This window comes from Nomia melanderi, chromosome 8 (genome assembly GCF_051020985.1).
Source record: "Nomia melanderi isolate GNS246 chromosome 8, iyNomMela1, whole genome shotgun sequence".
Classification (NCBI taxonomy): domain Eukaryota; kingdom Metazoa; phylum Arthropoda; class Insecta; order Hymenoptera; family Halictidae; genus Nomia; species Nomia melanderi.
This window is the reverse complement of record NC_135006.1, coordinates 4,662,615-5,816,047: the sequence shown is the minus strand read 5'-3', so window position 1 is coordinate 5,816,047 and position 1,153,433 is coordinate 4,662,615. Positions and strand designations below refer to the sequence as shown.

The 1,153,433-nt window shown below is 34.8% G+C and overlaps 20 protein-coding genes, 7 long non-coding RNA genes and 5 other non-coding genes across 105 annotated transcripts in view; 21 read left to right on the top strand and 11 right to left on the bottom strand.

Annotated features, from left to right (window-relative positions):
- Window positions 1-30,794: 30,794 nt before the first annotated feature.
- On the bottom strand, window positions 30,795-242,288 carry LOC116426499 (uncharacterized). 8 transcript variants are annotated; one of them, XR_004234920.2, is made up of 3 exons: window positions 241,493-242,288; window positions 240,568-240,697; window positions 30,795-31,330 (listed from the first exon to the last, which is right to left on the bottom strand). It is a non-coding gene; the product is annotated as an uncharacterized LOC116426499 (long non-coding RNA). The 8 variants fall into 8 exon arrangements; XR_012999125.1 differs by lacking the exon at window positions 30,795-31,330 and adding an exon at window positions 104,760-104,823; XR_012999121.1 differs by lacking the exon at window positions 30,795-31,330 and adding an exon at window positions 131,499-131,628.
- LOC116426500 (uncharacterized) lies at window positions 149,319-158,247 on the top strand. Of its 8 annotated transcripts, none has more exons than XM_076369743.1 (6): window positions 155,100-155,258; window positions 155,390-155,406; window positions 156,049-156,206; window positions 156,330-156,617; window positions 157,889-157,972; window positions 158,066-158,247. In XM_076369743.1, the coding sequence occupies exons 4-6, from the start codon at window positions 156,595-156,597 to the stop codon at window positions 158,130-158,132; spliced, it is 174 nt and encodes a 57-aa protein (XP_076225858.1). In that variant the 5' UTR covers window positions 155,100-155,258; window positions 155,390-155,406; window positions 156,049-156,206; window positions 156,330-156,594; the 3' UTR covers window positions 158,133-158,247. The 8 variants fall into 8 exon arrangements, 5 of the variants coding, with proteins under 5 accessions (XP_076225857.1, XP_076225858.1, XP_076225854.1 ...); XM_076369739.1 differs by having other exon boundaries at window positions 156,330-156,705; XM_076369740.1 differs by having other exon boundaries at window positions 156,046-156,206; window positions 156,330-156,705.
- LOC116426501 (uncharacterized) lies at window positions 169,595-171,292 on the top strand. Its single transcript, XR_004234923.2, has 3 exons — window positions 169,595-169,826; window positions 170,789-170,875; window positions 171,140-171,292. It is a non-coding gene; the product is annotated as an uncharacterized LOC116426501 (long non-coding RNA).
- Window positions 170,556-170,637, top strand: TRNAS-AGA (transfer RNA serine (anticodon AGA)). Its single transcript has one exon. It is a non-coding gene; the product is annotated as a tRNA-Ser (tRNA).
- LOC143174784 (uncharacterized) lies at window positions 178,830-180,160 on the bottom strand. The gene is made up of 2 exons (XR_012999119.1): window positions 179,603-180,160; window positions 178,830-179,097 (listed from the first exon to the last, which is right to left on the bottom strand). It is a non-coding gene; the product is annotated as an uncharacterized LOC143174784 (long non-coding RNA).
- Window positions 242,289-251,374: 9,086 nt separating the features above from the next.
- Enoph (enolase-phosphatase E1) lies at window positions 251,375-259,430 on the bottom strand. 2 transcript variants are annotated; one of them, XM_031975574.2, is made up of 6 exons: window positions 259,163-259,430; window positions 258,453-258,554; window positions 257,436-257,626; window positions 256,888-257,020; window positions 256,646-256,769; window positions 251,375-256,564 (listed from the first exon to the last, which is right to left on the bottom strand). In XM_031975574.2, exons 1-6 carry the CDS (start codon window positions 259,265-259,267, stop codon window positions 254,958-254,960), a joined length of 2,262 nt encoding a protein of 753 aa, XP_031831434.2. In that variant the 5' UTR covers window positions 259,268-259,430; the 3' UTR covers window positions 251,375-254,957. The 2 variants fall into 2 exon arrangements, with proteins under 2 accessions (XP_031831434.2, XP_076225881.1); XM_076369766.1 differs by lacking the exon at window positions 259,163-259,430 and adding an exon at window positions 258,882-259,007.
- Window positions 259,431-260,995: 1,565 nt separating this feature from the next.
- Window positions 260,996-265,530, bottom strand: LOC143174765 (uncharacterized). 4 transcript variants are annotated; one of them, XM_076369673.1, is made up of 3 exons: window positions 264,978-265,009; window positions 264,700-264,861; window positions 260,996-264,577 (listed from the first exon to the last, which is right to left on the bottom strand). In XM_076369673.1, exons 2-3 carry the CDS (start codon window positions 264,730-264,732, stop codon window positions 262,145-262,147), a joined length of 2,466 nt encoding a protein of 821 aa, XP_076225788.1. In that variant the 5' UTR covers window positions 264,733-264,861; window positions 264,978-265,009; the 3' UTR covers window positions 260,996-262,144. The 4 variants fall into 4 exon arrangements, with proteins under 4 accessions (XP_076225788.1, XP_076225786.1, XP_076225789.1 ...); XM_076369671.1 differs by lacking the exon at window positions 264,978-265,009 and adding an exon at window positions 265,375-265,530 and having other exon boundaries at window positions 260,997-264,577; window positions 264,735-264,861; XM_076369672.1 differs by having other exon boundaries at window positions 261,003-264,577; window positions 264,735-264,861; window positions 264,978-265,127.
- Window positions 264,840-269,374, top strand: Grip75 (gamma-tubulin complex component 4). 11 transcript variants are annotated; one of them, XM_031975563.2, is made up of 11 exons: window positions 264,840-264,903; window positions 265,928-266,025; window positions 266,123-266,296; window positions 266,371-266,506; window positions 266,607-266,806; window positions 266,892-266,986; window positions 267,176-267,483; window positions 267,553-268,023; window positions 268,109-268,286; window positions 268,362-268,584; window positions 268,916-269,372. In XM_031975563.2, exons 3-11 carry the CDS (start codon window positions 266,228-266,230, stop codon window positions 269,162-269,164), a joined length of 1,929 nt encoding a protein of 642 aa, XP_031831423.1. In that variant the 5' UTR covers window positions 264,840-264,903; window positions 265,928-266,025; window positions 266,123-266,227; the 3' UTR covers window positions 269,165-269,372. The 11 variants fall into 11 exon arrangements, with proteins under 11 accessions (XP_031831423.1, XP_031831428.1, XP_031831425.1 ...); XM_031975568.2 differs by having other exon boundaries at window positions 264,842-264,863; XM_031975565.2 differs by lacking the exon at window positions 264,840-264,903 and adding an exon at window positions 264,912-265,059.
- Window positions 269,375-269,694: 320 nt separating this feature from the next.
- Window positions 269,695-273,175, bottom strand: LOC116426589 (Vesicle transport protein Use1). 6 transcript variants are annotated; one of them, XR_012999073.1, is made up of 8 exons: window positions 273,026-273,175; window positions 272,379-272,711; window positions 272,258-272,307; window positions 271,855-272,093; window positions 271,466-271,792; window positions 271,079-271,308; window positions 270,658-270,704; window positions 270,473-270,576 (listed from the first exon to the last, which is right to left on the bottom strand). XR_012999073.1 is itself a non-coding variant. In XM_076369676.1 (5 exons), exons 1-5 carry the CDS (start codon window positions 271,212-271,214, stop codon window positions 269,870-269,872), a joined length of 744 nt encoding a protein of 247 aa, XP_076225791.1. In that variant the 5' UTR covers window positions 271,215-271,272; the 3' UTR covers window positions 269,695-269,869. The 6 variants fall into 6 exon arrangements, 2 of the variants coding, with proteins under 2 accessions (XP_076225791.1, XP_076225793.1); XR_012999075.1 differs by having other exon boundaries at window positions 272,258-272,291; XR_012999074.1 differs by having other exon boundaries at window positions 272,379-272,463.
- Window positions 273,176-273,265: 90 nt separating this feature from the next.
- On the top strand, window positions 273,266-276,215 carry Snx1 (sorting nexin 1). Its single transcript, XM_031975726.2, has 7 exons — window positions 273,266-273,415; window positions 273,616-273,867; window positions 273,954-274,200; window positions 274,282-274,446; window positions 274,519-274,640; window positions 274,725-275,024; window positions 275,098-276,215. Exons 1-7 carry the CDS (start codon window positions 273,314-273,316, stop codon window positions 275,443-275,445), a joined length of 1,536 nt encoding a protein of 511 aa, XP_031831586.1. The 5' UTR covers window positions 273,266-273,313; the 3' UTR covers window positions 275,446-276,215.
- Window positions 276,216-276,826: 611 nt separating this feature from the next.
- On the top strand, window positions 276,827-292,305 carry LOC116426511 (uncharacterized). 6 transcript variants are annotated; one of them, XR_012999219.1, is made up of 18 exons: window positions 276,827-277,243; window positions 277,846-278,008; window positions 278,196-278,359; window positions 280,966-281,148; window positions 281,573-281,903; window positions 282,399-283,180; window positions 283,289-283,939; window positions 284,010-284,179; window positions 284,258-284,348; window positions 284,588-284,674; window positions 284,879-285,127; window positions 285,204-285,308; window positions 285,424-285,582; window positions 285,667-285,789; window positions 285,886-285,966; window positions 288,592-288,631; window positions 289,828-289,887; window positions 290,598-292,082. XR_012999219.1 is itself a non-coding variant. In XM_031975545.2 (16 exons), the coding sequence occupies exons 2-15, from the start codon at window positions 277,861-277,863 to the stop codon at window positions 285,922-285,924; spliced, it is 3,282 nt and encodes a 1,093-aa protein (XP_031831405.1). In that variant the 5' UTR covers window positions 276,827-277,243; window positions 277,846-277,860; the 3' UTR covers window positions 285,925-285,966; window positions 290,598-292,081. The 6 variants fall into 6 exon arrangements, 2 of the variants coding, with proteins under 2 accessions (XP_031831405.1, XP_031831406.1); XR_012999220.1 differs by lacking the exons at window positions 288,592-288,631; window positions 289,828-289,887 and adding an exon at window positions 286,444-287,482 and having other exon boundaries at window positions 290,598-292,305; XR_004234928.2 differs by lacking the exon at window positions 288,592-288,631.
- A 122-nt stretch (window positions 292,306-292,427) lies between these two features.
- On the bottom strand, window positions 292,428-295,944 carry IntS11 (integrator complex subunit 11). Of its 5 annotated transcripts, none has more exons than XM_031975550.2 (5): window positions 295,493-295,944; window positions 294,287-294,539; window positions 293,793-294,215; window positions 292,900-293,724; window positions 292,428-292,839 (listed from the first exon to the last, which is right to left on the bottom strand). In XM_031975550.2, the coding sequence occupies exons 2-5, from the start codon at window positions 294,533-294,535 to the stop codon at window positions 292,549-292,551; spliced, it is 1,788 nt and encodes a 595-aa protein (XP_031831410.1). In that variant the 5' UTR covers window positions 294,536-294,539; window positions 295,493-295,944; the 3' UTR covers window positions 292,428-292,548. The 5 variants fall into 5 exon arrangements, with proteins under 5 accessions (XP_031831410.1, XP_031831409.1, XP_031831411.1 ...); XM_031975549.2 differs by lacking the exon at window positions 295,493-295,944 and adding an exon at window positions 295,288-295,486; XM_031975551.2 differs by lacking the exon at window positions 295,493-295,944 and adding an exon at window positions 295,133-295,281.
- Window positions 295,945-297,160: 1,216 nt separating this feature from the next.
- On the bottom strand, window positions 297,161-826,186 carry Nrx-1 (neurexin 1). 8 transcript variants are annotated; one of them, XM_076370172.1, is made up of 27 exons: window positions 823,413-826,186; window positions 791,484-791,531; window positions 625,138-625,285; window positions 606,550-606,609; window positions 575,555-575,698; window positions 567,179-567,211; window positions 562,727-562,887; window positions 537,394-537,420; window positions 520,270-520,428; window positions 511,356-511,508; window positions 463,319-463,390; window positions 440,434-440,541; window positions 436,978-437,170; window positions 424,668-424,859; window positions 422,455-422,598; window positions 421,559-421,776; window positions 408,400-408,508; window positions 384,454-384,776; window positions 381,332-381,623; window positions 372,827-373,120; window positions 370,118-370,296; window positions 366,828-366,999; window positions 321,756-321,997; window positions 320,908-321,031; window positions 314,056-314,229; window positions 307,665-307,824; window positions 297,161-305,896 (listed from the first exon to the last, which is right to left on the bottom strand). In XM_076370172.1, the coding sequence occupies exons 1-27, from the start codon at window positions 824,025-824,027 to the stop codon at window positions 305,476-305,478; spliced, it is 4,965 nt and encodes a 1,654-aa protein (XP_076226287.1). In that variant the 5' UTR covers window positions 824,028-826,186; the 3' UTR covers window positions 297,161-305,475. The 8 variants fall into 8 exon arrangements, 7 of the variants coding, with proteins under 7 accessions (XP_076226287.1, XP_076226288.1, XP_076226292.1 ...); XM_076370173.1 differs by having other exon boundaries at window positions 320,914-321,031; XM_076370177.1 differs by lacking the exon at window positions 463,319-463,390.
- On the bottom strand, window positions 320,104-320,210 carry LOC116426698 (U6atac minor spliceosomal RNA). Its single transcript, XR_004234961.1, has one exon. It is a non-coding gene; the product is annotated as a U6atac minor spliceosomal RNA (small nuclear RNA).
- LOC116426675 (uncharacterized) lies at window positions 377,659-379,338 on the top strand. Its single transcript, XM_031975965.2, has 2 exons — window positions 377,659-378,475; window positions 379,208-379,338. Exons 1-2 carry the CDS (start codon window positions 377,955-377,957, stop codon window positions 379,212-379,214), a joined length of 528 nt encoding a protein of 175 aa, XP_031831825.1. The 5' UTR covers window positions 377,659-377,954; the 3' UTR covers window positions 379,215-379,338.
- Window positions 423,478-423,559, top strand: TRNAS-CGA (transfer RNA serine (anticodon CGA)). The gene has a single exon. It is a non-coding gene; the product is annotated as a tRNA-Ser (tRNA).
- On the top strand, window positions 544,753-546,566 carry LOC143174783 (uncharacterized). Its single transcript, XR_012999118.1, has 3 exons — window positions 544,753-545,250; window positions 545,357-545,651; window positions 546,145-546,566. It is a non-coding gene; the product is annotated as an uncharacterized LOC143174783 (long non-coding RNA).
- TRNAS-AGA (transfer RNA serine (anticodon AGA)) lies at window positions 657,140-657,221 on the bottom strand. Its single transcript has one exon. It is a non-coding gene; the product is annotated as a tRNA-Ser (tRNA).
- Window positions 826,187-877,989: 51,803 nt separating the features above from the next.
- On the top strand, window positions 877,990-937,773 carry LOC116426686 (uncharacterized). 6 transcript variants are annotated; one of them, XM_031975986.2, is made up of 10 exons: window positions 877,990-878,140; window positions 888,645-888,741; window positions 921,517-921,720; window positions 924,848-925,189; window positions 926,194-926,522; window positions 928,887-933,303; window positions 933,566-933,883; window positions 934,871-935,058; window positions 935,472-935,661; window positions 935,996-937,771. In XM_031975986.2, the coding sequence occupies exons 2-10, from the start codon at window positions 888,700-888,702 to the stop codon at window positions 936,266-936,268; spliced, it is 6,303 nt and encodes a 2,100-aa protein (XP_031831846.1). In that variant the 5' UTR covers window positions 877,990-878,140; window positions 888,645-888,699; the 3' UTR covers window positions 936,269-937,771. The 6 variants fall into 6 exon arrangements, with proteins under 6 accessions (XP_031831846.1, XP_076226100.1, XP_076226098.1 ...); XM_076369985.1 differs by lacking the exons at window positions 877,990-878,140; window positions 888,645-888,741 and adding exons at window positions 908,327-908,543; window positions 909,883-910,445 and having other exon boundaries at window positions 928,890-933,303; window positions 935,996-937,772; XM_076369983.1 differs by lacking the exons at window positions 877,990-878,140; window positions 888,645-888,741 and adding exons at window positions 908,327-908,543; window positions 909,883-910,445 and having other exon boundaries at window positions 935,996-937,772.
- A 321-nt stretch (window positions 937,774-938,094) lies between these two features.
- Alg12 (Alg12 alpha-1,6-mannosyltransferase) lies at window positions 938,095-942,791 on the top strand. 4 transcript variants are annotated; one of them, XM_031975989.2, is made up of 8 exons: window positions 938,095-938,358; window positions 938,803-938,935; window positions 939,085-939,258; window positions 939,335-939,488; window positions 939,828-939,972; window positions 940,080-940,306; window positions 940,400-940,648; window positions 940,770-942,791. In XM_031975989.2, the coding sequence occupies exons 1-8, from the start codon at window positions 938,233-938,235 to the stop codon at window positions 942,493-942,495; spliced, it is 2,934 nt and encodes a 977-aa protein (XP_031831849.1). In that variant the 5' UTR covers window positions 938,095-938,232; the 3' UTR covers window positions 942,496-942,791. The 4 variants fall into 4 exon arrangements, with proteins under 4 accessions (XP_031831849.1, XP_031831852.1, XP_031831851.1 ...); XM_031975990.2 differs by lacking the exon at window positions 938,095-938,358 and adding an exon at window positions 938,369-938,610; XM_031975991.2 differs by lacking the exon at window positions 938,803-938,935 and having other exon boundaries at window positions 938,100-938,358.
- A 1,643-nt stretch (window positions 942,792-944,434) lies between these two features.
- On the top strand, window positions 944,435-951,966 carry Ada2b (Transcriptional adapter 2B). Of its 3 annotated transcripts, none has more exons than XM_031975999.2 (10): window positions 944,435-944,739; window positions 944,831-944,928; window positions 945,227-945,286; window positions 945,367-945,508; window positions 945,648-945,865; window positions 945,930-946,159; window positions 946,238-946,469; window positions 947,055-947,104; window positions 947,232-947,595; window positions 948,576-951,966. In XM_031975999.2, the coding sequence occupies exons 1-10, from the start codon at window positions 944,733-944,735 to the stop codon at window positions 948,678-948,680; spliced, it is 1,506 nt and encodes a 501-aa protein (XP_031831859.1). In that variant the 5' UTR covers window positions 944,435-944,732; the 3' UTR covers window positions 948,681-951,966. The 3 variants fall into 3 exon arrangements, with proteins under 3 accessions (XP_031831859.1, XP_031831860.1, XP_031831861.1); XM_031976000.2 differs by lacking the exon at window positions 948,576-951,966 and adding an exon at window positions 947,700-948,276; XM_031976001.2 differs by lacking the exon at window positions 948,576-951,966 and having other exon boundaries at window positions 947,015-947,104; window positions 947,232-947,516.
- Window positions 951,967-956,707: 4,741 nt separating this feature from the next.
- On the top strand, window positions 956,708-971,004 carry LOC116426692 (uncharacterized). Its single transcript, XM_031976003.2, has 5 exons — window positions 956,708-956,858; window positions 958,356-958,556; window positions 959,323-959,513; window positions 968,820-969,051; window positions 970,808-971,004. Exons 2-5 carry the CDS (start codon window positions 958,358-958,360, stop codon window positions 971,002-971,004), a joined length of 819 nt encoding a protein of 272 aa, XP_031831863.2. The 5' UTR covers window positions 956,708-956,858; window positions 958,356-958,357.
- On the top strand, window positions 959,515-966,448 carry LOC116426689 (protein sneaky). Of its 5 annotated transcripts, none has more exons than XM_031975994.2 (6): window positions 959,515-961,037; window positions 961,511-961,726; window positions 962,239-962,540; window positions 962,892-963,067; window positions 963,699-964,225; window positions 964,773-966,448. In XM_031975994.2, exons 1-6 carry the CDS (start codon window positions 960,756-960,758, stop codon window positions 965,418-965,420), a joined length of 2,151 nt encoding a protein of 716 aa, XP_031831854.1. In that variant the 5' UTR covers window positions 959,515-960,755; the 3' UTR covers window positions 965,421-966,448. The 5 variants fall into 5 exon arrangements, with proteins under 5 accessions (XP_031831854.1, XP_031831853.1, XP_031831856.1 ...); XM_031975993.2 differs by having other exon boundaries at window positions 962,880-963,067; XM_031975998.2 differs by having other exon boundaries at window positions 960,871-961,037; window positions 961,560-961,726; window positions 962,880-963,067.
- Window positions 971,005-1,004,200: 33,196 nt separating the features above from the next.
- On the top strand, window positions 1,004,201-1,073,255 carry ptc (protein patched). 3 transcript variants are annotated; one of them, XM_076369794.1, is made up of 12 exons: window positions 1,004,201-1,005,740; window positions 1,026,487-1,026,679; window positions 1,044,260-1,044,449; window positions 1,045,774-1,045,843; window positions 1,051,772-1,051,869; window positions 1,053,589-1,053,802; window positions 1,066,915-1,067,322; window positions 1,067,766-1,068,554; window positions 1,068,654-1,069,601; window positions 1,070,171-1,070,659; window positions 1,070,917-1,071,040; window positions 1,071,170-1,073,255. In XM_076369794.1, the coding sequence occupies exons 1-12, from the start codon at window positions 1,005,516-1,005,518 to the stop codon at window positions 1,071,310-1,071,312; spliced, it is 3,891 nt and encodes a 1,296-aa protein (XP_076225909.1). In that variant the 5' UTR covers window positions 1,004,201-1,005,515; the 3' UTR covers window positions 1,071,313-1,073,255. The 3 variants fall into 3 exon arrangements, with proteins under 3 accessions (XP_076225909.1, XP_031831589.1, XP_031831590.1); XM_031975729.2 differs by having other exon boundaries at window positions 1,067,766-1,069,601; XM_031975730.2 differs by lacking the exon at window positions 1,070,917-1,071,040 and having other exon boundaries at window positions 1,067,766-1,069,601.
- Window positions 1,073,256-1,075,258: 2,003 nt separating this feature from the next.
- Window positions 1,075,259-1,076,081, top strand: LOC116426497 (uncharacterized). Its single transcript, XR_004234918.2, has 2 exons — window positions 1,075,259-1,075,639; window positions 1,075,728-1,076,081. It is a non-coding gene; the product is annotated as an uncharacterized LOC116426497 (long non-coding RNA).
- Window positions 1,076,082-1,076,254: 173 nt separating this feature from the next.
- LOC116426496 (cyclin-dependent kinase-like 4) lies at window positions 1,076,255-1,089,015 on the bottom strand. 3 transcript variants are annotated; one of them, XM_031975507.2, is made up of 6 exons: window positions 1,088,765-1,089,015; window positions 1,081,843-1,082,032; window positions 1,078,205-1,078,552; window positions 1,077,582-1,077,848; window positions 1,077,351-1,077,509; window positions 1,076,255-1,077,227 (listed from the first exon to the last, which is right to left on the bottom strand). In XM_031975507.2, exons 1-6 carry the CDS (start codon window positions 1,088,827-1,088,829, stop codon window positions 1,077,090-1,077,092), a joined length of 1,167 nt encoding a protein of 388 aa, XP_031831367.1. In that variant the 5' UTR covers window positions 1,088,830-1,089,015; the 3' UTR covers window positions 1,076,255-1,077,089. The 3 variants fall into 3 exon arrangements, with proteins under 3 accessions (XP_031831367.1, XP_031831369.1, XP_031831368.1); XM_031975509.2 differs by lacking the exon at window positions 1,088,765-1,089,015 and adding an exon at window positions 1,086,818-1,086,890; XM_031975508.2 differs by lacking the exon at window positions 1,088,765-1,089,015 and adding an exon at window positions 1,084,087-1,084,166.
- An 884-nt stretch (window positions 1,089,016-1,089,899) lies between these two features.
- LOC116426546 (uncharacterized) lies at window positions 1,089,900-1,110,004 on the bottom strand. Of its 2 annotated transcripts, none has more exons than XM_031975634.2 (15): window positions 1,109,868-1,110,004; window positions 1,103,198-1,103,530; window positions 1,101,940-1,102,274; window positions 1,099,482-1,099,758; window positions 1,098,726-1,098,974; window positions 1,098,007-1,098,431; window positions 1,097,436-1,097,688; window positions 1,096,080-1,097,131; window positions 1,095,022-1,095,909; window positions 1,094,041-1,094,432; window positions 1,093,264-1,093,602; window positions 1,092,975-1,093,051; window positions 1,092,536-1,092,690; window positions 1,092,223-1,092,293; window positions 1,089,900-1,091,681 (listed from the first exon to the last, which is right to left on the bottom strand). In XM_031975634.2, exons 2-15 carry the CDS (start codon window positions 1,103,401-1,103,403, stop codon window positions 1,091,517-1,091,519), a joined length of 4,884 nt encoding a protein of 1,627 aa, XP_031831494.1. In that variant the 5' UTR covers window positions 1,103,404-1,103,530; window positions 1,109,868-1,110,004; the 3' UTR covers window positions 1,089,900-1,091,516. The 2 variants fall into 2 exon arrangements, with proteins under 2 accessions (XP_031831494.1, XP_076225941.1); XM_076369826.1 differs by having other exon boundaries at window positions 1,091,543-1,091,681; window positions 1,092,223-1,092,306.
- Window positions 1,108,491-1,110,096, top strand: LOC143174782 (uncharacterized). The gene is made up of 3 exons (XR_012999117.1): window positions 1,108,491-1,109,147; window positions 1,109,587-1,109,767; window positions 1,109,939-1,110,096. It is a non-coding gene; the product is annotated as an uncharacterized LOC143174782 (long non-coding RNA).
- Window positions 1,110,097-1,110,588: 492 nt separating this feature from the next.
- On the top strand, window positions 1,110,589-1,110,660 carry TRNAC-GCA (transfer RNA cysteine (anticodon GCA)). The gene has a single exon. It is a non-coding gene; the product is annotated as a tRNA-Cys (tRNA).
- Window positions 1,110,661-1,110,937: 277 nt separating this feature from the next.
- Yif1 (Yip1d-interacting factor 1) lies at window positions 1,110,938-1,113,124 on the top strand. Its single transcript, XM_031975439.2, has 4 exons — window positions 1,110,938-1,111,326; window positions 1,111,639-1,111,724; window positions 1,111,826-1,112,158; window positions 1,112,218-1,113,124. Exons 1-4 carry the CDS (start codon window positions 1,111,296-1,111,298, stop codon window positions 1,112,740-1,112,742), a joined length of 975 nt encoding a protein of 324 aa, XP_031831299.1. The 5' UTR covers window positions 1,110,938-1,111,295; the 3' UTR covers window positions 1,112,743-1,113,124.
- A 1,579-nt stretch (window positions 1,113,125-1,114,703) lies between these two features.
- The window catches only part of KrT95D (phosphofurin acidic cluster sorting protein KrT95D), a 104,032-nt gene continuing 65,302 nt past the window's right edge, over window positions 1,114,704-1,153,433 (top strand). For all 6 annotated transcript variants that reach the window (XM_031975437.2, XM_031975434.2, XM_031975438.2 and 3 more), the window contains exon 1: window positions 1,114,704-1,114,906. In XM_031975437.2, the coding sequence (XP_031831297.1) occupies window positions 1,114,803-1,114,906 (104 nt within the window). In that variant the 5' untranslated portion in view covers window positions 1,114,704-1,114,802. The remainder of the gene's footprint in view (window positions 1,114,907-1,153,433) is intronic.
- The window catches only part of LOC143174789 (uncharacterized), a 63,847-nt gene continuing 28,406 nt past the window's right edge, over window positions 1,117,993-1,153,433 (top strand). The window contains exon 1 of the long non-coding RNA XR_012999141.1: window positions 1,117,993-1,118,157. This is a non-coding gene — a long non-coding RNA (uncharacterized LOC143174789). The remainder of the gene's footprint in view (window positions 1,118,158-1,153,433) is intronic.

The following is a 1,153,433-nucleotide window of genomic DNA, read 5'->3' as shown; positions in this document are numbered from 1 at the left end:
GGACGCGGAATTACCTTCTATGCTGCTCGGTGCCTTCTTTCGCTGGGCGCAACCCCTTCAGACGAGACCGGCTTCCACGCGCAACTACACAGCCAACCCCGTTTGAAAATCGTCGTGTCCCCGTTCGCGAGGGCGACGAGACGAGACACGGCGTAAGGACGAACGCCGGTGGAAGGACCAGACACCGTTAAGATTCACGGCTGCGAAGCTCGGTAGAAGAACCCGAGGTCTAGGGTGGAGGGGTTGGCACGTGGAGTAGAACGAGCAGGGCGACAAAAGGGAGGAGACACGCGAAAGAAGGGGCCCGAAGAGGTGGCGTAGAAGTTCGTCAAAAGACTCCGCTGGAAAATATGATACGGATATCAAAGAGGGACACGGATGGAGGGAAAAAGCGTGAGCCGCTGCCGGCGGTCACCCTAAACGCCGAAGAGAAACCGGCAGGCGGACTGGGGGCGGGGGAAGATTAAAGCGGCGGCGGTACTCGCGCGCCGGAGGAACCTGGTTGCCGCCGCACCGCGCCGACATGAAACTCGGCTCCTCTATCCGGGGTACGAGCGACGGGTGAATGGAATCGAACGGGAGGAACGTTGGCCGGGACATGGAAAATTCAACGGAGTAGAAGCATCGAGATAAGGGGAGGTCAACAGACGAGAAGGAAAAGGGATTAGAGGAGGCAATGAAAACTGATGAAAAAAATAATAGAATATTTCAAAGGGAATGGGAATAGAAATGGACAACGGAAGCAATGAAGGGGCCACGCTGGAAAAATTCGTGGCGGAACGGGCGGACTTGTATCGGCGGCGTGACCGGGGCTCCCGATGGGTGGGGTTCCGGGGGCGGAGCGGAGAGGGTGGAGAGAGCACGAGGCGTCGGTGCCAGGGCGCGTCGCGAGGAGTCGGAGGATCCGGAGAATAAGATCGAGAGGATTGATGATTCCTGTGGACGTTTCCGAAGTATCCTGCGTAGGTCGTGCTGGCTTCATCCTTTCGCACCTAGCATGCGACTGGCTGAGCACCAACTATCGATCGAACGATATATACGTGACACGCTCGAACCTCTCTCGCCGCATGTGCACGCGCACGCACGTCCACGTTTCTGACCCGTGGTCCGTGTGCAGCCCGCGTGTTCCTGTGTGCCGCGCGGCCATCTACGTGTACCTACACGGGTTATATCCACGTGTATATATATAGATCGATCGATTGCTGGCCGTGGATCGATACGTGCGCGCGCACCACTCTTACCCGCTCGAAGCACCAACGGTAAGGGCCGCTCTGCCTTAGGTGCTCCAAGGGTTGGGAGGGGGGGGGGGGGGGGGGCGGCGGCGCCTATTGGATTTCTACGGACTTCTTTTTTTATCATTCTCCTACACGGCTCTTTTTCCCCCAGTTCTTCCGTTTTGAAAAAGGAGCTGTAGACCCGGACGACACCACCGTGGGAAGATTCCATGAATAAGATTCTGGGCATTAGTCGCATTATTTTTTGGGGAATTTGTTCGGGTCCTAGAAAACGGAAACACGCGATAAAAATTTCTACCGGTCGTTTATTACCTTATATCTTTATGCTCATTTTGTAATGAAAATTAAAGAGGAAGGAGAAATAGAAATTGTTTTGGAGTAGGATGGTGCGAAATCCCTGTATTATTTTTGCAGGAAGTTTATGCCGGAGTTTTTAACGGGATATAGAGACTGAAATATACATTATCTCTGTTTTAAAACTTATTTTACGAGCCATAATGAGAGACAACAGAAAATAGATATTTTCTCCGTAACAATATTAGAGTGATTATACATTTTTAGGGGTTGATTGTACTTAATTGGCAATTCTTTCATATAATAAAAGTATTATTTGTATTGGCACGTGTACATAATTATATTGTTTTATTTCCTCTGCGCATATATTGTGGACGTAGCATTTGAGTCAGGGGTTGATAGAATCTCCTCTTGATACAAAGTAAGAAACATGTATCCTCTTTTCGGAATTAACTGTACTAGTCCTCTGTGCTCTCGTGTAGTGCCAAAAGATACGACACGCGCATACGGAAACTGTCTGAATAGAGTTCTTCCTTATCAACAGCGTTCCCTTTCCAAATCAAACAGTAGTTACTCGACAAAGGGATTAAGAAGACTGAAGACGAACGAGATAGTGAAAATACCATTTCACGTAGCACCGAATAAAAGAAAAATACCCAAGCAGTTTAACTGGTTCACCGGCCGTCAGCGAGGTCGCAATTTCGAGAAATCCACCCCTTCGTTTGTGTCCGTTCCGAACTTCCCGCGCGGTTACTTTTTCGAATCGGACCCGCACGGAGCGAGTTCAACGAGGCGCGGGAAGTGTCGGCGATCTAAGCAGGCCGGCTGGCATAATTAAAACTTCCAGAAAACATAATAACTGTACAATTAAAATGTGTCTCCACTCTTTTCTCGGGGCCGCGGAAGGCTGGGGCGCGCGCGGCAGAGGGGAAGAGGTTCTAAACTTGAAGGGGATAGAGGGGACATAAAAGATAGAAAAAACAGAGAGCAATAAAGAGGAAGAGCGAGCGAGCGAGAGCAGCAGAGGAAGGGAGACGGTGGCAGAGACAGAGTTCAGGAGGGTAGGGACAAAATGAGAAAAAGAACAACGGGGAACGAGAGATGGATGAAATGGATGAAAAGAGAGGAACCTATCGAGGGGGTGGATGGCGGTCTACAGGGAGGAGGATGAGGAGCAGCGGGCTAAGGGGAGGGGGCAAAATGATGTAAAAATAACAAATTGAAACTGCTGGCCAGGAGAGTTGGGTAGCGCGTAGGCAGGACGAGGATGGCGTCCGCCGATATTACCCGACCTAGAAAGAGACGAGCGATCTATATAACCGTTAAACAGAGACGGGTGCAGTGGGTACGAGCGAGATGGTGAGCAGCCATGGAAGGGTGGGCCAAAGGGGTGGCACAAGTAGATTCTACCCCGGGGTGGGGATACTGACAGAACCACCCCTCTCGGCCGCGAGGGGGAACAGGGGGGAGGGTTGTCGTACGTGTTAACGCGGCGAGTATATATGTGTGCACGTATATATGGGAGCCTGGTACGTGTTCCACTGACACAGCCGTGCTCTTCTCTATGTACGCGCACCCCTTGCCCGCCGTCCCTGTCTCGCCTGATCGCGGACCCGACGCCCGCCTTCTCTCGCACTCAGCTTCCCGAGCGCGAGTGTATGTGACGCAGCGGGCAATGCTCCATCGTGCAACGTGGAAATTTAGTTCCCTCCGTGTACACGCGCGCACGCACACACACACATCCATGGCAGAGCCGGGCCGTGCCCGTGTGGACCTCTCCATGGCTGTATGTGGAGTGCTTTACGACTCGATCGTAGCGTTAATGGCGCCGCTGTGTGGGTATACGGATGGCCGGCGCGCGGGCCCCGTGCGCGCTCTCTCGTCAGAGTAGGTTTTTCCGCGTACACCATCCACTGTACTAGGCCAGCCAACTATATTTCGCGATGAGGAGGGAGAGATTCGACTAACACCCCGCCGGACCCGGAGCCCTGTTACGTGAAAACTGTCACACACGTGGATCAACGGGGCGGGGGTGCGTGACGCTAGTGAGCGCGCGCGCGTACCCTCGCGTGATTCCTCGGTCGGACACTTTCTTTTGCGCCCTGTTTCTCTGTGTGCTAGGTGTCGTTACGTCCGTTTAATTCGTGCTCCCGGCGGTCGCGGCTAAAGTTGAATCGTGTGTGAACGGACGGCAAGTACCGTGTTCAACGGGCGGTCGAAGGACAGCAATTTCTATTGATCCTGAAAAAGGATCGAGCGACTGCGATGCTCCGATTGATGCCGTTGTTTTAAACCCCTTCTGTGTGGGACGGGGGATAGAGCGTACACCGGGGCGATCGAATGATAGCAACTGACGCACTCGCGTATTGATATTGACTGTTTTGTATTGGAGTAGAATTGTCTAATTTGCGGAATTGGTTTCGTCTGGAGGATCATCCTATTAAATGAATTGAAATGTACCCTTTTTTTGTTTGCCCTTGTTGCTTCCGACGTTTTAATTCTTGTTAGGGCTACTGAGTAACTAATTTTGTAATTTCATTGAGACTTTTTCTTGTTAGTGTGTTGTGAACGTAGCAAATGCCTCTGAATTTCCATTCTGCGCACACTTTTAATTTGGTTAGGGGCTACCGATGAATGAAGATTTGAATTTGATATTTGTATTAGGAATAAAACTATCAAATATTCTTTTATGAAACGTATATTCTAATATTAGTACAGTAATTTGAAAATTAATTATTTAATATTGATGAAATAATTGTCATTTAATTCAAGTTGTAGGGAAAATATGTTCAGAAGGGTTTATTATTTAACAAGAAAATTACCTTAACACACATTACAAGAAATACATAGAATATGGTCCTAAAATGTATTTTTAATTCTCATTGTCCACTACTATTTATTTTCAAAAAGAAGTTTTAATAACTGTGAACACTTTGGTTGAAAACGCGGGGATTTTCTTTCGATAAACTGACTATTCACGTAAGATGGTATCAAATTTATGTTAACGCAGTGAGGCTTGTTTTATGCAATAAAAACATCAAGTATATTTTATTGCCCAATAAAGTCTTTACGCGCAAGCTAGCTATTTTTTGAAAATATTATTTTAGATATCCAGACTTCCTTAATAGCTGATGTTTTATTCATTCTCAGAAATACTCATAAAGATCAGGTTTCATTAGGTATGGACTTGATCTAAATAGTTAAAGGAATGTGTTATTTAATGAATTATTTGGTTTTACAATTTTATATAATTTTTTAATTTTGAAGATGAAAGTGTTAAATTCTAAAAAGAAAAAGTGTAAAAAAATTGGGTTTATATAACAATTGACGAATAGTTAAAGATCTTATTTTAATTTTCCATCTTCGTATGTATGAGTTTACCTTTTTAGCAACCAATTACCATTTCAAAGCGTATTCTATTACAAGCGGGGAGTATTCACTATAAAAAGTTTTCCATCGGAACAAGGGGATACATACTCACCCTTGATTATTAATTTACATATCAAAATGTTAAACATCTCGGAAAATATCACTCACGAAATTATTTACCAATGTTTGAATTCTCAATTTAATTTCGTCGCGTAATAAATTTTGTGAACATTTTTTCTGCAATATTTTAAAGGATAATGAAATGTGAAATATAATTTTGTTAAACTTAAAATGGTTAGATCCTTTATTACTTGATACGGTATAAAATTTTAAACAAAAAAAATATGCACGTGTGTTTATGAAGTTATAGCAATTTAATAAATTTCAGTTTATCATCTCGTAAATATTTTTAATCGGTGTATTTTCACTCTACTTTTTTACCAAATAATATTTGTTATCAGAAACTTAGATGAAGTTCTACAAAGTTCAATTACGAGATTAACACAAAATTTCCATATTTTAACGAGAATAAGGAAAACGGCCGAATTTAAGTCAAGATCATTGTCCACATTTATTTAGTTTAATGCTATTAACTTTATCATGGGGTTAGTAAGTATTTAATATAAAACACAGACAATTACACTATACACCATCAAAACCAGCAATATCGGTTTAATCATTCGTTGGAAATATTTATTATAGCAGATAGCACATATGTTTAATTTAAACATTTCCTTGTCCTAAAGTTGTATTATTCTGGAGGAATCATAATAAATATTTTCAAAGCTTTATTCTAATTATTATACTTAATAATTAGTAACTGTCATTAACTTCGTCAGTTACTTTGTTATAATAAAAATCTATTCAATTTTTACCAATAAACGAACAAGTAACTATAAAATGTTCAAAATTCTTATTTTTCAGTTACAGACGTATGTGCATATAAATTTTTACTTTTACTTTTAATCAAATAATTATTTATTTAGATGTCAACAGTAGTCGTTCAAAATTTCTCCAGATTGTTCCTAAATAAGACGTTCGATAAATTCGTGGTATATTCTCGACAACAAACGTGCAAAGTTGATTCTTAGTCTGAGAGTTCGAACAGAGAAACGATCTTACCCTATCAACAGGATATTGCACCCTTACCCGCGTTCACAAACGAGACATTTCACGTGTCAATCTCCGCATCTCCGCGGATCGACAAATATGTAAATTCCGTCCGTTGACGTTTGATTCCATTTTAACTGCTCCGCCGTAATTTCGAGGGGTAGCAACCCCCGCGAGCTCGACGTCTGTAAAAGGGATCGACGGCGTCGCTCGAAAAGAATTATATATATATTATATACATACACATATATACACGTTGAACGAAATTATAAATGAAGAACGAAATCGAGTGGCTCAGGAAATACTGCGAAACAAACACGCGAGAAAGCGGGAAACAGTGAAGCCGGCTGGTTTGAAAGATTTACGCGTGTCTTTTGAGTTCGATCGATTCACTTTTCGAGGGTACCGATTTACATTAATTAGCCGACTTTTTCACCGGCACGCTTGCGTTCACGTAAGCGCGTATTTATTCGCGGTTCCCGATGGGGTGCCAGCCGCGGGAAAGCTCAAGTGTTCCCTTCGATTTCGCGATGGGTAACTTTGAATTTATGGGACTGCTGTTTGCAAAGGAAGTTTGCAAAGTAGTTCTTACAAAAATATTTGATACGCATTTTTCTTTATTCGTGGCCATTGATATCGAAAGGGTGAAAACAACCCTTGTAGGTAAGGAAACATATTTGGTTAAATGTTTTGAGAGGTACTGAAGTTAGAAGAATATTGTAAATGACAAGATTGTGTATTTCTTTAATAAGGAATTGTGGTGTACAAACAAATCCCAAGAATTATTATATTTAAACTTATTTTTTTAAATGAGATACAAAAAATGTATTTGAAAAAGGGTTGAAGTATATAATCAGTTACAAAAGTCCACGTGTTTGTAAACATTCAACAATTACCTGAGTTATGAAATAAAATTTATGTTAGTGTTTCAAATTGTAGAAGGTATATGAATCATATGGTGTTTTGTAGACAATCTTTAAAAGCTAGAAGTTAATAATACAGTAAAATATGTACTGTTCTGTTTCATTCCCGATAACACACTTAATCGGGTACAAAAGAATAAAGACTAGGTTTTCAACCCAAAAGAATATACTGTCATTTTAAACGAGAGGAATATGTGGAACCGTGTGAACCGGAAATCGGAACGTAATGCAGCAAGTATTCCAATGCGGGGAGTTACCATGACAACTATATTATTTAAATATCGTGGTCGGAAATAAAAGGAATATCTCCCAAACAAAAATTCATTTAGCGTACACTACTCGACATTCTTTTTACGGAAACTGGAAAACTCATTTTGTGAAGGCCCCGAAACCCTTTGTGCAATTAAGCGAATATTTTCGTGTGTCAGTACTGAATTAGTATTAATTATCTCGCAATTTCAGTAGAATTCCACTATAATGAACGAAACAATTTCATTCGGATAATAAAGCTTGTCCGGAAAGACATGAGCCACATTCGGTGAATTTCACCTCTCACTTTATAAAAATGATTATACGCTGATTTTATGAATTTACTTTGAAATGAGAGATTGTGATATTGGTATGTCGGTTTTAATGATTTAGTAGATTTTCTTAATTATAGGAATTACCATTATTTACGACGATACATCGTTGTTCGATCGTTATGATATCTGTATTGCATTGTACATAATTTTTAGAAAATACTTGTAGATTAATGAATAAACTAAAATAAGTATTAAAAGGAGAAGGAAAAATACTTTAGAGTGAGTAAAATTATGGTAAAATATGAATTACACTTAATTTTACTGAGCCAGCACTATTAATATTTACAACCTACATACGTTATATTTTTGTCAGATTTTAATTTTCTAATTTCTCTTACTCGTAACGTTTGTATAAATTTAATTGAGTGTAGAATGAAAGACCTAGATTTCAACGGTTCCGTAGATTCTGCGATCGATTTTCTGTTTTCCTTTTTTGCTGTGCAAAAATGCGACTTTCGTTCGTCCGTGAGACGCGAGTCGACTTATCGTTCCAAAGAATCGGATGACAATGACTCTCGGAGCCCCGTGCAGGTTGAACTGCCCCGTTCTATTGCGATCATTAATCATCCGTAGATCCTACGTCAACGTCGGTCGCCGACTCGGCACGATGCTTGGTCGCCTTTATTTTCTCCTGCTTTTGAAAGTCGTTCGCTTTACTTTCGTATGTCGTTCGCCGATCGAATCGATGGAAACGTCGCGACGTCGATCTTGGAAAATAACGGCCGACGGAGAAAGGCGAGCGTCTTTTAAGTAAAGTGCATTCATTCGTGATACCATTAGAGCTTATGGGACTCTTCATTGACTCTTATTTCATGTGATTTTCTTGTCTTTTTCTTGTAACGAAATTTCTACGTCATACAAAGTGCTTCGTTTTATTTAATAATTTATAATTTAACAATTGGAAATACTGTGAAAAAATAAAAGAAAATTCATGCTCTAGTATGAATAAAGTCGATTATTTACTGCTCTTTATACGATAAAAATGAAACGAAATGAATAATTTAGTAATTAAGTGCTGGAATCTTAAGTAAAATAATTAATAAATATTATACCGTTTTACATCGTAAAATGAATTCAGATAACTACTTTCCGTACCTTATACATTTTCATCGAGTTTTAATGAAAAATCTATATTCTCCTACAATCTTATACCCGCTTCTTTCAAAATCACGTACTTCTAAAATTGAACACCTCCAACTGAATGTTTCCCCGAACGTAATCAAATACGAGCGTCGCGTCGCTGACAATGACCCAATAATAACAATACGAAGGTCTCCAACGAAGTGGCTCAGATAAAAACTGACGTAACCCTACCTTATCTCACAGTTCCTTTATTACTTATTAGATACATACTTGACAAAAAGGCCTCTATCGATTGCGTAAATCATCCACTTCGATTTTCGTTCACATTTTTCTACGATTATCAACGGCCTTTACCACCATGACGGTACATTAAAAGCCTGGCCATGCACGTATACGCGTTCTTATCGGTTATCTCCGTCGTGAATAAAAGTAGACCAAACGTTTCGCGGTTCGGAGCAACGATACGTCCCGACGTTTGTCTCCTTCGTCGTCCATAACAGGGGTTTCAACGGATCGAAACGAGGATGGACAAACAGTCGTCGACGAATCCGCGTCGCGACGAGCGTTCGCGCGCTCGTTAATTACGATATACCTTCATTAAGACCGACGGGTAACGGTGTATCGATTTCCGGTTCGCCGGCAGCGCTGTGCGCGCGGGTGAGCGCTGAAAAAAGGGGAGGGGAAAAAGAAAGGAGAAGCAGGAGAAGGAGGAGGAGCTGGAGGAGAAGAAGGAGAAAAAAAAGAAGAAAAAGAAAAACCGAGCGGAAGAGTTGCGTGCACGTACGAAAGTACGGGATCGAGGAGACGCGCACGCCTTCGCTCGCTTTACTTTCACCGGCTTGGAAAAAAAGCGTACCGCGGAGGAAGTCGGTTCCCACGGCGTCTACGAGCCGTCAGCCCCGTGTATACGCGCGCGGGCGCGCGTTCGCTCGTTCTCCGGCCCGCGTGTGGCGAAGAACCGGAAGTTGCGACCGCGACCTCCGTACTCTCCTTTAAGCGTCTGCCCCTTTACTTCTTGTTAACTCAGGAACTCAGTCGACGGAGGGACGGAGAGAGGAAGAGACGCTAGACAGAGGGAGAGAGGCGAAGAAAGAGGGACGCGAGCTGAACGCCGATGATAGCCGGTCGAGAAGTCACCGACGCCAGCGCCGTGCAATTAAACTTAAATATTTACGATCCTAATATCCTAGCTTGGATGCTAGCGGTATACTCCACACTCGTCGGACCTAGAATGGAATTATCGTCGATAATAACAGTCGGTTGAGCCGACTCTTTCTACGAACGGCCTAGTCGTAAAATCGCCCCTCCTCCCGCCATCCTGCTTCCTCGCGCCCCGAATCCGAAGAGCAGAATCCGAGGGTGTAAACGTAATTCATAATTCAACGGGACGTTACTCGGCCGGCCGGGCCGATATCGGGATTGCGGTAGGTAGGACAGGTGATCGAGGGGTAGTACCGTGTACTCGGTCGAGGAAGGAACGAGAAGTGGCCTTTCGTGGTCGTAGATTACATCTGGATCGCGGGGCACCGGCATCGCCCCGGTAATAGGTTGCCTGGTGAAATATTTTTGTTCTGTGAGACGAACTTCTGCGGCCGGTGTCACTGCGGCTGTGCGCGCGGTCGGGCTTTATGGGTTTGTCGAGGAATACGAATGCGCGGGAGGTAATGCTGTGAGCGAGTCGCCGATGGTTCATCAAGTTTTATTGTACCGCTTTACTTTTGATTTACTAAGTTTGTATTTGTATTCGTGCACGGTGTGGACGTGTGGTGTGTATTACAGGAAACGTTTAATTGTATTTTGTTATTTACTTTTGTGGATTGGATGGTTTCGAATTTTATGCAGGTAATGTGTTGTAAAATGAGTTTTTTATTTGTAAACAAAGTTCATACTGCTTTGTTTAAATCCTTTATTGTACGTAGTGAACGTACTTGTATAATCAAATATGATGGAGTACTTTTTCCTTGGTTATTTTAATACTATTTTCCTTTGTAATTTTAATACAACTTTTTGGAATCTGGTATTAAAATTTACTTGGACTTCGTTTAAAATCTTTTAAGATTAATTAGCGATTCATATCTTTTCACTAATTTCTTGCAAATTGTTTCTAATTTCATGATGACTTATAATAAGTTTACGTAATACAATTGTCCGTACTAGACTTTTCTACAGATTTTTCGTATTAATTAATTAAGAGTATGGGGTTAGAGAAAAGAATAACGTATAATTATCTTTTGTTTTCAGCAGAGCAAACGAGAAATCCTTAATATAGTGTATTGACTTAACAAATACGCATAAGAGATGACTTTCACATCTAGTCCCATTCTTTCTGTGTTTTGTTTTCTCTGCAAGATCAGATAGTATACTGTATACGGCCATACTCTTTCTATGTCTAGATCTGTCCTAAACCGTACAAATTGCTAACAAGAAAAACAATGTTTCATTTGAACTCAAAGGAACTGTATGACATTTATATTTGTGAAATCACATTAAAATTCTTCGCCACGAGTCTGACATGATATTCTAAGGCAACGGGTCAACAACGCAAACGCATCATATCATTGATAAAATTCACTTCGCAGTATTTTCTCAAGGTCTCCCAAAATGAATTCGACTTAACCAGCCAATGATTTGCGTATGGTACCAGCATACCAGGTATCCGAGGCTCGTCCCGTCGCGATGGTAACGTCAAAAATATTTCCGTCTAATTAATTCTAGCCGGTCGGACGGAGAAAATGAGAAGGCGGACCGCGAAAAGGTTAATCAAATCGATCCGGCCCGGATTATTTTAGTCCCGATCGTAATTCCCGGAAGCGGCAAAAAAAGATACGTCCATCGGGTTCGGTGACTCGGAAGCGGTGCGCACGGCGCAGTTCGGCTCGGCTCGGCTCGGCGCGCGCAAAAAGGCGTCGAGGGATTTCCCGAGCGTCGAAACGTCAGGAGTCACAAGCGCGACTTAACCCTGTACGTCCCCCCTACCACCGTGCCCCGTCCTTTTTGCTTTGACAGCACTTGCTTGCCGTGGCTCCCTCCTACTCCTCCGAGTTCACCTCCATTCCGCCTGGCGACTTCCACCTCCAAAGTCACCTCCATCGGCTAGCAGCACACCTTTGCCAGCCATAGAGACCGGCGCACCACCTCCGGCTGCCTCACACCACCCACAGCGTAAAATTATAATCTGTCATATTCATCAGTACACCGTCCTCCACCCTTCTCTTCCTCCTATTCCTATATTCTTCTTCGTCTCCCTCTCACTCAACCCTTATCCCCCACTCGCTCTTTTCCACCCGATCCTTGTCCCTCCGTGTCTTTCTCTTTCTCTCTTCATCTCCCTACCCCTGCTTCACCGTCGTTTCTCCCTGTTCGACGCGGTATAGTCGCCGACTCGGAATACTCACCCTGCCACAACCCCTGCCAACCCCCTCGCGCTCGCCGTCCTTCCACCGTTCCTTCTTCCTTCCTCATCCTCCCACCTTTGTTCAGCTTTCGATTCCCTTTATCTTCTTCTCCTCCCGGTTTCTCTCTATTTTCTCGTTTCGTTTCTATCTCGTGCACCCCCTCTGCCCTCTCTCCTCGTCATCCCTCTAGCTGCGATCCTCTCCCTGGCCGTACTTGTTTTGCAGATGCCCCTTTCTGTCGCTGCCCTTTGTATCCTTGCCTGTCCTTCCTACACGCGCAGTCTATTGCCACTTGCGACTCCCTTTTCTTTTCCGATTACGGCTGTATCGGGCCTCGGCGACACCTCCGGCTGTTCCGGCGTTAGGGCTACCCGTTCGCGTGCAACGAGTGTTTTAATTGTCGATCGCGCGACATGGAATTATCTCGTTTTTACCGGAAAGCGATAGATGTTTCTTGGTACCGAGTATTGCGTGGAGAGCGGAGAGATGAATTCGCGGGAACGTGGAATCATTGGTTAGATGAAGATTATTGTGGAAGTTGGCTGTTCGTATTGTACTTTTTACAAGAATTTAATGACGTTTTTCGCTTCTATTTTCTTATATTTAGTAATGTAGAAAGCAAAGCGTCTGAAAAGGAGAGAAGAGAATTTGCATTCGAGTTCTGAAGAGAGTGATTCATTTGTTAAGGTTCTTTAGGGAATTTCCTATTCGGTTTCGAAATCCTATTATACTCTTTAATCATTATTAGTGCCCTCTTCTCTAATAATAACTTATAGATTTGTAGAATCGAAAAATAAGGAAATAAAGACAAAAGTGCGAATGTTATAAATTGAATATTGAATCAGAAAGTTACTTCTCTACAATCAATATTTATGAATAAATCAATAAATATTTTAGTTGCAAGTACATCGCTAATCTTCTCTCTTAATTTTCTCCGAAAAAAAGTCTCAAACAGTAATAATTTATTCAATACTTTATCTTTTCATTTCCACATAGAAACATCCCAACCAGAACCTTCCTTCTAGTATTCCTTCTAGTATTCCTTCCTAATAGTATTCCATTAATAATTTACAAATAACTTAGCAACGTAGCAAGCAACAAATACGGTGCAACAACAGACAAAACTCGTTTACTCTGTACAATCGGAGTTACAATCTTCCAAACCTTAAAAGAACCACCGCAAGAAATGTAAACAACCCTCAAGTACACCGCTCCAATGATTGCTACCCTTCGGATCATAAACCAACTAGTCACTAGCGGGCAGGAATCATCGGGTCGAGTATGTACACGGGAACTCGTCGCAATCAACAATGTCCGACAGCGAGCGCATACGGGGTTTTATTTCCTTCCGCCCTTTACCCCGTTCGACTTTTTCACCTTGCCTTTATTTCTCGTTCACTCTGGTCTCCTCTTGTTCTGTTCTTCATCCCTCTTTCGTCTCTTCTCGTCCGCGACTACTGTCTGATCGCACCCTCCTTCTTTTCGTTCTACTTCTCCGCTTTTCCTTTCCTCCCATTCTCTTTCCGCCTCCAATCGCGAGCTCGTCTCTCTCTTAGTTCGTTCCGACGGTGTTCTCGATCGCACCACCTACCTCGTTGAACTGGCTGACGGAGCAGACAGAAACGAAGGTAAGGTGTCTTCATTTATATTATAATCCTCTCTTCCCCGTCTCGTTCTTATGCATCGAATTCGAGCGACGTGGTCTCACCGGCTACCGCCAGCCCCTCTTCATACCCTTTACACCACCAGGCTTGCATTCAGCCTCGTCTCTCGTTGACGTTCCATTTCTGACGTTTATTGGTACTTGTTTTTGTTTCCCGTTTCGACGTTGTTCTTGCCTGTCTCGGCTATGAACCCTGCCTCTGACTATCTCCATCCTCGTACTGTACTTCTTCCCTTTGTTCTATAAGTAGTTTTGCTGCTTTATAATTGAAAATGTAGGAGGAAAATATGGATGAATGTTGTGGCAGATTAATATTGTGACATGTTTGATAGGTGTACTAATAATGCTGAATGTTGGTTTTTCGTTTTACTTAGTTTTGGGAATAAGTTTGAAGTTGATCATTTGAAGTTTACTGATTTGTTTTATATTAATTTTATTTTATACTAATATCTGTAAGTCTATAAGTAAGATAAAGAGTGAGTACTTACTTAAAATTTTCTGTTGTTTTTTTTTTTAATATAGCCTTTTCAATATCCTTCTAAGACATATTTAATTATAAGCCATAACAGTTCATAATAGAAAATGTGACGTAAGCTAAATTGATCGAGTACAAGCTTGTTGTAGCTACAATACAGTGTACCTTGAAACTGGTGTTACGAAATCGAAGGGGGTAACTGTTAAAAAATGATTAAAAAGTGTAGAACAGAATTTTTTTCCTTGAAGACCCTTTTCCGGGAAAATCCATTTTGAAAACTTGTCAAGCGTAATTGTGTTTGGCCAATTGTCGGCAGAACATGTAAAAAAAATCGGTATTTTCGAAAACAGGAGTTCAAAGAACAAAATTTTATCCTACATTTTCAATTTTCTTTTTAACAAACCAATCATAATGGTGTGGTAATCTTTCAAAAACTAAACCTTCAAATTTTATTAGAATAACAGTTCACGTCAACATTCAACGAAATCAATCCTACAATTTAGCACCTTAACACGTTTAGTACCAACATCCCTATTGCAATCCTAAAGAAAATGAAATTAGTGTTACACACATGATTATACAAAGTTACAAAAAATGCATTAGACTTAATTAAAATTTAATTTAATATTACACTTGAGAAGATCGTCACCGAAACAAATACTTGTAATGAATGCGTTAATACTACAACTATCGAGCAGTTCAATTAACACATTAAACATTTCTTTATATAAGCTGTAGTCGTGCATTTATAAAAATTTCAGAAACACTTGGCTTCTTCAATAATCTTTCGAAGTAGTACCTATTTCTTTCCGATGAGTATAAAAGAAAAAATCTGGAATTGCTCATTTTGACTCACCCGATAGTTCTACCGTTAAGGCATCAAAAAATCTTGCACAGAAAGATGCAAGAGTCCATTTCACAAAAATCGCTCGATCACCCGCTCTTCAGCTTTCTGTAACGACCGTTTCGCTCTGAAGTTCACCGAGCAATATTATAATTCGCTGGAAATCCGCGGCGTGCGACCACGGTCCAGACGCAAACAGTCGAACAAGTGCCGCGCCGGTCGAATTTTTCGCTGGTCGCGCTGATAGCCGACGCCATAACGCCGCAACGTCATCATGATAATATGTGCGCGGTAAACACTGACAATCGCAGAGACATGGCTGCCAGCGATGGAGAAAGAGAACACAATAGATAGAAACGGACAGGTTAAGCGGGATGCGCGGGCGGGGAGAGGGTGAATTAGGGAAAGGGAGGATATGACGGGCGAAAGGGTTGAAAAGGGATGGGAACGACCGCGATAGAACGTAAATGAGCGTTGGGAAGCAGGTATTCTCGTTGACGAACCAATTCATTATTATCCGGGATAAATAATGCGCTGTGTGCCTTGCGGTAACGGGAATTGTTCAATTTCCTTGTCGATGTGCCGTGCGCATAAACTGTTCGCGCGCGCGCGCGCGCGCGTGTACCGGTATCGGCGCGTACCTTTAAATAGATCGCCACGTGTAATTATTAGCGTGAGTGCGAATGCTCGAACTCGGTGCACTACCAAAAATGTAAAACGCTGACAGATACACGGATAGGGGTTGGATTCAGGGATGGACGCAGCGAAGGGAGTGGGAGGATAAGAGAGGGTGTGGTAACTGGTATCGATGAAACGAGATTAATTAGCAACGCGTCGAAAATTCTAGCCGGATCGAATTTCCACGGGGGTGCAATTGTTGTTAAGCTGTGTCGACCGCTGCTCCGCTGTTACGCAACCTTTTTGCTGTAGTAATCACGCGTTGTGAATTGAAAAGCACGTTTTGAGCGTGGGGTTTTGCCGCTATATACGTGCTGACTTTGATTCGGTCTTGGGAAAGATTGTGAAGCGGTGACGTACTTTGTAGAGGGTGGTCCATAATCAATTCTTTGTTTGAAAATTTATATTGCAGTGGGAAAGAAATTATATACTTATTGCAGGTATTATTTAGTGTGGAGGTTAAACATTCTTACAAGTAGTATTTCTGTGCGATCGATGCACTCTGAAATATATTTAAAGGTTGACTCAGTTTTTACCATTATCGATCAGAAGGTTATTTATCCGTTGATCGGTAGATAGGATAAAACAGAATGACTCCATTTTGTAAATAATCGTTTTTTCCCAGTGTATCGTCGTATTTCATTTTCTGATGGCGTGACAATACTGTCACTTCGTCGTTAAAACACGAATGAGAAAAACGACAGGTCCGTTCGATAAATTTAATGAACCTGTCCTTTTAATATCAAATATTTCTCTATAACGGAAGTCACTATACTTCCGTTTCGAATTGATATGGTACGTCAAAATAATTTTGACACGAACTGAGCGGTCACGTTTTGTTGGGAATGTCATATAACGCAAAACAGCACAGTCCGTGTGTTCACTGGACGATTTTCGAGGAAACGCGAGTCAGGAACGGTACCGGCAACCCTCTGCACCATCCCGCTGGAATAGACTCATTATGTTCGTGACTGGTCCAGCTATGTTAGCCAGTTCGAAAACAAGTATGGCATCTCTCTCTCTCTCTCTCTCTCTTCCCCCCTCGCGCCCCTTTTGTCTTCTCTTTTGTACCTATCTGTCTCTTTCGTTCTTTCACTGACAGGCAACTGACGGTTTCAGACGCATGCAGCCGCTATCTGGCCTGATAAATAGTCGTAGATCGATTGATAAGGCATCGAGACGTCTGAACGATTTCGCAGGAAGTGCCGCTTAGAAGTGTGCAGCGGGAAGGATTGAAACAAACATGTTTGTTGCTGGGATGTTCATCGAAGTTGTTTGAAGGATGACCGTTCGTATACGGAAAAGGTACACGGTGATTTATTTCGAGCGGTTAGTTTTGTTGGTGTCAAGAAGCGATTTAGTGATCTATTTAACGTAGACTCTATTTCTTTTTCTATCTAGCAAACTCGTATTGGTTAATACATAACAAATTTAATGAATCTAAATATCTAGAATGTTACATGAGCGGAAAACGTCGTCGTAGTTAATACATTTTTTAATAATAAATTTTAATAATAAATTATTTGAAACCAAATAATATGAAATACACTTCATTCAGTAGACTTAAAATGACGAAAACTGAATATTAAGTTTGCCACATGGTCGCAACTTTATAGGTTACATTAATTCTTCCGTTTCAAATAGTCGATTACTTAATTACAAAACATGTAAAATTCGTACCGTTTTCCTTACAACACGACATTATCCAATCATTAACAGTCTTTACATGCAAATTACATGAATTCTTCCCATATCTACACAGCCTTTACCGAAAGTTTACCATCAAGCGATGGAAATAACAATCACTGTAGCGAGCGAAACCGTGAATCATCATCTAAGCTTCACCGTTTGGAATAGGCAAATCAGGTTTAACCCGTTCAATGGTACGAACTGGAGAGAGAAACAGGTCGTTGGAACGATCTTTACGTAATCGAGCCCGCTTATTGCACAAGTGCGTCGCGGACAGGCGCATCCGAGTGCGGCCATTCATCTTAACCCGCCCACGCGATTCACGGCCGGTAAATAAACGTGTCACCGGTGCGTAACTCATTCCAACCCCGTGTCCGTGGTCTGGACCCTGAAAATGGGACACCTGGCTCGCCGATTCCCCGCAAACGTGGACCAAAACTCTGCTCGGCCGTCTCGCGTGCCGGCCTCCCTCTCCCTGTCGTCCTGCTCGCGAAAAATTGTGTTCTCGCCGCACGAAATATTCCAACCGTGACGTTTTTATGGGAGGCACATAAGCTACGCGGTTATGGATAATCTAGGTTGGAATCTCGGAGTTGTTCGCGTGGAATTTTAGATACGGACGCCTCAACTTTAGGTACCCTGGGACACCTCTACTTCTGACGTTCTCTTAATGTACCAACAGATATCATTGGTCTATTTATTTTGCTGTTTCTCTTCTTTAATTCCTTCACACCTTTTAACGTGTATAATCTTACTGTTTCGAAGAATTCCTAGAGCTTGAGCTGTACAAGACCTTGACCCTGAAATGAAAAATTGAAAATTGTGCCCCATTAAATAGAAAATGTTTTACAATCTAATGTTTAGAGTATTCGATGGACTATATAGTGATGCAGAATACAATTTGAAAAACTAAAATTATATACTTAATGAACCATTGAACCATCGTAACTATTTAAATAAAATTTTTCGAGTTCTCTTCGATAATTATGGACAGTAATAATAAATCGGATAAAATATTGCATGTTATAAACTATTTCGCATGTCCATTCCGTTAATTGGTGGAAGGAAGCGATCAACGGAATGGCACCTCGAAAATCTGAAAATTCCGGTGGCGAGGCACGCGAAAGGAGGAATCCGGGGGCGGAAGAAAAATGGGGCTCCGCTGGGTGAAAAAATTCGGGTCATCGAACGGCTGCGCGTGCGACAGCTGAGAGAGGACAGACAGGTCGCGAACGCGGTCGAGAGAGAACTTTACTTTCGATCTCGTCGAGCCGTGTAATTCGTCAAACACGCGTGCCTCCCCCTTTCTGGCATCGTTGCGCCGCTGTCGTAGCCGCCGCGGCGCCGACCGCTTCAAAACTAACTGCTATTTACCCCCTGCGTGGCTTCATGCAAATTCCTTTTCTCATGAATGTCCTTTTTCGATTTGCTTGTTGGAAATCGGCCCTTAGGTGAAAGATCGATATAGGACCTATCGTCCTTTTTGAAGAGTTACTGTAATCCACTCTTTGTTCGTACATATATCGGTGTAATGAAACGCGTTAAATATTTAAGTATTTAAAATGTAGTTATTATTAATATAAAGTTCATGCTAAACAAAACCTTGAAAACGTAACAGAATTTTCATAGAGGAAAAATGTATTTTAAAGAACTGTCGTTAATGGTTGTTAATGTACATATTATCTAGCGTTTTATTGACTTTCATAGCAATCATACTTCATAGATAGGAAGAGGTAAAATATATTGTCATATGATTTATTCGCCATTTTTATGGTATTATCTTTCAAAGAAACAATTTTAGTTTTATTTTTGTATGGAACACTAATTTAAAACACCCTGTATTGTTAAACTTTTCATTTTATTGTGTACGGCGCATTTATGTACTTTATAAACGGATAAAACACACAATCTGCGCGTTACAATTGTATTTGAACAATTGTATTTTCAGGTTCAATAAAATTCACCAGTGTTTTATTCGGAATATAAATTTTATATATACTAGCAAATATGTAAAGCGTTTATGGAAATATAAAAAGTACTGCGAGACAAGTTCCCTCTGGTGTCACGGGATTCCACTACCGGAAGCAATCCAACGATCAACCCCTTTCACTTTCGGTCTGTGTTTCGAGTTGAAAGGCAATTGTGTGCGTCCCGTCGCATACAGCGTGTCGATGCAAATAGAATGGGTGGCGTTAAGTGTTTTAAAGGTAGCGGAACTTCGATGAAGGGCGAAATTCGAGCAAGGTCACTAAACAGCTCACCCCAACAAAGTGTATATAAACAGGAATGTTGTTTCTCATTTCCGGATATCACAAAAGAATTAATTTCCTTAAATTATAACATTTGTAAAACTACAGATTCTATACATTCATAATATACAACCGTATTTATACATTTCATATTAAAATATTTAATAATTCATGAGATTAGAGGAGAAACATTTCATTTTTAACATAATTTTTTACATTTATTCTTTATTATTTATTCTAAATTTCAATTTTCGACTCAAAGTTTCGATTATTTAAAAAGTTTGTTTTGACAAATATTGATCTATTTCTGATCCACAATGGAATAAAATAAAAATATTAAGGGTGATTTAGTGACAATTTCATGTCAGTTTTTATATTTTGAAACTTTCATAAGGGCAAATTTCTATTTAATTCGTACTTTCGGAATTTAATTTGAAATATTTATATTCATATAAACGCCAACAGTGCACTGTTGAGTTTTTAAAATATGTTGTCTTCCTGACAAATTCGAATTTCTTCATTTTTCAGATCTCGTGTTCTAGGTAGCGAATTTTTAAAAATTAAGACACAAGTGATTTTTTAGAATTTTACGGACACTTCTTAAACTTGGCGCTCTTCAAAAAAATGAATTTTAATAAGTTTTCCTCTCAGGCTGTCACACCGACGACGAATTTTTGCAATTTGCAATTTTGGAAAAATACTTCTTTTAGACACTCGGTTTTCAGGGATGGGAGTTATCAGAATTTTTAAAATTTTCAGAAACAATATACTCTTTACTGTTCTACTATAAAATCTTATCAAAGGATAACAAATTTCAAATAAATTCAATTTATTACATAGAGTAAGTTACATATTTTCCCGTAATATATTTTTCAAAATTACAGAAGTCTTGAAGAAAACACGAGCACAATTACATTAAGCAACAATCAATGAATTATAAAAGGGCTAAAAAGAAAACGACGTAATTTACAAAAACATAATATCTATCACAGTAACTATTTGTTCAATTTCCTCGATCTTCATAATTCTTGACAAGCCTACATACATTTAACACGTGATAAATTACATTCAATAACAACGCAACAAATATTATTTAACTACAAACCAAAAATTCTATCAACCATACCCGCGTAACGCGAGAAATGAACCGTTTATTTTGAAATGGTCATCGGTCCATTTTTCAAAAAAATTAAGTTAATGGTAACAATAGTGACAATTCCACATTATATTCTTATTTTTAAACAGTTCCCTTGTTTCTAAATGGGCTCAAGCTACTTCTAAAATAAACGGCTCAAATATTAACCGGAATTGGTCTAGAAAGAGTTTCGACTTTTTCGGAGTTGACTGCATTTTTAATCTGGCTTGTGGACATTGGAATGCGATCGACTGTGTGAAATCCGCGAGACGCCGCGCCGGCCGCGCGTGCGGCGCTCCCCGAGGTCGGTAATTTCATAATTCAGCCGCTGCGGTTGAAATTATTCCGCGGACTATGGATAAATTACGTCGGCGGGAATCACGTCCGCGCACGCGCCACGCTACGCAAACATTTGCTATCAGCTTAATATCGCATCGAAAATGTCTGATGAATGGATCGCGCGGTCGCTCCGGCCGACCGAAAATATGTCGAATTCTTTTCGCCCGATTTGTATACCGGCCGTCCCACCGTACTTTTATTTATTCCCTTTTTTTCACTTTTTACTTTTCACCACGCCGTGACATTTCCAATTTAACGCGTTTTGTGCGGTCTAATTGGACGCCATTCGACTTCCCTTCCCGTGGCTCGTGGCTTCCACCAGGCGAAACGTGCGCAGAGGTGTTTAACATTTTACGCTGCGTGCGCCAACGCCAAGTCGAATTGAAATTTTTCGACATTTTGTCGGATATAACGAACCCCCTAATCCACTTTACAATCCGATCTGAGCCGAAACGAAGCGTTTGTTTGTGATAATTTTTCCAGTTATAGGTATATTTAAATACATCGTATTTAAATAATTTATGCGAGGCGTGTGACGAAAAACAAGAACATTTGAATATATACGTTAGTCACAGGTTCATTTAATTATTTTATTTGCATAATTAATTTAATGTTTGCTTTATTAACATGAAAACAATTCTGTATCTTGATTTACTAAATAAATGAATGGATTATGGTATAGTGATCGAATTTAAACTAGAGTTTTATCGAGATTAAAAGTGGAAATAAAAGTATTGAAGATGAACGAGGGAAAGGGAGGAAGAGTGGAAAAGATTGATATAGTATTGGTAGGATATTGTTTATGAGAATTGCAAAAATAAATGTCACTGTAGTCAAATTTCATTTTTGTTAAATGTTACTGAATGCAAGTTATATTCTCGATACGACAGCGCTGTTTAGTATTGGCCACGAGCTTACAGTGATACGTGGAAAAAAATTGAATCAATTTTTAGTGTCCAGAGAATACTGTGTTTTCATTGTGAACCTGTTGAAATGGAAATGGAATGACACAGACAGATTGTACAGTGCCCTTCGAAAGTTTAAAATTTTTTAAAATACTACTCTTCGCTTTAGATACGATTCTAAATTATATGCTCCAAAATGTAGTCAAACGTTTTCTCATGCATGCTGTTCAAGTATAATTATATTCAATAAAATTGTTGTGTAATTTTATTTTATTCACAAACTGCACGTAGACTTTTATTTGGGGTGGAGGTGGTGGGATGAGGGTAAAGGTACGGATATCAAAATGCAAAATATGACTGGATATTTAATATATAATACAACCTTAATGTGTTTATTTTGTTTTTAGATTATCACTTTGCAAGGGTGAAAAGGGGAGTTGCTTAAATGTTGCTAGTTCGAAACAATTAGAGGTACTTCTGTCGCTATCATCGGGGGTTATCGATTAATCCCATTCGATACAGGGTAGCTAGCCGAAAATTAATATTTCTGGCGATAAATAATATGGACGTAAACCGCGTGAACGCAACACGCGAATGTCATGCGTAAATAACGCACTGGGAACATTTCGCATTGTGCAGATAACAGAAGCTTTGTTTCGATTACCGAGGTTCACAACAGACAAATTCTGGTTTTCTTAATTTCCCTGGATTTTTTAACGTTCCTGTCATTGCATAACTGAGAAAATGAAAAGTCAATGAACAGAATGGTCGAATACGATTAACGGGTTAACTTGTTCTCACTGTGTTACAGATTGAAATACATCTTCTATCTTTGAACAGTCAATTGAATTTTGTAACATTATCCTTTCTTGCATTATAGGATAGTTACAAATTAATACATTTCGAAATTAATTTGTATAAACCACATATCTCACTTGCCGCAACACAATCCTCAAAAATATATACCGTAATATGACGATAATGTTACACGTTCATTACAATTGATACACCAAACACACCAATTATTAATTCATTATAATACTAACAATAACAACGTACTTCATAAACCTGATATTTAAAAGTCATACAAAATTGTATAAATTGATTAGTAATTTATTTTTTGTATTGAGAAATTATTAACAACAAATTAACTCTTGTTAATTTAATTAATGAAAAAACCATTAGCCACACAAGAAGTTAACTTTGTTTCTTAATTATTATGTTATATTCAATACATATACTAATGATACCATAAATCAAAAAATAACGCCTGTCTCTACACTATTCAACCCTTCCATTCGCCTTTTCTACTTCCGCTGCATATCCGTTCACGGTCAACGTCCGAAAAACGCGAAACTGTCGTCACGATCGATGGACGAAAGTAAACACCTCGAAAGGGTCATGGCCGACCTTGATGGTATTTGGTGACACCTGTCACTCCAACGTGTCTCTTGCAGCGAAAAATTCCGGGCGACCGTTCGTACGACTTTCCTTTTTTTTTCAAATTCGACAGTCATCATTGCGCTCTCTTCATTGTTACAAATGCATTTTGGACCGTGTCGAGTGTGATCGATGAATAACGTCGGTTATTATTCGCGCGATTGAAATATTTATTTTTTATTGCCTCGGATACATGTGACAGTTTCGATAAGTTTAATATGGAATTCACACGTTCATCGTTTAACGAACTTTACAGAATTTTAATTTGTTTGAGTATATGTGTCTGTATCCTGGGGGGCCCGTAGGGGTGGCGCGGAAAATCGTCGCGACAGCATGAAAGTGAATTTCAAGTGTGATAATTGGACTGCAGATTTTATGCATACACGGCGTATGTAAATGTGTAAAATTCAACGAAGGAAAAAACTTTAATGAAAGTTAACGAAGTTTCTATTTTACTTTTAATTTAACGAAGTCCTGCTTGTGCGATGTAATTGATGACGGGGATTTTTAACTGTGTTTTGGAAATACAAATCACTTATTTTCGGCCCATCGTGTGCTAAGTAAACTCTTCATTATTATATTTTATTAATTAACACGTTGATTGCTATAGTGGTCACCGATGACCAGACCTTCCAAATTTCTTGAAAACAATTACAAAAACAAAATCTGATATCAAATAAAAATATTTAACAACCTAAGTAACTGGATAACTTAAAAACTATGGTACCAAATCATTAATAAATAATTCTAATACCCTTTGTCTTGGTTATAAAATAATAAATATTATTATACAGAACACTTAAAGTTCTCGTGACAGTCAACGTGTTAAAATATCTCTTTTTAACTTCTATTTGATTCTAAACTAAAAGTTAAATATTGATGCTATTATTGTTCTGATTATATATCAATGAAAGTATCCTCCTTTATGCTGCTGTAATATCTTGATGTAAGTATCATATTAATGAATGAATAAACGAATACCCACTGTGAATCATTGCATTTAATGATGATTGAATTTCCTCATGAAGAAAAGATCAAGTTGCACAACTTTTTTTAACCTAATAACATTTGTAACAGAAATAACTGTGCCACAAATTTTGTCACTGTCCAAATTAATCTAATTTTTACTCTATTTTATATCTACCAACAGCTTCAACAGAGAACATGTATCCTATTTCTGTTTGATTCCCCTTTAAATTACTGCATGATAATTACTACGAGGAATAAATACATTTAAATATTTAATTACTAGAACATGCAGATATATACATTACACAAAGAAAAACACTTATTTGAGGCAATTATGATAAAAATACAATTAACAAAAAGCGACATTTCAAAGTACATAGCAGTTAAAGAAATTAATTTTACAAGTACAATCGAAATGCTTTTCCCTCATTGTTTTTACATTGTATAATTATATCAGGATATAACTTTATAGCATTGTTTTAATTATTTACAAACTTTTAATTACACCAACAATTAACATTAGTAACAGTATCAGTAATCAGATTATTAAAGTGATAACGGACAATAATTACTTCTCTCATATTAAAAAATGAAAATTTTAATTTCAAAAATTGAAAAATTTCGAACTATCACCAAGCTTTTACTGGCTATGATCTGGCACAAAGAACCGCAACCAACTAAAGCTGTGGAAGTAATTATAAGCAATACTGTGTAATGTGTCCCACTTATTAAAAGTGGGAGCTCATCCAAGAACTTCCATCTTAATCTTGATATTAATAAGATGTGTTAAGGACAATGTCCATCGCGTTCGATTCCACGCGATGAAACATAGCGAGTTCAGCATGGATTGAAGCTGTCCCCCTTCACCCCCGTAGTAGCTGACTGAAATTATTCCGGTGCGCCGCATAACGTTCCAGAAACTCTTGACTCCTTTGTCCGAAACGACGTCTGAAATCGTAAAACTGCACTCAATTAAAGGGTTAGACTGCTCGTCAAACGTAACTGCCCACTTGCTGCGGGACGTTCGTTCCGTCTGGTCGCGATAACGCTCGTCGCAATAAACCCGGAGGCTATCAGGCACATAGCTACACCTGCATATACATGTACGTGTCTATACGTGTAATAAAGCTTGAATATCGTTCACACGGACGCGTCGCGCGCGCGAAACACATCCACACACGTCGTACGTGCTTACCTGGACGGTTTCACGGGACTATCAATTCCTATATTAACCATTCATCCACGTCGTTTTCGATTTTGATCTGATTTCACCCCTTCTCGATTACTTTGATTTTGTTCACGGAATACGATAGTACATTGAAATATAGCGGTGTGAACGTTCCTTTCTTTGTAAAACGTTTCGTTAAACGAATGGCTAATTAAAACTGCTTTCTTTCCGGGCAATGATGCGTTTGTACACGGATGTTATTTTAAAATGATCGCGTGTCCGGTCGCTTTTATACATTACTAAGTAATCTCTTCAAAGAACCGAGTTTTTAATCAACGTTTCAATTCCTCAAGTCCATCGTCCGACAGAATTTAACTGAGAAATAGGATCTTTCGTTTATCTGAAATCGTGTAATTTTGAAAAGAATTGTAATAACAATGGAATTTTGTTACTATATTTGATAAATATTGAGTGAATTATCGAATCTGCTACGAATCGATATTTTAGTAACTAATTAAGGCACGAAGTTTTGGTAATTGTTTAATCATATATTGATGTATATCCTCATTAACTACTGAAGGTAATTTATTTTTGTTATATGCTAAATGAAATTCATTTAGACAGAATTATTACGTCGCTAATTAATGAAAGTAAATTTCTAATATGGCACTGTATTTTCCATTTCAAATTATCAATATTTTATGCCACAGTTGCCGCATCAAATTATTCGAACCACTTTACAAAATCATAAGAAATTAGCTCGGTCATTATTGTTCGGTTTCAAATACCTTTTGGGCAGCAAACTTCAGCCAAGAAAATAAACTAAAAATTTCATTACGGAAATAAGCAGATTACAAACTAATACATATTTATGGCTCATAAAGATCTTCAAAAGACAAAAAAAAGCAAGTGCCAATAAAATTCCATCCAGTCAAACTTCATTACGTTTAATTAACGTAGAAGATAATATTCTACCCTATCCCAGACTCATTACATAATAATACGAATTTGCATGCAAAATTAGTTTCTAAGTCACTGACATCACCATCACTTCTCCAACATTAACCTAATCAAAGTCATCGGTCGCGCGACAGTCAAGGAAAGTCCCCGGCAAAACTTTCGCCGGAGTAACCATTTTCACCTGTGCGTGTCGCGACGCGGAGGTTCGACATTCCCCGAGAAGCAGATAAAAAAACGAGGAAGCGAAGAAACGAGGGAGGAAGGCAGAGAATCTTCGATTTACACGCACCCACCCCCATCTCATTTGGTACACCTCTCCTTTCGGTGGAAGGGTGTCTCATCCCACCCTCGAACGGCTCATCCCACCTTCTATTTCTTCTCTTCTTCCATCCCGTCACCGTCTTCGTTCGTTCAGCGGTCTTTTTTCCGCTCGGCTCTCTCCTTTTCCACCCCCGGATGAAGGGTGCTTCGTCATTGTCGAGTATGTATCGCGTCTCTCCTTCGAGCACGTGTATCTTGTCTTTTCCCGCGTCCGTTCTGCCATTCTCTTCCCTTCGCCGGTACCTTTACCATCCTCCCCCACCCCTCCTCAAACTGTCTTTGTCTCTCCACGGGGGTGGCTTTGATTTTATCTTTGTTCCGCTTCCCGTAACACCCTTCCCTTTTTTTGCTCTTTTCCTCTTCTTCTGTCTTCCACCCTTATTTCCTCCCTCTTTCCAACCCTCTGGAACTCTGTTCGTCCCTCCTACCCTCTCTCTCTCTCTCTGTCCCTCTCCCTCTATCTTTCTCTGTCTTCTCCCGTTTCTCCTTCTTCTCTCTGTCTGTCCGTCTCCTTCTCTGTCTGGCGCGGTAGAACGCACACAGAGACCAGTCACGATGTCCCGTTTTACTTCATTAGGGGATATGAGTTTTTCCACCCTTCTCGCGCGGCCACGGGGGTGTCTCCCTCGCACCAACCGAACCCTCGTCAGAGACCGAGTCTCAAGATGGAACGCGGGGTGGCTCCGTCCTTGTTGGCGAAGGACGTGCAGTACCTGGGGGACAGCCAGGCATTTCTCTCTCTCTCTCTTTTTTCTCTGGTTGTCTTTTTATGTTTTTTTTTGTTTTCTGAATCATTTTTCTTCGGAGGTCCGCTCGATGCAGCGGGATTTTTTAAAACTGGAGACTGTGCGATTTTAATCATCATCATAATTTATAAATTGTTTCGAGAAACTAATAGTAATGTTGACAAATGCGTATGTATAATAATTGTAAACTGATAGGTATCGGTTGTTCTTTTTGAGGATGGAACTTGGAAAACGTTTCCGATTGTAGTTTCTCAATGAAATTTCACTTTCTTTTTCTTTCTTTTATTTCCTTTAAAAACTTATTTTTTTGTAATTTAACCTTTAATTTATATTGAAGTAATTGTATAAGATACCTCGAGTAAGCAACACCGACATTATAAAATAATAATTGCAAAATATGTATTTCAATTCGTAATTATTATTCGTAACTATTTCAGTGATCGTATTTTACAATCCAGGGATATCTTTGATGTACAAAATGATACTCTCAATGTCAAATAACACTTAAATTCAACACCTTATACTTTCCGCGCATCGATCAGAAATATGGTAGAAAACGTAAATACAGCGTATAAATAACAACACAATACTTTACGGGCGAACGTAATTGCGTAAACTGTGAATGGTAAACAGCGGAATTTAACGCGGAATGCGATTAAAATGCGCGCTATATAGTACAGGGTTTTTTAAATCTTACCGTTCGGAATATTTGAGTGCGCGTTATTTAAAAGCGTCGCGGGTCATGCATCACCGGAATTCTCCAGGACACGAGTGCGCTTAACGAGGAGGGTTGATAATGGTAATTGGCCGCGTGCACTTAAAATGAAAATGAAAATTTGAATAAACAGCGACCGTGAAAGAAATACGAAAATTCATAAAGTCGCAGATTGGGAATTATTACGCTTGGAAATGTTTGTTCGGTTAATGTTTATGACAGATTTAATTACATAGACAGATTTTTAATGTTATTCTTGCATCAATATACCACTTAGATAGATTCATATATTCTTCTCATATGTTATACACGGTTGTGTTGCGTATTTACCACGAGTTAAGAGTTTGAAGCATTCTCCATTAATTTTTAGAATTTATATTGTTGGATTATAGATGTTAATATTACAGAGAATAAATACGTTATAATGGTAATTTCTACTTTTAATTGTTCGATAGATCAAAACGATTTTTTCTTTGAATCTATGTAAGATTTTTGTTATGATACAAGGATAAATATTATATATAAATAAACAGTAAAATAATTGTAGTAAACCTTATCTTTCAATTGCTTTAAAATATTAGAGAAAATGTTATACTTTAGATGATGCAGTTGAATTACTAATATGTTGTTTTAAATTGGAATAAATTCCAAAAAGATAATAGAAGTTGTTTACGATACAACCTATTGTTTATACGTTGTACAAGTTGACCGTTAATTACATTTCGTTACATTAAAGAATGTAACATTCAGGATCACTAAATCAATATGCATATATGCTACCAAAATATCCACCCAAAATCCATGAATTTATATAAATCAGAATGTAAAAAAAATATGAGTAGAGTTTACCACTCAATTTCACTGAATTTGTAAACTGTTTTACACGTGCAAATATATGGTCGTTTTAATGTTGTCGATACATATATAAACAAGAGTACAAATATTTCATTAAATACTTTTTACATAATTGCTAGAAAGAAATTAACGTTCATATTGGATACACATTTTCACTTTGATCAATACTCCCATTTATTTAAGCCATTAGCACTCATTTCATTTGATTAATTACGAAAATAAAGGACGTGTCTAAACAGTGTATTTCAGTGTTATAAAACCTTTCAATTTCATATGTACAAATAAATCAAACCTCGCGTCGCATTCTATTCAAATCTTCATCAATACTTTCACTCAATAGCGTTGCCAACATTCATTGTATTTATTTTATGCAACAAATTTCATCGTATTAATATTTATCGGATATGTAAATTTTATCATAGGTTTTAAAAAATCAAATATAACTGAATCAATTTCTGTATTGAATCTACATTCGTATTTTTATCCATTATTTCACTCAATAATATCGCCAACAGTAATTAGATTGATTTTACTAAAAAAAAATTTTACTTCATTCATATTTGTCAGATACGTAAATTTCATCGCGAACTCAGAAAAAGAAAAAAAATTACAAATCCATCTGCTATGATGTATGCAGGATGGAATTTTCATCAATATTTTTATTAATTATAGTTATTAAAATTCATCGTATATTCGAATTATAAAATCCTCCAACTTCGTGTATAAAGGGAAATCCTCCTTATGTATTGCATTCATTTAAAGTTTCGTCAATACTTTGAATCTGCGTGCTTATCAGGATTCGTTTCATTTAATTAATTATGCAATAAAAAATTGATTAATTAGTACGTGATGAGAAGTCATCCCCTCTGTTTAAATGACTGCAGTTTGTAACGTGACGTAGATATCGGAATGAAACGAATGTTGTTTTATTGTGTCCTGTTTGCCATTGTTTCCATTGATCCAGATTCCTGTGAAAACCCATAGAATTCCACGGCGCGATGACCAATGGAAAACAGGCTAAAATTGCCGCAATATATGAGGCACAGTAGTCTGTTGTTCAATGGCCGTGGAACAGTCAACGTGACCAGGTATGTTGTTTTACTAGAGAAGGAAAAAAGAAACTAGTGGAAAAAGATAGTGACAAGATAATTGGGGCAGATAATAAGAGATCAGCAAGTCATCGACGTTAAGAGCCGAGGAAAATATCTATCAAGTGGAGAATATTCCCTTTCATTTAACAGCTGTGTACAACGCTTAATTAATCTTGAAATCAACAATTAATATTCAACATTTCCCTGTGCTACGAAAAAAGTGAAATAAATTTTACGTACTTAATTTTCAATTTTAATCTAGTTATAAATTATATATTTCATTAATTCATCTTCGATTCAAATATATCTATTTTAAAAACCGAACATGAGAGTTGAGAAGACATATAAAAGGAGTAAGAGATTGTAACGAGTTATCACTTTGATAGGACTAATTAAAACTAATTATAAATCCTAAAATAAATATATAATTATATTTTGTGTGATTTCCAAAAACGAACGCAATAGTTTTCCTATTATTTTATTAATTTTAACATTTAATACATCTATATTAAGATAATATCATTACTTTATCAATGATAATATTAATATATCTATTAAAACAATCTCATTATTTTATTAATTTTAATATTCAGTGTATCTATCAGAATAATCTACATAATTCTTTTGTTAATGTTAGTATTTCGGTGTATCCAAACACTTGATTTGTAAAAAATATATTATCCCCGCGTCCGTCATTTAATAATACCGAATGGCGGCCAGGTTGATCCGGAAAAATCGATCGGCATAATTGTTTGCTAATTTCCTGCGATCTTTCACGTTTGAAACGTGTTAGGTTTATTTTCCCATCGAGACGAAGGAGGAAAGTACAAGCCGGGTCGAAGACGAAAAAACTACAATGCACGATTCCAGTCTACGAAATCTCCGTCGTGCGCACATTCCGCTCCGGTCAAATATTTTTCAGCTTTTTTCCTCATGGCGCAACGCGCACAGTTGACAGGCCACGGTCATGGGGCGGGCGAAGGGGGTGGATTAACTCGTAGTAGTACACGGGTTTCGAGTCGTTCGATCCATCCAACGTGGCCTGTGACACGTTAACTTTCTTTTTTATTGATGAAGTCCGCTCCCGTGTTGAATCTGGAATTTAAAAACAATGAAAGTTACTCACATCGACTCCCTTTGTCTATTGTTTCTCTTATCCAAGATGGTTTTTGTCAATTGATAAAGGGCGCATAATTGGATTCAAAATCATTGATTATTCCGGGTAACTGAAAAGGATTTCTAATCTTTGGACCGTCATGTTTGTATCGTATTATTCATATTTAAATATCAGTTCTCCGCTGTTATTTGATAAAGTAGGAATGATAGAAATTCGATTACTAGAAGTATAAAATTTGGACGGTTTTCGATGAAAAGTGGGTACTTTTAAAACCATTGTATTCCTTTAGCTTATATAAGAGTTATGAAAATGTGATAACAATAATATAATAATGACATAATAATAATAATCATAATAATACATGTTCCTTCGGTCTTACAATGTTCGACAGGGGGTAGATATAACAATACGCCTTGGCGGCTAAGGCGAACGAATAATAAATAAAGGCATGACTAGTAAAAATATAATACAGAACTAGTTAACTGTACATGGCTATGAATCATATATGGTGCACATAAATAATTATATAACATGGCAGCAATAACGTGATAACAATATTACAACGACAGGATTAATACAACATAACAATAAGTATTCATATTACAATAATCTTGATCTGATGTCAGCGAAGGAATCGGCAAACGGACAATACCGCGGATACAGCGTCCACCGTAACATCCGTGAAAAACTGAACGGTCGTGCGACCGCAGTCTAATTCTACAGAGAGACGTGTTAATCCGACGATTAATCACGGCGGCGCGAATGCATTCTGATTTATTTCTTATATAATGCATAACGCGGCGGATAGTCATCATCATTGTTATTACGACGCGGTGCATGTAACGACATATAATATATACAACGGCGAAGTGAATGTGCATGCACACACATCCGTGTAATTGCATTTACATGCTATGCTACCAAAATCTGTACATATGTATTCGCGTCGCATGCATGTGTCCACGCATGATTCAGGGAGCGCGGCGCATGCGCGCGTAGATGCGCATCTGTAGATTGATAGGTGGGTACATACCCGTAGATACGTACATTTACGTAATCGGATCCACGTACATGCGATTTCGTGGGGCAAACGTGTGCGCATAATGTGATACTGCAGTGATGTACTGGCACGCTGTTGCTCGCCGAACAATTTCGCTTTTTATTTTTAATAAGAGTCGACGTACCGCTTCACCGGTCGCGGCTCAATTATCCGACTCGAATTGATCAGATATCATTGCGTCGAGGAAACTCAATGAACCTAGACCGCGTGTGTAATTTTAGACTGTGGACTGCGTGCATTAATTGCGCGCGCGTGAACTCGTAAAATACACTGGAACGCAGACTTTATTGTGTATTATTTAATATGCTGAATTGATTTAAATGACAATAATTGAAATGATTTATTAATTAGCTGTGAAGGAATATTGCCGCGTTAATATTAACATTTATTGCTTCACTTGAATATTAAGCGTCGCATTGCCGTTTACTGCAAAAAGTGGCCTATTGTCTTGCTCGAAATTAATTAGACGTGATCTATTTTATTGATGATAGTTTTATGAAAGCTGACTAATTACTGTTGGTGTTCTTCCATCTAATTGCGAACAGTACAATGTACTGAGAGTTATTTCATATGCAAGAATCAATGAAAAATTAACAGTGAAATTCATTTACTTGTAGCCTCGTTATCGAAACGGTCGAGTTTGAACATGTTCTGTTGGTTGTTAGCCAAATGCAGGTGCATACTCGACAAATTTCCAAACTGGATTTTCTCGAAAATGAGATTTCGAATGTAGAAACTTCGTTGTACGTTTCGTCTTATTTTTTCTCGTGGAATAACTGTTTGAACAACTTCCTATTAATTATATTGTCTGCAATCGGTTGAATTAGTTAAGTACCCGAGTACACGTACGCGATATTTCATAAACTCTTAATTTCTACCTATTAACTGTGGAATTTAGTTGGAAAAATCTCACGTTTTGAGTACAATAAAATCAAAAAATGAAGTATGTACTCGTCAAACGCAGGACGAATGCACCTAGGGTATACTTTTGTGGGGCGCGTAATACTGCGCTTATAGATTTACACACAATAACTGTCGTTCAGCGTGGACCCGTCCTTTTATACACTTTTTGGGATCTACGCTAGAGACAACTGACGATCGACAGACGACCGACTCTCTTCACGGTCCGCGCTGCTGCGCTACACTCGTGGCTGTCCGCGTCGACCGCCACATTTTAATGAAAAACCAAAGCAAAACAAAGAAGAATTATATGTTTATCTGAAAAAGTAAGTAATTCATCGTTGAAAGAATTAGTATCATTTCAAGCTTTAAGATGACGTGAATACTAGTCAAACGCAGTTAATTGATTAGTTTTATCTAAAAACAGGCCTCGAATGAGCAAATATTATTCTACATTTTCAATCTATTTCTACATATAAAGTCACATCTCCTCCGGTTGTCTTGCCCACTTTTAAATACTAAGTATATACAATTAAACAGAACAACATTCTCCAAACAAGATAATACTTCTCAGAATCATAATAAATTAATTACTCATACATGAAAAATAAACTCTCAACACTCTTCCCACAATTCAAATAAAACTCCACCAATCTCCAAACTCGCCGTCTAAAATCGTTCAATCACATGTTTCACGTGGACCTTACTTCGGTATAAAGTCACGCGTAAAGTCAACGAAATCGGATCAACGACGCACCATGATTTTTTAGAAACAAGATTAGAACCGTTCGCTCGTTTGGCTGGTATATTTTTCAGATTCCATGTGAAGGACTGTTTCAGGGATGAAATTAACTACACCGTCGTGCGTTGGTGTGCATCGTCTGTACAAGCGGTGATGTTCCATCGTGTGTGCACAAGTTCACGGTGCATTCATCGAATCGTGTACGCGCGTGTGCATTCACCGACAACCGGTCAAATTCGCGGACATTCTGAATGCGGTCTGTGCACGTTTGTGTAGTCGCAGCCCACAACTGTAACACACGATTCTCTCGTCCGCGTGTGTGTATGTTCGGCTACCTACTATCATCCTAGTGTAGGTGGTAGTTGTGCATTTTTCCGTGTTGTTATTGACTACGTGCACGCACTGAACGTCTCTTTGCTCCCTTGAATCGGAGGTTTGTATCTTTGTGCGGGATAAGCTCTCACTGATGCTCGGCCGATCAACAGCTTTTCATATTCCGAGAAAGGGCGGAAACGCGTATCGCGGTACGGTTCAATGGCGCGCGCCACGCTCACGCAACTATTCAGACTGGACTCATGAAGTTCGTGGACTCAATTCGACGAATTTTGGATTATGTAAACGTTACATTTCGATGATCATCTCGTTTCTGCTTAATCCTAGGTCACTAAAGTATATTCTTTCCAGCAATATTTTATCCAATTTTATTAATTTTATTAATGTCACGTCAAAATTACTAAAAGAACACCAGCTTCGATACCCTTTTTTAATAATGATATAATCAATTATAAATAAAATAGGGAGATTAGTGATCTAGGATTAAAATCGAATTCATATGTGAAATTAGATTTATTAGATCCGAAGTTCCTAGCGTTATGATTATTGAAAAGATATGGGTGTTTTTCTGAGAAATTATTGAATAAATTAATTCAGTAAGATGAACCGAGATTTTAAAACACTTTTGTGACTTCTTTAAGAAAATAAAAAATTGTAAAAATTGTCTGTTTGATTACTGGTGGTTCTATTTACGATTTAAAAAGTTTGAGAGAAATACTTAAATCTTCATACGTTATTTTTTAATGCAGTGCAAATTATAGCAATTTAGTTAAAATTATAATATAGTTACGAACTAAAAATATCTACATACAAAACTGTATAGAAACGAAAGTTCGTTACTGTGAGTGTATAGGGTGACCTGTGCTGCATCGCCATGATATTCGAGTTCAGTTTGATGGTTTAATAAAAAAAGAGTGTTTCAAAAGAAAATTCATTGGTATTGGAGAAAAGAGTTTATTGGTGTAAAAAAAGCTTCGAAAGTATTTTTATTCCATAAAAACTTGGAATCTTTTTTATTTTTCAAATAGCTTATCATATGTTTCCACTATAATTTTATTTACAAACATCTGATGTGTAAAATACATTATATTATTTTAAAAATCACAACTCGATTCCAATTTTTTATGAAAAGAGAATACTTTTAAAATTACTGTTATACAAATTAATTATTCATTTAATCATAATGAACTTCTCTTTGAACCAACTTTCTTTTTTGTTAAGCTATCAGAACCAGCTCAAATATTATACTAATATTACTCATAAGAATTCCTCTGCTATCCACATTGTCAATCGTCCTTAAAAATGAGAGAACAGAAAGTATAAAATCGTATTATCATTACCCACAGGTTAACAGATAATAAAAAATCAAAGGAGCAATGTGTTATATAAAGGAATTATGAACCGCAGTAATTCACCCTTCAATTCACCCCTTTGGGTTCTACTTAAGAAGAGCGCGCCAGGTAAACAGAAGGGGCGTGTTATAATTACACAGCGGATGTTTATGCAAATAAAAAGTTTGATGGATTAATGTATAGAACCTGGAATCAATTAAAAGTTTATCCTACTCCATTAACCCTCGGATGGTAGGTGTCGAACAATATGTCCATTTGAACTCAAATTTAAATTTTATTATTTAACTCTCCACTTTAGATTTTCATATTATTATCTACATTTACAAATATTTTTTCTGTTATTAATATTATTCTTATTTAATATTATAATAAGTGTTTATAACAAATTCAATTTTACTACTTACTATTCTTAATGAAGACACAATTGCATACAATATTCCTTTAGCTATTATTTGTTAATAAAATACAATAAACGCGGGCTGTCTAGTTGGCGAGGAATTAAATATTCGTCAGCTTCCAAGTAAAAGAAAACGCTTATTGAAGCTTATTCAACTTTCAACTTTTTGTCTCGCAAAAACTGAAATGTTGAGTATTAAACGGAAAATCATTGCGGTACACTTACCTGTTGCCTAATATACACAAAATTTTGAAGTAATTTGAATAAATGGAATTCTTTTCAGCGTTTCATTATTTAAGACAAAATTATTAATAATAATAAAATATTAATAATGCGTTATAATATTAAATAAATACTAGTCCGGATATAACCTAAATGATTGACCAGCGTAAGCTTTAGTTAGAAAACAAAAGTGATCCGTATAATGCTACGTAAATACCCGGCTTTCACCGAATTTCTACAAAGGAAATGGACAAGTATAAAACTGCATTTTCAACCAGGACACTTTTAATATTGCCTACGGGCTAGTCCCGTTGGATGGGTTCGGTAATCCATATCGGTAAAGCAAATGCCCACGGGCAAAATTCCTTGCGGACGCAGAAGTCAAGCGAGTTTTCAAGTACCTTAGCCGAATAAAACGATTAAAAGGTGATCGTGCAATTTATCCGCCTCGTCGCGCCTTTGGTTGTAGGTCTCGCCCCCAATATCTCATAGAGACATAGGGGAAAGGTTTCAGAGAGCTGTTATTGACTATGACAATTGACTATGATAATAGCCTTCAATATTTTCTTTTTCAATTTCAGGTTAATTTATTAATTGTTATTATAAATAAACTAGAGGTCATTAATAACAGCAAATTTCAATATTATTGGATATCATTTGACGATGAAGGTAATCTAACGTGATTTCATTAGGAGTTTTATCATTTTATTAAAAGAAGTGGAGATATTTTTAGTTCTTCTTTTAAGTAATTTATCCTGTACAAAATAGTGCTTTTTATAAATTCTTGAGAATTTCAGTAAAGTAAGATCGTCCTTAATAATGATATCTTTTTCATTAACAATATGATTGATTGATAGACGTAGGTTACAGGTCTCATAAAACTTTAGACTGTTACAAAAAGTAACAAATATTGATAACAGAGTTATTACTATTCTTTTTTAATAAATATTGAATGTTTTAGGGTTGTATAAGTAAGAAATAATAATTTGTGTATTTAGAGAATATTCTCGACGGATCGACCATACAGAAGCATTACGACAGTTTTAGGAACTTGACGAATATGAATTTGTCCACTTCGAGTTTGAATATTTAAAGCAGGCAATATCTGTAAATTGTTCATATTCTGCAACAGCGATACAACCCCAAATTTACCGTTTTTAGGTTATCGTCACAGAAAAAAGTGTTCTTAAAATTCATGACACTGATTAGCGATATTATAAATACCTTTGTCCCAATTAAGTATTTCATTACAAGAGTCTGATATTTCACCATGGTGATTTCATAAAATTTTAATTATTTCAAATATTCAAACTCGTTCTCTAGATAATTGATTTTTTAATTACGACATTATTCCAACAAATGAGTAAAGTTGAAATCCTATCTGTGAAATCAGGTATCTTATATGTTAAAGAAATATTTGGAATAAAAAATATATTTTTAAAAATGTATTGCAATATACAAAATATTATAAAAATTGATTACAAATTTGATTAGTATAACTAAGCTAGTGAATAATCACTGAAGCAGAAAAAATCGTTCAAGTAGGAAGAAACTGAAGAAAATATTATTTGAAACAGCAGATCTCGTTGCAGAATCTTGATCGCCATATCGTTATTTGAATATACCGTTCAGACTAACCACCGATGCTAGTGGTAAAGTTTTAAGTACCGTTTTATCGGGAGGAGAAATTGGAAGGATCGTCTCGTTTGTTACGCATCGAGGACACTCAACCCGTTCTAGAGCTCAACTATTTGTTCACAGAGAAAGAACTATTGGCAATTGTATGGACAGTTAAAGGATTCCAGCATTATTTCTGCAGTCGTAAGATTATAGCTCCGAGAGATCATGAATATTTAACTCTTCGATCTTTGTATCAATCACGCACAATTCTTCATCTAGTCTTTAAAAATTAATCTCCATGGGAAGCAATAAATCGAATGAATCAAATTTACCAGAATTCCTATGAAATTGAAAATGTTTAAAACAGTAACAACTTACAGTGATCTATGATTCGACTGTAATCTATAGTAAATTTTATTAAAACTAATATTTCATTGTATATTTTTAATATCCGCATAACCTACAAACACAGAAACACCCGCAATCTAGTTATCAAAAAAGAGTTTCGAAGAAATCTAACCTTGCATAAAGATCTAATCACGATCTAATTACCACGAACATATGTTACATTATCTAAATTACCTGTTCATAACCCGCATTATCAGCTCTGTTTCATCGGCGTGCGCACGAACGGTAGAAGAAGTCCGCTTTTATTTTTTTATTTTTTCCGTTTTAAACAGGTAACCGAAAGGTCAACCGTTGTTTTAATTTCTTTCAGTGTGTTACAAACTGGCCAGTATCGTGCCGAGCGAGTCTATAACCAATCGCAATCAATTTGCGAATCAGAGGAGCGTTATCAGCGAAGCTGTTCAGCTTATATACACGGGGCGCAAACCCGTTAATTTTCGTTTTTTCCCATTTTTATCTTCCCTTTCAGGCTCCGCTACGGAGTATTTGTTTTAATATCCATCACATTGCGGGACGTTCGGTGTTTGATAACACTCGATCATGTCCGAGAACACCGCGTTTTCGACGGCAAAAAATTAAATGCTCCACAGACGCACACACACATATACGCGCATGGTGGGAGGAAAGGGGTGAGGGCGATGGGGACATAATGTCGAATTGTTTGGCAATGATCTTTTCGTTCTTAATAACGTTTAATGGGAGGCTAAAATAGCATTGAGGCCCGAAGGCGTGGTTAATTTTATTTAATTGGTAACAATTCACTCGTTAATTATGTATATTAATGAATGCTTTTGTAATATCTTCCCGAAAGTTAAAATAATTATGTCGTTCAACGATACAAAGAGGTATCACGTTTCCTTTTGTACGCTACATTTCTATTTAAGTTTGAATTTTTTTGGAAGATTTAAACATTTAAAAGTGTGTAATTAAATATTCATTTAAAACATTTAATCGTGGCTCCAGTTACAGGAATTATTGATTATTTTCAGATTAAAATGATCCTCTTAAGAGAATCCTCTTAAGAAATGACCTTGAGAGGAATTTCTTATTTATTATTTTATATGGTGTTTCAAACAACTTATCATGCTTTCAGTAGTTCTTTTTTGAAATACTTACAACCTTTCGAGATGTTTACGTGGTTATTTTTACATGGTACGTTCTATATGTACATTTTCTAAATACACAGTTAAGTATTTGTTTTAATTTTGTACAGCACTTTATTCCGGTGCGCGTGTCTGCATATTGTTCATATTGAATATTTTCTATCATATTTTGTATCTGCATGTTGGCTGAATCGATCGCAAGTGTAAAAAAGTCAACAGTCACGATTGTGACTCGCATAAAAAAAGATAAATAACGTGAAGTTTCATGTTTGATACTATTTGTGAAAAAAAACATAAAATAAGAATAAAATATTTTCGAGAATGTATGATATGGTTTACCGGACAAGTTTACGATGATGAAATATAATGTGACGATCCTTTTACCTTACACATTCTCTGTTTAATTCACTTTTATATCGAATTTTTGAAATAATAAAGAATAAAAGGTCCGCACAATGTATGCATAAAAGTGGTGTGTATAAAAATCCTTGCACCCAGAAAACTGAATTAAACGATTTTTTATCTTGTGCGATGACTGTATAGATTTAGCACATTTATAGTACCACATTATTACGTAGTAAAATAAAATTACTATTGCAATAGGATTTTATGAATTTTTCAGTTCAATAAAAAGACTTAAGGAAGAGAATTCATTTTCCTTTGTTGTTAATTTTTGAAATCGCACAACTGTGTTGTAAATTTTTATAAATACTCAGTATATCTATGACTCAATATCAAATTAAATGTATGAATTAATAATGTACTATTTTAGCTATTTTTGCTATTAAATCGATTTGTTGCGATTTCTCAATAACAAACATTTTAAAATCTAAACCAAGACCTTCGTTTCTCAACACAGAAATGAAATTATAGTTGCTAACAACCCCATCTGTTAATGTGATTCAAAACATGTACATAAAAAATACATACGAAGGATAGAAATTTATCAATGAAACTTTATTAGTTCAAAATTACCAATTCCCAATTTACAACAAAATTTCTAAAATCATTTCTTTGTGGCAAGAAACAGCTCACCAAAAAATTAACACATTGTTGATCAGTCACGAGTTAACTCGTGTTTGCACTTGCATTAGTATTTTAATTTTTGAAACGCAGGACAATATAGAACACTGAAAAAGCAAAATATTAAAAGTTATATAAAGTATAAGTCCAAAGTTTCGTTTCAATCCATTATGTATAAATACAATATTGTGATATTTATTCTCATTGTTTCACTTTCACATTTGAAATAAATAATAGGAATAATAAATGGTGCCACGGGATAGCTTCTACGTAAATTTACCGGTCAACAATGTGTTACCTAACTATAATATGTACTTTTATTGAACGATTACAAAAATAATACAATATTCTTCGGCACCGCGGAATCAACTGCTTGGTGTGTCCCTCCGAGTGGAAGGGTTGGAAGTTCCTTCGAAGGCCTCGGGTGCAATAAGGTCGTCGCTGCAATTATCGCGATCAAGGGGGTAGCATCTTCCGCGAAAGCAACGAGTCATCGTTGGTGCATAGAATTTCTCGATTCGTTGGACGTCGTAATGCGTTCCATCGTCCGAATTTTACGAACCAGAGCGCAAACAACCGAAGTTTAACTTCACCTCAGCCCGAGGTTCGCGCGGTAGAAGGGAGAAGATAATAAGGTCGTCGGTGCATGCATCCTGCCGCACTTCCTGGGGGTCGACTGCAATCGCGTGACGCGCATGTGCGCTCGAATTCGCAATTTTCGGGACTCAACGATCTTCTAATGATTCCATTTCCTACTCTTTAGTTTTCGGCAATCGCCGCAAACGTCGCCGACCATAACGTTCATTACTTTACGATACGATTCCTCTAGCGGGCCGTTTTCTTGCACCTGATTGGGTTAAGAGGATCTTGCGTTCTTTAACGCAACCGTTTCCTCCGGGAATCGTTGTTTCGCACTTGCCGGAGAGTTACTGGGGTGGGTATATTTTTTGTAACAGAAACAAAATTATAATAGTTCGATACGAACATATTTTTTGATTGAACCATTATGTCGTTTTCTTAATCCCAATAATTGTGCTACTAGTATTCTGTAGATATACCAAGAAGACAAGATAGGTATTATGTTTCATTAAAATGTTAATGAATGTTTCGCAATGTATTAAAAAAGTATTTCAGATAAATAAATTTTATAAACACGGTCTACATAAATTATATAACTAGAGTTTGAATGAAGAATGTCTTTTTAATCATTTATATTACTATCATATTTATATTATTTATATGTGCAATATATGCAATTGTTATGCCGATATTCTGTTAATTGAATTGAATCAAACAACAAAACATTCAATTGAAGAAGACAAACCTTGTTTTAAATTTAACAATACGGAATATTTCTATAATAAGGAATGCAATGTAAAACAGAAATTGAAATGGTTTTTAAGCCGTCTGCAAAACCAGAATAATTCCTATATTATGAAATTTAAAAATTAAAATCATTTTTACATCACCATGAAAATGCAAGGAATTCTGCCGAATAAAAGGATCGATTGCCATATCGTTTTCCCGTATGCCGTTTCCGATAAATTTTTCAATAGGCTCGGTTTCATACGTGCTACCGGAGAAAATCGCCGACAGGTGTAGCAGGGAATATTGAAACAGACCGCACAGACCGTGTCATGTTCGAAGCGCAATTAGAATCACATTACACTTGACCCCGTACGGGGCTAATAATTGTCGATCTGGCACTAATAACGGCTCACTCAATGAAAACGGCCTGCGCAAATATTTCCAAATGAACGGCGTTCCTGAAACACCTTTGGCCGGATTCTATTTAACTTGTGTAACTTTAATATAATTTTTCACCGAAAATTCACTTTTATACAGGCCAGTTCTGGGAACAGGTGTGCGATATAATTTTGATCTAAGCGAATGCAGAGAAAACTGATGGAAGAAAGTCTTTTGTAATTTAATACGTTACGTAATTAACTAATACATAACACTAACATAACAGTAATACTAACTTGGGTAGCTAATACATAAAAAGCATTGTATTCTTTTAGTTACTGTCTGCTTGTTAAAGGTATTAATTTTTATTGGTACATGGGTCACTGAAAAGTTTGTTGAACATTCGAAATATATGATGAACGTATAATGATACCGGTAAAAATAATATAGAAGAAACTAGATTATCGTTGGAAAGTTCCAGGTCACTTATTCAATCACAAGGAACGTTCGAACTTTTATACAATATCTGCTAAGTAAATACACATAAGATCTAATAACTGCGGAACTTCATGCATTTATAGCCTATAAAAATCTTCTAAAAATGATCATACAGAAGTTACGGTAAAACCTAATACAGTTTTACATTACTTTTAATTCGCTAGAGCTATTCACGAGGAAAATAAACATATTAAAAATATTTAATATTCTTACAGATACTTAAAGATATTAAAAGTACTTGAAGTTTCTTTAAATATCTTTGAATATTCGTGGAAAAATGTGTTTTGCATGACCGTTCGTTATTTAATTATCAAATCGAACTTAGTACCCCACGATTTTCTCTCTTTTTTCGCCGTCTACGTGGAAAATCTGAAAAAGCCACGAAGTCGGATTCTGAGGGTGCATTACGTTGAGCGTATTGGACAGCGACGTGTTTTCGATACGCGTGAGGTGTGTTAAGAATTTCATTGAGGACGGTCGATACTCGTTAATACGTGCTTCGCGAGATATTGCACGGCCCCTGCGTAGTCTTCAATCTTTTCTCGAGGACTTCGCCTGGCTTCGTTGAACGCGAGTTACTCGGCCCATACGAAAAACGTACTCGAAGGGAAATTTCCTGTGTCTAGCTGCGCCGTTAAAATATCATAAATAAGGAAGTAATGCCCGGTCGTTGAGGTTCACTTCCTTTAATAAAATCCCTCGGCTCCTTCGTTGCTCCTTAAAGCGAATTAATTTCCCTCAAGTACCGAGGCTAATATAAACACGACACGTTCGTCTCGAGTCACGTTATTTTCTCCGCTGATTTTTGTCTTTCTATAGTTTCCCGACCACTCTCTAAATCTCGGTTTTTACTGCACCATGTGTAAATATAATAATCACGCTGATAGAGTTTATGGACGTTTTTATTTTACTCTCGCGTTGAAACATGGTATTAGGAGCAGGTGGATGAACGGACAGTTTGCTTTATTTTTTTTTAATATTTACTCTCGTGTTATGTGTCTATGGTAAATAGTATTTCTTACGAGAGCATTAGAACTATATTGGTTAAGAATAAACTAGAACGTCCGTGTTGCGAGAACTTCGACACGGAAAGAAGCTCTACTTTATTTGTATAACATTTGAGAACATAGAGACTTGTAATATCAAATTTATAGAATTAAAAAATACTTTTTAAACGTATTAACATTGTACATATTGTCTCTACAGTCTAACTTTCAGATCTTTCTCATCTTTCGTTTTCCCTTTATTTAATTCAACTCTCAACTGAATTCATCAAAATCGTCAAAGAGAACTGCAATTATTTTAGAAATCACAACTACAACGTAATTATCGAATATGACATTTATTAACACTAAAACTATCGAGAAGTTAAATTGACCTTTCGAAATTTCCCTATAGAAACTTCAAGAGTGCATCTATTAAGACTTTAATTGATTTATAATTCAGTTTGAGTATTGCTAAATCAATTCCTTTAATAATTTCTCAGAGAAACATTTGTTATCTTTTTAATAATTGCAAACTGAAGGAATCAGGAATGGGTCATTTTGACGTGTCTGGAAGTTTTAGTGTTAAATACAACACACTTTAAAAATACAAATTCACATATATAAATATCACAAACTGCTATAAAAAAAAATAAAACGAACGATTCAGGAAACAAAGAGGAAAGTGAAAAGCGATTGATGTGCGATGGCAAATACAAACGAGTTAACTAGAGTATCCTCCGATTAAGTGGCGAACGAAGAATAAATATTTCCAATTCTTTCTTAACATCGATGCCAAAGCAGAGACAACTATCATCTCGGAGGGTTTAATTTTCATTTTCATTAGGTTAACGGTGCGCCGTTCCTTCAGATCCCCGAGTAAGCATCCGGATTTAGGTTCCGGCACGATGTTAGCTGCGCAGAATGTTCCCGGATCGATCCCCCTCGGGTAAAAGGGGGTTGCGACGGAGTCGCCCTCTTCGTCAGCAGGAACCCCAACATTTTCACCCCCGAAAACGACACTAGGAACCCCTGCGGGGTATTCGTTCGAGCCAGTACCCGAGGGGAATGTACTTTCATTGTGAGACAACCTACACCGACCGGGTGGTCCCTTTCGTCAGGAGGCGCTCTGATAAACCGCGTAAATCAGGAGACGGGAACAAAAAGTGGATGGAAACTGTGAAGTTATTGGGTCAGTGAGCGAGCACGGTTCACGGGGAATATCGATACGGCCGTGCCTATGACCTCGATCGGTTCCATTGGAAATTCATTGATTCGTTCAATTGATTCGATCGAGGATGTTTGAAATTTTTTCATCGAATGATTGTGATTCACTTACGATTTTCTTCGTACAGTTTGTACAACTGGAGATCTGCTGAGAAACTGTGAATGAATGGAGATTTATATTTTAAACTGAAAGAGAATTTTATACTTATCATAATCACTATAGATATTATGAATTTTGTAATTATTGTAAATCTTTTATAGAATTATAAGGAGACTGATTTTGGTTGACATTTTTTTCTGTATGTTGTGCTCAATAACCAAATGGCAGATATTTTTTAATTATTGCAGTATCTTATTATGTATTTAATATTTTAATTAATAATTTAATTATGTTGAATTTTTATATCTTTCTTTTTGCTGGATACTTTTTATATTATTATACTTCGGGTACTTGATTTACTGCTATTTAATTGTGTTGTTGGCTTTCTTGGATTTCAATAAGAAAGGTACAAAGATCAAACGTTCCTAATATTTCCCGATTTACTCCTTCTCTTCGTTTCTTTCAATGAGTTCAATCAACTCCTGAACTTCTTACTTACAAACCATTTACCTTATATTTTGTTCAACTCTCGCAGGACACAAAATCTTCCTTTTGCACGGAACCGGAGACAAACACATAACGTACCTACTATTTACAGTAGTTGTGAATTTTCAGTTACCTCAAAAATTCTGCTTTTTGGAACTTAAGAATAAAATGTGCGGCACACTTCATAAAATGTCACTAAATTTTTAGAACAGAAATGTTCTGAAACGTATTACAGTTTCTTCAGAACAGCAAATTTCTTGTAGAACAATGATGAACATCGTACTAGTATTAAAATGATGTCTTCGCATTTAATTTGAAAAAAGTATATGTGAAGGATGTTTTCGTTATTTTTTACTTATGTTTTATTTAACACAAATTTCTTTTGTAATTCTATAATTGGTGATTTAAAATCTCTATTGCTTTTGTGTAATTTTAATATTCCAAATCGTTCGAGAAATGAAACTCGATGGATCTATCAATTAAAAAGAAGCTGTTTCAAGTTACTCCGGAAATCTGTGGCTTGTGATTACAAGCAATATTTACAAATTCCTCGTATGAACGATCGTTCCAGTCTAACGGTGTATTATTTATGACATTTGGCAGACGGCCAGCATGTTATTTTCGGACGCGCCGTGCCTTAATTTTCGTAGTTAGTCAATGCACCCTGTATTTTTAGACCTTTTGGACACCGAGAATAGAATCGTCGAATGTACCGATCAATTCTCGCAGTCCGAATATTTTCCGTGAAGCTTAAATCGCGTTTCATAACGTCTGGCTTCTTTCCAATACACTGTTGCATCTTGCGTTATACAATTAGGTTTTTACACCCTCCGCTGGATAGAACACTTTCCAACGACTTTCGTTTTATTTGTAGTTTCTCCTTACATGTAATAGAAAGTTGAGTCACCATCCTTTTTTCCCTCTAAACAGAATATTCAGATTTTCTTTCTTTCGGAAAGAAATTTATTTGTTTGGGAATTCTCAGAGACGCTGAATGAAATAATAATCATAATTTAACTTTGTTAGATTTTTCGTCACTCTAACTTTAGAGAATTTCATTCGAAAGTATAAAATTTGAGGTTGGATTGTTACATTTTAAAAACAGGTAAACTTTGAATCATACATTAAAACATGTGATTTGACTTGGAATCCTGAAGTTCGCAGTCTCGAAATCGTATTACATAATAATTGTTTTGAATACTGTTTCTATAAATTACACTGTACCTGCAATGTTCATTTTAATCCTTTCACATACCAGAAAAAATAATAAAATAAAATAGAAAAATCAGAATCCTGTTTTGTCAGTTGTTAGCATTAATATTCCCACTTTGTATGTTCACTCTGAATAAATTCAAATTCCAACCATAAAACAACAAAAATCACGGCGAAATATTTTTAATTGAATAAATTAAAATTCTGGCTTGAAGGGACGTTATGTCACGCATGAATTAACTTTAAATAAAAATGCGCATAAAATTAAATTGAATTTTTGTGTCGAAAAATGCAGCATCGCAATTGTCACAAGTATTTTAAATTAAACCTTGAATGCGGTCACTCTGATTGTTTTTGTTTTAACACTAGGTTTACGGAACGCGTCAAATTGACGCATATTGGATTTTAGAAATATTATTTTGTAAATGTTTACGCCGATTTTGATTGATGCGATCACGCTGACATGTACCCCAATTACCTACTATCAAATCTCCAGTTTCCACAATCTAAATAAACGAGCATCAATTCTTTTAGGAATAATAGAATGAAGTGTACAATAAATGCCCGTAAACCTAGTGTTAAGAGCTTCTTACTTTTCTTACCTTTCACAGCCACCCTTTTTTCGAAATTACTCAAACTTGTTGAAATAACATACAGATTAACAAAGTAATATATTTTCAATTACTAGGACATAAATACATATAACAACATTTAAAATTAAATGAAAAATAGAACATTATAGTAACATTAATTTTTTCATAATTTCTATTAAATTTCCTTTGCAACTGTACTCATTACAACGTTTTATCATTAATAATTTCCTAAAAACAAAACATATTTTGTATTATCATAATTCAACGTCTACTGTAAATATTGCTAGCAAAAGAATATTTTTTATTTTTGATTGACAAAAATGAATAATATATAAATTTATTAAATTGAACGTTTGCAGCATGTTATAAGATGAAAAGTATCATATACAATGCGATCCGCGAATTTCTTGCTTGAATTTCAGCGTGTCCTTCGATTACAAAACAGTCCACGGTGCAGCGTTACACGCTAATTGTCCATTCAGATGTCTCCGGCGGCGGGTAGACCGGCGTTTTGCGATAGTTGGCCGATCTCCAGCACGCGTTTTCTAGAAGAACGCAGCGCGGCCAAAAAGTGCCGCGTGCTTTAACGGGCTCCCTTCGTTCGGGTAAGCCGATGGAAATGCCCTCTTTGTCGAGGGGTGAACTCACGCTGCCAACCCCGATGTATATTCGGCTAGAAAGGACGTCACCCTCTATACTCTAAGGCAACCCCCGCCTCTATTACGTCGAGTGAAATGAATGCGGCAAGTTTCAACTTACCAAAAAAAGACAAAAACACTATAACGTATGGGTAAATGATGCAAGTATGATCGCGGAACTCGTAGACAAATTTTTACATTTTTTTCATTTTTACATGTTTTAGATCATTGAATGGAGATTAAGTTGACATATTTTAGGCCTCCTGTTGTGTTTAAAAATACATTTTTCATTTATCGTATTCACAATTTAAGGAAACAGAAAATAATAGATTATTTCTTTCAATTCAACTTTGAGACACGATTTTGACCTTAGGATCTCTCAAGGATCCATTCGTATTTTTTTCATTGGAGATTTTGGTTAAATCTCTTTTACTCTTACACTTTTTCATGAATACTACAGCAAAGAAACACATTTCTTATTAATACTTGACCAAAACAAAAATTTGCTGTTGTTCAATGTATTTTCTAAACGAATGAAATGTTCTCGAATCTGTTTGAAGATCATATTACTCATCAAAATTACAATCAAATTACTGATCAATCAACAATTACAATACCTGATGAAATATATTTCTCACCCCTAATTTTAAAAATTTAAAGAATAACATTTCAGTATGTCCCTTTTTGAGTCTCTAATCCTTTAAAACTTTTCTCTAACATGCCTTATAATAAAAATGATAAGTTTACAAATAGTTATATAAGATATAATAGAAATACAGGTTTTTTCTTCAAATGAAATCTACGAAGTAAAATCTAACTGCTCGCAGCATTAGGGATCACCGTGATTCATCGGTTTATCTGTTTCGCGACGTTAAATACGTTTCCCGTTGAAAGCGCCCTTCTTCCTGGTGACAAGGGGGAGAAAAGGAGCACGACGAGAGACAGGCCCGGAACCGGCCGGCTGAAAAAGACGTCCGGCACTTCTTTCATTGACCTGTTTCCGAGGTCTTGACTGTGAAAACTCCGTCGCCTTATTTCAGTCTGCGCGTGAATGAAGAGTGGGACAAAGGAGATTGAAGATCAGCGAAATGAAAATGAAAACACGATACGTCTGTGTCCATTTAAGTGAGCATCGTAGATGCATTTCGTATTACGCATACCTACAAATTTGAATAAATGAATTTATACCTCTGTAATCTTATTTCTCCCTCTGCTTCATTTCAGCTTCAAGGAGTCTGAAAATATGAAAACAGATGTGCCAGTGATAACAGCAAATTCCTAAACACCAAACAACCTCAATGGGAAGCTAGATGGAATGAACGATCTTCGCAACTCCGTATCTCGTCCCCCTTTCCAACCCTTATACTGGATAAATGCGTAGAATAAATGTGTATCTTGTGAAGAATGATTATGTGGGAAAGACTGAGAGTGTACGTAAATTGTAAATCCAGTTTCTAGTGACTGACAGCATAAATATCACCAATTAAGGAGATAAATAAACAAAATGTAATTATTTTATTATTGTGTTAATTTATTGTGGACTGCCGAAATGATGAATTCAATGTTACTTACCTACAGCTTTGCTTACGAATGTTGAAATCGTAAAAATATTTTTGTAAACAATAATTAAATACATTAATACACTTCTGCATATACTGGGATGAAAGTGTCAGAAATCTTAAAGAATATGCACTGATTATTTTTATAAGAAATTATGAAGCGATTACTTTAATTGTTAGGTAGAGCTATTATCCAAGTTCACTCTAGTAGTAATTCTGATGCGTAAGAAGTGTTAAGAATACTAGATAGTAATAATAGTATATTATTCAAGTCGACTTTCGACCTTCGAGTTCCTATCGAGTTATACTGCGAGATAGATTCTGGTTTTTCTATTTCCTTATCAAAATCGTTGGGCTCTAATACACAGATCTCATCGGACTAGGAGGAAATAAAATCTGATGTGAAGAAATTGCTCGAAACTAACATTTTACATTTTTATAGATCATACAATAAACTGACGCAAAAACACTAAATCAATTTCAAAAACATGGTTACACGTAGCCGTGAAGGATGTTTGAAAATGTTGTACGGTTGTAAGAGGACTATCAGTATATTAATTAATTAAAATTACTTTTTTTTGCTCTTTCATCAAAATACAAATTTAATTTTGAATTTTCCAAACGTGATATGTGATGTTCGATTACCATTCGTAAGAATATCAGATGTTGAGTAAACAGCTATCATATTATAGTGGTTAAGAAGTTAATAATTACCGAAATATTTCTTAAATAATTTTTAATCCACCCTACCTGATACTATATAATTTTTATTTAAAACACTCTTTTATATATTAGCAAACTGCTTACGAGTAATTTAAGATAATTTCAGAATTCAACATTTCAGTTTACAAAACGATTAAATAACTATTCTCCATCAAATGAACAAAATAACGATTCAAATGAATAAAGTAACGATCATAAAGTATTATGATGTGAATCTCTAAGTTGTGAGCACGGAATCATCATTTTTAAAGAACTCAGCGTCCCCAAGCATACCCTCTCCCAACAATACCGCTCAAGATGATCTCGTTAACCCTTTGACGAAATATCACTCCGATAAAGTACGAACTTCGCTCCACAAACATTTGCCTCAAGGGAGGCGAGTACACTCGGCTAGTTGAAGGTTACACATCAATCGCTGGCAAATCAAACGATCCCGGCAGAGCGAAAGAGAAAAATCCGCGATTCTCTCGCGTGCTCGTTCCCGTGTGCCGTCGAATCAAACCGCTCACTAAAAACAAAAAAGAGGACGAAGAAAAAAAAACGAGAAAGAGATAGAGAGAAAGAGAATGAGAACGGAAGAGAAAGAGAAAGAGAAAGAGAAAGAGAAAGAGAAAGAGAAAGAGAAAGAGAAAGAGAAAGAGAAAGAGAAAGAGAAAGAGAAAGAGAAAGAGAAAGAGAAAGAGAAAGAGAAAAAGAAAGAGAAAGAGAAAGAGAAAGAGAAAGAGAAAGAGAAAGAGAAAGAGAAAGAGAAAGAGAAACAGGGGAAGAGAAGAGCGCAAAAAAAATCAAAGACAAGTGAAAAGCAGAAAAATTTCTCTCGCCCCATTTTTCCCGACTATTTTCATTCGCAGTTTCCGGTACACTCGTTCAACCTGGCCCCTGCGCACGCCCTCGTGCCCCGCCGCGTGTCTGTCACACTTTCGCGGACCTCCTCGCCAGCAACGATGGAAAATAAATAAAATAAAACGGCATAAAACGAAATAACATAAAATAAAACAGAATGGAACAGAGAATAGAACGGAATAAAATGAACCGATATGAAAGAACGGGAAGTACAAGTGGGCACCCCTGGAAAGTTGATTCGATGGCCGAGTAAAGCGCGAAATCGATTCGCGGATCGAACCAGCAGCCGGCTGGACGTGTGTGGCTTGTCTAGGAGGGTCGCCGGACGTCATCGTCGAGGAGAGCTGGTACCCGGTGGTGGTTCTTCGTCGTCGTCGTCGTCGTCGTCGTCATCATGGGTGCACGACGCCTGTGCCCACAGACTCGCCACGGACTCCGATGTTAGCGCGATCGATATGGCCACCCCCCGCACGGCACCCCTTCTACTCCCGTTAGCTGGGCCGATTTTTTCCGTGTTACCCTCGCGCATGCGCGGCCACCCCGGTTTCCCCTATTCCAACTAGCCGGCGCGTTGGGGGCTGCCGGCGCAGAGAAATACTGGCTTGGCTCGGCTCGGCGTGGCGTGGCGTGGCGCGGCGTGGCGTGGTGTGGCGTGGCATGGCGCGGCGTGGCTCGGCAGCGAGGGGAGGACTAGAAGGCTTGGTACTCGGTGCCGGTGCTTCATTACTGCTACGCTACGGTACCGGCGCACCGTGCTCTTCGGATCGAACAATTTATTTAGTGACATTTTGCCAAAAAATCGACCTCCTTCGCGCCGGTATCGGCGGAATTTTCATTTTTGCCTTCGTAAACGTAACGGCGACTTTGAGAACGAAGAAAGTAATGAAATTTAGGGAAGATTGTATGTAATTTGAAGAGACCCTCGGGATCGAATGTTTTGGGGATTTTTCGTTGGAAGTCGGACTGATTGTTAGGGATGATTTGATGGATGTATATGACTTGGTAGAATTTTGTGTGGTCGAATGTAGTATCCCAGGATTAGGCTGATAATATAATTTCATTCGTATCCACTTTGGAGAAGATTCTTTCAGGAAAATTATTGGATTGCAAAATCGATATTATCTCTTTAGAATTGGTTACAATTTGCAATTTATTGTAATTCTCCATAAAGAAATGTGTTGCTGAAAAGTAACGGGGCTTTTATGGGTTTTACATTTCAAAAGGATGATATTTAACCGACATTATGTAATCTTTATTGGGTTTTTAATATTATAATACTGAAAGCGGCAATTTAAGTACATGTGGGGGTGTTACATCGATAATTATTTTATTTATGTATTGTACATGAAAGATCAATACTTTTCAGATAAATGTCTCTGAAAAGTGATAATAAAAACATCATTGATCAGTACTCAGTTATCCTTGTTTGCGTTGTGTCGCCAAAAATAATTTGCGTTTTTGGAGAAATTACAGATCATTTTTTTTCAATAAGAATCGTAAAATAAATAAAATTAAGAATAGTGTACTGAGAGTATCGAAGTGAAAGTTGAAATGAAAATAGTGAACACTTTTTCTGTAAGACAATGGAGCCCTACTTACAAAGAAAGATTATCATTAAAAACGAACCATACTGACATATCAAACAGCAGTTTGCTTCTCTTCGTAAATCTTATCATGCTTCTTTATCAGCTAAGAATTTCCTTAAGCGACAATGTTATCGTAATTATGGTCTGGAGGACCAAATATTTTGGGACTACTTCCTGCTTAATAAGTAGATCAAGTTAAATGAGACTAATTACGCCAGCTGGTTCCCACACAATGCTAATCTACCCACTGGAAGGACAATAAAGTACTCCCTTTGCCATCAACAACTGAAACAAGAGACAAGCCACATCCATGTTCCATGTTCACCATTCTTGTCCCTGGCAAGAGATTCTCTTAATCCTCCTGTTACTAAATGCGTTTACAGCCAACTATGGTGATGCTTCTGCTGTAGAATATTATGTATTAAAAAGGATTAAAATACAACACCAGAAACCTCTTTTATTGATACTATTACTAACGGCTCCATCTCGTATATTCTCTGTACATTAATTAAAATTCCAAGGAATAAATAAAGCCAACAAAATAACAGGATGATAAATAAATAAATATTTGTCAATTAAATTAAATGATTGAATTAAATACAATAAAATAAAAAGATTAAGAAGACATCTAGAAAGTAGATAAAACAGACACACTTCATAAGAAAACGATAGATTATAAGTGAGTACCCTGGATTGATCTAGGTCAGGCCTACGAGTGCAAGGTCTCGAATCGAGATACTATTGGACTTCCCTGGAGCTGTCCTTGAAATGGTTTGACGGCAGTTCCATCAGAGGTCTCGGACGATCATGCGTCTGGTACCACAGGAATCAAATGAAAACAACAGTCACCAATGGTTCACCGAGCTTCATCGGAATTCTGTCGGGTGAACATCAGCTCTATCAGGGGTCCTGACGGACCCAGCGAACTTCGTTGAAGTTTCTCGATTGAGGATATCGATTCCATCAGGAACCCATTTCACCGTTGGTTAGGCTGTATGCGCGGTTAGATCTGGGTTGTAGCTCTCACCCTCCGAGGTACGAGCACGCGGTTGGCGAATCACCATTTGCTATGGGCCATGTATGAACCTATCCATACATGAGTCCGCTACTTTCATTTGGTGTTCATTCCGTGTTGCGCGGGTATTTCCTGGGAAACGTGTATCATCGTCGGCCACCTATCCATAAGCGAGTCTGTTAGTTCATTGGGTGTACAATAGTAGCGCGTATTTTGGGAAGAAATATACTTTGTCACATCCATTTGTTTATACAGTAGAACCTCGAGTAACGGATCTAAATCGTTCGAAGGTTTGGTTACCCATAAGTTCAGTAACTTGGATCCTTGTATTATACCTTAGGGTATATATGACTGAATTTTGCAAACATGCTTGAAAAGATTATTTGGACTGTTAATCGCCCCATTAAATCGGATAATCGAGGTTCTATTGTGTACGAACTTTGTACGTATTTTTTCTAGCAATCTGAAAATATGAATCTTCTTTAGTCACGTAGATCTACATTGTGATGGTGCCATCTACTCGAACTATCTACCTCTGTCTACTTGACTATCCTTTGAAATATCTACTGAGATCAGTCGAGACCAGCCGACCGTCGCTCATACAAGAATCACACGGCCCATTGGGAACTTTACGCGCCAGCCGAATCCGGGTGACATGGCAGCTAGTAATGTGTTAATGAATTTTTCATCTTATTTGGGCCAAATAAAGTTTTCAATGAAACGCATCAATTATCACTTAATTATGGTTACTGGAAAGCCGATATGAAAAGTTTTAACTTAAATTAGCGTAAACAAATTTTTCGTTTAATAAACAATACCATTTTATCGTAGAGTGATTGTAAATATTCTATATTTCATATACCGGATTTAAATACTTTTAAATTTTCATAGAATTATTTTTAAGTAGATAGTAAAATGAATAGAGGCGTTAGTAAAATTACTTGCCAGCCATTTTTTAAAGCAATAATCAAAGCAATGGATAGCCACGTGTATAAGCATTACTTAAATAAGAATTAATAAATAATTTTGTATCCAAATACTTACTATCGTATCACAGTCCAGTCACTACGTCAAACAGTTCTACACTTCATACATAATGTCCTACTGTTCAAATGCTTGAAGTTGTTCAAATAATTATGACCGATATTGCAAACCGAAAACATCATCTTTAAATGAACCTGCGCAAACAGCCAATCCGAAAGGAGAAATTTCTGTAGTTTAGATAACACCATGTCCATGTGGTGGTGTATCTAGCGTGAGAGTCAGTGTATTAATCGGACACTACGGAAATCTACTTATTTCAGTAATTACACAACTTCTTTAATGAATCTTCCTCCCTGGATTCGTCGAGATGTAACGGAATCTGACGGGACTCATCTGTAACCAGACAGCGTTCGGCAGTTGTAGGGACGTTCCCCTCCAGTTCCGACTCGCCTCCTCATTCACTCTAAGGAGCAAGTATCAATTCCATCGGGGTGTTTGACCTGATCCTGGAACCAGGGAAACTTCTCCGATCGTTGCGTCCTTTTTTCTTTTCCAATTAAACCCTTGTCTTATGATTTATTTCGTGACCAGGTTCGCAAAAGTCGCCTCATCGTTAATAATTCCCCAACAGGAATAAAAATAGTATATTCATCGTGAAAAACTTTAACATTTAATCCTTAGAGAATGAATGTCATCATATTGATGACAGATTTTCATATTTAGAGTTGAAAGTTGTAAGCAAAGAGTTCAATTACTTAATTTACAGTATTAGGGTAATTTCTAGTAAAATTCAGTTTAAAAAACATGAATATTATTCATTTTTGCTTGTAGTCGAACCGTTATATTGTTTTATTGTTGCTAATATTTACTATTTCAGGTAAATGTAGACTTACAGTGATAATAGAATGATTTTCTCTTTACGTACAGTTACGATAGCCGTAATTAAGTTTAATTGGTAGAATAATTTCATTTATATAGAGTATTATAATTCAATATTACTATGAATGGATGAATAGTGCATATGCAGGCATATAAAATTGTAAGTTTATGTCTCTTTCAATACATAATTGTTATTTCGTGGTTTGAGAACCAATAATAGTGTGTAATCACAGCGGTGACAGGCGTTAAGCGAGTATTGAAATAAAATGAACGACATGTGGAAACCCTCTATGTAACCAGATTAACACAATAAAACGACAAACTAATTCCATGTAATCTCTGATAATCCTGACAAACGCGGATAGGGATAACTTACACTACGGAAATAGAAAATCACTGTTTACTCCAGAGGGATTAATCTGTGGACTGATGGTAACTGTGTTTTTTGTTCCGATTAATAAATATAACAAATCTGCGAATCATTTAATTAAGCTTTCAATGAATCAGCGAAAACGTTTAAGCGTGAAATAAAACATAAAGTGTAGGAGCAGGCTAATAATGGATGGCATTAATTCAGTCATTAATTAACTCTAGTAAAAACAATACGTTAAAACACCAACTCGTGTTGGCGAATAAATGAAAACCAATTCCATCAAATAATAACACAAAAACTCGTGTTTCTAAATACTTACGAAGTCACTTTAAAAAATATTCATTACTCAAACGAAGTCCTAACAGCAAAGCCAACAATCAAAGAATATTTTAATTCTAGGATCAATGACTTTTATAATCGTAGAATAATGAAATTAATTAATCCTCGAGAAAAGGATATGGTATCCTATAGAAATAATTTTAATTAAGTGTATAATATTTAGAAGAAACTGATTTTATTTCAGAAACCAATATTTCATGTTCATCAACTTAATAATATTATAATAATAGTATATTTCAATAATATAGTTTGTATTTTTGTCAAGTGTTGAATGTTATAAAAAGAAAAGAAAACAATAAGACGACGAATCGCGATGACTTCGATACGGCTTGTAATATCCGACAGCGAGTCGACTGGTCGTTAGACGAAAGCAACTCTCGATCCTAGGGACCCCGGCTTCGTCGTCACGGAACGAACCAGTCGTTGATTATTCATCGAGTGGCCGATTTTTTGCCGGCGCGACTATGAATATTCATTGATCTTTATCGCGGCGATACTTTGGTCGCGCCTCCAGGCGACGACGTTCCATGGATAGATGAATGGCTGTGAGTTGCGTAAGGTATCGCGCGAACTCGCGGGGGTGGTTTCGGTGTAACGGGAAGTCGAGCGTGAGACGGACGTTCCCGTGGGTGGCGAACGCGCGGGGGTGGAAAGGAAAACAAATCGTGGGAAGAGGCGTTGATCCCTGGTAATTCTAATTTTCAATCAACTCCGCTGGAAGAATTTGATACTCTGGAGCTGCGTAAATCTAAATGAGTCCGAAATATTAATTTTCCAAAAATATAAACTACAAATAATATATCTGTAAATTATATGTAAGGCTGGAAATAGCAATTTCAATAATGCACAAATGCAGAAGCGGAAGGTGTAAGTTTAATCAATTTTCTTATACCATTTTTTGACTGCTGTTTTCGTAGACATTTATTTTCACTTGAAATGAAAATTTCAGATATGGTAAGAGAAAATATGAATTCGTGAAAGTGGAATTGAATTAGCAAATTGTATTCAGATGCTATATTTAATATTTATGGTAATAGTAATCATAATTAACGATGAATATTTTTGTACTTTCTAGTCGATACCAAGTAACAGATACTTAAGTTTCAAATAAAATAATAGGTATAAAGGAAATATATTTATCAAATAATTTACTGTTAAACTAATGAATTAAGAAGCTAGAACAAACCTAAAACAAGCTAAAAATTTTATTTAAATAATAGCTTTAAATGAATTTATTTCCATAATACCTAGCATTACTTATATCTTACTCTGTTTTCCCATTTAATTATCGTTCACAGTAAACAGTAATTACTGTCGCAATATTCTACATCCCTTTTATAGAACGTTTATTATCAATAATTCTTAAAAGCGTGGAATTAAGAATAGCATTGCCCACATAATAAACCACATAAATCCATCGATAAAATCGGTGAACAGACAATATGTGGGAACATCGAGTTCACGGTCGAAACACTGAAAATTCGACCGAACGATACAGTAGATTTCGAACAGCGCCGCGTGACAGATGTTCAATCGTTGCATCCAGTTTCGAAATTCGTCTCGCATCGTTAGCCGATAGCATTATCGGTATGAGTGTATGTTATACACGCGGTGGAAAGGGTCGGGTCAATGAAACACAACACGGCCGAAGTACCGGAGAACAGAGCTTTAGAAGCTTCTATCTCTCGTTCCGTGAGGCTTGCGCGTGTAAGTGCTAGTAAGTGAATACGTGGCTAGTATTACTGCAGTCGCAATTGTCCGGTGCCTTCATTACCTGTTAATGGCTCCGTATAGTCTTACTAAACCATTAGGTTGATCGCAGCTTTGCCGGTAGGAAAACGGTACCTTTTGGAGCCTGCTTTCGCCCTATGCAGATACGATTGAGTTTTTCTCGCGCATCGGGAATGCGTCCCACAATACAGAGTGATTTGTAAACGCACGACCATGTTTCAGCTAGTGAATCTACACATGACAACAAATAAAAGACGTCCTATAGATTTATGTCCTAGATGTCCTGGTTTTCGAGTTATACATTTTTTAAGAAAATGTTCAAAATGTCTGCTTTACCTTCTTTTCACTTGGAAGGCAACTCTTAATCTCCACTTCATTTGGTATAACAAAATTATGAAGTTTCATATTTAATACTAAACTTTATATAATGTATTAATATATGAAATATTGAAATGGTATAGCTTTCCTTCTTAATGTATGTATGATTTCTCCTTAAGTTCAATCTAAATAATATTATCTATACTTTATTAAAAAATAATGAATGTTATTAGTGAAAAACTTTCGAGTGCAGAGGATTAGAATACCTACGCCATTGCATGATGGATATTATTTACAAACATTAGATACGATGTAAACTTACTACGATGCATCGTAATGTGTGCTTGTAATATAAGACAAAAGGCGAAATATCAAATATTTTCTTCCATCATTTGCAACTTAAAGATTAAAACACATAGAACATAGATTCAGAGGACATTTTAGTATTTATTTTTGTATGTACATCCACCATCTAATGCATGAACATGCATTTATGTTCAGTCTAATGAGCCTGTTTAAAGAAGAAACATGCCACTGACTAGACGATAACTCGTCACGCAAATAGGGAACAAGTGGTTCTACCTAACACAAAGTTTGCTGGTCTTGTGAATCCTGGAGCATTTGCGATTCAGTGTTTTCGTTTTACTATAGCATTTTGATATTTTATTTAAGAATGTTAAATTACCAAGAAGTGCTAATATTATATTTCTTCATAATATGTTTATAACATTACGAATAAATATTTTATATTATACAACGTACTATTTATTAATGACATAGTCTGGAAGATTTTACAAACTCTATTTTTTTTATTGTTTTTTTTTTAATTTCGTGGATTTAACTTAAATTTAAGAAATTGGTACATTGGATTTCTGCATTTTATGATATTTGTTAACACGTTAAACGCCACGCCGGTCCGTAGGGACCGGCGTTAGACTTTTTCTTCAGGCCCGGCCATGCGGACCGGCCGCGGACTTTAGGTTCGTATTACACGACCGCGCGTGTCGGTCTTTACGCACTGATGTGAGACTAAATATTTTGCTTAGGCGACATCGGTTTTTGTTCAGTCAAGGCTTGAAAAAAAAGAATATAATATTTAAAAAAAGTTAATGTAGTTTATTAAAACAGGGTAAACAGAGGTGTGGTTTGCTTTTACATTCATTGCAGAAGGTGCTAACTTTTTGTGTTAAATTCTTTGCCATCTTTGAACCTAATATTCGGGAATTATTATTATAACATTGAGAAAACTCCGGTCCTCAAGCCGATATTTCGGCTCGTCCGTCAGTGGTGACGGCCGCGTCTGGGCCTAAACGGAACGACAAGCAAGTCGGGCTGGGCACTTAACGTGTTAAAGAACTGTATAAAATGAAATAATAAAAGAAATTATAAACGTCTTCTATAATTGTAATGAATTAAAAATGATGTATAAATAAACTGAATAATAAATAACGAAAGTTGAGGTCTCCTGTACTTCATTTTATGATTTATGATTGGAATATGATATCTCGATTCTACAGAGTTAAATTCCAGAATTATCAATTCGCTGATTCTCGAGTTTGAAAATTTTGAATCTTATTATGAATCTTCGAGTGGTCCATTTCTGAAGTCCTCGAGTTAATTTAGTGTTCAAACATTTAAATTTCCAAACTTTAAATAATCCGCGCCATAAAAAACCTAAAGCTTTAATTAAATTTCAAAACACTCAAGTACCAAAGTATCTGGTTTCGAAACCTTCAATTTTCCTGAGTAAGTGACTTTAAATCATCGAATTCATAACCCACTGAATTCTCAAATTTGTTAATTTTTAAATCTTTGTACATCTTTTATGTTTATAAATTCTAGAATTTGCATACTTTTGTGCTATTATGTGGATCGCATCCTCGAATTATTGTATCCCTGTATATTCGAGTCTCAGAATTAGTAAATATTTATATTGTAAGTAATGTACATTTATATTGTAATTTAAGCTTTTTAACTGTTGAGTATAACATAAAACACATCACTAGGTGGTAATAAAAATAAATATAAAACGCTATCAGTGTGGGGCTCAAACTGTCTTTGACAAGATACGAGCCGAGTTAGACGATTAAACAAACCTCTGCAGGTACGCTGTGCGAGATGTATCTTTACTAATTACAGAGGGCACAGAAAGTTACAGGCTCGCAGTAGCTTCGTAATTGTTACTAATGAACGCCGTATGACTGCGTCAACGTAAACGATTTTCCTGATACACTAGCGTTTTCAACTATCCTGTTACTTCTCTTTCGTAAATTAAATCTTATATTAGCATCAAATTTGATTTATTGCAATACAAAAGATTCTGGTGGTAACAAAATACAATTTACAAAATACATTTTAATTACACGCAAAATACCTCTGTCTACTATGCTATAAAAAAAAATGAAATATTAAATTTTATTCTAATTGTAATTGCGAAATATGATTCATTATTCGTATGATGGAACAAAACGTTATTACTCGTTATTAACTAGCTGTTAATATTGTATTATGAATATTGTTTCCATTTATGATAACCATTCTAATGCCTACTTACCAAATTCTATGCTAATTAATTTAATTCATTTATGAAAAGAAAGAATAGAGTTTATGATTCTCTAATTAAGATCGCACCTGTGAAATTGAATTATAGAATATTGCAATGTACACGTTATTCTAATTTTAAGTATCAATGTAGGTTCAATCACTTGTAAAAATTTAATACAAATTATAGCTTCAATTTTATATTTTAAGTATGATGTTCTCTATACTATACATACAGTTTAAAAATCACTTTGTCTTATTCTTTAAATGCATATTATATCCTTATTCAATTTGAAAAAACGAATCTAGGGTGACAAACAGTAACAGTCAAAACAAAATCGATAAGAAAACAAATTACAATAAAATTCAAGAAAAATATGAACATAAAATTTACAAACACAAAAAGACAATCACTTTTGTATAAAATCTAATTTTCCACCTCCGATTTACAAATTGAGTCCAAACTGACAAGTTGTCCGGTTCGGTAGACCATTCATCTCTTTTTTTCTCGCAAATGGTTAATAAATATTTAAATTCTCTCGCGGGGAAATTATACCTATCTCAGTACGCGCGATTTGAACGTTCTTTTATTTTGTTAGCACGTCGCGATACTAAACAAAGCCGATATCGGTTTAACGCGGACGTTGAAGCGAGAAGAGCGGTGTTTGGACGCCTAGCTTCGTTACTTCGATTATCGATCATTACTCCACGTATGATGAACACGAGGTTTCCTCAAACACGACCTAGTCACGTTCTCGGCGTGATTTTCGCCACGATAACGCAAAGGGGCTTTAACACGTAATCCACAAAGTTCGAAATCACGAAATGTAAACCGACGGCCGGTCACGAGTAACTAAGTTACTTCGTACGCATTCGTATTGTTTGTACAGTACTTTTCTTCGACCATCGCTAATAGTAATAATGGTGTACATTATCTTTCAAGAGTGGTTACTCGTTTATAGCACTTGTGCGTTCAATTCTAATGGTAAATTCCTTGAATGCACTGAATCTTTACTGTTTAATAGACTCACGTCAGCGTTTTTCCATATATTGCTATTTTACATTAGCTGTGAACCACCGGTGGTTCACGCCGTCGTGAACGTGTTAATGCATATCTTTGCTTAAGTGTGCCTATTTACTGTTTACTTATTTTTGATGATATAGAATGAAGTTACTAAGTAAAATCTTAAGTTGTACATTGTTTGGTTATCAGTGTTTCTAGGCCAAGGCCATACTTCTGGAGATTTTAAGTTCCTATTTTTATAAGCACCTTAATTTTTTTATTGATATAATATTAAGTAAATCTGCATTGAAAAGAATGTCGGGATTTCTTGTACATTTTAAGACGAAAATGCCGAGGTATTAGATACGTTTATTTGCATATAGTATATGGACAAAGTAACAGAACAATGATTAAATCTACGGTATGCTAGAAATAAGTTTCTTTATTAAATAAAATATTTAACCATACTAAGAAAACTGTGTATATCATTCTATACATTGGTTATAAGTTTCACCACTTGGATTACCCTACAAACACAATAAAGAACAATAAGTATATAATTTTTTCGTAGTCTCAAACATTAACCTCGACATAAACCATATAAACTTCACAGCACGAAAAACAAAGCAAAAATCAGTGGAAACAAAATCTACCGTCCACAAAACTCAATCCTTCCGTCGGTATACATAATATCCTCATGATTCGCAGCTTCCATTCTGAATCCGACACCCTATTTCCAAACAAACATCCCCGCCAGCAGAAAATTTCCCGAAGATCCACCGAATCCCTAATAACAGGTAGGTAGAAGGTAGAAGGATAACAAGCGCGCCGTCCGTAGGATCCGCGAGGAGGGGTCAGGTGAAGGGGTGACCGAGTGAGCAAGTGTCCCGTGAGCCTTGAAACCGCCGATCGGGCCGCTTTATCGGCGGTATTTGCATCGCTTAACGGAAACCGAATTCGGCGTGGGTGGCAGGGGCTGGTGCAGGGACGGGGTCCGCGGTCGAGATTTCGGCGACGTTAACCGGCTTTTCCTACTAGCGTATGTATTAAATCACGTGCAAAATAATGCATCGGCCGGCGTGGCGGTGTCTGCAGCTGCCGGCGTGGCCTGGAAACGCCGTTTCTCTTTCCTCTTCCCGTTTCCAACCCCTTTTTCCCCGTACATATCCACTCCGCCTCATCCCCGCCAATTTCTTTTCCTTCCTCTTCGCCGGCGCTTTCTCTTCTTGTCCTCCCCTGTCCTCTTTTCCTTTCCTCTTCCTCTCATTCTCTTTTCCCCACCTTCTCACCCCCCCTCTCTCTTTCCTTTCTCAAACACACACAGACACACGCATCACAGCCACACATAGGTTTCCTCTCCCTCTTTGTCTCTTCTCCACTTCTCCATATCTCCGATCCTCTGCGGCTTGGAACTCTCCACTGGTTATATTTAGGTGAACTCTGGTATTATCCGTCGAAGTGACGGTCGTGCGAGCGAATGGACGTACGGACGGATGTACGAACGGACCGGTCCTACCAACTGGAACCGGAGGGCTTTTACTATCCTGTCCGTTACGTCTGACGGGTCGCGACGCTAGCCTGCGGGTTCAGCTCGATGGATCGATATACGCCCGTCCGTCCGCTCGTCTGTCTGTCCGTTCGTCTGTCCGTCCGTCTGTCCGTCCACCAGTTCGTCAGTCCGTCCGTCCGGCAGGCCGGACACGAAATTCACGGGCCTATTTTGCTGGGCTCCCGGACGCCGGGAAAATTTCCGAAACGCACAGTAGATACAAGGATGGACCCCGAAATGAAATTTCGAGGACGCCGCGAGAACGCGAATCGATTTTTAATGGGTCTACAGGAAACGAATGGGTATTAAGAAATGACGTTTGGGTCTGAGTGGTTTTTTTTCAGAAAACATTTTTGGAGATTGGAGTTCGCGTAGATACACGTTGGTATGAGAGTGACTTAAGGGGTAAGTATTTGAAAGTAGGGTCGAAATCGTTTTTGTTAATCAGGTGACAATTTTATTGTTTTATTACAAGTAGACTAAGGAGTTTATATAAACTAATTTTATATTATATGATATATATATGAGATAAAGTAGAATATTTTCCTTTTATTTTATGGACAGGCTGAATTCACCCTTCAATTAAAAGTTTTTGTATTATTCGCTGTATTATGCATGGCGGAATGAACTGATCCAAAAATGCATAACACGGTGATACGAGTAGAATCGAAACTAACCCAAAAAAGTTCTTTCGACACGCTGATCTTCGCTTCTCAATTTTACAATTTTACAATTAAAATATTAAATCCCTATAGAAAATTAATTAAAATACTAATATTTAAAATCGAACTTCTAATAATTCATATCATTAAATCAGTTCCCTATTTTTTATTAGACATAACACACAGAATTATCCATTCGCAATTGCCAGTTAATATTAACACGTATCGGATTATTTATTTAAACAAAAATCTCTTTAATTTACAACCTTTTCATCGTAAATCCAATTCTACCCGTTTCTCAGTTTCGCCGATTAAATAATGGAATAGAATCTAAGTTAATGGTACAAAAATACTCGCCGCGAGGTGAACAGTTTACTCGATAATTTTATACATTATTTCACCGGCACCCGGGATACCGGCGGACCGGGCCGTGGATTATTTTGGATGGATCGATGGAAGCGCGATTATTCGGCCGGCCTCCGATTCACGGATTTATTTCGACGCTGCGGCGGAACGACGAATCGCACGCCATTCGACAACCCCCTTTTCCGCCGATACTGCTAATATCTCCCAATTTTTCTCTGTTATTTATATTTATTTAGTTTGGCGGCTCCGTGTGTGTCACGTTATTACGCGCGTTAATCAGCCGTCTCCCTTATACACGGTGTTATATTTTCAATTACTAATAAATATACATTCAGACTAAAAAAGTTATAGCAACAGGGATTAAATAATCTAAAACGTCTACATGACATGATCACGCACACTGCTAAAACAATTCACCAAATGTATTACACGAATTGTAAAATGTATTGCAGGTATTAAAGAATTATATAGTAGCGTGAACAATTGTTGAATAATATTCAGACGCTCTTAACTAGACTATAAAGGTTTACAAAAATTCTCTGTTTCAGAGGCAAAATTTTAAGAAATTTAAATTAAATAAAATTTCGCCTTCTTAGCAAACGGTTTCAATAAATTCGAGACGAAACTTTGTTCGGTTAAAGAGTGTATTCTAATATTATTCTTTCTATTTTTGTATGCTATGAGCACATAAATTTCGCGATCTAGATTTAACTCTCTTCGCTCTGATATAATGAATCGATTGAACGTGAGACTCACCTTTATCACTTTTAATTTAAGCAAACATTCAAATTCATACTTCAATTTTCCTTGAAAAAGTTCAAATTAAACAAGAATTTCCAATTTCGATCAAAAGTCCTGTTAGATTGAAAGTAAAAATTCCTAATTAATTTTTTTAATTCGTATTCATGTTCATGATCTCTTGCAATTACGCCAAATCTGTTTATTAGTTAATTTTCAAACTTCTGAGAGTCACGGAAACATTTTTATTCGTTCGAGAATCGATACGAGAGCTCGAAGTAGGATTTCCGTTGTACCGGCGACGGTCCCGGGATTTTTCTCCTATTATGAAAATTAGATAGCGGCTTCATAGACGCTGTACACACGCCATTTGTTACCGGGCGGCAGGCGTACGTAGCGTAACATGGATGTATTATTTGTTGTCGACTGCGTACGATAGTCGGAGAGAGAGTCGTGGCCGGACCCCAGCGGCGGGTCCATCTCGATGGATCGATACGTCCATCCGGTCACCGCGGAATTCCAGCGAGTTGGGAATTTTCCGTCGCTCCCGTGCTATTTCGCGACTTGATTGCTTTGTTATAAATGTATATGCTCCCCGTATTACCGTTTCATTTTGTTTTGCTACTCGTTATTTTGTTATCCGTCGCAATGCCTGCACCTGTACATCCCTCCCTCCCTGCTGTCGCCTTTTTTCCGTCGCGTGGACGTTCGATGGAACCGGAAGTAGGAAGGGGCTCACCGGCGCGCGACGAATTAGGAAGCGGGAAGAACGTAAGCACGTCTAATCCGCCGAAAAAAAATTTTGCTAGATCGTTTTCCATCTTCTTTCTAATTAAATACTTTAATTTGTAGTGTACAGCTGTGTTTGCCAATGTTCAATTTATTTGTATATTGAAGCATGTTATCAGATGAAATTTACGATTTGTGGTAATGATTGTAATATTGATATATACGTTGTTGGTAAGGTATGTTGATAAGTAAAAATGTCGAGGGAAGAAAAATATAATGAATGATATAAGAATTATTGGCAATAGAAACTTAAGTATCATTATCACTTAAGAAATTTTCATGATCTACATGGTTTTATATATGTTCATTGTATTGTTAAATATTAGTTATATATTATAAAAGCGTTTGGGTAATTAATTACCAACTGTTAATCATATTCATATGTTTAGTATGAAGTGAAAAATGTATGGCAGCGTTTCTATCGAATACAAGAAGAGTACTCTGTCAAGTATTTTTTGACATCACGTAATCTTCATAGTAAATCTCAGAAGACTACAAAATTGTGATAACTTCACCTTCCAATAGCAAGCTCAACTTTTTTCCAACTTTTGTAAGTTGCAAATCAAAATCTTTTTCAATAAACAACTGCAATCATCTCTATTTTTCTCAATTTCCGAAAATACGCGCTTTTAACCGTTTCCACTGTCGACCTTGGTATTCCATAAAAAAGTTGATTCGATGCCGAAGAATAAGTCAACTAATCTGGAAAGTTTGAAGCAAATCTGTTCCGAGTAACGGGCATGTGGATTTTGAACACGGTCCTTTAGAACATTTGAAATCAGTGCTCAAGACGGAGTTCCCACTCGTGGAGTGGTAATTAAAATCGAGTTGGATGCACCACGATCGATATTTTGGATGCGCGCGCGCGCGCGCACGAGCGCACGACCGCTCGTATCCACCGATTTCAATAATCAATCGGCCCGGAAATGCGCCGAAAGAGAGAGAGAGAGAGAGAGAGAGAGAGAGAGAGAGAGAGAGAGAGAGAGAGTGAGAGAGAGAGAGAGTGAGAGAGAGAGAGTGAGAGAGGGAGAGAGAGGGAGAGAGAGGGAGGGAGAGAGAGAGAGAGAGAGAGAGAGAGAGAGAGAGAGAGAGAGAGAGAGAGAGAGAGAGAGAGCCCGGAGAGTACCGTACGGAATGGAGGTTCATCGAGCGAATATATCGTCGGGTGTCGATCTATCGATTCGTTGTGGTGCGTCCTCATCGAACCGTCCCCTGATGAATTTCTACGCGCCGTGAAATGCGATCGATACGAATTATATTTTTACCGGCAACGGTGTCATGGATGGATGGACCACGAGATGGCCATGAGTTCTTGCACGAAAATTAATGTTTAATGTGTGAAATTAAATATTGAAAAGTGTAAGAGTGATTCGAGTGACAGTGGCAAGAAGAAAAAAGTTACCGAAGAAACGATATAAATTAATGAAAGATGAAATTGAAATTTCATAAGAGAATGGAAATGAATTATAAAGGTAAGGGTTTGTATAGTATAGTATTACGTTTAGTAATTTTGATCATTATCGGTTATTTCCTCCCATTTCTCGGAACTGTAATCTAGATCGTGTTACGTTGCATTGTTAAAAGTAAAACTTGTAGATATTCGTTGCTGTTCCTCTCTTTCTTGGAAATAATTAATTACTATCGCTTTCTTGGAAAAGAAACGATTGGAAATTAAAATTAAATTGAGTTGATACCACACGAAGGATTATTTTCCAGTACAGATGTGTAAAAGCGATGAAAGAGGGAAATTATAACTTCGGGGCTCGATAGTAACCGCTGAATGGTGAAAAAAAGTCACAATACATGTTGGTTAAAAAATGAATATTTTTTAAGTTAACTGTTCGCAGAAACTATACATTATTTTTCATGAATATAGATTTTCTATAAGGAAAATTTGTTTTGTATAAAAAAATACGAAATTTCTGTGAAATAAAAACTTTCTCATTGATACAAAAATAAACAACTATCAGCAACCAATAATATTTATGTATTAATAAATAAAATAATAAATAAAATTATTTATAAAACCAATATAAATAACATTTATTTATTCATATTTACCTCCGCAAGCACCAAACGTTATTTATAATAATTCCACACATAAGTCATGAGTTCATTGTAACTCAATCCTTCTCCTAGTTCAATTGCACTCGTTTCGTCGTCTTTGCAAAATCTTTGAATAAATATGAAGAAAAGTTCGGAAAACTCTGAGTTGATTGATCGTAATATAAACAGCGGCGTAAACAAAAGTTGATTGCGAATATAAATATTATTCGCACTTCCACACAAAATATCGATAACGCGGAGCAAGATAAATTTCTAATCGGAGTCCGATCGATTCGTTCACCAGGGGACTCGTATTATTTTCTTTTGACTTTTCGGGGTTAAAGGGCTCCGCGGCTAAAGGGGAAATATTTCATGGAAGTTCTCGTTGCCGGTACATTGTGCGCGCGAGTAACAACGCTTTAACCCGACAAGAGAGTTCTTTGTGTGACCGCCCGCGGCGTACGACCGCGGTGTAAAAAATATTCATTATTCTCACTCTTTTCTTTCTTCTCTCTCTCTCTCTTTTTTCCCGCCACTCGCCAGCGATTACTGTTTCCAGACAGAAGAAATCGGCGTGTAATCACGTGAGCTGTTGGTTGACGCTTTTCGAGACGGTTGACCCAATTTTTCGAGGAGGGGGACAGATTCGTCTATTTAAACACCTCTCGTGCATAATTAGGGAAACAATTATTCCGGCACAATTAAAAATAATTTAATGGAGAATTGAATGTTGTTCGTTCAACCCTGCGTGCTCGCACTATTGTCTCCGATACATCTAGACTGTGGAATAGCTATGCAAATTCATGCGCCTATAAAGTAATTTCGAGCAGGGAGTCGATAGAGTTTTATTCCTTTTATCAACAGTTTCGCTTTATTGAAAGTAATGTAGGAGCTTCGTAAATTTTTATAGAATTCCGTGTTTTATTGTGTTGCGCGGTTTAAACGCGTGCTGTTCGCACTGCAGTTATGAAAGCGTCCGCAGTATATAGCAGGCGATGATAGGATATCAAAAGGTTTGTCATATGTGTAAAAATTATACGAGTATAATATTGGACGTAGGAAAATGATGAGCTTGATTGTAAAGTTGAAAAATGTCAAGTAGTCTCTGCTTGAATTACGTATTATTAATTTTAGTTGTTATTCGCTGTATACAATTTATAGCAAATGGTACTGATCGCTAATTATGAAACTGTTATTATTGTATTTAGTTATATACATCTTTCGGACATTTTTGGCTACTCTCTACAATGACGAAAATATTTCTGAGTCCTGTTTAGTGACTCACACTTTGCTTATTTGCATCCAAAATCCTTCGGCCCGGTTCTAGATAGAGGAAAATCGATGATTCGTTCTTGGTTGCGTCATCCTCGTAGTTATTCTGTTTGTCATTTAACTAGTCATCCACCTGATTACAGCGACGTATTATTTTACCGATGCATGACTAAAGTGTATTAAGAAATATAGATACATAATTCTATAAAGTTCGATCAAAAAGCAAAAAGAAAAAATATAAAATAAACTTTTCATATTTAAGTAAACTTTGTAAAGTAATTTTCTTAAACATGTTCTGTTGGGAATTATATGGTCCAGTGCACACGTGCTTTATACATTTTCAATCCTAATTCTCTTCAGAAAGAAAATGCAAATGAATAAATTTTATTGTGCATTTTCAACTTGTATAATCATCTCTTACCCGGTTGCACTCTTCAGTCATCATACATAATAAATGTGGTTTATGCAAAAATTACAAACAGTTAATACCAAATTAAACAAACAATTATTATTACAATTAAAATTAAAATTATTATTTTATGGTTTCTGATGAGTGAATGCATTACGTGCGTGTGTTTATATGCATATGCAGCATCAGTTATTTTTTTGTAGTTGGAATCTGCGTTTATCATTGATCATACAAAACCATTAAATATGTATACATACATTTATCCTATAATTTAAACCAAATTGAAGTTACATCAATACTTACACAGATAATATCATACATTCCCTACATAATGAAAAAATTCGTGCCTATCGAATACTCGTCTACTACAATTTTAAACGTTAAAGCTACGACTAAAATTATGTCTTACCCGATGACAATAATTGATAAACTGTTACAAAAACATGAAGAAATAAAATTTCATAATTGAAAAACTGTACAAATAATCCAAATCCATTTCTACGCGCACAAAAAAAGTACATAATTCTTTTATTGAAAACGGTGGAACAACAAACAATGGCTAATCGATACAAAACTTCCTTCATTACTAATAATCGATACTTCGTTAAAAATAACTCGACTAAACTGTAGCGAATGAATATCAGAGTCGTGTCAGTATTTCGAATATTCATATTAATTAAGGAATAATAGAAAAATGCGAATATTGGCGGTCGGACATCTCTGAGTAAATATTTTATTTTCAAGCCCCATTATTTGTCTGTTGAAAAAACAAGGATGATGTTACGGTGAAATGGAAGCCGGCGGGTACTTTCGAAAACGAGAGATCGCTCGATCAAATCTCGCGAAATTCCATGGTCATAAAGGGATTCCCCGCCTCTGCTCGCGTCGTCCCCAGTGTACGCTACCCCTCCGCGTGTTTTGCGAACCGTTCGACAATCGCGCGCACCCCTTTTCGATCCCCGTCCGCGAGAAAAGAACCGGACAATTCCTACCAGTGACGAACGCCGCTGAAAAAGAGAGTAACTACGGAAACTGACACCGGTCAGTGCAAAAATCACCAGCCAATTACACACGAGCGTAGCTATTCCATCCTTTTGCGCCACGATCTATTTTTTCCTTGTTGATTTGCCGATATTTCATTTTCACCGGAGATAACTTTCCATTTTGAACTATCTAGTGAACTTGGCCTAGTGCCTTGGCTAATACTTTTTTTACCCTTAAATTCTTTGAAATTTAGAGTTTAAAATATAATTTTTTCGATAGTTGTGAAAGTTATTACAATTAATTTTTGTAACAGTTAAAATTATTTAAATGTATGACCCACAGATAAGTAGAGATATTAAATACCATGTTAAACAATATCTTTAGAGAATTGTAACTATTATAATATCTGATAAATTAGGTCTCTATTTTGAATATTTCTAAATATCGTTACTTTGATTCCTTTTTCGATTGGATACGTCGAAACCCGTGAATTGTTCACCGTTCATCATGAGTCATGAAATCATTTGCTCGGTTGATTGAACACGCGAACAGAAACCTGTCCTGTCGTCGACAGTTTTAATTTTATTCGGCGGAATTCAATTTTGCTGTGAACCAATTCCATTAATGAATTCCGCTGAACGTTTATTACATCCGATATCTGTGTTCCCACTAATTTTGCAAGATACACACTGCAACACAATGGAGAATAGAAACAAGAAAAGAAGTGAACAGCATCGTGTCGGAATTTATTTAAATTGTGAACGGAGATGTGACGAACTCGACGGCTTTCATTGATATTACATATTGATTTTGGCAATAGCCGTTCGAATGGCTGTAATTAAAGTCGATATAACGCCGTTGCGTTCCCTTTTTCAATTTTACCGCGGAGACTCGATTTCCTCTCGGCGGCCGCTAAGTGGTAAATTTGATATTTCGTTTGCTCTAAGTACGATACGATACAATGAATCTACATTGTACGTTACAGGCTTTGTTGTGAGACAGTCTCCCGTGCTTCAAACTGAAAGTAATCGATAGGATGTGGGCCTTTATGTAGATATAGGCTTTCATATAATAATTCATGGAAATTTGAATTTAAAAATTCCTTTTTATGAAAAATTTCGTCATATTTCAAAGAAAATGAAAATTTTCTTGAAAATTCGATCAACAGCTAATACAAATTGTCAAAAAAAAAGAAACAATTTATCAAAAAAATATAATAATAATTTATTAAACTATATAAATATATTAACATCTTACTGAAATATATACAAAGATAGATTTTTAAGCTAGATAGATACAAGAACAATTTTTAACTATAATATCCAGATCCCAGAATACATTTAAACTCTTTACTGGTAACTTGTATTCCATCTCAGAAAAGTTTGTCAAAAAAAAAAGAAAAATAAGCAAAAAGTGACTAACCTTTTGCACTATATTAATAATAACGCAAGCATATATTTTAAGGGCTAGAACTACCGAATATTTAATACGATTGATATGTAATTCCTATAAAAATTGTGACGATAGATTATTTTCAGTTTCTTCAGACATTCATTATAGTATTCAAGTGAAACTATTTATTTTCAAAATCATTTCGAGTATTCAATGTTTTGAAGATATTAATAATTGTAAAATAAAAAAAAATCGAAACCAGTCATTTTGACTGGTACGGTAGTTCTAGTGTTGACACCCCTATGCAAGAATTTTTACATTCTACACGAGTCACCGTAAGTCCCGACAGCCTTACTATTCTCCCGAACAGGCTCACGATTCCGGAACCAAGACACCGAGGACACCGGAAGTATTCAACTTTGATTCCGCTCCGTGCGACTCTCGGGCAAATTTGCTTTGTACATGGCTAATAAAATCCAGGATTATTTTAATTATCACAATAAATGAATTTCTGGTGTATAGATTCAAAAGAGGCGTGCTCGCATCGTGAACAAATTCCCGAAATATTTGAGTGAAAAGTGTTCACATCAAAAATTAATTTCCGACATATTTACCGAACGCGTGATTCGTTGAAATATTTTCACCGACGCGACACGGCGCATGGTGCAGGTCGGTGTCACTCATTCGTCTAAATTCCTCTCTGTAAATCGACCGATTTCATCGGCGGTCGTCGAAACGAATTTATTAAACAACCGAGCGATCGTTCATACACGCGCGGAGTGGACGGCGCAGATAAGGGTTAATGATTCTTCGAAACTTTAAGGAAGTATACAGTTCTTTGCGTAATGATGCCAGCCGTACACACAGTCTCATGTCACGTTCGACGATTATTTGGAACGGAGTAAACAGTCCGTCAATTTGTTGCTACGTTGGGAACTCGAGAACACTGGCCACGCATGGAGAAGGTTTATTGAGACGATTGATGCATTTATTTTGACCGTGGTATCGGTTCCGTGGGTTTATCTTTCGGGGAAGAAACAACTACTTCCGGAAATTTTTAGTGATCGCTTTGAATGATTCTGGAAAATAATTATAATGTGATACAGAAACATATCTAAGCCCGCAATATTCATGATAATTATTGATGTAGTGCTGAACAAATGGAGTAAACATTATTTCTCTCTCAACTGGGGAATTTTATTTAAAGAATATCATTTAAATTCAATTAAATACTGCCTTTTTATTCTAATAGGTCAGTTCGTACGAGATACTTCATTATTTATTTCTCGATAGGAAAAGGAATTATATGGTTACTCTAGGGGTAAAATTACCGAATATGTTAAATACTCATCAATGGAAAATAATAATGTGTTCATATTAATTCATGTAAAATATTATTATTCTTGTTATTATTAATACTATTATTGATACAAGTTATCGTAATTACTATTAATATGAATTGTCATCATTAGTTTTGAAGATTCATTTTCTTATTATCTTCGGCTTGTGCCTGAAAACTGTTTGTCGTAAATTTTAAGTGACATAATAAATAGGAGATTTGTATAATATTCAATGACATACAATTATTTGAAAGTCAATGACAAATGAATGAGTTAAATTGTTGATTTAATCATATCATATAATATTATCTTGTAGCTAGTAATTTAGAAACCATTAAAGCGCTTTTAATGTTTGCTAAGTATGCGGAACATCTACCTTTCGAAGTTGCGTCACTCATCGATTATTGGGCGCTATCAAATACTTCAAACTTTGAATGTATAACAACTTCAATTATAGTCTCTTAATTTTACATCTGCTCCCACTGGATTTTATTATTCCCATTATTACGAGTAGAGTTTTGAATTTTTAATACTTGTTATAACACTAAATTGCGAGCAGAAGACACTTCACATGGTATTTCTGATTTCATTACAATTTTCAACCATTTTAACTATTTAAGTAACTCGGATAAAATTACTATTCGAAGGAGTTGTTTATCTCTTGAACAGTCTCTCAAATCTTGTTCTGTTGGTCGTGGAATAATATTCACGAGCAAAGAGAAATGCTCATATGGTTTCAATAAAAACTGCAGCCTGGTTGTTAAAATTTTAATATAACATTTATTATATAAAGTTTTCTACATTTACTGCACTCGTAAATAATTAATTCCATTCGGTAGCAATTTTAACAAATAAAATTATTGAAAAAAAATAATCATACATTCAGATCATGTTTCTGAAATCAAACGTTTTTAGGAAAAAGATCAAATGACTGATTTTTCATAATTTCAAAAGCAAAAGTCGAAATACAAGTTCATTTAAGCAACGTGATCGCGAAGAACTTTTCAAGCAACCGATGACCCGACGTCGGAGAGTCGAGTCAGCCATTTTGTTAACAGACGGCGATATCACGTCACGCGGCCTACATGATAACCCTTTCGAGTTCGACGATAGCTCGGTTCGGTGTTTTTGTACCGGTCGTTTCATCGTCGTAAGGATCATGACTTGAAAAACTTTGGAAGCCAAGTACACAAAATGAAATCACTGTACAATTATTTGCATCAGAAGTTTGATGCGCCAATGAGCACACCCAAGGCGGGAAATTTAAAAGGTATACGTTTTGGTTCACTCTTCATTCCTAGAATTTTTATAATTTCTAATTTCCTTGGCATTCTATTCTTACCGCTCCATTTTATTATCGAATAAAATATCGTAACACATAGATGGTAATTAACATGAAAAGATGGTAATAATAAAAGGTACCAAATTGCCTTGGAAATAGTTTGTTCATTACATTAATGCTAGCAACATAAGAAAAGTTAGAACGTCCTCTATAGATGCTTTCAGGCAAACCTAAACTGGACTCCAGGAAGAGGAAAATCGATCCTGCGACGTTAAGAGTGTTAAATCTTCCGAGCTTGTTAATGAATTTAGAATTGTACTGATACAAGGAAACAAAACATTTTACCATGTTATTACTGCGCTCATGACTTCTTCCATATACACTATTACCACGCTTACTGTCTAAAGAAAAAAAACCATTTCCGAAAATTTAAAAAGAACTACACAATCCCTACAATTCCTTTCAACCACTAAAACAAAGCCTTAAGGACTCTCACAAAATATAGATATCACGGCTCTCTCGCAATACTATTCATTGTAGCGAGCCTGTGGAACGGAGCCGGTGGCAAAATAGAAAAATCGATGGTACCATGACTGTAAATAGCGTGGATATTTCAGGCTCCAAACTAGGACCGCTATATCGATGCAACTAGGACAACTGTAAAAAATCAAGTCTAACAACAGCAATCTATTCAATTTTACAAGGATCCAAAAGGGGTTAAGGGTTGAATCAGAGAGAAGCTCAAGGCGTAACGATGTTCCGACGTGTTCCTCTGGATCTGCAACGGAGATGGACACGAAGAACCATGAAAATCGATCAGGAACCGTAACTACAAGTGACTATTCGCGGAATCGTCGGCATGGTGGAAGGCGGACGGCTGCAGAGAGGAGGCAAAGAATCGAGACCGCTGCGCAGAAACTGCGGTGGCGGCGGCGGCGGTATCGTCGTGGCCTCATCGACCTAACCTACTTTAGCCGAGGGACGCTTGCACGAGGACGACGGTGGCGCCGTCGCCCGAGGACGTCCGACGGCGACGCCACTAACTATATCTAACGGCCGTTCTCCAACGTCCTCGTACCAAGCTCCACCTTCCGATTCTCACTCCCTCTCCGCTCCGCGCGCGCCGTGACCACCACTGTCTCTCTCTCTCTCTCTCTCTCTCTCTCTCTCTGTTTCTCCTTTTCCTTTTCTTTTTCTCCCTCTTTCTCTTCGCCAGAACTCCCCTCTTCCTCTTTTCACTACCGTTCCGCTATTCCTCTTTGCTTTTCCGTGACACTTCGACCTCTCTTTCCCCTCCCTGTTCCATTTCACCCTAATCGCAGCAAGGAACCACGAAAACTTCTCTTTCATTTGTTTCTCTCTTTTTTTCTTTTTCCTCTTCTTCTTCTTCTTCTTCTTCTACTTCTTCTTTTGCTTCTTCTTCTTTATGGCTCGGTAACGATTTTCGAAAGATGACGAAACGAGAAGTTACTAGAACATTATGGTATACTTCGTTTTGTTAGAAAACTAGAAGCGACATGAAATGCCTATGGGTAAACGATATTTTTCTTGTTGCGCTGGAAAACTGCGTGAAGCAATGAATTGTGATTTATTGTGGTGATCGTTTGGGGGGTGATTTAATCTACGGTATGTAAATTTTATTTTAATATTAGTCTATTTTTTTATATTTTTTTGGATATTAATGGTGATGATGTTATTATAATAATAAAATATAATTTATTTTATTATATTATATTATTTAGACATCATCATTACATAACATATTATATTATAAATGTAACATTAATAATATTTAAGGGTTGATGTGAAGAAAATTTTTAAATATTATCGATTTAATCCTCCACTGTAGCTTCTAATATTGCAAGCCAGCCTCGTTGCTGTGCAATTCAAGTAGCTAATTTTATGATACCGCTAGTGCATAACGATGAATAAACTGCGTATCTTTCTGCAAATTTCTAACTTAATAGTTTATTTTATGAAGATAAATATTCTTTTACTAACTAGAATATTTCAGAACAGTACACGCAGGATACTTTGTCAGTCATAATATATGAATAATCATAATATACTATTCTTAGCTCGAACTGAAAAATAAATTTTTATGATGACATATCGCATGAACCAAACTTTTTAAAAGTTTAGTGTATGAAAATGTTTGAAGAGTGAAACTCCGCTTTTCCTAATTTCTGTTCCTTTCAACAAATTGCCTCGATTCTATAGAATTTTTATTTCGGTTTGGCAGTCAAAGTATTAATATTCACTTTATTATAGTCTTGAGATCAGTGAGTATGTTAACATTCTTTTCGAGTATTCAGCTTTTGGAATTGTTACATAGAGACCGTTACAAATTTTCTATAGTATAGTATTATATATAAATGTGACGTTGAATTGTCAGGTCTTGGTTACGTCTATTGTCTCATTCATAGTTTCACGAGAATCGCGTTCCTAGACAAACCGTTGGATGTCTCCAGGATAAGTGGAACTGCTCCGCGGAAATCTCGTTCCGGGGTTTCGCGGCAAAGCTAGAACACCAAGAAAGTCTGATCAACTTGTGGCGGTCGTGCTTCGTTCCGCGCGATTCTTCGCTTCCAGGACATTAAATACGACGAAACGAATCGCTGACTCAGAGTGAATCATTCGCGGTGGGCTCGCTGACCGAGGGATGATTGAAATGAATTCCGTAATTGCGGAGGAATTTTGGGAAACCGTTGGATAAATAAGAAACAGAAGTGAACAATGAATTTTAAAATTCAATGTTAAAAACTGTCTTAGTAGGTCCTCTGTTCTGTGATATATTCTTGATTAACAGAATAATTGAAAAAATATTCTTGAATAATGTTCTGTGTGCTATATCTGTGTGCTAAGTAAAATTCAATTGTTTAGAAATTATCACCATGATGAGAATAACATGGCATAAAAATTGATTAGCGACTTGAGTAACTACATAACTAATGATTAGTTTTTAACAATATTTTACTCTACTAGGAGTAAGAGACACAATGTTTATTTGACCCTTTTCTCATTGGCAAAAAGAAAATGAAATTTTCATATATTATTCAATAACCAGATTGTTTAATTGGCATAAAAGACAAGTAAACACTAAATTACTGAAACCTACTATACTATAGTATGACTTTAAATTTATCTTGATGCATAGGTTTTTCAAGAAGAAGATTAAAATTGAAAGATACACTTGTCTACCTCGGCCATGTACGAGTGAAATAATCCACAGAAATCCATTCCGCGTGAAACAAAAGTAAAACATACGTAATAAAATTTGTTCGTTTAAAACCTCGCTTTCAAAAAAATTCAGCCTGAAATTTTGTTGAGCATGCTTGCATTTGGTTAATTTCCAACAAAGCACCATTCAAACTCGATCTTTTTGAAAACGAGATCTTAAATAAAGAAATATTATTCTACATTTATTACTTATTTAAGCTTGCAGGTCCAATTTAGTTGCATTTAGACAGAAGTTAATTAAAAACGAAGTACCAAATGAAAAAAGTTCTCTTTGTGTTTTCAGCTTACTTTTTCATGAAAAATTACGTTCTTCCTCATTGAACCACTAGCTAAATTAAATAAAACAGAATGTTTCCGCATACCTAACTCCGTCATAAATATTTTATAAAGTCAAGACTAAAACCAAAATTTCTGTATTCTATTATAAATTTCAGTCAATAAAACCGATGCAAAATTAAAAAATTAAATTCTTATTAAAGTTAATATTCTCTAAGTTAGCTCTCGTTCTCCGTAGCTACTTGCGTTTGCCACAATGGCACAAAATGTGCAATTCGATTGTTGCATAGATCTCAAATCGTTTTGTTATTTTTGAAATTGTTGTTGACACGCGTTCCCGAACCGGTTTCGAAAAATTGACAATAACGGGATCCGTAGTACTGTTCCCGGTCCCGAGCGGTGAACGCTCCGCGCGCGACACAGACCTAAGAAGAAACAGTTCCTTCCACGGCTGAAATTAACTCACCGAGAAACCGTTGGAAGCGTACGGCACCGCATATGTGTATAAATCAGAGAGCATGTGATTCACTGTATGACTCAAGTTTTAGCTGCGGGTGAAGGCGCGCCTGGATCGCACGTTTTCCAATAAGAGCCGGCCCCGGCTTCCGCGCGGCTTAATGTCGCGTAGGAAAAATCAGACGCGGTGGCAACGCCGCGTTTTTTCCCGTTTTTCGTGGTCCGCCTGGTTTCTATAAACCGAAGGGACACTTGTTACCAGTCCACGAACGTTTATGCAAATGCATCCTTTTATGGAATAATGCATAGACGCTGGAATTAAATTGAAATCCATTTTCTCCGGTAATCCTTCCATATTCGTGGACAAATAAGCTGATCTTTTTCTGTTCAATATCGCGGACGATCTTGCGAGGCTTTTCTTTTCTCCTTTCCGTTAGGTCTTTATGATTTAATTTGACTTAACTTTATTCTAGCCGGCGTATTTTTTGTGTATTTACTGCGGATACTCTCTGCTGACATACGGTGATCAGTATTAAGACATAATTTTATTGCAATAATCAGGCCTCTTAGAAAATTATGAATGTAATAACATTTAAAATACAAGCGCGGATAATTAAAATGCGTTATGCGGGCGGTTGATTATAGATAAGAAAATACTTCGTATCGGAAAAGGTTAGTATTATTTTAAGGATTATTCGGAGTGGGTTGAAATATCGATAATCTCGAAGCAATCTTGTGAATACGCTAAAGAACATATTCGATCCTGTAGATGATGTTTAATAGTCTCGCGATTCATCCTAGATGAAATATAAAATAAATCATTGATATTAAAATAAATCAAGAGATGTGAAGTGATTGAATGCGAAATATGCTTGAAATGAAAAATATTAAGACATGATGCTGCGCGACGTGATCCATCATAATAATTACGAAAATACCATGCTTCTTTGTACCGGCCACAATATTCTGAATAAAGTCAAGTCAAAGCACAAGGTGATAAAGTATTATTAATTAAAGAGACGCAATGTCTTGCTCAAAGTGGCAGACAAAGAAAAAAAGGTCGCGAAATATCTCATGCTAAGCGCCAAACGAACGAAGAAAAGTCGCGAGATATCTTGTCCTAAAAAGCGAACTGGGAAAAATTGGCTTATGAGATATTCCATTGAAGAGAGTGAACGAAGTAATAATAGAAATTACTAGTAACGAAAAACATTATATCAGTGTCAACTTGATTAAAATTTGTCTTCAATTATATGTAATTCTTGAACTGATTTTATAGACTTATCTTATGGATTATATTAATTTATTCATTTAATTGCCAGTAACAAAAAATTACACTGTAATTCACAACATCTATAAGTCAGTAATAACCAATTGTTATTACTTCTTGACTTTTGCAAATGTTAAATTGTAATCAAATAAACAAAATAGTTATTTTGACGATTTTTAAAATATATTTATCAACGACTTCTCCTTTATGCTTGACTATTTTTAACGAGTGAAATTATTATCAACTTGTAATTAGAAATCAATTGTGATGCTGGGTAAAAGATTCTAGCTGGCAGTGGAAAATAATAGTTCTGTATTCCAAGATGTTACGTAGAAGTTATTTCGTCCAGAAATTCGGCGCGTGAAAGCAAGGCGGCCTAAATTTAGAAAGTAGCCAGACCAGGCTCTAGTCGGCTGGCTAGAGCAACTTTCATCCGTGTTGTCGACTCTGACGGTCTTCAGGATGTGGCATCTCGTCGATCTGCCTATATAAATACATGTAAACATTCTGTTCTAGATTGTACATCAGTTTATAAAACAGTGTCATTAATAATTAATACACTATATAATAAATATATTATATATTATACATTAATATATAAATTATAATTGAATTATATATTAACTACAGTTTCTCCAATATATTACAGTTTTATATTATATATATTACAAAATTAATATACTATAAATGTATTTATAATTAATATATTTAATTCCATATTTATTGCACAGATTTCATGAATTTGTGCTATTTACTTTGTCTTCATTCAAAGTTATATTCTATAATGTATAATATCATAACACGGTGACTACGCTCGGAGAACCTATTCGCAAAGTTTAATCGCTCAACTTTGACACACCCTATATAAACATTCTCAGAATGTATAACAGTTATGTGTGTTATTGTACCTGCAATATGCAAAGTGAAATGTAATTCATGTTACAAAAGTAAATCAAGATCCGGAAGTACTACAGCGGACACATTGCCGGCCAGAAGTTTCGGAACATTCAAGGAAGTAGAAATTTCCTTGTTGACCGAATAAATTTAAGTAACTGTAAATAATTTGTGTTTATTTTGAAAAGCAACGGGATAAGATTATCAGCGAAGATTCCATCTAATTGAAGACAGAGCTTGTTATAGAACATCGTTTAATCGATAATCGATTTTAAATTTTTCACTATGCTAAAACACACTTTATAAAATAGTTCTAACAAATTGGTCAAAGTTAAACAGAAAGTTATTTTGTTTAATGAGCATCTAATTTGAACAAAAATAAAAGAAACAGCCAACCATTATAAAAATCATTATTTCCTAGTATTATTAGGATAATTATTTAGATATTTGTTAATCTTATGAAAGCATGAAATTTTTACTAGATAATGATAAGGAAGTAACAGTACATCACGAGATGAAACTAAAACATACGAATGTTTAAATAATTACGGGTAACATTACACTCGGTTCAGAAATAGTATACAACGGGTCAATTCACCAAGGAACAAAAAGGTTGGACAGATTGCTGTCAAAACTTTCCATGAAAAATTCGGCGCTCGGTGTCGCCTCCGCGAACTTCTGCATAAAAAATTAAACGTGGAAAAATTGCTAGAAACCACACGAATACATCTAAATTGTCCAAACGAGTCTGCGAGACTGCGTATTCGTCAGTCCTCCTATGCAATTAAAAATTGAAGCACTATATCGCATTTCCCTTGTTCCGTTCGTTTATTAAACAAATTTTTTTATTTATTTTTCTATTTTATTAATTTTTAGTTTCATTTAAATTCGCCGCACTCTAATATTGGAAATATTTACTGCATCTTATACTTACAATTAACATGTGCGAATTAATAAATTAAAGCAGCTTAGCCACCTTCTTACGGAATAAACAAATCATAAATTTAAATTGTTCATTAAAAATATATCGTCAATAACAATTTAGCTGTCACTTTTTTAAATAATACTTGTAGTCTTCCTCATCTATTTTTTTAATAGCCTCTCTACACACTTATAATCATGATCAAATCATCCAATTTCATCTGATTCAGAATTCATAACCAAAGGAATAAAAAATTTTTTAAATTTTAATGACAAGCAAGGTATATTAGATACTAACATTAAATTCATTTTTGCTTAAAGAACTTAAAGAAAAAACTCGATGTTTTCGTATCGTTATATTCTAAATTCTACACACCAAAAACAATATTAATAATAACTTTTTTATCTGTCATTTAAATTGCACTTTGAAAAAAATGGACAAGTGCCCAGACGCTTTTGGGTGGCAATGCACGCGTACTAATTCGGTGGCAAATCTAGCCGGACTCCCGTCAACAAGAGGACAGATAATAAATTATTAATCGGCCGATGACACAAGAGACGCGTGGCGCTTTGTTTCTGACAGATTCGTGATATTAAAATCCACCTCGAGTGTCTTTTTCATCGTATTAAATTTCCATCAATGCCTCGTTCGAAAAGCTGCTCGCGCCGACGACACGCTGATTTATTATGTTCAAGTGTGGTTCGGGGACGAGGTGAAATGGATTCGTAGCGGGGCCGCATCTCACGGTGGAAAAAAAATCGTAATCGGCGATTTCTCGCCGGTTATTGCCAGCCTTCGTATCTTATTATGTCACCAAAGTAGTGACGCTGTGAAATTACTTTCCCCGCGTAACTGTGATGATTATACGGCGATTGTTGTGCACATATAGCGTGCACGAGTACGCAAAACAAATTAACGCGGGAACGTAGTTAAAGTCTTGTTAAGTGTCTTTTTATCTTTAAAGTGAATAATGAGGACAATGAATCAATTCAGTTAAAATTTCATACTTCCAAACACGCGACAGAATTTTTATACGTATCATATATCATATTGTGGGCATTTATTTAAATTTATAATTTTGTTACTTTGCAGAATAAAGTGAGAATTAAATGGAAGCCCATTTCCATTATTGATGATAGTATTAGTAAGAAAGTAAATTTATCTTTGAATTTATTAAAATTATTATTTGACTATGTTTTACTTGATTGTGGCTATTATATTTTTATAAGATATATAGTCTAGTTGTATACATTTGTTGAGTACTGGAGTCGATTAATCCCCGAATACTGTTAACAATGATTTTAATGAATTGGCAATATAATGAGATCTTTAATGTATGTAATTATTAAAATTACATTTATGATTCATAATAATGATATTATTATTGTTAGTATCACGAATTTTTACTTTATTGTATAGGATAACTTTGGTAATAGATACAAAAACAGTCAAATTACTATTTGCGTTTGCTTGTATTTTTTGATACTGTTTCACTTTTATTAATTTTATCACCAACAAATTTTAAGTATCCAATACTACAACTTTAATTATATTTTTAAGATTGTAGAAAATGTCACTACTATGGTAATATTCTGATAAAATACGAGTACTTCAGGTTTTGCTGTTAAGAGTAAAAAGGATGGACGTTTTAAATTGAATTCTGACTATTAGAGTCGTTACGTTATTATTAATTTTATCGACAAAGAAATAAATGGTACAATTTGGAAAGTTATCTTAATGTAATTGAGTGCTACTGATCAGCGCTAATCACCATGGTACTCAACGAGTTAATGTACACATTCACATAAATTAGGCATAATTTATAGATCCGTGGTTTAGTGATAACAGTTAACGAATGACATTACTGTTCGTTCATCTCGTATATTTTGCATTGTAAATGCAACAAATGTATGAGGTCTTTTATGGATGGTTCAGTTCAAATGCTAATGATTTTAAATGAAAAAGGTCAAACCTGGAAAATACAATTTATTAATTAGCACAAGTTACTCAGTTAAAAAAAATTTATTTAAATTAAATAAACCAAATGGACAAATGGAATTCGTTCGACAAATGATAATGAACGAAGTAGTGAAAGTAATGAAAGTTGTTCGCAATTTAAAAGAGAAAATGTGCTAGTAAGAACATCACATTTTTCAAGGACAATGTTCCCCAATATATATATATATATACATATTGTATATATATATATATACAAATTAACTACAAATGACAGGAATTAATAAATAATAATTATTCTGATAAACACCAAACCTTACTTTATACAAATTTTAGGATTACATAGATTCCAGTGTTTATGTAAAATCAAACCTCTATGCTCTTACTCTGTAACTAATTTTTAAAGTCACAGTTGCATAAACAATTTACTAATGCCAAGTTCCAATTCATATATTATATATACTAATTTACGAAAATATAAAACAATTATAGAATGGTTATTTATAGTTGCAAAACGAAAAAAGTTAAAAAACTTCGGGCAAGGTGAATGCAACATATCACGGCGTAACACGCCCGTCAAACGTAAATACGGGAAAACGACATTGCATGTGCAACAGTCTAATACAAATAAATAGAATAAAAAAAGGAGAGGTAGATACAGCTTTACACGTTAAAATAGTGGTTCGCCGTCTGCGTCGCATTTTTCGATGAATATTTAGAGCACTGACGGTCACGTTTACCAGCCACTCTTCAATTTTTCGTCTCAATGAACGACCGTAGAAAAAACAACAAATAAGTGAATAAAATATACGTGTGGTGGTGTTGTCGTCACGTGAGAGAGCTAAATAGACTATCAGTATGGCACATCGTTCGCGAATAGAGATGCTACACGATAGCGTAACCAGCAGTGGCACTAACGGTAATGGTAATTTATCGATAACGTTGCCACCCCATTGTTACTCGACGCGTATCTTGCATGTGTGCGCACATGGTAGCGTTCATCGATGGCAAACGTAGTTTGTGACCGTTAATATTAATACCGTTTCCTAACATCTTTTCTTATCAATTACAAGACTTTGTAATTTCACCGATAATAGGGGTTACATATTCGGATAACTTGTTGTTCGAATAATCGAACAATAACGTCTTAATGTCAAGAATGCTATACTATAATATCCATAGACGTATAAAGTGATAACAGAAACGGTACATGCTCTTTTAATTCGTTCCTCAACATCTTTTATAACATAATAATGTTAATTACGGTATAAATAAATACCTGAAAATCGGTGAACTGAAACGACGTTTTTATTCTACGTGTAAATTGCTATAGCTATTAATGTTCTACGAGAATTTAAATTTGAGATTTGAACTTGAAAATTTGGATTTGAACATTTGAAAATGCTTGTACGTCAATACTTTAGTAAAAAAATCAAAATTTTGATACGAAAATATTTGTATCCAAAATCTTCCTAGAGTAGAAAGTTATATATTACGTAATGTTAAGGTATGTATATTTTGTAAATAATTAAAAAATGAATAAATATTTCCTTAGTGTCTAGGAAACATAAAACTAATTTTCTTCTGATGTTATAAGTTTGCAATTGAAACTGAAATAGTTATTGAATAGTTTTCAGTAACAGCATACCTATATATACACGTACCTACAATGTTAACAAGAACATATTTCCCTCCATGTCAGAAATAGTATTCTAATTTTTTTTTAATAAAAGAATGTTTTTTTCGCACTCACTAAACGATTTATAAAGCAACATATATTCTCATACAACACTGACGATTTATTATTAAGACGAATAGGTTTTATCCATTTTTCCATCATCAGCATGTTCCTTCCTGTAGAATTCACTTTACATGATAAAATTTATCTATATGTTTTACAAAACTTCCAGCAATCTCTATAAATGACTATGCGATGACTAATTACAAGTTGTCTAATATATTCTCCCCAATTCACTACTTAACCATTTAAAATAAAAAATGCATGTTTTAAATAATCATCCATTACAACCTATTCGCCTAACATTAAGTTTCGCAAATACTGCTTGACAAAAACTTCTATCAATTTTAATCCATGCAATTATTTTACGACTACCTTACATACTTTAATTCATTATTCCCGAAGCTCCAATTCCCAAGATCCACATGACCGAACGATTTTTCTACTATCCAACGAATCTCCATAAATCGAGTGTTAAAGAACAAATCTTTACCCCAAAAAACAGCATCCTACCTCAAACGCGAAGCATTCCCCGTGAATACAATCTTATTCAAACAAATCCTCGAATCGCCCCATTCACCGAGTCCAGAGTCTATCTCTTTCGACAGTTCCCGTCGATTCACGAAGTTTACAACTCAAACCCAACGGCGCGCGGCGCATTCCTCGCATCATCTCTCCGGGTCGCGACGCTTAGCGCTCGCGCGCGCGCCCGCGCGTACACGTTGAACCGTGAATAGGGTTAAATTCCTCGAGCAATTCCCGCCACGTTTCTTTCCCCGGTCCGGTGTGCAGTTAAGCAAACCGCTCGTTTAGCAGTAGCGTGCTTTCCGCCATCAATCCTGCTCATTTGCGCGGGATTCAAAGTGGCTACCACACGAGGCGGACAGCCGGGTGAAGTGCCACAGGCGGATCGCGGGGAAAACGACCGGACGCGGCGGTGTCTTTTTACGAGAGCACGCCACGCCACGCCACGTTGTGCCGTGCCACGCTGCGCTGCGCGGCGTATCGATTCAAGCCTGGAGGATCATTCGTGCTGGCCGATAGCGGGGCCCAGCGCGTAATGACTGTGATAGGGCCCGGTGTGCGCTGCGACGCGCAAGGTCCCGACCTTGCACGAGCACAAGGGGAACAGGGCTGGTGGCGTGGCACCACCTCGAGAAGCATACCTCGAAGAATCGATCGTCCGTGAAAAGGATCCCCTTCATGGTGCACCGGCGGTCGAACCGGCGCGGTGAGTTTCCCATGGCACTCGGGACGCGAAGATGGCGCTGGTCTTTTATGAAAAATAAATTATCGAGAGGATCGACGGAGGGACGATGGTGGGGGTGAAGAGGGGGGGCACTTGGCAGAGGACGATGTTGGCGCGTGCATAGGAGATCCCGAAGTTGAAGACGAAGTCGAACAGGCTCGGTAGAGGGGGAGACGATGAAGAACAGGAAACACGAGAGAAGGAACGATAATCGCGCTGGGAGAACGAAGAAGAAGGAGAGACCGGGGAACAGGTAAAGATGAAGAAAGGAGGAGAGTGAGCAGAGTACACGGCAGCTCGAAGGACGATAGGTAAGAGCATCCTTTGGAACCGGTCCTTCCTCTCGGCGCGAGTCGTTCTCTGCCGCACGGGGGAAACAAGAACAGAAACCGAAGGCACTTCAGATCCAGCTGTGAAGTCCGAGAAATTTGAAAACTTTCGACGATCGGGGATTCGATTCCGAAGTTCGCTACGGATCGGCGAGGATAATTCGATTCGAAAGAAATCTTGCTAGCCGGTATCCCGGAGCGACATAAGTGACAACGATAATTGTTTTCGAGAGTTGCCCCGGTTAACGACGTTAACAACAATTACAAGAAAACGTCCAGGCGATTATTCCACGAACCGCGGAATCCGCTTGCAGACGAGACCAAGGTTGGCCGTCCCCTCGCCGCTTTCCAACCCCAGCACGTCGCAATATCTGTAAATCGCGTTTTACTCCGGCGAATAAAATTCTCCTTCCTAGTTCCATCCCGGTCGCAGTCATCGTCGTCGTCTGAAGAACGCCCACCTTTCCGAAAAGACAGTGGATCGAATCTCTCGCGGTATTCCCGCGGCGGAATTTAACAAGCAACGCCCAACGGGTTGTATTCGAGCGGTGCCATCCACGCGTGGCGTAAAATAATAATAACAGGACGGGCCAGGGGTTGGAGGGGGAGCTGCGTAAAGGCAGTTTCGAAACGGAGAGACACTATTTCCAGCGGTCATATCCCGAGCCGTATCGGCGGGGAATTTCAGAATCTTCCCGGTATGCGGCGTTGCGGTCGTCCTTCGCGCGGGGAACCGCTTCGCGCGCGTACACCACCGTGTTGCGCCGTAGAGCGCGGCTCGCTGCCTCTCGATGGCCTTTTTCCCATCTCCGTCGAACGAACGGTCGGTCTCGCTCGCTCGCTTTCTTGGCCCCGGGATGAAGAAAGAGGGTCTCGACGAGAAACCGTCGTGCGAGTGGATCGGACGGAGAGAGAGACCAAGAAAGAAGGAGAACGAACCGAAGGCGAAGGCAGCCAAGCCAGCCAGCCAGCCAGCCAGCTAGGCCGAGCGAGCGTTTCGTTCTTTTGCTTCTTCTCACCGGTTCTCCCTCCTTCTACCTCCCCGCCGTCCCTTTTTCTTCCCGTCACCATTTCACTCTTTTCATATCTATGCACGCGTCTCTCCGTTCGTCCCTAGCGTCGTCGCTGCTAGGGCCTGAGCCTGAATCTCTTTCTTACTCTCACTCTTTCTCTCTCTCTCTCAGCCGTCTCATCGTGCGTCGTTCTCTTTCTCGCTCCCACGAATACACCGGACGAACGGCGAATATGCCTCGGAGCGTTCTTTCTCATGGCCTGATGCCAGTGCCAGCTATCCTGCTCCCACTAAACAACCGATGACCTCCCAACCTTGTCTCGTTATAGAGTCCGTGCCTCTTCCTCTCCCACTGCCGCGGCGACGATTTCCTCCTCCCCCGCTGAGCACCGCTGCTGGTCGTCTTCCCCTACCGCCGATCCTCGGCTTCTCGCCGCCCCTCCCCTGCGACTCCACGACGCCGATGATTGCGCGTTTTTCCTGTTCGTTGTTTTTTCTCTTCCTCCTTTTCTTTTCTCGCCGCGCTCCTCTGCGCCGCCGTACCCCCGACCGTGCCCGAAACAGCGTCGCTGCTTTTCTTTCTCTTCTTTAGCGCGTGTTCCTCATGCCCGTTCTCTCCCTTGCCTCCTGCCCTCCCGCATCACTCGCCATGGCCAATGCTCGCGTCTTGCTCCGTCGCCTTGCGCGGCCAATGTTTTTAAAGCGGCTAACTGTAAACTCGGTTTCGTGCGCGCGTGCACATGCAGCCAGTGGCCGGGCATCACGTAGCCGCTTACTTATGTCTTTGCCCCTGACCATTGCACCGGCGACCTTAACGAGTACAAAGTGCGAGAGGGAAGAGCGCGGCACCTTCGAGCGTGAGCTTCGCCCGATGCCGAGCCATTTCGCCTCCACGTTTATTGCGCACCGCTACGCGCGCGCGGCCCGATGAGTTTCGCGGAATGTTCTCCGTTCTGACGTTGCCCCTTGACGTCGCCCCGAGGTCTGACCACCTGTGGAAAATCCTTCGAATGTAGCTCTGGACTTCTGTTTAGTGGGAAAGTTTCTTTGAGGCGACTTCTTCTGACCGACGGATTCCGTCGGCTTGTCTTACATGTCTGAGTACATTGTTGGGGAGGAATTCCGGGGTAGGACAAGGGATAGAGGGATTCTTATTGTTGGAGCTGTTTGTTGAGCGAATATTGGGGATAAGGATCTTTTGAGAATCGAATTGTTATCGATATTTCAGTGATCCGATCGATATTACTTCATTGAATTGCAATTCAATATGGCATAGTGGTGATTCTTTTGGGGTCAGTTGAGAACCACTGAGGTTGTATTTATACATGCATTGCATGGTTATATATTGCTATGAATAGTTGCAGCAAAGTTTGGTTCAGTATAGACTTGAAAAAATAACAATTAAGAATATAATATAGACGATGAGAGTCACTGGTTAATTGATATTATTATTAGAAAGTACTTATTATTCCATAATGTTTAATAGATGCTTAATACTGAAATTCATTTTTTAGGAAACGTTCCGCATTATGTTTTTTTTAAATATGATAACTATTTTTGTAGGTGACTTGTCCAAAAACTATAGGAAACATGGCAGAAAGTTGATGAAAATATACGTATCATCTATTTTGTACTTCTCGATGCAGTTTTATTTCTTTTCTTGTGTTGACATTTTAGATTGTAATTTTTGCTTCAATTGAGACTACAAGTTCTTGCTATATGAAGATACAAGACACTCGAGCAGCTTCGGTTTCCGATAGATTTGAATAACCGGGGCTGCATTGTAAATCGGCTTCAAGAATTTCGCGCGGGAAAATTGCGCGTGGTACCTAACTCACATCACTGACCGCAGAATAATCCGCATATGTTTAGTACCCACATTGAGTACTACATAAGAAACTATAATATATTTGGTTTTCATTTTTTCAAAACGCAAGGAAAACATTTGTTATTTATTGCCATACATTATCTGCTACAATAAAGGATATGTGCAGGATCATCTGTAACATATTTAATAAATTTTTTTTATTGAAAAAATAAGTTAATGTTAAGTAAGATTTTTTGTACGAAATCTCATTTTCAAATAAATCAATGTCGAAACATACTATTCTAGCACATAAATACTACACTTATATTTAAAGTAGATATAATAAGTATCAAACAGACACATGAGCCAAGTCTTACTCAATAACACAAGTATTTGAAATTCAAAATCAATTGTATTTTTCTGAACCTCAGCTACAAAAAAGTATTATCCTACATTTTGTACTTCGAGTATGGTTGACCTAGTACGTCTGTTCCTTACTTACTGTATTTACTTCAAACATAAATACACCTGCAACGACGCCAAGCTCCAACATCCATTTCCTTAAAAATAAAGCTTCATATAAAAAAATAGCACTCTAAATTTCTTATTTATTTCTTCATATACACTGGTATATATATTCACTTTTTATTAATTTCTACCACCAGTCCAAAGAAACCTTCAAAACTATAAATCCAACTACTCTAATTCCCAATAATCGTACTATCTACACCAGTGTCCTCCACATTGAATATATCCCAAATTTCTCTTTAAATACAAAAAACACGTGGAAACGTAATCAACCCCCACGTTGCCGACTCCACCCTCTTCAATCGGCCAACACGCAAAAATACCCACCAACCAATATAACAAAAAGAAAGAGAACAACAGAAAATCGCGCGATTGTTTCATTGGTATCGTGCAACGGACTGACACTTAGACACGTGACGAAAATGCCACGATAACGAAGAGGAGGGGATAAAGGAAAAAGGTAAATCGAAGGGAACGCTTAAAGATTCGAGTTAAGGTGGTGGTAGGACGGCAGTGGTGGGGGTCAAGGGCGCAAAAGTGTGGTTGCTCGAGTAATATTCCTTCGTTCAAAATATAGGCGTACACGCGGCCTAAGGGAACAGGAGGAAAAAAAGCCTATCACTCTCTTTCTCCCTTCTCTTCTCTCTGTCTCCATGGTCTTTGTATTTTCCTCGTCGGGCGCGTGGCATCTTCTCGTTTCTCTCGTTCGCCCAAGCAATTGCGCTCCGTTTCAATGGAGGCCCTGTCCTTCGGTGTCCTCTCCTCTCTTCTCTCTTTCCGAACCTATAATCCTCCGTTCTCCATCTTTCTCCGGTGTCTGATTCGCCAAACCGCTTCAACGAGACATCGCGCGAGTTCACTCTTAAGGTACAGATACGCTAGCAAGTAATTGGCCACATCCATAGCGACTTGCAGAAGTGTTTACTCTTCTATTTGATTTTATTTCGTTGCTGTCGCAAGTGAATTCGACTTGCGGCAATCTCGGATGCGTTTACATACGTGCTGACTGGACAGTGGATTTTTATACATTTACAGGGAATCCGAGAGTGCAAAGCACGACATGCATGCAGTATGAGAAAATAAAATGTTCAATGTGTAGTGCTTTGTAGAATATTCGCTATAGGAAACCGATACACATGTGTCTTGCCGAGAAAACATTTACACAGTGATATATCCATACATACTGCTGAGGCAATTTACCAAATGTCTCTTCTAGACAAATTATAAACCGCATTGGCGATATTAAAAAAGAATTATAGAAAACCATTTACAGTATTGACTCTATCTATTTCTATCTACGTTAACAACTGAATTCATGAATTTCAAAGCAGCACAGTCAATCAATCAGCATCTCGAGAAACTCAATCTTTCTTTTCATCTTCGTTCATTCATTCGTTATCTATTTTGTTGCTTCTTGCTGCGAGCATTGGTTGTACGTACATCTTCATTACACGTGTATTTTTAACACTATCAAATAGTTCTGAGTAAGCTGAAAACGGTTACATCCATAACTTATATGAATAACGTTAAAAAGTGGGCTTGTAGTGTTTTAGAGTTCACAACTTCAATTTGAATTTGCATAAACATCCGTAGTCTCGTCGTGATAGTCGCTATTACATATATAAAATACGTCGAAAGTTTCTTGCCAGCGTATCTGCGCTTTTAGCAAGAGTCCCTACGATTCCGGCGAGAGTGCACGGACTTCTCTCTCCGGAGCGCACAGGGCGCGTTTACGCACGCATACACGCATTCTCCTGCGAGAGCCATTCGAGCGGGAAAACACGGGGATTCGAAAACACTGCGCGGCCTCGTCCGCGGGGATGCGCCGCACCGGAGACACTCGGCCATTGTCGGGGATCTCCCTCGTGTACCGTTTCCGCGATTTTTTTTTCTCCCCTTTATTAAGGAACTTTTAATTCGAACGTTTGCCGAATTCGAGCAGTTAGCCTGCAATTTTTCCGGTGACGCGGCGTCGAAATGTTTTAGCCATATCTGGACAACATTTCTGCAGAATTTGTACACCCCGTGGGTGTTTGATATAAATGAGAAACATTGTTGTACCTTGGTAAGATTTGATATTTGCTCAGTTAATTTTATTTTCGAGGCAGTTGTATTGTTTGTTGTTTGGAGGTATGAGGTATATGAAAGGAATGCCAGTAATTATGGAAATTATATGCCTTTAGTATTTGCATGTCAGGAAGTAAATGTGTTTACGTTATAAAATATGCATGAATACTGTTGAGTACTCCTTGTGTATGAAAATTAGATACAGTAATATGTATTATAAATTTACGAATTAAGGGAAATAAGTTATTTAAGTAACAGGCACATTAGCTAAGTTTTCAAGAATAATATTCGAGTTTCAATCAAGTATGTGTGCTAGTGAATAAAGTTTGGCTAGTGTGTCTGTTCCTTAATTCTGTATCTACTTGAAACATAAGTACAAACGCAAGGATACCAAACTTTAACATCAATTTACTTAGAATTCATTTCCTTAAAAAAATCAATTATTCAGAAAAATAAATTTATTTATAAAAACACGAATTTATTTACACATGAAAAAATACTTTTACTCTTACTAATCGAATAATAAAACTATATGATATACAACACAATGTGTCCACATGAAAAGTCTCCAGTAAAGAACTCTATAAATGTTATTTTCACGGTGCACGAATACGAGTGAGAGTAACCATAACTTCGCTTTCGAAGGGAATTCCGACCAATACAAGAAAGTGTAGTACAATTGATATTATGATACGGTGAACATTCACGTTAAGAGAGATCTACACATGTAAAGAAATTATGATATACAGGTAATCACGTGTAAATATTTCATCACGGCGATGCACAGTTCAGCGTTAAAACTGCCAGCGACAAGCATAAGTTTCACCGTGAAATGTGCGGCGAGTTAAGTGTTAATATCCCGGTATCGACCTATTGATAAAGGGTACAAAACGTGATGCTACTGTTGCCGGTGTATGCCGCGGGGGTTTTACGAGCAGTGAGAAAATTCGAATGGCAGAGAAATCGCGATGCACGGAGTACACGATACAACCGGAAACGGTTATAGCGTGCCCGCCCATTTGCACTCCTAAATGTAATAACTTAATGCCATTGCATCCTGTTATAATTCACATGGTTAGGTTGCGAGTTTATTGTGCGCCGGTCGCGCCGAAACTTTTCACACGAGCGCTGAGTGAGTCGTGACCGACAAAGTGCACTGTCGAATTCTAATTAATTGCTCGGCATATTATCGGAACGTTTTGCGTAAACTTGTTCCACGGTTACGGGTTTCATAACTGATGTTTGATAAATTCATTGGATCGAATATGATTGCTTAAGAATTTTGTAATTTTGACTCTTCACGAAGATCCATTTTTTTTATTCTCACTTTCAATGGAAGCGTTGATTAACTTAATAGAATATAAAAATCGATAACTCTATAACAGATATTGGTAGTAAAAATAATTAATGAACCACGTAAATGCTTCTTTGATGAGATATGACTGGTAGTTTTCAGTAAAAATTTACATTTGTTATATGATTATTTGGTGCTTATGTAGTTACAATATGCATATGAATTAATTATTGATTAAGTATGATTTGTTTCACGTAAAATTCGTTTAATATTATTCTTTTCTACTTAATTTGCATAAATGTGAATTTGTATAGTGGTATGTAATTTAGTAAGTATTCGTGTATGACGTGAATCAGTAAATACTCAACAATTCACGTTTCAACTAATTTCTATAATAATGAAGGGTGAAAGTATTTAAGGGATGAAATAGTCATAGGGCTTACAAAAACTTGAGAGTAATACGAACAACAATGTATATAATATTCTACATTCGTTTGTTATCTAGTTCCGTTTAGGAACTCCGTGCTGGTTTAATATTCCGCACGTGACTTTAAATTTCGTTGAAGTTAAAAGCTTAATGTAACAGTATTACTGTGATAATTATTATTTAAAAGTATTATTAAAAACTAATTTTCCAAACTCTTGCAACTTCACCTTGCATACCAGTTACTTTAAAGTTTAAAGAATTGTGGCACTAAAGAATTCTTACTAGATTGAAAGACATAAAATGTCGAACTTTTTTTGTGGCTTTGCGTAATCTATGGCATTAAATGAATTTTATTAGTCAAGAAGACACTTCGAATTCTTTGAAGAAAATTTTTGAAATCGAAAACATTTAAGTAAAGTAAAAGAAGATATCGATTGTAACCATCATGCTAAATGGTTCCATTTTTTAAGGAACAGTGACTAGGAAAACCTAAGGCAAAGTTTCACACATCATACATCATATATAACATGTATTCACACAAGAACGACTTAAATTTCTATAATTTTCCAATAAGCAATTTTTTAAATAAATTTATATCATATAAATATACATTTACTTCTACGTTCAAATAATTACAATTTAAGAATATTATTAAATACACATATTATACAATTCAAAATTTTCATCTCGAATCAGACAGGCCATAAACCAAAGTTGAATTTTGTAAACATTATTTGGTAATCGTTTACGCTGATTTCGATTGATGCAATTACACGAATATGTATCCTATCACTTTTTAACACGTTGAATGCCGTACCGTTTCATAGAGCAAAATACATGAAATGGAAACAATCAAATATTGAATTATTTGATTGAATTGCATTATCGTTATTGCACATACGTCTAGCTGAACGTCGCCGCATTAGGTAACATTATTTAGAATATAGAAATATTTTCAAATGATCATCGTTTAATTGAGTGAACCATAGTAATTCGCTTTGGTTGGGGGTCACCGGTGACCCCCACGGCATTCAACGTGTTAACGTTCTGAATTTCAAGATCTAGATAAACGAAAATCAATGCTTCTTGCAGCAATAGCTCAAATAACGTAACGACGTAAACCTAGTGTCAATAAAACTACATCTCAATGTAAAACAAAATCAAAATTCAAGACAATCAATGTCCCTTCATAACAGCCGCAGTTACTCGAGAAAATAAATGAAACCAATGGCGCCCGATGCGCCGCGGTTCAAGAGTGTCAGACCTGGAGGACTCAACGAACCGCGAAAACTAAGCCGAACGTATCGCGAACGTTTCCCGTTCACGCGAAAAATCTAACGGACCGATGGGACTAAAAGTTTCGCGTAACGGCGCGACTCGAAACAGTAAAACGGTGGATGAGAGTGTGGGCACCGCTCGGCAGCGCGGCGCCAACAGATAAATTTACCCTCTCCGCTTGCCCGCTCCTCGCGCCCCTCCCCTAGAAACACCCCGTTTCTCCCGCCCTCTCGCGATCGCCGCTCTTCGTTCCTTCTCTCGCCGTTTTCCTCTTTTCTAGCTGCTCCTTTTCTCCCGGCTCGTTTTGTTCCCTTCTTTCGCGACGAGAGATTCTGTACAGCCGTCTCTGTCGGCCATGTTCCTTGTCGCACCCGTCGCGTTCTTCTTTTTCCCTCCCCCCAGCGCGTTCGGTCACGCGACTGCCTCGCTCTCGCTCGGTCCCGCGCGTCGGCCGCGTCCTCGTCGCGCATTAGCCAAGGAAATATCTCTGAACTCTCCTTTCACATACCACCGAGCCGGCAGCCGAAGGCCTCCGCGTACTTACTTACTCTTTGTGGGGCCGTCGCCGGCTGCCGGCACGTCGGAAACCTAGCCGCAACGCGCGGCGGGAAAAGCGCGCAGCGTGCTGCTCTTTTTGAATATTCGACCAGAATTGATCCGCGCGGAACCATGGGATTCGAATTCGGTTGAGTAAAGGATTGCAGGCGGTGTTCTTCGATGTTCTGTTTCCTAGGATTTCAGGATTCGTTAATTTTGCAGCTGTAGTTAGGTTTTGAACGATTTAAATAGTTTAATTAGTGATTATGTGTTAGCTACCATAAGGAATGACTACTAAATTGTGTAAAAAGAAAGTTGAACGATGAAATATGACTCTGAGGTTCGAATTTGGCTGAGTAGAGGATTGCAGGCAATGTTCTCTGATGTTCTTTTTTCTAACTGTTGATGATTTGTTCGTTTTATAGCTGCAGTCAGGCTTTAAATGTTTTGAATGATATTGGATATAAAGGATCATATGCAATATTATATACTATTCTATTTAATTAGAAGTTTAGTTTCTATTAAATTAGAAACGGAGCAAAAAGGGAAATTGGGATAAATATGGGATGATACGAATTTGGTAATAACTGGACTGGTGATTTTTATGCTTATATAGGTTTTAACGGAATAATTTTGAAGAATCACAATTAAACACTATTAGTGGTATTACGTGGCTCTAAATAAAAATTTAAATAATGTAGATCTCATTAAATTTTCTTAAACTTTTTAATAATTACTATGTATTTCGAACAATTTAATATTAATGCTTAAAATCCGCAGACTACTAAGAATGAAGGTATTAACCTTTGGAATTTATATGTTCAATTTGTGTAATGTATGCGTATAGTCTATTTTTTGTGGGTCATGTTATACATACGCAGTATATGAGGTTTTTGTATCGATTTACCTCGTGTTTTAAAAAGGATTTTTATTAAATTTTAGCTTTAAACTTTCAGTGGATGTGCTATTCTTATTATGTTTTATTATTTCTTATTAATCTAACGATAAAAATTGTAAGCAGAAAAGTTGTATTTTTAAAAAATTAAATGATTGCAGTTGAGAATAAATTTTAAATATTTTATAAAATGTTTTAAAGAATACTATTTTTTTTATTTCTATGCCCATTTAAAACAAGTTTGGGATATTTTCTACAAACGGAAAGACAGACTAAGCCAGTGATTATGTTTTATGTCCTGCGTTCTACCTTAATGGTTAATTACTTTAAAATACAAATAGACAATTTTGGAAATAAAACTTACTTTGACCAATGTAATTAAAGGTGTATTTATTAAATTGCCGTGTGATTCTCAGTATGTATTATTTTTTAACAAATTGAATATTTATTTTGAAGAAAAAAGAAGGCGATGTCTTAATAATGTTTGCCAATGTTCTCACATATTCTGCTGCATTCTCACAAATAACAAATGTTCAAAACCATATTGAATTTAAATGATCGTATCATCTCAATAAAAAGTAACAGATACCCCTTACTATATTTTTTATGTAATTAATTGAAAAAATGTTAATCGTTTGTCTCAGAAAATTCGGTCTTCATCAACGAAGTTACTTGAAACGTTTTCTTTGTTTTAAAATTCAATGTAACGCAGAAATTCGTTCGTGCGATTTTCATAAATTCGTCTAATTTACTCAATTTATAAGAATAAATGATATTCTATACAGATATTTATCTGTACCGTATGGTGGTAAAAATCCGCTATTTCATGCAGGCAGCACGCTCGATTGTTACCTGGAGATAACACTGTTTCTGTGCGAAAATTTTAGAGATAACTATAGTCATCCTCGGCAGCGCAAGGAGTTACATATAATTGTATCTTTTTACAGTTACATATAATGGTATTTTTCATGAAATTAAAAGTTACCTTTTTTATTTGGAATTATTTTCGTCTACATACAATACCAACTTGAATTACTTCTCTGTCAATTAAGAGTTTCAAACTTAATTATTTCGCAAGAAAATGTACACACTTTAGATAAATTAGACAATTTTTCTAGAAATACCGAGGCAAACTTTGTGCATTTCTTTCAAAAGCTTGCGAAACTCGGTCAGGTTTACCGTGCAGTAACCGTGCTGCCATTAAATATCAACCAAATACTCGCGTTGTTTACACAATAAAACGTATAACACATGCATGTGTAATGTACGCACCAATAATATATTTTGTTGCGTTGTCACAACAAATCGACGCACCAGTAAACTCTGTGTAATTTAGCGAGAACCGACTTCGCGATCGATGAACCTTTTGTTTAAATTTATCATACGGCGAAGCGAAATACCAACCCTTGCTGCACCGGATAATTTATATTACCAGACACGTTGGATTTCATCGATAAATAAAAAGCATGCGTAATATGGACCATCAAAATTTGATTTCGTTCAACTTGCTTAATTTCGGAAAAGAGATGATTTCAAAGCCAATCTGTGAAATTAAAGAGAAGTGTCAGCACCGACCGTAATTCTTTGCTCTATTATTATAAATCGACTTTATTTAACTCTTATATATATATATATATATATATATACTGCGTTAAATTAAATTTAATTATCCAATGAAAATTTAAGTATTATATAATTTCAAATAATTTTTTTCCATCAATATATTAATTACTATAATCGATGTAATTTAGTATTCATGTTATTTAAATTTTTTAATATTTTATATATGTACACAAGACCTTGTTATATAGATGAGTTAAATATTTTGATGTCTGATACAACACTCTCAAGAATGTGACACCCACCGGTTTTCCGAATACCAGGCGCGATTCCTATTACACGTCTTTAAGAGAAGAAAGAACTAATCTCACAGATCTAAGGACTCTCTTTATCTCAATCCTAATAATTAAAGGAACAAAATTACATGTTGTTGTATACAAGCATCTACTATTAAAATTATTATTTCTACTAACAAAAACATAATTAAAAGCAGAAGTTTATCAAATCTAATTGACACAAAATTGATCTTTTTCTCTATTATGTCTGATACAATCAAAATTTGCATTATAATAAAGAATGAACAATATTAATGTAAGCTTTTATTCTAAATTCACCTAAGACATTCCGTTTGCGATATAAATCTACTAAAATATACAAAATTCCTGTACCTCAAAATATGAAGTTTGAATAAACACGGACGTGATTTTTATATTATTTGTTTATCCTTGAAGCTTTGCGCCTTTGTCCTGAAGCGTCCTGTAGATTACGATGCAGGATCGAAAAGTTAGTCGTATTGCGTAAGGAGCAGTGTCGGCGCGCAGAGCCTACGCAACGGGATTATTTAAATGCGCACTGGGAACATCTAATCTGATAATGCCTGACAAAATATAGCGCAAGAAATATGATACATTGTCCTACGGTGCAATTAAATATTGTCTTCCAGCTGCGCGTAATCGGTCCGGTTCTGCTCGATTTCTTTTCCAACCCGAGACCCCGGGCTCCTGGGAATGAGAAAACGCCAAGCGTTTTCCACTTTTTCCTAGTTAGCATAGTTTCACACACAACACGGGAGCGTCGTTGGAATGCTATTTTTCGCGATTTCATCGAATTGTTCGACGCACCATTGACGCCGAGAACAATCCGTTTCCCTCGCCGCGCCGCCTCGTTTTTATCGAAACGTAGAAACGTATTTCGCGTACCAGATTACGCTAACGGTAATCTTGAAACCGATACAATGTCGAACGTGTGCTTTAGAGAGATTGTTTGGGAAATCAGCTTTATTGCGAGGAAGAAAATCTTCCTAGTCCAATTAACGAAAGCTTAAAAATTGGATCTCCAACTGGGAATATCTGAAGAAGAAAATCTATTTCGAATATTTCGTCACTTTTGTAGATACGTCTGTGATAGTGGAAATTATGCAACGTTTATTTATTATACTTAAAACTTTATGATAAATAGAAAATATAAAGATGGTAATGGTAAATAAATGAATTATTAATGAACGGATGAATGTAACTATGATGTTATAATTATTAATATCAGTATTTAATTTCATACTTATATCGACAAGAACTTTATTAAGTTTAAAAGTGTTATTATGTTTATGTAAAAGTTTATGTGAAAGTTTAAATAAATTATCTCGTCTTATAATTTATAATACTCGTTGCATTAGCAGCTAATTAGACGCCTACTTAGATTTACGCCTCTTAAACCTTATATTTTCTATTCTTGCTTATATCCCATGTTAGTATAAGTGAACAAAGTCGGGGAAAAGATGTATTCAAATTTATTAATACATCAATGTAATTCCGAGGACTGGTCTGGTAAGATTAATCCCCTGTACAGACGATGTATATTAAATTAGCAAATTATTCTGAGTATTAAGAATATACATACACAACAAAATAATGCAAAATAATTTCGTGATAATACCCATGTTAAGTTTCCGTCAAATGTATTTTCCTTATAACAGAGGCAAAGAAGTAAAAGTATTTAGAGCATTAAGGAAAAGTGATTACAAAAAGACAGTCGCAGAAGCTGCACATATGTACTTGGATACATCGTTTCCAACGAAACACGATGAAGTCAGAATTATTTTTATACGAATGCGGGAAGGAATCTCTGCATCGGGCACGCACCGGCGAAGCAGAAAAACGAATCACCGGTAAAGGTTATTCAGCAAGACGTACCAGTGCTGAGAAACAGAATCTCAGCCGCGTGGGCGTCGGATCTGCGTCACTAGGCGCGAATCAACGTCGTAACGCTACCTCATTACTTCAGACGGATAAACCGAACCGTTATACCCAATCAGGATCACGTTGGGCTACCGTGAAATCGAAGCAAAGGGAAGTGAAATTATGAAGCAGGAGTAGTTAACATTGAATAGAATTTAATTTTTACCACTACTACTTGCTGGATAGGTGGAACATTGCAAAATAGAAAATAAAATATTGAACGTAACTGTCAACTTTTGTTCACGTTGAAAAATAGTTGTGTATATTTGTATGGTAACATTTAATTGTAAAAAAATATTAACACGTCGAATGCCACAGGGGTCACCGGTGACCCCCAACTAAATCGGATTACTATAATTCAGTCAATTAAACGATGATTATTTGTAAACATTTTTATATTATAAATAATGATACCTAAGCGGCGGTATTCGACAAGATAAACGTGCGATAATAATAAAACGATTTAACGAAATAGTTTGATATTATATTTTTTTTTCATTTTGTGTGTTTTGCTACGTGAAATCGTGCGGCATTCAACGTGTTAAGGATGAATGTTCCATACATAATAAAAGGTGTGCCTAATATATAATATTAAGTTATTTTTATTTATATCTCTCCCACTCTTTTATATAATTATTTATCGTAGTTTTCGAAACACATGAGAAAGGAGTGCGCATACACATTTAGGTATCTCTAAAAAGTGTTATTGTATATTTTATCTGTATGATAAAAAAGTAGATGAAAAGCAGCAAAATGTTTAATGAAGTATAATTAAAAGTGAAATAAAATTAAAAGAAAATACACAATGAACACAAAAATTGGAAAAACAGAGACAGCAGTGTGCAAAAATATAAATTCGTACATTTGAAGTAATTAAATGAAACGTTCCGGGAGGGAACAGACAGAAAGGAAATCAGAGCCGTTCCTGAAGCACGAGGAAAGTTGCGCGGCGATATTAAAATATAATAGGCTGATGAATACTGAAATGTGAAAACTTCTAAATCGGAAAGCTGAATGGAAAGTAGTTTACTCTATGAATCAATTTCTCCGTTCGTTGGGACACATTTAACTGAATCTCCTTCAAATTTCTGTAAATATCATGTTATTACTTCCATTAATTCCGTGGTGGAAGTAATGAGGTAAGGAACAGTAAACTATTCAAACGATACTGAATATCAAATACGAATCTGGTATTTGAATAGCTCACCAGATCCTACGAATCTCTAATGAAATTCAGTTGTAAAGCCCAAAACAGAACTCGATAAATAAATGAAAAATTTCGGATACATTCGCTAATGGTTTTAGTTAAAATTTAGCAGACGTTTAAAAAAATGAACTATTCATGTACATCAATGGTATTTTATACAGTAACTATAAAATATATCATTTTGAAGACAAAGTTAAGGTAAGTTACCATATTTCTACATTAAAACTAGAAATTACGTAACAGAAATGTTTCAAATTAAAAGATTGTACCAGTACGTTGTACACTAGACAAGTTTATTGGAAGAAAAACGTATTTTGTATTACACGGCGTGCACATGTATAGAAATAGGTAAAAAATGATTTATTCGTTAAAGAACAATATTTATTCAAAATGTATTATATAGAGTTGAATGGAGCATGTGCTTGCATTGGTCGGCTATGCTGTCTACCGTGCCAGGTGAATGGCGACGCGACGCTTGGCGAGAAAGTAACTGGTGATTCTGGACCTTACGTAAGTAGTTTCATGAACTGTAAACTCTTGCTAGCGAGCTTTTTCAAAAAGCTTGCGTAACGCCTTACCACCGACCGAGTCCAAGAAAACGTTATCCAATCGCCACGAATTCCGCTCCTCGCTGGCTCACAATTGCATGACTTAAAACAACCGGATTGTTTTCTACAAACTCGTCCAGAGATTTTATTGGGAGTCGTCAATAAGAGAAAAGAAATAGTAAGACACAGTTGATTTTATCTTATAGTACGTTTCTTTGTATTTAAGGATACTTCAACTAAAACTTAGTGTAATTCGAATGCTAGATCGCGAAAGACAACTAAATGCTACATGCACTTTTAAAATGAATCTTCATTGAAATATATATTTATGTATAAACATTTCTATGAAATCATTAAAAATTTAAAATTTGTTGGATACAGTTCTATTGAAATTATTAATATCTTCGTTAACATCGTCGTCTCTTAAAATTATATAAAATAAAAGGTACTCTACTATTATAAAAGTTGAAAAATCTTAAATTTATTTTAGGCCAAATCTATTTTTTATAACAGTTTTACATATTATCTTCTGTAACAATTATGAAAATATTCTTGTAAGTGATATTATTCGATAAATAAGACATAATAGAACAAATTCATCTAATAAGTAGGCAAATGGTTATTTGAATAAATGATTTCTTGCTCATTAACAACTTATAAATTATCTCATATTAACTTGCAAGTTATCCAGCGAAGAATCCTTTCGCTTAAAATTTAAACCAGTTTCGGACGTTATTTTCACTTCTCCATTGCTTTGAAACTTGGTTCCATATTTGACTTCATTTGTTTGACTACTTTTGAACTGATCAACTCACATATCAAAGTTCGTACGATTCATATATCTGTTCTGTTTAAGCATTCGGTCGTAAATTTCAGATGCTTTTACGCCCTTAGAAATCAGATACCTTATCACCGAACATTGCTCTTCAAAATCGTACTTTATCGAAGCAGCGATAAAGCTAATGTACATTGAAATACTTCTCAAACACCAATGTTCCTTTGTCTTTCGTATTTTAGCAATCCGTTTAGCGTATTATTTCAATTTCAATTATTTCGAGACGCTGAGCAATAATAGTCAGCCTTTCGAAAAAAGGAAATAAAAATCTTTACATCACCAAATTCAATTAACTCAAAAGTTTATAAAAAAAATTTAATAAAATATTTTTAAATTAGTGTAGTACTTGTGTAATAAAATAATTAAAAAAACGTTTTACTAATTTCATGAATTCTGTAATATGATAACATTAATGTAAAAACTGGACAATAGAATAGAGTGATTACATTACAAAATTCTTATATTAAATTTAATATTTTATAAAATTTTAATGATAATTGTTGGTACAGCGTTTGAGGAGCACCAAGTTTTAAATTTTCCAAAGAGAAAAACTGATCGTGGACAGATTTTCTGTTAAAACAGGTCAGCTTTAAATTCCTCGGCGAAATTACAATAAAAGCGAAAGGAGTTGGAGTGGGGTTAACCCAATAAAACCGTCCGAAGCAGATGTAAAGCACGGATCGTTCGATCTGGCCAGTGCGGCGTATTGTCATCGCGTTTCGCTTTCTCGCCAAGAATCCGACGATCTTGTCGTGCCACGGTACTACACGTGTCCTGTGCACCTGTATCACCGTACTAGCCCATCGACTACCTATTTCACCACCTCCCGCCCCTCCCCGGCTCCACGAGTAATGCGATACGTGTTGCCATAGGTCCCGTGAACTCGAGGAAACCAAGTCATCGAGTCACGCTTTGGAGAACAAAGAACAAATGAAGGACAATATTTATAAAAATGTAAGCTATTTTCGAACTGATCATAGAAATCTGAAGAGGATATATTCATACGAAAATATTAATATGAAATATAGATTTTTTACATTAAGTTTCATTTCCGAACAGATATTAAAAATCAGTAGTATCCTTGTAACATCATATTCAATAATTAAAAAATTGAAATAAAAATTCGAACTCAATTTTTTCGAACATGTGCTATGAGAATATATTCTTTGAATATTATTTAATATTTACTATTTATTATTATAATATTATTTAATAAACCATTGTTCAACGTGACAAGTTTGAACATTGATTTACTTGGAACTGAGTCTATGTGAAAAAATCTTATTTATTTTCTTTTATAAACTCGCATTTTTGTAATATAAAATCAATTCAGAAACGTTTTGTATATTATTTAAAGTTATTATTGATTCTTTCAATTATATAAATATTATTATAATACTCAAATTACTGGCTGTGGAATTGTATGAAATGAAACTAAACAGAAACTTATTTATACATTTCAAATAAAGACAATAGAATTATAAACGTATTTAAAGATTAGGAAGCAACGTAGCTTGATACTCGGGCGATGACAATACTTACATAGGGACGTCGGTTTTGTAAGTGGAGGTAAACACTCGCCCGTCATGTTCCTGGTGGAGTGAACCTGTATCGAATATTCATTGAATATAATTAAATTAAATGTATTGAATACACGCGCACACATTGACAATGTATTCAATCGAGTTTCAAATAGTAGCATTAACTTGCGAATATCCAAAAGCTTTTATCGATAACAACTGTTGGATCGAATCGTAAATAATGTCTGTCATACATTGGAAAATTACCAAATAGTAATTAAATTACAATAACAAGACGATAATTAATGAATGTATGACAACAGGGGGTTTAATAATAATTCAGATCGTACAATAGATCGATGTTAATTTGGAAACTTCTTTAAGCGGTATAAATTTAACAGGGGGGGGGGCAAGAATTATTCATCACTCGATTTATTTGGTTAATCCTTGAAATGGAATATTAAATACATTTAATATTATGAAAACACGATAATTTTAATGGAAGTAAATAACGTTACATATTTCGACGAACGCAAATACCGTCTTTACGAAGGAAGAGTGTATACCTAACGGGACTTGTTGCGAACACTTGTTTTCTTTGCTCTCTTTGCTGAATGGTACATAGACAATAATTATGTCTTTATCTTGTATATCATTCATATCTGATGTAACAGAATTTCTTCTTGAACGAATTCTTCCTTTTAAACAACAATAAAGTTGTCTACAGAATCTGTTCCTTACTGACTCTGTATTATTAACACTAAAATTTCTAACAATCAAACTGTATACATGACAAAGTATAGTGCTAAAAAATATTTTTACCGTAAATACTTGTTTAGCAGCAAGTCTTTCACCTCTTAGTGTACATTTTTCTGCACAATTATACTCGTTAAATTCTTTTTACAATTCATGCGCTCCGAAAACTGAAGTAAATTATCTATTCGTTAGAATTTCACGTTTACTTTGAAGATAAAGTATGAACAATACAAAAGCAAATTAGTACATTAACTAGTTTATAATAAATAATATTAATAATGTTAAGTTGTGGTAGAAATCTTCACAAGTTTTACTCGTTATTACAATACAAGGGATTAAACACTTCATTACCTTGACTCGAACATAAAACACCGACAACAGCAAAAAAAGAAATATTTTATTTCAACCTATCTACAATAAATAACATTAATTTCTATTCAATTGAAGTAAAAATCTGCAACCGATTCTTATTCATTATTACAGTACAAGGAGTAAACGTTCTTTTACCTCGACTTAAACATAAAACAATAACAACAGCAAAATAATTTTTCGCTTAACTCTATCTACATTAAATAACATTGAAACAACATTCAACATTATTTACTTCACGAACCAACGAAATTCATGTGTCGACGACCGCTGAGTGTATAAACGTAACATCGGGAACAGCATCGAAAACCCATGGCACGCGAAATTGCAACGATGGGCCGAGGAAAACAACTCATGTTATCGGGAAAACCGCAACCCGACTATCCGCTGAAATCTCTTTCCAAAAAATGATTGCAACCCTGACCGCGGACAACGGTTCCGTACGTAACGAGTGAACGAACTACGCAGTCGGACCTTTTCATCGCGACCGCGTTATCGCCTGTGGTTACGTTTCCAGATCGTCGACCCGACATGACGCGTCACGTTGTGTCCGATTGAAAAGAGACCGCCGCGAAAAACAGAAGAAAGAAACGGAAAATCCGGCTTACCGATTGCGGGTTACGCGACAACGCTTTTCGGTGCACTCCGCTAGCAATCGGATACACCCTATTATGCAGACGGTTGTGTCCATGCTCATATTTATGCACGTTTGCACACAAACACGTGTCTGCTGTCGCTGTACACTACATCTCGATACGAGCTTCGGCCTATTGTGCGCTGAATTAACCGTACAAGCTAGTAAATACACCATTGAAGGTCGTACAATGGGGAAGTTGATGTTTTCGGGACTGGGAACGAAATAGTACAATATAATCTGCGGATTGTATTTTACTGTATATGGAAACGCGAAGTGTTCGAAGATTTTAACACTTTGAAGAAGAGTGGCGAGATTGTTGTTTTTATTTTGCGCTGGTAAGAATATTTGTTGCGTCGAATCGAGTGATTTTCGGTAATTTTGTGATGTGCGTTTGATGTACGTTTATTAAATTTAATTTGAAATTATCACGTGTTCCATTTAAAATAATACATCAAGTGGTTAATAAACTCCTTGATAAATGAAATCAATTTTCTTCCTTTCTAAATACTTGAAAGAAGTCCGTGAAAATACAAATTAATAAAGACTGTATAGAATTATTGGTTTCAGAACGAGAAGAAAATTTCAAATATAAATCTATGACAAAATGACAGATTCTATCTGAAGTGCAAGGTATTTGTTTTGTTAGGTACTACGTATTATATATCTAAAATCTGGCTACAATTTTTCCCAACACCCCATATATAAGCGTCAACGAGTTTTAAGAGTTCAAAGGTGGATGGCGAGGTCGCCACTCAGCCTTCGAAGGATTTATGACAGGGTCTTAGCCTGGGCATGGTTTTGAATGAGGGTGAAAGAGATTAAACAGAGCTGTCGTCACCATGACGAGTCATCCAGCTATCAGTTGCCATTGGTAGGCTGAAAAACGATGATATTGTTCTTGAAGAATATATCCACGAAATGAAGAGAACCAGAACAGTCTTTGATAAAAATTCATTCTTCCTTTCTGCTTCTTCGTATATATCAAACAAATATCAAAACAAAAATGTTATGACACACGTACAAAGTTTCAAACGAACCAAATAAATTTCAAATAATTTTGTAACAGTAATTTTGTAATTTTAACAGCAATATTACGAGTTAGCAAAATATTATATTTCAACGTAAAACTTCCATAAGGTACTGAATCAATGCAGAATTATTTCCGTACCAATTTTGTATACCACTTCCCTATAATAGTTACCAGTATAAATCAATCTTCATAAAAACGTTAACAAGTTCATCCTTCGGAGCCGATAATTGCATCTAAATTTTTTGGGCACGCTGTGCAACACGCAAAAGTTCACGGCATGCGCTACAAGGTCGAGTGGCTGGTCGCTGGGAACGCTAGACACGTGGTTGATTGTGCACCTTAGTCAATGAATGGCGGAATACAACGGCCAAGTGAATGAACTGAATCGTGCCTAAAGTATATGCACGTTATTCGACAATACGAGCACCTCGACGCGCCGCGATTTCATTCGAAACGAGGACAGACGAGGTCCTCTCTATCTCTCTTCCGATTGCCATTCCCTTTTATCGAACCGGGGAATCTGGACAAATTGAACGCGGTAGGAGGGAGCCAGATAACCCGATGACGCTCGAATTGTGAGTTACGACAGCGAAGAAAGGCGTGCACACTGGGAATTGTGCGGTCGCGCTAAATTGAACTGGTTTAAAGACGAACACAGACTGTTACGATGTTTTCCTGACTAAATTAAAAATTCACTTTCCCATTTCTACTGATACGAAAGCTCCGAGGAGATATACAGTGTCTTTTCGACAACGTCACTTCTAACAAGATACACTGTTGACTGTAGATGTACAATAATTGTACTAAAATTATGTAAAAAAATTGGAAACATAGAATGAAACGTTTTTAGTAGAATATTACTTGATTCGTGTGTGTGTGTGTGTATTACTGATCATTCTTGTATTTACATTTTTAGGTTTTAAAAAAGTTATTATTAACTTTAAAGGGTAAGAGGAACAGTAGGTATGGGGAAATAATAGATTAATACTTTGATCTATACTATTTCAATTTTCGAAACGCAGGGCAATATAAAATGTTGCAAGAGCAAAATATTTAAAGTTATATAAAAGATATAATAGTCCAAAGTTTCATTTCAATTCATTATGCATGAACAAAGTACGTTGAAGTTCTTTTAGATTCCTTCACTTTCATATTTAACCCATTGCACTCGTATGTCATGTTGGAGATGACAATACAAATTCGTTATAGAACGTTATAAATTGTTTGAAAAAGTATTGCACTTTAAAAGATTATAAAAATTAAATCTTATAATAATAGTAATAAATAAAATAAATATAAAACGTTGAACTCTACCGCTGTAAATTACTTTAGTTCTTTTCCCTAAAAATAAATACAAGTTTACACCCAACAACATTGAAAATAAATCGAGTACAAAGGGTTAATTACGGAATAATAACTGGTTACATGGGATAGCTTCTGCGTAAAATTGCCGATCAGCAATAAGTTAACATTATCGGCGGAAACAAGAACGCAACATTGCGTCACGGCGGTCACCGAACTTCCCGCGCGGAAGCGGCTAAAACGAAATCATAGTGCCGAGTCATAAAAACACCCCAGTCAGTTATACGCGATGCAATATTTGCTCGTCAACATCACGTGAACGCCAGAACGCGAAGAAAACAAATTTGTTTCAAATGCGATTTATCAAACCGTTCCAATATATCCCCGCCGCGGCTATAGACGCGTACAAGTGGGTAAATCAATCAAGTGTGACGCAAGCAGACGATCTTCCTCCCGTGCCGCCTAAAACGGATGAAAAAAAAGAGAGGAAAAATAAAAGAGGAAGAAAAAGCCCGTTCCGAAAAACACTCGCCGCGTCTTCAGTTGTTTCACGTTGATTGATCGAGAGATCGGTCCCTCGATCCTCTGATGAGAGATTGTCGGTGGGGAGGATCGGCGCGTGGCGCGTTAGACACGGCAAACGAGTGACAGCCGCCACGAGGTCCAGTTTGTCCGTGCCTTTTTTATTTTGTTTGCTACCTGAAGCGATATACAATGCACGTCTAGCATTAGGGATGGGAACGCGCACATCGAAAATATTGGATCAGAGTTTGTCAAGCTGCTAGCAGCGATGTGTAACATATTTTTCAACTGTAGCCGAGATACATAAATGCACTGATTCCCATTGTGGATAATCGGCACTATTAAATTGATTAAGAGTGATTGCGATCGGGTGGATGTTATTAAGTAAAAATATTTTAATAATTTGAATGTATGCGTAATACTAGAAAATAAGTACATTCTTTATTTTAGGTTAATAAGGTTAATACTTCGACGATTACACTTTTTATGCAAAACCTTTTGCAGAATAAACTTTTACAACGATATTATGATAATATAAAAGTATTCTATATCTGATTTAATGAATACTAGATTTGGCTTTTTTATTGAAACGCATATTTAAAATAATATGGGATAAGGTTACGAAATATAGTCGGAAGAAGGTAACGAAAAAACGTAACAATATTCGGGATGTAGTGTGGTTTTCTATCTCTGTAACCGTGGTTTCTTGGGTTTCTAATAACCGCGTTGACATCATCGCTACTGTAAGGAAATGGTGATAAATAATACAACATAATGTGATACAGTAAAAATTTTTATGAAATAAATATACTTAATACGTAAGGCTTAGTTTATTTATTTCTCTGTCTATTAATTTAAAGTCTAGTATTTTTGCTTTGAATGGCAATTAAAAAAAATCATTACATTTTATATTACTTCCGTTTCCATAGGGCTTTACAAATGTAACCTGTTACTGGCATTGAAAAATATACTAATAGATGTTTGGTTTCTAGAGAGCTGAAAAAATTATCAAATATTTCATGGTAAATCAAGCGTTAATATAGTAATCAAACATCCATTTAACACTTTGCGATTATAGTCCAGTCGTGGACTAGTGGACCAGTAAATCTCTTCGATCGTTCTCTCCTTGCGGATTCAAGGACGATCACTGATCCACCGGCGCTGTGCACCGTTCATTGATCGTGAGAACAGATCGATCGAGTCACGTGTCGTTGGTCACGTGCCACGACGAACGTGATCGACGCGGTCCCGACGGAATTACCCGCATGGCACGACTTTTAGTTTCGTTTTGCAGAGCGGATCGATCGTGCTCATGCGTGTGTACGCGCCTCTCTCTCTCTCTCTCTCTCTTCTTCTCTCCCAGGACGATTATCCAGAGGAAAAGAACCATCGATAGCATCTGGAACCGCTGTCGCCGCGACATAACGTTTCCTTGTGGGTAAAAAGCTCGCGGAACGTGTCGGCGCGTTCCTTGTTTATTTAATCGTTTCTTCTTCGGCCGCGAATAGATGACACGAACGTCCTTCCGCGCGATTACGGCACCTCACCTGTTGCGGGTTGTTGCGTCTCGCTACTGCTGATTACGTAACGAATATTACGACAATCGATGACCGTTTTGTCGAGGTCGCCGGTGAATGAAATCGATTGGGATAGATAGAGGTGCGTCAACCTGCGGATGACTATCACAAGTTTTCTACGTTAGCGACTTTGGATAGATCATGTGAAATGATTAGGAGGTTTCTGTGAAAATATTGTATTGCTCTTCACCCCTTGTACTATGATTTCATTTACAACTGTGCGTGATAAAGATACCTTGTCCTTAAACAATTATTATAGAAAGAAGGAATTTGATACTTATTCTATGTCTACGTTTACTATGGAAGTTAACTATTGCTGACAGAAAAGTAATATTTGTTTTGATATTCGAAGAAAAATAAGTAGCATTTAGATTGGTTAAATTCAATTCGAAATTTTCATTAGGAGTCTGACTCCATATCATAGGGTTAATGACACGACTAAGTTATAAGAGACGACTTAAAGTTTACCAGTTTAAGAGTGTGAACATTAATTGTTATTACAATTCTTATTATAACAGCTGTAATCGTAGTTTTTCTTTGCATTACGTAACACGGTAATTTATAACGTTATAAAATAACTTCACTATTTACTTTATGTATATCTATGACGCAACTACTCTACTCTCTGTATCATCACGTAATATTTCGTACAGTACCATTTTTGTTTTCGTTATCTTGACTGTCATTGCGACTGATAAATAAATCACTTCAAGTAATATTTCGTATCTTCTTGTACAACAAAACAATTATAAACATATATTACACATTTTCTTAAGAAACTTTGTTAATTTTGTCGGAAAAATTTTGTAGAAAATATTTGTAAACACTTTTTAGAAAAGTTCCCACATAGAAAATCAATTGTATTATGCCATAATATTTTACTGCGAATAAATGCAGTTTTACTACATTTGTCGTTTAAATTATGTAAACAATGATGTTGTCATGAAAAAAACATTTGTACCGTTAGAAGTTATGTTATATGACTCCGGGATAAGTGTAACACGTGCCACGTAATAGGTGAGAATCTAATTACGACATCAGGAAAGATCGAGTTCTATAGTAGTAATTCGATGTAGAATGGCAAACATGTCAAGAATTTCAATGAAACGATCCATAAAAATGTTTCCGCCAATATAACGACGCGGCTATCATCAGGTATTCCGAAGACAACCGTGTCATTAATCCGATACGATTGATCGATATAGCGGTGGCGAGTCGGTTGCACGTGCCACGATAAATATGTTGATTAATTCACGTGAGAGATCATCACGACTTTACCTTTTCTTATCCGAAGTTGGTGCCCGCAAGACCGCACTCGTGTAACCTGTACACATTAACCAGTCATTTAAATTATCGAATGAGCTTACATTAATGTTGTAATGTGCAGTGATTGAATGTTAATAATGTAGTTACAGAACTGGAGCAACTTTAGAGGGAATATTCTTGAAACACTATGATTTTATGGCACTTCGAATATTAAATAAAGAGTGAATAAATATTATTATCTATAATGCAATATTTTAAGCTACTAATATGTTTAAATAGCATATATTCAAGTTTAACGATACAAGTTTGATAGCGTTTATTCTGTACTTACCATTCGTACTTAATATAAATATATCTAATTGAAAGACTTCTTTTTATAAGTTTCGAAAATTTTAGAAATTTGTAAATAAATATTTTCATTGTAATTAAATAAATATTTGATTTCATTTGAACAAACCTGTAAGTTTCACATGGCATATTTCAATTAATTAAGAATAAGAATTTTAAGAATTTTAAGAATTTTAAAAATAACAAGAAGTTTTCAATAGAAATTTATATTTTATATACAATATATACTTTGAATATAAATAAAAGTTTGTTGGCAAATTTGTTTACGATTATTTCGGAAATACATACAGATACAGATACCTACATGGTTATAGCATAAAAGATATTTCATTGTTGAACACAGACGTAAACGTCCGAAAGATTGCGTCCTACATAGCAATTGAGTCATTTGCCATATTTACCACGGCACGTGCCGTTCCTTCCTACTATCTGGATCCGGTTCGATCGATCTCAAACCGGATTAATAGTATACCTAACAGTGGGACGCAGAGAAACAATTGCACCGTTCTGATTGACGGTTAAAGGGGATACTTAACTCTCAATCAGTCACGTGCCATCTACCAGATTGCTTCGTTCATAAATTTAATGGTAATTCCACAAGTAACATGTCTTCGAACCTCTTATAGTGTTATTGAAAATTTTTTCTAAAATATATCAATACAGACAGATAAATAAATAAAAGCATTAAGATATTTTATTACAATTTTATTTTTCTATCCATATACCAGTACACGTTCATTTCCATATAAAAAATTCCAAATGAACACTAAACATATCACCAGTCGAACGATTCACTTTAAAATTTGATTTAATATTCTGCATATTTTTCCGTTCATTTAATTTCATATTAATCTTCTTACAATTTTGTTCCTATTTGCGATAAAAACAATTGATTGCCTCACTTATTTGCCTTCATTTTACAATCAATCTATTATACCCGCTAAGGGCAGGAATAAGTAACAAGATGTATTGTTAAATTTTATATTAAAAACTAATTAATACTTACATGCACTTATATAATCGACATAACATTATTTTATCTTAAAATGAATTATACTACCAACAACGACATTTAATCTTGCCTGAATAAAATATATTATTTTCTGTAACACATACATATAATTCAGCAAAGAATTTAATAATAATTTAAAAAGAAACCACCTTATAAATCAGATTAATTAGCTTACGCATACTTTTTTCATAAAATGATAGTCTTTCCCGCATAATTGAGATTAAAAGGTATGAAGCGCACTTGTTTCAGACGGCTCAACCTCTATATAAGGGACATCGCTGCACTCGTAAACCTCGCATTCCCGAACTGGACTGGAGTGGCGGATTCTATAAGGTTACGCCCTTTTTGCGACGATTTGCTCGCCTTGTTGGCACGCGAACACGCTTCTTGCCGGCGGCTTAGACGTGCCACCCGTGTTGCAAGATGCCGGATTAAACGGCCTGTCCTTTCCGCTCGATGAAGACGTTCTTTCATGCTCGATCGTGGGACGAGACGTTGAAACCCAAGTACTTATCTAGGAATGGTTCTAACCTGGAGTAACTGGTTGGAAGCTTAAGAGGGCAATCACAAAGAAGGATGGGGTAGTCTACGTTTCACTGTTCAGATAATATCTTATGCACGTCTCGTATATCAGTATAATGTAATAAAGATTAATAATCGAGAGATAATTTGACGGATAAATGACAAATCATATTACATAGTTTAAGATATGGTTGGAATACATACTACTGTGTGAGCAATGAATTATAACATTCTGATAACGAAAATCACCTGGAGAAATTAGTTGACTATTTGCTAGATATAAACTTATTTATTAAAATTTGATATTGTATATTATATAAATTTAGTATTATATTAAATCCTCCTATTTAAAAAATCTCATATTTCGTAGGCAATTTTTCTTTGAAATTATTACTTAAGGTGCGAAATTTTTAATTGTCGCCCTTCCATTTGTGTAAGACGATGTTACGTATTATTTTCGACATTCAATGTAAATTGTAGTGTGAAACGAAAACGATGAGCATTCATTTATTGGAAAGAGTTAATTTGAATATCCGTGTGTACGATAAGTAATGAACTTGGCTTTTCCAATCAAACGAAATGTAAATAGAAGTTTGAAAATGTATATACTGAAATTTAATACACACAACTGAACTGAAATGGTGAAACTGTAATCGTACTACAATAAAGTGCAGAATTTTCCTCCCTTTTGTAAATTGTAGATATTAAAGGTAATAAAATTCTTTTGTTCAAAATTTCCAAATATCCACACAGAATATTATACAAATATCTACCTTGAAAAACATATTAACATTATGCATTGAAGGCCATAAACGCGATTAGAGTGTTGCGCATCACCGCAGAATATAAAATATACTAATATCAATACAAATCTAATTAAAGATCAAAACATTAAGTTCCATAAAGTAATAACAAAAATTAAAAACTAAATTCCACATACGAGAAATCTGAACTAAACAACGCTTCTAAAGAACACCATTTTCAAACTTTAAAAACTGCCCCACAGAAATCCCTTAAAACCCATCAAACCCCCAAATTCTAAGGGGTTAATTCGAACCCAAACACCCAAGCCTGCAACAACAAAACCAAAAACATAAGCACGACACGCGTGGCTAACAGTAAGCCAAGTCCAAGAAAATTCGGTTCTCGAAACTCCCCGGTCATCGCTGCTAATTATACAAAAGACGTCTACTCGGGCGGCCGAGATGGAGCGCCACGTGTTCACGTACGCGGCGCACGCAGCGCGAAATATGGGCGCAACGTGAAACTGATACAGCGCTGTTTTCGTGACAAATTGCGGGTAATTACGGTCGTTTATGTAAACAGAACGTAAATCGCTTAAAATCGCCGCGCATTAAGGCGCGGAAACTTCGTGGTGTGGAAGAGGGAAAGCATTTGGAACGGTTCGAGGGGGGACCAGGGGGGAGAAAGAAAGAGCAAGCGAGAGAGAGAGAGAGAAAGAGAGAGATCATGAACACAGTGGCCGGTAAACCGTGGCGCTTCTTCCCCTTTAATTGATGCGAGGCTGTAGCAGGACCGAGAGTGCCGGCTTGAAATTGAAACGCTGAACGAGCGAGCTATAATTCACGGGCCGGGTATAATAATGTTTGCCTGGTTCTTGGCTATCTCCGGCTGTATGCGTGTTTTTCTGTTCGCACACGCGCGGCGCTTCGAGTTCGTGTGGCCACGGGTTTACACGTGCACACGGGCGAAAAAGCCGGCCAAGCTTCGTTATCCATTCATAAATCCCATTAAAACCATTCAGAATGGCTCCGCCGACCTTCCTCCTCCCCGCCCATCCCTCCTTTACACGCCAACCCAGTCCTCCCCCCGCGTCGGTCGACGTTGCCGCTACCTTCAGCCCCCATTTAACACGCCCCCTTGTCGTCCCGGTGTGCTTAACACTTCGCGGATCCACGGTGCAACATAATTAAGTCATTACACGTTCATTTTACACGGTTATGCCTCATTTTTCACGGGCACCGTGAACGAGATCACCGATTTTATTCAACGGCGGCGCACATCACGACGCGACGCCTTTTTGTGCCATCTTTCTCCTCCTTTTGTTTAGGTCAACGATTCCTTTTCTTTTCACTGTTATTTTTTTCTCGTTTTCTTCGTTTTGCTTCCGTCCTTCCGCTCGCGAAAGGAATCCGGTCGCCACCCCTTTTTTTCGCAGCGAGTTATTATATTTTGTCGGCGAGAGATTTTTGTTGCGTCGTTATCGGCGGACGTTTGTTTTCTTGAGGCCTCGGAATTGAAGGGGCCCGTCTTCTTCTCTCATTGGTGATAATTGGGGATAGTGGGAGTTTCGGGGTGGGCTACGTGAGTTATGTTATATATCCTGGGTCGCTACAGATGTGGATTTTAATCGAATTAAAAAAATGCTTTCTGCATTTTTGTTATTTTGTCAACTTTCGGTGAAATAGAATTCTTCTTTTGTAAAGTTGTAATAGTAGAGGACTGTGGAACGCGTTATTCGTCAAGTGGTTGAAATGCACAACTGCGTGAATCATGATTAAATGGAGGCTTCAGTTATTTTTAATAAAGACTTTGTTTTATGTTTGATGTATTAAAATCTTTAGGAGAAGGAACCAGTAGACCCTGTCCACAAATTTTAGAAATATATAAATCTAATGAAAAATTAAAGAAATTGCATCCTCGTTAAACAATCAGTTTTTTAATGTACCGATTTTCAGCCACTACATATCGTATAGAACATTAAATAGTTAATTTTATAATAAAATATTAGACTTTTGGAATTATTATTTCCTAGTGTTTCTAACTATTCTTCCTAAAAACATTCGACACTTTCTCAAATAAATATTACAGACTTCCTATACAAGCTGTCATAACAATTTCAGTGGACATCACTGTCATCATTATCACAACTTCGTTCGAATAAAGTCAGTCGCAACCATATGAATATGAAACATTCGTATGAACCATGTACAATCGTATCGTTTTCATCCAATAACGTTGCATTCCTCCGGATAATTTAATCGATCAACGATCTCCCCTTACGTACTCCTCGAAATCGCGTGTCGCGGATACTGTGCAGCATCCCATCGTATTATCAATGAATCGGAAATTGACGCAAAAAAAGGTACGATTTATTTAACCGAGCTTAAACAAGTGAAAGAGGGGGTAGACGGGGGTGGGAAAGAATCCTCGTATTCCATGCTTGATAACGAGCGGCGTGATTTATTGTGTAAAGTCTACAAACAGAAGCGTCGTCAAATATTTATATTTATTTATTACGCGACGGGACGCGATATAATCAAGGGCCATTTTGATATCGAGACGCGAGGAAATATTTTATTGACGACAACAAGAAAAAAAAAGGGGTTGAACAAAGCCCTCAGCGTAACGGTTAATAATTGTTCCACGGTACCAATCGAATATATGTAAATACGGTCGGACAATGTAATAGATCTTTCGCTCGTGAAATATTTTATACTCATTGACGTGCACCTGTGGCGTAAACGATGTAATTAAGTTGTCGGACAGTCACCGGTGCGCCATTCGGGTTTTTCATTTCCAATCGAGAAACTGGACGACGTTTTCTCGGAACGAAAGCAGTATATACCTTTTCAGATGCAATTTACGATCGCAGTCGCGTGTGGTTTGTAATGATCGATAATGACGCGTACCGGATAGATCTTGTACCACATTCCCATTGAATTTTATTAATCGTACCATTTGCCATAACGATATGTAGTTACTCATATGTTTTTAACAAATACAGAAACTTAATATTCTTTTTTCGCGAAAAAAACGTGGTAGAAATGTGTTATAAAATTAAATATATTACCAGTTTATATGGCAGAACGTGCATAATTTATTCATTCATGATCTTTATTGTAACAGTAATGGGGAACATGTAAAAATTAGAAGTGTATTATATTCACTGATTTAATTAATATGACACAAAGTATCATAAATTTTCACTTAATTAGTTGACAGTAGAATATTTAATAGTGCCTACAATTATTTGAAATACAAAAATTCAGGAATATTAAAACCACTACATTTAATTATTAACTTTAAATTTGTCACTTACTCGAATATTTAACAATTACTAATTTAAAAAATTCTCGTTAAAACATTCGTTAATAACAGGCGAATGTAACTACATTAAAATTTTAGGAAACTTATAAAGTGAGTGTAACCTTTAAAAATGTAGCACTCACATCTAAAATTTATTTCTCTTCTATTACACAGATATTACTAGTCGGACAGTATCAATTAATAAATGAACTTGTTCCGTTACGCGAACGATCCAATTAATAATGGAATAAGCGTTCGACAATCTAAAGATTCGTATATGAAACCACTACTTTTCCCTCGACAAAGCATCCAGTTTCGGTTATTACGTTCTGTCAACCGAGTCAATCAATCAACATGAAAGAATTCATCAAAAAACGGTCCGGGAAGAGATCGAAAGTCCGAGCACGACGTTCTTCGATATCGTAAACCACTCGTCTGCCCAAACCGCCGCACACGCGTTCGAAATTCGTGACGCGCGTCATCCTTGTTCATCCACCGGCCGTCTATCAATCGAATTTTACATATTTCCATCGATGTACCAGCTCCGTAGTGTGTCCTATATGCTCCGATCCTATATTCCAACATAGGTACATATCTACGTGACTGTTCATATACAGAGTGAGCAAAACAGTTTTCCACGCTCTCTCAGAGTTTTTAGACGTAAAAACAAAATGACGAATCGAGTGAATGGGATTAGAACATTTGGATTAAAATTTTTTAAACATTTTCTTTCATTGTACTCTATACTTGACTTCATAATTAAATGATTGTTAGAGAATCTCTTTGGTTTTATAAAATATATAATGAATTTTATTGCTTACAACGGTATAACGTTAGAAATCAATTATGTTGTAACTATCCTATAACCTTTTTCTTTATAAATGAAAAATGATCACGTGTAACTTATATATACATTGTATAATAGATAAATACGGTTAATAACAGACTAATACTACAACGTTATAAATACATAGAATAACAAGTAAAATCTATTAATCTCAATAATTCCCGCTTAAACCCACGGATTTTATCATGACACTATATTGATATTAAATAGTAATAGTCGACGTGTTAATCAGACTAAATGGGGCTTCTATCATGATTATGTTGTCTCCGAATAAATTTTCGAAACAAAAAGGCAGCGATTTTTATATATAAAAGTAAATTTCAAATAAAATAAAAAATTCCTTTACACGGAACCGTGTCTTTGGGAAAACTGACTTTTAAAATTTTCGTGGTATCGGAGGAATTAAAATGCAATGTCTTTAGTCAGCAGATGTTAGAACCAGTTTTGTAAAATAACTTTTACTGTTTTCTTTTCGTTTGGCCTTTACATTGACACAAAAACTATAAATCATATGCTGCAATATCATAAATTCATATAATACTAGCTGCATCACCATGCTTCACACAAGTAGACATTATAGTCTTGTGCTTCAGAAATATGACTGAAATTTGGGATGCCAGTAGCTATACTGTATGTTAATTGGGCCCGTTGCACACATGCGGGCAAAATTTCGTGGCGATACGAACTGGTTTTCGCATAATAATAATAATTTATCTTCGTTGTACGCAGGATCAATAAATTCATAAAAAAGAGAAAAAACAAAGAGATGAAGTATAAGGTTACCTGTATAATCATAACGTGAATAGGATAAAATCCAATGTATTTTAAAAAATTTATAAATAATATTCCACTTTTACAGTTCATAGTAAAGTTAGCCATTATTCGACAGTTTCGTATAAATATTTACCTCAAACAATTGATCGTATAGATTTTTACTAACTGAATACTTTACCCAAATAATGAAGATTTATTATTCATTGCAAATTGTTTTATTTATTCATTGGAGTAATGAATTTTTATTTGTTCACATTTATTCGGATAACAATGCAAATAATTCTGAAGGAATATAACGTTTTCGTTTATTTACGTATCTGATAAATGGATGATTTGAGAATAAAAATTACGAATAAATATTAACCCCTTTAAAACATACACCTATAACAAATATATAATTTTTTTACTACAGAAAAATTATCAACAACAAAATAACTTTTTTCAAAGAAAAAATATGATAACGCAAATAGATCAATAACGATACTTCTTTCAATTCTTTTCTAATATTGATTCCAACAATCAAATAGCAGCAGTACTTCCAAATCTAAAATTCTAATATTTCCACTAATTCCTTCAAATATAAATCAAACCTTAATACCCTAACCATCACATCTAACATGCACCTACAACTAACACAATTCCTTGTTCATAGATAAAAATTCATTTCACTCCTAACATCGTTACACATTCTTAAATCATAAAAAAATGTAATAACTATGATAAATCTCATCCACAAAAACCCTCCTCTCACCAAACAAACTCGTTCGCTTTAATACTTGTCATTCTAGCATACGAAGTATCAAAGTGCAATTCAGCTCCTCCTCCCCAGGTTTCAACAAAAACTTTTTCGCTCACCCTGTGAAACATACGCTTGCATAGGTGCACCTCTCAAGGACACGCGCAATGGTGTTCGAACGTACTTTCACCCACACAACGAAGACAGTGCATTTACTGTAGAGAGGGTGGGCGAACCGTCGAATTGCAGGTGTGTCCTGGCGTTGACGTATTCGCAAAGCTCGTCGGTACACAAAAGTCGACCCATTTTCCGTCTTTCCCCCGGCCGAACGTTCCGTCCTCCTCATCCCAGCTGGATGTGTCGTCCTTCTCTGTTCGCCATCCGTTCGCCCTCTAACCACGTTCTTTTTTTTTCTTTTTTTTCCCTTTTTTGTTGGTTCATTCGCCTACCCACCGGTACGAGCCGTCACACTTGTTGCACGACAGAAAGGGAGAGTTCGAGGGGTGTGAGGGAAACGGAGGAAAGAGGGAGGAGGGGCTACTGGCTGGGTGTGTAAGGCAGTGTATATAAACGGCGACCGCAAGGTCGCGATTGATATCGGAACCGCCGAAATACGAGTGGCGTTCATCGATTATGCGCGCGCGGACGCCCCGCGGACGTGAATAATGTTTCACGGAAAAATCGGTTTCAACGTGGTCCCCGACGTGGCGGGGCGACGCTTTTAAAAACATCCGGCGTGACTGATCGGTACAAACGGGTCGCGGTAACTTGTTTGTGATTTGGTTCGACTAAACGGTACTAGAATTTGTGTATGTATTTTTTGAGAGATGGATTTAGGAGGAAGAGGCTGCTAATTGTTTTAGTTTGTTTTTGAGATTGGTGTTTGGGTAATTTGAATTAAAGCTTAAACGCTGGAGGTACTGAACGAGATCATGTAATATTATCTGTTTATCCTTGTTTTGTGATTATTAGTAATTATGTAATTTAATTATTAATGATAATTGAATGTTCTCTGATTTTTGAGTGAGATATTATTACGAGTTTTAATGACTTTTGATAAAATTAGTAATATACTCGTATGAATATGTGAAACAAGACTATAAAATATTTTTTTGCTTGTTAAATGTAATATAAACTGGTATTTAGCTTAGAAGTTATGATGCTTTGCAAAAGGCAAATCGGGTATCTATTCCTTACTCTCATGAGACAGTACCTTCTTTCACTACAGGATTCAAACTTTAAGTGACAATTTAAAATATCCCATTAATTTCATTGTCACAGTAAGAGTGCAGGATAACAGAATATAGAATAATTACACAACCACAGTAAAAATAATTTATAATCATAATAAGTAAAAATAACAAGTAATAAATAGACATATCTACATATTTACATTTTTATAAATTTTTATTATCCTATTTTTTAGTGTCCTAATATCGTAATACAATCAAGAGAAAGGCAACCCCAGATTACTAAATAAATAGAAAACTTGTCTGATCACATCAAGCAAGTAAACAACCACATCGAACTACGTACTAACATTACCAACAATTTCATAACCCTATTTTCTAGAGTATAACAATCATTGTAGTACAATCGAAAAAGACCTAAACCCATATTACCAAGCAAGTAGCAAAATCGCCTAATCACACTAAGTAGAAACACGAAGCAACGAGCAGACACGCCAATTCTCATGCCCACAAACTTTTATTATCCTGTCTCCTCAACCAAGAATCAGCCTTCCCCCGGTTGTACCATAACTTCCGAGGCGCTATAAAATTACCACCGTGGGAGCACACGAACGCCTCAATATAATGAAGTCATGCATCCCTTTTTTTTCCTGAATAACCTCATGAAGCAATATGCAAACACGGCGGCACCGGTACGACGAACAGTAAAAAACGATTGAATATCCCGCACTTTTCTTAATACTCAGTCGATTCGAAACCGTGGTCAGTTAATTATTTGGAATAGCGTGCTCAACATTCCCCAGTCTCGTTTATGCGGTGCCGCCGATAGAATCCGCGGGAACCCCGTGAAACGGTAGCAGAAGACGAAAGAGACAGAGTACAGGGGAGTAAGAGAGAAAGAGAAGGACAGGCGGCTCGTTTAAACGCGCAATGCATACTTACTTACTGGAGAGAAACGTCCCCGCGCCCTCGCCACTCCGCCGTTCCCTATTTGACGGCCAAATCGAGCAGCACGAGACCCGGCAGCACGTGCTCTCGCGCGCCGCATTACGAACCGTCCCAGGAATGCGGTCCGCAAACATACAGGTTAAGGGACTGCCGGAGTCGGCGAGCTCGTAAATCACTCAACGATCGTGTAATCGCCGGGTACCCGCGCATATACCCGCTAAACACCCAGACCAACCAGCTAACCAACCAACCGACCGACCGACCGACCGACCGACGGAACGAACGAATGAACGTTGGTGGGATGTGTGGTGAGGGAGCTCCCCGTTTACTACGCAAGAAATCATTCGGCCCGTTGAGGAAGGTAATGGACCCGCGTCACCGTGACTTATTTATTCGCGACCGTGAAACCGATACCAATACCGTCCGCGCACTTTCGCGATCGCTCGCGCTGAGCACTTCGCACCGGTGATTCTGTTACCTCGGACGAATGCAGTGTCATTTTGATCCACTGGTAAATGGTACTTATACTATTGTTTGTTTATTGCTTCATTTCATACGTGAAATTTAATGTAGAGTTTGCTTGTGAAAACTAAAATATAGTTCTGTAATTTATAGTTGAATAATTTCCGACAAACAAATTATATGAGTTTATTATATTTTATTTGTAAGGGGTTTAATAATATTGTGAATAAAACTTACTTCATATTTTTAGGTTACATGTTTTGGAACATAATATTGAAGAACACATGATAGATTAACAATAATAAAAATGTATTTTAAAATAATTGTATTAAGATATGTATTGATGAATCTCCTTTGCAAAACGTCCCATAAAATAATTGAAAATCCAACAGCCAAAATCTTTTACAAAATTAATCTCACGACAGAACAGAAAATAATGATACAATTCGAACAGCATATTCAAATTCGTTTACAGCAACAACCCCTATCAACCCTTCCCAGCATCAAATCAAACGAAACATCGAACAAAATGTCCACCCATTTGTCAAAACCAGCACAAAAGTTCCTCCCAAAACACAATCCAGATCAAAAGTGTATTGACACCGTCTGAGCGTCAACAACCCTTATCCATCTCCATGGGAGCGTCTCGACCCGCCCTTGAATCTGAACACCCCCGGCCACCTGGCAGAATAACACAACCACTCTCGAATAGATCCAAAGCGGTCTTCATACACTTGTTCTGCGGCGGCTCTCCACACAGGCAAACTCGAGATGTTTACAAACCGCGGGTCGGGCGGGATAAGCTAGACGGGTCCGAAGACATGGGAAGAAAACGACGTAGGAAGGGGATGGGGTTGACGCGGCGACAACCGAACAGCGGGAAAGAAAGAGACAGACGCTCAGAGGAATCTGTGGGTCCCTTGGAAAGCAAGAATAGAAGTTACGAAACGGTAGAAGAAAGACAGAGACGGAAAGATTGTGAGAGATTGAGGAGAAAGGGGTGCGGAGGGTGAAAGGCGCAGTTAGACGCGGAACAGAACTGGAACGGAGCAGAAATGTTATCATAAGCGTAGCGCGAACTTGACCCACTCGACGGAGTGGGTTCCTACAACCACCACCACCACCACCACCACCACCACCACCACCGGCACCACCAACACCACTACGATGATATGAAGTTACGGGCCGCTCGTGCGAACCCGTAACACGATAACAGCTGTTGCATACCTCTCGATTCGCGGGACAGCAAAAGTTTCGACGATCGCGTGCCCCGCGCGCGTGTACCCATTCACTCATACACGTATACACCACATACACAGAGTAGACGATTTTACTCTCCCTCTCATCCTATTTCCCTCCTTCCCTCTGCCGCTTCCGTGCTTTTTTTTCTCGTCTGTCCTCTGTCTCCGTTGTGCTACGCCCGCTCCTCACGGCGCGTTTTCGCCGCCCTTTTTCAACCGGCGCCGCGCTCATGCGGACCTCCGATACTTCGCGAGATCGCGTGCCCAGCATCCGGATGCCACGTATTCCATCCACGTCCGTCACACGAGCGGTCGCACGTGCTAACCGAACCGCTACGGCGGATAAGAGGAACGACGGAAAAAGTTGTTCTTTGGAAACCGTGAAGGATCTTGACACACCTACTGAAGAGTGTACCGGTGCCGGGACGCAAAAACCGACCGGCGACTGTTGTTTTGTTGGTGACGGGGTGTCGCGTGAACGACGCTTGTACAAGGTGGACCGTTGCTACTTGAATGTACTCACTTTGGGAGCGGATTTTTAGTCGAATTGGCTGAAGGTTTAAAGTAAATGCTTGTTTGACTATATATTTGAGGGCATTTAGTGTGATTTAGTGTGATTTATTTATCGGAGGTTTACGTCTGATCAAAAGTCTTTTGCTTGTTGCCAAAATTAATTATCAAGAAACAGTGCTGTATATTAAATGTGTAAAATAAACTAATAAATTAAATAAAAAAAGATAAACATACATATAAAATAGCCCTTTATATTCTTCAAAGCAAACGTTTTAAAAAATTTAAAGCTGCAGGCTACTCCAGAATTTAAACAGCAACATACATTTTACCTTCTAACCTGTCTTATAAAAAGTAAATCGAACATGATTTATATGTAGTGCTCCATGCAACGGGGACGAAATGTAACTATAAATTCTCAAAGACGGGAAAAATTATAAGGCACAGTACATGGGTTTGGTGCACATGAAACTGTCGATTGTAAATGTCGTAACGTTTTCCTGCTTTATAGTGTGCAGGATAGTAAAAAATATTACAGCAAGTGTTCATACTCAACAAGATATTTATAATCTTCAGTCTGTAATAACAAAAATGGAAAATAACTTAAATAAATGTACATACAGACGTACACAGACAACATATTTTATTGATAATTATGTCCAGTAACCAGAACTCATTTAATTTTCAAAAAATGCATTACCTAAATGCATAATTTAAATGTATTAAGTATCTAGTATGAAAATATACTTTTAAAACAAATGTTCATCTACTAAAAATACACACGAAGAACGAAACATCACCTCCAATAACATCCCAAGCAACCATTGATTCTAAATGTATTATTAAAGACATTCACAGCCTAAAAAAAAGAAAAAAAACAAAATAAATAAGTATTCCACTTCCCTAATACAATACAACTTTAAATCAAAACATTATTCCAAACATGACAAGTTCGCAATTAACTTACCACGATCGCATTAGACGACCCACCCTGTATACGAACCAAACAATCGTAACCGTTCCGAGCAACGATCTCTTCATCCCGCGCAAACACGGTGCTCGGAAAAAAGCGCTCGGGAATTGCGGATCGAGCGCATGAACCTTTTTAGCGAGCCCGGAGCGGTCGTGTCCGCTCGCGTCAGCGGTGACTCACTCGCCCGTTTCCCTCCCGGGACCAGGCGGAGGAGAGAGATTGAGATCTTCGAGCTCGTAAAAAAGTAAAAGTGAAACTGCCGGACTGCGGGATCCCTGGGAGGTCTGGACAGGATCGGAGTCGGAGCCGTGAAGAGCAAAGAGGAGGGATTCGTCTCGCGATCGGTAGCAAAAAAAAAGAATGCGTCGGAGAGAGGGGTCGGAAGACCGATATCTCAATAAGACATCGATCGCTCATTAGTAACACAAGAACGGTCTTTCGTGCTCCTTTTACTCTCTATCGCACACGGAACAGGTCAGTGGCGTGCTCGCGAGCGCAACACCACAAAGACCCTCTTTATCGTGCACCACGCTTCATCGGTCCGCTCCCGACTGCTTCCTCTCCCGTTTGTCCCGCGTTTCAGCCCCCACCCTCTCATCCGTCTTGTTCTTTCCGCAGGCACGATAAACTTGACCCAGTGAAAAACGGAACGACAACGGATCGAACCGTTTCTTTACTCTCGGCGCCGACGCTGCGGTCTTCCCGTCAGCTTCACGTGACCGCGGCGAGCATCACGTGCGTCCTTCGATGCACACGTGCATTTGCGTCTGTGTTCGACGACATGTCCGAGACCTTACGAATTGAAAAAAGTGGAGGAGTTTGATTGATGTGTTGGTTCTTTTTTGTGCGCCTTGTTTGGAGCTTTATTATGGGTATGTCTATACAGGGTGACTTCTGATCTGAGCATTGTATGCGTGGATCTTATTGCAGTTGGATCATTGATTTTGTGAAGAAGTGCAATGTTTTATGTGGAAGTTAAAGAAATGGTGGTTGAACAAATTGTTTATATTTTTGTGCCTTTGTGTGGTTTGAGAGAATTTTGATTCAAACTTTGTTAGTGATCTAGTAGGGTGGATTTATCAATCTTTGTTAATGGGAATATTTTATTTGGTGCATAGAGATGCTGAGTTTTATACCTAACAGCTTTTTATGGTCTAAAAATAGAATGGGTAAATACTTATAGTACCTATATAGATTTATATTGAATACCAGTTAAGCGTAATTAAGGATCACTTGGGTATGTAGAATATTCGATTTACATCACAACTTTTTCTACACCCCAAAAATAGAGATCCAGAGATAAAATATCGTATACGCAAGAATGAACCTCTAAATTTGACGGCGAATTATATAATTCTTGATATTATATTCATAATTTTATATTCATTGAACATTTTAATTGTTTAATTGTTTCGTGGCATTAACCCCCAGGATAAAGGTACTCTCGTACCATTTCATTTCTTATTTTAACCAATAGAAGTTGGAAATGCAAGGGTCATTTTCAGTGTTGTATAAATAGCGTTCTGCAAGTATCTTCACGTATTGGTTATAAATACACACATGAATTCAGTATTGAAACTTCTGTTTAGGTACTTTAAAACTGTATAATATCAGCTCAAAATAATTCACTAAAGTTCCAATACTTCGACTAAAGATATCCTATAACTAAATATAAATACCTACTTAAGGCACAATAAGATGCAAAATATAATGAAGTCCAAAATTACCTTCATTTTAATACGACAATCATTTGTGCTAAAATCGTATATGAAATTCAACTTATACTGAATGAAGTACCGATAAAAACTATTTTTACAACCATTACGCACTTTTAAGTCTAATTTCACAATTCCTGCAAAGTTGTAGAAATCTACTACATACAGTATAAAATAATACTACAGAACATAAACCTAGAGACTCAGTCGTACAATATTTCCTTCAAACAACCTAAACAAAATGTTCAACAACTGGTTCATGCATCACACGATCAACAGTTCCATACCCAAACTATCAGCTGAGAAACTAAGACACCTCTTCAATTCCAATCTCCACAAACCCCCGAAGAAAACTTCGTTTCTCATCGTCAAACTGCCGTTAACACATTCAAGCAACCAACACAGAAACCAAACACTCGTCCAACTGCGGTCTCCGCAAACCACAGCAACGGACCTCTATTTCGCATAAACATCCGATAACAATCCACTCTCGCTACCGCTCAGCCTTCGTTTCCCGGAAGCCGAAGAAACAAGGGTAAGTTCGACAGGAAAGCGCGAATCCCCGCCGATGTTTACAACCGAGTCGCCGATAAGCGGACCGGATTCCTCGGTCGCAGGAACATCGCGATAAGCCCTTCACCCTTTTTATCCGCGCAACAACTCCGAACCCCACTCTGACCAGACGGTCGCCGGTCAGAACTTTCTCTCTCTCTACGGCGCGTCGCCTCGTGCCGCGGAAATCTGGAGCACGAGGTATCCGTTAACGAACCGTGCAAACATGTCAGCGTGCACGTGCACTTCCTCTCCCTGTCTCGCTCGCTCTGTCGCCGCCGCGCGAAGCGAACGACACCAGAACAAGGGCGAGAGGCGCCGCGGCGTGCTGTCGCGTGCACGGAAGTGCGCATAAAGCATACATACACCGATGCACGCGTACCTACCTACGTGCGGCGGCGGCGGTCGGCTGTAGTTTACCTCGAACCAGGCAAGTTCACCTACATTCGTGGCGCGCGCGGGATGCTGCCGGCTGCAACACGGAGGGAGAAGATTAAAGAGGGACACTACGCTCGGATGGAGAGAGAGCAGGTTGCGCAAGGTGAATGAGTCGGACGAGGGAACGAGTGAGACGGGATCAACGGGGTTGGCGAAAGGGAGAGGGATAAAGGGGGAAGTAGGGGGGGCGGGGGAAGGGGGAACGTGGAAGGAGGGAAGAAGGGAATTTAAACCGTCGTTCGAAACTTCAGCAAACCCCTTGTAGCGACCTCGCCTACCTGTTATCTCAATCAAGCATCGATCGGTGGTTACTAACGAAAGAACCGACTTGGCCTTCTTCCGTCCTCTTCTAGCTTTCTCTCGCTGTCCCTTTTACTCTTGCCTTCCCTGGCTCGCTCTTTGTCCACCGGTCTCGCTCTTCAGGCCTTTCGGCCTCTTTCCGTCTCACCAACGCGTTTGAACTTGACCCACTGAACGAAGGAGAGAGCCCCGAGGAGAGGACGACTGGAATATTTCAGCTCGCTCGTGCTCTGCGTCGAGTGCCACTGATCCCACCCCCGGCCTCGACCCTACGATGACGTGGCCGACCTAGCCGCTGAGTCCGTTTGTATTTACCATTTTGTTGGGGATGCCCCGGCGGTCGGGAAAATGTCTGTTCCACGAGGGTCGAGTGGCTTCGGAGATGGCATCTTTAACCCTTTGTGTCGCAACGGTACTTGAGGGTACCGGTTTTATTGGAATGATGCGAATGGTAAATGCGTTTGCGTTTCTGATAGATTTTGTTTGGTTTGATCGAGGTCTTAGTTGACTGAGAGTTCGTCTATACAGTTAAGGGATAGGTATTTCTGCATTTGTGTAGGTTGATTTAGCTTTGTTAGTGTGCTTTGTTGTGATGTGTATAAAGCTTGGAGTTTGGGATTTGAAGTTATTTAGATGGTACTTGTTATGTAGACTGTGTATATCTCTACAGTCAAAATGGAGTTATAAAGTATATATGAGTGGTCTTGATTTAAAGTGAAACGGTAAAGATTCACTTATTATTTATAAATTAGGCTATTATTACATGTATTTGTGTTATTTTAATTGTAAGAAATATGTGTAGATAATGTAAATTGTACGTGCTACGGAAATAGTTTGCAGAAATTAGAATGAAAATTGTTAAAATGGAATGGATGTAAAGAGTCAACCCCTTATTTCACAGTTTCTGTCACAACTACACTTACCAAGATCATACCACCGGGAGGATAATCTATTGGAAGAGAAAGGAAACCTACTTTCACTATACGTGTATATTTAATCTAGACATTGAGTACTAGTAACAAGAACTGCACGTGGACTACAAAAAATCAAGAGTATTCGCGTCTAATAAATTGTATTTAAAACATTTATCACAAATTTTACTCGATATTACAAGGTAAGGAGCTAAAAATGGTGACTGATAGAAGTGTTTTTATAGAAATATAATGCCTAGATTCTTAATACACATATATCGTAAAATACCTTTGTAGATAAAGTGTATTAACAAAATTAGATAAGGAATTCAGTAACGAAATATTTCATTGAAAAATCCCCAAAAAAATTGATGTAACGAAAAAGATTCATATCTGGTATATTTCAACAGTAACCGTTAATCTCTCCAGGAATTTTCAATGTAAAAAATTGTAAAACACTCTGTGTGTGTGTGTGTGTGTGTGTGTGTGTGTGTGTATGTGTTTAATCTTAATTTACTTGGTATCAAAATGGTTGACATCTGCCGCCAGTGTCCATGGAAGAGAAAATGAATAAATTTGACATTCTAATTCAAGGTGACGAACTATTCCACTGAAATTTCATGGTTGTCGCCATGTTAACTTGCCACTTAGAGCCACTTCTCTAATTGAATATGCATACTGCGTGCTTATTCTTTCAATACGAACGACCCTGCAATGAAGATTGGCACTGTGCATTTTTAGCTCACGACGCATTAAACCTCATCTCATTTAACGTATTACTCGGGGAAGATTCATTAACCTATCAATCGTGATTATCTTCACCTTTCACGAACTCTTTATTTTCGTTCCTCTTCTAGTAATAATTCTTACATCAATTTCAGATTCTTCACATCCACTGCAGTGAAATCTTGACTGCATTAATTTTATACCTCTTTAGTAACCTTAAACCTTCATAGATTTTTATACTTAAAAATAAGTGGTTAAAAATATTCCATCATATTGATAATCATACCTTCGAGCACTATGATTTCCGTTTATAATCTTTAAAGATCAGATTCAAATTCATCACACCCCAAAAATGGCATTCAGAAACTTTGATCCCCATTAAATTAGTACATTTTAAAAATTCCATAAAAAATGTTTCCTTCTACATACTGTTTTCAAACATATTACAAATGGTCGTATAATTTACAATTGCAAACAATTATACTTCGCAAGCAACGAAATTCTATAACAACGAACCCTTGCAGTGAATATTTCTTCAAACACCAAAAGTAACAATAAGACATTATCTCGAATCTGAAAAAGTAAAAGAAAAGAATCTAAACTCTTGTCAAAAAGTCTCTTCCCGTCAACAAACCTTACCCCCAAAATATCCACGAGCATTAATAGGCCTTCGCTCGTAGACTAGCAAACATTCGACAACCCCATTAACCTCTTAGGCACGGCTGAATTTTGCGCGGGGCTGTTTCTCTGTACGGCAGAGTCCTGTACGGACAATGCTGTTCTCTACGCGAGTACATTGGAATGAAGTTTTTGTTGATTAAATTATAATTTTTCTTAAAGATACGATACACATAATTTAACTCTAACAGTTTAGAATAATAATTAGTAATACAATTGGGTATAATACATGACATATTGGTAGCGACGGAGCCACTATAGTGGCGCGTCGTTCAGAAAGATGATATCCGCGAAAGCCACTATAGTGGCACGTCGTGCCTAAGAGGTTAACATTTTTCATTTCCTCTCAAAACCTAACCCAGACCTGTTCTCCAAACATCGTAATTTCTCGTGTTGAATTGTCAAAGCGCGTCGGTTTCTCTTTCCGTTCAGTTGCATTCTCTTCCGTCTCCTATCCTCGTCTCTCTGGGCGTCCTCCGGGTAACTACGATGTTAGCGGCTATAAACAAAGGAGAAAACGGGGTTGCGAAGCGCGCGAGAGAGACGGTGAAAAGTACCGAGGCGAGTCAGAGGGATGGCACGTGAAGGTCGGTGAACGAAAGGAAGGGCGGGAGGTGGGAAAAAGGGTACTCGTGTTGGTGCAGAAGGAGGATGAGAAATGGGGAGGGAAAGGGGGTAGCGACTCGAGATGCTCGTGGATATCCGTGGTTCTTGGTGGTCGTGATTGCGCGCTGGTCGTGGTGGCATTACCGCAAGAGGACGTTAAGAGAGGAAGATAGCCCGACCGTGATGAAGAGAGAGGAGGCGATCGGCTGCCATAACGGCGGCCCGGTGGCTAGACCGAGAGGGAACGAGGAAGAGAGAAAATAAAGGCACGTCAATGGGCGAATACGAGAGAGGGTCCACGTGAATGTGTGAATGAAGAAAGAGGAGGCGGTCGGGGGCCGGAGATGAATGGGTGCATCTTAGAAGCGGCACCAGTCAGCTGATACGCTTGCCTTAGCTCTCTTTTAGGGAATCCCGGACACGGTAGTCGAGAAGTCTTGAATTTCAAATTAACGGGCAGCCGGGACTTACCCGTCGGCCTCTCTACACGCGTGTTACGGCACGGCACAGTGTTGCCCACCAGTCAATGGGGTAACGACCGGGACGACTCCTTCCCTTGTACATGGGCTACCCTAATTGCACATTACTATTTCATTCGTGCCTTTGCTGCGGACCGGTGTCCGTGCAGAGGCGGGTTATAATGTGACACTGATTGGTGGCACATGGGGTAGTGTGACGTTATAAGCTATATATGTGATATGTACTCTTATAGTGGAAAGAAGATTAGGGGGTACGATAAGGTAAAGTATAATGTCTTTATCAGTGGCTTCTGATGGAACAGCTTATGCGCCAGCGGTGATTTATGGATTAGTTATTAAGTAACCTTTTCTGATAAGTTAAATTACATGTTTTCTAAAAGGAATTTCTTATCGAAGCTATCATTTTCGCAAGTTTATTTACAATGATAAAATAATCAGTCTTAATTGACTTTTAAACAAACGTTCTACTCCCAAATAGTCAAGACACTCTCCAGTTGATATGATACACCGAATACAAGCGTTCCGATCATCCCTCAAACAACTTCAAACACGTCGGTGGCGCAATCTACCAATTACCACGGCATAATTGTTACCCACCTCCAGCGATCAAAGTGAAACCGGATCACGAACTTTCACCGTCCGTGGAACACCCACGAAACGGTTCAAAGGGTAGGGGAGCACCGGTATCGACAATATCCTCCGTAAAACGATCACGCCTCGTGACGTAGAGCGATCGTAGCAACAGCCTTTAAACAAGGCCGTTAACCCTACGGTAGGACTACGCGAGGAAAGGTCGTAGTAGCGGCGGCCGATCCGTTCCATTCACGAACGCCGTAAGAGAGGCATTATCTCCCTACGACCCTGAAATTCCCGGTGCTCTCTCTCTCTCTCTCTCTCTCTTTCTCTCTCTTGTTCTCTCTCCCCTCCTCCGCGGCCCCTCTCCTGCCGCCCTTCCTTCCGTAGACACAGACGTGTACACACCACCGCAACACAACCCCCTACCGTTTAACACGCGCCGATCCGCAACCGCCGCGCCGCTAGCAAGCTACCTTACTTTATTACCTCCAGGCGCCGGGCGTTTCTTTACGCCAACCAGCTGAAGCGTTAATAGCTACCGCAAATCCGAACCGCCACGGAAACGCGTCACAAACACCACCGCTCGCCATCCGGCAAAGGCAACGGAGAGAGCTGGAGAGCAACCAGCCGCCCCCGCCGCGCCCCTTCTGCGCGTCGCATCATTAATTGTAAGAGCCCGCATTAACAGAGCGTACACACCGCTGCTGACGTCGGAACTTCATTAACGAGTTAAAACTTGCGCAATCGAGTGTTTGCGAGCCGGTGTATCGACGCTTGGTGGTTTTTCTCTTTCAGCTTCTTTTTTCTACTTCTACTTGTTAGAGGAAATTAGTATGCTGGTGGGACGAGCGGGTTCATGTAACAGGTGCGGTTGTATTCTGGCCACTGTTCTGTTAAAATGGTGATTTCTATTGGGCAGTTTGTTTGGTAATCTGTAGCTTAGCGTGGGTTGGGAATGTTGGTCTGGTTTTGTGAGAATATTTTATCATAAGTTTGTAAGTTATGTGATATAATAATATTTTTCCTGTCTTGCAATGTTTTCTGTTGCTTTTATAAAGCAATCTAGCGGAAGGGTGTATTGAGTTTTTAAATTGTATACCGGGATGGTATTATTACCATAATTGCACCCTGATTCCAGACGAGCCCTATACAATTTTGATACGAACCTCGCCTCAACCTGTATATATTTTCAACTCATTGATCTTATTACATATTTACACAAAACACATATACACCCGTAGGCAAGCAAGTGCATACATGCATACACAAACATATACTTACAAATAAATTCACAATTCTAACAAATTAATAATATTCATCTAACAGAGATGTAATGCAGTTTGAAAGTTACTCACCTTCACCATTTACCAAGAAAGTGAACGACCGATCGACAGAATCATTTTTGCGGTCAGATTAACGCGACTAGTTCCACGAAGAAAAATGCTTCGCGCCTGAAACGCGCTTGATATTAAAAGTGAAACCGACGGTACTTTCCTTGCAATCCAATACATTAAATCCAGTAGACCGGCGACCGCAAACGAGAACACGATCTTCTCCATTTCCCTCGGCGTCGATCGTGAACAAAAATTCGACCTCGAGTCCAGCACGGCGGGCGCGCCGAACAAAACAAGACCGAGTGAATGAGCTTCTCTCACCCGGAGCGTCGGCTTTCTCAAGCCCGTCTAAATCCCTTCCTGAATGCGGCAACCCAGTTTATCGGCCGTAGGCGCCTGGCGCTTCTATATGTCGGCGTGCGAAGCGTGAATGGCTTCCGTGAACCTGAACCCGACCGACAAACCACCGCCGCCGCCGCCGCCAATGTCAACGGGACACGCCGCCGTTAACCAGTGTCAACACGCGAGCGTCGTGTGTCACCCAGCATCGACGAATCCGTCGTACCCGATGCCAGACGTCCGTGGATTTGTTTAGCTTATACGGTCTCCCGAGCTCACTTTGCCCCGTATAATGCGCGCTTAAGGTGCGCCTACACTTGACGCGAAGATTGGGTGGGGAATATTGGTACTACCTGTTTACCACTTCATGGCTAAGCTGAGGAATGCGGGTACTCTTGGTTGCTTCGCATTTTCTTTCATTTTGTTTTTGACACTAATTTGCTATTCGTTAATACGGTTACATGCGTAGTCTCAGATACAGCGAACCGCGTCGAAACTAAAAGGGATATCATGTAGCGCGACCTCGGGGTTGTTCAGACCGACACTCTTCAACCGTTTTTGAACGAAATGCAGCGTTCGACTGTTTAATTTAAACACTAGATTCACGAACATTTATTATACGATTTATTCTACTGTTTCTAGGAAAATTGATGTTCGTTCGTTGGGTTTTTGGAAGTTATAGGTTTAAAAATAGATAATTGAGATACACACTAGTGTAATTGCATCAATCAAAGTTGATGTAAACATTTAGCAAATACTGTTTATGAAATTCAATATGCGTCAAATTAACGCATTCCGTAAACCTAGTATTAAGGGGCCCTGTGTGTATGCGCGCGCGCACGTGTGCTACACGAAGGCAGTTGAAAGAAAGGCGCACGTGAGCGTCAAAGTTAAGAGAAAGTATTGTGTTGCGATTGATCCTGCGGGGTGCGCTCTATTGCGTATACATTTCCTTTTACGTTCTCTATTTTCCCTTTTTGTGTATTCTATTTCTTTTAAACATATATTATATACCATGAGTGGTTAATTATTTTTATCCCACACATGTAACGAATCGAAGGTACAAACAAAACACGAGAGGCACCTTTTGCCCCTGTGCCACCTTGTTAGGCGTCAAATGGTAGGGAGACAACAGCTATAGTTTACTCCATGAATCTAGGTAGCAGATACGAACGAAATATTCAGGAGTTAAGCATGAGGTTTGATTTAGCACGTAGTTGTCTCATTGTTAGTTACATGCGGGTTAGCTGTTGCATATTCTTGTATACGTTTATTGCTTTGTTTCGTTGGATAGATTATAATGTACTCTGTTATATTGATATATTTGCACTTCTCACTGATGTTTAACTCTTTGCGGTCCAACGTGTTTTATGGGTTACACATCTCATTCACTGGGAACTGTTTAAGTACAAGGGTATACTTTATTTAAAAGCGTACACTATAAGCATTGTTCTCGCTCCTAAATATTTTTCTGTGATAATCCTTTCTTACTTACCTTTAATTTTTCGTTAAAACATATTATAAGTGTATCTGCCCTGCGTTTCACGTGTACACTCATTGCTTGATTTTAATGATACGCCATACAAGAGATTTTAAACTAAGTTCCACAGTTCATAGGTTAAGTGGACTCGCACCTTAATGCGATATACCGTGCCCCTACTCCGATAGAGTGACTAAAGGCTTCTGTTTAATGCACGAGCGGTTGGGCGCGTGCCAGTTCTTTCTATGGGTGCGCGACAAAGAGGATCACGGAGTCAAGACGCGAAAGACCGTGATGCAACGGCGACAGAGAGTGGGGCCTCGAGACATGTATCTAACGACTAGACCAGTTTTCTTTGACGCGCAATCTGTCACGCTTGATTACGATCGTAAATCCCGTGCTCTCGTTACGCGCGCCGCTTCAGCTCGACGGTGAACGTGCGCGTATAGATACCGCGAACAGATTACGAAAGAGTACGCCGACTCTGACCGGGGACGCTTGCGTCGTCCAGGAATGAGGACGAAATTTATTCTAAGATACTCGTTTGTTACTAACTCGAATACCGAGCGTAATATTTTCAATTGACGAATTCAATTAACGAGGAATGTTCGATGAATCGTCGCTCATTTCCATTTTGATGAAAAGATATTGTATTGCGAGGCATTGCTTGTCAAAAGAAGGAACTACTTCGGTTGAAAATTAATGTGGTAGGTATTCGTGTGATCTTGCATACCATTAAGAAATGAATCGCAACCAATTTTTATTTACACGAAGGTTCATTTACAATTACATACATGTGCCTTTCTTTGTATATCATTTATTGTCTTCGGGTTATAGTATTTTTTCACACTGTAATGTACTCTGCATTCTTCAAATATATACTTTATCATAATTTGTAAAAAAAAATATATGTATATATAAAGTTATCCTACAGGATAACTAATTCAGGACAATTCAGAACATTCAGTATCACTAACTGATCCAGTAATTTGTACATCTCGTATAGAAGCCGATCAAATAACCGTCTCAAAGCCCCCGGCAACGATCGCGCGCGTATCCACGAGTCAAAGAACCGCGTTCGGATCAGCGGCGTGACCGAGGGACCAAGATTTCATTGAGGAACAATAGGCACATGACACCTGCTGAGGGCAAGCCGTTCTGCCTACACCTAGATTACGACAATAATGCCGGGTTCCCGGCGTTAACCAGAACACGAACAAAGACAGAGCATGAAAAGAGGAAGAGGGAGCACGGGTGCGAGAAAGACGGAATGATGAAAACAAGGAAGAGCAAGGGGGAGAGAGAAGGAGACGACCATATCCGAGCAGAAGAACGGACAAAGATGGAACTGCCTGGCACGAGTCTCTAGCACTGGGGCAATGTCACACCTAAGCTATTATTCTCATTCTCCGCAGGCAGACTTACGGCAGACTAATAACCTGTCACCAACTGCCGCCACGGTTGGGACCAGCCTCTTTCCATTCCTCATCCTCTTCCGACCTCCTCGGCCAGCCCTCTTTCCGCCCCGTTTCATTCTCTCTCGCTCTAATGGAATTCCTGCTGATTGTGTGTAAATGTGTGTGTGCGAGCGTTCCTGTACACTCACAGTTTCCGCCTCCCTCGCTCGCTCGCCATCGTCGAAGTTCTCTTTTACAACGACCCCCGACTCAGCCCAACTATTTATGTAAACGTCAACTAACCTGAGGCAACCCCAAACCAGGGAACAGGGCTATTAACCGTGGCGCGTGCCGCGCTAACACGTGGTTCCCTCGTCAACGAGGCCACACGGTTTCCGCCGGAAAAATGAGATTCGCCGACTCTTTCTCCTCTCCTGTTGGCCTCGCTCGTTCATGGGGACGCAGCTTTGAATTCTGCGCGACGAAAGGGACTACTTTTAAATACTCCGTTTAAGCACCTTCTTCTTTTCTCTCTCTTACGCTCCGCCGGTAATTAATGTTGGTGGTTGGGCCCTTTGAACGGCGCGGTTTTTAAGTACCTGCCTTTAGGTTTGCGTTGGATTATCTTTATATTCTGTATGGGATGTTGTTTGAAAATTCGAGCTTTGGAGGGAACCGAGCGGGTGGAGACTGGAGAACCTTTGCTTTTGGGATTTGCATCGCGTATTTTTAAGTTAGTTTCGTTGTAATTGTTCGTGTTAAGTTGCAGAGGGTAAGCGTATAGGATTTTCAATAGAGTTACACTTTATTTCAGAGAATTCGGAAATGTTAAATACTGAAATTTTTTAAATTAGTGTAATTCAGACGTTGTTTGCGAGTTTTAAGAATAATGGTACCATTTGACTTTAGATCCTACGATGAACCAAACATGTTCCTCTTTAAAAAAATTTAATTTAAAGTAACATTACACTCCAGAAATTCTCAAAACCATCCACGCTTACTCATTTAAAACCATGCTAAATAAAACATAATTCAAGCAACACACTTAACACTAAGTTCACGCAACGCGACAATTCGACGGTTATTGAATTTTATAAACACTATTTGGTAAATGTTTACATCAACCTTGATTGATGCAATTATACCAGTATGTACCTCAGTTATCTATTTTGAAATATCTAACTTCCAAGAACCCAATGAATGAACATGAATTTTTCTTAGGAGCAGTAGAATAAACCGTACAATAAATGCCCGCAAACCTAGTGTTAATAATACCACAATTCAGATCAGAAAGGCTGCAGTATTAAATCCACAGGAAAGAAAGCAAAAGAATTGCAATAGAAATCCGTGCGAATAAATTTCCCCGCGCAAAGTCCACTCACCTGCACCGAAAAATAAAAACAACTTATAGAGGCGTCAGGTATACGGCGGATCGCGGCAATAAATCAGAACTCGGATTATCGTACTGTAGCGCGGGTGCCAGACAGCACACCCGTCCGGGAGAGAGCGTAGCCGTAATCTTGCCCGCGCCCATTCATCCATTCGGGCCATTCAGTCATCAATTCAGTCGGCAAGTTCACGCTCGAAATCCCTCTAACATATTACGCCGGCCAAAAAGAAGACAGGTGACGGTCGTGCGAGTTATAACGGCATCGGCCCCGGTTAAAAGTGAACTGACCTCGGGCAACCCTGAAGCGAGGAACAAGCTATTAACGTGGCGTGTGCCATTCATTCTTGCTCCGGCCCCTCGGCCCTCCCTCCCCGTTCCGTCCCGGTTGCTCTGTAATCTCTCTCCTTTCCACGTTTGCCCTGTTACAGACAGCGTGCACGCACACCGAGGCTCTCTCGCACGGAGGGAACAGAGGAAACGAGAGCCGGTGTATCGCGCGAGCGCGTTTGATGGCCTAATAGTACATAGTTCGAATCCATTCATAACCCGGCGAATGGGAAGACCGAGTTGGAGGGGACGGGAAACCTTTTGTGAAACGGCCGCGACCTTGTCTTCCCCGCGCGTGTGTGTACATCGGTGCCGTGTTCGCTGATACCAGAGAATGGCGACTACGCTGATAACGGAGAACGAGAGGAGCAAAAATAGAGGAACACCGATGCGTGCGAAGAGTAGCGCCGGACTGGAATGGGAAAAGCTGAACGAGTGGTGCTATGAAAAAGGAAGAGATCGAGGGGAGGATATTGAAAAGAGGGGGAAGAGAGCAGCTGTGAGAACGTGATCAAGAGAGGAGAAGGAAAGGAGGAGTTGTCCGCGTAGCGTGGGAGAAACTGTGTAATTCGCCATGTGCTCGACCACCCCCGAGTTCAAACTGATGTCACGGCTGGTTGATCGCCTATAATACCTCTACAATCGCTTTGCACGCTCGTCCGGGCTCATATTCTTGCCGCGACGCGAGTGTTCGGATGTGTACTCACTCCGTGAGAGATGGAAAACAGATTCAGAGATTCAGCTCTGATGGAGTATCACTCGACGCTGAATTCCGGAACTTGTTGGACTCCTTTGGAAGTATAAATTTTACGGGAATTTATTGCAGAAGCTTCGGTCTATGAAGAATGAAAGGTATTTTCGAGGTTGACGTAAGCGAGAAGGAGACTGAATTTGAATCCTGCCACTGCGCGTGACTCTGGCGACCTAATTCAGGAACGTTAATAGTGGAGGACTGTCGTAGCGTAGGGAGATTACTAATTGTTAATTGCTTGGAAGCAAAGTTGATAGAGCAATTTTGTCCTTCTTGATCTCTGCTTTATTCTAACATGTAAAATTATCTTTTATGAGATTGACTACCTGCAGTTAAATGTTAGTATTAAGAAGTGGCAATCATTTCAACTGAAACAGAAAATTTAATTAATTCAAATTAATTTCTATTGTTTTATTTCTATGTTTAACACTTTACAGTATCGTATCATTTCAGAGATGCTTATATTATTTATTTTATTTAAATAAAAATGCTATTAGTAATTTTTTTAAGACTCCTATTTTCTACTAACACCTTATTAAGAATGAAATAGCTCTAATCAATGAAGCTTGCAAAGAAATCTCAGGATAAAGTGTCGAAGAAAGATCACGTAATTTCTAAGGGTGCCGACGCATCAGTGAACGAGTTAACAATTAACACCTCAATTTCTACCATTCACAAGAATCCCGTGAAGTTCGTCGATCCCGATAATCCCCAGAAAAATCCGAAGAATCTAGACAGTTCAACATGCAGATCTTGTAATCCCTATCCAAACATGCCGTCCCTTACACAGAAACTGGGTTCCCCGATTAGAGTCCGACGCAATAACAAAAGGATCGAAGGGAGAAGATGGATCGTTCTCGAATAAAAACAGGTGGCGCGTGCCTGTTGGACCACCGTAAATCAATCTCCAGATTAAACTCAAGGAAACTGAGCTGAATCGAAAAGAGTTAGTGTACTTGTACTTATGTGCAACAGAACCAATCATAACACCTAATGATATTAGGTATAATAATTTATTTTACACTTCCTCTCGACATTTACAAGAAAAGGTAATGATTTTGCGAGGGTGGAGATCGATCCTCAAACACATAATTTTATATCAGTCCGTAAGAAATATCTGTTTTTATTAGTACAGCTTCCGTGGTATTTTCTACCACCCCATGTCATGTCTTACAACACAGTGCAACAAGATCTATAGAATCCCGATTTAGCAAAAAACTACTCAACATACGTATCCCAACTTCTGCTCGATACAAAAGCATCAATTTCTGAAACTCGTTAACACGTTAAGCGCCATGTCAGCCACTGATGACCGACGCTTCCGAATGACTCGAAACAATCATAACACGCAAGATACGTTCTTGACGACAAAAGAATAACTCCACGGAAAAGCGGTCAAGATTTTCATGACGTTTAACGTGTTAAACAACAGAAAGCAGACCTCGAAGGTCAAGAAAAGTATACCAAGCAAAACTAACGCCGAACAGAAAAACAGTAAAAAACCTGGAAGAAGATCTCGAAGGGGAGCGGAGCCTGCATATAGCGGACACGTCAGGTCGCTAGGAGTAGCATTCCTCGGTCACGGGTCTCCTTTCTCTGTTCTTTGGACAGCATGATATAAAGCGTTGGAGAGGAAACGTCGCGGGCGGCGGAGGTGGCCCACGGCTAAAGGGAAACGAACGAAACGAGGGGGAGGCCGGAGGGGGTGTGCAGTAGGAGCAGGAGCTGGAGGAGGGCGGAACGAGGAATGAGGATCGGGAAACTATTGACCACGTTGGGAAGCCGTTTAACCCCCCACGAGAGAACATACACACATAGAGAATGGTCACACGCACGCACCACGTATGCAACGAGCCGCAGCCGGCAGCAACGGCGGCAGCAGGAAGGGAAAGCATAAACGGTTCCACACAAGGAAGTTCATTCATGAGTGCGGAACTTTGGTAGATGTTGAGGCTTGCACGAACACGACCTCGCGCCCAGTCACATCGTATTTGAGAGTACGCTTGTAGTACGTGGCTCTTCTACTCCTCCTCCTCCTCCTCCTCCTCCTTCCGCTCCCCCACCCCTCTTCCTCCTCCTCTGCCCCGTCGTCCCTTTGATAGTGGTTGAACGTCGTAAGCGGTGTTGGGATAAAGAACTCTCAGGGCAGGTAGAGAGAGAAAGATGAATCTCAAGGAACGGCCACCGACATTGTTGTACGGAGATAAGATAGCGCTGGCTGGGCGAGTGTGTTATATATCGCGTACACGGGCAAACGGATCGCCGATCAGCATCAGCGATCGAGGGTGAACCTCGCGTGTGTAATTACCGTCTGTATCGTACGTGAGATTATGCGACACGACAGTGATTCGTTTGCTGCGAACCGGTGCGGCTACTTTTGCAAGCTTTGAATGGAGGTATTGGGACTAGTGTTTCACTGGGACTCGATGCGATTGATAAGCGATTTTACTTCTGTGTTTTCGTTTAATCTTTGTTTTAATGTCACTTGTCGGAGTTAATTTGTTCTTAATTGTTCGTTCGATTTGAAGGTTTAAGTGGTGATGATCGTGAAATAGTCTTTTAGGCTCAGTTTTTTGTAACGAATGGTAGAGATTTGTAAATTGAGAAGGAAATTTTCAGGATGAAATGGAACGGTCAACGATAATCATTGATTAGTTCGCACTTTTCAACTTGACTGAATATTTAATCACTTATTATTATATATTATTTAATTTATTTAATCACTTATATTATTAAATAATCTTCCAGTTTCAAAACACCAGTTTTCAATGTTATCATCGATCACTGCAATTTTACCAAACTAATACAATTATTTATAACGGCTAAAACTTCTTTACTTAACAAGAACATTTCCATTTCCATCGATTCCTACAACTCATTTCAAATCGTACGCTAATATTCCATCTTCAATGTCTGGGATGGGTCACGTGTGACCCGGTCTTCGGTCACATCGATTCATGACACGAAAGTTAATGAAATTATAGTAACGCAACGATTTATACTGAATGGAAACAGAAGGTAAACTGCGGTTACATTCGTTGCTGGATCCAGGTGTCCAAAGATAATGTAATTTACATAATACACGGCGCACGGACCAGGTTTAATCGATCGATTTTCATTTACGCACCTCCGTCATTCACTGAAATGTAAATGCCACACGAAATACTCCGGTTAACAAGATTACCTAACACCTGATCGTAGTCGGGCGACCGTAGTCGGAAGACCTTGAAACTTTACTTAAGTTTATTCGTGTCGACAACGGATCAGCGCCGGGAAAACATTCACGGGGACGACGAGCCCGGCGGACGCATAGTTGGAAACTTGCCGGTGTCTGCGTTCCGTTATTCATTACTCAATGCTCGCCCGGCTGAACTTCATAACCGCATGTGTATCGATAACGTGCCGCGATAAGTCGCTCGTCCTGTCTGACCCAGTTCGTTGAGAATGAATGAAACTTTTTAAATCTTACGTCCGGCGACTTGTAGTCTTCGACAAGATCGATGGGAAGTTTTCGAAAAAGAAAGGTACCGACAGCAAAACGTCACATTAGGAAAGTTATAAATCTGAGAAACAAACTTTGCAACCTGTGGATGTTTCAGTACTTCACATACAGTATCTGATTATTCAGATTAGTAATTTCCTGGCGGCCATCCAAATAGAACTATCTTCACTTTTGCTGGTTAGGGAGCTCAACGCTTTGGTCCTACAACTTTAGGATTTCATCTCAATTTTATATTAGATTAACTTAGATGATCTAAGACTTCAATTTTCAAGTGTGAATATTTCGAAACGAAGGTTTCGAAATGGTAACTTACAAAATGGTAGACAATCTTTGGATTTGTATTTACGTAAAAATTATGAATATTGTGAGCAATTTCAATTTTGGTACATCTCGATTATTTTAGTTGTGTTTGTATTTATGTACGTTGACGGTAATGTAGAATTATTTGGTTCTGTTTTTATAATTAATTATTAAAAGTATCTAATTATAATTAAATAATTAAATGTATCTAGTTACATGTATACAATAATTAAAAGTAAACTGCTGCGTCGCGGATTACTGCGTTAGTTCACTCTAAGTAGAAGCAGTCGGCCATAAAAGGATTCCTTAACAATTCTTACTCAAGACCTCAACGTAATATCAAACTTTACTTCATATTATTAAAACCTGCCCTATCATTTTCTACTTACACATAGAACAATTTTCCAAGTCGCAGCTCACACTGCAAACGCAGCGCTATACACAAGAACATTCAACACATTAAGTAAAACATTCATACTCTAATTACTATTATTGTGAAAGCCTCCGGAGAAAAAAGAAAACAATAATTTGAAACTATTTCTATTAGTCCGGTCTTGATTGTCACGGCGTAACGCGCGGTTTCATTAGCCATTGCGAGCTAACGACTGTATAACACCGGGTCCCTCTGTACGCGCGCGTCGAAGACGTAAAAGTCGGGTTAACCCCACGGTTAGGTGCGGGGCAACAATTTCGTCGTAAGCTACTGTAAAAACAACGTTAAAATGTATCGTATACGTTTATATCGCCGTGTAAACGGTTTTCAAGGGCAGCCTCCTTTTTAGGTGCACCCGTAAACCAACAGCGAAACCGCTTTCAACCCCTCGTTCCGAGGCTCCTCTATCGTTGCGCTCCCGTTGCTACCAGTCACCTACTTAACATCCTATTACGATTCGCCGATTAAGGATAATTATGCCGTTACGGTGTTTCAATGGCTCAAAGCGTTATGTGCATCTTGCCTCTCTCGCCGCCCTTATCCATCCCCGTTTCACTCTTGCTCTATCGTTAACCGGCACCACGGGCCGGGGCGTTGATTACTGGGCGGCACAGTGACGTTGGCTAATAGCCCCACTAACTACCCAGAGCCCTGATTGTTAGGTTACGATCACGGTCTTTGAAACTCGCCCCACGCATAATAACTACTGGGTAGCGACGGCCACGAGCCACCGCCCGATCTTGCCTCTTCCTGAATCACCTCCACGCAATCACTGGAGATTTAACCCCGACTATGTGTCGCAGACACCGTTCGTTTGCATCTTACGTCTTTAGCGATTTGTTCCTTGGTATCGAATTTGTTTGTGTTACTGATGTCATGGATTGTTTTATTGTTACTTTCTTCGGTGAAGTGACCTGTTTTTATTTAGAATTGCTGTAGATGTATGGTAAAATTCAATGTATGTGAGAGAATAATGATATGTGCGATGTGTCATCCCTGCAGAATGGAATAACGTCTTATTTTGATCATTTATTTTATCATTCGGACGCATTAAATGATAATGTATAGTTATACTTTCAGGTATGAACAATATATTCTGCACGAAAGATATTGTCTATGGACAGCAACTTCATGTCATCGAGAATCGAATTATCGTTTTTTTGTAATGTAATAAAACAAAAATTGAAATGAAATATAATATAGACTGCAATTTATTTTTACTTATTATTTATATATTAAATTTAATAGTCACGACGATCTCATTAAAATATCACAGCAGATATAAGAACATAATTCTTCGAACTTAAAAACCAATAACGCTCACGCAAAACATTCCCCAGAACAAACTACAAAGACCAGAAAAAATAAAGTCCTTCTGTTCCTGAAAGACTGCACTACTTAGAAATCAAATAGAAGCTTTATTAAAAATAAATCCAATATCTTTCATCGCGTTTTACACAGCACTGATTTCAATAAACCCGTAATATAAAATGTGTTAATTTGCCGCTGAACACGTGGCACTCGAATATTTCCCTCGTAAATATTGAAACGTAAGACTCAACAGGATTAACCCTTGCCACTCGTATATCATGCTGGAGATATGGAAATACACATTTATCATACTTCATTTGTGGTACTTTGAAAAGTATCACACATTAAAAGATTATAAAACTGAAATCTTGTTATAATAATAATAAATAAAATAAATATAAAACTTTGAATTCTACCGCTGTAAATTACTTCAATCCATTTCCCCAAAAGTAAATACAAGTTTAAATCCGGCAACATTAAAAATAAATCGAGTGCAAACGGTTAATAGCGGGTTGATCACGAGCCAGTCAGTTAGGAGGAGTAATCCAGGATCGCCGTAGAACCGAGGCGGGTTTGTTTTGTTCTCGTGCTTACAAGCCGTTCGAGAGCTCTCGCTAGCCATTGAGAGTTTGTACCGAAGCGAACAACCGTTTAAACTCCGCTTGGATATCACTGACCTGCCCCCATATCGTAGCGACGTCACCTCGACAAACTGTTGGCCCACATGTACCACCAGCCGTTACGAGCCTCGTTCTCGCCCTTTCATCTCCGCGGATTATCGACGTTTTACGCGGCCGTTTCCTCGTTTATTTCACACCCACCCCCACCCAACCCCCGCACGAAACCTTCCATTCGCTTATTTCGCAGACGAACGGATCGGTTCACTCTCCGACGATCGACGGTTGTCTTTTATCGTCGGGAATCGAACGATATACTTCACGACCCGCTCTCCGCTCGATTTCAATGGGGTGCGAAGAGGTTCTCCAGTGAATTACTATACAGTCTACAGAGTTTAGTCTTCCGTGCTAATTTAGACTGAAGATATCAAATACAGATTAGGTAGTGCGGTAAAATAATGCCTTTTCTAATCTTCTTTATTGTTGATCAGTGTTTTGAATCATGAATTGGCATGAGCGTTCTCGGTAATTTTATTGCAGAGCTCTTTATATGATATAAATGAAGCTTGTCTTGATTTTGTCATTGAGAATAGTATAAATATTGGTTGTTAGTATTTTAATACTTAAATGTTTTATTGTAATTGGTAACTGAATAGTTTAATTTTATTTATTGTGCACCGACGCGCTATGGTGATTAGTAAAGTGTACTGAAAAATGTGGCAGATATTGATAATAAAAATCATCGAAGATGATTTGACTGAGAAAGAATAGAATTCATAAAGAAAGTAAAATAATGTAACAAGAGTTAATGTGGCTTGATGCATCTGGCATGCATCCGTTACAAATAGAAGATTCATTTAAAATAAACTGTTGAATGTGTGAAATGTATAATCGGACGTTTGGTGGTTAAAAAAGTCCGCCTCAGCTATCGAATAAATGTTTCGAAATTTTTGAGTGGTGGTGTATGCATATATGCACATACGCTTCAGCGAATGGGATTTTAATACCCATATTTGCGGGAAAGTAAAATGTGTACCGGTTTTCGTTATTTCGCGTAAAAACAAAGCACAGAATATTACGCGTAACAATAATCGAAGAAGAGAATGGGGAAATAAAATATTTTCGACGGTAAAATATGTAATTATTGTTCGATGATAATACTTGGAGAACCACTGTGAAGTTGAATGGAGAAATCGAAATGTTTTTGAATAGACTCGGTGAAATGTCTGAAACGCAGCAGCTATCTTCGTAAATAAAATTTCAATCTTTGTTAAATCTTCAGAGAAACTGTATCAGTAATTTTATTATCTATAATTCCTTTAAAACTTCCTTATTTCTGTGTCTCGTAGAATATTTTAAAACGTAACAAAAATTTACATTAATTTTTTACATAAAAAATAAACTGCTAATAATATGCCCTTGTACATCATACATGATTTTTTGAAAAATTAAAATTAAATAATTATAAATAAAGTAAATTAATTAATAATTTGACTAAATTTATTTACCTTTTAATTATATTTGCAAATTGTACATACCTATTTCCTGTTTTTAAAAAATGTTCACCGTTCCATACTTCATTCGCCAAAGCCACTGGCCATTAACTTTTTACTCGCCGCACGTCGCGAGCCCTGACAGGAATTTCTGGGAATCCTTTATTTCTCAGGAGTTTATGATTCAAGTTACGGCGGTCCGTCGTGGAAGAAGAATGACTGGCGAAGTTATATGGCGGTCGAAACTGCGGTGGAGAAAGGGGACAAGTTCAAGTAGCAAGGTCAAGTTCCCCGCCGCCATCCATAGCAAGATTTATAGTTTCCATGCGGCTTTACACAATGACCTAGTTGAAAAAAAAGAAATCCCTCCGCGGACCCAGCCGAATGCCGTAAATTGCGATCGGACGATTAATTTCTGTCTGCCCTCTGCTGCCTTCCCGACGCTCTCAAAACCATTAGGTATAGCCTTTCGGATTTTACGACCCCGCATAGTTCGACGTGTCCAAGAATCCTCGGAATTTCGCTGAAATTGCGAATAATTGTCCTATCCTGATGTTCTGAAATTTCTTTCGCTTTTTCTCCATTCCCTCACAGGTGGCGGGATTGCGGATATTCGAGCGGATTCTTCGTTTTATAGACTGGTTTAGTGAACTGGCAATGAAAGAATGACGTCTGTTTATTAGCTTTCAATTATTTCATTGGGTTGATGAAGGCATAAATGAATTTACGTTATTCTTTCATTCAATGAATTGCATAATGTTCCCAGTTTGCTGTTATCACATTGCACTGTTTTATAAGCCTATTACATATTCCGGTGTGGGGTGGAGTGTAGGTGATGAAGAATTAATAGGACACAATCCACACACACACGATTCTGTTCGCGGAAGTATTGCACTGGTATTTATTACTATTTTACACAAAGCGTACACTCGGCGTAAAGTGTCAGCGGTTCGGTGTTGCAGTGTTAGTAGTAGAAACAAATTATTAAACTAAAACAAAGTCTAAACATACCCAATGCACAACCAGATTTCACTGAAAACGATGCTTCAATCTTCAACAAGCAATCATCCAGACTACACTTCCGTATAGGACATCACGCGAGAAACCCCCGGCTAACAACATAATTCCACGTTCGAGGCTTCGAACTCCAATCTCCCCGTCGAAAGGGTTAAACTCACCCTCGTCCATACGTGCTTGTAATCCGGGAACACGTACAATCCCACGGAGTCTCATCAATTCTTCAGGTCTATCCTGGTCGAACAATATGCACGCTGCGCTGGGATCGATCCGCAGGCCCCCTAACCTAATTCCCGGCCGTCTATCCCCGTCTTCGAGACAGGAAGCAACGCCCAAGGGACATTCTATATCCCTTACCAGGGCATAGAAAGTGGCCGGAAGCGATGGCGCGGGCCAACGTGTGATTGCATCCTCGAGGACCTGTTGCTCCGTCTCTCGTCGCAGGGAACCGGGGAGTGGGTAGCACGAGAGGATGTTGGTGTTCGTTTCGCAGTTAGAAACAAATGGCTTGGTGCGCGCTGGGAGCAAAACGGGTGGAGAGGAGCGAGGCCGGGAGTCATAAAACGGGCTGCAGTCGCGGACGAGGAGAACGCTGAAGTGAAAAGGAAGGGGCGGTGGTCTGGGGTAGATCGAGAAGGTCGAAGAGGGAAAACGGCGCGGGAGGCTCGCAGGTCAGGGGTCGTAGGTAAGTATATCTACCCTTTGTTAATTCGGGCTTAATGCAACCGGAGGGGGCTCGAGGGAGAGTATACGGCCGTGTTGCTCCGCGGAGGCAGACAATGGGGTCACTGGGATGTTTCGTGCCAAGTTTTCATCGCCGGACAAGTTTAGACCGCGGCTGCGGCGAGCGCCGTTGAACGGAGCGGCGTGTGTTGCTCGCGCCTTATTCAAGTGGACGCGCGCGAGCGCGAGTTTGAGCGTGAGCGAGCAAGCGAGCGAGCGAGACCGATGATAGCCGGCGAGATCGAACCGATAGGATTGTGCACCGCCGAACGTATCCGTGAAGGCAGCCTGCTGTGTGTTTTAGCCGAGGCCGCTCGTACATTATGGATGCGGGACCGAGCGTGTTTTACGTAATCGGCGCGTGCCACCTGTGCACGTAACTCGGGCTTAGAATGCGGACGTAACCGCGACCAGCCGCACGATCGGCAAAAAGAAACAATGCTCGGAAGGTCGTTGCCATTTCGAGGGGACGACCGGTGGAAATCAATCCGTATGGACGATGAAGGTTAATGGAACCGATCCGGAGGATTGCGCAGCAGTGATCTAGGTCAGGAAGTGGATGGAGGAAGGATTTGGGATTTACGGGGGATATGTTGAACGTTCTTTTTGGTGTGAAGGGCGAAGGAGATTGATTTTTCTGAGTTTCTACGATGTCATCGGTTCAGGTGTGTGTATGCTTGTTTTATGCTGATACTTGTGGCGAGTGACTTTAACCCTTTTTCAGATTATATGTCGAGGCAGACACAGGTTTCAATTTCATTTTATTTCTTGCGCGTTTTGCCAATTTTTTTGTGATCATTCATAATATCTTGAATATGTCGTGTGGAAAAACAATGTTAGTACTTGTCGAATGTTTTTGTATAAATTTAAATAACTTTGTTACAAGTTCTAAGGAGATTGAAAATACTTTGTACGAAGTGTTAACATTTGAAATTTAAATCATTTGTATTCTGTCGCGATATCTAATCTAGAAACATAAATTGCATCGTAATTTCTAAATATTTACAGTCCTAATACAGGAAGGCGCTTACTAATCCCCAGACATCAATAATTTAAAAAGAAACATCGCTATCTACGTACATTAACCAGTTGTTACGGTTGTAAAGTTTAACACAGAACAGTTTTTCTGTGCATCATAAAATCACTCATTGTAGAACTCGGTTTTGTTTAACTCTTTACACCCTGAAGGTGCTTTACAATGCCGTTGTGAACGAAATAACTTATTCAAATTCATCTCCCAACTGAATCAATTTCAATTTCAAGTACCAGTATATGCATTTATGCCGTAACGATTGCATGAAACTGTCACTTTTCTTCAGTTAATGAACGCTAGAGAATTGATCATTCGAGAAGCAATAAATTCACCTGAGATATCTGAAATGAGTGACAATATCGGACTCTCTGAATTTTTCAAATGAAATATCTTTTATCAAATAATTACATAAAACTTTCCCCTTTATTTCTTCTATTTATACAATTGAATAATTGAAACAAAAGTTTTTCCAAAACAAACTCCAAAGACAAATCGCGATACGCGACCTTTACCGACCTTCACGCTAATCACAAAGAACTCCGAATGTTGGCTCGGCACATTTTCCGAACGCCAACCCCCGCACCAAGCTTCCCAAGAAATCCTTACATACCGACGCAACAGGTTAACCAACCAATTAAAGAATCCCAGCAGAAAATCCCCCGAACGTCCCCGCACGTCACCGTCGGCCAGACACCGAACAGACCGCGATATTCCACAAGTAGTCGGGCTCGAAACAGCGGCAGCAGCTTCGATTCCCTCAAAAGGGAGAGCGTAGCTGTCAGAACTCACGTCACGGACGATTCGTTCATACGGTTTGACTAGGAAATCCGGTGTAGGAAGAGCCGGAGGCGGGGCGGGGGGTGAGAGCTGGGGGGTGGTGAGAGAGAGTACCAGTAAACTGGAGCTCGACCTCGCTCCGCATCTATCCCGCATACATCGAACCGAATGGTGCATGGCTGTGCATACCGGGGTGCAATACATCGAATAGAGTCCCTGCACATGTGTGTGCGTCCGAAAGTCGGAGAGAGAAAGAGAATCACGTTGGAGAAGACGAGAAAGAGAGAGGGTGAGAGAGTGAGAGCGAGTAACAGCGAGAGGGTGGGGGGTTAGTCGGAAGAGTAGGAAGAGGCCCTCCAACCCCGTTTTCACTTTCGTTCGCCCGCTCGCTCGCATGGCACATATTCACATATTCATCTCTACCACCCCCTGCCTTCATCCCCCTTGGTGAATACACAGGAAAATGTGTACGCTGCCGGTGAGTGTACGTGTGTACGCGTGTGTATGTATGCAGGAGGAAATACGTGTGGACGTACACCATTGAACAGGCATGACGGTATTTCATGTGGATGCAAGAGGCTCAGCTGTGCTGTGACGTATGCTCGTCGTCGTGACCTGGCTGAAACTTATTCGGCCACGTGGTTTCCAAACTTCAAGCCGACACCATGTGCGAACGGCAGCCGGTTACCACGTGGCCCCCTTGGCATACCCGCGCGCGAGATCGGCGGGTCGTTGAACCTTGTCATTTTGCAGCGGGATTCATTGTTTATGGGCCGATTCGACGTTATCTTTGAGTTTGGCTATGATGGAGCACTACGAGTAAGTCTACAAGCTATTGTTCTAAGTTGTTAGAGCAATTTGCTGATTATTGTCGGGAGCAGAGTGTACATTTTCTTGAGGAAAATAGAAAAATATCTTGAAGTTCGGAGGATGATCCTATTTGAGTCATAGCGGAGTGTGGTTTAACTGTGAATGAGTTTGTCGGAACTTTGCTTTGAAGTTTTTGGGCATGGAATTGTGAACGTAGATTTTCGGGATAGTATGATTTCATGGTATCACTTTTTAGCGGATTTGGTGTAAGCGAATGATGAATTGAAGTAGGCGGCGGAAGCTGATTGAAGTTAGGTATGAGATATTTTTGTTGTTAGTATTCCTTTATGTACTTTACTTTTATGAGAACTCGTCATTCACCAAATTCAAAATGAAACATATTTCTTACTATATTTTAAACTCGACTCAGAGTCATAAGCTCAGATTGCAAGCAATACATGGAATCATTTTATAGGTCACTAGAACCTATAAAAAAGGTTTAACACGTTCACTACAACAACAGTCATCAATGACCGACGCTTCTAAATTGCTCGAAAATGATTACAATATGTACCATGTTTGATATTGAATAAAAATAATAACGCAAGTAAGTTTAAAATCTAATATATTGCAATGCCAAATAATCAATAATTGCTCCTATCTATCGTTACTACGAAGGAACAAGTGTTACGTTAAAACGCTCATGATTTTCGTAGCAGTTGACGTTTGGAACGGAAAGAAAGCTTCTAGATTCGAAAATCCTAAGTTCTCCCTCGCGCAGCCAGTGTCATCAGATGATCGAGGGATGGATGCAAAACAGTCGTTTCGTGAAAATCCCCAAAGCATGTCATTCGAGCTTTAGGGAACCTGTTGCACGCTTCTATGCGGATCCTCGCCACCCTACTTTCCTACCCGCGCCACCCACGCCTGTCTTCAATTCCGTGTGCTCGCTCGCTCGGCCGTAAGCGTGTGTACACGTACACCGTGGCAAACACTTTCGGAATACCCGATCCGACCTTAAAAGGAGGAACAGAGATGACCGAGCTTGGGAAAGGGACGACGACAGAAGAGAGACGGAATGTGTGCTGTCTTATGCTAAACTTTGTGGGCCGCAGCTAAGGGGCAGGGGGGGATTAAGCGACGGGGCGCCACTTGTCAGGTTAGCCATTCTTCCGCCGAATCCTATCTCCAAGATTCGCGTCTATAGTGCTCCTCCCTTAGTCGAATTGAAGTTTCCAGCTGTCTTCACGACTCAACACCTGACATGTTCCTAATCGAATACTCGAAGGGAACGCTTTAATTTGAAGGGTTTGTTTTCGCCGTTGGAAAATGGAGATTGTTTAGGTAAGAAATGGAAATGAAAATTATGGATACAATTGCTGAAATGTGTAACGATTTGAAAAATTCATTTTCCTTCGTTCGGATTTTGGAAGTTAGATGTTTCAAAATAAATAATTGGGGTACATACTGATGTAATTGCATCAATCAAAGTCGACGTAAATAGTTACCAAATAGTGTTTATAAAATACAATATACGTTAAAAAAAACGTTAAAAAATGTACTTGAAAACATTACTGAATGAACTTTTTATGAAACTTTTAATCTCTTAACACTAGTATCCATTACATACACAAATTCACTTGAACTGATTAATGATTAATATATTGGTATCAATCTTCTCTTAATCTCCAAAGTAGAACAAATCAAAAAATTGTTTCGAAGAACATGCTTCACGAATGAATCGAAATGAGAAAATCACGTCGTAGTTCAATCATTTACCATCATCACTCACTAACTTCAATAATAAAATTGCGACGCCCGAAGAACAGTTACCATTGATCCAATCATTCAAGCATATAGACAACCACCGAAAAACCTCCAAGAAAGGAAGAAACGAAACTTTTGTAGCAGCGAAAGTGCCACAGAAAACGAGTTGTAGAGTGACCTCAGCTTCGAAAAATTGGGGTGAAAAGGTCGCGGCTGCCGGAGAGCCGGACATGGGAATGACAAACGTCTTCGAATGACCTTGGGAGTGTTCCCACGACACAGGCAACCCGTGCCACGATCGAATTGAGGGACAAACACACGGGGAAGCGACACAATTGAGCGGGAACACGGACTCGTCACCGGCGCAACCTACATTTGCCATCGGAGAGAAGAGCGATCTGCGTCTACGTGTACAGGGTGCAACAGAACTTGTAGAACCCTCTTAAGCAGTGGATAGGGGTTGCAAAGAAAATAAAACAAATTCATACGAACGTATGTCCTAGTCCATTTTGCGCCAAAGGTGTGGTCATTTTTGCGTTTTAATAACCCGCATATTGTTGCCTTCATGGATGTACAATATAGTCACCATCACAATTTCAGACAAACGAATATTACGAGTGAGTTATCGGCTACTACAATTATCACCCTAATTTTCCCCAGCTAAATGACACTCCAAGGTGATGGGGAATTTTACAATTTTTAAAAAACTCTTAACTGTCAGCTGTATGTTTAATCAGTTGGAAAGGAAGAATACTCCTTACCTATGAAAATAAATAACTAAGTATTACTGAAATACAAAAGTGGTTGTAATTTTGAGACAGGGCTAACATGTCGACTGCCATGGGAACTTTGAGCGTTTTATATCACTTATTCGTTCGTATCAAATAAAGACGCAGGCAATGATTAATCGTTCAGAATTACTATTAAATAATATTTAGTATTATTACTATTAGTTATACTATTCAACATCGGTCGTATTAGAAACTGTAATTCGGAGACACCGGTGTGACCATGGCAGTCAACGTGTTAAATACGGTACTTTTCTCATTGTTTTCGTATCCCTTGTCTATTACTAAAGTAGGTCTCGCATGTTGTGTTACACGCTGTACATACAGCGGATGGGCAACAGCCCGAAGGCGGTCGAGGGACCATTGCTACGGCATCCACTTCCACGGTTATGAATGGAGAAACTTCTGCTCTCGTGGCTCGCGTAAACGTTAACGCAGCGTACACATAAGGGCCGGCCCGCTACGAAGAAAGGGATTCGGTATGCCATCTCTCTTTCTCCCCCTTCTCATCGTCTTGTCCCCCTTTCCGACGACCCTCAGCGAAAGAAGAGGAAAACATCATCGGCCCAGTCCATGAATGCGAGCGGCTTAGCCTGCAAGATCTGCAAGCATTAGCGTGTACTGGTGGTGCACACGAACGCTTCTTGGCGACCACCCCTCGACGACCGTTTATCTGCCGCATACATAAATGCGCCTGGCCTCCTCCGTGTTCACAGATAACACACGCATCCTGAACCCCGACGTTCTCCTCCTCGCGACTGTTCTGTGTACATAAGTGTCTATACAAGGTGACTCGTGGCATGCGGATAAGTACGCGGGTGGATTCGGAATGCCAGAATGATAGAAGGAGTTTGTATAGATGCATATACACTGGCTGAGGTGAGAATTATGACACGTGAGAGGCGTTCAGCTGTTTTTGCTCGAAACGTCGTTCTTGAGACTACCTTGTAGAGCAGTTTATTGAATTAAGGGATGTAATGATTAACATTCGTGTCAAAATTTTCTTACAGGCGACTTCGTTTTCAAGGTAACCGATTTCGAAAGTTTGACACGTATTGATATTTGAAAGAATTGCGAATGGTAAGTTACGAACAAACGTGTTGAAACCAAACATTATATCGTATTTATTACGTAGTTTTCCATACAAAACGATTCCTAAGCATAAATACAACGCAGATACTAGAATTACCATTGACATTCAGACCGAAAATGAATTCTCATTGAAAAACGAAGAACTTTTTAAAACTTTATTGTAGAGTTAAAGATAGGTATTTTAATATTATGTATACTGCGGTTATTTAATTTTAATTGATTGTAAAAGTGTGGGTCGTATACGCGCCATACGGCCTGAAGGGAAAGTCTTAAAAAAATCGTCCGGCACGGAACGTGTTAAAAGCCAGCCGAATAAAAGGTAATCCAAACCAATCGATCCGCAAAGTCATTGACACCCACGCCAAGGTATAGTAACTTCTATCAACTCTAAAAACATACTCCATCGCCTAGAGCTCAAGACCAACTGAAAATCAAGATTACATGGTTGACATCGTTCAATTCGAAATCCAACCCCGTGCATCCCTCGCGCAACGGGGACACCCCGTATATAACCGTGAAAAGAGGCGAACGTGCACGTTCCTCCGCAAATATACTTTGTTTACGGTTGTGTTAGCAGATCAGGGCGCTGCGTCGGTGATAGTGGCCGGTGGCTTATATACCTCGGCAAGTAGTCGGCTGCGCTACGCCGAGGAGAAAAGAGGACGCGGAGAGAGATGAGGTGGCCCCGCACACAAATGCCCCGACCAATACCGAGAACAATGGAATAAGCAACAGGTACTCGTACGTACGTACGGATATGTGCTCACGCACGCGTGTCCCCAGATCGGTGCTCGTATATGTATTAAGCTCACCCTATGTAGGTATCAAAGCTCAATGCACCTCCTCTTTTCCTCCTAGCTGATTCCTCGACCCCCGCACCACTCCTCTGTCTTTCTCCCTCTTCGCTTGACTGCTATACACACCACCGTTCATCCCTTTTATCACCGACTCTTCCCTGACCTTCCCGTCTATCCATCTCTCTTGCTCTCTTTCTCTAGCCTCGCTCCGCGTGGATGAATCGCAAATGCGGTCGGCCGCCGCCGCGACGCTGGACGCGCGTTAAATTGACCGGAAGCGGCGAGACCAAGGCCAAGGTTCTTCCGCGTTTCTCCGGGACTCCGCGATGCATCAAGAAGAATGCGCAAGGTGAACGGAAAGAGGGGAGCACGGTGAAAGAGTTGACACCGCTTGATCCGCAAATGAGTTTGAACCAGGGGCTGAGAACGCTTGTGAGGTCGGTTCCGCTTGTGGAGACAGTTATAGAGAAGCGAAATGGTTATTTTTGCAACTGCTATTGTTATTTTTCAGCTCTAAAAGAAATATAGAACCGAAGTATAAAACTGAAATATGGAGAAAATAATAGTTTTAAAACCGATACAGAATCGATACGTTGGCTTCGAAGAACCGGAATTGAAATCGATTTAGCTTAGAACTGATATACCTAATAACAGTTATAGTATATATGAGTCGCTTAAAAACTAATACCGTTAAGTCTATTTTTTGATATTTTCTGATGTTTGGAAATTTTAATGGAATAAATAATATTCTTTTCAGTCATTACAGAATTTACTCGTTCCTTCGTTTTTTCTAGGTAAGAAAATGCTTCGTATTATAACTTCTGAATATGTTGTATAATAATTTTAGAAACCAAAACATTAATTTTCTCAATTTTTGTTTTCTGGACTTAACGGCATTAACTTCTGAGCGACTCATATGTATGGATTGGGAATGATATACGGGAATATAGAAAACTCAAATAAACAACTACATTTATTAATAATAAAACAAGTGATGTTTAACTCGAGATTTACGGACTGTGTCAATTCAACGTATATTGAATTTTGTAACCATTATTTAATAAACATTCACGTTGATTTCGACTGACGCAATTGCGCGAATGAGTATCCTAACTGACTATTTTTAAAGTTCTGAATTCCAAGATCTAAATCAACGAACATCAATTCTTCTAAGAGCTATACAGCAAACTGTACAATAAGTGTCCGTAAACCTAGTGTTAAACATAAGGAATTATATAATAGCCACACACAACTAAAACAGCACACAGCTTACTGCTACAAAGACCAACGCACGACTCTGTCTGCAAAGATTCACCTTCGGACATTCGCACTCAAAAATAATTATTTGTACCACAATCATTCTTCTCACTCGCACTCTCCACAAACTCTCAAACAAACTCCTTCAAAGCCGAACTGGAAACCTTGGCTTTTCTCTTTTATTGCCCTTCGCTCACACTCATTCTCGCATTCACGCTTTTTAAAAATATTTTAAGCTATGCTAAAAATCCTAGATAGTATACAGTTATGACTTTATATCGGTTCTCCATAATTGTTTCAGTTCGAACCAATATATAACTGTTTCAAACAGTTATTTTCAAAAATGTTTCGATCTCTATATAGTTTGAACTACCCGTGCCGCTGGGACAACGATGGAGGATGGAGTCCAGCTCGTTGGACTAGGATCTATCCGGGAGTGTTACGAAGGTGATGGAAACAAGTACCGGTTCAGCATGATGAGATTTTAATAACGGATTCACGGAACTAGTTGGATTCACTAATCTTGGATTTCTTATTCAGGTCTGTGGAAATGGGGAATATTAGTCGTTGGTTGTTTACGTTGACGTTGATTGATGTAATGATTTGAGTACGGGTAATAATTTATTTACTTTTCGTCTGCTTCATTATTTTCAATAATATTGTCCGAAAATAGTAGTAGTAATGTATAGTTCTACTTATTTTCTAATGTAATTAAGTGTACTATCAATATTTATAATGCTGGGATTAAAATTTTAAGTCAGATTAACGTAATAATATTTAATTGTAATCATATATTTGCGTGTATATTATATTATATTATATTATATTATAGTTTTTGCGCGTATATTATATATTATAAATAAGACAGTAAATTCAATTAAGCTTTTTGTTTTTCAACATGCGTTTCATTTGTATTAAATAATAAAACTTGTTGTAAAATGAGTCTCAACAAGTTTATTGCTTACTAATTGATATTCGCACCACTTAATTATAAATATAATATTCTGTGTACGAATAATATCCACTGTCAGGAAACTTTTTAAACGCTCTATTTATACAGTGACTTTAATATTTGTTTTCTGATGCAGATATGTGACATAAATATTGTGAATGATTATAAGCATTATTAAGAACTATGTGGAAGACATAGTACGTAAGAATATCCACGTCGAATATGCAACCATCACAGTCTTAAAAGTTACTAAATTTCAGAGAACTAAAATTCTCGAATATTTCGTATTTATCCTGACTCATTTCAAAATGTTTAATTACCCGAACTTGTTCTTTGTTTTTGGGAGAAAGAGGTCAACTGACGTGGCACGAAAGTAGTCGTACTGGTCATGATTCACAGACAATGGACTGGCCTTGAGCAATACGTTGATGAAATATAAATTGTTTAAGTCACTTATACAAAGTGTTTCTGCAGAAACAATCAGATTTCTTATAATTTTTAGTTTATTTCAAACATTCGAAAATTCTTAACTTTATAAGATTGCTTAACTTTATAAGCCTTATAATATTGAGTGGGACTAGTAGTAAAATTTTGAAACCAAATCTAACAAATATCTAACAAATATAAATATTATTTTATTTTTCTACAGTTGAAAAATTAATTTTATCTTCCTCTTGTGAACGTTTAACCTTCGTGTTGTATACCGGGTGAAAATATCGATAATCCGAGATACACTAATATATAAATATATTTCAATATTGAACTCGCACGGGTAAATACAATATATTATTATTAGCGAAAACAGCGTAAATACAAAGATTGCTGCATAGCGAGTTCAACTGAATTTCGGTACAAAGTTTAGAATTCAAATGCTCTTGCTACTTGCAATTTGACTACTTATATACTAAAACATGGAAAGGAAAAGCCGAGGATGACCAAGCCTGATGGTCATGACCCAGGGTTCTTCTGACACTGGTGAAGATGTCCAAAAACATTGAATTAATACTGCAACGCGGCGCGTTGCAGACAACATGGACTAGTCATCCGACATTTGTAGTAAGCATAAACTCACAGTGAACGTAGAATTCGTTTTTTTCTTGCCAATCATTAAGGACAACAGGGATTTAAAGAGAACAACGAATAATCAAATGGTTCAAAATAATGGGTTTCAGTTTTATTATTTCGCAATTATTGACATCTCAAAAACGTTAATTATCCGAAATGATTTGAAAAACAAATAGTTCCACTTCAATACTGTAAACAATAAACGCAAAAATCGAAAAAGAATCTATTACTATAATTCTTATAAGGCCTACATATTAATCATATTAAACGCTCGATTACTCCTGTGTTAAAGAAAACAATTGCGAAAGAAATCGTATGACAAAGGGTTAATAAAGGGAAAATATCTTTCTATCTGATATAGATCTTCGAAAATTTGTATTCAGGAACTGCAAATTGCATAAATACCAATAAGCCGCCTTTAATCACTTTTGTACTAAACAGCATTCGCAATTCGTTCTTTTGGCAGACGTTGTGCGCGCGTAGTACGGGCAGAAATGTTATTGTTTATGGATTGGTCGCATTTTGCCATTCGTGTAATTAATTCCATTAAATTGCGGTAAGCACAAATAAAATCTGTATCGACGCTCCTTTCCGTCCCGTGGCCGGTAAACGGAATTGTAACGCGTACACCCGGGCTACTGCTCCCCACGTATCGAATTAATGAAGTTGGTAATCAGCGTTGCCAGATTCTGACTTTCGTTCGCGGGCCCGACAAAAGTTAATTACTGCGGCCAGATACATGGGCGTGGGCGTGATTAATTATCACAGGAGAGCGACGAACTCGCACCTTTACTGGCATATGCACAGAAATTTATGGAACATGTACTTTCCGCTGTTTGGGAAATAATACCTGGTTTAATTACGAAACCGGCGTGCACGCGTGTGTGTAATTATGAGGAAATAAAATGATGATAACGAACGAGGCGACCATTACACAATAGGCGATATCGATACCTGTGATTCTGCTTCGAACACTCTTTCCTGAATTTGTGCACTTTCGTTGATGCTAGTTACACATGACACCTGTATATTTATTGAAACAAATGTATAAAATGCATTACGAACGTCCATGGTGCTTAATCATATTTTTTTAAGATTACACATAGGATAAGTTGGGGAGAGATGGTCCAGCACTTTTAAAAGAACCATTACAACATGAGTAGCGTGAATACCTAACACAAAAGGAATATATTTATTAAAGCAAATATATATAAGAAGAATAAGTAAATAGGCTTCTGTGTACGATTCAAAGATATTACAAAAAATTCTATTTTTTTATAATAAAGCTTTCAACCAATTAATGTACTAGAAGTTACTAGAAACTAATGGACATTAGTTTCTAGACTTCTATGCATCCTTCTAAATGTCGAGTTTTATTTATTAATTATTTCCCAGTTTATTGAGTGTACTTTCCACTTTCGTTAATATTATTTAATTGTAGTGGCCTAAGTATAAACTATACATGACGTTTTGTAGCTGATCTTTCAACCGTGTGATTCTGTTAGAAAATGTATTTAAAAATAGGTCGAAAACATAGAATACAATTTTATTATTCGAAACTTCGTTTTCCAGAAAATGTGTTACGTGTACGATTGGCCAAATTCAAGTGTACCCTTCAAACTTTCAAACTGGATGTTCTCGAAAACGAGGTTTCAAGCGAATAAATTTTATTCTATATTTTCCACTTATTTTTCCACCAAGCGTTATAACAGTTACAACAGTATCAGTTGCAAGACTGTTATGCAAACTGGGATTCTTCAAATCTAGTTTTATAATAGAAACTGATTTTCTTTATTATAGTATTAGAATAAATAACACTGGATGGGTTTTGTATTGTTACAGGTGCTTTAAATACATGAAATCCCCAGACTACTGATTGATTTCAATCGCTAATTAATAAACGTAATAAACTCATCGACCCAAAGCTCGAATCCCCTGACCTCGCGCACTGTTCTCCAACAAGCGCTACATCAATGTCACAGGTAAAGCAGGGGCTTTGTGTGTCATGGAAATTGACGCTAAATCATACGAGTGCGGCGATCCTTATCCTGGAGACATTTCTAACAATGGCTGGCCGTAAGTGCAGGGTACAATGATTCTTAAATATGTTTCAATGGTTCAGGAGATGAATTCTGATAATTTACTCTGCCTCATTAACTTTACTCGGTAAGATCACCAACGTCTACTTGCTTTAGCACAACTGGATTGTTAATATTTTAGGAATTTGATGACCGTGAATGTGAAAGAGAAGATTATTTCTTCATGACTGATAGACGACAATATAAGCTACATGCTTTCAATCTTAAGATATTGCGAGATATATAAAGTTTACGGAGTTCATCATAGCTATTGATTTCCATGTTATTACGTTTCTCTTTTAAAAAATGCGGCTTCTTTATAACATTCTCGTTTTTCTCAGTTTATTCATTTCCTTTGCAATCTGAAATAAAATGTCATGAAAATGTGGTTTGTATTGTATTACCACACGACCATAAATAGCATCGCATCGCAGCACCAGATCAAAGACTGACGCTAAGTGATGAGCAAACTGTGGATATGTTTATACAAATTTTTATTTTTAGATGGGCTGCGATTTTACATGGAATAATAAATTGAAAATGCGTGTCGCCGCTTCTGCAAATTATTTGGTCTTCAAAATGATTTCGTCCAGCAAATGTTTGTGTCACATTTTTAAATTTCTGTTTAATTATTTAATACATAATAGTTTAAATACACGAGACACTGATATACAGTAATGTGCATTTATCTGAAAAACTAAAGAACCAAAACGTATACCTAACAAAATTTACAATTTACAATTTAAAATGTATTCTTACAAAAAGATCGCTTGTGGAAAACTTGATTTTATAAAATATATCGTTTTTGCTATACTATTTAATTTCTTTGACCTCTGTCAACGTAAACACACACGACAGTATACTGCAATATATCACGCATAAAAAATCTCAATACAAAATCTTCTGTATTCATTTAAAAATCAAATCACTCCTTCATAGTCCTACTTTTCAAAACATTAGCACACTAATTAAAATAAATGGCACATAATGCTTCATAAATCGTGGAAATACGAAATAAATTGAAAAGGGAACCTCAAAATTTTCTAGGGTTCTGAATAAATATTTTCTTTCTTGTTCTTGACGCCTCGTACACTCGGCTGTTGAAGAATCGACATGCATTTCAGACACGTCCCGTACATATAAATGTATCGTCGACGCGAAGCAACGTTTCGAAACGGTCGTGTGTTTGCGCACTCGCAAGCAGACCGTACGTTGTATGCAGGTAGGTACTGTTATGCGTCGGCATGCGTGACGCAACAGGAAAGTGCGATACGGCCGGGACTTCCCTGTCCGCTGCTTCGGAATTATTTGGAACAGTCTATCGTCCGTGCGCATCGAGAAAGGAGATAAAGGTGTGCATTTTAAGAGACACTTTCGCGTTACCTCAGCCAGTAACCACAGGTGGAGTTAATCTTTTGTATCGTGGGATCTGTTATTACTGACGTGCGTACATACCGGCTCGTGGATTATAATTCTATCAAATGAACGGAAAACGAGATAGCCCGAAAAAAATGCATTTGTTATGGGAGTATTCGGAGCAAACCAACGTTTATTACCACATAAAAATCAACCACTTATTTTAAAATATATGCTTATAGGTGATAATTTAGCATATTTCTTTTTTTAAAGAAAAAACATTTCACTTTTGCGTTCGTCGAAACCTGTAATAACTTTATTATATCCTACGTTTAGGATGATTAGAGTTTTCTGTTTAGAAATTTTAATATATTGTCTAGATATATTGTAATATATCTATTATATTATTATATCATATAGTAACGGTCATATTTGTCGATTAGTAAAAAGTTGTGCTTTCATGAAATTCGTTTCGCTTGTCTCCCACCGAAACCGAAAAAAGAGATATATCTGTCTATCTGTTAATTCCATGCTGCCACGATACAGAACGCGTACTCATTAACCTTGCGCGAATAATATAAAACCAAGTAGGAGATTATCAATCGGTTATGAATATTCTACAATCGGCGCGGTCAGCGCGTCTGCAACTTTCAAGAACGACGGATTTAATTGCGGCTGGCATTCTCATTTCGTATGCTGTCTGAAAAGACGATGGTATCATGTGATGCCTCATAAATAAACAAGGGTTCATAAATTAAGATATTCCCTTCCTTTATTTTTTATTGCAATCTTCATTCCTTCGAAATTCCAACAAAAATATTACCATTGACTAGTGCCCGCAATTGAATGAATTTCATACATTATAAAACTTATTTGACGCATCACGTATTAAAGATAAGATTCGACTGAACTTCTTATCGGTTACTAATTGTAAGTACGTTGTCTCGAAAAATGATTTCATCATCATGATTTCCCTGCTGATATAATTAAATTTAATCTTTGAAATGGCATTTCCTGGAGGAAATAATACTTTTATTCAAATAATAATTAGAATAATACTTTACTAACAATTATTTATATTAATTAAAACATATAATTAATATATGGAACAATTCTATTTACGTGCACCATTCAAATTGATTAAATTTGTCTCACAATCCCGTATTTCATGAAATTCCAATGCTTACTTGAAACAGGAGTCAAACCACATCATTAAATTTTTAAATTAAGAAAGACACGTTTGATAAAAAAGGTTGCCAAAATTCTGCTATGCGCTAAGTCTGGCACAACCATCCCTTTCCTAGCAACAGCGCCCTAACAAGTCGACGTAATTAAAAGAATAATCCTTAATTAAAGTAAAACATCAAACAATAAAATTAATCGTTGCATTATCTCTTTATGAGCCTGCGTAATTATATTAACGTAATTAACGAGCCCCTCGCGTTCTTCGACCGAGACGTGTACTTATGCGTGTTCGAGGGAGCGTCGGGACGTCGGCGTTCGAGCGCAAGGCTCGTCTCCGCCGGCAGCGTCGAGCAGCTGCGAGGAACAGCCAGCTGGACGGGAGTGCAGCCAGGTACAAGCGCGTTTAATGTCCGTCCAGGACTTCATTTTTATCCACGTTTGTCTTCCATCGGCCGACTGGTCGGATCAACGAAGCCTTTATGGAACAATCGATAAATTATAGGACAGGGAATCTTCGGATCTGCAATTGGTAGAAATATAACGATTCCATTTACGCTTTACCTTTCAGAAATATAACATATGCAAAATTATTTTGATAACATTTCTATGTAGAAAATAATAATTTGGTTTGTTGACAATTTATATATTTCTGGAAACCAATAGGATGTTATGAAACATTTGTAACAAATTTTGATACATCAATAGGTGAAAAATACGTGTGTGATGACATATTTAATTTCAAAATTGCCTGAAACGCTATGAACAGAAAATTGGTTTATTTTTTCAAAGTTTATAAGCTTTTTGTAATATTAGTTGAAGATCAGGCAAAATATTATCTAAAATTGTAGCTTGAGGTTAAAAATACTTTTATAGAAAATATAATTTTTAAACTGACTCTTGATGAATCCAATCAATTAAGGAAAAATTGGAAATCTATAATTAAATTGCAAGATAATAATAATCTCGATTTTAAATTGGGCTTCTTGAGTTGTGATAAATAAAAAGTTATTTTATTATTACTCCAGTGTAGAAGGTAAAATTATTATATTATAAATATAAAATTATAAATGAATTTTAGCGGAGCTAAAGGAATTTAATAAAGTACCCGCACTAAATAGACCGCGGATCTTTAGATAGTATAATAAATGTTACTGAATAAAGTTCAGTGAATTAAAAATTATAATGAAGCTGGAAACAAATTTAATATTGTTCTCTACCCCCTAAATAATATGTATCGTGGTAGCAAGTTTCAATTTAATTACTGCTGACATCAATTAGCCCTTAACATGACTTTTTAATATTAAACCTTGACAAATCAACGAATAAATTACGAAATAAGGGAACAAGGATTGAATCGCAAAAACGTAACAATTTCAATTTCACAGTTTATGGTAGATCAACTTGTAAGAAACTATTAAACTAAATAGTATTAATATAAAAAGTTTATATAATCTTCTATCTTTCCATTATTTTTTTAAAAACATTATTTTAACCAGTTTTGACATTGAAAGCAATAATTGATTGACGAATTTTTTTGTATTAACACTAAAACAACCGAGCGTCTGAAAATGTAAACTGATACAAATTTTAACAATATATAATATTTTGTTTCAATTTTCACATAAATTAATTATAACATTGAAATGAAACTAGTTATTTCTCAAATCATTTCGGATATTTAATACTTTCAAAATTTCCATAAGTATGAAATAAGAAAACTAATACCCGTCATTGTCACGGGTGCGGTTGTTCTAGTATTTATAAACATGACGCACTGCTATTCTTTTTCGGTTCCCCGATGTATGAAATTAATAAAAAAAAAAGAGGAAATAAAATATTGGATCAAACAGTAGATACAATTTATTGCCTGTACATAATGCATGAACCTTCGAAATCGTGGAATGAATGATGAAAACTTCAAACGAGTTGTGATATTACAGTTGAGGGTGAATGCGGGCGAACGTAACCAGTGGTTCAACCCGGTGTCTCCCGGTGCAAATCGGAGCAACCATACTAAACTCCACGAAGGACGACCGTACCGGAAACAGCTATAGTGCTGTGGCATCCGTGCTATAGCCTCGCCGCCGAAGCGAATAACAGAGTGGGGCCTGATGTTCGAATAGGCCCACATGTGCGCGAAACAGCTGTCCTTACTTGCCCGCTCCAACCCATCACCCGAGGTTCGATGCTCGATTTTTTCCAACCCGCATATCTCAGAAATAATATTCATGTGAAAGAGCATTTTTAAGTAGAGAAAATTCCTGTAAATAACCACGTCACCTTTTTCTTCGAATTATATGTTACGCGGAAAAAGTGAAAATTAATTTTATACCAAATTTCCTTTGAACAGCTTAATGTTCAAATAATCAAAGACTCTTTTTGTTATACTTTCTAAAATATGTCATTGATGGAATAGGTTGTATTTAGTGTGGAATGTTGCAACTGTAAAAACTGTCAGTAAAATAAGTATATATCATGATAGCTTATGGAGATTGTAGTTTAAACGAATTTATAGTAGGTACATGTGAATATATAGTATGTAACCAAAGATATGGTTAACTCTGTGCTTCATGATTTATTTTGTGAATATACTAAAGTTACAATTTGTACATAATTTTTTAATGGAAGAAGAAAGTATTATATTTGTTTATTCTAGCTGTACGTTTGTTTTTTAATTGATCTCTTGATGAAATATATGCGTTTAATATTTTAATATTAATTACGTAAAAAGACTGTCAGAGATGGTGTTCAATAATTAAATATTTTCCTTGAGTTTTAAGACGCCGATTCTAATTATTGTTGCTTGTTTCAACAAAACGGAAAAGTCAATATTTGAATTATTAACCGCAATTCAGTTGCATCATATATTCATTTATGACGAAGGGAAGTAATAAAGAAAAAAATATGTACTCTATACATATAATTTACTTCACGAAATGTGATCAAATTTATTTGAAAGTTTTTTTTCATTTGGCAATAAATTTGATTAATACACGTAGTTTGAAAATCATTAAGTTTTATATTTGAAAATCATTAAATTTTATATAATGGGAATACGTTTGAAAAATGTGTACAGTGTCTTCAACAATATTTTAATTATTATATACAAACACTAGAATGAATAAGTTCGATAATTTATATAATTAAATTTATTTGATATTACAAAGAGGAGGGACCAAATAATCGGATGTTCATTTTACGCAAACGATTTTATTTACATTTCGGATTCCACTTGCTTTGCTCGTATTAAATATCCAGTGATTCCATAATATAAAACAAAAAGTGATGCAGCGTTTCTTTAAAATATATATTTTATTTTCCAGATAGGAAATCTCTTTATATTTTTCAAAATTTATGTTTGGCACCTTACAATTTTCTTACAATTTTTCATTCAATAATAAATTGTACAACGTTTTTATAATAAAAATAATTGTGTAATGGAAAATTTATAGCCATAAGAATTTATCTGTGCAATTTGCCCAAACAGATGTATCCAATAATAATTAAAGAAATATTTATTTAAAAAATTATGTTCTTAGTTTATACTTTGCTCATTTTTTTATGAAATAAAAGAATTCAGTAGGCATCATAAGTAAGTCTTTAAACAAATTACTTTATTATTATTGAATTAAATAATTCTATTATTATTAAAAATATCGAATTTTTATGTGTTATATGCAACAAATTTATCTATTTACTTGTTTATACGTTGCCATCTAAGCTTCAATGCTTATTTTGTGTCAATTCTGCTAATTCTTGTTTATCAACAATTCTTAAAATGATTTACCGAAGGACAGCATGGCTAAGAATAGAGTACGACAAAAGTAACCCATTACCAAAACAAGGAAATAAGCGAACAAAATAAAATTCATAACTCCATCTAAATTAATATTATCCGAGTGCAATGACCAGCCGCATCACCATACTAATGTAGCTCGAATATCACTGTCGCGGGGGCAGATTTGTTTCAGCCGGTGCTAATTGCAATCTTAGTTTAAGTAATTATGCTAATACACAGATTATCTAAGATCTGCACGGTAAAAAAGGAGCGAGTTCCCTCTCATGCAATTCAAACAGGCGCAGAAAAACTGATTTGCAAACAATCTCGTAAAACGATCCTTAATATTACACACTTGAACCGTGCAACAAACTTTAATGAAAGTTTCGAGAGGGGAAGCAGCGAAGGGTAGAAAAGTGGGGGAGTCAGAGGGAATGACTGAAAGAAAAGAAAGAGAACTCCGATGTTCGCGGGATTTTTGGCGTCTAGCTCGGTTAGAGATCAAGGCGAAGTGAAAGAGACAACGGGGAGCGACAAGTTGTACGTGAAGCACATAACAAAAGTGTAAAGGAATAAAAGAAAGGCGAAAAGGGAATGTGTGTATTAACACCGACCTGTTCCATGTGCCGCGACGGCTAAAGGATATCCTTGTCACTTTCTTCGGTCTTATACTTTCTCCGTGCAAAGTTCTGCAGGAAACTTCCACCATCTTACCAAGCACCGAATGACCTAAAAAAAGGACCGCCGACTTTTTTGGGACACGTTATACCCACAAAAAAAAATTTGGTCATTGAATATTCTAATTTCGTTAACACTATACAAGATCATTTACAAGGTGAGTCAATTATCTGTATCGTTTTGACACTATATTTAGGGAACTTGTCAGTTGTACGGATATTAAATTCTATGAATATTGTTTAGGAAAAGTTTCAGTTTTGATTAATGCAAGTACATGTGTGCATGTGCTAATTTTCTGTTTTTGAAACTCTAGTTGCCAAGAGCTGTATGAGTGAATAATTAATTTTCTTAGTAATAATATAATGAACTGTATAAAATATGTTCTCAAGTCTAGTATTAGATTACTTTTCAAGTGGTTTGTGTATGAAAAAATATTTATGATAGTATAATTAACCTGTTGTTATGTTGCTTTTTAATTAAAGTATAAACTCTAACTTGTGTTTCATTTATAACATGATATGTAACATTCGACTACGTACATCGAAAGAGTTTTGAGCGCTAATTAAAAACCTATTAAGATGTTTAGGTTTAGAAATTGAAATAGCGATTATTAAAATATTCCTTAGAGAAGGGTGACGTTTTTGTGAGTATTTTGTATTCGAGAATTAAGGCTAGTATTATACAATTTTTTACAATTACAAAACGGTCAAAAACAATATTTACCAATAACTTTAACTATAAAGTTTATAGAATTGGAAATATAAATAAGAAAGATTTGGTAAAAGTACAAAATAAAATCTAAATTTATTACTATCTCATTTGACCGTTGCTTATAATGTGGTTATTGTTGGACCTTTGGAACAGTATGCGATGCTTGCAAACGCGAGACAAAGTCCTTTCCGTGCGCCGCGGATTGACGCATTCGTCTCACTATAAATAACGAGGTCGCGGTAAAAAGCACAAAACTAAAACGGGATCAGTGGAACACCGTGGAGAATAAACCGTGAAAAGTTCGACGCGAAGGTTAGAGAAACGATCGGTCAAGATCGACGGAATGCAGGAAGCGATCTAAGAGTACACGACGAAAACCCGTTTTTATTACTTTGGTGACAACGTTGGTTTCAGTAACAGTTATAAATTACAGCTGGAAAAGTGTAATTTACATTATACTGGTCGTTCAAGTTCCGTTTCCGAGAGAAAATGAACTCCGTTAGTATATTGGACGAATAATAAATCAGACAAAATGATAAAAACTTATAATTTTAATAATAATCCTCGTTAAATGCGGCCTACATTAATAAACATCAGTAGAATTAGAAATGAAATAAATAGGTGCATACTGATTACTGGAAACATTTTCATAATCGTATTATTGTAATACGATTAATCGTAAATATTGTATTTTTTTCACTTTATTATTGCATAAAAAATTATATTTTGTTTAATTACGCTGCCAAATGTTCTTTAATCCTTTGCACTCGGAAGTTTCTCAGTAAATATTCTCAAAAATATTTGGACATTTTCTGATGAAATATAGATGACATTGTTTGAAACTAATTTAACGAGAATTCCCAGATAAATTAAGAAACGAAGCTATTTTATTTAAATACTTCACATTGCAAAATATAATTTTAATTAAAAATACTGAATATTCAACTTCATAATTTTGCTGTCTCAAATCAAGTGGTGACTGAGAGTCACCTTTCAAGTGCAAAGGGTTAATTTTATAGAAGCGAAAATATATGGTCATCGAATCTAATAAAATGAACATTTGTTTCACCCATAATTCTTTTCGGTTTGAACAGAGAATTATGAATATTCATTAATAAATTATGGAAAATATTAAAAAGTAATCTGTAATAATAGTTTTTTTAGGTTTATATAAAATTGATATCTTTAAATTACAATTGTTAATAATTAGTATCCGCCATTGAACAAGCAGTCGTGGCCGAGTGGTTAAGGCGTCTGACTAGAAATCAGATTCCCTCTGGGAGCGTAGGTTCGAGTCCTACCGACTGCGAAATGTTGGAACTTTTTTTTTTAATTCCTAATTAGCTAATATAAATTCCATAAGCCAATTCAATAAATTTCTAATAAGTACAATTTTAAACAGTTCTTTATAATTTCTCGTATCAATTAATCTGTTTCTGTTCAACTTTTATTCTGTATAGATCGCAAAACATGCCTTAAAGATGCTACAGATATTAGTGTGACTGAAATTTTTGATCCAAACATGTGCCGTAGTTTTATAGAATATCGTAAGTTCGATGAAATTTTTATTGAATATTTACAAATCCATAAAGTCAAATATTTTTTTTATTATAGACGTCTTTTAGTACCAGTCATAAATGACCGACAGATATTATGATACATCGTAGAAAGAGTTGCACATAGAACAAAAAATTTGCTTACGACCGTAACTACCTCATATAGTACAACCAGAGCATCATACAACCTACATGAACGATCATATTGTATGATGATTTAATTGAACCATTTATCATACATCTTATTGTTTTCAGGTCAAAGGTCGAATATTGAAGGAAAAGGAAAACTACAAACAAATCGTGAAATATTGTATAACATATATACATGTTTTATAAACATATGTATATATGTACCTTTACTAAAGTGAATAATATGCACTTTGGTCTAAACCTAGATTACGGATACATATAGTGATGCAATTTTATTGCACACTATTTTAATTAGTCTTCTGTGCTACTAATCAAACCATTCACAGCAAAATACAAAATAAATCAAATTGATGATCAAATCGTTACTCATAACAAAGAACAAAAGAACAATTACAACAAAAAAGCTCTAAATCTTTTAACGAAGTTCGGCAACTAAGAGTTAACATTCTTTATGTGTGAAATTAATCGAATTATTGCTATGAATATTAGTAGTTAATTACCACTACTACCACCAGATTTACTGGTTAACTACTATTACTACTACAAAACTTAATAATTCATTACTACTATTACTACAAGACTCAGCAGTTAATTACTACTATCACTAACATATTTTATAGTTAATTATTACTATCACTACCATATTTAATAGTTAATTACTACTACTACTACTAACTACGAGACTTAATGGCTAATTTCTACTATTATTATGAGATTTAATAGTCAATTACCACTATTACCACGAAGCTTGGTAGTTAATTACTACTATTACTTCAAAATTTAATAATCAATTACTACCAATACTACAAGACTAGAAACGGTTGCATAATGTTTTACGTGCGAGACGATACAAATAGGGATAATTTGAAATTAGAATACCCGAAGGTAAAGGCCCGGGGAACATTTTCCTATTGGAAAACATAATTAGCGTGTCACCGGCAAACGCGGCGCGGCGTGCCTCCACGCAGCGCCTTGCACTATTTTCGTATTCCCCGTCTGCGTCGAGCCCAGGCGCCTTACGACGGTCCTCTTTGGGGAACTTTCCGCGTTCACCGAATCACGGTCGGTAACCAGTTCCCTTCGCGGTTGCATATACGCGTGGCTATGAGCCCAATTCCGCCAGAAACGATTGGTTCCCTCTTCGACATCCTGACGTATCGCCGATATTGCAGCTACCTTCTATTCCCGGCTTTTCTCCGCGACCGTGCCGCGATTTCGTTCGCGGTAGAGATGGGAATGATACCCTCGCGAGCTGTTATCAATTAATTGTGGAAAAAGTATCTCGGTACGTGCCTCGACATCGCCACGGAATGTCCGAACGTTTCGCTGGGTACTGTTCACGCTGATTCACTGCCACGCGAATTTTGTGTCCGCTGCCTGTGGACTACCGATCTTTAGTTGAATTGCAATTTTATAAAGTATGATGGAACAAAGAATTTTACTGAACTTTGAAATAGATCTTGCGTTACTATCGTAATGAGAAAAGTCGTGATGAAAGGAATAGATTAGTATTTGGTTTCAGTTTTCGTACAGTTGTAGAGGTTGACCTGATTCACCGCCACGCTGATTTTATGTGTTTCGTATCTGAGGATTGCAGATTTTTAGTTATATTGCAATTTTGTAAAGTACAACAAAATGAATAATTTGACTGGAATAGGTCTTGCGCTACTATCGTAATGAGAGAAGTTGTGATGAAAGGAATAGATTACTGTTTGGCTTCAGTTTTTGTAGAATTCTAGAGAAATGTTTGTGGAAATTATAGAGATTTTTATTTATATGAAGATCTGTTGAATAGAAGCGAAAGTTATTTATTTTATTCGATAACGTATCTTTTACTTTTTATGCCGTTAGCTAAATATTTGTGCGACTGAACTATTTGTATTTTATGGTATTCATAACGATCTGACCATTTTAAAAAAATTGGGAGATACGTCATCGATGAGCACTATGAAAGTCGGATTAATATGCGGTTATCGAGTGTAACGTAAACCCTATAAAATTGAAGTTTTTAGAACCAGTTCGATTCCTACTTCAAAGCTTTTAGGCAATAGAAATGTATCGATCATTGTTGCAGTGTTAAATCAATTGTTACTATCCAAATATATCTTTATGTGTACAATATAGATCACATATGTGAACTGCTTTTGTTCTGATACAATTTTCGAAATATTTGTATATTGAACATTTTTTTTACATATAGTTCATAAGTAACAGTAACATAGAGAGCATCTGATGATGCAAGATTGCTTTTCTAAGAAGGAAGTAGGAAAAATCTGTGTTGATCACAAGACGTTGAGATAAGTGTATATATACAAAAAAACTGTGATGATTCACTGCAATGAAAAATGTCCAAGATAAATAAAATTAGAATCAAATGAAAAAAATTAAATATGAATCTTAGCTGAATAGATATACAACATTGAATACGGCTTCGTTCTTATGTCTGTTCCTTGGATATTATATCATATTAATTTACGAAATTGATTTTCTGGAAAATACAACTTTTTATGAAAGTAGTCTACAGTTTTTTATGTGCCGTTTTCAAATAAAATTAGTACTTATCAATTAATATCACTTTTAACGAGACGCTGTATTTACGCAGCTCTCAAAAATGGCTTGCTAGGAAGGACAGTTCGAAATAACATGAATAAGGAACATACTTTTGCACTCATCACTAGAAACAGACTATTAGACTACATTTATGCGAATTGGTTTAAAAACAATTTAATACTTCAGAACATTTAATTATCCATTATCGATGTGCAAATGTACTAGTATTAAAGGATTAATTATCCTATCATTAAAACCCATCAATTCCGATACTCAGCTTCTCTTATAAAAATAGGGCTCGTTAAAGTGTATTAAATGAAATAAAAGAAAATAATCTTGTTCGTCAAAAATCCTTGCGGTATCCGTTACGTATAAAAACGCTACTTGTGGTAATGAACTATTTACTAATAGGAAAATAATTTCGTTTTCACTAATTCTAAATGAATATTAGAATTAAAATTGTAATTCGAGATCATCGAATAATTCCTGATACACATTTTCAACGTCTCGAACTTTTGCAAATAGTCATTGAATTATTCTCGGTACTGACCTTCAGTTTAATTATTCAGTATCAATTAAAATTCTTTTAAATATTACTTTTAGAATATAATACAAACATCCATCTACGCGAAAATTGATCTATCTCAGTGTATGCTAAATAAATATTACAATTAAAATTGTAATTCGTGATCATTTTCTAATTTCTGACAATAAATAAATTGTACAATAAATAAATATTATTAGCTTGCAGTTCGAGATCATCGACTAATTGCTGACACACATTCTCAACAATTCGAACTTTCCAAATAGTCACTGAATTAGTCCCAGTAATGGTTTCCAATATAGCAATCACACAACCAACGAGAGCCTGAAATACGGATTCACACGAGTCGCCTCTTGTCTCTGGCTCACTCGCTCTAACGCCGCCGCCGTGCATCAGTCCTTTCTTGTTACTCTACTATATCAGTCTACGTACTTCTATTTTCACCGCTGCTTTATTTGTCCTCCGCACTCATCATACACCGTGTTCGCAACATTTATTTGCGTGCAGCATCGAAAATCGTTAAATAAATCGTTCGGAACGTTACACCGCCGTCACCCGATCGATTCGAGTTAAGAGAGCTACTTTTTATCGCTTGCTTTATCAATTAATTTCCAAAATTTAACAAAAAATTTGGCAATTTGTTATTCATACTTTTCAATACTTGAACGTATTACGGGAAACATATTCATAAGAATACATAAAACTATAAGTATGGAAAAGATAACGTTAACAGAAATTTCTAAATTATTATCCTAAATTATCTTGCGTTGATAAGTTTTAACACAAATAAAAATGCCAAATATACTCGAGGTAAAGAGGCAAGCGGTTAAATCGGTAAAGACGATTTATATAAAAGTTACCATGGAATTCTTTCATTTTTCGAACACCCGAAAATTATGTAGCAATCGAAATGAGCCGTGGCCTCAAGTGATTTTCACGATTCCGTGGTGACTTATTTTCTCGAAAATCTCGTAATATCCGAACGGAAACGTTTTTGAACGAGCGGACTTCGAGAGCAGAAATAATAAGGTTGGATTGGAGTCTGGTATTGAGAGCGACGAGCAGAAGCTCGAAGCTTCTTGAAAATTTAATGCGCGAACAGTAATTATATTTAGCGTCAGCTTACATCGATTTCTAAGGGGAACGTAGCGGATTCGAAGCAACTCAGGATTGTTGCTGTTCAACTGTTTCGTTTATAAACTTCATCCGGACAAACAATGAGACGTTTCGGCATAAATCCGTTACTACCTAGACAAATGTTTTGACAAATAATATATTTACTAATAGAAAACATTCAGTAACTATACAATTGGTATTTTTAAAAAATGAAAACACTTGTTAAAATAGCAATATATATTTCGTAGTTTTAAGTTAATTTAAATTGGTAAATACGCAATAACACTTAATGAAAAATTAATAATGTTCGAAGAAGTTCTAAATTTTCCTTCATAGAAAATATTTATTTAGTTAATTACACTTATTTAGGTAGTCATATTAGTTGAATTAATACTCAGAATGTGTTTACAATTTAACCAAAAAGAAGAAAATAAATATTGTCTGATGTTTTTATTAATATCCACTACAAATCTGTAAAGTTATAAAAAAGAAGCTAAATTTTTGAGTTATCGACATTTTTTACGAGTGTATTAGAATCTTATCTCGTGGCTGTTTCGTTTGTCGTGACCTATGTGACGTAGAATATTAAAGATCTAAAACAGAATATTCGATAAATTTAACATGACAAGTAAAATTTTAATTGTGCGTCATGTCTTTTTATAATATTGTAGTCCGAAAAGATTTAACAGAACAGAGTAACCCTTCAAACTCTGGTTTTTCCTCGACAACATATTTATATATACTTTCAATTTTTTCTCCATAATTACAAAACACAAGATATAGTTTCTTAACCCCTTGCCCTACAATTTATTTCTCAATTATGATCGATACAACTACTTTGACATTAATAATGATTAAGAAAAAGAATAAAATGATAAGCATATTCTATATCAATCTTTACTATAAAGTATAATAATTGGTAACAAAAGAATAATATTTAATTTTAATTCAGAAGAATTGAGTAACATTCGTGCGCATTCGATTCGGTTTAAAATCTTCGCCACGAGTCTGACACGTTATTGTAAGGCAAGGGGTTAATGATATCTACAAATAACTTCTCTGACTCATTTAACAATAGCTCCGTCCGCTTCCAATTTTTACATAATAACTGGCAATGTGAGAATGTCAGCTTCAGTACATTCAACATCAGCATTCAAACTTTCCTCCTCAAAATTGTTACGCTAACCTCACATACTAAATAGTCTTATTACGTACGATCAGTCAAACATACTCCCTAACCAAAATAAAAGAAAATTTTCTTAAAACAATCTAACAACAAAACAAATTTCTGTATACTATTTCTTTATTAAAACTCATTTTAACCCTTTCTTAATAAATTATAAATCGAATTCTTCAACACTAAAGAAAAAGATAAATATCTATTGATCTCCTATTATTTAAATAATTCAATTATTTGTTTTCAAGACAGTGTTCCAAGCATAAAAATATAATGTCACCAAAACGATAAAATTTATCTCCAAAGGCTCAACTATTAACGTGCGACAATTTGTCAGTAATAATCACCCCGCCCATAAAGCAACAAAATATTACCTAAACATACAACAAACATCGGTATCACTCTCAGCATAGTAAAACAGAAAATACATCCCAAACTATAAATATAATAAACAGAAATCAACAAAAAATCTTTATCATTTCTACATAACGAACCCTTCAAATTGTTCAATCTATCAAATCTAAAATTCCGAAAAGCTAAAAACAAATCTACCAAAAACTTTGCAAACGCATAGGTGCCCGCGACCTAGCCAGAACCGTTTTTCCAACTTTCTAGCAAAGTTACGGTTGCGTACAGGAACCGTGAAGAAATAGTCCCCAGGAACGGCGTAGGACCAGGGGCAGGCCACCGTAAATATAAAAGTTGCTTAATCGAACGTCAGAGCAGAGCCGAAAATTTTTGGTCGTAGGCGTTCCGGAGCCCGGCACGCTCGCTCGTTGTTACAAAACGTCGGCCTTCGGCCGCTCCCACCATGCCGGACATCAGTCCAGAGTTCTCTCCTCGTGTGTCACGGTTTCGTCATCGGTCGCAGACAACAGGGGCTCCCGAGACTCGCGCACGAAACTTACTCCAAATACCAGGCCCGATGTAACAAAAGCACCGGCCACGGGGAACGCGTTCCTGATTCTCGAATCTCTGCTTTATCGGCCGCTGATATGACGACCCGTTACGTTTCGCCACTTACGTCCGCCTTTCCCGCGGTATTATTCCCGCACTAAGAATAGAAACGCGCACGCCGCGATTTCCCGCTTGAACTTTCGACGTTGATACACGCCGAACGTGTAGTCGCCTCGGAATTATTAGCGCGGATTCGTTTGCTGGTGTTTGTACGGGGAGCGGTTGGAAATGTTGAGCGAGGAATATTATAAAATAATATTGTAAAGTATTAAGTAATATTATATATTTTATATTATAATATTACAGTATTATGATAGATAGTATTATTAGATTGATATTATTAGATAGTATATTGTTATGATACGTATAGTATTATACATGATAGCATTGTAACAGATAGTATTATTATGAAATATTATAAAATGTATAAATACAGAAATATGTAGATATATTGTAAAGATATATTAAAATATTGTAAATATTCTAAAAGTTGAAGTATGCAGAATAACAGTATAATTAAATCATACTTTTACAACATTTTGAACGTATTCAAATTAAGGATAGAACTTAATTCTGGTATTGCAGTAATTGTTGATGTTAGAAATATGGTAGATTGATTTATTGCGTTTATTTAAGTAGGATAGAAAGAGTCCTTTCACGTTTCAATTTATTTTGAAATATTAATGCTAGCTGATCTTTCCTTGTGGAGGTATATGATGCAACTCTTTTATGCGGGGCTTGCATTTTGAGGAATTTGATTTTGAAAATAATTGTATAATTTTGACAACAGATACGGAATAAAATCTTTTTATATGGCACTTCGTTTCTAAAGCAATTGGATTTCAAAATCTATTGATGCGTGAGCTATTGACTTTCGGCGACCGTGTCTGTTCATGATTTACCGTTTCTACTTCTGATAAACACGCTTGCACGCGCGCCGGACAAACGTTCGAATTTCAGTATCTCACAAACAAATCATCATGCAAGAAGACTGTGCTTTATATTTTTTACTTATTTTTCCACACAGAATATCCTCTCCGAATGCGCCACCTGTTCCGTGGTACATCTTAACGCATGTAAATGTAGTCGTCAGTAATTTAAAGAAAAAGGAGGCGCTTCATTACGTGTAGTGTTTGCCTTTATTTCCAATTTTTCGACTGTTTCGTTTGGCCAAAATATGGTTTTATTCTAATATAAATTTAATATTCTGAGGATACTAAAATATTTTAAATATAATGAATAATTGAATATTCCATTATGTATCAAGTGCAGACGTTGTTTTATAGAATTGATTATTGTAGTAAAGGATGTAACAGTTTCTAATTAGTGAACAAGAAAGAACATGAAATTTATTTCTCATCTGTAAACATGTTCTTAAGAATGTAAAAAATATTTTTGGCATTGAAAAATATATCAGACTATTTTTCAAGAATGACAGTAATGCTACCTAATTAGTTCGTTTAATACTTCAATTTCAGTTAACATCACAGAAATAATATTTCAAAAGTATAACTATACAGTTTCAATCCATGGAGCGTTAAATGATTGCGTCGAGCGACAGCCCCTCATACGTAACTATTATCTTTTATACAGTCGTCTCAAATAAGGTTCTACAACTCGTCATATGATGAATCGTAGCGTGAGACCTCTTAACACTTACAAGACCGCACTCGGGAGCTCTCGTTAATATTTTCGCTCTACAAGTAGTTTCTACACGTTCTGAAATATTAGAAGCAAATTGTTAGACTTAATATTTAATCAATGTTCATTTTCAATTTAAAGTAAAAGAATAATTGATAGACCGTGTCAAATTAAATATAATATAATATCATAAACTATAGAAAATATTTCAAAGAATAATACATGTAGTTCAATAGCGAAGACTCTTTATCCTCCATAATTCGACTATAAAGAAACCAAAAGTAAGGAAGGCAAAAAGCAACGCATTGTCAAAATAAATGGTCCCTACTCAAAGATCGATAACATTAAAGCATTGACCGCAATAGTAGTCACCGATGACCAGAGCTTCCAAATTTCATAAAACCGATTACAAGATTATCGATGTCAAATCAAAATATTCAATTGCATGAGCAACCAAATAATAATGAAACTCAAAAGCTATAATACCAAATCTAATTAAATCTAATATCATTCGCCTTACTTAAAGTTAGAAACTTAAAAGCTATAATATCAAATCGTTAACAACTATTCTATTACGATTTACCTTTATTATAAAAGAATAAATAACGTTACACAAAACGCTAAAAATGTTCAACGAATCATTCAAAGGCAGGAATTCTCAAGCAAAGACATGGCGATTGGAAACAAATTTGAAGGTGGACGGAGGTGGCAGACGTTTCCGGCGCGCATTCGACGCGAACCTGTTCAACCGCCGAACCCGTCGAACCCCTCGTATCCCCGAAGTTGCGGCGCCGAAGTCCGAACATCGCCCAATCGCCTGTTCACCATGCAGATCGAGTTACAAAACCCGAGAGTCGGAAAAGGTCTACATTGATGTTGCTCGGTATCATGTAACAGACGCACAGAGAACAGCGCGAGAGCGCCCGGTGCCATCGGGAGCGAAGCTGGTCGCCTTGCTACCCGGTCGTGTTGAGTCACTCTGCTGCTGCGTTGCCGTTGCCGCGCGTCGCGTCGCCGCGCTCGTGTAGTGTTGCCACGTTTCGAGCTTCCCTCCCTTTATACCACGCCCCTCCGCCAACACGATAAGCGACCAACCCCCCACTCGGTCGGCTACAGGACACGAAGGAGAGGGGTTTAACGCCAACGGGGCAGAGACGAGGAGAGAGAGAGACTATGACGGTGCAGCACTGCAGGAGAATCAGGGGGAGGGTAACCGGGGGGTGAAGAACGAAGGTGCGAGAGAGACAACGCGTGTAAGGGAGGGATAAGACTGACAAAGAAGAATGGAGAAGCAAGGAGAGGGAGGCAGGCAGAGAAGGAAAGACAAATAAATGAATAAAGACAGAGATAGAGAAGGATCGGAAGGGCGAGGGAGAAGGGGATAAGCGAATAAAGAGAGAGCAACAGAGAGGAGAAGAGGCGTCGCACCGTGCGTTCAAATTTCATTGCGTCAAGCTCACGGTACTCTCTCGTCTGCTTAGTGCGGAATTTAGAGAAAACGTCGGTAATGGAGTTTCGTGAGATAAACGGCAGCACCGACGCCGCGGCGGCACCGTTGGCCCCCTAACACCGGATAGGGTTACCAACGGGGCAACCGAAACACCTTCCAAAACGGGGGATGGCGAAACCATGCTCTTAAACTCCGGTTTTTGAACGATCCGTTCGCGGCCGTTACGCAATCACTTACTATCAGGAGATCGGTCGATGGCTAGGAATGTGACTCATTGATCCATTCTCATCTTTCCTCACCCAGCTTTTTGTTGATGTATTTCCTAATTATTCATATCTTCGATCACGAATTTGCTATTCATAGATACGATCACACGCAACCAATCAAAATTGTAAAAGTGAAGACTAGGAAGACGTTTCTTGCTCGTGTGCTGTCCCACTAGACAAGAGTCATCTCGCAACTATACTTGTAGAGACATTAGTTGATGTCTCGACTGAGGAATGTAAATCTGATTGGTCAGTTCTCATTTCGTTTACGTTGCTAATTCGCTATTCGTCAAATATGTGTAACCAATCGAAGCTATAAACAAAACACACAGCAAAAGATCCCTCTTACTACTGTACAGTCCCGCTGGATATCATCTCCATACAATAGATAAGTGGGTTGTGAAGATCGTTCGATTTGTCCCCTCCCTCCGCCCTGTTTTTCCAACCGGTGATCTGAACCGAGCCGAAGCGAGTCAACAATTCCCCGGGCCGCGAAAGGCGCGAAAACAATCCATCCATCAGGAGTGTTTACGGCGCCCTGCTCAGTCCCTTCCGAGCACGGGACCACGGGGCTGGTGAGCTAGCAGCCAGCCAGACTCCGACGAGCATGCTTCGCGCTCTGATTGCTAACCCCGCGGTTCTTAAATCACCGGCCGGCACCCGTTCGACCTACGACAGGTGGAATTACTTTTCGTTGTTTCGGTAAACTGAGAAGCGCTCGATCGGAGTAACTTTTATCCAACCTTGGTAGAATGGAATTATCGCAGGTTATCGTTTTCGTTGTCCTTCATACCACGTGAATAAGGAAAGATATTTTGGACGAACAGTCGGTTTTGTTGTTTCCAGTTTGTTTTCATTGAGATATTGTTATCTGTGTGTCGTCTGAGTGTCATCTGAGATCTTAAAAAGTTTCGGAGTCGACTTTGGAATGATCTCACGGTCTTTGTGTATGTTGTAATTTTACAATGTGCGATTGAATCAAATTTTTCAGTATTACTTCAGTATCCTTGAAATTGAAGGAAATAGTGTTTTGAGAGTTAAGTTTGTTGCTAGTAGATGTACCATTGGGACAGAAATGTAAAGGTGAAATAACTTACAGCAAGAAATATTATACCCTTGTATACGAGAGGGTAGCTAAAGGCTCATTAGCATTGTAAGTTTGCAAGCATTTGTTTCATGAGACATGGAAATCTGAGATTGTGACTATGGGGACGTCTTTATCTTAGCTGACTTCAATATTTTGGAGGTATATAGATTCTAAAAAATGTTCATTTAATGCTGAAACGATATATACCTGTATTGGAAATGCATTGGATTAATATACGTCGGCAACTGACAGATTTTATTACAATCATAACTTAAAAACTTTTTGAATCCAGAATTTAAAACACGTGGTACCAATATACACCATCAAAACAACATATAGCCAGGAAGCTAAATGTCATTCCGAAAAGATTAAGATAACCATCACGTTTATAAGTCTCATTTTATATTATGAAATATATTTTCAATTTTTTCTACTCTGTTCATTCTATTCGCATTTCAGAATTCTTAAAAATACAGACAATTGTAAAACAGTGATTTATTCTGTTTCGTTGAGTTCATTTTATTCGTCGATTCGTCACTTTCTCTTTATTATTTTGCTATTTATATTAACGTCAGAGGAATAATATCTCAATCTAATTTACACTCAATAATATTCAGCGTACCGTATAATACAGACTATTACCTAAAAAATATTTGTAGTGTCCTAATTCCTGTGGCACACCCATTATATAAGATAGAGGCAGTAGAAACGGATGGTATCTGGTTAGACAGGCAGATCACTAGAGACATAACCGCTGGACTAGAGTATGTTTATGCACCTTCAAATTTTACAGATCACTTTATAAAAATGAAAAGTAGATGGAAACGTACCTTTTTAATCACTAATTTTGTTATTGCAAAGATAAAAATGTTGGTAACATTCTATAGAGAATTTTCGTTTTAGGACATTCAGCTTATTGGTGCTTCCCATAATCGTATAAAATCTACGGTCTGATACTCGTATAAACGGAATCCGGTAGTTCCCGAGTTTAATGAGCAGTATAATTACTTATCAACTTTTTATTGCTCGGAGTATATTCATTCTACTGTTCTAATGTTTTCATAAATATCGTACAGTTTACTTGCATATCGATATATTGGGTTACGTGTTACAGTATTGTAGCAGACAATGTAAATATTGCGAATTTGTTTTAAATCAAATAAAACAATTACACATACAAATAAAAATGTTAACAAAAATTTTAAACTCTAGAAATATTAAACAGCGAAAATAATTCGTTTTTAAGTTCATACAAAAGTTATAAGAATACATTTGTCAATATTTGATACGACTTTTATTTCTCTAGAGAAGTATCGTTATGATCTCAATTACTGTAAAATGGAAAAACTGGCATAGATAACTTTTACTAGTCTTTAACTGCACGCTTTTATCGATTTGAGTGGGCAACATCCTGAACATGCTTACTTTGAAACCCATCTCAAACAATCCTCGAAAATTTCCACATAATTATTACAAAATAAGAAAACAATAATAATTCGTCTCCACGGATACCACATAAATCGTACTCAAAACATTTCATCAGACAACGAACAATCCACAAACAGCTGAAGGTGATAAAATCAACTAATCCACCCTCATCATAATCATTTAACCTTTGCTCTTACAACGACAAATAATACTACCAAAAATATCCCTCTCGATTTAACAAAAATCAAAATTGCCCACTGCACAAGGTCCAACCCGAAAAACTCTCTTTCTACTGTCGATATCTCACCTCCAAAATAAACAAACGCTTGCGAAGACCAAAAATTTTCCTCCCATCCCCACGGATCATCAGCAGTAAAACAAACCCCACGATAAATAGTCAGGAAAATAATCCCACGGCAAGGGGTCAATTTCATCAGCGCCGGTAAACAGAAATGGTCATACGCCGCTAAAAATCCGAAAAGAATACAAAAAGGTGTTCGCAACGTGTCGCCTGAGCGTCACCGGGTAACCCGATTGGTACACAGCGTTCTTTCAAATTAAAAGCGAGCGTCGCGTCGGTCGATTTGCCAGGCAAACGATTCATCGGATCGCGGCGGCGGTGCGTATGGGAAAGAGGCGACCGGCGCGAGAATAAAAAAAGACGACGGGCGAAAAGAGAGAACGAACCGTTCGGTTAAGGGAGGAGCGAACAGGGGCGAGCGGCAGGAAGAACGACGACGAGACGACCGGGGCTTGAGGGGGTGGGAGAAGGAGGGAAAATACGTGAGAGAGTTGTGAAACGGGAACGCCGTGCGCATCGCAATGCAAATGCAACTGACCCGATAAAGCTGCATTGGGTCATAGAAAGGGAAAATACAACCTACAAACGCGGGGCTCCCGCCAAAATACGATTTTTATAGCCCCACGGCGCCACGCCGTTCTCTCCTGCTGCCACCCACAGTGACGCTACCCACCGCCCCCGTCGCGCTCTCAACCCCTCCATCCTTCCGCACCCCTCGCAACCCCGTTTCCTCTTCACCATCCACGTCCGTCTTCATTTTCTCGCTTTCTTGCCCGAGATCCCGACGAGCCCCTCGAACCAGAATGGAAACTCGTATATCCTTGAAACTTCAACTTACCCCTGTTCGCCACCCTCTTGTTCTACAATGAAATGTAGAACAACGAATTAAAGGAAAAAACGGGTGGGGAGTTAAAAATCATTCGGAGCTGTGGGTTTCGAAAAGTTGAAAGGGTTAATGGTATTGTTCCTTAATAGTACTGTTGGTTTGTCGGACGTAGGGAGTGATTGTTTGTGACAAACTGCCAGTCTTGTGAAGGGATTTTGTGTGGTTATGAAATTGCAACTGTTGCTCGCTTTGTTTGAGATAGGGATTTTTTTTTTTGGAGAGTGGCTGAGATTTTGTGTAGATGCATAGGGATGTTGAGAAGTATTTCAGATGTCGATATAATTTAGACTATGTTGGGTATCGTGATATGGTTATAAGTAGAATAAGTATCAGTAAGTGCAAGGAGAAAGCATATAAAGAGGTTTGTAAGTTGGAGTGAAGGAAAATAATATGGATGATATTGTAAATTGTTTGTATTGTTGTCTTCATTATTGTCTGGTTACTGTTTGATTGTTTCCTGTCGATTATATGCACTCATATTTTATTTGCTAAAGAATCTACTTCAGTGTTTAATAAACAAGCGATAAGCGTACGATTTATGATGTTTCCAAGGATATCTTTATTACTCTTTTGACAATAGTCTTTGATATAGTATTCAACACGATGTTTATAAAGAATACTATGTTCATAAAGAAGAGGATATCAGTTTATAATCTTGATATAAATGCTGTAAAATTTTAATTTGTTACACAATATTTGAAATCGACTGTTATGTTCGCAATATGAATGGAGTATTTAAAAGCAATATGTAATTAACGCAGTACTGCTTCAACGTTTTGCTGGAGTTTGAAGAATAAATAGCTTGAAAGTTCATCAAACTGCATCGCAAAACGACAGGTTTCAGAGTAATATATTTTTGTATCTTTAAACTGAATTTATTAAACTTACACCTTTTATTAATAAATACATTTTTTATTACGTATGATATTAATAACTTTTTAGTTCTCCTACGTATCGCGAAATTAAACAACTCAGTGAAACCAGACATGGTTTTCTGATGAAATATTTCGGTATTCTGCTTATATTAGGTTGGTGCGTATGAAATGTCAGATTTTTAAGTGAATATATAAAACTGCATATTTTTTTTCAAAAGCTAGTTATTTAATTAAAATATGCTCCATTTGTTTCAATACACGTTTTCCAACAAGATTTTAATGTATAAATGCGTCTTAAAGAAATTCTGATCTTCAGAATCAATAAACTCTGATATGGAATTTTTCAGGCTGCCTTCATTTTCATACTGTTTAGTTCGTAAAAACTGTTCTAAATGTTTAAAAAAATGAAAGTCGGTTGGTGAATGATCCGGTGAATAAGCTGGGTGCTGCAAAATTTCATATTTTAATTCATTTAATTTCGCAATTGTTTCGTACGACATATGCAGCCGAGCGTTGTCGTGGAGATGTATTGGGCCATGCCGATTAACAAGTGATGGGCGTATAATTTTCAATTTTTCATGCATTTCATTAATGTACTAGCAGTACTTTTCGGCTGTAATTGTCTCCCCAGTTCGAAGGAATGAGTAGTGAATTACTCAAGTCACATTCCACCAAACTGTTATTAAAATTTTCCGTGGATGAAGTGATAGCTTTGAAGTATGAGCACAAGCATCATCCCTATCAAGCCACCGATCACATCTTTCCCTATTGTCGTAAAGAACCCATTTTTCATCACAAGTAATAATCCGATCGAAAAATGGCACTCGACGAAATGGGGTTAGTAATAACGAGCATACATTCAACCGATTCAGCTTATTTCGCTCAGTTAGTTCGTGCGGTACCCACTTATCTATTTTTTTCACCTTGCCAATTTTAAAAAGGAATTGCAATATTGTTGTATGGTCAACTTTCATTCTGGCAGCAAGTAACCTTGTAGATACAGTTGAATTCGTTTCCACCAATGTTTTCAGAGCATCATTTTTCACAGACGTTTTGGGTCTTCTACGCGATTCATTTTGTAGGGAAAAATCACCAGACCGAAAATTTTCAAACCAACGCTGCGCTTTTTGATCGTTAACAGTATTCTCCCCAAACGCCTAGTTTATATTGCGTGCAATTTTTGCAGCATTATTACCAAGTTTATACTCATATAAAAAAATTGCACGAATATCGGTTGAATTCATATCGGTATAAAATTGAAAACAAATAACAAAAGAGAACACTTTTGAGAAAATTTTCTTTGTTGAAATGTGACTCTGGCAATGGACAGTACGACTATAAACGAGGTTATGCCAAAAACAAAAGCATAACGAAAACAGAGAGACAAACGTTCACATGTAAAGAAAAACCGACATTTCATATGCATCAACCTAATAATTTAGTGAATTTCTTTTGAATCATTATTATCTAAGAAAATTAGTAGCAAAGACGACTTTATGAACTTCGGAGAGAGGGTCTTAGAAGAACCACTTTCAAGATGGCTAATGATAAAGTACTCGTTAATGAAAGTACCATTAGAGAAAGTACATTTTCACGATATAATGTATCGAAAAGTGTTTTAATCCATAAACAAATGTTTTTTTGAAAAAGGTCATGAAAGAAAAGTTGACATCTATTAATACATTAACATATTTGCTTAATAGTAAATTGAGTTTTTGTTTAACGATTTTAGAAGAACTAAAATATATTAACTAATAGTTTTCTTAGTACGACGGTGTATTTAAAATAATAGGTATATAATATTAATAGTTTATGATCATTATATATAAATTTCACAAAAATGCTCTCACAACGTCCACTTGATAGTACCGTAAAATCTGTGAACGTTCAAAGTAAGAAATAACTCCTGAATACGACCAGCAATGTCTGACATTTAAGCATTATCTACTGTGCGCAGCGGGTCACGCTCGAATCATGATCTACTGCCACAGAGTTACAGACAAAACTCGCACAGTTCAGAATTTTCCTCTGATTGTTTCTTAAAAACCAAAAATCAATATCAATACCATAATTAATTATATATAACCCAGATGATTATTAATATATCCCAGTGACATTTTCAATTTAATTCTCAATTATTAATTACCTGGAAAAACAGCTTCCGAACATCAAATTTAAAAGTATACCTTCTAATCTATTAGGATATAATAAATCACATACATTTTGAATAGATTCGTATCAGACTCGTGACAAAAAGTTCAAATAGAATGTCACAAATATAACTATCACTTAATTCTTTCAAATTCATATGAAATATTTCTTTCCTATTATCACTTCCGGTGCTTCCGAATGAACGTGAACATAGAATCATCGTGAAATTGTTCTTTTTCTAATAAATTATAAACAATGAAATAATTCTGGTAGGGGTACTTGCAAACGAAATCATAGTGCAAGGGATTAACATAGAACATTAAAAATAAAAATAAGGTTTAAATTATTCTCGACAGAGGAAAAGGGTAAAACTGAGACCAATTTAACACAAAGAACTTATTGTAATTGTGCGTTTCATTACGTTGAAATTTTGAACGGCGCGAAGTCAAAACAGATAATGGTGACAGCGTAGTGCGACTCCACGACGTCAAGTGCAGCATAATAAATTTAGGTGTCGATCGAACGGAAAAAGAGCGTTTCTGACTTGAAATGCTCAGCTGGCCGGAATATTGTTCCAGAGGAAAATAACAGCACCAGGTTTTCAAATTATGGACACTGTTGGGAAATTCACTTTTATGAGTTAGACGTGATCGATAGTTACACATAGGGCCGGGGGTAAAGAGGAACGGACCCGACCGGACGAAAACGCTACTCCTGATTGCGCGTCTATGCTTCTGCATAAACTTAATTAAATTTGAACCGAACTTCGCTTCGGAATGAACATCACTCACCATCGACACTCGGGTACCCGGTACATTTTAATTAAAATTGTTCTGTTTAGAAATGTCGAATTAAATTGTAAAAAAGGTGTCCGGGTACATTCGTGTTAATGAGAGTGACAGACATCGATGAAGGATCGCGATAAAAGTGGGAATCAAGGTCCAGGCATACGAAATAAAAATAGGAGCATCAGTTTGGAAAGTATAAGTCTTTCAAATAAATTAATATATTGTGAAATTTGCGATCTTTTAAAACAAAAGTGATAGCTTCTGTTGCAATAACTTTTCTTGCCTTTTTAATATCTTGTTGAAATATACAAATAGACAATTGTGAGGGAAATGAACTGATGCTTCAGACATTTTTTTGTTTCGCAGCATGTTTAAAACATATTAAATTTGTTTAATACGTTTACTGTTCTCGCGTGAAACATTATTTTTATCACCATTTCATTTTTCATTTTTTATATTCTACGCCTAAATTTTTATAGAAATAAATCATAAACGATCCTCTCTAGAAAATTCAATAAATTTCGTACCAATGGTTGAACCAACAATTTGTTGTTATCTGAAAACGTGAACTCTCGTGCGTAACTATTGGGCTAACTATTGGTTTTACGGAAAAAGTGAAAAAAGTTTTCAATCCACGTAGTCTATGGGACTGAAATTGTAACATTGAATGCTCAAATACTTTATAGTCCAAACAAAATCAGCTAATAATTTTTCTGGCACGCTTCACATTAAATTTTATCGCTCACAATAGATACGAAAAATATTCTAGTATAAAATACACCAATATTTTATAGTATAAAACCTCTCTCTAAATAAAAATGTGTTAAACTTTCTAGGAATTTCCGAACCATTTTTAATATTAGAGTTACCAGATGATTTCAACTGATCCATTCCTTTTTCTACAATTACAAAGAAAAGAGTATGTATTTCTCTAAGAAATTACCAAGAAAGTCAATTTAGTGCTATTCTAAAAGAAATCATAGCGTAAGAAGTGATCGGCTCAGAAGCCAATACGATTAAGTCCATTTTTTTGTATTTTCTGATTTTTCTAAATGTTAATGGAATAAATAATATTCTTTTCAGTTATTAAAGGATTGAACCGTTCCTTCGTTGTTTCTACGTCAGAAATCCCTTCTTTCTATAGCTTCTGAATATGTTGTATAACAATTTCAGAAGCTAAAACATTAATTTTCTCAATTTTTCTTTTCTGGGCACAACCGCATTGGCTTATAAGTGGCTCAAATGAGAACTCCAAAGCAAAAATTGAGTGTTTAACGCGAAGAATTTTTAGACAGTTAAAGAATTCTCATTTGCGGAAGATTAATTCGAGCGACCACCTCTCGATCAACGCGGGGGTAGGCTCGAAATTAGTAACCGAATCTCCAGCAGCGAAATCCGCGCGCGCGGACACGTGGTCGTTCAGCCGAGACAAAAAGTGCTTACAAGGAGTATAGCAGCGAGGGTGGCCAGTGAATGGCCGACAGGGGTGAGTTGCGTGGACATTGGCCGGACATCGGAATGGGAAACGGGTTAGCCGAATGACCGGCGGTCAGAATTATGGGGGCGGTGAATTGCGAATGCGCCGCGTCTCCATGCCAAAAACAATGCGCGTCGTAGAACGGTAAATGGTGAGACGGCCTTATAAATGTCTCGACGGGCTGCACCTATCGCGACCGCCTTTATGAACGAGATCCTAGTAGCGGTTGTCCCCGGCGAAATGAAAGAAAACAATGTGTCGGGATTAAACGGCGCGCTCGTATGGAAAACTGTTTCTTCTTGTGCCTTCTCCCCCTCCCAGGTAGTTCGGCCGACTCGACGACCACGAAGTGCTCGTAAACTATTTATCCCGCGAAAAAATCGTGCCGGGCGTTTTTAATCGGCGATTCGTTTAATCGTAAAGATAGCTATTCCACGGAATGTTCTGGCATTTAACACTAGATATCGAGCGTTTAAACCCTTATAATAACGTATTAGACTACTGGTGAGAATTTGAAACAGAATTGAACAAACGTAAATACTACTTGATACTTGTAAATTAAAATGAAATATTATTCTTCCGTTATTAGTTATTATGCTTTGGGGCAAATATAGACATAGAATATGCCTAGAAATGTTGTCTTTTTCAGTAAATTATTAGTGATAAAGTAGTTGTATCGATTATAGTTAATAAATAAATCATAGGGTATGAGATTGACAGAATTAATATGTAGTCTTTATAAAAATTCTGACAATAAACCTTTTTCGGTTTCTTCATGCATTCATTATAGTATTCAAGTGGGGCTATTTATTTTTAAACTCGTTTCGGATATTTATCAGTTTTAAGATATTAATAATCGCGAAATAACCGAACTGAAACCCGTCATTTTGACAGGTGCGGCAGTTCTAGTGTTAAGGAAGTTTCATTATCCGCTGGATACGTGTCACATTATTGAAGAAATACTATTTTAACTTGTAATGGAATTCTTGTTAACGTCTGACTCAAATTGGATAAGTAACTTTTATTTGTCTAATTGAATGTCTATCTCATTGCCGAATTTGAGCGTATGTAATTTTGATTGGTCGAGGAATGGTTTTATTCGAAGGAATTTTCCGCGGTAATTTTATTTCATTATGTATTGTTGAATACGTGTCGATTATTACTTATTATTGATAAAGAAATATTAATTCTGGAACGCAAAACTGAACTTCAAAAGAAATCAATGTTATCTCTACGTAAATTAGTAATCTTAAATACTTCACCAATTATTTAACAAATAAAATAGGAAATTATTTCATTGTTCCTTTTTCATCATTTAATTATCATAGAAAACACGCAAGATTTTAGTAACACTTTCATAACACTAGAATTAGCGGAGCCATTAACCAGTTAACTGCGTTTGACGAGAACACACTTCATTTTTCCATTTAATTGCGCGTAAAACGAGAGATTTTTCAAACTAAATTCCGCAGTTAACAGGTTAAAACGGGTTTCAATTTTCTTATTTCGCAAGCATTGATATCCCGAAAACGTGAAATATCCCGAATGATTTGAAAAATAGGTTCACTTCAACAATACAATCGGCATACGAAGAAACCGAAAAAAAATCTATTGGTACGATTTGTATAAGGATCATATATTAATCGTGTTAAACGTTTAGTTGTTCTAGCGTCAAAAACGTCGATTTATTAGTTTTATTCATCTCACAGGGATAAGAAAATCCGTGGAACCAGTGACATATCCGTTTGCTATCAGAATAAACGATTTTTCCGCCGGCTTTTCCGTCGATCCGCAAAGACTAGGACACTCGAAGTCGCGCGACGGGTTGGGGGTGGGCGACTCGGGGATTCCCAGGCCTACGATTAGGAAACTTTGCCGAGACTCCATGGACTTTGGGGAAGTAGCGCGGGGGTTGGGGCGTGGCGCCACGTGGAGACCGTAAACAGTGTTAGACGTACACTCCGACGAAAATGGTGGTGTAAGTCGATCGAAACGATCCACGGTGGTTGATGTAGCCTCGGCAGCGATGCCGCGGAAAGGAGCATCGTCGCCGAGTCAGCCGCGACCTTCGACATTTCGGGGAATCGCTCGAACGAAGCAACGCGGATCGATATTCGCTCCTCGCTCTGTTTCGGCTTTCGCGTATTTTCAGCCGGCTGAATTATTATCCGTATCATATTTTTATTCACGAATACCATTCCCATTTTATTTTAGCCACGGAGTTCCTTCACCCCTCGCACTCGCGTGTCTCACGTCATTTGTAGGAATTAATCACTGAGAGACTGGGCACATACTAACTGCGTACGTAACTATTTGTTCTTTATGCTTGTCGCTGAGAAATAGTATATTCTCAAGTTTTTAATGTGGTAGTTTAGAATAGTAATCTGATTAATTTTTCTGAGCACTCCAGGGAAATAAGGTTTTGTGAAATGGTTTTGGATTGATTGAATACTTGTGTTATAATGTTATTAAGAATATTAATCGTTGTTGATTATTCCTATTAGTTATTGAAGAAAATAAAGTTTTTATAATTACCAATATTAATAATTAATAATATTTGATATTATTAGTAACAATGTAGCATTGGTAGTTAATTAATTCGGAAATGTTTCGCAGAAGCTTTTTCGTTTGGAGAATTGAAATTAGACCACTATTTTTCTGTGTCTTTTTTTTATTTATATCACTAAACAAAATATGTGTATGTAACGAAGTAATACCACTTTTTAGTAATATTTCAAATTTTGTTTTCCTTTCATTTACACACAATCATTCCTTTCTATTTTATTAACATATATTTCCATCATACTGTTGCATAATATATGTTGTTACTGCTACCATATCATGTAGAACCAAATAAATGTTGAAACTCGTTCGTTCCTCGGATAATATCGATGTACGAGGCAGTGTCGGTAACGTTAGTTATCGCCAATCGACTTTTGATTAATGAAGACCAACGACAGATACTTCCGTTGTTAGAATTAACAATGCGTACAGGACTCAAGTTATAGGGAAGGAAAATTAATGCTGTATATTATTAGCCCTTTAACCTCCCTCCCTTACGTAACTGATTGGTGCTTTGCAGCCATGGTCGGGCGATGGTGACGTCATTAATATGTTATCGTGAATAATATCCTTAGATCCTAGGATCTCATTGGATTCTTGTGACACGTAATGAACTGTAAATACAAAGTTGCATTAAGTTAGGGGCAATGATTAATTTTGAACATTAAATTCGTCAGATTGAAGTTGAATGGAAATTATGAACTAATGGATATGAAAAATATCACAGAAACAATAAACATTATAAGCTCGTAAATATTGAAAGTATCATAGAATATTTTTTTTAATCAATATGATTATTAATATTATTATATCCCATATCATTTTACCTAAATTTTCTCATAGAAAGATCATAACGAAATGAACTTGCTACTGCAGTGTATCAGTTTAACTTTTTAATGCTCATGTGTGCACCTATTATAACCTAATTTTATACACGTCAATGATTGCAATACCTAGGTATCAGAAATATTACAAAATACTGACTTATAAATACATAAATCATATATCTTAAACGATCCTTAATGACTAGCTTAGAAACGATATTCTAATACAAATTTTAATTTTTCTTAAACTTATTTCTCCATCGAAATTTTATTCAGGTAAACAAATTAATTGGTTCACAATTATGAAAGATTTAAACTAACTGTGAAATAAAACAGCAGTGAAAAGTTTATAATACTTCTGATAAAAGATAGTTAATTCTGTTTCTGCTTAAAGTAGCCAGAAACAAAGTAGACAAGAAACACACTTAAACGATCAGACAGATCTTCCAAAAACTCGTAACAAAGAAAAAAAGCTTTTCAAAAAATGAGGTGTCAAATCGGAAACATCCCATATCAAATTTTTTTGAAATTCATCGACGATGGTATTTTAAGTGAGCGCGCGAGTGCAAAGAAAACGTGTGCTAGTGTACATACGTGAACAGGAAGGGATGAGGAGGGAGAGGGCGGTATACTCCGATGCATTTTAAATGAGTCTAAAAGCGATTCGGCCGCCCGCGCGCACGTTTCGTATATATCGATTACTGAAATGCGCGATTCGAGAAGCGCGCCAACAAGACCATTCATTATTATTTGTTTTCCACGATTTTATAATCCGACAAGTTTCTCATTAAATAAAAGCAACTTTTTTACCCCACTTCCTTTGCCCAACATTTTTTGTTGTTTATTCCAGCTATTGTGAAACTGAATGAAATCAATACATTCAACCGTTCTTGAAATTGTACAAATATGATGGGATTTCCAATGATCTGTATAAAGAAAACAAGGAAAATAATTATTCAACTTGTTCATCCTTAATTTTATTTAAAAACATTCGCACTTTCCGGGGTTAACAATGAATTTTATCGTGTTTTAGAACAATCTAATTTAAGCATAATAATTGGATAGTATCAAACAAAATTCGACCGGTTTTCATTCCTCATATTCTATTCTTTTATAGTATTACCATTATAAATTCATAACCTCGCGTTATATTTATACTATTCATTCATTTATATCATCCCTACTTTAAATTGTACATATTTATAACTGATCATGAAATGAATGTTAATTTTATGAGATATATGAATATTTTCGATTTTTTTCGGCATATTCGCTAATTCAAAACCCTAAAATATTATTATCATTTTTTAATAATTTTTTCAAAGCGTTATGCATACAATATTCAATTGATAACCATTGTCTATTTTAATTTTATACTTGTATATACTACATAATTATGCTTGTCATTTAAAATTAAAACTGATCAAATAATTTAATTCTCGTACATTTAATACGTTATTTGCACGGTAAAAAGTAATCCGAAAAACGTTACTACAATAAGTTACCGAAGTCACTGAACCGAATGATTATCGATGATCAAACAACACTATCCCGTGGTCAATGTTTCATTAGTTTTCCTATAAAATCATTTCTCCGTATAAAATAAACTGTTAAGCTCTACTTACGACACTTATCTCTGATCACCATGATTAGTAATACTACAAGATACTTTGATAAATAATTATAAATTACAAAATCACTTCTCCATATCACTAACAAAATTTGCACCACAATAGTATTTCTATTTTTCAGATCATTAACCGCATTAATTTCATTTTTCTTCCTTTTGCTATGTAAACAAAATTTTGTACATTTAACGTACATTTTAATATCGTACGTTTAATATTATTCTTATTATTTGACGTTTAGTAGCAGTGCTTTGAAAGCTATGGAAATTCAAATTATAAAAGAAAATTTGCCTTTCTTGTACCTATACATATAGAGAGTTATTATTTCCTTCACAAGGTCTTCTTCGATAAAGTTATAAGACAGGTAATGTTTCTTGAAAGAAATCAATAGATACACTTTATTTTTATTATTTATTTATAGTGTGACACTTTATATTTTATTGATCACATCTTATTGGCACCTTTATATTTTATAACCTCTAACATTCTCTTTGGTAAAGACTTTAATAGTGATTTTTTTTATTTATTTACATATCTTTACTTCTCTTTGAAGCGTACTTTTAATTCCTTCGAATTATTAAACTATTCTTCTTTGGAATATCTTTCCTAAACTATAAACAGTTGCAAAGAATTACACATAATGTTTAATAAACATAATTACTACGATATCCTCGAAATAGTCTGTTCTCATCTTTGTAATATCCACAGCTGCATTGTCCCGTTGAAAAATGAACTTTCGGGTCACGACTTTACGAGCATATTTGGATAATTGTACTTTAACTATATCTGCATATATTCCGCTGTTCATTGTTCTAGGAATAAACTTCATATCTGTCTTTCCCTGACACCCATTGCCGCCCATATCCTAACACCGCCGCCACCCATTCACCGCCCCTCTACTATGACTTCGTCTTTCTCAAATCATAAAAATGGTAGTTTATATTGTCATAAAAATTAAAACGCATTACACAAAATGATCCTTTCTTCATTTTCTACGAGATCATCCGCGTTGCTCTATACATTTTTATTTTACCTATTTCTCATAGATAATAACGGTTTTCTAAATATTTCAAGATCTTTTATATTGTTATAACCCTTTATTACCCTTTGTACGAATCTACTAAAACACAATTATCTCAACAGTCAATTTAACATAGTTCTCCAGTATAAAATACGAATTTATTTCAGTCGTAACGATAATTATGATACAGTTAAATATTTTAATTCAACCTCTATATTACATATATATTAACACATCAATACATATATACTACAAAAGCAGAATTACAAGTCCCAATTTATCCATGCTTTCACTAACAAAAACTTTCCAAAACTGCCCCAACACCCTGTAAGAAAAATTCGCAAAAGTATTATTTTCCAACAATACTTCAGCCAGCTTCACCTGTCGGACCACTCCTTCCACCGCAGTCTCGCAGTGTCTTACAGCGTTGTCGCGGCGTGTATTGAATCGCGCGACACGTCCGCCGGTGCCCGTATCGAAATAAAAAGCGACCGGTCCGGCGTAGCCCACGAAAACCGCGCGAAATCATCCTCCTTTCTCACCCCGTTCATCTCCGCTCGTGCACGCCACGCTACCCCCTGCGCCGCTAATCTCACGGCCGATCCGATTCGGGGATGAGCACGTACCACCACGAAAAAGCAAAGGAAAATCGGGGTAGAGAGGAAGAGAGAAACTAGAAAACCCGACAAGGAAGAAGAGGGGAGGCCAGATAGATCCAGTAGGGTGGCGTAGACGAAAAAGAAGGAGAAGAAGAAAGGAGGAAATAGATGCAATGGCTCCGTATACATTCGACGAGACAAACTTGATCAACGGCCCGTCGAACCGGGTCGGTCGGGTACAGTTGCAAAAGAAGACGCATGCATGTAACGGAGAATCGGCTGGGTATTAATAACAATTCTCGCATCTGGCCGAACAAACACAGGTGAAAGGGTTGATCGGTGGTGTTCGTACCTATAAAACCTATCCACGATTCCAGTCACGCCGATACATACACGCGACGGAGGGGACAGAAGAGAGACAGGGTAGAAAGGGACAAAAATAAACTAAAAAAAAAGAAAGAAACTCGCGGAAGGTAGCGCGTGATCGTCGGAGTTTCCTCGGGCCGAGGAGACACGGAGGGAGAGATCCGCGGATAGAGGAGAGGAGACGAAAAAACCGAGAGAGAGATTCAGCGCCTAGGCAGCGCATCCCCTTTCTTTCTTCCTTCCTTTCTTTCTCTGTCATTCGTTCGAGCGGAGCCGGTGGCGACGGCATCGGCGGCGCCGCGTACGTACATTTATTCGAAAGTTCACAAACACGCGGCCAACTTGCACTCTGCTAATAAGTCATCGGTGTTCGTTCGTTCGTCGTCAACCACCACCCCGTAGCGTGCCGCAACCCCCACCGGTACCCGGCTCGCTCTCCCGCGTCGAGTTGAACCGAGCTACCCCCCCTTCCGCGCGGATATTCTACTTCCCCCTCAGCCCCCTAGCCCCATCCCTCGTTCAACCCCTCGTTCCACTTCGGTTCAGTTCTACCCTGTTCACCCGCCCCTGCCCCACTGTACCCGGCCGACCCGTGTAGAACCTCTCTACAGCGTCGCGCGCACCTCACGTGAGTTCGACCCACCCCCGCCGCTCGGATTCTAACTCGAGCGCGCGCGGGCGAACACGCTGACACACGGACCATTCCGAAACTATGGGCTACCCTGCGCTTGTGCGAGAGCGTGCGCCTCCGCTCTATGCCCCTAGGTGTGCGTGTAGGGGCTGTCCTAGTGTGACGGTCGCACGGATACACTCCGAAATCCCATCCGACCGTATATATCGTCGGCGTGTTGCGAGTGTGTACGTGTACAGACGGGTTTTTGCGAGCACACTAAGAAACGGGAGCATGGCACCAACACAGAGAACGGTCATCAGTGCGACTCGGTGTGCAGCGGGAGCGCTCGCGAACGCGCGATAAAGCTTCGCGAAAACGTATATGGAAGCGCTGCGAAGTTTCCCCCAATACCAGGGCGTTATATGAAAACGTGTACACACGGACAGACACGGTCATGGTTCTCTCTGGTGGCTGGTCCTCGTACTCCGTTCAACGGGCGCCTCCCTCTCGCTCCCTCTGACCGGGTTACGGCTTGCAACCGTGCTATCTTGTTCTCCATCTCTGTCGCTCTCTTTATGTTACTCTCCGTTCCCAGCTCTCCCCGTCTCTCGCTGCCTCTCTGTCACTCCTTCCCCACCCTGAAATTTCTATCTATACACCCTCGCTCCTTCGAATCTCCTCCGGCTTTTTTGTCCTTCTCTGTCGAGGACAACTACTCGCCAAAAACTGGAAAACCGTGCGTGTGACGTACGGGGGATACACCATTGCTGCCCGGCTTCCTTCTGACCCGCGTGCGTTTCATTGTTTTGGAATTAGATGATTGGGACACTCGAATTTCGCGTTTGCACGAGGTTCCGAATTTGTTTGGAGTGGAAGCGTGGTATCGGTTTCGTACTGTACGTTTAGTGTGTAATTTTTGTTTGGAGTGGAGAGTGCGGAGTGTGCGCTGTTGAGTGGAGAAGGAGTGGGAACCATGTTTGTTTCTAGCTTTCGTTGACAGACTAATTTTGTAATTGTGTTGGAGATATAATAGTCTAATGCAGGCTTAAATTTGTTTGAAGTGAAAATATGCTATTCTATTTATGCAGTATGTGCGATTTTTGTTTTGCTTGGAGTGAAAGTTTTGAGTATATTGTTGGAAAGAAAAGGGAAACAGGAAGAGAATTATGTTAAGTTTTAATTGTGTTTCAGAAATATACTTTGTAATATTATAAATATTATACGAGTAAAAGAATGATTTTCTACCAATTTTATTGATAAATGTTTAATTATTTTTATACCCCTAAACTCACAAGATTTAACCCCCGATTTAGAATGTTGGTGAAGACCCACAGTGGAAACATTAAATTGGATTCAATGAACATAAATATTATTCGGTTCACATCAATTAAAGGGAAATATTATTTTGCATGTATGAACATTTAATCTTTACAGTTAATTTACTCCTGTCATGATTATATAATTCGTTTTCATGCTGGGATATTATTAACAGTAAAGTAACTTTTGTGCTTGTTTTTAATGAAACAAATTATAAGGTACAGTATTAAATACACTCTGAATATCATGCTATGACTATTTCCAGGACGATGGATTGGAAAAGACGCAAATAAAATTGTATGGTCCGCCTATTCACCTGACCTAATATTGATAGATTTGTTTCTGGCGGTTCTATATAAGCTGTGTACAATAATGACTCCCAATAGAGACAAATACTAACGTGATTATCAAAGCGTGCAGATGCATCATTTAAGGAGAATATACAAAGGTAATCGTTTATTCTTCGACTGCAAAGCTATATACATATTATTATTATATATATGTATTACAGAATTATATTTTGGTCTTTAATTTTCTAATCTTTGATTTTAATCTTCAATAGATATATATTTTCTTATTATTAGATTACTAATGTACTACGTTAGGGTATACTCATGATACGAGGTGGGCTATGTAACATATTATACACTATTCCTCCGAACCACTTAGTCACGCATCTATTCATTTATTATTTATTTATTTATTTGTCTATTTTATTTTATTTAACTTTACATCTATTTATTTATTTTTTATTCTTTACGTTATGTTCACACTTATTAATCTATTTATTTATTTATTACTCTAATACCCACGTAGCATTAATACATATGTCTTAAATACCTATGGTAGTAATTTATAATCAATTAGCCTTCGCCGTAAAGGCGCTATTGTATTCCTACCCCCGGCCAAACTTTGTAAGGCCGGGGGAACATTTTTTGAAAAATAAAGCGCTTTTTATGTAATAAAATATTTCAATAATAGTAATATAACATGCTTGACAAAAATACAAATAAATACACGAAGGACAACTAATTTTTCAAACTGACTCAACATGTACACAAAATGGTACACTACAATATAAAAAGAATTATCTAGCTTTCAGAATTGACTTTTACCAAGATTGACTATCTAGTGTCAAATTCCAAAAATGTTCACAATCATAGAATTCAGCTTAGATCCCTCTCCAAGTCATCGAAAGGAACAAAATTATTCATTACTGTCAAGAAAAACGAAACACTCGGTGTACAAAAGAAACCCCAAACAAAAAGCCACGGAATCTTAGTGAAATTAAAGATCGAACCGTCGAAAGACGGGAGCGTGCGGGCTCAGTCAAAGCGGATGTGCACGCAGGAGGTGCGTCGTCCGACAACAGGACATTTTCCGCGGCGAAAGAGAGAGTCTTTTCCATATCGTGCAGCACGGTGCGCCGCGTATTAAAGCGGTAAGAAACGCCTCGTTCTCCCACGCGAGGCAGAAGGATCAAGGGGCGAGCGGGATGGAGGCTGGTCGGGCGGCGCAGCGGATGAGAAAAGAACGAATGGGGCGAGAGAAAGGGAGAGAGAAACAAAAAAAAAGAAAGATGACCACGTTCGTTTCTCGCAGCATGCACACACGCGGCGCCTTTCGCGGACCAACTTTCGAAGCGGCGCGACGTCGTGCCGGTGCACGCGGCACGTATTACGCGCGCAGCAACTATCAGAGGCGTAGCCCTCTCCTTTTTTTCCGTGGCCGAGCCTCTCCTTCTTCCTCGGTGAAAGCGGACACAGTGAAAGGTGATTGCGGCACATCCCGCGCGTGTCGACGAGACACGTGTCTCTACCCTGCCGTTTCGGTGACGGGAATAGAAAAACCCCGGACAATCCTGCGCTCCCTATTTTGTCCGGGTTATCGATCCGAGATCTATTTTCCCCTTGCGAGCACATCTACATCACCTATGTAGAGGGTAGATGGAAAACAACATTGGTAATTCTGCTCTACCAAACAAAATAACCCCTGGAAAAGTCTTGTACGTCGACGTCGTCGTCGTCGACGTCGTCGAGGGGTTGCACGTTGTCCAGAGTCCAGGCTAGCGTAATCCGGCCTGCATCAGCCTCTCTCCTCTCTCTTTCTCTGTTCCATAGCCACCCACGCTCACCCTTCACCGTCCTCGTCCCACCTCGTCGCTCGGTGCCCGCCATCTCGCTCCATAATTCAGACCGCGCTCCGATTGGTCCGCTTCCCCCGCTGACGTCACGTGGAAACCAGCAGGATAACAAGTCGCCGGGGGAGGGCGAGAGGCACCGGAGCAGAGAAGACAGAGATGCTCGAGGTAGAACGGGAGAGAGAGACGGGGAAGCGACGGGCGACGGGCGACGGGCGACGGGCGACGGGTCGGCAGGTCGACGGGTGTCGGGCGGGGACGGGGGGTTGGAAAACGGGGGTAGCCAGGCTCCCACAAAAATACCCTGTCAGATAGAAACCGGCGCCCAAGCCTGGTGGACAGTACCAACGGCGCTCCGCTGGCGACGCTGCATCCACGGCACCACCAACACACGATACCCGCCTTCGCCACTTCGCCTTTCCACTTCTACGTCCGCCCTCGTATCTTTTCTCTTCAACGATACCCCAGTTGGTGTATTTCCTACGTTTCACCCCGGTTTTCTTGCGACCACCCGGTTTCTTCTACGCTACCCCTTCCTGGCCTACCGACACTCGAAATAACACGATTCTAGCTGTTCCCACTGCTCGTCTTCCGTTTTTCGTAATTTCCACCTTGATCATTTATGAAATTTAAATGTTAGAATCGAAAAACGGGTCGGCGGAGTGGAAGAAGGATGTCAGCGACAGAAAAAGAGGAGAACGGTAGATGGTAATGCCGCGAAGGAGCCCGGCGCGTCGGGTCGAAGGATCGATTTTCAAGGAAGATGGCGTCCTGCCGTAGCCTCCACCCTGTGCTACCCTCTCCAAGCCACCATCTCCCTGCACGTTCGCGGAACGTACACGATAGAGACAGACGGAAACACACCGGGCCGGGCTGTTCGCCGCTACCCCTCGCCCTCTTCGAGCTCTCTCACGGTCGATGAAGTGGAGGCTCCTCTCCTCTTCTCCCTCTTCTTGTCCTCGCTCCTTCTATCCTTCTAGCTACCCTCTCGCTCTATCTTCACGCTATCCCTGCTCGCACCCACCGACCGCCAGCGCCCACCCTCTCTCACTACTCATTCTTCCTAGTCACTTACTCGGTGCTTTCGAAAAATAAAGGGAGATAAGGGAGCGAACGAGACGGAGGAACGACTGGGTCGTTGAAGAACCCCCGAGAGAGATAGGCGGTAGAAGACGGCAGCCGGGGGTTCATTATGCTTCTCGAATCGTAAACAAACAAACAGCCGCGAGTCGACGGGATCCTTGTACACGGAGCCGCGAGGATCGTAGGTAAGAATCCTCGCGGAAGGCCGGCGGCAGCGGATAGCCGCGATTCCACGTGGCACACGGCAGTCGAGCAGCGCACGTCCCGAACTATACAAGCCTAAAATATATCCGGCGCCCGATGGAAAACAATCTGGGGATGAAGTTGACCCGGAAATTTACTCAAATAGCAACTCGGTATCTTTAGTTTGAACAGCGCTCTGTTCCCCGACCGGATACAATACGTAACCGTGAGGATCTTTGGGGCTGGGCTGAGCGAAGATATCCTGGCAATTAAACTCTTCTACATATGCGTGCGCGCGCACGTCGCCGCTTGACAAGTTTGGAGTTAGTTGTTTGAGGAACAGAAACCTTGGATTTTTCTTTTTCTATTCTTTTTTATGATGGGATAAATAGATTGTTTAGATTTTGAGGGATTTTTAATCACTGGACATTGATGTGAGGAAATGATGAGTAAAATATAGACCTTTGTACGTTCCCGTGGAGTATAAACGTAAAAGACATGATAGAGTGGAAAATATAATTGAATTCCAATGTTGCTTTTATTTCGATGTTAATTTATTGAAATTATTGACGAATAATGTGAAGTTATGTTTAACTGTATTCATTTTGTATATTGCAGCGTGGAATTTTTCTTTTATAAAAATATGGGCACTGATGGTAACATTACAATTATTTACTTGCGTTCATTTAAAATTGTCTCTTTAAAGTACATTATATTTCACTCATGGAAGTAAGTTTCTTCTTTGTTAATGATGTTTTTGTCGTGGAAAGACATTCATGTAACGAGGAGAGGAGACACTATGACACTCGCGGTACAATAAAATAATTTTAAACGAGAATGTCTCGGAATTCTAGTAAGTAAAGTAGGAATTCTAGTAAGTAAAACTACTCGCGGATTGTAAATTAGATAAAATAAGTGGAATGGCACTGCTTGCTAAAATGAAGAACAAACAGACCGTAGGATAGAAAACCTTAGTGAACCAACTAACATTAGTGAACTAAAAGATATTTTAATATATTTTTTTTTTTTCAAAAGTCACAAATATTAAGAGTAATTCCAAACTTTTGGGTAGTCGTGTATACACACGAACGTCTGGAGAAGGACGCGCGGTTTTTGAAACTGGGACGAAATATTCGATTCACGAAAAATAAGGTGGGAATATTTCGTATAAAATTATAGTCGTTTTTTTTAAATAGATATATAATTATATATTAACAATTAAACTTAAGCATTAAACATGTGTATTTTACAAGTCTCTATAGAATAAACGTTTTTATCAATGACTTATTAACCACGATAAAACATTATGAGGTCATCAAATAAAAAATTTCAATTAGACCAATTGAGGGCAGTAATTGGTGGGATTAATAGGTCCATTGATTAATAGAAGTTTGAGTAAAGTATTCCCTTCCAATTCCATCATATTCACAGCATGACACTCTTAAGGTGGAAACCGATTTTAGAAATGAATAATGCTTTTTGCGTACCACACTATATTAAGCGATCCATTTTTGTGGCCTGTAACAATCCGCTTAAAAAATAATCTGTTATTATAATCTTCCAGCGGTGAAACGCAAGTTGAAATTCGATCAACCAAAATTTTTCGATCACACTGACCAAAACTCAAATATCTGGAAGCCATTTCAATGTTGTAAATGGTTCCCAACGTTGGAGTTCAGTATCGTCAATATTTTTTCACTTTCTCTTGTATAACATGGATTACTTTGAATTAGAATCGATATGTGATTCAAAGCGTGCATTACCAATCAGATCAAAATCTATACTTACTTTTTAAATTATTTTTTAAGCGTTTAGCGGTTTACGGCGACGTCGCTATACACAAATCAAACCTTTCAACCGCAGTTTTACCCAATCGAAATAAATCATAATCGCGCAGAGATTTATAGATTAGATCTTTATAAGTTAGAAATTTATAGGTTAGGGCTACCACCCATCACCGAAAAAGCGCCATCTTTCCTGGGAATCCTACATTACTTTTCGATGAACGCAGACAATATGGCGGTGAACCCGGCGGTTCCCAGTTTCGCGGGCAAACAAGGATACAATGGGCGCGAAGTTAACAACGATCGATCGATCGCATTTGTTTATTAACGGGAGAACCCATGTTGTTGGCCGGATTGAATTATCGCAGTTCGCAGGATAGTTTAGCGCGTTTACGCGCGGCTGACATTTCGCGTGTGGAAAATAAATTTGTGGCTCGGTGGTCACAAGACCGGGCGTCATAACTTTTTCGTCGGTCACGGGGGTGCGCGGCAAAGGTGACCGTCAGGCGAAACGCATTCCCGGACAGGGAAAAACCAGAAGTAGTTCTTCACAGACAGCGGTCAGCCATGGGACAGTCCGACGAATAGCGGGCGTGCATGCGCAGACCGGCATGGCGTTTTCAGCCCCGGCCGCGTCCACGGACTTCGGAGCAGAGCGTCGGGACGTCGCTCGCCAAAATTGGAACATTATTACGAAGTTGAATTCGACCGCAGGAATAATTACGCGCGGCCGCCGCCGCCGCACAGATTAATATTTCCATTCGATTTAGAGACGACTCGCGATATATTTCAATCCGCGATTAATGACTTTCCCTGTCCCCGGGTTTCGATCCTGCGTGATTACGCTCACTTTGAACGTGCTCCGCTACGCCGCCCCCCTCGTCACCTCCCGATAGCTCATCGACTTGTTACACGAGGACTCTTTCAAAGAATAACACCGTAAAGCCACCGATGCTATTCAACGATCACTGTTAATAACATCGATCGCAGGGCTATTCACGTTCACTCGGATAAAGTGTTTAGTGTAACAGTACACAGTTCCAATGAACACCACATGATTTCCAAAGAGATATTCGATGGGGCTGGTGCCTTCCTTTTCGATGTTTTTTTGAGGCTCGTTTGGAGGTTTCCGATGGGGAATTTTTGTTCAGCTTTTCGATAGGTTGAAACATTATGGTTAATGTGGAAGATATGCGTGATATAAAAGTAATAGTTTTTGAAAGTAATAAACAGTGTGTATTATAATTAAGAATTTCATGAGACAATTCAGATTTATCGAAAACCTTTGAACTGAGAAAAAGGAAATAATTTCTGACTCCTTTAAAATTTGTTAAGATTGTCTATCTTTTTCCTCTTTAACATGATCCGTTAGAAAATAAGATTCTCGTGTTTGATATATATATAAGTACTTGCTAAAATGAAAGTTTAAATATCTGCTAAGTATGATTACATTTTCTTTTTGCACGAAGAATAATCAGAACTCATAATTAAGAATGAATGAGGTGAATTTATTAATAACTTTCTCGTCCGTTACATCTAGGGTTAGTCGAGTTCAAGGATTAGGATTATTTCCTTTGTTTCGAGTATAATAAATTCACCACTTGTGATCATTTAAAGAAATTCCCTGAGTTCTGATGCATCTACTTTGAAAACCACTCATGACATAAGAAAACTACAACTTTTAATGGATAATGTACCATCTCTAATTTTAACATGAAACTTGTTATTTAATTATGAAACTGACGTTGGTTTTATAGCCAGATATACTCAAGATATAAGGTTACTTAAGCTGTGTACATCACAATTTCTTGTAATTACACTTCCTAGTTAGTGTACATAGAAATTACAATTACCAATTACCTACATTTATCGTTTATCAGAACGAGACCGCTCTCGTGCAACTTCCGGTAAACACTCCTACACTGTTTAAAAACAAACTTAGCACAGTTTTCCTAACCGTATAATCAACAAAGTTGCTTACGGAAGATCTCTTCATCACAGTGCACCGAAAGCAATTTCAAATTTAAACTAACACAACATATATCTGTCTTGGATAACTCAACCTATTTCTGCAAGAAATAAATAGTTCGCTGGTTATATAAAACTGCAACGCAAACTAATCATTCTGTGCGTCAATACAAATGCGCACTGTAAATAATAGCAACGATAGTGAATAAAAAGTACCGCTTTCTCCGCGACTCGATCAATCGTGAGCCGTGCGGAGAATAAGCCCGTAATCAGCTTGACCGATGAAAAATGAACATCGACGTGTTTCCAACGGCTGGTGCGACGCATTCGACATCAGTTGCCCTTGAAGTTCGATGCAGCGTGACTTACCTGTTACCGAAAAATATTTTTCACTGTTACCCGAAAACGCAGTCCACCGCGACGTCGGCATATAAAATTCAAGCCGTCGGTTAAGTAACACGACGAATCGGCCGAGCGAACAAGAAAGATGGCACCGAATCGATGTAATTAAATCATCGTTGCCGAAAATAGAAAAAGTGGGGGGAGAGGAGAAAAGAGAGACAGAGGGAGGAAGTGGGCGAGAGGCACAGGAAGAGAAGAGGAAAGAGAGAGAATGCAGGTCGAAATATTGGGCGGAATATCGCGCAGCAAAATTCTGGCCGCAGCTAGGCAACCATTTTCATCGATCGCGACCGGGCAAGGGGGGTCCGAAAAGGGGGTCGGCCATTTTGTTTACCGTGCGCTAATGTCGAAAACCGCTAAAAGTGAATAACAGTTGCCTTCTGCATTATATCGACCATTAAAACGATTGTTTCGTCACGAAACGTTTTAAGACACGAACCGCCGGCCACCGAACCGGTTAAAAATTATTTCCATTGAAATACGACCGCGGACGCGACAACGATAAAAAGAAATTAAACACGCCCGATTTAGATGCCGCACTTCCGTTTATACGTTTCCGGCGAATTTTATTCGCTTCGCACGCCCCGTTATCGATCGCCGCCTCTAAACCACCCGTAATATAAATCGATTGGAAATTCTGGCTCATCCACTGATCATTCAGAACAACGAAATCGGTATTAGAGGGAACCGTGTTTGCGCTTATTAAATATTCCAAAGGTATAGGCCATGTCGTAGGATGTCCGTAACGTTAATATTTGATTGCAAAAAGTAGATCTGTCGTAAGTGTTTACGTGATTAGAATTTTTCATCGTCCAAGTAGCCGTTACGTCCCGCAACGTTCTTGATGGAACAGGTGTCTGATCGGTCACGGTCTGTAACAATCTACTATCCAAGCAATATGAAAGCGCCGATATCCTATTGGTTAGCCAAGTTATTACCTGGCGCAAGAGAGCACGGGACGGACGGGCTGCGCGAAGGAAGCTTTAAGTCCGAGGTGTCCGTTACGTCATAGAGAACCTGCGCGACTCCTAATTAACGTCAGCATCGCGTACTCGGCTGCGATTCGCGTCGTAAGGCTACTCAGTGAAGGGAGAAAAAATAAGGCTCAGCGTTGTAATATCCAGCAACGAGGCAAAGATACTGGTCTATGACTCGTAAGAGAGTTCGTTCTATTATTCGTTGTTCGCAGACTACACGTGACATGAAAATTGTTCATCGACAACATGATAAGTGTTCCGTGGGACTAGCCAATCGATGATCAATGCAAGGTACGTCCGAGGGGCATCCGAAAGCGTTGCGAACCCATTAATCACTGATTAAAGTTAACGAGGCGTACTTGGTGGCGTGGACACTGGAAGACCTGGCGACTTATGACGATCAATATGTAACTTGGCCAATTTGTATTCCCATAATAGAAGGATCCAAGACTTCCAAATGTTGCGGAAATGCTGTTCAAGAAGTCTTTAAAGACTAAATTAAACCTGAGGTAACATCTAATTAGAACACGCAATAGAACAGACCACTTTCATTCAGACACCATCAAAGCAAGCTACAACACAAACTTTCTTTTCAATCAATGGAATAAAAATAGTTTCACGCGATATAAGGTGTCAGCAGTGATCCTCAACACCTACATTTTTTTTTTGACATCTCCTCTATCGTCCGATAGTTCGCGCTGAGGAAACATCATTATTCTTTTGATGAAATTACTTTTCAAATACGTGATTACTCAAATAACATTAGCCAAGATAAAATAATCCTATTTAATCGTTACAACCAAATTTTATTTCAATAACCACTAGTCCCAAATGATAGACACAACGCTAATAAGCGAAGCTCACCCTACATCCTACACTCTTCCACCCCAACACCTTTAAAAAATTGCCTCGGCTTCAGCTCCACCGCAATCGCCGTTAAATCGACGCAACGAATCCACCTTTCAGTTAAAGTGACAGCAAATCCTGGATAATGATCAAGTGAACAAGTTGCAAGAAGCTGAATGGCGAGAGGCTTCAAACGCGATGGTAATATTTGTGGTACCGGCTTGACTGTCTCAAAGAAGACCATCGATACCTCTTCTAATTAATGTTAATGCTAGCCGCGTCGCGTTGTGTTGTCCAGGAAAACGCGTGGACGCGGGCACGGCCAACCGAACGGTCAGGAATGGGGCGAAGGTAGAGTTCCGATTGTTAGTCCGTAGTTTCGAGAGTGAGGGTGCTGCGATTGGCCGGCTTTTTGCGCGGGAATCGATCCCGCGTTTTCGCGGGATGCCCCGCCTGTGCAGCAATGGCGCGGAGCAGCGTACTTCCGGCGCAGCTACGCTCCCGTTGGCCGGCGACGCGTGGTCCTCGCGGCTGATTGGCCCACGCCTGTGCAGCGGCAGTTCGAATGTGACGGCCGAGGACGAACCTCTCTTCGTAACACACACCAGCTACGAGTCGAATTGAGCCGACGCGATGAAAACGGATCTACCGGCCAACGCATACATCGGCCTCGGAAAACTTCGAATAATCTACCCGGCGAGGTATAAGTATACCGATCATCCCCCATTAGCGGGATAATTCCGGTAAACCGAGAAATACGGGTTTTTTAACTTTCAGGATGAAACGAAAGTGTCGCATTTGGTAATCGTTGTTGGAAGGAGCTTGGATTCTGATCATTTCTGGGTAGTTTGCTTTTTTAAACATTGTACTGAATTAAATGGAGGTTTATGTCCACCGTTTGAGGAGATTAGGAGTTCATATTAGACTGATGAGAAGAGTAATTTGTATGAGTTCATGAATTGTGAATTGGATTACTGAGATAGATTGTCTGATTTTCTGGGAAGGTATGAAAAACCACTGTTTCGAATTGAGAAATAAATAAAGAAATGGGAGGAATAATATAATTTCATCAGGGACAAATAAGTTTTGTAGTGACAGTGACATTTTTGTACGTATGCTAAACTTAATAATACACAGTGAGAATGTATACAAAACGAAAAATTAAAATGCATACACAAAACATGCATAAGTAAATCACTATGCAAAATAGATAATACCTGCAATAAATAATCAGTCTCGCGCCAAAACATCCTTCAATTACCCAAACATCACGTCGCCTAACCAGCTCATACAATCAATCACCCACTACACTTTCGTGTTCCAAATTCATTCCTCAAGCTGCGCCCACAACCCGCAACCCCAACTCCAACCCCTTTAAATATCTCCGAAACAGGAAAAGAAATTTATTACGACAAGAACGATCAACCATTAACGTCACGCACAATCAATGAACCTCGGGACGACGAAAAATAAGAAGAAGAAAACGTCGAAACAAAGAAGGAACGGAAGAAGAGAGGGGAAAAATCCATTTTTCTCAAAACACGCCCAACCGTTACAGTCCGCTCCCCTCTCCGAACGTCACAAACAGAGATGACCCCGTTGCCACTTTAAATACCTGCCGTCTCCTTAGGAATCACCTGTTGACTGCACTTCCTGCCGCAAGGAAATTACAGACACGGCGATCGTACGAGGCCAGGAGGCACCGGAACTCGGAAAAACTTTTTCCAACGATCGTCGATCCGTTTACCTAGCCGTAGCTACACGAGCCACTTCTTGCCAACCCCCGATTCTTCTTCCTCCTTCAATCCCGTCCGCTTTCCCTTCGCCCTTTTTCAAACGACCATCGACCCCTCCTCCTTCGCCATACTTTCTGAACCCTTCTTCATCCCCTTTTCCATTTCTCTTCTCTTTTTCCGCCTCGTTCCGTCTCTTTTCCGCCTTCCTTGATATCTCTTATCCGACTGTTCAGCCAAGAAACTTCATGGTCTCCGCGCGTAAATTGGCATAATTAACTTTCCGCGGCGAGTTCTTAACTATGGACGAGAAGTTCAAGGACTCTACGCGTATTTTGCGCTGCCGGACGCGCGAAAACCCTCACCGAAGGATGAATAGAGAGGGAGCGGGAGAGAAAAAGGGACAGGCGTCTCTCGCTCCGAGGGATGGCCAGTCGCAGAGCGCGTCAACAACGGTGATTATATACGATAACGAGCGGCGGGGGAAGGGAGGTGTTTACCGAAGAATGGCGAGAACTTCTGGTCGGTTGTTAACTGAATGGTAAATGGGATTTTATGTACATTTTATTACACGTATGTTATGGGGCTTTTTTTATAACTTTTTATTTAGCACTTATGGAGGATACTCTGATCGCGCGTTATGCTTCATTGATCGTCACTTGGGATCGGTAAGTGAAATATTATTTACAATCGTGTACGATCTATTTTGTTTGTTTTTAGTTGATTTGAATTTAAAATGGAATATTTTATTTTAACGAATTTTTAGAATGGTGTTTTTTTGGAAGGCAGTGATTTCTTTGAAGAATACTGAAAATTATGGGGTAATTTTGTACTCATTGAGGAGTAGCTTAAATGATGATAATTTTGAGCGATGTTTATTGCGCACATAAATTGTTGTTGTTGGAGAGAAAATAAAGCTCGAATATTATGATTTCCCGCGTTATAATATCGAATCTTTTATTAAATTATTTGAACGATTCAAATGTTTAATTTTATATTTTAAATTATTAAAATACGAATATTTGATTTACCTAGGTGCGCTGGCTGTTTAAACTATTACTTCATGCAAATTGTACACAATACATACAGAACATTTGTTATTTTAACAAACATATATTTAATTTTCATCTCATATATTTATAAATTATAGAATCAAAAATGTTTATTAACTTTGAAAATACTTATTCTTCAAATAATGTTTATTGAATATTTAATTTTATGCGAATGGTAAATAAGAAATAACAATAATGAATCAAACTGTATTTGCAGCATGAATACTTAATCAATTTAATAAGAATTTATTCGAATAATTATTTATTCCTTACTGCAGGTACTTGTATAAGCTGTTATAAAAATCTACATTTTCACTTGAATAAATGACAATTAATTTTTCAAACAAATACATAGAATAATTTCCTGTAAGTATTCAAATACCATCCAAATAACATAGGATCTATTTTATAATACCTATTTAACAAATACATATTGGATAATTTGCAACAATATTTTGAATAAATAAGAATGAATTTTCACATGAATTACTATTAAACAATTCATACATAACAAATCATTCTTAACAATATTAATTCGAATTAATTAATGTCATCTCTGTTTCAAAACGTTCCATTTTTCATTAAACTTAATAAAAGCTTTCTTTATCTTCATAAAACTATAAATTTCATGATGTTTCAAGAATTCGCATCCATTAACAGGTTTATAGATATTTATTATACAGTTTATTCTATTGTTCTTAGAACAATTAATGTTCGTTCATTTATATCTCGAAAGTTAGTCATTCAAAAATACACAATGGGTTTGGTGAGAGCAACATGCTTCATCTTCTTCTGTATTTTATCACATTGTTGACCGCCAATTTTACACAGAAACTATCCCATGTCTACGATTATTATTTCGTAATTAAATATGAAAGTGAAACAATCTAAATAAACTTCACTATACTTTATTTATACGAAATGAATTGAAATGAAACTTTGGATATATCTTTTATATAACTTCGAATATTTTGCTCTTGTTTATGGCAAAAAAGACACCTCCGCCAGCTTCCGTCAACATAATCACGCGAGACATTGCCATCATGTGATCGAAGGATAGGTAGAGAGGATTACCGAAAAAATGAATTCTTTCGTAGATGAATATACACCGGGAACAATCGTAGCCGAATTGAATCGGATAATACGATGGCGTATAAAGTTCGGTTTCCCTCGCGTCACTAGGGTCATCAAATTGTCGTTCGATCGGTTCTCCCGAGATAAGGGAGTCGCGGATTAGAAAATCGCGTGGATCGAGGGATACATTTCGCAGTCGGCGTTGTTTCGTAATCGAGCCCCAGGTGGGGCTGATCGAGTTCTCGATTTTTCGAACCTAATCCTTCCGGAGGAAATGGGACGTGGTTGACGAGCGGGCTTCAAACGGGATCAAGAGGGACACTTAATCCCCTTGTACCGGAAATAAAACGGGACAAAGTTTGATCTGCGCCGCGTAGGATACGTCGCGGTGAGGTTTTCGTATGTCCCGGCCATGCATCATCATAATTTACTCGCGTAATAAACACGTACCCGTGAAAAGTTGGCCGGTAACTCAGTGTTTCGTGATTAATTCTGTAATAGATCAGACCGCCGCGCTTCCGGTCGTAAGTATTAGGATATATAGCCAATGGACTTTTACGCTCTATAAAACCGCACAACGGAAATATTAAAGGTTGATTATTTGAATAGAAAAATATTTCCCTATTATCACTTCGAACGCGTTTCTTAGAATTTGTAAAGCGTGCGAAAATAGGGAAGTTTTATTTATACACGAGTCGAGAAATATACGTTACCTTTGACATTAGAAGTAGGTACTGAGCAGTCAAACTGACTTTGTCAAATTTCTCTATGGGAACTCTGAAAAGTGTCTATTGATACTTGAACTGATTTACTATCCAGTTTGCGTATTGTTAAATCAATTTTTTTAATAATTTCCCGGCGAAGCATCTGTTGCGTTTTTAACACATTGTTGACCGGCAGTTTTACGCAGAAGCTACCGTATGTCACTAGTTGTTATTTCGTAATTAAATACGAAAATGAACCAATCTAAATAGACTTCGATATACTTTATTTCTACATAATGAATTGAAATGAAACTTTGGACATATCTTCTATATAACTTTTAATATTTTGCTCTTGCAATATTCTATATTGCTCTGCGTTTCAAACATTGAAGTAGCTAATGTAAGTGCAAACACGAGTTAACTCGTGACCAGTCGACAACGTTTGAACATGAAAACACCAGTTAACTCGTGACCAATCAATAATGTTTTTAATAATTACAAAAACAAGAAGCCAGGAATGGATTATTTTGACCCGTCTGAAGTTTCAGTGTAACGTTAAATTTAGAGAACCCGTTAATTAGTCGAACATTAAATTTTATAAATAATATTTAATAAAAGTTTATATTGGGTTTCATCGGTGCAATTATACGAATACATATTTTAATTCTCTGTCTTTGAAGATTTAATTTCTGACATGTATATGAACGAATATTTATTTTTTTAGAAACAAAAAAATAAAATGAGCTATAAATGTCCTTAAATCTAGCGCTAAGGAAGACTTTTTAGTTTAAAGAATCGAAAAGTGGTAGAAAAAATAACCTGATACTTCTATCGAAGCACCTCATAAACCCGAAAAGTTTTAAAAGTATCGGAATTTTCGATTACTGAAGTTTCTTTGTAAGTTGGAAAGATTTGAACTTTAAAGCAGGATACACGACCTTTGCAAAATACTTTTCAGCTTCGACATTTATACATGACGTTAGAAATAAATGCGAGTACGCAGCAAGTTTTTTTTTAAGTATATTATTATCCATAATTTAACAAAACTGTAGTATTATTATCATATTCCTATTGCATAAATCAGTCCTCGACGACTCGCAAGTAGACAATTTTATTTTTACTCATACAAAATGAACGCCAAATTCGACCCATTTCCATTATTAATTATTGATTTGTTTGTTTTTTATCGCCAAACACATATGTTCTTTTGCGCGAAGCATTTACATTCTAGTTATTATACTACTACATGATCATATTAACATAGACCAATCACAAAAACCTTATATTTCTGATACTAATTACTTATAAATCAAACGCTACTTTTTACAAATTTTCAAAATTCACAAAAGATCGCAAAAACCATCTAACCAATTTCATTCAAACTTTACACAGCCATTCTAAAGGTCAAACAATTCGATCGATAACAAAGAAATACTTTGACCAAGCAATTAAAATAGTGTATTAACTCTGCGTTCTCGAGAATTTTTCACCAGAAATATTCAACTTTTTTCAAACAAATACACACAATATTTTTTTAACTTAACTTAATGAGAATTTACACACGGATTACAGGGCAAAGTTATTTTATTTCAATACTTCGCATACTGATGCATTACACAATGCTGAATATTATATGTATATCAAACTTTATAATTTACCCGTATCAAACAAAGTTGTCGTCAAAGAGAGTCGTCTCTCCGACGCAAAGGGTTAAAAATGACGAACAATCATTATCAGACCGAAGGCTCCGCCCACCGAAAATTCCTTCAGCAGCTAATCCCACTCAACATCCGATAATCTTAGACAAGCATCCGAGCAACGTCCCAGCCCGAATGCGAAACGTGTCCCTGGCGCGCCGGGCCCCGGCTAATCGGCATGCCTAATCGCGTCAGGTGAAGAATCACAGATTCCCATGGGGCCCGGTTGGACAATATCGCCGAAGGTCACCGTCGAAACGGAATCTTTGCTCGCCGCGGAATATTTCCGAGTTATCGCGAAGGCGCGGCCACCACGCGGTCTCCTTCCATGTGTAATATCTAAAAATGAACTGACTCGTCCTGCAGCATTCTGAAATAGGCCGATTCCTAGAGTGACCAGGCGAGAGGACAAAAATGTAAAGGAGATATAGCAGAGGAGAAAATAAACAAGATAAACGTCTCTAGGCGGGCTAGGGGGAGGACGGGGGTGAGAAGGGCGGGCGAAGTGGACGGAGGAAACGTTGAACAAGAAATAGAGAGAGGGAGACAGAGTGATAGAGAGAGGAAGAAAGAGAAAGAAAGGGGGGAAGAAGAGGGAATGCACCGTTAGCCTCCAAGCGATGGCACGAGCACGGTGGTCCAAAGATACGAGGACAGAGCCGTGTTTCGCGCGATTTAGAAACAGTCCCGAGCGCAGTTTTCGCGCGCGGATACTGGCTGTTACGCGTGCACCACGCAACGTTTCGATAGTTCCATCGAGAGAGCTCGGAGAGCCTGGCTGTCCGTTGACGATCGCGTCGCGCGTTCGCCGGCGACCGGTTCTCTTCGGTCAAGACGCGACAGAATAAAAAGGAAGGATATGCGTTCTCGAGGATCGACCGGCTACACACCGTGCAACGGAGACGGATAGTCCTTGCGCGAGAAATTGTTCGCTATCTGGGAAGTATGGCCGCGATCAAGTTATGCGTTCATGAATTAACGATCCTTCGCGGGGCTCGCACTGGGGAATAGGGAAGAATCGTTTGAGGATTGTTCGATGGAAACGGAAATGTAATGGGGACTTTATTTGGTTATGCTTAGTGGGATCGGATAAAATATTTTGTATATTAGGCATTTTGAAATGTGTTTCGCGATATGAAAAATATATAATATACGTACATATATGACCCATTCCTGACCTTCTTTCTGCAATTATTAAGAAGATAACAGATGTTTCTCTAGGAAATTATTAAGGAAATTGGTTTAGCAATGCATAAACTGAATTGTAAATGAATGCACTCTTGGAGTTTCTATAGACTGATTTCAAAATGTCTATTTTAAATGATTCAAATAAAGAACTATAAAAGAATATTAGAAGTTCCGAGGCTTATGTAGGAATACGTCCCCTCCTAACCCCTCTATATCCTTTGAGTGTCTTCGCCCCAATCATATCCTCATTATTCCATCACTATCGTCACATATCATTAATTAATTATTTTATTAATTATTTAAAAGAATCATTATAGTATATAAGAAGAACAGTTAAATAAGCCTTCGGCCAAGATTTAATGTACCAGTAAAAATAAGTTGATAACTCCGTTTTTAATCAAACATAACTTGAAATGTACATGCGTTTTGTTAATGACAAAATAAGATCTTCAATATTCTACAGAGGCGTGCTCGCGCCATTGTAAATAACCCTGGAGTAGCTGATTGCCCGTAGCAAAAATGAATCGGAGTTGCTGGAAGATCATATTAAAAATTGCTCAGGGTGCAAAGGGTTAAATATCTAAATGAGATCGGACCATCTCAGAATTACCCTGCACGCACACAAGTGACACAATCCCGCTGCCACCTAACGTTATACGATTTGGAACGTAAGGTACTCCAACACAATCCCTACAGCGACATTAACCCCGAAGTCGCTGGTGCACATTTGGCCATAGCCTACAAGCAAAATCCCCTAACAACTCCAGCATCATATGCCTCCGCAGAACCAAAGATTGACGTCCCGCGTAACGCGGTATTCCTGTGACTCTTTGCTCAAATGACGCGGTGCACGCGCTGCGTTCCTGGTTCACGGTCGAACCGCGAAACGGCTCGGCGTATAAGTTTTAAATCGGGACCCAGGGCGAGACTAGCAGCTGGAGAGAGAGGAGCCGCGGCAGAAGGGAAAACTGTGGAACTCGAACTCGGCGCAAGTAGGCACGGCTTCCTGTTGGGAGCCGATGCGTGACGCCCACACCGGCCACCTTAGGCACCGAGCTTCTTGCCTGGTTGGAAACGGCTCTCCGGCCGGGTCATACACACAACGCGGCGCGGTGGATCGGGCCGGTGTGTCGCGTCGTAAAATCGCTCCCAACGATCCAACGGAACGAACGCGCGAGCCGAGTAACGTCGCGCGAGCCATCCCCGCGCGCCGGTTCGATTCCCCCATGATCGCGGAATCGTTATCGGACACGTTAACGGTCCACATTTCCGTACGCGCGAGCTGCAAGCGCGTGATCCCGAGCGGCTGCCACTCCCGGATGGAACCGTTTTACTGTTAGAGAGGCCGCCGTTGTAATTATCAATCTGTCTGTTTTTATTTTTCCATGGGCGTAACCGAGGCCGTTTCCTTGATACGCGCGGCGCAACTACCGCGTCAGCCTGGAATTACACCGCGGGCCCCGATGTATGGACGAGATAATGTACAATTTTAATTTTTCATTCGTTCCAGGACTATCTAACGCTCCGCCGCGCCGTGCAAGCGAGCGGATCGCCGCGGCTCGCTGGAAGAAAATTGGAGGTGTATGTATAGCTTCTTCCCCGAACGGGGGATAATTGAAACGATTTCGACCGATAGATGAAGGATTAACGTCTTCGTGGATAGCGGCTGTTAGACGTGTATTTCATTTCGGTTCTTGATATTAAAGTTTAACGGCCGCGTATGCGTGTGTGAACGGTACTCTTGTAATGACGATTAGGTTTGTGCTTTATTATTTCACTTGATTCCTGGCTAGTTTAATTGTATGAAGTATGGGCAAACAAAAAATGGAAGCGCTGATGACTGTTCTTGAAGAATTTGGTCTTAAAGGAATTGACTGTTTCTGATACGTGAAACATGTGCTGAAAGGTAGAAAGGGTTCGCGAAATCCATTATTGATTTGTTGTAATTGTACTAGCTGCTTAGGGATGTTGTGAATAATTTCTTTATTTCTTATGGTGAGAAGGCATTACTGTTATTCTTTGTATTTATAGGAAATCTTAATTCTTTTGATCAATTTATTATGAAATTGAAGTATAAATGAGTTGCATGATGTCAGTGCAACCACTAGTATGAACAGATCTTTTTGTATTTCAAAGATTCAATTTTTATATAATCTAAACTTGAAGACTAAACAACTTATCTACTTGTATAATCATTTATTTCTGATACTATTTTCAAGTAATAATATTTTGTATTTTAATACATTTTGTAACGTTCTTAATATTTTTTAATCATACCTCTAGCAACTAATATTTTTTTAGTAATTTTAGTAATCCTTTACCATACTTTAACCCTTCTTTTACTTGTCAAACTTGCTGTAATACCATATTTGACACTAACATTTAATCAACAAAAACGATCTATTCATAATGCCCATAATATAATTGCTAACGTTCTAAAAATACTTTTAAGCGAATATTAAATAATTTATTTATTCGTCCTTGTAATTTTTATAAAACATTACACACTAGTTGTTCGTAGTTTTTAATATTCTTAACATCGAATTCTACTTGCTGCTCGCAACGTATTCGCTGCGCATCATATTTAAAGAAAGTCTAAAAAATGGCCCAGAAATAAAGAATCGGAATAGTCACTTTGAGATTTAGATTATTTTGCTAAAACTTCTGGGTCCGGCCGTTGGATATATTGATTTATTTAAATGATATTCAACGAATGTAACGCATTCACTGGATGGTTTCAAAATCGACCGGAAGTGAAGGCGCCCTACCTCCTTCTGATCGGTCGGAAGACTGCACGCGAGGGGAGAGCACCGTGGGAAAAGTCTCGGTGATATGTGTTCCCGACCTTGAATTTGTATGCTGCTACTTTCAAGCGAATCCACGGTTTTCTGACCGTGCCAAACGAGCGGTTTCGGAATATTGATTTTAATTTAATATTAACGGCCGCGTTTATTAAACTTCCGATAATACATCGCTTCATAAATTTCGTGCTGCACTCGTTCCATATCAAACACACGTATGCGTAACTTTAATATTTAAAAGTTATAAATACAAATAACTCCGGGAATCGTATCGGTACTTATTAAATTCGAATTCCATACAGAGTATGTTTTTTAAACAAATAATATAACATAGCTAACAATTTTGACAAATTTTCATTCCTTCGATTGAAATTTTATATTCGTGTAAAACGAGAAAGTGATTTCTAATTGAAAGTTGGAAAAAAGTTAAGTAATAGATGGGTTTTAGAAAAATTCAAAGCTTTAATATGAACTTGGAAAGAAATAGGGAGGCATATGTAAATATGCGTGTGATTCCATACATTTATAGAATCAAGAATTAATAGTTTCTATTGTTGTCATAATTTTGATTGCGAAGAAAATTTCCTATGTTATTAATATTAATACGTACTGTACAGAATCAAGTCTATTAAATTATCAATTAAATTACACTTTAAAATAAGTAATTTTTTATCTTTTCTGAACATAAGTGCTCAATGTCGGCTTGAAAACATAAAAACTAATTTTCGTAAAATATTTTAACATACTTTCAGACAACTCCCAAATTATAAACCTTAATAGCAATTCTATTCTACAGTGAGTATATAGTTTAATCTAAACTCATTTTACGCAATATATAAATTTTGAAAAGCAATTTCAAACTTGGAATTACTTGGTTTTCAATAAAATTACATAACGTAACAAATACTCTTTTCATACAAAAGTTATATTTGTAAAGGCCATCACCGAAATTCACAGTTCACGCATTTGTAAATGAATGTAATTCTTTTTCTTAAGAATATTTGACTTAACAATCTCGTCTCTGTAAACAATGATTTACAAAACGATTATAAGCATTCAGAAAATAGTTAAGGCACGATCTACCGCTAGTTATTGAGGATTTATAATCAATATCTAAGAATTCCTTAACAATACTTTCAATAATAAGAAAACTTATAATCCTGAACCATCAAATCGTATTAAATAATATAATCTAATTATTATTTAAGTGACCAGTAGAGATTGTTCAAAGTCTATCAACCTCTTACCTTATAATAACGTGTTAGACTCGTAATGAAGATTTTAAACAGAATTTAAAAATCATAAGTATTCTTCATTTCTTTAAAATACAAATTCAATATTATTCTTCTGTTATCGATTAATATACTTTATAGCAAACGTGGTCTTCGAATATGTCCAGAATCTTTCCCTTTTTTCAATAAATTATTGATAAAGAAGCAGTTACATTGATTACAGTTGAGAACTAAATCATAGGGCAAAGAGTTAATAGCAGTAGGGTAGATAAAATGTTAAGAATTTGTAAGATGTAAGATTTACTGCAAAATAATAAAAATCTTTCGTATTTTCAACGTGACAAATTTTAGTTAATCCGTCGATGATATGCTCGTTACCTCTTCGTGAGTCTCCACCTTGTCGTGCGAATGGTCGACAATTTCCGGTATCGCAGGCCAACGCGCGTAAACGTGAAGAGGAAAGCAGTTCAGTAACTCGATCGTTAAACGCGTAGATTGATGATTAAACTGAGAATACAGAAAACATTTCATGATTTTAATGAATATTCTATTTTCACGATACCCCATTATTTTGTACCTAATTAACTCATTTAATAATAGTTAACCTATGAAAACATTCTCAATTTTGTACTCTGTATTCGTATTTTTCCTCTAAATTGTTCGTGATTCATGAAATAATTCAAATAATAATACAAACGAATGAGAACGAACACAAAAATGACAATATCGAGACTTAATGATGTATGTTTCATCTACAAATATTGATTATTAATATTACCATAAAATATTATTTTTAAGTTCCTTCTAATAAACTGAAAAATATAGTAGCCAAAATTTGTCACTCTGTATATAGCACTGAATTAACATTGAAAGTAACTTCCGAAAATATGAAAAAAACTATTATTCGTACTCGAGGGGTATAGTAACTGTTATTGGGGGTAGTTTATAATTAAAACGAAAATGGTTTATTAAAAGCATACACTGATACTCAATGGCCAGATTTGTTAATTACGCGAGACTAAATCAATATCAATATATCTGTAGCACAAACGAATAAATCATATCCCTATTTTGTTTCATCGAGGATAAATTAATCCCAGCGATACTAATTATAGAAAATTTATTTCTCTTTAATGATTCTTACCGATAATAGCTAGCCCGCTTTTATGACTCGAAGGTAGGAATCATTGGGCGCCGTACGCGATGAATTTAAAGTTATTTTACCAAATCCTCTCCAAGCACTTACAGCTTTAATTACATCATAATTTTATGAGCGTTCCGTTAAATACGAAGGGAAATTGGCCGTATCGCTTTATGCACAAAAGCTCTAGAAAAACAATACTGAACGATCACTTTGAAACAATTCAAAGAATCAGAGCGTCTAAAGACGGAGAGTGCTGCATAAATTTACCGTCGAGGAAAAACTGCGAAGGTGTGAGGAGTAATTAACGTTGATGAACAAGCACGCGAACTTGAAGGGAAAATATACGGGGCGACTCTACGTTATTGTCAATAAATCTGCAAATGTACTCTACGTCATATTATAGCTACGCACCATAAATCTTTAGTTTTGCAAAAAATAAAATTCCATTTTACTTTTTATTTTTATAAAAGAAACATTTTTATACGCGATATCTATTTAACTATTTAATTGTTTTATCTTACAGAAAATTTGTCCGTGTCTTAACAAAATGATTTTCAAATGGCCTTTTACCAGAACATTTTTCTCAGTTTTGACATGTAAAATAGAGAAGGGTAATTATATGTCGTTAACTTCAAACGAGCCCGTATTCTCAATGCAAACTTCAGCAAACTGAAAGATCGCATGCGAAGACAGCAGGACTTCAAAGTGATTTCCGTTGTTGCGAAACAATGCTGTTTTATTTAAACAGATTACCCCATTCGTGACAGAATAAAGTCACCGTATATCACGCCGTATATAAAATGGTCGAAACAAAAAGGTCTGCGATTGTCCAGTAACATTGTGCGCTCGCAAATTTGGATCCAGAGAAACAAAAAAAAGTTAACCTATGAATGTTAAAGAGGAATGAAGTTATTCGAGAAAAAACATCAAACTAAGAAGGAAAAAAGGCGAAAAAATATTGAGCCAAGATACTTATACGAGGGATCACTTAATCCTTTATAGGGCGACATTCCTGAGGCCGAAAATATGTTCCTTTTATTGGACATTGTTCATTAGTGGCTAAGAAAGATTAATGTAATACTTATTATAATACCTTAATCATTTTGTTCGTATTATTCTCCTTTTTAAATACTAGTTTCGAATCGCATTAATGGTAATACAAGTCTTTTTACCAGATTAATATACAAAATCAGTGTGCGTATCTGCGTAAAATAGATAAAAACAAAATTACTCGTGCAACACTTTGCAAAGTTTCTTTATTAATTTTCAGCGCGAAAAGTTAACACATTGTTGACTGATCACGAGTTAACTCGTGTGTGCACTTGCATCAACTATTTCAATGTTTGAAGCGCAGGGCAATATAGTATATTGCAAAAGCAAAATATTCAAAATTATATAAAAAATACGTCCAAAGTTTCATTTCAATTCATTAAATATAAATACAGTATATTGAAGTTTATTTAAATTGTTTCACTGTCATATTTAATTGCGGAATAACAACCGGTGACATGGGATACCTTCTGCATGGAATTGCAAGTCAACAATGTATTAATGCGGTGAAACGATTTCTTCCTCGGAACGAACTAGAAAACGAAAGGACCGAAGAAAGTCTGTTTCCTTCTGCATGAATGAAATTCCCAATTTACCGGTACAAGGTTACGAACGCCGGGAACAGGAACGCGCGGCTGAAGGCAGCCGCGAACACGTCGGGGACCGTGGAAAAACAGAGGAAAGCGGCGTCGCGACGAGACGATAGGCGACGCGAACGGAAAAACCCGTGGAAACGTGGAATTAAAATAGTGGTGGCGTGCGGACGCTGTCAAAGAACTAGACACAAAAACGCCGGCGTCGGGTAGGGTTGAATCGTCGAAGGAGGAGAAGAGCAGCGATCGCGATGCTAGCGCGTGGCTAGGATTAACGGAAAAAGGAGAAACGTCGTGAAGAGGAACGAAGAGAAAGAGGAGAAGGAGGAGGAAGCGAGCGGTGAGGAGTGAAAAATAAAAGCATTCCTCGTACCCCTAATTATCTTAATTTGCATCGGATAATGAACACTGCAATTAAAAATAAAAAGAGAAGTCCGTACACCCCTCCCTCGCGCCTGGCGCGTCGCACGCTCGGCTTGCGCAGAGATTGTAAACACGGATGAACGGAAGGTTCCGCGCGCGCGACTACGCGACGAGCTGCGGTGGCGGGGGTGAGAAAAAGGGAGGAAAAAAAGATGGAGGCGACACACGCGAAAATCGGGGTGACATCGAGAGCGCGCGGGTCCTGCACGCTAGGGTTAATGAGTCACCGGGTCAATTAGATGGTCCTGGACTAACCGGAGTGAAAATAAAACTGGTGGACCGTTGCAGCGCCATTCAGCTTTACTTCCGCGTAAGGAACAAGTCGTTTCGTCTGTTAACGCCTTGTCTTATGGTTTCTTTCTCAACTCTGATCGACACGACTATTTTGTCATTAATAATTTGTTGGGAAAAGAGAATAATTGAAGGCATATTCTGTGTCTATGTTTACTCTTAAGTATAAAATTTGATTATAGAAGAATAATATTTACTTTGAATTCGAATGAATCGAGTAATATTTATGTTTGTTAACACTAAAACTAACGGACGAATCAAATTGACCACGTCAGAATTTTTGTCTTGCAAATATTTAAATTATGAAGGCGTTTTTGCAAAAGGTCTTTAATTAAATTTGTGTACTTGTACAGATACAAAACTAGGAGACCTTTCGAATCCCAAGAAACGTGTTGTTCTAATTTTTATCAAAAACTGGAGAAATGTCATTCTAATTGCTTGGTATTTTTAATATTAGTTCATGTTGAAAATCTTCACTACGAGCTGAACACGTTGTTATAGGGAAAGGGTTTAACCCCTTATTTGATAGTTTCGAGCTCACAGTGTAGGTTTCAAACGGAATTTGACGAACGTAAATATTGGATTGATGAAAAAGTTTTGACGTTTTCTTGTACGAAACGGAAGGAAGAGTTCTCTACTGTTCGTTGAATGAGCCAAAACTAAGTAAAAACGAAGAAGTGCTCTTTATTTACGTTATTATAGTTTAACCACGTATAAAAAACGTCAAAATGTTTGCATTAACCCAATATTACTGGATTTTCTTGAATTTAGATTAAACGTTGTTCTTCTGTTGTCAATTGTATTTTAGAGCAAACGTAGACATGGAACATGCCCAGGATTTTTCTATTTGTTTCGATAAATTATTAATGACAATTATTTGCAGCGGCAAGATTAAAGAGTTTACTGTTACGATAATCGTCAACGGTGTTTTACTTTTTGATGGATGGTTATGAATAATCAGCGATACTTTCTGTAAATTGGAATAGGAATTTGTGGTGTTATTGAGAAAATATTAATAATAAACGCAAGTAACCAAACGATAATTAAAAGTAAAGAATGTTTTATTCGATAACAATCATAACATTAATTGAACGTATTGTTACCTAATGGTTGTCGATGACCACAAGAATGAAATTTTACTTAATTGTATCGCATAATTATTATGTGTTTGTAAACATGAAAATATTTCAATGAAGTAAACAATAAGATACAACAAAATTGCTGGTCAGTCAGTGTAATATAAATGAAATCAGTCTATTGTAGCTATATTGTAACTGATGAAATAAAGGGCTGATGGGGATGCTATATCGATTTTACGCACATATAATTTGCTATACTGTTATTGTTTTATTTAGTCGATTATATAACGTTGAATGTTCTCCGCTATTTTAGTTTCCTGCTTTGTAAATTATCAAATTTTCAATTAATTATTAATACAACAATATAATTATGCTGTGGATGGACATTTATAATCTTCAATCGTTCCAAAGGATTAAACAAAATTTATCGGTTAAGGATTTTGCTGTAGTGAGAAATAAATATACATTATGATATAAACTTAACAGCTCTGTTATGAGACAGCTGTATAAAAGGAAAAATAATTATCTTTTGTTATAATTATATTAATTATAATTAATATACAATATATATAGGGTTGAGAAAGTCAGAGTACTTTTATAAAAATGTAATACGTTAAACTCTTCATAACAAAATAGGATATTTAAGAAGTTAAGCCGATAATGATAGGGGTTGATACGGGAGAAAAAGTTGAAGAGGAGTTAAGGATAAGTTTTCTTCTACAAAATATTGCATAATATTTCCTGTAGTCCAATGAGCAGTTATTTATGAGAATAAAATAATTCATGAAAAATACATTATAAGTAACAATACAAAAAAATGAATAAGCAACCTAAAACAATATTCCTCTAAAGAGCCCATAAAACTAAAAATGTGTTCAACGTCCCCAAAACATTCCAAATGAATCTATTTTTCAACCAAAGAAACGAAAAAGCAATTTTTCAAACACTAACATAAAACAACCCCCGCAATCTACATACCCCGAAGCACGATAAACAACTATAAAGATACTATACAACAAAGAATACATGTTTATGAACAAGCAGCGCGATACGATGTTCCACTGAAACGCTAAATAAACGAAGAGCTTAAATTTCCAATTTCCTCACAGCGTTTCGAAAGAATCCCCATACGCCGCCCTTAAAACAGAAAAATCAATTTTTCGGATACGAAACATAAAACCATCGCCAGAATTTCAATGGGACTTCCCCCAGCGAACGGTAATGGCAAAACGAAAGGACCGTTAATTCCATTGCTCTAATCCGATGTTATCGGTGAGAATAAAAACTTCCCCGGGCGAATTCTGCGCGGCAGAAGCACCCTGAGGAAACTCTTCGCGCCTAATATAATCATTATTCTAAAACGTAGTCGGCCGAGTATCTTCAGAAAAGGTACGCTTATTCGTATTCTATTAAGAATATTATTTTCTTCCGTAGAATCGTTCTCCTGCAGTGCCCGAGGACGCGAAAGATCGGAGAGGAAGAAGCAACCCCCGATTCGACTCCTGTCTACCCCTCTGCCTCTCTTCCACCCCCTGCCATGTCTACTTTCTATCTCTCTTCTTTCCTCTCTCTTCTTCATCCCTCTATACGTCCCTTTCTCCTGGCCTTACCTCTTCCTGCTCGCTCCAAGGGTTCGCAACCCGGCTCGATCTTTTCCTTTTCTAGCCCCGTCTCGCTCTTTCTCACCCCCTAGATCCACTCCTCTGATTTTTCTCTCTCTCTCGTTCTCTTTGACTCGCCCCACTCGCCATGGCATCGGCACACGGAGGGGAAATTTTCTCTCGTCGAGCGAGGAGCGAGGGAGAGACCTCACTTTCTTTCTCTTTTTGCTAAGCCCCACTGATATTACTCGGCGAAGAAATTTCGCGATATTCCATGGCGAGAGATTTATAGAAAAATTAATTATGCAACTTTGGATCCACCTCCCTGCCCGGCGCGACGCGCCGCGGCGTCAAAGGTTCTCGCCGGAAGGGTGATCGCGCGCCTGTCGTGTGCCACAACCGCGGACCCTGCGATCGCATTTGTATCGATTTTCGTATGTTTAAGTCATTGACCGGGGTCGAAGACGCGACAGAACGTTTCCGCCTCGCGAGTCTTTGGCCCGCGGAAATTCTAATGCCGTTTTCATCTCTTCGCGTGTCCTCGCGCGACTGTGTTTTCCAGCAAACTTCGTGATTGACACCGGAAACAGACGTGATACCACTTTCTTGTGGTTTTTTATTGGGTACTGGAATTTTTTTAGCTTCTTCTAAAAAAGGAACCCGTAAACGGTTTCGGATATTTTTTATTATTTTGTTTCATTCTTCCTTTGGTCCGACGAATAATGTTTTATTGAACCGTTTTATCTATCTCGTATACCTTGAGTTTTGGATTATACGTTAACGTGTGGAATTGAAGGGGCTCTATTTTACAATTATAAGTTTATCATTTTTCTGCAGCTGGAAGATTAAAGAACAGTTTGATCGCGCGACTAAATTACAGGAATATGTGGATGCAATTTTAGAAAGGAACTGATCGCACGGAAATAATGAAGAAATTATTTAAAGCGCTAATTGCAATGTTTCTAATATAATAGATTAGACTAAAAGACTTACTGAAGTTACGAAAACCTTCAAATACTTGCGATCAAGATGATAACCACAAAGCGTTATACAAGTATTCACGTGACCTAAGAAGATTCACGGGCTCCTTGGCACGTAACACTGACCTATAAAATGCTCCCTCCATATGAGCGCCCCCGAGGTTCACGTAACGTGCTTACAGAAAGTAATGAATACGATATTGCGATCGATTCATTGGTTAACAACTTACTCCCGACTTGTCGATGAAAACAAAGCAGAATATTGGTATACGGGTGAAAGAAAAATAGGAGGCATGTACCTCTATGACAGGAATAGACAAACCGCTGTATTAGAATCAACAAAATGCAACTATAAGAACTATAATAAACGAAACGATATAATATTTTTGTCCCTTTGATCTACTTTTACCAATATTTCATACACCTTCCAAAATAATCTACATTTATTAGATACCGGGAAAAGCTCGTACGACTTTCTTGATAACAGTGAATTGAAGTCCGATTTCAATGAGTATTTTACCAGTTTAATGAATGAAATTGGCATTAGTAGCAAGTTATGTTTATGCCGTTGATAACAAACACGATAAGATTATTTTATGAAAACGTTTTCTGTGTTTCAATTTTAATTTAAGAGCACCGCTCGAACTTTTTCCGATATTTGATACTAACATTTCCTACAGATCCCAAAATAAATCGACTAGACCAGTGCAGTTCGCAAGTGGAGACCTTAACTAATAGAGGACGGCGATAGTAATAGAAGACGGAGGACTCAAAGATTCTTGCGTTCGACGTAAGTGGCAGTTAACCCATTGGTGACCGTAAGCATACCAGTACGCTCTTTGCTAACTGGCCATCGACGCCGTAAGTGTGTTCTGGTGCGCCATATTAGGTCGTACGGCATAGCCACTTCTCTAAGAACCACCGTTTCATTCCAAATTTCAATAAAATTTATTTGTTGTTATTCAGACTTTCGATTATGAAACAAAATGTTCGTGAGATTTAACACGTGTTCATTCAAAGCGCAAAATTCGTGTAGCGTTTGGCCAGTTTAGTGCATGGAGGGCGTGGTTGTCTATGGATTAATGGCTTTATGTCTAGCGTCTTGGTCTCCTTGACAACGGAGACTGATCGTGAATAGAGAAAGCCAGATTTACACGTGAGTAAAATCATATTTGGTGTGATTTGCGGCGGTAAAGCTACTAATGAAGTAACTAAGCGATTAGATTAAAAATGTATGAAAATGAGTAGCAAAGGCCCTATTAAATGGAAATCAGTTGATGAAATTAAACCGTCCAAATTTGGAGTGGTAGTGCCTAACTTTATTTTTATGTAGATTTTCGAAAGATTGGTGTACCCATCTTTTTATTTTCTAGTCGTTAGCTTAAGATGATTGTCTATATCTGATATAATAAAAAGCCCAACATATTGTGCTTCCGTAACTGACGATGAGAAAAGTAATTTTCTTGATTTACAAACTGCTTATCTACCTTTGAAATTTTCACTCTCAAAAATCTTGATAGTTTTACATTATGAAACTTTTAAAAAATTACCTACTTTTACTAATATTAAACAAAAAACGGAACAAATATTATTTCAGTAGATACAATCGTATACATATTGTATAACCGTAAGTGTCGTATATACTTCTACGCTCTACGTGCAAGTACGCTAATCCTCATTAACGTCTACACGTTCTAGATAACACTAAAACTACCGAGCGTTTAGTACAATTGCCATGTAGTCCTTATAAAAATTGTAACGATAGACTTTCTCCATTTTCTTCATATATTTATTATAGTAATCAGGTGAAACTATTCATTTGTAAAATCATTTCAGATATTTCACACGTTCGAGATATCAATAATTGCAAAATAAGAAAACTGAAACCCGTCATTTTGAAATGATGATCGTGAAATGGAGTGATCAGACGAAAAAGCGTCAATGACAAACGACAGTTTTATGTTCGTGTGGCGATGATGTAAGGATACGATACTGCGGATTCTGGAAAGACAGTGCAAAGAGCCGACGATATTACAAGGGGCGATGTAACGAGAGTAACAATGCTGCGGGACAACCGCATTGGTGGTCGTCCTTTTCCTGACGAGGTCTCCTAGTTATTGCCCGGAGAAGATGCGCCGATGCATAGATTACGCGCGCCGTGCGACGCGCTCGTACGTGATACAACGCAATTTCGGGAAACCGGGTTTATTCTAATACGGCGTCATTGCGCCTCGCCAGACAAAATTAGTCCAGTCCTCGTGAATACCGGCTCTGGGAATTTACAGGGGTTACAAGATCCCCCCTCACGGCAGCCTTCTTCCACCGCCGAGCGCTCTCCGCTCTTGGATAATAAGGAACTTTATCCTTCTCGTATCGTTCACTGTGCACATTCTTAAGTTACAATCAGTACACGTAACACTCTTTGGCTCGTGAGAAATCTTCGAGCGGACGCGTTTCTCTTTGAGTTTCCACTCTGCAGGATTCCGCTTTTTTTCTTGCGAACATATCGCGCGCTAAGCGAAATTCTTCTGTCCCGCCAGAATAAATTGAGCGAAGCGAGTTGTTTTGATCATTCCGGTCGGTTGGGGTCAATATGAATTGAGCAGATATTTTGGTACATACATATTATAAAGACGAAATATTAACAATGTGTTATAATATTAAATAAATAGTAGCCGAGACCTAACCTACATTACTGATTAGCGCGACCTTCAGTTAGGAAATAACGGTGGTCCATGTTAATAAGATGCATTTAATATTGATATTCTACCCTTTCCTTCTATCTTCTTTCTCCTAATAATTTTGCATTACCTAATACAACTAAGTTATTGCTACTATAATGACTTTCAATTACACTTCCAGCAGCGAAGAAGAAAAGCAACTACCAATGTAGCCTAATGTAAGTGCGTACCTAGTCCACCAACAAAACAGTGCGAAATGCAATTAATTTTTCTCATAAAAAGAAAGAACAGAAAATAATATACATACGAGTATTCGAATTTTTATAAATTCCCAGTTTAACGCGACGAAAGCATGAGTAGAGGTGATCGTGCGAGGGACTTGAAACTTGAATGTTTAGGAAAGAGAAAAATTAGTAACACAGATTAAAAGAGGAGACGCTGCTATCCTACGACGCCGGGCGTCCCTGAGAAGCGCCTCCTCGGTGCCACGCGAGAATACGGATGCGACAAAAAAAACTCCCCTTCGAAGCTCTTCGAGATTCCCAGCAGCCACCCTAAAACCGACCTTCCTGAAAGGGGAGTCTCTCCGCTCTTGTAATTTCCTAGCTGCTCGCCGATGCTGCTTTACCGACGTGGAGGGACGCGATCCAAAAACTTTTCGTGGAACAAACCACCCCATGACGTCACCCCAGTACAGAAGAAAACCTGTTTGTGCTGCAAATATCGTGCACTTTGTATCTTTCGATATTCGTCTTATTAATCTGGATGTCTTGTACATGTTTTATTGCCAGATACGGGATAAAAATAGTATAATAACATAATAATATAATAATATTATATTAATATAATAATATAATAACATAATAATACAATAATACCAAAACGTGAATTTCTATGGAAATTCATATTTGTGGAAGTTAATTTAAGAGTATAAAAATTCAAACAATATGTAAACACTCTATTATGAATTTTGTTGAATTAAAAATGAAATAGGAACTCCGTGCTTTTCTCATTAGAATTTTTAGTTCATGCTGGTTTTCGATACGTTCCCTTCGAATTAAATAAAATTAAACGTAAAGATACAGATACAAACATTCTATGTTAGATATAAAAGAATTAAAACATTTGTTCCTTATCTTAAACTTGTTTTGAATCGAAAAATCACCATACACCCCGTTGTATCGCAAATATTGACCCATCCTGTGTAAAAAATGTACAACTCCAGAGAACAGACTGACAGTATTATCGACTAGAAATTCAGAGCATATAAGAGCGACGGAGAAAATTGAAAGAATTTTCTTCTTTTTTTTTTTTAAACAGACCGAGACATCTCGTGTCCTTAATTAAGTTGACTTTTTGACTATAATTACCGCGCCTCAAGGAAAGTCAGAAAGAAAATGCCCCGAGCCGGAAAGGTATTCGTAAAAAATCGCCGTGGTTAAGTATGACGAAGAACCGCAATTTTTTTCTTGCAGATTAAAAGTAAATTTTAGATTTATGCGTCCCGACTTCGCGCGGTAGGGAAATATTTGATCCGAATATTACCGGCGGATTAATGAGAATTTACGACAACAAATCTGCTCGTAAAAATCGGTCGGCAAATGGAAATCGTTAAAATTCGATTGAGACAGAACGCAAAATTTGTAATTTCGTGGTCCACTTTTTACCCTAACGCAAATAATCCGAAAAATACCGTACGACCAAAAAAAAATGAGAAATAAAATAAACAATACTCGCATTTACAACTTTTCAGTGGTACCATTAATACTTTAATGTTCTAAAATTCTATTTATAAATTGTGCAAGTTTTTCATGAAAGTATATGAACTAAACAAAAATTTCTGGAAGCTCAAAATTATTATAAAAGAAAACGTAACTTTAGAAATCGATATTCTGCGAAATACCATAGAAAATTTTGTTTTATCTTGCAAAACGTTTGTAATTCATAAAACGGATTTTTAACCATCCTATAAATTTCGGGATTAAGTTTTGAAACAGCAAATTTTTCTTGCTAAATGTCGTCCATTTGTTTATTTTTATCTTCATTTTCCTTGTTTTCTGCATACCTACTTTATTTATTCCCTTTTCTCATTTTATAATAATATATGTGATAAAGATGAATTATTATTAGTATTATTATTATGACAAAATTTAATTGAAATAAAAGTAGAACAAAAAGTACTACTTGAATTCAACTAATAATATTTTATTTTATCTTTCATATTGACGTATATTATACATGTCTAAAGCCCATATTCCATTTTCTATTAATGAATTAACAAAATAATATGAACTCTCTAATAAAATTTAATTTCATGTAGCTAAGACGTTTATAATCAAATGAAACTTTCGATTTTTAACACAATATAAACAATGCACTGTTTACTTCATTGCACACTTTGTACCATTAACCAATTACTTATTGCGACCGAAGAGTAAAACAAGTCACTTCGTCTTGGCTTCCAAATATTCCAAACATCTTGAAATTTACTAACATATTTTAGTTTTCACTAAACTTGCAATGTAAACAGCAAATTCTAACTACTTTTTACGGATGAGGAGTATACTCACCATAACACAAAACCCTGCCATTTCTTCACGACGAATATACCCGTCAAAAACAGCCAGCTGGTTAATTGTGAGAATATGCTGTGGATTCCTTATGATAAAACCAGGAAGAGTTGCTTCCATACGAAAACATGTTTAATCAATTACCCGGACACGTGTGTACCCACTACCGGACCCAGCATATTTCGTATTCATGGCGTGAGTCGTAATGAGCATTAATGAAAAAATAATAATAATTCATCAAAACGGCGGGACAGGTTTTCGTGGTAACGACCTCGAGTCACGAATTGGGGATTCCTGCGTAATGAATCAAGATGGTGACAGAAAGTGGTGCGCACCCTACTGACCTTAATGCGTGCGATCACACCAAGTCGGGGACAACGCAACACTAAAACAAACTTGCGTTTAACCCTTTAACATCAAATTCACTTTACTTTCATTCTTTAATGATCCTCAGATTCTATTATTTGTTTGTTGAATTAAAAATGTTAAATGTAAGTACGGTGAAATAAATATATGTTTATTATTCAATATCTTTATTCTTATACAACAGCAAATTCTTAAAAATAAATTTCCATACTTAAATTGTAAAAAATAAATTGAACATTCGAAGTCTATTAACAGCATATTTTTAGAATTTTCAAATTTTGTTAAAATTTTTGTATTGCTATAGTTTTAGTAGTTTCACTGGATAGTAATGATTATAAATATGCGAATTAGCGATAGTTAACTTATTGCTGTTCTGAACTGTTCAGTTCCAAAAAATTCACGATTAGTATAAATATTAAAGTAAATTTTTTTATGGTATGGCAAAGAATATTCATTGACGAAGCGCTCGAGCATGCTATACCTTTGTTTCTTACGGAGACGCACGTACGATGCTTCTTACATCCATCGGGGACGTAACTGCTGCAGCGCATTACGTAAAAAACAGGTAGTCACTGCGTAACACGGTGACACGTACGATTTTTTCCCTAGGAAACCAGGTCCCAGTTGTGATAGAATGTAAACATTGCATTTCATTCTGGATGAATCATGAATTGTGCTAATATATAAAGTATGCTAACATATCTTTCTGTCGTTAACTCTTATAAGCTGTTCGACTCAATCAGGTCCAACATAAAAGCTTTTTTGAATATACTAAAATAGATATTTAAACAATATATTTGCATCATGAAGAATTTAAAAAATATATTTTAACATGATTGTAGATTATCATATTTTGTAGATTTAGTTCAGATTTAATAAAACTACCAGGTTTTTTGAAAATATAAAATTTAATAGAAATTGAATTTTATGTACATTCCATATTTTTCATGGTTATTGATTAACCAATTCTTTAATCAAGTTTTGATTATTAATTAATCTTTTATCTATGAAACACAGTAACATATACATGAAAAAAATATACACTAATATGTACAGTAAATAATGAAATATTGTATGAAATATTCGATAATTAAGATATTTTTACACTTTAACTTGTATTAATTAAATAAATTTCTGCCATCATCATAACTAATTACATTCTCAAAAAATATGTACACCTGACCTTTGATTTACGCGAAAATCCGTTCCACGTGGGTTCGTTTTACACGAACGAAAATCGCATAAATAGAGCCTGTCGGTATAAGAGAAAACAAAATATTGAAGAGAAAAGTTGGTATAAGTTTTAGAAATACATATTTATTTCACAGAGCTTAACAAAAGAAATAATAATAATGACATTTTATAAAACAAAAGTATATTTTATTCGCTGTTACTAAATTCAAATCGCGCGTAAAAACTACCGCGTAAATAGCGTACCAATTTACCGCGTAAAAAAGAGGCTCGCGTGAAAAAAGTTCACATAAATCAAGGGTCAGATGAATATTGAAATGAATTGGCATAAGTAATACACAAGACTCGTCACCTTTAAAAACGACTACCGAAAAGAACATTTTCAACACATTGTTGATCGGTCATGAGTTAACTCGTGTTTGCGTTTGCATTAGCTATTTCAATTTTTGAAACACAGGGCAATATAGAACATTGCAAAAGCAAAATATTCAAAATTATATTTTCATTCATTATATGTAAATAAAGTATATTGAAGTTTATTTGGATTCTTTCACTGTCATATTTAATTACGAAATAACAACCAGTGGCATGATATAGCTTTTGCATGGAATTGCCGGTCAACAATGTGTTAACTGGCCATTACTAAAAAATACGTCACAAATTTTATCATCCAACAAATTTGCCTCATCATTAGACAACTGATAAAAGGTAGTATAATCTTATTTCACCCAACAATTTCTAATCTCAAAGCACTTCCAACAGAGAAAATCTACTTGTTATTTTACAACAAATCTACACTTAACAAGTGACTACTAACAGTCTAGATAAATGGCGAGTTGAAAAGAAATTTTTGAAAATATTAAGTCTATCGGAAGCAACGATGGATATTATATTGTTCAATAAATATTAATAACAGATTGAAAATATATTACTTTCTTTTAATTGTAACCTAATTCTGAGCTAATACATTCAATCGTACATATTCCGAGACACTATCTAACATCATCTAAATCGTTGAAGTCTAATCTAACTAGGATTTTGAGCAATCTAAATCGCGGTAACTAGCGATTCGACTAAACGAGGTTTTACCGCACTTCAAATGCGCCTTCTCCCAACCCGTATTTACTGTTAATACCGTAGTGGACATTTCGCCAACCATCTTCCGGCGAGACCGTCGATCTTCGAGGAATGGGCCACCCGTAAGACTATCGGTAAATTTGGTGAACCGAAGTTTTGTGTTGTCCGATTGCCTGGCCCCGACGGATCCTTCCCGAACCCAAAGCGGAGAATGAGACCCGACAGAGAAGGCTTAAATATACTTTCGTATACACGTGAAATATCTTTTGGGTCATAGCTTAGGGTCGACCACGGGCATGCTGGGGCTACGAGGACACAAAGTTTCGACTCCACCGATTCCACCAGGCTAAAGGAATTTCCAAGGCCCCTTTGGGATAATGGGCCATGGGCCACGGACCGAAGGTTCAGACCTGTTTGAACTCGCCACTGAACTTATATAGGCTACAACCACTACTAGGCGGCTGCGTACCGAAGTAAAATCCTGACCCCTTGCTTCAGGTAGATTAACACTTTTACTGGCACATAGCTCGAATTCAAGTGACATAATTTTTTGCATACGCTGATCTATAAACGTACAGTAAAACCCTGTATAACACGATTAAAATATTTCGTGATACGGGGTTTCGCATTTACGAATTTCCTGTGAAATTCCCCTTTTGGATAATGGTTCAAGTTGAATTAACACATTGTTAACCGACAATTTTACGCAGAAAGTATTCCATGTTACGGGTTGTTATTCCGTAGTTAAATATAAAAGTGAAACAATCTAAATAAACTACAATATACTTTATTTATACATAATGAATGGAAATGAAACTTTAGACATATCTTTTAGATAACTTTGAAATAACTAATGCAAGTGCAAACACGAGATAACTCGTGACCAGTTAACTGGTCCTGTGTGTTAAGTTGGTCCCCTGCTCGTATCAGTTTCCTATGGAACATCTCACTTTCATAGTTATTTTTTGATGATCTTTTAATTGCGTTATAGGGGATCCTACTGTATCTAAAATCGATGTGTTTATAATGGAAACATACGGATAATAAATATCTTGATATTTATGATGTGTATGATGCTTTGGATACAGGTGAAGATAATGTGTGTTTCATTGAAATCGGGTGACACACGTCTGAGGTGCCCTTTACAAATATATCGATTTTAAATATCTTTGTGGACCAGTATAGATCAGAAAATTAATTTTCTTGGCGACGTATCGAGCAAATCGAATTTTACTGAATGTATGAGGTATAAGAAGGACAATCAAATAATCTGTACGTGGAATCTTGATCTTTTAGCTTCTGTTTCATTAAGAAAACGGTTTGGATTATGCAGGAGTTTAGTGAACATTGGAAATTATAATATTCTAGAGAATTCTACAGGGTTCTTTATTTACTACAGAAATGAAATGAAATGAAAATTTGTATGTGTTTTATGAAATTTTTCATTATATTAAGATTCAAGTAATTGTATGTGTGTACTATAAATGCATAAAATCTGTGTTCCATTTATTGATTGTAAAGGGTCTGTTACCTCTGGCAAAAAGTATTTAATCGGATAAAATGCTTTGAGTAATGGTGAAAAATGTAGGACAAAATAATTATTTGAATTTATGTGAGATATTAATGCGAAAATGCTTTTGTTCGTTTGTTCGTAGAACACTGAATGAAAGAGTAGGGAGTGATTAGATGAAGTGCCCGACCATACTCAAATGTTAAAGGAAAGTTCCTGCCTACATTTATTATCATTTCTTTTGTTGCAGAAATTCAGAACGTTTTAATATTTAGCAATTTCATTTTCACAATTTAATTATTTGCCCCCGACAGGTCTACAAATAATTTTCTTCAATATAAAATGATCAAAATCAAAAATCAAAGAATAAATTTTAACTTCAAGTGATTCAATAAAAGAATTTTTTTAAATGTGAACGTACAACTACTTTCTTGTTTTTAGAAAGAATGCATACTAAGAGTTCTAATAGAATTCCACTAAATAGAATTTTACTGCATAATAAATGATTCGTAGTAAATAGGAAAAAAGTTTAGTAACACTATCATCATTGTTTAACTGAAGATGAAAGTTCAATGTTGAAAAAAGATGCGGTCTTCTTTTAAAGGGTCATGAGGTTACATTAAAGACGACGTCGTGTTACGAACCTTTCTCGTCCTACCTGCACACGCATTTCGAAAAAGCAGACGAACAGAATAGTAGAAGATCGACTTATACAACCGGGAACAGTTAATACGATAATGGAGTTCTTTGAAACTTTAGTATGAGCCACTCTGCACGCACCAAACGGATGATAAAAGCTTATATAGCGAATAATAAAAACATTCCTTCATATTTCGTATATTATTTAATATAACAATTTGTATAACCAGTTTTTATTCCTGTATTATATGTTTTTAATACTAATTTAGTAATAGTACATTAATATCTGTATGTTATTTAATTTGCCTTTCTCGAATACAGAGGTAATTTTGTATGTAAAAATAAATTAAGAATGTAGAAATTTTCACATAAATTTTTTAATTCTACAGAAGTGTAAATTTAAGGATTCACCTTTATATGTATGATAACAAACGTAATAACGATTTTATTCTTTCACATTTACGTTACCGAGCAGTTGAAATTATAATGTCCTCAACGCATAGAAATCCTTACGTCATTTACAGAAAAAATTCTTGAGAAGCAGTAATTAAAAACCGTCAAGAAAGAAAGATGTATTAAATATATTTATTGATTAATCGACATCCGTCTTTCCATGTGAATTGTTTCAAATGTTATGTAAAATGTATGAACAAAATTAAACACAATTGTTGATGTAGATTTGATAATCTAGATTTTATACTCTACACCAACAGTTTTATAATTTTATAATTTTATAATTTTGTAATTTTGTAATTTTGTAATTTTGTAATTTTATAATTAATTCTTCAAAGGAAAATATCCATAAATACATTATAAATGGTAGATTTTTTGATTCGTAATGTATACAAATGAAAAATACGAAATTGAAATACACTTTTAATAAGGATTAATGAAATGTTTAAATCTAAAATTTTTAATCTAAAAAAACAAGCTATTATTTAATTCGAATTTTTATCAACCGAGCTGTAAAATTGAAGTTACTTTTATAACACTTTCCCTGATTTGTAATACTGAGTACGATATATAAGTAATACACACCATATCATAAAAAGTCAAAATCACTGACGAGTCATTCATTAAATCAAATTTTTTCCACGTATCACCAATACATTCATCAAGAAATTATGCATTTGTGGAACGAGACATATTAGGCTAAAATACGAAGCATGCGCAGGCGCGCAAGATACGAGCTTTTGAGTTAATTAAGTGAATATTAAATCTCACTGTACATTTGTCGAAATTCCCTTACATAAACTCGAACTATGTTTTCAACGTTACAGAAATTCTGTCGACCAGAGGAGAAGCACTCTTGCGCGCAAACATCGTGTTAAGATTGAATTCGCAAGAGAGGATCATTAACGTAATCGTAAAATCAGTGGCGGATTCGCTATAATCTTTTCGGTCGCAGGACCCTCACGTTCCTCGCCATCGATGGAACTGTGGAACAGACATCACAGTCATCACGAAATGTCATACAGAACTTTGTAACCCCCGTATTTGCCGAGAGGCGAAGACGGAAATTCGTTCTCCGCCTTCGAATGCAACGTTTATTCGAAAATGAAGAGTAAAATCACGATTAAATTTTGAATTTTAACTGTGCAACTAAATTTACCATCAACGTCGCGTCTAAGTTTTCTAACAAATTATTTGCTGTATAAAATACAGACAAACAGCTTTCAATGCCAAACTGGTAATAATATGGAGTTATTTGTAATTAACCATTAACGAACAGAATTAAATAAACTATTTGATCGAAATTGTAAGAAGCACAAGAGTCAAACATTTTTAAATACATACGTATTACTTTTAATATGGAAGAATAAAAATCAACATGCAAGTACATGTGTAAGCATTCTACAGTCTTAAATAGAAACACTTTAATGAAAGTTTAACACAATTTCTTTGTCTCTTATACATACAATTACTCAAGGAAATTAAATGTTTGATAATATTAACATCTACTACAGCTGACGTTTTTTTCTACTCTGTAATATCACGTAAGCACGATAGGTAGACAGTATTATTCCATTCGAAACTATTATAGGATCATTTGTTGAAAATTCTAGGTTACATAAATTGTAACATCTCTCTATACCATTCAAAATACAATAACGTTCCAAAGAGTTCAGTAAAATCGGAAATTTAATTCTTTCAATGTTTACTGAATAAGGAAAGCGAACCAAATAGACTGTAAGCGAGATAGATCAATAGTCGTGCGGAGAGTATAGATAGTACTAATCCAAAGTAAAATGGTCACATTGCAAAACACGCATATAGTGCTCCAAAAAATTATCAGCTACTGTGAATGTATGACTGAAATTAAACTCACGTTACACAATTATAAACTAAAATATCTCGAAGTTGAAATATGTAATTCCAAATTTTCGTGTTAACCAACAAAGGCACAATATACGAGAACATATTGCTTGTTTAAGCAATACAATGCTCTAATAATCAGATAAATTGAAAAATCTTCTGGATAATGCAAATTCGATAATTATGACTAAAATCAGATATGTTGCAATCATAAATTACTGTTCAAATAATGAATTATTTAATTACACAATATACAAGCTGTGTTTTAAGTATTGTTACTGTTACAACTTTATCAACACTCTGCTAATTTTATATTTCTAAATATACAACTGATTAGAGCAAAAAATTGGGTAATGCTGACTAAAGATTTTTACTTCATTTGAAATGTAATAGAATCTTTAACATAATAGCCAAATAACTCTACCAACATTTGCATTTATAAAAACATTCCTTATCCATGAATGAATTATTGATTGCTCTCTTATTTGCACAGCAGCATGAAAAAGCTATACACAATTGTACGAAGTATACCGGTCTACATTTTCTGAACTTTTACTTGTGCCTTTCTCCTAACACATCCTCTGAACAGCTTCAAGTGTTTCAGATCTAGCATTCGTCTTAGCTGATATACAAATCTATTCGATGAATAAAACCATTATTCCCTAAAAATAATAGAACGTCGGCCACGTTCAAGTTCTGTTCAGCACGCTCGTGTCACTGAAAATGTCGCTCCTGGTATTTATACGATGATCCGAGTTTACCGGGCGACGTGTACCTCAGACGAACGGAGAGGAGGAATGCGCGGTTGCAGCGAAAAACACTGCAAGGACGCACGCCGGATGCTCATCCGTACACGCTGGCCGACATTCAACAAGTGACTGACACTGATGTCGCACGAACGACATCCTGCATCCTCTACCCTACGAGTCTTGGGGTTGGTGGGAAGCCGAGGGGGGCAGACCAATCGTTTTGTTCAAAGGTCAAGATCACATGAAAAAAAGTTGTATCTCGCCTCGTCTGTATCTATACGTCCGGACGGACGGTATAACAAGCGCTGTAAAACACTTTGGCGTACTCGCTACCGATCCACGTTTTATATAACCGTACTACGTTCACGATGGCGAAGGAACTTTACCGTGTTCGTAAAACTCGACGGATGCTTCAGTTCGCTTGCCTGGCCTTTCCCAAGCGTTTCTACGAAAAATCGGTTGCCGTTTCAATTTCGATGGAAAAAGTGAACGATGGAAGTACCTACGTTTTGTTCAGAACAGATGCTAATTGGCGACGCGGAAAACGCTTCTAAATATTCGTAACAATAAAATTTGGCTGATGCATTGTTATTAATCCGACGTGCAACGATATGGAATTATCAGGGGAAAAAATGGAGGAGAGAGAGGATGGGGGGTAGTGGAAGGAAAAAGGGAGAATGGAAAAAATATCCGTCGTGGATTTCAATAACAGAGTCAAAACGCGAACGTAACAACGCGATGCGACGAGGTTTAATAATTTACCAATTGAAAGTGCAATTACTCACCGCACTCGCCAATAATTTCAAGTGACTGAAGGGCCCGCGAGGCAGAGTATCTCAAGGGTTAATTCCGTCGGTAACGTTGGCGGAGATTTCCAGCCGATCGATCATCGACTGGTTACGCCAATGCAGCTGCCTATAAAACCACCAAAAATTAACGTGAAGCGATAATTGCCGCACCTATTCCTCGAAATGCACACGACCATCCTCGTATTCGTACTCTTTCCGCGGCTCGGTCTCGCGAACGAGCGAACAAATAAAGTGGACTATTAAGAACGAAACAAAATATCATCGTTATTTTTCCTCTGGTGAATTAAATAATTGATACAATTAAATTTACATCGCGCCTAATTAATATTAAATCTCATTACGGTAAACGTTTTGCTTAATCGGTAATAATATGTTTTCGTCTTTAAACGGATGCAGCATTAGACAAATCGAATATGTGCTATTCAGCATTTTGCGGAATTATACATTATAGATAAAATAATGCGGAATACATTGCACTCAAATTATTTTAAAATACATGTCAATATACGGAAATACATCGCAATCATTTGAGTAATAAAGATTCATTTAATGATCACATTGCAGTTTTACGTAACTGTTTCATATTGGGTGTAATAATATTGAGAAAGTAAACTATTACACAATATAATACTTCATTTAACATTTTGGTATAAACAATAGTGTTGTTTCGCTTTAGTTAACTTTTAATTAACATAACATGCTCAGCATTCCTCACATTCTGGTTTCCTTAATGCTTCATCGACTTCCACTATTTGCTTCATCTAACCTCCAAATATTACGACATACATTATTATATCGAAACATCATATAGTAACTATGCATTGAAAAGCTGTTACTTAACATTCTATACGCATTTAAGTTTTTTTTTAACTGTACAATAGAAAACAAGAGATTGAATTACCAGAATGATTTTATAACGTTCTAACCTCGAATCGTAGTCGTCTACTTGCGCGCGCGCGCATCATTGTCGACCGATGGCGCTCTTTCCGCAAGGTACAAGAATGTCACCGACACAGCTTCGGCTTCGAAAATTAGATTTACTTCGTGTCACATGGTCTGCTTTTGCATTATTCGCTCCGTAAACCTGATATACTTAAATAAATTTCAAGGATTGTCTAATAATCATGTCGCAGAAACACCAAGCGCCGTACTAGAACACGTTGATATTATTGAACAGTATCGTTCCCGGGGTTCGTGTAATGGCGACGCTTGTTGTACAAAGCATGTAGGCGCGTAAATATCAGTAGGAATGAGCGCCAACGAACGAAGGAAAATACCGCATCCCTAGCTTCGCGTTCGTCTCGATGAAACCGTGAAAGAGATAGAGGACGAAACTAGTGACAAAGAATGAGAGAGACTAGCAAATAAGAAAAGAAAGGAGCAAGGGGCCATCATAATTCCTTGAACAGCGGCTTATTCTCTACCAAGATTTGCAACGCAAAGCATGAACGAAGCAGGCAGTAGGAAGGCAGGCAGGCAAGTAAACTAGCAGCCAAACCGGTAGGTATATAAGTAGGTAGGGAAGTAGGCAGGCAAGTAGGCCGGCAAGTAGACAGAAAGATAGGGAGGCAAACAGATGAACAAGCAGGCAGGCAGCCAAGCAAGCAGTCAGGTAGGCAGGCGAGCCTAGTAAGCGAACTAGCAACCTAGCGGACAGACTAGCATGCAAGCAAGTAAGCAAACGAGCAAGGCAGACAAGGCAGTCAGGCCGGCCAGGCAAGCAGACAGGCAAGCTAGCTGCCAGTGAGACGCAGAGAAGAGAAAAGCGTAAGAGGGGGTACATGACGAGTAGAACGAGAAAAGGTTGGATATGAGCTGAAGGGGGGAAGGGAAGGGGAATCGATAGAACGACAAGGACGGCGCGCGAGTATATACCGCAGCACAGCAGCATCAGGCGTCGTTGACGGTACATGGACTGCGGTGAGGCGAGAGGAAGCAGGAGGGTGAAAACGTTTCGAGGCGTCCCTGGCTGGCGGCGCCACCGTTGCGTCGCTGTAGAAACGTGGTACCGATGCCCCGTTTAGTGTATGTGTGGGATAGCGGTAACGACGTAGAGTACGGCGACGTTGGTAGTGGTGAGAACACGGGTGGGAGAAACGTCAGGCTGGCAAGCTCGTGGGAGAGAGAAGTGAACGGCGTCGGGTGAGGGCTCATGGGGCGACAAGGAAGGGGATTGGTCGAAGCGGCGATACGATTGGGGGGAGGAAGGAGGGCAACACGATCAGGTCGGTAGGCTGGTAAGAGAAGGAAGGATAGAGAGTGAGAAGAGGGAGAAAGAAAGAGAGAGATAGAAGAAGAAACGTTGATGTCGAGCAGTGAGGTGAGCGAAACAGACTGACGAGGGGTGTGGACGGGTGGTGGGTCGACAGGATGGGGTGGGACAGAGGAGTAAGGGGAGGCAGAGCCGACTTTATGCAGCTGCGGGACGATAACAACGATGGGCTACAGGACCGTCGCTATAGCTGGGGAAATGCCAAATGGGCTACAGGACTGTGCCGGCCTAGCTGTACGGCATGGCGGACGGGCGGTAGAGAGAAGCAGGCAGGAAAGGCGGGAAGGAGAGAGGGATTTCAAGCGGTCGTCCCTTCTCGTCTGCCTCTGCGCTCTACCTATGTATACCTACCTACCCGTCCCGGGTGCTCTCTCCGGGTACTCTTCTCTCTACTGCCTGGAACGCACCGTCCTGGCGGTACCTAACCTCTGCTGTTTTCAACGGCTAGCGCTCTTACTGATGTTTCTCGGTATCGAAGCACGTAGTCGCTTACGCAGACTTCGATGTCATTCATCTTGAGCGAGGCCAATCATTGTCCTCTTTTGAGAACCTTATGTATTTACAAATATGATATTAACAACAAAAAGTGGAAATAATAAAAGCCACATGTTCACGATGATATTTTTGTTAAAGTGTAAATTACACAAAACGTTATAACATTAAAATATGTTCATCTGTATGCAAGATGGTTAAAGTTACTTTAATTTGTCAGTGATTTTGCTCTCGTAAAATGAGTTAAGTTTCCAAAAAGCGAGCAATCTTTTTCCAACAATTGCGTATGACTTATCTAGACTAATGTTTAAAATATTTTTTCGTAATGAAATATCGAGACTATAATTCTCCATAAAATTAGAAAAACACAATCCCCTATTCATATGAAAATAACAATATTTATGAGTTAAAATTAAATTTTTCTATATTACGCTACACTAATATAAATCTAGGTATATATAATTGAAACTTTACCAATATATAGCAATAAAATTCAACCGATGAGTTTACTAAACGTATTGTGACCTTTTTATGGTACAAAAAATAAGATAGTTACCATCTGAAAAACGGAAACGAGGGATACATGTATATAGTATAAAGAATACACGAACCGTGAAAATCCATATTTAAAACGCTAGGGCTTCCCTCTTCGTGAAAGAAATTAATAATTTGTTGCTCTTCTTTCATTCCTCCTCATACTCGGGTCATCCCATTTTCCATGTTCCATCGAAAAAAGTTTAGATGTCACAGATCTTTCATAAGCTGCATAAATTGATTAAGAAATAATTCCCAATAGTGCAATTAAACAGTTCATTTTTCAAAGTCATCGCAAACTGAATAATGAAATGCAAAAAAGACTGGTATTCGATTAACGTGGACGGAAAGATATCTAACTTTGCTGTGTGTTTGAATTTGCCGCTGATTGCCATAGCTGAATATATAGGCGCGAGAACAGCATGCTTTCGACAATCGTCGACGAGATACGTCGGTCCACGCAATGACGTCAGAGGCTGGTCCAATCCTGTCGTATACGTCCATAGCTCGATCTCATCCTATCCAAACGAAGGAGTGAAAGAGAAAGAGAGAGAAGGAAAACGAGAACCCTATACACGTAATGCACGCGGAATAAAGCTGGCTATATACACATATATAGGGTCGAAGAGAGAAGGAGACAGAGATTGAGAGTCGCAGAGGGACGCAGAGGCAGCAAATGAGAGGGCAGTCCGACAAATAGAAGGAGAAGACAGTTCGAGTTCCGCTCTCCTGCTCTTACGAGACGTGCACGCCGATTCGAGCCTTGCGATATTGTTACCAAGACTGTTCGCTACATTGTTCAGAATTTTCCCGATGGCGTGACCATCGGGACAAACCTCAACTTCAATCTCGAATCGCACTTGCGTGCAAGTTTATGCATCTCCCTTATTGACAAATTGATTTTCAAACAAAAAAATGAGTAAGGTTATGGCAGTTATTGGAGTTAAAAACGTTCAGGCATGTACATATTTGCCTTTGTATTCAAATTTTCGAATTATGATTTACGTAGAATTGTAAAAACATAATTCCTTTTGGAAACACCGACAGCGGTAGAAATAAATTCAAGGCATTTATAAATTTGTATCTTCGATAGGATTACGTACTTTTGAACTGCATGTTATACAATTCTGATACAGTGATATACTTTAAATCATAGTAATATATTCTCGATGTATCTGGCACTACGAATTTTTATGTCTTTAATTGTGAAGAGGTTCATTGTCTGCTAGAGGGCAGTATTTAAAATTTCAAGGAAAAATCCCGCCTTTCCTACCTCATTGCATATTTATCGACCGGTGACAGTAATAAATGGACTTACCAATTGGTCCCCTTTGAAATTGTTTATCGCCGGATGAATTGAAACATCCAATAATTAAAAGTCAAATATGTGAACATTTTGAATAAACAAAACGTGAGACGCGTAACATAAACATATAAATTCATTACTCGGAACGTAATAGTAGAGGCCCGCGAAATTTAAAATCTCCTACAATACCCAGTATTCGCGAATCGTATAGAATGAAAAGATTTAATCTAAATTTTGTAGCCAGTGTTTAATCTGCTGAATTTAATTTAGCAAACAGCGAATTTGAAAATACGTTTCAGCATTGCTACCACACTTTACTAATTAAAATTACCGCCCCGTGTAATTAACGAAGTTCATAAGCATTTAATTTTTCAAATATCAATGTATTACGAGTGTAGCCTTTCAATTATGTATCAGTAAGTATACTTCAGTGTTAATATTTTCACATTAAATTCATAACTTTTTGACAAATATCAATTTATATCGTAATTAAACAATTTACCGCGGGAAATTGTGTTTATTTCGAACAGAATATTGAATTTTATAATAGTATTACTACTTTTCATAACGATATATAGTAGAAGTGTTTTATTTAGAAAGAACTTAAAAACATTATACCATAATTTTTTTAAACTCGATATAATTTTGATATGCGCATATTACTTTCTTGTGAAGATCATTATATTCTAATAAATTCAAATACCTTGTATAATAATTCTTGTTTATAAACAGAAACTATAAATTATTATTTGTGCTTATTTATCACTTTCGAATCCAATACAAATAATTGCAAACATAAACATGAAAATATAGAACAGTAACTAAATTCTTATTATTTACATATATTATGAAATAAATAAGTTTCTTTATAAATTTTTGTAATATATGTTATTATTAAAAATAATTTTGCAAGCACAAAATATCTGTGACCAATTTTAACTACTGCAATTCAACAGAACTAGAAAATTAAGTTAATGTAATGTAATACAATTGAACAACTTATTAAAAGCATTTTAAAAAGGAAATATGCAAAAACAATATTTTTTGTGATTGTCAGAAAGTATATAATATTTCACCTAAGAATTTGAATTTTAATTACAAGGTTAGTTTGAATTTCAGTCGCTAGGCAGCGCATGCGCACATCTAATAGTTTTTCGTTCCGTGAGTTCTTTCTGTGAAAAAGGAAATATAAGTACGTTTCATAAAATTATTCTACTATATCATATTATAATGTCCTAATGTTTTGTTACTTTAAATAAATTAATTCTAAATTGTATTAACTTTATTATATGTTTAAGAAATTTTAAATCCCTTGAATTTAATACGCATAATTATAAAAAATAAACACAAGGTCAAAGTCGATATTTCTTGCAATATATATAAGTAATTATGATACATGTTATAAGAGATACGCAAATATTTCAATTCGCAATTACACGATCCAAACTTATAGTTTATAAAAATTTGACTATGACTTTTTAAACATTAACTTTTTAAAATTATATGGACGATATTTTTAGTAAAACAATTTGAAATGAGTATAAAATCAAGAATACTGCATTTTTGTTTATTGTCTTATTTTGTAGTTGCTACTTACTTAATAAATTTTATATAAATGTATAATAGTTCATATAAAAACAGTATATAATGTATAATATACTATTCTACATAATTGAAGTAACTAGAATTTTATCTACGTCAACTTTATTGCCGTTATAACCAAAACAGTGTCAGCAACTCCTTCTAGCGGCGCTAGTATAAAGCTTTACATTCATAAATTGTCTTAGTCGGTACATACACCACGATAAAAATGATATATAAGAAAGTTGTTCTTAATTGCAAAGAATTGTTCTCTTCATCTAAAACATATTGTTTTACATATGTTTATTATAAACTTTATACTGGTATTACCCTTTACATAATTAAGAGAAAAATATTCATAATAAATTACTATAATCATTATTAACAATATAATAAATAAATTTTTAATAGATTCTTAGTAAATTTTTTATTTTTTTTAACTATATATTTCTCAGATAAAAGAAATTAAAATATTCAAGTAAAAGATAGATATGAAAATCTTTATTATATAATTAAAACCAAATCGGAAGTGAAATATAAATATATTGTGACTATTACGTCAAATCACTTATTGAATTAATTGTTTTTACATATAGAAAAAACCATACATTTCATTTCAAGGAATCTATGTATACGTACATAACGAAAGATTTCTTAGAATTATTTTCATTTAAAGATAAAAGTAATGACATCAATATACATTTTTAAAGTATCTTGACAATTGAAAACAATACCAAGTAATAATTGCATATTATTTTTTATAAAAATATTTAACAGTGTTACACTTTACCATGTACACAGCCAAATATATTTGTTCTTAGTAAAGTTCTCTCAAAGCTAAATGTGAACTCCGTTGAAACTAAAACATAAAGAGAAAATACATGCTAACATGCACTTGCTTAGAAAAAGATATAAATGTAAAGGAAAAGGCATTACACGTTAATATTCCTATAAAGCAACGCGTGCAGTGCTATACGACGTTAAAGTTTTATATTAGCAATACGTGGGACGCGAACTGTGGCAAACATGAAAATAGAAATCAACATAGAAGGGCACGCTTTACTACATGAATACACAGGAGTACAGAGGGCGTAAATAGGCGATACTTGCGCGATACTTGTGAAGAAAAAATTATACTCTTGCTACCTGAGAAATCATGTAGCTAATTCTAACAATGAAAGAAAAGGTTATATTCTTATCAATGTAAAAAGAAATCAGTTTTAAAGCATGTAGCCAATTTGTGACAAGGTGTACATAAATCCCTTCGTACCGATGAAAAACCTAGTACCTACTTGGATTGCGTGCAGTAAAGGCTTTCAAACTGAAGCGACTATGAAACAACACTTTTTTCTTTTTCTATATACGGACAGGTCTGCGTTCAGTAGGAGAAAGTTTAAATGCTTGCGGCCTTTAATTGTATACTGGACGTTTCATAACATAGGAGACACTTCACAGTGAACGGAGAACAAAAAACAGTGAAAGAAGTTCGAATAAATGTGTGCCTGATTTGACCTTGTTCCTGAGTTATAATCGTTTTTGTATTCTGGTGGTGCACAGCTGCTTACCTTCATGCGAAGTGCTCAAAATGGCCACCATCGGCCTGAATGCAAAACTAAAATCCCATCATGTTGCCGTATTTACTAACTCTTCAAAACTTTTTTAAAATAACGAATTATTGAGCATTAATTAAGTAAAATTCATTACACTGTATAAGTTCTGTATATTATGATACATCCAAAATAACAAAACTTTAATCGGAAAACATTTTTATTTAATTAATACCTGACAGTATATTACTCCAGTAAATGTTAAATTTTTTAATTAAATAATTAAAGACAAAGAATAGCATGAATTTATAATTATGATAATAATTATATTTGCACAGGAGGGTAACTTATATCATTTTCACATACATACTTTTAAGACATTTATGAATCTTATGTTTCATACAAAAGTGCATATTTTATACACAGATACGTGTAGATAACGTGCTACATTATATAGGCAGAACTAAGATAGCAGGTACTCATGTAGAGGGAATATAGAAGAAAATTAAAATGTGAAATTAGATTTATCCATACTTGATTTTTCTCTGAAAAAATCCACTTTGAAAGTTAGTTAATGTGCTTACCGTCCTGTACAACTAGGCTAACGTGCTGTTCATTGTTCACTGTTTCTACTGGCCCTACGTATTACGTACATGTATACTATCAACATTCCATTAATTACTTTTACAGAAGAGTACATTTACTGGAGAACAAATAATGCTAAAAAATATTGTTATTGATTCACAAAAAATTAAAATATTAAATAAGGATCAGCTATTAATTTTGCAATGTTTAATGTCTAAAAACTTTCATTTATATGTCAAATATATTCAACCAAAATCAATCTGAAATTTCCACATTTTCCAAAAATTTGTGACAAGATTAAATTATGTTTTAATAACAAAAAAATATATTTTTAAAAATTAAAAAAAGATGTAATTCTATTTTCCAATAATATTAATCCTAATATATACTGACCTGTCTATGTGAAATTTTATCATCGTGATATTTTCTGACTAATCAATTTAACCATTCATTATTAATTAAAATTAATTCGTTTACGCACAGACTGATGAAAATAAAATATCTTGCAGATTATACTTATTTCCCTGATAGTTTCGTCCTTTCCTTCAATTTGTAATTCAATACGATTTGATGGAGAAAACATTTATCGTGGAGGGAACAACTATCTCGTACATTTGAACAATATGTATTTCAAGTACCAAATATTCGATACATCTTGTTCTTAACATTACGTCGAAAGAAAGGAAAAAAGTTGATTTCCATCCGGTCTTCATATTATTGCTTCAGAACGGAAATTGTCGTCCGAGAGATGAGGAGATCTTTAGATCTCGATCTAATGAATCGGCTGCTCGGCAAATTGATAGTTCAGTGCGCGTAGTAGAATGACTAGCACTCAGGATCGATCGGGCGAAAATGCAGTTGCGCCTAATGTTATCGACTAGCTCGGGACAGAAGTAGCGTGAACTAATTCGAAAATATAATATGTCGGAATAATTCAATTTCATTTTTTTTTTTTTTTTAGTCACGTACATCAATACACCATTCTTTTTCTTTTTCCTTTAATCAATATTTATATCGTTCCATTAATTCTATTATTACGGACGCTAATCGTTTCTTATTCTTCGTTCAATAATGCAATACCACGATATATACACCTAAACAAAATTTGCAACACGAAGAATTTCTCGAACACGGTGATTTCAATACTCTCTCAGTCTCTCTCTTTCACTCCATCCCTGCTTTTTTGTTCTCTATCCCTCTCTATTTTCCCTCAACAAAGTATATGTCGTGTGTAAACGCGAGGAACGATTGAATTGAAGAATAAAATACCAAGGCTCTTTATGTTCTATTTGCAAAATTTGTTTATTTTGCTCTACGTATGCAGTCGAGAGTTCAGAAGGAACAGAATCATCGATTCATTCTGTACAGTGTACACCATTTCTTTTTTCAAGGAGGGGTCAGTAATGTTCTTCTTTCGTTTTTTCTCATTTCTTTTTTGCCCGATAAACGTATATATAAAGATCCCACGGATCGTTTAACCGGTCGCGACGAACTGAAAATTTCTGTTTTGTGCCTTCGGCGGTGAAACACGACAATCATACACCCGGGGACACATATGCGCACACAAACGCGCACGCATGCACACACATACACACACACACGCACATAGTATTCGTTCAGAGCACTGAAAAAACCGGTAAAATCGTGCGACTACAATTGTTTCGTAACAGAGAAAAAGAAGAGAAAAAAATACAAGAAAATAAAAAAAGAAAGATAAGTGAGAAAATACTTGGTGGAGAAAGAAAAATGACGGAGCGCGATCCCGCGGTGAGGACCGAGTGATCACCATCGCGGAACGATCGATCCGTCGGAAGGTAATCATTTAAAAAGTAGTCAATTAAGTCCGTACATTCTCTCCTACGCTTATATTGACGTATTACATAAAATTAGCCAATGAATTACAAATAAAAATCGCTAATCGTTACGAAGCTATTGTTTGTTAGTGCTCCTATCCTTGGTACTTAAAAACATCTTATTTTTAATGTATCTAATAGTTTGAAGAGGACAACGAGAGTCTTATTACGCATACAAATTAAGACAGCTGTTTGATTCGTAAGTCGCGCGATCATTCAGCAATAGTCCTTCCGTGTCGCGTTTCCCGCTTACAAACCCTACAACTGCGTAGTACGAGTTCGAATGATTAAAAAAAAAAAAGTAAAGAAACTACTACTACTACTACTACTACTACTACTAATAATAATAATAATAATAATAATAATAATAATAATAATAATAAAAAGGGGAAAAAGGAAAATGAAACGAGAAATAAAAAAAATAAAGAAAAATAACAAGGGAGAAGAAAATGCGTTCACGGATTCAAGGAATGGTAATACAGGCGACACGCGATTCTTCGTTTTCAAGGAAACTGTAAATACATCAACGTCTCGCCGACGATTTGCGGCTGATGGAAGTACTGATCGGTCGATTTCCGTTCGAACGTGAAATAATAAATAACAAGGCAACAAATCAAACGACCACGCGACTGTGCGCACGATCTTTCCTCGCTAATAAATACATGGAACGAAAGTTGCGTCGGTATATATACAGGGTATCTCATAATTAACGGCACAAAGAGCAGGTGATTCCGTATTCAAAAACCGAAAGAAAAAAGCGATACGAGAACGTGGAACGCGGATCCTTCGCGGGCGGGCAGCTCGACTCCCGAGGAAATTCATTTCGAAAGTATGCGAGTTAACAATATGAGTTTAAAAAGAAATTCAGAAGTGTCTCGACTTCCTCGTGTATGTCTCTTACAAGAAAATAGCGTTTCTCGTTATAAATTATTATTAGTATACATTTTCGTATAACGAGTGCGTGTCTAACCGTATTCGAATCTCATTTCCTCAGGGGCAGGTCTTCGTACCGGAGGACAACCTTCGACGTACCCAAATCGCTTTTCGTCGCGCAGGATCATCTGCTTCTCGATTGCACCCTTGCGAGACACTCTGTGCATAAGAGCTGCCGTATCACACACCGGGTATCATCGAATATTGTTGAAACTCTGTAGTGATTCCGTGACGTTATGATCGGAATAGTTTCAATGTTAACTTACAAACGTTTCGTTCGACGTTTCGCGGCTCGACATTCAAATTCAATGTCGCGTTCCCGTTGTCGTATAGTAAATGCAACGCTGCTTTTAACGTCAAGCGACACCGCATTTTAGTTGAAAATTCCAACACCGTGCAAATTAGTGATTAAAAAAGGGTCGCCGTCCAAACGGGTAACGCCCCCAATTTGGTCACGAAAAAGAGCATCAAGCCGCGAAACATCATCTAAACTTAGGGCATTAACCATGCTATTATTAATAATTAAACGACCGCATATGTCTCAAAGAAAGCTACACACAGGTTCGTTGACATTGAGCATCCGTGAAAGAAAAACCGTGGCGACGCGAACCGGCGATGTGCGGCACAAGCCTTTCCGACTATCGACGCAACAAGAAGAATGGATGATATGAGATGATGATTAGTAGATGATGCCGTGAAAGTCAGCCGAGAATAGCCTACGCGGGCACACCGCCGCTCCTCGTCGGAATGGGTCGGATTTTGTTATAGCGATAGCAGTCGATTCACATCTGCACGCGAGCGATAAGACTTACGAAAATACGAGTTGTTATCAAAAAGAACGATTAAAATTCATTATGGCAATATATCGGCAGTTTTACAGTTGTCCAGGCACCGAAGCCTGTCCAACGGATCATGTTCGTTAATGGAGGATAAAGTTTCGATAAAATTGCTTGCATCTTTGTCGGTTTGAGCATCCCGGGGACACGTTTGGCGTTACCGATGCGTTTCGTGTGAACGTGTAATTGTTTATCGTCAAGTCCGCGATGCCGATCGGAAGTCCCTTTTGTGCACCTTACTTAAAAGTTAGGTATCGAAATAAAAGCGACTCGAGTCGGTTTACTGGTCTTACAACTATGATCCCTTCCGGTGTTTCATCATTGACAAGGAATCAAGAGCACGAGTTAATTTCATTTGTTGTGGGTTCTGAATACAATATAACGTTTTCGCGTTTCGTTCCCTCCGTCGTCTTTAGCGACGGTGAGGGTAGGGTAGGTTTTGTGCAACGCCAAAAACTGATAGTTCGATTCGAAAAATCTGTTTTCTTTTATCTCTTTTTTCGTACGTCGCGAGGACACTATATAAATAAATGCGAGGTTTGTCGAAGTGTCCTGTAAAATATGCGTTCGTTTCGTGTCTCACAATATAATCGTTAGTGACTATACATGTACTTATAGATAACGAGGCGTCTAAAACACTCTGACGTCGCACATTGTTTGTCTCGTTTTATGCTTTCTCCTTGCGAATCGTTAACGTATTCCCCTTAGCATTAGTGTTGCCGGCGAAGTACGATCGAGTGAACAAGAATTAAGAAGAAATCGTGTGGAAACTTTGATTCGCTCACAGTCTATTACTGTCTACAATCTTCACAGTGACTTGAATCGGACAGGATTGTGTATGAAATTTTTCAGTAAAAAAATAATGATAATAATAGGCATTAAATACGATACAAGCCTGCCAAAAAGAAATTACTATACGGGAATAATAATGAATCCGTTTTAAGTTCCCTATGTCTATTAATATCGTTAAATCACAGTCAATTTTGCAGGAATGGATAATAAATAAATAAACGAGTCCTTGTCAAATCTGGAGAATAATTTACGAATCCTAAAACAATGATCGCCACATAACAGACTTTGACATTAGATCGCAGGAATGAAAGTGAATCGAGTTCCAAAAAACCAATGTTCCGTACTACATACATACTAATAGTTGTAACGCATACTCGCGATATCGTATTAATTGTTTTCAAAACAAAACGCGTAAATGTAATGCAGTTATTCCAATCATTCGAAGACGACTTAACCTCGACGATTATTAATTACGATACAAAGTATAAGAAAAACAAAAAAAAAACAAAAATAAAGAGTATGTGATGCGTGTAGGCCAACATAGTTCAAAATATTATAAACTAGATGTATACATTTTGATAAATAAAGTCGCAAAAGAAAATAGGAATACGATGTTCGAAACATCAGGTAAGTCACGTCTGCGGCCTATGGGACGCGAATAAGTAGTCATTCATGTGGTCGAATGAAGCTCAATGTTGGACCACAACTTATTCTGCATCAGACCTGTGATTCGAAGATCACTGTGTTTTTTTTTATATCAGTTTATAAAATTAAGTACACAAGAGTATGCAAAAATTATATAGTGTATAGTCTAAAGCCAGCTACTGTTCGAGGCATTATCAATTCAGTCTTAAAAATCATAATAGTCTCAAAAGTCTCCCATTTTGCTACAAGAAACTAAAAATTATCGAGCAAATCGTTCAACGCTGTACGCGTAACCGCATTGGAAAAAAGCGTTAAAAAATTGACGAATTAATTCATTTGGCACAGGGTACATATATTCGGTATTTCGGCATACTCCGTCTGTGATGAATTTCCTATCCTATGAGTTCTTATACCGTAACATTCCGTTTAGGCAATATGAAAGAAGATTTTAATACACATTATAAAAATGTAATAGAAAAAAAACAAGATAAATGAAAAATACTTGTAAACAGACGGTACAGCGAATGACACGTTCGATTATCTTTAGACAATTCATAATATAAATGCATACTGTCAATCATAAAAAAAGCAGTCTCGATACAAACGAACTAAAAAAAAAGGGGAAACGAAAAAAAACAGGCCGAAACACAATGGAATAAGTTAAACGACTAAAATACAAAAGTTTTACGACCATCTCTCTGGAGCACAATCAACAAGCATGATACATCCAAGTTATTAGACCTAAAGGATAATCGAATCTGAAACACGCTGCGGATGACGTATCATCGTGTCCCTTCGCATCTTTTTCTCTTTTTTTTTTGAAGAAATAGAAATCCTATGAACTTCCTCTTAAATTAAACGTATTACTTCTTTAACGTCATACGATTTATGTAAGGTGTAGGGAGCCAACTTTTTCAGTTTATACCTGCGGATAAGTATTATGGGTTGGGGTTATGTATGAAGGACTTCTTAAAATGTATAAGAACAAGATTAAGACGTCGCAGCTACAACTACAGGGGGAACAACGTCAGGTTCGCCGGCACCGTCGGCTACTGTAGAATCAACGACTTTTTTTACTTTTATAGATTCAGCGTTAGCCTCTGAGGAACTCTCTGGTTCACCGTTCTGCGCAGATGTGCTTTCGCTGGTTGATGACAAATTAACATTTTCAGATGATGATCCTTCGTTTAGTCCATTTCTATGTAATTTATCATCCGACACTGGCACATCTGTATCTCCATTTTGTGTTGTACCATTTAATTTCTTCTTCTCGGAATCCACTGTATTTGTGTCTTTCACTTCATCTACCACAATATCTTCTTTCACTGGTTTCTCCTTCGATTCTTGTTTTGTTGTTTCGGCGCTAACTTCGGTCTCCTCTTTTTCTTTTACAGGTACAGCTGCATCTTCTGTTTCTTTTGTCTTAGCAATTTTATCTTTAACGGACTCTGATTCCGTTTCCGGTTTAGTTTCCGTAATTGTCTCTGTTGAACTTTTAACTTCAGCGTCTGTATCTGCTTTGCTACCAGTAGCTTCTGGTTCTGTTATCGTTGGTGCAGTCACTTTTTCTACATTAGTTAATGGTACATCACCATTTTCTACTGGCTTTTCTTCTGCTTTCGTGGATTCCTGTTTAAGTTTAACCGAGGGTTCCTCATTTTCTGATTTCTGGGTTTCTACTGTACTAGGCTTAGTTACTTTTTCAGTAGACTCCTCAGTCGTTTCTTTTTCAGACTTATTTTTAGTACATTCTTCAGTTTTCTCTTCTACGTTGCTACTACTGTTCTTTTCTTGTAAAACATTTTCATTAGTTTTTACATCTGATACTGTGCTTTCTTCAGATTTCGTTTCTGTCATGATATTTGTGAGTTCTTCAGTCTTTTTCTCTTTAATAGAAACTTCTTCAGACTTTGATTTAGGCTCACTTATTACAGCATCCAAAGGTTCACTGGCAGTAGGAATTGTTTCTGCAGATGTAGTTTCTACAACTTTTTCTGTGGTATCCATAGGCTTACATACTTTTTCGGTTCCCATAGATTTATCCGTATCGCTCTTTGGAGGTGTTAATGTTGATTCGGTATTATTGCTCACAACAGGTACATTCTCAGAAACATCTGTTTTTGTAATCACCTCTGAAGGTTGGGTCTCTATTTTTTCTGTTACTACAGTTTCCGCCGCATTCTCATTAGCCGGCGCATCCTTTGCGTCAGTAATCATAGGTTCATCTGTTTTTACATCTGAACTCTGGGTTTCTTTTACTAACTGGTCTTTCGCGCTTTCATTTGTCTCTGGTTCAACAGCTTCAATTTTTTTTATTTCAACCTTTTCATCTTTTTTCTCACTAACATCGGACATCTCAACATCTTCAGAAGTATCCATAGGTTCACTGATATCTTTACTTGCATTTGAATCCTTATTTGTGGTTTCTTGAGTTTCTGTTGTTTCTAACTTCTGCCTCTTCGTAGATGTTTGAAATGTCAAGTCTAAGAAAGACTTGATGATGGTAAAAGTTGCCTTTTCTTCATCTGTCAAGGCAGCATTACCCTCACGTTCTACCACAACTGTTGACAAACCTGCTTCTTTCGCTGCTGCTGCTTCTATTGTAGAAAACAATAATTATTATACTAGTACATAATCCCATACTTTCGATAATAAAACATTATAAAACTATTACTAACCTTTAACAACATCAGTGAGGAAAATTACAGTCGATGCCTCTACTCCAATTTTATTTAATATGTTTTTGTAACTACTTGGTTCTTGCTTCGCACCTACTTCAGTATCAAAATAACCACTGAAATACTAAAGTAATTACATTATTACTTTATGTTAAATTATATACATATATTATCGTAAAATATCTTGTTAACCTTTTACACAAATGCATATATTGTGTTATGTACAATAAAATATAAAATACCTTAAGTAAATCACCATGCACAGAATGTCCAAACAAAAGCTTTTGTGCTTCAACACTACCACTTGAATAAACATAGACCTTTTTACCATCGTTCGTCCATGATTCTAGTGCTTTCGGAACATCTTCATAAACACTATATAAATTGTTTATACATTATTATTCTTTAATTATCCATATGACATTTTTTACATTAATTAGATAGATAGATCTAAATATATAAAACTGAAGTGAGCCCTTACAGAACATATTCACCTCGCAACATGTGACAATGATATACATATAATGTGTATATCATATGATGCACAATTATTTGCTTACTCTCAAGTTAGTCTTTGAAATGTAGCATTACAATTTCGTGTTAGTAAATATGTAATATACAATAATAAATTTAGGAATATGTTAGTACATGGTATATATTTGTAACATAGTAACATTGTTACAAATATATTAATACTAGATTAATACTATTCAACCATACTATTACATGTATAATACAACATACCTTAAATATAAATATATATTTAATTAAATTGGATAAAAATACTCACTGCGCTTTCACTGCTCCAGAATTGTAAGCTTCACGCCACATATGTCCCTGTAATTGTTTCAATGCACCGGTTTTACGATCACCATCCATTTGCCATAATATATTTTTTATAAGTGATTTCTTTTCTTCTTCCACATTAGCACCAACAATGGGCACAACTCCATCAACTTTATCTTCTTCATCCTTCTTTGCCTAAAATAAAATCATTAAATATTTGGAGTAAATTTATAAAAAATTGACAGCAGTGATCCTGCTTAGAAAATTGTTTATGCAAAATTATTCTACATAGCAATATATAGATACAATTACCACAACTTATATTATTTTCATGGATCTGTATAAATGTAATTATTTCAAGTTAAATAAAAGCTTTCTATAATCATACTTTAAAAGTACAATGCAATAGATTTTTCTTTGTAATTTCTTTTAATAAATACATTTACTTAATATTAAATGAATATTTTCACTGTTTAACATAAAACAAACTTGTAAAATTAAATAAAAATATTAAGAAATTATTTAAAAACGTACATATTAAATTTTATTACAACAAATTTTAAATCATCTAAAATGAAAAGCATTAATGTGATGCAGAAAGCTCATGTCATTTGAATCCCATATTTCATACATATATAGGCTAGGGTAGCTAACTTTTGGGACAAAGAATATTCTCAGGTCAGTTTCTACCACCTAACTACCAGCTGCCTCTTTCCTGTTATGCTATTGGTCAGCTCCTAGGATTCATTATTAAAGCCAATACAGTAGAATTCATTCTGTTATATTGCATTCTTAATAAAAGGAAAAACATTCAAATGTTTTCTAAACCAAAAGTATAATGTGTATATAAATACATGTTTCTGCAAAGAATTAATAATCACACCACTAAATAGTATACAATTCTATTAAGCACACTTCCAAGAATCTTTCAATGATCCAAACAAAGAGAAAGACATTCTTTATCATGGAAGGTCAACTATGTTTTATAAACATATTTTTAAACTTTATTTGCAATATTTACCTGTTCTTTTAATTTTTCGAAGTCCTTCTTAAACTCCTCATCCTCCCATTTACTTTCGATATATTTGTTTAAATTTTCTCGTACGTACGGGAAAAGAACGTCCTGTAAACGAAGGCGGGGATATATGTAGAAAGTTCATCGCGGATCGAATTAATCGTAAAATGCGCCGTTATGGTTTCCGTTATTTTGAAAAATACTACACATTAAGCGTTACAAAATGATGGCTCGCGACCTGCATTTTACACGCCGAGGAACAACCGATATTTTTATGAAACACGCATGGTTTGTTTTCACTATAACATTCTGCGGAAAGATCGCGATATTATGGAAAAAATAGAAACGAGCGAATATAGTACGAAATCTTAATGTCAAAAATCAAATGCAATACAATATGAATGTGTTTCTATTCGAGCAAACTGCGACTGTTACCTTCCATGAAACTCGCTGTCTCACGGACAAGGAACCTGAAACTGAACTGGATTTCAACCGGCATACTACACCGAAAGAGTCGCATACAACACGCGCGAAAGCATTGATCATGAATTTTCTTCGCCAGCAGGATAATATAATATCATTCAACAATTTCTCCGTGTAAATATTCTCGCGGGATAAATTCGAATCATTGGGTACTGTCAGAAAATAAGTTGAAAAACCGGTGAAATGCGAGAACCGTAGGGCGCGTTCTGCCTCACGGCCATGGTCTTTGTTACCTTCACGAAGCTTACGCTCGTCGTGGTGCCTTCGATATCAACCAGGATCACCATTTCCGAAAGCAAAGTTTCCTCTTGATCCTGAGTACGCTTTTCCCCGGCCATTTTCACGATTGACTCGCCTTCGACCGTAGGATAAATAACAAATATATCACCTCAGTACGTTCAAGCACGGTGTATATGTCGACGCGTTCTTGTTGAGAGCCGGCGAGTAAATTCGCTCCCTGCTCTGCGCCGGTGTGCGCGTGTGTGTGCGCGAACCTGCCTCTCCCTTCGTCACTACTTACACCGAGTCACCAGGATCGTAGTTATGTCGATTCGCTCTCATGTATACTATTAGCACATGCATTATTATTTTGTCAAATATAACGAGCTCTTAATACGGCTTCATATATTTTCGAACAATATTTTCATCGATTAAAGGTTGAATATCGTTCACGATATTTGATTCCTAATTTTCAGCACAGACTACGCACGAAGTAGGCATTTTTTTCTATGAGAAACAATTTATAAATGAACGTTAAAGTTCATGATTATAAAAGGTGCAATGATCAAAAAGCTTTACAAATATTATCGTGCCACACGTTATAGTAATAGCGGTAGTTTTATTTCAACGATTTTTACGAAAATTCAAAGCATTTGGTAGCAATAAGTTTTAATATCAATCATTCTTTGATAAATAGTTATTATTGTTGTGTATAATATTTAATTAAAAAAATATATAAGTACTTACAAATTTGATTTAACCACATCAGACCGTTAAAGATATGAAAAATGTTTGAATGATTGAAAGGGTATTACATATAATAGATACAGCCCTGAAGTCTGGACGAAAATCATTCGTGTGTTGGTGAATATGTATTTGCAGAAAAGTGTGAGTCTGTATTCGTGTGAATCGCTCGCTTCCTTCAGCCAATGAACAGGATTGGCTTGCGTCTGTGCGATCGCAGCACGACGTTATTCCTCCGCAAAAATTATTTAGATGAATAATTGTTTATGAAATCTAAACTTTTAAGAAATTCCACTTTGATAATGTCCTAAAATTCATATTCTTTGTTTTGACTACATTTTTCGAGCAAAAAAATGCATTGTTACAGTAAAAGAGCAGAATGAATATTGACTTGCTCGAACGTTTTCCGATATTACTCCGCGGAAAAGTAGTCCCTCCATGTGTTATTTTTGTTGATTTTTTGAAAAATCAGGAAGATCTAAAAAATTTTTAAATCTGAGGAAATACAGAATATGCAATCCATGCATGATTTTTCGCAGTCAGCATTTATTTAACAGTAAAAGAAGTAACACTTGTAGTACGCGTATCGCGAATACAAGGTAGCAATACACAGCTGGTAAATGCGACCACCTGATTTTTGCGGGACAGCGCCGCGTCGCACGTTGAGGCGCAACCATTTAAATTTTGACATTTGTCCTAGCTGCACGTGTACGCTGATGGTATCTATATATGAAAGCTATGCGCACGCTACATTATTAATAATTGACATTAATTTATTTCTTTATTATTTGAAGCAATGGCAATAAATTAAAATAGTTTGTAAATCCAAAAAAGTAACACAATCTTTCTAATACATATTACAAATAATGGCTTAGACTTTTCAAAATGAGATAAGCTGAATTATAATAATCAAAATTTATGATATTAAAGATTTAATGTTATTTAATAACATTTACTTAGATAACAAAGAAAATAATATAAATGCTACATTAAAAAATATAAGTCATTTTTTATTTATTATAAATTCTTTTTAACAGTCTGTATATAACAATGAGAATTAATTATAAAATATTTTATATATAATTCAATAAGAAAAATTACAATACTTTTGTATACATTTAATAAATTAAATAATTTTCTATGACACAATATACGTAAGATTATTATATTAGAAACACGTACTATAAGTAATGTATTTGAAAATGTCAAATATAATTATTCTTATTAAATGTTAAGATAATTACGAAAAACACGGTTGTAGTCATTTAAAAAATAATACAAATTAAACGGAATTTAAAGAACATGATTTAAAACACTAGTTTTTTAACCTTTTTTTGATGTTATTTTAAGGGCATGAAAGTACTTTTTAATTGAATATAATAAAATAGTAGAAGAGGAAAAGTATTTTCAAACATCACATATTAAGAAATTATAAAATGTAACATATACTTAGATCTTTTTTAAATTCATAAGTATCATCATGAAACTGATTCTAACAAAACTTCTATGTAATTCAATATAATAAAGCAATATAATAATTATTGTTCATCCATAATGAGATCTTGATTACCTATGCTATGTTTTATTTGTGTTAGTAACTATTAATTTGTTAAATTATTTATTCAATTGTTATTACATCATTAAATGTCATAGTTACTACATTTTAAATTCCTAAGAAACACTACTAATACATTAATAAATAACATAAAATGCTAAATAAACCTTGATATCTTTTACTTTATTTACTTGTTTATCTAATAATCAGTTCTTTTTATACTTTCTCACAATGATCAAGTCTCGCGTATTTTATAACTAATTAGATAAATTATTGAAACATATTTTATTTATAGACCAATATAAATTAATGATTACAATTAATATCCAAATATAAAATCTGTGATAATATTGACAAAAACTTTTAAAATAACATCACTTACAAGCTGCTGCAGAAAGACTTTGATATTTTTATTATTTCTTTATCGTAATAGAATACTGTAAAATCGTTTAATATTAATGTCACTTAATTGTACTTTTCAGTATATTAAATAGTACGAAAATTAAATACTTAATACAGTAAAGAATTTGTAAATATAAAAATACTGCGATAAACATATTTTCATAAATAAATATAATTTTAATAATTTTTTTCTTGGGACAAAATTATTTAAGATATTGTCAGTATAAACGATTCTACTGTGCTGGTTAATCAAGGTCTCACTATGATTAAAGATACCTGAAGTATATCTTTAAAACTATGTCTCTTCAGTTTTTATACTTTGTAGTTCTTTCAATTTTTCCCCGAGATGTTTATTTAAATGAATTCTAACTTCCTGTTGACTGCTACATTTTTCCCCACATTCGGGACATTCAGAATCACCTTCACCATGTTCGCGTTTTCGATGCTTGGATCGGTTATTATACGTAGAAAATGATTCACCACAGTCTGGGCACTGATAAGGTTGTTCACCTGTATGTTTCCTGCGATGATGGTCTCTAGAATCTTTCCTTCTAAAACGCATATTACAATATTCGCAAACAAATGGTTTCTTCCCAGTATGTAACAGTACATGATTATATAAAGATTTTGTATCGTTAAACCCCTTTTCACATTGTGCACATTTATAACGTCTTTCACCATTATGTTTACTTTTAATATGGTTAACTAAAAGTTGCTTAACTCTATAAGTAGCATTACACGTATCACACCGATAGAGAGGATCTACTCTCCCTTCGTGTACTCTCTCTTTATGTGCTTTTAAAGACATTTGATGCTTAAATTTCTCATGACATTCACCGCATTCGTACCATGGCTTTTGTTTTGTTAGAATTGGATCCTGATTATTTAATTTATGAACTTCTATCATATGATACTTCAACATGCGATAAGTAGGAAAATTTTCTAAACAAATTGGACATCTAAATAATTGTGGTAATGTAACATTCTTATCATTCTTCCAGTGTTTTTCTAAATGTTCATTCATATTCTGTTTCTTACTAAATGACTTATTACATACATTGCAAGTATATCTATTATGAAAAAAGTGAATTTTTCTATGAAGTTTTAAAGCATTCGTGGTTCTACATTTCTGACCACAAATATCACATTGATATGGTCTTTCCCCTGTGTGAATTCGATGGTGTTCTTTTAATCTAGCTTTTAACTGAAATGATTTACCACATAATTCACAAATATGAGGTCTTGCACCTTTGTGAACGAAAAGATAATGCTCATATAATGAATTCTCTGCCCTAAAATCTTTTCCACAGGTACTACAAATAAATTCTTTCATATTCTCATTATGTCTCATTTCATGAAATTCTAATCTTTCTTTACGTACAAAGTGCTTAGGACACTGGGAACAGTGATACTGTCGAGGAGAAATTACTTTTGTTTCGTTTCCATCTACCATTAAGGAAAGAGTCGAATCTTCACAATCAGCACATGTAACTAAATCATTAATAGCATCTGGATCGAAATCTGAGATTACTTTTCCACAGAGATTGCAATTTACAGAAAACTGTTCTTGTTCAGTTGCTGTTATCGCCTTTAGTATAGTATTTTCATTAATATCGTCATTGCTAGAATTAACTTGTATCTGTTTTATACCTGTATGGTTGTAAATTTTTTGGTGACCATTTAATCTAGATTTTTTTGCAAATAATTTCCCACAGTCTGTACATATATAACGTTGTAAACTTTTATGCGTATGAAAGTAATGATCCCATAATAAATTTTCATTACTTGTTTCTTTATTACATACTGTACATACATACTTATACATTTTACCTAATTTGTGTCTTTCCATGTGAAACTCATATTTCAAATATGAAAGATAACGTACTCCGCAAAGTTTACAGACGTATTTCAGACAAGATTTATAAATATCATTTTCTTCTTGTGTCTCGTCTTTTTCAAAAGTAATATTTTGTAATTCAGCTATACGCATATCTTTATTACTTTTACAATCAATTTCACTGTCTATTTCATAAATAATATTGTTTTCAGGATCTGCTTTTATTAACATATTTGTAGGATCATAATGATAGTTCAGTAAATTTTCATTGGGTTCATATGTTTCTTCCAATTTTCGTACCTTAGACAAACTACTTGAATTACCATGAAAATTGAATTTGTTAAGTTTCCTTTTCAGTTTCTTCTGTGCTATTATTTCTGGGTCTTCTTTAATAGGTAATATATCAATACAATTCACATTTTCTTGTTCTAATACGGGCAACGTCAAACTCACTTGATTATGCATGTTTTCAATATCTTCTGTATCTGTTATTTTATTTACATCTTTAAGATGTATATTATTGTTCTTAATATTATTGAAATGTATTAAGTTTTTATGTATTTGTATATTTTTTTCTGTTAAAATATGTTTTTTTTCTGAATGATTTACCATAGCTAATGCGATTTGGAAGGTATAATCACAGCCTTGTGAATTACTAACTAATAAAATCATTAAATCAATGTTACAGTTTGGACATTTATACACAGCATCACTATGAATCTTTGAAAAATCTGTTACTTCTCTGGATAAATCAAACAAAGATTTTATTTGTGAAGCCTTTTCTAATTCCTTAGAATATTGCATTACATCTTGAGTGAATTTGTAGCAAAGAATAATTTTATCATAACATGGCAAACATACATGCTTTGAACCATTATCATCTATAGATATCTGCAACAATCATTTAAAGAGAATTATTTTTTAATTATTTGAAAACAGTGTTAAGTTCTTACAATTTTTAATTGCATGAAGGATTAACAACTGAATATAAACTAAGTTAAAAATTCTTTTACATTAAAGTTTAAATTCCAGAAAATCATTAACATACTGAAATTGGCAAAATTTCTGTTATTTTGTCTATTAAGTCAGTTGATTCTTCAAAGATATTTTTGCATTTTCCCTCCACAAGACCTATACCGCATAAACGACATATCAATGCATCCATGATTGAATTTCTGTAAAGTTTATTATTAAAAACAGTTTATACAACAAAAACAGTGATTATTTTTATTGTTTCGTACATCAATACATTTTCAATCAATTAACTGTAGTTGATTCATATTATACTTACACATAATTGTAACGATTTGTTTAAGAATACTTTATTTCAGTATAAAGATAATACCAAGAGTAGATTACCTATACTAACTATAGTACGATTTTTAAATACATGTAACACATAACTTATTGCTATTTTTTGTACGTTTTGTGAAATATTTACAATTAAGAAAATGATTTAATAACCTCAATTACTAATTTCACAACACCACTAAAAGTTACGAGGATGCAATACCTATGCATATACATGTGTATATATATATTGCAATACATATATGCAGATATGCATGCACATTTCTTTCTTATTCTATGAATGACATTTACTGAAGATTTACACCTTCAATTCTATTGCGCTAACAGAATCCTTATTTAAATCAATAAATACAAATTCTCAATAAAAAATAGCTTACATGCAATGGTAGGCTTCAAGATACATAAGTATACACTTTTATTAATTTTACATCTGTTTCTTTTAATAGATACAATTTCTGAGTATAATCAAATATATAAATACATATACAAATGGGTAGATACTCTTTATATATCCATGTTTTTTAGATCAAAATTGATGTATTATATATCTGTACAACTTTCGTATATTAAATTTAAATATTGTAAAATGTTTTGTAATTTTAACAAATAATACTGAAAATTATTATTGTCAAAATATCTTCCCAATACATTTTTCCATGCATTTTATTCATATAAAATAAATATACTCCTATAAATTTTGAAAAGTTGAATTTCATAGAATAGTATAGTAAGCTACTAACCAAAAGTACTTGGGGAAAGCTCTTAATTAATACAAGAAAATAATATTATTTTATAATAATATGATAAAATTCATTGAGCTAGTAATTATATAAATAATTTGTATTCTTCGTCAATGTATAAGTTTCACTTAATTTTATAGAATAATATTTTCTTTCCAATAAAAAAAAGTGGTCTTATACTTTTGTTTAGTGGTGCAAATCAGTAGTGGTCGGTTTTTGTAGAAGTAACAGAAAGAAAATAATTATGAAGAAATATTTAAACGTAATAAGAAATGGTCAGGAAAAAAAGTACGGATTTCTTACATGGTTTATACGTTCAAATTATTATTGTCATTTAAAAAAATATATATATCAAAACTGATTTTTATGTATTGAATGGTTACAGGTTATTTCGATATGTTATTGATGTTTCTACCGTTTTGTTTATGCGCAATTGAATTTGATGGAAGTAAATAAGTAATATCTTCTTAAATTGAAAGATACTTCTAAAATGTTGCACGAAGTACTGCTGTCATTGTGGGGGTGTTCAACTAATGTTTTGGAAATATTGGAGACAAATGTAAGTATTGATTTCAGTGTTTTTTAAATGTCGATTTTAAATATTACTAACTTTTTTGAAATTATTATTTCTAGCCTGTAGATCTTAAAAAATATTTGCATCCTGGGGAACGTGCATTACTTAAAAAAATATTGGACATAGTTAAGGAGTGCAATGTTATTAGAAACTTTATTCAAGAGTATACATTTAATATTACAAGATCTAGTGAAAGTATGTAATATATTTTTATATTTATTGTACATTAGTAAATTTTATGATTGTATATTTAAGTTTCATTAAGCTGTAATTACTTTATGTTCTTTTTTTATAGAATTGCAAAACTTACCTCAAGGTCTATATTTACAAGCTTTGTGTGAAGGAATGGATCAAGCTTTAGAACCATTTAGAGAAGAGATTGTTGATTTAGAGAATGTGGTTCTTCATGACAGTTATACTCCGTTATCGCTAATTCTTTGTCGTGTTCAAAAGTATACAGGTTTATTTTCTGTTTTAAATTCTATTATACGAGAAGTAAGTCAATGAAATATTATATTATTCCTTATATTATTTTTTATGAAGAGAAGTAGATATTAATTTAGGTTTTACATCATTTTAGATTAATACTCAGAAAATTCATGGTTGTAAACTATTACAATGTTTACATCAGAATATGCATACTGGTATTCCTGAAGTAAAATCAGCCTTGGAGAAGTGAGTGATATTTGTTATTATTACTATTATTCTATTAGGTCATGTAATATAGAATGTAGGACTTTTCTTATTCATAAATGTTTGAGCTTTTTACTCATAAAGGTTTCCTTTTTCCCACAAAATCCAACATTTCATATTACACAATTTGATACTTGATTGTTTTTTATTGGCTGGTTTTTTATTCTTTAGAATGTCCCTTTGTATACATACTGTTTTGTATAAACAATTAACAAGTTGGCTTTTATATGGTCATTTAGAAGATATGCACAATGAGTTTTTCATTCAAAAAATATCAGAGGGACAAAATAGTTTAATATTAGCAGATAATGAACATAATGCTGCGGAGACAAAAAGTATAAAATTCAATTCAGATATGTGGGATTACATTGTTCAAATGGATATGCTTCCCTCTTATATTAGACCATCATTAGCAACTAAAATTTTGACTATAGGACAAACCATTATAATGTTTGGAAATGATCCAAGACAAAAAAAAGGTAAATGATTCAAATGAAATCTATATTTTTTAAAACAAAGATATTGAAATTGTTTTCATTTGTTCATAGATTTTGCAACGGACGATCAAAATGAAATTTCTATATGGGGGGATAAAAAATACGAGTATTTTCTTAAAATTCAAAATCTTCAGAAGGACCCTATTTTTAATATTGTCGCATTTGAACGTACAATCGATGAATTAAAGCAATGCGTGACAGAATTGTTATGGCGAGTTGCTGTTGAAGAATCTCAACTAGTACATCAGCTTAAATTAGTAAAAGACTTTTTCCTTATGGGCCGCGGTGATTTGTTTCTTGAATTTATTAGGCTCACTGCACATATATTAAATAAACCACCAACAAATCATACATCTAGAGATATTAACTTGGCTTTCCAAATTGCATTAAGGAATATGCATTTGAACGATGAAACTGCGATGGAGAGTTTTAATTTTTTAGTACCGATTCCAACAGAAGATAGCGATGATACAGAAGCAGAAGGCACAGAGATTACTGATAAGGAACGCGAAGATCCTATTGGTAAAGCTTTTTTTTTTAATTATATTTTTTGAATGGTAGAAAATTTCAAGAGTATAGAATGATATAAATTCTTTGTTAAATATAGAAAAACGTGGATGGGGTATGATCATACTGAAGTACAAAGTTATATGGCCATTGCACTTGTTATTTAGTCCATCGGCTTTGATCGATTATAATACATTGTTTCGATTTTTATTGAGAGTAAAAAAGACACAAATCGATCTGTGGAATTTGTGGAGCGAGCACATGTACTACAAAAACATGTAAAATGATTATGATACTTTTTGCATAAGCACGTATATATTGTTTCAATTCTTATGTTTCTTTCTTTGTTTCAGTGACATTGGTGTAATACAATTAAGAAATAACTTAATATTTATTATTGATAATTTGCAATATTATTTGCAAGTTGATGTATTAGAAAGTCAATATACTATAATGGAAGCAAATATGAAAAATACTCGAAATTTTGAAGATGTGCAAAAAGCACATTCCATTTTTCTAGCAAACGTTATGTCTCAGACATTTTTATTGGGAAATACAACAGAACGAAAAAATCCTGTATGTTACACTAGTTTATTCGATTATCCCATAAACCATAAGTAATGCGGTTTTCTGATAATCGAACTGAATAATATATTTATCATTTTGTTATATATATTACTATAAATTACAGATGAATTAGGAATTACAATATCAAAGACAAATTTTCTACAAAGAGTTTTGCAATATTTAGTGATGATGTTTATGATTTTATAATTTCTCGCTTAATATTTATTTCTACCTAATACATTTATTAATAAAGTCGCATTACTTATGATGTGGTCCAGTATTCCTTTAATGCATTAGTAATTTCAAGATTTATGCATTTATTAAATACTTTTTAATATAGGTAAATAAATTGATAAAACTTTTATTACGACTTTGCGACGATTTTATTTTACAAGCATCGATGTGGGAAGTAGGTAACTTACTTTTAACGGAGAAAGAAGAACTTAAAACATTGTCCGACACCCTTGGAAGTTTAATGAGCTGGCTAACTAAAACACTAAATAGAGTACGTGCTCAACCTAGTGGAGAACATTTAGCACAATTATTATTACGATTGGACTTTAACAGATGGTTCAGCAAAAAAATATAAACGAAATGTGTTATTTTGAATATTCAATAACTTCCAAATAATTAACATGAAAGTATAATGCATTTATATAGTAATATTTTGTTTCAAAATCCATGTTTCCCATTCAGATGTATTCCTGAAATGTATTTGACATTTATTACTTTGTATCATTCAAAATATAATTACATACAGTTTGTAACTATAATTAAATAAAACTTAATTATATTCACTGCTTTAAGTATTATAAATACCTAAGAGAAAGTAAAAATAAGGAGTTTAATGTTTTTGTTTAACAGATACAGCCTCTCAACAGTATTAAATCATTTTCCATTTATTTATTATTTGATAAATCTTTATTGAATATAAATATTTTGAATGTTTTCTTTTAAAAACTTAATTTTTTTATGATAATACTGTTCAAGAGCATTTACACTTACGTATATAATAAGAATAGTTGGGTTGTTGTTATATAATAAAAAAATGTGCAGAAATTCCTTGTGTAAATTATTTACTCAAGATTAATTACATGTAGAAAACAGTAGTAAAAAATGTATTATTTTATACGAATAACATTTATTAAATATTAATTTAACTATAAATAAATTTCAATAAAAATTACATTTTAAGTGCTAATTTAACTACTGTATTATTAATTAAATATTAACGACAATATTATTTGGTTATAATAATCACAATTAATTAGTTAAGAGCAAACAATCTATTATTTTAATCACTGTCATCATTATAATCATCTTCTGTATATCCATAAGTTTTATCATAATGCCGTCTACTTAATTGTATTATATTTTTAATTGAGATATTGGAAGTTAGTTGTTCTGGAACTAGACCGTCATTATTTTCTATTGTTGGATCTGCATCGTATTGCAATAATAAATTCACTATATCTACATGTCCACGGCTTGCTGCTGCATGTAATGGAGTTTCACCCATTTTATTCTACGATTAAAATGTGCATAAAAGAAATGTATCGAATATTCTATTAGGCTATCATTCACTTACTTGAGTATTAACTATAGGATTTGGTAAGTTTACAAGTTCTTTTACACACTCTATGTGACCAGCACGTGCAGCCCAATATAATGAAGTATTACCCACTGTATCTAAAGCTGTACCCGAAACTCCTTGTTTTATATATTCTTTTAATAGTAAAAGGTTTCCGCGTCTTGCAGCATCATGCAACGGTAACTCAATTTCTTCAGTTTGTTCTTCAACTGCATACATATTTTCCTTTTTTAATTTATTAATATGCATAAAATTAAATAAAATAAAAGTTTAAATCTAATTTCTGACTGACCATAATTGTCTGGTACTAGACCCTCCCGATTTCCACACTTTGCTCTCCACCAATTGGGCTCTATATCTTTATCATAAACATAAAGAAGATCACCTTCATCGAAAGATAATTCATCCACCTATAAAGTATGGCATATGTTAGCATAATTATTATATGTATTAAAACAATTATTGCATCATCAACATATGTGCATGCTTACATTCTGTGCTGTGTATTTGTATAATGCTCGCATGACTTTGACCTTACCTTAAAAAGAGGTAAGAAATTAAATATAAAAAAAAGAATCTTCTGAGATGTTTATCAAACGATAAGAAATCAAGGGGAAGAAGCATAGAATATTAACATTTATTAGTTATTATGTTTAGTAAATAATTAGTATATACAACAATACTGAAAATTCTCATGCTTAAGAAACATGATTTATATTTACGCTTTTTATTAATGCTAGTAACTTATTAATTAATTTATCCACTTTTTAATTTAATCATTTTATTGACATAAAACGAAATATATGAAAACACATATTTCAATACATATCTAGCACAGACTTGTTATACATTAACCAATTATAATAATTACAAATATAGCTAAAAGTGTCATTTATATTTTTCATTATTTACCAGGTTTCCAAGTAGTTTTGGGTGGTACAGGTGTTTGTACAGACATACTCATCATAGTAGACATGTTTGTGACAATAATGATAATAATAATGTCTTCATGTGAAATGTTCCATTCACAGTTATGCACTGTTAGCATCTGACTTATTATGTTATACTTTTAAAAAATGTACACACTTGTATATTTTCTATTTAAAGTCTCTTTCTCGCAACTTTCATGAATAATATCATATCTGTAAAATAAAACATAAAAATACTTGTGCCTTACATGTTAGGAATCTTATTGTAAAATTTAAATACTTATGAAAATATTATATGTAAAAAACATTGTTTTAATATATTTGCTAGCAATAGACATCATTTAATTTTATGTAACATTGTTATACTTACTAAAGGAGACAACTAAAACAAATGCTATCATCACCCACATCCAACATCTCCAATACGATTTAGTGTGTTCCTTCAATTTTAACGATTCTGTTTTTAATTTATTTGTGTTAACATCTGTCAATTTGTCAGATTTCTCAAGTGATCCAACATCTTTCTTTATAATAGCATTTGCCGCTAAAGCATGTTCTTTCATACTGCTAGTCATTGAGAGCATATTTTCTGCAATTTTCTCTTGAATATTTCTATTATATTTTAAAAGTAAATCCAAATCTTCATCTTGCATATTTGTAGTAGATAATCTTTGTCTTACACCATCTCCTAAAGATCCTATAAAAATCCAGCAATATTATATTTACATATATATTTCATATAAAATAACAATTTGCTACCTTTGTCAGTATGAAATAATTCTGCTCGTAATTCTAGATTATATTTGGCTGTAGTTTTTTGATGAATTTGTGTTGTTATATTTGAACCTAATAAATCATTGAACGTTGCAGGACTTTTTGACAGCATTTGTACAGCTGCTACTCTATCCATAGGATTAGTCAATTTTGTTGTATTTACTAGTCCTTTTAAAAAATCTATTCGTTTAATATAACCTGTCATAACATCTTTACATGGTTTACTGAAATATAATATTATGTTTAGTGATTACATATTAACGCACTTACCAATTATAGTACTATTTTATATGCTATAAAGTAAAAATATGCAACATCAACATTTACATTAGTGATAAGAAATAAATAATAGGTGCAAAGTAAATAATAATAATAATGTAATATTTACCATGGCAATGTTTGTAATTGTTTCATCATATCATCTAATGCAAGAATATACTGAAACAATTAGTAAGTACATTTAAAGTTCATTACACCAATTTTAAACGATATTTATAAGATTTGTCAACCTTCTCCAACTTCCAGTCCTTATGAGGATCATCTTTTGCCATTAATTCACATCTTGTCAGGAGTCGTCTAATATTAATTTCTTCTCTGGACATTAAATTCATACTTTCAAATTTCTAATAGCTTTTCTAATTTTTATGAATTTCGTTATTAAGCAATAGTCATATGTTTTTCACTATAATTCATACCACTTCATTCGCTTCGTGATACTTCGGAAAATCGTTCGGCAAAAATCGAAATTTGAAAAATTTATCGTAATTCAGAATGCACATGTAATTTGAAAGACTATCAAATTTAAAGGTAGACACATTGCATATGTGTAAAATATTCTACGTCTGTAAAAAGAGTTTCCTTGTATGACGAGAATTTTGTACAAAAACTTCTTGACTTAATTTGACGATCATCGTTAATAGTAATATTATATTCAAAATATTTAAATGTTTACACTTTTAGTTAATTGTATGAAAAAATATATTATTATATTAATTTATTGTGTGTATCTATTTTGAAACACATATTTTTGGATAATTAATACTGGAATGTAGAAAACTATTTATTCTTTTTTAGAGATTTTAAATATACCGCTATGAATTCATCACTAGAGAATAATAATTTACATTCTGTACATGAAATAATACTTTATACGTACGATGCAGTTTTTTACAAGTACGATAAACTGACTTCGTCAGTGGACACCTTTTATTATTATAAATAGTAGTATATTTGTGTGTTTAATACGGATATACTGTGTTCTATGGGTCGTGGGAATTCCACATTGCGCGTGGAAGGTGTATCGATGTTAAATTGAAAAGTTGTAACGCACTAATACGAATGCTGTGAAAAACACGTAGTCATATAGATAACGATTGACGTTGGCATTCATTATTTAGGGGGCCGATCCCAGTGTGTTTCTTGGTAGATTGACAGAATCGCTAAGATGGCTGATATTAAAGAATCTCCGCCGCTTTTCGATACAAATGAAACAAAAGTTGACGATTTGGATGATGACGACGAGGATATTTTCGCGTCGGCTGTACAAGTACGTTTTATAATATTGTTAAATATACACATCAAAATTGTATGACTTAAGCATCACTTCCAAAATACATTTGTTTTTATAATCAGTATAGTGCATATCTAATCATTATCACGGACAATTAACTAAAATGAAGATCGTTTTAACTTTGTTTTAAAATTTCTTTAAGTACTGTTATATTACATGGTATAATTTAAATATAGGATCAGAGTCAGCTAGAAGATTCATCTCCCTACAATGGGATTTCAACAATTCCAGCAGAATTACCAAAGTTAACTTTACGAGATGCACCTGAAGAAAATTCATTTTCATCTGTGTCAAGTCCTGCACCAGGGCCTTTAAGCCCACCATTGGGGCCAATGGGTAGTGACATAGGTGATCTTCATGACGTTCCTATAAACGATAATTCAGACATTCTACCAACAAATATTATCCAGAATCAATCAGTGGATGAGGTATATGTTTAATTATTAAGTTGAATTATTATTGTTCATGTAGAATTAAGAAATGTAGAATTTTATAATGTTATTTTTGTGTATAGGTATCAGCAGATTCATCCGATGTATTTCTAAAAATTACAGTAACTTCTCCTCAGAAAATTGGAGATGGCATGGGTGCTTATGTCGCTTATAAAGTTGAAACCAAAACAAATATGCCAATATTTAGAAAGCGAAATTTCAGCGTTATTAGGCGCTTTAGCGACTTTCTAGGTCTTCATGATAAGTTGACAGATAAATACCTTCGAAATGGCAGAATAATTCCTCCTGCTCCAGAAAAGAGTGTTATCGGTATGAACATTAAATTTTTCTAAATTTATATATTTACATTTTGCGTGTATTTTATACTATTTACATGAATTTCTTAATTAGGGACAACTAAGATTAAAATGTCAGGTGACAAGAGTCAAGAACAAAATTCCAGTTCCACAGAGTTTATTGAGAAACGTAGAGCAGCTCTTGAAAGATATTTAAATAGAACTGCAGCTCATCCAGTGCTCAGCGTTGATCCCGATTTTAGAGAATTTTTGGAAGCAGGTATATTGTGTAATATAAAATACAATGTCCTTAAAAGAAATTATATCACTAAATTTATATATTTTTAAACAGACATGGAATTACCAAAAGCTACCAATACATCTGCGCTTAGCGGTAAAGGAGTAATGAGACTCTTTAACAAAGTTGGAGAAACCGTTAACAAAATAACTTATAAAATGGATGAAACTGATAAAGTAAATATTAGAAAATCTAATTTTATATAATCTTATGCAGAAAGTATATACTAAGATAGGATTATTGGTTTATTTATTTTATAGTGGTTTGAAGAAAAAACATCACAAATTGATTCCCTTGATATACAATTACGTGCATTACATTCTGCTGTTGATACCTTAAATAATCAGAGAAGAGAGTTAGCAACGTGTACTGGTGCAACAGCAAGATCTATTGCAGTACTTGGTCATGGAGAACCAGGTGCATCTTTGGGAAGGGCATTAGCTCAACTGGCTGAGACTTTAGAAAAAATAGAAGTGATTAGAAAAGCACAAAGTAATAGTGATCTCTATCAATTCGGAGAAATGTTAAGGGATTATGTTGCTCTTATTGGAGCAATAAAAGTTAGTAGTTAACTTATGTTTAAATTTATTATTTTTTGCTTACATTAATGTCATGTAATGTTGTTAATTTTAGGATGTGTTCCACGAACGAGTAAAAGTTTTTCAAAATTGGCAACATGCTCAAATGGTATTAAATAAAAAACGAGAGCAGAAAGCGAGATTAGAACAGTCTGGTAGAACTGATAAAACAAGTCAAGCTGCTACCGAAGTTATTGAGTGGGAAGCAAAAGTTGATAGAGGACAAGAAGAATTTGACAATATTTCGAAAATGATTAAAAAAGAGGTAGACCGATTTGAGTTAGGAAGAGTAGAGGATTTTAAAAAGCAGTTAACAGAATATTTAGAATCCATGTTGCTATATCAAAATCAAATTATTAAATTTTGGGAGAGCTTTTTGCCTGAAGCTCGAGCAGTTGCATGAACATTCCTGAAATTATTCTAAAATGTTTTTTTTCTTTAATATAACAATAAGAAAACTTTGCTGTAAACATTTGTTTTCATACGTGTTGGAGTAAATTTCTGAATGATAAATAATACTTGTACAATGCATATATAATTTATTAACATGCATTACAAGAAAAATATTCGCATTGTAGAATCAAGAAAATGACTGTATATGCGAATAAATGGAAGTTTTATGTACAATAATTTTGGAATACTGCCAGTGCTTTCACAAATTTGAAAATAACAAAAATATAGTATATTTCATTCGAATTTTTACAAATTCATTTATGCTAATTATCTTTCGAGACATCATGCGTTTATCATCTTATTATTAGCTCATATTAGAAGTATTCAACGTAGAATACGGTTTGTTAAAAACGTTTTACATAATAATAAAAATGAATCAAGATTGTATAAATAGAAAGCATTAAATAACTATTTGTTGAAACAAAGTTTAATGATATAATTGACGTTATATATTAAATTTATGATTTTCATATTTTCTTATAATAGTAAATAAGTATTTTAATTAAACTTTTGTTAAGTTCAATACATTAATACTATATATTACTATAAACGTATGGTATAAAAACATATTTTTTTACTTGTTATATAATAATTATGGTCTATAATAAAATTAAATAGGTACATACATGTATCCTTTTTTTATTTAACAAAAATATCTTGTTAAAATGTAGAAAATGTAGAAAATATAAGTTTTGTAGAGGGAAAGTTTAATTACAAACTTTTTCCATGAATTATATAAAACAGAAAACTATTTCCACACCAATACTTTATTGCAAAATTTTCAAATAAATGTTACTTATTAATAAAAAAAGTATTCAAACATACTGTATAATTTCATTAAAAAAGCTCCAAAAATTGTTTATATTTTTAATAATAAATATAATATAAATGAATATTACTTATTAATAAAAGATGTATTTAAAAATACTGTATAATTTCATTAAAATAGCTCCAGAAGTTGTTGTTTATAGTTTATATTTGTTTATATAATTATTATTACCTATAATACGTATTAGGGGTGTCGAACTGAAAGATCGCGAGTTCTAGGGTCTTTCCCCTCATGGAAAGTTACTCTCTCCATACTTACTTTCACCTGTTTATATTAAATACTACATAGAGCTGCTCACGTACACAGTCTCAAGCAGCTCCTGGAGTAGGAGTGGTAGGGAAACTGCTGATCCAGCCGAATTATATATGTTAATATAAAATAATTTATGTTCAATAAATAAAATGTTCTTTTTAATATTTTTCAACATACAGTTTGCAGTACATTATATGAGATAGTCGTTTCATTTTTATACTGTTGTATAGAAATGATCCAATCGAATCTTTTATTAAGTTGGTCACTATGATCTTAGTGTATGGAAGTGACATAGTGTCACACAAACGTATCGACCCTTTCATGTGTGCCATGCAACGTGTCAGTGGTGATGAATTAAATTAGGTTATCAATTATTTACTCTAGTTAATTGTCATCGACAATTAACAAAATTCGTGGATGAATTTCATTCTTGTTTATACCAGTGTTTTGCATACGTGGCAACATTTGCAACCAATCAGAAAACACAAGTTTTGATAGGCGTGGCTTCGAACACGTATACTTGCTTGTACGTCCGGCCGCCATAATTCTTGAGAAGAAATCGTTGTGCGTGAATTCTTGTCGTGATTCTCTGTAGCAAACATAGTACGTTGTTCATTTTACATTCCTTAGTGGAAGCTATTTGCTGAAAATAATTTTACTGAACTACGTAAGTCCAAGGAATTCTTTAATTTCATTGATTTTGTAGAATGTTAATTCAATACAAATCATTTTGCCGGTTCTACCTATACGTGATTTAACGTGGAGGAATTCGGCTCATCTCCGGTGATTGTGTCGATGATCCGATTGTCATCCATATGTCATTTTCATAATAATTTTCTTTTAAATTTTCGTCTATTAAATTATTCTACTATAGTTCATTTTATGGTATTACATTACATATAAGTTTTAGGAATGTATAAGAACATTTTCTAAAATGAAATTCCTTAATAGTGTGAAATTAATTAATAATATTTGTTTCAATCAATTAAAATACATTACATACATCAATTAAAATACAAAGTAACAGTAACAGATAATATTACACTTAGTTGTGGTATTTAAGAAAAAACAATTGAGTTTAGAAATTGGACTTATTCCAAGCTTATTGTGAATAAGTTATGATAAGAACTATGTAATATATTAAGAGGAAAAAAGTTATATGTATCACAATATTCAGTGTTTTTATAACAAAGTAATACAACTTTAAGATATATATTACATGTTTATTACTTATATATGTAAAATAATAAAAATACTTTATTTTTACAGATAGATATTGATAAAATGGATGTCCAAACTGGATTGGTATATGTAGCAGTAGTAGTTATTTCAGCAGCAGTTATTGTTTTAGTATCAATGTTTGGTATAAAAGAAAAATCTTACGAAGAAGCGATAGCTGAACAGAGAAAACTACCTGATGATCTTTTGTTAAGTATGTAAGACTATATCATTTAATTGTATTGTGAAAAGGTTTATTTAAAAGTTATACATTTCGTAGTATTTATTAGACATATTTATTTCTTTTGAATAGCTTTTTTTAAATTTACAACATTGGATTAGTCAATGAAAATGTTTATAATTAATGAATTGGCTGATATTTAATTATTATTTACTTTTAGGTAAAAAAGATAAAAGTAAAGAAAAGAAACATAAAAATAAGGCAGGAAAGAAAGTAAAAGAGAAGAAAGAAGAAAAAGAGGAAAAGGATGATAAGGAGGAAAAAACGGAACATGTTCAATTTGAGGAGAATCCTCAAATATTGCCTTTAGAACCATTACTACGGGTAAGGACATGCATTATATTTTATTATATATAAAATTTCCTTGAATTCATAAATTTTATATACAAATATATATATGGCATTATATATTTTCTGATATATATGAATAATATATGTTATATGTTACTTATATACATATATTATGCATATACATCAGAAAATATATAATGCCATTCAAAATTATTTATTATAATTAAAATTAAAAATGAAGTTACATTTTAAATAAAATACACTATGTTATTTTATTTGAATTAGAATAAAAGTATCAGCAAGTTGGTTTTGTTTATTGATTATTGAAATTAAAGGTAATTTTATTTATTTTTTACTATTAAAGACAAAGGTAAACAATTCTAAGAAAAGTCATTTACAATTACTCAAATTGTGTTCTATAATAATTTTTGTAATATATTCGAATATTAAATATTAAGTTGTATTGTTTAATCTTGGTTTAAGTGTATCATTGCTGCATTAAGCAGTTAGAAACAAAAAAAAACTCTTCTTACTTTTGAAACACTTATTGCATGTTAAATATTTCTATGTTAATAGTCACATAAACATTGAAAAACACACATTTGCTTTTTTGTCCTCGTGTTTTTATACGTTTTAAGCATGAAACATGGTGTACTCATGTATTGTATGTCATATACTCATACTCCTGATCCTCGATTTACACGGACCTTTTTTACGCAAGTCTCTTTTACGCGGTAAATTAGAACACTATTTACACAGTAGTTTTTATGCGCGATCTGAATTTAGTAACACCGAATAACATGTACTTTTGTTTTCTGAAATACCATTATTATTATTCCTTTTGTTTGGTTACATGAAATAAATATGTATTTCTAAAACATATATAGCTTTCCTTTCCAATATTTTGTTTTCTTTTGTACTGCAAACTACGTGATTTTCATTCGCGTAAAACAAATCCAGATGGAACAGATTTTTGCGTAAATAGAAGCTCAGGTGTATGCAACTTAAGATCTTTCTATTCACAAAGTATCACCTTCTTCTATGCATATCACACTTTCAAAGGACTGATCATAATATTTTGATATAACATTTTAATATTGTACGGCAATTATTTTTCCATACATAATTAATATATTATTTCATTTAAACTAATATGCTTACTAATTATAAAATAATATTTATCTCTATAAGTATTGAACTTTTTAAAGTAAATAAAAAAGCTATGTTTTTGTTCTTTGTTATTAATAATGGCACTATTATTTTGCTTATATTTACAATTATTGTGTTCCTTTTACAAATATAAATTAAAATAACTATGCACTCCTATATCAATGTAAGATCCTGATTAATAATGTTTTCCCTTGTTTAATCTGCAAAAGCTGCATAAATGCTCTTTGTAATAATTTTATGTACATTATATTTAAATGGACATTTTGATTTTATCAAGAAGAAATTTTTAAATTATGTTTATTAAATATAAATGTAAACTTTTGTTATTCTGTGATCTTCAATTGCTGGAATATATCTAATATTAGCCTATTTTTTAAGGTTTTATAATTCTTTTTTTATGACAACATTATATTAGATAAAATTGTATTACTTTTTGAATACATTTGTTATAATTGAAATAATGCCTTGGTAAGTTTATTAAACGTATTTTTAGTATTAAATGTAGTAATTAGCATGTCTATGTAAAAAAGTGAATACTTTATGTGTAACCTCAATAAACACTTCCTAAATGTAGGGGCAAAGAGATTTTACTAATCATTAAAGAGAATAAAAATAAGAGTTAAAGAATGATAAAATAAGTTAAATAAAGTAAAAGTTTCCTTTTTTTTGTACAGGCTACTGATAAACAGTTCTAGAACCTCAAGATTATTTTCTATAAATAACTGTTCCACAATTATAATATTATCTTACATTTACTTCTACTTTATCATTTCCATTAAAACTACCTAAAGTAACAAAAAAGTTATAATATTTAATTTATTTAGGAGATGCTTGGAAATTTTTTTTATTATTTTATTCGAACAATTATTGTTCAACAGTTAATTAGTAATAAAAAATGCAAAGAATATTTTATACATTAAAAGCAGTGGCTTTATCAATTTCAGGTATTTATGTTTGCCAGTACGTCAAAGTAAATACAGTTTTAAGGTGAAAAGCAAATAAGTTATACTTCTGCATAAATTAAATGAAAAATTTTAGATCTTATCATGTTTCTATTTCTAGTATTTTTACTTTCTTCTTATTAGTTAACCCTCTAACCACTGGCAAATTTTTGATTTTTCGGTATGAAATCGTGGGCCAGTTTTACTTGTTATGCAAATGCGTCGTAAAAATGAGATAAAAACTAACTAACTGACGGGACAGATGATAACTAACAATAGCTTGATAAAATATTCAAGAGAGGTTAAAACTCAATTGAGCAGAAATATTTTACAAAATGTTTAAAACGCGAGTTTCACGTTGCTCGTGGTTGGAGGGTTAATATTTAGACATATTAGAAAAATTTGATGTCCATTTCAATGTAATGTTAGGTCGCAGGTACATTGCTGTAAACGAGCAATGTTCTTTTTATCGTTTTTACTCCTTTTAATACATGGGAAAAACATTTTATTTATACATTGGAATCATAGGAGGGTAGCAAAGGAAATAAGAAGAAAGGCAAGTCTGAAAAGGTAAAACCAATTCTTGTAAATAAAGATGAGCCATTGGTTATTGTGACTGAATTAAGTCCTTCACAACCCCTCTTGGCAGAGGCTAATCATTTTGACCTCATTCATCCAAAGGACGACCTCGAACTCATACGGAGTCACAGTGTGAGTGAATTGCTTTTGGTAGAATATTTTACCTCATTCGCATTTCATTCACTTTTTATATTTTACATTGCTGCTGCTTCTATACAAAAGTCACAACTTTAAGTAGTATTAACACTTACTTAGTATTATTGAGGCATTTGTCAAATTTTATATACAACTTAATTCTTTGGACTAATAGATATTTTAACTTACTAAAATAATTGGGAATTGAAAATTTGTACGTCATTACTAATTTATTTTCCTTTCCTAAGAGTTTTGTTTCTTATATGGGTATTTTATGGTTTTATTTTTTTACTTTATATTGTATATTTATAACAATTAATTTAATATACAATTTTGTTAGTGTGTATTTAATTGTTACACGTTTCTATGGAAGATTTAAATATTTTATACATACATGTTTCAATGTTCATTTATCAAACAGAAGGAAAATTTACAACAAATCAATCAATCTGAACCAGTTTTAAATAAGTCTCCGAAAGAAACTCCGACAAAGACGAAGAAAAATGTAAAAGATTCGGTGAGAAAGAAGGATGAAAATATTAAAGAAGAGAAGAAAGAGGAAAAGAAAGAAACTGCTGTAAATATTAATGCACAACCACTTGTTAATAAAGAGGCTTTAAAAGAAACAAAAGAACATAAGGAAGCTCCTATTAAAGATGCAAAGGAAGTAGTAAAAGAATCTGTACCTATTCAATCTTCAAATAAAGAATCTAAAAAGACAAAGAAGAAGAATGATATCCTAGCCCAAATTGGTAAGTTACTTTATAAATTGTTTTACTGAATAAATTAAATTTTGAAATTAATTATTTTTTGATAGTTTTTGTCTAAAAAAATTAGCTTCAAATGTTCATAAAAATTAAATAATTGAGATATCGAAAGATACATTAAAGCAGATTCTTCAGAAATGCTTTGGAATGTAGTTGAGGTAGAATCAGTTCCCCTTCCCTCTTTACAGGTCAATGTCTATACTGTCAAGGTCATTATCTTGTAAGGATAACCATTAGATTCTTTATAAATTATTTAAAAAATATAAAACTTCTTTATGTGCACGTTTTTCTAATTGATGATTTTTGCAATTGCATTATAATTCACATAAGAAGTAAAATATATGCAATTAAAGAATACTTTATTGACTGTATCCATATTGGCATTTTATAAACCTTTTATTCCAAAATGAATTTTAGTATTACTTTTCTTATTGTATATAACAATATTCTCTATTCTAAATAATATTTTTTATTTTTTAGGAGGAGATAAAGATGCTGTTAATGTGTCTCTTTTAATGCCTTTAGTTCAGAAGGCGGAACTTAGCCGGTCTGAAATTCAAATACTAATCGATCAACTTTTAAATAAACAGCTAGATAACCCATCGGAACATTCAGAATGGACAGAAGGTCGTGCAGACCCTGTTATTAAATTGAAGAAACAATTAGCAGAAAAAGAAAAGGCTCTTGCCGATGAACACGAAGCTAATATCGCTTTTCAAAATAAACTAAAAGAATTACGAACTGAACTGAACTCTGAAAGATCTAGGTTGTCAGCTAATGTGAGACAGTTAGAAGAAGCATTAAACGTTAAGGTCACAGAAACTCAAACATTACATACACGCATGCAACACATTTTGGAAAGTCATGCCGCTGAAAAACAAGGATTTACTCGACAAATTGAACAGTTACAAACTAAAGTAAACGAGAATACTGCGATTATTCACAAAATGCAAGAGGATCAGGGACAGACTCAAGGCCATCTGCAACAAGAATTGATAGCGCAAAGGAAGCAAATGGAAGTACAGTTTGCGCAAATGCGTGAAAATGAAAATGCATTGAAAGCACAAATAGCTCAGAAACATGTTGAAGTTCAGGAATTACAAAATGAATTACAAGCGACTTGTGAGAGTAGTACTGCAGAGATAGAAATGTTACGACAACAATTAGGACTTATGCAAGGTCAGTTGATACATTCAGAAGGACAGTTACAACATTTTAAGGAAGCTGGTGATAGATTGCAAGATGTTGCTAGACAACTTGAGGTAGGGAAGTATAACGTATATTATTTTCTTATACCCTATACATATACTTTTTACTTCTTTACCTCACTTAGTAATTGATTAATAGAATATATTTATTTATTTATATAGGAGGCCCATCGTGCTCATACCGAATTAGATCATATGCTAAAAAGTTCTCATCTCCATGAACAAGAACTGCAAGAACAAGTATACTCGTTACAAGATGAATTAAATGCTGCGAAAGCAGAGGCTGACGAAGCTTCTATATTACAGGCTGAATTACATAACACTCAGGCTGAACTAGCGAAAATAAAATCAGACTTATCAGTCTCTATGAATGAAGCGAAATCTGAAGCAGCTGAAATTACAGCTCTTAAAGTGACATTAGCAAATAAAGAAGAAGAATTGAAAAAATCACAAGACGAACTTAACAATGTTCGAATTGAAGCAAAACAGTCGATAGAAAATGTAGCACAACTGGAGGCACAATTAGATACTACACACAAAGAATTGAATACAATAAAAACTGAATCCGAAAGGACAACAGAAAATTTATCGCTCTATCAAAGTGACATAGAAAAATTGAAAGAAGAGTTAAAACAAACACAAACTGAATTAGAAAATACTCGCGCGGAACTTACACCTGCAAACGAAAAAGCCCATATGGTAAAATTATTAACAACCGAGGTAGATAGGTTACAAAGCACAGAGAAAAAATTAAATGAAACACAGTTATTAGTTACACGATGGCAAGAAGAAAATGACAGACTCTCCGCACAGGTATTATTTTTATGAAACAGGCAAACATTTTAATCGTATTCATTTAACATACATGTAACTGTTATTTTAGCTCGCGAATTTCACAGAATTGCAAAAGCAATTTAAACAATTACAAGAAGAAAATGAATCACTAACATCCAAATTAGCAGCAATTACCGAACGATCGATTCCAGAAGACCGAGAAAATGGAATCGATGACAATGTTCAAAAGAATGTAGAATACGTAGAACATGCTAATCTGTATGTATACGTATATAGTATAAGTATAAAATTTACAATTTAATTTGCAGAATTTCATGAATACATTTTTTTTATAAGGTTGGCCCAAAAGGAAAGTCAACTAAATGCCTTAAAGACAGATATTTCCCACTTAGTTGATGTTCTACAGGCACAAAAGTCGAAAAATAATGTGAGTTACAGTGAATCCTTAAACAAATTCATAATTTTAAAAAAGTCTTATATTAGTCTTAAATCGGTTTAAAAATCTGTCTATGTAGTATAATTTCAATTGCTTTCGTTGCTTTACCAACCATATTTATATTGTAATTCTAAAGAATTAGTTGTCTGAACATTTTGTATTTGTTTTTGCATCAAGTAATATGGCTCTCAGGCTATAATACACTGATTACGTTTTTATGGTTGGAACAGGAGTTGCGTATGAAAAACTGGAAAGTGATGAATGCTCTTTCTGCTGCTGAATCACGTGTTAAATTTAGTAATGGGAACAACTTTGATGTAAGTCCATATTTTATCGAGTTTAGTTCATTCTTTCCAAATTTGTTCTTAATTTCTTTTTTGTTTTTCGTACCATTACATCTTGTATTAAAATTCAACGAATGATAATTTTTAAATGACCTTAGCGATTGATATATTAAAATGCATTTATTTTATATGTTTAACGAAATTTAAAAGCTTATACATGATTTTATATATTGTTAGGAGGCTGCACAAAAAGTAAAAATGGAACAAGAAGAATTAACAAAAGCATTCTTACTAAGGATATTCCCAGAAATTAAAGTATCTGAAAAATCACATGATCAGTGGCTCAAAGCTTTTGAAGAAGAAGTGAAAACAGTTTTGATTGAATTAAGGAAAAAGAATATAGACGATAAACCCTCAGATTTAGAGAAACAAAATAAAAACCTACAGGATTTGGTCTCGCATTATAAACAAATCATTGATGATACAGTAAGTGAAATATTTTGTGCAGTTGTGATATTGTTATATTTATTATATATTTATAAAATATTTGCTTCACTTACAGGAAGGTATGCTTAATAAGCTTCAAAGTCATGTCGAATCAGAAGAAACAAAGTGGGAATCTCAACTTCGGCAAAAAGAAACAGAAGTTACAAGTCTTAGGGTTGAGGTAAATAAACTTGTGAAAAAGTTAAATATGAATTCAGTGATAAATTTCAAGCGTATTATTAAAAACTAAGAAACAATTTGATAAAAGAATAAAAAATGTATTCATTTGTATACAGTTACAAAATAAAGTAGAAGAGTTGGAAACCAGGTTAAAAGATGCTGAATCTCTTAAAGAACAGGCCAATGCTGATTTATTAGCTCTTAGATCTACATCAAAATCAGTTTCTAGTGAAGGAAATACTCGTGATTTAATAGTGTTAGAAAAGCTGCAAGAGGTAAATAATTTTTTTAATTAAATTCTACTTAACAAAAGAATATGAAATAAATTTTACCCGTTCTTTTAAATATTCTTGATATAGGAGAAAGAACGTTTGTTAGAAGATCTTCAATTAGAATGTCATAAAAGGGCAACATTACATACAGAAGTAATTAATTTACGTTCTCTGGTTGCACAACTTCAGCAAGAAGTATTACAAATGAAGGTATACAATTTCTTTTTTAATTTTTTAAATTAATGTGATGTTGATAAATAAAATGTTTGGATATCATAAAGATTATTTCACGTTTTTTCATTCTAGAATGAAGTTAGTGGTGGTTGCAGCAGTTCTGAACAGTAAATGCAAAATGGATCACCGACATCTGAGTGTTCTAATTCTGAGGTTAGTATACATTAACTTTGAACATTTCATAAGTGTCTTCATTGATTTTTGTCCAGTGCCTTTTATATAAAAGTTTATAAAGCTTATATTATAGCTGTAATGAGAAACATTAGGGCTATAATACGAAATTATGAAAATCTAATTTCACTGCGTGTAATACTTGTATAATAATAATCGTTTATATAGACATTATTTCATAAAAGTCAGTTGAACTCTATAGGCATTTATATTCATTTATATTCGTATAAAGAAAAATTTGATTATCTTTTCTCAATTATAATATGGAACCTGCTTAAACATCAGTGGCCTATTTTTATTGTATGTATTTGTCTTTTACGAAATATTATCTATTAAGAACTTATTATGTTTGTTAGATGCGTGTTAATATAATCAGACTAATAAATTAATGGGGAGTGCATAATAATAACATTAAATACAGTTAAATTTTATTACATTTTATTTGATTAATATTAGCAGCAGAGGAGTTCGAGGTCTTTATGTTTCAATTTCATTATAATGTTTGTCAGATTTTATAATAAATGCAAATCTGAATGTGGTATTATAGTTGATTTCCGTATTTGATGTTTCAATTAACAGTTGATGTCTTTATTTTCCTGATTAGTATTGATGCAAGTTATTCAGTAATACCATATTCATTTCCTACTTCATAATTTTATATGATTAGAGAATGTCTATAATTCTTTAATCATATATCATATAAATGATCTACACAGGGATTATTTTACTCATATTATCATTAGTAACGAATATTGCCATTTTATACGTGGCTTCATGTTTGGAAAAGTAACAATTCAAACCATAGTAGATGTAAATATCGAAGAAATTTAATTTGTTTATTTAAAAATCAATAACATGCTATAGTTGTATATGTATTTAACAGTTTGATGTAGCTAGTAATTTATTTGATACAAGTAAAACCTTTTCCCTTAAGTTTTCATTCAGAAATAATAATCTTTTATTTGTCACTTTCCTAATCATGAAGAAATTTTATGCAACATATATTATTTCGAAATATATTTCAAAAAACTATGTAAATTATTTTAATAATATATAAGGACAAAGTTTTCATCAGATAATTTATATCAACAATATTATTGATAAATATAAATAATAAACAACATTTTTTATTATTTCTGAAACGACGATTTCACAAATTTTTCTATTATTCTATCGTAAAAATTTGAAAAATTGTCGTTGTATACTATAATATACAAAGAGATAAATAATAATAATAATAATATATCTGAATAGCAGCTACCACTAATAGCACATACTCTGATAGTTGCATTAGAAAATATTTTTCTCAAAAATGCAGAGTTTGCAAATTGTTCCATAATCAAGTCTGTTAATTTAGTTCATTCTCGACAAGAAATTGACAGCAGACTCTTTTCTACAAAATACTCCTCCAAATCTTGTCATATGACGAATAACAACACAGGCTAGCTGGAATCCATTGATGAACCAGCAGCATAAAAAGCACAAGAAAAGGAGGAAGGTAAACTTCAAAGTTATGAAAGAAGGAAAACAAAATATTATTGGCTCGATTACCATATAGTCGCACTTAACTTAGTTTTATGTTCTTTTAGTTTAATTAAAACAAATTAGCTATTTTTTCTAATGTAAGCAAAACACTTATCTTTTCACAAATATATTCAATGTTATACACTCTTACAAAGTGATAAAGTTATTTATCATAAGTTTTCAGTTTATAATAACAAAAATTGTTATGAACATTATTTTCATTTACAAGTTCTTAATATAGCATGGGTTATATGAGACAATAACAATTCCTTGTTAGAAGTCCTTATATCATCTAATATTATATTTAAATAGTTTATTTTAAGGAAGCAGGATTACATGGTGCATATATATTTTATTAATTTAATACAATCATATGTTTACACGTCATAATATCACATGAAAAGTCTATTTAATTTTTTACTAAAAAGTAATGTACATGAATGTGAATTGTATTTATTTGTACATACATATTGTCTCTAAATTATTACTTCATGTAAGTAATAATTATAATAAATTGAAAATGAGATTTGAAATGGCAGTATTTGCAGGGTTGATTAGATTTTTTTACGTTTATGTATTTAATTTGTTTATAATGTTTAAAGAATCAGGAAGAGAATTACACAATGTATAAAATAATTGGTTATATGAGGTTTATATGATAAAACGTATTATATCTCACGCATTTTGTACACTTATCTATCTATATTATTTTACTTATTTATTATTTTCATTTTAGTAAACAAACGTATGAATAATGTGTGTATTGCATGTGTTGTATTTTTTATGTATTGCAGAAAGCATCTAATTTTATGCAGTTACAACTTTATTGAGGGCAAGAAGGAAAAATTTTTAATTCGTAATTTTACCATAGGAAATTTGTACTACAGTAACGTACATATACCTTTGTCCCAGTGTTTGTTTCATAACAGAAATGGCATATTCTACATTATTTTCTAATAGCTGTTATTGCGACGCAGAAGCAATTCGTCATAACTCTTCGATAAATATGAAACTTTGCTTTGACATACAAAATCTCGTGCTAAACGGTGAATAACAATGCTGTTGTTTTGATTGTTCTGACAGTCCACTAAAAAACCCATGGCAAAACGACGCAGATTCGCAGGTATGCAAATAAAGATATGCAATTGTGGAATTTCTCTTTCTTTTAAAAACGGTTTATGTCAGATCTCACTAAAAAAGTTTATTTTATGATATTCATTTATGTTACACATTTTACTGTAGTGACATTCGTATTTTAATAAGCACTATTTTATCATTTGCTTATATATACATATAATTAATAGCAATTTTTTATCTAAAACAATCAACATTTAGTTTTCCTTTCAAGCTTATCTTGAGAATGGATAGAAGTGTCTTAAATTATAAATTCATACTAGTAAACGAAAAAATTATATACTAATAATACTGATCTTATTATACCTAATGACCATACTAAAATATAACATCAAGATTATATAAAATTAAACTGATACATTTAAATAGTATCATTTAATTACTTATATTCAGTAATATTTCTGTTATATGTTTAAAAATTTTGTTTAATGAAATTGAAAAATGTATTAAATCATTCAGACATATATATATATATATATATATAAGTTATAATATGTTAATATCTATGTAAATAAAAGTATAGGTGTACCTAAATATTATATTGCACTTGTAAATATTATATTTTAAGAATTTAATAATATTTTAAACATTTATCTTTCACACTAAATATGTGTCTTTCAAAATATGTTGCACAATGTTGTGTAGTACATTTTGAATGTCTTGCATCTTATAATTATTTATTAATAATAAACGAATTTTATATAACTTCACACAATCATTCTGTCTTTTTAATCTCTGTTTTAATTATTAATTCAAATTCGTACTATATATTGTTGTATATGCCAGAAAAGAATACAGTAATGTATTTATTACGTAATTTTAATGTGTATTCATAATACATGGATAAAGAAGAAGTTAAATAATTTTCTTATGTTTGTTATTCACTTAAAAAAGTGCAATGTTCTTTATATTGATATAGAAATGTTTGTATAATAATTAAAGATATAATATTGGCAGTGTAGAAAGAAGTGGTATTGAAGTATAAGTATCGAACAACATACATAGTAATATATGGATCAGTATTTACAAAAATAAATACTGGGATAAAGGTGACATTATAAATAAATTGTGCTTTTTCTTTTTAGTGAATTCCATGATCGTTCATTAACAGTTCCTTATAATTGTTATCTTATTTTATTTATGCATTGTATTGCTTTTATATATTTTAATTAATTTTGTTTACAGATAGTACACACGTTGTTGGATGTAACATAGTATATTGTTTTAGCAGCTGCAATAAATTTAGTAAGCTCTATGGTCATATAACAAATTGTATCTAGCATGACTGTATTATACTATTAACTTTATGCTGTTTGTACTTTTATAGACCTTCCTCTTATTTATAGTTAGATATTACAGTACAAAATCAATAAAATTTGTTTAAACAAAGACATAATAAAATTTCCTATAAACTAAAACAGCATAAATATTTTATATAATATGCTTTACAATTTATTTGCTTATATATTTGTTTTACTTATAGTAACATACATATATATTTGTCATCTTCACGTATGTAATTAATAACAAAATTTTAATATTGATTATGTGTGGTGATGGATTTCATTCAAGATAATTTTAATATTGTGTGCTAATTTATTAACTAATATTTACTTTGATTTTTCATTTCTAAGGAATGTATGTTTAAACAAAGTAAATGTTTTATTTATATTAATATAAATAAGCACGCAAAAAATTAGACGCATACGTGATATTACTTGTCCAACAGATACAGCTTCAAAATTAATTTCTTTTATGAGATAAATGTGAAATTTGATAAATATTAATTATGTTATTATATCATTAAAATTAATTGCTAATCAACTTAGAGAAATAAAGTATGCTGTGTGTACTTGTTGATAGAAGTGTTAAGAGATAAAAATTTTGATTTTTAATTACGCAGATTTTTTTTAAGTATAAGTCACATTGATAAATTTCATCAATACATTTTTCAGGGTGGTTAAGGAAAAAAATGACTTCAAAGATCGATCTGCGTTAACACGGTGCGAAAGCAGGTGATTCAGAAAGGAAATACAAGCATAATTGCATATGCTCCCATGTTACATAAAACATGTGTGGTAAACTTTGCTACTGAGAAGACTAATATAATGATAAAAATATGAATAACGTTTCTTATAAAAAGAGTAACATATTTTATTATATGGAAAAAATATAAATAATGAAATCCTGTAGTTATAAAACTGAGAAATATTGACTTTGACGTTTATCATACTACTAACACAACTCAATAAACACTGATAGGCATACCTTAAGAATGATTAAAATGATACATTGTAAATTGCAGTACAGTAATTTTTACTATTTAAATATTGTTTTCGTTTTATGAAATATGTTCAGATGCCTATAATTACCTTTAGCATCTCTTTATAGTGTTTTATTTAAGAATCATTTAAATATATTAAATCATTAACAACGTGAAGTGTACGTTAAAAAAACGCACGATACTCAAACTATGAATGGGAAAACATATACTTTTATGTATATTGTATGCTTTTATGTAATTGTTTTTTAATGAGTAGCGGACACCAGATTTTTAGATGATTTTCATATTGTTAATACATTTGTATACAAAGCTGAAATCTTTAATGAAATTATGTGCAATAAACAAGTATGATCGTGTGTTCACCCGTATTGAAAGAAATATTGTAGTGTGTTTAGTAGGTGGCTCTTAAAGGGAATTTTAAATTTATAAAGAATTATTGTGTTTATGGAATCACAAGAAAAACTAATCATGCACAAGTACAGTAAAGACATCAAATTTGTTCAAAACACATGTGAGCAGGTTCAAATATAAGGAAGTAAACAAAGTAGAGCGAATTATACATAATTGGGCATTTCAAAGAGCGTTTATTAAAAATTTTATGTTAGTTTATTTTTAAATCAATTATAATTTTTATTATAATCATGCAATACAAAATATCAAGCAGATAATTAAAAATACTCTATTTATAATATATTAAATACTTATTTCGTAAATTACATCTGTTTCATTTATTTTACAAAACCGTGTATGTTTAGTTACACACCGTACTTACTTGTACTTTATATTTAGAAAAATAGTAATAGTTAATAAAATATTTGTTTTATTTGACGTTAAATATTGAGCGAGTTTAAGTCACAACTTATACGTACAATTGATTATAATTTATTTAATCACATTTTCAGAATCAAATAATGTGGTCATTGATGTTTGCAACTTTTATACAGTTACTTTTGTTTTTCTTCGACGATATAATAAATGAAGAGATAATTATACAAAAACATTTGGTGTTCATATTTTTATTTATATGTTATTCACTTACATCAAGAAATTAAATACACTCTTAATTACTATGTAATAGCATGGATTGCAAAATATTGTGTATATGGACACAAATAGTTGAAATAAACGGAATTTTTCTAGACTAAAAATGTTAATGATTGATCTATTCAGAAAATTAGTATTTTTATATAGTTACTGTAATATAAATGAAAGAAATATATATATAAATAAAAGTTTCGAAAATGGTATTGTTAAATTATATCCCAATTATTATTTTTTTAATTTTATGTTAAATTTGATAAAATTTATGATGGGAAAACATTTTTGAAGACAAGCTCATTCTAAACAGAACTATGTTTAAATTGTAGATTGATGTGTATATAAAATCTCTGAAATATTAACTATAACTATAAGAAACTAAATGTGAAAATTTTAACATTGTCAAACCAAGCCGGTATCGTACGCAAAGGAAAATTTAAAATTAATAAAAATATGTAGTGGATACTTTTCTTAAAAAACTATTTATTCAATATAAGTTTTACAGATTATAAAAATCTTCTAAAATATATTACATTAACATTTTTAATGTTCAAGGTGCGAATCCCTGAATGTTACAATGTTACTTAATTCAACATTGTTTGCAAAAATCCTAAAATATAACTACCTAAATCTTCATCCTGATTTGTCCATGAAACATATACACTTTTTTGATCATCTTCATCACCTTCTACTTTCACTAAAACTGATTCAACAGATATTGATCCATCGGTTAATTGAACTGTCCAGCCTGATAATCTTTCTTTCAAGGGTTGTAATAATTTTAAAGTTGTTGAATGTGCTGGACCAGGATCTCTTACTTGCACGGTAGACGTAAATCGTACTACATGTTTCATTATACCGGCTGCTTTTGTTACCTTTAATAGAAAAAGTTATTTTTAGTAAACAATTTATTCACCACTTATAAACATAAGTACCTCATCTGCATCTACGAGACATGCTCCATCCTCGCGTAACATTAAAATACTATGAAGTAATCTTCGTCGTTTAGGATCTGGTGGTAAAGCAGAATAACGTTTTGCTTCTGTTTTTAATAATGCTAAAGAAGCATCAACTGGAACTTTAGAAATAGTTGTTATAATACAAGTTTCTCCATTTGCAGGATTATAACAATTAATTCCAAATTCTTGTTTAATTTTTTCTTTCAAAAATTCCATTTTAGCAAATTCACCATGTACTAACATGACATTTTTAGGGTCGCAATATTGTATTAACTGCATAATGCCCTTTGCGTCAGCATGTGCAGAAAAGGACATATATTCAACAGACATTTTTATTTCAACTATCTGTCGATTTTCAAATTCAATTCTTCTAGAACCATTTAAGACTTTGTGTCCAACAGTTCCTTGTACACAGAAACCAGGCATAATAACCATATTTGCTTCATTTGGAGCCCATTTTTTAAAAATTTGTAAAGATAATCCAGCATGCAACATTCCTGGAGTAGCAAATACTACCATAGCCCCAGGATTATCGATATATGCTTTATCAAATGGTTTTATATGTTTAAATTCAAACATGTTTCTTTGTACAAAAGTTTTCTTAATTTTTTGGTTAGTCCATGTGATAAACATTTTGTAATAATTATTAGCTTTCTCAGTTAATCCTAGAGCAAAATAAACAGGAACTTTTAAATTCATTCTTTCCCAATATGTTTCTAATAATATACAAAGTTCTTGTGCACGTCCAAGAGCAAATACAGGTATTAATACTTTTCCACCTCTATCAATGCATTCATGAACCTATAAAAGCAATTTTGTAAATTTCTGATTATATTTAATGTAATATATAATTATTTATAATGACATACCTTTTTTAAGAAGTCTCTTTCCCTGCATCTTTTAGAGTCTCTGATAGTTGTTGCATATGTTGATTCTGATATTAACAAATCTGGTCTGCATTTGTCTATCCATGCAGCACCCAAATGTCTATCAGGAGTCATATTGTAATCTCCAGTGTATACAATAGATTGTGAACCAACACGAACCCAAAACATTGCAGCGCCAAGTACATGTCCTGCATAATATGCTTTTATTTCTAACTCTGAATCGACCATGACAGACTGATGTAATGTAACAGCGATTACTTTTTTCATACAATCTTTTATCATTTGCGATGTGAAAAAATTACTTTCTCCTTTGCGTTCTACAGCAACTTTTCTCATATCTTCAAGTAATATAGGAGCAATGGCCTTTGTTGGATGTGTCATATAAATTGGACCAGTGTAACCTACCTGTATACAACACCATGTATTAAAATTTAATATTTGAATAAAATGTGCATAATGCACGCATTTGATATTACCATTTCTGTAAAATATGGTAGAGCACCACAGTGATCTAAATGAAAGTGTGAAATAATAACACAATCAATATAATTAGTTGCCGGGCCTTCTGGGACTATGTATGAAAAATCTGGAAATCGTCTTTCATCATTGAATCCCATATGCATGCCACAGTCTAACATAATATTTTTTCCACCCATGGACACAAGGATGCAGCTTCTTCCAACATCCTGGCCAGCTCCCAAAGGGGTAACTTTAATATCCGGCATTTTTCTGAATCATACAGTAATTAAAATAATATAATTACTTCGTTTAATTACAAGATACGTTATTAAAGTAATAACGTCTTTTAATGATGATCGAAATTAAGTTCACAGAAAGAAAGAAAATTTATAAAATTTCAACAAAAGTCGTAATAAATTGATTCGAAACACAAAGAATTAACCTTCACTGTAAATCCCTTCGTTTAATCAACGATTGGTTTAACCCATGTTTTATCACGGGTAGTTATTATATAAATAATTTTTTATTTAGTTTTCATTTTTCTATCATCGAAGGTAACTGATTTAAAACGTTAATCTTATTTGCATTATATTATTGACACCTATCTTCCAGCGTTTAACAGTGAACATAACCTTTCTTTGTAGAACTAAAGGTGCATTCAAAATTGCATTAAAAAAAGAGCGGATTCCACTAAGAAATTTTCAACAACTGTGTGATAATTATTGTATAATTACATTTTATTTAACTGTACAAATGAATGAAATTTCATACGGTTTTATCAAAAAACGAAATTCATTTTCCGATTAATTAATCCAATTATTCACGAGAAGAAACTTTTTTTTTTAAATGTTTTGCGCTAGTACCTAAAATACAGAAGCCTATTATAAATTTCAAGTCGTTCCGTAGGTCTTGATATGTACTATCAGTCGTCTTATTCGACGAATATTTAAAGTAACCAATTTTTTTCTTTTTACATGGCTTGATTATGGGGTCAAGCATGCAACTACCGAATACGTACCTATTTCGACTTAAATGAATCGGGAAAACGTAAGCTATCAGGAGAAAGGTAACAACGTAGTCTGATTCACATTTCCAATACTTTATTCATATAATTTCGTAGTTATGGCATTATCTCTATGTATTTACATGTCTCCGATTTTTTTTCCAAGAGATTTCGTAATGCGTCACTGTGCACGCACCATATATGTATATTAATCACTTACGTGCGCGCGCGAGTTGCTTTGATTTAAGTTGTAAAAGGTATCGTCGTCGTGCTTCGTTTACCCTCACTCCCTTTCTTATTAATTTCCCCCTTAAATTTATGATTCACTTTTTCGCTCTCGTTTCTTTCACTCCGTGTCCTGTAAAACGTTCGTCGCTGCGCTAAATGAAAAGAAACTTGCGGATGCGTGGGATCGTATGTCGTGACGGCGTCGTAGATTCGCGCGGTACAAATCGGAAAATACTAACGAAACAGGACAAGAGGCATCGTCTGACGTGTAAAAAATCTATATGCACCATTGTACACTACGCTCGTGTTACATTGCGCTCGTGTTCGTCCCGACTTATCGTAAGTCAAACAACTGACTCGAGTTGCGTTGAAGGACTGACTCGCCACTCTTTCTCTCTTTTTGTCTTTCTGTCTCTCGCTCGCGCTCTCTCTCTCTCTCTCTCTCTCTCTCTCTCTCTCTCTCTCTCTCTCTCTCTCTCTCTCTCTCTCGCTCTCTCTCGCTCTCTCTCTCTCGCTCTCTCTCTCTCTCTCCCCCTTCTCTGTTTCTCTATTTCGATATAAGAAAATGTATACATTCCACGTATACGCAAAAATATACACAGTATGTTCATGGTGCGTTATCATCATTCTCCAATCAAGTTTTTCTTGCAAATGAGCCCAGAGAATGTACATGAAAACAATAAAAATAGTTCTACCATGATGAAGAATAAATTTCTCGTGAACCATATCCAACAATACGAATACATGCGTCTACAATGATTCTTGCCGTTTACAACAGAGGGGTTAAGACACAAGCGGTAAGAATTATTTCAAACAACGTGTACAACGTTTAACATTTCAAACTTGGTAGTTAATATGTTCTTTTCTTCTACATGATAAACAGGGATTTATATAAGTCGTTAATGATTATATTAAATCTTATATATCATACAAATATTTGATAAATAAAAAGAAAATAGGAAAATAAACATCGTTAAAAATTTTTGTACGATCATACTTTATTTATGAGTAGCTCGGATAAATTTAAAGAAATTATTTTCCGTTTTTAAGCGGTCTAAATGAAGCATCACTTTCTGTGAATACACATGGAAAATTCAATATTATACTGTCAACATAAAAAAAAGTAATAAATAATTGAACTTTTTCTTCCTAACACCATTTACAAGAAAGGTGTTCGGGAATAGCGACGGAGAACATTCTGTGTTTACCATTTCCTGTTCGAGTAGAATTGAAACGATTTACGCATACATGCGCTTCAATTCTACTATACATACATATACGTATAGCGTGTATGTGTACGTGTAAAAAGTCGGTAATCAGTGTAATAAACAAGAAAAATATTTGCGATTGCCTGCAATTCTAGGGTTTTGCAAATATTTATCGACCTCGTAATATCGTCAACGTTCTCACGTTCTCATTTGCGTCTTTATCTTTGTCCACGAACGTATTTTCACTATCTAGATTCATATAGTGCATCCATACTTATAGACTGTACAATGTAAAATATAATTCCATCTAGCTATAGCGATTCTAGATACAATTGTGTGAGCTTATTTTTTTTATTCTTTTCGGTTTTCATGTCTGCCTACTATCTAACGACTTTCCGGTTCACGATACTTTGTCACACATTTTTCTTTTCTTTACATCCTTACACCCCCCCCCCCCCCCCCCCCACTCCCATTCCCTTTTTTCCTATTACTGTTTTTTTTCTTCGCATACACTTATAAATACACGACCACACACTCTCTCAATCTTTCGTCATCACTCCGTTACGTTTACACATGTTCTTCTGGTTGTCGCACTACGCATTAATAGTTATGCTTAGGTATGATCCTACCTTGTGACACACTTAAGTTCAAGGTTTAATGCGTTTAAGTTTAATTAGAGTAACATTTTGCATCGGTAAGATATCTTATTAGAAGTTAACTAGTTTAGTATAAACATTAGTCGTCAGTACATCGAAGGATATGCAGATAGAGAGTTTAGAGGGCAGTGATAACAATATGTCCGAGTCATCCCATGTCACGCAGATCACTTTTCGGGCGCAACACCAGGTATTTTGACGATACCGAAATGCGAATTGTTAATATTTTCTATTTCAAGAAATCAGGATATTGTTATGTTCACCTTCGAAATTTACTCGTACTTTTTGGGATTCTACCTTCTAGAGTTTTGCAATTTATATATGAAAGTACTGAGTAAAAAAATTCTGAAAAAATATAGCTGGATTCTTTGAAGTTTTCTCTATTAAATACTTGACCATGAAACTCGGTTTCTATAAATAGTAAATAATCAATGATTATTAACAACGTATCAAGCTAATCTAGCTAAACCTTCTCCTAATTTTGTAAGAACTATATTGTATTTCGGTTCTATCAACATCCTTGACGTCGTATCCAAGAAAGCTCTCCTTCAACGTGAAACGACCCGTTCGCGTTTTTCAAAGGGTAGCAAACACGTATGGCAAACGGCAGCCATCTCATGGCACATAATGGCGAAGTTACAAGTAGAGAATCTGTTTTCTTAAGAAAAAAGAGGGGTAAAGTAGTAGGTTGTACACGACTTAAAAAGAATTTCATACTTTCCTTGCTGATATCTTTATTTAGTATTTTCGTATTAATGAGAATTGTTTGTTGCTCTTCTTAAATTCGCGATTAGCTCGTTATATCGATTAAAAGATCGTTTGATTGAAGTGGCAGAAGAAAAATTCGAACATCGTAACCATAGTTTTAGGAAATATCTCTTAGAGTAAACGCACAAATTTATTTGAATCATTGAAATCAGTTATTCGAATAATAATTACCCGAATGTTTGTAAGATACTTTAAAGTATCTTCTTTTTGGTTTTAGTTAACTGTTCCCATTGTTATTCTAAACAATTTATCACGAAACGTTTACGTACGAAAGGATATAAATGATTGGTTTAGATTTAATACAAAGTTCAAAACCGTTCAAAAAGGCCAAACGTATTCGATTGTTAATACGAAAATACCGGGATAGTTATTTTGTTTCGCGTAACGTAGATGATGTTCCATTGAATTCCGTTTAACGTTCGTTGATCGTCGTTTTCAGATCGCAGTCGCACAAATGTTGTCCGAGAGAAGAAATTTCTTCTGGTTTGATGATGCTCGCGATTATGATGTTGTCATTGATCCTTTCGATGGGCCACCACGTTTCGGACGTGGATCGTTAATCGCGTCGTTAATTGCAGAGGATATCGTTAAGACTGCCCGCTCAACTGTAGCCACGTAAATATTACAAAATCCACATCGACTTATCGTTTTATATCCTACGAATGATCTCGAAGGTAAAGATTTGCAAGTCCAGCAAAGTCGAGAGAGTAAAGATTATTGTGCCATTCAAAGCGTCGTGTGTTAAAAACGTGTCATCGTTCGGTTTTCATCGTGTCGAATCGACGAAGTTATTTTTCTTTTTCTTTATAGAAAAAAGTAACGATAAATCGAAAAAGGGGGAAAAAGAAAGTCCAAATAAGTGGCCAGGGGCCATCTGGTGGCTTTCGTTTTTATCAGCGAAGGTCGTGCTGCACGTGGATCCTTCAAGCTCTTGTGCGGTATAAGATATAAAAGAGTTCGATATATCAGAAAAGTTGTATAATTTGTTTCTTGTCTTTCTTCACCGTATTTCGTTTTTTTTTTTATTATACTCGTTTCGTTTTTTTTTGCATCAAAGTGTCAGAAAGCGATTGTGAGTTCTCGGATGATCCGACTTTTCTGTTCGATCGGTATACCTAAATTGAATACGAGAATAGTGCAAGTTAAACAACGTTTGTAAAAAGGAAGAAGAAAATCATCGCGATTCGAGGAAAATCTTAAAAATACTCGTGATCGTCCGTATGATATCCTGAATTCGGTAATTTCGCAAATTTCCTCTATTCCTCCTTGATGATCGTCGAAAACAGATTGTTTTTGATATGCGTTTTTTGGGCTGTGATCGGTCGGATACGTCGTTTGTTCGAATTAATACATGGCAATTGTGTTTCCTCGAGAGCTGGTGCTCCGACATTAATATCTGTCGAAGACTACGCCCTTGGATAAGATTCCTTTTCTCAAAAACATTTGCGGATTTTCTATCAGTTCGGAAATCTTTCGCTTCAATGATCGTTGTCGTTCATTTTTGTCCTTCATTTTTACGTTTCCCTTCCAATTGTAAACTTACGAAGCATATGCATAAGGTGATGCATATGATATGTCGCTCATTTAAATTAAGGAAATAAACTTCTTTTTGGTTATCATTTAATTCCAGAATTAAAATAATTATTACAGTTTGTTCACCATATCGGTATAATACTTGTTCAGTGAGAAAGTTATTCCGACGAATACGAATCAAATTTTTGATATTCACAGAATAATTGAACTACCTGATAATTTAATATTATTGTGAGCTTATCATCTCGAATAAAAATTGTCTTCCAATTCATCATCATTCAGACATTTTTCACAAAATTGAATATAATTGCGAGGGACCCATTCTTTTAATGTTGCACGCAAATACATTAAATTAAATAGTAATCATAATATAATATCGAATTAAATATCTTCAATAAAGTGGAGATCACAGAAAAACGACACTTCCTAAACATCAAGATCAATGGCTAAACGAGGATTCAATAAATTTGATCCGAGGTTCCTTTCAAAAATCCAAGAAATTCGAACAATGGAAAATTGATGAAATTTGATGAAAAGTGAAACTTTATGGTAAAAATCGCATTGCGAGTGAAAACGGTGTGACTTCTACGCTGCTCCAAAGGGTTAAATGTTCGCGCTCGTTAGGAGCCAATTATATTCCCCCTGAAAGGCGAGGGAGGCAGTTTTTGATGCTAATTGAGAAAACGGGGTCGATCATCGCAACGAGATACCCACGTAGAGTTGCGAAAGCGTGTACGGTTCAATGCTGGAACATGAATTATAACGAAAACGACGCTAACTAGCCCACTCGTTCGCAAAAGCGAGGAGCAAGAATTTTCAGAATTAATAAGGGAGAAGCAAATCGGATAGGAATCGTACCCGAAGTTTCTAAGTTGTCTGGAGAACGAAGAACGAACTTACGCGCGGAGAAACGCGTCGATTGGTATTCCTCGAACTTTCTGATATCACGGAATTTATTCCGTACAGAAGGCCGAAAGTAAAAATGAACATCTTCTTGACGCTCACTAAACGTGGAAATTCAATAAAATATGATAATTTTATATTAGAAAATTATTTCAAATGAAAATACAATTTAAATGGCAGACGTACGTAAAATATGATAATCTTGTATTAAACAAGTATTTTCAAAAGTATTTCCCAATAACAAAATTCTAGGAATTATCAATTCAAAGTCTCGACTGTATAATCATTTAAGAAACAATTTATCTTGCATTTAATTAAATGTCAGCGAAAGTTGCATTTGTTATTTTGTTTTTCGTATTTTAAATAAATTGATATATTCTATATATTTTCTAGTTCGTCAAAAATATTTATATATTAAGGAAAAGTTTGTTATGTATGAATTACGATAAAAGTTATAATTATATTATAAATAGTATTTAGAAAGGTGATCTAAATATGTGACCGGCAGTGTAAGTGTTTTGAAATACTTATAGCGACAAAACGTTCGTGTAGAATTATCGGTTTCGATAGAAAGAGCAAAATATTACTTTCTTCGTATTACATTAAAAATGTAAGTCATAAGTATTGATTCTCACAGCAAATATGCCTTACCGTTAAGAACTTATTTCTTTTTAAAGTCAATACTTATAATTAAAAATCCGATTCGTATATTCCACATACATCGTCATGCTCATGATTTTCGATAGGTGTCTTGTAAGAACTAAAAGATTTAATCATTCCTTTGATATGTATAAAGTTTGTGTTAATAAAAATCATACAAGATATTTTATCTCTTTCTTAAACGCATTAATTTATATCAATATTACGCCACATAGATTCTTTTTTTGCATTTTTCTTAGATTTTCCATTGATTTTTGCTTGTTTGCATGTTATTCCGTACAAGCTTTGTGCTTTACAGCATGCTAGAATTCTACGTACATACGTGTATGGGCGAGTTAACTTTATCATTTATTTCTGTAGACTCTGTACTTCATCAAATGTATCGTTAATTAATTAAGTGCAATATTTAATCGGTATAAGAATCTAAAATATTTGATTGTAAACGTTACATTAAAAGTAGTAGAGTAACCAATATTAATTGTTTCTTAAATAACAAGTCGAAACTTAACATATTGAGCGCCGGTGACCTAAGAGACATTTAAAGCCTGAGCGCCGGTATCAGCCACTTAAAGCCCAAACGCCGGCCTCATTCGTTTGTATCTGATCAATGAGTAGCCAAAAAAAATATTCAAAACATTATACATTTTCGAAAATAGTACATTTTAATTGCATATTCGTCATATATAATTTAACGGAAATCCAGAAATCCGCATTATTGCGGGGCCGGCGCTCGAGCGACAGACTCAGAATCCCGCGTTTTCACGGGCTGGCGCTCAATGTGTTAAAATTTGAAATATGAATTATCAAAAATAAAATTCTCTTTCTTTCGTTTTTTTCACAATGAAATCCATTTTTCTTTCTTACGAACAGCAAGATCGATTTTAACTTGACTTGCGTTCCATCCTTTGCACGGAATATCCGCCGTTTCAAGTCACCAGGTTCGAGGAACGCCGGTTTTAAAGAATATAGCGCACCGACTAGAGGTCCTCAACACGCTAAGCATTTTGCTAAGTATTAAAAAGCTTTTAACAATCGGACGTTTTTCTTCTTATCTTCCGAGGGAATGGTTCCCTCGGCCGATCATCATTTTCACATTTTCTCTTTCTCTCCCTTTCTCTCTATCTTTCTCTCCCTCTCTTTCGTTCATTCGCAAGCGCGTACAGCTTCGCTGTGCCAACGACGAGTTAATCGTTCTATGAATACACGTCGAGAGCTCGGAAACGTTTCGCTCGTGAAAAATAGTTCTTTGAGGAGTCGGCTTCCTCTTCAACAAATATTCCATTAGAATTCTAGTGATTAAAAGAATCCTTTGTGCAATGATCATTTTGATGGATGATAGTAGCTCGAAGGGATTCGAAATTATGAACTGCATTCCGACTTGCAATCTGGACTAGTGCTGCCATTTTATACGATTATCTGTGATATGCTGCATAAAATATTCTGTAAATTAAATCGATCTCGATACCATAAGATCTGAATTAATTTAATGATCAGAATTATATGGCGAATTTATCTTCATCATTTTTCCGATGTTGTATTAGTTGGAATGAACCACACCTCATTCAATTCTATTAAATTATTTGTAAAGGATTTGAGGTTTAACAGGAAAATCGTGTTATATCAAGTTGTATCTTACATTTTCATTGGAATATAAAGATTATCTTTATGTCACTTCACTGTGTTCCTTCGTTAGTGCTATTAAGGTACCCTGATTTTGTTACATTAACGTGGCTCGTTACTGTGTTCAGGTACCGAAGCGTTAGAAGTTTTATTATCGAAATTGGTTTGGATTGAATTTAATTTAGCCTAAGATATTCGTGGTGCAGTTTCAAATAAAAAGTGCGAAAGCTCTGGCACGTGTACGTAATAAAAAGCTAGCACTAGTCTTGAATTAGAGGATTCTCTGAAAAATTAGAGCACATCGAGCAACGTGAGATACACATAACGATGATGACCTAGATTCGAGGAAGCTCTGTTTAATGCATTCTTATCAATGTTTTACCATAGATTTGACCAAAAGCTGAAACAAAGCTTCCGAGGAGATTCTAAAACAGAAAACGATAGAGCTCGATAGAAACAGTTATTTCATGATATCCAATGTTCGGCGCCAGTATAATTAACCCTTTGGAGCCCTTTATTTCACCGACCGTGTCAGAGTCTCAACATCTTATCTTTCATGCGTCAATGTCCCGAAAGAAAAGACTTGATTCAAAGTTCACGACAATCGACGAATGGACGAGTATCACAGAAGTATCGAAAAGCAACTATCAAAAAACCGTTACGGAGAAAAGTATCAGGCGAGTATCAAAAAAATATCACAGAGGTTTGAAAAACAATGATCGACACGTGGGAAATCGTAAAAGCATTTTGAAAAATGTAAGGTCGACTCGAACTGAGAAGAATACCGGACGTCAAAGGGTTAAACACCGGTCAAACGTTCCTTGATTTTTGTTCTTTTGGCAAATACTGTCCTCACACCCTGTACTCGCATGAACGCGAGCATCTCTGTGTATAGCCGTGTCGACTGATTCACAGTGTCCTCTGATTTCGTCACGACTCGGCTCTCGTATCGATGTATTTACACCGATGTTCTTCGAGTCGTTGTTCCTCGCCGGAACAAAGAACGCGGGTCCTATATTCACGCATACGCACACGCGCAAGCACACACACACGCGACACACTCGTGCACACACCTAAAACACGCTCACGCTCTCCCTGTTTAATAAAATCTATATAATTTAATAAACAATTTACACATATAACATAATCGATAAATGTCATATCCTTTTTTCTTCTATACAACAATAAGTTCATTAATTGCTAGATAGGATCGTTCGTATCGATACTTTCGTCCCTGCGCTTCGTTTAATTCCAACATCTCCCCAACGTTCCTTTCGTTCCGACTATATTATACTGGACTATGAAGAATTTTTCAACGAAAAGCGAGGTCCGACCCTCGAGACACGGTGCGACGCGACGTAACGCCAGCCCCCCGTTCTATTTATCTCCGGTGAAATTTCATCGTCGAGTCTACACCGACAGTGACCCTAAAGGAAGGTGATTATGCGCGCGAACGTTCTATGGTACACAATAAATCTTTCATGTACAATAAATATAATACACAACTAACGATACAGCAACAAGGAAGAAGTTTGATTTCGCAAGTTTTACGCGTTGGGGGGTTAGGTCGTGCGCCGCTCGCCGTGTTTCAAGGCTTTGATCGGCGGATGTCGCTTACGCTCGGAAAAACGACGGAAGTGAAGTTTCGAGCGTCGTTCTAACAAAGTAACAACGAAACACACTACCCCCGCCGGCGCTCAGACCCGTTTTCTCTAATCGGCACAACCTTCCACCCGCGAACGGTTAACACTATCTGGACCTCACGTCGCGAGTTAACTTCAGTCTCGTACAGTATCAGGTAGTAAACACGTGGATTGCACGATTCCGATTTGTGTACAGCGTCGAAAATGTGAATGACCGAAATGTGAATCTTTATTTTTTTAATCCTCGATGAACGAAAAATGGGGATTCACATGTTTGACGTTAACGTGTGGCTAACGAAAGACGAAAATTTGCGTCGTCGGTCCAAAGAGTGTTGACAATTCGACGACTCGGGTACCTGGATTCGTTCCCCTACGTTCGTCTCGTCGGTTAAACAGTGTTATCAGTCTTGGCTCGCGTTCGGTTCCGATGTCTAGTACATCGACGTTGAATCTTCCTGTCTCCTGCTGGCTTATGGGTGCACACCGTCAATGGAATCGGATCGGCGTCGATCGGGTTCGTCGTCGACGCGAGAGCACTCGGATATGTTGCGTCCCCGGTCGACCTCTACGTCTGATCGAACCTCGGGAGGTAAAGATGGATCAAATCACGCCGACGATCGAACCTCTCTAACGGTAGAGGAATCCCATCGAAGTGTCCTCCGACATTATCCCCGGCGTCCGAACGAATTCACGATCCGTCCGAATTCCTCGATCACTGGCCCGTCACCGATTTCAGTCGGTCACCGGCTAGGAACACCGTTCTTCTATCCGTCGATACGACCGAAAGGCGCTTCTGACCAGTCCCCCCTTTACTTCGTATCCCTTTTTCTTATTATCCTGTGTTTCGTATCTTAGCACCAACGAAGAATCTAGAAGAGGCTCACTCGTTCGGTTTACAGTTCGGATTCATACGCGGATACACTTCGTCACGAAATTGAAGCACGTGTGCAGTCTTAGCGGACGCATGGATGTTGTGGCCCGTGTCTACACATACCACTCTTTGATGTCTATCAGTTCGCGTTTCTTGTTGGTTTTGCTGCCGTTCGCGCCGTTCTTCAGGGCGCCGTTGAACGGTTGGCCGGAACCGGCTGCGCCCAGCAACGCCGCGTTCGGGTCCTGGCAGAAGGTCTTCGTCTCGTCGACCTTGTAGCTGGTCTCCGGACGGTTCTTGAACTTCAGGATAATCAGGATGATCAGGACGATCGCAATCAGCGCCGCGGCAATGATGCCAATTATCAGTGCAGCGTTCTCCGATGCCTCGCTTGTTATCCTCTTGTTGTTGTTCTTAGGCGGCGTTGGCATCGGGGGGTACACCATCGGGGGCGGCGGTGGTGGTGGCGGGTCCGTCATCTCTGTGGTGGTCGTTTGGGTCGTCACGGTCGTCGATCTCGGCGTCACGACACTACTGCAAATTAGTAGAATATGATCGTTTAGGATCCAAGAAGTTTAGGTTCATTGGATGATACAGGGTTATCAAGACATTTAAATCCATTAGATGATACGGGGCTATAAGAGTCGATGGAGGCAAATGTTTACAATTCTGTTGGAAACGTATGATTCAGTTTTTAAAGATATTTCTTCTTCTTCGAAAGTTTCTGGTCATTTAAAAATTTGCATCGATTTACGGGTTACAGATATTGGTGAGAGAATTTTATAATTTTTTAAAATCTTTGAACATAGTTTAATGAATCGGAATTATGGAGATATAAAAAAATTATTCAGTAATGTCTATTAAAGGCAATAACAATCTTACCACAACCTTTTCATAAAAAGAGGAAACCTTATATTTTATTTGCCTTCTCAAGTGTTTCAGGCATTTCCTCAATTAGTTCGTTTATTTTTTTATGGAAGTTTAAATTTTCCAGCGATTTCAAAGTAACTATGTAATATACAAATAATATGAGTCGGCTTTAACGAATAGGGAGTTATTGTAATACGTGAACGGATAATGAAATTTGTTTACTCCAGTACAGTATTTCTTTGTTTTAAAGTCTATTGTTGAAAAATGGAAAAATAGTTGGAAACTTTTATTCAGTGGTGTAAAAGAAAAAGGAAAAAGAGGGAACGCGCTAGCGGAATTCGAACTGAGCTTTCAAAATTCGTCGACTGCGTTTTAACACTGGAATTATGAAGCACCAAAAGTAATTGGTCTTTAGTGTTTTGTAACAATGATAAAATTGCGTTTATTCAATCTATACGATTTCTATTATCTGACGAATTAATAAGTTTACTTAGTAATTTATATTTTATTTTATAACAATGTTTAGTTATATTTTGATATTAAAAATTAATTAAAATAAATTAAGTGAAATGTAACAACAATTTAGCAAAAATACACACAAAAATGTAGAACCACCAACGTTATTTTAATGTACTACCCAGTAAACACAAACTAAATTATTAAATAAAATATATCATTTAAACATAAAGCAGATTTTAATTAGCTGGCAACTTAGAATTATCGATGCTGAATCAATTTTGCCAGCCGGTTTGATTGCCAACAGAATCCGTGAGAACGGTTAACTAATCAAACCACTAAAACCAATCTGTTTGCTTAATCGTAGTTTGGTTGTCCACAACCTCCAACCACGCGCGAAATGCAAGATCAGCTAAGAAAACAAATAAATCAATACCAATATCAACAGGTATACTAAAAGATAAAACTTGCTACTTATCCATAGACGATTAAACAAAACATTAAATCTGTCTACTTATACGATCATCGCTTCACACCAAATAAAACATTTCTGCATCGTACATATACCCCTAACTAAAACACTATCATCATCAAAACTTCTTTCACTATTTCAACACAGAAACTATCCAATTAAAAAAAAATCATCTTATTTTCCTCTTTCAAATCTACCCCTCGAACTATCAGTTCATCCTCATCAATTCCGATTACTCAAACTCAAGCGCCATCAATATAGAACCTTTACCCCTCATCATAAATGGTAAACGATTAAATTAAAGAAACAAACTAGCTGTTCAAATGAAAATCCATTACAAAAACAACGACCCCTCGTCAACAGTATGTAGAACGTATATCAAGTGACGGAGCGTGTTCTTTAAGGCCGAGGGGCACGTCCAGCTTACAACCCCCCTTGCGAATATTGGGGACCGTGGAATTTCGGCGTCGCCGCGGGACGACTGAGCAGAACTGACAAACTTACCTGGCGTGGCTGGTCTCGAGGTCTGTGGTTGACACATTGTACTGGACGGAGACGGTGACGATATCCCGGGTCGATGTCGACGGCGAGCTTGGAGACGTTTGCGTGCTGATGTGGCTGGTCGTGTACTCGCGGGCCGTCGTGTACGTCACCGAGCTGGAATCTGCTTGGAAAATGGAATGGAGAAGCGTCAGCCGGCTGGTGCAATTACGTGTATCCGATTGGCTCTGCGGGGGTGTGGGGGTCAGTAACGTGCTACCGACAATATTTACGCGTGCGTAGGCCGGCGATATTCACGCGTGCGTGGGCAGGCCACGTTGCCGAGGACAACCGGAGGGAGTCGTGTTCCGCCACTTCCAGGGACGTACGTTTAATCACGCGAACGGAATCGACGCGTCGCGTCCCCTTGTTTTGTCTTCGTTTAATTGCTTTCTTTCTCTTGTGCCCGTGTTTGCTCTTGATATTACTCGTCACGGTCTTTTTTCTTAGAATCTCGTGTTAACACTTTGGCCGTTGAGAATGATGGTGACGGGGATATGAGGGTTGTTGAAGAATGCTTGGAAATGGGGTACAGTAAATGTTCCATAATTGTTTTGACATTATGTAATGAGAATCTTTTTTTTCTGGGCATTTCGTGTCGTCTTGGGTTTATTTAATTGTTTTCTTTCACTCGTGACTGTGGTTCCTCTTAATATTACATGCGACAGTCTTTTTTCCTTAGAATTTTGCGTCGACACTTTGGTTCTTGAGAATGATGGTGATTGGGGCATAATGGTTGTTGAATAATGCTTGGAAAAGGGATTCGGTAAATGTTATATAATTTCTTCGATATTATTCATCGAAGAACTTTTTTCTGGGTATTTTGGGATGGTGGCGGTTAGAACATGAGAATCGTTGAGTGATGTTTTACGAAAAAGTGTTGAATGGTTGGTAATGTTCTTGGTATTCTTTTAGGAGTAATTATGGTAGCGACGTGGCGGGGTAGTTAAGTTAATGACATCGTAATTAGAAGTTCTTTTTGAGAGTTTGGAGTAGATTAAATTAAATATTTCTTAGACGATAGGGGAAAGCTTATTTAAATGGTTGCCCTTTTATGCGTTGTTTAGCGAGATGTCAGTTCTCTACGCTGTTGATTTATCCTTTGTTGAATCTTAAATGCAGTTCTCAATGGCTTCCCTTGTTTCATTATTCCATTATACCGTGGTCATAATTAGGTTGATTTTACTTGATATGAAGTTAGTAAATGAAGAAGACAAATCGTTACTTCAATGAAAATAATAAATAAGTTTGTTTGAAAATGAGGAGGTATGAAAATAAATTTTGAAATTATGTAGGTATTTAAAACTATTTGTCAATGTGTTGAAGTGTATTCATTGATGGCGTTTCCTCACCAATAAATATGAAAATCTTTTTTGAAGTGTATTCATTCATGACATTTCCTCGCCAATAAATATGGAAACCTTTTTTGAAGTATATTCATTCATGACATTTCCTCGCCAATAAATATGGAATTCTTTTTTGAAGTCTGCATTTTATATTCAACAAAACTATATTTCATAGTAGATCTGTTTTTATATACCTATATAGTATTTCAATGTATCACAAATCAAAATATGCATGCCAAATATTGGGAAATTTTACGAAAAATATACTTTATGGAATACGAATGGAGATTTATACCTATTTCATTACTTCGAATATAAAATTCAATCGATGAAGTGTACATTTTTATATTGCATTCTATATATTATACACGCATACAGTTAATATTTCAGGAATCAATGAAGATATTGTTGTAATCTAATTGACGATATTTTGAGTTAATAATCGGTATTTTAAAAATTAATGTTTAAAAACGTTTGCAAAACAAATTCGATTAGAATAACGACAGAATATTTTTTTAAATGTACGTTACAAGTTACAAAGCTTAGCTCGTCGAACCACATAAACCTCATTCCTCGTCGTTCAAAATCGATCCTCAGTTGGTCTAGTTAAAGTATGTCGACTCTGTAAGTTCATTAGTGGTTCTGGATTTGTCGATCGAAATGTCCAGCTACATCAGAAATGTCGAAATAATGTTTCCGTTGTGTTTTAAAATAATAATAAATTATGTGGACCTTGAAAAAGATAAATATATATTATTTAAACGAATTTTAACTATAATAGGCTTTTCTTAGAATCTACCTTTTTCAGAATATTTTGTAAAAAAATGAATTCGTGTCACAATTTAAAAACTACACGATGCAGAATATTGTTTATGTTGTTATTGAAATATTTATATGGTTTTAAATTTTGTAAAATTGTAATTTAAAAAATTAATTTTGTAATTGCTTTCCGGTTTCATAAGGTAGCCTTAAAAATATGCAGTTGCAACTTAATTATAACACTTCTCTACATGAAGAATCGTCGACCATTTATTTATCATCTGATTAATAGCCGCTATTTAAATCTCCATATTTCTATTTTCAATTAAATTATGGCACGACACCGCTATTTCTCACCCTGTCGGTCATTCTGTCACTTTTGTTCCTTTAATGCATATAAATTTGGATTATCCGAAAATCGCTTACTCCGACAGACGATTATTCGAATAATAGGATATATGAGTGTATCTGGTCGAATCGTTCACATAAAATATTAAAACAAAAAAAAGTAAGAAACAACAATAATACATTTGATCAACAAACACAAGTAGCTCAAAAACAAACTGAAATAAAACAGAAAACTAAAAATAATAATTAAATAACCTTAAGCATCATAAATAATATACATTCAAATGAATTTAAAAGCCAAAGAACATTCACCTTCACTACAACTAAAATAAAAGGAACTCACAAAAAACCACTGAAAAATCCCGTGACAGTCAACCCTTCAATGCCCAAAGTAGTGTAACAAATCTAAAACACTTAATTACCAGAACATCGTCTCTTTAAAACAAGTACGTAGAGAACCAACTCTACTTAACAAAGATGATTGAAAAATTACCCGGATAGCTAGCATCCTCGGAGAAAACCCGCTTCGCAAGGTCAACCGTAGAAAGGATTGGCCAAAAAGAAATTTCGCAGCTGGTTTAAAAGTTTTTCTGGGTTGCTTCTATTCACCGTTTGCGGCGAAATCACTTTAACCGCGATAAACGGAGGGTCAGGCGAGCGGCGACGGCGACGCCGGCTGGAGAGACACCCTATTCCGCGGTGAAGAACGCCGCACTGAAAGAAGTCGCATCTACATCGCGTCGAAGGGGGTAGCGCGCTATTTTCGCGATGGTCAACTTAACCGGGTGGCAGTCGGGATTGGCGGAGGCTTTCACCGCGCGAAGTCGAGGAATATGCAGATGAAGAGGACGCCCACGAGCCAAGTATTTCCATAACGAGCCTTCCCGCATACTTCTCCACCTTGCCGCGCTCACATTTCGAAGGTATCTTGCTTCAATTAGAGCGCGCCGCGACCCCCGCCCCCACACGGAACAATTCCACCCCGAGCAATTTGACTCCGCGATAAATATTAATGGACCGTTTCTCGGTAGCGACACTGGAATTCCACTCGAAGCCGTCCGAGATTTTGACAGGACGCGGAACCGAGTGCTCGATAACATTCGCGAACGATCCGGACTCTTTGCTCTCGTTGATTAAACGCGCGCCGGGGGCGCCGGTAGCACCTGCCGTGATCGGTCTTAACGCTGGAACTATCGGACAAGTTAAAATGACACTTCTTCGGATCTTTTGTTTTGTGATTAGGGGAATTGTGAAGGCTTGTGGGCCATTGTTAACACATTAAGGACGGATCACGAGGTTCTTTTGTTTCCTGTTTATAGTTTGTGGTCAGTTACGAGAATTCTCGTGTTTTTGACATTTATGTGAAATCTTTTTTTGTACCCGTTCAGCAGAAATATACCTGGCCACTGGGTAAAGTTGGTAATAACAGTACTGCTCGCAATGTGTTAAGTATTTATTTTGTGGGGGTATTTGTAATTTTTGTGGGAAATGAGTCATTATTATTGCTAGGTACTTTTAGTGTTAATTCGATTTTAGTGGTAACTTCTGGTGTTGGAATTTGCATTAATATTAGAACCTTTCAAATGTTTTTCTATGTTCGTTCATCATTGAACTGTTTAATTCCGTGTTTTATGATTTCTTTAGCAACTGTCTCCGAAAGAACTATTTTATATTTGTAATTTTTTAATAGGAAAATAAATTTTGTAATATTTATTAAAGAATATGTATACGAAATGAAAGTCATTTTTATTAGCTAATATGTTTCTGCATATTTATACAGTGTCTATGTATAATAGATATTAAAATGGTTGGTTCTATAACCCGAAATAGAAAGAGTGTCAAGAAGAGGAGTTATGGTTTTAGTTTTGTTTATAAGCTATTAACGAATGAAGATCTTTCCTAGTTATGACGATCCAACAGTAATGATGCGCATAATATGGAAGGGGTGGAGACAGAAATCCGACTCAGGCGCCGCTACTAAATAGTTTGATTGTTAATACCTTGAAAACGAAGCTGCAACTACAGTTTCCTCGCTAATGACTTTCATCTTATGTTGTCTTGCGGAATTCTTTACTATATTTGTTATACATTACTGAATATCATGTACACGTTATGATTGCATAAAATCCTTATAGCAAACATTATTCGCACATTGAGAAAATCGTGAAAGGCAAATCTATAATCAGCAAATAAAAAATGTTACTTTAATGAGTTTTATAATGAATTTCATACCGAATTTAAATTTATATTCAACGTACAGAAATTTGCAGAAATAAAGTTTATACATTCTGTTATTTATCAATTAATTTTACTAGAACTATCGGTTTACAAACCAGTACGCATGAAAGCTTTTTTTATTCAAAATATTATAATGTTATGGACATATGTAATTTCTACTCAAATTATATAATAGGTTACAAAATATAAACTTCATCTTTACTTATGCATTTACGTGAAACATCACTTTAACTCTTATACAATCTTTATTAAATAAAAATAAAACTAATTGCTTCAGATTTTTCTTAATGTAAAGATATTTTCAATTTTGCCTCTACTCAATTGTACGATAAAAAGATCAACGTGTTAACAGGTTAAAAAATAATTTATCAGGAAAATCCACTGCTTCGCATAAAATATCGTCTCTAATCTCTTCTCCACCGCGATAATAAGATCAACTTTCAAGAAGGGAAGCTTCCATCCTATCCTATATTCGGGAGGAGCTTTCAATTTACCCCTGTAAATAATTTTTTCATCTGGAAGAACTACAGTGAGTCTTTGGAAATGATTTTCCTATGATATGAACTTTTAACATTTTTGTATCTCTCAGACTAAACAAATTTGCTCACCCCATTCCAACAGTATATGCAATAAAGTGTCGATATTATTGTCTGCACCAAATTTGGTAAAAATGTCATGAAAAAATTAAAATATGTACACTTACTTATAAAAATATCCACCTATCCATATGTATGACATATTTTTATAAATTAAGTAATGCTTTTTTCTTAATTGAACCAAGGTTTATACAGCACAACTTATACTTGGTAACTTCAACTATAACATTCGTTAAATATGCAACATTTATTATATAATTAAATGGGCACATGATTCTGTGAGTAACTCTATAGAGTTACATATGTCGTACATATATGTCGTACCCCGAGGAAGAACTTCCAACTTAACTTTCGAACTATGACGAGCATTTGGAAATACTCCGCCTGCATGAGCGGCGAGCATGTACTAGGAAGTGAACGAGAGAAAACCGTGCACGAAAGATCAATACCAGGCGTGGCGTATTCGCGAGTTGGCACTCGAAAAAATCGAGTCTGTTCCGATTAGTGTTGTAAAAGGCTCGAGTCCACGGAGCTTCAAGGTTCAAATTTAAAGGTTGAGCCTTGAAGGCTTAGAGTTCTATAAAGCTCTAATCTTCGAAGCGTTGAGGCCTAAGATTGAAGACTGAGTTTTTAAAGCTTCAGATTTCAACATTAAAGATTGATTTTTTAAAGCTTCAACGCTCAACCTCTACAGTTGAGTCTTCAAAGCTACAACCCTCAACCTTAAAAACTAAGTTTTCAAAGTTTCAATGCTCAACACTAAAGGCCGAATCTTCGAGGCTCCAGGACTCAACCTCGAAGGTTCAAAAACTCTATTTGTGCCAGTCATCGAGCACAAAAATTCGAACGTTGACGACTTCAGCTTTCAGAGCTCAAGATATGAGCCCTGAGGGCTTAAGCTCTTAAGGCTTGAATAGCCGCTACATGCTACAGCTTTCAAGACTCCACGTTCAGGACTTATTATTACAACACTGGTCCTGATAACAACGAAAACAGAAAGAAAATAAAAAGAATTAGAAGAAGAGATCTGGGAAAATAGAAAATAGAAATAAGAGAAAGAAAACGGACCGGTGACTGACGTGACGAAGATCTCCTCGGTGGTGACCGGTTCACCAGACCCATCTTCGCAGCCCTCCTCGTCATCGCAGGACGGCGGCTCCTGGGTGTTCTCCTTGCGGTGTTTCGGCCTGAGGGTCGTCGGCGACCTCGTCGGCGCGCTGTACACCGGCGTTATTATGTCGTCTGCAAACAGGGAGAAGAGAGGATCGTGATTATTGAAATTGCGCGCGGCTCTGCCACGCGACGCTCGCATAATTTCTGTATGATTGCGCGGTTTCCGGCGTTTGCGTCATCGTTGTAACGCGAAACGAAAATGTGGTTATTGCCGGGGGTTGGGGACGGGGTAGGGGGACGGGGTCGTGGACGATAATGGAGATAGAATGCACGTTTGATTGGAACGTTTTGTTCTGGCCGCGGTACCTCGTGCCAGTTTCGTTTCCCTTTGAACTCAATTTCGTTGGCAATTTTAGTTGATTTTCGTTTTTGTCGGGGCCACTTTGCTGCGATCGCGGCTCGATTGAGCTGGAAACGGTTTTCTTCTGCAGCAATGATTAATACGAGTTATTTTAGATTTGCAGCGCGTGTATTGTTCGTTTGTAAACGCGTTTTCGTGTTGGAGTGTCGCGAAGCGAATGTTTGGGGAACACGGGAACATTGTGTAATGGAGGGTAGAATATTAATATCTTTCTGATAAATAAATTCCTGTTGCTACAATATACAGTGGTAATAATAATATGATAATTGTGTTTCTGAAATACTGGGATGATGGAGATGATGTTTTCTTTTTGTAAAATGAATATTATAGTAACGTGAACGAGATTCCAAGTTTAAGACTCTATATTGATTGAATTTGATTTTTGAGAACTGTGAGTTGAGAACGGAATTTAATGTGTTTTTTGTCTGTTTTATAAACGCCAAAATATTTGAAGTATTAATAAATTAAATGTATAAAATTGATGGTATTAATCAATCTAATGTGATACTCATGTTATTTATGCATTAACTCGAGCTCACTGTATTTTACGAGTGGAAATATACGTGCATTGTTTGTTTTTATTATTACTCCGCTATTTTTAATTTCATTATTGGATCACTTATTTACAGTTGAAGCATATAAATCAGAAATAACTGCAACTATAGTAATTGTAAACATTTCGTTGTGTACGAATATAATTTATGAGAACCAACTGCCAAATGGTAAACGGAAAACGGTTGAAGATCACTGCTATACAAATATTTGAATCCTCACATTTTCATCATAAACTGTTGGGTATCTACATGAGACCATTGCAAACACGTTTCCAATAAAACGATGGTTTCCACGCATTGCTTTGTTATTGACATATGCAGCTAATGTTTCACAATGAAAATAATAGGTATGCATCGTTGATTTGCGTAAATACGAGTGCAATAATTTAAGACAGGTGGAAAATGAATGTTCTCGATATGAAAGGTACTATTCTGACCGTTATCATACCGATTCCTTTACATTTTACTGTTCTTTTCTCTCTGTTAGAATATAGTAGACAGAAAGTAGTAAACAAAAAATAACTTTGAATAAAGTAATAATTGAAAATACGTAGTAATTTATAAATCACTTTTATAACTGTAACGTAACGTACAACTTTCACGTATTAGTATTTAATTATTTACGTTATATTAATAGTAAAAGACTGTTTTCCAAGAATGGTTCGAAACAAAATCAACGAATTTTAATATTTACCAAAATTGTATATTAAAAATTATTCAAATAAAATGAACATTTTATTTTCGATGCCGAATAAATATATAAATAAATGAGTGTCCTTTTAACTGTTACTGAGATTAATTTATTCATTTCGAGGGTATCAACGAGAAGAGTAAAAATCTTTCAACGTATTACGCAACGGCTATTGTATTTATCCCTGAAAACACTTATCGATGTCTCCGTTTGTTCTAAGTTTAGACAAAGTGCGAAGATACTGTGCATGTATAACTGGCATCGTAAATACCTTTTAACCTTTAAAGCAGTTTAAGCTCTGTTACTCTAGCCACTCATTCTAAACGGAATCTGTTTTATCTAGAGAAGCAAATAGTGAAACGTGACATCGTAAATTGAACTTTTGAATGTTCTTTATTAGCTATCAAGTGTGTATTATGTTTTACTATTCTGTAATGTATTGTGGGTATGAATGGTCGAGTGTGCTTGTGGGCGGTCGGTGTCGCCTTGCGACAGGATGGCGCCGGTTTTTCCCAAGAATAGTGGAGTGATTGTGTGTGGAAAAGTCGAGTGTCTGGAGAACAGCGAAAGAAAAGTGTTTGGAACCGAGCGACTGGGACCTTGAAAATTAAGCGTGTACGTGACCGAGTGAATTTTGGCTATAGACGAATGGTTAGGGTGCGAGTGAGAAGGGTGTAAGCGTGAGAAAAATAGACTTTTGGTTGCGATTAGCGAGCGAGCGGTTGTGTAGTAGATATGGGGGTACTGTTTTTGAGTGTCTTTATTGTTGCTGTATTAACAAACTGTTTTATTGTTGTTTTGGTTATAAATTGGTGTATTCATTTAATTTCGTTTTTAATTGGTTCCGTTGTGACTCGTCAACTAAAATGTATTGTCGACGAATGTATTTATACTATAAATGAAAGTATTAATTTAATAATAAATACATTTCATAATATTAAATTTGAATGAATATTAAGATTTAAACAAATGTCATAAACAATTATTGTTATTCAATGTTTCGCAAGTTCAAATTTCTCGAAAATTGGCAAACAAACGTTACCATATATTCTGTGAATTTTTTCATAACGATACTTCCATAAAAAATAAAGTACTATTAGGTGAAGACAATTTTTATTATATTTTCGAAATTGTTAACTGTCCGCGAATTCATTAATTTATACATGACAAAATGATAAGCATAAAAATATAACGATGAAAAGCGAACGAAACAAGCAGGTAAAAACGTATCAAAATTCTCGTGCCGTGAAACGACACGATCGCTCGTGATCATTGCACGAACGCCACCGAACCTCTTGTACAAGTCATGCGTGATTTCAAACAATTAAACTTGCTATCTTAACACTTTTACCATTGTATGTACTTTATTACAAAACGACGAATAGCTGTGTAGTCATTCTTATCCGTTCAGAGTTAAACACTTTTCCGTGCAAATCCTAGCGAATTTCTATGTAAATCTTTTCAAACGCGATAAAATAACGCCACTTACGGTAATTATCCTTGAAAATGTTTCTAATGTAGTAGGTTTCGTCTATCGCGACAAAGTTTAGCTTTTAGATAAAGGGACCGAGAGCAGCGAAAAAAATACATGCTTTTTACGAGCACAAAGGATAATTGTGGAACTTTGTAATAAGATGGGAAAAATGAGGAAAAAGCGCAGATAAGAACCAGAATTGTTCACGAAATAAAAGTAAACAAAGTGTTTCAATTTTTGTATAACGCATCGGCCAATTTGACCGTAAACGAAACCTTCGTTTACTCGTATATTGTGGATGCTTCTGAATAAATTTTATAGAAGTAAGTTTTAACAGAATTTGGGGTTAAATTTAGCAGCAGTTTACTGCGGTTGCTAAACTTCCGACATTATAGACTACGGAAATTTATGCATATAGAGTATCTCATAATACTAGAAATGTAGTATGATACAAATTTTAATAAAAATGTTCTATATACATGTTGTTAATCCCTTGGTGTACTATTTACTTTCGCCACTAAGCTCATGTACCATTTTACTATCGACAATTTGGAAGAAATGCAACAAAATTGACCATTCTATTTCAAGTGGAAATTTTATTTGAAGACAATACATTGATAATAGCAAAATAGTTGTTTGCTTTGATCCGTGGGTAATGAATAACATTGATTGTTGTTAAATCAGTCTAGAAATTTTCATCATGAATCTCACTCGTCATTCTATGGCAAGGGGTTAATACAATGAAATTTGCAGGAGAGAACATAATTCTGCTTTTTTCTCTTTATATATATTAGTGTCTGGAATTCCTTTGATAAAAAGATCTGTGCAATTGCAGTTAATACATACGTATATGTATGGTACATTTAACCGTAATTAATATATAGAATAACTAAAAACATTAAACAAACATTGTGTAGATCAAGTCACGTATAAACAACTCGTATATTCGACGGATATTTATGTAAAAAATAATAAGCAATTTTCAATAAAATACAATTAAGTTCATTATCTCTTTATGCAATGAATGATCTCTTTTTCTACAGTCATTCACGTTCATACTTGAATACAAAGGATGAATAAATATAGACACACACTACTACGTTATTAAAATTCCCTTTTCTACATTGATAAAATGATTATCATAAACTTAAAGACAATTTGAATATCATAAATAGGCAAAATTATACCATTTCATATTTCCTTTCAAATACTGAACTTGTAGCTACCATATTGCAGTGGCACAACAGTCTCTAGAAACTATAAAATAAATGTTAATTACTTGGAGTCATTTATTCCAACAAATCCCATTATAAAACTAAATTTATATGAACTCCCCATTTCAAATACAAATGTAAAAGAAGAAAATTAGGCATAATTTTATATTTTGTATTAGAGGCTTCGTTAAGGCAAAAGTAATATATATATATATAGTAATCATTTTTATTATACATTAAATTGTGCCTTTTACAGGTAAGGGGGTTATAAATGTATAAACAACTGAAGTTTAAACATTGTTCAAAAGGTAAAAGTATCGTTAAGCTATCGAAATATTTTCGTCACGAGTTTGAAATAACCGGTTGTTCAGTGGATGATGGACTCGAAACAGCTTATTAAAGGGATCGTATTAATCCAGTTTTTAGTCAGCCGGTGAAGATTTTCGAACCGGGCGCCAGATTGCGCGAGGAGGTCGAGAGAAAGGAGGGGCGCGAACCAAGGATCCTAAATATGCAAATGAATCGAAGATACAACCGGGCAAGCATGAAGACGAAAAGGTGGCATGCCATGCGATATGCGAGCCCGATCATGCGTGTCAGTGTACGGCACACTAGATATTTTCTCCCCTATCTCTTACCCCTCCCCCTACTCGAAACGCGACGATTATTGATTATATACAGCGAGGTATTTTGTTTTATGTAAGAAATTCTATTTTGTCTATTAACACTTGACTACCGCATCCGTCAAAATGACGAGTTTCAGTTTCCTTATTTCATATTGATCGATATCTTAATAGATCTGTGACTAGCAAATTTTTTGCTTATTCAATATTTTGCTATAATACTAAGCTAATTGCCATAAATTTCTGATAATGTTGAGAAAAAAATGAATAATATGTTAATGAAATTTTCGCTAGATATGTTGTTCAACATTTTGTCCATTTAGCAAAGTAGCTACGGGTAATAGATTTTTCCGTTTCGAATTAAAAACGCGATTAGATAAATTCTTTACCTCAGAACGAGATGAAAGTTTTGGATGAAATATTATTGACGATCTTCGGTTAGTCAAATGAGAATTATTTAATTAGTAATTTATGAAGAATGATTTCTTGTTAAATAATTGTTTACGATTAAATGGCCGATTTTAATTTTCTCCTATCGTATCACATCGATGAATGTGTAAATACATTTTCAATTTCGAGATAAATGTAATTTGTAATGTAATTAACAGTTTTGAATTATAAGAAAAAGTTACTGCATATTTTTCTATTTATTACGGTTGAAGAACCGAGTATATTTGTTCAATTACGAAGAACAGCAACAATTTAGTAAATAATGTAAGTAATGAGATCGCGTAACTCCGAAGATGGAAATATTAAATGCTTTTAATGAATTAGTTTGCACATTTTCGTACTTCATTATAGTATTTTTAATATTCCGTTAGTATAAGAATAACAATAGGTACATTTATTTCAAATTTATAGAATTAATTATATTTCTTTACGCTATAAAATGTAATTTTTTACTTAAATTACGTTCAATTTAAATATGAATGAAATCTGGTTGTTTCTCATTAACGACAATATTTTTCATTTATTTTGTAATAATTATTGTAAAAATAATGTTTTTACTGGTATTAATTATTAAACGAAAAAAATTTGGTAAGTGCCGTCAAATGACGACAGTGCCTTACCAATTTATGTGTGTTCCATCCTTGTCTAGGGGAGTGCTAAACATCTCTCCTTTCATATTACACAGTAGATGTCGCCTTGCACCAGCTTATATATGAATAACCCGTCGAATGAGTACTTGCGAGAAAGCACATTTTTCTAAATAACTCAATTATTGTTAACTTTATCAAAAAACTGTAAAGACATTTTTAACTCAAAACTATGCGGTCTATCGAATAGTACAGTTTTAGTATTACGTTTTCCAACATACAAATTTTTTGGTATCTATAGGCAACTATTGACATATAAAGGTGCTCTAAAACTAAATTCAATGTAAAGATACTATGTATTGTAGCTTATGTGACACCAAAAATTCGACAGTTTATAACGTTTATTCTGTTCATAAATTACCATGTAACTGATACAAATTTTACTCGAAATTTTCCAAATGTAATTATATTTTCATAAATATCTAATATCACGTCTGTTTAGAGTATGATTATTATCGATTATAAAAAGTAATTAACACATTGTAAATACCAGGAAGAAAAATCATGACCAAAACAACTTTGGTAACAAACATCAATATGTTAATTATAATTCACATATTGAATAGGTTCAGTGATTTCTTTTATGTAAAATGTCGTGCAATCAATTCAAATTCAGAACGATTTGTAATATGTAGCCTGTTGCACATAAAATATCAACGTGTGCGTAATAAGAAATGCCTTTTGGAAGAATCGTGCAGATGGAATTACTTACGCCCTCGGAAATGTTACTTACACTTACCGGAACCAGGTTCATAGATTGGTGTGCATTCTTCGTCCTCGTCGTCGGCAGTGCAACCGCTTCCTGCGCCAGAAAATATGAGGTCGTCCATGACACCCGGAAAACCGGACGCTGGCGTCTAAAATGAAAAAAAGAATGGAGATTTATAGCATACCGCGAAATCTTTGTCTAAGCCATCGGTGACGCAATGGCAGACATTGTAACGATTCTTTATCTTGCATTAAACTGTAAGCAGACATTCTGTAGGAGAGTAATGTAACCTTACAACGATGAGCATAAACGTAGAGCATAGTGTATAATGTAATAAGTTAACAATGTACGATCATTTATGATTTTAACTACTTTTTCTTTTAATTAATTAATACATTGTATACGTATTTAACTTGTGTATTACATTAATTACATGTAATAAAACCGTTATTATTATAATTAAAAAGGTTATCAAATTATTATTTGCAGATTTATATTTTCCGTGAATTTCTCTTTTATGATGGGTACCTTTTCTACATAGGGGATTTTATAGTTTGCGTAAATTGAAATTTAATTTGGAGTTTAAAACGAACATTGAATAAATTGAATTTACGAAAAAGTATTCATTTAATCTATACGAATCGTTCATTTATGAAAGTTAAAAGTTTCACAGTATATTTTGTAAAACGTAAAGTTAATGTTTTAATTAAAACTTTGTGAGTACTCATTTTCATTTAGCCTATATTTCATTGTTAACCGTATAACAATTTTGATGGATAAAATTATTTTGTATTTGTTCAACTGAAAATGAATATATGTTTATATAATTTATAATATGAAAAAGTAACTTTTGATAAATATCTGAATGTCACCTGTTGCATTCTTTGTAAAGGAGCCGCTCGATCTAGAAGACTTCCGGCAGGCATCAATTGAACATCCCCTCTAGTAGTGACCCTTCCGTCTTTGGATGCAGCTAGCTCTAGAATCCTCGCTCCGTTTACGACTAGACCGGCAATTACTCCTAAAAACGGCCGCTCTACTCTGCCCATGTTTCGGTTCCATCGACCACCAACTTGAATCGTCGATTGGCTATTGAAGACTTTCAATTGGCGACCTGTGAACACCAGTGAACATTATTAGAATTATAAAACAGCATTATCGTGAATAAAAACATGTATTTTTAAAAGCTACATATTCGTTGAATTTGGAGCTATATAATACCTACATAATTAATAAAAGACACTATTAATTGTAATTTTCTCGTTCAAAGATTTCTTCGTTGGAAACAGTTTCTATAAATCAAGTACTTATAAACAAGTACATTAATTTCTCAATTCGATTGTAAACAGTACAAAACATAAAAAAAAATAATTATTATTATTTATTTATTTAATTTCAAGTAAGAAATAACCTTTCGTTGGCAAATAATAAATTACCTTTTCCATTGCATAAATGTTATTAAACAAAATTTTTATTTTATTCAAACAAATGCAAATTCAATTGCTCCTTACAATAAAAATTTATTTTGTATCTATTATTTACATAACAACTCTAACTTGTAAACGTTGGTGATCATTAATAATTTTTAATAATCAACGTATAATCGAATATATCAAATTATGTAATAAAGCCATTTCAAGTTCACCGACTTAATCCGTGGCCAAATTATTTAGATTATACGTAATCCGTAGATTCAGTCGGATAATTTATACAATTCTCCCGGCTGACAAATGTTTTCGTTTGACCACTGACCAGGCGAACAGAAGTCACTAGGTTTAGTGTGAACAATCAATGACCGGACAGTCTACCATCCCAATATATATATCTTGGAAAACGGGAATGAAGGTATCTTCCAAAGTCCCCTACCCCTCGTTATGGGTTTGCTTCAAGCCCTTTCCCTTTGTAGGGTCTAAATTTGGTTGGTTTTAAGAACAGGCAAACATGATCTTCGCAGAACTCTCTAGGGTTCGATCTGCCCTTCGTGGGATGGGGCACATGCTGGTTAGATTACGAGCGAAAATGCGTCGCCACAAAGATACCTTCTCTGAAGCAGGATCCAGGAAGTGATTACAAAAGTCAGGTGAAATTTGTTTAGTAACGTTTCGTGATATATTTTAAAATGACCATTTTAATAGTATTCAGCAGTATATATTTCATTAAAAACTAAACGTATTATATTTCTCATAAAAACGAATTTCATGCAATAATCACATTTACTGAAAAATATTGTCTAAAATTAATTTTAATTCCAGATAGTGAAGTATTAATAAACGTAATACTGTTGGGTACTATAGTATTAATAAAATAAAGGTTTTATTTCAAAAATTTAATTAAAAAGAATCAGTGAAATTTTTATTCTATTTGAAGGTGAATCAAGTTTTTATTGCATGAAATAAATGTTTCCTTTGATTCCATTTCTATCCACGTAGTGAACATTCGTAATGAGAATTTACCATGTTGAAAAACGAGTTTCCTTCATTCCATAATACTATTGTATAAAATCTATAATCAGAGTACTAGAGTTTGTAATTCAAATATGAATATTATAAATACAATGTATTATTTAAAATTGTAGTAATCCTACACGTTACATTGCAAATATTATTTATTATAACATGTATTTATCTTCTCATTTTATTTGCAATCTGATGAAACCCTCAATAACGTTTACACATCCCTGCTCGCTATCAGTTTCTGTAAATCAGTCCAAAAATATCTACTTTTACTTAAAAATTCGAGTTGTCAGTGATCTTTTCTATACAAGAGTAATTTTGAACCATGTTTCCGAATATGAATATTATATAACCAGGGACACCGATCAGGCCAACATGGACGTCCCGGAGGTCTCCGTGATTGTTAGCTTAAACTGTGTGACAAAATCGATTGACAGAGATCGATAATACGGCTATTTTTTTATTAGGCGACTAGAAATCAAGGGACGGGATGCGACTTGGGTCGGACACGTTTGAGCAGGTCCACTCGCCTGACCTGCCATGGGCGAGTTAAATACCATCTAGTAATAGGGAAGCAACAAGGTGAACGAGGTTCACCGCTGTCATGGATGAGGCGTTGGTGGGGATTGTATGATGGTGTTGGAGGGTTTGGTACTATGGATAATAATTTTCGGCGAGCCAAGAAAAAATGGGCCTGGCTGACAGGCCTACCAGGCTTACAGAAACTGGCAGAAGGATAACTCGGTTCTGTTTTAGGCACAGCAAAGATGGCGTACCAAACCGTCTTGACACCTGCGTTAGACAAATCGTACATATTTTGATAAGTGAATAGTATTAACGAATTTCTATACAGGTAAAATTTGTATATGAATGATGAAGTATGTCCACGTTCAGATATTGTACAATAAATATAGAAAGGATTATTTGTGGAAATTGGAAATAGATAAGAAGTTAATTAAGTAATTGAAATGTTTGTCAATGAATTTCTAATACAATATTTTTTGTTATAATTCACGCATTGTCAAATATTTATTTGGTTCCAGTGTACCCGAATGACAGATTCCAGTATTGGTATCTTGTAATGTGATTCATTGTCACAATTATAATATTTTCTTTGAAGTTGTTTAAACTATTTTTATACTATGAATATAATATTTGATGTAAAACTTAAATTTCAATTATCTCAATTGGAAAGTTCAATATTTGTTAATCGTGCAAAATTTAATGCCCAAGGTATCCTTTAGTATAAGATATGTTTATTCGTGAAATTATCAAATGAACTATTTTTATAACAATATGACATTGTGTTTTATCATTTTAAATATTTGCCATTTGGAGAAGTATTGTAATGAGTTTATAAAGGCACAAGCAACATTCAGTGGTTTTGTTGCACCTATTTATAATTTCATTTCTGTGTGATACTGAATAAGATAAATGTATCACGTTGCGTTGTCTATGATTATTCCCCTGCAACCGATAGCTATTGTGCCCTCATTCAATGCTTCTTGAAAACGTATTTGTATTTTCCAAGCTTCCATTCGGATTTCATTCAATTTCATTCCACAATTTATTGCATGTAAATTTCATTTACAGGGAAATTCGATAATACAATTTACACATTTTTATTGATATAGAAATGTCGTAAATAATTAGATTGAATGTTCTGCAGAAATACAAATAACAATCAATGGAACAAAATTTAAACTCCCGATTCTACGAGTCGGTATTCACACGGCGAATTTCCTTCGTAACTTTAAATGACGTAAATATTCAAAACATGGCATTAATATATTGCCTCAATATTTTACGTGCTGAATTGTTATTTTCAATTTTTACTGTTTACCTTTAATTCTCGAGTAAACTGTCTAATTAAGACACATACTATATAAATATAAATATTCTTTACAATCACCGAAGCATAAATGCATATTGTTAAATTGAATTAAATAAAGAAAAAGTAAACGTAACTTAGTTTATAGTCTTTTAATGGAAGTACAGTAGAACCTCGATTTTCCGAACATCATTTACCTGAGATAGTATAACGAATATACCTATATGTTCATTAAACACAAATTAAAATATTGTCGACACATCATTGACATATCTATAAAATTCAACCGTGAAGTCTTGCCAGTTCGAATGACGTATAAAATGCCAAATAGAACTCTAATTAAAAAAACAGAGTTTAGAAACTTAATTACAATGCAATTTGTTCGATTATTCGTGCATCCTGTACCTGATTATGCAGTTCACATAATCGAGGTTCTATGACAGTACTCTAAAGTAACATCAGAACATACGTAAATGCTCGCATACCAAATAACCAGTGTCAAGAAACCATTGAGGAAATACTCCATTGAGAAAAGAAGGAAAGGCACGTGTCACTTTACAAACTACAGTAACAGCGTATTTCAACTAGTGTTCACTGTCTGTCCAAGTGGAACCAGTTTTTTGTCGGACCGTAGAGTGGAACAGAAAAAAAATGCTGACTGAATGAACCGACTCGACTCATCTTCAACTTGAGTTCCAACCAGACAGTTTTTTTTTTGCCCTGAGAACTGGCACTTGCCAGCCAGGCATAGTGACTCTATTAGCGTAGTATAAAAATACAGTTGGTCGACCGGTGCTCACCGCCAACCGGATCGCCAGCAGGGATGCATGTGTTGAACGCAGCACGCGTCCGGTAAATATGTACGTTCTCCGGCACGTGTCACGCGACTGTTTCCAGATAATTTAACATGAAAGGTGTGCGCGAGTAAATTTACCGATTGCGTGTGGCAGGTGGTTATGCGCAGGGGATAAGCATGTAATTCGCTTCGCATTCCGATCTGAAGAAGTCCAATAAACTGTATCACTTTATTAGGAAAGCAGGAGGACTATGGGTGCAACCGGGTACCCTAATCGACTCCAGCATCAGTAAATTTAGGCAAACCTCCTTCGTGTTGAATACCTGACCCCGAATTTGTTCATGATTTATCTTGTTTTAAAGTTATTTCGTGTTATCGGTTTGCTGTTGCTTTTGTAATTTTTTTAGTACATTGCGAGTTCAGTTAATGCCATCGATATTGATAATCGATCATTTCTTATTTTTAGAATGAATTTTTACAAACATCATTTCTAAAATGAAAATGATCGAAGTTAATGGAATTTGCAATTGATGAAATTCATGTTTTATAAATCAGTTTTGATAATAATTTTAATTTTAGTGGTTTCCAATTTATGGTGTGAGAATTAATAATTATTTTATTTGTTTATATGTTCGAAAATGAAGTGGAGAGAAGAATTCGGTGTTGAGTTTTGTTTATTTTGGAGAGATATTTAAGATTGCAAATACATTCAGTAGAAATAAATCCTGTCTTAATTATTCAAGTATGGAAAGTCTACATTGCTATTTTTTACGCGAATACATTAATGTCGTGACTGAATAAAATAAAATTACAAATAAACCTTATGACATTTTTACCCCTCTTTCCTCGATAAAATTACTGTCTAGCATTTCTACTTTGTTTGTATTTTTATAATGACAAAAATCTGTAATCATATCTTTCATTACATCTATGAATCACTCTTCTATTTTCTATGAGATACATATTATTTAAATAACATTATATTCAAAAACTATTACTTGCACTAGTAAAATAATGCAACACTTTGTAAATTTCTACATAATCACAAATTGATTACATACATAATATTAATTCTTATTTAAATTGTTTTAACATTTTCATTTATTTCATGTCATTTTTTATCATTATGGGATATATTAGTTTCTTGTAAATAAACAGCAAATTTTTTAATGTATTGATTAGATGCACTTTAATAAACTTTTGAATTTGATGAATATGATGTATCAATCGAAGACACGAAATATCGGGTGTTCTACGTTTTCTGACAATTAGCTCTTGCACTACATAATCTAAATTAATAAGTAAACTGATAGGAAAGTATAGTGGACGTAGAGGTGGTAAACCCCGAAAGTGGGTTAAGACGTCGCCGTCGGCCGCGTAGACAAGTGGTGCATTCGGCGAAAATGGATCAGGAGATAAGAACCTAACCATGGATCAGGGTTACCTAATCTTCAGTCCGCCTACAGCTACTTCCTAATTCGATCTTGTGCGAAGATGGTGTTTCCTGTATGACTGGTTATTCCTGTACTGTTCTATTAAAAAATTAGATTACACATTGTTACAAGATTCCTACGATAAGAAAGCTGAACACACTGCAATTAAATTATAAGCCATTTCATTTCATAAAATAATATTTTTCCTTTAGTTTAATGTTAAAAATATAGATTCTATATAAATTGAAATAACTATTTGTGAACATTAAATCAGAATTCTTTAAGAACATGTTTTGAAATGTATTATGTGTTATAATATAATATTTTGTATATTAAGTCTTTCTGTGCACCTATATTCAGGCGAATAACACTGTGGAACACAGTTTTATTTGTTTTTGCAATAGCCACTATGTAATTCTTATAGAGTTCCTTACCCTAAATACGAATCCGAAAACCAAATTGCTGGGTCAGGTCCAGTTTTCGAAAAAACTGGGATTTTGTAAAAACGGTCGAATTTTTCAAAAAACCAAGTGTTACGTGAAAACTAAAAACGATAGGCAGTTACAATTTGTCGCAAAAAATAAAGGAGACTTGCCCGATCACGTGGCTATAAAAATTTCGAATTTTGCGTATCATTAAATGTTTGTAAACGGTGATCAAACTTTAAAAAAGGGTAGATGCGCATACTTTGTATGCACTTCTGTTACATTTCTACAAAAAGTGGGTTGGCCAGCACGAATTTGCTGTGCACCATTGGATTCTACAGACATTTCTGAAGAGGAACCCCCCCCATGGGAAGCGTGACATCGGTTTTTCTTTGGGTCAGGGTAAGAAAATGTCCGCGAACGAAACTTTCGCGCCACACGACCATTGCTCGCCGGCCACAGCTATGCAGGGCCGTGACTACGCGCTGTATAGACCTGGACCCCGGTCACTTCTTATATGTATATATAATGTTTAATTGTTTTATAAATTTTCATCATAGTTATGAGAAAACTTTTCACGATCGTTCCGTTTTAAATAGTTTGCTGTTTAATATAATAATTTAATATAATATAATATAAAGCAATCGTTGCCTATCGTTTTTAGTTTTCACGTAACACTTGGTTTTCTGAAAAATTCGACCGTTTTTACAAAATTCCAGTTTTTTCGAAAACTGGACCTGACCCAGCAATTTGGTTATCCGATTCGTATTTAGGGTAAGGTACTCTATAAGAATTACATAGTGGCTATTACAAAAACTAACATAGGTCAAAATTTGTTCCACAGTGTAATTAATTATATAAATTTGCTATATTCCTTGGAAAATTAAAGTATATTCATATATTAAAACAGTATATAAAGAAACCAGGACTTTTGGTAAAATACTCAAAATTCTTCACTATTTTGTAATTCCCATATTTACACTATTTTCATGATCTCAATAATATTTTAATAATCCCTATGACATTCAATTAATTATAGTTATTACCTTCCACAAAGTCATTACGTCATTCTTATATTTGCAAAAATACACTAACAAAAAGATCATGCGCTGGAAGTTTCGATAAAAATCCCGTAACCACTTCTAATGTTCCATTAAAATATTAATCGTAATTTCCATCAAGTTATTTTATCATCGATCGTAGACAAACAGAACGTTGTACGGGCATACTTGTCTTCCCTAGAGTGAAATTTTTCTGAAATCATTCTTGTCTCGTATTTATCGCATTCTTATCGACAGATAACGGATGTTCCCGCATTTCTCGCCTTCCTCAGACGCGACTGATGGTGCTGTATGCTTAAGACTCAGTAAACATCGGGGAGAATAATCGAAATCGTAAGTTGCCCATCAGAAAGATCGGTCCCACGAACTGTTTGGGAACCGTCTGGTTTCACACCGCTTTTACGGTGGGAAACAGGAATGCCGTGGCGACGTAGTACCGCTGGGTGTGGGAAACATCGATGATTCCCAGGCGATGAGAGCAACGTTTCGTACACGAGACGTGAACGGGGCACGTAAACGCACTCGCGTAGTTCGTACTAACTTGTTATCGCTAATCGTTTCCTACACTCTCTGGTGACAGACTTATATCAGTTCACCGATTGCATTGTTCAACAAGCATTTTTATTTGCGATACCCATTCGATGACTTTTTGTGGCGTTTCTCACCCTACACAGAAATTTTAAAGTAGAATTGTCCTATCACCTTCGGTCATTGGAAAATTTGATTTTGAGAAGAATAATCAAATCTTCAACTTTAAAAATAATTTGAGAGTTATATAACTATATAACTATAAAAGTTATAGAGAAATTAAGAAACAATAATTTTCTGCAAAAGAAGTTGGCATAGTTTTAGTTAACGTAAAAATAATTTGTACCTATAACTAAGAATTTGTTTCTTTTTTTTATTTCTAAAAAGTGGAATATTATAATATAATATTTTCATAATTTGTTTCTGTCGGAAGAAATAATTTTCAGATTCGTGTTCAGCACATAGTTGCTGAATATTGGAACGCATGAGAAAAATTAAAATGCATTAGATATTGTAGGCAGCGTGGATGTTTCTGTATTTGAATTCGTACGGAGATATGTGAGAGTTTCTTCAAATAAAAAGCCTAACTTTATTGTTGCAATTATTATCGTTACTAGGAACTGTATACAAGTATAAAGTGATAAATAACTGGCTTATAATTTATCACACTATTTCCTGGTATACTTTAAGTAATTATAGGTACTTGAGACGTGCCGTTAAAATTGTACAAATTTTTACACGTCACAGTAAACAGTTTTAAAAAAAATATGAAGTACGGACGGCGACATTGCTTCTAATAGCGCTAACAGACAGATGACATAATATCAGTTACTAAATATTTGATGTATCAGCTGAAACATGAATAAATTGTACAAACTTATATGTTCTAAAACAATTCTATTCACTATTAGAAACTGAAATAATTACCATACTTTTATAGAGTCAATTATAACAAAAGTTTGAGCTTAATGAAGGTGTCGTAAAATTTGTATTATATTGTATCTTATGTAACCACGTGTGCAATGCTCATACAAAATTCATTCACTAATTATTATACACTATTTTTTAATAAAATTCAAGTTCTTTTCACTTTTATTATATTTTATGATTCGATTTTCAAATAATAACGAAGTTCACATTTTATTTAACACTAGAACCACCAAGAATTTATTAATATTGATATGTAATCCTCATAAAAATTGTAACAATACATTTTTTTTGGATTTCTTCAGATATTCGTTATAGTATTTCAGTGAATCTATTTATTTTCAAAATAATTTCCGGTATTGAATACTTTTACAATATCAATAATTACAAAATAACAAAATTAAAACTCGTCATTTCGACGAGAACGGTAGTTCTAGTGTTTAAATAGTATGTCGAGCACAAGCCGTGCGGTTAACAAATGTTCAGTATGGCATTCACGCGGACTCGTCAATGAAGCAGCCGTAGTAGACGTCGTATAATGGAGTATAGTAAACGGGCAAGGAACTCGTGACCAGAGCTATGGCCGCGGGCCGTAGACCCGTCTGGTAGGTTCAGGATGACCTTGGGAATTCAAGGCTGATCCTAGTGCGAGTACGACTGGTTTAGGAGAACTACCACTTCAGTATGTTCCCCTGATGCTTCTAAACACGTCACTTAGATCAACCCTAACCTTTCTTACATTCTATACACGTATACCGTGCACGTGGGTCGTTGAATAGATACCTAGATCCTCAAAGTTGCATTTTCACGTTAGTTTGAGTTTGTTTACATAATTTATATTGAAAATGCTTAACACACGGAGATGTTAATATAAATATTCTAGATTCTGATACATACTAATAACAATTAATTAATTTTATTCAAGAATTATTGATTTAAAGAATAATACATATTTGCACCAGTTTATTCAAATGAGAAATCGATGTGTCGTCTAAGGTGCTACAAGTTTTTTTAAAATATTGATTTTGTTTCATTCATTATTACTGAATTGTTTTTTAATAAAATGTAGTTGTGTCTGATATTTGGTGTAGTTTTACGCTTATTCAATTTCAGTTGATTTCATTATTTTTTAATAACGTGTTTGAAGTTCTGTGAATTTGGTTCGAGAAAGATTGTAAGTTTAATTGATCGTTCTGATGTAGCTTTGCTTCTGTTTATGCTTTAAATACCACATGAAACAATGTAGCATGTTCATATATGCTGTACCATGCGCAGCTCGTTTATAAAGTACAGAAACAATATGTAGATTTATGAATGTTAATTATTTATCACGCGAACAAAATGATGAGAAAAATAAAATTCTGAATTGAGAAAATAATTGCACGTTCATCATTTTCTTAGTAGGTTTATAATGACAAAATATATTTATTAAATTTCATGTCCATTTTGTTAACAACAATAACTTTTTAACAGTGATTTTTATATTGATTGTCCCTGACTTTTCTGTATTAAGTAAAAGATGGTTTTCGACGAGAATTATTTTTCAATCAATTGTTCGATTTTCTGTTTTTCTATTCCCGTGTAGAGATTTTTAAAGATATTTCTGCATTCGACACGCGTAACAACGATTTTTCCACGGCGTGGTTTCTCATGACACAGGCACAAAAAATAATGAGATTTCGGTGACATGGGGATCTGATGTGAGCACCAACCGTGAGAAAATGTTGGACTTGAGGCTGAATTCGGTGTTTCTTGTATCAGGTTACTATCAAAGGGTTGAAAGTTCTTAAAGAAATTCTGAACACAATATCCTATGTACTTATACTTATATTTACTTTTTGTATTTAAGAAACCTATTACAAAATTAGATATAAATTTTTAGAGTTTCTATTAGTTCGCAGATAATCTAAGATTCAATTTTTGTTTTATAGAAAAATAAAACCAAAACATCTATAATCTATTTTAAGATGCTAATATAGTCTTGCAATTTAATTTCATTTGCTGGCTTCGAATTATTTTTATAAATATCAGTGATACTAGTATTAACTCCCTAGTAACCCGTACAGGCGAGAATTTTGTGAAATGTGGATCTGATTTTCCAGATGAAATAAGATTACGTATATAGAGACAAATTTACATTGATTTATCAATTTTTTAATTAATGACAGTATTTTTTCGTTCTAATATTAATAAACTTTAATACTGACAGTGAAAACTGATAACGTTTATTTAATATCTGATATTTATCTGCACAATAGTATATGTATGCAATGTTACTGGCCACAATTATATTTTTTGAAAATCAATGGATTCGCTAATAGAGATCAAATGATAATTTTTTAATATTATAATATTTATTCATGAACTCTATTGCAAGATATGGACAATAAAATACAGCAATTTTACATGCCAAACTATACCCATTTAACTGTGTTAAATATGGTATATTCTTATATTTATGTATAAAATTTTACTCAAAATTTATATTTTGCAATTATACGTAGTAAAAATTTGCGGTTTGACCGATAAACGACTTGTAAAGATCAAATTTTGTTGAATCATTCAATCGTAACACAAGTGCGAATGTCGTAATAAGATCATGCTACCATTTTTCTAAACATTGTTAATTGATAAGTATATTTTTTCCAATTACTTGATAAACATATTAAAAATCTATAAAATGTTTCTCCTCTAGAGAAAAATTTGTAATCAATTTCTTCAAGGTAAGATCATTTCCTTAAAGTATTAATGCTAACAATAAAAGTATTAGATAAATGAAAGTAACCTACTTCATATCTTATATTCCAAGATTACAGAAATCATAAAGATTCATACAGAAACTACTAAATTCATGTAGGTACTGTAAAGAAATCACATCAAATTTCGACAAACGTATATTCAAGTAAAACCTTAAGTAACCAAGTCGCTATTTTCCGCGGTTTACATTGTCCAGAGTTTTTGATTAAAGTGGAACTCAATCATTCAGATTCTTCCCAAATTCCCATTTATCTAAAAAGTTACCTATACAATTAAATTGGATAATCGAAATTCTACCGTATTTATAAAAAAAAATCGAAAAATTACAAATGGACAATGCAGTAACTGGGATTTTAAAATGTTACCTCGAAAAACGCATGATCGAATTTTATAAACATCCAACAAATTTATTTTCGAAACCTCGTTTATCAAAAATTTTAATCGCTCAGTTGCATTTATAGGAAATTTGAAGGTGCAAAATTAGATAGAATGTGCAAGCTGTGAAAAAATATACAAAACTTGTAAAACATAGTGTCTTTTATAAAGTTTACTGGGGAAGACCATTATCTATCGTAATTCTGCTTTTCTAATTGTAGCTTTAAAAATGTTTATTCGCCTAAAGACCTAAAATCTACTTATTATCTTTCTAAAAATATGAATTGAAATAATGTCGTTCAGATATACAAAGATTTTTCACCTGGTTGATAGTCTACGATCGTTTACGAATCGACAATTATTATATAAAATTTACAAAAGACATTATTTTATTATCCGCAGTCTACTTTTCCTGTCCGTTGATTACGGCGTTAATTTCCAGGCTCTGGATCGATGAAAAGAACCGCGCAAGGGGTAAACGAGCACTATTCCCGACCAGCTCGGTTAGTCTGGTCTCCTAGTGAATCTGGGAATCTGTTTCCCCTGAAGTCGCTCGGATTCTCACGATCATGGGAACCGCAGTGTCTCTTGAGCGGCCGGGAACTCTGGGAATGGGTGTCCCGTGGGAAGGTTCCATTGGCCGACATTCATAAGATCACGGAGGACGAAGAGAACAGAGGAAGGACAGCCGCTGAACTCTTTTGCCAGCCTGAACGCCTACTACCAAACCAGATCGGTCCGTTGGTTCCAGGGACGAACTGTCTCACGCTTTCGTGCAGCTTGTGGGAATGGTTCCCGGGTTCCTCGGGAATCGTTTGCAGACACGTGAGAAAATATGCGAGGCACGCGTCGCCAGCCACTCGTCCGCGGCATTCTTGTCACGTGCTGAGCGTGATCGTCCTGTCGAATATTGAATCCTACGAGGTTCAAGGAACGCCATCTAGAGACAGCCGAACAAGCACGAAGCAGATGGGAATCGGGTGGCGTTAATATCGAAGCTGGGGAGATTAAATCTTCGCAAGACGAAAATTTCTGAGACTTTTAATTCTACAGATTGCAAGAGTGCGTTTTGAGGGTCTTCTGAGGTTTGTAGCATCTTTTATTATTGTCCATATGCAAGTACAGAGAATTGTACAATTTCTTAAGGAAGAAATTTTATAATTTCGATAATTGTAAAATAGAAATTTTTGAATGAATGATTCTCTATTTGCCTGGTAATTTTAGCGATAAACTTCTCAAAGGTTTTTCCATGAAAACTGGATTATGCATCGAAGTTTTAAATGTCAAGTAATTAGAAGTAAAAAGGGGCAAGATTGATTAGAAAAGGAACTAATATCTAAATTGGAGCAATATACAAAAATGCGTAACACCTGCTGGTCCTGTGATATTTTCTCACGGAAGTCATGTGAAACGTACAAAGATCCCTTGTTCAAGAATATGAAAAGGGTATAACCAGACTGTTTCCTTTCTTAAAATAGATCTGTTACTTCAGAATTTTGCATTTAATCATATAAAAGTTATTTTTGCTAGTTTAACGTCGGAGATGGAGGATGGTTATAAAAGCGAGGATAACATTTCTGTTACAACAAAAGTAAAAGAAATTATATAATAATTCTTTACTCTTTAATAATAGCATCTGGACCTATTCTAACTTTTCATCTTCTTGTAGCTAACTTGACTTATTTGTTATCATACTAATAAAAAAATCAACGAATCTTATGAGATTGGTACAGCATTCCAAAAACTGCCTACAAAAACTCGCCGCCAATGAAGCGTCAAAAGTGCCCGCCCCACGAGGGTTAATTACAGGTCCTTAATAAAGCTGACGCGTAGCTGATCCGGATGTGGGGGTGAGGGTTGGTTGTCCGTGTAAAGAGGAAAAGGAGGAATTAAGCGGCTAGATAAGCTGAGATCCTCGAACGAAGCTGCACGCCTCGTACCAAGACGAGGCTTGCCTCCGAAGCCAATTAAGTCGTTCCCACGGGATCACACCGTGGGAGAGTCTCTCCAGGAACGCGAGAATCGGAATCTCGGGACGGCTAGGACTTCATGCGTCTTTAGGAAGTCGTTGTCGTCGAAGGGCGATGATCGTCGCGTGAGTACAGCCGCGCTCTACGCGAGCCGGTTCTTTTTCCTTTTTCTGGCTCCTTCTCTTTTTCCCGGCGGTCCTCGAGGACACGTGCAGAAAGGGGAGAAGGCGTCAGAGGCATAGCCGTGCTCGCGTGAGAACCCGGCGAGGGCTCGTGGGAAAACGGCGAAGGCGCGTGGCGCTTGTGGCATCAGGATAGCATGAGACCGCAGGAAGTTTATCTAAGGCCACGCGGCTCAAGCTTGATTCACCCCCGCAACGATCACCTCTTCGACAACTTGCGGAGAAACTTGGACAACACTTAACACTTAGCCAACAGTCTAAAAAGACCATAACTGTAACCTTTTTCATTAACTTTCATTGAACTCATGCAAGAGATTTGATTAGAAATTGTGTTTTACAAAAGCAAGAAAGGTATTTATTGAATTTATTGGAAAAGTATCCCTGGTTTAAGATTTACTAAACAACAACAGAAATAAAGGAAATGGATGGTAATACCTTATTGAGGAAAGTCAGAGAATTTTTCATTTAGTTGGCTAAGTGTTAACACGTTGGAGATCAGCATTTGTTTCAATAGCATCTTTCATAGTTACAATGTTTTGTTGAATGCAACAAATGGTGCTTATAAAATGAAAATAAAATTTGAGGAAAAGATCTCATCAGCTTCGTACACATAAATTGCGATTAAGCTTATTCCAGAAAATAGATTCTGGATTATTATTGACATAGACAACGATGCAATTCAAGCGGTTTGTTTTCTAATTAAGATTTTTCAAGAGAGGGCCTGTACAAATTTGTAAACTGATATTTATAAATATTAAAAAGAATTCTTTAAACATTGGAAAAGAATATAATGATTAAGCTCAACATTTTGTCCTATATAAGTGTTCCCCTAATTTTGTCGTGAATAATTGGTTAGATTACTGTCCTTAAAACATACAGGCTGAGCTAATAGTAAGATTTCCTTTTCCTAAGTTGAGTTGGTATCTCTCGCGATTTATAGTTGAATTAGTTCTAATTTATTGTGGGAAACCATAAGTGGTTATTTATGTTTGTATGTTTGTCGTTCCACGGAATTCGTGCTATTAAACTTTCAAGGATATATACAAGATAACCTGTACCCTGAAGGTCTGCAAGGTGTAGAGAGGGAGTGAGAGAGGACGAAGAAAAAAATTCCAGATCGTTAAATCCTTGGCATCCTCCCGCGACCAGTTGCTCGTAGAAAAAAATCTTATACTCTTGTTAGCCGTCTGGGGAGTTGAGTCACGGCGTGAGAACGTTCCTTCGAAGGGACAGCAAAGCTAAATATTTTCAGCAGGGTTGTATAGCCACAAAGAAGGTAATAATCCTTGTTAAGGGTTTCTTAACCGCTCGCGCGCAGGTATATTTAAAAGCTAAACGTGTGACAAGGTAGTTACTTAGTAATCATCAGAAACTAAATAAAATCTACCCTTTGTAATGTTTAATCTGTTTACACAAAGCCAAGGGCGTGAAGCGTGTAAATAGGGTATAATAAAATCTATACATTTGCATTTTAACGCAGCGTTAGAAAGTATGACTTTACAAAAATATTCGCAGTCTGTTAAGATTATAACGAATTATTTCAATTTATTACTTTATAGCTTGCATATTTTCTTATACAATCTGATGGAATATTTCGTACAGGATATGAATTCTCTAAGTCTGAGGGAGAAGAAATACACCCTTTTAGAAACTTGTCTCAGATTCTTAATAGAAGAACATGAGCAAGCAGGGGTTCTTTTTTCCAGGTATATGAGAACTCCAACCCTCAAAAATTCTTACGCTGCGATGACACTTTTCAATTAGGTAGAATATCTTGTGTTTTTACTCTGATTTAATACCTATATTATTTATCCTAAAAAGTAAATTATTCCAATTTATCATTTTACAACTTCCATATTGTCTTATACAATTCTATGCAATAGTTTGTATACTATAGGAATTTTCTAGATCTAGGGGAGAAAGAACAAACCCTTTCAGAAACTTGTCATAGATTCTTAATAGAAGAACATGAACGAGCAAGAGCTCGTTTTCCAGGTATTTGAGAATTCCAACCCTCAATCATTCTCACGGTTCGATGACACTTTCCAACTAGGCAGAATGTCTTATGTTTTTACTCTGATTTAAAACTTATATTGTTTACCCTTAAAAGTGAATTATTTCAATTTATCGTTTTACAACTTCTGTATCTTCTTATATAATTTGATGCAATATTTCTTATACCATATGTATTTTCTAGATCTGAGGGAGCAGGAATACACACTTTTAGAAATTTGTTATAGATTCTTAATAGAAGAACATGAGCGAGCAAGAGTTCTTTTTTTCAGGTATATGAGAACTCCAACCCTCAAAAATTCTCATGCTTCGATGACACTTTTCAATTAAGTAGAATACCAGGTCTTTGATGTAATATTTTGTGTACTGTAGGTATTTTCTAGGTTTAAAGGAAACAGAATCAACCCTTTTAGAAACTTGTCAGAGATTCTTAACAGAAGAACATAATTGAGCAAGAGCTCTTTTTTCCAGGTACACGAAAATTCTGACCCTCAAAAATTCCTACGCCTCGATAACGCTTTCCAATCAGGTAAAATATCAGGTATTTGAGGTAATATTTTGTACACTGTAGGAATCCTTTAGATTTAAAGGAGAAAGAATGAACCCTTTTAGAAACTTGTCACAGATTCTTAGTAGAAGAACATAAGCGAGCGAGAGTTCTTTTTCCAGGTATATAAGAATCCAACCCCCAAAAGTTCTCACGGTCCGATGACAATTTCCGATCAGTAGAACACTAGTTGTTTTCATTATGACTCAATACTTATATTGTTTAACCTAAAATGCAAATATTCACGTGAATTAATTCGTCGTTCGCGTTGAATGGGTTCAATTATCTTGCAAAGGTCGAGAATTTGCATAGCGTTCCGCAGCCCATTCATCTCGCCGTTCCTTCCTACATGACTTTCTGCGCAATTTATACGTTACAAAAACTGAATGCGTACGACCTTATTCCCATGTCGCAAGTAAGGATTCATTGCCCACTGTTCCAATAAGTTATTTGTTCGTACACAAAGGACCCAGCATCCAAATATGCAAAATAGGTTTCTCAATGCAAACACCTGTTCCGTTCACAATGCGCGGGGGCGGGCACTTGCTTGGGAATGTAAACAGAAAACCGGTTCGCTATCAACCGCGCCCGCCATGTTTGCACCGAGTTCAAAGGGTTGAGGGACATCGCACTGCTTCGTTGGTTTCGAAGAATAGGGGATCATGCGGTCACGGGGCTGGGCTAGGCGTTTGTTACGGGGAAATCGACGCGAGAGCGAAAGAGAGAGAGAAAACACTAACGTAGTCCGTAGACACGAGGATAGGTAGGTGTTAGAAATGAACGGAGGTACGAACCCGTAGGCTGTTACCAGAACTAATGAATCTTTATTATGCCAAAGCTTCCTTTTTATACAGTGGCGTCGGTGGCCATGACGGGTACAGAGTTTGAGTGACTAAGATGCATGCCTAGGTTGGGGTATCTTTGTAGGGGTGACTAAGAGTGATATTTGAAGGGCCTATCGGTGAATCAGCGTGTTTGGCCGTTACACGTTTCGAGACCCCTTACCCGTCGGCAAGGACCTTTGTGGTTTCCCTCCCATTTAAGGAAATCAGCTTGGTAAACAGAGTTCATAGGGTAACATGGTGCATTTGGAAGTATCTCACTCCCCAGGCGTCGAACTTGAAATGTAATGCAGATGAAACTTTGAAAAGAGACTGTATCTGTTTGCATGTGAATTTCATTGTAATAACTGTTTTTTTAATATTTATATGTATGTCCTATGGAAGTAAACGAATTTACTTAAAAAATAATTTTGATTTAAATTTAGAGTCAATAAATTGCAGATATAAACAGTTCATTCGTTTGTATTCCTTTAAGTATGACATAATATTCATTAAAATAATATTATTTATTTACTGATTAAAACAACCTTTTTTGTTTTAGCACTATACGAATATTTTGTTTTATACTACTGAAATTAAATAAAATTTTACTTAATTTTTTTATTTATACGTCTTTTAAGTTTCTCAGCATAAATGAAAATTTGCATACAGAACTGTAAATAGTTTAATTATAAAACTCCTTATTTATTTGAAATGTATACTTTGAAAGATTGAAAAGGATAAGCGATCAAACAGGATCTCGCTGCCCTTAACGTCGTCAGAACAGGAGAGCAGGACACAGTCTTCAAAAGACAACACACTTTGTAACGGGTAAAACAGAGAAAACCACCCCGACAGCGATTAGTAGCACACTGAGTTATACCGTAACAAACTATGCGCCATCTAAAATTTTCCAAAACAACTAACTTATAGACAGCCTAGAAATCGACCCCTCCCCTGAGAACTTATGTATATAAGTACCCCGAAAAAACACAATAAAGACAGTATTGTAAAAAACACTAACTACGTCGGATTTTAGTTCATTTCTGAAACCTTTATCCGTTTGGACCACGAGAGCCATTTCGCGAGATAGCAATTTAAAATCAAACACATAAAGACAACAGCATTTCACCCTGAGCCCAACGGCAGTTTAGAAAGAACTCGCAGCACGATACTAAACCTCATCAGAACCTGCATGCGGGATAAAAATAATGAATGGGACGAAAACCTGCAACTTGTTTGTATGGGTTTCAGTACCGCGGTTCACAAATCAACCGGATATACCCCATTCGAACTAACCTTCGGGTACAAGGCAAATCTCTCTTCAACAATAGCGAGCACGCCACTATTGACAAAGGAAGAATTATTTAAACACTGGAAACATCGGCACAACACCTACATAAATAAGGCTAGATATAATTTAGAGCAAACTAAGGCAAGGACTCAACGAAAAAGCAACGACAGCTTAGAAATCGACCCCTCCCCTGAGAACCTATGTATATAAGTACCCCGAAAAAATACAATAAAAACACTATTGTAGAAAACACTAACTACGTCGGATCTTAGTTCATTTCTGAAACCTTTATTCCTTTGGACCACGAGAACCATTTCGCAAGATAGCCATTCTCCAAGGACCAGGAGCTTTCCCGGTAACACATTTCTACTTACAAGGATCTGACAAGGGATTATTCTCCTCAATTTGTGGTTTCACGCCTACTTAAGAACATGAATCCAGTAAACAGTTTTCGTAGGGCAACATGAAGTCTTTGGAGGTATGTTTAGAAACAGGGATGTCAGATGCGAAATGCTCACATACAGGTATAGTTTACATTTTATAAAGAGAATAATAAATCCATCCTTTTAATGTAATCTTTAATAACAATATAAACATGTGTGCATGAATTTTTTGTTAATACTCTATTAATAAAAACACTTACTACATTTATAACATAGTACTTTCTATAAATAAAAAGAGAAACAAATTTTATTAACATATTATCTTGAAAATTTATAGTTGATATTAAGTCACTATACTTTGCTATAATGATTAAAAATATCCAAAAATATAATATAAATGAATGTTTGACTATTATTAAGTTGCAGACCCATTTTATTTGATCCAGAGTGTTATAAATTATAACAGACTTTAAATGGCTGCTTAGAAAATGTTGTCCACTGTAAAGGATTAAGAAGAGCCTCACTATCCTTGGTTCTCTGATACCAGGAGATCATACATCAGTAGAATACAACTTTGGATGTCCAACCTGGGAGTCAAGTATAGTCGACCTTTCCCTTTATGGTTTCTTCCCTCCTCAACCTTCGGATGGAAAGAAACCAATTTGGTAAACAAGTCTGCTAGGGTACTATGAAACACTTGGAGCCTACACCCTGTTTCGAACTGATCCTGGTTGGGAAACTAAATATTATTCAGGCAACTTTTAGTTCGTATATCATTAACAAAATTATATTTATTTCTTCTTTTAAATAAATCAGTACAAGTTAAATATGTAATCTAATAATTCAAGCTTATCATTATAATGAAATAAAATTATACCAAACTGTACTAGGACGAAATAGGTGGGACATTTCATAATTAAAAAATATTATATGTTTTCCTTTCTTGTTAAATCATTAATTAGGAATTTAGAATCAGAATTAATTATAACATGTAATTTTAATACTACACCTGAATTAAACAGTTGTACTGATTATATTGTATTATATTTATATAAAGAATACGTTAAAACATTGGAGCAATTTGTATTTGCTACTTTCAGATAATAGTGAAAGTAAGTATTACAAATTGTTACGTGCAAGTAGATGGTACTGGAGTGTAAGTACTATTACGTGATCGTGTCATTGTGTTGTTATGTCTCTCGTGGAACATGTCTGAGAATGGAACAGTTGAGAGAATCTCACTACCTAGATACGCTTCGAGACTAGGAGATCATATGATTCAGAATCCTAGACGTAGTGCATTGCTATACATTTAGATGCCACTTTTATAGATAGACGTTATGTAAATGACACAGTAATGTTTAAATCGATGATCCAGTTTCTAGTAGTACAATATTTTTACAACAAATCAAAGTAACTTTTTCTAAAAACTTTTGTAATAAAAATTTATGGTATTTATTTAATTTTATTTTGAACGAGAAGAATTTTTTAATTTAGATAATAATTACATTGATTAATTACTGTTGAATTCGATTCGTCAAGATCCTTCAGAATATTTTTCAGCGGATGTTTGACGAACCCCATTGACCAGAATATCATAAACTGAAGAAGATAAACTGAATGCACAGTAGCTGAAAGCATTTACTAAAAAACTTGTACCTATATTATTCCTCGACAAAATTGTTTGGCACAAGGTATTAAGACTTTCGATTATTGATAAAACGACTAAAATTCATTTGGGCCTTTAGAGATATTCTAAATATAAATTAACCGAAGATTTTGTATCAGGGCCTTAGGAATGATTAGTAGTAACTTGAAATTAGTCTTATAGGGATTTCTAAATCAGTATGCGCAATCGTAGCTTCAAATCATTTGAAAATATTCTAAATAAATCTACCAGAAATCTATTGCATATAAAATTATTTTCATGCATTTCGTATTGCATATATTGAAGAAAAAAACAGTTACCATAACAATGTAAATTTACATAAACCTTTTTTCTACATTTTTTACTTTCAGTTTAAAAAAAATCCTTTACAGAATTTATTAAAAAAAGAAATAATAATTTCCATGAGTAAATTACATCATTCATAGTAACGCAATAATCAGACTACATAAAGTACGTAAAATTATAAAAATTTCAAATGAATTTAAAAATACTGGCACTTCATTCTTAATTTACAGAAATTGTTAACAAGAAACATGAACATTCATAGATTTTCTAGCTGTAAATATCAAGCTCTAAAAATTCTAATCTTCCACAAAGATCCTTAATCTAATCAAATTATTTTCAATTCATATTCAGTCTTTTGTACTATACAAAACGTATAAGTCGAGAAAAGAATCTTACGAATCCTTGAATCTACTCTGATTTATAAGCGTTGGCTTTCAAAATCACGCTAACGGAAATTTTATATCCTCTAAGTATCAGGCTACTATGCGAGCGAAGGAACCGTTCTGGCCAGAAGTTATATCGACGGACGTGAGTCCTCTGGCGTCAGGAGTCCGAGCGGATAATGGTACAAAGGGAACGAAGAGGAACGGCGAACATCAGTAATATTAGGAAACGTCGATAGTTGGGCGTTAATGGTCCGTTAAAGTTTGCGGGAAGGCGTGAAGAACGTTGTAAACACGAATTAATCGAAGACCAAGCACCAGGATCGCAAATTCGACGAGGAAGTTCTACGACACAGCTGCGGTTCGGAGGCGCGGTTTCTTGGCTAGAGAAAGGGTTAATTTTCGACGGCGCTTGATCAGGCTTGCATGAGAACGCTGAGTTTTCTCGTTAAGGGGAACTGCTGACTTTAATGGTCACGTTCGTTCCTTGAAACTCTACTTGCGACTACGCAGTATATGGGGTGTCTTGTGTACAGTGTAACAAGTGAAAGTCCATTTTAGATTCGCCTTGTAAAATTGTTAATATTTATTGCTCTATGGAACACGTAAAAGTGTATGTGAAATATATGTATATAGAAAAATGATAAGAAAATTTATGTAAAGGATGAAGGCAAGTAGGGATGTATAAGTAGTAGTTCCTTTTAATTTATTCTAGGGGAAATGTGTCAGGGAATAAATTATAATATAATAATTACAGTTTTGGTTGTTTAAAATCTATTTGTGAAGATTTCATATGTAATTAATAGTATGGTGGAGAAATTTATAAGAGAATAATTAAATATTGAATTACATTCTTTGAACTTTCGTTTTTGGATACTTTCATTTGGTAAAATTATAACTGAATGCAATATAATTATAATGCAATCGGTAGAAAATAGAAGGACAAAAGAACTTAATATTAGCTTAGCATAATGCGTCATTTCAAGACTAATAAAACAATATTTAAATATAAATATCATTTAATTTTAGAGCGAATAAATCATTGAACTGGTCTTGCTTTATTTAATATTCCAAAACAGTAGACGGAAACCTTTGTCATTTTCTTTCGTCTTCCGATGCAAGGTATTTATTTGTTCCGTTTTTCGTAGCTCACACTATAGACAGTTTTCACTTTCGATAGTCTGCCAGCGCGAATATGGAAAAGTCACTGGTCTATACCCGGTCGAAGGTGCAAACCGACCTTTTGGGTTGGCAGATCCGTGAAAGGGTTAAACTTGTCGAGAAATCTGGTACCATTTTCACCAGGCGAACATGAGAGTTGACGAAGTCGTCGCGTTCATGGTTTCTTGACTTCTTACCTGGTAGGAGGGGCTATCGTCAAAGGAAGCAAGCAACTTGCCCCGCCCACCGTTTGAAACGTTCGATACCTCCGCAGGCATTTACCGCAGTTATACCCAGCAACCCACTTACCTCAATAATTCTTTCTGATCCTCTTTCACGAAGGAATTTTTCGATCTTTGTACAATAAACCAATTCCAAGGACGCGATAATTATCGAAATTCACTGTTTTCCTCTATACAACACAACCACTGATTGAGTCAATACTCAAAGCCAAACGAACAAGTCGAATCAGTCATGGCTGAAATTGGAATTTCTAGTTTCTCACGCAAGAAATATCGTCGGCAAAGAATTCGAAGCCATTAGTTGTTCTACATCGATTAAGCGATGATGATCAGTGTCATTGACAGTCAAAAGTCAATATTCTATAGCGCAGGGATCAGGGGAGCAGCCGAGGCGGAGAGGTCGGCGTGGGCCTTCTCCGTGAATCCCGGGGACCCCGAAAAAGAAAGCAGACCTCCTTCCGACAGGTGGAGCCAAACGTCTTGCGGCGATTTCCTCGAAATCATTCGAGCGTGTCGGAGCAGCAGGAGATTAGAAGAAGCGCGGAAGCATTTGGAAAAGGCGGGAGCTGGGAAACCTTTCCGCGATCTGTCTTCCAAATCTGGCGTCTCCATTGTAACCAGTGGGTGGGTGGGTGTAACTGACTTGTAAAGGGCCGAAAATTGCTCCACAAAATTGCGACCCGTTGTAAACAAGAATCAGGAAAGTATGCAGTTCTAGCTGGTGAATTTCTGAACGGGATGTATACAGACAGAAATGGGGCGGGTGGATGTGTTACAAACTGCGACCCGTATAAGCCGTGTACAGGGATTACCTGGGTAGAATTCGGAGTGATCGGATTACGAATAACAATGAACCTTTGACGTCTATGTTGTGTTTCCGGTCGTAAAGCTGCCAGGATGTTAGAACGCTAGAAGAAGCGTTTCTAAGGCCTTCTATTGACAAGTTCCTGCCAGCTTTCTATTATCTTGCGAGTACATTTGCCGTTCTTTTCATGGATTTATCGGATATTTGATGAAATGATAAAATTTATCGAGTGAAATAGAAATACTTTTCTTGGAGATAATAAAGCTTTCGGTTTTAATTGGAGTTTAATGAACTTCTTTTGATTTTAATTTGCTTTAAACGCTCGATGGAAAGTTGGGATTTTAAATGAATGTCTTTAATCTGTAATTGTATTCTGATTGAGATTGTTAACATTTACGAGAGTTTTTATTGTAAATTTGATTTGCGGAGATTCTGATTCGAAAAAAACTAATTTTACTCATTGAAACATTTATTGGATAAATATGAATTTAATAATATAAAGAGGTCAGTAATTTTTTTATTTTTGTTTATACTTTTCATGCACGGTGCAAACGCATGACATTCTTTTTGAGAAGACTAAGTATAATCTTGTGAATGTTCGCAAGAAATATACAACAGAATTTCATGCAAACTAATAAGGTTGTCTTCAATAATGAGGATAAATTCGATTATAATAATTAAAGTGAATTAAATAGTTTTCATGAACAGAAATTAATTTTGTAGGGTAGTAAGGATGATAATGAGAAAACTATTGCAATTGTACGAAGTATTCGACGAACTTTGAAATGTTCCAAGAAAACGTGGCTTTCATCATAATATTCAAGTACAGAATTGGGGTGGTCGAAAACTTACTGTTTCACGCTGTAAATTGAAAAATAAAAATTTCCTAACGATTATTCCACAAGTGCTGAGCCTGAATTATAAGAGCAAATAAAGAATTTATCGTGGGAAAACAGCTAACGCAAAATGTAATAGTAGTATGTCAAGAATTCGTTATGTTTTCCATCTAACATTATTTTTCCAAAATTATAGTTGAAGAATCGGAAAGCGATCGGAGTTATTGGAGTTATCCCTCATGAAAATAGAAGACGGGTTTCATTCATAAATAAGTCTTCTTAATTTGAGTTATTTTAAATAGACACCTGTAAAAATGATACACCTGTTAGAATGAAACGGGGGATAATGTTTAACTCTCATGAAGAATTTTGTATAAATTTAGTAGGAAAATTATTGATAATAATTCCAGTTATTTCACAAAATATGAAAATATTAATTACATTCTTTTTCACGCACTACAATTATTATAATTAGATGTAACGATTACAAATTTTTCCACTATATCCATGTTTCATTTACTTCTCAAGAATAAAACTATTTCAATAAAAATACGTTAATATTTACATATAGTTCATTTTAACTTTAATTGCATAATAAACGTGATTTATAAACAAAAGTCTTGAGAAAACGAAACTGTACGATTTGAATCGATTTTCATTGCATGCTTGCATAAAGATCTACGGTTAACCCCTTGCACTATGATTTCTTTTACAACCGCGGTCAACAGAACTATTTTATTCATAATTCATTCGGAAGAGAAATAAATTCTGCGCTTATTCTACGTTTAATTTGAAGCATTACAATTGATAATAGAAAAATAATATTTCATTTGAATTTGGAAGAATTAAGTGACATTAATGTTTGTTAAACTCTATTTGAAATCTTTGTCATTGATTATTTGACACTAGAGCAAGGGGTTCGGAGAGAACCTTTCCGATCACCGAAAATGCATTGTTACAGCTTCAAATTTCACGCCGAACTCTTGGCTCGTTATGGTACTCTGATAAACGTGAGAAGAACGCCGATCCGAGCCGTGCATTTTCGTTCTCACGCTTCGCCGGGAGCATGACAGTCTTTGGGAATGATTTGTCCGGAGTTGGCGAACGCATTCCGGCCTTTATTGGTCCCAGCATTCCACGCGTTTGTCGGACGACCGCGGAGCACGTGCCGTGCAGAAAAAAAGGAAACGAAGTTCAAAAGGCTCCGGCGGCTTGTTTTGATCGCCGCTTTACGTTCTTGGATTTCTGGGTACTTTCTTGTTGCGCATGGTTCTCCAATAATCGTGAGAAGGACTACGTCCGTGGAACTTCGAGGGTAATGTACCTCGTTCCTGAATAACATTCGCGCGATTGTGCGATGTTGAAGTTGTAGAAACAATTGAAAATAAGAGAATAAAATGAATGAAATTTTATTTATAAAGTTTCAGTTTTCAATGATTTTACAGAAGTCTATTAGAAAGTTAAATGATGAAAAGAGGATATATTTTAGCTTAATTGGACCATTTTTCTGTGTGATAGTTTAGTACAGAAGCATTCAGAAGCAGATAATTTTGAATGATGAATTAATAACTAATATTTGACGTAAATAAATGAAGTTTATATCTCGTAATTGAGTAATTTATTTAATTATAAATTCATAATACGAAAAAGAACAAAATCGACAATAGTGCAAATTATCCACTGGAATATAGGAGTTACACCAAAATCATCCCAAGAAAATTCACACGTAATCAACTTCAACTCGAACTAACACATACCAAAAACTAGGTGTAATATGTAGATACATATTTCTTAACAAAAAAATTTCAAAACAATAAAACCACCCCAATTAAAAAATTAAAGAAAAACATCAGAAATTCTAGTTCCACTTAAAACTGCTAAACATCTTCAAAACACCGTACAGAAATCATAAAGAAAAATGAAATAATAATTCAAATCTATGTCAAATATAAACTAAGCTATATATTTAATTATAAACAAACATTCATTTAACACATCCTACCCCAAAAAACCTACTCAGCCATATAAATAAAACAAGAAAGAATCAAACAAAAACAGATTCTAACCGCAAACTACGAATCAGCTCGCCTTTTTCCGTCAACAAGTCAATAATCATCACCCCAAAGAAATCCCGATTAATTCGATAGAAGACGCGGGTACCGAGATGTCCGAGAAGAACGCTCTTTTCCTCTCATGTTCCTCTATTAAGCGCGGGAAGTACGCACAAACCACGGAACCGTCGTTCTCACGGCTCGTGGGAATCGGCCACGCAGAACATGGCTGGATCCTTCGGCGACGACCTTCTTCCAGCGGGAACCCCGCCAGAATATTCATACGGTGTCCTGTCCAGCGTGTGTCGCGCGGAAAATGGTCTATGGGCAACGAAGAAACGCTGGATGAAGACTAACGAGTGTGGTTTTTCTTCCAGCATTTTTCATCCCTTTACACAAAACGATTTATCCGGCGAGGATGTCGAGGTTTCAAGTTCGACGAAGAGGAAACTGCGGTTTGAAAAGCCGTGAATGCTGGGATTCATGTTTGGGAATTTCGTAGACAGTGGCGGTGTCAAGGAATTCGCTGAAAAAAAGGAGCCAGATGTCCTTACGGAGATTAGAGGCGAGGAGGACTTCTACCTGAAGACAGCCGGGAGATAAAGGCAGCCGCCGAGCGTGAGAATCGAGGTTCGAAGGGCAGCGTTGTTTTCTCAGGATTACCAAGACTATAGGAGAATCGAAGAGATCTTTCGAATGGCAAGATGGGGGTAGCCTGCTGATCAGTGGCGCTAACAAGGGATCTTTTCAACCAGCACATGTCGGTTTTGATAAAACCCACATGAGACATAGTTCTCAAGAAAGTATTTTACATGTATTTTCTCTTATCAGCTAACATTCATTTTGAAGGGTTGAAAATACCTCTTAAAGTTGGGGATTGAAAGTATATTTTTTACAATATCCATAAAATATGCTGTATAAAAGAAATCTAAATTGTTCATTCCCAAGCGAACAATTAAACAAAATTTTTTTTATACACTCCCTAGTTCAGATATATCGTAAAAAATATATTATCAACCCTAAACTTTGAGGGGTATTTTCTCCCCTTTAAAGTGAATGTTGGCCGATAAGAAAAAATACGTATGAAATAGTTTCTTGAGAACTATGTCTTACATAAGTTCCATCATAATTGCTACGCTTCGATTGGCTAAACAGAAGAGTTAGAGAACAGTACAGATGGATGTCTCTTATGATTAAACTGTTGTAGCAGTTGTAAATATATAAATGGCAGAAGTCCTTGTTTTGAGTTAGAAGATAATTCTATGATTCTAGACAAAGTCGAATATCGTTTCTATCTTAAGATAATACTGAAAAATGTTAATATTCTCACATGTTGCGATAATACCGAAAGTTATGATAATGCATAGGATGAACTAACTTTTGGTAATCTTAACTCTTCTCGGTTTTATTTAGATGTAGAGACGGTATTTAACTAAATATCATTGTTTTATTGATTTATGTTATGTTTATTTGCGATGTTACAATTGTATTGTGTGTTATTATGATCTTACAGAATATTCTTTTACTGTTAAATGAATAAAATGGATATTAAAGTTAAATTGAATGATGTTAATGCCATTTCTGCAATGTAGTAATTTTCTGTATCAAATTATGACTTTCCAGTGAATATTTGTTCAAATAATGTGATTATATGCGGATATATAATCTTTATGGTAAATTTACCTTTGTAATCATTTATATTTGCATTAGAAAATTATATCCGATAAAGTAAATCTTGTGACATTGTGCCACAAATGTTACAAAGGGTATAATCAGCTATAGGGCAAAAGATTACATGTAATGATCACTGAATTGCGGAAAAAATACTTAATAAATATACATCGAAGAATTAATGTTGTCATAGATGTTTATTCTGTCGTGTATTACCGCGGAGCGACAAAATATACGAGGAGGCATTAAACGATTTGACTACTGAATTTATGTTTCATAATGTATCGTTGAAGTTCCTAAAAATTTATTATGCTTTATCAGTCGTTGTTATTCCTCCTTGGAGTACCATACATGAAGTTCCGGCTTGAATATTACTTACTACCATTTCATGGCAATATTTCTATATAACAAACGACTGGTTCTACAATATTCATTTTAGTCTTCCTTATCTTGCCGACGTTCTATCATTTTTATGGAAATCTGTTCCACGATCCGTACGCGTAGTACTAAAGCGACGAAACTTTTAATTCCATTTTCATACAATTTAAGTGCTGAAAGAAATTAGTTATTTAACGATTTCTCCTATAACCCATATCAACATTAAAACTGATACAATACACTTTATCAAAATTTATCTGCAAACTGACAATTACTTTTCAGTTACCATTTTCCCTCCCTTACATCGTAGGTCAAGAAATTTCACCAAAATTTCGTTCGCAGTCAAATAGTTCTAAAGTAACTTGGTTTCGATACACAAATTAAAGCAGTAAGAGATCTTCATTCAAATCAAATGTACCTATTAATTCAATATAACTATTATCAAAAACTTGCATTGTTCCACTAATAACCTAAAAACAGTATCTCAATCTGAAGGATGAAAGTTTGTCGAAGAACTTCTAAACTCAATCCGCTCGTGTGGTCCAAAGAGCATCGCGCAACGAGACAAATAATTCCATTCAATTAGACCAATCTCCACCCCGCGTTGCCCTCTGAAACGCTAACCCCCCTCCCTATCATCCAGTCTCTACGAAGAAGCTTCCTTATATTGAATGATTCCCTAGTAATCCTGAGAAGAAACGATCACTGCTCGAAGCCGCTTTCTCACGGGGCTCGTCCTCGAATTCCCACGATGCGCCCCGTGGCACCAGTCGCTCTGCGGAGAAACTTCTTCGAGACGACGATGCGAAAGAAAAGAGACGGAAAAAATGATTGGAAAAGAAAGGGAAGGGACGTGTGTTAGTCAGCGAGATAAAAGGGGCCCGTGGTTCGAGATAGGTATCCGAACGAAGGGATACACCGCCGATTTTTCCGTCCGTGTGATCCGCAAGCATTAAACCAGAAATTATGACCGGGCCAAGCCAATCCGGAGATCGGGTTTCACTGAAGTGTCCGGCACTTGGTGGTGGACGTCGCTGTTCCGCCTATTGGAAATTATCGACAAGCTCGCCGCGCCGGTGCCGGACGCGAAATTCCACGGGGGCCCGGTTCAAAGGTCTTGTTCGTCTATATGCGGCCCACCGGCAGGAAAAGATAGGCGAGAAGGACGAAAGGTTCGAACCCTCCCACGACCCCTGAGGGCCGCCGAGTTTGTACGACCGGCCGGTTTCTTCCTCGAGGCGAACCGTGAGAACAATCATCGCCCACGGTCAAATTCAACCACCGCGGTATTAGGGCCCTAGGCGACGACAAGAACGAACCCGAACGCGGGAATCGGGGAAAGATGCGGTCGACAAGATGGCGGATGTCGGAACTTGGGTCATTCTTCGAGGGCACAGTGGGGTATTTACCCGATCTGGCCGATCATAAGTCTATTTTAACCACTTGCCCTACAATAACGTATGAGATTTCCGATGAAGATTTCAAATAGAATTTAAAAAACATAAGTATTATTTGATTTGTTTGAATGCAAATTACGTGTTATTTATCTTTTGTCAACGGTTATAGCTTAGAACAGACGTTGACGTATAATAAAAGTGGAAGTTTCTCTTGTTTGGAATAAATTATTAATAACAAAGTATATAGATGAATATAGTATATAAATCCTCGATGCAGTTTGAGATCGACTGCAGATCAGTGCATGAGCTATTTTTCGATTAAATGCATTGAAAAGATATTCCGTGAAAAAGTTTCGGTGCTACATAGATGTTTGAAGCATTTTTTTTTACCCTTCGATTAAAAAATTGAACAAGATGATTACAATACTGGATCCTACGTTCTTCAAACTGTATTTTTAACCCTTAAGTTATCTTTTTATATCGTGTCAAACTGTAATTCTTAAATGCTTTTCTAAATTATGCGTGGGGCAAAACGGAACACTTTAGCATAGGGGTAACAGGAGTTCCTTGCTATGTGCTTTGTTTATAGTTTTAATTAGTTACGTGTAATCGTATGAGTATACAGCAAATTAAAATCAAAGATGAGGTAAGAAATGATCAATGAGATTGCACCAGTGCAGGAAAAGAAGATGACACAATTTATTTGTGATTTTTGTTCATAAAATCATATATATTTATAGTTTATTTATATCAGTTAATAATTAAATTAAAAAAAAAGCTTTCCATTTTACTCTACTTTCTCCTATATGTTTTTGATTTGATCGAATTCTCTCGTTAGTCTCAGTTGCATATCTAGTGGACTATTGAAATCCGATAATTTCCAATTTTTATACAAAGGAAGTCAAATGCTGTAGGGAAATTATTGCAATTTAAAAATTTTCTTTTAATTCATAAAAATTATAAAAATTATTTTGTGATTGTTGTGTGAAAGTTTTGAAATAAGTTCTTTTTAAAATTTCGTATTATTCAAATTGCTGTAGACCTTGTGATACAAGGTTAAGTCAGAATGGAGCGTGAAATTCGAGCTTAATTCGTGACGAATTTACTAGGAGCATATGTCTCTGAACGTGTGCTCGAAACTACCCTTACCGCCGTGACCTATCAACCTCCATGAAATTTTCGACCGAGACGTGACCTAAGAATTAGGGAGTTAGGAGTTGCATACAACAGTTCCGAAACTTTAAGATCGTTCGCTCTGTTATGTAACCATGGTGTATTAACAGATATACTTACATAGAAATAATAATTGTGTAATATCAATTAATTCTAATAAGGAAGTACAAGATCTTAGGTTTAATTGGAAATAATCATTTCCCTAAAGTTCTTCGATTTTATACTTTTCCCTCATTTATGCTGTTAACGAATTTAGAACATTCATTGAATTATAGTTGGAGACTTTATAACCATATTAACAATTATTCCTCCAAGTAATAAATTATATATTTTCAGTGAGCACAGTAGTAAAAATTGTAAACTTATAATTAATAAGTAACCAATTAATTGATTGTCAAAATTGTAGTAATAACAATCATTAACCACAACAGAACTTCTGCAGTAGATGAACTATTTGCTAAATTTCAAATTCGGCATTTTGTGACTTTCGTACACAATACCAATTGGTATTTTGTTATTTTTGTCCGAGATAAAGATCTACCAGCCGGTTCATGCTATATTCATGAAGTTACGGCTCATATCCATTCGAGGGACCACCATTATTCCGGTCCTATTAGAATGCATAGAAGTTCTCGCAGGGTCGTAAGGCGCCACCCTAGGGGATCAACTGAATAGAGTTCCCTAATTAGTGACCAGGGTAGCATAGATTTCGAAGAAGCTTTTTCAAATCCTACGGCGTGGCTGAAAAATTAACCTTCTAATGACCTACCCCCACTCTAATAATTTTCGCCGCTAACATTAGACAGTCATAAAACAAAATTTGTGAAGGGATCGGCAACACATTACTTTGGTTTTTTTAATTCTCATAGTATATACATATATTATTATATATATTATCATAGTTATTTTTTAGATAAAATTTTGAATATGTATTTTTACATTGTTTTGTGATGTTATGCTAAATTTCATTTTGTAATCAGTGATTACTAATCACATTTGTGAATGATTTAAAAATATGTTTGAAGAAAGATTAGTAAATTTTCAAATAAACCTGTCTTTTTAATACTGCATACTCGGGACTTAAAAATCATAATAATTACTCTTTGTTTGCAGTAAATTATTCTATTTATTCAATTAATTAATTCAAATGATAATACAAACAATTTAAACTGAATATGTACTTCGTGAAACTATATACTACGACATATGTGTAACATTATAAATACTGTGAATAATAAATAATTATTCGAATTTTTTACTCTTCGTTCGTTGTAATATAGTTGCCGCCACGTTCTACCGCTTATATCGTAATTATTCAATCACGCTGTACGATCTCGCTAAACGCAGGAAGTGTGGTTGCGATGGGCCGTTGGGACGTGAAAGGAATATCTGTTCCACTTACAATTAACCTCCAGAGTACCTTCTCTTCCATATAGTTCAAACCGTTTCTAATCTAATATCGACGTATATATTTTAATTAAGAAAATAGTTTTGGCATTTTTTCTTTTAGAAGCAGTTATTTTTAGTTTAAAATATTATTTCGTTCTTGTTCCGTATATTCTTCATGTAGGGTTACATTCTAGCATTGAAATTTTGATATCTTTGCCAACAATTAAAATTAGATCATTTTTTAATCAGTTATTTACTATTGTGAAATTAAAATATATTTAAAGATTCTAAATGTCTTGAAAGTTATAAATGTTTTGTACTTAAAATGCACCATTTAATATTCTAGATTACAGAGGCTATACGCTTAAAAAGAAAAATCAAATGTTTTATGTAACTCTTAGAGATATGTTAAGTTCTACTAAAGACAGTTTTTAGTTAAAATTCATTATTTTATAGGTTTCTCCACATAAACAGGGATAAATAAAATACATATTCTGTTCATTAAGTAATTTACCAAACAATAAATAAAATAGAAACTTCATTTATTGCTGTTAAGATCAGTGTGTTTTTGATCATGTATCAGAAGTACTTATCTAACATTCTTTTCATTTTCTACATAGGCCAAATTCCCTATATGGATATAAGAACGGTCACGAGTGGTGATACCAAGCACTGAAATTTCTAGTTCGACTGATCTACTTTGGTAGTAAGAAAGTATGAAACACGAGGAAGTGGAATGGCACAGGGTATCCTGGTAACCAGGACATTCGTTCCTCGTCCTGTATTTGTAATATAACAGTGTTAATTTATTCTACCAAAAATACCAGTAATAGTATTCCTTAATGAATTTTCAAAATGGTCGTGAATACTAATTTAATAAATACAGGTTAATCATATGAACAATATTCACCTAGAGACACTGTAAACTTTCAAAGAAAATAATATAACTCATTAATCTACTATTTGTATAATTAAATTATTATTATGTGCAAATTTTTTACATTAATGACCTTTCTGCTAATAAATTATGCTTCAATCATACATCTTCACAAAAGTAAGATGAAACAAAAATTAAACAAAATTTCAAATCACAGGGTTTGAAATTTCTAAATCAAAGTACTTGTCTATATTTTGATTAAAGTTCGACACGAATGATAAAATGCTATGAAATCGTTAAAGAGAAAATCATATCATAACGTATAAAAGTGTTGTCTGAAAAAAGATTATCTTTTATATTTTTATTGTAATTAAATATTTTATTAACAAAAAATGGAATTTTGGTTTGTTATATAATTTTTATGTAATATTCACGTACAGTTGAAGCTATCTAAAGAGAAGAGGTACCATCGAGGACTAGGGGTTGCTCTGATCAGGAGGTGGATCGTAAGGGTGCGGAGGTAAAAAAAAAACGATGCGAATGGGATTACGTAGAATCAATATGGAAAAAGGTCTCCAACGTGACCTTTTCCACCAGAGTTTCATCAGATGCAAGAGGATTTCATAGGGCACCCTCGTTGATGACAGCTACTTTTACAATATCATTTTTTTCTCTGTGATTCACAATTATAATTTCTTTTTAATTCATGACTCTTGATTTATTTATAAATAGAGTTCAAATGTTTGTCTAAATATCGATGTAATTGTTATAAACTGAAATCTGATACAAATTTATTTATTTTAATTTAGCTTTTATCGGGTATAACATTAATAAAGAATATCATTCTCATTTTTTTCAAAGATTCAACTTTAAATTATACCTATGTAATTTTATACATTCGAGTACACTAAAATACGTGGATAATCGATAACTTCTTATTAACACAGAACTAATAAACACACAAACTAATAAATTTTTCTCATTGTTCCATATTTCATTTTTCAGCACATATTATAAAATTATAATTATTATAAAGGCAATCTTTCCTTTGTAGTACTGAATACGAAAATAACATACTGTTGTATGACCAAGAATTTTAATCAACTACCGAAATTATTTTTATCTCATTGGTGAGTTCATTGATGAATTCATTCATTCGTTACATGCTTTCTTTTCTCGTTATATTCGCAACATTAAAAGTTAATATTCATTGTAAAGAATATTCTATTTACCTGAGAATAAGTGTAGTCAACTATTGAAATTAATTTTACATATTATCTATTATTCTTCTCCATTGTACCTCACGGTAACAGGGTTTAAATTCCTAACAAAAACCAAATTATCATATTTATTTAAAGATAACTATGTAATAACTAAATGAATTACCGAAATTATTATTATACTTGTACATTAATTTATTTTGTCACTATTTATTCTATTTTTCACGATACTTACGAAAGCAACTATTAATATTCGTCATAAAAGACAAATGACCGTATTAATCTAAAAATAAGAATAGTTTTACAAACTTTACAGTAATTACGTTACTTTGAAATTTAAATAAAAAACAAATGTTTCGTATGCTATAATAACACACAGCACTGGCATTTCAAGTCGTTTATGTAGAAATGAAAAAAAGTAAAAGCGAGCGAGATCTGCAAGCGTACGCATATGCAGCGCTCCAAGTGCACGTGTGTGACACGCATGATAGGGAATATGTGACTCGGGGCACGCAGCCTTCCACATATGAAGCAGAGAAGCAGGAAGTTCGAAGAGGAGGCCTTTCAGCTCGACGTGGCTCATCGTCGTGATGTGTAGAAAAGGGGTAAACGGGACGGGGTTTCGAGTAGTAGTCAGGCCTTCGGGTTCCTGCGTCGATGTGGGAAAGGGTTGTGGTTTCTAAGCTATCTCGAATTTCTAGGGAACAAGGTATCAGGATTGAGAAGAAGGGTTCTGCCTTTGTTGGAGCGTTTAGGGTTGGTTCTGTTGTCCCTGCTCCTTCATTTGAGAGAGTCCATATACGACTGTAGCAACTATGAAACTAACTGTAAGATAAAGTTTGAGAATTTGTTTCATAAATAAAATTCTATGTTGTTGAATCATGATTACTAGCAATAGAAATAATAGTTGTAGTAGACATTTATAAAAGTTTCGATGAAAATCTTTTGAGAGTAGTAATTTGAAAGTTTGAAATTGAAACAATTGAATATAATTTTCATATATCTATGGTAGTACTTATTATACTGATTAAAAGGATGTTATTTTCACCACTCACCGTGTGTGTCTGCTTTATTTATTAATCTTTCGTTTACAGTACATAATTGTATCATCATATATGCATATTTTACATTATAGATTTTATGATTTATAAATAATAGTTTATATTAGTATAAATTACTGATACTGATCTTTATTATTAGCCAACATTTTTTTATTAAGCTGATAAAGTAAGAATGAGTGGAAACATTTTAAAACCGTACTACTTCCTTTTCTGATGGACTTCTCCATAATAATTCTTTCCCCAGGATGTGTTAAATAAAAAATATATAATAATTATTAACTAAAATATGAAATAATGAAATCTTCTACATGATGCGGAATTCGATAACTATAGAAATGCTAAGGCATTCGGTTTATTCTTATTATTCTACTGATTAGAAAAACATAAAAGAAGTTTGTCCCAAGGGGTTCAAGATGATCTAGAAAGTTATCAGGATACCAAGGCCAATCAGGAGCTCTCCGGGTTTGAATAATCGGTCAACATAATTGGAAATGGGGTTGGAAAGGGACAAAATTAAATCATGGTGTAATAGTATTGCTATTTGACCTGGTAGGGTTGACTCGAAGGGTTAACGTGATAAATACTCGAGTCCTGAAGGAGCAGGATAATATGAAGCACAGGAGGTGAACACCGTGAAGGGTCTTCTAGAGGTGTTCCTGTATTTATAATAAGTTCTAATGGAATTAAATTCAAAATATTCTTACGGTTCGAAATAGCGCCATTGGAATAATGTATAAGAATAAAGTAAAACATTATTTTCGAAGTTTAATATAAATTGTATGATTTCATTACGTTTATATACAAACGATAAAATTGAAAATATTGATAGGGATTAAGAATTTAGAATAATATTAACAAGCTATGTTAATGTTAATAAAAAGCAGCATTGTTCAATAAAAAGATAATTTAATATTACTTAATATTGTAAAATATTAAAAATACTAATTCATAAAATAATTCCATATTTTAATAAAATGATGATATAATTTAAATTCATTCAGTTTTCTCACTTTTGTACATAATTAAAAATACCATTTATAAACAAAAAAGACAACTGATTACGTATCTTTTATTTTACGACAAATTAGAAATTAGGAATGAAAGAAATTTAAAATCATTAAGACTTCTCGTGTTTGCATATGAGAACATAAATAAAGAAGGAAATAAATAAATAAATAGCGTGTGTATTGTAAAAGAATGGTCAATATTATTATGGAATATATACATTACGTAATAGATCATATGTTTTCAATTTTCAAACCAAATTTGGAAAAAACTATTTATTTTGCTATAATTATAATCGTTTATGTGAAAGAATATGTATTATAAGGACGAGCGTTCTTCTCTACAAGCGTTAACGAATTCCATTTTGACGCAGAGTACAACACGAACAAAAGCCATGTGGCTTTGGGTATCAGAACATCATGAAAGTAGAGGAACGTGTTCCATGGTCACCATGAAGACCTTCTCGCTTTCGTACCGCTTCGGACACAACCTACGGTACGGTAACTCGGTCACGATGGCACAGCATTCACCTGCCCAGCATCATTAGGGTAATTAACGACCTCGTCGAACAGCGTTAATTAGTTCAAGCGTTAAGGGTTAAGGGTTTACGTCGAAGGTCGTACCACTTAGGAGCAAGGAGAATATAAAATAGCAGGAAGTAAGTGGGTCTTTTTCGATGGTGGCCATTGAAATTCCTTAGTCACGCCTAGCGACCCAAATCATAGCTTCAAATGAACTTTCAGAGAAAAAGAGTATTGTAACGAATTATTACAAATTCTGAAAGTTTGCAGCACAATGGACACATTTCAGCTATTGTGGAATGTAAAATATTGTCTAAATGAAATAAACTTACGTAATGTTGAATACCTGTCAATGTATTTCAATTAAAATTTGCTTCAACTTATGTATATAAGTATGTAAATGTATTTACTCTATTCCTTTATAATTACTAATAAATAATAGGTGAATGAGACTTGTAAATGAATAAATACATACAATACAATAAGGAATAATGCTTCTTGTTCATGGGTAAGCATATTAACGAATCTCAGAAAATTGGAAGATTAATCGTGTGAAATAAATTATTATTTAAAATAAATTATATTTTTGTATTGCATAGGGTAAAATATTGAGCATTTATAATTAAATTGAATAGTCCTTTTTAGACGTTCTATTGAGAAAGAATATGAAGGAATTGTTACGTGTTTAATTGATGAATATGTATTGAAAAAGTGGGTAGCAAAGAAGTTTTTTCTTTCTAATGACTGCCAATTGATATCCATCGTGAATCTATACCCATATGAACCAGCTACGCATAATTTGTTAAATTTAGTTACCAGGCTAATATAGTTCGTGTGGAGCATGCCCTTCCTTGCTGCCTTTTATGCAAGCAAATTTATTCTAATTAAATCAAATTAGATGCACCCCTTCCCCTCGTTACTACATCTGTTTCTCTTATCCCTCCTACATTCTTTCCTTTCGCTCTTCGTTTACTATACGCGTATAATTCACTTTCTTTGTAGGCCAAGACCACAATAAAAATCAATTCTTATATTCACTTCAAAAGTATGTCCTTTTTGTGATTTTTGAATTCCTAAATATCAATTTTTTTGTCAAACATTGGAACGAAAATAATGTGCATGCTTATAATTAATAGTTTCAGATCTTCTACTGTGAAAAATCTTGTTTTATGAAATTTATGCTTATATTTTTACAAATATATTTTACTTTCTTACTTCTTTTGGAACCTTGAGATTTATTTATATTCTTATTTTGTTATGCTATCGTATTCTTTCAAGAGATATTACAAACATAGAAATCTTAATGGGTATAATATTTCTTTTTCTACTACACTAGTATATAAATTTTTATAGTAAATTTTATTATGTAAAATTACTTTCCTGTAATTTTATTTGAAGACAATTAAAATAAAATATTTAAGAACATAAGATTATCGTCCAAAATTGTTTAAAAAACACCTCAAAGTATTTTTCTTTATACTTAATGAATTTGTCACTATCTATGTTAATACATTTTACCATATAATACTTCTGTTAATTAAGTATCATCCAATTTCATATATGAATAAAATATAGTGATAAAACTTAAGTTTCATGTTTACACATGAAATACGTAATACAAAGTAAATAGGAATATCTATTATAAAATACAACAGGGAAAGTAAATGTGAATAAAAATTTATTAACAATTTCTCCAAGTTATTAACTCAAGCATTCTAATCTCATTATAAAACAACTTTTGTTCATTTCTGCTCGAAGTTGTTGTCCTTCCGGGGACTGCGGCTATGGTGGAGAAACACCATAGACGTCACCATGATTGCCAGGATACCATAATTGCTAAGGAAGCGTGCCCATGGTGTCCATAGAGGAGCTCGTCTTAATTTTATTTATACACCAAATACGTGATTTTCTCGTCTATAACAGTTCCTTGGGTTCCGGACGACTTTATTATAACATAACCGCGTATATCTAATGAAGCGGATTAACATCTTTCGAAGTATTAGGATACTAGAACGGCGGCGTAGGTCGTGAAGAAAATTTTTCGTGGTGTCGTCCGTCGACCGCCGACTGTTCTCCTTTTTGGGGATAACTCCATTAGGGAACTATGAAGTGAAGAAAGAGAAATTCGAAAGGGTATTTACGAAGTTCGATGGTAAGGTCGAGGGACGTTCTATTTTTTTTGGTGAACTTTTACCAGGAGACCATAGAGCTACGGGACGTAGGAAGTCACAAAGGACGCCCCCGGCCTGTCTTATTTACTGTGTTTATTTTTTTCTAAGGATCCTATCAGGCTACCATGACCGAACCGAAACGGAAAACCGCCCCGGAAAAGTCTTTTTGTCTATGTGCAGGTTACTTTTGTCCGTGGTTCGTGTTGTTTGCTTTTCTATCAGGGTCTCAGGACGCCGGGGAAGTCCAGTCTACTCGGGCTGGAAATCTGGAAAATCGCGGAAAATCGGCAGGCGGAAAGTCTACGATCGGGATAGCATGAACGGTGGAAAACGTGAAGGATTTTCCGTCAATGGGTACGCGAAGGATCGGAGTTTCCGCGAAGGAAGAATTTTCTTTGGCCGCCGCGCATAGGAAAATCGGAAATTAGGGGCACGTCGAGTTTCGAATCGGCGTACCCGTTGTTCTTTTCGCTCATTCGGGAAAGGACCATGTTTCTAGGGAATTTCGTCGGGCCGTCTGTATATATTTATTGGCATCTTATTTATTTTTCAATCAGGGAAACATGCCACGCACGCGTACGCTACGCAATTCCAGCGGGCTGGTTTCAGAAATCTATCGCCGGTACTATTTGCAGGAACAGGGTAACATGAATCGCCAGGAATTTTGAATAGATGAATTTTGCAGCGGAAAAAGGCGTTTTCCGAAGTTTCGATGGTAACTCTGATGTGTGCAAGATGTTTGGAAGTGCTGATTATAAAGTTAATCAAGGAATTTATTGATGATAATGTTATTCATTTAAGGTGGAAGGTTTGTTTAGTAAAATTGGGACAAGATGCTTTGTGATCTGAACTAAGGAAAAGTTTATTTTTATTGAGAAAGATATGGTTGTACAGAATATTGTTGCTGTGGGTAAGAATGTAAAGGGAATAAGAAAAGAATGCAGTAAATTTGCAATAACGAAGGGAAATATATGAATATTATTTATAAATATGTGGGAATTGTCTATCTAAGCAGGGATTCTTACAAGAGATAGTAAAGATGCTCTGATTAAATTGCCAATACATGAAGTACATGAAAATAAGGGATAAATGCTGATCATATTCCACAACGAATTGTTATAATATAAAATTTACAAAACGTTAACTTCTAATCTTATAATTTATATTAATTTTTGATATGGTTTAAGAAAACTTAAAGGAATTTTACATATTTTATAATTTTAATATCTATATTATAAATACGTGTAATAAAAATACATAATTGTGTATAAACATAAAATTGACCAGATTTATACGTTAGTTGCTATTCTATAAACAGATGAGTACTTTTAATAAGTATGTTTAATAAATGTAAGAAAAGAATGTTATTTTATTAATCTGATTACTATTAAATGTAAATTGTTACATAAATATAATTCATTAGCATTTGCAGTTGTTACATTTGAATTGTAAATATTACTGTAGATGGCGATTATTATTAAATGCTTTTAATAATAATTGATGTCAAACTTTTATTAACGAAATATTTTCAGATAGCAATATTTTATAGATATTATAGAACATCCCGAGGGACCAACAAGTAAATAAAGCTTGGACGTTTGTAAGTCGCTACGGTTATTCTTTAACCTCTCCATTGAAATGTCCGTCCTCGTGAACCTTCGGCGAAGTTAATTGTCTCCGACTGAATAGGGACCAATGAAACGTTAAGGAAGGTTCGGAGGGGAAAATTCAGAGGGAAGTGACCGTTTAATGGGTACTCCAATTATGTCTTAACTTCGCTATTGGGACTGCAGTAAAATGTTGGAGGTGGACTTTTCCTACTAAGCCTCTAACTGACACTCCCCATGCATAATTAGTTATATTCTGACGAAAGTGAAAAAATAAATAACGAAAACAACCAAGAACTGTGCATTTGTGTTCGTTGTTTTAATTAAATTAATAAAGTGTAATAAAACAATTACGTGCTAATACTAATAAAATCTTTGCAAATAATATTTTTCATTAAAAAAGTATTAAAAATTATAAGAAGAGTGACATGAAATGTTTATATACAATAAAAATGGATATAAATAAGAAATTATAAATGAAATATGTTTAAAATAAGAATAAACTTTGAACAATATTTTTAATTCATTTTTCTAAATGCCGTTGAATAGTTATGGATCGTAACTGTAATTCATATTATGACTTATGGTTATTTTGAAAAATGTCTTTTTTAAAAAATAAGAGATAATGCAATGAAAGCAAAGAAAGAAGAGGAAGAACAAAGAACACTTTTCCTATAGTGGAAAAGTGAAAGGGTTGCTAGAAGGACAAGGTATTAGGATTCTATGCTACTTCTAAGCATTGCGTTCCCTTTCTAATCATGAAGATTCTAGAAGCTTGACGACATTTGAATTGACTTGGAAAAGGAATCCAGTAATTTGAAAAAGTACACTGAACAACAATAAACACAATTGTGTAATTTCCCTTTTTAACATTCGATTAGCACAATAAACTTGAGCTACACAATAAGTGGATTGTGGTTAGTAAGGATTCAGAAAACGAACTTTAAACGCTTTAGATATCAGGGCACCAGAAGGACGAGAAATAAGGAGCTGGGACACACCTTAGAAAAAGATGAAAGGCAATTAACAGACCCTTCGATGTATACCTGGAACTGTGTTTCTAAGCAAAGCCTCTAAGCATTCCGTTCCCTTTCTAACCGTGAGGATTCTAAAAGCTTGACGACATTTGATACAATTTGGTACAGGAATCCAGCAATTTGAAGAAGTACACTGAACAGCAATAAATAGAATTATGCAATTACACTTTTTAACATTTGACTAGAACCAACAAACTTGAGTTACATAGCAATTGGATTGTGGTTATTAAGGATTCAAAAAATGAACTTTAAACGCTTTAGATATTAGGGCATCAGAAGGACGAGAAACTAGAAGCTAGGACACACCTTAGAAAAAAGTGAAAGCCAATTAACAGCCCCTTCGATACCAGGGACATAGAAAATCTAAGGAAGAGATGGGACGAAAGAATTTTCGGTTTGGTCATGTGATTTTCTAGCAGGTAGGAAAAGTAGTTTGGATGGTAGGCCTCACAAGGCTGATTTGTACCGTTCGACAATGAAGAATATTTGACGTAATGGAATTAACGGCCATGCAGCATAGATTGCAGATACTTCTGCATTTATGGCATGCAAATTTAATAGATTGAAGAAATTAATAAACTTTTATACGTCTATATTCTGTTTGAATATTAATAACATTTTTTTACGAATGAAACAAGTGTCTGATTATAGTTTCTAGAATGTTATTACACTTTTTGCACGTGAATTCACTAAAGAATTAATTCACGATTATCGTTTATTATTAATAAATTCTTAAACATTATAAACCAAAGATGATGACGTTCATATTAATATTAACGATATCAGATTATCAGTACATAATGTTTACTTTTAGACGTAAGATGTACTTGCAGGATTAAATTTGTATCGTCAAGTTATAAGGGCTAAGGGGATTTTAATTAAAAAAAAAACGACAACTAACGTTTTTGTGACGCTGTAGATCTGTACAGTATAAAAAAAAATTTCGTTACCGACGATGGATAGAATAGGCTACTAGGAATGGTAGAAAGTAGCGTTGACATAGTTGAAATCCGGTGACAATGATTTATGGAGGCAATGGAAACGTGAAAACCCCCATAAGCAATTAACATGCTCACAAGGGCCAGGAAAACAGAAAACTTCTAAAGGCATATTTCTGAAAGGATATCGAAGAAAGTATGATCGACTTTATATCTTCGAATATAAGATTCAAAACTAATAATTATCTAAATTATTATTCACTGATACTTATAGTACACCCTGATATTTACAATTTAACGTCACAGAATAATTTAAAAAATTTAATAAGTATTCATTTTGTATAGAATTTAATGGAGTCCTTAATAGAGTAAGGCATTTCCTTATTCAGTTTTCTGATATTCAAAATATAAAACTCTATATTCGTACAATCATGTACAGTTTATACGAGTTTTCGTATTAGGTAATTCACGTGTTGTTTAACAATTAAAAACATCTTTTATTTTATTATTCATTAAATATTAATGAATCAGGAAATTAAAATTACTTTTACAACGTTTACGAAAGGAAAAAACATATTTCCTAGATGTTATGGAGAAAATTTGTTTCTTCAATTTATACCTTGCCTTTTAGTAGTAATAATTTTCTATAAATTTATTAAGTAATAATATTGTTGTAATTTCTTTTTAAACACTTCTTTCTTTGTAAAATTCTTTAACGGTATTAAGAGTGGTATGATTTGTCTTAAGGAAAACGGCCTACTAAAGTTACATGTTACTGATTAAGAAATGTGGTCGGAACATTAAACTTAAATTAATCGAATTAGGTAGATTAAGTTGATAATCCTACAGATTTATACAGGGTAGAAAATGAAAGCTAATTATCCTGTCCTCGAGAAGCAGGGCGTCAGAAACACTATAGAGGTACCTCCCAAAAGTGTCTTTGACCCCATCTTCAAGGGCTCACGATTCATTCCCTGAAATTCTCCAGTACCGGTACCTTATTCTAATGTCATAAAAATGTTTCAAATAAAACGTCAAGGAACTGAGAAAACAAGAAACGATAAACATAAGAGGAAAATATATAATGAAATATTTCATAACAATATTTATTATATATAATATAATTATTATCATATAACAAAATAAATTAACCAAATTCAACCTTTAAGAACATATAACTGTTAACACTTCATCCAATTTTCTATTAACGTAAAGCATACCTTCGTAATACCTTCACTATAAAGAAATCTTATCCAATGTATCTATTAATAATATATGGTGAATGTTATATATTAATATTTTTAATATATCTGAAATTAAACATTCATCTACTTATAAACCTTCAAAAGATTTGTTTAAATTGTAATTTCATTACGAATATTTTGCAATCATTTTTATGCGTTCAGAACAAATTAATCAATATCTGATGGTTTTTCACATTGATACTTATAAGAATAATGATCATAGTAATAATATTAATAATGTCGTTATTGAAGAATCAATTTTTTGGTTTATTAACACTTTCAATCACCCTCGAGGCTTATAATAAATTTCCCACGGGAACAATGACCATCTAAGTGAGAATGCTCACGATCGATGCGTCTATGAAAACATTGTGAACATGTGGGATCGTTCACCCGAGGAGTGGGTCTTGTTTCTCACGGTTCTGGGTTCCACCGGGGAAGGAAAGCTTATAAAAGGGACCAAGAGGCGCTTCCAGTCAGTCTGGTCTCCGCAACTCGGGACTTCGGCGGACCATCCTCGCTTTTCTTCCATCGAATAGTGTTTTATGGTATTATAGAATTATGAGTTAAACGTGAAGCTCATGAAATATACACACGTTTGAGTACACGTGATTTTAAACTGTATAGTGTCTCGAACTTTAGTGTTTTTCAATAATTAAGCATAAACGAAAACGTTTTAGTAACCCATTCGCTTCAGGGAATCAGCTAGGGAGAATGTTAATAAATTAGAACAAATTTTGTAAAACACCATCGTTAGCTAATTTTATAGGACGACTCAAGCAACTTCAGAGTCAAGAGGAAATCTTAAAAAATATTATAATGGCAAATAATTGGTTTCTTTTTTAATTTTCAAGGTTTTTTCTATAAAATAATGTTCTGAATATTTACTGGGGGTTTGGGATAAGTAAAAAGGCGTAAAATTTGGTGAAAAATTGCCTTTTGAGTATGTAAAACTCCAGTAGCCAAATGTAATTGTATAGTATACGTAAAATTTAATAGATAGGGTGCTGTTGAAATAATTACTCACCGGATGGATGATTTGATAGTAAATTGAAGTCGTCGACTTGTAACGTGCTGTTCGGCCCTGTTCTTGTGAATCTCACCACGTGGTATTGGTTATCATTCACCTTCACGCCTACCTCACCAATTGGATGGTCGTTCGTACCCATGTTGTAAACAGCGAACACGTTACCTTCCACCTGAAAACAATTTAGTATTCTTTTATAGTTTCAGTGTCGAGTGTTCGAATTATATAAAATCAAAAAGTATATAAACTTTTAGATATTAGAAGCTAATCTGACAAGCTGTCGATGATAATAAATTATTTTAGATTCAATTTGTACTTATTTGAATTTAAGTCCTACAGTGATACTATCTATATGGTGTTTAAGATTTTTAGTTTCACTTCAGTCGATCACGCTTTGTTCCGAGTTTATAGAAATAAAATAGACATCCTACGTTCTATGAAATATATAAATAATCTGTAAATGACTTGTAATTTACCCGTTCGTAATATTATATATCGATGAAATGATTTAATGTACATATTTTAGTTGTGAACGTATTTTTGGTGTAATATGAGGAAGTAAAAATGTATCAGTCAGTGTAACAAATTACCCATGTAGTCTTTTCTTTTATACCCTGATTAGTAATATTATATCTTACAAAATAGAAGGTTTAACATTTTAACCTTAATCATGATAATCGAAAATAGAACGATTTTAAAATTTCCTTAATTATATTGATTTTAAATCAACTGAGTAGTTATACATCTATTAAAAATGTTCAAGAATTGATTTTTATGGGAATATTATTGGTATTATCTTGGCAGTTTCTATTTCTTTCAAAAGTTTTTTCTTATTAAATAAATTACAAATTGTATAGTACTTTCCATTATCAATGTGAATACTGTTTGTGAAATATATAGCTAGCATTGATTACACGTAGTATTTATTGTTCTTTCAAAAAATAATAGGGATTTTCGAAGTACTGTGCAGCTGTCATGTCCTGAGTCAATCCTAAAATCTAAAAGTACACAGGAGTAAGGAGAATCGGCCGCACCCTCCACCTCGGTTCTTCCAGGAAATAGAAATTTGAAGGCAATGTTCATTACATCTCATTCCGTCACATTCTATTCCGTCTGCTTTTGTTGTCACGTGGCTTGGCCAATAACATCAACTGTTGTTCTATGGTTATTGACGTGAGCATCCTAAGTGGAAGAGCCTCTTTGCACCCGTGACTTTTTAGCTTTTAGGATTGACTCAGGACGTGAGAAGTATACAGGAAATTTAATTGTTACTTTACAATGTGCACAAATAGTCTATCATTTCTTTATATATTGTACATAGCAATAAGAAGCAAAAATATTACTTAATTATGAATTATAATTATTTCTATGCATGATTATATTAATTTCCACGAAACGATTGAAATAACAGTGAAAATGTAATCTAGATTTAACAAATATAATCGTACATAATCTTTTTTATTATTTATATGTTGACATTGTTTTGACAAAAATATATACGTACTTAGCGTGTGATATGTAAATTCACAAGGACATGGCAATTCTTTTCAATTGAAAAAAATGTGTTGTAACTACCATACACACTACCCGATAAAATTTTGTCACCTAAACTTGTCAAAACTAATACTCTTTATAGTAGTAATTAAATTTTTTAATTTTTAACAGGTTTGTTGCGACTTTCAAAACAGATATTTCATAATACATGTCACATATTATGTTAATTATTAATAGTCAATTTAGTGCATAAGTGTAATTCATTTGTGACCATGAATGTTACATTTGTCGTACAATCATTATGTAATGTGGTTGTTTAACTCAGACTCAGAAGAAAAGTAGTTTCGTGAAATGAAATATGGATTTGAGATTAATCTGCATACGATAATTATAATTTATATGAAGTATAAAGATATAAGATTATAAGATATAAGATTATAAGATTCTATTTATGAACCAGGAACAATAAAATAAATGAATAAACTTTATATACTATTGTTACTATTTTTATATCAAATTTAATAAATATTTTATTAAATATTTTAATTATGATACGTGATATTAAAAACTGTATTAATTAAATATATAATTTTAATATTGTAATATAGAAAATCAATTGTTACGAACATATTAACATTTCCTTAAGGATATGATTATTTGCAATTTTTTAAATTTATTTTTTTGATGAAACATTTTAAGAGATATGTGAAATATTTAGAAGTTAAATAACTAAATCTTTCTGTATTTTTCTTAATTTATACTGCTCAATTTTTGGAAACGTCAAATAAATATCAAATTTCTAATATCATTGATGACCTTTGTTATAAAGTTTAGAACATCAAGATTATACTTTGAACATAATACATTTTCTTTTTAATTGTGTAACAGAGAAACACAAAAATTTATGTATCAACCACCACCAAGGTTGTCACCGTAACCTTCCAAAAGAAATAGGTTTTTGGAGCGAGTTATGGGTCCAATAGTAAACATGTATGTGCGACCTTAATTTACGCGATCTGGATTTAGTAACACCGAATGGAATGTACTTCCGTTTTCTGAAATGTCATTATTATTATTTCCTTTGTTTGACTATGACTATGTGATACGAAGATATAATTCTAGAACTTATACTAGCTATTTTGTTCAATATCTTATTTTCTTTTGTACCGACAGACCCTACACGAGTTTCATTCTCATAAAATAAATTCACATGGAACGGGTTTTCGCGTAAATCGAGGGTCAAGTGTAAGTGTGATGAGCCCCGAGTATGTGCGTGAGAAAGAGCGTTAGATTAATAGAGTTCACGAGTAATAGAATTAATTTTTAAAAAGAGTTTATCGTTAAGACTAGATTAATAATTAGTTATTAGTGCAAAACATAATAAATATAGTACAATCGCTAACCGAAGTACCATCCTAAAAATGTATCCCTAGAATACTGCATCATTACTTCATTATATTGTATTCAAAATCATTCAAATTCCAGAAATATTATTCGCATACGAAAATATTACTATATAGACGTCAAAGAATAAATATTTTAGCATATATTTGAAAATATAATGTGTAAATTTGAGTTTCATTATTTTTTGAAATACTTACAAATTATGTATAAGTGTAGATTTAATTAAATTCGGAATTATTCAATTTTTCATTTATCAGTTCTTTTTCTATTGTTTTGTTACAAATTTATATACCTCAATTACTTCATATTATTCATAAAAAATAGTTATCTTTCAAGTAACTAATTAAAAAATGTATTAATCGTTAATTTATAAAATTGTCACTATTACTAACAATTTCAATTTCGAGGTAATCATTGCTGGAAGCAGATTCGATCCTGACAAGTACAGCGTCGTTCACGTTAGTAACGAAGCCCAAGGCCACCGTGTCTCTCTTCATTTCCGGTCGTCGGTCCGGTGGGAAGGTGTATGTGATAATTCCTCTTCCGGCGCCGAATTCATACGCTACCGCTTCTGCAACAAATTAAATATTTCAATTAATACAAATTCTGACTATTTTCCTAAAGTTTATTTAAATTTAAGTTAATTAATCCCATTTAGTGAAATTTGAAATGAAAAATATTTCCAAATAAAGTACAATTAAAATGTAAAAATAAATAATTTCAAAATTTACTTGTACAAATAAATATTCATTAATATAATAATAAATATTGTAGATAAAGTACTCTTTATTGATTCAACGGTATTTTTAAAAAAATGATCTTCGCTTTAATATTTTTTCAATACTTTAGTACTTTTTTTTACCTATTAAGAGTGTATTACTACAACAATAGAAAATAAGGTATTTAATAATTAATGGGAGTTTACAAATAGACGAATGTTACAAAATGTAAATAAAAAAAATAGTATTAAAATAATGAAACTATGTTAACCCTTCACATTCGAGATTTGGTACAGCAAAACTTTAAAGTTTAATTTAATATTAATCTTTATATAATGCATTACTATCTGAAATATTGAAATCAAATAGTTTTGTTCGTTAATTTATGTATGAAGTATCATTAAGTTAAATTCAAAAAATATTCTCTACATCTCATTAGAAAATGTTGAATATTTCTAATGAAAAATTTTCAGACACAAGAGGTTAAGACAGTCCAAAATTCTTCAATAGAAAATATATTTTAATCTCAAAACAGCTCGAATAAAATATAGAAAATTATATTGCTCATTCTGCCAGAACAAGAGGGAACGCGCAAGATCCTATTTCCGTTAATGACGTATAAACGAGAATACTACCTGCGCTATATAACACCGAAATAGTTTCGTTCCTCCAATTTCTGGACGCAGCAAATATATGTCGCAAAAAGACCAATTTTTTAGCTCGCACAGTTTTAGCGCTGGTTTGAGACGGAAGTTATTGCAGTACCATACGCGGCGCGTCTCTCATTGTTAGTAAAACAAACGTTTGTTAACGGACTGCGCCGGTACGCGTTCTTTTCTTGTACCCATTAGAGCCCTACGTGTCCACACTCGTTTTCCTCGCGTCGCGAACTGAACAGGTGCCTTGAATAAACAGGTAGCGCGTAAACTGTCGTTGGCAAACAGGAAACTACGGAACGCCGACACGTGTATAGGAACGTTTGCGAAATACTAGCAGTTATCTGTGGTTTTACTCACGTTAGTTCTTCTACCGCCGAATCCAATTATTCATTACCTTCAAAAAGGAATGAAGTAAAAGTACTTTAACCAGTTAACTACGTTTAACGAGTATACACGCCATCTTAAGGATTAAAATGATACTAAATTTTTCAACGATAAATTATTTATTTTTTTTTTAGATAAATATTTAATTCCTCTTTGTTTTGGTCACAGTCAACCAAAGTTAACGCGTTAAAATATTTCGAATGGGAGTTCTCAAAATATGGGTAGTGACATAGTGATGTAGTGAACATTGAATAATTGCAACAACAAACGGGACCGAAAGGTTGCAATTACGAAAAGGCTGAATCGAATTCACCCCAAGAGACGAAGATTTTAGCATGGCGGATGTAGAAAAATCAACGCGAGTGAAAAAAAGAAAGACTGAGAGTCGGAGCGTTCAGCATGTTAAAGGCTCGCGATGAGCTTGAGACTTTTAACTCAAAAATCGAACTTCTTTATTTTTTATTTTCGATGAATGAAACTTTCACTGTCGTATTTGTTATGTTCTTCTGATAAAAATGACTCCAAACACGATAGAATTACGGTCATAATTGCTTCTATAATAAACGATTGAAGTTTCAGCACATAGTGGGAATGACCATGTTGCAATTATGAAGTGGTCCCCGATGTTGCAGTTATCCAATTTTCACTGTATTGATCGTTGATGAGTCACGAAAGACGTAGAAGGGAGGTTTATCTGTTTATTAAGAGTGTCTTGCGGATCAAGAATACGTGTTTATATTCAGAAAAATGAATAAGTTGCAATGAATTATTGTGTTCGAAAATGGATCTTGACGCAACAATTTAGGAATCATTGGCGTGGGATTTTTACTAAGGTAGACCGAAGCCAATAGGATAGTTTCCTCTTTGACAATAAACGAATAAAAACACTGAAACATTATTAGTAAAAAGTGGAAAGGAATTTGTAAATTTTCCTTTAGCAAATAAGGAACGAGAAACGAAGAATGTAAGTTGTGACACAACAAGTGTGGTCCGGATTCTTATTTTGATTTGATTCACTTATATTTACTCTATTTAGTTTTCATTGTATCCCTGCCAATAGAACACAACTTTCTATACCCTGAGAGACAAAACAGTTGAGATATATTGGTAGAAACGTAGAATATTAAGTGGCGATAAATTGAAAGTAATAAACCGCAAAACATTAACGATAAAGTAAGATAAAATAAAAAAATGGTATAAACAAAGGAAGTCTATAATGCCCAGGCGACGACAAGCTACATTTTTATATAGTTTTCCTAGAAATCTGTCCAGTAGTTATTGACATTATCTCAAATAAAAGTTCTATCTTTGTAATGCTGATAAAGATCTTTATCTTTACCATCGTTACATGTCGGCCCGGTGAAACTGGTCATGTCGCAGTCGCAGGTGTAACTGTTCCACTGCTGCACGCACGTGCCGTGGTTCGAGCACAAATCATGTGTGCACTTTTTCCCGGGATGAAGGCTCGCGTACATGTCGCAGCCGGATTCCACTAGAGAGCTCGGCACCACCGCATCGGAAATCAGGTTTGTGCTCTCGCCGCTTAGGTCCAGCGACGCGAGACAGCCTTCGAAACCATGTCTGCTAAGGATTTGTTTCGGTAATTGGCTGTACTGCAGCTTCTCCACGCCGCCTGGAAAAATTTAATCGAATATCAATAGGAATGCTCACCTCTTGTCTTACGATATCGCATGAGACTAATATATCGTAAAAAAGATTTTGGAAAATTCACAGATATAATTACGATTCTGTTCCTTCCGGTTTAAAATAAATGTTATTTCTCCATTACAAATTTTTCACCGTTGGAGTAAATGTAGGCATACGAAGAGCATGGAATTCTTTTTTATTTATAGTAAATTATTCACAATGAAATAGTTTCATCGTGGCCAGTCGTGAAAGAAATCACAGGGCAAAAGGTTAATATTTCATTTGTAGAAGGAAAAAGTAGTTTTATGTTTGGAAAGTATTTCTGAGGAAATTATAAGCTTACATTAGTAAATACGACGTTGGGAAGGTCATTTTCATTACTTGTGCAAATTGATTTCGATATTTACTTAAGTTGAATTAAATTATTACAGTAAATTCAGTCGAAATATGGATATTTTTCGTTCATATGGAACGAGTGAAGTAAATTAAATTAATTAACAAAAAACACTCATAACATTCCTGTTCTCCAAATGATATACTCAAATTCAGAAACATCTTCTCCAATCATCCACGATCGATGCTTTAATCGATGTTAATATTATACCGTGACACAATTAATTAAAAAGGAAACACTCCTATTACTCCTGTCCTCCAAACAATATACTAAAATTCAAAAGTATCTCCAATTATCCACGGTCGATGCTTTAATCGATGCTATCGCTACTAACACGGAAGAAGAACAGAGTGACAAGTAACAAGCGGATCTCCTAAATCTGCGTGGACCGATGTCACCGACGTGACGGAAAAATGGCACCTGTGACGCGGGAATGGATTCGAAATTCCGTCATATGAGTTCGACGATCCGAGACGACCGCACGTTCGACTGATCGTATTGCTTTCTCTCTGCCATAAATTCAAACCCTCCCCCGCGTTCGTCATTCCGGCGCGCTGCCGGTGTTCTAGGGGTGCGAAAATTATTTCGGGCCGCCAGCATCCCGAGCGTTGCACCGCATGCGCGTGTAGGGACTCAAACGAATCCTGTGGTTCAATCGAGCAATATTTTCTGACGCTGTCATTCAATCGACCAAGGTCCAGTTTCCTTCATTCACGCGTTCATCTCGCGGATTGATTTAATGACTTTTTTTGAACTCGCGATGGAATAACTCTAAGCTCGACGGAACAACTGCGTACCATTGAAGTATGTTATTATACGTTGCTTTCTTGTTACTGTATTGTGGACCTTTATTCGGATTCAAATTTTGGGGAATGAGATTAGAAAAATAGAGTTACGATAGGAAATAGTTTCTTTTTTTTAAATAAATTACAGAAAAAATAAAAAATTCACAGACTGCTCGTTGCGTAATTGTACTTTGTTGTTGGATTTAATTATGATACACGGATCCGTACATGTTCAATAAAGTTGTATAATAATAACAATATCTGACAATAATTGAGATAATTGGGAGAGATGTTAGAAGTAATGGAGAGCTTATTTGTTAAAGAAGAACAAATTTTATAGTCAGTGTCAAAATGTTAAAAGAACATAAACAAAATTTTTTAAATAGTATAAATATTAATATGCGAAATGTTTTGAAAAATTTTAAATAGATATTTGATTTTTTACAGAAGACAACATTCTATACTTACTTGGTGTATTAATTATTGGTTTATTAATTTGGATACCAGATCTCGCATAATTGAAATTATGACATTTAAAATAAGTGTTACAGCAGAATTTAAAGTAGTCAAATTGTTCAAATTGTTATCTTCTAAAATACAGGATAAGTGGTAATGAAAAATAAACCGGAAGAAGGAGAAAGCAAAACCCCATGTAAAATTAGTCATCGCATGATTGAACTGCAAAAATCATTTGAAACCGATAAGCATGATGTAGGAACTGTGTCATCATCTTTATTTATATAAGGATTACTTTATCTTTCTTCAAAATACGACATAATTCTTTCCAAACGTTTCTGTGTGTATTGGTTTTATATCAATTAAAGTTTAATTGTATTTTATCATTTAAGACTTTGCTGTCGGGAGACTCATTAAAGTTTGAAGTATACTAACGGTCAACAGCGGGAGACTTGACAGGACGGTGAAATATGTCTTTTTATATTATTGACTAATTGAAATTAAATTTCTAATACACCTTTCTGTACAATAGTTTGTTGTGTGATTATTCGTTAGATGTAAGATGCGTGAAAAATAGCCCGACAGCAAAGTGTCAATGATTTCATTATTTAAGTGTGACGATCTGGAATTTCAGATTTTCCTTTACTCTGAACGTTTTAAGATAGAAATTGGCCAATAAGTCTGTAAATTATAACTAAAGTATTACCTTAACGATGTAAAGTAACGTGTTAATATCTCCATGATCGTCAAACTGACTGTTTATTTTTTCCTACTCGAACAAAATTTTTCATCGTATTACCCATCTTGAAAAGTGTTTTTACGACTGATGATTATTTAACGATGCTATCTATAGCTGTAATTGTTTCCTACGTCTTTGTTACTGCATTCAAAATGGATTGCAACTGTGTTGGTGCAAATGTAATAAACAATGATGTTATCGTTTCCTATTACGTGACACCTATAGTACACTCTATAGTTTGGCTTCAGTTACCATACTTGTATTGAGTTATTGCTAATTATTTTCATAGAACATTCTTGATAAAATTGGAACTCATGTGGATAAAATAACACATGATATATTAAAATTGTCCAGCTTAGACTATGGAAATTTTGCATTTTTAGTGCATTTTTAGTAAGAAAATTAATAAACTTCTACGAAATGTTTCATTTCATATGGACGCTGACGAAGCTTTCAATAAAAATTTTTTAAATTTCACTTTCGGTATACTAATTTAAAAAAAAATTATAATTACGTAAGCAGTAGCTATCTAATTTTATAATCAACATTAAGAATATTCGAGTAAATATAATAAAAAATTCAATGTATCAGACTCAAGAAATGCAACATGTAAATGGCGCTAATATATGATGTGGATACTTTTATCGGCAGTTTGGAAAAGGTTGTACCAGTACTGTTATAAACATATCAGATATAAACGAGATAATCTAATCTGTATTAGATAAAAGAATGTACTGGTGTAAATCTCACTTAATGAGTGTAAACTTGATCATTTTTATAAAAGTAGAAGTATACCAATACGTTTATTTGTAGTTAATGCGTAGTTATTATTAAAGATTACCAATGGAAGTTATTGTTTCATTATATCTTACATAGTTGCATGAACCAGAATATCATAAAATCAAGTACAGAAAGCTGTAAAGAAAATCATATGAAGAATAGATTATTTAATTTGAAGGAGGTTTAAGTTCATCTTCTTTTGTTTTGAGACAAACTTTAATTATTTTTACCGCGGCAAATCGTATGCTGCAAAATCATTTAGATGCTAACTGAAGAGAATCTGAATTGTCGATGATCCTTAGGTGCAGAATAAAATATCCAATATGCTTCGAGGAGAAAAGTGTACTTATACGTTACTCTATACTTTGTATACATTATGCGGACATAAACCAAAACCATCAGTAGCACTTTGACTAATAAATGGGAAATATCTGTGGTACACATATAAGACATTATAAGATATTTAAGAAGTATTAAAAGTTTTATTTTTGTTCGAAATTGTTAAACAAAGTGAGGTACGTAATTTTAATTCCTGAGTCATGGAATACCTGCTGATGGCCGTATCAATGTCGAGTGATAATTAAACATGTGAAGCGTTGAATGTCGGTTAAGTAGCACATAATAATCTTTCGGTTTATGTAGAGTCGACGTAAGAGTGCAACGATATCAATCAGGAAGACATCATTCAGAAGGGCCTAACTGTAACATATATTGTGGTTCGTACGCTGTATTTGGGTTAAATTGTGACTGCTTGATTTATTATTAACTGCTGCTATTAAATTTCACAACTTTAAACTGTAGTCATCATTTCGTTTATCGTCAAATTTAAAAGCAAAACGAATCTAACCTCACTTTAATCCTTGCGCAGACAACTGGTTTAAAATTTCGGCAGAGTTTTGCGCGAAGAATTTTGGTTCCACCCATTTCACGTAGACATGTAGACTAATTCTGTTTATTAATGTTGAAATGCAAACCCTAAAAAAATGTAAACAATTTAATACGCAATGTTAAAAATATGTTCACGTATATTTCGAAAACCAAGTCCAAGCGGTGCGCCGTAGCATTCGCAGCTAAGCGTTGTTCGAAATAGTGACCTAGGAAACATATTTCAAGGTTATTGCAATTGGTAACGAATCGCTAATCTACACAATTACCATACAAACATTTTTATTCTTTATCTATGTATTCGTACACGGAACGGTTGCGGAAATTCAGATTTGCGGATCAATGGCAGATGACACAAGACGTCAGATCTCCTTATCGCGCGGTCTCTTATCAGCGATGTGCTGAAGTGATGTAGCTTTAAATCGCCTTTTAATTAAAAAAGAAGCAAAATCATAGGAAGCAAAGAGGGAAGGAGTGAACGGTTGTCGCTAGGTGACAGAAAAACCGCTTGATAAGTCTAATCTCGTTTGTGAGAGAGTGCTGCGGTTGAGCTCCGGAAGCGCGAAACGCTTAATTAGCTGGATCATTGTTCTCGCCGTCATCAGTCGAAGATCGATTCTCTAACTGTCTTGTTCTCCGATCTACCGGCGATCGATCCTCCAAGAAACCTAACTTCACCGCGGAAGTGAGCGAATTCTTTTTCGATTCCGATCTACCACTGATCGAAATTATCACCGGAAACGGTGTGGCCAATCGATCTTTCACGAAACCGTGCGTCAACATGCATCGTTCATCGATCGTTTCGGCCGGTGTTCCTCTGTTCCTGTTTATCGCTGGCTTCTCCGTAGCGTTATCAGCGGTCGCTTTGGACAGAGAGGCGTATCGAGAATCGCCGAATTTGCCACCGGCTGACTCGCCGGACGATAATGCGGGCAGATATATACCGGAGGACTGGCAGAGAAACTGGCGGCAGTCCCTGACGTCGGAGATCAAGATTCACTCGGCGGAGCGCAACGCGTCAGATCTGGACATCAACTGGTTGTTCGCCGTGATATTTAGACACGCGCCGCAGAATTACAAGGCGATGGAGTCCTTGGATCAGAACACATCCGGAAACAAGATCGAGGAGATCGCGGAAGACGTGGGAGTGAACGAGATCGGGAAAAGCGACGAGACTGTGATACAGACGGACAACAAGTTCGTAATACCACAATTAGAATCCAGGACAATCGTCGATCCGCCTGAGTTCCAGTGCCCTGAAGGTGAAAAGAAGGATCCTGCCGGGAAATGCAGGCCGATTATGTAAGTCGTGCTGATGTTTTCTATTGGCGATTTTCGTCTAGCGATAATTGGATGCACTCTTTTCTTGGATCTGAATGTTCACATTGATAAATATTGATGAGCCGTGCTGACGGTTTCGAGAACTCTGAGTGCTCAGAATTGTAAACGTAAATGGGATGATGTTAATTTAAAGGAATGTTGCTTCTTCGGTGCCTGTGACTAACTATTTTGTTTGCTACGTTTATTGTGTTTTTATGCTGCCATGTTTGTTGCTTTTTAAATGGGTAAAATGGAAACTTTTGTGTTGTTAGATGTGCAGTTCATGTAACAAAGGAAATTAAATTTAATTATTTCAAATAAGTATTAAATTAATTATCTAAAATTTATAGAACTAGATTGGTAAACGGAATATTTACGAATTATTAATTAATTAAAGCATAGCTGCCAATTGCATTGTAATCTATACAACGTGAGCTTTATGTATGTAAGATGTATAAAATATGTCAAGAATATTAACTAGAGTTTAGTACATTTTTTAATTATTCATATCTAGAAAAACTTTTTCATTTGAAGTGTAAACAATGATTTCATTAAAATTTATATTAAAAAAATAATTTCAAAAGATCTACATTTCCATAATCGTTCATAGTTTACTAACTACGGGTATGATAAAAAAATTAAATGAGTTCGTGCAAGACGCAAGCTACGATACTTTTGTATTTTATTAATAAATGCCTTTCTGTTTTGTTCCAGAACGTAGACCGAGAGAACATCTGTATTTAATCAGTTTGACGGACAGGTGAAAAACAACTACTTCGACGTTGGTTCACAAGTTAAATATAATGTTCCTCTTTCTTCTAAAATAAATTGCTTGCAAAAAATAAGTGACACTTCTTTCTTCGAGCTATGTCGATATTTCCTAGATTGGTAATCATAGATTAGATTCGTGACTCGTAAATGTATAATGATATATTTACCCTTATTATTTACAACGTCTTGTCATTTTATGGGTAATTTTTCAATTCCTAATTTGATTGCTTAACATATATCGTACCGGCACTTTTCTTACAGTAATCAGTCAAACAGCTAGCTACAAAATGAAAGTAACAGGTTAGATGACAAACTTTGAAACAAAGTTTCTAAACAAACAACTAAACAAAAATTGAAAACCTAATTGATTGGACGATGTAGGAATTAATAAAAAGTTAAAGATTGAAAGAAGACGCAGAACTTTGGACTCGGTCATTTGACCGGTTCCTGGTAAGATTAGTGTTAAACTAAATACAATTTGATAAAACGATCGTTTTGCGAAGCATTGCGGTTACATGATACAAATAATGGGGGTATCAAAGTTATTTATGTGTCAATAGATTTGATCGATTTGATTTCGCTACTGCGTCATTGTGCGATTCTTAGCTTCTAATTTTATCTTGGTGTCTCCGACGTATCGTCCAAATCGATATCAGCCGTTGAACGATTTATTATTCCAGGATTTTTGGAATTCTTCGTAATTCATGACGTAATAATTCACATATAGTATATTCCTCTCTTATCTGAGTTCGATAACATTTCGGAGGGCATGGTATAAATATACCGATAAATATCAGAAATGATTATTGGGCGGGGCGCGTGTCTCTACTGACAGGAAGTTGAAAAAAAACTTGAGAAGAAACAAGTTATAGGAAAGAAATAAATCCTTATTACAATACTTCGATGATTCAGTGATTTGCAATATTGTGAATAGTTTAACTGCATGATTTTTGTTAATAGAAATATTCTTCAATCTTTTATCAATCATTCTTAGCGTATTTTCACAGAATCCGTTTAATATTTTTTCAAATATTTTTAATATTAGAAGTAATTAATATGAAAAAATTTTTTTTAGAGGTTTTAGTATAGATATTATTTGATTAAAATAATTCTTTGTTTATTTACATTTTAGCAAGAATATTAAATTTGTAATGACGTTAATTGATTGCTCTTTAAATATTCAATCTTACGCTTTACAAATTAGTTATTCTGCTTACGATTATGCGCACCTTGAAGTATGTAACTGATATTTCTAGAGGTCAAGTTCTGAATAACTCAGAATGTTTGTGTAAGTTCTATTATTAGGTGGAAAATTGTATGCATTCGTAATAAATGCAACAGAGTATATTACATTACAATAAAAATTGTAATAAAAGCCATCATATTTGTAATTTAGTCTATAAATTACGGTTCCTATGGAACCATTAAAACTCGTTAAATAAATTAATCTACAAAATTGCAAATCTGTGTACAAATTGAAAACCACGTTATTAAACATCTAGTCTTGCAGTATTCCAATAGTAAGAATGATGAATTTGTCTTTCACCTATTCATTTACAAGCTAACAAGTTAACAGAACAATTAAAAACAATTAGTTTGTTGTCACATTATAATTAAACCTTTCTTGTTTCTATTAGCAAATTTGATAGCCAATTAATTTTATATGTATACAGCTATCTGTGTTCACATGTCTGATAAAAAATATTTTCTTACAAAAATTAGCATGTACCAAAAGTGGTTAATTTTAACCTTTAAATAAGGACATAAATTTAAACTTTGAGTATAGAAGTCTGAAAATTACTGATTAATGTTAGATATTCCCGTTTGTAATAGCTAATCAAAAGAGGTATTGTATTGATTTGTTTTTGCTTATTTAAGTATCTCTTCATAGCAATAGTATTAACTATATAACGAATATTTCCTTAGCTTCAAAATTCATGATATTTTATGTAGACGTCTCTGAAACTGCTTATCCATACTTAAAAGTTAAACATATTTTTTCGCAATGCTATTCTTGCCGATAAAATCGGTATCAATTGAAAATTTCAAGATGAATGATTTACTCACCAACATAGAGAATCCCATCGAGGTCGAGGTTCTCATTGCTACCCTGACTATTGACGACAGTGACATGATCATCGACGGCCAGCGTGTGCCTCTTGGGTGCTGGCCTCCCAATGCTGACAGCGTGCCATTTGCCGTCGTTCAGTCTCGACCTTGAGTTGTCCCTAACCCTGACAGGTCCATCACCCAAGTCGAACACATAGTGAACGTGTCCGTTCACCAGCTCCACTGCGATGAAGTCTCGCTCGCGGCCGGCGTTGAATAGGATCAAACCGTTCGCTTCTCGTGTCTTGAACTGAAAGATAGTATTCAAATAAAGGACGGTGATCAGCATTGAAACTACCAAAACAATCAAAATAATAACATTTAAATTTCTTGTTTCACAATCATCAACGTTGTTTAAGTACTTTTTGAAACAGTAATTTTAAATAAGTGTGTAAAAGTTGCGTGAAAGTAAAAACAAAAATATATTCGCAAAGTTTTATAAGAGATTCGAAAATAGTCACTAATTGTTTGATAGTTTTAAAAATTACCTTATGTGTAACAGTCGTATAATATTCTATTAGGCAGTTAAGAGAACTTGAATTAAGGAGAAATTTTTAGGATTCGAATTATTTCATATTTGCTTTTATTATTTCCATTTTAGTAAAATTGTTTACTTTATTGCGCTTCATAACGTCTGCGAATGCCATAGATAAATGTGTAATGTTGTCAGTTTATTTATAACGTAATTGTAACTGACAGCTGTACGTGAATGAATTATAAATGAGTATGATCCTTTTCAAGGGCTGGGCGTGAACCTAATTTATTATGCAGTGTCCTGGAAAACAATCACTTGCACAGCTGCAAATATTTATCGCGTCACAGGAATCCACATGACAGAATCCATGTATATGATCATAATTATTAAATCGGTAATTAATACTCATTTAAAATTCCTAATTTATATAACCTATATAGACAAGAGACAATGTCGTAATGTGAGTGAGAATGCATGTTGGTACTAGATGGTCATCAATAGGACACGATTGCAACCGTTAGGCGTTTTGATGCCTACTTTAGCCTTTTAAGGGCCTTATACACGCTGAAACATGCGGCGATGCAAACAGCAATTCCTAGATCTCATGAAACCTAGCATTAGAGACAGGCTCTCCACACACGTTGAAACAAGCTACGATTCCTAGGTTTCACGAGTCCTGCTTTAGCATTAAGCCTCCTGTTGGCCAGCTTCCCTCTACAAGACTATTATGTCCCTATAGTGCCATTTTGGCTCTTCAGCTTGAGGGCTTAGTCGATCAACTCGTTGGATTTTTCTCAGTTTTTCATGTGACACAAACGTTTCAACAAGGAATTCAAAATGTTCGATAAATTTCCGTTACTTGTATTGTTAGCTTTAATAGGAGCAGCATTTAGTTTAAAGAAGTTCCAGAATCATGAAGTTCTGTACGATACATTATTCCCATGATCGAAAGAGACGATCGGCAAGTTCTAATATGTAACGGTCGAAAACGATCATGCCCCGGTCATTAGGTCAATGACGCTTAGTCGCGGCACGCAAGATGTATGAGCATGCTTGCGTGTATGTATATTTTATCAGAGATCTTGTTATCCTAATGTTTTTTCAGAATGCGTGAGTATGATTGGCGGAGCGAACGCAATTGTAGGAAAGCGAGCAAAGACAGCGTGCCTAGAAGGAGAATAGCGTGTAGAAAGAGAGCGAAGTGTGAGCCTTTGTATAATAGTGAAATAAAGGGTAAATATCCGTTTCTCGGAAGACATTGATCCTACACCTGTAATCGTTAGAACTTCATAACTCAATTTTGAAGTATAAAACTGCACGTACTGCTATAATTAATTGTTTTCTTCTAAATCAATTTCTTTCATACAATAAATAAATAAATTTGAACAATTTCTTTGGTCTCCTTTTCATTTTCCACTATGATTAATTATTTCTTCCTAAGTAAATTTCTCTCACAAAATAAGTAAGTTCGCACAATTCCCTTGGACTGATTTCTATTTTTCAATTCTTTATATTTTTTAATAACTCTAGCCTTGTCGGTTATTTGAATCTACAATTACCTTGTTCTTTCCGAAGCTTTCAATAATCAATAGCAAGATAACAAATTTTTCATGAGATTCGTATCAGCAGCAGCTGACAACACATCGGAATGTAGATATAAAGCATTTATCTCTAATATTTCATATTTTCATTGATAGCAAATCATTGATTTAATTTCCGTCGCACGTTTGATAGACATTATTTTTAACAATAGAATATATTGACGAAGTTTATACGAAATCCTGTGAAACGTCCCCTAAATCGACGATAAAAAAGATTTTTTTATTCATTCGTTTCTTCTTTTTTAGAGCGGAAAGGGTAACGTACTTATTGATCGATCCACGGATATTTGCATGAACGTTCGTAGTCTACTCGCGAAGTATCAATTGTTTACACAAGGGTGGACAATGGAAATAGTGCGTGGTAGCCTGTTACGGGTGTGTTTGATTGCGAAAGCCGATCGTGTTTTCGCGTGGCGTGAAAGCGTTGTGCCGGGCCTCGGGGACGCTGATGAAAGACATCGAAAAAAGCAGAAGCCCGTCAGTTACAGGTTTGCGTAATTACGAAGGCGATGACCGGTTAGGCTTATCTGTTACGTGGCGCGGAAGAACGAGGAATAATTGAGTTTTCATTGGTAGAACGCTTAGACAAGTGTTACGTTTAACCTCTTCTACTATAATATCGCGTTAGACTCGTGGCGACGGTTTCAAGTAAAAGAATCAAATGATACTTATATTTGTTAAATTATAAGTCCAAACGATTTCTTACTATTTTTCTAAAATTTAAAAGCTGTGTTGAAAAAAAGCGTTAGCGATTAAATATAAAAAGTTCGAATGAATAATAGTATTAGTTCTAAAAGAAAATGGGAACGTTATTAGATCAAAAAACATTTGAAGAACGCAGCTGGGTTAAAAGAAATATGTGAAATTGATATAAATTAATTATGGAAGGTCATGAATAATTAGCAATAATAATCTTACAATGATGCATATTAGTACAATATTAAAATTATAATGTTATATTCGTTTAGTAACTGTAGTATGAAGTAAATTTGAAAAATCGTTACCTGGAAGTAGATATTCGTTTCCACGTACGCTTTCAACACAGGCAATCCGACGAACGTGTGCTTCGAAGTGAAGGTCACGGGATAGTGAACCGGATGATTCCTCTTGCCGAATTTCCCTGTGACTCTGATGAGTGGCGTAACGCCTTGATGGGAAGCCTGATGATTTCCGGAGCTCCTCGCTATTTCGAGATAAGGGTAGCCGTTGAACCAGATCTGTTGCAGTTGACCGACGAAGTGAGGGATTTCCTCCCCAGCGTGCAAGTATCCTCCCACGTGTAACGTGCGGAATTCCAAGATTCCTTGTTTGCCAAGTTGGCTCTCCGCTGTGAAACAGAAACCCGTGTTTTCCTTAAATTATCGATGTTATCGCGTACGATATCTCATATTTCACGTTGAAATATTGTATAACATGTATTTACTAAAGGTAAACAAGTCATTAAATATAGAAGATTCTTACTTCTTTGTTTTTACTGTAAGTATTCAGGTAATACATGTTTTAAACTATATATAATAATATATAGTTCAACTATTAACAAAGTTGGACTTACTAAACAATCCATGTGATAATTCAATCCTTATGGGAAATTGAGTTTCGAGAAAGTTGAGAATATAGGATTCTTTATTATATTTGCACCTAAGTAAAGCATTTATTATATCTACTTTTTGTTTACTCTTTCTGAAATAATATTCCTGTCTTGAAATACTTTGAATGCATCATCATCCTTCATTTACTACTAAAAAGGAGGTATAGCAATGTGCTTTTAAACAACAATAAATTACTGTAAAAGTTAAATTTCAATAAACAGAAAACAACGTATTCATTCAATTAATGTGACCTTATAATATTGAAATTGATTGTTTTCAATATAAGATCTTTATAAGCCGTACATAACCAACACGATCTACAATCCTACACGAACAAATATTTATTCACGAACGGGATGCAAATTTGTGAAACCACGAAAAACCATTATCAGCTAACTACACGGTAACTCGCACGTTTATAACATTCTCAACAATCTCCGCATTTACCGCGTTACACGTAATTTCAATCGTTCCCGAAGTTATGCAAAATTTTCCGATTGTCTTTCCAATTTATGATATTTACTCCATCCCCGGAGTTCCGTAAACCCAGGGATGTTGTACCGCCTTAAATAAGAATAAAATTTGATTTTGACGGAAGTCGTTAATAAGGATTGTCCCACGGCGGGCGTGGACCGGTGTACTTCGGAAACTTAGAGCGAATCCCAGCGCGGAAGTTACGGGGAAACTATTTTAATTATTAGCCGGTCCGAGATTGTTCCTTATCCAGCGCCGCGGACAATGAGGACTCGATATCGGCTCATTGTTTCTCACGAGAATCTTACCGGACCGGCGCTATTAAGCTTAATTGTCCCCGCGGCACAATGCAGTAAACTTTGGGAATAAGTAACACCGCGTAAGTATCGACAGGTGTCGCTAATAAATGTACCAAGTTGCCTTTTAAAGCTGCAGCTGAAACAACGGGCCGCGACTCGGATTCTGTTCGCTCGAAATTTTACGACGCACGCGATTTACGGGACATTAGAAGGTGTTTGCGCAATTTGCTGCTCGCATTGAAAGGAAGGAAAATACACTCTACGTTTAGGATGTGGCTATAGCTTTTCGCACTCCGCCAATAGAGAGCTAGCGCACCGAAAGCTTTTCTCGCTCCTACCCAGTCGTTACACTATTTGTATATAATACATCCGTGAACATCTAACACTCGTCCCAGCGTTAATGTGTGCAGGTTTTTTGAAAATTTCTCTGCAACTTTTTGCTTTATGCATAGTCTGATAACCTAACTTCTCTCTCCCACAATTATCTAATTATCTTTTATATTCTGTTTCAGAGTTTTACGGAAACATACCCGAGGCAATTCTCTTTTTTACTTTTTCAGGTAATCACCGATCAGGCCCCGCCTGATAAAAAGAAATGCACTCGTTCAAGCGTCTAAGACATGGATATATTAGAACGTCTTACTAATGTTTCCAACGACCAATTACTACAAAATCAAAGTACAAATAAGACAAATAATATGCAATTGATTTCTCAGATGCAGTACTGCATACGAGAAATGGAGAACTTTTTAGAACAAGGGCAGATAAATCTATTAAACTTGTAGATAGGAAGTGCGCATACGGAAGCATAGTAGACAAGACATTGTATATATTTATTACTACTACATGTGTAAAATGTACAGAAATTTGTTATTATTTCTAAATAAAAGAATGCCTTACTGGTCCCGGATAAAACGCTCACTTCCTCTCTCCTAATTTTTTTAAACTTCCACCTGCTTTCAGTAATTTAATAGACCTCTTTAGGGAAAATGTATTCGATGCCAAGAGGTAAGTTTCATTTAACCTCTTGTCCTATGATTTACTTTTCGACTATGATCGATACAATTACTTTACCGTTTATAATTTATTGAAAAAAAAATAGAAAAATTCTAGACATATTCTACTTCTACGGTTACTCCGAAGTATAATTATTGATAACACAAGAATAATATTTAATTGGAATTTAAAAGAATCGAGTACCATTTATCCTTGTTAAATTCTTTTCAAAATCTTCATCATGAGTCTGGCACGTTGTCATAAGGTAAGAGGTTAAAATGGACACATTTATACATGGAGTAAGAACATTATAAAAGAAGTGATGAATAATTTTTAGTGTATAATTTTCATCGCACATATATGGATAGAGTTAAATTGTGAAATTCAATTTTTTTGACATGAAAGTACAGCAAATTAACAAAAGAAATCAAACTGTACGAATGTAATATTTGTTCAGTTGATTTCTATTGAATAATGTTCAGAGTACAAAGGATTAACAGTCCAGTATGTAAGGTTTGCCTACCGCTTTCCATAGAGTGCACGAATAACGGAAATGAAATAACTATGAGGGACCGACATAGCACTTAACGCGGTAAATGAGAATATACCTACCAATAATAATAATAACGAAGATAATCTAACGATTTTTCTCACAGCATACGCGTCATTCGACTTAATAAGTAAAAGTGTATATTGCGGCATTGTTAAGGGTTACTATAAGTAATATTCTAAACTCGCTAATCTATTTAATAATACCAATTATTAGCTAAACATTTCTTCTAGATTTCACTCCCGCAGCCCGAATAGCAATCAATCCTAAGCGCATCGAAACGGATTATTAAAATCCATCTAATATTAGAACGATTCGTGTATAGTGGAAGTTGCTTGGACTTTTCGGGGCGGCCGCAGCTCATATAGCCCGCGCCACGTTTCTTCGGTCGGAAGTTTCAAATGTCCGGCAGGAAATCAATTCGATTCTCGAGCAATTTCGCGAGTTGCACCGGTTTCGATTCAATCAAACGATAAGCATTCGCGAAGTTATAATCAAATTCTCACCGCGTTACGGATGTAACGAGACCGATAGGTTGGGACGGGTGAGCCGAATTTGCCAACGGTGCATGTAAACTTCGTGGGTTGAGAAACTTCGCGCAACCGTTCGACAAAGTTGCAGGGGGAGGGAAATCGTGATTAAAGCGTGTTCGTCTGTGCGCACGTTCACATGTACGTTTACGCGTGTACGTGGAAGCGTATGTGTCTTCGGAGGATCAGTCTCGTGGCACTCTTCCCCCCGATTTGATCAGCATCTGCGGTCCAACGAATACCAACGGATCGTTGTTTGATGTCAATTTACGATTCAATTAAACGCCGTTTGATTGGCTCACGATCAGCTCTATCGGTCGTTAGTCAAGGCAGCCCTTAACAGATCACTACCAGCTGTCTGGCATTGTAATTTGGAACATGAGCTATGCCCTGTTTGCGACTTGTCAACACACTTCGGATCCGGTGACCCACTCGTGGCCGGCCACACTTTTCACGATACGCGCAAGGACCTTGGCCCCTTCCATTCCGATCGATGTGATCGTATTATGTATTATCAATTCGTGAATACTATGTAAATATGAATGAGACGTGTGTAAATAAGTTGTTGGTCTGAAGGATCTTTTTTGTTGAGAATTTTGGTTTGAATATTTGTTAGAATTTTGGATTATTTGTTGCACATTAATTAATTTGATGGTTAGAATTGAATAGATTTTAAAAGAATTGACGATTATTATATTATTTCAATCAGGAAAGATTGAGACTTTGAATAGGAGATTATTTCAAATTAATATTATAAAGTGTCCACCTTCTTTGATTGTTTCTTTGCATTTTGCGTTTTGATATATTACTTTACGAATAGAAGAGTTCAATGTAAATATATTTTTTGAACTTATAGGTTTATTCATTGAAAGTAAAATCGACTGTCTAACACAACGATAAAGCTGATTAATTATTCTGCCCGACAAAGCAGAACATTTAAATTTACTTCGTGCCTTTGGAGCTACACAATATTCGTTTATTTCAAAATAACAGGTCAAACAACGCAGTAGTTTTCAAAGTTCGCGCACATGCGCTACCGATCAAGATATTTCGAGTCCCTCCATGAACTGATGGAAACAGATATATACTTACTAACTCGACAAACTTACGCTTCTATAAATACCCATATTAATTAAATTAATAATAGATGTTAACTGGGTCGCTCTTAATGAACGTTTCCAAAAATATCAGCTTTTAGACAATAGGGAACTGGTCGCGTATAATTATACTGGTTACCAGTAACAGCAACTTCAAACTTCCAGCCGGTGGGTTATTTACGCTTTGTTTAAATGTTTGTACGTTAAACTCGAGCACCTTTGGAAATATCTTCGTTAACCGGCTGTTTCTTGCAATAAGAACAGAACGGACATCATGAACTGAGTTGGCCAGTAATTATTGTGCGATCGATGCCGCCGACGAGCATTGAAGTGAGGACCGTGTGGAGCTTGTGGCGATACTAGGGCGGTCAAGCAATTTAGGGTATTGCCACGTAACTCAATATTGCCGGCACTCACCATCCATTTAATAGGCTGATCTGTAGAGTGGATCGGCAGGTTTGGGTGTCTCACTTTATTGAGAAGGCACGATGCTTTCGAGTGGACGTGCTCCTACTTGACAATAGCCCGACTCGCCATTTCGGACAATATTTTCTGTACCGTCCGCCTCGTTCGTATTTGATACTTCCTCGAGTCCCGGGCTCGAGTTTTATCGACATCGGATTCGTCTTACTTTTATATACAGAGTGTCATGTAACTGGTGATATAACTGGATAGGGGCTGATTGTATGTCAAAATATAAGTCGAAAGTATGCAATAAAATTTAAGGCTTTGTTTTCGAGAAAATCGATTTTGAATATTCGCCGAGTACTTGACCATGTCTCGTTATTGAATTTCACTGAAGATCATTATCATGATTAAAGTTTATGTTGATAAAGATTACCAATGTCACGAAAATGTTTATTGTATTTGACAGTTAAAAATATGAAATGATACAAGATGTTAAAGTAATCATAAAATAAAATGCTTATTGTAGAATATTAAAGATAGCACACTCCGAAGCATAACTATAGCACTACTATAGTTTTTAATAATTCTAGTATTTCAAGCAACAACTTTCAAGTGTTACTGATATTACAAACAAAGTACGTTAAAAATATGTATTTAATGAAACAAGAGAACATGTAATATTTATACAGAAGTAAATATATTAATAAATGCGATTTTTCATATATGCACATCTATAGTACCAGTGAAACAATAATATGAAATAACGATAAATCTTTTATTCTATAATTACTTAAATATATTTAAATACTGTGTAGAATCACGTTTTTTATAAATAAGCTCAGAAATTTAAGTTGCCGAACTTTGAACCGTGTTTTGACGAATTATTTTTTTAAAGTATAATAATTATAAAAATTTTGGTGGTGCAATAGTTATGTCCCGCAGTGTAGGATAGTAAGTAAGATAATGTACAGTGAAATCCAATAATGAGACATGATCAAGTGCACGGAAAATATTCAAAGTCGATATTCTTGAAAACACTTGTATGAAAAAGTGTTATTCTATATTTTCAACTTATGTTTTGACATAGAATGAGTCCCTATCCGGTTGTAACATCAATTACATGACACTCTGTATTTCGTAACAACCAAATTTCTCGTTATTTATATTTTACACTGTAGATTGCGTATAGTGATGCGCCGAATGAAACGAGTCCAACCTTGCAACATTTAATAAAACTTTTATTTTATTTTGGGATTTACGAAAAGAAATATAAAGTTAGGTCTGTTAGACGTTGAGCTTTGTAACAAAATTTAAATTCTAATTTAATAATGTTATTTGCTTGATCCCAGTTTCTGCGGATACAGGAGTACACATTTGTATAAATATCTGTAGTTATTACTTATTGTCTTTGATACTACTAACGTATATGCTACTTCCCTCAAATATTTAATATATAGAAGAAAATCACTCTATTTTGTACAAATTCTGAATTCCCCATACTTCAATTTTGATTAACGCAAACTAATTGACCGCGTTATTAGCGTTCCCCAAAGTAACACGGGCCAATTTTCAACATGTATTTGAGCGATAAAACATCCTAAACATCAAAATTTCCTTTACCGTTCCCTTAAAGCTATAATTGAAATTATAATTAAATTACAACATTGAAATCTATTTCCGACGTCCCATTATTTCCAGGCCCCCTAATTCCTTAATATGCCTGGTTCCCAACCACTCTCGAACTCTTCAGAACTCGCCGCTATTCACCGTGGAAACTTTTATTTTCCAAAAGAATAAAATTCACTGCTCCTCGGACGAATTCCGCGCTATTTAAATTTTCCCGAATTCGCCGAAATTGGCTCCCCGAACTTGCCGGTCTCCCGCGTATTCACCGGGACCGCTGTAAATCACACGGCCGAACAACCAACCCCCACGGCAAACCTCGAACTCCGTTCCCCCGGGTTCCACGTGAAACTTTTCTCATCCTGGGAAAAGAAAAGTGCTCGAAAAATCAGTTAATATTCGCCACAACGACGGAAATGCTGTTTCTGGAGCAGAGAACACGCATAAGCGGGACTATGTACGACGACGCACCGCGCCGTTTCATCGGCCGCGTAGTGTTTCGCACGTGAAATGCAATTACGCACGGGCGTACCGTTGCAACGACGCACGGCGTCGGTTATCGGTTATAGGCAGCGATACACCGACGTCCTAGATACACTTCAATGCATTACGGCCGGGTTTACAAGAGATTGGACGCGGCGCATTGAAACTTTATGCTCACTCTGTACTGGGCCGATTGGATTTTCCGAGCTGGCAAACTATGACCGATAAGCGGTAATAGACTGACACCGTGGCAACAGTTTTGAATCAGTTTTAATGTCGAATGTAATTTCGGGTCTCTCGGTGGACGATTGTTACCGTCCTGCTGGCTGAATGATAGGGATTGGGAATTCAAGTTGAAAGAGTCATTAGCGTGGTTATTAAGCACTTGGCTATGACAGAATTTTGCGTCAGCGAGTATTCTGAAGAAAGTATATTGAAGCCAGCAAAACACTAAATTGAACTAATTTGAATCAATGTAAGATAATCACATTTATAAAGAGTGAGCCACGACGTGTGATCAGCTGAGATTATTCTGCTGCTAACGGTTCGATCGAACATTCCTTTATCTAAAATAACATGGTTCAAGGAGAGCTTTAAGATGATTGCACCATATATGTCTTGTCAACCTCTTTCTTCTAGAGTTATCAAAGAGCTTCAGTTTTTTATAGGTAAACCTACAATCTTTTTACAACCATCTTTGGGAAATGCTGAGACGAATTTGCTAAGCATAAAAACAAATATTTATTTCTGAATCCAAAAAGACTGAAGAAAACTGTTAGTAAAGTTTTGCAAAATTCTTAAAGATTATTAAAGAGGAACAGCAAGCCACACTGTTAGTCATTCTGATTCCTCTCGTACGGTTTGCAAACATTTCCTTGTATACCTTACAATACATTTAATGATACATTGAAGTAAATGTATATTTAATAATGAACGGAGAAATTCTTTCTTGTAAATCATTAGTGGTAATGTAAAGCTAATAGGTGTAGTCTCGCAGGAGATCGTATGACAAAAGATTAAGGATTTACGGATGTTTATTGTAGATTTCATTGTATCCTTCGTAGAAAGATATGTGTCTATGTAGACCTTAGAAATTAGAACATCAAAAATAAAGAATTAGGATATGTATTCGCATAGTTGCATCAATCAAAATCAAATTAAATTTTTATGAAATAGACGTTGACTGTTTTTATTTTTACATTTGAATGTTTGTTCAGTTTGTTTTAGTATTATGAATTTGGTAGTGGATAGATTCAACTATTTGAAATGTGTGATTAATTTGAAATGATAAATTGGGAGATGATTGTTAATATTTGAGTATGGGTTCTATAAAATCACGGTGAGCAAAATGCAATGGACACTTCAATTGCGAAAACTTGAATGAAATTTTAGGACTCCTTACTTAAGTTAAATTCAACTGAAATCGTTAATTAATAAAATACGTTTATAATAATAGTATCCAAATAATATTATATTCTGAAAAATTTATTAATTGCTGGAGAAATTAATTTTAATGATTATAAGTAGATTTTAAAATTATTCGCCTAATTTGGATCATTTAATTCTATATGTATTTCCCTGATTTTTTTCTTACACGATTAAATTATTTAAATCATTTCAATATTTTCAATAAATTTTGCCGGAGAAATATAATATAAAATTATTTTCTCTTGAAATATGCGGCCGAGAACCGATTATTTTAAAAGTATGACTGACACCATATTCAACGCGAAATATCAAAATCCACTACAATTTCCAGTGATTGGCTATCATTCTAATTTCACTACCAGCTTCGCACGCCAGCTTTTCACTTTGACACGGATGATAATAATAATCATTTTCGCGTGAAACTCCCAGAGGATGTTTTAGTTTAATTCAATACGCGAATGCAAATCGATGCAATTTCGAGAAAATTTTCATGCAGTTTTCACGTACGCTGAAAATTTGATAAATAAATTGATTTATGCAGAAAATTTCATAGTAAATTTCCGTGTAAAAATGTATAACATGATGAGAATAATTTTAATAATTCATTACTGGTTAGCAACGGGTTAATTATTAAAAAAACTGCCAATCGATATTCAAACGTTGTGAAAAGATTATTAAATTACAATATATCCACATTATCCAAGTAGCTTTTATTATTTAATGAACAGGAAGATTATTTTTGTGCGATACTGAAAAACATGCTGTATCGAGGGAAAATGAAAAATAGAATAGATGTATTATTATTGTTAAGTACTCGTGGATACCGGAATGGTGTTCGAGTTTTGTTGAATTTTGCACGTGGTGTGCCGACTAATAAAACTTGTACGGTTCGAAGGACCACCCGATATAATCGGGAACAAAACTTAGAAATGAGTAGGAGGTGAAGTGGACTCTGACTATAATGCTATGTGCTTGATCGAAATTGCTAACTGATGCTTTGTAATCCGTACTTCCTACTCCGTACTCTGTGCTATGTACAATTTGAGCTGATACTTGTCTAAACTTGATTCTCAACTGACTGGGCCTCCCAGAAACATCTTCGACGACACCTCCGCAAGTCGTCTTCGCGGGGGTGAAGTCGTTCTGGTTGGCCCTTTAAATCTAGAAGTTTGTGGAAGGGAGAGACAGTCCCCTCCCTTCTTGGGTCTCCAAGTTGCTAATGTTAATAACTAATTCGTCCCGTTTGCAGTCGTCGACCGTGGCAGGTAAAAAAGCGAGAAACGCTTAGGCCCTTAAAAACACAAGCTAAACTGGCTAGAGAGTTAAAAATGCTGGTAACTGGACGCCAGATGTGAACAATAGGCAGCGAAAATGTACAGTAAGAATAGCGGGCCTCATGGGTTCAGGGATTTATGGCTGCCACGGTCCCTTCTCGTAATACCGTAAGGACGACTGCAACTTGCGACGGGACGAAGGCTCTTATTGCTACGAAAAAACTAACAAATGTACAGCTAAGTCTTAGAAAGATAAAAGGTGTACACAAAACTAAAACTACGGTGGTTCAAGGGCCCGGACGAAACGGTAAGGCTATAAGTGGCCTTAACAATTATGTTTCATACTATTTCCACAGTTTTCATTCTATATTAACTTATCCCAGAATTATTAATGTTTTAAGTATTGAATACGAAGTTGAATGCAGTATTTTATATCCTACTACTTTAGGTTTTTTATTACAAATAATACTAAAGAAACAGTATTGTTCAGAGCCACGTTGTACGTATAAATAATTCTACGGAAATAAAATCCAATTACCATTAGTATACACGTGTATTGATTCAATAAATATCTAACGCAAATTTAAATTACCATTTCGATGTTGTAGTTAATAAAAAGTCTTTATCATCAAAAAATGAAAACATAGACCATTAAGACAAGAAGGCAAGAAACGAAATCTACCCAATTAGCTCGATGTAACTTCATCCGAATCCAAAACGGATACTTCATTTTGCATTCAGCAGCCAGATACCGCTCCGGAAGAAATTTTCTTAAAGAAGTTTCGTTTTATTGAATTAGCGGAACGCGTCCAGGAACGTTCAAGATATTTTTCCCGGCGTTGAAAAGCGGATCGAAACATGAAAAAAATAACGGAGCCTCCCACTGGTCGAATTTGAATAATTCTGCGAGCATTCTCTGCGAAAAAGCGTATTGAGGAGATGTCAAATTCCGTCGGAGAAACGGGGATCGAGCTTCCTATCGCACCGCTTCTGGGCCGATTATTTATGAAAAAGGACACGGGTGCGCACTTCCTTGTCGTCTGGAAGAGTGTGTGTGCGTGAGTGCTCGTATAAAGCAGTGGCAGGGCCAGAAAACGGGGCACGACAATCGAAATAAAAATGGCAGGAAAGAAATTTCGACGACGTCAGGAATTTTTCGCTCTTTTTCTTGTTTCCCATCTCTTTCCTCGTTTTACTCCCTTTTTCGTTCCTTTTCCAAGATTATTACTTGTTCGTTGCACTTGATCTTTAATAAGTTAAGGACTTTAAGCATTCTTAATAAGTTAAGCGTCGCATCGATCGTTGACGAGCGACGATGTAAAATGTAAGAAATAGTACTTTGGTTTTGCAAATAATGATGTAAATAGGATTTGACAATCAGAGTATACACGTCATCTTAAAGCTTGAAATGATACTAATTCTTTCAACGATGAATTCCTTATTTTTTCAGATAAACATGTAATTCTTCTTTGTTTTGCTTTGGTTTTTCATAAGAATACAACCTACATGCAGTGGTTCTGCGTTTGACAGAATAAAAGAACGAGGAATAAAGTGAGTTATATTTGACGAGTATATTCAAGTGCTAATTGATTAAGAGTTAACTTCATGAAGACCTTGGTAAATTGGCCAAGACCAAAAAGCGCAGTAATTACAGTAAGAAGACAAAAAAAAAAAGAATTTCGACGATGTCAAGAATTTTCGTCGCAACGGGAGTCCGTTTTCACCGATCGATCCTCGCGCGCCTTCTCGCGCGATACCTCGACGTTCTGAGTGCATTCCGAGGGGGCGGCCGCGATAAAGAGTGCATTTGCATGCTAGCGATTTGTAATTCGGCCGGAACCGGGCGAGGCGACAATTCTCGGTCCGTCTCGAATACGGGCTTGAAATACTGGATTGAAATACGCAGACAGGAAACTTTTTGAAAATTGTTCGGGTTTCGTGGCGATACCCGCACGCCGTGCCATTTGTCTTAAAACTACCACCGCACTGGCATGATACACAACGGCTGAGCTGAGAAATATGAAGGGAAACAACGTTAATCTCGGAATTTCGGCCGCTATCGGCTTAAAGTTTGAGACCGCGAAAGTGTTATCCTTCCCTCTGATATAACCGTTATTACCGAACGGAAATACGAGCTGCTGATTGGTTCCCATAATCCGTTTGACTGAGAAATATTGAAGAGCAAATTATTTATTGCTTGTAGATTTTTTGATTCGATTAGCAGAGAATTTCTGGTAATTCAATGATTGCAGATATTGTAATTGTAACAGCTATAATTCTAACGCGGACTTTATGCCTTTGTTGCAGTCTCGATAGTTTGGAAATTAGTATAATAATGTGTTCAATACATTTGAAGCTTTTATTTTAATTTGACTCTGTCAAGTCATTTACTGAAAGGGCTATATTTTTGTTTGAAATTTTTTGCGGTCTTTTTCCACTTGCTTTGATGCAGTAAAAGTATGAAGGTTGATATTTACTATTCAATACGTGGACTATTAAAATAAAATAGTACTAATTTGTGTATCATTTATATTATCCCTAACTGACGTGATTTCTCTTCGCCTAGTTGCAGTAAACATCATTAATATTTCATCAGAAATATACGTATGTAAATACTTACAAATCCACTACTTAATCGTAAACATGCAAAGTTCGTATTTCAGTCATCGTTCGAAAACATTTTATATTCAAATTCGCGTTTGTCTAACACAATTGTCCTTTCCGGTTAACACTCCGCAGTACCAGGGAACTCGGAAATTCTGAATAAAATTCCCTTTCGGAACTTTTCGGAAGTTCACGGTATTCTCCGTCGTAGCTCACCGCCCGCAATTTTCTTCGATCGAGGATAGCCCGACCGCGCTCGAGTAAATTACATATTTCCGGAAGGCGAGGCGTGCGACGCGGACGGTCGGGGTGCGCCGGGGGTCGCTGGATGAAATCACAAATTCTAAATGCACCCACCGGGGGCAGCCGGTGACGCGGTTGTTTGCATTCAGGTGGCGATCCTTTGAATCGGAACGCTGTTATGAATGCTAATTGAAGATTTTCCAGGACAACTCGCTCTGCGGGTGTTTCAGCTGGTCGTCGATGCGCCGACGACCCTATCAGAAATGTCGAAACGCGAACGGTACGTACGTAGCATGGAAATAGATGCGAACGAATTCCTGCGGGGCTAGGATTCATCAATTCTCCAATGGTGCTTTGATCCTTTTTGTGTGTTTGTTTCTAACGATTCACCATTAATCGTTACGGATTGAAATGTTATCCGTGCAATGGATATGTCATAGAAAACAAAACTGGGGGAAGCAAATGTGGAGAGAATGAATGAAATGATGAAGAAATTCAAATTTTTGGAAAAGTAAAGAAATCATTTCATTATCATTATCCCTTAGTGCTCCGCACGTTTTTATACCACTGCCTACCAACAACTCCGGCACATTTTTGCAACGGACCGTCTGAGAAGAAGTCTTACTTTGAGTGCTTGTGAATGTTTTTGATTTCATTTATTTTATAAATATGCATTTTATACGTAACTGTTGGTTTCTTTTATAATTTTATTTACCAATTCGTCCGTGAAAAATAATTTAAAATATTGTATCGGCTGTACAATATTTGAAGGACCTTGTGGTCCAATGACTTTTGGCGATACACTAAAATGTATTCTTTCCGTAATATTTAATTCTTCTATAATATTACGCCATTCATCTAAGTCTTTTAACGAATCTTCGCTTTCACTTTCAATAATTCTCATTCTTCGTCTGTTTGGTAGTATAATTTCGCTACCACTACTTGAAGTATCGGAATCATGATAAACATTGTCTTCTACAATATACAACATCTAAGGGTTATTATTCTCATCATTATTATAATTATTATTTAAATTTTAGTATTATTATTATTATTTATATTTTGTTATCGTTATTATTCTTATTATTATTTATATTTTGTTATCCTTATTATTCTTATTATTATTTATATTTTATTATTGTTATTATTCTCACTAATTTTATTAAATCATTATTGTTATATTTATTCTTTTGAACACAAGTAAACATATCTCAAACGATACTTACATTTTCATGTTATTTAAATAAACATTTCCATTTAATTCGAATGGAAAATATTTGACAGCAAAAGAGTTTAATTTGCCAGAAAGTGATATTTCAGAATAATTTCTTTCATTATGTAGAAGATTTTTCTCTGCATTTCGGTGCTCGTTCCATCGGTTTCAACGTTTCCGGTTGACGTTTCATGGAATTTAATTTGTAAAGTGCTCGCGAAGTTACTTATCCACTTGTTTGTCGCTAATTTACAAACGGCTACCGAAGATGTCAAACTGTGAATTATCATTGAAAATAACTAGTTGTCTGGAAGGATTCTCGTTCTACCCTCTTGAAAAAGTGGTTTCCGTGAGAGTTACCCGCTGCATTCCTTGGCCGTCGTGCATTTGAATAATTAAGGAAAATCGTAGAAGTTTCACAAGATGAACGGCTGCAGACCGAGCCGGCTAGCTCGAAATTAAAAATTTCTTCGACGATTTTTCACGCAACTTTTGCACCCCGCCAGCCATTGTCCTCGTTGATGCAATATGCAAATTGATGCTCGGCAAATTGCTTTGCACGGTTGTGGTCTGCATTTTTTAAGCGTCTGCCGGTTTCTTTAAATAATTTAACAGGTTGGCAGAATGAAATTGTAACGTTCCAATGAACATCGCGAGGATAAACGTGATACGGATATTTTGAGCGTGCTGTTTAATTAACGGCATTATTTGGTAACTATACTTTTTTGAAATAGAGTTTTAAAATATTTAACTTACGTTTAATTATATGTAGGATGTGCATTTATATAAAATGGAAATTTTAACCAGATTAATAAAGTTCATATAGTAACCCGATAATTAGTGAAATAAGGAGTTAATTATTGTTTGGAAAGTAGTAGGTTAGCAGCTTTTTGTAGAATTTTTCGTGATATTTATCTTCTTGTAAAACAGTTATTTCACGTAGGAAATATTTTACTGTAAATAATAAATATAAAAATTATTTCCTATAATCGCAATAAACGAATGATAGAACAGAAGAGGAATTTATTGATATGTAATTTTTAATTGCTTACGTTTAATTATTTGTTGTACTAAATAAGACTGCACGAATAATTACAAAGATCTTTTTTATTAAAATCTCTATTGCCACGAAAATTCTTACCATCAGGCCTAACCGATGTATCAATCGTGTGTTAGTATTAACTTTAGTAATATTCCCTCAAGAAATATTAATTTAATCAATTAAGGCCATTAGTCTGCCACGGACCGAAATAATTTCCTCGGCAAACGTTTCTATTCAGAAATTTGATATTTTCCTCGGGGAATGGAGGAACGAATGGAACTTAAGGCCGGATGTTTCATCTGACTGTAATGATGTTGGACGAAACTCAACGGGAATCGTCGTCGCGTGACACGCCGCTCTTACGTTAAAAAATTAGATGCTTCGAGTGTTTTTGCCGCGGGTGTTCAGAGACGCGTAGAACGCAGAGAGCGTTTTACAAAAACTTGGAGCAGGCGTAAGACGAGGACGAAATTGATGTGGTACGCTTATGAATTTAACGTATGCGTTATTCATGTTGTGCGAATTTTGTTGTCGCGCATTTTTATATTTTCAGATAAAGAAAAATGAAACTGCTTTGTAAATATAAATAGCAGACTGTAATATAGAGTATACGATTAAAGTAAATATATAAACATTATTAAAAAATAATCTTTTAAATTACATTAAATGCATTTGTAGTGTACACATATGATTGGGAGAGAAACTGCATGTGTAATTTGCAACAAACGAGTAATATAATTGATTACTACATTTATAAAAAGACCGAGAGAGACAAAGCAAGAATTATAATATTCAACAATTTTGTAATTTCACAGTTTCAGTAATAATTTCATAGCTCCAACAATAATAGCCAATTCAATAATTTCATAGTTTCAATAATGATAGTTAACTGAACAACTTTTTCGAAGCATCATAAATATTAATTTCCGAAATTTAATTACGATTCCCAAGTTGGAATGCTAAAACTGTATCTTCCGCTGCGAACAATGAAGTATTTCAATTTTTATTCCGCAAACGCGGTTTCGATACGAAATCTTAATAAAATTCCGCGTCCATTTCCGTCTTCTTATTCTTTTTAACATTCCTCCGAGTGTCCCGGTCTCTTAGATTTACTTTCCAGTTTTTAGACCCCTCTCCCCTGGTTCCTGTTACCCACCCGCACCATCGTATTTCTTCCGTTGCCAACGTATTGTCCTTACATCTCCACGGGACTTGAACGCGGAATTCCTAACGGAATTGCTGTGCTCGCCTCGGCTGTTGGCCGGATATTTATGCTAAACAGGGATTTTGAAATACGATATTGCGCCGGGAGGCGCGGCGAGCTGTGCCCCAGGCACGAACGAGACCGATGTTCTGGGGTGTGTGTTGCAGCACGTTAAAAAGAAAACAATGAACTGGGAAAATTAATATCGCCATTATTTTCGTTAGTTATCTGTATATATTGTGCAGTGTATCTACGTATTTGCACGCACTATTAGTCGAAAGTTGAATCTACAGTTACCTTTATGAGGAGATTTCTGGTAAAATTATAACCTGTCAGACTTTTATCTCTAATATTTCTAAGAAACATTAAAATGTCTGTTAATTTTAGTATTTGTGTACTATTATGTGTAAATATGGTATTTAGAAAGTTTTAAAAAACAGTATTGACGCTTTGTAGTGTAATTAGTAGATTACGAATGTCAATGCAAATTCCAGTAGACAATTTTAATAATCAATGACAAGTAGTTTGTAAAGGAGGAAATCTATCAAAAATTGAGTTTGTATTAGGTATTTTATCTTGTACATTGTTTTTTGAAATTTGAAATGAATTTGAAATTTTTAAAAATCGTTTATTGTGTATGTAAATATTTAATATTGAATTGGAAGTGTACTGAAAGACAAACAATCGTTAAATTAAATGAATAACACGGTTTAACGAAGTATAATGTAACGAAATGAAATTTTTCTTGGAAGCTTGAAAAATTCAAGAAGATTTCATGAGTATTTGGAGATGTCTCGGGTCTCGAAATATTGTGAGTCCGAATATTGCATGCCAGGAGATATCGGACGATCAAAGCTGAGAAAGGTTTCATTTCGCATCGGCGATTTTTCTTTCCGATTCTGGCGCCTCTCCATTATGCTCAATCTGCCCAGGAAAGACATTCGAGAAGTCAATCTCAGAGGAGCGAAAAGTTTCAGTCGAATGGCGCGAGCGGGCGACGCGGAATGTGATTTAATAAGTTCCTGCCGGCTGTACGGTTGTTGTTCAGCTTTCCCGGAATTCCGCGTTTAATTGCATACACGAAGTATTAAATATAATTGGTGATAATTAAAACAGGCATGGAACACTAAGCTTCGACGTTTCCGCGATGTATTGTTTCATCGTGCGGCTACTAATGTTAATCCGTCATCATCACTAGAGAAAACTTATAATATCATTGATGAAATAGAAACGACGCGACCGGAGGAAATTAATTATCGAGCGTTTATTTATGTTCAAGAAATGTCGAGTTTGTTTAAATTTTCTGAAAATCGTAGACTGTGTAATTACGTTATAGCAAGTTATTATATTTATTTATATTGTGACTTTGCAGTGAAATTGTTTGAAATTGTGTGAATTGTGAGTTGGTAATTTTTTCGACGATTTTTGTGAAAACTAATTTTAAAATGGAATATTTGTTTCTGTGATCGTTAACAGGAGCTTTGAGAATTGACATTTCTGAACATTTTTAAGATTTTTTGAAGATTTTTTTTTATATTGTTAAGAAATTCTTATTTATTGATTTTTAGATCTGTACATTACAAGTCTATCATTTTATAATAAGCTTCTATTCTTTGTAACTACGGATGTACAATAGATGTTCAATTGATGTTCAATTCACGTAAGTATAGCTGACGTACAAGCGATGTGGGTATTTCACTCGACTACAAATATTTGTATTGTACATTTGTATCTAACTTTCAGTAAAATCAGTTTAAAGAATGTACTTTTTTATACTGACAATACATTTGGAAAATAAATAATTTGTCATAGGAATATCCTTCTTTTTTATCCGTTACTCAGTTTTTATTTTTAACCCACTGAAGCTATCAATTACCAGATCTAACAATTTTGCTCCATTTCAGATTTTTCACATTCTTCCACAATAGCAAAAATTTTTATAAGCAATAAATATAACATAGGTTTAACAATCTGTTTCGTTTTATGTTTTCTACATTCTTCTACAAAAGTATTTTACATAAAAGTCCGCAGTCTACCAACGCACCATGCAGTCAACACGACCATAAACTCCAAACTAAAAGAAATTTCCAAGAAACGACGGCACTTCTCGTCGAAATATGTACGTCATCCATGAAACATGTAAATCTACATCTGACCCTAGATCTACGCGAAAATCCGTTCCACGCGGATTCGTTTTACGTAAATAAAAATCGCGTGAATAGAGTCTGTACAAGAAAAAACAAAATATTAGAAGGAAAAGGTTTTAGAAATACATATTTAAGCCACTCATTGGACAAATCGATTAATTCCACAAAACAAAAAGTAGAAAAATATGATGCAGCAGTTACAGATTGAGTTTGAAAATTTCCCTTTAAATGCAGAATTAAATTATTATTATAGAATATATTTTACTTTATTAACACAGGTACAGTTACAATCTAACAAATATGTAAAGTACATACAATTATAAAAGTATATTCCTGCAATAACTTTTATTATTATTGCAATTTTTCATAACAAAGAAACATTTTTATAATATAAAGAAATATTTTTATATTTATAATATATAATATAATACATAATACATTTATAATGTTTCATAATATTTCTATAATATAAAGATTATTTATTTTGTGGTACCAAATCCAGTCATAATAAAATTTATGTAAAATATAAAAAGTTAAGAGCCAATGAAGCACTTTAATGATAAAATCTTAAAAAATTCAAAAAGTGGAGTCGATCGATTTGGCCAGTGAGAAGCTCATTTATTTCATTTAGCCAAACAAACGAAATAATAATTATGACATTTCGAAAGACGAACGTATAGTTTATTCGGTGCTACTAAATTCAGATCGCGGGAATTAAGATCGTGCATAAAAACTACCCCGTAAATAGTGTTCTAATTTACAGCGTGAAAAACAGACTCACGTATAAATGTGCCGCGTAAATCGAAGGCCAAGTGTACCTTCCGTTTAAGAGCTAAACAAGGGACGATCTGCTTGCAACAGCGTGCATGCACTCTTTTGTCCCGATCTGGCGAGCGTTCTTTATCGCCTCGAAACTAATCGGATTGCTTCTCGTTGATGGTAATAGGTACTCGACACGGAACGCAACTACAATACCGCTGCTATTTACCTTGCGCAATCGTCGTCGACGCAACGTTTCGAAACCAATCAACTGTTTTACGTCTGGTACCGACACACAATTTACTCCGTTCCGACGCTCCTTACCTCCGTGTCCCTCCAGCGCCTCACCCATTAAAAACCTGTCGTTTCATTTGCATCGGTACACCTTGTAACGGAATACTGGAAATTTGCAAGCGCCCCGCCGTGTTCCACGGATTTTCATCGGTTTCCCATGTTCATGAAAGTTCCGTGCGGATATTAGCTTTAATACCAGCGTCTCTAGGTTTTTTGTATTTTTACTGGTGGTTACTGACTGCTTCGACAGCTTTAATTTTTTACTGACGAGTCACATTACTGATTATCATAGTACATTCGAGATCACGGATTATTTCCTAAAGGGCGCTTAATTATATGGACCATCATCATTTTCTAACTGAAAGTCGTGCTGGTCAGTCGTTTGAGTTTGGTCCAGGTTAATATTTATTTAATACCGTAACACATTATTAATATTTTATTATTATCTTTTTCCGTTTCGGTTTCTCGGTTTTCGTATGGGGTTCATATTTTTGTTGGAGGATTCAGGAATTTTCTTATTATTATGCGTATTTCTATTGCTACTGCTCTTTGTATTATGCTTTATATGTTTGGCTTGATTCTTACTTTTTTAATATTTTCTGTGAGGAATTTTAACGTAACTCCTGTTGTTTATACGACTATTGGTATTACTTTGATGTGTCCTTGTCTCTATATTTCTTTAATCTCTACAGCTAGTGGGATGTATTTTTCGATTTTTCTTTTTCTTTTGTTTTTATATTTGCGTCATTGGAGATTGTTATGTCTATGAGGTATGTGGTTTTTGTTTCTTTGCTGTGCATGTTATATCTGGTCTGTTGTGTGCTATTGTTCTGTCTATGTGCAGTGTTGTGTCTCAGTATATTTTTGCTGTCTGGCTCTCCAGTATTGTTTCTGGTCTGTATTTGAAGTATGGCGTAGTTTGTATAATTAGGTCACGTTTTCGTGCTATTTCTTGGTGTATTATTTTTGGTATTGTGTTGTGTCTATGTGTTTAATCAGTTACAGCTGGCAATTTGCATCCACTTGTGACGTGGTCTATCGTTTACATGAATATGGATATTTTATTATTATTATTATTGCTATTCTTATTAATATTTTATTCCTTGAAAACAAAGACAGTCAGTATAGTACGTAAGTGCCTTTTAAAGTCTATAGCTGAATACCGTAAGGGTCTGCTATTCAAAAGTGTATTGAATAAAAAATTTATGTAATATGATAGAATCATGTTATCATGTTGAAATGACGTAGAATTAAGTGATCGATACTCTCCTGAACAAATTGAGAATTACGTAGGATTAAATGACTGCCACTTTTCTAAACAAATTATGAATTATGTAAGACTACGTTATTGGTACCAAGATAAAGAATTTTAAATAACGCAGGATTATGTCACGAACATGTTAACACATTTGGTACAGATGAAAACTATTTAGTTCCCGAAGCGAGTGAATTCCAATTTTTTATTGTAACTTTCAACTGTAGTTCTCAAGGCAATACCATAATTGCCAAAGTAACACTGTAGTTACAAAAGCTACAGTTTCCAAAGTGTTCGCAGGATTAGCTGTCGGGAACTACAATTTCCATCTATACCTAATTATGTTAAGAAAGAAACAAATGAAAAATATTTTAAAATATTAACACATTACACGTGTTAACAATGGCCAATATATCATTACTTAATCTCCTTTCTAAGATTAAATACATGCAATTCACGACAAAACTTTCTTCCAACCTAATAAAAGGCAGCCTATGGCACTCAGGAAATCATAAACTACATTTCTGGATAAGTTTCATTGAAATCTATCCAGTAGCTGTGAGATTTTCTCAAACAAACGAGCAAACTTTCTCTCTTTATAATGTTAGCATCGATATTCGCGCCGGAACAAATTTTTCAACGATAAATCAGAAATTCTGTGCTCTGCTCTCTTCGTTTTCTTCCTGTTTTTTCGACGATTAGGAATATTCAGCAGAGAGATGAGGAACGGGGCGCTCTCTTTTAATTGCAATCCTGTGTTCCGTCGATATTCCTTTGTTCCGTCGACGCGAAATTTCACGAAAAAACAAATTTCCACACCGCGGTGAACGAAGTTTGTCGAAGTATCGTTACTCCGCGGGAACAAATTTGTGAAAATGGCTATCGCATGGTTTTAATATCTTTGGATTCTTTGTTTTCGATATTGTCTTTTACAGACCGCGGATGTTACGGATTTGTAACGTATTCAATCATTTATTATTCCGTTTTGTGAAACGACAAACATACTGCTTTTTTCAATTTTATTTCCGCAGGATAAATTAATTTCAATTTGATTTGAGTTTCTATACATAAATTATTCCATTCAATTATTTTATGCATAAATATTGATTCATTGTAAGATACTGTTTTTCACAGTGTTCAATAATTATGCAAATAACGTAGCTGAACTTTATTCTTTTTATATAAAAGTGAACGAAAAAAGGAGAATATAATTTTCTCATACAAGACCTAACAAAAATTTTATAATATCGTTTCCTTTCGCGTTTCATAACAGTCGACCGAATATTACGTAGACTGTTATCATTAATCACAGCGCGCAATGAACTGAATGAAATTAAGCAATATTAAACGAGAAACAGAAGCGTATAGATATTACGAAATATCCACGTATAATTACATGATTTAATTCCATCGTGCCGCCAGTGATTCGTGTTCCGCGCGAGGACGCGAAATGAAATAACAATGAGTTTGAATGAAAGAAGAAAAAGGAAGAAAAACGGAAAAGGTACTCGGAAACCATTCTCGAAATAACTTTTCAGAGTCGGGCGAAAAATCGTCATGATTTTTTAACGCGTTTCCGGTGTTCTAGGGTCGAGGCTCGCTCGAGCTACGTACTTTCAAGAATATGTCGCTCGCGAGGGCAAATTGTACGTCCGATGCAGCTGTAAAATAGTTGATTGGTTTCGGAATGCTGCTGTCGGAACTAGCAAGGGATTCCCCGCCCACTACCCTGCCGTTCCAGATTGCTTTTGTTCGTACGTTTCATTTATAAGTTTTCATTCGCAAGTTTCAGGAAAGGTTGGTCCTCTTATTAGGCTGTAATGTACGGGAAGACCTGGGCCCTCTCCTTTGTGGTAAATATGTCCCTCTTTTTGGTAGAAATAATTTCGTTGCTTCTTATCGGGTTGATGCAATAATTTTAACGTTTACCCGGAGCCAGTGAGAATATCACTAGATTTATTTTTCTCTTCGAAATCACAATATTTTTGCAACGATGGAATAAGTAAGCTCGTAGAAGGATTGGAGAGAGTAAAAGCAATCAATGTAAATTATATAACAGATTAAGTCAATACAAATTTTGAAAAGCCTTTCGTTTTGTTTCTTATAAAATGACGTCGAAACTTTTGCATCAATCCAATGTTTCATTAGGAAAGACGTGTAAGTATTTCTTAGTGGAAGAATTACTAGATGTTAGTAAGAAATCTGAATTGTTCATTTCAAGGCAAACAATTTAAAAAACAAATCTCTTTTCTACACCCCCTAGTTTTAGAAATATTGCAAAAAATACACTTTCAACGCTCAATTTTGATAGGTGTTATCACCTCCTTCAAAATGGATGTTGGTCGATAAGAAAAAACACGTATTAAATTTTTTCTTGAGAACTACGTCACGCATAAGTTTTATCGAAATCGGTGTGTGCTGATTGAAAAGGCTCCGCCGCGAAGAAGACAGAATGGCTGAACGAATATTTCATACGTTCGAATCTAATATTCACAGCCCTCGGTATTGGACATTCCAGTCTGGCAGCGGGCGTCGACGATTGTGCCGATTCGCAACGTATTGATACGCACGTGCGTCCGATTATTACCACACGGGCTTGGAATCAACGGTAGAAATATTTCTGGCTTTCGGTCGGACTCGTTTCGAGCGAACGGGTTCGAATTCGAACGTGAACGAGCCCCTTTTTGTATTCGTATCTCGTTAGGGAACGAAAAGCGCCGAACAAGATCAGCGGTGTGTGACTCGATGATGCGCTGCGCAGAAAACCATACAGGGAAATGCGGTGCGTTGGACAAGAGCAGCTTGATACCAATTGTTGTTCCGCCGGGTTCCGTTATACGTATAATGCCCATTGAGACGTAAATTTGCCAAATTTTCGAGGCGCATTTTATGAATAGACTATTCGATCCTCTATAAGCAGACATTTCAGAGAATCTATAATGCACTCCCGGCAGTAACGTTATTACTTCTATCTTCGAATTGATTTTGTTAGGATCACTTTAGTAATAGAATTAATGTCTTAATATGATCATACGAACGATAAATTAACTTATATCAAGCAATGAAATTTTAATGTAACTGAAGTCACATTAATTTGAAGTATATGGGTTCTTATTGCTTTCTGTTGTAATTAGAGTTTTAAAGGAGCAATTTTCTTAAATTTATTAGATACATTTTTTAAGCGATTCTTTTTAAATGCGTGAAAGATATTTAATGGTAGATTGCTTGTTATTAATTGGGAATGTATATACAATAATATTTTAGTTATTATATTGCATTGATATTCCTATCTAAAACTTTATATTAATTATTTTAATTATACTATTATTTTTTACACACTTACGTAATGAGAAGGAATTAGTTTATAATTTGTTAAATGTAATGTTAATAACCTAATATAAATAGTAAACAACTTCTTTAAAATGTGTTATATCGTACCTCGTATAGCAGCCTCATCATCGATTTGAAATTTTAGAATGCTGCCTCTTCTAGAAAATCTCAGCGTGTGCCACATGTCATCGTTCAAACCTTGTCCGGCTACCAGAATCTGTAATCAAAATTATTATATTGTTGTAATTAGACGAGTAAACCTTTAACGCATAAAATTTGTAATGACTGCGTATTATACTGATAATAATTTTACTGTATTGATTATTCTGCTGATAACAAAAATAAAGATATAGATACTTTATCTCAAAAGTTATCAAATTACATTAATAATTATATTACATTAAAAATTACATTAACAATTATATTTGCAGTTTTTAATGTTCTATCGTACAATTTGTTACGCTTTTACAAAAATTGCTCAAAATTATCGTGGATATTAATTTTTTGCACACTCTCACGTCGATGTGTGCTTTGGAAATAAAGAATTTGCGCAAAAATATTTCAATATAAGGTTCGAATAAACGCATACCTTTCGGTTGTTACCGTAAAGGGTAATAAGGATGAAAAATGTCTTGGTGCCATTTTTCATCATTCTCTTAGAGCTATACGCCGACTACTAATATGTCTGGACACAGAGATCTCAGTTTCGAGTTAAAACTCAACGATTAGGACGGTTTTACGGTTTACGTTCGCAGAGAAACAAGATTGATTACGCGTTTCAGGATGCAGCCGCTCGCCGCCAACTCAAACGCCAAGGAAATTTGCGCCACGGCGCAATGAAAGCGCCTCGGGTGGAAACGCGCCGATTGAATTACATCGCGCGGATGCAATAATGGATACTTAAGCGCGAGCAATTAGCGGGAACTGGCCGCTACCAGTGCTTGCCATTAGGGGAACACAACGAGGCCAGTTTCGGGCGGTTTAATGAAGACACGGCCTGCCTGCGGACTAAAGTTACAAGAGATGAGTGTGTTGGTTACTCATGAATTAGGAAAACTTCCAAGAATTTATGATTTCCTTTGATGTGTTTTTGATGGTTCGCGAGTTGGTTACGTTTCCTGCGCTTCAGTATGAATAGCCAAAATATCGCCGTTATTCCTTTAGGTTCTAAATAAAAGATTTTAGAAAAAAATACATTTATTTTCACAATACGCGGTAACTAACCTGTTATTTTTAACAAAATAAATATATTTATAAAGAATGCTATTTTAGCCTTTTGCACTTGTATATCGTGCTGGAGATGACAATACAAATTTGTTATGGAACGTTGGAAATTGTTTTAAAAAATACTACACTTTAAAAGATTATAAAAATTATATCTTATTATAGCAATAATGAGTAAAATAAATATAAAACATTGAATTCTAATGCTATAAATTACTTTAATTCATTTCCCTAAAAATAAATACAAGTTTGCACCCAATAACATTGAAAATAAATTGAGTGCAAAGGATTAATTGTTAGAAGGATAGATGGCTATTACTATATCAATTTTATACTGGTGGTTTCGTTGCTAGTCCACTAGTTCGCATTTTACTGATGTTGAAATATGTGATTCCAAGGCGATGCCACTGGAAACTACAGGGTTAAGTCCTTGTCTTATGAGCTCTTTCACAATTGTGTTCGATGAAATTACTTTATCGTTAATGGTTTATTAGAAAAAGAAAAAGATTTGATACATATTCTATGTTCATGTTTATCTTAATGGTTAACGATTAATTATTATTATTTATTATTATTTGTTATTATTTATTATTATTTATTATTATTTATTATTATTATTTAGATTGAAAAGCAATATTTAATTTATATTAATAAAAAGCGAATAACATTTAGAATTGCTGAATTTATTTAGTTGGTTTTAATAAATTGTCCCTTGCTAGAAATTTGAAAACATTTACTTATTCTTTTATTTACCTCTAATTATCGTACTTTTGTAACTTGGAATATTTTCTTAACAACAAAGGTTGAAGAACGTGTATAGAAAATGGTGTACCAAATAGCGCTGATGTATGAAAGGTATCATAAAATATTGAAAGAAATAAATTAGTTTGCGCATTGAAAAACATTCTCCGTACATAACAGTTCGTACTAGTTCACGTTTTGGTAACACGAAATCTCGAAACGAACACGTGATTTTTTAACGACAGAATTGCACGGCGGTGTATCTTGATATATCCGCAGTTAACTGTTTCAGAAACACAGAGCCATCGATAAACTAACAACGCACTACCTGTCTCGTATGGTTAAACTACCATAAATCCCTGGAACTCGTCACTATCTGCTAACTGGCTTCACCCTCGGAGTTGCGAGTGATATTCATTTATCACGTGGCACCTGACACACGTTTGTCATCTAACGTCACCTTTGCACCGCTGCCATTACTCGTGCGTTCTACGGTGAAATATAAGAGATGTTTTTTGCCGATGTCGAGTTCTCTGTTATAATTGTAATTTCAGTGTTCGAATAAGTAAATGTTTAATTAATTTTCGGACTAATTGTATGACAGGAAAATATTATTGTAAAATTTTTGTTATTTCAAAATTAAAAATTTATAAGGTAACAATACTTAGTGTAATAGAGAGCACATCCAGAGTTTTTATAACAGTAAACGCAATAGGTATGATTCATTTGGTTCTATAAAAACGAAACAATAAAACTACAATAAGTAATTAGAAAATAATAAAACCTACAGAACCCTAAGAATATATAATAATTAAAGAACCAAATAAATAAAAATATTATAGAAACTAAGGAGGGCTTGAGATTAATATACTACAAGATGATCACTGCATATCATTTCTGTTTGTTTTCCATTCTCCATTATCTATTCTGACTGCTTTCAACTACTTTACATACCTCAGAATCTTACGCTGAAGGAGAGAACACATCTCAAACAGAGAGTGATTTTAGAGAACCTATCAATTAGTCTGGTGGTAGTGTCAAAGGACGTGTTAGACGGAAACAGTTCTGAGAGAAACAATCTCGAGTTAGAATAATGCAAGGTGAAGTCAGCAATACGTGAATACCTCGGAGGTCACCGACATAATTTATTAAATAAATCATTTTCCATAACAAAATTTGTCTTTCTCATTGAACAAAAATATTCTAATACAATTATTTATATAATAACACCATTTATTCAAAAATCCGATTTCCTTTTAACTTTCCACATTTACGGAAGACATCAACAAATACATATGAATGATTCAGAATAACAGTCTAACTCTTGCTTCCAAACCTTCGAGAAAAGAAAGCTTTTGTAAAATATTCTTGACTCAATTAAGTACAAAAATTACAATATCACTAATAACATTAATCCCTATATTAATATCAGCAATGAAAATATCAATATCTACAATGTAATTAATAATATCAATTATCATTCAATTAACCCAAGAAAACTTGTCAAAATCATATTCTCAAGAACCCAGAAACACCAGTTAAACTATAATTTCGAGTCGCTCGCATAAAAGATGGTTATTTCCCCCAAACAAACATTCAAAACATCCCCGACAGACAATCAATCGTCAGCTGGCTCGAAAATCACGCTAACACGACTAACATTCTCCCCGTTGTTTCACTCGTAACGGGGGTTCGTTCGATCCGCGTTGACACCGGCCGTAACACGGCGCGGCAAATAGCTGATCGTTCAGCGGAATGCGGCAAAAAGGTTGCCGTCTGGAATCGATAACGCCATCACACCACGCGCCGCGATTGAACGCTTTATGCAGCTGCGATTTCCTGCTTCGCGTCGCGTCGTGCCCTGCGATCAATTCGATAAAACCCGATCGGGGTTCAAGCACTACGACAAAACGTCCCTTAATTGCCAGATTGATTCGCGGCTAGCAGCCAGAGACGCGCGATTAGTCGACCGTGAGTCGGCGATAAAGTCCCTTCCTTCTCTCCTCCTTGCCCCTGCCCGGTAAAGGGGTGGTGGCCGGGGAACCGTAATATCCGCCTACTGATAGACTTTCTGTGTAATTTCACCTCGGCCGTGGTAAGAGCGCTTTCCGGCGCGCCTCCTGTGAACGTTTTCTCACTCGATGGCTACGTCCGATTTCCACGCGAAGCCTTCGGCATTCAAAGTAACCCAGCCGTTCGGCCAGAGAGATCTCGCGCTCGATCTCCCGTTTGATCGAAATCGACAACAAAAGAATACGCTTTTCGGTTTTCGTTTTTTTATTATTACAATTCTGCAAAGGTTGGAGGGTGGTTTTGGGGAAAGTATTTGACAAGCGTGGGTTTTTCGTGGGTATGACATCCTGCTCCACTGAACATTCTATACATTCATAATAACTATTATTATTATTATTATTATTATTATTGATAACACACCCATCATGACATATACCATGCCTGCGTACATCTGAAAACTCGTTTATCACCACCTGTATCTAAAGACAACGATTGTTCATACTCCATTAACATTATAACTGTGTTTACTTATAAACTGCGTAAATATTTTGTGCATCTGATGAAGTTTAAAGATACAATAGTTGACGGTCCGACGTCTAGATTCTTAGTTATTTCAATCCCCAACGTGAATCAAGGCCAAATGTTTTCTCCTCTTTACTACTAAATTCACCTTTTTCCGAATTTTCCTAAATTCCATTAACCAAGAGGAAGAGCAAAATTATTCTAACCACGCAACCGTCAACAACAAATCAAAACCTCTACCACGTTTTTCCAATTCAGACTGGCCATCGTCTGACTCAATAAAAACACAAACCCTAAATAACTTTCCTCCGAGTATCCGAACAAGATTCTACTCTCTTTTTCGAGAGTATTCTCCTCGCGTGTTGTGGCAACATAACAGTGGGTATAGATTGTTTTGAAAGGGTGAAATCAACTGGAGTTACGGGTTGGAGCGTTAGGTGTGAGAACTATTTTTGTTTTTCAGGATTTTATTGATTATTTGAAAGAATGACCTACTTTTTGTAAGAGAAATATTTGTGGTTGTTTTAGGGTGACTTTGTTTTATTTCTGGAGTGAGTATGAGAAACTTTAACCCTTGGCTGACGAGCATATTTTAAAATTTTAGAAATTCTTTCTACAAAGAAATTGAAAATGCATTTAAATCTTAAATGCTGGAAAAGAAGAAAACCACATATCAATCTCTCGTTATTTGAATAATGAAATCATTTATTTGTAGCTTTCGATTTCAGAAATGGCGACTCGAAGTCGTCATTAGGGCGGCATTCGACCGTAAAGGGTTAAAATAGCGAGGCAATCTTTAAAATGTTTAAATACAGAAAGGATTGGTGATTTAATTAAATTAATTTGTGAATTTAATGTATATTTTGAATACCTAGTGGATGTCATTGTAGAATTTTTTTTTAAATTGTGTGATTATGAATTGGGAGTTTAATTTATAGGAAAAAATAAATGAAATGTAATATGAATCTGTGAACAGCAGTGCACAATTCGATGTAGATGAAGCTTTAATAATTTTTCAAGGTAATATATCATTCTTCATTTACAAGTAATTCAGTACGTCGGACTCCGTAATTTGTGTTTAATTATAATGCGACGCGTGTACAGAAGTGACTATCATTTGGTCGATGATATCGCAATTAATCAATAAAACAGGTCGTGAAAGTGAATTTAATACGATTAGTTGTACGCCAGTATACGCTAAGGGACTTAATTAAATGATCTTCGATCGAAATTAACATTCAACGTGACTCGATTTACCAAAAACGTGGAATATAATTTATGCTTGACTTGTTTACACGGTCCCGTGTGATATTGTTAAACCGAAATGTGGAATTTCATTCCGATAAGAAAATCGTTAGCAATTATGTAAAATAAAGAACTGTATGTAAATATTATTGGAAAATAAATTAAGCTGTATGCAGATATCGTTTATTTATATTTCCCATTTAAATATTCTTTTAGTCGATTACTATCATACATTTCGCTTGTAAAAATTAAAAAATTTGTATGTACCTGAAAGAGAAATTTTCAGCGGAAATTCCATTAGAAAAGTAATTTTATTTTTTTTTATTATTGTTCATTATATACTAAATTAATCTATTCGTATCGTTCACTTCGATTTCCATTAGCTAACTTAAATGAAAATTTAACACGATGGAAGTAGTATGCGGTGATTGAAGCGCAGTTTTGACATGTAAAGTCAATCAGAATAAGTTAAGTATAAGAAAGAATAATATATAAGTTGAGATGAGATTTGTTTCTTTATCGAGTGCAATACGTTAATATACAAAAAAATGTAATTCATTTCTAGTTTTCTGAACACTTTTGTAAAGCGTAGCTTCTCTAAAGCTATAAATTAATTCTATTTGCACTCCGTAAATTAATTTTATTATAGACCTCAGTTTATCAGCATATTATAAATATTAATTAAAATAGTAACTTCTCTTTTTCAAAGCAAAATTCAAAAACATCCGAAAAAAAATGAGAACGATTAAATAAATCTAACTATACTGAATAAAAATAAGTTGAAACATGATAGTGTTGGGAAAGATCCACAGAACGCAACAAACCGAAGAGAGAATTAGGATTAAATTCAGTGGCAGCGTTTTATTTCGCAGAAACAATCAATCCCGCGATAGAAAACGCTTTGTCGTCTCGACAAAAAAAGTCTTGAATCACCGATATCTTCTTCGGCTGATCCTGAGGACCCCGGGTGGAGCGTTTCTATTAAAATTTGTTTGCGATTCGGCAAATATTTACGATTCACCGATCAATTTCAAGCTGACCGGTGCCAGTGTATACGCTATTTGCATTCCTCCTGTCATCCGCCGCGAAAAATTGCGAGTAGCGTCACCGTCCGTAGAATCGAGTCCAGTTTGGTTTTCGAAACTGAAACGGAACAATGGAAAACAAAAAACAGAAAAGAGATTAAAAAAACGCACGGGCATGCAAACACACAAAGCAGAACAATGTAGGAAGAAACATGAAAAATAATCGGCAGAGTACGCGCCAGGCAAATTACCGCACGTAGAACTGACCGAAAACTGATCTCCCGTAGAAATTTCTTTGTAGCCGGTCGAATATTTAAATAGCGAATTTTAATTAAAGTTTGCCCCGGTTCTTCAAATATTTACGATCCTCTGATCAATTTCCGGGGGAGGACTCGGCCTTCCAGGGTTGGACTTCCACAAACCCCTCCATCATCCCAGGTCCGCCCCGGTCGCTCCACCGATTTTATTTTTTTTTTGTTTTTCGTCTTTTTTCATCGTCGCGCTCGTCGCATCATCTCTATTTATTTTCTTTCGCCGTGCTCGACGTTTTATCCGTTGAGAACAAACGGAGCGGCAGTAATGTTCCGAGACCTCGGAAATAATTCTTCCCGCGAGGAAACGGCGCATTTGTTTCCTCCTCGAGAGGAGCAGCCAGCCAGCCACCCATTGACGCGTTTCGTTTCTTCTTCTTCGTTTTTTTTCTTTTTCCTTCCTCGCGCCTCGAAATCTCGCAATCGAGGCCGTTCCCCCCTCTCTTGGTACCGTCCTAGAGGCGTCGACGACGATTCCTTCGACGGAGGCAGAAGCAATTCGAGAATGAACGCGATAAGACACTGGGACACGTTTGGCCGTTCGCTCGTGAAAGACTCCGTGGCGAACGGAACCCATTCAGACACGTTTTCTTTCGGCCGGACGACTATTCTCACTGGAACGGAAGACCGGAAGTCTCGACGCGGATACGACCACGGCGTATCGTGAAGTATTGCGAGTTCCACGGGAATTTATTGTTACGCAACGGTGTTAGGGCCTGTTTTGGGTTGTCGTGTTAAATACCTTTCTGCAGCCGTTCTAAGCTTTTGACCTTTTAACTCTCTTTTAGCTACTATAGTGGCTTTCGCGTATATCATCTTTTTGAATGGTATGCCACTATAGGGGCACAATTGTTTCTCTGTCATCGATAGTTGTGTTACATGTATAATATGCACACTGCGTCGAACCTTCCTGTACAGAGGTATAGTTCCGCGGTTAGTCCCGCCGTAGATAAAATGTTAATCAATTACATAACTGCGTTCGACGAGTACACAGATAACACTATTTAATAGGTAAGGTAATAGGTAAGGTAATAGGTAAGGTAATATTATTTTTATTCTGATGAATGTATAATTCTTCTTCATTTTGCTTCAGTTTCCGTTAGGATATATTACAGATGCATTTGTTCTGCGTTTAACGAGTATACACTTTATTATTTGATTTTATTATACGCACAGTGAGAGATTTCTTAAACTAAATTCCACAGTTAACTGGTTAACCCAGGATTGAAAACAGTTGTGATATCGATTTCAGTTCTTGAAACAGCTATGAAGAGCCGAAATAAATGATAACCGTTATTCGCTATATCGGTTTCGATTTCGGTTCCGGTTCTTTAGAACCGATGTTACAAGGTGGGCGACGAATCATGATCACCTGGGATTATTCTGCTGCTAGCGGTTCGATGGGAATTGGTTTAACTATAATAACGTAGTTCAAGGAGAGCTTTAAGATGATTATATCATATTTTTTGTCAACCCTTTTTTCCTAGAATTATCAAGGTCACCTTCAGTTATTTATAGGCAAACCTACAATTTTTTTTACACCCGTCTTTTGGGAGGTGCTGAGACGAATTCTACAAGCATTATAACAAATACTTTCTTTCTGAACCTAAACAGACTAAAGAAAACTCTTAATTGGAAAAGTTTTGCAAGATTCCTAAAGATTATTAAAGAGGAATAGCAAGCCACAGTGTTGTACACTGTCTAGAGTATGAAAAGATGAACTTATACCACTTTAAAAGAAAAACCGACTCATATGTTGTAGAAGACATGTGGATAGCTCGTGTGCCTTGTCATGCTTTCTGCATCGATCGGTTTCTCCGAGGCTAAATGAATTTCTGAATGTACCCTCTAAGCCCGCACTCTTCGTTTGCTACCAACCATATCGAGTATTTCAACCGTATGAACCGCGCAGGTGTGTATGTGTAACTAATTTTGCAATCAGGATGCTTCCAGTTGACCGCTCAATATATCGCTCAGCGATATCGAGGGTGGATTGGCGATTCGTTCATTGGTTGATGCATAATGCAAATTCGTTAATTTCGTCCTTGTCTCTCGCTTTGTATTCCTTCATCTCTTAATCACACTTTCAATTTACTCGTAAAGTTCAACGATATCGAAATGTTCAACCGTGTGACCAACAAAATCTTTCAACAGAAAATTTATCAGAAATATCAAGTTTTTCTTATTATTAAATCCTGATCTTTCTCTGAAGTTTTCTTTTTATCGCAAACTATTCAGCCTTGAATAGTATTCAGTATCTCGTTAATTGCTGATATGTAGTGCACATTTCTCACGTTTTAGAGAACATAAATATACAAAAAAAAGGAATCGATGTAATTCAAACTTATAAATCTGTATAGATCATATAAATAGCAGGAACATTTATGTATATAATTATTCGATGCTTAGAAATTGTTGTTGGGACACAAAATAATAACTAGTAAGATATAAATTGAAACTGTTTTAATAGAATCGCCCTTTGCTTTTTCAATCCGCCGAGGTAACTATTGCGCGGCAGTATTTCATTTAATTTAGTGTCGTTCCCTCTGCAAATACGAATAATCTATATTGCAAAAGTCGGTGGGTAATTTTGCGCACCGTTAATTAATTTGACCCATTTAATTGGCACACAGTATTCACCCACTGACCTGATTCCGCGTCCAGCTGTTTGCCAATCGGACTGCTTCGAACCTATTTGCACATACGCCGAAACGATTCATGTATAATTTAATTCATTTCATTCATAATATTCATTTCCAGTTGCTTTTTTGTATTTTTATTAATGTAATTATAGGTATCTAAAGATTCCGTGACAGAATTGCTATCTTCATGGATTTAAGCATGTGACCACATTAATGTCCATTCTTCAATCTAAATCGATTCACAGAGATTCGACAGTTAATATTAATCTATTACACATTGTCACTGATTATTGAATTTAATAATTATTATTTACTTCCTAAGTTTGTTTTTATTGGCATTGTCTAGTGAATTTTAAATGTTTACAGCACAGGAAGGTTATGACGAAATTTAACACAATTATAAAATTAAAAAACTTTAGAAATGAATTGCTCTGGAAATTTTGTAACAAGAAAGAAGAACTGATAATTTATTAAATCAGTACGGCACGTTATATCAACAGTTAATGTACAAAATTACTGACGATTCTATTTTCTCTAAGCTAATTAAAAGGTTCATTACCATATCAATTATTCCGTTTAATTATCGAAACCGTGTAGAGACCGAGATTGAAACATAAACGTAAATTACAGCCTCCTCTAATCGCGTGGGGTTGTATTCTGTGACTCCATGTTTTCCCCTCAAATAGGTTCGCTTCGAGCTACATTACGAAGTCTGTGTACATACCGATCAAAAGTTTGTAAAGGGGTAAGTAATAAGAACGAAAAATGAGAACAGAACGTTTAATACAGTTTGCATCTGTTTTACAAAAGAAGTTATTTGAATGCTTTTCAACTCTCGTGCTTGACAGAAAACGCAATAAATATTTGAGGCCAGTAAAGAACATTTAATGTTTATATGTCAAATTGCATATTTTAGATTATTGGAATTGTTGAGTGGATAATAGTTACTTTATGCTAATATACTAGGGACTATTAAATAGCATTAACGATTAAAAATTAAATTTTATGTATTGTAGTACTGCTGTTGTACTGATATTTAATTTTTAACTACGGAATAACAAAAATATTTTGAAATTGCTCAGTGAGTTATATATTAACAAAATTTCATAAATGATAACGTGAAGGATTATTGATTACTCTAATGGAAATTCGGATTATGGTAATTACAATTAATAAAATTGTTATTATAATGTGTTGTTATTATAATGAAATTTGTAATTATGGTAATTGTAATTAATAAAATAAGGTATTATTTTGAAGGGAATTAATACTGCATAAATTTTCTGTGGAAAATTGTTTCTACGATCACGGAGCGCGTTTATTCGACATTTTTCGGTCAGGTTCAATTATGAATTCCTCATATCAAACTGAAACCAATTTGATGGGTACGTTGGGAAAGCATTAATTTCCACCAAGTGCATGGCTACCTTCAAACGTTGTAACTAAATTGCTAATACAAGATATTGCGATAATTCACGTGCCATTTGACTGTATAAAGCATAATATATGTGTATATTTATTATTTCATGAGCATACAATTTTATAAAACGGTACCGATAAGAGAAAATCAAAATGTAGAGAGATATTAACAATACAAGTATTATATTAATGATAAATATAAAAATGAAAGTATTAAAATATAGGAAAGATCCAGTGCAACGTTTGTGCAACTAAGTTTCGTTGAAGTTATGTTGAATATGAAGTGACTATAAAAGTGGTTAATGATAAAAACAATTATGAACAATTTATTCTATAACATTGAACTTTTCATATTACCTCCAATAAAATTGAAATTATTCGATTCTTTACAAAATATTTATAAGTACTATGAATTATGCTCCTAAATTATTAACTTTTGATCAATAAGCATGCGAGTTTCTAAAGCGTGCAATGTTGTTCCACCGTATAGAAACAAATTGTATCATGATTTCAGTTTACATAACGCTAAAATGTATGTATAACGAAACAGTATATACGTAGGATGTGAGTAAAACGAAGTAAAGAGGTAGCTGTATTGATGGATGCAACGACTGCCAAGCGTTTTAACTTCCCATTGACTGTTTAAGGCACTTGGCAATTCAAAGTACTAAAACTTTCCATCAGAATACAGACTTTAAAAAACAAACAGCTAAATATATTCTCTTACCAATATCTTTATTGTAATTTACATATTCTAACTTTGCAAAGAGAATTTAATGTATTTTAGATATTTCAATATCCGAAAGAGAATTTAATTTTTAATTTAATTATTTTACATATTTTAATTTTGTACAGAGAATTTCATATATTTTATACATTTTAATTTCCTAAATTATTTTTAATATTAAAAAGAGTAGAACTGAATTTTTCATCAACATAAGCAATTTTTATAATTGTAAAGATTTTAATAACTTAACGAAATTTATTTTAGTTTTATACAATTAAATAAATCAAAAACTAATGATTATATATTTACAGCATCTCAGTTGTGGTTATCAAAATATCAGTTCAATTTTTTAAAAGGTAGATCCGTCTACCAAAAATGTACCCGAAGAACAAGTTGTAAAGATTGAATATTGAAATTCCGTCACGGTGATGTATTAGGCGAACATTATTCTTTAGCCGGTCAAACGGTGTTATATACACCGAAGCAACGTTCCACGCGTCTTCCGCACGTACTTTCCATTAAAGAACTGGAATTCCAAGATCCTCCATGAATTACAACTATACGGGACTCCGTCGGTTGCCTCTATTTTCGTTCAATTTGAATTTTTACAGCCAATTTATTCTGTCACAGAAGAAACGACCCGACCGGGTCGATGAATTATGGTCACCCGGTGTGCAAGGTCGTCGAAATTTTCATGCACTATCATGTTACGGGAAGTCCAGGATAATACTCTTGCGATTAGTTTCGGACAACGTGATGCTAATCCTCATAGAAAAAGTGTTGATCCTGGAATTATTTCATACGATATGATCACCGGTCTTTTTTTCGTTCGGTCTCGTTACCACGGTTATTTAAATATTTTATGGGTATCAGTGTTGAACAGCGCTGCCGGCTTCTCTCTGATTGGGTTTAAATGTCGCCTCCCGTGGGCCGAAATAATCCCGTTATTTAAATGGAATCCCAGAATAATGTGCACGATGTTTTCTCATTTTCTGTACTCGTATTATTATTTTGTAATCACACTTTCCACGTGTATGCAAAGCTTAAGAGGAATTTGGTTAATAAATATTGTAGGTGTCAAGGAGAAGTAATAATATTTTCTCTCGATATCATAAATACAATCGCCTTTTGAACTGAGAGTTTATATTATTGTGAATAAATCTTTTAACCACTTCTTTTTTAAATATTTCCAGATATATTTTTTAGTTAATGTAGATAATCTGATGAATATCTGTTTCAGATTTTTTATGTAGGTATTATAACGTGGTTTATAATATTTACAAATGTTTCAGTATGCAGCATATAATAATAATTTTGACAAATACTCTTTATTTGAATTTGAATAAATTGATTTATTAAATTGGTATTTAATATTTATCATGCTATTTTTGGACTCACCTTTTCTTTATCACCGACGTGGATCAGCATTTTCGCTTTACCCTCGTCGAGATAGATTTGTAATCTGTCAGGACTGTTTTCTAAACTCGTTGACAGAAGCAGTCCACGTGGTTTTGTGGTTTTGAAACGTACAGAAATTTCTTCAGCTTGCGTTTTCGAATCTTCTGGCATAAGCGCCGTCATTTGCTGCGTGCCATTCAAATGCAATGTGGATGCATCTGAAAAAGTTAAAATAATTTGGGTATATTAGTTCTGGTTCATTAAATTTTCAGAAAATTGTTATATTTTAAAGATACATGTAAACATATTGTTTAACTTGTACTGTAAACAAAAGAATTTTTTAAAAGAAACTTCGTAATTAGATTAATAAATACGATTAAAAATTAGCGAACTAATTAATATTCAATAGTTTAAATTTATTTCTGTTTAAATAAGTTAGTAACATATGCTCAAAAGGTGCATATTTCAATGCATACATTTATCATAACATCTATTATGTATTGACTACATCTTGTGAATCAATCCATAGAACAATAGAACAGCTGCTGCAAGATACAAAAAGAAAATATTAGATCACTCAAATCTTCTAACTGTTACTTTATACTTTAAAGCTATTTCCAGAAAACTGCGAGAAACATTCCAGTGACTTAATCTAATTAATTAGAATATCAGTAATCGATGAGGAAACCTATTCAACCTAAAAGTATGGACTAATACTTAATAAGACATTAGGAATACGTTTACAAGTTATAACACTAAATTATTAAATTAATGTACCGAATATTCAACAAATTATAAATTATATCGGAGAAAATGAAAAGTAAATAAAATAAAGTAAGGATTCGATCAGCTAGAAAATTCTATAAAACAGGAACAGAAGGAGAATCCGGTCTTACCTTTTCCGCATGTAGGACCTGTGTAGGGTGTTCCTGTGCAATCGCAGTGAAACCTGTTCCACCCCTCGAGACAATGGCCGCCGTGCATGCAAGGTTCTGAAGGGCAGTGGGATGGTTGAGAATGACAAGCTGGTCTGACAGCGCCTGCAAAATTGTCCAGAGAAACGAAATTACGTGGACAGTGACAAGTGTTTCCGGTTCAAGTCTTTCATCCTTTCAGGGCCGAATTCCTTGTGCAAAAATCTGTAGCCCTCTAGAGAAAAACATTTCAGTTTGTGGTAAACAGATTTCATGCATTTCGTCATGTAAAATTGCATCCAAGGGAATGAGAGTAACAAAATTAGTGAATAATCTTGCATTGTGAATGTTATGTATTCGAATTTTTTAAACATTAATGAAAGGTTAAAACGCAATAAATTATGTATGTATAGTAATAATAATAATAAATTTTCGTTTACTTTTTAATCTTATCATTTACAAGAATTTTCATTTGCTTAAATATTTCAAGACTATTTGTGATTATTGCAATATTTCATTAAACTTGCATAATTAACGTTTTTCAATTAAAATTTCTTAGATTTTATTTTTATATTGCGTAGAAATTGTGTAATACATTTGAGTAATTTTTTTTCTAATAAATTTGGTAATAACAATAAAATATTTATTATATATAAGAAATTGTTTCTTTATTTCTGCCTACTATTTTCGAACAAGTTAGCAATACATAATTTCTTTTGTAATTGCTTGAAAATTCTTTATACAACTTGTTTGTTAATAGTTTGTTTAGTAAGATGACAAATAACTAAATGGATATGAACGATGTCATTGAAAATTACTTCGAACACTTGGGTACTATAAATATTTCATATTTTTCGTTTGTTGAAATTATTGTTTGATATTTTTTTATTATTATTGTAAAAATTAATATAATAATTCATAAATTAATATAATACGAAAAAGAATTATTTAAGTAAAATCTTTGAAACTTATACAAGTACATTTTAGAACAGTCATTTTCCACAAGCTGTGGTGTCCGAGAGGTTAAGGAGTCAGACTCGAAATCTGATGGGTTCTGCCCGCACAGGTTCGAATCCTGTCCACAGCGAACAATTTTTTTTTCTTCTGATATTTATACTTTGAATTGATTTTTAGCTTTGAGTGTGTTTAAACATATTTCGCATTATCATTAACTATTATTATAAATAAAACAAAATATAATATTACTACTGTCAGCATATAAGTTCATGACTTTATGTTATGATATATATTACTACTTTTGAATGACATTTTTAATGCAATATTTCAGTATACACTTTTATCCCGAATGAACGATTCATTTAATGTATAATTTCCTATAAAAATTAAATAATTTAAAGTAACTGTGTATATAAATTGATTTATAAACTGCCGTTAAGCAGCTTCGCGTTAACGTTACTGCTTCGGCTCTGTTATTCCATTTTAATTGTAATTTTGAACCCGTTGAGTATTCAGTAAATTGATATAATACATTCAATAACCTATTCTATTGTATTATAGCAAATAGGGCATGTTTTGTAACCTACGATGTATTAAACAATAATTCTGGTGAACAGGATATTCGTACATTCGTACGTTCATTAACATATACTTATGTTAATGTTTTGTGATTTACATGCAGACTATTGCTAATTATAGACATTAATGAACTAGTAGAAGGAATATAAGAGCATTATCTATTTCTGCATACATTTAACTGTATAAGAGTTAAATGTAAAGTCCATTTCAGAAGAATAGAAATTTTCTAAATTGTTTAAACATTAACATAGAATTTTGATTTCAGGCTAATTTTTAGTGAATTATTCAGAATGTAAAATGATAAAAATGATTTAATTTGTTTCCATATCTTTTTACATTTTTATTTCAAAATCATTTGAAAGTATTTTATACTATCTCCCAAAGATACATTGAAATAAAAATATGAAATGTTTTATTACATTCATTGACCGCCATTAGGTACCTAAATATCTTTTAATTCTTCATTATATCTTTTATAAATCCATAATAACAAAAATATATAATAATTTTACAAAATTGATACTATTTTCTGTTGAACTGATAGATATAATTTATTAAACTTATTTACGAATAATAAATATCTGCTTTAAAGGAATCTTTGGAATTTATGAAGAATTTTTATTTCAATTGTCACTTTAAAATTTTTCATATTTCCTTACCGGAGTCTTGTTGTTGAGCGTATCCAGCTATATCGATCGGTTGGCCGTTTATGACAAGCTCTCTCATGCAACCGACATAACCCTGTCTCAGGGCACCTGTCCACAGAACTGGAGGTATTGTTAGAGGTGCAAAGGGTGCTCCTACACCACCGATGTAGAGCAATCCATCCAGATCTAGTTGGGTTGAGTCGCCTTAAATAGAAAATTCATTTAATCATTATTTCGTGCTCTACAAAAATTCCTTTTATACAATTATCCAATTAAACATCTATTTTTTAAATGATGTAAACCCGGTTTTAAATGTAAAAATATATATTCCATAAGAATTCCTTAATTATTTCACATAAAATTTAGTAACTTCATCTTGAAAAGTATTAGAATAAAATTGTGTCACTTTTATTTTATCAATATATTTATAATACGTGTCGATTTCTATTGTAATTTTCTGGATAAAAAATAAAGTATCAAAATTTTAAAAATTTTAATCAGTTTTCAATATAAAAATATAAAGCACATTAAAGAGATACTTCTAAATAAATGTAGATTAATAAATGTAATATATTATCGGGGAATATATAGAATTTCATTTGTATTTCTTCTATTAAAAAATACAAATTTTCTTCTTGTTAAATAAATAAACCGAATGTTTTAAGTGATAGCGTTTTATTATTCGATGATTAACAAATTCAAGAAAGGAAGAATTGGATGGAGAGTGTAGAGTTCATCGTGACGAAAATAATCCCAAAATGGATACCAGGGGATGCTAATGAAGTAGGATCTACGGCGACGTAGTGGAACAATCGTATCAACTACTAACTTTTGAGATCCTTTTGTCGAGAGATGAAAGTGTCATTCCTCTGACCGTAGTTTTCCAGCACTCGACATAGATCAAATGCAATGAAGCTTATCTACGAGTATAACGAATACCTCTGCCCTCTTGTCACGCCACTTTTTTCTTTTTACTCTTCCCTTCACTCTTCTTTGCTCCTAATCGAGTTTCGTAAGCGATATCGGGACGTTTCAGTGACAAATGCAGAATGCTGGATGATAAATCGATGCTCACGTTATTTGTACGCGTTCGACCGCGTTGTGAACGATTCGTGACGCATGAAATTCGATACAATTCTACCATTCACCAATGCATTTGATGTATTTTTAATGACCCTTTATTTATGCAGACATAGAGGGTGGGCCAAGTAAATTTACTTGATTCGATTATGTATAAATTATTATATACAAAATTGTTTCAAAGTAGTTATAGATTGAGGTGTGTGATGTAATCATTATTTTGCTAATATTTTGGTTCTTCATAGAGATATTAATGTCACTTGAATTTTTCATTGTAATGTGTAATATTTAATTTTGCTAGTCGAAAGTGTATTGAGTAAAGTATTATCAAGGCATGGTTTGAAAGAGTGGCAACCTTCGAGATATTCATTAAACTTTCAGTGATTCTCGATATAAATAATACTGGAAATATTGTCCCTTTCAATTATTTATTACAGGTAGGAAATTAATCAATCAAGTTAATTAGTTTTATCTAAATCCTATATTTAAAAGATAGTACATCAGCTTTTCATTCCCGATATAGTTTAATTATCAACGATACTAAGCTTACCGATACAATACTCACGAGAAACACTTTTTTAACACAAAAGTGATCTGATAAATTCTAACAGCTACATTCCAATTTAGCCTATACTTCATTTGACGATCATCATCAGTGCCAATTATTTATTTCGGACATGCTCAACAGGGCATGCAACTTTTACATTCTTTTGCGTTCACAAAAATTCCAGTTTTCTCGTTTGCGCAATTGGGCTTTGACTCGCAGTGAAATTGGTCCAAGGGGAGAACGGTCAAACTATCGGTAATTATTCGACGTACGCGCTCAGAGGACGTTGATGAGACTCGTTATTCAACGTTAATTAAAAAGTCGCGGGAGTCGCTTAAAGTCTATTATCCTCTGCAATTTTTTCAGTACAAAACTAAATTTCGCTCTCGTGAAACGGGAATGGCGGCGGTAGTAGCGACGGCAGCGATAGCGACGGTGCAAGGGACGCGGGAAAATTCAGCAGCGGTGCTCGAATTACCCTCCTGCGTTCGGGGATGACGTGCCTGATGAAAATAATGGTCCCTCTTCGCGCAACCCTTTCCAGTGAGCGTGCCTAATCGTTTCGTAATCTTTTTGAGAGTGCCGACCGGAACGGCGTTATTTCACAAGGCAAGAGACCGCGTATTTCAACGGTATATATGCGAAGATAACAACAGAGATGCTAGAACGTTTATTTCCGGTACTTCGTTGCTCCTTGAAAACGGAACTCTGTTCCGTAACGTAACCATTGTCCGATCTAAGATCCCTGAGAATAATTGTTTGAAATATTTAGAGCGGACCTGAGACGAGCACACTTTTATAATGATATTCGAGGAGTTTAGGAAGAAAAGGAATTACAGAGTTTTATTTTTGTATTTAAGGGAAGATACGTCTGGAACGTCCAAGGATAGGTATATCGTGGATTTCTAGTAAAGTAGCGATTTAACAAAAAAAATTAATCATTTTACATTTTCAAATTCCTGAATTTCTAAAGCTTGTGATATATAAATTTTGGAATTTACAATTTTCTTCATCTTTAAACTTTTAAGCTTGCAAACTTTGAAACTTTCAAAGTTTAATACTTTCGAACTTTTAAAGTTTTGTTCGCATCCTATTTTTATAAATTAATCTTCAGAGTGTAGGATCATTAATGACCCTGAATATACTTACTTTGATTCAACATAGAAATGGAGACACATAGTTATTATAATCAACCATTACGAACAACAGCTAATAATTTATGAATGAATAAAACTAAAGTATTGATAATAAACGCTGAACAATGTTTATACCCGCCTTTAAATATAATAAAATAATCATACAATGCCGTAAACCGTATGTAGATTTCATTTCCCTCAGAAATTAATGAAAAACAAAACGAAAATAGTAAGAATATATTTAAAAACACATTAGCATCGGTCGAGTAATACGTCTGAAACCATTAAACTTAAAAAGCCAGAAATAATCGCAAGAAACATTTATGTCCCAAGAGAATACGGCATCTCAGGGAGAAAAAGTAATTCGCTCGTAAGGTAAATCTTATTTTTCTCGAGCAAGTGACGCAACAGGGAAAATGGACGGAAGACAGCATTGAACGAACCACGAAAGCATAGAAATAGTGAAGGACATAGAGGCAAAAGGGTAAAAGAGATTATAGTCGACGAAGGGGGAGCTCTTTAGACGATGAGAAGCTCTTTTTCTTTGGAAATTGTTACCGCCGACAAGAGTGCGGAAGCTCCGCGAGGATTTTAGGAGCTGGGACGCTTGATTTCGCGCGCGGCCGCGCGCTCGCCTGGTAACCATAATTTTCAAGATAAAATTTATACCGGACAACTTTATTCTACGTAGTATCACGAGAAGTAATCGCTGGATTACAGTCGACCTTCGTTAATTAGATGTCTGACCCTGAGGTTGGTATGATGCACTGTGCTCCGTAGAAAATTTGGAACCTTTCCTTCTGCTACATAAATGCGCAACGCGTACTTAGGTAAAACTGTATGAATTCGTGTTTGATAGGTGTTTCTAACTTCAAAATTCCATTGTAACGTATCATATCATAACCACAAAATTCCTTCGTTCTTTAATTCCTTTAGCATTTAACGAGTGAAACGACGAATTTAATTTACGTTTTTATGTTTGAATCCACACTTTTAAACATGTTTACATTTTTGAATAAATATTTCCCACTTTTGAGTGTTTTTGACCCGTATATTTATTACAATTATTGCTACTTACTATGTTTCCAGTACCAATTTTTGAAAAGTAATAGTTAATTCTGATATACCATTGTGGTAATTGTTTCATTCATTTTTTATAGATTGAATTGTATCAAGGTTATCGTCCAATTAAGGAAAAAAGAGTTATCTCTCATTATGTTTGTATAAAGATCTCTGTATAAGTTGTAACTATCTTTTATTGCATAGTTCGACGAAATTCAATGTAACGTATCACAAACTTATGAAATATTTGTTCACTAAATGACAATGATTTCATTAAACATTGCATAAGCGTAATTTTATGGAATTACAAGGATTTTCTGCTAATCGAGTATTTCTACGATGAACCTCAATAAGCTCAAACAGCAAAGGAAACAAAAATTGGAATTACCGAGGACCTACTGTTGGACTTGTTACAAAGCGTTACAAACGTGCCCGCGAGCATAAGTCAAATGGACTAGTATAATGATGCTGGATCTGTTCGAAAATACGCTGATCTAGCTAGAAGCCAGTGTGTAACCGACTTCAGCCACGAGGCATGCTTTTACGCGTAATTCGCCTCGCGGACTATCTATATATAAATCTCCACGAGGATCAGCGAGCGCGGCGGTCCGGATCGATTGCCCAGGATAATGCTATTGTAATAATGTTTGCTGCCGTTCGGAGCCGCGCCGAGTGGCCATAAATTTTTTCCGGGACGAGGGGAAAAACATTAATCCGACCGATTAATCATTGATTCCCGGTGGGCCCGGAAATTGTACGGACACAGTACATACGTAGATACATTTTGGAATTTTTCTGAGCATAAATATTCATTATTTTCTGATGAAATCATTGATGAACGAGATAGTATTTGCAACATAAAAATAGATCATCTATACCGAGTATAAATTAGGGTACTACTTTATTTTAATATTCGATGTATAATTAGTGCCTTATGTAAAATTTCACCCTCTGCATTCGACATTTTTTCACTAGAAATGTTCAACATTTTTCACTGAGATGTGAACAACATTCTTTGAAATCTAACGACATTTTTTGAAAACCAACTAATGAGAAAAATTACGTAAATTAAAAAACCAAGCTATTTAGTTCCAATATTACACATATGGGTGCATTATACAAAGTACAATGTTATATCTAAGACTATAATTTTACTATATCAAATCTAGTGGTCACTGAGAGTCAGCTCTCGAGTACAAAGGGTTAATATTGAATGTATTTGAAATTTTGTAAATAAAAGGTATTTATTGAACTTTCAATTTTTCATTTCTTTGCTATTTTGAATTAATTTTGTAATTTTGTTATGTACCGAGAATGCTTTTAACCCTCTTTAACTTTACATTTAAACAATTGTACTCCTTTGAAATAGAGCAACTGATATGTAACCAGGACAGTGCGTCATATAGCTACTTCCACTCATTTTTTGGAGTACATACACCCACTAATTTTAACTCTCATCGGTTTGAACTCAGACAGACTTATGTGCTGTTACGTCGGTCCACGTAAGTTAGAAGTTGATCAAGTAGATTCCAGTGAGATCTGGTTAAAATTCCTTTTCGAATCAGGTTAACCTTATAGAATCCGTGAGTCCAATAAAGTACTATTTGGCGATTCTTTTCGACCGTTCTCAGGCCCCGCATTGCTAATACCTCAACACCGAGCAACTTAGGTAATAGTTCTATAATCGTTTAAACTCATTGTGACACTAAACATTCTAGTAACCACAATTAAAATTTCAGTATATAATTGAGTTATATTATAAAATGTTGTAATTCTCTAAGACCCCTAATTATCATCGAAAATACCAATCTAGCGATTGGACTGTATCAAATAATTATAATTACATAGTGTTACGAGGCCTACTAACAATAATAGCGACTCTCTGATTTTACATCAAGTTCATTTGCGACAGCACTTACTTCTAAAGAAAAGATCTCTAGTGGCTCCCCAATTTCGCATTGGGTTCGACCACGAAAATTCTACAGGTCCCCGATTTCGCATCGGGTTCACCTGTAATTTATCTGACTTCCTAGCGGCTCCCAAATTTCGCATTGAGTTCCTCCACGAAGTTTCACCCTTCTGTAGCTTCCTGATTTCGCATCAGGTTCGTCTGCACGTGACTCCATTCCTAGACGCTTCCCAATTTCAGAGTGGGTTCATCCTCGTCGTGTATAATCCTAGTGACTCCCTGATTTCACATCGGGTTCGTCCGCGCACCTTACTAACAAACTGCCTCTACATTACCAGGGTGTAAACCCTCTACCCGGCCTCTCGCGCTGCTCGCAGCCCTGGCTCGTTACAATTCGATCGATAAAAGTTCTGAAAAACGATGTGCTTTATGAAACTGAAAATTTACTATAATATAAGTTACTAAATATACTAACTAATTGAACATTTTAATAGTTTCATTCGATCCTTGATTGAACATGAAAATTCCGAAAATTGCATTATGCATCACACAAAACAACGACTGTCAATGAAAAAACCCCTTCTAAAGTGTTAGCGTCCAAATATAATAGAACGCGAAATTATCAGCGTATTGTTGCTTATCTGTTCGATGGCGGTTTCCGCTTCACTGGGAAGCTTGTGCATTTTTCCCGCTTCGGAACGAGTGAATTATTTTAATGGCTTATCTCTAATCGCGGTTTAAGCCCTCAATGATTCATGTAATGGAGATTACGGTCCTCTTGTAGAAATATGGATGACGGATATCTCGTGAAATATGATTCAATTTAATTATTCTCGGATCAGGATGTAATCCACGTTTCGTGGTTAACGGAATTTCTGTTTAGGTTTATGAGAATGCGGGAAATCATGAGCGTGAATGCAGTTTTGTTCTTTTTTTCAGAAATGGAATAGTGACGCAGTAATTTTATTTGGTTATCTTTAATCGCGGTTTGGATTGACATGTTGCGAAGTTTATTCTTGTGTAATTATATCGTTGATTAGCATCTTGCGGTGAATGGGCCATTGTGTTTCGACCATAAAATAACCGGAAATTGTAACTAAAATAGCTTACATTCTTTGATAAAAATATAATTGAGTGTTACATCACTGCAAGAAAGGTTTGTATTCTTTGTCAATGTTTATGTTGGAAGTTTGGAAAATAATCGATAACGTTAATAATAACGTATTGAAAATTAATATTGCTGTAACATTTAATATTTCATATTAAAATTTAATATTCCATTGAATATAACATATTAAAGTTTAACAAATTATTTATGTTTTAATATATTTATATATGCTTCACATATCAATTTTGCGAAGACATTAGATCAACATTTTTTCAGTTAAAAAAGTTTAAGAATGAAATGGAAATAGTAATTGTTTCTTTCCATACTTAAAAATAATTTTCAAATGAAGGTTTATTAGTTTAAAAGTAAATTTTTCCGTGTTTACACACGAAGCAAGAGAACAAGAAAAGGAAAGCCGAATTATATATAGAACTGTTTAATGATAGTAAGACAAAATTTCTGTTTTCATGTTTAGCATCATCTGCGTGAAACTTTTTAGCGTGTTAATGACGTTGTTGCTTCGCAGGAAGTGTTCACAGTTCAAGAATTTGGGCAAGCTTGTTTTGCTGAGACAGTGGAGCACAATTTTGAGGCTGAAATTGCAGAAGGGTTGGATTTCAAAGGCAAGTTTCACGGCCAAATTAACTGTCCGTATAATTTGGCTGACCACGAGGGGATACGTGGAAGTTCTGGCAGAATGTACTAGGTACACAATCCCGATGAAGTTGTATGTTCCTTTTACTGCTCGCTGACACCAGCAACACTCCATTACTAATTCGTTTTAGTGCACAATTTTTATGTCTTGTATAGTTTGAGATTTACGTACAACGTCCTACTGATTTTTATTAGAAACCTTTTTACAAATTTAGAAACTTGATACGAATTGTACTATAGAGAACAATTGGTTTGTTTTTAATTTTTGTATAATAATTATATGAGTACATCAAATCGTCTAACAATTTATTGTAATAAACACAAGAATGAATTAATTTATTTAAGAATCTCTAGTATTAACGTATTTATTATTTTTGTAGTTGTAAAGCAAAGATCTAGAAATCACAACTTTTTGGTGAACTGAATATGAAGTTATTTTATTCATAACCTTTTTAAAGATCTGTCAAGACACAAATATACTTCATGCCTTTCAGGACGAATTTTAAAAAAAGACTTTTTTTTACTTTTTTATACTAATTAAAGTTTTCGAGTAAAATTTGGTGCATTTAAATATAAGGGCAATGTGTTGAAACTTGGAAATTTAAAAGAAAGACAAATTAACATATAACGTTAGTGAATGTCTAATGAAAAAGTTACTTTCTTATGTAACATACTATGAGAACGTAATTACAATATTTGCTTATTAAAGTCAATATAATGTGCAAATTACTTTTGTCTCGAATTATATCAGTATAAAAACGGTAAGGAAATAATTACACAGCTTCCTATCTCTTAACGACGTTAGCGACATGAAAAATTGGGGTTCGTACGAGATACGAAGCCCGGCGTTAAGGGAATAAGCTGAAAGTTGGTTTTCTCAGGCACTTTGTATTAGCCTATTAACACTTTTTACATTATCTGTAGGTATATAATATATGCGAGTCTAAGTATTTTGTAAATTCCTACTTTTTTTAATTAATATTAGAAGGACCGCATATTAAAAGCAATTGATTTATAATGATTCATAAAAATGACGAAACTTGTATTGTGATTCTGTACAATTCTTCACTCTTAGTAAATATGAAACAGCGAAAGCTATGTAAGCCTCATTTAGATAAATAGTATAAAAAGTCCTAGAAACGCAATTAAATCTAATACGTGTTGGATGACCAACCTAATGACGCACCATAGATAAGCGTCCTAGACCCGCCGCGTCCAAAATATCTTATTCAGCATGTTTTCCACAAGTCCAAAATCCTAGATAAAATACACAAATGTCTCGTCCAGGACTAGTCATTTATAACGAGTCATCAGGTACCAAGGGTCACCGACATCCCCTCCTTAGCAAAAAGCTTAGTATATAAGAATTGGAATCTCTAGGATAATATATAGTTATTCTTTCAACCCTATTGGTTAGCGACCTGTCCGAAATTGTCTGTTTCCGCGTTGTTCGATGTGTTATATCTGGAGAATACGTTGAAACGCCGAAATATAATTATTATTAACGAATCGGATTTCACGTCATTCACCCGGATCCCAACATACGTTTCTATTATTTCAAGTCGAAAAATTTCAATATTTTTATTTTTTATTCAGGACTTTTATTGCGTAACATTCTTTACAAATTTCGGAACCCCATATTTTCGGAAAAAATTGACTTCTCATAATTAACATCTCCTACCTTAAGCACAAAAATCGGACATCGCTTTATCGCGCTCAAACTTTTTCGACACCGTACGAGTCGCGTTCGTTTCGTCTGGCACTCATATAAAATAAGTTGTCAAACCTATAAAACGTCGTAGGACGTGTATTTCCCGGGGAACCGTAAATTCCAGTATCGTAAATGGCCGCCGGATAAAAAGCGCCGCTGGAAATCACTCGGCGTAGGAATTTAACGCCATTGGTATCGAACTGGTGTGCTCGTGCGCAGACAAAGTGTTCGGGCGACAGAATTCGAATGGAAGACAAAGTGTAGGGACGAAAATGCGCGTGAACGGGGGAAAGTGACTTTTCGTGGCGAATTCGGGAGCCATTATTTGTCCCAGTCAACGGGGAAGTCGATGAAAGGCTCGCCGCTGAAAACTACCGACTTCCTATTTATTTATCGGTTTAATAAAGCCACGATCCTCCGCTTGTAATCTATACTCCACTCGGCAGCACTTTTATTCTTCGTTTCTTTCCCGCTCCTTTCCTACCCTGATATCAATTTCTGAAAGTTATGAGTTCGAGATTGCCGCGTGGAGTTTCGATTGACTTACGAGACTTTCGGATCGTGAATATCTTTTAAGTCTTTGCACTCGAGGCGAATCACAGTTGCTATTTGATTTGGTATAGAGTGATTATGAAATACGATGATTATGTCCTGTCCTTTGATTTGTGTGTTATTTCTGTTTAATATATCATTTGTGTACCGTCACAGATCCGGCTCGGAGGACCAACAAATGTTACGTAGTAGATCCGGCTCGAAGTACCGAAAAATGCGACGTCGCAGCGTGGCAACCTCGATAGTTGCACGCCCGTACACGAATACTAACGCGGATTTAATTCCTCGGCTGGGGTTGTAAATCCCAGCTTTAACTTTAGGTCTCGTTAATACTCGCGACGCGTCGATTTACAAATTTCTTCAGAAATCGACTGATTCGACTCTGATCTCCGAATGGTTGAGATCAGATCACTAGTTGTAGTTGTCCCGAACGATGGACTGACTACTGTTTGAATGAACGAATGATATCTCGTTACTCCGAACGATTGAGTATCTGAGAATATCGTTACTCCGAACGATTGAGTGACTTCGTGACTGTGTGTCCCGAACGATGGACTTAACATTGAACTTGAATGTACGAATGTCTGTACGAATGAAGAAAAATTCCAAAACTATTGTCTGGAAATGCGCGGATTAACTAAATGAGTTTATCATGGTTTAGGGTGAAATTGCCCCTTGTAACTAAAATAAATAAACTGAGTTCGAAAGAAGCTAATCCCGAAAATACATTTGTTGGCACGTCCATATCATAAACGAACCTTCGAGGATTTTCGTCGTTTTGTTCCGCGTCGGACGGAACAATTTGGATAAATTAATCAGTATTTCGGCAGAGAATGATGAATGTGTAGAGGAAAGGGATTTGTTGAATGTTTAATTATATTTCTTTTGAAATCAGTTGCGTTTGATTTGTTTTTAATTATTTGTGGTGTAATACCCGGGTGTTGTCCTGTAATTACTGTTTGTGAAACAGGTCTCGTTCTGTAATTAGTTCTTGTACAATAGATTAAAAATTGATTTTTATACTCTTTATACGGGAAATCTGTATACCACAAGGTTTAATATCTCCTTAGATAAAAAGTATAATACATTTACTAGCGGATAATTTGCGTTTCAGTAGTCTTAATTTACAAAAAGGTATGACTTTTTTAAAAACAATTGTAAACAGTTTTCTTTTAACAACCTCACGTCATTTTCAAAGATTCAACGATGATTTGTGTTTAATTTGTAGTTTAGTTATACTCGTAGTATTTATTATTCTTGACTATGTATGACGAGTCAGTTTTGTTATAAAATAAATTGTTACTTAAATTAATTGCCATATCATTTACATCTAGACAATTGTTCTCTTTTATTTTTGAAGAACTGATAGAAAGTGATTTCACTAATTCAATCATTGCAGTGAATTTCACGGAAAGACGAAGGCGAAAAATAAAATGAACTTCTATTGTTCGTGTCTACTTCGTATAAAGCAATAAGAGGATCACCCAATGTAGAGACCGAGTGACAATAAAACTACAGGAATGTATAAAAAACAAAGAGGAGAAGATTGATTACGTTTTACACGTGAAACTGTTAGCTATGACTGCAGATAAGTGCCCCCAAGTGTGTAACTCTAAATTATGAATGGCTGGTTCTTTGAGCTCTCGTGTTTTTCCTTCTTCATCGTTCACGTCGCCATGCAGACAGATTTAGAGGCTTCTCTAGGGGATATGTTGAACCTTGCGAATTGTCGTAAACACGACGAGAGATCGGTGAGCAAACACAAATAATTGTAACTTGTTAACAAAGTAAACGTTGGTAAAGGTAAAATGTATGTCAGGTAATATATAGCGTGTCTCATGAAACTCCAAAGAAATATGCAGGGAATAACGAGGATATTCGAACGATGGGGTGCCACATGTTCAGTCCCAGAATAGATTTTATTATTTGTACACGTACTATTGTATTGGTGCTAAAGTGACCTCCATTTTCAATTCAAAGTGTTAGATAAAAGAAGTGTAATTATATAGGACTCATGAATAGACTATAGGTCTTAATGCTAATTTAAGTTCATAAAAATATAATTAGAAAAATAGAATTACGATGGGAAATGGTTTTTTTAATATTATAAAAAGCAGTATATTTTGGTATTTTATGTCCTTCATTGTGATAATTCTGCGCAATTTTAGACTTTTAAAATTCTCATAACTGCATAAAACCCGGAGGCTTCTCTTGAGATTCGAACTGATTACAGAAATAAGTACTAAATGAATTTTATGCTTATGAATCATGGAAATCTTTACCTATTTGTGGACGGTGGTTTTTAGAGGCATTAGAAGTCTTTTTCATAGAAAACAGAATTAGATATTGAACTCTTAATTCTAGAAAATAAGAAAACTATATATTGATCTTCTATTGTTTACAACATAAATTTTATTTACTTTACGTAGTTTACGTAACCAAATTCTTTGATTTCTTGTTTTGTTTACAGATACGTAAACCTAACGTGACCAATAACATGCCACTCGTCCTCAAAGGGTTGATAAATTTGTATTTTTAACATATAGTGGTTATTGTTTGTTACCTGGTGTACGGAATTCCACTGTCGAACCGTCAACGATGACCCGTCCATCCCTTTCCACACGGCGAAGGGCCACATCGTGCCATGTGCCATCATCGACTCGTTGCTTCGATGCCTTCACCTTTACAGGATCGCTTCCAAGGTCCACGTGAAGATACAGATGACCACCGAAAATTTCGAACGCGAAAAGGTCTTGCTACAGTAACAAAAGAAATTTAAATTCTTCTTTTGCTTTGAAACTTTTTGTTCTTCCTGCAAATTAGCACGTTGTTTCATTCGCAAGGAAATAAATATTAATGAAACTATAGTAAAATTAATATACTTATGAATTATCGAATAATGCATTCTTTTTATTAGATCATTATCAAATTAGCTATGTTAATTTGCTATAATAATTTTCATTTGAAAGGTATACAAAATTCTTCACTGCAATGTTACGTTCGGTAGCGTGGCAATTTCGTTAGATTGCACGTCCGTGAACAATCACCAAACGCAGATTAAATTCCTTGGCTGGGGTTGTAAGGCCCAGCTTTAACTTTAGGTCTCGTTGATGATCGCAACGCTTCGATTTCCAAACTTAATCAGAAACCGACTCTTTCAATTCTGATCTCCGAATGATTAAGATCAGACCACCAGTTTCTCACGATATTGAGAACCCGTTTTTATGTTATGTGTTTCGTGACGAACGAATTCTCGAATTTCGAACTAGATGCTTCTTCGGAGTGTGAAGCTGAAGTGTGTGTGCCCCGAACGATGGACTTGTAGTATCTCTAAGTGTTTTTCGGAATGTGTCTCGAGTGTGATCCTGGAGGTGTTTTTGTACGACACCTTCAGGTCGCATCGAGTGCGCTGATTGAGTATTTTCGAATTTCCAATCAGCGCATAATTAAAAAAGTCGGAGGCGTTTTGAATGACGCTCTTTGGCCAGCTCTCTTGGTGCGAGGGTGAGGGCAGTGGCCACGTGCGGTGGATCCTTGAAGATTCGACGGTACCTTGGAAGTTTCCTCCAGGTTGACTCTCGACAGAAGGAACTGTTGCGAACGAGATTCGAGTCGATCCTTTGGAAATTCCCGGTTTACAATATGGTCGTTTGTATGGACGAACGAAGTAAAAATTCCAAAACTATTGTCTGGTAAAACGCGAAATGACTAAATGACTTTACTATTATTTAGGGTGAAATTGTCCATCGTAACAAAAACTAAATTGACTCAAAAAAAGCTAATTCTGAAACTAATTTTGTTGGCACGTCCATGTCGTAAACGAACCTTTGAGGATTTTCACCATTTTGTTCCGCATCGGACGGAACATGCAATATTAACCTTTTGCACTACGAGGTCACTTCAGGCGTGATAAGACTATTGTTTCATAAAAATTTAGTCAAATTTGAAAACCGATCACTTAACCCGTCGTGGTAAATTTAGTATTAAAATCGGCATGTGCTGGTTGAAAAGGTTCCCCGTTGAAAAGTTTTATTAAATAAAGTTAACTCTTTGCACTACGAGTAATTTTTAATAGGATCTTCCAGCAATTGTGAGTCACTTTTACTATGAGCTACCAGCTATTCCAGAAGTATTTACAATGATGCAGCGCGCTTCCGTGAAGGATTGAAAATCCTGCTTTCTCGATACAAGAAACACGTATGTTTTAAAGTTATGTTTTATTAAAAACGGCGGTATCAACTTATCTTACAATGTCGCCGCAGCGACAACGGAGTGCAGAGAGTTAAATAAAATCAATTCCGTGAAGTTTTCTCTCTGAAAGTGCTCTCCCAGACTCACTTCGACGACAAGAGGAGCTTGGCTCGGATGTTATCTCGACTTGGAATCAATACCGCTGCATGACTAGTGTCCGGTTGCAGTTCTGATTTTTGGGTACTAATTATAAGAATACCGTACCGCGTAAAAAAACAGACTCGCGTAAAAATGTGCCGCATAAATTGAAGACCGAGTGTATTCACGTGTGCATTTACAAAACAAGAGCTGCTGCTGCAGACATAAATACATACCAGAGGAGCATTTACTCATGGGATTCCGCTAATGAGTAACTCGCACGAACCTCTCGCATTGCAACAAGTCCGTGCCGCGCTGCGGGAGCCGGGGTTTTCGCAACTTTCCGATTTATTTCGCGCCGTTTCGTGCCACACGGCCCTGACTATTCGCGATTTTAACGCTCCCTTGCTTTACGTCGAAATATAATTGTGGGAATTATGCGGCGGTATTGTTAAATCGAGATAACAACGCGCGAGCGAGGAACGAAAGGCGACCAGCATGGTGGAAATGCATTTCAAACCCGTCACCCGACGAGCTACGCCGTTTCAGAAAGTGTCGAACTCGCGGGGCCAGAATCGCTGAACATATCAAACAAATGTTGAAGTTTGCGTAGGAGTCGTATTCAATGAAAATTTCTTTTTCATCTTAAGTTTAAATCTATAAGTGACCTGCGATTTCATTTGGGCAAAGTGATCTGATTTTGAAGTTGAAATGGTTTGGTACCGTTTTTTTGTTGTTGTATAGATTTAATAATATAGGAATTATGAAGAGCTTTGTGGCAGTCAACGCGGCCAGTCACGAGTATAGCGCAGCAGCACGGACCGTGGAGAGAGTCGGTCGTCCATCGACCGTCAGTTGTCCCCGGCGTGGATCCCAAAAAGTGTATAAAAGGACGAACCCACGCTAGACGACAATTAGTGTAAATCTGAAGATCGTTACAATACCTTCCCTACAGCTTGTATTGTGGAATAATTGTGTACATACTATATTTAACAAAATAGAGAAAATTAAGTTTTAGTTTTACTTCATTGATATTTATCTTAAATTTGAAGAATCGTTGTGTGAAACCTTTAATTCGAAAAATGCACTCGAAGACACAATGATTCATATAAAAACTGAGAAGGTATAAGAGCCTTTCTAAATCTCTAGACTGATGCCTTCTTTAAAACTTCGATAACCAGAAAATCAGTATTCCTTTGTTTCCTTTCCATTAACTCCTTGCCTTACAATTTTGTTTCCAATTGTGCTTACCGAAACTAATTTGTTCTTAATAATTACTTAAAAGAACAAAAATTTTCACTTTACAGTAAGATCTATATCCACATTACCTATTACATATTAATAATAAGAAAACAGAATTTTCTTTTAAATAATATTAATATTTACTGAATATTAGGTACCAGAACAAATTCGGGCGATTTTGTTTTTAGTAATGAACCGAGGTCTGATTTCAATCAGCAGAATTGGTAACAAATAAAACAAAATTATTTTATAGAAATATTCTCCGCATTTGAACTTCGAGTTAAGAACCCGCAATAACATTTTCCGATTCCCAATACAATGTGAAAACTTCATCACTAGTCTAACTTGATATTACAAGGCAAACAGTCGGTTCATTAACTGAATTCATTAACATCTGCTCAAGAAAAAAAAGAAGAGCATGATAGAATAGAATATTAGAGGAACGTACTCTCGCGTGGGCACCACTGCGACTGTACATGATCAATCCATTGGCCTCGGACGTCCGAATTTTGAAGGATATACTCCCGGACTTGGCCGCCTTCCAAGGTGGCAGGACCTGAAACAAATGAGACAGACGGCTCTTAATATGTCACTCCTGGCCGCCGCCGTTACTTCCGAACGAAAGGAAACGAAAAAAAGGAGGGGGAAAGAAAAAAGAACAGGGTGGAAACGGAAGGAAGAACGAAATCCCTCGACGTCCTGGAGAAGAATGGCGACCGGGCAGCGCTGGCGACCCATCGTGTTCGGAATCCAGAATCGTCTGCTCACCATCGCGGCGTAGGAGAGAGGTCCATTCATCATGCACGATAGCTTAAATAATCACGTGTCTCGTGTTCGTGGAATTTTTACTTCAATTTCGAAGCGGGGCCGAGTTCTCCTGCAGCGGACGCGGGCCCGAGTGATTTACCGTTCGCCGTTTTGGAATCGGGAAGGTCAAGAGAATATCGTCTCAATGTTATTCCTATCGAGTCGCTTGCCTAGCTGTTTTCGAGTCGAACGAGACGATATTGGACTGTGTTTCGAGTCTCTGATATTCTTTGTACTAAATTATGTAAGTCTGTGATACCATTGGATTTGTGTTAAATACGTTATTCGAATATACTTTCTGTTTTTTGTAAGAGACTGCTTAGCCAGTTAGCTGTTGCAATCTCTTTGAAAAATGTGTACCTTATTCTGGTACGTGTACGCGTTCACATCTACAAATCATATTTTCAGAAATTTATATTCAAGCAATGTATACCTATAAAATTGGTTATTTCGGAAATGCATGTTCCTTTAACCAGTAAACTATTTTTGGCCAAGTATATTCGCTATAATACAAAATCTTGTAATTTCTTCGTGATGAGTATACTTGTTAAAAACAGCTAACTTGTTAAGCAGATTTTCAATTTCAATTATAGATTGTGCTATTTGTATCACTGAGATAAAACTACTGGTTTTGTAATGTTAGATTGATTAGAATATGACTTCATTAGTGTTTGAATTCAAACATCAACGAATTGGAGAGGTTCGTCTTCTTTCACTCAGTATTTTGTTTTCCTTAATGAAGTTAACTTAATTTTTTACTTTAAATTATAAGTCACGGCTTTTTAGAAAAAGTGTTGGAAGCTGCTCTCTTGAGAACAATTGATGATGGCAACAAAATCCTCCTTTAATTTTATCGTGTTCGAGATCCTTTTTCTGATTACGAAATATCGTTGCTGTATTCCTTAAGAAATAGGAGAGCCAGTTGGTTTCATTTTAGAAATTGAAAAGCACATTTTTATACTATGTTTTGTAATAGTTTATTCAAAATGAATCACGTTTAAAGCATTTCTTCATGTTCTGCATAATGATTCTCAAGTGAACAGCCTGGAAAACTTTATGCATAGATTTCATGCCGTGTGTTTAACACGAAGGCAATGGTATCTTAAAATAAATTTGACCAAAAGGAAGAACCGTTAGGAATTTAGAATTAGGAAACGCAAAAAACAGATGTTCGTGAGATGAACGGCGAAATGTCGTGATAATGTTGATAAAATGTATTTGCGTGTGGTGAGCGTTATCCCTTCGGAGATGTCCGACAGTTGTTATATTCGGACATCGGGCGGCAGCGGAAATCGAAATTTTCCGTCGAACACGACTCCTCCGAGCTTTCGTTTGGTTCAACGGAAGTCGTTTCGAACGGAAAATGTTTAACTGAGGTATCACGGAGGGTCAAACGGAACTTTGCTCGACGATTGCGTGGGAAGTTTGATAAAATCGCGTGCAACGAGGGAATCTGGATAAGAAACTCTTAAGATCCACGGAAGAATTTTCGTTTTCGAAGTTGATGCCAAGGATAGAGGAAAGCGCTGGCTGCAAATTAATTACGGAACCCTTTCATTTGAGAAGAGATAAGGTAAGAAATTTCGGGGAGATAATATACTGCCTCCTAGAGAGAAATTATTCTTATTGGTTACCTTGGAAAGTTGCGGAAGATATATAGGGCTGAGTGTTTCATTTCAAAATATTTCATTAGTGCACAGTGATTTTATTATAGAAAGTTTTACAAGTAGAATCCGTAATCTTTTTATAATTTTTGAACGATTAAAAACATTGTCACACCTTTAACTGTTCTCTTCTTTGAAGTATATTAAATACCTTAGTGTTCGTTGTGAAAAAAACGTTAAACTTAAAATAACAATAAATTATAGGAAATATCAAATTTATATCGCGCGTTTCTTTTAATTGTGTGTCACTCCGAATTTAAAGCAAGCAAAATCGTATTAGCACTTTACTCCTATGTTTTATGCATTAATGAATTATCCTTATGATAAATCTAATTAATAAACATTAATGCCTGTTAATATTCATTTCTGTTACTTTATAAGTTGGAAACAGTCTAAAACACGATATCATACATCGCTAACAGATTGTTCAGTGAAAAAACTCGTGTTCCCCTGTTGGCGTTATTCAATAAAAAATAAATATTTTACAATTTCCCCCGACACGTCACAGGAATTATTGGGCATTTGTTTTACTGATAAAAACTGTGAAACACGTGACCTGTTTTTACGGTGTCGTTGGGGGTGTTATGACACCAGAAAGAGAAACGGAGAATGCCCGAGAAGAAACGAGCTACCGCGGGAGGGCACATTTTGTTTGATGTGAATTCATAGCGGTTAGGCGTGCGCTGCATTATTCAGTGTGGCGTACCTAACCTTATAACGCAGCTCCGGTTTAAATATGACCAGGCCACTTTCAACTATCAGAGGTGTGGTACTCTGGAGTGGCTATCCCCAGAATATTGAATGCATGTACTTACAACTCTTACTGCTTACACTAAATGTTTTTATTTAGAGTAACTCCTGTTGAGATAGCTTGATTTCACTTAAAGTATCAAATATCAGATATCTTCAATTGTTTTTAGGATGTGTAATTTACTTTCATAAATATATTTTCTTTTGTTAGGTATCAATGATGTTTGTGATGTATGTTATTTAAAAGAAAGTGGGCCATTTCTCCTCGATTTAAGTACCCTATATATTACGAATGATAGCATAATAGATTTTACACTTTTTCAACTATAACATTTGTATAATAAGAAGTACTCTTAATATTTATTGTTTTTAGAAAGTGTGGGGAATAATATTTATATTTTTAATGACTATTGATATTTTCATCAGAATTATGTTCTTCAGTGACAAGATTAAGATATAACGTTTCATTTGTGAAACTTGTAATTTTCTTTCATTGGTTTAGTTGTTACTGAATAAATACATCTGCAAGTTATTTACCAATTTAAAATTCAATTATTATTTTTTTAAAAATTGTTCTTTTACCTAAGAATCACTTTGTACATTTTATTTTCAATAGATTCCCTCTAGTATCGTTTCGTCTGCTCAAGAATAATATAACCAGAAGCGTGAATGAATGTTAATGTTTTCCTATGGGGCTACTAACTGAATCGCGAAAACTTCAAGTTTCTGTTTCGACTTTTTCATTTCTGGATTATTCGTTATGGCTGTAGAGTTTATGGTATAAACGACGATACGGTGAAACTTTCTACAAAACTATGCAAACTTTTCATACATATGTACGTAAAGTAGTTCATAATAAATAAGTGGAAAATTTCACGTTTTATATGTAGAACTAGCGCGAAATTTTTGTTAGTTGTAAGACAGTTTCTAGATTTGTTGTTTCCAATATAAAACTCATTTTAGGAGATGCAGTAGTATAAACTTAAATATAAGCAGAGAGTAGTGAAAAATTTCGCTATGTGAATCCTCAAACTGTTACGAATAAGCTACGAATGTTTATGCAACTATATATTTTTATTAATCTGCACTTAAATCAATATAAATATTTTTAAGCATCTACAAAGTTTCATATTCCATTGAGTATATTTTTATAGATTATAAAAAAATGCGGAGTTTGATTATTAGAATTATCGCTACAAAATAAATTATCGTTTATCATGTTTATATTTTTTGGCATATTTGTGCTATACTGTTTCCATTTTAAAACATAAATAAAAATGTAGAATGCTAGAATCAAGAATATGTAATTCATTACGAGTTCCTTCCATTTTCATAGTTTTCATACGATGTGATATTTACGAGGAAAACGAGTTTGAACACGTTCCGCTAGCAGTTAGCCAAGCGCAATACGATCGACAAAATTTTTCAACCGAATGTCCTCGAAAACGAAGCTCTCAACGAAAAGGTTGTATTCTACATTTCTGATTTATTTTTATCATGTAGAATGACTTCCTGTAGATTATAACGACCGTACTCTTCCGAGTCAGACCAGTATGTGCTACAAATATTACACTTTGATTTTCTAGAAAAGGAAGCTTCGAATAAAAAAATTGTTCCCTATTATTTGATGGAATTCATTATTTGGATCAAAAAATAACAAACAATGATTACTGATAATTATATATCTATATACCATGAAATTGCTTAAAATATCGTAACTTATAAAATAAGGGGGAATATATTTTTAATTAACAATGTATGTACATTTGTATATTATATTCGATTTTCAATTCTCTAAATTTGTCATTTATAAATTTAAATATTAAAATCTTCGAAATAGCATTACTACTCCTTTCATACAATTTTCCTTGAAACGGACTAATTGTTCGATAGATATATGCATGTCCATTTTAATAATGAGAACAAAAGAAGCTAATTCCTTTCATTTTTCTTTGCCGCAATAACGACCAAAGACATCGTAATTCTTTCTTGAGCAAGCCGCGCGAGTATTCGAAATTTCCGGGCGAAGCAAAGCCCCTTTTGTCTTCGCGAACCGATTGTCTTTCCAAGTGGGAGGGCCTTCTAATTCCAGATTCAAAGCGGTTTCGCGGTAGAACGTGGACGAACGCGGGCGCACTGTAATTGCGGTTCTATGACAACGGGGCCAATTTCCGTGACGAAGAGTCACGTCGAAAACTCACGGTAACGAGCCTCATTATTTATTCTTCCTGCCTTCGTTTCCCAGAAATTTGCCACCTCTTTTCCGGCAACTGACACCGACTTGGCGACGCCCGCGCCGCTTCATATTCGCCGAAACAACACGGTCGTGGTGTTTGATATATGCGCGTTACGTTGACAGCGCCTAAAATCAACTCCGCATTGTTCTACAGTTTTCCATGGTATTTTGGAAATTAAATTTCTTTTGAGAAGTCTTTCATTTGATGCGAACATTTTATTGATTTAAGCCCTTGCACTATGATTCCTTCCATAACTACGCTGAACAGAAGAATGTTTCAATTCTTTGTAATTAATTAGAGAAAGGAGTTCCATTCCACGTCTACATTTGTTCTGAAGTAATGCGATTGATAATAGAAAAAATGTAATGTTTAATTTAGACTTGAAAGGATTAAGTGACACATATTTGTTAATTCTATTTGATTCTTCGCCGCGAGTTTGACACTATGTGGGGAGGTAAGGGGTAATACGTTCTCTGTTACGGGGGACCAAAGGATTATTGTGTTGTGTGAGATTAAATGTGATGAACTAAATTTTTAATTAAACTATTCGTTTATGTAAATATTATCGAATTGAAAATTGATGACACGAATATTACACTGTTTATATTAATTGAAGAGAAATACTATTTTCTTGTTGTGAATGTTTAATATTTGCAATGGACTTATTGAGATAAATGACATTTTTCTCTTGTTAGAGAATTATTAAGAATAAAGAAATATTTGTGAGTTTTGTTATGTTACAACAAAAACAGTAGAAAGGAAAAATATATTTAAGAAATGTTAGTAAATCGAAATTCTTGCATTTACTCATGAATAAATTGTTTCCTACTTTGGAGTTTAGTTCAATTGAAAATATTTAAAAATTAATATCAGTCTATTATATACTCTTAAATCATATTAAAATAACAAAATAACAAACTCTATAAAATCATAAAATTATTATTATTATACACGATACTAATAATACACAATAACATAATTATTCTTGCATCTCTTTGTTGTCGTATATTCACAAATAATCTCGACCTTATTATCGTTTCAATAGTATTTATCAATTGGTTAACCATGGGAATTATTTATGAACGAATGCTCCGATATCAAACAGACGTTATGAATATTAAGTGTGATGATCGACGAATTGAGTCACAATTCCCAAATATTTGCTTTTTTCTCGAAAACGTGATTGGTAGAAGTGAAATTATCTACGACCATCTTTGGATTGAAATTCGTTCGATTTCGGGAAGGCTCGAAGAAGAAAATTCCCGTGAAAATTGGAGTGTGTACGAAAAGAAAAACGACCGAAGGGCCTCGTCACGTTACAACGAGGGAGGTGTACGCTCGTCGCGAACGATTAAGCCGTGAAAACATTGAAACGATTAGGCGCACGGAAAAACGGGAAGGTAAACACTACTAAAACCGAAAGAACCTTGACTTAAGTATTTCAGCCGCGAACGAGAAGCGGTGTTTGCCGATTCATCCATAAATCGACGAAAGAAATCGATCGTGAGATTGTGTGTACCCCGTTCGCGAAAGAAAATTATTATACCTTCATTTCGTTGAAAATATATGATTAGTATGTTGGAACAATTTTTTTTAATAAACTATTATTATTTGTGTTTTAATATATAGAATTTGTTCAGTATAATACTTTTAACTTATAATGCAATTCTGTAATTTTATAAGTTGATATGAACATTTATGTTATCTTCATTAAGATTACCAAAGCAATAATAAAAAAAAAACATTTACACTACAGCAATAGAAACCTTTAAATCTGATTGTTTCATGTTGTCAAATAATTGAATATAGATGTACTTAGTAGTTTTTTTATAATTTCTATATGAAAATTCTGTATTTTGATGATGAAAGTGAACACAAAAAGTGGCGAAGCTTGTCGAAAAATTTAATATTCTTACTAGAGGGCACTTGAACATAAAGAAGTGTTGCGAGAGAGACCAAGCAAAAGAATAGGAGATAAGTTGGAGAGGCTAAGGGGCGAGTAAGCGTGAAACTCCAGAATGAGTCAGTTTCTATCATTAACGAATACTCCCTCGGCTTCCGTAATGAGCTCGTTATCTCCTTTGAAACGTTTATTAATTGCTTACCTTGTGAATTAGAAGAAAAATAGTCGAACGAAATGGATTTCCCCGTTTCTTTTGTTAGAAGCGTCACAGAGCGGAATAATTGACATAGCACTCCTGTTCGGTGAACTTTCAGTCCATACATGGACGAGATTTTATAGTTTAAAATAAATTAATGAATTAATTAAATGATGGAAGAACCCATAAAGAAGATAACTGAAATTAATGTTAACAGTCATGATATATAGGTGCCACCGAATTTTCTTGAGAAAACGAATTCTGGAAAATATTTTCGTTCCGAAATAATTGCAATTTAGAAATTATATTAAATTACGATTAAGTGGAACATTTCTTAATTTGCACTATAAAAGTAAATATCTTCGAATGTGGCAAAGAAGTAGATAAAAGGAACAAGATAAAATGTTTTCGATAGAAGTGAAACGAAATTCTATGATTTATATTTACGAGAAAAAGTAACTTAATACAAAACGAAATATGTAATCTTATAAAAAATAGCGTACAACATTTATCAGAATAGATTTTACTATTAGAATAAAAATAGAATATTGTTTTCTATTTTACATTGTATTATATTATTTCACAAGCAACAGTATACAGTGTTTAATCAAAAATACATTTTATTGTTCGGTTGTTTTAAAATCTAATTCGAAATATATAGTATGTATAATTACGAAAAACAGTAATTAAAAACAAAGTATGTCCCTATGCTGTATCACTCATATGGAAATATATGTACTAAAAATTATACGAAATTTGTTAACATCAATTTATAGAAAATGATAGTTCCACTTGAAGGAAGCATAATTTTATGAAAAAACTGGTTCCGGTCTTTCACCCTTCACCTTTCGGTTTTCCAGTGTCTAACGCTTCTCTCCGCCCCTCGACCGGCCATCGTAGTACCTCGGTCATTGCACGAGATTACGAACGGAAAGGACGTAGAATGGAGAGACGATCAATTAGAAAAGTTAAATTACTTCGCGAAATAAATTATTTACTAATCCATGGTTTCCCACACTAATCTTGTTCGTCGGTTTCGTAACGTAGAATGCGATAAACCCTCGTTTCCAACCGACGCTTGCTTTTTAAAGCGCACTAGTGGATGAGGGTATTAAGATTTCGGAACTGAAAAGTTCGTCGGCGGGTTCACTGCGAATTGAAGTATTTCTGAAGTTTCAATAACTGGACGTCTTAAATTGGAAATTGTTATCTAGTATAAAGTAAGCGTCGCAGTAAGTGAATTATTCGTAGGCATTCTGTTTTTTCAGTTTTATAAATTTAGTTCGTATTATGTTTAATTGTGTACAAGAATTTTCTTTTATCAAAATGTAAATGGTAACTGTTATTCATTTAGGTTAAATTAATTGAAGAAATATTAAAAAGTTGTTTTCTAGTTACTATACAAAAATGCATTATTATTAGTTTTACATAAATTGTAAAATAAAATAACTATGAAAATGTATTGTATACTGAATCAAAAGTTGACTATATTTAAAAATAAGTTTTAAATTTTGTAATTCTATTATTAACGAAAAGAATAACTATAAAGCTCTTTAAAATATGACAAATTATTCGAAAAGGAATATAAATTGACATAGGCAATTAAACGTTTAGGAAACCATTAATATTCTTTTCAGTATAAAACGTGAATAAGATAAGCGATAGTATATAGTGCTTATTAATTTCTTAAGACAAAGTTTTTAAAGCCAATGAAAGTTTATATTCAGAAACATTTTTATGATGCCTGAAGATTATGCAGGATGATGAAGGAGGAAATTTAGAAACTGCTGTTCTACAGAAAATACAATATCGTCTAATTAAAACCATGAAAGTGCAATATTCTGCAATAATTATTGATCTCTGCTTTAAGCTTCTTAGAAAATTAAGTTTATCCACTAATATCAATGTATTTTGCAAAATTAAAATATCGTCATCAACACTTTCGCTACGATTCTGTTTGAAGAATCTCGTGAAATTCACTTTCCAGTGGTTTTAAACTTCAAATATTAATTTCAAGAAATCATAATGTTTGTACTGTGTTCAGGGGAAACTCAAAAATCTACATATACGATGAAAATTTTAATTGAACGACTTTTGCGCTTGCCGAAATGCCAATTCGAAAACATGAACGCTTGAATACTGGCATGGACTGATATACTATACAGATATGTAAATCATTGTTTAGTCGAGTTTCTTATCAAGGTAAACACCCCAGAAAATTCCGTGGTATTTACATTAAAACGTACATTATAACTTCTACATTCCGAGATATGCAAATGGAACGGTGACCTACGAATTCAGGCACAATGGAAACTCTTATCGCTGCCCCATCGGCCTCATTTTAACAGGACAATCTTTGTAATCGTGGCAAAAATCGTGAAATTGCATGGTTCCTTAAAACTGGAGAACTAAGCGACCTCCTGGCACAAAATGTGCAGGGTGGCTCAAGAAAATAAGAAAACTATCTTTATCGCGCGAAAATGAAAAAATTCTAATTTTTCACGATTTTTTTTTATAATAATATAAAGTTTGTTGCATTTATATTTTATACTTTTGTAAAATCTTAATTCCTTAATTTTATCATTGTACTTGGAACAATAAATATCAGCGAAGTTGTTAAAGGAATGGGAAAAAATATATTTTCTAGAAAATACTATATTATAATGCTACAAAAATATTCAATTATATAAAAATCTAATTATAGAGGGTATTTGGCAACAGGTAGGAAAAAACTTAAGGGGTGGTTCTTCGTGACGGTGTAACATGAAAATCGCGAGTAGAAAATGTATGGTAACAACTTCATTTTCAAGTTATTAATGGTGCAAATCTGCTAATAGTGAAACGTGAGTCAGGTCTTTTTTCCGTACGATACGTCACTGTACGCGATCGTGCTGATTTACTTCCTGGGCGTCTCTATTGGATAAACTGTAACGACGCAACACAATTGTTACTTATTTGATCCATTATAATGATTATGATGGCAGTTAATTTTTGTAGGTAATTTCGTCAATGAAGATTAGCACGTTGATGATCATAGGGTCAATAAATTGATTCTACAAAATTTTTATCGGACGTAAAACCCAATATTTGGTATTTTGTAGATTATAAAACATGCATAACCTTAATTTGGTATTAATTTTCAATGAATATTAATTTTTAGTTATTAAGTACGTTCGTTTTTATTTTCTCATTTTTTTAATAGTGTCACTGATGTTAAGATGCTCTTATTACAATATAACACATTAGACATTTCATAATGTTTCATTTGACAAGAATTTGAGATGTCGATTTTTATATATAAACTTTTTATACATTAGATTACACTTTCTATTCCATATTAATTGACCAATTTCTTACCTATTCCTTCTTGATTCAATTGTTACCATACAGTACTAATACAGTTACTATTCCTTTCCAATTTAGTATAATATTCTCAGATAAATTTGATCACTTCATTAATAGCATTTTCATTCGTATCAAATTACCAGAATTTCACTTCAAGGAAATTAATCATTCCACATCACAGTAAACTATGTCTTTGTTTGAAAGCATTTAGAAGCTTCTCAATTTTATCAAGACTTATGGATGAAAAGTGGACAATATGTTAGGTTGGTCAAAAAGTTATCCTTTTATTTTATATCATAATCTACGGATAAATAGTACAAATAAATGAACTACAAGAAAATAAAATATTTCGGAATAAGAATGCGCAACGCAAAGTTTAATGAAGTTTATTTTGTCGTAGTGAAATTTTTCTTTAAATTTCATTCAAAAATCCGACGACAGTTTATGGTCAACCTAATATCAATCCGGGAAGATATATCGTACTATAGGTCGTAAAATTCACAAAGGGACTCGTAAGAAGGTTTCACTGCAGTACTTTAGATAAAATCATAACAGTTCGCTTTTAATCGGGTTACGCTTTCTGGGATACCGGAGTACCTGTCCGCATTTAAAGCACGCTCGAAGATGTCCAGAAGTAAACTCAGCATTGTATAATGCTCGACACACTGGGGTTAAAAGGTCGAACGACGCCGGAAAGTCGTAAAATCGAAAGGAAATCAGAGACACTCCTGGTTTTTCCCGTTTATCACAAGTGTGCGTTCTAAAAAAACCTACAACTTGTTTTCAATGATATTTCAATTATTGTTTTTTCATTATTATTTTAGTCGTTTACATTCATTTTAAATTAACGGGTCCTGTTAAAAATTTTATATATATCAATATTGCGAAGCACTTCGTTTTATTGCTATCATTTTATGTGGAAAAATTGTATTGCTTTAATAATTAGTGTTCTTTAATAATGGAAAAGACAAATAAATGATTAATGTTTTGTTAGTATCGATAAAGAAACGATAAGTAAATAATAGTATATATATTTTAAATGTATTACTTTCAGTAAGGTAATGCAGTATAAATTAAAATTTTATTCAATTGGAGTGAATATAAGTGCCAATTACAATGAAGTCCAAAATCCTTAAAAATGCGATTATAAGCAGTAATTAAAAATAATAATTCAAAATCACCAAAGTATTACGGATAATATGAAATTTATACTTTCGTGTGGTTCGTATTTTTCGAAGAAACTATTGTATTTTGTATATACCGAATGATCTGTTAAAGTATAGTGATTATTAAAATAATAGTTATTCATATAATATTAAACATTAATGTTTTATTTAAATTTACAACTAAATAGTGTCCTTCATTTTTGGAATATATACTGTTCATACGGAAAACAGGAAATTAAATAACATTAATGAAATAGAAAGAGGAAACATTGTTGCGAAACACTACGAACACCAGCTTGTGTATGCATTTAAATACAATTATAAACATCTCATCAGAACAGGGTGGGAGAATTTGGAGTCACTCGGGAGCCCGATGAAACTTTTAAAATACCGCTTTCTCGGGACTATACTTAACTGAATATTCCGTGATTCGCCGACGGACTCGGTAATTGTTTGCAATACCGTTTGTTTCCCGAGCCACCGAGCACTAAGCCGTCGAGTTTTAATAGCCGCGACTTCGCCCCATGTTCTCTCATGTTTGAAGGTGTTACACTCGATAATGTACACGGTAATTTTAAAACATCCAAACCAAAAGTTGAATCCACCATATTTACCGTAAAAATAGAATATTACTGCACAAGTTGTTATAAAATTTGTTTAGAATTGATTCGAAAGCAAATTATTACAGAAAATAATTTATTTAATCAATTAATTATTTTTCTCTTCAGTGACATTCTTTAATTTGTCTAATACTGTACCAATTACTGACGTTTCTGTTTGTAATCTTTATGCTTGTGGAATGTTGTGTTTTAGTGGATAATTTGTACGAATTAAACAAAAATTTGTTGTGTAAAAAGACGAATTAATAGTTTAAATAATGAAAATTGCGTTGAGTTATTTCATGATTTTTATCTTGACGTGCTGTTTCCATACAGATTTCTTATAAACGCGTAAAATTCACAGTTTGTGTTACGAGTTTTCGTCAATCAGTACTGGGCTTTTGAACTTTATTAAACTCGTTACCCCAATAAATATATCAGCTAGTAGAGAAGTATATTTTTACGTCGAACTTGTTATAGATGCTTCAAAATCCGCAATATAATGGTAACAACCTAACGAATAATAAGTTCACGTTTCAATTGTTCTGTTTTGATGGAATATATCACACAGGTGCACAGAAAAATTCAACGAAAGTTTATGAACATATACCCAATAAGAAAATGTAAACATTCCCTAAAAGTTGCTTGCATAAAATAAAACAACTAGACAATATTAATCTATACAAAACACTTCTGATTAAAAAGTGAACCATACGAATGGTATTAAATAATATCTTCAACATTTTTGTATATATGAAAAAATAGTTAAAATGAATATAAATATAAGAAACTATATTGTTCATAATGTATTATTGTATAACTATTTAGAACTCTCTATTCAAATAAATACAAACAAATACTCCGACATTTATGCACACAAAATTGTTGAATGTACTGTAAGCAACTATCTCCAGTATTTACAGGCGTATGAGAAAAATTGTTTAGAAGCTAGTATAACTCGTCCTGATCCTATTAACGTGGTTTACCTCACGCGAACGCCTAAGCATCCACAACCTATTTCAGAATCACCTTGTATATCAGCGTTCCCGTACGCCGAAATTTCTCCTATAATTTCGTATATTATATCGGCTCGCGTCGTTACCAAGCGTTTGTTAAATATTCATGTAACGTTTCCAGCGAATACCCATCGAGCAATCTATACTGGGATTCTGGAACGTTCGCCGCTTGAATATCCGCGCGACATTATAGGGAAAACATGTCTCACGCTACAGAGGGACTGCACGTAGCGAGGCGCAACGTGTTGGGAGGATTATAGGCGGTCGTCATTATTGCGCGAACAGAACGGTGTCTTTTGCCTAAGATGTTGCATCTTGGAGAGAAATTCGGCGGAAATAATTTGATAGCGTTATATACTACCGTGTCTGTGACAACTGGACCGGATATTGGGGATTGCAGTACTGTGGATCCTTCCTCTTTGATTCTAATGGATTATATATATTATTTAATCCTTTATAATAATTTTATAAAATCTAGAGTAACCTTTTGTATAAAAATATTACGTAATGTATTTGTATAAACGAAATTGTGATGAAAGAGCACACATTCTTCTTCTTTGATTCTAATGGATTCTATTTATTATATCAGCTTTTATAATAGTTTTGTAAAATGTACAATAACCTTTTGTATAAAAATATAACGTAATTTATATGTATGAAAGAAATTGTGATAAAAGATTATCCTTCCTTTTCGATTTTAATGGTTTCTATCTATTATTTTATCTTTTATAATAATTTTGTAAAATGTAGAATAATCTTTTGTATAACGGTGGTAAATAATTTATTTGTATGAAAGGAATTGTGATAAAAGGTTATAAACTTCGTCTGTGTATAATTTGTTTGAATTTAATATTTTTGATCTGTTATGTTGATATTTGTAACGTATATGAAATTTTAAGTAAATTTGTACTTTATCAATTTCTGATGTCTGAATACACATCGATGCAATTTTAGTATGCATCAATACGAATTTTTTAATACGTAATTAATTTTGATACTGCTATGAACTCCTTAGCCCATGATTTATTTCGTAACTATGATCGATATAACAGCATCATGGTTAATAATTCATTAAGAAAAGAAACAATTTTATTGCTTATTCTGTCTACGTTTACTCCAAAGGTGAACGATTGATAATAAAAAAGCCATATGTAATTTACACTTTAAATAAATAGATAACCCTTAGATTTCTGAAATTCAGTTAAAACTGAAGATTGAAGAAGATTTTAAAATGTTCATCACGAGTATGACAGGATGTTATAGATCAAGGGGTTAATAATGTACATCTAAACGTTTCAAAATGACTTCGAAGAATTACCAGGCTTCATTGTATTGTTTAACAGAACCGCGGCTCTTTGCAACACAGCCACGAGCTTCTGTCCGAGATCAGTTTCACTTCGGACGACGTGGCCAGGTAGTTGTGCAACTCGTGGGAGATTCAAGCGATGCAGCCCCGGTTCGTAAGTTAGTTATGTTGTTAGGAAAGCGAACGCAAGGGACGGTGCATGTTAGAAGCCAAGGTTAGGTTGGACATCCCGTGGGGCGGGGAGGGCCCATCCTACAGAGAATTCAAGCCGAAACCGCATTCCCCGCGATCCCTTAGCGAATCGGTTACTGTCAGGCCCCAACGTTTTTTATAGGTGAAGAAATTAATCACCATTCAAAGTTCCCTTACCGGAAATGTTGGCTTTCCGCTCTGAAACGACCTTCCGGTATGATCAGTTTTTATCGATACCATATCTTCCATTCAACGCCAGAGAACGTGGTCAGGGTATTTACGTTCGTATTCCCCAATACAAGGTAAATATCCCCAATCCTGGTTGTGTACCTGTTACCGATAAAGCTGCTTCACTTATTTCTTTGGAAATAGTGAATAAACAGATAAAATTGCAATTTTTTTGTGAGATAAGCTGATTTTACGGAAATTGCAGATATATTTGTGCATACTCTAATTGTACTGGATTTGTTTTCGAATTATACATTTTAGAAGAAAATTATTCTATATGAAAAACTAAATAGGAAATGGAAAAATATATAAAATCAAAAATGGAAAAATATATCAAATAGAAAATAAAAAAATATATAAAATACAATATAGAAACAAAAAATATAAAAATATAGAAAATATAATATAGAAACAAAAAATATAAAAATATAGAAAATATAATATAGAAACAAAAAATATAAAAATATAGAAAATATAATGTAGAAACAAAAAATATAAAAATATAGAAAATATAATATAACTTTTCTAAATTAAAAAATACTTTTTTTACATGATTCTTTGTTTCCAAAACAATCACCTTTGCAACTTCGTCGAACGTATGTACCATTTAATACGGATCGGCCATAGTATGTTCATAACTTACTATTTCTACTTATTATAAACGTCAACACATACAGTATCAACTTTCAAAGTCGATTATCTCGAAAATTAAGTCTGTTAGACGAAGATTTCATTCTACGTCTTCAAGCTATTTTTTTTCTATAGATTCGTTTCCTTAGATTATGAAAACATTCTGTATATATTCATCAAACTATGAAGATTTTCTAAAGGATATTTTCCAGTAAGAAAACAGAACTAATCGTGCTGTGTCATTTCCCAATAAGTTCATTACGTTACTCAATCTACGAGTTTCTGGCGGAGGAAGATGCGTCAAAAGATCGTAGGTAGCAAGACCTGTCGGTTGTCATAATTAACTGTTTCTTGGAGAACTGCGGGATTGGGTTAGACAGGATGTATATTGGATCCTGAAAGACGTCAGTGTAAATTAGTAACGGAGATTCTGACACTAATGGCACGGAAAATCAAAGCTGATCTGGTTTCTTATTAGGAAAATGTGTTTGAGATGTACGAAGCATGTCGGTTTAACTCTTATCCATGTGAAAAGTTTCAAATAATAATTATGGGCAGAAAACTGATACTAATTTTTAAATTGCAAACGTTATGCACTTATGAAGTAAGAAAGTGTGCAATAAAGTTTTTATTTGTAGACTGTTACCTAGATGAATACTTAGTGGTATCAATAAAAATAGGGAGGCTGCGAAAATTTATATTACTATTTTGAATACTTATTATTTATGTAATTTTTATTTAATATACTAATATATTTTTAATAATTACATTTTTCAGAGATACTTGTCACAATTTAGCTTACACCTTGTCTTTCGTGATTTTTTTTAGTATCATGTAAGTACTACTTTTCCAATCGTAATAGTAAAATTCACGAATAATTGGTTATGCGTAGCAAAAGCTTAACGTGAAATGATAGAAGACATTTTGCTATTATTAGTTGTTACGATTTAGCTGAAATTTTATTTTTCGTCAATTTTAATATTATTAAATAATATATGATTATAAATAAATTAAATCAATAATATTTAATGTTATTAAATAATATATGATTAAAAATAAATTAAATTCATAATATTTAAGACTATTACATAATATATAATAAACAATATTACTTTTCCAATTGTAGTTGTTCAAATTTTCAAATAATTCATTATACGTAGTACATGTTTAGTGTAAAGTGATAGAAGATACTCTGTTAGTGGTTATTTAACCTTTTAAAAGGTCTATAAAAGGTCAAATAGTGACTCCTGCTTTGACTTTCGCACAATGCAACCCTTTGTGTTGATTTCAGTGTACTTGCCAGTGCCTGCATTTGCCTAAAGCTGTCGAAGTAAAGTTCGTCTGAGTTGCAGTACCACAAGACGTCTAGCGCAAGTTGCGAGTTTTGAGCTTGATCTGCAACGTTATAAGTCAATGCATAACCACAAGGAACTACTTCACGGTCCATAACGTGGTGTTTTGTTAAAAGTATCTTGGCCGAAGCGAATATTCATATCTTCAAATTGAATGCCAGTGAAAATTCTCACTTAGGAAACTTTTTTTGTAAAAAAGATTAGGCTATCAATTTATGTGGATATTTATAATGAGTAGAAAAGTAGAATAATTACGAAAGAAAAAATGTAGTAGTTTTTATGTGCTCTATATAGGTAAATAAATATTTTTTAATTTACATAATTACTTTATCTTATAAAACTAATTACCAAAGAAAATTAATTCCCTTTCCTTCGATAGAATTATTTCTGTAACAATTTCAATAACTTCTCAAGAAATGAAATAAAAGAATACGATCAAAGTTCAAAATAAAACGGTGGAGTTAATATTTAGCGAACCTCTTTGTTCAATTACGTGGTGCTACGTTGGCAGAATTGTAACTCTAATCTTTTTTTTCTACAAAAGAATTAATAATACTTTATATTTCATAAGATATTCTGTTAAAATTAATTGCAATGGAAATATAAATATAAATATAAATATAAATATAAATATAAATATAAATATAAATATAAATATAAATATAAATATAAATATAAATATAAATATAAATATAAATATAAATATAAATATAAATATAAATATAAATATAAATATAAACATAAACATAAACATAAACATAAACATAAACATAAACAAAAACATAAACATAAACATAAATATAAATATAAATATAAATAATGTGGTACACTTTATAAAATATTCAATAGAATATTATTAACATTCCCTGATTACTGTTGCATTTTTAAACACAAATGCCAAGGACATGTATAACCCATTGAAAATAGATTTCAGTGCTAAACATTACTTTGATAGGCAAGTATTTTCACAACAACGTAATAACTGTTATAATGAATATACAGTGTCCCGCCCCTTTCATAAAATAAACTGTTCATAAATAATTTATGATACTCACCGACGCTGTTAATATCTCATTCTTGTATTTTTCCAGAGAACAGTAAATAGTATTCCATTCTGCAGAATTACCATATTGTCAATTAACCCCTTCAGACGTAATGCACATTACAATGTTCGCTGTTTTAGTACTTCAATGTCTGTCACAGTATTACAATTGTAACAAGTAATCATATACATACCCTTTCTTTGAGCCAATTTCTATAAAAATGTAGTGTCATTACTGGTGGCGCAATTAACCCCTTGTCTTACAACTTCCTTCGCAACTATTGTGTTCGAAGCTCCATTATTCTTAATAATTGACTAAAAAAAACTGAATTCTACATTTACTGTATTAAGTATTCACAAGAGAAGAATATTTAATGTCGAATTGAAAGAAAAAAATAATACATTCGTTAAATTCATTAACACTAACCGTATCAGCACTTTCTATATACTTATTTCTATCGTAATCAATTAAGTAACTGATTACAAAACAAAAGTAAACAAGTTCAATGACAAATTTCTCTTAGTGGAAACAGATACAAAAGGAAACGCAAAAATTATAAAACTGATTAATCGGAAAATACAGAAATTGCTATAAAGTTAAATGAACGAAAGAAAACAGAATTTTTCATCAAATTTAAAAACCGATCATTTAATAGTCAGTATTAAATTCAGTTTCAAAATTTCAGCACGACTTCCATTCGATATTATAAGGTAAAGGGTTAACACATTGTTAACTAAGAATTTTACGTAAAAGCTATCCCATGTAGCCGGTGATTATTCCGTAATTAAAGATGAAAGTGAAACAATCTAAATAAACTTCAATATACTTCATTTATACATAATGAATTGAAATGAAACTTTGGACATATCTTTTATATAAGCTTGAATAATTCGCTTTCGTAATATTCTACATTGCCCTGCTTTTCAAATATTGAACTAGCTAATGCAAGTACAACCACGAGTTAACTCATAACCGATCAACAATATGTTAATATCGGTCCTATATCGTATGCTGCTTCCCCGTCACTCAATCCCATGAACGCCCATTAAGCCAACTAAATTCTAATTAGAACGCGTCGCCGTGAGTGCAAACGAACCTCGACAACTGTCGCCGGCGAAGGAGACGTTCGTGAACCGTTTTCCCCGGTGCCAGCTGCCACCGGCCGGAAGGCATTGTCGGGTTCGTTGCGCCCCGGAAGTTGGCACACCGGTAGCCGGGGTAATCGAGAAATATATATTCAAAGTTATTTCGTGTTTTCTTACCCAGAGCCCCACCGTGCCGCAGCTGCGCGAGAGTTACGATATTGGTGTCGCGGTTACGCGAGGCGGTGGTACAACTCGAGAGCTCCGTGGACGAGAATTTAGAGAGAGCTTATTCGCGTGGGCGAGGGAAACAAAAGGGACGGCGGATACGTCTCTGTTAAACCGTGTGAAGTAACCGTGTATGTATAGAGGGGTACGATTGGGTTCTTGTGTGTACGTGTGTTCATATGTAAGTAGTTGGTACTGTATATGTACACACACGTATACGGTGGTAACCGTGTGTAAATACGTGTGTAACGGTGAAACGATATAGTGAGACGAGAGAAAGAGAGAGAGAGAGTTGAATCTGATCCTGTTTAGCGGAACGTCGGCCTGGAAGTCCAAATTTCTTTGATGTTCTCGCGCTGGTCGCCGATGCAACGATAACCTTATGCACTCCTCCCATTTGCTGGGAAACTATGATGATCCAGAGACGCTTCGTACTTTTGGTTTACTCGGTTGTCTCATTTTGATGGACTTGAACTTGGATATTTTTGATGGGAGGGAAATTGTTTTTAATTTTTGGGATTTTGGGGGTGGTCTGGAGTTTAGGTGTTTGGTACTGTAAATAATCTATAAGTGATTTTTGAGGTAATCAGAAAGGTATTTGTATAGAAAAAGACAAGTAGATTATTATTTTTCCTATAATCTGTTGTAGCTGGATTGGATTATTTGTGAATAATAATTTTAATATATAAAGATCCATATTTAATTTTCATAATAACGTATCTTCATACTGATATATACTTAATTTTTCCTTTATTATTTCACTTTGTAATTGCATTTAATATTGTAATAAGAACAGTTATTATTATTAATTATTATCGACAGCATTAAAATAGTCAAGGTACGAAGTACAAAAATCTACTACTTATCTTTTGCTGCTCTACTATTTTACTGATATCTTTAACTCATAAAGCGTACGCAAAAGGTTACACCAACAAGAATTCCTTAGAGAAATGAAATTTTAAAAACATATAAATTGACTACTTAATAGTTTACATTAAAAAGAAATACACAGAAGATTCTCGTCAACGAGTTAAAGAAGAATACTAAATCTCACAGAAATCAAATTCTAAAAGAATCCTAAGGATTTTCCACGCGAACGTCTCTGGATCAGCATTGTTTCCCATAGCAAAATCAATGGTCGTCAGTAATGAAGACATCCGTCACGTAGACGGACCGCGGTTCGTGTCGCGTTCCATGGAACGCAGCCATTTTCGTCCTGAAAGAACAATTAGACGTAGATTTTGTTGCGACAACATGCAGGCGGTGCGATTCGTTCCGTTCCTCTTTCCTCATGCAGTTCAGTGCTCGAGCTAAAGGCAATTGTCAGACGTTCATTAGTCGCTCATTCCACGAGGCACAGAAGATGATTCGATGAAATGAGTTTCTAGCCGATTGGGATCCGCGTCCACCCTCCATCCGCCGGCGAATCGTGTCGTTAACGGTGCGGTTAATTAGTTAAACATCAAACGATCCTTCTTCGCGAGCAATTGATTCGTTTCAAAGGCAGATATTGCGATCGCGCAGAGATCACTTTCGAATCTCGCTGATCGTTGCTTCGCGATCGACTGCAATCAGTTTTTCATCGAATGGAAATGAATTGAAATCGATTTCGGATCTTTTTAGGAAAATTCGAAAAGAGCACGAGTTTCTATTTTACCGTGATACTTCGTCGGACATGATTACATTCGACAAGTCCACTGATTACGATGAATATTACGACGGCGATGTGAATGATATTGATGATCGTGTTGAGATGAGTGACAGTGATGACAATACCGAGAGGAGCGAAGATTATTGCGTGCATGTGCAGTGACCAGTGGTGTACCTATAGAGGCTAGCTTTAAGATCGTGAGCAAGATCCCCACGCGTGAACTATGTACAAATCGTGACAGACTTCCTAACCATTCACAAGAAAGCTTGCGGTGAAACGATGGAAAATCGGCATTATAATTTCAGTCGACGCATGACCATTTTTTGTATAGGGGAATAAAAGAATGTTACATAGGTGGATAGAGTATGGACGTGGAAAGGTATTAATTAAAATAATAAAGATATTAAAAAATATGAACCTCGTTCATAGTGAATTGGTTTTGGCTCATATCCATACTGTCTTTTATTTAATTAAATTACAGCTATACCAAATCCACTGTTGTGAAAAGTTATCGCGACAAATAAGAAAGATGAAATTGATCTGGTTGTTTCAGTGATATATTATTTTACTCAATTTTTTCATCGAAGCTCGATTTCGAACATTTCTTTTTGATTTATTACATACCTATTCAATGTATTAATTATTTTGTACTTACTCTGTCATTTGTTTTTTTTTATTATAAATATAATATCCTTTGGCTTACTAACTATTTATCTTTCTGCACAAACTCATTAAATATTACAACCGAGTACTTTCATTTCAAAGATTAATTTTTCGATACTTTTCGTAACAGGCATTTCATATAGCCGCAGAATCCAAACAATAACTCTCATCGACAGTACTTTCAAAACCAATTCCCTGAATTTCTATCAATATCAACCCTAATAGAAATCATACAAAACAACCGATACAATTATAAACAACACATAAATAGCACGGTATAAAAAATGAAATTAACAGTATCAACTTCGTTAGTAATCGAAGACAATTAACCCATTGAAGAACGTTTAAAAAAAAAATTACACGATTAGAGGCTCCTCGTGACAAAACTCCATTAAGCTGGGGACTGCGCTATTGCTGATGCTCACCCGGCTCGTCCTGTTTGATCATTCAAACCATCGGTGAACACGAGGATCGGGGAGGAGGGGGGTTGTCGAAGAGGGGACCGCGTAATCGAAAAACTGGGATGGCAGTTCGAGAACTCATCTTGAAACTTTTCATCGTCGATGCCGATTTTCCCCCGTTCCCGGCCGCGTCGCGCGTATCTTCTGACAAAGAAAAAGAAAAAGAAATCAAGAGGAAAAGAAGAAAAAAAAGAGAGAGAGAGAGAGAGAGAGAGAGAGAGAGAGAGAGAGAGAGAGAGAGAGAGAGAGAGAGAGAGAGAGAGAGAGAGAGAGAGAGAGAGAGAGAGAGAGAGAGAGAGAGAGAGAGAGAGAGAGAGAGAGAGAGAGAGAGAGAGAGAGAGAGAGAGAGAGAGAGAGAGAGAGAGAGAGAGAGAGAGAGAGAGAGAGAGAGAGAGAGAGAGAGAGAGAGAGAGAGAGAGAGAGAGAGAGAGAGAGAGAGAGAGAGTAGAGTGGCGAGTAGAGCAGGGTACGTGAGTGGTTCGAGAAGAAAAGTTGGTGCTCTGGTGATCGCTCCTCGCTAAAAAGCTAAGTTTCGCGTGAAAGTTAGCCAATTATATATGTAAATGTATTCTATATATATTATATACATACACATACATATATACGTATATATATAGAATAATTATACAAGTGCGTGTTCAAGTGGCTGGGCCAATCAGCGAGAAAGAGAGCGGCGCTTGACGGGCACGAGCTCTCTGTTGCGCTTCATTCAATCGCTTAGAGAGTCAATGTGTTTATCTCTTTTTTTACTTGGTTTTTTCCATTCTATTTTTTTTGTTCGTTTGAAAGCTTTTTTTGGATACTGAAGGCTTACCAAGTGGGACTCTGGGCTGGTGAAGGTAACCACGACGCCGTGAAGTCGCCTCGCGGTTATTGTCGCAGCAGCCTTCGTAACGACCGATGTGTGGGTCCAATAGCGTGTGTCGGCCCGATTTTCGACCACGATCACGAGCACGAGGCCGCGCAATAGACAGCAACATTGAGAATTGAGAATTTTAGAAAATGTTTCGTTTTTGCGGCTGGAATCATTCAGATTTTGGCACACTATTTCCTTTGTTCTGTCTTTTTCTTTTCTATTCTTTTTTTGATTGATAAAAGATTAACGATAAGTTTCTCTTATCAGGAACTTCGTTTTCGCTTTTCTTCCCATTTCGATTCGGTAAGGAGGGATTTGTACGCCGAACGAAAGAATAATTAATGAGAAAAGGTACTTATATTAGAACCGTAATACGGATAACACGCTCGCGGTGGGGATTTGTTTGATTACTGTTGTGGTTTATATGAGGCGTTCCTGTAAAAGAAGGTTAATTAGTGATCCTGGCATGTGCTGGCTCCTTGATGGCTGCGCTACTGAAAATCCTGTTGAAATTGAATCATTGCTTACGATAATTACTATCGAAGGAATTTTCAATTTACGAGTGTGGAACGTGGAATGAGGAAAATTTACTAGAATTATTCTGGAATTGGAATTCTCGTGAATAATTGCTTTTCTATTTTTATTGATAAAACGTAATTGACTTAGGAATAATTAATTTTTGGAATGTTATGGAGGGTGGTGGAAAGAAATACACCTTCTATTCTTGAATTCAAATTATTTAATGGTTGATTAAAAAATGAATGAAAAACGCGATACGTGGCTTTCAGATGTAATAAACTTTGTTTTAGAGAAATGCTATTTTGAAAATATTTAGGAAGTACATGAATATTACTAGCAAAACTGATATCAATTAATATAAATAATATTTCTGTTTTTGAACCATTACTTTTTGGTTTTTCTTATAAACTTGTTAAAAATTGGGTTATCATCAATTCCATTAACAATGGAGTTAATATGGAATATTTACAAAAAAACGACCTATTAAAAATTGATTATTTGCAAGCATCCCTAAAAGAATTTAATATTTTATTTTTCGCTAAGAACCGTCAATTTATTTGAAGCCTTCGATCTCTTTTTTAAAAAACGCTTATAAATGAATATAATTAAAAAATATACCTAGTAAATGTATATTCTATGTTTCAAATTTTTCATTTCATTGTATATTTCATGGTAGAATAATATCAGGAAAATCTCAACTCTCAATAATCGTACGTCCTCTGTATCGATGCAGGTTGTTCAATTCTCTCCGTTTCCTAATTGTAGCTATCTCTCACCCCATCCCCTCCGCTTTTGGTGCAACAGAACATTGAAACATTCGCGGTTACTATAACATCGGGAACTAATTTTGGAACACCTCGAACGAGACTATTATTCTTGCAATTATAATTGGTTGGTGGACTGAGAAGGCAGAAATTCGAGAATTCCATGATGTCTCGAATTTATTCGAGCGATTATTACCATGCAGGAATACCGGTTTGATTGCCGACCGACATTCATGCTGCTCTACATGGCTCACAATGTCTGACATATGTATGTCGGCAGCGACGAATAAATTATCGTGAGTTTATGGTATCGGACCAATCGCGTTAATCGCCACTGGAAGTGCAGCCATTAAATTTGCCACAAATGCTGGTTCCTAATTAACGACTGCTTTAAATTTCTTATCACGTCGAACGCTCGATTGTTCATCGTGACTTTAAAACCTATTGGAAGTTTCTGAATGATAAATATTAATTAGAATTCTTTTTCGAATTTTTAGTATTCTTGTTAAAGTCTTCATCAGATTTTTATAAAAAAGAGTAATATATAAAGGCATAATGTATAATTACGTTATAATAAAGATTTCTCTAATATTTGAAATAAGTACATTTAATTTTGAAGAAGTAAATTTAATGCTCAAAATGTTTTATATACATTTAAACAAATATTTTTTTACGTATATTTGTATGTTGTTAATTATAATCAACATTTCGAAGTAATTAAAGTTAGAAATCTCAAAATGTTGCAAACAAGTATTGAAACTTTTACGTCAGTGCAACAAAATTGTACGACAAACCAAGTGGTATTTCATTCATCGATAATTGCAAAAATTAACTGCAGCTAATTAAACGCAAATTATGTATCATTTACTTCGTGATGTGTTTCAGCATTGTCATGTTAATGCAAACTTCACTATTTCAAAACTTATTGCATTGTACGTATTCATATTGTAATGCTAAACTGAATTCGCTGTTTATATCAATTGTCAAGGTAATTTTCAACGAGAAAAATATCGACTAAACATATTTCCATTTTAATATGGTAAAATAGTGTCTAGTGATTGCACGTTAGTAGTTATAAAAAACAAAAAGGAAACAGTTGATATTTTGTAAATAATTACAAGTAACAAATCATTTCTATTTTTAAACAAAACAGATAATTAAATAGATTTAATACAAAACGATACGAAATAATCTTTGTATAACACGAAAGTTATTCAACAACCAATTCATCAAACTGCAATTAATGTCTCCCTCATCCGAGAGATTAAAGAATTAATGGAAAAATGGAGAAAGCTCGTACACAACAATGGCCAATAAATTGACGAAAAAAAAAGAAAAACACAGGTATTAACTTTTTTCATTAAAAATTCGCATTACTTCTTGATTGGCCTAACAGAACAAAAACGGAATTCACCTAAAAAAGAATCCTAATTCACTCTCTTAACCCTTTACGACGAAGTGTTCGCAGCATGCAAACACTTAATTTTTCTATTTATTATACGAGGAAGTTCCCATTACCATCTAAATACAAAAAACAAGTCCAAACTGTACAAACACATTTATTACGTCCCATTACATCATTTCAACCCTTCTTTAATCCCTTGCTCTATGATTTTTTTCATAACCGCACTCGTTAGGCCTATCTCATGGTTAGTAACTTACTAGAAGATGTAACTTACCATAAGAATTGGTAACAGATAAATAATATTTAAATTGGACTCAAAAGAACTGAGTACCATTTGTATTTCTCAAATTTCGTTTGAAATCATCACCACGAGTCTCATACGGTATTATAAGTCACGGGGTTGCATATTTTCGAAGAGACAGTTACACGTCACAAAGAGTTAAACATTCAATTACCCGAAACATGGAATCGTCGATATAATAGTCCATCGCGTTGCGTGTTCCAATCGCATTGTACACGAAAAAAAAGAGAGTCGAAACGGGCGGCGTAATTCGAAATTGTTTCCGAACCAGGACAAGAACGCGGGGAGCATAAATCAAAGGGATCAGGGGTCGTGAATAACGCGAAGGAAGATGAATGTTCGTCAATCATCGACGAGCGGCCCGCGATAAATCAAAAGGCGGGATCGTATTAAAGTGTGCGCGAGGGGGTCGGTGGGTGGCTGGAGGAGGGTAGCGACTAGTATATAAGCGAACGGTCGGCGGCGGGTGGGGCGCATTATACCCCGAAATCGAATTACCGGCCGCGTAAAATAATACACGGCGCTCCGTAACGAATCGGCGTGATCGATAATTCGCGAATTTCTACCGGGTAGTCCCCGTTCGCGGGACTCCGGTACCAACAATGGAATCGAATCATAAACCCGGCAGCCGGCATTAAAGTGAATTAATGCTTCGACGAGATTGCTCCGTAATGCACGCCAGTGAGCGAGTGCAAGCTTCTGTCACTCGTGTACAGTCCCACGAGAGCTCGCTGACTAGAGGTCACAGTTTTTGACGTGTTCCGGAATACACGTGACACGGGACATGTGTCTTCACGCTTTGTTGTATAATGACTAGTGAGACTCGGGATGAAGGTTTGATGAGTTTTGTAATAGTTTGACGAGTTTTATTTATATGTGTTGTTTGTTATATGTAGGGAGGAATGAGAAATTATTTCACTGAAGGTTTTTGTCTTTGACATTTTGTTCTTTTATGTTTATATCGGTTTCACCTTTATGTTTAATCGGTTAACCCCTTGCTATGCAATATCTTGCTATGCAATAAACCCTTGCTATGCAATATCTTGTCAGACTCGTGGAGAAGATCTTAAACTGAAATTGACGAAAGTAATTGAATCTCGATTCTCTTGAATTCGAATGAAGCATTATATTTCTCTTATTAATTGTTACAGTTTGGTCTAACCGTAGATACAGGTGAATGTGGAATTCTCCCTTATTTCTAGTAAATGTTTGATGTGAAAATAATTGCTGGCGCGGTTATGAAAGAAATCATAGGTTGAAGGGTTAACTGCGTTTGACGAGTATACACGTCATCTTAAAGTTTGAAAGAATACTAATTCTTTCAACGATGAATTCCTTATGTTTTCAGATAAATATGTAATTCTTCTTTGTTTTGCTTTGGTTTTTTATAGGAATGCAACCTAGATGCATTCGTTCTGTGTTTGACGAGTACACGATTCATTGTTTGATTTTATTGCGTGCGAAACGAGAGAGTTTTCAAACTAAATTCCACAGATAATAGGTTAATATATTATTACTATATATTTTATATTTTATTATGCGTTTTACTATGAAATTATATTACTATGTTTGAGCTTAATTTCTAGTGGACCTCGATTTTTCGAATTATATATACGTTTATGCGTAAGTAATATGTAATATTAACCTGGGTTTCGTTTAGCAGGTTTTGCGGTCTAAAGCTTAAAGGTCAACGCACGTACAGTAATTTTTAATTCTAGAGTCTGGTGTTTTATAGATTGGACCATTTTCTATCGTAATTCTATTTTTATAATTATATGCTGCGAAGTTTCAATTTGCATAAAGATTCAAGTCTAGTTGTTATCGTCACTCTCCTGTTAGGCATCAAATTTCGTTGACAACGTTGGTGTGTTTTTTTGAGACAGGCTGTACATTGGAATTTAATAGCGGATCAGAAAATAATAGTGATAGGACTGCCGGGTACGCATTCCGGGGATAATGGAGTAGTTCGCGGACAGAGAAGAATGATAGTTAATTTAGAGGCACGGGGCGGAATTATGGGTTCCGATCGAATGAAATGATGCGTCTTGTTCGGTACGCAGAGTCTGTATTTTGGGATGAATAGAATGCGCATGAAGCTTGCTGGTAGATATACAAATCAAAATTATTTTGTACAATCGTTTATTTTTGTATAGGATTTTATGTGTTTTTGAAACGAAATGTCGGTAGTTGTTTTATTAACCTCGTTTACTGGAAACTGATATTTTATTCCTCTTTTATTGTTGCTTGGAAAATTTGAATCGTGTGAAATGTTCTGAATAGTAATTTTGTACATTATTTAGAATTTGTGCAATAATTGCTTACAGTAGTTTATACGAGATTAAAATGAGTAGTGTATAAAATAGTTTATATTTAATTAGAGAAAAAGTTATCTGTTCCCAGCAGTAGTTGCTAGAAAACATTCTATTGTATTGAATTTATAAATTTCTTTGAAAGTATAAAATACAGAAGAAGCAACGCGAATTGTAAGTGTAATACAAATCCATAGAAAGTTAAGTGAAAGAAAAATAGGGAACGAACAAAACGATAAGTTATGTGGTCAATACTGAGTAAATAAAAGAAATATGCACAATAAAATTGTACGCGCGCCGGAAAAAGGAGAATGTATGCGTAAAAATAGAAAACTAGCGCGCGGAGCAATCGTTTTATAGATCATACTGTATGAGCTTGCGTTCAGACAATATGAATCGTGGTAATGTATGGGATTCACGATCGTTTTTATCGTGTTCAGAATAGTTTCATTAATTGCCTACCACAGACTGAACGGAGCAATTTGTTTTCATGCACTTAGCGGAAAACGTTTGCGGTGTTGTTAATTATTTTACCCCAGCAATTTATTGTCTATTCTTTCGAATTGCGATCTGACGTAGTACCTAATTAAAACACTACGTTGCTTTAGGAATGAGCTCTGGTTTCTGCATGAAATTCTATTTCACGAATAATTGGATTTTGCAATAAAGATAATTGAAATACATCTCTATACAAAAGAAATCAGGTGTGGGTTATTTTGACCCGTATGGTAGTTTCAGTGTTAAATAATAGTTAGTAAAATTAGTTGATCAAATTTCAACGAATGAATTGAAATTTGTCTTCAGTCTACCTCCCAATGTCCATGGCATTGAAGTGTGAGAGGAAGTTGTTGAACAAATGTGATGGGAAGTTGTAGAACGAAATGGACAACGCGCCGTTCAATGAAGTTTACTTAAATAACGTGAAACTCATCGTCGAACTTTCTTGAAAAACGCGACGAGACTTTTTCACCGATTCGATACATCCGTTCCAATTCAGCATTGGATAGAAATTCAACGCTCTCGGGTTTCCCCGTACATCGACATTCTATTTCGTCGCAGCATCATTCGCAATGGCCGGCGGAAGATAGATAGGACCGTATAAGAAATTGCTGTTGATTCTCCAGTTCTCTTCGAGCAATAAGGCCCCATTGCGAATGAATTAGCGTCATCAAGATAGTAAAGTCTCTTCTGAGTGAATTCTAGCGACCAATTTAGCGAGGTACATTGTCGGGCACGTCCCCGGTGAATAAATCCTCCGAGATTCCTCGTAGGATAACTTTCACTTGGCCTCTCAAAAGATTTTATACGATACTTCTGTAAGATAAGTTTAACTAGGTAAGTCGTCGAAACGACGTTGCTGTTCTATTCCACGGACGAGATAGCGGGGTCCAGCTTCGGCCATTAAAAATTACATTAGCGATGTTAGAGTAGATACTACTACCCTTGGGAGGAAGTGTTCGATCAAGTCCGTGAATGTGACCGTAGAAAAAAGTTATTTATATAGGGTGGACCACAAAGCGTGATCAGCTTATTGTTAGATTATTCTGTTGCTAGCGGATCGATCAGAAATTTTGTTAGGTAACATAATATGGTTTGGGAAAAACTGTAAGATGATTCTACCAAATTTGTTGTTAATAGAATAAATTTCGAATAGAATGTAACAAAATAAATGTCACTTAATTCTTCCAAATCCGAATTCAATATTATTTTGTTATTATTAATTGTAATGCTTCTGAGTAAACGTTGACATAGAATAGTGTAGAATTTTTCTCTTTTTCTATTGAATTATGAACAATAAAACATCTCTGTTGAGTGTAATTGGGAAAGTAATCAAAGAGTTAAATGTGTTCCGAAGTAAAGAGCAAATGTTTGTAAACAGTACGCGAGGGATTAAGTCAATAATGACTAATACTAATCTGTGAACATCTCTAAAAAGTGTACAACAGTGTAGCTTGCTATTCCTCTTTAAACATTTTTAAGAATCTTGTAAAGTTCTTCCAAGTAGGAGTTTTCTTCAGTCTTTTTAGATTCAGAAAAAAATATTTCTTATGATGCTTGTCGAATTTGTCTCAGTATCCGCAAAAGATGAGTGTAAAAAATTGTAGATTTACCTGTAACAAACTGAAGGTGAACTTGATAACTCTGAAAAAAGAGGGTTCAGAGAAAAGTTGGTAAAATCATCTTAAAACGCTATTTGAACAATGTTATTTTAGCTTAAAGATTTCCTGATCGAACCGATAGCAGTAGAATAATCTAAGCTGATCACGCTTCGTGGTCCATCCTGAATATCTATAAACTAAAAAGTAAAAATAGTAGATAATGTATTGGAACCACTGAATATATAGCGAATAAATTGTATGTGTAATTATATAATAATATAGTGTTATAAAAATAATAAGAATACATTTTAAGAGAGAATTCCTTTTTAAATCTTTGCGTGACATTTGTGATACTATATAAATTATTTTTGAAATAGTTTTGAATATAGATATCTTGGTTTCAATCGTTTTAAAGTAAAGAAGTTAAGATTAGTGATTTTTATTCTTGAATGCTGAACTTGAGATTCGGTACAGCTGAGTTAGTAGTATTTTCGAAAGGAAACGCGAATTATTTTCAGCGCAAACTGCGGCGCAGCTGCACTTTCAACGTTACCGTGTCACATGGAAATGAAATAAATATTTTCGGTAACACACGAGCCGAATTGAAATTAAATATTGGGAAAAACGTTTGTTTACCACGGCACGCTGTGAATCCTAACAGTTCTGGTACACGTTTGACAACAAAAATTGGACTTCGTCGGCTAATCAGGGGAGTTTTCACTGGCAATTGTTTACATGAATCGTGACATCTGTCTGCACATCTTTTGCTACAAAATAAAGATTCATCGATCAAATAAGATTTTAAATAAGAAGTTTGGCTCACCTTTGGTACTGTATTTCTTAATGATGTATTAATAATAGAATTATTTAAGTGCATAGTTTTCTAAATGTATTAGAACGATTAATGATTTTACTTATCGGTTTAGAAATGAAATCGAAAAAATAAAATAAATGTTAAAAAATGTTAATATAATATATTTCATACACTTGCAATTTTAAATGGTAGATTTTGGAAAAAAATTGTTTTAATCTGAATTGATTATCGTATCATAGTCCGATGTATCAATTGATAGGTTCAAACATGATCAGGTGAATGTATTTATAAACGTTCTTTGATTGATTATTATAATAACCAAATAATATAGACTCTTAATTGTATGTTTTGCAATAAAAAACAAATAAATAGAGTATGAGGATACCTATAATCTACTTCATTCTTCTTCAATGTACGAAAGAAAAAATTTTCTGTAAGGGAATGCAAAATTTCGTCAACAGTGACGCCAGAGGAATCTTGCTTTCTACTTTACAAGCAAGAAGCCGCAAGCTTGCGTGGAGCGATCCAAATCTCGCAAGATTTTCAGCAAAAATATCAAACTTCGATGAAGCAGAGAACCTGCAAAAGTACAACAACGAGGCAGATGCTACCAACTTTCTTAGAAGCACCGTGTTCGTGCATCTTCTAGCGGTATTAAGGACCACGTCATAAATATGAAAGTGCACGCATCCAGCTTGAACATCCACAAAACTTTCCTCCCGCACCTGTGTAATTTCATTACCGGCAAGGCTATCAATTCTTGTCTGTCGGATTACTGAGCTTCGTTTATTCGATTGAGAGATTAAAAACGAATTCTAAAACGTTTTTTCTTTGTGTTATTTACTGTTCTGTAGAACATAATATTTTTATAATTGTTTGTAAACCGTTTACTACGTAAAAATATCATCCATATTATTAGACTGCAGATTTTATGCAATTTAAATTAGCTATATTATACATTCATGTAAGTTCAATCAGAATTATGTGTCATGTAAATTAAATTTAACACTAAATTTTGTTCGCAAATGAACAGTGAATTTGTTAAAAAGCAGTGGGTTGTAATTACTTAATACCTGTGCACTTCGTTCATTTATTTTTTCGTTAATTATTTATAAACGGCTTATGAATGTGAAAAATATTTATCAAATGAAATGAAATTGATAAATATCAATGAAAATATTTATCAATAAAGTGTATAAAAATACTATATATTATTTGTAATGAAAATAAATCTTCAAAAAGAAATTAATTTTTATTCAATTTCGAATGAATTAATCCTGTGCCAATTAATATGGCGGTAAAAGCCAATACGACGTCAATTTGTTTGCTCCATCAGCTTGATTTATTGAGTTTATAAATTCGTCGAGTTATATTTGTTGAATTTTAATAACGTTAAAGTTTAACGTACACGTTACAATGTTCCTAACATAGAAAATGGGGAAAGCAAAAAGCTGTCGGAACAACAAATAGCGAACGGTAAATTGATGGACGTCTCGTAACATAACGTTGCTTAACCTTTCGAATTCATCAAAAGTTTCGCACCACGCCTCGTTATAAGGTTGTCGAATCAGAATCTCGTGTTAATGAAAGTGTCGTTGCTGCCTCGCAATAATGGCGAGGCCTTATTGCGAAAGTTGTCTCATTAAGGAATTTCGGTTTCGGCGCCACTACTAGGTATCTGTTCATGAAAGGATCAAGAATTATTTATACCCCTTTTAGAATACTTCACAAATCGATTTCAGACGAAAACTGTAAACTATCTCATTTATCATATTCTTACAGAAATCATGTAGGTATAATACATTTTAAATATTTCACCTATATTTTAAAAAATTTGTCATTTAAAGATAGCCGATTATTCACTAGTATATCCAATAAAAACTTCTTAATAAAATCGTCTTGGTACTCTATACCTTTAATCAATTTATTTAAATAACTAACTATATTGATTTATTTTAGTTAGTAATTATATAAGTTTAATTTAGTTATTAATTATATAAATTTATTTTAGTTACTACATTAATTACTAACACCATCGTTATTTCGATGAAATTACAGATCGAGATTGAAAAGGCCAGATGCTATGAACGATTGCTACTTTACCGCTTTTCCGGTCATTGAATTCAATGTCGTAAAGTGGAAATGAATGTAGGATCGCTTTTAGTTCGCGCGATATGATGTCGAATTATTAAATAATTCCGAATGATGCATCGCCGTGCGACACATCGCTTGGATGATCGCGGCCGAATTCAAAACGCGTTTCAGTTGGATTTAGAATTATTTCAATGCGACATTTTCACGAAGGTTCTCGAGACGTCACGTAAGCTGCGCGGGACAACTCGAAGCGTCCCTGATTTCGTGACTGATTGTGACGTGGTTATGCGAAATGCGTGCGCAGAAATGTGAACAGAAATATGCATATTGCATGCGGTGATTTTGCCTTCCTTAGGTATTCTAATTGTGCTGAATTTTATCGACGTGCCGACGAAAATCTTATATACACATGTTGAGGATAATTTTAGATGGAAACTTAGCGTTAGAATGACGGCGAGCAATTTCAATGTCATCAATGTGAAAATTGATTGAAGAGAGGAACACATGGCGTGATTATTATATCTATGAGTATTTAACGTTCATTTAAAAATTCTACAGTTTTAATTCCACAGTTTTAAAAGTACAATCATATCAGTTGCAATGTAGAGTAAAAACGATATATACTGCACATACACGTGTAGAAACATGAATAATCTGGAGATAACTGAATAAATTTTTTTATCTTGATTGCCATATGAAATCATTTAAACTCGTTAAAGAAGACAACCAGGTGCTCTAATTTATGTGGTCAGTCCTACATAAAAGTTAATATTACTACTTACGTTATTACTAATTTATTTATTTTATTATTAATTATTTAAGTGATTACTAATAATAGCGACCTAATTTCTGAGTTATATACGTAAAAGTATTTTTGGATTATCAGACGTCTAACTTAAAAATGCAATTATCATGTCCACGATATTCAATATTTATATATATGTGCAGATGACTACGATAGAAATAAGTTTCGTTATTTTTATATTAATTATAATCTAGATAAGTGAAACGAAGGTTAACAGTAACGTTACTAGTGTATTAATATAATCTTAAAAGTTAAAAATAGTGTACTCTTGTATATCGTGTTTTCCATTAATATCGTGATTTTCTTTGTTTTCAATAAAAACGATATTAAATCATTCTTTCTGGAACACAAAGTTTGATATAAAATTTTGAAGTAATAAGTTCGGTATGGTGGAACAGTAGATAGTGGGGAAGTATCGCGAATGGCCCGTAAAAATATGAAACAAGATCGAACAGCGTAGCCGCCATTCTTTATACAATATTTCGTTGCACGTACATACGTCACGGGTTCAGGCCACAGACTCGTTCGTTACGTAACAGCTGGAGCCTGATAATGAATGTGAAATACAGGCGCAGCTGAGTTACGGACTTGTTATTGCCGATCCGCAAAATGGTGGCCCACAGATTTCGGAGGGCGTTCGATGGAGCACCTCACGTAAGGTTGCCAGTTTTCCAAAATGAGAAAAAGGAAGATTCCTAGTGTCTCAAACTAAAAAGGCAAGAAAGCTGTTATTGACATATTTAAATAGTGCGTCTTTGATAGCTTTTTACACGTAACTTACAAATGCACATTACCTATATGAAAGTATCATTTTACTCTTTAACTGAACGATTTATCAAATTTTTAAAATTACAAATGGAAGATTCCCAGTTTCTCAAACTAAAAAACCAGGAAGATTTTTACTGGTATATTTAACTAATACGTTCTTGATATTCTTCTATACATAACTTACAAATCCAACTCATCTGTGTAAAAGTACCTTATCACTCTTTTATTTAAACATTTGCCAGTTTCTTAAAACAAAAAAAGAAGGAAGATTTGTATTGGTACGTTTAAATACTACATTTTTAGGACTTTTTTAAGTAAAGTAAGAGAAATAAAAGGACAAGAATTTTTATTAGTCAACCTAATACAACCTAGCAGTCCTACATACCTTCACGCAAGCTGCAGGAAAGTTGGCCGCTGATGCGGAAGAACGGCTCGAAATAACGTATCGGTGGACGATATGATCGATGTCCCACTTCCCATTAAGGGGAACATGAATTCCTACTTTTTCGAGGAACGACGATTGCCGCCGGAATAGAAAGACTTCGAAGTTATATCCAAGATGGAGAACTTTCTTTTTTATTCTTGACATCGATGTGACGAGCAGAATAATTTTAGCAGTGTTTACGGTGGAATTGCTTCAAAATGTTGTAACATATTTTTATGAAATTGTTTGAGGTATTCAAGAGATTGAAATTTGTAGCATTGATCGAGTAATGATTAACTTTGATTTTTTGTTAAATGTTGCACTCATGTAACTTGGAAAATTATTTACGAGTTATAACCTACATATCTGCAATACGGACATCTTATGGTCAAGTTTAATACTTCATTGCTGTATCTTTTGTAAAAATCTGAGAAAATTATAAGGTACTAATTATAATCTTTAATTTAATATGCAAATAACGCTTTAGCCAATGTTTTACATTATTACGCAATAATGTAATTTTGATAGACCTTTCATGACCCATATTGCCGACGGAGGGTTAACATTTTGATTAATTCATACTCTTTTAGCGAAACGATTATATTCATTATTCATCGAACAAAAAAAATATTAATAAAACATTAATAAAATATCAACAACAGTACGGATACATAATCCTGTAAATAAATATATTAAGAATTATAGTTCGATTTAAATAGCCTTGCATTCGGCTTTCGAGGTTTATTCGTATTCGAGGTCGAAGTTCATTGGTTTAATTCTTAGCGAGGGTAAACATTAGTTTGCGAGACTTTGTCTAACGACTATATAATTTTCAACGTCTACAGTACTTAAGGGTTGAAGTAAACATTTTTATTGGTTAATATCTCGGTTTATTCATCTCAGTTCATTCATCAGAAATTTCGATTATATTTTGCTTATAAACCGTATTGATTGTCTGAATAAAATATTAAATTATTTGTAAATTTTTAGTAATTTCTATATGTTTTAATATCATTTCTTTACGTTTCCATTGCTTTGTAAGGTGTACCATATGTCTCACAAAAGGTGTTTGCTTACAAAAATTGGTATGTACCAAAAATACACGCGACACTCAACGTGTTATAAATAAACGGATAAGTTTCAGAGCCTAGTGTTAGGTGTCTCACCCTATACATATACATATACACACATTTTGGCATGTAGCTCGCTTCCGTCCCCTTCCGTGATGTTTCCGCGCGGTCAAGAAGAAATCTCAGCCAGCCGGAAAATATACAGTCCCGGTAAATAAAATACCGCCGACGAAGTATGAACAGTATCTTCAGAATGAATCTGCAGACACGGGACACAACGCAGCTGGCTGCATACGTGAGGGGTGTCGAGAAACAATAGTGAAAAAAAGCGCTGCCGCTGCGATCCGTTCCCAAGGCATACAATTTTTCTTTGGCTTTTACTGCCTTCTCACGACATAAAACTCGAGTTCTTTATGTCGTACGGGACTGAGAGATCGTTCTCTGGCACACTATTAGTAGACTGCGGATGTTTTTCTTCATACAGATATACATTTTTATGGGCTCATTTATCAGAATTAAAATCGGATGGTTTTTCTTAACACATATATAGGTTTTTTTTGGGTTAATTCATCGAAATTAAAGTCAGATATCTTTTATTATACAGATATAGATTTTTATGGGCCAATTTAGTGCGACTCTGTCACGTTCGAAAAAAATAAACATCTCGTTAAACTTTATTCGGTGCTTTATTAGTATTTTACGGACTGTATATTAGTATTAACAATGGACAGTAGTAAGTTTATCTGGATAAATTTTTTGTTAAAATAAGCAATTTAAATTTATTTTCACCCGTGCCAAAATTATTCTGCTATAATGAATTTCAAATACAAATTTTTATTTAACTAGAAACCTCTTTCTGTTACATTCGTTATTTTATGATAAATAATAAAATTACTTCTGACAAAATGAGGAAATGAAGATTATAAAGTAGCATGATGATTTATAATTCAACACAAGAATTACAATTTTTCTACAAATTTAATGGTAGCTATATCCTCACGCAGTTTGTAGTGAATGTGTCTGACTGTTGACACGCCCATTCCGCTTCAATTCCTGCGGATTTTCAGGGAATACTCATTCATGTCTCCCCAAACGCAGTAAATGTACATTGAAATTTATTGACCAGTTAAACAACAAATAGACCGAGATTTTATCGTATTTCATGTTGTTACTTTTTTTATTTCCAACGCTGTAATAGATCAATTTGTAAGAACATATAAATTTTGGGGACTAATTTAGGGATTGTATTTGTTATATTAAAGAGAGTATCGATAAGAATCAGTCAAATGTTTACGTTATGTAGTAATGAATTCTAACAAAAATACTTATAAAAATCACCAGTCTGTTAAATGTTTTCACTTAAGAATCCCTTTAAATGGCGGAGAAAATATCCATTAAGCCAACTCGTAAGTACTGTCGCTCCTTACCTTAATTGATTAGATACTTTATCAGATCAGTGTTGAGAAAAAGATAAGAAGAAGAAGAAGTTAAAGCAGAATTAACACATTCGCTACAAACGTCAGATATTTGCGTCGATTAATGTTTCATATTTCGTGCAAGGAAAAGTGAATTACATTTACGTGTGTTTTCATTTAATATTATGACGCATGGTATAATATGCAGAAAGCCGCGGAGATTTTTTTTCTTGATTATTATTTGCATTTTGTAAAGACGATATGTTTCATTTAATAAAATATTGTAACCGTGACGACTGTTATTGAAAGTGCTGGTAGTGATGGGTTAACGACAGATATTTCAGGTCGGTGTCTTTCGTTCAATTGGGACGTTGAAGGGTATGAGTTTTTAAAGGAGCACCGTTTGGTCGTATTGCGTTGGAACAGCGTCCTTATCATTTTACGGAAACAGCAATCAGGAACCGTCGTAAAACTTAAACGTATTCGTGCTCTTAATTAACGCAACCGACTTCTTTATTCCTTCGCACTGTTTCCTTAATTAACCCGCGCGCCCTCCGCTTAAGACACAAAGTTAATTGCGCAAAATGAAATTGTAGAATATAATTCGCCCTTAAACTTATTTGTATCTGTCGTTTTTCCGTCTTGGTAATTATGCCGCCAGTAATGATTGTGTTTTTCAATTAAACTGTTGTCGACGCTTCTCAGGAACGATCGTTGAAGATATTTTCTTGTTATTCTGCTTTAATGATAGGATTTAATGTTCTTCGACGAGCCGTTTAAAAGTGTTAATAACAATAATAATACAATGAACACAGAATTCTTTTTTTCTTATAATTGATTAACAATAAAGTGACTTCGAAGAGAAAGGATCCATTTTTAATGGTCCATAATTTGTTTCTCTATCGTGTTTTACTATTATTTTACTATTAACGGAAATGTATATTTGTAATAAACAGAAAATTGGTTTGCAATTCGATGCGAATTATTGGCAGTGAAATAAATCTAACGAGCATAACCCCAAAGAAAAACGTACGGTAACGGGTTAGCAGATCCCGAATAAATTAATTTATTTGTCAGTGTAAAATAATGCAAAATACTAACACGTTTAGAATAAGAAGTCTTAGAAAATCAAATCAAAAGAAATTCCTTTTTATTGTTAATGCACGAATTTACAAACTGAATAATAACCAGATACGAATCATACAGAATAACTTGTCAATATTTTATAATTTTAGGTAAAATGAAATTAGGATTACAACTGGAATAGAAAATTTTCTAAACCAGAAGAGGCCTTCTTTCGCTACCTTCTTGAACGTACTCTACAAGCTTAATGATATAACTATTGAATATCAGAGAGCGAAATACAAAATAGAAATTCTTTAAATTTACACTCATTTTCTACAAGAAAGAAATTTTAAAAGAGCTTGTGGAACCGAAAAAATTGGTTTGCTTATTTCAGCTAATTCAGTATTATTTTAGTATTGCTATTCAGAAAACCACCAATTAAGTATTGCTTTTATTTTTTAATGTTTAATGGCGTGTTATTTACTTAATATAAACTCGAAAATCAAATTTAAAATACTCGCTACACCGAATCTGCCTTTGAACCACAGCGAAACGGATTCGTAACGGTCCACTGGCTTCCACGACAAAGAGATTTATAAAATTACTGAGAGATCAGAGATCCTAAACATCATGACAGTTAACGTGTTAAATAAAAATAGATAGTCGTGATTCTCATAGTAATGAACAGGTATTTAGTGGAATCTACAAAATAAGCTGAAATTTGGTGATACGTGTACATCTTTATTTTGTCGGACGATGACTCGATTTACGCGATAAATTATAACACTATTTACAGGGTGATTTTTATACGCGATCTAAATCTAGTAACATCGATTAAAATGTACTTTCATTCTCTGAAATGTCATTATTATGCGAAATAAATACGTACTTCTAAAACTTACATTAGATTGGTAAGAAATTAATGTCAGTTTTCGAGTTTTCGAACTGTGACGCTTGGTTGTGGGATAACAATTCATTACATTCTATTTACCTTGTACTATAATTTTACAGTGCAGATATCGCGTTACATGGTGATAGGTATGCTCTTGTTTTTACTGTTAATTTGTGCTCACTTCACGTTATTGACTTAAAAGTGGATAGGAAGCAAATTCGTATAATATTCTTGTATAAATATAAACTGGGTCATAAAGCTGCGGAAATGTATTTGGGCAAGATATCATGAATGAACACTCGGTGCAACGCTTGGTTCAACAGATTTCGATTAGCACTAAAACTACAGAACAGTTAAATTCACTTTTTGAAATTTCTCTATAGGAACCCCAAGAGTGCATGTGTTGAAACTTTTATTGGTTTACAATTCAATCGCGTATTGTTAAATCAATGTTTTTAATAATTTCTCAGAGCAATACCTGTTATTTTTTTAATAATTGTAAAATGAAGAAATCGGGAATGGATCACTTTAACCAGTTTGCTAGTTTCAGTGTTAAATCCAACATTGGTCAATCGACAGGACTAAATTTTTCTACACGACAATGCTCGAGCACACGTTGCATAATCAACGCTACAAAAGCTGAACGAATTGGGTTATGAAACTCTGTCTCATTCAGCATATTCCTCGGACCAGTCATCAACTAGTTACCATTTTTTCAAACATCTCGACCACTACTTGCAAGGGAACATGTTTACCAACCAAGTAGCTGCTGAAAATGCGTTCAAAGAATTGATCAATTCTAAAACATTAGAATTTTACGCTACTGGAATGAAAAAACTGATTGTCTGTTGGAAAAAGTGCGTAAATTGTAATGGATCATTGAACATTTCGTATCAATAATAAAGATACATGAGATATATCGCCCATAGCATCACACGTACGACATCATGACGTAAACAGTTAATGACGTTAATAGCATCGTTAATTCGACATCGTAGAACCGAGATATTTCGCCCATTGTAGTGAAACAATAATTACTTTCCAACTTAATATCAGTCTTCCTTTCCAATATTTTATTTCTCTTGTATCGGCAGACTCTATTTACGCGATTTTCGTTCGCGCAAAACGAATCAGCGTGGAACGGATTTTCCAGTAAATCGAGGGTCAGGTGTATAAGAAGAATGAACAGGATAGCCGAATCGACGCGAAGCAACCGACCACTGAGGTCGTGTCGCGAAAGGGGTCATCGTATATCTTGATTAACTTCTGAATATGTCCAACAACGGTAATCCCCGCAGAAACCGTCGAAACAGCAAACAGCGCGCAAGAAGGAACACAGCTATAAATGCGAACGTGGCACGCCTAATTATTATAAATCACCGGAAAGGATCACCCGGCCGTCTGCGTCGGCGTCGGCAGTGCTAACGATTTTTTTAACATTTACCAAGCTGCAATCCTGCCGCGCACCGCCGCCCCTAATGGAAATTATCGATCAATCCTGGATCGACGCGTCTTTCTTTTTCAACGGGAAAATATTAGCTACGTGTTCTCGTTCGGCGTTTTCGCACAAAGCTGTTTACTCCCGACTGAACACTCGCGATTCTTTATTTTAATATTCACTTCTTTATCGGGGCAGTATTCAATTTGCCTGGTTTACGGGCCACCTGCGTGAAATTTATACAGGGCGAGCGTGGAACGTCGGAAACAATGATTCTCGTTGCGACAAAGTCACGAATCCAGCTGGGCAGGAATTATTAAGTGTTCGGAAGTTTTGGATAAATACAGTCGGTCATAAAAATATGCAGACACCAGTGATATTGCGAGTATTACACGCTATATTTTAAATAAACATATAATAAACTAAGAAGAAATATAATATAAATGATCAATATAACTAAGAAGAAATGTTATGTGATGCTACAGTACAGTCTGTAGTTAATAACAGTATGAAAGCTTTTTTATTTTACTTATAGGGTTATTTAAATTATTATAGAAATACAAAATTACAGTTAAGTTAAACAACCCTATAAATACATTATTAATACATTAAAATATAAATATTGTGTTCTCCAAAAAGAAAACTCCTTATGTTTCTATGTCATTGAATTTCACCAACTGTATTTATTCAATTACTATTCCCTTTATATTTGAATTCCGCCAATGAAAAAGTTTTCATCGATATTTGGACCATTCTAATTTTTAGAAATTGGCCTGGCAGCTTTGTATTTTTATTTCGTTCTTTGACAGACGAAAATGGAGCAGGGCCATCAAATTTGCCGGTAGTTGATATGTAATTGTACGTATTTTCAATGAACACGGTTAGTTTTTAATAGCATCACCCAGCGAAATGGCTCGGTACGGAAACAGGACAGTATATATTTCTTGGCCCCTTTCCCACAATCCACAACCCACAACGAGCTCTTGCCACGAGTCAGGATTAGCGTAATTCGTGAAGCGCCAGGTATAGTAAACATTTGCTATTTCAATGTGCCTCTTTGTTCCTGTTCACCAATCTGTTCCTGTCTCCCTGAATGTGCCAGACTGCTTCCTTTTGTAAGTTCACCATCTGTTTCTTTATTCATTTAAAGATTTATTTAATTTCTGTTGTGGTGTGCGAGCAATATTTGCAATAATAGCCTTTGTCATTGTATGATATATTTAATATATATTACAAGAAGTGAATATTTGTATAATAATAATAAATAAGATTTCTAATATAATTAAAGTAATTATATTAAATGTAGAAATAAACTATTCTTATGTTACATTTAATTTATTGAAATTATTGTGCTTTATTAAAAATATAAACACACGATTAATAAAATATAAAAAAAGCTTTAAATTAATTTATTCTATATTTCCACATCATATGCCTTTCTTCCTTGGAATGTTTGCCATTACTTTTTTATTACAAGGAAAATAAATTTTGAAATAGCAAGAAACTGTTTACATTTAAATACGATTTATATTTGACCAAATGAATTAAATTTTATATCTAACGTAAACAGAAGCAGAATTTAATAAGAGTTATTGAATTTGCTGATATTCAATTTTTGTTGGATATAAAATTCAATTAAAAATTAAATTCCATGAAGGATACAGTAACTTTTATCCATTTACACGAAGTTATTGAATGTTTATATAAAAAAAACCGTTTTGTTGGTTATAAAATTTGAACCGCGAAAGAAATTGCCTTTTAATGTATAGAAACCGTATTTCAGAATAAAGCCAATTAAGAATATTCATGAAATTTTACCAGTTAACTACGTTTGACGAGTGCACACATCATGTCAATCCTTGAAACAATATTAATCCTTTCAACGATGAATTCTTTATTTTTTCAGATAAATAGTTCTTTGTTTTCCTTTGGTTTTTCATTAAAATGTATCCTAAGTACATTCGTCCTGTGTTTGACGAGTACACATTTCATTTTTTTATTTTATTACGCGCAAAACGAGAAATTTTTCAAACTAAATTCCACCCTTAACAGGTTAATGAATGTGTAGTAAAACCGTATGCAAAGTTTCACCTGAAAAACATTCGTACTTTTTTTCTACAAAAAAAGGGGTTGAATCATCCACAATTTTCATCGAAAGAATTGAAATTCCCCCTTACGTGTTAACAGTTAGGAACACGTTTCCCCGATCGACAGTTCGCGTACCGTCTCTGTAAACAAAATACGGCAATTTCCGATAATCCAATTAGGCATCGACGCGGGAATTACCGCAGAACCTCTTCCTCGGATCCACTCTTGTTCCAGGCACCTTAACTCTTTTCCCACCCCTTGCCTAACTGTTCACCCCCTTCCCTCTACAAAGGCAGAAGCTCGTTCGTTTCCTGAAATCCTGTTTCCGTCTGTTCCACCGTAGTCTATTCCTCCATCGAACCGGCGACTCGACGAAGAAAAATTCGAGCCAGTCATGTTCCCGTCGCGCAATAAGACCACTCCTCGCGCATATTCAATGAAATTTCAGCTGCAGATCGAAAGTCGATCGATCTTTGAACGCCAGGACTGTCACACATCTCGGGACGAATTTAAAAATTACATGGATGGCGAAATTGCTACCCGCCAGGGAATATGGAAATTACCGTTCGAATCGGGTTCTGCTGAATTGGTCTTTCGGCCAGGCCTAGGATCTTAACGAAATTAGGTCTTGACTGAATTTGATGGGGAATTTATGAGAACTTAGAGACAACCGTCGAATATTTGATCGCTGCAAATGCAAAATTGTATGAAAAGGAATGTTGGTTGGATAGAGGTTGTTTTGTTTATCTGGATGATACTGGGAATGCTGCATGGATTAAAATAATCTATTTGTGAGTTTTAGTATTATTAAACGTGTGAAAATGTTTCTGTCAGAAATTGTGAAACAAATTTATTTATTAGTGCAATATGTTAGACTATCGTATAGAATTGACACAAATATAAAACATTAGAAACCAGTCATTTGTAATATGATAGTTTGTACTTCTAGGGTTAATGATGCAATTTTTATTTTTGTTCTTTGTCTATGTCGATGAAATATACGAAAGCAATTGTATTCGATGCAAAGAAATTAAAAATGTTACCAAATTATCATGTTTATATATTATATTATTATATAATTCGTTAAGATAATCATCTTATAAAGATATTTAAAAAATAATTTGAACAATACTAAAAAATATTGAAAACGATTCTTCACTATTGCTGTGTATGTTCGTAATACCAAGATAAGAGATACACATCGACAAGATTTGTTCTCAGGAAATGTAATTCGGTTACATTGCTGGTCAAAAGGTGTCTCCTTATCGTTTTGTTAGTCGATTATGGCAATAATGCCGGAATTTGTGCTTTACGGGAAGGAATGTGTATGGGAGGATTGCACACACAATTTGCGGTTTAATTCCAGGGAAAAGTGGGAGGTCTAACGAAGCCTTTGATTATCGTTGGAGAAGGTCGCCGCCGAATCGGGATCGTCATTAGACTGTGTCTTAATTAAAGCGTTAGCGTAACAGGATTCAAAAGAACGGAGATCACGTTAATAGACCACCACACCTTCGTCATCTCGAATTACAGCCAATTTGGATAAAGCGAAATATCATTTTTGAAATCTAAACTCAATATCTTAGTAATTTCCAGACACCTTTAAGTCAAAACTCTAATTAAGATTTTTCTCGCTAATTATTGCTTATATACAATTAATAATACATTAGATTGCATTATATATGAAACCTCTAATTTCTTTCTGAAATGTTTATCGATCCAATCACATTGCAATTATTAATGACTTCTTAAGCTTTCTTCATTGACGGTGTATTAATAAAATACATATATTCTGGATGAGAAACAAATTAGAAAACATTATATAATTTGTTTAAATGGAGTATTTGGTTTTTGAAAGAATTACTATTGATACTTTATTTATCTACCATGCGTGTCTTTGAATGCAGTTAGTCTTGTGTCTGACTATTGTTCTCTTCTACTACTTCACTGATAAAAAGAGTCGGGAATTAATGATTACTATACACGTTTACTATACACGACTTTTCGACTGGACTGTATGTAGTGTATTGTGTATTATAGTTATGTAGTCTTTCTAAGGAAATAATCTTCAAACTAATATCATACAAAAGAAAACTTAACGAAAATAATTCACTGTAAGTATAATAATACGTTATCATTGAGCTACTTATTAATATGTTCATAAATTTCAATTTTAACTGTTTCAATATTTTGCACTTTAAGTTGAAGAGTAGAAAAGGTTGTAGAAAAGGTTATTATTGCTAATATTAAATTTTTTAGTGCCAGAAAGATAACTCTAATTAAGAAGAACCTACCTAAATAGAAAAAAAACTAACATTCTGTTGGACGTTACGCCATGCTGATGCTTTTCAATATTATCAATATTATGAATGACTGTTATTATCGATGACTACTTACAAAATTAAAATTGTACTTATGTCGTACCTACTACAACATAAGAATAGGAACAGAACATTTTTCTGTTCTGACATTTACAATGTTTTCTACAAGAACTCTTTCATTCCTTTATTCTCAGAATACATATATTATTTTCGACTTATAAATAAATTACTCTCAACTTTTCCTAAGTCTCTTCCGAATTCCAAAATGCAATCTTACTCTGTCCACATATTTCCTAGCAAGGCTTCATCAAGATTCAGCATCAAAGGACTCAAGAAATAATGAAACGGCTGTGCGTGCAGTTGGAAAGTCCTCAAATGGATCGGTAACAGTGCCTGATTATAACTTTCGTTCGCGTGTAATTTTTGCACTTTTTGCGGGTAATTATAACATACTGGGTCGAGAGTAAATAGTTGGCTGCCCGTGAAATTTGAACCGTCGAGAACGAGGTAATAACGCGGCAACTAGCGCCCCGCTTGTTTCTGGCTAGTTTTCTACTTTAAATGAAATTAACTGCCGCCTGGCGGCGCTTCGGCCACTCTGATAAGCTCGGGAGAAAACGGGTGATAAGTACGAATGGAAAAACTTGACCGGATTTATGGGAAATGTCAGCGACTTCGTTGACCATGTAGTTAATCCTTTGAACTGTCTTCGCAAAATAAATTCCTTGGGACATAACAGTTTAATCTTTGCATGGGTTAGTAAAAATTAGTCAAATGCTTTCTTAAATTTTTTGTATGTGATTGCAACTTAAATGTATATTTAATATTCAGTTTCATATGTCAAAATTATTATATTAAACTATATTACATTCATCGTTATGTTTCTTTTATCAAACAAAAAGCAAAAAAATTGCATATTATACTCACATTCGATTTTCTCATTACTATCCTTAATAGATTTTTTATTTTTTCTGATTTAATCATATTTTTACCTGATGTTAATACTGTGTACCGGCGAACCAGCGACTTTGGATGCTGATATCTTGATAACTGTTTATGCTAAACATTTCATTTCTATGATTTGGAAGGGTTCTATTTAAGAATTGTTTCACGGTCACGTCATGGTTAAATATCTCCTGCCGTGGTATGTAATATTTCATACTCAGTAATTTTTGTTTGACACATTTGTTTGTGTCACTAATATTTCTCGAGATAATTCGGTGTTCTTGATTCTGTCCCCATATATATTTTCTTAAACAAAACCCATTTTTATATCGAAAGCTATTGAGCATTTTTACTGATGTTTACAGAGCTTTTTACTGATGTTTACTGAGCTTTTTTACTCAGTTTAATGAGTTGTATACGTTCCATAATGCGCGTTATAATTTTGAAACACCCTACATATCTTTTAAAAATATCAATTTTCAAAAGTAGATATTTTTAAAAGAAAAAAAAGCACCACAGATCAGTAGTGTAACATAATATTTTTCAATTCCGCGTATATCTGACTAGCAGAAGCCAGCATAGATGGTTTTACAAACCTATTACGAAACGTTACGCGTGCTTCCAACATTTGACGGTAGAATCGACTCAGCTCGCACGCAGTTATCCAGATGGAAAATTTCCACAAGTTTCTCGTTGGAAAAAGGTCGCGATAAATCAAGCTAGCAAAGGTAAAATATAAACACAACCGGCACAGATACCGGTGTCACCGAAAACATCTGCTCGAATTTTGACTCGTGGGAAACATGTTCAGTATTTTGCCGAATCTTGTCGTCACTCAGTTACTATCCCTGATAAATTATAAGCATACACTATATTCTCTCTGTCTTGCTCCTCCTCTTTCTCCCTTTTACCCTTTTCTATCTATATTTCTCGTGCAGATTGTTTTCCTTTGTTTAATGATGTCCCTATTTTTTCTTGGTTAATAAGTTTCTTTCTTCTTTTTCTGTGACCCTAACTTTATCCACCACTGTCTCCTTTTCATCTCGATTCCTATTGTTCATCCTGCTTTCTCTGTAGCTTCGTGTTTTTCCAATTTTCTGTTCCCTTTTTTAGTTCATTTACTCTTTCTCTTGAGATTCTTTCCCTTTATTTTGTTTATCTTTCTATCACCTTTATTTCTACTTTTATTTCTGACTTCCGTTGTTTTATTTGCTTTTGCATGTCTTTCTCTTTTGTATATCCCTATCTCTATTATTCTCTCTTCCTCTTTATTTTTCGCATTCGTTTCTCTTATCTTCATCTGTAGTTTATACTATCTAGTCCCTACTCTTCTATCTTATCTTTATTTCTTTACTCCCGTTTCCCCTCTGTTTCTATCTTTTTCGCTCCTTATATTTGTTTTTCTTTCCCTATTTTACTATTTTTCTTTCTTTCCCGATTTCCCCGTTTTCCCGTCCCCACCTTTTTTCTTTTACCGTATTACACTATTTTCTCTTTTTCTCTTTTCATCTGTTTCTTCTTTTCCTCTCTATCTTTCTCGCCCTTTTCCGCCTCTTTCATCCAACGCAACAATTGTGATGAAACGGTGAACAGGTTCGATCGTGACAAACACGCAAAGCCAGAGGAATCTAATAAACGAAACCCCGGTTGTTTGACTTTATACCCTGAGTCAGAAGTCCACGTGTATAATCGGACCGGCTGTGTCCCGTAGATACGAGAGGGCGGTTGATTTACGAATAGACGGCCGCGTCGCGTCGCGTCGGGCGCTGCAAAACTCCCCGGGACAAATACAAAGAAGGAAAGAGTGCCGTGACCCGCCGCGCCGCTCGGTCGTCAGGGCAGCAGCGGTGGCGGTGTACACGTTAACGTGCTCGGGAACTACTCGTGAGCGTGGCGTTTAAATCACCAGATTTCACATAAAAAACTGCCCCCTTCAGTTTCACGGGTTTTTACGGTCGCTGCTAGATGCACCGGGATAATCTGACGGAAGTAAGTTTTCCGAGCTTTATGTCGCGAGAAGGAAAATCGAAAATTGAAGCGTGAGCTGCGATAAGGCCGCAGATATGAGAAACCGATTCTGAGAAAAAAACGAGAAAATTGGAAAAGATGCTTGAAAAATAAAAAGTTTCAATTGTTTGATCATTTAAGAATGATTATTAACACTGGGACGATCGCATCCACCGAAATGATGGGCTCCTATATACTTATTTCAATTATTGATATGTGAAAAATGTTAAATATTCAAAATGATTTTAAAAATAAGTAGTTTCACTTGAATACCATAATAAATATATGAAGAAATCGAAAAAAAATCTGTTGTTAGTATTTGTATAAGGATTACATATTAAGTATATTAAACGCTCGATAGCGCTAATAGTAACAACTTTCGTGTTTTGTTTCGAATAATTACAAAAGGACATATTTATTTATTTGTTTCATTTCTAATAAGCGGTGGAAAGAGAGGAATTATGTAAAGTGCTGTTTGGTTTTCAATTTTAAGGATATTTAAACGAAATATGCGTCCTTAATGCATGTAACAGACTTCACTTGTCTGTTGTGGATGCAGTTATACTACAGTAAGTGGAAAGAGTAAGCAATAGTCAGACGCGCCAGCTAAGCTAACTAAGTGAATACTATATATGTTTCTGAGAGAAATTCAAGTAATTTTCTAAAAGAAGAAGCATTCATACAATTTCAATTTACAATTTTGAGTTGTTTTTGCATTTCGAAAATGAGATAACAAATAAAAAAATTTCTTTTATATTTATTTGTCACTGTAATACATAGAATAATTACCAGTCGATTATATGACTTATATTTAACCAGGATTTAACCAGTGATACGTACAATCAACAAATGTTTATGCTGGATATTTTTGGAAACAAGTTCTCTAAAAAGGAAAACAAATTCTGTTCTACGTTTTTATTATTATTTTCAGATAACAAGTATATACTTTGCATATACGTTCATAGTATATAAAAATTAACGAATGCCTTTATTTTTTAATTATTTATTGAACGTTATCATCGCGATGAAAGCAAGGAAATATTTTCAGCTTAATTCAATATGTCGGTGCTGCTGGAATAAAACTATAAATCCGATAGCTGATCTACTGAGCCATACAAAACGCAGATATACTTCGACTTTCGATTTCTTTCTGTTCAGCTGACGTTCGTTAGGTAGATAATAAACGCGGGAGACAGCGCGCAGCGACGCATGTCAGCACGCGAAACGAGTGGGCATGGAAAATCCGGTAGATAAATCAAAAGCCTTCCGAGAGGAAGTGGGCGGGAATGTCGTAAAAAAAGTCAGTCGAATTGGTTTCTCGGTTCACGTCGTTTTCGACAAGTTCACTGTAAATAATCGCGAGAGCATTTTCGGTTAATTGGAGATAGTTACATCATTCAATCTGGAGCAGTCTAGCTTCAATCGATTGATAGTTCATTCTTCGATTACGGTTGCAAAATATTACAATATTTTTTAATTGTGACTGTTACGTAAAGTAAAAAAGTTAAAATAACGTTTGAAACTTTTTTCCTTTTCCTATAGAGATTAATACAGTTAATTGGTTTTTACCGGTCTTTGAAAATAATATATAATACCCACATGATATTCTATTAATATTAAATATTTTCTTTGTATGTGCAATTCCAGATATTTTTTCAGTAACGTTTTTTGTTGACGATTGAAATTCTGTTTTCAATCATGTTAATATGGAAATATTGAAAGTATTCAATTACAAGGTTGAACGTTCTTAATACGTTGTTTGTCAATGAATTATGTGCACAACTATTTGATTCATCGCTGTTTGCACAATGGCCACGCATGCAAATCTCTATCTACAAATAGAATTATCATCTGATTACCCAGACCATTTATTGTAATTCGAACGCTATCGAAGCGTAAATTATGTACGTGTCACTGTTGTTTGACAACTCAAATATGTCGATCTGCAGCTATGCGGGAACGCAAGGATAAATCAACATTATAATTAATGTTTCAATCATACATTCGTTAAACTATAAGGAATCTTTTGAAAATACATCATTTAGTATGTTAAAAGAGAAAGTATTAACGACACACTCAATTCTATTCTTTTAAATTTACAAACTTAGATACGTTCAGTTGTATTTTTACACGATAGGTATATTTCGTGTAAAAGAAACATTTGTATAATAAAGTATACTGCACCAGTAAAAAAATAAAGATTAATTCCAGTCCTAACAGATCTGGAATCAAATTAAAATTATCAAAATAATTGGAGTTAAAAATCGCGTAGAAAGGGAAAAACAATTCCTGTTCAATTAACCCTTTGTGGGCAAAGATTCTTTGAAATGTACACATCCTTCAATAGATGGAGCTAAATGATTTATCGATAGCTTAATTAATAGAAAAAAAAAGAAAACTACGTGCTGATCTGTTGCTATTCGAGTAATTGAATCATTTGTTCGCGACTTCGTCTTCTAAATATGGTCTCCGTAAAAAGAAAAGTATAACTCGCGTCAGACTAAATTCAGTAAAGTGTAAAGAATAATTTTGGTTAAACCAAAATTATGTTAAAAGAGAAAAATAACTCGAGTAAAACAGAGGAAAATTATTTCATATTTGTAAGATATTTTGTAAGTTTAAAGTGATGTCCCGATGGCTCTATGTATTTCCTTTTGCATGTTTGCACTTCTGTTTCCGGCTGGCGTGCTTGGAGCGTTCAATTCCCGCCTGGCGCGTTATTTCGTTGTTCGAAGCTATGTTGACAATAATGATCGAGAATCGTTAATAATATTAAATCAAAACCGCACAAGAAGAGAAGAATAAATCGTGTTAAATTAAAATCTTGCGATAAAAGAAAACTACACGATTCATGTTACTTCGAAATCATATAAATACAGAATAATATAGCTCGTGTTAAATCAGAACTGTATAAAAACAGAATTGGTTGTGTTTAAGACTTCGATAATTGTGAGCAGCACGATTGGCCGCGGTGAGGGTTAAAAGAAAGCAATTACAGTTACGAACCTTGCGCTATTCTAATCGAGTACCGATGGGTCGAGCAATTACCAAAAACATCTTCCGATCCTATTACCCGGCCAATATCCGCGGGAAGTAACGTACCCGATATAATTACGAGTGGAGAATACGTTCGATCGGATACGAAGAAATTCGCCGCGGTCGGGAACGAGGGCGAAATTCCAGAAAATTAAGATAAACGCTCGGAGCGGACGTAACACGACCCGATCGGACGACAATGGGATTCGTTCGGGAGGTAAAAAGGTTAGTTCGACAAATGAACGAGACACGAACATTAAATCGGTAATGCGATAATGCGAATCCGGAGCAATGGGAGTAATTCGGAATATAACGAGTTTCAATTAGGCCGGGCCCGGTACGCAAATGACGTCGGGCTGACCCACGCTTACGAATATATGCAAATACTTCGGTTTCGTCTGGCCGACAAAAATATTCGCCGCGACCGGAATTGTTTAAACCGGCGATATTAATAACGCTCCTGCACGATAACGCGAGCAATTGATCGAGAGTAATGCGTAAACTGCGAACGCAGATGAAACGATGTAGCAGTACAATATAACGCTTGTTGCAAAGTAATGGAAGCTGGTCCTTATTATTACCGATTTCCGCGTAAATTGGGGTTGGATGAATGAAGTTTGAAAGATAATGGCGAGATATATTTCTGGATTTAATAAGCGTTGATTGCTTTTGATGATAATGATCAGACTGCGGATGTTCGTGCAGTTGTTTTTAGAAATGTGAACAAATTTGCATGGAATGGATAAGATACGAACAAATATTAAGAAATATTGAAAGTTTAGTTTATGAAATATTTTGTATGGGTAACTATTTTTGGCAATCAAAATATTGTATTTTTCTAATAATTTTGTTATGAATTTGAGTTTTCATAAAAATCTTTAATAGTGGGATTAGAAAACAAAAAGTAATGTTACCTTATTTTTTATTTGTTTCATATACTACATTCATAGATTTAACGTATATTTTATGTAGAAATGAATGAATTCATAGAGAAAATGAAATTCTGTTTAACTGAAGTTTATCTAAAGTTTATAAACACATAAATTTGCATAAATGACTGTTATCTAGCGGCATATTATACTCAAATACAGCACAATGAGATTGTTGCAGACTACCGCGAATTCCGAATATTATGTCGCATTTATATTAATGATGAAACGTATAATTGATCGTAAATACAAATTCCGAATACATATTAATGGGGCGAAGCAATTTTGCTGTTAGAAAGTAACGGAAACCGTTTTATTGATAATACTCCTTTGTCTGGCGGAATCCGATTTACGTTTAATTCTTGATTCATTTTCAATACAGAGGCTCATTTTTTCACCAAAATTAACGCGGACCGAGAATTAACGCGGAAATTGTACGCCGTCGCAGCAATATTCAACAGTGGCATAATTAACGTATAATACAATTCCATGATGAAATCTAATATTCGTTATAAGATACTCGCGACATTTATGAATCGATTTGAGATCTTTCTTTTCAATCTTAACTCTAATAATTCTTAAAGAAATATTTATCATTCTAATCAAACGAGTTTGGAAACCTGTAAACACCTCACGAGATTGAAATTTCATTGAAGACATTGGATATTTAGTTTTGCGTTATTCACAACGCGAACAAGAATTAAAGGACTATTGTTCATCGAACGCATTAGCCCTTAAAGGTGTGAGAGATTTTTATGAACACAATATTTGATAACAATATATTTATTTAATATGTTACGTATCGCATTATTGTCTTTCAATACTAAATTGATATGGCAGAATGAAAAATCAAAAAGTACAGCATTAGAAATTTGCTAGCAGCACTTGCATAGTCGATAATACAATTCATAATTTTCAACTTTTGACATCTCAGGAATTACAGTAAAAACAACAATCCCGTAAATAGATTACAAACGAAAATAATGTAAAAGAATAACAATGTCCAACCTACTCATACATGAAAAATGATTAGTAAAGAAGGTATTATACATTTTTCTAAAATAACTCATTGGTTTATGTTACACATTGAGAATTCAACATTATTTTCTAAATGTTCCATGCACACTGATAACTAACTCTGTTTACCGAAAAATGATCCGTAACCCCTTGCCTTACCATTTACTTCTCTAATATTATCGATACAACTGCTTTGCTAAGAATAATTTATTGGAAAAAAAGAAATCTTCTAGACATATCCTATGCCTATGTTTGCTCTAAAATATAATGGTAACGGAAAAATAATATTTAATTTGAATTCAAAAGTGTCGAGTAATACTTATGCTCGTTAAATTTTATTTAAAATTTTCACCATGAGTTTAACACGTTGTCACAAGGCAGGGGGTTAAACACACGTAAGTATCAAAACGGTGTTTCCTGTTCTTTCAAAAAATATAAACGATTAATTTATTCAATTTATTCGATCAAAACACCGAAGTAATCACATAATAATTTACTGATTCGCAGTAGTAGGGCAGACAATTTCTTTGGAAAGAGAAACAGGGAGAAAATATTTGTGTGTGTGTGTGTGGGGGGGGGGGGGGGAAGAAAAAAAAGAGAGTCACAGCCTCTTTCGATGCGCGAGACAGCAGGTTCAATTAAACTGCGACACCCTTTGGTCGGTGTGCAATATCGAGTATTTGCCAGCCGAGAGAATTAGCCGGCGGGTCGAAAGGTCCTTCGGGGAATTTCGTGATCGCGCAAAAACTAATTATCACGGCGCCCGCGCAGGCGGAGACCTTCTCGCCGTGTCCATTTTGTTATTCGCGAGGCTCGTTCATGACCGGCACGAATATCGACACGTTTTTTTCCGCGGAGTTCGCGCACAGGCTGAATTTTTCGAGGGTTACAATGCAATCCGAAAAACGATCCCGAAATAATAGAGGCGCCATTGGAGAGGCGGCGATTTAATTCACAAACTCGCCCTAAACGATTTTTCTTTCCCGGTCATTTTGCATGAGCCCATTCCGTTTAAACACGGATATTGGATCGCGTTATGAATATATCGCGAATTTTTCCTCGCGCAGATACATGGACGAAGGGAACGAGAGAAATAATGGGAACGACTCAACCGTTTTCCTCGTGTTTAGATTAAACCTTTACGCGTTTAACAGATTTATTTTACTACGTAAAAAGGTGTCGTCGGATAAAAAATGAGCGTCGATTTTAAGGCGAAAATTTCAATGTTCATGACTGATAATAATATTTTTACTGTTTTATATTTTTAATTTAGCTATAAGAAATTCTATTTTATGATTTTGTGTTTATTAATATCTTACAAGAAAGTAAATAATAACTGTTGAATAAAATTCCTCGTTTTCCTTGTATGAATGGTACTGTATTTAATTACACATTCCATACAGTACATTGTTCCATTATTCTAATAGTTACTTTCATATTAAATTTTATGAATAGATAGTAAATACTATTATCATCACAACACAATGATCAATTACGGCAAAATAATGTATACATGTATCGTGATCGGTACGCTGAGGAAACAAAGACAATATCGGCTACAGAATGTAACGAATATCCTTCAAGTAGAGCTTTGATTGCATCCAAAGACTCTTAATTAGGAGGTTTCAGTGCGTTTCCGTAATTACATGGCTTTTAACGTCCCGCTAATTAGTCGGCCCGCATTAATTACGTCTGTACTCGAAAATTCCTTGACAACAATAATTGACATTACCAATCCGTCGTCCATGTTAATTAAAATTCGACTTGTCCCTCATAATTGTTTAACCACAGTCGGTCAGGGCGTCTCGAAAAAAAGGAAAAAAAAATTGAAACAAAAATCGGAATCCGTCGAAATTAATCCACCGAATGGCACTCGGGGGCGCGAATAAATCTCGGCTTAATTTGAACGCGAGCTTTCGAGCGTATTAATGTTTCGCGAGAATTTCCTATCCCCATCCCTTGCGTCTCGTTCTTCACGGTTGCTTTTATTCTCCTCTTTAGTCTCGAGAACTTGTAGCTATCATATTTACCCCATCTTTATTTTTTTTTTACAACGCGGTCCAATTAGTTTCATTAGAACCGTTTACTTTGAAACTGATGCGAGTTCATTTTCTTTTGTCACAAGATGTTTAAGTGTCTCAGTTGAATTCCATCGAATTAAGAATTGTGATAAGAGTAGTATTGCGTATTGGTGTATTAGTATATACTAATGTAGTTAGCTTGTTCGTGATTCTATGTGTTTAAATATATTTAAATTCGTAGAAATAGACTTTTTAGTATTATGCAGAGATTTATATTTTCAAAATCAATGATTATATACTTTCATTTGACACCGAAATTCCAATTGACTAAAATCAACGAATCTTTGAACCTCTTGTATTGCCATTTCTTTTGCAATAATTCGCCTTAAAAGTGCATTATCCTTAATAATTAATTAGGAAGAAAGGTATTTTACGTTTATTGAAAGTCTTGTTCATGTCATAACGATTAAGTTTCCACAAGGGAAAGATAGTATTTAATTTCAATTTGATAGAAAATAGCTGTGAAATAGATTAAAAGTTATATTTTTAGGCGAGAAATGAAGTGAAGCGTTACCGACCGATACTATAAAATGTTCTTTGATCCGTTACTTTTAACAATAGCAATAGTTATATTTATTAAATACAGCTTCAAAACTTTATCAGGAATTCCACTTGACGTTATAATGCAAGGGGATAAGATTTAAATTCTAAATTAATTATAAGTAAAAAGTTCACGTTAAAGTATATGTACACTTTTTTCGATTTAAGAAATAAATACATCAATTTCTAAATAAACAGTGTATTTAATGGCGAGTGTTCACTTCATCTGATAAAGAGTTATTACTAGATTGCGGATCATTATGCATTTATAAGGAATTTGAGGATGAAAAATTTCCCAAAATGGCTATGTGAAAAAATGTATAAAATATTCCATATATAATGCTTTATATTTGTTACGAAAAATCATTTTCCATTGTTATTCTGTTTTCGTAATTATATTCTTAAAATTCTAAATTCGGAGGAATATATGTAGTATAATTATTACTATGTAATTTTCATCGTTATGGACAGCAATATTTTCTCTCTACCTTTTTTCGTGTTTCATATATTCCTATTATCACATGCCTGACCGTTTATCGGTTAGTTTGAACTCGGGGATGGTATTACTGTCGTGAATCAGGGCTTACAACCTCATTGTATAATTAATGAATCAACTTTTCCTACATAATTAAAAATTTTCGTAAACTTTTTCCTATAGTAATGTAGGCTTGTACTGAATCAGGATCAAGTGAATATATTTATGAGTTCGGTGACCCTGTAATGTCCACCGATACAGATCCGTGTAGTAATAAGCTATATTTTTTTTAAGTGACTTTTTATTACTCAACTATCAGAAAGAAAACAAACAATATCTAGTTTGGAGTGCAATTTGATTATAATAGGCTATAAAATTATAAATATTTATATTGACTATTAATTCCGTTATGCTTATATTATTTTCTAAAATAGATTCACTAGTAAACAATAATATGTTACAATTATATTTTTATAAAGTGTTTTTACAAGGAAAATTAAAAAGCAACAAAAAAGAATTAATATTTCTTTTTATACTTTTTAATAGTAAAAGTGAGGTGTTTTTATCGATTATATTGAATTATAGATCTACAGAGTGTCAAAGTATACTAATTTTCAAATTAATAAAGTTCTTGTAGCAGTAATTATGCGACGATAAATAGAAGTCATAAAAATCCGAAGATTTCTAAACAATTTTAAAACGTGTGGATTTTTTACAATCCCAAAGTAATGTCTTAGTCAATTAGATTAGCTCATCCCATTAGTAATGTCGTTCTTTTTTTACTAACTTCTGATGAAAAAATTAATACTCACGTTTCTTTAATAGGCGACATATTGACTATAACTGTGTATGACATTTGCTCATCTTTTCATTAATTTTTTAATGGCATTATCAAAAATGGTCAATACAAGGTAATACAAGAAATGGCATTAACTACCGGATGACCTAATAATTAGTGAATTATCGAGTTTTATTAAATTATTTAATAATGTTAACCTGCCAATACTATTCAAAATGAGTTTCCTTCGTGTCGCCGAGGAAGTGAACACGGCTGATTCGATCCACGATTCCCTTTCGAAAACAAGCACGGCACAGTTTGCCTGGGAATCGCAAATAATTTACAGAATTGAGTTACAATGGAAATATCGTGCGGGCAATTATTGACCGAACCAATAACATTCGGCTCGGCTTTCGTACCAAAAGCAACAAACCGGAAAACTATTTTTTTCCATTGTATTTATATCAATGTTATTTCGCTCTGTAATTGAGTTGTTCGTATGTTCGACCGATTGCGTTATAGGTGCGTCGAGATATCAGTATTTCCATTGCAGTTGTTTGTAAATAGATAATTAAGCGATGTAACGGGCAGTGATAAAAGTCGAAAATATTGTTTTCAACAACTGAATAAATTGACATGCAAAGAAATTCGGTGAAACGGATCAATTTCGAAAGAATTAGATTTATACTAGTTGAAATGAAAACGTGTGAAAAGCGAATGATACTCGCTATCGTAAAATTTGAAACAATTCCCGTCACGTGACAACGATTTTTCCACCCGGAAATGTCGTTAGCATGGGAATGAATTTCGAACGAACCCGCCATGGAAATTCCTACAACGGACGTAATTTTAGCGTAGTTGATGTACGCGCCAATGAAACCGCGCGGTGGGCCCGGCACGACTCATAAAATATCTATAAACCGAATTTCAGTCACCGAATTGAAGGAATATGTAAACACCATATTTTCGCCCGCCCCTACGTACCACATTGCTAACTGCATCATATTTGTAACATAACACATTTTTTACAGCTATAAATACACGTTGACGTTAATTCTCGATTTTGTTATTAATCATTATCAGCGTTAATATCATACAAATATCAGCATGATTAAATTTTGTAATGGAAATTTATGTACTGTGACTTTTGGACAAGCTATTTCTGAGTTATGAATTGTCAAAGTTGACAGTTAATGACAAAATAAATATTGCTAATAATTGATTAATAATAAAAAAATATATGGATACTGTGCTCGTAAATGACTTTAAAATTTCAAAGTAATATTTATTTTTAGACATAGAAGTAAATTTCATTTTTAATAATTTCGTAATGTTTCTAATTTTTAGAGGTGTATTTAATTCGTTATTTCAATAAATTAATTTAACGATTTTTAGACATTTAGGTAGATAATTTAGTTGTTAGTCATATACTTCTGTTTGTGTAAGGAAAACCTATTTCTGGTCTCCGGTTTTATCTGAAATTAAGAAAGAAGTGAAACAGAAAGGAACCAGTCGAACAGTTTTCCCGAGTTTCCAATTGAAACGAAAATCGATCGATGGAACTTAAACCGAATCCTTCCCCCGTCAGAAGCACAGGCGAGCTCGGAGACACTGAACTGAACGCAAGAGAAGATACGTTTTAATTATCGGTAACTACTGATAGTCTGATCAAAGACAAAAAAGAGCGGTAACAAAAGGAAAAAGAAGGGAAGAAAATAATTGAACTTTTTCTCGGTGGTTGAAGTCGGATACATTTACAAGGAGTTGAAGATGAACCTCGTGTTTACTTTCCGTTAATTATGACAATTATACGCCATAATATGGCACAGAAATTAAATAATGGTTATTGTCTTTCTTCTTAAGTTAAATACAATTTTTAAAAGAATAATGAATAAAGAGAGGAAATAACTTATATTTTATGTAAATTAATGTAGTTACAATTACCAATATTTATAATTAATAGTAATTAATATTATCAATAACACTGTAATAATTAGTACTCAATTAATCCAAAAACATTTCACAAAACCATCTTTCCTGGAGTTATCAATAACACTAACATTAACAATTAATAACCACCAATATCACTAGCACTACGTACTCGTCAAAATGCCGAGTATTCTCATTTCACAATTATTAATATCTCAAAAGTACTAGCTATTCCAAACGATTTTGAAAATAAATAGCTTCACTTGAATACTATAACCAACAACAACAATTATAAAATAAGAAAATTAAAACCCACCATTTTAGCAGATACTGTAGTTCCAGTGTCAAACATTATTACTGACACAATTAGCCCAAGAACATTTCACAAAACCCTTTTCCCGAGACCCTAGAAACATTACTCAAATTATATCATCCTGCCCCGCTCATTCATTAATAAACGTAATAAACTTTTAAGTCCATGCATCCAGCATCGAAACAACACTTTTCGAGATTTGTCGGAGAGTGAATTTCTCTATGGTGAATTCGATCCAGCCATAATCACGAGCAGGTAATTTCGTGGCTCGGGGGCCACTCCGGTTTTCAACGGCTCATTTAATCAGATAAGAGTGTGGGTCAACACGTTCCGGAGATTCTTCGGGCGGCAGCGGCGTACGGGAGGAGGGAGCAGTTGATGTTGCCCGGTATCACGGAGTTTCGTTTCCGGAACGACGTTACCGGAGGTCACGGATGCGGTTAAGCGAAAATTACGCGACAGCTCATCACGCGTTATGACTGTCCTGCGCGTTCCCCGGAGCGGAGCTTTTCGGAAATGATCAACAAGATGGCGGGGCATCCCCGTCACGTAGCCGTGTAACGCGCCAGCACTGTTAACCTGGCTGAATTAGTGAGCTTTCTGGGCAGGCACATGCACACCGGGCTCTTTGTGCACACCGTGGCATTTCTGCTTGATATTTCGACACCGCCGCGGCGAATTGTTTCGCTGATCGTTCGTTAAGTTTTGACGAGGTCGTTCGTTTCAGAAATCAGACGCGGGAATGAACAAATACGCGCAGTACGCCCCCAATCCTCGGGTATGTTACTCTGCGAGTTACGTAGCGTTTATTATACGAATATTGCAACCGTTTATTAATTTTATTAGTTGCTTATTGAATATTCAATATTTATATTAATAATATTAACCGATTTGCGTTATAAGAAAGTATGAAACAGAAGGCCCTTATCACGTATTTTTAAAAAAATTTTATTTATGTAGAAAAATCAGAGCAAGTGAACAGAACTACTACCAATTAGAATTACTACTTTCATTTCTGATAACATTTTTATTTTCCAGCTAACGGAAAATATAACGTGACACTCAATTCTCTAGTGATACTGACCAACAAAATTGAGCGCATATACACTACCGCTCAAAAGTATCCAGACACTTGCTTTTGTTCTATAAAACATAGTTTAACTTTGTACGAAAGGTATTTAGAATGGTTATATCAATTGTAATTATTATTGTAACCTTTTTGAAGTATCATAGCATATTAGAATTAATTTTTATGTATAAATTATATAATGAGTCTGCAGAAATAAAATTCCTGCTCAGAAATACAAAATCTAATGGAACGATCTCGACGCTTAAAAGAATCTCAAGTTGCACTTTGTTTCATCTCTATGGTGCAGAACGAATTCATAGAGTTCTTCAATACGTATTAAGTGTCTGTAAACTGTTGATGATATGTTTATGTTCTCTCGATAGAGATAAGAATGGAGGTAACGCTATGCACTCGCCAGCTTCGCTTTAGTTCGTCTGTAGCTTCTTTTCCATGAAGATATGAATTCGAAACGAGAATTATCGATACAGAAACGTGCCAGTATCCTTACACTTGCAGAAGAAGGATATACAGTTAGAGAAATTGCACTGCGTCAGAAAATTGCGAAGTCAACAGTACGTGACACTATTAAAAAGTATGCAACAAGTAAAGATTGCTCATCAAAAAAAAGAACAGGACGACCAGCAAAAACTACAAAATCCGAAGACCGATTTATCGAAACCATAAGTAAACGTAACAGACGTCTTACTGCATCAGAAATCACTGCGGAAGTTAATAGGACAAGGCAAGATCCCATCAGCGTGGCGACGGTCAAACGGCGGCTAGTGAATGTTGGTCTCCGTGGATGTGTGGCTGTTAAAAAACCACTTTTAAGACCAATAAATAAGAGAAAACGATACAATTGGGCAAAAGAACACAAAGATTGGACAATCTCAAATTGGGAAAACGTGTTATGGACGGATGATTCCAAGTTCGAAGTTTTTGGCAGCAAAAGACGTCAGTTCGTTCGCAGAAAACCCAACGAAAAACTCTTAGACGATTGTGTAGTGCCAACGGTGAAGCATGGGGGTAGTACGGTTATTGTGTGGGGTTGTTTTGGCAAAAATATGGCGGGTGATATAGTCAAAATAGACGGCATATTACGCAAGGAACAATATTTAAACATTTTAATTGAACACGCTGTACCCTCCGGTAGTAGGTTAATAGGATCAAATTTTATATTTATGCAGGACAATGATCCTAAACACACAGCTAAATTGTGTAAAAACTATTTAGAGACGTTAGAGAAAGAAAAACTACTAAAAATTATGCAATGGCCACCACAATCCCCGGACCTCAACCCCATTGAAAAATTATGGGATGAATTGGACAGAAAAGTGCGTGAAAAGTGCCCAACATCGCAAAAGGACTTATGGAAGTGTTTGCAAGAAACGTGGAAAGAGATTTCCACAGAAACAATGAAGAAACTGGTAGAAAGATTGCCAAGATTAGTGCAAGCGGTAATATCTAACCGCGGTGGATACGTCGATGAATCTCGTATTTAATTTTAGTATAGTATTGGTAAGTTCCACAGACGTAATTTTTAATTTAAAACGTTAGATATTTAATAAGAAATTATAAATTCTATAAAAAATCGGTTTTAGTCACCATTTTAGGCACTTACATAAAATTTATGCAACGTTAATACATATTTCGCAAGTGTCCGGATACTTTTGAGCGGCAGTGTATATAAGCTACGGTGACAGTGACCATGAAAATTGAACATGTTTGAAGTTGATATTAAATTACGCATCTTTTTCTGTTTATATAATTGGTATTCGCCCTTATTACTTCAAGAATATTATAGCATGATTTTAAGCCAACTTTAAATGGTTGGAGTCATAAGGGTTATATGATTAATGACAGTCGTTTACATTAATGAGATTGAGCGTTAGGAAATTATTTTAAATGTTTGGAGATTTTTATGTTATAGTTTTATATGGGCGAGGTTTATTTGAATTTGTTTGACTTGATAGTTTACGAAAATTTGAAAGTAGTTTGTTAAGGCCACTTATAGCCTTACCGTTTCGTCCGGGCCCTTGAACGACCGTAGTTTTAGTTTTGTGTACACTTTTATCTTCAAAAATCGAATCGAAATCACGAGTTACGCACTGTATCGCGTAGTTATATTTTGTATTTACTATAAAATAAACTTTGTTGTTAAAACCTGATTTTGAACATTCATTTCGGGCTATCATCCTAAAGTAATCATGTTTCTTCAGATTATTATAATTTACTTTGAATTTGTCTGTAATAATCATTATTTACGCATTATAACCTCTTTTTAATCGCAGTATGTCTAGTGTGATTAATTGTGTACCGCGTTTTCAATTAATCGATAAATCACATCGATATATATGAATTATTCGATGAACGAGGTATGATTAACAAACTTCTTGTGCATGTACTTATTGGAAAATACCAGTCTAAGAGTAGGTGGTGCCAAAACTTCCGACGTTTTACGATGAGTTGAGAATACGTAGAGTTCCGCGCTTGGGTTGAGTCAACTTTATAATTCATGGCATAATTTTTTGCGGCTCTTAAACTTACGTTTCCCCAGCACAAGTTCAGTTGCGTCCGTGGTTGAAACTTCAATTATAAAAGAAAATTTTCATCTCTTATCATGGGCTTTACTATAATTGCGTAGTTTATGTAACGTGCATGCATTTCTCATTGTTCTATGTCCTTCAATTCTTGATGAAAGTTGCACTGTCAAAAGTAATTCTGAATTTTGAATTAAATTTATTTTAGACTACTCTCTATTGTTGCTAAATTGATGACATTTAAGTGTAATTTCTCAGTTTTATATTTTATTTACAGATTCTAGTTCGAAATGATTTCCAAAAAGGTGAAAAATATTTCCTCAAATAAGTAGCAGCACTTCTTTAAATTCTAGTAATTATAATATATAATATGAACCACACATCAATACCACTTGAGAAGTTTTTAATGTAATATAAACATAAATCCAATATTCTTCTCTTAATACTCTATTCCAAAATTTGTAAACCGAATCGCAGATAATTCGCTAAACCTTTTATCGTTCAGTTGGATCTTGGAAGTCAGAAGTTAAAACGTAGATAATTGTTAACAGTTAAAGTCGACGTAAATCCTATTCATCTCTCACGTTAGTGCCGTCGGCTTGCGGATTAAAACTGCACACAGGCAAGGGGAGACGGCACTAATGCGAGAGGCGAATAGTAGTTACCAAATAGTTTTTATAAAATTCAATATACGTTAAATTGACGCCATCGATAAACCTAATGTTAAAGTTACTTTTCCTAGATCACGAAAGAAGTTAACGAAAAGCACGAATCCGCGCGAAAAAAGGCAGTCGAGTGAGAATCGAATCGAGGCCAGCTTCACCCTTGACGAACGAAGCGACACGTGATAATTTTCCGAAATGATTGCCGCCACGATGAAATCCCCATAGTCAGACGCCGCATACCGCTCGATAATAGTGGCGCATCGCAAATTTACAAAACAAGCCCGGCTAAATGACAAACGCTAATGCGAAACGATGCCTCAATTAATTGACCCTATGCAAATCGCATTTTCCTAGCAGCCGCGGACACCGCACGTCCTGCACTTATGCGCACGGCTACGCCGGAACAACGTATGAATTCGAGTTCACCGTTCAAATGTATATGTCGATTTCCTTAATTAATCGCATGACAAACTTTTCTCATTCAGTTGCCGACGACTGAACATTCACGTTGGAACGAGTGTCACTCTTATCGATTTGTTTCCCGGAAAATTGCGTGACTAACGAAATCCTATTGAAATAAACGCACCTGATTTTAGGAGAAATCAGTTTTTTCAATCATATCAATGGTACTGGTTAAATTAGTTTATTGTACTTCATTTGTGACGCGTGTTGTATTAATGATATGAAAATATTCAGTTGAGTTTTGATAGTCTTACAAATTTTTTGTTTTTAATCTTGATGTTAATAACTAATTTTATTTTTTGTAATAAGAAAGTAGAATTCATAGTTGTTAATAACTTTATACATTGATTCAATTAAAAAGTTTTGAAATCCAAAGATGGTAAACTAATTCTTGACGAATAAAATTTTGTTGTATTCTAAGAGTTTTTTTTTTATAAGGATTATACTTTTCAATTTTCGAAATATTCACCAAATATAAAGTATATGTGGTGTATAAATTGTCGTTAATTTTCGCAACATCTTTTTATTTTGATACGTTAACGGAATTGATACAAGTTTTTTCTACTTCACGGTAAATTAAATTTAAATGTCTGTTAAATAATACTTTCAATTTTATATATGCAAATGTTTTCGCGCCATTTCATGGTAAATCTTCAAGTACATTTATTTAATTCTGTGGAACACTGTACAAAGACTATAATACGGTATGCGTTTCAAAGAATTTTCCACGAAAATGCGAAACTTGCTCTGTATGTAGTCATATTTAATCTATGTAAATTCGTTTTTGACAAGATTTTCCCAAAAAGAAATAGGGAAATTCAGGTGTGCTCTTTCGGTCGGTTCTTTTTACATAATTGTCTGTCTCAGGAATAGTTTTATCTCGGTGGAACGAAATACGGCAAATTAGATTTGCCTTTAAAGCTATTCTCTTTCAAGAGTTATTTGGTTTTTCGCTTTCCTTTATGTTGCCCACATACTTTGCAATTCTATGTAACAACAAAATAAATTTTTGTATCAAATTAGAAGATAATATTAACGTTCTGATGAACTCAAATCGTTCATCAATAACGTATACCTATCTTGATATTAATATTTTACTAATTACTATTGATTACTTGGTATGTATTAATTACTATTAATTATTTTAATAACTACATTAATTTCTCGCAATTATACCATTCAGTTTCTCAATTACATCATTCGCCAAATCACAACCTCTCCAGTTACTTCATTCGTTAAACCAATTATCTTCACAACAAAAAATCTAAGCAACCCCATAAAACCAGACCATTAGAATCTCGTTCAAACACTACAGCATTAACACCCAAACTACCAAGTAATTGGGGTGACTTCCAATTTCTCATAAAAATCAGAACAATACGTTTCTTGAAATTCAGAGGTTCTCCTAGCGTTGTATCTATACAAACATTATTTTTAAAAATACACAAATTTAATTAAAAATCTTTAACAAACACGTCTTCATAATTTAAATACATGCAAAATAAACATTCTGAAGTGGCTCAATTTGACCCGTCCGATAGTTTCAGTGTCAAATTTCAAAATTTCTGTCAATCTAAATAAGTTAATCAAATGAAGCTAATCGTGTATCAGCTGTTCTGGCTGTAAACTTTTCTTGTTACCGGAACAGATTCAATCTGGATATCATCGGAACGGATTCCGGTTGTATCAATCGCGGGAACAGAGCATACAGGTGCGTCGTGCCGGGTACACGCGAGACATATGATCCGCTTAGGGAGATGACGCTCCATTTTCATGTCGCCTAGGATTTCGCGAGGACGTGCACGGCCGGGAGCTTGAATTTCTGCCGAATAACGTATGCGTCGTCGCCGGGCGAAGAGCGCGCGCGCGCGCGCACGTGCGCCAACATCTACGTCCGGCGCCCCCGGATATGTTCGCCGGACTTTTGGCATTCTCCGGAATGTATTCAGCTCGCCGCGAAATTGAATTCGTGCATCTCCGCGCGGGATCCCATTTTCTTCGAATATTTTATTACTACGCCCGCGGAGAGGGGAGACAGAAGACAGTCAGGATCAAGACGTCAACTGTTATTACGGATGTAAAGGGGATTTCGAACGTTGACGATTATTCCGCGCGTTCTTCTTATTTGGAGCGGGAAATTTGAATAGAAGTGGAATGAGAACGCAGAAGAAAGTGGAAATGAGGAATCGCACATTTACTTCGTGGGTTTTAACGCTTTTATGAATATTGGAACGTTGCAGAGTATTACGCGTTTAACTCCTTCGCTACTAACAGTGATAGCCACTCATTAAAATTTCGCATTGATTATATACTATTGCATTATATATTATGATTATATGTATCACGGCTAGAATAAGGAATTAATAACTAGTTATTAACCTATTAACTGTGAAATTTAATTTAACGAATTTCTGATAATGCTCGCAATGAAATCAGATAATGAAGTGTATACTCGTCTAACACAGGCCAAATGTACCTACAGTATATTCTAACGAAAAGCTAAAGCAAAACAAAGAAGAATTGCATGTTTGTCTTAAAAAAGGAAAAAATTTATCGTTGAAAGAATTAGTATCATTTTGATTTTAAGATGACGTGTATACTCGTTGAATGCAGTTAATTGATTAAAGTAACAAGTACTGTACGTCTCTCACGTTAACTCCATTGACCATCAAGCTAAAAATGCACAGAGGCAAGCGATCTCTTCCATGCTCGGGCAGTCTTGGATTTCGACATATGTTCATGAAAACAAAATTCTCTATAGTTTCGTTTCTTGCCTGTGTCCACTTTTAGCTTGAGAACACATTTGTGAGTAAAGCTACTGTAATGAAAGGGTTAATGATGGGGTTGAATTGTCGGGAAATTAATATATTGGTTGTCATTATTGTGTAAAAAAGATTAACCTTAGAGGATAACTTACTTCTTTCTGTTTGAATGATTTGATTGTCGGGATAGTTTTTGAACATATTTTGGGCAATATATATAATTATTAATATAAATTATAAATATTTAAGTAAACAATTTTATATGCAGGGCCATTTGATTCGTATAGAGAAATGGAGATTGTTGGATTTAAATTTGCTTTGTTTTACCAATACTTTTAATGGAATTTTTGCAGTAAATTGGATCATTATGTAAATATTGTTATTTAAAATGAAACTTTATGTAGTTTGTGACAGGCTATATTTAATCAAAATAATTTTATTACTAAGTTTTGTCAAATATTATCAATATTTATCCATAACGATGACTGGCAGGAACAACAGAAATAGAAACAATTAAACTGTTTAAAGGAAACCTTATCCATTATCATCAGAATTTGTTAAATTCAATGAAACAGCCGCTAGAGAGTAATTGAATAACGAGGTTGACATCGATACAGAGGAACCTACTTGCCCGCAATCAAATTAACCGAAACGTATTTACATCGGTGCTGATATAAATTTCAATTTCAATAAAATTCTATTTCGAATTTTGCAATTAGCATCAAAAAAGCAATGAAAAAATCGGTCGTTCAATTTCACCCAATATATCAATAAAAATTTGCAATTAATATTTTAAACTGAAAATTGAAACTTTGACCCAGAATTCTCAGAAAATCAAACATACTGTAGAACCTAGATTGTCCGATTTAATCAGTCAACTAATAGTCCAAATAGTTCATTACTAAAAAAAATTATTTGAAACGAATTTTCCAAAACCCGATCTTATATATCCTGGGGTATAATCTAAGAATAAAATTATTGAATTTGTGAAAAACCAACACTTCGAATGATATAAATCATCATATAGCGAAAAGTAATGATTCGGTTAACACTGGAACTACCACACCTGTCAAAATAATGGGTTTCAGTTTTCTTATTTCGCAATTATTGGTATCTTAAAACCTTTGAACATCCTAAAATTAAAAATATATTGTTTCGCTTGAAAACTACAACGAATATATGAAGTAATTGAAAAAAATCTATTGTTATAATTATTACACGAATAAATTTTAGTATTTAATATTTTTTAATGTCACATATTAAAACTAGATTTACGGAACGCGTCAATTTGACGTATATTGCATTTTTTAAATGTTATTTAGTAAATGTTTACATCGATTTTGATTGCTGCAATTACAGGAATATGTATCCTGATAGTCTACTTTTAAATCCCTAATTTCCAAGATCTAAACGAGCTAACATTAATTTTTCTAAGTTCAATAGAATAAACAATACAATAAACGTCTGTAAATCCAGCCGTAATCATATTAAATGTTCGGTAGTTCTAGTGTTAAGCGAAGTCCCACCGTATTTCCAGATATTTGGCAACCACTGATTCAGTTCATCTTTTAGCCACTGACTGTCAAGGAATTAACCACGGGGGATCATTGGGCAACGCCATGGAGGCAAGTTGATGCCCGTGGTACTATTCGGGAAGGGACTACCTGTATAAAGTAGCCCAATGGTAGCCATAATCCGCAAACGATGCGCTCGTAAACAAAGGTCGACAAGGGGGCTGCGAAATGTGCTTTGAGGGAACATATCGCATCCGACCATCCGGCGACCTGTTACCGCAGTCTACGGCCTGCGCGCTTTTGACCTTCTTCTGGCTGTCTGCGCCGGGACAGATACCGTATCAAGAATTTGCAATGGTAACGACGACGTTCGAATGGCTACTAAAACCGCGGCCCCCCGTTGTTGCCCAGAGTTTCTCAAACATTTTCGTCCACGAGTTTCTCTGAGCTCGCGGAATAAGTGGATCCATAGACGAGAAAGACCACTTTGATGTCGGGTTAGCAGGAAACTGCTCTACCTGGTCTACTATGTATTATTCAGTACTTCGGTGTATACGCGTTGACGTGGAGATCATAGGTGATATGCGTGTTGTAATAATTGCTGATTAATATACAATGTATATTATCAGAGAGAAGGTAGGTACAAGAATTGCAGCTGAGAATTCTATTATTCCAATTTTGCTATAGGTATAGTTTCTTCAGTAATAAATTGTAAGAATATGATATAGTTCAACAATGAAACTACTTTCATCCTAGTAATATTGTATAGGAAAATATTTTGCTGTGAATTTTATACATCGTTATTTCAATGCAAAGCTAGACAAAATATTCACCTGAATGAAAATTCTCAAGTAATGAATAAAAATTGACAAATTTTCCATTCAAAAGACCTCTTTTTTAAAGGAGTATAAGCTTTACTACCTTTTTTGGTTGTTATTTGTTTGATTAACAATTTAATCATTTTTGTTTCGATATTAATTCAATGTACAGACTGATAGAACGTTCACACTGCTTACGTCAGAACTGAAAACCACATTTTCACTGGCAGGCCGCAAATGTCGTAGCCTGTCAAATCAACCATTTGACGATTTGTGTGATAGTAATTCGAGTTACCATAATGTTATCAATGTTTCTATATTTCGTATTAATAAATGAGTCTTAAATATCTAACATGATGTGTTGTGTTACATAAGATTATTGAATTCTCTAGTAACTAAGATTTTATTTGATTATATTCTATGTCAATATATAATCATTTTTTCGTGCTAATCCGATTACCAAGTGGAATATTTATATACATTCAACTCAAACAAATTTTTCTTATGACATTTTCTAATGATGTTCCGTTAAAAATTTCGTTAAAAGGTACACCAATTCTCCAATATTCTTCTAAACAATAGAACATGGAAGAAAAATAATTACAAACACATCTAATAAATTTTAAATATTACATTTTCTAATCTATCATCTTTTCAGATCTGAAAATAGTGTTTTTTTTAAAGTTTCCTCGAATATTCAAATTTTATAGTAACTATTTGCAGCAAATATAAATCACATAAATTGTCTGAAGTACAGAGAGTTGTTATTAAAATTGTTATTAAAATGTTTGAGAAACTTTGGATACTTGTAAAGAGTAGTCTGAGGCGATGATTGCGCAGAGGGTCATTAACTATTCTAGAGGAGATAGCAATAAAGGGAAAATGGCGTTTCAACAGGCGCCTGCTTTTCGCTGGAAGCAGAAGCGCGTAATTTCTTTCACATAGTCGGATCGAAATTAAGTGGCCATTCAGGACCAAGTCCTCGGTTAATTTTATGATTATGATTCATTTTTCCTCGGATATGTAATATTCGCAAAATAATAATCGAATATATAATATTTTAGAAATGAAAAAATCTAAATATTTCTTTACTATTATACCCAAGTTTTTTCTCTTAAAAGGTTCATTTTACTTGATGATCAACAATATTAAGAAATTAGTATTTACAATTGTTTGAAATAATCATTATCTAGAAAACCTAATTTGTCCAAATTTTGTTTATATATTATTATTATTATTATTATTATTATTATTATTATTATTATTATTATTATTATTATATAATATATATTTCAATATTCAAATTTTCTAACCAAGAACATCATTTCTTATAATTGTTACATACAATGAGCCTCGAGTGAAAAGAAGTTTCCTTTCCGCCGCGAAAAGTGATCTTTAGTGATGGACAAAATTCGATTCGACTATCGTAATGCAATTTACAGCATCGACACTTATCAGAGTTATTCATGATGTCAATGTGGTATCTTATTCTTCATAATGGAATAATATAGGAAGTATACTCACAAGATGCGAGTCCCTTGTGGTGAATGTGATTGGGTCCGTTGCTCTTGGCTCTCGACAGTGGAATTCCATTTTGCCCCAAGCGGCAGCGCCAACGGCACCGCCTCTGGCTGCCTCGATCACCTCCAATTTCAACCCCTCCGCAACGAACTCAACCTGCGAAAAAAATGAAGGAAAACTTTCATAGCGTCGTATCAAAAGGTCACCAAGAAACGTAATTTTCATCGATTAATATTAATTTCATAAATTATGATACTTGAAACCTTAATTTCATTTAATAAATTCAATAAACGTAATAAATTCATTGATAAAAGAAGTGACTTGGTATTTTATTCGACTTCTGACAGATTCTTCTATTAATACTCTAAAAATATATGTATATTAAATTCGGTCATTAAACTATTTCTGTCGCATTATAGATTGTCTTAATCGTTCAAGATAAGTGTTTATTTTCTTCAAATAGAAATACGTGATGCATTAAACATAACTTTCTCTATTTTGTTACATTAAATTGGGAAGGAATAAAAAATCACAAATCACGTGAAAGATTTTTGGAAAATGTTCCAGTGCACAATTAAAAAGTTATTAATTACATCATGAAATTATCATGTTATACTGCTTTACAGAGTTCCATCATTTTTCTACGTATCGATAAAAGCATATATTCCCTGAGACTGTGTCTGCAAGAAATAAATATCCAATGTCAATAGTAGCCAGTACAAAATCAACGAAAGCACAGCAGCGATAACAATGACTGCCGTCGATACGACGGTTAAATACAGGTGAGCAACACGAAACAATTTCACGGTACATTTTTACGCTCAAACCGAACACGGCTAATTGAATGATAAATCCAGTTACACGATTATTAACGAACACATTATCATAGTAATTAGATATTAACGAAGATTTATACCTTTTATCGATTTCGGGCAATCGCGATTTTCCCTTCCATCCTCCTCCTGCACTCTATTCCCATGAGAGTGGCGGACATTATTTACCGGGACCGTTAAAACCGTGGTCGGTTAAAATTCGGGCGTTTTTCAAGGAGATTTACGACCGCCCGTTTTTATCCCTTCGCATAAACAATGCAATCAAGTTAATTAATCGATCGACTACTTATTAGTCGATGATTAAAAGGCCGATCGGGATTGGTAGTCGATGCGGTGCCGGACTGAACACGGTAAACCGCTTTCGACGAAGTAACCAGATCAGTTGAGACGAAGCTTTTTATTCCATTATAAATGAGTGCCTCTCACGCGTCAACTTTAAAATTTGAGAAATATTTAGAAAAGTGAAGGACTTCTATAGACATTTTTGATGATTCAATTTTAAAAAATCTTCAAATTAATATTGACTTTACACCACAAAACTAATTGAAAGATTCCAAATAATCAAAGAAAATAGAGAAATTTAACTTGTGTTTAATTCTGGACTTTGAAAAGTATACCAAAGCAATTGTATTTTGCAATTATGATCTACAATTAGTTTAGATACTTAAGTACATACCTACGTTTACACAGATTGCTATTGTTTCTGAAGATCGCGCTGGTCAGTTATTTGGGTTAGGTCTGAGTTAGTATTTATGTAACTATATAACACATTATTAATATTTCAGTATTATTGTCATTGTTATGACTATTATTATTAATATTTTATTTCTTCAAAACGAAGTTACTCTGTATAATACAAAGTATCTTAGTCTACTATCAGTGATCATATTAGGTCTTCTTATTAGTAATGAATAAGAGTCCAGTTTCAATTAGTATTTCATTAGGTTAACGAATGAAATTGACATTAGCATCAAGTTATGTTTATGCAGTTGGTATCAAATAAAAGAACATTAGTTTATAGAAACGTTCTCTGTGTTTAAATTTTGATTCAAGAACCCGCACGAACGTTTTCGAGGATCTATAGGTTCCACAAGCCCAGTTTCATCTAATCTAATTTTATGTGGTGATTCTTAATTATTTGTAAATGAATTCCGACATTACTACGATGAAAACAGGATCGTAAAATAGTGAGAAACATCTTGGTGCAATAAATTAAAACTTAAATTTCTTGTTTTCATAGTCGAGGATGCAGCGTTTTGTCGAATGCAAATGAATCTATAATCGTGAATCTTACAGAAAATTCAACGAGAGTTTAAACCGATTCGCATTCACTCGAAAATTCCTTCACAGCAGTTCTTCGCGGTCCAATTGTCATCGTCAACGCGTTAATTGGAAATGTTCATTAAAATTTCTAACTATGTTTCAGGGACAACGCACGCGAAGTTTGAAGAACATTAACAAATGTAAAATAGGATAACATCGAATAGAATCTGTCGTTTGGCTACATTCCGCCGGAAGTTGGTGCCGGATCCATCAAAATCCTTTGTTCTGCCAATGATAATCACCACAGACAGTATTATTTCAGTAGCGGCGGGGTTTTGTTTAAATTCGACGACGGAATATTGTAACCGACCGTGAGTCCTAGTGTAATCACCAGCGTCGGGTCTTGAACTGAAATTTTGAAGCTGGAAACTCCAATCTTGTGGGATTTGTTGTGAACTACGAGTCACTGTTTAACAAGGAGATGAATATGAGTTTCGATCGTATAAGTAGTCGGAGTTTCGTGATATTTGATGGTGGATTACATAGACTTCCTGGTAATATATTAATGTCCATTGGAAAATGTATTTTGAACTGCAATTTTGAGGCAGTAAATAAATACGAATATCTGTATTTATATTAAGTATATTAATACAACATTTTGTTCACTACTTTTTACTAAATTTAAAAATTCTTGTGAAAATAACAATAACAGCCAGACAAATAGCGGAACGAGATTATTTTAATTCTTGAAATATAACTCATCTCGATTAACAGAATGGTACAAGTTATTCCATTATTAGACTATATTAAAATCTAAATTTGACTATGTTATGTAATTCGAGTGTGTTATAAAATGCACGAATTTTCAGGATCAAATTATAAACAATAATATTCTCCTAAAATCAAGTTATTCAATTACATTTCAAATGCTAACAAAAGCGACTATTCCCAGAACTTCTAAACTCTTTAAAGCGGCCTAGAATGTTATGGAAAGATGGAGGAAGAGGTTTGACAAATATTAGGACAAGCGGAGAGAGGAGTGTTTCGTCCAGAATCTACAACCAGTGGACTCATCAGTAAGGCTTTCCGGTAGATCCGTGCCTTAGATGCGGGGACGAATGTAGGATATTTACGATTCGTATATATACAAATAGCAGGTACTGGACTGAGCAAAAACGAGAAAGGCTCTTACGCATCGGTAGCCTTCTATTGGCGGAGTCGGAAAGATGCTGCTACAACTTTAATAGACTGCGGCTTTTTATGTGTTTATGGGAAATTTAAAAAAGTAAAATAGTACAGGAGGCACTCAATCCGAAAAACAATATAAAATATCCAAAGCATAACGTATTCTGTTTTTACAGAACAGATTTAGCATTACCAAATGGGCCTGAATGTTCAATTTCAGATTTTTTATTTTGCAATTATTCCAGAGATACAAATGCTTTTCTGAGAAATCGTTAAATAAATTATGTCCCCAACATGTATTCCAAAATATCAGTTAACCGATCTTTTAATAAATACATTTAAATATATTTAAATATCTTAACTAATATATTTAAATATGCTGAAATATCTCAATAAATATTTCTATAGCAAAATACAAACCAATCAACTTAAATCGATAGTTTCAGCGTTAAACAGTAACACGATTTCGCCTTCAAATTATTTTTATGCTCGTTCCTCGAAATTTCTTTAATATTCAAGCGTCCCGCATCAATCGAATAAACAATGTTTATGCCCCTGATCATAATCCCGCGATGTCTACGTACGAATACACGCACACGCTTACGTCAACAAGAAGCAGAAAACTGTTGAACATATCCCATCGGTTTTCTAGCAGTTTGACAAATAATTCCGTACAAATATTATCTAATTTTTCAGCGGCGCGACGAGGCTCGGACGATCTTTCGCTTGTCCGACTGGAAATATCGATCACCCGGCCATTGTGTCCGTACAGTTAAACAAACAATAATATCCAGCGGGGGAGAACGACGAAAGCGGGATTTCCCTGGAGGATCGGCAATAGGTCGAAAATCTGGGGATGTCCGGATAGAATGAAACTTCCGGCATTGTTTGAAAACGAGGAAAAAGAGCGAAAAAAAAACAAGTGGAAAAAACTACACGATGCACATGCTCTTTTCCGCGGGACGTGTATCGAACTGCGGAGCTCTTTATTTCGGCCACTGCTCTGAGAACCGGGGGAGACAAGGGGGAAGAAGGCAGATAGCTAGCTCCACTATATAATTTTCTTGACAAATGCACGCGCGTTTTTAATATTTCACTCCTCCTGCCGCGATATTTTTCATTATCGTGCTTGGGGACCATTCTGCATCGAAGTTGACGGGGACTGGAAATATGCCGAACAAAGGAAACGAGACGCTGTTCGAGTTCCCTTTTCGAGAGAAGTCGATGAGCTGCGGGGATTCGTAGGTGTATAGGTGTCTGGGAAGTTCGGAATACGGAATACGTGAGCTACGCGACAGATCAAGGAAATTTTTCCTATAGTTTCAAATATTTTGGGAGAATTATTCTCTCTTTTTCGTTAATTTTTATAGAGATTTTAAGAGGAAGATATTAATCTTTGGTTGACTTTTGAATTTTCTGTTTGAGGATTAATGAATATTGTAACTTGTAATTGGATAATTTTAATTTGATAACATTAGAACAGTAATCGAATAATATAAATTTGATAATACCAGAATAGTAGTATCATGGAAATTTCAAAGTTGCATTGCTTCTTACAACTGATGAACTCAGTTCATTCTTAGAAAAGCGTCTCGTACCAAAAACCAATTCAGTTCCAATTTTGAACTGAAATAATTTCAACTCCTTCGTTCTTAACACTTATTATTAGCACAAATTTAGCTAAAGTAGTACCGAAACATTCAATGTAGTCAAACCCAATTTATTCTCATAAAAGTGTCTCGTATCAAAAACCATTATTTCAATTTTAAATTCAGACAATTTGAATTCCTTCGTTCTCAACACTTATTATTAGCACACGATTAGCTAAAAGAACCGAAACATTCATAAATTTGCCAGCAGTTAATGGCGCCCAATTCAAACATACAACGCTCTGTGCGTATTTACAGTACGTTGTTTAACGGAAAGCGTATTAATTTTAATTTCCAAAACGAAGCTGCCGGACGATTCTATTTACATATTATGACAGTTCGGGGCGGTTCGCCGGTGAAGCTACGTACAGGACGATATCCGGTAAATGATGGTCAGCGTCGTAACCGCGGCCAGTTTATTGCTCCGTTCTATTCTTTATTACGAATCCCGTTGTCGCAGTTCCGTCTTCGACTTCGTGTCGGTTTCTCGCGAAAAGTTCGTCGGGGTAAGTTAGCCACATGAATATTTCATCGACTCGTAATGACCGGCGCCACGCTGTTACGCCCGGAATTTTAGCTCGGGCATTTTCATTTTTAAAAGAACGGCAGAGGAACTGGATGCGGAGCTAGATGAGCATGGGCCACGACAATTTCCTTCCGCGATCATGGTGTGAGTAAACTAAAGAACGTGACATAGATGGCTACTTTTTGTAGTTTAATTTGAAACTGTTGGAATTAATGAAATTGTCCAATTTAATTTATTCACCGGAGATGTTAGGCGCATTCGTTATTTGTATACTTCTCCATTCTTGGCTAATTCATGGATTTTTTATTCGTTGTCATCGTTCCTTCTTCGAACAACATTCTAATATCTGTGAGAATTTAAATGGAATTTTAATTATACCCGTTGAAGAGGAATCAATTCCAATAATTATAATTTTAGTATCGGTGGTAAACAATTTATAAGAGAATGCATAATGTAACTGCTTGAATATTGAATTTTGACGTGTCTGACGATAGTAACAAAGGACCTTGGACATTATTTATCTGTTAATTATTAGGTGCCGGAAAAAGTTTGTGCGGTTTTCTTGTTATCAATAGATTGTAGTACGATTTCACTTAGTATTTGACTAGTGTAATGAATGAAATTAGTATTAGCAGTAAGTTACGTTTATGCCGTCAGTATCAAATAAGATACAATTATTTTACAAATACGCTCTCTGTGTTTCAATTTTGATTTAAAAACCCGCACGAACCTTTTCCGGTACCTAATATATATTATTCAAGGTAGTTTTATATTGATGAATTGTGTAACTTGTGTCGAAGATCTTTCGGAACTTCGTTTTGAACTAACTGTAAGATGGACATTGGATCTCTGTTTACTTAATAAATGAAATTTTTAAGTGCAAAATTGCACAGAATAAATACGAATTTATAAAAAACTTGATAAAGAAAAATTTATGAAATGTTAACGTAAGTTTAAATTGCTTTTATAATATTTCAAAAAAAAGCATTCTCAATTGCAACTCTACTTTCCTAATTATGTTCTTCAAGATTTGAAATTGCATAAATATTTGCAGTATTAATAAACATATAATGAAACGAAGATTATTACGTAGTGGATCAAGTTCGTCGGGGATGAAATCACGCGTACGAATTAAGGCGAATCGCCCCGCGATTTCGACAACGAATAGGGAAAAAGCGGAAAAAGTATCACGGGGCTGGATATAATTAACAGAACGTTAACTGACAAGATCCATGTGGCGGGAAGCACGCCGGCGACCGTAATTTTCATATTAAGGTAAGTGCCGCGATGACGAAGCTCTAATTCGCCGGCTGGTCGCGGGAGAAAGTTACAAAAGGAACGGGGTTAATGAATTAAAAACAGCGCCGGGGGCGGTTCCTCTGCCGGGTATCTGACAAACAACTTCTCTATCTGGCTAAACTGTGCTAACGATAACATTCATTTCTAGTTTCGGATACTATGTATGGAAAACTAAAATGATTGTTGCTTTTAGACTAAAGAAAAATATGGGAAATTAATTAATATTCTAACCTTTAGAATAATATAGAAACAAAATTTTGGAAACGTATTACAACAAAATCGAAGATACTGGATGATCCTGTTAATAAATGTTTAACGTTGAATTGTTAGAACCTGAATCTTTATGTAGATTAAACTTTTTTTAATAGTTTTATAATAGCAGAAACTGAATTGAAATGTATGTCTCCATGATTTATCTGTTAACAAAGAAACCGTTATAGAGTAAAATGGTGGATCTGCAGATGTTATGGTTTAGTTTTTGATTTGTTGCTTACAATTGTGTGAAAAGAGAATTTAAAAAACGCTAATTAAATTAGAAACAAAATAGTATGGTTACTGGGAAGCAATTTGTAATATAAATATAACAAATAACGCTTTGTTTTGACAATTTTTTGTAATGAAGAATAGAACTGAACGAATTCATAAACCAAGTCTTCTTTCAATATGCAGTTAATATTTTAATAATGCTAACTAAAACATTTTTTTAATTACACCTTAATAACGCCAATGAAGGGATACTATAACTCGTTTTTACGATGCATAATTTTTTAAGAAGACTAAAGTTACGCGGAGCCTGTAATGCTTTAATTTCAATTTAAAATTACGTGGAAGTTCGCTCTTAGATGTTGGTCCCTGGTGTTCCTTTTCTCGTCTGCTTCTTAAATGTGTAATATTAAAGCTTATAACGAAGCAATTTTGCGATAAATTTTCCGGCGAACACCGTAATCTTCGAAGTTACGAAATGAAAATCTTAATTTGTCCTTTACATAGACCATCGTGCTACATAAACTGATGCTGCATTCCATTGAACAAACTTTAACGGGATTTCGGCATATTCCTCCTGACTAAAGAATACTTGTACTTTAGTGAATCCTTTTGTTATTAAATGATTTTTAAATTCTGGTTTAAACTCTTATTAGGATGCCTAATTATAAAATGTGATATTATTTGAGCTTTCGTAGTCAACATCTAACTCACGCAAAAGAGTGGAAACATAAACAACATTTATAATTAAAAGAACGTTTCCATAGTTACATAATAATATACTAAACATTGATTTTTATAAATCAATCACATTCTTGTATATTCACTGAAGAATTAAATCACCTCCTAACTTGTATTTACATTACATTTCATAAGCGACCTGTCACGTCCGGTAACATGTAACACGTTGACCGCCATTTCAACCATATACAGATGAAACAACAGTTGTATACACTTAAAAATTAATTTTCTTACTGATGCACGAAATAAACAAAATTTTATTAGATCCATGATATACAAGAAGGTTAAAAGAACAACCTATTAAAAATATTGCCTTTTCAGTTTCCTTAACCTCTTGCGGTTGGACGACATACCATGCACGTCGAAGATTATTTTTGTCCCAATGACGTTTTATATACATCAATAGTCTTGTTGCATTACACATACTACATTGTTTTGAAATGTATTACTCTGTACAAAATTAGGAATAAATGAAAGTAGTATACGTATCTGCGTGAAATAGGTAAAAACAAAATTCTTCGCACAATACTTTGGCAAACCTTTGAATTAATTTCCAGCGCAAGAGGTTAACCAGTTAACTGTGTTCAACGAGAATACACGTCATCTTAAAGCTTGAAACGATACTAATTCTTTCAACGATGAATTCTTTATTTTTTTGAGATAAACATGTAATTCCTCTTTTGTTTTGGTTTTTTATTAAAATATATTCTAGGTGCATTCGTTCTGTGTTTGACGAGTACACACTTCATTTTTCCATTTTATTGCGCGCTAAGCGAGAGATTTTAGAAACTAAATTCCACAGTTAACAGATTAAGGAGATTGCTTTTATTGTGCGAGTAATTTGCCGATCGAGCGGTCAACGCGTTAAATCGCCTTTGGTTTGTACACAGGGAATAAATCGCAAAGTGGATCGCATCGATCCCAGGAATCGATCTCACCTTTTTCAGGCACCCGACGAAGTTGTTGATCCCTTTAGCGCCCTGCAGGGATCTCGCGTCGGCGCCTCCGCCTACCAGCAGTCGATCGCTCGCCAAATGTGTGAACGAGCCCGCAGTGTGTCCGTGCTCTGCGTAAATCCCATCGACGATGGCGGAGAGCTGCAACACAAGCCATAGGGGGCAAAGTTCGTAAGGGCTTTCCGAAAAGTTACGTGCATCCCTACCCCTTCTCGCACTCCCACCCCCCTCCTTCGCCGGTACCCCAAACCCCTCGAAACGTGGAACTGGCTTAAAAGCGTCGACTGAAACCCGATTTCAGATTAAAGTATAGGCGAACTAGTCCTGAGACGAGGACGAGGTTCGACGCGTGGGATTAAATTTCGTCGCGACGAAGGACAGGATGACGTTACCAAGGGAAGACTTCCGTTGGACACGTGTGTCACGTTATTTTTGGGATATTTCGTGAGTTAACTGTTTCACTACCCACTAAAAATGCAGATGATTAAAAAAAATGATATTTCTAGAAAATTTAGCGATTTAACTCTTTCACTATTCGCTAAAAACAAGGATTATAAGAAAACACGTCATTTCTGGGAAAGGTAGTGATTTATCTCATTTACTATCCACTGAAAACAAAGATTATCCAAAAAAACACGTTATTTCTTGAATATTTCATGAGTTAATTTTATTAGTATCCACTAAATATAGAGATTATTTTAAAAAACGATATTTAGTTAACCTTTCCATTGTCCACTAAAAACAGAGATTACCCCAAAAAACGTAGAATATAACAAATTTGTATCACGTGCAGGTATGCAGACGTTTTCTTAAATATTCGATAAAATTGTTCATGATCTTCATTTTCGCGATACTTCAACGTTGATTAGTGCTTTGGAAATAAGAAATGTATGCAATGATACGGTAATATTAACGCTTAATAGATGAAGGTTTTCCAAAGTACTCGAAACCTTCACTAGAAAAAGTTAAATTATATGGAACTCTTACTACTATGAGAAAAGGAACCTATGCATTAATCTTTTATTGCTGGAATAATTAAATGAATTACTCGCAAATAGTCCACAAAGAATCAAAATGTGAACAAACGTGAACATATCGATTGTTAACATTTCAGTTAAAATCGTTCGATTCGTCTTAGGATGGATTAAAGAAAGCTGTAATCCACTCCAATATTAATATTTCTCATTAAAAACGTTGATATCCTCTGAACAGGGATGACTCATTGAATACCGTCGTTGTTCAATTACCATCGAATGCGAATCCTCTTATTCGCTTACCGCAAATAGCTTATTATCATGTAGCATAATGAACGTGTCGGGGATCATAAACAATCATGTCAGGATATTAATTTATCCCTATAATGAGGCAGATAATCACGTTACGTAAGACGGGGACGGATAGAACGGGAGGAAAAGCGATAGCCATTGTTCCTCGCCAGTGCTCGGATCTTTTTCCTTGTTAATTAACGATCGTTGATACGGAAAAAGGAGACTACAGGCTTCGGACGAGACTTCCGTGGAGGTTCCTTTATCGGAGTTCGCGATATCGGACAACGTTCAGCCACTGATCGATTTAAGAATGGATCCGAATGAAAAACAAGGATCCCAGCACAGAATTCATATAATTGAAGATGAAAAATGGAAAACTACAACAAATATAAAAGAACTTCATATTTTAGAATTCTGGGAGAAACATTGACAAAATACTATAAAATAAAATAAAACTTACATAAGAAACAATGAATCGCAAAGATGTGGTATTGATATTGATTTCTTGTGATAATGACCAACAAAATTGAGTGTTTATATGCTTACGCTAATGATGCAAATGGGTTAAATAGGTAATGCTACGAATGTTAAAAAACTGATTTATAAGAGTTTTGGTAAAAGGACTCGACTTTTCGAATACAGGTAAAATATACATTGAATTTCAATATACCAAAGGAAAAGAGAATTATGCTTCTTCAGTTATTCAAATAATTCAATTACATGTTCCAGGATCTCAGATATAAAGATTTCATGTCTCCAAAATGCCGACATTCGTGTTCAAGCGGTTAAATGTAACAACCTACATTCGTCAACCCTAAATCAGAATCTGCCTTCAAACAACAAAGCTCCCTCTCACATCTGAACATTCAACCCTTTGAAAAACACTTTGCCAGGTCCCGGGAGCCCCGCAATAGCTCCCGGGGGTTATTGCTCGTCTTGTCACCGTCCCCCATAAAATCCAGCATTTAGGCAAGGAAGGCACTCAGGGAGAGCAGCGAAAGTCGAGTGGTCCATTACGAGTTCACGGCGAGGCGTCGATAGTCGTTATCTCCCTTGCCCCCCTGTCCGCAGCGTTATCCTGTTCCTTTTTCGGCCTCCCTTTTCACCGGGGCAGAGCCTCTTCCTCCTTCGTAGCGATGGTAGGTGGTCCGTCCAGAAAGGATTTTGCCGGGTCTTCCACCCAGTCCACCTTTTCGTTCTTGTAATTAGACTGCTCTCCAGCGAAGGATGCTTTTCCTTGGACCGCAGCCGAGCAATCTCTTCATAATTCCCGCGGTCTTATCTCGGATGTTTCTTCGCGAGCAAACAGATCTTAGATGGAGTGGGCAATTCTGCCGTGATAAAATTAAGGGGGAACAGTTCGTTAAGGATCCACTTCCGCCGACCGCAGCCACCGCCTGATCCTCCGGCTCCGTGGAACCACGGATGGTTCTCCGACAGGCAAAGTTGAGAGGTACATTACAATGTTTGCCCTTTCTCGTTTAGATGCCGGATATTGTACCAGGTTTCGATAGAGGGTTGCTTCCCACCCATTTTCTTCTCACCTGACTGCCTCAATGATATTATGTTCTGGGACGGTGCGGAACGCTTCCACGGACGCGCTGGATCCCTTCCGGTCGCCGTTCAAGACTACGGTGACGGAGGCAATGAAATGTAGAGCACCGCAGGACCTTTATTACACTGTTAAATACTTCTATAGGGATTTCACGTTTATGAATTTTACGTTAAGCTTCACTGCATTTTGAGTATGGCCCAACTTCTTCTTGTATCATTTTGTTACATAGAATCTTACTTTTACAGTTATTTTCTAGTAATTTTTCAATCACGTTATAGATTAATTTTTTTAATTTAATATGTAATATTATTTAAACTTGTTGCTTCAATAACGATAGGTATAAATTGTATGCTCGACAAATGTTGCATTTATCTTGATTTCTATAGATGGAGTTGTTCAAGAGTGTAATTACTGTGATTTTGTTACTTAATTTTGTTTGATTTGCTTTTCTGTGCCTTTAACTTATCTTCTTTCCCTCCTTATTCAATATTTCCCTAACTTTAATACAATTGCAAAAAGCAATCTAGTCTAAGAATTCATTAATACCGATGTAAAAGCCTCTTCAAGAACCTAGCTAATCATGAAACACTGAAGTTTCCACATTCACGTTCAGGCATGAAATTCAAGAAATTCACATATTACAAACACTCCAATCTCAGATATAAAGATCTCATTGAAACTGTTGCAAATGGGGCAAGAGATCGTTTCATTCTTCCTTCGCGTACATTCATTGAACATTACCGTGAAACTTCGGGATAAGTTCTTATTAGACGATGCGTCGCAATAATATTCACTCACCGGTGCGTATTCGACAAAAGGGCGATCCGCGCACTAGTGAATGCGTTCCGACTGTCGTTACAAATTTCTTGCGAGTTTGCCAAGGAAAACAGGAATACAAGTTTTGGCCGACAGAGAGCCGCGGCTTCCGCGAACATTAAGCCGAACATTCAAGTTTATTCTCCAGCCCAATCGGAATTCGTTGTTCTTCAGGGTACTGTACACGACTGGGCTGTTCCAGGGTCGCAGCTTTCAAACTTCTGCACAATTAAAACTTACACATGCCACAATCAGCGCGCAGCGCGTAACGTACCCTTACCCCGTGAAACTTCGAAATATATCGTACACAGTCGAGCCGAGATCTTCGTTTCCGGAGTTCCAAGAGGGATAAGCGCAATCAGCGTGTCTGTTCGTTTCGTAATTACGGGCTGCTCGAGTAAATTCAACTTTTTAGGGTTTTAGACTGTGGAGTATTATTGAAATGTCGGTTTCGTATTATTTGTGTTTGTTGCCATAGTATAATTAGGATTTTCGAGCGATAGGCATATAAATGAGGAGGAACGGTTGCAAAATGATTCCATGTTTGAGTAGTGGTTTTGTTAGTGATTAGCAATGATTGTGGAAAGAAGGAAAATATAAATCTGTGAAGATGAGAGTCTACACTAAATATGACCAATTTACAAAGAGTTAAATGTATAGAACAATAGTTTTAATATAATATAAAGGAGCAAGTTACTATTATTCACATAAAAAATGTTTTTTAACTGGTCAACTACTGGTGCTTTTACCCTAATAATAATTTTTTAATTATAGAATTTTGTTACACAGATATATATCTTAAATATCTCAAATATACTACATGGTATTATCGAAAATAATTAAAAATTTGTGGACAGAAATTACAATAAATTACAAAAATGTATTAAGTAAAATTTTCAAACCGTTACCGTTTAATAATCTAAAAATTAATCAAAAACTTTTGAATAAAAAATTCAGACTAATATCCATATCCACGCGTGATTGAGATTTATAAATATCACTAATAGAAACAATGCTCAATAGTCGCACCAACTACGACATATGAAAACCAGCATACTCAATGAATGTCCAAAGAAACTCCCATCTACCCAAAGAACTCAATCCCGCGTCTTCCACTTCTTTTCCCGCACGATCATTTCCACTTCAGTGACACCAAAAGTTACGCATCGCGTCGTACACTCCACCAAAGTGTGCTTCACGGGTAATTTCAAGCTAGATAACTTCGTCGCAAGGAGACATAAGAGGCATACACAACGTCGAGCGCAATATTTACACTTCGTATCCCATTGAAAAAAAAGTTATCTGTGGGCTCGATCATCTGCACTATCGACTCGAACGGCCGATACGGTGAAGCAGAAAAGAAAAAAGAATGAAAAGGGGAGGAAAAGGATGCGAACGACGGCTCGACGGGGGATCGTTAAACGGCGAGGTCTTCCGGGACGTGTTTACGTTCGAATAATTTTACGAAGTTCCGTGAACCAATGGCGGACCGCTGGGTCCTGGTTCAACGACCCGAAACTACGGGTGAAAGTCCTCGAGTCTTTCGCGACCCACATTTTACGACGCCATCAGAACGCGGGACGCGGGGATTCCCGAGCTATTTTCCCATCTTGCCCTGCTCCTTTTTTCAGCCCGGCCAGTTTTTATCTGTATGGTGCCGAGCCGAGCGTTGTCCCGATACTGAAAACCGGCTTGGGGAAAATTTTTCTCTGGGCTTTACCCGTATTAAGCTCGTTTACAAAAGCTGTTCTTATGACCGGCCGACAGTCGCGGTCCTGACACCGCTGAACTGCGAAAAAACAACGCGCTCGTTTTGATACACGATTTCATTTCGCGCTGCGGCCGGCCACGACGGCTACGAGCCGTCGGCTTTCCGCGGAGATTTCAGTGATTCGGTCCTCTCAGTTGATTAGTTGGCCACGCTTTTCGTTTGCGCGGATTGCGAGGCTGATCTTTGTTTATCTTATCGGGATTTTTTGATCGTAGAGTTAACACATTGTTGAACAGCAGTTTTACGCGGAAACTATCCCATGTCACCAGTTTTTATTCCGCAATTAAATATGAAAGTGAAACAATTTGAATAAACTTCAGTATACCTTAGTTATACATAATGAATTGGAATAAAACTTTGGATGTGCCTTTTATATAACTTTAAATGTTTTGTTCTTACAATATTCTATATTTCCCTGCATTTTGTTGTTTTGTTGTTTTGTTGTTTTGTTGAGGAGATTGTTTTTAGGAAAGGGATGAACGCGAGTGACTAGGAAAATGAATGAAATGAGTTGAGCGTTGAATGTAAGATGTAACAAAGGAGAGTTTTGTATGTTACTTGAGAATTAAATAATAAATTACTATAATTTTGTATCGACTGTAATTGAATTGTTCCGTTGAATAAAAGATGGTATTCAATTAAAGCTTCACATATTCTATAACTAATACTTCTTGTTTGCCTTAAAGGTATCAATGTGATTATAGTAATCACAGTATTGAAGTTTTAAGAAACTCTAAAAATTCCAATTTTAATTAGTGAGAAATGAAATAAATATTTACAACTTGTTCAGATATATTAAGTCAATTTACAAACAGCATTACGAAAAATAGAGTGTTTTTTTCTTTAATAAACAGGTTTGTAAAATTTAAAGTAAAATAAGGATATAACAGACTCTTATTAAGTCTCTAAGTTCAAAGATGTTCTTATATTGTCATGTATAATAAATCTATGTAATTATGGAAATAAAACAAGGATAATGTGAAACTTTAGAATAGTGGATTCCATTATGCAGGTGATATTTTCCTCGAAAAAGTTTTTCAGTTTCGGTGATGAAAAACTCCGTTATCCATTGCTGTTCCTAGAATCACTTCATATAGGGAGTGACACGGTTCAATTTAAATTTCACTCAGCGGCCAACACATAAGTATTCCCGGTAAACTTCGATTACTTTTCCCGTCTATGTCGAACGAGATAGGAACCGACTGCTAGCTGTTATTGCGTATACGTTTCAAGCAGACGTCAGCTTTCACGAGTCGCATTAACTTCCTGGAAATCTTACTCAACGAGTAAATTATGTTAAGCAATTTTTCCGGGGACCATGGTGAACGACCTTTCACCGATGACTTTTTACTCTGCTCGTAACACGAAAGTTAACAGGTACCCGGTAATTGTGTTTTCAAGTTCTAACATGCGGTCCAGACATTTACATTTTAAGCTACGTTAATTTTTATACTTCTTGACAGCTACATTTTCATCATACAAATCTGATTTTTGTGACATTTTACTTTCGTCAAAGTACATTCAAACTCGAAAAAACTGTACACAGAATAGTGTATTGAATATTCTCTGATTAAAAACTTTGTAACATGACGTTATAATTAAGAAGTTAATTATATTCTATAATTATGAAGTTAATTATATTCTATAATCACCTTTCAATAAATAAAAAATATATATTGACGAATAAAGAAAAAAGTAAATAAAGCAGGTTAATAAATACTTGATTTTTCTTTCTTATTAAATATCTTAATTTGACACGTCAGTGGCCGTAGTGAATGTATAGAAAATTAATACTCGTTTTACCCTTTTTATTGTTTTCTGTATCACAGTAACAAAAAATTTAAAAGGAATTAATAAATCTAATTACAGAATTCTCATTTGATACTCAAAACTTAAGTCTTCCTTTCGTGAGTAACTGATACAAGCGAAATGGGAAACAGTTTTTGTCGGTGGAAGAGTTGAAAACTCGCATTCAAGAACAATGGGCCAAATTAAATCAGGATCAAATAAAAAATATATATAAACCGTTACCACGACGATTAATTGAAACTATAAAAAATAACGGTAGCACAACACATTATTAATTTTTTTCTTACCTAAAATATACTACTATATTTATTACTATAAAATATCCTTATTGTTTTATAGTTTTATCGCACCTTATTTTATCAAAAATTAGAAATTTTAATAAAACTTTTTTCAATCTAACTCAACAACATTGCCGCTATGGAAATGTATGCACCTTAGTTGATTCTTTCGATTAATAACGAAAACTTTTACGAAGAAATTAGTATTAATAAAATATTAGATTAAATCGCAGATGTCTTATAGTTTTGTCGCGGAATGTATTCAGTTCTCAAAGGGTTAAAATTAGACAATTAGGATACATATTCGAGTAACTGCATTAATCAAAACCGATCGAAACATTTACCAAATAATATTTATGAAACTCGATATCAGTAAAATTGACTCGTTCCGTAAATCTAGCGTTAACCGATTTGTATCATTAAGTGGAATAATTCGCACGTAATAACTGTTGCTTATCACCAAGAACGGAATACTCCGTACACAATTAGCTACTTTTAGTTGTTTATGTGTTATTCGGCTATATCGGTTGGAGCAGATTAATTTCAATCAAAACCCTGAAAGACTTTCTGAAAGGCTTTCAATCAAAAGCTTGAAAACATCTCTGATTTATACAGTAAGCTCCACATTTACAACGAAGATGCAAATGGGTTAAAAATATCTATCAATACAGATAGTTCGATCGTTCGAGCAGTCGAATACGGAAGCAACGTAGGAAAATAAATGGCGGCTACGAGGTGAGTTAATCGCATTAAGCAATTTTTTGGGGCATGGAGATGTCGCCGCAGTATCCGAGGTCCGATTCTGTTGGTGGACTCCTGAATACGAATTAGCGGCCTCGAGTAGAAACCATACTGGCCAATGGAAAGCAGGCAGATGAGGTTGAGGGTGGAAACGTATGGGTTTGCGGCCGAAGTAAATTACAGCGACGGGGTTTGCGCCGCGGCACAGTTTACTTGTTTCATTAATTTTCTCTCTTTCTGTTTCGTGTTACCGGTTCCCGACTTTCCCTTCCGCAGTTTTCTTTCTTTCTTTATTAGATACGATTTTCCCTTATTACCATGTCGCCCACTTCTTCCGGAATTCGTCCCCCTTCCACGTTCGCGTTGTCCTTTTTATTCTCGCGTAACTTCACAGTATTTTTCTTGTTCTCTGTGAATGTTGCTTTATGAACTTAATTAACTTCCAGTTACATTTTTGTGAATAGAAATTTTAGGAATAGAATTTCTAGACGTTTAAACCAGTTTTAAGTGAATGTAAATTGTTAGTATTAATAATGAATTGTATTTATTGTTTGGATGAACAATACTATTGAAATAAAAATTGTCGGTACTAATTAGTTTTCTTTCTCCAATAGTTCTAGATCCTTTGAAGTAAGTTATATATGAAAAACGTCGATAACAATAACATTACAAATTTTGATTGAAAATAAATTACTATTCCGAAAATGAAAACTTTCAAACTACATTTTCGTTATTAGTACCCGGGGAACTAGAAAATCGGGACTGCAACCAGTCATTAATCGTGCAGTGGTGTTGATTCCAAGTTGAGATATGTAAAATCTGAACAGGACTTCTCTATTTGTCCTTTGTGAGAAATGAAATGACGAATGCAAGAACAAGACATCCAAACTTCAGAACGACCAGTACAAATAGATGAATGAGGGGATATAAATGCAATGTTAAAATTTTTTATTTTTCACTTTCATTAACTGAAACTTTTATCAATTAAATAGCGAGATATCTCTGATTTAAACGAGACCAAACAAGATTAAAGAAATATTAAAAAGAAAAAAGCAAAAAGAATTATTAAAAAGTTGTACCATTACATGGACCCTTTGCGGACGAGAATCGTTACACTTTTGCAAACCTTCTTCATAAAAAAGCTGAGTTACCTATCGAAGTCTTAAATAATAGAAAAAAGAAAACTACATATCAATCTCTCGTTATTTGCATAATTAAATTTTTCGTTTGCAGCTTTCGAATTTAAATATCAAAGTTCAAAGTCTCCATTATGACAGCACTCGACCGCAAGGGGTTAATATTGTTTCACCAATGTCTATCACCACTTGACACCATACATTACAACTGCTCCACCGTCGAGCTTCAGGGCTTGCCGAGGGGATTCGCTCCTCAGTGCTGGGGATGATTACCGGGCACTAATTCTGCAGATCGTACCGAATAATGTACAACTCTGACGAGATGGCAGGCTACCCGGAACGGAAAAGTCCAAGCGGTAAGACAACTCTTCCACTCGGAATGTTCGGGCTGCCTTGATTTTCAAAGTATGGTTATTATTGGTGCACGGCAATAACAAAGGACGGAAGCGAGACTGATGGTGCGATGGATTGAGATGTAATGATAGAGAACAAGTTAGCGACACTATGGACTTTGTTCCAATATCTGATAAACTTTGATCTTGAAGAGTAGGGTTGGTGCAGTGGAATTAAGCCCAGCAGATTTCTATGGTATTTAAGTGAACATCACTGTATCATTCCAATTTCTATTCACCAAAGAAGCCATTTCGAAGAACATAACATATTTCCCAGAGAAATATAAGAAAAAGGATCTTGCGCGATTGACGAGTCCTCTACTCATTCCTCGGACAACGATATTCCGTTTTTCAACCGCTGACGCCACGTTACTCTCACGACCTCCCTATTACTCGTCACCGGACTATCCCGGTCCCGCATCTATCTTCATCTTCCATTTTGTTCAGTCGTCCTCGCGTGGATCGGTGCGCGACCATCGCTCCCAACGTTCCCATTTCTCTTTCGTTTCACTTTGATGTTCGCGTTTCTCGTTTCCCGTTTGCCTCTGCCCTTTCAGTTCAGCTCCGGCCCTCCTCTCAATTTCCGTGTGCCATCTCCTCCACCGTTAACATCGCGAACCACCTTCGGTTACCGCGGATACGCGGCGTTCATGCTAAACGCGCCGCAATGCTGTCCGGAAAAGTGGAACAGAAATTCGCGGGAACGAAATCTCTTGCATCGCGAGATTCACGCCTATTCTCGTCCACCGTGAACGCGCAACCGGCCACCGACTATTTATTGCATTTCGGTACGGAATCACTGTGCACCGACAATATGCTCTCGGACAAGGATTGGGCGCGCGCGAGGATTGCGACGGTAAAATTTGTCACGTGCTTGTCTCGTAATTTTTCTTGTGGCAGTAGTCGTTAGAATTAGATTTCTCTTAGTACACGTTGTTTTAAAGCTTCTGATAGTTAGACCGTGGATTAGACTTTGTGTAGAATTGTTAAGAATGTAATTAGGAGAATAGAGGCGATAGAAAGATGCTTTTTAATAGATATTATAAGGAACACTGTATTTTGGACATTTTGTATATTTGTTCCGTATTGTGCGCGTTTTGTGCAATTTTGTAACTTTAAGATTTTTATAAATACATAGAAATCTAGTGTATATTGATTATAACGGAGTAGTGTTTTCGTTTTTATTTTTGAATAAATAATGGGGTGTGTTGAATTGGAAATTTTTAGCGTAACGTTTGTAGCGTTTGTAGCATTTGTGACTATGTGTTACCTGATTTTTCTTTAAGAATTTTGAAAAATATGGAAATGGTAATATAACAAATGAATAGTTAACTTTTTTCAAAATAAATTCCACCTGATGTTTCTATAATTAAGAAAATGGAGACTTGAATAAAAATATGATCCTGTTGCTTTCTACCTATTTCGATTTAAGTAAGTGAAATATTAATTTTTAAACTATTTGTTGATGTTTCTATATAATAGCCAATTTCTCGTTATTTCGATATTTTACAAACTTTTCCTTAAATAAAGTTTGTATGAATTTCGCGACACTCCCTTTCATACGGTCTTTTTCCTTCCTCTCTTTAATGAGATGTTTCCATCGTTTTTCAGTGATTTCGTAGCTTTCCAGAAGCTCGAGCATCGCCGTAATTTATGATCTCGTTAAAAACGCAAAAATCATTTATTTTTCGCGCGATATGATCCACGATAAGATCTCGAGAAGGAACCGGCGGGTTGAAGAGCCTGTGAAAGACGACTCATGGGAATGAATCATTTTGCAATCGAGTATTATTATTGCATAATGAGTACCAGTCGATCAGTTCTCCCGAAAAAGCCCAATAAAGATCGTTAGAACCATGAAATCCGGCTACGCCATTAATTCTTCCTGTCGTTCCGCGGCGTACTAATGAGTCGGAAGAATTAAACGAGATGAAAATATGTATTTCTGTACAGCAATCCCAACCGTCTGCCGTGCAGATATTTACGAATATGAAGAATTCAAATATACCAGAATATTAAATTGGTACCAAATATATTTTAAATCAGCATACTTTACTTTTGTTTGAAATATTTAATAAATTTTTCCAATTCTATTGATCCATGAAATAACATTAAAGATAAATATAGCTTTTGCGATGAGTAAGTATTATGAAGAATAATGAGAATATGTACAGCATGTTTGAATCTACAATATGCAGTGGTATATATATTACAATAAAAATAATTTTTACATTGTATCAAATAATGTATCGATGTCTTTTATGAAAGAAAGAATTTTATATTAAACACCGAACTTCTTTAATAATTGCATGAACATTTATAGCCTACTTACAAGATTATGTAATTCAGCTTGCCAGAAATCTAAGTTCATAAAGCTTTAACAAAATTTAACGAGAATATCATTTTTCTGTACGATTAACTTTATACCATATGATTTGTTCATGATTAGTCTTCAAGTAGTTACTTTATCGCGGATGGTACTCCAAAAACTAACTATATATTCATTGTAACAGAAAATTTTCAGTAAAAGTTATTGAGAATTAGAAGACAAGTAAATTAATAACATTCATACTCATGAAATTCAGTGTAAGTTTGTCACCACAGATATGACCAGTAAAATTTAACAAAACCATTAATACTGATCAAAGCATAATATTAATTGACTTGTGAATTTGTGCATTAATTTAAAAATTTAGACTTACATAAAAATCCACAACTAGCTGCGGATTTTCGAAGCTAAATTTTCCCTCCCCTGAATTCTATTGCATTTCAGGTAGCGTGCAGAAAATCTTTTCCCGAGTTGAAAATTTCAATCGCGAATATCTGAGGAATACGAGTTACGCAATTACTGGCTGTCATCTTCGTTCGCGTTTCAGACCTTTTTTTACCGACAGAGATTCAAGAAAGCAGTCAAATGCAGGCGAGACGTGTCAGGCTTGACTTTCTATCATTTCCTTAAGAACGACCGCGCTGGCTGCTTTGAATATTACTTTTGCCCTGAAGCGTCGCGATGCAAATATTAGGAGGAGTGACCTACGAAAAATTACTTCAAAGCCTTATACGCTTTCCGGGATATCTGAGCTATTTTAAGGAAATTACCATTAAACGGAACGGAATTACCTAAATCTTTTGAAGTCCCCAGTCATATCGCGTTTCGGATTCACGCAATTCGAATGAATGCGTACTTCCCTGACAAAGAGAACGCAAAATTCTTTTCAACAATTGATGGTATTAAAACTGTGACGCTTTCAATAAATTTTAGTATCTGTGTGCCAGTTAATTCGTATATCTATCATATAAATTTCATTTTATTCGTATATTGGAGAAATTTGTCACGAACAAAACAAAAATTTGTTAAAAGTTTTTAATAATTATTGTGAATATACAGTATCTGTTATGAGATTAACCCTTATCGCTCTAATCGGTAGTCTCACTGCCAATGCCAAGCATGGATACATCAAACACAATTCCAACAGTATAATATATACATGAATTAATTGCCTGTTTTTAAAAATATTATTTTATGCTTCTCCAACATTCATGATTGAATTTCTTCCTTGAAATTATCAAAATTTATTTGGAGTAACTGACAATCATTCTACCATATTATTGGAGTGATAAAGGTTAATAATTACACATTTAATAAAAACAAATAATAAAAACACATTTTTCGCAGAAAGAATTTCCAAAGTATGCGGTCAAGGACTTTTCTTTTAATTCTAGGCATACGAGATTCTTCCAAGAAGAAAAAAAATATGGGAAGGAATGGAACTTGTGGCTTTTTCAATGAAGAAAAACCAATTTTGAAGGAAATCTTAAAGGTATTTCGAAAGAACGCAGGGTTCTTCAAAAGGAGAAGACTTTGTCTGTCAGTTCGAACTCTGGCGAAAAGTTCATAATGAAATACTGTAAGAACGGGGAGTATCAAGAGTTTGAAAGAATCTCAATTTAATAAATGGTGGTTTAGTGAATGACAATCAATATTTATGTGTATATCTCTGGTAACTAAACTGTATCGTACAGGAAAAATAACTTTTAACCTGTCACTTCAACAAAATTCGAAATTGGAAGGATAACGAAATATAGTGTAATAAATATTTATTTATAAAGATTAAGAATTTCTATATCAACATTTAAAACATAGATATTATAATATTAATTATATAACATTATATGGTACAACAGCATTCAAAACTTTCATCGCAGAAAAAGACAAATTATATATCAAACTCTCCAATACTACAACAAAAAAGATTAAACTATTAAAACTTTCGATTTTATAACATATAACCCGTCGCCAACTGCTCATATTGATTAAATACCTTTTACACTTCTCAATGAAAACAATAATCTTTTCAAGTCGTAAAAATTTCCTATCAATAACATAAATTAAGGTGAAAAACAAACTTCTCCGCCATTTTTCGAATCTCACATTGTTATAACTTTGATCGAAGAAAATATCGAAGAACAGAATCACCGCAGAAACGTAGAAACTGTTCGCGTATTCAAACCGATTTACAAGAAAATATGAGACTCTGGAAACAAAGACATTGGAGCTATCTTCAGATGGATATTACGGAACGAGGTATTTCTCTCATCGCGATTCCTATCGGACTTTTGTCGTTCCATGCCTCAAAGGGTCGAGAGCAAAAGAAAGAAGATCGGTTCGGAACTTTTTCATGCCTCGAAGAAACGTCGGCCATTTTTAACAGGATCTTCGTCGTCCATTTCCTTACGTCCGCGAGCTGCGACCTTTCAGGTGCCCCCACCCTCACCCTCAGAATCCTGTCCCTTCAGGACACAGCAAAGAATCTTGGGATACTTCGTCGATTGTCCTATCCTCTCTTCGTTAACTTCCTATTTCCACCGAAGGTGTATACCTGCTTTGCTAACGATTATTTCCGTTTCTTGCTAGAATCTGTGCTTTTCGTATCGTAAGCATGTGCTGACTAACCTTCTGTTATCAGACAAAAGAAATTTTTCTCGAGGAAAAACGAAAAGTTCACTGGGTATTGCTTATTATTTGATTTTTGATTTTCTTAACATTCTTAATCCTTGGTATTGTCGTTTGAAATCTTTTGGGGGTCACAATATGTATGTATCTTTCTAATGCAAAAGACGGAATAAGAGGAAAGAGGAAAATATGTCAAGGTGGTTGTAAAAGGATTGGGAAGTCTTTAAGGAATTCTATGTTTTGCCTTTACTGTTTTCGAGAATTGTTTTTTATTTTTATGTTTGAGATTTTTTGGAAATGAGAGTAACGAATTCTAATAATGTTTCTATTATGTTCAATAGAAATTTCAATGGCAATTACTTTAAATTATGTAGATGATTATCTATGTATATGTTTTTGTTAACTGATTTTAGCACTTCTTTATACACTTTCTTTCTTCTTCATCTTCCGATTATGCACTTCTTTGTGATATACTATATCTGAGTTTTCATTCGAGAAAATTGTAACGACATAAACAGTATAATAAGAACTGAAGTAATAAGAGCAAAATCGAGGTGTCTTTAAATGCATGTTTCTAAAATGAGAAACTAAAGTCTAATGAATATTTGATATTAAACTTCATTAAAAATTAGCGTTGAAAGTTAACGTCTATCATGGTATTTTTCATAAATTTTCATACCCGGCAGCATGGATTTATTCAGCCTCGTTTCAACTTTTACGTCTATTTTATATTCATCAGAACTAATGGAACACCATGTATTTCTAGTGTGATAAAGTAGCACAAATTTTTCATCTATATTTATCCCATTACTCCGCGAGACAGCATTCCTGTCGGCGTTTTAAAAAAATATGTCAAACTAATATTTCAAACGACACAGATTGGATGCTTTTTAACACTCGATTAATTCGTAAATTTGTGTCAAGACACTGGGGAGTCGCGAGCGGTCTGGTTAATTAAAAGCTTTTATATAAGACGTGGAAACACTATTTTTACGCTTGCTATCTCAATAATAAATATTGGTTTTTAATAATACCATTCTAGTGAAAATCATATCAATAATACCCATTTTCTTATTAACTTGTAAATTTTTCAGATGTTTTAATTAATTTTTGTTCTAATATATTTTTAGATCTCTGTAATAATTTCAAATGATTCTGTAAAAGATATTTAGTTGATACAGCACGTCTCAAAATAATTATATTTTCCTTTCATTAAAGGTTAAAATGTATAAAACCGTGTATAGAAATTTATTATTAATTTAAATTAAATAAGTGACATGCTTTTTATGGAAAAATATTTTTCCACGACTTATGAATATACTTTAGATTTATATGTAAATTCGTATGACCTCTCACTTATATGTTTCAAAATTGATATAATATAAAATACTCCTTTGATTAGGACTTTTAAATTAATTATTAAAACTCAAGTATTAATTAATCCAATGTAATAAGTACATACCTTCTGAATGCAGTTTACATGTGAAAGTTTGCTTTAAGAATCGCCAGTACGTTTAACCTTTGCCTCTATCGATTTCCTGTCAACGGTTGTATCTAGAAGTTCATTCAATATTTCTTCCGCAACTCACCCTCCCTTTTCCAAAGTGAACACGAGCTTCCCTTAAGGATTAAGAATGAATAATGCGTGGCTACTACAAAACATACCGACCGTGACATTTCATCAAGAAAAGTTTTATATTAAAAATTAAAACTTAAACGCCATTCAAACATAATTAACTATAAAAAAATACAATACAAATACTGAAGATAAATATAATAAAAATTGATATTCAGTATATCCGATTATATTCAATATTATCAAATTTCCTCATTTCACCCATTTTTAAATATAAACAGACACAACGAGTGAATACCAGGAACATAAGAAGATAAATACAATTCAATACATTCAATACAATTTTTTCTCATATTCGTCTCTGATATCCAGTATGTTTCATTTTAAATGATACGAATATTGCAAATTTAAATGATTAATCGTTCGTTGTAAAATACAAAATTCAATCGACATATTTCCAGAATTGGAACGAATTATCCATCGAAGTTGCAAAATGTTTCCGCGTCACAAGCGGCAAGATTTTTGCTCCCTCGAAAATCAGTTTCAATTATTAGTCCGTGAAGTAATGTATCGGGGACGAACTGGCACTATCACTGATGTTTGTAACCGTTATCCTTTTTCCCGGGCGAACGTCTCGTATCTTAAACGAATATTTGTTCTGCGTTCCAGGTTCATGCATTCTGCACGTGACACACGGAAAATAACGGGGGGGGGGGGGAAAGAATAGACGGGGGTTTCATTGTTTTCCGCGTTCGAAAAGTAGATGATTCGATATCCAATATATCGGCAGACAAGTAGCTATGTACTCACCCTGCAGAAGCTGGTGATGGCGGAGATCTGAAACAGAAAACAGAAAGCAACGATCAGTCGCTGGAATCCGGTGTGGGGCGGGTAGATAAATAATTGATGTGAATCCTGGAAAGAATCGGATCTGTATGTACGCCGCTGATCAAAAGTTTAGGTATACCTTTCGCAATCTATTGATTGCTATCGGGACGTCGGATGCACACAAGCTGACCCCTTTTTAATTCTAGATGGTTCGCGAAAGATAGGACGTGGAATCGTAAAAAATTTATCGACAAATACTTTGTTGGTAAAAAATATAACGAGAGTTTCTTAGCATTCTACTTCAATCTTCATTAGTATATTTGCTTTTATTTTCTGGATTCAGAGTTGCTGACATTGTTTCGTTCACGTGTCACTTGGCAATTTATTTTTCTAAATTCAACCACCTTTATTGGTGGATTTTCTTAGATTTATAGTCGCTGTTACTTGTATATTGTATGTAATAGGTAAACTGAAATTATTTTATTAATGATAAGATATTGTGGGAAATTGTTGAATCGTGCTGGTATTATATTTTGTAATTTTGTTTTTCTAAGTTCTGTCAATCTATATTACACTGTTATCAGTATTGATTACAAGTTTCCAAATAGCTATCATCATGTATTTGCTAAAGAAACGTTAATACAGATTTTAAATATTGAAAATTAGTCATCGTGAATTAATAAAAGTACAAAAATCTTTCGTTATAGAAAGAAGAGAGAAACAAATCAGAAGATACATTTTGTTAGTGGAAATAGAAACAGAAACTAATACAAAAATTGAAGAACCGATTAATCGGACAATATAGAAATTGATGTAAAGTTAAATGAACCAAAGAAAACATAGAACTGTTAATAAAATTTAATCCTTTGCGTACCGAAATGTTCTCAGTGATCCGATAAAAAATTTACAATTTTTACTTTACTCAATTGAATTTTAAATTAAATTATACTTTGCTCAATTGTAGTTCAGTATTTCACTTTAATAATAATCTATTTGAGAAACACTAAATTACATCAATTATATTACACAAGCATAATATTACCAATAAATATAGACAAAGTATAGTAAAATACATAGTTTTTGAAATGAAATTTAACCCTATCTCTTTGAACATAAGACTGTAAAGGGTGAAAAAACGGTCATTTGACCGGTCGCGGTACGTTTAGTGCACACATTAAAATCGACTTCAACGATTCGTCTGGCTTCTCTAGTTAAAAAGGTTCGGTTTGATACGAAACAGACGACGGGGCCCAATTGAAATTCGAGAACCGTCCCGGTATGGAAGCATCGACGTCGGCGTGGAAGAAGCATTCGAAGCAGATCGCGGCGAGCTCGAGCGGGAGGACTCCAAAAAAGTTTTGACCGCGATTATCATAAGAACTTTCGCGACAGTAAAACGGGTTAGCGTCGACTCGGTTGGGGGGAAAAAACGGGCAAGTATTTTACGTATTCCTCGACGTTTCGAGGGCCCGAACTTCTGTGTACAGCGTCGGAATTAGATATCCCGACCAAGTTGCCTCTGTCTTCTACTGCCGCTTTTACATTTCACCTCATACTTCTCACTAACGACCTTACTTTTTTAAATTCCCGACGACTACCCGCAGCTCTTGGACTCCGTGTCGGCCATTGCGCATGGTAGATTTCGTTAAACACGCGGATACAATTTTGAAACTATTATTCTTTTTTACTTTTGAAACGTTAATATTTGAACGTTAAATTTGGTATTTTGTATTTTCCGGTGGTTAATGGAATTTGGATTTTATAATTTTGGGCGAACGTAAAGATGTAGAATAGAAGAAATGAAAGTGAATTCTTTAACATTTAATTTGACATTGAACCTTATTTAGTTTTTACGAATTACGCAATTGTACATATAACGTACGTATAAATTAATAATAATTGTAGTTGTTGTAGCAACGTTAAAAACAAATAAGTGAAGTTAGTATTCATTGCAAGTAATATTTCTGGTAACTCGGTAAAAAAAATTCAATATATACATGGTGCGTCTAAATTCTTCGTCTTATAAGTGCAAATTATAAAACAGTCTTACACGAGATGTAAGTAAAACGTACTAATTCTCAGCGTATGTATCAAATAAATAAAATGATCCAAAAACCATTTAAATAGATAGATACATCATCCGAATATATACAGTTTGTAAATTAAATTTTTCATTTAACACTAGTAGCTTCCAAAATATTTGATCAAATTATTTCATTACCTATGGATAACTGTTGACAAAAAGAAAGACACATATCAAATATTTTACAATGTTCCTGTTTTGTATATTAATACTATCGTTCACTTTGAGCTCGAAATATTAGATAATCCCATACTTATCTTACTGTATAAGATCATTTTACAATACCATTTTTGAAACAGTATTAAAAAATTAACAGAAAATTGGGAAAACGTCATACACACCGATGATCAGTACGTCGATTAAAAAAAAGAACGTAAGAAGTTAAAAGTAAAAAGAAACGTCACCACTTATGAGATGACCCATTTTTAAATCAGTCGCGGTCGGTATCGAAACTATGAATTATTTATCAAGCGACAGGAGGTGTTCATATCCTCGCGTAAAACGATTGTATTAAATATAAGACACTTATTGATCCCGAGAAATTGGTTTCGGACGACCTCGATTTCCAACAACGACATTTCTCTCTGAAACAAATTAGCCCTGGCAGAAACCTACTCCCGCGATCGTGACAAATAAGACGACATTAAGCTCGGGCAAAAGCGTTTTCGCCGCGTCGAACTTTAATTTAACGAATGAAATCTGTTTGGGTCAAGGTTCACGGTACCTCGCAGTTCCGAATGGAAGTTCAATTATGTTCTGACGTTCAGAGCTTTATATTTGTCATGCCCTCGTCAGCCGGTTATTGCTGAAGAATAATATTAGAATTGACAAGGGATAGATGTCACTGGGTCAAGTGTGTGTCTATTGAATCGAGAGTTTTATGCATCGATAGCATACACCATTGTGGGGAACACAATAAAATAAAAATTTCGGTCAAGTTCACTAGAGACTCCGTTTTCCATGCAATCTGTTGAAATCTTTCATGGAGAAAATAGGTTTTAGCAAGAGAAGTTTTTTATCTTTGTGCCCCACTATGTAGGAATGCCAATTCAATTAAAAATCTATATTTTATATTTTATATTTCTTTTTTTGAAAGGAAGTATTGGGTTATAAAGTGAATGCAGTTTTTATTTTTTGATGGAGTTCATCCAATCAAAGTATCAGGAATATGTCTACCGTTCAATATTTTTCAAGTTCGCTTCTCTATCTCAGAATTGCTTTTGAAATTCTTCCTAATTTTTAACAACACAGTTTCAGGGTAAAAATTAAAAACCTTGGAAAGAGATTACGAATAATAGATGAACCTTTAAATGTATGATTTTTCAACAATTGGTATACTATTATAAAATGTCTGATTTATGTATCAAAATACAATAAAAATGCAATTTAGAAGATCTATGATACTTTATTATCACTTTTTTATATGACTAAAGTATTGACTGTTTGCAGTATAGGTTTTAAGCCTAATTATAGTATTGGAAAATTGATGAATCTGAGTGCTACACAGTAGAAAATTGGACTAAAGCTTCGGTGTTAGTGTCTGTTCTATAAAATAAGATCAAATATTGCTATGTTTCGCCACAGTCAGTCGTGAACATGTGAAAAGTGGAAGTAAAGAAACTGATGAATAATTTTACTATGTGATGTCACATTAAGAGATTCAAAGAAGTCAAATTGAACACAAGTACTTGTAAAATAGGAATATTGTAGCTGACTCGCCCTGTATTTCATTAATATATTCTATAAATAGTATTTAGTTCCAGCTTAATTCCACCTTACTCTGCCTTACAGAAAAAAATTTTCCTTCTAAAAATAAAAATAAGGACTACAATTAGATAACTCGAAAAACAATATATCATACAATAGACACAATTATTAATTATTATGTAATTAAGGGTTGAACATTTTTTAAGCTTTTTAAAGCATAAATACGAATTCTACGCCTATAAATGACCATATGATCGTATTGGATAACTTTATATAAAGGAAAACGATTTTTATGTCTTCATTAATTGCCCGAGGAACAAATGCTCATTTAAGTAAAACAATCGCACGTTTAGTCGGTTCCGGAAAACTTTTGGATTTCCATCGATTGCTTGGGAAATTTGACACTAAACGTACCAGGAGCGGTCAAATGGTTGACACTACCAAATAAAAAAATGCATGTATAGTTTCCCGTCCTTGTTAAAAGCAAATGGAAATATATAATCTTTTTCTTATCATCGAAAAGATGTTTTGTGCATTGTTTTCGTATTAAATCAACAATCGGCTATATTCCTTTCAGAAAAATATGATCGGTAGCTAAAATGCCTGTACGTTTAGTATTAATGTCAAACAATATCTGTAGCCTATAATCTTGCGCTGCCAATGAAACTTGACTTATCCTAATGTCACGTTAATACTCGATGTAACTTGGCAACCCCATTGTTCACCACTGATCGGTTACCCACTTCACCAGGCTCCGATTAAATTCGATGATGAACTCACTGCGATAAAGTTTGGTCAAGTTCATTACATCGTGGGGTCGATTTTCATTAGAATGTGGAAATCCGGGAGGATTCGAGGAATTCTTTCGTATAATATACATTCTTATTAGACACCCCAGAAAATTCGATTTCTTTTCGGACTACATGAATGTGATACAGATAAATAACGAAGTACTTTCAATTAGTCCTTTTTATATAGACGATGTTAAGGGATGGAACAATATTTCATTTCTATTAAATTTACCGGAAAGTTCTGTATGTTTTTTAATTAAAAGAAAATAATACATTACCAATGCATTTATTAGTATTTACTCAAAAATATAATTTTCATCGTAACTAATCTCCTATTCATAGCGTAATAGTAATTTGGATTGATAATGTGGATTCCATTTCGGTAGAATCATTACCTTTTGGAAATTTGGGATGACGCCGGACAGAATTTTCCAGTAAACTAATACATGTCATATATTAATATTGAATAATGTTGAAATTATTTTAATATTTCAACAATACACTGATCAACAACCGTATCATTAACGTCAAATTATAAAATACACATGCAAAATTTACATTTTTGACGATGTATCAGTCCTTAATTGTATTTCGGTTATCAATTTTCAATTCGGTTTATATTTTGCGTGAAAGGTCGCATCACCAGGAATATGTGCACACTCATTACTAACGTTAATACAACATCTTTATCAAAACATGATATTATTATTGAAACCAGAATTCACATAAACATATAAAGACGCGAGTAAAAACTTTTAAAAATAAGATAATAAACACAATTAAATTCCGGACTAATTGTAAGTATAATTAAAATTCTCTTGGAGATTCGTTCACTTTACCTTTAAAAAAGTATTACAGAATACACAAGCTAAATGCAGAGTTAGTAAAAATGTATAATTTGAAATCTTGTACAATTATTTTTCGTCAAAGAAGGTAAATTTTACAATTAGACAATTACAATTTTGTTTAGTTGGTCTAGTAAGAGAAAACTCACTGAACAAAATAAAAACCCTTTTAACGAATATAAACTAATTATCATTGGAATAGTTGAACCAAAATGTGGTTAATATTAAATATCTTCATTAGACAGATACACTATGCTAATTTTGTGGCAAAAATTACTGTATTTGACTTATGAATAGCTGTACAGATCGTTATCGAATTAAATCCTTGAACTAAATACATAAACAGAAGAGTAACATTTATTTTCATTACAAATATGCCACAATTAACATATAATAATAGATTTTTCTGTAAAAGTAAGTTGTTGATGGATCAATTCGCTGTTATTAATCTCTTTTTTATTTCACTTGTCAAATCAATCAAACTTTTGATTTACGAACATGGAAACAATAATAATTATTCCAAACATGTAATATAATTGTACACTTTACATGTTATAATATAAAACCTGTACACGTAACATTCTACATCTTTTAATGAAATATGAATATCGAAAAAAGATATTCTATAGGCTACCCATACAATTTTATCAATTTTTGATACTTTCCACATTCTGGAGTTAACCACTGTGGTAAATAAAGGGCTCGGATAACCGATCCAACAAACTTCCGACATCCATTGATTTTTCTGTCATCAGAACTTCTCGGCCCTGCATTTATCTGCCACACGTCACGTTCGTAATTACCGTGGTCAGCGACAAGAAAAATCCATACACTACTGTCTTATCATTTGTGATGGATTAGTGACAATTATGTTTTTAATACACATTTAATAAATACAATAAATGTATAGTTAGTGCAATAAATTTATTATTATAAAATGAATAGAAACTTCTTTATACAAATTTGTATAAAAATTAAACTAAAAACGTGATTCTACAAAAATATTTTGCCATATATTTATAGATCTATAAATAATCTCCATTTGAACCATTTTTAAGTACAATGAATATTGGATAATTGCAACATCGAGAACTTCTTTATAATTATAACATACTGGTCCTAATTACTGTTGAAATTATTAAATGTTCACTGCATTTATTTTCTATCTTTACAATTTATAAGCACTTGTAAATCAGGATGTGTTCAAGTAAAATGGTTCATTTCTTTTTTAAACTATGAAACATGCACGAATGAATTACTACTATTAGGTTGTGTAATATGAAATATCGGATTTTGTTTACTCATAAATGTTTGTACTCCTGTTGTCGTTATTCCTTTGTTTTCGTACAACCTCTTAAACAGTTTTATTGTTGATTATCAGAGTAACTTCTTGCAAAAAAAATTTTCCGAATTGTGTTAAAACGTAAAATAGTACTAATTTTTTCACTGATCAATTACTTATTTTTTCAAGAAAACGTGTAATTCTTCTTCGTTTTATAGGTGAATTTGCCCTGCCTTTGACGAATATACACTTTATCATTTGATACTATAGATATATACTATAAACTACCACAGTCAACTGGTTAAGTAAGTATGATGAACATACGTGCAAAATTTCATAAAAAATAACGTGTATTGTCAGTCGATAAAGACGAGAAGCCCCAAAAAAGCCCAAGTTCGCGGTAATGTTTCTCTCTTTCCCTGTCTCTCTCTTTTTTTTCACTTTCGGTCGAAAATAGATTTTCTCGAAGAAATCAAGCAGAGATGGGACGGTTCGATACGGAATTGAAGGAATTCCCGAGTTTCCAACGTGTCGGCGTCGCGCACGACGAGGACGGCTGGGGGGAAGGTTCCTATCGATGCATAAGTTCGAGCTGCCTTGTGCTCGCTGATTTATAGTTGGCCGAGCTCGCGCTCTAAGCGGCTACTTCCGGTCGTCGCGCTTTTCTGTCGACCGTGTTAAGATGGCGGAACCAAGGAGAACAGTTGGTTATATCGTACTATGTATGGTCTGACAAATTTAGTGGAACACTGACATTTGTTTCGCAAGTTATCTTGTCACAATTGAATATTGGGTTAAAGGTTTTCTATACTTTTTTAGAATTAGTTGCTGTAATTATAAGTTATAATATTAATATTATTGATTCTTGTGCACTATATCGTGGTTGGCAGTTTTGTAATTAACCCTTTACAGACCAAACTTTTTATCCTGGCTGTAACAAAATTGATGAAATTAATAAATATCAACCTGTAAATACAAATTAACGATGTATTCGATAGTCTTAATGACCTTATTAGGACGAATGTATTTTGTACCTTTGAAGTTACAATGACGTTGAACGTTTATGCATGTGTATAAAGTTGAAGTTGATTAATTATTCAATTTCATTTGTTATTTTGCGGTATTCAGAAGGTATAGTATTATTATTATTGAAAATAACTGTAATTGTTACTGCTATTGCTATTATTATAGTTACCATAATTTCATTATAAATAATTAAAACAATACTTATTTATAGACATTTGTATTCTTAAAATGATCGTAGCTTGTTAAATTCAATGGTAAATAAAACCGTCGAGCTTCTGCAAATTTAATATCGCACTGGTCTTAGTAAAGGAAACAAGTGACAAAAGACCTTTTGATAAAATGTCTAGCTGTCAAGTAGAAGTGGATGGAACGGCGGGCAAAACAACATTCCTCAAAACTGTGAATAACTCTCAGCTCAGGAACTGACTACGCATTTTCGCAGAAGGGCCTGGTTGCTGACATTCCATCAGCACGCACGATTCCGGTTAATGGCGCGGCACTTCGCGGTAAACGTTCGTTACAACCGGCAGTCGCGAATTCTTGATGACGTTTCACATGCAAACACCTCGATCGATACGTGTCCGCGCATAACTGTCACAACCGGCACAAAGAGACACGTTAATCGCGATTATCTAATCTGGATTTGCGCGGACCGCTGGCTCGATTGTTATAAATTAAACAGATATTATTCCATTGCCCGATATCCTTCTGCTACTCCGGAATGATGTCGGACTACAATGACATTCGACGGATGTACACACCGGTCTATAAGTCATCGGATATGTGAATCGATGAAGTTAGAATTCACGAATGACTGACAAACTGGCCTAATAGAAATAATTAATGGTGTTGAAAGAGGATTAGAAATTTTTCATGTGAAAATCGCTAGAATTGGCGTCATTATTAAAAAATTTTCAGTTAACAATTAATGATTGAAATATAATAATTTTCAACTATATTAAAAAGTCTGAATACATAATATTGTACACTTCATTGCAGAACTGATTGATTTGAAGTGTTGACAATTTTAATACGGATTGTTCAAAGAAATCTTCATCGATCCCTTAACTATCGATGTTCCAGATGTGTAATCGGAACTTCTTGTGTTTGACGTATGCAAATAGCTTTAAGTAAACAACCGACCAGATGAAGTACAGGAAACGTAAAACAGTAAGTTTGGTAAATATTTAATGATGCAGCAATACGAGATACGTATTTTCGAGTGTATTAAAATGGAAGCAGAAAGGTACTCTGAAAAATAGTCTAAATCAACGGCAGTTCCCTTTTCTCAAGTCAACAATATATAATATTAAAATATTAGATATAAGCAAATAACATATATTAAATTATGAACTCAAACGAATGTTTCACTATATAGTTGATATTGTTGCTATGTAGAAACATTTACATAACTAAAATAAATGAACATAATATAGTTTTTTATTAATTGCTACAAACGAGAATATTTAACATTAATCGGTAATTTTTGGACTTTCATGTTAAATTCACGTCCGTACTTAACCTCTTGCCTTACAATAACGTGTCAAACTCGTGGTAAAGATTTTAAACAGAATTTAACAAGCATAAATATTACTCTATTCTTATGAATTCAAATCGAATATTATTCTTCTGTTATCAACTATTATACTTCGGAGCAAAGATCGATAAAGAATATACATATACTTTATTTCTTTTTCTTAATATATTATTAACCTCTTGTACGCGAGGTCTCCATGGCGGAGTCATTATGAACTACAAAGTTTTGTCATTAAATATGTTGTAACATTTGTATCTGTAAATTATTGGTTAGGTTTATGTTTCTATTGAAACTGTTTCGAGTGCAAACACTTAATGACAAAGTAGTTGTATCGAATATAGTTGAGAAGTAAATCATAGGGAAAGGGGTTATAAAGGTTAACCTTTCAGCAACGGCGGGCCTAGCCGCGAAGCTATACCTCTGTACAGTGTAAGGTTTGACGCAATCTGCATGTCATAAATGTAGCACTAGTAGATTAGACTATAATGTTCGCAACTATCAAATATACACGAAAGCTACTATAGTGGCGTATAGCAGTTGAATGGTTAAAATCAGTAAGTTTAATAAGAAACAGTTAAACAATCATGTTCGTGAATCCGAGGATTATCTTTCGTCACGTTCGCCATAAGGTTTCGTCCGCGAGTAACGTGCGCGGCAGACGCGCGCGTAAACATTCGACATGGTACTCCTAATCCCAATCTTCTATCGCCGTTTTCATCCTTAACGAGTAAAGCGCGACTTGTCTAGAATCCCACCCACGCGACTGGTGGTGGGGGTGTCTAGACACCCAATCTCTTTTCCCTCTCTGTCGCGCGCGTGCGACGCGATTTACATTAACGCGGCGTGTTCAACCCCCGAAGCGGAAACCCGAGCCACCCCGCGGGGCACGGCACACATGATCGAGGGACAAGATTCGAGGACACGGGGGTATTTTCTTGGCTGAATACCGCTGCGAGCGCGGCCGTGCATGGCATTTTCAAGATGTCGCCGTGTCTCGGGTGGCACGAGGAAAATGTCTGGAAGAGCACGAGATTTTGGTGAGAATAATTCCAAGAGTTTTTCACACTATAGGTTAGAAAATTTTAACATTGTAAGTGCTCAAATTGGGAAATTTTGTTCTTTTTTTCTTATTGTTTTGTGATACATGATTCAAATGTAATTTTCTTATTTATAAGTAAATAGACGTCAATAATACTGGCACTATTGAAAGATGATGTTATTAGGATGTAATGGAGGATGTATTTAATGTAATGTTTTGTAACTTTCTTCTCTCTCCTGGGAAATTTTAAATTTGGCACTTAGAGCATTTTCTACAAATATTTCTTATTTCTCAATCACCAACATTTTAATTAATGTTTGTTCTGTTTTGTTTATTCATACGTTCACTATCACGAGAAGTTTGAGTATTTAATATAGAATATTAGGAAACGAGTTATGGAAACTCAAAATTTGAGTGTTTTTTTTCTAATCTTTTAACCAAAAGGTTAAATTGTTATAAAAATATATGCGTGAAATATTCTTTCAGATTCCATATCCTAAATTCATTTAATTAAAAGTATAAAGTATACGGCGTGAGTAACAGAATTAATTTCACGTTGGGAATAGCGTAACGTTGGAAAAGCAATCTGAAAAATATAAAAATATATCGTGTTTCCTTCACGTTTAACATTATCATTATTACTTTATAATATAAATCATTACAGTATTATTATTTTCAGCTGCATAATGTCACACCGGAAAAGATTACACCTAAATCTATACAACACTCCATATGAATATAACATAACTGATGCATATCGATACGACAAATATTTCAATGTTTCTCAAACTGTTTGAAAACGTACCGTACAATAGATTGATACACAAGTATCGATTCTAAATATAAATGTATCCACGATGGACCCAGTCTCAGTTTCAACCATAACAGAGGCAAAATTCTCGTTATAACAGAGAATCTTCCCTCGCTTATCGATACATCGACAAAAAGAAATTGAGATAGTTTTAAACGGGCGCGTTGAACAAAGTTGGCAGGAACAAGGGAAAGAGAATAGACGATCAAATGGAAGTTCTGTTTGACTTTGGCGGCGGATGGAAATTGTTCGGCGAGTATCTTGCCCCAAGAAATCGGTTGGCTATGAGCAGTGTGTTTGGACGGATTTAATGGCGTCTGTGGAAGGATTAATAGCGGCGAAGGCAGAGCCCCGTTGAGAGCTTACGGAAGTCTTCATTTTAGCGGGAACGTAGCGAAGATCGTAAAATGGTAATGATTGGATTAATAATGTGCTTTCATTCAGGTCTCATTCTCTGTTGGCGAAGTTCTTCCATCTATACTATGCAGCATGGTGCTTACATTTCATGTCATTCGACTAGAGGTTTCTGAAGGTGTAGTTTCAAAATATACGCGTATAAATGTTAAGAATTTCAGTTGGAGTAATTATTTTAGTTGTAAGTGGAGAGCTAATGTTGTGTATGTATAGCTCAGTGAAGAATTAAGAATTTGAAGTGAAGAGGTAGCAGCTAATATAATATAATATTATTCTTACTTCCAATATAATACAGTGCTTGTTGTAGAAGATGAAGACGATTTTCTTGAATGTCATTTGTATCGATGAAAGTTGATTTACAGATTTTTGAAGTTACTCAGATACGATAATTAAACGATATACCTGATGGTAGAAAAGTAACTGACACGAAATGGTATCGAAAATTACAAAGTAAATTATGAAATCTAAATGAAGAAATTACTAGCAAATATAAAAGCATAGATATAAAATGACATAATAAGACCATACTACTATTAATCAAATAAAACGAAAAACAATTATAAAATAATTCTTTAAAAGCGTAAAAGTTCAAAAAACGAAGCATTATCAAAAATACTTTTAAAAATCAACCTAATTGTAAATCAGTTCTTTTTTTTATAAAAGTGAATAACGGGTAATTATATTACACTAAAGACGTTCGCTTATAAAGTCCGCAAACAATTATTTTATTTCCCGCGAACTTCCTGAGACTTCCTTTCAGCAGTTGCTTTCCGTTCAAAGAATCCGTTACCAGAGGTTACTTCCAATATCTCGAACGACGCTTTTACCAGACGATACCGCGTTCCACCTTTTAATCGTTCGCCGCCTATACTCGTCCCTTTTAATCGTTTCCCTCCCGTTTGTCGAGCTGAAACGCGTCTCGCGTGGCTGGAAAGGACGCGGAAGGAGCTGAAAATGCGAGCGACTAGGAAATACCCACTCGAGTTCTCATTGAACCGTCTACCTGTTGGCTACGACGTCTAGAATTATTTCGACGGATGAAGCGAATCGTGGAACCCGATGCTCAAACACCGAGCAACCGAAGAAAGACACATTTTCGAGGTTACCGCATTTAACGAAGCAGTTTTCCGCCGTCGGCGAACACTTTTTCGCTTCTGATTCCGCTTTGTTCTTGGCAGATATCAATTTGATGCATTCTATATTGAAAAATATAGGGTGTCCCAGTTCATCGAAAATATCTCTTGACAGTGGATTCTACATATGGAAATAATAAAGGAATGGTTCATATAAATATAATCAGCAACAAAAGTATTCGAACATTATGCATGCTTAAACATAATAAATATTCCATAATTTGTTTGCATGTTGTTAAAATATTTACTACTTAAGATTTTTTAATATAACTTAACGGTCGACAATCATTCTATTAACACATTACGGACGAGAGCGTTTTAAACTTCTAACATTTCTTTTCACAAGAAACTGAATTATGCTTGGAAATCTTAAATATTAAAAGAAAAAAGTCACATGTCAGTCTCTCGTTAATTGAATAATTAAATTATTCAATTGCAGTTTTCAATTTTAAATATCAAAGATCGAAATCACCATTATGGCGACATTCGACCGCAAAGGCTTAACATGAATCTAATATAAATTTAATATAATTTACTAAATAATTTAAAGATTTAATATTTTAATTTATTCACTAATAAATAACAATATGCGGTGTACAATTTTTAAATGTAAATTTATTTCTTATCATGTTGTTAAAATACTTTTGTTACTGACTGTATATTCTGTTTGACCTTGTTGATACTACAATAATAAATGTGATGCTACTGTAGTACTATATTGTACTGGTATTAATTTCTTGAACTTGAACATTTGAGCAAGAGTGTAGACTGATTCTGAACAAATTCATTAAATGAGTCAATTTGGCTCATATTGAATTTTATAAAATTATAGAATTTTGCTAAATGTTTGGTTCAACTTTGGTTGGTGGAGCTACGTAAATAAGTATCCTACTTGTTTAATTTTACATCTCTAATTTTCAATATCTAAATGAACGAATATCAATTTTTTTAAGAATAATAGAATAACATATCTAGCAAATATCCGTAAATCTAGTGTTAACACAGTCAATAAAAAATCACTCGGGAAAAGATGCTCAACCGCGGAAATCATAGTCAGAGAGTTTTCAAGTAGCCAAGAGCCATTCTTTTTCATTCGGTGTGATCGTCGATCGTCTACACGACGCATTACTTCTAATATAAACGGTTGACGTCACGGCGGTTGCTTCATCAATCATAAAGGATCGACTGTGCGGTGCAAAAGACGCCGGATCGATTATTGACATACTCGAGCGAGTGGTATGCGCGTCTCTTTGATCGAAAGCTTGACTCCCAATCGACGAGTATGTGGAGTATTCCACTATTTCAACGATCGCCTATTCCTAGCACGGGAAATAAGGCATTCGACCGCACACGGGTGAATCGGTATAATAGAAAATGTCGGAACGCGAGCCACAAACGAAGATAAACGTCCTGATTAATTATTATTGGGTCATCCTATGGTCGATAGGTTTCTGTATGTTCTTGTACTTTTAGACATTAAGATGAACAAAACTCTTTTTAATCTATAATATATTTTACTTTGTTATGTATAGACTATTTATCTGTGTATCGTAATCAGGTTAAAAAAAGGTATGTTTGTCTTAAATTACTAATTTCAAATTGTTTCTTTTAGGATTAATGAAATTATAAAAACATTTTTTCAGGTAATACTCAATTATATTAATATATATTTATACATACTACAATGAAAATGTGTCAAAATATCAAAAAATGCATTGTGAAGCCAATAAATTATAAAGTCAATTATAATGTCTGTTAAACATGTAGATTTCCATATTAGATTCATCCGACGTTTAATTATTAGAGAATACATGTCTAGTCTATTCGTGTCTATTAATAATTTAAGCAAAATCTATTTTAATACTTTCAACTTCATACACAGCGAAAAAGGAAACTTAATAGTAAGAAATATAATTTTCCGTTTCAGGCTCTGCTTTCCAGAAAATTAGGTTCAAAATGAACTGTAAGTCCAAGCAATTATTATCGCTTTATAGAATGTAAATAATTTATCTCTAAACTGCAGATCTCTTGTTTGATTGCTCCTTAAAGTGTTAATAACTTGCAAACAAAATAATAGTATTCTTAAATTCTTCTGAGGTCTCCACTGTTTTACATCTCACGCACTCCTATTTCTCAAAAATGTAAAAAACTCATATTATATTTGTCACATAATTATTGAATGAATTGATGGATCATTATGTGGTATTTACGTGGGATGTTTGAGATATCTCTAAGTACACCGAACTGGCCAACAGTAATATTGTTGGCGAAGGCGATATTCACGATACACGCTTTTCGCTGGCATTTAATGGAAAAGACGATGGCGGACGTCGACGAGAAGGGAAGTGGTGAACTAGTTATCAAGGAAGGAACCGGTGAACTTGCCTGCGTACATTCAGAGGCTGACCGGTTATATTGAAACTGTCAAACTTTCGCCGATAAGTCTCAAGTTTCTTAACGTGACTTCAAAGCACACTGGTCTATCCGGCAGACATTTTGTGATATAAAAATTCCTTTTTCTTCCGAGGGAGAAACTCATTGACATTTTTTACATTAAATAAATGCAAAATTATCTTCAAAGTTACTAAAAGTTAGACACTAAAAAATGAGAAACTAATCACTAATAAAAATAATCTTAAATCTTGTTAGCTATTTACATTTATTTTGTATAGTGTACACAATTTTCTTTTAAATAATGATAATAATCTTTTAATAGGCCGAAAAACCTAAATTAGAAATTAGGTAGCTAAGTTTAGTTTGGTAGCTTATTTCTTTGGATGTATAACATTTCTCATGCCGTAGGTATATACAAAGTCATAAATTTTCGTGGAATGATCCAAATGGATTTTTATCTTTGATTCTTTATTATGTGTAACACTTAAATAAAGTAAAAATTATGAATATAATTAAAAGCACAGAAAAATAATTAGAAATTTTCTACCACGTAATTCACGTCAATATGTTTTATTTTATGCTACTATAAACAGAGTCAAAGAACTTTCTAGAGAATAAATACCAAGAAAGACAATAGTCTTTCTCAATGAATGAGTTAATGTCGGTTCACGAAATTTACGGTAAAAAGTTGCGCGATCGTCGAAGAAATAGTACGGCAAGCTCAATGTACGAAATGGATTACGTTACGCAGTCCTGGATGGGGGTGAATGCGGCATCCTTAAATCGAGACTATACATTGTGGCAGGGGTTGCATTCTTCGTAGTATCACCGATAACAGATAACTGCAGAGAAATGTATAGTATCACTTCTTGCGAGATAAAGTGCGGCGAACGCGACAGTATTAATCGCTGATCTCATAAGACCGAAGTATTACAGTTTCAAATTACTTCATCAAGTGCAGCACACTGTTGTAACGAAATTGTGTATTACGTTGGTTAAAAAGTTTTGTCGTTTTACTTTTCAATATGGCATTTATGTTATCACGTACCAATAAATACTGCAAATTTCAAGACTGGAAGACAATCGAAAATTTTCGAATAAAATACGCGACATAGTTCAATGAAGTTTAATTTAACATAGCGACATTTTTTTTAACTTCATTTAAAAATGGGGCGAGACTTTCTGGTCAACCTAGTAATTTCAAAGGGACAAATTTTACGTTAAAATTACGAGTAGTCAGAATATTCAGCTTGGAATTTTTCGCAAAAATTATTAGAACACATTTTTTTAATGCTTTACGTGGCTTTCGTTGTACTATATTCACGAATATATAATTTAATTACTCCTCGGAAAGAAATATAATTTCGATAATTGTGAAGCAAGAAATCTGAACCTAATACTGTAAACCTATTAATCATAGAATACATAAAACACTTAACTATAGTAATATTTAAGTTTATGCGTCTGATCACAACTATGTATTTAATTTTAATAAACAAAAAGAAAAATGTATCTTACAATTAAAATAAGAATAGTATTTTATCTAAAGAGCACGTATGTTTGTTTTCACAGATGACATGTACAAATATTCTATTTCATTATAAAATCTACCGTTGTCAAAGAGCTTAAATTATGAAGGAGATATTAAATTTATTAAAGCTTCAAATACTTCATTTCTATTTTTGAACAAGACCGAAATTCAACGTGGTGGTCACCAAATGACCCACAAAGCCGGTTAATAAATCGAACGCAATCGATGAGCACCTTAAGTTACATGCGTCCCGGGCGAATCCAGTCCGACACCGATCCTATGGTCGTCCATCTTGCAGAAGGAAACGGGGACATAATCGCGTTTCATTTGCCGTGTGGAATATAAAGCCACGTTCTCACAGTTCTGAATCCTATCGCGCGGTTGTATTGTTCAAGTTTAATGTGTTCCACTTTTCGCAAAGATTATTGGTACTTACGTATTATGGTGCCCTTGTTTTTAAGAAAAACAACATTAATAATGGTGATATTAGATAATAATAAAATATTAATAATGGTTATAATATTAAATAACCCAGACCTAACTCAAATGACTGACCAGTGCGACCATCACTTAGGAAATGAAGGTAATCCGTATAATACATAAGTATCTAAGTAACAAATTACTAAAATCCTGTTTCTATCGCAATAAATATAGGCGCAATCTTGTATGCAAATATTCATTGTCATGAGTCGTGAAAGTAAGATAGAATAGAATGTCATTTTCTATTGTACATTTTATTTCACATGTTCATTTATATTTAAATGTTGAAAAGTGTACCTTATCCATTTTCCTTAATTTAGAATTTGATAAAAATTCTGTAGCGGTAGCAATCTTTTTTAATGTAAATATAGAGTATTTGCTACGTTAAAACGTTATATCCGATATGCAATATGCGTAGCATAGCAACATTTAATTAATATTACTGTAAAAACAAAGTTTGTTGATTTTAACCGTGTTTATGTTGTAGGATTCCGATGTTTGGTGAATATTTTTATTCGAACTAAACTTAGTACACGAAATCTTACAAGAGGCACTTAAGAATTATAATTTCTAGAGCTAGCGATTCTTCTTTTCTTTTCTATCGGTCAGCTTTTTTTGCTCGTCTCTGCCCTGGACAGTTTTGTATGCCCTTTTAAAGGCTCGGAAGTCTGACTTTGAAAGTAGTAGGGATGAGGATAAGGACCAGTAGGAATTTTGGATATTGCTAAGGTTCGGAGGGACAAGCGTATGATTCAGGATCGGTGAGTAAGGAAGTCAAGGGTCGTATGAGTAATTATATACAGAAGAATGAACGGTTAGGAAGGAAATCGAAAGTTAGCTTATCTTATTTACTAGCCTATGACGGTATCCAACAATGTATAGAGAATAAATAAACGTAATATTTATGACATGAGTGAACAATGGCGGAGTGACGAACTACAAATACGGTTAAAATCAAAAAACTTTATTTCTACATATATATAAAATATACATTGAAATATACATAATATAAACTACAAAATATACATCCACATCATTTTTTATGCTAAGTAAACAGAACCATTATAACAATATAATCAAATACGTACATTATGGTAAAGGATTATTCTTTGTGTAATGAATACAGTAAAAAGTATGAAAAGTCGACAATACGACTGATTGGCGGGCATTGATGTATAATGGTAACGGCTGGGATATTGGTGGAGTGTTGATTATTAAATGTGGTTGGCTCGGTGGGTGGGGATGCAAGTTGTGTGGTTTTATTCGATAGAGATGTTAAACGAGAAATACTTGTTGATTATGGATTATAAAAAGGCCGGAAATTTGCTTCGGCTAATGGATTCCGGACATACGAAGAGAAACTTCTATGGGGTGAGCGAGTCGAAATTGGTCCATGTACGTTATTGAAGGCCACAATATGAAAGCATTTTATAAATAGAATCTCGTACGTCGGTAATGCATACTTTGTTCGTGCGATTGACACAAACCATTTATTTATCAAATTTTTGCAATCATTTAACGAAAAGCAAAATGGGAAACGATACAGAACGAGTAATTAGCAATACAAATCGAATGAGGAAAATGAATATATCAAATTTTGTAGTATTTTCATTGCTAAACGTGTAGTGCCGTGAATTGGACATTCATTGAATCTGTATACATGAAAAGGTTCAGTTCCTTTATTGCCACAAATATTTATGGTTAAATAATTGTTCATCCGTTCTTTGTGAATCATAGAAAATTAATGAATAGTGACTTATGCAGCTTTTAATCTCAGTAATTCAATTCTAATGAGTTTATTACAAAATGATTTAGACGATCATTCATGACAACTGATTTGTTAGTTACAAATTACATACTTACTTTACTTTTTACTTTACTTTTTACTTTACTTTTTACTTTACTTTTTATTTTACTTTTTACTTTAGTTATCTTACTTTTTCTCGAGAAGTACTCTATCAAATAAAGTTAGAAACGTTTGCTTAATTTTATTTTCACTTGTATCAAAATATGAAAATATATAATGGTTTTGTGTGACAAGGAAGGAATTCGAAAATGAAATTCTGTATTAAAGGTTTGCAGGATGAATGAAATTCTCTAAATTCCTTTTCCTCCCTCTGCTGATCGTACGAATATCTGACAGGTGTTCTAAACGATCGATGTATGGTTTTAATTAATGTAATTTTATTTATATGGTAAGTTTAATCATTCGAAATCACCATCAACTTTTTTATTACGTAATATACATTCGTTCAGACGAATTCAATGACGCACGACAATATGTCGTTGCGTTTTATGGAAAGTCGTAAAATTCTGAATCTGCAAGTAGTTCGGTCAATGAATATTGCAAGTTGTCGACTGAAAGAACTTTATTTTAATGTGTCACGAATATAAACTAAACCACTGACTAGTCGTTAACAACAGTAATCAAACTTTTCATTATTTCAAAAGTCACTATATCTTAATCTTTTATCTTGACGTATTCTTTAAACAATCGTTACTCTATTGTTGAGCGGATTTATTGAAATAACTAAAATTTCCATCCACTTATATTTTAATGTATGATTTACTACATATTATCGTAAAAGAAATTGTAGAACAAAAAATTAATACACGAAATATTGTACCAAAATAGTTTAATTCTTTAACACGTTAACTGCCACGAATATCTCGAGCCTTTTACGTACCTAACACATATTCTTACGTAACAAATATAAATAGGAACAATTATTAATTATTTGACAACACAGTCTTTTCATCGCACTATTATCAACTTACTTACGTTAATAAACATTTTCATTCAGCATCAGTCATCTTACATAGTATACTTGTTGTTAAACAAGTCATAAGCGTCGGTCGTCAGATCTAATGCTTTGCACTCAAGACGCGATTCTGAGTCAAAATTTTTAGTGAAAATTCAATATTAATTTTCTTTTAACTTACACAAGATTGTTTTTATGTTAGTTGCAACTAATATTATCGATATTTCATTAGCAACCAACGAATATTTATAATAAAGAATATTATCAAGTACAAAGGTTTAAACATATAGTTTTTATACGCGTCAGTTGTACAAAGTATCACCAATATTTCACCCAAACGTCAAATATGTCCAGCAGAAAAAACTTTGGAGGGGTTTAAACCACCTCATAGACTTGGACGTTCGAAAAATCGGCGGGCAGCGGCGACGCTGGTCGAAAAGCCGCTAGGAAAAGCCGCATGGCCTGAAAAGCCGATGGCGCAAACCGCATGGCACGCGTCCCCCGGCACGGCAACAACGTAACCGCACGGCGAAAGCCAAGGCGGTGCGAACGGGGCTTTAGAAGAGGCACAGGGGCTATCTATTTCTGGCTGACTATCCGTTATCTTGTATCGTAGATAGCCGCGCGGGGAATGCATCGCAGCACCGGCGCACGCTAACGATTTAAGGGCTGCGGATGTGCAAGGAGGTATCCCGCGCATGAATTAGGTCGCCAGTGCCATGCGGACCGGCTAATGTGCGCAGTAACGGCACTTCGGTTAATTTCCCCGAGCGCACGATGCTCGATCGTCCTGCCGCTAGCCCGTAATCGCGCGATCGATTTACCGTTAAGAACGGTCCTAACATTTCGCGAAAAGATTGCACCTCGCGTTCTTTGCCGCGCAATTTGTCCGGGGAACCGATGTTTGGTAATGCGCAGAAGCTACCGGAATTTGCTTAGAGACTCTTTCGAACACGTGGTACTTAGGTACACAGAATAACACTTCGATTAATACCGGATTTGCGGATGTTTATTGGGGACTTTATTTTTATTATCCGTGGACAACGAGACTTTTGTTCATATGGATTTCTGGAGGTTAGACGGTTAGAAACAGGGAATTAGGATATGTAATTGTAAAATAGAGAACATTAATTAACTGTGGAATTTAGTTTGAAAAATTTCTCATTATGCACGGAATAAAATCAAAGAATAAAGCGTATACTCGTCAAAGGCAGGGCAAATGCACCTATAATATATTCTAACGATAGACTAAAACAAAACGAAGAATGAATTACATATTCATCTGCAAAAGTAAATAATTCACCGTTGAAAGAATGAGTTCAAGCCTTAAGATGACGTGTATACTCGCCAAACGCAGTTTACTAGTTAATGTTGCCGAACGCTTCGAATCTCAGTCTTTCTTTTTCCTTTACTCGCGTTATTCTTTTCGACGTCCGCCATGCTAAAATCTTCGTTCCTCGGGGTCGATTCGAATGTCGAGTTCGAAGAGTCGGGTCAGTTTTGTTGAGTGTTGCAATTGTTCAATGTTCACTGTACTAAAGGTACCCGATTAGAATTTAAATAGCAGAAATTACGAGTCTGCCGCGCCGCGGAACGCCACCGAACGAAAACAATCAGTCAGCTCGCGTTCCATCGTCGACTTGCGATCAGAGGGAGAGAGGACGGGGATCAATTCTATGGATCATGAATACGTACCGGCGTTAAATCGATAAACTGTGTACGGTGTCGGTGTGTGTCATTTCCTCTATCGCGCGACGGGGAGCGCGTAAATAATTGCATTACCTATCCTACGGCGCGTAATACGCGATGAATACCGCTGTATACCCAGGGCACACTAACGATATTGCCCTCACGTTCGGTCGCTGATCTATTTGCCACGGGATGTGGCCGAGCAACGGAACAGGACCGACTTCGGGCAATGCGTGTTGCCGATTTTAACGAAGTTAACACATTCGAGACCAGAGTTTTTTTAACTCCTTGTGCTGGACATTTATTCAGAGATTTGGCAATGTCTTGCATGAAGAGTTTCGTTTTTACCTACTTTACGAGGATATGTAGGCTAATTTTATTTATTAATAATTTTGTGTAGACGGATACATTTCAAAACTATTTAATTTTTGTCTTTTCTCTTATGTCTATTTTTATTTGATCATCTAACTTTACTCTTATCTTGTAATCAGATACTCAGCTCGTTACTTTAAAGATAGTTGTGCACAAGGTTCCGGTACGTTTAGTGTTAATATGTTCATCGCAGTATTCAAGTGAAACTATTTATTTTTTGAAATTATTTCGCATATTTAAGACTTTTAAGATATCATAATTTCGAAATAAGAAAACTGATATCGGCCATTTAGACGGGTGCCGTATATCTAGTGTTAATAATTTTGTATAGAGTGATACAAATTTAAACTATCTAGTGCGTGCAATGCAACAAGACTATCGGTATGTATAAGACGTCATTGGCAATTTTGGGACAAAAACATCTCTACATGTCTTTCCAGTGCAAGAGGTTAATTCCCTGCCCTATGATTTATTTCTTAACTATAATGGATGCAGCTATTTTTTCATTAATAAGTCATTAGAAACAGCAAACAAGTTTGATGTTTATTCTATACCTATGTTGACTGTACAAGTTAACGATTGATAATAGAAAAGTAATATTTAATTTATACTTAAAATAAATAAATAACCTTTAGATTTGTAAATTCAGTTTAAAATTTTCATTATGAATCTGAGACCATATTGTAGGTCAAGGGGTTAAAGACGGTTCTCATTAGAAGCCAAAACTCGGAATTATCACTGTGACAGTTAATGTTCATTTTTACAATCTTTATTATTTTGATTGCGGATTACTCTTTTTGCACTTTTATTTAGAAATCAATATAAATTTCAATTTTTACTACTAACTAATAGTGTAAGCAAGTTTTTCACTACTATTAATTATAATTTATTATCATTACTCCAATGCACATCTGATGTGTAATTAGTCCCGAATGGGTTAAGGCTGAAAGAAATTAGATACTTTAAAACGTTGCGTTTTAACTGTGTTTTCATTCGTGGTCATGTTACTGCATTCCTTTTATTTCATACCTGTTACAACTGATAACGACAAATCATTTAGTGTTCTGAGAATACTTTTCTAGAAGTTCTTACTATCCATTAAGAAAAACATTCTATGGATAGTACTAAAAAGCGCCTAGGCGAAAGGATCTTTTTAAAGTATTAATGCACAAATTCCCTAACCCAGTTTGCCGATGATAAGTTCGAACAGGAATAATTCCCAGAATTCAGTCGAATCTTTTGAATACTTGACTGCCTGAATACTAATACTTCGATCTAAAGTTTATATTCTTCGGGGAACTGTGTGATTGGTTTTTGCACAGATTCCGAGCAAAGGAAGATTTCCGTGATTGGTTAATTCGAAATTGACCCAACTCTCGAGGGTGGATAGGAGAGATTAGCTATTGGGACGCAATGTCTCCCATTATACAGAAGTGTGCAAATTACTTTCATTGTTGGGAAGTTTGAAGAAATGATATTTTAAAAGTTGTGTGCTCACAGAACGCTATACTTAATTAGATGCATGTGATCTACGCCAGGAAATTATTATATCGATACATTAAAATAAAAACCATATTAATTCGAAAATTTACTAATATTCTTCTGAAAGAAATGTTTTTACTCTGTCCAGAAGTAACCTCACAAAAACGAATGCATTTGATGTATGAAAAATAAGTTTGTATACAATATGTTTATAATAAATTACAATTTAGTAATTTCAAGTTTCTATATGTAGAATAAAATATTGCTATTTGGGCAATAAGTTTCTGAAACAGAAAGCACTATGAATTTATCTTTCCATGCCTTCAAAAGGATTTTGAAGAAGTTATGTATTTACATAATAATTTTGACCTTTTTGTACAACTGAAATAGGAATCTGATTTGATATCAATCAAATCATTCTAGTCTTCTAATCTTCCAAAGTAATTATACTAGTAGTCTATATTTTACATTTCAAACGTTAGTAATAATTGAAATATATTGGCATTTTATCTGTATATAAATATTATCTATTCATTTTATCTTGTCGGAAACGCATGTTCCCACGTTTTTCATTGAGTGATATTTTCCTGTTAGAAAAACAATAATAATCACGATTATTTACACCGAATTAAAATGGTTTAACGTGAAATATAAAATCACAGAAGTGTAACGAGAATGAGGATAAACATAAAACTATTCTTTCTAATTTTATTCGGCAAATGAATATTTCTGATGGCATAGATAAAGTCTCAGCCGAGATACAACGGTATTTTACAATAAAGTTTAACATGCGCGCTCGCTGCTGATAAGTATTGACGTGTTTTCAATTACCGATGGACGGAAAACCGCGCATAAGATTTGTGACAGTTATTGGAAAATATTTCGCTTTTGCAACAAGGTTGAAACTGGAATCGGACAGATTCGTCAGGATTTTTTTTACTTTATACACGAATGAGATTAACTTCCAGGAATTTGTTGATTTTCAGGAACATATAATCAACAATACGTCAATTAATGTATTTAACGTGTGATCTGTCTCTTCACCTTGTTATTCTACTTATTGTAAAATTCATAATTTAAAGAACAATAAATCACTGTTATAATAAAAAATTTCTTGCAAATGTTATCTATAAATACTTGAAAACACTTGTAAATACTTGAAAATTTTAAATAATAATTTCAAAAAAGACTTTGATAGTAATGATAACATCTGAACTGTTTAAATTTCTTGCAACTTATTACCACCATGTTTTTGCCGAATAATAAAATTGATTTTTTTCATATCAATATTGAAGTTTAATATAAAATAATATAAAAATCATATAAAACTTAGTAAGCATAATAGATCACGTTTGAACAAGCCCCCCGTAAAATTTTTCTCAAATATTTCATAATATGAAATGGAAATATTTTATTTCCAGTTGTAGTGAAATTGTAAAACTAGCATTCCAGCGACATTTATTTTTAAAAAGTACTTCATTTTCCGCATCAATTTCAGATAAATAATTGTACTGTAAAGTGAGCAATTTTAATTATTCATTTATCAAATCAGAGTTACGTCCAATCAAGATATTCGAAATTGCATAGTAGAAATAAGAATGTTTCTTTAACCCCTTGCCTTATGGTCTTTTTTCTCGACTTTGACCGATACGACTTGCTTCACATTAATCATTTATTGGAAATAGAGAATAGCTTTAAGCATATTCCATGTTTATATTTGATTTTATGAAGTATAATAATTAATGACAGAAAAATAATATCTCGTTTGAATTCGAATAAGATTTAGTAACATTTATATTTGTTAAATCCTGTTAAAAATCTTCACCGCGAGTCTGAGACGTTATTATAAGGCAATGGGTTATTGATACAGAAAATAGGCGGTTAGTGGAGCAGTTTGTTCCGATTACTAACGAAATGAAATATATTAATCTCGTTACCTCTTGAACCTTCCTGTGCACGATAATCTTGTGCCACTGATTATCGTCAAATCGGACCCTGGATGGTTTTATATGGAGATCTAATCTACCTTTAGCCAGCGTCATCCCCACAGCGACTCTACCATCTTTCAAGGCTATAGTTAGATAATCATCCCCTTCTCCTGGAACGAGACAAAAAAGAGAACAGTCAGCATAGTTCATACTAATTTGCAATTTACACTTAATGAATAAATGGAAATATTATACGAATATTATATTTCTGGTTTTTATGTTATCGATAATTGATTGGCTTATAATAGTAGTGGTCCAACTCCAATTTCTGAGTTCCCGGGGGAAAAACTTTTGCGAAATGTTCTTGGATTAATTAAATAGTAATATTACAATTATCAATATTAATAATTAATAGAAATTAATGTTATTGATATTAATAATGGAACATAATAAAAGAACATTTTATAAAAGCTTCTTTTTCTCGAGAACTCAGAAATAGGTGTTGAAAAATGGACATTTTATTATCTATTAATGGTTATAGAGGTGACTTCTGAAATAGATTATTTACAAGAATGTTGAGAAATGATTATTTTATTATCATTAAAAAGTTATTACTTAGGAAAAACAAGAATTTTTTTAAAAATTGAAAGGAAATATAAATAAAACTTCACACTGACAGTTATCAATTACAATTAGTATATGTGAAAAGAAGAAAAGCATGAAGTAGGTAACGAAATAGTGGTTATGAATTATACAGAGAAATTAGCTCATAGAACGGTTGTTTATGATCAAGTAGTCGATAACCACCGACAGTTTTCATAAATTATAATTACTTGTTAGTCTAATTACATAATGGAATCATTAGAAAATTAAAAGTAAATTCATTCCCTTGATTATTCATTAGGAACGTACGTTAGTTTTCCTAGTGTTTTGTTTGATCTCATCATAAAATGATAAGCATAGAAATGAGACACTATAAGGCTCACCAAAAACCTTACAGAACACTGCATTTCTATATAACATTAGAAATACATGGCTGACAATGAATTGCGAATAATTATCATTACATATTAAAAAACACTACAAATGATAAGTACTAATAATTTTGGCAGCAATGGTAAAAAATGATTTACAAAGTAAATAGTAGAGCTTTATAATACTTGAAAGCAAATTAAAAATTAATATTACTAGTAAATATTTACAGTAAACACTATTTACTATTACACTGCATTAAATATTGTAATGCAATAATATTTACTATTATGTTATATTAATATATTCTATTCATAAACTACTAATAGTGAATAATAGTTGCATCGATACGAATTTGACAAAAATAAAAAGAAATTTATTCACAATTTTATGTAATATCTGCCACAAAGGTCGTAGTTCGTGATTCATAGTTCCCTTTAACCAGTAAATTTGGTTTTAAAAGTTTCTCGTGACGTATATAATAAAATAAACTAACAAAAAACATACACGTCGAACGCAGGGCAAATGCATCTAGTATATATTAATATAAAGAATTCAAGCAAAATGAAGAGGAATTACAAGTTTATTTGAAAAAATAAATAATTAATCGTTGAAAAAATTTGTGTTATTTTAGGTTCTATAAGGAGACACGTATGTGCATGGAACATAGCTAACTTATGTGGTTAATCTTACGCAAGCGTAAGAAATAATTGACTGGGATTTATTCATTAACCCCTTGTTCTATGATTTCTTTCTCAATTTTGATGGATACGACTATTTTGTCATTAATAATTTATTGGAAAAAGAGAAATACTCTAGACATATTCTATGCCTATGTTTCCTTTTAAGTATAATAATTGATTGCAGAAGAATAATATTTACTTTGTTGAAAATCTCATCACGAGTCTGGCATGTTGTTATAAGGCGAAGGATTAAGGACAACGAAGACAAATAAAGTGCCATTTGCCACATCTTAATCCCACAAGTCGTTTTGGCCTTAGCGACGTACGCCCATAATTTATGAGCTTTTCAGTTCGATCGGTACGATAATTATTAACGACGAGGTTGGTTGCTTTAGTGGGATTGCATAACTACGTCGGAAACGAAAAGCACCGAAACTAATGGCAAGCGGATACAAATGATTCATACACGCCGTTTCAGGATTTAATCCTCTTCGAAATCAGTTCGTGGAGAAGTAAAAAAATGCTCCACAAGACTACCTTTGATTTAAGGTAATTCCAGGAGAGATTGCCATACGAGAGAGATGGCTACTTTTATTATCTTTCATAAACAAATGACTCGATTACAATCACAATTGATGTTCTATCATTTGTAATTTTCATTATTATTGATTATTTTGTACGAAAATAACTACAGTTTATTTAGAAATAAAATCTGGTGTTCTGAATTTTTTAGTTTTTATTTAAATACATTCCAAAGGAAATATGATGAAGGCAACAATACAGTTAATTTTTTACAGTTAATTTTCCATTCATAATTAGCTAGATAAGAATTTAAATGTATAAATTTCTATGTATGCTACATATAATGTATATTATAATTAAGTTAATAATTTACGTAAATAGACTTAACGATTACGATATATTCAAAGTGATTTTATTTTAAAATATAAAATAACCTATTACAAATAGATAAATCTGTTTAGAATTTATAGAGTTATTATAAATCATACTCGTAATTTTTTAAATAATTCTCTTCTCCCTCATTTTATAATATCCTTATAAAAATACTTGAAAAATCATATTTAATAAAACTCTACACTTGTTAAACAATTCGTGATGTATGAAATATCTCTGGTGTAACTGCCATTAATAAGAAAACTGACAAAAAGATTTGAAATTTTATATATTCATTTTTATTAACGTTGAAGATTCCCAGATTTCTCTACGGTAAACCTTCAATCCTCGATTTTCATCGATTTTTATCCTCTTCCCCATCGTATTCCAACAAGAATTGTCAATATCTTATTTTTTATTTCCTTCGGGATCTTCCTCTTGAAATAACGGGACGATGTAAAGTGAATAGAATTGAAATTCGAGGGAGATGTAAAGCTTTATCGCGGAACAACGAAAGCTGGCACGTCGACGAGACGATTGGTGGTGCGCTCCCGTTAAAATTCAGCATTTATTCATTTATGGTAATCCTTGACGCGCACCAAGCGTTCAAATGCAAGGGTCAAATAGAATAGGAAAAAAGTACTGCGCAAGAACTACGAAGATACGGTTCAATGTGAATACTACGAAATGGGATCGCACCTGACGGGGAGCAATCGTTGCGACGTGAATTAAACTCGACGCATGTTTATTGAGAAAAATAGTAAAAAATATCCGGAAGTATAAACGAGATGTTGAAATATCTCCACATGGCATATCATGATACGTTATCATCATTTTACAGTGTAGTTTTAATACTTTTAGCAAAGTGTACTTGAAAATTAAACTAAAGCAATTATAATCAAGATTTTGTATCCTCAATATTTTACATTAAATAAACGAAATGTATTACAATTTTATGAATGAAACATATAAAGTGCAAAGTGTAGAAAGTGTACGTACATTTTTAGTCGTCGCTGTGTGAAATATATACAAGTTGAAAATGCCTTTGTCAGTAATGAAACATTAGAAATAAATGTATTGAAGAATTTGTATCATATTCAGTACATATTGTGAAAAGGTATATATGGTTGACCTGTGGTTATTGGCGTTTGCTGGCAAGTAAAGGTCTTTAATTAAATTATTTTATATGTTATAAACTCATAGGTATATGGATATCAACCAAACCATTAAATTTCGTTGTCATAAATTTTGATGTGTATGAAACATAATTATCTACTATGTATTAATATATTGTATATTGCATTTATAATCTGAATAATTATAGATAAGTGTAATATACATTTTTATCTGTATTACATTTTATATTTAATTATACAGTGTTCTTGTCATAGTTCTGTATTTTGGCGATTGTTTTAGTGTCTTATTTCTGTTTCCAAATCGCTCTTAGTTATTTTCCATAATATACTAACAGTAAAAATGCAATCTTTTTCTTTCAAATATTAGATATTTGATGCACCTATTTTATCTTGTACGCAAGACTTCCCTTATTTTTAAAGAATTATAACTTTTTTCAAGTATTCAAAAGAGCTAAATGTGGACGAGAATTTTTAAATAGGGGAAACAAAAAAAATTAATTTCCTAAGTAACAAAACTTTATCTTTTTATTTTATTATATGAACATATGTACACATGTACACTATACAGATTCCAAATATAAATTTTTTTTATTAATCGCAGAATCAAATTAATAAGTTCTGATATATATTATATTATTGAAATGATAATGAAATTTAGAAATAAGCGTATAGATGAATAAGAGAACGCAGAAATGTGTTTGTAAATGCGCATTAACGTAACTGTTATGAAATTGAAGAGAACATTAATGATTAATAAAACAAGAATTTTTAATTACCAGTGGGGCAGGAATCGCGATTGCGTCCTTTGCCTGTACGAACAAAAAAGTTCATATAAATATTAGGTTCAGTAACACTTCGTTAATGAGGCATGAATGAACCTGATTGAAGTGTGAATGAAACTAATACTAAACAGATAAAATGTGAAGTTGGATTTTATAGTTTTTTGCACTCAACATACCGAAAGAATAATTTTTTTACTGACTGACGATAAAATTTTAATCAGTGTTCATAATTAGTCTTTGCCAGGTTGTATGTTGATCGATATTATTCTTCAGAAGTTAACGATTAATATTTCACAAGATATTAGCAATTAATGTTTTTAATATCAATTATGTAAACTACTTTACATGCTTTATCTTCATTTTTTTCAATAAATACACATATTTTTTAATTAATTACACAAAATTAGTCCATGTGCATATGTTGTTATTTCATAATAGATAAATAACTAAACCGCAACACTTACTGTAAGAAAACGAGTGTAAATGATGCAAAGCAGTGAGTTCATGTTTAAGACTATAGAATCTACGGTGTGACTTTAGTTGTTAACATCTTGTAAATTAGTAGTCATAATTCTCAGAAGGACAGTGCTGTCGTTCTCAGGATGATGAGTAGTACCAGCAGTCAAAAGCGCGTTAAAAAGTTTGCGCAGTATTTCAAGAGCTTCTCACGTCAGTTTTCATATTACCATTCATTAAAATAATTCCACTGTGTTCTACTAAATTAGTTCTTAAAAGACTGCTATAAAACTGTCAAGTATACTCTCCAGCGTTCACTGTGGAACATTTTTATTCTAATTCTATACCGTGAAAATTAATTATTAGTTTTGCACAACGATAATTATGTAAATATGTTGGCAACGTTTTAACTATTTGTGAAAAAACTAAATGTATTAAACACACTATTTCTTCAATTATTTTTCACGTCAGAGATTATAATAAAACTGTATTAATAGTTGTACTTCTTTTCCCACATTTTGTCGATTTAACAATGAATGTACTCCTCTCGCGGACTGATGTGAATGAATATTATAAATAGAACGATTGTTCACGCATTAATTACATTTCGTTATAAAATAATCTCGTAGCAGAAATATGTCAATCATATATTGCGTTTTCGTTCTTTAGTGTGCTAAATGAACAGCAGAATAATACCGTATGTTAAAACCGTTTCTGAATAAATGTGAACGGCACATACAATTGCATAATGAATTAAAGTGAGTGAAAACATAACAATTCATTATTCAACATCAACATAAATGAAGCAGGACTATGAACAATCAAGTTAATTATTCATTAATTAAGCTTGTAAAAATATTTGCTTTCATTAAAACAAGAGAATTCATTATTTCAAATTACCTTGTGCAATATTAAATACAAAATGGAAATTATTACTTATAAACTATGTCATTTCATTTTGTTGAATCAGGGGTTACTTTTTATGAGAGGTTTATGTACCATTTTCAAATTAAAGAAATACATCAATTATGTTTATAATAATAACTGTATTCTAAAAATTAATATTTTGTGACAGTTAATATATTTATGTGAATCTAGCAATTTCATTTATTCCGTAGTGATATCCGTATATCGTATGACATCCAATAATTTTAGTTGTGACCAGTATATATCATAACGATAACTCTCATTGCGATAAAATTGATTTATTTTTCAGGTCACTGGAAACGTTATAACGCACATTATTCAAAATACTTGTCTTTATATGCATAAATCGTTATCATTATTCATTTGAGTAATATTATTACTAAATTACAAATATTCAGCAGATTTTAATGCATTTTCATTAAGAAGAATGATTTTTCTTATTACCGACTATGAGAAATTTAAAACAAAAGGAAGCTTTAGAAACTTTAATTAAATTTCTTACTTTATTTTTGTATGGCGTTAACGAAAAGAACTGTTACTTTTTTAATTAATTATTTACCATTATAATTATTTATGTATTTGTATTAAAGAAATTCTTGTTAAACAGAAAATCTATACATATTCCATAGTGAATCAATATTATTACATTGCCAAGTTTCAGATATTTTACTATTTTTTTAGTTAATTCAAAGTATTTGGAATTATTAAAATCATTGGATATTAAGTTTACATACCAAGGTATGTTCTAAAATCTATATCGTTAGGATTTCTACATCAAAAGCCTGGTGCGCGTTGACTTGGTCTGCAGACATACATTGAGAAGGTGGTCTGAGTGATCGGTTATCTTGTATCGGATTCATGTTCAAGTGAATTGGAATAGCTTCTGGGTGTCACGTAAGTAAAGATCATCAGCCTTGCTTAGTAGCCAATGCGAATATTCTGCGTTATTTGAGATAACAAAGGGAACTACATACAATGGTAACAGTATAAACAGTATAAAATTAGCATATCGTAAATAAATATAAACACCTTCTATATTATATCTTCGTTTTATCAGAATAAATAAATGATTGATTTCTTAATAAGAAATTCAAAGTTATCTTAACACTAAAATTACTGATCAATTAGAGTGACTTATTTCTAATTTCTGATACAAATTAATATGTTTCATGAGATTCGAAGGATTTCCTAGTCATGTATCTGTACAAATACACAAATTTAATTTAAAATCTCTCGCAGAAACGCCTTCGTAATCTAAATACTTACAAAATAAAAATTCTTAAGTGGGTCAATTTGAACCGTTTGGTAGTTTTAGCGTTAAAATACCATAAATGTATAAATATCCGCAGTCTTGTTACTATCCTATATATTAAAAAATAATTATATATTATATATTGTAGACTATTCTTTTATCAGTTGATTATTTATGTACAGCCGGGGCAAAACCCAGCCGTACATCTGCGGAGGCGATTTTCGCCTGTCGATGCATTATAAGCAGTTAGTAACTCTGCTAGTATCATCCGTTGCAGGGAACTTGACACTCTCGTCTGAGTGGTCAGATTCGAATACACACACTAATCGTGTCGCGCGACAAAGAGCGGAGAGAGCCCTTTGCAGGCTTGCAATTGGATTTCTCGTAACGATTGCATCCGCCCCTATGACATCACCGGTGCCAGGTTCGCTGCAGCGGACGGTACTTCGGCCGTAGCATTACAGGTCAGGAATATAGCGATGCCAATGTGTAACAGCACTAAGGAGTGTTATGAACAAATATCCATTTTTCTTTCACTCATTGACGCTGCCGAGAAAAAGGCACATGCATCGCTTACAGTTTAGTTTAAGCTTAACTACTGGCATGTAAGGTCAGCTGAAATTTTGACGCGTCCGTAAAAATCCTTTTCCCTTGTATTGATATTTCAATTATTAAATATAAGCATTTTTATTAATTAGTATTGACAATACTTTTTGAACGTCCGAATTAACTTCCTACAGTATTAATAAATATTTTATATATAAATTCCCCAAATTATTAAATCAAGGAAGACTTTTTCTATGAATCAATTGAAAGATATATAATCACATGAAAATAAAATAATATGATGTTCTGCATGCTCCACTTTTGAGCGACAACGTACGTATTAAGTATATGTATGCAAAAAACCGTTTTGCGTGCGAAATGTCTAAACAAGGCTAGCGTTATAAATGTGTTCTGTATGCTTACTGAAAGTAACACAACTGATATTCTAAGTAGGGGACAATTTGTTACAACGCGCCTAAGATGTAGATAGGTTTAATCCATTCGGCCGACATTCGCTTTGTGCTTAAATTATTGCGAGAGAAAGTTGGGGCTTAATGAATAACTAACGATCGTAAAAGTTTTCTGTTTGATGGAAATACTAAATACAAAACGCGATTTAAAATTACCACTGCACTGCGTTCCGGGAGAAACGCGTGGAATTTATAACTACAACTTCAACACGTAAAATTCTTAAGCTTTATGGGTCTTAAGGACGAGATAACTTCTGTGAAAATGGGCGTTGGAAATAAGAAAATGACGCAGTGGTAGCTTTTCTTTTTTCCTATGTATGGTCAATTCGTGCTGCGTGTTTAATATTATACAGGGAGTACAATCGCACCACAATTGCGAATTGGGTAATTCTCAATAAAGAAATGGTACAATAAAATTTCTTCATTTAGAACTTTGTTTTTAAGAATATCAATTTGAAAAATCTTGAATAATGATAAACCTAATTGAACACGCATCACTAGAGTAATAAATATATGTATATAAAGTGAAAGGTGCACTTTTGCAATAAATCTAACATCCTACAAAAATTAAATAAAAGTTCATATTATATTCTTACCATGGCAAAATATTCAATCAAAAGTATGCACTAAATAAAGTGACCGCACGAAAACTACATATCAAGCAAATTATACACATCTATTTAGTCTATTTCTTTAGCAGTCAAAGAATCTCAGAAAATCTAAATTTACATTCTGCAAGCTTCATGATAATATCACCATCAGTAACGGCGAGGACAAGACAGATTGACGCAAGAAATAATAAAGGGGTAGGCTTGAACGATAAATGAAGCGAGAAGGGAAACAAAATATCTAGTGCAACCGCATCGTAGTTGAAGTAAAGGGTGAAGGAGAGGAGGAAGAGGCTGCAGTGCCGTGGACTGGAAACCTATACACGCATCGAGGCCACGGTCCGCAATGCTGTAACACACACATACACACTCGCATAGTTCACGTTCTACTTTGGTACATCGCATATCTGCTTGCTCCGCAGTACTAGCCCCTGGTCGCTCATTTGTTCTCCTGATAAGCTATACCTATGGTCACCCGTTTAAATTATGCACATTTTTGCCCGGTACGTGGAACAACGCTGTCGGTTCATATTCCGCGTCGCGGATTTTTGTTCCGTTACACCGAGCCCCGCGTACCGAAGATAACTTCGGAACCTCGGTTGATCGTTTTATAACCTTATCTTGCAACGAGTGCGTTTCACTGGACTTAAAATGATTTTTTTTCTTCGATATTGCGTGTAGATTTCACGTCTTTACGGTCTTATCGTCGACCTATGTGCGCGTATATAGGTCACGATGATTTTAAAGAAAATCGAGAAGGCTACATGTAACTGAGGATAAAACGTAGGTACTAAAAGTTTGATAAGTATGGAAACAGTTCTGCTGGCAATGAAATGAATTCGGTTGAATTGTATCAGTTGCCTTTGTTTAGGATGTGTATATTCTATTATGTGGATATTTTAAATGTTTACTTTGTGAGTAAAGGAATTCCTTTAAGAAGAGACAAATTACTGTTGCTAATAACATTAATTGCTTATTTATTGTCGTAGTTCAGAAGAAGTAAACAAGGAAAAAGGAAGTTTATTAACATACAATTATTTATGGGAGTAATTAATTAATCTTTTGTAACCTTCATTAAGCAGTTTCTAATCAAGAATCAGTTATTCTACATTCCAATAATTTCAGTTAATAAAGGGCCAATAATCCCAAAAACAACATCAATAATTAAACCCATCAACATCGATACAACTCTACACACCGAAAATGTATAAAATAGGCAATTCACGCCTGACTGACCATTAGTCTAAAAAAATTATCTAATAGAGGATTAACAATATCCAGAACATCAATAATTAAACCTATCAACGTTAATACAATTCTACAAATCAAAAACGCATAAAAGTAGCATTCGAGTCCTGACTGACATTCTCAGAAAATTATCTAATAGGAGGTTAACAATCCCCAGAAGATCAATAATTCAACCCATCAACATTAGTACAACTCTATACACCAAGAATGCATGAAATTAGCAGTCCACACCTGACTGACTATTACTCCGAGAAAACTAGAACCGTTCTGTAAACAAGGATAGTTAAGACACCGCGCTCGGTGGCAGCGGTAAGCGAGGAATTTCAACGACCCTCCCCAGCGGCAGCTGGAGTCGGGGCGAAGGGACGCCCAAGAAATATAAACGAACCGTTCCATCGACTCGTATAAATTCTCTGCGTAATGAACAGCACGCTTTTTCCCGGCTCAGTTCGCGCGCGCTTCCCTGTTCCGTTCCCAGAACCTCCCTTTTTCCTCCGCCCCCCTGTCCTAGTTGCATTTCTCATCCGGCAGTTTCGCCAGTTTAAGCTCGTGACCCCGTCACGCGGCTACTCTCCGCGCATTGTTCCGTGATCGTTAAATATGCCCATTCATTTTTTAGAAAATTTAATTTCATATGAAACAATTTTGTATCATATTTTTTTCTTTCTTTTAGAGATAAATTGCTGGCTTGCGTGGCTTCATCACTTGCGTTGCGTCAGCTTGTAGATTTTTTATTGTTAAAGCACGAAAAGCCGTGAATTTTTTCTATGCAACTTTACCGGCTACTCAAATACATTTTGGTTTCCGTGTTTTAATTTTGAGTCTAATTAGTTTTCAATTACGTGCAATTATAACTGTACCACTCTTTCTGCATTGTAATTTCATTTCTCTTTTTTATTCCACATTTTCTATATTAATTGTACATGGTTTATAGAAATATTAGCTTACCAAGTCACTGTTTACATAAAATTTTTTTCTAAGTATTTTAGAAACACTTTGCGATAAGATATATAATTACATAATTTATAACAGAATAGCTAATAGAATAAGGAAGTGTTTTCTTGGATTTTAATTACAATAAAATCATACAGTCCATCAAAATCAATATATCTGCAGTCTAATTATTACTATTAAGATACTTCTTCATTCTCTTGGGTATTCTCTCATAAACTATATAATTATACAATTATTAAAATATTTTCTAATTATAAAAATGTTTTCCTTTATTGTTTCTTCTGTAACTGTTATCCTGCTTCACACATTATATAAACAATCACTGTCACAACTACGTGTCTGTCCTATGTGCTTGAACGTTTTAACATCGTTGCTCTTTAACGTTACAACGCAATGAATCAAATAAACATAAGAACAGTATTACCGATTAGCCGTCACTGCACACAAAAGAACAAAGGCGCAGTTTCTGAGGGATTTAACCACTCGGGGAGTTTCTCTTCCGAGTAGGACTTTGATTTCCTAGACATCTTTCGAGAGGACACAAGTAGACAATGGTCCTTTCAGACAATACCCTTGGATTAAAGGGAAATCCTTGCGCAGTTGGAATGATATAGTTAAATGGCGTACTTCGATAGTCGAAATTATGAATTATATTAATTTCATTTATTCTTTTATCAGACGTAGACACGATTTGAACATAATCAGGTAACACGTCTTTCGTTAATAATTTGGAAATATATTATTAGCAAAAAGTATTAAACTTAACAATTAAATAAACTCACATTATAGATTAGAATAATAAAATCTTCTGGAGCAAAGGCATATTCTGGCACTTTTGATTTCAATTTTATTATTAAAATTAAAATCTTCGTTTGTTCCAATTACAAAACACATTGTGCAAGGTAAATATCATATTACAATAATGAAGATAGCTTCTAAAAGAGACTGTAAATAGAACTTTATTCAAAAGAATAATTTCGCCTTTTATAGTTTTAACATTCCCATTTAAATGCACCTACAGTGGCATTAAAAAATTTCTTGGTAAAGAATTCCATTTCTGACATTTACCTCTCAACGATGGTGTTACAGTCGTAATTAATAATTCACTTTCCATTTTCGTGGTAGGATTTAACGGGTATCGAGGAGAGTGTCTATATTTTTCAATTAATTTACGGTTCCGTTGGATGCAGCCTTCGTTTCCGGCACGAGAATTCGGATGCGAAGAAGGAAAAGGTAAGAAACTGCAGCTGCAATGCGACCGACGCAAATATTCCGGTAGTCCTATGTATATTTAATTCATACGAAAGTCGCAGAATGTTTTCTGCGCGCACCGAACAACATTCATGAACGTAGTGTATCGTAAAAACTTAGACGTTCATTTAATCGAATAGGTTTTACTTTTCCCTTAGAAAATTTATTCATTCGCCCGATCGATACAATATTGTTCTTCTCGGATTCAATTTTAATAGAAAAAATGCAAAATGGTACTATCCCATTTCGTCTCGAAAGAATGGGTAAAATTGAATGAAATGTAATAGGAAGTTTCATTTGAACGAATTTCTTATGAATGAAAGTTGTAATTAGCTGGGACATTTTAATCAAACGAATCGAAATCTTATGAAATGATATGAAGTATTGGGAATGATTTATTGTTAATAATATTATTTAGTCTCTGGATCTAAACTATAATATCTAAATCTAAACTATTGCCTAATTATTGTGTTTCTTCCTCTAATAATAAAATAAATTCTATAACGCTGTATACTGATGTTGCTAAATGATTATTTTGTTTTCAGTGAAATGTAGAATGAAATTATAGGATTCATGATTTCATCTATGAAATATATTCGAATATATGTAACACATAATACGAAATACGGTGCAGTAATGGAATTAATGATAGACTTACCAGAGTAAAACAAGAGCCCATTTGGTTGTCTCGTTTTGAATTGCAAGCTTATGGATTCCTGCGTGCTTAGAACTGGATCCCCTTTGGTCAAGTCTATCGTTATGTATTCAGTTCCTCTGAAGGACGCCTCAGAAGGTGCTTTATCTGTAACAAAAGAAAATTTAATGGTTACTTCCGGCTGAAATATAGCATATTTTATCATTTCTAGTTCAATAGCTTAAAGCATAAATACAAAAATAGTATAATTTGTGACAAATATTGCAATTAAAATCTATATCTGTATTGTGAATAATTGTCTATATTTGCGAATATTTTATAATATGATTGGTAAACTAAAAACAATTTGAAAATGAATAATTTCATATGAATTCCAAATAAATATAAAGCAGCCTTTAAAAACTGTATTAATTTTTCATACTATACAGGTAATGTATAGATTTTTATACTAAGGAAATAAGAAAATTTGTACTGCATTGGAAAAAGCTTAAATATTTGAATGGTTTTTATATTTCTACTACATAAATTTGCTTTAATGGAAGCGCTAAATATAGAATTAAAACCGCAGCTTATTTCCCGGTAATACAATACTTTTTGAATATTGTATTTATTTTTATATTCCAGGTTTTACTTCCGTTACCCTTTCGCATAAGTAACCGGATTTCCTTAAAATATTTCATGTTAATCATTATTTCGATTAAAACTGAATACAAACCCTTATCGCAAAAACGAATTAATTAAGTCCGATAAAAATCATTCAAAACAAGTTCGTCGCACGATAATTCTAAGAAACAGTTTCATTCGGAACAGTGTATTTACAGAATTTTTTACCGTGAATGGCATAAACACCGCCTTTAATAATTTAATGAAGTTCAGTACACGCGGCAGAAAGCTCCCTTTCGAACATTCAGTGGCGACGGAAGTCTAAATAGAAACATCCTCACGAGTCTGTCGAAATTAATACAGTCTCGGCAAAGATGCGTCGGCTCCAACTTCAACTTAATTAAAAGCAACGCGACTTGCTCTCCCTCTCTCTTTCTTCTTTTTCTTTTCCTTTCCTTTTCTCTATCGTTTTTCGCAAGGGCCATAACCGTTATAACCAAAATGGAGAAGAGTCGTAAGGTAATATTTATTTTTTTCAATTAAAACGTTTTTAATAACGAATAATAGGAAATAATCGAAATCTTTTTTATTGATAATAACAGTTACCAGCAACTGAAAGAAATTTCCCCAGTCAATGATGATCATCAATAATGAAGAAAATGTTCGATCCTTTCCAGTCATTATTTGTAACAAAAACATTTCATTTTCCGATCAACCCCTTTCACTCGAGAAGCGACTCTCAGTTATTGGTTGAGTTGATGCAGAAAAATTATGTTAAGTTTGACATTTAGTATTCAATTCTATGTAATGTATTATATACTTAATTTATATGTGATTTCTTTTTAAGTTACTTCGAAAAAATGTGGAATATTTCTGGTGAACAAATTTTGAGTGCAAAGGGTTACCCTCAATTTGAATAATAAACGAGTTTCACATACCGATTTTCCTTGTAAAAGTTTTCGCGATAACTGTTGTATCTAGTCCTTACATTTTCGTTTTTCTTGCGTTTTATTTATTTCCTTTATTTTTCGTAAATACACTCAAGGTTTTCAATTCAGCCGGGAGAGACGTCTGATCTTTGCGTTCGCCAGCGTGAGCGCGCAAGCCAGGCGAGACCTCTCTCATTATTTTCTATCGTCCCATTGTTATCATGCGTCCAAACAAAAGTGCGCCGAGGCAAGGCCAGGCAAAAAGGCCATAAGACGAGCTTTAATGGCTTTGGAGCGGCGCCAAATCGCGCCGCTTCGGGGTTGAATGCGCCGAGTCGTCGATTGAAATGTTCATTACCACCGCAAATCATCCGCCAATCCGCGGGGGAGAGGACGTCGCCTCTCTGCGGGTGGTCCTCTTCCCCACGTAATGGTCGTAACGATTTTCGAGCTGCTCACGAGTCGGTAATTTGATTAGGAATGATTCTACGATCTGAAAATTTATTGGCTTCCCGATAAACGGTCCGGGAGCTCATGGAATTCGAAATTGTTACGAAACTTTGTGTATTTGCAGGTAGATTTAGATCTTAGATTGAATTTTGAAAAATAAAGGATTATAAACAAAAATGAGTTGAATTGCGTATTTTTGTGATATTAATACATTTTTATACATATCAATACTTTTATAATATTAAAATTTGGTATACTCCGTGTTACCATTTATTGTGGATATATTATAGTCTGTTCCGTATATTATTGACTAGATTTTATAATATGTTTATTGGAGAAATATGTCACTTTTGTAATAGTACTTCTCAGATTATCTTAGTTAGTGTAGGAAATTATATTAAAGTTTATATCGAAGTTCAAGGTACATAAAATGATAAAATTGTTACTCGATTTTAATATTAGTGTCACGATCATTATTTAACATTCCTTCTATTACGAGAATGTTCTTTGTTGTCAAAAATAAATATTATTATAAATTTGTTTGACGGTAGATTGATATGTGAAAACACGAAATCAAGGAATGGTAAACAGAACGTGGTAGTTGAAACAGATATCAGAGACATGAAATTTGAAACTCGAGACAGAATGCAAATTTGTAGCTTCAGGTAGAAATTTTGATAGACGTTTCATCGCCTCGTGTAGCTTACATTCCAAACTTTTTCGCATGAACTTCCATAGTGCACGTTTCACTCGAAGCTGGAAGTCAACTTTTACACTGAAAATTAAATGGATACATACAGACTTAAAAATTAAGAAAAAAAGATTTTGGTACTATTAACGATAATAAATTTTGATAAAAAATAATATCATTCTAGTGTAGTAACAACATTTTTAAACATTATAAATCCTTTAAATTCACATTAAAAAAGCAATAAAAGATTTTACTGCATTACATGTTAATAATAATGTTAAGTCATATTTTATAACATAATTTATAATCCGAATGATAATAATATTAGTCAAGAATTAAATTAAATCAAGCCTACATTTTTACACCCTAACTACAATACAAAGAAAACAGTATTGTCTCAAATACAAACAAATATACTCAGTGTTCGCACATTCCAATTCAACAATATTACTTCCATTTCGAATTTAAATACTTCCTCATTCTTTTGTCACTGTGAACTATCGATAACAATGTCACTGCCAACATTCAATACAGTCTTAATAAACTCGTGGAAAGAGTTCCGGAGTTATCCAGAAACGTTTTTGATCAGTTTCATCAACTGGCTCGAACGAAGCGATATCAGTTTCAAAGTGAATCACGGTGCAAACATTGATATTGGTACGCCGACGCGACGGTCCGATTGTTAAACAATTACGCCACTTTGCCGGATGTTCGTGACTTTGGCGAAAAGTTGCGACATTAATTAAACAAGCCGAGCGGGCGATGTGTAGCAGCACGTTGTATGCGCCCGGGGTATTCAATTCGCACGAAAGCGGCTTAATTACGGGCGGAACGAGGCGCGTTAATTACGCGATACTTATGTTCAACGTTGGAAATTAGTATCAAATCGAATGGTCGATTTAGAGAGATGTGAGATGCCGCGGCAAATAACCCCCAATGGAGCAAAATCGACTGCGACACACCAATCCGTCGGATATCGCGTAATTATGCCGTCTGTGATAAGCGCAAGACCGTGGACGATGTTTTATGGTAATTACGGAAAATTAAACGGCAATTGTTTCCACTCGTAAATTCTTGGTAGAATGCAAATTACACTTTCATTATAAATGAAAACGTGTGTTCCGGCTCGAGAACGATATTCGGAAAAACGAGTAGTGCCGGAAGTGATGCACTTCCAGAGCTGTAGCAAGCTGTTATTGGAACACGAATGAAGTTTTTAATCAAATTTTGTTTGTACTTATCGAGGTTGAATTTCGGCAAATAAACTGATAATTAAAACGGTGGAATTTGTGTTTATGTAAAAATGATTTTGGGTATTTAGTTTTAATCTTAACGAAATACGATTTGGTAATTTTTTATTCATCGTTGTTGCTTTGTGTATCGTTGAAGTTGTTGGTTAATAGTGTGGTAAATGTAGTAATTGTTAGTATTGAATTTATTGTATATTTGTATTACTTTCTCAAGTGTAATCGTAGAATTCTTGTGTATGCTACAGATTAATAATATTTTATAAAATAGAACACTAGGTAAAGAAATTTTTACAAGATTTAAATATTGATTCTTAATGAGTAGATTCTGGATTATTATGCAATATATTCATAATCGTATTTAAAGGAGGATAAAGTATTTAGATTTGCATATTACAGTATTAGCAATTGTATTGTATGTATTAAGCATTAGGAGATAATGAATACAAATGTTTAGACATTTATATTTTATTATTTTTCAAAGATTTGTATAAGTTTTAACTAAACTGTTACTGTGATCTAATTAATTTAATTATGATCCTCCAATTATTACGTGCAGTAATGGTCTGTTCAATTATTATCAATGATGCTGTCAGTGCTTGTTACAACTTTCAGAGTGTTTCCTTCTTTATCGACAATACAACCTGTTCCCACAGTACAGAACGTTCAATAACGTTGTCGATGGAAACAGAGCAACCAAAGTAACAGGGACAGAGGTTCGGGAACTAACGAGATGATAAAGCGAGAGAAGTCTCTTAGCTTCGAGAGTTTATGTTGGGCACCGCTAACATGGACTGCAGATGCAATAATGAAAATCACACTTCTATAGACTGTAGGAAGACTCATTCAGCGAAATATTATATAATATGCTGCATCCTGTATCTTACGGAATTACGTATGAAATTAAAACTATATTAAAACCTTTATATTGTTTCTATTTCATTTTTCTGCATTTTAGAAACATGTACAGATGGATAACGTTTAGCTATTTAATGCATTATATATAATCTTTATGCCACTCTTGTCAATGCGTATATCAAACAGAAGTTTAAAACAGGAAAAAGTTTCATATTTTTGTTTACTGTTCAAATAAATATGCAATGTTTCAAAAATAATCAGTTCCAAATCACTTTTCCTAAAAATTCTTTTCTTTTCAGCATGATTTTCAATCTATATACTGTTCACCTCTTTCATTTGTTTACTAAAATTACTGATATATTATTATTTTCGTTCCATCACTCTACATTTCATTATTTTTCTTTTCCAATACATTCCAAGCCCTCCAAAGCAAACATCGCCCATCAGCCCATACAACAAGCGTTACGCAGTCACATATCCACGACTTCACTCAAAATATATTCCCATCGATGAATATCCCCGAGCCAGCGCACCGTAACAAAAACTTAGCGTGTCGTAACGAAACAAACGAATTTAATCCAGCAATTCACGCCACGGTTTCTCCATAGTGTGTACCGCTTGTACGGTTGCTTTATCGTGATCACAAGTTACATCTTACCGAGACAAATCCGTATGGACGAGCTAAAGACGCGAATCCCTTTATGCAGAGAAGCGAACGATACACACCATTTCTAATCCGTATTAATCGCCGACCATTCATTAGGAAGTCAGCGATGGGTAGCCCTTCTGTGGAGGGGGTGCTTGTGCTGCGTAGTTCCGCACCTGGCGCTTTCACACGATCAATTGCCCCCCCCCCCCCACCGCAGCCGGCGTCGCCCCTCGATCCCCTCGAACACCACCTTTTACACTAAATCTCTCAGCTAAACTCCCGGTACGCGCTACTGGAAGACAATGACCAAGTAAGCTCGAACCATAACGAACTGCCACGTATATGCTTTAATGGCCGATTAATAAAAAATACGCCCGGTCAAGTTGTTCCGTTACGCCCGCGTTCTTTTTCATTTCCACTTCTAGTTTTTGCTACCGTTCCCCGCCTCTCTGCCGTTTATTCGTCCAATTTGGCGCATCGATTTCGTCGTCCTTCTCTTTATATTACCAAGGAATAAATTTCTCGTCATTCCGCGCAAACAAATATGGGAACAGCTGATAAATAAAATGTACTACGCGAATCATGTAAATACTTCTGTTATTTATGGATGCGCGTAGGAACCTTTTAACGGATGAGCAGTACGGAAAGGTAAATAGAGTGATAGAAGGAATTTTTGTTGGGAGGAATGGGTTTTTGTGAGATTTTGTTGTTAGCGGAATTTCTTTATAGGCGTCGTGAAGAAGGGGAAGATGAAGTTGAGGGTTGTTGCAACGAGGATTTATTAATTTGCCGATTAAATATTGTTGGATAGGGATGGTATGTTGTAATAGTTTCTAAATTTGTCTGTTCACTCTTTATAAAAATTTGGAGAAAATGTGGTATGGAATTTTAACATTACACCAGCGTCATATATTTGTGATAGGCGCAATGTTATATTTTATATAGAGAAAATTAAATTAATCTTATAGATATTACTATTTAAAGTTATAAGATACGACATTATATTTAGGAACTCAACGACTTGTCTCAGTTTAATTTTTTCAATAATTTGTTTAGAAGATTTATTAGATTGAATAAGATATTATAATTGAGGAGATCGTTACCGAAATAAATGCTAGTGGCGAACGTGTTAATGAATATTGATTACTTTGAAATTTAATATTATATATAGTGACCGGTATTCCGTACATACAATAAACCCAAAAGAAAATTTTCGTGAACTCTAATTAAATTAATTTTCTTTGCCATTTTGTTATAAATATTAAGAATTCGTTACTTAATCTCAAAGGAAAAGTGTGTCACTCATACAGAATTGGCACAGCATTCAAAGTGTTAATAGCGTTAATTTTGCATAGTTCTACTTAAATTGTAGATTTCATTAATTCATGAGATTGCAGATTTCAAAGTTGTGAGCCTAAAGTATGCAGGAACTGCATATATTGCAACTGAAAGTTCTTGCTAAGCTGTAACCTATCTTTCCGCTGAAATACGCACATCGTGACTAGTAATAGTAAAAGGAAATGCTGGGTCAGCGTCCACTACTCATCCCGCAAGTGTCAAGCAGGGGATTGCTCGGTGAAAAAGTGAGGATGAGATTGTCGATTATATGAGAGAAGAATAGATTGTGAAATATTCAGAATTATGGTTCAATCTAACCGATGATGCCTCAAAGACATAAAACAGTTTCATCGTGGAAGATTTGAAATTAATGTACCTTTTGGCTTTAATGGCATTAATAATTATGTTGTGTTATACAATATATTGGTATATTAATAAATATATCAAATTAAAACTTCCTGATCCCATTCATAACTTTTCAACAAAAATACAAAAATACTTTTGTATATACGTGATGGTTCTGTCTGAAGTTATAGTAGTCTTATCAGCTCCAAAAGGAGACACAACATTTTTAAGTACGAATTTTTAAAAGATATTTTCTCCTCGAAGAATTGAAATCGGCAGAAATGCATTACCTCATACTTCGATGAAAGTTCTGTATAAATCTATAAAGGAAAAGAATGGATACGTTGGAATACTGAAGTTTCTTTCATTAACTCTCTAATAGTAGGCATTCTTTACGATTTCATAGACTACGATGTCTAATCACACCTTTTCTTATAAACTTTCTAATTATTAATCATAAACGACCTTCAGAAGGTTGCGAATTTGTGAAAATAATTCAAAATACAGATCTAAATGTGCTCAGATGCCTTCATAAAGAAACTAAACTATTAACCCTTATTACCGAGAATACTTTTTTAAACTTCTATAAACTTCCCACAAAAAGCTGAACTACCTACCAAACTCTTAAATACCAGAAAAAAAAGAAACCGCATGCAAATCCCTTGTAACCTACATAACTAAATCCACTCACAGCTTTCGATTTCAGATACCCAAGCCCCTAATTGCCATTACACCGGCGTTCTACCGCGGAGCTTTAAATCGAAATCAAAACAATATTTTCTAGCGACCAGTAACCCAAAGATTCAAACAAACCATCTACTAACGAAAACAATGTAACAAAGCTGTTCGAAGGAACCGTGGAAATATTATTCGCCATCCGAATCCTGTTGTCCCGCGAGCCGTTATCAAGCGAAATAACGAGGTCGCGGCACCTATAGTCGCAATTGGAAAGCCGCGGTGAGATTTTAATAAATTCCAACGGCTTCGGCAGACGATAAAAATGGCATTAACTGTGTCGTTCGATCTCATCCGAGACGTCCTCGTTCCCCTCGTTGTCAGCCATACGGGATTAGCCGAGTAATCTCTCGAAGAGCCTCGAGGACGGGAGTAACGAGATCCCGGGAGAAACGAAGACCTTTTCTCATCTTGGAAGAAGTCGTGCTCGCCGCGTTTCTTTTCACTCGCCATCCCCCCTTCTTCGTCCCCCTTTTGCCCCGCTGCTCTCAAGAGTTGCAGTAGCACGCGCAAAAAACTTTCTGCCCCGGAATGAACTCTCTCTCTCTGTCTCTCTCTTTCCCTCTCTCTCCCTCCCTCTCTCCCTCTCTCCCTCTCTCTCTCTCTTCCTCTCTTCCTCTCTTCCTCTCTTCCTCTCTTCCTCTCTTCCTCTCTTCCTCTCTTCCTCTCTCTCGATGTTCCTCTTTCTCTCCTCTCCGTTTAAATACGAAGTTGCAGCTCGATTCTCCGCAAAGAAGAACGAATACAGGAAAGAGAAAAAGCATTTCTTTAATGGAACTCTGACACCGGTGGGCTTCGACCGGTTAAATGCCTCGCTTCTTCCGCCCCCGAACCACCTTTTCCTGTAAACTCGGCGCGAACAACCGCCGACGTTCGATAAATATTTAGGGCACTTTGGAAACTTTCATTATTTCCGACCTAGGAAACGAAAGAACCGACCCCGGTACGAACTTATAGTATAATCTTCTGCGGGTTATTCCTAACGGTTTTGTGTATTAAACTGTTTTCAACGGGTCTTCGCAGATTTTTCGGGCATACTATATTTCGATCGGTTTTGGAGATTTTGTTGGACAGATTTGTTGCTTAGTTTAGGTTGCTTTGGATTTTTTTATTAAAAATAAAGATGGGTTACTAAAAATAACACCTTGAGTGCTGAATACTTATAGCTGATATGTTCCATGTGGACGGAATATTTTGTTGCACATCTGAAGATCGATGAATCATGTTAATTCATACAATGAATTAAGTTGTAATTAAATTGAAATTGTAATTCCTCAGTTTCACCAAACTGAATAATGCCAAGAAACGCGTATATTAATTACATACATTTATAATTGTCACCACAGTATGTGGTTATAAAATTAAATAGATCGAAAAACGCATATATGTATAATATATGTCCACACACTCAAAGGCAACGTGGGCATTTTATGGTTAAATTTAATTTTTCGTTATTTGTTCTGTAAAAATCTGAAAAAGTTCTGAGATACATATCATAGTCTCTAGTTTAATATACAAATGACACCATCTTTGTCAAATTTTCATATTATTTTGCATGAAAAATTAGAAGTCATAGTGAAGTCATGAAAAAATGAAATTTTCGACTGTTCTAATTAACTGTTCTAATTAATCTAATTTGAAACGAATAATTAATCACTGAAGCACAACTTCCTCTTGTCAAAATTTACATTGCTGATAATTTTCATGTCAAAATTCTTATATATTGATAAAATAGTTTTTGATCATTGACTTACAAAGATCTACATACACCATTAATCTCATATTTTACAATAAAACATTTTATAAAAGTAGATTACGATGACGCAAACATTTTAACGGGTTTTACCTTCTTGAAAAATCAGAATGAATTGTAAATGTCATTATGACATACTCCCTAGAAATGAAGCTTACGTGTGACTTTTCTGATCTTGAAAGTTAATAAAATGAACTTATTTTTCCTTGTTTTTATTACAGATTTCCTTTGTGAATTTCCGAAAATTCATAAACTTGGAAAATATGTACTTAGTATATCCGTAAGGAGATTTAGAGGTATACGTGTAGGTATATTTGAAAACAAGTAATTCGATATGAAAATTATATAAATGATTACTTTGTTAACTTTTCAATATAAAAGTTCTTTCAACGTCAGCTTTTGTGATTCTTTAATTTGTAGATATTTACATAAAAATGTACAAAAAATATTACATAAAGATCCACAATATAATGATTATTATTACAAATTTATATTTTTCATTAATATATCTTCGACTTAAACATTTTTCATTTATGCATTCTAAATTAGTTGTGCATATCATTGATTTTGATATAACTACACAACGTTACCCATATTAAACACTTGTCAAGATAAAGTAATTAAAATGACAATAAGTAACCCATGAATACTACAAATTTATATATTCTTCAAGACCTATACAAAACACACAAAGATTAAAAAAAAATTATAATATACACAAATATGTATTTTCCTATAAAAGTAAAACTCTAATGCCAGGTATTGTATTTAATTTTTTATTTTATAAATATAATCATTTTCTACTTCTCCGATGTAAAAACTGTTAATAATTCTCCATTAAAGAATTTTATAAGTTTTCCCCGAGGAAATGTTTCGTTGGGTTGATTTTCAACCACCCAAGGTGAACGGAATCTTTCTCAAGACGGAAATTGTAAAGGTGCCGATAATCAAGGTAATTGAACTGAATAAATATCAGAGCAGCTCGTTTCCACTTTATTTCATTCACAACACCTCCCGGAGCAACCTTCAACACGGAATAAAATAAATTATCCCGTAGCTTAAGGCCCGGTGCTCGTCGCGCAACGGAAGTATATAGAGATCGATGTACCTCGTTTAATAAATCTCGATGGCTCACGAGGATAAAAGTATACTAAAGTCGTCGTTGGATTTATTTTCTACCTCCTTGTTGCATCCTCCATACATTCGACGGATTATCGGGTTAATCTGTGTGTCCTTCGACAACGGGAACGAAAGAAGCAATTCTCGAATGGACTTTCTAGAAAATTGATTTCCCTTGTGCTTTCACCGTCGAAGTTGAGATATTTCAACGAAATATGAGAATAATAAAAAATAATACTGTCTGAATTGAAAACATACACGGTAAGATCTCAATTAACCGAATTGCCATTTTTCTGGATCTGAAACACTTAGAGTCTTCAATTATACTTTAGAATGTGTACGATCGAATTTTGCAAAGATGCTTTGAAAGATTCCTGTCGAATCTTTATTTATCTATACACTTAGTCGCTCAATTAAATACCTAGGTATCTCGTATTCATACGTATACAAACATTATTCTATATGCAAATTATCCGACAATTCATCGCAGCAAAAAATGAAAATTATAATAAAAATAGAGCTAATTTAAGATATGCTATTAGTTTCTTTAACGTTTTTAATGAAAATATTGTGCAGACTATGTTTTATAAAGAATACAGTACCATATACTATACAGTAAAGAATGGTTCAAAATAATTAAAAAAGTATAATGATAAATTATAGTACGGTAAACTTCTTTCTTATTTTTAATGGAATTCTAAGTTACAACACCATTCGAAGGCGAATTGCCAGACAAAAATTTTGGTGCTACCTTTTGAATACCACTGCCCTTTCAACTCTTTCAAATCTTTTGAATACTTCCCATACTTCATCCCCTTTCAGTCTATAGAAAGTGACGGGATATAAGTCTGCAAAGAACTGGCAACACTGTAAGTATTACTTGCTAAGTATTACTCAAGGTCCTCTAATTTGGGGACACCAACATCAAAAGTTCCGACCGAAGTTTCGCCTACGTAAGGTTACTCTGTGCTTTCGTCATTAAAAGTTCGATTCCTCCTTAGTGCCATAGAAGAGAGGAAAGATGTCGGACTTGCTCACTCATCTGTCAGTTAAAAGTAATCTGAAGGATCCAATTAAAAGCTACAGATTTGAAGGTAACTAATATATTTAAACAAGCTAGGAAACTTCGAACAGAGATACACGTGTTTGTACACTGTGGAACATATTGTCTTTTATGGTGCTACAGTAATTCTAAACAGAAGAAATATATCTGTGTATTCTCGAAAATTATATTAATCATTGAGTGTTAGAAGGCAGATAGTGCTTTAGTTTCCTATCAAAAATACAAAATGTGATGCTTAAAGAAATTCTTGGAGTAATAACTTCACTTGAAAAATTGAAAGAAGGATTTTAGAACATTTCTATATTTTAATATAAAGAGATTGCGGATTTTCATGAAATCATTGACTCTTTTTTGTCTGCCTTTCGGAGCTTATGAAACTAGGCATAATATGGATATAAGCATAATAGAATGAGACTTCTGAATCTGGGTTAATAGTATGATAAGCAATGCAATGGAATAAACATTGTATAAATTTAGAATTTTATGTGGGAAAACAGACTTACATTTGCAATTCTCTTAAACACGCACAATATAACTGCCTGTTATATTAATGTTATATTAGAGAATATAACATTATATCTCTTATATTTTAGAATTAAACGAAAGGACTACAGTTTATTATATTAGGTATATACCAATATATTATTGAAAATTTATTTAAACACTTTCTCGCAGAATCGTGTTGTTCATATACTCTAGCTGTTCATTCTTATCCTTAAGAAACCATCCATGTAGTTTGAAGAATAAAATGCGCATTTCAATTGACCGATAACAGTCAAGACTCGACCTGTATATTTAAAGATATTTTATCAAGCAATGGGTCAACCATCATGCAGGAAGTTATCCAGTTATTATAATGAAATTCCAATGCAACATTCATCGTTTCCAGTTCATTGTTCACTCTAGCAGACGGAACAATCGCATATCAAAACGTTTTGTAAATAATAAGTTTAAGATTGAATCAATGAATTGAACGTTTATTAAGCCATGTATTGAATTGTTCAACATGATAATGAAATTTATTCTTCAGATATTCTATTTCGCCTCCATCGAAATTTACGGGAAAAAAAGTCGCTATGCATATTCATTGCAATTATTAATGATTCTAGGAGCTTTGCGATGCAAAAATGGCACAAGTATGCAAGTTTTTTTTCACAAACAAGGTATATTCATACAGAAAACAATACATAATCAAAACGGTACCAATGTTTCCTGGTGACCTGTTTCAAATAAAATTGCTTAACTGACAATAAGCATAAATATTCCATAATCTCTTCTATAAACTATAATATGTAATCTATTTCACAAGTTTACCATATTACATGTCCTATCCCTGAAACATTCTTCACAAATATTAATATTATACATTAAGTAATTTATTGCCTCTAATAAAAAGTTAGTTAAATCGAAGTAAATTTAATTAAAAAATTAACATTAAAAAATTTAATTGAACAAAAAGCGAACAAATTAAACAATTAAATTCAATTAAAACTGAAAAATTAAACATTCTATAATTAAATTCAATAAAAAATATAAAATTAAATTTACAATGCCCATTAAAATTCCTCGATTCCATCAAATTATCGATTAAATGATCTCTAACTAGCATAATAACTGAAGATATCCAAGCCCAAAGGTTAACGTTCGCCATCGAATTTTATCGAACGACAGGATCGAACCATCTGCGATAAAGTGTAATACAGAACAGGCGAACGAGCGCGGGCGTGTAATATCGTCAACGATTTCGATAGAAACGTTTAGCCGCGATCGCTCATATCTGCATTCACAGTGCCGTCGTGAACAGCCTTTCGCTATCTCCCTCGGAAACCGGGAGGGTCCTTCTGCTTTTCCTGAAGAGGCATCTATGTACTTACTCGCGCGGCTTGTATTTATCGAGTCGGTGGAGACTCTGTCGCGGAATACGGTCGCATCTGCTTTTTCCCCCGCCTCGAAAACGTCCTTCGATATAGATGCGACCGGCGAACGAATGGCATTTCCGCGTGCGCGCTTAATGTCGCGCGTCGTTCCGAGGAAACGAACCTTGAAAAAAGTGGCAGCGCGGGGGATGTTCGGTCGGTTGGCGGGAGATCGCGCCGCGCCCTGGAGGTAATGCTGGAACGACGCGACGCGCGAAACGAGAGCCTGCATCACGGATTTATGCATGGCGAAATTTCCGCGAATCAAAATGTCGCAGCTCGATAACGCGAGCATATGGTAAGCCATTCCGATGGAACTTAGGCGTTACGATTTTTCACTTATGCCTGCCCTTTTTCTGAAATACTATTGGGTCGTTCGATGAATAATGAAATGGTTCGTACTTTTTTTTGTTCTTTAACATTAACACGTTGTAGACCGGTCATGAGTTAAATCCTGTTTGCACTCGCGTTAGCTATTTCAATGTTTGAAACACAGGGCAATATAGAATATTGCAAAAGCAAAATATTGAAAGTTATCTAAAAGATATGTCCAAAGTTTCATTTCAATTCATTACGTTTAAATGAAGTATATTGAAGTTTATTTAGATTGTCTCACTTTCATATTTAATTACAGAATAATAACCGGTGACATGGGATAACTTCTGCGTGAAACTGCCGGTCAACAAAGTGTTAAAACAGAGGAAACTTTTTTTAAACCTTTGCCCTGTGCCCTGGAATATCGTGTTAGACTCGCGATGAAAATTTCAAACAGAATTTAGTAGATACTACTCGATTCTTTTGAACTTGTATTAAATATTATTTTTCTGTTAATAATTATTATGCTTTTATTGTACCTCTATTATACTGGAATAAGTATACTGATATACTACACATTTTATTATGTTATAATTGTTATACTCGTTTTGTTAATGAATTATTAATGACAGAGTAGTTGGACTGATCACAGTTGAGAAAGAAATCATAGGGCAAAGGGTTAATCTAAAAAATAGCCTCCTTTGTTATCTGGAAAGATCTTCCATCTTTCTAGTAAATTTTTAATGCCACTTTTCGACAATTCGCTTGTTCGCTGTGAAAAATACAATGTATGCAGTTGAGAAAACTGCAGTACTTGTGGGATGATCCAATAGATTTATTGTAATCATTTTAGGATAAATTTTTTTATTATAAAACGTGTAGTAATAATTTCTTTTTGTATTTGTTCTATTAATGATTTGAGGGCTTCGTGTTTTAAACATTTACTCGGTCAGTTAGTTTTCCGAGAAGATTGTAGATTTTATTTATAGAATAATTACAACAGGTATATTTGACGAAGGAGGCTGGATAATATAACCTTATCTTCTTTTCATAGTAAAAAGTATTACTATCGTGGTGAATTAAGGCTAATAAAGAAAAGTCACGTGGTGCCAGTTAATAAATACCGACTGACACGCATAGGTGGCAGCTGAAAATTCACGTGAAAATTCATTTTTATTATAATATACGGAATACATTTTTTTATGTTTCTGAGATGTAAAAAAATTAAAAGAGTAAACTCTATGATAGATTTCAACTTTCCAGTTTTTGTTTTATTGAACAAGATGCTTTAATTTTGTGTATGTGCTTTCATGAATAAGTTATTACTATTGACGTACAATTGTAACATCGGTAATGAATAATACAATTATTTCATCGTTATATGTAAAATACTTCTACTATTGCGTGTATTAACAAACTATTGTAAAGAAATCAAGCTATAAATAAAAGTCAATAATAATACCTTACAAGAATACCATGGAACATAAGTAAGGGACATTACACGAAATCATTATTATATTTGAAGTTGCAGGAGAATAAATGAATAATTCAAAAGAAAATAATGATATATTCTTTCATGTTCAGAACTTTATCTACATTACATTCATTATAATTAAATTCTTGGTAATTCGAATACATTATCCTTATACCTCAGTGTACTACTACGAGAAGCTATGGTAGCAATAATCTAACCAAATTACATTCTTGGAGGTCGTTATACTAATGCATAAGTAATGAGGTTATTTATGACAATATCTTATATCACAATTACCTATGGATCGATTTAACATATTAATCGATATGAGGTAATTACAGTCATTTAGTAAGTAACCGTAATTACGCCACACGGTTGCCATTAGCCTCGATACGTGCTTCCGCATTCGCTAATGGAATAATTCTGCCATCAAGCAAAAACATTATTTTTTTCTAGGATTACACGGGGTCAATTAGCAGGTAATAAAGGCTATAATCTCTGTTTAATTGATAAAGAATGCAGAAAATTATTTTTCTTAATATATTGTAACGAATAAAAAATTTGTTACAAAGTTTGATAAAGTGTCATTTTATAGAATAAAAAGAGTTTTCAGTCAATTGAATAGTTAATCACTGCAGAAAGTTTATTATAAAATGAATATTGATATTACTATTGATATTAATATTGTGATATTAATATTGTAATATTAATATTGATATTCATATTGATATTAATATTGATATTGACTAGAGAATATTAATTAGAGAATCAGCACTCATTAAAATCCCACAAAGTTTTATTTTTTATTTTCTGTTTTGTCGAGATAGTTGCTGTAACTTTGATTTGATTTCTCACAATTTCTCCCTTAACCTTTAGACTATCAACAAAATATAACTAAAAATTTCAATTGAGTGAACAAGCCAGTTAATTACACCGTCGTTTATCCCAATGCTACTTTGCTGCATACTTAGAAACAAACCAGTCACTTGATTTATACTAGATATTAATAATTCTATCATTCGAGCGTTTTAACATAATTTACACCAGTCTATTCATTTTAACTTAATTTTGTCCCAAGGTGAAACAAAAAGTTTCAATAGTGCTAATTCTCTTGTGTCTCATACATTCAACAAAACTCAGATTGCTCGATGTATCACCATGAAAATGAACTTTTATCCCTGTGAATACTATAGACGGACGCATATATGTATGCGTTTTCGATCTTTCTGATTTCACACGTACCATGGTGACTATTATAAATCTACGGGATTAATATTGTCGAACTGAACGATTCAACGAATCTTCAATCTCTTCTTGTTATGTGTTTTCGTGTTCAGTGTTATTTTAATCAGCGAAACATAACAAACCTGATGGCGAAAATTTCATTCACCAAAAGTAAAAAATAAAAAAGTTTGATTCTTGAGTTAAAAGTCTCAAGCTCATTGCGAACCTTCGTCCTGTGTGGAATTTAGTTTCAAAAATCTCCAAAGTAAAACAAAAAAGAATTATATGTTTATATGAAAAAATAAAAAATTCATCGTTGAAAGAATTAGTATCATCTCGAGCTTCAAGATGGTGTGTATACTAGCCAAACGCAGTTAACTGGTTAACAACCCACCGATCTTCAGACGACTAGCGAAGCAAAAAAATATTCCTCCACACGGAACGTTTCAGTTAGGAGTTTTAGCTAGAAGTATTCAGCGCTCAAAGGGTCAAAGTACAGAATACCACGTTACCCGAATTCGAGTGGTCCGATGGTCAACGTGCGTTCATGCGCTCCTCCAATTACTCGTTCCCGGTTTTGGTACAACGTTTCTCGTACAAGATGTATTAAGTAATTTCCTGGCGAGTTCGCGAGACAGGCCACAGAAACAGATCCACAAGTTAATATCAATTCCATCTGCAGCGCGCAGTAGTAAGCCCCCGATCAGACATTCTGTTGATTTTCAAAGGCCTCTCGATAACTGCGAGGACCAAATGGCCGAGGGGACTGGGCGACAGAGGTATGAATCTCAGGAGATGCACAACGGGACAAACTGGAAATCGACTATGCATTCCTCGATCGATATGAATCCGCGAAATCCCGATTGTGCCGGCTGAATACGAATCACGGGAGTTCCGTCGGACAAGTTTTCCGGGGATCCAGCTCGGAGGTCTTTGGTCAGATTCTCCGTTGAATCGTTCCACCAAAGTCCTCTCAGTTCTGTTTCGGTGCGACGCTTCTGTGTGGCAACTTCCTATTCATTTGCCGAGTAATTGTCCTGAGCGGACCAAGTCTAGACTCCGGATTCGAGCAATATGTTCGGAATACATCAATTTTCGAAATGCACGGGCTGTGGACTTACTTTCAGCCGAGTTCTATGAGGTCTTTGATTTCTAAGGACACGTTATTGTTATTTTAGAACTACGAAGAACTAATCCTTGAATTTCTCTGTTCAGTTCTTGGCAATGAACTTGAATTTGTTGGTGGAGCAAAGAGGATTTTTCTATAAGATTTATGTTTGAGAGGATTTATTTAAGAAGTTTGTTTAAAGAGTTATGAAACAGTGGTTTTTTAAAGTTTCTACTGGTGATATGGATAAGTAATTAATTTTTCTTTTTAACTTTTTTATTTCAATGAAGAAATGACAGACTATGACTGAAGATCTATCTTGAAAACTTTGTTTTGTAAAGAATATCATGGTTTTATTACAAATTATTCTTTTCCGACCAGAATTTCATTGATTCTTATAAAAAATGTCTGTCAATGTTGTTTCATAAACAGAATTTAAATGTCTGTGGAGAAATATGCAAAATAGAGCTGTTATTGTCAACTATTGGAAAATTAACAAAGGAATCTCAATTTCATGTTTTCAGTACGAAGTTTTGGACAACTTTTTAGAGGAAATAAAAGTAGTGTATGTTAAAATGTAAAAATTCCGCTGAATATGTATCACATAACAGTTAGAGACGTGGTTCGTTTAACTAAGGTAGAAGGTGCTTCAAGCATTATACGCAGTCTGCATTTTAAAAGAAAAGTCCTAAGGCACGGGCTATTTCTACAGAAATAGAACTTCTACCGGATCTTTTGATCTTCGTACCCCTTAATTGTGAGACCTTAGAACTTAGAAGCAATACTGATGTTTTTTTATGAAGACATATCTTCATCGCTTTCTATTGTTTGAAAGAAAAAAGAGGGATTGTAAGCAAAGCATTTAAAACGTTTAAAAGAGTTAAAAACACTACAAAATTCGATGGATAACATCATAACACGCACAGTATTCATCTGATGATTCAGTGAAAAATAATAACAATACACAGAATATCAATCTAATGATTTAGTAAGAAATAATAATATATTGTAGAATGTTAATTCTATGATTCGATAAAAATTGATACTGTAATTAAAAATTCTATTAAGTATAAAAGATTCTATTACCAAAACTAATAATATCGTTAACGAAAGATTCAATATCAATTTAAATATCTTTCCATCATCAATGGCGACTACAAGTAGAACAAGCAAGTAATAAAACACCGACCAATCGTAATCAAATTTTTAAAAACTACGTTTAATGATGAAAATGATTAATAAACATACTTAATTCGACAGATTCCGTTTCGTCGACAGTTCTACAAAGGATTCATTTAGACAGTTTTTCAGAAGTACAATATTCGAAATTCGAAGTATTTGATAGAATTAAAAACATTTAAAATGCTTAAAGTACTTGAAAATATTTAAGACATTCGGTAACCACAAATTGCAATAAATTCTTCTTCGAATTACATACATAATTTCCTCTTCAACTACAACCATAACCTAAAACGATATGCCATTTATCGCGGAGACTCCGAGAATCATCCCTCAAGGTCGCAATTCATAACAGAAAACGAGCGGAAGCTTTTCCATGAACAAAGAAGCTCCCTTTTCAGTTAGAACATCTGAGTCGTATGAGGAATGTACCAGAGGCCTGACGGATCTCATGGCCGCGACGAACCAAGGGGTGGTAAAACGGAGTCCCGCGCTAGCTTGGTCCACCCGTAGTTTCCGGTGAGGGATGCCCTCACGTGTCGTGTCGACGTGACGCAATATACATGCTAATACGGCAGCTTTGGCTGCTCTACGAGCCACAGGACGTCAGGAAGTGTCCTTTGAAATGGTTTAGAAGCATCATGGGAGGTAGTTCACCTTTGAAGTTCCGTCGCCGAGGGTTGCCCCTTCTCTTTACTTTTCAAACCCCCGTTACTGCTACTTTGATGATTATTCCGCGTAATTTGTAATTTACTTCTTGCCTCCATTTCGGCCTCCTGATTAATCACAACGATACGAGTTGCTTTCAGTGCGTTTCGCGTTAGCAAACCGATCGCGTGTCAAATATTCTAAAGGTTGTATAAGTCTGTTTGTTAAAATGATTAACTGTGGAGAGAATTGATTTTGAAGAAAGATAAACGGAGAAAATTGATGAAAGCGCAGGGTTCCTACAAGTAAAACTTCATTAAAGTATTCTAAAAATATAAATAAAAGTAAATTATCAGTTAACAATTCATGATTCTTTAGTAGTTTATGAAAGAAATATAAGATGTGAAGTGATTGATGTTTATTTTTGTATACCTTAATGTAACTTACTTTTATAGATACAAGTTTAACAACTAAATCCACATGATACAGAATTTATTGTAGGTTGAACTTTATCAGGATTTTGTGTAATTTCGTTCCAGATATTACGAAACGATCAAAACTGAGAAGAACATTGTATGGAACATTAATATTCGTTGAAATTAGGTTATATTTCATAGGTTTGAATATTACATTTTTACTCTAATTACTGCTTCACTATAGCGGAAGAATGAAAAATTAATTATCAAAGATTATTCGTAATGAAGGTAGAAAAATGTGATCTTAATTTTGATAATGCTTGTATGCGTCTGGACGGTTTAGATGTTAATTTTAAGAGCCCCTTGGAATAAAGTTGACAATGACATTTAGTACTAAGAATAATGGGTGAATGGCGTGCGCACAACAAATTAATGGAAACGTACGTGTACTTACGCGTAATTGTTTGCTGTTTTGTTTACCGATACGAAGCATCCCATATTTCCATGGTTGTAATTACAACATCCTGTACTACCACTCTTTTGCATGCAAAATGGGAAAATTCATACGTTGCCCGCTAATTGTAAGGGAGTAAAAATAAATTTTACCGCAGTGCTTTACCTGAAAGAAGTAATTAGTAGAAAATCCTCATTTATGCTTCCTATGTTCATTCACACGTTTAATCACTGAAATTTATTTTGGCCTTTAATAACAAATTTGTTACAGCAGGGAAGAGAAATCCAATTTTCCTCCCTGTACTCTGCGTAGTTCATGGATCTCTGTAGATGATTCTACAGTTTCTTATTCACTCTGATATATTTAATTTGCACGATTTTATCTCTTGAAAGTGGATATTTCTTAGTTGATCTTTTTTTAAAAAATTATTTCAAAATATTTAGAAAAGCTGTTCTTCATTATAAAATCATATTGTGATGTAATTTTGTAGATATTTAAGTTATTAACCTCTACAATATTAATTATCAGTAACTAACTTAAATCTATTACCAATATTAATCCTCTGACGTAAAGCAAATATAGAAGGTATGTATTACTAAATATAACATATAACCAATAAAATTAAATACACAAAAGAATAGAGCACCGTTGTAAAGCACTCGTGATCGTTGATCCGGCTCGAAGGACCAAATGTAACGCACTCTGACTGTCACGAGCACTTTTGAATATATGCTAAGTTTTTCTAATCGAAGGACTACCCAATGTTGAGACTAAGATTTCTAATGACTAATTGACTGAATGACTTACCTCCCTGAATGGAGTGTTTTGGAGTTTTCAGAAGTGTGTCTAATTTGTTCCTAAATGAACGTGGCTGCTAAATGAACGTGTTCCTGTTTCTAATTCTCAACTGATTTTGATTCTCAACTCTCTTTGTTCTGACTATACTGATTCTAAACTGTCTCTGATTCTAAACTCTAACTCATTCTGTTTCTGTACTGTTCTAAACTGTTCTATTTTTCCATTCTTTCCTAAGTATGATAACCACTCATGTATCATCCCCTTCCAGTACGCCCGTAGCGCGGTATTTCCCTGGAGCGGGGGTGACGGAGTTGCTCGCTACGCTAGACGAATGTTTGACAACGTTGGGGAAATTTCGTTAGGTCAAGATCCTTGAGGACACTTTTTTCTGAAATTCTAACGGACCCTCTGGAACATGACTTTACGATACCTACGCTGAAGTGAAAAAATAGACGATGGTTGATTTCTAAGCTGAACCCTTATGTGCCGCATATGGGTTACAGGCCGACCTGCTAAAGTACGAACGGAAAACTAACGGTTATGAATGTCTCTACGAATACTTTACCGTATCGTAAAATTGTTCCCTTGTTGTACTAACAACCGTAAACATTTCAAATCAATAACATTTGTAAACTATGTAACTCATTACACACATTTTCGCTAATTCTTGCTGCCTACCTTCTATGTCTTAATTTTAATAAAGTTGTAAGCAGGATGAAGTATAAAATAATCTGAAAAAATTAAACACCTTCATTGAATGATGTCAACATAAATTAATTAATTGGCGTGCAGAAATAATTAAAATAATTATAATTCTTAAATTTAAAAACAATATCGTGCCATAATCGACGTTAAACCTGCTGCAAGGAAATGTTATGTCGAGTCAGACTCGACGGTGGATCGCAAAGGGTTAATCATTGTAAAAAGAAGAAATTAGAAATGGGTCTGTTTGACCCGTCCGATACCTAATATTTTCCGAAACAGACGTAGCTCGTACAATACGTACAGTATTAAGTAGATAGCTAATTAAGAAACATCCCTCCATTTTTATTCCCCAGCAACATCACCCGCAACCCTTTAGCTCGCGCAGCCGGAGTACCTCCTCCGATTCGATTGAGTCGACAGATAGAGCCGGTCTGACAGGAGGCGTAGCGCTATCATTCACCCGGGCCCAGTACGCGGAGCACAGCCGCGACGACAGAATGGTCGTCATGCTTCCTCCGGCTGGGTGCCCGGAGCTATTGTCGGTTACCGGTGTCGTCGCTCCCTTGCCGGGTCACCGGGGTGCATGTCTCTTTCCGCAGAAATTACGCACGCGGATACACGCGGCTCGGGAGGAGGGGGAACGCGATAAGTAAGCGGTTAATCTCGCGTGTGGAACCTCTCGCGAAATGCGCTCCGCTCGCTTTCCCCTTGCCCCCCTGGCGGTCTATTGAATTTATGATTCCCGTGGTCCCCACGGTTTTAACAAAGGGCGTTGTTAAAATGTATGAATTACTTCATTCCGCGTCACGGTCCGTCCTTTCCGCGTGGTTTACTCCGTGATTTAGTGCACGAGACGTTTTAGATTTGAATTCTGATCTACCCGCTAGCTGAGGGAATCGTTGGACGATGGGGCCGGCTTTTACTGTGGAAACCAACGAAATGAATTATTTGTTTACCGATTCACGTGTTTTCTGTTCTCGATAATTTCATAGGCTGGATTGATATTTGCTTTTAACTGAATTAATATTTTTAAATTCATGGATGAAGGGGTGAATCATTTGTTTGTGGAGGATTACCAGCGTTTTTGGTTGTTAAATCCTATCCTACTAGACACCCTATACATTCGTAATAAGTTTTATTTGTATTATTCACTTTTATTAATTCTGTCTTCAACGTTCTCATTATGACATTATACCATGCCTGCGTCCATCTGAAAACGTATTCATCATCACACCTATCTAAAAACAATAATTATGTATAAAGGATTGCTCCGTTAGCATTATACCTGCGTTTACTTGTAAACCTAATCACTCTGTGAATATCTTGTACATCTGACAAAGTGTAACATAGCTGACAGTCCGACGTCTAGATCCTTAGTTAATCCAACCCTCGACGTGAATCATCAAGGCCCCAATGTTTCCCCCTCACTACTATCAAATTCTCGCTTTCCCGAGTTTTCCTAAATTCCATCAACCAAGAAGAAGAACAGAATTCATCAACAAATTCACACAAAACCTAAGCAACTTTGGTTTCCTCTAGATCCGGACAAGATGCTACCCTCTTTTTTGAAAGTACTCCTCTTGCGTGTTGTAGCAACACAATATTGGTTTATTTGAGAATTGAAGGTAATATAAATTTATTTGAAACAGTTTGTTTGTTGGAGAACTTGTTGGAATAATTATATGAAAGGAAGGTACAGCTGGAGTTCAATTTTTAAATGGCGTCACTGATGTACGTTACGTTTACTACAGGTTTTTGTAGGTTTCGAATATTGTGCATCTTGACTAACGATTTGGTTATAAACCCTTTGCGGTCGAATGCCGCCGTAATGGCGTCTTCGAGCTTTCATACCTGAACAATTCAATTCAGATAATATTTTTAAACATTTGAAAAAGTGGAGATTCGAAACACGTTAATATGAATTCACGTCTGTTTAATCAATCGAAGAATCTGTGTCTAATCAAACGAAAAGGGATTTTTCACGAATTTAAAGTTAAAATGAATTGATTACTGAAATTTGGTTCATTACTTACGTTAAACCCAGTGTTACAATGTTTATGTAGACGAAATGCAGAACAGGACTTACACAGCAACTCCGATTTATCTGTGTAGAACATTCCGCGTGTACCTTACCGAAGCAAGAGGCAATCCGAGGGTCACCAGTGGTGCGAATTACTAAATTTATGTCGATGCGACTATTCAGGCAATGTTAGGTCAACCCACGCTCTTCGCAAGCAGTACACTACCGATCCTGATCATACATATGTATGCACACGTATGATAATGTAGCAGGTTAAATTTTAATTATACACGATGATGATGTAGGACAATGGTAACGTTTAGTATCCATGTTAAATTATATAGAATACTGGATTTAGTATGTATTGATGTACCACAAACAATGATTGTTTCTAATGTTCGAATTCAAATGTGTTATTGAAATAAAAAGAAATTGCTGTCTGAGCCGTTTATAAGTTGAGTAGACCAAATTATTTAAATCATTTTAGCACATTATATTCGAAGAAAGTATAAATATAAAAGATTTAAGATATTTTCTGCAAAAAAATTGGTTGGTTATCAAAGTGTTCACAGCTTGAATGATGATTTGATTTGATGATATGCCGAAACTAAATACACAAAACGAAATAAAAGACAATATCAAATTATTTATTTGAATTCCCTTTTATTATCGCATGTTTATGTTTCCAAACGTCATCGCATAGCATTATTTTTAACCTTTTGCATTCGAATGTCGCCGTAATGGCAATTTCGAGCTTTCGTATCTGAAATCGAAAACTACAAATAAATCATTTCATTATTCAAATAATGAGAGATTGATAGTAGGTATCTAAGACTTCGATGCATTTTCAGCTTTCTATGAGAAGAATTTCTATAAGTTTAAAAAATGCTCGTCTGCAAAGAGTTAATATAGAAATGTTTTCAAAAAATCATCGTTTAATTCTGTGAATTACAGTAATTCAATTTTATCTGGAAGTAATTCCTATGACATTCGACGTGTTAACTCTTTGTAACACGTAACCATATTCATTGAAATAGTCGCAAATGCTGATTAATGTGGCAGCTTTAATTCATGTATCGTCTCTGAATAATAAGGAGAATTTCCTAGTACCACCGAAGCGTGTTTGCAAATTGAAATCACACTACAAATTCGAAAAATAATAGAAAAATTAGGTATTTACAAGCTTCAGCCACTTCGTCATAAGGGGTTAATAGACTTTCGGTAGGTAAAATATTAATACTCGCGAAAAAAAACGACTGTGTTTCGCATCGCTGATACAGTTTCCGCGTGAAAACAACTGGCTGGTCGGCCAGTCGCCCGGTTTTCGTCGATTTTTCATCGAGCTTCACCGCTGAAATCCGGAGCCCGACTAGCCTCACGAATTCCTGCGTGGGAAACTTAATTCTTCCGCCCTGAAGACACCCCATATCTCCCTCCGTGGCGGTTTGCTCGAATCGGACATCTGTTAACAACGCAACAAAACGACCGTTTATAATCTACAGCCAACTCTGCCGCACGTGGAGCCCATCGACCATCCCGCACCCTCCATCACAATTTCTCCCGCACCTCCGTGAGCCGCCGCTGCGGCATAAATCCCGAGTGGAAAGAATATATATCTGGCAACCTTCCGCGAGAAGAACTTCAACTGTTCACTATTAGGCTGTTTTCACACAACGACATCCGTAAGATAAGTTCGGGAGAGACGACACATTTTATTTAAAAGAACTGTTACATCATAAATATCATTAATACTTAACAAAAAGAAAATATAGTTGCGAATAGGGGTTGAAAACAGTTATATCGGTTTCTGTTCTTGAAATAGTTATAAAAAACTGACATAATTGTAACTGTTATTTGCTAGAAGGGTTGGGACACGAAGAGGGATCAGCTTAGATTATTCTGCTGCTGCCGGTTCGATCGGAATTGTCTCTAGCTAAAACAACATGGTTCAAGAAAAGCTTTTAAGATGATTGCACCAACATTTTTACAAACCTTTTTTTCCAGAATTATCAAGTCACCTTCAGTTTTTGCAAGTAAACTTGCATATATTTGAAATTGTTCCTCGTAATTAAGGAGAGGCCAGAAAAATAGCAAGAAAGAATTTTCTTGAAAAATCTGAATTTTCTTTATGTCGTATACAATAGAACCTCGATCATCCAATTTAATTGCTCGATTAAGAATCCAGATAAATGGACATTCGATATGAAATTCTTCAAATTATTTATGCAAAATTAAAAAAATCCAAATCACAGCGTTTCTGAATTACCAAAACTCTGAACAATCTAGATCCACAAAAACAATGTCTCAATAAAGTTACGCAATATTTACACAATATTATTAATATTTCTTATATAACACATTTGTTAGGGAGATAGTCAAAAGATTAAAGTCCAGTTCCAGCGGACCACATTCCGCTGCCAACGGGAACCAGCGGGATTACCAAAGCCACGTTTTCAACTATTCCCAAAGATCCAACCCAGGAACCTATTACAACCCCTTCTCCTTTTGCCTTTCTTCCTATTTTCTCCTTTTCTTTTTCCCGCTTTTTGTTTCTCGCGGTTTTTTGTTTTTTCTTCTCGTTCGTTCTTTTTCTCGTTCTCCACGGTCCCTCGCGTATCGCGCTCGCGTAAGCTATTATCATGCCGGCGAAAAACGTGCGACCAAGGTAACACACACCCCCCACCCCCAACGGAGGTTTTTTCCAACCTTTCTTCGCCGCGCGGGGAAAACAGCGGGTGAAAGATCAAAGTGTACTTTAAGCGGAGAGAGCTTATAGTTTGCGGAACAGATACTTCTTTCTTCGTTCTTTGTTCCCGCGTGTTTCTCTATTTTTCTAGGTTTTTCTTTCTCTTCTTTCTTCCTTTCCGTATTTCGCCGCGATGAAGTGTTCTGGGTTGTTTAATAAGTGCGTGTTTGCGTAGATGACTTTTTGTTGGGGTCCGCGTGAATAGATTGTCAATGAGTCTCCGTGAGCCGTAGATTTCTACGCGGATTAGCATTCTTGTCAATATGTTTGTGAGTTTGTTGGATTTTAGTTGATTCACCCCTCCCCATGTAACTGCGAGTTTTGCTGCTGCCAATTTATTATTTTCAAAGTGGAGCACTGACAGTGGAATGAAAAACTTGTTTGCGTTCCTTTCGAAATTGTCGATATTGAAATGTTACACGAGCTTAATAGCGAATGTGAATAATACGCCAAGGGGTTAAGGGTCTTCGCCGTTTGAGTGTAGAGAAATGATGAGAGATTTAAGTGTTTTTTGTTTAGATGAAACTGGTAAATATATCAAGTTTAAATTTTATGGATTTGTTTGGTAGTCTTTGAAGAATGTTTAGAAATTTGTTATGTGCTCAGGATATTTATAGAGAAATGTCATTTTGTAAGTTAATATATAAGATAATCAAATTAAGCTTAATTGATGATTCACGTATTTTATCAACAAATGACTCTGTGTCCGAGACATTTTTTAAACATATCTGAAGAATATAACATATACGAACTTTGAGAAACTGTTTATGAATCTTCAGGGAATGTACAAGACTATATTTACATATCTAGTAGTATGTGAAATAGGAAATTGTAATATTTAGAAAATTGTGATTAATTTTTCAATTATCAAAGATTGAAATGTACAAACATTCATTTCGCTCTACTCCATATGACAAAGGGTGAGCTTAATAAGCTGTCATAAATATAAAAATAATCAAATATACATTAATTTAAAGCTTATAGAACGGAATTGTACAACTAAAATGATTCTAACATTAAACAAAAGAACGACACAGATATTAATAAAATTTTGTATTTCACAAGTTTCTGTATATATATATTCATAGTTTATGTAACTCAATTAAATCAGAAGTTACTAAATAAATTTAATCAAATATAATCATTCTCTTTTTTCTTATTCACAAAAACCGACAACGATGAAAACAAAACTTGAGTTGACAATTTTTTAAAAATTTATTTTAGGAAATGTAAATTTGCACAATTTTCCGCAGTCAACTTACGAAGTAAAACGTTAACGTCGTATGCGCTCACACAAATAATTGATCTCATTTTACATTCAGTAGGAATTCAAAAAACCGATAATTTCTATTCCACAGTCGTATTCGTTTTCCGTTCCTTATCTTCATTAGCATTTATTAATAATTTCATTCGACCTTTTCACCCGCTCGTTATATACGTAATTTATGAAGTAAATCGTTAGACATTCGTGTAATTTGAAAAATTCTACTGTGTAAACATTTCCGAGAAAAGAATCGCGCGAATGCCCACGGCGTGTAACGGACGTTAAATAAATTACGAGTATAATTGCCACGCGGGAAACGAAATTCTGAGAGCTACACGTTTTTGCACAGAGCGTCTTCATTGACAACAAATCTGAGCACAAAGGAGTAAATTACGAGCAGGCCAGGTCTCCCGCATCGCGTTTGAATTTCCAGCAAATTCCATTGCGCACCAGCCAGACTACCTTTGTGCCTTAAATTGTTTCTCTCGTACTATCGCTTTTCTGTATCATGTGACTCCCTGTTAAATGAACCTCTTCCAAAAGCGTAACGTCTATTACTCGTCCGGGGCAAGGAATCTGCGGGTTTGCCTTCCGGACAAATATTTTGTCCCGTAATTTAAAAAATTGGCTATTCGTTTATATTGATCGTGGATTATTTGTAGAAAAAGCCGTAACTATAAATCTTCCATTCTTCTAGGAGGCAGAAAGAAACTGTTTAACACTAACACTATCAGATGGGTCAAATTGACCCATTTTAGAATGTTTAGTTTCCAAGTATTTAAATTATGACAAGGATCTTTTGATGCGAAAAGTTATAAAATATATGTGTGTATTTGTACAGATACAGCAATAAGGGACCCATCAAATCTTGAGAAATATATTGTTCCAATTTTTATAAGAACTTAGAAACAAGTCACTCTAATTGTTGGGTAGTTTTAGTATTAATGTTACATTGAATCTGTTATATCGTTATGGGAAAGTGAATATTATCAAGTGTTACTGGTGACTACTTATAAAGAGGAAAATTGTGCTTAAATTGTATATTATAGGATAATAAAAGAATAACATTTTTCAATTTCAGCATTTGTTATATTTTAGAGGAACTCTTCAATGAACTTTTGATATTCACTTCTTGCTTAATAATATCGAGTTAGAGATGTGGTAATGATTTTACACTGAATTTAATAAGCATAGGTATTAGTGATTTTAACTATCCCTTTTATGCATTTACTTACCATTTGCGTCTTTCAATTTGATTATGTCATTTTTGGATCGTGAATATTCATGCAAATCGAAATTATTGTGGATTTTTACTTGTTTATTCGGATAATTTATTCGAAGATGTAGATAATTATTGATGAGTACTAATAATAAATAAAGTTTAATAAATAAATAATTGTTCTTCCACAGTCTACTTATTCATTGGTATCCGAATATCATTCTACAGGTATAAAATTTTATTCGTTGTTCTCATCTTCTATAATTTATCTGAATAAACCTTTATTTAACATAAAATGTTTCTATGTGAATTTTTAAATGAAGTTTCTATTATAATATTCTAAGAATACATATCGAACACTTGTACATTCTATAAATGCAAAATTCACAGTTTGGGAATTAATTTACCACACTAAATTTGACAGTAACATAAAAGTGAAATATTACATTAAATATCATACTATACATGGAATATTCGATCACTAAATAAAGATAAACCCTTGTCTGAAACTAAAGCAATGCAATATTTAATTATGAATCTACAGATATGACTATCAGACATTTCAAACCTATGGATGCTTTAATTTGTATAAATTATTCTATTGTCTCGGGACAGTGTTGGCATTAATCACACAAACTGCATCTACAGAGAATAAACAATTTTGAGTGTCTTCCAGTATAGAATGGTGATGGAATGCTGAAGGAGCTACGATAAATTGGGGGAATTAACTATAATCTTTATCGGGAAGGATCTGCGTAGTCTACGGTGAAGATCAATTAATCACGCTAACAAGGTAAGATTTATCTTACTCTACGCTGCACTTCATGGTTACTAATTATAAGATTAGAACGAATGCAAGGAGCTCGTTGATTAATCTTCCCGCTGGTGTCAAGTTTGTAATGTCTTAGGTTTAGATTCCAGTTTCATTTTTAGACCGTTGAACATAATATTCATGATAACAGATTATTATGTCAATCATATTGAAAATAACAATCGAATTTAACAAGAAACACTCAAAGATAGTCAACAAAAAATAGAGATGCATATATTATTTCGTAAATCAACATTTTGATTTAATTGATACGGTCTTCTTGTATTTGACATAAATCAAAGTTGAAAGTATAAAGATACGTCAATATAATTCTGAAAACTGTTATTTTTAGGTAATAAACAATGTAAAATGTAATAAAACAGAAATTATGTTTTGCAGAAAAGTAAACAAAAATATTGTACGAAATTTAAATGTTCTATAGGTTAACGTTTGTTCATAAGTACTACCAAACAGAAGGATTAAATTATTAAGATAAAATTGTTTCCGTATTAATTAATGTTAAATTACTGAAAGAAAATTAGAAGTGTTGAAAGTTATTAAAAAGTAAACTTTTCATGTTTAAACATTAAATCAATTACTCCTTCAAATATTAGTATCGACAATTTTAATAGGTAATACTATCTAATTTTCTAAACTAACATAGCATACTAATTAAAGTGTAACTAGAATAGAATAAAGTAGTATCAAGACATCATATACTATGCCACTAAATTGTGAAACACGATGCATAGGTTGATAAGGGTTCACTAAGGAACTAATCAGATTATTTGGTTCCAAGTGCATAAGGAATACAATATAAATGCTCTGTCGAGAACACTAAAATCTATCCAGTAGGCATACGTTTACCTATACCGGCTACATTACCTTGGACCCTTTAACTTAATAATTAGCGTGACTCACTGTATTCCCATTCCCAGTATTCACCAGCACCCGCCGTAGGCAGCACCGTACTCCATGCTTCTATGCGTGGACAGAAAGAAGGAATAAAAAAAAGTAAAGAACTGAACCATGCTTCAATATGTTCATGAAGAAAATAATACAGTAATCAGAAGCCCCGTCTGTTTCGACGGAAAATATCACAGTACAATGGGAGTGATCGTGAGAAAAATTAAAACTATAAGACAGGATACATCGAAGGGACAATTTTAATATCGTTGGACGCGGAAGTATTCTAAAAGAATTCAGTATATTTATATTTAAATCTACGTTTAAACTTGTATAAATATACCTTTCCATAATAATTTAATAAATTTTCTCTCAACTTGTTTAAGTGTACATTTTTATAATAATTTAAAAGATCCTCTTTTATCTTCTTATGCATATTTATATGTACCTTTAAAGTTATAAATATATTTTTAGAACGCTTTATTAACTACTGCTGTTTATTGTAGAAGGCACAAAGATCCAATCCTTTAGAACCTAATTGGAGACTTGTCAAGAATTACATATACTGTCTATTCCATTTATTAAAAATTAATGAACCAATTTGTTTTATCCATTATAATTGTAAAGAATGATTTTTAAAAAATGATTTGTTCAAATCACGAGCAATTAAATAATACAATTTCCATATTCCACAGAAAATACAAACACTATCAAATCCAGGTTTCTTACTCCTTGTATTTAATTAAACTTTAAACATTATCAAATCAATTTTAAGCCTCCAAAATTAATTTAAAATTTACACGTAGCACGAAATATTTCGAATTTCATAAGCCTTACGATAGAAACTTCAATCCATGTTCGACGTATGGTATTCCGAAAAAATTTGATCCCAAAAGAAAAGTGCTACCTATTCGCAGTTCAATATTATAGAAAGGAACGAGCGACGGGGGTTGGTGCAGCGTGAGTTTCCCTGGCCGGTGAATAATCGTTTTTTGAATGTTGTCTCCTCGTTTTCAGGCGCGAACGAAAAAAAGGCAAGTTATCGCCGATGTGTCCCGCGTGAAAACAATAATCTCTGCCGTCGCTTGAACAACATCGGCCACGATCCCGAACAGACCCATAAAGCCGAGCTCTGCGCATTCCGCGTGGACGTGTTACGGTACAACCATCCCTGGAGACAACTCCAATGATTGTCTATATCTTTTCATTGCAAACTGCTCACCCTTCTGGCCTTTATTTAACAATCTTGTTGACGTGTTTTCGTAAATGGGATTTTTACTCGTTTTCGTTAATATTAGATCGTGTCATTTATCTTTTTATCAATATTTTATAAAATATAAAATTTTTATAATTTCTCGACCTGTCGCTTTCGAATACCTTCTACTGACTAAACTGGAACAGTTCAAATTCGTATCGCTCTATTATTACAAAACGTAACGCGCGAAGTATTAACTTAATACAATAGACAGTTAAAATGTTCCCTAACCCCTTATCTTACGATTTACTTCTAAATTATGATTGATACAACTACCTTGTTATTAATAATTTATTGAAAAACAGAGAAAAATGTTAGGTATATTCTACGTATGTGTTTGCTCTATAGTATAATAATTGATAATAGAAGAATAATACTTAATTAATATTCACAAGCATTGAGTAACATTTATATTTATTAAATTCTGTTTAAAATCTTCACCACGAGTCTCACATGTTGTTATAAGTCAAGGGGTTAAGAAAGATTATTATTTGTAATAACGTTATAAGTAAGAATGTAATATTATGTTCGATGATTATTGCATGTAACAATATTTATCATTAACTGATTTGCGTGAAAACTGTTTGTACACCCTATTTGTGTAGTTGGAAAATTCATCATGATAAAGTGTGAAAGAATTTTAATTTTAAATATCGTCTTCTTCGAATTTTTGATATCTAAATTAATGTAGAAGATTCTGTTATCTACAGTACTTTCTTGATCATTTCGAAACGAACTGAAAGAAATCAATGAAAGAAATCAATTAACAAAGTATTAAACTATATTTTTTAATTTTTCATAAAGATAATGTTTCATATATGTTACTTTGTGGACAAATTCAAAACCATAATACAAATATTTTAATTATTTGTACATTCAAATTATAATGATAATTTCATTTATAAAAGAAAAACTACACGATACAGTAAAATATTTTCTATCCAGACTATAATAAAAATATTTTTTACTACACCTTCCATTCGCAAATTCAATTTTCCCAAAATTTAAACGTGCCGAGAGAACCCCTGAAAATCAGAATTTCCGGAAATATTCGTGAACAAATAACACGTGTTTCGAGATGCAGCATCGAATAAAGTTTACCATTCCTCGCATAACAGGATTTTACAAACAATTCAGTCCCCGGCACACAATCGAAAATACATTTTCCGCTCGGTCTTCTGCGGAGGACAAGTTATCGCGTTTTCGTGCCTCGTAAAAACCATAATCCGTTCCCTCGGTCATACACGATCCACTCCCCTCGAATCGATGATATACCACCCTCGACTGATTTCACGTGCGCGTTACTACGCCCCTCGAGGGTGGTATGCCACGGAAATGTTTTCGCTTTCGATCTGCGGGGAGCGTTAACGGCGCTGTAATATGTAGGGGAATTGAAACGCGTGTTGCGTTTGAAATTTAGCGAGCAACCGGAATATAGAGGGAGCGGTAATAAAACTACCCCTCGCATCGCGTAATGTTTCAAATATACCCTTAGGTGTTCACCCCCGGTTATAAATTCTAGATTTCTTTAAAATTACTCTAAAAATACTCCCCTCTGCGAGAGATTTCGAAACTTTGATTTTTCAGGTTACTTTATAAAAAATTTAAAGAAATATTTGTTTTGTTAATGGCAAGGCTTCACTAGAAATGTAGTAAAAATGTGCAAAATTTTTTTTTAAGACGTAAGGACTTTTGTTCAATTTAATTGTTTACTGAAATTTTATTTCGAATACATTTTTTATTAATATCTTATAATTATATAATGTATGTTTTGTGATATTTATTAGTTTTTTGGTCAAAGGACGTTATTAGTTTATAATATTGCATGGAAAGGAATTTCTTGAAATGAACTGCAGTAAACTGTAGTAAAGAATACGGAAATTTTAAGATTTGTAAATTTTTCATATTTTTAGTAACGAGAAATTTAACTGAATGTATGATATAATGTAAGAAGAGAATTTACTAATTTACTATAATTAAATATTATGAATTGATTATGTAATTTAGACAGGAAAAGTGTTCTACTGCGTGTTCGTAGATAACGTGAGTTGACAGATGCGTATCCGCAAGCACACGCATGTCCAGCTATAAAGAAAAGTAGGTCAACAATCAAATATCTCGAGGGTCTGAAAACCAAGTAGCACTGTTTATATCAATGAAACTGATAATTCTATTCCCTATTCGCCACCAATCATCGATTATTTTACATTTGCTCCATCAAATGATTTATTACTGTATGATTTCACATTACTTGAGGATGATTCATCATTGTTTCGTTTAATCTAATTCAACCTTGCAATTAGTCATATGAATTTGAAAATTGATTAACATTTTTATTATTTTCAGATATATAAACAAATCGGAAAGTTTTTTTGTTTAATGTTAATTTATAGGATTACTTATAGGATTATTTATAAGGTTATCTGCTAACTAATGCTTAATTCTTTATAAAATGTAATGTCATATTTATTCGTGAATGATCATTTATCCAATTTTTACGACTTCTTTAGTGATATTTTTCATATTTTCCATTTTCGCAAACTATCTGAAAATATAAATATTGAAATAACACTCACCTTTTAAATCTAACATATTTTTTTTCGTCTCTATATCACTAACATTTTTTGAATCTACAATTCTAAATATTTAAATGTACAAAAATGTGCCGAATTTTAAAGTAGAGTACAATGTTTTTTTACACAATTACCTATCGTCATATGAAATATTAAATGTTTTAATTTCAATCAAATCTCAAACATCAAATGAATTACGAGAAAATAAGGTAAAACGGACAGGTCAGATAAAGTGGGACAGTAATGTTTTTCTTCTAATAAGTCCTCGATGTAAAAGCATTAGAAAGATATTCAGTGAAAAAGTTTTAATGTTACATAGATGTTTAAAGCACTTTAGTTTACCTTCGATTAGAAAATTGAATAAAATAACTGCAGTATTGGATTCTGCGTTCCTTAACACATTTTATTTTACATATTTTTGACACTTAAGCCAACATATAGTTTATTTATATCGGGCAACGAATTAAATATATTCAGTTAACAATTTTGATTTAGTGGAAATAAAGATTTTGTATTTTTATAAGATTTTACACGAGTGTCCCATTTTACCCTACCATTTTTGCGAAACGAATATTTCAATACCTTTAGAAAATCGTATTTTCCGCCGTAACTAAATACTTTTATTAAACAAATCTTTTATTTCCTTATATCCAAAGATATATTTAAGACTTCCGAAAAAGGTTTCATGAGCTTTTTACCCCAGATACCTTGTTATTACGATTCAAAGAAACGCGTCCAACTTTACTCTACTTTCACCTACATAATAACTGATTCTGTACAAAATTAATTTTCCACAAATTACTTCCTCATCAGTACATTTAAACTACGATCATCAAGAGTAGATTCGTTAACAGTCCCGTGAAACGTTATCATCAATGTTCGCACCCGAAATCAAGGAATGCATGGTGTTACGTTCGGGCCTAGTATCTTCAACGTAGAAGTGGGCCAACAATCAACGGTCTTCAGGATGGGGAACACCACCTCTGCAATTTAGTGAGGCTGATGTTCGCGTTTCTCATTTACCAGCATCCACTAATTCGTGTATCTCATTTAACTATTTCATTATGCTGACAAATGTTTTGTTAATTCACCGTATAACTTCGCCGTGTACTTGCTCTGTTCCAGAATTCACGTTAAACTCGACAAAATAAACATAGCGCTGTTTGTTATTACAATTCTCCTGTCCGCCGTTGTTCAGCAAAAGAATAATATTTATCTATTATTTCCCTCCGTTTCGTAAATTCCCATGAAATGTACAGCAAAAATTCATACGTATCGAAAGTTACATAAACGTTCGAGGTTCTATAGAAAACATTCTATTTTCTTTTCACCGTTTCGCGGGATTGAATAAGCGTATATTTCATTCAGAATAATAAAATGTCACGGACACGCTAGACGGGAGCATTAATACAGAAATGTTCAATGATTCCACGATGCTTCATTTTAATTTCGATCCCGGAGTAACAATGGTCCGATTGATATCGCGGAGCTCGCTACCAACAATTGTTCTTCGTCGAACGCACGATTCAATTTTCTCGTGTTTTACCGGGCTCGCTATTTTACAAAGCGGAGCGAAACAGTCCAGTGTTTTATAGGAAAAAATATCCGAGATACGCGTAGAAAAGATATTTGCGATTACGGATACTTCAGGTTCGCATGCAAAGGCTACCATTTTGTCATTGTTTCAGTGTAACAGTCCGTTTGAGATTTGCGACGTCAGAGGCGTTTTAGAACTTCCCCTTTGGCAGATTCGGCGATCGATGATGGAATGAAGTTTCAAAATCAAAATTGAAGTTTGATACAGTAAGAATTTGAAGTAGGACCTAGAAGTTTGAGGAATTTGTAGTAATCGTGGAAAGAACGTTGCTGTTTTGTATACTTCGTGCGTTGATATGTGAAAGGGTTGTGATGTAAGTAAATAGTGAGTCATTTTTTTTAGAATTAATTCTGTTAAAAGTATTTCATTAATATTATTAAAATATTATTTTCAGTTTGATGAAAAATTGTGATTTATTTAGTGAAGCGACACTTCAATCAACGTAACGTATTTATTTGTATACTCTGATGTGTAAAATCAAAAGGATCATTGAATTATACATAAAAAGTCATGTATAAATCATACAATTAAATCATAAAGTTTTGAAGAGGTGGCTTTAAAGAGAAAACATGAATCTTATAATTCATGATTCAAGAAAAATTATTTTATATTTACAAAGATTTCTGAATTTGTATCAATAATTTTTAGAGAAAACGCCACTCTTGTTTTTCTACCTGCGTCACAATGCAAAATAAGCCCTATGAGAAATTCATTCAGGATTTTGAAAACAAAGGCTTTCACATTTTCAAACGAATACAGGCCAGTACGAATTCTTTCTACAAAAATTGTGACAGTTGAAATGTCGAGAATTTTTCATTTAAAATTTAATGATCCCTCAGTTGTACAGGTTACCGTAGATTGATCCACAGTGATTGGAATTCATCGATTTGTTTTTAACGACAATATAAAGGGAGAAGCATGTGCAATTTTTATTTTCCAAACAGAATGTTTTTCATGTGAAAAATGCGTTGGAAAAATAAAAAGGAAATCTTTTTATCAATTTTTGTTCTTTTTGAAACTGAACAGATGTATTATATATCAGTCCCAACGCGGAAGAGAGTTTCGCGCAGGCTAACTAAAGCCCTGTACACATTTACATTGCCTGCAGACGCGTCCACGTACAAAGTCTGCGACTGTCTGCACACTGTTCTGTAGACTGCTCGCAAACAGCATGCAGACCAGCACAGTCCGCCTTTTTATCTGGGAACAGAAAACAAGGGACAATGTCTGCGGACAAGTCTCATTAGTGCAATTTAAAAAGTACTGTATACTTTAGAAGCCGACCCAGAAAAATTGGTTACACACCAAATGATCAGATCACCTTTTCAAAGTTTATTTTAAAGAAATTAATCTTCAGTGAATAATTTTCGCTTTTAATTGTACTTAGGAACATGAGGAATTTATTTTTATTTCTAATACGATAGATTCATAAAGAAATGTCTAAAATTGAGATTAATTGGAAGAGACTTATTTGCAGTTGAAAGATTAGAGAACAGTTTGTTTAGTTTGAGTGTAGTTTCATTTTGACTATCAATATTTCATCCTTATAAAAATTGTAACAATAAATTTCTTTTGGTTTCTTAACTCTAACCGTACCGCGACCGGTTAAATGATTGGTCTTCAAATTTGATTGAAAATTCTGCATTTCCTTTCGTTCAATTAACTTTATATCAATTCCTATACTGTCCGATTAATCAGTTCTTCAATTTTTGTCTGTCCTTCTATTCTTATTTCCACTATAAAAAATCAATCATCTAACTTGTTTAAATAAATATATTAAAAATAAGTATATGCGTCTAGCGGAAGTCATCACTATGAACTATGGGCGTATATGCGTTTTTCTATCTTTTTAACCTCACATGTACTATGGTGACAATTATAAGTGTATGTGATTAATATACACGTTTGTTAGCATTATTCAATTTGGCGAAACTGAGGAATTGCAATTACAATTTAATTACAACTTAATTAATTGTACGAGTTCATATAATTCATCGATCTTCAGATAAGCAACAAAACATTCCGTCCATACGGAACGTTTCTGCTAGGAGTATTCAGCATTCAAAGGATTAATATATTCATCACAGTATTCAAGTGAAACTATTTATATTTAAAATTATTTCGTATATTTAAGACTTTTAATAACCGCGAAATAAGAAAACTCATGTCAGTCATTTAGACGAGTGTGGTATATCTTAAAATCAAAGTGATATTAATTTTTTCAACGATAAGTTATTTATTTTTCAGATAAACATGTTATTCTTTTTTGTTCCACTTTAGCTTTTCGTTAGAATATATTATAAATGCGTTTAGCCTGCGTTCGACGGGTATACACTTCATTATTTGTTTTTATTGCGAGCATTATCAGAGATTTCTGAAATTAAATTCCACAGTTAACTGGTTAAAACACCCCGTATATACCGGAATTACATCGGTCAATGAATCCTGGTGTTGATCGATTGTCTGGTGGAGTGGAATGGAAATGGTATGAGCGGGATGTCAACGATAAACGGCGTACAAGGTGAATGAGGAATTCGAGCGTCAGCTTCGTTATTGCGAGGCTAGTGTACACCCCCTTCCTCAAGACTGTTGATTGTCGACCTAGTTCGCCGTAGGCAGTACGCCACACACCTCCATATTCAAGGAATGATTTAATCCTGATCGTATTAGGTTCTCAATACGTCAATACTCACTGGTGATCGGTTCCATTATAAACAAACACGGAATTAACCGTTTGCAGTCCAAAAACTTGTTACTAAAAATATTCAACATGTTTTTATAATATATGGATGACATTCATGAAAATTAACTCAACGAAAAATCGATTTATAAATTAAGGAAGAAATTTTACAATTTTGTTGTATTAAATCAAGTGTTGAGTGAAAAGCACCTTGTTAGAGTTAAGCTTGTTTCTGTTAGTCCTTAAAGAACCACAATAATAAGTAATGTAAAAGATTGTAAGTAGGCTCAATTTTGTGTTTCCACGATAGTCACCGTTACGCGAAATAAAATATTCTTGTAAAACAATGTGCTCTTCTTGTAGAAAAATACAGATTTATTCGAGATCTAAGGAATTAACAAAATAATGTAATTAACTGTATTAAAACTCGTGTTACAATTTGGGTGATTCTAGTAAATTAAACTAAATCACGTAAAAAGAAATTAAATTTTGTTTAATTTGTGTTCAATCATACAAATGTTGCGAACAGAGAAAAATAATTCGTACTAAATCAATAATCGTGTAAAGACAAAATTGAATGTGTTCAATGGTCGTATGTATAAAAATATGGTTAAGAAAAAGTTTCGTTGTTAACGAAAATTTGGTAAATGTGAATATGAGAGACGATGGTAGTAAACGAATACTAATGAGGTAAGAACTCCTCAGAAATTACAAAACGTCTACAGCTTTATTTCTTATTCTTCAGACGACCTTTTAATTTGCAATATTTCAGTTCTGCCTTCCGTCGAAGTAGAAATATTTAATATCGTTTAATTAAATTTCATGAAACGTAAAACTCAAGTAAAATACAATTTTGCAGACAAGAACGCAGCGATCAAAGGAAGAATTCTTGTTAAACGAGATAACTGACATATTTAATTTCTGGGTTGAAAACCGTTAATAATGCCTCGAACGAAAATTAAGGAATATTAAAAGCAGTATAGGTATTGTTCTTTTACTTCACAAAAGAAAGTTGTAAATATTAATTATTACCATTCCACAATTGAAAAGTATGAACCACGCAATCTCATTATTTCAATATTTCAATATTTAAAAAATTAATTTCGATCAATCAGACTTCTGTTTATTTGCTTCAAATAATATTCAAAATTAAAGGCATAATTGTAATTTCTTTAGACGATTTTCGAATTATTTTGATGTTTCCAAACCTTCTCAATCCCTAATCTCAAAATTGTTCATTTTATTTCTCAATAATGTTAGTTGTTAATACCCTTCAAAACATTTACCTAACAATGTTCAATGAAAAATACTTTCTTTCCGTACCAAATACTTAGTATCATAAAGAATTAAAAACCTTTTATCCATTTTATTCCTTCACATATCCCATTTCATGAAACACAATACAAATTTCTATAAAGTTCACACTACTTCAAATAAACTGAGGTACCACATCAAAGAACAAACAAAGACAACAATTTTCTATCCAACTCTTACTTTCACTAATTATCTCTACAGAACTCGCACAAACGTCTACAGTCTAATTACGATTTCCAATCCAAGTGGTCGGTTCCGCGAGCGTAAGTAATAATGCCAGATATCAGATGCCGCGTTGGCGTTGACGACGAAAATCAAGCCACCTAGAATTTCATTTTAATTTATCAACGTTCACATTAACAGCTTTTTCCTTGGTCGCGATTGTCTTTCCCGACGGACAGAAATGGCCGTTACGCGCAATATAACGTAATTTTCCAGGTTTAATAACCATGTTGAAGCTCCGTGTCAGGAATCCCGCGAATAGAAACGTGGAACGGACGATAAAATAGCGACGCCACCGGTAGCCAGATAAACCACCGGAAGAAAAACGGAGTAGAGGATTTATTATGGTTAAAATAATCAGTCCGTTGGGATCTCTTACAAATACCACGGTGAACTGACGGTTCCCCTTTGGAATAGTTTCAGAAGGATGGAAGAGTAACGCGTGAAAAAAGGATGGCAGCGATGTCGTCATTTTCTACGTGAGAATATTTAATGAACCATTACAGTCAACGCGGAAACGTCAAAGAAATCGTTCCACGTTATTTCATCGATTACGGTTTCAATGTTACTTCTAGTACCTAATATCTTCGAGAGATAACGGTTCGATCACTTCTCTAATATTTATCTCGAAAATTGCATTACCATATTATTAAAACTATGTTAATTAAGTTTCATTATAATTTAATTCGTTCCCGTAATACAAATTTCATTGTATAGGTAATCAATAAAAATCGATAATTGGTAGCTAGTTCTTATAATAAAAGTCGCCTCTAAATTGTAACTTTCATTAAATATCGAGACAAAATTATATGAAAGCAACGGAACGAGAATGCTGGATTTACATAAATATTGATGCTGTTCTTATTTAAAATTATGATGCAACATTTAACACTAAACGTACCGCGACCGATCAAATGACCGATTTTAAAATCTGATTGAAAATTCTGCGTTTTCTTCCGTTCATTTGACTTTATATTAATTCTTACATTGTCCGATTAATCAGTTTCTCAATTCTTCCCTTCCTGTTTATTTCTGTTTCAACTAAGAAAAATTTATAAAATATTTAAAATAAAAATAGTAACTTCCACTAAGATGTTTCTTCAAAACATTCATTCGCTACATCTCCGAAACAAGGTCAAATAGGGAATATATCAATCTAAACCTTTTTGATTATTTTAATTATTTTGTTAGAAACTTCTATAACAGGCGGAATTATGAAAAGCATAAAATTACTGGGTTATGTAACGCCAATACGACGCGAGGTTTAAAAGTAGAAACGCGAACTCTGAGAAATGTAAAAGTTGAAAGAGGCGCAGTAAAAATTCCGTTTACGGCTTTGATTTCCGCGGAAATCAGTTACCCGACTACTAACAAGTACAAAGTGACTTTCGGGCGTAAATGTGATCCCCACCCCGCAGATTTCCGGTCGCGTCTCGTAACGCCGATTCTTCAAATCGCCGTGTAATTTCATTATTTCCTGGCACTTCGAAGCATCATTCCGTGACTGCAGTACAGGCACCCGTGAATTAAGAATGATTTACAGGGGGAGCGTGTATTGTGTCCCGGTAATCACGCTATAAATTCGCGGCACGAGTACAGGCGTATTTCATGCAACAATGAGCTCCGCGAAGGAACGGGATTAATTTAAGGCATTGACACATCTTTGAATAATAAATCAGAGACATTACATTGAGTCTGGAGCGGTTTTAGCCGAAAAAGGCTCGAGCTATACGAATGTGTTTTAATTAGGCATTCAATGAAAATATTGAACATGTTAATTAAATGTAAATGAAGAATTTCCTTTTCTTAATTTACAATTTAACAACTTCATAGCTCGAGTGACTTTTATAAGACTTTCTTTAGATGTTTTTTGGATAATAAAGATTTGATTAGATTTAGACGCTATTGTAACTGATTAGATGTTGCACTTGTTCTGTTAGTAACTGGTAGTTTTTATGATAATGACTAGGTGAAATTTCAAAAATGTCAGAAAGGACGTTAAAATATTATGAAAATATTTGAAAATAAATTTGTCAATTTTATTTCTGTTGTTTTAAATATAAAGAAAGTTGCATTGGGTAAATTCTATAATTAACTAATTGAATGTAATTATGTAATTCCTGACTCGGGTCAATATTTCGTTTTTTCTATTACTGTTTATACAAATTTCTAGAGATATTTGTTTCCATAATAACTCCGCACACTATCTTATTTCGAAAGAGTTGAATAAATAACAGATCATATCGTGTATTTATCAATATTATGAGATTAAATTTAATTATGCAAAACATTGATACTTAATGAATTACATCATGAATTTATTAATATTATGAACGCTTATTTAATTGTGCTAACGTTTAATAATTAGTGAATTACATTATACATTCATTAACATCGTAAGCTTTTACTTAATTGTGCAATCGTTTAATGACCAGTAAATTGTGTCGTGAATTCATTAGTATTATGGATTTCTATTTTATTGTTCAAGCGTATAATAATTAGTAAATGTACTGTATTCATTAACATCCTCTGTTTCTACCTTATGTTGTACGTGTTGAATAATGATTAAATAGTACCACTTGTTTACTACTATTAGTTTCTATCTCATTATTGAAGAGTTTAATAATTAATACAATACAATGTATACCTATTAATATTCACGAATTCGTTAATTTTGAATTTTATATTTTATTGAATTAGTGGCCATTGTCCACTGTTATTTTAATGTTAACAAAATGCTAGAACGATGAGTTAAACAAAGGACCTTTGAATGCATTATTGTATTTATTATACGTGTATACAGAATTCGACATCACGAATTTTCGTAACTGATTGACACCGAAATAAACTGTCATCGGACGATGAAATGAAGTTTCTTGAATTTGTAAACGCATTGCCTGCTCGTGACGTTCGATTTCTCGGAGTTCGAAGTCAGTTTGTAATTTCTATATGTGCTGTCGACTAAAAGTTCATGTGTATCTAGCTGCAATCGCGAACGTACGATTCGATCGGTTATTTATTTAGAATTGTTCGACACGAATAAATAGAATGATACACAAGAACGTTCTCATGAAAATTTATCGTGAGATCAAGTATCTATGGTCTCTGATCCTTAACGAGTAGGTTATTTTATAGTAACATTTCGTCATTAATGTTCTTAACCAATTTTTAATTTAAAATTGGAAATTAAATTCTCTTCATATTATTTGATTGTAAGAAATTCGGTTTAATTATATTTTTAAACAACGTACATTCTGCAACAGTAAGATTCAGTAACACATAAATAACGAATAATTCTAACAATTAAATTTATTTTTTTTTCCAATTTGTAGAAAAAGAACGATTTAAATGGCGCACTGTATTTTAAGCTAAAGGGGAATTAATTCAGCAGAACACATTTAAAGTCAGACTAAATTGAGTGCAAAATGGGTTTTAAAACGAGTTGGTGCGCAGCTTTTTGCGTTTCAAATATAGTGCGCTCCGTCCGAATTCCGAAACTTTCCGTATTCGTTTAATGATTACTTGGACTATTTGCGATAGAGAAAAATATGATTTCTATTACAGGTCAGAACATACGAAGCTACAAATGGAACAGGAATTTTAGAAAGTTCACAGTGAAAATGTCATTGCAAGATAATAAAAGTCATTGAGTTCAAAGGTCACTTTCCTATAAAAAACGTCAGTTATAATGTGATTCCTAAAATAATTTCTTCACATACTTTCGTGTTATTAAAAATTATACAAAATGAAAAAATATACAAAATAATCCTTGAAAACATTGTCATTAACTTGAAGGTTCCAGAAATATTACACAAGAAATTAAACAATTAGTTTTATTAATTTAATTATTAACCGTGCTTTACTGACTGTTACAAAGTGTTCGAACAATAACAGGTTAAATGATTGGTAGTGATATAAAATCGAATTAAAATTTTAGTAAATAATATTTATTCAATAGATGTATTAAAAATTCGAAATATGAATTTATTTAACCAATACGTGCGAATTTGAATCTGCTGGTGTTCATCGTGATGAATTATTCATATAATTATCGATTTTATTTTTAGTTATATTCATATTTTTAGATATTGTTGTTTCTATACATTAACTATTTGGCATCTTGCTGATTACATTTGTAATTTGTCCCATTTAAAATACATTATGAATTCGAGTTGTATAAGGTAAAGGTACCAGTAATTGATCAGTAATTTATCAATAGTTGATCATTGTTCAGGGAAGCGGACAAAACAAGGTTTTTAAAAGTACTAATCTTTCGATAAAGACGCGATATATATGTTGCAACATCTACCGACCCAACTCCGAAACACTTTTACCTGGATTAAATCGTGTATCGTAAAAACTAACAATTTATTTCATTAACGTTGGTTGTATGCCTACAATATCCAACATGGAATCAACTTCTTTTCATTTGTATTTGTCCGTTTACTCGTAATTTCTCACAATCGTTGCAAACAGACGATATTAAAGTAGTCATCTTTGACGTTTTTGGTTTTACTGTAAATGATCAACCAGTAACTAACATATAGTCAATTACTACTTTTCTCGTTTTCGAGGATGCTCAACTTCTGACGCAAGTATTGAATTTACAAAAATGTCAATCAAATGTGGATAATATAACTATTTCAAAAAAGTTTGCTTCATTAAAAAATGTAAGAAATTCAAACAGTATTATCATGCATAGAGTCTCTGTATTTAATAAAGGAGTAAACGTTTACCATTATTCTCATAGAAAATTTTTCTTAAATGGTCAATTATTAATGCTTTCGCCTTATTTCTCAATGAAATAATTTTGTAAAATGGTCCATGGTTTTTCCAAAATAAATTAATGCCCACGATTCTATTGGAATGGGGAATGAAACCTTTTTTCAGGAAAACAAACGTCAAGGAGGAGGGTCCTAACTCAGAACCGGTTGGACGGCATTAGCACGCGTGATCGTGAGTGCATCCTGAGCCTCGGAGTTTTATCTTGCATAGTAAATCGCAATTAAAGTAAATCCTGGCTGCTGCTTATCCAGGGAGAAACATGGAATTTCGCTCAGAACCGCTCGCGCGGTTCCCGGTCTTTTAAATCTGCCGGGGCGTGATCTTGCAATCTTCAGAGCCGTTTCGGAAGAAAAAAAGCAGAAACGGTCCACGGATCCGTATAATTGAGCGGGGCAGATTGAGATCTGGCGAATATTGAATTAGACTCTACGGCACAGCCCCGGTGAAATTTGTTTACCGTTATTCACGAAGATGTCTCCTAATATGTTCCTATTTTACGTATAAGGAATTGAATTAAAACAAATCGGATTAAATATTCGCAAATTTTTATTTTTATGCATTAATTTTTAAATAGAAATTACCATTAATAAGTAATTTTTGTATATATAATTCTATAGAGTTTTTAACTAAAATTTTGGAAATATTAATAAATGAATTTGAATAAAATATTTTGATGAAATTCTTAGATGAACAATTGAACTCTCAAAATTTTGTAAAAATTTTTGGTTTAAAATGTAACGTTTCTTCGAGACTTTTTCGGAAGAAATCAAATTTGATCATTTATCTTGCCTGTATGGTATGGGGTACGACTGACAAAATTGTCTGACCGTAGCGGAATGCTTCTACTTAAACTGATTAAAATGAAAGACTATTACGTTTTGAAACATGTTACCATAGATTTATTATTCATTTCGTTGTATTATTAATCGAATTATTATTAGTATGACTTCATATTATTAATATCTCGAAATAAACACCATAAATTTTATATCGTTTCGTGCTATTATATTATTAGATATGTATCGTTTGTACTGAATGAACTTAACAATATCAACATAACTCCGACTGAAACGTCGAAATGTCAGAAGTTCATATAAAATCTACACACACGCAAGTAGATGATTGCAAGAGCTGTTTCATATACTTTCAGTCTCGTATTTAGGTCCATAATTAAACTAAAGAGTATCTATTAATAATTTCCACATTTCAATTATATAACAAATACTCAAATTTATTTCTGCCTGAAGTTTCAAGCACTAATTCAGCGTTGTGGGATATTTAATTAAAAGTTTCCATCTTTGTATCCTTCCTTCATCCATTTGTAGAACAAAAATCCGCAAAATAAATGAAATGTTCCTAAATTTGTTTGGTAACTCTTACATTAATGAATGTAATTACGTAAAACTACACTATTCCTAACTTCAATTAATAATCCCCGATACCTTTAACGCAAGTAAAATGTGAACAACATTTCTGCAATGTGAATTAATAATTCACTGTATTTCTTACCATAAAAGAGATTAGATTATAAATAAACTGTCACATAAAGAAAGTGACATGAACAAAATTCGTGTGGTTCCTGATAATAATTATAATTATCTCACAAGATCCGAGTTCATCCGATCCGGGGGACATGAATTAAAAAATTAGTAATCAAAAAACGAATCGATACATATAAATGATTAAAATTCAACTACATCGGACACTGATAGGGAGGAAGTCGTCACGTCACTATGATCAATATCGCTTTTACGAAAGTTTCAGGTAGCACGACATTAACGGATTAACAGTGCGGAAAGTGTAGTGGTGCAAAAAGCTGATTGCGAAAAGAGGTCGTATCGGGATCGCGATTAATTGGATTGTACACAGGGCTTGTGAAATATTAGTAAAATATTGGACGTCGCGGCTTCGCCGATAAATCATTCTTACCGGCGGTAACTGGAAACAGTACTATTAAAATTCGATCATGCGTTGTTATAGGTCAATCGAAATACGAAGGATCGAGATTTTTGGCTGCCACAGTTGTTGTTCCTGCTGTTTTTTCTCTTATAAGAAAATAAATTCCTGAATAATGCAGATTGTATATGAACTATGTTATTGTTAAATCTTCATGGAATAATTCGTAATTGAATGTTCCTGTTGGCTGAAGTTATTACGATATTTTGACATATTAGGTATGTGAGTTATATACTATTAGATGAATATTCAATAATATTGTAAAAGGAGTAACAATTTGTTTACATCTTGTAACGTTAATGCATGTAGTAAAATTATACGGAATGACGTAAGAAAAAGTATTGTAAAACTAAACTTTTAGTCTATACAATAATGTAGTACTCAAGATTTTAATTTACTAATGCTTGTCAAAGCAATATTGTTGCGCTTTGAACGGCGTACAAAGTAATTGCGTAAATATTTGCAGCTGTTCGAAGAAGTTGACACAAGAGATTCGAATAAGTCTATTCAACAACTGGTACACGTTTGTTTTACGAACAATTGTTTCATTCAAATATTTTAATGAATTTCTTAACGTTTCAAGGCCGAGATTCGAATTAAATTGCTCGAGATTGATTTGAGCTTGTTATATAATATAAAATATTTGATAACGACGTATAACTTTTTAACACGAATGTTTACACATGTTTGATGAAGTCTTTTGTACGACTGACTGACTTAAGATCTGACTCTGTACGATTTGCGAAATGTTTGAAGCTACAAAATAAACTATTTTGTACAAACGTACATTTTTCACTTCGATTCTAGTGTTTTTTACACAGTCATTTATAAAGTAATTAACATATATTTATTTTAAATGTACACTAATCTACTAGAACAAAATCAGGCAGTGGTCTATAACAACATTATTTTTTCCAGGCGACTTGTTAAAAATGATTGGACATCAACAAATATTGATAAATATTAACCCCTTACCGTGTAATCACAAGTCTATCTTGTAATGAAGATTTTTAGCTCAATTTAATAAAAATCAATGTTACTCATTGCAACTGATTCTAAATAAAATAATTTTGGCATTATCAATAAGTTACCTATAAAGTAAATCTTCACTTACAATAAATCAAAAATTTCTTCACGTTCTTTCAAATTTATTAATAGCAGATTTACGAACATTCATTATTTCTTTATAATGTTCCTAAAATATTCATTCACATAGATTTGAGAAGTCAGTGCTTCAAAAACAGAGGATAAGATCTCCAACTCGCACAGTTGGAACAGTCCAATTCATCAACCTTCACTAAACAATATTTACAAAATATCAAATTCGACGAATCGACGGATTCCATAAACCTAGTATCAAAAATAAAACAAATCAAATGATAAGAAACTCCCACAGGAAGGTGTTAAAAGAAACTTCGTTCGAAAGGGCGCAAACACGTCGCATTACGGGTATTTTCGACGAAATGTGTTAGAGATTCAAAACCATGGGCGGCGACGGCGATTTCCAGAAGATTCTTTAATTTCCACAATGCAACACGAGGAATCACAGCCTATGTAAAGCCTTTTAAATTTTTATACATCCCTGTACCAACAGGGACTGTTTCATTGTTGGTATTCACGATTTTTTTAATTACTTCTAGAAGATTACTTCTAGAATGGCTGCTCGTAAAGTTATTTAACACGTGCCGAGAAGTTCCGAACGAGCAGCTAAGATCTTTTTCACCTGCGGACCCCTTTTCGCTAGAAATACGGACAGTCCCGTACCAAAATAAGGGGCTTATGCACCAAAATAATGTACTTATACGCGTATCCCGTTTGATTAATGAAAAATCCGTTTAATTAAACCGCCAATAGGAAAATTACTCAGTTCAAAGATTTCCGGAAGTCGTCGAAAACGCCCCACGAGAGTTTTCTATGAACTAGCACTCAGTCAGCAACGAGACTCCGTAAGTACAGGAGCATTTTTAATTTATGTTTATACATTTTTGTTTACACAATTTTAACGACTAAAGTCGCCACAGAATTTAAATTCCAAGGATCAGCTATCTGAATAGTTCACTGTAATTTAAATAAATCAAGTTATTTGGAGTTTACAAAAAGCGCGTTCAATTTCCGTGAATAATAAAGCGAACAGATAATTCCACGGCGGAATGAATGTCACATGTCCGCACGCGCGGTACCGTGAACAATGAGGCGTATCAGAATCCGAAAAACAACCAACCTTTTTCACAATAGGCGCCCTCATAATCGCCGGACCGGCACTCGCAGATGGGCCCGCTATCGGTGGAAATGCAGATCCCGTCGTGCTGGCAGGGATCGCGCGTTTCGCAGGCGTCCGTCGCGTTCGCTGTCATCATGTTGCGTAAACTCTGGAACAGATAATGGAAAGTAACGTTATCGTATCGGTGGATATCAAAGCGGGCGGCAGATATCGCGGCGCGACCCACGAAAACCGATGAGAAATCGATATCGGGACCCGTGAGGCGGAAGAATGATAGAAATATGCAGTGAAAGGCTCGATCGTTTTTCGTTCGACGACACTGTGAATATATAGGGCGTGCGAGGTTGAATGGCCCGCACGACTGCATAGGAAATCATTCTACGCGAACAAAACAAATGTAACACGTTCTTCGAATGGCGTTCGCTTCGAAACAATCGAGCTTGAAATCTCGCCCGGAGCGGCATGAGGATAGTTGAGAACTGAGCACGCGGCCGATTGAAAAAAGGCTGTTTTCCAGGGAACTGGGAGTATGTTTACGGGAGTCGGTTTTTGTTGACTCGTTCGGTACCGACGACACAATTACACGTTGTTTCATTTTTGGTTGATTTTAAATATTGTTTCTGCATTGCGTGTTTATTATGCTTTTGGAAAATTTGATGAAAATTGGGTTTGATGAAAGGGAAAGTGTGAAGTATTGGATGGCAGTAAGAAATTGAAAGCAATATAAACCTAACCTAACAAAAACGAATTAGGGTTTCGAATTGTATATTCCAAGTTTATGTCTTAATAACCGTTTTTATTGGTTTTACTTATATTTTAAGTATATTTGGGACAGTTTACTTAGTCAGTTAGTGCAGTTTTTATACATCCTATAGTTTCATATGAATTCTGGGGGTGAGAATTAAATTGGCTAACACTGTTATGTAATAGTGAAAAACATGACACGAATACATATAATGAACTTAATGATAAATTAGGTAGAATGTCTTTGAATTGAATATATAGGACGTGCAGCTTGAAAAAGGTGAATTTACATAAAAAATAAAGCTAGACGTGAAATGAAATTTTGTCATAATTTTCTGTTAAAAAAGTTTTAGTGTTGTGCTAGATGCATCATTTTAGAGGACTCTATTATCAACTTTGTTAATTCACCCATTCTATTATTTTCAAATACAAATACATATACACCAAATAAGGGTTTCAAGTCCATTTATTCACAAAGCTCCGTACAAATGTTATCGAACAAAAGCACCATCTCGCATTGTATAAATTCCATAAGTTAAAGAATGTTAAAAGAGGAATTTGTATTTCCGTCACGCTACTGCGAACAATCGCTCATTCGTTCATGGGATTTGCGCAAAATCAATGCAATTCTTCTCCCGTGTCGATTCTTCGTTGCGAAATGGCCGGGAGCCAACCATAGAGGGATCGCCAGTTCAGTATAATAATGAAGTCGAGTGATGCGGCTGACCCGGTGACCCAATACGTGCGTCCGCGGAGACCGTTCCGCAGCGAAGGAGTTAAAAATCCCCTTTCCGGGTTCGGAAGAGAGTCAGCGGCCGTGGGGAGAAGCCGAGTATGTAGGCCGTGTTCCGTCGCGAGAAACCAGCCACGGACTCATTTGAAAAATTACGCCCCCGCGGAGGCGTTACCGGAGAATAGGGAAGACGAGGAACGCGAGGAAAAAAAATAACACGATGCGTAGTTGCCGGGACCGAAGAATTTAACGACGTTTCCATAAATAACGTGGTGTAACAAATTTTTATTTCTTTCAACGTATTCTGCATTTAACGCACCACTTTTATTGATTTTTATGGGTTAAGGTACAGCAATAACCACCTGGAAACTGTCTTCTTTAAATGTTAATAGTTTCTGAGAGTCTTGATGGTAGAGGAAGATATCGAATTTTAATTTGGAATATTTTTTGTGAGGTAACAGTGAAACATATGGAAATGTTTCTTGTGAATAGTGATTCTATGAAGTTTTTCTGAGAAGGTGAGGTATTTTTGATGTATCAATTTTTTGAAGATGTTTTAATTTACTCGAAAAGTTTGGAATTTCAGATGAAACTTATATATATGTTGCGATAAGGTAGATGTTTTTCGTATAGAAATCATAGGAGAAAGTATAGTTGCATAATGTTTTAACGATTACTGGAGATTTTATTCGAGATAGCGTGCGATATTGTTTAATATTTCCTTTTTGTTTCACTTTTAAAATCAAAAACGCTGTTTTCTCTTAATTGAGAAAAGTTATTAAGGATTAAGTAATTAAGCAATTGATTAAAAATTGAGCGAATAATACCGAATAAAATAAAGAAAATGAATAAAATGTTTTACATATTCTTTTAGTACGTTTCCCTCAACATGATTGTTTAAAGAACACTTGCATTATTGCATTATTCTGCAATACAAATCATTACTGATTAAAAGTAATGATTATAATATATATTATAATATATATATATTAAGTATTATAATATATATATATTATAATTGCTAATGCAAGAAACTTTCCAAAAGATCTGATTACTAATTAGCCCACATACATAAGAAATGTTATGTTGTAGACGAGTATTCGACTAATTGTAAGTTCTCCACTTTCTACCTACGTATAGTAAAAACAGTGCTATCTGAGGCTACACAATGAAATTTAATTAAACTGCAAATTCCATCATAATTTTTAGCGGTATTATTCGCCTTTATCTTCGAATCTGAAAATCTAAAGTTTCGTACTTATGATCTTAATTACCTCCAAGAACATTAAGCATAGCATTAAGAGAATAAATCAATTTAAACATAAAACTTTAAACAAAAGTTATTAAACAAGAACAAAACGTATTAAAATACATATTATTAGACAACGAATATTTATAAATATTTTTCAGTGAAAGTTTTATTTTAATTTCTGTTACTGATTAAAGAATACACCCAAACATCGTTAAATATTCCAATTATAAATATATAAGTGTAAAAATTGAAAAAAAATCTAAGAAAGCCAAAATACAGTAGAATATCATTTAAAAAGGATCATCTTTTAGCAGTTCATAGTGACAGTTTAATATGAGTATTTCCCTCGTTCCTCAGGGAGCACCCAAAATGTTACTAAATTTTTCGACTCTGAGTGTCGGACCCTAGGGAAAAATTTTGTCGAAGAGGCAACCGTCTGCCCGGACGATATTCCGGCTAATTAAGGTAAATTTTGTCGAAAGTTTTCGCGAGGTTCACGCGCGGCCGTAAGACGGCTGTTTCCCGGCCACTTGTACATTCCGACTTTTATCCGCGGAAATTGTTGAGCCGTGAGCCGCTGCGGTTAACCCGCTCGTTTCGCGCGCTAAACAAACGGGCAAGAATCCGCGGACGTCTGCGAGAAATTCGGTGGAACATTTTTAAAGCGGGGATCTGCATATATTTTAATTGTGGAACGAGAGGTTACATGAGGTTTATGGTAGGTTGGAGTTTCTAAGAAATAATTTACACTCGGCGGCACAATATGCAAGGTAGTCGCGTTGCGAGAACGAAATTGCTCACTTGCTTGTAAAGCGATGAAGTATTTGTAGAAGGGCTATATAATGAGTAGAATAATGTTATAACAAGAAAATGTAGTATATCGTCTGCGAAGTAATTAAAAATTCTGCGTTGCAAGGGTTTTCATTCATAGGATTTGCAGATTTCGTGTTAAATTCTACTGACATCGCTTTTTGAATACGTACCCAACTTCTTCCTCTGCTTGTATTATTTTCTTTTAAAGAATCCCATTTTTATAGTTATTTTCAGTAACTTTCTAATCGTGTTATAGGTAGTTCTATTTTCTTTTTCTAGAACTATTAGAACTTTGTTTTTTTTTTGTTGAACTTTATTGCTTTACTCTTATGTATTATAGATATAAAATTGAATTATATAAATATTAGCAATGTAGAGTTTACAGATGAAAAAAATTATTAATTTGCATCTACGGACATTCATTTCTATAATTTAACTGTCATAACTTAATTGATTTCTATACCTCGCATTATTTTTCACAATACATTTAAATGTATAATATATTATAATTTCTTTCCTCAATTAGTAATTACTAATTCTAAAGCAGCTTCCGCGTGTGTAATTGTAAATAAAATTATAAATCAAAGAGGTTAGTTATAAAAGATCCGAGAATCGACGATCGTAGAGAACTGAACAAAAATACGAGACAAACACGGGATTAATTGTTCGCTAGTCATTTCATTCCGGCCGGTATCAAATATGTACACCCAAATTCGTTGCGACAGAAGTCACGGCTTGCGTAAAACATTTTACTCCTCGAGTTCCGCAATGCTCGGCCAGGCAGTGCCGCGGTAAACAAGTCCGCCGCCAGATTTCGTCGTAGTTTATTAATTCAATTATACTTTTCCGCTGGCATTCCGTTACCAGATCACGTACAGCCACTTGTATCAGCTGACGGTGGTAACAGTGTTCCAGGGACAATTGCGGATTCAGGCCGCGGGGCAGAGTCACGTGGCGAAAAACGATACGGGGACGTGAAATCAAATTTCACTGCCTCCTTTGTAATGGTTGTCGCGGAACTCAGTTGTAATCGGTCCGCGCAATTGGGTTCTTTTTACCGCGCTCATGTCCTGCGCGTACAGCATTAATTCATTTGCGTCATAAGGAAAAATGGCAAATTGGTCCATACCACCAGGTTTGCTTTCTATTACATCAAAATAGAAATGGTTTAGAACGTATAGAAAATTAACACTAAATGTACCGTGACCGGTATCCAAATTTAACTGAAAATTCTGCGTTTTGTTTTGTTCAATTAACTTTATATCAATTCTTATTCTCAGATTAATCAGTTCTTCGGTTTTTGTCTTTCCCTCTATTTCTGTTTCCATTGCAAACAATCGATCATTTCATTTGTTTACTTTTATTTTGTAACCAGGCTCGTTAATTTAGAGATAGGTGTGTAGAAAGTGCTGGTACGTTTAATGTTAAAAATAAAGTAGCGTAAACAAAGAATTCATAATTTTATTTAGCGTAATAAAGTTAATACACATATTCTAATTGTTTTGCACAGTATGAAAGTACTTGAAATGGCCAATGCATATAACTATACGACAATTATTGCACCAATAAAATGTATCTTCCCTTTTTTTGTGTGATAAACAAAAAAAATTTTTTTCGATGAACTTATTCTAATGAATATTGAAAAATGTTGACCAGTAAATCTTATGGTAATGATGGACATGGTGTAAGTGTTCGTGTTCTTGCTCATATGCGTTCTAGTTATAATGCTCCAGAAGGTGGCGCGTACATGCGCTAATGATGCAAATGGGTTAACAGTTGGACTACCGCGTCACCTGAATTTGAATATCGCCAATTTTAACATAAATTTAAAAATTAATTTTCTACGTGTTGTATCGAATGTGCTGAATTTTATTGGATGTATTATATTTAAGAAGTTTAGTAGAAGAACAGTAGAGAAATTGATGTGAAGAATTTCGGCTGTTTAGTTCATAGTTTATCAAGACAAAACGTACTGGTACTTTATATACTCCTACCCCTACCCTAACCGGTCAAATAAGTGGTTCTAAAATAAAGGTAAACAAATTAAACGATAAAATTTTCTCAGTGAAAATAAAAACATAGGGAAAGACAAAAATTGAAAAATTGATTAATTGGACAATATAAGAATTGATATACAAAGCAAATTGACGGAAGAAAATGCAGAAATGTTTTCCAATTTTAAAATTGGTAATTTCATTGGTCGTGGTACGTTTAGTGTTAAGAGAACTGTCTCGACTGTATGGGAGTTTTGAGATGTTTGTTTGTTAGTTAATGTGTTAAATATCTTTAACCCGACAGCAATATCAAACCTTAATTTTTTTTTTAATTCTGGAGCGGGGTTTAGTTTTTCTGTAAAACGAAAGGCTTTTCTTACTAGGAATTGAATTTATACAATTTTATTCGGGAGCTTAAACTTTAAACAGATAATAATTGTTTTAGATAGAATCGATAACATATTCATAAATTGTGATGCTGTATTAACATGTTAATATAATATTAGAATGTCTGTTTCATCTTGCTGACAAATTATGTTTTATTAAAGTATAAATGTTCTACAGGTACACGAAACTAATGTATTAAAATAATGTATTAAATTGTATTAAAATATAATCATTCCTAATTAATTTAATTTCAAAATATTTGAATCGTATGGTTCAGTGAATACCTTTAATACCATTTAAATGTTAAATTCGCCTGCGAGACAATTAATTGTTCTGTAACCATACAAGAACATTCTTCCCTTAAAATTTATCTATGCGACTCTGTTCTTCAATTTATTAGTCTTTTTCTAAATTCTTATTACATTATCATTTGCTACGTTACTTTTTAATGTTTAGATTCTTTATGTAAGTATCATCTAAAATAAGGAATCACGAAATTACGGTACATTTCACTTGCCATCGAGACAAATATTTTCAACGCTTTCTAATAAATCCACTATAATCTCCAGTCAAATCATTATTTACATTTAGAAAGATTCTGCTACATTATTTAAACATAAATAAATAAATCTACAAAATTTGGATGTAATACATTAATCAGTTTCATTTAAAAAAATTCCCCAAGACAGTATAATTGCTCAATATTCAAATTAAAGACATAATTCCCAAATATAGTATAACTGTTCAATATTACATTTAGAAACAAAAAGATTCCTAAATATAGCATAATTTTTCAATATTACAATTAAAGGTAATAAGATTTCCGAACGTAGTATAATTTTTAAATCCCAAAACTAGAAACATTCCTCAACTCTACCGAAACGAAACACTCCATTATCCACAATTTCGCGTCATCTAATCAATTCGTTAACTCAAGAAGTTGCTGTATCGCGATTTCCAGTGTTATCTGTTTTTAAACGAGACAAGGAGAAAAAGCCAATAAAATTTGTCAGGGGATGATTCACTTTCCCGATCGATGTGGGACACGGTGTTTTGTTTCGCGGCAGTTTTTTTACAACGATTCAAAGGGAAACATTATCTGGTGACGCAGTATCGGGTTTCAGTGTCCCGTATTCGGAGCACGACGCGAGACAGTACTATGCGGCGTAAGAAAGGAACAAGGGAAAGGGGTGGCAGATGCTCCGTATGCGGATACCCGGATTCTTCTCACGTCAGGACAATCAATAGCGACTGTTCCATAGAAATGTGTATTCACGTGAAATGGGAAAAGTGTTCTAACGTGTGTAACTGCCGCGTGCAATCGTCCTCCGCCTGCCTAGTACTGACGGATACAAATAACGCCCGCAAAAACGCACAGCCTGTTTACTCATAGACCGAGAGAAATGCGGTGGAGCCTTGCATCGTGATATCCTCGGTTCAACGAGTTCGGACGGCTTCTGGGTCTTCGAAATTGTTGACTTTAAGTTATACATTGTGTCACATTTTAATCAATAAAAGTAATCCCATTTCTGGGACCATTCCGTTATTGAAATTTTTACAATCGATATTTTCTCGTAGTAAATGATTTGTGAAATACTTCGGTAAGGCAAATTAACGTAAGTGTTTAAAACTTTAGTTTATTTAATATTAATACAATTACGGTAATATGAACAAAACCTGAGTTTTCAATTTTTCCACCCTTCCTTTCTTCAATTTGTTTATTGTAGTATATAGGTATATTTTTTGGTGAAGCAATTACGTAAATATAATTTTTTCTGTTTCGATGGGTTTTCGATATAGGTGGAATAACACCATTCTTGTAAAGAATGACTTACTGCATCGATTGGTACAAAAAATTATATAATTATATATGGAAAAATGAGATTTGAGATGTTTTTTAAATAACGAATAATTCCGAAGATTATTGCATTTATAAATTTAACCATACCGCGAACCGATCAAACGACCGGTTTCAAAATTTAATTGAAAATTCTGCTTTCTTATTCGTTCATTTAACTTTATATCAATTCCTATATTGTTCGATTAATTAATTTTTCAGTTTCTTTCTCCTTTTGTTTCTGTTTCTACTAAGAAGATTGTATCACCTAACCGAGAATCTTGTCTTGTAGCCAGTTATTTGAGGAAAATCTTACAAAATTAAAATTCACTTTGTTAGAATTTGCAGTTTAAACGGTTGATTTATGTTAAGCGAAACAGTATTTTGAGTGAGATAATCAGAAATTTTCAGGCACAGATCAACAACTTCCCGTTAGAAGTCGCAAATGGAAAACAGCAGAAGACTCAAATGTATTGAAAATTATTATAGGGGAAAGTAAGGTAAAATGCCATGCTCTTTTTTATAAATCGATATTTAAATTTGAAGACAGATATGATCAGTTATTAAGTAAAAATCTTTCTTCAAAACTAAATGGTAGACTATCGTGACCGTCTGAAATGGGCGTAAGAGGTCTTCGTATCGATCATCCCTTAAGAATTTATCATTCTGTCGCAATTATATCGTAATTAAGCGTAACACTTCGTGACTTATTTAGTCGGCGATTAGTTTCAAGGCAGAATATCCCTATCAACATGAAACTATGATTAATGCGTCGACAGTGGACTCATTAGAAACTCAAACTAGGTAGGCGTAAAGTCGTTATATCGCAGTTTCTTATGTATGTAATAGCATTCTCGGATTCATGAAATTCATAGATCCACTTCAGTGTCAATCTATTAGTAAGTACCAGGATTTATAAACTGATTTTTATAATTTCATTACTTAAAAATATAGGCACATTATTTATAAAAATTCAAATATTAAATTACATTATTGCCGATTTAAACTATTTATTAAACAATCATTAAAAAGACGTTATCAAATTTTTCTTGTAGGGACACTATATTAAATTGTTCAGTATCAGAAAATATTTAACGATCCATTAATTATTTATACGTTTACAAATAAATTCACAAAAGCGTAGTATTATGTTTGTACCAAATATCCTATAATTTAAGGTAAATTATTGCAAACCAAAATTACAATTTAATAACATGGCTAAACGCGTTATGGCTCTAAGGAATTTCTGCAGCAGCAAAGATTTGAATATACTTGAACCGCGATATGACTACGTGTTATGCGTGTAATTATTAACGAGCATACACAAACTATGCAAGGAATTATCCTAACTTGATTACATACCAAGAAATTCCGATAGACAGAAAGTGCCTTGCTTTTGCCAAGTATGCGCTGCGTAGTTATATAAGTATGCGGTTGGCTGCATTCAGGGTAAATTCATCACAAAATTCGAACATATTAAACTATTCATTGTCCAGGAAAATAAAACTGTATGTAATTCGCACCATTGAGGGTACTATTGAAATTACTTCATTTCCAGCATACCAGATTGCACGATAAAAGTTACTCAAAGTAAATTCTTCTTCGCACGCGAAGAATTTTGCGTGCATTGAAATCGTACGTTTTTCATAATGACGTGCATTTGTATGTTCAGAGTCAATTTCAATTATGAGCGTGTTACCTTCCATTAAAAGTAAATCATCACTAAGCTGTCGCGTTAACTGCAAATCTTATAATGATAATTCTTATACTGAAAAAGATATCGTCAGGTTAAATCGATCTTTATTTTCCATGGGACCGTTTCCTAAAACATCTGATCAGCGAGTGTGTCTCTTTTCGATTCGAGCCTGTTCTCGAATTTTTCTCGGAATTTGCAGCATACAAGGCTGGAGGTGTAGGGAAGACGAAGGTCCGACCCTCTGTAGACGCCTCGCTATTCTATCCCTTCTGTTTTTCCAACGTCTTACACGAGACTGAATATGACGAAGTGTGATGTAACGATAGACAATAAAATTCATAGTATCGCCAACTTCATTCTCTATTGTTACATTTCACTCCGTCGCATTTGGTTTCGCGACTATGCGTGGAAAACCGAGGCGACCCAAACATCGTCAGTGAAAGTGTCACCTTCCTTCCTTGATTTTTTAACTTTTAGGACAAGCGAAGTCTTCTCTCCGTCGGACTATATCTCACCTCGTTGTGTTTTGTTTCATTTCCGATATTTCTTTACGCGAATCAGCCAAAAACAAGAACAGTCGGAACCGAAGCGTCAACGTTCATCGTGAGTGGCTGTGTACCCTTGCCGCAGTTGCTTTTTCAGTTCGTAGGACATGTGAACAGATGTCGTCTGTGGACAATACATTATTATACGTCAACTCGTCGTTTACTTCACATGATATACAACAGTATGATCGCGCTGTGGTGATTGTGGTACGATCTTTGGAAACACTCTATACAGCGAGCGCAAAGTCCGGTTATCGTCTGTGCTAATCTGTTTGAAAAGTCGTCAACGAGTTTTGTCGCGTTCTGCGCCCAGGCTTCAGGTAAATGATTCGGTGCCTTTGATACAAGTTATTCGCGTAGTGTTTGGTTTCAGCCGCGCGCAACTGGCCGGGAGGTTCCGGGTTATCTGCCGGATCCGAGTTCAACAGCGATTCCTAAGCCAAACAGCAGATTGAGCTACTTCGGCGCAGCATCGTCGAAAACCATCCAAAAGTGCTTCGTTCGTTTCTAAACGTGAATCAGATTAAATCCGATCGCGGATCCGCATGTTTATCCGTTTACTGCAGATACCAGCGTTGTGTGAAAACATTCCATCGGCAAACGTTGATGATTCGATTATCAATGGTAGATCGCAGTAGTTACTCGAGAATTGCTGTAATTATTAGTTAAGTGAACCGAATGTAACGAAGCGCTATGTTATCCTTTTGAATTTCAATGAAATCAAAGCTTTGTGGATGCTCTCGTAGCGTAGAGATTTTGTTAAAAGAGAATTAATTGTATCTGTAATTTAGCCAGTTAGTTTAGTTAAGGTTATTTTGTTTTTACGAAGTTCATATGAAAATTTAAACTGCAAATTGGATGGTTTTATTGGAAATTGAAAGTCAGCTTATATGAAACCAAATTTTTTGTAAGTGATCTTGCACTGCTTCTGTAGCAATACTGATAAGACTAACGCAAATAATCACGATGACGAACGTAATTCGAAATTTTAATTGCACCAATCCATTAAATATACTGAAATTATAGTCGCCTTTTAATCAAGCTGAGATAAGATGTTATTATAAACATTCAATTATTGAAAAAATTAAAAATCCACAATACGGAATATAATGTAATGGCAAAAGTATGTTGGCATTATATAACTGTTTAAACGAAACAAGAGTAGGCATCTTTCATGAACTGTTATACAAACATTTCTTTTTATTTCGACGTTCAATATTCATTTTTAAGATCTATAATGTACTATGTATAAATCCTTTATGGCAATCGATTTTTATTTACTCGAACGTTTCATTTGCAGCCCGAAGCATTCGACTTACAGTTTGTTGCTCACGTTAAAGATAACGGATAGCCAGTCAAATAATCTAATTTCTGGGAAACCGCTTGATTCATAATTCAACGCACAATTATCCTTTGTCTCGTGAATATTAGGTCTGTGGTGTAGTTTCAATTATTCTCCGGAATGAGACGACGTGGCTGAACCGCGATTTCCCAAGGAACGCGTACAACCGTTGCGACTACAAAGTGAAAGTGGAACAATTTGGCTCTAAGTATGCGTTAAGGGGTTTTCATTAAGCGTCCTCGTTAGCAGCGAGCAAAGGGGAATTTTAAATGTATTCACTTTATTCACTTGTCGTGGCGTGTACTCCTTTGTCCAGGCTTGTTTGAACTTCTTCGCATCTGGAAACGCTGTTGACGCTTTCGTGAAACGATTGTACTAGCAAATATGTCTTCCGGACAGCTTTTCGCGGGAAAAAATGCCGCCCTAACTGGATGCAACATAAAATTAGCCAAAAGCATTTCATGTAGTCTGTTGAATATTAAAAAACTGTCTTTTACAATTCTTAATATTCGATATATAAGAATCTATTTATACTATTATTTTTATTCACCTTTTGTATGTAAATACATAATTTTATACAGAAATTTATACTAGAAAATGAACTAATATTTGACTAGAAAATTTATACTAGAAAATCAACTAATATTAATATTTCTTTCTAGCTCAGAAAGAAAAGCTAAGACAAAGGGTTAAAATCAGCAATAGGTCACTTTAGTATCGCCAAAAGCATGCAAATTAAAGATTTTTGGGTGTGGGCAAAGATTCGCGCTCGCGATATGAACTATCCGTTCTATAGTGCTTACCTCTAACGATAAATTAATGTCAATGGAAGAACTTTAAATTGCACGGAGAGGAAGATGTTTGCTATGGTACAGAAGTGTAGTTACACGGACGCTGACTTGAGTCGATCTGTTTTTCTTGTGTTCTTTGAATGTCTCGGTGGCGTTAGCGCGTAGGATTGTTGGACAACGTCGGCTGATTGGTGCAGGGTACTGAAGGAAACCTCCATAACCGACCGTCTTTTAACCGATTATAACTTTCTCTATACTTAACGTGCAAATGCTCAGGACCTCCGGTTTATTGCAAGAAGTTGGGTCTGCTTGAACAAGGGTGTTTTATGTCTATGTTATGTCGCGATGCGACAAAGGTATTGCTATCGTTTCGACAATCACTGTCGCTCATTTCTAACACGTCACACTGAATGCACGCCCGACAAAACACCATAAATCAATTAACGTTCTGACCAAAAAGACCCATACTTCCAGACAACAATTATCTAACTTCCTCTGATGGTAATGTTATCTCTCGCCCGTCATCCGTCTACAAGACATCGGTACACCCCGAAGTGAATAAGGGAAGCCAGCAGGACAGAGAGACTGTTACCTCAGAAAATAGTCGGAAGAGCCGGAAGACTTATTTTACACAGAAACTGGGGCGAATACAATGCAAATTTCCATCGACGGAGTGGGACGGTAGCGCGAAGGGATCGAGCACCGGATATTTGCCTTCCAATTTCACTCCGGTTCGGTGCGGACGTTAAAATTACAAGGGGCGGGGTGGCGAGATGGGGCAAGGTTGTTCAACGTCGCGGGAGAATGGCCGGATAATTTGAGAAATCGTCGCAGCGGAATCGCGTGCAATTCGATTCTGTCGCGAGAGGACATTCGAGACTCCTGACTGTCAGTTGAATTTCGTTACACGGAACGGGAAAGACGGCCGGTTCGAGTCGGGTCGGGTCGGGTCGGGTCGGGTCGGGTCGGTGCGATCACGATGTGTGTTGGGGCCATGTCCCGTGGAAACGGGACGGGCGAGCAGCTCCCGGTGTACAGAAATTGGATGGAAACTCCCGCGAAGAGATGGGAATATATATTGTAAACTCCGGTGACAAGTCCCGAAATCGGTTACCAGTCTACAAACTTTCGTCATATCCCGTATGCGGACTAACCACGGGTGCGAGGATTTACGGAGGCGACGTTTCTGCTACGTGACGATAAGAATGCCAACCCCCGGACCCATCAATTCCGAATAGTTGTCCTGTTGGCTGGAATAAGGTGTCTAGATTCATGACTTCTTTCTTCTTTCCTTGAGACTTGGAGGTATTAACACTAACCGTACCCGGAACCGATCAAATGACTGGATTTCAAATACTGCATTTTCTTTTGTTCATTGATCTTTATATCAATTCTTTATTGTCCGATTAATCAATTTTTCAATTCTCGATCTTGTCTTTTGTTTCTGTTTCCGCTAAAAGAAATTTATCCTCTAACTTGTTTGCTTGTATTTTGTAGCCAGATATTTGACTGATTACGGTAGGAAAAGTGCCGGTATGATTATTGTTTACACGTTCGCGTCCACAGAAATGTTTATTGCGTTATTAGTAATTTAACTCGGATTAATAAATATGTGTTATTCGTTTGTTAAAACGAAATACCGCATTCTTTTTTTTCCGTTAGTGATTATTGAAGTTTTTGATTGTTTTACCCTTTTATTACTATTTCTATATATGTCACATTTTGGTACATCTTTCAAGAATCAAATTTTGTATTATTATACAGTGTATATTAAATGTAGGTATTTGCTGTTAAGTGGTGTTATTATTTAAGATTAACTTAAACAATTAAAGAAACTAATTTATCTTTAATTATAATTTGAATGTTCTACTTTCTATTTAAATTCTGATTGGATCTTTTTTAAATTACTTTTAAATTCTTCAGACACAATTAACCTAAAAACTTGCCCAATAATTGTGAAGACACAACAGTAATTATCAGAATGCCTACAAATTTGTGAAAATATAATTTATAATATTCCTCTGAGAATATTAATGACTGTACGTCTCATAAGTTTGATGGAACTGTGAGTTCGAAACTAAGATGGCGAAATGCTAGGAACAATGTCTACGTGTTAAATACATGTGTCTGAAACTCGGTAACAATTTCCCGAAATGTACAAGAGACTAAAGTTCCGCCATATTCCGCGTGTAAAGGATCCTGATCGCAAATTTAACGTATGCACTTTACGTGATGTGTCTGGTAATAAATTCGGTATAAACTTTTGCTTTATCACTTCGAAACGAATCGCTTCTGAACGTGATCGTATTTCGGTGGGCCTGATATTAAGCTGTAAATGACGTCCCTTCTTGCTGGCCAAGAACTATAGCATAATTACAAGAGAAATCTCGTATAGTTACGTGTATACTGTCTCACCCAGTGTCTCCGACATTGAAATTTACGACTACACAGACAGAACTCTAATACAGAGTAAATTATTACGTTACTGTTAAAACTTTCAGCTTGATTCTAATTAGCTTCCATTCGTGGCACTTCATAGCCTGAAATAGTTTCGAGGAACAATTGAAAAATAAAACCAATTGGAAAGAAAAAGTGAAATATTTGATTTTCCTGGAAAATAATTTTTATCCCAATGTATCGAATAAAATAAAATATTGGTAAATCGATGATATAAAACTTATTTTTTAATTGCAAACATTGTGCAATTTCACACTTTCATATATATTTTACTGCATGAAGGAAATTTATATATTTTTCGTTTCTTTTTCCCCGTTTATTCAGAATTTTATTGAAGTGAGGCTAATGTTACAATTTTCTCTGCCAAACGATACTTATATTTAATTATTCACCCTTTTAGAATGCATATAACTAAATAACATTACTGAATTCATATCTGTTCAATATAACGAATGGCAGAGGAATTGAAGTTATTCATGAAAATTTTAATTAATTCGTAGATTTGTTCCAATTGCAAGATAGGCTTTGTATTAATCAATGTCTGTAGCTGCTCCGAACTTTTAATTGAGCTAATGGTATTATGTGCACTTTGTTTCAAACTCGACGCAAATTCCTACTGATAACAAGTAATAGTAATAATTAAAATCTATTCGTTTTTTACAGTTTTACAGTTTATATGAAACAGCAAGGTTTCCATTTTTAAATCCATACATAGCATATAGTTATACTCGCTTAATTAATTCGTTACGCATAATGAAAATGCCACACCACTCCAAAGTTTCTCATTTTCTCCTACAAATTTCAATGTTGTTGTTACCTATTTCACAAATACATTGTAGCGATTTCTATTATCGTATCATTTACATTTTTATCATACTGTTTGTAGTAACTACAAATTTTCAACATCAATAAAATATGAAGCAAATTGATAAATAACAACTGTGAAAACTAAATTATTTTATAACCTAACAACATTTCCAAAAAATAATAAAGTTAAATCATCAAACTGCAAGTAAATTACGAATTCTTATACACTATGCAAAAATACATACAACTTCCGTTACTTAAATAATTAACATACTGTACCTTTATATTTTAAAACACGAACCCTTATATGTGGGTTGCACCAAAAGTTTCAGGAAAGAATGAGAAAATCCAGAAATAACTTTGGACGAGATATAGACGATATTGTTTAAAACTAATTTAACGATAATTCACAGATAAATCAAGCCACAATGCTATTTTATTTAAATATTTCACATTGCCATACGAAGTTTAATTTAAAATGCTAAATATTCAACTTCATAATTTTGCTGTATCAAATCAAGTGGTGACTGAGAGTAATCTCTCAAGTGCAAAGGGTTAAAGGTATGAAATTAACAAACAACCGAACGACAGCGAATTCCAGAAACTTGTGTAGCAATCTACGTATTACTAACATAACGACATTCATTTCGGGAAGGTTAACATTGAAGTTTTGAAAACTCGCGAACTCTCTTTCGCAGTTCATACATTTTCCGAAGATCCTCGTCTCGTTTAGTTTCCGTTTCCGGTGGACAGAGGGGGTGGAATCTCGAGGCGAAATCTCGAATTCTCTTTCGAGTTCCCGTCGTATCGTCTTGGAACAAGGAATATAACCGGGCACGGAACACCGTAGATGAAATTATTCGCGATTTCCCTTCGCTGTTTAACCTTCGTGCTTGACTTACCTCGTTACGACCGAGGGTGGAATGGCGACGCAGGGTTTGGATGAGGTACGGGGCCTCTCTGTGAATCGTCGAGCGTACTGACACGAAACAACGGCGTCGAGATTTCAGGGTGAAGGACTATACGTTTAATGGGTCTACCTTTTTAAAACGGAGAATGAGCTTGATGTCGCGTTTCACGGGTTCGTTTATTTTCCCTTTTTTGCCTCCCTCCCTCTCGCCCTTTCATTTTTTCCCTTAACATCGTTCAAGCTGAAGCACCGGCGGAAAAAACTTCTCCACGAACGTCAACCTTTTCGTTTTTTTTCTTTCTCGTATTGTTCATCCTCGAAAAGTTTTCATTATAACGCTAGGAGGGAGTTGTGCTGAATTTTTAGCGTGTATCATTTAACCGCGTCGGTTTCCTGGTTTGCGAACCGTGAAATTTTGAAGGAGTTTATTGTCGGTAATAGTTTCATTTGAATAAGATTGCAGTGAAAGTTGTATTAAGTGTTGTGTCAAGAATAGAATATAAATTGTATTGATACAAATTTGCCGTTAGTTTCGTGTGAGTTTTAACTCCTTGTTACAAATGTCAAATAAAAGTACAAAATTTAAAATTTTGTATAACATATCAATACATGGTACATCGAAATAAAACAGTTCTGTTCCTTAATCTATGTAAAATATATCTTTATGTTAGTTGCAAAAAATAGCATTAATATTACATCAGAAAATATTCGCCAATGCAAAGGGTTAGATTAATGGATTTCTATTGATATAGACTGTTCTATGAAAAGTAGAATTCAAGAATTTAATTTGTTTCGTTTGAGATAAAATTTAGGGCAATTCATAGTTATTCATTTTGATTCGGTATATTTAGTGCACTTATCTTTACTAACGTTTGTTCGATTATTTATTTATTCACATGCTGATATATTGAAATTTTGAAAATGCTATTTCTTGTTTTATTAGTTGTAAACCATGAAAGATATTACATTTAGGTAGTATCAACTCTTTATGCTATTATTACTTTATAATGCACAGATTAACGGAACATATACGTTCTGTAATAATACCTATCTGATAATCGTAGTAATAATAGTACTACTGAATAATAGCATTATATTCAATCATATGCAATAGTAGTTTGATGGATTAACCATTGCGAAGTCAATCAAAACGTTCACGAACATTCGAGGCTTCTAAATCCAACTCCTCCATATAAGGCACCACGAGGAAAACGTAGTGTTACGTAACAATATCTAAAAAATGGAGGCTCGTGGCAGTCCTATAACATTTTCACAATAACGGAGAAACTTTTTAAACGAAAAACAGAAGTGGTTACGCAAGTACCGGGTTGTTTGTTCAAAAACTTTTAATACTGTTGGCATTATGCTTGTTCAGTTTTTTTTCGATTTAGCCAGATCACATTCCTTCAAATGTACTTTTGAACTTAACAAAAAAAAACGAGAAAAGCGCTACTGTACATATGCTTACAATTTCAACAACGTTTCAGATACATGTACAAATAAAGTACCATAGTAGGATTTAAATTCTTTCGTACGCTATTATTAGCGAAGGTAGCCCTAAATTGGTCCATACTTAATTTAAATAGTGTATGTTTGAACGCGTTCACCTGGACGCAAAACCGTAACGACTGAACATTCGTTAACAATTCGTTCACTGTTTTTTTCTTTTGCCGTGAAGTTTAAAAGGACCCGTGTCCCGGCTATGTCCAACAAATCATTTTAACGAGTCATGGTCATTTCACTCGTGCTTAATAGTGCTTCAGCCGCGGCAACGTGCAATTGGAGTGGGCTGAAAGTTGAACGCGTGCGACGCACGTCCGACAAAGCTCATCCGGCGTATTCGTTGGGAATCTACGTACAAGGTATGATCGAAAAGTTTGTGGACATAATCCACTATACTAACTCGGCTAGATAAAGAATATGGTCAACGAAACTTGTTGGGTTCGTAGAATAAGCAGCGGAGAATCATATTTTATTATGATTTACAACTTTCAGACACCAATGTCTCACCTGTCGGATTTTACGAACTTAGTGGTTCACTGAATGATCGAAGTTCGATTTGAAATTCGGGAATTATTGTTGTAGTATTTGAGATTTGCAGCATAGCTTAGGATATTTTCAATACTCGGTTTACGGATATTTATTGTATTTCCGTAAACGTCGTATTAAGAAGTGTGAATGCGACTGTGAGCGAAGGATGATAAAAGATGAAAGCCTAACGGTTGAAGTAAAGAGGCCTGCATAACGTCGCAGACCCAAGATTTCCAATTCGGCTTTGAAGGGGTGTGTTTGAGAGTTTGTGGGGAGTGCAAGTGAGAAGAATGATTGTGGGGGAAAGAATGATCTTCGAGTACGAATGTCCGAAACAGCGGCTGTTATATAGTTCCCTACATTTGAACATTACTTGTTTTATTACTATTAAACGTAGTTGTTTATTAGAATTTTCTATATATTCCCATATATTATTGCCGATTCACACATTATCCTGCACTATATTATTGAAAGAATAAATTAACAAATTGAATGACACGAAAATTCGTTTTATGTAGCAATTCATATCTTTTCATAACAAAGGCAAATTGTATTAGAAATAATTAATGATTTGGTATGACAGGACTCATATTACACTATTATCTAGCTACTCGTATTACTGAATGTTTTTATTCGACATCAATTTTCTTATTGTAATCGTTCTCAAGCAATGTGGAATCTCTGGCCATTACCACTGTGGTAGTCAAAGAGTTAACCAAAGAACATAGAAAATTAACCAATTAAATTAATAAATAATATGGGTTAGTCTCAACACAATTCAAAGTAGACCTAAACCTCTCTTGACTTTAAGTGTTGCTCTACAGCTCAATTAGGAGTGTAGACTATTAGTCGAGCTTCTTTGTAACATATAGCTCAAACAGAACCGAGTCTTTGTACAAAATCCGACGTAGCTCTGTGAGTTAAGGAAATTAATCCTTTAGCTACCAGCATCACATATATATGTAATGCTCCGATTTTGTCAGAAGTGTCACAAAGATGTGTAAATAAAATGGATATAGTATGTTCTTGATCTGCTGAAAACTCTATAATTAGAGTTTTTAATTATTAGCAGCAAAAATCAATAGTTCAGAAAAACAATAATCTAGAATGTTGCAACGTCTCGAATATTTGCTGATACTAAACACACACGTACACTCGCATGTTCATCTGTTCACACTTTATACACCCATACCAACATATTGTGTATTATTATGTCTACTTATAATAAAGACTCTCCTTTTGTAGAGTTTTAAAGTATTCCTTTTTTTAACAGATTGATTGCCATTCATTCCCATTGAAGTGTACTTGTTTTAGTATTAACAAAATAATGAATTATTCTCAAAATTAAATAAAGGTATTAAGTACCCCACTGCTATATTATTTTGAACCAAAAATATTAAAAAAAAAATGTCGACACTCTAGCTAACAACTAAAAATATCACTGACAATCAACCTGTTAAAACGAACTCACCAGTATTTCCTCCGTGACAATTTAACCCTCTATAGGCCCATGTGAAATTTCTTCAAAATCTCACATCAATATACTGGGTTAAATTGATTTATTTAATCTTTTACCGCAAAATGACAAAGAAAATGAAATAATTAATCAACTTAAACTTTTATACATACAAGCGTAAACGTTCAACATTATTGTAACTTCGAAGTTACAAAATATATTCGTTTTAACACCAGAACTACCAAACAAGTCAAAACGATCCATTCTTGATTTCTTCTTTTTGCAATTATTAAAAAGATAACATGATTCTCTGAGAAATTACCAAAGACATTGGTTCAACGATACGCAAATATAATAGTTGTAAATTAATCGAAACCTCAATAGATACACTCTTAGAGTTTCTGTAGGAAAATTTCAAAAAGTCGGTTTCACTGCTCGATAGTTTTAGTGTTAATGAAATGATTAAAATTATTCAATACATTGTTAATTTGTATTCATAGGTTGATATTTATTAGTTCCATACTGCATAAATTTAGTTATCGTCACGAACAAAATTCGGCTTGTAGAGGGTTAAATAGATTTTACACACGATTCGTCCCAAGGCGGACATGGGAACTAGAGGGTTAATGTGTCCCTGGGTTTTCTGATCAGACTCGTATTCGAAGATCGAGCGTTCGCCGGCGGCGTCCCTGCTGGATCGGTATCGAGTCCGAATTCTTTTCTCCCCGGAGTTAATCGACCGATAATTTCCCAACGAACGACACGCGACCCGGCCCCACAGACGATCGATAACCCCCTATACTTTAAAAATCAAACACGCCCGTCGGGCGAGCGCACGATGAAATATGCAGGTTAACGAGGCTTTAAAATTGCGGAGCCGGCCGTGCTGCACGCGCAGCTTGCCAATTTAAGTGTAAAATATAAATGCAGAAGCTAAGCAGCATTACGAAATTGTTGTGCTTTAGTTACCGCCGCCACTGTACAGACCCCGGATGAGAAATCAATAAACAATTTTTCGTAGACAACTTTCGTAGACAAACAATCAGTAGACAACTTCTTATTCTTTGGTTTAACCAGTTAACTACGTTTAATGAGTATACACGTCATCTTAAAGCTTGAAATGGTAGTAATTCTTTCAACGATGAATTCATGATTTTTTCAGATAAACATATAATTCTTCTTCGTTTCGCTTTGGTATAATTAGTAGAAAGTTGTTCAAACAATTATTCCACGTGAAGAAATGTGACGAAGACGAAACGTGCAACAATGTTTCTATATTCGAAATCTCATTTTCGAAAAAATCCAGTTTGGAAATGAGTATGCCTGCATTTGGCTAAGAACCAATAGAACATGTTCAAACTCGTCCGTTTCGATAACGAGGCTACAAATAAATGAATTTTACTCTACATTATTGGTCTTGGATATCGTAGAAAATTGAATGAGAATTGAATGAAACATAAAAATTGTATGTGAATGAAAATTAAATGGAACACTAAAATGAAATAAAAATTGAATGAAACATAAACTGAAAACGTACGATTTATTTCATTGGATTCTTATAAATAGTTAATCTTCTTTTATATTCTAAATTCCACAATTAACAGGTTAACAACTTGCTTTATATTTTATTTCTCAATTCGGATTGATATAACTACTTTATCGTTAATAATTTATTAGGGAAAGAACAATTTTTATACTTACTCCATGTCTACATTTACTCAAAATGTTAAAAATTTATTCATAATAAAAAAGTAATATTTCATTTATGTTGAAATAAAATAAGTAACACTTAGATTTATCAAATGCAATTTAAAATTTTTGTAACGAGTCTGACACGATATTATAGGTAAAGGGATTAATTCGGTATAATTAGCTGATTAGGTTAATTATTTTTTATTAGAATTCACTATAATAAACTGTAAGGGTTGTTAATGAATGAATTACGTCCCATCCATTGTAACTTTTATTTTATAAAAGATACTTGATTGACCATTGTGATAACAGTGAGATAATAATGTTGTTGATGGTGAGTTCCAAGTTTCAGATCGTTTTCTTTAGATTATTGTATTTTCGAGTATACGACTTCTTTGTTTTACTATCGCCTTTGTATATTCATATTTAGATTAAGTTTATGTTTTTGAATTGGTGACATAACTTGAGTATAGATAAATTTATAATAATATAATGAATTTCATGTTTATGGAAAAAGAAGTGTATTCATTAGAATGTATATTTCAACAATTCAATTGCCAATGGGTATTGGTCACAACCATTTTATCTTCTTCGGATAATAAGGTCTTTTAATATCGGAAAATATTAAACTTCTTCATATGAAATGGATTTATGTATCGCAGTCATAAACATGCAGATAACAAATAACAAATTTAAATTCAACGGTGTTCATTCGATGAGGGTGGAAAATTGACTTCCACAATTTTTTCATCTTTATTATTCTCTGCCGCAAAATATGGGCAATAAACACTGACAATAAACATGGATATTTTGAATTTTTTTCAGATTTATTGGAAGATTTTTTATTATTGTCAATGTTAACCCCCTATAGGCCGAATCTTTTTTTATTTATAAAAAAATGTATGTAGTATAAAATTAACAAATACTAATCTATAAATACAAATTAATAATGTATTTAATAGTTTTAAGAATTGTATTAAAATGAATGTACCTTGTAATTTTGAAATTACAATGACGCTGAACTTTCACGCTTGAGCGTACAAAAGTTTAAGTTAATTAATTGCTTAACTTTATTCGCCACTTTTCTACTCAAAATAAAATAAATCAACAAGATGTGAATACATTGTTATTGCACGGAATATATTGCACAGAATTCCTTTTCATTCTAGCACATTTGCAACAATCTACGATAGTAGCAACACCGAATGAATTCGTGAATCAAAAGGATTAAAATGGATTCGTTCTATGAAGTATTCAGCTCATAAATTAATTTTACGCACACAGCTTCGATAATGGGAACGGCGATCGAAACGCACCTTCACGTTCATGTATTAGCATGAGGATCGTAGCAGGAATTAAATTAAAATTTACAGCGTGTGCTTGTCAACACGCGATCGTACATTTTTAACGTAGCTGTGTTTACGACTGTACTCTCTTGTAAAGGGTAAATGTATTGGCGCTTTTATAGAAGCCGGTAAAAATCTGAGAATGTGATATTCAAATATTATGGAGCATAAAAACGTCTCAAGGGGCATCCTGGGATATTTCTTGCGGTGCTTTAATCTAGCAAGACATGAAATGATATTGCAGAATGCTAGTGACGGTTAATTTCGCTCCGTGACAAATTAATGAGATTTTACTAAAGCTAATTTTGTGTTTAGACATCTACTGTATCGTAAAGTACAATTCTCTCCCTGCCCCCAAAAAATAGGTTAATGAACGTTCTTTATTGTTATTACGTCACGTAAAGTTCACATGCAATTTTGTTGATGCTTTACAAATTTAGAGTAGACTAATACGAGGTATAACAATGGAAATTTTTGTAAAGACTTCAGTTTAATTTTCAATTAATAATCGATCAACTCAGTCAAAATGAGATAACAAGTTGAAACATACTTGTATAAATATATTATTCAATGATCAGAGGTGCACAAATATTATTGAAATGATTCACTTAATGCAAACGTGCACCAATTCAATTCATAACACAAAGAACTCTATTATTTGTTAAAGTTATAATTTCTTTCTAAATCGTTAATAAGTATGTCTGTAATTTGAGATATTTTAAATAGCAGTAGCATATACTTCTTATTTCGAAAATCATAAAAGTATAAAATAAATATTAATTTATTTACATGCGTATCGTGATAAAACTTATAATCTTAATAGAGCCAGTTTTTTAACTTATAGAAAACATCTCAATATACTTTTCGAAAGAAAAAGGGAAATCTGAAAAATACAAGTCCCTAAGTATGAAATTAGAAATTAAATTTTTCAGAATTCCAAATTAAAAGGGGGAACACATTTTCATATAATCTCCATTCTAGTTAATCAGTTACGAAGCTGAATGGAGTCAATGGAGCTTATATATAGAGTTATTTAATAACATAATGATGCTAGACTGCCCAAATCTGGTATATTAAAAACGATCAACAATGGCTTAAGCCGAGCCCATTTGTCCAGAAGGACGTCCTGAAAATTCTTCGGAATTCCTTAAGCCCGAAACCTAATAAGAAGCTTCACAATGCTGAACGTACGTATCGACATCTTCCCACTCATTCGGACAGTATTTTCAATCTTGAAGCCGTCCGAAAGCATTCGATTTTTCTGCATTCCCGGCTTGACCCCATTACCTATATACTTAAGGGGGTCGCTCGTCGGCGACGCCGGCGTCGTCGATAAATTTCATCAGCCATGTATTATCATATGCAACCTCGACCGTACTCAGACAGCTCGGTGATAAAAAAGTTAATACCCAATCGAGAGGCCAGTGCACATAAAATGTCGTTACCGCCGTAAAGATCGATGGCCCAGAATTGTCGGGCAACCGCCGGCTACTTGTGTACAGGCCATTTTGAGAGTTACTGTCACGACGTGGACCTACCGAAATGGATTCAGGAGAATTACGGTCATAATAGATGAGACATAGTTAGAAGATGCAACGAAATTATGTATCAAAATTTTTTTATCAATTTCTTCAAAATTTTCACGAATAATTGGAATTTTGTTTACAATGTTGAAAAAAAGATACGAGAACTTTTGGATTTCTGTATGCTTCTGTTTCATTTTACTTTAAATTTAGAATTGATGTACACATTCGCGAAATGAATAAAGAATGTAAATACGTACTCATTAGTTCTTTCAACAGTTAACATGTGTTAGTTACTCTATTAAAGAAACCTATAAAATTGTTACTGTATTTACACACAATATTAAATACATGTAACGAAAAAAACTCTATTGCCAATCTCCAAATACATGAAACAAAGTAAAACCAGCTTCATTAAATCTCATTCATTGTTTGTATTAGTCTGACACGATTTCCTTCTTTCCAAGAAAAGGATTTGCATTTATTCTTTATAAGGACATTTTGACACAATTTAAAAAGGAGGTCAAAGTGGCAAGTGGTAGTGAATTTCAGCACATCTCAAACTCATTTCCTTAAAAAGAAGAAATGTGAAATATTTGTTATAATCCATCAAAATTTTATTTATATCAAACATAATTTCTAAGACTTTAACCAGGTAATTACAAGTTTGAAAGAAAGTAGTTTAAAAGTGAGGTTAAGGGTTAACCTCTTGCGCTAGAAATACTTACTAAACACGTCAAGCTGTGTTTGTTAAAAAATTGCTAATGACATCTTACATACGTCTCGTTGCATTACACACACTACAGTGTCTCGAAATGCGTCAGTGTATACGAAATCATTAATAAACAAAATTAGTGTACATATCTGTGTAAAATGAGTAAAAACAAAATCATTTTCGCGAGACTTTGCCAAATCTCTGAATTCATTTCCAGCAAGAGGTTAACAAAAGAACTCACCATTGATAGGGACATACGATTCGAAAATGGCACACGAGCAGTCCTACTCGCCAAATCTCCGGAGATAATCCTAACGTAGAGAAATTAGAAAGTGATCAAGCGGCGACTGTTTTAGACGGAGTAGTTAAGAGTGGAAGTCGATTCGATCTCAGTGTTAAGCCATTACAAGGCTCGCGGCCAACGGTTCCGGCATTAATAAAGACTCTGCTGCGTTATTAAGCGATAGATATCATAAAATGTTCCAGCACTTGTACCCTATTCTAACCGAAACGGTTATTTAATTGACGCAACGTGGCTCTACTATCCCTGGCTCGACCCCCTTTACGTCTCAGTCACTCGTCTCGTTAAATTAGTCGTAACCTCGTTCCGATTCTCGACCGGATCAGTGGTATAAACGCGAGCACGAAGGTTATCGGAACTCGATATTGGGATGAATACGAGCCCCGAGATTTTATTCCTCTTGTTCTTAGTTATGGAGCGGCAATAAATTTAGCTTTTGTTCTGGTCCGGCTATTCGCGAAATTTCGTTTGCGGCGAGCGGATCTGTGTACGGTGACCCACAAATTTCTTCGTTATAGGGCTACCGAATTAATCGGTGTGCATGCGGTTTTATTTTTGAATATTGTGATAGGGTAATATAGATGATAAAGGATGTTTGACGATAATCGACACATAGGAATAGAAGACCATTTAATTGTTCGTTGTAAACATTACCTTGGAAACATATGTACATATAAGTTTTTGAATAATTATGTGTTCCTTACGTTGAAAGTTATAGGTGAACAGTTTTAGGAAATAGATTTGTATATAAATGTTTAAATTGGGAGAAGTGCAATTATAAATAAAGTACTTCTAATGATTTGATAACCTATTTTTTCTTCACAACAGTAACACAGTTTCGGTTTGAAAATAAACGTTAGTATTTGTAATAAAGAATTAAGTGTAATTCATTTAGTTAAGATCAGGAAATAAATGGCTCTTTAGATTCTGTTGTGCTTGAAAGGAGAAATAGAGACTTAGAATGAATATATGACTGTTCATTTCAGAGAAAAATTTATAAGAATTCATTAGAAACTAATTCTACAGTCAATTTTTAGATGAAATTTTCTTCTGAATAGTTTTAATACCAATTCAAAATTTTTTAAAATTATTATTTAATTGAATACAATGCGATGCGCAGTGTCGAAGCTAATGGTAAAAGTAGAAAAATTTGTGTACGGGAAGTGTCTCCGGAGATGGTTAGGGATGACTTCGAAGTGGATCTATTGTTCCCTTTTCTAATGGGTGACCGTCTCAAGAGTCAAGCACTTCCAAGACACGCTTCTGAGTTACGTTTCAACAATAGTGAAAGAAGACAAAGGAGCGTTCGACAACTCCATTTTCTGTTCTACCTAATACGTATCCTTATAATTAATTCCAGTCTATAGACTCAGGTAAAGCGAGCAAGAAACAATGCCCCATATTAAAAGTGTTCCAAAATCCAATTCCGCAATTAATTCTTTGTGAAAATTTCAATGATGTATTCTACATAAAATCTATAAAATGTTATTAAAATATTTCGCAATTATTGATATCTTCAAACTATAAAATACCCGAAATAATTTAAAAAAAAAACAGTTTCAATTGAATACTATAATGGATACTCGAAGAAATCGAAAAAATCTATTGTTATAATTTTTGTAAGGATTTCGTATGAGTAATATTAAATGTTAGGTAGTTCTGGTGTTAAATATAAATTGTTAGGTAGTTCTAGTGTTAACTATAAATTAAATACAATCTGGCAAACCCCTTCGTTGTCCTTTCGTTTTCAATAAAAAATAAGAATTCCGCTGATTTCTATCCGAAGTTATTCGTTCCGCAATTACAGTCTCTGATCGGAAAATTATGGTCATCATTGATGTCATTTTTGAGAAAATCAGCAATGAATCAGCGATCCAATTCTTGTCCGGTCATTTCCTCATATTAATTTGTTATATTAGGTTGGTGCGTATGAAATGTCGGATTTATATTTTATATAAAACTGCATATCTTTTTTCAAAAGCTGTTTATTTAATTAAAATATGCTCCATTTTAATTCATTTAATTTCGCAATTGTTTTGTATGACGTATGCAGACGAGCGTTGTCGTGGAGAAGTATTGGGGCATGCTGATTAACAAGTGATGGGCGTATAATTTTCAATTTTTCATGCATTCCATTAATGTACTGGCAGTACTTTTCGGCTGTAATTGTCTCCCCAGTTCGAAGGAATGAGTAGTGAATTACTCAAGTCATATTCCACCAAACTGTTATTAAAATTTTCCATGGATGAAGTGATAGCTTTGAAGTATGAGCACAAGCCTCATCCCTATCAAGCTACCGATCACACCTTTCCTTATTGTCGTAAAGAACCCATTTTTCATCACAAGTAATAATCCAATCGAAAAATGGCACTAGATGAAATCGTTAGTTAATAATGATGAGCATACGTCAAACCGATTCAGCTTATTTCGCTCGGTTACTTCGTACGGTACGCACTTACTATTTTTTTCACCTTGCCAATTTCAGAAGAGTGTTGCAATATTGTTGTAGGGCCAACTTTCATTCTGGTAGCAAGTTCCCTTGTAGATACAGTTGGATTCGTTTCCACCAATGCTTTCAGAGCATCAATTTCACAGACGTTTTGGGTCCTCCACGCGGTTCATTTTGTAGGGAAAAATCACCAGACCGAAAATTTTCAAACTAACGCTGCACTTTTCGATTTTTAACGGTATTCTCCCCAAACGCCCGGTTTATATTGCGTGTAGCTTTTACAGTATTATTACCAAGTTTATACTCATATAAAAAAATTACACGAATATCGGTTGAATTCATATCGATATAAAATTGAAAACAAATAACTAAAGGGAACACTTTTGAGAAAATTTTCTTTGTTGAAACGAAGAAACAAAAGCATAACGAAAACAGGGAGACAAACGTTCACATGTAAAGAAAAACCGACATTTCGTATACACCAACCTAATAATTCAAGCTTAATTTCTTTGCTTAACTCTTGGTCCTAACCCAATTGATTTGACACAGCAAAATGGTAAAGTTTGATATTTAATATTAAATTTTGTATAATATATCAATATGTGAAATATTGGAATAAAATAGTTTTGTTCCCGAATTTATGCACGATTTCGCAAGTTAATTTCAGAAAATGTCATCTGCACCTCATTAGAAAATGTTGAGTATTTCCAGTGAAACACTCCTAGCATACAAAGGGTTAACATTACGACGAAGAAATTATTATTAAATTATGTTTCGCACTTCAAATAATAAATAGAAAAACGAATTTGATTTGCACAAAATTATCTGAAATAGATCTACATGCTTCGGAGAATATTTTTCATTGTTAAAAATCCGTATAAATATATTTAACGATGAATACAAGGTAAAAATATAAATATGTGGTAAACCCGGAATTTCTGTAAGCAAATTTTTGAGCGTGCTAATCAGTGATTATTATTCATTAATTTTTTTAATACACATCATTTTGTATAGAAGAAACTACTTAACAAAAGATTGGAAATCTTCAATTTTCGTTATGCGAATAGTCAAATTTTTGGGTTTTGTCCACAGACGGTCGCACTGTACGCGGAGTCAGGCGTAAATGTAACAATATCGTCGTATTCCCATCATGAAGATGACTCTTTCAATCTCCCTGCGCGGCGCAGTTTAAGAAAGTTTCGGGTATACCTCCGGGCGGACACCTCGCACGATTACCCCTTTGAGCCAACTTCTGTCGAAGCAGAACGTTTAATCAAGTTGACAACTTTCGTAATCACGCTCGTAATACGGTCGAATCGCACGTAGGCCGAAGTTGAACAAACCTGTCGGTGTAGTCTCGTTGAATAACGATGCGACGATTCGGTAGGAAACGGTGTAATTAGAAATCCGCTCGAAAAAAAGGAAGGGAGACATCGAACATCGAGATTGCAGTTTCTTTAGGAGGTTCGTCAGTTGCATGTTAACATATTGATTTAATGTGTTCCTGCACCAATGCAGCACATACATGTTCTCACTTCTCGTGTGTGTCAGTTTGTTTATAAAACGTCGAGAGAAATGTAGCACTAATGTTTATATAAGGGATCGGTAGTTAGAGTTTGCTATACTGTAATTGGACACGCAATTATACTTCAAGGGACGTGTGATCTATTTATTTCTTGGCATTGCTGCTATTAGATGATGTTAACTAGACCTTGTTAACGTTTAATCTTAACATAATGTTTATGCACCTTTGCAATATTGCAAGTGATTATAATATAATTGCTGTAGATTACACTGTGTTATAACATGTTATTTTATAGTTATTTCAGTTGTCGTTAACGTTAGTAAATTATTATAATCGTCATAAGAATGTTTCATAACATTGTCTATCGATCTTAATATTAATAATATTCCAATATGCTTTCTTTCAATTAAATGCATTATATTTAAAATCATTATTCACGAACTTCATACCAAAAATTATAAATTGTTTCCGTCAAACATAGATTTCCTAGTCCTGTATCTGTACAAACACACAAATTTAATTAAAAATCTTTCACAAAAACGGCTTGATAATTTAATTACTTGCAAAATAAAAATTCTGAAATGGCTCAATTTGACCTGCCCGGTAGGTTTAGTATTAAAAAAGTGGTCTATTTCTCCCCTGAGTTACCCTAGTGTTACACACAAAATAAACGCATATTGACGTTAAAAACGAAAAAGAAAACAGAAAACGCCGCGTCGAATGTATTCGCATACCGAGGATTAAAGGACAACTCGATATATCCGCGGCATTCGCTCGCACGCACGCGCATAAATACCTGTCGCAGGCGCATGTAAACGTTTACGCCCTTGGAAATTGACTAAGTTTCGGTGGTAGGGGTGTACGGTCGGAGAGTGAATTGCTCGGCAATTTATAGCCACGCTATTTAATAACCACTCCCGACGTCGACGTCGTCTAAACCGCCCCACTCCGGTCCGGTGCTAGTCGCCTGCTTGTTGGAATCGTTACGGGCTCATTTTCAGATTTCATTTCCGCCCGTGTAAATCCCGAGCACTCGGAAGCTGCAAGATTTACTGAAGCAGCCATTAAGTTCGCAATTTTTTCACCCGAAGGGGCGATTAACGATAATCCTTACAGAAGAACCACTGGCTGATATCCCTTTCCGATATGGACGCACGTTTGGACCGAGTATTATGATTATAACCACTTACAATCCGCAATCTATATTGTGGGTGAACTGTACGCGTGGAATATGGAACAAAGAAGCAAGAAATATGTAATTATAAATGTATTTACTTAAATATTGGGTTATCCCATAAGCGATGTGTTTTTTGTATGTTAACTTCTATTCTAATGTAAGACATTAACCTTTTAATGTGGAATGTAGTTTCGAAAGTCTTTCATTGTGCACACAATGAAATCGAACATTGAAGTGTATACTGGTCAAACGAAGCTCGAATACACCCATAATATATTCTAACGAAAAATTGAAGCAAAACGAAGAAGAATTACACGTTTAACTGAAAAAATAAATAATTGATCTTGAAAGAATTAGTATCATTTTGACCTTTAAGACGACGTGTATACTCGCTGAACGCAGTTAACTGGTTAATACTCGCTTTTTGTTTAATCGTCAACGTATTGATCATCGTTGTGTATGTTTTTTTCCCATTTCTCAATTAATTTTTTGGTTCCATTCTCCAAATTACTTATGGGATGACATAATTTGTATAAGATATGCAACACATGCAGGGATTATGTCGTATGATCGTGAAATACGTCGTATACTATTGACAATGTTACATTAATATTGGAATTAGCAAGCGGATTAAACTAATTGGTTCGGGATTTCTTCTTTAACAGTAATTATTGATTGAAAGTTGATTTATTAATGCACGTTCTGATATATAAGTTACTCAAAACCCTAATAAATGCTTTAATGATATCAATTAATTTCAGAATGAATTAAAGTAACACAAAAAGTGAAAAATATATGTTCTACTAATTCGCTGTCTCAGATTTAATTTATTCGCGCGGAAGACTATTCTTAGAGGTAGAAGAGATGGAATTATAACTTAATCCATTGCAGCGAAAATGTTCTGAAGTGATGGGAATGCACCGCAAGAAGATTACTCAATGTCCATTATCTGACTGTTCTAACTGACAGTCGTGTAAGGGAAAGAGTCGTGTGGTCAGTTTTAGATTGCATTGTGGCTTAACGTGAAAGTTAAAAATTTATATCGCCCACTATTTGACTGGTTCAAAAAGATTTCGGAAGCAAGATGGATATTTTTTCGAAGCATTTTTCCATACAATATTCAGTTTTTTTTTGTGTTAGACATATATAAAACACTTAAAAATAATAATGATTATAGAAAAATTGTTCGTATTTATACCTAAACATTATAATTTATTGGCAATAATTATCTTTAGCTAACTATTCTTTCGAGGTAAATATTCTTACGTTATTATTTATTACAAGTTCAAAACCACAGTCATGTTAAATACTCAATTTTATAAAATATTTTTTAATTACTTTCCGAAGGTCGTGTTAAATTTCAATTTTGTAACTTCACATGAATTAATCGAAAAGTCAATTTAAACAAAAATCTGTCAAAGAGATTATTTAAAAAGGTGGCGGATGGAAATTTCTTGCTATAAAAAATGTTTTACATTTCGCAGTCGGTAGGACTCGAACCTACGCTCCCAGAGGGAATCTGATTTCTAGTCAAACGCCTTAACCACTCGGCCACGACTGCTCGCAGTCTCCGATGTTCTAAATGCTATCTGCAGGGACTGGCTCCTTAATTCTTTTACACATATACATATACATATATTTTTGTTTAGGAAATGTAATATATAATTGAATACTATTATTTTGGAATTTCATTTTTCTTCCTAATTTTTCTCTCCGTCAATCTCCATTAACCATGAAAGTAACATAACCTTTCTGACTACAATAAATTTTTCAGTATCAAGTTTAAAATAATAATATTATAAACAATGCAATTTGAATAGAACTCTATATTTTTTAAAAATAGAATAAAATGTTTAAATTAGGAATTTTGTTCTTAACGAAATTAAAGAAAAGGTTGTTATATAATTATTTATCATTATGAATAACTTTATATGGTTGTTTTAATAATTAAATTTATGTGTTACCAACAAACACGAACTATATCTTATCTTCCATTATTTTTCGGATTTTATGACAAAACAACGTGAAAAACAAGTAGATATGTAAAGATATTTGTAAAACCCATAATTAATATTAATAAAGACCTTTCTCCTCTGTATATGGATTGTGCCAATGAATGAGTGGTTGTACAAGCTATAGGAAAATAAGCAGTTAATGTACAATTTGCACTGTAATTTAGGTGGAAGATAAATAATGACTGAAGAGCCTCAAGGGGTTGTGATAACAAACTAGCACCATAAAACATGACCCCAACATTTCGTTATACAAAATTTGAAAATTATTAGTTGATATAGATGAAGAATGTATATATTGAATTAAGCAGCATTTAAAATGTGAATGAATAATTAAAAATATAAATATAATAGCAAACTATTTACAAAAGAAATAAATTTGCGTGCGTCACTTCTGCAAGAAGAAGAAGAAGAAGGAGAATGTCAATAAGATATAAAGGTACTATATAAAATGTACATCGAAATCTATTTATCACATTCATCATGATCGAAACCTTCATTCATATACCCCAAATTAAACTTTTTCAAAATATTCAAAATTAATTACTACTAAAAGTAGTTCCAATCAAACATTTTTCCAATAAAAATCACATTTACACCATATAACAATATAGAACATCACAATAAAGGAAAATATACATTAATTCACAAAACTTCCTAATACAATTGAATCATTCAAAAACTCGTACCGATGATTATTAACTCCAACTTCTCTCTTTGACCCGATTCGACAACCATAAAACACATTCAATGCCGCAGACGAAACAGCCTACCAAATCCCCAGAATCCACAAAACGAAATGAAAATTCTGTCGTGCAAGTTATTATTTGCCCCGACTTTGCAAACTCCCGTGAGTTCAGCGACGCCGACACCTCGATGTCCCGGTGGCGGCGGCGGCGGCGGCGGCGACGCGGTTTGGTTCGTTTCTGAAATATTCCAAAAGTTCGCCCTGAAATTGGCCACAGTGATCAGCGATAACGATATGCAAAGCTTGCGGGTGTGAAACTAGACCGTGATCGTGGAAGCGTTACCGTCTCTCGCTCGTAATAATTTCCTCAAGGGTTTGCCTGGTTAGATGTAACTACGAGGACTACGGAATTCGTCGACGAGTTTCCGCAGTCGTAATCCGTCTGGCCGACGACCTGCCGCGGAAGAGACGGGCCGCCATGGTAACCGGGCACGCAGATCCAGGGACAGTCTGGCAAACTGTCCCTTCGTCTTCATCTAAGTTACCTTGCCGAGTTTCAGTTTTATTACACACGAGCCCCCATTCTCTTTCTTCCCCACCCCCTTTCTCACTCTCTCTCACTCTCTCTTTCTCTTTCTTTATCTTCTCTTCTCCCTTAACACTAGGTTTACGGACACTTATTATACAGTTTATTCTACTGTTTCCAGAAAAACTGATATTCATCCATTTTGTCCTTGGAAATTGAGGGCTCAAACGTAGGCAATCAAGATATATATACTCGCGTAATTGCATGAACTAAAATCGACGTAAACATTTACCAAATAGTGTTTATAAAATTGAATATGTGTGAAATTGATGCATTTCCTAAACCTAGTGTTAATCAGTTGGTTGTTTTTGACGATTATGTGTTATTAACTAATTAGTAATGTGTGATCGATACAATAATCTCGTTACTAATAATTTATTGAAAAAGGAGACAAATTCTATGCATATTCTATGTCTACGTTTGCCCTACAATATAGTAATTGATAACAGAAGAGTAATATCTAATTATAATTTGAAGTAATTGACTAATATTTATGTTTGTTACATTCTATTTAAGTTCTTCATCACGAGTCTCACACGTTGTTGCAAGGCAGGGGGTTAAAAGCAGAATTAGAGTTAGGAAACAAATAAGGGTATGTATAATATGTAAGTATAATACTTTTTCGGTTATATCTTTGTACCCTTACAGAAAGCGGAATACTACAATACCGATATTCTTTCAGTATTATATCGATTTCAATGTTATTGGGTGTAAATTTGTAATTATTTTTAGGGAAATGAATTAAAGTAATTTACAACGGTAGAATTCCACGTTCTATATCTATCTTATTTATTATTATTATTATAATGAAATTTAGTTTTTATAATTTTCTTAAGTGTGATACACTTAATCCAGCATGACATGCGTGTGCAAACGGTTAATATTATTTCGGTGTGAATTTCCATGCCTAACACTGGCATCAAAGTGACACCGCTATTAAATCCCTGCGTTCGAGATCTCCCCGAGTGTCGTGCCCCTGCAACCGAGGTGCCGGATCATTATGATAAAACTTATTTTATTGCCGAGATAGGTGGCTCCCCTGTACTACACCCGGAATTAATATTGCTATCGTTCGAGTACATTCCGAGGATATATTTTTTTCCGAGCAGCGGCGAGCTCTATCTTAGCCTCGTTACCTTCGGTAGTGGTGCGATAACATTCTCCAATGTGAAATGAAAAAAAGGGACGGGGTGATGCGATCGTCTGAATTAATAGGGAGACTTGCTTGCTGGGCTGACAATTTTTTTATAGCGGATTGCTCGGTTTATTGTTCTTGTGAGAGGATTATTGTTTTAAACGTTGGGAATGAAATGTTGACGAACTTGGTGAAGTTGTGGTGTTGCGACACTGATAGATTGTGGTGGAATTGAAAGTATGGAATTGAACGAAAGAAAAATGAGAAATGGACGAAGTGAAAATTTCATTACGCTTGAATTTCTAGAAAAAGTGCAAGTACATTTTTCAATGTTAACCCTTAAGGAAGCAATGCCGCCATATAAGCGGCATGGCAATTTTATTTACAGGGTCCAATGCCGCGTATGTAGCGACAAAAATCATTTTATTATATCAATCACTGTTATTGCTGTAATATTTACAATTAAAACGTTAAGTATTGTGCAGGTCACTTCTATAAATTTGTTTCCGCTTGATATTTACGTTACGGTATTTTTGGGCGGTAAGTAAACTTGAAATACTTTCGGTCCGTTAATGGTTAAAGTGAAACAAGAAAAAACGTTTCTTTATTAACCTGTTAACTGTGGAATTTAATTTGAGAAATTTCAGATAATGCTCGCAATGAAATGAAATAACGAAGTGTATATTCGTCTAACGCAAGGCAAGTGCATCCATAATACAGTCTAACAAAAAGCTAAAGCAAAATGAAGAAGAATTACATGTTTAATTAAAAAAGTAAATAATCGACCGTTGGAACAATTAGTATCATTTTGATTTTAAGATGGCGTGTATACTCGTTGAATGCGGTTGATTGGTGAAAAGAATACGAAGAAATGTGTTTCCTGCATGCAGCAATGACAAATCAAATATTAATGTACACGAAGAAACACAGGAAGTCGCAATGGAAAATACTGCTATTCAGGATTCAAGTTAACGACGAGTCGGTGAACTTCTCTCGATGTTGCATAAAGTGTTTATGTATTCTGGTTATTCTGGAAATTGAAGCGCGCGTCGGAAGACCAACATTTTTCATCGGATACCGAGGCTGAAGTTGCTGCGTGCAGTTGCACCGAGATGGAAAAAGAGCGAACTGAAAAAGTTTCGTGCACGGAATGGAAAACATGACAAAACGTCAGCACGGTAACGTAAATTCAAAAACTGGCACACGTTTCTCGCGCCGTTGAAGCGCAATCGAAGTGTACTGGTCCTGCGGAATTTCGAAGAGAGCAGAATTGATTCCTCAACTTAAACTTTAGTTTTCGATGATTTCTATTTGTATGAGCGCCGGGAGTAGGTGATTCCCGTGAGTGTACCGATCGCGACTGGCTCGTTTGTTCGACACTCACATTTCCCGGCCGTATTTGTGGCCGGAGTTTGATTTTGGAATTTCGATAGTTGGAAGTTCGCGGGCCGAGGTTGTTTGCTGGGGACGAACTTCGCTGGAGATAGGAACGTCAGCCCGGACACCGCCTGTTCGACCGTGTATCGTAAGGAATTCCGAAATTAGAGGTATCGTTGCCAACATATCGCTCCATTGTACTAGCATTTCTAACGATTCACTGCTGACAAAGTAATTGAAGCGTTAGGTGCAATTGGAGCGCGATTTCGAAAGATTTTTAAAGAAATATCGATAGAATTATTCAAATGCTTGAGATAAAATTTTAAAAATTAATTAAATTCATAATGAAACTTTTTAAAATAGATAGTTTGAATTTTTAATTTTATTTGTAAAATATTTAACGATTTCGTAACGCTAATATATCAGAAAAAAATTTAATTCATTGTAGAAGAATTTAATTTACGTAGTATTGAGAAATTAAATGATATGTTAAATAACAATTATGTAATAATACCTAATATATTTATTTCAAAAATACTTAATGTACAAAGAGTAGACGGGGGAAGTATTTAACATGATTATTAATAATTTGATTTCTTCAAATTTCGATCTAGTCTACCGTGCAACGAAAAAAATATTTTCCAGAAGCCTATAACCACCTCAATACCTTCCCTTCTCGGCCTCAGAAGCTCTGCTGCGTTCGCAGTTTCCCGAAGATTGGAAGCTATAAAATAGAGAACAAAGAAAGATTGTCGATTCTCGTTCCGTCAAATGCGACACGGGCACACCAAGAATTTACAGGCTGATTTACGCGATCAAGGATCAAGTAAAGCAGATTTCAAACAGTCGTCACACTGACACCGTAAACCGATTGCACCTTCGATATACGAATATGGAACCTTGTGGGTTGTCCAATAGACATTAGAAGCTCTAAACATTCGTCCTTACTGTGGTTTCAACTGAAACAATAGAAGTTCGTTCTAAGGATTGTACATAATCATTATTCAATTACAATAAACAAATTAATCTTCTACACACGGCCCTATTTAATTTTTCCTTTTAATCTTAATTTATTGTTTCCTTTTAGCACAATTTAAGTATTCTAATGGAAGAGTAAAAAGTTTGTATCGTGTTTTAATTACCATAATTCTATTTGTGTTTCAAATACAGAATAAGGTTCAAGCACTTTCAAAGTATACATATGGAAAAATAACTAACAATTACTGTTTCACCATTAGTTATATTACTTATGGGCGTACTACAAAAAGGAGATGTAAAAAAAATACATTCGAATATCAAATCAAGTCGTTCGTAACTCTGCAATGTCTAAAATTTGTTACAAGTGAATGTACGCACCAATTTTTACAAAAACAAGATATATAAACAAGTTATTCAACTTTCGATTTAATAAGAGAAAAACTATGTTTCCATTAAAAAGTAATAATTAACCAGTAAAGAAATTAATGTTACACTTGTATTCTATACACGGAGCTGAAACTACGGTAGTTGGAAATTTAACAAGCTCCCTATCATTCGATCTACAACAATAAATTGCATTATCACTTATTTAATTTCCCTTCATTAACTGCGAATACAAGTGATCCTAAAGTTTCAAACGTCGTTGAATATTCAATTCGAGGCCTTATCGTGGCTCGTTCGCGAGCAACCGAAAACCATTCGCTCCGGTGAACCACTGCGCTGGCAGAGAGGTTTCGATACAACGCAGCGGCGAGCGTGTTATGCGATTGCACGGAGCGAACCGTTCGATTTATCACGTATTCAAGCCTGATAAGAAATGAAATATGCCGGTACGCCATCCTTACGAGCGTCTCCGGTAACAACATTTAATCTGGCGAGCAGACCGACCTACATTCCTTCGCGGACATTAGCGATTCCATCGACCGTATAAATTCCTGCTGGTCGACGGGTATAATTTTTTCAAGATGGCTGCCGTCTGTTCTTCGCCCCGGCTGATCACGGTTTAACATTATCTGGCAAGATTCGACCTCGCCGAACACCTGTTGCGATCGAACCCCGGACAACAATTACTCCGAATCAATCGAGAAACTTTATATCGATACAATTTATTACGTTTTATTCGTCGAATCGATTTTTAACCTTTTAGCTACCATACGCCATTATAAAGTATTTTCGCGATTAGTACCCGTCCGATCTGCAGGATTAGTGCCTGGTAGTCATCCTCACCTTGCGAGTCCCTTCAGCAAACCGCGAAGCTCGACGGTCGAACAGTTGTAATATGATACGTTGTTCAGTGGTAGATATCGGTGAGACAATATTAACCTTTTGCTTTACGATTTACTTCGACTCAGATATTTCCGCTCGCGTTTCTTTGCTTTTTTGCAGTTTTATAGGCATAGTTATTGTAAAGTACATTGTAGTATTACAAGTTTAATTGAATTTACTTATGGAGATAAGAGAATTATTTTAGTTACGGTATAACAGATTTGTAAAATAATATACAAAATTAATTTTCGTGCGGAAAGCATGTGCGGCTGAGACTCGTCATTTCCATTCAAGGAGTTAATGCAATGATAAAACTTTTTTCACAAGGGTTTTTTTTGTAAATAAAACTTTCATTAATGCATTTGTGAGATTCTTCTGATTGAAACGAGACCAAACATGGCGTACTTTAAATCACAATTCACTAAAAGAAAATAAATTGTTGTAATTTATTGAATAAGTAAATATGTTCCAAAATATATCCTGTTCGGTCTTGTTTTAATCAGAAAGACCTTACAATTTAACTGATAAAAATTGCAATCAATAAAAGTGAAAAATAAAAAAGTTTAATATTGCATTTATGTCCCCTCATTAGTCTGTTTTTATCATTCTGAAGTTCGGATCTCTTGTTCTTTCATTCGCACCATTCATTACTGCAGAGGATGAACAGAGGAGCTCAGCTCGGATTTTATTTTGATTTGGAATCAACACCACTGCACGATTAGTGCCCGGTTGCAGTTCTGATTTTCGGATACCAATCGCGAGAATACTGTAGGGGCTTTTGCGTATATCATCTTTCAGCTACTACACGTCACTATAGTGGCTTTCATATATATCATCTTTTTGAACGGTACGTCACTAGAGCGATACAATTCTTCCTCTGTCATCGATAACAGTGCACATTATAAACTAATCTAACGTAATTGCCCAGTGGAAAATTCTATCAGTCTCAAATCGCAGTGCTACATTTATGATACGCAAATCGCGTCAAACCCACCATACAAAGATTTGTAGATTTTGTAGCCGCTTCGCGGCTAGTCCCGCCGTAACTAAAGAGTTAAATTTGCGACGGAAACTACAAGTGTTTTGTATATATTGTACGAAATTATTAACTTGGAAATTGATTTTTTGTTGAGGGAAATTCATACTTATTTAACTTGGCAGATGAGTTGGTTTATTGTTGCAAAATGTTTTTGCTAAGACTTATATGATTTTTTATAAGGGAATACATTTACAAGTTGCACGTAAGTAAGTAGAAGCAAATGGGTGTAGTGATCTAAATTTAATTCTATTTGCCTGACTTGATGCAGTTCTATTCTACTTATTCAGAGCTCAGTAGTTCAAGTTCGACATACTGCAACAGACGCACTAGTTGACGGAATATAACTTTGTTTCACTTACTTCTTTACGAGTAATTTTAATAATATACCTCGACGATATAATCCGTGAAAGTAAAACAAACCGTAGATATAATAATAAGAGATTTTATTAGTAATAAACGGAAAATATTTAGTAATGGAAAATATCAAAGAATTGAGCAAGCTTGTTTATTGAGTATATATGATTGTAATATTATAATAATATCATCGAAATAAGAAAATTATGTAATTTTGTAATTTTCTCGAATAGATACTGTATGATCAGTAGAAAAAGCTATAAATATACTTTTTATTCAATTTTCAAAATTCACTAAAATAAATGGTAAGACTTTTAAATAATTTCCTACTACGAATGATTATTGTTCGAATGAATATTGATAATATTTCATTTGTATCCTTTCGATGAAAATAAATCGCATTCATTATTCATCAGGAAAATAATCAGCTATTTCTGAACTATGTATAATACGCACAATACAATATTTGACGTTCATAGCACAGTTTCAATATGTTGAACTTTCCAAATGATACTCCTTCCTACTTTCTCATTTCTATTTTCATCCTAGACTGTGATACGGGTTCTTTCGTTTCCATTTCTGCTTCGAGGAAGATTTTTCTCGGCCTCCTTTCAATATGAAGAATCGCTTCTATAATGTCCATTGTATATTACCTTCTGTGCACGCACTGTTTCATTATTTTTCTTACGCAATCTAAGATCGTAGCTTTATTGTTGCGCACAATATATTGAGTACAATACTTGAGTACAATACACGCATCAGCTAATTTCAGGAGCTATTGTACCTTAAGGTGTTAAATACATTATATGGTACAATGGAAGATTTATATTTACACAGCGTCATTATACTAAGGAGTATTGTTAAACATAAAATTACCGATGAAAAAGAAGAATTTATATACAGCTCTATGAACTTCCATTATATTATCTGAAAATAAATATCTTTTCAACAGTAAACTCTGAGAAACTTTAAAATGTGAGAAAACAGATATTCTGTTGATTTTACAAACAACTGAAACTTAACGTAAAACAAGGATTTTAAATTTCAAGTATCACAATTATATTTTACTTTTTACTTAACTACTTAACAAGATCTAAATAAGAAGCTGACGCGCAAAAATAATGTACTTACGTGCGTAACCCATTTGACCAATAATAAATCCGTTTAATTCAACTGCTAATGGGAAAATTACGCATTTTCAAGATTTCCGCAAATCACCGAAGGCGTCCATCTTCCTTTTTTGTCAACGACGAGAGTTTTCTAGGAAGTAGATAATCAGTGAGCAACAAGACTCCATATGCTCAGGAGCATTCCTAATTTACGTTTATACATTTTTCTATGTTTAATTTTAGCGACTAAGGTCGCCACATAATCAAACTCTAAACACGAGCTAACTATGTAGTCCATTTTAACATATATCCGGCCGGCATTGTTTGCACCGCCATCGGCCAAATGTCGGAATTTTTTGACACAATTTGTAGGAACGATGTGCTGTATATAAAAACAACATAGCTTTAAAATGATCATGTATTTTTTCGTGAAATCTTGAGAAATTAAATAAAATTTATTTATCTATGTAAAAGATAGATTATACAAATTAAGAATTTGTATTTATATCTACACCTTTCTTTTTATATTTTTCAGAAAGAAATATATAATAAATAAAAATAAAATCCACGAAACAGTTTAAATGAATTACTGAAAACATAAAGTATATATTCTTATTATTTTATTAGACAAAGTAAATTATTTTCGAAACTTGAATTTTATCAATGATTAATACTAATAATTTATTGAATGGTACCGTTCGAAACATGTTCCAGTATAAAGGGGAACGTTACAAAAGTCACATACGTAGCTAGTTCTACATTTTTGTTATGAATTTTACAAACTTTGCAATATTTCAAAGGATTTATCTCTGTTTGGAGAAATGTCATTTTAATCCATTTGGATTCAAAGAAACAATAAAGTTATTTAGGGTTTACAAGTTGCGTGATTAAAATATCGTTTACACCAATAAAATTCTCGCCCCCCTACAATACAGGCTAACAAAGGGTATCAATTTCTTCTGAGAGATCGCGCGTGATTGCAGTTTGACCGATAAACCGTCAGCCCGCGGTTGGATGCTTTTATTTTTCCCGAAGCAACACGGCGTACGTATGCGAAGAAGCTCTCCCCGGGGAACAAAGTACAGCCTTTACGGGAGAGAGAACGTCTCCGGACCGGTTATCCCATTGTTCTTCGCGCCCTCGAACTACCAGCCCCATCCCCCGTTTTCGCACGCCGTCCCGAGGCTTCTCGTGAGCGCCGTGCCCGGGGATCAAGCAGATTCTCCGCCAGTTTTACAGCGGTCTGGCAAATGGTGATTCGGTTGATCCTCCGCGAAAAGAGCAGCCAACCACGGGAGGAACGGATAGTAACTTCCGTTGGCTACCGCTTTTGTACGTGGGCCGCATTTCAGGCTACGGTTACGACGCTTCACGCAGTTGTTTCGTCAAATCCTGGAACGACAGTGAAAGCAGGGGGACCGCTGTGGAAAGGGATTAAAATTTACAAGTCTGTTTCCTCGAATGTGCTACGTGACCATTATTTCCCCGGGAACAATGGAGGGTTCCCGCAAAGAAAAGAGGCGAAAATTCCGGAGTATGTGTTTTCATTAGATTTGACAAGACGCCGCGGAGTCTTGAAATTTTTGTATCCCGGTTGAAGGAGGATTCCCGCAGGATCTGCGTACACCGAATAAATTTTCGTTCAGCCACGGTATGCACGGTGAATTATTATGGACTGGAATTTGATCGAAGAAGATAGTGGCTACGGAGAAAGGAATATTGAGATTGCGGGATTTTTTGGAACCTAACATAAGACGGCGTTTTACTTTTAGAATATTAAAGGGTTATACTTGTATGTAGGTATTGTATGACAATGGTAGTTGCGTTTGATTGTTCAACAATATTGTTCGTAGTTTGTATCAACTGAGTGTATTGCTGTTGGTATTATAAACAGTAACTATACGTAGATGGATAAATTATGAAACAATTTAATTTCCACTTTTAAATTCCATACATTGTTCGAATTAATTTAACAGGAAACGATTACGAAACTAAATGAAAGAATTTTCCATGAAATCTTGTAGTCTCAGAGCTATTAGAATAATATTTGTAACATATATTATATAGAATACATGTATGCATATAATAATAATTATTGCATACAAATATTCTTGAAAATACCAATTTTAGAATGATTACGTCCCACTGAATCAGATTTCAAAAACACTCAGCACACTGGATACTCAGTGGCGTTTTAAGGAGTTACTTTAAAGTGCCGTCAAGACACGAAGGGTTAAAGAAAATTCATCAGCCACGCTGAAAAACGCGAAGACTTACGAAGTAATCTAATATTTCACGGTCGTATGCTTTGACCGATCTATTCCCTTGGCCGAGGTGACTTCAATCTGTAAAACGTCTTACGGCCATTAAAGAGTCTCATAGCGGCGACGTAACAAATTCGTCGCAATTTGTTACGGCTCGTGTATCCTGAATTGCCGGGAAAGGCGGGCACTAAAATTGCTTAAAGAACGAGCCGTGGCATTCACTAGTGATGGATCAGTTCAGCGGTTCATTGAATTCCAAATGGAAAAGACGGCTGAGTGTGCACGTATGTGCCTGTGTACACGAGAGCATAAAAATGCGGCAAGTACTAACCCCGATGCTATTCCGAGGATTATTAACGTTAGTCTTATCTTATCCCGGTAAACAGAATCGTTAACGAAAGACCACCTCCCGTGACGTGTTCTCTGGTTTAGCTTGTAAAACCATCGCCACAGTTTCGCGCCGGTGCAATTGGTCAGACGGAAAATGCAAAAGAAAGGTGAACGCGGGGGCAGAGCAATGGGAGAAAGGGAAGCACCGAGAAAGCAGTTAATTAAAATTCACACTGCCGTGCAGAAGTTTGGCATGACTTATTCGATGGAAGAGAAACTGGTGTTTTTTAATGGGAGAAATGTGAATAAAGATTTCAATTTTTACATATTTATGTTGACTAAACGTACCGTGACCGGTTTACAAATTTTATTTAATATTCTGTATTTTCTTTCGTCCGTTTTCCGTTATCTCAATTTTTACATTTCCCAATTTTTCAATATTTGTCTTTCCTTTTATTTGTGTTTCCACCAAGAAAAACTGATTGTCTAATTTCTTTACCTTTATTTTATAACCAATTATTTGACTGGTTATGGTAGGAATAGTTATACATAGAGTGCCGGGAGATTTAGTGATAAGGTAAATTATATACTTACAGAAACATTATAATAATGTAATTATCAGTCTGTGTTTGTTTGAAATTATTGGTTCAGACTGATTTGTATCATTTCTGAGATTATATCATTGATTTATATCACTTCAAGTACTTTATTATTCTCTTATTGGAAGAATATTATTAAGAAAAAGGAATAACTATATTGTTTTTTACTGGCTTTTTTAATATGATCTTATACTTCTCAGCCTTGTACTTAGAACACCTATCAGTGTTTCCTGTAATTAAAAATAATTGAGTAAAGAAAGATGGAATTTTCTCCCTCATTAAATCATTCTAGTTTCTTATTTATCACTAGTTATTTTTCCTATTGAAATAGTAGTTTGAAAACATTCATACAAACTCCCATCATATACGTTGAATATGCAGTATACAATAATTAAAAAGTAGAAATAACAGTATATTGATTGGACAGTAATTATTAAATTTAAGATAGTAACGAATGATTTGTAATGAAGCCTAATTAACTACGAAGTAATCTTGAATTCAATTTATTTATTGTTCAACGTAGATAGTGGTCGTATTGTATTCAGATCTTTAATGAGTCTCATTCAGTTTTCTTCTTTTTATCGCAGACTGATGAATACCATTGTCTCAGGGTCATTATTATAATGACGTTACAGACATAAATAATACAAGCACATTTCCACTGAATATAATGTAGTCTGTTCATACGTATTTCTTGCGATACAGTGATAGCCTTCTCTGCTTACAGTTAGTTAGTGTTTATAGTCTTAATCGAGAAATGTAGATTCATTCATGTAGATAATTAGATAAATGTAAATTATAGTACATAAAACTATTGTATTATAATAAACACGAAAATAATATTAAATGATACATTATTTGTATTATATATTTTCATATGAATTTATGAACAAAAATGTATGTAACATACTTGAGCCTCAAACATTAGTATAATTTTAAGACTGTGCATCTTTGTACATATAAAGTACAAAAACCTTCAAAACAGTGTGACATAGAAACTTTTATATAATTCTTTCCTGATATCGTCTTTATTCCATTAAGATCTATGATGTAATAAATAAGATGATATTTTATCTTAATTCATAAAATGGTAAATATTATATTACAAATGGATTCATTAAATATTCTAACCCATAAATGCTATTCTGATACTTATGTTTCAATTTTAATTAATTTTAATTAATCAATGTATTAGTGAAACATTCAATGAAAAAATGTTGAAGTGAAAAATGCTAAGTGTATTACTCATGAAACTTTAAAAAAGAGTTGCATGATACACTAGCAAAAAATCGTTAGAAACAGAATGATACAAATATACAGGTAAATAGGTATTTGGGAACAGAAAGTTGAATTAGCGAATCTTTGTGCAGTATTTGGTCGAATAGCGTATAATTAATTTGTGGCTCCGTTTGTGTGATTCTCTAGTACGATATTAATGTTAACAAACGCACACGAAGTACCAAATGAATAACGGTTCTAAATCGTCCTTTGTACGATCGTGTTTGGAAATCTGTGTTTATGAGATGCAAATTAACGTTCTCCGACGAAGGTACCGGGGGCCTGACCTAAAAACGTAATGAGTAGTAAGCCGGCTTTAAAAGTAGAACTATCTTTCTTCTGAGACTTGTTCCTGAAAATTAAGGAAACCTGTACTATAGCCTGCTCCGCGAAGAATTCCCGTTAAATGTTCACCGAGGAACTACTTACGGGAAAATGTTCTTCGTAATGCTGTTTACGAAATAATGTCGACTCCTTGGAGGAAAATATTGTACGACATACCATAAATCTTCAAGAAAATCACTGGAAAACGCGGAAACTGATAAGATTCCGTAAACGTATATTTTTATTATGTTCTCTAGATCATTAACCCCTTGCCTTGTGATTTATCTCTCGACTATGATCGTCACAACTACTTTGTTACTAATGATTCATTAAAAAAAAGAAAAATTCTAGGCATATCTAGAACTGTGTTAACTCCAATGTATAATAATTGATAATAAAAAAATAATATTTAATTTTTCAATTTGAAAGAACGTTGTAATATTTATGCTTATTAAACTTCGGTGAAAATGTTCACTACGAGACTAATACGTTATTACAAGGCAAGGGGTTAGTATTTACTACGAAAATAATAATCTGATGAAATCGAATGAATTAATTGAATTAAGACGGAAAATACTTTTAAAATGTACCAGTGTAAATAAAATACGTCAGCACAAACACATTTCATCCTCTTTTCTTTTCAAAATCGAAAGACAAGAAAATGAAATTCTACTACTCTTACAATATCTAACTTATTGTTCACATTTTCAACTCATATTTCAGTGAGTGAATGGGAGAAATATGAATTGAGATTTAAGTCATTATTCTTTCGTTTTGTCATTTTAATACGTTATATTTGAGATCTTTTTTTCTATTGCTATTTTTATTCTGTAAAATGGTGTACTTTTATCACTTAATGTTAAAACCAATAAAAAAATTTGTTTAAATTAATCCCCTATTGTTACTTAAAGGTCAACATGTTTTGAAGATAAATCTTTTTTAAACATGAAGCTCATATAAATGGCTTACATGCTCCATACACAGCATTTTTGTTAGAACAATAAAACACAGTTGATGTCATACGGGTAATGTAAAGGTCATACGATGATCAGCATATTGCATCGCGATGAATATATCTTTCTTTAAGCTATAACGTTATAATTAAAAACATTTGTGCAGTATTCTATTCAATAAATATTTAAATAATCTTCGAATACTAAATTATAAAGAGTAAAAAATGATAACATTAGTTTTGTATATAATAAAGTATTAAACAGTAAAAATTTTGTCAATATATTCTTATTTGGGAAGAAGTTATTACTTAATTTTTAATTCCTTTATTATTTTAATAACTATAGCATAATTTTTGAAGATAGAATGATTTAAAAGTTTACATTGAATACAATACATTGAAAGTTTCATTGCTTCAACGACTGAATTATTTTATAATGAACGCTTTGCACTTGGAATGCCAGGTGTGTATACATTGCGCATTTATTCCAACAACTTGGAATACCAGTTGTGCTGGCATGAATATTTTTGCATCCTTTCATTATACACAATTATATGAGGGCAACCTGCATATGTTCTTGCGGGTTTCAATTAGAATGCCGGTTATCATATCACTTCTTGCCATCGGGTTAACCCGGAATGTTGAAAGCAATTGTTTCAGAAGATATCAAACCTTAAAATATCACAAAATCTAAATGTAGATTAGCAAGCTATATCTTAAAATTATTTCTCAGTCATAAAGTAGAGAAAAAGAATTTTTAATAAATTAGCAGTAACAGAAAATTTTGTATTACATTTTAAACACACTTGCATGATATTTCCTACGTAATGTTCATAATTTTTTATATCTTGGTATACATATTCATATTATATATGAAAGGATAAGGAACTCATAAAAATAAATACATCTGTTTCGTGAATAATATTAACATCTTTGAATCTATAATTGTTCAAAGTACCAAATAGCGAAGAAGTGAATTTATGAGTTCTAAATTCTTTTCAAGAATTCTGTTTTTAATTATCACGATGTTAGGATGTACTACAATATTTTTTGATTGGGTAGAGTTAAGCAATACAAGCTGTTCTCAAATCTGAGCAGAAGTATAAGATAAGAAAATACACGTTCACGAAACGCACGAATGATTATACAATATTCGATGAAGGTATATATTATGGAAAACACTGTGATAGTCACACGCAGCTAAGAAATTCACCAATCCATTGTAGAATTATCAGTGATGAAACTCACGTAACAGAATAACAGACGACGTTGCGTTCCATCGCAGCGTCGTATTATTATTTCGAGCTTCACGTAGAGAACAGAAACCGGTGGTCTCCCGAAATAGAACCCTTTCACAAGACTCTTAGTGCCCGCGGGAAACTCGGTCGCCGACGTTACAGTATTACATAACAAATCCATGTAACCTAGATTACTTTTCTTGTTCCTCAAACGACCGGAGGCAGTTTCTAGAAGGTAGAGGGCAAACTGATACTTTCAGCAACCTTCTTCTACAAGAAAGAAATGGGAGGGAAGAACAGATTCTGGGATTCAGAGTATTATATCTGATGGTCGTCGCAACCCCATTGCGACATTTATATCGCACACGCATGAAAACGCACGTACAGGTATAAAAGTAAAAGTAGAAACAAAGACAGAAGTATAGGCAGAAGCAAAGAAAAAGGCAAAAACAGAGGTAAACGCAGAAACAAAAACAAAAACAAAACCAGAAGCAAAGAGAGAAGCAAAAGTAAACAAAAACAGAAACAAATACAAGCAGAAGACTAAGTAGAAATAAAAGAATATACAAAAACATAAGTACAAGTATAAAAATAAATAAAATCACAAACCATATACGCACACAAGAGTATAGTAACGAAAATTCGTGGCATTCTTCGGTGGATAATGGGGCAACGTCGATTACGAAGTACTCTTGGTTTTATTTCAGCTCTCCTTCTATCTTTTTTTTTTGTTAGATTCTCACAGCCCACGTTGGCAGCAGACATGCGGGCGAAAACTGGCGCAAGCCCGCTGAAAAAAACCTCCGAAAAGAAAGAATGATGGAAATACTTTTCACGCTGGTTCGACGGGCCGAGCTGATGCATCCTGGTACGCGATGAAAATCAAAGGACGCTTTTCATGGTCCAGGGGATTTTTCCTTTTTATTTTTCTACCGGAACATAGGATACCGCGATAGAACCTCGAACAGACTGAAAAATAGTCTTGCCTGCCGCTGTACAAGCTGATTCGATTGAAGTTACAAAACCGTGGACCTACGATGAAAATATCTATTTATAGTTTCGTATATAAAAAGTAAAGAAACTGTAAAACGTTGTTTATAAAAAGTACTTCACAAACAAATATTTGAATAATGTGATTTTCAGTTGGTTGAAATGTAAGCTATTACATTATTAAAAACTATTATATTATTCAAAATGCTTCCCCTACTATTTCACTTTTTTTAGAATTTTCGTCAGTCACAATGGTTTAAATAAATATTTGATTTAATCAATTTAATGTAAATTATTGTATATTACTATGGAGCATTGTTTTTCGAATAATTATTCGCTGTTTCTGAAATCCTTTGCTACTATTTTACGCCATTGTTTGAAATTGTTACGAAAATCTCAAGTCTCATCAACAATGTATTTGATATCTATTGAATAAACCATATTACTATCGATTCAATACTTGAGACGAATTCTTATATATTCGGATTCGGTCAGTACATATTTCATCCCCATATTTATTTCGGATTATCGATAAGAGTAGATAGAATCTTTATAGGGAACCGGAAGAATATGATAAGTATTATTCAAGCTTCGTTTCCCTAAAATTAGAAACGAAGTTGGACAAATTGAAGGACAAGTAGTTATTTTGAAGGATCACTGTAATTTTGTGCTTACAGGTAAGCCTGTGGAATGGAAAACAAGCGAGGAAATACAAGAAACACGAGCGACGCGAATCGCTGGGTCTGTTATCGGATGTATCAGCAGGTAGTACCAGGTGAAAGAGAGACACGCGACTGACTTTTGAAGCCCATTCGACAACCGTAAAAGTAGTCCCTTTAAATATCTACTTCATAAATGCTACATCCGACTGGAACATCCGTCGGAAGTTGTCGGTATTTTATGGAAACGTATTTGACGTTAATATATTCAATTCCAAAATAACGTTAAATATAGTATCAATCATCTGCTGAAGGAAATCCTATACATATTGAATTGGGAGAATGAGAATTAGTAAATTCTTGGAATAGTAGTAGTTTTAAAAAGTCAGAACGACATATTTATAAAGAGTAACAACAATAACAAATTTTTCACTATTATGAGAAACTGAAATAATATTTAGATAAATACTAAATTTAAACAAATATATAGGTACAATATTTATATACCAAGGTTTTCCAACGAATCTGAATACAAATTTTAGACTATACAATTATAACTTCATTACGAATATTTACTTCATCTTTAAACAAATACTTATTCTGAATAGCGTATGTATAATTATTATTACTACCCTGAGAATGTAAGTATTTTGAATATTCTTACAACACAATATTCATTAAAATAAGAATATTTATTTACTGATTACATCTACTTCCACCAAACTTTTCTTACTTAACTTCTATTATTCAAATATGTGTATCCGTCACAAAATATAGTAATTGAAACAATAACCGATCCTTTGTTTGATCAAGAAATTGAGGTACTGAATCAAACCGATTTGTTTATATCGTTGTACCATATGCCAATAAATATCTGTTACGTAAATATAATGAAACGATTGTAGAGTCGTCACTCCCCACGGAGATGTTGCAACCCCGTCCCGTGCGCCGTGAATTTACGATCAAACCCCTCGCGGATGCAATATGCATAAACGTAAGAGAGACTTATGAAGATATTCTGCAGATAGCCGAATATTAATCTGTTTTTCAGTGGATCGTAAAGATTTACGGTTAATATAAAGGTGGCTCGAGTGTCCTCCGCGCTCAAATACTATCGCGTTCCGTATTTTGTCCCGCCGATCCCCTGATCGTTATCGGTGAGTTCGGGCGTGTCCATTTGTCGACGGAGGAAAAGTTAGTACGGTCGTTCGTTGTTCATTTCTCTGCCGCGAACAATATTATTTCCGTTATTGCGTGATCGGCCGGCCCCAGAAGAACTCGTCAATTCTTATCGCGTTAATGAAATATTTAAAAAACAACGTTCGCGACGTTATAACAGCGAATAACATTTTCCCTCTTTTTTTAACCCCTTCACCGATCAATGACTCCCTGCTTCAATGAAGCGTAGTTGAAACCTGAAAAACGAACGTCGATTTAACGCGCTGATAAAATGCAAAATGGTTTTATGATGGAGCTTGAGAGATAGAAAGAATGAAAAATATTTCCCAAGTAAAACAACTTGTAAAACGATATAACAATTATACTGTAAAACAATTCCCAACTTTCTTAAGAATTTCCTACAAACACCTGAACTAATGAAAATCCTGTTTAACTTCTTACGCTGAAATGACGTGCCAGGTACATTGAAATGTTTCTGTTTCAAAATAGGCAACGTTATACGTGTGGATATTCTTATTTCATTACATTAGATCGTCCCATAAGTTCATGTCGTTTAATTTTCTATCATTATATTCTTATAATTATATTCTCTATTATATTTTTATAGTATCTCTATACTACAAAGTGCTAAAGTTTACAATACGTATATTTCTACGTTAATCTCTACAAAGCCGTACTTACTATATACCTCTCACGTTAGCTCCATCGACCACCAAGCTAAAAGTGAACAGGGACCAGGGGACTATTCTACTCACGGTGCTCGGGTCGCATCGGTTTCCGACGCATGGTCATTATTGGCGCGCGGCAATAACAAAGAACGGAAACGAGACCGAATGCGACGGAGCGAGATGGAAGTATAGAGAAATTCGTTTTCTATCGTTATGTCTCACTTCATCTCATTCGAGTGGAAGAGTTCCCTTGCCCCTGTGCACTTTTAGCTTGACGGTCACTCTAGCTAACGTGAGAGCAGGACTGTACTTGGAAGAAAACCATAGGGTTCCTTCTGTCCATACGAATTCCTCCATTCGCATCACCGACAAGATGACGGTTGCACGAGGATCATCCATACTCTATTCCCGGTGGGCGATAGGGAAACCGTGGCATTGATTCCCCAGCAATTCGCTTCCCGATATTAAAAACTTTAATATCGAGTGAATACCGATGAAGGAAGGGGTAGGAAAAAAGAAAACATATCAAGTAGAGTCCCCGGCACGTGTATATGTGTGTACGTATCAATGGTCCGATATGAGATCGTGTGACCGCGTAAAAGCCACGGATAAAAGTGGGTATATCCGTGGTTGTTTGACGAGTAAACGCGATCCATTGTGGGCTTCCGGCATTCGTACTCTTCCCGTATGTGCCCAGGCTGCCTAGGTGTGCGCGCGTTTTGCACGTGCACGTTAAACGGCCGTCCGTGAGCTGGTAAATACATTCGATTTATCGGGGAAAGCAATAGGGCAGTTCGAGGGAGCCCATACGTTTCATACGCCGCGCTGACACCTAAAGCCTCTTTTTCCGAGGGGCCTGTCGCCACCGCTACTGCTCGTGTTTTGTCACTGTGCTTTTTACTATCAACTGTTTCTTCTGACTGCCTCCTGCCCATTTTCTATCAGACCGCGGAAAAAAAGAATGTAACGAGGGAAGAGGGTAAACCGCGCCACATTTTGCTGTCCGGAGTCTTTGAAGCACTCCCTTGAAAGGGCTCGTTGTATTCCGTGTTTCCCCCGCGTTACAAATTGAATATTTTCTTTGCGAGGAATTGAATATTTTTTTCGTGAGCTTTCTTTTGCGTTGTCGTTTCAGTCTTTCGCTGGTTGAAGTAAACAAGTAAAAGTTATTGAATGTTTTCGAGGTTTAGTGCCAAGGCAGGTGAAGGTTATTTGTGTATACGTTTATCAAGTTTCTTTTAATTCCATTTTCTGGAATTGAACAGTTTGGATAATGAGTGACTTGTACAGCATATGAAGAGATAGGTAAAAATAAGTTATTTTCTATTTCTTTTTTTATAATTACTGGAAAGATGCAATTGCTTTTTTAAACGAACGAAGAATTTTCCGTTTTTTCTCTTTTATCACTTTTAGCATCCTTTGAAGATTATTATTTTATACAGACTTATCCTCTTTGATATGATTTATATTCTATATTGTGTGCATCTTGTTTGCAGTATCTCTCGTCGATCAAATATTTCGTATTTCTATGGAATGGACCTTTCGCGTGTACGTTTATTTCTTTGACTGCTTGCGTTTAAGTCAGTGCGAATGATTTTTCTTTCTCGAGACGTGCCGGTGAGTTATTCTTGTTCTTTTGAAACCATTGGTTCAGGAAAAGCTGAACGACTTGCAGTAACAAGATGAAAAGAAAGAGATTTGCTTCGTCGACGAAATGAAGGTAGCCACAATCTGGTATTTACAGTTAAAGTGATAGAAAAGGGAATATGATATATTGGATTCGATTTGATAGGACGGTTTGTAACGTTGATTTTAAAGTTTATTTGAAATTACATTTTTATCGATACTTCACTTAATGAAACGAATTATAACAAAATTTTTGAAAAGCGTGATCGCTATGCTCTCATTTGAGCTGCCAACTGTATGGCGGAGGACGTTCCCGCGTAAAATGAATACTGCGCGTTCCCGGGCGTATATGGCGTATACACATGTGCTTGAGCAGTTCCTGCGACCGGTTATCCTTACATTCATATTGTGCTTACATTATATATATATATATATATAATTGTACAACTGTAGAGGATTACTTACTGGAAACAATTAAGCGCGTCAGAGCAAGTGAATTAGACGAAACATTGATGTTACTGCCATATTCAGCTGCTTGTGATATCCTTAAAATGCTACCAAAATTATTGTAATCAGATTATCATACAGAATTAATAGCAAGATTAGCATTGTCTTTAATACAAACGCATCATGGCTCAATTACAGCTAACCTAGAACTCTTACAGACGTTAGAGACTGTGTCTGACTATGATGCATATTCAACATGTTATAGAAGAAAAGGAAGGAATTCAATTGTTTAAAGATGCAACTAAAAGCAGCAGGCATAGGAGGAAGGTCAAGAAGAATAAGGAAAAGGCAGTGAAAAGAGCTATAATGTCTATATAAGATTTGTATCTAATAATTATAAAAATATATTATAATATTTAAATATATAAGCATATTAATATATAAGCATAATAATATAAATATATTATTTATATATATATATATATAAATTAATTTTGGGAAACATTAAAAAATTAACAAAGGCAATTGGAATCTATAATGTTACAATCTATACTATAACCTGGATAATATGCTTACCCAGACTTATCCCAAGAATATGAAACTGCAATTAGTAATAAATAAAATCCTGATAGAGTAAAACAAATTTCATAATGAAAGAAACCTAGAAGTAAGCAAATAAAATGTCATTGCCACACAAAATTTTTTACCAAAAAGAAGAATATTAGCAAACTATATTTTGGGCGATGGAACACAAGTGAAATTAAATAAACATCAAATAACCAAAAAGTCGAATCTCAGATCACTGCACCAAATAATCTGGATAACTCAACTATCACAAACTTCAAGGATATTTCCGACCTCCTGGCTAGCACCCTAAGAAAGAACTTTAGCGACGAAAACTTTTTGATCGGAGCTTTCCAAGGATTAAAACTAAGACCAAAGAAATTCCAATAAAACACGATTCCAATAACCCCCGGGGAAGTAACAACGTTCTTAACACGAAAATCCAAACATTAGGCTGTTCTGAAAGTTCTTTCTGTTTTCCTACTTCATTGATGAGCAAGTAAATAAGAAAATTCGCTCTAAAATACAGTTTGATTTGCACTAATATAGGAAACTGCAGATGCTAGACGTAGAAAAATAAAAATCTATGTATTCTACATAAAAATGGATTAGATGTTGTATTTTTAATGGATAAGTTGCAATATCATTATTCTTAATTTTCTTCTTATGTTAACATCAATTTTCTCCTGAACAGTATTTTATACGTCTATATTTCTATCAAAATTTGTATACTCTTCGTATCTAATGGCGAAAGGTAAAAACTTTATGAAATCTCTTGTAATATACGAAATTCAATTTCAGCAATTTTTCATTCTGTTTTAAACAACAATGTCATTTTATCTTAATTAAATTTTTTATTTTGAAACGATTATCTTATCGACTTTTAACGATTATCTTCATTTAATAGCCACCGAATTGGATTATCTCTTGAAATTTTCTGGGATATGGGTCAGTAAAAATGTATATGTATTAAATAAATGTTGTTTATAAATTACAGTAGTGATATAATCCCTAATACAGAGCAGTTAATGTAAATGTTTGTGCATTTAATGCAACAGTGCAAATGTTTTTTTCCTGTTCCTTGCTTTTCCGTTTTTTCGTGATCTACTTTGCCAGTATTTAGCAAACAGCCAGAAAATATCCGACGTACAATTAATTCTGGATCGTTGAAGAGGATTAGCATTGCATTCATTTAAAACAGGAAACGTTGCGCGCTCCTTTTTTTATCCCACTGTCAGTCAGAATTGGTTTACTGCGACCGAAAACTTTGTGAAACCAGTAACCTTGTTTCCGTTTCGGAGTTTCAGTTGATTGTAAATGAAACAAGATAAATTTGAAAGCGTGAAGACAGAGATACCGTAGAACTTTTTAAATAGTTGCTGTTACTAATGCTGATCGTTTAAATTTAAACCCTATCAATTGAATGGATAATTAATCCGGGAGATAATTAGTTCACCTGATTCAAATAATTTCCAAGCTGTTCATGCCTTTAATTTATTCCACAGAATTACTTCTGTTTTAATTATGTTGTGAATAATAATTTGTTAAAGCTACGTCAAAGACTAATAGTTGTCTACTTATCATTTTCAATCAAGTATTTTTAGCTTTATTCATAATTACGTAATGTCCTATATAATTTTGATCTTTGAAACTGTATTTTCAGATCTCTTCCACCAGTACATAAACTATTTAAAAAATTCGAATATATTGTATTTGATTACTTCTGTCGGTACTGAAAAATTCATTGAAATTCCTCTTTTAATCAATAAATATCAATTATACAACTATTCCATGAAATTTTTATTAAGATTTTTATTGATCAATAAATAATAATGATAGAAATATATGTATTTATATGAAATATAAATAAATGTTGTTCCAAATACGTATAAACGGAACATTCTGGAGATTCAATAACTGACACTGAATATTTTGCACTGATTAATTTGATAGTATTCCGAGCAGAACGAATTGAAGATATCTTGTATTAAAGAGTACAAATCTGCTGGAACAGCCCCGGTATAGCCAAATTTATCTTTCGAGAATGAAAAAAAGAAGAAAATAAATTTTGTGAGTAGGTGGTCGTGATTTTTTTTATCTACAACTTCAAAGTGCACATTTCTTCCTTTTTCTGGTATATCGAGACGAAAATTAAAACACCAATATTCATAGCAAAACAGACAGAAGTATCTTAACATTAGATTTACGTACACTTATTCTACACTTTATTGTATGGTTCCTAGAAGATTACATGTTTGTTTATATAGATCGAAAAAATTACTGTTTCGGGAACAAAGTATTATAAAGTGTATTCGCATAATAGCATTCGTCAAAATCAACTTCAACTGTCAAAAGTGTAACCAAATAATGTTTAAAAATTTGTTTAATTGACGGGTTCCGTAAATCTAGTATTAATTTAATTATGTAAGACATATATTTAATTACACTTTTCAAAAATTCGATTATAAAGAATAAGTGTAAATTCACTGGAACATCCGCGGTATAATCATAACTATGTCTCGAAAATAAATGAAAAGAAAAAAATAAATGTCTTGAGTAAGTGGACGCGGTGTTTTTTATCCACAGCTTGAGAGTGCACATTTTTTCCTCTTTTCGGTGCGGCGAGCCGCTTTTAATCGAGCAGATTATTTCGAACCGGGTGTACGTCGGGGACGGGCAGTTTCCTCCTCTGGCAACCAGTTCCGGTCCCTTGGTTCCCCGGCATGTTACCAGCCGGTGGCAATCGTGGTGGCTGAAGAAGTTAATTGAAAATAAGATAACGTCGGTATCGAGCATCGCAGTCTGTTGGACAAGGGGCTGCTCGAACATGGATTGCGACCGAAGAAGAGGAGAAAGATGGGTGGAGACTGAAACACAATCCCTTAATTAAGTCTTGCCAGCAGTGGCTGCACCGTGGAAACCGCAGATGGAATTATTGTCCCGTTGATGAAAATATGAAGAGAAAACTTTACTACGATAATTGCATTGTGTAACGACATGTTTTTGTAATTATAATTAACAAGTTATTGGATAGTAACGTAAATATAGGTTATCCCATAAGTAATGTCGTTTTTTATTCTAACTTTTGGTTTAAAACATTAATACTTGCGCTCTTTTTTTACCGTTGACGTATTAATTATCTTTATGCATGAACTATTGCTATTTCTCGATTAATTTTTTCATACCATCTTCGAAATGCCGTTAAGAAATGTCTTACAAAGAAAGATAAGAAACAATAACATTTATGGAATCTCTTAGTAACTAGCACGGACGTATTCTAATTCTAACATTTTAGTTATGACATTTCAAAGTGGTAATGTCTGTGAAATTAATAACACAAGAAAAATGTTGAACATATCCGAACGTATTTAAGTTAAAACCGAATAAATTTCGAAACACATATTCCTCTTAAGTATTTTGATAAAATATAAAAACCTTTCTTATTGGAATTATTAGATTATTACGTTTCACGTACTTAAACAAGTGAAAAAATATTTAAAATTGATGGTCTAATTATAAAATTTAGTTAAAAATGGTGTTTTTTAGGGATGGATAAAGATTTCTAGAACGAAATAAAATTTAATATAAAATGTGTAGCAATTTCATGTCGAAATTAATTCGTCTTGTTTTTCTCATTGAAGCATGTAATGCCATCATAGTTGTCACATAGTAACGAGGAAATGTATAAATTATCCTTGTTTGCTGTTTCATGAACGCAAAGTCCATTTAGGCAACATTTACATGGTGCACCGTCCACGGAGACGCAACAAGATTTCACGAACGTGGCGCCATAGCTTTCCGTGAGGAAACGTAATCAGCACTAATTATCTTAAACTTCAAATCCGATAACCATCGGTTACAAAGCCGATAAAGAGGATTACTGCAACACGACCCGTTCAGTGAAAATTAATTTCTCTAGTGGAATTCTAGATTACAGTTGCCTTAGAATTATTTCAGGCTTAAAACATTTAATTAAAATTCATAATTTAAAATACGAAACAATAACAACATCAAGTAAATGCATTTTTCTAATTTTTATGTGAAACGTGATCTTTTAGTGTTTCTGGGAAAGAAAATTGACGTGTTTGGAAGAAAGTCTTTATTGATTTGACCAATTTATAGATAATTCAAATACCAAACTCTAACTCAAGCAGAAAAACCTTCATGATAGTATGTTTTCCTAGTAAATTTCCTAATGTAATTCATATTTGAAATGATTCAAAGTATTATAGTTTATCATTGCACCTAATATATTAATTAAGCGTACAGAAATAATCGAATTATACACATAAATGCAAGGAAAATTATATCATGTCCTCAAATCAAAAATAAATAATAATAATAATATATAAAGATAATCTTTGAAAACTGATAACTTTATATTATTATCCTTTTAACCCTTAACATAAATATTGCAATAATCAATAGCACAAAAACATTGTAACCAAGCCCTATTAAAGTTTTGCGAAGATCGAGTGTCGTCCTAAATTGAATTTTCTCGAAAACGTAATAGTAGATGAAAAAAATCTACCCTCTACATTTTTCATTTCTTCTTTCACGTGGAATCACAGTCTTATCTAACGTGCCATGAATAACAACGTTTCCAGTATGTTCTTTCATTTCGTGGTTACTCTTGTATTTCAATAATATGGAAATACAAAGGCTTCTCTTATCTGGCGTGATATAGAAACCGCAGTATCTCAAATACGGAAAGATACGGGCCGCGTGTCGCTGGGATAAATGGAGCCAGCAGCAATTGATTCGAAAGGGACGAACGTACTCAACGTTGTTCGCTTAATATTTTATTGTCAATGGCATTCCACGTATCCTCAAATCGTTCGACGATGTACACGACCAGGTAGATCGATAAACACATGGTCTCGTAAATATTTCAATCTACCGGTGTTATATCGGTTCAGTCTCTCCGCCGTGTTACTTTGTTCCCTAGATGCTGCCCGATGCACGAATTGAATTTTACGATTGACTCACATAATGAAGTGTGCAGGCATCCGTAAACTTGTAGCCCTGAATAGTTAATCCAACATAGCTAGCAATATATAATATTATTGAAAACGTATATATTTTTCTATTTTTAAATATTTCATAGTGTTTTACAATTTTTCTAGCAATATTAGTACCTATATTAGATCGAAATTTTAAAACCTAGCTGGGTCAGATGGTTAACAGAAGAAGCATCTATTTTGATTCTACTACTATAAATATAGCTAGCATATGAGAGTTTGACATGCTTCAATGTTTGATCAATTTTATGTCACTGTGATATACTTTTTATCGAAACTGAAAAATTATTGTAAATGACAGAGTACTAGTTAGTCTTGGTATAATTTTTCAAGTATAAACATAATAAAAGATATTAATAACGCTTGAAAAATAATTAGGTGATCTAAGAAAAGTTTTCAAATTCATTTTTAATGGTACTGTCAATTATTCAAGTTCCACGTGAGATCCTTCAACTGAATAATAACTTCTTGTTCTAAATTCAAAGTAATCTAGGTCTTTTGACTAATCCTTCAAGCTTCTCTCAGAATATCCTGACGATTCACCCATTTCAAAATTGGAGAGAAGGATCACGAACATCCTTTCAAATGCTCTCCAATCGAACCTCAGGATATACTCGATAAAGCTATTTTACCATTGCGACCTATTTAGTAGAATATTCTCAACATAAGCATGTGACATTCGCGGGAACAGTAAAAAGCACAGTTTTTACCTGTATTTTATTTTCTGGGCTATACATCGCTGATAAAAAATTAGTTTCAGTATAACTACAATACAAAAAATGCAACTGAAGAGAGTTACCCTTTTACTTTTGCTTCAAAATTGCCAACGATGTTTACCATATCGTAGTCTTATTGTATTATGTATTCCAGATTATTTTAATATCTACCACTCTGTACAAAATTATTATCCCCTCGTCACATAACTACCAGTGAGGCTTATGATGAAAATTTCTAGATTAATTTAATAAAAATCAACATTATTCATTCCCCATAGATTAAAGTAAAAAATTATTTTCTCATTACCAATTCATCTTCACAGTGGAATAAAATGTTTCTTTGCATTCATTTTAAATCGTCGACAGTAAACTTAGTAGCAAAACTAAGTAACACAACAAAAAGTTAATAAACAAAATTACTATATATTTCTCTACAAAACGGCAAAGACATTTTACACGCGAGACTCAGTGGAGTCTCTAAATTCGTTGCCAACGCAAGGAGCTAAAAGCATCGACGATCAGTATCCAAGACCGCAAACCTCCAGCGAAGCAACACGACCTTACGAGGGAGCAATTTGTTTCTCTATTTCAGCTCCTATTCTCTGCAGCGTCTCGTCCGTTTCCCCGCGGTTTCCGTGGAGAAGAAGCGGCGAAGCAAAAACCGGCAACGACGAAGAAGAAGATCAAGAGAAGAGAAAGGGAGAAACGACGAAGGGAGACGCCTTGATGGATGATCCCGGTAATTATCTGCAGGTATTCCCCTTCCTGCCTCTTTTTTATCCCTGCCACCCCTTTTCGATCGCCCTATTGCTCGGAACGAGCCGTCGTCCTCCTTCCGACACTTCTTCGAAGCTTGTTCCCATGTCTGCGTCTTTCCCGCAGGTTCGTTCGCCTTTCTTTCGCGCGATTCGCTTGTCCTACAGACGACTACTCTCTAACCTCCCCGCACGAGACACTTTTTCCCGCCATTTTCTTTTATCGACTCCTTCCCTCCTGTCACTTCGGCTGACAGAATTCCCCACCCCCTCGTTACCCGGTTAGAACAGATGAGCAAACCAACTTCCTTGTAACCACCGGCCCGTGTTCCCTGATAAAGAACAATAGAGGATTGCGTTCCCTCATTGCTGCGAGAGGGTAGAGGTCCGAACACGGAATCGGCTGCGTCACTCTTGTCAACTAAATGAAGCTCTTTGATGCTCGATTGGTTACGAAACTGGGGATAAAGAATATTTTGTAAAGATACGGCAGTTTTGGAATTGACCGTTTTTTTCTGAGGAATGTCTTGCTGTTAGCAGTTTTTGATGATAATCTTGATGTGGATTGAGAAGGAAATTAAGAAATAGTGGACAGAAGATAAAACTGTCGGACGTTCATAAATTCAGTTTTTGGAGACGCGTTAACCTGTCCGGTATGAAATTTAGTTTGAAAAAATCTATCATTCTGCGCGCAGTAAAATAAAATAATGAAGTTTATAATCGTCAAATGCAGGCCAAATGCACTTATAATATATTCTAACAACAAGCTGAAGCGACACGCAGAAGAACTACACGTTTTTCTACAGAAATAAATAATTCATTGTTGAAAAAAAATTCATACAAATTGTAGGAATACATATTTTTCTGTTTCTGTGCAACATTCCTTAGACGTATTACGCGAATGGAAATATTACTAAATAAATTAAAGGTTTTTTTAAAGACTTTTACGCTTCCTTTCTTCGCGAAAATTGACGAAATTAAATAAATATTATAATATTATTTTATAATTTTATATTATACAATTATTATATTTAATATCTTGAATATTCATATTAAATTTTCAATCACTGAAAAGTATAATTCAGTCATAAACTTCAGTTGAATTTGGTGTGAACGTTTCAGTATATTGGTGGAAATATAAAAAAAGTGGGAAACTATAACGAAATTATATAAACAATGCACGCGACCGACTCGCAGAATATGAAACGTTGAGAAAGTAATTAGCGATATTAAAATGAACACGTCCCTTTCTATAAAGCTAGTGCGAAGGGTCCCGGAATATTCATACGCTCTTTTTCCAGATGAATATCGAAATGAAAGTCCAGCATAGCATGAACGGGAAACGGCAAGACCGGGAGGCGAGTTTTCTTTTTCATGTACGGTGCAGTTTCAATGGTTCACCAGGGAAATCTACGAAGTGGTTATTAAAATTCAATCCGGATCGTGATCACGCAACGAAGAAAATAATCTCAGAGAGACAGATTTCCCATATTTTTTTCGCTTATAGCTGTTTCCGTAAATTGGACGGTTGTTTGATAAAAAAAGCCAGATATATACATCAAGAACCATTTAACCAGCTTGTAATACTTGGAAACAGGTGGTTATGGAACAATTGAAAAATAATTTTTATACTTCCCCTTAAAATTAATGTGAATAAAATGATGCTACACACTATTTAATTTACTTATTAGTGAACGCTTGTGCCGCTACTAGTTTATTACTGTATTCAATAAATAAACTTCGGACTTTACCAAATACGATCTTTTATACGGCGCTTGGAATATTAAATTGCAAAAATTGAAATCCAAGACAAAGAGTCGTGTATGCAGAATATTATTAATCTCATGAATGAAATATATACTCTGTTAAATTCTTTATTATACAGAGATTTAGATCACGAAAACTGCAACAAATAAATAAAATCTGTAATCAATATGTGATATGTTAAAAAGATTCGTAGTACTCTTACAAAATACATCTATCCAAATATATTTTCTATTTTAAACCGTAATTAGATTTGCGTTAGGAACATCAATAACCACAAAATTGTAATAAACAGCAAAAGAAAATATACATGAAACACAATATTACACGATACAAAATGAAGTATAATAATTCAATTGCGCTTCAATTACCCACGTTTCAAATGTAACAACTGCCGCGTACGTTCGTTCTAATTTTCCCAAAGAATCAGGGGACGATACGTAGCGAGCCGCGCTGCAAATGATAAACACCGGAAGTTGGACCGTTTACTTCTGGGACGGTCTCCATCTTCGTTCCGACCGAAAAATGCAAGGTAAATGAGCGTGGTCGGGTGTATACCTGGTGGACTCATTAGCCAAATGAAGTACTGATGACGGCAGAGCGTCGCGGTACGACGCGGCACACGGAGCAACCATGTCATAATTCCCGTGCAGGGAAATTGGTAATGCCGAAGGACAACGAAGACCGCACGAATTTCCGCGGCGCAGTGATACGGCGTGGCTAAACGTGACCTACTTTGCCGATTTCTCCTTTCGCCGCTGCCCTTCACCCTTCCAGCACCGATACGCGGAAGGGTAATGAGTCTGAAACTTCCGGTTGGATATCGTAACACCGTATCAGAGGTCTTACAGGGCTACCGTAGGGTGCTTTAATTATCGTAACACGCTGATTATCGAGCAAAGAATCAGTGTAGCGTCACGATGGGTCGGCCGAAATCTTATATTAAACGTAATATCCGTACCGTCGGCTAGATAACTATTAAACGACTCGAAATGGACTGCCAGAAACATTAATATCCCGCTAATCCTGCACACAGGAAATTGTAATCCGTTGCTGATAAGCGGTTCGGAAATACGACTGCGATTCTGGTACTGATTTAGTCGAGCAGGTATGGCAAAAAATGCTGTTAGAGATTTGAAACTTTATTCGGGCAGCGGCGATTTACAAAAAATTCTTTAACGCATCGTAACTGCTGTAGTACGACCATACTGCGGAAAGCAATGAAATATCGGTTTATAACATCTTTGACTGCGTTTGCTCAATCCGAAAAATATGAAAAAATAAAATATTAATACTCATAATAAGACGATACTTTCATGGAAATATAGAAGTGGTAATCTGATAATTTAAATAAAAAGATCAGCATTTATCATTTTCTCGAATCTTATAAGAATCGATTTCGAAGTATAAAATTCTGATAAAATTCCCAGAAATGCACATCCACATCTAGAATAACAACGATTTTTTTCATAATTTTTTATCAAACAGAACATAAAGTATCAAGCATAAACTGTGTATAGCATTCCACCCTGTAACTACCCTAATAGTAGGGGTAGGGACTTAAAACTCGGTACAAAGGGCTTTCTCCAAGAGATCTATCGAATTATATGTACGAAGGTTGATTTGGTTTGGGAGCACTTTTACTCCTCCTTATTCGGCTATGCTCTTTCTATGCATCCATGTATCAACAGGGACTGTGTCATTGTTTGCAAAGGCTTCTCGTAAAATTTCCTAACCTTTGTCGGGAAGTTCCGAACGAATAGCTAAGACCTTCTTCGCCTGTGGGCCCATTTCTGACCGAAGCATAGACACTTGCGTCCCCAGATAAGGGGTTTACGCACCAAAATAATGTACTATACGCCTCTCATGTTAGCTCCAGGGCGTTTAGGTTTAAAACTGCACAGGGGCAAGTAGAATCTTTCACTCACGATGCTCGAGCCACCTCGGCTTTCGATGCATGATTACTAACGGCGCGCGCCTAAGCCCGAACGTGAGTGGAAGAGTCCCCTTTCCCCTGTGTACTTTTAAAACTATGATCGATGGAGCTAACATGAGAGGTGGACTGTAAATCTGCTTACTAGGAAATCTTTTCAACCAGCACATGCCGATTTTGATAACACTTATAAAAGACATAAGTCTCGAGAACATATTTGACACGTGTTTTTTCTTATTGGCCAACATCTATTTTGAACAGGTGAAAACACCCCTCAAAGTTCAAGGTTGAAAGTATATTTTTGACAATATCTCTGAAAACGGGGAGTGTAGGAAAGAAGTTACTTCTTTAAATTATATGTATTCCCTTTCAACATTAATATATTTTCCATTGTGTTGCGTCAGCACTATTTAAGCTTAAAAATGTGAAGCTTTACGAAAATAACAAACAACTAAATGTTACCGCTAATGGCGGATTCCCTAAACTTTTGCAGTAACCTGTGTAGGGCAATATCAAAGAGTAATACTAATCAAATTTTGGGTAATCAACTTTTTAGGAAAAATAGAGAGAAGAAAAATGTATTCAAGTGTCAAATAACAAATCTCAGACAATTCAAAACGTTTTTCTCGCGCTATAAATTGGAATATGAGAGAAACAGGTTTGAAAGTTCGTCGACTAAGACTTCTGTTATATATGAATCTACTAAAGTATGTTATTGAAAGTTAGATAACTACTGTTTTTCTCTATAAGTACTAATGCACTCATATCTAATATCTATATTCTAAGATTGTATCGGAAACCATAAATCAAAACACTTCCTTAGTCTCAATCGATTTATTTCTGCATGTGTAAATAACTTTCCTCCTGATTACACCACTCGCCTTGAGACACTCTGTATAATTACACTATTTTTCATACTTACACAGAACATAGGGTAATGAATAGAGCATGAATATTAACAAGTTCCACAGTATCTTTCTAACCACGCGTATCAAAAATGCAACGCAATTATATCGTATATTCAACACTTTCAAGACATAAATAGTTACGACGTAAGTAAACTGAAATGCGTCATTTCGACGGGTGCGGTAGTTCTAGCGTCAACCTGTTAACTGTGGAGTTTATTTTAAAAAATCTCTCGTTTAGCGAGTTGTAAATTCAAAAAATCAAGTGTGTACTCGTCAAACGCAGGACTATATACTTTAATGGAAAACCAAACCAAAACAAAGAAGAATTACATGTTTATCTGAGAAAATAAAGAATTCATTGCTACTGTTAAGGTTTTATTTGGGTACATGTGTACATTTATTGATTGGAACAGTTTATATAAATATAATATAATATTGAGTTATTATGATAACAGTTATAAGTAACATTTTCACATAACGATGTTCTTGGCGCGAAAACACTAAGCACGTGTTACCCCATACCCAAGCACAAGCGGAAGGGAAGAAAAAACTTATATCTAAAAGAGCATCGTCGATACAACGCCCTCATATATATATTCTATGTTGTTCCCACTCATGGCGGTCACTTTGAATAATCATAAACTATATTTTCCAACAGCTACAAAAGTCAGTATCATTTCAAGCTTTAAGATGACGTGTATACTCGTCAAATGCAGTTAACTGATTAAATACTTTCCTGGATCAGAGTACATTCAGTTAATATTTCATGATAGTAATGGTATCCCAAACATTTCAACATGTCCCCACGAGTCCCAAGAATTTTTCAATCCTTTTAATAAAGACGTTGCTGGCCGCGACACAACTAAAATATGCCAATAGGGTGTGGAATTCGACGCGGCGAGAGGGTTCTCACAATTTGTCGCGACTACCGCATGCGGCACCCGCTACAAAATTGCGCCCTGGGCACGTTATTATGAACTTTCGCGTGCTGTGAACAGTTGCTCGAAACAAATGCTGGTGGGTAAGGAGAAATTCGGTACGTATACACGAAACGTGGTAGATTGCCATACATAACACGCGGCCCGACCGCAGAACGTGATCGTTCGACCGCACCGCAGAATTCCCTGTGCATTTATAGCTCTGCGACCGCGGTAGCAACGGTATCCCTGACGAGACAGGATCCAAAGGGATACGTCATCCCGATCGCCTCACTGACTTTCTTCGCCGCTGATCTACGACCCACCCGGGAAAACCACCTATTTTCTTCATCTTGGCTTAACTTCTTTTGTTCTTTTCGTTCCCCGTTCGCGTGAAAGAATCGCGCGGACCGCAGTCACGCAGGCTTCAAAGTCAAGACAATTACTTTATCACAAGAGAAGTTGATGAATTAGGTGTGCGCCCGTAAATTTCGCAACAGTCCTTCGATTTAAGTTTAAAAATTATTTTGACGTGGGCCGTGCACTATTTACACAGCTTACTTCTTGCGCTCAAAACATATGTAAGTATTGTATTTACTAATTTCCTCTAACGAAATGTGTGGCATACTTAATTTCGACTTTTTGGAAAATATATGTGCCAGGAAAATGTTTTTAAAATGTTTGAGTGTGTTAGGTTAAATTTGAAATTGTTAGAGCTCTTATTTGGGTTAATTGTATGATTACTGCTATTTGCATTTATTAAATGGTTTACCGTGTGTTTAGGCAGTTACGTCAAACACGTGTAAGATGTAATAAACCTTCACTATACCACCGAATGTATGGTATGTTAATTTATGTTACCACACAATAAATTTTAATATTAAGGTTTCAACGACGAACGGTTTACACAACACGCAACCTGATTTCCTCCTATAGCGTTTTTCGATTTAGTTTTTGCCCGCGGTTATTAAGACATCTAATAAATAAGTAGTAAATTTGACATCAAGATTGCTAAATGGGTTGAGACTTATGAAACTTTGAATTTATTATTTGAGAACCATGATTCTAGAATTATTCATACTAACTATTATTATTTATACTAATGTCAATAAGAAAATCATTAAATTGAATTATGCTACATAAAAGTGTAAAAAGTTATAAATATTTTAATTGCAGCAGTAACAATATTAATTTAACTAGTTTTCACTAACTCTTTAAAATTTTTTTAAAGAATGCTCAATATGTTTATCTGTTTTATCATCGAGTCTCAACACCCTAGTCTGTAATATATAGGATATAGGACTGGTTACTAAAACATCTTCCGTATCTAAATTTACAACAATTAACGTTAGAAGACAATATTTTCTCACCATTAGTAACTAAACATTTTTTTCCATCCAGCTGAATTCTGTTCATAACTAAAAGAAAACAAAATGCATATATAGTGAAGTCAAACTGCTTTCGTTCTTTACTTTTCAACAAGTACTTCGATTTTTCACAATTCTACACATGACGTAACAGTACTTGAAATAATAGAAAATTCGTGTAACTGGTTCGCTTCTTGACTTCTACAGTTGAATGCGTGCACCGAGGTGCAATTGTATAAATCAGTCGGAAACCGCAAGCCGCAGTGCGTTATATGGTGTTACGGGCACGCCGAAATATCTAACTGAAATATTCAAGCGTTAGAGCTACTTCATCAAATATCGTATACCGTATTCAGCCCCTAAAATTTCAGTTATTGCAGTCATCGGAATACGAATTCATGACAGAGCCACCGCTCATCGTGAGAACGGTATGACAGACATTTTAATTCGAACAAAACCATTCGATGTTCCACATATGTCACAGATTATTAAGGATCGTGATGGCCATCGAGTTTTCACGGAAATTTATAGAAACTGTTGCAACAATTTCACAAGTAAACTTATTGATTTCTGTAAATTAAACCCGATACGAACTCGATAAAGTGAAGTTATTGCATAACACGAATTGCCACTACGAATTGGATTGAAAGATTTGCAGAATCTGAAAGGAGCTTTAACAATTCTTTTCAAAATCATAAAAATCGTATTATTTTATTTAGTAAAGTTTAATTATTTAAAAAATTATTATTATTAAATTATTATTGAAAAACTGAACATGTACAGTTGTTCTAGTATTAAAGAAACAACTTTATAAGAAAAATGATTTACAACTAACCGAAACCAGTTTATATAATGTTTCTAAATATTTCTACCAACAAGAATGCTTTCAGTCGTTTGTGTAATAAGTAAACAGTAATAGGTTTACAATCCCATTGACAGATAGAGGAGACGATATTAATTTGACAAGGTTCGTGAATATCCCCTTGCGGTTTGTCACACGCCAGATTGAAGACAGAACCTCGTCTATTTTCAGCATGAATCCCTCTTTCCTCGATTGTTTTTCAAATTCATCCTTGTCGGATGACTAGACCATTTCCTCTGGAACACCGCACAATCGGCTTACCGTCAATTAGACTGGAACCTAATTGGCTTCATTTCTGTAGAACCCACGTGCTTGATTAGATTCTGAGGAAAACATTTCTGTCATTGTTCTGGTTGATCTTTATAATGTAATACAGATGTATTCGATAAGGTAAATGACGACCAATTTCTCTACATCTACAGCACGATACTGAATTGAAATATTTCTCACATAAATTACATAACATGGGATACGTAAATGAAAGCACTGAAACATTTCCTTTTTGTAAGAAGATTTTTTAAGATGAAACAAAATTGTATGAAAAGTTTGAACACGTTTTTCTTTTATTATTTTGTTGGATAATTTAAACAATTTCTACAGGTTTTTCAAAGATCTACGAATAGCGTAGATATCTAAACATAACGATTCAAAATAGATTAAATTTTTAAGTTGAATTTAATTTACATAAACGTCTTGTTTGTGGTTGACAGAACTTGTCTTTGTGTAATTTCATTTCTCTGTAATAACTGCACAATTCGAAATCATTATTTTTGTTTTTATACTGCATTATTTTTACTTCTTAACAACTAATTTTGTAATTCATCTAATCCCTTATATCCTAAATTGTCATTATTACACTTTCAAATAAATTCGTAAATGTAAATATTCATACATAAATTAACCCTTTGCACTCGGAGCTTTTTCTAACTGATATTACCAGCAACTCGAAGTAGTTTTAACAGAAAAAGCATATTAGCATATAAATAAATGATACGCGCATGCAAAGAAAAGTCATAGATACATTTTACTGTCTTTTATCGATTATAGATATAAATATTATAATATATTTAATGACAAAATTGTACTGTTTGTAATGACAAATTTTAAATGGCTTTGTTCCGGAGCCTTAGACCCATGGATCGATCTGCAAAGGGTTAATATGGTAACATTAATTTCAAACTACTTTTATATTTACAAATAAATATGAAATACTATTTATAATAAGAAGCTTTAGTTTCATATCACTTGTTTCCCATCGGCCTCGCTACTTTGTAACCATCAATTTCCACAAACGTCTCAAACAAATGTAAAATTGAACATAAAATAAAATTATTCAATGAATTCAACTTCTAAGAGAAGATGAAACAAAATTTCATCAACGATACTCCACGCAAGTTAATAAATATTTCCATTAAACTTCTCTCAGCCATTTAGAAAATAAGTACTCAAAGGTGGAGCATCATTAGCGGCGGAATTAACCCAAAAGAAAGTCGATGAGTGGAAACGTCGAAAGTTTCGAGTTCTGCGGAACGATGCACGTGACCGATATTATCAGAGAATTAAATTTTTCCGAGTAATTTAGCTGTGTTTCCGGAGTGGTTCGTGCTACTTTCTTAATTACTTGCCGCGTTTTTCCGATCCGCCGGCGACGAACACGCCGCAGATAATCCGGCGAAAATTTTAAGTGAATCGAAGAAAGTTCGGGCCCGAATGCAGTCGTTTCCATCGATAAAACGAACAGCCGAATGATCAATTAAACACGGACGATTTAATTGCTCGGCGTGCTTTAAAAATCTCGATCCGACCTTTACGATGGGAATTCTCGACGAAAATTGCGCTTTCGTCACTGGCTCAGGTTAGATCCGCCATAGATACGAATTTTGCGCAAAGTAAATTGGGGTTGAGTTTGAACAAGATATAGATTAAATTGTGGATTAGATCTGGACTAGATATCATTTTCAAAGGAACATACCAAACTATATCTTATAAAGTTTGTATAAAAAGCGGACCTTTAAATATTGAAAAACATTTCAAATGTTATAAGAATGATACATATTAAATACTTATAGATAATTATGAATGAAAAAATAATTATACAATTAAGTATTTGAAATATTCTATAGCTATGTATGTTTGTATTGATAATCATTTATTTCAATTATACATGTTACTAATTTAATTATGGAAGAATGTAAGCATTACCCAAAATTGAAGATTAAAAATATATATTTCGACATATTTCGAAAGTTGGAAGGTATAGGAACAATTTTTATGGAAACTTGTGCGGATATAAAATAAATACAATTATTTTCTGACGCAAAACCAGATTAATGGTGGCACGCGTAAGATATTTCGTGAAAAATCCAGAGTTTAAAACATGGTGCACAGTTTCTGACTCTCCCTTGGGATTACCAGGATTAAAGCACGTGTATGAAATCCCAAACGCGAATCTTTTTAATTCAATATAAAATAAATTATTGTACAGTTTTACTCCATTTCATGGTTTAAATAACGGAACAAATGGGAATAAACAGTAATTTCAGCTGGAAACTGAATACTGTACTATCTTTGTAAATATTTATGTAAAATCTATTGAAACGTTATATGTACAGTGATATACAGTGACTCACAATAGTATTGGTACCCCCTGAACCACCGACTCGGAACGATTGATATTTATTTACAATATAACTTTCAAAATTATTATCAACAGGAATATATGTTGGTATTACAAAGCTTTCAAAATTATAAATATGTTATTGCAAAATAAGATGTCAATATAAAAAAAATGTAATTCTACGTAAACAAGAACAAAATTGGTCTCACAAGCTTGATGATTTAGATCGTCTCAAAAATATTATAACACACAAATGAGGCCCAACCAAATATTAGTTGTTAATACATTAATTGTATTTTTAGTATAACTTGTATAGGTACGAATACTGTTATGACTGTTGCGTCGCTAAATCTCTTTAGGAGGGTTATTGACGACACCTTCTGCGAGGCACATTGGAGCCCTGAGTATTTTTTACCATAGCAGAAATAAAAGCCCAAGGAACCATTACTTCAATAATTTAGTCGTATTTGCTTCGGCACGTTTTGCCAGTTTGTAGATTTACCGTAACTTTAACTTACATCTGTTTGCCAGAAGTCGAGGCGATCCTTGGTTTTATTACTCGCTATGGTCAGTGTCAAGAACGTTCAAGACCCTTGCGTGGGTCACCCGGGGGCTGCAATCGGCAACCCCCTCCAGGATCACCGGTTGATTCCCACTCAGACAAATTTTGTACACCCCTACCAAAAAAGGTTTATAAAAACCCACGCAAGGTACAGAGACGAGAGACACAAGAAAAATTTTGAACTAGACACGAGACGGAACATAGACGTCGTTGTGTACTCTCGCCGCTGACGATTATTATTGAACTAACCAAAAATAAACACTAAAGTATTTTTCACTGAAGTAATTAGATACAGTCCACTTTCCAAACAGTTCGCACAAAGTTAAGTCGGCGTGCGACGTACGGGTTTCACTATAAGATTTTCGAATAGAAAACGCGTACACAACAATGACACCAATTTTGTTCCGGTTTACGTAAAATTACATTTTTCTTATATTGTCATGTTGTTTAACAATAAAGTTTACATAAGCTTAAAAGATTCGTAATTCTAACACATATTCCTATAAGAATAAAAAGTTTATAAGAACAAATGAGTGAGAATATAAGAACTTTGAAACTTGCATTTTAAACAAATGTCAATCGTTTAAATTCGTACGAAGCGTACGAATATACTTGTGACTCACTGTACATATAGATTTATTAAATAACATATTTCTGCAGTATTGTTGTGACAAATTATGGTACAGCATTCTACAGCTATCTAAAATCATTGATGATTCTAGGTCTGATCAATATGAGCAATACGAAGTTAAACGTCTCCAAGACCATATTAACCCATTAAGAAGTAAAATAGGAGTCGTAGGTCCTCGATTCTTCGACCTGTTCTATATCCCATCCGAAATGTAAAAGGAGAACCATAATGTAAAGTAGATCATCTCATATCTCGAGAAAAAGGAACGGTCCCTGTAGCTCGTTGACTATAAGCTGGCTGTATCGATCGGTCATAAAACTCCGAAGCTCATGCAAACATGAGTTTCAGGAACGAGAAAATACGGCAACAATTCCGAATATCGCGATACCTCCCGTGTATCTAGTATCACGTGAACTTCTTTCGGCTATCGCATTAGCTAGTTCTAGCTTCTCTTCTACGAAATAATTAACGTATCAACTGCTACGAACTTTTAGCTTTTCATATTAATCAGTTAACTTTGGAATTCAGGTTGAAAAAACTCTCATTGCAGGACCAATAAAATCAAATAATATTATATTCTAAACCGAAGAAGAATTACACGTCTCCCTGAAAAAATAAATAACTTTTTGTTCGAAAGAAGACCTCAAATAATATTAACAATATTAAGGATTGAACCCACGAACTTCTCTCACTCCTATCTTATTAAAAACAAAAACAAACTAATGTGCAACCGATGCAACAGGGTGAACTCAATTGAACACATTATTACATCATCCAGACTCTAAAGAAGTAACCCGAACAGTTCACACATGCTCTAATATTTTGAAATTTCTAAAAGAAAACAAATAGTACATTTAATTTAATCTGCCATCCACAATTAAGGAATAGACAATACAATCGTATACATGGATAATCATCTGCATATTTTAAAGTAGTTGCCAATCACCCAATGGGATAGATGCAATTTAAAATATACTATAAAAAGATGCTTTTCTGATGCAAAATTTCTTCTTCTTTATTATTTTGCTCTATACCGTTAATTATAATTTTTTGTCGAAGTAATGGAAGTTTCATTGTACACCGTATAATGAAAGGAACTTTATTAAGGTGGAATTTATAAATCAATTTTCATATACGATTTTTTAATTAGTCGTCAATCTGTACATAATTTAAATTATGGTTCTTTCATTCTTGTAAAATTCTATTTTTTAAATTTAGTTATAAATTAAATATTCTATTCAATTGGATCAAACCGGTAAAAAAAATGTACATACAAATAATTCTTTGCAAGATACTATGTGCACAAGAAGAGGTATAAGCTAATACACAAGCTTCTATAAACAGACTGTTCCGTAATGAAGTCATAAACACAAACATAAACATAAAAATATACGGGGTAATGCAGCAAATTTATTTCCCTGGAATAATTATTTTTAGGGACACAAAAGGAAACTTAATTTTCAAGACTGGTAAGTACCAACCTGGCCATAAAATTCCAGTAATCATTTTTTGTATATTCTAAATGTATCACAGAATAAGGAAATTCCTTATTACGACACTTGTGTCCGTATATTTTAATCTAACTTTGTAAGTAATTTTTTTTATTATGACTCGTTGAGATTGTCTGAAAACCTGCTATTCCATCAAATATAAAAATATCATTAAAAAAGATATGTATCTACAAGAAACTCGTCATTGAAACGCTGTGCTCACCCAGTACTTCAAAAAAGTGTATATCTCGTTTCATTCCTTCAAAAATAACGGAAATATTCCGGACGGTAAAAGTTATTGTCCCAGCCTGTGTAAATAGCCCGCAATAGTTCACAATTTACGATCGCGCCTCAGGATTCCCGGTGAAATATAAATTTCACTTCTGAATCATCCTGCAAGCAGGTGGGAACATCTGCAAGCACCCTTCAAAACAAGCTTTCTCTAACAAGATAAAATCGTAAAGTTATATTTCCCAGCAGATAGGATGTTGCGCGGCAGGAGAAGAAGAACGTCCACGCACTCACGTTCGATCGATGCATCGATTTCGCGGAAAATCATAGAAACCTCGAGAAGAAACATGCGCGACGAACACGAACCGGAAGCCGGCGACAACAATTCGTAGCGACGCGATATTTCGTCGATATTTCAAATCGACTGCGTATCGCATCGCAGACCACATTTTCCCAATTCATCCTGTACCGCGGACAAATAAAAGAAAAATTGACACGCGACTATGGTTTCTTTTTTAAATCAAATCGTCTTCCTCTAGAAACGAAGTGAATAATATTTGAAAAACGGGTTTTCCAATATTTATGGTACATATGAATGTGTGAAGCTAATGGAAGAGAAATTTCAAGAAAGCGTAAGCTGTTAATTAAGGAATGTCGGTTAATTTGTCATTTGAATTGAATTACAGTGAACGAAACGTATAACTAGAAACGTTGATATGTTCTTCTTCGAATTAACTCTCATCATCATTGATGAAAAATTAATATTAATATATTAAATAAACTTAATATTGAAAATTGCGTATTTAATCTAATTACATTAGTAAATAAAAAATTTATAACACCGAGTGATGATATTAATGGTCATGGACTATTTGTAGTTATATGAAACGGATGATTTTTTAAATTTATTAACATATAATATATTTTCATAAATTTGATTAGTTTCATTACAATATAACAGAGTTAAAATTAATACTACGTAAGATTGAATAAATGTTATTGAAATTCTAATACCATTAATATGTTTTGAATAGGAATTATAAATGGAATTATTAAAAACATATTTTCTATTGAAGATCGTAATAATGATAGGAGTAAATGATCTGCTGATATATTTGCTGATAATCGAATAGCTAATGTTCATGGTCGAGTATTTCTGATACAAGATCCATTCTTCATTTCGTTTATCTTCTAACAATTTAATTTTCCTAAACAAATCGCCCTTAACACTAGATTTACAGCATTCGTAAAATCGACAGATACTAAATTTTATAAACGTTATTTCGTAGAAGTTTATGTCAAGTTTGATTGATGTAATTATACGAATAAGTTTCCCAATTCTGTGTTTTTGAAGGTCTAACTTCCAAGGTATGTATGACTGATCACCTGTCTTTCTAGGAACAATACGATAATAGGACAATGAACGTCCATATATCTAGCGTTGAAAAGAGTTTAAGTTTCAAAAGTGTATCTCGATACCCTAAATATTACAGGCGTTGAAAATAATCTGCAGATCGATATAAATGCGATCCCGCAACAACGGGCGTGTAACTCTGGTTGAGACATTCAGATAATTCCGCGCTGCGGTTTGCGGGCGGTGGAGCATTCTCGTGACGCTAATTATAACGAATGCCTTCGAGTGGGTCACGTTTACAGTAAAACTGATATCGCAATACAAAACGCGTGACCGTATAGTGTTATTAAACATTGTTTAGGGACAACGCCGACCCATAAATTTTCGTGGTGTACTGTATGATGTTACATATTGATTAAACTCTGATGATTTAATTGCATTAGCAGCGATGCGGAACAGCTGTTGGCACAATTTTCGTGGCCCGGTTGAACCGCGGAAATGACAGAATGGATTTGTCCCGTTTCGAATAAGACGAGGCCCTGCGTTTAATTACAAATCGGAATTTCATTTCATTGCCAATGGAAAGATATGTGGATCTCCGGGGACGCATAATAAATCCAAATTTTAATATGCGTGAATTTTTTAATCCTTTGACATATGTGCCGTTAATTTTGAAAATGAACTAAGTCATATATTTTTAAAGATATTTAGGATGTTCACGTTTCAATAGATTAAAAAATGTTTTTATATCATTTAACAAAATGGTTCAAAAAACATTTAGTCTTGAAAAATGGGAATTTATTATAATTTAAATTCTGTTATGACTTTGCAATGTTGCGTCTAAATTATAAGGAAATATGATGTTTAATGCCTGAAATTACTTAAACCATTTTTAAAATTAATCCTTAGTCTAATCAATATGAGCATTTACCTACTCTTTGTAATTTAAAATAGTTTAAGAGAGAATTTATAGCTTAATTACTTAACCGCTGTTCCGGCAATAAGATGCATGAAGCCAAACTTACCTGCAACAGAAAGAGAAAATAAGATTAGTTATTACTCCATTAATTAAATTCTTCTTAAAATGTTGATTACTATATGAATACCGAATACGATAAAGGAGTGTTGCATGAATGGAACAAAAATTAGTGGTAATGACACAAAAATCGTACTGCAAAAGCATAATAATTTTCTAAATAGCACTGTAACTCGCTATAAGTGATTTCTGAATGGTAATTGAAAAAGATTTTCATACAATATCGATACATTCTATAATGGAAGAATAATAGAAGAGTTTATTCATTATACGGGTTTAAATGCTGGGGAATCAATCACTTCAGATAAGTACTGTCTGGGGTTGAATAAAATGCATGAGCCATTGAAGGAAAAATAACTGAAATAGGTCAATCGAGCAGGATCCATTCTATCGCGCAACGGTATTCACTTGTGCATCTCTCGAATGACTGTGTCGAAAATAAACCAATTAAAATGTGAAGTTCTACTACATCCACTGTATGTTTTCGCTTTATTTCTAACAAACCATACTGTTTTTAAACATTTTCACTACATTCTTTAGCAAAAAGGATTTGCGCTAAAAACGATGGTTGACCTGTTAATTCTAGAATTCAAGAATACTTTTAAAAAAATTACAAAAATTAGCAAATAATTTTGTCACCATTCAAATGTATAAACTGTAATGGATATTATTTTAACTGATAGAATATGTATAAATATTTGAATTATAATATAATAAACACTCAACTAACTTCTTTACCTAAAATATTTAGGATCTAAAATGCCTAGAATTTTAATAGTTATTTAGTATAACGATAGACGGGAGTTCTTGAATGATATATCGTTGAAGACAACAGAACGGTAAATCGATAATTTATGGTTGCAAATGGATCGCAGTCGTCGACGCGTCGTATTCATACCGGCAGCAATACTCAACAATGCAAATGACCGTTACCACTGGCGTATTGTCGATGAACCTAACCAACCCAGACCGATGCAATCGGAAGAGTACGCACGAGAGTTTGACAGTTAGATGTGGTTGCCTAGCAACTTGTCCAGATGATATTGTCATTTGATAAATGACCCACTGTTTAAATTACTTGTTTGCAAGAACAGATTCTACGAAACGGTCATAAATAAAAACCTTTAAAATTCAAAGGTTTAAAAAATCTAACCGAATTGAATGTAATGAGTATTATTCTATTTTCATGTTTTCCAACATTAAAACTGTCGAGAAATCAAAATGTCTAATTTGTAATTTATTAGAAAATCAGTCAGGATTCATTCTGTTTAATTCTGCACTATTTTTATTGCAATACGTATATAAATATGTTTATTTATTGAATTATTACCCATGAAAGTAATCTTATCATGTTACTAGTTATAAAATAAGAACTTTGATTAACTCTGGTAATTCTAAGTCATTTTAGCAGTAACCAAGAACATGAAATTTTATTTAACGTCAGTCCTTCTAAATGTATTATTATGCAAAGTATCGTAAGCATAAACAACTAATTTATTAAATATTAATAATCTTAGACGTCAATATCCGCAGATGACAGAGGGACAATCATACCGAGGAATGTCTGCGGACAGTTTGATATGTATCTACCTGATGTATGTACCGTCCATTCAGACAAATGATAGTGTATTATGCGTATTGATTCACGCTGTACTCGAGAATTAGTATAGTTCTGAGTAATTAGAAGCGGCGGACACTATTTGGGGAATTGTGGACTACAATGTAATGCGGATAATGTATCACTGGCCACGAAAGATCAATTGATTATGTTCGGTTCGTGCGCACGATATGACGGTTTTATGGATTGATGTATGCGGTAATTGTATAATTGGGAAATGTTAATATTAATTATAAAGGTTTCCATTACATGTAGATGTACCGAAGAATCAAAATAATTGGTTTATAATCCATTATAAACATTATAATCTCCTAGCGTTCTGAAGAAGGACAACACATCCAAAAAGAACGTCACATTATGAAAACGTGCAATAATAAAAGTGTTATGTGTACAGTGGCGGTCGTATACTTACGTATAGTTCCTATTTAAACTTTTAATGTTTATTTATTTCCTTAAAGTGTCTATAGCGACTGTTCACATATTATTTCTAAGAAGTATCTATCCTAACATATATATAACAGCATGAAGGTTTTTCTTGATCCCTAGAAACGAAGAAGTTTGTAAATATTTTGCTTCAACATGTTAGCTTCATAGCGGACAACTACTTACATACACAGTACAATACTCACATTTTTATAGTTTTTAATACTTGTATTATAATGTTTGTACAATATTTTAATATCTGGTTAATAAACCCTTGTTTTTAATCAATTCTGCACATCTCCGCGGCATCGATTCGATAAGACGAACACATCGATCAACTGGTATTGAGTCCCACGCTTCTTCTATTGTGGAGTATAATTTTTCAATGTTCCTTGGTCTTTTTCTTTTTACATATTTGTTCACATCAATTCATAGCATTTCTATTGGGTTTAAATCCGGTTATTGTGCCGGCCATTTCATTACACTGATGTTACTGTCATTTAAAAATGTCTTAACGACCCGTGCCTTGTGCTTCGGATCGTTATCTGCTTGATAGATTCAGTTTTCCGACATACATTCTTCAGTGAACAAAAGTTGTACATTTTTTGCAATATTTAAATAAACAAATCTGTCCATGATCCCTCTTATTCAATGAATCGGACCTGTACCATTCATGGTCATAGAGCCCCAATCCACCACCGCCTTTCACAGTCAGTTTTATACAATTTTTTTTATACTCTTCTTCTTTTCGACGTCTTACGTATACTTTTCCGTCAGATCGCAAACGAATGAACTTCGATTCGTCAGTAAAAATTACTGTCGACCATTGTTGCAGTGTTCAATTAATATGTTCTTTCGCGAAAGCAATCCTGGCTCGACGATTCTTTTCTGATATGAAGGGTTTCTTTCTCGCAACGCGTCCATTTAATTGAAATTCGTTTAATCTGCATCGTACGGTCCTTACACTGATGCCTACTTCCAAATTTGTTGATATTTCATTGTAAATATCAACCGCTGTTTTAAATCGGTCAGCTTCAGACAGCTGATATATCTTGCGATCGGTCCTTACATCAGTTTTTCGGTGTCTTGCTTCACGAGGAAGGTTGTCTGTTGTTCCATTTCGTTTAATATATTTTATAACTTGATGAGAAGCCATCACAGATATTTCAAGTTCGGCAGCAATTCTTCGATATGACATTCCTTTCTTACGAAGTTCCTGCACTCGATGCTGTTGTTCTGGAGTGATGTTCTTAAGTTTATTCATCACCGTACTATTGTAACACATCTAACTACTCACACTGTTTAATAAATACTATGAAATATTGTTTACATCGCAAGCACTTTTGACTTTAACACATATAATCGCAGTGTACGTAAGTAATTGTCCGCTATGAAACTGACACATTGAAAGAAAATATTTACCAACTTCTCCGTTTCTGGGGATCAAGAAAAATCCTCATTCTGTTATGTATATTAGAATAGGCACTTCTTAGAAATAATATGTAAACAGTCGCTATAAATGCTTTAAGAAAGTAAATAAACATTAAATGTTTAAGTAAGAACTGTACGTAAGTATATGACCACCATTGTACCAAAGTGCATCGTAGTCATTTCATTATATAAATCTCATTATATAAATTTAAATATATAACTCTCATCAATAATTATTATATTACTATTATAATATCCCATTATATTTTCTTGACTTTTAAAATATAAGAAAATTGTACTTTGTGCAATATCAAATTGTGAGAACAGCCAAATGTAAAATATAATTAATTTAAAATTATTTAACATGAAATCTAATGTCATAGACTGTAGAGTCAATGTAAATATAGTATGTATTATTAACAGAAGTATTAATGATAGTCTTAAGAAATATTTGAACAATTTTTATTTCTCAACTGAAAAAAAAACCATAAACAAATGAACCCCTCTTAAGCACATGTCTCTGCAAATTATGATTAAATATGCGCAATCTAATTTCCTCACAAATCAGCAGTACTAGTTTGTAAGAAATTAAAATATATGCAAAATTCTGTTAAAAAATATCCAGCGCTATCGCAGAATCTAAAATGTCGCACGATCTAGTATACCCACTTCTAACGGTAATATATTCACGACTCAAGGATAATCCACGTCCTTGGATCCTCAATTAGGCCCGCTACACGCGGTTGGATTACAGGTGCGGTAACACGACTTCAATTACCCGAAATTCATCGATCAAGCGATTACTTCTCCAGGATAATATGCAAATCCAATTTGAGATTAAATTCCATTGGCACAGTGTCTATCAACGGCCACGTTCTAATTCGTTTGACTCCTGGGTCGAGAGATATTTAAGCGGAAGCGAGGTTTCTGTCAATTAAGAAGTTCAAGCGTACGCGTCCAGAAAAAGGAGTGAATTAACCGCGATATGGGTATGGCTATTAATTCGTTTTTCCGGCGCACAGGGTAGAAAAACTTAACGAGTTGCAAACAGTTACAAATTCAGTCATTAAGTCAACCTTGACCCACATTACAATCGATAATATTGCGAAATGTGTAATTTCCGTAACTATTAAGCTGAACGCGCGTTATCTAATCAGTAGACGGTGGATTTTATGCACTCTCATGATATTTGAATATTCATAATCTAATAAAATGCAAATCTGAATGAACTTTCGCGAAGTATTTATACTACCCTCTATCCAATAAACCCTCGGAATAGTAAATAACTTTTGTGCACCAAGAATTTTCAAAAAGACTTTACGTAAAATAACAGTATGCAGAACGGACTTAGATGTTTAATACTTCAAGAAAAAGAATATACAACAACAAACACTGAATAAAGTTAGGATTTCTTTGCTATTGGTTGCAAGGAATCGAAAGTAAAATAAAATTGTGTTAACAGCGTTAACTTAACACGATCGCTCCTCCGTTTGTTTCGGTGACGATCTTCTTAACTGTTATATTTTATTCGATCCAACAAATGTTCTAATCAAAATATTAAAAAACTGATACTAAAGTCATCGAATTCATAAATGCAATGCAACAGCCTATAATTTTAAATAACAATATCTATAAATTTAATTTCATTTTCTTTATGTAAAATATAACATTGCTACCGTCAAGAATATCTGACGTTGACATTTAATACAGATTAAAATTAAAATGAAAACAATTTCATTAAGATTTTCAAAGATACTCATGTCCCAATAGAACCACATGTATAAATTCTACCTTGACCTACTGTGAGTCTTCCACCGAAATACGGTTTTCCGATACGTGTACTGAAGATTAAAGGTATGGAAATAAAGGTCTCAGCACGGCGATACCTTTCTCAGCTTGTTATTTGCCTGCCGGTGGAGAACTCGATTATCCATGCTTAGATAGTCGTTTAGGTGGGATCTTTAAGCGGCATAAAATGGTATTACTTTCCGGAAAATCTGTGACGTGGAGGGGTAAGACGAAATGAAGTAGATAGAGAGGCAGAGCCTTTCGCAGAGCGAGTCCGCGGCGTGACGGTGAGCAGCGAGTGAAAGGAGGACAGTGTGAGGGAAAGAGAGAAAGGAAGAGTGAAAGGGAAAAAGGGTGGGCGAGAAGGGGAGGGAAGGATGGAAGTAATTTCCGGACTGAAAGAAGCCGACTTCACGGTAAAAACATAATCAGAGGGATGGTCCTAAGTTTCTGCCTGCGACAACGAGGAGGAAGGAGGGAAGCAGAAGAATGATGAAAAAGATGGTTGCAGTGGACGAGGAATGGAGCAACGCGGAAAAGAGGAAAGAATGAGGACAGCTTATCGGCTCGAGAGTTTTATCGAAGCATGAGAAGATCTGCTCGGCATCCGGATTTACAGAGTACGAAAAGTTTAAGTCGCCGGCGTGTTACGCCGACGGTATCCTGAAACAGGATTGCTCCGTGTCTACCGTGAAGTTATAAAATCCTTTTACGCCTCTCGCTTGTTTCTTTCGTTTAACTAAATTGGATTTGATTCGGCCGACACTATTTCCGTCACGCGTTTACATCTGGCCCCTCGACGGCTGCTAAGCCAACTTAATAAAAACTGTGCTTTATGCAACGGCCTTCGCGAGAAAAAGGAAACACGGGAAGTCCGTCTGTGACGGGACGCGCGCGCGCAGGGGGGGTAGCAATTTTCTGGGAAGAATACGCGGCGGACTTTATGTAAGTCCTGTACCGTGAAATTATTTCGTCCAGGCAATGTCGCGTGATTTTAAGCGTGGCAAGTGTTCAATGCTATGGAGGTTGTTGGTTGTATTGTAAATAGACTCCGGATCTTTGTGCAAATTCGAATTTTTGAGGATGTAATTAGTCTTGTCATGAATGTTAACGCATTATTGACCAATCACAAATTAATTCATGTTTGCCCTTGCATTAGCTAGTTCAATTTCTGAAACGCAAGGCAATATAGAATATTGCTAAAGCAAAATATTAAAAGTTATATGAAAGATACGTCTAAAGTTTCAATTCAATTCATTATGTACAAATAAAGTATATTGAAGTTTTATTTAGATTGTTTCATTTTCATATTTAATTACAGAATAATTACCGAAGACATGGAATAGCTTCTACGTAGAATTTCCTGTCCACAATGTGTTAATGTATGTTTGAGCGAGTTTAATTTTTAATTGAGTGATATTGGAGTGAATAGTAATTAAATGTTGAACCCCTCGCTTGTTTCGTTTGTTTGAAGAAACGTTAACTTAGTAAAAAGACTTTCAGTTTGCAAGCGCTTTCTTGATTAGAAGATTCTTATTTCTCGATAGTTTTATTTCTCTGTTTATCATTTTTAAATGATAAATTTTTAGCGATTTTAATGTAACATGTTGCTTGTATAACGAACTACTGTAAAATGTAAATTATTATATATAACAGTCACGAAAAACTCACTAATGTGTAAGTATTTTATTGATCCATTATGACTAATAATATAGAATAATAATGAATAAAATTTTAATAATCTTCAGTGCAATTTTATAAAGGATATTTGATGCCAATGACACATTCACTCTGACTGTTTTTTTTCTTACTGTTCATCTTGATTTCATTACGAAACCCGCGATGTTCTCCTCGTGCAAATAAAGATCAATCGTACGCAGAGTGCACTAACCGAAGAACTGAAACATAGCCTCAGGGATTAAACAGATCGAAGACTTACCGCGTGCTTTCGAGAGATCTCGAGCAGAGCTGCTACTTCAGAAAGTAGTTTACATCTGAGTGCATCCCCTGAAAGTGTTTTTCATCGTACGGGGAAGAATCTATTTTATTAAACACCATATTTATTGCACTTGCCATAAACAGGTGACTACATTAACCAGTTAATTGCGTTTGATGAGTATACATGTCATGTAAAAAGTCATAAAGGTATTAATTCTTTCAATGATGAATTATTTATTGTTTCAAATAAACGTGCAATTCTTCTTTGTTTTGCTTTAATTTTTCATTATACTAAATATATTATGGGTGCAATTGAGCTATGTTTGACCAGTATACACTTCATTGTTTGATTTTATTGCGTACACAATGAAAGACTTTTGAAACTAAATTCTACAGTTAACATGTTAAAAACTAAATCACTTTCCATTACGAATAAAATTTTATAGCCGTAGGAAAGTTACATGACGAAAACATAAGTCCAAAATATTGGACTACTAAATATCGGAATAATTTATTTTTCGAATACACCATCCACGAGAACATCAATTGAAATAACATCAATAAATAAAATCAAGAAACAAGGTACTAAAAAAGTAATATATAAAATTTAATTCAAATAATTATTTAAATAAAATATTATTTCAACAATGGCTAATCCTAACGCAGCCAACCCAACTAATTTAAAAAAACTATCAGACGGGTCAAATTGACCCATTTCTAAATGTTTAGTTTGCAAGTATTTAAATTCCATCAAATCTCGAGAAATACATTGTTCTAAGTTTTAGAAAAGTTTAGAAATTCGTCACTCCAATTGCTCGATAGTTTTAGTGTTAATACTGTTGACAAAGTTGGCGTTGATGAATCATTGCCGATCGAAACGGCGTCGGTGATTTCAATGTAACCCCTGCGAGTCAAGTAATCGTTCCTTTCCCGACGTTGCAGCCGCGAACGCGCGCGGAAGGAAAAGGGTGAGTGAAAGGCAGACAACCCCTATGTTCTCGGAATATTGTTGACTGATGGGAGCAATTTCAAGAATCATTAAGCACGTCACGTCGGCAAATTGTCCGAGATTCGTACACAATAACGCGGAGTTGCGATAGGTATGTTGCGCGTCAGAAGCTGTTCCGCAAACGTAGCACGATGTCTTTGAAAAATACAACTGCTTCGGGAAAATCCTGCGAGGCCGTGGACGATTCTCTCGCGAGATAACGTCTCCTGTTTGTCCGCGACAAGCATTTCTGTCACGATGTGCTCCGTGCACGGGGACGCGCTTTCACGGCGGCGTCTTTCATGTTGACGGGCAACATAGCAGGGGGCATCTTCGCAGACCACCCTCGCCGTTATCTCATTGTCTCGTGAACCCCACCGACAAACAGCGCCCGATTGTTTCCACGTTCATACGAGGTAGCGAGTCCTTCATTCGTCACGAGCAAAAATTTTCGGGCTGAAATTTCTAAGTTGACGCGTGTAACCAATTAACTCCGTTTAACGAGTATATAAGTCATCTTAAAGCTTCAAATAATACTAATTCTTTCAATGATGAATTCTTTATTTTTGCAGATAAACATGTAATTCTTGTTTGTTTTATCTTGATTTTTCTTTACAATATATCCTAAGTGCATTCATCCCACGTTTAACGAGTATACTACATTTTTTTATTTTATTGCGCTCAAAACGAGACATTTTTTTAACTAAATTCGACAGTTAAGAGGTTAAAGGTAAAATAACAGAATGAAACATAAAAATTGTATGTGAATCAAAATTAAATGGAACACTAAAATTAAATGAAAATTGAATGAAACATAAACTGAAAACATATGATTTAGTTTATTGGATTCTTACAATTAGTTGATCTTCTTTTATATTATATTTCATATTTAATACGTCCTATAAAAATTTATTTCTGGCAATATGTAATGTTACCGTAAAAGTTAATATATACGTATTAACCTTAAAACTATTGAACCTGTGGCTATTCGTGAAATGTTGGAAACGAAATGCTGAAACGTTGCTTGAAAATATGAGCTAACATTTTTAAATATGAAAACTTCAAACATACTTATGCACTTGTTCAGTAATTTAGTGAACAAAATACAGAGAAAATTAAAATACGTTTATTCATTAACCTCTTACCCTCTGATTTCTTGTTCAATTCTGATCGATACGATTACTTTGTCATTAACAATTTATTAGAAAAAGAGAAAAAGTCTAGACATTTTCTATGTATACATTTGCTTTTAAGTATAATAATTGATTACAGAAGAATAATCTTTACTTTGACTTCAAATGAATTGAGTAATATTTAAGTTTATTAAATTATATTGAAAATCTTCACCGTGAGTCTGACACGTTGTTCTAAGACAAGGAGTTAAGTTAGCTCAATCGACAATTTTTAGATTATACGGAATTTAATATTCAAATTTCTTACAGTGGTATTCAGTATGCTACAGAAAGATGAAAATAGAATCGATGAAGTAGTTCGTATCAACGGAAAATCGTTGTAGAGTTAGTCTATATAGGGTGTTTCACGGTAGGAGTTCTACCTATAGACAACCATCCAAAAATATCTTTTTCTTTTGTGTAGACAAAAGTAATTCACATGCAACTTGAATGATATCGGATACAAATATGTACGTCGCCAAAGGTAGATATATTTATTAGAATTTTTTAAGCGTTTAAGGGTGGTGATATATATGGAAATAAGCTCTACATTTAATTTTGATTTCAGTAGCTTAAAATCACTTCAAAATCATATCTTCATATATTACTAATTGCATTTATAAATTGTATATATTCAAAAAAAAAAAAAATGAAAAAAGTCTACTTGTAACATGAAAAGATAAAATTGACGGAAACGATCAATGTTAAATAACATTAAGTGATTTTACGGAATTTGCATCTTAATACAACCATCAATTTCGGAATTGATGTTTGCACACGGTATGTACATTCCTCTGAACTTCAACATTCTACTCTAACACTTCTTTTTAATTTGATAACAGGAATTTTTTAATTTTCTTCCCATTTCATTTCACAAATGTCCGATAGAATTTAATTCAGGATTTCCTAGCGATAACGAATTCTACAACGAATATTTTTTAGAAAACATATATTACGTTTTCAGAATATCAACGCCAGTATTGTATTTAAATTCATTTTAGGTGCTACTACTTTGCCAATTATTAGTTGAAATTTCGAATCGTAATAAAAAATATAATTATTACAAAATTGGTCAGATGAAATGAAATATATTTAATAATTTTAAAGTTTCAAAATATGATTTGTTACAATAATATTCATTCAATCTTATTTTTATTGTTATTATTTCTATTGTAACATTCAGGTGTGAATTGTGTAGTATCTAGAATATTTAGGGTAGATTAAAATATTGTAGGATGAATGGTTTGCTGTGCGTGCGTGAGGGTGACCAGGTTGTATTGCGACGGACCGGCGCCGGGATGTTTGGAAAATAGTGTGACTGCGTTTAGACAATCTCGAGTGGCTGAAAGAATGCGAGGAAGAGTGTCTGGAACTGAGCGACTGAACCGTGAGAAAAGTGTGTACGTGACTGCGTGAATTTTGACTATGGACGAAAGATGCGAGTGAGAAGGGTGCAAGGGTGAGAAAGATAGAGCGAATGGGGGTGTGTGTTAAAAGCGAGTGGAAATGCGTGCATGAGGACATTTTGGTGAGCGACGGCGGAGAAGAACATTTTTGGTGCGTGATAGAGAGTCGTGTGTTGTATTTTTACGTGTTGTCCATATTGTTTCTTTATCTCATTAAATACATATATATATATATATTGTTTCCTAATTCTCTTTTTACTGAAGATCCACATTTTCAATATCTAATAGTAACCACTATAATTGTTTAATGATAAATATAAATTTCATGTTTTTAACGTGGCGAAAAAACTATATTCTGACTATTCTCAAACGAAACAACATTACATCAAAGCTTTACTATCATTTGCATCATAATTAGCTAAACTGCAGGAATAAGAACGATTATTTCATGACAATTAGTACTTAAACTTTCAACCAATTGTAGCTTCATGAAAACTGCAATGAAACACTGTTATATAGAAAGAATCGCCATATTCCTGTTTTATCTAATATGAAGTATCCTCAAGATAGGTCAATAAAATGAGAACACTTGCAAACACTGATGTGTCCTTTAAATCTTTCAAAATCTCCTCAACAAGAAAATATTAGTAAAAACATTCTGATCTTTCCAACACTACACATCATTCATAAATAAAGTTCTTTCGTCATCTAAGAATAACAAACATTCCACGTGACCAAAGAAATTTTTCACTCTGTATATGTACACAGAACAACGCATTACCGATTCGAAGTTATTCGCAAAAGGAGTGACGAATTTTCGAACGCAGAAATAGTTCAATACGTTTATCGGTACCTTAACATTGGACACGAGGTAAAAGGCAGAGCGTCTGACAATGAACGCACGGATTCATCTTCCGATCTCCTTTCGAACGAACGAACGAACGAATGAATAAATCCTTGAATGATTCTCGTGTAAAACTGCTGATGAAGGAGGGATCCGAAGAGAAACGCCGGCCTGTCCGACAATTAATAACTGAAGATCACCGGGGGAAAAATATAAAGGTTTTGAAAAGATAAAGGAGGATATTGGAGAAGAATGGTTTCGAATCGATAGAAGGAGCATCAGCTTACTGATCAAAGGAATCGAAACCTTGGTGATCGAAGGGATTCGTTCCTAAGGTCCGAACGAGCCACTATCATTTTCGTGGGAGGGGGTGGAATTCAGCTCGAGGAACGTCAAAGCGCGTGAGGAAGCCAAGTGGCGAACAGAAGAAGGATAGCTAAATGGGCGGGGGGAAAGGGCGAGATCGAAAGCTCCGGTGAAAACGGAAGACTCAGCCGGTAGGATTCCCGACGCATATTTCATCCCGAACATCTCCGCTTTTTGCCCTCCTTTTTCTCCATTTTCTTCGCTGGGTATCGCGCGATTTACCTCAACAATTTTCCAGTCGCCGCGGAACTAACTAAACTGGGTAACAAGTTACTCTAACGTTCAATAACGTTTTTGGGGTTTCAACCGTATGTAGTACCATTAAAAATATGTTTACTCGCGTTTCGTAGCTTTCCCATGTAAATTGTGTGTCGAATTTACTGTTCACGACTTATTATTTATCGTTACATTTCTTAATTATTGCGAATTTATTTTTGTAAATATATTTTTATGGTTAGGTTGTAAAAAGTGACTTTCTTTTAGCTGCTAAGGACCCTTCTAATGTTTATTGCTTTTTTAATTGAGTATTCAATTTAATTATGATTTTTGAGACGCCAATTTCATTTAGGAATATCCTGTATAATGAAATTTGGAAACTAATTTTGGAATATTAGAATGTGAGATAATAACATACATAACATTTAATGTTTATTAGTTTTTTGTGTATTTAGTAGGGAAGGGTATGTATATTGTGTATTATTAGGGAAAGCTGCGTTTAAATTTAGCGCCGAAGGAGAATGATGTAGGTGCAGCTGCGAGCAGTTGGCGGTTAGATGAATGCGGTATGTATATAGGTATTCTGACGTTCTTGACATTTACTATTAACCTGTTCTTACTGTGCCATTTAATTCTGTGTAGTTTACGAGTGTACAATTATTGATTCAAGCAATTAATTAATATCCCTAATTCAAGATATATGTAATTTGCACAATTGCCTCTTTCAAACAAAGTAAATATTAACTATTCGAAAATTAAATATATATAAAGGTGGCGTACTGTCCAAAGAGAGAATCAGATTTAATACATTTAATACCCAAGATTTTAGAGAACAAAACTTTTCGAGTCTGTTCATTTTCTCTTTTTTTCATTTTCTCCAGATATTCTTCACGAAAATTTAAATCCCTGTGTCAGCGGGGAGAAGTTGAACAGAGAGCTCCTGATCTCTTTACTACGTACCGGCTTTTGTCGGTGAGTCCAAGAAATCCCTACTCATAATTTGATACCCTTATACGTAAACTGCACCCTTAATCACAGAGCTTGTAAAAATCACAACTCTCAACGATATCTGTTCACAAATTCTGATAAAATAAGTTTTTCCTTAAGCAACTTTACCACCCTGTCTTATCACATCGCGGACTTGCCGCTTGTATGATTTTAAATCGAAACATTAATGTCTCCCTCTTTCCCAAAGATAGCGCCACAAGACGGTGGGAATTAGAAATAAGATTGTAACAGGGAATGTTCGATAAATCATATATGGTAATTTTATATATTTTATACGTATATTTTTCTATAATTAAATAATCATGAATTGTGTAATTAAATTATAGTTGGTCTGTCCAAACATTCTTGCTTGTAAAATTATATAATGATTATTTATTACGATTATTATCTAATGATCATTTTACGATATAATTATTTATTCCTCTATAATAAACATAACTATAATAAACTTGTGAAGAAGAATTGCGTTAGTGTTTTATTTTAAAATTTGTTTTCAATTTTAAAACATTGTAGAATTTTAATCTTTTATTAAACTTAATTTATTTTCTTCAAAATCTTAATTTCTATAGAACATGTAAATCCCCGCAGAAACTGTGGAGAATCAAGTTTTTAACCAAGTGCTATTCTTTATTTATGCAGATATAACTAGTGAGCAATAAAAGATAAATTAATATAAATATCAAATTTCATGATATTTTATAGTATTAAGTTCTGCATATATGTAAAACAATATTTAAGAAATTAAATTTTCTAAGTGAATCTATGAAAAGGTAAAAGTAGTAAACAGCTAACATTTGGTTTTTGTAAATTCTATGGTTATATACAAAATTAATCTGAATATTCTCTAACAAGGAAGATAGAAACCATTTGCTTGAGTGACATTAAATACTTGGCATCGTTTACACAACCACAGATCGGGATACTGATGTTATTAGCAACCATGAATTATCGATCCACCGTTTGCATTCTTCGGGAATTGAAATTGAGATGAATCGCATTATTGGCAAATGCTAATGCAGCTACTCAATAAACAAACGACGGTGGATTCGCGTCACTGAAACGACGTATCTAAGATAAGCCATTTCAATTTTCAATCTCAATGTCCAATCACTAACAAAAGCCGATAATTCCGTTCATCTGTTTAATTATACGATGCGCTAAAATGTGTAAGCTCAATAATTCATCCCTTTCCCTCTCTCTGATCTCATTATCTGAAGTACACAGAAATCCATTATTCAATAAGATTCATAACGGAATATTTGTGCAGACTGTAGTACATACAGGGTAATTTTGAAAATCAATATCGAACAGAAGTTCTCCTTTATATGCAATATTATACTGCATTATATAATAAAATAAAATATTTTTATTTTTCAAGTTTATTTGGCTTTTAATGTATGTTGATTTTAATTGTCGCCATTAGGACTTCAATTTTTACTATCATATATTTTCTATTTCATTGCACAGTCGGTACTCAATAAAAATATTCTTTCAATCAACAAATAACGAATATATACATATACATAATTCTCTGTTCAAAATATTTTTCAATTTTGATAATATCGGACAATATTTTTCATTTGCACCTAGTACTATTTACTTCATTAAACATTTCAATAAAGACCATTCTCTTCAGATGTACTAATGAATAGAATTATTATTAACTATACACAATACACTTAACATGTCTCAGTTCCATACTTCTTAAATGGTATTCAATACTATACATAAATAAAATTCCATTAACACATTTTTACCAATTATAACGCTTAAACACGGTACTAGAATCTTATCAAATAAGTTTCACAAAACAAAAATTACGATATCTATATTCAACATGAACATTTTATAACAATATCTATCAGTAGAAGAAAATATATTTCCTAATCCATATCATCCGCGTTTCAAATTATTTGCACGAAGTCGCGCGCGCAAAATTAACGTCGCAGACTGCATCGCAAAGCAACGCATGTGAACTTCGATTTACTTCCGGCGTGGTATCAACACGCGTCGCGGCCGAGCCGTTACGGGGGGGGGGGGGGGGGGGGAGCAAGCGGAAGCACGGAAACGTCAATAACATACGATCCCTCGAATTTTCGCTTTCCGAAATGGCTCTCATAGTCGAGGGTTGGCGAGCGAAAGAAGGATATTCACGGTCCATCGAGCGAATGTAAACGTGAAGGGTCAGGAATATCGTATTCTCCTTGAGAAAAAAGGCAAAGAGAAAGAGAGAAAGATGCGACGATCGTAAGCAGGAATAAGAGAAAAGGACGGAGAACGTTAGATACTAGACAGAGACGGCGTTTTAAGTCGCAAGTGGAGACGAGGTTGAAGCCAGTCGATAAGGTGGTTTGATAAAACGAGAGGAATACGTTTTGCCGCGGAAAAAAAATTTTGCCCGTGCTGGATTCGTAAAGTAGGTCGGTCGGACCAGACCGGAGGAAATGAATGAAGAAGAAAAGAACACCACGAAATTTGCCTGGCCGGGCTGGAGAACGGTGGTGAGTCGTGAACGATACCACGCGCTGTTGGTAATCTTCCTACTTCCGGTAGATACTTTTCCTCTCTTATCGCGAGATCTCGGACGCTCGTTGCGGGAGCTCGGAAGGGATTATTCTTCTTGAATTCTGCCGTTGAACTTCCGATGCTCAGTTTATGCGGAGGAAGGAGAATTGTCTGTGCTTGTATCTGACGTTGGAAAAAGTGAGAAATAAGAATATTTTTGCTTGCGTTAGACTTGTTGGGGGATTGCATTGTTTATTTGGTGAATTGTAATGATGATGCTATTATAATATTAATGTAATGATTAATGTATTTAAATACGTGAACCATGTAAAATAAAGGTAAACAAATTGATTAATTTATTTGATCATTTCAGCTTTATATGGTATGTAACAGTAAAAATTGATTTTAGGAGACCTCTATTTTAAAATTCTTTCTTATCAAAGAAAGCAGAAGCGAATGACAAGACTGAAAAACAAACAAGCTAAAGAATTAAATCATTTGCAATTTTGGAAGATCTTGTTAGTTTTGTAACTTTTATAAAGTGGATAGAGTGTATTTTCAAAATTTTTATATTGTTTGTTACTAACCGAAACTTTTTAATGGAAGAAATAACTTCCGACAGAATTTCTGCTCTTCGAAATAAATCAACACGAACGCGTATTTCCATAAACTTCCATGATTTGGTTATTGGAAACGTTAAAACAAAGTGAACGTTCTGATTGTTTAGCTGCTCTGATTCCTAGGCTGGAGATTCTTATGCAAATTCGCGTTTTTATTAGGCAGTCGATGAAAACTGACTACCTCATTCAATTGTTTCGCTAATTGTATAGTCTTCTCGATTTATGTGTAACTTCGCTGAAACTTTTATTCATTTCAGTTTTATCAGGAAGATGGATTGTTTATGAATGTAAAGTCAGTCTATCCCGTCTACCTGTATTATCGTTACAAAGAAGATATAGTACAGCTATAAATTAAATCCTCCATAGAATTTACGTGGGGAATGAGAAATTCACGATGAAATTGTAATAAGAGGGAACAGTGATTGAACTATCGTATTCTTGAAAGGAATACCGGTTCACGTATATTTAGTATTCAGAGCCAAAACACGACGTTCCGCGTAATTCCATCGGAATTCCGCGTCAGAAAACTATGTACATGGCGAGGCAGTTGTTTCATTAAGAAATGTACTATTCTGATTAGCTTGAGTGCCAGAGATGAGAGCGTGCAAAGTAGGATTTGTTGCCGGGACGATTCCGCATTGTTTGGTCGAGTGCACCGGCACTGCAGTTGCACTCGAACCTGTAGACAATAGAACCACCTAACCAATAATTCGTTTTCTGCTTATCGTTATCGACACCAAATATCTGAATCTCTCAATAACAAATGATAAATCTATTACGCTATTCCTATGGCGAATTAATTTACAGATAATGGAAAATTAATGGAAATTTTTATTCTAATGTTTTTATTTTCTGAAAAAAGTGCCTATACAACAATACATGGATAGATTTATTATTTATAGGTTGAATATTGTACTTTAAGAATTATTCTAATGCGTGGTAATACACTGTAAAACGCGGTTGAAATCAAGTAATGATTAATATATGCGTGAAATGATAAGATGAAAATGTAAAAGAGATATTTTTATGTAAAACTTTCGTTTGAGAAAATTGTAGAAATTAGATGATGTGCGTAATTTTAGATTTACTATAAGTAGAAACTGTAAGTGTCTATTATATAGTAAATAATAATTTCAGGTCTATTCAATAATACATAAAAATAATTCATTCTATACTTTTCATTTTGTTTTTTCGTGAAACTCCGTTTTATCATTGACTATAAAGCGTTTTCCACAAGATCCACGAATAATTAGAAATTCCTTTAAACACTGTACGAAGTTATACAGTCACTTCATGAATGAATATTCACAAACGTCTTCAAATATACTTTACAGGATAAAAAAATATTTAAAAAAATAGTACCGGTTAAAAGTTCATATAAAGCTCTAAAATCTTCTAAAACACAGTTATTTCGTAAAAAAGAGGGATAGAGGGATAGAGGGATAACAACAATTTTTCATCATACCTTTTTGAAGTTTCCAGAAAAACCAGAGAATTTTAAGAAAATTAAATTGCTCTCCCAATTGAAACTGTTCTATGTTACTACGTGACTCCGATCTCGTGTAAAGGAAGAAGAAATGATATAGTTGAACCCGCATTTTCTTGGGGGGGTGGAAAAAAGCTCAAGGTCACAGGAGCGCGATAGAATCGCGGTGGACAAAGCATACCTGTGCCTCATAGCATGGATTATCCCCACCGCTCCGAAAACTTCCTTTCGTACCTCTGCCACACCCTCCCCTGCCGCCATATTGATCGGTCCGCCCTTCCACTGGTGGAACATCCCCTACCGACGCCCCGCGACGCCAGCGTCGCCGTACAACCGGTACGGCGACGTTGCCGCGTCTTTTCGTGGCTGCTTTTTCCTCGACGCCTTTGACGGACTATCTCTTCACTAAAACTTTTTCACCCCCACCCCCGCTATACCTACCCTCGCGAATAAATCGCACGCGTTACTTCGGAATTTATTATTCGTCCAACCCCTTGTGCCTTTGCGACGCTTTGTTCCGTCGGGTTTATGATGAAATTCGCAAAATATTCCTCTTTTTTCCTTAATAACGGAACGCACTTAATGCCTGGATCCTTTTCAAAGGTTTGAATGAGACAAGCGACAATTCTTTTATTGCATTTTCGGGGCTGACTATTAAATTGCGGACCTCCATGCGAATATAAATTTTTCTTGGAATCTTTGCAGATAGGTGGAGTTGAACGAGGATTCATTGGTGATGAAGTTATTATCAGTTTCGAGATAAATTAAGGATTTTCAATGGAGTTCATTCGTATTATCAACAGTAGGTATTGAATTTTGGATAATTGTAAATGCTATAATGCATGAAATCTGTAGCTTAGTATTATACTATTCGATGTTCGTAAGGATTCTTAAAATTGGATAGGATTGTTTATAAATGCTAGAATGAAATAAGAGTTTGTCTATTCTGCTAATAGCGTATCGTGTTATGCGTAAGATAAAATCGTAGGCAATTTCAGCTTTTCATTTACTGACATTAAATTTCTGATGTATTGAGAAGTCTAATCATTTCGAAATATTAGTATATTCATAAAGTTTTGTTATCTTCTAATTTTAAAGGGTAGAAAAGCGCATAAGTATGTTACTGTAATATTACCCTCATATGGGTAACTTAACTTTGATATGAAGTGATAACTTGTTGATGAATAAGTCTTATTTAAGTGCCTAAAAAATAATTCATATAAATTTAATATTTATTACAGTCATGATAATCGTCAGATAAATAATAAAATTTCAAAGAAATAATTTAATCAAAATGGGATTAAAAATAACATTTATTATAGACTATTATAGACATTAGTGGACCAATTAAAATATTAATAACTTCATAGCTAATAACTATTGACACGAAGACTACCAATGAAAAAATTCTAATACGCAATGTTACACTAGTTCCTCCGATTGTTAATAAAACTTTCAACACATAGAGGAAAGTTTTAAAAATAGAAAAGAGAAATATTTATAACACCTTGACTGCTAGCAATCAATTTTCATTTTTTTGTCAGTGAAGAAGACCAAAGTAAGCTGTGGTATATTGGTAATTGTCACAGACAAAGTGTTGTTGAACACATTCTGCATCAGTTCCACGTGTTCTGGAAGAATTAGGTTAGCACGAATTTCAGTAATGGTTGAGCGCCTCGTACTAGAATGCCAAGGTCAAAGTTCAAACGGCATGATTTACGCGACCTTAACGCAGTTAAACTTTGCATTATAATTAATCACCTTGAATCTGTTTTCTGCTGTTCCCACTTGAAATGCAAAGCACGTACACCATTTTTCTTCCCTCCAACCCCCGAAATTTTCATTGCTATTAAGTCAACTTGTATTACTTTTCATCTTCATTTGATAATTGTACGACACGCTAATTTTAATATTGTTTCCCTCACTTTGTTCGGTAATTTCGTAGTGTTTTCAAGACATTTATATTGAGATTTGTGGAGTAAATTAATTATAATTTCACTGTAACCATCAAATTATCTACAAGAATATTAATAATTGTCTTATGTTGTTTACTCGTTCAGTTACTTATTTTTTTTTATTATCGTGTCGATTCAATAAATAAAATCGAATTAAAAAGTGAAGTATTTTAGTTTCTACGTGTAAAATTGACAATGAAACAAATGAACGTTTAGAGAGAAGTGTTGTATTCATCATTTTTAAGTAATTTATTTATATTAAATCGTTTTGTCTCCGTAAATGTAATTCATAACGGGATGCCTAGCACAAATGAAGTTTCTCAAAACTCAAAGAAACTTCATGCTTAGACCCAGCGAAACATTCTTTTTCATCCTTTGTAATCTCCCGTCCTATTAGTCGTAGCATGTTCCAGTTTTTCTTCCTTCCGTTCCCCTTTTTATACGTTTCAAAAGAGATTTTTTACTTTGCCAAACCCATTCTACAACGTACATCCTGCCATAATCGTTTTATCAACTTTTACACTCATTAAAGCTTACAAGACCCCTTTATAGTTTTACTGTTAGATATTAAACTTTTCACTTTACGAAGGCCTAACATGTATTAAACTTTTCAAGCTCTTTAATTAATCGCCTTTCTTGTTCTTTAATCATGCTAGAAGTGGCTGGTCCCTTTTAAAAACTTCCCCGCACTTCTGCCACGACCGTACCGGAATTTATCGTTCCTTTTTTAAGTTCATTTTATCGAGACTGTAAAAAGATCATTACTTATATTAGTAGTGTACTGGTTCGAAGGAACAGAACAAATTCTGTATCATTTAATACATAAACAAAATTTTTGCCAACGAAAAGCTTTAAGACGTATAAAAGTATAAAAGCAATTGAATTAAATTAAATCGAATACAATTTAATAATACCAAAAATAATACGCATTATAGAATTATAAACTTTTTTCAGTTTTTTTCATTATAATAAGTAACAAATAAGACTAATAACAAAAACATTTTAATTTGAACGGAGCTATTATCTTCAACTTTGTGTTAACGCATCAACTCTTTTCATATCAGAGGGACAGTAACATATAATCGCAACGTTAAAACTACTGCGAAACAAAAAAATATCTCGGAAAAATGTAACAATGCTGTCCAGGTAATACAAAAATTTTAACGTAGAAGCATATTATACTTTTCCACGCATGTATATACTTAGATGCATAATTCTGCGTACACGGTAAGGTGAATGTCACGTGACATGTTCCGCGTTAATTTCACAGCAAATCATTCCGAGACACATTTAGTAAAAATGTCGGCGGTGTTATCTGCCTTTATCGATTGAAAATGATATTACATTACATATTTTTATCGCGTGTCTCGATATGCGACGTGCGCTCTGAAATATACATAGCTTGACAGTAACATGGAAATTTGAGGGGACTAAAACTATTTAATTTATCTGATGCAAATTTTTCTTATCAGAAGCTGTCTCGACGCCACTGTACGCTTCATTTTCATAGATCAACTATAGTCATATGAAAAAGAATGTCAAATTATCTAGGAAATATTAGAATATGTCTAAACAATCTGCTAACGTAAATAAAATTAACGTAAATTATTATTCATTTCCTGATTGACGATACTAGAATATGTCCAAAAAATCTGCTAACGTAAATTAAATTAACATAAATTATTATTTAAGTAACATATTCTATTAAAAAATAACGGAAAAAAAATTTTTAAGCGAAGAAAGAAATGGAGGTTAAGCAAAGTGAATTTCCAAGAAGGATGAATGAACAAAAACCCAGGTGCGATTCGTTTACAATATCAACATATTCGAATAAAGCAGAGAATATCGTACGAGTGCCGTAAGTGTTTGTAACATCGTCGCCACAAGAAATATTCGCTGCGAACCTGTGTTTCCTGCGTGAAAGAAAAATGTCACTTAAATGGCGGCCAGGATTCGCTGAACTTCCACGGAGACTATGCATACACGGTGCATGGAAAGCAACGAGAAGCTTTTACGACTTCCGAGCTCACAATGCAACCAGCGAACGAAACATTGTATCCGGGTGGATCGTAGCCAATGGGCTTCACTTCTCATGATTTTATGAAAAATAAGAGGGCTGCCGAGAGGGGATGGAGGTACGGGGACACTTTAAAACACTCCCATTATGAACGTCGAGTATGGAATACTTCACCTATGACACTGGCTTTGTAAGGTCTCCTTGCGCGCGTTCACTTTTATATTCCAGATATGCGGACGGGTATGGAAGGGTCGAATCAAAATTGAAATTCCACATTGCTCGAAGCGTATGGCGAAACTTCCATAATATTCGAACTTTGAGTGGGAGATAATTACGGTTGCTATGGTAATATTCGATATAATAGGGGAGAGCTGCATCCACTGGCCGTTTCGATCCGCTCCACAATTGACGGTAGAAATTTTATCTGATATAATAGGTTTTCTAATTTTGAGAAATCAATGTCTGTTTAGGAACATTATTGTTGTGTTTCGTGATACTTGATGGGAAATATTGTTGGAAGATTATTGAAACTTTAGTAACGTAGAATTTATAGTTTAATGGAAATTAAAAAATTTAAATATCTTTATTATTTAATGAATAGCTCTTTTAATAGGATGACTGTAGGAACACACGAATAACCTATGAGATTAAAAATTAGATTATTTGATTTTTGATCAAGTTCAATATTTCATGTTCATTTAATAATATTATTATTTAAATATTGATTGATGCCATCATAATGTAACACTTTAATTGCAGTAATTGCAATTTTTAATTCTGTTTAAATATCACAAAATATTCTATTACAGAAACAGTTATTTTTATATTATGTCTTCATGTATTTTAATATATGCAGTGTCGATGTGTGTAATTTAAATTTCAATATATACTTGGAGCGAGATTAGACGACAAACTTTAAATTTACAGATATAATAAGAGATGAAAGTTACTCTGACGCTACGGGAAACAAGAAATTCTAAAGCATGAAAGTTTGTTGAACGAAAAATTTGGGAAAATGGGAGACTTTAATTAAACAGCGAAGCGTAATACTTCAAAATAAATGGCTAATGATGTGGGTCGAGCAAAGTAGGTCACTGGTAAATGGAGATATAAATCATGTCGTGCATACGGATTAAACAGAAACAGCTGGAAAAATGCACCTCGGAACTTCGGCCGTTGTGCAATTAATCACTTGTATACGACAACGAACCCGTGTCACGTCAGAAAGAAGCTGCCGTTATTATATTGTGAATAACGCTATTCAGTTTATAACTTCACAGTCTACATAACAACGAACACAAGACTAAAGAAACGCGCGTGTTTTCGTTTCGTTCATAGATTTATTAATGATACTTTGTAACGTGAAATATGTAATGCAGAGCAGTTTAAAAAAATCGGAATTCGTCGAATGACATTGTTAACACAAAATTTGCATTAAAAATTGATAAAGCGTATTCAGTAATATGCTATGAATACATGATTCAGTGCCGAAGAATATAAAAGTGATTTGTATCACATGTTACTGAAATACGTTCGACATTGTATACTTGGAGAAAGATTAAAATATTTGAATTGTAATCTGTAGATGATGTTACATAAAGTTATTGCATCAAACTGAATGTACAAACATTTATTTTTCTACTGTGTATATACTAATAGAAGTTAGAATAAGTAAAATAGAATATTAGTATACGTTTTGAACTATTTCGCTATTAGTGATAGTTCAAGTTAGATTATCGTAACGTTTGTTTCTCCATTTACAAGATTCATTTAATGTTACACGAATTAAAACAAAATTAATTTTCTTCTACTGATTTTTTATATCCAGAACCAATCTCGATTTTTCTATGAGCACAGTATACGGTTTTCATGCTAACTTTTTTAAAAGCAATGTATATATCGTGTAAAAACAAAATTGAATGTACTGACACGCAGTTTCCTCTAACATTCATAGTAATTCGTCAAACAAGACGAGGAAAATCGAGGACATTAAAATATTCACCAGGAATCGTGTGAAAGCGATGATTTAAGTTCCAGATGAGTGTGCACGTAACTGGCCCGCAGCACTTCGAGTAACCATTGTTGAAGCCGGTGTAGTACATTCGTCAAAGGAATTACTGGGGAATGAACGCAAAGCGAGACCTCCGGTGAACGGGCGATTTTTCAAAGGACACATCCGGTGCTTCCTTATACCTATTCGGGTGTCTGTGCGTCGCGTGACCGCCGTTCAAAAGGTCGCCACCGAGTTTCGCAGAAAAAGCTCCGTGGCCCGGAAATTTCAGTAAGACGAAGTAACGCCACGTTAAAAAGAAGTGTTCTTTCTCCCTCTTGACGGTTTTGGGGTCAGCGAATAATTTCGGCACTCTCGGGCGCCGTGCATAATACAAACCAACGCGGCAAATAATTCAACGTTGCGGATGCGCCAGCTTTAAAATGAAAAATTATCCGATGTCTCAAAATGTTTTTACCTGAAACAATGGTTAAATTACTAAGCATGTGTTTCCTTTAGGGAACGTTCTCTGCAAATTTTTATTTCGAAACAGTTTTTGCTTGCTGCAAAATATTGTGGAGGTCTATGATCAAAAGAATTTACTGAGAAAAACGTACGGAGAGATTCACCGTGTTCAAAGAAATAAATTTGATATAGTGTGAGTTTATACTGCTGATCAGGAGAAAAAGAACAATTTAGCAGAGTTTTACTGAAAGAGGCTTTTTGGATCTTAAATGGATTATTTATAGCTAGAAAATGTTTACGTCTTTTAGTACAAATCTTTATTTTCATACGAACACTGGGACCAAAGTATTACCATTACTTGCGAAAATCATGAAATAAGCTGTATTTTTAAAGTGGTATAAGTGGATTTTTCGACAGATTGAGATATTTAAAAGTTTGCGTATGAATCAACTGAAAAATATTAGCAACCATTGATCAATTCGAATAATGTCTACAAAATTATATACTTGTTAAATTTTATTATGCAATAAATATATTATAATTAATAAAATTGTTAAAGAACATAAACGATTTTTTAGCTACAAATGGACTTATTTCATTTACAAAAAAAACATTTTTGCGGTAACATTTTCCAGTTAAACTTCTTTTGATTAATTTATAAGGATATCGTACATCATTAATTGTGTGATTATAAATACAAAGAGAGAATATTTATATGTCACTAAAACTACCATAAACTAATTTTTTCTAAAAGTGAACTTATACCACTTTAAAAAAATAGCTCAAATAAACACTTAACTTATGTCTTGGAACTTTCTATAATATGCACAATGCTTTAACACTATACACTCAATACTCGCTATTAAATATAACAATATCTAATAATATTTCAAATTAAATTCACTGTAACAAAACACATACGATCTGCACTTGCCAATTCACTGAACATTTTCCAACAACCCAGATTAACCAATTAACTATGGAATTTAGTTTGAAAAATCTGTCATTGTACGCGCAATAAAATCAAGCAGTGAAATATATACTCGCTAACTGCAGTGAAAATGAACCTATAATATATTTTGACGAAAAACTAAAGCAAAAGGATGAAAAATTACATGCTAGATAATACAATAAAGTGTATACTTGTCAAATCCAGGGCAAATGAATCTATAATACATTCTAACGAAAAACTACAGCAAAACGAACAAGGATTACACATTTATCTCAAAAAATAAATAACTCGTCTTTGAAAAAATCAGTATTATTCCGAGTTTTAAGATGACGTGTATACTCGTCGAACGCAATTTACTGGTTAATTCAAATCTCACTCCCCAACGTTTATCAACACGATCTTAAGATTAAAAATTTCAATATTACAAAACACTTCCAGCCTGCAGTATCAATAAAAGAGCGTCCCAAGAACGACACGCCTGCTCTCGGTCGATTGCGGCCATGAGCAGCCATTTTCTTGATGCGAAAGCTTGTCCCCCTTTTTATCGTGGACTGTGTCACGCAGTTTTCCCGTCACGAACGTCGTCGCACAAAAAAAGAGAAGTATTAAAAACGTACCGACGACGATCGGGTCGATCAAACCGATCGAAGAGAGAAAAATATTTCGTTTCTTTTCCCGTCGAAGACTCGGGAGGAGAAGCAGGAGTAGATGGTATTCGGCTCGCCTCTCTCCTCCGAACCTTAAAGCGAGATCGAAAACGGAGATCGCCTGATTAAATTGTTCGGTTCCTTTCTTAGCCGCTGGAAAGGGGTCTCCTTTGTTTTCGACCTATAGCACCCTATCGACTTAAACTCTTTTTCCCTATTCCTTTTTATCTGGCCGACGTCTACCTTTTCTTCCCCCTTTTGTCCCTGTTCCGCCTGTTCACGGACGCTTCCAACCCTCTCCCTCTAACCCCTCTCGGTGTCTTTATTATCACAAAACGCGGTTAGGTTTCAACTTCAGACGGCGTCGTTTATTTCACGCCAAAAGGAACCACAGGACGCCAAATACCACTTTTTCACTGGGTTCGTTCACCCCCATAACTCTTTTCTCCTCTCTGCTTGTTTATTCCCAGCAAATTAACCCTTTGCCCTGTAATTTCTTTCTGAACTGTGATTGATATAACTGTTTCGTTATTAATAATTTATCGAAAATAAGAGAAAATCCCAGTCTTATTCTATGTCAACGTGTACTCTAAGGTATAATCATTGACAACAGAAGGATAATATGTATTTTGCATTCAAACAAATTAAATAATATTGATGTTTGTTAAGTTCTACTTGAAATCTCCACCACGAGTCTGACACGGTATAGTAGGGCAACGGGTTAACACTAAAACTACCAAGCAGTTAAATTGACTTTTTGTAATTCCTCTATGGAAATTCTAAGATTGCGTCTATTGGAACTTTAATTGATCTACAATTCAGTTTGTATATTGTTAAAACAATGTGTCTATTAATTTCTCAGAGAAACATTTGTCATTCTTTTAATAATCACAAAAAGAAGAAATCAGGAATGTGTCACTTTGACCCGTCTAGTAGTTTTAGTATTAAAAAGTTTCTCGCCGAAGCAGGGTGTCTGCATTCCGAGATGTGGGTCGTTTAGATCGAGACGAGTTCGATAATTCAATCAGCATTTCCACGCGACTTTTCGTTTCGAAAGTCTCGACACGTCGACTGGAACATAATATCTTTCATCTCGAGAAAATAATCCTTTGCACCGCTCTGGTAAGAGGTTCATTAGTAAGGGAAGGATGCGTCAAAGGGAGAAAGGTCCTTCAACTGACCCCAGGATAATTATACAACTTAGCATTATCCTGAGTAGGTTTCCCTCCTGTGTGAACTAGTAAGCTGCCATTAACTAGTCAGTTACGTATTTACGATGTAGTGTATTAAAGGATAATTTGATAAGTTTCGATATTCGTAGAGACTAAATACGAAGTTGCTTTATTATTGATTTGTAAGTGATTATACAAATTTACGATTTAACACATTTGTCTTTTGTAGTTGCTGGACTTCAAATTTTTATACAGATAGAACAAGAAAATTGTATTAAATTTTGATTGAATTAACCCTTTCCACTCGAGAGGCGACTCTCGTTTGTCATTTGATTCGATACACCGAAATTATGAACACTGAAATTCAATATTGAATTTTGTGTCAGCTATCAACACATGAACCTTAGAGATAAATTAATTCCAACCATTAATTTATGTAAGATTTTCTTTTATGGTACTTGTTAACAGTATCATTGATATATCAATAGAAAATAATAAATATTTATAACGTAAAATATTGTCGAGTGCAAAGGGTTAAATTATTAACTTTACTTTATATTGCAAACTTGTATCGATTAAATATAATATTTAAAAATCCAATAAATTGGCTTTGGGGCAGTATTTTTTTGCATTTTGTTAAACAGTAGATATATATGTTGTAGAATTACTGCACATGTAGATTTGAAACAGGACATTTGTAAATTTATGTAATTTTCTATTCTGATTCGAATGATGATATTCTGTTGACCTCTTCGTTTGACTTCTTCTTATGTATCTGTTTTTTATAAGTAGTCTTAGAGGAAAAATCACTGTCAAACTAATCTGAAATTTCGCATTGATTCTTGATCCTCGAACGTTTCCAATTATTCTGTTATTAGAAGTTCTTTTATTAATATACTGGAAATACTTTTTTGTGGAATTAATTCACTCATGTTCGAATGTATAAATCATGGTATTTTGTTGCACTCACGACACATAAATTGGCTAAATGCAATACATTTTTAAAAGATTTCAGAAATATGCAAGATTTGCATATTTCAACTGCTTACGAAAATGTCGAAATTCGAATTAATTGAACATATTAAAGTCATTAAAACTGCAACTAGAAGAATAAATGCGAAAATAATTTATTTTTTGAATAATTATTGCGAGTGTTGACAGGAGTTCCGTGTTGCACTTCCTTAACACTTTGAACGACCAATCAACTTTTCAGTAATACGATTCAGCAAGTTCGTGATTTATATCTGGCGACATTACATGCTGAAATTTGTAATTTATTAACGGAAATACCACGGGGTGAACGTCGTCAATTACCCAAGACGCAGTGTACCCGTACCTTCACCGGTGACCTTTAGGTATCTGAAACACTTGCTGCATCGATCGCGGAATCCCATGGTCGTGCAAATAAAAGGACTTCGTTCGAGCAAGATTATAATCAACAGTTAGGTGTTGTAATACCTACTGTTCTTCAAATGTGTTCGCCGAAACACTTTTACGTAAGCAATTCTTGATAAACAATTAGCATTACTCCTCACGTGACGAACAGTTTTATACTTCCGAGAAATTTTGATATCGTTTGGACTATCGATCGAGCACGAAGATTTATTCCATTTCAAAGAGAAAAGTAGATTTAATTAAATTCAGTGAAATATATAGATCTAAAGTACGGAGATATGAATTTATTAACGTAAATAATAAAAAATACTAATAATTAATATGAATCCGGAAATAATCTTTTAAGACTGAAGATATTTATTAATTTGTAAAATATTAAATTTTCGATGTTATTTTCATTTAAATAGTTTTAATTGTGTCATGGTTTACAATTTGAGATAATTTATTTTGAAAAATTGGTGAATATATGCAATACTTAATATTATGCATATATAAGATTTCACTGTAATAACATTTTTATAGTTCAGTTATATTTTTTAAAAATGGCGAATACGGAAATATTTTCTTACATAAATATTTAAGACTATTTCAGATTTTAATACAATAAGTTTCATGTTACGATATACATTGTTTAAGCATGTCATGCCACATTGTGAAAAACTGTAATTATATCTCCTATAAGAAAGGGTAAAATTATTGACGTCAGTTGTTATACTTTCAATAACAAGTAACAATTGAGTTGCAGCATGCGATAACGCAAAGCTAATTGGTATCCAATATTGAATTGCTAATGAACTAAAACAAGTTTATACTGTAAAATATTCCATATTGTTACTTTAAATGTGAATAAATAATCAAGGACTCTCAAAGGTAGACCGCCTGATCAATAACAGACTTTACTACTTGAAAACTTCAGTCACGATACCACGAGCTTGATTTGACTGAATTTTTATTTGTTACTCAGTACAATATCATTAACGTATTCATTCCTTCACGCTAATTATACATTACAAACACCGACTACGTGATATTTTTTCCAATACTTTCATATAAACTGACGAATCAGACGTAACAGTATCGATAGAAATCGGTATCGTACAAAAATATAAAACAATATTCCAATATATTAATTCGCATTCATTAATTCTTGCTCCATTTCTAAAATGTTCATAAATGAAATTTTGCATGAAAAGAATTAGTCCACGTCGTGAAAAAGGAAAAATTGAATGTTCTCAATTTCAAATCTCTTTTCATAATAAACTGATTTCCAGTCTATTATATTTAAAAACTATTTTGTTAGCATAATTAAAATTCTTTGCTACTATTTTTCCTAATGAAAAACTATTACAAGAACATAACTTATTTTATGAATGCAAATATTTTCATAACCAAATCAGGGTACAGAACTATCCAAAGTATCGTAAAAATGTTAAATTATCAAAAATGTAATCTCGTGAATTGATATATTGGGTTTCTTTTAATAACCGATTTTAAATATAATTGTATTAATCCGTTGTTCGTTCGAAAAGTCTATATAAAGTTACTTCTTATAATATCATGCTTCCTTATCCACTCTGCATGTTATGTTCTTTGTCTCAAAGCTTACTTTCCTATCCGCTGTATTCCGATTTCTGGCATACTTTACGTGAGAGAAGATATGCACTGAACAGGTTGTAATGTCGAAGAAGTACAAATGAAATCTATTATATTTCATGCGTCAAAAAAACAAATAATCGCATGGCGAAATGGGACCAGTAAACAAAGCGTCTCGCCGTGCAATCTCACGGCAATCAACGCCTGTGATAGTCGGCGTCGTTTACGGGTTCGATAAAACAACAGACGGAAGAGGCAGACAATACGGAAAAGAGAGAAGCTTGGGCATACAGGCGAGCAAGAAACGGACTGAATGGAACCGATAAAAGTGCTTGTTACGTCCCGTTCGCTGCAATTCGAAGTACGAATCCCACGGTGTCGTAAATATCCTGCACACTGTCGGCCGCGACAATTTAACGAGATGTTCACTTTTACGAAAATAATTATACAAATCCGCTTCAATATCGAAATGAATACTCGCACTAAAGTTCTGTGATATGTAATACTTTAACCCCTTTACGCTGTTTTACTACATTAATATTTGACAAAATATTAAAACTGTGACAAGCAACCACATACAATATCCTTGCTTTGAGCTTATTTCTATTAAAAAAGTATTATACTACTTTTAGTAGTATTACTACTTTATTCGAAATAATATCGTTAATTATGGTGCGTTGAATGACTGATCATTAGTTTTAGATATGTTAATTTTGTACAAAAATCAGGTCTGAAGGGGTTAAGTATCATTCCTAGCACGTTGGTCGTTCAATCTGTTCTCATGAAATTACTCGTTCAATGAAAGTAATTTTTCTAAGAAGACAGTAAGTGAAAATTCAAGATTTTTCACAGAGAAACCTGTGAAGTCTAATGAATCTTCTTGTATCTCATAGGCCTAATAAAATTTGATTGGTTTCATACGTCACCGAGGAAATTAATTTTGAAATCTATGCAGAAAGTTTCTTTTTGACGTGACGAATACCGTGATAAAATAGGTTTCGAACAGTGCTTATTTTTGTTTATTATATTTGTTATAGTCTGACATACATTTTCTATTTTACTATATTATATAAGAGGCTGATCAATGTTTTTCCTACATTTCCCTACATTCTGTTATTTTATAGATGAAAGGAGTATTACTAAAAATAAACAACTGTTGAGAGTTAATAAATGTTTCAAAAATTATTAATATTAACAGTACTGTACAGTTGAATGATAAATTTGTTTACACTTAATAAGGTTACACAGTGGATATTTATCCATAGTTTTATTTATTTGTATACCTACAAAATATGAAATACAAAATACGAACAAATTGAAACACTGATGTTTATATTGCTAACATAAGTTACAGTAAATATAAATGTTATAAATTTCACGTAGGGTGGAGTATGTGAACGTGTGTAATTAAACAAATTGTATAAATTAACGTTTCTACGTAATCATCCTACAGTCCGATTTACTAACCTATCTTCGAATGGTCAACGTTACGACTACAGCTATAAAACTTACCTACGTTGCGCACACCATTCGTAAGTCAGAAGGGTATAAAAAGGAAAGGCACGATCAACACGTCGCCAAGGGTAGTAACCGCACAAACGGAGTATTAAAGGATCAGAATAGTATTAGTAGTTGATTCTCGTACGCAGGAACAAAAGACCGCTGTCTCCGGCAAGCTCATAATCAATATGAACCCTGAAAACTCGAAACAAGATGGTTTCTCTACTGAGTGTTTAAACCCTGCCTTCAAATTGTATTTTATTCCATTTGCTTCACTGTTTTACAGCTTTATACACTGAATTAACTTTAGGAAACAAAATTCAAAACGGCCTATATATAAATTTATTGAATAAAATTGACTGTACATGGAAATACTGTTTAATTTGGTGAAACGTTTTTAATATGTGTCCAGTTGCAGCTTCTTTCACAAAAAGAAGAAGCTTTCTCTTTCACAAAGAGAAATCTAAATAGTATTTATGTTTTAATTTAACTTAAATATTGTTTTTCTATTATCAATCGTTAACCTTTGAAGTAAATATAGGCGTAGAATAAGCATCAAAATTTGTTCTTTTCCTATTAAATTATTAACGATGAAGTAGTCGTATCGATTATAATTACGAAATAAATCATACGGTAAGGGGTTAATCCAGGATTTTCGAAGTTTGTAATCATAATTCATAATTTTCACGTTAAAAAATAACATAAAAAGAAAATAGTTGATCAAATAGTACACGATCTCTACAAATTGATTATAAGTAACATAGCAACCGATAAAATAATTGTTTCAATTCTTCCTGGTTTTTAATAATGCAAAAATACAATCAAGTCTTTTACAATTAATATAAACCGGACAGCTCCAGCGTCTAACTTGCGAATATTGCGTTCATCGTGGAACTGATGGTCTCTTGTCTTTGTCAAGAGGACAGAGGAAGTCAACAAAGTCAAGTAATGCTTACCTAACAAGCTAAAGAAAGAAGTAAGAAAGTTGGGCCAACCTGCTTCGATCCAGATACAGTTTCAACCTGCTTTGAGCTCTGAACTTCATTGTTCTTCTTCATTGAGGAATTCTAAGAATTCTTTCATCAAGAAATTTTTCTCTTACTCTCGGGCACTTTCTTTGTCGTATGGATTACCGAATGGAAAATATGAATTTCCCCTTCTAGACATTTTATTTCATCATTAGCTGTATAATAGCTTCCTGACTTAAACTGCTGTCTGTACTGGCGTCATAAAGTAAATAAATTATTATTAGGAGGCCATAACCGCTCATATTACAGAAAGATAGTGTTGAGACTGGTTGTCTACAATAGTTTATTATAATGAAATTACAGAAGTTTATGCAAATATACATATTTTTTAGAGAAAAGAGATCAAACTTAATTTTCCTGATAAATAACTCCTCTGAGTAAATTCAAACTAAAACTACATTAAATATTAATAAAGAACGAATATTGGCATATATTTATTCATATTTCCTAGGTGTTTATGTGCTAGTGACATGTAATATTCTGTTGCCTACACATAATCATTTAATAGATTATTTAAAATCATTTTATAATACCTAGAAGAAGGTTTCTTTATTGTACTATAAACAGAATAATTTAAGGTCACCGTGTTACGCGATTCTTTTTGTGTAAATATCTATGTTTGTAGATAGGTTATAGAAATAAATCCTACTGCACAGAAACTAGAGCTCCGTGTTTGTTAAAATAAAACAACCGTGCATGTTGAACCTATTTTTATACAACTCCTCCCTTGATTCTATGTAGTCGCACTCGGTCATCGTGATCGAACATTGGTTGCACGTGTAAAATCAGTGGATTATGAGTGGGTTGGCGCGACCTTTACCTTTGCCGCGTATCTATAACCCCTGGCGAAATGTTTCCAATCAGACGCGTTTATACGAAACTTACTGAGAATATCCGTATTTTTTAACTGCAAATTATTATTATACGTAGTTAAAATTGAGGGGAAATTAAGCGTGGGTTTATTATAAAGAACTAACAATTGTTTATAAATATAAATCGAAATACGTTTCCCATTTGATTTGTCAATATAAATTGTTTATAGAAATCGAATCGGAAATTTTTTTCTATATAACATATTTGTTCGTTCTATTGTTTCTTTTTCATAATAACTGGAAGTTCTAGTTATTTTACCATAATTTACAATATAATAAGCATCCTCTTAATGCCCATTAATTTTAACTAGATATTATAATACGTTATACTTCCAAAATATGAATATCTTTAATAAATTTCCAATTAATTTATACAAAAAAATCATTAATTTCCTAAATATAATATCACTCTTATAACTCTAAACAACAATATCAATAATATTAATTTCCTTTTCCTGCAAATTATAGAATTGTGGCCGTTACAAATATCTGAGATTGGTACCGGACATGTTAACGTTAGAACTGCGGAGCATTTAATACGATTGATATGTAGATCTTATAAAGACTATAATAATAAATTCTTTTCAATTCCTTCAAATATTTGTTACAGTGTTCAAGCGGAACTATTTATTTTCAAAATCATTTTGTATATTCAACACTAAAACTGCTGTACAGGTCAAATTGATCCATTTTAGAATTTTTAGTTTGCAGGTATTTAATTTATGAAGGTGCGTTTGCGAAAAATTTTTAATTAAATTTATAAATTTACATGGATACAAGACTAGACGATCCTTCAAATCTCAAGAAACGTATTATTCTAATTTTTATAAAAAATTAGAAATCTGTCACTTGAACTGCTCGGTAGATTTCGTGTTAATACTTTTAAAATATTAATGATTGCAAAATAAGAAAACTAAAACCCGTCATTCTGACGGGTACGGTAGTTCTAGTGTGAATTCATCTGATGAAAATCTTTTTGTCAGGGGTTGCATTACCCCTGTGAACCATCGTTTCCCAGCGTTCACAGTCCTCCGTTCCTATCTCGCGAGGAATTGGCAGGCCGATCCGTTTCTGCGATGCAAATGTAGGTTAGAACCTTAAAATCGACCCATATTCCGCGGCAACCTTCGAACCGACCGAGTTTCCTTTGTGAAGGAAAGCGGCGACAAAGCGATGCTGGACTGAATGCACGCGCAGAAGGTCAGACGGTAATCGGCGAAACAAGAGCGATGGAGGCTGAGCGCTCGCGCGCTGTCTGTGTGCGTTTCATCGTTTTTCTGGTCTCGTTTACAACTCCAAAGAAACATTAACGTGTTCTGTGAAATTCACGAAACACTCGCTACTGCTGCTGCTGCTGAAATTTTTTCTATAGCGACAGGTTTCAATGTAAACTTTGCTGATGCGTTCTGCTTCGAAAAATTAGACTGAAATGCTCCGTGACGAGAATTCCGTGAATTTTTTGCTGGAAAAAGTTGTGATACAAGAATGGAACGTGAAAGATGCGATGATATTTTTCGTTTTAATTGAATGCAATAAAAAAGTGACTGTTTTAAATTGTATAAGTGCGTAGTTAAAAGCATTAATATTATCTTTGGTGAGATTTAGTTAATACTTAATTGAATATTACACAGATATACAATTTGTATTGATAAAAACTAATGACATTTTGATATACGGAGGTTAATACAGATATTGTTTCTCGTTTATATTTTCATTGCAATTTTGTAATGAAGCATTTATGGACTGTCCGTTACATGACATTTTAATCTTCTCTATAGCCGTAGAACATATTGATGGTTTTTATGCGGTAACGTGTTCAATTTTGTTGAAACGTTATTGTATTGATCGAAGAATATGACATCTGTATTACGATGCGACTAAATATTATACATGAATAAATATTGTAATTTTATCTGGAAATTTCAGTTTTTCCAAAAAATGTCAACGTTTCTGCTGATTTTAAAAAGTACCATTAAAATACCGCTAACCTGTTTAATATTTAAGCATACTGATTAAATTCAGTATGGGCATTATCAGGAATTAACAAGGATTTCGGGCTGAGTACGTATTTATATTAAAACTCCACTTATACAGATCGGTGTGGTACAAAATTTCGTATAATAAGAGTTCACTAATTTTCTCCATTACCTCTGATTTCTTGTTCGAGTATCTCGAATTCTCGTTCGAATGCATCAATACTGTTAAATAGTACTCGCAGTAAACATCCATGTTCTTAAATTACGCGTTTGAAAACTGAAATTAAAATGCGGCTTAAATTGGAATGAATGGCTTTTCAGCTTTTCATAAGGAACGTCAGTTCATTTAAAACATGAACTTACTACATTATGAAATCTTGTGCCATTCTATATTATTTCTCTTTTATTTAAAACATTTTCCTAACTTTTAGTTTTTCTTACTTATAATTATATTCACACATTTTCAATTAATACCTTACGAAGCTTTACTTTATTTTATAATAATCCAATTGGAGTCGTTCGTGCTACATTACAAGTACGTCACAATTATGTTATAATAATTTTGTTTCGGATACACGTTTTTTCATTAGTATTTAACTTCGCCGTCATTTTTAATAGAAATTTGTACAGATTACAGAACCAATATAATATAAGTTTCGAGGTATGAGAATCGAAGTCGATATAGCTCAGAACCGAATATACTTAATAATTGTTATGACTCTATTTCGGTTTCCCTTAACTGTTTCAATCAGAATCGATATATAATATAAAACAGTTATTTTCGGCATTTTATCAATCCCTTATTTCTACATCTAATAGCCAAATCATTTTTTCTCAATCTACTTCCATTTTACACAGTTTAGCTTCTACTTTGCCAACTTCCTTCTATCAGTACTATTGACTAAATATGTTTGTCAATCTTAAAACAAAAGGCTGTTTTTGCCCTTTCAGTGCAATGATTAACAAAACAAATATGTATACGACATTTTTATAGAAACAACTTCCCATGAAAGTTTCCTTTAAATCATAAATATTAATTCAGTAAACTCCACTGTCAGTCTTCACAAGACTAAACTTTTAGAAGATAGTATCTTACCTAGCTATGTACTACGCAGAGCGTACAAATTTCACTAGAAATCGTCTTTTCTAAAACTAAAGAAACTTCGCTAGAAGGGGAAAGAGAAAAACAAAGAAACTTTATTAAAATTAGGAAGTTTCTAGGACAAACCTCACTAGAAATCGTCTCCGTCGATGTCCAACAAGATGAAGATACTATCTACTATCAACTACACTGAAATATTCAACACAAATTTTCATATTGTATAATGAACGATTCAATGTTTCACCGTTTCAAATACGATCTGCATTTCAAGCATCCAACCCGCTTCAAACATTCCACCGATATCCCGTTGTTTCTTCGGGAAATGAATCGAGAGGTTTTCATTATCGTCCAATTAAAATGCGATACAAATGAATCTTATCAGCTTTGTGTGACAGTGATTTACATCGACGACAATCGGGTCCCTGCCGTGAATCCGCGGCATATAGGATCGATAAACGCGAAGAGCAGAATCCCTTTGAAAACTGTTTTCGGATATCCGGATGGAAGGAATTTTTTTTATTCCATTCCCGTTCGGTGGATCTTTATTTCACGGAGGGAGGAATGACGTGCTAAAAAATCGGACGCCGACGCTCAGAAGCGCCATTTTATCGCGCGAAGAGGAAGAGCCGATAACGTACCGCGATTCTTGCACAATACGGCATCAACGAATCTGCCGCAAAATGGCAGCCTCCTTTCACCGCGAAATGTAATTCTGATTGCGTTCCGGTGAAGGATCGATCAGCTTGATGCGTCGAATTTTTCAATCAGAATTACGGATGTCATTGTGAATGGACGTCAATGTGTCGTTAAGCTTTCATGCACTTTTTTCCCTCGATATCAGATATAAAATGATATCTGGTTCTCGATCATTGTTTCAATGTGTCGAATCTTCGTTATCGTTCCCTCTTAAATGGTCGGTTTAAAATAATAGGGGATTATGGATAGTCGTGTTGCGAATTAAGTTATTCATCCTTATCTCCAATATGCTTACAAAATAGATAGTCAACGAACCTTTTACAAAAACTTCTATTTTTCGAATATTTCAACTGGAAACTCGTTTGTGTTTTCTCCAGGCTTCCTGTGAAAATAAATGGGAACAGATTTTTTTCTGATTCATATTTTACTCGCTTGATGTTTCTACGTGCAACCATGAAGAGATATGTAAATAATAAAGTCTGTCTGCGCGTAGAAAGCTATTTGAAAAATTCTTATGATATATCCGCGATGAATAACATTAATTATTATTAAACTGCAGATGTGATGTATTCGACAAACGTGAATCTACGAACCATGGAATTTTAAAATTCCAAAAGTATTTTAAAATTCTGTTATTTCATTTTCAATTTATAAAAATATCCAAAATGGGGAACCAATTTTTGTTCAACTTCTGTTTACAAATAGTGTTTTTCTACTCTGACTGTAGCACCTGTTTAACATTAGTCTCCTCTATTGTAACCATCAAATATGTAGGTATTATCATATTAAAGATTAATTTCAACTAAGTAATGCAAAATGAAATAAACGTTCATAACTAATGCAGTCGTTGATTAAATTCCAAGCCAAACGGTTGAAGGTCCGAAGATATAAAGATTTTTAAGAATAATGGTTCAAACCTGGAAGATTGATTCCGAGTGGTTCTTGGGTGACTTCTTTTAAGCCAAGGGCTATAAATCAAACTGTTAAGTAATACAGAACATTAAACTATAGAACTGTGCTGGAGTTGACATTGGGGGTCGAGAAGGATCGTTAGATGTAACCGCAGGAGCGCGAGGGACAACCGATCCTGTAGGATTCCCAGGATAACCGCCGGCTTTCCAACTATGCCGATTAGTTTCTCGTGGACAGAGTCTGGGCTATCGATCGTTGAGCGGTGATGACCATTCGTGGCTGCAGTTTCTTAGTGAACTGGTCAACTGTGTAAATAGAATGTTTTGGATCACGTTAGTGGTAGACCGTGTTGGCTGATACCGAAGTAACTCCATGTTAAATATAACACGTGAAATTCGTGCATTTAGATAATTAGAATTGATATCACTATATAAACACGCTGTACTTTAAAATAGCATAAATTTCAATTTATATATTTTCGATTTAACCTTTTGCAGTCGAATACCCCTATGATGACAACTTCAAGTTGCTATCAAATTCATAGCTGCAAATGAATAATTTAATTATTCAAATAATGAGAGAATGATATGTGCGTCTTTTTTTCTGATATTTAATACTTCGATACCTGATTACATTTTTGATGAGCAGAGTTTTTAAAGGTTTGAAAAATTGCCTTCCGCAAACGGTTAATAGATTTGATTATCATCTAATTTGACCAACAACTGATCTTTTCCGTGATATATAGATACCGCCTTCTAATTGAATTACGAAATTTATTGAATCAAATATTACACGCGTGAATCAACTTAATACTTTCATACCTAGGAACACACCAAAAACCATTTTTATCGATCACTAGAAAGTAACTGCGACAGAAGGGAATTAGATATATCCTAAAACTCATTCAAAACTGCTACATACTAGAATAATTATCACGATGCGGAATGCTTTATTTAAAGGAAACAGATTTCAAAAATCGAATATACAGAAGGTGCATACTGTTGGGCAAAATGTTCCCAGGGCAGCTGTCGTTAAAAATGCACAAAATCCACACGCTGTTACAAGAATTACCATGTTAACGTGGAAAATGTTAATCTTCCTTTGTAAAAGTTGCCGAGGATGAATCCTCGACGGGCCGTTTAAGTATTTATTCAGACGCGTTTGTCAAAACGCCTAAACAGGCCGGGCAGCGTAATCCTATCCATGAGCTTATAATTCCGTGTCGACGATGGTGCACCTACCCCGCTGTTGCTTTCACCGAAGCTATCCTTTAACGACACCCTCCCTGGCTTTTCCAGATTACCCTCCGTGCATGGATAGCTTCAAAGTGTACCGCGTCCCTCCGCCTGCGATGCAACCGGGAGGCGGCTTTGATACCCGGTGAGTGTGAACGCAGCGATTAACCCCGCATCGCCCTCTTATCAACCAAACCCGTATCCATGCTTCTTCCACCTCGTCTCGTCAACCAGCAATCCCATTTAGTAACCGATTATTCATGCTCTTTCGCTCTGTTTTATTTCTCTTCCCTTCTCCTCCCACTCTTGTTCGCGAATCTCTGGTCCGATGCGCCGCGGTACTGTACATTGTTTTCATCTGATAAATAAACTGCGGAACTTTATGCAAATTTTGGTCCGCCGCAAACCATTTTCCAATGAAACAGAATACGAATAGATTGAGATTTCTTACAGTATGGAGCTTACTTACGTGAATGACGGAGAAAGGGGAGTGGTCGTACACGCTGTCCAGGCAGTAATAGTGGACTTAGCGTAACACTTTCACACGCCGAATTAACCTTGTGTGAAATGGATGTGAGGAAAAAAGGGTTCTCCTTTTCTCGTTCGAAAGTGGACTGTATTTGTTGAATATTGAGTGAAAGGAAGTGTATGTGTGTACAAAGTTGAAGTGTGTGTGTTGTCCAGTGAGTACAGTGTGATTGTTATGAACTTGTCATGTATGTCTCTCAATGTCTCTCTATATATATAAAAATACAGAGATAGGGCGGTGTCCTTAGTGACAAATCAGAAACTAAAAACACTCGGGGTGTTGCTAGTTATGGTTTTGACCTACGCCCACATTACTAGTAGTGGAGGTAGGGGGTATGTTGTCCCTTCTGACCTGCAAAGGTACCGGTGGCTGTGCGCTTGGGGATTTAGGTGGTTGAGCTGCCGCTTTTTAATGACATGTTAGTTTCGACAGCTGGTCATTTATGATACCGGATTTAAGGATTGCAGCTAGCAATAAAATGCTTCCAAAATTTACTTCTTCGTCTAAGCTAAATAAACCGTGCCGGAACAGGGAGTACAGTGAACATTGGATAATTGCAACACTCAACGAGGCAGGAAGGTTGCAATTATGAAGATGTAGAATCGAATCCATCCCAAGAAACGAAGATTTTAGCATGACTCGCGATGAGCTTAAGACCTTTAACTCAAAAATCAAACTTCTTTTGTTTTCAACTTTTGATGAATGAAACTTCTATCGTCATGTTTGTTGTGTTTTTCTGATTAAAATGGCACAAAACACGGTAGAATTAGTATCATAATTGCTTGTATAATAAGCGATTGAAGTTTCGGATATACGAAAGGACTTCGTATAGAAAAGAAAGGGACCTTGAAGTCGTCGCGTTCGACAATAGTTAGATCATGTTACACTCTTCAACCGCGGTTAGTTGTCGAGCACTCTGGTCTGTTAACCAGTTAACTGTGGAATTTAGTTTGAAAAATCTCTCATTGTACGCGTAATAATGTCAAACAATGTATATCGTCGTCAAGCGCATTACAAATATACCTATAATATATTCTAACGAAAAACTAAAGCAAAACGAAGAATAATAACAGGTATATCTGAAAATAAAATTTTAAAACTGATTAATTGGGTAATATAAGAATCGATATAAAATTAAATGGATGAAAGAAAATGCAGAATTTTAAATCAAATTTTAAAACCGGTCGGTCCTGGTGCATTTAGTGTCAACAGAGAATTTGGTGGCTTTGTTTGATTTGTAACATTGATTTATAAGCAATGCTGGGGAATGGGAATGCTTATACTTATGGAAGAAGACTGGAATATTTAAAAGAAAGAAAGAATGATAAGATTTGCTTGTATATTTAATATGATATTTAAAAACTTTTGAGAATTTTTTTAATTGTGTTTCGATTTCTTTATTCTATATCTCATTAATTGGTAAAGATATTTCTTTCTACATTAAATTTAAAAATCTTGGTAAGACACATTACTTGAACCTTCATTAAACATTTGAAAATTGTTCAATTCTGAAGAACTCTCAGAACTTGTCAGTTTTTGCTTTTGTTTTAAATATTGAAGATCGAAAGTCTCCACCATGGCCGGAAGGGCAACAATTTCTTGGCAGACTTGTCGTCTAGCCGTGTAATCATTTTTGGCAATGCGGCTCATTCAATGTAAAAAGCGGCTGGAATTCCGCCAAAGTTACACTGGCAAGTGTATTACCTCACCTGTTACTGGTTTTTGTGCCCGACATAAATGTCCGTCATGTTTTCTTTCAGGGGAGAAATGAATCATGAAAGTTGGAAAGCGAATTGTAACGATCACGATGAAGGTTTATATAGGTATATTTCTGATACCATGTTTAAAAGTAAATGATACCGTCAAACTGTCACTCAACTATGGTTATGAATGACATATTCATTTACAAATTGGTTATGCAATTAGCATTTCCATTAGCAATTCTATTGTCCGACAGTAGGTTAAAATTTCGAAATAATGGTACCTATAAAACTGAAGTTTTCTCTTTTCAATTTAATGAATTCAAAATAGAAAATAAAGGTGGCCATTAAATTTACGCTAAATATGCATACTTTGCGAGTTATTTCTTTCATTGAGCATGCCACTACATTATAAGACCAAAAGAAAGTATTCTTAATCTGTTGCCATACAATATCGAATCAGACTCGTGAGGAAGTTCTCAAATGAAAGATACAAAAATTAAATATTATATTTCGAAGGAAAGGTGAATATAGATAAATTAAAAATTTTCCTTTGTTTGAGTAAATTATTAAGGACGAAGTTATTCTAGCGAACGCAGTTACAAAAGAAGTCATAGGACAAGAGGTTCAACATCCATAAAAATCCCATTTTTTATAAGAAGTATATATAGTCCTCGACGTATTAACACACTCCATCCATTAATTCTAACTACGCTTATTTAAAATGTTAACCACCAATTTCTTCTCATTACACACCCATCGACGTGTCTTCTTTCAATCTCTGTAAATTCTTTCAATCTCAAAACCTGTTTTTCGCAAGAACCGCTTTCCTCGCGAGCCCCACAATTTGTTAATTTCTCAACCTCGATAAACCTCGGTCTCCCGTCCTCTAAGAAACTTCCGTAAGATTGATGTCTCGGGCGGACTGAGATAAAAAGATGAACGACCATGGTCTAAGTAAGGGAAGGAGGGAATCCTCGACAGGATTTTTCACTCGGTTGGCAGCCTCTTACCGGCTTCTTCTAAGGACGAAAAGAGTGACCTCAGGTGTGCGGGTATGCGTGTATGCCTGGTGGTCGTAGTTTCCGGTGTTGCATGCTCGAAATGTTTGTATTGCCTGTAAGGAAAGGGTTGGGAACCTTCCTCCATGGAGTCGTGGTACTACACGTAACGAGGACACAGCTCGCTGAAGCATCCCCTCTACCGCCCGCCGCCGCCCCAACCCTTACACAATCTAGGCAGCAACTGTACTCCTACGCTGGAGCCACTCTCCGCCAATTCTGCCTACCTGTGTCAAGCACTCGACACTTTCGCGTATTCTAAATAACTCCAGGCTGGGCCACGACGTTTTCTCGAGGTCACTGTCCCGTCGTCCCGTAATAATACATTTTCCATATGAAATGAAGGTACATATTGTAGATGGAATATTCTAACCGTACCGAAGAAAGAATAAATTCAATGGAAACAACATCTCTGAGTAATTGATGATGATAAAAAGTTATAAATGTAAATATGTTTAGTTTATCGTAGATTGATGTAAGAAAGACAAACGGATGAAACCGATCTTATAGATGTACCAGAATTATTCAAAAGCAAAAGTCTCCGAAGATTTTAACCTTCTCAACAAACGAAACGTGAAAGTAAATTCCTAAAATTAAAATTAATTATGTAACAGAGGAGCTTTAAACTTTCCGCCTCGCATCTCAGAAATTTCACAAAAATCATCTACACTCAAATTTACGAAACGTATCAACAGACCTTTAGCAAACTGCCAAGCACCATTGTCGAATAAAGTTTCTACACCCTCAACAGCCCTCAATACTACAAATCCATCATTGTCATTCCCCATTCCATTCTGATTAACAGCGATAAATCTGTTCGTTTCTTTACACTATCATTCAAAGTCACTTTCGCGAGAACTTGCTTATACGTCACGTCCGTATAAAATATTCCCCTCTGGCGATATTTCGTACACGCCGGAGAGCTTGGTTACCCTCGTCGAGCATTTGCGTACACGTATTATTTCGAACATCCGCGGTCATCGTGATCGTGTAAACTCCCCGATGTTTTTCTGCGTTGAACGGTGGTCAATGATTTCCAAGTAGAACGCAACAAATTCGTCCGTGGCGATATGAATATAAATTTGATCGCGATCTGCGGGCCGCGCGCGGTTGCGGCGGAAATAAATAAACGCGCAGGCGACCGAGATTTTCCAGTGGTTCAAGAGTACTCGGACGCGAATACATATAATGTGATAGGTACGTAGCTGGGCCGGGTCGGTGTTCCCCGACCGGCGAGGTTGTCGACAGTTAAGGCAACACGTAGCTGCATAATGGTATGCAGATGCACGACTGGCCGTACACTCATCCGCCAAACTCCATTCGTACTCCACATGCAAATCGTGCACTTGCAGTGGACCCGCCGGCAGTAGTTAGTACTGTATGATCGAACGACTGGCCCGCTTCTCTATTGATGTACCCAGCCATGTCTCGTACATTAATGCAAGCTACAATTCTGGTCTTCGTGGTTCCTTTGTTCAAATTCTCAATGAAACGCGCCACTGCCGCCTCTCCGCCGTTGCATTCTGATTAAACGTAATTACGCCATGGATAGATATTTTCTTGATGTTTCGATCTTGACGGGGACTCCCGTTATTAATGCGGGCCGCATTCAACGTACACATGGCAGACGTTTATATAAACCTAGAAATTTAGACATTGATTTGCGGGGAATACAATTATATAGAATGTTGTTTTGGTTAGAGAAGTATGTAATATGTTGCAGATTACGATCCTGGTATTCGTGGTTCCTTTGTTCGGATCCTCAATGAAACTCCCTTCTCGCTGGTTCTGATGTATTTTGATTAAACGTAATTACATGGTGGATGCATATTTTCATAATGATTTGATTGGAATGGAGATTCCGGTTACTGGTGTAGGTTGAAATTGATTGACTGGGTTGGCGACGAAATTAAGAATTTCTTTACTATTTCCCCAATAACAATAATGCTTATAATGATGAAGCAATAAATCTCCTTAACCTGTTAACTGTGGAATTTAGTTTGAAAAATCTCACGTTTCGCGCGCAAAAAAATAAAAAATAAATAATGTAACTAAACAATTTTCTGAAAAATTATTGTTAATATTAAAATAATATAATATTAACAAGCTATGTTAATAAGAAAATTTGATTCTTGTAAGCATTATTGCTTAAAAGAATTTTGCGGAAACTTAATTGCATGATTCAATACAGGATGTCATAAACAAACACTATTAGAGTACCCAGTGTGTTGAAAATTGTTCACAGATGTTGATTTTATCCGCGAATTGAGCAAAGGGTTCATCGTTTATTTATAGCAGCAAATTTGAGGAATGAATTATACATAGAACCGCTGTTAAATTGATTTACATTTATATCGTGTATAATGTCGCCGCTGTGAAAGGATTAATCGCATGTGCTGCTATGCAATATTTCTGAATTATTCGGAGTAGTGGGCAATAAAATCGCACCGCTGTTTGTATCCGAAATGTGGACGTGTCTAAAGTATTCAGCATTAAAACTTCAAGAAAAATGTATTTATAACGAACTATTTGCTAATTTATTGTAACGAATTATTTCTATCTTCTTTGCAAACGAATGAAAATTTTAATTCTTAATCATGCAGACGATTATCATTTCTATGATAATCGAACAAAAAATTGTTATTTATAAAACGGAGAAATTTCCATGGCCATCACATATTCTTTGGAATGCATATCACTAAGTTTGTAAATTTACGTAACGAGTGCATCACTTGCTAGCTTTTTACCTAACCCAGTCCTAAACAAGAAGTAAAATTGCAAATGCGGTTCGCCTCTCTATTGATATATACCAGCAATGCCTCTCACACTAATACGAGTCTCTATTTACGCTTTTACTCTGTTATATTCTGATTAAACGTAAGTGCCTTCTACAAAATCATTTTGCTAATGCTTCAATTACATTATTCTCGTTGATCTGATTGAAAAGTTTCAAAATTTTTCTTCGTAAAATAATCGAAAGCGTCAAGTTATATTACGTTGCTTCGCAAGTTTTATTCGGTTCAATGTATCACCTAGAAATTTGATTCTTGGAACCATTTTGGGCTCACCTCAAACTATATATTTTCCATCGCTATTCATAGCAGGTCTTTTCTACGAAAATTACCACATTTGTTGCTAAAAAATAATTGCATTGCACTTTTTACTTCATCGAAATTTTCCAAATTTTTTCTAATTAAATTGTTTTGAAAGGAAGAAATTAAAATCTGTTGGTGCCAAGTCTAAAAAATACGATGAGCGTGGAACAAGTTCCCATTTTATGGTTTTGCATTATCGTGGAGATATCTTAAAACATTTAAATTGTAAATTCCAAATTCAAATATTCACGAGAATATTTTATACCAGTCTCTTTTAGCCCCTAATTCTGCTGTTTGTATTAACACTAACCAGACCAGGAACCGGTCGAATAACTGAATTTAAAATTCTACGTTTTCTTCCATTCATTTAACATTATATCAGTTCTTATATCGTCCGATTAATCAGTTTTTCAATTTTTGTCTTTCTGTTATTATTTCTGTTTCTACTGAACAAAGTTTACCATCCTACCTTTACCTTTATTTTGTAGTCCGTTATTTAACTGGTTACGATACGTAATCATAGACATAGAGAATCACCTGCATAATTTAAAGTAGTTGCCAATGACCCAATGGGTTTGGAGCAACTTAAAATATACAGTAAAAAATAAAAAAGTGTCGCTAAGGTTAGTGTTAAAAATGAGCAAAAGACTAATACTATACTATACTATAGTATATTTACATAAGAACTAAACAATAATTCCTTCAAATCCATTTTTCTTGTTTCGATGAAGATAACCCAGTTATTCACGTATTTCGGCCAATATAAGCGGATACTGAGGAATTTAGGAATTCTAACGAAATAAATATCTTAAAATAAGAAACACATAGTGAAATTTAGAAACGAACAAACTAAATACTTTTACATCATTAGATTAAACAGTTTTGCATTTTCGATTATAATTTGAAAAGCTGCTTGTCCAAGGGATTATAGCGAGCAGCAAACATATCTTTTCGGGAATAGAGACTCCCAGTAAAAAATAAACTTTCATTCCCGATTGAATGTGCTTATATAACTGCACGTTCAATGTGCACTTCCACTGAAAGCAATTTAATCAGTCATATTTATTGTGCGTCGCCGACTCGGGGTCATAGGTCAGAATGCTACGGGGTCTTGGCGTATACGCCGTGGGACCTGTGATTAATCTTGACCGTCAGAAACTTCTCTATTAGTATCATAATCATATTTCGAGCATCAGTATGTTCGAGCACAAGTAGTTTGGGTCTGAAAGCATCAGGCGGTTCGCGATTTGACGTCAAAATCAACTCTCGTGGTACGTTAAAAGCTAATAGCGCAATCGAACGCTCGATATTGCCGTGGCGGCAGAATGTTCTCGTGGTAAGTGAAAAACTATGTTTCCCTATCGTTATTGAATATGCGGTTTTATCTATGCGATCGTTGCAATAGAAATGATAGTGTTTATTCTCGCTGAGAGGACATTCTGTGCTTGTCCATCATCGAAACTGGGGGATGAAAGTATACAGTAATTAACTCATCATAAATAATAATTAATTCCTGTTATTAAAATCGGATTTTGATGCTAGTAAGGTGTAACGAAATGTTTTCGTACTTGAAACGAGCAAATAAACGTGTCCTGGATTTATTTAAAAGAGAGCTATTGATATTGATCTTCAAAAAAACTCTGATACACCTTCGTATGTTAAATTACTTCATTTCTTATAATGAACATAATAATTATTATTTGAACATATGTTTTCATTGGATTTAATTTTACTGCAGAGAAGATATGGTTTCTCATTACAAAAAATCTGAAAAAGATTTCTTTCATCGCAATATTTACTCATTTATAACAAACATTATATTTCCGTAGAAATTTATTAATGTCATTAGAAACAACAGAGATATCTTTATATATGTTATGGCGTTAATCTAAAAACTCGATAATTTAATCTGTATAAAAACATATTTTACTTTTCATAACAACGTCCTTCATTTTGTATTCGCAAGAAGAACTTAATTAATTTCTCATGAAACAAGTCATCAAATATTTTTGAAACAAATTATAAATACTAAATCAATACGTATCTATGATTTTTATTTGATTTATGTTTACAATTATAAACACCATTAGAGACGAGTGTTTGAGACAAATTTACTAGTACAGTGTAGGATGGTTAACCATGGATATTTCACTCTAATGTAATTACATGACGCATTGCGTTTGTGGTCCAAAGTAAAAAATGCAAATATGAATGAGCACATCGGTCGACATGGCAGAAGGTTCTTCACTCTTTATGGAGGCGTGCTGGATGAAGTTTTAATTAAAGGAATTTATCGGCCGCGGCGGGACCTTTAACGGTATCACAGAAGTTCCCTCTCGTTTGCTTTCCGTGCTTTGTTCCTCCTTTTTAACTCTCGCTGCTCTTTAAACCGGTGTTCCTTTCTCTTTTAGCGTACACAATCGGCCAAATACGCCGCTGAAGAGCACACACACATACGCACACAATCGGATAGTGAGTGCTCTTTTTTACGCGACGGTTTGACCGTGAATGGTGTTTCTTTGCGTTAACGTACTTCGGCGTTTCTCCACGTTTACGGGCTTAATTTGAATTTCTCCTAGCTTTTCACTCCGGTTGGAGAAAATTCAGAGACGAACGACTAAAATAATGTGTATTTAAACGAGAAATGGTATTTAATTAGAATGGCTTCCATTTCTCCAAATATTTAGCATCCAATTAATAAAAAAAGCAATTTAACGAACTATTAAATTGATGTAGCCTTTTAAAGATATTTACCTTAGTAAATGTATTTTGAATAAAAATATTGTTTTAGAGAGATCCTTAATACTTTTTCCACATCAAAATTAACAATTGTTTCGTTTACGTTAAGTTTTAAATATTACGTTTTTTAATATCTGAGAGAAGAGTTTCAACTCATTGAAAAACAACGAATTTGAAATCTATTGTAATTTTGTTATTAAAATATTTTTGTACTATATTAGAATTACATTCTTCATTTTTATTTTATGTTTACTTCAAAATCATTAACAATTAATATTTCTGTTTATTAACAGTGCATAAGAACAAAAATTTTGGTACAAATTATTTATGATATTGTTAATTATGAGAATTAATTGAAGCCAGCGTTTTCTGACCTACATAATTATGAGAGACCACACATGGCGATTTTAATATGATTCACGAGAAGAATGACAACCGTGCAAATGGAAATCAATATCATTCCCTGCATGATAGAACAGCTTGACGTGATAATAAAGCCGGATGAACTGTCAAAAAAATTTCCCGGAATATTTTTAATAGAATGTCACTGGAGATATGCAGATGACATTAACATATTCGTGTGATAAAAAACTGTCGATAACATTTCTCACTGCTTAAGTACATCGAAAAATAATCGTCACGTCAATGAACATTCCACTATCGTGTTTACTTATAAAACAGACAATACACGGCAAATTTATTCACAAATTTCTGCGAAATAAAATAACAGTTTGACTTAAATAATACACATATATTAAAATTAACCCTTATTTTACTTTTCAACTTTATTACTGATATAGTAGATACAAAAAATCTTGTGGTATTTTTAAATGAAGTTTAAAGTAAAATTTCACTTCGTTGAATTAAGCTTCATTGAACTATGCATTGAATATTTTATTTGGAAGCTTCCTATTGTTTTTTAGTACATTCGTTTGTAATATTTGTCCCTGCATTATAATATAAACGCCACATTGAAAAGTGAAACAGAACCTTTGACCAACCTTATACGTCAATAATATTTAAAAAATAGAGTGAGGATTAATTTTAATTTTTATATATTATTTGAGTCAAGCAATTCTTTTATCTCGCAAAAATTTGTGAATAAACTTTATGAGTATTATTTTTTATAATCAAACAATGTAGTAGGCAACCTGGTAAATAAATATATATAAATATATATATATAACACTGATAAATAAAGAACTAAATATATATTTATATAACACTAATAAATATAAATATTCACTTCATGCATTAGAAACATTTCACATCTGTTGTTAGAAAAGTGTTGATGCGCACGTAGGGCAGGCTTTCCTTGTAATACTCTCGCCCACCCTCTCCAGACTTTCCTTCCTCCCGTGTGGCCGCAGTGAGGGGCGGCGATTATTCACGCTCCATCCACCTCAACCACAAAATCCTTCCTTTTTACATCAAAGTCTGTTTCACGCCCAGTTTCCTTCGCGCCTGCATCCGTTCCCTTCTCGTGTTGCGGCCCATAGACAGCTGTACACGGCCGCAAAATGGCACGTAAATGCCGGAACAAACGCATGATACATTCATGCGCCTACGAGGGATGAAGGGCGCCGGAACAAATTGAATTTGTTTCATATCGCAACGGGAAATTCGACGATTTCGAGCAATGTGATGGATCACGTTAGAAACTTGAGGGTCGCATGAAAATTAAATAAATATATCCTTTTAAATCAATATGCTAATAGTTACAAGTGGAACATGTTATGTTGCCACAACACATTGTATGTGGTCTGAATCCAGAGGAAAACTAAAGTTGCTTAGATTTTGTGTTTTATTGAGTCACACGGTGGCGAGACTTAGTTGGAAAAACGTGGTAAAGGTTTTAAGTTGTTGTTGACTGTTAGTTGGTGGTTAGGATCATTCTGCTCTCCTTCTTGGTTCATGAAGTTTAGGAACACTCGGGAAAGGCAGAATTCGGTAGTAGAAAGGGGGAACATTTGGGCCTTGATGATTCACGTAGGGGTGGAAGTGACTAAAAATCTGGACGTCAGACTGTCAGCTATGTTTACTCTTCGTCAGATGTACAAGGGGTTCACAAAGTGGTTAGGTTTACAGGCAGACGCAGTCATAATACTAACGGAGCATTTCGGTTTGCATAATTAAATAGAGTGTTTTTAGATAGAGCTGATGATGAATGTGGTGTCGAATCGGTCACCTCGAATTAGGTGACTTGGATTCGAACAGGATTACGAAGAGTGTTTGTAAGACACACATCGGAGAACAACTCGATGTATAAAAAATGGCTTAGGTAGTCTCGGCTATACCTAGCTGGTCGTTGATCGAGAAAGTTCTCTTTACGAAAATTACGTATATTTTCGATATTTAATACAAAGGATGGTCTTTAGTTTACTGTTTCTACGTTTGCTCAAAGTTGATACTGGTTTGAGTTGTGTTGGTGCGAGTCAATGTTGTCTACTGACTAAAAGAAGAAAAACGCGGTATATTTATGCGGAAAATGAACTGCGACCAAGCGGCCAGTCAGCGTGATTTACTGGACACGCATACCGATTGGCCGCCTGGTTTGGTCCTCGCGTCCCTTCCCAAGACGTCGGAATTTTCTGTTCTGCGTTGCCGGTGTTGGGGTAGGCACCGTTTTCGTTCGGCGCGTAACACTAATTTAGATATTGATTTTACGGATCTTCTAGACGCAATAATGAACACGTTTTCAAATGACGCACACATGGTGTTATGTCATGATGGGTGTGATATCAATAATAATAGTAGTAATAATAATAATAATAGTAGTTATTAAGAATATATAGGGTGTTTAGTGAGGTAGGATATAACAGAATATAAGTTTTATTTATTCATAACTGATACGAATGTTTAACACGTTCACGTTAAAGTATAAACTTTGATTAACAAAGTATTTTACAATTTATTAATGTAGATACTACTTGTTTTGTAATTCAGAATGAGTCCGGCGATGAAGACTTTTTAAATGAATTTAATAAATATTAGGATTATGTTATCTCATTAGATCAAAATTAAGTATTACCTTTTTGGTCTCAATATGCATTCTTTTTTACGAACAATTATAGATATAAATCGATACAAAATTTCTCTAATAAATAATTGTGGATAAGGCTCTAATGATAATAACTATGAAAGGAATTATGTAACATAAAGAGAATTTACAATTATATGAACTTTACATAAACATTCGCTGTTCAATTGGCAACATATATAGCTGTAAATATGCAGCAAAAATTTTATTTGCTTCATTATATTATAATAATATTTTTTAGAATTTAATTTCAGAAGCTCTACATAAGATTCTGGAACTCGTACGGCTAAGTCTTTTTCCATCCAGAGAAAAGATCACCAAAGCAATCTAAGTTTACTGACTTTTAAATTTACTCGGGATTAGTATTGAAAATGAACGAGGATAGAGAGAGTGAATTGCGAGGAGCAACGAAAAGCCACAGGACAGAGACAGAGAATGCAAAAGTACATGGAAAAGGCCGGGCTCTGGTACAACCAACTTCCACGATTTCTGCGTGAAACTTATTCCATAAAGATTCTTGTCAAAACTTTCTTATTGCTGAATAAAAAGTTAAAACTGCACGAGCTAGCTTGAGAGAGAAACAGAGAAAAAGCGTCGTATGTGCTATGGTTAATATCGGCGAACAGCTTTGATTCGACGAATACCAATATCCTCGATACTCTATCCACTGGACAATATCGATATTGCATTCTGCTGACGATCTATAGAGTGTGCGAAAAATCACGATGCAATCTGAATATTTGTAATTCTTCGTGAAAAATTACGTGGATGTTACAGAATGAAATATCTTTTCATGAAACTGAATTTTCGGAAATAACATTTTCTTAAATTTATATAGTATTCGTGACAATTTTCTAATAACTGACTAAACATACACGCAGTTCTATGCATATGTGAAGGGAATTCCAACTTTCATTAAAAATTTCTTATTTTTTCATTAAAAACTATTTTTATATACGAAAATAACATAAAGGTAGAAATGACGGATTTCCGAAACTCGCAGTAACCTACGTAAAACCAATAGAAAACCGATGAAGAAAAATGAAAACTGATCAATCAGTTGAATTCCTCAACCTAGTCATCAAATTATCTCCTAGCAGTACTTTTATTGGAGTGTAGCATGTTAAGTATAGTGAGACCCCGGACTTACGTCTTAATTGGTTCCGAAGTGGGCGGCGTAAGTCGAAAATAACGTAAGTCGGTGTACAGAAGGTATACATGTATGCATATATTTAAACATACATATTTGTACGTGTATTTAACAGATTAGGAGATATATTTTCTTTTGAATGCATACAAATGATAGAAGAAATTGTATTTAATAAATGTTTACGAAGAACCGAAGAGATCACGATGTTCACGAATAATTAAATTTATTTTTTAGTTAAATTTAAATTTGAAGTTAAAGATAAGGACATCTGATGCTGTGGAGCCATTACATATAGGTAAATAATGGTCTTAACTCTCGATTAATTACACGTGTGTCCTTATATTTACTGTAAATATATTTCTATAAGTAATTAAACTGTACATAAACTATATAACCTGAAATTGTTTACCCATAAAACGTTATAAAATTAATCTATTGCCCTATGAATTTTTTACTCAAGTAAGTTTCAGACTGATTCAGTTAAAGATAAACACGTAGAGCAAGAAATGTTGGTTAAAACCAAGTGATTACCGCGTTACATAGAGACGACTTAACTATGAAACAACGTAAATGGGGAGGACATAACTCAGAGCCTCATTGTACACACCCTTTAAGTCCGGCAGCATACAGGGAGCCGAGCTGGTCAGATGTATATCAAATTTCATCTACTGGTGGATTGTTTCAATTGCGACGATATTAAAAGCGAGAAATATTGAGAGTGATTGACAGGTTATGAGATTGGGCACGGATACGATCGTGCTGACCTATGCGAAACATCTGAAGCGCAAGCTGCCTCGTTCAATGCTTTCTTGTATCCATACTCATTTTCTTATGTGTTCTACTAACCTCTATGCACTACCGCGTGCAATGCTCGCTAATAAAAGAAGCCATCTTTGATCTGAAGTTTGTGGTAATGACTCCATGATTGTTTTTGTAGTAATCTTCCTGTATACATACTGCAAGAGAACACTACCAGACAGGTCAAAACGACCCATTCCTGATTTCTTCAGTTTACAATTATTAAAAAGATAACAATTCTCTGAGAAATTACTAAAAAAATTGATTTAGCAATACGCAAACTGAATTATAAATCACTTAAATCCCCGTAGACGTACTCTTGAAGTTTCTACAGAGGAATTTCAAAAACTCAATGTAACTGTTTGGTAGCTTTAGTGTTAACACTTAGGGGACCGTCTGAAAAGAAATCATAACTACAACCTTTTTCATTAACTGTAATTGGACCTATTCAACAGATTTCATTAAAAATTGTATTTCATGAAAGCAAGAAAGGTAGTTAACACGGAAATTTCGGTCATATTTTGCTTATGAACTGTATTGATTTTTTAAATAAAATATTAAGTTATATTCAAGTTTTTTTTTTTAATTTTATATATTTTGATATCGTTTCTTTATGTTTTTGGTGCTTTGTAACGTATACAGTTATTCTTGACCATGTGTCCCTTAAAAATATTTTGTTACAAAAATTAACGTGTACCATATGCGATACACGTGGCACTGAACGTGTTAATAAGTTGCAAATATTCTCAGTTTCAAGCTTACTAAATAACAAAAAAAGAAATATATAAAATATATGGAAATGCGGTTGGATGGTGTTAACACTTTAAAGGTTGATGTCTTGAAAACATTATTTTGCTATATTCGAATTTATTACATCAAATTGAAATACTTAATTCTAACACAATATTTATCACAAATAGAACTAAATGAATGTTGCATTTTCGATTTTAAATAATGATAATTGTATTAGTTTGAAAGAAACAATTGTATCTTTGAAGTGTAGGACTGCTAAAATAAAAACGAGGTCCGTAGTCGGATTAAATATATTTATTATGCGAAGTAGCTCTAACGAGGAACGGCGACTAACTGCCCTTCCTCAACTGCTTTCCAAAAAGGAAAGCTCCTCAGTCGAGGGCGTACGTGACCCAAGTCATATGGTGGTCTTCTTAGTCATAAACTTGTCAACGGGCCTGGACTATCTCTCAGGCCCTCAAGTATCGGCAAGCAAAAGGGCGAACCGTCTACAGAAAATACAGCTTGAAAGATTATTTTAGAACAGATTTTGAATAAGTTATTCAACTGTCAAAATGTGAAATGTAAAAGTTAGACGACATGATACAAATGGTGAAGAATAATAAATTTAGATAACTGTTCTAGAATTCCATTAATCTGTAACAGTAATTTAATTATTTGACTGCGCATGTTTATGCAGATACAGATATTTGTGGATTAATTCATGCAAAACCGGATCAGTCATAAATTTGCTTATTATATTAAAACTTCTATTAGATTTCAAATGGACTATGCATCTCATTAAATGTTATTAAACACTTTACTGTAGTGATAATGGAACACATTCATGTATGTAGGATCGAGGTTGCACTGAACTGACACCCTGGGTAACGTATAATTAATAGATTTTATCAATAAATTTTACAAAAACGCTAAAAAGCAGGAGGTGTTCTTCCTGCTAATGTTACAATACGACTGACTCTCTCTACCCTCACGTTGACGTTGTCCGTCTTTTTGTTTCGTCGCGAACGCACCGAAGCCTGCCCGTCTCCTTCCGATCCCAACACATTGTATCTACCGTTACTCGCGCGCTACATCCTTCACGTATACGGAGATTTTAATGTGAAATCTCATTAGATTTAAAAAGTATTAAATTGTGTCAGAATTAATTGATTATTTAAATTATACAAAGTAACCATAAAATATTTAAGTTTTTCTACACATAATGGTATAGGTTAATCTGATAGAAAATCACCGACCATAAAGCCTACTTTTATGAAAATCACCTAGTACAAAATATGTCAACACCTTAGTAATTTATTTATTTATATCTATGTGTAAATGTGAACTTCAAAGAAAAAATAGATCCCCTATCGACATTTACGTGGATAGTAAACAACAAAAACATTTTTTCGAGTCCACAAACATTTTTAAGAATGTTCTGCTGGCGTTTAATGCGTTAATTAAAAGTGCAGCTAATGAGTAACCGCAATAGCACAATGCTCGGCAATTAAATCAGAGTTTCTAGAACCGGAAGAAACGAATTTCCGAATACACGAGACTATTTTTTCGATTATCAAACACTATCCGCGGTCGCAATTACTAACGTCTGAACACGCGGGTAATTCCGATCACGTTCTGTTTGTATCTTTCGCCACTTTTAAAGTTACAAATCCTTTACGTACTTCCACAGTCATAGTCACGAAGGAACGGTGAGCTGCGGGTCGAAGTTCAACTTTCGTGGGGACCGCGCTGCGCCGGACGGGAAACGCGATAAAAAAGTCCTCGACCGGCGCGGCAGTCTCGTTTGCGGATTGCGCGACAGGATATTGAAAATTGAAATTGTCGGAGTACCGGGATTCAGCGTTCGGTCTTGTATAAAAGGGAATCGAGCAATGGAAAGTTAATGTAAAGTAAATAATTGAAGTTTAATATCGGCGTCGATAGGGATTCGGAATTTTTCATTGGTCGTTCGATCTTCGTCGATGAAAAAATGAAAGTATAAATGCTAGAAAATACATCCCCCGTTTTCCATGCTAATTGACGAGACCGACTTTGGCCGGCGACTTGAAACAAATAATTGCGTTTTGGCTTTCCACGGTATGGCCAGAAATTATTCATTCTTGCGAGAAATTGGAATTTTCGAAATGTATGAAATTAACTTCAACTTCGTTGGAAGTTCCATGAGACAGGGGCAGAGGAAACCGGGGAGTTTCATTCCATAATCGAACATAGAAAATTGGAAATGGAAGTATACTCGAGTGCGTGTTGTAAATTTGAAATTAATGTAACGTATTGAATGTTAATTGCTGATTCTGTGTGCGCCTTGTTTTGGAGTGCAGCGGAATTGGAATTATGGTAAGGGTATAAAATTCGATATGGGTATAGCAAGTATGTTAATGTCGGTAGTGTGATTATCTCGATGATAAATTTTTAATGATGCAATTATGCTTTATATTTCAATTCGGATTTTATATATAATATATTGTATACGTTGGTGATCTGAACAGAATATTTGATATAGACTACTTTTAGAACGATATTAAGTTTCTTGTAATTGAATGAAATATTATTAACTTAAAGAATATTTTTATTAAATAAAATTTAAAAAAGTATTAAATTTATTAATTATTAAGTTTATTTATAATTCTTCACTAAACCTGAATCATTCTGGACTTATAGCACTTGGACAGTTAGAGAGGTTGGACAAGTATTTTGAGTGCACTAGACATCATATAGTTGTTCTTGAAACTTCTAATAAGTGCTTATGTATAAAGTTTATAACTTTTAAGTACTTATAAGTAGATACATACTTTGAATATAATAAATATCGAAGCTTTTTTGGATAAAACCCGAAGCATATTAATTTTGAACTTTGGTTCCTTCATCTTTCTGTATTTTCTTTTATATCCTAACTATTCAATATTGTTATAGGCTCACATGAAACACCACAGAATATATTTTTATCTGTTAAAATCGATAATCTACCATTTTTTCTTACTTTTCAACAGACCAAATAGTACAGAAAAAAATCACAATTTATCACAATGCGTATACAGAATGCCCTATTTTAATACATAAATGTAATTGTTTCTGGTACTATTAGTTATTTACAATATGTCTCAAGAAAAATTTCTCTTCTGATGCGTTTTCAACTTAGATAAATTAACATTTTTCCAAAAAATGCAAAAAAAAATTAACTGATGATACTTGAAGGAATAACAGTGATATTCATATCTCCTACACATGTCCACCTAGAAATAAACTAAATGTACTAAACTACTACTCACTCGAAACAGAACAAACGTGCATTTAAGACATTTTTGAAATAACGGATAATCTCGGAAAAAATTGAGTTTTCAGATTAAAATAAGACACCCTACACACTTATGGTACACATACCTAGGAATGTTAAGAGATCGCTAAATTTCGATGGTTTCGTGCCGAAAGATGGCACGGAAAGGAATGCAAGGTGAAATAAATTCATTTGGGAGTTCACTGTGGGGAGTACCGATTGGAAAACGTCAATACCCTTACGTCCCTGGGCTGTCTATAACACACGAGGCAAATGGAAATTTCCAGTTACGATTCCGGAATATAATGTAACGACAGCAGCGGAAGATTCGAACGGCGCCGTTGGAATTATGGGATGATTTAATCCGGAGGTGGCGGTGCGAGCTGCGGAATAGTATGACCAATGGCGTTATTGGGCCAGTTTAATTCAACTACCTATCTTCAGACTATATATTGATAACGATCGACGCGAAACTGATAAATACGGCAATGGATTAGGGAAGATTGATTGAATACGAAATTCAAGTCTTCCTCTATTGTGTCCATCGGACAAGTTTGGAAAATATTGTAATGTGAACATATTGTTAACCCATAACCTTATGGTTTTTTCCGTAACTGTATTCAGTAGAACACCACTTTGTTATTAATATTTTACCAGAAAAGGGAAGGAATACTATACTTATTCTGCTTATGCTTATGTTAAAGCGTAACGTTTAATAATATAAGAGTGATATTGACACGAAATGATGTTGACTGAAAAAAATAAATGACATTAATATTTATTACATTTTGTTTGAAATATTCGTTACTAGTTTGACAGAATAGCGGGAGGCTAGAGATTAACTATTAGATATAATGGTTACAGTCATTTGATTTAATTAAGAGCATATAGTGTATAATTAACAAATAATTGTTGTGATTAGATTTATTATAAAATGGAACTTACAAAGTAGTTGAAACGTTTAATTTTAATAACGCGATCTTAATGTCATTGTTGGTTTTTCTAGTCTTCTAATTAAGTCGGTTTCCACGTATAATATGAACGTTTACAAGAAAATTACGGCGAAAATTCCATTTTGGTCTTATGTCCTCTTTACTGACCCATTTATGCCTTATACCGACCACTTTATATCCCCATTACGCGCAGTAGTTTCAGCTATTATACTGAAGACGAGGTACTGATACCGTATCTTATTTGAATCTCTCTGGTCTTATATTAATGAACAATCTCAAATTTCTATATTAATTATACTTAACTGTTAATGAACTTTGTCTAACGTTTCATTAAATATCAATAAAACTTGATCTGTCACTGTCAATAAAATTAAATAATGGAGTGTTTACTAATACTAAATGTTATATATAAATTAATTAACCCAAATGATTACTAGTACCAATACTAGATATAAACTTATTGTTCAAAATTCAATATTATGCGTACTAGAATTAATCGCTAATAACCTGGTTGTTTATACGTCTCTCAATTCTCATACAAAAAAAGATCGTTTAGAACTTTCATCAATTTTTCCAACATAAGTGTTCACTCTGACTTTTGCTAGTGAACGTAATCTCTATTAAACCTGAATATCCGAGCAGGTCAAGGTCAAGGGCTATTGTTTCGTTAAATATCAATAAAATCGTATTCATCACTTTCAATAACTTTATAAAAAAAAAATCAGAATACCACTCGAAACCTCCATCGATTTTTCCAATATGACCTTTCATTCTCACTTTTGTTAGTGAACATAATCCCTAGTATGTTCGAATATGAGAACGGGTCTAGGTTAAACGGCATAACGCACGTGCCACGCACCGCTGGAAACCGGTAACCAATTATTTTCGTGCTCCAAATCCTATTCCCAATTACCTCCTGGCCGCGCGTTGGATCCCGTGTCGACGATTCGCCGACGTTCGCCAAAAACTTCCAGGTCGCTTCCGCGACACTCGCGCGATCCGCCAATAAATAAACAAGTTTTTAATTAATTTCATCGACATCGAAGCTCGGTTCGCATGGTTACACGATCGCAGAGCCAGTTTGTTCACGTCAAAGTTTTCCCCGTATAAATTAATGTGAACGCCCGCGCCCGACCTGTCCTTCCCCTCGAAACGTTCGTTCATCGCCCACCGCCTTGCGCGTTCACCAATTTTTCTATCGAATCCAACCCAATTCCCCGGCCGTCAAGCAATGCCAACGAGCGGCATTTTTCACCAATTGCCACGGAAAGCATTAGCGCGAAAATTCGAGCAAAGATCGGGTGGGTACTGATTGCGTTTCGAAACGAAAGTAATCATCGATCATTAATATTTACGTGCGTGACGAAACGCACTGACACAGTTACGGGTACAAAAATGAACGAATTCGATTCGACTTTTAACTGTTACATTTTTCTGTTGTTTTCGTGTTATTTCGTTGCGAAGTATTGCATTTTTTTAAATGAAAGAAAGATATTTTCCATTATCGTTTGACGGGTGTTTAGGTGCATAATAAAACTAAGTTAAACTTTGAACCCAATAGAACTTTATACTCAACGGACTTTCGAACGCAATAGAATGGAGAACTTTATGAAAATTCTAGTTAGTCGGAGTTGTGTAACATTCAACTTTACGATGATACTTTGTAATGCGTTTTATTAAAAAGAAAACCTTTTATAATGCACTTTTTCTGGTTAACTAGAGTGCATTAAAATGTGAACACGAAAATTTAGATTTATTGATCGGTATTAATAAATAATCATTTCAAACGAGCGATCACAATGTTCATCGAATTAAGATTAAAATGAGTAAAATAAGTCAAAGACAGTTATTCTTTAATTTAATTAATTCTCTCATTTCAAGGACTTTTTATCTGATTTCTCACATTTTCAAGAACTTCTTTTTTGATTCACTCCATTTGCTACTGCGGCCCATGTACATTTTAAGATATCCGTTAAGACTAAGTTGAGAAAGAATTAACTTTGAGAAAGAAGACGTCGACCATCCCTCGTGGGATACTTCGAATTTTTTACTCTTATCCTCTATTAATAGTTACGTTATATTTCTTTTTATTTCAGTATAGACTCAAGGAAGAAACCAGCCGCCGAAGGATTTTTTCCTTGTAATTCTTTGTTGTAATTCTTTCTCATAATTCTTTCTCGTAATTCTTTCTTATAATTCTGTCTAATAATTCAATCTCATATTTGTTTCTTATGTTACTGTTTATACTTATATGTTTCTTTATGTAAACATTTTCAGGTTCAAAGAGGGAGACAGAATCATCCTCCGAGGGATATCTTAGTTCTTGTAATTTTCCGTCATAATTCTTTCTTGTACGTTTTTCTTATAATTCTATTGCAGAATTCTATGTCATACTTGTTAACACTTGGCTTAGAGAGGAGAACACGTTAAAAATTGTTTCCTCAATGAGAATAAGTGGACCACTCTCTCTTTCTCCTTCTCATCCCAATCCTTCTTAATGGGCGAATTGAATTCAACCGACTACTTTTCAGTACTTCTTACTCTAATCTTTCGAGCTACGGTTTTTAGAATTTAAACGGTTCATTATTTAAATTGAAAGTTGGAAATGTTAATAATCGAACATTTTTAAATATTTTAACTATTTCGTTATTTATATTTTGATAATAATGTTGATATTTTTATAGAGAAATAATAAGAGCAAAGAATATTCGTATTACATACAAGACTCTCATTATAGATAACTTTTTTGCTTTGAAATATATATCGAAGAAAATGAAACCACATTTTAAGAAAATTTTTGGAATATATATAAATTGGAGGTACTCGTATATGTAACTTAATATTAACCTATTTTATTTAATTTCTATTGTATTTATTCTCAATCATTAACCTTTTTAGTTTGCATTTGGCACTTAATATCAATTCAGTTTCTTACCTCGTTTTTATTTTGAATTTTTAATGTTTATTCATCTTCGTATTACTTCTTTTTCTATATTTTTTATGTCACATTAGTTTTATGCTTCTAATTATTCTCTATACTATCAATACTCTTTAATTATTTTTTATACTGTTAATAAACAAAATGTACGTAACTTAATTGCTATTTATTTGCTCGTGTAATATTTATGATAGATTTTATGGATATTTAGATGAATATTAAGGTGATAATAAGAATAAGTGTATTAAGTACCGGATAGTGGAGCGTGATGGACGTTAAGTCGTCGCTGGCACCGTAGTTACTTCAAAGACCGTATCAAAGGTAGTTAGGTCATTCGCCTTGATTAAGCGGTCACCGGATCGGGGTGATAATACATCAAACGTATACCGATACAGAAATGCATCGATATACCCGTAACATGCTGTGGTTAACACACCGGGATGGGTCGCATCAAAGAAAATTCTTTAGCATGGTATAATTAATGTCTTCTTTGTAATCGCCGCTTGAAAAAGGGACAACTATATAGTTAAGAACGGCAGTAGTAAATTTCACAGCACAGTACTCGGAGGTCAACTGATTGGAACATGTTGTTGCATCTTTAAAAGCCTTGAATATTTTCGTAGTTTCTTCCAGTAATATTTTAAATATGTATTCTATAAAGTTATAAATACTTTTTATCTTAAACAATTGAACATTATTAAATAGTAGTAAATCGTACAAATAAAGTTTCTCAGTTTAAAAATTATAAGCCATTATTCTGGTAATTAGAGTATATTTATTTTAGCTTTACAGCGTTCAAGTCATTTAAAACACCTTCTCTGAAAATAATAACATGTTATTACATTACTATACTCAACAGTTTTCGTTATGTTGAACAGATTAAACTAAAAAAATATAATAAGAATAAAAATCAACCTAATATTCGTAAAGTCCGATTAGATATATTACAGTTGATTTACACTTAACCTCTTGTTTTGAATCAAATCACAAAACCGAGAAATAAGTGTTCTTTCCTCGCTCTAGAATATTTTCGTATGCATTATTACTGAAAGGAGCTGAACATTTATTTAAAATACTTTCTAACATGTCAATAATAATAATAATGTAGCAAACAAAATTTTCATAATAATTAAAACGAAATTTTTGTAATTTTTATCCCAATCTTCTTTTACGTATAATGATGATCATTTTATGAAATTTATTTTTATCATATTAGTTAATACACTTTTAAAGCGCCTTCCTCCTTTAACCACTCCATCCTTTAATCGATAACGGATTACGTGTGGGTGAAAGCTCGAGCAAGACAAATTTTTCGATAAAAGTGCATCCCTTGGAAAGAACACACACACACACACCCCCCCACACACACACACACACACAGACACGTGCCTCTTTCACGGAGCAACGCGTTTTCTTGTCGCTTCAAAGTTCTTTCGATACATGACATGATAGTCACAGCGCCACTGTGAACCGGACCGTTCTTAACGATGTTGTGGGGCTAAGATCTTCGTCGTTAAGATTCTTTGAAATTATCGAAGTGTTAGTCTGTGGTATCGCTTCCAGCTGCTACCATTCTTCTGACAGTAGCACGCGCAGGAAAAATTTTCAAAAATGAAACGACGTACAGTCTGTTTGACAAGAGCGTGTACGGCAAAACTCTTACCTGCGATGCCTTAGGTAGGAAATTCCACTTCAAGCAGGTAACTTGAATGTTTCCCTAAGATGCTTTGTACAAAAAACCCTCACTTGTTGATCGAGCTTATTCGTAAAACGACGTATTTCATTATGAGTGCCGCGTACGCATCACGTCACGAAGCAGTGTTTCTGTGTTCCCATCCTAAAGGACCAAAAATGTCATACACAGCGGCTGCTAAATACATGAAGAAATCGAAGACATTTATTAGTAAGTGGGTGAAACAATATTTGGAGGTCAAAAACGTCGATGACCTACCAAATCGTGGCACTAAGTCAAAGACGACGAAGACGGAGGATAAATTGATTTTACGCGAATTCGAGAAGAATCCCCGTCTATCGTTACGTAGTGGACAGGCAGTTTTATGTAGAAAGGGTTTGAAATTGTCATGTGATACGATAAGAAGACGATTATTGGCAAATAATGTGAAATTTAGAAGTATTGTATTACATTCTTTAGAAAATGCACACACTAAACAACAACTATTAATTCGTTTAGCAATTACTTAAAATTTATAGTGAAACAAAATTGAATGAAATCGAGGAAATTAGACGAATAAACGATAATAATGAGTAAGCATAACAATGGAATAAAAAATTTTTAAGAATATATTCTTCATATGTAATTTGGATATATTACTGGAAAATAGATAAAATAGATTTGTTAATACTGGTTTATGAAATAATGATGAATAATAATGAATTGAATTTATTGATTTAAGGCAAAGACTATTTTCTAATTATGAATACCCGAACTTCAGAATAAATTTCCATTCTTTAGAGATCATAGAATTTATTTTGTTATTAAAAAATTATTGAAGATAAAACAGATGATTACTACAGAAATTATAAATCATGGGGTTGAACAAATTTGTATTTCATGTGAGTAAACAATTTATTGAATCTCGATTATAGTATTTGTCTCCTTATATTGCGTATAAACGGAGACACTATAAATACATATTATCTACAGTCTACTTTATAAGCAATTGAAACGTGCATAATATAAGAATTGGAGTTAAAATGGTTTAAAGGAGAAAAAGGCAGCTGAGTTCGTGGACCAATTGAATGGTCGTAAACAGAAGGTCTCGAATACGACTCGTGCACATCAATTACTTTTGCCCGTTTTAATTTATTATTTCAATGTGGCATTTATTACTATTTCGTATTTCCTTATTTTGTATTTATTAACGTAAGCTTCTCTTTCAAAGCGAATAAATACAGGCAATATTTAATTGCAAGTTCCATAATATTTTACTAACCGTGTATACGGTATAATTCTGGTTTATGCACCGCGATTCATCTTATTATTTGTAAAAGTTTATGTATGAAAATGAAATTAAATATTTCTACTGAAAAATGAATTTTGTATTAATTTGGCGCAATGCGGTATACATTTTTATAAATGTGCTTTGTTCGTAAATTATTAAACGCGTATAAAATAATTTTCATAATAAACGTATCAAGAAAAAATTCAAGAGAAAATTATTTTTAAATCAATTTTCAAATATTTTATTTGAACTATTTATATTTTTACGTTTCAGTTGTTTATTTTATATGAAGTATTTTACAGAATATTGTTGAATAAAGTATCTAAACTTCAAAAATGGATATAAGAAACAGATGAAGAATTTATTTTTAATAAATTGCATGGTAATGATATACGAAAGATATTACTGAAATTATTGAACGAGATTACTGAACTTCTTATTATCATTAAAGAGAAAATTTGTATAACACATTTAAGAACTTTCAATCTAAATTAAAGCGACTATTAGCTATTATAACTTTTAATGCACACATACTCCCGGCCAAAAGTTCGAAATCATTTGCCCATGTTCATCAAAATTATAAGCATGATATATTTTCTGTGGATTTCAAGTTATTACTTTTAATAATGTTTCTAGGGTCCCTCAAGGTTTAAATTATTTTAATGGATACACCTGTTTTAAACTACCTAACTTCATTTCAGAAATGTGAACTAAAAAGAGATTTGGAAATGGTTACCAACAGTTCGAATACATTAAAATAATAATCCCTAGAATATTGATTACTTGTACGTAAGAAAAATAATTTTAGTTTAACCCTCTATATTATTACCTACAGAAATAATTTATCGCCTTTTAAAAATAACTTTATTTTAAATTTACGTTATGTTGGTGTCAATATTACATTACTTTAAATGTATGTAAGTTGTAAAAGAGTTGTTATATTAGTGATAATAAGTCGCATATGAATTAGCTAAATACTGTGTAATTTTATACTTATTTTTATACTAATTTTTTAACATCAGTTCAACATTTTTGAGACGCCGTTTAAAATTTTACACAGTTCTAACAAAAATATTGTATTTTTCAATTCCTATAAAATTATAACCTAGACGTTATATACGCGTCACGTGGAATACGAATATGTAAATATACAGTTACCTCTTATCTACGCCAAACTTTCTATTCATGCTCGCTTTAATTGACTATGTTATCGCCGGAGTTTATTCAAGTACGATTTTGTCGAGAAAATACTACAGTATAACGATTCCATCACTTTTATCACCCGAATTAACAATTACAGGGATGAAATAATAAAGTACTCGAAGGGAATGATAGTTCTATAAAGAGTAATCAAGTGTACTAAATAAGCATTTACTAATTCAACTGCTGTGAATATAATCATTATGAAAAGACAATGAAATTTTGCTTCTAAAAATAAATGTAAGTAAAAAATAAAAATGTGATCTATCAATTTACGTAGTTCATTTTCAAACAATTACATATTACCTTAAACTTCCTTATATTTCAATATTTTAAACTTCATGCTTACGAAAATGCATAATAAAGTACCATTTTCCAAAATTTCTTTTCAAAAAGTTTCTTTAGTATCAATCAATTGCAAAGTCCACACATAAAATCATTAAATCCAAACTCATACAGAATGTCCCCCAAACAATAAAATGAAATGTATCTATTGTTAAATGTTGAATATTGACACGTTGACTAAAATCAACGCCCATTTTGCCAAGAAGAAGTATCTCACAATTGTAAAGCCGTAATTTGTGACAGAATCCCTACCAACCAGGAACCATGAAACAAGACGTGATAAGTTGGAAAGGAGGTAGCACAAAATTAATAGCAGAACGTGAAAACATACAGTAACACAAGGTGCTGACATGAGATGACTTTAAAAGTAGTGCAACGAATATAGGAAGGAACAGGTAGAAAACTGGAAGGAAAACACTGGGGTGCATTCGCGGGAGAACGAATCGTGATGGTTGCCACGATCCTCTTTATATCATCCGACTCGTCTTCTGTTCCCAACAGCCTCGAGTTGCCATTGTCTTCGAGTTAGCTGCAGAAAAGGTGACATAAGGCCTTCCGAAAGCGCCCCGCGTCATCCTGTCCTTGTGTTTCCGGCGTTTCTTTCGTTTCCGATATCCATGACCCAGTCGTCATCATATTCACGGTGAAAATATATAATTGTTGTATCGAAACAAGAGATACAATCAAATATTAGAAGTACCGGAAAGAAATCCATTATTTTTATTTTAATAGAAAGCTTTATTATTTCGTATACATGTGTAAATATTAATCCAAAATATAATTTTCTTCTTGTTTTAACAGAGTATCCCATTTAACGATCCATTTTTGAAATCCACTTTTTACAAAATTTACAGGTTAAAATTAAGTATCGTAAATAATGGGTTGTTTCTGGTCTTCTTAATAGATGGTTATCTTCCATGTGAAAATAATCCGAAAAGGTAAAATGAAGTGTTTTTTACGAAGTTATTTTTTTGGGGAAAATCAAGTTTATTTAAATAGAGGGAGATTGCTTCAAAGTATCAATGCATGATGAATCTCTAAGCTCGGTTTTCAGGGAAATGACGCCTTGAATAAGAAAATTCTGGTTTTGCTTCTTTTGCACATTTTTATTCGTAAAATAAATTTCTGCGTGTTTGTGTCATTTGTTTTGATGTACCTTATATACGGAGTCACATAAATGTATTCAAATCAGTTTCACAATTGAAGCAGATATTTTAACCTCTTGGCCCATACGCTATCTGCCGATCGCGCAAGCCATAGTAAACAAGAAGGTCGGAATTGAAGGTATTTACCACGAGTCAGACTCATGGTTTTTGCTTATGGCACAAATTCCTTACCACGAGTCTCACTTGTGGTTATAGGCCAAGGGGTTAAATAATAAATAATATCAAATTTCCTTTTGAATGCTAATTTACTACTCTAAACTAGATTTTAGTATTCTGAATGTCGTAAATAAATATAATATTAGGTTGATTGTAAAAGTTATTCCACTTTCTTCAATGAATTAACATTGTAAATAAATAAATACATTTGAAAAATGAAAGTATATTAAACATATTTCACGTATTTCGTGCAAGGTATATGTCAACATAAAAGTTATCGATGTGGTAGAAATGAAACGTCGTGTGCTGGATGTGACAGTGGTTTAACAGTGTTATATGCAAGTTCTCGCTACACAGGGTGCCCATTTCAATCTGTTATAGGCAATATTCCCGGAATAGAAGTATCCCAGATAGAAGACAATAATTTTGAACTGTTATAGGATATCGAAGAGGACGTCGTAAGATGCAAGTAAGATATTTATAGGTGAGGCGTTAAGATCAGGCTAAGATTATGTATCCTTCCCTAAATTGAAATCATGTATTCTTTAATGCATTAGTCGATACAGTTTCTTATTTCTTGTGAGAGTTATTAACTTATTTCTATCAAAAAGTTATTATGTAGAAAATATTTGAATTTCAGTATGGCATACCGACATTAACAATATATTATATTAAACCTTAAAGTTAATGACTGATTTGTTAAAATATGGACTATTTATATCTTTATTGTAGATTCTACTTAAGAATATATACAATCTTTGCCTGACCTTAACGCTTTCACTTAACAGCATCCTGTTTGCATTTTATGCTACATTCCCCTTGGTATCGTGTAATACTAAAGATACTTTCCTCTATCCAACGTAGTTTTAGAAATATTTACAATAACGTACGTATTAAAGTAAGGCACCCTGTAGAAAGGTGTATGTTGTAGAAAATACATTCTTTTTCCAAAGCATTGATGACAGCGCCCAATTATTATTTATTTCAACCATAAATGCGTTACGTAATTATTTTCATGTTTCACGTCTACTAACACAGCATTCATTATTTTACATCACTTTGCAAAAATATTTTTTTAAACTCACTGTATTAAGTGTTATTAAGAATTATTAATATTTTTAACATTTAAATATTCTAAACCAAACTATAAACTAAAAATATTTATTGACGTCTGAAGATTATAAACTATTCAGGTTTCCATTAACGGCTTTAACCTAACTTGAAACATTTAGCTCCACAACACAGAACTACCCTACATAAATTACACAAAGGAATCTTCATTAAGTATACACAACGGCTTCCATTACAATCATATGTTTATTACTCACACAAATAGATTAATAAATTGCCCAACGCATACATATAGAAGAGAGTACCTGCCAACATCGAAACCTTTTCCCTCACTCAGAAAAGAAATCTCAGGTTCAACTAAAAACTCAATCATCCAACCCGCAACAGCCCTTCAACCTCGAATAACCTCCCTCGAAAGAAGCCTACATCCCTTATTTTCGACTGTTCCACGTATCACCGAACTTTCATCGGAATCGTCGGGGAAGACGGTTGTTAGATGAAAACGGGGGGACCGTCTAAGCCCCCGTTGTCGAAAGTTATGAGTCACTGACCCGTGTATAAATGAACGTTATGAATTCACCGGCGGGGATATTCGTCCGTGCGCCCGGGCATCGTTGAAATCGAAGCGTTCGGCGCGCTGGCATATAGAGGAAATCGGGGATGAGTCGATCCAGCGCGGCGGAGGGCGAAAGAGAAGAAGTAAAGTGGAAACGGCGGAGGTCTGAAACCTTTGCCGGTTGGACCTCGCGGGGATGAGTCGAGGGGATGCGAGAGGGTTGGAAAAGGGGGAGACAGCATTTCTATCTTGGCGTGAGATCGAGAGGAAATCTTCAGATCGTCGAAGACGGAGAAGATTGCCACCGTCTCGACAGGAAAGGATGACGACGGGGCCGCGAGGGCGGCGGAGTTAGGAGTAGTCCGCCCACCCTCCTACATCCTCGATGAAACTCGCGCGATTTACTTCGCCGCTGCCATTGCCACGTATTCGCGAAATAATGGATAATGCTCTGAATCCTTTTCATATTCGCCTCGCACCATTTCACGCTCGAAAGGCCATAGGAATCATTCAGAATGCTGCGGATTAGGTGATAATTATCCGTGACCTAGATGCCAATTCGTTCCACAAGGATGTTTACGACAACTGAACGACTCGTTCGATTGTTTTTCCGACAAAATTCAAGTACAAACGAGCATTCACCTATTCTTGGTAAACGATGCTTGTTCGACTTTGTGTGAATATTTCTGAATGTTCTGCCTACGGTCGCTTGATTTTAGAGACGAATGCTGATCAAGGATGGGATAGTTCTTTCGAATTTTTGACTTTTAACCCGCTAACTATGGAATTTAGTTTGAAAAATCTCTCGTTTTGCGCGCAATAAAATAAAAGAATTAAGTGTGTACTTGTCGAACGTAGGACGAATGCACTTAGAGTATATTTTAATGGAAAATCAAAGCAAAAGGAAAAAGAATTATTTAAGATGATGTGCATACTCATCAAACGATGTTAACTGGTTAAGTCTTTGAATTTTGGGAAACTCTCAGTTTGGTTTGATACAAGATTATAAAGTTTGATATTCGATTTTAAGTTTTGTATAATAATATATAATGTTTTTTTTATAATTGAGATAAGAAGAAATTTGACATAAATATCGAAGTATTTTATTTTAATATTTCATAAACTGAAACATTATATAAAATTTAAGAGTAAATATCGTATTTTATAGTTTTGATACGTCAAACCATGTGAAGACTGTCGAGTGAAGAGGGTTAATATATAAAACGCCGAAATAAAATAGTTCTATTCCTTAATTTATGTGTAATTTCTCTTTACATTAGTTAATGTGAATGATAAAATGTCATAATGTGACATAATGAGGTTCTTTTTTCCATATTATCAGTTTTACTGATGACTACTTGCAAGAATGAAAATAGCGGTTACAGTATATACTACAGAATAATAAAAAAAACAAAAATTTTCAATTTTATAGTTTACATTTCTAAACAAATTTTTCAATCGACGACTGAGCGAGCAGTCGTTCGATTAGCGTGAGCACTTCATAAGACGTTCGTTATATTACGAATGCTCTTTGCATTTTCTCTTGAATTTTACTATTTCAATACTGAAGTGATTCACGGACAGTGTCATAAGATTTTTAGGCGTAATTAATGTTTCAACCTTAATGAACAAATTCTGACAAAAGTCTGTTTTCATCCAGTGTCGTAGTACGAGTTACGGTTAATTATTCGATGTTGGCGATAGAAACACGGCGAACGCGAGAACTGAAACCGTTTAAAGTTTAAAGCTTTTCCTGATGCGCCGCAAACTTTAATAATCGTTGTGAAATACACGAAGTGCTTATGATATTATGTTTTTCGGGGGTTCGGGCGGGGATTGTGCTAAATACGTACTGCGACGTCGCATTTAGTTTCGGAGAATTCAGTTTTTGTGTCGATAGATGTTGACAGACGCGTTGACTAGTACTATTTTACCTTATGAGCTGTCAGTTCTGTGATTCGTGTTTGAAAACTCTATATAAATCTTTTATTACGGAAAGTTTGCAATAAATCCCGTCATCCCGCGTAATTTGTTCAAAAGCGTTTCGTTTTCTTCGATGACAACTCTTTAATGTATGGTTTCATAATGTATTCCAATAGATTATGTCTATAATCGAATTATTTAAATTATGATCACAATATATGATAGAATATTGATATTTTCAAATAGAACAATATACTCTATAAAAAAAATTAAAATGACACAAAGATATTCAATTAGAATGAGACGTGATAACATTATCGAACTGATGTATAATTTCTGCAATTTTTATTGAGAAAATAATTTTCAAGTTCATTCATCACTATATTCTTCACATGATACCAATATACTATTACAATCCTTTCGGTAAACTGTAACAATTTTTATTCGTCACGAACATAGCAAAATCGAAAAATATAACAGTACACAGAAGTACTCAAACAAATGATTCTTATAATTCTTGTAATTTTCGTCTCGACCAAATCTCCAGATTATAAAAAAATTTAACCTCCTTGTTACCTGCAACCTCGTTACTTACAACTTCGTCCCTGTTAAAGCCCCAATTAATCTCTGCTCGATAGAATTCGACTTTCGAGCATCAGACGAGGGGCCTGCAAGTATAATCTAACGCGGCAAACTTCCGTTCAATCCGTAGTCCCCCCTTAAAGGAGGCCAGAGGATTCTCGAAAAGTACAGAGAGACAGAATTACGAGGCCGGAGAAGTGAGGGTTGAGTGGCCATTCCACTTGGTAGGTTAAGGACACTGAAACAGTGATCTAAGGAGACGGACTTCGTGACAATAGAACTGTCAACCAATTGTTCAACTACTCGGGTACTTCTCGATAGTTTGGGCCAGATCGATAGGCAACGACGCTCGTTCATTGAAAGGAAATTTGATTCGAAGAACATTCCATCCGGAGTGACGTTGCGGTGCATCGAAATAGCGACGATGCTTCAATTACGTCTCGTAATGTAATCAGTTCTCAAGCACCTCGGATGTACAGGGTCATCTAAAGATGGATTTAAATGTCATTAGCGCGGTCGTTGGAATTTCGATGCGTCGGAACCTTCGACATTGCCAAAGGAAAAATTTCTTCCAACGTACAAGGAAAATACTCGTGTTACTGGAACGTCGTGTTGACCTCTTGTCTCGCGAATCCCTTTGCAATCGTAGTCTCTGAGAATATTTTATTTTTAACAATTTATTGGGAAAAAGGAGTTACTCTAGATATTGAGAATTAATAATAGAGAAATACTAGCGTATGATGTATTTAATACAAAAGAATCATTTAATTTATTTAATGCTTTAAAATCTCTAGACACCTCTTTTAAACATGAGCTAGATAAACTAGATAATCCTAGATAAATAAAAACTGATTCATTATTCCATTACAAAACCAACACTATATATATATTATCAAAATTTCTCCTGCATCCGAACAAACCATACAAAATTAACACATGAACATTTACTAACAAAAGTAACCTTCACCTAATTACATACTAAGCAAAATACTTCAAAGAATTAAACACATTCTAATAAATTGCCCCTCTTTCTCCTTCGAAAGAAACAACTGTGACATTAAATGTGATATGCAAACGAACCTAAATGATCCCACCAGTATTCAGAATGTCCTTAAGTTCTTCCGACAAATTAACCTTCTAAATTCATTATAATTAAGTTATGTCTATTCCGAAAATCTTGTATTTTAATTCATACAACTAGTATATTATTATACAATAAGTCATTGTGTATTAAGCATTATTAAATAATAAATAATATATTCAAATGTTGTTGGTCACTGATGACTTTACTGTTAATGTGAACACTTTAAAATAAACTCAAATATAAGAAAAGAAGAAATTTCTACAAGAGATGCCGCATTTCGATTTAGCTATCGTCACTCCATTTATTCAAACTTCTTAGACCATCATCGGCCAACTGTTCAATACCCGCGCAGCGTACACAGACATCAGATATGAATTAACGTATCAATCAATTCCTGACGCAGTTGAATTTCACGACAGTCGATCGTCGAGCAATCGGACAGGCCCATCAACGGGTACTTTCCTTCGCCCGTCATACCGCCTCGACAACCGTCTCGATAAGACTGCATTACACCTAAGACATTATGCATTCGCCCCGATAAGATCCATTGCGCGAAATTTCAGCGATTGTGGAACCGAGTGTCCTCCCCCCCCCCCCCCAGCCATCCCTCCGCGCCACTGTTTCTCGGATTCTCTTTCCTCATTCATCCGACGATCGGGCGAGCTGTCTCTCCGTCACTCCCAGCGGCGAACTAACAGCGCAAATCAGCTTTATGCAAAGCACCGAATCTCCGCATAATGTGCCCGGTAAGCCTGTCTACGGTTGTCTTAGCTCTTATGGAAAATGGAGGCCGCGCCGTCGTCGTCCCGGTATAATTCGGCCACTTCTCGCGCCCGCGGGACCTTCGTTCTTCGAATATACGGTTGGGAGATGACTTAACGTCTAGCGGCACGGCACAGGACAAGAGGTATCTTTCTAGTTTAAAGTATGATATAGTCTATGATAAAAAAATTAGGACCATCATAATTTTTACGTCATATTGTTCACGGTAATCGTAACTTTGGAAGTCCAAAAGTTAATTTAACAGATTGACTGCCAGTCAATTGGTGATTAAAGATATCAGAAATTAAGAAATAAAACCAATAGAAAATTGGACGGGGAAAAATAAAAATCGATCGCTCAGCCGAATTTGTTAGCCTGGTCAAGTGATTCCTTATTAGTACTGCGTGTCCCTAAATCATATCCAGCATTACCAGCCTTGTCATTCAGTACTTTGTTATTTTCGTAAAGCTTCATTTTTTCAAGTTTAGAAAGTGCTGACACAACTTAATGGAAAATGTATTACTGCTGAAGAAGAATATTTTGAATAACAACCAAACCATTAGTTCAAGCTTGTTTGTAACTTTTCTCATAATTTCCTGAAACTTTTGCAGCAACCGACGTATCAGTAAATGAAAGGATAAAAGTGGTTCAATTATTGTACCAACATAAAATTTGCTATAAGTTTAATACATCGTCGAATAAGATATATGATTGTATGAACTATTTTTATTCCTATGTATAATTATATCAGTCTGATATGTAGAATTCACTGCCAAGAAGTTTTTCCGGTGGACTGGGGTACCCTATATAATCTAGAAATACCTTGTACATACACCAGACACGTAATTATCTGCGTGTAAATATCCTGCCGCGATATTCAACGGCACGAAGACGTTCCGCCCCGGCAATTCTGCGCTTGCTATTGTATTCGCCGATGCCGCGTTTTCTCATAATAATTCCGCGCTATTTCCGAGTGGACTTCAGATTCAATTATTCCTCGATCCACTGTTACCTTCTGACAAAATGTTAGCTGAGGATGGGCACTCGTTGCTGAACCTCTTGTTTAGAATGCTATGAAAACGGGACTGTGTGTGCGTTTGTAGGTTTGTGTTCCTATCAGTGTTGGGATATATTTTATTCAGATAAATCGGAGATAAGGATAATGAATGAAATTGTATCTGGCGTTAATGAGCGTTTGGTTCTTCGGAATAGTTGTTTAAGATTATTTGAAGAAGAACTAGTTGTCTCGAAACTTGTTATTCTAGGTTGTCCGTGGAATAAGAATTTATGCGAATAATTATTTATTTCTCATTTATTAGGTTTTGTCAATGTTTCTTTATACGCTTCTTTAGTAATGTTTTCCGTTTGACTTGTACAAATAATTTTTTCCGAACGTTGAATCTGAAAGTTCGAATGAACTATTTACAAATTTTATTGTGACTAGAGGAGTGAATTTGTAACTTTAACTTTTTGTAAAATGAAAGTGTTCTATTTAATGTGCAAATATTCGCAAATGGTCGTCAAATATTTTACACACATATATGTATGTATTAACAGAGAATTAAATGAAATGAAAGATCCTCTAAAACACTTATTTTCTGCATCCATGATAAGCATTCATCGAATTTTTATCGAAAGTACCAATTAAAACTAGATTACCTTCAAGAAATCTTACATTTATTAATTCATTCAAAATCCATTTAATAGAATTAACTTATTCTGCTTTAAAATTTTAACTTCAAACTCATTTCTGTGAAGTCTATTATTTAAAGATGATTGACATGATTTTATTTTCAAAAGATTTCAATTTCATGAAGTCTTCTAATTGACAGATTAAGAGTAAAAGTAAAATATGCAAATATGTTATCATCCGCCGTGAAAAAGTACTTATAATTAAAAAACAAATTATACATTCGACTCCCCAGTATTTATCTGTTACAATAAACAATAAAAACCTGAATTTAGAAGAGGTATGTTGTTCTCGTTAAATACTTACATACGAGAACGAATTAATCGTACAAATTCCTTTTCCGAAACATAAGAGTCAGTGCTTTCCGTACAAAAGAGTCAGTGCTTTTTCGCAGCGCGCGGACTTAAAAACGTTGTTGGATGTAAATTAATTGGTCGGAAGGAGGCGCCTTCGAGCGCGTTAAAAAAGGCGACTTACCTCTCTGAATTTCCACGGAATGAAACCCCGCCGGACAATGGGCGTTCCGTAGCAGCTCGGGGTTCCTTTTCTCTCTCCGTATTTTTCTTCTGTTTGCGTGGTTTTTTGTCGCTATGCCCGCGACACTTTCATTCAAAAGAACACGACGTGTAAACGGGAGGGGAGGGAAAAAAGAAACGGAAGTCGGAAGTGACGCCGCGGATTTCGCGGTGCTACATTACGTCGGAAACAGGGACGAAACTAGCGCCCACGTAGCGCGGTGCTCCACGAAATACTATAAAGTGAAATCTGTTATTCATCGTTGTCAGTTTACGATTTTGTCCACCGGCTTATTAAATGTTCTTTCCTCTTGTCAATTATTATAGTTTAGAGGAAGCATAAACATATAATATGCCTAGAATTTTTCTCTTTTTCTTCAATACATTATTAACGACAAAATAATCGTATTGATAAAGAAATAATTGGGAAAGAAATTATAGGGCAAGGGGTTAAACAGCTTAACACTTTACCTATCAGTTTGTTGAAATGAAAACACGTTGTTAATTTGGGCAACGTATTACTTTGATTTATTACAGAAGAGAATTATTTCAAAACATATGGTACTTGTGAAGAGCTTGTAATACGATTACCAATACGTGAACAATAATGTAATTTATAGAATGTTAATTCTCTTCATAAGCACTAGTTTCAGAAGATTCTAGTTAATAAACTTCTATGTTAACACTTCACCGGTTGATGAGAAAATTTTCGTTGACGGCCGGCAATAATTTTAATGTAAGTTTGCAGAAAGACGTGGTGAACTATGTATTCTACTAGCACATGACAAAATATATAAATTTATAAAGAAATTGATCATTGTTGTCATTAATAACATAGAAATGACTTCAATCTACAATAAAGTGTTCGAAAAATAGAAATTTAAAAATATTTTGTAAAATTTTGGTGAAGGTGTAACAAATTCTATTGAAGTCAATATAAAAATCGATGCCTACGTATCCGGTTGTTAACATAAAAGTTAACTCTGTCCTGAGTAGAAGAGAAATAAATAGGTGTCTACAAGAAGGGCCTTTGTTATACATTTTTCAGATGTTTCTATTTGTAAAATATGAATAGAATGTTATATAAAGAACGTTTCTACAAAGTTTTGTGGCAATTAAGTATAAAAGAAAAGTGAAGACTGACGACTGTATGGATAACTGGCTTATATTACAAACGCAGCCATTTTTGTTCATTTATCAAGTGACATCATGGCAGTAAGAAAACTTTAAAAATACTTCTATAAATCGTTTCAAAGTTGGCAATATCATTAATAGTTCTTTTCTATATTAACCGTTTGCACTTGACAATATTTCTCATCATAAATATTCATTATCTTCCTTATGAAAATTTAATATTGAATTTTAACTTAGACCATTTTTCTGTGTTAAAAGAGTTAATAGCACACTAATTACATTCCTTAAAATTTCAAAAATATAGTTATATTATTTTATCTTTATAACTGTAAAAAACTTATTTATTAATAATATTAATAATAGTTAAAGTATATCATACATTCATAGTAGTTATTCCAGACGACTTTTTTTTCTTCATAACTGTTGAGCACCATTAAAAAAGACGGTTACGTTCTTAACAAAATATGTAACTTCAATTTATCTCTGTAGCGCTGCTACTTCTTTCTTGCGTTTTATCATGTAGTCTGTTATCTTTGCACTTCTACTTTTTCTTGAAAGATCTTTGTAAATTTCGTAATACGGTCCGACGCATTTCTGCGAAGTTCTCTTTTGAATTTTTACTTCTTTTAATGAAAATACTGCGTTACACTGGAAGACCCCTTAATTCTTTAACTGCGTCAAAGCAAAACCACGTAGAAATTCTCCGCTGTGAAGCAGTGGCCTGTACCAGCAATTAATTTTCATGAATAAAAGTTATAGAGACCACCTTTAATTTTAAATAACATTATTTTTCAAACTTACTTTCAAACATATTTTTTATTCAGGTGTAAATCAGTTAAAAATCATATATTAAATGATACATATGTAATATAACGTTGAATCGTTTGTATGTCAAATTTATGTAACTAAAATAAGTTATTATAACATTACCATAAGGTGTTTATTACAATCTAATTATTGTAGTTATCATATTAATAGAGTATCTCTATGGATATATAAAATAACATTTATAAAAATGTTGCTGTTCTGGAAATTCAATAAATATATTAAGACCATTTTTGATAAAAGTTCATCAAAATTTTTTCTTTTTGCAATGTTAAATGTTTTTCAATAGAACGTTATTACTACGTAAAATTATGGAAGTAGTTTTCGTTTGATGTTCTTAAGAATGTTTTAAGCTCTTTGAATTAAACCCAGTAATTTATGATTAACTAAATCAGTTACCTCTATAGTCACATATTGTATTAACGTTTGTCTACCGACCTTGCGTAACATTACAATTTCGCAGAGCACTTCCGCTAGAAACTACATTGCATACGTAAACACGGAAAAAGTTCGAGTGTTACGAAAGCTGCTAAAAATGTTTGGCCATTTAGAAAATCGAACTGAAACGAATCCCAATCAAAAGTGGATATTCGATATCTCTAGATCTGTGATAGTCTACGTTTATGTTGCTTGTATTTACAAAATGAAGACCCTCCCATGCGCAAATTCAAATCTTGTTGCTCAAAAATATTCTTCTAGCGAATGAAAGATGAGAATCAAATAATCTTTAAATATTAAACATTTTGAAAACGCGATATATTGTTCTATTAATGCAATGTAACTTGAGTAAATAATATTTTAACCTATAACGTACAATTACAATTATTTATGTATTGAACGGAAAGAAATTAGTTGGATTTACAAATTAAAATTCTTCAAATGAAAAGAAAATATTTTTTGCATGATAACACTATGTTGTTAATTGTCTTTCGTTCTGATAAGCTTTAAATGCAAGTTGTTACTAAAAATAATTTAGAATATTATAATACCATTGTGACGATGTAACATGAAGAAATGAAGGAACCAATTATACTTCCGACGAAAATGGATCGGACATCTGTCACGAGGATATTAATTTTACAGCGATATGGATTCAATCCTCGTTTCATTATTCATCGCGAGTGAAAGTATACTTCCATTAAAAAGAGATTAAAAGCTACTTGTACAAAAGCGAAGTAAAAATAGAACGAGGTCCTTTGAGACAGATACAGATCTGATGCGTTTTTTTAGGTCACCCGTAAGCACCTATTTCTCACGTTAAATGAATTTTTTTTCAAGCGGGCCACGTGTTCAATTACATCACGAAGGAAAACGTAAAAATTCTCTCATTCCAGATATAATTACATATAACGTATATTCGATCATTGTTTGAGTACTCTTAATAATTATACATTTAATAACAATATAAGCAACGATTTTATATACCTTTTTTATTTTGCGATTAATATAAATAATTGATTAGAAATTTGTTCTAAGCGGTAATCATCTTACAAATCGTCAAGAAAACTCATTATCATTTATAATACTTATAATGTCTGAAAAACACTCAACAATTAGTTACGAAGCAAACAAATTCTTTACATTTAACGTGGGTTTATCATGTATATACATTCGCGAAAAAAGAACAATTAATATATTTAAATAAATGAACTGAGGTAGCTAATTACAAATGGTCTCAGTATGTACTTAAAAGAACTATGATTAATTTAGATTCTAAAAGAAAAACAACGTTCACAATTGAAAATTTGCTCGTAGTAACAGCAAGTTGGTTACTATTTCTATATTACTTGCACCTAGTATTTTTGTTATAACTTTTTAATAAAGCTCTATGTGACCTATACTTACATAACATTTGTTTAGTCCCATAGAATATACTAACAAAATTTGAATATTAAAACCTGGGACACCCTGTATAACTATTGCATCACTATCCTCTACTTCTTATTTTGTAGAGTCAATTGATTTATCCAATAAATGACTATTATTACCAATAACTCTTCTGTCAATATAAAAAGAAGTCCCCTATTCGACTACATAAACTGATAATACTAACTGCAAACGTCTCTCCATCGCCATCCGGTTTATTCCCACTTCAAGATTAAGCTCATAAACTTCTCTTTGTTCCCCCGCATGTATTTTATACTGTCGCGTAATTCAGCTTGTATCGCAATTCCGGTTCCCCGTCGTTTTGGTCCTTTTTCCCAGGGAGATCGTTAATATCCCGCTGATTAAAACGCTATTGTATGCACTGTCACAATAAAGATGCTCGACAGCCTCGAGACACAAAAGCCCAGGTCTCGCCGGTGAAATTTCGTTATACCTGAGATCGTTATAAAATCGATCGACATTACAGGATGGCTCGATGGACGAAATCCGCTTTTCGAATCCTCGTGTGTATATACCCTTTAATCGGTCCCACGGAAATTACGTGTCCACTTCGGAACACGCCGCTCGGTGCCGTTTTAAAATCCGCGAGCCACCGGCCCGCAAATTGAATCCCGAAGTCGTTCCCGATGGCTCTGGTTAACTAACAGCGTCGATCCTTGCGACATCCAATACCGCCCGATAGTTCGCAGCGCACAAGGAAAAAAAGGAATATGTTTCGATAGAGAAAACATGTAAAAGGGAACCGGCCGCTACTGTCATTTCTTAATTGAGATTTTCCCCGGGATATTGTAACGGTGACAGACGGCGAACCGTTCGAAACAGTGAAACGTTGTTGACGCGATTTTATTAAGTGGAATTGTGAAAAATCCTTGTTTTCCTGATTTTGATCGGATGGAAACGCAAGCCAATCAATGGTTGAATCGGTTAACTTTACAGAAAGAAGAATAGTAAATTTAAATATAAATGTCTAATGTTAAGCTAAATAAAAGTATTTATTTTTCAAGGATCTTTTGAATATTAATTTAAATTTGTAGCGATAGTGAACATTGATTTATCGAATTTCCCTTTGAATGGAAAATTGAATAAACATTATATAGTATAGTTTATTTTATCATTACAGGTATGGTTTTGATCTGAGGAACATGTAAAATGCATAAAATGGTATATATTTAAACAGTTCTTATTACTAATGCAATTTTTGCGTGGTCAAGGAAATTTTTGTTACCGTGGTATTAAACCCAATAATGAAATTTGTTTGAAATATAAAAAATTCCGTTAAGAAAAATGGATTTAACCGATTTGGCCAAACAATGGCTCATATAGTACAATTTGTACTAATGTGTTACTCTATTACAAATTCTCGATTACTTTCGTTCGTAGCATTTGTTGTTTGTCACAGGTATTTTCATTATTTTCGTTATTTAGCGATTGTAACTAAAAATCGTGACTAATGTCGATTACGATTACCAAGTGATCTAATAATAACTATGAATTGCAAAAACGATCAAAGCAAATACCTTCAGTTCGTTTCAGTTAACACCATATCGTTGAAACTTATGTAGTAACTCTAGTATTTATCACTAAATTAGATTGGTAATTATAATTATAAATTCTTGACAATCAGTTACAGAAATAATCATGACATAATGAATTATTGTCGAACTCTTTTTACTGCAACACTGAAACTAATGTATCTTTGAAATCAATTTATAATTACATCGCCACCGCGGAACGAAATCATGAACTTTAATACGGTTCCTGGAGAGATGAGTAATTTGCTTTAGAAGACGGGATACAATCTGTTTCTCTGTATTTCTGGTACTGTTAATTGTTGCTCCTGCATCATGATATAAGGCGATTGTGTACATAAGTATTGCTGGACCTTAATCCGACGTTGCCCCGTATTCCTACCAGCGGAGGCAAAGTAATACTGCAACTATGTTAGTCACAGGAAACACACTTAAATAAAGGATCCCAAACCGATTATTCCGTCCCATGTGAAACCATTATTATTGTTGATAAGGTTGGGGTATTTTTACAAGCTTATCGTGAAGTTTTGTTTAACGTGAGGCTTGTTCAGTGAAACCATTATTATTGTTGATAAGGTTGGGGTATTTTTACAAGCTTATCGTGAAGTTTTGTGTAACGTGAGGCTTGTTCAGTTTAAATTCTTTGAAGACAGACGAGTGTTCATCTGAATACCTTAATGGACTCCAAAAATTTCAACTTAATATATGAGTCTTTATAATTAATATTTGAAGAGCAGGTTTTTTAGAAAAAATTATAGTTCTTCTATTATTAAATTATTTACTGAACATCTCTATACTTCAACAACATCTCAGATCTCTACACTAGATAAACGCTTCATATTACTTAAACGTTCATAAGATCATGATGTTAATCAGTATTCGAAAAGCAAGGAAGAGAATAAAAAAGTGTAATAGACAAAAATCGAAATCAACATGACTTTTCAGTAACCTTAAAGCCATCGACAATTTTTCCAAAGCTTTATAATAAAAACATGCAATTATAATACATGCTCCATAAGAGCATCGCAAAAGGTATGTCACGCCATTTAAAATAAATCGTTTAAAATAATCCTCATTTTCCCTTAAAAATAATTTCAAAACAGACTTCTTCACTTCCCGTACTTGGTTTACTTTCTTTGACAGCTAGCTGTGCTTTACGTGGTTCTCTTATTTGTTCATAACTACCATAAACGTACACATGATCTCATTTACGTGATCCATTCCGTACAAAAGCAACCGAGGATTATAGCATTTAATACGGATGAAGAATATTGAACGCAACGATGGATAAGCCTTAATTAGCTGGCGCAAACTTCAAAGCAAAAGTACATATCATCCGGAAATAGTAGTCGTTCGCCGCATGTGTCCCTTTTCCTAAGAGGATCAGTGTAATCCTAGACTTTTCCGAGCAAAGGAAACGGGGCACGGTACATGGCGCCCTTGTTTCGATATCTTTAGACGAAGTAAGATCTCGATACGCGTATCGGAGCTCACTTGAAATTCTAGGGTATGAGTTGAAGAAGCCTCGAATTGTCAAGATTCTTTCTCTCGAGTTTCGCTAACTATTCTCGACGTCGTCGAGGAGATTATGTCGTCAAGCACGTTAAAGCTGTATCAAATATCGAGTGGCTCAATCTTTGCACTTAACCAGATCCAGATGGAATTTACTGATAGCATAAGTACGTCGTTCGGTTAATCCCTGTATTCACTTGCCAGCTCCTTTTGAATAACACTCGTATTTTATTTGCGACCGTGGAACCTGTTGTTACTCGATAGCAACGTAAATAAGTTCAGTTACATTCAATATCCCTTTTTCTGCTATTGATTGTTCGAAACAGTGAAGCAGAAATATTGAGTTTAAAGTAAAACAATTAACTGGTTGTTGATCACGCGAATGCTTAAGATAAGAAGATGGATATAAGTACTTGTGACTTCACTTTCGTTGTAAACTAATATTTTTGTAGAACAAAAAAATTTAAAAAAAGGATAATATGGTGCGATTGTTTATTCTTTAATCTGAGTTTTGTCAGTGAAAGGATAAATAATCGTGAATGTAATAAAGAAATCACAAAACACCAAACGAGCAAAAAAATTTCAAATAATTCAATAAAAATATTCAATTCGTTGTATCACAAACGACCGTAAATCACACTTTCTTATTAAAAAAATTTCAATTTGTCACCCTACAAATTTATATAGTTCCAGAATATGAACCTATCGAAGCATAAATAAAAAAAAGGTGTTTACGTATTATACGACACACCTTTATTTTCTGACTAATGATCACGCTGGTCAGTTATTTGGGTTAGGTCTGGATTAATATTTATTTAATATTATAACACATTATTAATATTAGTTATAATAATAAAAATAATTTATTATTATCATTATTATTACCATTATTATTAACATTTAATCATCACCTTAAAGCTTGAAATGATACTGATTCTTTCAACGATGAATTCTTTATTTTCCAGATAATCGTGTAATTCTTCTTTGTCTTCGTTTGGTTTTTCATTAAAATATACCCTACGTTTTTTGATTTTATCGCGCGAAAAACAAGAGATTTTTCAAATTAAATTCCACAGTTAACAGATTAAAAAGCAGAAGTAGTTCGTATAATATGTAAGTACCGAAAAAGGTCTCAAAAATTATCGAAAGCGATACAAATGTGTCGTCACACATCGCGTGCGTATATTTCCATGAGGAACCGCATAAGAAGGAATCCAATTTCGTCGAAGTCACCGTATATACTCGGCGAATTTAGAATCTTACCGCTGAAAGGGTTAAAAGCGTACTTAACCCGTAGGGCATAAAGTTGCGAGGCCTCTCGTCTGGTGTCATTGACGCATGAAACTGTGACCCGGGCTTCCAGCGAACGTATCGTCCGATACGCTCAAAACTTGTTTACAATGCATCAGTTTTATGATCGGACTAGGGCGTGGGGAAGGCGGCTGCATTACCGCCACGAACCATTTCCCTTAATGAACGCCGCCGCACTTTTATCATACCCCGTTTGTCAAATCATGCTGTTGCCCGCGCAGCTTCTGTTACCTCTTTCTCTTTCACTCTCTTTTCCCTCTTTCTACCTCGCTGCTTCTCTCTTTCACTCCCTTTCCCTCTTTCTACCTCACACTTCTTCCCTCTCTTTTCCCCTTTCTATCTCACTTTTCATCTCACTCTGTTTTCTTTTTCCATCTCATTTCTTCTCTTTTCCACTCCCTTTTCTCCTTCCATTACACATCTTTCCTCTCTCTCACTTTGTTTTCCTCTGTCTATCTCACTTCTTCCCTCCTTCACTTCCTTATTCTTCTTATCTCACTCTACCTCTTTTTCTCTGTTTCTCCCCTACTCTACCTCTTTTCCCTCTCTTTTTCTACTTCTGTCTCATTCTCTCTTCTTTCTCTTTCCTTCGTTTACTCTCTTCACCTCTTCCTCGCCATTTTTCGCCTATCTCTTTCGGTCGCTCACTCGGAAACTGCCCGCCCAGGCAATTTGTTTTCATTTCTACTAACGATTCCCTCGGCCGCCACCCCCGCGGCCCACTTTCCCCATTCGAACCCGATGTGTACGAATCCTTCGAAAGAGTACCCGGCGTGCAATCCTTTCTAAGCGATCGATCTTGCTAACGTTTGCGTCTTCCTCCGGAGGTCGTTTAGTCGGAACATTTGGCGCGGGATTTATGATACGTTGCGCCGCGAGCCGGCCACAATTTTTAATGGACCCGACCTTTAACTGCTTATTATTTGACGCCCCTGCGGTGCGACGGTTTCCGCGATATTTTTTCGTGTGCTACACTAAGTTTACGGAATTTAATTTGACGCACATTGAATTTTATAAATATTGTTTGGTAAACGTTTACGTTAATTTTAGTTGATGCAATTACAGGAATGTGTATTCTAATTATCTATTTTCGAACCTCTAATTCCTATGATCAAAATTAATGAAAACCAATTTTCTAAGGATAATACATAGAATAAACTGTAAAAAATGTATGTAAACTTAATGTTAATTAAAAGTCTTATTTCTTTCGAATGATAGAGAGTTAGTTTTCAATTGTTTAAAGCGTAGTCGTTTATTAAATGGATTAGGAGCCATTTTTTATCAGATCATGTATTTCCTTGTTTGAGATGCTTTTTAATTATAATGAATAAGTAAATAACTAATTCATGCGTTTTTCTTTGTTTATTACTTTAAACGAACAGCTGCAGTGAGGACCAAAATAAAATTAATAAAACGACACAAATGAATTCTTCAAGGACTACTGATCCGAAACATCGAGGTCACATTTATACAGGATAAAAAACAACAAAATTCCACTGGTTACCCTCGTTCCATGATGCGTGTCGCGATGTAAGGTGTTATTGAATACTCGCGACAAATATGTTTGCAAGTTATTTATTTATGTAGACGAGTGTTCGGAGGCAGAACGGGTAATGTGCTTCCTCGCGCCTTTCCGCTGTATTTATCTTCGTCTTCGGAAAGGCGTTACTCCTTGGAAACTTCGAGGGTGGAGCTAATTCCCTTCTCCAACGTCGCCTCGATTTTTTTAGCAGAGGGAAAATTGTGAATTTCTAATTCGGAATCTTTTTCCGAGCCGCGCTGACCGTGCGGCCGAAGAAGCCTTAACGGGACATGGCTGGCAGCGTTTATGGTAGGGTCGCCTATTCAGCTACGCACGTGTAAAAAGTGTAAAATATTTTCGCCGACTTACAGACTTTAGGGTAGGCTTAATTGCCTATACCTAAACATCTGTAAGTGGTCAATGCTATTTCCTACCAACGCTGCTAGCCACGTACCGCTACAATGCGAATCCAATGAAAAATGTTTAGACCATCATGAAGTATAAACTTCGATGAAAAAGTATTTTATCGGTAAAAGTTCTTGTACTTTGTGAGGACAAAATATGAACGTCGTTACCTGTCTGAAACATCAGAAAGTTGGTTAAGAGTATATCAAGACGTTGTGAAGCTAAATCCTCAATGGGAGAAGATTGGACCCATTATTGAGTAAATGATTATTAGTTTTTCAGACGTCCCTTCCATCTATGCGAAACTTTTTAAACAGTTAATTATTTTTCACCGAAACATCGTGCCCGCCATATTGCATTACAACCCATATCGCTATTTCCATTGTTACTCGTGTATTTAATAACGAAAATATGTGGTTCATCGTTTGTTGTAACATTGCAACATAATATTTTCCCGAAGCCAGGAAATGCTTCCAGCCAATTAGCATGCACGAGTATGGGTTATATGGAAAATACTGAATTAAATAACAAATCTCTCATCACGGAAAGGAATGCGAACATTAATATAAACATTTGGTTAGAGAATTTGTTATTCATTTTCATTTGATGATTTTTTTTAAAAGCGATTGAAATATAGGTGCTCTTTAAACAGAGTTTTACAATTTATATAGGAAGTGATATAAACAACGAATATTTCCGAAAATAAGTATATTTATTGATTAAAACGGGACACCCTGTATACAGGAAGAAAGCTAAGCTAGAACAAGGAATGCGGAATGCTACGGGGAACCGAAAATTTTCTAGATTTCCTTCTGCCAGTTGTAGCAGCGACTCAAATCATTTTGACGACTGGTAGCAGTTTGATGTCAGGCGCAAAATAGACGGCGGAACGTGTAATATTATTGCTACGGAGCAAATCACGCTGCCATGTTAGGCGACGAAACGACGTATCGTTATTCCACACCTAATGCACCAAGCATACGATGCATCTGACGCAATGCAGTCGTATGCACCACGTGCAAGTACGTGCACCACATTGTTTGCTGACTTTCTCCTTTTGCACTGTTTGCGACAGTGTTTTACCTTATCCACGTCAGAATTTATGGCTTACTTATTTCCACTCCCTACTCTCCGCTATTACCCCATCTATTGTTTACAGTCATTTTCAGACTTTCTACCTGAATAAATAATAACGGTAACAATTATGTTGCCGCTTAAACTGTAAACAGAGCAAAGTGTAAATTACTAATTCTGAATTGTTTAAAGAGACAATTTAATTTTTTTTTTAATTAGTGAGAGTGTAATATTCACGTTAGAAATTGTAAAAACGATTTAGTTAAGAACATTTTATTATTTAAGCGCATTTGAGTATAATTAGTAAAATATAGTTACTCTAGAAAATGGTTTTTCCTAACATATTTTATAGAAAGTACCACACACCATATATTATTGTTTCATACATATTTTTTCGTATTGTATGCGCACTACGTAATTTTGCATTTTCGAATTTTCAAAAAACAAAAATGCGCGGCATTTCTTTGCTTTGTAATTATTTATTTTTACTTTTTAAACGAAAATCAGAAAAAACAAAGATCTATGGCAGTCAACGTGTTAACCCCTTACTCTACGATTCATCTATCAACTGTGATCGATACAACTTTGTCGTTAACAATTCATTGGAAAAAAGAAAAAAATTCTAGGTATTTCCTATATCCTTAACTACTCTAAAGTATAACCTTTTGCTCTCGACAAATGACTCTCAGTCACCTATATATGTACATATATTTGAAATCATTGTCACGAACCGTTACGATCATGCAGCGATCGTTGTGCGTGTCCTGACGTAGCCTCTAATGTTTGGAAAATGACAAACGATCGTTGCCATAGTGTTCTGTCGATCGCAGAATCGCTGCGATCCGCGCAGTTGACAGAACGCCGTGGCAATGATCTTACGTCATTTGCCAAACCGCAGAGCCAACGTCACAACAGTCACACCGTATCGCGACAAGGACGACAAATATATATATATATTTCTTTTTTCTTTAATTGTGTATATTGTGATAGATGAAATTGTATGCGGTACATGCACATATACAGAGCAAATTTCATCTTACACAACATACATAATTAAAAATAGAAATACATATATTTGTCATCTTTGTCACGATCCGTTGCCGTTTTGATAGTCACAACAAGGATGACAAATATATGTATTCCTTTTTTTAATTGTGTATGTTGTGTAAGATGAAATTTGCTCTTTACGTGTAGTACATGTACGTGAAATCGCCAGCGTCAACCGCTGCGGCGCAGCGGGCTCGCGTCACTTGTGTGCACAGGCCCTAAATGACGATCGGGGCAGTTATAGATGTTCCAGCACGGTTTATTGGATGGGACACAGCCGTCGGTGCAAGTAGATTTATGTTGACATATCATAAAAACGGCAGCTCAACCGCTTGAACCCCGAGCGCACAGCCACCGGAACCCTTGCAAGTCAGAAGGGACGACGTACCCCCTACCTCCACCATAAGTAATGTAGGCGTAGGCTAAAAAACTGTCATCGACAACACTCCGATCCTTCGGCTTTCCGATTTGACACTAAGGACACCGCCCTACACCACTATTTTTATATATATATAGAGTTACAAACTCACGATAAAGAGACAGACATGTAGTCACCATATGTTAATTACAAATCACGCTGTACTCACTGGACAACACACACTCCTTTCACTCATTATCAATCAACAAATATAGTCCACTTTCAACCGAGAAAACCTTTTTTCATCCCAACTGTTCCACATAAAGTTAATTCGGCGTGTGAAAGTGTTACGCAACGTTTACTAACATAGCCTGGACAGCGTGCACGAACAATAGGAACAACCAAGGGTGAAGGTTCATGGGTAGGCTCGCAAGACGAGCGCAGGACGATCATGTACGCATTCCCCGTGTTGTGCGCTCCCTTGGTACATTCAATCCAGCGGTACGCTCCGAATTGCTGTTTGCAAACAGCGCGCGGCCTTTGCATACGTGCATCGTGAATGCGCTGTTAATTACGATTGTGTGTCCATCCGCCCCGCGACCGAATGAAGTCGAGGAGAAGAACTTTATGCCAGCTGCCGACGTGTCGTCCCGTTATCGAGATTCTATTAATTGGATCCGGGTAATTTGATTACATAAGAAAGACGCCTGGAATACCCACAAATTCATCCTGCAAAGCTTCTTTGCCAACCCTCGCAGTTCAGAGAGACAGAGTAGGATGGAAACAGAACCGGAAGCAGCGATCGCTAATCAGTTATACCTGTCGAAATCTGATTTCTACGGCTGGTTTCGATTTAACCAGATAGCTAGTTTTAAAGAATATACTTGCCACAAAGGAATGACAAGGCTTTGTGTTATGACGAGTATACTCGTCCAAAAACAGCTAACTGGTTAAGGGAATATTCATTTTCGAAACAATAAATTTTATAGATTCACATTACTAGAATGAAAATTTTTGAAAAAATTATTTGTAGATTTGAACACATACACATACCACAGTTAGGTATACACTTTTTAAAGAAGTCGAAATAACTAACTGGTTAACGATAGTCTTCGCTGCAATCACGTCGCTTGAGACTGTTGACAGGTTTGTAGAGTATAGATAGGATAATAGAGTGGAAATATGAGATACCAAGTTTTCGTTTTGTACATGGTATTAACATATTGTATGTAAGAGACGTACTAATACCTTTTTTTTGCGTATCATCGAGTAGTAGTAGTAGATAAATGTTAACTATTTCATTAACATTTTACATTGAATGTAAAAGTTTGATTTGTTTTCCGTACGATTGAATGTATTTCTACTTGCAATTAGAGTTTCCGGGAATATACTGAACAATAAATAAACGAGTTCATTGTAATTGGTATAAATTGAAATCCGTAAAATGGTTCGCATGTAATGTAGTATTTTGATGATGATTTAACATCGAGTGTTATGATGACAAAAATTCTCATTTATGACAAACATCGTCAATATTTATTATTCTTGTTTTTAAATGGTATTTAATGTTTCAGTCGTAGTAGTCAAATCATTTATACATTTTTGTTATATCTTGAAATGACTTAGTTTGTTCATTCAGGGATATACTGCGATGGAATAGTTTTGCCTTGAGGGCATTTTTTATGTGATTTAAAATTTTATTCATTGATATTTGACCCCACGATTTCAAAGAAATCGGTAAAGAAAGTAATAATCGAGGAAATATTATAAGTGGACTATTGTAATTGATGCAAGTATAGATACACTGTTATAAAGATATTTAAAATGATTGACATGAAATAAAATTCCATTCTCTTCGTGGTTTCAGTATGTTAAAAGTAACTTAAAACTCTATCTATCATATCTTATAAACATCTGTGTTTTATAATCTTTTAAAGACTTTTATGCAGCACGATTGCATAAGTCATCATTATAATATATATTCAATTTTATTTAACTAGAATGCAAACTGCTTTTGACATGTGTGAAACTTACCCTAGGTGATTTGCGTTTGACAGTTTCGACGCACGGAAATCCACCACACTGAAACAATAAGAATATCACATTTTAAATTTCTAAATATACTGAAATAATAAAAGCTGCATTATAACAAGAACAATTGTTGTTTCTTAATTTCATCATTATTTGAAAATGTTACACCTGTATTGTAACTTTTAAGACACTCGGTATACATAAGAAATACTTTATTATTAAATGTATACGTAATAAATACTTTACTATAAAATGATGACATAACTGTAAAAGTTATAGTTGTCAAAAGCTTTACTGTCATCAAGATATTACACCAATTATTTCAAAAATATTCCAAATATGGATATCTATCGAATAAAAATGTGTTTTATTTTTGCATTAAAAAATAAAAAACTTTTAACTGTATTTCCTATTTACTTTACTGATATATATATATATATATATATATATATATATATATATATATATATATATATATATATATATATATATGTATATATATACACAAAAGTTTTTTATTTATGTATATACACGATCTAAATAGAACAGTTGTTTTTTGTAGATCCTCGTGTATTCATATAAATGTTAAAATAATACTTTACTATATATTGCATCATTTACTCAGCAAATATTTACAGTCCTATAAAAAATTTGTCGTCGATATTTCACACCCCGTATCTTGAGTGAGAAAGAAGGATATCTTCAAAGAGCTTACAACGCGATTTCGGTGAATCCTTTTTCACCCTGCCATTTTCGTTCTTCCATGTTATCGTCGTATACGTGCCCGCCATGTCATATTTTGTGGTGCGCGCGGTAAGATGGGTTACACCTTTTGAGGCTGAATCATCGTACCATAAAATTGTTCTTATACCGTAGAGTATTTAATATCTTCGTTAATTTATAAATCTACAGCTCTACGAACTTTATATTAAACCTATAAGTCTTTCCAGAAAAATTACTTTTTAATTTCTGTCATACATTTATCTTACTTCTTATAATAACAATTTACTAGTATTTTGTTGTTAGGAATGCTGATTGACCTTTTTAATAATGTATTTTCTATATCACGTTTCTTCAGAAACTAAATCTTCTTTACCTTTAAACTTCAGTAAAATATTTATTTAATTAACTTCTCGCTCTATGATTTATTTCTTAACTATGATCGATACAACTACTTTAGCATTAATAATTTATTAAGAACACAACAAATTTTAATGGTTATTCTATGTATACGTTTACTGCAAAGGTTAACGATTGATAATAGAAAAGTAATGTTTAATTTATATTTAAAAAGATTTAATAACACTTAGATTTCTCAGATTCAATTAAAAATGTTCGTCACGAGTCGGGCACAATATTGTAGATCAATGGGTTAAAATTCATATTTATAGAAATTAATTTTTTTAGACCTCAACTAAAACTGTGGTTCCCAAGATATTAGTAAAGCTTAACAATTGAATATACATGCGTATATTTAATATTTGTTCAATTTGGTAATTTATTATTTCTAATTTAATTATGAATTAAATCCAAATGTTTCTTGACCCAGTATATATGTAAACATTTATTTTACAATACAACATCCCATAGAAACACTTCTCGAAGACTATTCAAACACAGAAGTTTAAAATGACCAACTAACAATTCACATTCTGCTATTAAAACAATCAGCGTCTGATAATGAAGGGTTTATTCGTAGAAAACCGCGGAAAATAATTTATTTGCGGCCATGTTGGCTAGGAGATCGACAAGACCGATGTAAAAGGGAACAGCAGATCAGTGAAACTGGAGTTCGGGTCTGAAATGCAGGCGGCCGTCAGTTAATTAGAGCAAAAAGTAACGGACGTGGTAGTAGAAAAGGTAAGGGGAGGAGGTTGAAACATCGAACAGAAGCGAGTACAGCGATAAACAAAAGGTAGTTTGCCAGAGTATGAGTACGAATCGTGTAAACACTGACACATCCGCTAGTACAGATAAGGTCGTTGGTCCAGATCGAAAAAAACCGTGCGAGAAATTTGTTTTCGGCCGACTCTGTTATTACTTTCGCAACGTTATCCGCGTCTATTGCATTTAATTCTACGAATCGTACGTGGCGTTGTTGACTTTTAATTGGTCACCTTTTTATTTCTGTGACGTGATCTCCACTAAAATATATTTCCTTTGACTTGCTCGAGGGAACTGAATAAATCATTACTCTTCAAACGCACGAGATATTACATAATTGACAGTATACCTTCAGACTTGATATCTGAACTTTGCATGGAAAAATAAAATGAAAAGGTGTAAAACATACGTTTTCCTCGTGCAAAAAACCGTTTTCAAAAACGTCAAATTCGGAATTTTATTTGATATACGTGCACTGGTATTTGCAATAAAATATAGTGGATCGAATAAAGGTTTCAATAGAAGACCAAAATTCCAGAAGAATTCGAATCGAATTTTTTCCGAAAACGAAACGACTTCGAAAAATATTATTTTTGAGTTATTTATCTAGTTTCTTTGGTTTCAATTTCGTTCTGCTTTCATTCCTGTTCGAATATTTCATGTACTGAAAGTTACCTTCGTCGAAGTGAAATTGACCTCTACTTCCGCTACGGAGAGATTTATGGTACACTTGATAACACCATTTGCTTTGCTTTGGTTAAAATGCATCGTTATAATTTGCACCACAGGTATCTTATGGGTAATTTTAAATTGCAAAATTCAACTTTCATTTCTATTAGAAGACAAAGCTTTAGATTATTGAAAGTTTCATTATAAAACTCGATTGTAGTTGCCGATTTGACTGTATCGAAAAGATCAAAGTGGAAAAGGTTAAATTTTATCTCTAGCAGATACTTTAAGTACTTAATTACCATAAATCAATATTTCAAGTAAATGTAATGAATATTGTAAAAATTATAAACATTAATGTAAATATAATATTATAATCGAAGCTATCACATTTTTAAAAAAAATAATAATATAAACATTTTTATAATACATTCAAATAGTTCCGCGTAGCTACATAAACATCATCTGTTAATCCTATGCATCCGATCAGCAATATTCAATCACCGTTTGGGTCAACGGAACAAAATTATACAATTTAAATTTCAATATTACATTTTGTATAATGTATCAACGTATAAAGCATAGAAACAAAATATTAAGTTAACTAAATAATCTTGTTTTACTTTACAATCTGACGTTTATATTACAAATACCCGAATAGATATTGCAAATCAATAAACCAAAAATCAATGGAAAGCTTCAATAAACGTTAATTCACAAAACCGAAATTTGTCTCTAAATTCCATTTAGAAATGTGACAAGACTTTCTGATCAACATGTTCATTCCGTTCCTTAATTTGCAAAACATTTTTCTTTGTATTAGTTTCAAATAATATTACCAACATTCTATCAGAAAATAACGAATATATTTACACCGAAAAATGTTCTCCATTGCAAAGAACTAATATCCATTTTCCATCAGATAATAGCCAAATTTCTACGCGCGGGATTTATCGGCCTGGTTTTAATCCAACGTTTGACTCAGCCATGGAATTCTGCCAAATTTTCGGGTCTTGGGGTTTCCGGGCTGAATTTTCAAACCTGTAAAAAAGAGGGCTTCGGGGCAGCTTGTGTAAGAGGATTTTCGAAATCCGCCCCATAAAAGGGGAATTGGAGTCGGACATTTTTATGATGGCGTGAAATTGCCCGAATAAAGATGAAAGTTTTTGATAACTCTCGGCGCGTCGCGACACCGCTGCGTCGAATAATCCTTCCCGTTGGAACTTGAAAATTATATCCCTGCGTCGGATTACATGTTTGAAGCAACGTTACAATGACGGCCCCAACTGCTCTCGCGTGTCCATCGCTCACGCGGCGTTTTCTTCGCCGCTTTGAACACCACCGAACCTTTTCAACGTAAATACGATTTTATGCCTGGAGAATGTGCTATTGAATTTTTGATACGACCCGCGCCGCGCTGGCTTTCCAACGGCTATTGTAACCGTCATCTGAATAATACACGAACGCGGCTCGTATTTTATGTCGTAACATTACATTATGCAACTGTTTTTCTGGCAAAAATTGCTTACGGGCAACGTAGTTGCTTTGTTAAACGTACAGTAAAATTTGATGCTTTCGGGTGAACAATAACGGTTAAAAATGTTATCGCTATGGATACTGGTTGGATCGAAATGATCCACTCTTTTACGGTTATTGAAAAGGTACGGATACTTTTTAGGAAATTGTTAACCCTTTGCACTCGAAGCTTTTCCCGCTAGGTATATTCATCATTTTCGAACGAAATATTAATGATATTTTTTCCAGCTAACATAGATAAAAATAATAAACGAATTAAGGCATTGAACAATTTTATTTCAATATTTCGTACATATTTGCATTATATGTGTTTTGATATTGAATATTAAATTTTATTATATCGGTATGTTAAATCAAGTGGTGACTATGAGTCGCTTCTAGAGTGTAAAAGCTTAAATAAATTAATTTATTAATGTACATTGGAGAATTTGAATTAACTTTGAGGGGGTTATAACGTTGATTTCTTACTGTTAAAACGAGAAGAAAGTGTATATACGGATATTTTATAAATTCCATTGTTTAATGGAAAAAAATGTTTTTTAATTATTGGCGGTAATGATTTTTGTTTCGGCATTATTGGTAATGGCAGAAATCAGTAATTTTCCAAGTCTTAACTAAAATTGAGATAAATTACGTAGGTTACTAAACACTAAGCTGTAACGGTCAATAGTATTTAATTTGACGTCAAATGGCATCATCTGTAGGTAAGGTATTAATAAAAATCTCATTGTCAGGAAATAGAATTACAATAAATAATAAAAGAGTGGTCAAATTAAGTGTTCAATTGTTGTAGTGTTATAGATATATATTTCATTTATTAGATGGTAAATGAACTTGGTCTTTGTAATGCGTTTATATCGAACCAACGAGTGCTCGTACGCCCCACATTTTGACAAATACCTGCTCGTTTAATATGTACGGTAATCGAACCGTAATTTACGACGAATGTTTGTGCAGTTTCAACAGAACACGGACGAATGCTTAACAGTTATTCCCATTTTAGTTTGATTTGCGTTTGTTTATAAATTCGAGCGAGCATTTGTCGAGCATTTCATATTCAATGAATAATGTACTCAACATGGACGAGTGCTCTTCTGAATTTGACTTCTCGTGAAATGCGAATGGATATTTCAGATTTCAAATAATTAAGGTTAATAGTTATCATATATTTTATAATTGTTTAATAATAAAAATAACTCAGACAGATACACAAGCAATTTAAGAGACAGCTTATAAACATGAAACCAACGAATTACTGAGATTTTATTTTCTGTAAGAAAATTTGCGAAGTTCACACTCAATGAATGAAATCGGAATAAAAAGTGTAAAGAATTTGATAAATCAAAATAATATAGCTTCAAGTTTTTTTGTTTTTAACAAAAGAAAGTTCCTGTATAGAAACATTTATTCGAACCTATATGCTTTTCAGTGGAAACGCAAGACAAAAAATTGTAACAGTAAATCGATGTACTGGTAAATCGATTGTTAGCTGTACTTGATGATGTTTCGCCATGAAGGATGTGGGTATTGATTCAAAACAAAAACAAATGCCATCACTCACGTAAAAAATATCAACATGCAAGCCTGTCAAATAAATTCTGGATATAAAATATTGATTCCTTTTGTGCCCTACAAAATCAAATTTCGTACAAAACACCAGCATCAAATGCCGAAATAAATGTAATATCAATGTGTGAAGTTACATGAAATGAATTTTAGTACATTAATGGCTTGTTAGAATAAGTTCTATTAATTGAACCTTCCTCCATTGGTCGGCACTGTGTTAGAAATTGGAAAATTGTAATTAATAACTGAACAATGATTTCAAAAGTAAATATTTAATATAAAATATATTATTAACATAACAGAAAATATTCCAAGCCTACCAAATTACACATTTCTAAAAAAAGTTACTAACATCTTATGTATGTATTTGTTATTCATTAAATGAACTAAATACCAAATATTTGAATATTTTTTTATTAATGATGATCAACTATTCTATAATTTTAGCACGAACTAAATCGCAAGTTATTAAACCATTCGCATTCGAATACTGTTCGAAATACCTTTCATCCTTTCGGACAATCTAGATCACAGAAAATAGCAACTCGAGTAATCGAGGTTCCACCGCATTATCATCGACCTATTAGATTCTGCATTGGATTATAAACCATTCGTGGCGCATCGAAAAGCGTGCTGCATAAAATTACAGAGGACACGTATCCGATCTCGAAAGTCCGCGAGGAGGAAACTGTTCTCCCCCGGAAGCAGCCGTGTTCTTCTGGAATCATGAATACCTCGAAGACCGCGGCATGTTCTCAGCAATTTATGGATGTCGCTTGATATTTATAGTTCCTTATCAGCGATGATGCGCTGATCCCCACCATGAACTATCGCCCACATTGAAAAATGGTCGCGCAATGAACATTCCAAGACACCAATCCGCTAATTAAATTTCAATTTCTGCGTCCTTTTTAGAGATGTCCACCTACCAAATTTATATATCTGTGAAATTCGTCTATTTTACAAAACTTGGGGAACTGTCGGGTCCTAAAACAACGGCTCTGCCCAATCCAAAGATCACTGTAGCCTCCCAGTTTTTGCTAACCCTCTTTTCCCACTCATTTCAATTTAAATTCCTTAAATACAGTCGGATCTACTTTAACGCGATTAAAAAATCGTCACAAAGTAATTATAAAAGTCCGATTTACATCGTGTTTGGACTTATTTTACTCACAACGGTCTCAACAATTCACTGGCATTACGTTTGAGAAAATGACATTAAAATTGACGAAACTGACATTTTCGTTATTGCATGTTTACATTTGACGTGTGCGGCATTTTGAAATCCCGCGTCTCGATTCTCGTTGTTCAGAAGACTGTGTCTATTTCGCTTCTTCTCATTATACTCATTCTCCAGCTTTGTCAAACTGTGCTCGAAAATAAGTATAGATAAGATACAACGATACAGAATAAATATGGGCATCAACTTCTTATTTCTATCTCACTTTATCGTATTCTGTTTCATATTCAATCTTCGTTTGCGCGAATCAGCCAATAAGAAACGCGGCTAAAACTGAGACGACAACGTTCATTGCGAGTAGACGTGTCCTCTTGCCGCACTTGCCCCTTCAGTTCGAGGGACAAGCTACCAAACGTCGCTGAAGGACATTAAGTCCAACCAACATTAAAAACTTTTTTGGTGGGGACGTTCTCCCAGAGTTACCTCGACGATGAGGAAAACCGACATGCAATCAACGAACAAACAAGAAATCACCTATCCGAGCTACGGAAGGGTAACTCGACGGGTGAAGAAAAAATAGGAAAGAGATTAGGGTATAAAGGATAAAAGTAGCTTGGGCGAAAGAAATAGCATCCAGGCTGGTCTAGGTGGCGAGAGAAGACGAAGACGTATCGATTATCTCCCTCGACTTTGCGCAAACGAGACCGCAGCGACGCGAAAGTACGATCGAAGATAAAGCCACGTTCCTCCCTGCCATCCCCTTTCAACCATCGCGGCTGGACGAGGACGAAATCGTGGCCGGAGTGGGGACAAGAGGGCTGGTTCAAGTCTTCCCAGAGGAGCGTCTCTCTACCCTTCGAGAATAAAACTCCTGGGACGACTTAATCATCGATGGGCGAGCCTTCCATTCCCTCCAGGATCCTACGAAAGAATAAAGAACTGGCGCACCGCCTAATGATCGTGAATCTTCCGCGAAAAAAACGGAACCGGGCTAACAGGCTGAACCGTAGACGGTATCCTTAAGAATTTTTGTTGGACGGCTGAAGACAAATCAGCCATTCCGCCGGCAGGATGTTCGAGCAAACGTCGATTTCCTGTCGGACGACGGTGTATCATTAACGAGGGGCATTTGTCTCGCTTGTGATCTGATTTATGAAAATATTGACTACGCTGGATAAATGGGGGCTGGTTTCGTTCCGATACATCTGGCGGATGTTTACGCGTCCAGCGAGATCAAGTTAATTTTCTAATTAGTTTCCGGTGAAGACGTTTTAACATTAAAACTACCAGACGAGTCAAAAAGATCCATTTTAGAATGTTTATTTTGCAAGTATTTAAATTATGACGACGCTTGTGCGAGTAATTGTAAAATAAACTTGTGTAATTCTACAGATGTAAAAATAAGGAACCTATCAAATCTCGAGAAATATATATTGTTCTAATTTTTATGGAGACTTAGAAATAAGCCACTCCAATTGCTCGGTAGTTGTGGTGTTGACTCCTTGGCACTTGAGTTTTTTTGTTGTGTGTATTTGTAATTTTGGATTAGATATTGATTCAATTTTTGAGTATGTTGGATGGAAATACTATAGAATCAAGGGATGGAATTGTTTTATTTCTATATTTTATGCTAAATTGTATTATATTGAATTTGATATTGAATATCGAATTTTATAATTTTGTGAGTTGTTTATCAAATTCAAAATGTTGATAATATTTTTTATAGGAGGGAATAGAAAGATTTGATTTGAAGAAAATAATTTGCGTAAAATAAAAATTTGTTATAGTAAATTACTGTGTGCTTGGAGGTTATTTTAAAAGTTATTTGGACATGTGTAGTTTTCTCGTGGTAGTAGGAATATTTTTCGCTTCTACTACGGTTTATATGTACATAAAATTTAATTAAAAATTCTTGTTACACGAGTGTATAAATAAATTTTTGGGGCAGAGATACATATTCTGTGGAAAGCAGAGTGGAATGGAAAACATAACCGAATGGAGAGTTCCTACATTTAAAAATAAATTTAAAATCGAAAACGAAAAGTTTTCGTATGAAGCTTTGCTTCTGAGAAATCCGAACTCGAGCACACATGCGTGTTGTTCAAATGTAATAAAAATGTTTAAATAGGTATTTGATATAATATACTGTTTTCTATACTATTCATTAATTTGCTATATTTTATACTATTTTAGAAAGTTAAGAATACAATTTTAATAACCCCAGAACGCTACCGCAAGTAGAAATAATCGATACTGGTCAGACACCGATAGAGCGGTAATTGAGTGCATGCATATTAAGAAAATGTTCAGCTTCTATTTCTAAGACTATTAAACTTCACACGCAAAAAACTTTTTTTATATATATTTTTACTTGCCTGTAGGTGCAGAATTACTTCCTTTTTAATTATTATATATTACTTATATTACACAAAGCTATTTACTTCTAATGTTTCAAAAAATGTATACTTAAATTATTTTTCTAAATAAATTTATACGAAATGTATTCTGTTTAACTTAAATTAAATTTTATTGGGTTTTTAATAAATAATAACACTTTAATTAAATACACAAAACGTAAAAGTAACACTAACCACAAGACACCGCAAACAAACAAGCTATAATATGAATATATCACAATAACAAAATCGTTACCCGAACAGTAAATAAAATACAAAATATGTCAAATATGTCAATATATAACGACTCGTATATACTTTTGTAACAAATTTAATGGCAGTGAATACTTTGATGAAGTAGACAATTAGTGACAGTTCAGGTAACCGTGATATTATATTTTTCTCCTCTACACTGAAGGTAGGAAAAATTCGTAATGAAGACAAAGAATATGAAATAATGAACAAAATGAAACATCATTAAATAAAAGGAAATCATTATTACGAGTGCTTACTAAGAACGCATAGTACGTTCTCAATCATGATTAATTAAATCATGCATTTAAACATGCATTCCACTTCTCGAATTGAAACTTGTCCATTCTTACGTTATAAGTCTGTTTAACTAAAGATGTATTTATTCTGCTGTCCATTTTACACTACATTTGTTGACTCAATAAGGATTTCATGCTTTAGTACTATTACATTCATTTAGATTTTTTCCATTTAATTACATGCTCACTTTTTTCAAGAACATTTTTGAATGTGAGAAAAATAAGTGGGCACTTTCTGCTCACCATATTACACTTCTTAAAATTTGTTTGACTAATTAATCCAGACAAAATTCTACTAATGCTTTTTAACATATATTTTACTTCAAAGTAACTTGGATGTTTTCTTTTACGGTGAACGAAGATAATTAGAGATTCAAAGAATATTTTTGAGAGAAAACTAAAGTATTACAGGTTCAATAAAGTTTCTTTACGACAATAAAAAAATTATTGATGTTACGATACAGCAGATTTGTAACATAATTTACAAAATCGTATTTTGCATGAAGGGCAAACGCGAGTGAAACCTATTATTTTTATTCAAAAAGTTACTATTCAAGTTTATGTAAAAAATGGTGTCACCCGAATTCGAGTGATATGACAGTGAAACTGTTAACACTAGCACTACCGCGGCTGTCAAAATAGCGGGTTTCAATTTTCTTATTTAATTACTCCTATCTTAAAAATGTTAAATATCCGAAACGACTTGAAAAATAAATAGTTTCATTGTAATACTATAATCAATATATGAAGAAACCAAAAAAATCCATTGTTACAATTTTAATAAAGATTATGGAATTGGTCATTTTGACCGGTCTGGTAATTTCAATGTTAAGCCTTCGCAAATCCAGACTAAACCCTTCACGCATCTCGAAATTCCCTCCATTGACGGATTTCGCAACAACAACGAATATTTCGGAATTTATGGCCTTAATACTGCACGCGTTCGTCTTTATACATATCCTCAGTGCCGAGAATGTCGATATCAGCATCGCTCCTCATTTTTCTACTCCCGTCGTGTTTCTTGTGTCGAATTACGCGATCGAGCAGCAACGTAGCGGGCGGAAGAAGGAAGAAAAGAGGTAGCAAGAGAGGGAAAGGGAGAGAGAGAGAGAGAGAGAGAGAGAGAGAGAGAGAGAGAGAGAGAGAGAGCTCCAGGCACCGAATTTATCGAATTTCTCCAGGGACCTGGCTAGTGAAGCTGCTTCGACGCTCAAGATTCTCGACGGCTGCTGTAACACCAGCGCGCCACGACGCGACGTCCGAACGCAAGAACATCGAGTGACGCTGGGAAACTTAGCGTATAAGTGAAACACATAAAAGTGTGCAACAAGGGAGCATCAAGTCCCGGGAAAACGGAAGGGTCGCGGTGTATAGCTCGTCTTGGGGATCGGCATTCATTGACAGCAATTTTTCTGCGGTTACCAGTTAAGCGAGGCCGTTACAAATTAATCCCTCGAACGTTTTCAAATTTGCTGTAGACATATTTAACTATTTTATGCACGTATTTTTGAGCACGAAGTACAGTGGACCCCAAATTACGTTTCGCAATTACGTCTTCTCTCCGTAAATTATAAAAAAAATATCTAGTAAGTCATTTGGACCCTCTCGATAAATCTAATGCCAAGTATTTCCGCCGAAGCTGCATTTTTCTTTGAACTTCGCTCTGACCTCCACCCGTCGAGCTGCCCGTGGCTCTTTAGGTCGTCTAATATGAAATGTTGGATTTTTCTTACTCATAAATATTTGTACTCCCGTTGTTGTTATTCATTTGTTTTTCATACAACCTCTTAAACATTTTCTTATATGAATTCAAACTTGGAAATAATGCTTCTGGACTGTTGATTTTACAATGGAATAATGAATCAGTTCTTATTTAACTAAGAGAATAAGTAAACGCAATGTCTCGTCAGTACAATTAATCGGGACGTAATAAGCAGCTACATTAATTTATTTTATAGATATTGTCATGGAAATAGAGATTCATTTTTCTTTTTAATTGATTATAATTTTATTCAGTCGAATCCATAGACGGCTGTCATTGCCAATTCTGTTTTTAATAAGAATAATACCGCCAATCAAAGAACAGTTCAGCGTTGTTTAGCAGAATTTCGTTTCGGCGATGGTTCATTGCAAAATAAGAGTGGTAAATTCGAAACAGCAATTTATAACGATGTCTTTAGAATTCATTAATTTTAAACATCCAAAATTTTTCAAAAAAGGAATATATATTCGTTAAAAATACGCTAGCAGAAGTGGATCGAATCGAATAGAGCATATTTTCATTGAACAAACGTCTTTTAGAAGATCAAGTAGGGTTTCCTTTTTTTCCGCATAATCCACTTCATAGTACACGACCTAATACGAATGAAATTACATGTATTATAAAAATTCAATATTTCATGAGACTCATGAAATTTATCTTTTAAAGTTAATGCAAATAATATTGTGGTACCTATTGCAAATGAAGTTTGGTGATATTTCACCTATGATATCTTTTAACCAGTTAATTGTTTTCGACGAGTATACACGTCATCTAAAAATCAAAATGATACTACTTCTCTCAAACAATAAATTATTTATTTTTTCAGATAAACATGTAATTCTTTTCTGTTTTGCTTTAGCTTTTTTTTAGAATATATTATAAGTGCATTTGGCCAGCGTTAGAAGAGTGTACACTTCATTATTTGCTTGCATTACAAGCATCATCAGAGATTTTTGAAGTTAATTTCCACAGTTAACAGATTAAGAGTTAGTGGCTTACATATATCAAACAGGGTTTCCTTTTTTCCGCAGAATCCGACGTTTTATAGTAGACGACCTAATAATAAAATTAGATCGATCGAGTTCTGGGACAGCACGAATGAAGCCGAAGAAATCAATGGTTTATAAATAATTTGAACGTTGACAGTGTCGGGATTCCACGCCTAACCTTACTCTGGCTATTTTAGGGTCCCGATGCTGCCGGTATTAAATTGTTATTATGTCGACCGGTGAGTGGAAGCTAGGCCAGTCCAGCGGCAAGGAGAAGGTGGGGAGACTCGAGTTAAGGGCGCAAGAAACGAAAGGCCTCGAGCTAGGGATATAAGGTATCGTTTGAAAGGAAACTCGATGGCAGTCGAGGCCAGACTCCCACTTCTCGACGTTTTCTTCGACCTCCTTCATACACTCTGGTCTACGACTCGTCCCATAGTTTCGCTTCCGGCTTTTCTTTTCGGTTTGAAAAGAATGATGTCTACGGGGGACGATAGCCCACTGCTTGACCCCGCGCGAATCGATTCGAAATCTGGCCAGATAACGTAACGCTTTGCCCTTCGTCGTAATTGTTAATTATCTGTGGTGATTTTTCATATTAGATCGTGTAATATGAAATTGATTTTGCGGGAAAAGAAAACCTTATTTAATGTTCTAAAAGATTTACTCTAATATAAAATATTCTTAATGGAAAGACTGGAGTCAAACAAAAGTTCACTTTCTTTGTTATTAATTCTGATGTATTGAGGTTGAAGCAAAAAAAAAATATTAATTGTATTTTATATTTCAACGAGTTCTTCAAAACACGAAACCAAGAATACGTTTCCAGAAGTTTGAGAATTCCATTAACAATTTTCCAATCTCTTATACTTAAGAACGTGTCTGTCCAATAACAAATGTATGTTTCTCATATATAAAAATATTTTCGCTGAATACTTTATACTAATATCATTGACGTTTCCACTTTCTAGATATAATGGTCTCGCCTTAAGACTTCAAATTTCAAATAAATGTTTTTCACGAATTTGAAATGACAACGTGTTTATTAATATTATTTTCTTTCAATTTATTCAGATAACACGCATAAGACATCGAAACGAGCTATCCGCACAGTCGAATAATTATGAAACGAAACTGTGTACATAGCAAAGAAGTTTCAACGGTGATAATAAATCTCTAAAAAGTAAAGCAGAGACTTCCGGAGATAGCAAACTGTCACGCAAGAATAACAATACCTCAGGATTCACCGACCGACCGGCGGAACTTGTCCCGGGCGAACTTTCTGAAGTGGATCCTAGGAAAATCTGGTTCCGAACAGAAATGTCGAGCTCCGTGGCGATAACGGTGACGCGCGTCTGACAATGTTTGAAGCGGCGCAACGGTGTTCTTATTCGATAAAAAGTGCACCGGCACCATGTAGTTTCTCGGTCATAAATATTCGAAAACTTGGTCAGACTAGCGCGAAAGCTTGACCGAAGTCGCATCCCTTGAATGTTCATTCCTATGCTCACACATTGCGCACGCATCTAACAAGCGCCATCGGTGGTTTTCTTAACACTAAAACTAGCAGACGGGTCAAAATGACCCATTCCTGATTTGTTCTTTTTGCAATTATTAAAAAGATGACAGACGTTTCTCTGAGAAATTATTAAAGAATTTGATTTAGCAATACACAAACTGAATTGTAAATTAATTAAAGTCTCAATAGATGTATTCTTGGAGTTTCTATAGAGGAATTTTAAAAAGTCAATTTAATTGCTCGGAGGTTTTAGTGTTAAAACACGTTTATAATAGAGCTGCGATAATCAATCAGAGTTGATATGAGAGCGAAGCGTGGGAATATATACACGATTATTAATATTATATATAATGATATAATTATATTATTATTGATTGCTTAATTTTTGCATTCATTGTGAAAGACAATGATCATATCAAGAGTGATATTTAATAATATATGAATTAACGATTATTTTTGTTGGTAGAAATCACATGTTACGTAATACAATATATACCTAACCAAATCCATTGTTACCGTTTTTATTATCCTTCCAAACAGAAAAATACATTTTATTTTGAATATGTAGGTATATGAAAGTATAAAAATATTTATTCTCATAAAATTGTGAAAGCAATTACTTCATGGGAAAAATGCTTTATAAATAAAAGCAAAGTTCAATTTGGGCATTTGAAAATAATATAATAATAATTGGTCAGTGATTGATTTAATTAATCTTCTTGTTTTGAAAGTTTAATGAAATTAAATTTTCTGAAAAAACGAACACTGTTAAATCAGGTAATTGTACAAAGTGCAGTCAATTATAATTCAGTAGTAATCATTTGACAACTTAAAGAATCACTTTAGAAAAAAATATTTTATAAAAATACAATTGATCTCTGTGAGAAATTAAAAGCACATTTAACAGTACTGAAAGGTAGACGAATGTGATTAATCACTTAATTATGATAGACTAATCGAGTTTTAACTCGGTGGAGAAACGATAGAATACATTCATGTGCAAAAACCGATTTACAGCGCGGCTTACCTCGCAATACACACCAAAACGACAACTAAATTTGAAGGTGCACGTAAGTGGCCTATGATCGTATCAAATAATAACCGGAAGTAAAAGCAATTTAGCTTCGAAATGGAACTTAAAAGCCGCGAAATAAAAAGTCAAAGCATAATAAAGCTTTGTCACAATCAGTCAACCTCGTGCTTATCTTTCACACAGTTTCTTTTTTCTCGATCAAAATCTTATGACCATAATTTACCATCAATATACATTCACGATACATACTTATTTGCAGTCATTTATAATATTTTGCATTAAAATTTCATTAAAACAATTAACAAAGAAAGCAAGACTACCACTTCTCTCATTTCTATTTCACTGCATATTAAAATTCCTATTATTCATACTTCCTAACTAGTAAACATTACATTAGTCTCAATTTATCTTCATTTCAAATAGCATCACCAAACAACAAATTATTTAAATATTACCGAATTATTCTACCATGCAATGAAACAATTACTATAATACACCCTCTATATTCACTTCGATTCTAATTGTTTAATCAATATTTCTCGACCAAGCATTAGTTTCAAGTTCCACAAATCAAACAATAAAGTTTCAATAACTGTAAAATGCATGTAACTGTAAATATTATTTAAAACAAAATACCGAAATCTACGTCAGCTCCTGTCAACGCCTCAATCGAACCTTCCAGGGTTCAGAGTAGTTCTAACTGGGGTTAAGAGGTTACGCTTTGAGAGAAAGGGTAGATGAGCACAACGCGAACTCGCGAAACAGAAAACCTATTTCTCTTTACCGTCCGCAACAATCCTGTCCCGGTAGAATCGATATCCAAAGCGCATCCGCAACCGCACCCATAGGGTTTCCCTATATATTTCAACGCAAACATTTGTCGACCGTTTTGACGATGACAAAATGTTTTCCTTCCCTTCGACTGCATTTCACCCATAAAATTGCTGCCCCAAGCACGAGACGAGAACGCTCTGAAAAACATTTCAGTCTCACGCTGGAAACACCGATTGCTTCGACCCGCCATCGACAAGACATTTTTTTCCCACGGAATAATTCGTTAGTGGCGAACTATTTTTTACGAGACTGCAGAATGCATCCGCGGTACCGCTCGCGTTCACGTCGAAACTTTTCATTTATTCTATAGAGTTCGAGTCGGTAAATCGAAATTGCTTTTCACTTGAACATGTTGTGTAATGAAATAAGTTTTAAATTATTTATTAACATTTCGTTGCTACCTGTTTAATATTTTACTACTTTATTATTACTTAACTATTTCACGTAAATAAATGCGTCTAATTATTATTATGATCGGTTATTCAACTGAAATGATGTGGACTCGTGTTTATAAACTTCATTGTTTCATAATGCAAACAGAAAATGAATATTAATCGAACATATGGTAAAAGTTACAGTTAGAAAATTGCTAATCTTGCGATTAGAAAAAATGTCTGATAATTAAACAACAATGCCATATCAAAAAATGGCAAACTTATTGAATATCTTGATACGCGTGACTTCGTTTTCTTAAGAAATGTGAAAACAAGATTGAAGAGTATTTATGGAACAGATAGTAAGTGGCAAAATTAAAGTTCTTCAAAAAAGGTTACTTTATGTTGAATATATCATATCATCACATCATAATCATATGACCTTTCGATCTTGCTAGTATTATTAACTCCATACAACAAGAAAAATCGCGTTTAAACTGTCTACTATAGAAAAGAAACAAAATTTTTCAATTTTAACACATACAATATTTTCTAAAAAAAATTCTTCAATTGGCCAACGTTCATAGCACACACATTCATAGCGTGCGGATTACAATGTCCCCGTGCTGTTTTATTGCGATTGCCTTATATTTTCCTGGAAAAACGTACGAGAAACCTAGTCATCCTAGGAAGGTCGAGTTTCGATCATTTCGAAGGGAAAAGAAGCGAGAATGTGATAGGGGTCGGAGCAGCGACAGAGATCCAGAAGTGGCGTGCTTCGGGAATATGGTTGGAATTCCGCCGGAATCGGAAAGCATTCCCACTCTTCCGCACAGCGACCGCGGCTTGGTCTGTTCGGGGAACCGCCGACAAAACCGAGCGTCGTTCTTCGGCGATCGTAATTCGTCTGGATATGGTCCGGTGTATCCAGCTGTTTGAAATTTCTACTTTTTTTCTAAATGACAGATTTGATGTGGAAGACAATTTTAACCCTTTGAGTGCTGAATACTCTTAGGTGAAACGTTCCGCGCGGACGGAATATTTTGTTTCTCATCTGAAGATCGATGAATTATGTCAATTCGTACAATTAATTAACACCTACTTCTACCGAAGATGTCAAAAGACACCTTTTCAAATTGTAACTTTATATTATTTTCTCAGTTTGGTCATTTTTCCTCAATTGCAGGAATGTTGGACATTTCCTATAGTTCGTTTTATAATCATTGCTGAAAAAGTTGAAAAGTCTTTTGACACCTTTGGTAGAAATATTATTCAGGTGTAAATAAATTGTAATTGTAATTCCTCAGTTTCACTGAATTTAATAATGCTAAGAAACACATATATGCGCTTACAGTTCACAGCGATCACTTTTGCTAAACGCATGTATGTGCTCGCAGTAATCCAAGGATTAATAATAAACGTATCACGAACCGGTGTAATGACCGATTTTTAAATTTAATTAAAAATTCCGCGTTTCCTTTGTTCATTAAATCTTAAATAAATTCTGATGTTACCCAATTAATCGGTTTTTCAATATTTAATAAAATGCAACGTATTCTCTGTACAAAATGGATAAAAATTTAAAAAATGGAGGAATCTTGTCAATATTATCAATATTATTTTACCCTAAATGTTACCTCACGCGTTAAGACGTTTGACAAAAATCAGCACACACAATTTATTAAACCACATTTATTTAACAATGTTTATCTACCTCACCAGTTAACTGCGTTTGATGAGTATACACGTCATCTTAAAGCTTGAAACGATATTTATCCTTTCAACGACGAATTCTTTACTTTTTCAGATAAACATGCAATTTTTTTTTGTTTTGCATTGGTTTTTCATTGAAATATACCCTAGGTGTATTCGAGTCGTCAGTAAAACTACTATATTCAATCTTCGAAATGATAAAATTAATGTATCTAAATCAATAACTTTCGATTACAAATTGTTAAAGAATTCAAGACTTAAAATTTTACCCTTTCCCTTCCAAACAGCCGGCAAAGTTAAATGTCATTCCGATATCTGTTTTTTTGCAAACAGCTGAATAATTTAAGACGCGAAATTTGATCCTTTCCTCCTGGGACATCCGGCAAAGTTAAATATGTTTTTATCATTTCGATGTACGCCGTGCACAAGTGGAACCGTCTTAAATACAAACGGGGGTTAATTAAATTCATCACCGGTGGAAACATCCTCAAGTCAATGAGACTGTTTCCAGGGAGCACCTTATTTCGTCGCGCTCGCTTCCGCGAAAGTTTCGTTGCCGCGACGTGACGTCGTCGGGGGGTTGGGACTGTTTGTCATTATGAAAAGCCATTTCGTGCCAATGCAATTACAAGCAGGGCATCGCCGTTGCGCCGGCTGCGGGACCACGTATTTGCGTTTTAATGCGTGCGTCGGCCCCGCTGGAAACCGTCCCCGATTTGCATTGACCTGTCTGAGTGGCGATTCGGGACGAGCGGAATCGTGGAATACCAATGCGCTTCTTAATCGATTATGCGTCTGTCCAGTAAACCTTGTATTACGCGGGGTGTCTTCGGACTGGTTCAAGTTAGTTTATAAAGAAAATTAAAAAGAAATTGTGAAATAGTATTTTGTTTCACTAAGAATGGAATTTGCTAAATATTTTATTTTATTTAAAATGGAGTTTGATACACGTTTTACTTTGTTTAGTAGTTTGCTAAATTAATATTTTATTCGATTAAGAATAATAAAAAATAGTTTGCTAAATCAGTACTTTATTTTATTTAGCATAAACGAAAAACGTTTGGTAAGTTAATATTTTATTTTATTTACAATAATTGAACATATTATAATCTGGCTAAGTAGTATTACATTTTATTTAGAATAATCATTTTTAAAATAATTCAAATGTCTCAAACTATAATTATTATATTATTAAAGCAATGAAAAGTCTCTAAAATAATTAAAATTAATGAAGACATTTAGGTACTTTTGAACTTGAATTAATCTGATAATGAATAGTTTACGTTCATTACAATGCGGAAAGAGGAAGACACACTTTTCATCTCCGAGTTTTTAGTACTCAATGTTTGAAATCATTATTTCAATAGTTCAAGGAGACGTGAAACACAACACTGATAACTGTTAGCAGGTATTCAATGCCCATGCATATTATACGTATAAAACATGGATCAATAATTGAAAAGTAAAGGCTATCATATTGCAGGAGTTTACACCGGTAGGTTCCAATTAAAATACAGGATTCATCGAAATGTACAGAATCTTTAACTGTACCGGATTCTTGTAATTCTCCACGAAAAAATAAAAAAAGTTTTGAAACCGGTAAAATAATATAAACGTAAGAAAACATTTATACCGTAGAATAAAGTACAAGAATATTCTCGAATAAAAGTATGTTTCATTTGAGTATACGTAGGAAGTCTAGGAAAAAATAACTGAGCAAGTGTGTTAACACAGGTTTTATAAATACTCAACAAGAAGCGCTTGGTTTTATTAATATTTTGTGATGCTTTCACGTGGGCGTTTTGTGTGTTAATACTGTACATTGAGGCATTGGCGCTACGAAATTTTTATACCTTACTGTTGCAAGCTTTTATCAAGACACGCTTGTTATTCCTAGATGTTCGAGATTATTTACAGAGGTAGTTAATATTTTATTTCCTAATATAAAAAAGGTTGTTCAAATGTATTAGCATTCACTACTTTCGAGCTCTAATACAATCCTCCATAAATCACGACTTATTAAACATTAGAAACGAAAATCCTATATAATTTATAGAAAGAATTTGACGACTCAGTTGTTTAAAAGGAATTCGTATTATCTTCTTATTTTAATAAATTAAATTCATCGATTATTGTTGTTGTGAAATTTGAAGCTTTCATCAAACTCGAACTAAAAAGGTTTAATTATGAAGGTCTATTGCGCGATCTTGATGTATGACAAACGGCGAACGATTGGAGTTATAAAGTTACAGTGGTTTCGTAGAGCTATGCGCTATTATCTCGCTGGAAACAATGGCGAGCTTCGTGAAATATGCATGGATGGTCTATGTAATGGCTGCATTTCGAAGAAAATGGCGGGGGAAATAGATTTTATCGAGAAGGTAGGTACATACACGTATCCCTGATAATAAAGGGACCGATATAGATATAAGGACTATGCATTTCATCTAGAATTTGATAGCAAAATGATGGCTTAACGTTTTTCTATTAAGCACTGTTCGCTATCACTGACTGATACCGACGCTCCGATTAAACTGGCAGCGAATCGGAACCGCTATGCATTTAATATTAATATGAATCTTTGTAAAATATAATTGGTTTGTTTAGCGACTCGTAGATATTGTTAGAAAATCAAAGAACCATTTTTAAATTCGAAAATTAACCCTTTACTTTATAATTTCTTTTACAATTGCGCAGATTATAACTATTTTATCATTAATAATTTTATTAGAAAGAAAGAAGAATTTTGTGTTTGACCTATGTTTACATTTACTTCATTGATTAATAGTTGATAATAGAACAATAATATTTAATTTTAATTGAAATTAATGTAATGGCATTTATATTTACTGACCTCCGTTCGAAACTTTCATCACGAGTTTGATATATTATTATAAAACAGGGAATTAATAACAACTAGAAAAAAACCAAGTAATGTCATTTATCATCCAACAATAATTTGAAAAAAATTCTTTAACGTTAAAATCTATTCAAAGAATTTTTATCGTAAATCATTAAGAAATATGTTTAAAGATAATTAAGAAATAAGTTTTCTATTGATCATCGACATGTGAATTAATAGCCTTTTTAAATATATCACTATTTCACATAAAAGTCATGTGTAATGAGGTTAACTAAAAGCTATGGCAATCTAATAACCAAACACTAAAAAAACTGTAGTATGCAATTGAAAATTGTTTGGAAACTAGATACTCTGCCATTGTATCGAAAAGTGATCAGATCGAAGTGCTTATCGTACAAGTTTACATATAAATGAGGTATGCAACATATATAGTTCTAACTTTGCTAATACTTCCATCTACTTACATCCTGTTTTTTCACTTGAACGAAATCATTCAACCTTTTAAGTTACGGGAAACCTTCTCTTCATTACCAAAATTTTCTTAATAACTTCAGTGTGTAGAAATAGAGATTATACTTAAGAATCTTATAATTGTCATATATTTTCTTTAAACTGGCTTATGAAATTCATTAACAATGAAGGATAAACAATTTCGAACAAAATAAAATTTCAAATAATGATGTAAAAGCAGTAATATCAAATAATTGAGAAGAAGAAAAGAAAAAATTAAATTTTCTTAAAATTCTTATTTTATTCCCTCTTTTTGTCGAAGATGTTTATACACCACAGATGCATGAAAATTTACAATTCGATGATTACCACGAAAGTTAAATGTAGACAGTATGATTATCATTTTACATTAACGCCTTATTATCATATATTCCATACAATAACATTATCTATGTAAGTGTATTTGTCTGTCAGATTTACTAGTTCGTGTGCAAAGTTATTTCACGCGCGGTTTTAACGCCAATGCAATCCCGCGCACACTCTGTGCAAATACACGTCTATGAACACATGACGGTCATTTTATGTTACGAATTAATAGCGGCTGTCCCATATAACTGTTCCAAATCCATATAAGAAACGCAAACACATTTATCAATCTCTTCAAAGGTAAATTTTGCGTATTCCTCGATACACGCAACACCCGCAAGCACGCGCGCGCGAGCGCGCTATTGATCGACACATAATCTACAAATCCATCCATCATGGTCTATTCGTTGATAGATCAGGGATGCCGTTGCCTGTGAAGTGACAGTAATAGTACGAATCAATTATTCTCCAAACTTTTAATGCAATCATTCAATTATTCATTACCCCGAGAAATTAATTTATTCCGGTAATAATACATTTATCTTTTTATCCTTCCAAAAAGATGCGATCCTTAAGAAAAAGTAATTAATAACGAGTAAAAACCCTTCTCTCTAACGTCCTCCGAGTTTTAAAATTAAAAGAGAAGCGCTTTGCACCGTACAATAATTTTAATTACTTCGTAATCGCGTTTAAAGCCCCAGTGTATAGAGTGATACAAAATCAACGTAATCGGAACGTCAAAAATTCTACTTAACTTTCTCGTTAAAAATGTTTACTTTCGAGAAAATTCAGTTTGAATATTATTTAAGTCATTATTTATGTTAACCCTTAACGGACCAGAAGTATTTCCAGTTTACTTACCGCCAGTCCAAGCTATTTTTCGTACGAAGCGAAACTGTTTACTGAACATTTTTATATCAAGTATAGAAAAGAATAGATTACGTAACGCAGATAAGCGGAAACTAATTCGCAGAAGTACACTGGCACAATACTCAACGTGTTATTTGTAAATGTGTTACATTGTAAATGTGTTAACATGGTGTTAGTTACATTGTAAATGTTTTTCGTCACTGTTACAGTGATGAAAATAATGAAATGATTTTTGCAACCCTATACGCTGTATTGATCCGTTGAGAGTTATAGTATTGTATATTATATAATATGTTACATAAGATACACATAGCATGTATATTATAATAAAAATAACTAATAAATAGACAAGCAACTGCAGTATAATTTAATAAAAACATATTTCATATCTATTCATGTATATATATGATATAAATATTACATTTATTCTCATAATATACTTATTACTATATTTCCATACCTAGTTGCATACCTAGTTGCATACCTAGTTTGAAAAATCTCTCATCGTACGCTCAATAAAATCAAGTAATAAAGTGTATACTTTTCAAATCCAGAGCAAATGAATCTATAATGTATTCTTAACCAGTTAACCTGCTAACTGTAAAATTTAGTTTGAAAAATCTCTCGTTTTGCACGCAATAAAATAGAATGAAAAAATGAAGTGTGTACTCGTCAAACGCAAGACGAATGCACCAGGGTATAGTTTAATGAAAACCCAAGACAAAGCAAAGAAGGATTACATGTTTACGTGAAAAAATAAATAATTCATCGTTGAAAGAATTAATACCATTTTGCGTTTTAAGGTGACATTTATACTCGTCAAACGCAGTTAACTAGTTAACACGTACAAGTAATCATTAGAACAGTCCGTCATGACACGGAGTAATGAGTGCCGAAACGTCGTATATTCAGGGAATACCGTTAACCAAGTCTTTCACAAACGAAATCTATTAGGATCAATCGGACCCCGTAGATCGGTGAATTCCAATAACACAAAAGACCGGTCGACGCTCGTCACCGAGCATTAATTGCATCATCGTATCGGCGAAATTAATCAAAGCCGCACGCGAGCCCGCTTAATAATTACATCGAGCCCGGCCGCTAATTGCTGCATCGAAAAATGAAATAAGTTTCGCGGGTATTGGTACGCTATTAACCGGGCACAATCAATCAATGTCGAAGCGAATACTTATCTTTCCAGCAACGATATCCTTTCCTCGTCTATTAATCACGCTTATCGTCGTTTTCTTTTCTTCCGATCCGAGGAACGCCCGCCTGCCCGCGAACGAAACACCGGCCGCTCAATATCGTTGGATTGAAACTCGAGAAAACATACATAATTGATAGGCCGTTCGCCGTCGTCGTCGTCGACGTCAACGACGACGTCGACGTCGTTGTCGCCATCGCAACTCCGCGTGTGCACGCTGCGCTGTATGCATTAACTTATCTCATTCCGCGGCTTATCGCCACGCGTCTCGCTATATAATAAAAGATTATTACGCAAAATAATAAAGACCACGCGATTCAGATCGAGAAACGCGATATCTCTTCCTGTACATAAAATTCTTTTTATCGCTTCGGGACAAACGATCTACTGACGTGAAAATTTGTACCCGTGGGTGTTGATTGAACATATTTCGTTTTAGTCTTTTGGTGTTGGGGAACTGAAGATTTTCGTATATATTTCGACTTTTTTAGAACTTTTTGGGGAAATTTGGGACCTATCAAGTAAAATGTTGGTTTGTGTATTTAGTCTTTTTGATTGTGGGTGGAAATAGAGTTGACATTGGATGGTATTTTTATTGGAATCTGTTTTAATTATTTGTTTTGTTTTATAATATTTATTGCAATACCTGATTGCTGTTTTTATAGTTAAAGAGAATGTTAGAAGATATTAAACGTTGAATATCATCGATTTAGTTGTTTATATATCCAATATCTTAGCATATGTGCTATTGCTTCGTCCATGTCGATATTATTTTAAAATTTCTGTTCTTTTACTAAAACACTTGTTAAGATTCATTTAAAGTGAATACAATAGCATGAACAGTATGAAAAATAAATTTGAAGCATTATATGCAATCGTAATGAGATTACCAAATATTTAAATTGTAAATTATTTAAGTAACTAATTATGTTATAGATTACCATTTCTGTAATTCAAATTAAATTCTTAATGACGAATAATTAGTTAATGCAGAATACTTAGTTTAATTATAATTATCATATTATAACTATCAATAAAATAATGCGAGTTGTATTATCAGTGAGTTGTATAACAAAATTTTATTTGTAAAATTCAATAATCGAAAGCTAAATAATTTTTAAAATATCTTTTTGTTCCGGAGTATGTTATTACCTTCTGGTGAGGAGCTTCGATGCTGTTGCAACGTATGCGTGACTTCGCTCAGCCAACAGTTATCAGCCGGTGTCACGCAAACGTGATTTCGCTGTTCTCTGGCCTATTCATCAAGTAAAAGTGCTCATTTTTAACTCATTATTGCTAATGCAAAACGTTTCTTGATAATGGAACTAAATGAATGCTACTGCTTCTTAAGCATTAAACATGTTCGCTGTTATAGAAACTGGGTAAACGGAATTTAAACAATACCAGCCACGTGTGATTAAATGTTATATAAAAAACAGACGTGAAAATGTTAGTACATATTCATTAACTTAACATCCTGACTCATGAAGTATTTATTTTGCAAACATCTCAGTTTAATCATCTCGTAAGAACGACATAGTTCCATTTTAAAAAAATGGTGTGGTTGCATTTTCTAGAAATAAAAAATAGATCGGAGATAACGAAAATAGATCTTTCTTTATCATTCAACATTTTTCCGTGCAACTTTCTTCTATTTTTAATTCAACTCAATGCACAATCTAACTTCGTTGCGTGACTTAGCTTGTACAGTTGATATTTATTAAAATTTCCAATGCAATCTACTGAAGATCAATTAAACTAAAATTCCCAGAATTATCTAAAAACGATTGAAATATTATGCTTATGAATATACTGCAGATATTTTTTGCAGAATAAAAATTTCTTAAAACAATTCGAATAAGTAGGAGTTAAATAAAAATGTATTTCTTGCTTTAAGATGTTTAATAAGTTAATAACTAAAGACTATTGAATATTGAATAAATCTTCGTGCAAAATCAATATTTTTTTAAACAATTCGAACAAGTGGGTATTAGATAAAAATGCATTTCTTGCTTTAACCTTTTACTTACCAGTATCCGAAAAATCGGATTTTCAATGCCAATACTAATCAACCGGAATTTTTTGAAGCTAGTGCTTATCGAGTGAATGAATATTGTATAAATTACATTGTTGTTCATATATTGGTTGTTCGTATTACCAGGTTTTCATATGTATCAAATATTTCGAAATTATTTCCTTCTATAATGAACCTAAGTAATACATCGCCAGTATTAACAACGTGTTTTCATTCCAGCAAACCGCTACGTAAAGGGTTAAGATATTTAACCCCTCGCTTTATGATTTCATTCTCAATTATGTTCGATACGATTACTTCGTCGTTGATAATTTATTGAAGGAAAACAGATAAATTCCAGGCATATTATGTTATATTCTCCCTGAAATCTTCGCAACGAGTCTGACACGATATTACAATGCAAGGGGTTAACCCTTTGCGCTGGGAGGAGACCCTCAGTCACCACCTGATTGGATATAGCAAAATTATAAAGTCTAATGTATAACATTAAACTTTGTACAATGCATCGGTATGTGAAATATTAAAATAAAATAGCTTTATTTCTTAATTTACGTGTATTTTCTCGTTAGATAAATTCAAAGAATGTCGTCTATATTTGATCGGAAAATGTTGAATATTTCTAGTGAGGAACTTTCGAGTGAAAAGGGTTAATAAGTTAAAGATATCATAGCAACGTTCCGAACACTAAAACCACCAGACGGCTCAAAATAACCCATTCCAAGTCTCTTCTTTTACAATTATTGGAAAGATACAAATGATTTTCTGCTGAATTATTAAATAAATTGTTTCAGTAATGCATAAACTGAAATATAAGTAAATCAAAATTTCAATAAATGAACTCTTGTAACTTCTATATGACAATTGCGAATAGTCTGCTTGTCTACTCGGCAGTTTTAGTGTTAAATTCTCCTGAAATTCCCTCTGTTCTACATTACACGCAGTCACGTTTGTCAGGAGCGTATAAAATTCGCAGCCCATTTGTGAGTCGACGCGTTCCCAAGAATTCGAAGCTGAATAAACTACTGAACGAACGCCAGATATCATCTCGCGTCACTTCGAAAGTCATTGTTCAACCGTGAAGGTACCGGCTATTGTAAAGAAATCGTTTACGCGTTCGCGATGTTCCTCGAATTCATTGAACGAACCTATTTATATTCACTGCAATTCTGCCTATCTATTTACCCGATCTGTTTAAACGAACGTATCCTTACGTGGTCGTTAAGCGCGATGCAGTTCGCATTAAAGCTGCAATGGTTGCGAAATAGGAGCTACCTACGTGCAATGGCTCTTTCCGCGGCAAGCATTTACACGAGACTTGGAATCACCTGCCACCCCCTCGCACATACACAACACGATAATCGGTTCGCATATATGTACATATCGCATATATTAACTGCATAATAATGATATTAACGTTCGTCAATCCCTCGTGAATGTTAGACTACATTTTGCCAGTAAGCATTATGGAAACATCGAAATTCTAAACTACTGGATTCTTCGTTGTTTTGTCAATTGAAGAACATTTGTAAAGGAAATTGTATATAATAATTGAAATTTTTTAAGTCACTTTATTAACACTGGACAACTGCACCCGTCAAAATGACGGGTCTCAGTTTTCTCATATAGCAATGTTATTGATACTTTAACATTTTGCCTTTCAACTACCAGACTGACTGGCATAACAAATAAAGACGATCCACTCCAACTACCGGCTCTACTGTCAATATTTTCTTTTCTAATTATGCTAATAACGATGAATGTATTTCTGGCACCGTTACTTTGATAAGAGTCTTACACGTGTTCACTCATTATTTGGTGTGAAAACTGGTGCATTTTTTCAAAGTATTGTGATTTACAAAATATTACCTAAAAGTCCCTGTAGTAAACTACATATCTGCAGACGCGAAAAATTTCACACAGCGCAGAGTTAAAAGCGTTAAATAACCGAAATTATTTGAAAAATAACTAGTTTCACTTCAATAGTACAGGGTAATTCCGGGTGAGATGACCCGATTTCATTTTGATTGTCAAACATCTATATTTTCAATTGTTTTTAACGGTATATTGAATCTTGCACAGATGCTTACTTAACTACTCTTCCACGTGTAATTTACTTTCATAAATATATATTGTTTTGTTAGGTATTAACAAAATGTATGATGTAATAATTCTTTCAAAAAAAAATGAGCCATCTCTCCCCGACTTACTCTAATTAGTATATGAAAAAACCGATAAAAAATCTTTTGTTACAATTCATATAAAGATTACATATTAATTATATGAAATGCTCGGTTGCTCTAATGTTAAGAATAATTTGCGGAATTTATGCACAAACTGGAAATCAAATACAGTTTGAATTATACTGCACTAATGCTTATAAATGCTGGTTTAGTAATCATCATATTAAATATATTATTATAACATATTATTATACTGTGCCTTTTTCGTGATATTATTTCACTTCAATTTTCTCTTATTGTTTATAGAAGCGTATAAAGATTGGACAAAATATTCATCATCAGTTACTGGGATAAAATTAATTTTACACTGAGCTGGTTTAACAAATAGACCAAATGGAATATTACTGGCAATAATAAGCTGTTCAGAATATTGTATAATTCAGACTAGCTCGTGTGGCAGAAGTGCATTACGAGGAAACCAGATAACGAAAGAGCAAAAAGGAGTTCCGTGGAAGGAAATCGGCCATTGTCCCTGCCAACTCCATATTTCTGCGAATGGCTGGCTGCCAAAAATGCATCCGCGCTTGTTCGTTATTACGCTGAACCATTCGAATTTTAAAAACGCTGCTCGTTTGCTACCGGTGAAGCATAACAAACGTATCTGCAGACGATTAGATATGAAGACAGATCATGAATATCCATCTGGGTTTCACAGTGTTAGCCTTTTTACTATAGAGATAGTAGAGAATTCTCGGTCAACATTCGTTTCTCTTTTAACCCGTATAATATCATACCAGACTTGCGATGAAGATTTCAATCGTAATTTAACAAATATAAATGTTATTCGATTCTTTTGTATTAAAATTAAATATTATTTTTTCCTTATTAATTACTATACTTTAGGACAAACATGGACATAGAATATGTATAGTATTTGCTTTCTATAAATTATTCATGACAAAGTAGTTGCATTGATCACAGTTGAGAAATAAATTTTAAGGCTAGGGGTTTATATTATGTAATAGAGCAAAATATGGCATAAAGATACTGCATTCATTTTTTATTCTCTTCTTGATGCTTCTTTTTTTTAAATTAGTCGTAATTCTAAGTTCAACGATTGCTTCAAGATTAAGTAAACGGGAAAGGTAGAGAATACCAGTTATAATGCAGACATAATATTTGAAATGTTCCAAAACTGTTTAAAGGGATGTTTTATTAAAAGACATTATTCAACTACTTCTTCAAATTTTTATAATGGAAATGTATCAGTTTATGCTTAAATGCTCTCTTTAATCCACTGAAATTGAATTTAATCTGATATAATATTGAACGAATTAATAATACGATAATTATTATATTCCTAACAATAGAGACATCCTTGTTCGAAGTGTATTTTGAAACAATGCTTCGTTAGACTTGACATTCGGTCAAACATCGAATCACTGTTTTGTTCGATCCATGTCAATTTACGTGTAACAAAAACGCATATGATGAGGAGTATTTACACGTAAATGTTGGAAACAGCATATGCAAACGGAACACATTTAAAACTGCAATCGGAAAATCATCGAAAATAGAAACTACCATTACGATCAAAATATAATCCTACAGGAAACATATTCATTACAACATTATACATATTGACTTGCTAATTATCATATAGCAATATTAATATAACATACCGATTACATAATAATTATAATTGTATAATAATAAATCTATACCAGGAAGAGAAAACTATTGATCCCGATACAATCAAATATAAAACTTTCCGAAAATAGATTAAACTATTTAAAATATTCTTTGCACTCCCGCGTAATTGCATCAAATAAGCAAGACCAACGAATCCGTTTAAACGTTAAATAACGTTTGTTCAAAGCAGAAATTCAACGTTAATTTCCACGGGCTGGTGGATCCGAAAGAATAACGCGAAAAACAATCCTTGGCTTTTGATTAACGTGACAAAAGGAAGTAGCGGGAGTAATATCCGCAGCGTCGCTCGGATCTATTATTAAACAAAACTCCGTGTTCAAAGGGGGAAAGTAGAAGAGTGGAATTTTCAACACCGAAGGAAACAAAACGCTTTTTGATACGTCCCCTCCCCACCCCATGCTCCAACTCTCCGCATTATAAAATGCCGAAACGGTGTCACCAGCGTGCGTAACAATACGTCTCCGCGATGACTGGCCCAGATTTACGCGAACGCAAGGAATTCCAGCTCCGGGGCTGAATATCATTCCCTACCCCTGTTATGAAATTCTTCTTCCAGGTTTCACGTACACATGTCTGGTGAATTTAGTCTTCGACACTTTATTGCTTGTAACAGTGAAAAGCGAGTTCCCCTTAATTCCTTTAAGAGTAATGCAATTTTCCATGGAACGAGGGAAGTGAAAATGTCCTTTGTGGAAATACTTTCCTGTTGTTAGTTGCAAATTGTTGACTTTTCCTAAACAAATTAGTTAAATTCACTGCTTGCTTCGTTTATCTTGTGTTTGGAATTGTTAAATTGGTTTTCGGAGTAAAAGAGGAAAATTTTAAAGTTTCATTTGGTAGTATCCATTTTTAATCACTTTTTCGTTTTGACGGATTATAGAGATGTACGAGAATTATTTATCTAGATACGTAGTTTATGTGTACAAAGGTAAACGTATATAAACGTTATATAGAAACTGAAAATATTTTTCAATACATTTGAAAAGAGAAATAGTTCTTTCGAAAGTCTGCATATTGAATTTTGTTGAATGTTTTTATTCTTTTAATATTGTAATTTGAATGCAGTCTGAATGTTTTGTGCAATTTCTAATAATTCCCAAAATACTGGATAAAATAATCATATTTGTCTACAAATAAAAATGTTTGAATAATTACATTGATTGTTATTTATATTTCCGATTAATATTTCCAGTCACTAGTTTCTATAAAGTAAAGACTATCAATTCGTGTCTTGCGAACAGTGTTTGAAAATTGAGAGACGTGAATTCATGTTTCTAATCAAGAATGTGCTAAGAACTGCGTATATTCATTTTCTAAAAGGTGAGAGTAAAGTGGACATGTCCGTTACCCTGTTGCGCCTGCCCCGGTAGCTGAGTCAGTAAGATAATCCACCCCAAGGAACTCTTTCCGGTGTTCCGTGAATGTGCGTGCGTGATAGGAACTCATAAAACGGGGCTTCTCCCCTCCCGAAAATCACAAATGCGTACAAAATATTAAGAATAAACTGACTATTCAGGGGAGTCGGTGCACTGCTTTATTGTCTCCTATTGATTAGTTGTTTCCTTGCTATATCTTGATGCGTTATTCGAAGGATAACTCGAAATTGTGTTCCGAAACAATCGACCATTCGATATGGCTTGCTATATTCGACAGAGTTAATAATTGCGACCATCATCTTTCCTTTAATAAGACTGACGTATAATAGCTTCAACATAATTTGTTATACTATTATACAAATGCAAATTCTTAGTTTCTAAATATTATCCACGGCACACGGGAAAAGATACATAGGAATATGTTTCCTTTACTAAAGGTGTGGGCAACTTGAAATCCCTCTTCAATTTTTTCTTAGAGAACCAATATTGTCGAGCAATGGCATTAACTCGGTGATCGCAATGTCAAATTAATATCTGGAAGGAAGCCACGTTCATTCCCTAAAAACAATCCATGCCGAGTAAGACTTTATACGTAGACCCTCTGCCTAATTCCTCCAGAGACCACCCCAATATCCGTTGACCTTACTCATGACATGCACATAGAGGTCACGACGCGGATAAATCAATTATCTCGCTAAACTTAATTCGAAACCTTCGTTACCCCGAAGTCCCAAAAGCTTGCTCACCCTCAGAAGTTCAGTAAAACTGAAAGAACTTCTAAAAACCACGTCCCGGTTACACGCCCATGTTCACTATCCCCTAACAGTCGTTAAAGGCCTACTCCGCAAGCCCCTCGAACCACATACCTTAGTGTCGCGGCTCTTCATCTCCTGCCTCCTAGGCACAATGCTGTCCCCATCGGCGTAAACAAGATTCCTGATGAGCCCCTTGAACCTGGGTTCAAAAATCACACTGGGCAGCGCGAGCAACGTAAGCTTGCTGTTGTACCAGCTAGGCATGCCGCCGACGTAAACATCGGAATTGCCCGCAAGCTTCCCGAATTCGAATTCCTTTCCCCGCGACGTGGACACCGCGCTGACACCGTCCACGGTTAGCGTAGTATTCTCGTTGCACCTGGTGATCTGGACTTTGTGCCAGTGACCGTCGCCTAAGTCATGGCCGACGGTGACAATTTGCGCGCCTCCGCCAAGATTGTACCTCAACCTCAAAGCGCTTTCAACCAGCTTCACCTCGAAGAAATCGTATGTGCCCCCGTCATCCGTGTAGAGCAACAGACCGTTTCCTTGATCAGTTTTGAACTCGAACTCCAGCGTGCCGTTCAGGCCAGCATTCCACTTTCTAAACTGAGCGTAGCTGGTTGCCGAACCCTCCAGTACAAACGACAAAGCGACTTGGCCTAGCAGCACCACCAGGAACGGCAGCAGCGCAGCCACGCCGGTGCTCATCAGCGACGAATGCATGATTATGCTGTCTATCAGTCTAGATTACTGCTAAATCCTTGGCATCAGATTATTCAGCGGCGCGGATCCAACAGCTACGACACTTCACTCGAACTGTTCCTGATCCTCTTCCTTCGTCACATTACACTGTAGGCTAATCCTTTGGTGGATGACGACCGCTCGCCTTTGCTGGACACGGTATTGAGCCTCTATTCGAGGGTATCTAGCTCGGCTCCGTTATGAACCCGCTTCGCCAGCCACGTTGTGCCGGCTACGCTCGCACGTGAGCACGCACGCGCGGACCGTCTCTGCTGCGTGCGTAGACGACGACTATGGAAAGAGAGAGTGACCGTGCACACGTACGCGGAAAATTGTGCAGGAATTGGTTCCCCGTGAAATATCCAGCCCCGTGTATGCTTTCGTTTATTATGTAACGGTGATTCAGAAGGTTGCGGAGGAAGTTTAATCGAGCAAATGGAAATAGAGTCTAGGGATGTGTGAATGAAGATTATATATACCGGAGTAATTCAGGGATTAACTTTAGTCGAGCGAGGTACCCTTCACGGGGATGGTAAGATATGTTTAGCACGTGACACCGTTGGACCGCACGTCTCACTTTCTAGCTTCAATGCGCTTGGATTACACTTTTTCAACCGGATGTAATACTGTATTTCCTGAGAACCACTTCACGAATCACGTTGTCCACGATTGGATCCTCAAGCATCTACCATGTGCGAATTGACACTAGAATTGCGGTTGGCGAACTCACTCCGTAATCAGATCGATGAAACCTTACTGGGAAGATTTTTGTCTGCCCGATCGACGTGCAGCCCGTGTCTCCTATTAATCATATTCGGCGCATGACGGAATTTTCGACTCCTTCCGCTCGTATCTTTCCCTTGTCAAGAGTCTTCTCCAAAATCCGAAATATTTATTCTGTGAAGCTTAACGGATTCGACACGTCCGTTTAACTCGAAGTATATACGTTTCTTCAATCGAACGTTTCAAAACGAATCGTTCAGCAAAACGAGGAAAAGTCCGAATTCGATCCAAAAGGGGGAGCCTTGTTGTTCCACCGTCACTCTCCAGGTATTCCAGCAGCGACCTAACCTAAATCACCTCGAGGCGCTTCGCACCACGTCGGTGACACACTTTCTCCGTCTGTCCTCTCACCCTCTCTGTTCCAACAGTACCGTCTCCTCAAGTGTGTATCTCGACCCTCACTGTGTCTCTATCCCACAGGGTCCATCCGATTCACTCGGCAGCACGCTAGTTATCCTGCCCCCGCGGCCAGGAAGAGTCAGCAATCACGGGTGAATCGGATCCAGTCAGGGTCGCCGTCGACCTCGATGACGAAAGAGGCTCGACCGACCTCGATCCGCCGCTCGGTATTCATAAATTCTTGAGGGATATCGGCGCGCGTGTCACGGCGTGCACGCGACACGACCTCGACCCTCTAATGCACGGGAAGAAGCACTTTCACCACGCACCTTCGCTGGACTCGATCTACTCGCGCCACGATCATTCGAATCGACTGGGTATGCGGACGGGGGGTTGCGACGCGAACAGGGTGGTCGAACGGGAGAGACGGTTTTCAACGCGCGAGCAGATCGGTCCTCCGACACGCAGCACTGACACTAAAGCTCCCTGGCTGACCGCGACCGACTAGGTTCTCCGTCCCCGTTTGCAAGAGAGGACACGTTGGCGAGGGTTATCCGATCGGGGACACCGTTTTCACACAGCACTGACGTACCAAACTCGGCTATGGCTACGACGAAACGCGGACGATTTCGTTTTGTAACCTCTTTCGCTGGAGTATCCGGTGAAAAGGGGTTACTCCGAGTCGTCCATCCAGCGTACGTTTATTTCGCGATCGATCCGCCTCTCGTGGCTCGGCGTACGCCCCATTTTTTCTCATCCGACTGCCGAGTTCCACTGGCAGCCACTGCACTTGAACGCCGAGCAGCAACCACCGTTCTACTACAGCCCTGATGATCCTTTCTGTCTGCGTGTGCGTGCGTCTGCCCGGTTTCCTCCGGTGATAAGGGGCCTGCTGAGTACGCTTCCCGTGGTGACCGATTCCAGAGGTGGATCAAACCCTCTCGACGGCTCCCGGCTTGATACTGGCCTGGCCGAGAGGAGAACGCTCGGTCGAGACGGTCGGTCAGACACGGCCGACAACGTTGGTGCGACGCCCCCGGCACGACGCCGACGCCTCGCGCCGTTTGCTGCGCGCACGCGCCCGCCTCGCTCGTGCAGACCGAGAACGATACACACGCATACGTGGCTGGAAAGAGGGAACGGGATCGGATAGTCGAACGATTCCGATGGAAGAGGACCGACAGCCCCGACAGGATGCGGCGGACGGATTCATCCCCTACTTTCCGAGCGGAGTCCGGACCGTTCGGGGGCGAACTGTATAGGTGGAGTAGAAATGCGGAACTGCCGGTGTACGGTCATGTAGATTGTTTCGACGGTACCTTCGGGCGCCGGGGTATGCTGCCCGCGGGATCATCGCGATGAAGAATTACCGGCTGACTGACTGCTCGATGAATTGCGTTCGTTGCATTGGGAGAATGTTTAGGTTGGCCACTTTTTGACGGTGCATGTCGATGGCCTTTTTGGAGCGAATAGTGACGCATAACTTCTTGGATTTGTTTAGGGAAATACTGACTCACGATGATTTCTAGGAGTTATTTATTGTTAGGCAAACGCTGGACGATGATGATATTCTGGATCTACTTGGGTGAACGATAGCTAATGGTGGCTTCTTGAATGTACTTAGGTAGCTGATAGCTAATGATGATTTCTTGGATGTACTTGGAATTAGGTGAACGGTGAATAATGATGATTTTCTGAATCTATTTGAAGGACGGTGAATGGTGATGGCTTCTTGGATTTACTCAAGTCAACTGAATTTACTTAGGTAGATGGTGATGACTTTCTCAATCTACTTGAACAAATAGTAACGCATTATGGCTTCTTAGATTTACTTACTATTAAGCGACCGGTGGATAATAATAATTTTCATTATCTACTTGGAGGAACGGTAACGAATGACGGATTTCTGAATCTACTTGGGCAACTGGTGGCTAATGATGACTTCTTAGATGTACTTAGAATTAAGCTAACGGTGTATGATGTTAAATTCCTGAATCTACTTGGGTGAACGGTGGATAATGATGGCTCTTTGGATCTATCCAACACGTTCTCTACCACGCTTATTTTAGGAGACTTGTTTACAGCATTTGTATCCTTACTGGTAGTCTATCATGTCGTTTTTTCACGTAAATGATAAACTCAGTGTTAGTCTGAGTTACGACTGACTTAAGTTATTGCTGACAGTCAGTGTCAGTCACCATAAAGAGACGCAGAGCGAACGTGGCAGTAAACATTTTAAGGAAACGGTGACTGATGATCGGTTTGGGCGATTAAGATTCGTGTTTATTATTAGCAATAATTATTTTATTTTGTAAAGTCCTCAATCATAATTGTGTTCTAGATTAAAATGTTTACTGTCCATTGGTGGAATAGAATTTACCAAAAGAATCGTGAAAATTCACTTAAAACCCTTATTTACAAAGTGTCGATTTATGGAACAAGGAACTAAAACTTCTAGGTACACCTCTAATGCCCCTTGAAGTATGCTTCAAATTTATTGCGTCCGTTGTACCGTTGTATCGACTTCTCGAGTGTATCTAGAGTTCTGATGCGTCGATGCCCAGCATGCCTTAAATTCTTCTGCACCGATATCGAGCGCCCCTTGAATTCTGATCTTTGTTGTGAGAACTACCGTAACGTAAATTCTGATTTCCTGCCGAGATCCTTCAAAGTTCTGAAAGAAAAAACATTGCGACGAACAATAATAGAGAGGAGCAGTCGTTGCTTTCAGTATTATACGTTATGGTCCTGTTATAATAACATGTATGATTTATTTTTAATCGTTACTGATTATGAAAGTAAAATTCACATTTTTATATTATCTGTAACTAAAGAAGCTTTCAAGTAGTTGTACGTTATTTTATTAAAAAAAATCTCTTGAAGACAAATTTTGTATTTTCTGACCTTGCTGTCTTTTCCTTTTGTTTTCTGTACTTTCTTAATTGTTTATTACTAAACTATGTAAATTATGTAAACTGTGTGGAAATTAATGAATATAAAATAATTCTAACTTAACGCACTTTTATTCAAGTGTTAACTATTATCGTTAGAAAAGAAATAAATAAAACTCAAAAGTGATAGTTTCAGAATTGGTTGCGGTATCAGTGAAACGCGAAGTGGAAGAAGCCAGATGTTTGTAAGTGAAACCAACCGCTACACTCAGATTTTAAGTACGGTCGGTGGACAAGATATAGCGAACTCGTAAAGTTTTTTTCGGTAACCGCAAGGAACTTTTTTACAGCACGGAACAACCCGAAGATCTTGGACTTGGCACAGAGCCGTAGAAGTGTCACAACTCGAATTCAGTTTCCCTTCAGATCCCGTGAAAAATCAGGATTTGGAAAACGAAATACTATAAATAATCCTTAAAACATTTAAAATTAATATATAATTTAATCTCATGACCATGTAATAAAAATAAGAACTACAACTTCAGGGAAACAAATAAAATGAATAATTGTAATAATAATACGTTTTTAAGAAAACAGAAATAATTATAAAACAATAGGTATAAAATACAAGTAATACACAATTGACACAAAAGTAAAATCAAAATTGCAATTAGAAGTGTCAAGTTTCAGTAGATAAATAGCACTGTTATTAAATTTAACCTAAAAATAAGATACTTAAAATTTATTTGTTCTATTATAGCAGCTATTACCTTAAAACTGTTTTAATTCAATTATTTTATGTAGTATTTAACCCCTTAACGCACAGTTTTTTTGAAAAAAACCGGCCAATAAAATCAATTTTGATATACTGCGCTTTTGTTCCATGGAAAAAGGCTATATTTTATTCTTGAATAAATAAGTGTTATAGCTTACAATTGCATGTAAATGATAAATATCAATAAAACGATTTTTTTTCTTTGCTTTCACATTGTTATTTTCAATTCTCGATTATATTCGAGTGTGAAAAATTATAGCGAATTAACTCGAGCGTACAAGTTAAGGGGTTAATTGTATCAAATTTCCAAACATCAATCAATTTTGATATGTAGTATTAAAATCTGGGCAATTTAGCAAAGGTAGTACACATGTTACAATGTCTATATTAATATCGCTTTATAGAATTACTCTATCAAAATTCCATCCAGCGGTTTCAATAACGCTGATACAGGTTGATAATGGTATCTGTTCACAGTTGAGTAGCGACAGGATCATATGCATCGTGGGTACTATCAAGAATTGATAACGTATGCTTGTGTTTCGATGAGTGCTCTAAAAAACAATAACTCTCATAAAATAATTGATGATGTATAATGTATTATATAAATAATACATAATATATAATATATAATAAATAATATATAATATACGCTTATACTATAAATATGATAATACTTTATATAGACTTTTATTAAGTTTTACGTATATTTTCAAAGCCTAAAAATTGTTAATTACAATTTCATTGCTTCTCTTACTGCTGCACTGCATATTTTTACGCTGCGTCCTACTTTCATACTAAAATCTTTCTACGCTAACTCTTTTAGTAAATCAAACCAAACCCGAAACTTTAAACTTCTCAAACTTCACGAAGCCTCATATTTTAAATATCTGAAAAACTTTTATTTACTTCAAATTATCTAAAAAAATCGACAACTTACAAATTACATATAACACGTTCCCAAAGAGAAAGTCCAACAGACCAGTCGCTACGATCTTCTCAATCACTGCATTTATATTTCCTCCATTCGAAAAGATTTTTCAACTCCCCTAACCACGAAGATCAACTGACAACCAATTGAGTAGCCTAATAAACTCACCCGAACCCAGTAACCACCAAGATCATGTTAACCCGTTCAGACCCGGCGGAAATTACAACGTACACTAATTTATTACTTCAATATTTGACAAAATATAAAAACTGTGACAGGGAACCATCTATACACCTTTACTCTGAGCCTGTTCCCATCAGAAAAGTAGTATACTACTATTTTATTCAAAATATTGTCGTTACTGATGGTGCGTTCAATGGCGGTTCATTGTTATTAGACATATGCACATACTTTCCTATAAAAATCAGGTCTAAAAGGATTAATCCATAGATAGAATGCTTGACAAACGATGAGGGAAACATTGGAAGATCCTTGATCGACCGGTGAAAACGACGGGACCGAGATATACGGGTTAGACACGAGGTGGTAAAGTAGCGCGGCCGAGCGAGTTAGGGGTTGAAAAAGACACGGAAGAGGGAAAAGATGGAGGGGAGGGTGGTAGCCTGTGGAGCGTCGAGAGTAACACGAACCAAACGTCCAAACGGTAAGCTGCTAGACAGAGCTAGAGGAGACCGCAGAAGTACCGTACAAAGGTGGTTCCCAGGATGGTCTGGCCAAGTAGAAGGATGGTAGGTGTCTGCTGGAAAGTAGAAAGCAGCGGGCACTACCACGAGCGCGGCGGACAGTGCTGAGAAAGCATGGCAGAAGCCCGTGAAAAGCACCGATCCGCAAGAACGATACAACACGAACGGCCAAGATGGCTAACGTCGTTCCTGCCTTCTTCTTCCCTTCGTCTGCCACCCTCCCTTCCACCGCGGCCTCTCATGGCCGCCCTTCCTTACACTCTTCAGTCTTTTATGGCCGCGTAGTGGCTTTACCCTAGGAAAGAGGATCGAGTGTTGGAGTAAAGACTATTTGCCGAGACATCGTTGTCATTGGTCGTCAAGGATCGGGTGTCAATTAGAGGAGTTCGAGACAGAGCATTAATTAATCGAACGAAACGTTAAAAGGCAGGCACCTCTTGTCTCGTAGGATACGGTTGGCGAAGGACGTCCCGATTTGAGTGTTGGACCCTTAAACCTTGAAGGGTCTCTTGCTTTTCGGGGTGGGAGGAATTGAATTTTTTAATGAGTTTGAAGTGAAACTGTATCCTTGAAATTACTTTGTCATTTGGATTGTAGGGTTGTAGGGTAAGAAAGGTGGGAACTTTCGGGTTTGGTGTTGTTAATGGTGCATAGGTTTGGAGAATTACAATGCATTGAATGTGAATGTAATGTATGGGGAAACTCAATTTTATTTTGCTAGTGTTTACACGATGCCAGTTTATCAGTCCTCTCTTTCACGAAGCAATCTAGTATTTGTGCAAACTTGTCGCAGTTATTTATATATAATATATTATTTATATATAATACTATATAATAATGTATACTATATATATACCTAATATATATACTATTACATACATATTACTACAATAGTATATTACTAGTATATTACAATGTATACTATATATATAATACTTAAAGAAAAAAGACAAATATATGTTTGTAACATTTTAATAATCTTATTATTAATGAAGAAGATTATACAGTAGGTATTGAGGTGATCCAAAGAAGATACCATGTTTCACTAATTGTAATTTAGAATTGGATAGTAATTCTAACAATACCCAGACGATTGGTCTACATCTTCTAGTAAGAGAAATAGGTAGGCTAAAACCACTATCAAGAGTGGGCGAGTCGTATAAATTACACCGTCTGCTTTTAATCAATCCTTCCAGCTCGGGTGAAGATTCCCTTCACTCTTCTGGCCGCAAGGATGTTTGCTCTTGCGCATTTCTTAGCTAAATGGATTATCGGAAGCCATTAGCGAGTCTTCTCCGTAATGCGTAGAATTCAAACCCACAGACGCTTATGAAGCATTATGAGACTGGGAAAAATATGAAGGGCAGGGAGTCTGTGATTGTTGGTCTTCAAATGAAGAAACACCTGGTACTCATAAAAAACGCGAAACCGAGCCATCTTTCATTTGTGATCAAATTTATTATTAATGCATTAGGAAATTAATAATAATTTTGTATAAAATTACAAAATTGTACAAAAATGGTGTATACATGAAGGATGTAGCGCGCGAGTAGCGGTAGATACAATGTTTCGAGATCGGAGGACAACGGGCAGGCTTCGGTGCTTTCGCGACGAAACAAAAAGACGAACGACGTCAACGTGAGGGTAAAGAGAGTCAGTCGTTTTGTAACATTGGCAAGAAGAGCACCTCGTGCCTTTTAGCGTTTTTGTAAAATTTATTGATTAAATCCAGTGATTACACGTTACCCAGGGTGTTAGTTCAGTGCAACCCCGTTCCTACATAGATTTAGTTCTAAGTGTTAGTGAAGATAAATTTGTCTTGCAGCTAAAAGATATTTAATGGTACTAAACAAAATATAAATGTTTATTGTTTGCTTTGAAACTGCCATTATATCATATATGGAACACAAATTTAATATCCTCCTATATTGATTAGAATATTATCTACCAATAAAAAAATGTTTTGTAAATTTTATATAATAATTGATGATTTATAGACGATCATAGACGATCAACTAGACAGAAAATCTTTCTACATCTGAACAACAATATTTCACTTAATATTTTTATACAGATTATACAGATAATGATTACCCCGTAGTCTTCATGAAAATTCAAATTCTTCAGCATATATTTAGGAAAACAAAATTACAATAGAAGATGGTTCTCCGTAATGAACAGTCGATAAAGCACTACGCATTGAACATTTCGTACACTCTTCCAAAGTATGTGCAGTCAGTGCAATTATACATTTTCAAATCCTCCATAAATGCATAAAAATCCATAGTCTAATACAAATATTTAGCTTCAAACCACGTATCACTCACATAAGATTAACATAGAGTTGAAAATATAACAGCTTCTAATCTTTATCACGTTCTATCACACCCAAAGTATCGGTTATACTTTGCTTATATAGTACTGATTGTTTCAATAAAATATTAAGTTCTATTCAAGTTTTCGGTGACTTTCACATATCTTTATGTAATTTATTTACGTCTTCACTGTTTTGTAATATATTTTTGGACGTGTCTAGCAAGAATATTATCTTACAAACATTGGTATGTGCCATAGATGCAGTACACGCGGCACTGAACGTGTTAAACAATAATAACTGTGCGCGGCACGATCGATAGCTACGCGAAAACCGCTGCATCCCTGCGATGGAAATTCCTCGGCGTTTGAACTGTGTTTATAAACACGCTTCGTCACAGCGTTTCATAAGGCGCGTCGCTTTCCCGACTATTTCCGGGAATGACCAGCGGGAGACAGCCTTTCCGTGGTTATAAATTACACTTCTGTTTGAAACTGGTGGACGTCTATTTTAGTGAATACATTCCAAGGAAAAGGTCTAGCCGGCGACCGCATGCGGTGTACGCAAGAGAATAACGTTACACGGCATCAAACGACGAGATGGAACGAAGGAAATGTAATCCCTTAGGAGTGGAACTTGACAAAGGGAGGCATAAAGAGGCGGAAGAGACACGGCCGAAGAGTAGAAAGTGAGTAAGGAAAAGCGAGGAATGCTCTTCAATCTTGTTGAATTAATCCGTTTTCGGCATTCGTCTTTGATTTCGATTTGAACGTTCGATGATGTGAAATAACTAAACTTGATGTAATATATCAAAGGTTTTTTTTTGAAAGTGACATATGTCCATTTTTTCATACATTGGGATATTTAAAGGTTTGGGTTTCAACCAGTTTAAAAATATTGGCGAATGTTAATCAATTCGGGTAATGTTTATAAAACCATAAACTCGTTAAATTTTATTATGCAATAATAAATAATACTTTATTTTAGTAATACTTTTTTTTAGCAACAGAGGGGTTTATTCCAACTTCAAAGAAAACATTTTTACGATAATATTTTGCAGATAAATTTCTTTTGATTAATTTATGAGGATATCTTACGTCAATAATTGTGTGATTATAAATATAAAAAGGGGATACTTATATCTCACTAAAACTATCATTAACTCATTTTTTCCACAAACGAACTTGTATTACTTTAAAGAAAAACAACTTATATAATTACTTCAGAAAATATATTAACCTTTAAGTATGAATATGCTATCTCACAGACCTCTATAAGAAATATCGTGAATTTTGCAACCAGTAAAATTTTCGTTGTATAGTTGATACTATTTCTATGTAGAGATATTTAAATAAGTAGAAACAAATAAATACAATAAATTTCTTTATTAGTTGCTGTAAACAAGATTATTTAATAGTAATTGATTATTTGCGGACTTCCATATTTAAAGCTTATATTCACATCTATATTTAAAGGTTAATCCTATATAATTAAGCATTCGTCTAAATAACAATAAACCCACTTCTGCCACTGTTCTGAATCCAACGCAGGACTGCGAACGTTAATTTTGAACGCTTTCCCATTTTCTAATTAGAATCTAATAATACATCTCTTAAACTGTGAACGTTTTACTTTAACTAAATGGAAGAAGCGTAAAAATATGCTTGTCTTTAATTCGTAGTGTATGAGTTGAATGTTTAACTACAGAGTAACACTGATTCAAATTTAGTTAGTTTATTTAGTTTAACTGTTTAAGTACTTATCTGTTTATAATTTTAAACATTTGTATGTGCAATATTTAAATATGTTCTATATTAAACATTTATATACTTATAGTATAATAATTTGAGTATATCTGCGGAGACATTGACTATTTTAAATGATAAAGCTCGACAAAATACACTTTATAAGAAGAATTATAGTTTCATGAACACTAAACGTACCAGCACTTTAGATATAACTATCCCTACTCTAAACCAATAAAATAATTAGTTATAAAATAAGGGTAAACAAATTAGACGAACAATTTTTTTAACAGAAACTTAAACAAAAGAAAAGGCAGAAACTGATAAACTGATTAATAGGACAATATGAGAATTGATACAAAGTCAAATAGACAAAAGAAAATAGAAAATTTTCTATCAAATTTAAAAATCGGTCATTTGACCGGTCGCGGTACGCTTAGTATTAAGATACCTACATTTAACCCTTCGCACTCCGAAATTCCCTTCATATATTCACCATTTTCCAATGAAACATTGACTGTAATTATCAATTATATTAAACATAAATACATAATACACGAATCGATATATACAACAATTCAATATCAATATTTCATTTTTAATCGCATTACAAAAAATTCGATATCGAATCTCGAATCACAATTTTGCTATATTAAACCAAACGGTGACTACGAGTCGTCCTCGAGTGGAAAAGGTGCAATTCCAGCTTCCTTTTCATTGAACGTTGTTTCCTTTTAATTTAGTTGCTCACCGTCACACCATTATCGCACCTAACGTCTGAATTAAAAACGGCGAATAAGGTCCATCAGGGAGCACTCGAACCAGTAAACCCGCGAATAAATGTGAATTTCAGCGCGACCCATCGGGGGAGGGACACGTGCAATAAAGAAAATAAAATGTTCGTTTCCTGGTATCATCATCTTGGAGCGTGGCTTGATAAAGCTTTCCGTAGCATCTGGTTCTCTCGTTAGATTGCTCGAGGATTCTAGAATGCGGACCGCTCCGCTCGCTCGCTAAGACACCCGCCGGGCTTGGTTATTGGTATTTAAATTTCTTCCATTTCAAGGAAACGCCGTCGTCGGTTGTAGGTTAATTACACGCCCTCCCAGAGAACAGCTGGACTTTATAATTATTGCCGCGGAACATTGTTCGTGACTAAGGAAACGTCACGAGTATCGATACCAACGCCACACCATTTTAATTAATTCATTTAGATTTGATTCCGTGCCAGTGGCGTCTCCCGCTGCAGTTGTCCGTTCCAACGCCATCTTGAATTTAGCGCGTCGCCTGTTATGCCGTTTTCGTACGCGAGCCGTAATTATCGAACTGGCGCCAGGCGCGAAATTGACGTTGTAAATGGAACTTGATGTAGAGAATATTCGAACGAATTTAATCAAACGAAGAAGAACGTAGTTGGCAATGACACTGGATTTTGGAAATTAGATTTAACAAGGTTTCATCGTGTAGGGCAGTCACGTCAATGACGAATGTTTGTTAGAGTAAAATATTTATTTCAGGTTTGATTTTGATAATATTAGATCATAGACAAGTCGTTTTTAAAGAAATATGTAATAATTCTCAACATTCGTTCACACTTTTTGCAGTTCTTACGATAGAAACTTAGATTCTCTGTTGGTCATCTGTTCACAGTAGAATAGACGTGTATATAGTCAGACATGTGTCTGCGATCTAAAGTCTCGAAGCTATATATATCTCGATGGAATTGATTTAAAACAATCTTTAAAATATTATTACATACTATGTAATAATTAATAATTACTACTTATTATATGAATTAATAATCATTTAATGTTAATATTTTAACACTGCAAAGTACCTATATTTTGGGCACTGAACAAATTTTTGAAATATAAAGTATATAGTGCGCACAAATGGTGTTGAACTTTCTTTACAACAATGTGAACTGCAATATTTGTTACGGTTCAATGCATTTTTTCTTTCTCGGTGCGCGAAAAAAGAAAGGTGGAAAGAGATACGGCGACGGTGACGGCGAAACTACCTGCCGTGTCTTCGAGGTACTGGCCGCAGCAGTTTATTGCGGTCTAACACTAGGCCAGTCGTAGGTAAAAGAAGCTCTGTTGCCACGGAGATCCTGGTATACAAGGTCTTGGTACACGATACAAGATCCGTGTTTTACCCTTGCAGGACACTTTCTACTCTTTTAGGCAAGTTTGCGGCCCTTTTCATACGATTTACCGGGGAAAGCTCCGACCAATCAAGACTATCTATTGCCGTCGCGGGTATTGTCTACCTTTTTATCTTCCCTTTAAATATTACTTCAGTCTACATACACAGCGTTTTCAACTACGTGTAATGGATATTTCAACAAGTGATTTTACAAGCTTCAGTGAAACGAACATTAGGTGTTAATATAGGGGATTCGATTTCGCTTTCTAGTTATTAAGGAGACACAATCATTCGACATCTTAGAAAATAGACACATTTTACAGATTTTGTTATAATACAATGGCTTTATAACTTGACACGTTGATGAATAAAAGAAATTAAATTCATTTGAAAAAGTTTGATTAATAGAAAATGGATGGCATGTTAAAGAAAAAGTTATAGTTTCCTTATGAATAAATTAGTCTATGATTTCAACATCTGAAATGATTCTATTATACAGACGGATTATAAACTCTTTATAGCTTCTATTATCACTGTGAATTTTCACTTTTACATATTCAGTGCACGAAAATAATCGAATCCTGCATTGCCGTTGATTTGTAAGCTGTTTGTAATACACAACAGCACCATGAAACACAGTGATAAAAAGTTTGGTCAACGTTGAGACCCTATTTACGCATTGCCAAAGGTACATCGTATATACCATAGTGTAGTTTATCAACGAAAAGTATCGACGTGAAATGGAAATGAACCAGTGACCCATTAAACGCAATTACCAATGACTTCTCCTGACAATGATTGAATTCCGTGGCCCACATGGTTCCATCTTAATTTTCACAAAATCGCCTCTAATTCGACCGGGATCTGTCCTCGATCGTAGTAATACGACACGGCGGGTCATTCAAATATCGAGAAATAAATGGAAGCAGAACGGCGCGATGATCAGACCGTGATGCAGATGAGGCGGGACGCGAATTGGAGGGAAAGCCGCGGCGGAGGGAACTGGAAAATAGTTCCTGTCGAAACCATGCGACAGGAACGCATATCATTAGCCCACCCTTTCAATTTCTCATTTTCCCTCAAGCGTGCAGGGGATCGATGATTGCATATAACACTGGTCACCATTCCTTCTTAGGACGTGTAATAGTGATTTCTCACGTTCACGATCAGACTATGACTGTAGGATCCGATAATTGAGACATTAGTTGGAATAAGGAAAATAAAAATATTTAAATCTTCGTGAACTATGGTTTGTAGAATTTTTTGTGAATAAGGAAATATAAATTTTAATTTCTAACTTTTATTAGAAATCAAATGTATCCGACTACAACTGATAAGGACCACTGATTGAGGTATTAATTAGAACGAAAAGTAGAATTACTTAAATCTTTGTGGACCATTTCTGCAATTTTTTGTGAAGAAGGGATACGTGTTCTGATTTCTAAGTCTATTTTTGAAATGTTTAGGAAAATGACGTATTTTATTTCTTTTTAGTCGGTGTAATAGTGACTTGTTATGTTCACGATTATACTATGGCAGTTAAACTGATAATTGAGCTGTTAGATATAGTTGGAATGCGAAACGTAATTATTTAAAGCTTCGTAAGCTATTTATGGAATTCTGTTGTAAATAAGGAAATACAAATTTTTATTTCTAATTTTATTTTCGAAATATTTAGGACAATGTTTTTTATACTGAGATATTAGGCAAAATGAAAACTGTGACCCGCGACCTTTTTGGATGCAATTATTATTTTTATGAGAGAATTTATATTTTGTAGTTTCAATGTTAAAAGATTGAATTAATATGTTATGTGATTATATTTTTATGGTAATACATTTATTATTGTAATAATAAGTTTACAGAATATTGCATGAAAAAATATATATTGACACAATGAAATAAAACATTTTTCATATAATGCGTATAATTATTATGAAACAAATTTTTTAACAATCAGTTATAATAGTTGCCATGTTTGAACATTTCAAAATGTTATATTTTAGGTATCGAATTCCCACCTTAATCAAAATAAAATTCTCGCCAATATAACCGTAAGATAAATGATCCTCTATAAAAATTCTTGTCAACAATGAAAATTCAAAAAAAGAAAGGTTCAATAAAATTTCAACTTCTTCAGTAATCTTGCACACTTCGTTGTTCATATTTTCCAATAAAAAAAGAAGTAAAACGAAATTTTCATTATAAATGAATGTGTACAATATGTTAAACGTTGTAACTTTTTTGTAGCCGTTATGTTTGAAAATAGATGATAGCTTCTGATACGCTGTAAAATACAACAAAAGGTAATTACATGTTATACCAGATATCGTAAAGTTGCTCGTCATACCGGTTAACATGGTCCACAGGTTCGATTTAATTAATACCGATGACGTGACGTAAAGTATCTATCATGGTTTCAGTGGTGTGTTATGGCCATCGTATCGATTCATATTAATTCTGTTAATGACTTCCCATAATATCACGAATTCTTCGGTATTGATCTCTGTTGGTCCAGCGAACATTTTTTTAACATACAATATTTTGTATAGAAAAAAAATAATTTCACTGGAAGGCAACGAATTTTTACAGTGCCATTTTTATTCCTCTGTTTTTCCATTTATCAATAATGGCATATCATATTCCACGTCGATTAAGAATTTCGTTCAAACAACGCAGCCTCGTAGCTTCCTTATAAATAGGATTAAGTCTGACAAAGAATAATGGATTATTAGTCAGTACAATAAATCAAATGGACAGATTCTCTACAATAATACAAATTAATGTAACATTACATTTGTTTATTCTTTTCCGTTCCAACACTCTTATTTTTTCCGAGTTAATTTTGTATTTGAGAAAAGCATGATAACATTTCAAATGTATAGATAAATTCGACACTTTGGTGGATTAAATCAGCGTTGTCTTCGATCTTCCATTATACGAACAAACACATTGCATAAAATACTGACTCGTTCTACAAGAATATTCTTCTCCATTTCTACATCCTTCGTTCCAACAAAATTCGTTTAAAAACGCACGAACGCTTCTAAAATCACTCGATAGATTGCATTAATTGCCAAAATAAAAAGATACGACCGAAATTTGGAAAAAGCAGAGAGCGTAACTTCTCAATAATTCAGCCGTCGCAATCCAGCGGTGACGAAAAATGGTGGAAATACATCGGGAAAATGCAGACGACCGATCGATATTGTATTTATTAGTTTTCAATAATGTCAGGGGAGAAAAAGTGAGGGACGGAGAGGAAGGGTCGGCTGTGGAAAGAGAAGCGAACGGAGCCATAATAATATTGCGCCCGATCGTGCATCTGAGAAATGCAGCCTAAGAAATTCCTCGGTCTGTCGAACTGCGAAATGAGCTGGGACGCTTCATTCCCCTTTCTCTCGGCCGAGAAATGAAGAACTTAAGAAACCGATACTCTACCCGAACTATTGCGAGCTTTATCAATGAAAATATTCGTATTTCGTTGTTACGAAATTGATGCCGGCCACACGACCGCCCTACTTCCACGAGGCAGTCCCTTTTCCATTTGATGGAATCAAATTTAATTGACTTTTATTCTTTTTCTCTCAAACACTCTTATCGGATTTATGGAAAGCAATGACATTAATAAAGTGAAAGTCGTCTTTTATTGTGGGAATCAGTTGCAAATGTAAAACAATGTGACTTGGTGTATAGGCCTGACTATTTTTATGAATTTCTACTGATATGTATACAGGGATATATGTATGTCGTTTCGAATTTAGTATAAAATTAGTGTAAATGATGTTTTTTCACAAAACCATGATAAATACAAGATATTTATGGAATTTATATCTGTCTAAAGGGTATATTGTTTATATATTTACGGTTTACGTTAAATTGTATTACACTTTCATAAAATTATTCATTAATAGAAGATAATATGAAATCTTGTAAATATGAAAATGTATGCAAAACGTTTTTGTAGTACTCATCAAGAACTAACGAACATTTGTTTTTACAAGAATATGCAAACGTCTTCTAAAGACTAGTTATTTTCAGTCAATTTATAATAATAAAACAATCACTAGTAGATATCTAGAAAATTTAGCAGTAATTTAAAAAAGTTTCTACAAAAACAGCTGAACAACTAATTCACCAGAAAATTCCTTGCGATTCCGAAATAAGTTTAAACGGATCAAACATCCATATCAATTTTTCTTTTATGTTAATACACTATATCCCATAAAATTATGCAATACTTACATGTTCTACTAAATCTTACACAATACATTTTATTTATAATTAATTCGACCATTAAACGAATTATTTTTCTCAATTATTCGATAACAAAACTTACTCCATCTTCTTCGCGAAAACTTTCGTTCACGCTGACTTATGCTCTCTCAGTGCGTCCATAAGGGGATCACGCCGATGCTTTCATCAAATTTGCCTTCAGTGTCTCCATATCGCGGCGAGGATTACGGCGAATCTTCTCATCTGAAGTATTCCGAACGCGATAATCGAGGGGATTAAGATCGAGACTTTCTAATGACCAATCTTCTCCGGCGATGAATGCAGGTGAATTCGCTTCGAGTTAGCGTCCCGTCGTCATTTCGGCCTAGTGGGCTGGCGCGGAATATTCCCAAGATGTCCAATCTTTTCCAGCAAACAAAGTATAATTGAGGGATTCAACTGCCGTCTCGGAAACTTCATTTTCATAATTTTTAGCGCCCGCTCTTACTCGCCCGTTCGCGGAAAGCCAATTGCGTAACTTTGTCTCGGGATGCCGACAAACCGTTATTGAAGCTGGATGATGTCCTCCTTCTCACCTCTTTGTATTTTCTCAGCAGCTACTTGACAATTGCGAGCAAATATTTGGTTATCATTTTATTGAATTTTATTGAATTTTCAGAGGAAGTTACCGCTAATGTTGCTACTTATATTGTCGGACACGTAATGTGGTTATTTCTAATATAGGTAGCATAAGAAAATAACGTGAATATATTCGGTATTTTATATAAAGAATATTTATCTAATATAAGAAACGCAATTATAACATCTTCATACTACTTTCGTTAATATTTATTTTCTGTTTCAATTTCTATTTGTGCCTTTAAATACTTTTTCTCAGAGCTAGAATTTTTAATCGACTCCAAGTAAATTTCAAGCAATAATAAGCCATTTTGAATGAAAGGTGTAATTATTTTCCGTATAGTTATTAACGGATACCGGAATTTTATTATTTTAATGTAAATCTAACATTTCCTCACTCTAATTTAATACATTGCTAATTTAAATAAGAGATCTTTAGAGAATTTTTAATGGCCATGGAATACATATAAATTAAATGAACTATAGAAAAGTTACAAAACAATGTGGGAAGCGAATTTGTTTGTGTGGAGATAATGGCGAGGTGTAACAATGAAAAATCGTGTACTTTATTTCTTATGAACCTGCTATAGATAATAATTCGTTCTCATTAAACCAGAGACACATGATACGTTAAACGAAGACGATTATATCGTGAGTTTCTTAATTTATATTGCAATATCCTTAAAGTAATTTCCTCTTTCCTTAAAACAATTTGATCGTGAAAACGTAAGACGTTGAGAAAATTTAAGGAGCTTCTTAAACGAATTATATGAAATTTGAAATTTTAAAAATGTGTCTTAATCATAATAAAAGTAATAATAGTAATAATAACGAGATTGTGTAATAAGGAGAATATCAGTAACACTAATGAATTTTAATAAGAATAAAAAAATATACAGTACAGCAACGTTAATTCTAAACTATTACAAAGTTAATTAAACCTTAATCCATTGTACTTAACGTATAATAAATAAAAAATTGTACTTTTTAATTAAAAATAAGTCACAAAGGATTAATATTTACTCTCTGTTGTGTGTCTTATTGAAATGTTTAAAATAATTAATATAAATAAATAATTAAATCCAAAGTGTCTCCTATAAAACTTATTCTTTCTATACTCACTTACTCAAAGAACCTATAATATTTTTGCAGCAAAACATTAAAAAAAAAGTTCTCCTTAAGATTAATATACTAACAGATTAATAGCAGCTAAGTAAATTAGTCTCCAACGTCGTACATCATGTTTACTAAATTAAACGTATTATAATTTAAAATAATTTAACAGATAATTTCAACAAGTTAAGCATATGATCACATAATCTATCAAATCTGATTAAAAAATAATCTACGACAAATTAACGTGCATAATGAAAACAAAGCCGTTTCTCCTATATTCCAATTTCGTCAGGGTCCTAATCAATATCAATCCAGTCCTGTAAAATTGAATCCGATGCTCTTGAAGGATATAACTTGGCGGGCGCTCGGGATTTCAAATTCCACGGCTATTTCTTCCCGCATATTCTTATTCCGCAGGGTACACGCGATAACGAGTTCGCAGCCACGAGGCCATAGCAGCGGCTTCTTTTCTGGAATCGAGCTACGAATCTTGACCCAGTTCTACCGCTACAAAGGAACGACACAGAATATATTCTCGTTTAATTTCAGGCCACGGCGCGGCACGTCCGAGTGTGTCGTATGCCCAGCCAGGCCCGAGGAACCGGAAAAATCGAACGGATGAAAGTTTATGGGGGCTGTTTCGCATCGATGACCGCAGGACAGCTGCGCTGCAGATAACAATGAACTGACAATTTAAGTTACTTTAAAATTTTGATAAAAACTAAGTGAACTGTACTGCCGTCGACGTTTATGGAGTTATGAATATGTAGGGAATACTTTGTCGAAAATTTGTACTAGTTAATTATTGTGCTGTAGGCAATCGTTGCGTGAGTTTGATAAAGCCCTGCGGTTAGCTCGATAGATAATTGTTGTTGTTCGCAGGTTTATTAAAAGACTCCTTCCTATATTGTTCATATTTGAGTCTCTAAAACTAACTAACTCCAAAGCAATTGGTGATGCGATAGTAATAGGCATAGAGTGGCTAAAAAATTGCAATGCTAAGACATTCTAAAAATCAAGATTCTAAAATTGTACAATATTCTGAGGAAAGATAAAATCATCATTGATCTATGTCAATGTAAATATCAAAGTTTCATCGAGGCAGAATCTCTAGTAAGCTACCCTATGGCTCAAAGCGAATACTATTGGTTCAGGATAGGTCCAGACCATAGTATCCAGGTGCCATGGAAGGAAAAGTAAGGATCGTTTAACCTGGATGGCTGCCAGAATCTTGAAGACCCAGCAGGTTAGCACTGATGGGATCCCAGATTCAAGGTCTCATCGAGACAGATCTTCCAAGGGATCACCTTATGGATCAAGGAAAGTATTGAAAGTCGCTAGTGACTTTGTCATTGGAAAATATTATTTCGATTCTTTCACAAGATGTATTCAATTTTTGTTTAAATCATGATGCTTCCCTACTATCATATCTATATTATAATACTTCTTTTCTTCTATTCAAATAGAAAAACTAAAACAGTAGTAAGTCAAATCCAATCAGATAAATTTCTTTCCGTCCTCAAAAATAATTTTCATTTACTTTTCGTATAAGCAATATATTTAATTCTGTCGAAAAACTATCATCTAAAACGATTACGATTAGCACAAAGCTAAAGGAATATAAAATTTATAAAGCAGAAACTTTGACGGTGATTCTCACTGATCCGTTCAATTTTCAATTATTCGAGGCTATTTGAGGAGGGAATAGGTTTTTATTTAATTCCAGTGTCAGTAAATTTGTTCACAAAAATGTAAATTCCCATGAACGTCCACACGGTCTGGCCATAAAATTCGTATCTGGAAATAGCATAGTTAAGCCCGGTCCACACTCGAACCGTATGCTCCAATCCCAGCGTGAAACTTTTTGCACGAAGTCCTTCCGCTCTGCCGCGCAACTCGATGCTACGTAATTCAATAGCAGTTGCGGCTCGATCGAACGACCGTGGGTTGCCTTGCTCTCGATTGAAAAAAAGGAGCAACCGCCCGAAGGAAAAATGGGCGCGATAGCGCTCTTGGGACTGACCGACCTGACGCGTCGATTCGGTTTGAACGGACTGTTTGCAGGCTGGTCTAATGATCAATTTGTTTCGCTTGGTTGTTGTAACGAAGGATTCCCATGCGATGTGCAGATCCATTGTTCCGATGCACCTTTAAAATAGGTGAACGGAATCCACGCGTTAAAAAGCCTGTGGGTCTTTAGGAAAATTCATGTATTTAAAAACAAATTCAATGCATATAACAAACATTTCTAGAAAATTTCTACAAAGTTTCTTTTTGCTATTTTTTGAAGGGTTTTATTTATTTTTCACAACATCGTATTTATTTGTACATATCTCTTTTATATTAGATTACTCAAAGTTAAACTTAATTATATATTACTTTATTAAATATTTTATTAGTAATGGTATATTACATAATTTAACAGTTATACTAGTTACTCAAGTATACAAGATAATTCAATAATTAATTATTTTCATTGTTATTCAGTACTATACATTCTTCACAACGAAAAATCCCTTGAAACTACATTACTAGCAACATCATCGGATATATTTCAATAAAATCCTCGATAAATAAGTCAATCCTTTCCCATTGAAATCTAACAATAAATCTAAATACCATGTCGCCTGAAGGGATCCAACCCTCATCCCTCTCGAATAGACGAAAATACAAAATCTCCAACGAAGAGAGTCTTTCGTGTATCAAATAGCAAATCGGCGATCGGCGATCCCTTTTGTCTGACCCGGCCGGCTCTCGAGGAACAAACGTATACATCCGAGACAACTGAGATTGCGGATCATCTGCGTTTTGAATATTTCAAGCGGATAAATAATTTGTGCTGTAGCTTTGCTCGTGTAGTAGCCGTTCGTACACTCGAAACTTCGTAACTCGACGAGAAACGATAGGAAGGATCAGGACGATCGGATCGTTCGTCCTGGATCGCGAAGGAGAGGAGAATGCAAAATTTATCCGTATCCCCCGGCGGGGTGGAGGTCTATACCGCACCTGAAATATTCGATCCATTTAAGTTTTCTAGGGAACGCCCTCGGAAAACGCTCGACGCGAAATCCCCGGCCGCGACCCGCCGAAACGGTTAATGGCACGTCAACCGACTTTTGAGTCGCGTGGAATACATGAATCAATCATGCTCAGCTGTGTCGCCGAACTCAAACTGTGTCTCCGAGCCCGACTCCATGAACCGACGCGCATCTTATTGAAATGTCCATATCTTGATGCATTTAGAACGTGCGAGGCGTTTTAAAAGACTGCTGCCCTTCGACCTTTCGTCGCGTCCCACTTCGAGTAGAAACGTGCCACATGAAATCGGTCAATTTTCTCATCGATCTTTAAGATATAACCTCTTTGAGCACTGGATTTTTTAACACGTTCCGTGCCACGTGTGCTATTTATGGTACACGCGGAATTTTTGTGAGAAAACATTTTTTGTGAAACACATGTTACGGAATCAGCGAAGCAGCGAGAACATAAAGAAATAATATGAAAATATATATAAAAGTCATCAAAAACTTGAATGCAACTTAATATATCATTTAAAATATCGGCGCATTTTACACCGAAACCATTGCTTTCAACATTACTTTTTTTTGTAATCTTGACTATCTCGATTGTGGGTTATTTTTTAGGGATTTCGCTTGAGACTAATACAATTTTTAAGATAATTAGAAAGAGAAATTCAATTACATATAATAGTTTATCTTTAGATGAACTCTGATCCATATATTTTTATAAGAAAAATATTTCATTGTAATATATATTATACCATATCTTTTATCATTTTGTACAGAATATTTAGAACTACGTATTTAATCAATGCCTATACCGTATACATGCATACATAACGTTTAATAAATTATGAAGCATCAAACTTACCAAAGTGTCTTCATTAATAGGCACCGGTCCCGATGAAATTTTAATTATGCACAAGCTGAGACGCCTATCTCGATCACCTCGAATAATTACTTAACGGTACAGCTTATGAAAAGGAATCCGTAATTCTATTACGGAAATCATAGACGACTCCATCAAAGTAAGAGTACATGCCATACTAATAAACATTGTCAGTTAAACATTGCCATCTTCACGAATCAATCGGAGACATTCACTTTACCCGGGTTAAAGTATTACTAATTAACATATGATTATCAGGTTTAGGACGTATGAAGGTTAACACTCATACTCAGAATTTGAAACTCTATCGATCTATAGTACAAAAAGTAGATCATTCTATTTAAAAAAATCAATGTGACCTCAAAATCTCTGCATCTCCTCCGCTCACAAAAAAAGCACGCACCTTAAAAGATGTGCTCTCTGATGCCATTTAAATCCCATGTCACAACGTTTTCATAAACTGTACCGTTAAGTAATTATTCGAGGTGATCGAGATAGGTGCCTCACCCTATATACACGAGTGAATAATAGCTACATGAACATGGAGATAGTCGAATGACAGTATTAATTTGTTTTTAATGCCTGCGCTGATTTATGACCGGTTATCGCTCAGAAACCTTGTGTTGTATAATTTCTTCGTGATCGCTGTTAATGAAAATCTTAAACAAGTTTAAGGAGCCGCTATTAATTAATTCCATGGCTAGGGAGCGAAGTTACCGAATTGAATTTGAACTTTTATTAACTTCACTTGAAAGTTCCTTTAATCTTGTAACGTAAACGTACAGTCTTGTAGAGGCTGTCTTTAATATAACAAAGTGAAGAGTATTCTATTTGTCAGTTATGGACAATTAATATTTGTAACATTAGATGTCAAAAGATATTCATTTCTGACACGTAGCCAATAGTTGACTGAAATAAACTACATACTATATATTCAAATTGAAATTATTTTATGTAATTACAAATGCATCAACATTAATGTTGACAATATAATTCTGAATACTTTGACAATTATTATTAGCACTGTCCATATGTGCAAGCTATAATTCTTCTTGTTAATAAAGAAATGATATATAATTTATTCTTAAAATTGATCAAGCTCAAAAGGAAACAATAAAAAAATATTCAAAAACTAAAAACGAAAATTGAACAACTCGAGAAATGAGAAATATTACTAAAAATGTAACGATTACAATATTAGTTTCTTCTGTCACGTATTTAGATTACAATAACATAGCTTTCAACAAGTTAACAGACTGCTCCAAATGAAAATGTTTCAAAGCACCTCATGCGAATCCCACCAACTCAACATTTTAAATTTAAAATCTTAAGAGAAGGACTTCTCTTCATGAATTGTAAGAAAGGGACTTCTCTTCAGAATCGTGGCAGATTGTCTTCTTTCCTGAATTCGACAACCGGAAACGCGAAGAAAGAGGAAGATAACATTGAAAGAGTCCTACGGAACGCAGGTTCCGAAAGACGACATAATATTGCGGACACAAACGTGTGCAACTATGATTATACGTATACGTGTTTCGCTGAAATAAATAACGTCGGTGTGGGTGTGCGAGAACGTGCATGTGTTGCGAGTGTGCTACTTTCAAAGCGAACGGATACGTTGAGTATTGCAGCCTATATAATCCGCAATATTCAGCATGTGTCATCGTCGAAATAGTGACCGACCACTTGTGAGCTCGTGCGTTTCATGTGTCTTCGTGGGCTCACTTTGTTAATATTTTATACGTGACACTTTTTTTTGTGTACACAGAACCCAATCCGAACACTGCGCAACTGCGAATAAAGTAATTTCTCTTCCACATATAAATCCCAAAGCAAACAAGGCACTTTTTGTGCGTAAAAATTCTGTGAAGCATAAAGCTAATTATAATTAGCTGAAACCATTATTTCAGCTCGAATTAAACGCTTTATTAGGAAAATTAACTTATGAAGTTAATAGATGGAGGGATCAATTTTACGACTGTTCGTTTAATTAGTTACAAATCTATTTTACATTTAAATATTTCTCTGATGTCTCGGTGAAACGAGGTTATCAGAAGTAATAACGTAAATAGTTATTTAACTTTGAATTTTTAACATTCAACTTGGTTTATTCAATTTCAATTATATCGTTGAATTTTGAACATTTAACTGTCTTTCATATTTTAAAAATAAAATGAGGAATTAGATTGTATATGAAGTTCTTAAAGATTTATAATGTGTAACATATTAAATATTATTTCCCATCATCTTTGTACTGTATAAAGGACTTACAATTGCTTTTAATAATAATTTCTTTAACAATCTTTTCATTAATTCTCAATCCTCGTCTCAACCAATATCTCGTTAAGAAAATACTTCATTGATGCCCATGTTCAGACGTTCTAGCGTTTAAGAACGGTGTGGCGGTCACACCATCAACGACAAATGTCCCCACCTGCGTTTCCACATTGGCGGGTCACTGCGGGTCATTTGTCATTCGAAATAATCGGACGATCCCGGTGTGCGGCTAACCGCTTCGTTAATCCAATTTCCGCCATCCACTTTGAGTAGCAACGGGAAAGGTTAGGGGAAGTTTCAGGACCTCGTCACGGTGTTCTCGGCTTTGTTCAAAGTATGGTAACGACGGTTCGAATACATACCGGTTGTTAAGCTTCTGATACATGGGACCAAAATAATACAATAAGCGCTGGACTCGATGAATCCATTTCGTCTTACAAACTATTAGGTTCTACATCGATAGTCAATACATCGACGATTAAAAAAAGGGAAGTATTAATTTTGTATATTGGAAGTTAGCATGAAAAGTATGACGTTAATTGTAGGATAAGATAATAAGATGGTATAAGTCTACTATTGCAAATGACTCCAGTGAAACTGTTTATGCTTCGAACGATTCTTGAATTTTTTAATTAATCCTAGATAAATTTAACAAAATTATCCTTAATATTTACTATAAGTTTGTAAGAAGACTAATAAGATTTTGTAGATTATACAAATAATTATTAGTAAGAAAAATAAGTAGTGTATAATATGTGATCTATGAAATAAATTATTTACTAATACTTCCTTCCAATGCTTCTACTTCCATTTTCGATATTTAATAATTTATTATAATTTTGTAAGATACACGTTATAACTTTAATTTTATAGAAATAATTACTCAATAAGAAAAGGGTTAACACACATTACATTCCATTTTCTCCCTTACAAACTCAAAAAAGAAGATTAAAATCTAGAAAATAAAACTATAATCTTCTTTTTTGCGTTTGTAAAGAAGAAAATGAAATGTAACGTGTGTTAATCCTTTTCCTTTTGAGAATTATTCCTACAGGCTTCAAGTTATAAGGTGTATCTTACAAACTTATAATAAATGTACAGTTTTATTTTATAGATTTTAAAGCTATTACTCATTATAGTTGTACAAGAATTTCACGGTTGCAAAGAATCCGTTGTTTACACAAAAATTAAAGGAAGCAAAACATTCTGCAAAAAACATTCGTGAAAATAGGGAGCGAGTAAATTTTCCATGGCGCGACAGGCTAAGAGAAAACACGTTCTTGGCTGTACGGTGTTTACCAGGGACGCGAACACATCGTCGATAAACCTGAATTTATCTAGCGGAATAATACCGATAGTTCTGCGGATGAGTGGAGTCACGGCAGTATCGTAGCGTACGGCGAGGGTCTTAGCTTGGCGTCGATTTAGTAATTCGGGGAACTATCGCGCACACCGTAACCTTCCAAGGGTGAGAGGGAAGAGCAAACTCGCCGCGAGAGGTTGCATTTCCTTGCGTGCGTCCCGATGGTTCGTTCGGCGAACCAATTTTCACCCTGCGAGACGCTCTTCGCGATAGTCGGTACCATTCGTTCGCAACTGGTTTCTTTATTATCCTCTATAATTTTGTAGTTTCAATGGCAAAGTCATCCTCGCGAATGAATTAAGAGGATTGAAGCAGGGTTCTATTTGAGGAAATTGAAAAAATTAATAACGTAAGCAGCACATTTGGTATATGGAAACTTTGAGTGGCACCGATCGAGTGAAATGATTAACTTTAATTTGGTGATGAAGGATTTTTTGCGAAAGGCTTTGATGAATAGAAATGAAACGGAGGTACTTGAACATTGATTGTGTATTCGTTTTCAGAGGGAAATGATTGCAAGTGAAGGAAACTGCATAGTGTAGAGTACTAAAGGTAAATGTTTATTTGTTATCAATATTTATATAAATCAAGATGGCACTGATAAGACAATGTCCAACAGAATTGTTATTTGTTACTACTTTCCTTTCATATTTAGCTTCATTGCTTTCTCAACTCATTACAGTCACTGAATATTTATTTACAGAAAAGTAACAATTATTTTTCTAATTATCTACAAAATAACAATGATTTTCCTAATTATACACAAAACATCAATATCATTCAATTCTTCGTCGAAAGTATCTCACGTACCTGTATAAACACAAAATACCATATCCATGGCACCATGCGTAATAAAAACTAAATACACATTTCAATTGTAACGCACAAAATCCATTGTGCAGTAAAAATATTGTTTACAAATGTGCATTTGTATTGCACTTCTACTCTATCATTGAGAGAATATATAGAACTTGCTCATTGATGAAATCGCGCATATTCCGTAACGGAAGATGCATTTCACCGACCATACGATACGGTAAGTGATACTCGAGAAATCAACCGAGGGAAATTCATAATCGCAGCGTTTCTTTTCTCGAGTCGCAGTTTAATGTAACAACAGCCGGGAACAGAGGAGTGCAACAACGCGCGGGCTTCGCGATAACGTAATACCGTCGGGGGAGCGAATTTAAAAAGTCAGACGCGTATTGTTAACGGGGCCGGTAGTCATCGAGAAGGGAGTGCATTTACAAACACGCAAGCGTGCACACGCGCGCGAAACACTCGCAGCCAACGGCCCGTCCGGAGTTTTCTGGTTGGGAAAGCGAAACCAACAAAATATTGCGACCCCCCGCACAATGTAGCGCTCGGCTGTTCGGCTACGTTTATAATATTCCACGGTCTCTCCGTTATATACTGGGTGTTCCAAAGCTGAACACGATCATATCGACGGTGCTGTTTGCACTCTGAAATATCAGGGGAAAAAGAATCAGATGTCACTCATGAAAGTATCTACTTGTCCGTATACGTACATACATGATATTGTATTCTATATCAATCCTTTGAGTGTCGGGGGAAATGTTCATACATGTTCGAGAAATGCCAGACAATTTTAAATAAAGATGCATGATTATAAACAAACATGTATAGACAATACTGAAAACATGTTAGACTTCCTTTATTACTAATAAAATCGAAAAGAAACTTTTGACAAGTGCATGAAGGAGCGATAATGGCACTCAATGAGTTAAGTAATGTTTTTTTAATAAACTACGTAATTTTTTTAGTTTAAAATGTACAAGTTATTTTGTAACATGATAGAAATTGTATGTAGTAACTCTAACTTTAACATTTTTATAAGTAACGATCGTATATCAATAATAATATTAATAATTATGAACGTACACAAACAAATGGTTTATTATAAAATTATAAATAAATATTGTTTGAAATAATTTATATTGTTGCCAATCACCTTTTACATTTTGTTTATTTGGTCTGTGTAACTACACAAGCATCTTATATCATGTTGCAAAAAATTATTACAAGATTGTAATTAAAACTTAATTACTAAATTGTCACAAGTATCATTAAGTCTGACACCGATGGCCATATCTGTGTATAATTGCGTAACAAATCGTCTACTGATGAGCTTAATAGAATTTTTATTTCTTATCACCCATCTCGCAATTTCGTTGTCTATCTACGAGACACCCTGTATAAGTAGATATAAGTTTCTGATATAAATTTCCTTTGATTTTATAAATGGCAAACGATCAAAAGGCTTCAGATAAAGAAGGTTGGAAGCTGGTGGAGAAGGGAAGAAAGGGAAAGAAAAGAGTTCGTTTTCACGGTAGTTGAAATAACGTGTGCTTGCTGCGCAAGGACGGTTTATAACTTTTTCAGGCTTTTATCTCGCCGCGTTTCGTGTATTTTGGAACGGATATAGAAATTGATGAACATCTGCAAAGAAAAACGTGGAAACCGATTGATGGTTTGCTGCTTTTTTAATGGAACAGATGTATCCAGTTCCGACGGCAAGAGTGCTTTTATAGAATCTTATTCCCCGGTGATTCGAGCTATTAAGAGGAAGCTTCAGCGAACTGATTATGTCGAAATCATTCTTGTTCGTTCGTTTGAACCTCATTAACTTACTTAATAGAAAGAATTAATTGTGCAAAAGGATTTTAATGAATTCAATGTGTCTCATTATAAATTCATTATTTTTAATACAGGATTTATATAACTAAACCAATAGCCTTTTTTTATTCTGTATGATGTCAAAAATAATAGAAATACAAAATTCAAAATACAGTTCAAGAGAAATGCATTCAATAGAAAACAAATTTTATTTCATTCTTTTATTATACAAAGGGAGACCATTTCTATGTGTAAGGAAGAAATTGTTCATAATTTTGATTTCTACAATATATCCGAAAATCATTCAAATCAATGAATATCTAGCTTTCCCGTAACTTGACCAAAAACTATTTATTATCATTTATTACCATAACTATTTATTATTATTTATTACTATAACTATTTATTATACATATTTATCATCATATCTGTATATTATATAAATTTTCTTTACAACAGTAATTAATTTCATTCCAATTCCATTTCGCTACGCAAAATACAGAAAATTCTTTAAGCAGCACAATCTTTGAATATTATTAAAACAACCTATAGCAATACTGACAAAATAGTATTCACAACGCATAATCCCATCAAAAATAATAAACAAATCAAAATCCTTAAAAATATATTCAACGATACATCAAATCGGTTACACGTCTTTGTAAATATCGTGTTTCATCAAAGTATGTTGAAATAATATCCAGTATTCATGAATGTTCATAATTCAACGAGAGAACGGATCAACCTGTCGCAATTATAGTACACGCGTACAGTTTCATCGATCTTCTTCCTGAATAACAATATTTGACGCGAGAAAATACGCGCGAACGAATGTATCGCGATGAATATGAAGCAAACGCATCCGATGTACAGTGATTTCAAAGACTTTCGTGATTTTTAAACGCCTGTAAAATCGCGTTTAATGAATATAAACGCGACGTGCATAAATTTTAGTAGATATTCCCGAAATTGGATTTGGTAATTCCAGGCCAGATGAACCGAACTCATTTAGATTGTAAAGTATCTGTATTTTCACTTATTTTTAACGATGTACTGAATCTGGCACAGAGGCCAATTTAACTATTCTTTTTATATGTATTTTTTTCAGAAATATATTTTCCTTGGTTAAATATTAATGATAATTATGACGTAATCGTTCTTTTTAACATTAGAACTACCACATCCGTCAAAATTACGGGCTTCAGTTTTCTTGTTTGAGCCATTTTTTTAAGTGGTATAAGTACATTTCTTCATACATTGAGATATTTAAGGGTTTGCGTTTGAATTAGCTGAAAAATATTGGCGAACGTTAACCAATTCAGGTAATGTTTTTAATACCATAAACGTGTTAAATTTTATTATGTAATGGTAATTAATAAAATTGTTAAAGAAAATAAATGATTTTTTAGCTACAAATGATCTTATTTCATTTACAAAGAAAACATTTTTGCGACTATATTTGACAGTTAAACTCTTTTTGATTAATTGATGAGGATATGGTACACCACTAACTGTATGATTACAAATATAAAAAGAAGATATCTATATCCCACTAAAATTACCATTAACTCATTCTTTACCACAAATGGACTTATACCGCTTTTAAGATTCTTTCTGCAATTATTAATAACATAAAAAATGTTTCTCTGAGAAATAATTAAAGAACAATACGCAAGCAGAATTGTAAATCAATTAAAGTCTCAATAGATGCACTCTTGGAGTTTCTACAGAGGAACTTGATAAAGTCAATTTAACTGCTGGGTAGTTTTAGTGTTAAAAGTATATTATTGGTTTGAATATAACTGTAATTCATTGAGGAAGATCAACATGAAAAAAAATTGGCAGAAACATGCCACGCAGATTTTTAATTGTACGACGAGTGTAGTTCGATACTGTGCAGTTGACCATTAAAACCTCATGACGAGTTTAGCTCGTCATTGTAGTCCAACGGGTTAATATCATAAATCGTGACGCGTGTTCTCTTTCATAAATTGTTGCAAGAACCCAGTTGCAGTCACAATACAAATTTGCTGTGTGCACGCTGCCACTGGATGGACCCAGAGTGACCTCTCCGATGTGCACCAATGGATGGCAGATTGCCAGGCGTCACGCGTTTCTGACCTGAACTGTAAATTTTTTATAACTTTCAAATTTAGTGGCTTCTGCCGCATTTCGGCTACTCTTGAGTCTCCTGTTACTTCGACGTACAGAAAGAAACTGCAAAGAAACCTGTTAATAATATCAATAATCATTTACTTAATGGATTTTCGATGAATAGATAATTAAGAAACTAGTGAAAACTCAAACGCAAAGAGATGAAACTAAGTATAATATATAGAAAAACGTTTAGTTAATGTTTATAATAGTTAAAATTCTGCGTTATCCTCTTGTTTCTGAAGAGTTCTTTTAATTGACTCTAGCTACTTCCAAAATAAACGGCTCAATCTGAAAAATTCGATAAACCTATGTAATTCAGTGCAAGAATTTATGAGATTTGTCGAACGACTCGTCGAAAAGCTTTCAAAACTCCAAGCAGGAATAATAGAAAGTGCAATGATTCGTTATACGTTGAAAATACAAATTAACAATTCTTCTTCGGCATTTGTTCGAGGTTTCTCGAAGTTTGAACGTTGCATAACGCATGAGAGATCATCTTTTAGCGAAACAACTATTGAGAATCAGGAACTTCGTAGTCGATTTTGAATAACAATTACCAACAGGAAGATAGCAGTTGTCGGCTCTCTGTTGTATTCAAATGGGAACGGGGGTATGGAAGAAAGTTTTTATACGAAACAGTAGTTCGCAGCTGCCGCTCAACCACTAATTAAAAATGTTTGTTCGACGTACTGGCGTTCAAATGCGTTGTTCGCGTATTTGCCACTGCCGGGGAAAATAAAAAATAAACAGAAAATGAAAAATAATTGGGACCGTGCACGGCCTGTAAATGTGACGGGCATCTGCGTGAATTCGTCCCGTTAAATTTTTCGCTGTTAATGAACGATGCTAATGAAAAAATATTTAATTGAAACGAACGAAGTTAAAAGTCAGCGACAGTCCGCGGCAGTTTGCGAATGCTGCACGTTACAGTTATCTCCGAATCGTAAGTCACAGTGATATAAATAAATATAATATTGGAAAAAACCATAAGTTTATTACTCTTTTTTTAATTGATCATATTATTGTTTAACATTTTTATTGAAATTTATAAACTGTACGATAATAAAGGGAAACATTCTCAATAAACAGCGTTGATGTACATATTTTATTCCACTGATATCTCAATGTGTATTAATGCAGAAATGAATTTGATATATTCTAAAAACATTTAATAAAATTTTTAACGAGAAAGACTGTGAATTTCCAATCTTGATGTAACCTTTCGCAGAGCTAAACTGTGGAAAAACGTTTGACACATATTTTTTTATCGGCTATCCTCTATAGCGAAGAGATAGAAATAACGTTCAAAACTGGAATTGGGAACTCTATTTGATCAAATATCTTGAAAACTATCAAAGCTAGATAAACATAAAAAATTGTGAAATTACGAGGCTTTGAACGGTCAAAACCGATGAAAGTAAATAGTCTACAGAGAAATTTGTGTATTTGATCGTTGCAATCTGAATTTTTTCGACCGTCGAGCTTAAACAACTGTTGGTTAAAAAAGAACATATCGAGTTTTTTTCAGCGATCTGACTCTACAAAATTGTATTGTTATCAGAAACTGTCATTTTGAAATCACTATGTACAGTTTATTGATACAGCGTATGCGATTCTGTTTACGATAGCTTAAAACATATGAGATGTTTTTGAGCTAGAAACGAGCTGATTAAAAGAATCAACAACATGATAATTCTATGCGATTCTAACTCGCTGTCACAAGACAAAATTTATTAAATTAATGAACATCCCTTCGTATGTTTCTTTCGAAGCTTCAATAATTACGATTGACGATTTTTAAACTCTGCATATTTACTCCATTATTCTTAAATTACAGATCTATAACAATATCAATATAATCAATAACATTTTACCCTACATTCATACTAGTTTTAGAACTAGTTCTGGATATATAGACTTTTTATGGTCTTAATTTTTCATTGCTGTCGGTTCTGTAAAAGTCTGAAAATATTCTATAAAAATAGAAATATTCATAGAAATATTCATAGAAAATAGAATATTTCATAGAAATATTCTATGAAAATAGTTTATAATTTAATATACAAATGACACATTATACACATCTTTATATCAGTTTGCAATAAAAATGAAAAAAAATTGTGATGCAGTCATAAAGAAACGAAATTTTCGACGGGCTTTTAATAATGCATAGTTCCAGCAGAGACTTAAAGTTTAATTAGAACTGATTAAATATCAAACGTTTCTTATGATTATTAGCACATTGGCTGCTACTATTATGTAAAAAACATGAACCCCCTAGGCCAACTCATTTTTCTCCATTTATTAGGATAATTTCACCGCAGTAATACAGTTTTCAACATATGTCACATAAATTATATGTTTCGAGTACTTTTTACAAACCTTTTATTGTTATTTGTAAAACCATTCATACACGAATGACATGGCAACCAACGTGTTAACACTAGATTTACGGAACGAGTCAATCTTACGCATACTGAATTTTGTAAACATTATTTGGTAAATATCTAAGTCGATTTTAATTGATCTTGTTACCCAAACATGTACCCTAATTGTCTACTTTTAAACCTCTAATTCCCAAGATTTAAATCAACGAATGTTAAATTTTTTAGTAATAATACATAGAATAAACTGTACAATAATGATCAGTAAATCTAACATTATTTAGAAGTCTTGTTTCGTCCGAGTGTTAGAGAGTAATTGCCAATTTTTTTAAGCATAGTTGTTTATTAAATTTTTCAGAGAACGATAGAACAAACTGTAGAGTAAATATCCGTAAATCTAGTGTTAAACGTCTAGTTAGTGAACCGCAGGAATACTGCTAACGAGGATCGCAAAAAATCAATATCACCGGAATCTCTATCGTAATTTCATCAGTGGCGAATGATTCTTGGGTCGCGTGAAACCGAAGCACGGCTAACACGGGCAAAATCTAGGGACAGATAAGCATCTCGGAAGAAGTAAGGGACGGCAAGCCTGTCCCAAAACGTCGCCGGATAATTAGAAAGTTTATCTGGGGAGAAATTCTGTCTCGTAATCTTATTCGCATTAATTATTTTCCCTCTACTACCAACTGAGATTTGATTAAGACGCTCGGCTGCGGAACCCTTCTTTCTCCTATCTTTTTCTCTCCTTCTTTTTGGACCGGGGTGGTAGTGAAAAACGCCTACAGAGGAGAAAGAGCGGAGCAGAAATTTAGAAAAGGGGGGGTGTGCAAAGTGTAAAAGGAGGATGAAAAAAAGAGAACCCGAGAGAAGGGACCGCCATAAGGGAAGATAAAAACGGGATAGGGGAAGCGGTACACAAAGGTGAGAAAACGAAAAATGAGATGAAACGGTCGGCACGAAGAAAGAAATTTTTGCAGAAAAAAGGGGAGCCAGTGAAATTATCCGTGATAATGGAAGGCGAGAACAAGATATTAAAGAGCGTGGCGGACTAAGAAAACAGAAAAGAATATTTCGCACGTTTCTTCTTTTTCCCCTCTCTGCGTGCCGCGTTACATGTGAGGCGTTACATTTTTCACGGTAATTATAATATTCTGATGGATATAAAATTGATTAATTCCTTTGGGATCTAGACACGTGTGACGAAAAGAATTTGTTGACAATTTAATTTTAATTTTAACACACTCTTCGTGTTTGTATACTACAGATTTCACTACACTCATCTAAATAAATATTCTAATCGAACTAATTAGATGAAGAACAGCTTAAATTAATTGTTCTTTTAAAATTGATATGCGAATTATTGTGTTTCCTCATTCACAGTTTCAATGAATCCCGCAGATTCAAGACAATTATTGATAAGTGGCGGAACGAAACAGAATAAGTGAGATTGACAAAGTGAAATCGAAGTTAAGTTGTTAGAGGATTGAATAAGAGCAATTTGGGGAAACAGCGTGACGAGAGAAGGAAATTGATAAATGCAACCGGAGTAACAATGGGAGAAGGACTCGTTGGAGAGACGAACAAGGGGACGAACAAGAGGAGAAGAAGAAGGAGGAGGAGGAGGAGGAGGAGGGGGAGGTGGAAACTTGTTCCCAACTTTTCACTTTCAGTTCTCGGCTCGTCGACAGGAACTGACGTCGTTTCGTTTATTAATCGCCTCGATTCTACAACAGCCGATCGTAAAACTTGCAGTTACGCAATTTGTCACGGGACCAGGCGTTCTATTAAAATTGACGAAGCGTAGAAGGAGTTCACTTTTCAATTAAATCCAGAGAATTTTGCCGGGAAGTTCGGAAACAAGCTAACGAAGAATGTAATGCCGCTACCTAACACGATTACCCGAAACAACGTGGTTGCATCTCGCTGCACAAGAGACTGGAACATTTCTTTAAAAATAATTTTGTGCGAAGGAAATTATTTTTAAGCTTTTGCTAGTTAAATGCTCGTTAAACATTCTACAGAATGGTATTAACATTTGGAAGTGAAGTTATGAAACATTACTTCTCCTTTTTAACTTTAAAATTGTTTTTCTTAATCTTCACCTTTTATGAATGAATATAATGAAATTCAGGAAAAGTGTTAATATTCGACGTAATTACAAAAATAATAGTACAGAAATAATTTAGCGATAAGAATTTTATTTTGCGTTTGAAGGTCATTGGATTTAATATTTAATTTTATAAATATATGAAATTATTTCATTAATTATATTTCAGTAATTACAATATTCAACATTTTTAATTAAAAACACATCTTATTTTCTTATTGTAATTGTTTCAATAGCTACTGATTCCACATGATCTGAAAAAAACATTTGTACCTATTTTTCTTCTGACACAAACACTTCTATTTCCTCAGTTCTTTTCTTGTATTCGGCCTTGGAACGTTACCGGAGCTTCAAGATACGTCTATCAGAAAGAATGATCGATGGTCCCTGGAACGCGATTCCTTAAAATATTTTCTATGGCACAATATCTTATAATCAATCAGAATTATTCTTACATTTTTGTGACACGCTGAAGTGTATTCCGTCACAGATTTCCTTCCAATAGCTGTAGATGCTTTAAATTAAACATTATTTCTTAAAAATAATATTTTGTAAAAAGTTGTTCCCTTTATCCTTTCCCTATTTATATGTAAATAAGAATGAACCGAAGAATTATGTATGAGCAAAAGGTAATGGTACAAGATACTAGAATTTTATGTGTACTAAAATTATATTATATATTATTATTATATATTTTCTTCTAAAATAATATTGGAAGCACCAACTACTAATCAATAATTCTTACCATTGAATGATAATATAAATGATAATACAATTCACAGTACCCTTAATTGCTAGTAAAATGATAACAATTTAAATTCTAAATATTTTTTCTCCTCTTTACTCGATTTAAATAGCACAGAGCACATACTAAAGAACGGAGATAAATGATCCGCTCATTGGCTAATTCGGTTAAATGCAATTTTTGAATTTTTTAAGATTTTATTGTCAATGAGGTTGATCGGCTCCTAACTTTTTATATTTAAAAGAAATTGCCTTATTATTTGCTTTGATGCCACGAAATAACAAACGTTCTTTTGGCTACGCAAAAATTCTTGAACATACTATTTTCTGTATTTTACATATTCGTTAGATTACAGATACATCTATAATAACAAAGTGAAGTACATTCCATAATATTTACTTGACTTTCCACTTAATGTCTCAAATTCAGTTTGAATGTCTCAAACATGAAACTATGATTTTCCAAATATCTAAAAAAATATTAAATCTTATAGAAACTAATTAATTACTTCTTCTATATTAAGAATGGTAATATACAGGTAAGAGTTGATAACAGTTCTACATCCACTGTTATCACATGTACCCACCAACAGTAAACATAGTGAGATTCTAAAAGACCAAGTCATTGATAAATGTATTCCTTTTATTTCTGAATGAAAAAGCTTTGAAACAAGAAAAAATGAGAACGATACAAATGTGGGAAGGCGGGGGGTGAAGGGACGGATAAATTAAAAAGCTCCGTGTGCTTCGCTTTGTATCCAGTAGGCCATGAGATCTCTGGGGACAGGTGGAGAGGAAATCGCGGAAATTTCGTCGAAGCGATGCAAAGCTGCGAGTGTGTGTCCTTGGTCGCAAATCCACGGCTGCGTCGTCTCCGTCGTCTACGGACCTTGAAACGTGAAACTGGCGCATTCCGACTCGCGTAGATAGCGATGGAATTCAAACCTGCTCGAAGGAATCTTGAACTGCGAGGCAAAATAGAAAAATCTCCGATACTATTTGCGGAACAGACATAGTGTGGTCGAAGAGCCTGTCAGAAACTCTTGAACCAGAAAAGAGAGAAGGCCACGAATCTACAAATAATTAATACGTAATAATTAACAGATTGCGAACTAGTAACGAGGAATCTCGTTTTTATATAAAGACATTTGGCTATGCACCTTTGCTAATTACCACAGCATTTTAAAAAATATTAAATTTGATTTGAATTGATTACCTATTTAAAATGTATTACTTAACAATATGATATCTGAGTTTTTGTATGTATAGTGATATAAGTTGATCTCATTGAAAATTGCCATCCGCACAATTCAGTGCTTTGTATATTAGTCGGTAAGCAATGTGTTAACACATTCACCATCAACGTTTGTTTTAGTAGCAATCTTCATAGTTACAATATTTGATTAAATATAGTAAATCGTTTTTTATGAAACGCGAATAAAATTCAAGGAAAAGATCGCGTCAACTTTCTACACCTTATTATCATGCGTTGCAACTTTGGATATAAACACACGCGAAAGTAATTTATAATAATTCTCTTTACGCAGGATACAAAATGTTGGATATCACAAATGTGCGACGCTGGTCGCGAACGTGTTAATGGATACTAATCTGGCTAATCGCTAGTTACAACTCGACGGATCTTTATGTAAATTCTAATGTTTAACAATATTATTAAAAAAGTAGGATATGGCCGAAAATTATTTTTGTTAATAAATGCTATAAAAAGCATTACACCTTGGATATTTTATTATATTTTTTCGTATTATGCGTTTTCTGTGTAGTTTTGTAAATCCAAATTTCTTGTAAATACAAACAAATTTGCAGTCTAGTAATAAGTAAACATAGTCACTGATGAACAATTTTTAATTTAAAAAAATGAAAATTTATTTTTATTAACAAGACTACAATTTTCTGAGGTGGGACTCCTCAGTTTTGTAAGCATCTTCAGTCATTAGTTCTATTCGAATTCTGATTAGGTGTTTAGTTATTTTTTATGTTGACAATTAGTGTGTAATCATTACATCACAGTCATAAGTTAGTATTCATGACACAACTTTAATCAAAATTCAGTTATTGGTCATGAATCATGCTCAAATATTTACTTAGTCATTAATCATTATTCAATTTTATATAACTTATGAATTCATTAGTCAGTAATCAGAATTGTAATTTTAATTTGGTCAAGTATACAAGAAAATATAATAGGAACTATTGTAATATTATACAGACTGCAACTAAATTGAATATTACCACAATACATATTTATTGTAAATATAATTATGATTGATACTATATTTTAATTTTCACTGTACTTTACTTATATTACAAGTATGTATCTTAATTTGCCTTGCAGTTCATTGATATTATAAGCAGATTGCAGATCTTCATATATTTAAGGCGTATAAATTTAATGTGGTTTCACCTTATTTTGTATTCATTAAATGTCAACGAAAAATTGAAATTTTCCTACGATTAGTGAATTTGACAAAATCAGTGAACTTATTAGTTAATTTTTATAAAGTTCCATAATTAATTACAAATTCGTATTTTATTACAAAGAAAGACTCAAGTGAAATCTAAATAAAATTTTAAGATACATTTAAAATAATAAATTCCAAACTTCGACAAATTTACTAAAAGCCACGTATTTTCTTAATAATTTTTCAAATAAATTGTTTCTATTAAGCATTTAAATTTTCAAAGATAACCTTGATAAAATCAATTTTTCATTTAAAATTCTCTAAATCGCCCAGCTAAACAAACACGCTAAATTCGATTTATTCGAATTGTTAAAAACAAAATGGACATTTAAGTATTCAGTATCCAACGCGGCACGCCGAATAAAGACAGGCAAAATATTTTTTCGGACAAAATATTTGAAAGCTACATTACACTCTGAATAAAAGAAAAGAAAAAGAGTAATCATAAAGGATGACCATGGATTTTATATGTTAATGTTGAACGTGTGTATGCATTTCGTTTAATTTTAATGTAGAGTGCAACATGTTTACTCCCATCGCTACATACCGTTGTACGTGAGAACAAACGCCAAAGCTATGCAAGCTTAAATACGCCGGATCCACTGTGCTTCCACTCGTGAATAAGTCGGCGCGCTGTATAGGAGATACTCTAAAAATTTGAATCTGTGAAACGATGAAGCTGCATGACCCTGGAAACTCATTTTTCGTTCTTTTCGTGATCCTCTTGACGAACCGATAAGAAACACCGTAGTTTATCTGTCACGTTCTTCGATATCCAGCGAAAGCATTTTATAAAATATTTTATTAACCATTAACATTAGGTTCACGAACATGTATTTCATAATTTATTCTATTGTTCCTAGAAAAATAGTTCGTTCATAAAGATTTTGGAAATCAAGGTTTCAAAGATAAAGAATTAAAATAGATGCTCCTGTAATTAAATTAATCATAATAGGCAAATTTTTACTAAATAATGTTCACGAAATTAAATATGCGTCAAATTGACAGACTTCGTGAAGCTAGTGTAATTATTTTCATGTTTAAAAGGCCGGTTCGAAAATTTGATATATTTTTCAATTAGTCGACGGAATTTAATCAAGTGTTGTTTTGTGAAGCTCTTATAATTATAATGTTTATATAATTCTGATAATATTTTTCATATAGTTTCAGTATTTTCCTTTGCATTACAGCATTCCACTTTTCGAAATTATTTTTATGTTACCAGAGAGTAAAAGCAATAATGCTGCATGTTCTCGTTGGGTAATTATACTTCCACAATAAAATCCTCGTTAAGAGAAAGGCGATTTCAATGAAAAAGGTCTAAACAATTTGCGGATCCACTTTTAGATATAAACAATTATGAATTTATAACTCTATTATATCTCTTACCATCTCCCAACAACTATATGTATTCATTTGACATATCATGTCAAATTTCAAATATCCATTTATATTTCCCATTCCAAACTCTAAGTTGTCTTCTCATCAAACAACTCACTTCGAACTTTCCAACGAGACATATATTAATCAAACAGTGATGTTTCCAAAACCAGGACAAAAATACGCAAAGCTAATACAAAAATATTTCAAATTCAATATGATAATTGAGACTTTATATCATTTCACCCTTTCATCCCCGTGTAATCGGAGTTAGAAGTTCATGAAAAATTTAAATCTCAATTGCGTCACGATATATGTATACAGTTTATAGACAACTTTTTGTCACATTCGAAAAGAAGATCCAACAAACAAAACTCACCTTATTGATGACTGAAGATCTTCACACGAATTTCCATTTTTACACATCATTTTATAAAAATCAGAATAAAAAATATTCATTTGATTCATTGAAAGATTCCCTATTTTCGTTGCATTACACATACTAGATTGTTTTGAAGTAAACTACGTTAACAAACAAAACTGCTGTACATATCTGCGTAAAATAGAAGAAAAGAAAATTTTTCCTACAAAAGCAGCAAATCTCTTGTTACATCCTACCTCACTAAACACTCTATATATTCGTAATAACTAATCTTATAATAATTCTTATTATTATTATTACTACTACTATTATTATCGATGTCACGATTATTTCTATTGTATTACAATCACTTTTGTTAATTCTATCTTCAACGTACCCATCATGACATCATACCATAATTCCGTCCATCTGAAAACGTGTTCATCATCACCCCCATCTAAAAACAATAATTATGCATGCCGAAATGCCCTGTTGTCATTATAACTGCGTGTACTTTTAAATCTAACCACTTTGTAAACATCTTGTATATCTGACGTAGTCTAAACAGACCTGGCTTTTCGACGACCAGATTCTTAGTCACTCCAACCTCCAACGTGAATCATCAAGGCCCAAATGTTTCTTCCCTCTAACACCAAATTCTCCCTTTCCATCAACCAAGAAGAAGAGCAGAATTATTCGAATCACACAATCGTCAAGAACAGGTGAAAACCTCTATCTCGTATTTTCAACTCGGACTCGCTATCGTGTGACACAATGAAACACAAAACCTAAGCAACTTTAGTTTTCCTCTGGATCTGGACAACTTCTCCGAATTAATATTCAGCGTAAGAGGTTAATGCAGCCACCGTTTTCTTTAACCCTTTACACTCGATTTATCTTCAATGTTGTTTGATGTAAACTTGTATTTATTTTTAGAGAAATGAATTAAAGTAATTTACAGCAATAGAATTCAACGTTTTATTTTTATCTTATTTATTATTATTATTATTATTATTATTATTATTATTATTATTATTATTATTATTATTATTATTATAAGATCTAATTTTTATAATCTCTTAAAGTGTGGAACTATTTCAAATAATATCCAACATTCTATAACAAATTTGTATTGTCATCCCCAGGATTCTGTCCCGTAGATTCGAATCTCCATTAAAGTCGCGTAACAAACTGCCATACATTTCGTCCCCACTCAGGGACGAAGGAATATCCGATGAATTTCTAATGGAGAGCCAGGACTGCGATAGAAATTCTGATACTCGGGCCAATCATGCGCGATATAAAGGGACCCGTGTCCCCTCAAACGATACGCCGCGCGTAGAAATCTTTGGTTTATTGTTTCGTTGGCCGCTCTCCGCAATTTCCAGGCAATTTCCTTCTGCTGCTCGCTAACGCCGTCGTTTTACCTGTATTGATTTATTTCTGTTTTATTTACGGACACGCTGGAGTGTATTCGACAGGTGAAATGTGATATACTTCGTGCAAATTTTCATGCCGGCCTTGTCACGTTCCAACCCGCTGTCAGTTTATGTGTGAAAGTAATTTTTGCCACCGGCGATTCGGATTTCAGATTTCAGTTTCAACGGCGTATTGTAATTATGCGAAGCGATTACTGTATTTCCTTTCGAATTGAATAAATCGTTGTTTTTTCTTAATGCTAGGACTTAATGAGTATGTTAATACGATCGATATATAGTTCTTGTAACAATAATAATAGATTTTAAGTTTTTCGAGATGTTCATTGTACTTTTCAAGCGGAATTATTAGTTTTTAAAATTATTTTTGAATATTTAATATGCTTGTAATATCGAAGATATCGTGATTTAATTAATTTAATGTAATATTAATATATTTGGCAATTAGTCATTAACGACGATTGTAGGTTACAGTAGTTGGGTATTTGAAATATACGAAATTCATTTTTGAACGTGCTTTAATTCGAAGTTTCAAAAATTTTTATATAAATCAGAACGAAACCCTTATCACGGTGAATTAAAGGCTTTAATGTACAGTCAGCAATGTGTACGAAAAATATCAATTTTATAAGCTGTTTATGGAATTTCATGGGATCAAATATTTGCGATAGCATTTTCAAATGATTTTCCAATACCGTCCTGATTTCTCCGGAAGAAAAATTGTGGCCGATAAGAAGAATGCGAGAGCTACAGAATTTTTACGCGATAAGGAGTAACGGCAAACGTATAGTTCGACAAAAGTAGAACAAGGCTGAGCCTGGTCAGACAACATCGCTTACTGCCATCTAGGGAGTGAAAGAAGAACTATAAAGACAATTTATCAGATCACGGCACCTTTGTCCTGTTTTATCGACTTGTGAATAGATATATAAACAAGATTTATTTAATGTGTTGTTCTTTTAACAAATAATTAGTTATTATTTGTATACAATTACAATACATGCATAGATTTCTACAGAGAGAATGTTTCTCAAGACATTTCTATGAAGGATTATTTGCTCTTTGCTTTACACCTTTTTATTATCAATATTAATAGGTTTACATATTTTTATTATTCTTTGAAATATACAGTTCATTTTATTTCAATAAATACGTACTCAATAAATATTCATATCTTTCCTATATATTTGTAAGGAATATGTATTATTTTAATAACCAAACTGCATGACTGCGGTTCTGCTAATTAAACATCAGGTACATTCTATTACTTATTCGTCGTACTGTAAACTGTGTTTCATAAAATAAACATTTATTTATTATAATTAAAAATATTCTAAATTTCATGTTTTCGAAATAAAATATAGTTCCATATACAGAATAAAGCTGTGATTATACATTTTAATCATAACCACGCCAAAAAGTTGAAAATACAATTTCTAAAAGATACTTACAATACATACAACATCACATTAAAGACATTACTATTTATACTAAAACAACACTCATTACCATTTAAATATTTTCCACTTACATCACACAAAATTCGCTTTTACTCACCACCTAATTTGAACACTTATCCAAGTAAATCATTCAATAACTCTCCATAAAACTTGCTTGGTAAAACTTTTAATTCGCCGTGATAAAGATTTCATTTTAAATTATGTAAAAACTTTTGAAACTTGAAATTAAAGTATGTTCAAAAATGAATTTCATATATTTCAATTATTCAACTACTATATCCTACAATCGTCGTTAATGACTCGTTGTCAAATATATTAACATTACATCAAATCAATTAGACAAATCACAATATTAAATAAACGATGTAACGCTAAAATGACTATACCAGTCAAAATAATTGATTCTAGTTATCTTGTTCTAAATATCAATATTATAAACATCAGTAGCTCTTCATTTAAATTTCCCTTTAAGTATGTAACTTGATAAAAAGAACCTCGAACAACATAAACTAATTTCCGTCCGATTTCCCCCAGCATTGTCGATCGATCGCCGACAGAAGGAAATAATAAGGAAACCCACGGAAACCAATAGAAATTTCTAACATCGGCAAACAGACTCAAGATACAATCGCGGATCGGCAGCGAGGGGAACGCAGGGCACATATTTCAAAAAATTGCTTCGATAGCTAGCAAACCGTGGCTGCGGCGCGGTACGGCGGATTCTTCGCGTGTGGTTCCCTTGTATCGGCACGATACGACGCGGATATCAGACCAACATTTTCGTAAGTTCGAAGAAATTTCGGAACAATGTATCCGGCGCCATTCACGGAAGATCAGAGATGGCCCAGTTCTACGCGATTTCGATCGTCAACGGGGTGGAGGAGGAGAGTTGATTCCGAGGCAACACGCTGCGCGTCGCTCCACAAAGGCCCGGTGCACCTCCGTGCCCAGACTTCGTTTTCGGTGCCGGGGGATCGAATAACGCGCGACGTGACTCCGAAGATTGCATTTTCGCGAGATGAAAACTGCAGAAATAGGGATAAGCGAGCGTCATTCGTGCGAATAAACCGTCGGGGCGTGCGTGAATTCAAATAAACCTCGCCGAAGGAAGCGATATGACGTGCTTGAACGGGATTCCCCGATGGTATTACCGTAGTTTTCCCCGGCGGTACTCGGCGAACGATTGAAAATAAAGTCGGATTCCGCGACAGGAAACGTTCTTGCGATTGGTACTTGAACCTGGCTCGGGGATTGTAATACGCGACAGGACCGAAATATGGATACGTACGATGGCCCAGCGCGACGCGTTACAAAAAACCCTTTCAAACGACCGGAAATGCTTCTTGACTACACAAGGTAACGGACAAATGGGGGGCCCGTGAACAAGCAACCGCCGCACGGTACAGATATGGCTCCTTGTCTCTTCCTGGATGATATGTGCGAAGACCGAGTTTAACAGTCGTACTCGCTTAGGCGTGTTTATTGGATTTTTATGTACCTTCGGGTTTGAGTGTCTGCAATTTTAGTTTTGATGTGGGTATTTATTTTATGAGCAATTTATTTATTTAGGAATGATATGTTGGTACTCGAATGACTGGACATAAATTTTGGTAAGTTTTCTGTAAGACTAATGATTTTTCTCGGTTTATTTGTTCGGGGAATACACACAGTGAACGGGATGTATTTATTTAAATAGTAAAAACAAGGAACACGTTTAACGAAATACCAGGTGGTATCGCCATTATTAGAACATAACACACTCGAAATCAAATTCACATAGTACATTAAACCTCGCATTGAACAAAACATTCGTACATCGAATTTCTAATAATCTTCATAGTTGGAGAATTGATAAAAATAATAAAGAGTCCATGATATTATCGAACTTGTCAATAATAATCACTAACTATACATTTTTTTAAACAAAGACAAATAATATTCTTATAAGACTTTAATTTAAAATACATTTTCGAAAAATCGAAGTATAAAAGAATTCTTTGGTCAAAAATAAAATTATTAATGGACACGGTTTAGAAACTATTCGTTCACATAAAAGTCAAGATAATGATTTCTGTAATTTCGAATTGAAGAACAGAATGACTGACTTAACTATAAATCTTTTTAATCGAAGTAGACTGTTTAAAGAAAAGGAAAACATTTTCATTAGATATCTTTTACTATATACTATCAATTACACAATATCATGTATAAAAGTTCATTGTTTATTTACGAGTTCATATAGAGAACATCTTACAGAATAATATTTTATTTTAATGCAAATGTTTAAAATAATGATCCAGATTCGGACTTAAACGCAACTTCAGTTAAATATCGTATCGGGTGAGTTTCTTTGACGTCCCGTATACTTCAAGAGCAACGCAAACCAAATGTCATATCTCGCTACGCAGATTGATTCTTCAACGGTCAATTTATCGTTAATTACCAACGAGGTCTGGCAAACAAGCAAGAAGACTGTGTGGGTGTAAACTGGCAGCAAAAGCGTCTAATTAACCGGCTTGTTTGCATACAATTTGGAACACGGAACGTGACATCGGTGACATAGTCGTGTGAAATTGAAATAAAATATATGTCTTTATCGGCTTATTGTCGGGCGTTGGTTACGAGAAGCGTTTATAATATAATGAGCTGTAACGCTGACGCCCTGGCGCTCGACAGTAAAGTGAAATCTGCGCAGAGCCGAACGGTTACATAAAACGATAATAATTATATAAGACAAGAGAAGCAAATGAGTCACCTGTAGCGTTTCCTGCCACCCACGGGTGTCGATGAATTAGAATTTTCATGAGGAACACGCTGAATAATGTTCTGACATCGAAAATAAGGATGAACAGATCGAATTGTTCTTGTTCTTTATTCCTAAGGATATTTCTTAATCAGAAACATAATTTCGTTTTAGAAAAAATTATGACTTAATTGTTACTGATAACTAGCACAGTATTATTAATTTTTAATTCATTTTTTATCTGAACAGTAATATTTTTTAATTGTAATTTATGTAATTGACTTTCGTGTGTACAGCTGCTTATTGAAATTTACTTCTATTTCTCATTATGCACTGCACATGCTCGTCATTGTTGTTTTATCTTGTGAAAGATCTCTTATGATATAAGGAACACTAATACTAATAATTAAGAAAAGAATGAAACACTGTTTAAAAATTGTTCGTATATTATTGGACTATATTAATTATCTGTTTCGGTTATTCATCGAAGGAAATAATTTTAGTGAAATTGGGAATAGTTTAAATTATTATTATTATCGTAACAACAACCATAATAAAAGGAATATTCGAATATGAATTCATAAAATTTTTTATTTGCATAAAACTTCGTAATAATAGGTGAGTGGAACAGAGCAAAACAGAATCAGACTGTTAACTAATAAAAGGATCACAGAAAAACTGTACTTCTCCTCATAATCACACTAACAATAACAAATAAACTACATCAGAAATAATTACTTTAAGACACGTATTTAATATTTTATTATTAGGATAACTAAGAACACTAAATAATTACTATTAACAGATCGCCATATATGTTAAATTCACTTTTTCGTAAAACGTTACTCTGATAATAAACAATGAAAGGGTTTAAGAGATTACGTGAAAAACAAACGAATAACAACAACAGGAGCATAAATATTTACGAGTAAGAATAATCTGACATTTCAAAAATACTTTAAACCGATCCACGTGACGCGGTATTCGCTTTCAAGCGCGTTTATGCGCACACGCGTCATGGTAACCACGAGCACCACTGGTACAGAATCTCGATTCCCCTAAGTAGAGGCTTCGAGCACCGTAAGCTCTTACCGCAGGAGCGTTAATTCGATCCTCTTTAATTAACGGCCCTCTGCAGCGCGAGCTTAAAGCCTTTTCTTCTGCGTTACGGGATGTATCTAACTCGAAACACTATATCTGACGCAGGCAGTTTGGTTTCGTTCGGAAAGTTCTTTACCGTTTTCCGGTAAAGTAAAAAAGCCGAAGCAAAAACACGATCAAAGACAACGAAGCTTCTTCGGATGACGATGATGTAGAATTTAAAATTGCATTGTTTCACGATGCTGTGAATTTTTTATTGGTGTACAATGGATTGCTAGAGTCAATAAATGTCGATGTTCATGCATCTTTCGTGAACGTTACCCAATAAAATGCAGTAAAATGAAAATTCTAGTCATCCTAATTATATTCTTTAGCTATTTTAGTTGCGATAGTAAACTGGTGGTTAGGTTTTTCGTATAAGGCGCTGCATAATCCATTTTATGAATAAAGAGGTCTTCTTTACGCTGTTCATACAGCAACTTAGAATAAATGACAGAAATACTTGGGTATTCATTTTAAAATCGTTTGAAAATCTTTATTTTCTTTTTTCTTCGTTTGTCTACCTTATCTCTTTCTCCGAAAATTATTGGTGCTGTTGCTATGATTGTAATTAGAAGTACTTAATTATAACAAAAAATACATCAACTATATTTAGTCGCCTATAATCTATACACACTTTGTTTTAAACGAATACACTTTTCGCAACCGTAGTTACGAATAACAATGAATAATTTACCTTTTTAAGCGACATATTAAAGAAAATCAAAATAAACCTTGAGTGTACTATAATTTTGTCTCTGTTTATTTGTGTGTTTACATTCCTCTTAAGAGAATATCTTGAAGAAATTCCAATATAGGTAGTGTTTACATATTAGTAGAAGGTAGTCTTTATGTATCATTTGCACCTGCCATATGCCATAATTATAACGCGAAAAATTAATTTTCATTGGGAGTGTATACGGCATTGTATAATGTTTCATTTTCGCTCAGGAAAAACCTTTCCAATTTCATGAAGATGTCTTTGTACTGTTGATCAACTAGCTCCAAGTTTATCAACTATATCCTGCACCGATAATTCGAAATCTAATTGTACCAAAACTTTTAAAACACCTTTATTTTAAAACCTTTTAAAATCACCTTTGGTAAATTTTCTAAACCAACGTTGACACTTATTAACCTTCAAAATGAAAAAGCATGAAATGCTATATCCATATGTTCTTGGGTAGGTTGATAGTTCGCCATTTTGTTTCAAAATAATTGAATTTTATTATTCAGCGAAAAAATATAAATTCATACTCAAACTTTGTAAAATACCATAAAAACACCTATCCTCACTGATAAATATATTTAAATCAGATTAAATTAACTCAGTTATCTAAAAGAGATTGACGACTTATGAGTACTCGTAATATTTGCGTTACAAATAATGTTCATAAAATTCAATATGAGTGAAACCGACTGATTCCCTAAATCTAGTGTGAAAAAAGAAAATTCAAAGATTCCTCGAGAGAAACACATGAATACCAAAAGAAAGACCTTCAAGATTACAGAAAAATGTTCCGTTCGAAGTTCATATTCTTCGATTTCCATGTGATTGACATATCCCCGAAACGGTTACATTAATAAAGCGCACGCGAAAACTGCGTACAGAAAAATACGCACATTAACGAAATCACACAGAAAAAAGCGCACATGGAAATAATCGCACAATGTAAAATACACAGAATGCCTAACACGCACATACATATATGAATTATACAATTGTAAAGTAAAAATTTGAGCGGTAAACTCCCTCCCCATGAAAAACTAGCTGCACCTATATCAATCTTTATCATATAAATAGATCTCTTCTGGAAGCACAGTATCAGCAACCGTTAATACTTATAACAAACTTCCAAAAAACCGTTGTATTTAAGAAGAACTGTAAAACAATGAATAATTTGTTTACCAATAAGTAGGTATCTTTTTACAATAATTCACTAGATATTTAGAGCTCATCCCGCGCCTTCGCTTTTACTTTACAATTGTATAACACATATGTAAGGGTTATGAACTGCGCGCTGTTTTCCTTTACAATTTCGTGCATCTGCGCATTTTTCCTGTCCGCTTTTTTTCTGATTATCCTGCAAAATGTGCCACAGTGCAGCCACCATAGAAACCCGGATATTCTGATTCTTCGGTCCGTCAACAGCCTCGCATCCACCCACTTCCTCTTCCACGGCATCCATTGCGAACAGGTATCCAGTCATAGGATCAGCTATCTCGTCAATCACGGCTGTCGTCTACATATGGAAGCTTTAATATGCGCACAAGCATATTTCACCGGGCGGGCCGGCGCAACAAATTTTAATAAATTACACACGAAGTTTCGCAGACGTCCAGACGAATTTTCTTAAAGACCGTTTGTATCTAGCGATCTCCAACGTCGCGGGACAGTAACAAACGAGCTGGCATCAATCGACCGCGGCGGCCGAAATTTTCATCGTTACTCACGGAAAATATTTCCGCGCCGCTGGAAATTTCCCCGGCGTAACGAAATTATTACACGACAGTAACAGATACCTTTGGCGGATTAAAGTAACCGTAATCCATTCAGCGCCGCGGGTGGACAAGCGCAACGAAAGTGGCTTATTTTACTCGGGTTGGGCGGACCGGAGGAAGAGGGAAAGATAATCTTGAGCACGTCTCGGGCAGAAACCTCCGGTTTCCTGATTCATAGGCTGCCTCGTGTTACAGGCTGCTACCGGTTAACGTTGCGGCGAGTGTCTTAACGCCGCGTTAATTAAAATTACGCCCGACTGGCCGGACTCGTCGCACCTACGGCTATCGCGATGATTCCGCGCGCCTACGAAAGGAAATCGTAATTGGTCCTTGTTACGGGGACCGTGAACTATTACCGTACCACCGATTCGTGTGCGCCGACCGTTAATGGTGAAAGTATTCTCCCAATCTTTTTCTTTTCTTTTAATTAAGTTGCAAATTGTTTTCTGAGCGCAAATTGTAAATTGGGGTTCTAATTCAGTGGGTCGGAGAAATGATTTCTTTCTCTTCTTTGGACACTTTTGACCGACTTTTCGTACGAGCTGGTGAACAGATTTAGGGGGGGGGGGATAAGGATATCTTTAATTTCGGAACTAGGTGTAAGAAGATTGTGGTGATTTTACAGCTCATTATATTTTATGATTTATCATAAGTATATGATGTTTGCTGGTATTAGATTTTATGTTTGATTATTGTTTATAATGAAGTTTTACTAGTAGCTTTCAGTTGGTAATTTTAATGTGCAGTTTTGATAGGCATTTGTGTTGTTACTGGTTTTGTGGATTGATCTATGAATCTGAATCCTTTGAATATGCCCAGTTTAGAGGTAATATTTAATGTTTAATATTTAATATTTAATATTTAATATTTAATATTTAATATTTAATATTTAATATTTAATATTTAATATTTAATATTTAATATTTCAATTAAAGTATTATGTTAAAGGCTGAAAGGAAATGTTGGTTTCAGCTTTACTTTCGACTAGTATCTTGTTGAAAGAAAAAAGACAATACGCCTGTAATTAACGATTAAAGGCAGCGATTATCTGCGACACTGACTCTCAGAGATTTCAAAGGTGGGTGTATGTATAGCAGATTAGAATTGTAAGCTGCTCGATGACTCGTGCGCTTAATCATCGATTGAATACATCAAATCTAAATGTTAAAATGGAGAATTGTTGTAGCCTTCTTTTTATTATACGCCTTCTTTCCTCGCCACTTTGTTACTTCCCACCGACCGTTATTGTCAATACATATCACACTACTATGAGAAATGAATGAAAATAGAATTGTAAGATTCATCATCGTCTATTTATTACAACTAAATTGAATACTTTTACTATGTCTTAAACGCAGCAGAAGAATTAAAATAGGTGTAATAGAATTTATGGAATTTAGTGCACTCAGTATATTAGAATAATATTTTTTAATGCGTATGTGTAAATGATAACATTTGTACTTATAATTCGGATTAAATATTAGTATTTTATTGAGAATGAAAAATGTTTATGAAGAAATTAGAATTTTTGTATTTTTTAAGAGACGAGTGAAGCAAGTAGAGCAGACCCAGGCAAATCGGATAATTTTCTATTTGACATCAGAGAACTAAAAATACTTGAACATTAATGATGAAAAACGGAAAAGAATTTTGTAGTTTTTCTTTAGCAAATAAAATACAAAAAAACAGAAATATAATTTAGGATACAACAAATTTGGACTGGATTCTTATGTCAATCTGATTCATCATGTGATCCGATTGTCCTCGATTTACCCTGTTCGAAGTTGCTGAAGATTAATAAAGTACTATCCAAGATTACTAAAAATTGAAAAATACTACTTAGGGTTATTGAAAATTGCTAAAAATTACTAAATACTATTTAAGATTATTCAAGATTGCTAAACATTACTAAAATATAGTATAAATCTAGTTAGATAAATACTATAATTGTAAAGCGTGGAATTATTTTAATGGCAATGATGTGAATGTTGAAGACACACAAAGTGTACTTATCTTAAATTAGTCTATTCCGAACTTCGTATGGATAGGGGCATCGTCGCATGTTTAACGAAAACTAGACGATGCTCTGAATCGTTAATGCATTTAACCGCTTGAGCAATCAGTATTTTGCCAATTAAGGCGGGACTAGTCTTTGATTCAAAGCCGACGTGTGCCTTTCTTGCTGAGCGAAACACATTGACCGAGAATACGGTGAATTGTCTGGTAGGTGATACCTTTATTGCTTGTAACCTTCTTCTTGAAAGAATAAATTTAAATCATTTAAATTAACAAATTACAATTACAAACAGAAAAACAAAAATATTTTCATAATATTTCCTCTATTAGTCATTGTATAATAGATTTATACTGCATAATTGTAATGATTAAAATTATATTATTCTTGTTACATTATTAGTATTATCTAGTAAGCTTTAGAGATTTTTAGTCTCAACGCAAAGCTTTATTATTTCATATAAATTTTTCAGTATTATTCCAAAATATAATTTTGTTCTTTTCTTAAGACAGTTTCCCATTTAGAGATTCACTTTTTCAAATCTACTTTTTGGCTAAATATTTAAAAATTTATATAAAATAATAAAGTTTCCCGTTGAGACTAAAAATAATGAATTTCTTTCCAGTCTCCCTAATACTTAAATAAGTTTATACATATTTTTTTGGTAAGTAATGTAAGTGATAACTAATTCAAAGAGTCGTTTAATCATTCTTCACCAGAAGTAGCCTGCAAGAAAAACGAAATTTATATACATACCTACATAAGTACAACCATATATAAATTGGAAGAAGACAGGTTGTATATGAGCTCATTACACCAGCGATACTTCCTAGCTTCGCAATCGATCATTTCGACGAGCAACCTGTCCGTCTGTTCCACCTGGGTTCGTAGACGAAGCCTTATAGGGATAGAAGTGTGACTTATGTCGTAAATCCTAGTGGAACCTAAAGCCGCAGTCGGGACTCCACTATCCAATGTCCTCCGATAACTATAAATAGATCATCGAGATTAATCGCAATTAATTAATATTAACATCATCGCAAATTAAGTGATTTTAAATAAATTCAAAACTCTCCTACCATCAACGGTACCTATCTGCATTGATATCAATTCATTTAATCATTAACTCTTATAATATAATATTAATTATAGTAATATTTTAGTTAATTGTATAAAGTCTTCGCTTTCTTACGTGTATCTATTCATAATTTTTATTGTATATATCTATTTCATAAGCTTTGCCAATTAATGTACCCATTAAAACTTGGAAAATACACTGCTTTATAAAATTAAAGGTATATTAAGATGTAATCGAAAAATTGTCTATCACTGGAGGGAATTTTTTCATTTAAAGTCTGATAGGATAAGGGAAAAAGTCCCACGTCGAGTTTTAAGAAGTTGTTGCAAAAAGGAGGCTCTAAATTTTGTTCTTATCTGGGGAGACCTTTAAATTCGTATAATTTTGAAAACGAAAAAGTATGTCTATTTTTATATTTGTTACGTAAAGAGTAAACATCGCAGGAAAAAATGGCATGTGGGACGTCAAACTAGTAGCTCCACGCTTTAAAATGAGCCCACGCAGAATGTGATATGACTTTATGTTATGAAGCTACAGCAGTTCAAAGGTCGACAGTTCTTCAGTAACGACTAGGATCTTTTAATTTTGTGGAGCAGTGTATATACTGGAAGATATTACAGAATGTATATTCGTTAACTAAATTCCTTTAAATCAATGTTTTCTAAATCAATTTTTAAGTTTAATTATATATAAAATCATTCATCAATATTATATTATAAATAGCAATAGTAACAGCAGTATGATAACAATATTTCGTATACATCGACATTAAGAATGTCATTCTGTGTTGACTCCTTTTGACAGTCTGTTCTACACGTTATATTACTACCACTATTGCTATTAATAATACAATATTAATGAACAATTTTATATATTACCAAGCTTAAAACTTATATATCATTAATATATATATATAACGATTATTATAATATTAATAGCAATTAATCAAATAATTTTCTTTTTTAATCTATACAAGATATAAAATTATTCATTAATGTTATATTATTAATAGCAATAGTGACTGCAGGATGGTAACAAATTTTCGTATACATCGATACTAGGAATGTCATTCTATGTTGACTCCTTTTGACAGTCAGCCCTGGACGTTCGTTTAGTCCTTGTCTAGTGATCAGCAGCCAATTGGTGGGAGAAGGACGGAGAGAGGGAGTCGTAGGGCTAAGCAGAGTGGGATTTCGCGCGATCAAGGAGAGAGGGATGGTGGAACTGTCAGTGCTACATCGGTTCTCTTCACGTAAGGACGAGCCACAAGGGATCACCTGCGTATCACATCTCGTCGGGACACCCTTTCTGAGCAAGGTGAGTGCCGTTTAAATCTTATCGCGCGATTAATAGTCGCTAGTTCAGTTCCGAACGATAACCCTTGATGACAACGTGCTGCAATCAGTTTGTAAACACGAGCGTCTGCCTTATAGTGTTGACAGTTTCGTAAAGACCAGGCACGACATTTTTCTTTATTAAAATGTGCTTGTGTAATTGTTATTTTTTTAGTATTGGATATTTTAAAATGTAATTGAAATTTGAATCTCGTGTACTTATTTGATAAGTACGCACTGTTTTGTTTATTTAATGTGAGTTTATATTGTAGTTTTCTAATTTGAATTTATACATATAAATGAATATGAAATCATTTTTAATCTTTTTTGATGGATATTTTGTTGAGTGTTAATTCCTTTTGTATTGTTTGATAAATATTATTTCATGGTTCTCTAAATAATGTAGCTTAATATTTTTATTGTTCTCACGTTGAATAATATTCAATGTTTATCTTTTTTCTTTAATGTTTCGTTCAATATTTATTATATTTCTATTCTTTCACACTAAGTCAAACTTGGAAAGAAATTCTTTTATATTCTACATACATTAGGTAAAATATTCAATTAATTAAAGCTTAAGTAATTTAGAATATCTGAATACTTATTAGTAGTCAAAACAGTAAAATTCTGTTAGAACTACTGTTTCGTTGGAAACTGATGAAGTACAGCTTTAGTAGATTTGATTATATGAAATGTTATATATAATTCATTTCGTAAATGTAAGATATGGTGTGTCAAATTTCATAAACAAATTCGTTGCTTGAATCGATATTTTAACTTTAAATGAAGTACAGAATACACTTCACGGATCACTGTTTTACAATTGAAAAGAAATTGAGTATTTGAACTTGGGTACATGTTGTATCGAAAAACTGTAGTTTCTGATCCTTCAATTACAGTGATGTTCAAAATTTTGTAGCACAGCTCAGTGATCTGATAAATGAGACTTTCGAGTAGTGTGCTTACTTCACTGTAAATAAAACACACCAAAGAAAAATTGTTCAAGGGTCGTTTAACGTAAAAGTTGTAGCTGTATAATGAACATTCTTTGGAATTGAAGTTTTACTTACCAGCATCTACAGTTTAAAAGTATCTTATTATTTGTTTGATACAACATTCTGAAAAAAGTATTTTCTGAAAAATGTTTTTATTACAGCATAAGTTTTACTGAAATCTTAGGTAACGTTTAAGCATGATTTTGACTAAAAAATTTCGAGGCTAAAAATATTAAAAATACATAAGGGTTATAGAAACTGACAGCGTATATGTAATTTTAAAAAATGAAGTATTGCAACAGATTTTCGAAAGTCGGATGAAATTTTTATTTTATTTCGAAGCCACCATAATCATTAGCAAAGTAAAAAAGTTTCTATTCAAATACCTGTAAATTAGTACATGAAAATTTATATGTCTGTCCATCCACTCACTATAGCCTACTTTTCATCAAACTGCATGTTAGCTCATTATGTATATCAAGTAGTAATAATTTACATCTGAGCCATATAATCTCTATAAAAAAAACGCACAATTAGATCAGATATATTTAATTTCTATTTATAAAATCTATGACCAAGAAACCCGATTAATCAAAGCAATGTTTCACACATGTGCATCGATTTCATGCTCACGAAGTTCAATCCTAGATTAATTTATTATATGATTATGTAGCTTAATATTTATTCATGCTGTTTTGTATCATCAATTTAGAACAGAAGTGTCTAGGCTTTTTTAATAGTATTTATAAGATAATCGAAAATATTAGTGAAAATGATATAGTGATTTAAAATTAATTAAATGTTGATATCAACATCTCTTTCATTGTTATTAATAGACTCCGGCTTTGTATGCATTCATCGAAAATTGGAATAAAATATCCAAAGTGTAATGCTTTTTACATTATTAAGAAAAACTATTTTCCATCGTAATTCTATTTTTCTACTTACATTCTTAAAGGCACGATTTCGCATGAAAATCCGCAAATCAGTTATTAAAATCGTTCGAATGAATTCAACTTACAGCACAAGACGCAAATCGCGCCGGTTTCTACGCTCGGGTTAGCCCGATCCTTTCGACGCACATCGTAAATACGATCGAGCCGATATGCGCCCACGAGGACGTACTCAAGTGCATCGTTCGCACGCGTGTGCCTCTTGAGAATACCTGCGAACACGCGATACATCATATCATGCTCGTCCGCGAACACGATTAATTGTCGAAGTAGATACAGCGGACAGTGGCCGCGTGTTAAAACAGGGGTTAAAACCCTCCACTGATGAGATAAAGGTCTTAGACACTCCCCTAACATTATTCACTGAGAACACGGTTTAACACTAACCGTACCGGCATTTTATAGACACTTACTCTTATCGTAACCGGTCAAATAACTGGCTACAAAAGTAAGGTAAACAAGTTAAGTGATCAATGTTTCTTAGTGAAAACAGAAACAAAGGAAAGACAAAAATGGAAGAATTGATTAATCGGACAATATAGGAATTGATATGAAGTTAAATGAACGAAAAAAACGCCGAACTTTAAATTCAGTCATTTGGCCCGATCCTAGTATGGTCTTAGTATTAACTCCCTATTGCATAAATTTTTCTGAGTTGAACAAAAATATATGACTGTCATTCTACTTAAATGTTGGTGTGATAATGAAAGAAATAAGAAAATATTAATAAACATTGTTATTCATTGCATTTAATGACTGTTCAGATATAGGAACTTCATTCATATACAGGTACATGTTCAAAATTTGTAATATTGTGTAACTTATTAAACTATAGAACATTTGAAATTAACTATTACCGCTCCAACCGACTTTTCGAACTATCAGAAACTGCGAGGCATTTTCATATTACCACTGGCGAAAATGAAAAAATGTTATATTCTGACATTTCTTTGATTTTCAAGTGAATTTCAGAAATCTAAATGATATTTATTCTTTTTAGGTATAAATTAAATATTACTTTCCTATTATCAAACGTTAAGCTTTTGAGTAAATGTAGACACAGAAGAAGCATTAAAATTCTTTCTCTTCTTAATATATTATTAACGATAAAGTAGTTGTATCGGTTAAGAAATAAATCATAAAGCAAGGGGTTAATACTATGAATGGTGCCGTAGTGGAGCCTCTGGAACATAAAGGGTTCAATTTTCGATTGAGAACGGAATGCAATAGGGGGTTAATTCACGCGACATATTTCTTAAACATTCTGTATAAAACGCTCGTTTGAAGTGAAACGCGGTAGTAGGTCCGCCCTCACAATACGAAACGCGGAGGACCAGGGAGAATCGAAATCACGTCTGCCACGTGTCTGGCTTATACTAGTCGAGATGAAAGATAGCAAAGCTTGAGCATCGAATGACCAAACGATCTCTAAAAGCAACCACCTAATTGCACCGTTACACGAATAAGGAGTGACCGTTAAATCATCCCTCTTGACGACGGCAATTTGTGGGAATTTTTCGGCAACAGGAAATTTATGAAGGTATTGGAACCGCAGCTACGACCGAGCCGAAAACGTTTGTCCGAATTCTCATTATAATACAGAGTATCTCACCTAAAATAAACCAGCTAAATATGTCCGCGATCTCGATAGAAATGAATTTCGTGGTTGCTTCTCTATCGCATTGGCTACGAAAGCTTTATTTGTGTTCATTGTGTTCTGAATCGCTTTAAACACAAGTTTTGGCATCTTTGTTCGCATTGCCCATTGTCTTCGTAACTTTCTGCCATTTTTCAATGTGTTTCTTTATTTGTAATCAGTCATGTATTATTATTCAACGACTACTTTGATTAAGAAGGTGAAACTTCGAAAACACGTTAAGCGTCACGAGAATCTTGAACGTTTTATACATGATTTATTCCTTCGTAGCAAAGGTAAATAGGAATAGTTATTAATTATTTGGCATCGGAATTCTTGCATTACACTATTGTTAACTTATGTATGTTATTAAATATTTTTAGTCAACAGCAGTCATTTTGCATATTGTACTTTTTGTCAAACAATTTAGAAGCGTCGGTCATTGGTGACCGACACGCCATTTAACGTGTCAATAGTGTAGCGTAAGATTTATAAAGTAGTATTTGTTTGAAAGAAAAGTTAATTTGATGAAAGTTCTGTGCCTAAGTAGTGTGTGTAATCTACAGTTATAAATTTACAATTGAGAATATAATAGTTATCATTAGCCTATATATAGAAAACATAAAAGTGAAAAATATCATTAATTCTGTATTTCGTACAAAGTAATAGGATACGATGCATAACCTACAGACGTAATGAACATTGTTTAATAAAATTACATTGGAGTGGTTAGTGGATTACTAGAATTAAATGGGAGTGATGAGAAAAGATTAGGAGTCCGATTAGGACGATGACAGTGAGAAAATAGGATTAACTCTGCAGCGCGTCGGCAGCACCATTTTCTGCTCGTTTTGGGCAAACACGTGGGCACCACATGCGAATGTGTGGTTAATTGCACACGTGATGCACGAGCGTTTACGTTGTTTACATGTGCATGCTCGCAGCATCCGAACCTTTAAAACTGCATACTCTTCGCAGACTTCGAATTTTACATTTTTGTTCAATAGTTATTTGCTGTCTAACGTTAGAACTATGTGTTAGTCACAATGACTGCTTTCGGATTTCTCAGTTTTGTAATTATTGATATAAGAATATGTAACACCCAAAATTCGTATAAAAATGAATAGTTTTGCTTGAACAGTTATTGAACATCTGAGGAAACTTAAAAAGATTTATTGTTGTCTTTTTTATGAACATTATGTATTGATCATATTAAATACTTGATGGTTCTAATGTTAATACTTTAACAAAACAATGTCCAGTAAACAATTGTTTTAACTGTTCCACAAAAGATAGTTAGAAAAATTTCAATTATAGTTCGAATAAGTTATAAATCTTCAAAATAATCACTTAACTATAGATCTTCATCCTTTAAGTTTTTCTAAGCACTTATGCAAGAATTCGAAAGAAGTGGATTTTATTATTGAGGATTTTCAGATGTTAAAATTAAAATGAATGCCTCTGTGCATTTAAATACACTAACATATATGTTCTATTGTATTCTGGATATATACATAGCATCCCTGATGAACGTAAAAATCCACATCTTAAAAATATTATTAATATTATAAATGAATATACCAATTTATGTTTCGATAAATGAATTAAAAAACTGAAAGCATGAATCTTGAATGAATTAGGCATACAACACATTCTTCATTGAGTTTTATTACAACTCTTCATTCAATAAGAAGAACTTTCAATTTAATGTTAAAGTAGAAATAGAAACAATTAGTAAGTATTGTGCTTGTAAATCTTCTGTATGTTCATACTTATTTTTATCCATAAAAATAAACTTATAAATAAAAAAAATAAAACAAAATCACGTTAATAACTTATAGATCCATTTGTTAGGAAAAGTACAATAATATACATTCCGATCCTCTTTCATTTGGATAATAAATTATTCATTTACTATCATTAGGGGGCGCCACCATTCCTATAAAATTATTCGGCTGTAGTTATTTCGTGACATTTTGTCCGCAAAGGATTAATATTCTCGGCACACCTGAGAATGAAGCTCAAAGAAGCGCCAAATTCCATCGGAAATGGCAGCGTATTCCACGTTTAATTATAGAAATGAAACCGTGTACCTGAGGTAGCCAAACTCATGGGAGTACCGTATGGTAATACTAGAGAAGTAAGTTTTAGTAAAACTATAAATAATCCCAGCAATAAAAAGACGCGGACACTGTTGAATACCTGGGTCAGCAGACGTTCTGGTTTAGTCGGCTAGATTTAAAAACGGTGGTTTCGGTCAACATTAAACTTTAAACATATATATTCGTAACAATTCAAGAATTAATTACAACAATTGAAATGTATCTTCGCAACTGCACAAAGTTTGGAATTCAATTCAGATTTTATTTCTTTAGACGAAACTGGTTCTATAATCTTTACAAGTCAGAAATTAATTGTGATATAATATTTCTTTGAATTTTATTTATTAGTTTCAATTATTATTATGAATTAATCCATTGCCTTCTATAGTGTATTAAAAAATTTGGAATGCTTCTATTAACACTAAAACTGTCGGACAGGTCAAATTGACCCACTTCCGAATTTTTATTTTGATAAGTATTTAAATTATGAAGCCGTTTTTGCGAAAGATTTTTAATCAAACTTGTGTACATGTACAGATACAAGTCTAGGAGACCCTTCGAATCTCAAGAAACTTGTTATTCTACTTTGGATGAAAAGTTGGAAATAAATCAGTCTAATTGCCTGCTACTATTAAAATGACTTCGTTGGAAGTAGTTAAATAAAACGATTTTATACTCATTTCTATTGGCAATGAAATGATATTCTCACTTTCACGGATGCATTCTTCAATTATATTCACGAAAGAATGTGAAAGTCCACGGATAAACGGCGGGATAATTAAAATCGTTTGTATAAAACCAAATTAGTTCATAAATCCCTGTGAAGTCATTAAATTTCTTTGTTCAGAAAATAATGTCTAACATACTAACGTCCCTAAATTGACGCGATTATTTGTCGTACATAGTTTCTTTTTTGGGGGGTACCAGACTTAATTATACTTTCTACCTTATTTTGGTAGAATTGTGAATAAATAATTGAGCCTTTTCAACGTTACTGAATATGCATCGTATGTACAATAGGTACATTGTTAAATCATTACAAAATTCAATATCATCTAATAATTTGAAAGATATTATTTCCAAATTTTGTCGAATATAAAAAATGTAATATGCCAGAATTTTATCGTAATTCTGGAACAAACAAACCAGTTGCCCATACAAAAAAATATAATTTTCCTTTCAGTATTAAAATTGTCATATTTATTTTAGAAAATTAAAAAAAACAGTTTATTTTCTCACTGCCTGAAACCTTTTACCTAAATAACAAATGTTTTTGTTTACAATATACATATATACTCCCCGAGAAACATTAATTGAATAAATATACATTCTTTTACTTCGCAAGAACAAAGTGAAATACGCAAAATTAATTACAATTGATTACATGTGAATACGAGTGACAGATAATTATTGGAACTGTTTTGCTTATTAACGTTAGTCAATGGTTATATACAATTATAATTAAATTTAATTACAATGTGATATCTTGTATCAATGTGGTAACGATACCGAGCTAATCTGTTCTAATTATTTACCCACTCAGGTTTCGTTTATTTACAATTCCTGTCAGGATAATCAGAACTAATTATCAAAATGAATGGACACTAAGGCAGAAACGCGGAGCATTTAAAATTATTTGTCTGAGCATACGTGAGCTATTATCACCCTCAACGACTCGAGGAGCTCTAATTCTATCTCTGATGACTTGAACGAGTTTCCAACGCTCGAGGAATATTGAAAACGAGCGGTGAAGAAGTCGTGTCACTCGGTTCTTAACCATAAAAGACAGTCAGGATTACGTCATGGAACGTGACTCATGGATAGCTGATGGCCTAAAAACTCTATTGCAACGACTAACGATATCGAGTTAATAATTTCCTGTAAGGAGCATCGTCAAGGACGGATGCAACGTACACCCGAATCTAAATGACTTCATTTTCTGTTTTATTCGAACACTCATTGTTAAAACTAACATCGAATTGTAGTTTTGATTTGTTGTTCAATAGCTATGTATTAGGTATTACTTTTAATTATATCACTGTGTACATATTTTCTTTATAAAAATACTTTATCGTACTTTTTATGAATAAAAATTATTGATATATTATTCTCGAAATATTGATTATGAATTATAACATATGCTCTATTATTTTCAAATTACTACTAAAATTCGATGTTCAACGAATTATAACAAGCAGCGATTTTTGTAATAAAAATCTACAATGAATATTAAACGTATTGAATGTTAACGATCCATTTCCATAATTTTTCAGAAATAATGAATTAGCAATGGTAGTACTAAAATCTTCCCACAAATTCGACGAATTAAGTAAAAAATTGTGTTTAAATAATTTAATCACATTTTTCAAGTGCTGTCGTATGCTTTATTTTTTTATTAAACGTATCATAATCTCAACAGAGATCAGAATTGCTGAACACTAGATCATCCGAGCTTTTATTATGATTAATATGTAATCCTTATAAACATTGTAATAACAGCTTTTTGGGGGGTTTCTTCATATATTAATTACAGTATTGAAGTGAACCTTTTTTCAAATTGTTTCGAATATTTAATGATTTTAAGATATAAATAATAATATGAATAAAAATAAGAAACCTGTCATCATGGCGATTGCGTTTGTTCTGGTGTTAATCTGCTAAGCGTGAAATTTAGTTTCAAAAATCTCTTATCATGCGCGCAATAAAATCAAATAATGAAATGTATACTCGTTAAATGCAACCCAAATACACTTATAACATATTCGAACGAAAAACTAAAGGGAAACGAAGAATTACATGTTTGTCTAAAGAAATAAATAGTCCATTGTTGAATAAGTTGAAAACACAGACAAAACTTTAATTTAAAAGAATGATTCTAAAAAGTATTATTTTGCGTTTCGTGCATCATCACCGCCTGAATTCATATTAAACATTTTGAGAACTACAAAAAAAGTGGTCCGAGTAGGCGAGGATTCGATTATGTATAGCGACGTAGAATTTTGACGCATTTAGTAGCCGCCAAATATTATAATTGACGGATGCAGAGGACGTAGAAAGGATAGCCTCGTGGGCGAAAGGATCAGAGGTATCAAACCGTTGTTTCTCTTTCGGCCGTTTATTCCGGATAGAGATCCAATGTTTTCTGCGGTGGGTGGATCGACGGCGTGTGGGCGCATTCAACTTTGACGCAATTACGTTTCCTTGTTCTGATCGTTTTCCTCTTTTCCTTCTTCGTCTAGGGTCATTCAAGTGTTTGACCCCATAAATGATTGGAATATTCAGCGAATATTGCAAATTGCATTGTTTAGATGCTATACAATCAGAGAACTCGGTTATATACAGGTTGCTAAACAATCGAAAATAAGGTTTTATACATTCTAACTGAAAGGAGTACAAATGTTTCATTCCGAACGTACTGATTTACGCAGTGTAGTATTGTGTTAATATTAGGACTGCCAAATGGGTTAAAATGATTAATTTCAAATTTCTGTTGTATCTTCTGCAATTGTTGAAAAAATACTATTTCAATTATAAATTTAGAAATGTTGGATATAGTGTATGAAGATAATGTATTATTTTCAGTATTTTTATATGTTACTTATATTTTTTAAGGGATTTACGAAAACTGTTTTATTTTTAAAAGGACAATGAAAAATAATTTCTTAATTTTGCGTTAAAATAACAACTTGCAAATGTAAACAAAGACAGTATACATGTATGTTTATGCAGCCATATTTCTGCTCGTCTTCTTCCTATTCTCGAAGTACTTGACCCTGGAGATAGTCAGATTATTCTTACATTCTACATAATACGAGAACTGGGTTGAATATACAGGGTGCTAAAAAGATGACTATAAAACTTTATAGTTCTCACTATGAGAAGCAAAAAATTCTTATCGCGTTTTTTTTCATTTACAACAACTATACTGTTCCTAATTAAAATTTATGCACATATTTCTGTGGAACAAACAAATTTAGAAGAACTTTAATGTTTATCTCGAACGCGCATGATCCAATGTGTAAACGTTAGTTGACACACGTGTTAAAACATTAACATAAACTTCCAAATAATTCTAAATGATACTGAAATTAGAAATATGGTTGACCAGTTATAAAAATGTTTTTAATTCTTCTTATACAACATTATATAAACCAAATTAAATCTTATGTTTGAATACTCCGAATTGTAATAATGCTTTATTAAATACGTTTAAATATTTTCCCATTATGTTTTTGTTTCGATATTATGGCATTATTAAAAAAATTGCCTAGATATTCTAGTTCTACTTCATCTTACGAAATATTCTTATAATGAAGTTCGTCTGAACGAACGTACGAGCATTCAGTGTCCAGATTTGCGTGCACCCGAACGCAACAGACTGTATCCAAAGTAATGGCGTTCAGATACCGGTACTTTATCGTACATGTCAGAAATCCTGTTTAAAAAGCGTCATTACCAAGATGTTTCAACATAGCCAATTCATTTATAAAATTGCGCTTCGATCGAAATCAAGTACAGAAATCTTTTGGAATTCTATTTCTTCTTGCTTTAGAATTTGTATCATTTCAATGAAAAATACGTCCTATTTGAATCTGTTGAATTTGTTTTATTTAAATGAAAAATGTGTTCTATTTGAATTTGTTAACTTTGTTTCAATGATTTCACTTGAATGGATAATATGTTCCATTTGAATTGATTAAATTTGTTGAATTTGCTAATTTTATTGATTTTATTGAATTCGTTGAATTTGTCGATTTCATTAATTTTATAGATTTTATTCAATTCGTTGAATTTGTTTCAGAAATACGGAGCATCACCCGTCGAGTGGTCGCAGAACGATCGGCGTTTAATCAACCATGACAGCACCACAGGCCTCTTCTCGTCTCGAATTGCTGCAGGTATGTCTCTGAAGCAAGTTTCAATTATACTACGGATTTTCATGTAAATCAAATGTTTATGAACTTGTTCAGAAAAACTGAGGTTGAAATAGAAACTTTTTCCTTTCATTATGTATTTCATTACCATGTTAATATTATAGTATAAACAATAATTTTAAATTTCAGATATGTTTAATGTTTATGCGCTAGTTTAGGAAAATCCAGGTTGATACATCAATTCATTTCTTTTATTACGGGTTTCACTATCACATTGGTAATATAAAAACTTTATAAATTTCAATAAAATTTTTTATGTCATTGAGTTTTATAGGTGCATAAAACTCGTTGCCTAGTTATAACTAAGCTGGATTAGGTATAATACTAGCCCTATATTTCACTGAATCTCCCTTATTAAGCATTTTCATTTACATCTTTTATGTATTTTTTTATTTAATTTTTCTTATTACATTTTTCCTTGCCTTTCCAAATTTCCTTTCAGTTACAAATTTCATGACCATGTAACAAATTCCACTTACTGAATTATCAATAGTAATTCCCCATTATTCAGTTTCTATCTTCATCCTTTATGATAATGACAGTTTATCATATTTCTAATACCCTTACACGCTTAAATAATAGTTTTATAAAGTAATAAAAACAAGCACTATTTAACAAAAAGTTAAGATATAAATTATTATTAAATAATATTTCGAATTGCGGTGTAACGTAAGCACAATTATAGAACTATAATATTCATAATATATGAATCTAAAATGATCTAGGAACATATTAATTCCATTTTAACTTCTGTTACTAAAGTTTTGATTACACTTAAAAATAAGATAATAAATGTACCAAACTTTATGACATTTATTAGTATATCGTGGTTCGCATATTTATGTTTGCAATAGACGACTAAAACTTTCAACTACATTACAATAAAAATAACAGCTACACACGAGGTACTGCACTTTATTTTCCTAGTTTCAATTGTTACTTTCTTATATCTACACGGTATAACAGTGCAACATCAGGTGATTTAAGGAACAGAGAAGATGGTCGCACTGGATCAATATACTTTTTGCGGTACATGTTATTAAAACGGTTTCTTACTTGTAGCCAGGAAGTCTTGATACATTGACAAAAGTAGGTATACTAAAAACATATTAAATTATAAGTTCCGTGACCCCTATTTAGAAATTCTGTTTTGATATATCTATTTTACTCTGCTCCCTTTAAAATTATAGTTTCGGTTTAGCCTTTATTTTTTCACGTAATAATAATAATACGGTTTAAATTATGGACGTAATCCATGTATAATGTGGAATCCAATAAACTCTTAATATCTTTAATTTAATAGAACCGTCAAAAAAATAATATACTTTACTCGCAAATTTTTAAAAATAAATATATAAAAATATAAATTTATATAAACGTTTACAGCTTATTGTTAATCGAAGATGCTTTGCCATTACTTCGAAGGTTCATAGTTGAATAAACTTTTTCAAAGGGTACCAAAATTGAATAAATAATGCTTGAAAATTTGCTCTATCAATCAAGATAAGAAAAATGTTATGATGACCAGATTCAATCATTCTAAATATTAAAAAATATTTAGCATAAATATAATACTAAGAGTATAAAGCACAAGAAATATAAATTGTAATAGTGTAAATATAAAACACGGTATAGTATTATATGTATTAAAATAATAGTGAGAGGAATTTAACAGCTACGTGATTTTTTCATATTGCAAGCGGATTCTCTCATCCGTACGCTGTCGTGCATTTTTCATGCTTCCCAGGTGACATAATAATCGCTTGTGTGAAACCGGTATAATACCTGTAACAGTATTTCTGTACTTTCCTTTAAATGGTGAATGGAACGTACGTAGGCCTATATTTATATAATATTGTTTTTACTCGGATTCATAGATCACACTATTAACCCTTTCCAGGCGGGAATTTTTTAAACTTTTGAAAACTATTTTCATTAAAAAACCGAGGTATGCATCGAAGCCTTAAATACTAGGAAAAATAAAACTACATATCAATATCTCATTATTTGAATAATTAAATTATTCATTTGCAGCCTTCCAATTTAGATTTCAAAGGTCGAAGTCTCTATTATGGCGGAATTCGACCGCAAAGGGATAAAATCTGAAACATTGAACTTTAGAATACTCTATCCGAAGTTTTTATGTAAATATACTAAAATTTAACGTTTCGTTAGTCTCTTTTCAAATAACAGGAATCAAGTCGATCTTAGTTCAATAGTTCCTAAAAAAGGTGAACAAAGCTCGTGATTAAAAACAGTTACATAATAATAATAATAATGATGTTGATGATGATGATGATAATAATAATAATAATAATAATAATAGTTATTACGAATATATAGAGTGTTTAATGGGGTAGGATGTAACGGAGGACTAGAGGAAAATCGCGAAAAATCGATTGACTGGAGAATTGTGGTAGAGATACCAGTTACGATTACCTAACTGCATTCACAGCGTGCACGATCGCGAGAGTCCTTGCCAGTCCCGTAATCTTGAAATGCCCGAGCTGGTTAAGGCGGTGTTGTATCGCGTTTCTTCTTTGGCCCACGTAGGTAGTACTCGCGCGCGCCGACCGAACGCATATATGGCATCTTGTTCTTGGCTCGTGTACACGTAGCTAACGACCCACGTACAGATGTACCCAAAATCGACGAGCACGGCCCATATGTTCGCAAGTGGGCATGCTTGTCTTCGACCTCTCGCACAGGTGATTTGTCAGACCGTGTGTGGTTTAGGGAAACCGTAAACTTGACGCGACTTGCTTGATATTCGACGAAATGCATGGATCATTTCTAAACCACTGCGTGAACAATCTGTTATCGTTCTTTAACCCGTTAACTGTGGAATTAATTTGAAAAATCTCTCGTTTCGCGTGCAATGAAATGAAAAAATGAAATGTGTACTCGTCAAACACAGGACGAATGCACCTAGGGTATATTTTAATGTAAAACCAAAGCAAAAAGAAAAAGAATTACATATTTATCTGAATAAATAATGAATTCATCGTTGAAAGAATTAGCATAGTTTCAAACTTTAAGATGACGTATATACATATCAAACACAGTTCACTGATTCTATGAGTGACTTGAGCGGCTCAGGATAATAGTCCAACTACTAATTCTGTGTTCTTGAGAAAATCTTTTGTGAAATGTTATTGGATTAATACTAGAACTACCACACCCGTCAAAATGGCAAGGCCCAGTTTTCTTGTTTCGTGATTATTGATATCTTGGAAATGTGAAATATCTGGCATGATATTAAAGATGAATAGTTTTACTTGAATATTGTAAAGGATATACGAAGAAACTAACAATTAAGTATTATTAGAATGTTATTGGTACTATCGATTGTTATTAATTACAGTATTTATTAAATACAGTGATTACTTGTTAGTAATAATTGAATTTATGAATTGAATTGAATAATAATTTGATTATATGTACAAAATAATAATTTTTTCTATTGCAAGAAATAAATTGTTATAAAATATAATTAAAGAGAATATTAATAATTACATATTCTATTTATGGCTCCCTTATTGCCTTTATTTTTATTTATAATACACACAGTGATTGTGTCAATACACATGGACTATGAATTTTTAAAAATTCGAACTGCTTTTTAAGAGGTACATTTGTTTTGCTTTGAAGTTCAGGAAATTGATAAAAATTTTCTTCTAATAATTAAGCAAAACCATTAAATAACAAATTTATCTCGTTGTAAGGTTTCTCCTGTCCAAAGGCTGGAATGAATACTCTGTTAGATTTCGTTTATAAGAGTGAATGTTACATTTAGCTATTTAGTAAACGTACGATTAAATCCACATCAAAATTCGAAGAGAAATCCTACACGAAGCTGTCAGTTAACAGAAAACTGACGCTGAAATACATGTAAAGTAAAATTTTTCATACAAAATTTCCTAAAAAAGTCTCTCCCTTTTAACTCCGTATATTCCAGATGCACTGTTCGTATTTATTTTATTTAAAAAGCCTGGGACACATAGAAATGTAACAGTTGAAATGTTACTGAATGAAAGGTATACAGTTTTAGTCACTTTTTTAATTACCGTCACATTTCAATGACGGATTCATGGCCGTATATTATTCGACGATGTGCGTGGACCATGAATCATTTTTATTACCTTGTTAATTATATTTTTTAAGTGACCTCACTGGTGTATCATCAACAAAACATAATTTAAAATAATTGCATCAAATAAAAAGCATTTCATATATAAAATTTAATATCTCCTGTAAATACGAACCTGAATAATTATACTATACAATTTATTTTATGAAAAGGTACTTCTATAAAATTATTTTATAAACATGAGTTTACATATTAAATAGCATAGAGAGTTACCTCAACTAACATCCAAAAAAGAAACAATAAAAAATCGTTTGAATATTTCTTTAGTTGATAAGAAACTTCATTTCTTGAAAATAATTTTTAAATACTTTAATTCACGGATATAAATATATTTCCTCAAATTTAAATTTCATACCAATAGTAGTAATTACATTATCAATAATCTTTCTTAAGTAATTTCCTTAAGTAAAATTTAAAATATAGCACAAATTGTTTTAATCTTTAATCGCTAATTCTGATCCTGGGTAAAATTATCATTTACTTGTATTTACTAAAAAAACCTATTCGCTCGATTGTTATGAACAATCGGAACTTCCAAATCATGAAAGAGTAAAATCTCCAATGACAAAGATTCAGCCATAAAGGGTGAGCCATTGAGGGAAGAATGAAGCGGACATTGCGGTACAACGAAAAAAGGATATAAAAAGGGATCGAAAGAGTACAGTAGACGCTTGGCTTGTCAACCGCGACCAGTTACTAAGACCCGTAACTATAATAATGTGACGTCATTTCCTTCGTCTCCGGGCCGTCATTCGACGGACGGTCCCTGCACCTTCTTCTGCCCGCAGATAGCGATCATCTGCTTTGTTCTTAACCCTTTCGGACGACGCTCGAGAGGAAGCACGTGGTTAAATGACAAGTATAAGAAGTTGCGGAACGCGAACGGAAGTATCAGGTCGCATAATAAGCGGTGACACGGCTGCGACTAATTCCATGATTAATTAAACTATCATGTACAGCTACCTTTGATCAAATATCAACACAACTTTTTACTGTTTCTGATACTTATTAACCTTTGATCATTAATATATTTTTTTCAATAATACTTTTTAACATCATTTTAGCGCTATTTTTCCAACTAATGGTACAAGAAAATATAAATATATTAGAGACTACATAGTAATGTTATATAATAAATTAAAGTTCATAGGTAATAAATACGATTTTTATGTTAACGAGAGATTAGTGTTCTAGGGTTAATGTAAAATACGAAATTTCACTGACTCATTTCGGCTTTTCTTATAATCACAAGTCCTTTTTTCCTGTAACAAGGCTAGGAATTTATTATTATGTCCGTAGCTTGGAATTAAATATTACTAAGTACCTATGGAGAACGGTGTAAATTTTCTTAATGCCCCGCTATCGTTATATTTAATGTGGCAGTACAAACATATCGTAAATGCATGATGTTCAGTCTGTTTATTACTAATAACAATGTTCGATGTGGTCATAAGTTATCGATAGAACGTTAGCCTGCCTAGGATTCAATAGATTCATGGAAATGTTATGGAATGGCTTTCGTGGGTGTGCAACGAGGAAAAGATTTTCTCCGTTCTTTCGATACATAAATAACACGCAAAACGTCTGCATATCCAGAACAGGCTGGCGTGGGTCGTTTCTTACCGTTTTTCAGCTACCCACGTTGCCCTAAATTTCATGACACATTCCTTGTATCCTTTAATCCTTGTCTCCAACCTCCTGTCGGATTTTCCGACGTAGAATCAACTTTACTGACAACAGTCAATAAAAATAAGTACATTCTGTTTCATGTAATTACACTGTAATTACAATGCTTAAAAGCTAATGAGAGGAGAATATTTATAACATACTTTCTATATCCTAAGTAATTTGAATAAAGTAAATATAGTTAATTATAGTAATAAGAATAATAACTATAATACGCAATACCAATTTATTTAGCTATAATGCTATTGAACTAATAAGATTTTGTAATATAAATTTACTTCACAATAATATAACTTATTATTGAAAAGTAAAATTTATAATGAATAAGAATAGGTAGATTGATATGAATACGAATTGAAGAATTAAAGGATTCTGAATTATTAACTGAAGGGCAAAATTCAATATTATTATTCAAAACAATATAAAAACTGTATATAATAGTGACTATATATAATTTCCTTTGCTCCAAAAGCTTTTTACCGAAACGGTTTAATTTTCTATGGTTAAATCAAACCCATCGGTTCCGTGCTTCTGAATTCGATTCCATTAAAAAGGACATTGATCCGAATGGCGTCCTCCTTTCGCGATGAGATTCCATTTCTTGATCATGTTGGAAGTGCTTCCTTCAAAAACTCATTGCCTCTTTAAAGTGGAAGACTTGAGTCATTTTAACAGTTTCAAAAAAAGCCGTTACTTCTCTGATTTAAACTCAGAAATGAAACGATAATGATTCTTAGACAATCTCACTTAAAGTATTGATAAACTTTCGTTCCAATTTATTAACCCTCAGCACTCCAACCCATTTTGTAATCTACCAGTAACTCCAAGCCATTTTTATAGTGTTTCTGGTGAAAATAAGAAAATACTATAATATAACATTATCATAATATAATATTATAATATAACATTTTTTAGATGTTTGATTATCCTTCTTAGGACAAAATTTGCATGTGTGGTCGATACAATAATCATACGTGAATTTTTCCAACTTTGCTCACTAAAATATTTAATACTACAAGTAGTGTCGTAGTGGAGTCTATAAAGTAAAAGGCTACATATAGTACCTTGAATTTGATTATTCAGAAATCTCCAAATAACTGAATACTACGTCTCACATGCACATCATCAGTCAACAGTTTCAAAACTGAATGGACACCAATCACATCAACAAACCCATAAAACCAAAACCTTTCATTCAAGAAGATAGAATCCAAAAGTTACGGTAGTTCCTCAAAGCCATCAACCCCAGAAAAATAGTTTACATCATTCCGTCACTTAGAAATCGTCGAACGATTCGACTTCCATCCAATAATGTAAACATTCGATGGATTCGCGGTTTCGTCTCGCGGGAGTCAATAAACCGAAAGAATCCGCCACTCTACTATCTTTCAACCAAGGCAGCGAAGCGTGTAGAAACATCAGCGTGGAAAGCTAATTTTCGAAGCCGACAGGTGCGATGGATTCTTGTCACGGTTTCCATCCGATGTCCCATCCCCCGCCCCCTTCGCCGTTTCGCTAGCCATAAAAAGAAAATCACATTTTGTGTAGAGAGGAGCTCGGGGATCCCTCTGAGACAGTGGTCGCCGGCAAGGATCCGCTCGATAACGAGCCCGCGTCGTAATTACGTTGCTTAACCGGCCAAGTATCCCGCGAAATTACAATTACAAATCGGAGCACCAGCCTCCGAGCGTACGTGTGGCTCCTCATCAATTATTTATACGGGATCGCCGTTACTGCCGCGCTGCGTCGGCCAGAGGACCTCCTTGCTCCAAACCCACATTTCAGATTTATCCGCGTTTTACCGTGGATAACGCGTTTCGCGCGCTCGCCGACGCCACAGCCGTCGCCATTTTTTCCTCCCGGCCTGCCCCGAGCACGTAAATATGTTGGACACGGTGAAGCGAGTCTGGAGAATATTTTCAAATTACAGTGCAGCTCTCACGTCTTGGCTGAGCTCCGACAAGTTTTGAGGGGAAGGAGGCATGTAAACATAAAAAACCGCTGCTGCGAAACGAGATCTAACGCCAATATTCGTTACATCTCACTCCGTTGAATTCTGTTACGTCTGCTTTCTTCGTCGCGCGGTTCAGCCAATATCAATAGCTGTACTATACGCCGTGCGGTTGATTCCTCTTGTGCCTGTGCACTTTTAATTTGGCGGAGATCGGTCAAGACGTGGGAGCTGCATTGTAGATGAATCTGTATTCGAAATTGACAACGATGAATGAAAAAAAAAGTTGTTCCAGTGAATACTGGATTGTATCCACACAATTCAAGTTCTGTGACCCATATATGGGTCGTCGGAAACATTTTTCGCTTCACCGGTTAGCGTTGATTTAATAGTCCTTTGACGATGACTTTACGATCGCTGATTGGATATTTTGTTGTATCGTTTCTAAACGAGTAGATAGATTACTAAATTGGACGGAAATAATTGTTTGTTTAAACCATTCTGCGGTTCTCAGTTTGAGGATATATTTGGAATATTATTGAAAAGATTAAGGTACGTATGGTAGCAATGATTTTCGAGAATATTTCTGAAACTGAAAAGTATTTAAACAGGAATTGAATTGCAACTAAATCTATAGGGGCTAAACAAATATAATGGTATTATACAAATGATTAGATTAATCATTAAACTAAAAAAGATTAATATCATTAGATTAAAAAATACTTAAAAAACGTTGTTAAATGAGGCTATTGATTATTAATTTGATGAGAATTACTGTATGATTGTAAATCTGCCTTTTTAACTATTTACTGCAAATAAAAAATGTGTGTAGCATTTTCACAATTCAAATCAGTTCTGTGGAGTGTAAATAATGTAATTTCTAGAGTTTTTGAAAGATTGTTCGCAATTATACACCGTTTTGTTACTCATTCACTGTGATATGTTCCCTGTACTTTTTCATTGCTTTTACTACCACTTTACACATCATACTTACAAAGGTGAGAAACGGTTGAAGGTTCTTCATGTATAATTATAAAAACACTGTTTCAGTAACATGAATTTGCATACTTCATAAATATAAAATGGATACTAACAATAAGTAAGAAATTAGATTTATATACAAGAACTATCTAATCAACATAGTCAATAAACTGATCAATAAACAATTACATGTAAATAATTCAGTATTTTACACGTGTATAATGACACTAAAATCTAACCCAAGAAACTTAATTGTAGATATATCGCGATTCACAGTTTCGTTTTCTATCTCGAAATATCTCTTAACAGTTTCTAACAGTTTCTAACCGAGTCGAAGTCGAAACACAGTTTCTTTTTACTCTGTACTCTATAAATGACCAACACGAAGAATCTTCTTAGAAACACGAAAACGCCACAGAAAGGAAAACATTTTTGTTTTTCACTCGTTTCGTGGATCTCGGACAAGGGTTATCGCCACCTTTTCCCGATTGTGTTCTCTACATCACCATAGTAGTCCAAAATCTGAAAACCATAATACGTTTTTGGAAAATATACCTAGAAGATATATAACATTATTAAGCAAAATATTATTTTTAATGTAACCTTTAGATCTTGGATCTTAAATTTAACGTTCCTGAAATTTTACAAGAGGACTTTAGTAATTCGAAAGTTCACATTTTGTTTAAACTTCGTAGGTTTGTAAGAACCCTGAATAAATACATTAGACAATATTTTCTTACTGCTTTTTAGTTCTTCACGTTGAAATCATTCTGTAAATATTAAAACTGTAGTGGATTTAAAAAAAGGAATGGTTAGAATGAAGATTCTTAAGTGCACTATGCAACTATTAAAAAGAATCATTAGAAATGTATTATTTAGGTAAATGAATTTTTTAAATTTCGAATTGTGAATGGTGCAATAATTCTAGTTTCCTCCATCAATAGCATACTTAATATAAAACAAAAAATTGATGACGCTATTGAGTTTCATTAAATTCTTTTCTTTCTAAATACAATTATACGTATTAAACTTATATTATCATAAAACAGTCAGTTAATTATTGAAAAAAGTTCGTTTGTAACCAACTTTTGCCAGAAGATACATGAATTTCTAGCATTTAATACACTGAAGAAGCAAGTAAACATGTTGCATCAACTCGTCGATAGCCATTCAATTGAAATTAAGCTGTCAACAGTCCGCACGCATTGCACGAACAAATACAAACCGACTCTAGTCGGATTTTTGTTGTTTCACACCTTCGAACATGGCAAGGTCAGGCGTGGGCATGGAGAAGTAAGCGTACCGTGGTTATGGTCAAGCAATTTTGCGCGTTAACGTCGCCGTTCCACGCGAGAATGCGCGTCCGACTTCCTAGAAACGAAACACCTGCGGGATATTCAGCTCGAAGAACCATTTTGGATCAGATCACTTTTTAATGGATCAGAAAATAATCGTTTCAATCTGATCCGTGGGAAGTTTTGATTACTTATAAGAAATACGAGTTCAATAATGCTACTTGTGTAAATCTCTTATAAACTCGAATGCTGAGGTTTCAGTTTTATACAAGAAGTTTTCTTGATTGTAGTTCGACCAGGAATATTGCGAATCTAAATGAAAAAATAAATTCAAATTGCATAATAATATTTTCTCATAAGATCTTCATTTATGAGATAATCAAGTTTGAAAGTTTCTCTGAGGCAGATACATTGGTATTTAAAATAAGTGGAAATGGTAAGTTACAAACAGACAAAGTAGACCATTCTTATTCAACAACACGCTCATCCGATAAATTAACTACATTTGTATATTACTTCACTTAAATGAACTGCTTAAAAGTATATTTTCTTAATAAAACTTTACCAGAAAAAAATGAATTTGGATAAAAATTCATGATCTATACATTTAAATATAAAAAATAAGAATCCGCGTAAAACTATAATTTCACTCCTTTCACAAGACCTACAAAATCGCACTCGTTACAAATACGTGAAACCAGCAACAACAAGTATACCAAAATTTTTTCTTGTTCAGAGTATGGCAAAACCTCTAACAAAACAAAGATATTCTTTCCTATTCCAATTTGTATAGATTGATTCATAAATTATTCTCTAAACATTCGCAGTCTAATTATTAACAAGAAACTATCACAACAAACTGGCATTTCATATGTCGTAACGAAATTAAAGAATATTCATAAAAAACATTGAAAGTGCCGTACTTGAAATTTTCCTGAGAGAAGACTAAAAAAATAATAATAGATATAAAGAATTGATTTTATAAAAATATTTACCTAACGTTACATTCAATGAATCATATTTTTATGCCATAACAATATCATCTTTCAATATTACCAGCATTATTAATGGCTACCTACAAAAAGAAAAACTGCGCTTGCATTTCATACTATAGATCAATAAAGACACAAAATCTTCCAATTTTGCCACTCACGCCATTTTCCAGAAAAACTCTGCAATCAGCTAAACAGCCGTCTTAACGCTTTGTTGGCCGTTCACGAGTTAACTCGTGTTTATACTTGCATTAGCTATTTCAATTTCTGAAACGCAAGGAATTATAGAATATTGTAACAGCAAAATATTCAAAGTTATCTAAAAGATATATTGAAAGTTTCGTTTCAATTCATTATATAGAAATAAAGTATATCGAAGTTTATTTAGATTGTTTCACTTTCATATTTAATTACGGAATAAGAATTGGTGACATGAGATAGCTGCTGCGTAAAATTGCCGGTCAACAATGTATTAACTGCTGCATACTTGAACGAAACAAATGGCACACGAACGGCCACCGAAGAGGCGCCACCGTGAACGGAAATATCGATATTGTGTTCCATTTTACTCGATGACGTATTAAAGCTCGCGGCCTCGGTTGCGTTCTAGAACTTGTGCTCCGCCATGTGGGTTTCGGTTTCAATGAAGAGTCGTGAAACTTTCTAAGAGCGCACCACTTTGCTCGCGTGCACGATAAGCGTAACCGGTAAAATTACTTTGCATCACTACACGCGCCATTACTGGGTATAAACTGGCGGACGTCGAGCTAAAAGCGTACCGAAGCTCCGTTAGAGACGTTCCTCCGATCGTCCGTTCCCTTATTTACGATAACGCATTGTGAAACTACGTCTGACCACGTTACAACACCCGGTGTACGTGTTTTCTGCGGGAACGCGGCCCCGTTTCGCGGTTCGATTGGTTTTATACGCACACCTAAATGCACACCTGAGCTTTTATCACGACGACCGTACCTACTTAGCCGCGTTCATGCTCGCTGACATTAGAACTTTGTCTGTTGTTCGGCGAGCGGTGAGATATCTCGAAAAAATTCGCTTTTTTGAATAAATAAAATACGTTTCTTCTTGGTATTTCTTTGGTAGATTCCTTGAAAACACTGATAAAGTATCAGAGAATGTTTGCAATTTTGAAATAATGAAATACTTAATTCAATATTTACTTCGTTCATCTACAATAATTTACTAATTAATTATTGATTGCCGATATCCATTTTATTCCGGAAATGATGAACGAGTTATAGAAAGCACACTTACAAATATGGTTGTAACTTTAAATATGGACTTTTTGGTTTGATTTTGTCTAAATGTCCATTTATAAAATAATGAAACGAAAAATCATTCAGAAGATTATTTAAAAGATTATTTGATTGGGGTTTAACGTAATTTATTATGTATTTAGATCATGCGAGGAATGTTCATAATTGCAAACAGAATTTTTGCAATTTCTTCTTATTCCGGTAAAATAATTCTAATTTCTGCTTCTAATTAATCTGCAAAATGCTTGGAATGACGAAGGATCTGATATTTCTCACGACCCGAAAAAGGAGCAGAAAATGCATCGTTAAAAAATATTTCTCTAGGTACTTTCACTAATTTACTTTGCATATAATTAATATTTCCTCCCGTGGTCGCAGAGGGTACACAACGGAATTTCCCGGAAACGACTCCGTCACGTGTTGCTGAAACGCTCCTCGGAATCACCGCACTAGTAACTTTATCGCGGCAGATATAATTAAGCAATGTCGCAAAGAGAGCGATTTGTACTTGTGACGCCATTTTTAACACAACATTCGTATTAACACTAGGTTCACGGACATTAAGTGATTTTGTAGTTTTACATTCTATTCTAATCTATTCTCTTGCTTTTCTTAAACAAGAATTACGAATGAGAAATGTTAATCAAGCAGAGTACACGAAATTCAATGCAAAGTAAATGTCACGTTAAGATTATTTATATGACAGTTATTCAATTGCATGGAAGTATTGTTACGTATAGAAGAATGCTTATTAAATAAATAAAGATAAATTCTTTTAAAAAAACACAAAGTTATATTATTACTTCAAATCTTGACGAGAATATCCATGCAAATATAAATTTATATGAATATATTTATATGACTGAATAGAAATAATAATTAATTTTCTTTAAATAAAGAACTGATTTTATCAGTTTATAAATAATACAAGTTTCCTTACATTTTATTATTTTCGACTACATGGAATTTTAAAATGAATATTTCAACTACAACTCATAACTATTAATATCTCACATGCGTATAAATAGTTAATAATAATAATATATAAATACAAAAAAAATATAAACAAAAGCAATGAACTAAGTTTAATATAATAGCATTTCATTAACTTTTTCTATTTGAAAATTAATATGCAAAAAACATTTCAATTTGAGTACTTTCGACGCTGACTGTAGATATTCCAGTTCACTCCTGTTGAATTATGGGAACGGTTTAACGAACTTCTATCGGGGCTCGTACAGCTCGGTGAAATGCTCGCCATCCTCTCTCTGTGTGTCACACGTTCAGTTTCGTGATCACGAATCGCAGTACACGCGTAGCTCGTCGCAGCGTTAACGGAACATTAATTAATCTCAATTCGGAATCACTCGATCGATTTGAGGAAGTACCGGTTTCGGATTTATCGCCCGGCTGCAGGCTAATCGAGAAACTCGAGAGCGATTTTAAACAATTTCTCGTTAAGTGGATTCTAGTTTTGTCAAAACGTTAATTAAAACGTGACGCGAACAGCGCTACAGTTTTATTCTGCAGCACGGCTTAACGGATTTCCTCAAGTTTCGAATGAATATACCCGTTCAATGAAAAATCTGAAATATCGAATTTTATCGAAAATATCAATAAAGGAGGGATGTGAATTAATTTTTATGCCTGCAGCGGGGCTGAGCACTTACCATGTAAAATATGCGTAGAACAAATAAAAAGAGTAAATAATTGGTCCAATGAAAAAATCTTGAATTGATTACGATGGGAATATTGAGTTGTGTAAGTAAATGTAATTTTTAATTGTTTTATCCGATTACTAAAAGATAATAATAATACTAATTCGTTTATTCTTTAAAACTAATCTTACAAAACGTGTGATTCTCGTTATCAGCCATATCACAATGTATATTTTTTTTGGACGTTTAACATATGTTTACAATTACATCACAATTTATACTTTCCAATCTATCAATATGCTTATAGTTACAAGACATTTTATTTTTCCTTTAGAAAACATTGGGCAATGTGATTTACGCCTTTTCAGAAGTACTTTTCATTGACTAACGAGAGGGCACTTCACTTGAGTCTCGTGAAAAAAGTGACGATCAAATAAGCCACGTAAATTTTCACTAATAAATCCTATTTACTGTAAAACCGTGTCTCAAAACAGTATTTCAATTGTAACCATACACGCGTCAAATCTGACAGAAAGTAATTAAGTGCTCGATAATATTTGCATGCTGCGATAGGAGGACTTGTTTCAGACGAAACGCTCTATGTAAAGAGTCGACCGCTTCCTAGTTTTACGACCTATATCATGTTCTGTTCAATATCGGCGAAATACCCTTTTTACTAGCGACTGCAATTCGCGGATGTAAAGGAAATTCGTTGCATTCGTCCCTGGTACGTAGAAATTCCAACTTTGTTAGTTGAGTGCAGAGTTCAAGGTTCCTCGAGAGCATCGCCGGTCGTGCGAGATGATTGGTTTTCGGTCTGTCGACCATCGTAACGACTCCGCTGAGCCTTGCCTCCTCGTGTGCCCGCGCGTGCACACGAATTTCTGCATTTTCGTTCCCGTGACCAAGAACAATGGGGTCGCGGCACTTGCCAATACGAAAACTTATTTTTTGAATTATACTCGGTCAACGAGTTGAATAATCGATAGGAACTCCAACGTATCGCGGAACCAACGGAAGCATTTAAATACGTTGGTACTACGTATAGCCTAATGAGTAGCTCGAGGATTCTACGCGCTTATAGAATTTCTGATCAGTTGAAACTCGATAAACTAATGGTTTTATCGAATTGAAATGCTCCGTCGCTTTAGAAAACAATTTATTACTTTGCAATACGTTTTACGAAGTTTAACACTAAAACTATCGAGCAGTTAAATTGACTTTTTGAAATTCTTCTATAGAAACTCCAAAACTGCATTTGTTGAGACTTCAATTGATTTATAATTCAGTTTGTAATTAATTATTATTGCATAATAAACTTGAACAAATTTATGATTTTATAGACATTACCCGAATTGATTAATGTTTACCAATATTTTTAAGTTGGTTCAAACGCAAACCTTTAAATATCTCAATGTATGAAGAAATGAACTTATACTACTTTTAAAAAAGTGTCTCACATAATTCTATTTAAAGAATACACGAATCTTCAAAAGATTTAGACAAACCATTAGATCTACATAAATATTCACATTATAATAACTAGTTAATAGCATGTATTTATGTAGGTACTTACATAGTCTTCCCTCTTAACGTTGCGTGACTCGGAACGTACAGTGAAACGCTTGGGAGTAGCGAGAACTATTCCATCTTTGCCCTAATTGCTTAGTGACTTACAGCTGTCTTGCGGCCGAAGACAAAGTGAGACAGTACCAAGTAATCGAAAGGGCACGATGTGAGCAGAAACATTTATGCGACTAGTCAAATGGACCTGTGGCGTAGTTTGCATCGTTCTATGGTTTACGAGACAAACTTGATGAAACGCGGCATTCGCCCCCCTCCCCCGTAAAGTCTCACTGAACGCATAAGAAAGAGAAAAAAGGCATAAATACGTTAATGACAGAATTAGACAAGTTATACTTCATAATCGTGTGGACAGTCAAACACTTCGTTTCGTTTTTTATGTTCTTTCTAAAAATTAGTCATCGCCATTACTATTTCTTGAACATCTGCTTAACCTTATATAAATAGGATCAGTGGAAATTGAAATGAAAAGTTAGAGGTCGCTAGAATAATAAATCATGAAGAAAGCATTGTAGACAATTTTAACACATTCGCATCAAGCAATTTTTGCTAAAACTTTCCTATAAAATGGGGTATTTTAATTATATACAAATATTTCAACATATATGTATCGAAACTGCGGTAATTATTTTTATAATTAATATATAATATAATATATATAATCTCTCTTAACACATCCGCATGGGGAAACGACAATTCTCGTTTTCCAACGATAACGTTTATTTTTTAAAAACAAGGATTCTCGTTTCCCGATGCAAATGTGTTAACAAGATTAAACTATGCCATCTTTTGAGTATGATTATTTATTTCATAAAGATCTCCATTTTATGTATTCTCTGTGGAATTCTGTTGTAATATTTTTACGCGAATACTATTTCACAGTTACTAGTAATGTAGTCCAAATTAAATTCACGGAAATTTAACAAAGCACGCAAACTATGCGGACGTTTTATGTAAATCCCATCTGAGGAACCTTGAACTTTGAATTTCAATGCAGCGAGAAGGGAAATTCTAAATAATCCGGCTTGCATCGAAACACACGACTGCCTTGAAATTTCCCGTGAACTCGGCCATGTGTTTTTTTTTAAATGGAAGGTACTTAAATTTACTGAAATGTAAACAATTTTATACACGCTGTACTCGCTTCAAAGTTCGTAACAGAAATATTTTGAAATTTTGTATAGGTACTTCCATTTGTAATTAAAAATGCGTGTAAGTTTGATGAAACTGACATTTTAATTAAAATAACTCAACTCACGATTTTTTGTGAGACACTTTTGCCTATCGAAATGATTATTTTCATCTCGATTATACTTTACCTCAAATTTTTACCTTAGTTTTAAAATGCGTGAAAAATTGAAAATCGGAAAAATATTTTTATTTCTTTACAGCGACAACGTGCATTTAATCTTATTTTAATTTCAACTTTTAATAATATGACTACTTTTATAATATGTTACATGAATATTACTATCGCAAACGAAATTATTAATTAAGTAAATTATATTTATTTAATTTTTGTTTTAAACCATTACTAATTCACTTATACCTATATCGTACAATTACAATTACTTAAATTACGTGATACACATTTTAAAAATGAAATTCAGTAAAGTTCGTGATTATAAATGAATATTATAAATTGTCGTGTAGTAAAATCAAATATTATAACTTTCCAAAAATTGTGAGCAATATTTATTATACTGTTTGGATTGCTTAAAACTTACCCAGACCGTTCGCTGGATATAATCGCGTTTAGGAAGGAATTCCAGCAAAGCTACACGTGAAGTCTCATGCCTCGAGCATTGCCAAATAATGTAGTTCAAGTCTTAAAATAAATTCTACTTTTGCTAGGAAAGCATTTAAGTTATAATGGTTGTATAGTTTTATATAGTTTCTATTGAAAAATGTAACAAAGTTCTTAGATAATATATAGTTTAATAAAAATATATTTTACTGACATTTTTTACATAATACTTACACTAATTGAAACTTCTGTTTACACTTTCATGAATATTTTAGTTTTCGTAAGTAATGAAATTACTTTTCAATTCAGCATTATATCAACATAAAGTGATTTAATTTTCCAATACTTTAGTTAATTAATTTATTCATTAGTGCACTCATTTCTTTGGTGATGTTCTTGTTTCTCTCAACTGTAATACACTTTCGATGTATCATGTTTCCATGAACATGGCTGCCATTTCCGGAGAACCTTGAGACGCTGTCCTTGAACTCTCGTGTCCCTCAAACTCTATAGAATTCATTTGTTTTATGGAAACGCTTTCTATAGGATAATCATCAAATATCAATCAATCACGCTTAGTGTTATCAATTATTATTATATCATTATATACTTATTAAAATATTATATAATTGTATTCTAATAATTTACACCATTTCATTTAAACAGAATATTAAAAACATTCCTATGCTCTGACTCTTTCGAATTTTAATACAGAATTTGGCGAAATTAGTTAATTGTATGTTGGTATGCACAATATTTATTTGTGTTTGTGCTAATCATTGCTTACTTATATTTATCAGTCGCAATAATGAAATCACTTTTACATGTAAAATAAATCAATCTGTCGAATCTGTAGATTATTAGCCAACCATTCCTTTTTATTAAAAAATATATATCACAATGAATTTATTTTCAACAGTATAAATACGTTTACCAAATTTCAATTCAAATGTAATTTCTAATCTCAACATTTTAACTTCTTTCTAACATCCAAAATATCAATTTTTATTTTATCCATTAATAGTTTACGTATGAAGATACGTAACGCGCATTACAATGCAACATCAGTCTTCTAAAATAGCGGATCAAGTAGATATCAATTGATGGAGGGCACGATAAATAAAGCGTTCTAAATGGACGTGACTTTCCCAACAAAATCATGTTCAGCTATAAACCATGAAGCAAACAAGCCGTATATCAGATTGACATCATAATCGATTACGGGTATGTCAGAATTCATAGTTCCTTCACGATATCATATCTGTGAAACATTCAACGTTTACAAGAGCAAAGTAAATGAAAAGACTGTAAATCATGCAGAGTTTGTAAAGTTCTATTGTAAACACGAATAAAGTGAAAGGAATAACATTTCAAGATTTATTTGCAAATAGGACATAAATTTTTATTTGAAAGTAATAGATTTGTCATCCTGAAGGATATATATTTTTTTTTAGTCGAATATATTTTTATTTTGTATTTGTTATTGAATTGGTGTAGTGCGTATATAAACAAGAAACAGTCATATTTGAAGATCCCAAGTAACAAACATCATAAACGAAAAATTTCTTTAACTTTTAATTTTCCTTCCTCCAATGTAAAATACTTGACTACTACTGTGTAAATAAAATAAATAAGATGTATTAAACTCAACTGTTAATCTAACGTTACAAAAAAATTATTTATTCTTTTTTCAGCCTTATCTTTATGTAATTTAAGATGATAGATGCCAGGATTAAAAAGTAATTATTGGGGAGAATTAATTAAACATAATATTAGGGATAAATAACCACCTCACGTGTAGATAGATTCAGACGATAAGAAATAGTGGCTCTGAAAGATCTTACGTTTAACATTTATCACAGAGAATTACATAATTATAACATTTATCACTGTATCATATACCATTCAACTTTATCTACCAATGTGATTAATATCACTTAGATTATCACTCTAAAATATCTAATTATAATTGATTAAATAATTGTAACTTGAATAAGTGCATGTTTCCGAGACTGTGAAAACTTAAATGCAAACAAAAGTAAGAAAGTATTCTGAAAATTCAAAAGTACCAGATGATACTTTTTCACGTATACCAACACAGTTTTCTTCACTCGATAGTCGCGAAATAAAATGGCCACGACTATCAACAACGTAAGGGTAGGAAAGTCGCACATGCGCGCGGATGAAACGAAAACAAACCAGGGTCGGTAACAACGCAGTTGTGATGGTAACACTCGGCACTGTCGCTGTTATATCTTTCTCGAGTGAGTTTGCAGTTCACCCTTGATTTCGCATTGTCAGAGAACTGTTATTGCCATCAATAAGCTATTCTCGATAAAGGAGCCCCAGGAAAACGTGGACTACGTGATTGCTTCAAAAACTAATACTAACAAGTTATCCCTTTCTAAATTCAGAAGATACCAAACGAAAAATGCACGTGAAATTAAAGTAATTACTGTTAAACTATTTATCTAATATTTTTTCTTTAATTTATCTTTGAGTTTCACTTTTAAAGTTGATTACGTTAAGCTTTCAACTTTCAATCTTATACATCGTCAACGAGTGTTTTCTACATGTTAAGTGGATAACGTATTTTCACCGTGTTTATGTTCGCATATATTTTATGATATTATATTGGTACTTTTCTTCTTTGGTTTAACTAAGGATGAAAGATGAAATAATTGCTTGTTGTTGAATTGAGTTGCTATTTTTATTTGTTGCTCTTTTCAATAGTTTTAAGGTGTTTTATGATTATCAATTTATATAATCCAAATACTTAACTACTATTAAAAAAATAGTACCTAATTTGTAATAGGATACAAGTACATTACATACTGTAATATATATGTTACTATAGATACTTACCTCCATTTTTGAGAATCATTAACAAGATTGCAATAAAAAATTTTCGCAAATTTAGCATTTATATTTTTCCAAGATTTAGATGTTATCAAATATTTATAGCGAAATATTGTTATTACTAAATATAAATAATTACATAACATGGGAAGCTTCAATAAAAACTTACAACATATTGTATTACGTCAATTTAATTTAAAATTACGTATTGATTATATAAACAAATTTCTTCTTTGAAAGCAATTAAATTGTTGGAACATATTTCTTTTGTTACAACTAATATCCCTATATAATGTAGTAAATATTAATGTATATATATAAATAAAATAAATCTACACTATTGATTGTAATTTCTAAAGGTTCCAGTTCTTATTCAATCTTTAAATAAATCCTGCACAGTAATTGCAATTTTTCTTTCTTATTCATTTCAAACGTAATACAATTGCTCTCTTTTACTTGTATCAATTACAATTTTCACTTATTATAAGTTACCTTTATTATCGGTAATTACTACTTTTCCATTTACTAGACTGCATTTCGAAGATTATAATACATAATAATATATATTTTATATCATTATGAATGAGATATTGTGTATGATTGTTATTTTAGCTGCTACCATATTGAGCTACTTTTTGTTATTTTACATGTACGAGTATTTATTAAAACTATATATACACTGGTAATCAACAAAATTCAGATTAATAAGTTTACGTATGTCCATTTTAAGAAAACAAAACTTTTGAAACTTTTTATGATAACAAAACAAAGAAATATATAAAATATATCAATAATTCTTTACTATCTTTAAAAAAAAAGCTTATCTCATCGTTCAAAAGATACTTTTTATTTTCATATTTTTAAACAATTTTTGTATGAAATTGTCTCGAAACATTTAAACTAAGGAAGCAAATGAACTAATGTACAGTGAACTTCAAGAGTAAAGCACCAACAATTTCTCCCACGAACTTTTACGGGACAAAGTGTATGAACTTTACATCAGCAAGGCCGAGTTCGATCGACAGATGTAATATCGCGTATTGCATTTCACGATTGCCGCTGTATACGTATCAAGCCACGAATGTAAACTTGCAATATCAATGAACTTTCTTTTTATCGTGAACGTGGAAAATGCGACAGTGTATTATTACGCGGATGAACAGTGGACATTGATATCAAAAGATATTTTTATCAATCCTCTTGTCATATCATCGAGGAATAGATTTTGTGAGGAAAACATGAAGAAAATAAAGAATTCTCATCTTGAGACGAAGAAAGGAGTGAAGAACGTGAAAAGGCAGGATTCGTGGCACATATCGACGAAATTGTAAAACGGGATGCTTAAAGATGAAACCAAAAGAAAGAAAAAAGCAGAACAAAAATGTGTGCATTCTGCCGAAGGAATTGGAAGCCCGTGGAGTTTCTATGGACATGGAGACTTCGTGGGCAGCTAAAGAAATAACGTCCTCGTACTCCGATCTGAATAACATGGTAATGTTTCTCGAACTGTATCTCTATGAACACTACTTATTTATGTTTCAGTATTTCTCGAACAATGATCTGCAGTTTACGAACAAGCTGTTAGTTTTCAAAGTGGATTGAGTCATATATTTTTAGTTATGAAATATTTGAAGGTTTGTGTTTTAATAGATTAAAAACTGGTTTCATACTATGTAACAAAATATTTCAGAAGATATTTAGTCATGAAAAATGAGAATTTATTAAGACTGTCTAATGTTGTGAGTAATTTATATGGGAATATTATTGTACTTTTGATGCTGGAAATTAGACTTGAAATATGACTTAGACCATTTTCACAATTAAGGGCACAGATATTGCAGAAAATAGTATAAATAGAAAAACAGACAAGGAGGAATTATTTCCTTATTTAAGAGAAAGTTAATAGCAATGGAATAAATTATAGAAGAAATGAACTGTAAATCTTAATGCTCAAAACAATTAAATTTAAATATCTGTTGCTTCAATGTTGATTGTTTCTTAAGAGTTTTGCATGAAATCATTTTATTCTATAGTCATTTGAATATCGTGGGAACTTCTTCAATTGCACTTCGATTTCAAGTCCACTTGATATATATTTTTTTGCTTGAATAAATGTATGCATTAAACACATTAAATAGCATTAAGTAATCACTGTTGATATAAAAGTATGAAAAAATTATTTCGTTTAGAACTTTCGTTTTACTTAAATGGAACGCGACGATTCGTGTAATATGCTTATGTATCACGTAATTCATATTTCACTTCAGTAGTAATTACTTTCATAATATTTATATAATGCTCGTACTCAGAAGTGTTAAGTTTGATGTATTATATTATTATTTCTTTTCTATAACTTTTTACAACGAGACAATTAGAGTATGCTAAAATATAAAGACCATATTGCGGTCAATGAGTGATTCTTATCATCTCATAATTGATATTTGCGAACCTAAGAATAATATTTCCTTGTCACATTGAACGATTAATGCCTTTTGGGACACATTAACATGTGAAATGTAAATATCTGCCGTTGTAAAATAATCATCACGATCCGATGAATTTTCAATATGTTAAAGATCATGGAACAAAATGAACTCAGGCACAGTTATCAGAAGGTTAATTATTCTCGGTACTACTGGTAAGACAATATTTGACAACATCGATCGTCACTAACTTTAAAAGACACACATACCTATTTACGCACTTATATACCTTACCGACGATGTACACGATAAGTATAATACTTTGACCTTTTAATTATAAAAGCATAACCATTAAAAAGACATTGTTGTCCATTAATTGATTGTCACAGATGTTTTATACGTTTTACATAAGCGTCGATTATTTAATGTGTAGCTGCGATAAATTGTTTCGACGATTAATAATTATTCAAACGAATGTATTTTATTTTGAAAACGTTGACTAGTAATTGTATGAATACACTGTACGAGATGTACCAAGTACAATTACTCACAAAAATATCATACTTGCCAACTATTTATATAATATATTTTGTACATTTTACGAATACAAAAGTTAGAATTATCAGACGTGATTCGCAATATCATAAACCTCGGTACATATGTTTTAAATTAGAATACATTGAATTAAAAAATTATGTACTATAAAAAATATTACTTAATTTACTATAAAAAAATGATTTAATTTAGTAAATTATACCGTGCCCATCTATAGATGCACGAATAATTTTGTAAATTATTAAATGTACAAATATTTTCTTTAAAATACAAACAAAAACACTGAGTGTCGCAACATTTCATCCCAATCTTTACAAAACATTCAATTATGGAATGATATATTACAAAAGACGTGACTTAATTTAATAAATTATATCATGCTTGTCTACACATAGGCGACTAATTTCGTGAATAACTGTATGTACGTATATTTTCTCCGAAGAACAAACAAAAACACGGAATGTCGCAACATCCCAAACGTTAATTCTCAAATTAACCCGAACGAAAGATTCTGGGTACGCGCGAAAATCTGTATTTGGTGTGGGAAGATCGAGACCAGCTGATCGCACTTGATCCGGGGATAGAAGACGCGACGGCGTTGCGGTTCTGACACACATGACCATGTATAGAGGAAGTCACATTCTCCCCTGTTCCTTTTGCTCTTCGACATGTCGAGTGTCGTTCACATGTCACTCGCATGGCTCTCATCGCAGTAAACCTCGCCTTTTCCGTGGCACGATATTCGCGGCAGCAGCCGATGTTTTCGAGACAACGAACCGGGATTCTGGCCTCGCCATTTTTTCCACCGGCCAAGCGAGATCATTCGTATTCCTCTCTCGTCCCATCATCGTTCAACGCTAGAACTACCGAATGACTCACAATTGCCTATTTCAGATCCTTCGTTTCACAATCACCTCCTGAAATAATAGTAATGTTTTCGTGGAGAATTATTTAATAAACTTACGTTATAGGGTAATAAATAGACTTTGACAGTTAATTACTTCGATGATAATAAATGTTTATGCTTGAAATAACCCAATATTTATAATAGTTCATTGAAATATGATACATAGAAACAAAAATAATATCGTATATTATTTATTCAAAATCGATATATATTTTTAACTGTATTTGCAAGGAACCATTAATTCATGTTCATTTATTGTAATTCCTTTGTTATTTTTGAGGCACTACGGTTCGTAGCTATAAGTGATATTACCCCGAAGAAATTGATTAAAAAAATTATAATTTGTACAAAACTATTAAAATGAGTCAAAATTAGTTACCAGATGAAACAAAATTGCCCATTCCTCATTTCTTCTTTTACAATTATTAAAAACATACAAACGGTTCTTTGAGAAATGATTAAAGTACATACCTAGTTGATTTAGTAACACTATAATCTAAAATATAAGTCAATTGATATCTTAATGAATGCACTCCTATGGTTTCTACAAAAACATTTTTAAAAGTCAATTTAACTGCTCCGTGGTTCTAGTGTTAAACAATATCCGATAGATAAACTATTAACCAGCTTTTCTAATGAAATTTTGAAATTGTTACAAAAAAAGAGGATGAATTTCAAACGAACAATACCTACAGTGTCTAATAAGAAAAAGTCACTATCGACTACACAATCACTGTTACAACAAAGACAAGAAAGGTCATACGTCAACATCCACTAGTTCCAACTGTCTTCTGCATTCGTCAGAATATTTTCGTGAATTTCATTGAATGATACTCTCGATATGAGCCAAATGGTAGAGCGTCGTGCGGTTTCTTGTGCAACATTCGGCGTTGACCTCCTTTCCTCCGCTCCGCCTTGTTTCTTTAATGTATCGGCAATTTTTTTCTCTTTCTCTTTCCCCTTTTTCGCTGGCACTTCGTCCCTCTCTTTCTCTCGCCCGTCTCGATGGACCCGCGTGCGGTAACCCAGGATTTTATTTAAGAGCAAGTTGAATGTACCCGCCTTGTGCGTCGGAGTTTCAGTCACACCCACGCGCAAGCCGTTCCACCGACCCGCTATTTTCGGTCATAAAAATTTTCTGACATCTGTTTTCATTCCTCCAACGCTGCTCCGGCTTTGTCTAGCGCCTGGGGACCTTCTTTTATTGTAACGCGTCATAACCTGTTCGCAAGCGTGGTATTTACGCTAGAAACGCGAGGTGGCTGGAGCATTTACAGGTATTTTGGGTTTATCAATTAACACCCTGCTGACCGGTGAATTTGTTTACAGAAAACGTCGGTCAACTTGAATAGACATACTAATAAATACAACAGATTATAATGAAATATTAGGCTATAATGAAAGGTTATAATGAAAATAGATACAATGAATTGAATAGATTTAAACTAATGAATAAAATCTAGAACGCTCTTATAAACATCTACATTAACCTACCTACCGTAACCAGTCATATAACTGGTCATAAGGTACAGGTAAACAAATTAAACGATACATTTTTCTTAGTGAAAACAGAAACAAAAGTGATTTTATGTAAGAAATTTTAAAACCGGTCATTTGACCGGCCATGGTACGTTTAGTGTTAATGCGAATTCAGATATGGCGATATTCGATTTAGTGCGAATTATTAAATGTTATTAGATGCCATTTAATGGAAAGAAAAATTCAGTTAATGCGAGATTCGCGAGAGTTTTTTCATTGATACAGTGTTTCTGAAAACGTCAAGACATCCAAACATGGATCGAAACATGCAAATTAATAGACTTAAGCGATGTACTGTTGGTTTGTCATTGCATGTATAAAAATACAAAGACACAAAAGTAATTACCATCCACGCTATTATAATACTCAATATTTAAGTGAAATGATAATATTATTTAAGTAAAATAAATGTTTATTTTATTATAAATTGATAAAATATATATAAAATGGTATATTAAAAAATTGTTGTATATTTCTTCAAATTAATACTAATTTTTATATGTCAAATATTCGAATAATGCTATCAATTTCTGGAATTTATTATCTGCACTATAGAATTGAAACCAACCTGTATATTTATATAAGTATAGAGTAATGATGTTGAATTAGAAAAATCTTGGAGTAATGATATTGAATTGGAATTCAAATGTTTTATACAGCCACATATGGAGTATGAATTTTTTATATGCTATGCCTTAGTAATCCAAGAGCTAAATTTACTTCGAGTAGGCATAGTCGTATAGCTTGTTATAGAGCTTTTTTAAGGAACAGTATAGCTATATCCCTTAAATCACTTTTCGCATAATTTACCCTCTTGTAGTATGACCTTGACCTATTATTGGGTTAACATAGATTATGCTCTTAAAAGTGCATGGTAAAAATACTTTAATAACTAATAAAAGACAGTGTCAGTGGAGAAAAAATGTTGAATATCAATAAACACTTAATTACTTACAGCCTATTTGTTTTCTTTGTGTAAAAAAATTGATTCCGCCCTATTATCATGAACATAATTTAATATTGTTTACATAATATGAAATATAAATAACATAAACATTTCAAAAGGCAATCATTGATTGAAAATAATACAAAAATATAAAATTTATTCATTTAAAACTCGAAATTACTCGACGTATAGTTACACTAACGCGACGTCATATTTCTTATTCTACACTGATATGTCTAGTCACTTTTGTTGACTACTTAGTTTTACTGTTAATAAAAAATTAATACAATAATAAGACAAGAATTATATATTGCACTCCAACTATAATAATTCTTGATTCACAATCTTATAAATAATTTTATATCTACGATATTTCCATTTTCTATTGTAATACATACATAAAATTATATGCCTTATCTTCATACTGTATACACTTATTCGAACATTTCACGATTCAAGAATCATATGTATTCATGAACTCTTCAAGAAGGGATCGCGTGCTTCTAATTTCGATCGATTGTTAACATTACGTAGGTAGACGGCGAACGATTTGTAAACGGATCGCAATTACGGAACGCGAAACAGGTATGGCAGGTCAAACCAGTCACGAAATCACTGGTCAAATTACACGAGAAATATCATTTTTCAACGGTTTCTACGGAAATCTCATACTAACACTTGAACAACCACCTAAAGGAAATTATAATTACAATCTTTTTCATTAATTTTAATTTAAGTCATTCAACAGATTTTATTAAAAATTTTGTTTCATAAAAGCAAGAATTTAATGAATTGCAAATATCCTCAATTCAAAACTTAAATAACAAAAAACTAAATAAACAAAATAAATGGGAATGCGTTGCTAAGGGAAAAGTGAGAGATCTCTCCATTCAGTGAACTATGAGTTAATTAACAATTATACACAGTTCTAATATAAACAAGTACTACTAACACGTAACTTTACTAATAATTCATTTGGCTTCATAAACATTATTAATCAGGTTTAATAAGCACTAATATAAAGCTTCATATTTTTCTACTTCTTTTTGCAATTTTTGAAGTACCTCGGAGTTTCTGAAAATTATTTCTCATTCTGCATAAACGAAACACACTATATATGAATGCGATTGTACTAATTTCTCTGTTTAATGTATAACCAATGATATTAGTTTCCACCAAAAATTAGTAACGTTACAATCAAAGAGAGAATGAATTAAAGAAACCAAAAGTCATCTCGATGATACGAAATTATGTAATTGTACGTATTTATTCGTGCTAATTGAGTTCTACAACCGTAACAAACCAATGTTGTGTAAACTCAATTAAATTATTTCTAGCATTATACTAGGAAGCAATAGTTTCAGTTCAATAATTCGTTATCCAAATTTAATAAATGCCATTTTTGCCATTCATGTTTCATGCGTATTTACTACTGCAAGAAAAGACTATTGTGATTATGGTAATAATGCAAACAGATGAGGGAGGAGTTGTTCAGAAGATCACGTGTAAAGCTGGTTGTCGACTGCTTTGACCAACAGACCTAGTTAACCGTGTGTAATTACACGTTTATACTCTGATTTATGATCAACCACGCATTCCGATAACACGAACAACTCAGGAAACATTATTCCATATAAATCCCGCAACCACAGTCCTTTTTCAATATTGATACTGCTTGATTGCAAATCACTTTATGGACTTGTTTTCATTTGATTGTCAAGAGAGAATTGATACCGTTGGATTCCTAGTGATAGAATTCTCTGTATATAGGGGAAACAAGATTCTTGTAGGATCAGAATTTAAAATTTGCTGTCATGAAATATTTTACAAAAGTTTCATCTTGCAGCTTAGTACTATTATCTATTTATGCACTGTACAAAGCTACGTTTTTGTCTCTCACTTTTCATTAACTTGTTAATATTTGAGACTACACATACATATTTTCAAAATTTGAGCGCAGTGCACTATTCTTCGAAATGGGCTGAAAAAAGTAGAAATTACAGTCTCAGAAAGAAATAAGAGTAAGATTTTTTAATAAGTCAGACATTAGCGAAAACTCCCTTCCCTTGCCTGCCTAACTTTTTAGCTTTTAGGACAAGCAAAGTCTTTTCTCCGTTGGAATATAAGTATGTAAGGGAGGTTGACAAGAGCGGGAGAGTTTTCTGAGAGTCAATGAGAGAACGAGTACTCCATAAATAATTCCTACGCATGAAAAATCGATATTACAAAAAATCAATTTAGTCTAGAATATTCCAATGCTTTGAATACTTATTCAAACCACACACGCGCGCAGTCATCATCAGTTCATCTATTGCACACACGTTCATCGTTCAACAAGATATCCATTCCCACATATACAATGTATATGGCAGCACATGATAAGGTATCCTTTGAACCCATTGCGAAAGAAGATACTCGCCCAAATATGCATCAATATCGTTGTTTATCCCTCAAGATTAATACAAACCCGTCATCAATCAGGAAATTCGAGACAATTGAAGCGGGTAACGCGAGGATAATTATGACGGGGAAAATGTTTTACGACCCCGTTGCAACTTCGAACGCTAATGCGTCCAATCAACGTCTCGTTATCATTACGAATTACGCACCCACGACTGGTCTTGTCTCGAATTTGTACGCATACAGGACACGTGTACAAAGCAAAGCGACCAGCGGTATGTGCTCATTAGGAATAAATCAATTAGCAAGCTGCCTGATTGCCGATTCAATGATTCGACCGGTATCCAATTAGCAGTTTCCTCTTAATTATCAAACAATGCCTGATCTTTCAGCAAAGACGGATGCTTTTCATTTACTGTTACGTAAACGTTCGCAAACACGACTGTCTTCAGTCACGTATCTCCGAGTCTGCCAACCCTAATCCTCTACCCTCCACTTTCTTGGGAAATCTTCTTTTGAGATCGGAACGTTCTTATTAAGTACTTTCCTTATTTCTAAAAGTATAGATTAACCCTTTGCACTCGGAATGCCAGCTGTGCTGACATGCTTACTTCCGAGCAATTGTTTTTAACAATATTGTAGTATCTAGAATATTTATTGTAGGATGAATGGTTTGTTGTGCGTGTGTAAGGGCGACCAGGTCGTATTGCGACGGACCGGCGCCGGGATGTTTTGAAAATAGTGTGACTGCGTTTAGAAAATCTCGAGTGGCTGAAAGAATACGAGGAAGAGTGTCCGGAACTGAGCGACTGGACCGTGAGAAAAGCGTGTACGTGACTGCGTGAATTTTTACTATGGACGAAAGATGCGAGTGAGAAGGGTGCAAGGGTGAGAAAGACAGAGCGAATGGGGGTGTGTATTAAAAGCGAGTGGGAATGCCTGCGAGAAGGACATTTTGGTGAGAGACAGCAGAGAAGAACATTTTTGTGCGTGATAGAGAGTCGTGTGTTGGCCTTCGTGGTATTAAGTTGTATTTTTACGTGTTGTCCATATTGTTTCCTAATTCTCTTTTTACTGAAGATCCACCTTTTCAATATCTATAATAATAGTAGCCCCACTATAATATCATACTCCGTTGATATACGTACTAAATTTCATTTTAACAAGTGAAATCCAACGTTGCTTGGGCACAATAAACAAACAATTTTAAAAGGATTGAAGCTTTATAGTAGAATGCTGCCATAATGGTGGCTTCGTGCTTTGATATCTAAAATCGAAAGCTGCAAGTGAATGATTTAATTATTTAAATAAGGAGACATTAAAATGTGATCTTCTTCTTTTCTAGTATTTTGTATTTCGATATTTGCATAGATACATAGTTGAATCTTCTTCAGTCCTTTACTAACAACAATATAAAAGAATATTCGTATGTCCCAGATACTTTGTCCTATGAAGGATTAACATACTACACTTGTAACACTTCTACCTGCTTTGCAGTTATTTACAGTATCTACCTATAAATTATATACTTTCTCAAACCATATATAGTAAAGTCAAAGCACATTCTCCAGAAGAGAAAGCGAGATAATTTGCAAAATAGGCATTTGGTCGAATCGTCAAATACATCAATCGGGTTTTTTAACCTGAGGATACAAGCGTTGCAAAAAAGTAGACAAATGAGAAAAGGTTGCTAATTGTGCTAACAAAATGATCAAACACCATTCGTTCATTATCGATATTTCATGGATACATCGGTGTACGTTTCGTAAGCAAGCTCTCCTGGAAAATAGCGGAAATCGATAGGTAGACAGCTGAGCACTTTTAGTGAACGCAGAACAAGAAATTCCGGTGTTTCGACGCTGATCGACAGGTATCTAGAGTCCACGGGAAAATTCGCGCGGCGGAGTCACGCGTAATCGTATCGGCATGTCAAATTAAGGGAGGAACGATCCACTTTAGCCTGGTAACGAGTTTACTAACCCCTTCGCATGTAGGTTAAAAGGAATCGATGAGATTGCACGGCGGCGGACGTGCCGGGGGCCGCGTATGTATCGGTTGCAGACTATGGCGAAGTGCGCGGGCAACTATAGTCGCATCGGCCGCGGTTAACCAGGAGTCGCAGGCCGGCCGGCGTTAACTCTGGTTGTGAATCACGACTTCGTTTAATTATTTCGACGAAGAACGAGCGAATCCGGATCGATTCGATTGAATCCGAAGGGAGGAGTCGGTTTTGTGTGTAATTAGTTGATCGTTGCTATTCACGATCCAATGCAGGGCGCTGCGATCTTAAGTATCCCCTCTGTTGCTCTTTTTGAACTATTGACCGACAATCAAGTGGACAGTACGGGAGTTTGAAAAAAATAACAGGATAGGCTGATATTCTCTTGCAGACTTTAATAATTATGTAGTGCAGAGCATTGAATTTTGAAGTAACCCCTCGGTTGCTCTCGTTGAATTGTTGACTAGTAATTAAGTGGACAGAGAGTACGGGATTTTGAAATAAAAAGTTAATAGAAAGGACGACTTTAATAATTGTGCAGTTACGTTGGAGAAATTAATTGCGTTACAGCGTAGTTGAAAAGCTGTGCACATCCGACGTATTGTTGGGAAGATAACTTTGCAACGCTCAATTCTTCTGACTTCCTTAACTCTAAGAGTTCTTTAGTTCAGAGACCTTCTACTATTGCGAAAGGGAGTCTAATTGGTGAAAAATCAATGGTTAATTATTGAGACGTCGATAAGAGTGAAGAGTTTTTTATAGGAAATGTGAAGTGTTTTTTATAGGAAAATTCTGTAAAAATGTTTTAATTTAAAAATGTTGATACCATGTTCGTGTAAATTTTAAAGAATCGGCTCTAAATAATGTGTAATCATGTATAAAAATGGTTTACAAGGGTTTGCAAACAATGAGTTGATAACATTCACGATTGTTTAATTATTGATTTAAGATATATATATGTTTCACTACATTCATGGTCAAATCGCCGGAAGCTTTATATCGTATTCATTTGAAAAAAAAACGAATGTAAAGGTTTGCCCGATAAAAATGTTGCTCGTAGTCAGACCCAAATTAAAGTTGTCCTCTGCACGAAATTGTTGCGAAATTTTTAAAATAACAAAGCTTTCGTTAGATTCCGAAGTTTGAAGTGTTCGTGTAACCTACCAGTATACTTTTAAAAGCATCATCTTTTAAAAATCCAATATTTAAACGAAACAAATATTAAATTCTACAATACTTTAAATAGAAACAAAAAATTCAGGAAATTATTGATAACAGAATCTTCATAACACTATTCTGCAGAAATGTCAACAGTGTCGAAATACTTCATGGATAATTTCTAAAAAAGAAATATAAGCAAATTTTAAATATTCCACCATTAAAGTCTCCAAAGTTAATGTTTAATTCCAATACTATTAAAAGAACGAACCCGAAAATATCAAATACTGCAACTTCAAAAATATAGTCTTCGTTCATCAACCGTTAAAAAATCAAGACTGAACAACTGAATAACTGAATAAATCAATTCAATACAAACAATTGACTAAAATCACGAATCACTAACATGTAAACCTAATTTTTAACGAATCATTGAAACAAATACTTTACCCCAATTACCCCCAAGTGGTAAATTAAGAAACCAGTTGAGAAGATAAAGCACGAAACTACACTAACTACCCTAAAACATCCCAACGAGCAAAGCTTAAGTGAACCCCGAAAATTACTAAGACTCCCACAAAAGAAGAATAGCTTGAAATATGATAAAAGTTAAAGGAAATCCGCGGCTGTCGCAGGCCCGGTTCCAGCAGAAGCAGCTGCAGGAGAAGGAACAGAAGTTGCTGCAGCTTTACGATCAGCAACAGCAACGGGCTTATCAAGTGGTGCAACGTGGCAGCGCCAACTCAAATGGCTCAAATTATGGCTCCTCCGTCAGCCAGCACAGCGTCACAAAGACCTCGACCAGCAACCACACAACCTCGACCTCGCAAGGTGGAAAGGTGAGTGGTCCTTCATGTGGAAACATGACGCGTTGTCGTAATGCAGTTTCACGCCACGCTTTCTTGAATGGTGTAATGGGCGGCGCGCGTTTCGTTGCTGGGAATCACGGCAGATCGCCTTCGTGCTCCGCCTCGCGTTCCTCTTGCCTGCACGATCGGTGCGCATTGTACCTATTCTCTCCACGCGAAAACGTTCCGCTTCGTTCATCGTCTACTGACCACTTTATGGTAATTGAAAACGTTTAGAACTCGAGATTATCGAGTGGTCGAATAACGCGAATGAGTTTCACTGATTTTGCACGTATTAGATTCAACGTTTCCAATAAGTACCGTTTTAAGTTTTATATCTTAAGACGTTCGAGACTGCTAACATAGTCCTGTGTTGCACTGTGGCCGATTTAGCCGTTTTAACCGGCTAAAATTGAAAACACCTGTCTATCGAATTTTTTTGATAAAATATATATATATACGCATATATATTATCCATTTAATTTGGAATAGTTACTACAAATTTACGAGGCATACGTAGTTGATAATATTCGTCATTGTTTATTCACAATTGAATGGCCGATCTTTGCGATATTCAGCTGTAGGCTTTGAGAAATTATTACGTGTGGTCGCAAATGTGTTAATAGATTTGGAAAATCTGTTTGTATGCAAATTTGATGAAGCATGCTTGAAGAATTCTGTTTATAAGATCTGAACTGAACATAAAAGTAACGCATTAACGTCGTTAATTATTACAAATCGTACTTAATCGTGCCTAATTATGGATAATTGCGGGTAATAAGGAGGAATTTAATTGGCACTTTGATACTTTATAGGGTGAACGCGATTATGTTTAACAGATTATAAACAACGAGAGACCAGTTTAACTACATTTTCACAGATTTCTTCGGAGATACTGTTCCATTCTGTTTGGCTTCGATACTATTAGTTGGCTTCATTTAAATATTTTCACTTTGATAATTATAGACTAATGCTTAGAATTGCGTAAAACATTGGAATAACAGAGATAAAAAAAGGGATCAACTGTTATACTCAATTCTCACTTGTTATATATTATGTAAAGATACAAAAATGCGAGATGTACAATTTTAATTAATATTTATTGCAAATGAAAGAAATTAAAATTTTGCAAACTATAAACATAGTATATTAGTAACTATAAACATAGTAAATTAATAATAATGATTAATATAACCTTACAACGCGCACTAATAACATCAACTTCCGTTATTACATACCTATATAAATAATAACAATAGTGAAACGCTGACTCACCAAGAGAACTTCTAAGTGTCACTGTCCTTTTAATGAGCCTTTGTGGGAGTGCAACACTTTATTTCAAGGCTCACCGTTTGTAAAAGAAAGAAAAGCATTCATAGAAAAATTGTACATCAGAAAAAATTTGTATCCCTTTTTTCTCTCTTTATGTTTCTTTTTCATAACATTTTCTCTCTTAATCTTCATGTACTCATTTCATAAATTCAATAAAATTTGATTTGTTCGACAGGTCGCTAAGAAAATTAATTTTTTAAATTCCATAAATTGTGTCAGCTAAACGTAAGTGACTTGGCAGTCAAAGTGTTAAAACGTCAAATTGGATAATTTAAATGAGGAATATACAAGCTTGAACGAATTATGTATATTAAATGATAGGAATTACAAACACGATCAATAAGACGCCAGATCGCTTTCCCATAATAAAAAGCAACAATCATCCATAAATCAATAGCTCATTATAAAAAGCAATCGTCAATTATGTGTACCACGAGAGATTTTTAGAACTAATTTCTATATCCGACAAGTTAACCGTTTGAGTACCACACTTCTTTGCAAAAACCCGGTCGAAATGTGCCAAGCTAATCGTTCGCGCTTCTTTCGTTCCAGCTCAGAAACTAAATTACACTTTCCTATTTTCACAAAAAAAAATTGGAAATATTGCGTCCGTTTTTTTTTCCATTTCTAAATAGGTAATAACAAAAATGAAATTAAATAATTGGAAGGGAAACAAATAAATAAACTTAATTTGATTTTACAAACCCATAGACTGGCACTTTTTAGACAGTGTATATAATAGAGAAGCACGATCGCACGGCTTGCCACTTTTCAACCAAGTTTTTGCAGAGACCCATGCACTCAAACGGTTAACCTGTTGGCTACGGGTATTAGTTCTAAAAATCTCTCGTGACCCTTCGTTGGCAATATGGTTTTTCAGCAACGTGCCCAGTAATATGGATCTGTTATGGGTAATCTTGATAAAACAGTTAACACTAACCCTACCGGCACTTTATATGTACTTATTCCTACCCTAACTAGTCAAATTACCGGCAACCAAAGAAAGGTAAACAAGTTCGATGATCGGTTTTTCTTAGTAGAATTAGAATCAAAAGAAAAGACAAAAATTGAAAAGTGATTAACACTAAAACTACCACACAGGTTAAAGATTGACCCACTTCAGAATTTTTATTTTGCAAGTATTTAAGTTATAAATCCGTTTCTAAAAAGAGACTTTCAATCGAATTTATGTATTTGTATAAATAGAAGACTAGATGACTCTTTAAATCTCATGAAACGTACTGTTCTAACTTTTACCAGGAATTAGACCTGACCACATAGTATAGTGAATATATGTGGATCGGGAATAACACACGAGAATATGGAATAACTAATAAATAACTACGTTTATTAGTAATAAAACAAGTAATATTTAAATATAAGAAACTATATACTAACGACACACAATTAAAACAATGCACAACTTTCTGCCACGAAGGCCAACGCACGACTCACTCTGCACAGCCTCTCTTTTGGACATTCGCACTCAAAAATCATACTCTTCCCCACATTTTAGTTTCCGTTTAACCGCAGTTTTTTTTGTAAAGACTGATACGAATTGAACAATACGAAGACGGACAGTGACAGTTATTAAAAACATACGAAAACAATCAAGTGTTCATTTGATGTCGTTAATGTTAAACTGAAACCAAATGTACACATATGTGCCGGTATCTTTGAAGAGGTTAATTATGGAATAATAGCCGGTAACATACGATAGCTTCTGCGTAAAATTACCGGTCAACAATGTGTTAAGTAAATTCATATTTCGAATTGGTAACGCAAGGTAAGGCAGATGTTCGACGAGAGGCGACAGACGACCGTGAAAGGCATTGATAGAAGCTACCCATTGGAGCCGTTGGAGAACAAACCACGGAAGCAGGCGAACGGAAACGGGCCGCAGAGGAACGGAAATTCGACGGTGAACCGACATTCGATGACTGTGAAACGGGTAGCCAGGGCCGACGTGAACAGCAATTTGAACGGCGGCAAACCGATCGTCTCCTATCACGAGGAGATAACTCGAGAATCGTTCGGCCCGTCTGGACACCAGCAGCAGCCAGACGATGACGAGTTCGGAAACGAAAACCACGTTGCACAGTATGCAAATGGAAATCATCGGGACGAGGTAATTAATTAACGATGCTGATTTACTCTTAAGACAACAGAACAGAGCGCAAGCGCCTGCGTAGTATACGCACGATCTTGAACTTCTTAATTAGGGGATGGCTGCAGTAACAGCATCATTACCGACGGTACTTATTTCTAGTAAAGAAAACAAGTGCATCATGCTTATATTGTATGTCATGTTTGCATTACTTTAATTGTCCTTAACTTCTTGAAGTCGCGATTATTCAAGTTTAGCATCGATCGGAAGTTCATTCGCGGATGACTATTTAATTTTGTACTTATTCCTGCAGTGCAGTTGTTTTACATTATCGAAAAACTGGAAGTGCCAGACAATTGTTTGCAATTCTGGAAGTAATTTCTATGCCGGTATAATTAAAGTAACTTGTAAAGAGAATATACAAGAGTGCGTCGTTACTGCAACGGAAGTTCTCAGCCACTTTAGGGTGTTGTTTGATTGAAAACAAATGTACGAGAAGTAGAATATAAAAGATTTTTGAAACGAAATCGAACCGAAACGTTGTAATTCTTAAACAGTTTTTTTCTTAAAATATTTTGTCACTTACTTAGAACACTTTTAATTACAATATTGTTTGAAAAGAAAAGACGATGTAACGTTATGTAATAACGTTATGACGTTATGTAAAATTTATCATATTGCAGGAACCATTGACACAAATAAAGTTGAGTTTTAACCCTATGAATTCTTTATTTTTTCAGATAAACATGTAATTCTTCTTTGTTTTGCTTTTTTTTTTTTTATTAAAATATAGCCTAGGTGCATTCGTTCTGCGTTTGGTGAATGCATACTTCATTTTTTTTATTTTATTGCGCGCAAAAACGAGAGACTTTTCAAACTAAATTCCACAGTTAACAGGTTAAAGGATGAATTGCAAAAATTAATGAAATTGTTGAAAACAAAATTATAAGAATATAAAGAAATATAATTGCTGTTTTCCATTTTAACGAGTTACTCACCGCGTCTCTGCGCGATAATCCAAATAGATACATATCGAGGAAGTCCTGGACGAAGACACAATAGAGAGAAACCGCATGATGGCAAAGCTCCACTTAATGGAATACGACGAAACGCTGAAGCATCACATTAAAAACGACCTCGAAAGCGAGGAGTTCCCAGAAGATTTCATGGTGGATGTTCCTGACAAGCTTCCGAAACAAAGTGTTTCCAAGAAATTATCACAGGCAGAGGCAAGGCTGGAGCGTTTCAGAAACGCAAACGCGAAACGCAGCAACAACGCTGCGAAAAACATAAGTACGACCAGCGTTCCGAAGAAACGATCCGATCCAATTTTTCCGGCTAAGTCAACTTCTAGGTAAGTGGAGGAAATATAAAATAGACAATCTATAACGAAGAAAACTTCGAAACAAACTTTCATTCTGTTCAATGATTGGGTCTGAGAATTAGAATGGCGAAAGTCGGTCATCCTTCATTTTGAAACCGTGAAAATGAATCTATCATAGAGTAATATTGAAAATGTTATCTTCAATAAAATACCAGTTTTCAAGAATGTTTTATATTAAAAAATGTTTATATTGCAGTGATGAAAATAGATTCAAAATTCGTATTTTTTTATTGGATACTGAATCTTTGGTAGCTATGACAAAAATTGATTGAATCTTCATTAGGATTTACTAAGATTTAGTTCTAGTGTTTTTTGTTTGTGTTTAATTTAGTTTATTTATGTATTTTGACAGTCTACCCTTCGATACTAATATGATTGGTAACATAAAAACTTTTAGCTCGTCCATAATCATCCTTTTATTCGAATATATGAAATTTGAATACAATTATAAAAACTGACTATGATTTAGCAATTTGATGAGTAGCATTTTCATGTTAAACGTTCCATACATTGTTTAATAATTCAACAGATCTATTTAGAGATTTCATAAATCATTTACACTGCTAAACAGACTAATTGCTGCCCAACACGATTATGTGGATAACTCAATTCTCCAGGTTTCTCGACTTCCCTCATTCTCATTTTCAGAGACTTGAACAGTCAGATTGTTTTCTCCTCTTCTCTAAAATGTTTCGTAGAAAAGCTTTGCCAAAATATTTGGTATAAATAGAAACATGTGAAATATAGAAAATGTTAGGCTGAGTAATAAGTTCGATCAAAATTTTAATCATACTTTTTCTTAACGAAGTTACTTCAAAATATTTCTTTTCAATGAAAATCATATCATTCTTACAAGATAAAATATATTCTGTGTGCACTAACATTATTTGTTTGTAACGTAATGTGAAATGCTAACCTAGATGCAAAAGTCATTAATAGTCATTCTAAAAAACTTGTACTTGCACTAGCTAAAAAATTAAAGTGAGAAAGCTAAAAGTAATGCTATAATTATATATGAATTATTTCTTACCTTTACTGTCCTCAGTAATGATTATATACATATATGATTTGACAAAAGAGTAGCCAACAAAACATTAAAGCACCAAAGTACATAAACTAACGATAATTCTTGTGGTAGAATTATTTAAAATATTATACTTGTCTTCTACAGATTTATATTGTATAAAAACAAAACGTAGATGTATTTACAAAGTTTGAATATCTATTTTATAGAATGGCTGTGAGTGAATATTTAAATAATTTTCCTACTTTCAATCACCTCAAGAATTTCAACCACAACAAGAATTTTAATTTCAATTCAAAAATATCCCGCGAATAAGCGAAACAAAAGTTTAAAAAAAACAGATGAACAAACAACAAAAACAAGCGATGAAATCGTTTGAAAATTAATATCGTTCAATGGTCCGCGTCAGAATCCGAAAAGCTTGTTACTCAACCCGACATGAATGAAATACAGTTTAAAACGCAAGTAGGTTATCTGTCCCGATTATTCCATCGAGTCTTGGCGAACGCAAATTTTCTGCCCGCTAATTGGCAATCAGTGCTAACAATCCGTCGCTGCTTTCACCCCCTAGCCCCTTTGATTAATTCCTCGTCGCATAATTGCAATCGCTGACTGGACCCGACTCGTTTAAACCCACGCAACCGTAGTAGCCTAACAATACATACCACACGCCTCCCTGGAACCGAACCGCGCGCCTTTGAGAAACCGACTAAACGACACGTTTCCGGCAAAGTAGAGGCGCACCGTTTCCGGTTCGTCACGAGCAGGAGGATGCCCACTCTAATTTAGGCCCGCCTAATCGCTATCGGAGGAAGGATAATCGGCCGAAGGACATTAAACACTTCCATCAACGTAACAATCGCTCGTCAGACAGTTGAAGCATCGATTTACGACGCAGCTATGGGAAACTAAACCGAACCCGCGAGGTTATTAATCATTGATCATCATCGCCGCCGCTACGCCGGCAAAAATGCCAATTTTCTATCCTCGTTGCGAATCGGGTGACAAGTAGCTTTTGTGCAAAGCTTCAAGCGTCCCTTTATAAATTATAATAGTTTTAACTAAAAAAAAGAAAAAAAGAAAAAAAACGAGTCGTTCAAATCGACGACCGAGGAACTATTCAAGCTTTATCCTGCTGCAGCAAACATGCGCCGAATCGTTTCTCGTTGATTCATCTATTCTTTGTCTGTGCACACTCTAACTGCGAAACGAAATTAACACTGTGTAAAGAGTAACAGAATAGGATAGAAGTAGAAAGTGGAATTAATTCGATTGGCGTGCGAGCTCGATAATTTGTTGTGATTCCATAGCAGAAGTAAGACCGATATGGGATCTAGTGTCAGAAAAAGCAGCGTTAATAATAACGAAACTAGAAAAGCATCGAGGACCTCTGAAAATGTGAGAGGAAGTCTGTTATCTTCGGGTTCTCATAGAACTGTGAGGAAAAGCAATTACAGCCCCGAATTTTATTGTAAAGAGTCGGAAAAATCGGTAACTACTTATGCGATTGATCCGAAAGCTGCTGGAAAATCATCGCCTGATTTTTTGAAAGAGAAAAGATCTCGAAGCGAAAGCCCAGAATTTTATTGTAAAGCATCTGAGAAGTTGGCAACCGCTTATGCAACTGATACGGAAGCTACTGGAAAGTCATCGCCTGATTTTTTGAAAGAGAAAAGATCTCGAAACGGAAGCCCAGAATTTTATTGTAAAGAGTCGAAAAAGTCAGCAACTACTTACGCAATTGATTCAGTGGGTGTTGGAAGATCATCACCTGATTTTTTGGAAGAGGAAAGATCTCGGAGTGGAAGTCCAAAATTCTTTTGCAAAGAATCTAAAAAGTCGACAACAACTTATGCAATTGATTCAAAAGTTACCGGAAGATCATCACCTGATTTTTCAAAAGAAAGATCAGGAAGTGGAAGCCCAAAATTCTTTTGCAATGAATCTGAAAAGTCAGCAACAACTTACGCGATTGATTCAAAAACCAATAAGAAATTAACGACAGATCTATCAAAAAATCTAAATCGTTCTGTGATAAAAATAGAACCCGATAGTGAATATATAAAAAGAAGATCTACCAAAACATCTGTAATCGGAGATGATACTGTAGACAGGTATGCTAAGTCCACCGAACTTGATAAAATTAGAAGAATTTTTTCTTCGTCGGATAATGTAACGGATTATACAACAATTCATTCAACAATTGATGACAAAATTGATTCAAGACCGGTACGTGAAACGACCAACGTTTTCAAGAGATTATCAAGGGGCCGAGGTGCGAGTCCTTATTATCTACATCAAGAATACAAAAAGTCAGCACCAATAACAGCAATAAATATTAAAAACCGTGATTTCGTATCAAAATCACCAAATACAATGGAGAAAATTCCGAAAAATCACGAAGGTTCTTCGCTTCATCGTATCAAATACTCAAACAGTAGATCTACCACTGCGAAATCACCAGACTTTGCAAAAGCAAGTTTAAGAAAATCCAATACAAGTCCTCAATTTTCCTCCGACAGATCTGCTACTATCATGTTTGTAACGCCAGAAACAATAACAAAAACAAGAACAGGATACGCAAAAAATGGAAAAAAGGAACGAAGTTTAACTTCTTCTGTTAGGAAGACAGACATGAACATCGCAAATAGAATCTTTAATTCGAACAAAAAAATATCCACAGAAGACGTCGACGAAAATCCCAAATACAGCATAAGGAATTCAGTATCGCGATACTTTTCTGAACAATGTGAGAAAGCTTCCAGAGACAAGGAGACCGATACAATGCAAAATATTCGAAAGTCTCCAACTGACAAAAGTCCTGATGTGTCTCGTGATTCGTCTCCAGTATCATTGAAACATATGAAATTACCAAGCCCAGTAAATAAAAGTCCACAACCTTATCGTAAACTACCTGGTGATTTTGCTACAACAACGGATGTAGATATGAGCAGAAGTACAACTCCGGAATTTTTTTGTTATGAAACAGAAAAATTGGCCACAACTGTAAGCCTAAAACCTAAACCTTTGAAAGATTCAAAAGGCTATTCCAGAAGTCCTCCACCTGCGAGTGTACGGTCTGAAAGCAGATCATCAAAGAGTTCTGACACCTTTATTTCAACTAAAAATGTAACTATTGATACTAGCAGAAGTAACAGTCCAGCATTATCACGAGGAATGACGTACAGTGGTAGAGCAAGTCCAGGATTATCTTCTTCTGAAAAAGATAAATCAGCCATGACCATAAGTTCAGAACGTAAGTATACGAAAGACTTGCACAAACATTCCAAAAGTCTTCTATCTACAAATGTTCACCCTAGAAGTAAATCACCGAGAAATTCTGATGTGTTTGCTTCAACTAGAGATTCAGGAATAATTGGTAATAATAGAAAAATCAATCATAATTCATCAAGGCTACAAAAAGACACATACAACAGAAAATCTCCAGAGTTTTTTTGTTACGAAACGGAAAAATCAGCCACCACTGTGAGCCTGAAACCTAAGCCTTTGAAAGAATCAAGAAACTGTTCCAGAAGTCCTCAATTTACAATTCGATGTGAAAGTAGATCATCGAAAAATCCCGATGTCTTTACATTAACTAAAGACAAAAAACAAACTGGTAGCGCTGATAGAATCAATCGCTTATCATTAAGCCCAGAGAAAGACGCGCTCAGCAGAAATGGAACTCCAGAGTTCTTTTGTTACGAAACAGAAAAATCAGCGATGTCCGTTAGCTTAAAACCCAAGACCGCGAAGATTCCCTTTTACGAACGTTCTAAAAGCCCCCGGTTCTCAGAGGCCTACTTCAAAGGTAGATCTTCTAAAAGCCCTGAGCAGTCCGTGAAAGACCCCAAAGGAACTGTCCGCAGAGGGTCCGGCAATGTTCTGCGATCGACAAGATTGATTCGGGATATCATAAAGCATCAAAAAAATAAAAACTCCAGTTCATGGAAAGACACGGATGTACCCAAGAATAGGGGAGACAACAAAGACGTAGAATGGAAACACCGATCGAAGTACGATACAGCGTTTAGGGTGACTAGAGAAGTTGGCAAGAGAGCAACGACGCCATCCGATCGAAGGTGCAAGCTTTCCACTGTTGAAACGAGTCCAAAAAGTTCCGCGTCCGCAGAGATGAACTCGGAGACCCAAGAAATCACTATGACCGATCAATGCGTAAAAGGGAGAAGACTTCAGCAGGAACTTCGAAGCACTTACTCAAAATTGTCCAAGAAATCTGCGGGCTCCAGGAAACCGGAAAAAGGGTTCACGTATTCCGTGAACAAGCTAAGCAAAAACAGAAGGTCTCTTCTTGACTCGGATATTTTCCATTTATCGAAAAAGGATCAACGGACGGCGGGTTCACCTGGGAAAGGTACCAGCTTGAAGCGGATGAGTCCTTCGCCAACGGGCGAATTAGTTGTAGCGATGGAAGATACGCTAGAGGAAGAAAATCCTAGCGGAAGTTTACGATCCGGGGGGCAAACACTCTCGAGGCAGGCTCCGGCTTTGGGCTCCATAGAACTGGTCCGGAAGGTCATGAAGAGCGGGCCAAGAGTTTCCGATAAGACTTTAAAAACACAGGAAGTTGAAGACGGTCCGCCAGGCGAAATTCAAAGGTGGGGGAGTAATTCCGTCGTATCTGGGACGAGCGAGGTAAACGACGAAGGATCATCGAGCAAGAATTATGAGAGAACGGACTCAGTCGAGTCAGCACTCAGGCGCTTCGACTCTATTGACACAGAAGCCGGCGCGGAGTCTGTTCAAAGTACTTTGGAGAGGGGCAAAGAATCGGCAACAGAGAAAAGACAAACGCTGGAGGAATCGGGAATCGGAGGTCCGTCGAATGATTCGAGGGCGATCTCTCTTAAAGCACTTGACGGGTCAGATGTAAATTTGCCGCGCGCTCCCGGAAACAAACCATCAGGAATGCGTTTAAAGAAAATCTTGACGAAGGAAGCGTCGGATGTTGAAGCTTCGGGGAGAGGAAAGGCCGCGAAACGGGAAGAAATTCGACGTCAGGAAAGAATCGCGAGGGTCGGAAACTCTGTCGAGATCGTTGAGATCGCCGCGAGGTCGAGACCGTTGGTGTGCAGGCTTTTCCAAGATGTCAACTCGGTGGACGATATTGAAACTGGAAGCCCTAAATCGAAGCGCGGAAATTCCTCAGGACGCATTCCGTTCGGGAAGATAAGGTCGAATAAAGATGGGCTGGCCGATTCCGTGAAAAACAATGCGAAATTCTTGATGTCTTCGGGCGACGGGACGTCGATAAAAAGGGCAAACAAAAGGGAACCGGGCGAGGCATCAACAGGTACGTCCGACTCGGATCGTTCTCTCTCGGTGAAACAACTGAGATCGATCGAGGACATTCGGAAATCTATCGGGAGCAGTTCTTCCGATTGCAGAGCGACGAGAGGGTCTAAATCAGCGATCGCGGGTAACGCTTTTAAAGGCTCGAACGCGGCTCGACTGCAATCGCGTGTATCGAGTGACATTGCATGCGTTAGAAACGAAAACGAGCTGTCCCTGGCAAAGCGACCAAAGAATCATAGCGCGAGAGACAACGCTTTAAAGGATTCGGGACGCTTTGTAAAGTCTGCGACACGTTTCTCCAGGGTGGTGAAAAGTCCGAGTCTAGATTCGACGAAGCTGACGGAAACTGGCAGCCGTATACGGAGGAGCGTTCTTTCACCGCCATCGAAAAGCCCGGATACAGTGACGAGGGTAAGCAAAATTGCGTGGAATTTCCGTAAAAAGAGTTTCTTTATTGAAATGTTACTTTCGGAAAGGATTGTTCATGTTTATGCGTTTAATTACAATTAAACTCTGAAAATTAAATAAACGTAAAAACGATTTTTTGATATTACTTGTGTAGCTTATGATATATGGACTACCTTAAATAAGTAACTCGAACTTATTTAAACAGAAAACGGTAAGATGATTTTTCAATGAATTGTAAGTTTTAAAAGAACTTATCTTATTGCAGCGCCCTTCCACAGACTTGAAATCTTCAGATATAAAGTCGATAAAACGGACAACACCTACGAAAGAAACCGAGCCAATTGGAAACAAGAAGACGGTGACGACTACGACCACCGCTATAAGAAAATCGACGGATGTCGTCGACGGTGCTGTTTTCGAAAATGGTCTGCATCTACAAGACCAAACTGCCGAAACGAAATACGATAACGACTCGCAGACAGCGAAAAAGTTTTCTGACATCGACAACGATGAGCAAGCAACGCTGAAGGAAAATAATGGACCACTTTCAAGGAAACCACTGTTAAGAAAATCGTCTACTGAAGTAAGTAGTTATTAATTATTAAAGTGGAAAGATTATTGGAGAAACGAGTGAGAAAGTTAAAACATCTATAAATTTCGAGACACATGAATTATTGAGAAATATATTGATTTTCTTATTATTCCAAAATAGATGAAAATCGGTTATATTTGTTTGTAATCAATTCAAAATAAAATAAAAGCGAAGAAGTTTATAACATTGAAAAATTATGAAAATCTCTTTCATTCGTCACATTAAACCTTCATTGCTTTAAAGAAATTAAATTCTTGTTCATTTCAACTGTAAAGCACCAAAATATTTGTAATTGAATTAAATAAAATTCCATCCATCGAAAAAAAGGAAATGTGTCAATCTGCGTGTATTATCTTACACGCAATTTTATTATCCTAATTAAATTTTTACTATGTTATATGCTTTTTCAGTTAATCCTTGAACAGTCAAATAGGATCTGTTTGGAGTACGCCCCTTTTTATTACTAAGTCAAAACATTTTATAAATATTTGTATTATTTACAAGTATACATATGTATTTATATCCAATTTAGGTATTGAAATCGTACTAATTGAACATCGTATGAAATTGTTTAACTTGAAGTTAAAAATGAAAGAAGTAAGTAGACAACCAAATCAAATCGGTGAATATTCCCGAAATAAAATGTCTCCCATCTTTTTATACTAATTAATCGAGACAGTCCAAGTGTAACTTCACATGGATTACACTCTGTTTTCTGTGTAAAGAACTGGACCTCCTACAAGCGAAAATTTCGAGTTCTGTCGCTGATAAAATTAATCAGTAATTTGACAGGCATTGTTCCATAAATTTGACACTTAGAAATTTCTAATAAAACACATATAAATCTTTACACTTTACCAAAATTGATATTACACGTAGTGTTTCTTGGTTTCAGTTGCACTGATGTCACTAACTATTAAATGGAACTCATTTTCAAATAAATTACAACTAATTTTATTCAATATTTATTTTGTTCAGAAACAGACACCCTCCACACAAACTGGTCGACCTCCTTCATCAGTCTCATCCACCTCTAACGGTAGTTTTATGCAAGCTAGCACTTCCGGTCCTAAACTTAAAATGACTTCGAAAGCAAAGACGTCCAGTTTCGCAACAAACTCATCCAGAACATCGGCTTCCTCAAAAATTGGATCCGCTTGTACCCCGTAAGAATCCAGAAACACTCATAATTATACCAGTCACTTTCCTAATTACAGTTTACAGCCACAAATGTCTGCAAAAAACTACAAAAAAATGTTAAAGTCAAGAAATTTATGTCTTCGTCCAAGAAAAATACTTCATAATTCAATTGTATATTTTCTTATAGAATAATTATATTCCATTTAATGTTCTATATAAAACTTTCGAATCACTCTACCGAGAAAATTAAATATTTCATATAAAAAAATATTGATGAATATCCATCAAAACAGTACAAAATATTGTTGTAATACATTCTGCAATATTATTTAGAGTAATTAAAAACAATGACCTTCCTCGAATTAAATTCAATGTTTTTAAACAATATACGTGGGGTCACGATTCTACGAAACGTAATCTTAAATGAACATTCTCACAGTGACCTGTTGGTTCCCTGTAAAATATGTGGACGTCGTTTCGCCCAAGATCGCGTGGTCCTACACGAACAAATCTGCACAAAAACAGGTCAAAAGAAGAGAAAGCTATTCGATTCGGTAATGTACCGAGTAAAAGGTACCGAGCTAGAGAAATTTGTCTTGAAAAAGGGATCCTCTAAAAAGCAACCCGAGGTCAGTATTCCGACACATTAAATACGATGCACCCGTAAAATGATGTTATAGCAACGAACCGCCTATTCTACGCTGACAATTTTCCTACTGCACAAAGTTAAGCTAGCAAAAACAGAAACAAAAAGAAATCTGCTTTTTCTACACTTTACAGCTTCGCAAAACAGCTTTTACGCGTCAAGAGAAACGCATCGTAGGACTTTTCCCAAGTCTCCATAGTAGTAGTTTAATATGTATCCGCTTGTAGCAAGGAAACTTTTTCCAGTCCGGCTAATTATTTTTCCAAGAAGCGGTGCGCTGTTTGTTCCCAAGGTGATTGTCTTCTTGAATGTTTCAGAAATCATCGGAGGTGAAGTCCAACTGGCGACGCAAACACGAAGACTTCATCAACGCTATACGCTCGGCTAAGCAGGTGCAAGCGCACCTGGCTGCGGGAGGCAAACTCAGCGACCTGCCACCACCTCCAGCCAGCGATACCAGCGATTACATACAATGTCCACATTGCGGAAGAAAATTTAACAAGGCCGCCGCCGAGCGTCACATTCCCAAATGCGAACACATGCTGCACAACAAACCAATACACTCCCGAGCACCGAAACCGAAACGTTAATTTTCACTAGGGACCGATCATACTTCTCTATGTTAATCGATCGAAAACAGAATGGGCCGAATAACTTCTCTTTTAAAAAAATGCATAAATAAATTGACATGAAAACAATATCGAAATTTGACTTTTCTAATTAACGTCTAATCGTTGCGAAATTAATAGGGAACAAACTTTTAAGACTCTTACGAGCTCAAGTATCATCACACCTTTTCTGTTCGCAGTCAACAGCATTTTTACATACGAAAGTACTTTGCTAATTTCGGAACTTTCTTATACAGTTTTATATACAATTTCCTATGCGGTAACTTCACAAAATTAAATGAAATTTAATCAGTGAAATGTGTATTAGACGAACGTAAAGTGGCATGTGAATTGTAATTGCAGCTTTAGTCGAACCATACGAGTTCGCCTGTAAACACTGGAGTAAATGTATTTTGTAATCGGTTTACAATGAAATGTGAACTCTGTTTACGGATTGTACATATGTACCGTAAAACAGACATTTAATAAATTGATACGACACTTCTTGAGTACCGTGCCGATAAAGAGAAATTAGGAATAGTATGCTTCTTCTTATCGAATATGATAAATTAGTCTGTTACATCGGCGAATATGAAATGTCGGATTTTTTAAAATCGTTTATCGTTATAATGTGCCTTAAACGAATTTTATTAATCAAAGTCAAATTATCTGCGTTCCTTAATGAAAGGAAATTATATTTATAGGTGTGTTACTAAGATCCTCAATTCTTTGAAGTAAATTTAATGATTTGATACTAATATTCAAATGATCTATTAATTTAACATTTCATACTAATATTCAAATGATTCATTAACTTAGTATTTGAAAATAGAAGTTAGAAAATAGAGTTTGTCAGAATTTTCAATGATAGATTGTAATAATTAAAGTACGAGTCATAATCCTCGCTAATTTTCGTCGATAATTCGATAAAACCGACATTTCATATATATCAACATAATATTTAGAACTAATGTTTATAAACTGAACAACAATAAATAAATCAAAAATATATATAAATCTCGAAATTTTTGTGATATTGTATTTTATAATGATCTACAGGAAATATTAACAGTTTGGATCGTTTAACTTTGTATACGTATTTATATCTTTTAATATGTAGTACTAGAGAAATATTACACAAAAATTTGTAACTTTACAATCATTCGCCCCAAAACATATTAACGTCACATTATAAATGTACTTGATTAGTAAAAGTCGTTTGGAATTGAAGGATTAATGATGAACATGGTGCTTGATCAAAACACAAATATTGTGATTTACTTTGTAAATTTTCATCGAAAAAGTGATAATGTTACTATTATGATGAAATATTAAAAGCTAATAAACTAACTTTATATTTAAAACCAAAAACTACTTTAACACGTGAATTCTAAAAATAAACTATAAATCATTACTTGGAAACATTAGTAACACGAAATCATCAATATTTTTATAAAAATGACACTAGAAATTTAAATACTATATACTTCATAGGTTGTACGAAAATATCGTTTTTATGGAACAAAATAAAAACGGTGTATTTTCAAACCCATAATTTTTATTTATTTAAAATATATAGTGTTATCATTATTATTCATTTAAAATTAGCACTTTTTTTATTTGAACTCAAAGCTAACATTATACAATTTCATTGAAAGTATGAATATCAAATAATTTGAAATTATCGTAATAAGTTTATGAATAAAATTTATTAATTTGAGTAATACAAAATTATAGTGAATAAACGGAAACTGCTAGGGATTTTTAAACTAGGAATATTAACAGTGAAAGTGCATACCTGAATTGTCTCAGCCAACACAGCAGACGACGTGGTATTCCCGGTGTGATCAGTGTTTAAAAAGTCTCCGTTTGTGAGGTTGTTATTATCAAAAAAATAATGAAATAATACGATGATTTTGAGCCAGATCTGTGAATAGAAAGAAAACATGGATCACTTAATTATCTTGGTTTCTATGGTACATTTATTGTACTGTCCATTCACAAAAGTGGAGGAAAGTTTCAACCTGCAGGCTATGCACGACATCTTATACCATGGTTTTAACCTGACCGAGGTAATTATTACATTTCTGGAAGTTATATCACTTAAATACAAGAATTCATATATTAAACCAATGGTGTTAGATAATGAAAAATAATTTAACTTTTTTGACAAGTAGCTGACACGCAATCGAACAGATATTACGCAAAAACTGAAATATTATATTTAGAAGCAGATGCATGTATTTATAAACTCACGATCAGCTGATGCAGCTTCGGTTCTCTTAACTCTTTATTAACTCATTAATCCCAATTTTCGTTAGAACGTACGTACAGTGCGAAATTGAACGCAACACGCATTCAAAAATTTTATTAAATTTCTGTATTAATCATTTATTGCTATAATTGAATTAAACATTTAATTTAACAGCTTGCAATATTCACGCATTATAATACGTTAGTAGAAAACATTGAAGTTTTATACTAATTGTTTGCAACATATTCTTATTCTGTGATAGTATGATCATCATGAATTTCCTGGAGTTGTGCCACGATCATTCGTGGGACCAATTATAATATCAGGCTTGGCATCACCGCTAATAGCAACCATTAATTATTTGCAACTTAATAAATTCTTTGCTCAATATGTTGGTAAGTTAATTAATGAATGAATTGCATTTATATTACTTTTTATTTCTGCTTGTTTTGTTGTTAATGTTAGAAATAAATGTAGACAATATAATAGTTCTTAATTTATTATAAATAAAAATAAAAAAGTAATTTATACTATTGTATTCCAGTAAGAGCAGTATTGGGTTTATTGGTAATAAGTATGTTGAAACTCTATAGAGATGCTTTACAAAGTATATTTGGTTTACAATTTACAAAATGGTTTGTTGCAATTACTGTGACACAATATCACTTTATGTATTACTTAAGTCGTCCATTACCAAATATAATGGCAATGCCACTAGGTAATTCATACATTTTAGTCAAGTTCAAGACTTTACATTTATTAGAAATTAGATATCTATCATTAATTTATTTTAGTACTACTGGCTTTATTTGGGTGGTTAAAACAAAATCACATCATATTTATTTGGTCATCTGCAGCAGCAATAATAATATTCAGAGCAGAACTAGCTATGCTACTGGGATTATTCCTTTTGTACGATATAGCCAACATGAAACTGACCATACCAAGGTATTTACATATTATATTGCGGACCATTGATTCCTAGTATGGCTATAACATTGCAAACAGAAGTGATTAGAATCATCAAGGGACATTCTGCAAAACTGCACTGATTTGTAAGCTTCGTTCGCTTATAAAACTTATTAACACAAATGAAACCCTTCTCTCAAACATAACCAGACAAACATAAATCCTTCGTTTAATACACCGCAATAAATTTTGAGTTTATTATTAAAAGTAGAAAGGGAAAGCGATTAAAAGTTCATTTTACTATGGGAAATGTTTCATCCATTAAAACTTGTTTTTCCTTTATGAAAATAATAATTTAATAAAGGCAATAATTTTTAGACTACTTAAAATTGCGGTTCCAGCTGGTATATTTTTTCTAACACTAACGGTTGCAGTAGATTCCATATTTTGGAGACGTATATTATGGCCTGAAGGAGAAGTGTTTTACTTCAATACCATTCTTAATAAAAGTAGTCAATGGGGTGTATCCTTTATCAAAGAATAACTAAAATGCTAGCTTATAAACTATTATTTTAAAACTTATTTAAATAAAAGTTTGAAATATATCTTCTCATCTTAACATAAACACAGACATCGCCATTTTTATGGTATTTTTACTCTGCACTTCCACGAGGGTTGGCTTTCTCATATTTTTTAATACCCTTGGGTATGCTTTGGGATGCCCGAGTTCGAACATTAACAGTTCCTGCTGTTCTATTCGTTATATTATTCTCATTTCTACCACATAAAGAATTGAGGTTTATCATATATGTATTTCCACTGCTCAATATTAGCGCAGCAGCTGTTTGTCACAGAATGTAAGTATTTTATTCATTACTTCAATTCTTTAATTATTTTTAAATTTTTAATTTTGATAAACTTATTATTATTATATGTCCTTTTATAAATAGATGGGAGAACAGAGCAAAAAATTCATGGAATGGATTTATGGCATTAGTTATTTCAGGCCATTTAGTTTTAAATGCTTTATTCTCTATGTTTCTTTTATGCGTTGCTGGTTCTAACTATCCTGGTGGTTTAGCTATTGCTAAATTACACCGGCTTGAAAGAGATTCTATCAATCCAGTTCATGTACACATTGATGTTCTCACTGCTCAGACGGGGGTTTCAAAATTTACACAAACAAATGATTCTTGGATGTAAGTTATATACTTCAATTTATTAAATGAATAGTCTTTTCATTAACTAAAACTAGAAATGCATTAAAGATAAATTTTTTTTAATCACAGATAATCTAGTTTAATGTCAACTATCTTTCAGTTATTCGAAACAAGAAAATTTAACCATCGATAATCCTGAAATGCTTCAATTTACACATATTTTAATAGAAGCGAAAAGTAAATATTCTCCAAATATAAAACCTTATCTTAAAACTCATGATATTCTGGATTCTGTGGATGGTTTCTCGCATATTGCACTTAATTATAACATGTTACCACCTATAAGAATTAAAACTAAGCCTATTATATTTATTATGAGAAGGAAACCAAACATAAAATATGATTCAAAAAAAGCTAAAGTACACATTAATGTAAAGCAGATAACTGACAATGATGTTCAAAAACAAGTGCAAATTAAAGACATAATAAATGAAACTGCAAAAAGTATGGAACCAATATTAGGGGAGATTATGGAATCATTAGAAGAATTTGAAAAACCATTAAATATTAACATTGAATATGATTTAGATGCGAAACAACAAGAAACACTGACATTAATAAATATGACTCAAAATAATTCTAATGAACGTATTGAATCACTAAATGTGGTACCAGAGAATGTAAACTTATCTGAAAATAAATTATTATACTCAGAAACTTCGATTCAAAAAGAAAAAGTACCAAATATATCAAAAGTAGAAAACAGTCTTAGTACTGAAAGTAATACAAATGTGCAACATATTATAGAAAATATTTCCATTATTAACGAAAAACAGTTAAGCGCAAAGAGTGAAGAACCTAGAAAAGAAACGGTTAAAGAAAAACTTAAAACTTCTAGTGTTCAGGAGAGTAACACTTTAAAACAAACTGTTCGAAAACTAATTCAAGAAAAACTAGAGGCAGTTAAACTGAAAAAAGATGTGGATGACCAAAGAAAAATATTGGAAGCTCCAGAAAAAAGTACTGTAGAAATGAAGAAAATAGTTCCAGCAAAAATAGAATTACAACAAAAAATGAAAATTATTACAAAAGAAGAATCAAAAGAAATACCTACAGCTGTTCAAAAAATAACTAAGGAGCACCGTGTAATTAATGTTAAGGAAAGCATTAGGAATATAATAAGTCAATTCAAAGAATTTGAAAAAGACTTTGTACATGAAGATTTAGAAACTGTCAAGAAAGGAATAGTTCCCACTGAGCAATTTAATGAATTAACTACAATTCCATCTCAAGATCCTACAAATGTTTCAGATACAGTAAAAGATGAAGATATTAAATCCATGAAAGATGCCAAAGAAAGTTTAAGGGATATAATAAATCAATTTAAACAAATAAAAAAGGAATTGATTTCTGAAGAAGACAATGAGTTCGATGAAATTGAAGCTACTTATATGGATAGACCTATTTCAGAGACATTAATGAAATTTAGTGAATCCTTGAAAAACCTAATACATCGAAGAAAAAAGGAGAAACTATTTATTGCCAGTGATTCAGATAATAAAAAAGATGTGCCGAAATCACAATCTCTGCCAAAAGTAGCAGTAAAAGATTCTCAGATTATAACAGAATCCGTCAGGAACATTCAAATTATAGAAAAATTAGAAAACGTTGACGAAAATATTAAGGCAAAGGATAGCTCAAGTGTAGGCACAACTAAACTTTTTGAAGAAAAATCTTTTACAATGTATACGAACAATGAAAACGTCCCTTTAGATAGTCAGAAATCTGTCGATAATGTGTCCAATAATATAAACAAGAAATATGCTTCCAAAGAAGAGGATGACGAAGTAACGCAAAATGAAGTTGAAAATAACACGAATAATTGAGTGTTAAAAATACATGACTGTTTTTATGCTTTTTGATGAGGCAATTGTGTAGTTATAGTAATATGTAAATACGTTATTCTGTGATAACGAAACTATTATATTTCGTAATTGATGCTCATGCATTACCAACGCGGAAAAACAAGATTAGTTTCCTTGTTTAATTGCTCGAAATGTCAATGAATATTAAAACAAAATACAAAAGCATTTGTCCAATGTATAGTACTGAAAAAGTGCCACAAGTAACTCTGTATGTATGTTGTTATATAATATTAATTTATAAACAATTATTTCACGTATTCCAAAGCTATCTTAATTGTTTTTATACATTTAAATATCGAAATATTTAACTATATATTGTTTGATATAAAAGTAACATTTATCAATGCATGTCTACATGAAGCTATGCAATCTTAATATTCACCCTTGACTGCTTCAAATTTCATAAGATATTATTTAGTAATAGTTTTATTGTTTCCTCTTCAATTCTTTGCATTTAAATTCTGCTTTTCATGTTTTTCATATTTCATAACTTATTTTATTTTCGTTTTTTTAATAATACAGCCTATATTGCTTAAGATTGTTCCATCATTTCAATTTTCATTACAAAAAGAAATATATTCTATCACAAAAAGGAAGTACATTGAATTCCATATTGGTATTTGCAGAGCATTCAAGTGCCTTGAAATTTCTTCCAAGTTCTATGTACATACATATTGAAAACATATTCAAAGAATATATATATGTAATATATTGTGTAGTAATATTTTGCGATAAGATATTTAATGCCAGAAGATAAATGTTAATTCTTATATTATTGCTGATATAGATAATCAAAAGTGCCAAATTTCAATTAAGAATTTTATTAAAATATGTACAGTTTTTTATAGTTTAAATTTTTTCTGATTGTGATGTATTTTCTATTATGTCACGAACGAAACGAACTATGACTTAATTAATTTGCATACTTCTTTAAATGTTTCAAATGTATCATATGCAGTTAATATTACATTTATCTAATATAAGACTTCATCATGAAAACCACATTTTAAGTACACTGGACATCCACCTTCACAGTGTTCATATAAATAAAAATAATTATATTCAAACTACATAGTGAATGTCATTCAATTTTAAGTTAATTATACATTAAAGCTTTGTATACCTGCATCTTTGCTTGTCTTAATTTAAAATTCTGATATGCTTCATCTGAAATGGAATTTGCATATCTTATGTACAATGTTTGTCGTAATAAAACAGTGTTCTCATAAAAATGCCTTCTCTGATGGATCTATTAATTTTATAAAGCCGAATAAGTTTTACTTATATTTGTACTTAAGTACAAATTAAAATAATAAATTTTAATAAGATAATAAATGAACATATTTGTTCTAAAAATATAACTTTGTATGCCATATATATAATTTCGAAGTGTAGGATCAACAATTAATTCAAATTTTTTTAATTATATTTCAAAACTGATTTAAAAAAATAATAGAATAATTTACTTATAAGTAACATATTGCAATATTTTTGTAACTGTCTATAAAAGAATTCTATACCTGCCAAAAATTTTTTATTCACTTGTAAGGAACTGACTGGATATTGTACGAACGCAATACGTATTTCTGTTTAAACTTGCGCGCTTTTTTTATATTTGCATCCCAAAAAATATAACCGTTACCTGTAATTACGAAAATTGGCAAACCTGAAACATAGCTTAACTAAACAATGGATCAGAAAATTCACGGAAGAGGTCGGTGTAAACAACCGGAAAAAGGAACTGTTACAAATGGAACTTAAGCGAGTCCAGACATTTGTTTTATAAGCAATTTCTACAGCAAATATCTTCAAATATTTGAAGATATTCCTACATATTACCAACTAATTAAAACTAACTAACTTGATGTCTAGTAATTAAAACTAATAACTAAAACTAACTTACTCTAGTTACAAGTAGATAGCGCATCGACTGCTTAAACCGTACAGCATGCGTACTCGATTCTCGACGCAACAGTCGTAAACAACATTTTTTCCAACCAGAATCCTCACAAGTTTACGCTTGCACGGTAAATAGAGCGTCCTGGCAGATGCGCCATAATTTTTCCGCGTTTTCATACAATTTCGCGGAAAAATGGGGTCGAATTTGCACGCTCAGTGTACGTGATACGTAGACTTATGGGTTTCTGGCATGCGGTGACGTCATCCGGATCATTCTGGAAGAACCCTGCAGGACAATAATGGCGGGTATGTATTTACGTTGACAAAGAGACTATAGATTTTGATTGAAACCTGTATTCATTAGAGTACTTATGTACCTACGACTCTTCGTTTTCAGATTTGTATGCAAAATACAACTGCACCTATTGTCAAGAGGACATCACGGGTTTACGCGTTAGATGTGTAGAATGCCCAGATTTCGACCTCTGTTTGCAGGTGAGACGAGTGAACGCGTTTCTCGGTCACGTGTTCGTGCTTCCCCTTCCCGTACCCTCTTCTTCCATTTTCTTGTGTCTTCGTCTATCCTTCCTGTTTTGTTGGATTTTGCGTATTCAAATTTTTTTGTTTCCCACCCTTATATCTTTTTTTATTCAGAAGTTAGTCCGTAATTACTCCACTGCTTCACGCAAGGTGAATAAAACTACAGATGACGAAAAAACACGTGTTTTCGCGCGAAGTGACGAATTAGTAATTCCATTGTTTCGAGAAACATAATGTTTTTAAATGTTGACAGTGTTTTTCCGCTGGAGCTGAAATTGGTCCACACAAAAATGATCACTCTTATCAGTTTATGGTAAGTATAAATATGTAACAATTTTAATTTTAATTAATATCTTTATTGGCCAGAGACATGTGTAGGATTTATATTTACAGGATTCTGGAACCATTAGTATATTTAATGGTAGGGGGAACTGGACTGCCAGGGAACAACTTAGACTCTTGGATGCCATTGAACAGTTTGGTTTTGGTAACTGGGAAGACATTAGTAAACACATTGAAACACGTACACCGGAAGGTAGTGTATCTATTAATGAATTTGTTTACATTGAAATTGTTAATTTTAATATTAGGAAATTGTAAATTGGGATAAATTGTAAAATTAAAACTGATATTTTTTCTTAATGTTATGTACAATTATTATTTTTCCTTTACAGAAGCTAAAGAAGAATATATTGCTAGGTACCTCGACGGTAATATTGGCAAGCACACATGGCCACCGACAGAAAGCTATAAACCAAATCTTACAGATCAAACTAAGTCGGATCACGGACCTTTATCACCTGATCTTACATCTAGGTTACCACCATTGGATATCACTCCAGAAGAAGCTGCACAATTGGGTTATATGCCCCAACGAGACGATTTTGAAAGGGTAAGTCGGTAAATACAATATTTTCATAAGTATATGTATACTAATTTTTATTAAACTTTTTCAGGATTACAATCATGAAGCGGAATCTCTTGTTTCTTCATTATTCTTAAATCCAGCTGAGGATGATGATTTGGATATAGCACTAAAACTTGCACAAGTTGACATGTATACAAATAATTTAAGAGAAAGAGCTAGACGAAAAAGAGTAGTACGTGATTATCAACTTGTATCAGCTTTCTTTGCTTCGTCTAGAAAAGATAAAACTGTGAAGAAAAAGCAATCGAAGGAAGAAAAGTAAGATGAAAGTTTCTATTTGTTAAGACATGAATTAATTTTCTACATTATTTTATTTTAAACTTGTATAATTTGCAGAGAATTCAGAGATAGAATACGACCATTTGCTCAGTTTTACACGGCACAGGAGTATGAGCAATTCTTGAATAATCTTGAACGAGAAAGAGAATTGCGCTTGCGTCTTTCAGAGTTATATCGCTATCGAGAAAGTGGAATTTCAAGACATGAAGAATGTGCTCATTTTGAGCAAGTGATTGCACAAACCCAGGGTCAAAATGATGCAGCTGATCACTGGAATGAAAAAAAATCTGTAAGTATTCATTTCCTCCTGTGTGCTAACTTTCTTCACATTAATGACAGTTGGAATTATTTTCGAGAGGTATACCCTGCTGTTTATAGCACTTTATATTGGGTATATCTTCTCGAATAAAAACAATGTTAAATATGCAGTCGTAAAAGCTAGTAGAGCTTCTAAAATGTGTAATACTCTCAGAAAGTTCTAAATGTTGTTTTACTTAAAATTGAGAATAAACAATTAATAAGATTGTGAAATCTTCAGATGTGAATAATAATAATATTTAAGTGTTTTGGTTTTTTCTTTTATTAAATAGTTTTGTGCCATGCTAATTATGTGTATAGTATTTATTTTGTTTTAGTATATAGTAAATTTTGATGTTTTCTTATTTTAATGAGTTGCAATACAAGTGTGGAATAAATTTAATGACAATAACAGTGTTAGAAAAATTAAGAAAGAATTGGATTCTTATATGTGAAACCAGAACTTTAATTATACTGTATGCTCTAGCTTTTGCTTCCCCTTTAACTAATTCCATTGTTTGTGATGCTTGTTGCCAGGCATTTGTGAACAGATTGTATCAGTTTGCATTTCACTTAGGGCAGCAGTGGGCCGTCCACACCAATTCACCGCCACACCTCAAAAAAAAGGTACGAAAGTGTTCCGAAAATTAAAAATTTATCTGCAATTTCAGTTTGTAAAGAAACGAAGCTATATAATTAATTCTTTCCTTAAAGATAGTAACGTAAAAAGGATATTCTCTATTATGCTTTCCAGAGAAGAAGAAAAAAGTTACTCTTCCATCGACCGAAAGTACATTGCAAAAGACTTACTCAGCAGCAGCTCCTCTCTCAGTCAAACCAATCCCAATCGGACGACGACTCCAGCCAATCAGTGGGCGGAGCAGGATAACTATCTGAATTCTTCCAGCCAACATTCTACCAGCTCCAGTTCTACTACAGAAAAAAACTTCACTGCGACAACTTCTGGAAAATCATGTTCAACAATAGGTGATTTAGAAGAACGAGATATTGAAATGGAAGCTGCAGCACATTTATTAACGAAACAAGAAAAATCTTTGTGTCTTCAACTTGATCTGAAGCCAACACAGTATTTAACACAGAAAACGTTGTTGTTGCAAGTAAGTTTCTTTGTTTTGTTCTGTATAGAGTAGTTTAAAAACATTCAATATATATTTCAGTTAAAACTATAATTTTTTAATACAAATTATTGTAATGAATTCAGGCTTGTAGAAGTTTGTCCAGTTAAGTCAGAACCCACGTGTATGAGAAACAGTGTAAACGGTAATAGCGAGTCGCGTACAGATATTTACTACATACACACACATACTCAGCTTGAGACTTTTCAAACGCATCGAATCCCACAGACACAATTTTTTTATTAACCCTTTCATTCGACTGACTTTAATCGGTATCCATGTACCGAGCTGGAAATACTAGCATCGCCTATAATCGGTACTTCGGATTGACTGCATGATGTTTGTAATGACCGTTTTGATTCTCTTTATGTATTAAAACTCCCGGACCCGTGGCCATAAAAAAAGAGTTTACCTACAATTTTTTGGTATTGACATAGTCTATGTTACCAATTAATTTCTGATATCTATCATGATATTGTTAATAATACAAAAATTGAGAAGGATTAAACTCTATGACACATAAGAGCGACTGTCGCAAACAATAATGCAAGCACTTAACTTCCAAGTTTTGGAAATCCAATTTTTGTTATAATTTATAAATGTAATATGGAAATATTATCAAACAATTAAAAATATTTTAAATAAATGGGTGAATATTAAAAACTTTTATTTAAAGTTTATGAGCAAACCTAGGCGAACCTTGTTTCTGATTCTCAGAAAATGTAAGAGAAATGACGTTGCATGAATTAGTGTCTGTACGTATCTATGACGTTACTGTGTGCGCTTTTGTTATCGCATACACAAGATTTGAGTTAAGTGGATATTCCTGTATGTTTATGCACAACTTGTTTATGGAATAGAAAACTAGAATACTAATTTTTTTGTTTTTAAATTACTCTGTGTTTTTGTCTTCTTATATGGGTAACATAGGTTACATTTATGTGGAATCTGTATGATTGCAGGAGTATCTAAATGGTAATAGGAGATCTGGCGTTGTTCCTCAGTCGGAACCAGAGAGTAAGATTTTACATTATCTGGTTGCGAATGGCTGGATTGTGGCCAATTAACCATTTGTAAAAAAAAATTAATGACGATTTCAACTCTAAGTCACCCTCTATTTTGCAAACTAAGTCCTAGGTATAATTCAAATTCGAGTCTGATTTAATTAACGTACGAGACAGGTAGAGAGAGAGAGAGAGAGAGAATGTGTGTGTATATATATAATTTAATATGTAAAGAGTATTCTTTCTTTCCTACAATTTATTAATGGAACTGTTGTATAGTCAAAATTCAGCTGGTCATATTGAAGGGTAAATTGTTACAATTCAGCAATTTTATTAGCAACCATTTAATTCAATTATATTTTTTCGCAATCGTATCTATTATTTCACTATGTGAAATAATAAAATACATTACTTCGAAAGTTATAAAGTTTGAATCCATTTAGGCCGTAACAGTTCATTTATCAACTGTCGATACTCTTTCATTGCTTTTAAAAAATTGCAATTATTACATATTCACCGCAGTCATGTGCGAAACGATTCTCGAAAATTGTATTTGATTTAAAATACAACGGTTATGTTAGGTTTCGTTCATCGTTTAGTCAAATATAAGAATTTATTTAACACTGTATAAGAAAATCTCTTACACTGCCTTCATAGAGCCATTGAACATATTGCTCAATTAATTCTTCCACTGTAATGTTTTCTTGTACAGACTATTAGCTGCACATACTTCTTTCTATCTGTTTTATTGTGATTTGTTACCATACTTGACAATAAGGAAGTGCAGATAGGTTATTTAATCGAGATTACGTCGCGAATTATTTCAACTAGGAGTTTAACAATAAAAATGTTAATTGAAATACTAAATAAGTTTCAGTAAAATTTTAGTTATATTTCAGTGAAATATGAAAAAGCTTTAAACCATTGAGAAAGTAAATTCTACTTTGTTAAAAAATTAGTGTAAATATGAGTCTATTATTGAAATTGGCTTAACAACAGACATATTAATAGTTGCATGGTGTAACAATCGAAATCGTCTAATAAAGAGGTTAAATTTTTCAAATAATACATCCCCGATTTATGTTCAAACGCATTTTATTCTACAAATATCTGTTGGTACTTTTTTTCAACAAAATAAGGAGTTCCTTATTGATAAGAAATGGTACAAAGAACAGGTCGCGAGGACACTTGTTATCACCATGATATATAAATATATATACATATATTAAATATATATATATATATATATATAATATTAGGTAATTTATTTGTTGCCTGTGTAATATTTGTACATACAATGGAGAAGAAAAAAAATAGTACCTTCCTAGTGATACTACTTCTAAAGCACAAATTATGGTGGTAATATAAAGAAGTTTTGAAAAGAAAGCGTATAGTGTGATACTGGTGGTGTTCTAAGCCAAACTGATATTGCAGAAAAGACATACGAACTTAAGACACGGATTATTGTTTTAAGGAAGCAATTATTTTCCGTTGTTTATAACACATTAGCTACAAACTACCATAGCTTCTACTTAAAAAGAGAAAAAAAAGGAAATAAGTAACAAAAATGACTGTGCCGTAATAAAAGTATGTGCGTTGTCGCATCTTTGTGAAAAGATACCCATTGTTGTACGCTTCTACGGCTTTTACATAAGAAGCAAACCATTTATAGCTTTTATTTAGTATAAATTGGTCGCGAACTTTTATATATCCTCCATTTCTCTGGTATGCTTAAAAAATTAAACAAACACACAAAAAAATGAAAAAATATTGAACGTTTGCTTGAACGTAATTTCGTCTTTTTCTAAATCTTCACGCTTTATCAATGCTTAAACGTAAGTTCAAGCGAGACGAACGTCATTGTTTAGCTTGCATCATCGTATGGATGTAAAAGAAAAACAACTAAAAAAAGCTGTATCTTTGTAAATAAATGAAGAAAAGTAACTACGAGTTAGTGGTTATAAAATCTTTATGTATAAAAGTAAAAGAGAGTCAGAAATATCTTCCGTTGGAGAAAAAAGATACTTATTATGACGTATTGCTTTAATACATGGCTAAGTGATGAGAGATGATAAGGGAAATAGCTGCTCATATTTTTTACGGAGAGTAGAAGACTATTCCCTTTTATTCATTGTAAACTATCTGCCTGCAAACGGTAGTGAGTAATTTTTCAATGGACACATTATGATTCTTAAAACATATTACTTGTTACGTTTTCGCTGCCTGTATTGACCGGTAGTCGATCCATGCAAGTTGTTGGGGGGTTTAGTGTCGCTCATCTTTTTTAGCGGTCACAATTTTAACTTCTCTCTTGTTTACTGTTTTACAATGATGTTGCTTGCACTGTTTCTAATAAATTTTTGTTGTCCACTTAATTGTGATCGAAAAATGAAAAATTTTTAACTTAATTTTTTTTTATTTTATCGCGAAACTTGCAAAGATCGACTAGCCCGTCGTTTGACTGTAATATTTATGTAACATGGTTCATTACGGATAGACTGTTTAACCGAACAAGTTCACGGTGTCTTGTAATTCACGATGGATTAGTAAAGAGGTGATGATTATCAAAGGGATGCCTTAGTGGATTAGTTCATTAATTTTTAATTCGTAGATATTGCACTAAATTATATATCAAACAGAAATCTCATTTTCGAATTAAAAATGATTTTAAAAGAAACGTAAATGTTTTCTAGATGTCACATAGTATAGTGTTAAATTGCACGCTGACCTTTTCAATTTTCACTAATATTAACATTGATAAACTATTCAAGTACAGTGTTAACATTACAGTTTCGATTGCTTATTCAACCGCAGGATATAATGGTAATAAATAAGTAATGAATGTTATGAAATAGATATTCAAAACTTATTATAGTTACCTCTTTTTACAAGGAATTACAGGTCACCCTTGCAAGACGATGTTCTGTTAAATAAAATGGTCGTTACGCCTTCCTGTAATTATCTACAATATTAATTTATAAAATTAAAAAAAAACAAATCAATATAAATTCCTGATGATCGATACAAAAAAAAAATAAATATTGTGTTAAATTTCTCTCTAAAACTTAATGAATCAATCGTTTGATAATTTTTTGTTCTGTTTGGAGATAAAGAGTTTTAGTTAACGAAAAGAAAGAAAGTATAAACCTTGCAACTTGATACAATTCGAAATTAATTTTGCGTTAATTCGAAGAATCTATGTAATACACAACGACTTTGTTACTCCTCATTGTTCTAGTAATAATGGAAAACAATTTCGAGGAAAGAAAGCTTTCGATCTTACACATGATTAAAACAGTCGTTAATGTATAAAATAAACTGTACAATAGGTATTTTCCCTTAAAAATAATGTCTATATTTATTTCATTCTTGCCCATAATATTTCCTGATTCCCATTACTTAATAAAAATAAAAATGCATCCTTTCAGGGAAGAAGTAATAATGAAATTAGGATTTGAAGTGTAAGCTGAAATTAAGTTTACGCGTCATTTCCGATCAACGATTTACAGATCGAGATGAAAGGAATAAAGTCAATGAAACATAATATGACTTACAAATGAAGACGGAAGTATTATATTCCTTTGACTCCAATACTTCCGTCGATCCAGAATATCACGCAAACGAGATCTCTGCTTACTAAAAAAATCTCATCTCATTCGATTACTAGTTTTCGTTACACAATAATCTTTAATATTGTGTTTTGGCATTCCCCTTTATCATACGTTCATCATTTATGTAAGTACACTACTATTTACTTTTAAATTTCGGAATCATAATCTTCGCATTGTAAAGAATAATTTATAAAATTTAACAATTCCATTCGAGATTGATGAAACCAGATTATAGAGTTTTCCTGTAAAATTCCATCCGATCCGTCAATTTCATGGAACCTGTTAATATTCATGACGTGATTGGTTTTTGTTCCTTTGAAGTATTCGGACAAAACAAACCGCAGATTTATTTTATCTGTTACCAGTCACCATGGTGCATATATATTATGTCAAATTTGTCCATTACATGTTTCCATAATTATACACGATTGTTATTAATCTCCTGGAGAATAACATTTAATACGACAAGCGGCAATTAACGTAATAATGTCTTCAATACGATTCCTCGTATCGGAATTAACAATACCACATACTGTTTCCATTAAATCAATACGTGCACGTAAACTATAAACGCCGTGCAGTTGTCAAGTTTTTCCCCAGTAGATTCATTATAAATATATTCATCGCATCATGTCTGACCAGCAATTACTGCTTATTCAGGTTAAATTCTTTCTGCTTTTGTATCCCTTTGTACCGATCCTCGTCATAATCTCTCGCGTTACACGGCCGTAATCTTTTTTAATCTCCAATGAGCGCGCAACCTCGACGCTCGTGTCCCATTACGATTAAAACGTTACATTAAGGATTTCAACGTAACAAGCTTGTTCATCGATAAGCCTAAATTCATTCGTCTCTGATTTTATTTTATCGAGAGTACCATTGGCATCGTGACTCAACCGATCTGCTGCCATATTTCTTTTCGCGGAGGTACTTAGATCTTCGATGGCGCCAGTAATAAATTTTTAAGGTGTGACGGTCGACCTCGAAGAACTAATCAGAACAGTTTTCCAACAAAATTGCCTACGTATGTATAACATGGCTCAATCACGACGATACAGTCTGATCGAACCAATACGAGCGATGCGTTACGCCGGGGATCGACATCATTTCTTGAATCACAAGCCTCACAGGTCTCCGTGACTTTTCTTTTTTTTCTCTATTTGCACGACGTCCTTCATCGCGTACTCAAGTGAATATAACATGTACTTTTCTCGTCGTATTTTTCAATCTTCCTGTTAGAATAACGATTCCGTAAATACGCCTCTTTGATTGCAACGCACGCGTATTGTAATGTCCTCTGGACGGAGACGCGGAAAAATGCTCGCGAAATACACCACAAAATACTGATTTCTTTAATCGCCGCTTTACAATGGATTTGCATGTAATTATCGTGCTCTCTTTCGTCACTCCCTCGTTTCCTTTGTTATTTTTTATCGTTCAAAATGAAAACGCTATGCGAGTTTTAATGTGTGTTTCGTTTTATGTATTGAAAACTAACTGTTGCAAAAACTGTTGAAATAACGATTTCAGAGTTTTTATATTATAAAAATGTATAAAATGTATCTTGAATAAAGCCGTTGTGGAATGTTTGTTTATATGTGTATTATACTATAAGAGTTTTATTAAATATTATACAAACTTCAAGAAATAAAATTAGAAATATCATTATACTTTTATTATAACAATTTTTTTGTGTTCCGTAGTTTTCGAGATTCGCGAAAAGGTGAAAATATTTGATAACGTTTAACTTATACTGTTCCAGGATAAAAATTTGTCAATAAATTGAGTCGATAAGAGTTGATGATTAATTATATGTAAATTGTTTTTTTTTCTTTTTTTGAGAACACAAACTGTTCAGTTATATAAGGACATGCAGGATTTGCTAATTTCAAAACTTAAACACTATTAATGTCAGGGATCAGTGTGTATTAATGTCTCTTAAGACGGTCGGTTACACAGTGTTGACACAAGCCATCCGGTTCCTTTTTCTCCCTTTCCAAAAGATGTTTACACGTAATATCGATAATCTTGCGAACGTTAAGTTTGCTTATTTCGTTAACATTATTTTGCTTTCTTGCGAAAGGCACGATGATATAACCAAAAATGATGTAACTCCTTGTATAAAAAAGAAAAGTATAATAAATATTAACTTCATAAATATTCTCTGTATATATTCTTTTTTATTATTAGTCTTTAGAACATTCTATATATACCATTTTGTTTTAAATTATTTTTTATATGACTCTCCTAGAAAATAGGATAAGATAGATGATATGATATTTACTGGGATAAGATTTCTTAATTAGTATCTGTCATCTAAAAGACGAGTGAAAAAAAATTTAATGGACATAGTAATTGAATTGTTAAAACATGTTCACAAAAACAGTGAAAATTGTTCTCCATTTAATGGAAGGAAACATAACTGAAGGCTGAAGGACGTTGTAAAAATGATGGGAAAGTACTTGGTAATTCTCTTTTATCGGGAGAATCTGCTTATTAGGAAATTATAAGTAAATCCTTATTGTACTGCGAATGAAAATATGCGTCATAATAATGAATTATCTTCAGTAAGATGCATAAACTCAGATGAAATGTCGATAAAAGACAGTGTACGTAATTACGCTTGTGATAATTCATGATTTCATAATAATGACGCAATTACGTAGCTTCGTTTGTAGATATATTCTTTTTAATTGTGTTGTTATACGAATTTTTTCGCATGCTTAATGAATGGAAATGGCACAAATTATTATGATTTATAGCCTTATGAACATTACAAATATAATGATTCAAAAAGGACATATAAAAAGGTTAGTATGTAAATTATGACACTGGTTAACGTAAGTATATTCTAATGATAACTGGAAAAATATGAGTGACGAATGTTCACACTTTTGCACGTGTATGAAAATGTTCATGAAAATAACGATTCTCGGGCCACTGTTTCCTGCGAAATTTATTTTTGATTTTCTTGTCCTGTCATAAAACTTTATACCGACACCTTTATTCTTCCACGAAGCAATTAATATATAAATGTATTATATTATTATTATTATAATCATTGGTCAAAGTGTTTATACGTATACAATAAAAGTATTATTAAATTAACTTTCATTATCTGAAGTTGCTTTTAACTATTGCTAAACAAATAATCTTTTCCCATGTTATCATAAAATGTTACGTATTTAAATATTATCTTATTTCGAATTTTGCAATCTTGTTTAGGTATGATTAATCGAGGAAGTACAAATTATACAAGGAAGCTGTAAATATTCATCGCGTTTTTAACTAGTGTCATAATGAGAACTTGGTACATATTCTTAATTTTCGCTGAATAAGATGCGAGGACTTTTTTACACAGTAGTTGTGTAAAAGAAATTAACATATCTGGTTCTATTTTAACATTATTTAACATAATTATAATTTAAATGTTTGTAACAATGATGTAAATAACTTAGTATATAAGTTTACTAAATTTGAAAATTTGAAAATTTTCGAAAATACTAAATGGAAAAAATTTGTACAGTACTTATTTGCAGTACTTATTGTATAAGAGTAATATTTGAAATCTTAATTGATTAAGCAAAATGTTTTTTAATTTATATTTTACTAATTTCATATATAAAACAGTATTTCTATATTGAAGAATTAGAATATAATAATAACATTAAACAAATGATAACATTTCATTAAACACAAATCGGTAGAATGTACCAAAGGAATACTGTTACATATTATTTTGTTCCAAATATAGCGAACATTTTAATGTAATAACCTGTTTCTGTTGTTCCAAATGTTCAGATACATTTAAAGGAGACGAAATGAAGAAAAGAAGTGGTAGAAAGACAAAATTGTTTTATCCTTCTCTCTTAAATGCATCCATAAATAATTCACTATCTTTTTTAAGAAACTGATAATAATTCAAATTAAAGCACTTCAATTTTCAGTTTCAAAAATAGCAATGATTACCGAAGACCAAAGCTAAATATTATTGGTGAAGCATAAAATTTAATTACTGCTAAAATTACTTACTGCTCAATTTAACACAAAAAGCATTCATTGTCCATTGCAATACTGACAGTACCATCAACCGTAATTCTCTAGTAAAACTACTTTATCAGTGAAAACACCGAACAGTCAAACCAGTTAATTTGTACTTTTTAATCAAAATTACGAAAGCATATTTAATGAGATCTCATGCTATTCTTATTATATTACGTTCCCGATCAAATAAACATATTTAATGATTTCGCAGAAAACTACTTTTAAGATTTCTGTTACTGTTACATGAGGAATCGAAAATGAGTCACTTTTATTTGCCCGGCAGTTTTAGTATAGAACGAGATATATCGGAAGTAGATGCATCGTATCCCCACGGCGAGAAAAAAAGACCATTAACATACGTGTCACTGTTGAATCAAATAAACAACTAGCACACAAGAAGCTTGTGCAAAACAAAGATGAAGAACCAAAGTATTTAAGTAGGGGTATTGTCATTATGAATCGTCGTTCCCACCTTCAGCCACCTTGGGCCCCGCGATTGATCCTACCACCGGTGATTGGACATATATAAGTGACGCGAGCCAGAGCCATTTTACAATTGCATCTAATCGCAGCTAATAACGTTCAGGTGAGTGAGTGTCGTGCCATCCTGAAGTATCTGGTTCACTTTGTGTCGTTGAATTTACGTGCCGTTAAGTTTGGAAGTGGACTAAGTCATATTCTTTTTGTTTCGAGATATTTAAAGGTTCGCGTTTAAATAAATTAACAAATACTTTTATACCACGTAACAAAATATTTCCGAAGATATTCAATCTTGAAAAATAAGAATTTATTATGGTTGTGTAATGTTGCGTGTAACTTATAAGGAAATATGACGTTTGATGCTTGAATTAACTTAGGGCACTTTCAAAATTAATAATGAAAAATTATAAAACTAATACGTGATTAACACATTATACACCGTCTAAATGTCAGTTATTAATATTAATTATATTGACACAAGTTTAAACATTAATCAAACCGAAATTTGTAGCTTACGGAAACGAATAAGGAATTCGATTTTGTAATTTTACTTTGGATTTGTGTTATACATATCTAAAATGTTACATTAACGTGGGACTAGCAATTAAACGATGGACTATTGTCGCGGGGCCGGCGCGCAATGTGTTAACATATTCACTGCCACGAGAATGGTATTCGAAATAATTATTAATGATTTGGTATAACAGTACTCATATTGCACTATTATAGTTAGTTACTTATGTTATTAATGTTTTAATGGGGCATTATTTTTCCTATCGCAATTGTTTTCAAGCGATTTGGAAGTTTCGGCCATCGGCAACCACTGTGACAGTCAATGATAGACTGCGAATCTTTATGTATTTTTGAGAAACTTGAAAGTAGAAACTTGCATAAAAGTCACACGGTAAGAAAACTGTGTAAAATATCCGAAACATAGTGATTTTTATAAGGCTTCTCTGGTAAAACCATTCTCTATTACAATTTTAGTTTTCTTATTATATTCTTAAAAATTGAAGTTTGCATAAATATCTGCAATATAGTGATTAATTCTTTAGCGATCGATTCTCATCTTCAACTTAAAAGCTAATTTTGTTGTAACTCGATCGTCCGACGTAATTAGAATACTGAACATTATTTCATTGGGAAAATTTCGTATGTTTTATCTGTGAGGTTCCAGTGTAACGTTTAATATATATGCAAAAAATATATAAGAATAAAGTATTATAGGAAATGGTCAATCTTAACTATACCACAGTACTTACTTTGCCATATAACGTTTACGTAAGGTAAGGGGTTAACATCTTTCGCAACCGCTCACGCTAGAATCATTTTATCGTTAATAATTCATTAGAAGAGAAAGGTATTCTACTTTCACCGTAAGTCGACATTTACTCTGCGCATTGATTATCGACTATGAGGAAATGGCATTGCATCTTGACTGCAAAAGATTCACAGTATTTAGAATTGTTCAGCAAGTTTAAAGGAATATTGAAAGAAGGGTTTATTTCCTGTCTCAAATGAAATTAAGTCTTTTTAGAATAATATTTGATTAAACGATGAGTGCATTTTAAGTTATTTCAATTTGATTGTTTCTTTGATACAGCCATGAAAGTCGCGTTGGTCTGTTTGTTCGCCTTCGTGGCAGTTTACTATGTATCTGCTCGCCCGGACGATGCCAAGTACACCAGCAAATTTGACAACATCGATGTGGACCAAATTCTTCGTAGCGATCGCCTGCTGAACAATTACTTCAAATGTTTGATGGACGAAGGAAGATGCACTCCGGATGGCAATGAACTTAAACGTGAGTAAAATAATGTCATTGACTTGAAAAATCATGAAACATGCGTATGAAAATATTTTGCTTTGTTAAAAAAGTCATGCAAATTGTTTTTTTTTTAATGAAAATTTGAATGAATTCTACTGAAACAAATGTTGACTAGGTTACAAACTCAAGTGTAAATTATAAATTTTTGATATTAAAATTGTATATGCGTATAATAAATATATTATAGTAACATACATATATTATTTTCGCAATTATCAACTGATTATTGATTAAATATCTAACATGTTTACAAGAGTTGTTAGTAATTCGATAATAATGTTCGCATGTTCGTTCAATCGGGCATTGAAATCACCGGGGCACGATCGCACGCGCCAATTTAATTTCCAAATACTGATATCTAAAACTTTATTTTCAAAGATATTTTAATTGCTAACATACTGATTACATCCTATTAAGTGATAAATTATCTTATTAGAGTTATTATTAAAATCAAAACTCAGGATTCTTCAACACTAAAGCTCAATTATTACAATTCCAAAATTCGTAATACTTTATTTTCTACTTCTCTGAAATCCTTTGCTGTTTTCTTCAAAAGAATAGGAAAGAAATGAAACTTCATGTAATTATTTTCAACAGACTTTTTACACATTTATTTTTCCTCGCTCCTTAACTTCCAATATCTTTCTCTTTTTACTTCTTAAACGTATGATCTGCGAATGATTAATCCTTAGCTTGAACCAAATTACATTTAATCATTAATTTTTGTACTTTTTTAATTAAGGAGTTCTGCCTGACGCGTTGGCCACCGAATGCAAGAAATGTTCTTCGAAGCAGAGGGAAATGGCGGAGAAGGTAATCCGATTCCTCGCAGACAACAAACCCGCAATGTGGAAGAAACTGATGTCAAAGTATGATCCTGATGGAAAATACAGGGTCAAGTACGAAGAAGAGGCGAAGAAGCATGGCATCAAAGTTTGAAGATCGACGGATACGCGTCACAAATTACACGGAGTTCGATAATTTTAACGTGACCTCGACGACAATCAAGAAAATTATCAGCCATAATGAACACATAGTTAACGTTGGTGTTGTTTGATAATTGGTCGTAACATCTATCTGTGTATAATACAAGCTGAAAAGTGCTATGTTTACAGACACTGTGTAATAACCTCCGAGAAACTGACTTAACCTAACGTCTTTATCTAATAAAGTATCGTTAAACGTAATCAGCTTCGTAACATTCCACATTCGTATTTCATTCTTTTACTTTCAATGTTTACAATGCAAAATCACACGTGGCCTAGCACACGAATTAACGAAAAAGGAGTTACACCATTTCGTATTCGACGAACGTTTTTCAAGCGGTCACCGAGACATTTTCGGTTGCAGAGTGTCGGCTCCATTATGTAATATTATTGCAAGAAGATTGTAGCGATGGATGACTGATGAATTTTTTAAGGATGTTTATTCAAGACTATGCTTTTCCAGGAATAACGTCCGATGCCAATTAGGTTTTCAAACAGTTGCTTTTGCATTTATGAACATCAAGGCACATACTGAAGAATTGTGTATGTTATTTTTATGTCTCGTGGTTTAGATAATGCTATGCAGCTTGAAAAAAAGGAATGTTTAGAATGTTATAGAAATTTTTATAATTTTTAGAACGAAGTTTTTATGACAAATGGATACAATGACACACAGAAATGTCAATTAAACGAATAACTTCTAAAGTAGTTGCTATAAAAAGATAAGTCACAAATTTACAAATAAATTATTCGAATAGCTGGCATAAAAGAATTTTGTAAATTTAATTTATGATTACAAATGGAATGAAGGGTAAACATTTACATTTGCAAATATGTTCATTTTCATACATGTTCGTACAAGATCCTCATACTATATAATACACATATAGTACGTGTATAATAAGAAAAAGAGTCATTTGTTTGACGAATTAAGAACTGTCACCATTCATTGAAAGAACTATTATAAAACATAACGCAAAGAGTCTTAGAACATTTCATAAAGTAACTATTACTTGAAAACTTTTAACATATCACTTCGTGTGACATTGAATTTAATGATATAAGGAAAAAAGAACTTACACGAACATAGAAGTCAAGCATTTCTTCTTAACCATGAAACGAACAATATTCAATTTAGAATTATTAATTAAAAAGCGATGAAATTAAATGATCTTATAGAAAGAAAAAGATGGAGAGTCAGACCAAGTTTAGCCGTCGAGTGGACCTATTCAAAAAGTCCTTTTTCAAATATTATTTAAATCATTTTCCAACCTTATTTCACATTTGCTACGACCCAATTGGCACACATAGAAAATCACGTGCCTTCATAGGTTTCTTATATGGCTTCTCCATGGCTGTTCTCCTTTACGAATGTATCATCGTTGACCTCCGTTTCGATAAATACACTAGTTTCGCTCTTGCCATAATTTTAGCCACGATGCTGTCCGTTGGATGCGCCTCATCGATTCAGGTATTTCGTACAATGGGTTTGTTGACAAAAATGTTGCTTCTTATATTTAAGAAAATTAATTAAATTCAATTCAATATTTTGAAGTATTACTTAAAAAACATATTAAGTTATAAATATATTAAACTAAACTTTAATATATTTATTAAACTAATGAATATACAAATCAAAAATAATGTTTAATATTTATTAAATTAATAAATATATTAAAAGTTAAGTTAAATATATTAACAACTAAAACTATACAAATCATGTTTCCTCATTTTATACATTTCTTCACATTATGCAAAACAGCTTTGATCCCTTGGCTATAATTATATTGATAAATTTATGGTTATCTCTAAGTTTTTATTATTTATCTATTCCCTTTGGTTTATAAATATTATATACATTATGAAATTCCTTAGAAAGGATTATTTTTGCAATATTAAAAATAACCAAGTAGTAACAGGTGCTTGTAACTTTTGTTATAATAGATGAGATGCATTTGTGCTTTGACAATACCCGCTTTCTTCGGTCGTTCAGGTCGCAGCATGTTAAGAGCATTAGTTTTTGGGTACATAATCGCTGGTCCGCTCTTTAATATGGTATATAACGCGAAAGAAGTGGTGAGATCATTTGCCTGCACCTCCCAGTTGACCTATAATCTTACCAAGACGCGGTTCGATTTGATGTTCAAACCATTTCAACAGGTAGGATTTATAATTTAGAATTCATAATAGAATTTCATTTCAATTTTCTATAATTGGTACATGCAAATGTTATTATAATTGGCTAGTTTAGCATATTATTAACATTAACTTATTTCAAGTCCAACAACGGTGTCGCTTTGTATACTGAAATCTTTGCTTTGTTATTGTTAGCTTACACAAAATAAGTATACTTAAGAATAAATGTGAAATCACTTTAACTTTTATATATCTATAGACAGCATAATTTATCCCAATATTATACCTATATTTTTAATTATATCTTTCGTTACAAAAATATTTCATACATATTACAATCACCTTACTTATTTCAATGGTATATTGAGTTTAACAAAAATATATTGAAAAAAATATTGGATATAATTCACCTTTAATTGTTAATATTTGTTAGTATATTAGACATAGATCGATACAAATGAACATCGACATTCTTCATTAAGAATTTGCATTTCAGCACATTTAAAAAGATACATGATATCCTTGTCTATAAATAGGCTATCCTTTCAATGAAATCTGACGGAGAAGAAATAAAAGATACGCTGTCTTCGATAAGGGATCTCATGAGTCCCATTGTGGAGGAAATTGAAGGTGAAGAAGAAATGCAACGTTTGAACGAGGAAAATGATTATCTGGATGAGTTACAAGGTGACACGAAGAGAAGTAAAGAAATTGAAGAGAAGCACGAGAAGAAACTCGAAGAAGCTCGATCGGTCGCTGATGTGTATGAAGCGAAATACAAGCAAAAGATAGAAGCTCGTTGCGAGGAACAACTCAGCAAGGGTGCAGACAGGTGTAGGTATGTTTCATAAAGCGAAATATATTTTCAGAAAAATTATGATAGTTTATGCTATACAGTTATACGTGTGCTATACAGTATAGTTTCGAATGTACAAGTGTGCATAATGCTCTAGGAAGAAATTTTTCGATATAATTAAGACAGAATACTTTCTTCAAACTTATTTAATAATTATTTCCAAAGCTTGTGCTTGTTGTGTAGTAGTCCTTAAAAATACAAGATTGTATTAATATTCGTAGTTTATTGATTAAAATACGATTTGTGATACATAAATTAAATGTATATGCATTTTACTATAAATTATTTGGTTCACACTTTTATTAATTTACTTACTTAAAGGGAAATGTTTAGTGATGCTTACGACAAATGTTACGATAAAGTAAGCATGTTTGCTGCGTGGCTTCTCTGTTGGCCGATGAAGCTGACTTTCGTTTGCAATTTGGTCCAGGCATTGGGTGGTTCTAGCATCTGTGATCCGGAAGGAAAGGTTGATAGCGGTATTGGTGAAGGTTATGCCGCTTTAAAAAGTACGCAATTTAAGATTACATGATTTCATTAAATAAGATCTGAATAAATTGTTAATTACTGCAGAACAAATATTGAAAATATAGAGTACAAATATTGTAAATTTAAATATAATTCTCTACTTACGAAATACAAAAAAGTTTCTGAATTATACATTTGATTCTACTTAATCTACAAGTACAATAATATATTGATATTTAAATAACCGTGCATAATTGTTTTTAGCCTTTCTTTAGGATTCGTGATTTTCTCGTTTAAAAATTAAAAATGAAATGCGAATGAATGCAATGAAAATATTCGTAATGTTATTATACTCGTAAATAGTTATCATTGGTAGTATTTTTAAAAAATAAGTCCAATGATTTCCTTTTAACAGTTTAAAATATTTAATAAATGTCTATAGAGCGAAAGTAAGTAGTTCATATACAGGTATTTCGTAAACGACGATCTTTCAAAAGTTACATAAGTACAATTAACAATAATTGCTAATCGTTTTCATAAATTCGGATCACGTTCTAACGTATTGTCTGAAAATTTCACGTTAAATAGTTCACTTTGTTATGCGAAAAAGATATGAAAACGTCATATTTTTATACACAACTCAAAATTCAATAAGGCGATCATTATTCAAAGATGCGCGGAACGAGTTCTCCAGAAGCCTAAAGGACGCCAAGCTGCAGTACAAAATAAAAAAGCCTTCAGTGATCCTAGATCTGCAGGATTCCGCCTACGCGGCTAAGGCCGTTGTACACCAATTTACAACAAGAGCGAGGCTCTTCGAATCTGTAATGGTCGCTATAAAAAGATGCTTGTCCTTTATATTTCTGAAGATCATCCTCAGCGCTCAAACCTATCACGACAAGTACTTAAACGATATCGAACACGATAACGTTTACGTGACGCCGTATTTCCGAAGGATTGACGCGAGAAGGAAGGCACGCGGCAGTTTGACGTTGCTGCCGTTAAAGAAGATCGAACGGAAAAAATTCATCGACCCTTACAGCCTGAAACCGGGCAAAGCAGAGGCTTTCAATTTAACTGGTCAGATGATCAAGCTGCTGCTCGAGATAATAACAGCGAGCATTTTCGTCATTTTGGACTCATTATTCTACGAAGTGTTGGACATGATTGGAAGGCATGCTTATATAGAATATACTCAGGCGAGTTTCCTTTTCGTGTTTGTTAATTGAACCGTTCACAGGTCAAAGTGATTAACCTCACTGTTTGAATGTTTGCAATTTGCTGCGCGAAAAGGGTTAATTAGCCTATTCTGTCTGTAATTTCACTTAATTTTTTTACTTCTCATTTTGTGGAGTCATGTTTGCAAATGAATGCCTTTATATCGTATCATATTATTACCCATTTTAGCAACTCCATAACCTACAATCTTGTGTCGGACTCGTGGCAAAAATTTTCTGCTGAGTTTGAAGAACTTAAGTGTTATTTACTTTTTTTTAAATATAAATTAAATAATACTTTTCTGTTATTAGTTGTTAATCTTTGGAGTAGACGTAGACATAGAACAAGCATCAAAATTGTTTCTTTTTCTAATAAATTATTAACGATAAAGTCGTATTGATCAAAGTTAAGAAATACGTGTGTTCTTCAATAATTCTGCTTCAATTTTTCAAAACAGAACTCCGACATATACTAAAAATTATAGTTATTGACAATCATTGTTATTGACAAGTCCTATCATTTTTCCAGGCAGGACATCACGACCTAGCATTAGAAATTAAAGGGACAGGGGTGATAGCAACCCTGATCAGAAGCGCGGTTCGCGGGTTTAACGTGAAGAAGCGTATAAAAACCGTGACGACGAACAGCGCTTGTCTTCCGAGGCCAACGAAACTGGAGGGCTACGTGCTGTTGAAGATCTACGGGACGTTCTTCGGCATTTTTCTATTGATCGTCGGATCGATTTACACGCAGAGGACGCGTCGAGGCATCTGCTCGTTCTTCTACAGAAAAAGAGAAAAGAGGAGAACGCTGTATCTGTACAACGAAAGTTTGCGAAGGCGGATCGGTTTCGTGAAATTCATGAAGGCGAAGGTGAAACGGTTGGTCAGGATGCGTCGCTTGGAGTACGAAGTTGATTTCTGGATGACGATGAGACAGAAATGGCCGGCTTTGTTCGATTGGCTGAAATTTTTCGCCTGCGCGCGGGAGAGATGTCTGATTTGCGGCGAAGTGGAGCCGAGAAAAGGGCCAAGGTATCGACAATGCACAACATCGGGTTGTCCCTTCGTGCATTGCGCCGAGTGTTGGAGGGACATGGACAAGATCTGCTACGCATGTGCCGTGTGGCCGGAAACTGACTCTGATGAGAATGACACACAGTACACTGAATTTTAACTGATACATCTGGAACGGATGGGAACTACTTAATTCCCGAACTCTAATTTTCTAGTGTTGTTCCTAGTTTCAGTTTCTCAGGGGACGCTGTAGTTCAGAATGCCATACTATAGTTCCCAAGGCGATACTGTAATTCTAAGGCGATATTATAATTTTTGAGGTAATACTTGTAGGTTCTAAACTGGCCCTTAATACTTAAGGTAACAGTATAGTTCCCAAGGTGATATTGTGATTTTCAAAGTTTTACTGGAGTTTCTAGACTAACATGTAGCTTCCAAATACTGTGGTTCCAAGACTAAGCTGCAGTTCCTAAGACTATAGTTTCCAAGGCGATACTATAGATTCCAAGTTGGCATTGTAGTTTTCTAGGTGATGCTACAGTTCTAAAGGTGATACTGTAATTTTCAAAGCAATACTGCAGTTCCCAAAGCAATAATGTAGTTCCTGGAGTGATATATGGTTTTCAGAGCGATACTGTGGTTCCAAAATAATGCTGTAGTTGCTAAGACGCTATAGTTCCTAAAGCGATACGTAGTTCCGAAACAATATTATAGTTCCTAAGACGATACTGTAGTCGCCAAAGCGACCGCGATATTCGCTCTTAGTCAGGAATTACAACTCCCAATCGTCTTGAATGTGTTAATATCATTTGTTACGAGAAGGACATTTGTTCTTGCAGAATCTTCTTTTCTAATGATGGATTAGTTGATTGTATTTAACCCTTTTGATATCAGTTAACTGACTTATTGGTCTTCGGTGTCATGCGAACATTGTCACAACCAGAAGTCCTGATCTCGTTTGTTTATGTTCAGACTATCATCTACTTAGGGCTATGCTAATTAATTTTTCGCCTGAGACAAAGGACAATACGGGGATTCTAAGGTTCAAATAATAAAAATGTACTTATAGTATTATATATAAATAATATATTTTCTTGTAATGGATGTAATAGATATTGTACACAATTATTTATATGTTTGGAAAAGAAATCAATAAATTGATGTCCAAATACATGTTCAAAAACTAAATTTATGCGAATTTATTGTTTTATATTAGTTTTATAAATCTAATCTGGGGGCAAGAAATCCGATTCCTCAAATGTTGAATAACACGCCATTTATGGTCACACTATGGGATATAATTATCACGGCATCAGCGTTACGTCTTGAAAATTTGATAAGACCGGTCGAGGAAGGAACTGTTGCTTAGAAGGATTTTTAGAGAAGCAACGATATCATCGGAGATGGTGAGACCACCTCTACGTATAAATCTCACGTAGTAAAGTCGACAAGAAGTTTCAGATTTCACGAGGAAGGAACGAGAACTTAAAACGCGTGCTTGCCACGTTGAATTTACGAAGCCTGAGACGCCTGAACAGAATACGAAATAATGTGGAGGAAGAATCATTTATAGCATTACAATGTCTTATCGATTCCAGCGATCCCCAGGCTCTTCCTATATAAAGAACGTCTCAATAAAGGCGGTTTCGTATTGAGGAAGTATTCGTCATAATCAATCGATGAATTCTACGCATCTACAGGATACAGCAATACTCAAAAAGAATCATACAACTGGTTCGCAATATTTTTTATATTATTAACAACGTTGACAAATAACACGGGAAAATGTTACACCAATTTATGAGTTTATTTTTTTAAAACACGATTCTCCATTTTCCTGTAGCTGCTCATGTCTTCAAGCCACCATTTCCATTTTTCCAAGATTTCCTTTTTATTAATATATGCTTATAATGAGTTTAATTATTTATTCAGACTTTAGTTTTAATTTGTTAATAATATGATAGCAACAGAAAGAATGAATAATATTTAATAATATTTAAGATGTAAATGATTAAACGAAATCTTCTTTCGCATAAATTGTTTCACTTGAATATTCCGGGTGAAAATTTATTGAAATAAAAAGTTTGTGAGATTAATAATTTAACAAAAATTTAATTTTTTATTTGAACTCGTTTAATTTCTGTTTAATTTCAATCTTAGCGAATTATAGTTTAAAAAGGTAAATTGTGCGCAGTTAGGCGATTTAATTAGAAAGAACTATTTAATTCTGATCCCATCATTGTCTATTTCATAACATTACAGGAAAAGCCAAGATTATGTAAGTAAATTCATAGAATACCACATGAGATTTCACAAATTTGTAAAATTCTATTCACGTTTTATCGCTTATAGATACTAAAAGATGAGTTTGTCTCGGCATAAATATCATTAAGTATTCATATCTTAGAATTATAAAGTTGTAAAGAAAATGGAAACTTTTATTCACCGTAAAACGAAACGAAACGAATTATTTCGTAAATTATAATAATAAAAGTATAAATTGTAAAAATTTGATTATCTAATTTATAAGAATACTAGATAAATAGAATCTTAGATAATGAATACTATAATTAGGTACAGAAAGAAATTTAAAAGTGGAACACTGAAATAAAGTCTGAAGTAAATAACAATAGATATTTAATTATACGGTAATAATGTCAAGTTGAAATACTATCTAGTAATAGTATTAGCCTTTCTGTTTATATAGAATTGTGCTTACTCATACACCTGATTTTCTGTTTATGTCATCAACCATTACCGACGATGGTTGACAGCAGTAAGGATCATTTCAATTATTCGCCAATTTCGTGGTTTTCCAGCTGCACGTTAAATCAGACTCATTTTCTGTTCCACAAGATCAATCATTATTGAATTAATTTCTGCAAATTACTTCCATGGATAAGTTTACTAATTTATTGTACAACAGAATTTACCATAATCCTCCAAATACAAAATTCTTCAATAACAAATATAATAGTATTAATGATTTCTTTAAACAAATTTTATTGCAATTTACCAATGAAGAAGACGAAGATTATAACACTAACTAGATATTAAAGCTGCCCAAGGGTATTTAAAATATGATATAAAATATGCAATTCATATATAGGAATAAACTTGTTGTATCTTAGTAACTCATATAACATCATAGAACATACAGATAAATGGACTATTTATTTGTTTCTAATTTTCTTAAAAAATTTTTTTGTAGATCTGCTAAATCTTAAAGAAATAGACATACTTACATTAATTTCCGTTTACCTCCAATGAATAAATGAAATCGCAGGCAGAAAGAATTCTTACAAATGGAATAATATTTTCAGAAACTTCGTTCAAATGTAACTCTTTTCTGAGAACTATTTATACCCGTAAAAAGATCCTGCTATCTAACGATGTCTTACCGTACAAGAAAATGATCTCTGTATTGTACTCATTTTTTCTATCAAATTATGTATCAATTTTCCTCGTATACTACCAGTAATTGGCCGTGATTTCGTGCAACAAGCGAACCTTGTCGAGAGTATAAAGCATGCCCACTAACTAGATTAATAGTCAGTGATACATGAAACTTCAGCTTCGAATCTTCACAACCAAAATGAAGAGTATCTCCATTTCTCTTATATTTTCAGTTTGTCTTCTGCTGTCAGAAGTTCTTGCTGAAAACAAGTATACAACAAAGTACGACAATGTCGACGTCGATGCGGTGCTTAACAGTGAGAGACTACTGAATGGCTACGTGAATTGTCTGCTTGACCGTGGCGCTTGCACCCCCGACGCTGCTGAAATTAAGAGTGAGTATATTTAATTAGAAACTGTATTTTAGCATGAAATGAGATACGAATAAAGTTTATACGTTTACTTAGGTTCAGGATTCACGATAGATTGTTGATCAGTAGGCCGAAGAAACTTATGCAGATACACATTGTTATAGATAAACGTGCAAACACTAGAAGTAACTGAAATTTTTGTTAGGTCACTAATAATTCTGTTTAATTAATTCTAAAATAATAATTTTATTCCATCTCTGTTTTACCTTATATTTTACATTTAAGTGATAAAAGTCATAATAATTAATGAAAGACGTAACATTTTGTACCCATTCTCCATTAAATAAGAATAAGAATTTGATTTATGTATAAGGAAATATTTTATTTTTAATATATAAAAAGTAATCAACTTCCAAGTATATCTTATAATAAACGATGTTCACATATTATCAACTAAATTACTAAAATACAATTAATTAATTAAAAAAATGCAAATTTCCAATTACCGATTTCGAATTTCGTAAAATGAAAAAAAATAATTTGTCTATCCTGCATGTGTTGCGAGGACACGTTATAAAAAAAAATATTAAACGACAAAATACTTTATCCGCACGAAATTATCAACAGCAATTTCAATTTACACGATAAATAAAAAAGTCTAATATTTACGCCATATAAGCCGATAAACAACACGCCATGGTTTATAGCTTCATTTGGCGATCCTCGGGAAATCCGAGTTGCTTGTTAATGACCTAGTACAAAATATACATGTGCATGTGAACGAGTGTGCACTTGTGTGCATATTCCACAGCTGTTCTTACGCGGGATGCCGTCGTTTTACGGTCGACCGCAATTTTATGAGCGTCGTTACTATTCCCGGAGGACAAGGTCGCACATTAAATCAGTTACGCGTCCTTTGCCATCTGGGAAAAAAATGTTACGCGATATAATTACCCGAGCGGAGAATGTCTTTCTTCAGTACGTGACGTGCCTGAAGGATGTTCAGTTTGAAAATGCAGTTATCATCGTTGCAACTGTGACTGGTGTTACAGAATGATAGCTACGGTGTACTGGGCGTCCCATTAACTCTGTTACAATGGGATATCTGCGTGAATTTTATATGCAAGATGTTAGACGTATTAATTATTTAGTTTGAGGAAATGTATATTACGGTGTAAATAATTGTTCCCTTAAGGTTATATTTCGCAAGATTTCCATAATAGAGGTAAATACTCACCTATAGCACTGTGACAGAGTGAATGGGATACCCTGTATATTATAGTGTTGTCATAAGATACCTATCATAAGTTACAGCAGGTTTCGAATCGACCTTTCTTGTTCCCATTATGATAAAATAAGTAACAATATTTATTCACCACCTTTCGATAATCTCGTTACGATAGTTAGTTTTTGTAATGTGATTTTGAAGATGAAACAGCAATACGGAAGTTACTTTAGAGATTTCAATGTCTGATGAAGCAATTTGTTTTAACATAATAATTCTATAATTTGGGCACATTATGAATTAGTTTTTGTTTTGTAAGAATTAAATATATTCAACAGTTTAACAGTTTTTAGTTATTTATGTTTGTATACTTTATTCAATAATATGTAAATATTTTCAACTACTTCATTTAAAATTGTATATATTACTTCTGTCAAAATTTAAAATATTTTTGTTCGCTGTTATTTATAGAAATCCAAATTACTGTTGTTTCGATTTCAATGTTGCTAAAATAATTGATCAAAATATAAGTTGATATTGAAATCAAAATTACAGAAAACCTGCCTGATGCCTTGGAACACGACTGTTCGGCCTGTAGCGAGAAGCAGAAGGAAGTCTCAGATAAGGTCACTCATTATTTAATCGATCACAGAGCCGAAGATTGGAGTCTTCTTGAGGCAAAATATGATCCGAGTGGGGCTTACAGGCAACGCTATCTTCAGAACCAAGCTCAAGCAAGAGCGATCGATTAATTTTCTTTTGAAGTTCACTAACAACAGTTTCTTTTATAACCTTTCATCTTTACGATTTTTGAACATACTCTATATGTAATTAACATGTTGAAATGAAAATATTCAATGATTAACTTGAATTTAATGCATAAAGTGTCAATAATGAAAGCATTTAAATTATTAAGTACACTAATGACTAATCCACCATTTCTTATCAAGCACAGAAATAAATTCCAGTTTATTTTTCATTTGTTTTAATTATTCTAATTAACAATTTGTCATCAGAAGAGGACGCTATATGTAATCAGCCTGGAATTTCTAGGTCGGTAAGGTAGTCTGATTTGTGTCACGAAAAATTACTTTACTATATTTTTATATCTCGTTAATGTCAAAAGTATTCTGTTAAAATGAAAGTGTAATTGTATAAAACAAGAATACTCCTTAAGTATGCTTAATTACATATGGATTACATATAGATTAATTGAAATAAAAGAATCTACACAGTTGTTGTATTTACATTTTTCACAGTAAAAGTATGAAATAATTCTAAATCTATTTCAAAATATTAGGCACATTGTTAGAAACTGTATTTTCAATTTATATCGCATATTCTTCCTTACCGATAACGCTAATGCAGCTACCTACCATCATCAGATTGCTCCTTGTAAAAATAATTTTAAATTATTACACCACGTGACAATTCCAAACTAAACTTTAAAATGTATTTTGAATTTCAAATAATCAAATCGAACCAACTACCGAAAGGTTGTATTTTTGATCAGAAACGTTCCTGATAAAAGAATAATTCAAAGATTATCATCACTATTTGTTGCCATTATCTTAATTATAAAGCACTAACTTATCTTTCAGTTCTGATAAAAAAATATTACAGAATATGTTATATGTTTCCCTAAATAATCAACAATAATAAGTAATATTAATTAAAGTGAATTACGGAGCACCGTGGCATTAGGTCCATGGCCCTCTGTCATCAGGGCCAGTAATCCGAAGGAACTTCCTGTTGCTACCGTTCATCGGGTAAACTTTGTCTCATCGAAAATAGAGGAGAAAGAGACGATGTATAATCTTCTAGTACACTTCGCGGTTTAAAGTTACCGAAAATATCCTGTATCCGGACATTCGGGGAAGCTGTAAAGCCTGGTTCCACGTGGGTGGTCGAATCTCTAGGACAATCCTTTGCCGGTTTCCTAGAAGTCCGGGATTTCCAAAGAGGGCAAAAGGAATAGAAGATAGAAAAAGAAAGGGGCTTGAGTCGAGGGCGTGGAACGGGCACGTGACTAGAAACAAAGAGGACCGTGTGCTCATTCAAACTCGCGTTAGAACGAACTTTGAATGAAGATCGAGTGTAACCTAAATCTTAATGGCCCCACGGTAGCTACCCAGTGATCAGAAAAGCACATTTTCAGAAGTGAAAGCGGAGACATTTACAAGCTTCCTCGAATGATTTAAGTTCGAAATGCCCTGAAGCAGCAACAAGTTTTGTGACGTTTTATCATGATGGTGGTAAATAAAATATACACCAGTTTCCAAAATGTAATGTAAAATATACGCTAATTATCTAGATACTCAGAGTAGCTTTATTATTTGATGACATAATAACAGTTACGGTTTATTTAGCATACTAGTTGGTAATTAGTATGGTTTCTCGTAGGATTACCATACATACAGTATCAAAATAGTTAATTAAAATCTACAATAGAGAAAGAGGGGGTGAATACTACAGGTAGATTTGGATAAGTTGCATCAACGTCTTTTACTTAATTCAAACAACTAGGATGATTGATGAGGAGGTACTTGACTCTTCTGATTGTATGGAATTTTTTAACACAACCATCTGAAATGCAACAAACACAAATTGTTTCATACATTTTCAAACACAATTAACTACAAATTATTATTTATCGCATTGATGCCTTTGCTTAACATTATATAAACGAAAAAAATGTTAGACATACAAGAAGAACACGAGTCATAGTATTCATTTCCTCTACGTTAGAAATGAAACGTCTTCCCTAAAAATTGTATAATTCGTGATTCTGAGGTATTAAAAGGATTCGCTTCTTATTTCTCAAATCCTTTTCGTCTCCGAACCAATAACTCTCTGTCGCGGCTAATCCTTCGATTACGAGTAAAAGTCCGTTTAACACTAGAACCACCGAGCAATTAGATTAACTTTTTGAAACTTCTCTATAAAAACTCTAAGGGTGCAATTGATTTACGATTCAGTTTGCTTATTGTTAAATTAATTTCTTTAATAATTTCTCAGAGAAACATCTGTTAACCTTTAAGTAATTGCAAAAAGAAGACATCAGGAATAGGTCATTTTGACTCGTCTGGCAGTTATCGTGTTAAAGTAAAACCTAAGAAAGAATATATTCAGTTCCCCTGATATAACTCGACGAATTGTTAAAACGTCGTTGGACGAAACTCGATTGCCAATCAATTTTGACTTGCCGCGATTTGTACGGGATTGCAAATGAAACTGCCGCCCGTCTATATCCATTCGAATGATTCAGTGGAGTGCGGAAACGCGCGACAAAACTCGCCCGGCTATATCGGGCCCTATAACCGGCGTCGTTTTTTCGAATGCCCAGATACCTGAATTCCACATAGATAGACCCGTCATCGTGAAACGTCCTCCGCGGTAATAAAAAGGATTATGGGTAGCCCGAAGACGAACTCCGCTGTGAAACTATTAAGCCGGCATAAATCATGTTTTGTGAACGATCGTCTAATCCGTGATCGCCTCTCCCCGCCGAATCATAAAATGTTATTGAGTAACTACGTACAGTGCAATTAGAAAGTGTTCGAGCTCTTCTTCGGGGAGACTTATTGAAAGAGATACTCGTTAATGAGAGAAAGAGAGAGTCTCAGTCGGACACCCATTAAAAACCGTATTAAGCAATAAGATCCGTATCAAACGGTTTACATCGCGTCGTTGACATTTTTATTTCATTAATACCGATAAGATATGTTTTTATAATAAGCAAAGATGACCCTTACATTTTTTATTACTGTTGTGTACGTAATATTGTGGGCATGGCTTAAAAGTTAACTTGGCCAACGATTGTAATGCTAAATTAGAGTATATCCGGTAATTTTCGAGGGAGCTGTTGGGCTTTTTCTTTTTACAAATTTTACTGGATAATTTAATTGTTGTTGCGTGTACTATATGTATAAATACACGAGCAAATTGAATTTCGAATAGTATTTCAATTATGCGTACTGTTAACCCCTTGACTTACGATTTCTTATCAGCGTAGTAATATTTATGTTCGTTAAATTCTGTTTGAGAATTTCATCGTGAGCTTGGCGCGACATTATAAGGCAAGGTGTTAGTTGTTAAAATATCTGTCGTTGTGGAAGGAAAAACGTATACGTGTTTAAAATATGAGTTGTTTATAGATAAATTTTGGATACGCCGCAGGAAAATAGAATTTGATTCCCTGCGTTAATATATAAATTATATAAGAAGGTTGCTGAGGTCGGCGAAAGGACCCAACTCATCAAAAAGAGATGTCTGTTATTCGAAAACCCAAAAGGACCAAGACAAGATGCTCCGAAACTCGTAAGAGAAAAAAAGTAATTTTCACGTCAGCGTTCCGAGAAAAGGACCATATATCAGCAAAGGAACTAAAATAAGACGCTTAAGTTCTTCGCGAGAATATATTAACAAAGATTCAGGACAAAGTAATATTCTCGGTCAAAGAAGGTTTCAATATTTTCGCCCAAGATGAATGGGCGAAAGTGGAAAACTGAATAAAAAAGAAAGCATAACAGTTTTTAATTGTAATTAATCAGTTTTGCGATTCACTCACTTCGACCGTACTTTTATTCAAATTAATCAGTGTATTTATAAGTATTTGTGCAAAGGAATCGGAGGATGTTTCATTCTTATTGTATGATGTGTAATTAAGTAGAATTATATTTTCAATTGTAATCGTTTTGAAGGATAACGAATTACCTAAAATCGTATTAAGTTCTCTAAAATCTTGTATTTTTCTGTCTTGTGAAAAATGTGTCTATTAATTTATAACCTTTCTCTTGTTTACGCCAATACATCGAATCAGAAATTCATTTTTATCGGGACAACATTCTATCATATTTAGTAATTTTTTCATCGCCTATGGCTCCCAGTTTTTCCAAATCACAAATGTTTTTAGATAAACCACCGGATTGTAAATTTTACCGATATTCCTCTTGAATCGATCAAGTTTTTAGCAAAGAACAAGAATGCGACAAAAATAATGTTAAAAGGTTAAAATACGCACGAATTAAATAAATTTATAAAGGATAATTAAATACATAAAATTTAGTAATATGTTACCATAATGTATGAATAACGCATGCATAAATATCTCCATAAGACTCGTATTGTTACAATTTTAAGATGCAATGAAAATTCCTTTTTAATTGACAATTATAAGTTACATCAATTATTATAATTAATTATTGAAAGTCTACTAACGTATCAATAATTACAGAATCAATCAAAACCAGAATAACAGTGATAATAATAATGACTGTAATTAAATCACCAGTATTATGTCTGTATTAGATATCATCGTTACGATTACTATTATTAATTGCATTGATTACAGTAATTAGAGTAAACACGCTACGATAAATACATTCTTGACGATATCTAATAAATGTTTCATCTAAGGAATTGCACATAATGGATCTTTCACTTGGTATGAAAGACATCGATCATCAATAGCCGAAGGGTAAACGAAAATGTTTACTTTGGATTAACGATATCCGATGTGGCAGCCAATTTGCTTCCGCGATTACACCATCGTTCATTTAGACAAAGATAATCTATTAATGGTATTAATATGCAAAATTCCTCTCGGCTCGATCGCTGTTATCCGTTTTATGCTTTCGGTTCCATTTCACGACGATAAAGTGCCTGGATCCGGTAGCGTATCTTTTAAATGTAAAACGTGCCCGAATCCGATAGCTGAAAGACAGGCATCGTTACTCTATTAAAGTAGCTCCGACTGTCATTATCTCTTCTCGAAAGTCAATCTGACGCGGCATTATACGAAGGCGCTTGTGAGAAAGTGCACACGTGTCAGGGCTGAAGACAGGTAGTCCGTTTCGAATGTTCCCACACCATAGTTCGGCCCCGTCCGTAATTAATGTTTGACATGCTACAACTGGGATACATAAAACCATCTTTTTCTTATCTCAAAATCTATCCATGAAGAATGGCGCCTTCACAGTTTTTGTGGACTGTACGTACGTACACATACGTTTTTACAATTACTAGTTCGATGATAAAGTAGGTAAGTAATACGCTGTATTTTTTATATGAATTTTTATATTAATTTAAAGCGTTTTTGTATCATTATTTCATATACATATTTGTAATGGGAATCGTTGTTTATCTATTTGTATCATATTTTCTATATAATTTGTATGTTCTCCACTTTATGAAGAGAAATGTGCTAATTCTTCTATGAACTAACAATATTTCGTGAAAATTTATTTAAAAATTTTGAAAGATTCCTGTGTCGAAATTTTAAAAATAATATTGGTTGAAACATATTCTGTATGGATGTCTTCTTGATTAACAAGTGTTATATACCTGTCACATATTACTACAATTTACGATCAAGTAGAATGTAAAAAAGAAATGCTATAAAAATAAATTGTTACCATGAACACTATACAAACATCATGGCCAACAATTAGACGTTACTTTTAGAGAAAAATATTATTAAAAGGTCTAATAAGTAGGCAAAGGATGTTTATGAAATTTCCAGTTTTTAAAAATAGATCTCTAATAGTTGATATATATCAGACAGGAATTTATTAACTGTATACAAAGTTTAAAAATAATAAAGTGATCTAAGCGTTTCACGAATTTCATTGAAATCCTTATATTATTGTGTTCAGAGCTAAAAAGAAACGTTATAAATACATAAACATTAGAAATTTAATAGATGAATATGTTATTCAACGTAATCCACGTTTGTTGTCCACGACGAACTTCAACGTGAAATCACTGAAGAGGAAGGTTGGTATTGGTGCTCCAATTCAGTGAAACCGCCTGGTAACACAGGAACCCCATAAAGCGACGGAGGGCGTCACTTTACGAGTATGAGCGGCTCGCGCGTGATATTATACAAAACAGGCTCACGACAATATTCCGTAGCGATCGAAATTAACCTCCGAGAGTACATAACTGTTTCAAAATTTTTTAAATTGATTTTCTTTTCTATATTTACATAGTTTAATATCTTCAAAATATTATAAAACAAGATAGTGATACAACATTTCAATCAATCGACGAAACTATATTTCGCTGCCGTAACAATATTTTGAATACGAAAAATTGAGTAGCTTTATAATTTACCTAGAAGTTTTTATCAGTTAATTTTGTCTTTACTGTAGACTTAGAAACTCAGTCTATATTTGAATAATTGAATTATACTAATTTTACAATATTATATAATGTTATATTATTCTTAAAAATTTCGAAAAACCCTTAGATACTAAACATCTATTAACACGATCAACAAGAACGAATTTGATTTCAAAAATAATCTACCACGTTGTCACGCCCGGCATCTAAAATCACAGAAGTCTCGCAAAACCGTTTGTAACCACCGAAGAAATACTTTAATTAAACTGAAACTGTTGACACTTCGTAACATTAAATCAACGCTGTCGAGGTCCAATAAATTTCCATTAAACTATCTCACGGTAAAAAGATCCAAAACATATATTTCCATCAATTTATCGGATTTAAATCATTAACAAATGCAACCCTTCCTGTCACACGTCGACTAAAAAAATCAGCACTCATCAAAATTTCGTACAGTGAACAGATTTTCATAACAAAGCGAAAACACATTTTCCTAGAATCGACAACTGCGACTTTCGAACTCCCATTAGTCGCACGACAAAGTTCTCGAAAACACGGGTCTGCGGTAACCCAGCACGATGCCGCAGGGGTCAACACGCTCTCCCCGCAACGACAGCGTTTAAAGGGTTAATATAACGTGTAACGGTACCGATAATCGTTATCGTCCTTTTATTGAATTAACAATAATCGCTCGCGTGCACCGCGCATCGTGCTGCGAAACTCTTGGCGTCACGTATTCCTACGTTCGCGCGCGTACTCACGCTCACGCTTATACAGGTATTACGCACGATCCGCGCGCCGCACGCCGATGCACTCCTTCCCCCGTGTACGGGAACACAGGCTATCGTGGTTATTAAGGAAACAGACGAAGGAACGAAACGAAGGAACAAGCGCGTTGGGTGGTCCCGCCCCGCTGTTTATGGGGCACTGCATCTGCTGGCCCCGGTATAACCCTCCGCGCTCGACCTGTGTGGTCCCACCTTACGTCCGACTTTACATTCGATTCACTACTTGCTAATGGTAGTTGCATTAGCATTAGGTGGCCGACCGGCTGTCTCCCGCGATATTATGCGCTGCGTAGACGGCATCCGCTGTTACGCGATTTTTCGACGCCGATACGCCGGACGCGATCTAATACGAACTGACGAATTTTTGGTAATTGTATGGACAACGGGCGATCTCTTGTGTGTCTTTGACATGTGTCGGGATTATTGGTCTTGCGTTTTTAGTACCTTAACCCTTTGCACTTAAACATTTTTTTAGATACTAAATAGTAACTCGAATGTGTTTACTGTTCAAGTAGTAACATTCCCTTTTATGTGTAATGGTGTATTATTTAAAATAATTGTTTTGTTTAAATGATAATCATGATAGGTCTTCGGGTCTTTTAAAGGACTGCCGAGTGTAAAGAGTTAGAATAGTTGGCAATCACGGTTCCTTCAAGAATTATGAAGTATTCAAATTTCTTAAATTTCTTTCTTGAAAGTTAATTTGAACGTACACTATCAGCAGACAGTTTTCGATCATTTTCCGAAAATACAGTTTAATATATTAAAACGTCTTCAGCTAAATGTAATGAACTATCGTAAAAAGTAAATCCTGTTTCACGATCATAGCTTATAAAGCATATGTACCACGACAAGTTATATTCTCATGAAATCCACTAACACGTTTGCTACCAACACCACATAATATAGTATTTTATAGCGAATCAAGTTAATGGTATGCAGGTTCTTATTAAAAGTAATAAATGTACAAAGCGACGACGAGGACATGAATAATTCTTTTCTTGACACATTTTTCATACCGGCAATACAGGTATTATATTTCATAAAATATAGGTCTTTATAAATACCATTACCAAAATAAATAGTGGTATCAGTGTCACCATATCTTACCTTATAATATCAAAATTAAACTCACAATGTAAACATTATTTACATAATAGTCTTGAAATTTGATATTTTCCTTGCCAAAATTGAATAGTTAAAAATAAACATATACTCTCAAGAAAGATTCAATTCTTATTTCCAAACACTTAATAGTCAGCCAACCAAATAGAGAAATCTTCCACTTTTCCCTTAGCAAAGCATTGCCTCTTATTTCGTTTATCTTTTCTTCTGTTATTTAGTAAGTCTTGAATTAGGTTTATTTGCAATTCATCAAATACCTTACTTGCTGTTATAAAACAAAGTTTTTAATAAAATCAGTTCAATGACTTCAACAGAAGTTAATGAAGTTATAGTCATAGTCCTTTCCGGCGGTCGCCTAAATGACCCCCTTGCCCTACAATATCGTGTCAGACTCGTGATGTAAATTTCAAATAGAATTTAACAAATATAAATGTTATTTAATTCTTTCGAAACCGAATTGAATATTATTTTTCTATTATTCATTATAATACTTCTAAGTAAACGTAGACATAGAGTAAGTGCAGAATTGTTCTTTTTTTCTAATTAATTATATACAAAACATGTTTGTGTTGAGCGAAATTAGGAAAGAAATCATAGGGCAAGGGATTGAGCATAACAGAACCACGATAAAGACAACTGCGAAGGAAGTCATAAATCAACCGATTAACAGCTCATTTATTTCCCCAATACTTATCCAGTCTCAATAGTGACCGCTAAAACGATCATCCCAGGATCCAAGTAACAAAACATTTTTCTTGACGGATTCATCCGCGTCGCCTATGATAGTAGTTCAGATGGGCACGGCGGAGCCCGCGATCCCCGCTGCCGCCGCCTGCAGGGTGAAAAATACTTGTGCGCCCGAGCGTGCCACGTACTCGATTGGTCTCGACCGAGAAGGCATCGATCTCGCCATTGATCGATCGATCCGGAGGTCTCGGATAAGATGCTGTCGTCGTCCTGGTCTCGTCCTGCTCGTCGTCCAGCACGGGGTAGACCACACGCGTTGTGTCGCCTCTCTTTCCTCCTCCCTCTTCCTCTCTCCTCTCCTTTCAACCTTTCCCTCCCTCTTTTTCCCTCCCTCCCCGACCACGCTGGCTGTCCCTCACTCCCACCTGTCTCTCGTTCTCTTTAGTCCTCTCGTTTGCTCGCTAGCCCACTCTCACTTGGCTACGCGCTCATTCTTTTTTGCTTTCTTTCCTCCCTTTCTCTTGGTCCAGCTACCACGACCTATCATGAATCCTTTTCCCTTGCTTCAACGACCCTGTCGCTGGCAAACGAGGAGAAGGTGGAAAGTAAAAGGGTGAACGAAACCAGTCCCCCGAAAGGGGAGGGTAAATAAAATACGAGATATTATTGCCCTCCTTCTCCTTTCCTCTTGCCGTGCCGCGTCGTGTTGCGCTTTCTCCTTCTCTCCCCCCCCCCCCCCCCTTCCATTACCGTGAGCATTTTTTCGCTACGGAGTTCGGGAACGTTAGCACATGAGTTACGCGTTTGCGTTCACCAATTTTCTCCAGGCACGCGTGAAACAACAAAAATCTATGTTCTTGTACGACGTTTTATTTATACGCTCCGTGGCCTTTTCCTGTTTGCTCCACTGCCTGTTTCACCCTCTTTCTCTCTTAAGAGGGTTCTTTTTTTTCCAAGCGCACCGGTCGCCTCTAGCGAGACCTACGATCGGACGTGGCAAGTGTTTTGACCAACATTCCGTCACGTAGCTCCCTCGGAGGGTGTTAATTGATTCTGCAAACCGTTCTCTTAACAATTTCTTCCACCCTGCGTCACTTGATCCTGATGGTTACGGTGAGATGTACCGTTTAACCCCTTAACCCCTTACCCTGCAATTTATTTCTCAGCTATGATCGATACAACTACTTTGTCGTTAATGATTTATTAAGGAAAAAAACAAAATTATACGTACATTCTATATCAATCTTTGCTCTAAAGCGTAATAATTGATAACAAAAAAATAATATTTCATTTGAATTCTAAAAGATCGAGTAAATGTCCATGCTTGTTCAATTCTGTTTGAAATCTGCACTACGTGTCTGACGCGTTATTGTCAGGTAAGGGGTTAATTTGTTATTACTTGTTATTGTTAATGTTATTTATTCAATAGTGTACAAAAATAACGAAATAATTTATTTTCCATCATATCTAGAAAAGTAAAAATAAAATCATTTTTATCTAACTTCCGACGTCTATCGCCGCGAACGCTCCTTGTAAAACGCCCATTAAACATTTCAGTAGTCACGCTCCGTCGTCAAACAAACCAATAACGATTTAATCACAATAAAAATCCAATCACCGTTTCCCCCCCAAAAAAAGATTCTCCGCACCCCAAAATTATAAGGCATTAAACACTTAACAAATTAGCTTAACCGAATCGAACAATATTCTCAGGCCGTCAAGCCATTGAGCAGATTCACAGCGCGGCGTTTAGCAATTAGCCACCCCGTAATAAGCTAAACGTCCCCATAAACGTATATCTAACCCGTACCCCGTGTCCCACCTTAATTTTCCCGTGAAACGCTAAATCTGCCCAGGAACGGTTTACTCGGCCGGGCCAATAAAGCGGCGGGAATGGCTCGAAACACCGATCATTACCGTCCCCGTAGCTTGGTGCCCCGCGAATGCGGTAACGTTTCAAAGCGTCCCGGGCCCGGGCTTCGGATTCCGCATACTATTTATTACAGCGTAACCATATCTTTCATTACCTTTACCTATAATAACACCCATTCATCGTCCAGAAAGGGACAGAGATAGTGAAAGAGAAAGAGAGAGAAAGAGAGACAGAGAGGGAGAGAAAGAGAAAAAGAGGGAGCCAACTACCTTTCTCCAGAACGAGTGAAAACGCGCGCGGCACGGTCGCTCGCTGAACTCTCCCTTCGGACGTTGGGTGCATACATAGAGAAATCAGAGCCCCGCGGTGAAGGAGGACAGGAGACAACAACGGTTGCTCCTGAACGGCGAGGACGAAGGAGGGCGAGCACCGTGTGCCACGCCGAGGAAGGATGGACGATTCCCCTCGGCAGAGCCAGTCGAGAGAGGAGGGCCACCCACGTCGAGGGCGCAAAGGCGATATTTAGCGGAAGGCAAATCTCTCTCGGACCACCCACGTCGGCTCCTTCGTTCGTCGTCAGGGCTACCTTATTTCAGGGTGCAACCCGAACGAACGGAACGGAACGGTTGTATGCTGGCTCTCTCTCTTTCTCACTCTTGCTCGGTACACGGCTGCGCGAGCCGCTGCCCCGGCAAGCCAAACAGAGAGAGAGTCCCAGGGACGAGAGCTCGAACGTCAGCGCCCCGATTTTTACGCTAATGGGAGGATCCGGCGAATTCGTTTAATGATCGAACGTCCTGACAAATTTATCCACGGAACGGGGGCCGCACGGCCGCGGGACCGGAAGACAAATTGCGACTCGGCGCCGGATGCGTCGATGCTTACCCGCGGGGAATGATGGAAACGAAGATCGGTGGAGAGGAAGAAATGTTGAGGAATAATGCGGTAATATTTTTCTGGGAGATGTTTTGTGGTGGAATGTGTGTTACGAAGTTAGTTGGTCTGTAAAAGAGGTTAGGAGTTAATAGATATAAGGATAGGTACTAGTATTGTGAAAGGATCGCGGGTAATTGGAAATAGCGGAAAGAGGAATGGAAAATGTTAATCTAATAGAATGTTAGTGTATAATATAGGAATATGATGTGTGAAAGAAGAGACATAGTTTCATATTATCGAATTTTGTTATTGTAATTACATAATACTTTTGTACTGTTGCATATTATGAAGCTTCTCACGAAAATAATGTAGGCTTCAAGAAAATTTAGTCTTTTTTCGACTTAGATTATTATTATAGATGATGAAGAAATATTCTTAGAGATTTTAAAGAAGTGGAATGCAATTGTAGACAATAATGATCGTTAATTACAGGATTAATTTGGAAATAAGTGTATGGAGAAATGTAGGTTTATCCACGAAAAAATAATGTAAAACTGATTACTTATTTACCGTTGCCCAGTCGTTTTACAAGCATTCGCGTTCGTTCGATCGCGATCATGACCATATCAGTTCAGCTTATTGTGACACTAATCTCGCCGAACGTTATTAAATATTCCTTCGGTTCGTTATAGTTGTTCTGCTTATCTGATGCATGCTCGTTTATTAATTCATCTACGTAACATCTGCAAATTAAAATCCCGATAAATTCCGGGACAGAGCACGTCCAGTGCAATAATCTTTAATCGGATCTCTCGTTAACGTTCAATCGCCGCGCGAGCTACGATTTCTTCTTAATTATTTCTTAATCCGTGACGGCTGGCCGTGAATCGGCATTAACTCGGTTTCTTAATTATCCGCGACGAGTCAGTTCGCGAATGGACCGATCGTTGATTCGTAATAAAACAGAAGACACAGTAATACGTAGAGTGAGTTTTGTCCAATTTGAACAGGTGATAGCTCTGTCTCATTAAACGCGCGAAGAGGTGGAAATTAAAAGTGATGCGAAGCCTATTTTTGGGGGGATTCCGCGCACTGATCGTCCGAGGGGTGTCTAACCCTTTTAGTGCGTAACATTAGCCGGACGAACTTCGCATCTTGTTTTATAAATTGAAACAAGTGTTATTTATTGCGATATTAATAATCGATAGACTATTAGCGTTAATGAAATATTATTAATATGAACAATTTTATCATCTTATTACTTTAATAGTAATACTATCAAATAGTATTAATACATCAAATATTAGGATTCATCGATATCATTAAGTAATCAATAAAATGTTTATATTAGAACAAAAGATTGATCCAGTCAGTTAAAATAAATAGAGTTAAGAGATTAGAAAATAATTCAGCAAAAATATTTTAACAACGTAAATTGTTATTCGGGAAAGTATTACATTACCAATTAACACGAATCCAAAAATTGATTGATAGGTGTAAGCCTATAACAAAAAATACAGTTTTATATGGAACTACTGGACAAATCTTTTGTTGACATAATTTCATTGGAATTCCTTTATTACCGCTTTTGCCAAATTATATTTTACATTAAAAAGACTAATTTCAAATTTTTGCATAATTTGAAATGATAAACTATGAACAATTAGAATATAGTTAAGAACATACAGGAAGCTAAAAATTTGAAAACAAATTACCTATATTTTTTTTATGATTTTATTGTGAAAAATAAATACCTACACTAAATTTAATTGTTACTTTCATCTATTGATGTTTTCCGCCAAATTGAATGTATTATTTAGAAAAAAAATAAAAACAAATACTATTTTACTAATATATGTATGCATTGATCATTCATATGGAATATTTATATATCTATGTTATCAAGAAAGTATTCGATATTATATTACTTGTACGTACACTATGTTGAATTACAGAATGTATATTACGACAGCATAACCAATCATTTACGTTAAGAGTCATATTGTTTCACGAGGAATGCGTACTGTAACACTTCTTACTAAAGTACAGTAACTCCGTTTCACCATTGTTATGTATTCCATAAAACAGAAAGTATCATTCGCCTCCCAGCCTACACCACATGCTTGAACAATGAACAAAAAAAGCTTTGTGGTGCAGTTTGCAACTGAACCGTAAGATAATCCAGTTTGAATTTAAATCCCTATATCGGAGTTATTTCCGTATTCTTACACGGCTGCGAACTTTTATAACTTTTTAATTGGAACTACGTTATACGATCTTGTTACTTCGGTAGTTTTGTGAAGCCGCATAAACGTACACTTCGATGATTCGAGGTTTATGAGGAACCGTAAAATCGTAAGTATATAAATTGTTCAAGAAGTACGCCATTAAATCTGTAGACGTAAGACAAAACACCGTAAGTTTTCCACTTCGTGTTACTGCGGTTTAAAGTTTTATGCACCTATATCCGACCGTAGACGCCGGTATCTTTGCATTCCTACATTGGGAGGAAAAAGTCTCGTCAATGTATCTTTTTCACTCTCCGGACAGAAATTTTATCCTCGGACCCTCAATAAAGGTGTAAACTGAAATTCTTTTCAAACCTTATGATCACAGAGATAACTCTTTTTTTAATACGATTTCACGTGAATGATTAATACTCTTTATCAGTTGTGACTTATTGATTCCATACCCATATGATAAAATTAGTTCATCCTATAAAGTCACGATGTTTCTTACCTCATTTTCTAAGATTTTTTTTCATGTCATTGTGAAAATGATATTAAAAAATTAATCGAAAAATGCTGGAAGGTATACACAACAACTAAAAAAGAATGTTTGTATTGATTTTTGCAGTACAAGTTAGAATAAAAAGAATATTATTCATAAAATGATTTAATATTATCATGTGTTTATCTATAGAGAACAAAAATGCATTGCTAAGTGCAATATGTGCGTCCTATTTCGAGTATTCAAATGTCTTTAATCTGAAGTCATTACAATGGAATAAACAGTTATGTCTGTCCTTGCATTTCAGGACACTTTAAAGAAATATGCCACAATTCGCAAAAGAAATATTTCGAAATATTTAAATAGTTCTAAATATGATGTTTGCATTGAATATATTCTTGTTAAGGTCTAATTCAAAATTAATTTGCATCTGTCAAGTAACAATCAATGAAATTCTCATTTCGAGAGATCAAAGGATTCTCCAGTTTCAAGTAACCGTTGAATTTAAAATAAAATAGACGCACAAAGTATCAAAGAAGAATTAGCATTTCTCTCAAGAAAATTGAAATCTCCTCTTAAGCGTAATTTGTGTTACAAACTCTGTGATGTTATAAACATGAACCAAAATGTAAATATAAGATATTGCGATACAGTGATCCGAAAGAGTTACGAAGATGGTAGACCGCGACAGGAAGCTCGAAATGATTTCAATGGCAGTCATCACCGCTATTCGGAAAACGCCCAGAACACAGCCACGGTCTAACGAGAACGCTTTCATAAAATTCCTTCAGGATTTTATGGCAGAGTTTATAGTCGATCCCTCGAGGCGATCCCGGAACGTCTACTCGCCACGAAAAAACACCGAGCAATGAGAAATCTTGTGTTCGCTGGCTGATCCTTTTTGAAGGGAGAACAGGATTGAAAGGAAGTCCGTGATTTACGACAATTTGTGAAAACCCCAGGTGCACCGCTTCTAGAAATGAGATAGGTTAATTACCGTATCGTGTATTCTCCACATAATTGAATAAAATTGTCCCGGAAAAACACTTAATAAAGTTTAATGAGGGGCTTGATATCCCGGCCCGCCGAGAACATGAAATAAAAGTGACCGGCACGGCTATCAATTGCCCGCTATCGATCGATGCGTTTTTGCATAAGAATGCTGATCTTAAATAATTGAATGTAAAACTAGACTGGACCATTGATTACAGACGGATGCTCTTTTCAATCATGATAATTATAAATAACGCGTAGGTAGATTAAAATGTTGCCGGCAAGGTATAGATTTAAATATCAATATGTTTAAGTAGTGGTTTTAGATGGTACGTTTTTGTGTCGTCTTGATAATTTATAAACCTGCAAGCATTTATTGTTATTGTTGAGTACCATGCACGATTTAAAATACATTAGGTTTATAATTTGCATACTAATTTAATTACAGATACCAGCACTCTACTTAAGTATAAACTACGATAAATAGTAGCGCGTTGAATAAACAAAACGATCATTAGTTCACAATTATGCTTAACATTAAATTCAATTTACTTCTAAAATGAGGAAAAATTAAAATAAGTTAATGATTAAAGGAGCCCCTCTATGTTTTCTAACAGTGTTCCTATATATATATCACTATCTTAGTAAAATATATTCTCATCTGTATACTTCCTAAAACTTTCAAAATAAATCATTCAACTGAAAACACTGAAATATCTACATACGAGAACAATTTTCCATATTTCAAATAAAATCATATATTTCTTACAAATCAACGCAACTCGTCTCTCGCCACAAAATAATATTCACATACTTAAACAAAGCATACAAATAATTTCACAAGACCTCAAACAAGAAGAAGTTCCCCGGTACACGCCACTTTTCGTTTCCTCCAAAACGCTTCTCACAAACAACGCGTCCCGCCACTTTCTATCGAAAACACTGAACGAGGCTTCAAAAAACGCGGGTCCGCATTCCGTCGCAGCGGGTTGGCCAGAAAACAGGAGTGAAGAACAACCATGAAAATTGACTTGCGGGGAATGTATAATTGAAAAGAAGACATTGGGTCGAGGCGGCTTATAGGTTTATTTGCTGCGCGACATCCGGTACCAGGCAGAGTCTTCTTCTTACGGAGGAAGTCGGGTATCCCCGCAGTCGGCCGGAGGGCAGCTTAGTACCGTCAGGCAGCGTTGCACAGGGTTTACGTGCCCGGGAACGTCATTACGCTCGTCGGCCGGAATAACACGTTGCACTCGTCTTTGCTTACACGGCGAACATTGTGAGCGAGGTAAATTAATAATTGGAGCATTTAGTAGAGACGGACCGGCTGTCGTGACACGCCTCAACCTCCCCGAAGCGTGTAACGGCCGTGCACCGAGGAGCGCCGCGCCAGGCTGTACCTACGGACCCGATGTGCATTTAAAATTATAATGCAGAAAGGGCGGTGGCAACGGGACGCGAACAAAAGGAGAACAAGCAAACGACGGCGGCAGGGGGAGGGAATGGGGGAAATGCGAGAGAAGGGAAAAGGAGCGCGACGAGCAAAGAAATTGATACACGGTGAAATCGTTTACGGCGAATCTTGTTTCTTTCGGGTTTATAACATGTTGCAACGGAACGGGCACGACGTACAGAACCGCGGCTGCTACGAATGGAACGTAAGCCGTTTGTGATTGAAATTAATTCGTACTCTCGAGTGACAGACTTTTATCGACGGTAATGGCATTGTAACGCTAACGACTCACGTGATACTGGCCCTGGTCACGAATGTCTGGTTGCGTGTTTTGTAATTTCGTGTTACTCGTTTTTTCTCTCTTATTTTCTTTTTGGTGGCTTGATGAAGCTACGTTGTTAGGACATTGGTGAATGTGTAATTGTAGCGGGATGTTGATCAAGGAAGTCACTATTTCTCGCGATCGGGATTGTTTAGAGTCTTGGTTACTTAGGAATTCGGTAATTTGGGTACTTAGATTATACATCGGGATATTACAGTTTGTAAATACACTTTGAAGAATGAATTCACGAGTTTCTATTTGTCTGGATCGTTAGCCCGATTTGATTGGATAATCGTTCTAGTGTACCGTGAGCGATTTCACTGAGATTTTCTTTGATCTTCTATTAATGCTAGTTATAGTAGAGTAATTACGTAAAAGTATCGAATATCTAATGTTATATATTAAATATACTTAATATATAGTATTCTATAATATTTACATGCTTTTGTGTATATTACAATATCAGATTAAGTACTTATCTCTAAATGCAGGTGTAACATAAAAAAAGGATTAGTTCTGAAACTGACTATATTTTTAATTACGTATTTCTGTTTATTAATAAGCTTTTGAATTGTGGCCATAAACAATTTTCTACGATGAAGTACATAACTTTTTTATTTTTTGTTCCTCGCATCGTTCTATAAAAATGTAACTGTGAATATTATATTCTTATATTCCCATACCTTTTATGACTAGTGAGAGTTGTATCGAACATTTATTCGGTATGACAAGCGAAATTAACCATTATGTTGAGAGATGCTATACCCCATTGCAGTGAAAGGGTTAATTCTAACTACAAAAAGTTGGGAGTTCAGTGTCCTTTGTCCCAGAAAATTTGCCTAATTCGACCGTTTCTACGCCGATTCGATATTCCTTACAAGAGATAAGAAGGGATAAATAAAAAAGGGAATTGGTCGGTTTCGACAGATAGATCGACTTATATAACGGACGAGATTGTTGCATTCTCGATTCGGACCGTGTCCAACTTGTTATCAGGATTTCACGATAGCCGGGCTACATTTTCTCGGACCTGCAACGTGTTTCGAAAATTTGCAAAAAGAACAAGCGTTTGTTCATGTGCTAAATGCGGACCACCCGGGCAGTTCACAACGGAAGTTGTACCTTTCGATTGTGTTCGAAAGAGATTTACAGTTCATGGGTGCCCACACGAAGAAATTTGCCTAATTTGATTATCTCTAAGCAGGACACGCGTATATACGCCGGACAAAGTGTTGAATTTCAATACAGTAAATTGATTTATCTAATTTTATAATAAGTGTAACATGAATTAAGTTATTTTTGAAGTTTATTTTTTTTATCATTTCCAACGCTTGAACAAATTTGTAGGTTTCCAGACGTTTGAAAAGATTAAGTATATCTTTATATTTTTTATTCAGTTATATTCATATTTTTGTGTACGTTATTTTATTTTCAAAACACTTTAAATTTGTATTACTTATTCAAATCAGATTACAATGAATGTCAGAAGTAACGAAAGATGATATCCTATTCAATTTCTCAAATTATGAGTGTACTACCTTCAATATGATTTCAATGTATGCATTTCCATACCTACTCCTCTTTGAAGTCTATCGTTGTGCTTTCCTATTTCATCCTGTACGAAATGTCAATAATTTCCCTCTGCAATATTCTCATTTCTCTTATGCATTACGCAAAAAACATTCTATGACGTTCACTATGCTTACTGAATTGTCTTAATCTGACAGAAACGTACTGCGTGCCCACCATAGATAAAACCAACATAGATTAAAACGACAATGATATTTTATTTTATAATTCCAAACATATAACTGTGAATTTACAACAAAACTGATGGTCGCAAATGGTGGTCTATATTTTTTAGGTTCGATCAGAATTTTAATTTTAATTTCTGAAAGTGATTTATGGCAAGCACGGGGGAATAATATAATGGCGAATTCTCGGTAAAAGCGTCAAGAGGTTTACGTCTTGGATCGGGTCACGAGATAAAATGTCAATTATATAATTTCTTCATGCGCGTCCCACGACAGGCCAGCTCACAATTCATCGTTAGTACTGTATTTCTATCAGGCCGGAGCGAACGACTTCGGGCGCGTACGTCGTGGACATATATACTATACATATGTATGTACTGACGTACATATACGACAAGGTGTGCGTATAAATGCGTGTACGTCTTATCGAGGTATCTAATCCTCGTATACCTCGATTGTGGACCACCCAGGCCGTACACCGCGGAAGTTGGCACGCACGATTTGCGCACGCATACGCTGGCGCGAGACGCAGCCTGTATACAGGGTGTACGCTTACGATACTCTGAGTTGTCCTTATTTTTTATTTTAAATTTGTTGCGTACCAATGATAGGAGCTTATAGAAATTGATTTAGTCGCAGATTGAAGAGAATAAAAGTAGAATGTATTTCGTTTATTGAGTAGAAAATTGAAGACTAGAAAAACAGACATTTTTTAAAATTTTAATTATCATTGTTATTATTTCAAATTTTATTGAATTATATTAGTTTGAATTTGTCTTTTTTACTGGTTCGAAAATTTAATATTATTTATATTATTATTCATTACACTATTATTTTATTTACATTGTTGTCATTAATAATCATATATAGAAATAGTTACTATTATTAAAGTCATATATTATTTTGTCAGTTTCATGGGTCCTATTTATTTTAGATATACAAAATACAAATTGCAAACATAACGCAGTAACCAAGCAATCTTTCTTTTATCAATATTTATGTAAATATCATTTCTAAGTGGACAACTGAAATCAATCAAACAACATTCGCAATAATCAACAACTCAATTTAATGTACACAAAAACAGATATACGATACCATAAACACATAAAAGTAATTGCAATCCTGTAAGACGGGCGTGTAATAATCTTTCAAACACCCTGTAGAACGTACAAAACCCACAAGGCCGTGTCCCGCTCGCGCCGGTGCCGAATGAAAGAAAGTGTCGATGGTTGTAGCAAATAAGTGATAGTAGCGCAGCGTTTATTAATGGTCAGTCGATAATTACACCGTGTGTAGTCAATCGATCGTCACCATTTCTCGCACCTCCTCATTTTTCGACTCGACCGAGACCGCAACAGGAAATTCGTGAAGTCTGTCAACGTTAGACAAATACCACGACCAGTCTGAAATATGTCGGAGTCGAATGGAACACGCGGGTGATCAATGGTAACATCGATGGTGACAAATAGCAACGAAACAACAAAAGAAAAGGGCCCGCGAAGGAACCGGCATGGTTATCGTTTCTTTCGACGCGGGGATCATTTGGCGAGCGTTATAAGGGGTTAAAGGGGAGCAACGAAGTATCGGATCGAGGTAAAGTGCGAAGTAGAGACGGCCCCTTATAATAGCGCGGCTCGTTGGGTGGTCCAGCGAGACCGCCGTGGGTGGCCACTCACTAACACCGCTTCGATATTAAGCACAGCCACGTGTAACGTATACGTATTGCCGGTGATACAGCCACACGGCCGAGGAGGCGCGTTTAACCGCAATATATCATTTTACTTAGCACCGAAGCGGAGAACTTCTACCCGGTGGCCCACGGGCCGAGCCAGGAACGTAACAAGTATGTTCCGTGTCAACTTTACAACGACAACTTTGCAGTATTTATGCGCAGGGAAATAAGTTGCTTTCTCTTCTTCGCGAACCACGAATCGGCCTGGTACCCGCCGCGAGTGAAACAGCGGAGCGGTTTCGTCCGTTCCCCCACGATCCCTTCCATTTTCTTCTTTTTCTTCGGTTTTTATTCCTCACCTGGATACAGTCTTGATGACGATGTAAGCGTTTTTTAACGAGGATGTAAAGCGTTGCAAGAAGAATTTCGATAGCGGCGAACGTATGCGAGAGGGAGGTAATGCAGAGTGGAAAAAATGGCGGCGACCGCGAAGGGGGAAATTGTCGTGACGGAAGACGTACGCAACTTTTTCTGTTACAAACATTTCATACGGATTGCGAGTTTCTTATTGTGGAATGAGATCATGAGGTATTGATTGGAGATTGTTTGGTTTTTGATAGAAAATTATACTATTAAATGTATAAACGAGAATATAGGATGAAGATGTAATTACATACATAATTGGGGTCATTAGTCTGTTGAAAGATATATTTCTCGAAGCATATTTTTTTCTCCTGCTCATGACGAATTCCTAGTTGAAATGTATGGAAAAACATACTCAGAGTGTCAACTAGCTGTTACTGTATTTAAGGGTTCATTGAATGCAATACTTTGCTCTTGGAAAAAGTTTGACGATTTACAATATATTACAACATTTTCTTCCAATATAAATTAGTATTTTATCAATCCTTTTTAGAATTTTCTTTGATCCATCAGATTCCATTCAATTAACGACAGTGCTACGTCCACTTCTCAGACAAGGAAATACACTAAAAACGTTCAGTATAGAACATACTAATGCTTATATTCAACAATTCCATATTTAAATTTTCTTCTATCCACCAATAAACGTAAACTCATTCAATTAACAGAACATTCTAACAGTCCTCCCAAATTATACTCCAATCCTTCCAAGCGCATAAATCGGTTCACGCTCTCGCGATGATGGCGAAGATTCCTATGTAAAACGAACTCCATACCCGTCGACATCGTATGCAAATCCATTTCCATTCTTCGCATGCAAATCCGGCGTGTCGCGTCCCGTTCGCTGACAAATCCAGGGCAACCGTATTTCTAGAATCGTTCGAAATGTAGCGAATCGAAGGAGACGCCGGCGCCCCCTCATTGACTCTCGGGGCCCGTCCTGCGTGGGGAGTCCCCAAGCTTCTGTCGACGGACAATGAGATGAAAAATAACGTGCCGGGACCGGGTCTGGGTTAAAGGCTTCGCTCACTCGCTCGCGTACGAACCTGCTCCTATCTCCGTTTCTTTCTCATTTTCGCCCTCCCAGCGCCTCCCCTCGCCCCACCCCCGGATTCCGCTAAGTCAATTCCCCGTTGAGGATAGCGGGCAGAGGCGTCGGGCGACCTGGGTGGTCCCCGTCCTACGCAAACAGAGCGTACAAGCGCATACATGTTGGTTGAACAGGTAGTGCGCACGAAAATTTACTGACTTTCTGGATTTTGAGGGTCGTGGACTAAGCGCAACAGGGCAGGGAGGAAGAACTGCGGATGTGTCCCGGCTGGCGCGCAGCCTCCCTCCGCCCTCCTTCATTGTATTTTTATGTCCCCGACGATGGCCACCCTTCGGACCGCAAAAACTCTCTTCCATCGGTGACGTCCGATGGAAAACGTTCGACGCGTGGAAACAATGTTCCGGGCCTTCGCCCCGATAACTTCGGGCTAAACTGGACCCGGTTTTGCCCCGGCCCGCGCGATTGTGAAGCTTATTTTATGGGGGCAGCTCGTAATGGACCGTGCACGTTTTCGTATGCCGCTTTCGGGAACGCCGCGCCGCGGCATCGGATATTCGACGCGGTCGAATCTCCGCCGACGGAGAACTGTTGTTTTTATGGCGCCCGGATCGCCAATTTATGGACAACCACGGTCGAACGCCTATTTCCGCAAAAAATTTATGAACAATGGCCGAGCGTTTTTGTTGTTAATTTATTGGCGCCGGTGTCGCGGGGTTGTTTGCGATTGCAGCGAACGGCGACTGTGTGGGTAAAAGGTGAGGGTGGTAATACTGCATTTCTCCTTGAAGAAATTGAACGAAAAGCGAATGGTCACTTTGAATCATTTAAAAACACTGTAATCTACTTATGTATAGTAAATTTATCCAGATTCAATCAATACAAAATAAATACAGTAGAAAAATTGTTATTGATACTTACTACCAAATATCATTCGCAACGTTACAAATCACGAGATACGAATTTCGCTAGGGTTATAAGTAAACATGAATAGGTTCACGTAACAAAGAACAAAACAGAAGGAGCCTCTCACGGGTGCCGTACCTTCAGATTATTATTAAGTTTACATGGGTTCCCAATCATTATCATTCACTAGACACGAAAATCCATTTACACTCTATAATATGCTGAATTATAATGAAGAACATGGTTTGCCAAGGTTGTTGTTAAATCGGAGGAAAAAAAATGACGAATGAAGAAAAAAACGAAGAAAGTCTCTCGCGGGTATCATGTCTCGGGACCACCATCGAGCTCACCCGCAACGGACACATGAACCCATAGATATGCATGCTCCCCCCCTATCTCCGACGCCGCGCAACACATAAAAGCAGGTAATGCTAATTCAAACAAAGTTATCGTCCGGCAGATATATATTTAATTCTTCTCTCATTTACATAGCAGACAGCACGGTGGCGCGTCGAGTGGGGCACTGGTTCGAGGTTTAATTCAACGGTAGAGGACCATCTACTAGAGTTCCAGTTAACGATTATTCTTTCTCAACGGAAATTAGAAACGGCGTTTAACGCCGCAGAGATTCCCTTTTTCTAGACACATTAGAAATCGTCGGAAGAATGATTCCCCGCTGCGCGAACAATTGCAAGTCAAAAGGCGAAACCTTGCCTCTTTCAGACGGTTGGAAAACCATGCTCTTTGAAAATTGCATTTTAAGGTCTCGATGGCACGAGCGACTGAATTGGGGTTGCCAGTTTCTCAAAGTGAAAAAGAGGAAGATTTTTATCGACATATTGGGTAGATGCAAAAGTTTCGACATTTTTTTATAGGAAATAACAAGAAGGGTTTTTCAAATGTCTTTATTGACTTAATATATTGTATAATTTCCATTGGTTGCTATTACCTTCTTTCACCTTTCTAAAAGTTTATTTATTCCATCATTGTAAAAATGTTGCAATCTCGAAGAGAAAAATGAATCCAGTGATATTTTTATTTTCTTCAAGAAACGTCCAAATTTTTACATCAATCTAACATGTAAATAGTGCATTCTTGATACTTTTCTGTACACGACTTATAAATTCAATTTATCTATGTGAAAGTTCCTTTTCACTCTTTAATTTTAATGTAAACTCTATTTAATTTAGAAATTTACCAATTTCTTAAAAGTAAAAAAAGGATAAGATTTATAGTGACGTATCTTTAGAACTTATGCCTTCTATAGAAGTTGAAAGTCCTGATTTCTGTCAAATAATTATTATTACCATTATTACATCTCCATGGTTACATCTAATGTTTATTTAATAGGAAACTTATTTAAATATTTAAGATTCTCACAACTATTTATTTTTTCAAAATAGAATTTTTGTCGCGCTCTAAATTCCAAAGTATTATATATAGTCTGTACCACATAAGCGGAGTGAATCTTGTCACAATACATAAGGAAATCTTCAAAAGCCGATGAATGAAGCGAATTAATTTTCCAGGCTACCACACTTGAAAATATTCACCTTTCACATCGTTCCTGTTTCCGGATTTTTTCATTTTTCAAATGCTAGAAGCGTCTGTGGTAAGAACTCCGCCCATGGTGCAAAATAGCAAGAAAAATGAGTACTGGAAGATCACAAGCGTATACATAGTGAAACGAAATAGCGTGAACCTCGGATTATCTGTTACACCCTCGTCAAGTTGTCCCGTGTAGCCTTCAAGATTCGACCTGATAAGAATTTTCATGCTACGATAAGTATCTCGTTAATAAAAGCTTTACACATCGGAAGGGGCAGTGAACTGTACAAGGAATCTTAGAAAGGATTTGAGCTTCATAATGGAGTCATTTCAGCGTGAAAATGGAAAATAAGGTATGATCATAAATGTGATACTGGTATTACGATATATAGAAGGAAAACGTTTTCTTCTAGGATCTTATCCTTTGTTCTTCCATATAAAAAATATAGATAATATACCTATTCTGAATGAAATATTCTTTTGATTATTTATTAAGTATTATTTACCTTTATTTATTTCGCACTTGATACATAAAATGTTTATGGATCACCCCTGAATTATATTACGAAACGCAGAATAAAAATAAATTGATATTACAGCTATTAATTAGTTAAGTACAAAAATGAAAATCTTTAAAGTTATTTGCTTTATAAACCGCGTTTACAGACTTAGAAAATCACTCATTTATTACCAAAAAAAACTCCTTACCAATTGAATAGAAAAAAAATAGTTTTTTATTTGTTCAACTTAAAAAAATTGCAATCGTCGTCTCAATAAATCAATAAAAGAGACATTGGGTGGAATGTGATTTACGATATAAATTCGTTATAAGAATTCACTTTTTATTAAGAAAATGGTAATTCCTGCATTAAAACCTCGCTATACATGTAATCGAGGTTTCCTTTAATACGATTCTTCTTTTTACAAATGATCCAAAGTGGATTTACGGTTTCGATTGACACTAACTACAGAGAATGAAATCCAGCGTCCTTGGCCGATTCGCACTCCGACCGTATCGCTTTTCGTCATGTCCCGCGGAGTGTCTACGGACCACCGACGTCGTTGCAATTAGTAAGTCGGACATCCTTCTCCCTGGTTCTCTCTCTCCTATTCACCTTTACATTTTGCCTTTCCCTTGGGTGTTGCTCCACTTCTCTGTCCCGCTCCTTTTATGCTCGTTCTTTTCTTTCTTCCCTGTCTGCATTCTTAATCCTTCCAAATCTCTTAGTAGACAAATTTGCTGCGTGGCGTGGTTCAAAGGCAACGGTTCGGGGCAACCGGTCATCATTAGCTCTGGTTTTAACGCTCTCTTTCTTACGCTATTAACGATCACCCTTTAAATATATTATTCTCAATATTTTAACTTCACTGTATTGAAATTAGTCTTGGAAATAATTGAACGGATAATTAGTAACTGACCAAGTTAGGGGTGATGAATTGTGTGATCACTGGAATTAGTGTTCTAAACAAGTGTTCTACCAGTAGGAAAGTTTCGCGCGATAATCATTTATAAATCTGCTTCGCATAGATTAATTCGATGAGTAATAATATGCGTATTTTTAATTATAATTTTTTATAATAGAATTCTTATAATATGATTTTATTGATATTTGAACAAAATTTTGTATTTCTTAAGGATGAATGTATTAACAATAAGTACATTAAGCAAAATGTATCACAAATAAAAGAATTCTATTACCCAGAGATTGCGGAAGAGTGGACGAAGAAATAGATGACTATAATATTCTATCTTTATGGCGATGTCCCTAATAATGAGGGAACCTGTATTACGACCGAACCCAATTTGCATTTAGTACTATGCTAAAACTGCCGGCGTTTACATTCCGACGGTACATTTTATGTCAAAAGATGTTATAATATCAAAGTCAAAATTCTAATACAGATAACACCTTCCCTATAAAACGTACTTTAAAAAGCTTACTTACTTACTTTACAGTCCAGCGTATAAGGTAACTTATTTTTAAATGTAGAATGTAACTGCTTCACTTTTGTAAATTATATCTCAAAATAACTTTTAATTATTTAAATTTTCTATTTCAATATACCGCTTTTGAATTTAAAAGAAAAGTGGATATGTAGATTTTAATGAATTTTAATATAATAGTAATTCTTTGTAAAAATAAATATCGAAAAGTGGGAAATATAATGCAGCTTCAAAATGGCATTGACCATTTGTAATAAAAATCAAGAACTTTTTTAATAACATAAATAAAAGAAATCGTTTCAATACAGACATCACCAACTATCATTAAATTTTCTGAAAATTCATTCACTCTATTACTACTGAAACAGAATATAATAACCAAAATACATCAGGAATTAAGTAAAAATCAATTACAAAATTTAAAACAAGTTAATCCAGAAGTACCTATACAGTAAGCCACAAACAATTTTCAAAGAAATAAAGAAATACACATTCTGAAAATAATTTCTTAATTACTAATTAACCTCAAACCCACCATTCGAATTCTTGAACCATCTTAGAGACATAGACCGTATCGCTACCAAACTTGTCCCAATCGGAACAACTTGCAAGAAGAAGACAGCTGGGTGGGAGAGGAAGGCACAAAGAATCCGCCGAGTCAACGAAGATAATAACAATTCCTCGTCGGGAATTCGTGGTGGGTCGTCTGAAGACCGGAAGTCGATGTCCTCGGAGCCTTTCGGCACCGCGCGGGGAACAATGTGAAGGTATCGTAGATAATCCATCGGCAAAAGCACCGGTAGCGCGCATAGATGCAGATAGCCGCGGGTTACGATCTTCTTCGTCTTTGTCTATCTCATTTCCCCTCTTTCTCAACGTGGGTATATCTGTGGGGAAGAATAACGATTCGCCTCGTTACAATGGTAAAGGACGATCCTCTCTTCGGCACAGTGTTCCCGTACCCGCCGCGATCGTCGACATTAGTCATCTCTGGGCCGAGCTTAACGATGTTGTCCGACAATATTGTGAGTTGGAAAATTGTAGGTTAGGAAACGAGGTTTGGGAATGATGATATCGCGTAAGTTGAGTGTTTCAACCGATTTATTTTTAACTTTGAACATTCCATGCATCTTAATTTGCGAAAAGGTTTGATAGAGGAAATAATGATAGACGTGATTATTGCACGTAATGATCAGAGATTGGTTGTAGTATTTAGTTAGCTATGTCGTTTAGTGTAAGCGTTGTATGGTTGATGGAATGCAGCAAGGGAAATGAAGTAACGGTATCGCACGTGCATGATATGCGAGAGGATTGAATATTTGAATACTTAAGAACGTAATGTTTTCGTGTCAGACGTACATGTGAACTTGATATTAAATTTTAAGAATAATTACTTGAACAAAATAGTTTGCTAGTAAATTTGATTCGTTTGATGTTTTTAAAAAAGATAAAATTACTACCATTCGACATTTGAATTATTGCCATTTATGAAAGAAATGTTGAACATTATACCCATTATTTTCATATTCGGCACTCATCGTTATACTTTCATTTTGCAGGGTGGACTGGTTGTATCATAAGACGATAGAAATAAAAATGAGATACCAAAGAGATTGTAAAATACGAAGTTCCTAAGGACATGCTACAATAATATAACTTATCTGCTTTTTCCCAACTAAAGTGATATAAATGTAATTGTATTTTTTAATTTATTTTACTGAAACCACAGTTTCGACAGCCAATACGCACACCATCACTAACGTAAGGAGGGAACGAAGAGAAATCTTTTCGGTGTACAATCCCGACTGGTCTACGACGATGAAATATTGTACGACTATGTCGTTTTACAACCGTCGTGAACAAAAGTCCTAGCGCTTACGTGATAATACAAAGAACTACCGAGAAGAGAAGTTTCGCTATGTTCCGCCTACTCGTCTAATATATATCGACCATTAAACGCCATTCGATTGCGTATCTTAAGTTAATAGCGCTTCGCGTTGAATTCGTCCAGTTGTTCGTGTACGATAGCAACTGGAAGGGTAATAATCGGTGATAGCCAGCTGCGGGTATCGACGGGGGACCTTATTTTTGATGGTATCTGCGAAATAGAAACAAACGAACGGATGAACGGATGGACGTGTATGCCGCATTCCGTGTTTATTATTTTGCCGGTGGGTGGTCTGAAGAAGTCTAGAGCCGTCTTGGTGGCTGATAGCATCTCTTGCGTCTCTCATGTGCACGCACCGTTGAACGCGGCCGAACGCAGTGAACGAACGTGGCGCACCGAGTCGTCTTGCGTAAGGAAGTAGTCGACTTCCCTCCTTCCCCTACGCCCATTCTCCATTCTCTCCTTCTCATCAGATCCCTCGCCCCTCCGCGGACCTTCAATTTTCTTCTTTCTTCCCTTTGTCCTTCCGTCTCGTTACCTTTCCTCTTTCCTCACCAGAAACTATAATCCATAGCTTCCTTTTTTCTTTCCCCCTCGTGCCTTTACTTATACCTTCTGTCTTATTGTTCTCCAGGTCCCTCGCATATCAACTCCTTGCTACACTTTTTGAACGTGACCAGGGTTTTTTACGCATTTTCGCAACCATTCGAATTGATTTTTAGTATGCTAGATAACATTTATTCTTGTATCGTCGATACATTTTCAATTCTGTAATATTACCAATATCATATTGCACTCTTTAAGCTTGCTTTCGTATACTCTTTTTAAAAAAAAATCATCACGAAATTGAATTCAAACTTCGCATAATACAGACACGAAGTTATAAATTACAAAAGATATTCAATAAAAATCCGGAAACTCGATAGAGAAACAGAACAGACGATTGCCGCGATGAATTAACCCTTTGGCTACTGTTGACATCTATAGGAACTAACTTCATGCTGCTTAAAATGAACTGAAAGCGCCTATAGGCGCCGGTAAAGTGTTATTGACAATAATTGCAGAAAAACTTGCTTCGATTAGACGTAACTGAATTCTAATCCAATAATTACATCTTCCATTAGTCATACATATAAATCTGATTGTTTTATATTGGTTTAATTTAGTTCCATTCGGTGTTTTGATTTCAATATACTTTCTTAGAAATACATGCTGACGCAAAATTCCGCCGTTCTCAGTGTAGGTCGTAATTGACCTTCTGCCGTGTACTACGTGTGGTGCGTATCAAAATCTACCGCAGCCAACGGGTTAAAGTCACTCCGTTCAGATCAAACGCTTATTTCCAGTTTTACATTCACAGACCATCCAGAAACGAACGTTTTCAATTATAATTTATCGGTTGTGTGATTGAACGAAACCGGTTAGCCGGATCATCATGGGATTATCACCCACTACTTCCGGGAACAGATAAGCCAAATTTGTATAGAGATAAATGTACGATAGGAATCTCAAATCGGCCGAGTGGCCGGGAACGGTTAATTAATTCCGATCCTGACTGCAGCTTCATTGAGAAGCTGGTTCTGGTGAGCGGCGCGGCGTTGCCTGGTGCGATGCAACCCGAGCTACAGAGATGCATATTGTGGAAAATAGATCCACAGGGGACTCTCGTGGTCAGGCCGCACGCTCCGTTTCAACCGCGCTCGCCGGCTGTCTCCCTCTCGCACTCATTAAGCCGATGCAGCGGTCGGCGAAGATCAAAGCCCGTCTTCTACGGAGGACCGCTTAATACTGGGTGGCGAGCTAAGAGTGTCGTAAAAATTATTAACGGTCCCTCCGCACGCTGTGCCTTATCGCCGGATCGGCAACTACAGTTGGGTGCATTCGTCGAACCTGCCACCACAATATGCAATGACATTTCCTCTTCAGGCCCAGGGTCCCGGTGTCTCGTAAACGCCGTATTGTGACGTTTCCTTCTCCGCCGGGATCGGGTCATCGCGGATATCGTCGCGAGCGAATCTCATGGAACACGGAGAAATAACCGTGCGCCAGCCGTGTCCCGGAATATAAATTCGGAACAGTGAAAAAAAGAAGCGGGTAGCGGTACATTTTTATGTTTCACGGTATTTTAATTCGCAGCTGTTACTGCCGCAAAACGAAACACAACCGGGACACCCGGTTGAATTTCGTTCACGCGGGCCCGTTGCGCGGTCGGGGCGCGCGCGCGTTTCGAAACATACGGAAACTGGTTGGCCACCCATTTTATTTCACCGGGAGACGCAGCCGCCCGCCACGGTGCTCGGATATTAAGTTACGCAAACAATGAATGTCGGACCCCCTTTACGCGATCCTCGGATAGAGGGGAATATCAGCGGTTGCAATTTCGGGAACAATTCTGTGTTTTTATAGTCGCGTCATTTTGTTGGTAATGCTTACTTAAAATACGTTTGCTACCTCTGGTCCTGGTCCGACGAGGAAGCCTGGCTCGCGGGGAACGCTACGGATCGGCGAACGGAATAAAGACACGCATGTTTCGCTCCGCGCGATGGGACCGGCGAGGATTGTCTCGTGTTCGGTAGAAACAGGGTGTCGGACTGGGTATCACCGTAGGTGGTCGCGTATTTACACATTACCTCCTTCGATCTGCCACTTTGTCTCACTCCCTCCTACTCCATCTTATTTAATTTTCTCTGTTCCCGGCTTGCTCCGTCTCCGTCACGCTATCGTCCTCCCTCGTTAACTCTATCTTTCTTTCCGCGCTGTTCCCCCAGCTGCACGTCATACACGTGCTCACAAATATCAAGTGCGTGTGAGAGAGGCTAGCCAATAAGCTAACTCAGCAACTTGCATACGCGCGCGCTCGTTCGCACACGCTCACGCACACGCGGATCACCGTACGGAAGTGGTGTACGACGCCTAATGAAGTCGCATCGTTATGCAGATATTATGAAGACAGGTTAATAAGTTAATTGTCCAGTGTAACGCTCTTCCCCGTGGCTTAATGAACGCATTCAAAACAGTCGCCCCTTTCTCTCCTATGGACAAGGTACCGTACCGTTTTCGTTTGCCAGACTCCTGCTCGTCTATTATTTTTCTGCCTGTACCCGGTGATTAAAATACACCTAATTAAATCGGATTGCGCGTAAAATTATCGTAATCGCGCGATTCCCGAACGGACCGGGGGCGAACACGCTTGAACGCTGCGCGTACCTGTGGTCGCTCCAATCGAATCATGACCGTGGCGGAGGAGACGCATTTAATCAATTATGCAAATTTACGTGAAGGCGCGGCGACGATGATGGTCACCGCCGGTGTAAATTCCGGTATTTCCGGTCACGATTATTATTGCCCTGAGCAGTAGCAATTTCGATCTTCGGAGGCCCGTAAGGGAGCCGTGTTTACGTTCGGTGCATCGGTGGCAGACCTCTGATCGTCTTCGACTCGCCACCGCGTGTCAACCTCAGCCCAACGTGCGTTAGATCGCCGGGATTAACGCGGGGTGAAATGTTATTTGAAACAGCGAATTGTGAGTGATTTATTTTATTGGAATTTTGAATTGTACTTGTACCTTACATAATGATAAATCTTATTTTTCACACTGTCAAAATAATAGTTCAATGTAGCATCCTATTTAAATTTTCTTTGTCGAATGGAAAGGTATTTTGCATTACTATTACATTTGTTCTTTAATTTATCTTTGTTGTTAAACATATTTTCGATGGGTGTTCAAAATATAAGATATGTTTTATTTTATACTTCGCCTTATTGAAATATGGATATTATATTTGCCGCAAGCTGCATGGTATTTAGAATTTTAAACAGTGTTTGAAGTATTTTTTTCTTCAAATTTCAGCCTGCTCTGGTTGGGACCATTTCTATACTATTATAGAACGTACGGAGCGTATACAAAATTTCTCAAGACGGCTCGGAGTCAATGACGAAGAGAGAGTAAAGAAATCAAGAGAGAACAGGAGAAAGAGAGAAAGAGATGATGCGGCGATCTGTAAACGTTCTTGTGTGCCTCGTATGTGTCACGTAGCCTCTGTCGTGTGTGGGTAATGTTTTTGCTCGAGGGGAAATGGTACCGCGTGTGTGGTCTTGCGTCGTGCCCCCTGCCCCCCTGTGATGGCACATCGCCGTATCCTAGCAACGTAGAACGCCACGCCGATTCGGCCAATCACGAAAGAGTTTCGATCGCTTCGGTTAAACTCGGCTTATTTCGGCTTCGATGTCATCGGTACCCGCAGGGACGTGTCGTTGTGCCGCGAAAATAGTGGTTTATAGTATTGTCATTACGAAGAAAATCGCTGTAATAATGTTTAAACATTGTCATATATTCAGGGATTGTAATATCTGGCACGAGTATAAACGTCAACTCTAAATTTTAAACATTTTTGTATATTCAGAATATACAAAAACTCATATACACTGCGAATGTAACACGAAATTAGAAAACTTCATCAGACTTTGCGTATTAAAGAAAAACACGTTTGGTAAATGCAATTATTTAGCAGAAATTAGTATGACACTCTGTTAGTCGCCTTGTAGATCAACAATGCCTCTAACACATATTTATACATAAATAAATCATTTACATTAATTACATCTACTTCAAGGAGATTTCAAAGGAAAATTAGTAATATTTGCAGTGTCATTTTCCTCAATTTCAGTTAAAGAAACTGAAACGGCGCAGAACGTTTCATCCGAATCGAGTTCATTCGAGAACGGTCGAAGAAATACGGCCCTGAATGTTTGTGCAGCTCCGATCTCGGCGAGCGGTGGCGTTGGAGGGGGGCCGTCAACTATGGCCGGCGCAGAAGGCAGGCCACGAAAGAAATGTGGCAGCGCATTTCGCTTAGTACGGACTTAGACTGCTCTAAGTGGCGGTCGTGCACGCCGGTGTCCGAAGACGAGGACAACGACGACGACGACGACGAGGACGTCGGTTCGAGACGCGTGACAGAGAAATTCTCAGACCCTGAAACAAAAGTTTCCAGCTGCCCTTACTGGACCGTGGAACACTCTCGTCCTCTAACGTCGCCTACGCCTTCTTGCGTAAACCGGATGCTCGTCACAGGCGCGCTTATACGAATTCGGTGGTCGTGGCAAACGTCGTCCGAACGTGGTGTGAATTTTCGCCTGGGATCTACGACCGGGTCAAGTGACAACGATCGTGACAGTGACACTGAAGTGCGCGTGGCTGCGACATCACGTTAGGCGAAACGCAACTCCGACCGACGTGTTTTGACACCTTCCAGCTACCACCGGTCGACGTTTTCGCCTCTTCGATGACATAAAAGAGAAGCGCACGCGTCTACGAGAGTGCAACGAATTTCCCGCGGAAACGACTGAGTCGATACGTGAACACGTTGGACTCGGTTGTCGCATGATATTTCAAAACAAGCGAACTCGCGTGTGCGCCCTCGTGTTTGTCGGCGGTATCCCACGAGAGGGAGATACCGGAATAGAAGGAGCGAGATAGAGAGAGAAAACGGTGTACGGAGAAGCTTGGTGTCGAGCAAAACCGAGGGAAATAGAAGGATAGGGAAAAAAGACGGAAGCAAAATACGAATGGGAAACCGGAGAGAGCGGTTGCGTATTTACTCTTCCACGGTGGTACGAAGCTAACCTAAAAGCCTATTCCCGGTCTCTGTTTTGCTGTGTATATATCATCGATGGGCACAATACAGCCGCGCATGCGCAGAACAAGTTGTGTGTACCTCGTGCGCGAATTTCGATTGCTGTGCTTGTCGCATTTATATACGACGTTCGAGATAAGGCGCGGCAAATCGAGAAGGCTGATCGAACGTGTGCTGTGAGATGTGTTTTAACAAGAAGTTCGTGCTAGTATTACGTGTAAAGCGTAGTAACAGTGAAGTGTGAAATCGTTTTTTTTTTCTTCGCGTGTTTTTTCGTGTCTCATGTTTCATTTGCGACGTAACGTGTCGGCGGGTTCGTAACGCGTTACGAACGGAAGCCAGGACCTAGGCCAAGGGAAAAGTTCCGGGGAAAGATTACGAGTTAAGCGAAACGTCTCCGTACGGAGAGTAATATTACAAAACAATCATACTGCGAATTGTGTCGAAGCGAATGCATGACGGATCATGGTTTCTGCGTCCGGCCCCACAGGGATCCTAGCGGGACGCCCTTCTGGTTCTTCTCAGTGCCATCAAAATTTACAGTCGTCGCAGAATGGGTGTACGTCGAAAGTTCACAATGATAAGCACATTAAAATCGGTATTGAGGACGCGAAACAACGACACGAATCGGACCTTTACATTAGGCCGAGTTGGACGGATGCTGCGATAGCGTTGGATCAACTTGAGAAGGTGAGTTACTTCTCTGTGTGTGCGTTGTTTTAAATTGTAGTTGCCTACGTACCTATATTGTAATCTAATGAATTGGGAGGATTTATTACACGTATAAAGATTACAACTTTTAAGTATCATCAGTTAATTTATAAATTGCTAGCGAATTAATTTCTGTTTAATATTTTATTAGAATCTATTAGCATTTATGTTATCAATGAAGATTTGATTATCTTAAGGTCAGCCTTCTGTGTATGTTTATTAAAATTAAGTGTGATATAAGTTTTAATAATGCAGCAAGGATATATTTGTTTACTCACGGTTCAAATATTATACATGGCGATATTAACATTAATTTTCACAAGTACATATAAACTGTGAGTTTACCTGATTATTTTAATAAGTCAAAGTCATTAAGTTGTGCATACTTTTATGAATATTATACGTATACATAATATTATACATTCTTCGTAATATTATTTATCGAGACTAATCACCGATATTCAAACTGATTCACAAAATTATTAACATAAATACTTTATCCGTATTTACTTAAATTGCATCTCATTTTTCAAGAACTCCCACTGTTCCCATTATTTCGATCACACGTGAACATAACTCATGTCGTCGAATATAATTGGTAGCTCACAGGACTCAATTATCACTTCAAAGTGTATTAAAGCTTTACAGATTGTACACAGTTCTGCCTCATTTTTACATTACCGAAAACATTTAATTTAAAAATCGTCGGAAATCATTTATAAGAGAAATGAAATGTTTATTTATTGTCATTTTCTCTCTATATATAACACATATTTATATTTGAATGCTAAAACATAAATGTTCAAACCTTCATCGTATAATAATTAATTAATTGTACGCAGATAACATAATAGTACGTTTTTCGTGTACCATTGTAATAGTAAATAAATATTCGTATTTCAATAACATTTTATATTAAAAACGAAAGTTCAAATCCTTACACGTATGACCAAAGATATATCAATTTGCAATAGAAGCTGAAAAAGAAGAAAAGCATGTTTAATAAATAAATGAGATAAATGTAATTGACATAAGTTGAAATGAGTAAAATGGCCTGTGTACAATCTGTCAATCCCTTACACTCAGAAGGCGATTAACAGTGGCTATTCAGTTTGATATTGTAAAATTATAAAATTTGATATTCGATATTAAGGTTTATATGTACCGCCACTAAACATGACATATTGAAATCAAATAGTTATATTGCTTGTTTTGTGTGTTATTTGTATCGAATACAATCCACAATTTAATCAACGTATAGAAAATGATAAGTATATGTACCGTAGAAATTCTCTATTTCTGCGCATTCCGAGAAACGTACACGGATTCACAAACAGTTTTGAAAAACAAACAAAGATTGCCTTCGGTCATGACAGAATCAAATGGAATCATGGGATAAACGAGGGATACGCGCGCGTTGCCAGCACACCCGTAATTTTCATCACGAAAGAAAAATGGAGAGGGAGAGTAGTACGTCTCACGGATAGGCCCGACATTTCCTATGCTGGCGTTCAAGTCTCCCGTGGTTTTCCTATCGCTGACCATCTAATCGATGAAGTACACGCTCTCTGCGGGTTATACGGGCATTGCTGTCTCCGCGAGCCTGTTGGACAGTTACGCTAACTAGACGTAGATAATAGCTCGATCGCACGCCATTTCATGAGTCCTCCTTTCGTCGACAAATTACGCTGGCTCGTCGTAATTGCGCTCGTTACTTTCTACTGATCACCACGGTAAACACGAAAATTACTATCGTTGAATTCATTCTGCTTCGTAAATAAAGGAATACGTCGAACATTGTAACTCAGGATTGCAATCTGAACTTTGTTTTATGGTCTCCATCTTTAAATATAATTGAGTTATTATTAGTGGCATTTCCATTTAAAACGTCATCCCTCTTCTCAAAATGATTGAAATACGAAGTTGAACAGAATAACAAAGTTTAAGGAATAGTTTCTATATTTAAAAACCAGTGAAAGAAGACGATAAATTTATACACAAATACATAATACTTAGCTGTACTATTTCCCGATATATTTCGATTCGCCAGTTTTCAAAGTTCCGAAAGATGTACAAGTTATTAGAAACCAATTCAACTGCAATGTCAAAAACTATTTCTCGTACAACATTGCGAGAATGATTCGCAAGAGTTACACGAGTTTAGCAAGTAAAAAATGTGAGTGAACGCGGTGATCACAATCTCCAACTTATCTGGAACAACTTGTACAGTCGTTATTGTCCCCGGTTTCCACGGCGATAACGTAGAGCTTTTGTGTTCATCGTTGTTATCTCGAACTAGAAAGCGGGGTTCGGAAAACTTTAACCGAGAATGCTTTCACTTAATGCGTTGAACACCGAAGTTTCCTATACGTGTACGGTTCGAAGTACCCTTTTCCGTGAACGCCTCTAAGTTCTCCCGTGCAGCTAGCTGTAAACTTTCACACACGCGGGTGGTCCGGAGACGTGTTTTCGAAGGTGAGAGCACAGTGCGACGGTAGAGGGGGCGGGGAACGGCGAAAGAAAGACAGAGGAGGAACGGCTCCGAAGTGTAGATTGACGAAGGATCGACTTCCTGCTAAGGAATACACACCCCTCCTTGTTTTCTCTGACACGAACCTTTCGTTCGGCTAAAAAAATCCCCCGAATGTAGACGAGGGAGACCGACGATCTCGAGCAGACTTGCGACACCGAGATCGTCCCTCGAGATCTTTCCGTCTCGAGTGCCAGGTAAAATGTGCGTGGCACGTGAACCACGAGGCTATCGCCTTTCCAGCCGGCCGAAATAGGGTGGGGAGCCCTGCGAGCTTTCGGCAGCCCCAGGGCCCTTTTCTTTAGTTTTTCTGAGAAGCCGGTACAGCCCCGCTTGCATCCCGGACACCTTCTGTCCTTGGGTTTCCCTGTCGGGCATGCTGTCTTATTTTCCGTTCCGTGGGCTTACAGTTTACTTGGACCTTTGCGCCTGAAAATGTTCAATTTGCGGATACTCACTTTCTCTTTGATATTAACATATTAATTAGGTGATTATGTAGTTGTATATCATTTTAAAGACTGGTTGCTTGTAATTAAGATTTATGTATTTATGGGAAATTTATTTACTGTATGGATTTATAATTGCTGCAGCTGTTTTGAAGTAATTGATGTGTTTGATTATTGTTAAACGGATAATTAACATTTGTTATTTTTTGTTAACTGTTGATATTAGATTTTGTGTCTGAATTTATTATTGGATATTTTGTAATGTGGTCACTAAATTTTATTTTTCTGTGCAATTATTTTATTGTTGCTTTAATAGCTACTAACATAACTATATTGATTAATACAATTATAAAATAAAATAAAATTTTGATTTCCATTATTGTTTAACGTTAACGTCTTCGTGAGAGATTATCTTGCAATTGATAAGCTTTAAAAATAATCGTCTCTTAATATTCAATTTTAATTGAAATTTAATTTGTTATGTCTAAATAGAGGATCAACCATTCTTTAATATTCAGTTCAAGCAGCACTTTACATACGCCCATGCAGATATTGGTTTAACATGACACCAGTCTCATTATCTAAAGGCAAATATTTTCGGGAATATTCATTGTGGCGTTTACGAAAGGAGCACAATGTAACTCGATGGAATGATAACAACTGGAAGTTCTCTTGCCTGAAATTTTCTTATCATTTGCATATGAAATACATGCGAATAAGATTCCTATAAAATCTTAAAATTCATTAGTCTCCAAATCGTTGCAACTGTACATAAAATAAAAAGAACAATTATGATAATTATTTCCTTTTGGCTTGGAAATCGTGAATCTTTGAAAATTAAAATTTTAATAAGGCTGCATCGTTTAAAAAATTCTTCGCATTCATGCAAGTTTCTACGAAAAATTATCTTAATCGCGATCTCTTCGTTTTCCATGGAGGAAACTAGTTTCACTGACGACGAGATCGTCTCAGAGCACCGTAAAGTTGGTAAACCTATTTCCTCTTTTCAGATTTCTTCCAATAATTGTGTTTAACAATTTCATTTCTCGCATGCCGGAAGCGTGTTTCTACGTAGTCCTCAGTTATTCGCCGTGTCGAATAAAGAATTTCACGAGAATGCGTTGTTTAATATACCGCATTCCTGTTCGTCCATACTCCCCTGAATCCATGGCAAGAAGTCGTAAAAAGCAACGGCAAAGAATTGCAAAAACTATTTTCAACTTTTCATACTAAAGAATAAATCTTTCTAAAAATATATTTCATTCGATAAAAAATATTTTAATTTTTTACAAAGTTGTATTGAATTTAATTTTGTTTACCAATAGTTTTGTAAATGTTCATTGCATCACTCGAATAAATTATAATGTATAAATAATAATGAAATATAATACATATTATACACTGTCATATTTCTAATAATAAATTCATTAAAGGAAATGTCGCTATATTAATGTTTTATAAAGTAAAATTCTTGACAAAAATAAAAAATTTCTATTGAATTTTATAAATTAAAAGCTAAAAGAGTTACCGAATAATTTTCAAATTTTAAATATTATATTTATTTTATATTGGTTCCTTTTTTATTTACAATGTTTGAGTATCATAAATGGCTAACATTATTAGCGACAGTAATTTAATCTTTTAATTTTTTCAGAAATTAAGTTTTCAATTTAAAAGTATAAAATTCAGATTGTTTGGAACTAGTGGCTACGTTGGTTATCAATGTTACCGGTAGTTACCATATGTACCAATCAACTCTGAGAGAGTTAACTTTGTATTAAATGATCGAGAGGCCTATCAGTCATTCAGTCAATATGTTTGCTTTTCCTGTCGTTGGTCATTTGCGGAATATGTTCGGAGCACGAGCTCTGTTCCAACCGGACGACCACAGGAAACTTCGCGACGTAGAAACCGCTTGTGTGGCCACCCAGAGAGTCTAGCTTCAGCAAAACGTACTCAAGAACTGACGCTCGATTCGCCAGTTATTACAGGTATCCGTGTACCAGACCGTTTCTTAAAGGATCAAGAGCAATTGAAAATAATATGTTCTTTTTATTATGATAGCAGCATACTTTTTCTCTGTACTAATTCTACTAATATTCTCTAAAATTGTATGTCATACGAATCAGTATAGTTTCGTTAAAATATAATCCCGGAACATACATAGTGCACAGGATAATTCAGATCATCAAGAGTCATTCATTCGTGGTATAAGATTTCAATTCTGGAGTTACCATTCTTTGGTCTGCATTAGGTTTTCATTTATGAAATTTTTATAAAAATCGGATTTTTACTTTAGGATATATATTTCCTTATTAACACATACAACATGTCCATGTTTACTTGATGTAACTAATGTAAAATGAAATTGTGATTTATATTGTATCGACTAGTGAATAGTATCTGATAGTATATTAGTTTTCAAATAAAATAAAATCCATATTCATCATTCGTTCATTTTAATAATTTATCAGATATATTATCATTATAGTGATAATCATTATAATACTTATGATAACTATGATGTAGTTACATATAGTAAAGTAACAGAATTGATACCGTTCATTTAACATGAACTTTCATCCTGTAACATGCAACAACTAGAAAGATTTATCAAGTCAACCTATGGCCCCGACATAAAACGAAACTTTTATATTCGCTTTACAACATATAAACAGTATCATTATATCTTCCAAATAATTATCTCACAAAAATTCTACCTAACCACGCCATTAACATTCACAAGTCCACAAATATTACAATACTCTCCAATCTCTCCAAACAAATTACAGCGTCAGCAAGCAACAATCAACGCAGCACTCAACACATTAACCTCAACACTAAGTTTGCCGCAATAAATACCTGTCTTTTTCTGGCAAACTATTAACAATCGACAAAAAGTGGCAACAAAAAAAAAACAACCATAAGTCAAGGGGTTAATCGCCCACAGTAATTGCACCCCTTCTTGCGGAGACACTTATCCCCCCGGGATTCCTGGGAAACACGATCGTCTAATTGCTCTGGGGCTCTCGGAACGCGTTTTGCGCGGGGAACGAGATAAGTGGTGCCGCGGCGGGAAGCTTCCCGAAGTCTAAAAATACGGGTGCTCGCGAAGTTCGCGAGGCGACTGGAACAGTCCCGAGGAGGAACGGGGAGCGAAAGAGCGGAACGCCGCGGTGGGATCAGTCCGATCAGGATGAAGCAAGCGTGGACGCGCCGGGGATTACTACGTGCTGTGGTCGGCGCGGCGCGGCGTGGCAGCGTCCGTGTGCGTCCGGTCCCGCCACCCAGCGCGATCGGCGCGAATAAAAGCGAACCGATCAAGCCGCTTCTCGCTCCCGTTTTATCGTTTGCGCGATTGCACAATTACGGTGTCACCGGCGGGAGGTGGTGACAGTGCGGCGGGTGGTGTGCGTGTAACCGGGGACCCAGGGACAAAAAAGGAGCAAATTTCAGGTCGATGGTCCACTTTTCTTGCTCGGTCTCAAAAAGGACAGCGACACTACGGCGCGGTGCGTTGAGCGCGCGAGTCAGGCTCGTTCCTCTCGCAGCGTTCGTGCCGGATGAGTCAGTCCCGTCTCACGGGCACTGCCCCTACGATTCCGTGTACGCATACTTGGACGTGCGCATATCTCTCTTAACCCTCCGGAGACGGAGCCGCCGCGGGATGACGGTGGCCCCGGGGCTTGATTTTCTGTCTGCTGCTTGGCAAGAGACAATGCGGAATGTTGGCTTGGTACTTTAGTCGAGTTTTTGGATGTAGGGTTACTTGTAATTGGTTTTTGGGTCAGGTGAATTGATATTGCTAGCGTAACGCAAAGGAAATTGATACTAACCTTGAGTAGCGGGAGTAGAACATTATTACTAATCTTGTGTACTGTAGTCAGAGGGTTGTTAATGATTCCATATGAAGGGATTTGTTATTGAACCTGTATAACAGCATTGAAGGATTGCTAGCGATCCCCTATAACGCGATGAAGAAGTTGCTATTGATCCTGTATAACACGATAAATTGATGCTGACCCTTTGCAACGCGGTCGGTAAATTGCTACTGAGTCTACGTAATAGGATGAAGAAATTGTTACTGCCTTTGTATAACACGATAAAAGAGTATTACTTATGTATAAAATGAAATGTACTAGTGTTACAGCATTATATTCGTATGCACACACTATATATCATCGTATTTATTAATTTGTAGAGTATATAATTGAACAAAGGAAACATTGATGAAATCCTGCAAAATTATTGCAATCTTCAGTAACTTGTGCAAATCCGGAAATAGTTGCTAATAACCTATCACGTTGATGGAACTCGAACACATGAGTTTGTATAAAGAACTGCACCCACTGATGCCAACATTGCGTCACGGTCCTTAGAAGACTCTATCTCTTTCGAGTCTCATCGAATTGTTGTGTAAACTATTCGATTTGTCGCGTTGTTTGGCATCGCAATGATATGATTCTTTCGGAGCTAGTTACCTTGTTGTCTATATCAGAGAATGCAAACCGGAAGTGTGCGCAATTTGTTTCGGGTCAGTTACAGTTTTCATTTTACACATTATCACTGGTAAATTGTATTGCGCGTACTCGCACACCTGCGCGCGTGTGCACGCATGAATTGTCGCGAGCGTCCGCTTACTCCAATTTGTTTACCGTCCAGGAGCATGATTAAGTTACAGGCAACGACCTCGACCTCCTACACCGTCACTTGTATACAATCGTTCGCTCATATACGGTCCGCATGCTCATATTTCCTATAACCGTCGACCAGATTATTTCGTATACTTATTATCTGTTCGTTAGAAAATTCTGTTTAATACTTGAAAGTAATAATTGGACTGAAATCGTTTTAAATGTAGCAAAAAGTATAGATATGATACTTCACTCAGTTATTACCAATGTAATCGAAGCTGCATTCAAGTTTTTGTGAAACTAAAATTTTAATAGATATGCTGCGATTGTTTCAATTTTTAATGCCTGTGTGTTTATGTAAGTGTAAATGTAACTTCGATCAAAGATGGAATTTGTATAAACGTGCATTAAAGTGCATTAAATGCATATTTCCTATACATTCCCGATATTTGTACATAATTTTAAAATCTATAAACTTTAGATTTGTATCTAAAATTAACTTTTAGAGTTGGAATTTCATTTAGATATCCATAATGATATCAATATCATTGTGTGCAGCATGCAAATATAATTTTTTCTATTAAAGAAATGACGACGATAATAATAAATCAAAATGTTCAGAAATTCTGCAGCAAAGAATTAGCGACAATCAGTTACACTAATAACCCAAACCGCACTGCAGAACACTGTATCCTCTTCGGTTTCAAAGATATTAAAATAAAATTCCAAAGAGATGCGTTTCTCCGAACGCAGAACGGCGAGCGAGACGCCCTTATTGCACCTCTCGCCTCAATTACGAGCGGACGCAGCCCAGCATCGGCTGCTTCGTTACACTATTCGTGAGTTAAATAAACTTCCCCACAAAGAAGCTTCTCGGAAGCCGAAGAGTCACTCCGGGCTAAAGATAACGACAAACTTCGTGCCCCGTACTATTTTATAATCGCATCTTAATTTCTGGCAGCTGAAATCCCACCGGTCTCTCTGCGAGAGCACAATGCTGTACATTCACGCGCGTTGCGTCGGCCCCGACCGTTCCGGTGAGATTAAAGGGCGCCGACACTACGTGTGAGGCTTTTACACTAATAATACCTACGAAAGAGAGGGCATCGTAAACATCCAGAGGGTGGAGGCATTGCCGACCGAGAAAGCACCGCCTTTCCTCGGCGACGCGGGTCGCATGATATGCTTAGAGACTAGTCGGCTCCGGTGTGATTTTAATGTGTAACGCCTAACTCCAATTACACCAATAATTCTACTGTCGATGTTCCACTTCAGTGGAGTTGACGGTTACGAAGTACGTTGCGCGTATAATACTCAAGAAATTAGTTGTTTCTTTTTTTCGTGAAACGTGAGATTTAGGACGCGATCTATGGAAAGTTTTTTTGCTACTCTGTCTATGAAAACCTGTGATGCATAACGTCCTGTTCTTTTGCTTCGTTAAGTTGACACATCCTTTGTACGAATATTATCTATGGGATGAGATCTGTGGAATAGTTTACGTACAGCAGGTGTTCATGCGATAGTCCTGCGAACACTTGATTTTTGACCTATCAACTGTGGAATTTAGTTTGAAAATTCCCTCGTTCTGCACGCAATAAAATAAAAAAATGAAGTATGTACTCGTCAAACGCAGGACGAATGCATCTAGGATATATTTGAATGAAAAATCAAAGCACAATGAAAAAGAATTACATATTTATCTGAAAAAATAAAGAATTCATCGTTGAGACAATTAGTATCACTTCAACCTTTAATAATAAAACTATGAGATGGATTAAATTGACCCACTCCAGCACTTTTATTTCGCAAGTATTTAAATTATGGAGGGGTTTTTGCAAAAGACATTCAATTAAGTTCATGTATTTGCAAAGCTACAAGACTAGGACACCCTTCGAATCTCAAGAAACCCATTGTTCTAATTTTTACAAAAAAATGGAAATAAATTACTCTAATTGTTCGGTAGTTTTAGTGTTCAGATGACGTGTATAGTCATCAAACTACAGAGTTTGAAATAATTAGCGCCGAACATTGCTGTGTTCACTTTTTATGAGATGCTTCTACCGTAAGCAAGATTAATGTGCTCATAGGCGAACTTTGCAAGCATTGCAATGCATAAGTAGGCAAGTACGCTAATGATCATAGTACGCTTTTACTAACAGTAATCATTCAAACAATTCAACCTCTAATCACTCAAATATCTCTCGTATATTCTTCCTTTGTGCTAAAAAGTAAAGAACCCTAATAGCACTGAGCTTCAGCGATTTTAGTTTCCTAATTGTCGGTTCCACGAGAACTAAGTTACATCCGCAACCCGGAGATTTTTGCTTTGAGCGATGGCTAGGTGTTTCAATCAAGTACTGACCCTGCGCAAAAGACTCAGGCTGAAGAGGTTTCAGCGAGCAAAGGGCGGGTATCTTCCCTTAGGGATGAAAGGAACTGACCGACCCATCATTCTCTGGTCCCATCCATTACCTTCTGACTCGTTCCGTCGACGCTGGATTTGCTGCATTTAAAACCGTGCAGAATTGTGGTTCGCTCCGTGTATTCCGTATTTCAAAATTTTTCACGCGAAAATTTGTTCCTTTTCGCATTTACGGAGTTGTCTCGTTTCATGTCACAAGCTCGGCGAATTTGAACGATCTAACGAGAACCCAAGAGAATGGATAGCAAAAGAGGGGCGGTACAAAAGCAATTCGTCTTTGACTTTCGAAAATAGACAGGAGACTGTTAGCTCGAATTGCGACAGTACATTCCTCATAATCTCAAGGCAATTGCTGCATAACATAGTGGAATTTTTGCGTATATTTATACATATTTAACGCTTCTGAACTTTTTTTGATCTATAAGGAAATCTTTGTTTCCAATTGTAGGTACCTTTTATTACAAACATGTATGAATTAAGTACAAAAACAATTTATACAACTGTAATGGAGGTACTGATAGTTATTTATATTACTTGTCTCCTTTATTTTAACAATTTAATTCACAACGGTACGCATACAAAATTCATGTAAATCAATCATTCATACTACAAATTTTATTATAGCACTTTGTTGACGGGTCACGAGTTAACTTGTGTTCACCCTTGCATTAGCTATTTCAATGTTTGAAACGCAAGACAATATGAAATATTGCAAAAGCAAAATGTACAAAGTTATATAAAAGGTATGTCAAATTTCATTTCAATTCATTATGTATAAATAAAGTATATTGAAGTTTATTTAGATTCTTTCACTTTCATATTTAATTATGGAATAATAACCAGTGACATGGGATAGCTTCTGCTCATAGTTGCCAGTCAACAATGTATTAAAAATAAAATCACAATAGAAATGACAAAAATGATTTTCTCTACATACAAATAATTCAAAGAAATGTCTCTAGTCATCAACCGATTCTTAACAAGATTAACTTTTATCCTTATTTAATCCTCTTCAAATTCCTTTCCCTCTTGTAACGTGATAAGCATGCCCACGTGCACGTTCTTTCTCATCACTTAATAATGTAACCAACTGTCATCCACGGACACAACAACATCGTTAAACCCTTCCCCGCCAACAAAACCGAATCCCCCGTGCACCGCTGATAAATTCATTAGTCCCCTAATAAGCGGGAATCGCGTCTCGGTAAACATAGAACGCTCGATCTCAATTACATTTACGAGTAAATCATCTCGCCACTTATTAAGCCGAGCCTCGGACCGACTTGTCTCTACCATTAATCACGCTCCGTGCGCCTACCGATGCCAATCGGTTGCATCAAGCAGGAAGAACCCGGCTAGTGGTGTGGTTCTTCTTGCCCCCGTGTTCGTACGTGGCCGTCGCGCAAAGGTGGAAGCTCGGCTACTGGAATCCAGACCAGAAGGTTTTCCTTTCGAATAGGCATTGCCCGGTGGAATTCTTCGACCGATTAGAGCGCCAGTCGGATCGAGTTTCTTGCGGACACTTTCGAGCCGTACCTACCGCAAGAACCTATTCGTTTATCTGGCGAGTCGCATGTCGTACCCGCGGACCTTCTTTCACCCTCCTCTTGCCCCTAGAATCTAATCCCTTGGTTTTTTTTCTACCACTTACCCGCGTAAGGGAATAATTCCGAGCGTACACCGATAGAGATACATTGTCGTATTCAGCAGCTAGTCCAGTTGAAAGAGGGCATGGGAACTTCAGCCACCCATGATCGTCCCACGCGGCTTTACTTTACGCTAATCTGTAGTTTGGAGGTGTTATGGAAGTATTATTTAAATTTTGGTGCATTTGGCTTGCTGAGCTGGCTGAAATTTATACGGTTATCATTTAATTACTTAATTATTTCATTTAGGAAAGTAATATTTGAAATGGAGGGAAGTTATTTCGATTTTGTGACTATTCCTTTCGGAGGAAACGTTTTGAAATACTTTGGAGAAATTAGTTCAGTTCTTTGATTATTTGATGGAAACACAATATTTTCCAATATTTTAGGGTCTTCAGTTATTTAAATAGTTAAAAACACATTTTCATAATAAATTCGCGATAAAAATTATGTTTAGGTTCATGTTCCCTTTATTGACCTACTTGTGCTGACTGTAGTATTCTTAACTAGATGATGTATAAACGATTTTATTTATTTATTTACTAGTTAACGTATATTATTATGAATATTAATAATTATTTTTTCATAAAGATTAGAAGAATGTATTTTTGTCATGTATTTTTTATACAGTAAAAAATTCACATTTCATTATTAGAAAAGTCAAACAGCTTTTGTAGAGTAAACAAATTAAATCTGTTTTGTTAATTCAACACAACCAATCTACACTATCCGCAATGTAATTAATAGTTCCACTCCAATGTACAAGATCAGTCTAAAACAAGTAGTATAAAAAGACATTGAACGAAGAATTCCAAATGAAACATAGCACGTTACAGCACACATTATCAGTCACTTTTTTATCTAATCAAAAAATTCAGTTTTTCAATCAATCCAATCCGGCCTCTGTCATTCCCAACGTAATTAATAGTAACTCCGTTCTAGTACACAGGTCCAGTTGAAAACAAGCCCAACAAAGCATCCGACGAAAACATTCAATAGAACATAACATGTTACATTGCACACTGTCAGTCACTCGTCCGACAGCCATTAACCAGCGTAAAAATTTCGAGCGGACACGTTACTCGAACGGGCATACAAGCCAATAAATACGCGGCGCATGAACGAATAAAACGGAGTTAAAGGGCAACTTGATATTTCACGATGATGTTATCTGCAATCGAGGTGTATGATGCTTTCACGGAAAGGAACAAGGCATATCGGCGACGAATTCCGTCGAGTCAATCACTCTCTTTCTCTCCCTCAACATATAACTCTGCCTTTCGCAACGTAAAGAAAACTGAAAGAGGAAAAGAGAGAGAGAGAGAAAGAGGGGGAGTCCGTTATAATAACTCCTTGGCAGCCTAGTGACATAACTCCGAACCCGTTCGAGACCTAGTTGTCGGGCGACCACAATTAACGTGCTCGCGAATGGTTTCAATTTGCGTGGGGTGCTGATACAAGCACTTCCAGTAAATTTAACCGTTTGAGCTCCATGAATCTTTTTAATATTCGGTCGAATGGTGTCAGGCGGCGCTATCTCGTTTCCTTCGTTCTAGTTTGAAAACTGAATATTTTTTCTTATTTTATATTGGAAACTGTTAAATAATATGATCCTGATATTTTTCTATTTCTAAATAGATAATAAGGAAAAAAATAAATACATAAATTTAATTTGATATTATTGATACTTTGACTGCTGTGTCACTCGAATTCAAGTGATACAATTTTGCACTTAAACTGAAACAGTAATATTCTTGATGACGTATCGAACGACTCGAATTTTGTTGGATGGATGAGATATACATAAGTAAGACAGTAGAGCAATCGTTACGAAGAATCTTGATTTTGTAGTTTTTGCTTTATTAAGAAAACTGTTCCGACTGCAAAAGGGGTTTAATGAGTGTTTCCTTGGTAGTGAAGTGTTAACATAGACTGGCATTTTTAGAAAGTGAATCGGAGCGTGGCACTCAAACGGTTAATTACAAAATTAGATAGATGAAAATTTACTGTAGCAGTACTAATATTAATATCTTGTATTATTTTCTTCGCAATATCGAATTTATTTTACTCAAAAGGTGGACGTTTTTGATGACTTCATGAGCAATGATACCGTTCGACCATTCAAATTCTTACTTATTAATCTTCTTATATATTTTTTCAAACGTACTTCTATGAAATGTACCGATCTTGTTATTTTGATTTGATGTAATAAACTGAGATCGCCAATTAATTATACAAAGATAAAAAGTAAGATGATGTTTTTAAAAATCTGGGTTAAGTTAAACCCAGACACTGCTGTTCAAGGGTTAGTAATTTGCAAGAACGGAGAGAAACTTTCTGTTCGTTTTAAGTAGGTATAGTTGTACTTTGATGGTAAAATACAATTATATTAAATTCAACTAATAAATCTTTTAGTTGAGTCTCACTTGTCATTATATTTAAAAGATAAAGGAAGAAATCAGGTCATTTACAAAATGAACGTAAAATAAACAAATATTCCAACGTACAAGTCTTTCATGTAGTCCATCATTTCAATTACGAAATTTAAAGAAAGAAATGCACATGCAGTGACGACCCACTGCAGCAAGGTGAAAATACAGAAAAGGAAGCCGACCACTGACGTGTCAAACAATTATTATGTATGAAGGCAAACGGAAAAACAGAATTGTTTATAAGAGGATGAAGAGAGACTAGTCGAGGATCGCCGAATCGCTGAAACGAATAGTGTCGTCCCTCCGTTACCAGACGATTCCAAAGAATGGAGTGGACGAAGTTAAAGCAACGAGGGAAGAAAGAGGGTTGGGGCGCGGAAGGGCGGGAGGGGGAAGACAACACTTAACGAATTTATGTTATTCGTACTTTTAATGTTTTTTACGACGCGACACGAGGTTTCGCGGAGGAGATAGCAGACAGCATAACAGGATCTTATGTCAACGACGGTGGTCTCAGCGCCACGAGGTTGTAATATGTAGATATTGCCCACCACGAGAAACCCCATAAGTTCCGTGGGGACCACTTACGGGAAAAAGGGGGAATTCCTTCTCCTCTTGGCTGGGCTGTTCTCCACGTACGCCACCAGCTATATAGACGTCTCGAGAGCGACTCGTGGCGTCTCCGGTTCCTTTTTCTCGTTTTACCCTTGTTCTCTTTCTCTCTTCGTCCTTCTACCCCTCTCTCCTGCCTGTGTGTTCCTTCCCTTTCGGTTTCTTCGCCGGTCTCGAACCGTCCGCGAAAATTCGACCACGTTCTCCTACTTTCGACGATCGCTTGCGTGTCCCTGCCGCCACGGACTTTCCGCGATTGTTGACTTCAGTAACAATGTTTGCGAGATGTTTGAAACCGTTGGTGGATATCTTTTTTCAGTTTGGTTGTTGTTCTAGTATTTGTTTTGTTTGAAATTATAGTGAGTTTATGGGGACTCATGTGTTTGATTTTAATGTTGCAATGTACTGATTGCTTTTTAGCACTAGAACTATCGGATGGGTCAAGTTGACCTATTTCAGAGTTTTTATTTTGCAAGTATTCAATTTATGAAGACGCGTTTGCGAAAGATTTTTTAACGCTAGAACTACCAGATGGGTCAAAATGACCAATTCCTAATTTCTTCTTTTAGAATTACTGCGAAGGTACAGATAGTTCTTTAAGAAATGATTAAAGAAGCTGATTTAACAACACCTAAACTCAAATATCAGCCATCTGAAATCTTAATAAATTCACGCTTATAGCTTTCATAAAGAAATGTTCAAAAGACGGTTCAAGTGCTCGGTAGTTTTAGTGTTCATTAAATTTGTGTAATTCCACAGATACAAGGCTAGGCGATCCTTTGAATCTCAAAAAACGTATTGTTTTAATTTTTATAGAAAATTAGAGATTGGTCACTCGAACTGCTCGGTAGTTTTAATGTTAAAGAAAGATAGGAAAGGTAACTTTGATGCTGTGCTTTAATATTTTGATAGTATGGTCGTATAACGTTAAACACATTAGTAAAATGGGATAAAGGATTATTTATGAATTGTATTTCTGTGTATACGTATGTTATTTTATTTATATTATATTATTTTATTATGCATTTTTAAATGTATAAAGATCTATAAAAAATCTTCGTGCACTTTAACTAAATTCACTTTATTTAGTTTTTTTTATATTATAAATAGTAATATCTGAGATACTATTTTATTGCTGGTATAAATTTTGGCGGAAAAGTTTACACTTAATAAAATGTGTGGATGCAAATTCAATTAGTGTATGCTCTTGTTAAGAACTGATGTTCTAAATTTCTCCTAAATTAATAATGAATAACTTATTACTAATGAATTATTATAGAGATTCATATTCTATAAAATATTTACGTTAGGCAGTTAAAAATTATAATATAACAAAATGAATTTATTTATTAATAATTTACAAAACTTATAATAGTGTGTTTATTGAAACTTTACATAGACTTTATCACAATATATACACGAATGAATAAATCCATTCAACAATTTCTCACAAAACCACGTTTACGATTTCACTAATCCTAAAACAAGAAACCATAAACAGGCCACTTCGATTCATCCAGCACTTCCAGTATCAAAACGATATACGTCACAATAAACACCAACTAAAAATTTGTATAACACAAAGCTCTAAACATTATCTCACAAAAAATCTCCATTTATTCCCAAGCAACCCAATAAACGCACGGATTTACACGCATAAGCCATCGCATAAAAAGTTAAACTCTACATAGAGAGTAATACCTCTCTAAAACGCAACCTCAATAACTACGATTCCAAAAAAAACAAGAGAAACTGCATCAAACGTGTACGCGGTCAATTTGTCAAGTAGTGATCATCGGATAGAAAAGAAAGGCCAGCAAAAGAAGATACTCAATGAATTGAAAATTTCGCTGTTAAAGGAATCGAGCCTCGTTTTTACCTATTTGACGTAATATAAAAACGATAATAGTAATCGACAACTTTTTACGTAATAAATGATAATCCTTGAGTGAATAAGTTTTTATTTCTATTTATGACGAATTTTTCAAAAGTATACCCAAAAAATGTACCAAAAGCGGTTGCTTTTTATTAAGTATCCACGATAAAATACAGAACTTATTGATTTATTATTGAAAATGAAAAAATCCGTTGACATTTTTTGTAAACATACAAAAAAAATTATCCTTGAAGTTGCTGATCATCATTGTACAGACAATTAGAAATATCCTTACTTCCAGTCAAGGCACATTTGAAACCCTTATAAAAAGGCTGTTTATTAGCGCTGTAGTGGTTAATTGCTTTACGATATTCAGATCGATGAAGATTCGGATCTGTATTACACGTAACGATAATGGATACAGGTCCAAAATTTGCAGTAAATCGCTCATTTATTACTATTTGCATAAGCACTAACGTAGAATTTCTTTACTACACTACAACTAAAACACTATAAAAAATGGAACTGCATCTCTTTTACTACAAGGTTTTCGATTCATTGGGGGTCTCCTTTTGCTAGTCCTACTCAATAATCGCTACTAAGTAGTCACAGTAATTGCGCTCACGTTTGCTACAGCTTCTTTTCTTCCTCTTATCGAACTGATAAGATTATTCCATTTGCATTTTAATCCCTTGGCTTATAATAACGTGTCAAACTCGTGATGAAAATATCAAAGCGAATTTGACAAATCTAAGCCTTACTTATTAATTTCTAATATAAATTAAGTATTACTTGCCTATTATTAATCTTTAACCTTTAGAATAAATGTAGACACAAAGTATAAAATTCGTTTAATTTTCTACTAAATTACTAATAACATAGTTGTTCTATCAAGCACAGTTAAGAAGTAAATCATAAGGCAAGGGGTTAAAGGAATATTGCTCCTTACGTAAAGTACAACTTTTCATACGATAGCTTTTCCGTGAAAATTGAAGATATTTAGTGAGACAACATTTATTACCTTTGTATACTACACACTTATCGTTAGTATCTCTAATGAAATCGTTTGGATAGTAGAAGTATACTCTTTCGATTCTCAAAGAGCTCGAAAGCTGTCCAGTCGGTCATTCATAGTCCTGGTTCGTCGGGGGTCGGCGAGAGCAGAATTTCCCGGGTGTACCATGTGGCCGACGAGGATTGTCCGCACGTCTAGAGTTACCCGGAGTCTGGGGTGCCGCGAAGTCGCGGCACGAGAGTTAATTGGCTGGAAAACCTTGCTATCCGATACTCGACGCCCGGCTACTGCCCCGAGATACGTAAGCGTGTGTAATCTGTATTTTCATCTGTACGTCTATCGTGCGCCGTGCGCTGCTCTTCCTCTCTCGTTTTATCGTTTTGCTCCTTGTCTCTTTCTTTCTCTCTGTCTGTCTTCCGTTCTCCTGTTCTCCATGGCTCCTGGCCGGAGCCAAGGCTCTAACTGTACTCGAACGAGCGGCGTAGTCACCGGAGGAGAAAAGCGCCCGCTCCTTTCCTCCCGAAGCCCGATTCCATTCTGATCCGTGGCTCTCCGCGTCCTTCCTTCTCCGTCTTTCTTTCCCCTGTCGACCAGGAAAGATAGGTATTGTTGCGGGTGGTCCGTGGCGCACATTGTCAGACCGGCCACCAGGTAGTGTGCAACGTTGCCGCTCGCAATGTTGCGAGCGTTCCCTTTTATCCCTTTCCTCTCCTTCCTTTCTCGTTCCTTTTCCCCCGTTCCCGTATTTTTCTTTTGATCTTCCACGACTCCTTCGGTCTCTCTCGCCCGGTGTCCTTTATCCTCGTTGCGGTTTCGCGATGTTTAATGTTATTATGTTGTAAATTATTGTCGGGACGCCGGGGATCAGGGTCGATTCGCGGGGAACTGTTCGCAGGCTGGAGCGACTACGGTTTTCTGATTTTTGCGAACGCTTGTGGTAACATTGTTGATGTGTTTTTCGATTTTGGATTTGTTGTGAATAAGATGTGGTAGATCTGATTATTTGTACACTGGTTTTCGATTATTTTTTGTCGTTTGTACAAGTTGGTCGTTACTATGTTTGGTAAAGGAGAGTATATTTACCGGTTTATTGATGTTTCGCGAGATCAGAAATTGTGTAATTCACGTCTTATTAAATTTTTGGGAATAGTATCTTCATGAATCTATCGAATCTCAACGAGACGTTCGGTAGTAGTGAATATTGTTTCATCTTCATTCTTATTTACTAATACTCTCTGTTTCACGTGCCGGTTGCTCCACGAAATGGTAAGGATAAAAGTGATATTATAAAGAAGTCTCCAAAGTGTGACGTTAGGGGGGGAATGTTCTATTATATCCTCTTACATATGTACAACAATATTTCCCATCATCAATAAATTCATAAGTAATTTCTCCAATGCAGTTTTAATGTATTAATAATATTTATACAATAAACACGATAATCGGAAACGAAATTTTATTAAGGCTTCTCGATCTGGTGTCTCTGAAGGTCTAGCAATTTTTAAAATTTATACATTTCCAGGCTATGTGTTGCCAACTATTTTCTTATCATTCGCTTTTACTGCTGCTCGCTGCCGCCAGTCTTCTAGACTCCAGTGGTTACATTTAAGAGGTAGTACACACGTTCGCACGTACAACCCGCGGCCAGCTACTTATCATCGTCAAAGCCCACGCGGCCAATTTAAAGTGCTCCGGCTGCCGTTCCGGCTCCGCCACTCTTTAACCGCTAGAATCTGCTCCTTTTCTTGAAAATCGTAGGCGGTATCGGCGCGCAGTCGACAGGGTGACTCGTAAACCCGATACAGTGACTCGGAGGATCGAATGTTGCGGAACTGTTTCATTGTTAGAACGACGACAATAGTACAAAGTATCTTAGATCCCAGTTTTGAGTCATGGTACAGAAAGTATATATTCAATCATAACTTAGTATTTTATGCGTATTATAAATACATAATAATGTATTTTTACTAAATATAGGAATTTTATTATAAACAATGGAAACAATTCTCATTCACAAGGATTAGTATGAGTCGGAAGTAGGTAAATATTCACAAATATAATGCGAATATTTATATATTCATAGCTTACTCGAATTTGAAAAAGAAATTATTTAAATATATAGTGCAATAAAGTTTTACATAAATTTTTATTTATCATAACTATTGACTTTAATAAATGAAGTTCCGTTTTACTTGATTCTCCAGAAATTTGTATATGAAGAAGGTAATAATAAAGATCCGTTCCAAATTGATTAAAATTTGAAGGGATATATTAAAATGTTTAGCACTGTATAGCTTAAATAAGAAATATTTTTAAACCGAAATGAAATTTGGATAAATGAAGTGCTTTTAGTTTAGTAGTCTGAACTATGAAATGAAATACTTTAATTTTGCGTTTAAAATATTTTATTTGCTGGAGTAAAATTTCTCTTACTTCAAAAATTAATATCTCTATATAACAAACTATATTCAAACAAATGAGATGTATAATTTTCAAAATTATATGTACAGTATCTCAATACAAACTATTTACTGTTTCACCCATTACTGTACCTGTCGTCACTTCAAGATTCAATTTAAAATTGTAAAAATGAAGTACAGTTACATACCGAGAAGTAGTGTTACTTCTGTGGTTCTCGATCGTAGACTGTACACCGTTTTGTAGTTACGAATAACGGGATTCAGTGAAATTACGTTAACTTTCATTGCACAAACTTTGATTCCGATAATTAAAATAAGAATCTTGATTAACTATTTAACCATCATATTATTTATTTTTAACATTAACCCCTTGCCCTATGATTTCTTTCACAATTCTATTCGCTAGAATTACTTTGTCATTAATGATTTACCAGAAGCAAATAAGAATTCCATGCTCGTTTATATCCACGTTTACTTTACATCATAACAACTGATAACAGAAAAATAATATACAATTTAAATTCAAAAGAGTTGAGTAACATCTAGTACTATTAATTTCTACTTGAGATCTTTATGTGTCTAGCAGGATATTGTAAAGCAAGGGGTTAAAATACTGTGTATTTTAGTATCTTTAGAAATACCTTTTTCCAAAAGAACGAGCTAAAATTCTCATTCCCATTTGGCTTTTTCAGGGCAAAGCGGAAGGTCAGAGGTCTGCGGTGTGGATCAGGGCAAGGCTGCAGGATCAGCTGAGTCAGCTGGGCTACTTCCTGCAGAGGCACGCAGGCAAAGTTCTCTTCCTCGCGATCGTCGCTTTAGCTACGTTCTGCGTCGCCCTCAAGTCGGCTCAAGTTCACAGCAAGGTCGAACAGCTCTGGGTTCAAGGTAAGTGCGTCATCGAAGTATTTCCTGCGAACGAGACCACGTTCTTTATTCTTGATGTTCTTGGGTCTTTCATTGAACCCTGTCTATTACTGAGACACGATTACCGAGTTGGAAATTATTGCCCTGGAAAATTGTTTCGAGACTCACGAAATGAGTCGCTGTTGTCTTTGTCTGCGGAACTTTTAAACAGAATGTTTTTCCAAGATAAAAACTAGAAGTATATATTTAATAAATGTTATACTGGTGATTGTTTCTTTATGCTGATTATAAAGTCTTTCTATTAAATATTCTTACGTCTAGAATAAGAACCGCAGAGTAAAAGTTAAATGTAAATAATAACGAGCAGTACAATAAATCCAAGCTCTTAATTTTGTTTAACTATCAACTTCTTATATTATAAGCATGTAGAGCCTGATGCAAGGATCATATAACTAATAATCTATCAAAGTGTATCGAGGAACGAAAGTGAAGGAAATGTTTCTTCTAAATAAAATCGAAATAAAGTTGTAAATATTTAATTTATAGTTCAGCAAATTCCATTTTTTCGATAATAAATAGATAAAATAAATAAAGAACATAATGTATTTGATTTAAGTTTTATCGATTTAATAGAAACTGGTAGCAAAATTTTCAAAATTTAGTTGATTGTTCAAGAAATGGCGGACGTGTTCGAGAAACAGACAGTTTCAGGTGAAAAAATACAATCGGTTGAAGGAGGACGGAGAAAAGTCAGAATGGAGTGACAAAAGGAGGACAGAGAATTGAACGAAAGATCGCTTTACCCCCACGCCGGGCACATGGTACATTAGTTTGCTCGCTGGGTGGCCCTCTATATTTATCCGTGGTCCGAAACGCTAATTCGAACACCCCGTTGCTAACTTAAACTTCAAGCGTGCGGGTGAAATCGAAAGATGTCGGGTGGCTTGATAGAATTATACAAGACGGACTTCACTTCCTTTTTTAATTGAATACAAAACAATTCTTCGGTCAGACTTAAGGTTGAACTTATGAAAAAGTTCAATAATCTTTTTCCCTGCAAGGAAGTTCGTTGAAAAAAAAAATAAGTCTGACAGATTTCAATGTATAGAACTTATATAATATTAATTATCGTATGTTTGTCATAAACATTTCGGAAGTGTTTATTCTAGTACCGTTAGGAAGTAATCTTATCTGTTAACAACTTCCTATAAGGTAAACTAAAAATGATTGTGTAAATAAAAATTGAAAACTTATACCTTTCTTTTGGAAACTAAATACTATAATAAGTAGTATATTATTTTAAAATATATATAGAAATTATTTATAAACTGCCATACTATGAAATGGTGGCGAAAAAGATGAATATGAACTGTTTAGGATCAAATTCGTTTATACGATACGAGGGAGATTAAATAAGAAATTAATATTACGGCGTAATCAAAGTAAAGTGACAATTTTGTAGACTTATTTTGGAAACGAAATTCCGTTCAAAATTTTTGGAGCAACCAGTAAACAAAAAGTGTTTCATGGTATCCGGAACAAATACGGTTTTTCATGAGAAAAATGGCATCACATTGTCCCACGTAACTGTCCCAAAGATTCTTTCGGTCTTGGTCCGTTTATCACAGAGAAACACTATCGTAGTCTGTTGTCTAGCATCGGTGTTAAGGCCATTGGATTTTCTTGGCTTGCCAGGCGAACACTCCGACGGTAAATTGTAGAAGTATCAACGTTTTATGAGATTTTAATGAGCAAACGAGTTTGCGCGGGATCGCTTCGGAATAGCGCCCGAGCGCAGTAATGATTCCACTAAGCGTGATTAAATGAAATTCTGACGAAGTGTCGGAAAAAATTTGCATCCGTGATTATCTTACAGGAAATCGTTAAAATGTCATTCCATTTCGCACAAATATTTCGTAATTGAACTATAATTCGATCTAACGATTTCTTGTAAATTGTCTAATCTGATTAATCTTCCGAGGAATGTTGCTTCCCTGGAACTATCATCATTTAAATCGTTCGCTTAATCGTTCATTTAATACTTTTTAATGTGTCGTCCAATCTTTTTGAATAGAATTAATAATACCTGATATTCCGGAAATTCTCGTTTGAACGCCGTTTTTTCCGATCTGTTAAGTTCGCATAACTTCCCTTGTAAAGAGTGATTTGGATATTAAAAGGCTTAGGGTATTTGTTGGCTAGATGTGAAATATTCGAATTTCTTTAATCTTTTTGTTCCTTCAATGTAAAGGATCTTAATACTCATCTTTAGTATCCTATCGAATTTTGTGAATTGTTTTTTTTCTCTGTTTATTACATTCGATTTAAAACACTAGTTCTCAAAAAGATACTAAGAATAAAATAATGAAATGAACAATACCAAAAATGAAACTTACCAAGAACTAAATAACAATACAAAAACTATCTGATACATCTATCGACGTTTCAAACTTGAAACTTCAGGATCGCCTTCTAAATTACGAATTAATCCATCGACAGTAACATAGTCTTCATAAATTATATATGTTACGATAAATTTAATTAATCCGGCAATTGTGTACAATCGGTAATGGTAATTATACATAATCGCCTGTAAGTCGCTGGTAATTATGTATAACCCCCGATTTATCATATCGCTCTTAACATATATATATATATATTTTACCCGTTAAGTGCGGAATTTAATTTCAAAAATTTCTTATTGTGTGCGCACTGAAATCATATAATGAATTTAAGATATATTCCAATGAAAAACTAAAACGAATCCAAGAAAAATTACATGTTTGTCTAAAAATCAAATAGTCCATCATTGAAAAAGTTGGCATCATTTCGAGTTTTAAGATGACGTGTATACTTGTCAAACGCAGTTAATTGGTTAAAAAATATAACGTACAAACATTATCCGATGAGACCGAAAGATCTGCGCGGAAAATATAGTTTTCTCCAGCTAGCACCTCAGTTCGCGACATTGCGTCGACGACATAGCTTACCGCGTCCGAGCCCGAGTCATGACTCGTTTAAAGGGCTGGTGCATGGATTGTGTTGCGCGGGGCCACGTGAGAAGTGGCCGGCGGGCGACGCGCTGCGCCTTGCGCGGTGCGAGAGAAGCAAAGGAGGAGAGAGAGAGGGCTTTCGAGAGATGGTGATTCGAGATGCGTGCGCCACGCGGATCGGTACCGGATATCCGTGAGGTGACTGCGGTCGTGTCGTTGCGGGATATGCGGGCGCAGTGTTCCTCTCCGCTCTCACTGAGAGGGAGTAGTACGTTCGGGGCGTAAAAGAGCGGCTGCGGAGACAGGACGCGCGCGCCCGCGACGATTGCATCGCGGATACAAAGGAATTTAACTTTACGACTTGACGGCGGCGGTGCGATTTGACGATATTCCAGGAACGGTGTAAATTCTCCTGGTGGGAGATTGATAAACGTTACTTTATGGATACCCTCGGGGTACCCGCGACGAGAGGACGCGGAACATACGAGGCGACGGATCGGAGAACCGATTTTTGTTAGACGATCGTTTACGGCTTGACTTTCAATTATACGGGAATGCTTACATCCGATTTCGACTGTGCTCCAAGTACTGTTCGAAGGGAGATTAGTGTTGTTGTTGGAAACTCGATTATTAGATGCCCCCTAGTAATTGATGGTAGCGTTCTTGTTCATGTGTAACCCGACGGAGGACAGACTTCGTTTGTCCTAAAAGCTAAGAAGTTAGGAAGACAAGGAAACTGGAAGGGACACCGAATGTGGTGAAGTAAGATGTAACGATAGAAAATAAATTTCATAGTGTCGCCAACTTCATTCTCCATCTTTACATCTCACTTCGTCCCATTTGGTCGCCCTTACAGTTTCCTTGCTTCCATGACTTTGTAGCATTTAGGACAAGCGAAATCTTTTCTTCATCGGACTATACGTTCGTATGAGTTGCGGGTGTAAGGAATGTCTTATGTAGGTATTTTATAGGTGGTTATCTGTGGAATATAGTTTTTTATGTTTTGAGGGTGATGAAAGGGTTTTTTTGAGAGGTTTATTGATTGGAGGGTAGTGAATATTGTTTAACCATTAAATGATCCTGTGGTACGTTAATACCAAGTTTGTATCGTTAATTTTATGGTTAATGAACTACTGAGATTGATTTTATACAAGTTTACTCGCCTGTTTAGGAGTTGAAAATGCTCTGTGGTGAATTGAATATATAAAATGTTAGATTTGTTGATGAAACCAAGTTTTAGCTGTCTTGAGTATTGAATTCTGTCATGAACGCAATAAAATCTGGAGTCCAATTGTAAATAATAATATTTTAATAGTAATGTAAAATTTCTGAGAAAATTGAACTCATTCTATTGAAAACCATTAATTTTTACAGCCTTCTAATATAAAATGATCTTTAAATTCTTGAAACATGGACAAAACGGTCCTATGTTATGCTTATATGAAATTATTACTAACATTAAATTCGTAAAAAAATCATTATCACGTTCTTTTAACAATATTAACACATGATTCACATTGTTGAACCCACGTCTGCAAGAATGAAACGCGCGTCGATCAAATGCTGTAGAAGCGACCGGTGCAGCGTTGATTTTCAATCACCTGCGCGTATACCTGTTTCCTCCTCGTAGCCAGATCCCATCGTTGTTCGTTTCTTTTATTTCCCCGCGCGTGTAGAAGGAAAGAGATCGCGTCGCGGTTTTTCGGTGCATCAAAAGGCACCGATAAGAAGCGGCGGCGCAAGATATAATTCACGCTTCGCGTTCCCGTTTTGCAGCTGCCTTTAATGAAAAACTACTGGCCAGTGTTTAATTAAGACGCTCACCGAGAACGTGGGAATAGTGCGCATGAAAATCGATGAAAAATTTTATTCCGTCTCGTAATTTTCATTCCTAGCAGCGCGCGCAGGTGGTTTCGTTTTTGCGAACAAAAAAATCAGGTGCATCCACTTAATTCAGTCTCTTTTGCCCTTATTTTCGCATACGGCGGCGCGGTAGGTTCGCTAAACAGAGAGAGGCTGGCACACGCGCCACAGACGCACCTTCTCTTTCCATCGCGTGCCGGTGTCCTTCTCTTCCTGGACATCCGTATACGGCGGAGGCGGTTCGGTCTCGAATCCGGAAAAGAGAAGACGGACAATGCGCGGAACGAGGATCGAAGAAGGGGCTCCCTTTTACCTCACCTACAAGAGATAATACGTCCGTATAGGTCACTTCAAGAGTCGAGAACTTCCCATTGATGTTTCAAGTATCATCGATTAATGTGTATTTCTTTTTAGTTGATTGGTAAAAGTAGTACTTTACTACTTCGGAAATAAAGGATAGTTGAATGGATTAATCTTTTCACTTATGCACTGCATCAAAAATCACGAAAGATTTTAATTATAAAATGTTACAGGTTTTTTGACACTGAAATTACCGACTATTTAATATAATTAATATATCATTATACGAGTTATAGGAATACATTTTTGTTATTTTTGGTGACATATTATTATATTATATAAGTGGGTCTATTGATTTTTAAATTATTGTAGTTATTTGACAGCTTTTATGCTGTTGACAATTTAAAAATAAGAAAACTTAAATCAGTTGTTTTAAGTGGTACGTTAGTTTTAGTGTTAACTGTTATTCAGTAAAAAAGAAAAAGATATTTATTTTAGAGAAGGTCTCAGTACATTGCAGTTGGTTCTGTAAGTTAACACAGTTATGAATCAAATTTGAAAGATCTCTATAAATTGAGAATGCATTTCTAATAATGGTTTAATCGGGTTAAAATTAAAATAAGTTTCGTGTAGCTAACATCTGTCATATTTTGTGAATTTATAATAACTAAATTAGACTTTAAAATTGCGCAATTTTTAATCTGTAAATTTTTGTCTATGAAATGTAGACCAACATAAAAAGAAATTTGTATTGACGCAGCAAAATTTAAATCTCCAAAATCTTTGCATATTTAAAGTCTAACTCTTCAGTGTACTCACTAAAAACATAATAAATATATGATCCTTTACTCAGATACAGACTTCACACCTTTTTCATTAAAGTATTCACGACATAAATGAATATTAAACGTTTATCATACGTTCCTTTTACAATAATTAAACATTAACCACACGCAAAATTACTCTTTACAATACAGAATGATTAAAAAAATCTCATATTCTCGTAAAAGCCTGAAATTAACTTGCCTTTTCACAAATGTCCCTACATCGTACTCATAATCGTGAACCGAACACCACTCCACATTGTAGCAAAAACGAATTTCATCCTCGAAGGGAAGTGAAAAATCCAGTGTTCCTCGTAAAGGAAAACGGAGGCCCGAAAAAATTAGCGTTGGCCCTAGAACTCGGAAGTGGCTAGGCGGCGTCTTCCTGGAACGACCTGTACCGAGGGGCCGGTCGGTCGGTGCAAGGAGGCCGCCTGGGCCGTTAGTGTGACAAGGACAGACAGAGGACGAAGGCACGACCGTGCACGAGGGCCGGCCGACTGCTTACATCTTCATTAGGCCCCCATGCCTCCGAGTACGAGGGAGACCGCTGGACCATCAGCGGGACGGAGATCGAGCCGTAGAAGGAGAAAACGATGACGAACTGAAAGAGAAAGAGTGAGACGGATGGACGAAGGACGGGGATAGCTAAGGACACGGGAGGGAGCGAAACGGATGAATTCCGTAAGGCCGCAACGAGGATAAGAAAGTCAGAAGACCGTCGTCCAAAGACCCACCGGGAATCTGTTGTTGTTGCAGCGACGGACGGACGAACGGCCGCGTAAACAGAGGATCTCATCTTCTATTTACCGGCCGCGATCGAGTCGTTCCGATTCTTAAACAAACGAGAATTTCAATAGCTCATCTAGGGATCTTGAACAGACACCTGGACGTCTTATTCAAACATCATTCGAATCGATGCGTGATTGAATGGCAACAGTTGGTCATTCATTCCTCATTGAATCACTCCAGACACTTAGCAGGCATTCAACAAAAAGAACTACTTCCGTCTTGTCCCTTGATTATCGTTCTTAGTAACAGTTTTTTAAGCAGACCCCAGTAAGATCCAAAAAAATCTCCTCGACTCGGCTCAAGCTTTAAAAGTTATTCCTGATGAAAAGTGTCTCCAGAGGATCACAGGCAAAAACACGCTTATCAGTCGGAGCGGGCACGTCGCATCGCCGTGGACGTAATTTCCGGTAGGGAGAAAAAATGTCGCGGCGACGTTAAATGAGAACCGCTGGGATTGGATGGGGCTCGGTTCCGGTGAATGGTCGCGGTGGGTGGCCCAGTGGGCTCTCTGTGTGCGCCAAGCCAACCCAGCCAGCCAACCAGCGGTGGGCCTGCGTGCCTGAGCGATTGAGCCAAGTCTCAGCTCCTCCGTGAGCCTCAGAGAGGCTAAGCCTGCTTCGAAGGGCTCCTTCGTTTTCTTCTCCCGTCTTCCTTTCCCCCGGGCTCTCTCCTGCTCTCTCAAAACTCCGGCCAGGAACAGTTCAGTAAAGGGGCCACGAGGGTTTCTACGCCAAGTAGCCTTAGCCCGGCTTCAGCCCGGACCCCGTCGATCTGGTCCCTTTCTTTTTCCGTCTCGTAGCGTCTCTACTAACCGTCCGATGGGTATCAACCCCGAATGTTTATGCCGCAAGACCTACGATAATGAAGCCATCGGGGATAGAGAGTTTTATAGACCAGCTTTCGCGAGTGTAATTGACTGGCTGGCCTGCGAATTGATCTTGTTTTCTTCTCATTTTCCTCCCTTTAATTTTTTCTTTTCCGAAGATCCTTTTAAAGCCGTGTCGCGTTGCTGTAAATCCACTTTTATCGATTTGGACTGGCGTTCCAGCTCAAGATTACATCGCCGATCATCCGTAGTTAGCCGCGCTCCGGTGTTGGGCCGAACACGGAACCTTCCAACGAGTAGGTGTTAACGACGTTATTGGCGGAATTGATGCGTCGGCCGGGGCTTGATTTATCGTTTGCCCGGCCGAAAGTAGGTGACACCGTTCGATCGGCCGGCGACAGAGGGACCCGTCTCGAACGCATTATGCTGATGCCAACACGTCAGCCGGCCAGAAATTAAGCCAAGCCTCCTCGTGGACCCTTGATGATGTTACGAACACCTCGCGGAATTTATGTCTCCCTACATTACGCCTAATTGCCAATCAAGGTAATAACCGTGGTGCCTGTGAACGGTTGTTCTATTGGTTACTCGAATACTGTAATGGCCAAGCGCCGTGGTCCGCAATGGAGAATATTAGTTCTTCGAGACGTTGTGACTTCTAATCTTAAGTCATTTTTGTATTGGAAATTGGATTCTAGGATTCTTTTGTGGATTTATGTATATATATTGGTGTAACACTGTGTTGCTTATTTTTTGTATCCTTTTGTGTTCGATGTATAAATTTTATATAGTCGAATAAGGAGGTGGAGCGCACCCTTAAACCAAATGAAATCAACGATGCATCGTTCGATTACTTTTGAAGAAAGTAGGTACAAAGAAAATTTCGACTATCAGGTTTCTTTTTATTTTGTCTATTTGATCGTATAAAATAATTTTTCTTACTTCTGATCCCCCTTTTTATGCTATATATTCAGTCTGAAATGGGGAAGCTGATTAACCGACGTTCTTTTTAGTATGAATATTACAAAGCATTTCAAAGTAAGTAGGATTGTTCCCATTGAAAAACCGCAGTTCCTCCAGGAAGCATGTGGTCCTTATATTTTCACATGCCATAAAGCTGTCCACACGTGCATTTCCATGACGCTGACAGACGTTCAATCTTGTTAGTCCCTCGGGATCGACTTCCAGAACGGAAGAGGCCACTTTTCGGAACTTAGTCGTGAAGTATAAGGGGGATCCATTTCGTAGAACGTTTATTTAGCAACAGATGTGTGCCGCTACTGCATCAGGTTGTGCATAATGGTTTACTAGCCAAAATCACTGAATTATCGACCATTTCAATAAACTTCTCAAATCACTATTTTTCATAAATTTTCTTTGAAAAATAGATATTTGTTAACTTGCAAACTATTCTTCTGTCAATGATGTATTTAGAGTAGTTGCACTGTCTTGTTGAAACTGATACAGTGTATTAAATTATTCCAACATACTAAGCAACTGCTTTCGAGTATGTTCTAGCGGTCTCCAACTTTCATTTCTTCTAGATAAAAACCAATAAAGTTATTAAAACTTTAATAGAGTTATTAACAAACCAGAAAAAGTGGTTCAGTTTTAAAAATACAAATTCCTTTCCAGATATTATGTCAACTGTCCCAGCATCCGAATTATTCGGAATAAACTCCTCGTTGATCCAAACGATGCTTTTCCACTCAGTCTTTCTGTCATATGCAATCGTACCCATTCCATCCATTTTATCACGTTCGTCTTGATTAAGTATGTTGGTTTTTTCATATGCTTCTATTCAAGTCGACTTTATTAACCTATGAATTGTTAATTTTGCTATTTCAATCTCTGGTGAAATCGCTATTACACCGAACGCTTGTCACACAGATGTTTGTTTATCTCTTCTTTGTAAATGCTTAACGCAGAAGAGAATCGTCTCGATTACTTTTGACCATATTTGTTTACGCAGTTCTTTGAAATCAGAAATAACCAGTTCCAAACGTTTAATGCTGTTTGCAATTTCTCCGATGAAAATATTCATGTTAATCATTTCAATGCGTTTTCTTCTTCTTAAAGTCAATGAGTACTTCAATTCTTTCCATATTTGTTGCAGATCATTGTACGGTATAAATTTTATAATTCATACGATTACAAAATATTAAATATTTTTGTTTTTTAATATATAATATTAATAATGTAACATTGCAGATCAGTTAGTTGCACTAATAGTTAGTTCTATCATTTTGAAATAATGTTTAATTCTACATCCCCTGTTCTAAACCGGCAAGAGTTTCTTCTCAAAAAGTATAAAAACCAAAATACATACTAAATAATGATTTATATACTTTTGCACTTAATATTTAAAGATTTCTCCCCTAATGTTTACTAAAATTTAGCAGAGTGGCCCAGTAACTCCAAATCGCGCCGCACTTCAATCCCGCGAAGGGAAGAAACATTTCGCGCGAACCCATTCTTGGAAACCTAGAAAACCATTAAGCAAGACGAAAGGAGATCTCCCCGTAGACCACAATCACCGATACCGTTCCCGATTTTAGACAAGCGTTTTCGCTTTCGGCTAGCAATATCGCGAAATTAACGTATAACCGGTAATTGGCCGGAATATCCCTTTAACGATTCGACGGTCGTGTCCTACCTTGTCCGGCTTAACAGCCTCCTCGTTTGAAATTTAAGGAGGAGAACTTACGGAGGGCTGCCACCATCGTTGCTTCTGCTCCTGGGCCGAGGCATTTAAGGACGAAGCACGAGAACCACGAAAAAGGGGGTGGGAGTGATCCCTCTCCCCGTGTTCCTCGCCTCTTTCTCCCGTTCCAGCCGTTTCTCGGCGGGCGTTCGTTGTTTCAGTCGGTCGCACGGGCAAAAGGGGCCCGCCCCGTTGCACCTGCTCCCCTCATAGGGTACGCGCATCGTCCGTGTTCCGCCGTCGCGACACGCTGGAGAAAGAAGGGAACACGCGCGCGCGAGCGGCGCGTTCGTTCTTTCGTTTCTTCTTTTCTTTTCTCCGTCTTCCTTTCCACTCTTTTCCCCTTTTCTTTGGTGGCCTCTGTTGATCCAAGCCACGGCCTCACGTCCGGCAGCCTCTTCCCTCGGGGCGAGCATCGAATTATCGTTAAACGCTCGGTCTCTTCCTCTTCGCCGCCGCCGCCGCCGCCGCCGCCGCCGCCGCGGGAATCACCGGGCCCCGGACCTCGCCCGTGTGTCGCACGCGGGAGAAACGGGGTCGTTTTATTCTGCGTAGCGAAACGTCCGCTCGCGCTTGCGTAATTATTTTGCGGTACGTGCAATTTGGGAAGGTGCTCGTTAGCCTGTAAAACGGAAATGATGATGCCTGGTCATCTCGTCGCGTTCCCGTTTGTTTTCGAGCCGTGCTAGTCTTTTAAAAAGATAGACTCAGGGATACCACGGACACGCTAATGTGGCAATCAGGTGTAGCCGGTCCATTTAATCATTTGTGCTCGTGTGATCGTTTTTAATGGTCGGTGCTCGAAATTTCTTCACTTCTCGTGTCCACTCTTGGTTGACGCGAAGTGATGGAAGCTTGCGATAACTGAAACTTGTGTTTTTTTTTTCTGAAGAGTAAATTGTTCGAAGTAAGAAGTTTCTAGTCATAAGGCTATAGGTAATCGGGAAACTTAATTTTTCAAATTAAAGCGTGATAGAAGTAATATGGTTTAATACTGAATACATATTGAACTATATTATATTAAGAATGACTGTATACCAACTGTAACCATTTATCAGATACCTTCAACCCTAAAACAGAGTAATCTAAACAACCTCACAGAAGAACCAATTAATATTCTCAGAACAAAAAGCTTTCTCTTTTCCTTTAATAGTCCCCTCCTGTTTCCCTCACTATGTTCACGTTATCCATTTAAACCTCCAAAATATTTCATTCCAAAGATCACCAATTATAAAATCATAGTATTACGCAGTAGTTAAGGAAAATTAGCAACGTATCCCTTGATTACTACCTCAACGACAATAGCAGCATACGTGGCGAAAGCTCACGATCTGCTAACAAACAGGTAAGAAACGCGTTCCGGTTGTTCGGGGTTCGCGGGCCGGGTTGAATGAGACAAAGTCGACAGAGGGAAAAGACGCGGCCATTCAAAGGTGTCCTGGAGGAACAGAGGCGAACACAGATTCTTCCACGGGTACGATCACGGTAGCCGGAAGGGTGCAGATAGAACGGGAACGCGGCTCGCCCTCGTGAACCAGACAGGGACGGGGAAATAATTACAGAGACTACCCGCCGATAAATCAAGATGCGCGCTCCTCCTTCTTCTCCCTCTTGCCTTTCTCTTCCTCCGACTCTCTCTCTGCTGAATCACAGAGGCCATCTGTCCTTCTCTCCACTCTTTTCTTTCTCCCTCCCTCTTTCCTTCTTTGTCAATCCTGCCGCGCCGGCTTTTGCTCCCTTCCTCTCCCTCTTCTTCGTCTCCTTCTTCTTATTTATCGTGGTTTCCTCCGTTAAGACGCGTGTTTCTTGCTGCATAGAGAGTAGTGTCTTTATTACGCTCGATGGCTCCGCGCATTCTACAGGTTGATTCATCTTCCGGTGGAGCCGCGGCTAGGCGAGCCTCCGCGGCACACCGTAATGTTTCATTTCACGTGGGCGGCACGAGAGAGGCTGAGAAACTCGTTGTAAGTGATTCCGTCCGTAAGGAAACGCTCCCCGATGCCCTGGAGGTAGGTGGCAGGATCTCGCTGATACAAAATTTCTAGCCGCCCTTCGCGGAACGGACCACACCGTTCGCGAATACACGGGACACTTTTTTCGTTCCGAAACGTGTGAGAATGCGAAATTGGAAAATGTTCGTTAATGTTTGTTAATGTTCTGGGATTGATTTACATGAAAATGTTACTTTGTATCAAGGAAAGTACTTTTTATAGAAAAAGAAAGATTAATTTTTATTTTGTGTAATTAACAAGATTTTAAATTCACTTTTTAAATTTTAATGCTAAAGTAAATCTGCTATCGAAATGTGGTTCCTAATGTTTTAAAGCTGCATGCTAATTAAAATCTATTTTTTGTGAGGCAGAATCGAGCATAAATCAAGAACGTAAAGTTAATTATTTCTTAAGCATTAATTATTTTCAAAGTTATCATCATTTTCATTTGCTTCTGTCATTTTAAACATTGATAGAATAACTTTTTCTCCAAAGCGTGCATTAATAACCGGATTAAGTATGTCAACTAATTACAGATTTCATCATTTCAATGGAATCGCTTTGCGTCACTGGTAAAAGTCTTTATTGTACGTCACGTATGAATGGTAAAACTCATTTTTCCTCGTTTCATCCAATGCGATTTCTGAGTTGGCCAATCAGCAAATTCTCTAGGAGGCCGATACAAAAATACGGAGCGGTTTTCGGCATTCCGCCAGAGAACAAGGGGAACAAAAGAGGAAGGAGGCGGGAAAAGGTAGAACGTGCGCAATCAGGTTCCCTTCTTTTCACGCCACCTTCATTATTGTTCGTCCCCCGAGAGGTTTACGGTCAGGGCATCTGTTCCTGTTACCCAGGTCGGTCACGATGACCCTTCTTGCCACGGACAGTGTCGTTTCCTCTAACATTCACAAACGTTCTCCCTCCCTGGAACCACGTTACATAACGCTTTTTCATAACGACTTTCATTACCTCGCGTCGCCGAGTCCATTATACAAACATTCTATCGATTTCAGCAGTAGATAAATGTCGGCAATTATTCCTGATTAATTATTCGCATTCTCGCCGGGTAATAATTCATCCGCTTGTACTTTCTTTTTCATCAAACGGTACTGTCGGTCGCGGCCGGCAACTAAGTCTCTTACGCAGAAACAGTTTCCAGACTGTGATTTGAAAATAATAATGGGTTCCCCGCGGTGTATAATTATGTAGATTCCTTTCTAATTTAACTCGATGTTTATTTGTTTCTCCTCCTTCGGAATCCTTTTCTCAACGTTCGCAGCATCTCGCGGGAACAAATAGAAAACTACGATTATGAACGTAATGATAACGGTTATAAAGGCTAGAAATCTGTATTTTATTACGAAATTACGGATCTTATAAACTCCATTAAATAAACGATCTTGCTGAAACTGAAAGTAGTATTTATATTACAAGCGTAAATATAACCCTAATAATAAAAGGAATTCGTAGACAGTTTGTATTTCCATAGAACCTGTAGTTTACTTATTATGACGTTTTATTGACAATTCGTGAATGAAATTCATTTTAGACGTCCTTAATTAAAATATCAGTACCAAACCAACCATTAGCTTTTGTCCTTTACCTTCAAGTCTAATTCCCATTTTCAAAAATCCAAGAATTACATTGAAACCCCAATCTCTAACCTAATAAAAAACTCCTCACCCAAAAAACTATACCCATTTAAACACGAAATAAATAAAACCTGTAAACAAAAAAAAATGAAAGAAAGCAGCTTTTAACGATCCGCTTACAACGCAAAGAAAAATCTATCCAAACGAACCCCGACACATACACCGACAAAAAATCTCCCAATCAATAAATTCCCCAAATCGTCTAAGCATCGCATCGAACCCCGTTGCGCGTTATTCAGCTAAAAAATGTGCCCATTTACGGACCATATCGCATTACAATTTGACGACGCTAAGTCGTATACGATCGCCATAAAGATTCTGTTGCGTCGGGGGATCACGGGGCCGGTTAGGCACCGGTAACCCGATGTCGTTGTTTCCTCGCGCCGCTCTCATTATTGTTCGTCCTTCGGGGTTTACGATCACGGTATTCGTCCCTGTCCCTCAGATTGGTCACGATGAGGCCCTGGTACGTTCGTTTCCACTCGTACATCCCTGAATATCGACTCGAAAGACCGCCCGTTGACTCTTTCTCAGCCTGGTGCTCCGGCTCGCCGGCTCTGGCTCGATGGTTCCGTTGCTGACGAGCCTGTACGGAGGCACCAGGCAGCGCGGTAGGTTGAGAACCGTCTTGATAGCGGGCAACACGGGTGGTCCCTGGAGGCCGCGCCGTGGCGAAACGAGCAAATACGCCGTCGGCATTTTTGACGGTGAAATCTGACTAGGTGGGATCCCGACGTTACCCCGTGTCAGACGTCATTCTCGTGCCCTTCCCGCGTTACTTTCCGCTGAATACGTGTATCTTTCGTTCGCGCTTTCGCTCGGTCCTCCGCTGAGCTCCGTCTTTTAATCACCCTGCGCGGCTGATCAACGGCCGTCCCGCGTCTCTTCTACGTGGACCGGGACTACTGGTTTCGTTTGATCGCGATAGGAGTTGGCTTGTATGGGAGAACCTTTGGATGGGAGTAGGAGATCTGAGGGCTTGTGGAGTTGAAGATTTTGAAAGATTGAAGGGGGATGGTGTAAGTGTGATTTGGTTTTGAGAGTTTCGATGGGAATTGGAGATTTTGGGAAATTGGTAACGAAATATATTGTGAACGTGGTTTGGTTTTGGGAGTTTGGATAGGGAATTGTGGATTTTGAAAAATTGATAAGGGAATGTATTGTAATGATAAGAGGAAAATGTGGAATTTACTTTACAAAATGAAGGCGTTACATTGTGTAAATAAAAATGAATTTTCCTCAAATTTTAGAGTAAAAGATATTTTTGACGAGTACATAGGTTTTTTATAATTATACTGATTATTAAAGTATACGTAGTGTAATAATTAGAAGGTATCATTAACTTTTGTTCTCACGTATGATTAACCCGTATGGCTATCTATTACCCTTCTCTTTCTACTTACAGTAAACACAGACTATGGCGCAGTATCTAATTTTTATCCAGCGGATCGTCTTCCATCATTTGACACCATGTTATTGTATTAAACGAACGATGTCGTAAGATTGTTGCAGTTTGTACATAGGAGCATAAACAAACAGAAATAGGCATTTGCTTTGATTTATTTAGTCACAATTTTATAAGTAGGTAAATTGAACATTTTTTTTTTCTAATCATAATTTTCTTGTTTCCCTTTTCCTTGAGCAAATCATTTACACTTTTTCAATATTACATCAATTTTAATTATATACAACACAAATTAATAACATCATTGAAAAACACTATTGTACTTGTTCATCAATTTATAATAATTATTTTTCTCTTCAATACTGATTAACTAACAAATATAATACAAAAAGCAACTCTTACAATCTTACCCTCAAAATGAATCGCGAAGCAGAGGTATAATTAAGGTTTTCAAAGTTGATTACAGAATTAAATTTTACTTCCACATGCGACAATCTTAACCAGTTAACTACCTTTGAAGAATACACACGCCATCTTAAAGCTTGAAATGATACTAATTCTGTCAGCGATGAATTCTTTATCTTTTCAGATAAACGTGTAATTCTATTTTATTTTGCTTCGGTTTTTCATTGAAATATACCCTAAGTGTTATTCATATTCATTTATTGCACGCAAAACGAAAGATTTTTCAAACTAAACTCCACAGTTAACAGATTGATATTCATTCATGGCTCTTCTTGTGTCTTTGACGTTTAAATAATTCAGCAGTTACCGCGCGTTTGAATTGACTTACTTAGATAGAATCGTGGGGGATGTTTTACCGGCTGAAGAAGAACATCTCGAACCATAACAAAGTTATTTCCACGTCTTCTTCTGGGAAGGCTTTCGTTGGTACTCTGCCAGAAATTTTTCTCGGTATACCCGTAAAGCCATAGAAACGTGTGTTACGACACCGGGGCCCAGCCAATGTTTCTCTTCGGGGAATCGTCCCGAGCATAAACATCAGCAGGCCGCCGAAAGCTTAAAGTGGCACGAGTCGCGAATAAAGCGACCGGCCAATCACGGCGATTCTCGCGGACTCTTTCGCTCGGCTCGGGATGGCTCACTGGAAGGCTAAGGTAGTCCCATTTCGATAGAAGATAACTATGTCTTATATGAAGTAGTCATTTCATTCCTGAACTTCACTCAGAGATAAAGTGTAATTAACGGAAGTAAGATTGGTTATTCTAGAATTATACACTCCCGTTTAATTGCTGGGAATAATCTTACAATATGCAATCATTTTGGCGTATTCGTTAGCGCAAAGCACAGTTTGTTACGATGCTATACATTTTTAAGGCAATCCACGTTATTGACGGAGAACAAATTCTGTAACAGTGTTCAAATGTTTTTACTGGATTTGGTGATACTAAAAGAAGTTTCGAGTAATTGTGTATATTTTGAAGAGGGAAATTTTACGGTAATCATGACTTTTGAACTAAGATTTAGGTTAGATTAATATAAAAATAGTTCAGTGAAATAAAAATATATCGGAGACAAAACTTTTTTTTACATTTGCGGAAGTCTTTTTTCGTTGAAAGAATTCAATGGTCACAAAGATTCCAGTTTTAATAGAAACCTTCTTGATGCTGTCAAGATAAGGGAAATATTTATAGTGGTAAAGATATATGAAACACTTTATATGTAAAAACAATTATGTGAATGTATATTTTACTCCAGAATAACAGACACTTTACTAGATTGATCAAAACAATTCATTTCATTTTTCTTCTCTCACAGTAATTAACTCTTTGCAAACGAAACTTTTATAAACTTTGAAGACTTCTTTTCATAAAAAATCTGAATGCTGCATCGAAGTTTTAAATAGTAAAAAAAACCACATGTCAGTCTCTCGTTAGTCAAATAATTAAATTATTCATTTGCAGTTTTTGATTTTAGATATCGAAGTTTAAAGTCGCCATTATGGTGTCATTCAATCGTAAAGGATTAAAAACAGACGGCTAAGTACTTTTCTAAGAGATTATTAAATAAATGGGTTCATTAGTTCGTATAAATATAAATGTAAATATAAATATAAGTTATGCCGATTTGACCGACGCGATGACTCAATTAACCACGATTGTTTCGAAAATAATCGAAATTCATCCTCTCCAATGAGATTCGCTGATTTTTGATAGATGAGATTTTTCAGCGTGACTTTGCGAGAGTGCCCCGACTTGATATCCCTTCTGTTTTTTTCTGTTGGCCGTAGAAGGCGGAAGGCTACAAAAAGAGCTGACCTACGCCTCGGAAGCACTGGGTGAAGCAGCCGCCTCGACGCATCAACTGGTCATCCAAACCCCGAGACATTCCGGGGCGAATATTTTGCATCCAGCCGCACTCAAGGAACATTTAGCGATCCTGAAGGCGGCGACGCAGGTCACCGTACACCTGTTCGAAATGTAAGCTTTTCTCGTTCGTCTTTTTTCACTTCTTCCTTTCATCATTCTGGTTTCTTGCGCGAACCGATGCGCTCGCAACTTGGCAAGAAAGGGGACGGCTGATGAGTCCGCACAACGAGTTTCCATGACTTTCGATCTGGGTTGCAGCAATCGCTGTACTTAATCTCAAATTACGTCAATTTAATATCTAGTTAGTGCTGTTCTCGTTGTCATTTTTGGCAAAGAGATTGCTCGAAACGATGTTGCCGCTGTACTAAACGAAAATTAGTTGATGAGTTTATATATTCACATGTTTCAATATTATTAAATTTCCGTTAAAAGGATTGCTTTTGAAACCTACGTCGATGAATAAAAAATATTTCTCCTTTACACCATTCACTTCTTCTATAACTAAAAGCGACTTTAAACGAAGGAATATACTAAAGTGTCATTAATTGATTGTGGATATACATGCATTTGATCACGACGTGGAAAAATGTCCAAAATATATTGTTTTTTATAATATTTATCAGACAGAACCACTTTCCATTATAATTCTGTTTTTCGAATTACATTATCAAAAAGTCGAATTTGCATAGAGATACGCAGTCTAGTCACGAACCTCTCAAAAAGTGATAATTGAAGAACGGTTTTCTATTCAATGTTTGTACCCGGATAAGACTTACAAGGGAACCTTTTTAACCAGCACACGTCGATTTTGATGAAACTTCTGTGAAACATAGTTCTTAAGAAAATATTTGATACGTATTTTTTCTTATCGGCCAACATTCACTTTGAAGGGGTGAAAACACATCTCAAAGTTGAAGGTTGAAAGTATATCCTTTACAATACTTCTGGAGCTAGGGGTATAGAAAAAAAATCTAAATTATCCATTTCAAGGCGAAAAACTTAAAGAAAAATTTGTTTCGTACGCCCTCCAGTTTCAAGGTATCGTAAAAAATATACTTTTAACCTTCAACTCTGTGATGTGTTTTTACCATTTCAAAGTGGATATTAGTCGATAAGAAAAAATACTTGTAAAATATTTTCTTGAGTACTATGCCTCACATAAGTTTCATCAAAATTGGCATGTGCTGGTTGAAAAGGTCGCCTTGTTAGATTCTTTTGGAAACTTGATGCAGCGGAGATTGCAGTATCGCCCCTTTTCACGCGGGCTCCGCGGACATCCTGTAAATACAGGAAAAGCGGCTTAGAGAAGCGACAGACAGTGATCGTTCCAAGTTTTTGTCTCGAGTGCTCTTCTCGGGCCGCTTTATCGGCGGGGCGGGGGTTAAGGGGATGCAAACTTGTATTCATGAATGCATGTGTTTCGTGTCGCTTGCAGCACGTGGAGGCTGAAAGACATGTGTTACGCGCTGAACATACCCAACTTCGACATGCACTACATCGACCAGGTAATTTAAAACTACCACTACTTTATATGTAGGTGATACCTTAACCGCGCGCGCGCGTGTAAACCGTCGTGCCGATTACGCGGCCGCGGCTATTCACGAATTCGACGCGTGAACCACGATACCGCGTTATTGCGCACGCATCGCGACTCCTCGATTTCTATTAGGAAACTGCGGACCTAGCGATGGCTACGACGCTCGGATCGATCCGTGATCCTTCGTTCACGATCTCGATTCGTCGTGGTTCAATCCTTACCGAGATTGAACGATAATTTTAATCGTACGATGGTTGCCTCATAAAGGAAAATTGAGAGATTTATTGATGGTTCGGTTGCTATATTAACATTAGTTTTACGGAACTCGTCAATTTGACGGATTCTGAATTTTATAAATGTTATTTGGTAAATGTTTACGCCAATTTCGATTGGTGGAATCATATGTATTCTAATTGTCTACTTTTAAACCTCTAATTTCCATGATCTGATTGAACGAACGTCAATTTTTCTAGGAACAGTAGAATAAAATATTTAATAAATGATTATTAAATCAAATTATTGCAGTATTTCATTGTTTTATAACAGAAAAATCGACGGAGTCGAATCAACGAAAAACAGTCAGAATTCGATTATTAAACTAACAGTTCATACAGTTTTATTTCTAACACACATTCGAAAATTTTTAGTATACAATATATCTTATCTATATTTTCTCCACAATCCATTAAAATAAGAAGTTACATTCGAATAATTCTTCACAAACCAAGAATTCTGTGTCTTAATTCAATGCTTCGTTGTTCACGTATCAAAGCCCCAACAGTCAGTACTATTCCAAGTATTTCTTATTTAAAATACCAGCCGATTGATCGTGACACGTAAAAGTACATTTCACCGACAAAATAAGAAATCGAAACGTTCCAAGGAAATCGTGCCCATCGCTAGACGTTCCCGGTTTCTCAAGTTCTCCTGTTTCTCGATTTCCAGTCGCCACGTCGTTCCCGGACGGCTCACGCGTGGTCGTAAACGTCGAAAATTCAATACAATGCTTGAAAAGCCGTGGCTTTGTACCACTATAAGATACGGTTATAAGTCGTGCGTGTCCACTCACGTGTGCCGCGCCGTTTCTTGCACCGCTAACGAGCGAACGCGTTAAAACATCGCTAAGCATATATCGGCCGTGGGGGAAAAAGGAAGTGCACGGGGCCACATCAGAGACACCGCGCCTTCAACACCACTTCCGTGACATTACGAGCGCGTTTCTTAAGAGAGCTCGATTTTATGCTCCAGTTTCTTCTTCTTTCCCCTTCCCCCCTTCCTTCTCTCTTTTTTCTCTCTGTCTTCAGGAACGAATCATTTCTCCAGTCTTTCCTTTGATTTTCTGACATTAACCATCGATTCGGCGAGTTTACGAGCCCCGCGACGCGCATTTCCGGTGATAATTAATTCTAAAAGGATGTTTGAAGGCGAACAAGTGACGAGATAAAAAGAATCTTCTTTTACGCGCTCGGTTCGCTGTGGACAAGTTTTTTCGGACGCCGCAGGTGTTTTCTGCGTGAATGGGAATGATCGGCGCCTCAATACAGTGAAGCTATTTGACAATTTCGGACAGTACTGAAACTGTAATATTTGGAATGGAGTGATTCAGGTAGCGTTGTAGTTGGGATAAGTACTTTTGTTATGCTTTTTCTAAAAATATTTCTACTTTGTATAGTTACGTTCGACTAATTTATTTTAAAATTTACTCGTTGGTTTCTAATAAGATTTCGCATTTAACAGAACAGAGAAAAGAAACTAAAGCACAACGAAACACATTTTACCATAGATTAGTAAAAGTACGTTAATATTTCATTTCTGACTTAATTGTCATGATTAATTAATGAAATAAATTTTTCTGTGATCTTAGTCACTGTACAATAAGCAACGAAAGTGTTCATTTGCATATTACGATAGATCATTGAGAGGGAACGGTACAAGATTTGATAAAATCGCGAACCGAGGCTTCTCCCATGGAATTCCAATCTCATTGCGACTCATCAAGTTTCAATTTAAAAATTAATGTCAAATGATAGATGTTTCGGTATGCAGGCAGCGCCTCGAGCAACCGACTAAATCACATGGCGGTGTCTTGTATCTCAGACAAACAGGAATATTATTATCCTGCAGCTGGCTACAGGCTGTTTCATTTTAACTGCGTATGAATTTTTCATCTCTGATATTTCAACCGTATTTCGACCAATTTTTACACAGATTTGCAATTTTTATAAAGCAATTTTCTTTATTCAAATTGAAACAGATGTTTCAGAAAAAGTGACTGAATTTAAGATCATGTGACGCATTATTTTATTACTTATATATAAATGTTTATTATTATAAGTACACCTTTTTTAATATATTTATTGCTGTTTTATTTATTTAGTTATTATAGAAAGCATTGTTTATTATTACTCAAAGTAAAGAAATTAATTTTTGTGCAATTTTCATTATATTTTACGACAATATGCCTTTTTTCTGTTTCGATGCTTCAAAATTGTTACATCTGAATTGCAATATTGATATTACTCTAAATTTGATTATTCGTATTTGAAATTCAAAATTTCTTTTGTATCCACAAGTAATTTAAAATTAGTGATGTGCTTATTATATTTTATAATCTTCTTGTTTTATTTATTAAGTAGTACACAAATTGATTTAGTATGCCCAAAAGCTGCAGTGTTTAACAAACTAAAATACGATGTTCGATGACTGAAGAAAATAAAAGAAACAAAGAGATGAGTGAAATTCGAGTATGTAGTAGGTATACAGCCTGTACGCAGAAAAGCATTCCTGTTTATGTGGTTGCAGTGCTGCAGAAAAGTCTCTTCGACGAAGCTGTCTTTCCGCGTCTCGAACTTGCAACCCTCATACATGATCCTTTAAGGGCGTTTAAACTGCGAGAAATTTAGTGTGTCATAAATTACGAGTGATTCATTACTCCATAAAAGCTTCAGAAGCTATTCTTGACTTTCCTGCTTATTTCTAACAATAAGATTCCTGTTATAAACGTACAATGTATGGCTGGGAGAGTTGAAAAAGCATTAAAAGCCACATTACAAAATGTTCCCAATTTAAATAGATCGTAATTATATCGTATGAATGCAAACAGTGATTTTTATGCATTTGTAATAGCTACGGATTTTTTTATATTCATGGTACACGCTACTTGCCAGAAGTTTGCAGATTTTTAATAAAATTCTGTTTCATAAGAAAATTACTGACTGAACTATTTATGTTTTTGATTGCAAAGTTAAATATAAATATGTCTAACATACAAAATTTTATCATACAAATCGTTTTTCGTGTCATTAAAATTCTCTAATAAATTTCCTGGAGTTTAGAACCACTGGATAACATTGTGCTACCCCATAAATAATACAGTTTTCTACACATCTTTCACTTTTAAACATAAAACCAAACTTTTTTAAGTCGAGAAAAAATCTCTTTCATTGCGTATAGATTATTCTTTCTTACCTAGAAGAAATCTTTTATTTTTAAAAATTAAGATAAATAAAACTTTTTAAATCTAGAAAAATTCTCTTTCCTTACCAATAAATTGTTCTTCTTTTCCTAGAACTTCCTCCTTAAATGAAAAAAAGTTTCGTTCATCCCTTGGCGTACAATATCATGTCAGACCCATGGTGCAGATTTCAAATAGAATTTAACAAACATCAATATTATTCAGTTTGTTCAAATGTAAATTACATATAATTCCTCTGTTATTAATGGTTATACCTTAGAGAACACCTTGACATAAAGTAAGACTGGAATTTTCTCCTATTTCCAATAAATGATTAATAACAAAGTAGATCGATCACAGTTCAGGAGGAAATCGCAGGGTGAGGGGTAAATGATAAAGAATAAAAGAAGCATAAGTGCAGACCGCATTATTTATGGGATTACCCAATGAATACCATTCACAGGTATTCAGTTTCAATTTCATTTTGTCGCCATAAATCGAGGAGGGAATAGGAGCGCTCTACAAACGAGGAACAGTAATAGACGGTAGAAAGATGACTGGGAACTAACGTTAAATGTGCGGCGGCGCAATTAGCCTTCTCGTAACGAGCGCGTATCGGCGGAACGGTGTCGCGTGTGGTCCGCGGTTTTGCTCCTCCCTCGTCCTTATTATACGCAAATGCGAGCCCCCGGGGCAGTAAATACCTATTTCACGAGCTCGCCGCCCGTGTTTCTCTTTTCTTCGCGCGATAATTTCCGTCTTTTGAAACGCTTCCTGGTCTATGACTTCGTTAAACGTTAAAATTATTGCGCTCGAGCTCAAGCGCAAATGATACATGCGTTGCACGTATACAGGTAGGAGGCAGGAACATGAAGGGCTCATCATGTACTTCCTCATCTCTCTTGCCGCTCGAAGAGATATACCGGTATCTCTGTTCAAGAAACGCTCGCCAATAATTTACCGACTATCCTCACTTGTTCGCTAAGTGATCCTATCTTCGACCATCATTTACGTTCGGTTAAACTTTCATATTTTACCCACGGGTCGCTGAATACTTCCTGTTTCGCGGTTTCGATGATAATTTACGTAAATGGTTCCCAATCGTTTTTTGCGTGCTCCTCAGTGGGTACTGTACTTTAAAGATATAACCAGCTCGAATTAATGCTTGAATTTATTTGGAATATTAATAGATTAGCGCTCGATATTCTAATGTTAAACGTACGTACCATTTGGTAAGGTACCAGGAGAATTGATAATCGATACGCCCTGAGTAATTGAGTAATTACATTTTCTATGAATTACTTCGCAGACTCTGAATCTTACGAAATAGTCGCTATATTGGTTCTGGTAATGCTGAAGATTGATTAAAATTGAAATAAGATAGTTGAGCGTCGAGGTTTAACCCCTTTTCTCACTGACGTTACCAGCAACTCGAAGTAACTTTAATAGAAAAAGCATACTAACAGATAAATAAATGATACGCTCATAAAAATAAAAATCATAGGTGTGTTTTACTGTTTTCTGTCGCTTATAGACATAAATGTTATAATATATTCAAACATGACAAATTTTATATGGCTCGGAGCCTTCAAGTGCAAAGAGTTAATCTTCAATATAGCTTTTAGCAACTACAGTTAAATCCTATCGTCGTTTGCATTGGTTGATAGTTCCTTTCCTGCAGCGACAATTCATCTGAAGAGTCCATCTAACCAACAGCAAAAAGTACTTCGATTTATTCCAAGTCTCCAACGCATGCTAATCTGTAACACCATTAGCGCCATTGTAAATAACGTTTCGTACGCGGAGTGTCAGCGCGTCGTCTGTTCACCAGCCAGCAAAACTTGTGAGCCGGGTCCGAAAACGAATTAAGCGGGTGGCTCCGTTGACTTTTTCTCGGAGGGATCGGAAGGACAATTTGACAAATGTCCGCGACCGTTCCCCGAACACTATCCGAAATTCGTATTATTCGTGAATCAAAAGGGCCGAAAAAAAGGAGAGGCAAGGGAGAGGAGACGCTTGAAGCGAAGGACCGCCCTATTCGAGTTTCCGAGAACACACAGGTGGCCGAGGCCCCCGTAATGCCCCGTTACCAAGAAAAACCTTATGGCGATCGTTAGTGTCCACTATCGGAAGAAAAGGAGAAATAATCGTAAATCGGAGCCGAGAACGTACGGCTCGCCATTAAGCGATGACGATGATTAAATGCTCCCGAATCATAATAATTATCAACGGAGGTAGGAGCAGACATGAACGGAAATTGTATTAAGCTCGTGGCCGCGGTACCGCCGGGTCAGCCACGAATAATCTCGCCCGATCGATGGTTCGTTAATCGGAGAACTCTCATGCTAAATCGTTTATTTCGCCCCGGAATCGCCGCGTAATTTTTCAATTACACCGAAAAAGCATTCCTTCAGGCATCATGACGGGACCCGTTGTTTTTAGATCTTCGATAGTATCATACCGTGCGCCATCATTACGCCCCTCGACTGTTTCTGGGAAGGCAGCAAACTCCTGGGACCGGAGTATCCCGTCCACATACCGTAAGTACGAGAAAATGTATCCTCTGGACGACCGCGAATTATGAAGGAATCGTTTTATTACGTTCCTTTTTGGTGTGCCGGGTAGACGAGGTAGATTACCTTTGAATCTGCAAATTGATTTCCGTGCTTCAATTGCGAAATTAATCGTCGATCCATTTGCATACCACGATTGTGGGTAACGACTCGATCAACCTTCGGGAATTTCACCGAGGAAGGATGCTTAATTGCAACATGTACGCATGATATACAGGGTGTCCGGTTTTAATCTAGCGCCGCGAAGCGTTCGCGGTTACTCGATCGATAAGAAATTGCTTCGGATACGGGTTGAATTCGTTTTGGCAGGCATTTGACTCGATTCGAGTGGTATTTTTTACAAGTGGATACGTAGAAAATTTTGGAAGGTTAAATTTGCTGCTTTTTTATTGAAATCGTATGTTTTTGATATTTAATCGATGTAACTCTTTATTTTGTATAAAAATAGCATTAATTATTTCTGCTAAGAAATCATTACTTAAAAATATCTACCTGCATTTGCAATGCGTTACAATGATGAAAGTAATGCTTCTGAAGGTTTGAATGTTAAAACAAATTCTCTACTTTTGTTATCCAATTTTACAAATTTACGAGTGGTTACTTACATTCTTAATATCCTTAAAATTGTTTAATATACTTCGATGTAATTTAATATCATTTAAAATCGGTTAATATACTTTAATGTGATTTAGTATCACTTAAAGTCGTTTAATATCCTTTAATATTGTACAATTTAAAAATAATTTAGGAAATAAAGAACTGCAACGATTAACGCATTACAAATATGTGCATTCACTACGATTACAAAAAAATTGCTTATGTCACTTTATTCCACAAGGCTATTCAATGTCTATATAATAGATTAAAATTAGACATTTTGTGTATATACACACTACTAACAAAAAATTCGACGTTGCCCTGATTATGTTAGTAGATAAAGATCTTTTATCTGTATAAGTAATTGTCTTTTGAAGTACGAAATCAAAGTTGCTAATAATTGTATTTTATAAAACTAATTGTTTTTTTTTTTCTAAAATGACATAGACTATATTCAAAGTAAGGTGAATGTGTTCATAACTAAGCAATTAACATTAAACGTATCACAATCGTTCAAAAAACCAGTTTTAAAATTTCATTTAAAATTCTGTTTTCTTTTGTTCATTTAACTTTATATCAATTCTTACATAGCCCGATTAATCAGTTTTTCAATATTTGTCTTTTATTTTCGTTTCTGTTTCCATTCAGAAAAATCTATCTTTTAACTTGTTTACCTTGATTTTATAATCACTTGCTTGACTGATTACTGTAGGAGCAGTAAACAGAAAGTGTATGTACGTTTAGTGTCAAGGCTACAAGGAAAGCATATTTATATTATAAATATAATAAATATTTATATCCATTAAAAATATTTACATTATTATGTGTATTTACATTTAATATTTAATACAATATATTTATATTAATATATATTTATTTATATATATTTGTATATTTATATTTATATTATTAGCACATTCACATTACTACCACCCCAAAACATCAAAAAAATAATATACATTTCAAAGATTCCGAAGTCACCGAACTCCGAAACCACATTAAGTGGATCCGTTGGTTACAAAGAACAGGCCCACCAAGAAAATTTCGTAACGTATTCATTTTTTCCTTTTCCGTATGGTTCCATGGCAGCGGGACGCAAACGAACAAGCCGGTGCAATGGACGAACCTCAATCCGTCTGGTATGCTGGACGAGATGAAGAAACTGCAGTTCATGTTTCCCTTCAAAACTCTGGAGGATTACATGAAGCGAGCCGGGATAACGAATGGCTACCAGAGCAAGCCGTGCCTCGACCCAACAGATCCGGAATGCCCGGAAACCGCACCTAACAAAAAATCCCAGCAGGTAAGCAAGCCTGTTGTCCCGAGATTTTTGTTCACGGCAACCTCTCGACCGATTAAGGTGAGAGACTTTCGGAGCCCCTGTGTGTAATTGTTGATTCATGAGTTGCCCGCGAGTTTCGTGACGCCGGCCCCCTCGGTCTTTTCATATCGACCAAGTACCAGCAGCGACAAATTCGGATTACCTTGCGCAAAGGTGCATGAAGATAACGCTTCGGATTGCTCCTGGTTAACCCCGTGTCCTGTGATTTCTTTCACAATTGTGCTGGGTAAAACTACTTTATCGACAATAATTTCTGATGTTTTAGAGTTTGATACTTATTATTAAATTCTATTAACTTAATGCTATCTACCAAATTTTGTAGATAATCCTCATTATGTTCCTTCGTTGTAACCTTATAAGTATGTATATAACATTTACTTGAATATTCCAGAAGTAGAAAATAATTAAACAAAAAATTTCAATAAAATTCTTAACTTTCTCAAAAATATCCAATTCTAAATAATGTTGAGTACCTTCTAAAATCACGCTTTAACCTCTTCTCTTATAATATTGAATCAGACTTTTAACGAAAATATTAAATCAAATTCGACAAGTCTAAACGTTACTACTTATTTTTCGTATAAATAAAATATTACTTGCTCATTATCAATCTTTAACCTTGAGAGTAAACGTAGACACAGAATAAGCATCAAATTCTTTTCTATAAATTATTAACGATAACGCAATTTGATTAAACGCAGTTGCGAAAGAAATCATAGGACAAGGGGTTAACTAACCGCACCGGTACTTAGCACATATCTGTTTCTACCGTAACCAGTCGAACAACTGGCTACAAAATAAAAATAAACAAGTTCGACGACAAATTTGTCTTACTAGAAAAACAAGGGGAAAGACAAAAATTGAGGAATTGATTAATCGGGCAATATAGGAATTGATAGAAAGTTAAATGAACGGAAAAAACGCGGAATTTTAAATGATATTTTAAAACCGGTCATTTAACCGGTTCGATCAGTGTTAATTACAAATTCGCAGCTGAAACGAGTGTCACGTGTCGAGGGGCACACCGTATATATTCGCAGGTCGCATCGTGAAATTTTTGCTGTTATAAATTCACGATATTAGAAACTTTCCAGAATGATGTAATTACGCGGCCCTGTGCGCACGAGAATTTCCTGGGTTTCTTGTTGGCTGGTTCCCTCCCGGTGGTGTTATCCTCCCAAGTAGCAAGCTCGTGACACGTATTACGCCACCATCGAGCATTCGTAGCCGTTGTAGACCGCGAACGAGCAAAAAGCTCGCAACCACTTATTAGCACGCTTGTTCCTGCGTCAGAGGGATTGATGTTATAACTCATAGCCTACGTGCAATTATGCCGAGTCCGTTTATTAGCTTTAATTCTGTCTCGGGCTCATTTGCCGTTGGATTTATACTCGCGATCAATCTGCCGGGACGGGATCTACAGATTGATGTACGGAAATAATTATACGCGCTATCAATATCACGCAACCGCGGAACGCCGTATTGGAAATCGATTGGTAGCTATTCGGAAATTCGAGTTCGAGATTATTTTTGGAGGCAGTATTCAAAGACGTTGTTTTTTTTAATATTAATACTGTACGAAGGAAAATTTTTGAGGACTGAATCCAATTTTGTTTGCATTGAAATGGGATTGTTGTTGATTCGAAAGTAATTAAGAAAGGTTCATTGAGAAATGATGTTTTTGATTTGAATATTAAAAGTCGAGGATTTTTGGAATTTTTAGGATTACGCTGGATGGTTTGGTGTTATTAGATACATCGAGTGTTGCATTGGATTGAAAAAGATTATTTGGCACAGCAATTCTTTAACAGTTTATTTTGAATATTTTAAAATTCAGATTATTATTAGAAAAGTTTATTAGATTAGATTATTATTAGAAAAATTTTTATTGAATTATTTGCTTGACAGGGCACAATTTCCAAATTGTATGAACGTTTGTAGTTACTGTATGTACAGCAAGTATCTAATAACAAATATCAATACGAATTATTTAAAAGTTTGTATTATACGATGTTTTTGTCTTTAATTTGTTCTCAATCAGCTTTAATCAATTACTTTGTTCGTATTTAATCGCTATATTTTATTCTTGAACTTGGAAATATTTCGATTAACATGTAAATGGTAAAAAGTGGAACAATCAATTCCGTAACATATTTTAGCATCACGTCTCAATAAAACTGCTCACACAATTAACAAAAATATTTTCCACTATACAAGAATAAATAGAAATATAGAAAACTAACGTACATTAACAACAAGTAAACTTAAGTGACAACTGTAAAATTCATGAAAATAGCCATACCATTTTATTTCTATTTCTCAACGAAGTACACGCACCTCTCTAAAGAGCGTATGAAGGAAATCAGTGGGAAAACAGAGAATTCCTCTCGCAAAGGATTGATTCGAGAGATTCGATGGATGAAACACGTAGACTAAATTGCTATGAAAATACCGACTCGTAGCGACATAATCGCTTAGATTGCAATGAAACAATGTAAAAGTGTGGCCGGACGGTAAAATTCGTTCATAAGATCGATGCACAGAATAATGATAGGCCAATTGTAATTCTGCGATCGATGGCGACCGGTTGCGTTTACGTGGCGAGACCGGTGGGTCTCGGACACCGACGCCCATTTCGCTTTGATGTCCGCAGAGTATTCCGTACTCGAAGCCGACGACCACGGTAATGAATACTTAATTGAGCGCACTTGGAAATTGTGTGTACGTAAGGCGCGACCGAAATTGAGAATTTCTCGTCACGTGGAATCAAAGGTGAATGCTGATGCAGGCGACGGCCGATGGAGACAGAGGAAGTCAGCTGTCCGCGGTAAAATCTATCGACCCGAATACGGAAGTCGGCTATTCATGCGACCCCTTCGAATATTTTGAAATTTTTCACGCGCCTTAGGCCTCGGGAAATGCGACATGATAGGAATTCTATTAAACGAGACGAGAAAATGTTTTCTTTTTGTATCCCAGATTATGGGATTTTGGAATTTTAAATTTAGATTGATATAGGGAAGTAATTGTACTTGAATTTACCTTTGATTAATAGTAGTTTTTAATGTATTTAGATTAAGAAAGTACTTATTAAGTGAAATCTGTTCACTGGAACTTCGATTTAACATGTACTGAATGATATAGTAAGTTTTAAAAATATTACAATAAAAAATTGAAAAAAACTATACAAACATTTTGAATTAAACTATACAAACAAATAACACAAAAAGTAAATTTTCCTAACTCCCCTAGTAATGTTCAACAGAAAGAAATTAACGTTTACATTTCATCAACCTTCTGCTACAAACTCTTATAAACTGTCTTTATTTTCGCAACTTTATTTTCTTCAGAAAATTAAAAAAGAATCGCATTGGATTTCGATTATACAAACACTTTCACATTGATTTTAGCTTCGAATACAAAGAATGCACACAAAAATATATAGGTAACCCCGTATAACACGGTTATTATGTTTCTAAAAATGCCGTGTTATGCGAATCCATGTTATACGAAATAAAGAACTAGTGAAAAAATAGAGATAGAGTCCAAAAATTATAAAACATAATTACTATTTCTAAAATTGTAATCTATATATAATGTAATAAAAAGAAAACACGAAATTTTAAAGTGTACTTAATACTCCACGAACAAAATAAGTTTGCAAATTCTAATAAATTTCAAAACTCTGCAAGCAAATCTGATGCGACGTATACGCTCAATACGTTCCGTGTTGTACAGAAATTTTTCTAATTTCAAATTTTGCTCTTAAAAACTTTAAACTTCGCACGGGGATTTCTCTAACTCTCAAACCGTGTTATGAGAGTTACCCGTACTAACACTAAAATTTGCACAAACATTGACACTTTCGTTGCCAACGCAAGAATCAAACAATACCAATCACGTATCCGGGGCACAAACCGTGAAGCCGCAAAAAAGAAGAAGGTCCGTCCACAATTCCCAAATAAAATCTCCATAATCCGTCCGAAAACTCAATCAGAGACACTTCGCGATTCACGAACCGCGCGCGCGAATAAAATTCCGAAGAATGGCAAATCGTTGTTCGATACGATTACGTGGGCCGATCAACGACGATTTCGAGTCGGAGTTGGCGGGTCGGGCAGCTGATGGTTTCGCAAGGGACCCCGGGCCTCTCACGGGGAAACGAATTTTCGGGGCGTAATAAGATACCGAAACGAGCAATTTTCGACCGTAAAGTCGCGTGCAAATCGACGCGAGTCAGAAGGAACGGGACAACCGCGCCTTGAATGAAACCATTCCCATGCGAAATCGCACGATGCGTATGCGAGTCGCGTGGGCCGCGGCCAGAGGTGCATTAAAATAATAAAATCGAGAGATGTGCGTCATTATTGCGCCACGCCGGTGGTCACCGCGTGTGCACGAGGAGCACGTTCGCGCGCACGCACACTGCCACGCCGTTTTCACCGACCGACACATTACGCGGCCGTCATTTCACTGTCATTAACATATAGCCGGATTCCGGTCGGCTGCACGTGCACAGGCCAGATCCCGATGAATTATACCCGCGTAACGACAAATCATAATCACTTCGCAGAAATTACGGGTAAAGATAGACCGTCTGTACCTCGCTCCGCCGCCGGAAACATTCCGACGAGCTTCTTCGTTTTTGTTTTCTTTTTGAAAATACTGTCTAACGGAATGGAACGTTGCAAAACTGAGTGTTCATTGTCCGGTTTCCTTTAGTTTAACCACTTGCACTCGATTTATTTTCAGTGTTGTTGGGTGTAAATTTGTATTTACTTTTAGTTAAATGAGTTAAAGTAATTTACAGCAATAGAATTCAGCGTTTTATATTTATTTTATTTATTATTATTATAATAGGATTTAAATTTTATAATCTTCTAAAGTGTGGTACTTTTTTAAACAATTTTCAACGTTCTATGACAAATTTGTATTATTATCTCTAACATGACATACGAGTGCAAAGGGTTAAAAGCTGTTTACGTTTTCCGCAAATTGCACTGTTGCTTTGAGACGGTGTGAACGATAATATTGGAGGTTGGCTTCAAGGGTGGAAAGCTGTGAAGGTGTTTTGAAAATTTCTTGAGGATAATGGAAGAATTAATTGATGTATTTTTTTAAATTATGGGAAAAATGAGGGATGTAAAGGGTTGTTTTTTTTCTGAAATTTGTAAAGTTTGTTTTATTATTATGAAAAGAATTTTTTGTGTAAAGACACTTTAATATATAAACATGCTTGTGTATTGAAAATTGTTAATATTTTCGTTTTATTTTTACTTATCTACAATTGGATATTAATTATTGTAATCAATTCGATTTGTAATTCAGGAAATTCTGATAGCTATTATGTTACGATTAATTTTGGTTAATATATTCTGGTATGGTTAGGGTGAACCATAATCGTTTATGATCATGTCGTAAATAATATTACCTTACAAAAGTGAATGACTGGCTGGTTATTCATAACTTTAGAGTGGCCATATTCACAATTTTTTAAATCACTTTTTAAATCACTAAGTCTTTAATCTTAATAAATGAATCTTTTATCACAAATTGCAATATTCTTGGCGAAATTGGTACAATAAGTATAGAGACTAATGAGCACGGTTCTGCGTTCGTTTATTTGACTAGTGATTCATTTCTATATTGACCTCCTCACTTGCTCATGGGCGAAGCGATATCATTTTCTCTTCATTGGCACGACTGAAACACAATCAGTTTGCAGTCAATTACTCATACAAATAGGGTAAAGCTGGTGACATAATTATAATAATTCTGTACAACGTGACTATAACAAGAGAATACTATATTTCTTGTTATGTTTCTCCGAAATTTCTCAAAATTACAAAAATTTAATTAAAGTTCACTTACAAACTACTTGAAAATCTGAAATTTATTCACAAATTCAAACCTTCAACACCTACACGCTCGTATAATCCAACCCTATCTCACTCCATCCTCATTACCATCGTATCCGAGCGTGCCAATACTTTATTCTCGAGATAACTCATGCTAAACGCGCGATATTACGCGCCACCCTTATCCCGCGCGCGACTCCATCAAACCGCGCTTATTTCCCTTTTCTCTCCTCCTTCCTGCGAGCGGATTCACAAAGATTACCTCTTCATTCCCGTGATAAAAGAAAGTACCCGACGAACAAAAGGAAAAGTGGAATGGGTGTAGAGTACGAGAGAGGTAGAGAGAGAAAGAGACAGGGTATAATGAAATTTATATACAAAGGTGCGCGCCGCAAATACGGTCGGGCTCTCGCGTGCACTTACTTCGCGCGCGCACGAAAGGGAACGAGAGACAGAGACCGCGGCGGCGAAAGGAGAAAGAGATTGCAGAGGGAAGATACAAGGCGCGGTCAATTAATTTCGCATAATTGAAAGCGTGGATTTATGTCGTCCGATCTCGGCGAAGAGAGAAAAGGGAGGAATAATCTTTTCTCTCTCTCCCTCTCCCTCTCCCTCTCCCTCTCCCTCTTCCCGTCTCCCCCCTATTCTCTCTCCCTATTTTCTTTCCGAGCTTTCTCTCTCCTTTTGTTTCGTTACCCTTCATGTTCCGTACCTTTCTTCTCGTGAAGTGCTGGTGTTCGTGTTCTTCCGACCCCTAATTTCTACATCTATTTCCATACATTGTACGAACGTCTGTACTTAAAGTGATTATACTTAATGATCACACCGCGGTGCGATCACTCGTCGGCGGCGATGGAAGGTTTTTAGCGTGATCATTGAGCAAAATGTTTCTTGGAAAAGCTTGAACATGTGGTTGGCGAGTACCCCAGGTACAATTGCCGATGAAAGTGGTAATCTACGTTTCTTTCGAGACAAATGGTGAAAGAACTGAAAAGTTGCGAGGCGACGATAATTCGGGGGTTCGTGATCTTGTTACATATGTGGGTTGCTCACGAGATAAAAGTAACCTTTATCAATTGCCGAAAGTTCTTCGAAGTAGCTAATGAATGTGACAATTTTATTTATTTTCGGTGTGAAAACAAAACGCTTTTTACATTTGTTTTGTTTTGGTAATTGTCGCTTTGTAAACGAGGCTCGTGTATAAATAGAGGGAACAGGGAGGTATTACTAATGTAATTAACCTCGAGGTCGTTTTGTAATTGTAGAATGATATTGTGTAATTCTTAAAAAAAATTCTGCTTAATGTTGTTTGTTATATAATTTCGTTGACAAAAGAAAATTATAAATAGTCTTGTGTTAGGAAATAAACAAAATAGTCAGCTTTAGAGATCTTAATTACTTAATTTTCAACATTGTATACATGACGCTTCGAAAATAAGGATATCCGAAATTCATGATCGTCGCGTTTGCTGGCTGAGAGGGTTGCAGCTGCTTCCTGAGTCACCGAGTTTCCCCAACCGCAGCTTCCGGTCCCTCGAAGATCACATATCTGCTCTCCATCAATGATTTTATCGATCCCCGGCTCCCAAGCCAGTCTTCATTAATTATGCAATCGGATAATGAGTCAGATAATAATTTCATTAAGCACTGGTAAAAGAACGGGAATGTTTAAAATGCCGACGGGCTAAAACGCCTCCTTAAGAAGCTAAATCTGTCTTGATCCATAAAAAAAACAACCAGCTGCCACTAACAAATCCAATGAAACAAATTATAATTTCCCGATATACGTATTTAATCGACTGGTGTTGCGAGCTTAACGTCACGAAACATTAATTGTTAATATTACAGGAATCGAAATGAATTTTCATGTCTGTTCCGGTTGATATTCAATAGCTCCAATGTGTATTTAAATATTTTAGAAAATTACAGTTCTCTTCTTTTACATTTGCTTCTCATCGTTACACCGTTAATAGTTTATTCTACCATTTTATTCTACCATATTTTCTTATGCTGAAGCAGAGTCAACGTTTAATTTCATTGCAAAAAAAATAAAATAAATATTAAACATTCATTAATTAACGTATCTTCTTGGGGCGAAACTTCATTATGTTGCTGTAGTTATAAAGGAAGCTGCGCGCTAGCGAATTTGAGTGTAATGTTAGTTCAATATATTATAAAATGAAGAAATGAGATAATCGTATCCGCAATTGAAAATCTTTCTTCGAAAAAAGTAACGTGTTAAGAAAATATCGACTATAACTTACAAATTTATATATAGATAGAATTATGGATAGTTCTTGCATTCCTTTCAAGCATCACCAGAATTGGAATAAAAATATTCAGATATTCTATTATATTGTTCCATTTTGTCAATAATAGTATCTAATGAAAAGTTCGGTATTAATCAAAATAGAAAGTATATATTAGAACAAATATTAAAAATAAATATAGTGGAAGAAGACAGAAAATGATCAAGCAAAACAGGCAAACCACACTTTAATGAAGTTTAACATGGTACAGTGAAGTTCGCCCTTGAACTACATTAAAAAATGAGACAAGACGGCCAACCTAACATCTAAAGATCCTAATTGGAAAATTTATTTTTCGAATGGTTCGTTGGTCGAGATAATTACTAGACTGTGGATCTTCCTGCACATCCAAATTTTCAAGGATATAATTTGGAAAATATTTAAGGTAGAAAATAATGTTTCCTGGTGAACTTGACGATGAAAATTATGTAGACGATGAAAGTTTTCTTGGTGAACATGATTTTTCCATTCATTTTTTTCTACTATGCGCATTCTGTGCAATTTTCCACTTTCAAATTTCCCGTAAATGTGTAAAGAGCCACTGTCTAGTAATTACTGTCGTATGCTGAGTCGGGTCGGCGTAGATCCAGCATTCGCTGGGCGAACGTTAAAAGTCATTGAGAAAGACATCGTGACGTGGAGAAGGCAACGCGAACCGATACTCGTGGCCAATAATCACGTTGGGTGGGCTCTATCGCTACACGTAGGCTCTGTTGGCATGCGGGTGTCGCGCCGCGAATGCACGGAGAATTAAAGGATGCTCGGATATCGGGAAACGGAATCGCGTTAAATTGGAATTCTTTCACGGAGCTTCGTGACAAATTTCGGATGTGGTTCGGTATAATTATACCGGATGATAATTGCACCGGTGAGAGTAAAGCTGCGTTTACAACTACAAAGGAACCTTTCTAACCAGCACACGCCGATTTTGATGAAACTTATGTGAGACATAGTTCTAAAGGAAATATTTGACACGTATTTTTTCTTATCGAACAACATCCACTTTAAACGGGTGAAAACACCCTTCAAAATTGAGAGTTACGAAATATATTTTTACAATATCTCTGACACTCGGGTTTAAATTGTTCGCCTCAAAATAAACAATTTAAATTTCTTTTTTGCATCTCCTTGGAGTTGAAAAATTGATTAGAAACATCCTTCAAAATTGAGAGTTGAAAATATATTTTTTACGATATCTCTGAAACTGGTGTGTGTAAAAAATAAATCTAAATTGTTTATTTTGAAGCGAACAATTTAAATAATAATGTCAGAGATATTGAACTTCGAGATGTGTTTTCATCCCTTCAAAGTGGATGTTGGGCGATAAGAAAAAATACGTGTTAAATATTTTCTTAAGAACTACGTCTCACACAAGTTTCATCAAAATCGATGTGTGCTGGTTGAAAATGATTCCCTTGTAAGTTGCATCGTATGATTCAGCTCATAATACAATCAAATATCTGAAACTGGAACAAATCTTAATACCCAGTGTTAACTAGAGATTCAAAGAAATCATTTAACAGCTTTCCTGCATCTTAAACAATTTTTTTGTTACTTCGTTTGTTTCTTTATCTATAATGTTTTTAGACGTATAGATGTCCAAGGTTGTTAACTAATTGAAAATTTGGTTTAGGGTATAAAACATTGTACGCCTTTTCAATCGAATACACTGCTTCTGTTTATATTGTATATTTAATTATACTGACAAATACAAGTTGTATTTATGACGTATTTAATTTTTCGAAGAATGACACAATAATAAAGATACAATGAACAAAAAGTATTTGAAATTTTTATGTAACAGTGAACATCACGCGACTTGTGACGCACAAAATACGCGAGAGGCGCAGTGCAGTGTAACTGCAGTTATCAAATCTAAACTGGTACATAGAATTATCGTAGAAGATACCAATTTTATAATTATTAGGTTGAGCACAGCTAAATGCGAGCATAGGAAACTAGCAGACAGGAAAACGAGTAAATGCAATGGGAGCTAACCAGGTAGAACCACTAAACATACAGAGGGATAACGATATAACAATTAACTGAAATCGTGCATAACGAGTGCACTCGTTCCGTTTATGCAATCATACTTTGGGATAATATTTTCAGAAGAGAGGAGAAATTATTCGCGGTACCAAGTAGCTGTAATTTAGTATTGCGTTCCAGTATACTATAACAAATTTGTATATTGAAGAAATTTAATAAAGTATTTGTAACTTTTAATACTTTTAATAATTAATTGATCTATCAAACTGTCGGCTCGCCATAAATTTATTGGAATAAGTGGCAAGTAGTTTCTCTTCTTATTTTTCAAGTTCATTCCCGGAGAATGATAATTAACTTTTATTTAAAATATATTCCTTCGGTGTTATCGAATATAAATTATTATTACGGTCATCATTAATTAATATTCATTGAATTTTTATAACCTCAATGAAAATTTGTACAGATAGAGTATATATGAAGCTGAAGGTGAATAAAGTTAGAGACTGCCGGCAAATAATGTGCGCTCCCCAATTTCTGCGGTCGTGACTCGATTATTTGCTTAATTATTATGCAATGCCCGACGATTTAATCGCTGGTAATTAATACTACCTCGTTAGTATGCGATCAACGAGCCACCGTATCTCTCCCCTTCGGTTTTTTTCACTTCCATTTTTCTTCGCCCTCTTATCCCGCCGATTTCCGCGAACTCGAAATTTCTTCGGTCTTCGCACCTTCCCTCTCTTTGTCGGATAATTAATTGATAATTACAGAGTACTTACATAATTAAGCGGCGATCCTGAAACCGACAGGTTTCATTCGATGTGTGACCTGTGTTCGACGTCCAATGGAATTTCACGAATAATCGAAATTGCTTCTTTCGAAGCATAGTCGACCACTGAGGATTCTGATTTTATTAGAATACATTGATTCTGTTGCAAGATTTCGAAACATTAATGAATTTTAATGTTGATCTTTGAAAAAAAAAAGAAACAACTGTTTTCGAATTGCCTTCATTAATATATCCTTCTTTTTCTCAGATTCTTTGTATGTAATAATATTGTTGTACAGTGTTTACGAAACATTCATTGTTACCAAACAAAAGCTAGTTATTTTTTTAATTACAGAATCTAACTATACTCTAAAAGCAACTTTTAATCGTAAAAATTCTATTGCTTAATTTATTTTTACATTCAACGAATTGTTCGATACAAAGAATTATAAAGTATTGCCATAAATACTCTAATAAGCTAATAATATATATTGGTTTGAACTAATAATAATAAACTATACAGTATCAAATATTTTTATACCCTAACATATAATAAGAAAGAAACAAAAAAATGTTTTTTGAATTATTACTTTTTCTTTAGCCAATACACTTACTCCTCCATATTGGCGAGCCCATATCAAGAACATACTCCTTCCTCCTGTATATTCTCACAAACGCAGAGCTTATTAGACGATAAAACCTGAATTCTACATTTTTCCTATGAGCTTCTATAAAAATGCCAAGGTTACAATTTATTCCCCGCGATAGATCGGGAACGGACTTAATTCATTTGTCGACCAAAGGTCTCGTCTGATTTTGGTTAGCTGGCAACCGGCCTATCTACGGATCTCTGACGCGTGACCGAATCTGGAAGCCGTGTCAAGTCACGTTAGGAATTCTTTTGCCTGTCGAAAGAATAGTTTCTGGACGGGAAGAGGGTTCGAATGGGCGTTCCCCCGGTGCCCCGAGAAATTTGAAAAACGTGATCGTAAGTGAGACGACATAGGGTAGCCTGGGGTGTCGCGGACCTCACAACGAGATTTTATGGGGACCTATAAAAGGAGCATACCAGACAGGACTTTAAACGGTCGCCGTCTAGTTGCTTGGACCTTGTCCAATGTCCCTTTATATCATACCAAAATAAATAACGTAGACAGTCCCGATCCATGGAGATACTTAACCACTGTATCGAACGGGCGCATTGTTATCGTTGAACAATTCACAATTCATTAGTGTCGCGATTTAATGAAATTCGAAGTGATATTTTAACGTAGGCTATTATATCACGGCCCTCCAGGTGACCGGCTTTAAATCATCCGCGAGTGTAAGGCGATTCCCTCGCGTTACTACCTTGCGCTATAAATACCGTTGTCTAGCCAAAGGTTCGGCAACATTTTTCATTCGCAGTGAGAATACGCGAGGCTGACAAATACACGTTTGTTAGGAAATGGGGACGCGTTTGAGTCCTGTATGAAATAGCCGATGTTGAAGTTATTTATTTTACGAATACACGGTTATTCGAGCAAGATTACCTGCGATTAGGTAATAAAATAAGTAAGAAGAAAAATAAAAATTTATTACTCAAACTTGTTTTGAAGAAGTATGTTAGAAGTATTTTATGAACTGAAGTAGAATGCACGTGTTTTATACGTCTAATAGATGAATTTTCGTGAAAATTGATGAAGACGTAGTAAGAAAAGTAGCTGAAAGTAGTACAACTGTTGATACATTGTTTAAAAAAAGATTCCCATTTTTATGCTTATATATGATTAAATTCATTATTTAAAATAATACAATTTAAAAGAGGAACTTTCATTAGAGCCACTAATTCTACTCCTTCAGTACGAACTTAAAGAAGCAAATATTCGTGTAGAAACATCGTTTTCACAAGCCTAAGACGCCCTTCGAATATCAAGAAACGTATTGTTATAATTTTTATACAAAATTCAAAATAAGTCACTCTAATTGCTCGGTATTAGTGTTAAAGAATACACTTTGACGTTAGCACACTCGCATAAAACATATTCATAAGAAAATCATTATTTTTGGCCTTTCTAGGTATACGTATATAAACCCAAAATTATGTGGTCTTAAGAATATTCCAAGTATTTCGAGAAGGTATTTATACGATACGGTTTCTTTCGGCAGGTACCAGACATAGGGGCGGAATTAACAGGCGGCTGTTACGGTTTTGCTGCGAAATATATGCATTGGCCCGAGGAGCTGCTCGTCGGCGGCGCTAAGCACAATAAGACTGGTCACTTGACCCGTGCAGCTGCGCTCCAGACCGTTGTGCAGCTAATGGGTGAACGAGAACTTTACGATTTCTTCGCCGGCACCTACAAGGTACACCACATCGACTGGTCCCAGGAGAAGGCGTCCCAAGTGCTTGAAACTTGGCAACGGGCGTTCAGCAATCAGGTGAAAAAGCATTTGGACGCGAACGGCTCGGCGCCGTACAATTTGTATGCGTTCAGCACGACAACGATGAACGACATACTCGGAAAGTACAGCGAGGTGCCCGTCATGAAGATCGCCATTGGCTGTGCAATAATGGTCAGTAACCATTTAGGAACCTCTCTCAAAGTATTAGCAGATCGTTACTCATACTTGACACTAATATGTGATCTAAACTCTAACGTAACAGTGTTGCTGTAAACTCGATGCACGTTGATGGATGTTGCGCTCGAACTGTTATGGTATCCAGAGTTTCTGGTACATAATTAGTTTTATAAAATGTTAAGTTTGTAAAGTACAGTGATGAGCAAAAGTATTGGAATTATCTTTCTTTGTAAATTCTGTGTAAACGAGTAATGCAAATAAGCTTCAATATCTTTTCCTTAACTCTCTTCCCTTGCATTTATCGTGTATCATAGAGTCGTATATTTTAGTAGTTCCCAGCAATTCAGCCAACGCTTCAACATTTATTTACTAAAGAATTTACGCACATTAAACGTGTAGTATTAATATCAATACGAATTGCGTATGTTTTGTTACAGCTGTTGTACGCAGGCATAGTCCTCCTTCGATGGAAAGATCCAGTACGTTCGCAAGCCGGTGTCGGGATAGCCGGCGTGATGTTAATCTGTGCCACGGTGGCAGCGGGTTTGGGGTTCTGCGCCCTTCTGGGAATTCCCTTCAACGCCGCGACCACTCAAATTGTTCCGTTCCTAGCATTAGGGCTCGGTGTCCACGACATGTTCCTATTGACGCACACGTACGCTGAATTATCAGTGAACGAAGTTCCAAGCGGAGAACAGACTGGAGTGGTTCTGAAACGGACCGGTCTTTCAGTTCTCTTGGCAGGAATTAGCAATGTCTCTGCTTTCTTCGCGGCGGCGTTGATACCGATTCCAGCCCTGCGAGTGTTCTGCCTGCAAGCTGGAGTGTTGCTGCTGTTTAATCTTGCCGCCATGTTGCTGGTATTTCCAGCCATGGTCAGCTTAGACCTAAGAAGACGCCGCTCAGGACGCTCGGACGTGTTCTGTTGTTGCCTACCGTCCTCGAATACCGGGAAGAACAAGTATGCGAGCAGGAATGGCACCGCGAAGCAAACAGTAACCAGAGCGATCCCGCCGGAGCGTCGCGAGACCTGCACCCAGATCCTGACGTCTCAGAACGCGCAGAACGAGTCCTGGGTAGGCGGTAACATCGACGTGGACTTGGACAAGCAATGCAGCGAAGAGGACACCCTAACCGGTTGCAGCCAGGACGATTGCCTTAGCTTCTCGTTGACCCAAATGGCTGCCAGGCATTACGCCCCGTTCGTCACTAAACCGGCAACCAAGGTCTTTGGAATGATGATACTAATCGCGGTTCTGGCTGGTAGTGTCTGGCAAGCCATCAGGGTGAATGACGGTTTAGAGTTAACCGACTTGGTTCCACAGAACTCCAACGAACACGCTTTCTTGGCTGCCCAGGCGAAACACTTCGGATTCTACAATATGTACGCCGTAACCGGGAGGGATTTCGAGTATCCCAATAACCAGAAGTTATTGTACGAGTACCACGACGCTTTCATGAGGATAAAGAATGTGATCAAGAATGACAACGGTGGCCTGCCCGAGTTCTGGCTGAGTTTATTCAGAGACTGGCTGAGAGGCCTGCAAAGCGCTTTCGATAAAGACTACAGCAATGGGTGTATCACGCAGGAGAGGTGGTACAAGAACGCCAGCGACGAGGCCATTCTCGCGTATAAACTTTTAGTGCAGACTGGCCATGTTGACAATCCTATCGACAAGTCGCTGGTTACGCAAGTTAGACTCGTCGATTCGGAAGGAATCATCAACCCTCGTGCATTTTACAATTATTTGAGTGCTTGGGTATCCAATGATGTCCTCGCTTACGGATCGTCCCAAGCGAATTTGAGGCCGGAACCAAGGCAGTGGATCTACACCAATGATCACGAGCTGAAAATCCCTAAGAGCATGCCTCTCACTTATGCTCAAATGCCTTTTTATTTGCACAAACTCACCGACACGCAAGAGATCACTGAGCTGATAGGTAGCGTAAGGAGATTGTGCAGAAAATTTGAAGAACGGGGACTACCTAATTTTCCGTCCGGCATACCGTTCCAATTTTGGGAACAGTACATGGACTTGAGGAGTTGTCTGGGCATTGCTTTACTCGCTGCTCTGACAGCCAGTGTCGTGGTAGTTGGGATACTGCTATTGAACCTGTGGGCTGCTTTGTTAGTTGGTACCTCGCTTGCTGCTGTTGTTTTACAACTTCTCGGGATCATGGGCTTATGTGATATAAAACTGAGCGCTGTTCCAGCTGTCCTTTTGGTCGTTAGCGTTGGTATTGCTGTACACTTCACGGTGCATATTTGTCTGGTTAGTATACAGACATAAACTTCAGGAGATAGTCTCATGTTTCATGCAAAATAATTAATTTTTTATTCTAATATAATGTTTCAAAAAAATGCCGTTAATGTATTTAATTAGAGCTACACTTAATATTAAAACTGTTTCTAACAGTAAAGAAAAATTACTTATTTAATGTAACTGATCATTTTGGTGAAAGTTATTCTTTTTAAGTTTTTAATTCCTAATTACATTGCGTATGGATAATATTTAACCCTTTGCGGACGACGATTTCTTGAAGTATTGAAAACATTTCGCAAGGGAAATTAAATTGTACATCGAAGTCTTAAATGCCAGAGAAAAAGAAAACTAATCACTGATCTCTTGTTATTTGAAGAAATCAATTGTTTGTTCACAACTTCGTACTCGAAATATGAAAGCTTGATGTCAATAAAATGACGGCATTCGTCTTTAAAGGGTTAATAGTATTTCTATCTGAAAAGGTTTAACTCCGTAAATTAAGACACATGAGACCATTCTCATAATTTCAACTTCTATTGACTAGTATAACTATTATTTATAATTTTTTTTCTTTCTAGAGTTTCGTCACGAGTATCGGAAGCAGAGATCGAAGGGTCCGCCTAGCGTTGGAACACATGTATGCGCCTGTAATTCATGGGGCTTTAACGACTCTGCTGGCTATCGTAATGTTAGCCTTCTCCGAGTTCGAGTTTATCGTACGATACTTTTTCCTGGTGTTGCTCTGCTTAATTGGGATTGGGTTGGTGAACGGTTTATTTTTCCTGCCTATTTTGTTGTCTTTAATTGGACCATGTCCGGAAGTAATACCCAATGATCATCCGGATCGTATTTCAACACCGACACCACCTGCTTCGCCGATCGTCAGAAGATCGAAGCCCCCAGCGCCACCGAGAAGATCGTACAAGATCGATAATGCTAGGTTACACACTGAGCCTTCCCTGACGACAATTACCGAGGAACCCAATTCGTGGCACAGTACGCAAGAATCCTGTATAATCGTTCAGCCAGAATTGAAAGTCGAGACAACGTCGACGTGTGGTAATCAGGTGGGTTGTGAGGTGTATTATAAGTTATTTACAGTGAAACGAATTTGTGAGAACTTGTTCCATATTTACTTTAAATATACTTTTGTTGAATTGAGAGAGTTTTTCTTTTAATATTAGTCGCTATAATAATCTGACATTAATTGCTTACACCTAGAAATATACATTTATTACTACTTACGTTTTGTAACATTGTACGAATGATGTGTTCTGTACCTATGAAGCATGATTAACATGTGTGCTCTTGTTTTAACTAACAGAACTGTAGTGGATCAGATACAAGTGGGTCTAGTCGAATATCACCAGTGACATCAACATCTCATATCACAACTAAAGTCACTGCCACAGCTAATATAAAGGTGGAAGTTCACACACCGTTAACCAGTGAGTATATGTTATAATGTTCGAATAAAAGTATGCTGGTGGAAAAACAATAGTCATAAGACTTTTGACTGACACATTATATCAACCTTGATATTTGGATGTAATAATTTTTATATCAAATTATTGTAGGTACAATGGACCGTAGTGAAAAATGCAGGCACACGACTTCCAGTAGCCGAAGGAGCACGCGCTGCAATGCGAACATTAATGTTGGGGAGTCTTCCGGTTCCAGTTCTGAACCGGATTCAGATTCTAACCAACATAAACACTAATAATAAGTACCGGCAAGACCGGCAGCTACTGCTCAAGTACCATGCAAAGCGGGAACATACAGAAGGCTGACTAGGATAGATTTATAGTTTTCTTCCTCTTTTCTTTAGTAACATATAGCGAAGTGCAAGCACCCAATATATATAAATACTGACAACTCTATTCAAGGTGTGTTTGCTGGAAGTTTTACGTTGAAATTGATCGTTTCGGCTATTATAGTATCCATTATTTTGAATATATGGAAAAAAGAAAATAAAAAGATGTGAACTAATAAATAAAAAAGTTGTAAACTAATCTTGAATAGAGCACGAAGTAACTTATAGTTCCCTGCACAGCACTGACAATCAGAATTCACAGGGTACTTTCACATCGCTAATGATTTAACGTGCTTATTTGAATTGAGAAACAAAAGTATTATGACTCAAAAAGATGTCTTTATACTCACTCACGGAACCAATGCGTGCAGTGTTTACGTTTGTATATAAATGTTCTCAAAGACACATTTATATTTGTATCATACATTCAATGCAGAGCATTGTTTGCCCAAGTCTTCTTTCTGAATTGAATGTGTGATAATTGGGATAGACAAAGCGTGCGATGTTAACGAATTGACTTAAGAGCACGTCAAAGAAGATGCTTTACTATGCTCTGTGGTATACGACAGTTTCCATGAAACTATAAGGATATTATTTAGCAAAGTAGAAAAATTTAATTATCTCCTCTATAACTGTTAATAATATGGTGACAAAGATTATGGAAGCGTACGAAATGCGAGCAACGACTGTATAATATTTTCTAAGTATTTCTCGCGAAATCCGTTGAACGAAATAAAGTATATAAGTATTAACATTTTTTTTGTCAAAATGTTATGTTATGAGAATGTGCAACTTTATCGAGATGTTTTCCTTTTAGAAGATACAAATAGCATTGTTCGCATAATGTGTGTACTGAAGTTTTCGCGATACGATGTAAACGCGTCATTATCGAGCGAATAAGATGTATTTACTAAAACGTTTGTACCTATTTGGGTACTTGGATTGCTGAACCTTGACAGATTACGTTTACGTAATATTGTGTAGAGGTATAACTTCTAATTTAGAAGTAAATATGACAAATATAGACTTTTCGCGATGTTTCGTCTTCGTAACAACTACAATGTGGTGCCTTAAAAAAAAGATTATGAAATTTGAGTGACTACTATTTATTATATGCTAACAGTTAACATGCAGTGTGTATATGACTCGAGCGATATTGAATCTAAAATCTATTTATTATTTATTTTATGTCCTCACACTAATATTATGACTATTTAAAACGATACATTTTGTACAATGCCTATTTCATATAATTTGTAAAAAAATATATACTTAATTATTTATGTCACATGCTATATAATATTTTTATATAAAATCGTTACTTAATTTAATAAAATAAGTCAATCCATCTGACTCGTACCTCTAATGTAAAAATGTATAATATATTATTTTTCACGGTTAATATCTGCAAGTATATTTCAATGCAAGTATGTCACAGACTTATGTACAATAAAAGAAGTATTTTTTATGCGAAGTCAACTTGTAAACATAATGAATGCAGAGAAGGTATTTAATAAAAACAGATGCTCTATAATAAATGTAAAATTATTTGTGCATAAGGAACAAATCTATAAGAAACAGAATAGTCAATGTACCTCCAATTGTATATATGAAATTCCAGTATCGTATTTCATCTGAATTAGGACTGCTGTGGTACAAATTCGTGTGCCTTTTAAACATACATATCTCGAAACACAGAGCCAGTAACTCTTTCTAATCTCATGTTTCAACCGGAGGTGTAAAAATTAACTTACTATTATTTTTAATATTTTAGAAGTTAATTATTTTTATGTATTGAATATAGAAGCAATTAATTGTATGATTTATAATATTCATTTGTACATAAATATAACGACAATAATGAAATAATTTAAAGTACATTTAATACCTCTTCTTCGTTTCCTACTTCTGTATTTTAAATAAATTCGAACTGGGTAATTATTGGTTCATATTAATTCGCTTACATCTACGTCGTAAATATTTAAATAAACAACGCAAATATTTATCTAAAAATTGTTGAAGTACCTGACATACCCAAAAATAGCTGCATCTTTTCGTCTTTTTCTTAATATTTAATTTCGATCAATTTTAAGATACGATTTAAAGTGGTAAATTTTATAATTGCATTTCATCAGATAACTGAAAGTTGGTAAATTGTCCGAAAGTAAAGAGCACTTTTACCGAGTTACTTATTATTTTAATTACACTCGAATAGACGTATAATTATATATAAATCAAAATCAAACTTCATTGTTAAGATTACTAACTGTCAGCCCCTAAACAGTAGGTTACGCGTAGAGATTGAAATTTATTAAAATGAATAAATTACGAAGGACAGAACAGAAAGAATTCCTACCACTAATTGTTAGAATCGATTATCACCTACTAAATGTCGCTGTATTATAATATAATTTTGTAATCTATAAAGAAATATTTACAAGGTATTGACAAATTACAATTTAATAGAGCAAAGTCACATCCGCGTGATGCCGGATGCATGTAGACAGGGGCATCACACGTGTATGACACCGACTGTTAACGTGATAATTCTGTGGGGGTTAAATCTAGCGTTCTCCCAACCCTTATAATCTATAAGACTAAGAGGGAGCAATTGTTACCAACTTTTCTAATTGATTCCTAAATTCCTGGTACATACGCGCGAAGTATGATGAGTAAAGAGCTGTACGACAAGGATAGATTTATGTGATCTTCGTTGCACGATAAGGACAGAGCGAAGGGTGGCGTCATCTAGCGGTATCTTAAATCTGTGCTAGACATCTATTTTATAAGACTGAAATACCGATTGTGTAAAAAGAGCAGACGTTTTGATATGCCCTCTACGATTAATTAATATCTAATACTTCCAATACAGACAAGGTATAACTTCATCTGTGCCGTTGGTGTTAATATTGTATTGAATTTTGAACTTGTGAATTATACTTAATATTTTGATAAATCCCAATAAGAAATTTCGAGTATATAGAAAAATTTGATATTGCGACAGGAAAATAAAAAAGAACATGTTTTTTATTTATTTACTTTGTAACGCTATCGCGTGAATTGGATAGGCACGGTACGACGGTAACGCCGGGCAAAGATAGCTATAGCTGCGTTCCGTGGTCGAAGCTTATAAATTGAGAGGGAACTACGAACGGTTTAGCGAGAACATTATAGACACAGTATATTATTGTAAAACACTCAACGCGGACGGCCGAGCTGAGAGGAAGTTGGAAACCAGAGAATTGTTATTTTCAGCTAGAATCATCTTTGATCCTCACTTCGGCAAATTCGATACATTGTAAGGGACCATAAATTCTCTTCAAAAGGTTGTCACGTGTTACATCCGGTCCTCACTTCGGTGAATTCGGTACATTGTTACCTGTCGACGCGTTCGCTTTTACGAGAACATTGTGTGTTTCTCTGGGTCCCGCGCTTTCTCTCAGCATATGCGCATGGAATCGTTCCCGCGCATTAACCAGATCTCCTCCACCATTGGCCCAAGGAGACTCGGAAGGAGAAAACAGGACCAGGGAAGAGGCGATGCGAGCCGACAACGAGCGAGATTTACAACGAAAAAGCAGAATGATTTCAAACCTCGAACGTTTAACTACTTATAAACTCACAAATAAAGCAGAAGTCAAAATTTCCACAACCAAAAGTATAAGTTTTATTTCACGCGCCACGAGCAGAGTACCTTAGTACTCCACGGGCACCTTACCCACGTAAAGTTCCCTAAATTTTCCCTAACCGCGAACGGCGTAACGCAACAATTTATTTGCACTCTATTGATAAGGTTGTAAGTGATTTTGGAATGGTAAAATGGTTACGTAATCCCCCGACAGTGTGACAAAAATTTATATTGGATATGCCCAGTCTATCCTGTCTCTCATCGATGGTAGTCCTTTAAGTACATATTTCAAAGGCAGAGGTGTTTTCAGTCCGCAGGCAATCTAGTGACACTCCCCTCAAGAAAAGTTACCCTTTCCGTAACAACATTTGCCTGCATTGAATACTATATAGAAATACTTACATACGAGCCTCGGGCAGCTCCTTGACTACAGGTAGTGGGAGAAATGCTGTTTCCAAGTTACTAACGTGAGGGGAGTACGTAGTCATCTCTGGTATACCTACCTTATCTGTGGTTTCGAACGTAATTTACAATTAATTTTTAAATAAATGCTCATGTTTATATGGTTTTATTAACGTAATCGTACACTAATAATGAATTATGTCTGTAAGGTCAAATAATATTATATATACAAGTTTATTAATACCTATCACGTACTGTGGGAAACTAATTTTCCGTATTATTTTTTATATAGAAGGATCTGTTAACCAAGTTAACCTAAAACTCATTTGATAAATCAAACAGTGAGTGCCTTCATATTGAAGTACATTTGTAAGGTAAAAAATTTAAATGGCCAAAATTTCGTTTGAAACTGGTACAGTGTTAGTTATTTTAGTTGGAGCTCATGTGGGCTGGTACAAATTACAACATACTTACGTACCAGAAGAAGAGAGACATGAGCACATTCTGGTACAGGCGTATCAACATTTTTTCAATAAAAAAAAGGAATAGAGCTTTATAATGGCAATTAAAGTACATTAAACTTTTTTAACACTATGTACAATATAAATTTGTTTGTAAAAAAATAAATATAGATACATATGTGGTATATGTTTGTATTTATAAATTATAGCATAAGCAATACAGTATTGGGATAGTAGTAAATTTGAATATTTATTATATTAATGTCGTTTTTAGCACCTTTTATTTACTTATCTTTCAAAAAAGGAGTTTATTCTTTATAATTCCTCTTTACAAGTAAATTAGATATAAATACAAGTATTTTATACAAAATTTTATTCTAACATGTACATATAATGTACATACAATAATAAATAAATATATATATATATATATAACATGGAAATCAGGTTAATAAAATAAAATCATCAGTAATTCAAAGATAAATGTGCAAATACAAATAAAAGGTATTAAGAATGATTCATTTACAAAAAATATTTGTAAAGTTTAAATAAATAAATGGTATGTACATATGTATGTCTATATATAAGGCACAAGAGAGAAAAAGAGAACACAGGATGCATTAAAAAATAAAGACCTTAGATCAGGGTCTGATAGAATAAATCAGATCAAATAAGAATACATTTGCATATTTTTCCCTAATAAATATTGTTAAAGTGCTTCATGCTCCATTGTTTGTTTATTATTGAGACCAAACAAAGTTCAAATCTGTCAAACATACTTTGAAAAGTATACTTTGCTACACGAAAATAATTTGGTATGACTAAATCAAAACATTATTATGATATGTTAATCTTCTATTGTCTTTCCCTATTTATTATTTTTCTCATTTTGTTTTCTTATCATAATATATCTATCATACAATTAATTCTTCTCCTACATAGTTATATGGTAAATGAAATTCTACTTCTGTATGTTGACCAAACATAAATCTTAATAAAAATAAGAATAAAACGAAATGTAAGAGTTTATGGTATATGAAGCTTTTTAACAATATCTGTATAACATCATTTACAAACATATGCATATTGGAATTATTTGCTCAGAGCTGTGTTAATTATTGGATCCCAAATTAGTGTTCTTAGTTTTGCTGGCATCCTGTACAAGTACTTTATAATCACAGAAGACCTTAGTTTCAACCTTTAATAGTAGGTAGGTGATCAAAATCTTGCCGATGATGCATAGAAGAGCTTCTCGGTCTGCTTTCATTTTGGCTGTGTATTGAAGCACCAGCCTTAGGAAGTTGTGGCAATATTTGACTGCAATTACTATTCTAAAATGTAATACCAATGTTACAGTAACATTTTGTCATTTACATTATACCTGGATTTTTAAATTTATCTATTACTAATCTTTTTGTCAATCAATACATTTGAAATCATATAAATATACTTACTCTTGAGCGATCCCTATATTTCTTGAGTTTTTCAAATTCTTCCATTTCTGCTTCAGGCATTTTGAAATGAAAATTTTCGAAATAGGAATGCTGTAAAAGTTGTTCACAGGTCCACCTCTGATCAGGATCTTTGTCCAAACATTTTTTGAGAAAATCGAGCTATTGCATAAAATTAAATGAAAATTTTCGATTTTTATATTCGAAAAAATCGTTAAGAGAACAAATCTATACCTGTAAAGCAGTATTTCCTCTATTAGGTAAAGCATCTTCTAAGGGAGTAAGTGTTTGAGGTGTTGGTAATGTAATACCAGCAAAAAATTCATTCTGCTGGAAAATGGCCACATGCCTTGGTAATAAGTCACCAATAGTTCTTCGAATTAGATATAGTTGATCCACATCTGATTTACCTGGCCATAATGCTTCTCCACGTATTAATTCTGCAAAGACACAGCCAATTGCCCATACATCTACTGGTGTACCATATTGAGTATCGCCAACCTGAAGAAGTATGTAATTGTTTTTTATTTATTATAAACTGTTTTAAATCCTTAGATATTTATTTTCATTAGTGAAATGTTAATACATTTGTCAACATTTAAAATTAAAAATTAAATTGTCTTAAAATAAGAGAGATGGAAAAGTGAAGTTGGAGATAAATAATAGTTATTGAACGTATACTGTATACACAAAGTATATCTTCTAAGGATGTGGTTCTCTGATATAAATTTTCTGTTTTCATACATAAAATATCTTAAAACCGTGATTGTATAATGTAAATGTAATTTTTAAGGGTTTAGTAATGAGAATTTAAAATAGAAAAAATTAAGCTCTTTTTTAATTATCCAAAAAATTACCAGTAATTCAGGTGCTCTGTACCATCTAGTTGCGACGTACTCTGTGTAATTTTCACCGGGACTGAGCATTCGCGCGAAGCCGAAGTCACACAATTTCACTACTCCATCCGCTGTGATTAAAATGTTCTCGGGTTTTACATCTCTATGGACACAACCCAGTCGATGGCAATACGCGACACCTTGTAGAATTTGCCACGTGAGTTGCTTCGTAGTGATTTCTGGGCAACCACAGGGATATCTCTCCATCTCGTTTAGCAAAGTGTACTCGCAGTATTCGAAAACCAGATGTAGCTTCCTTTTCCTTCTGAATACTTCCAATAGATTTACCAGATTGGGGTGCTTAAGATTCTGCAAGATAGACATATCTAACATTAATCCCTCATGTTATAATTGATACCACATTTTAGAGAATCTAGAGTGTTTTTAGATATTTAATAATCAAGTCATAAATTTAGCAAAGGAATAATTACAATTTTCTTTTTCATGTACTTATTTTAATATTTTATATAATTTTATGTCTTTACACTTTGGTTTGCTTCTGGTAGACTTGGAAAGCTAGATTTACCCTACTCGCAGTTTCTGAGTACTTCTATGTTTAATTGTGTAGAGTTCTGCAAAGGAGATTATTTTTTTACAGTCGAAGCGAAAGATCATTTTTTTTATCATCGGTGTATTATCTTCAAAATAACTGTGGGCTTTTAATGAACAACAAATTTTGTTGCGTTCTCGCGAAGTATTAGTTATAATATCTATTAATTAAAAATAAATCTAAAGAGCATAGTCGTGAAGGAAATTGTACGGCACAGAGTTTATAAGAAATTTTTACGACTAAATCGCCATATCCAAGTATTTCTTTAAGTGGAAAATAATTTACGATTATTTTATGTTAAAACTTCGAGTGCGTTATGAACGACGCGTAAACAATTTGAGGTTCTTAAAATTTCTAAAAAATGTAACATTTTAAATATGTATAACACAAATCCAAAGTAAAATTACAAAATCGAATTCTTTATTCTTTTTCGTGAATTACAAATTTCGGTTTGATTGATGTTTAAAAATATATCAATATAATCACCGACTTTCGCGTTTTTAGTAGCTGAAATTTAGCCAGCGTATAATGTGTTAAGGAAGGCGGCTAACTAGATGCAGAATCATTTGAAAATAATGCCAGTATTTGTAAATAGTTTGCAAATGTTGAAATTTCCATGAGGAACGAATTTATAGGCGATGATCTTGTAAAAGTGAAGATCACTAGTGAAATATTGATCTCTCTAAAGGAAAATTATGGCGTCCCTTTAGTTAGCGACTTTTTAAAAATAATCTGCAGTGCGACGCAACATCCTATTAGGAATAGTATTTACATACAACACGTACTATAAAATCATGGCTTTAACCCTTTAATGCCCATGCCTACTTTAGTTGAACAGATGGGAAATAATCGACTCCTTTCTTTTTTAATAGGAATCTCTTTCTTTTTCATTTGAATATTTTATTTCATAATTTGAACACAATGGAACGTAAATATGATTTAAGAAAGCAAAGAAACATAGAACAAACATATGAAGAAACCGTGTCGTTACTTACCTCTGTGAGTCACGGACATGAATGTTAAAGGGTTAAAACGCGAAGATTTGATTATTTTGGTCACTAGGAATTTTTTTCTTAAATATTGAACTAAATTTGAAGTTAACAGATTCATTACATCTATTAATCGAACTTCTAGTTACAGAGGATCCATCTCCGTGGTATAAGGAGAATACACAACACATTGGTTTTTTAAGTGGTACCTTGATGAATAGTATTTGCAAGAATCTTCGATATAGATACTAAACAAAACAGTTTCAAAGCTTTGAAACCACGTGCTAGTCGAAGCATCAGCTATTCTATTATGTGTGTATGTACACATGGAATCTGTTCTTCAGTTAAAAATTAAAGTATCAACGTTTCGATCCTTCCAGTACAGTCATACTTAAATGTGTACATATATGCACACAAATTAAACACGACAAGTTACTTGCGTTCTACCTTAAGATGTCCCACGTATTCATGATAAATATCTCATTCAAAATCTTTACACTGTCAAATTTGTATTTTGAAAAGAAAAAGTTCCCTTCTTACAAAGGTATAAAGCTAATGTACTAGGCTTGAATTGCGGTAGGCGTCAAAATATTATGACCACGTGGCTCGTTTTGCGTTCGAGTCACAAATATAGTACCAGGAATGGGCTACAAGTTAAGTATGCCCAAGAAATCACATTTACTCGAGTATAATATGAGCGGTAGAGCAGGAGTTAGAGTAGTCAACGAGTATCAGTGATGAACGGGTTCCGGGAAGTCTAAAAATTCCGTGACCCAAATGGAAAAAATCGGAACAAAGTTTGCCGCTGTTGCGGACACGTGTTACAGTCAAAAGCCGTGGCGAAAGGAAATCATTAACATCGCGCGGTCCGAATTTATTTTGTGCAAGAAGGGAAAATATCCTTGAGGCGAAATGTCAGAGCAGAGTGGAGGCTCGTTTGAATGCGCATATGTTTGGGAGCGAACCCTCCGATTATTTCGATAAGGCTAGGTCGGCAAGAGGAGAACACGCTAAGATATTGACCGCCGCGGTATTGACCGTTGGCCACTTCTTGTAGCCAACCGTGGATTTATACGGTTACACAGCCGTGTAAGATTATGAATTTTTGCTCGACGCTTTCGTTCCTCTCCGGAGGATCGCCGAATCGCGTTGCCGATCGACTGAAACGCGGATCGGTCGCAGAACACACCTCTTTCGCTGCGATTTTCTAAATCCAGTGGCTGGCTACTCGAGGTTTCACACTTTCAATTTGCGAGGGGTCGTTCACCCGAAGTGTGGACGCAGAGAGTCTAGCGTCGGCCAGTGGAGGAACTAGAGACAGAAAACTTCCTTCATAGATTTTCTGATAGTCCCACGCCACGCGTAGTCCACCAGGTTTCGTTTCAAGTTCGCTTTCGATTATAAGTCTATTTGGAATCGAAAGTTTGCTCAGATTGAGATTGAATGATGGCGTGCCCACCAGCACGACGTTATAAACTATTGTTCAAATCAGATCATAAGATAATTTAATTTTGACTGCCGTAACAAAACCTTATAAGCCGTCGTAACAAAGTCCTTGGGCAAAGAAGATATGCGTAGAAGTTACTAGAATTTTAGCAATTGTGCTAATGAATACAGCCTTGAGTTAGCACATTGTTGACCTGTTACGAGTGTACTCGTGATTGCTAATGTATCGATTTAAGTACGAAATTAATATTAATATTAAGGTATAGACTCATAGGAGTTGGAATTACAATATTGTTTATTGTGTTTGATACTCTTTGTGAAAGTTCTAAGTAATTTAGTTAGTGATTTATATTTTGACACTTTATAATTCAATGGTAGAAGGAACCAGTGACATATACTATGTAAGCGGAGTACTGTTTTTTAATCATTTTAGTTGTTTATATAAAAATTTCACAAATTATAAAGAATAAGAATGATTAAAAAATAATTTATATTTTATTATATTCGCTATTACTATTATATTGTGATGGTGATTATTAGTTTAACGGTTCGTTTCATTAATTTGTAAAAAGTCAATCCTTATTGTTCATACCGTTTTATACGCGAAAACTTACCTTAAGTAGCCGTATTTCACGTAGTGCGATTTTTCGTATAAGGGGGTCATCCTCAGTTTGTTGAAATTTTTTTACAGCCACCAATTTTCCAGTTTGTCGATCTCTGCACTGGAAGACGACACCATAGCTACCCTCCCCAAGCCGCGCCAGCCGTTCGTACCGCTCCATCGCCTTGCTTGGCGCGCGTGACCTACACAAAAGCGAAACTTTTCGTGACTTTATGTGGTACAATAAAAATGTTATCAATAGATTGCACATTTTATGCATGTTTGATTTGAATACGACATACGTCGATATGTAGAATCCAACAAGAAATTAATTTTAATAATGGCTACTGCAGTTTTTGCTTTACTTTCGTTTTAATAGATACACCATTCGACTGAAAAGATGTTTCTTCAATGTATTATTATTCATTATTTATTATTGTTTATAGTATACAATGCGATGTTAAATTATTCTTTGACATAATAGGATGAAAATAGGATTGTAACATTAGAATATCTTTCCTATTTTTCTATCATGTTTCATAAAAATGATTCTTTCCAATAAAATTATTATTTATTGGCAATTCAGAAGAAACTTTTTGACAACGTAACGAGCAAACTCTATATTAATCTATGACATGCCACAGTTATGAATCCAACAAGCATGTTATCTAATGCATTATGACATGTGAATGTACGCGTGTTCCCATTGAAATGCAATGACCACCGCGATTCATGGATCACGTTCGTTGCATCACACATCCGATCAAATATAAAGGATTATTTTGATTAGTAGTATGGATAAAAACGGGCGATAAATTTATTTCAAATACGTTTGGTTGAAGTTATGGTGCAACTGAAGAAACAACAATTATTTATATAAATATTGATAAAAATATATAATTAATTTTTCTATATATATACTATAATAAACATAAAATAAATGGAAATATAAATGTTTGCGTGACAATGTGTGTGATATCAATTTGAAAAAATATAGTATTTCAAAATACGAAATATAAATATAAACTTAAATATACTTTTTAATTTTTCGTAATTTCCATATTTCAGAAGTTCAACTACTTATGTACATGCCCGTTTATTATAATTAGTCTTTTCTCTTTAACACAGGATGGACAAAATGGATAATAATAATGATGAGAAAAGAATTTACCTTTTGAGCGGTACCGTAGAGAATAGTTTCAAAGTACTAGATTTATATAAATTATTAATAACATTTATTGATAAATAAACTTTGCTAGTAAAAGTACGTATGCTTACTAAACAGTTAATGTTCGTTTAAATTCAGATAGAACTTTATATTAAACTTTTACATAAATTTAGATCTAGAAATTTTAACGAATAAATTTATATTACAATTATGTGTCTTCAAATTAGTATATTCTTTGATTAATTCTGTCAATAAAAATGTAGATATTAAAAATATAGTATATTCTTTGATTAATTCTATGTAATATACATCCAATAGATATGGAACCCAAACTCTGTAGCAATAGAGATCTATGAAGTTTTTTTTAGTGATAATTCTAATTTGACTAATCAAATTTGTTCTTCATCGGTAACGATATTGTATCTTGTAAGTTATTGTTAAAAATCTCTGAAATTCACACTCATTTTTCGCAGGAACGAAACATTTTTTACTTATTTGTACATGTAGAACCACCACCTGTCGATTTGTACCATCGACCACGAGACAACCTATATAAGAGTATCTGTTTAGACAGTCGTCTACAAAAATTCAATAAAATTTATACAAGTTTAGAGTAAAACAAACCCAGTCATCACCGTTTATTGTTTAAGATACACTGCAACTGAACAAACCATAGCTTTTTTTTAAATCATTTAAATAAAATTATTTCTCATTAAAAATAAAAAGAGAACACTTTAGACGTTCCTTACGATAATATTTCTTTTTGTGTCCAGAAAGACCCACCGATCTCTGTGTAAACATATACGCGTATAATACATACTATATCACAAGTCTGAATAATTTCCACAAACTTAGAATGCTTTTACAACTAAGATAAACGTGTATAACACCGAGAGAATTGATATTATTTTCCCACAAATCAAGCGTCTAGATTATAAAATTTGGGCTACACAGTACAATATTTCATTTTCACCAACTAAATAGTCAATTGAAGATAATAGTTGAAGTTCCTGTAATTTTTAACTAATGACCTGTGTAAAGGTACTCTGTTACCGAAAATCAAAGTAAAAAATTTGGGCTTCTACCCACTTTTTATACTTGGCGAGGCATGGCAGAGATGTGAACTGCTGCGTAAAGAGCATGCTATCACGGTAAAGTCTGCAGACCAAACTGTTTGTACCTTCGCCGATGACCAAGGGTCAACCTCCCTTGTGGCTTTCGCTTTATTTGAATCGGAGCCTAGCGCAGGCGCTCTTGGACCGCGTAATGTTGTCCACCTTTATAGAAATTTGATGTCACTCGCCCCACATTTAAAGATAGATTTCGTTCACGTGAAGAATTATACACATAAATCGTTCAAACAGATTTCTTTCCAACAGTTTTCTGATTAACATTCATTGCTATATTAATTTAATAAGTGTACAACACATTTGTAATATACTTCGTCTTCCCTACAATTATTAGGCACTAAATAATGTTATATAATTAAAATTGATGTTCCAATTATAAACATATAAATTACAGTGTTCAAAATTCAATCTTTGATAATGTCTATTTAAATGGTTTACAGAAACTGTAATCAAACAAAATTTTTTTCAATGTATTGAGGAGTCTATTAGCATTGGAACAAAATGAGATTATACTTTCTCTGTAATCAGTTGTAGCGTATCGAGGATGCTACAAGTGTATATAATTTTCAGGTCGTTAATTAAAAAAATTGATAGTTCTACAAAATGGTGAATAGACCGTGAACATTTGTGCGCTTAAAATACGTTCAAATGCAAATCAGTATGAAGTAGAAATTTCAATGAAAGTGTATGAAAGCTTTATTTTACCTGTAACCCATTAATTAATTTCGACAGGATTCCGTATTCTATAGAAATCTAAATTTACTTCGACAATCCACTGATCAACTTACCAAAGTGGCACGCGCTGGCGGTAATTTGCGAATTTTAAGTCGTTGACCATGTCGAACGAAACATAAATGATCCACCATACTCGACACTTTTGAAATTTTCTGATGGACTTAAGTGTGACAAATTAATAATGTGGTCAATTTAAATTAACGCGATGACTTCAAGTTTAAATCGGCAAAAAATGCATCGTTGCCATAAGAAGGTTAACGATGTTAATTGAAAATGGTTCGTCGATTCTGTAGTTACAATTCGTTGCATTATCAGCTAATTTCACGGACAAGGTTATGAAAAATACATTCATTACAATTAAAGATTATTAAATTACGAATGTTTATATTTCATATTATAAATGAGAAGAAAAAGAAGAAATTCCAAATAATTGGATCGAATGATTACGAATCATGTTATTCGTCCTAAGAAAGGTTGCTTTCATTTCATTGGTCTTTCGTGACGCACAATGACATTTAGTCACAGGTATCATATCGTAGACTACTTTAGAAGTAATGAAGTGAATACCACTGCTGTTATTGGCATTAGAGGATTCGCGTGTTATAGACGAGTGAAAAGTAATGGAATTGATTTAGCGCTCCAGATACCTTAGAATTAGGTTCTAGAGTATGTTACCTGAATCGACTTTTCTCTACATTATTAAAACTTTAGTTCATATGTCATAACATCTTTCCATGATAATTGGAAAGTAGATATAATTCGTACTATTGTAAAATGAATATTACAAAAAATCATCTTACTAATAATAAACTAATACACTATATTAGTTGACTAATATTAGCCGATTCAGATTTTTAAGGGAGTTTCATCTTAAAAGCAATGACGACCACCATTTGTATTTTAGGATTATTGTAATTATTATATTCATAGTAATTCTAAACGTGTAAAATTAAATTGGTTATGTTGATTGTAATTCAAAGTGGAAGGGAATAATAATTTTATTAATTAATAGACTTAAAAAGAGTGTCTACTGTAAATATATAATGAATATGATACACTTTTCGTTTCATTAGACACGAACTATTATATTCAAAAATACTGTGTTTAGTTACTCAATTAAATCGAGGTAGTCAACGAGTATTGGCAGTTTAAAATAAGTTTAAACTCTAAACTGTGGTATCCGGAAGCCATGGAAGGAAAATGCAGGATCGTTGAGGCTGGATCGCTGCCAGAATTTCAAGAACCCAACAGCCTAGTACTGATAGGTCTCTAAGCGAACTTTTATTTTTCAACTGTTGATATCTTCAAAATAATGCCTCTACTTTCTAAATGGTAACTAAGAGACTCATTATTTTGTTAATCTAATAAAAAATTTATCTTGATGATAAGGACACTCAGTAATTTTTCGAATAAGCACAAAAAGCGACGAGGTTATCTCCGAACATGAAAGATTTTATCTGACTCAAGTCAACATTCCTCGAACAGTTTTCATTTATTGCAACAAAAATTTCGGGAAAGCATATTCTTACATCACAAAATGTATCACAAAGGTAGCCAGCTTGTGCGACGTTTTTTCCTACTGAAAAAAGTCATAAAATCGATCTGTTACTCATGTTTCTGGGTGGAAATACCCCGTCAGAGTTTAAAACTTCCTAATGCAACACTAATGCAGTGACACACAATACATGATGTAAATTTTAATTCTATTTTTGTTTTTATCGATGTGTCCGCAAGTGTTAAGCACCTTTAAAAGTTAAAAAAGAAAAGAATAAAAAAAGGAGAAAAGAACATGAAAAATTTACTTCTACCCTATCTAATCATCGTTTGACATCTTCCACTACTTCAGACTTATCTGTTCTTAATACAGTCCGTGTGACATAGTTAAACAAAATTACTTTGCTCCATATTATGACGAATGTACGAGTTAAGTGTTGTACTCGAAAATATATACGTACAAAAATCCGATTATGGTGTTCATTGTCTTTGGTTACGGAAGGACCCTTGTCGTTGAACATACCGAACGTTACTAAACGTGCTGAAATACTACTTTGCAAATGTACACTTGATTATTGACAATCGATATCGCGCCAGTACACCGTCTATGTTAAAGCGATGACCGTGAACGGGGTTACAATATTTTTGGCATCATACATACGTGACAGCGGAAGACATACAAGACTTATGTAACTTCCGGCTGAGTTTAGCGAACTCTCCAAATTATACTATCTAAATGCTTCACCGATTCATTGTAGATGAAAATCGAAATCATTTTCTTGATTTTTACTAATAGTTTTTAACTTATGAAAAACAGAGTATCTTTGTTGAATAAATTAATCAAGCAGCTACAAATGTTTCTACTTTTCATTAAAAATAAATAACTAATTAATCGCACTGTTATCAAATTCTTTCTATATACAATTGATCGAATAAAATGTAGAGGGTGCATTCTTACCCCAAAAGTACATAAAGGAGAAAGTGAAACCTATATTTCTCAATTATGTATAAATATGGACAACTAATGCAGTGTTTCATAAAAGCAGATTTTAAGAATCATAAAAATATTTAGATTCGTCAAAGAAGCTGTATATCTATCGATTTGTATTGAAAACGTCCCAAAATTAGACTATTGGACCAATTCTGAGAATGCAGTTGTTAGATATATAGTGTAGGCATAACTCGTAACTAATTCATTCTTCGATCACCTTATCTTGACTGATACATCAGAAAAATTGATCGACGTGAGAGCATGTATATTCACGTAGAAAGAAAAGCATACATTATTTTTGTTAATGTAAAAATTTATTTTATTGAAATGCACAGTGAGAAATTTTTATTTGTGAGAACAATGAGAAATAATGAGAAATTCTCGTTATTAATGAATTCATTAACGTGAGCTGATGGTAACTAATGACGTTTAATGTATACGGTACTCTTTGCGTGATGATACTATGTAGTAAATATCGATCAATTCAATTCAATGTCAAAGTCATGTATTCTGTAAAGAATTATATTCTAAATTCTAGTTTCATTGATACTTCATTACGTTTTATGTTGTTAGATTTGTATGTTTTTTTTCTGGACTTCAGAAACACTTGAACAAAAACAAGTAAGGTTATGATAAAATAAATAAACAATTTATTAAGAATTAAAGAAACATCTTCCGGATTATGTAAGGGAAGATTAATAAATGCACTGTGAATATGATGCGTTTATAAATATAAATAAAATTATATGATTACAATTTAAATGCAATCTGCTTTTAAATAATTTTCCATTCAATAATATTTTTAATAAAGAAAAGAAATGTCTGTTTATTATCGCTCTATATAAATTACTCTTTAAGAATATCAGTTTTATATTATATCAATATCATACTAAATTCAATACAAAATAAAACTCGAGTTCGTGAGTTTCTTTAACATTAATGCTACGAGGTTAGCTTTCACGCAAATAGAAACTTTTAAGCTTATTTTTACAAATATAATATTCTTTAAATTAACTGGGATGAAAAATCGAGCTTTATCATAAACAATACAGCTTTAAGAAATAACTAATTTTCGAAGTTCAAGGTTAAACGTGATAGTGACATACTTTTCAACCTTTAAACTTTGTTCTGTATTGCACGGTGTCTACTATGAAATTTCTATTATTACAATACACACCCTATACATAATAAAGTGTGAATAAAATAAACATTCTTTTTCCAGTTACACCTTCCTATATAAACGTAACTATATAAATTATAAATTTTTAAACTACTCTAAAGTATTTTAAAGAATCCCAAGTTCCTACAGGTTGACAACATTCTTTTAGACTGATTTTATCATTTTTTGTTTAAATAAAAGTTCGAAATATATATTTGTGTTGGGCGCTGATATTTGGCAAAAGCTGTCGCTGTTTACCTTGGTAGCAGGGGTAGCGTGCTACCGAAGAGCCAGAGCTTTCTATCTTGGAGCCATTTGTCCATGCGAAGGTTTCTCACAGGAATCTTGTTTTCCGAACGGTATGTGCAAGATGCATAGTTAAGAACTTCACTCTAACTCTCGTAGATCGCGTCTGACCGAACAACATTATTGACAGACCAGACTATGGTAGTCATTGCTAAGAGCACCCACGTTTCACCAGTGAATCGAAACGATTAGACGTTCTGAGCTATTTGTTTAACAACGTCACGGAGCTGATCGATAATTCTAGTAGTTGCTCTGCCAGTCGAGGATTACTATATTCGTCAAGACATTTGTAACATTTCGACGAATGCATAAACATTTTCCGTTTTGACATTGACAACATCAGACGTCTGATGAAACGGAGAATTAAATCATATTCGGCCATGTTTATAACCTACTCGACAGTGATGTACAGTACATATGGCTGATAATACTTTTTATGCAGTTTCAACGAAATTTCTTTTTTATTTATCATTTAAATTGTAAAAAGACTACTATAAGAAATTTTATTATGTTGCACATACCACTTTTCTTTAAAGGAAGGAATGGAAATGCTCCGATATTCATTGATTAAATCTCTGTTTGAGAATAATTTTGTTATGTGTTTAATATTTTGAAGAACTAGATATAATTTACATTTATAGCTTAAATAAGAAAGATTGTTTGCTTCTTTCGAATCTCGTAACTGTAAATGTTTGTACAATGTCAAGTTCTTATTGAATGGTATGCAAGAAAAGAAATTAAATATGAGTTTGCTTTGCTTATGTTTGTATTTTTTAGATTTTATTATAGTAAGCATAGAAAGAAAAGTTTATTACACTTTTTATTTTAGTCTGCTTTTCTGAATGATATTGTTCTAAATACGTATAAATCTGCACTGTACTAAATTGATAGTACTTATCATGTCCCATTTTTTAGAATAATCAATGCAGAGTATTTTACTTTTCAGTTTTAGTCTTAATGAAATGTTCTTTACGTAAATTCATGTTACTTGCCATGCAGCTTTCTATAAATGGAAACAGTTATTTGCGATAAGAACTTTTATGATTAATTGATGAATGTACATATTTTGTGTAGTTTATTACTATTAAAAAAAATTGATAAAGAAGAAAGTGGACAATACATAAGTCGTAGCAGTTTATTTTACATGGAATTACATACATGTTGCATATAATGGCTTTCTTTACACAAATGTACAGAATATGTGCGCGTTAATTATTGCATGGTCCCTGCTTTTGCAAGAACGAAATGTCTCATATTTTACAAATATATTGAACTAGTAAGTCTTTCCGACAGACGTCGACAAATGTCAACTTGAAGTTTTAACAATTTGAAGTTCGTCTTAACACTGTTGCGACCGATAATTCATTGATTAAAGTTGAAAATTATAATCGAAGTAATTAAAAAATCAAGAAATATTTAAAACAAGAGATGGACAAATTTTTTGAATTTCGAACACTTCGTTACTATAGCAAAGTAAATAATATTATTCATTTATATACACGCATAATCGTTAATATCGTGAAATCACAAGTACACGCCACGAAGTACTATTTTTAAATTTACATACACGTAAGCATTGCGTCAACGGTCGCAAAAGTGTTAGTAATTGAACCGAAATAAATTATCGTTATACGAAATTGTGTTTCATTATTAGATATTATCGTTGATTCTTTGCAGTTTAATGATATACAAGTCTAATGCATAAAATTATTTACACTAATAAATTAGAACACAATTGTTTCATGCTATTTAACATTTTTTTACATCATTAATAAAATTTACACAGAACATTCGATTCGACGCTTAATTTAAATTTATACACGAACTTTTCTCTGGCAGTTTTTCTTTTTTCGCTTGCGTAAACGTATTTCCTTGTACAACAAGAAATAATATACAGTTATGTATTTAAATTATAAACTCGAAAAAAGGACCGACGTCGCTCAATTCGACATATTGTATAATTGTAATGGCGGTAAAAATGCATCAGTATTATGTTGCGAAAATAATTGGAAATTATGTAGAAAACATAATATAGAAACGTATTTTGTACGATGTACATAAACAAGTTGTCTGCCTAGTGAATTTTATATTTCTTATCCCGTACGCCTTAAGATTGATATGATATGAAAGTATTCATATTGACTTCGTATTCAATAGTAAAAATAAACTTTTACAAATTCTAAGTAAAAACATTGTTCAAAATATCAAAAACTGATACATATAATCATATTAAAAAAAGACTGTTTTAAATTCGACTTATCCTATCTAATAAAAACAAAAATGATTAATTATAAAATTATATAAACTGTTTTGTACTATTGATTGATTTATATTCTCTCAAATGTTTTATTCGATTTCACTGATAACCGTTTGGAAAAATTGGATAAAGTTAATTATTAACAGACTGCAGCTTTTCTGTATTTATAGTGTCCCCGATTGTTTAAAATTTGATATTGTATAACACTTACCAAAATTCAATGCTGTTTTTCATTTCATTCAGCAGGTAATAGAATATTTAATGAGACAGACTAATTCCTATTTGATTCCAGTTTTTGTAAATTAGACTATAAAAATTAATATTTGCATAAATATTTGCAGTCTAGTAGTTATTAGTGATACAGTGGCGTCAACGGAACCACTATGGCAGTCAACATGTTCAGCTTTATAAGTTGAAAAGTAAGAAGGCACGGATGTCGAAAACTTCTTAAACGCTTTTGGCATTTCTCTGGATACCGGTCGACGATTTAGGCTTTTCCGTATCGTGTGCTTCCCCTTTCACGGTGAACGTTACATAATATTTCTTTGTACGGTCCAGTCTTTCAGCTGGAAGAGCTATTATTTGCTTTTCTTCTCCGTGCGTTACTTCCACCTGCGAAAGACAACAACATTAATGTTTTCGTATTTTGACAAGAAAGTTATTAATGAAGACAAAAATATTCATTATTCAAGACGTTCGATAGTTTTGATAGTAACTTTGTCCGCATTAATGCAATAGCACAGAAATATCATATACAAGTAAATCTGTATTGTTTATATAAGAAATTATAATAAAAATGTAGCTTGTGTAATTCGTAACGTTTGGTAATCATATTACATTTCTAAATAGAAAATAAGGAAATAAAATTTATTCATATAGGACAAGCTATATCTTCTGTAATATCATCATTTGAATTTATGTCAATTCTATTATTCACCATTTTAGAGTATTAATCATTTGTACTTATATTAAAATCATATAAAAAAATATATAAATAAAATTGATTTGTTTAGAACAATCTCCTGTACTGTTATCAAATTCTTTCTATATTTTATATTACATTTCATTTATCTGAGAAGTATGTTATAAGTTATTTTGTAAAAATATTATTTATGAAACTTTTAAGTTTCGTTACTAAATTATCGAAGGTTACCGTCATTTGTCCCTTTCCTCGACTCTCTATCTTCGGAAGAAGATCTGCTGGTTCTTGGGCGCCTCCACCTACTGCAATTATAATCTACAATCACAATAGGGTAACTGATTCCTTCTCCAAATTGTCTTCATTGAATTTCCCTATTCAGCATTCCATTTCCATATTGTTAAATTTTTAAGTGATACTTAGAAGAAATCGTCGAAACTTTTAATTTTATGCAAAGAAGCCAAATGAAGATTTACAAACAAATTAAATAATATGGGAAATAGAATTCTGAAATTTATTTATTCTATAATATACTGCAGTAACGTACGATATGTATATACAGGGAAAGAAGTGTAAGCGCTTGTTGCGTGATGACATCGATGAGTTTTCTGAGTGCACTGTTTCGCTTCGGTACAGAAGTCTGGGGTAGCTGGTCTTCTCTGAAGTTTCCTCAGTTGGTCATACAGAAAGGTCTCGAAGTGTCTGGTAATAAATTTTTATTATATTTTTATTATATTTCATTTATACTATATGAAAATATTAAGTAATACTATAGCAAGTTTTAAAGTGTACATTTTTTATATATATTTTAAGAATATACGAAAAGGAAAACTATTTTGATATTGTAAATCGTTATTAATTATTGTTCGACTATATATTGTTTGTATAAAGAGTATTATAGTATACACCGAAATATGTACTATACTAAAATTTTGTTACTCAGTAATTATGTTAGTTATGAATGATTTTACATTAAACAAACTAACCTGAATGTTAAGGGTTGGTCGTATTTTGCCACACCGAGGGTAGGTCCAGACATTCCTGCTTTATGGAAGGCATCAACCTACAAAACAGGGAAATTAATATATTAAACGTAGGGTATTAAAAAATGGTACATTCAAAATTTATCGATAAGTTTGGTTTTATAATAATATATTATTTAAAAACCTTTTTCTCGATCATTCGGATCTTAGTATCCGCTAGATCGTATACAGCATTTATAAACTTTTAAAAGTAATGAATGAAATTTCCAACAACCAACTGAAAGATAATTACTTGTCTTTTAACTAGAACATGTTCGTTTGCTCTGCCATGTCGTATTTGCAATCTCTTCAGTTCCATTAATTGGAAAAAAATTTTTCTTTCCAAATGATAACGTCGTAGACTGATCTGTACATCTCTCGTTATAGTCTCCATGTTCAAAGCTTGTTGCTTCTCGGTATTAGGACAACATTTCATGATTCTTCTTCTTGGTATCCTGGACACCCTTGGACTAGGCTCGATACCACTGTCTCTACCACCGCTGTCTCGACGTTGCTTCCCTTGCAGACGACTCGTTCTACTTTCTTGTGGACTTCGTATTCTGGTCACTCGTGTATGAGTACTGGGTTGCACCTAATTAAATACGAAAGATAATCTCTTTGAGATCATTATAATATAGAGATTGACTACTTAAAGAAACACATTAACCAGGAACAGTTTAATTTTTTTTATCATTTATGTGCCTATCTCTTTAAATAAAGTGTAAAGAGTATACAAATGTTTATATTGTTCAACAGAATGAAATGCTTACAAAACTAATGCACATTAATTATACATTAACGCGACTACATGTCCGAAATTCGTCAAATAATAAAGAGAAAATATACATTATTTTTATCGTAATTTATTGTCATTATTAATATACTTATAATCTATTCAAGAGAAAATATATAAAATGTAATTTTAGCGAGAATTGGCTACTAATTACATACTTTCAGTAATAAAACATTTAATTGTCATAAAATAATTATTATGATGGCAGATTCTATTAAATTTTTAATTGATCCTTACTTGTGGTAAAGTGTCAGTATCCGTTCTGGCATCAGGAGCTCTCCGAGATGTCTCTTCCTCACTCGTACTGGGTAGAACCCTCACCACTCCGATTTCATTATCCTCTTCAAGCTCCGTCTCATGCTCATCGTCCTCTCCGATCACGTCTCGGAGTTCCTTTGCAATTTCTTCATCCTCGTCGTCCCACTCTGGACTTTCAATAACCGCGACTATGGCACTTCTATCAGGGGACCGTTCCTCCGAGCTTTCGAACAGACTCTTCTTTGCTGACGCTCTCGAAGATGACGTCCCAGTGGTTCTAGCTTTTCCCGTTGAAGGTCTTGATCGTCTTATTTGCGCTGATTTTGGAGAACTCGAGGAGCTTTCGTCTATGTACCGAAAGCTGTCCTTTTCTGAGAAAAGTGTATTTTTACATATTAACATGTAGATAGTATTTAAAAACACAAAAATGTAATATGTAACATTAAAAACTGGATACGGATTAAAACAAAATACACGCATAAAACCCAATGAGTTATTCAAATATATTGGTAACATTGATAAACGGTGACAGACAAATGTTTTTAACTAGAATTTCAGCTTATAAGATATCCAATTTCGTGTTTTAACAATTAAACTTTAATCCTCGTACAGCGGATGCAGGATCATTTTAACCTAATTGTATATAGTATAAGATGCGATGCGTGTATAAAATTTATACGTCGTAATCATACGACACATACAACTACTTTATGTATTAATTGCTCTTAATTGTAATAAATATTATATAGGGTGTGCCGTTTAAATGTTTACGGTGGAATATCTTGTACAGTATTGAATACTTGATAAATTGAAGTTAGAAAGAAAATGTTTTTACAAAAGTTATTTGGTATGAAGGGCCACATTATGTGGTATTAATGTTATTTTCATAGCAAATTAGCAAATTTCATAACGAATTCTCAATATATTTAGCAATAAACCAAATAATACTTGGCTCCTCACCTGTGGTTAACGCATCCTCGATAGACCGCTTTTTGCTCTTCTTAACATCTTCAGTCTCTATCACTTGATCTTCCAAATTAGATTTTGCCGGCGATAACACCTCAGCTGCTTCCTCTTCACCAGACAGCTTCCTTTTCGTAGCAACCGGAGTATCAACGCTTAAAGACCGGTCATCCGCTTCCTCCATTAGCGCGGAATCTCTCGAAGCCGATGAAAGATCTACCGACTTCCTGCGCGCGGAATCTGCTTGCTCCTTGTCGTCCGGTGATTCCTTCCTTGAACTTTCCATCAAAAGATCTTGCGTTTCCTTCACTGGACTTCCAACAACGCCTGTCTCCATTTTCTGTACTTGCATGGCTTCCTCTGCGGTATCTTGACTCGTTTTCTCCGAAGATGATTTCGTGGATACCTTTTTCGTGAAAGATTCCCGTTTTTTGCTAAATTCTCTTCTCTTACGACTGCTCTTTTGAGGACTCGCGCTTCCATTCGACTGCCTCGACGATGATTTAACTTTCTTTTCATCGATTGAGGGTTTCCTTTTGATGCTGCCTTTCCTACTTTTTGGTTTGTTTTCTGGTTTCTCGGATGTCGATTTCTTTTCTTCCTCCTCTGACGGTGGAATGTCTTGTACAGCCGTTCGCGGCGTAGAATCTTCCCTCTGGGAATCCCTCGTTAGACTTTCGGATCTGCTAGCCTGCTCGGATTCATCTAGTTCATCTTTGGAAGTGTGCTCGGATACGTCTGTCTTTTCATCCGCGGTTTTGGGCGTCGTTCCTCCCGATTTAGACGTGAGATCATCTTCTTGTCCGGTTTCCAGGCGTCGGTAATCCTTCTGCGAATCCAGCGTAGGACTTTCCGTCTCGGTTGTCGTGTGCACGTCTAACCTGCCTAGAAAAAGGACTCTACAGAAAGTTTACAGAGAAATTCCTTAAAGTATTATAGATTACGAACCATTAAAGAATACTAAACAATTATTTGACAAAGTTATTTTGCAAAAAGTTATTTTAATAGAATGACACTTATTCTTAAATTTTAAAAGATTCTGTTTAAAGTCTTACCTATCTCATCTACATCCAACTCTTTGTTTTTTCCTTCTTCCTCGACAGATGATTTATCCTGTTCGTTTGCATCTGTTCTTGAATCTTCTTTAGTTCCATCACCTTTTTCAATCTTTCCACTTATACTTTCCTTCCTGTCTTTTCTATATTGTCCTTCCTCTTCTCCTTCTTCGCTCTTCTTCCTGCCACTTTTACGTTGTGTCTTCTCCTGCGTGATCTGCTGCCTCATTCCTTCCACATCTTTCTTCAAACTAGCTGCCTTTGTCACGAGATTGCTACCTGATTCAGTGGTATGCTCGACGATGTCGTCCACTTTCGCACTAGAAACAGCATCTCTGGATAGTTCCTCAGACTCTATTATTTCCGTTCTCAGCCTATCGTTAAAAGTAACTTCCTTTGATGTTTCCTGCATGGATTTCGGTGTATCTGGAGTCTGATCCTTATGAACCATGGCTGTTACTACAACACGCTCCACGGTTTCTTGGCTCGTGCTATCAGTGATATCCCTGCGGTATCGACTTTCGATTATTTTTTCTCGGTTTTCTTTGTCCTCGTCTACAGAAGTTCTCGGTGTATCTCGTTCCCGAAATTCCGACTCCTTGAAACCTTTATCGGATGATTGCATTCGATCCGCCGTACTGTCACCATTGTTCGACGTTTTCGATTTACTGGAATTTAATTTTCTCCTAGTGCTTTTCTGTGTTTTGGTGAACTTTGTTTCTTTCGAACTTTCCCTGGGCGTCCTTGATCTCCTTCCGGACACAACCTTTTCACATTTTTTTTCTAGAGATCGTTTCACCACGACTACCTCTAGACTATCGTCGCTTACACTTTCGTCATCTTCGTCTTCTTTCTTGGATTCCTCCTTGTTTTCCGTTCCGTTGCTTTTATCCGTCTTGCCACCTTCCTTTCGCTTTTCCGGTTTTCGTTTAGACAGGTCTCCACTATCAGAGTCTATCGAAGGCTCGCTGGAGTCAGGCTTCGATTTGGCTGACCGCTTTTTACTTCTTCTTCTTCTTCTTAGTTTTTGATCTGTATCATCTTCGTCGTATCTGGAACATTGGGATGATTGTACATGAAATTGAAATTTGTTAGTTTATTCGACTATTTATGTTTAGATTTATTAATTGTGTAAAGTTTATTTCTAAGCTCTGTGCGATGTTGTGTTATATTTATTACGAGATAAACTTTTTTTTTCACGTTAAATTGATAAAAGTTAAAATCTTTCTTATTATAATCTATATAAACAATATTATGTACTCTACTGCGATATCAAGAGAGGAAGGTAAAAATTCATTAATCAATTACAGCTGTTAATATTAAGTTTTCAGGAGACATTTTAGGAAACTTATTTACCGTGCCGATTCACTGCGGGCTCTCCTTTGATCTTTCGAGGACGTTTTTGACAATCTAACTTCCTCCTCACTGAAGCTCCGACTATCCTGTCGAACTAATTTCCGCAAGTTCCCCCTTCGCCGAGTTCTTTTCTCGATCCATTGTTCTTCGTAGTAAAGATCCGGAAGTTTGTAGCTGCGACCTCGTCTACGAGGGCTGCTCTCTGAATCAGTGCTGCTGTCCACATGTTTCATTTGCAATCTCGCTGCAAAGACTGAATGAAACATAAATTAAAAGTCCAATCATCCTCAAAAACTTCTCCTTTTAAAAAATAAAACATACAATATGCAGAAACATTAAATAGTCAAACGTTTCTTTTTTAAACTCGAAGATGAAAAATTGTTTGGCAGAATTTTTTATATTTTTTTTTGCTGCAATCTGGTCACAATTAGTAACTATAAACTACTTGAGGTAAGTGTATGTTCTATTTATAAGAAAAATTAAATGAAATTGCCTTCAAGAATTCAAACATCAAAGGCTTTAAATAATAAAAGAAACATAAAATCACATAAGTATATGTACCTAACCTGACCTTTATTCGGTACAGTCTTCTGCATTTTCAGCTGATGAGCCGTAGTACCACCGTGCATTTGAATCAACTTAGCGCAATCCCTGTGCCCCCTGTAAAGCGCAGCATCAAGAGCTGTCATCAAGTTGCCTTTACTGGTTCGAAGCACTGCGTTGATCCTTGCGCCGTTGTCCAAAAGAACTTTGCAGGCGTCTAAATGGCCGTGTAAAGCGGCTACGTGCAAAGGAGTTTTGCCATCGTGCGTGGCCACGTCCAAAGTGCCAGGACGCTTCTTCGCCAGCCATTTGATCAGTTCGATTCTACCGGAAGCTACTGCTTCGTGCGCAACTCCGGTTCCCCTTACTGTCCTCGCATACAGAGAACCACCATGTTGTGCTAGGATCTTTAAAGTTTCGAGTTGACCCTTTGCTGCAGCACAGAGCGCCGGTCTGAAAAATGTTAAATTGTCTCTTAAGTAATTTTTTATACTTGAATTGCTTTAGAGTATTAAATGAGTCAAAATGACTTTCATAATGATTTCTTCATTAATTTCTTCTCATGTAGTTATTAAAATCGTGAAACTACACACATACGCGCGCGCGCGCACTTTTAAACTATAAGAAATTCAAAACATAATTTGATTTTATATAACAATTTAAATACATGTTTGCTTTATTTGTTAAGCTTTGCTAGACATGTTAATTTAATCAGTGTTCAATATATTTTATTGTTACACTACTTACGTTCTACCCTTCCGATCTTGTCGATTAGGATCAGCTCCCAATTTCAGGATCAAGGCAGTGGCATCTGCGTGGCCGAGAGTGGCTGCATAATGCAGTGCCGAACAACCGTTGTCATCGACATGGTCGGGGTGGGCACCGCATAAATTGACCAGAGCCTCCACGCACCTTGCGTGTCCTCTGGAAGCGGCACAGTGAAGAGCCGTGAGGCCATCTTTGTCTGCAGCTCCTGCAGCAGCTGAACCACCGGCTCTACATTTTAATTATTATTTTTAGAGCATATCGGTTTTCAAGCTGCATAACGAAAAGTTCATATCAGATACGATTTTGCGTAGAATTGTGTTTATTGCACAAATGTATATATTTAAAAATCAATTATTTTAAAATCACCACTTAATGAAGTAACACGTAAATGATACTTAAGAGACATTTCGGCAAAGATAATATTCCTCAATATTACTATAATAAGTTTAAAATATATTAATTGTATGTTTGAAGACCGAATTGTCAATTAGTGATTCCAAATTATTTTTAATACAGCATAATAATTATTAAACATAGAGGAAAACTTGAAAGGAGCAAGAAAAGTTAATATAAACTACTCGATCATTAAAAAAAACTATTTAAAGAATTTTTATTATACATTTAATTATTATCTAATTATTGAATCTTTAATTAATTCCGTAATTGAAAGTATGAATGTAAAACGATAGAACACCGATATTGTTTTCTCATCAAATTTGTAAGAAGAAATTTTACCTAGCCAATGCTAACACAGCTTCAACGCTACCGGCGCTCGCCGCCCATAGAATTGGCTGCCTTCCATCTTCGTCCTTTGCGTTCACGTCGGCGCCAAATTCCAAAAGGGTTTGAAGAACCTTCAGGCCAACTTTCTTAGGAACCGCCAGTTCGGCAGTGGCTGCTGCTCCGCAACATTGAGCAGCATAGTGAAGTGGTGATCCTCCACGGAGATCTGGCGTCGACGGACGCGCACCTGCTGCTAACACCAGTCGGACACATTCTGCTTCACCGCATACTAAATGTAGTCAAAAACAGATTTACTAGTAAATTAATTATCAAACATTGATAGTTAAGATGATAGATTTTCACGAAGTACACAAACGTTGCCATTTACATTTAATTTAACAAAGCTTGATAACAGCAACATTAATATTTATTACCGGAATTATTCTGAAAATTTCAAAAATGTTTGCGTGAATAATGAAACGAAAGGTCATGGTGATTTCATTTAAAACATACTTTGTGACCATTGCATAATCTTTCGCGTGCAACCTTTAACATCCATTAATTCAAGAACATAATTGCTAACTCTACATTGCCTCTTTTCACCGTATTTTTGCAGTAGCACTCATAAGCGATACAATCACACGCACTCTACAATATTTCTATAATAATATTGCAAATCTGAACCAATTACTATGAAAGAAGTCTCTATGCGTACGTAAATCAGAAAACATTTTTCAATTTTCTTGCTCAATCAACTTTACGTGGCTCGTTAGTTCCGCGTGAATAAAATCAACATGTAAAACATCTTGAAAAGTCCTTCGACATTCATAAAATCATGAATGTCGCAACACACGCGATGTTTAGCCTTTATGAATGCCATAGTAAAGCTGTCGTCACCAGTCTCAAGGTGTTAATGGACTAGTATATTAAAAGTGTGATCTTTCGGTCTTTCAATCGAACGTACGATATATACAAAAGCGGTCAACATTGCTAAAAATCAATTTAACAGACACTGTCGTTTCGTATTTAGTTCACGGTGGATCATTAGACCCCCTAAGCGTCCAAGTAGCAATCAACCGGGTCGAAATGAAACTTTCCAAGTAGTTCCCAGCCTTCGTAATTCGAATTGTCCTCGCATGAGGCTCGACCAAGAATTATACAGATGCAACTACCGATACGAACTTTTTTCTGCAGCGAAACCAGTCAAAAGGAAGCAGGAGCGGGCAATTGCGGTGGGTCGCAATAAATCTCCGGTCATTTGAATACATCAAGGACGACTATGGTCAATCTCTGAGGATTATCTCGGCATGGAGTCTCGCGTGTTCCTTGGCGAACCGGAATGTCGTCACCGAATCTGACCCACTAACCTTACTTGACCAATACTGACCCCCTCCCGTTCCGACGGAGATCCTTGGAAACGATACGCTTGGTAATTCACAGTTTCCGCAGGTTTTAAACTATCGTTAGAGCACCCACTGCTCACAATTTGACCTTTTCTCGATAGTACCCGTGTCAGTTAGCATAGGACCTTCATAGTAGATGCCTGTTTTTTTTCTACTTTTGTAATGGCGTAATGATCCTTGACTATGTTCGACCATGAAATTATTACTTTCACACCCTGTGGTTTTCGTAGATTTTACTTTGCTGCTAATGTTGCTGTTTCCAGTTTTATTGCATATGACGGAGATAATGACTATGCAAATCGATATCAGGAATTTTCTCATGGGAAAACAAATCGAAATCTGATAACTTGTAACTACTTTTTCAGGTGATCCGCCGTACATCGAGGCATGTAATTTGGCATGCAAATTTGAAAGTTGGTTTATTTATTACTTTTCATTAAATAGGTAGTGTACAAAATTTACTACGAATGAATCATTCATTAAATAAACGAGATAAAAAATAACATTTTAAAGGAACTGCAGAGCACCTATCACTTTTCTTAATTAAATATCATTGAAAATTCAGTTAAAAAAGAGTTAGTCAAATTAAAAATTGTTTAATCTTGTATTTACTGTCTGAATGATTAGATTCTATAAATCAACTTTTTTACCTATTTTCACGGTCTTATGGGATACTCTATTTTAGTTAATATTCTAATGCTTTTTATTTGTTTGTAATTCCAATTTTAAAATATTAATATTTCACTCTCTAACCGCGGGTGAGTTTTTAATTTTTCGGTATGAAATCGCGGGCTAGTTTTACTTGTTATGCAGATGCTTCCTAAGAATTAGATAAAATCTAACTAACTAACGAGACAGATGATAACTAACAATAGTCTGATAAAATACTCAAGAGAAGTTAACACTCAGTTAAGCGAGAATATTTTGCAAAATATTTAGAATTCCACGTTGTCCAGGGTTGGAGGGTTAATAAATTAATTTAACGAACATTAATTCATTCATTTCATTAATTGAATTACTATAAAAAATATTAATATTTAGTTATTAAATATGTTGAAAAAAATTACCAGTGGCCCAGTGAAGAACGCTGTGTCCCTCCAAATCTTTGGCATTAACGTCAGCCCCGTTAGCCAGCAGAACGGCCACCAATTGTGTGTCGCCGGCGATAACTGCTAAATGAAGTGGAGTGTGTCCTTCGGCGTCGGGCGCATTTACCAGTTCCGGTGCCGCCGAAGCGACGGCACCTCCGGTTCCAGCGTCCATGCAATAATGTAAAGCGCTCCTCAGTGTCCGATCCCTGTAACCTATCGTTTCTTCTTGCTCCTTTAACAGTCTTAGGACCCGTGCTCTATCACCTTGTTGACAAGCGTGCATCAACGGCGTTGCGCCAATTTGCAGCACTCTGGAATAATTAAGGACTTTTGCTACAGTTACTTACTTGTATTCAACATTTCGTAGGATAGTTGAGCTTGATAATCGAATTCTATAACTTTTGGCAATTATGTCTTGAAATGTCCTCGTAGATTAATACTTGATAAAACTTTTTTTCTTAGTACTAAGATAGAACATGTGACTGATAATTATGTGTCAATTATTTTATCACTTTGTAGAGGTTTTAAAGGAAAGCGTATAGACTTTAGGAAAATGGAACTTCTTCACGAAATTCATATTTGAGATGAGGAAAGTGAAATTAGTGTTATTATAAGCACGTCACCTTATGATTTTCAGGAAAAATAGTATTCCAAAATTGTTTTCCACATTTTCAATTTCTTCAATTAAAAAAATTTCATTATCAGAAATGTTTCTTGCTTGAAACATTAATCCTTTGCGCTTGAGAGGCGACTCTCGATCACCATTTGGTTTATTAAAATTAAAAAACTCGATATTTAGCATTAAACTTTGAACAATCTATCAATATATAAAATTACTGAAATAAATTACCTTTATTACTTAATTTACGTACGATTTCTTTTCAAACCAGTTTCAAAAACTGTCGTCTATAATATACATATAATATAATATACATTTAATTAAGACCAAAAGATAGGTATACTCTAGTTTTTTAAAAATGTTATTTCTCATATAATATAATTATATCTAATAAAAAAATTTTGAACATTTCTATTAAAAAACTTTCGAGCGCGGAGGGTTAATATTAAAAAATTTTCATTTCGATATAATGCACTCCGTGATTTAAAATATTTGAATAATCCCAACATAAAGGCTTATCATAGAAAGCATTTAAACTTTAAGCGTGTAAGAACAGAGAAACGTGCTCTAAACAACGCTCGAAGAAATGCATATCGATCGAAGGGGCAAGTATACCTGTAAGGCCTTTTTTTCTGATGATCCTGATACCGTATAGCACTTGGCGCATCACGCGACCACTGAGTCCCAGCGGTTTTTTGCTTCGGACGATGATTCTTGTATGGTGTCAGCGGGGGCAGTGACACGTCAGCCACACTTTCCTGCTGTCTTGGTTTAGGCTTCTCCTGGACCTTCAACGGGATGGGTGGAGTCTTCGTGTCCATGCCCGTCTCTGGCACCGGTTCGAAACTAGTCCAATCTCGCGTGGAAACATCTTTCACCCTGTCGACGGACCGAATTCATCGCGCCGAAGAGATTGTCCTCTACTTCACCGCTCACTGAAGTATCTCACTGTTTCGGAAAAAATTGATTTCATATGTATGAGCGTAGGTATTAACCCCTCAAGTTCCTTAAAATAAAAACTTTTAAGAAAAATAGATTTATTTTCTCAATATACATTAACTGACCTATAATTTTTAACAAAAATAATTATTTTTGTAATTTTTTATTTCAACAAATAATTATTTTTGTAAAAATGCTATTCTCACTGTTAACAAAATAGGTGACGATTACTTTTTCGGACTCAAAATAAATACTATTCTTTTCTTATCAATTCTTATGCTTTAAAGTAAATGTGGATATAGATAAAGGTGGAATTTTTCTGCGTTTCTAGAAAATGATTAATGACAAGGTAATTCCAGGTAGTGTAGTTATGAAAGAAGTCATGGGTTGAAGAGTTAAATACTGAGCACTAAGCGTTGGTTTTGAATGAAAAAGTGATCATAAAATGAAAAAATGAAATGCGTATTCTTCAAACGCAGAACGAATGGCACCTAGGGTATATTTTAATGAAATACCAAAGCAAAACAAAAATGAATTATATGTTTATTTGAAAAAATAAATAATTCATCGTTGAAAGAGTTAGTATCATTTCAAGCTTTAAGATGATGTGAATACTTGTCAAACGTAATTAACTGGTTAAGTGTTGAATACTTATCATTCCGTATTGTTGATACCTGAATTCTTCTTTTACATTATCTCTTTGTTTCGTCGAAATGAGTATAAAATCTATGTCGAATTGAAACTAATAACAATAAATTAAAAGTAGATTGTTTGGAGAAATGAATCATTGAAATTAATTATAAAGGATTCTTGCCAAAAGATTTGGATAATTCTAAAATTCTAACTGTTCTTTCAAATTATTGGTTTACAACGAAATACATTATTTTCAGCTATTGTTCAATTCTTAATATTACTTCTTCTATTTCTCTGTTTATCGTGAAAATTGTCAAACATACCCAAACTCTATTTAACACAAAATGTAATTTTGAATATAGACACACATATACGACATTCACGGTTATTACAGTGATCTCTAAAGCTCCCAGGCATGGAAGAACTTCATCGGAACATCGTCTGACATAGTTGGATTAGACTTTGGTGTTAATCTTGATTGAAGGAAGGAAGTTATAAAGTTATAATCATTGAAATTACAGTCTACAAATACAAGCCGCTTCCGGGCGAGTTCGGATCCAAAAGTTTATCCACTGTGCCCGATCCTCGTTTCAGCCATTTTTACTTCGTAATTCCCAGGCTATCCGTTTAAACGAAGCGATTTCAACTACTGTTGCCGCGCTAGAAGTAAACACAGCCACTGCGTGACTGAGAATGAACAGCTAACAGCCACACCAATAATGATCACCAATACAGGAACGGTAGGTGTTGCACTCACCCGCAGTAATACGGCAAAGCTAATTCGGTAATGACGCGTCCTCGCGACAAACGATGATAAACGTTCGCAAATTCATTTTTTTTCGCTAATTTTGTACGAGAGAAGGCGATATCGATCGGTTGGCCAGTTTTCTAATAAACCTCATTCTATAGACTGATGTAAAGAATAGTTTGGTTAATAATTGACTGACTGACAGATACCGAGGCCTCGTTCCCTCAAGACGGGCCGGCACGATCGCAGATCCTATCAGGAACTTATCACTAAACTCGACCCGAATTTAAAGCTCGGTTACTGTCCACGTGGTGGACTGACCAGGTCACTCGCTGCCATAGAAACCTAACGCCACAACACCTATCACCCGTAGGAAACTATTATGCTAGATTTCACGGCAAGGTCGCGACATGTCGAATTTTAACCCTTATTTCTGTATCATAGTCATTTCGAACTATGTATACAGGCCAGGGTTTCGATCTCCTAATTTCCGAATTTCGTGTATTGATTTACGTAGTTTTGGAACTGAATAAAAATTTACTTTCTTTATCCATGATTTGGTCATATTGAAAATGAAATAGAAACTGTGATAAGAGTTATCTTTTTATTCATTTTCGTCGTAAATACATCGAATTTGTTATTTGAACGTGAATGAAATTGATGTGATTGATCATTAAAATATATTAACAATGTACTGGCTTTTAAAGGGCACTGTGAATTTTGTGTTAATTGTTGAATGTCAAAGGTATAATTGGACAATGGAGACATACGGTAACAATTTTATACGAAGCACGATAAGAAGCACGGGAAGAAATAAATGTGCCAGAAGGCGCAGCAGCTCATTCGTTTCAGTCGCTTTAATTGCCTGGAAGCCCACTTATTATGGGTGAACTGGTTGCCACGCGGAACTACTGACATCGGAGAAGATTAAAAATTTACATTTTAACGAATTTAGTTGTTATTCAGGCACGTCAGTAATGTTTAACTATTGATTGCGTGATTTAATATGTGTTATTTAATATGTGAACATTTCATAATTAATATACATTTTTTAAATATACAGGATCATAATGCATTTTCTGAAATAAAGTGCTAAAATTCGTTTCCCAATGAATGACTATAAAGGTTTCCAACGCGTGGAAGTGTTTTAAAGTTAACTGAATTCAATATTAAATTGAATAATAATTTCGTTATGTTTTTAATGGAAGAACTTAATAAATCCTATAGTATAATACTAAAAAGAAAAAAAAATCCGGAGGAAATAAGAATTTAATTTTTGTTATCAATATTGTTTACAGAAAAATATAGTGAAATTCATTTCTATTTTTTTATATTTTGTTTTCTTGTATTTCACAGTTTGAAGAAAAACGTCAATTAATCAGTGATTACAAAAATACACATAACTCGAAATTGAAAGAATTGTAGAACGAACGAACGCAAGAATAGGAAACCTAATTCTGTCAGCGTGGAGTTAGAATTTATTAAACTTTGCTGCATTGCAATGGTTATAAAGCGGAGAGTGTCGGAAGAAACGAGCGCATCCGAAAGTTGGGCGTTCAACCGCCGAGTATGTGCCCGGAAAATAGAGCGATATGAATCGATTAATTTTCAAGGAAAAAGAAGTTTGATAAGAAATTAACAGCGGACAGCTGTGCACGCCACTTGCATAGTAGCACTAAGCGATATTACTTCCATCGACTGTCGACGAATGTCCTTGAAGCTATCCGCGGAACAGCAGTTTGATACGAGTAGATCTTGGAAAATGAGAAATCCAATCGAATTATTGATACAATCGTGACTGCACTATAAGTTACAAGTCATAATGGTAATTAAAGCTTCCGCTCTCCATTCTGCATACTTGATTAACAGACTGCTGATGTTTACGCAAATATCAATTTTTTTGGTCTAATTTACTGAAACCCAAAAAGCATAAACATTAATTCTCTTTGTTACATGTTTTACCCAGTTTCAAATATAATGAAAAACATATAAATTTTTGTTGAATATTACGCTAGATTAAACTTGATATAGTTGTAGATATTGTAAATTCATCTATCCCATTTTTAATTATTGCAATAATATAACCGGTGAATTTTGTTCAAAGCATTGCTTTTCTGAAAACATGATTTTCATGTCAAACGATACATCATTGTCAACGATTTGTTCTTTAAAAATTAAGCGATTGGTTGAATAGTGAACTATTTCTGTTAACTCTGATAGACCAGTTTTGTCGGGCAATGTCAGAAGGACGTGAATAGAGAAAATTTCTTTCCCGCATCATATGTATCATCGAAACAATTTTCTCCGCAATTCGAACGGTGTTACTGCCGTTCTTAAACAACAGTGTCTACGTTCTTAGGCTGTTTCCCGTCACGTGTCACGCTATCGTGGAACCAGACTTCAAGTCAGTTTATAATGTGTGCAACAGTACGTGAGAATCGATAGCGGTTTTGAAGTTACGATCTATCCCTTCTGAATTCTGCTTCGTAGTGTCGCGATTCTTGTGCAATTCTTTTCGTGAAATCCACGAGGCGGATGTTTGTTACCGAAAGAAACACGGTCCTTATAAAAAAACACCGAATTGGTTGCACGAGTGTTACTCAACATTCTTAACGGTGTGTCAAGAGTAGGAACTTGTGACTGAATAATTATCGTCACGATCGTGCTCTTTTTGTGCAGCTGCGTGTCCAGTAATTGCTAAGTACGTACATATCGATCTTAAAAAATATCACGGAAATATATGCACCAAGAACGAAACGGTAGGTGTCTAAATTGATTTATTCCAGAATTCTACAAGTAGAATTTGCACAATGGTTCGCCCTGCTAATTAATAATTACAATGTAATGTTATGAAAAGTAAAAACTTTTTCATATCAAAGTAAGAAGTTTTTCACATTTATTGAAATATGTTTTTATAGCAAATGTTTCAACATTTTAATGGCTTCCCTACATCCAAAATGATCTGTAATTACAATTGAACTCAGAATTTCGATTTTTTTATATTTGATGATTACTGTACAATTTTTTTATTTCTTATGAAAAATTGAATCAATATAAATATTACCATCCGCGAATATTTGGTGAAGCATTCGGTGAATTTCAAATTATGAAAAGTGTTACAAGGAAATCGTATGAGTGATATTAATTAAAAAGTACATTACCATAGTAAAATTTAATTAGCAAAATTAGCAATCATATGAATTGTTCATACGATTTCTAAAAAATTATCAATTAATTCATTGAAATTGCTTACAGTAGAAATACATTATCCGAATTATTTCCAACATGGCATTACATGTAATTTCTTTTCAAACCGTAATTCATACTTATTAATAACAAACATTTACCACGAACCTTCTATGAAACAAACAGGATAAGAAATGGAGTCTCTTTGAATCAATAGGAAAGTGGACGTAACCTACAAGAAAGTGCATTCAAAATTCCAAGAATGTTATAACTCGAGTGTTGAATCAGAGTAGCCTACCCTAACAAAGTGGCGCACGTTTAATGATATATACACACGTACAACGAACCCACGTGCACGTGTTGCCTTAACGCGGCGATGACTGAAAATCGTTATTTCGTTGATTCACCGTGCCGCACGTCGATCGTTATTGCTCCGTTAATAATTCGCGTAGGCCGTTCGCTCTTCGTGATGGCGCGTCATTAATATTTAATGATAACATCTCCAGTTTCATGTAAGATTACGTGCAGCAACACCGTGAGAACGCTCGATTCATCGTGTCTATTGGCGACTAAATCGATGATCCATCTACGATTACCGATTGGTGCCGGAACATGATAACAATGGTGTGGGCAACTATGCAGAGTTTGGTAACCGATATGATGATGCATCGGTGAGGATGCATGGTTCTGATCCTCATGTTCATGAATGAACACTAATAAGAATATATGTCAATTTATTTAATTGTTTATTATGATCATTTGTTGCAAAAAATTGAGTTGAACAACAACCTGATGAAAGATACATTTGCGTTTTACAGTTTAACGAGATTACCAAGGGTTTTTAAATTAAAGAGAATAAAATAAGTTATTAATTTAAATTAAGTCATAATAGTTTGTTAAAAATTCTTAAATAAATGGTTACAAAAATCATGTGTAATATTGTGTTCGTGGTATGTGCCTTACGTGCATGTAATATATGTAAAGCATGTGTCACCCCTTAACTGGTGTAATTTCACGCTTAACGAGTTAGTGCAATCGTGACGGTCACTTGATCCATTCGTAAGTGGTTATACAATTAATTCAAAGTATTGCTCCAAATAAATGCAATGTGAATAATATTCTACATAATAATAAGTCAGTGCTTACACAATGACTCAGTATAAATGATGATTCAATGAAAATGATACACTTCTAAGGATTTATTATTTTTCTATTAAGTTTCAAATACATACGTAAAATCAATCATTATTTTGTTTTATCTAAAATAGTATTATTAATTAAGAACATTATAACTATGTCAATCCACGACTTCCAGAACAATATTTTTCATTCAATTGTTCAAGACAAATTTCTTAGTGAAATATTAAATTAAATTGTGAATAACTTGTACTTGTTTCCATTAAATTTGTTCACTATATAACTTTTTACATTCATCTTATCAATCTATCATTTTTAATTACTATTAGTGCTGAAAATTATTTATACTGTACTTTTTCAGAATTACAGAGTTTTCGTATCCGTTGTAGAAATTAGTTGAGATTCTCATACCAATAATATGTTATTAATATTAAGGGATGAAAAAGGAGAAAAAATAAATACTGACTAGTGCGTCAAAATCTATTTATCTGTCATAAACATATTGTGCTCTTCAAAGTAAAATCAGAAGATCATCATCTATTGTAAGTGTTATACACGTGCGCTTCTGATTGAAAATACAAATAGTTCGATTTAATACATATTAAACGTTTGCCGGGAAAAGCAATTTAATGTGCAGCTTACTTTCGGAAAAATAGTACCGGTAATTTTTGAATTTTTTCCATTGTGATGTGTAAATCTTCAATTGTGTTTAGGACACTGAATGACGCTTCCACGAGGTTTTCTCGACCTAGGGATTGTAAACCGCACCACGCGAGGGTGGGACGCGCACTGGCAACCCTCTGCTACTGCGACCAGTTAATGTAAGGGTTGCTTAGTTACCACAATTTCAGTGACGTATCAATACAAGCAGAAAATCCACATTTTTGCATCGGTGTACAAAAACTATTCAACTTATTTAGATTTTTGCAACCATTGGTGTTTAAAAATATAATAATTTAATTCTTCTTTCTAAATAAGAAAGTATATCACAATATAATAAAGATATTTGAATAATTTTGAGTGATGAAGAGTATTTCAATATTAACAGAAGAATAATAAGAATGCTTTTCGTCATGTTTTAAATATATTTATTTATAATATATATTATTGTGTAAAGTGATTCTATTTATATTTATAACGTGTCCTTTATAATCAGTATTAAGCATTTATTCGCATTTTGTGTATTACAGATTTTATTCTTGAGAAAAATTGCATGAAACGTGATATTTATGTGAAAAAGGAATGAAAGGTATACCTTAGAATTTTTGTATTTCTGATATTTATATAGTAGATGATTGTATAAATAAATTTACATAAATTTAATTGTGGTTGAATTAATAAATTTTAAAACAATATTACAACTGGGGGTATAGCTCAGTGGTAGAGCATTCGACTGCAGATCGAGAGGTCCCCGGTTCAAACCCGGGTGCCCCCTGAGGATTTTTTTTTCTCCATAAGAATTCAAGTAGTCTTAATTTTATATATATCTAATAAAATATCTGAAATTATTATTAAATATTACATGTCACAACTGAGGGATAGTAATTATTATTGTTCAATAAATATTAAATCTATTAATTATTATTTAAAAATAATTGCATACAGGAACTTTAATGCTATTATTTTTTTAGTTATTTAACATTGATTTTCTGAAAGAATATTTTATTTAGTATCGTCAGATGTTGGATTCACTAGTCATATGGGTACTTATAAATATGAATGAAATTCATCAGAAACTCTTATAATTACTGGTATCTATTTTAAATATTGCTTATTTAAACAACATATATGTATTAGAATACATATAACAATCATAAAATATAGATAAAGAATATAACAATAGTTTAAAAAATATCCAAGATGACAGAACTATAACATATTGAGAGTGGGAGACTCCATGAATAACGAAGTATGGCCGCAGAGAACTGTACTCTGTGCTATGGCGACTTATAATGTGAATTGTTTTCAATTTTCATTGTATAAATAGTGCGACTTAAACCGCAGGATATTAAATTGGCATTAAAATTAAGTGTTTTTATCTACTAGTTAAGGAAATCGATTGAAGGAACAATGAATTACAATCATTCAAGTGCACGTCGAGGTAAGTTTATAAGGATACGAATGTGTATTACGTCAAACTGTTTTGTAATATTAATATAATATATATTTTATTTTCATTAAGTTATATTAGAAGAAGTTATGGATATTAGTCCTAAATGTATTATATTATTAAAAAAATATAATAAAATTTAGTCGTACAGGCATATGATAACTCAAAGAGGTTATGATGTTATGAGGTCTTTTTATTTAGTGATTCTTATGGATTACCTATCAAGATAACCTTATATGTAAAATCCGAATTTAATTTTATATTATTGTGTAATGTAATGTGTAGAATAAAAATTTTTAACAGGGAAAGCTAAGAGATTACTCGATCCATCTGCTGGTTTATCTGCTCCAACGTCTTCGCCTCAAAGCCAATATATCTATAATCAACAGGTAAAATTGTTCAAAAATGTATAGCATAGAAAAATGATTTTAAGCTGTTTAAGAATCCACGCATTTTATGAAGTACAAGGAGTTATCATTTTTATTGTTAGGTTCCTATGAACAATGGTATGATACCTGAATATGGTTTCAATGTGCCGCAACAACAGCCACCTCCATATGGATTCAGTACAGTGCCAATGCAAAGCTATCCACCTAGTGAAAATCATGGAGATGAATATGCAACAACACAATTTACAACGCAATTATTGGCAGAACCGATAGTCACAAATGTAGCTATGCAATATGGCAATGCTTTGGTGGGATATGGAAGCCAAAAATTTGAAAAATATGTGCCTGTCACAGCTTTGAAGTATTACTTTGCCGTCGACACAAATTATGTTATGACGAAACTGTCTTTGTTGTTCTTCCCATTCCTCCATAAAGTAAGTTTTAGAGATCTACTAATTTGTATGAAATTCTAAATAATTAATCTTTTCAACAGGATTGGTCCGTTAGGTATGAACAAGATATACCATTGCAACCACGTTTTGAGAGAAATGCCTTGGATATGTATATTCCAACTATGGCCTTTGTGACATATATAGTTATAGCTTCATTAATCTTAGGAATTCAGGAACGATTTTCTCCATTAGGTACTTTAGCCAGTTCCGCTCTTGCGTGGAATATTATAGAAATTCTAATACAGGCTATAAGTCTGTATATCATGCACCTTGAAACGAGTCTCTCAACGTTAGATTTATTTGCTTATTGTGGCTATAAATACGTCGGAATTAACGCAGCTCTATTGTCTTGGTTACTGTTTCGGAAATTTGGTTATTATATGTCTTTATTGTACTGTAGTATTTCTTTAGCATTTTTTGTTATTCGTTCATTAAAGTTAAGAGTCCTTCCACGGAATAACAGCGCATACACGGCATCTGGTAACAAAAGGAGACTTTATTTTATACTCTTTGTAGCAGGTACCCAACCTGTATTAATGTGGTGTTTATCGAATCATTTGATTTAATTGGTAACCATATGCAATAACTGGAAAGATGGTTTGAGATACAAAATGTGTATATTTATTTGATTCTTCATGTCACCTATGCATTTTTGTAATAAAAAATTCTTTAAAAATGTTAGTAATAATTAAAAAATCCTATTATTTTTAATAGCATTTTAATTCTTTTTATATTGGATTCAAGTATTTAAAAAAAATACATATTAATATTGTATTTACAGAAAAAGTATGCAAAGTTATCAGATTTGTACAAAAATTACCGAGTTTTATTTAATAAAATAATATTTGTTCTTAAGTTCGTTCATACGAAATTAAATTTTCTGTATTTTAAATTTTGTAACATGATAATGTATAGTAAACGATAATATTAAAGATATTTTTTGCAATATACGTGCATTAATTTATAAACGAGACTCTTAGTGTTTATCACATAATGTCCAAAAATGAATTTAAAAAATTTTAGAGTGATGAAAGTGATTCTTGTTAATAAATATAAAAGAAGTTGTTGAACAAATGCTACCAATTTACTGTACAATTGCATAAACATTAACAGTGAAAGGTGAAAAGGTTTATAAATCTAAAGATATAAATTCCAGTAATGAATTTCTAGAAAAATTATTTAAATATTTTAATTATTTTTAATGAAACCTATTTATGGAAACTGTAATTGATAATGTCTTAATTCAAAAAATGTCTAAGATATTTTAGTAATGAATACTTAAGTTACGCCGAATTTATTTCTATTGAATACATAAAGAAAGTACTTTTGAAGTGCTTCAATTTAAACGCAAACGAGCTCAAACTACATACAAGGAACAGTTGTGTTACTAAAAACTAGTCTATGATATTATCAAACACCTTTACCATTTTATCATTTTTATTACTACCGATATTATCGGTAATACACTATTTTCCGCTACTGTTAACAAAAATAAGAATTAGGGTTTGTAATCTGATTTGGAGAAAACAAATGAAAAAGTCATTTACATTTAAATAATGGTGCTAGTGTTTATTAAATACAGTGATACATAATTTGTAATCATCCATAAGCATGTGCATTTTTAGCATGCATATAATTTATATTTTTATACCAGTAATTATTTTATAAATTACATTAGCGTTTTAACTTTTTTCTTTGATTTGAAATTAATATTTTACGCTGTATATATTGATTAAGACAAATCTTTGGAAGTTTGTAAAATTTGTTAATTGTATTTATGTTTTTTAATTTAAATTATAATCTTCTGTATTATATTCTGATGCCAATTTTGCAAGAATTTTTTATTGCTAATTCAGTTCTCATTAAATGATAGAATGGTACAAACAAGTTAATTAGACAGGTTGCTGAAACTCAAGATAACGCCAAATAAGTTATTTGTATGAAAATTACAAATATCTAATACTTTGTTTCCCTACAAATATAATTTGATTGTACATTTAAATTTTGTAAAACAACACTATGTATCTAGCTTCGAAAGAAATCGACGCAAAATGTAGGCCAGAATAAAAAAAAATTAAAATAGATTAGATGGTGAACAAGAAGTAATAAAAGATATTCATTTTTTCATGTCTGATTTTGTTGCAGCTTTACATAGTTGGCTAACTGAACATTTAATTCGAGTAGAGTGTGCTCCAATGATAGAACATATTCGGTAGTGTCGGTAATGTAGACCCCAATCCAAACCTAACCCAACATAACGGAGAATTCATTTTGTATAGGAGTGATCTACACTACAGATTCAAGATCTCTACAATTATGATCGTATACATCCTAAATGATCGCTTTCTCAAAATTCTTTCAATCATTGATAATATTTACAGTTCTCGTAGAACATCAAATCCCGCAAGGATGAGTTTATCCAATTCCTCCTCGTCTGCGTCTGTTCACGATTCGTGTTAGTTTATTTTACGCATTGTCCGAAAGGTGTCTTCGTGTATTTCCGTAACCATTCGTTGGATTGCTCGAGTGGTGTTCACATGGCGCCACGAGCGAGCTTAGTCAGTCAGCCGCGAGCCGCGGTGAACTGAACGTGTGGGGAGTGTTTTTGTGGGCCGTCGGGCCAAAAATGGCGGAGCGTACAAAGACGACAGCCCCGGCCACCCGGCCTGTTCCCATGAAGCTGTTTGCCACCTGGGAAGTGGATCGCACAGCACCTGACTGCATACCCAGGTAATCAATAATCCATACCCAATTTTCCGCCGGTTAGTGTTCTTCACGGGGCAATTCGTGTCATTCGTCCTGTGTCACAGTGGACGCCAGGGACTCAGCGGGCATTCACACGCCCTTTTTTTCCGCTATCACTCGCATTTTTCCATTCGCACCCTTGTCTCAAGGGCGCCTGTCGTCGAGCACCACGTCGTCCTTGCGTGGGATTAACGTGTTTCTTTTAGAAGATACGCGCCATTGGTTATTCGGTGTGCGTATCGAGTTGGGGACTGCGTGGCGCGCTCTGTGTATCGTTGGATGCTAGCTGTCAATCGGACGTGACAGATCTCCGAACGCGGATTGTAATCTAGATTCTTGTTTTCTTGGTGACTTTATCACACCCCGGTGTCTATAGTTCGATCGTCGTACATTTAATCGCCGCGTGTCCCCCATTTTCCTCCATTTGTTTACGTTTTATAATATTTTACGAGACGAGTAAATAAAAAGTGCGGGACCAATGAAATATAAACGGGGGGGGGGGACTGAAAGTTCTGTCTGAGTACACACCGATGCGGTAGCCCGATGGAAACGCACGACGTTGCAGCGATGGATGGTTAGGCGCGAATCCGATGAACAAGTTAAACAAACACCGTTTGCCAACTACGTGTGAGCGGGGACACGCTTGTTAGGTTAGAATATGTGTTTCAACGACGTTCGTTGCTCCTGTGGGACACGATGTATTGACGTACCTAATGTCACCGTGCTACCTGCACCTCCGAAACCGTTATTGTCACCCGATTGTCCATTCCGTGACGCAACCTTGTGCCACGCTTTTTAATTACGCATTTCTTGCGCTTCAAAGTTGATGAATATTTTGAACGTAAACACTGAAATGCGGGCTGGTTGTGTTATCAAATTATTACATTTCTCTCATACATTGTAATTAATGTAATTAATGCACGTAATACATCAAAGCGATTTCAAAGGGGAGCGTAGTATAATATAGATTAAAACCTTCGTGCATCCGTGATTAAACGGTTATTAAATCTTCGATCGTATTCATCGACTTGAAGTTAGCTCCGGTCCGTTGTCAACCGTGATTCGGTTTCGGAAGTTAATTGTATATTGGGTTTCCTCAGACAGTTCCCTTTTGTTTGGACGAGCTTATCTACGATCAGATTGGGTCGCTCTAAACCCATTGATTCGCGGGAACGCGTTACAATGCTCTGATTCATTCCAGCGGCGAGCGGAAAGTGCAATTTAGACGAATTATCTTTGGGCTTCAATTCTGTTTGATTTCGCGAAACTTTTCGGTCCAGTGAGGACGAAATTAAAAAGTGGTACAGATATCTAAGTATGTTGATGTGAAATGAGAAGTTCATGAATAATTTCATAATAATCTGTCAACAATTAAAAAGATATTATAAGTCATTATACTTTACTATTTTTTAATAAGTTTCTAAATCTATATATATATTTTTGCCGTCCTTTTGTAATACTTCGTGTTATAATTGTATGCAAATTCAGTAAATGAATTTTAACCTATGTATTTAAATTATTAAAGCGTACTCCATTTTCCGTGTTACATTCTTATTTCCATAAATTCATTTGATATATTTACATTAAATATTTATCCGTACGATTTGGGTTACAGAATTATCATAAATTATATATGACAATAGAAGGTGCCATATACAGAATTATTATTTATACAAATTTTCATTTCAATGCACCTTTCATGAGAAAATTTGAGATATTTAACTTGATTCATTTTCGAAATATCGTTCAAATCAACTAAACATTAGTTCCTAAAAAAAGAATTGAAATATACTTCAATTTTTGTTCTGTGAAATTAGACATGGCATTTAAAAATTTGAAACAAACTCATATCTTAGAATTTGATTGATGTAGAAAGTGTTAATCTCCATTTAAAAACTATTTCTCTCTTGTTTCAAATACATAATACATACGAAATTCATTTCATCTTTCTGCAAAGAATAGTTGAAAGTCCATTAATATTTATACTGAAAAATATTTCGTCGTGGAAACAGTTCGGATTCTTATTTAAGTAAGTGTATTTTGCGTATATCGGTCATAGAAACATATAATTTTATAAGAAACTTACATTAAAAGCTTTAAACAGGGTATTACAAAATTAAGTTATTTAATTATCTAACTAAGTTAATTAATTCATGTATTAATATATATGTATTACGAACTCCCTTTTATTTTCGTAGTTTCAAGTGACAAAAGTAGGTAAGAGGAAAATTGAATTACTGCTTCGGACATCAAGGTTAGACGATATCCAATAAGTTTCGAATGTAACCACTGAGATTCGCAATCACGGATCTCATTACTACCTTTCCACAAGAAAGATTCTCTTAAGTCTGGCGTACGCAACTTTTGTCGCCCGTTTTGGTAATGAGTTATATGGTTGCACCACCAGCTCCTTCCATTTTGACTTTTTTCTGTAGCTAAATAACATTGTTTAAACTCATAAGACATAAAAGTGTCACAAATAGTGTCACAAATAGTGTCTACTCTAGACGAACTCTAGAAAACTCGAATAAATATTTTTTACACCGCTTTTAAGCAGTTAAAGAAAATTGTATTACATGACAAAAATTGATTGATAAATGTGTTTTGTCGTAATACGTGACAGTAGTATTGAATTATATAAAATAAACCAAATAATTTTTTTTATTTATAATTTTCAATTCGTATGTTACTTCTGGATACAGTAAATAGAAAGCTTTGCAACTCTTCTAGTTACATAATCTTAAAAATAAGCTGTTTATATCATCTAAGATGTTTTTAAACTGTTAGTCGATGTTGTTCATGTATTCAAGATTAATATTGCATAGACATTTTTATTTTAATAAACAATATCATCCGTTTAAAAAGTGTTTTAAATAGTAGTTGTGTACATAGATATGTTATTTAGTTTGTAGCTTAGATCTTTCTAGAATTAAGTAAGCAACAATATCGTAGTCTTCATTTTTGGATGCCATGTCATTTTGTTGGTAGATGTGTGTTATTTACAGCATACCTGCTACGACACCGCGCGACAGAACTCGTTGGACTTCACCTTACAGTTGAAATGCGTGACAAAACTCGCTCCTCTGCACCGGGCCTCACCAATCATTTCTTAAGTCTCTTTCCAGTATGACGGTTGTAAGGAATCGAATTTTTTCCATTCGCATTATCTAACAGATTTGCATCTTAAAAGTCCTGTTCTAAAGAATTAAAGAGGAATTTGCAAATATGGCTCTGCTGTAAGTTTTGAAATGAAACATCTCTTTTTGATCATTCAGAATATGCTTAAGATTTTGAATCTATTATCTGTTAACTTTGAATTTCCAAATCTAAATTTTCCAATCAAAATTCCCGATCGAATTTACTTGAAATTATTCGATGAACTCAAGAATGATAATACAGAAACCAGTAGATTGTGAGTTGACGAAAATTATAATTGCCTTTATTAAATATATTAATTCTCACGATAAGAAATAGTCATGAACATCTGGTTGCCTCGTAAGTTTACAAAATTTTCTATGTTTCGTTTAGCGTCGTTTAGTAGATAGTAAACCAATTTAGACAAGGATTAATTTTAGTTATTTTCCACCACCCACTATTACATGTTTTAATTATGATTCTAGAAATTTATGGTACCAACCACCTTCCCCTATGGTGTAAAATATTTTTTATTGCTGTAAAACACGCTTAAGCTAGGAAAGGCGTACATACACCGAGCCCCAACCTATTTGTAGAGAACTATTCGACTGCGGAGATTACAATTATCTTTCACGACTGAAATTGCTGACACAAAGCTTCGTTAACATTTCGTAATACCTATGAAACATTGCACCTTATACAGCGAACGCAATCTTCGTAATGAGCGTGGTCCACCTGTTAGTCATCAATGGTCGCTGGAATTTACTACCTAAGCGAGTTAAGTGAAAGGATGAAACTTGCATTTCCCTGGAAATACCATCGTAAATCGTAAGTTCCGGCGGAAAGATCCATGCAAGGTGGGAAATAACATTTCCATAAATGATTCGCGAAATCTCACGCCTAACGTTTTATATAATTCTCGATTTATGCGGCACATTTTTACTGGAGTCTCTTCTTTACGCGGTAAATTAGACCACTATTTACACGGTAGTTTTTACGCACAATTTGAATTTAATAATTAATAATTATCATTATTTCTTTTGTTCGGCTATGTGAAATAAATTGAAAGTTAAATGACATCTGTTCGAATCTTCAGATTGTTAAATAAATATGTTTTCATACATCATTTTACGTATTCTCGAAATTCTCAGCCTAATTTTGAAGAATATTGAACTGCTTTTTAACTTCAATATAAGACGTTTGGCAACAAGTGGAACAAATTTTCATATTTCGCATGCCACGTCATTTATGCATGTACGACGGATACATTCAACTGAAAATATGAATAAGTCGTGTGTCGATAATACTATGTGCATATGAAATGAAAGTTCTGTTAAGTCGTTTGTGGGGAGAATATAAACGATTCTAGATTTTGGTATATTTTCACTTTAGCTGGATGAAGATTCAAATTAAGAATTTCATGGAAAATTATTAGATTTAAATCTGATTTATTTATAGAAAATTTTTTTAGACATTTTATGCACTTAATTAATTTTTATTCGAATCACAAACTGCATAGTTCGTTTATACACTCTCAAAGAAATAATCATTCTTCTTATTAATTTTGACACGTTGTACCTATCTTCTAAAAGTATTAATTAACATACTGCTAAGATAAAGCAGCAATATAAAATTTTGTTTTATAATTCATGTAGATCGAATTCTGTTTCGAGTAAGTTTCGATTTTAATTTTCGATTTTAATTTTCGATTTCTACAATCGTGTTTCTAACCCATTCCCGCAGCATTCATTTTGTGTACATAATGGATAAAATGCGTTAAGTATATTAACATTAGATTTATAGAAATTTATTCTACATTTTATTCTGTCGTTCCTAGAAAACTGCATATTTGTTTATATAGATCACGGAAAATACAGTTTCAAGAACAAAGAATTGCAATATGTATTTGTATAATTGCACATTACATTTTATTTAAAAAATTCAATATGTATCAAATTGACGGGTTTCGTAAATGTAGTGTTAAGATTATGTAGTACGGAATGAGTTTGACTCGTTCCTGCACAGACTTAAGTATGTAATGTACCACAAATCTGACTCGTTATTCTGCACGAATAGATTAATTTCATTTTGTCATCTAGTTTCGATAGATATCAACACCTTGCTGACTGGTTGCGAGTTAACTCATATTTCCATAACTCAAACTCTTTACGAATTAAATTATATTTTGTTTTATTGATTTTTATCTGAAGGTAATATAGGTCTTTATAAAAGTGTTTCATACCGTACCTATTAGATTAAATTGTTTTAAACATTTCAACATGTACTATGAAAGTGACGTATGCACATAGAAATTTAACACGTTCGTTACCAGCGTCACATATTTGTGACGACAGCAATGTTGTATTTTACATAAAGACAGTTAAATTATTCCTATAAATATTGTTATTTAAAGTTATAAGCTACGACATTATATTTGGGGATTCAATGACTCGTTTCAGTTTCATTTCTTCAGTATTTTGTTTAGAAGATGTGCTGAGTCGAATAGAATATTACAACTGCGGAGATTGTCACCGACGATAAACGCTGGTAGTGAACGTGTTAAATGAATAATTTTCGGCTAAAATTACTGATCAGTAGGTGTTAAAAGCAACGTGTATTAATCATTTGAATGTTTCTACTATTACCATATTAAGAGGTTCGGTTGTCTATCAATATGAAAAGTTACAAATTGGATTCGTTTGCATCTAGTTGTGCGGGGATCAATCTCGGGTCGTTTCTTGCGTTGAATAATTCACCGGCGATCCAGCTTTCACGGAATCTTTCCTGGTGCAAGACGGCCTTTAAAAATATTTACAATTCTAATATAATTTTTAAAGATTCACGCGTTGTGATCACGGAGCACGTTGGTTGATCGGCATTGTTGAAGCTTGTGGTTTCAACGGGTTTCTAATTAGTCGCCTACTATTAACGACTTTGTAACTAAAATGTAAGTGCCTGGGAACGCGTAGGGAATCGCTTTGTATGCACAAGCGATTCCGACAATGAGCACCTTAACAGGTTAATAATACGAGAAACTAGGCTCCCACCTTTTGTAATGTGGTTATCAGTATCTAGTAATGGCACTTAAACGTTGATGCCACGTTTCCATGCCCTCTTGTGTTTCCAAGTTGTAACCCCTGTCTGTATAATGTATGAATATATTATGAAAATAACTCGAACTATTGTAAGTATGTAATAATATATCTCATAACTTATTTTCTTCTTTGTATTATATTATTTTAGTATTAACTTTAATCGCGTAAAATATCGAGCACTCATATCGTCATTTATGCAATATAATCTTAAAGAAATAATATTAAACATCCAGCAAACATTCTAAATATATTCCGTAATTTTATGTATTTATTTGAGCTTTGTTAATGTGATACAATTGTTAATAGGCAGAAGGAATTTCTCTTCCACTCTAGTTTGTTGAAGTAGTTCACGTATAAATATGTGCAGTCTAATTGTTACTTATATAGATGTGCTTATAATAATTGTACGTAACGTCTTGTTCAGTGCCTCAAGAAAGAAGAAAAGAAGATCGTAATATACCTCGTCCATATGATCGAGTAGAAAAAAAATCAGCGATGCATAGTAATGCTCGCTTAACAGATACATTTTTCCCGCCTAATTGACGCGTAGTTATCCCCACTTATTCCCGAAACTGGTCGTACTTTCCTCCCTTCCATTCCTTTTAAACTCAATGCTTCTCACTCTCGTCTCCGATACACTCAAGAGGCGGGTGACTAAAAAAAAATAACAGCTGCTAATTCTCAGAATACTTACCTTCCTCAATAACGGTTGAAATGCAGTCCCGAATGTGAGTCACAGATAGGCATTATTCGAGCTGTTTATCTAAGTCAATTTGTCGGAGGAATCTTTGTTAGTCATACGCTTTGTTCCGATGATCGTGTCTTTTATTATTCTCGGCAAATTGTTGTATATATTCTCTCGAGTGAATTATCTTTGTTTATTGCGCCTTATTTTGTCAAAAGCTAATAGAATCATTTTGAGTAAGGAGTAAATTTTGATTCGATTGAATTATTATTATTTCATGCAACATTGGTTGCATCAATAAATTATATCACAAATTTCCATAAATTAATGAATCCTTTGTTCGGTTCTGCAAACTCGAACGTTGTTAATTAGGAATCTAAAAAAGATATAACATAAAACAATATCTTTCACTTATGAAATTTTATTATTTTTACTATAATATTTACTTATTAATCTTCCGATACTAGTGGTATACTAATGGTCTATAAATAATAATATACTGATAAATGATACTAGTGATCTATAAAAAGGACAAAAAGGTTAGTCCAACGTGAAGCTTTTCATTGAATAATAAACCCGTTTCTTATTTCGATAATACAGTTCGTAATACAATCAACAAATTCACGCTTATTTGATCAAATATTATTTCATTTGACTGTCAAGCACTTAATATTGCAAATCGATTGGGAACAATTCAGACCCGTAACGAAATGTTAAGAGTCAATTTAAAAGATACCATATCATGAGTCTGTGCGGACCATTCATTTAAATGATAAATTGCCCATTTTCTTCTCTCCTGGGAACTTTTTCGCGGCGTAGCAAATGAACGCGTCGCATTAGTCCCTTGAACGGAATACGCGAAACGTATTCAATGCGTCACAGCGACCTCGACTCGAATACGTTTCACCCAGACCGGACGAGTATACTAATCGCAAATCACCACCGAACCGGGAGAAGATGTTATCCGTCGCGCGAGCTGCCTGCGAAATATCAATCGCAGCATGTCTTGTCTTCTCCTCTGTTGAATAACTCCGTTAATTAGTTAGCTGTCACGATCTCTTTGAACAGTGTGTGTGTATACGTAGAATGTGTCGCAAAAAGTAAGCGACAATGAGTATACTCGTCAAACACAGAGTGTGTGGCTGTTACAATAGAGAATTAAGTTGTAATGAAATGACTGTTTTATTTTGTAATTTTATTATAAACATTTATTTATTTACTTAACTAAAACATATATAGATTGCATATGAATGGAAAAAAATACATAAAAAGTCAATTACTTAGAAAAGTAATTAGTTAGTTAACTGCGTTCAACGATTATATGCGTCACCTTAAAACTCAAAATGGTACTAATTTTTTCAACAATGAATTATTTATTTCTTCAGATAAACATATAACTTTTCTTTGCTTTACTATATTTTTTCGTTCGAATATATTATAGGTGTATTTTCCCTGCGTTTAACAAAGTATACATTTCATTGTTTAACTTTATTGCGCACATAATTAGAGATTTTTAAATAATATACTCATATACTCGTTACTTTAAATAATATACTCGTCGTAACACAAGATTTTGCCATTTAACAAGTATACTCGTTATATACTTTTCTTATGCTAATACTCATCTAAAATTTATTTCTGCTTTATTTCATGTTAGTCTCTGAGTAGTTAACTCTTTGCACTCCAGAAGTATTTCACTAAAAATATTCAACATTTTCGGATGTGACACGGATGACATGTTTTGACAGCAACTTCACGAGAAATCATACGTAGATTAAGGCGTAAAGCTGTTTTTCTTTTAACATTTCATGTATTGATGCATTATACAAACAAACGTTATTAGAAATCGTACATAAATTAAAGATCAAAGGTGTTTTTGTTTTAATATTTCTTCAATGCTTAATATTAAATATTAAATTTTATAGTTTGTTATGTATTAACTGAAGTGGCCATTGGAATGCAAAATGTTAATTGAGGTATACTTTTGGGAGTGTCTTTCGTATATAAATTGCACGCAAGTGCAAACTAATCAAGCAATTTTGCTTTTCAACTTGCAAATACCAAGCAAAGTTTCCGGGGCTAAAACCTTCACGTCTACGAACTACAAAATTTAATTACTTTCACCGTTACAAATAGTATGCTGCAAAAGCTGGATACTAACTGAAAAAAGTTTGAAATAGATGATCCTTAGATCACCTATAGCTATAGAATAAAATATCAAATATAATAGATTATAGAGAAAAAAGTGTACTTATGTCTTACTCTACATGTTGTATACGTTATACAGAAATAAACTAGAGTCATCAGTAATACTGTAACTAATGACTAGAAAATAATCGTGTTATATAAAGAATTATAAGATGCTAGAGGAACAGTAAAAGTTTTATCTTTATTTGAAATTGCTAAAACAGGTGAGGTATACAATTTTTATTCCTGGGTTTGTAATGACCTACTGATGGCTGTACGAATGTTAATGTCAGTGTTTTCAGCGGATGCACGGGTAACCACGCGAATCGATTCGATATCCTTGCGCCGTGCGAAATTCATTTTGCGATTTGGTTCTCTTTTTGCGTTGGGTTATCTGACGTTCATGATGTCCCTCGGTGAACAGAGTTTCGCTTTCTCGTTGGGAACGGTAAGAGTCATTTGAATGATTCATACATTTTCTTAACCCCCTGCTTTGTAATATCATTTCATATTATTCCTCTGTTATCAGTTATACTTTAGAGGGAACATAGACATAGAATACGCCTAGAATTCTCTTTTCTCCAATAAGTTATTAATGACAAAGTAGTTGCATCGATCATAGTTGAAAAATAAATTAGAGGGCAAGAGGTGAATATAAACACAAATTTTCTCGGTATATTATAGTGTTCACAAACTTCGAAACAGGAATCACTTAGTTAATGCTAATTTAGTTAATAGTAATTAGTTTTGGTTCCATTTAATTCTCAAGACAAAATTGATCCCTTTTGATTGTTTTTTGCGAAAAATTCTTTGTGCAGGTATGGAAAGTGAAACGTATTTTTGAATATTAATGAATTAATAAAGTTTTCGAGCCTTAAGGAGTTGAACCTTGTCGCTGCCCCGACTAATTAGATTTAAAATGCATATTTTATGCGTCTGCGATGTTCTTCAAATTTTTTTGGACTTGGAGGCAACCTAATTACTTGATCATTTTTTTAATGTTACTTTCCTATTCGAGAAAAGTGCAAAAAGTATTGCTAGTGAATGAGTTTCTCTTGTTTTATTATTACTTTAATTGTACACTTTGATCTGATACCGTTTAAATCTTTTTTCGTATATATTTGCATTACTACAAAAATTTGAATAATCTCAATGTGATTAGAACCGCTGATAATCATGTATTTTTGGCGTATAAAAATCTTCAAAAATTTGTAGCACGTGAGGTTTAATTAAATTTAATGAATTTTAAATCCACATTGGATTCACTGACAGCAATAGCGGGAAGAAGAAAATCTTACTTCTTTTTCCTTTTTTCAAGTCATCCATAAAAATGTAAATTTGCACACAGTTCCACAGTCTATTTGCAAAGTACGAAATACATAATACGAAACGTGTAAAAATGTAAAAAAAATACGTAACATAAGAAATATGAATTACGTAACTTGTAAAATCCAAGTTGCGTATTTTCCTCAGTTTCTGTCCCATGCCTGAAAGAATTTACCGCATTTTCGATAAAGAATTATCATGTTATAATTAAGATTATAGTTGCATTTGATTAAAGATTAAAAACCTGGAAATTCTAGAAAGTCCACTCGTCTTTCAAGGACCTATTAAAAGTTAACTCAAACAGACGCTGCACGCGGACTATCTTAACTTGTTATTCGAGTACCGTTAAAATTCGCTATAGCTCAAATAGTTGCGAACGGTACTCGACGTGAACTTTAATTACAAGACTTCCCGACGAAAAATAAATTAATTCAGAAGAAGGGTAGTGGTATTTCTCAAGATTTAACAACATTCTGATTTTTAATCGTATAATTTATAAGCTCATTAAAAATTCAAATGTAATGCCAATAGGGTTAAATATTTTTTTTGAATGCATCATTCGATTTACGAATTCAGTATTCAAATGTTTGGTTGCTAAAAGTTGTATAAATCGTCAACGAAAATAATGATTAAAATCCTAATACTATTACAACAAAAAATGTAGATTATTGCATGTACTGAATCACAGATTATTATAAATTATTTTCAAAAGTATTCTCAATTCAACACTTGCTTTCATTTACTGGAAGCAGTCCTTAAATATAATAGTTCCACTATCGAAACAAATAACGTATTCTAAAACCTGCAATCATGTTAATCATCACATTTATTCTTAAAAATACTTACAATTGAATGTATCATTGTGTACCCGTCATTTTGCCTTTGCTCTTCCAGTTTTCTACTTCTTTCAATACACTTTTCATACTATAATCATATTTACAACATAATATTTCTCTACCTGAAACGTATAACTTTCATATCTCAAAAATAAATTAAAATATCTTTTCTATATCTACATCTTTGCTCATAAAATCGGTCCTCCTACAATTGCACTAGCAGTTTGGCAACACCCCGGGTGATGTGCAACCCACTCCGACATCGGGGTCAGAAACGCAATAAATGCGTAACCAGATGCACCAGACGTAATCGTGTTTTCACCGTTTAGATGTCGTTCTGCCTTCCGATAACGCTCCTCTAGAGCTATTTATTGTTATATCAGTGGGATGGAATGCGAACGAGTCTTCGGGCAATGTTTATTTTCGTAATATCTTCGGCGATATATCATCGCCATTAATTTTTCAAGTGCGTGTTCTATCCGCAGAGGTGCGCACACGCAAAGGAAGCATGTAATTCACTCAGTGCCGCGCGCGTTGCGTACATATTAGGTCGTGCAATATGAAGTGTCAGATTTTGCGGAAAATAGGAAATCTTATTTGATGTTCTAACAGACGTTTATTCAATTTGATTCACATTGAATTTTATAAACATTATTTGGTAAATGTTTGGGTCCATTTTGATTGATACAGTCACGCAAATGTGTATCCTAATTATCTACTTTCAGACCTCTAATTTCCAAGATCTAAATGAACGAATATCCATTTCTCTAAGGATAATAGAACAAACTGTATAGTAAATATCTGGAAATGTAGTGTTAATAATAATGATAAAGAGATACGCGAATATCAGCCTTGTTGTGACCATTCATGGATGATTTCGAGTTTGAATATTTCAAATCGAAAGCTGAAAACGGATAATTGAACGTTTTGCGGTCAAATGTCGCCGTAATGACGACTTCGAGTCTTCGTATCTAAAATCGATAGTTCCGAATGAATAATTTCATTATTCAAATGATGTGAGATTGATGCGTGGTTTCCTTTTTCTCTTATATTTAAGATTTCGATGCATAATTCAATTTTCTATGGAACGAGTTTTTAAAAGTTTGAAAAATTCTCGTCCGCAAAGGATTAATTAATTCGAGTAACCAGGGATATCTGGTTTTTTTTATCAGCATTCAATACTTAGATATATAATTCAGTATTTCATGGAAAAAAATTTTATAAATTTAACAAGTTTCGTTCGCAAAGGTTTAATTATTCGCAAATAATACACATTAGTCGTTGGAAATGATTCATTAAAGCGGGTATAAACAGAACATTTCAAAGTTTTGAAAATAGATCAGAGGTGGAGTTATAAAACAAAGTCAATGACAAGGATATTAATCTGTGGATAGTTTGATTCATCGATCATAAAATGGAAACATTTCGATAGATACATTAACACTGGTAAAAATAAAAGAGATTGATAATAAGTCAGAAGGATTTATTCGCACGGTGAATTGAATTATAATTTTATTTAAATTTTTATTGACATTATGATATAATATAATAGAAAGGTTTGCATGTCAGTATGTAAGAAAACCAAAGATTGGTTTGAGATAATGATTAGTGGATTCGTCATCGTCCGTTAACGAGTTAAACACAGATCGTACATTTGGCATGCAAGTACAAATTGATTGTGCATGACTGATGATGCGATGACGGTGATAACGATGTTAATTAACGAATATTTGGTGAATTGTTATTTATAGAAGTTAACCATTTTGTTTCCGAATCATTTAACATTTGTAAGAACATTACTTTTTTCCCTAACTTTGTAATTTTGTTTTAATTGTAATAGCTTAAATGGTTTCTGAGAAAAAATATCAAATTTTATTTGTTGTTATGTCTAATATTGTACTTTACAGTGGTTCAACTTTTCTTATCTTAATTGGTTCAAAATTATTGTCGTCACTGTTTAAAATATTTAATGAGTATTTCAATTATGAATAAAAAGTACCATGCAAGCGAGGATACTTTTCATCGCATGAAAAAGAGACCTAGTATGTATAAGAAATGCTGCGTAAATTAAGGAGTGAGTGCACAACTAGATTTGTACAGCTTAAACGATCTCTATTAATTACGCAAACATTTACAAATATCTACTGTCAATATGGACAGACGCGTCTAGAGTTGTTCTGTGTATGAGAATCAATAATACGCGTGTATCTTGTTCATCTTGCGTAGTGTTACGTTAGTATCATTACTTGTTACACAGTATTGCATAATTCTAAAAAGCCGTTTATTCTTTGGTAAATGCATCATCAAATTAATCATTATATCCGAGAAACACGTATGTATATGTCGAATTGGAGGATAAACGGAGATAAAAGATTTGAATAACTGTATACAACTACAATAATTTGTTACGAATAACGAGTAATTATTATACGGATGAAGTATTTGACTAATAAGGCACAATAATAAATGGACACACGTTAATTGTCATTACTGTTAATGTGATGTAGTAATCCGTATTGAAAGAATGAAACCAATTCTCTAGGGATGGGGTTGAAAAATTTATTTTATAGATTATCATAGAAACTATTATTTGCTTCATAAAAAATTTCAAGTGTAGTTTATATGCTTTCAAGTGATGAAATCATTTGCTTAAAAAATGTATTAAATAATGTATTACGTAATGTATATGTTACGACAAAAAAATAGAAATTTGAATTTGTTACTATGCTTCATCTCATTATGTCTACGAGCTTATCTGCACAAATTTTGAAGAGAACACATTAACGTTCCATAAAAATAATTTACAAAGATAAATCAGATAAATCATTCCAGTAATGTCGCTTCTAAGAAGAGTTTAATCGGTTAATTTATCGTAAATAAATATTTACACGAATTAATTTGAGTAATAGCCAACTGTGACAGAAATAGTGCGAAGGTGCTTTTCGGTGATTGGTCTCTGCTCGAATTCTGAGCAAAGGAAGAAGATTTCACGAATGGTTGATTCAAAATTGAACCAACACTCTGCTGGCGTATAGGTGTGTGGGATGCATTGTGGCGCTGAAGCATTAAGGTGGCCATGCCAGGGTGGCCAAAGAAGGTTCGGGCTAGCCTATCATAAATGGAGCTAGGCTATGGCGGGGGTGCACGGTACTTCATTGTGCGCAAGTGTGGAAATTATTCTTATTGCCGGAAAGTTTGACGGCAATGGTTTCTTGGAAGTTGCATACACGGAACGGGACTTTTAATTAGGTGCATTCCGTCCGTGTCGTCAATAGGTTATTGTCTAGTTATCCCAAAATGGTATAATAAGGAAATTGCAGAGTCTCGATTTGAAAAGAAGGTTTTATAATTGCTTGAAAAGAAACCGACACAGTTCCGAATAACAAATAGAAATTTATGATTTTCCATTTTGTAATGACTGAATAACGCTGTGAAAATTGTAGGGTGATAACAATTATTTGCATCGTAATGTAGTATTTATTATGTTTTTAAGTTTTCTCGAATTTTTCATTTTCATTTTGAAAATTAAACGAAGTTATCGACTTTGGTTGACAGTATTTTCGGAATTGGAAGATGTACAAGCTTGTTTAAATAGGTAAATTTAATTTGAAAGGTATCAAATTAAATTTTTTTATGTATTACGTAAAAATAACTTCAACGAAAATGATATTTTTTTGGCAAATAACGAAACACGATGGGAACCTAGTGGACATATAGAGCACCGAAAAATATTCGACACAAATTTTTTATAGCTGCTCATATTCATGCTCATAAGATAGACATAACCCCCTAAGTTAGGGATGAGGAAACCGTTTTATAAGATAACTTGAAAACTGATAGTCGTAGTAAAAAATGTTATGCGCAAGAATTTGTCGTCTTTTTATAAAGAATGAAATAGAACCACTGAAATTCTTGAAAATTCATAGATGGCGCTGCTATAATTTAAACGATTTCTTGCTTATAAATAATAATATAATCCACGTATCAGAGTATGGAACGAATTTTTTGGTGGATAATTTACATTATTTATACATAACGAAACACATTATTTGAGTGCGGTCACCATGCATTATATAGCCATGGAGTTTTATAGTATTATTGCTTAAAGAAATAATTTGATATAATGTTAAATATTTATTATATAAAAGGATTTTATATAATATCAAACGTGCTTTTATATGAGTTAAAATTTATGAACAATTTCAATCAATTATTTAAACAATTGACCACAGCTGTTCACTCAATCCGTTCTTCTATCTTTAACATCTCGAAGCAACGTTTTTCGAAGTAATTATATCGTTCTACAAATTATGGTTGGAATATAATTTAAGACAATTAATCGAACGCAGTGAAAACTTGTACACGAATACACTATTCGCAGACGTCGGCTGTTGTTATCAATAATAATAAATACTTGCCAGCAGTAATATTCTTTAAGCGGCGCGGAACATTTATCGCCCGTAATTCATGAAAGACTATTGCCATGTTACGCATTTACGATCATTCCTTTGAGATTTATTGTCCTAATCGACAGATAACCAGTATCTGTGTGCTCGAGACTCCGGCGTCAGTAACTGTTCCTTCCCGCGATTCAAGCCTGGAAAATGATCGAATAAACAATATCATCTCGAGCCATGAGCAGATTCGGATTTGCATTAAAATCGGCGCCAAATTCGTACGTCGAATAAACACTCATAATAATCCGAGGCTGAAACGGTTGAACACCGAATCATCGTTTTCATGATAAAAATAATAATCGCTTTCATGGTTGATCTAATTGCTTCCCGTTCGAAATATTTCCAATGTAATTGCCTATTCGTGTCAAGTTTGCTAAGTACGCGAATCGCGTTTCCTTTAAAGTCGTACCTTATAACGCACGCAGTCGTTATGAAAATTTTAAGCAGAAATCAATAAATGTCTAAATTATTCAGCTCCTTTTAAAGATAAAATAAGATACTACTTTTCTGTTGTCTATACGTATTTAACCTGAAGTTACCTGAGTTCCTTCGCCATCTTCTTGGCAAATTGGTAGTGATAAAGTAATTCTGGTCAGTCGCAAAAAAATCGTAAAACGAGAGGTTAATGGAGATACACGTATATTTTATGCATCCTTCTCGGTTCAGTTCTTATGAACGAGATTTTATCGAAAATAATCAATTCACTTGAAATAGTCAATCTCTGTGTCAGAAAACAATGAAAAACATTTTTTGAAACTCTTTTCTATCTGTATAGGATATAAACGAATCTCAAAATACTTTGAAGATTTCTAAAGCAATTGTTATTTTTCTTCGACCGTAATGCAGTTTTAAAAGAAATATAACAAACAATAAATATTTTATCGAATATCAATATTACGCATTTAAAGATTAAGCAATATACATATGTATGTATATATTACACAGGAGTTGAATTTATAGTACTTTATACTTAAACAACTATTTTATTATTATTTAGTCCATCAGATATCACTTCCATTGTGACAGACTGTTCGGTCTGTCAATACAAGCTTGCATACTTCTATTCGTTCATACAATGTACAGGACACCTGGAACTACGCAAGACTTGTACGGTATTCTGTTTCACTTTGCTGCCAGTTTATTTGATCATACTCTTTTTCCATAGGGTGCTCTAACCAATGATTCAATTAAAAAGATAGTTGCATTACCTGAAAAAGCGTGTCGAACATTTACCTATAAAAGTTGCTCACGTAAGGTTCCATTTTCTAGCACATCAATATCGAAAGTTTAAAGAGTATGCATCTGGTAGTGCTCTACTTAACAAAGTAGACATCACATTGATTGCATAGTTATTTTGAATCAGCAATATCTGTTGCTGTATTTATATATTTAGTTATTTCTTTATTTATTTGTTTATACAGTTACACTTGGTTATTCCGGATTCCAGGTTGATCCCAGCCCGCCTGTGGCTCAAAAGTGAAGAGAGGCAAGGGGATTCGGTCGCTCGCTTCACCTCAGCTTGCAGCTCGGCCAGTAACAAAGACGTGCCGAAACTAATTTCGCCATTACTATCGGGTCGAGCGCCGCGAGTTGAACGTCCCCTCTTGCCTCCCTTCTCGTTTCAGACACTGGCCGGCTGGGATCATGTGAATAACCAACTGTATATACATGTGTAACAGTAATATATGAACTTTATAGTAACATGTTAACTGTCATATAAATTTTGTGTGTTGCACAAATAAATAAATAAATAAATAATTTATTTTATTTGTAGTAGAGATTGATATTTGCAATTATTATTGGTTGTTCAATATAACAGTTATTGGATATTTTGTGTGATTAGTTATTTAAAATTACTTTGAACCAATTTAAAAAAGAAATAAAAAGAATGAGTACGTAACCCTTTGTGATGGTAAAGGCGAAGCATGTCGGACAGAACACATTCACCATTCTAGTTGTATAAAACAAAAATTATGAATAATAACTAAACGTTAAAAAATCAAATTTTTTAATATAAAAATAATTTATGTAAAATAAAGATTTATTATTATATTCAAATTGTCTACAATTTAGAAACAAATTATAAACTTTGTTTACACATAAAATTATGAGAAAGGGTTAACACAGAATCTTTTTTTTAGAATCTTCGTACATTGAGTCATTCTTTAGCTTGTACGATTGGTTACAGAACACCTCGTGTGTTCAACTGACAAGAAGTCGCAGCAGTGGTGTCGTCGATTTCAATGACACTTATGGTAGTGAATCTAGAGCAGAAATAAGTGGATATATACTGGAACGTTTGTGTGAACTATTTATAAAGCTATTTAATATTAAAGTTAAGGGTAAAAATCGATGACTTGACTCTATAGCTGCAAATGTGGTCACTATCGTATTCCACATTGAAACGAAAGATTCAACTTCGTTTAATGACTCTGAAGTCTAGAATAAATCTTGTAATAAATGTTTCTTTTTACGTAATTACTATTTATTTTAATTATCATTACATCTAGCCAATACATATGTATGTGCACCTGTTATTTTATTATTCATTTCTACCTAGATAATTTGATAATATTATTTTCACTTTATATTTATCATAAAAAATGCGATAAAAGTGGATGATTCGATTGCTGATTTCTCCTTGAGAGTATGACTCAAACAAGTGAGAGCAAGAGAGAGACTGGGAATAATCAGGCTATAGTACCATTTTTGTATGGTCTCATTTCGTAGTCCTGTGGATGATACTCCAAAGGATGAAACAGATCGATATAAGTTGACTGTTACGTGGATTACTATTGTTACTAGATTATTGTGGGTAAATTAATGGCGCGACAACTGCGATTGTATTCAACGATATAATAATTATAAAAATAATTTGCGCCTGTTTAGTGCTAGTTTTATATTTACTGTGTATTAGTTCTCTAAATATGACCTATTGATCATTTGCTTGATCCTGTGATTCACTTTTTACAGACTAAAATGAATCATAGTTTTTTCTTGGTTCTTAGCGAATATCTATTACATAAATATGTATGCGATCATTACATGAACAACGCTGCTTCTTGTCTTACTATTTTTAGCAATGAAAGTTTATTACGTTTCAAATTAAGTATTCAATTGACATTACTCATACATGCATCTGATCACTTGCAGAACGTACCTATTATATATTTTATAACAAATATCATGTATTTTTAATACAATAGAAAGTTAAATTTTCGATATAGATTGTAAAGTGGAAACTTCATGAACCCATAGGTTTCCTATATTTCTCGAATATTCCGATATACGCGTAATTTATATTTTCATTTTCCGCATTAATATTAAGTAAAATTAGATTAGCAAAATTTTCGAAGAATCCACCGCTCTGAACATACAGAAATAAATGCTCCCGTTATCAGAGTGAGACTATATTAAATCTAGCTTACAAATGACTACTAAAATAGAATTTAAAGATTACGACACTCTTTTTTCAGTTCATTCGAGAAAAACTAAAGATAACAGTAATCTTTGCGATTGCTTATACCTTGAAACATAAAAAAATAATCTATCTTGTGAGTAATTCTACGTTTATATAATTTGTACAGTTTAATATCCTCGCTTAACTGTTTGAGTGCCACGGATTTTTGCAATAATCCAGTCGAAAAGTGTCAAGCGGTCGCGTTTCTTTTATTTCAGCTCAAAAACTGAATTACCTTTTTCTAATTTTACGTAAAAAATTCTAAATAGTGCGGTCGTTTCATTTTTCCATTTCTAAGCAGATAATAATAAACATAAAAATAAATAATTAAAAGGAGAACAAATAAATAAACTTAAATTGATTCTACCAATTGATAGACTGGCATTTTTAATCAATGTAAACAACGGAGAAGTGCGATCGCGCCGCTTAGCATTCAAACGGTTAACCAAGTCACTACAGTGGGGCCCCGAGTTACGTCCTCTCGTTTTACGTCGTTTCACAGTTACGTCGTCTCTATCTAACGCGGTAGTCAATTGTTTCTAACTAATATATCTTGCTCTACGTGTTTAGTTTTAACTGAATCAGTCAAAAACTTACTTGGGTAAAGAATTTTTATGGGTAAATAATTTCAGATTATATAGTTTATATACAGTTTAAGAACTATAGAAATATATTTACAGTAAGTATAAGTACACAAAAAAAAGAAATACTATAAGTTTAGAAACTAAATTTGAGACGATAAACATTTTTGATGATGGAATATAAGGTTTTGAGCTTAAAGATAAAGAATGTATTTTAGTGGCAATAACATAAGGCCATCCAGTACGTTCCAATGTTATTCGTGAACATCGTGATCTCTTCAGTGTTTCGTAAACATTCGTTAACCAGTTAATTGCGTTCATGTAATTCTTGTTCGTTTTGCTTTATCTATTTTTTATAATATATTATAGGTGCATTTAACCTGCGTTAGAGGAGTATACGCTTCATTATTTGATTTCATTGTGAGCATTATCAGAAATTTCTGAAATTAAATGCCACACTTTTCACTTTCCTTTCATCTGAACATTGATTAAATCTAATTAAATCGGATAATCGAAAGTCTGCTGTATTTCAATTTTGCCGTCGTTTCCAATAGAAAAATACAAAATCTCATTAACCTTTGGACGTCTTACAGAGCGATTTCCGTTTATAAATATTCTCGCGTGGATAGGTGCAAGTATATTCCAGAAGCCTCCTCCTCGTCCTCTTCCCGTCGATATCGGTCGTTACGCGAGTGAAATCGTTCGCCGACGATAATGAGCAACGTGGCGTCTGACGAAGGAAACGAAGAGAAAAGAGGAAGCAATATCGCGAAGTTCGGGTTCAGTCACCTAATGCGAAAACGTACTTGCTTGCGTTTGCTGATCGAATCGATCCGGGTTACCGGTTCGATCGATTAATTCTGTCGGATTTACTTGCGCCCTGTTCCTCCGCTCGAATGAATGGTTTCTTTATCTCGGCGATAGTTAAAGTTGACGAGCCGTACTACGAGCATCTGGATTACGCTGTTACGCTGCCGGCTAAATTCCGAGCTAGGCTACGAACAAACGAGCACACGTGATTTTTCGTTCAACGATACACGCCACGCCGAATTTGCTAGCGGAGATTGCATATTTTTGGTCCGTTATCTGTAGGTCGTGGAATATTGCATGTTCTTAACACTGTTTCTCATTTGCGGCTTGTAAACTGCCCACTCGATATACATTGGTCCACGAAACTGTTTGAAATCGATTTATCTGTAATGCGAGCAACACTTATACGTTGACTATCACGAAGAACTTTGGTGTTTTATACAGCGTGGACCACGAAGCTTGATCAGCTTAAATTATTCTGCTGCTAGCGGTTCGACCGGAAATTTTGTTAGCTAAAATAACATAGTCCAAGGAGAACTCTAAGATAATTCTACCAAATTTTCTTTCTTTCTACTTTCTGGCACGTATCTTTTCACGCGTATCCCAAGTATCATGAATACTGAAATTTCAGGATATCTATACTATTTACCCGGTGAGTAATACATTTCCATTATAAATACATCGATTTTAAATAATTTTCTAGATCGATGTATTTATCTCGTCACGTAGATTTCTAGATGTTTAGTGGTTACGATTTTCTTCATTCTTTTCTGTCGTATAATTAGATTGCGTTCTTTTTTCCGTTTCTAATGAGTAAAAGTCTTCGAAGAATCTTAAAATGTAGGATTTTATAGAATTTACTACAATTCCATTATCTTTATCATTTGCAAAAGCAATTAACGAGGGATAGAAAAGTTCTTTTAATTTCTGTTTCTTTAAAACAATTTCTTCCCTTGATGCAATTCTTCGGTAACCATCCGCGTAAGATTTACGTTACTCTTCATCATTTTCCAGCAGAACTTTTCTGCACAAGGTAAATTCCGTGCTCGTTCTCGTGCCACTTCTACTTCGAAATTCAAACACTGATAATTTTAAGATAATATTTATCTACGGTCGATGTGAAATAAATAATATACACGTTTATTAACACCTCAATACACTAGTTGCCTGATCCGTCATCATAAATGTTTCAAACAATTGATAGTTTCAACTTTTTACAACCAGAGAAACACACACGAGAAATACGTAAAAATCAAGTCTAAAACGTTGCATGCAATTCCATGATACCGTACAGAACACTGAACTCTACTAAATTCACTTTTGAAATTGAGGGTGAACATCGGAAATGTTAAATAACGTATAATCAAAAAAATGTTTACGATATCGACATGAAATTAGGTAATATTGAAATACACACATAGTACACTTAATCCTACTTGGAATTATTTAAATTTAAAGTTGTATCTGATTATTTTAATTTGTAATCTTTTCGAGTTTGTCTTCTTGAAAGCTGTGCAGTGGCATTAATAATTAACAGATATGAACAAAAATCATGCCACTTTATGGCCCACATGTTTATTTAACTATATGTATTTTTTTTGTTTTGCGGATATTTATGAAAAGGGACTTTTTACCGTATTTGAGAGGCAAATGTCCCATAGTGCGCCGTGCGAACGAAACAAGTGAACGTGTTTAATTCGATACGCAATTGCGATGGGCAGAGGTGAAAGGGATTTCGGAAAAATGACCAACAGAATTTCCCCGCGACGCGAATCACGGACTCGCGTTGAAAGCAAATTAGTTTATCGGACTTAACGAGCGTATCTCGCCGACTTCATTAGACTAATGTGACGCCCCTCTTTTCAGTAGGACCGTATTTTCGTTTCCCGCATTTCACGTTTAAGCGAATAACTGTTTGTCCGGCGCCAGAGAATTTACGGACGCGTTAAAAAAGAGCGCAGGCACGTACAATGCATTTTCTAATCGTTTGTCACGGACTGTTGTTTCCGGAACTGCAGTAACCGTGAATCAACAGTCTCCATTTAATTACAAGCTACCTTAGTGGACACATTTATTGCGACATTTCAATACTAAACACGTTATCATTTGTATACCTCGTAAATATTTGTTAATAGGGACATTTTGTTTCGCGTGGCTTTAATTAACATTAACCGTACCGGCACTTTATGTATACTTATTCCTATCGTAACCGATCAAATGACTGGTTAGAAAAGGAAGATAAAAAGGTTAGATGATAAATTTTTCTTATTGGAAGCAGAAACAAAAGAAAAGACAAAAGTTGAGAAATTATTTTATGACCAATTGGATAATATAGGAGTTGATATGGAGTTAAATAGACGAAAGAAAACGCAGAATTTTTACTCAAATCTTGAAACCGGTTATTTAAGTGTTAAAGAACCTTTTCAATGTCTGTTGGCGACGTGGTAATAGAAAAATGTACATAGTAAAATATAATAATATTGATTTATAATATTATGAATTAAAGTATTGATTATAATATTGATTAATATTGTTGCTTACAAAATGTAATTGTGTAAAATTCATCGAGGAAACATATTTTCAGAAGAAAATAAATTCATTCTTTTAAGTGATACAGATATTCAGCTCTTTTAATATTATACAAGATCGTGGGAAACATGGCAGTTGTCGAAGGAACAACTTAAAGGGTGATGATCGAACGAAGTTGGTGTACCTACTTTGAAAATTTGTATATTTCCAATATTTTGTGGATTCAATGTTTAATAATAATTAAAAAATAATAAGAATTTATTAAATAGCAAAACAGATCAAATTTTCGTCTTACATGTAAGTTTACTGTAAAAGTTAAATATCTATAAATCGATTAACATCCGTATCAAATTGAATGGAAATCCTCGGTCATAAAACTCGACTCAATAATATAAAACGAATCGATAGTAAAAGATGATATGTGTATATAAATACCAATTGGTAATTTTCAGTTTTCTCAATTAGGTGATAGGACAGGTTACTTAACCCCTTGCCCTACGCTTTATTTCTCAACTATGATCGATACAACTACTTTGTCATTAATAATTTATTAAGAAAAAGAATAAAATAATAAGCATATTCTGTAGCAATCTTTACTCCAAAGTATAGTAATTCATAACAGAAGAGTAATATTTAATTTGAATTCAAAAGAGTTCAATTATATTTATGTTTGTTATACTCTGTTTAAAATCTCCATCTCGAATCTAAGACGTTATGGTAAGACAAGGGTTTAAGAATAAAATAATTATTTCATTTTTAGTTTGCTAAGGCAGAGAGAAGAAGTATAAACATATTCCGTTGGAAATACCAAATTTGCTAAGTTTTTACAAAGCTTTATGTATTATTGACAAGTTTGTTTCGACAGATAAGCCATGCTATATTTTCATTATAGGGAACACATTAATCCTGAATCACATTTTGTGGCTTGATTTATGTTCCCAGATTTATGTACGTCGTTTTTTTCGAACGGACCATCGTCCATTCGAGGAATGTTCTTAAGATAGATTCCAAAACGAAATATGATATCAAGCTTTTTCAAAGACGAAGATTTTTGCGTCATTAGTTGTCTGAGGTACCCCGGGAAGGGTACGTTGGTATTCACGAATGCTGTTGAGTTTGGTACTAATGGAGTAAGAGACGGGAGAACGTAAACATTATTTCTTCCTTACAATATCAGAACAGCGCAGGACATTCTCGAATATGCGTAGGTATGTTATTGTAGAGTTAATCAATGCATAAAGTTACAAAATTAGCAGTTTTATTGCTTCTCTATTCAAATTTCAATATGGAACGTTTCCATGTAATATGCATCGACGAACATTTCATTAAATAAAATTTCCTTTATACTTATTAATTACAAAATGTCATCACTTGTTCATTGAAATTGTGACTTCAGTTACTTAATTATTTATTTTCAATGATTTAAACGTTAACTGTATTAAACGAACTGTAGTCGATTTTGTATCAATCGAGTGTATCAAATTTGCGTTGATCTGCTATCACAAATGCTATCAAAGTAGCGAATAGATCGCTATCTGCACGGTCACGAAGCAAATGGAGGAAAAAGTTTTTACGGTTGGAAGGAAAACCTATAAAGTGTTAAGCACACCGTCAACGGAAGGGAATAATAGCGTGGTTTCAGTAGATTACTCGGACATGCAAGGTCGGTTCTATAGCGACCAACACACTTCTTATCGGTCGGATTTATGCATTTCTGGCAATGCTACAAAACGATCATTACCAAGTAGACATTAATGATCAATCACTTGAAGAGACATTTTTTAGATATTCACGATGCTTTTTCAGTATTTTCCTTTGAACATCATACAATACATGAGAGATAAATAAATTAAAGGCAACTTGATCACTTGAAGAGATGTTTTTTAAATATTCACGATGATTTATCACTTATTTTTCTTTGAACAAAACAGAATACATCATAGATAAATAAATTAAACATAAAATATCGACTGTGAACAATATTGATCGTATGCATAAACTAAATATGAAACATTAACTATAGTAAACAATATATTTCTTTATATAAGTAAATACTTTATGAGAAAAATTAGCAGTTTGTTGAATGCATAGATAATAACTGTTAAAATATTTCTTTAGAAAATATAGTACGTATTATACACCTAATATATAACTTTTTTAATGAAAATTTGTATCAAGTAATAATTTACCTATATTCATATTGATTACAGCATTCGATATTACATTTATTTATAACAATATGAATACTGAAAGAAACGTCGATACCAGTATCAATCACTTAACATCTAACTTTTGCTACGAAAGAAAACTTTTAAACTATTGATTAACTTACTGCTGTCTAAAATCAAAGTATACGATCATTTATGTAGTTCGAGTGGCGCAATATCTTTCTTCGTAAACAGTGCCGTTGGTAAAAACGAATTGGTCGCACGCAATGACGTGTATTTCACGATAATTATCTAGCACATAAGTTAGTCAACTCCATTTATTTAATCCCGTATAATGAATTCACTGCTTAACTCGTTTAAACGTCAATTCGCGACATTAGCATCTGCTATAGTCCTCGTGCCAAGAAACGGATAAAGGAAAAACTCTTCGCAACCTGAAAAGAGAAATCTTTTTTCTTGACCCATGAATTTTGACCTATAAATTTACTGCACAGATTTCGAGAAAAAAGAATAAATTAAATTTTATACTTAATTTGATGTACATATATTATAGCTGTATAGTTAAATAAATAAATTAATAAGAAAATATATAAATACATTAAAATGACAACTTCAAATTCTTACAGGAATTAATTCCCAAGCGGTAGTGCTTGAATCCATTTCGATCTGATGTTTCGAAAACGTCATCTAGTTTTTCATCTTCTTATAGCTAGCTTAATAATTTATCCATCAATAATTATTTAACCAGTTAACTGCGTTCGATGAGTACGCGCGTCATTTTAAAGTTTGAAATGATACCAAGTCTTTCAATGATGAATTCTTTATTTTTTAGTAATACTAATGTTACAAGACATTAGTATTACTAAAAGAAACTAAAATCTTACAAATAGAACTGAATGTGTCTATTAGCCTTAGCCCACTTATCATGCTTAAATCATAAAATTCATCTGTTTGTATTTTCGAATACACAGAACACAGTGAAATCAAAACTGGACTAAACTTGAACAAATCCTAAAAAATATCGCACAAGGTACTAAAGGGGGTCACCAAATCGGGAGTTTACGAGAGGAACGCCGTACTCCAACGAGCATCTACAAGCTCGATTTGCTCGTCTAATGAGAGACACTAATTGCCATGTTGTTCTATTTGTCCCGTGCTAATACGTCGAGCTACAAAGGAGGCTTTTATTCGGTTCCATTCATTTTGGCACAAATTTGTTCAGTATTTACTACCACGGGAAGGTTCCGCTCCGTATAATCAAAGTTGCCCTGGTGTGCGGCGTAAACTGTTGCCGTTGCCACGGGGCTGGGGACCCGGCTTAAGAGGAAAACCGAGTGCGCCCGCGGTTGGCAAGGGTGAAACACAGTGACGTAACCGAACGGGTGCAATGCGGAAGATCGAGGCCGCGGAAATTCTTTTCCACGGACGGTTCGGTAGTTCCGCTAAATTTCTTTCGAAAGTATTAACCTTAACCGTAACTTCGGCGGAATATTTAGGTTCCAGTTTACAAGGACAATTAGCTTAACCTCTTTCTCTGGAAATGAATTCAGAGATATGATAAAGTCTTGAACGAAGGGTTTTTTTTCCACTTTTTTTACGCAGATACGCACACTAACACACTTTGTTTATTATCATTAGTGACCATCAACTTGTGGATACATTACTTATTATTTAATTATACTTAATACATAATGACTTACTGTATAACATTATACTCGCTGTATGAGTAATAATACAAGATTTACGGAATATACATATCTTAATTATAATGAATTTAGAAGGTTAATTTGTCTGAAAAACTTAAGCACATTATGGATATTGTTGGGATCATTTAGATTCATCTTCATATCAAATTTAATGTTACAGTTGTTTCTTTTAGAGAAGAAACAGGGGCAATTTATTAGAATGTGTTTATTGTTTAGAGGTATACTAATAATTGTGTATAGAGTGATACATTTCAAGAGAACCTAGGATGTGCAATGTAACAAGACTGTCGATGTGTAACAAACGCTGTTGGCAATTTTGAAACAAAAACACGTCGACGTGCGTGGCTCGTCATCCTTTAAGAGATTAAATGAAAATGGAACAACATCGCATTAAGCAAACTGTAAAGAAATCTATTCTTTTTGGTATTAACAAAAAACTTTATTATTTAATGAAGGTTTTTAGATGTTAATTGAAAAAGTGGATTTGAGAAATGGTTTACTAGAAGGAAAACTATTCTAAAGGAAGAAGGGAATTATACGCGAGAAAATATTTTTGTTTTTAATGAATATACCAAATGAAAAAAAGACTTTCAGATTGTCGTCGTGATCCGTGTTTGAGAATCATTCTGAATCGACGCGTCCATTAAACATCAGACCACTAAATTTTGATAGTCCTCAGCTTATCATTTGATCAAGTCGTAACGACTATAGTTTGCGGACTCGCGCCCGAAGCAGTTGCGGTGTTATTATGCAAATCACTCTGATACGCCTACCGTTCACCTATCTCTATCGTAATATGCCTAATCTGGCACTGCCGGAGGATGTATGCAAAAAGCCATTGAAAAGCTTCGCACGCAGATACAGTTATGTCGGTTTCGAATAATGTGTGACGTTCCTTCGTATCCCTTCGAGTCCCTATGCAACAGTGGTTCTTAACCTCCTCAAAGTCGAGGAACACTAAAATTACTATGTAATTAGAAATGAAAAAATAGTAAGAAAAGGACAATATTAATTATGAAGAAAATATTATATATGTAACGACTGTAATAAGTTCGTGGAACGATATGAAAAAAATATATTGACTTTTATCATTCGTAAATTTTAGACAAGTACAGTAATTTTTAAGATTCTTTTAGAAAATATTGGAGATACTTGTGTGCAATACCTATATTAATGTGTTCATATTTCAGGAGATCTCTAAAAAATATAAGCAATAATATGCCGAGATACATTAGCTGCTTGATATTATAACAGCTCGTACCGTCTCTGCTAATTTATATTCTCATGGTGTAATTTCAGAAAGTTTTTCTAAAATGGAAACTTAATTGATTTCTATTTCTATCTGTAAATAGACTGTAGATATTTATATGAGGATAAATTTGTATGGATTAGTTTATAGAAGTTGGATTTAATTTGCAATTTAATTTCAGTCGTATCCTGTATAAATGCATAAATATTATAGCCATGAACTTTATAAAAAAAATAATTTTAATAACCAAAATACATGGATAAAAATGTTATGGATATACATCTTGACTTTTATCTATCATTCGGTTTTAAGATTTTAATATTCATTCGCTTTGATTAGTAAGTAAATTCATTTGTTCAGTTTTAAAATTTGTTTCGATATTTACACATTATTTAATTAAAGAGATAATTTATTTTCATGATCTGCGCTTAATTTTTTGTCGTTAGATAGCAGAGGTAAAATTTCAATATTGATTTATGTGTAAGGATTATTAGATTATAGAGGTATTGGAAAAAGTAATAACCTTTTAATTATCCTCCATTATTAAGAGATTGAATTAATATATTACTTTCATAAAATGAGATAAAATCTATTTGTGTCATTAACATCCCGCTGAATAGCCAGCCATAATGTAGTTGCTTTAATTAAATACCGGATTCTAATGCAGCCCTTACTTGTTTCGCCATAATATAATCTGAACTTTTCTCCATTATTAAAAGATTAAATTAATATGTCATTTTCTCGAAATGAGATAAAAGTGATTTTGCTTTTTTGCTTTCGAATAGCTAGTCACGAAATTACATTAAATAAATTTAATTAAATTCATTGCTCATTTAAACGAGACTTGAATCCAAGAAGAAAATTAAGACTGCGAATTTTCTTGTAAAATTAACTTTTTTTAACGAGAAGCTTTTGTTACGGCAGTGCCCTACATCTACATTTTTTTCTTAATTGAATCGTAACATATCGTACGTAAAACAATCATTAATTATCTTTCAGCTGCATTTATCTTTCTACTTTCTTAAATTAAACAATAATTTAAAGTATCTTTAATAAAATATGAAATTAGGTTCTTGAACTTGAGTGATTTCAATTTTTTATTGTCCATATAACAATCTTAATTTATGAACTTACTGTACATTTATGTTGTAATTTATAAATACTTCAACATTTATAGTTAAACATTTATTTATTCGTGAACAGTGAAATGTTAGTAAATAAATGTAAGATTGAGGAGTTAGTCATATTGCAACTTTCTATTTTACGACACAGTCTGATTAACCTCTAAAAATGCTTTATTCTCCGTTTCGAATTTCAATAAAATATTAAGCAATTATATAATAATAAGATATTGTGTCTGTCTGGATATAACAGAAATTGCTCTACTTTCAAAAATGGAATCTAGATAAATATTTATTTTTCTTTCTGAGAATTTCTAAGAATTTCTAAGAAATATTACATATTTCTCTTCTTCAATGTCTATTATTTTTTCTGCTTTCTGCGATGAACATCAGGAAATTCTATCATCTTCCGTTAATTATCTTAAAGGCAGTAGTTTAATTATATTTTAAAAGCAGTAGTTTTTATTTTATATTACGATTTCTGCCTTCTTATAGAGGTAGATATTTTGTAGACGTATTCATTGGAAGAGACATTACAGCTGATCCTCGAATTCAAATCAAAATGGGAATCAAAATCGTAGATTTCGATCTTCTTCCTCAAAACTGTTCACCAGTCTTGAAAACACTCTTAGCTGTTCTGAATTTTCGAACGTTGCTTTGGTAAAAAAAACAACCCAACTTGTGTGCAAAGACCCTGGTAACGGGAAATTAAACACCAAGTGAACCACGCTTAATCGATAAAATTTCTAATAATAAGGGAAGGTCTTGGTACTTCGAAGGACACCTCTCCTCCATTGAGGTACGGTTTACAGAAAGGATGAAAGGGGATGAGACATGAGCAAGTTCAACTTTATTTTACACTACGGTAGTAATTATCGAGATTAATGAAGTAAATGCAAAAATTTGTGTTCTTGAAGTTCCTTCAATTCGTACTTAATATTAATTTATTGTATATACATACAAATTATATTACATTTTATTGATTGGATTAAGCATTTTACATTGGATTGAGAATAAATAATTAATTTCGTAGAATTTATGCAGCACGTTTGAAAAAAAGAGGTTATTACAAAACAATAGCGTTCGTTAAAAGAACTGAATAATGTTTAAAGATTAATTGTGGAAAGGATCCAGAGAAATTGATTTTTCACCTCGTTTATTAAAAGAGACGTTTATTTTCTGCATTGAAAATTCAATTTGGTTGAAAGCACGATAAACGAGTATTCTATATTGATGTTTATTCTGTATTGATGTTTTCATTTGATTGTCGTACACAAAAATCTATTCGTCGCCTATTAATTTCGTGGGAAGTTTATATTGGTATAAATAAAACACGAATAGCATCATTCAACGAATACAAGGACTTCACAGAAAAACTTCGTTTCATAATCTGATTCCATACAAAACTCATTTTCATTTAAATTAATCTTATGATCAACATCTTTTATTCATTTTCATATACTGATAATGCACACATATTATTAATTTCTCAAATATTACGTGCTATTAAATTATTATTCCATTATTCATGGATTATATTCCTCTTAATGGAAGCAATTTGTTTTTATATTCTATACAGTATTTTTAATTCAGTTAAAAGTATCAACCATTAATTACAATAAATCTCCTACAAATATGTACATTCCAGTTAAATATTTTATCACCTGTTTATACTCACATAAAAAAATTACACGAATATCGGTTGAATTCATATCGGTATAAAATTCAAAACAAATAACAAAAGGGAACACTTTTGAGCAAATTTTATTTGTTGAAATGTGACTCTGGCAATGGACAGTACGACTACAAACAGGGTTATGCCAAAAACAAAAGCATAACGAAAGCAGGGAGATAAACGTTCACGTGTAAAGAAAAACCGACATTTCATATGCACCAGCCTAATAGTTGTTCGATTTCCTTAGACTCTTCATGCTCGCACAATTCCACGCAAGTGTTTCTTCCTCCCTCCCTCGATTCATCTTTTATCGCTATTTCGGCGCGCGCAATCGATCTCCCGACAAAGAACGAGTATCCGGAACATGCAAATTTTTGGCTGATAAATCAGCGAGCTATATTCGATGCGCTTTTGCGGGACGTTACAGACGCCATTGTTCTCTCTGTCCACCAGTCATGCAGTCTTTTTGTTTTCTTGCTGGGAATTTACGCGACGGTGAAATAAAAGGAGCACCCGAGGCGAATGCCATCGAGTTGATGCGTTATTTTATAATTAGTAGCGTCCCCGCGTAGATGACCATCACCTTTGTTGCGCAGACGAGAAGCTCGCGGTATTAATTGCGATTATGCGGGCGATTAAACATTGCAAAGCCATCTCTTAATTGTTTCTAACGCGAATTTGACAGTCGTTTTTGGACAACCTTTCGTTTTGTATTGAACATTGTGATCCAACGGTTAAGAAAAATTAATAATATAAGCTTAGCTGTTGAAAGATTATTATGTTTATGTAGTGAATACTTATTACATACTGATATTTAATATACCTTATCGAGTATTCATACAGCTTGCATGTACTTATATGGCAGACAACAAAGAAATGTTTTAATTACGAGATAACAAAGGTGTACTGAATCAATCAATGTTATCAATATCTGACAGTGTGAGATTGATCCCTTCGGAACATTATTTCAACGAAAACTGATCATTCGATTCTCACTTATAACTACACTTTCGGTCAAGGTGGAAGGTCGAAACTTGGCACAAAATGTTTTTTCGTAGCAACCTATCGAACCATATTAACCTATCGGTCCATCGTCGGTTTAATTTGGTTCAAGGACAGTTTTAACTCCTTATCTAGCTATGTACAATCTTTCTGTTTACATAAAACTTCGCACTTCAGCAGTTAAAGAAGTGTGATAAACACAATGAGTCATAAACCAACCTGGTAACTGATTGATTGCCGTTCAGTGGCGTATATATATTTAATAGAACCACTATCATTCATTGTGCATAACTCAAAATGAAAAATTTCTTCACTGTCATCAATATGTAAGCTCTGAAGTAAATGTACATACGCATGCAGGTAGTATAAAATATTCTGCTTTTTCACAATTATTAACAATAGATCAAATATTAATAATTAAGTAATTGTAAAGATCACAACGATGAGAAGATTAAGTAGCAATAGAAAATAAATGCAAGTCTATACAATTAATGCAGAAATGAACGTTTATGTTTGTGCTTTTGTTGTATTTTGATTCTATTTCGAGGAAATTAAATTTGCATATTTACTATATGCTATATCCTGTTACGTGGATTGGGCTAACTTTTGTCCGTTCATTGCTTGCTGTAGAATTTGATTCTGTATATAGAATGAATATAATTAATATTCATCTGTTAGAAAGTACGATACATATAGGAATCAGTGTTCCACTTTCAACGGCTTGGCCACCTAGTTCGAAACCTTTATTATTATTTCGTATTTGACGTGCTGCTTAATTTTGGCATTCGAGATTTATTTGCGAGTTGGCTCTTCCGTCGTTTCTAATTCTGTTATTTTCGAAATGTACTTCGGGATGCAGCGATACTATGTATATACATGTGTAGATCCCAAATTAGAAATGGAAATAGGGTAGGTAGCAGCATGCTCGTGACCTTGGTCGAAAGTTTTTAACCCTTCAATCACCAAACATGATAAAATACTGTAAGTACCTTTAATTGTTTTTTATCGCCAAATTATGCTATTATTTTTATAACTTGGTTTTCCTTTTTTTAATGTATCTTTTATCTTCAATTTTATAATTAAGTGAACAACTTCTTATGCGTCCATATACTTTTATTATTTATGATTAAATCTTGTTAACATGAACGTTATCTGATTACTCGTCGCAATTTGTTACGCACATTTGTTTCTTAACCTGCATTCCATTTAATTAAAAATGTTTTATGTCGTGGCGGTTGAAATTCTAAGTTTTGTAGAAAAAGTATACAAAATGGAATGACAGTCGTCAAAACAAGTTTCGTATTTCGGATTTTTAATTAAAATTTCTTCAATGCAATAAAAGTAGTCATGTACATTGCAGTGTATACACCAGTTCTGCAAAAGTAAATGTCATCTTCCACTACCTGAACGTTTCTTTCCTTAGAAATATGTAATTTTAAAATTTAAATCCTTTGCCTGGCAATAATAGCTTTCAAGATATTCAATTCATATTTTCCAACTTAAAGGATTGTTTTCACTCATTCAGTATAATTAATTGCCGGTAAGAAAAATACGTGGCTAATATTTTTGGATAGTCAATTTCTGTGCTCCTACAATTTCAACGAAATCGGTGATCGAGGCCTGAAAATTTAGTATACACGAATAATATTTATTTTCATAACCATAGGAAATATGTTTCATATGACTGAAACATTATAAACGCATATCTACAGCGAACATATTTTCTATATAGAAATGAATGAAAATAAAATACTTCTTGGTGGCGCAGTTACCAAAGAAACTATAGTTCAAGAGATTAAAGAACAGAAGAAGAGGGTACAGAAGCTACGAGAGTAAAGATGAAAAGAATAAGTAATAGGACAATGAAGTTACGGGAAGAAAATGAAAAAATTAAGAAAGAAGATACGAAGAAAACGGTGCAAAAGTTTAAAGAAGGGCCTGAAGTATAGGCAAGATGGCGAGAGAAATATCGAGAAAAAGCTGAGAGAGCTAGGTAAGAGACAAACGAGAGAACGAGAGCAGAGTGGTGAAAGGAAAGTAAGAAGAAAATATGACAAGGTTGATAGAACAGAGATTGAAGAGACGGAGGAGGGGGAAGATTGCTATAAGAGGATTGAAAGGAAGAAAGTAGGCGGAGTATATGATTAATAGAGGATGATAAGAGATAATTAACCAATTAGATTTAATTATAAGAGTGAAGGAAATCAAAGAAATCAAGATAGATAAAGATGAGAAAATCGGACTGGTGGTTGTGTATTGGCGAGACGAGGACAGGAGAAAGATAAAGAAAAGGAAGGGTAGGGTGAAGGACAGAATAAAAAGAATGGAAGATCCGACATAGAGACAGAGGAAAATGCAATTTAAATTGAGAATGGTTGAAATGGAAAATCAAGGCAGAGTGAAGTAAAGAGAATATAGATTGATAATAGTAGAAATGGGATGAGTAAGAAGTATCAACAATGAAGGATGTTCAGAAGAAAAAGGGGCTGGAAAGTGGAAGTTGGAGGCAGGGGGAGGAGAAATAAGGGCAAAAAAGCTGGTTCATTACAAGAGAAAAGGAGACTGCAGGGTATTAACGTTTTAATATTTTCTGCAAGCATAGTTCAGCTTTAAAGCATTTTTACAAATATTCAGAACACTATGGCGCATTGAAACTATGCAATTAATTATAATTATCACATTGTAAACCTTGTATAAAGTGTTTAAAAAATAGATTTCGTCGTTTCACTATTGTAAAAGTTCGACTTAATTAATACTTTATAAACGAAACCTGAATTTGTCAAATGATGGATTTTATGAACATAAAACTCCAGCGAAAATAATGTTATATACTTTCGATTATCATTTTCAACTTTAATAGGGAATATTGTTATATATTTTTTACCATTTTATTATATTAAAATGATTTCCTCCTTTAACTTTCATCAAGATTCGTATTTATGAGCAAAATCCAGTAAACTCGAAAATCTCCATTAAAATTTACGATAACGTCTTCTACCATTTTTGTAACAACGAAATTCCAGCGAGAAAAGAAACTTCCGCCAAGCACCCGTAATTTCTCCATCACTTTATCAAATTATTTAAGAATGCGCGACACGAAGATCTCCGTAAATCAAGAGATGCTCAGACTTTCATCCTTCCAAACGAGCATAGCCCTCGTTTCATCTCTTTCGCAGTCGACCCTTGATAAAGTTGCTAGAAGTACGACAATCCGAACAAAATGAAATTGCGTTCAGGGTGCGCTCCTCGGGAATGTTTCGCACCTGCACCCAAAGGTGTAATTACGTAGCACGGCAATCTGATGGAATTCCGTCTAATAAGAAACTTCGAGTGGGCGGCACGCGTATATGCAGCTGGCGCGGGAATTCACGGGGATTCGTGGGAATTCTCTGTTACGTGGGTGGGAGGGTGGATGTCTACGTGGAAACGCATTAAAACGAGCGACGGGGAAATCGATAATCGAGAGGATTCGCTCGTGCGACACACGCGAGTCGAACCGGTGGCGAACAACGATGATCGATTCCGTTTAACCGTTTTTTAGTGCCAGAAGTCTCTGCAAAAAATGGTTGAAAAGTGCCCAGCGGAAAAGTCGCGCTTCTTTCGTTTCAGCCCAGAAACTGAATTACGCTTTTCTATTTTCACATAAAGAATATTCTAAGCAGTGCGATCATTCCATTTTTCCGTTTCTAAACAGGCAATAACAGAAATAAAAATAAGTAATTGGAAGGAAAATGAATAAATAAACTTCATTTCATTCTATGAATTGATGGGTTGGCAATTTTAGAGACGGTATACTTAATAGTTATTAACACCGTAAGCAGTCAACTAATTGGTTATAAAATAAATGTAAACAAGTTAGACGATAAATTTTTCTTAGTGGAAACAGAGACAATAAGCAAAATAAAAATGGAAAAACTGATTAATCGGGCAATATAAGAATTAATATAAAGTTAAATGAACAAAAGAAATGTAGAATTTTAAATCAAAATTTTAACACTAAAACTATCAGGCGGGTGAAAATAACTTATTGCTGATTTCTTCCTCTTGCAATTATTATATAGATAACAGATGTTTCTTTGAGAATTTATTAAAGAAATTAATTTAACAATACGCAAATTAAATTGGAAATCAATTAAAGTCTCAATAGATGCACTCTTGGAGTTTCTATACAGAAATTTCAAAAAGTCAATTTAACTGTTTGGTAGTTTTAGTGTTAGTATCGGTCATTTGACCGGTACGTTTAGTGTTTAGTACCAAATTCCTAAAGTTTATCTGTGTCTAAAACGTCTTTAGGTGGTCCTTCCTTAAAAAACACGTGTTGTGCGCGAAGGTTTTGGTCAATTGAGCAGTCCTCCGGGTGATCATTAATTCAACGTCTTTACTTTTTAATCGTTTTGCGGAACTCGTCTATTTTTCACGAGCCTAAAAGTTCGTCGGCGCGCTAAGCATCTGGTTTGAAAAATTCAGGGAGCATAGAACATATGAAAAGTTTGCGAAAGCGTGTGCTCCCTGTTGAGAGTTACATATAATCGGCCAGCAATTAAAAGCGTTGTAAACTAGGAAAGTGTGAGTACAATGTATACAAGGGGTTGGGAAAGTGTTTGTGTAATTTGAATGTAGAGGTTTACGCATGGGTTGATGGATATTTGCTATAGAGTGAGGCCTCGGATTTACGTCCTAATTGGTTACGGAGTGGGCGACGAAAATGAAAAGATGAGTGTTTAATCTGTTGACTGTGGAATTTAATTTCAGAAATCTTTGACAATGCTCGCAATGAAATCAAATAATGAAGTGTATACTCGTCTAAGGCAGGCCAAATACATCTATAACATATTCTAACGAAAAGCTAAAGCAAAACGAAGAATACATATTCATGTAAAAAAGTAAATAATTTATCGTTGAAAGAATTAATATCATTTTGACTTTAAGGTGACATGTATACTCGTCAAACGCATTTAACTGGATAACGAATGTTTACAAAGAACCGAAGAAATCACGATGTTCTCGAATAATGTTGGAACGTATTGGGTGGTCTTATGTTATTACCATTAAAATATATTCTTTATCTTTAAGAAACGCCCTCATAGTTGTTTCTGGCAAAACGTAGAGCGAGAAATATTAGTTAAAAACAATTGAGTACCACGTTACATACAGACAACGTAACTACGAAATAATGTAAATCGGACGGACGTAATTCGGAGCTCCACTGTATTCGAATTGGAAATGAATTTGTTTTACGAAATTGAGGTGGGTATTGTTTCCTAGACAGGAATAGTATTGTAATACTAGGATTTCGAGCATTTTGCAATTAATATGTGATCCTTATGAAAATGGTTGCAATTGATTTTTTTGCGGTATTCTTGTATATTTATTATAGTATTCAAGTAAAACAATTTATCTTTCAAATCAATTCTGATATTTAACACTTTTAAGATACCGAGAATTGCGAAATAAGACAACTGAAATCCGTCATTTTGACGGGTGCGATAGTTCTACTGTTAAATAATAAATATTATGTATACATGTTTATGTAATGTCTTATTTGTATACTTAAATGGAATATTTAAGCCTGTCCTCAAGGAATTTTTAGATGTACGATATATATAAATAGTTACTGTTATCGAAAAGTTCGTAATATTTTATTGATGCAATTAGAGAGTTCAAAAGTCGGTGACCTTTATTGTAGTATATTTGAGACTCGTAATTTAATGACAAATCAGAAATGGTTATCTTGTATGTGCAGTATTATCTCCCTGTACACTCAATGATTGGGACTGACAGTTTGATTATGGGGAACATGTGGTGGGGAAATCGATGCTGTTGCAATGTGAACGATAATGCAAGATTATAGAGGAGGGAGAACGCTACATTAAAGGTTCTCGTATCAGTTATGTGAATTTATACTTTTATTTTCAATATCCAATTGATGACTAAACAGAATATTTCTCTGTTATTGTGAAAAAATGTTAATTCGTTGTTTTCTTCGGTGTATTTGAAAGATTCGCAAAATTTAAATAATCGATTGAAGTACAAAAAATTATTTACTTCACATTTTTCGAATAACTGTATAAGTTTGCAAAATTATTAATTTTTCTTATAGCAATCTGTCCTTTTCTAGATTTCTAGATTTTTTTACCAGTAAAATGTGCGTATCGAAGATAGTTGAAAATTAACTTTTATATGTTCTATTTAAAAGAACAAATATAAAGGAAATGAAAACGTCTGAAGACAAATTAATTTTTCCTCTCTATTGATTTTTATGATAGGACAAATTAATTTATTTACAATTATTATGACTTGCGAAGTCGAAACGTAATTAATTTAGCTACATCTGGTCAGGTTGTCATCTAATAAAGTAATGTCATTATATTCGGTTTGCGGTCAGTTATATCCGATTTGCAGTTAGTAGCTTCCGGTTTTAGCTGATAATAATCAGTCCTTATCCCATCAGATTTAAATAGACATCAAACCTTTATCGAGTCCGATTTGG

Coding starts and splice junctions, on each gene's coding strand:
- LOC116426500 (XM_076369742.1), top strand. CDS start 156,485: ATGAATCGCAAATGCGGTCGGCCGCCGCCGCGACGCTGGACGCGCGTT. Junction 156,706..157,888: donor GGGCTGAGAACGCTTGTGAG/GTCGGTTCCGCT, acceptor ATCTCTATATAG/TTTGAACTACCCGTGCCGCT. Junction 157,973..158,065: donor TATCCGGGAGTGTTACGAAG/GTGATGGAAACA, acceptor TTTCTTATTCAG/GTCTGTGGAAATGGGGAATA.
- Enoph (XM_076369766.1), bottom strand. CDS start 258,992: ATGATCAATGCTTTCGCGCGTGTTGTATGCGACTCTTTCGGTGTAGTA. Junction 256,770..256,887: donor TGCATGGTGATTTACTTAAG/GTATTTTATATT, acceptor TAATTACTTTAG/TATTTCAGTGGTTATTTTGA. Junction 256,565..256,645: donor CCTCACTGATGTTGTTAAAG/GTTAGTAATAGT, acceptor TTTCTACAATAG/AAGCAGCAGCAGCGAAAGAA.
- LOC143174765 (XM_076369671.1), bottom strand. CDS start 265,400: ATGTATCTTGAAGCCTACCATTGCAT. Junction 264,862..265,374: donor CTTGAAGCCTACCATTGCAT/GTAAGCTATTTT, acceptor TAAACTTTACAG/AAATTCAATCATGGATGCAT. Junction 264,578..264,734: donor CAGAAATTTTGCCAATTTCA/GTATGTTAATGA, acceptor TGATTGTTGCAG/ATATCTATAGATGATAATGG.
- Grip75 (XM_031975573.2), top strand. CDS start 266,228: ATGTTGCACGAAGTACTGCTGTCATTGTGGGGGTGTTCAACTAATGTT. Junction 266,507..266,606: donor TATTACAAGATCTAGTGAAA/GTATGTAATATA, acceptor CTTTTTTTATAG/AATTGCAAAACTTACCTCAA. Junction 266,807..266,891: donor TAAATTCTATTATACGAGAA/GTAAGTCAATGA, acceptor ACATCATTTTAG/ATTAATACTCAGAAAATTCA.
- LOC116426589 (XM_076369676.1), bottom strand. CDS start 271,214: ATGCTAACAGTGCATAACTGTGAATGGAACATTTCACATGAAGACATT. Junction 270,376..270,458: donor TCTAGTACCAGACAATTATG/GTCAGTCAGAAA, acceptor ATATGTATGCAG/TTGAAGAACAAACTGAAGAA. Junction 270,101..270,163: donor ATCCTATAGTTAATACTCAA/GTAAGTGAATGA, acceptor TTTTAATCGTAG/AATAAAATGGGTGAAACTCC.
- Snx1 (XM_031975726.2), top strand. CDS start 273,314: ATGGCTGATATTAAAGAATCTCCGCCGCTTTTCGATACAAATGAAACA. Junction 273,416..273,615: donor TTTTCGCGTCGGCTGTACAA/GTACGTTTTATA, acceptor ATTTAAATATAG/GATCAGAGTCAGCTAGAAGA. Junction 273,868..273,953: donor AGAATCAATCAGTGGATGAG/GTATATGTTTAA, acceptor TTTTGTGTATAG/GTATCAGCAGATTCATCCGA.
- LOC116426511 (XM_031975545.2), top strand. CDS start 277,861: ATGGATGTCCAAACTGGATTGGTATATGTAGCAGTAGTAGTTATTTCA. Junction 283,940..284,009: donor ATGACAGACTCTCCGCACAG/GTATTATTTTTA, acceptor CTGTTATTTTAG/CTCGCGAATTTCACAGAATT. Junction 284,349..284,587: donor CACAAAAGTCGAAAAATAAT/GTGAGTTACAGT, acceptor TGGTTGGAACAG/GAGTTGCGTATGAAAAACTG.
- IntS11 (XM_076370180.1), bottom strand. CDS start 295,038: ATGAAATTTCATTCATTTGTACAGTTAAATAAAAT. Junction 294,216..294,286: donor TACCATATTTTACAGAAATG/GTAATATCAAAT, acceptor TGTTGTATACAG/GTAGGTTACACTGGTCCAAT. Junction 293,725..293,792: donor AAAGAGACTTCTTAAAAAAG/GTATGTCATTAT, acceptor TTGCTTTTATAG/GTTCATGAATGCATTGATAG.
- LOC116426675 (XM_031975965.2), top strand. CDS start 377,955: ATGCATCGTTCATCGATCGTTTCGGCCGGTGTTCCTCTGTTCCTGTTT.
- Nrx-1 (XM_076370172.1), bottom strand. CDS start 824,027: ATGCATTCGTCGCTGATGAGCACCGGCGTGGCTGCGCTGCTGCCGTTC. Junction 422,599..424,667: donor CGCTCAACAACAAGACTCCG/GTAAGGAAATAT, acceptor ACAATTTTGCAG/GCGCTGTCAGACCAGCTTGT. Junction 367,000..370,117: donor ATTACCTCGAAATTGAAATT/GTTAGTAATAGT, acceptor AATTGTTTTCAG/GTGGAAGGTAACGTGTTCGC.
- LOC116426686 (XM_076369983.1), top strand. CDS start 910,302: ATGAAACCAAAAGAAAGAAAAAAGCAGAACAAAAATGTGTGCATTCTG. Junction 933,304..933,565: donor GCCCGGATACAGTGACGAGG/GTAAGCAAAATT, acceptor ATCTTATTGCAG/CGCCCTTCCACAGACTTGAA. Junction 935,662..935,995: donor CCTCTAAAAAGCAACCCGAG/GTCAGTATTCCG, acceptor TGAATGTTTCAG/AAATCATCGGAGGTGAAGTC.
- Alg12 (XM_031975989.2), top strand. CDS start 938,233: ATGGATCACTTAATTATCTTGGTTTCTATGGTACATTTATTGTACTGT. Junction 938,936..939,084: donor ATTCTTTGCTCAATATGTTG/GTAAGTTAATTA, acceptor ATTGTATTCCAG/TAAGAGCAGTATTGGGTTTA. Junction 940,307..940,399: donor GCAGCTGTTTGTCACAGAAT/GTAAGTATTTTA, acceptor TTTTATAAATAG/ATGGGAGAACAGAGCAAAAA.
- Ada2b (XM_031975999.2), top strand. Junction 944,929..945,226: donor ATTTCGACCTCTGTTTGCAG/GTGAGACGAGTG, acceptor AAATGTTGACAG/TGTTTTTCCGCTGGAGCTGA. Junction 947,105..947,231: donor CGCCACACCTCAAAAAAAAG/GTACGAAAGTGT, acceptor TATGCTTTCCAG/AGAAGAAGAAAAAAGTTACT.
- LOC116426692 (XM_031976003.2), top strand. CDS start 958,358: ATGAAAGTCGCGTTGGTCTGTTTGTTCGCCTTCGTGGCAGTTTACTAT. Junction 958,557..959,322: donor GGATGGCAATGAACTTAAAC/GTGAGTAAAATA, acceptor TTTTTAATTAAG/GAGTTCTGCCTGACGCGTTG. Junction 959,514..968,819: donor CGAAGAAGCATGGCATCAAA/GTTTGAAGATCG, acceptor AATAGTCAGTGA/TACATGAAACTTCAGCTTCG.
- LOC116426689 (XM_031975993.2), top strand. CDS start 960,756: ATGGAGAGTCAGACCAAGTTTAGCCGTCGAGTGGACCTATTCAAAAAG. Junction 961,038..961,510: donor GATGCGCCTCATCGATTCAG/GTATTTCGTACA, acceptor TTGTTATAATAG/ATGAGATGCATTTGTGCTTT. Junction 961,727..962,238: donor TGTTCAAACCATTTCAACAG/GTAGGATTTATA, acceptor GTCTATAAATAG/GCTATCCTTTCAATGAAATC.
- ptc (XM_031975729.2), top strand. CDS start 1,005,516: ATGGTTTCTGCGTCCGGCCCCACAGGGATCCTAGCGGGACGCCCTTCT. Junction 1,069,602..1,070,170: donor TCACGGTGCATATTTGTCTG/GTTAGTATACAG, acceptor TTTTCTTTCTAG/AGTTTCGTCACGAGTATCGG. Junction 1,071,041..1,071,169: donor AGTTCACACACCGTTAACCA/GTGAGTATATGT, acceptor AAATTATTGTAG/GTACAATGGACCGTAGTGAA.
- LOC116426496 (XM_031975507.2), bottom strand. CDS start 1,088,829: ATGGACAAATGGCTCCAAGATAGAAAGCTCTGGCTCTTCGGTAGCACG. Junction 1,077,510..1,077,581: donor GAGGAAATACTGCTTTACAG/GTATAGATTTGT, acceptor TTTATGCAATAG/CTCGATTTTCTCAAAAAATG. Junction 1,077,228..1,077,350: donor AATATAGGGATCGCTCAAGA/GTAAGTATATTT, acceptor ATTACATTTTAG/AATAGTAATTGCAGTCAAAT.
- LOC116426546 (XM_031975634.2), bottom strand. CDS start 1,103,403: ATGGACACGAAGACTCCACCCATCCCGTTGAAGGTCCAGGAGAAGCCT. Junction 1,092,294..1,092,535: donor TTTCCCTGTATATACATATC/GTACGTTACTGC, acceptor TTATAATTGCAG/TAGGTGGAGGCGCCCAAGAA. Junction 1,091,682..1,092,222: donor GAGGAAAGGGACAAATGACG/GTAACCTTCGAT, acceptor TGTCTTTCGCAG/GTGGAAGTAACGCACGGAGA.
- Yif1 (XM_031975439.2), top strand. CDS start 1,111,296: ATGAATTACAATCATTCAAGTGCACGTCGAG. Junction 1,111,725..1,111,825: donor AATATATCTATAATCAACAG/GTAAAATTGTTC, acceptor TTTTATTGTTAG/GTTCCTATGAACAATGGTAT. Junction 1,112,159..1,112,217: donor TCTTCCCATTCCTCCATAAA/GTAAGTTTTAGA, acceptor TCTTTTCAACAG/GATTGGTCCGTTAGGTATGA.